The sequence below is a fragment of the Ambystoma mexicanum genome, chromosome 8 (genome assembly GCF_040938575.1).
Source record: "Ambystoma mexicanum isolate Mex_15411 chromosome 8, UKY_AmexF1_1, whole genome shotgun sequence".
Classification (NCBI taxonomy): Eukaryota; Metazoa; Chordata; class Amphibia; order Caudata; family Ambystomatidae; genus Ambystoma; species Ambystoma mexicanum.
The window spans coordinates 1,633,048,169-1,634,201,601 of NC_090929.1; the positions used below are offsets into that span (position 1 = coordinate 1,633,048,169).

Consider the following 1,153,433-nt stretch of genomic DNA (forward strand, 5'->3'; position numbering starts at 1 on the left):
CACCTCATGGAACGTGGGTTCTTCATCAGGCGTGCAGACAAGTATATGAGACATAATAGGTGTGTATGTATGCAGACTGGCAAAGCCTCACCTCATGGTACAGGCATGCAGGCAAGCATATGAGACATAATAGGTGTTTCTGTGTGTATGCAGATGGACAAAGCCTCACCTCATGGTATGGGGGCTACTTCAGGGACACAGGCAAGCATATGAGACAAAATAGATGTGCGTGTATGCGGACTGGCAATGCCTCACATCATGGTACGGGGGTCTGCATCAGGCCTGCAGACAAGAATATGAGACATAATAGGTGTGTATGTATACTGACGGGCAAAGCCTCACCTCATAGTATGGGGGTCTACATCAAGCATGCAGAGACACATATGAGACATAATAGGTGTGTATGTATCCAGACTGGCAAAGCCTCACCTCATGGAATGTGGGTGCTTCATCAGGCATGCTGACAAGCATGTGAGACGTAATAGGTGTGTGTGTATGCAGACTGGCAAAGCCTCACCTCATGGTGCGGGGGACGACATCAGGTATGCAGACAAGCATATGAGACATAATAGGTGTGTATAACAAGGGGGGGTCCGGGAAACTCTCTACCAACACGGACACAGCCCATTGACTGGTTCTTGGGTGGATGGCCCTGGGAGAGTCTCAACCAAGTCTTTAGCTCACTGTTCTTTTCACAGAGAAGAAATTTCCCTGCATATCAGTCTTTGTCCTGCCCAGGGCCAGTCCAGCACCGAAATTCTAGGCAATTATCCTCTGAACAAGAGTACCACAGCAACTCCATACATGTGTTTCAGCCTTGTTGGGCACCATCAGTGAGGTGATGCTGCGCCTCTCTAAGAACATTGAGCAAGGGGCGCACGTCTGGATTGCCCTAGTAACTTAAGGTTAGACCCAAAGTTAATTTATGCAAAACAAGGGGGAGTCTGGGAAAATCTCTACCAGCGCGAACACAGCCCATTGACTTGTTCTTGGGTGGATGGCCTCTGGGAGAGTCTCAACCAAGTCTTTAGCTCACTGTTCTTTTCTCAGAGAAGACATTTCCCTGCATATCAGTCTTTGTCCTGCCCAGGGGTAGTCCAGCACCGAAATGCTAGGCAATTCTCCTCTGAACAAGAGTACCACAGCAACCCCATACATACACGTGTTTCAGCCTTGTTGGGCATCAGCAGTGAGGTGAAGCTGCGCCTCTATAAGAACAGTGAGCAAGGCGTCCACGTCTGGATCGCCCTGGTAACTTAGGGTTAGAACCAAAGTTAATTTATGCAAAACAAGGGGGAGTCTGGTAAACTCTCTACCAGTGCGAACACAGCCCATTGACTTGTTCTTGGGTGGATGGCCTCTGGGAGAGTCTCAACCAAGTCTTTAGATCACTGTTCTTTTCACAGAGAAGAAATGTCTGCGCATATCAGTCTTTGTCCTGCCCAGGGGTTGTCCAGCACCAAAATGCTAGGCAATTCTGCTCTGAACAAGAGTACCACAGCAACCACATACACATGTTTCAGCCTTGTTGGGCATCATCAGTGAGGTGAAGCTGCACCTCTATAAGCACAGTGAGCAAGGGGTCCACGTCTTGGTCGCCCTGATAATTTAGGGTTAGACCCAAAGTTAATTTATGCAAAACAAGGGGGGGTCTGTGAAACTCTCTACCAGCATGAACACTTAGGGTCTCACCCTGAGTTACCAGGGCAATCCAGACCTGGACCCCTTGCTCACTGTCGTTAGAGAGGCACAGCTTCTCTTCACTGATGATGCCCAACAAGGCTGAAACACGTGTATGGAGTTGCTGTTGGTACTCTTGTTCAGATGAGAATTGCCTAGCATTTCGGTGCCGGACTGCCCCTGGGCAGGACAAAGACTGATATGCGGGGATATTTCTTCTCTGTGAAAGGGACATTGAGCCAAAGACTTGGTACAGTCTCTCCCAGGGTTTATTCACCCAAGAACAGGTCATTGGGCTGTGTTCGTGCTGGTAGAGAGATTCCCAGACCCCCCTTTGTTTTGCATAATAGGTGTGTGTGTATGCAGACTGGCAAAGCCTCACCTCATTGTGTGGGGGTCTACATCAGGTGTGCAGCGACGCATATGAGACATAATAGGTTTGTGTGTATGCAGACTGGCAAAGCGTCACCACATGGTATCGCGGTCTACATCAGGCATGCAGACAAGCATGTGAGATATAATAGGTGTGTATGAATACAGACTGGCAATGCCTCACCTCATGGTAAGGACGTGCTACATCAGGTCTGCAGACAAGCATGTGAGACATAAAAGGTGGGTGTATGCAGAATTGCAAAGCCTCATCTCATGGTGCCAGGGGCTACATTCGGCATGCAAAGAATCATATGAGACATAATAGGTGTGTATGTATGCAGACTGGCAAAGCCTCACCTCATGGTACAGGCATGCTACATCAGGCATGCAGACAAGCGTATGAGACCTAATAGGTGTTTGTTTGTGTGTGTATGCATACTGGCAAAGCCTCACCTTATGGTACAGGGGCTACTTCAGAAGTGCAGACAAGCATATGAGACATAATAGGTGTGCGTGTATGCAGACTGGCAATGCCTCACATCATGGTACGGAGGTCTGCATCAGGCATGCAGAGAAGCATATGAGACATAATAGGTGTGTATGTATACAGACTGGCAAAGCCTTCCCTCATGGAATGTGGGTGCTTCATCAGGCGTGCAGACAACCATGTGAGACGTAATAGGTGTGTGTGTGTATGCAGACTGGCAAAGGCTCACCTCATAGTGCGGGGGACGACATCAGGCGTGCAGACAAGCATATCAGACATAATAGGTGTGTATAGCAAGGGGGGTTCTGGGGAACTCTCTAAAAACACGAACACAGCCCATTGACTTGTTCTTGGGTGGATGGCCGGCCCCTGGGAGAGTCTCAACCAAGTCTTTAGCTCACTGTTCTTTTCACAGAGAAGAAATGTCCCCGCATATCAGACTTGGTCCTGCCCAGTGGTAGTCCAGCACCGAAATGCTAGGCAATTCTCCTCTGAACAAGAGTACCACAGCAACCCCATACACGTGTTTCAGCCTTGTTGGGCATCATCAGTGAGGTGAAGCTGCACCTCTATAAGAACAGTGAGCCAGGGGTCCATGTCTGGATCGCCCTGGTAACTTAGGGTTAGACCCAAAGTTAATTCATGCAAAACAAGGGGGGGTCTGGGAAACTCTCTACCAGCAGGAACACTTAGGGTCTCAGCCTGAGTTACCAGGTCAATCCAGACGTGGACACCTTGCTCACTGTCCTTAGAGAGGCACAGCTGCACTTCACTGATGATGCCCAACAAGGCTGAAACACGTGTATGGAGTTGCTGTTGGTACTCTTGTTCAGAGGAGAATTGCCTAGCATTTCGGTGCTGGACTGCCCCTGGGCAGGACAAAGACTGATATGCGGGGATATTTCTTCTCTGTGAAAGGGACATTGAGCTAAAGACTTGGTAGAGGCTCTCCCAGGGGTTATTCACTCAAGAGCAGGTCATTGGGCTGTGTTCGTGCTGGTAGAGAGATTCCCAGACCCCCCTTTGTTTTGCATAGTAGGTATGTGTGTATGCAGACTGGCAAAGCCTCACATCATTGTGTGGGGGTCTACATCAGGTGTGCAGACACGCATATGAGACATAATAGGTTTGTGTGTATGCAGACTGGCAAAGCCTCACCTCATGGTGTGGGATGCTACATCAGGCATGCACACAAGCATATGAGACATAATAGGTGTGCATGTATGCAGCCTGGCAAAGCCTCACCACATGGTATCGCGGTCTACATCAGGCATGCAGACAAGCATGTGAGATATAATAGGTGTGTATGAATACAGACTGGCAATGCCTCACCTCATGGTAAGGACGTGCTACATCAGGCGTGCAGACAAGCATGTGAGACATAAAAGAAGGGTGTATGCAGAATAGCAAAGCCTCATCTCATGGTGCCGGGGCTACATTAGGCATGCAAAGAAGCATATGCGATATAACAGGTGTGTATGTATGCAGACTGGCAAAGCCTCACCTCATGGTATAGCGGTCTACATCAGGTGTGCAGACAATCATATGAGACATAATAGGTATGTATGGATGCAGTTTGGCAAAGCCTCACCTCATGGTGCGGGGTGCTGCATCAGGCATGCAGACAAGCATATGAAACATACTAGGTGTGTGTGTATCAGAATGGCAAAGCCTCACGTCATGTTACGGGGATCTACATCAGGCGTGCGGACAAGCATATTAGACATAATAGGAGTTTGTGTACATAGACTGGCAACGCCTCACCTCATGGTATAATAGTACGGGGGCTACATCAGGCGTGCAGACAAACATGTGAGACATAATAGGTGTGTGTGAGTGCAGACTGGCAGAGCCTCACCTCATGGTGTGGGGGCTACATCAGGCATGCAGACAAGCAAATGAGACATAATAGGTTTGTTTGTATACAGACTGGGAATGCCTCACCTCATGGTACACGATCTACATCAGGCGTACAGACAAGCATGTGAGACATAATAGCTGTTTGTGTATGCAGACTGGTGAAGTCTCACCTTGTGGTGGGGGGCGCTACATCTGGCATGCAGACAAGCAAATGAGACAAACTAGGTCTGAGTGTATACAGACCGGCAAAGCCTAAGCTCATTTTGCGGGGGCTGCATCAGGCATGCAGAGAAACAAATGAGACGAAGTAGGTATGAGTGTAAACAGACTGGCAAAGCCTCACCTCATGGTATGTGGGGGCTACATCAGGCATGCAGACAAGCATATGAGACACAATAGGTGTGTGGGTATGCAGACTGGAAAAGTCTCACCTCATGGTACGGGGGACTACATCACGCATGCAGACAATCATATGAGACATAATACGTGTGTGTGTATGCAGACTGGCAAATCCTCACCTCATGGTACTAGAGTTCTACATCAGGCAGACAGACAAGCATATAAGACATAATAGGTGTGTGTGTATGCAGACTGGCAAAGCCTACGCTCATTGTATGGGGTGCTACATCAGGCATGCATACAAGCATATGAGACATAATAGCTGTGTGTGCATACAGACTGGCAACGCCTCACCTCATGGTACAAGAGTTACATGAGGCATGCAAATAAGCATATGAGATATAATAAGTGTGTATGTATGCAGACTGGCAAAGCCTCACTTCATGGTATGGGGATCTACATCAGCCGTAGAGACAAGTATCTAAGATATAATAGGTGTGCGTGTATGTAGACGGGCGAAGCCTTACCTCATGGTACCTGGGCTACATCAGGCATTCAATAAGCATATGAGACATTATAGGTGTGTATGTATTTAGACTGGTAAAGCCTCACCTCATGGTATGAGGGTCTACATCAGGCGTGCAGACAAGCATATGAGGCATAATAGGTGTGTGTGCATACAGACTGGAAAAGCCTCACCTCATGGTATGGGGGCTACATCAGGCATGCAGACACTCATATGAGACATAATAGGTCTGTGTGTGTGCAGACTGGCAAAGCCTCGCCTGATGGTGCGTGGTGCTACATCCGGCATGCAGTACAAACATATGAGACATAATAGGTGTCTGTGTATGCAGACTGGCAAAGCCTAGCCTCATTGTACGAGGGGGCTACATCAGGCATGCATACGAGCATATGAGACATAATAGGTGTGTGTGTCTACAGACTGGCAATGCCTCAACTCATGGTACAAGAGTTACATGAGGCATGCAGACAAGCATATGAGATATAATAAGTGTGTATGTATGCAGACTTGCAAAGCCTCAGCTCATGGTGCTGGGGCATATCAGGCATTCAGACAAGCATATGAGACATAATAGGTTTGTGTGTATGCAGACTGGCAAAGCCTCACGTCATGATACGGGTATCTACATCAGGCGTGCAGGCAAGCATATGAGACATAATAGAAGTTTGTGTATACAGACTGGCAACGCCTCACCTCATAGTATGGGGGGCTACATCAGGCGTGCAGACAAGCAAATGAGACATAGTAGGGGTGTGGGTGTGTGTATGCAGACTGGCAAAGCCTCACCTCTATGTCTGTGGGACTACATCAGTTGTGCAGACAAGCATGTGAGACATAATAGGTGTGTGTGAATGCAGACTGGCGAAGTCTCACATCATGGTGTGGGGGCTACATCAGGCGTGCAGACAAGCATATGAGGCATAATAGGTGTGTGTGTATACAGACTGGGAATTCCTCACCTCATGGTACAGGCCTACATCAAGCGTACAGACAAGCATGTGAGACATAATAGGTGTGTGTGAATGGAGACTGGCAAATCCTCACATCATGGTGTGGGGGCTACATCAGGCGTGCAGACAAGCATATGAGGCATAATAGGGGTGTGTGTATACAGACTGGTAATGCCTCACTTCATGGTACGGGCCTACATCAAGCGTACAGACAAGCATGTAAGACATAATAGGTGTGTGTGTATGCAGACTGGAGATATCTCACCTTGTGTTAGGGGGTGCTACCTCAGGCATGCAGACAAGCTAATGAGACAAACTAGGTCTGAGTGTATACAGACTGGCAAATCCTCACCTCATGGTGCTGGGGCTACATCAGGCATGCAGACAAACAAATGAGACAATAGGTGTGTGGGTATGCAGACTGGAAAAGTCTCACCTCATGGTACAAGAGTTCTACATCAGGCGGGCAGACAAGCATATGAGACAGAATAGGTGTGTGTGTGTGTGTGTGTGTGTGTGTGTGTGTGTGTGTGTGTGTGTGTAGACTGGCAAAGCCTCACGTCATGGTGTGGGGTGCTACATCCTTCATGCAGACAAACATATGAGACATGATAGATGTGTTTGTGTGCAGACTGGCAAAGCCTCACCTCATGGTACAGGGGCTACATCAGACATGTAGACAAGCTTATAAGACATAATAGATGTGTGTGTATGCAGACTGGCAAAGCCTAACCTCATGGTAAGGGCGTGCTACATCAGGCGTGCAGAGAAGCATGTGAGACATAAAAGGTGGGTGTATGCAGAATGGCAAAGCCTCACCTCATGGTGCGGGGGGCTACATTAGGCATGCAGAGAAGCATATGAGATATAATAGGTGTGTATGTATGCAGACTGGCAAAGCCTCACCTCATGGTATGAGGGTCTTCATCAGGTGTGCAGTCAAGCATCTAAGACATAATAGGTGTGTGTGGATGCAGACTGGCAAAGCCTCACCTCATGGTGTGGGGTGCTGCATCAGGCATGCAGACAGGCACATGAAAATAATAGGTGTGTGTGTATGCAGACTGGCAAAGCCTCACGCCATGGTAGAGGGATCTACATCAGGCGTGCAGACAAGCATATGAGACATAATAGGAGTTTGTGTATACAGACTGGCAACGCTTCACCTCATAATACGGGGGGCTACATCAGGCGTTCAGAAAAGCAAATGAGACATACTAGGGGTGTGTGTGTGTGTGTATGCAGACTGGCAAAGCCTCACCTCATTGACTGCGGGGCTACATCAGGTGTGCAGATAAGCATATGAGACATAATAGGTGTGTGTGTATACAGACTGGGAATGACTCACCTCATGGTATGGGGTCTACATCAGGCATACAGACAAGCATGTGAGGCATAATAGGTTTGTGTGTATGCAGACTGGTAAAGTCTCACCTTATGTTGGAGGGTGCTACATCAGGCATGCAGACAAGCAAATGACACAAACTAGGCCTGAGCGCATACAGACTGGCAAAGCCTAACCTCATGGTGCGGGAGCTACATCAGGCATGCAGACAAACAAATGAGACAAAGTATGTGTGAGTGTAAACAGACTGGCAAAGCCTCACCTCATGGTATGTGGGGGCTACATCAGGCATGCAGACAATCATATGAGACATAATAGATGTGTGTGTATGGAGACTGGCAAAGCCTCACCTCATGGTTTAAGAGCTCTACATCAGGCATGCAGACAAGCAAATGAGACAAACTAGGACTGAGTGCATACAGACTGGCAAAGCCTAACCTTATGGTGCGGGGGCTACATCAGGCATGCAGACAAACAAATGAGACAAAGTATGTATGAGTGTAAACAGACTGGAAAAGCCTCACCTCATGGTATGCGGGGGCTACATCAGGCATGCAGACAATCATATGAGACATAATAGGTGTGTGTGTGGGCAGAGAGGCAAAGCCTCTTCTCATGGTGCGGGGTGCTACATCTTGCATGCAGACAAACATATGAGACATGATATGTGTGTTTGTATCCAGACTGGCAAAGCTTCACCTCATGGTACAGGGGCTACGTCAGGCGTGCAGACAAGCATATAAGAAATAATAGGTGTGTGTGCATTCAGACTGGCAACGCCTCAACTGATGGTAAGGGTGGGCTACATCAGCCGTGCAGACTAGCATTTGAGACATAGTAGGTGTGTGTTTATGCAGACTGGCAAAGCCTCAGATCATGGTACAAGACTTCTACATCAGACGTGCAGACAAGCATATGAGACATAATACGTGTGTGTGTGTGTGTGTGTGTGTGTGCAGACTCACAAAGCCTCACCTCATGGTGGAGGGTGCTACATCAGGCATGCACACAAGCATATGGGATATAATAGGTGTGTCTATATGCAGACTGGCAAAGCCTCACCTCAGGGTACAGGGGGCTACAACTGGCATGCAGACACGCATATGAAACATGATAGGTGTGTTTGTATGCATACTGGCAAAGCCTCACCTTATGGTACAGGGGCTACTTCAGAAGTGCAGACAAGCATATGAGACATAATAGGTGTGCGTGTATGCAGACTGGCAATGCCTCACATCATGGTACGGAGGTCTGCATCAGGCATGCAGAGAAGCATATGAGACATAATAGGTGTGTATGTATACAGACTGGCAAAGCCTTCCCTCATGGAATGTGGGTGCTTCATCAGGCGTGCAGACAACCATGTGAGACGTAATAGGTGTGTGTGTGTATGCAGACTGGCAAAGGCTCACCTCATAGTGCGGGGGACGACATCAGGCGTGCAGACAAGCATATCAGACATAATAGGTGTGTATAGCAAGGGGGGTTCTGGGGAACTCTCTAAAAACACGAACACAGCCCATTGACTTGTTCTTGGGTGGATGGCCGGCCCCTGGGAGAGTCTCAACCAAGTCTTTAGCTCACTGTTCTTTTCACAGAGAAGAAATGTCCCCGCATATCAGACTTGGTCCTGCCCAGTGGTAGTCCAGCACCGAAATGCTAGGCAATTCTCCTCTGAACAAGAGTACCACAGCAACCCCATACACGTGTTTCAGCCTTGTTGGGCATCATCAGTGAGGTGAAGCTGCACCTCTATAAGAACAGTGAGCCAGGGGTCCATGTCTGGATCGCCCTGGTAACTTAGGGTTAGACCCAAAGTTAATTCATGCAAAACAAGGGGGGGTCTGGGAAACTCTCTACCAGCAGGAACACTTAGGGTCTCAGCCTGAGTTACCAGGTCAATCCAGACGTGGACACCTTGCTCACTGTCCTTAGAGAGGCACAGCTGCACTTCACTGATGATGCCCAACAAGGCTGAAACACGTGTATGGAGTTGCTGTTGGTACTCTTGTTCAGAGGAGAATTGCCTAGCATTTCGGTGCTGGACTGCCCCTGGGCAGGACAAAGACTGATATGCGGGGATATTTCTTCTCTGTGAAAGGGACATTGAGCTAAAGACTTGGTAGAGGCTCTCCCAGGGGTTATTCACTCAAGAGCAGGTCATTGGGCTGTGTTCGTGCTGGTAGAGAGATTCCCAGACCCCCCTTTGTTTTGCATAGTAGGTATGTGTGTATGCAGACTGGCAAAGCCTCACATCATTGTGTGGGGGTCTACATCAGGTGTGCAGACACGCATATGAGACATAATAGGTTTGTGTGTATGCAGACTGGCAAAGCCTCACCTCATGGTGTGGGATGCTACATCAGGCATGCACACAAGCATATGAGACATAATAGGTGTGCATGTATGCAGCCTGGCAAAGCCTCACCACATGGTATCGCGGTCTATATCAGGCATGCAGACAAGCATGTGAGATATAATAGGTGTGTATGAATACAGACTGGCAATGCCTCACCTCATGGTAAGGACGTGCTACATCAGGCGTGCAGACAAGCATGTGAGACATAAAAGAAGGGTGTATGCAGAATAGCAAAGCCTCATCTCATGGTGCCGGGGCTACATTAGGCATGCAAAGAAGCATATGCGATATAACAGGTGTGTATGTATGCAGACTGGCAAAGCCTCACCTCATGGTATAGCGGTCTACATCAGGTGTGCAGACAAGCATATGAGACATAATAGGTATGTATGGATGCAGTTTGGCAAAGCCTCACCTCATGGTGCGGGGTGCTGCATCAGGCATGCAGACAAGCATATGAAACATACTAGGTGTGTGTGTATCAGAATGGCAAAGCCTCACGTCATGTTACGGGGATCTACATCAGGCGTGCGGACAAGCATATTAGACATAATAGGAGTTTGTGTACATAGACTGGCAACGCCTCACCTCATGGTATAATAGTACGGGGGCTACATCAGGCGTGCAGACAAACATGTGAGACATAATAGGTGTGTGTGAGTGCAGACTGGCAGAGCCTCACCTCATGGTGTGGGGGCTACATCAGGCATGCAGACAAGCAAATGAGACATAATAGGTTTGTTTGTATACAGACTGGGAATGCCTCACCTCATGGTACACGATCTACATCAGGCGTACAGACAAGCATGTGAGACATAATAGCTGTTTGTGTATGCAGACTGGTGAAGTCTCACCTTGTGGTGGGGGGCGCTACATCTGGCATGCAGACAAGCAAATGAGACAAACTAGGTCTGAGTGTATACAGACCGGCAAAGCCTAAGCTCATTTTGCGGGGGCTGCATCAGGCATGCAGAGAAACAAATGAGACGAAGTAGGTATGAGTGTAAACAGACTGGCAAAGCCTCACCTCATGGTATGTGGGGGCTACATCAGGCATGCAGACAAGCATATGAAACACAATAGGTGTGTGGGTATGCAGACTGGAAAAGTCTCACCTCATGGTACGGGGGACTACATCACGCATGCAGACAATCATATGAGACATAATACGTGTGTGTGTATGCAGACTGGCAAATCCTCACCTCATGGTACTAGAGTTCTACATCAGGCAGACAGACAAGCATATAAGACATAATAGGTGTGTGTGTATGCAGACTGGCAAAGCCTACGCTCATTGTATGGGGTGCTACATCAGGCATGCATACAAGCATATGAGACATAATAGCTGTGTGTGGATACAGACTGGCAACGCCTCACCTCATGGTACAAGAGTTACATGAGGCATGCAAATAAGCATATGAGATATAATAAGTGTGTATGTATGCAGACTGGCAAAGCCTCACTTCATGGTATGGGGATCTACATCAGCCGTGCAGACAAGTATCTAAGATATAATAGGTGTGTGTGTATGCAGACGGGCGAAGCCTTACCTCATGGTACCTGGGCTACATCAGGCATTCAATAAGCATATGAGACATTATAGGTGTGTATGTATTTAGACTGGTAAAGCCTCACCTCATGGTATGAGGGTCTACATCAGGCGTGCAGACAAGCATATGAGGCATAATAGGTGTGTGTGCATACAGACTGGAAAAGCCTCACCTCATGGTATGGGGGCTACATCAGGCATGCAGACACTCATATGAGACATAATAGGTCTGTGTGTGTGCAGACTGGCAAAGCCTCGCCTGATGGTGCGTGGTGCTACATCCGGCATGCAGTACAAACATATGAGACATAATAGGTGTCTGTGTATGCAGACTGGCAAAGCCTAGCCTCATTGTACGAGGGGGCTACATCAGGCATGCATACGAGCATATGAGACATAATAGGTGTGTGTGTCTACAGACTGGCAATGCCTCAACTCATGGTACAAGAGTTACATGAGGCATGCAGACAAGCATATGAGATATAATAGGTGTGTATGTATGCAGACTTGCAAAGCCTCACCTCATGGTGCTGGGGCATATCAGGCATTCAGACAAGCATATGAGACATAATAGGTTTGTGTGTATGCAGACTGGCAAAGCCTCACGTCATGATACGGGTATCTACATCAGGCGTGCAGGCAAGCATATGAGACATAATAGAAGTTTGTGTATACAGACTGGCAACGCCTCACCTCATAGTATGGGGGGCTACATCAGGCGTGCAGACAAGCAAATGAGACATAGTAGGGGTGTGGGTGTGTGTATGCAGACTGGCAAAGCCTCACCTCTATGTCTGTGGGACTACATCAGTTGTGCAGACAAGCATGTGAGACATAATAGGTGTGTGTGAATGCAGACTGGCGAAGTCTCACATCATGGTGTGGGGGCTACATCAGGCGTGCAGACAAGCATATGAGGCATAATAGGTGTGTGTGTATACAGACTGGGAATTCCTCACCTCATGGTACAGGCCTACATCAAGCGTACAGACAAGCATGTGAGACATAATAGGTGTGTGTGAATGGAGACTGGCAAATCCTCACATCATGGTGTGGGGGCTACATCAGGCGTGCAGACAAGCATATGAGGCATAATAGGGGTGTGTGTATACAGACTGGTAATGCCTCACTTCATGGTACGGGCCTACATCAAGCGTACAGACAAGCATGTAAGACATAATAGGTGTGTGTGTATGCAGACTGGAGATATCTCACCTTGTGTTAGGGGGTGCTACCTCAGGCATGCAGACAAGCTAATGAGACAAACTAGGTCTGAGTGTATACAGACTGGCAAATCCTCACCTCATGGTGCTGGGGCTACATCAGGCATGCAGACAAACAAATGAGACAATAGGTGTGTGGGTATGCAGACTGGAAAAGTCTCACCTCATGGTACAAGAGTTCTACATCAGGCGGGCAGACAAGCATATGAGACAAAATAGGTGTGTGTGTGTGTGTGTGTGTGTGTGTGTGTGTGTGTGTGTGTGTGTGTAGACTGGCAAAGCCTCACGTCATGGTGTGGGGTGCTACATCCTTCATGCAGACAAACATATGAGACATGATAGATGTGTTTGTGTGCAGACTGGCAAAGCCTCACCTCATGGTACAGGGGCTACATCAGACATGTAGACAAGCTTATAAGACATAATAGATGTATGTGTATGCAGACTGGCAAAGCCTAACCTCATGGTAAGGGCGTGCTACATCAGGCGTGCAGAGAAGCATGTGAGACATAAAAGGTGGGTGTATGCAGAATGGCAAAGCCTCACCTCATGGTGCGGGGGGCTACATTAGGCATGCAGAGAAGCATATGAGATATAATAGGTGTGTATGTATGCAGACTGGCAAAGCCTCACCTCATGGTATGAGGGTCTTCATCAGGTGTGCAGTCAAGCATCTAAGACATAATAGGTGTGTGTGGATGCAGACTGGCAAAGCCTCACCTCATGGTGTGGGGTGCTGCATCAGGCATGCAGACAGGCACATGAAAATAATAGGTGTGTGTGTATGCAGACTGGCAAAGCCTCACGCCATGGTAGAGGGATCTACATCAGGCGTGCAGACAAGCATATGAGACATAATAGGAGTTTGTGTATACAGACTGGCAACGCTTCACCTCATAATACGGGGGGCTACATCAGGCGTTCAGAAAAGCAAATGAGACATACTAGGGGTGTGTGTGTGTGTGTATGCAGACTGGCAAAGCCTCACCTCATTGACTGCGGGGCTACATCAGGTGTGCAGATAAGCATATGAGACATAATAGGTGTGTGTGTATACAGACTGGGAATGACTCACCTCATGGTATGGGGTCTACATCAGGCATACAGACAAGCATGTGAGGCATAATAGGTTTGTGTGTATGCAGACTGGTAAAGTCTCACCTTATGTTGGAGGGTGCTACATCAGGCATGCAGACAAGCAAATGACACAAACTAGGCCTGAGCGCATACAGACTGGCAAAGCCTAACCTCATGGTGCGGGAGCTACATCAGGCATGCAGACAAACAAATGAGACAAAGTATGTGTGAGTGTAAACAGACTGGCAAAGCCTCACCTCATGGTATGTGGGGGCTACATCAGGCATGCAGACAATCATATGAGACATAATAGATGTGTGTGTATGGAGACTGGCAAAGCCTCACCTCATGGTATAAGAGCTCTACATCAGGCATGCAGACAAGCAAATGAGACAAACTAGGACTGAGTGCATACAGACTGGCAAAGCCTAACCTTATGGTGCGGGGGCTACATCAGGCATGCAGACAAACAAATGAGACAAAGTATGTATGAGTGTAAACAGACTGGAAAAGCCTCACCTCATGGTATGCGGGGGCTACATCAGGCATGCAGACAATCATATGAGACATAATAGGTGTGTGTGTGGGCAGAGAGGCAAAGCCTCTTCTCATGGTGCGGGGTGCTACATCTTGCATGCAGACAAACATATGAGACATGATATGTGTGTTTGTATCCAGACTGGCAAAGCTTCACCTCATGGTACAGGGGCTACGTCAGGCGTGCAGACAAGCATATAAGAAATAATAGGTGTGTGTGCATTCAGACTGGCAACGCCTCAACTGATGGTAAGGGTGGGCTACATCAGCCGTGCAGACTAGCATTTGAGACATAGTAGGTGTGTGTTTATGCAGACTGGCAAAGCCTCAGATCATGGTACAAGACTTCTACATCAGACGTGCAGACAAGCATATGAGACATAATACGTGTGTGTGTGTGTGTGTGTGTGTGTGTGTGTGTGCAGACTCGCAAAGCCTCACCTCATGGTGGAGGGTGCTACATCAGGCATGCACACAAGCATATGGGATATAATAGGTGTGTCTATATGCAGACTGGCAAAGCCTCACCTCAGGGTACAGGGGGCTACAACTGGCATGCAGACACGCATATGAAACATGATAGGTGTGTTTGTATGCATACTGGCAAAGCCTCACCTTATGGTACAGGGGCTACTTCAGAAGTGCAGACAAGCATATGAGACATAATAGGTGTGTGTGTATTTGCAGACTGGCAAAGTCTCACTTCATTGTACAGGGGTCTACATCAGGCGTGCAGACAAGCACGTGAGACAGAATCTGTGTGTATGCATACAGACTGGCAATGCTTCACCTCAGAGTATGGGTGTGCTACATCAGGCATGCTGACAAGCAACTGAGACATAATAGGTGGGTGTGAAAGCAGACTGGCAAAGCCTCACCTCTTGGTACAAGAGTTCTACATCAGACGTGCAGACAAACATGTGAGACATAATAGGTATGTGTGTGTATGCAGACTGCAAAGTCTCACCTTGTGGTGTGGGGTGCTACATCAGGCATGCAGACAAGCAAATGAGACAAATTAGGTCTGAGTGTATACAGACTGGCAAAGCCTAACCTCATGGTATGGGGGCTACATCAGGCATGCAGACAAACAAATGAGACAAATTAGGTATGAGTGTAAACAGACTGGCAAAGCCTCACCTCATGGTACAGTATCTACATCAGGCATGCAGACAAGCATATGAGACCTAACAGGTGTGTGTGTATGCAGACTGGGAATGCCTCACCTCATGGTACAGGGGTCTACATCAGGCATACAGACAAGCATGTGAGACACACTAGGTCTGAGGGTATACAGACTGGAAAAGCTTAACCTCATGTTACGGGGGGCTACATCAGGCATGCAGACAAACAAATGAGACAAAGTAGGTATGAGTGTAAACAGACTGTCAAAGCCTCGCCTCATGGTATGTGGGGGCTACATCAGACATGCAGACAAGCATGAGAGACATAATAGGTGTGTGTTTATGCCGAATGGCAAAGCCTCACCTCATGGTACAAGAGTTCTACATCAGGCGTGCAGACAAGCATATGAGACATAAAAGGTGTGTGTGGGCAGACTGGCAAAGCCTCACCTCATGGTGCAGGGTGCTACATCAGGCATGCACACAAGCACATGGGATATAATAGGTGTATCTATATGCAAACTGGCAATGCCTAGCCTCATGGTATGTGGGGGCTACATCAGACATGCTGACAAGCAACTGAGACATAATAGGTGGGTGTGAAAGCAGACTGGCAAAGCCTCACCTCTTGGTATAAGAGTTCTACATCAGACGTGCAGACAAACATGTGAGACATAATAGGTATGTGTGTGTATGCAGACTGCAAAGTCTCACCTTGTGGTGTGGGGTGCTACATCAGGCATGCAGACAAGCAAATGAGACAAATTAGGTCTGAGTGTATACAGACTGGCAAAGCCTAACCTCATGGTATGGGTGCTACATCAGGCATGCAGACAAACAAATGAGACAAATTAGGTATGAGTGTAAACAGACTGGCAAAGCCTCACCTCATGGTACAGTATCTACATCAGGCGTGCAGACAAGCATATGAGACCTAACAGGTGTGTGTGTATGCAGACTGGGAATGCCTCACCTCATGGTACAGGGGTCTACATCAGGCATACAGACAAGCATGTGAGACACACTAGGTCTGAGGGTATACAGACTGGAAAAGCTTAACCTCATGTTACGGGGGGCTACATCAGGCATGCAGACAAACAAATGAGACAAAGTAGGTATGAGTGTAAACAGACTGTCAAAGCCTCGCCTCATGGTATGTGGGGGCTACATCAGACATGCAGACAAGCATGAGAGACATAATAGGTGTGTGTTTATGCCGAATGGCAAAGCCTCACCTCATGGTACAAGAGTTCTACATCAGGCGTGCAGACAAGCATATGAGACATAAAAGGTGTGTGTGGGCAGACTGGCAAAGCCTCACCTCATGGTGCAGGGTGCTACATCAGGCATGCACACAAGCACATGGGATATAATAGGTGTATCTATATGCAAACTGGCAATGCCTAGCCTCATGGTATGTGGGGGCTACATCAGACATGCAGACAATCATATGAGACATAATAGGTGTGTGTTTATGCAGACTGGCAAAGCCTCACCTCATGGTACAAGAGTTCTACATCAGGCGTGCAGACAAGCATATGAGATATAATAGGTGAGTGTTTCTGTGTTTGTGTGTGCAGACTGGCAAATCCTCACCACATGTTGCGGGGTGCAACCTCAGGTGTGCAGACAAGCACATGGGACATAATAGGCGTGTGTATATGCAGACTGGCAAATCCTCACCTCATGGAACAGGGTGCTAGATTCGGCATGCAGAGAAGCATACAAGACATTATAGGTGTGTATGTATACAGGCTGGCAAAACCTCACCTCGTGGAACGTGGGTTCTTCATCAGGCGTGCAGACAAGTATATGAGACATAATAGGTGTTTGTGTGTGTATGCAGACGGACAAAGCGTCACCTCATGGTATGGGGGCAACATCAGGCGTACTGGCAATCATATGAGACATAATAGGTGTGTGTGTATGCAGACTGGCAAAACCTCAACTCATGGAACGTGGGTTCTTCATCAGGCGTGCAGACAAGTATATGAGCCATAATAGGTGTGTATGTATGCAGACTGGCAAAGCCTCACCTCATGGTACAGGCATGCTACATCAGGCATGCAGACAAGCGTATGAGACATAATAGGTGTTTGTGTGTCTATGCAGACGGTCAAAGCCTCTCCTCATGGTATGGGGGCTACATCAGCCGTACAGGCAAGCATATGAGACATAAAAGGTCTGTGTGTATGCAGACTGGCAATGCCTCACATCATGGTACGGGGGTCTGCATCAGGCATGCAGACAAGGATATGTGACATAATAGGTGTGTATGTATACTGACGGGCAAAGCCTCACCTCATAGCATGGGGGTCTACTTCAAGCATGCAGAGAAGCATATGAGACATAATAGGTGTGTATGTATAAAGACTGGCAAAGCCTCGCCTCATGGAATGTGGGTGCTTCATCAGGCGTGCAGACAAGCATGTGAGACATAATAGGTGTGTGTGTATGCAGACTGGCAAAGCCTCACCTCATGGTGCGGGGACGACTTCAGGCGTGCAGACAAGCATATGAGACATAATAGGTGTGTATAACAAGGGGGCGTCTGGGAAACTCTCTTCCAACACGAACACAGCCCATTGACTTGTTCTTGGGTGGATGGCCCCTGGGAGAGTCTCAACCAAGTCTTTAGCTCACTGTTCTTTTCACAGAGAAGACATTTCCCCGCATATCAGTCTTTGTCCTGCCCAGGGGCAGTCCAGCACTGAAATGCTAGGCAATTCTCCTCTAAACAAGAGTACCACAGCAACCCCATACACAAGTTTCAGCCTTGTTGGGCATCATCAGTGAGGTGAAGCTGCGTCTCTCTAAGAACAGTGAGCAAGGGGTCCACGTCTGGATTTCCCTGGTAACTTAGGGTTAGACCCAAAGTTAATTTCTGCAAAACAAGGGGGGTCTGGGAAACTCTCTACCAGCACGAACACAGCCCATTGACTTGTTCTTGGGTGGATGGCCCCTGGGAGAGTCTCAACAAAGTCTTTAGCTCACTGTTCTTTTCACGGAGAAGAAATTTCCCCGCATATCAGTCTTTGTCCTGCCCAGGGGCAGTCCAGCACCGAAATGCTAGGCAATTCTCCTCTGAACAAGAGTACCACAGCAACCCCATACACGTGTTTCAGCCTTGTTGGGCATCATCAGTGAGGTGAAGCTGCACATCTATAAGAACAGTGAGCAAGGGGTACACGTCTGGATCGCCCTGGTAACTTAGGGTTAGACCGAAAGTTAATTTATGCAAAATAAGGGGGGGGCTGGGAAACTCTCTACCAGCACGAACACTTAGGGTCTCACCCTGAGTTACCAGGGCAATCCAGTCGTGGACCCCTTGCTCACTGTTCTTAGAAAGGCACAGCTTCACTTCACTGATGATGCTCAACAAGGCTGAAACACGTGTATGAAGTTGCTGCTGGTACTCTTGTTCAGAGGAGAATTGCCTAGCATTTCAGTGCTGGACTGCCCCTGGGCAGGACAAAGACTGATATGCGGGGATATTTCTTCTCTGTGAAAGGGACATTGAGCTAAAGACTTGGTAGAGACTCTCCCAAGGGTTATTCACCCAAGAACAGGTCATCGGGCTGTGTTTGTGCTGGTAGAGAGATTCCCAGACCCCCCTTTGTTTTGCATAATAGGTGTGTGTGTATGCAGACTGGCAAAGCCTCACCTCATGGTGTGGGGGTCTATATCAGGCTTGCAGACACCCATATGAGACATAATAGGTTTGTGTGTATGCAGACTGGCAAAGCATCCCCTCATGGTGTGGGGTGCTACATCCGGCATGCACACAAGCATATGAGACATAATAGGTGTGTAAGAATATAGACTGGCAATGCCTCACCTCATGGTAAGGGCGTGCTACATCAGGCGTGCAGACAATCATGTGAGACATAAAAGGTGGGTGTATGCAGAATTGCAAAGCCTCACCTCATGGTGCCGGGGGCTATATTAGGTATGCAAAGAAGCATAGGAGATATAACAGTTGTGTATGTATGCAGACTGGCGAAGGCTCACCTCATGGTAAGGGCATGATACATCAGACATGCAGACAAGCATATAAGACATAATAGATGTGTGTGTATGCAGACTGGCAAAGCCTAACCACATGGTAAGGGCATGCTACATCAGGCATGCAGAGAAGCATGTGAGACATAAAAGGTGGGTGTATGCAGAATGGCAAAGCCTCACCTCATAGTGCAGGGGGCTACATTAGGCATGCAGAGAAGCATATGAGATATAATAGGTGTGTATGTATGCAGACTGGCAAAGCCTCACCTCATGGTATGAGGGTCTACATCAGGTGTGCAGTCAAGCATATGAGACATAATAGGAATTTGTGTCTACAGACTGGCAACGCCTCACCTCATAGTATGGGGGGGTACATCAGGCGTGCAGACAAGCAAATGAGACATAATAGGGGTGGGTGTGTGTGTGTATGCACACTGGCAAAGCCTCACCTCATTGTCTGTGTGGTTACATCAGTCGTGCAGACAAGCAAATGAGACATAATACGGGTGGGTGTGTGTGTGGATGCGAACTGGCAAAGCCTCACCTCATTGTGTGGGTGCTGCATCAGGCATGCAGACAGGCACATGAAAATAATAGGTGTGTGTGTATGCAGACTGGCAAAGCCTCACGTCATGATACGGGGATCTACATCAGGCATGCAGACAAGCATATGAGACATAATAGGAATTTGTGTATACAGACTGGCAACGCCTCACCTCATAGTATGGGGGGGCTACATCAGGCGTCCAGACAAGCAAATGAGACATAATAGGGGTGGTGTGTGTGTGTATGCAGACTGGCAAAGCCTCACGTCATGATACGGGGATCTACATCAGTCGTGCAGACAAGCATGGGAGACAAAATAGGTGTGTGTGAATGCAGACTGGCAAAGCCTCACATCATGGTGTGGGGGCTACATCAGTCGTGCAGACAAGCATATGAGGCATAATAGGTGTGTGTGTATGCAGACTGGGAATGCCTCACCTCATGGTACAGGCCTACATCAAGCGTACAGAAAAGCATATGAGGCATAATAGGTGTGTGTATACAGACTGGGAATGCCTCACCTCATGGTATGGGCCTACATCAAGCGTACAGACAAGCATGTGAGACATTATAGGTCTGTGTATATGCAGACTGGTGATATCTCACCTTGTGGTAGGGGGTGCTACGTCAGGTAGGGGGTGCTACGTCAGGGGGTGCTGATTGTATACAGACTGACAAAGCCTCACCTCATGGTCCTGGGGCTACATCAGGCATGCAGACAAACAAATGAGACGATAGGTTTGTGGGTATGCAGACTGGAAAAGTCTCACCTCATGGTACAAGAGTTCTACATCAGGCGGGCAGACAAGCATATGAGACAGAATACGTGTGTGTGTGTGTGTGTGTGTGTGTGTGTGTGTGTTTGTGTGTGCAGACTGGCAAAGCCTCACGTCATGGTGCAGGGTGCTACATCCTGCATGCAGACAAACATATGAGACATGATAGGTGTGTTTGTGTGCAGACTGGCAAAGCCTCACCTCATGGTACAGGGGCTACATCAGACATGCAGACAAGCATATAAGACATAATAGATGTGTGTGTATGCAGACTGGAAAAGCCTAACCACATGGTATGAGGGTCTACATCAGGTGTGCAGTCAAGCATATGAGACATAATAGGTGTGTGTGTGTTTGTGTGTGTGTGTGTGCAGACAGGCAAAGACTCATCCCATGGTGCGGGGTGCTACATCCTGCATGCAGACAAACATATGAGACATGATAGGTGTGTTTGTATGCAGACTGGCAAAGCTTCACCTCCTGGTACAGGGGCTACATCAGACATGCAGACAAGCATATAAGACATAATAGGTGTGTGTGTATGCAGACTGGCAAAGCCTAACCTCATGGTAAGGGCAAGCTACCTCAGGCTTACAGACAAGCATGTGAGACATAAAATATGGGTGCATGCAGACTGGGAAAGCCTCACCTCATGGTATGGGGGTCTACATCTGGAGTGCAGACAAGCGTATGAGACATAATAGCTGTGTGTGTATGCAGACTGGCAAAGCCTCACGTCATGGTACGGGGATCTACATCAGGCATGCAGACAAGCATATGAGACATAATAGGAGTTTGTGTACACAGACTGGCAACGCCTACCTCATAGTATTATAGTATGGGTGCTACATCAGGCGTGCAGACATGCAAATCAGATATAATAGGTGTGTGTGTGTGTGTGTGTGTATGCAGACTGGCAAAGCTTCACCTCATTGTTTGCAGGGCTAAATCAGTCGTGCAGACAAGCATGTGAGACATAATAGGTGTATGTGAATGCAGACTGGCAAAGCCTCACCTCATGGTGTGGGGGCTACATCAGGAAGGCAGACAAGCATATGAGACATAATAGGTTTGTGTGTATACAGACTGGGAATGCCTCACCTCATGGTACAGGGTCTACATCAGGCGGACAGACAAGCATGTGAGACATAATAGCTGTGTGTGTATGCAGACTGGTGACGTCTCACCTTGTGGTGGGGGGTGATACATCCGGCATGGAGACAAGCAAATGAGACAAACTAGGTCTGAGTGAATACAGACTGGCAAAGCCTAACCTCATGGTGCAGGGACTACATCAGGCATGCAGAGAAACAAATGAGACGAAGTAGGTATGAGTGTAAACAGACCGGTAAAGCCTCACCTCATGGTATGTGGGGGCTACATCAGGCATGCAGACAAGCATATGAGACACAATAGGTGTGTGGGTATGCAGACTGCAGAAATCTCACCGCATGGTACGGGGGACTACATCAGGCATGCAGACAATCATATGAGACATAATACGTGTGTGTGTATGCAAACTGGCAAATCCTCACCTCATGGTACAAGAGTTCTACATCAGGCAGGCAGACTGGCAAAGCCTCACCTCATGGTGCGGAGTGCTACATCCGGCATGCTGACAAAAATATGAGACATCATAGGTGTGTTTGTATGCAGACAGGCAAAGCCTTATATCATGGTACAGGGGCTACATCAGACATGCAGACACGCATATAAAACATAATAGGTGTGTGTGTATGCAGACTGGCAAAGCCTACGCTCATTGTACGGGGGGCTACATCAGTCATGCAGACAAGCATATGAGGCATAATAGGTGTGTGTGCCTGCAGACTGGAAAAGCCTGACCTCATGGTATGGGGGCTACATCAGGCATGCAGACAAACATATGAGAAATGATAGGTGTGTTTGTATGCAGACGGGCAAAGCCTCACCTCATGGTACGGGGAGGCTACATCAGGCATGCATACAAGCATATGAGACATAATAGTTGTGTGTGTATACAGACTGGCAACTCCTCAACTCATGGTACAAGAGTTGCATGAGGCATGCAGACAATCATATGAGATATAATAATTGTGTATGTATGCAGACTTGCAAAGCCTCACCTCATGGTATGGGGGGTCTAGATCAGGCGTGCAGATAAGTATATGAGACATAGTAGGTATGTATGTATTTAGACGGGCAAAGCCTCACCTCATGGTATGGAGGTCTACATGAGGCATGCAGACAAGCATGTGAGGCATAATAGGTGTGTGTGCATGCAGACTGGCAAAGCCTCACCTCATGGTATGGGGGCTATATGAGGCGTGCAGACAAGCATATAAGAAATAATAGGTGTGTGTGTATTCAGACTGGCAACACCTCACCTGATTGTACAGGCGGGCTACATCAGCCGTGCAGACAAGCATTTGTGACATAATAGGTGTGTGTTTATGCAGACTGGCAAAGCCTCAGTTCATGGAACAAGACTTCTACATCAGGCGTGCAGACAAGAATATGAGACATAGTAGGTGTGTGTGTGTGCAGACTGGCAAAGCCTCACCTCATGGTGGAGGGTGCTACATCAAGCATGCACACAAGCATATGGGATATAATAGGTGTGTCTATATGCAGACTGGCAAAGCCTCACCTCAAGGTACAGGGGGCAACATCTGGCATGCAGACAACCATATGAAACATGATAGGTGCGTTTGTATGCATACTGGCAAAGCCTCACCTTATGGTACAGGGGCTACATCAGAAGTGCAGACAAGAATATGAGACATAATAGGTGCGCGTGTATTTGCAGACTGGCAAAGCCTCACTTCAGTGTATGGGAGTCTACATCAGGCGTGCAGACAAGCATGTGAGACAGAATAGGTGTGTATGCATACAGACTGGCAATGCTTCACCTCAGAGTATGAGTGTGCTACTTCAGGCATGCAAACAAGCAACTGAGACATAATAGGTGGGTGTGAATGCAGACTAGCAAAGCCTCACCTCATGGCACAGGGGACTATATCAGACATGCAGACAATCAAAAGGGACATAAAAGGAATGTGCCTATGCAGACTGGCAAAGCCTCACCTCTTGGCACAAGAGTTCTACATCAGGCGTGCATTCAAACATGTGAGACATAATAGGTATGTGTGTGTATGCAGACTGCAAAGTCTCACCTTGTGGTGTGGGGTGCTACATCAGGCATGCAGAAAAGCTCATGAGACAAATTAGGTCTGAGTGTATACAGACTGGCAAAGCCTAAACTCATGGTATGGGGGCTACACCAGGCATGCAGAAAAACAAATGAGACAAATTAGGTATGAGTGTAAACAGACTGGCAAAGCCTCACCTAATGGTACAGGATCTACATCAGGCGTGCCGACAAGCATATGAGACATAACAGGCGTGTTTGTATACAGACTGGGAATGCCTCACCTCATGGTACGGGGGTCTACATTAGGCATACAGACAAGCATGTTAGACATAATAGGTGTGTGTGTATGCAGACTGGCAAAGCCTCACCTTGTGGTGCGGGGTGCTACATCAGGCATGCAGACAAGCAAATGAGACACACTAGGTCTGAGTGAATACAGACTGGCAAAGCTTAACCTCATGGTACGTGGGCTGCATCAGGCATGCAGACAAACAAATGAGACAAAATAGGTATGAGTGTAAACAGACTGTCAAAGCCTCACCTCATGGTATGTGGAGGCTACATCAGACATGCAGCCAAGCATATGAGACATAATAGGTGTGTGTTTATGCCGACTGGCAAAGCCTCACCTTGTGGTAAAAGAGTTCTACATCAGGCGTGCAGACAAGCATATGAGACATAATAGGTGTGTGTGGTGTGTGCAGACTGGCAAAGACTCACCTCATGGTGCAGTGTGCTACATCAGGCATGCACACAAGCATATGGGATATAATAGCTGTGTCTATATGCAGACTGGCAATGCCTCGCCTCATGATATGTCAGGGCTACATCAGGCATGCAGACAATCATATGAGACATAATAGGTGTGTTTGTATGCAGACTGGCAAAGCCTCACCTTATGGTACATTGGCCACATCAGAAGTGGAGTCAAGCATATGAGACATAATAGGTGTGTGTCTATGCAGGCTGGCAAAGCCTCACCTCATGGTATGGGGGTCTACATCAGGCGTGCAGACAAGCATGTGAGACAGAATATCTGTGTATGTATACAGACTGGCAATGCCTCACCTTATGGTACGGGTGTGCTACATCAGGCAAGCAGGCAAGCATCTGAGACATAATAGGTGAATGTGAATGAAGAGTAGCAAAGCCTCACCTCATGGTACAGGTGACTATATGAGGCATGCAGACAATCAAACGAGACATAATAGGTGTGTGTTTATGCAGGCTGGCAAAGCCTGACCTCATGGTTCAAGAGCTCTACATCAGGCGTGCAGAAAAGCATATGATATATAATAGGTGTGTGTGTCTGTGTTTGTGTGTGTGCAGACTGGCAAAGCCTCACCACATGTTGAGGGGTGCAACCTCAGGTGTGCAGACAAGCATATGGGACATAATAGGCGTGTGTATATGCAGACTGGAAAAGCCTCACCTCATGGAACAGGGTGCTAGATTCGGCATGCAGAGAAGCATACAAGACATTATAGGTGTGTATGTATACAGACTGGCAAATCCTCACCTCATGGAACGTGGGTTCTTTATCAGGCATGCAGACAAGTATATGAGACATATAGGTGTGTATGTATGCAGACTGGCAAAGCCTCACTTCATGGTACGGGCATGCTACATCAGGCATGCAGACAAGTGTATGAGACATAATAGGTCTTTGCGTGTGTATGCAGACGGACAAAGCATCACCTCATGGTATAGGGGCTACATCTGGCGTACAGGCAAGCATATGAGACATAATAGGTGTGTGTGTATGCAGACTGGCAATGCCTCACATCATGGTACGGGGTCTGCATCAGGCATGCAGACAAGCATATGAGACATAATAGGTGTTTATGTATACTGACGGGCAAAGCCTCACCTCATAGTATGGGGGTCTACATCAAGCATGCAGACAATCAAATGAGACATAATAGGTGTGTGTGTATGCAGACTGGCAAAGCCTCACCTCATGGTACAGTATCTACATCAGGCGTGCAGACAAGCATATGAGACCTAACAGGTGTGTGTGTATGCAGACTGGGAATGCCTCACCTCATGGTACAGGGGTCTACATCAGGCATACAGACAAGCATGTGAGACACACTAGGTCTGAGGGTATACAGACTGGAAAAGCTTAACCTCATGTTACGGGGGGCTACATCAGGCATGCAGACAAACAAATGAGACAAAGTAGGTATGAGTGTAAACAGACTGTCAAAGCCTCGCCTCATGGTATGTGGGGGCTACATCAGACATGCAGACAAGCATGAGAGACATAATAGGTGTGTGTTTATGCCGAATGGCAAAGCCTCACCTCATGGTACAAGAGTTCTACATCAAGCGTGCAGACAAGCATATGAGACATAAAAGGTGTGTGTGGGCAGACTGGCAAAGCCTCACCTCATGGTGCAGGGTGCTACATCAGGCATGCACACAAGCACATGGGATATAATAGGTGTATCTATATGCAAACTGGCAATGCCTAGCCTCATGGTATGTGGGGGCTACATCAGACATGCAGACAATCATATGAGACATAATAGGTGTGTGTTTATGCAGACTGGCAAAGCCTCACCTCATGGTACAAGAGTTCTACATCAGGCGTGCAGACAAGCATATGAGATATAATAGGTGAGTGTTTCTGTGTTTGTGTGTGCAGACTGGCAAATCCTCACCACATGTTGCGGGGTGCAACCTCAGGTGTGCAGACAAGCACATGGGACATAATAGGCGTGTGTATATGCAGACTGGCAAATCCTCACCTCATGGAACAGGGTGCTAGATTCGGCATGCAGAGAAGCATGCAAGACATTATAGGTGTGTATGTATACAGACTGGCAAAACCTCACCTCGTGGAACGTGGGTTCTTCATCAGGCGTGCAGACAAGTATATGAGACATAATAGGTGTTTGTGTGTGTATGCAGACGGACAAAGCGTCACCTCATGGTATGGGGGCAACATCAGACGTGCAGACAAGCATATGAGACATAAAAGGTGTGTGTGGGCAGACTGGCAAAGCCTCACCTCATGGTGCAGGGTGCTACATCAGGCATGCACACAAGCACATGGGATATAATAGGTGTATCTATATGCAAACTGGCAATGCCTAGCCTCATGGTATGTGGGGGCTACATCAGACATGCAGACAATCATATGAGACATAATAGGTGTGTGTTTATGCAGACTGGCAAAGCCTCACCTCATGGTACAAGAGTTCTACATCAGGCGTGCAGACAAGCATATGAGATATAATAGGTGAGTGTTTCTGTGTAAACATAAAAGGTCTGTGTGTATGCAGACTGGCAATGCCTCACATCATGGTACGGGGGGCAACATCAGGCGTACTGGCAATCATATGAGACATAATAGGTGTGTGTGTATGCAGACTGGCAAAACCTCAACTCATGGAACGTGGGTTCTTCATCAGGCGTGCAGACAAGTATATGAGACATAATAGGTGTTTGTGTGTGTATGCAGACGGACAAAGCGTCACCTCATGGTATGGGGGCAACATCAGGCGTGCAGACAAGCATATGAGACATAAAAGGTGTGTGTGGGCAGACTGGCAAAGCCTCACCTCATGGTGCAGGGTGCTACATCAGGCATGCACACAAGCACATGGGATATAATAGGTGTATCTATATGCAAACTGGCAATGCCTAGCCTCATGGTATGTGGGGGCTACATCAGACATGCAGACAATCATATGAGACATAATAGGTGTGTGTTTATGCAGACTGGCAAAGCCTCACCTCATGGTACAAGAGTTCTACATCAGGCGTGCAGACAAGCATATGAGATATAATAGGTGAGTGTTTCTGTGTAAACATAAAAGGTCTGTGTGTATGCAGACTGGCAATGCCTCACATCATGGTACGGGGGGCAACATCAGGCGTACTGGCAATCATATGAGACATAATAGGTGTGTGTGTATGCAGACTGGCAAAACCTCAACTCATGGAAAGTGGGTTCTTCATCAGGCGTGCAGACAAGTATATGAGCCATAATAGGTGTGTATGTATGCAGACTGGCAAAGCCTCACCTCATGGTACAGGCATGCTACATCAGGCATGCAGACAAGCGTATGAGACATAATAGGTGTTTGTGTGTCTATGCAGACGGTCAAAGCCTCTCCTCATGGTATGGGGGCTACATCAGCCGTACAGGCAAGCATATGAGACATAAAAGGTCTGTGTGTATGCAGACTGGCAATGCCTCACATCATGGTACGGGGGTCTGCATCAGGCATGCAGACAAGGATATGTGACATAATAGGTGTGTATGTATACTGACGGGCAAAGCCTCACCTCATAGCATGGGGGTCTACTTCAAGCATGCAGAGAAGCACATGAGACATAATAGGTGTGTATGTATAAAGACTGGCAAAGCCTCGCCTCATGGAATGTGGGTGCTTCATCAGGCGTGCAGACAAGCATGTGAGACATAATAGGTGTGTGTGTATGCAGACTGGCAAAGCCTCACCTCATGGTGCGGGGACGACTTCAGGCGTGCAGACAAGCATATGAGACATAATAGGTGTGTATAACAAGGGGGCGTCTGGGAAACTCTCTTCCAACACGAACACAGCCCATTGACTTGTTCTTGGGTGGATGGCCCCTGGGAGAGTCTCAACCAAGTCTTTAGCTCACTGTTCTTTTCACAGAGAAGACATTTCCCCGCATATCAGTCTTTGTCCTGCCCAGGGGCAGTCCAGCACTGAAATGCTAGGCAATTCTCCTCTAAACAAGAGTACCACAGCAACCCCATACACAAGTTTCAGCCTTGTTGGGCATCATCAGTGAGGTGAAGCTGCGTCTCTCTAAGAACAGTGAGCAAGGGGTCCACGTCTGGATTTCCCTGGTAACTTAGGGTTAGACCCAAAGTTAATTTCTGCAAAACAAGGGGGGTCTGGGAAACTCTCTACCAGCACGAACACAGCCCATTGACTTGTTCTTGGGTGGATGGCCCCTGGGAGAGTCTCAACAAAGTCTTTAGCTCACTGTTCTTTTCACGGAGAAGAAATTTCCCCGCATATCAGTTTTTGTCCTGCCCAGGGGCAGTCCAGCACCGAAATGCTAGGCAATTCTCCTCTGAACAAGAGTACCACAGCAACCCCATACACGTGTTTCAGCCTTGTTGGGCATCATCAGTGAGGTGAAGCTGCACATCTATAAGAACAGTGAGCAAGGGGTACACGTCTGGATCGCCCTGGTAACTTAGGGTTAGACCGAAAGTTAATTTATGCAAAATAAGGGGGGGCTGGGAAACTCTCTACCAGCACGAACACTTAGGGTCTCACCCTGAGTTACCAGGGCAATCCAGTCGTGGACCCCTTGCTCACTGTTCTTAGAAAGGCACAGCTTCACTTCACTGATGATGCTCAACAAGGCTGAAACACGTGTATGAAGTTGCTGCTGGTACTCTTGTTCAGAGGAGAATTGCCTAGCATTTCAGTGCTGGACTGCCCCTGGGCAGGACAAAGACTGATATGCGGGGATATTTCTTCTCTGTGAAAGGGACATTGAGCTAAAGACTTGGTAGAGTCTCTCCCACGGGTTATTCACCCAAGAACAGGTCATTGGGCTGTGTTTGTGCTGGTAGAGAGATTCCCAGACCCCCCTTTGTTTTGCATAATAGGTGTGTGTGTATGCAGACTGGCAAAGCCTCACCTCATGGTGTGGGGGTCTATATCAGGCTTGCAGACACCCATATGAGACATAATAGGTTTGTGTGTATGCAGACTGGCAAAGCATCCCCTCATGGTGTGGGGTGCTACATCCGGCATGCACACAAGCATATGAGACATAATAGGTGTGTAAGAATACAGACTGGCAATGCCTCACCTCATGGTAAGGGCGTGCTACATCAGGCGTGCAGACAATCATGTGAGACATAAAAGGTGGGTGTATGCAGAATTGCAAAGCCTCACCTCATGGTGCCGGGGGCTATATTAGGTATGCAAAGAAGCATAGGAGATATAACAGTTGTGTATGTATGCAGACTGGCGAAGGCTCACCTCATGGTAAGGGCATGATACATCAGACATGCAGACAAGCATATAAGACATAATAGATGTGTGTGTATGCAGACTGGCAAAGCCTAACCACATGGTAAGGGCATGCTACATCAGGCATGCAGAGAAGCATGTGAGACATAAAAGGTGGGTGTATGCAGAATGGCAAAGCCTCACCTCATGGTGCAGGGGGCTACATTAGGCATGCAGAGAAGCATATGAGATATAATAGGTGTGTATGTATGCAGACTGGCAAAGCCTCACCTCATGGTATGAGGGTCTACATCAGGTGTGCAGTCAAGCATATGAGACATAATAGGAATGTGTGTCTACAGACTGGCAACGCCTCACCTCATAGTATGGGGGGGTACATCAGGCGTGCAGACAAGCAAATGAGACATAATAGGGGTGGGTGTGTGTGTGTATGCACACTGGCAAAGCCTCACCTCATTGTCTGTGTGGTTACATCAGTCGTGCAGACAAGCAAATGAGACATAATAGGGGTGGGTGTGTATGTGGATGCGAACTGGCAAAGCCTCACCTCATTGTGTGGGTGCTGCATCAGGCATGCAGACAGGCACATGAAAATAATAGGTGTGTGTGTATGCAGACTGGCAAAGCCTCACGTCATGATACGGGGATCTACATCAGGCATGCAGACAAGCATATGATACATAATAGGAATTTGTGTATACAGACTGGCAACGCCTCACCTCATAGTATGGGGGGGCTACATCAGGTGTCCAGACAAGCAAATGAGACATAATAGGGGTGGTGTGTGTATGCAGACTGGCAAAGCCTCACGTCATGATACGGGGATCTACATCAGTCGTGCAGACAAGCATGGGAGACAAAATAGGTGTGTGTGAATGCAGACTGGCAAAGCCTCACATCATGGTGTGGGGGCTACATCAGTCGTGCAGACAAGCATATGAGGCATAATAGATGTGTGTGTATACAGACTGGGAATGCCTCACCTCATGGTACAGGCCTACATCAAGCGTACAGAAAAGCATATGAGGCATAATAGGTGTGTGTACAGACTGGGAATGCCTCACCTCATGGTATGGGCCTACATCAAGCGTACAGACAAGCATGTGAGACAGAATAAGTGTGTGTTTGTGTGTGTGTGTGTGTGTGTGTGTGTTTGTGTGTGCAGACTGGCAAAGCCTCACGTCATGGTGCAGGGTGCTACATCCTGCATGCAGACAAACATATGAGACATGATAGGTGTGTTTGTGTGCAGACTGGCAAAGCCTCACCTCATGGTACAGGGGCTACATCAGACATGCAGACAAGCATATAAGACATAGTAGATGTGTGTGTATGCAGTCTGGAAAAGCCTAACCACATGGTATGAGGGTCTACATCAGGTGTGCAGTCAAGCATATGAGACATAATAGGTGTGTGTGTGTTTGTGTGTGTGTGTGTGCAGACAGGCAAAGACTCATCCCATGGTGCGGGGTGCTACATCCTGCATGCAGACAAACATATGAGACATGATAGGTGTGTTTGTATGCAGACTGGCAAAGCTTCACCTCCTGGTACAGGGGCTACATCAGACATGCAGACAAGCATATGAGACATAATAGGTGTGTGTGTATGCAGACTGGCAAAGCCTAACCTCATGGTAAGGGCAAGCTACCTCAGGCTTACAGACAAGCATGTGAGACATAAAATATGGGTGCATGCAGACTGGGAAAGCCTCACCTCATGGTATGGGGGTCTACATCTGGAGTGCAGACAAGCGTATGAGACATAATAGCTGTGTGTGTATGCAGACTGGCAAAGCCTCACGTCATGGTACGGGGATCTACATCAGGCATGCAGACAAGCATATGAGACATAATAGGAGTTTGTGTACACAGACTGGCAACGCCTACCTCATAGTATTATAGTATGGGTGCTACATCAGGCGTGCAGACATGCAAATCAGATATAATAGGTGTGTGTGTGTGTGTGTGTGTGTATGCAGACTGGCAAAGCTTCACCTCATTGTTTGCAGGGCTAAATCAGTCGTGCAGACAAGCATGTGAGACATAATAGGTGTATGTGAATGCAGACTGGCAAAGCCTCACCTCATGGTGTGGGGGCTACATCAGGAAGGCAGACAAGCATATGAGACATAATAGGTTTGTGTGTATACAGACTGGGAATGCCTCACCTCATGGTACAGGGTCTACATCAGGCGGACAGACAAGCATGTGAGACATAATAGCTGTGTGTGTATGCAGACTGGTGACGTCTCACCTTGAGTGGGGGGTGATACATCCGGCATGGAGACAAGCAAATGAGACAAACTAGGTCTGAGTGAATACAGACTGGCAAAGCCTAACCTCATGGTGCAGGGACTACATCAGGCATGCAGAGAAACAAATGAGACGAAGTAGGTATGAGTGTAAACAGACCGGTAAAGCCTCACCTCATGGTATGTGGGGGCTACATCAGGCATGCAGACAAGCATATGAGACACAATAGGTGTGTGGGTATGCAGACTGCAGAAATCTCACTGCATGGTACGGGGGACTACATCAGGCATGCAGACAATCATATGAGACATAATACGTGTGTGTGTATGCAAACTGGCAAATCCTCACCTCATGGTACAAGAGTTCTACATCAGGCAGGCAGACTGGCAAAGCCTCACCTCATGGTGCGGAGTGCTACATCCGGCATGCTGACAAAAATATGAGACATCATAGGTGTGTTTGTATGCAGACAGGCAAAGCCTTATATCATGGTACAGGGGCTACATCAGACATGCAGACACGCATATAAAACATAATAGGTGTGTGTGTATGCAGACTGGCAAAGCCTACGCTCATTGTACGGGGGGCTACATCAGGCATGCAGACAAGCATATGAGGCATAATAGGTGTGTGTGCATGCAGACTGGAAAAGCCTCACCTCATGGTATGGGGGCTACATCAGGCATGCAGACGATCATATGAGACATAATAGGTGTGAGTGTGTGCAGACTGGCAAAGCCTTGCCTCATGGTACGGGGTGCTACATCCGGCATGCAGTACAAACATATGAGAAATGATAGGTGTGTTTGTATGCAGACGGGCAAAGCCTCACCTCATGGTACGGGGAGGCTACATCAGGCATGCATACAAGCATATGAGACATAATAGTTGTGTGTGTATACAGACTGGCAACTCCTCAACTCATGGTACAAGAGTTGCATGAGGCATGCAGACAAGCATATGAGATATAATAATTGTGTATGTATGCAGACTTGCAAAGCCTCACCTCATGGTATGGGGGGTCTAGATCAGGCGTGCAGATAAGTATATGAGACATAGTAGGTATGTATGTAATTAGACGGGCAAAGCCTCACCTCATGGTATGGAGGTCTACATGAGGCATGCAGACAAGCATGTGAGGCATAATAGGTGTGTGTGCATGCAGACTGGCAAAGCCTCACCTCATGGTATGGGGGCTATATGAGGCGTGCAGACAAGCATATAAGAAATAATAGGTGTGTGTGTATTCAGACTGGCAACACCTCACCTGATTGTACAGGCGGGCTACATCAGCCGTGCAGACAAGCATTTGTGACATAATAGGTGTGTGTTTATGCAGACTGGCAAAGCCTCAGTTCATGGAACAAGACTTCTACATCAGGCGTGCAGACAAGAATATGAGACATAGTAGGTGTGTGTGTGTGCAGACTGGCAAAGCCTCACCTCATGGTGGAGGGTGCTACATCAAGCATGCACACAAGCATATGGGATATAATAGGTGTGTCTATATGCAGACTGGCAAAGCCTCACCTCAAGGTACAGGGGGCTACATCTGGCATGCAGGCAACCATATGAAACATGATAGGTGCGTTTGTATGCATACTGGCAAAGCCTCACCTTATGGTACAGGGGCTACATCAGAAGTGCAGACAAGAATATGAGACATAATAGGTGCGCGTGTATTTGCAGACTGGCAAAGCCTCACTTCAGTGTATGGGAGTCTACATCAGGCGTGCAGACAAGCATGTGAGACAGAATAGGTGTGTATGCATACAGACTGGCAATGCTTCACCTCAGAGTATGAGTGTGCTACTTCAGGCATGCAAACAAGCAACTGAGACATAATAGGTGGGTGTGAATGCAGACTAGCAAAGCCTCACCTCATGGCACAGGGGACTATATCAGACATGCAGACAATCAAAAGGGACATAAAAGGAATGTGCCTATGCAGACTGGCAAAGCCTCACCTCTTGGCACAAGAGTTCTACATCAGGCGTGCATTCAAACATGTGAGACATAATAGGTATGTGTGTGTATGAAGACTGCAAAGTCTCACCTTGTGGTGTGGGGTGCTACATCAGGCATGCAGAAAAGCTCATGAGACAAATTAGGTCTGAGTGTATACAGACTGGCAAAGCCTAAACTCATGGTATGGGGGCTACACCAGGCATGCAGAAAAACAAATGAGACAAATTAGGTATGAGTGTAAACAGACTGGCAAAGCCTCACCTAATGGTACAGGATCTACATCAGGCGTGCCGACAAGCATATGAGACATAACAGGCGTGTTTGTATACAGACTGGGAATGCCTCACCTCATGGTACGGGGGTCTACATTAGGCATACAGACAAGCATGTTAGACATAATAGGTGTGTGTGTATGCAGACTGGCAAAGCCTCACCTTGTGGTGCGGGGTGCTACATCAGGCATGCAGACAAGCAAATGAGACACACTAGGTCTGAGTGAATACAGACTGGCAAAGCTTAACCTCATGGTACGTGGGCTGCATCAGGCATGCAGACAAACAAATGAGACAAAATAGGTATGAGTGTAAACAGACTGTCAAAGCCTCACCTCATGGTATGTGGAGGCTACATCAGACATGCAGCCAAGCATATGAGACATAATAGGTGTGTGTTTATGCCGACTGGCAAAGCCTCACCTTGTGGTAAAAGAGTTCTACATCAAGCGTGCAGACAAGCATATGAGACATAATAGGTGTGTGTGTGTGTGCAGACTGGCAAAGACTCACCTCATGGTGCAGTGTGCTACATCAGGCATGCACACAAGCATATGGGATATAATAGGTGTGTCTATATGCAGACTGGCAATGCCTCGCCTCATGGTATGTCAGGGCTACATCAGGCATGCAGACAATCATATGAGACATAATAGGTGTGTTTGTATGCAGACTGGCAAAGCCTCACCTTATGGTACATTGGCCACATCAGAAGTGGAGTCAAGCATATGAGACATAATAGGTGTGTGTCTATGCAGGCTGGCAAAGCCTCACCTCATGGTATGGGGGTCTACATCAGGCGTGCAGACAAGCATGTGAGACAGAATATCTGTGTATGTATACAGACTGGCAATGCCTCACCTTATGGTACGGGTGTGCTACATCAGGCAAGCAGGCAAGCATCTGAGACATAATAGGTGAGTGTGAATGAAGAGTAGCAAAGCCTCACCTCATGGTACAGGTGACTATATGAGGCATGCAGACAATCAAACGAGACATAATAGGTGTGTGTTTATGCAGGCTGGCAAAGCCTGACCTCATGGTTCAAGAGCTCTACATCAGGCGTGCAGAAAAGCATATGATATATAATAGGTGTGTGTGTCTGTGTTTGTGTGTGTGCAGACTGGCAAAGCCTCACCACATGTTGAGGGGTGCAACCTCAGGTGTGCAGACAAGCATATGGGACATAATAGGCGTGTGTATATGCAGACTGGAAAAGCCTCACCTCATGGAACAGGGTGCTAGATTCGGCATGCAGAGAAGCATACGAGACATTATAGGTGTGTATGTATACAGACTGGCAAATCCTCACCTCATGGAACGTGGGTTCTTTATCAGGCATGCAGACAAGTATATGAGACATATAGGTGTGTATGTATGCAGACTGGCAAAGCCTCACTTCATGGTACGGGCATGCTACATCAGGCATGCAGACAAGTGTATGAGACATAATAGGTCTTTGCGTGTGTATGCAGACGGACAAAGCATCACCTCATGGTATAGGGGCTACATCAGGCGTACAGGCAAGCATATGAGACATAATAGGTGTGTGTGTATGCAGACTGGCAATGCCTCACATCATGGTACGGGGTCTGCATCAGGCATGCAGACAAGCATATGAGACATAATAGGTGTTTATGTATACTGACGGGCAAAGCCTCACCTCATAGTATGGGGGTCTACATCAAGCATGCAGACAATCAAATGAGACATAATAGGTGTGTGTGTATGCAGACTGGCAAAGCCTCACCTCATGGTACAACAGTTCTACATTAGGCGTGCTGACAAGCATATGAGATATAATAGGTGTGTGTGTCTGTGTTTGTGTGTGTGCAGACTGGAAAAGCCTCACCACCTGTTGCGGGGTACAACCTCAGGTGTGCAGACAAGTATATGGGACATAATAGGCGTGTGTATATGCAGAATGGCAAAGCCTCACCTCATGGAACAGGGTGCTAGATTTGGCATGCAGAGAAGCATACGAGACATTATAGGTCTGTATGTATAGAGACTGTCAAAACCTCACCTCATGGAACGTGGGTTCTTCATCAGGCATGCACACAAGTATATGAGACATAATAGGTGTGTATGTATGCAGACGGACAAAGCCTCACCTCATGGTATGGGGGTCTACATCAAGCATGCAGAGAAGCATATGAGACATAATAGGTGTGTGTGTGTTCAGACTGGCAATGCCTCACATCATGGTACGGGGGTCTGCATCAGGCATGCAGACAAGCATATGAGACATAATAGGTGTGTATGCATACTGACGGGCAAAGCCTCACCTTATAGTATGGGGGTCCACATCAAGCATGCAGAGAAGCATATGAGACATAATAGGTATGTGTGTGTGCAGACTGGCAAAGCCTCACCTCATGGTGCGGGGGACGACATCAGGCGTTCAGACAATGACATGAGACATAATAGGTGTGTATAACAAGGGGGGGTCTGGGAAACTCTCTACCAACACAAACACAGCCATTGACTTGTTCTTGGGTGGATGGCCCCTGGGAGAGTCTCAACCTAGTGTTTAGCTCACTGTTCTTTTCACAGAGAAGACATTTCCCCGCATATCAGTCTTTGTTCTGCCCAGGGGCAGTCCAGCACAGAAATGCTAGGCAATTCTCCTCTGAACAAGAGTACCACAGCAACCCCATACATGTGTTTCAGCCTTGTTGGGCATCATCAGTGAGGTGAAGCTGCGCCTGTCTAAGAACAGTGAGCAAGGAGTCCACGTCTGGATCGCCCTGGTAACGCAGTAACCCATGGGGTGTCGTAGCGATCCCCCAACATAGACTCCATACCCTGGGACTGACTACTGTCTCCCAGGGCATGTAAAGTCACCATTGGCTTTACTAGTCTTAAATTGTGAACAGAACCAGTACAAACCATCATATTGTGGACGTACGGGTCGGGGCAATTCGATTGCCCCGGGGTCTGTTGTTCGAGGGGGCACTGTCCAGTTCCCCCGACCGAGTTTTGGCTGGTGGCAGTAGATACTACTTTTTATATTCGACCGTGAGTATGTTCGTATGGGATTTTCCCATTGTTCGAGGCTACCACTTTTTAAAATAGCCTCGAACATACCGCCGGTTTATTAAATTAATATAAATTCACCGGTTGGTATTTTTTGCCAAAACTTGGTTCCAGAATGGCGTTTGTGTTTGCTTCTATGACTCCAACCCAAGTCGAGCCCTTTGTTCCACTTTTTGGCGGGCTTCTCCACAGAAGCCTCCAAAAGTGGTGGCACTCTGTCTGGGTACCACAGGGGGTGTGGGAGGGGGTTTAGGCATCCTGGACTGAGATGCCTCGGCAACTGAAGTCGCACTCTTGTGTGATTGGCCCAAGTGGTGAGCCGCCTGGCTCACCACTTAGCATGTTTGAGGGACAGCTAGGCCGAATGAATGGGGGTTTTCTGCATAAAAGCAGGGCTTTGGGGACTGGAACTTCAGAAGTCGCCACAGGACCTAAAGAATCTTAGGAGGGAGAAGCCGAGTCGACCTGCAATGACGACACCACCAGTGGAGCCCTGCTGAGCCGACTCACCACTTTTCCCGACGACAGAGGAGATCTCCAGCCCGGAGAGTCTTCTTCCTTTGACTGGTGGGGATAACTAGTTTGCCCGTCTTTTCGCCTTCCTGGACCATCTTGTGGCCGCCTTGCCCATGCCAAGCACCCCGGCAACCGGAATACCACGATTTACCACTACCGCAAAGAAAAGGGTGGTACATTGTAACCGGGAAACTCTGCGGCTGGTTTCTTCCCTGGCAGTGCAACGACCTTCAGCTTTCCTCCCCATCGAGACCTCCTCTTCCTCTGGACGAAACACTAACTTGCACCCGCTGCCAGGAACAACTGCCCCCGCTGGAGCGTTCTTCCCATTTTCAGGTACTGTGTCCCGCCTGGCTTCCCTTGCGACAGATCGTTCAGGGTGGCAGTAAATCCTCGACTTTCTAACCTGGGTTAGCCTGGGGCCTGTTAACTAACGTTTCCTGACTTGATCTCAATCTTTTGTGAATATCTACAAAGACTCTTTTGGGCATAACCCCACTGTGTGATTCTGGACACATTTCGCTTGCTCTCTCTAAGAGTGGGCCTAGTATTTGAACTTCCTTGCTCTCCAGTTGACTTTGCCTATACTGCCTCACTGTGGTTCTTTGAAAAGTATTGAAATTTGTGTGCTTTCATAACTCTGCCTTTTCCCTCCCTATTTTTATAACTTATTAGAGTGCCATCTTAGGTTAAGCGCTCACCTCTGTCTGAAAATAAGTGGTGTTTCTCACTAAGACTTGTCTAATAAGTAATCAGGGTTGAACATATATAATAGTGACTGTGTGTTGAATTTACTTACCTCTTTTTGTGCTGGTGTAATTTACCAGTGTGTCTTTAAATAAATAATTATACACTTTTACACCAAAGCTCTGGTCAGTGTTTGCCTTTGCTACTGTGTCTCTGTACCTATTGTGTATACTCTATACACTGCCTACCTCATCTTGAGAGAAGTCTGACTGCTCAGCCACAGCTACCATGTAAATCTGGGTGGTACAGACTGCTACCAATTGGGTTTACTGCCAACCACCTGTAGTCCTAAACCCTTTGCAGTGGTCCCTAAGGGAACTGCACAGGTTTCTGTCTAACAGTTTGTGTGTATGCAGACTGGCAAAGCCTCACCTCATGGTGTGGGGTGCTACATCAGACATGCACACAAGCATATAAGACATAATAGGTGTGCATGAATGCAGACTGGCAAAGCCTCACCACATTGTATCATGGTCTACATCAGGCATGCAGACAAAACACGCGAGATATAATAGGTGTGTATGAATACAGACTGGCAATGCCTCACCTCATGGTAAGGGCGTGCTACATCAGGCATGCAGACAAGCATGTGAGACATAAAAGGTGGTTGTATGCAGAATTGCAAAGCCTCACCTCATGGTGCCGGGGACTACATTAGGCATGCAAAGAAGCATATGAGATATAACAGGTGTGTATGTATGCAGACTGGCAAAGCCTCACCTCACGGTATGGGGTTCTACATCAGGCATTCAGAGAAGCATATGAAACATAATAGGTGTGTGTGTATGCAGACTGGCAAAGCCTCACCTCATTGTCTGTGGGGCTACATCAGTCGTGCAGACAAGCAAGTGAGACATAATGTGTGTGTGTGAATGCAGACTGGCAAAGCCTCACATCATGGTGTGGGGGCTACATCAGGCGTGCAGAGAAGAATATGAGACATAATAGGTGTGTGTGTCTACAGACTGGGAATGCCTCACCTCATGGTACAGGCCTACATCAAACGTACAGACAAGCAAGTGAGACATAATGTGTGTGTGTGAATGCAGACTGGCAAAGCCTCACCTCATGGTGCTGGGGCTACCTCAGGCATGCAGACAAGCAAATGAGACAATAGGTGTGTGGGTATGCAGACTGGAAAAGTCTCACCTCATGGTACAATCGTTCTACATTAGGTGTGCAGTCAAGCATATGAGACATAATAGGTGTGTGTGAATGCAGACTTGGCAAAGCCTCACCTCATGGTGCGGGGTGCTGCTTCAGGCATGCAGACAGGCACATGAAAATAATAGGTGTGTGTGTATGCAGACTGGCAAAGCCTCACGTCATGGTAGAGGGATCTACATCAGGTGTGCAGACAAGCATATGAGACATAATGGGAGTTTGTGTATACAGACTGGCAACGCCTCACCTCATAATACGGGGGGCTACATCAGGCGTTCAGACAAGCAAATGAGACATACTAGGATTGTGCGTGCGTGTGTGTGTGTGTGTGTGTGTATGCAGACTGGCAAAGCCTCACCTCATTGTCTGCGGGGCTACATCAAGTGTGCAGACAGCATATGAGACATAATAGGTGTGTGTGTATACAGACTGGGAATGACTCACCTCATGGTATGGGGTCTACATCAGGCATACAGACAAGCATGTGAGACATAATAGGTTTGTGTGTATGCAGACTGGTGAAGTCTCACCTTGTGTTGGGGGGGCTACATCAGGCATGCAGACAAGGAAATGAGACAAACTAGGTCTGAGTGCATGCAGAATGGCAAAGCCTAACCTCATGGTGCGGGGGCTACATCAGGCATGCAGACAAACAAATGAGGCATAATAGGTGTGTGTGTATACAGACTGGGAATGCCTCACCTCATGGCACGGGCCTACATTAAGCGTACAGACAAGCATGTGAGACATAATAGGTGTGTGTGTGTATGCAGACTGGTGATATCTCACCTTGTGGTAGGGGGTGTACCTCTGGCATGCAGACAAGCAAATGAGACAAACTAGGTCTGAGTGTATACAGACTGGCAAAGCCTCACCTCATGGTGCAGGGGCTACATCAGGCATGCAAACAAATGAGACAATAGGTGTGTGGGTATGCAGACTGGAAAAGTCTCACCTCATGGTACAAGAGTTCTACATCAGGTGTGCAGTCAAGCATATGAGACATAATAGGTGTGTGTGGATGCAGACAAGCAAAGCCTCAACTCATGGTGCGGGGTGCTGCATCAGGCATGCAGACAGGCACATGAAAATAATAGGAGTTTGTGTATACAGACTGGCAACGCCTCACCTCATAATACGGGGGGGGCTACATCAGGCATTCAGACAAGCAAATGAGACATACTAGGATTGTGTGTGTGTGTGTATGCAGACTGGCAAAGCCTCACTTCATTTTCTGCGGGGCTACATCAAGTGTGCAGACACGCATATGAGACATAATAGGTGTGTGTGTATACAGACTGGGAATGACTCACCTCATGGTATGGGGTCTACATCAGGCGTACAGACAAGCATGTGAGACATAATAGGTTTGTGTGTATGCAGACTGGTGAAGTCTCACCTTGTGTTGGGGGGTGCTACATCAGGCATGGAGAAAAACAAATGAGACAAAGTATGCATTTGTGTAAACAGACTGGCAAAGCCTCACCTCATGGTATGTGGGGGCTACATCAGGCATGCATACAAGCATGTGAGACATAAAAGGTGGGTGTATGCAGACTGGCAAATCCTAACCTCATGGTAAGGGCGTGCTACATCAGGTGTGCAGACAAGCATGTGAGACATAAAAGGTGGGTGTATGCAGACTGGCAAAGCCTCACCTCATGGTATGGGGGGTCTACATCAGGTGTGCAGACAAGCATATGAGACATAATACCTGTGTGTGGATGCAGACTGGCAAAGCCTCACCTCATGGTGTGGGGTGATGCATCAGGCATGCAGACAAGCATATGAAACATAATAGGTGTGTGTGTATGCAGACTGGCAAAGCCTCACGTCATGGTACTGGGATCTACATCAGGTGTGCAGACAAGCAAATGAGACATAATAGGTGTGTGTGTGTATGCAGACTGGCAAAGCTTCACCTCATTGTCTGCAGGGCTACATCAGTCGTGCAGACAAGCATGTGAGACATAATAGGTGTGTGTGTGAATGCAGACTGGCAAAGCCTCATCTCATGGTGTGGGGGCTATATCAGGCATGCAGACAAGCATATGATACATAATAGGTTTGTGTGTATACAAAATGGGAATGCCTCACTTCATGGTACAGGGTATACATCAGGTGTACAGACAAACATGTGAGACATAATAGCTGTGTGTGTATGCAGACTGGTGAAGTCTCACCTTTGGTGGGGGTGCTACATCCGGCATGCAGACAAGCAAATGAGACAAACTAGGTCTGAGTGTATACAGACTGGCAAAGCCTAACCTCATTGTGCGGGGGCTACATCAGGCATGCAGAGAAACAAATGAGACGAAGTAGGTATGAGTGTAAACAGACTGGCAAAGCCTCACCTCATGGTATTTGGGGTCTACATTAGGCATGCAGACAAGCATATGAGACATAATAGGTGTGTGGGTATGCAGACTGGAAAAGTCTCACCTCATGGTACGGGGGACTACATCAGGCAGGCAGACACGCATATAAGACATAATAGGTGTGTGTGTGCAGACTGGCAAAGCCTCACCTCATGGTGCAGGGTGCTACATCCGGCATGCTGACAATAATATGAGACATGATAGGTGTGTTTGTATGCAGACGGGAAAAGCCTTATATCGTGGTACAGGGGCTACATCAGACATGCTGACAAGCATATAAAACATTATAGGTGTGTGTGCATGCACACTGGCAAATCCTATGCTCATTGTACAGGGGGCTACATCAGGCATGCATACAAGCATATGAGACATAATAGGTGTGTGTGGATACAGACTGGCAACGCCTCACCTCATGGTACAAGAGTTGCATGAGGCATGCAGACAAGCATTTGAGATATAATATATGTGTATGTATGCAGACTAGCAAAGCCTCACCTCATTGTATGGGGGTCTACATCAGGCGTGCAGACAAGTATCTAAGATATAATTGGTGTGTGTGTATGCAGACTGGCAAAGCCTTACCTCATGGTACTGGGGCTACATCAGGCACTCAGACAAGCATATGAGACATTATAGGTATGTATGTATTTAGACTGGTAAAGCCTCACCTCATGGTATGAGGGTCTACATCAGGCATGCAGACAAGCATATGAGGCATAATAGGTGTGTGTGCATGCAGACTGGAAAAGCCTCACCTCATGGTATGGGGGCTACATCAGGCATGCAGACAATCATATGAGACATAATAGGTGTGTGTGTGTGTGTGCAGACTGGCAAAGCCTCACCTCATGGTACAAGAGTTCTACATCAGGTGGGCAGAAAATATGTGTGTGTGTGTGTGTGCGTGTGTGTATGTGTGTGTGTGTGTGTGCGTGCAGACTGGCAAAGCCTCACTTCATGGTGCGGAGTGCTACATCCGGCATGCAGTACAAACATATGAAACATAATAGGTGTGTGTGTATGCAGACTGGGAAAGCCTCACGTCATAGTATGGGGGGCTACATCAGGCGTGCAGACAAGCAAATGAGACATAATAGGGGTGTGTGTGTGTGTATGCAGACTGGCAAAGCCTCACTTCATTGTCTGTGGGGCTACATTAGTCGTGCAGACAAGCAAGTGAGACATAATAGGTGTGTGTGAATGCAGACTGGCAAAGCCGCACATCATGGTGTGGGGGCTACATCAGGCGTGCAGACAAACATATGAGGTAGAATAGGTGTGTGAGTATACAGACTGGGAATGCCTCACCTCATGGTACGGGCCTACATCAAGAGTACAGACAAGCATGTGAGACATAATAGGTCTGTGTGTATGCAGACTGGTGATATCTCACCTTGTGGTAGGGGGTGCTACCTCGGGCATGCAGACAAGCAAATGAGACAAACTAGGTCTGAGTGTATACAGACTGGCAAAGCCTCACCTCATGGTGCTGGGGCTACATCAGGCATGCAGACAAACAAATGAGACAATAGGTGTGTGGGTATGCAGACTGGAAAAGTCTCACCTCATGGTACAAGAGTTCTACATCAGGTGTGCAGTCAAGCATATGAGATATAATAGGTGTGTGTGGATGCAGAAAGGCAAAGCCTCACCTCATGGTGCGGGGTGCTGCATCAGGCATGCAGACAGGCACATGAAAATAATAGGTCTGTGTGTATGCAGACTGGCAAAGCCTCACATCATGGTAGAGGGATCTACATCAGGCGTGCAGACAAGCATATGAGACATAATGGGAGTTTGTGTATACAGACTGGCAACGCCTCACCTCATAATACGGGGGGCTAATTCAGGCGTTCAGACAAGCAAATGAGACATAGTAGGATTGTGTGTGTGTGTGTGTGTGTATGCAGACTGGCAAAGCCTCACCTCATTGTCTGCGGGGCTACATCAAGTGTGCAGACAAGCATATGAGACATAATAGGTGTGTGTGTATACAGACTGGGAATGACTCACCTCATGGCATGGGGTCTACATCAGGCGTACAGACAAGCATGTGAGACATAACAGGTTTGTGTGTATGCAGACTGGTGAAGTCTCACCTTGTGTTGGGGGCGCTATATCAGGCATGCAGACAAGCAAATGAGAAAAACTAGGTCTGAGTGCATGCAGACTGGCAAAGCCTAACCTCATGGTGCGGGGGCTACATCAGGCATGCAGACAAACAAATGAGGCATAATAGGTGTGTGTGTATACAGACTGGGAATGCCTCACCTCATGGTACAGGCCTACATTAAGCGTACAGACAAGCATGTGAGACATAATAGGTGTGTGTGTATGCAGACTGGTGATATCTCACCTTGTGGTAGGGGGTTCTACCTCAGGCATGCAGACACGCAAATGAGACAAACTAGGTCTGAGTGTATACAGACTGGCAAAGCCTCACCTCATGATGCTGGGACTACATCAGGCATGCAAACAAATGAGACAATAGGTGTGTGGGTATGCAGACTGGAAAAGTCTCACCTCATGGTACAAGAGTTCTACATCAGGTGTGCAGTCAAGCATATGGGACATAATAGGTGTGTGTGGATGCAGACAAGCAAAGTCTCACCTCATGGTATGGGTGCTACATCAGGCATGCAGTCAAGCATATGAGACATGATAGGTGTGTGCAGATTGGCATAGCCTCACCTCATGGTACTAGAGTTCTACATCAGGCGTGCAGACAAGCATATGAGACATGATAGGTGTGTGTGTGTGTGTGTGTGTGCAGACTGGCATAGCCTCACCCCGTGGTATGGGGGTCTACATCAGGCGTATCTTCAGAAAGAAATGAAAAACATTCCTTTATACCGGAAACCAAGGATCTCTCTCAGCTGCCATGTGGTTGTGCAACAGCTCTATCTGTGCCACGAGGTATAGAGTTCACAAAGCATATGCAGGACAAGTCAGGGGCTGCACATCTTTCTTGCATACAGAAAAGACATATCCTGGGCAGGAGCTGTGCAAGCTTGCCTCACCTGCAGAACAGTTACAGGACATACAAGGGCAGTGCAAGCCCCTCACACATGCTGAACATGTATATTTGGGGGCTGCATCGACTTCGAGCAGCAAGAGCAGGGCATGCTTCCCTTCCCCCCCATGTAGAGGCAGGCTAGTGCAAGACTATCACATGCAGAAAATGCACAGCAGGGTACAGCAAGCTTTCTTCACATGGATAGCAGGTACAGTATGGGCACCGCAAGCTTTACTCACATGTAGACTCTATTGGCAGAGCTCCATGTCATTGGGTGTCAGATTATTACTTTTAGGGCATAATCAAGTAATTCCCTTTCTCATTGGGGGTGTTTGTAGGTGAATCCAAATATATTTTAACTCCTAATCGATACATATTTGCACCTAGCAATCAATGCACATTAATTAATTAATTGATTTATTGTGTTTCAGTATACAACTTTACACAGAAAGATTCTAAATATATTAAAATATATAAAAATATATCAAAATAGCAAGGTATATCACATATCATATAATCTGTTTTATAAAATCCCGTAAAATTATCAACAGAGCATACATAAAATCACTGTAAATCACAAAAGTAGAAGGAATGTCCTAACAGGCAATATTTTGCCATTCGTTGCCCATCTCGGCCACAGAGGTCTCTACTCAGCATCACTAATGTACTGCTTTCACACCTATATATCCTACGTCGTCCCGCCAATTCAATTCAACAGCAAGGCTCAATGCATAGAATAGCGCTAGTGCTCAACTTTCGCGCCTAGTAGATCACACTAATTTGAAAACATTAGAGAGCTACTGGAGACTCCACCAGCAATTCGTTATCTAATATCTTGGAGGCAATCAACCACAGTCTGTAAATATTAGTCTGCAGCTTTTTATTTTGCGTATTGCAACATCTTCTCCAGAAATCATCCATAGTAATGGTACGAAGCTCAGAAACATACTCCCCAGGTACTTTTTATAGTGTGGTACCATTACCGGTCATTCAGTTAGCATATGTTTTTGTGTTTCTATGGCTAAATGATATTTACAAAGTCGGCTGGTTTGTAGGTCCCTTGATATATTCATAGTTCGACTCAAAATCTCTAGAACTGATGGACCCTACGAAGATGCTTTGAGGGATAGATAGTAAGGTATCTTTGGTGTCTCCTGTAGGAGTACCGCCTTTCAGTAATAAAACTATAGGACCTCAACATGTGTGGAATTGGTTGAAATGAGGAGCCTGGGATTGTTATCATTAGAAGAATCATAAGACCCAATGATAGAGAACTATTAGACTCACTGTTAGAGTTTCATTAGAATCACCATTACCCCATCCTTACTCTTTGCTACGGACTCATTCCATTATTGCATTCTGTTTAGTTCTGATTAGTACATTATTGAAGTAGACACTATCCATTATTAGACTGTCACCTTTGTATGCATTTGCAATATGCTTTTAGAATGATACAGTATGCATATAGTGCTTGCCATTAAGGAGAGAAACATGCTGCCACTTTGCACTTTGCCATTTGCAATAGAATGACACTTGCATATATTTGAAGTGCCATGATTATGTTTTAGAGACACGGTATATGTGCACCATGATTTGCTATGTATTTATGTTTGCATTAGAAATAGCGCGTAGCCTGAGAGAAACAAATTAGGCCTGGAATGACACACACACAGTGTCATATTCCATTTAGAATGACACATTGTTATGCTTTGTAGAGACATACATAGAGACTGTCATGTATGTATGTATGTATGTATGTATGTATGTATGTATGTATGTTGAGTCACTTAGAATGAGTTTGCATTATAGTGCCTGGATTTGCGGTAAACGCTAGGAAGCATTAAACACTAGGCCTGAGCCATTTGCAGATGGAGAAAGACAGAGTTGTTTTGCACTGGGCCCAGCGCGAAATGTTATGGTACACTGAGAAGGAATTTGTAAACATTTGCTTTGCAGACACAGATAATATGAACCCTTGTCCGAGAAGGAAGCTTATCAGCTTGGCTGGTGTGCTTCGCAGAGACTGCAAAGGTGGGGGCTGCGCCAAGGGAGTGAGATGGAGAGATGGGAGAAGGTGCTTTTGCATGAGAGAGACGGGGCCTAAAAGAGCATTTCGTGATGCCAACAGGGCCTACACTAGAGTGAATACAGAAACAGGGAATAGATGGTGTTTCGCACACAGAATGGCCAAGAAAGAAAGATATGATGTTCTAATGACACGCTGACAGCACACGAAGTGACAGGACATGCCGTGCAAGGAACACGCAAACACTGACAGGCGGCATTTTGCTAAACGCTGAGAGAGAGACATTCTTAGAGTAACCATGGAGAGATATGTGTGTCATTGGGGACTATAACCAAGGAGGAGAGGATAGCCTGTTAGAAGTTGTTTGCTGGAGCTAGTTCGAGGGAGTTGCTGAGGAGTTGCCAGAGAGTTGGAGAGTGCCACAGAGGGAGTTGCTGAGGGGTTGCTGAGGTTGCTGGCTGTTGGCTGGAGATGGTGATGAGGCTCTGATGAGATCGAGAGCTTGGCAGTTGGCAGTTGGCAGTTACCAGATCTTGAGGCCTGGCAAAGACACATGCAGAATGGATTAGAACACACACACACACACACATACAAAGAGCTTTGGGTGAAGGGGAAAACCAGCAGGGGTTTGTTTAGATAGAGAGTGTGAAGATGGTGTGGATTGGTGTGAATTGATTTGCCCATGAAGGAGCGCTTGCATTAGACTGCATTAGAACCACACATTAGGAAGCACAGGCTTGCATTAGAAACCTGAAAGGCTTATAGTCATTGCATGGTACATTTTGCACATATAAAAGGTGCACATTAAACATAGCATTAGAAGTGCCTGCATTGTTATGCATTATGCTTAGCTGTGTGTATATAAATAAATGTATCCCATTGTTATAATTGAATTGATTCATGTGTTTTCTTGTGTCTTGTGTCTTATGTTATGTGTTATTCTGTTACCAGTAGTAATCTAGGAGTAAACACAGTGCACATAGGGCCTGATACGAATGCAGCCAAGGGGGGGTATAGGGATCCATAACCCCCTTGGAGGTTGTCAAAGATTGTCTGAGACCGGAGCGTGCTTGCCCAAGGTGGGGGCAACACAATGGTTAGGGATTTGGTTTTTTCAGACTGACAAAATGGAGGGGACACCCGAATCTTCAGTCAATGCTGACTGATAGAGATAGTGGTTTGCAGCTGGTCTGTTGACACACTTATCGGTTTTGCAGCAGTCGAAGTTGAACATTTTGTGCAACTGTGTTTTGTGGGGTTTTTTTCTGATCGTTCGTCTTGGGATAGAGATTTTTTTTGTTACATGTTTTGTCTGTCTTGGTTATGTTATTGTTTAGAGCATGCTGTCTGTAATTTTGTTCGTCATAGGAAGAGGAACGTAATTGTTTGACCTTCATTGCCGGAATTGGTTGACATTAGTCACATTTGATTGACATTGACCTAGAGCAGTATTTCATGACTGGCAATGTTTTATGAATAAATCAGACCCACCAGTTTATAGCGATTTTGCGATCCCGCAAAATGCTGCAAAACGCACGTTTTGTGCAAAAACAGCATCTTTAAAAATATATATATATGTTTTTACATTTTTTTAAAAAAGTAATCTGCAAAAATTACTGTTTTAAAAAAAATAATCCTCAGGGTGCCAGGTTCTCAACATTTTTTTAAACAAGAAATGAAATCACTTGTGCCCCAAAAAAGTGCAGCCCAATCCACAAGGGACACATGAATGGGCGCATTTTATATGCGCGCCCATTCAGATGGCCTTTTTCACCTCCTTGATCAAATAAAGTGGCGTTTCTGTCAATTTAAAAGCGCATCCCTCATTTCCAAGCAAGATGCACTTTTAAATGTGCAGAAATTGTAGGCAATCATACGCGCACGGGATATGGGGCTGCCAGTGCATGACAGGGTCTTTCCTGACCCTGTCATGCATTTCATTTACGGTATGAACCGCTGCTGAGTCGCTTGCATTTCTGTTCCTCAAACAGGATAAAAATGCATTTTTTTGGGTCGCATTTTACAGCACCAGGCACTTGGAGTACCTGTCCCTGTGAAAGGTGCTGAGAGCTTGCAGAACACTGTCGGGAGAGCGATTCTATTCAAAGTACTGCCCATTTTGATGACAAAAATCTATCGAATGTTACAATTTGACCAATTTCGTCGAGTACTATTCGATCGATTTTTATAAATACTGAACATGTGTTGCGGGGGTGTCACCCGCTCCCCATGTTCAGTATTTCTGGTCTAGGGTGGTTGCAGAAGTGTTTCCCCCTTTTTCCTGAATATTGGAGGCGGGGACAGAAAAAAAGGAAATAACGAAAAAGGGACCCTGCGGAGTCGGATCCGACCCGCTTTAGAGGGACGGATCTGGCACCGCAGGGTTGCAGGGGAAGCGGCAGCATCCAAGCAGTTAAGTAGGGGATGGGGTGGGGCGGTGGTGAAAGGTACATTTTGGGTTTTTTGGCTGAAGTGCAAATCAATTTGCAGCAAAATTGACTACGGTCAATTCCGCCGCAAATAATTACACTTCGGTCAAACAACCCAGAACACCATTCAAGACAGCTTGCCAGCGCACAATTTGCGCTACAGCTCAAGCCTGTGGAAATGCGCTGGTCACCTTTGAGAATAAGGTGACCTGCTCATTTCCAAAAATGGGTTGTCTAAAAATAGCATATCCTCTGTTCTTTTTTTAAATGCCCCATTATTTGAGGAACTGGGTCAAAATCTACATTTTAAAAAATTTAAAAAATTGTTACACTATGAGAGAGAGGGAGAGTGATGGGCGAGATGTGAAGTGATAGGCAAGAAAGCAGAGGGAGAGCAGTGGGTCAGAGGAGGAAGCGCTGCACAAGAGAGCAGAGGAAGCAGTGATGCAGTGGGCCAGAAATCTGAGAGCGAGCAGAGGTACAGAAAGTAGAGGGAGCGTGTGGTCAGTGAGCCAGAAATCAGAGAGGAAGCGGTTGGCCAGAAAGAGGCAGTGAGCTGCAGATTGGGAAAAGGATGAGGGAAGAGTGCGATAGAATGGGAGAAAAGATGCAAGATGAAGAAGCAGCACAAAAGAATGAAGGACTGTATATTGCAGGAGGAATTGTAGAGTGTAAGGTGTGAGTTGGGAGTATGATTTGGAGTGTGGCAGGGGCTGGGCAGTGCAAATTGTGACTTGACAGTGTGACATAGCACGTGAGTATTTGTATGACAGAGTGAGAGGTTAAGGAATGTAAGTTGTGATGGAGAGTTGGTGAAATGTGTGTTGGTGAGAGAGGTGTGTGGGTGTTTGGGGGATTGGAGAACATAGAAGGGGAATATTTTCAGCATTACAATTGATAATGATCAATTTAGTTAATAGTATTAAATAGGCATGAACATTAAACCAGAAATGTAGCCAAATCAAACACTGTTCTGCCAAGCCAGAGACATCTGGGACTCTTCCTATTAAATTAATACAAAAGATACACAATAATGATACCCTGGCTCTCTTACAGCCTTGCACTCCGCCTATTTCCTGCAATGTGTTAATCTTACAACCTCCAGTTAATACAAAATGTCCTGCAAAATGCCGCAATAAATAAAGGTTTGTGCCGCAAAATTTGCCATTTCATGCCACAAAATTTGCCATTTCATGCCGCAAAATCCTGGAAGGTCTGATAAATGTACATTAATTCACTGAGTGAGAGAAACAGTTTTTTTTTTTTTTAAGACGCTCGGGGTATTGAATCTGCAGAATGAGTTCATTTCTTAGTGACTTGAAGGCAATAAGAAATCGGCTAAAAAATATGCTTGAGGCCTGGGAAGTATCACAGGCATAAAATGTATTGAAAGTGAAAAGAGACATAGCTACAGATAGGAGCTCATAATTGTTGATTTGCACTCAGTAATATATCGTCTCAGAGATGTGATTAGTAACTGGGAAAATGTCCCATTGAAAGCAGACCCATTGAATTCAATTTCATCAGCAGTGATGGGCAGGAATATAGTTCCTAGAGTAATGCATGTTGTTAATGGGAGAGATAGTGAAGATTTGACAGACATGTGAAGTGTGCATAGAGAGTTGGCTAGAGGAATGCATAAAGGGGTTGCCTATGGACGATTGAGGTATTGTGAAACTGTGTCATTAGAGAGCATGTTGTATGAGAAGAGTTATGTGCATGAAGGTAGTTATGTGGAGATCTTTGATTTGAATAGGAATACTGACAGTTTTAGCAGCAGTGCTAACACCAGTATTTTGATTCTTACGTTTTCGAGTGAAAAAAAATATTGTCCAATTACCTAGATATTTTCTCAACATTGCAAGAGAACGTTGATAAAGGGAATCGTGCTAAATTTGGATGTTTTGAAAGCTTGAATGCCTGGAATTTTCGTTGTTTTAATGTGTGCATGGAAAGCATGTTTGTTGACCTTAGAGATTGCACAGGCCTGGCAGACTGTGTATTGAAGCATGAGACAGTGCATCTCTCACAGGAATGCAGGGATGTGTGAATGTGAATGGCATTGTATATGAGAGAGGCTGTTTGAATGAAACTGATTTCATTTTTCAGCATGGAATAATTCAACGTTGTGAATTCTTAATGAAGAAAAATGGGGAGAGTGCTGTGACATCTAGAAGACATGGAAGTGACACGGAAGGAAATGCAGGAGTGAAATTGAATGCATTTGGGACATTTGTGAATGTGCAGCATTTGTATGTGACATGGTTGGAGTATGTGAAACTGGTTGTTTCGTTTTGTTTTGAAAAGGATAGGGATGGAGGCAGGAGTCATGCATTAAGCATGCATGCATTATGAGGCATGGAGAGACAGGCACAGTAGTTAGATGCACTGACACATTGATGAGACACAGGGGAGATAGCATGGATGTCTTTTGAGAGACATGGGAAAGCAGAGAACTAGCGATGTGCACTTCAACGCACAATGAGAAATGCTGTTTTATTTTTTGGTTTTTAAACACCTGAAACTGAGTTCTTGCACTTTTGTTTCTTTGCATGAAATCTGGAGAGAGACCTTGACCAGACCGTGATTGCATTGACCAGACCAGATGGCATCGCTGCATGAAATGACCAGACCATGATTGAGCAGCATGACGCCTGAGAGCAGCATGTCCAGATGACCAGACCAGATGACCAGGCCAAATGACCAGACTTTGATGATGGCTGACACCTTGTGACTTTGCATGGCTGTTTTGAAGCAGCCACAGGAAGAGACTGGCTTTTGCCACCTTGTAATGTGACTTTGCATCATGGCTGTTTGTTTACAGCAATGATGAGACATTGGCATCTGACATTTGACGCTTTGCAGCAGCACTTTTGGGGAATGCCGACCGACCATTTTGAGGCCTTAGGGTGTGCGCCTTGTCTAATGGCTGTGCTCTGAGAATGTACCCAGAAAATCTGCTTGCTACCCAGACTAAAGAGACTTTGTGGCATGACACCTATTGCCATGGAGAGAGAAGAGATTGTGACCGACTGTGCAGAGAGAATACACCTTGCAGCTTCCTGTGCCAAGTGAGAGAGAAAGAGCAGTGAAAGAAATTGTTCAGCATTGAAGCAGCAAGATAAATTTGAATTGCTTTATGAGCAGCTTTTGTAATCTGCAGCGAGAAGAGATGGAATGCCTTTTGCATCAGACAAGTTTGTGCCTGGCCTGAGCAGGAATGAGCAGGAATACACACTTTGAAAGCATTTCCTGCCTGATCCACGTTTGAAAGCAGTGAAGCTTTGTCTCTTGAGTGAAGGAGACAGACCATGCTGCTTTGAAAGCATTTTGCACTCGCATCCGACACTGGCTGTCCCTCATTTGAAGAGCATGGGACTGGCTGGCATGGCATAGCATGACAACAGCATGACCTGGCGAGGAAGGAGAGATTTGAAGCTGGAGTTTGGGCCTATGGAGAAGGGCCAATGTGCATGAAATTGCAATGTGCTTGAAATTGCACTGGAGAGTCACCATCTGCATGTTTTGCAAACACTCTGAATGAGTGCACCTGTCGCCTGTGTTGAGGCCTAGGGAAAAAGGGAGCGTATGCATCAATTGGCATCAATTGAAAGTCCTGACACGCGATTTTCTCGGAGCTACCTTTGAAGTGAAGGGCATGTGTGATCACTCCATGGAGAAGAAATGGGGCACATATGGTACCTGACACTTGATTGCTCCTTGATGGAGCTCTGTTCAAAATTTGCTGGCATTTATCAAGCAGGCCAACCTGAATTTCTGCTATCTGAACATTGATTGGCTTGAACACTTTGCTGCTTCACACGTTTGCTGTTGTGGAGAACTTTGCAACCTGAACATTGACCTTTTGCTGAACACTGATATGCTCGCTGTGAACACAGTATCCGATTTGTGAACACTTGCGTTGTTCACATTGCATCTTTGTTGACATTCCTTGGCTGAACCTTTTGCATTAGAATTGATTTGTACTAAATTTGTACTATGCACGGTTGTGAGGACACACATACCTCATGAGTGACCTGGAAATATCTTGGACTGGAATATAACTGAATATGACTGCATGTATACACTGATATGTATGCATTGATCTATGGAATGCTTGGCCTGTTTGGCTACTGACATCTGTACTGACATTTGACACCTGTAAAAGTGATTGTCATATTTTGTGCTTGACACATTGAATTGGAAACACCTGTATACACAGTACTTGTGCATTGATTCTATGCATTGCATTTTCGTTTTCTGCTTGTAGAGACACTTTCACATTTTTGGCTTATAGACACTTTTGACTTCTGACTTCTGACTTTTTGCTTGACTTTTGACCTTTGACATTTGGCTATGTTGTTCTGATTTCTGACACATTTGCAGCTTTGCATTTGATATTTTAGCTTGCCACTGATGGAGTGACATGCTTTCATTTTGAAAGAAAGGTTTTTTAAGCATCATGATAATGTTTTTTTTCCTTTCAGTAACTTCGCTTGGTATTAGCATACCACTTTCGCTATGTTATGTATGACATATGCTATATTTTGTTATGATTATCTATGGATAAAAGGGGAGAATTGTGGAATTGGGTGAAATGAAGAGCCTGGGATTGTTATCATTAGAAGAATCTTAAGACCCAATGATAGAGAATTATTAGACTCACTGTTAGAGTATCATTAGAATCACCATTACCCAATCCTTACTCTTTGCTATGGACTCATTCCATTATTGCATTCTGTTTAGTTCTGATTAGTACAATATTGAAGTAGACACTATCCATTATTAGACTGTCGCCTTTGTATGCATTTGCAATATGCTTTTAGAATTATACTGTATGCATATAGTGCTTGCCATTTACGAGAGAAACATGCTGCCACTTTGCACTTTGCCATTTGCAATAGAATGACACTTGCATATATTTGAAGTGCCATGATTATGTTTTAGAGACACAGTATATGTGCACCATGATTTGCTATGTATTTATGTTTGCATTAGAAATAGCGCGTAGCCTGAGAGAAACAAATTAGGCCTGGAATGACACACACACAGTGTCATATTCCATTTAGAATGACACATTGTTATGCTTTGTAGAGACACACATAGAGACTGTCATGTATGTATGTATGTATGTATGTTGAGTCACTTAGAATGAGTTTGCATTATAGTGCCTGGATTTGCGGTAGACGCTAGGAAGCATTAAACACGATGCCTGAGCCATTTGCAGATGGAGAAAGACAGAGTTGTTTTGCACTGGGCCCAGCGCGAAATGTTATGGTACACTGAGAAGGAATTTGTAAACATTTGCTTTGCAGACACAGATAATATGAACCCTTGTCCGAGAAGGAAGCTTATCAGCTTGGCTGGTGTGCTTCGCAGAGACTGCAAACGTAGGGGCTGCGCCAAGGGAGTGAGATGGAGAGATGGGAGAAGGTGCTTTTGCATGAGAGAGACGGGGCCTAAAAGAGCATTTTGTGATGCCAACAGGGCCTACAGCGGAGTGAATACAGAAACAGGGAATAGATGGTGTTTTGCACATGGAATGGCCATGAAAGAAAGATATGATGTTCTAATGTCACGCTGACAGCACACGAAGTGACAGGACATGCCATGCAAGGAACATGCAAACACAGACAGGCAGGTAAACGCTCAAGCTAAACGCTGAGAGAGAGACATTCTTAGAGTAACCATGGAGAGATATGTGCATCATTGGGGACTATAACCAAGGAGGAGAGGAGAGCCCGTTAGAAGTTGTTTGCTGGAGCTAGTTCGAGGGAGTTGCTGAGGAGTTGCCTGAAAGTTGGAGAGAGCCACAGAGGGAGTTGCTGAGGGGTTGCTGAGGTTGCTGGCTGTTGGCTGGAGATGGTGATGAGGCTCTGATGAGATTGAGAGCTTGGCAGTTGGCAGTTACCAGATCTTGAGGCTTGGCAAAGACAGAGATGGAAACACATGCAAAATGGGAAGTATGGTTTTGGCCTAGGCTAAACTGATGGATTAGAACACACACACACACACACACACACACACAAAGAGCTTTGGTTGAAGGGGGAAACCAGACAGGGGATTGTGTAGATAGAGAGTGTGAAGATGGTGTGGATTGGTGTGAATTGATTTGCCCATGAAGGAGCGCTTGCATTAGACTGCATTAGAACCACACATTAGACAGCACAGGCTTGCATTAGAAACCTGAAAGGCTTATAGTCATTCCATGGTACCTTTTGTACCAGAAGTATAAAAGATGCACATTAGACAGAGCATTAGAACTGCCTGCATTGTTATGCATTATGCTTAGCTGTGTGTATATAAATAAATGTATCACATTGTTATAATTGAATTGATTCATGTGTGTTCTTGTGTCTTGTATCTTATGTTATTTGTTATTCTGTTGCCAGTAGTAATCTAGGAGTAAACACAGTGCACATAAGGCCTGATACGAATGCAGCCAAGGGGGGGTATAGTGATCCATAACCCCGAAGGAGGTTGTCAAAGATTGTCTAAGACCGGAGCGTGCTTGCCCAAGGGGGGGCAACGCGATGGTTAGGGATTTGGTTTTTTCAGACTGACACATGGATAGATGGGTAAAATGTCCTCTCCCAGTCCCAGAGTTCAATCTTCCTATAAACTTCTTTGACCAACTCGTGCAAGTCCTTTCCACAATCCGGCGACCAACTGAGTAGCTCAAATAGTTCCAAGACATTTTGCTCAAAATCTTGGTTGGTCTTCACGTCAGACGGAAGGCTTTGGATATCATGTAGAAAATGGGACTCCCCACAGGTTTCTATAAAAAGGTACAGCACCACCCGTTTCTTAAGTACCATACATTCCAGGGAGAGGATGCCAAACTCCAGCCTAATGATCTCCATTGGTACACACCGAGGGAGCCCCAAAATCTTCCTCCAATATCTACCCTCAATCATTTGCAACCATCCAATGTCACATAGCGAAAGGCTTTCCAGGCCATATATTATAGATGGAGCCAGGCTCTGGATGTAAAGACATCTGGTTCCTTCTACCGTAAAACCCCTTGGACGAACCACAGGGGAGTTGAGCTGCTCTCCTAATGCGTGCCTCTTTACACATTATGTAACATTTTTTATTGGAGATCTCAACTCTTAGGTATTTAAACACTGGCACATATTCAATTACCTCACCACAAGGTCTAGGTTCTGAGCGGCAGACTTTCTTGTTAGTAAATAGCATCAGGTTGGTCTTACTACTATTTATACACAAGCCAATTTCCTCAGCGTATTGCCATAATTTGTCAGCCGCCAACTTTAAACCAGCAAATGAGTGGTTCAGCACAAAGAGATCATCTGCATATGTTAGGACTTGGCAATTAACTTTACCCAGACGAGGAGGAGTACAGTTAGCAGATGATGATTTATTAGAGAGGTCAAAATGGTAGAAGCTGAAAAGAAAAGGGGCAAACACGCAGCCCTGTTTGACACCTCTGCCTGTTTTGATAGGCTTAGAAGCCATGCTGTCAGCATTCAGCCGAAGGACCGATGTGGTTTTCAAATGGAATAACTTTAGAAAATAAAGTAACCTAGGAGGACAATTCTTGTTTTCCATTTTAGCCCACAGTAAGTCCCTATCTACCATACCAAAAGCAGTAGGGAATTCAACAAACAATGCATAGAGTCCGGGTGCACCCTGCTTACTCTCGAGATTAAGTAGTCCATAACCCAAAGGTTACGCGAGGTTGAATAACCCGCCCGGAAGTCCCCTTGGAACCTCTTGAGCAATCCCTGGGTATTGTAACGCTCACCTGATTCCTGTAGAGGCGCCGGTCTTGACTGGGCGTATTCCGTATCTTCAAAGGTGATGTGTAACACACGGCTGGCTCTTTGGGCTGGACCTCTGTGCACTATATGTCTGACTCGAAGGGTAAGATGTCTTAGGTAAGTGAACGCCGTGCTCTCCATCTGCCTCGGGGCAGGGTGCTGTAACCAGTTTCTTCACTGGATAAGGGGAGCAGGCCTCTTGACTTCAGAGGATTGCTGTCCGTCGTTTACTGCACGAACTGTAAGTTTCGAGTAATTCTAATGTCTTTAAAAGTCTTTAGTAATGATGTCTCTTGTTTTGCAGGGTTCCGGCGATGGCAGATGACGGGCTGAAGTGAGTTGAAGATGGAGCCCGTGTGATGAATAGAAGCGCCTGGAAGCACGTAAGTAAGCGCTTGTTGCCTGCTTCACGATGCGCTCTAACTGTCTTTTTATTTTGCAGGTACAAGTTCGGAGCGGCTGCAGGGTGCCGGAATACCCACTGGGTTAAATGTGGAAAGGAGTAATGGCACGTGAGTATTAAAGTTCCCCAATGTCTTTAAACGCACCTTGTTTTGTCTTTCAGATGCGGGATGCAGCGCCGAAGGCCTCCGGAGCCTGCTAAGAGTTGGTAAGCTTTTGTCTTTTCAGATGCCGGAATGCAGTGCGAAGACCTCCGGAGCGCACGAAGAGTAGGTAAGCCTTTGTCTTTCAGATGCCGGAATGCAGCGCGAGGCGTTGGTGACAGCCGATGGACCAGGTAAGTGAAGCGCTGTCACTGAAGACCGTAATGCTAACCTGTTCTTTCTTGTCTTTATAGGTGTTGCTGAAGACTGGATTCAGGATGGTAAGCCTTTTTCCTTAGGCCCAGGATCAGATGCAGAAGACACGATGAGCGTTCTGCTGCAGAGGATGCAGAATAACGCAAAGCAAGATTCATCCATCGGGTGTGGTTTAAATAGCCTCCTGTAGTGCTTAGGTGTCTCCTTCCACAGCCACGCCTAGGTAAGAAAAGAGTTCCTGCTTTCCAGAAGAGTTCCAGTGTTCTGAACCTAGGGAGTGGCTCCTGCCCCACCCAACAGGAAAAGTAGTTCCAAACAGAAGAGGATCAGAGGCTCAACTGGCAGGCAAGTAAGCAGCATGGTCTGCTGCAGGTAAGTCCACCCAAGCATTATGAGCCCGGCGCTTCCAGCGCTGGGACTGGGCATATTTATGAGCCTGGTGCCACTGGCGCCAGGACTGGGTCCAAAAGGTCCCAATTGGGACTGGTTGGCACTCGGAACCTGGGTTATGGATCTGCTTCCAAGGGAGTTGGAAAAACCCTGACCTTTTGGAAGCAGAGATCATGACAGTACCCCCCCTCAAGGCCCCTCCCAAACCGGGCTTCTCTGGGGGTTTTGGCTTGTCAGGAAATGTTTGGTGAAATCTTTTGATTAGGCGAGGAGCGTGGACATATTCAGCAGGTTCCCAGGATCTCTCTTGGGGGCCGTAGCCTTTCCAGTCAATTAGGTAAAATAGTTTAGATTTGGAGATCTTGGAGTCCAGAATGCTTTTGACTTCAAACTCGAGTTCTCCATCAACTAGGATGGGTTTTGGAGATTTAGTTAGTCGGGTTTGAGGTTGCACGGGTTTTAACAGAGAAACGTGGAAGACCGGATGTATCTTCATGTGCGGGGGCAAGTCCAACTTGACCACTACTGGGTTTACTATGGTAGTGATGGAATAGGGACCAAGGTATCTTGGGTTGAATGTGCGTGGCCCTTTTAGAGGTAGATATTTGGTGGATAACCAGACTTGATCCCCTACTTGATATTGAGGGGCTTCCTTCCGATGTTGATCTGCTCCTTTCTTGTATTGTTCTTTAGCCCTTTGAAGGTGAGAAACAGCTTCCTTAAAGGCTTGGGTGATTGTAGAATGCAGGTAGTCTACTGCTGGTGTTTCAAGATCGTGGAGGGGATCCAACTCCGAGGTTCGAGGATGACTGCCGTATAAAAGAAAAAACGGGGTTTTCCCAGTTCCCGAATGGACAGAGTTTTTGTAGGCATATTCGGCTATCCAAAGGATGTCTTTCCAAGTTTTTTCAGTTTGTTGCAGCATGCAGCGTAAATACTGTTCCAGAGTTTGATTGGTCCTCTCGGTTTGTCCGTCGGTCTGAGGGTGGTGACTGGTCGATAGTCTCACATCAATTTGAGCCGACCGACAGCAACTTCGCCAAAAATGAGAAATAAATTGACTACCTCGATCCGAAATTAGAACCGAAGGAAAACCGTGCAGTCGGACGATGTTTTCAAGAAATTCTCGGGCCAGAGTTGCTGCTGTTGGCAAGCCTTTGAGTGGAATGAAATGCGCCATCTTGGAGAATAAGTCCACGATTACTAGAATCGTATTGTATCCGGAGCATGGAGGTAGATCGGTGATGAAGTCCATAGAAAGCGTATGCCAAGGGCGAGGTGGGATGTCAATAGGGCGTAAGAGGCCTGCTGGTCTTTCCTTTTGACTCTTGTTTTGGGCGCATACTCCACAGGACATTATAAAGTCTCTGATATCTTTTTTCCAAGACGGCCACCAGAAGTAGCGCTTGATCTTTTCTGAGGTCTTGGCCATACCGGGATGTCCTTCCATTAAAGAATCGTGATAACAAGAGATTACTTTTTTCTGTAAATCTGTGCTGGGCAGGTATAATCGTTCTTGGAAATACAATAAGTTGTCCTTTACTGCAAAGTCCTTTCCCTGCAGATGCCAATTCTGTATGTCTGCTGGAGTTACAAGTTGCCTGGCTTTATCCTTAATTTCCTCTATGGATTGTGTGGCGATTACACCCAGAATTCTTTGTTCGGGAATGATTGGTACAGGTTTAGGGTTGATCAAGTGTTCTTCCACTCCCATCCGAGAAAGGGCATCAGCTTTACCGTTTTTTGTACCAGGTCGATAGGTAATTATGAAGTCAAACTCGGCAAAGAATAATGCCCAACGGAGTTGTCTAGAGGATTGGGCTTTTGCGGTTTTCAAATATTGCAGGTTTCGGTGATCCGTAATCACAGTAACGGTGTGTCGGGCCCCCAGCAGATAATTCCCCCAAGCCTTAAAGGCAGACTTGATAGCCAGAAGTTCCTTGTCAGTAATCGTGTAATTGATTTCAGGAGGCGAGAATTTGCGGGACCAAAATGCCACGGGATGCAACTGATTGGTTACCGGGTCCTTTTGTGATAGAACTGCCCCCATGGCAAGGCTTGAAGCATCAGTTTCCACGATGTAGGGGAGTTCGGGGCGAGGGTGTTTTAAGATTGGTGCAGAGATAAATTTAGTCTTCAAATCCTGGAAAGCTTGTTCCGCCTCGGTAGACCATTCAAAACGTTTGTTTTTCTTTAACAAGGCAGTGATGGGCTGGACTATTCGAGAAAATTCGGGGATAAACCTGCGGTAAAAGTTAGCGAAGCCTAACATGCTTTGCACACTTTTTACGGAGGATGGTGATGGCCATTTGAGAACTGCATCGACCTTCTTTGAATCCATACGCACTCCGCTAGGTGATAATATGAATCCCAAGAATTCAACTTCAGTCATGTTGAAAACACATTTTTCCAACTTAGCGAAAAGTTTGTGTTGACGCAATCTTTCGAGGACCATTTTCACGTGTTTCCGATGTTCAGATTCCGATGAAGAATAAACGAGGATGTCGTCAATGTAAACAACAACACACACATCTATGAGCTCTCTGAGGACATCGTTCATAAAATATTGAAAGGCGGCCGGGGCATTGCAAAGTCCGAAGGGCATGACCTGATATTCAAATAGTCCATATTTGGTGCGGAAGGCCGTCTTCCATTCATCGCCCTCTTTTACTCGTACCAAGTGGTAGGCTCCTCTAAGATCCAGCTTTGTATATATGCATGCTTTTCTGACTTGGTCCAGGAGTTCAGGGATCAAAGGTAACGGATATCTATTCTTGACGGTGATCTGGTTCAGGGAGCGATAATCTATACAAGTTCTAAGGTCTCCTTCCTTTTTTGGAACGAAGAACAAAGCTGAAGAAGCAGGGGACTTGGAAGGACGAATAAACCCATTTGCCAGGTATTGATCCAGGTATTGTCGAAGGTGAAGGTTCTCAGGCTCGGTGAGGGCATAAATTCTACTACAAGGAGGAGTAGATCCAGGTATCAGGTCTATCTGGCAGTAATAAGACCTATGAGGAGGTAGAGAGTTAGCCTGATCCTTCCGGAAAACATCTTGGTATTCTAGGTATTCGGGAGGTAACTGGGGAGTCTCTGAAGAAATTGCTGCCAGTGCAACACCAGGTGGAGGGTGACAAGTAGAGACACATTCTGGAAACTGGACCGCTCTTGCTCGCCAATCAATCAGAGGATTGTGTTTCTCTAACCAAGGTATTCCTAGAATAATCTGAAACTGAGGAGCCTTGATCACATCGAACACGATCTTCTCATGGTGTCCATCTTGACTTACTAGCGTCACTTCTTGAGTGGTATGCGTTACTGGTCCGGAGGCTATCTCCGTTCCATCCACCGTAGTAATTACGTCCTTTACAGCCTTGGGACAAAGAGTTAGATTCATCCTCAAAACCATTTCATGATCCACATAATTGCCGATGGCACCGCTGTCGACGTAAGCTTCAATTGCATGTAATCGATCTGGATTATCAGGGCTAATGAGGACCATAGGTATCACGAAATGCGAGGTCACGGAACTGGTTTTCACGCTCGGCAAGAGGACCTCTATTCTTGTCGGGCGAGGTCGTTTCCCTGCTCAGAGTTTATAACTTTGGTAACTGCAGCTCCTACTGCCTTCTTGGCAGGTTTCACCGGACAGTCTCGAAGAAAGTGCCCTGAGTTTCCGCAATAGAGGCATAATTGCAACTGTTTTCTCCTTTCCCGCTCCTTTTGTGTTAGAGGACCTTTCAGGCCCCCTATTTGCATGGGTTCCCCGGAGTCTACTCCTTTGGAAGGAGTTGGCGGTTTGGAAAATACTCGAGCATCAAACTTGGAACGATCGGCCTTCCTGTTCTGCAGTCTGTGATCTATTTGAACGACTAAGTCTATATAGTCCGAACAATCTTGTGGGGGATTCACTACTTGGGCTAACACATCTTTGAGCTCTCCACGTAGACCTCTATAAAACAGCGTAATCCTTTTGTCCTCAGGCCATTGAGTTTCCACTATCAGTCTGTTGAAAGACGCAATATAAGCCAAAAGGTCTTGATTACCTTGTCGCAAAAAAAGAAGCTCATTGTCCAAGGCCTGCCCCTGTGAATGTCTTGCGAACAGTTTTTCCATACTGAGCTGAAAAGCTTGAAAATCATGGAGGACCGGATCATCTTCATTTACTAGAGGGATCGACCAGTCTGCCGCATTGCCACTAAGGTACGAAAGCACGAAAGCTACTTTAGCTTGATCAGTTGGAAAGGCTGCTGGTCGGCATAAGAAATGCAACCGGCACTGATTGATAAATACTGCAAACCTCTTTGGGTCACCAGAAAATCGTTCGGGCGGAGCCAGAGGTACATTCCCAGGTAGGTTGATCTGCACTGGATTCATAGAGGATGTAGAAGGAAGATTTCCCCCAGATGCGGGTAACGGGGTCTGTCCGGCTTGTGACTGTAGCAATTGTCTAGCGAGATCATCTGTTCGCTCCTTGGAAATAATCAGTTCCCTTCTTAGAGCGCTCGTTTCCTGACGGGCTGCATGCACTTCTGCCCTTAGTTCCCCAAGTAACTGGGCTAGCTGGTCGGTATCCGAGGTTTCCATAGCGCCTGGACGGGAGTTTTGCGGTAGGCTTTGCGTTCTGTAACGCTCACCTGATTCCCGTAGAGGCGCCGGTCTTGACTGGGCGTATTCCGTATCTTCAAAGGTGATGTGTAACACACGGCTGGCTCTTTGGGCTGGACCTCTGTGCACTGTATGTCTGACTCGAAGGGTAAGATGTCTTAGGTAAGTGAACGCCGTGCTCTCCATCTGCCTCGGGGCAGGGTGCTGTAACCAGTTTCTTCACTGGATAAGGGGAGCAGGCCTCTTGACTTCAGAGGACTGCTGTCCGTCGTTTACTGCACGAACGGTAAGTTTCGAGTAATTCTAATGTCTTTAAAAGTCTTTAGTAATGATGTCTCTTGTTTTGCAGGGTTCCGGCGATGGCGGATGATGGGCTGAAGTGAGTTGAAGATGGAGCCCGTGTGATGAATAGAAGCGCCTGGAAGCACGTAAGTAAGCGCTTGTTGCCTGCTTCACGATGCGCTCTAACTGTCTTTTTATTTTGCAGGTACAAGTTCGGAGCGGCTGCAGGGTGCCGGAATACCCACTGGGTTAGATGTGGAAAGGAGTAATGGCACGTGAGTATTAAAGTTCCCCAATGTCTTTAAACGCACCTTGTTTTGTCTTTCAGATGCGGGATGCAGCGCCGAAGGCCTCCGGAGCGTGCTAAGAGTTGGTAAGCTTTTGTCTTTTCAGATGCCGGAATGCAGTGCGAAGACCTCCGGAGCGCACGAAGAGTAGGTAAGCCTTTGTCTTTCAGATGCCGGAATGCAGCGCGAGGCGTTGGTGACAGCCGATGGACCAGGTAAGTGAAGCGCTGTCACTGAAGACCGTAATGCTAACCTGTTCTTTCTTGTCTTTATAGGTGTTGCTGAAGACTGGATTCAGGATGGTAAGCCTTTTTCCTTAGGCCCAGGATCAGATGCAGAAGACACGATGAGCGTTCTGCTGCAGAGGATGCAGAATAACGCAAAGCAAGATTCATCCATCGGGTGTGGTTTAAATAGCCTCCTGTAGTGCTTAGGTGTCTCCTTCCACAGCCACGCCTAGGTAAGAAAAGAGTTCCTGCTTTCCAGAAGAGTTCCAGTGTTCTGAACCTAGGGAGTGGCTCCTGCCCCACCCAACAGGAAAAGTAGTTCCAAACAGAAGAGGATCAGAGGCTCAACTGGCAGGCAAGTAAGCAGCATGGTCTGCTGCAGGTAAGTCCACCCAAGCATTATGAGCCCGGCGCTTCCAGCGCTGGGACTGGGCATATTTATGAGCCTGGTGCCACTGGCGCCAGGACTGGGTCCAAAAGGTCCCAATTGGGACTGGTTGGCACTCGGAACCTGGGTTATGGATCTGCTTCCAAGGGAGTTGGAAAAACCCTGACCTTTTGGAAGCAGAGATCATGACAGGTATCAGCCCAGAGTTGCATTTCCTTCAAAACCAGGGATGAGAAGATCTTACCAGCGGAATCTAGCATAGATAGGAGCCCATAACTGGATGGTTACAAGGGTGAACCCTTTTTTGAATCAGGATATTTAAAATTGCATTTTCACCTTAAAGTGCCATGCATGTCATACCATACACATATTAGAACACCTCCCTGTGGCACTGCTCTGCTAGTATCACTTATCTGAACTTGCCAGTGTAGAAGTCTGAGGGGACCCGGGAGGCATGGGGGGGCTCCTATGTGTCCGTATCCTGTGTTTTATTTTTGTTTGGACTATTTGCCTGTTTTTGAGGAGTGGCTGGTATGTTGTAGGAATCCGTACAAGCTTCTCACATAAACAGAGAATGAATTTCAAGGGCACCAATGCAAACTTCCCTCATATGCAGTACAGGCAATGCACAGGCAGGGCCAGTGCAAGCCCCTCTCACAGGCTGAAAACGTACAGCATGGGTAGCGCAAGCTTCCTTCACATGCTGAACAGGTGAAGCATAGGTAGTGCAAGCTTCCTTCACATGCTGAACAGGTGCAGCATGGGTAGCGCAAGCCTCCTTCACATGCTGAATAGGTGTACCAAGTATGGGTAGCACAAGCCTCCTTCACATGCTGAACAGGTGCAGCATGGGTAGCACAGTCTTCCTTCACATGCTGCTAGTCTGGGTGGTTCATCGTAAGATCACGAGGAACAAACTGAGGCATGGCAATAAGCAAATGAATATTTTTGCTATACTCTTCAATACATTCAATCACATCATTCAAATTAATATCTGTTCACATATACAATAGACTTTGTGGTTTTCATCTGCATATTTTTACAGTGCATGAGTCATAAAGGATCAATAATCAATTGTTTCACATACAAGTATATACAATTTTCATTCACATTCAAAAGAAAAAGGTGTATCGTTAAGTAGCCGAATAGTCTTGTTCACATATTCTATTCATATGTCACAAATTGTGTTTCACATATGTTACAATTCAATTATCTTGATAGCGGTCAATGTCTACTCTCTATAAGTAGATCGAGGGTGTAATGCCCAATGTACAACTATACATTTCGGGCGTATCTCGCCCTTATTCAGGTTTAGGATATTGGAATTATCTTTTCTGTATTCTGTAAAACATAAATGAAATGTTCCCGATTACCACTCTGTGTGTCACTTTCCATTATGTACAATAGCTAATGTTCACTAACCTTCAGATTGGTCTTCTGCTGTAGGCTGTCTGCCTAAACTGGAGGGACGTGATTTTGTAGCTGTGAAATAAGCAAGTCGATGTGACTTACATGTTCCCTTGTTTTAAGACAGAGGTGAGCATAGGGACAAGGCGCTGTTTAGAGCGCTGGGTCGCCCTGCGCACCGCCTGAGATCTGTGAGTCCTCATTGAGGTTATTTTTGTTAAAGAAGACGTAACGAAAGTGCAGTCTTTTCTGTGTCAAAATCTGTAGAACAATGCTGCATCACGTTGTTTCTTAAACGCTTTGGGTGTACCCCTGAAAATAACTATAATGGTGATATTATGTAAGGTAACCCTATCTGTAAACCTACCAATTGCATTAGAGTAAGTAATGAGGCTAAATGCCTACCTTTGAGTGACTGAAGATATGCGTAACGGGTGCCGTCTGGTTTCCACGGTAACTCTGGTCATCCCAGCGACATGGTGTACGGAGTGTTGCAGATGTTTAAAGGATCTTGGTAAACGTGAGCCTAAAAAAGTATTTGAAATTCACTATCAGTTGCTTAGTAGGATCATAAGCGTGTGTTTTAACATTGCGTCTCGCTAAAGCTTACCTACGTTAGTTGAAAACTGCTACTCGTCGGGAGCTTCGCTCGCGTGTCCTGCACTGACCACTGTTCTACAAACAAAGCATCGCTAAGCAGCAGGTCAGCATTGCTCTATTAGAATGCTCGCTCTAGTCTGCTTGGGGCAAGTTGGTCGACATCTTGGAGCAATATTGTAACCCAGTACATGGATTAAAAAATCTAGGGAGAGTATACACAAGTATTGTGTTTAGTGAAAATTCCGTTTTTATGGGGTTTTTTTCCGGTGCTAGATATTATACCAAAATATGTATTAAATAATCTCCATACATTTATGTTTTCATTTTTATTTGTAATTAGGAACTATAAATCTAACTCTATATGGCTCTGGGAATCCTGGTAAATGCTACCGGTTTTCTAGTCTAGCCTAGGTGTTTGGAACCCAGATCGCTTCTATAGATATGAGTCACTTACTCCCCGACTGATAAATGTGTACCATTAGCGTCTGTGGGATAACTCGCATCGCTTATGACCAAGCTTCAGATGTAATAATTCACCTCAATTATATAGTTGACCAAATACATGTGCATATAGTACATCTGTCTTCAATTATGGTAATAATATGTGAATATATACATATTTACAATAAGACCGAATCACAAATAGAAATTCAAGTCCCATTCAAGATTCACCCCTAAGGGGTACATTGTGTCAGGTTTCTCTATCCAAAATATTTCTCTCTGCTGGAGGAGCGTCGTCAAATTTCCACCCCTTCTTGGAAGTTTGACATGTTCCAAGATTACGTATTGGATCTGGGCAATGGAACGTTTTTGTGCGTCAAAGTGTTGGGCCACTGGGGATTTCATTGAATGGTTACGAATATTCAACTTATGTTCTCCCCATCTTGTTTTGGCTTTTCTACTTCTAAGTCCATGTTAGGTAGAATCATCAGCAGTACCCTTTGGGTACACACACAATTAAGACTACAAGTGTTAGTACAAATTCACCTCTGGTACAAGCTTGTACTACACAGTAAAGTGGTAGCGATGGCTGAGCAGCCAGACTTATCTCAAGAGTAAATTGAGCAGTATCAGAAGTTACACAAAGGACATATCCTGCTTCTGTGAAGGAGCGCCTTTGAGAACGCTACTATTGTGAACCATTTTTCAACTTCCTGCACTCCGAGCCAGGCAGGCTCTTGCTGACTCCCCAACTGCTTCCTGGAGGAGGCGGAGCTTGTGGGATGCACGTGTGCTGTCACGTGACTGCTGCTGTCCATAAGACTGCGCTCGAGTCGCCTGAGCGCGACATATCCTGCTTCTGTGAAGGAGCGCCTTTGAGAACGCTACTATTGTGAACCATTTTTCAACTTCCTGCACTCCGAGCCAGTCAGGCTCTTGCTGACTCCCCAACCGCTTCCTGGAGGAGGCGGAGCTTGTGGGATCCACGTGTGCTGTCACGTGACTGCTGCCGTCCATAAGACTGCGCTCGAGTCGCCTGAGCGCGACATATCCTGCTTCTGTGAAGGAGCGCCTTTGAGAACGCTACTATTGTGAACCATTTTTCAACTTCCTGCACTCCGAGCCAGGTAGGCTCTTGCTGACTCCCCAACCGCTTCCTGGAGGAGGCAGAGCTTGTGGGATCCACGTGTGCTGTCACGTGACTGCTGCCGTCCATAAGACTGCGCTCGAGTCACCCTCGCGGCGTTAAGCCCGGCGGGGACAAGCCCATAGGCTGTTAAGCGGCTGTCTGGTGTGGTTTGTACGTGGCCCATCAACTGGATTGTAAAGAGTTGCAAGTAGGCTCTACCAGGCAGCAGAGGGGCCTAGGTGAGGAGACATGGACTTGCGTGGGGACCAAAAAACTATGCAACTTCTTAACAAAAAATACACTCACTCAGTGATAATCCCCCCACAATGGACGCATCTGCTTCGCACATCCCGAAAAAAAGTCCTTTGGGAAGAGTGCTGAGAAACAGATTCGTGCAAGTGCAAAACCGAAAAGAAATGCACAAAAACTCAAAACCAAACCTGAGGGGCAGCGTGGAGAATAACAACAAGATCCACCTTAGCCCTTGCCTACCAGGACTGAAAACAACACTCACTGTCTCGGCACAACTGTGCCCCACTCATTCTGAGTGGACGCCTGGCCTTGTGGGGGACAATACTACAAGTTCGCAGGACACGGAGGAGGAAGGAGAGGAGAGCTACGAGGTTTCCAGCGGGGAAGATGTCCCCGTCTCTCCATCAAAGCCTTGGACATCCGACTCACCATCGCCTCAAATCCCCTCCAGGGCCCTGACACAAACAACTGTAACAGTGCCCTCCTCCTCAATTGCAGATGGAAGCTTACCTGTAGATTCTTCTCTGCCTCAATGGCTTCCATCGGCCGAGGTGTTGGCGGAAGAGCTCCTTACCACTCAAATCTCCCCACCGCTGCTCACTCCTGGCCCGCAAGCCGCCGCTGGGCGAGTGAGGTGGGACCAAACGGTGTCGAAGGACGCCGCAGGGCCGACCTCAGCTTGCGGGTCAACGACACCTCAGTGGGGGGGACCCGGTACTATTCCGTGCATTTGCCCACAAGCTGTGGCCGGGGCGGACGAACTCAGGAACCAGAATCTAGACCCGTGTATGGCACCGGAATCGAGGGAAAAGGTGCCACGCCTTGACCAACTGGCAGAGCTTTGCCCTGCTCTGACGGAAAACCCATCGCAGAAGCACAGTACCTTAACAGAGGTGCCCTCTGCTGGCGCAGAAGACCCACCACAGTCCTTTCAAAATAACACACCGAATCTGGACGGAGAAATAATCCGTAGCCCATTGAACGCTTCTACAAATGATTTAATTCGACAAAAAAGAGACATAGCCCTCGCACTGTTAAAAAAAGAGCATTAACAAAAAAGACTCTCAAGGAACAGGGAGAGCTCCTGAATCAAGACCGTCAACATCACAGAAAAGGGCCTAGAGCCATAGTACAAAAGGGTGATTCTGGTAAGCCATTTTTGCAAAACCCGTTGACGGCTCACTCACTGAAAGACTTTTTCTTTAAACAAGCAAAAATGAAATTGGATTCTGAGATCGAACTCTCGAGTGCCGAACTATTAGATGCCACATCCGAAACTCCCTTAATCCCCTCAGTCTTAAAACAAGGGGAAAATACACCGGGACTATCTCTAGCCCTCGCAGAGCCCACCATCTGTGCTCAGGACCTTAACCCAGTACCTGAAACTCCAGCTCCTAGGAAGGAGAGGAACAACACCCAAAATCCATCGTTCCGAGGTACTCCGCTCCCTCAAACCAACCTGCTTGATGAAGACGTTCCATTGTTCTGCCCAGAGAAGCCAGGACTTGGAAATGAGCTACTTACTCCGTCAATCAACGTCTCAATTACAAATGGACATAACCAGAGAAGTCCGCACTTATCAACCCAGGCCCAACCAGTTTCGCCCCAGTTGGAGCAAAGAACAAACAACAGTGACTCCCCACCCAGAAGACCTCTATCCCAAAGTGGCCTCCAATATAACATCTCAACCCCACTCAGGAATGAGAGACCTACCAATTTCGGGACAGTGAACAAAGAGACTCCATAAAAAAAACGGACCTTGTCACTATTATGTCAGCAATTACGGTGGGTTTGGCCCCCTTTGTTAAGCTATACGAGTCAATCCACGACTCAATGAAAGACTCTCTAACTATAACAGCCGCAATAAACACCAAAGTGACCTTTCGTGAGGGCTTCATCACAGCGCTAATCCAACAAAACGTCGAGAAAGAAAAACAACAGGATGCCAAATTCACCCATCTTCAAAATTTAATTGAAGCCAATTTCAGTGTCTGCTCCTCACAAGAAGCACTCCCGACGGCCCAAAAGAAATCAAGATCGCCGTCAATCGCAAAGGAGCAAAAAACAGTCAATGTAAACACCTTTTCCTCCAAGGCGATCCAACGTCCTGACTCAAAACGCCAACATGGGAAAAAAACCAAAGACCAACTTAAAGTAGCGACAATTTTTAACAATCCTCTGACTGAGCAAAGCGCTGATTGGACCCATAAAAAAAAACCTGAACCTGTTGGCCCATGGAGATGGCTGAAAAAGGTGCTCAACCCAAATGCTGAAACATAACAACGAAATGCCGCATCAACGCCAACAGACAACACATCTAAAGAATTTCAAAATACCTCTAACCGAAAAGAAACATCTTTGTGCTCATGGAACACGAGAGGTCACGAACATCTAACGAAATCAAACGTATTTGACCTGGCCCAGTTCGACATCATCTGCCTCCAGGAGACCTGGCTGAGGGATTTACCAACGATCGACGGGTACGACACACATATCTCACCGGCAAGTAAGGGCCTGTTTGGCAGACCATCGTCCGGTCTTTTGACCGCAGTCAAACTGGCATCAGGCATCTCTATTAAAAAAAAGGTAACGGAATCCTACGGTATTCTGGCGCTACAAACCTACAAACAGAATGGACCCAAATAGAAAATTCTTCACGAAAGAAAACAAAATCCAGTTTAGCCATCATAAACGTCTATTGGAACCCGCAAAGAACAACCAACACAGAGTTCTGTAACGCCGTCGCCGGCACCCTAGATAAATTTACTATCGACCTGGCCACTGATCACATCCTTATCTGTGGAGACTTAAACGCGAGGTGCGACCAACTCACGAAAAACTTCCATCTGTCGCCATCCCAAGAACGCGGTGAAGTATGGTCGAACCTCATGGACTCCAGAAATGTCCATAACGTGGCAGCTCTGCGTGGTCGTCTCCCAATGATTCCAACTTGGGAATGTCTGGACACCTCAGCCACACTGGATTATATTTTCGTTTCACACTCCCTTCTGTCATCTATCGATTTCTACGAAGTCTACCGAACCAAAGCCAGTGATCACAATTTGCTGCCAATGAATTTCGCGTCAGCAAACACTCCTAAAGAACTCTTTTCTTTTGAGTTAGAGGTTTCCCGAAACTCCTCTCGAATCCATCTCTCAGCAGCAAACATCACGGATATCTCCCGGAAATTCGACGAGACAGATGTCAACAGCATAGCTTCACAGACTAGGCCAGACTATCTCCCATTATTCGTGAAGTATAGGAAAAAACAAAGAAACCAAGTTCCATCGACAGAGTACAAGACCCATGAATACGACCTACAAGTGGTGATGAAAAGAAGAGTAGTCCGCAAACTGAGACGTCTGGCCAAAGTTTCTGATAACAACAAACAAAAAGAAACCGCCATCGCGGCTGCAAAATCATACAAAACATGGCTGAAACATCATAAAGCGACAATGTATCAGAACGACGCGGAAAAAATGCTGAAAACCCTAATGTCTAAAAATTCAAAAGACTTTTGGGCACTGATCAAAAACAAAAGCACCGAGTCAGCTAGCCAACTAGCAAATGTGATACCAGAGCTGACTTGGACTTCCTTCTTTTCAGCCCAATTTGCTCCACTGCCTGAAACAACTGAGGAAATCACTTTCCCTATGGCGACACCATGGGTTGATCTCACAGATCAAGAAGAGATTTTGACCACAATACTAAAATTGAAAACATCCAGGGCACCGGGCCCTGACGGTCTCACCAATATGGACCTAAAATAACATCCTAAAGAATGGTCCTTCCTAATCTCCAAAATTTTCAACCAATGCCAGGCCAAGAAACAGATCCCTAAAACTTGGACAGAAGCACTTATAGTGCCTATTTTCAAAAAGGGAAGTAGAGATAATCCATCAAATTATAGGCCTATAGCCCTTTTGGACATTATGGGAAAGATTTTCGCAACTCTTCTTCTAGCCAGATTTCACAGATGGGCAAGAACAGCTCCATACCTTGACGAACTCCAAACAGGCTTTGTTAAAAACGCGAGCACAAGTATCAATATTATGATATTAAATATCATAAATGAAAAAGTAAAGAATGGCGCACCAAAAGTCTTCATCGCATTTGTAGATTTGACACAGCCGTTTGATAGAATTGGGCGTTGTAAACTCTGGACAAAGCTACTAAAGTGGAACTGCCCGGGTGAAATTCTAGGACCTGTAATTGCTCTGCACACAGATACAAAGCTACGAGTTCGGCTCAACAAACAAGGCCTGATGTCAGAGCAATTTCCATCAGAACGTGGCGTGAAGCAGGGGTGCCCACTCGCACCGGCCCTCTTTATAGCCTTTTTGAGAGATTATCAACACACTCAACTGGCAATAAGAGCTTTTCCGCCTAAAGTAGGAGACACTGCTATATCCAGACTTCTCTACGCGGACGATCTAATCCTCATAGATCAGACCCAAATTGGCCTTCAACGCCAACTTAACAACTTGGCCAAATACATTGAAGACAACAATTTGGAAATAAACACCAATAAATCAAAAACCTTGATCATGGGAAAAAACTGTTCAGCTGCAAGTCACTGGTTCTTGAACAACAAGAAGATAGAGATTGTCTCCAGTATAAAATACTTAGGAATAATGTTCGACGCAACGCGCTCAGAAAAGGCTATTCATTTGGCCCTGTGGTCAAAAATAAAAACATTGACCACTCAGACCAAGCTTGTAGACCGGAAATATGGTAAATGTTCTCTCTTACCAGCGATCCAGTTTTATAAACAAAAGGTGGTTCCATCAATAACCTACGCAATGGATGTAGCTTTAAACATCCAAGATACGATCTGGCCGAAACTGGAAGGCTATCTGTGGAAAGCAGTTTTGGGCCTCCCGAAATCAACATCAATTTCAGCTATCAGGCGCGAGCTCGGCCTCTTATCAATAAAAGCTTCTGTTAAACAAAGTCAAATAAGACTTCTGTGCAAAATCATCTCTCCAGGCGCTTTACCACTGTTCAAAGCAATCCGAAAGGAACTTATCCAAGGTAAATGTAAAGCGCTGAACAAATGGGAGCAAGAACTGCAAAAAATCCTGGCGGACTTAGCCTGCACATCTGAAGACTTAATCTACAACCCCGCCAAGATAAAAAGGAAAATAGCTCAGGAGGACTGGATCCAAACATGCGAGGCAGTGATGGCAAACAAATTGCTCACGCACTTACCACCGACTACAAACCAGCTTAATAGACCTTTAAACTACTGCATAAAATTTCCAGAAAAAAGGCTTCAGAAAAATGTCATGAGAAGAAGGCTCAACCTCATGTTAACCCAAAAAATTAAAGCTATTTGGACAAAGTCCACTTCCAAAACATGCAGACTATGTCCAGAAACGCAAGAGGTGGAAACTGTAACGCATCTACTACTGAACTGCAATAAAACGGCATACCTGCGCAAAGCTTTTCTACTACCTCTAATGCATGACACAACGCTTCGTGAGGAGGAGACATGGTGGTACCATTTGGTCGCAGGAGAAAAGACGAAATGGTCCACGGCAGCGGTAAAGTTTTTGGAGGCAGCACTTAAACTAGCAACAGAGAGTGCAACCTCTCTTGGTACTCCATAACAACGTCCCCTCCTACAAGCTCTGTTCGGCTCTGCTGTCTTCCTTTCTCCTTTCCTTTTGAGAGACGATTTCTTGTAAAAATCAAATTTTGTTTTGATTACAAACAAGTAAATTAAAAAAAAAAAAAAAAAAAAAAAAAAAGGACAGCAATTACTATGGTTCAACCGAACACTGATTCAAGGTTTCTGAGTAAAAGAATATACATTTATGTACACCATCAGTTATAAAACAGTTCACTAATATAAAATAGCAGAATATCATAATCTTAATACACTACAATAACCCCAAATCAATTCTGGACAAGTTAGCCTCAAAATTAAGTGTGAGCAAAATGGCACTCCAGCAATTTAAAAGGGAGAAAAGACAAGGATATCAACAATCAAGTAGCACCAACACGTAATAGACAGGGCAATCTAGAAAAGGCTTACTACAACTAGGATTCAAATCAATGGGCCTGGACCAATATTAATGGTTCAGAGTCTTTGCAGAGGATCACACAGTTCAGAGTAATTTGCTGTTAAGTCTTTGCCAAGAGTTCAAAACAAAGCTGGTCAGAAGAAAAGTTATTCAAAAGAGAAGAGAAGGACAAGCCCTCGGATAGGCAAAAGATTTCAAACACTTTCACCACGGTCGGACAGAAAGAATGACTGGATTTGCACAGTAGTTTAAATGAAGAATGCTGTAGCTGAGGCGGTTGTCTGAGGAAGGTCCTACAGGCTCATTGTTCCTGAAGGGACTGTTGTGGTGACAAGAAGGAGGAAGACTGGAGGGTCCTGCACTGCCCAGGGAAGAAGCCAGCAGCAGAGCAAAGCGTTGAATAAAAGGTGCGCTCCTTAAAACCCAAACAGGTTCCATTCCTCCTGGCTATCCAGTTCACTTCAGTGAGGCACAGCAAATTTGACCAGGACAGGAAGGTCAGCGTTTCGTGTTTGGCAAGCTGGTTGGCCCCACCAAGCTCAAGGGAAGAAGATTCCTTGCAGATCTTCTCTGTCGTCGGAGTTTAGGGCGATTCGGACCTGCAGCGGGGCTTCACCGGAATGTCCAGTAGTTGCAGCAGTTCTCTTCCTTCAGCTCCTCATTGGTTCTCTCGTTCCAGTGGCGACTCCGCCTTCCAAGTCCCAGAGACCTGCCTTTAAGCAGTTTCCCCCATTCATACAGCCTAGCTGTCAATCCCACAGCAGGGTGGCTGTCCTGACTGGACAGTCACCTAGCCAATCAAACTAGAGTGTGACTTGGGTCTCCAAGGAGACCCTGTGCATGGGGCCTCAAACCCCTCCCTCACATCCTGTCCACCCAGACGCTCAGGCACCTAAGGAGGGCTTCTGTGCAGAAGCCTGCCAAAGGACGGTGAACAAAGGAACCAAACATGGTTTGGCGTGCAGACTAAAACACGAGAAAGACCTTTACAAAAAGAAATGGCGAATAAACCCGGCCTGAACCAAATACAATTAAAAGGGGTCCAGCTGATTAAAGTTCGAGGCTACCACCATAGCCTCTAACAATACCATGGCTATTTTCACAGCTTGCGGTAAAATAAAAATGGTAGATACCACCGCCACCAGCCAAATCTTAGAGAAGGGGGAACAAAATTATGTTCCAAGTGAATCAGACAAAACGGGATAAGTATTAACCCTTCCAGTACTCTATGGGAAGATAGTTTGTACTGGGTCGGTAAATTTAAAAAGACTAGTAAAGTCAATGGCAACTTTAAATGTTCTTGGAGACATAAGTCAGTCCCAGAAATGGAGTTTAAAGTTGAAAGTCTGAAAAGGCAACCCTGTATCACTGCACTAAAGGTGCTGTGTGACACACAGTAAAACGATGATGCCTATGGAGTAGATGAGACTCCATAGTCCATGAACACAAAAATGTACAACACACAGCAAAAACACATGTAAGAGTGGGGAAAAAAGGCAAAGCTGCTGAGGTAGGTAGGTAAGGGACTCAGTAGGTAACGGAAATTAGCCATTCTGGAGAATTCTCCCTAACAGTCCAAATTAGTAAAGGCCACATGGGCATTTAATGCCATATATAATGTTCATTGTATCGCAAGTGGACGTATGCATTAATGAGATCTTCTGTGCACTATGTGGATGATGAATGGAGTTCCCTTTCATTACATTATGACAGCAGCTGCATGGTATGGTACCTCTAAATTGTCCTTTCATTTTCTTATTTTTTTGACTGAAATCTGATTTGATCAGATGATCCTTCAATGGTCAACTTTTACTATAAGCAAACAGAGGCAGTGTTGGGAATAGGTTTGCAGGTGCTGGGTCAAGAGACAATATTTCCCAGTTTTTCTTCACTATTTGTTTGATTCTGTTGCTTTGTTGTGAAAAGGTGGTGCCATACACTAGATCTGCATTTGTAGTCTTCTCTTTAGTTTTAAGAGCCTCTAATCTTGAGGTATTCTTCACTGCTGTTGCATGATGGGATACTGCATCCTCATCGTATCCTCTCTTCACAAATTTCTCCCTACGATCGGTCGCTTTCAATTCATATTCACCTTCTTCTGAGATTATTTGCCTATATCTCGGGAACTAACTTAGAGGAATACTGGATATAGTTTTTGTTGGGTGGAAGCTTGTAGCTAAGAGTAAACTGTTTCTATCAGTATTATTCGTGAAGATTGTGGTCTCCAATTTATCTCCCTTTAGGTATATCAAAACATCCAAAAATTCGATGGAAGACTTACTGTATTTGTATGTGAATTTGATTCGAGGAGCCAAGTTGTTCATGAAATCAAAGAATTCCAAAAGTTCTTCTTCATTACCTTATCAAATTCCAAAGAGGTCATCGATAAATCTTACTAAACACTTTAGTTTGTCTTTCCATCTTGGGTTGTTGATAACTTGTGTCTCCTCCAAATAAGACATGCAGATGTTGGCATAGCTGGGGGCCAAAGCTGCCCCCATAGATGTTCCTGAGATTTGAACAAAGTGTTGATGTTCAAATGAGAAGAAATTGTTGTTCAGCACAATAGTTAGAAGTTTCATGATGAAGAGATGATCACTTTTAACTATTTCTTCAGTGTTCAATAGCATCCATTCCATAGCTTCAAGACCAGCTTGATGGGTAATATTGGTATATAGACTTGTCACATCCATAGAAATAAGAAGTCTGTGTTTGCCACAAAGGTTGTTTCTCCCAATCTACTTAAGAAATGATTGGCGTCTTTTGTATATGTTGTACATTTCTGTGCAAGTGGTTCAATAATTCTATCTATGTATTGTGCAATGGGTTCCAATAAGCTGTTGTTAGCAGCAATTATCGGGCGTCCTGGTGGTTCTGTCAAATTCTTGTGTATTTTAGGTAATATAACTGGCATCAATGGATGTAAATTCGTCAGAAAGGCCTTCGTTTTGTGTATAATAATCTCGGCAGATTCTGCTTGATCGAGTACCTGTTGGATCACTTCTCCCACTTGCCCCGTGGGGTCTGGAAACAGGAGGTAATAACATGAGTGGGCAAGAGTGTACAGGAGGAGGTGTTATCCTAACAGGAGGTAATAACATGAGTGTGTGAGAGTGTACAAGAGAAGGTGTTATCCCAAGAGGAGGTAATAACATGAGTGTGTGAGAGTGTACAAGAGGAGGTGTTATCACAAGGGGAGGTAATAACAACAAAGGGAGAAAGACAGAAGGAGGAGGTGGTAGGAAGTAAGGGAGTAAAAGAGGTGGTAACACCAAGGGAAGGGTGGTGGCGGGAAAAGGAGATAACATTCGGCTCAGCGACTGAAAGTCAGGAGGAGGTACTAAGAGCCAGGTCAAGGAGGAGGTAGGGAGGCCCAACTAGAAAGAGGAAGTAGCAACATCAGTGATTGGACACAGATGCAGTAGCACCAGGGATAGAGGCAGGCAGCAAGCATTAGAAAAACAGCAATTTGAGGAGGACGGTGCATTAGTAGTAATGGTGGTTTAGAGGAGAGTGGGAGACCAACAATAGGAGAAGGAGAAAGAAAAACTGAAAGCAGGCAGCGGGAATGCAAATCAGGAGAAAAGTATAAGCCAACACCTAGCTTGTAAGACCATGCAGGCTCCAGTGGGCCCAGTTGGCCCTAGGCAGGACGATACAGTGGGAAGAGGTACAAGCCGGGGACATGGAGTTATGGTGAGGTTAGGCATGTTGGGAAAGAGATACAAGGAGAAAGTATGGGCCGACATCAGGAGCCCATCTCTAGCTATCTCTGCTGGCCAATGTCCACTAATTCACCAGCTCACAAGGATATACAGAAGACTAACTTGTGGGTTACAGGTCCCTGGAAGCATCGAGATGAAACCAAGAGGATAAAGGATTCCTAAAACCCTCAATATCAGGGAGGGCTGACATACCCATACTTGAAAAGTTTGAACTGTGCCATTTTTGCTCCTGACGCCGGCAGGGCCAAGTTACCTTCATCCGTTGGATGAGACATGGGACAATGGGAGGTCCCTCAGGACAAAGGGAGATAACCTACCAAGGAAAAAAACATCCAGACACCTACTTTTTTGGGGATGATTCTGTTTCATTTTGAGTTGACCAGAATCCTTAATTAATGATAGTCAACAATGACTCCCATTCTTGTCACCCATCTTGATCTCAGGCGGATACTTGTGAAACCTCTAATGCAGTCCAGGTACAACACGGCAATGGCAGTGCAAGCTCCCCTCATATGCATCAGAACTGGTATATTCAGACTCCCCACCAATATGTGAGGAGCCTGGGATCAGGATCCCCTCACACACAGAACAGGTAAAGTAGGAATGTGCAATCACTTCTTTTCCTGCTTGCAGAACAGAAGCTGCATGGACAGCCGCAGTGCTACCTTCTCCCACGTGCTGGAGCGCATCTACAGCATGGGCAGTGGCAGTGCAATCTTTTCTCACCCGCTGCCGAATAGATACAGTAAAGCAAATGTTTTTGACTACAACTTGCCATCAGCCCTTGATAGAATAGTCCTGGTGAGGGATCATGGGTGTCGTAGTCCAAAACATCTGGCGAGCCACACGTTGCAGACCCCTCCAGTATGGGCTTCTGCAGGACAAGCTTCCATCCCACCATAGACTTCAGAGACCAAGCACATCATATCTTTCTGGAGTGCTACATTGTGGATTTTCTCGGGCTGTTGGCTGACCAAAGTACATCCCAGGAAGTAACCTCAGAGGAAGTGACATCACAGGCAAGAAAAACTGTGTAGCCCTCGTTTTTTTTACCTCCAGAGTTACATTTCATGGGTGGTAGCCATTGCAATATTCACCTCACCTTAAGAGGGTAAACCCACAGAATAGATCGTTTAAATATAATTTGTAAGGTAGCTCTCTTAGTTAATGCATCTGCTACAGAGATCTGCCACAAGCTGCAGATCTCATGTTTATTTCCTGAATAAGCCAGAAAAGCATTTCATGAACCGAGGGACATAAAGGGCCCGATTCATGGAATTTTTTGCACAGTTCAAAGCAGATTTGCACTGCTAAAAAGTGACTTTGCACTGCCGACACAAACCCTGATTCAAGGAACTGTGCAAAGTATATTTTTGCAGTGCAAAGTATGTGCAAAGTCATTTTGTACTGCATTCACGATCAGTGCGTGTTCGTGGCACGACACCAGTCTTAGTGATCCCGCACGTAGAGGGGGAACACATTGTAAAGGAATTGGGATTTAGCCCCATAAACTTTAATTTGTGTCCCATACGCAACACACACTGATCGTGAATGGTAGATACACACAAGTGCCCAGTTTTGAAAAAGACTTGGATTAAGTCGAAACACTTGTCAACGCCAAGGGCACCCTGAACAGTAAAGGCACTTGTACAATAAAGGCACTTATATAATGAAAGCGTGCGTGTTGTCTTTCTGCAAGGAGGCTACTACGCTAACAGTCCCATTTTTATTGTAAAGGGACCACCGCCACTTCCTGGATACCTAATATAGCTCCCAAAAAATAACTGCTGACTCAAATTAATTCTGCTTATTGATATCAGGGCAGAGTAACAGAGACATCATCAAATACATGTATTTGTAATTCAGCAGAGTGTTAAATACAGCACATGCAGGCAAAATAAGTACGAAAACAATGAAGACGCATTCTAAAGTGGCATACAATCAGAGGAATAGTTGATCGATAATACAATCCCCAAATAGAATAAAAAGGATCAGATGCAAAGTAACAGATCGCTTCTATATGTGCACTTTGCAGAGGTAGAGCAAGGCACTTTGAGCCATGCCTCGGAAGGAGGAAAGGGGAAATTTCCAATGCCGCCCTATCGGCGTTTCATTAGACCCCAACCCTGCACTACACATGTGAACTTTTATGTCCCCTTCCTGCAAGCTGCGACCTCATCAAGTATGCACTCTTTTGACGAGATCTCTACTCCCTCGCCCATTAATCTTGGATACGTATGATATGATATGACATGATATGGCATTTTCAACGCGTCTATACACAAGTGTTTCAAGGCGCAATGAGGCAAGGAAGGGAGAAATAGAGGGAGGACAGAGACAACAATCTTACTAGGCCAAGTGACATTGAGATCGCACAAGTGCAGGGAAGTGGGAGGGGAAAAGTGCCAGGGGAAATTGGAGGGGGCAGTGCTGTACGTGGGATCAAAACAATAACAAGAATTGCGGCCAGCAAGTGGCAGGTGCAAGGGTAAGTGCAGACAGCAGTTGTCTAAAAGTGCAGGTAGGGCGACTGGAGGGTTACAGATACAGACCCAAATGTAAGGGTTGCCGGTAGGCAGTGCGGGTGTGCACCTGGGCCCGTAGGTGACCAGTGCAGTATCAGACAGGAAATCAGCAGGGGAGAGGAAGAGAGAAGGCAGAAGCAAAGAGGAAGGTCTAGAGGTGCTTTCGAAACCGGAGATGGTTCTCCTAGAGTTTCAGAGAGCCAGGGAGGCTGTTCCAGAGGGAGACCCCAGCCGAAGAAAGAGATCTACCACTAATTTGTTGCTTGGAGAAGCGTCTGACCCTGAGGGAGTTGTAGATGGAGGAGCGAAGAGCTTGAATAAGAATGTATTTTACGATGAGAGAGTTGGAGGTATTGAGGACCCAGGCCCCAGAAGGCCTTGAGGACAATGCAGAGGGTCTTGAACGTAATCCTTGCAGCCGCTGGAGGCCAATGCAGAGATTTCAGTCCTGGAGAGATCAGGGACGTCATTTCACCAAAATGCCAGGGGTAGCGGAAGTGACATCACACGACCCTTGACCCCCTGATGACATCACAGGAAGTGATGTCATTTGACCCCAACCCGAAGTGATATCGCGGGAAGCGATGGAACACGACCTTTCACCAGTTGCCAAAACAAGAAGTGACATCACAGCATTGTACACTACGAAAAATATGGTTACGATATCACTATAATGTGATGTACATTTCATGCAATAATAGATCGCCATATGTAGCGTTAAGATCAGTGTGTATAGGCCCATTTTACCAAATTACTGTGAATGCAAGCAGACGTTCATGACCAAATGATAATGATGAGTTATTATATAGCACTTACGCTTAAGCGATTTATATAGAAAAAATATACACACAATATCACCCAACCTGTCTTGATACTCATTTATCGACCTCAGAAGCATGAAAGGATGAGTTGAGGCGTTTAAGAACAGACTAAATCAGTGAGTCACCCCCTGAAGTTTGCCTGAAATAAATCTTTAATGAGTCTAGCAATTATTGTACAGAATTCCAGAAAGACACATCATTTGGTTTCCTATTCTTTCTTATTTAGGGTCAGTGATGAAAGTGTTAGACTTGTGGCACTCCTGTTCTTATTTTTCCTAATTTATTTTTTTTGTTAAAGGGCGTGAACAAGAGAGCCAGCCACTCCAGGACCTTGCATTACAAAAAACGGAAGAGAAAAAAAAAATGTAAAAAAACCCATTTTTTTTTACATTTATTTTTTACAGAGGTCGCAAGGGAGATCACAGAGGTCGCAAGGGAGACCTCAGAGGTCGCAGTTGCGACCTCTGGCGACCCCCAAATGACGTCCCTGGGAGAGATATGATTGCTGGTCTGGAGAGCAAGGATAAGTCCTGTTCTGGATGAGTTGCGAAGGGCGGAGAGTTGAAGCAGGCAGATTTAGAAAGAGGCTGGTGCAATAGTCCAGCCTAGAGAGAACCAGAGCTCTAGAGACAGTGAGCTTCGGGATGGAGGCGAGGAAAGGAAGAATACCTCTGAGGGGGTAACTCCTTAACGGGTGCCATGAAGTTTGCACAGACTTTGAGTTCTATACCATAGGTAAGCAATAAGCCATCGGATATGCACACCTCTGGCAGCTCACAGGGATGTCAGCAGAAGACGTGCAGCAACACTGGAGCTATATAAGCTCTAAACCCATATTTGTGATGGACGAGTGTCAACCAGACATTCTTAGCAACTTCCTTAGTATTTCAACAAATATACCAACATTCGGAGCCATCTAATGATATTGGTAAATCTCTTTCCCAAATGCTCTTAACACTCAGTGTTACATGAGGGGGATCAGGCAAGCTAGATCCAAATAGCCCTGTCATTCTTCACCCACCTCTAGCTACAGATTTCAACAGTCACCATTTTGTGCTCAGTTGGTAGGTCAGGAAAATCAAGCCAGGAGTTACAGATGACAGTGAGAGCAGCAGCATAAGACAGAAAGTCCCCTTTCGGAACACCCCATTTCCCACGAATTAAAAAAAATTAAATTAGTTTTTTTTTATGGTGCTTCATGTGCGGTCTCCAGCCTCTCAGCAGTACCGGGACGAGGTAGCAAACACATGCTCCTCAGTGTAGTTTTGTTTACAAGACCTGAGCGTTGCCCTGAGCTATTCTTCCCAGATATAAATTTGATCATATAACTTTGCTGATTAAAGCCAGAGGAAGCCGAACGCAAGCTAACCAATAGTTCCTCTAGCGGTGGCAACATACGGGAGGATCTCATGGGGAGAGATACTCCTCTCCTTAGGATAATCTTTGAAGGGAGGCACAGCCCCTTAAAATCCGAACCTGGTAAACTGATGATAGTACTTGAACCTTATGGGTCTAAACTCATGTCCAAAGCCATGTTTTATTGTGAAAGTTTGAACCATCCTGATGTTTTAGGTACTAAGATGAAGAATCTCTGGAGATGGATGCAAGCAACCTGGAAACATACCGGAACAGCTGTAGTCAATGGAAAGGACGTTACGTCAGGGTGGTGTAGGATATCTTTGTGAGGATTCCTAGCTATCCGAAAACACAGGGCTAGCTGATGTTATTCTTTTACTGGTATCCTTAGCCAAAACAAAAGCAGGACTTAGTACTGCACTATATGCACAGTTTCTCTACCATAGTTATATTGGATTGCTAGGTAATCGCCCAGAGTAGACTTACCAGATCACCTGCACGAGCATATATTTATAACATGGGGAATTAGCTTACTATGATTTAACTCAGGTCATTGCCAGGCCTGGTGTTGTGGTACACCTTCCTATTACCACAGGTGCTATTTAATACCCCTTTAGCTTTGCATCTGTCTGTGCATTACCATGAAAAAGTACAGCACATGAGAAAAACAGACCGGCACTGACCAAATTCTTTCATGTATTTTATACACAGTTGAGATTCTCACCTTAGCACACATTGTTTGTGATAAGGAATAACAGGCACAAGGTGATACACTCAACATGCCATTTGCAATGATATAAAATAAAAACACACATTGTAATCTCACATGGTTTCATTGGGTGAAAGCATTTTTCTCTTTTTCAGACCCAAACAGAGATGCAAGTACACTTCGGAGCCACTGTCCTCCCCGCGATAAAGTCCTTTCCTTCTGGACCTCCTTGCTGGCCATACAAAGTGCCAAAGTGAATGAACTCTGAAATGAGCAATGGTCAAGATTAACCCAGACAAAAGGGGAAGTTAAAAGTTCAATGCTTGAAGAGGAAGATTTCTTTGAACTCTTTTGATTGTGGCATGGGACTACCAGTAACGACAGCCATTGGGGCATATAGCTTTAAGGGAGAACTGAAGTGAAAATCGAAGTGGTCCAGCAGAGGTCTATGGTAAAAGCCTCACGCATTCGAAATGCATGAGGATGAGGAAATCATAGTTTTTCTGACTTCACCTAGGTAACGTCAACAGTACATGCAAGACAGTCATGATTGAAAAGGTTGGGCTTCCTACGTGCAGACGGCACGCCAGTGTAGCATGCGCCATTATTGGACAGACTCATAGACACACTACAGCTACCATCAGCCATCGCACTGCAACCAAGCTGCCGACACAGAGGCTAAAAAAGCAGCATATTAGGGGGCATGGATAGGCAGTACGCCATGCATTCGTGTTTGCCGTGAGCTCCACTACAGGGCACCCAAACTGTGTGATGCCGAGGTGTTAGGACGAGACTTTTTTCCCCATTTCGACACCATAAGATGTCTGGGATATACAGCGCCTTCCGAGCTAAGAATGGCAATTTAATCACCTGTGGTGCAAAGGATTTCCCCAGAGTTCGGCTGAGCGTCTCCCTGGAGAAAATGGCGGTGCACGCCAATACGGGTGAACTGGAGATCCGATTCTGTCGGCGAGCCGCGATCTTACTGAAGCAGACTGGCCAGGGCTGCATGTAATCACTGCAGCAGCTATCCATCCGAAGTTAGCAGGGAGGAAACTGACATACGGCTCCTTGGATTTCTGAGGGGTGTACGCCAGGAGACTTGCCGCTGGTGGCACCAGACAGTGAAAGGAGGAATCCAGCGGGCCAGTATGACAGTCTCTGGTTCCTCGACCCAGGCGACCATGCGAAGAAATGACAACTGACCTGCTTGATTCTGCTGGACCTCCTTGCTGGCCATACAAGCTGGAGGAGTCGAGACCCAGAGTAAGCCAGAGGGCACCGCGATCGAGGCGATTGGAGAAGCTGAGCACCCGACGACAATGCATTGCCTGCCGCACTCCCTCTTCCATTATCCATTCAGGGCTGATCTTCGCGCCTCCTTGCTGGCTATTTGACTGATGCTGGACCCGCCGCAAGCTCCGCGGGTGGCCCCACCTCTCGTTATGGTGGTGCGTTCATCCACACATCCCGGAGTAAGACCATGCTGCACTGGGGAGCCCCTGAGATAGTGAATGGATGTTCACTGTGCCCAACCCCGGACAACTCAGACTCCTAACATCAAGATTATAAAGAGCGCTGGCGGACGCTGCCACACAGGAACCGCGGGCGCAAAGTGAGTGATTCCATATTTTTGGGGAGATTATTGGGAAGGCTCCCCTGTGGGGGCATAGGGGCCCAACCTCCAGCACTTCTGGGTCTTCCGGGTGAGCGGATGCCTCCGCATAGACCTTGGTAGATGAGGCAGACCTGCAACGGGCACAGGACCCATGGGGAAAGGATACTATTTTCTCCCTATAACTTGTGGGGGGGAGGCACGATCAGTACTCACTGAGTACCTGGCGGGGCTAATTCAAACTTTCCCTATGCTCCTCCTAAATAACAAGCAGCTGCCCTGCGGGCGCACTAACACAGCCATATCGGAACTACTGGCAATGCCTAAAGCTGCGGGAAAACAGAAATCGCATGGTATCCAGGCCTTCTTAACACCTCAGCCGACAACTGCCCAACGGCCGCATATAGTGACAGCTGACATTTATCAGGTTCCGATGGAGCTGCAGCTTACAGACATGGCGTTCTCCAGAAGTGACTTTGAGGAGATGTTAAAGACCCTCAAACAATACATATCCCAGGAAATTAAAGCAGAAATCAAAACCTCAAAAGACTCCCTGGCCCAATCACTTGGTGACCTAACGGCCCACTTTGGAGGTCTTGAGGCCAGGGTTAATGAGCTGGAAAATATAACTTGCGAACAGACGCATTACAGTGAGGTGCTCAAGGAAAGAGTGAGGGTCACTGAGGAGCATTTAGAAGATATGTGGGAAAAACAAGCGGACCTTGAAAATAGGTCAAGGAGGAATAATGTGCACCTTCGTGGTATCCCTCAGCAAACCTCGGATCAAGAACTTCCTCAGTATGTAAGAACACTATTTATGTCCCTCCTGGACCTCCCACCCTCCGAAGCACTGACGCTGGACAGGACCCATCGGGTATATTCCTCGGCCCAGCAGAGGAGGAACCTACTTCCAGATGTCCTTACCCGGGTGCACTTCTTCCGCCAGAAAGAAGAGACAATGTTAGCAGCCAGGAAGTCTGACTCAATACAATTCCGGGGATCAACACTACAGCTCTTTCGGGACCTCTCCCCATACACCCTTGCGAGTCGCAGACAGCTACAGAGGGTGATGGCCTGGCTGCAAGGCAAAAAGATTCAATATCGTTGGGTGTTTCCGTGCAAGCTAATGTTTGACCTCCATAATCAGCACTACATAATTTCCTCAGAGGATGCGGTGAAGGGTTTAATGGCTGAGGCAAACAATGAAGATGCCTCTGAACCTCGCTCCCAGGAGCTGACGGATCCAACCCCCAGCCCTACACCAAGGATAAGCGGTGAAAGCCCCAGGGCTGGCATCGACTGGGGTTACCCTCACACCTGGGAACGTAAACCACAGAACAGTTGGGCATACGGCGAGTATCAGAGGTCCCCTGTGCACCCGAAGGTGATAATCTCATTGCTAACTGAACCCTGGAATCGCCTATGACCTGACAATAATCAACAAGGTTGAAGACTGAGTTCCCCATTTGATTATCCTCAACCTACGGTAGCTTTTCTTGACTGAAGCTTTCTGTGTGAACTGATGGTCTTGGCTGACTTCACAGGCGGAATCTAGAACTGGGGACCATGTGGACCCAAAGGTATACTGTCGCCCTTCTCCACCACTGGGCCTTTCCACTCCTTGGTCCAGCTTCATCAGACTGGAGGACCATGACAAGGTTCACGTATGACCTAGGCACAGATACCGAGCACAGCCTGATGGAACATGTTTCCTGAACGCCAGACAATAGCTTGAACTATTGGTGATTGAAGTTCTCGTAGAGTAGTGGATATGGGCACCTTGTGCGGATGGCGCCCGTTACTGTTGACGGCTTGTTAATGTTAGTTGGGAAATCAAGGCCAGTACGAACCTCAATTGTATTGTTTTACATATCCTTTTCTGAATGTTTTTTCTTCTGTTTTTTAACACAATGCCAGTGGGCCTTGTTTATGGCCCAACACACCTCAAGATACTTATGGGTCACGCAACAACTCTGGGTTTCTGAGGGGGGGCTCATATGGCCCCTCTCCCTCTGACTCCTATGCTGGTCACGGTATAGAGCTATACACATATGGGGTAAAACCGGGGGTGCTGGGAGGTGGGTGGCGACGTGGGGGGGTCCTCTCATGGGCATAGAATACCATCATTAAGCAGATCACAAAAGCTTGAGCGATCTCAGAATGGCAACTCCAGACGTTAAATGTATTACCCTTAATAGAAAAGGGCAATTCCTGTTTGGGCCTGTTCGGACCAGGACGATCCAGGGTCAGACCCCCTGCTAGGACAGCAGGTAAGCATGCACCAACATGTGTTTACACCCTCTGTCCCCACAGGCCATCCCCACTCTCTCTGGTCCCCCCGTGTTGTTCCCTTGTGCCCCCTTTCCTGCACACAGCAGCCCGTTCTGATAGATTCTGGTTTCACCATCACCGTCTTGTGGCCAATGCTGGATTTTACTTTTATGGACTTCATTGATTCACGGTGCGTCACCCTTTCTTAACTCTCATGCTGGACTTCCTTTGCATCTTGTACTCATGGTGGCCCTGAATCATGCTGTTCCCATCTTCATCTTGTATCCAGACTTGCAACACTATGTGTTACTACTGGCTTCTGCAATTGTATTCACTCTCCCCTCTTTTTGACTGCTTACTCTCTGTTCTGTCCTCCCCTCACCTCTCCCTTTTCCTATCTCCTTCCCTCCTCCCCTTACTTTCTTCTTTGCACTTACTCTATCAGAATTGTCCCTGGACCGAGTATGATAGCAACCTCGTTTGTCGCTCACCCATCCCCTTACTGTTCCTCTCCCCTCCTCCCACCAGCACTATCTGAAACACTGTCAGGCCTAGTACGATAGTCGCTTGTTTTGTTCCTCTCCTCCCTTTCTGCGCCCCTCTCCCTCACCTTTTGTTTTCCTCCGCCTCTACCAGAAATGTCGTCAGGCCTAGTGCGGTAGTCGTATGTCTGTTTCCATTTCCTTCCCACTCTCCCGCTCCCTTCCTTATCTATGCACTTGCACTATTTGAAATGTCGTCAGGCCGAGTACGATAGTTAATTTCACATCCTTACTGTTCATGGCCTGTAAGAATGTCATTGTATTTTCCCTTGTTCCCTCCCTTGCCTTGAAGCGCTTTGAAACACATTGTGTATAAGCGCTATATAAATAAACTATCATATCACATCATATCAATGTACAAGGCTTAAACTCCCCCTAAAGCGCAATGCCTTGTTTCATGGATTAGCAACCCTAGACGCTGCTTTCCTATTTATTCAGGAAACCCACCTCCAGCCTGCTGATGAGTTCCGCCTTAATAATAGGCTCTATCCCACAAAATTCTTTGCATCCAGCGGCTTCAAGAAACGTGCGGTTGCCATTCTAGTGTGCAAGTGCATTCCTCTAAAGGCACTGGAGGTGTTGTGAGATGAAGAGGGGAGGTTTCTCTTGCTAGTGGCCATGCTAGAAGGGCGCAGAATCACTCTGGTTTCCCTATATGCACCGAATACTAAGCAAGATTTGTTCTTTGCAAGGCTATCCAAAGCTCTGGTTGAACATGCAGAAGGTGAAATAATTTTGGGCGGAGATTTTAATGCTGTGATCAGTCCCTTAATGGACAAAACATTGCCCCCAATGGCCAATGACAAGAGAAATTTCCGAGCCCTTACCACATTGCTGCGGGAGCACTCACTCATTGAGGTATGGCGTTTTTGCCATCAGGAAAAGCAGGACTATACTTATTTTTCAGCGGTTCACAAGGGGTTCTTTAGGTTAGACATGTTCTTTATCTCAGATTCACTAGTCTCCTTGGTGATAGATGCAGAAATACTTCCAGAAGCCCTTTCTGACCATGCCCCTGTGAGACTAACAATGTCTCCCTCCAGGTAACCTCACCCTGGCGACTAAACAATTTCCTATTAGAGGACCTGTAAATTCCAACTCATATAAGGGATGCTTTGGAACTCTACTTTAATGAGAATGATATTGGCAATATGAGTTGCAATACAATATGGGAAGCCAATAAGGCAGTAATTAGGGGGCACCTGATTGAGCAGGCCGCACAGAGGGGGAAGGTCAGGAGGTTATTGCAAGCTCAACTAGAGGGAGAAACCCGCACGCTCGAAGCAATACATAGAGAGAAGGGTTTGCGGCGCTCATTGAGAGATTTGCGAATAGCTAAGAAAGCTCTGGAGGCACACCATAGGGCGAGGGCAGCACACCATATGATGTTCACAAAGCAATATTTTTATATGAGGGGGAACAAAGCTCACAACTTGCTGGCAGCTAAATTGAAAAAACAAACAAAGCGAAATAGGATAGATACCCTACGAGATGATAAAGGCAGATATCTCTCCTCGGAGGACGGCAAACTGCAGATCATTGAAAGGATTTTTAGAGAGCAGGCAGCCCCACATGCAGGAGACTTGCAAGCCTCTAGAGACTTTATAACAAATGCGCAACTCCCGCAAGTTCCGCAAACCTTAGGGGATCCCCTGGAGGATCCAATAACCGCGCAGGAAGTTGAAAATGCAATCAAATCCCTTCCCCTCGGTAAGGTCCTGGGCCCAGACGGGTTTAGGAACACATTCTATAAAACCTTTAGTACAGAACTCACACCCCACCTCACAAAGCTATTTAATTGCTTATGGGAAACAGGATCCGTTACGCAGGCAATGGCAGAATCGGCCACGCCCCTAATTCTGAAGCCTGTGAAAGACCCAACAGAATGCACATCCTATCGCCCTATAGCCTTGCTCAATACGGATGCAAAGCTTTATAGCAAAATTATAGCCCAACGTTTAGGGGAGGTTTTGCCATTAATAGTAGATAGGGACCAGACTGGGTTTATCCATGGTCGATCTGCACACAACAATGTTCGTTGAGCAATAGACCTGGTGGTCTTGGCACCCACAATCCAGGGTGCCCTTTCATTATTGTCTCTAGACGCCCACAGGGCGTTTGACAGCATGTCTTGGGAATGCCTGAATTTGGTGTTAAAGGGCTTTGGCTTTGATCCAAAGTTCTCTAGACTAATACTGTCAAACTTCCAGATCCCATCAACTCGCATACAAGTCAATTCACAGTGTTAGGCCCAGATAGCCTTGAGTAGGGGAACTAGGCAGGGCTGTCCTCTATCTCCATTGCTCTTTGCGTTAGTGATGGAGCCCATAGCCCAACCAATTCGTCTTCACCCGAAGATCCAGGGATTTGAAGTCGGAGGGCAAAGTCACAAAGTTGCGTTATACGCAGACAATGTGCTCTGTTTTCTGAGAGAAGCTCGTAGTTTCCTTCCTGCCCTCATGGACTTACTAGCTTAATTTGCAATGGTTTTGGGATTTACAATAAATACAACTAAGTCAATGGGTTTGAATCTGTCGGAACTTCCTGACACTTTAACCACTCTGTAGAATATGTATCCCTTTCACTGGAAGAATATATACATTACGTACCTGGATGTGCGCTTGACTCCAATTTATGTGGGACTACTGAAGGCCAATATCCCCAATCTCTTAAAGGACTCTAAGGAATCCTTGCAAGGATGGATCTCGCAAGAGATATCCTGGCTCGGACGCATCAGCGCAGTTAAAATGTCCCTACTCCCGAGACTTTTATACACGTTCCATGCCCTCCCGATACTGATCCCAGAGCGAGATCTTCTTGAACGGCAAAAAGAAATAGGCCTTTTTTTATGGCAGAGGAAAACACCAAGACTTCAGCGTAAGCTTCTCACGCGTGAAAGAACGTTAGGGGGCCTGGGGCTCTCCTCTATCCTGTGATATTATCAAGCAGCTCAAATAGCAGCTATGTTGAGCTGGAATGACCTGATAGAGTCCCATAAATGGCATGATATTGAACAACTAACTATACGGGCTCCCCTAAGCTATTTGCCGTTTCTCCTGGGAGAGGCACGCAACTACCAGGGATCCCTTCTCCCCACCATGGTGTCCACACTCCGATGTTGGGATAGAGCCTGCACACAAAGTGGTTTTACATTGGGTCTTGGCCCACTTTCCGCCATCACGCAGAATCCGGCCTTCACTCCAGGACTCCAACCTACCTCTTATCGTCTCTGGTCAACCAAGAAACTATTGAGATTGCAAGATCTGTATGCTGATAACTTGCCCCTGACCTTCGACCAATGCAAAGAAAAATGTAAACTCCCAGAAACTGAAAGATTCAGGTACATACAGCTACGTCATTGGATAACTAATCCAAACACAATACGAGCAGCCACAAGGTCCCCCACAGGATTGGAATTAACGGTTTTGGAAGACCAACATTCTCCCAAAATAGCCACTTGTTACCGTCTCCGGGGGAATGTTCCGGAGGACGAGAAACTCTCCTATATATTGTCGTGGGAGAAGGAATTGGGGGTAACTATCTGCCAAAAATCCTGGCAGATGATATGGGGTAGGGCTCATAGATCTTCTAGATTTACTGCAGTAAGAGAGGGAGCTCTTAAACCCTGTTTTCGTTGGTACTTCTCTCTGAAAAGCTACACGCAATGAACCCAGACTACCCAGACACGTGTTGGCATGGTTGTGGGGAGAGGGGTGACCTGAGCCACCTGTGGTGGTATTGCCCTATCATACAATCCTTTTGGTTAGAAATAAGATCAAAGATCAGAGAAATCTGTGGGGCCCTACTTCCCATGGAACTGCAAATAATGCTGCTGGACGATGCGCTGGAAGATGGGTGCTATCCGTTGTTGGGTCCTATCCGTTGTCCGGTCCTAGAGCTGAATTGATTACTCAGCTACTTATGGCAGCTCGACTCACACAAGCCCGTTTCTGGAAAGAGGTAGAGGGCCCTCACATAGCTTATTGGTTGGTAAAGGTTTAGGAGTTACTGGGAATGGAAAAGCGTACAGCCACAATTGAGGGGAATATGTCTCAAGTTCTCCCGCATCTGGGGGCTATTTTTGGAATATGTAACTGAAAAGGAACATATGTTTTTTCAGCCAAGATTGGTTAAATATCTCCTAAACCAGTGAAAAGGCCTGGAAATGTGTGACCCAGCATGGGGTGTATCTGAAATGGTGCAGAAAATGCCTTTCTAAATTGGGGTTGTGTGTGGTGTGTTTTTTGTTTTTTTTTTCGTTTATTTGTTTTTTTTCCTTTTTCTTTTTTCATCCCTTTGTTTGTTCCCCTCCTCTTGAAATACCATACTAGGTTAATCTTCCCTAACAGGTTTGCTCGAGCGTGAAGATGATTTCATGAACATTAGATGTACTGTGATTCAGTTAAAATGAAGTTTCAAAGCATTGACTTTCGAAGGCTGTTAATATACTGGAGGAAAAGAAAAGCAGCATATTTTCCCAAAATATCTGAATTTGATACCCCACGTAATAAGCACATGCAAGTGCACAGCATTGTAATGAAAGAAGGTCTTAATTCCTTTCCCATCCCACAGATAATCGAATTGCAGGCATGCGTGCCACCAGAAGAGCAGGAGCTGTGGAAAAAGAGGGGGTGTTTATTATCCCCCACCAATGCAATCTGGCGATAGGACAGTACCAGCAAGCTGGTCATGCCCCTTGGATTACTTAAAGTAGCATTAGACCAGCTGTACTATCCTGGACACATAACACTAGAGAGTCTTGCAGCTCTAATTTTGGAAGACTGGTTTAACCCCAACCTTGCAGAGCATGTTACTGATTTCATTATGAACTGCGTGGTGTATCAAAGGTTTACAGCAGGGCACATGCTGTGAGTAGTGAGAGGAGCAATGCCCCATCCTACCGGATACGTGGATATGCTCGAAAGTTGTAGCAGCTATAGATAAATGTTGGTAGTCATATGCCCTTTCTCCCAATGGATCGAAGCAGGCCCATGCATACATCCTAATGCCACATGTGCTGCACAATTCCTCGTATGAGAGGTATCCCCAAGATAGGGAGTGTGTGAAGTCCTTCTGTCTGACAATGGACCACTTTTTTTAATGAATTGTCTGTGCATATCACAGTCCTACTGGGTATTAAGCATACATTCTCCTCTGCTTATCACCCAGAGGCAAATGGAATTTGGGAGTGTCTCAACAGCCTTCTCAAAGAGAGGATAGCCAAATAAAAAATGACCGTGAAAAAAGATGGCTCCATTGCCTACCCTTAGCCCTATTTGCATTACACAATCAGCCTGGCTCAGACCATCACTTGACTCCTCATGAGCTGGTGACGGTACACTGTATACATATACCACTTGCTCCTCCCACTAGAGCACAAACTGTTGCCCATAGTGCTGCTGTTGTTTGCATATCTTAAATGCATGACTACCTGGCTGCTATGACGGCAAGTGTTGCTTTAATATCTGAACAGCACTGTGCTCAAGCCACCATCATACATCCTGGTAATAATATTTTTGTGAAATATTTTACAAGGACCAGGCATACATCCAGGTTTGAAGGGGTGTATACAGTGGAGGAAGTCACACCCACTGCTGTCAAGGTAGACATGTATGGCTTAATCTCGGCAACGTTAAACCCTCGAAAGGTCGAGACCCACCTGCAACCAGTCCAGACGTTGAAGCCAAAGAAGAGGTGATGAACATCCAAACCCGATCAGACACAAGAAGCAGACAACAACCCACGGAAGGAAAAAAAGTAGCACACTGGGGGTCATTATGAGTTGGGCGGTAAGGGATACTGGGCACCGGTAAGGAGACTGGTGCCGGTAATCCCTTACCACCCGATCCGAGGTCCCTTAGTGTGAACCGTAAAGGACGTGTGGTCAGACCACACGTCCTTTACGGGTCCCGCTAAGGGACCAGGGGGCTAACAACGGGCCTGCTATTCGCGAGCCCGTTATTAGCGCCTTCCCCATTCCCATTGAGCCCTCTGGGGGCTCAAATGGGAAAGGGGAATGGTTGGTTGAATGGGGAGTTACCGAGTCCGCACAGGTCGGAATATCCTGGTAAGTCCCCATTCAACCAGACCGGTGCCGGACCCTGTATTGGAGGCAGCCATGGCGTAAATAGCGCCATGGCTACCTCCAATCTCGGAATGAGGGCCACTGTCTTTTCTTACACAAATAAACAGCCATACATACACTTTTGAGAAAAAGAAGTTAAAGCTCGATATTGCTTTTAAGAGTACTACTGTATGCAATTTTCACTTTTATAGTGGATAGCTACCGTGCCTTCAAGACAAGTCCCGCTTATTGCTCTATTAGTAGATCAAAAAATTAGATTTATCTTTGAACAAATCTTCGAAGCCATCATCGTACAATTTTTCTTGTAAAGCACTAATTGTTTGAAGATCAATGAGAAAGTATCCAGTGAATAAGAAGATGATGTGTCTTTTGAATTTTATAAGGTACAAACGTTTGGCAAGCAGACCAATTAACGGACATGCCCCCCCTACAACACGTGGACACATTAGCGGTAATGATTGTAGCTGCATTTTTCACTTTCTGCTGTCTCTATTTCTTCATTCTTTTTGCAGTACCAGTACGAGAACTGGTACTCTATAATGTACCCAAACCAGTGTGTACTAATATGACCCCCATTCCTATGTTAGATGAAGCAATAACCAAACCTTTCTCTATTGCCAATAAACAGATGAAGAGAGACTAAAAAGAAATGCTGACAATAATTTGTAACACATAAATGCCTACATGGCTGATTCTGGCCAAGTAACGAACAATACGTGGTATCAGCACATGATCCAGATGGGGAGAGGGACATCTGATAAGAGCTGCTATGTGTGTTCTCTCATTCCCTACTGTATGGGCAATTCCAGGACATTTGTAGCCACTGAGGTACCTGCACATGACACACATTGACTAGTACATTTAGCACTCTGCACGTCTAGGGGATAGTTTGAGGGAAGATGTGCACTTTATGAAGGATATCCAAAGACACATTCCACTACGAAGATAGTTATATCAAAACAAAGGCTATGATGAATGGTCAAAAGATGAAGAATAAGATGATACAATATGTATAGACGGCCCAACAATATCTACAAAAGTAGATGAAAAGATGTTGAGCAAAGGAACCTGGTTCTCATGAACATTTGGGATCCATCCCCCAGTACTTGCGCAGTCTCCACCAATTAGGAAGTGGAGGCTAGTGCGAAGATTTATAACCATGTGTGGCTGTGATATAATTTGTTTATTGAATTAAAGTACTGAGGCTGGGTTGTAACCGGGTGTTTTTATGTTTGTTGTAGGTACTATGAAACCGTTTAAGTGTTGAAGACATCTTCCACCAATACGTAGAAACGAGAGTGAGGACACGTTCACTCTCTGTTGTTGTCCTAAAGAAGATCGAGAAGACATCAGGCCACAGTGGAGGGCCATAAACCGACCGAAACATATGTAGACAGATATAGTCTATATGAAAACATCATTGGACATTGGACTTATGTGCACATCTTGAAGAAAGAGGGGTGCAATAAAATAATACAGTAGGGAAGACAAAGTGATAAGAAAGACTGCATTAAGAGCGGATTTTTGTGTTCACTAGAAACACTGGTGCAAGAGTGTATGCATGTTGGTATGAATGGGTATGATAGGTGGGAAACAGTAGATGTGTGAAACAGAATTGATTTTGTACAGTATTCATAAGCTAAATTTTATGATAAAATATCTTTCTGAATGAAATTTTTGTAAACAATGTTTGGGAAAAAGAATTTTAATAGTAGTGAGTCAATCCAGCCTCGACACCACATCCATTTTTTTAAAATATAGGTAGAAGAAGTAGAACATGATGATGATTGGCTGCCTTATCAATTCTCCTGGATCTCTTCCTGGCTGGCTAATGAATTTAAAGTACTGATAGCAATATTAGTGTTGGTACTGTTCGGATTCTGCATCCTGAGAATAGTCATAAGCCAATGCAAGAAGACGCCTAAGAAGGCAGTAGGGATAAAGAGATAAACGTGGATGCAAGGATGCACGAGTGCACATAAACCGATATTCTACCTCATTTGGACTTGAGACAAAGTTCTATCATCCCTTCAGGCTAAAAATTCTATTATCCCCAACACCCTCGTAATTATGTGGAACTTTGGATATTTTGCAAACCAGATGCGGAGTGCTGCTGTATGACCTGGAGTGTGGATGAACACATACAAAATTTGGAAGACCTGAGGTCGGTGACAAAGATATGGCCCTCCAAGGTACCCCACTGAGGAGAGGGACTTTCAAGAGTTGTGGTCGAGGACTCGACCAGAGGAGGGAATTTTGAGAGACAGATGAATGCATCATTTATATAGTTGGCCCCTCCTTTGCCTCTATAGTGTAGGAATTAGAGGAGCACATCATTTATGGCATCTGTCCTCCCCTCTGCCGCCATACAGCGAGTATGAGAGACATTACTCACAACCCTACAGACTTTATGCCAGAGCAATCAAAGAAGAGATGAATCTGCAAGCTCTAGCAGATGTGGACATGTTGTAACCAAAGATGACGAAAACAAGTGGCCCATTATTGAAAATGAAACTGACACATGTAGATGCATAATACATGAAGCAGATATACACTCACCACGCAGATAAACACACACTAGGTCAAACTGCATTTACACATGAAGAATGTTAACTGCATTCAATAGACACTAGAAGATATATAATCAACGATTACTCTGAAACGTATAATGCACAATAAAACACATAATGCTTGCTTAACGCAGAAAGCCATTTTGGATAAAAATGGACAGCGCAGCCACATTTGAGTGAATGAAAAGTATTGATGAAGCCTTAAGGCTGCAGGGAGGTTCAACTTGCTGAATGCGCAGAACAGAAGATAGCTGTACAACTCCTGCCAATGTTCCGGTAGAAAAGGTAGACTTGAACTAGCACCAAGCAGAACAGAAGGTAATAATTCCCGAACGCAGGACACATTTTTCTTAGATTAAGTAAAAAAAAAAAAAAACAGCCCTTGAAGACAAGGTGCTCATTAATGAAGCTTAATTTTGTTATAAAAGTAGCTCAAAGAAGTCTCTAGAGGGCAGGAAGGGTAAGGATACCCACTTTACAATAGGCTAAAATCCTAGTAAAAGATGTGATTTGAAATGATTCAAAACGTGGTCTCCTCATGCGTGACATGGAGTTGGAAAACAGGGGCTATTCATTAACGTCAGACTCAGACAGCCAAGGCCTTCATTCCCCTCAGTTTCTCAGAAAAAAGATACAAGTCAAAGCCAAGTTCAAAGTTAGAGGTCCTGGCTCGTAGCCTAGGAAATCAGAGACGCTGTGTTATAATTGGGAAAAGCAGCACCTTGATGTTGCTCTCCCTACCAATATTGTTGCTCATGTGCTGATAAACTGCCAAGTAGTCAAGGCTGGCGAAACCAATCCCAGTTCTCGAATAACGCTGTCCTATACTTGTTGCACTGGCCAATCCAGTAGTACAGAAATTACATGTACTCACTGTTATCAATTTAGAGGTGGTCTCAGGGTAGGCCATCAGATAGAGTATGCCAATGAGAATACTAACCCTTACACATTGTATACATAGATGATTCCACTAACCAATCTCTCCACCCCATAGGTTTTGTAACAAAGAGAGTAATGTGACATCAGTTGTGACATGTTTTATGTTTATAACCCATTGTCAAGCCTAAGACTGATGAGAGCGCAAAATTGTCTTAAGTTCTTTGCTGTCCCTATTTTATGGAGTGCTAATAAAAAAAGTCTTTGTCATTTACCTTGACTCTTCCATTTTTGGGCACAGGATTTCCTGGCCTATCTGGTCGGCAGGGATTTCCCACCCCACTGTTACATAAGTTAAACAGAAATCATTACCTGGAACTTGATAGCAGTAGCTGCCATTTGATGCCAGTGTCTGCCAGTTGATGGCAATACCTAATATCTGGCATTTGATGGGTATTCTGGCACGAGAGATTGTAATTTCAAAGGGCTAAGAGGCATGATTGAGAACCTGATATTTGATGGGAATTCCTGGCCTATGACTTGAGTGCCTGGCAAATTGATGGCTATACCTGGCTCATGGTTGGTGAGACAAAGCTAATGGCCCTACTGCCACAATGGGTAGCCTTGACCACTCCATTATGACTAAGGCCCATCAGCTCCAACTTTACTCTACTCCCTCTGACAGCTCATTAGTCATCCTACATACCTTTCCCATTCCCAGCAAGGCACCTCTCTTAATCTCATATTCCTATCTTTCACCCTGGTCTTTTCTGCTTTCACAAATGAACTCTCACTCACTGACCATTCACTTTTTCACTTCACCACGTCTATTCCCTATCCACTGTCCTATCCCCTTCCACATCTATCATTAAATGTAAATGAAAGCCTAACTCCATTGTCCCCTACTGAAACTCTTTTTTTATCAAATTCAACTCTGCAATATCCATCCCCTTTAATGATTACTATCCTGCCTGCTCCTTCACCCCCTGTCACTCACATGGTAAAACATGAATCTCTGCAGCTATCCAACTGCTGAGGACAAACAAGTATTACTTGCTGCACTGATGGAGCAAAGAATGTTCCCCACTCTCTTCACTGCTTGTATGGACTCTCTACTAAGGCTGGACGAATCTCCAGAGAACCCACTGGCAATCCCTGCTGACTCAACTGCTAGCTGTGTGTGCATCCATGGGAGCACACAGGCATACCAGAGTCTGATCAAGCATTCGGACAAGAATGGGACGCTCCCATGGGATTCTAGTACTCACGCAAGGATTTAGGTGAGAGTGCGATGGTCATATGTGATTTTTGTACTCTTGTGAGAATTCGGGTTAGTTCTTAGATGGAAAGCGAGTCTGGATGCAACATCCTTTTTGCTTTGTGATGGTGTTTGACTACAGAAAGGAGAGACAGACCTGGTCCATACTACACAATAGTAGGGGTTTTCTTGAAAGGGAATAATATTGTGTAGTGCGTATGTTGTGTGAAACCTTCGTTGGGGAGCCATTTTCTCTTGTAAAGCCAGACAAAATGTCTCCTCCTCCTCCAACACATGCTGCTGATGTTGGGGTTGATGGTGGGACTGATTTTGAGGTTACTGGAATTGATGATGGTAATGATGATGATGATGAGGGGCAGGATGGGATAGAGTGAATGGAGGTAGCATGAAGAAGTAGTGGAGGAATAGCTAGATGAAGAGGAGCATGCATGAGTGGTGGACGAGGAGGACAGAGGAGTGTTGGAGGAGGAAAGGGAAGAGAATCATGAAGGAGTGGATGAGGAATAAAAGGAGGAGTAGATTGCAGGTGAGATGGTGGTGGAAGAGATGGTGACAGAGCCAGTAACACAAGGATGAGGAGGAGGAGGCACCATGACTGATAAGGATGAAAGACAGTCACAGTAGTCTCCATGGAGCACTATGGAAGAACCATGACCCCTTTTCACATCATACTAGTCGGCCTGGAGATTATTTTAAGATGCCTGATGGGGTTTTGCCAGCAGAGGCTGAAGCTGATGAGCGTATCAAGGTCTCCAAAGGAGCGGCAAGAACTCAGCCAGCCGTTCACTGGGTATCATGTCCCCCTGAACCACCTGGAATATAGAAGAGAACGACATGGTCCAACCTTAAACAAGTGGCAAGGAGAAGGCTGACCAATAACAGATGAGGCTAGCCAGATATCGGAGATGAACAAGAAGACATGGTTCAAACTTAGAACTTTTATTAAAGGAAAGAATACCTCACTTATCCCTGCACCTTTGATGTTGGTTTTCCCTACATTTTAAAACTGGTGCTCTTTAGGATGTCTTACAGAAACTCGCCTGAACCTTATCTACTATAATATATAAGCCTACCTAACCTATCAGTCACTTGTTTACCCTTCTAGAGTGTTTCAATTTCTCCTGGGATATTGCATCTCTTAGCCCGGCATGGACCTTCTGGCTCTTCAGCTTCCCTCAGCTTGATACTGGTCTCACCCCTCCACGGGTACCTAGTTTCTCAGCCAGGAGTGGGCTATGTGGCCCCTCAGACCACCTAAGTTTCTTGTTTCTTTCACCTTCTCATGAGGTATGTTGTGTCTCATCCACTTGTGGGCTATGTGAAGAATAAGATATGATTCTCCCCAGAAACCTGGTCTGGGACCCTCCTCATGTGGCCAGGGAAAGTCAGATTCTTCCTGATCCTGACTCTGGGAGTGGTGTACTGCGGGAGGATCACATGGGGGTGGGGACAGCCCAGGAATACTAGAATAACCTCCTATTTAACTTTCCCCATAATCCCACCCTCTTGATGGCTCTTTGCCAGACTCTAGAATCTGAAAAACCAAGCTTTTGTGTATGAAACCATAAGTACCAATATCCTAGAGGTACTGAGACGAAGAAGAGGGCCAAAGAGGCATGTAGATGTAGTAGTCAGGCAATTAAGCCCAGCAGCCATTGTAGTAGTCAGGCTATTGCGGCTAACAGCCTGCACCTTAAGCCTATTGCCAAACCTGTGAGGTATGAAAGGCCCCAGCAAGAAAGCAGGAGTAGAAGGAGCTGGAACGGGAGTTGGAAGGCTGGCAGCAGTAGTAGCAGAGGAGAAGCACGAGGCTGGCAAGACACAAGGAAGTGGGAGCACAGAATCTATGCCGTAACATGGAGACAGAAGATTTCACCTGCACGTTCTGAGAAGGTCCTGGTCTCCCAAAACCTGAATTACAGAGGCTGCGCAGCAGAGGACATGCTGGAAGCTGAGTTTTCCCCATGTGATTGCTGAGCCGTGATGGTGCAGGAGAACAAGGCCAGAAGCAGAAGGCAAGCTGAGGGTCTCGGGAGAAAAGGGAACTCCCAAGTGAAGTGGCCAGACTGGAGACACCTGTGTTGTAGAAGGGTGTGCGTCCCGAGTGAGCCAGAATTAGTAGCAGTGGTCGAGAAAGTCGGAGAAGCAGAGTAACCCACAATTACAGGGTCCCTGAAGCCGGTGAGTGAAGCACAGCATTCAGATATAATTTGCAAGCCTTGCCGGTAACTGTAGCCAGCTCCTGAGTAACTCGCGATCTGTTTAAAGTGAGTAAAAGTTGTTCGACATACTTGAAGTTTGGTTTACAATGGAATTGTAGCACTGGCGCTTATTCTGAAAGCTTGACACTCATGTGAGAAGCGAAAGGTAATTAAATTGATTGTTGAGCTCTTTTCTGACTGATGGAGTGGTCGCGTGTCCTTTATTGAAAAGAAGGAATGCTTGCTCGACCATTTCCAAATACCTAACATTGACGTTATACAAGTTACAAGTAACCCAGAGTGAAAACTACATCAAAGGAAAGTCAAGTGTGCACAATTGTGTTTCCGAAGGAAGTCAAAGTTGCATTCTTTAACATTACACCGGAATACAATTCTATTCACAACTTTAAACTTGAAAATCTACTTTAAGAGTGGTCATATGTACCCTATTGTGTTTTCACTCAAAAGACTCAATCATATACTATATAAAAAATTGAAATTTTTTCTAATTTCAAGAAGCAAAGAGTTTAAAATACTGAAGAGAAGAATAAGCATTATCCAAGCGAAAAGGCAACCCCTTTTTATAGTGAAACCAGTCTTGCTCAAGGCTGAAGAGCTGTCCACCAGCGCTTTGGTGTAAAGCGCTATCTAAACAAAAATAAATACAAATACCTACACTGTGAAGCTGTCAACAGTCAAGTGGCCTAAGATGCAAGTGTGGCATTGTTCCCTGAAGCTGAAAGGGTGGCAATATGACTTCTGGGTAATTACTTGGGCAGACAAGGTGTTAGTAAAGCTGGGGAAGGGGAGTTAAATGCTTGTGACGAACATGCAGAATTAAATTACAACCTGTGGTGCTAAAGACTACTGAAGATAGAGAGAAGTAAGTCTTGTGGACGAAAGCAGGTTGTTCTGGTAACAGTCAGACAAACGGAAGAGGCAAAGAGGCTACCCCTTTTTGGAAAGTTATTAAAAGGAAGAGTGCCTGGTGTTAGGGAGAATTCTCTGTTATGGCTAATTTCCCAAACCTATTGAGTCCCCCAGCAGCTTTGCTGGATTTTTGGGGTTTGTTTTTTTCTCCTGCCAAGAGTGAGACTCTTTTCTTCCCACTCTTGGACATGATTTGAGGTGTTCCTTTGACTTTGTATGTGTTTAATGGGCTATGGGGTCTTTTACTCCATAGGGTTTCATGTGTTTTTACTATGTGTGTTACAAAGCACCCTCCGTGCCGTAACACAGGGGTGTCACAGTGACCCCCAAACATAGACTCCATACCCTGGGACTGACTACTGTCTCCCAGGGCAAGTAAAGTCACCATTGGCTCTACTAGTCCTAAATTGTGAACAGAACCAGTACAAACCATCATATTGTGGACGTACTGGTAGGGGCAATTCGATTGCCCCTGTGCCTGTTGTTCGAGGGGGTACTGTCCCGTCCCCCCTGAGCGAGTTTTGGCTGGTGGCAGTGGATACTACTTTTTATATTCAACCGCGAATATATTCCTATGGGATTTTCCCATTGTTCGAGGCTAACACTTTTAAATATATAATTAAATAGCCTCGAACATACCGCCGGTTTATTTATTTAATATTAATTCACCGGTTGGTATTTTTTGCCAGAACTCGATTCTGAAATGGCGATGGAGTTCGCCTCTGTAACTCTGAACCAAGGTTGAGCTCTTTGTTCCACTTTTTGGCGGGCTTCTGCACAGAAGCCCTCCTAAGTGGTGCCACTCTGTCTGGGTACCAATAGGGGTGGTGGAGGGGGTTTAGGCACCCTGGACTGAGTTGCCTCGGCAACTCAAGTCGCACTCTTGTGTGATTGGCCCAAGTGGTGAGCCGGCCGGCTCACCAATTAGCATGTTTGAGTGACAGCTAGGCTGTGTGAATGGGGGTATGCTGCATAAAAGCAGGGCTTTGGGGACTGGGACTTCAGACGTCGCCACTGGACCTAAGAATCCGAAGAGGGAGAAGCTGAACCGACCTGCCAAGACGACACCACCGGTGGAGCCCTGCTGAATCGACTCACCACTTCTTCCAACGACAGAGGAGATCTTCATCCCGAAGAGTCTCCTTCCTTTGACTGGTGGGGATAACCAGTTTGCCCGCCTTTTCGTCTTCCTGCAACCTCTCGTGTCCGCCTTGCCAGTGCCAAGCACCCCGGCAACCGGAATACCACGTTTGCACCACTACCGCGAATAAAAGGGTAGTACCTTTTTCCGCCGGAGAACTCCGCAGCTGGTTTCTTCCCTGGCAGTGCAACGACCTTCAGCTTTCATCCACGTCGAGATCTTTTCTTCCTCTGGACATCGCCATGACTTGCACCCACTGCCAGGAACAACTGCCATCGCTAGAGGATCCTTTCCGGTTGAAGGTACTGTGTCTGCCTAGCCTCCCTTGACCCGGTCTGTGTGGGGTGTTTTAAATCCTCGCCTTACCTCTTGGGTTGGCCATAGGGTGGCTAACAAAGCTATTTCGAACTCTACTCATCCCTTTGTTTGAACTCTCTGCAAGACTCTCCAAGTCCCTTTAAACTGCGTGATCTTGGGCACATTTGTGTCTTACTCTCTCCAAGAGGGAGCTGAGCCTCTGAACTTTTGCTCACCAGTAGACATTGACTTTCCTGCCTTGCTACAAACTTCTAAAAGTGTTGTGTTGTGTGCTTTGCAACTTTCTGCCTTTTCCCTCCCTTTTTAAGAAATTTATTGGAGTGCCATCTTTCGTTAAGCGCTCACCTCTGTCTGAAAATAAGTGGTGTTAACTAAGATTTGTCTGATAAGTAATAAGGGAGGTGTATATATTTCTGTGTGACTGTGTTTTAAGATCTTGCTTGCCATAATAGTGTTAGTGTATTTTACAAGTGTGTTTTTAAATAAATAACTATATACTTTATACCTAAGCTCTGGTCAGTGTTTGCTTGTGCTATTGTGTCTATGTACCTATTGTGTATACTCTGCATACTGTGTGACTCTTCTTGAGAGAAGTCTGGCTGCTCAGCCACAGCTACCAGGTAAATCTGGGTAGTACAGACTGCTACCAATTGAGTTACTGCCAATACCTGTAGACTTAAGCCTTTTGCAGTGGTCCCTAAGGGAACTGCACAGGTATCTGCCTAACACCTGGCCTACATGAAGAGATAGTGTATTGTCAGATTTTGCCTAATGATTCAAAAGTACAAAGCAGTGGTAGTAGTACTTGAACTGTGGTGGTATACTAAGTTGTCAGCAGATGTCACCTTGAAGTGGTTTGAAGTAACAAAGTACTGTGGGACAAATGTGACTGTTCTCATAGTAACAGTAGTAGAAGGGTGGCTGCTGAAAGGGAAGCAGCAGCCCAAAGAGAAGCATCCTGACAAACATACCAAATGTACTGAAGAGGTCCTAACCAAATTTCAAGTTGTAATTGAAGAGGTTCTAAACAAGTGTGTATTATTGTCATTGAGAAAACATTGCACCTTCTTTTGAACTATGGCAAATTATCTTTAAGAAGAGACAAATTATCATCAGAACCAGGATTATCATTGCTGCTATTTTCTTTTCTGAAAATTGGAAGGGATATTTTCATTCAGGAACAAAGAAATGTCACTGGTGGATTTTTGTTTGATGAACTTTTACTTTGATTTGGAGTTGACAACAATTGGGTCAAGACTTTTCTTTCCTTTGAGCATTCTGAAGCTGACTACAGAAGGGATCTTACCCAGGACAGGTGAAGGCCATTCAGATATGTTTAATATTGTTTATTGCATTATGTCGCTGTACAATTTCCCCTTAGCCTGTAGACTAGTTAAGGAATCCCTCGAGTAGGGCAAGCAAGGCTTTGTTTGAAAATCTTTACTTTAATAAAATGTCATATTTTGAGAAGACTACAAGCAATTTTCTGCCTCGCATTACTGACCCCTCACAGCTATCAGGCCACTTGGGCTGTGTAACGTCTGTATTTCTCTCAGCCTCTCGTTGGGTTATTATTATTATTAAGATATTTATTAAGCACATACCTAGCTTCAGGAAGCAACAGAGTGCTTTACAATCATAGGGGGAAGGGCAGAGTGAGGGAGGCAGAGAAAAGGGAGCAGGGAGCCAACAGGGGAGGGCGAGGGCAGGCAATTGGCAGCAAGGATTCTACAAGCAACAATCGGAAGCGACATTGAGGAGCAGATCACTGAGCCTCAGGTGAGTTTTCCCCATGTGAGTGCATGGTGAGTGCAGGGTGTGTGCACCTAGGTACTAGGGAGGAGCCATTCTTTGAAGAGTATGGTCTTGAGCTCTGTCCTGAACTGTAGAAGCAATGTGGTGAGTTTGATGTTGTCTGGGAGGAGGATCCAGAGTCTTGGAGCATAGACAGAGAAGGCATGTCTAGTGGAATATTCGGTGTCTCAGCCTCTCATGGGCTATTCAGCCTCTCAATCCATTTTGACATTGTATTGCTCTCAAACTTTTGTGGGGTATTTCATGTCCTGACCACCGTCTTCCCGCTTCTTTTGGTATGCCGCGTACCTGGTTCTCGACAGCAGTGCTCATCGTGGGATGTGCCTTCTCCGGTTGCTGTGGTACAGCTCGGCTGATGTCTTCATGCTCGGGTCTTCTGCTGCAATTCATCCTGCCTGCTACCGACAGGACTTCTGCGTTGGAGCTTCTGAATGCAGGTATGCCACCTCTGCATTGGCTCACTCTTGTTTGGGGGTCCTGAGCTTAGCAGGGTTTCTGCCTTTCTGGGCTCAGCTACGTTCTGCAGGCTCCAGATTGTCTCCGGCCACCACACCGACTTCATTCCCCTGCCTCCAGTATCAGAACTCTCCTTTTCGCTCCAGTACCAGCTTCCGTTTTGCGCTCTCAGGCTGGCTCTCCCTCTCCGCATTGACCTCAGCTCTTTTATGTTCCTCCTGGGAATCAGAGAGGAGACACTACTGGTTCTCCTCTTCAAGCACCGAATTTGACAGATTAGGGTCAGGAACCAAGCCATGAATTTGTGATGATGCAAATGTGGCAAACACCATGTCACGCACTGCCCCTCACACTCCCAAAACGTGAACATAAATACAAGATAAGGGAATTTACTTAAATGAATAGTTTTGGGCCCTTTTATACACTCAGACTATTTTCAAGAAGCCTGAACACAAGCAACACACTAACACAAGTAGAAAGGGGACAAGTGTCTTCTGTTAGACTAAAAACACAAGTAGACAGGATTAATTGCAACACTATATGTAGTTGTGCCACATATGATAGAGCTGTCGTGCCGGAGTGCTTAGATTTGACTAACTTTACAAGAACCCCTTTCTCTCCTGAAAGTATGAGACAGGCATGGTTACAGTGGAAGGGAGTACAAGATGGTGCTTGATGGAACGGCAGAAAGATATTGTTCCCATGACACAAGAGCAGATATGTAGCAATTGTTTCTAGTTTAAATGATAATTGAATAAACACATAGAAGCTTTGATCACCAGGTTCACGGTGCCCCAAGAAGAGAAATATTGCCAAAGACAGTAAACTAAGTTGTATACACAGTTCCCCCTATTGTCAATTAGTTCAACTACACTCTGTATTAAAGACAGTAAAATAGAAGAAAATATCCCTGGCAGACAGAGCCCCATAAAGACTGCTATTCATCCCGTGACCCAATTAAAAGATAAGGCACCGGCGTCGGCGGTGAGTATCACAACAGTTGCTAACTGGAACATTCAAGTTTGGGGAAACTGTCTGGGTCAAATGTGGCCCTGGCATGAGAGATGAGATGGGAGTATCTTTTTGTTCTTGGAAGCAGGGGTTTGATCTCTCTATTCCCAGTCAGTAAATCAAATAATGATTGGACTGTCTAGGACAGTTGCAAAATTCAAGGCCACCTTCAGAGGTGCCAGCCAATTGCAGTGAAGTATTCACATCATTGTCAGTATGTAGTGTAACAACCAACCGAATTGTGTGGTAGTGATGTGATTGTAATGACGATTATAGTTTTAGGGTTGGACCTGGGTGGAGTTGTAGATAATGATTTGCCAATGGTAGACTCCAATGTATAGGGATCTATAGGAGTTTCAGTTAGTGTAGTCAATTATTATGTTAGAAAATATCACATATTAATTTTTTGTGACTATGCAAATCTTTCGGTTTCTTGCCTTATAATCCTCAGCCCAATGTGGGCTTGTTGAGTTTGTTTTTTGCTTGACCAACACTTTGTTAATAAAGTGAATAAAGCTGTTTTTTCTTGCACCTGGTGCAATTCCTTATTTTTGTAATGGACTGGTTTTGTATGCATTCATTCCACATTTTAAAGGGCCCTGCACATCATCATACTGTTCAAATCCCAAATTACCAACAAACATTTGGGGCAGTGCTTTCAAGGAGGTGTAGCAAAATCTTTACCTGGGGTTTCCTTGATCCCATAATGGGGTGTCATCCTCAGTGAGATCGTGATTACCCTGTTCCCAAGGGGTTGTTAAGTGTCACAGGCCCACCTCCCTTGTCCCAAAGGGGTTGGCTTCCCACTTGGGGAGGAGGGACGAATTCCCTGGATTCGTCATACAGGACAGTGAGAAGCAGTGTCACCTCTTTCAGCGAAAAACGCATGTCTATCCACTGAGTGAGAGCTGTTCCTGCAGTGAAGGTGTGGTACCCACACACAAAAGGACCATACCCATTCCAGGCAGCATCCCATGATGTGTGTGTTCCAAAGTCCCTGTCCAGAGAGCAGGGACACATACAACATTGCTTGGCACTTGGGACAGCAGCACAATGCGTGGGCAGATTACCAGCTAGGGAGAAATGTTGGAGGGGTGAGATTGGCTTGTGGACTTGAGCATTTTATAAAGCACCACCATGATCTCATTTGAAAATGCTGATGGTGTTCTTGTGGTGGCAAAAACTGCTAATACGTTTTACTTGGATTGGGACTGACTATGGTGTCTACATTTTCTCCAACCCTTCTTGTTTGATAAAATAACCACAAAAATGAGAAAGATTAAAATGTACACAAACTTTAAAAGCAGATCCGTCCTGGGCTCCCTCTTGTTCTCCATTACACTTTCCCTCGACCCTCACTCTTCGACTTCTCTGACTTCCTCCACGTCTGGATCTCTTCCTGCCACTCAGCCATCCAATCTGGGATGTCCTCTCGCTAACTTTCCCTTAACTTCTCAAAACCTGAAATTCTATACTTTCCCCCTGCCTCACCTTTCTCCCAAGTTCCTGTATCCTCTTTCTTTCGCTCCATCTCTCATGCTTATATCCCCTACAGCTCGCAACTTGGATGTGATCTTCGACTGTGGGCTTAACTTTTCTCATCAGATCTCCTCTACTGCAAACGTCTGTTGTTTTCATCTCCTTAATTTGTGTAGGATCCAACCCTTTCTCTCTTTCTAGACTACTAAACTTAGTATCTTATCTTCTATTTCTTCACAACTTGACTACTGCTCTGCTTTGTTGGTTGGTCTTCCAGCATCTCACCTCACTCCCCTCTGTTTTATTTTCATTTCTGCTATTTGTCTCCTCTTTCAACTTTCTCCTCATTCCTCTATTTAAAATGCTCTTCTTTGGATCTCCATTCTCCCCTCTGATTCCTGTCTCCATTCCGCTTTCTCTCTATTGCTTTTAGGTACTACCATGGCCTCATCCCCCATCGCTCTCATCTCCTATGTGAGGGGTCAGCAATGTGAGACACACGACTGTATTGAGTTTTCTCAGGGTCTGCCATTTTATTGTATACAAAATAATCACAAACATCCTGACTAAACCTACTCTACCAGAGGATTCCCTACCTATTCTAAGATCTATGGGAAAATCTCCTAGAATTCACAAAACTAACCCTCACACTAAACAACATAAACATGTAAAGCAACATAAATACAACATAAATAAAAGGTTACCAAACACCCAGTGTCTTGGGTGACTTCTCGAGGTCCTGGGCAGATTCTGCTCCCCAGGAATGTCCCAAAGACAATTTACTCAAAGGAACAAAAAGTCTTAACCAAAGTCTTTAAAAGTTCCAAAGAAACAAAAGTTCACACAAATACAATCCACTGGCAAATGTCTCTTCTTTGCTTGGTGAAAAGATTCTTCCTTCACAGTTCCACAAAGAAAATGATAGCACCAGTGGAGTTCCCTGGATGACTTCCTTCCAGGAAAGAATTGGTGAAGTTGAAGACAAAAGTATCCCCTCCACTTTGACAACTTCTCTGTTTTCAGCTTCTGCAGTGTCTTATATACACTGTTTGTCAGGATGCTCTAGTTTAAGGTTTGTCCCTCTCTCAGCTTCTCCTTTCTGCGATAGAACTGTGAGAGCGCTCCCTTGCCCCACAGTTAGTTTCAGCTGCTACTTCTTCCAGCTTATATAGTTCTGACCAAATATTGACAGCTACAATCCTGCTACTGCTACTACAACTTCTGCGAATAGGTATTTTGCTGCTACAACTGCAACTTCAAGATAGGCAATTTCTACAAGACATCTTCTACCGCCATAGGTTGGCAAGGCACTCTTCTTTCTATGCTATAAGAAAGAGCAGCCTCTTTGCCTGGCTTGCAGCTACCATAGAATCTGCTTCTAGCTTTTAGACCAGTTCTTCTTCTTCCAAATTGTCTCCGCCATGCAAATATAAAAACAAAGTCTGTGAAAAAAAACAGCTCCCTTCCCCAGCTTCATTACACCTCTACTTCAATGGTTAGCCCAAAGATGTTGTGCCACTCTTACAGCTTCGGATGAAGATTCTTGGGTAACAATGAATTCAACAACTTCAGAACACTGGTGTACAGTTCTTACATGCGCAGGATTTACTTTTATAAAGTTCACTCTGTGGACTTGGGTAATGCTTGTTCTGGCTTCAGCTTCAACTACTTCTACGACCTCTGCTTCAGCCTTTAAGGTTTTGCAAGATGTGTATCTTCTACTGAAAACAAAATAAGCACGCGCTATTTTGTTTCATTCTTGAATTGCCACTTCAAAGAGAGTCGCGTTCTCACCTTTCTGTCAGCATTCAGCCTCCAAGAAACATTGTCTCACGCACTGCCCCTTTAAACAATACTTGCAACTCTTTGGGAAAGTCATTTTAATTTTCTGATGCTGCAAATGCTTTTGGAGGGACAAGGCCTTCTAGTCCTTGTCCTACCACTTCTAGCCATGTGTTTTGTTTATGTTTTCTGCCATGAGGGTCCACCCTGGACCTCTGACAGTGCAGCTCTTCATGTTTTCCTTTTGCTGAACAACACCAATGAGATAACCTTATGGCACCCATGGATGCGGGTACACTCTTGTACTCTTATGTGTGGTTTTGGGCACCAGCCCACACAGCAGGGTATGGGCTGGTGGCAGCTACATGCTGACTTGGCAGTGACCCTGAGTGTCCTCCATTATTGGGACACCCAGGCCCTGCCATAGGAATCAATGGATTCCTGAAGAAAGGCAAGATGGCCACTGTGGCCTCGTTGTTTCTATTGCCTTTACACCTTGTTTCCCAATGTCCTGGAAACCCCTGACTCAGTCCCTTTCTCCTGAGTGGCTGTTGGGTGGAAATACCATATATAGCTCTGGGGCTGTCTCCTGTCAGACTGACTGGAGCATTCGCAGTGGCTGTGTGTTGTGGGTATGCCCTTTGGTGGCACCTGTGTGAATGGAGTCTGAAGTGAACTCACATTCTGTGTTGTGGGTTTCTGGTTTCTGTGTGTGACACAATGCCTGATACAGCCCTGACTGAAACTGACATGAATGCAGTGTAGTCTGCGGAAAGGCTGGGTGCTTACCCCAATCCACATTCTTTGTTACGGGTGTCTGGGTGGAGTGAATGGTCTGAATGCCTGTGAGCCTGATTGGCTGCCTGCCTCCATGAATGCCCTTCTGCCTGATTGGGGGGGGGGGATCCTCACACAGAATTGTGTATCTAGTCTAAAGAAAGCATTCAGCCACTGTTCATAACAAACCTGCCTTTCTTCCCTAATCTATGCCACTTAAGAACTCACATGCCTATTTAAAACTGTCTGCAGCTGGTGCATTTGTTGATGAATTTAAGTATTGTGTGGTACCACATGGAGTGTATATATTTTCCATTCTTTGAATAGAATCACCTCAGTACAAAGTGTTATTATTTAAATGTATATATTATATGTATATATATTACTGAACCATATTTTATATAAAGAAGCTGTGTTATCACCTAACATAGTGTGTGTACATTCCTTTGTGGGGGCTTGGGGACTCACCTCCTGAGTGCTTAAGCCTAGGTTGCGCGTCCATGCTATCATATAGAGAACCTTGGCTGAGGTGCTCTGTGCCTTTGTCCCAATCAAATAGAGGACAGAAGTAGAGATACGCCCTCCAGACCTTACAAACATCAATTAAGCTACTGGCAGCGTTCTCCGTGTTAACAGGAGACAAGCGACCGCTCTGCAACAATGTAAAGCTGATGTTAGGGAAAAGAAAGGCTTTTATCACATGCAAGCATTTCACAGAAGCGTGTGTTGCTTTTCCATCAATAAAAAGACTTCCCGCTTCTGTGGTTAACGTCTACTCGCTTAGATATGAGCGTAAGTGCAAATAAAAGTTGGCTACAGTTACCAGCAAGGCACTACTGCTGCTCTGGAGTACGCAGCATCCTTTTACGACTCCCAATGAAAACGACTGCGGTCAGCTACTGCTTTCCGGCTTTGTTTCTTCTCCTGCCACTACTCTGGGCCTTCTTGGGATCCACACCCGTCTTCTGCACGGGTGTCTCTGAACCATCCTCGTAAAGCTTCCCTGAAGCCGTTGTCTTGCCCCCAATACCTTGCTGACTCCATCTCACTCTTGATAACTCAGCTCCTCCTATCCCTGGCATATGGTCCCACTTTTACCCCTTCCTCACCCGATTTTCCTCATTCTAATCCAAAATGCTTGTTGGTTCATGCACCTTACCCATGGATTGGCGTTGCACCTTTTCAGCCGTGCTTTCTCAACGGGAATCTTCCCTGCTTGCAACCTGACATCTATAGTCATACTTCTTCTAAATAAACCAAGTGCTGACCACAATAACCACAATTTCTAAAGACCTGACTCTCTCCTTCGATAAAACTCTGAAAACCTGACGAGGATTGTCTTCAACAGCAAAGTCAACTATCCTGAGGTACACTCACAATCCATTAATTGTCTGGCCCCCCCAATAGCTTGCGGACTCCCTCTCACTCTTCGTATCTCAACACCTCATTGCTCTACAACCTATCAATCCATCCATTGTCTTGCTCCCCAAAAGCTTGCTGACTACCTCTCACTCTTGATATCTCAGCACCTCACCTCTGTACAACCTATCAATCCATCCATTGTCTTGCCCCCAATACCTTGCTGACTCACTCTCACTCTTGGTATCTCAGCATCTCATCTCTCTACAACCTATCAATCCATCCACTGTCTTGCCCCCCAATAGCTTGCTTTTTCTCTCTCACTCTTGATATCTCAGCACCTCACCTCTGTACAACCTATCAATCCATCCATTGTATTGCCCCAAGTAGCTTGCTGACTCCCTCTCACTCTTGGTATCTTGGCACCTCATCTCTGTACAACCTATCAATCCATCCATTATCTTGCCCCCCAAAATCTTGCTAACTCTATCTCACTCTTGATATGTCAGCATCTCATCTCTGTACAACCTATCAATCCATCCATTGTCTTGCCCCCCAAATTCTTGCTAACTCTATCTCACTCTTGATATGTCAGCGTCTCATCTCTCTACAACCTATCAATCCATCTATTGTCTTGCCCCCAATACCTTGCTGAATCCATCTCACTCTTGATATCTCAGTGTCTCATCTCTCTACCACCTATCAATCCATCCATTGTCTTGCCCCTCAATATCTTGTTGACTCCCTCTCACTCTAGATACCTCAGTGTCTCATCTCTCTACAACCTATCAATCCATCCATTGTCTTGCCCCCCCCAATACCTTACGCACTCCCTCTCACTCTTAGTATCGCAGCACCTCAACTCTGTACAACTGTGGAAAAGTGTTTCTGTTATATGACCATTATTTCTTACATTGTAACTGCTAATGCCACCTGAAGGCTTTCTAACCAGTGTCTGGGCCTTGCCTTACAAATGTATGACTGTGCGTACAATGCATACTCGAGGCAGGAAGTCGCTTGGCTAGTGAGTAATGCAAAGATGTGAACTTTGGGCCTTGCTTGCCTCAACATTGCAGATGCAGATCTTTGTTTGGATGCCAGACACAGGTTTCCTGTTTCACAAGGGAATCTTGCAAACTGTTGTAGGATAAGGAACATGCGTGCAGACCGCATGCTATTTTGAACTAACTGTAAAGAATGAATCATATATCAATAATACATACTGCTGGCGTGCGATATATTTCCATACATAAGACCTTGACACAAGGAATGTTCGTGCCAATGTAGCAAGATAAGACCAACACTCAATGACTGCAACTTTGCACACAGTGTCTGGAAATTAATGTATAAATGTGCGACCAATGTGCATTGAGAGAGAGAGACTTGCAAAAGCTTACTTTTCATACCTCTCCCACTTAAGTGACATAAATGATGTTTGCAGTATGCAGCTTTTGCCTCTGTGTTGTACTCTCATCATTGTGTTTTACTCCATTCTTTTTAGACGGGGTTGAACCTAGAGTGTATTTGTAATTTGTTTACAAATTTGGCAACTCTGGTTGGACTTCGTTGCAGATGTTTCCAGCTGGACTTGCTTTACGGTTGATAAGGAGCAGCTGACGAGGGGGAAGGCAACTGCACACAAGAGGATCCGGTTTCCTGCAGCCATGATTCAGGCCAGACCCGTCAGACTTCTTAACACGCAGACTCATCTCGACCGAAGTCCCCCGTCTAAGAACCGGAGCAAACGTTCGCCCTGTGAGGATCCAACACAGACCGAGCGTGTGCTGATTTGGAGGCATCGGAAAATCCGGTGAGACTGATTCTGATTATTGATTAATTTGTTAATGCATTAGTTTTATTATAACATCTCTGGGATAGGTACTGCCTTTAGGTACATCCTGAGCATGTTATAATCTTGTGATCACAGGTGATTCGGAGTCATTACAGGAAGTGCATGTACCGAGGTTCAATGTAGTGGTTTGAATTGTTGCTCCAGAAAGCATTTGAATACACTAGAGCAGCATGTCCCCACACGCCCAGAGGCTACACCAGGTTGTGAATTAATGATTAAAAAGGGACTGGGCATAGTCCTGTTTTTGCGTGAATGGCATAATTATACAGCCAGCGACCCTAATCTCTGCTTTCCTCTACATGGTTCTTTTGATTTGGATACGATGGGGTACTCTAGGGAAACATTATCAGCTAAAGGGGAAAAAGAGGTAAGATCACTACAGTGGGAAACCTACAGGCAGTGGGAGGAATATGCCAGGCAGAAATCAATGAGAGAAGCACGGCTAAAGAATACAAAGCCTCAGTCAGAAAAAGATAAAGCTAGGGCGTACAAGCTCCAGAAATTGAAAGAAGGATGGGATCAGGATGGTCGGGAGTGTTTAACACGGGCAGTGGAAGCATATGTATCTAAGTCCTGTACTGATACCAGAGCCTAAAACCATCAAGCTGTCAGGGTGATTTAGGCCGTGAGGAGGCTGTGTCCATTGCCCAGGCAACCAGCCTTGTTGTTGCAGGAAGCGGGAACATGCTCGCGAAAAATCACCGCTGCTAGGCCGGAGTCCGATTGGCCACAACATCCTGCCAGCTCCGCCCCTCCTGCCTTAAATGGAGGAGGAGGAGACCGGCAGGCGAAGCCACCGGGGGAAGGCAGGAGGAAAAGGCCTTTCTCCCTCTCTGCAGCTCCGCTGCGAGGGAACATGCCCAAGCTCAAAGAAAACATCACCCCCGTGAGGAGATCCAGACAGCAGCACCCTCTTCAATCAACATTGCTGCCCATATCGTGCAACAAACATTTGGCCATGAGGAGGCCCTGTCCTTTGCCCAAGGAACCAGCCTTGGTGTTGCAGGAAGCGGGAACATGCCCGCGAAAATCACCGCCACCGGCCAAGAGTCCGATTGGCCCCCAACATCCTGCCAGCTCCTCCCCTCCTGCCTTAAAGGGAGGAGGAGGAGACCGGCAGGCGAAGCCGAAGGGAGAAGGCCGGAGGAAAAGGCCTTTCTGCATCTCTGCAGCTCCGCTGCGAGGGAACCTGCCCAAGCTCAAAGAAAACATCACCCCCGTGAGGAGATCCTGTTAGGCAGAATCATATGCAGTACCCTTTGGGAACACCACACACAATTAAGACTACAAGTGCAAGTATAAATTCACCTTTGGTACAAGCATGTACTACACAGTAAAGTGGTAGCGATGGCTGAGCAGCCAGACTTATCTCAAGAAAAAAAGTGAGCAGTATCAGAAATTACACAAAGGACAGCAATTACTATGGTTTAAATAAACACTGACTCAAGGTTTCTGAGTAAAATAATATACATTTATTTACACATTCATTTGTAAAACAGTTTACTAAATAAAGCAGCAGAAAAATCACACTCTTAATATACTACACAACACCCAAACAATTCTGGACAAGTTAAGCTCAAAATGAAGTGTGAGCAAATTGGCACTCCAGCAATTTAAAAAGGGAGGGAAAGAAAAGGTTATACAAAATTAAGCAGCACCAACAAGTAAGTAAGCAGGGCAATCTAGAAAAGGCTTGCTACAATGAAGATTCAAATCAATAGGCCTGGGCCAATGTTAATGGTTCAGAGTCTTTGCAGAGGATCACACAGTTCAGAGTAGTTTGCGGTTAAGTCTTTGCCAAGAGTTCGAAACGAAGTTGGTTGAAGGAAAAGTTATTTAAAAGAGTAGAGAAGAACAAGCTCTCGGATTGGCGAAAGATTTAAAACACTTTCACCGCGGTCGGACGGAACGAACAACTGGGTTTGAACAGTACCTTAGAAGAAGAAGAATGCTGTAGCTGAGGCAGAAGTTCCTGGCAGATCCTGCAGGCTCACGGTTCCTGAAGCGACTGTCGGACTGACACGAAGGAGGAAGACTGGAGGGTCCTGCACTGCCGAGGGTATAAACCAGCAGCAGAACAAAGCAACGAAGAAAAGGTGCGCTCCTTAAAACCCAATCAGGGTCCGGTCCTCCTATCCGGTTCAATGCAGCTGTGCACAGAAATTCGACCAAGGGAGGGAGGCCTTGCTTGGTTTTTGAAGAACTGGTTGGTCCCACCTGCTCATGGGAAGAAGATTCCTTGCAGATCTTCTCTGTCATCGAAGTTTGGAGATTCGGACCCGCAGCAGGGCTTCACCGGGAGGTTCAGTCAAGGTATTGGTCCTTTTCTTTCAGCTTCTCTCTCGATCCAGTGGCGACTCTGCCTTCCAAGTCCCAGAGACCTGCTTTTTATGCAGTTTTCCCCCATTCACACAGCCTGGCTGCCAATCACACAGCAGGGTGGCTGTACTGGCAGGACAGTCACCTAGCCAATAAAACAAGAGTGCAACGTGGGTTACCAAGGGAACCCATGGCAGGGGTCCTAAAAACCCTCCCTCACATCCTGTCTAGCCAGACTCTCAGGCGCATAAGGAGGGCTTCTGTGCAGAAGCCCGCCAAAGTACGGCGAAGAAAGGAACCAAACCTGGTTGGGCACGCAGAGAAAAACACGAGAAAGACCTTTACAAAACGAAATGGCGAATAAACCCATCCGGAACCAAATAAAAGTAACTGGGGTCCAGCGGATTACAGTTCGAGGCTACTAACATAGCCTAAAACAGTACCACGGCTATTTTCATAGACCGCGGTGCAAAAAATATGGTAGATACCACTGCCACCAGCCAAATCTTAAAGAAAAGGGAACAAAATAATGTTCCATGAGAAACAGTCAAAAAGGGATAACTATTAACCATTTCCAGTACTCTATGTAAGATAGGTTGTACTGGGTCTGTGAATTTAAAAAGACTAATAAAGTCAATGGCAACTTTACATGTTCTGGGAGTGTCATGGCTACTGGGAAAGGGCCCAGTACTTCACTTCCTGCAGGGTCCCAATGGACCCAGTCTTGGCACCTATGGCACCAAGCTCATTACAAAGTGTGCTTTGCACACAGAACACAGAAGGCACGTGCAACAAGGCCGGGCGGGGCCCTATTAGTACAAGGCAAGGCACGTGCAGAAGACAGGAGATGGAGCAAGGTGGGGCCACAAGGCGGGACCTAAGGGGAGTGACTGGGGCCAGGCTATATAGGCCAGCCCCACCCGCATACTGGCGCTTCGCGTTAGTCTGCTAAGAGCAGTGTAACGCTTACCGCCGTTCAGAAGACCCTTACCTGGTTCAGCACATGCGTCTTCAGTCTCCGGATCCCTCCAGCACGTGCATCTTCAGTCTTCAGAAACCTCCAGTATCTTACCTGGATTTAGCCACACCATCGCTGGAAGCACTGCCATCAGCTTCCCACTCTGCAGTCGCCGCGCGCATCTTACCTGGATTCAGCCACGCCACTGCTCGAAGAAGCACTGCTATCGCTTCCGACTCTGCAGCAGCTGCATTCATCTTACCTGTCTTCTTGAATCCTCTGCGGGTGCTGCCCAACATCCTTACCTGTCCCGAACTCCCATCAACATAGGGCCATCTTCGGGCGCAGCACCCACGCAGATCTTCATCTCTTGCAGCCTGCAGGAGTTCGGAAACCGCTCACCAGCTAACACCGATCAGCCGCACCTGCAAAGGGAATAAGAAACACAAGGTGAGCAATCACATAGACTTTAACACGATAAAGCAGCGCAACTCACGAACTTGGCGCAACTTCTGGAACTGTCTACTTACCACCAGTGGGTCATCCCGAATAGACTTTTTCACCATTACGCGCTCCTGAGCCATCTTCATCACTAAGGGGGAGAGAGAACAATATATGGTTACGAACAATAATCATTGGGGAAGAATTAACACAAAGAATACGGACAATAAGCATAGTTATAAACACTTACCTTTGAGACGGAATGGTCGCAGCCGGCCTGGACCTCCACAATCTGGACCAGTGATGCAACTAGGTCCATCCACAGCGCCCCTGCTAAAGGAAAGCAGGACGGAGAGCTCATCCTTACATAAAAACAGGAGAGCTTGCATGGGCAAATTCCTGCGTACTACATTTTGGCATGAAAGGGTCCAGGGGAACCGCGACACCACCACGCTATCCTCACTGCCACTCATCTTCTCTCAGGAACAGTTCCAGTATTCCGGGTCCACGAAAACGCAGCAGTTGGGGGAGAGAAGCGATCCGAGGGAGTCAACCCCTGGGAGGGCTCCAACCGTGCCCCAAAACTCCTGCAGAGACATGGTGAGCGTAACAGGGAGACAGTAGCCAGTCCCAGAAAATGGAGTTTAAAGTGGGAAGTCTGAAAAAGACAACCCTGTGTCACTGCACTAAAGGTGCTGTGTGACACATAGTAAAAAGATGATGCCTATGAATAGCCTATGAACACAAAAAATGTTAAACACACAGCAAAACATATGTAAGAGTGGGGTAAGAGTGGGGAGAAAAGGCTCACACTGTTACCAGGTGAAAAAAAGAAATCCTAGAAATCCAGCAAAGCTGCTGAGGGACTCAGTTGGTAAAGGAAATTGGCCAGTCTGGAGAATTCTCCCAAACACTCGCCACCCCCCCCCTGCAGACTAAGGGACAGGAGGATTTAATCCACTCCAGGATGAATCTCTTCACTTGAGTCGGTTATAAACATCCTAGAGTGACCATCAGCATTTTGGTGGTGATATCCTGACCTGTGCTCAATGGTGAAATCAAACCCTTGCAGGCAGATTGACCATCTTAGAAGTTGTTGGTTCTCCCCTTTCATTTGCATTAACAATCTCAATGGTTGGTGGTCTGTCTGAATCACAAAAGTAGATCCATACAAGTATGGTCTAAACTTCTTCAGAGACCACACAATGGCAAAACACTCACGCTCTATGGTTGCTGTTAGGCAGAATTATATGCAGTACCCTTTGGGAACACCACACACAATTAAGACTACAAGTGACAATACAAATTCACCTTTGGTACAAGCCTGTACTACACAGTAAAGTGGTAGCGATGGCTGAGCAGCCAGACTTATCTCAATAGCAAGTGAGCAGTATCAATAGTTACACAAAGGACAGCAATTTCTATGATTCAAACGAACACAGACTCAAGGTTTCTGAGTAAAATAATTTACATTTATTTACACATCAGTTGTACAACATCTCACTAAAGTAAAGCAGTTGAAAAATCAGGTTACCAATACACCACACCACTCCCAACAACTTCTGGACAAGTTTACACTCAAAATGAAGAGAGATATGGCACTCCAGCAATTTAAAAAGGGAGGGAAAAACAAAGTTAGGCTAAAATTGAGCAGCGCCAACAGGTAAGTAAGGAGGGCAATCTAGAAAGAGGAACTACAGTGATGGAATCAAATAAAAAGGCTTAGGGCCAAAGTCAATAGGACAAAGGTATTTTGCTCAAGATCACACAGTTCAGGGTAGTTCGCGGTTAAGTCTTAGACAAGAGTTCTGGAGGAAGTTGGTCGGCAGAAAAGTTTGTTTAAAGAGAAGAGAAGGACAAGCCCTCAGATTGGCGAAAGGTTTCACACACCTTCACCGCGGCTGGACGAAATGAAAAAACGGATTTGCACAGTACCTTTAAATGGAGAAGAAGCTGTAGCTGAGACGGACGTTCTTGGCAGTTGCTGCAGGCTCACGGTTCCTGAAGCGACTGTCAGACTGACATGAAGTAGGAAGACTGGAGGGTCCTGCACTGCCCAGGGAAGAAACCAGCAGCAGAGCAAAGCAACAAATAAAAGGTGCACTCCTTAAAACCCAAGCGGGGTCCGAACTGCCTGGCTATCCGGTTCACTGTAGCTCTGTTTAGCAAATTCGACCGGAGGAAGGAGTCCTGGCTTGCAGTTTGGGTGAACTGGTTGGGCCCACCAGCTCAGGGGAAGAAGATTCCTGGAGGATCCTCTCTGTCGTTGGAGTCTGAAGATTCTGACCTGCAGCAGTGCTTCACTGGGTGGTTCAGTCGTTGTAGGGGTCCTCTTCTGTCAGCTCCTCGTCGGTTCTTTCGTTCCAGTGGCGACTCTGCCATTCCAATCCCAGAGACCTGCTTTTCATGCAGTTTTCCCCCATTCACACAGCCTGGCTGTCAATCACACAGTAGGGTGGCGGTCCAGCCGGGACAGTCACCTAGCCAATCAAACAGGAGTGCGACTTGGGTTACCAAGGGAACCCATGGCAGGGGTCCTAAAACCCCTCCCTCAAATCCTGCCTACCCAGACTTTCAGGCGCCTAAGGAGGGCTTCTGTGGAGAAGCCCGCAAAAAGACGGTAAACAAAGGAACCACATCTGGTTTGGCACGTGGAGTAAAACACAAGAAAGACATTTTCAAAAAGAAATGGCGAATAAACCCAGCCAGAACCGTATAAAACGTATATGGTCCAGCGGGTTTAAGTTCGAGGCTACCAAGATAGCCTAAAACAATACCAAGGTTATTTAAGATAACCGCGGTAGGAAAAATAGGGTAGTTACCACTGCTACCAGCCAAGTCTTGATGAAAAGGGAGCAAAATAATGCTCCAAGAGAAACAGACAAAAAGGGATAAGTATTAACATAGGGTGTACTGGGTCTGTGGATTATAAAAGACTAATAAAGTTAATGGCAACTTTACATGTTCTGGGAGACAGTCCCAGAAAATGGAGTCTGAGTTGGGAAGTCTAAAAGACAACCCTGTGTCAATGCACTGAAGGTGCTGTGTAACACACAGTAAAAAGATGATGCCTATGGAGTAGGTGAGGCTCCACAGTCTATGAACACAAGAATGTTAAAACACACACAGAAAAACACATTTAAGAGTGGGAAAAAAGGCTCACACTCTTATCAGGTGAAATAAATAAATCCTAGAAATCCAGCAAAGCGGCTGAGGGACTCAGTAGGTAAGGGAAATTAACCATTCTGGAGAATTCTCCCTAACACTCACCTCCCCCATCCCCCAGACTAAGGGACAGGAGGATTTAATCCACATCTGGATGAATCTCTACCTCTAGTCGGTTAAAAACATCCTAGAGAGACCATCAGCTTTTTGGTGGTGACATCCTGCTCTGTGCTCAATGGTGAAATCAAACCCTTGCAGGCAGATTGACCATCTCAGAAGTTTTGGGTTTTCCCCTTTCATTTGCATTAACCATCTCAAGGGTTGGTGGTCTGTCTGAATCACAAAAGTAGATCCATACAAGTATGGTCTAAACTTCTTCAGAGACCACACAATGGCAAAACAGTCACACTCTATGGTTGCCCACGTTGTTTCTGGTTCCTTCAGTTTCCTACTGATGAAGCAAATGGGGTGCTCCCTACCTTTCTCGTCCAGTTGACTAAGGACTGCACCTATACCTGTATTGGAGGCATATGTCTGCACAATAAAGGGTTGGTGATAATCAGGAGCTCTTAGCACTGGAGCTTGACAAAGGGCTTTCTTCAGGTTTTCAAAGGCTTGAGTGCACTCCTCATTCCATCTAACCTTTTTAGGGAATTTTGGAGAGGAGATCACATTCAAGGGAGAAGCTATGGTCCCATAGTTCTCTATAAAATTCCTGTAGTACCCAGTGAGATGTAGGAAAGCTCTCACTTGGGTTTGAGTAGTAGGGGTGGCACAGTTTTGTACAGCTTGTACTTTGCTAGGCAATCGCCTTATTTCACCTACCTCATGACCAAGGTAGACCACTTTGCTCTGACCAATTTGACATTTGCTTGCTTTTATGGTCAGATGGGCCTGCTCAAGACCCTGCAAAACATATCCTAAGTGATCAATATGTTCTTTCCATGTAGGGCTGAACACTGCAATGTCATCCAAGTATGCCATGCCGAAGTCATCCATCCCATTCAGAACTTGATTGACCATCCTTTGGAATGTAGCAGGTGCATTCATTAATCCAAAAGGCATAACCTTGAACTGGTAGAGGCCTGCTGGGGTTGAGAATGCAGTTTTCTCCTTGGCATGGTCTGTCAGGGCTATTTGCCAATAGCCTGACATTAGATCAAATGTACTGAGGTACTTGGCTGAACCAAGTCTATCCAGCAGTTCATCTATACTTGGCAAATGATGGGCATCAGTCTTAGTGACTGCATTTAGAGCTTTATAGTCCACACAGAATCTCAACTCCTTGGATCCTGCCTTTGGTACTAGAACAACTGGACTAGACCATGGACTTATAGAGGGCTCTATGACCCCGAGATCAAGAATCTTGTTGACCTCTCCTTTGATGTGGGATCTCACATGTTCTGACATTCTCTAACCTCTGCTTTTCACAGGTAAACAGTCACCAGTGAGAATATCATGCTGGCCCCAAGGGGTCAAGCCTGGTGATAGTGAAAACAGGGAGGCAAACTGATTTAACAGAACTTTGCACTCCTCCTGTTGTTCAGAAGTCAGTTGAGAAGAGAGATTGACTCCTTCTATTTTCTCATGCAAAGGTTGGCCTCTGAGGAGGTCAGGTAGAGGTTCACTCTCCTCCTCTTGAGCTGAAGCTAGACGCAAAGCTCCCACTTCTGGTCTCGAAACGTATGCCTTCAAATGGTTGGTGTGAAAGACTCTGGGAGCCTCCTTAGGTCTGTCTAAGAACCAAATAGTTCACCTCTCCAAGTTGGCCCACAACCTTGAAGGGTCCTATCCATTTGTCCTGCAAGGCCATCTGCCTTGTTGGGACCATAATTTATACAAGCTGGTCTTGAGTAAACTCAACCATGCTGGCCTTCTGGTCATGCCAATGTTTGACCAGAGCCTGACCTGCTTTTAAGTTATCACTAGCTTCTGCCATCATGTGTGACATTCTCTTCCGGAGACCTATCACATAGTCAGTCACTCTGACTGGCTTGGGGGAAGGAGCACTCTCCAAACCCTCCTTAATCAGGGCCAATGGACCTCTGACTGGATGGCCATAGCGAAGTTCAAAGGGACTGTAACCAACTCCCTCCTGAGGGGCTTCACTATAAGCAAAGAGAAGGCATGGCAGTAGAAGGTCCCACTTTCTCTTAAGGGGTTCTTCTAAAGCACCTATCATACTCTTCATAGTCCGATTAAAGCTCTCTACCAGTCCATTTGTCTGTGGATGGTAGGCTGTACAGAACTTGTAAGTGACACCACAGTTTTTCCACATGGCTTGCATGTAGTGGGACATACAATTGAATCCCCTGTCGGATATCACTTCCTTAGGAAACCCTACTCTGGTAAAAATACCAAGAAGAGCCTTAGCCACAGCTGAGCCGTAACAGTTCTCATAGGTATGGCTTCTGGGAATCTTGTAGCATGGTCTACTACAACCAGGATAAACCTGTTACCTGAAGATGTGGGAGGGTCAAGGGGACCAACAATGTCGATGCCCACCCTCTCAAAAGGAACTACCACCACTGGGAGAGGCACCAGGAGTGCGACATTCTTGGCTCCACTCTTGCCAGAGGTTTGGCAAGTGTGACAGCTCCTACAGAATTTGTCAACTTCTGAACCCATTTTAGGCCAGTAGAAGTATAAGGAGAGCCTTTCCTTGGTCTTTTTGAAACTCAAATGACCAGCCAAAGGTATCTCATGGACCAACTGTAGGAACTGGAGTCTGTTGGCAAGGGGCACTACAATTCTTTTGCAGTCCCCAGGGATAGACTCTGTTCGTTCACTGTAGAAGAGGCCATCTTCCCAGCTTAACCTGTGCTTTCCAACTTCTTGCCCATCAAGTTGGTTAGCAGCCTGTTGTCGAAGATCTTCGAGAGTAGGACACTCGCTTTGTCCTCTACTGAAGTCTGCCCTGTTGGGTCCTCCTTCTGCCAGTAAAGACTGCAGCTCAGGATGGTCAACAGGGTCAAGATCTCCAACCAAAACAGTGTCTTCATCCGGATCTGACTCTTCAGAAACTGGATCAACCACACAAGGTTGTACCTCACTCTCTGCCTAAGCAGGTGGAGGGATCACAGGTGTGATCTTAGACAATCTTGCGGATGTCCTTGTTGGTAGCACAGAGGTGTTGTCTGACTTTTTCCTTGAGGACTTGGGTTTCCCCTTTGCCTCTTTCTTTCCAGAAATAGCAGTGAGCAACTCCTGTGGAGTGGGAGTGATAGTTTCCTCTATCAACTCCTCTGGAGAGCCTCTTAAGGTCCTCTCCCTTGCAGGCCTAGTGAGCTCCTGTCTCCTCTTACTGGGAGGCCTGGGGGTACTTGACACAACTCCAATCGTTTTCAGGTCATTACCCAACAGAACTCTCCCAGGCACTTCACTCTGCACACTAACAGGTATTTTGACAGTCATATCATTACACTGGATGAGAGCTGGTAACTGGGGAAGCATTTGCACAGGGCTCCAGCTAACTTGGTGAGGCGTTTGGGTGCCTAAGCAACATCCTCCACCTTGAAAAATGATTCATCCACCACAGTTATGCAGGCTCCAGTCTCTCTGATGGCAGGAGTCTCCTGGCCATTCACAAGAATACTATCTTTGTAATACTCTTTAGTATTATCTGGGATGGAATTATAGACATCTAAATTCTGTTGTTCCCACAAGCCCAGGGACACTAAAGACACACTAGCTGATACTCTCATGGGTTCATCAGCCAGTAGGTGAAAGTTTCCAATTGCCATAGGTACTTTTTCCTCTGGGGAGAAGGCTAAGTAGACAGTGTGGACCCCTGAAGGTTTACACTTACATCTGGGATTCCCTTTCACATGGTCAGTTGACCCACAAACATAACATTTCCCAAATGTTTTGATGAATGGGGGTTTGTTCTGACCTCGATTTGGTTTGGGTCCAGATGGTGCACTAGCCTGATTTGGTTTCCCTTGTGGTTTACCCTTATGTTGCTGTTTGTGGCCCTCCTTTGGATTGGAGGTATTCAAATTCTCTTTGTTATCTTTCTTTGGCTGCTTACCCTCATCCTTCTTCTGAGTTGCCCCAGAAGCCTTGTGAGTAGCCCTGTTGGCAACCCACAAGTCAGCAGCCTTAGCTAACGTCTTTGGATCTATCTCCTTAGAATCAGCCAAGTGCTGTCTGAGCTCAGGAGAGCAGGCATCATAAATTGACTCCAACATAACAAGATTTATCATACCTTCATAAGTGTTTACTCTGTAACTCTTAACCCAGCCATCTAAGTTTTTCAAACATTCACATACCCAGGTAGCCCAAGGGGTACCATCATGCTTTTCGAGGGTCCTATACCTCTTAAGGTACTGGGAAGGGGTCTTCCCAAATCTAGCAATTAAAGCTAGCTTCAGACACTCATAATCAATCCTGTCCACCTCCCCCAACTCCATTACAACATCAGATGCAACAGTGGGTAGCATAGAGAAGAGCCAGAGAAGCAACTGATTCCCTGTAAAAACTGGAATCCCATGGTTATATTCAAACATTGCCAACCAATCCAAAATATCAAGCTTGACCTCATACATACCCACAATTTCTTTGGACATACAGGGTCTCTTAGGACTGGAAGACCTAGAAGACTCTGCGAGAGAAGCATTTTCAAGAGATAACCATTTCATTTCTAGTTCATGATTCAACTCCAATTCTCTGAGCTTAAGTTCTTGGTGATTTTGTTCAATTTGAGCATTTAAATGTTTGAATTGCAGTCCAAGCCTCATCTTTTCTAGGGCAATGAATTCAGGACTGAGTGTAGGACCTGACGGGGTCCTAGTGGACAAAGCTTGAGGTTGTTGAGCAGGTAAGGGAGCAGTGAGGCCTACATTATGAGACACATCTTCTTCTTCTAACTCATCAATAATAGACACATTATCATCCTCATTATTTTCCACATTTGCTGAGGGGTCAGGTATTTCACACCCACCCTCCAGACCTTGTTTCTCTAACAATCTTTCAATCAATTCAGACTTTTTGCCTTTAACAGAGAGATTCCTTTCTCTACACATATTTTTTAGAAAATCCACAGTGTAACTAAGGAGGGTCTCCTGACTGTAGCTTTCCATATCATACATGATTAATATTGCTTTTTAGTGATGTTAGCCTTGTGGTTAGTTGATCCAAGGTAATAGCAGCACTCTAAGTGTAATTACTATACTTGATCCTCACCGCTGTACACCAGTGTTAGGCAGAATGATATGCAGTACCCTTTGGGAACACCACAAACAATTAGGACTCCAAGTGACAGTACAAATTCACCTTTGGTTGAAGCCTGTACTACACAGTAAAAGTGGTAGCGATGGCTGAGCAGCCAGACTTATCTCAAGAGCAAGTGAGCAGTGTCAAATAGTTACACAAAGGACAGCAATTACTATGATTCAAACAGACACTGACGCAAGGTTTCTGAGTAAAAGAATATACATGTATTTACACATCAGTTGTATAACATCTCACTAAAGTAAAGCAGTTGAAAAATCATGTTACCAATACACCACACCACTCCCAACAAATTCTGGACAAGTTTAAACTCAAAATGAAGTAAGAGCAAAATGGCACTCCAGCAATTTAAAAAGGGAGGGAAAAACAAAGTTAGGCTAAAATTGAGCAGCACCAACAGGTAAGTAAGCAGGGCAATCTAGAAAGAGGAACTACGGTGATGGAATCAAATAAAAAAGGCTTAGAGCCAAAGTCAATAGGACAAAAGTCTTTTGCTCAAGATCACACAGTTCAGGGTAGTTCGCGGTTAAGTCTTTGCCAAGAGATCCGGAGGAAGTTGGTCGGCAGAAAGGTTTGTTTAAAGAGAAGAGAAGGACAAGCCCTTGGATTGGCAAAAGGTTTGATACACCTTCACCGCGGCTGGACGAAACGAACAACCGGATTTGCAGAGTACCTTTAAATGGAGAAGAAGCTGTAGCTGAGGCGGACGTTCCTGGCAGTTCCTGCAGGCTCACGGTTCCTGAAGCGACTGTTGGACTGACATGAAGTAGGAAGACTGGAGGGTCCTGCACCGCCCAGGAAAGAAACCAGCAGCAGAGCAAAGCAACGAATAAAAGGTGCGCTCCTTAAAACCCAAGCGGGGTCCGACCTTTCTGGCTATCCGGTTCACTGTAGCTCTGTACAGCAAAATCGACCAGAGGTGGGAGTCCTGGCTTGCAGTTTGTGTGAACTGGTTGGTCCCACCAGCTCAGGGGAAGAAGATTCCTGGAGGATCCTCTCTGTCGTTGGAGTCTGAAGATTCGGACCTGCAGCAGGGCTTCACCGGGTGGTTCAGTCATTGTAGGGGTACTCTTCTGTCAGCTCCTTGTCGGTTCTTTCGTTCCAGTGGCGACTCTGCCTTTCCAATCCCAGATACCTGCTTTTTATGCAGTTTTCCCCCATTCACACAGTGTGGCTGTCAATCACACAGCAAGGTGGCTGTCCCGCCGGACAGTCACATAGCCAATCACCCTAGGCCCAAATCTGTAGGTTGCCCACATGAACAAAATGTGCTGTACCGTTTTCATGGATACACATGTGGGGATGCGGGTAGGTAGGCCATGTGTTGTTGGCGGTGTGTTTCGGTGGGTGGGCAGAGCAAAATGTCTGAGAATTGTCTTTAGTTCCAGCCAATTTCAGAGACATTTCCCTCTGTCCACTCACCGAAACACATCACCAACAACAGATGTCATACCTTCCCGTGTTCCCACAGGTGTCCCGACGAAAACGGTACCTCACATGTGTGGGTGCACCTACCGGCGCGCAAAAGGAAAAGGGTAACCCACTGGTAACCCCAAGCCTTTCGGCACAGCACATTTTGTTTGTGTGGGCAACCTACAGATTTGGGCCTAGGGTGTCGAAGCCAGCAAGGAAAACACAGAACCCCATGCATTTCTGAAAAGAAGACACCCGTGGGAATCCAAAGATGTCTGACTTGCGCAAATCTCTCCAGAATGTACTACCCACATGCCCCGCCAAAGACCCACATGGGAGAAGGGTGCCCAAAGCTAGGGATATTACCGCCGACTTTGCTGGAGCTCTGGCTGGCCTGCGTTCCAGCTTCTACCCACCAGGGAGTCCCAGCAGTGTGCCAATATCTCCCCGAAAGGAAAAGCTGTAATGCAGCCCTGCAGCAACTCCAAGACGGTTGGAGGTGATGTCCCCGGCCTTGGACATCCATGCACCATGTGGGTGTACGGTCCCCTAAGCACAGCAACAGTTCCAGGGATCCCCGGCAGGATCCCCATTCCTCCCCGAGGTGACACCTATAATGTAGTACAGAACATACTAACAACCGCTCTTCTATTTTGGACGGGCCATCTGGGACCTAGCTCTATTTTGCTTCATTCTGATTGTTGCCTTGATTTGTAACCTCAATTGTATACTTTGCTTTCAATCTGTTGAGACTATTGTAATGTTATGTCCTACCCGTAGTGTAATGTTCCACTACCTGTAATGTAATGTCCTACTAAGATAAGTGCCCGGTTGCCCTTGGGCCTGGTCAGCGCTATACAAATAAAACAAATACAAATACAGCCAGAGCTGCAGCCTGGGCTTGCAGATGGACAACCCACATGGGAGGCATCCGCTCCAAGGGAAACACCAATGTTCTGCTGGCATGGGGGGGCAATTTGTGGCCTGCCCCTGCAATTGTGTCCCAGCCCACTAAAATATCTGCCCAGGTTTGGGCACCCTGGGGCCATATTGGCACACCAATGTGCCCCTCTGCGCCAAGGGGAGTTGGGTTACCAAAGGAAAAAAGTGAAAATGGTGGACCGCATTTTAGGGGGGCTGTGGGGCACCCCAAACCGACGAGGAATTTTGTAATGTGAAGGGGGGTGCACCTCTTCACCCCCACCCCAATTCGAGGGGTGGCGCATCTCATGTAGCCCTCCTTGGGGGCAGATAAGGCGGGGGCTGTCCTTCACTCCTCCCTGGGCTCAGGTGTCCCTTCCTAGGAGCAGATATCTGGCCCCCGGGAGGGCTGCATGACATGGCCCCCACTCCATTGTGGGTGGGGGGGTCACCACCCCTTCCCATTAGAAAATTCCCTGTCGGTTTGGGGTGCCTCACAGCCCCCCCTAAAATGCGGTCCACCATTTTCACTTTTTTCCTTTTGTAATCCAACTCCCCTTGGCCCAGAGGGGCACATTGGTGTGCCAATCCGGCCCCAGGGTGCCCAAACCTTACTGACCCACCCACTGGGGGGCCTGTCCCACAATTTGTGGTGGCCCTCTCCCCCCTCATCCCAAATGGGTGGCGGGGGCACCTCATGCAGGCCTACCTGGGCCTCCTACAAACGGTTGCGTGAGGTACACCCCCGTCCATTTGGGGTGGGGGGGAGAGGGCCTCCAAAAATTGTGGGACAAGCCCCCCAGTGGGTGGGGCAGTAAGGTCTGGGCACCCTGGGGCCAAATTGGCACACCAATGTGCCCCTCTGCGCCAAGGCAAGTTTGGTAAACAAAGAAAAAAAATGAAAATGGCAGGCTGCACTTTAGGGGGGGCTGAGGGGCACCCTACACCGCCGGGGAATTTTGTAATGTGAAGGGGGGTGCACCTCTCCACCCCCACCCCAATTGGAGGAGTGGCGCATCTCATGTAGCCCTCCCTAGGGGCAGATAAGGGAGGCTGTCCTGCACTCCTCCCTGGGCTCAGGTGTCCCTTCCTAGGAGCAGATATCTGGCCCCCGGGAGGGCTGCATGACATGGCCCCCACTCCATTGTGGGTTGGGGGAGGCGGTCACCACCCCTTCCAATTAGAAAATTGCCTATCGGTTTGGGGTGCCCCACAGCCCCTCCTAAAATGCGGTCCACCATTTTCACTTTTTTCCTTTGGTAACCCAACTCCCCTTGGTGTAGAGGGGCACATTGGTGTGCTAATCTGGCCCCAGGGTGCTTAAACCTTACTGCCCCACCCACTGGGGGGCCTGTCCCATAATTATTGGTGGCCCTCTCCCCCCTCGCCCCTATTGGGTGGTGGGGGCACCTCATGCAGGCCTTCCTGGGCCTCCTACAAATGGTTGCGTGAGGTACACCCCCTCTTCATTTGGGGTGCGGGGGAGACGGCCACCAAAAATTGTGGGACAGGCCCCCCATTGGGTAGGGCAGTAATGTTTGGGCACCCTGGAGCCAGATTGGCACACCAGTGTGCCCCTCTGCACCAAGGCAAGTGTGGTAAACAAAGAAAAAAATTCAAAATGGCAGGCCGACCTTTAGGGGGGGCTGAGAGGCACCCTAAACTGCCAGGGAATTTTCTAATATAATGGGGGGTGTCCCTTTCCCCCCCATACCAAATTCAGGAGGGGGGGCTCTCATTCAGCCCTCCCTGGGGGCAGATAAGAGGGGGGTTCTCATGCAGCCCTCCCTGGGGTTACATGCCCCTTCCTAAGAGCAGATAACTGCCCCCAGGCAGGGCTGCATGGCATGACAAGCCCATTTTGGGTGGGGGGAGGGGGACAACCCCTTTCCATAAAAAAAATTCCCTGGTGGTCCAGTGGGGGGGGAAAAGACATCCCTGGTGTCTAGTGGCATTGCTGCCCAAGGATCGAGCGCCCTGCGCCCGATCCGGGAGCAGCAATGCTTACAGAAATGGTGTCGTGCAACGACACCATCACCAAAATAATTCCTGGTGTCTAGGGTCCCCAACCCCCTCCCCCCTTCCTATAGTATTTTTTGTTGCCGGTTTATTTTATTCCCCCCCACCGCCCTGGGGGCGGATGGTCACCCATCCGCCGCCAGGGGTCTCCATACATGTGGCCCCATGCTTTGGGGCCTCGGGGGGAGGGGGCCGCTTACCTAGTAAGCAGTCCCCGCCCCGTACTGAAAAGACATCCCTGGTGTCTAGTGGCATTGCTGTCTAATGAGCGATCTGCGCCTGATCCGTGAGCAGCAATGCTTACTCAAAGGGTGTCATTGGAAAGGGGAGAATCCCCCCTTTCCAAGGACACCTGCATCGATCTCCAGCTTGAAATACAGCCGGAGATCGAGGCAGAGGAAGAAGGGCACTCACCTTCACTCTTCACCGCGGCAGCCGAAATGGCTGCCGCAGTGAATTTACTTTCAGTTTCACGCTGGCGTGCATGACGCACGCCGACGTGAAACTGAAGGTAATCCAGCCCCCTGGCAGTGAGGGGGGACCTTCCCCTCACATTGGGTTGGATTACAGTTTTGAGCAATCCCTGCTCAAAACTTTGCAGGGATCGCTCAAACAGAATGCTAAAAAGGACGAGCTATCTCGTCCATGGCACTACGGAGGTAGTGCTCTAACGTCTGATTAGTTCATTCAGTTTGCCCATCAGTTTGAGGGTGGTGGCTTGTGGAAAACCGGAGGTCAATTTTGGCAATTGTACAACACCTTCTCCAAAAGGCGGAAACAAATTGAGTTCCACGATCCCGTAATAATATTGAGGGAAGTCCATGCAACTGGACAATTTGTTCTAAAATCACAGTAGAGGGAGTCGATGCAGTTGGGAGTCCCTTCAGAGGGGTGAAATAGGCCATTTTGGAGAACAAATCCACAATGACTAAGATGGTGTTGTAACGATTGCAGGGGGGAAGATCCGTGATAAAGTCCATTGACACAGTATGCCAAGGTGCTGGCGGTACCATCAAGGGACGTAGTAAGCCAGCAGGGTTTTGTTTCTGAGACTTGTGTTGTACGCAGACACCACAGGTTGCAATAAACTGGGCAATATCTTTTCTCCAAGTGGGCCACCAGTAGTTTTGCTTTATCTTAGCCTGAGTTTTGGCTATTCCTGGATGTTCTACCACTAATGAATCATGATAGTTCGTGATGATTTGATTTTGCAGTTTCTTGTCCTGGATATATAAGCGTCCTTGAAAATATGGTAGATTGTTTTCGATGGTGTACCGGTCTCCCTTTAAAAGCCATTCCTGTTGTCTTGACTGATTCATTTGGGATTGCACACTGGTTTTTAAGTCATCTACACATGTGGTGGCAGCGATCTTGGTTTGGATTCGTTCTTCGGGAATAATGGCCACGGGATCGGATGTTGCAAAAACCTCTTTTTCTTCACTCATGCGTGGTAGTGTGTCTGCCTTTCTATTCCGCACTCCAGGTCTATAGGTGATAATAAAGTTGTATTCTGCAAAAAAGAGAGCCCAACGAAGTTGACGCAAGGATTTTGCTTTGGCGGTTTTTCAAGTATTGTAAGTTACGGTGGTCCGTGACGATGGTGACTGTGTGTCTTGCCCCAAGAAGATAATGGGCCTCATTACAAGTCCGGCAGCATCCGTGCCGGAAAAACTGGCAGGCTGCTGCCGGACCGGTAATACCATTCCGCCTCAGTGATTGCCAAAATCACTGGGACTTTACAAACACAGTGATCCGGTAATTCTGGAGGCGGAATTCTGTAAATCCCCATTCCCATGGAGTCCCAAAGAACTCCATGGGAATGGGCACCATGGAAACACCGGTTCCGTCTGTGACAGAGCCGGTGTTTCCATGTCCGCCTGCAGGCGGGTGGTGTTAATACCGCCAGGTCAGACCTGGCGGGTGTGACACCTCCTGCCCGCAGGACTCGGAATCAGCCGGTCCAGAAACAACAGTGGCAGCAGATTTACCGCCACGGTTGTTTCCGGACCGGCTGACTTGTAATGAGGCCCAATGTCTCCATGCCTTGAACGTTGCTTTAATCGCCAGTAATTCTTTATCCGTGATCGCGTAGTTCAATTCGGGGGTGGAAAACTTGCGGGACCAGAATGCAACAGGACATAACTGTCCTGTTTGCGGGTCCCGTTGGGACAATACCGCTCCCATTGCTACGTTTGAAGCATCTGTTTCAACCACGTATGGCAGGTCTGGTCGAGGGTGTTGAAGAACTGGTGCTGTGGTAAATGCTAGTTTCAGCTTCCGAAAGGCTTCTTCAGCTTCTGTGAACCAATGGAATTTCTTGTTCTTTCTCAGCAGGGAAGTAATTGGGTGTACAATTTGTGAGAACCCAGGTATAAATCGACGATAGAAATTAGCGAATCCGAGCACACTTTGTACTCCTTTCGTGGATGTTGGTGAGGGCCATTGGAGGATTACGACCACCTTTCGCGTGTCCATATGTACGCCCTGTGGTGTGAGCATGAAACCGAGAAATTCAACCTCGGTCACATGGAAGAAACATTTTTCCAGCTTGGCATACAACTGGTGTTGTCGAAGCTTCTCTAGGACTGCCTGGACATGACTAACATGTTCTTCCTTGGAATTTGAGTAGATTAGAATGTCATCTATGTAGACAAGTGAGCAAACATCCAATAGTTCACGGAGCACGTCGTTCGTAAAGATTCGGAACGCCAGCAGGGCGTTACATAACCCAAAGGGCATGACCTGGTATTCGAAGAGGCCATACTTCGTGCGAAAAGGCCGTCTTCCACTTGTCTCCTTTTTTGACTCTCACAAGATGGTGGGCCCCTCGTAAATCCAGGTTGGTGTAAATCTGAGCATGTTTCACCTGATCCAGGAGTTCTGGTATAAGTGGTAATGGGTATCGTTTTTTTTTTACTGTGATCTGATTGATTGCTCTGTAGTCAATACAGGTTCTTAAGTCCCCCTCCTTTTAAGGCACGAAGAAGAGGGGCGAAGAAGCAGGGGACTTGGATGGACGGATAAAACCGTTTGCCAGATACTAGTCCAGGTAAGTTCTAAAATGTTGGTTTTCCTGCTCTGTTAGAGCGTAAATCCGGCTGCAGGGAATCTGGGCTCCGGGTACGAGGTCTATTTGGCAATTATAGGGTCTCTGCGGGGGCAAAACGTTGGCTTGCTCTTTTTGGAAGACATCCTGGTAATCCAGGTATTCAAGTGGTAAAGAGCCAGTGAGGCCCAGCACGATTCCTTTCTTTGGTTTCAGGTAGACAACATCTTTGTTGTAACAGGTTTCGGCACAGGCGTGAAGAAAGGTCAGAACTCGTTTTCGCCAGTCAATCCTAGGATAATGGGTCTCCAGCCAAGGCATTCCCAGTATCATCTGGAACTGAGGAGCACCAATGAGATCGAAGGTAATGTTCTCTTGATGCCCGTCCTGCAACAGAATCTTGAGTTTCTCTGTGTATTGTGTCACCAGGCCCAGCTGAGAACCATCCACTGCAGTGACGTTTTCCGATTTCTGCTTTTGTTGGAGAGGGAGACCTATTCGGATAGCCAAATCTTGGTCAATGTAGTTTCCCACAACTCCACTGTCAATGTACGCCTCCAAGGCATGTATCTTTGACGGTTGCTTGTGATTCACCAAAAGTACCGGAAGGACTAGATGTGAGGTCTGCACGGATTCCTTTTTCTCGCTCGACAAGTGGACCCCTATGCTTGCCGGGCATTGGAGATTCCCCGAGTCCTGTACTTCTTCTTTGTCGTTTTGTTCCGTTGCTCCAACTATTTTCTTGGGTGGTTTTACCGGGCATTCACAGAGAAAGTGACCTGCTTTACCACAATATAAGCAGAGCTGTTGCTGCCTTCTTTTCTCTCTTTCCACCTTGGTTAGAGGACTCCATAAACCATCGATTTGCATTGATTCCGACTGTTCGTGTGGTTTGGTCTGGTTCTCACTGGGACGCACATAAACTGACCTTCCCTCTGTTCTGGCTCGATCCATTTTCCTATTCTGCAACCTATGATCGAATTGCACTGTCAGGTCTATCTAGTCCGCACACCCCTCAGGTGGGTTCACAACTTGACCCAACACATCCTTAAGTTCTCCACGTAACCCTCGATAAAAGACCGTAGTTCTCTTTTCTTCTGGCCAGTTGGTCTGGGCTATGAGACGATTGAAGGTTGCAATGTAGGTTAATAGATCTTGATTCCCCTGTCTGAGTGAGAACAATTTGTTGTCCAGAGCGTATCCTTGAGTATGTCAGACAAACCATCTCATGCTGAAAATCCCCAAAGTTCCAAAGCAAAGGATCATCTTGAGTTACCAATGGTATTGACCAGTCCGCCGCGTTGCCTCCTAGATATGAGAGTACGAATGCAACTTTGGCTTGATCGTTAGGAAAGGGTCCTGGTCTGCATAAGAAATGAAGGCAACATTGGTTCATGAATTTGGCGAACTTGTTTGGATCGCTGATGAAGCGTTCGGGCGGCGCTAGAGGCACTGCTCCTGGAAGGACCACCTGAACCGGTGTTGATTGCTGTGGCGTGGAAGAATAGGCTCTCCCCGGCAAGGGAACCTGCCCTGCTTGTGCCTGTAGCATCTGTCTTGCCAAGTCGTCGGTTCTTTCTCGAGTTACAATAAGATCCCTCCTTAATGCACTGTTTTCCTGCCTTGAAGCATGTACTTCAGCCCATAATTCCCATAGTAATTGGGCCAGTTGGTCTGTCTCTGAAGTTTCCATGACCCCCAGGCAGAGAATCGTAGAGGCTTCGCGTTCTGTTACGCTCACCTAGTCTTTGTGGAGGTGTTGGGGCACGGTTGCAGCCCTCCCAGGAGTTAGATCACCCCCATCCGGTCTTTCCCTCTGTGGATAAGCTGTGAGCGGCGGCAATTGGTGACACTGTTCCTGCGTGGATATGAGAAAACGTGAGTGCACTGATCGGTGACTATTGTACCTTTCAAACCCTTCTACCCAAGGTGCAATTTCTGTGGGCATGTACCGGCCCATAGGGCTCACTTGTTAATTATTGATGGTAAACTCTCCGTCCTGCTACTTCTGGCAGGGGTGCTTGTCGATGGGATCTAGTTCCTTCACTGATCCCCGGTAAGTAATAGTCCAGTCCAGCTGCGACTATGCTTCTCCTCTTGTCTCTTTCCCTTTCTGTTTTCTCTTTGCCTCGTTTAGTTTTCTGTCTTGGTATTATTGCTCTCAATATTGATGTTAATTCCTGAATAATGTTTTCTCGTCTGTTTTCTTCCCAATAGATGGAAATGCGGCCCAAAAGCAGCTGTGGGGACGCAGAACGCGGCAAGGAGGAAGATGGATGAAACCACAATGTCCGACAACAGGTGAGTGATGATTTAAGGCAAATCGCGAGGTTCGGTGGTAGCGCAACCTTAAACGAACGTCTTTTAAATGTCTAACCTAGTCTTTCATTTTTACTTGCAGGTGCTGCTGTCGCTGACAAAGCGCGTCGTGCTGCGGGGCCAAGATGAAAATTTCAGTGTCGCAGAAGATGTGAAGATGAGCTGCGGTGCCAGGATGAAGATGTTAGCGTTCCAGAAGGCTTGAAGATGAACTGCAGTGCCAAGAAGAAGATGTCAGCGTTCCGGAAGATTTGAAGAAGAAGGTCAGGATCAACGAAGATGCGCACAGGTGAGAGCAGGATCCCCAGATGGTAAGTATGAAAGCAGGAACCAGGGTTTCCAAAGGTAAGTTTTAATCCCAGGCGGCGGTGAGCGTTACGCCGCATGGAAGTGCAGAATAACATGAAGCGTCTGCCACAGGGATCGGAGCAGCTTATATAGCTGCGATCGTGGGCACGCCCACTAGGCCTCACTTGCCTGCCACACCCTGCCACTCCTAGGGAGTCAGCACGTGCAAGGCAACCCAATATCAGCAGCAGCCCCACCCAAGAGTACACGTGGGGGTGCTTTAGTGATGGAAGTTCCCAAAGGCGCAAGGACTGTGTCCATCCGGGACCCCTGTGTATGTGGCCTTTAATGTTTGCGATCTTGGTCCGATGACCATGACAGGCCTCTATTTACTTTATCTGTGGTTGGTAGAGCACACACATTGCTCCCCAAGGACTGGATAGGTTGTTGCCACCTGGGAATTGTGTTGCCAGCCATATCTTTTAAAAGCAACACTGCTGTTTAGCACCTATCAAGCACCTGAAGGGATGTGGTGGACCAAGGGGACTCAGCTACTGATAATGCAGATGACTTACTTAAAGCGTTTGTGCCCTGGTATGGTCCCTCTATGAACTCTCGTAGCATGAGGTAATTAGCTTGACTGCTGGAAGCAATGATTGCCGAGATGGAGAACATAACAGCTGAAATGCAAGCCATAAGGTCAGGTGCCTTTCAGAATAGGATGGTGCTAGACATGATGCTAGCTGAGCATGGAGGGGTCTGTAAAATCATAGGGTCTTCATGTTGCTCTTACATACACAATGGTTCTACCTCTGTGCGTGCGTCTTTTAAAAGCCTCCATGGCACTGGCTCACAAATATGCATGGACACTGGCTCATGAGACATCTTGCATTCCATTTGGGGATTCCTTAGCCTATGGGGCTGGAAAATAGGAAAGTTGCTGCTTCCGGTGTACCTAGTAATCTTGGGTTGCACCCTTATTGTTAATTGCAAGCCAGTATTCTGCCAATGGCTAGCCCAATTGTGTGCCCCTCATCCAAACTCTGTTGCCATGACCAATGCACTCATGATGCAAGACCTTGCTGTACAGGACATGATGCAGATAGACAACACAGATGCTCATATTCCTCCTCCAATCTCCCCTCACACCATTAGCGAGGACTCTGACTATGGGCCTCATTCCGAGATTGGAGGCAGCCATGGTGCTATTAGCACCATGGCTGCCTCCAATACCGTTACCGACTCCGACCTGGTTCAATGGGGACTTACCGGTGTAGTCCGACCTTTGCGGGACCGGTAAGTCCCCATTGAAAAAGGCAATCCCCATTCCCATTTGAGCCCCCATAGGGCTCAATGGGAATGGGGAGGGGGCTAATAACGGTACCGCAATTTGTGGTACCGTTATTTGCTCCCTGGTCCCTTTGCGGCTCCCGCTAAGGGACCTCGGAATAGGGCGCAAAGGGGTTTACCGGCACCGATGTCCTTAACTGTGCCCTGTATCCCTTTGCGCCCACCTCGGAATGAGGCCCTATGTTTCACATGTGATTGTCCTGTAAGAACAAATGTATGAAATTGTTCTGTGAATCTGGTTTGTGACTATTATTGTATAACTAATGTTCATAAGGGCCGTTTGTGGAAAAGTGATTCTGTTACATAACCATTATTTCTTAGATTGTAACTGTTAATGCCACCTGAATGCTTTCTAACCAGTGGCTGGGCCTTGCCGTGCAAATGTATGACTGTGTGTCCAATGCATACTCCAGGCAGGAACTCGCTTGGCTCATGAGTAATGCAAAGATGTGAACTTTGGACCATGCTTGCCTGAACATTGCAGATGCAAATCCTTTTGCAGAACGCTGTCAAGATGTTGTCAATATGGCTGTCTGCACGCCTGATGTAGACCCTCGTACCATTAGGTGAGGCCTTGCCAGTTTGTATATACAGACACCTATTATGTCTCATATGCTTGTTTGCACGCATGATGTAGCCCCCCCGTACTATGAGGTGAGGCTTTGCCAGTCTGCATACACACACAGCTATTATGTCTCAGATGCTTGTCTGCACGCCTGATGTAGAACTTTTGTACCATGAAGTGAGGTGTTGCCAGTCTGCATACACACATGCCTAATATGTCTCATATGCTTGTCTACACGCCTGATGTAGCTCCCTGTACCAAGAGGTGAGGCTTTGCCATTGTGCATAAACACATACCTACTATGTCTCATATGCTTGTCTGCACGCCTGATGTAGCACCCCGCACCATGACGTGAGGCTTTGCCAGTCTGCATACACACACACCTATTATGTCTCACAAACATGTCTGTATGCCTGATGTAGCACGCCCGTACCATGAGGTGAGGCGTAGCCAGCCTGTATACAGAAACACCTATTATGTCTCATATACTTGTCTGCACACCTGATGTAGCACCCTTGTACCACAAGGTGAGGCTTTGTCAGTCTGCATACACACACACCGATTATGGCTAATATGCCTGTCTGTATGCCTGATGTAGCCACCGTACCATGAGGTGAGGCGTTGCCAGTCTGTATACACACACACCTATTATGTCTCATATGCATGTCTGCATGCCAGATGTAGACCCTTGTACCATGAGGTGAGGCCTTACCGGTCTGTATACACAGACACCTATTATGTCTCATATGCTTGTCTGCACGCCTGATGTAGCCCCCCCGAACCATGAGGTGAGGCTTTGCCAGTCTGCATACACACACACACACACCTATTATGTCATATGCTTGTTTGCACGCCTGATGTAGAACTCTATTGCCATGAGGTGTTGCCAATCTGCATACACACATGCCTATTATGTCTCATATGCTTGTCTGCACACCTAATGTAGCCCACCGTACCATGAGGTGAGGCTTTGCATACACTCACACCTATTATGCCTTAGATGCTTGTCTGCAGGCCTGATGTAGCACGCCCGTACCATGAGGTGAGGTGTTGCCAGTCTGCATACACGCACACCTATTATGTCTCATATACTTGTCTGCACGCCTGATGTAGCAGCACCCCTGTACAATGAGGTGAGGCTTTTCCAGTCTGCATATACACATACCTATTATGTCTAATTTGCCTGTCTGTACGCCTGATGTAGCCCCTGTACCATGAGGTGAGGCTTTGCCAGTCTGCATACACACACACCTATTATGCCTCATATGGCTGTCTGCACGACTGATGTAGACCCTCGTACCATGAGGTAATGCCTTGCCAGTATGCATACACAGACACCTATTATGTCTCCTATGCTTGTCTGTACGCCTTATGTAGCCCCCCGTACTGTGGGGTACATTTATCAGCCCAGCAGATCTCCCCTACAGCACCAAACTGTATTTCAGCAGTTACCAGCAGAATGGTTGCGCTGTCTTTGCCAAGCACATATGGGGCGAGATGGAACATGGAACATCCCGAGACTGGCTGCCAGTGTTTTTCTCATGTGCACCAAAGAAAAGAATTCAAAGGCAGCGCTGCTATGCTGCCAGCTCATAACTAACCAATGGAAAAAGAAAATATCCTGCATTTAAAATGATTGCACACTGATGCCCTCGTTCATCTTTTCAACATTACCCAGTTTGGTTCCAGTCAGACACATTCATGTCCACCCATATTCAGGCAAATATGTGTGTCAGGCAAAATCTGTGAAAGAGCAGAGAACCTCACTCCAAGCCATATGGAAAACGGTTTACTTTTTGCAACAAAATAACCCAGACAAACCCTTCATAAGAAGCCCTCTCTTTCTTTGCTTATGTCCGTTTCAATGGACCCTTGACTTGGACAGATTCCTGTGTAGTAGAAATGGACTAGGGCTATAAATAATGTTCAGAATTTAGATGCGAGAGAAAACCGCATTTGGGAAGGGACATTCAAGGAAAATTAACCCACGTGGAAAATTGTGCTTTTGCCAAACAAGAAAATGCCTTTTAAAAAGTGAAATGTTAAACTGATGCTTTGTGCTTGCATAGAAATGTGATGGGGTTTGCTTTAAACATATACCTGATATTTATTTCGAAAAGACTTCCTTTTTGGTTAAGGGAAAGAAAAATAAATAAATAAATAAAATGACTGTGAAGCCAGCAGAACAGGTTTGACAGGCCCTGGCTTCAAAGGGCCCTGCCTTTCCTGGGAACAGGATCATCTTCACCCGAGTTGGCCAGCCCCCTGGAAACTATGAATTGGCCAAGGGGAAGCATCTTACACCTTCGTCAGATGAAGTGGCACTGCTCCAGCAGGAAACAATGGACTGCCAGGACACATAGGTGTGAATTCCTGGTGACACCTCCCCTCAACTCAAGCTGAAGGGCTTCAAAGGTGAATCCATGACAATACTGGGCTAAACTGACCAGAGCCTGACATTTGGCTGTGGCCTGGAAAGGAATGCCCATATTTGGAACACAAAACCAGCCAAGTTGATTTCAGACACTATGCAGCTTATGTCATTTATTTCAGTAACCAAAAGGCATATTAATGTGAAATTATGACCATTTAAATGTCATGTTTGCGCCATTAAAATAAGACTTTGTAGGTTTTTCTAGCATGTTGGAGACGCAAACCCCAGGAAAATGTGAATTCTGGGGAAACATACATGATACAACTTTGAAAATGAATGAGAAAATGACCAGTGGTAATATGTATACATATATAACATTTTAGAATTTTAGGTGAACTATTTTCCATGGAAATGGCGTAAGATTACCAGAATGACTAAACAGCATTGTACCGTCTTGGGATTTAGATGAGCATGTGTCTTGTCAGATGTGTAGTCTGCCCATATAAGTTTCCTGATGATGACATTTGTAAATATGTGTGTGTTTTGTTCTATTATGGTAAAAGTAACTTTGATAGAACAAAGCGCATTGTAAAAACACCCACCATAAAACTGAGTCACCTCCTTCAGTCCAATCTCCTTCCAGGGAGGAGGTTACATACATAGGCTGACCTATCTGATGTTAAGAGGTGTGTCTACCTTGAGTCAGCCCCATAGTAAAATCCTCTGATGTCATGCTCCTTATATAAAGGGGAGGCATGGGGAGCTCTGGACTCTCTTCTGACTTTTCCAGCTCCTGCGCATCCAGAGATCCAGACATTCCAGATTCACCCTGCAAGATTCCAGATTCCACTTCCGGGCCAGAGCTAGCTGACCCTATTCGGGCAGATCCACTGATCTAGAAAAACACCATAAAAATCCCAATATTTCAGGGAGATAGGGGGAAAGGCTCTGGTACCCTTTTGAGAGTATCCTGTGACCAGACCAGCTTTTGCCCCGCTACCTGCTTGCCCAGCTGATCCACCTTGCTGTCCAGTGACCAGACTAGGCCCAGCAGCCCTCTTTTAGGAGATCCCGCCGCTGTGTGCAGTGACCAGACCTTGCCTTGCTGTCCCGAAACCCGGTCTGTTGTCCAAGCTACCCCATTCAAGTGCTTGTTGTGAGTATTTCCCTTCCGCAGCAACCACGAACTGCCTCCCTTGCTTTTGTACCTTGTATTAGGTCCAATCCTATAGAGATACTATAACTGCCCTAGCAAAAATCCTTAACTGTTAGAATCCTCTGTGTACCTTGTTTTTAGGATAATCTGTTGTCATCTCCAAGTATTATCACCATTCTTTCCAACTCATTTCAGTCCTTGTGCAAGTCCTTAGTTCTATTTTGAATGAATTAATTAATTCCCCCATAAAGAGGCACACGGCGTGAGGGGGTTGAAACTGCAGCTTAACCCTTTTAAAATCTAGTCTCAGTAAAACTTGTCATTTCCTTTTCAAATCGATTTTCCCTGTAAGAATCCCATACTGTTATCCATTCAGAGTTACCCTTTCACTTTCATATTATACCTGTGATGTGCATTTGTCCCTTAGCATAAAAACCACATTCTGATTTTGTCTGTTTAAACCATTTTTCAAGCTGTTTTGTCATTTTAAACCCGTGAAAATAAGCAAATGTAATTTCTCCATGTGTGATTTGGCTGCACTGTGTTTTTCATTCCAAAGTCAATTTTCTGAACTGTATTCCCGTTGTTAGTACATTGCCTTGTAGTTTGCTAGTGTTTTTACATCTTTGATACTGCTATACTCATTTCTACCTCATTCATTCAACCACACACGTAAAATAAGTATTAAGCAATTCCGAGTGCTATTTCGCTCAATTTTCAAAGGTTTTCAATCCGATTTTGCCTCCCATTCAGAGGGGGGGAAGTCCGATTTGCATTCTGTTTGTTGCCTAGAATACCTGACTCCTTGCTACTCCTTTCTACCCACACGAAATTGGGTTCACCAGGGTTTGAGGGAGCGTTGCAGGGTGAAATACTAACTCTGGTGCTATCAGAAAACACCTCCCAATATAATCTTGTCTGTATTCACATGTGCAATAAGTATCTGATGTTAAAAGGTCAAACTAAGTGTGTTCTATCATTTTACAGTGTAATTATCACCACACTGGTGATTGCTGCCCCATATTAAATTTTTGTGATTTTCATTGAAATTTAAAAATAAATAAATATTGTATTATAACACACCAGCGTGGTTCATGGTCCATTGTGACCCGGGGTGTTTGTAAAGGTGGGTGTGAGACGGGTTGGGTGCCTACTCAAATTGAATTCATAATAAATAAAACAAAGGTATTTTGATTGTGCGCTGCATCCTGGCCTAGTATCAAGAGTCCTGGTCTGGAGTTTACCGTGCCTTTGAAATCCTTAACAGATTAGGGGCTTGTGCCGGGATTTGAGATAGTGTTTCCACCCGTGACAGCTTAACACAGCAGGCTAGCCCAGAAAAGGTAGTGATACTTTTTGTGTTTAGAAAACTGTTTTACACTGTAGAAGCGCCTTCCTAAAACCTAGACCCTAAGTATCAGTTCTGTGTGTAAACATAATGTAAAATCAACCCTAAACTAGACAAAAAGCAACAGAATACAGGTTACCCCTGTATAAATAAATTAATAAAGAAAGAACACTCTCCATAATGACCACAGTAGAGATAAACATGGCAAGGCAGCATCTTCTGCACAAATTATTTGTCAGAGGCGAATGGGCACAGCAAGAAGAGGAGGTATGGCTAAGAGAAATGATGCAACAGGTCACCGCTATGAGCATGGATGAGTGGCAAGACGGTGGCCTATTACATCAAGCCTTGAGCGAGTTCTATATGACTCCAAGCATTAAAGAGGAACAGATTAAAATGGTCCGATTCACCGCCTACCTATATCTCCAAAGGGGGATTATGGAGGAAAAATATGAAGAAGATAAAACCCTTGCACAAAACCAGTCTGAGCGCTTAAACCAAACCCAGACGGAACTAAAACTAGTAAGAGAGAAATTGCAAAAGAGCCAAGATTCTGAGGTAGGATTGGAAAATTACATTAAACAGCTAAAAGAGGGCTCTACAACAACAAATTAATTCAAAACAAGAGGCCCAATTAGATGCATTAAAAGTGGAGTGTCTGGAAAAGGATGCATTAAAAGTGGAGTGTCAGGAAAAGGTTGATAGCGCCTGCTCAGAGCAGATAACCAATTTATTAAATCAGATTAGAAAGTTGGAAGAGGAGAATAATACATTTATCAGTAAAGAACTCCACCTCCAGACAGAATTTTACCAGGAATGACAGACATTATATACTATCAAACAACAGCGGGATAACCTGGCTGAACAGAGGTGAACCCTGGATCAAGAAAAAGATGCCCTATGTCAGGAAGTGAGCAACCTAAAAACAGATCTACAGGAAAGAGAGTTAGACCTCCAGAAACTAAACGAACTACAAGTAGAATGTGAGAAGTTATTGGGGCACACCAGACGAGTGGAAGGTGCTCTAGATAAGGTCACCCAAGCTAAAAATGCGCACAATCAGGAGATGAATATGCTGCAAAATAAATTATCTCAGTATTCCCAGACGATACAGGCAGCACAAAAAGACAATGAGACCCTCTTTGAGGAGAACAGTGGACTCCAGAGTCAGGTAGCAGCTCAAGAAAAGGTCATTGAAGTAGGCCAATCCCTGATAGCAGAGCAAAAGGCTCAGGCCTTTGCCTACCATCAGCAAATAGGGCCTGAAAAGGAGAAACTGGAGCTGTTAGAGAAAGAGTATGTAAGGCTGAATCCAAACTTGAGGGACCCCGAACAAGTAGAACGGACAGGGCAACCCCTGATCATAGTGTGATGGCCTCTGGACCAAGGTCCTCAAACCCATTTACCAATTTGTATGCACAAGGCACTGCTGACTTCATGTCCACTGGTTCACAAGAACTGGGAGTCAAGAGGCAGCCAGACTTAAATAGGCCTAGCGTGATTGAGCAGGTAGGCCACCGTCCATCAGAGATTGATGGACGGGCATCCCTGCACAGATTCCGAAATGTTATGGCTGAAATATCTGACCAGGAAGACTCCTACGAGGAGAAACTCAGGTAGCTAGACCTACAGAAGCATCACTTACAAAGGAACCATTTGGTTCACTTTGCAGAAAAACAGCAAGAAACTAGGCACCAAAAGCATTCTAAAAACCTCCACCCAATCAGGGCAGTGCGAGGGGTCCTCCCCCAACCCTGGAAGCAGGGAGGAGTCAGAATACCAAACTCCTGTGCGAAAGAGGGAGTCCAAGGGGAGTGACCTAGAGAGCCCAAGGTACAACAGGGGAGAAGAAACTAGGCCCCACCATTCTGAGAGCAAATCACAAGCTCAAAGAATCAGGGAGCGCCTAGAAGATAAAGAGTAGCAGCTCTGAGTATGAGGGCGAGGTAACGCGGCAAAAGAAGGCCAATAAACAAAAGAGAGCTCTGGTGAAAGACCCCATTATACAGATTAAGGCTATTAGGAATTGTAAAACCCTTTATCACAAAAATGCAAAATATTCTGTCTGGGAGCATCTGGAACTATATGAACAAATGATGGACTCTTTTCTCATCAAAAATAGCCAGAACTGCATAGATTATGCTAAAAGGACATTCTCTCCGGAGTACTCCAGCTTCTTTTTGGGGCTGGAAGACCAGAACCATTCAAGGTGGTCCACCTATAAGGCGGCCATCTTGAAGCACTTTTCTGCCCACAGAAACCCCCAGGAGGCTTGCAAAGCGGCCTACAATCTGCAATGCGCAGAGGATCAGGTCCCAAGAGAATTTGTGCAGGAGCTAAAACGTGCCTTGGCACAAACTACTAGGCGAGTGCGCACGAACAGTAGAGAATTCATAACTACTTATTTTCATGCGCTCCCAAAATATATAATGACCCAGTTGGTAAGGGATTTTCATGACAACATGACCCTGGACTGGGTAGTAGAGCAGGCTACCCGAATCTATGAGGTCCAAAAACCTGCAGAAAACAAAAACCAGACAAAAAAACCCAAACCAACTAACACCCCCGCTGCTGCTAAGGTGGCGGAGGTGAAGGTTGCCCCCATTTTGCATCTAGAAATGGGGGGGCCTAAAAACAAACCTTCCCAAAACCAGCCAAATCAGAGGCAAAGAAGGTCATCTGATCAATCAGCAGGTGGCAGTCAGGTAATTAATCCCACCAGTGGGACCCCTAACTCTCCTGATTACATCAGTCCCAGATATAAGGGCAACCAACCTATCTTGGGGTATGTATGGACTCCCCCAGCCCAAGAGGGGGATCCAACCAGGAGAGTACTGCCCCAGGAAACTTCCCTCCTAACTTCCCTCAGGAGGGCAGTAATCCCCCAAATCCTGGGTTAAGTTTCTTCCACCGGTATCTTCTAAACCCCAACCTGCACGACAACCCTCGTTTCTTTCCCCGTTTTCAGGAGTCCAGATCACCCAATCCGGGAGAGGGGAGGCCAAGGGAAGAGGGTTACCAAGGGGATCCTCAATACCCAGGGTACTCCGGGAGAAGGGGTAGTTACCCTTCCCGAGAACCACCTAGGTTTGAGCAAAGACCCCCGTACCATCCAGAATGGGTGTCCCAACTGGAGCACCAGGTACAGAACCTCACACAGGATCTGAGTCGCATGACCCCGGAACCAGAACTAAAATCTCTTGCCCCTGAAAATCTGCAACCCAGGGAACAGAGGGTGGGTAGGAGAAACAAAGAAATCAAAAAGACCCATTTTGTTGAGGAAGTCAGTGTCCTCCAGTATGAAGGGGAAGAATCCTTGGAGGATTCTGGGAAGAAAATCTTCTCTTTCAGGGACGGGGGAATTCCTCCCAAAGAAAAGTGGGTCCCAAGAGACCTGAATGATGACTGGGTGGGTATGGGGACTGATTCAGAGTCAACCATCCCTGAACCCCAGAATTGTCATCCTGAGAACAAAATATTAATGTAGGGATCCTCCCTACAAACTGGTTCTAGTGACTGCCACCAGGTAAAGGGGGGCGGCACAGAGCTAAGGGAAAAAGGGGATTCCAAAATCCCATATATTTCATGATACCAAATTTTTGTTACAGATTCCCAGACTCCGGCAGAGAAGATTGCCCAAAATCCAGAGATGTCGGAGTCCAAAATAAAGAAATTGACTGCCCAGCTTGCCCAAAATGCCCATGAACTTTGCCCCTTGGAGGAGAAAGAAGGTAGAGTCTACGCCCCCGTCCAAGTGCAAGGGCAATGTGCATTTTCAGCACTGGTGGACACCGGATCTCAAGCCACTTTTCTGTCAAAAAGGGACTTTGAGCAGCTAAATTCAGGAAGGGGGGAGAGACACCAGATCCCTCGCTCCCCTCTTCCTGGACAACTCCAGAACTTCGAAGGGAATGAAATTTCTGTCCAGGGGACTGCAGATCTAGAAATTAATATTGGGCAACATAAGGTGAAATAACCGGTCATAGTCGTGACTCCAGAGGGAACCCCCTGTCTATTAGGGAATGACATCCTTTGCAGGTTGTCTCCCCTAATAGACTGTGTGAACAAGGTCTTCTGGACTCAGACTAACCGGCCAATAAAATTAAAACAAAGTGTCAACCATATTAGTTTAAATGGCACATGCCGCATGGTTGAACAAAAATCTTATCATATTGAGTTTCCTTTCCAAAATAATCAAATACCTGACATTACAGTAATTGCTGTAGGACAATAAACTGGGGATGGGAACTCCTCTCCATTCCTGAAATTCAACCTTCCTTCCAGTTTCAAGTGGCATTCCACACTGGAAGGAAATACTTTTAAATTATATACTAATTCACAACCTGAAAATCCAAACTCCATAGTCAAAAGTGATGAAAAACCAGCTCAAGGTTTAGCTGACATTCAGAAAATTAGAGAACAGCTGTTCCTCCCTAATCAGTTAAATGAGGGGAAGGAGTCTGTTCTCGCCGAGTCTGCCTGAACAACGAAAGAGTTTCATCAGCGAAGCCATGTTCAGAAAGCTCCCAAAAGATCCAACCATTCCCACATTTAAATTGATTGATAAGTGGGAAATGGGCCTAGAAACTCCCAATTCCAAACATCTCCTGCCTAGACGGTGTATGCTCAAAATTTCTATAGGTGACAAAAGCATAGAGCATAATTGTTAGGTTGTGCGAGATGTCCCTGCTGCTTTCTATTTAGACAGTGACATTCTCAATCGGTTTGCAATTAATTTGGACCTAATAAATTACAAGGCCTGGTCCTGACTAGGGGGGAATCCCATGGTCTTTGATGATTCGGAAAAAGCATTTCGGTCAGCCCAATTGCTGCTGTGTGCGGTTGAAGTTCAAATTGGAGAAGAGGTCACCATCCCAGGACGAACCCGACAATTCCCACTTGACTTAAAAGAGGACAAAAACTACAAAATCCTGAAGCCTATGTACACCTCAATGCCCATCTTCAACAATAGGGGCTGGGGTTAAACCCAACACCATTAGTCATTGTAGAACACAACGCCATTCCAATAGTGGTGGAAAACAGCGACCTCGGGAGTATCACTCTGGGCGCAGGCACGATTATTGGAAGGGCAGTTGATGACTAGCATTTTTCCATGGATCTAGGGAATGAACTGATAGGACCAATCCCCCATGACTGCTATGATAATGACAGTGACAATGACATCCCACCGGACAGGATCTTCACCTGGCAAGGGGAGGAATTTCCTGGTGTACTGTTCCTGCCCTTACGGGGAGGAAGAGGTGACCTGTGACATCAGGAAGGATGAGGTGATATTCTATGTCCACAATGACTGCCTCTCCTACCTCAAACCCTCTGTCCAGGTCGACACTTTAACCAGAGACCTCTCCACTCAGCTGGAGGAGGCCGCTCAGATTGCGAAACCCAAAGTCGTCCAGGCTTCAGGCAAATGGTTGAAGAGAGGGTCAACCTCGCTGATGCCTGTGAGACTGATGAGCAAAAGCAAAAGTTGAAACTGGTGTTCTTAGATTTCCAAGATATCTTTGCTGTGGACTCGTATGACTGTGGTCACACTGAGATGCATACTACCACCATTCCCATGGACCCTGGGATGACTCCTGTGTTTGTGAAGCAATATCGTTTGCCTCTCACATCTATGGAGTCCCTGACGGAAATAATCAAAAATCTAGAATCCCGTGGGATAATTTGTCCAGTCCACAGCACCTTTAATAATCCGGTGCTGGAGATTTTGATACCAAATGGCCAATGGAGACTTTACACAGCCTTGGGGATCTGAACAAACGGGTCCACATGTCCCATTGCCTCTTCCCTACATTGACCAAGGGCTGGCCTAGATCCAGGGGTCAAAGGTATACACTGCTATTGACCTGACAAATATCTGGATACTGGACCTTGCCCGTCAGTAGGGAGGACCAATACAAGCTGGCCTTTACCTTCGGGGGGCAGCAGTACACGTGGACCCGGTCTCCCTTCAGATACATAAACTCCGGCAACAAATTCAACATCTTCCTACACAAGACCATGCCCGACTTGGGTGAAAGGGGTAACCTGGCTTATGTGGATGATGTCCTGATCAAAAGCTCAACTGTGGAGGAACACATAGCGGAAATCCGTTATGTTCTGACCCAGTTGAGGGCTGCCGGAGCAAAACTCTCCTTCCAGAAGGTAGAGTGGTGCAGGACCTGTGTCAACTTCTTGGGAGATGAAATAACCCCTGAGGGTCTCTGTCCCCAGGCGAAGAAAGTGGAAGCACTACTAAAACTAAAAGAGCCCACAACTCTGCGTGAGCTAAGAAGCCTCATTGGAATGACTAATTACAGTAGGAAGTTCATTGAGGTTTACGCAGAGGTCACAGGACCCCTGGACCATCTGTTGAAGGGGGAGTCAAGTGTGAGTGGGGTCCAGAACAAGCCGAGGCAGTAAAGCAACTCAAAAAAAGTCTCTCACAAGTGCCTTGCCTAGCTTACCCTGTCAAAAACAAGGCGTTCTTTATGGAGACAGGGTTCTCGAATACATGCTTGACAGCAGTATTATACCAAAACCATGACAAGGTCAATAAAGTCATCTCCTATGCAAGCAAGACTTTATCCTCTGTGGAGGAAAAATTCAACGATTGTGAGAAGGCACTCCTAGCAACAGTGTGGGCATTGAAAAATTACCACCTGTTCATCCACAGGGAGCATATCATAGTGGAGACTCCCCACAATCCTTTGCAATACCTCCAAAGCAACAGACTCCGGGCATGGAAATGTGAGTAACTCCAGAATCACTTCCAGTGGAGGTCAGATATGGCCAAAACAAGAACAGACCCCTCGCGCAAGGTCTGGCTGACTTGCATGATTGTGCCAGAGAAAACTGTCTTGAGGACGAAAGACTCAAAACCCAGGACAACATGGAGGCGTACCTGAATTCCCTGCACAAAGTCTATGAAGAAGACAAGTGCGAGCGAATGCCCACAGTTTATGTGGACGGGTGCTCCTACCATGTTGACAACAACGGGGTAAAGGAATTTGTGGCCGGCGTAGGGAATGCCTGGGTGAATGATGCCCTGGAACCCTCTGCTGGGTACAAAATTGGTCCCCGCAGTAGTCAGGTGGTGGAGTTGATGGCAGTTCATCAGGCCATCCTCACTGCAGTTCAACCCCAACTCCACGAACTGGTCATAGTCACTGATTCAGATTATGTCCGGAACGGGTTCGTGGAGCACTTGGTCAATTGGAAAACCAGAGGCATGCTCTGTGCTAATAACAAAGCACTTAAAAATGGCAAGCTAATACAAAATATTGATGATCTGGTCACCCCTAATGGGATGACCATCTATTGGAAAAAGATTAATGGTCATACCAGAATAGAGGGGCCAGACAAAACTGGCTGATCAGCTGGCCAAATCCAGAGACATCCATAGGGATTTCCTTGAGATTGAGTCCCTGTTGGGGGAAATCCAGGTCACTGCTGTCACTAGGTCCCAGGCAAATACTCACAATGAACTCTCAATGGCCCAGTGGAGTAAGGAGACCCCAGATGCTGATTTGATCATGGCACAAAAAGCGGATCTCATTATTGGGAAATTCTACCAACACATTGAGGACCCTGAGAACATTCCTCTGACAGAAACCTATTACATTGGGAAAGAGGACCTCAGGGTGTTGATGAAGTGTCCCAAAATTTTCCGAATCCAAGACGGTTTGTTGGTAAGGAGATCCATCTCTGGTTGTGACTAGTGGGTGGTACCTACCTCATTCCAAAGCCTGATGCTAAGTCACGCCCATGACGCGGCCACAGCCGGTCATCAGGGGTTTCCTACTACTCTAGAAATCTTGCGGGAGGTTGCATACTGGCCACACATGGGGCAGGACCTCAACCAATATTTGAAGGGGTGTCTGTGTGTGCACAATTTCAGCCAAGTTCACTCACACACCGAGCTGCCCTCCAGAAAAGGGGGATGACACTGCCTTGGTCAGATTTAAAAGTAGATTTCATACGGCCCGTGATTCGCTCCTCTAGGGGGAACAAGTACATGTTAACAGTAACATACTTGTTTACCAAATGGGTGGAATGTCTCCCGGGCCCCAAATTGCAAGGCAGAAACAGCAGCTGCCCTGATGATCAACCACATCTTCTCGCGTTTTGGCCTACCCCAAAGGATTGAGTCAGACCGAGGAAGTCACTTCACCAGCGAAGTGATGACAAAGATGTGGGTGATACTTGGGGCAAAAAGGAAGCTTCATATTGCATACCGCTGGTCCTCTAGTGGGGGAGTTGAGAGGTACAATAAAACCATTGTGAGCATTCTAAAAATGTTTGTGGCAGATTCTGGGCCGAGTTGGGACATCTGATTACTGCTTGTCCTGATGGCCATCAGATCGACACCATCTTCTGCGACCAAAATGACTCCATTTGAGCTCGTGACTGGGCTAAAAATGGTGCGACCTCAGCATCTGCTCTATAGAGCACAAGAGCAGACACTGATAAACGCCTCCACACATAATTATGTTGAGAATCTAAGAAAACACCTTCAGCATGCTTTTGGGTACGCTCAGCGGAATCTGGAAAAATCAGCAGAGGGGATGAAAACTCAATATGATTTAAAAACACCCAAAAAGGAATACCAAGTAGGAGACAGGGTCTACTTGTACAATTTTCAAAGGAACCAGACTAAGGAGAGAAAATGTCTCCCTCCCTGGCGCGGTCCTTTTGAAATTGTAGACAAAATATCACCTATCGCCTACAGAATCCGCATCCCCAAAGGAGAGCTGTCAGAAGAGAAATGGGTCCGCATTAATCAGTTAAAGAGTTTTCACCTCAGGCACACTTTGCAGCTGATTGAGGAGCCCAAGGAAAGTCAAATAGAGGAGACTCCTGGAGAATAAGAAGCAGGAAAAAGAAAAAAACAGAAGGGAATAGGTAGGTCCATAGGTACGTCTATCTAACAGGGAGTACTTTTCTTCAGTGTTAGTGAAAAAAATATGTAATGAAAGTGTGGTGTAAAAAAAAGAAAGAAAAATGTCCTGTCTTTGCATTGTTAAGTCATTTGTCTGCTGCTAATTGTAAATGTAATGTATTTTTGTCTCACTGATGTCAACCTTCTGGGAAAACTGTCAGTGCCAGATTCTAAAACCTGTTTTTTTACATATATCCAATTAGTAGTAATTCCATTCCCTCTTAGACCGAGGAGGACCTCCCCGGGGACCTGGAAAGGGAAGGAAGGAAAGGGGGTGTCGCTCCACACTCTCCAATAAAAGACAAAGGGAGGATTGTGGTGTACCGCTCCTTGATGGAAGAAGAACTCCGCCCGATGAACCCCACTATGCCCTACTTTCCCCCAACAAGACGTCTCGGGGAAGAAGGGGGGGGTCTGTGGTGTACATTTATCAGCCCAGCAGAACTCCCCTGCATCACCAAACTGCATTTCAGCAGTTACCAGCAGAATTGCTGCACTGTCTTTGCCAAGCACATATGGGGCGAGATGAAACATGGAACACCCCAAGAATGGCTGCCAGTGTTTTCCTCATGTGCACCAAAGAAAATAATTCAAACTCAGCGCTGCTATGATGCCAGCTCAAAACTTCCCACTGGAAAAAGAAAATGTCCTACATTTAAAATGACTGCGCACTGCTGCCCTCTTTCATATTTTCAACATTACCCAGTTTGGTTCCAGTCAGACACATTCATGTCCACCCATATTCAGGGTGTACACCCGAAAAGGGGGGCATTCCTCCCTGAATGGCATGGTGTGTCAGGCAAAATCTGTGAAAGAGTAGAAAACCTCACTCCAAGCCTATGGAAAACGCTTTACTTTTTGCAACAAAATAACCCAGACAAACCCTTCATAAGAAGCCCTGTCTCTCTTTGCTTAGGTCAGTTTCAATGGACCCTTGCCTTGGACAGATTCCTGTGTAGTAGAAATTGACTAGGGCAATAAATAATGTTCAGAATCTAGATGCGAGAGAAAACCGCATTTGGAAAGGGAAATTCAAGGAATATTAACCCACGTATAAAATGGTGCCTTTCCCAAACAAGAAAATGCCTTTTAAAAAGTGAAATGTTAAACTAAGGCTTTGTGCTTGCATAGAAATGTGATGGGGGTTTGCTTTAAACATATACCTCATATTTATTTCTAAAAGTCTTGCTTTTTGGTTAAGGGAAATAAAATTACTGTGAAGCCAGCAGAACAGGTTTGACAGGCCCTGGCTTCAAAGGGCCCTGCCTTTCCTGGGAACAGGATCATCTTCCCCCAAGTGGGCCAGCCCTGTGGAAACTATGAATGAGCCGAGGGGAAGCATCTCGCACCCTCGTCAGATGAAGTGGCACTGCTCCAGCAGGAAACAATGGACTGCAAGGACACATAGGTGTGAATTCTTGGTGACACCTCCCCTCAACTCAAGCTAAACGGCTACAAAGGTGAATCCATGACAACACTGGGCTAAACTGACCAGAGCCTGACATGTGGATGTGGCCTGGAAAGGAATGCCCATATTTGGAACACAAAGCCAGCCCAGTTGATTTCAGAGACTATGCATCTTATGTCATTTATTTCAGTAACCAAAAGACATATTAATGTTAAATTATGACCATTTAAATGTCATGTTGCGACATTAAAATAATACATTGCAGGTTTTTCTAGCATGTTGGAGACGCAAACCCCAGGAGAATGTGAATTCTGGGGAAAACATACAAGGTACACAATTAATGAGAACTTGACCGGTGATAATATGTATACATATATAAAATTGTAGAATTTTAGGTGAACTATTTTCCATGGAAATGGCGAAAGATTACCAGAGTGACTAAACAGCATCGTACCGTCTTGGGATTTGGATCAGCATGTGTCTTGTCAGATGTGTAGTCTCCCCATATAAGTTTCCTGATGATGACATTTGTAAATATGAGTGTTTTGTTCCATAACTGATTTTGGTAAAAGTAACTTTGAAAGAACAAAGCACATTGTAAAAACACCCACCATAAAACTGAGTCACCTCCCTCAGTCCAATCTGCTTCCAGGGAGGAGGTGACATACATAGGCTGACCTATCTGATGTTAAGAGGTGTGTCTAGGTTGAGTCAGTCCCATAGTAAAATCCTCTGATGTCATGCTCCTTATATAAAGGGGAGGCATGGGGAGCTCTGGACTCTCTTCTGACTTTTCCAGCTCCTGCACACCCAGAGATCCAGACATTCCAGATTCACCCTGCAAGATTCCAGATTCCACTGCCAGGCCAGAGCTAGCTGACCCTATTCAGGCAGATCCACTGATCTAGAAAAACACCATAAAAATCACAATAATTCAGGGAGATAGGGGGAAAGGCTCTGGTACTCTTTTGAGAGTATCCTGTGACCAGACCAGCTTTTGCCCCGCTACCTGCTTTCCCAGATGATCCACCTTGCTGTCCAGTGACCAGACTAGGCCCAGCCGTCCCCTTGTAGGAGAGCCGGCCGCTGTGTGCAGTGACCAGACCTTGACTTGCTGTCCATAAACCCGGTCCGCTGTCCAAGCTACCCCATTCAAGTGCTTGTTGTGAGTATTTCCCTTCTGCAGCAACCACAAATTGCATCCCTTGCTTTGGTACCTTGTATTGGGTCCAATCCTATAGAGATACTATAACTGCCCTAGCAAAAATCCTTAACTTTCAGAATCCTCTGTGTACCTTGTTTTTAGGAAAGGAAAATCTGTAGTGATCTCCAAGTGTTAGCGCCATTCTTTCCAACTCAACTCATTTCAGTTCTTGTGCAAGTCCTTAGTACTATTTTGAATAAATTAATTAATTCCCCCATAAAGAGGCACACGGCGTGAGGGGTTTGAAACTGCAGCTTAACCCTTTTCACGGGCGGCGGCCCTCTTTTCTAGCCAATAAAATCTAGTCTCAGTAAAACTTGTAATTTCCTTTCCAAACCGATTTTCCCTGTGCAACTAGTTTCCTTTTAAAACCGATTTTTCCTTCCCCTATAAGAATCCCATACTGTTATCCATTCAGATACCCTTTCACTTTCATATTATACCTGTGATGTGCATTTGTCCCTTAGCATGAAAACGGAATTCCGATTTTGTCTGTTTAACCCATCTTTCAAGCTGTTTTGTCATTTTAAACCCGTGAAAATAAGCAAATGCAATTTCTCCACTTGTGACTTGTCTGCACTGTGTTTTTCCTTCCAATTTTCTGAACTGTATGCCCATTGTTTGTACATTGCCTTGTAGTTTGCTAGTGTTCTTACATCTTTGATACTGCTATACTCATTTCTACCTCCTTCATTCAACCGCACATGTAAAATAAGCATTTAGCAATTCCGAGTTCTATTTTGCTCCATTTTCAAAGGTTTTCAATCCGATTTTGCCTCCCATTCAGAGGGGGGAAGGTCGGATTTGCATTCTGTTTGTTACCTAGTATACCTGACTCTTTGTTACTCTTTTCTACCCACACACAATTTGGTTCACCAGGGTTTGAGGGAGCATTGCAGGGTGAAATATTAAATGTGGTGCTATCAGAAAACACCTCCCAAAATAATCTTGCCTGTATTCACTTGTGCAATAAGTATCTGATGTTAAAAGGTCAAACTGAGTGTGTTCTATCATTTTACAGTGTAATTATCAGCACACTGGTGATTGCTGCCCCATATTAAATGTGTGTGATTGAAATTTAAAAATAAATAAATATTGTATTATTACACACCAGCCTGGTTCATGGTCCATTGTGACCCGGGGTGTTTGTAAAGGTGGGTGTAAAACGGGTTGGGTGCCTTCTCAAATTGCATTCATAATAAATAAAACAAAAGTATTTTGATTGTGCGCTGCATCCTGGCCCAGTATCAAGTGTCCTGGTCTGGAGTGTACCGTGCCTTTGAAATCCTTAACAGTACCATGAGGTGAGGCTTTTCCAGTCTGGATACACACACACCTAATATGTCACATATGCTTGTCTGCACGCCTGATGTAGCACCCCACACCATGAGGTGAGGCTTTGCCAGTCTGCACACACACACACCTATTATGTCTCATATGCTTGTCTGCACGCCTGATGTAGAACTCTTGTACCACGAGGTGAGGCATTGCCAGTCTGCATACACACATGCCTATTATGTCTCATATGCTTGTCTGCACACCTCATGTAGCCCCCCGTACCATGAGGTGAGGCTTTGCCAGCCTGCCTACACACACACCTATTATGTGTCATATGTCTGTCTGCACGCCTGATGTAGCACTCCAGACCATGAGGTGAGGCTTTGCCAGTCTGCATACACACATACAACAATAATGTCTCATATGTTTGTCTGCATGCCTGATGTTTCACTCCTGTATCATGAGGTGAGGCTTTGCCAGTCTGCATACATACACACCTATTATGTCTCATATGCTTGTCTGCATGCCTGATGTAGCCCACCGTACCATGGGGGAGGCTTTGCCAGTCTGCATAAACACACACCTATTATGTCTCATATGCTTGTCTGCACGCCTGATGTAACACCTCTGTTCCATGATGTAATGCTTCGCAAGTCTGTACACATACACACCTATTATGTCTCACATGCTTGTCTGCACCCCTGATGTAGCACCCCTGTACCATGAGGTGAGGCGTTGCCAGTCTGCAGACATACACACCTATTATGTCGCATATGCTTGTCTCCATGCCTGATGTAGCCCCCCGTACCATGAGGTGAGGCTTTGCCAGTCTGCATACACACACACCTATAATGACTCATATGGTTGTCTGCACGCCTGATATAGACCCTCGTACCATGAGGTGAGGCCTAGCAAGTCTGTATACACACACACCTATTATGTCTCATATGCTTGTCTGAGAGCCTGATGTGGCCCCCCGCACCATGAGGTGACATAATGTGAGGCTTTGCCAGTCTGCATAAACACACACCTATTATGTTTCATATGCTGTCTGCACACCTGATGTAGCACACCGCACCATGAGGTTAGGCTTTGCCAATCTGCATATACACACACCTATTATGTCTCACATGCTTGTCTGCATGCCTGATGTAGCACCCAACACCATGAGGTGAGGCTTTGCCAGTCTGCACACAGGCACATTCTGCATACACACATACCTATTATGTCCCACATGCATGTCTGCACGCCTGATGTAGCACCCCACACCATGAGGTGATGCTTTGCCTGTCTGCACACACACACACCTATTATGTCTCATATGCTTGTCTGCACGCTTGATGTAGAACTCTTGCACCATGAGGTGACGCATTGCCATTCTGCATACAAACATGCCTAATATGACTCATATGCTTATCTGCACACAATATGTCTCATATGCTTGTCTGCACGCCTGATGTAGCCGCCCGTAACATAATGTGAGGCTTTGCCAGTCTGCATAAACACACACCTATTATGTTTCATATGCTATCTGCACACCTGATGTAGCATACCGCACCATGTGGTTAGGCTTTGCCAATCTGCATATACACACACCTATTATGTCTCACATGCTTGTCTGCATGCCTGATGTAGCACCCAACACCATGAGGTGAGGCTTTGCCAGTCTGCACACAGGCACACACACCTATTATGTCTCATATGCTTGTCTGCACGCCTGATGTAGCACCCCTGTACCATGAAGGGAGGCCTTGCCAGTCTGCTTACACACACAACTATTATGTCTCATATGCTTTTCTGCACCCCTGTTGTAGCACCCAACACCCTTAGGTGAGGCTTTGCCAGTCTGCACACAGGCACACACACCTATTATGTCTCATATGCTTGTCTGCACACCTGATGTAGCCCCCCATACAATGATATGGGGCTTTGCCGGCCTGCCTACACACGCCTATTATGTGCCACATGCCTGTCTGCACACGTGATGTAGCATGCCCGTACCATGAAGTGAGGCATTGCCAGTCTGCATGAACACACACACACACCTATTATGTCTCATATGTTTGTCTGCATGCCTGATGTAGCACCCCTGTACCATGAGGTGAGGCTTTGCCAGTCTGCATACATACACACCTATTAGGTCTGATATGCTTGTCTGCATGCGTGATGTAGCACGCCTGTACCATGAGGTGAGGTGTTGCCCGTCTGTACACAGACACACCTATTATGTCTCATATGTTTGTCTGCATGCCTGATGTAGCACCCCTGTACCATGAGGTGAGGCTTTGCCAGTCTGCATACACACACATCTATTATGTCTCATATGCTTGTCTGCATGCCTGATATAGCCCCTGTACCATGAGGTGAGGCGTTGCCAGTCTGCAAATACACACACCTATTATGTCTCATATGCTTGTCTGCATGCCTGATGTAGCACCCCGACCATGAAGTGAGGCTTTGCCAGTCTGTATACATACACAGCTATTATGGGGCTGATTCAGGGAATTTGTGCGCCAAAAAACAGGGATTTGTGCGCCATTCTGCCCGCAAATCCCTGTTTAACAAATCGGGATTTGCGGGCAGAATGGCGCACAAATCCCCGTTTTTCGGCCCACACATTCCATGAATCAGCCCCTATGTCTCATATGCTTGCCTGCACACCTGATATAGCCCCCCTATACCATGAGGTTACGCTTTGCCAGCCTGCATACACACACACACCTATTATGTCTCATATGCTTGTCTGCACGCCTGATGTAGAACACCCATACCATGAGGTGAGGCGTTGCCAGTCTGTATTCACAGACACACCTATTATGTCTCATATGCTTATCTGCACACCTGATGTAGCCCCCCGTACCATGAGATGTGGCTTTGCCAGTCTGGATACACACACACCTATTATGTCTCCTATGCTTGTCTGCATGCCTGATGTAGCCCCCCGTATCATGAGGTGAGGCTTTGCCAGTTTGCATACACACACCTATTATGCCTCATATGGTTGTATGCACACCTTATGTAGACCCTTGTACCATGAGGTGAGGCCTTGCAGTCTGTACACAGACACCTATTATGTCTCATATGCTTGTCTGCACGCCTGATGTAGCCCCCGTACCATGAGCTGAGGCTTTGCCAGTCTGCAGACACACACACCTATTATGTCCCATATGCTTGTCTACATGCCTGATGTAGCACCCCACACTATGAGGTGAGGCTTTGCAAGTCTGCACATACACACCTAATATGTCTCATATGCTTGTCTGCACGCCTGATGTAGCTCCCCGTACCATGAGGTGAGGCTTTGCCAGTTTGCATACATATGCTTGTCTGCACGCTTGATGTAGAACTATTGTACCATAAGGTGAGGCATTGCCAGTCTGCACACACACACATGCCTAATATGTCTCATATGCTTGTCTGCACACTTCATGTAGCCCCCGTACCATGAGGTGAGGCTTTGCCAGCCTGCCTACACACACACCTATTATGTGTCATATGCCTGTCTGCACGCCTGATGTAGCCCCCGTAACATAATGTGAGGCTTTGCCAGTCTGCAAAAAAACACACACCTATTATGTTTCATATGCTCTCTGCACACCTGATGTAGCACACCGCACCATGAGGTGAGGCTTTGCCAATCTGCATACACACACACCTATTATGTCCACATACTTTTCTGCATGCCTGATTTAGCACGCTCGTACCATGAAGTGAGGCTTTGCCAGTCTGCTTACACACACAACTATTATGTCTCATATGCTTTTCTGCACGCCTGATGTAGCACCCAACACCATGAGGTGAGGCTTTGCCAGTCTGCACACAGGCACACACACCTATTATGTCTCATATGCTTGTCTGCACGCCTGATGTAGAACTCTTGTACCATGAGGTGAGGCATTGCCATTCTGCAAGCACACATGCCTATTATGTCTCATATGCTTGTCTGCAAACCTGATGTAGCCCCCCATACCATGATATAGGGCTTTGACAGCCTGCCTACACACACCTATTATGTGCCACATGCCTGTCTGCACACGTGATGTAGCACGCCCGTACCATGAAGTGAGGCATTGCCAGTCTGCATGAACACACACACACCTATTATGTCTCATATGTTTGTCTGCATGCCTGATGTAGCACCCCTGTACCATGAGGTGAGGCTTTGCCAGTCTGCATACATACACACCTATTAGGTCTCATATGCTTGTCTGCACGCCTGATGTAGCACGCCTGTACCATGAGGTGAGGTGTTGCCCGTCTATACACACACACACCTATTATGTCTCATATGCTTGTCTGCATGCCTCAGGTAGCCCCCTTACCATGAGGTGAGGCTTTGCCAGTCTGCATACACACACATCTATTATGTCTCATATGCTTGTCTGCACGCCTGATGTACCACGCCCGTACCATAAGGTGAGGCATTGCCAGTCCATATACACACACACCTATTAAGTCTCATATGCTTGTCTGCATGCCTGATATAGCCCCCGTACCATGAGGTGAGGCTTTGCCAGTCTGCAAAAACACACACCTATTATGTCTCATATGCTTGTGTGCATGCGTGATGTAGCACCCCGACCCTGACGTAAGGCTTTGCCAGTCTGTATACATATACAGCTATTATGGGGCTGATTCAGGGAATTTGTGCGCCAAAAAACGGGGATTTGTGCGCCATTCTGCCCGCAAATCCCTGTTTAACAAATGGGGATTTGCGGGCAGAATGGCGCACAAATCCCCGTTTTTCGGCGCACACATTCCATGAATCAGCCCCTATGTCTCATATGCCTGCCTGCACGCCTGATATAGCCCCCCTATACCATGAGGTTACGCTTTGCCAGTCTGTATACACACACACCTACTATGTCTCATATGCTTGTCTGCACACCTGATGTAACCCCCCTGTACCATGAGGTGAGGCTTTGCCAGTATGCATACACACACACCTATTATGTCTCATATGCTTACCTGCACGCCTGATGTAAAAAGCCCGTACCACGAGGTGAGGCGTTGCCAGTCCATATACACACACAGCTATTATGTCTCATATGCTTATCTGCACGTCTGATGTAGACCCCGGTACCATGAGGTGAGGCTTTGCCAGTCTGGATACACACACACCTATTATGTCTCCTATGCTTGTCTGCATGCCTGATGTAGCCCCCCGTACCATGAGGTGAGGCTTTGCCAGTTTGCATACACACACCTATTATGCCTCATATGGTTGTATGCACACCTTATGTAGACCCTTGTTCCATGAGGTGAGGCCTTGCAGTCTGTACACAGACACCTATTATGTCTCATATGCTTGTCTGCACGCCTGATGTAGCCCCCCGTACCATGAGGTGAGGCTTTGCCAGTCTGCAGACACACACACCTATTATGTCCCATATGCTTGTCTGCATGCCTGATGTAGCACCCCACACCATGAGGTGAGGCTTTGCAAGTCTGCACATACACACCTAATATGTCTCATATGCTTGTCTGCACGCCTGATGTAGCCCCCTGTACCATGAGGTGAGGCTTTGCCAGTTTGCATACACACACCTATTATGCCTCATATGGTTGTATGCACGCCTTATGTAGACCCTCGTACCATGAGGTGAGGCCTTGCAGTCTGTATACACAGACACCTATTATGTCTCATATGCTTGTCTGCACGCCTGATGTAGCCCCCCGTACCATGAGGTGAGGCTTTGCCAGTCTGTATACACACACTTATTATGTCTCATTCGTGCTCTGAAACACTTGTGTACGAGCGCGATAGAAATAAAATACCAATCAATCAATCAATCTCAATATGCTTGTCTGCACGCCTGATGTAGCCCCGTAGCATGAGATGTGGCTTTGCCAGTCTGCATACACACACACCTATTATGTCTCATATGCTTGTCTGCACACCTGATGTAGACCCTTGTACCATGAGGTGAGGTGACACCTATTATGTCTCTGTACTGGGGAGACCCCCGGCCGATCCATAGAGTCGGGGTTTGCTCCGCAGTACTTTAAGACGAGATAGCTGCACCTTTGAGATGGATGGGGGTGCAGGTATATTACTCCAACACCAATCAATAAGGGCAACTCAATGGTTTGGCAAAGGGGAGTCAGTTTAATGACAAGTGCAAAAAACAGGGAAACATGGAAATCGACAGTGATGCAATAGTCCGTCTCGCTTCAACTCCCAAGAACCTCATACAAACATTAACATTTGTACCCAAAACTCGTCATCATTGACGTGTAAGACTCGAAAAGTTAACATGCAATTCTATTGGTTAGGAAAAGGTAACTTTACTATAGGTACTATATCTGTATATGGTAACGGAGTGAGAGGATTGGATAAACACTACCAGGTGGGCGTCTAAGCCCTTCCTTCTAACATTACTCTTGTAGACATCACTAAGAGTACGGCGTCCCATTGGTTCTACTATCTATAGGACCCTAGATTATTTGGTCCATTGTGATTGGGTTGGCTTCAACCCCATGCATAAATCTCCACTGTACTTGGCAGCACGCAGAATGGCCAGCCAGGTGCAGGATGCCCCAAGATTCACCGACCTCCCTTCAATCAATCATTACTTTAGTGGCTATGTGTCAATTAGTTGGCTGTGGTTGGCCTTGAAACTGTATATTCTTGTCAGAAAAAGTTATGATATCTCTGTCTGGGTGACAGCCAGGCGTAGGTGTGAACTCGTGCCTCTTCTCGCTCGGATGGTCACGTGCTGCTCACACCGTGGATCTGCCTAGTTTCCCCCAATTTATGCATTTAATTCTCATTCGGCTTGCCCCTTGCCTACGCCTCCTTATCTTGGCCTTCCTGAGATAGGCTGTTCTGTTCTTAAGTTTCGATTCCGCAAAGCTACTGTTCGCTCCTTCTACTGGTCTGACCTTGGCTCCCCAGGCACGAGTTGCTCTTTCTGAGTTTCGATTCAGCCATCTCTTCTCGTTTTAGCTGGAATTTCGAATCCTGTCCTGTTTGACCTCTAGTAACCTGAGTTAATTCTGCTTTTGTGTAAAGTGGACTCGCACTTATATAGTGTGCTTCCTTGAGGTAGATATGTATAGGTGGCGCTTGCCGTGGTCTATCTTCTACTAAGCATAGCAAGCCGCACTGTCTCCTTAGCTTTCTTGCTGTTTCATATGCATATGTACATGCGTTAGCTGGTTGAATGACTTCATCCTGCTTTACAGCTTAAGTTTCTTTATATTTCAACATTGTCTCTCCTTCAAGGTTCAGGATATCCTTATTCATGGCGTTTCGTCTCTCTGTGTCATCTTTGGGTCGTCTTATGTTCTATCTGCAAGTCTGTCCGGGTATTCGTGACATCACCATTCGTCTTCAATTAAGGCCTTTTGAGTTTCTTCCGGGACATTGTTTAAGCAACCTTCATTTCGTTTCATTTGCTGGTAGGGTTTTCTCAATGGATACCTTACTGTCCATGGTTGTCTGGTTATTGATACTTCAATAGGTATTGTTCTTCTGATAGGCAATGGGGAGAGCCCTACTGCGGCTCTCTGCTGGTTTATTTGCTCATCATACGTCACATATCTCGGTGTGAACGTTCCTGGTACTTCAAAATGGGCGGCTGGAGTGCAGGCTTTATTTGGGACCTCCTCTACACTCCCCCTCTGGTTGCTTCATTGACCACTTCCGCATCCTCTTTTGGATTCATCCTACTTGGTTCTTCCGTATTTATTTCTTCTCCATCTTCTGGGTTTGTACATGATGATTTGAAGAAGTGTCTGTTTGGAGTCCATATTTTTATCACTCCTCTCAGGCTTCCTGCTGTCCTTACTTGTTCGTCTTTGTTCCATGTCATCAGCTTAAGCAAAACAGAAACGTGATGGCTGGAAGGTTTTGAGTGAATCAAAACCACGGGCAAAGCTCTGGGCAACCCTCCAGACCATCGTTTTTCAGCCTGCCAAGCCATTACAGAAGGGGAATATCCATATGCAAATCAGGCTTGGTCCTACCCCAAAAGGAGCAGTCCAGCCCGAACTGCTAGGTCACATCCCTTCTGCATGAGACCAGAAGCATCCCCAGACATGTTTCAGCCTTGTTGGGCGTCATCAGTGAGGAGTAGCTTGGGTCTCTAGGCCCGGCAGACTCGGGACCCACGTCTGGGCATACCCGTCCCACTCGGGGTGACTTAAGCAAAACAGAAACGTGATGGCTGGAAGGTTTTGAGTGAATCAAAACCACGGGCAAAGCTCTGGGCAACCCTCCAGACCATCGTTTTTCAGCCTGCCGAGCCATTACAGAAGGGGAATATCCATATGCAAATCAGGCTTGGTCCTACCCCAAAAGGTGCACTCCAGCCCGAACTGCTAGGTCACATCCCTTCTGCATGAGACCAGAAGCATCCCCAGACATGTTTCAGCCTTGTTGGGCGTCATCAGTGAGGAGTAGCTTGGGTCTCTAGGCCCGGCAGACTCGGGACCCACGTCTGGGCATACCCGTCCCACTCGGGGTGACTTAAGCAAAACAGAAACGTGATGGCTGGAAGGTTTTGAGTGAATCAAAACCACGGGCAAAGCTCTGGGCAACCCTCCAGACCATCGTTTTTCAGCCTGCCGAGCCATTACAGAAGGGGAATATCCATATGCAATTCAGGCTTGGTCCTACCCCAAAAGGAGCAGTCCAGCCCGAACTGCTAGGTCACATCCCTGCTGCATGAGACCAGAAGCATCCCCAGACATGTTTCAGCCTTGTTGGGCGTCATCAGTGAGGAGTAGCTTGGGTCTCTAGGCCCGGCAGACTCGGGACCCACGTCTGGGCATACCCGTCCCACTCGGGGTGACTTAAGCAAAACAGAAACGTGATGGCTGGAAGGTTTTGAGTGAATCAAAACCACGGGCAAAGCTCTGGGCAACACTCCAGACCATCGTTTTTCAGCCTGCCGAGCCATTACAGAAGGGGAATATCCATATGCAAATCAGGCTTGGTCCTACCCCAAAAGGAGCAGTCCAGCCCGAACTGCTAGGTCACATCCCTTCTGCATGAGACCAGAAGCATCCCCAGACATGTTTCAGCCTTGTTGGGCGTCATCAGTGAGGAGTAGCTTGGGTCTCTAGGCCCGGCAGACTCGGGACCCACGTCTGGGCATACCCGTCCCACTCGGGGTGACTTAAGCAAAACAGAAACGTGATGGCTGGAAGGTTTTGAGTGAATCAAAACCACGGGCAAAGCTGTGGGCAACCCTCCAGACCATCGTTTTTCAGCCTGCCGAGCCATTACAGAAGGGGAATATCCATATGCAAATCAGGCTTGGTCCTACCCCAAAAGGAGCAGTCCAGCCCGAACTGCTAGGTCACATCCCTTCTGCATGAGACCAGAAGCATCCCCAGACATGTTTCAGCCTTGTTGGGCGTCAGCAGTGAGGAGTAGTTTGGGTCTCTAGGCCCGGCAGACTCGGGACCCACGTCTGGGCCTACCCGTCCCACTCGGGGTGACTTAAGCAAAACAGAAACGTGATGGCTGGAAGGTTTTGAGTGAATCAAAACCACGGGCAAAGCTCTGGGCAACCCTCCAGACCATCGTTTTTCAGCCTGCCGAGCCATTACAGAAGGGGAATATCCATATGCAAATCAGGCTTGGTCCTACCCCAAAAGGAGCAGTCCAGCCCGAACTGCTAGGTCACATCCCTTCTGCATGAGACCAGAAGAATCCCCAGACATGTTTCAGCCTTGTTGGGCGTCATCAGTGAGGAGTAGCTTGGGTCTCTAGGCCCGGCAGACTCGGGACCCACGTCTGGGCATACCCGTCCCACTCGGGGTGACTTAAGCAAAACAGAAACGTGATGGCTGGAAGGTTTTTTTAGAGACCCAAGCTACTCCTCACTGATGATGCCCAGCAAGGCTGAAACATGTCTGGGGATGCTTGTGGTCTCGTGCTGAAGGGAAGTGACCTAGCAGTTCGGGCTGGACTACCCCGTTGGGGGTGTGACCAAGCCTGATTTGCATACGGTTTTTTCCCCTTTTGTAATGGCTCGGCAGGCGAGGAACGATGGTCTGGAGGGTTGCCCAGAGCAATGCCAGAGGTCAAGATTTATTCTAAACCTTCCAGCCATCAACTCTTTTGTTTTGCTATTGTCACCCCGAGTGGGAAGGGTATGCCCAGACGTGGGTCCCTTGCCTGCTGGGCCTAGAGACCCAAGCTACTCCTCACTGATGATGCCCAACAAGGCTGAAACATGTCTGGGGATGCTTGTGGTCTCGTGCTGAAGGGAAGTGACCTAGCAGTTCGGTCTGGACTACCCCGTTGGGGGTGTGACCAAGCCTGATTTGCATACGTTTTTTTCCCCTTTTGTAATGGCTTGGCAGGCGAAGAACGATGGTCTGGAGGGTTGCCCAGAGCAATGCCAGAGGTCAAGATTTATTCTAAACCTTCCAGCCATCAACTCTTTTGTTTTGCTATTGTCACCCCGAGTGGGAAGGGTATGCCCAGACGTGGGTCCCTTGCCTGCTGGGCCTAGAGACCCAAGCTACTCCTCACTGATGATGCCCAACAAGGCTGAAACATGTCTGGGGATGCTTGTGGTCTCGTGTTGAAGGGAAGTGACCTAGCAGTTCGGGCTGGACTACCCCGTTGGGGGTGTGACCAAGCCTGATTTGCATACGGTTTTTTCCCCTTTTGTAATGGCTTGGCAGGCGAAGAACGATGGTCTGGAGGGTTGCCCAGAGCAATGCCAGAGGTCAAGATTTATTCTAAACCTTCCAGCCATCAACTCTTTTGTTTTGCTATTGTCACCCCGAGTGGGAAGGGTATGCCCAGACGTGGGTCCCTTGCCTGCTGGGCCTAGAGACCCAAGCTACTCCTCACTGATGATGCCCAACAAGGCTGAAACATGTCTGGGGATGCTTGTGGTCTCGTGCTGAAGGGAAGTGACCTAGCAGTTCGGGCTGGACTACCCCGTTGGGGTTGTGACCAAGCCTGATTTGCATACGGTTTTTTCCCCTTTTGCAATGGCTTGGCAGGCGAAGAACGATGGTCTGGAGGGTTGCCCAGAGCAATGCCAGAGGTCAAGATTTATTCTAAACCTTCTAGCAATCAACTCTTTTGTTTTGCCATGTCATCAGCTGACATTGTCCATTTGGGCTGCAATAAATCCATTTTCCTTCATAATTTCTGCGTTTCCTGGGGTAAAGAAACTTTGTCCCTTCTGGTGCATGCTCGCTGGCCTTCACAAAGTCTCTTATTTCATCATAAGCTAGATCTCTGGGCTTCCATCATGGTTTGACATCAATCATGATCTTCATCCCTATGGCTTTCTTCGCAGTTTTCTGGCATTGCAAGATTATTATCTTGATGATACAATATCCTAGAATTTTATCACTAGCAGGGCTCCCAAGAACTTGAATGCGTCTTCCATCCAATGTGGGACCCATGAAAACAGTGATCCAAACCAGCTGTCTTCATCAACTTCGTCAGCTTCATCGATCATCTGGTTCTGCAGATTTGTCAGCATACCTATGGCTTCTGTTAGGGTTCTGTTTTCCTCATCGTGAGAAGGTATAAATGTGTAACATGATTCTCCAATTTTTGCACAAACTCCTCCATCCATAGCTGTGATCATGTCTAGAACATATCTATTCTGGAGAGTCATCAGTCGGATTGCTCTTAACTCTTCCTTAATTAAATCATTTTATGGTCGTGTTGATGGTCTGCAATAACTCCCATCTGGTTATCTCCAACCATTTAGTATTTACTCCAACTTGAATTCGTGGCATGAAAATCGTTGTGAACACTGATGAGGTGAGGCTGAACAGCCTGTGTTCATATGGGATTGCATGAAATGCTTCTTCTGATTTGGCAGAGAAGTAATTCTCTCTCTTTATTCGGGTTATCAGTTCCACAGATCTCTTCTTCCTCAGGTGAGCATCTGCTTTTGGGAAACTGTCAATATTCAGGTCACTTTTCGGGATTACTAGTGCTGGAACGTGGACATTCACTATTGTGCATATGCCTCCCCAGTTCTTCGGCAGTCTGATATATGCTTTGGATCCGCATGCCCAATAATGATCCATAATTACTGCAGTCCCATGAGTCATTCCTGGAGCCTCAAAAATTCGTCCACCATTCTGATTCTCTCCCATCTTCCTTGTGCCATTGTTCCTGAAGCACAATGTCGGGCTTTCGAGCTGCACTATCTGCAAGGGTCCTCCTCTGTCTTCGACCCATGTTAGTAATTTTGTAAGTTTAGGCCATAGTGGTTTGCACAGTCTTTGTGAGTTTACGATGGCTTCCTTGCAGGCTCCGAGGACCATCCATGCTCTGCAGATCACTACTCCTTCTTCCCATCTGTTTGGTGAAAGCACTGTTCCCCAAATCTGCATTTGGCCTCTGTTTTTCCAAATTTGAGCCTCTTCTGGAGTTTTTCCTTGGACATTTAGTCTCAGGTTTACTTCCCATCTTATTCCAGCTCCTTTAACTTCAGGAATCTCATACCTGATCACGTGATTCCTAGTATAAGCTCTGTTTCTCGTCTTAATGTCCTGAACATAATCATCTTTATCGGGATAAGCTGTCTCAGTTGCCCATATCAGTGAGGCATCCCTTCCCATGAACTGGCCTCTGGTGTTGCACGTTGCTATATGTGAGAGACAGTGAGCTGTCGGGACATCGATTTCTACAGCTACGAAGATCTTGGATTTCCCTATGCTACGGGAGAAGTGCACAAACAAAGCATTCTCCTTCTGAATTTCGTCTTCCAACTTCTTTAATTTTCTGATACCAAATGTTGTTTCCTAGCTGTGTTGTGCTATCCAGGTAGTCGTTTAGTTCATTGTCATCTTCATGCATGCTTCTCTTTATTCTTACGGTTTTCCTGTAGTTCGCTATAACTACATCTCTGAATGCCTCTGTATGGCTTTTTCTTGTTGGAGTATCCTCAGGTATCCTGGTCCATGGTGCAGGTCTCTTCATCTGTGCCATTTGAGTGGACAAGAGTCTGGCAGCTCTTTCCTGGTCCTCATGCATCTTTTCTCTGCTGCGTGAAAATGCCCATGCCAACCAGCCTGACACCGGTCCGGTATATGGCTGTATTGTAGACCTGGTACTTGTCCCTTGTGTTAGAACATGTGTGCTTGTCGATACAGTCTCTGCTGTTTTGTTCTTCAGTTCCTCTTGTAGTTTCCTTGCTCTGGCTATGTGTGGAATTATAAGTCTACTATCATTTGTGTCCGTGCAGAGAGTTTTTCCGAGTTGGCTTCTGTTTTCTCAAGAGTTTCTGATATGACTGCTTCTGTTGGTCTTTCTCTTAATTCTTCTTGTTTTCTCGCACTATCTTCTGTGAAGGTTTTTATGGCAGGCAGTCTCATCTTCTCTGCTGCTTTCGTTTGTGGTTCTGCGGTCATTGATACCAGGCCTGTTTCGTGTGCATTCAATGTGTGTGTGCATGTAGTTGTTAGTGTTTTTTCTTCATTCATTTCATGCCGGCCCTGTCTCCGGCTTTCCTGCTCATTCGTTACCATAAATGTGTATATATCCCTATTAATCACATTCATTCAAGTTCATTTACTCTACCATCAGATTTTCTAGGGACTGGAATGACTATATAAGGTCTGGGTGCTTTTGTGGGTTTCATGAGTGTATCATCAGGTGGGTGCACTTAAATTGGAACGCTTCGTGCACCAATAAAGAATGCAGCTCTGATTGTTAATGACAATAAAATAATAATAAATATAATGCATACGTACATTATGCCCTTATAAGTCAGGGGACAGCATTTTCTTCCACAGAAGCGGGGGTGCCTCTCTGCTTGTGGGAGGACCAGGTTGCTGCTCTGGACCCCCATCTCGATCCTTCGCCAAATGTCAATGTTATTAATCCCTTAACCAATATTGTCTTTCGAGTTCTGTGTTTAGGAGTGTCAGGTACTCCTCAAGTGTCCCCCTTCTTGTTAGCAACAATTGTCCTTTATTTCAGGATACAGTTCCTTTGCTAGATGATGGGAAAAATCAATTAAAATAATACTTCAGTGAGACACTTTTACTGTGCATGTTCAAAGTACGTGAGCTCCCAGTCCACCCCTCGAATCTGCTTCAGTCCTGAGGACATATTGGACACTGATCAGTATGATGAGATAGGGAAAAAATGACAACAAATGTAACAAAATGGAGTTCTTGACTCTGCTTCCTCGATCTGTCCCTCGGCGGAAAGCTTTCTCAGAATCTCCTCAGGTAATCTCTCTGATGGTTGGAAAGTTCCACTTGGAGTATGATTCCATGCAGGAGCATTCCCATCTGTGCAACATTAGCTGGATCTCTGATGAAGGTGAGGAAGTCAACCTCGATAGGTCTCCCCACCAACTCTGGAAAGTCAGTAACTAGGCGAAAAATGACATTGTGCGCCAATCTGCTGTCTTCTGGTGACAGGGACATCTGTCCTGTCTTGCTTGTTTCAGGATTATGTGTTTTTTCCTTAATGTAAACAATGTTTGCACTGTCCGGTCGCGTGGAGTGCGACTAATATGATGATCTTATTTAAAAGATGGTTTAACTGTTCAGTGTTTGCTGGTGTCAGGATCCGGAACATACAGCGCCTACGCTGGCACTGCCGGTATAATACCAGAACTTGGCATCTACCTTGGCACCTGAGCCAACAGCGCCTACGCCGGCAAAAAACTACCAGAAACAGCCGGCCTTGCGGTGTATTGATACATGCAGCCCCGCCTACGAGCATCCCAAGCCTCGACATGGAAAGGCTTCCTACTTAGGCAACGCCCCCTTACTTCGCTGCTCCTAAACCGTCTTTCGCAGTAGTAGCGTTTGTTTTCCTGCTCTGTTTTTCCTACCTGATCGGATTCCCTGGTGTTACTGACCTACGCTCTTTCTTGTTGACCCTGATTACTGGATTACGTCTTGGTACCTCAACTCCCTGCCTACTTGGTATTTGACTCCGGACTGCTACTGTTGTGCAATTTTGCGTGCCGTTTGCTTATGTCTGGTTGCCTAGTCCCGCTCCTCCTACAGCATTTAATAACTTTGTTCTCCACGTTTGCCCTGTAACCTTTCAGTTCCCCAACATCTTCTGAACTCCGGAATTCCCGATAATCATTTTGAACGCCTGGAAACATTTTCTTTTTGTACTGCTGTTTCTTTGGTAACCCCTTCTTGGATATATTGCTTGTGCTTCATTGCCCATCTGGAATAAAGGATGCTCTGCAGAATCTTTGTGTTCCACGGAAAAGTAAGGACGCTTTGATGAATTGACAACGCATCGTCAGGAAACAAGGACGCTTTGCTGCTTCTCCAGCGCCTTTTTAGGAATTCCCTTAGCCGTGCCCTCGTTACGTTCGGGTCAGGGTCTTCCCTATAAGTGCATCCTGGATCAAGACTCTTTTCGGACTCTTTTTGGACTTACCTCCAAACTTACCTTACATTATCCAGAACTCCAACGACTCTTCCAGAACCCACTTATCACTTCCTGGGAATTCAACTTGTGTTCTTACACAAATAGGTATCTTACCTTTCTGAAGACATCCACAGGTAAAACGGGGAAGTGCGGGGGTGGGAGTTAGGCAATCCTGCTAACAACAGTGTGTAACAGTTGCCTTGTTTTTTCTCCCTTATAGCTCTGCTGTCTTCTTTCGCCATTTTGCCTGAGCCCTCAACCTGACAGGTTTTATTACCCTGCAGGCGGTGCTCTCAGGAAGAAAGTCTATATTCTTCAGTGGCATATACCGGGAGAGTTCTCCTAGACCACGAGCGGTGCTCCGTGGAGCGTGACAGATTTAGGAGCATAATAGGTACCTTGTTGTCCATAATGGAACAAGCTAACGACCCTTTGACTGCCGTCATGCAGGCATTCTCCTCGCTCCGTACAGAAATGGCAACAGCCCATGCATCCTTGCATCAACGGATGGATGTTATGCAGAGCTTTGTACAACCCCTGCCGGTGGAGGAGGAGTTTGGGCGATGCTCCTGCAGCACCAGCCCCTAACCCGCCTGCTCCTCAACCTAGCCCAGCCCCGGTGGTACTCCCGGGTCCTTTTCCATTGGCCCCTCCAGAAAGGTTTACAGGGGACCCTAAAACTTACAGAACCTTTATAAACCTCTGCAGACTGCACTTTTTGTGCCGACCGTTGGCATTTCCCAATGCTACTACTAAAGCTGCTTTTGTGCTCTCTCACTTGGGAGGCACGGCGGCCGCCTGGGCTAAACCATTGCTGGAAGCCGATGATCCCGTATTGTATGATTTTGAAGCACTTTTGACTGCCATGAATCGGGTATTTGACGCCAGGTATAAGGCGCAAGCTTCTGATCTTGAGTTTCTGGCCCTATCCCAAGGCAAGCAATCATTGTTGGCTTACCTTGCTCACTTTAACCAATTGGCCGCAGAGACGTCGTGGCCTGAGTCAAAAAAGGCAGCGGTCTTCTATAAAGGTCTTTCAGACGAACTTAAGGACGCCCTAGCGGTTGTACCATCTGTTCCGTCAGTTTTTCCCGACCTTGTAGACTTGGTATTGCAGGTAGACGCTCGCCTACAACAACCACGTGGAGAGCGTTGTACTCCTGATTTCCGCTCTGACAAACATGATACAAAAACGGTGTCTCCTCCCTCAGACGTGGAACCCATGAAAATTGGGGCTGTTAGAGGTCCTCTCACGAAAGAGGAAAGGGACAGGCACATCCAAAACAGCCTATGCCTCTACTGTGGACAAACGGGCCACTTCATTCGTGCCTGTCCAAAACGCCCCATTAAGAAGGTGGGAAACACCAAGACCCGTACTTAAACCGAGCCGATAAGATGGGTCAAATGACAGATGGCTCAAGTCCTTGTGCTTCGGCTAGACATATTTATCTATCTATGTCCTTCACGTTGCCTGATAACCGAAGTTTCCACAGTCCAGTGATGATTGATTCCGGGGCAACCGGTAATTACCTGGATGAACAAGTAGCTAAAGTCCACAGGATTCGGTGACTCTTAAAAATAAACCAGAGGCGGTTCATTCAGTCGATGGTTCTTGCTTGGTTTCAGGTCACATTCCAAACAGACACAATCTTTGTTAATGTGTACTGCGGAAGGACATGAAGAACAAGTATCTTTTGACCTCATTTCAGCCCCACAGTTTGGGATCATCCTCGGTCTACCGTGGTTGCAAAAACACAATCCGGAAATAGATTGGGTTAAACAAACAGTGTCCTTTTCTGCCCCGTTTTGTAGGACCCACTGTTTTCCTAATCAAGATTTCCCGATCCCTTCTCCATGTGTGGCCATGGTTACCAGTAGAAGTTCAGTTAATGCGACCATACAGTCTACAGTCCTGGTATTACCTGTAGAGTATCAAGACCTTGGTGATGTGTTCGATAAGGGGCTATCGGAACACCTCCCCCCACATCAAGAGTATGATTGTCCTATAGATTTGATACCGGATGCCATACTTCCTCATGGTCGCATTTATTCGCTGACTCGCCCTGAAGAGGCACAATTGAAGGCTTACATTGATAAGGCGCTCCAACTAGGTTACATGAGACCTTCTCGCTCTCCTGTCGCTTCTCCCATCTTTTTCGTCCCAAAAAAACGCTCTTAACGCAGTAACCATAAAAAATCAATATCCCTTACCTCTTATTTCTGAACTCATGGATCGCCTTACCTTTGTCAAAATATTTACTAAATTGGACTTGAGGGGCGCGTACAATCTAGTTTGAATGCGAGAGGGAGACGAGTGGAAAACGGCATTCAAGACCAAATTTGGTCTCTTTGAATATTTAGTGATGCCGTTCGGCCTATGTAATGCCCCTGCTACGTTTCAGCATTTTGTAAACAATGTATTCAGAGACGTTTTAGAGGTCTATGTTGTCATCTATCTAGATGACATTCTGATTTTTTCTGAAACACGGGAACAACACATACAACACGTACGCCTAGTCCTGCAGCGATTGCAGGAAAATGGTTTATATGCTAAATTAGAAAAAAGTGCATTCCTTCCGTTGAGTTCCTGGGATTTGTGGTTTCGGCACAAGGAATCCATATGCATGACGCCAAAGTACGTGCTGTATTAGTCTGGCCTGCTCCAACATCATTAAGAAGTCTGCAGTCCTTTTTAGGATTCGCAAACTTTTATAGGCGTTTTATTGCCTCCTTTTCATCGATTGTGGCACCCTTGACACGTTTGACCAGTCCTTCTGTTCCTTTCAATTGGGATTCCCAATCCCAAGAGGCCTTTCAAAAGCTAAAGGAATCTTTCACCACTGCCCCGGTTCTGGTTCATCCTGATCCCGCTCTGCCTTTTATTGTTGAGGCAGATGCCTCTGCTATAGCTGTTGGGGCAGTTTTGTCGCAAAGATGCCCCACAACCCAGTTATTACATCCAGTGGCCTATTTTTCCAGGAAATTAACACCTCCTGAAGTACATTATACCATCATGGAAAGAGAACTCTTGGCCATACGGTCGGCCATCAAAGAATGTTGTCATCATTTGTTGGGGGCTAAGCATCCAATAACGGTGTTTACGGATCACCGTAACCTGCAGGTTCTTTCTTCAGTTAAATGTACTAACTCCTGCCAAATACGATGGCATCTATTTTTTGCTCAGTTTAACTTTGTTGTGGAATATCGACCCAGTCCCATGCATGGTAAAGGTGATGCTCTTTCACGTCTTAGGGATGATGTTATCCTGCCTGAACCGCATCAAACCATTATACCTAAAGATTCGGTGATTTGTGTATGCACTGCATCCAGTTCCATGCTCGACGACATCCATCAATGGGCCATGGACCATTCTGATGCTCCCGAAATAAGGCAGGTTCAGTTGGTAGATGGGTTACCTTATATACGAGAGCGACTCTACATGCCTGATCTCCGAACCAGGATGCAAGCCTTACACTGGTCCCACGACACCCGCCTGACGGTTCATCCAGGACAAACCAAGACATATGACCTTTTGTACAGATGGTGTTGGTGGCCCAACATAAAAAAAGACGTGGCCGATTATGTCTCAAAATGTGCCGTTTGTACCCAATGTAAATCCTTGCCGGGCAAGCCTATTGGTCTTTTACAGAGGATGCCTATTCCACCACGACCTTGGCACACAGTTTCAATGGATTTTGTGGTGGAACTACCACCTGTGAACGGCTTTACCACTATTCTAGTGATTGTTGATACCTTCACTAGGATGGCTCGGTTCATTCCCTGTCAAGGGGTTCCCTCTGCACCTGCTTTGGCTAAGCTTTTCTTCGAACATGTGGTCAGGTTCTTTGGGCTCCCGTTGGTTCTTGTGTCTGATAGAGGGTCACAATTCACCTCTCGTCTTTGGTTAGCTCTCACCAAATTCTTGGATTTTGACATCCGTTTATCGTCCGCATACCATTCCCAGACTGATGGGCAAACGGAACGTCTTAACGCCATGATGGAACAATACCTCCAATGCCTTTTTCTTCAATTCCAAACAGACTGGCTTTCGGTTTTGGGGGCCGCAGAGTTTGCATATAATAACGCATCTCATACAGCAGTCGGATGTTCCCCCTTTTATGCCATGTATGGTCAACATCCACGGATCATGCCCACTACCTTTCCGTCCATTGTACATGTTCCTGCTGCCCTGGGCCACGAGCCAGATGCTGTTATCTATCCGTACTGCTGTGGCGCAACACTTGCATAGGGCACAAGACTACATGAAGAGGCATGCAGATAAACGCTGTTCAGAAGCCTCGGATTACTGTGTAGGGGATAAAGTGTGGCTCTCTACCCTGCATTTACATATTCCTGGTAAGCACAAACTGCTTCCGCGTTTTGTCGGGCCAGATATCATCACAAAACGCATAAATCCAGTAGCATTCAAGTTGCGACTTCCCTCACTTTGGAGGATTCATCCTGTCTTCCACGTCTCTTTGCTACGTCCTTTTATACCTGGTACCCGGTTGTCAAACAGCCCCGATCCTTTAGTTGTGAACGGTGACCAGGAATATGAGATCCAGGCTATTTTGCACACCCGCCTGGTTCGCGGCTCCCGATACTTCTTGGTGGACTGGAAGGGCTATGGCCCTGAGGATCGTACCTGGGAGCCTGCGACTAATATTCACACTCCTCGGCTCTTACAGGCTTTTTTTAGGTCCCGAGGAGAAGTGCCCAGGGGACGCTCACCTTTGTGGAGGGGTACTGTCAGGATCCGGAACATACAGCGCCTACGCCGGCAGTGCCGGTATAATACCAGAACTTGGAATCTACCTTGGCGCCTGAGCCAACAGCGCCTACGCCAGCAAAGAACTACCAGATCCAGCCGGCCTTGCGGTGTATTGATACATGCAGCCCCGCCTACGAGCATCCCAAGCCTCAACATGGAAAGGCTTCCTACTTAGGCCACGCCCCTCCTTACTTCGCTGCTCCTAAACCGTCTTTCGCGGTAGTAGCGTTTGTTTTCCTGCTCTGTTTTTCCTACCTGATCGGATTCCCTGGTGTTACTGACCTACGCTCTTTCTTGTTGACCCTGATTACTGGATTACGTCTTGGTACCTCAACTCCCTGCCTACTTGGTATTTGACTCCGGACTGCTACTGTTTTTGCGTGTCGTTTGCTTATGTCTGGTTGCCTAGTCCCGCTCCTCCTACAGCATTTAATAACTTTGTTCTCCATGTTTGCTCTGTAACCTTTCAGTTCCCCAACATCTTCTGAACTCCGGAATACCCGATATTCATTTTGAACGACTGGCAACATTTCCTTTTTGTACTGCTGTTTCTTTGGTAACCCCTTCTTGGATATTTTGCTTGTGCTTCATTGCCCATCTGGAATAAAGGACGTTCTGCTGAATCTTTGTGTTCTATGGAAAAGTAAGGACGCTTTGCTGAATTGACAACGCATCGTCAGGAAACAAGGACGCTTTGCTGCTTCTTCAGCGCCTTTTTAGGAATTCCCTTAGCCGTGCCCTCGTTCCGTTCGGGTCAGGGTCTTCCCTATGAATGCATCCTGGATCAAGACTCTTTTCTGACTCTTTTTTGACTTACCTCCAAACTTACCTTACATTATCCAGAACTCCAGCTACTCTTCCAGAACCCACTTATCCCTTCCTGGGAATTCAACTTGTGTTCTAACACAAATAGGTATCTTACCTTTCTGAAGACATCCACAGGTAAGATGGGGAAGTGCGGGGGTGGGAGTTAGGCAATCCTGCTAACAACAGTGTGTAACAGTTGCCTTGTTTTTTCTCCCTTATAGCTCTGCTGTCTTCTCTCGCCTTTTTGCCTGAGCCCTCAACCTGACAGGTTTTAATACCCTGCAGGCGGTGCTCTCAGGAAGAAAGTCTATATTCTTCAGTGGCATATACCGGGAGAGTTCTCCTAGACCACCAGCGGTGCTCCGTGGAGCGTGACAGCTGGGTCTCGAAGAAATGTTAGTGTATCTGTCGTTCTTCCAACAATGGTTGGATAGTCTTCGATTATGCGAAAGAACAGTGTGTTGACAAGCTCATTTATTTCTGCCTGTGTTGGGAGCATTGGATTCTTTCTCACTGTACTCGGGGAGTAGGATGAGTTGCTCTGCAATGACAGTAAGCAGTTGTCTCATTATTTTTTCGTTTTCAGGATCTTGGAGAAAGTCTGTGACACTGGTGAGCCTCCCTACCAATGACGGGTATGATCTTAGCACATGATCAAAGTAGGTGACTAGGTCCTTTGTGATATCTCTACTGTGGGGCACCATAAGTGATTCCAAATAAAGTCTCGGTATTGAATGAATCGGGATACTGTATTTGTTTCCAATGTAAATATCCTCGGTCAAAATTTGGCATGGTCTTTTTCTCATCAAGGCTTAAGCGTGCCTAAGTTCAAAGTTCAAATCAACAAAACATGTTATGGCTTATACGCTCAATTTTCTTCTTCACCCTGCAACTAGGATGCACAGAGTCTGTTTTTATGTCCTTGTCCCCTTTTTTGCTTAGAGGAAGTGTCCAAGTTAAGCCACGATTTGCAAAGAAGTTCTTTGTCTTTACTTTGCTGGTCATGCGTCCTTCTTCCTCGTCATGGATCTCGTCTGCACGTGCTGTGGTTCTTCACCGTTATCTGTAGTCTCTTCGCGGTGGGGTGCAGGCAGGCGGGTTCCTCCGATGTATGGCTTGATATCACCTAGGAAGATCCAAGCTCTTCTTCCTTGTAGCTTGACTGCAGATGGAGTAACGTCTTCAACTGTGAACGGTCCGTTGAACCTTAGCTCGTCCCACTTTCTCCTTGTGTGATTCCTCACGAAGACGGCGTCTCCAGGGAAGATGAGTGGAACACGTAGACCTTGAACTGGGTCTGTTGCAGTGTCTCCTTCTGTGTCCTCTGCTGCGCTGCACATTTTTCGTCGTCGCTGCAGCTGGTCTGAAATTACAGTAAGGCAAGATGTCATGCAGTTCAGATAGATTTGCATTTCAGACCCTAAAACCTCTACTGTTGACTGGGCATCACATCTAGCTCTATCTCGGGGTGTTAGGAGAGTTCTCATTCTTCTTCCTGTGGCTATCTTGTGTGGCGTAAGATGATGGCCAGTGGAAGGCAGTGCAACCATCCCCTCTTTAGAGTAAGCTTCAACTTGGCTATTCTCTCCTTCAACAAGCCGTTGAACTTCTCACAGATCCCATTACCTTGTGGATGATACGCCGATGAGAACTTGTGATTTATACGAAGCAGCAAGTTAATATGTTCAAATACTGTATTAACAAAGTGGGCCCCATGATCTGATCTCATGACTTCACACACCCCCCACCATGGGAACACTTCCCTCACTACAAATTTTGCCGCACAGGTAGCGTTTGGGTGTGTACATGGACCTTCCTCTATCCATCTAGAGAATGGACACACCACAACAATTAAGTATCTGTACCCATTGCATACTTGAATCATGTCGACGTAATCGGCATACAAGTGCTGAAAAGGCCCATTTGGCCTGGAGATGACTCCGCTCATAACTTTTAATGTATGCCCAGCGGTGAATTGCTGGCAGATTATGCAATTCACCATAAAAAATGCAACATGCTCAGCTAAATTCGGTATGAACCAGTCTTCCGCGAGCGTTGCTGCTAGATTCTCCTTTGTCATATGCGCCGGGTAATGTAACTGATCCAGCGCTATTTTTAGTTGGGCTACAGGCATTACTGGTTTACCAGTGCTGTGTTGTCACCACAAGCTGTCAGAGGGGTTTAAAGAACACCCTTGACGTTTCCACAGGTTTTTCTCTTCCTGCAGTGCCTCCCCTTGCAGCTCCATTAGCTGCGTTTGCCCAAGATCGTTATAGGCTTCCGATGTTGTTCGTGCAACCATCATTCTTTCATGGGTGCACGCGACTTCCACTTCCATAATCGTCTCATTTTTGGATGCCATACGCTTGGCTTCCGTGTCTGCTGCTTGATTTCCGCGTGAGACAAAATCTGTCCCTTTCGTGTGTGCGGCGCATTTCACGACCGCTATGCCCACTGGGAGCTGTAGTGCCTTAATCAGTCTGTCCAATAAGGCTGCGTGCTGTACTGGCGTGCCGTCTGCTCGGAGGTAGCCCCTCCTTTTCCAGCGCACTAGGCCTGCGTGCACTGTTGACGTCACATAGACGGAGTCACTGTACACAGTTACTTCCTGGTCTGCGTGATTCTCAATGGCGAGTATCAACGCCAATAATTTTGCAGCCTGTGCTGAGTACTGAGATGGTATGCGCGCACTAACAAGTACTCAAAATTCTCCATTTGCTATGTGTTTCATCACAGCGACGCCTGTGTATCTTTGCCCATCATTTTGGTCGATTCTAGAAGACTCATCAATAAAGACGATCTCTCCTCCTGCCAAGGCATTTTCTTTCATCCTGGGAATTTCATCATAGAATTCTTCGTAATTTGCGCAGTCATTTATCGGTTCTCCCTCAATGACTGGCTCTGCTATTAACATGGCTGGGTTCACTATCTTACATCGGACTATTTTAATCGATGGATTTGATATGATTACTTCAGAAGCAGAAGCTCTCTGAGATGTTAATGTGCCTTTCAGTTTCTCTAGAATGGCAAATAATGAGTGCTCGACGTACAATGTCATTGAGCATCCCATTACAATGGTTGTTGCTTTCTCTAAGGCGAACGCTGCGGCAGCTAAACTTTGTTCGCAAGGGAAGTGGCCTCTCATTACTGGGTCCAGATTCCCACTGTAATATGCCAGGGGCTTGTACCCCAACAAGGTTCTTTGAGCGAGCACTGCCATCTTGACGCTGCCATTTGTGTGTGAAAACAGGTAAAATTCCTCTGCATAATTGGGAATCCCTAGAACTGGAGCTGTGCAAATAGCTCTTTTGAGTTTGGCAAACCCTTTCTCCATGGCCTCAGACCATTCAACCTTTTCTTTCATCACTTGGGCCTTCTTTAGGGCCTGAAGTAAAGGCTTAGTGTAAGAGCTGTAGTCAAAGACCCATGCCCTGACATAGTTGCATAGGCCTAAAAAGCTTTGCATCTGCTTTATCGTGTGCGGCTTAGCCGTGTTCAATATGGCTTCAGCCCTTTATGGGGCACTTTCTTCCCTTCATGTGAGATCAGCTGGCCTATGTACAGCACTTCCTGTTGACAATATTGTAATTTTTCCTTGTCAACCTTATATCCTTTCTCAGCCAGTAAAGTCAATAGTTGAATAGAATCGTGCCTGCATTGCTCTTCTGTGGTGCTGCAAATTAAGATGTCATCCACATACTGCAGGACGACACTTTTTAATGCAATATTGCTTAAGTCCATATGCAGGACTCTGTTGAAAATAGAAGGAGACTCACAGTACCCTTGTGGCAGCCTTGTGCTTTTCAGACGCATTTGTCTGAATGTAAATGACGTCAGATCTTGTGAGTCACGGTGCAACGGGATTGAGAAAAATGCATTTTTCAAGTCAATCACTGTGAAATAATTTGCCTCAACGGGTATATTGCATAATATTGTAGCCGGGTTCGGGGCTAAAGGGAACTCGGCTTTAACAATATCGTTTATCGGCCTTAGATCTTGAATTAGCCTCCAAGACCCCCCCTTTGATTTTTTGACAGGATACACCGACGTGTTACATGGTGACTCTGACGTCACTAAAATGCCCTGGTCCATCATGGCAGAAATCTGCCTCTCTGGACATGGGATATTGTCATGCTCTCTGTAAAATTGCTCCTGTTTTCAGTTTAATCTTCACTTCTCCAACCCCCTTCAAGAGACCCACGTCATAGGGTCCGGTAGTCCACACTGAGACAGGCACTTTAGCTATATCATCATCAAAATATTCAGGACGTTTTAGTGCCAACATCATTCTCTGAGGCACTTCTCTTTTAATCATCTTTACCCAAAAGGTGAGACTTACTTCCACCATTGTCTCTCCCGTTTCCGCTTGTTCTTCAAACAGATCGTCAACGGTGACGTCAGTCACTCGATATCCTTCTTCAATGGCAATTATTGCGCACCATTGTCTGCCTTCATCATCGTAACCGTCAACCAAGACCACTTTCCCTCGCACTGCAGCTGTGTGTATCATCAAGGGAAATACTTGTCCCTCCTCCTCATGCATAGGTATTCTTGGTCTGAATAAAAACTCATCAGGGATTCTCATGATTCTGTCTGCAAGGCCTGGCAATCCCGCCATAAGCACTCGCATGCCATATGCAAAGAATCTGGCTCTAATGGTATGGCCCTCATGGCTATGTGTCCTGAGTATGCTCTAACCATTTCACATACATTTGAATAGTGCATTCCTGGAGTGGAGCATACTATGCCCTCTTCCGTGAACGAAATTGTCATGTTCAACTTTGTCATTAAGTCTCGGCCCAAAATGTTTACTGGGGTCTGACATGAAAATAATAAAGGTACATTCATTTCGCACTCTCCTATGGAGACTGGGAGTGCGTCTGTAAAGGGAACTCGACTGTGAGCTCCTGTAAAACTCTGAGTATCTATGGCCTCGCCCGGACAAGGAAAACTTGCCTTCATGTATGCACGAGCGTGTCGCACCCGTGTCAACTAGGAAGGAATATTCTTTACCCCATATAACGACATCCACCCTAGGTTCCCTATGGGGGTCTGGTGCCACTGATAGGATAGAGCACATCAGGGTTCCCTGTGAGCTGTCCTAACTTATATATAAATTCGGCCCACCGTGTGCCGGTGGATTTCCCCCATTCCCATTGTTACCTCCCATTCCAGGGTTCATGGTCTGTGATAGTTGCGGCGGGGCCAGTTGGGATTGTCCTTGTGGAAATTTCCCTATGCTTTGTGGTTGCACCCCTTGATGCACTCCTTGTGCTTGTTGTTGCACTGTGTGATTTTGTGCACCACCCTGCTGCAAACCTGCAGGTGGATTTGTCATGCCTGCTCCTGTTCCTTGGCCGTTCTGCATCATGCCTTGACTTCTGATTGTGCGCGCCAAATGCCCTGTCATTCCACAAAGCCAACAAACTGACGGTGGTCAGATCATTTGCCCATTTGACATATTTTGGTTACCATTTTGCATATTTTGAAAGCCTCCCTGATTATTTTGGAAACCTCCCTGATTGCTGATTGCTCTGCCATCCTCTTCCCTTAAATCCTCTTCCCCTGGGATGGAATCCCGTATTGCCCTGATTATTTTGCTGTGGATTAGCCACCTGCTGCATGCCTGATTCAGCTGTGCTAGTTATCATGGCTCCCTCAAGAGCATACTTTGACAATTTCTTTTGCACCAACTTCGCTTCCTCACCCTTACGAGTCGCTTCCTTTATGCAATTCTTTTCTTGCAACAGTCTACAATAATGTGCGATGGTCAACTGTATTTCTGCCCAAGGTTTGGCTTCGATTCCCATCAATTTCTTGAGTTGTTTCTGCACCGGTTCTGGCAACCCTTGGCACAATATATGGTAAAACACAGGTATAGATTTCGTCCAAGATTCATGCGTTTTCGAGCACCCATGCGTCTTGGAAATTCTGTATATAAATCAACGGATCTTCCGACTCCTTCATTTTTCGAGTCATTATAGCTCCCATATCGGATGTATCTGGGTAAAGTACTCGTAGCGCTTTCCATACTGCGGCTCTCCAAGTGTTAAATGGCGCTCCGTCATGCGCAGTATTAATTGTGGTTACACCAGGGTAGCCTGCTCGTGCCTACACATCGTCTGCTCTCTCACCAACTATGGCAATCAGGAGACCTTTGATGTCCCCTATAGCTAGCGTGTTACCTCCTGTCATTTTTTCTAACTCATGTATCCATTTTCCGGCTCCCGATGTCAGCATTGGAAGCTTGTTTTTCAAGTTTTCTCGATCCATGTGTGGCCATGGAATATATTGTGGTCTTACTCCCCCCTTCACTAGTAGCGGAAATTGGAATGCGTAGCCCTCTTTCTATTCTCTCATTGTTCTCCTGTCTATTGAAGGGGTAATATTCCTGCATCACCGTCTACCTGGCAATGTCCTTAGTCTGTCTACATAGGGTGGCGAAGACACCCCCCTCTGACCGTGAGATACTTCTTCATATCGGTCAGGCTGCGTGGCGGACTCTGACGTTCTTGGTGCAGACTCACTAGCGTCTGACCATCTTATTTCCTTTTCCCTTTGGAGTCGCCTTTCACTTCGCCTCCCTTCTTCGTTTTCTTCGCGCGCTTCCCATTCGGAGTCAGACATTGTCTGTCCCCAATTCACGCAACTTCTCGTATCCTCCTTGTTCCTGCTTATTTCTAATCTATCCAGGGATAGCTCTCTATTGCCACTACTTTCGAGTGAGCTCCTCAGTGTCATACAGCTGAGTACTTTCCAGGTGCTCGTCTTTCCCCTCACCTTGGGGTTTTTGTTCTAGCCCCATTTCATCATATATTCTATCAATCGTTTCTCCGATGCTTCTGGTGTCGAAGTCATCATCAATATTTGCCCTAGATGTGCCTGGTACTGAATCGTACACAGGAAAGAATTCTTCGATGTCTACCCAATCTACTACTTGAGCGGGTTTTTTAACCTCTCTCCCCAGATATTCAAGATCGCGTGCTCTCTGTCTTTGCTTACGTTCTACGACGTCATCAAACTCTTTGCGCTTCCTCGCCTCTTCTCTGACCCTATCTTCTTCCTTTCTCTTTTCATTTCTACGTTCATCTGCCTTTCGAATTTCCTCATCTCTTCGTCTCCTTATCCTATTTTCACGTACCCTTTGCTCTTCTTCTAACCTTTGCTGTTTCTGTCTGTCTTGATCATAGGCCGCTCTTGGGTTGCGATCGTGCTGTTTTTCTTGCTCTTCGCGATATAGCTGTTCTCGCCTTTGTCTGTCTTTCCTTCTTATCCTTTCTTCTCTTAACTCCTTTTCTTTCCCCTTCCTCTGTGTCTCATCTAACCTCTCCTTTTGACTCGCGTCGTCAATGCCTTTCCCATCGAGTTTCAATAAAATGTGTCCTCCCATCCATTCGTCTTTTGCGAATGCTATCTCATCAGTTCTGTCTTCGCTCCCTTTCCATCGCTTCCCTGCTCTCTCCTTGTCGAGAGATGCACTTGCCTGTGCCTGATCGTTTCTTTCATCATCGCGTCTCCCCTTGTCCCTTGGGACTACGGAAGCAATATTTTTGTCCTTTTCTCTCCCTTGATTCTCGTCACTACTGTGTGTAGGTGACTCATATGCGGGGTTGCTCTACCCCGTGGCTGCTTTGAGTTCCCTTAACGGGTATAATCCCTCGTCCTTACTTTCTTCGATTTTTGTTTCAGGCGGGGCAGGTGGCGCGGTAGGCGTCTCAACCCCCTCTGTGCATACATTAAGTATCCAATCTGTTGGCGGCTCTTCCTCCTTTACCTGTTCGTACATTTTCCACAACTCGAGAACAGCAAGGCGTTTTTTTAACTTCTTGGCTGTATATGTGGCATGCAAATATGTCGTCATATTCTGTAAGTTGGCTTTGGATAAAGACCCATTTTGTGGCCACGTCATAAACATCTTGTGGGCAGTACCTTTAACCCACTCGGTACTATATTTCTTTAACTTGGGTGCGTGTTTTGGCAATTGCTTGCATAAGTGTGCCAATGGAGTAATGTCTTCCATGCTTAAATCTGTTCCCTTTCCTCTTTATAACACTTGTCAATGCTTTCATGTGGTTTAAACAACTTCTGACAATATGAGCGAGCACCAAACACAACAAGCTCCAATCCAAATTTTCTCAAAATTGTATATAGTCTAATCTAATCTACTCAAAACCCAACAATTCATGTGCGATTTTATCTCAGCTATTAAATCGCAACTATTTTAAAAGAGTTCTCTTAAAAAAATTCAATACATATGACGTCACAACAAAGAAACATATAAGACAGACACTTAACAGACTAGACGGACACCAGCTGGACACAAATATCTCTGCCTTTAATCATGACCCCTTCATGGAGTGTACACGTACCCCTTTCACGACGTCTTTAAATGTTGTGGTAGCCTATTCATTCCCCATTATGTGGGACTTTGGGTACACGTTTCTTCTGGCTGCTATATTAAAGCGCAGGAATAAGGCGAATCCTCTCACTTCTCAGGTGTCTGCCCTGGTAACCTCTCGCTTCTCGGGTATCTACCCCGGTAATCTCTCATTTACCCTTTATTACTCTCGAGTCATTATCCTCTTATATATATAAAGTCTTCTCTACTTCTGACTATTTTGTTTTTCCTCCTCCCTCCGTTACCTTTTCCCTTCACTTTTTCTAAGGCATACACTGTTTGCCAAAGCACTCAATTTTTCACCGTTCGCATGGTTTGTCTCTGGACCCTCGGGATCACCACCTTTGTTACCACCTTCTTCAGCTTTTCGCTCGCTCAACCGCCTGTAGGAATGGGAAGGGAAGTGTTGGAAAACGGGTTCCTTCAGGCCCGTTCTGCAGATTTCTTGCTTATCCTACCATTGTCTGCGGGGAGCTTCAGCGTCTACTCAGCCGAAGGGCAAAGGACTTGCGATATTGCCGAAGACATAGAGTTACTTTATGTCGACGGTCAATAGGTGTCTTACTTTAGTCAAATAATCGATAGTCGATAAACCATCAAATCTCTGCTACCAAGTGTACAGGCCCATAGAGTCGGGGTTTGCTCCGCAGTACTTTAAGACGAGATAGCTGCACCTTTGAGATGGATGGGGGTGCAGGTATATTACTCCAACACCAATCAACAAGGACAACTCAATGGTTTGGCAAAGGGGAGTCCGCTTAATGACAAGTACAAAAAACAGGGAAACATGGAAATCGACAGTGATGCGATAGTCCGTCTCGCTTCAACTCCCAAGAACTTCATACAAACAGTAACATTTATACCCAAAACTCGTCATCATTGACGTGTAACACTCGAAAAGTTAACATGCAATTCTATTGGTTAGGAAAAGGTAACTTTACTATAGGTACTATATCTGTAAATGGTAACGGAGTGAGGGGATGGGATAAACACTATCAGGTGGACGTCTAATCCCTTCCTTCTAACATTACTCTTGTAGACGTCACTAAGAGTACGACGTCCCATTGGTTCTACTATCTATAGGACCCTAGATTATTTGGTCCATTGTGATTGGGTTGGCTTCAACCCCATGCATAAATCTCCACTGTACTTAGCAGCACGCAGAATGGTCAGCCAGGTGCAGGATGCCCCAAGATTCACCCGGCCTCCCTTCAATCAATCATTACTTTAGCGGCTATGTGTCAATTAGTTGGCTGTGGTTGGCCTCGAAACTGTATCTTCTTGTCAGAAAAAGTTATGATATCTCTGTCTGGGCGACAGCCAGGCGAAGGTGTGAACCCGTGCCTCTTCTTGCTTGGATGGTCATGTGCTGCTCACACCGTGGATCTGCCTAGTTTCCTCCAAATTGTGCATTTAATTCTCATTCGGCTTGCCACCTGCCTACGCCTCCTTATCTTGGCCTTCCTGAGATAGGCTGTTCTGTTCTTAAGTTTCGATTCCGCGAAGCTACTGTTCGCTCCTTCTACTGGTCTGACCTTGGCTCCCCAGGCATGAGTTGCTCTTGCTGAGTTTCGATTCAGCCATCTATTCTCGTTTTAGTTGGAATACGAATCCTATCCTGTTTGACCTCTAGTACCCTGAGTTAATTCTGCTTTTGTGTAAAGTGGACTCGCACTTATATAGTGTGCTTCGTTGAGGTAGATATGTATAGGTGGCGCTTGCCGTGGTCTATCTTCTACTAAGCATAGCAAGCCGCACTGTCTCCTTAGCTTTCTTGCTGTTTCAAGCATATGTACATGCGTTAGTTGGTTGAATGACTTTATCCTGCTTTACAGCTTAAGTTTCTTTATATTTCAACATCGTCTCTCCTTCTAGGTTCACAATATCCTTATTCATGGCATTTCGTCTCTGTGTGTCATCTTATGTTCTGTCTGCAAGTCTGTCTGGGTCTTCGTGACGTCACCATTTGTCTTCAATTAAGGCCTTTTGAGTTTCTTCCGGGACAGTGTTTAAGCAACCTTCATTTCGTTTCATTTGCTGTTAGGGTTTCTCAATGGATACCTTACTGTCCATGGTTGTCTGGTTATTGGTACTTCAATAGGTATTGTTCTTCTGATAGGCACTGGGCAGAGCCCTACTGCGGCTCTCTGCTGGTTTATTTACTCATCATACATCACATATCTCAGTGTGAACGTTCCTGGTACTTCAAAATGGGCGGCTGGAGTAAAGGCTTTATTTGGGACCTCCTCTATATCTCATATGCTTGTCTGCACACCTGATGTAGCCCCCCGTACCATGAGGTGAGGTTGTGCAAGTCTGCACACACACACCTATTATGTCCCATATGCTTGTCTGCATGCCTGATGTAGCACCCCACACCATGAGGTGAGGTTTTGCAAGTCTGCACACACACACCTATTATGGCTCATAAGCTTGTCTGTACGCCTGATGTAGAACTCTTGTACCATGAGGTGAGGCAATGTCAGTCTGTATACACACACACCTATTATGTTTCACATGCTTGTCTGCACGCCTGATGTAGCCCCCCCCGTAGCATGAGATGTGGCTTTGCCATTCTGCATACACACACGCCTATTATGTCTCATATTCTTATTTGCACGCCTGATGTAAAACGGCTGTACCATGAGGTGAGGCGTTGCCAGTCCATATACACACACAGCTATTATGTCTCATATGCTTATCTGCACGTCTGATGTAGAGCCCGGTACCATGAGGTGAGGCTTTGCCAGTCTGGATACACACACACCTATTATGTCTCATATGCTTGTCTGCACGCCTGATGTAGCCCACCGCGTACCATGAGGTAGCCCACAGCGTACCATGAGGTGAGGCTTTGCCAGTCTGCATACACACACCTATTATGCCTCATATGCTTGTCTGCACTCCTGATGTAGCCCCCCTCGTACCATGAGGTGAGGCTTTGCCAGTCTGCATACACACACCTATTATGTCTCATATGCTTTTCTGCACGCCTGATGTAGAACTCTTGTACCATGAGGTGAGGCAATGCCAGTCTGCATACACACATGCCTATTATGTGTCATATGCTTGTCTGCACGCCTGATGTAGAACTCTTGTACCATGAGGTGAGGCAATGCCAGTCTGCATACACACATGCCTATTATGCCTCATATGCTTGTCTGCACGCCTGATGTAGCCCCCCCTCGTACCATAAGGTGAGGCTTTGCCGGTCTGCATACACACACATATTATGTCTCATATGCTTGTCTGTACGCCTGATGTAGAACTCTTGTACCATGAGGTGAGGCAATGCCAGTCTGCATACACATATGCCTATTATGTCTCATATGCTTGTCTGCACGCCTGATGTAGCCCCCGCACCATGAGGTGAGGACTTGCCAGTCTGTATTCACAGACACCTATCATGTCTCATATGCTTGTCTGCACCCCAGATGTAGCCCCCGAACCATGAGGTGAGGCTTTGCCAGCCTGCATACACACACCTCTTATGTCCCATATGCTTGTCTTCATGCCTGATGTAGCACCCCACACCATGAGGTGAGGCTTTGCCAGTCTGCAGACACACACATCTATTATGTCTCATATGCTTGTCTGCACGCCTGATGTAGCCCCTGTACCATGAGGTGAGGCCTTGCAAGTCTGCATACACACACACCTATTATTTATCATATGCTTGTCTGCCCACCTGCTGTAGCACCCCGCACCATGAGGTGAGGCTTTGCCAGTCTGCATACACACACACCTATTATGTCTCACATGCTTGTCTGCACGCCTGATGAAGCACGCCCGTACCATGAGGTGAGGCTTTGCTAGTCTGCATACATACTCACCTATTATGTCTCATATGCTTGTCTGCACACCTGATGTAGCCCCCGTATCATGAAGTGAGGCTTTGCCAGTCTGCATACACACACACCTATTATGTCTCAAATGCTTGTCTGCCTGCCTGATGTAGCCCCCGTACCATGAGGTGAGGCTTTGTCAGTCTGCATACACACACACCTATTATGTCTCATATGCTTGTCTGCACGCCTGATGTAGCCACCCGTATAATGAGGTGAGGCTTTGACAGTCTGCATACACACACACCTATTATGTCTCATATGCTTGTCTGCACGCCTGATGTAGCCACCCTGTACCATGAGGTGAAGCTTTGCCAGTCTGCGTACACACACACCTATTATGTCTCATATGCTTTTCTGCATGCCTGATGTAGCCCCTGTACCATGAGGTGAGGCTTTGCCAGTCTACACACACACACCTATTATGTCTCATTTGCTTATCTGCATGCCTGATGTAGACCCCTGTACCATGAGGTGAGACTTTGCCAGTCTGCATACACACACACCTATTATGTCTCATTTGCTTGTCTGCACGCCTGATGTAGTCCCCCGTACCATGAGGTCAGGCTGTGCAAGTCCGCATACACACACACCTATTATGTCTCATATGCTTGACTGCATGCCTGATCTTGGGAGGATAGCTCAGTGGCAACATGCTCGCTTTGGTAGCAAAACGACATGGAGCAACACAGGTTCGATCCCAGGGTCCGCGCTTAGAAACCTCTGGGTATTAAGCGTGTTATAAATAACCCATCATATCATATATCCCCGTACCATGATGTGTGTGAGGCGTTGCAAGTCTGTATACACACACTAATTCGTTCTGTAAACCCTATGCTTTTTCTTGCACTTCACTAATGTAGTATGACCTTTCTGTAACTAGCGCCCAGATGCCTGAGGGTTCGGTCCGCTGAAATAAATGCTAAAATAAATAAATAAATTGCTGCAGTGTCAATGGGAGGTTGTTCCACGAGTTGAGTGGCTGCAGAGAAGGACTGTCCTCCCATTCTATGAGTGTAAACTGTACCTAGGTACATACTTTTTGCATAGTCCATGTGCGCTAACACATATGTAATGATTGCTTGGACTTGGACATGCCCTTGCAACTAAGATACAGAAGTACATGCTTCCTCATTCTAAGATGATAGAAGCATTTCTCCACCCTGAAAGCCGCCTAAGGTGCCACTGAACGTTCACCCTCCAAGGATTTGCACTGTCAGTACTGGAGACGGACAGATACCGAGCTCAGGCAGGCAGCTCCTTCTAGCCCAGGACGCCCAGGATTTGCACTGTCAGTACTGGCAGCGGACAGATACCCAGCTCAGGCAGGCAGCTCCTTCTAGCCCAGGACGCCAGATACCGAGCTCAGGCAGGCAGCTCCTTCTAGCCCAGGACGCCCAGGATTTGCACTGTCAGTACTGGCAGCGGACAGATACCCAGCTCAGGCAGGCAGCTCCTTCTATCCCAGGACGCCAGATACCGAGCTCAGGCAGGCAGCTCCTTCTAGCCCAGGACGCCCAGGATTTGCACTGTCAGTACTGGCAGCGGACAGATACCCAGCTCAAGCAGGCAGCTCCTTCTAGCCCAGGACGCCAAGGATTTGCACTGTCAGTACTGTCAGCGGACAGATACCCAGCTCAGGCAGGCAGCTCCTTCTAGCCCAGGACGCCAAGGATTTGCACTGTCAGTACTGGAGGCGGGCAGATACCCAGCTCAGGCAGGCAGCTCCTTCTAGCCCAGGACGCCAAGGATTTGCACTGTCAGTACTGGAGGCGGGCAGATACCCAGCTCAGGCAGGCAGCTCCCTCTAGCCCAGGATTTGCACTGTCAATACTGTCAGCGGACAGATACCCAGCTCAGGCAGGCAGCTCCTTCTAGCCCAGGACGCCAAGGATTTGCACTGTCAGTACTGGAGGCGGGCAGATACCCAGCTCAGGCAGGCAGCTCCTTCTAGCCCAGGACGCCAAGGATTTGCACTGCCAGCGGACAGAAACCCAGCTCAGGCAGGCAGCTCCCTCTAGCCCAGGTTTCTGGTGACACGCCTACCAGAAGAAACTCTGGGCCTGATTCATGGAAGTGTTTTATAATGGTGCAATCCCGTAGGAAAAGGTTCCATGAATCAGGCCCTCCGTGTTTGTAAGGATCAGGTTTAGAAAATTCTGTCGCATCCAAATCTGAATTTAAATCAGGCAAGGTGCGAACCTTTGCACAGCTTCTTCTTAACTGCGGTTTAATCTAAAAAAATAAGTATCATCAAAGTGATTAAAGATTGTTACGTCCATGTCACTGATGATGGTTATCAGAGGACAAAAGTAGACCTTAAAGAGGAGTGGGGCTAGAGAAGATCCCTGAGGTCCTCCACAACCTGTACATCAAACATGTGACCCAAATGGAGTGAGGAAAACATGGTTTCCATCATTAGTTAGAAATGCTTTGATCCAAGGAAAAGCATGACCTCTTATTCCGATCTCGGTCAGACGCATAATACAATTCGGATGTTATGATGTGTGCTGTCAAAGGCCCCAGCTATGTCTAACCATACCCTTTCTCCCACGTTACCAGTGTCCGCCTTCCATCTGAAATCATCAAGACATGTAATGATGGCCTATTCTCTGCTCTGCAAGGGACGGAAGCCGCCTGGCCAATCATGAACTTGCATCTAGGAAAGGCTGTGGCGGGCCTATTATCTCTTTCAGGAATGCGGAAGGTTTATAATAGGCCTCAAATTAGACAGGGCTGTGTGTAGTGAGCAGCATTGGCAATTTCAAATGAGGCAGGCAGTGTGCATGAAGAGAGCGGTTCATTGACTACAGCTCTCGCGTGAGATAAACCTTCATAAATCCTGGAAGGACCCCCATCAAGCAGAGCCAGAACATTTGCTGTGGCTGGTTCTCAACGAGGGGGGCTAAGTGTCCCGAAATGGCCCAGGCAAGTTAATTGAATTTTTGGTCGAGTGTGCCTTTTGTGTCGTGTGGACTTGTACTCAGAAATGATTGAATGATTTCCTTTTGTATGTCAATTAGCTTGCGTTTGCAGAAGTTAAAGATACCACCACATTGTCCCTGTGATGGAGGTATTTTGTTTGTCAGCCTTGGTTTTCGGAAACTCTTCAATGATGAAGAAGCTTGCACCCTCCTCCCCCGCCCCTGTGCATGCTGTGCCGCAGTGTGAGTCCGCTTTCACTGTTGCTGCCCATGTTGAGGGGTGGACTGGCCTATAGGGAACTCCGCAGATTTGCCGTCTCTGCACTCTGGGCCTCTTTTGTGGGGGGTTTTCAAAATGGTCTCACAGCAAAAGGATTGGGCTGGATGAACACGTGTAATATGGGGACACTTTGAACGGTATTGCTACCCACGCTGTACACAATGTGTGTGAGACTAAAGCTGGCACTCTTGTTTCCCATGCTGAATACTTTCTCACTAAGCGAGGGAAGCTTGCACCGCCCATTATGTGCCTGTTCTCTCTGTTATGGAAGCATGTGCCATGCTACTCCCCCTCTGTGTGAGTGCTGCATGCTCTGTTCATGCTGTCCATATGCGGTGCCTTTGCAGTACGCGAGAGCAGGAAGCTTAATATGCTGTTGCATGTAGTGTACCTTTCATGCATGGGAGGTTTTAATTGTAGATGCCTCTACTTTATATTTTCTGTGTGTGGGTGAAGCTTGCACGCTTGCACCGTTACTGTCAGGGATGAGTGTCTTCCATAGTTTAATATAAACAATAGAACACACAAAGCGGAAGCGTTTTATGGGGTATGTTAAAGCCAGGCCATGCATGTAAAGAGTGAGGCAGAGATGGTGCAGGGCATGTGATGGATAGGTAACCAACCGGCAGGGTGGAAGAGGGTACACACATCTTGTACCTAGGGCAGCTTAAATCCTTACACCGCCCCTTGATGAAGGCACGTGCCCAATGGATGGCAGTACAATGCAGACTGTGAAAGTACTTTGCCATTTGATGGAAATCCTGGACATATGTTGTGAGTAAATGGCACATGATGTCAATACCTGGCTTACCATGTGAGTTCCTGGACGTATGATGACACTCCCTGGCATATGTTGTGAGTAAATGGCACATGATGTCAATAACTGGCTTACCATGTGAGTTCCTGGACGTATGATGACAATCCCGGGTATGTGCTGTGAGCAGATGGCATATGATGTCAATGTTTGGCTTATGATGTGAGTTCCACGAGGCATGATGGCATTGGCTCGCTGCACAGAAGCCAATTTCATTCTACAAAAGCTTGATGTCTGCCTCCTCGCGGCTTTCTAACTGTAATTCCCCCCAATGGGGAAATCGGATGTTCTGCCAACCATACCCTACAAATGACAGGCATATGGAAATCATGAGTTTATTGCGGCTAAGCTTGCAAGTACAGTAATTAGTTTCTTCAACAGCAGATCACATAACCATTTATTCTGAATCATTGAAATTATGCTTCTGTGTATGACTCTCACATTGGTATTAAACTAGAAATTTCTATCGTATTTAAAATGATTTTCCTTAATTTATAGACACAAAGATTTAGATTCGGGATGGTTCAGGACTTGAGCTGCATCGGCCCTACAATGACATCAACCTCTTCATTGGAGGATCTAGGTGACCTTTTCCGTCTCATTTGGCAGCCCCGACGGCAACGTGAGTTCACATCGCTCTTGCTGCAGACCACCACCGTGCACTGAAGGTAGACGGTAGACTGAGTTTCCAGGAAACCGAAAGCCCGGAAAGAGAATCGAGCCTGATTACTGGATGGGGAAGAGAAGGATCGGAATGTCGAATCTCTGATACACCTGTGGAAAATAAAGGAAAGGAGAGAGAGAAGATTACAGGGATCAGAACTGCTGTCACACTCATACGTCAGTGACCTGTGTTAGTCCTAGCTCCACAGAAATGGTACAACTCCTTTAAGACAGTCTTTGTAATGATGTATGATATCCACCTTTCCTGTCTGACGCCACTTTGGTACCACACAAACACATAAAAGTAATATATTATATAGCGCTGCATGCCAGGAATTCCAGTTTTAGAACACTTAGTAGTAAGAGTTACTTATTACTATCACTATTACACATTTTTGATATACTCAATTTAAGACCTTAGAAGGATGAAGGCATGAGTCGAACCAGCGAATACATGAGATAATTGTGGCACTATGGCAGCAGGGCATCATAGTACCTTCAGAGTCCCTGTGTTACACAGCAATTTATCTTGTCAATAAAGCAACAGGGTAAAGTTGGATGATGATACAGGACTTGTGCCCATTGAATAATATTGTAGAAGCTGAGTTTCCAGTAGTACGGAATCCCACCACAATCCTTTGCAATATACCTACTGAGATCACACATTTCACTGTCATGGATTTGAAAAATGCATTCTTCTCCATTCCATTGCATCCTGATTCTCAAAACATCACTGTGTTTACCTTTCATGGGTAACAGTGGCATAACACAAAATGTGGGGGCCCCCCTGCGAGCCATGCTTAGGGGGCCCCCCCAACTCAGCAACAAATCACCGGTCGTGCCACACTCTAGGCAGGCATAGATTATCACACTTGCGCAATACGCACTAACGTGCTGTTGAAGGGATATGCCGCACACTGCACTAGGAGAAAGATATAAATATGTGTTTTAATGCGATATACAGCACACTTTCTGAGAAAAATTGGCTAAAAAGCCAGAGTGTTTGAAATTGTTTTGTAGGGTAACACCAATCCAATAGATGCAAGTCACCAACAGTGCCCAGGAACATTAATGCTTTGCTATTAAAAATGCAATGCCACAATGAAAACATGTCCACTGGCTGCACAATGTAGACCAGTGTAGACATGTAATAACGTTACAGTAAAGCATGCCAGACCACATTAAGACATACCTAATCTGGTTGCACCAAAATGCCAATCGAAGCAATAACACTCATCAAGAAGAGAACACACATTCAAGCCCGTGGCCTCTAAGAACACGGCCACACTCTTTAAAATCTGCAAGGAACTGGTCAATACTGTTGCAATCTTTACCTCTCCTGTTCCCTCCCAGGCCCTCTGTATGGCTCTGTCATCTCACTTCTCTGCTAAAACTCAGGACATCCTGTCCTCCATTTCCTTTTCCTCTCTCGGACCCCCTTAGGCCATCTCTACCTCTGTTCCTCCTTTCTCCTCTTTCTCTCTGACAACACCTGACGAGGTTTCTAGACAAGTCTGATCTATGAAAGTGTCATCCAAACAGGTGCTCCCCTGCTCCTCCAGAACCATCAAGGACCATATTGATACCCTCGCTCCAGCCTCGGCAGATTTTTATAATCACTTTTTCGCCACTGGAACGTTCCCCTCTCCCCTTAAGCACTCCCTTATGCACCCATTCCTCAAGAAGCCATCTGCCGATTCTGCCCGCCTGGAAAACTATCGCCCAATCTCTACCACCCCTTTCCGGGACAAACTGTTGGAAAAGCTGGCCATCTCCGAGCTTACTCTCCACACGGAATCTGTTGGTTGTCTCCACGACCTTCAGTCTGGCTTCAGAGCTGCCAGAGTCACTCTGACAGAGTTTCCGTGACTTGTTCGTTCCGTCCGACTGCAGTGTTTGAAATCTTTCGCCAATCCGAGGGCTTGTCCTTCTCTACTCTTTTAAATAACTTTTCCTTCGACCAACTTTGTTTCGAACTCTTGGCAAAGACTTAACCGCAAACTACTCTGAACTGTGTGATCCTCTGCAAAGACTCTGAACCATTAACATTGGCCCAGGCCTATTGATTTGAATCCTCATTGTAGCAAGCCTTTTCTAGATTTCCCTGCCTACTTACTTGTTGGTGCTGCTGGATTTTGTATAACCTTGTCTTTCCCTCCCTTTTTAATTGCTGGAGTGCCATTTTGCTCACACTTCATTTTGAGCCTTACTTGTCCAGAATTGATTGATTGGGTGTTGTGTAGTATATTAAGAGTGTGATTTTTCTGCTGCTTTATTTAGTGAAGTGTTTTACAACTGATGTGTAAATAAATGTATATTCTTTACCCAGAAACCTTGAGTCAGTGTTTGTTTGAACCAATGTAATTGCTGTCCTTTGTGTAATTTCTGATACTGCTCACATTACTCTTGAGATAAGTCTGGCTGCTCAGCCATCGCTACTACTTTACTGTGTAGTACATGCTTGTACCAAAGGTGAATTTGTACTTGCACTTGTAGTCTTAATTGCGTGTGGTGTTCCCAAAGAGTACTGCATATGATTCTGCCTAACACTGGTGTACCGTGGTGAGGATAAAGTATAATATTTACACTTAGAGTGCTGCTATTACCCTGGATCAACTAACCACAAGACTAAACGTCACTAAAATGAACATTTTGATCATGCCTGATATGGAAAGCTACAGTCAGGAAACCCTTCTTAGTGTGGATTATTTGAAAAATCTGTGTAGAGAAAGGAATCTCTCTGTTAAAGGCAAAAAGTCATAATAATTGAAAGGTTGTTAGAGAAACAAAGTCTATAGAGTGGGTCTGAAATACCTGACCCTCCAGCAAATGTGGAAAATGATGAGGATGATAATGTGTAAGTTATTATGGATGAGTTAGATGAGGCAGATGTGTCTCACAATGTAGGCCTTACTGCTCCTCCTCTACCTGCTCAACAACCTCAACCTTTGTCCACTGGGACCTCATCAGGTCCTACACTCAGTCCTGAATTCATTGCTCTAGAAAGGATGAGGCTTGAATTGGAATTCAAACGTATTAATGCTGAAAATGAACAAAAGCATCAAGAACTTAAGCTCAGACAAATTTTAGTTGAATCATGCCTTAGAAATGAAAAAGTTGTCTATTGAAAATGCTTCTCTCCCAGAGTTTTCTAGGTCTTCCAGTCCTAAGAGACCCCATATGCCTAAAGAAATTGTTGGTATGTATGAGGCTAAGCTTGATATTTTGGATTGGTTTGCAATGTTTGAATATAACCATGGGATTCAAGACATTACAGGGAATCAGTTGCTTCCTTGGCCCTTCTCTAGGCTACCCACTGTTGCATCTGATGTTGTGATGGAGTTGGGGGAGGTGGATAGGATGGATTATGAGTGTATGAAGCTAGCTTGGTTTAAATGCTAGATTTGGGAAGACACCTTCCCATACCTTAAGATGGTTAGGACCCTCAAAAAGCATGATGGTACCCCTTGGGCTACCTGGGTATGGGCCTCATCACGACTTGGGCGGTAACGCTGGCGCTATTAGCACCGGCGCTATCTGCCCTACCGCTGAACTCCCCGGCGCTAATAGCGCCGGATCACGAGTCCGGCGGTAATGTTAATCCCCATTCCCCATTGAGCCCATTCAGGAATGCTCAATGGGGAAATTTTGCGCTAATACCGCCGGCGGATTTCCCACCGGCGGTATGAGCGCTAATTTTCGGCGGATTTCCCCCAGCTCAGAGCTGGGGCGAAATCCGCCGAAGTCCTGATTTGGCGGACCCTTAAATCCGGCGGTAATAGCGCTACCGCCGGATTAAAGGGTTACCGCCAAAGTCGTGATGAGGCCCTATGTGAATGTTTGAAAAACCTAGATGGTTGGGTTAAGGGTTACAGAGTAAACACTTATGAAGGTATGAGAAATCCTGTTATGTTGAGTCAATTTATGATGCCTGCTCACCTGAGCTCAGACAGCACTTGGCTGATTCTAAGGAGATAGATCCAAAGAAGTTAGCTAAGGCTGCTGACTTGTGGGTTGCCAACAGGGCTACTTACAAGGATTCTGGGGCAACTCAAAAGAAGGGTGAGGGAAAGCAGCCAAAGAAAGGTAACAAGGAGAATTCTAATACCTCCAATCCAAAAGAGGGCTCCAAACAGCAACATAAGGGTAAACCACAAGGGAAATCGAATCAGGCTAGTGTACCATCTGGACCAAACCAGATGGAGGTCAGAACAAGCCCCCATTCAGCAAAACATTTTGGAAATGTTATGTTTGTGGGTCAACTGACCATGTGAAAGGGGATCCCAGATGTAAGGGTAAACTTTCAGGGGTCCACACTGTCTCCTTAGCCTTCTCCCCAGAGGAAGAAGTACCTATGGCAAGTGGAAACTTTCACCTACTGGCTGATTGTTATAAGAGGCGTCACGAGATCGCTGGTTACCTTTTCTTCCTGGGGAGCGAGGAGATGTGGCTGTCAGTCTGTCGATGAATCTTCGCAAAGATGAAAGAGCAACGCGGGGAATCGACCCAACACCCTCCTGACAATAAATGACAGGATTGAGCTGAACCAGCTCCCAACGTCACGGGTAGCACTTCTCTGTATTTGCGTGACGCCAGGACAGTGTAAACACTGACAGAGAAGGCCAGGTGAAGTCCACTTCGGTACCAGCAGTTCGAGGGACAGATCTTCGGTAATTCCTCGGTGGTAGAAATGGCACAGATACCGGCAGGGCACAAGACCAGTAGAAAAGGAAATGGGGAGGCAGACCCTTCAAAGAGGAAAGAAAGAATAGGGGAAGAGAACGAACCACCCCAGGACCGGACCCCTTCCCTACCAAGGAATGGTGCAGGACCAGAGAGGAACCCAGGCAGGGACCTACCTAACCCCAAAGACCAAGTACCAGACTGGAACCCAAAAGGGAAAGGAACAAGGCAGGGCAGGGCTCAAGGAACCAGGCAAGGAATAAGGAGCACTGGGCTAAGCACGAGGAAGAAACAGGAACAGGACAGGAGCAGAACAGAGACTCAGGCATAGCAGGGCTCCTGGAGCGTATACACGGAACAAACCGCGTTGAGATGTGTTGTTTCCGGGTCTGCGAAGGCTATTTATAGCCTGGGACCAAAGCGAGGCTTGGAACGCAAGCCGCTGTCACTGCGCATGCGCGAAACGTCGCATACTGACGTTCCGCGCATGCGCAGGACATTCAAGATGCCCGCGCCCAGGGAGCCGGGAGCCCGGACCGCGGTACGCCATAGAGAAAGGTGCCAACGCGGATACAATCTCCAGGAGGGAGACCGCCGCAGCTGAGGACCCCGACCGCCAGAACAGGTGAGTGGCGCGCGCGGCGTGACACCATACCCCCTCCCGGACAACCCCGGGGCACCAGGTTTCCAGGGATAGCGACGGAAGAAGTCCCGAACTAAGCGCGGGGCATGCACAAAGGAGCGAGGCTCCCAAGTGCGGTCACAAGCCGGATAGCCCTTCCAACTGACCAAAAACTGAAGCACCCCACGCCTAATCAGCGAATCACAAATCTCCTCTACCTCAAACTCAGGGACCCCCTGAACCAACACCGGGGCAGGACGGGAACAGGGACGGCCAAGAACATCGGGCACACAGGGTTTCAAAAGAGAGATATGAAAAACAGGATGTATCCGCCAAGAGTGAGGCAAAGACAAACGAAAGGCAACAGGGGAAATGCGTTGAAGGACGCGAAAGGGCCCAAAAAACCGGGGAGCCAATTTCACGGGCAAATTGCGAACAGGCAGATTCTTGGAAGATAGCCAAACCATATCGCCAACCCGAAGGTCGGGCTCAGGACTCTGCCGTTTATCGGCCTGAACCTTCATACGTGCTTGTGCCACTGCCAAGGTACTGGCCGCCAGGCGATGTTGATCACGGATGAGAGCCACCATGGCATCAGCCGACGGAACGGCACTAGGAGGCATCGGACGAAGAGGCAGCAGCTTGGGGTGCAGACCAACAGAACAAACGAAGGGACTGAGTCCGGTAGCAGAATAAACAGCATTGTTGTAGGCCACCTCTGCAGTGTCTAACCAATCTGACCAGTTGTCCTGAGTGGCATTGGCGTAACTTCGCAGGTACTGTTCAAGGGATTGATTAGTACGCTCGGTTTGCCCATTGGTTTGGGGATGGTAACCGGAACTCAGAGCGCGCTGAATGTCCAAATGACGACACAGTTGATCCCAGAAAGAAGAAATAAACTGCGAACCACGATCCGACAGAATCTTCTCAGGAAGACCGTGAAGACGATACACCTCATGTAAGAAACGTCGAGCCATCTGGGAGGCAGTGGGCAGCTTCGGAAAAGGTATGAAGTGAGCCAACTTGGAAAAACAATCCACCACTACCATGATACACGTATTCCCACCAGAGAGTGGTAATTCAACAATGAAGTCCGTGGCAATAGTATGCCATGGGTACGGTGGCGTAGACGTAGGTCGTAGTAGACCAAGGGGTTTCTTGCGTGGAACCTTCACCTGAGCACAAACTGGGCAAGAATACACATATTGCTTAACTTGTTTGGCCCATCCTGGCCACCAGAATTGTCGTGCAACCAATTCTTGGGTGGTATTGACCCCACGATGACCACAGACAACGGAATCGTGACAATTCTGTAGGACAGTCCTTCGAAGATTCAAAGTGGGGACGTACAGGGGATCCTTGAAGAAAAGCAATCCGTCGCGTTCACAGATGTCATAACGTCGCAATACCTGGGATCTGGAGGGATCCACCCGAGTCGCATCTAAGAGTTGCTGAAGCTGAGGAGTCATCATCGATAGGAAATGCTTCGAAGCAATCAAGGGTTCCTTGGTCTTGGCTCTGTCTATGTCGTCCTCCAAGGATCGGGACAGGGCATCAGCCTTTATGTTCTGAGAGCAAGGTGTGTAAGTCACCACGAAATCGAACTGAGAAAAGAAAAAGGGCCAACGTGCATGCCGTGAGGTTCTGCATTGCAAGGAACGTAAAAATTGAAGGTTACGGTGGTCTGTGCGCACTTCCACTGGATATTTACCACCCAGCAAGTGATGTCGCCACTCTTCGAAGGCTGCTTTTATGGCCAAAAGTTCCTTCTCGATCACAACGTAGTTTGTTTCGCTGGGTGACAGCTTCCGCGAATAGTAGGCCAAAGGATGTTCTGTTTCCGTAACTGGATCATGCTGCAACAGGACTGCACCAACTGCATAGTCCGAAGCATCCGTTTCAACTAAGAATGTTTTTTTGTCATCCGGATGATTCAAAATAGGAGCTGACATAAAGGCTTTCTTTAATTCCTGAAATGCCACTTTGGCCTGAGAATCCCAAAAGAAAGGCGTCTTGTTGCTGGTCAGACGAGTCAACATGGCAGTTAAGTGAGAAAATTGAGGAATGAAACGTCAGTAAAAATTAGCGAAGCCCATGAACCGTTGCAGTGACTTAACATCATGGGGCTGTTTCCATACCTGTATGGCTTGCAGTTTCGTGGGGTCCATCCGAACTCCTGTGCTGCTGATTACATAGCCTAGGAATTCCACACTTTCCAGATGAAATTGGCATTTCTCAGCTTTGGCATACAAATGATTGGCAGATAATCTACGGAGGACTTCCTGAACATTTTCAACATGAGCCATGCGAGTAGAAGAAAAAACCAAGATGTCGTCCAGATATACCCATACTGACACTCCTACAAGATCTGAAAAGACAACATCCATGAACCGTTGGAAGACGGCCGGGGCATTGCAGAGTCCAAACGGCATTACCCTATACGCGTAAATGCTCAAAAGGTGTTTTGAAGGCCGTCTTCCACTCATCACCTTCTTTAATCCGCACCAAGTGGTAGGCTCCTCTTAAATCCAACTTGGTGAAGATCTGAGCAGATTTCAAGGATTCAATGATGTCCCGGATGAGTGGCAGGGGGTATCGGTCCTTGCACGTGATTTCATTCAACTGGCGATAATCAATACAAGGGCGCAAAATACCCTCTTTCTTTTTGACGAAGAAAAGCGGAAATCCCGCGGGGGATTTGGATGGTACAATGTAGCCCTTATCAAGGCAATCCTCGATGTACTCCTGCAGGACACCCTTTTCTAATTGCGTCAAAGAATAAATCTTGCCATGAGGAATGACTGCATCAGGCAGAATATCAATGGAGCAGTCGAACTGTCTGTGAGGAGGCAATGGAATGTCTTCTGGTTTGGAGAATACTTTGAGAAATTCAGCATATTCCTGAGGTATGGACTGAGTAACACATAGGCGGACAGAGGTGTTTCCAGGAGTAGGTAGCCCCAAACCAGATTTCACTGGAAGGGTATCACGAAGACGACATTCCTGAGAACAACTTGCAGAAGAAAAGACCAGCGTTCGGGAAGTCCAATTGACCTGTGGATTGTGGTAAAGCAGCCAAGGCAAACCGAGCACTACAGGGAAGGAAGGAGACTTGATCACATCCAACGAAATCCGTTCAAGATGTTCTTCCACTGATAGCCATAACTGACCGGAATGTTGGCACACAGGACCCGAAGACAATGGCGTACCATCGATTACCTCAACCACTGCTGAATGTTCCTTGCGATACAGGTGGATCCCATTGGAAACCGCAAACGAGGCATCAATGTAATTGCCCGATGCTCCACAGTCCAGAAGAGCCCTGGTCGTAATGCATTTCCCTTGCCATGCAATACCGACTTCCAAGACCAACAAGGGCACCAAGTGCATGGGAGGAAGGTCTGAATCAGAAAAACGGCCCACCGCTGCCTTCTCACCACACAGCGGGCCCGTTAGTTTTCCGACTTCTTCAAGGGACGTAGAGGACAGGTACCTAGATAATGTCCAGTTCCTCCACAATACAGACATAGGTTTTGTTGACGTCTTCTCTTCTTCTCAGCCTCAGATAATGGTCCGCGAATAGCTCCCAGTTGCATGGGCTCAGGACCCGCGTCGTTTGGGGTTGTAGATCCTGAAGGGTGTACTGAGAGTCCCGGATGGTATCTTTCCGTTCGACGATGTTCACTTCTCCTTTCAGCCAGTCTGTGGTCGATACGGAGGACCTGATCCAACAATGCAGGTAGGGTTTCTGGTTCAGGAATATGCAGCAAATCATCCTTGTATTCGTCTCGTAAACCACGACGGAACAAAGTCTTCTGAGTGATTTCGGGCCATTGGGAATCAGTTGCAAGCTGCCGAAACCGACTAATGTAGTTAATGATGTCACCAGATCCCTGTTTGATTTCCATCAGCTTGTTCTGGGCCACGGCAGCCAGGTTTGGTGGTTTGAAGATATCCAGAAAGGCCTTTTCAAAAGCAGCAAAATCACTCAACAAGGGACTATCGGCGGAAAACAGGGGAGCAGCCCAAGCTAGAGCGTTGCCGGTCAAGTTACCTAGGATGTACCCTATCTTAGCCTTGTCTTGATTGAAATGGCTTGATCGAAACTGAAAATGAATCCGGCAATGGGTACAAAACTCCACCACTCGACGTGGATCACCATCGAACTTCATAGAAGTTGTGTGGGCCATAGAATTCTCAGGTTGTGGAGCAACATTCAATCCTCGACCCATTGCTTGCCGAAGAGTGTCATTCTCCTGGCGAAGGGTGGTCATCTCGAGACGCATGGCTCGTAATTCCTCACGTAGTTCTTGCATGTCTGCCATGTCGGAGCTGGAGGAAAGGCATATCAATCTGTTATAAGAGACGTCACAAGATCGCTGGTTACCTTTTCTTCCTGGGGAGCGAGGAGATGAGGCTGCCAGTCTGTCGATGAATCTTCGCAAAGATGAAAGAGCAACGCGGGGAACCGACCCAACACCCTCCTGACAATAAATGACAGGATTGAGCTGTACCAGCTCCCAACGTCACGGGTAGCACTTCTCTGTATTTGCGTGACGTCAGGACAGTGTAAACACTGACAGAGAAGGCCAGGTGAAGTCCACTTCGGTACCAGCAGTTCGAGGGACAGATCTTCGGTAATTCCTCGGTTGTAGAAATGGCACAGATACCGGCAGGGCACAAGACCAGTAGAAAAGGAAATGGGGAGGCAGACCCTTCAAAGAGGAAAGAAAGAATAGGGGAAGAGAAGGAACCACCCCAGGACCGGACCCCTTCCCAACCAAGGAATGGTGCAGGACCAGAGAGGAACCCAGGCATGGACCTACCTAACCCCAAAGACCAAGTACCAGACTGGAACCCAAAAGGGCAAGGAACAAGGCAGGGCAGGACTCAAGGAACCAGGCAAGGAATAAGGAGCACTGGGCTAAACACGAGGAAGAAACAGGAACAGGACAGGAGCAAAACAGAGACTCAGGCAAAGCAGGGCTCCTGGAGCGTATACACGGAACAAACCGCGTTGAGATGCGTTGTTTCCGGGTCTGCGAAGGCTATTTATAGCCTGGGACCAAAGCGAGGCTTGGAACGCAAGCCGCTGTCACTGCGCATGCGCGAAACGTCGGATACTGACGTTCCGCGCATGCGCAGGACATTCAAGATGGCTGCGCCCAGGGAGCCCGGACCGCGGTAGCCATAGAGAAAGGCGCCAACGCGGATACAATCTCCAGGAGGGAGACCGCCGCAGCTGAGGACCCCGACCCCCAGAACAGGTGAGTGGCGCGCGCGGCGTGACACTGATGAACCCATGAGAGTCTCAGCTAGTGCTTCTTTAGTGTCCCTGGGTTTGTGGGAACAACAGAATTTAGATGTCTATAATTCCATCCCAGATAATACTAAAGAGTATTATAAAGATAGTGTTCTTGTGAATGGCCAGGAGACTCCTGCCATCAGAGACACGGGAGCCAGCATAACTGTGGTTGATGAATCATTTTTCAAGGTACAGGATGTTGCTAAAGCACCCAAATACCTAACCAAGTTAGCTGGAGGCCCTGTGCAAATGCTTCCCTGGTTACCAGCTCTCATCCAGTGCAATGACATGACTGTCAAGATACCTGTTAGTGTGTAGAGTGAAGTGCCTGGGAGAGTCCTGTTGATTAATGACCTGAAAACTCTTTGAGTTGTGTCTAGTACCCCCAGGACTCCCAGTAAAAGGAAACAGGAGCTCACTAGGCCTGCAAGGGAGCGGACCTTGAGACGCTCTCCCGGGGAATTGATAGAAAAAGCTATCACCCCCAGTCCACAGGAATTGCTCACTGCTATTTCAGGAAAGAAAGAGGCAAAGGGGAAACCCACGACCTCCAAGAAGAAAGCAGATAGCACCCCTCTGCTACCAACAAGGACATCCCCAAGATTGTCCATAGTCACGCCTGTGACTCCTCCACCTGCTGAGGCTGAGTGTGAGGTACTACCCTGTGTGGTTGAACCAGCTTCTGAAGAGTCAGATCTGGAAGAAGACATAATTCTAGTTGGAGATCTGGATCCTGTTGACAATCCCGAGCTGCAGTCATTACTGGCAGAAGGTGGACCCAACAGGGCAGACTTCAGCAGAGGACAAAGAGAGTGTCCTACTCTTGAAGGTCTTCGATAACAGGCAGCTTCTCAACTTGATGGGCAAGAAGTTGGAAATCATAGGTTGAGCTGGGAAGATGGCCTCTTCTACAGTGAACCGACTGAGTATATCCCTAGGGACTGCAAAAAACTTGTAGTGCCCCTAGAAAACAGACTCCAGTTCCTACGGTTGGCCCATGAGATACCTTAGGCTGGTCATTTGAATTTCAAAAAGACCAAGGAAAGGCTCTCCTTATACTTCTACTGGCCTAAGATGGGTTCAGAAGTTGACAAATTCTGTAGGAGCTGTTACACTTGCCAACTCTCTGGCAAGAGTGGAGCCAAGAATGTGGCACCCTTGGTGCCTCTCCCAGTGGTGGGAGTTCCTTTTGAAGGGGTGGGCATTGACATTGTTGGTCCCCTTGACCCTCCCACGTCTTCAGGAAACAGGTTTATCCTGGTTGTAGTAGACCATGCTACTAGGTATCCTTGCAATACCTATGAGGACTGTTACGGCTCAGGCTGTGGCTAAGGCTCTACTTGGTATTTTTTACCAGAGTAGGGTTTCCTAAGGAAGTGATATCCGACAGGGGATCCAATTTTATGTCCCACTACATGCAAGCCATGTGGAAAAACTGTGGTGTCACCTACAAGTTCTCTACAGCCTACCATCCACAGACAAATGGACTGTTAGAAAGGTTTAATCATAATATGAAGAGCATGATAGGTGCTTTAGAAGAACCCCTTAAAAGAAAGTGGGACCTTCTACTGCCGTGCCTTCTCTTTGCTTATAGAGACGTCCGTCAGGAGGGAGTTGGTTACAGTTCCTTTGAACTTCCCTATGGCCATCCAGTTAGAGGTCCTGTGGCCCTGGTTAAGGATGGGTTGGAGAGTGCTTCTTCCCCTAAGCCAGCCAGAGTGACTGACTATGTGATAGGTCTCCTGAGGAGAATGTCACACATGATGGCAGAAGCAAGTGATAACTTGAAAGCAGGTCAGGCTCTAGTCAAACATTGGCATAACCAGAAGGCCAACATAGTTGAGTAGGTTTGCTTCTAGCTTCAGCTCAAGAGGGGGAGGAGAGTGAACCTCTATCTGACCTACTCAGAGGCCAACCTTTGGATGAGAACATAGAAGGAGTCAATCTCTCTTCTAATCTGACATCTGAACAACAGGAGGAGTGCAAGGTTCTGTTAAATCAGTTTGCCTCGCTGTTTTCACTTTCACCAGACTTTACCCCTTGGAGCCAGCATGAAATTCTCACTGATAACTGTTTACCTGTGAAAAGCAGAGGTTACAGAATATCAGAACATGTATGATCCCACATAAAGGAAGAGGTCAACAAGATGCTTGATCTCGGGGTTATAGAGCCATCTACATGTCCATGGTCTAGTCCAGTTGTTCTAGTACCAAAGGCAGGATCCAAGGAGTTGAGATTCTGTGTGGACTATAGAGCTCTAAATGCAGTCACTAAGACTGATGCACATCCTTTACCAAGGACAGATGAACTGGTGGATAAACTTGGTGCAGCCAAGGACCTCAATACATTTGATCTGACATCAGGCTATTGGCAAACGGCCTGACAGACCATGCCAAGGAGAAAACTGCATTTTCAATCCCAGCAGGCCTCTACCAGTTTAAGGTTATGCCTTTTGGATTAAAGAATGCACCTGCTACATTCCAAATGATGGTCAATCAAGTTCTGAATGGGATGGAGGACTTCTGCATTGCATACTAGGATGACATTGCAGTGCTCAGCCCTACTTATAAAGAACATGTTGATCACTTAGGATATGTTTTGCAGGCTCTTGAGCAGGCCCATCTGACCATAAAGGCAAGAAAATGTCAAACTGGTCAGAGCAAAGTGGTCTACCTTGGTCATGAGGTAGGAGGAGGTGAAATAAGGCCATTGCCTTGCAAAGTACAAGCTGTACAAAACTGGGCCACCCCTACTACTCAAACCCAGGTGAGAGCCTTCCTAGGTCTCACTGGGTACTACAGGAATTTCATTGAGAACTATGGGTCCATAGGTTCTCCTTTGAATGTAGTCTCCTCTCCAAGATTCCCTAAAAAGGTTAGATGGAATGAGGAGTGCACTCAAGCCTTTGAAAACCTGAAGAAAGCCTTTTGTCAAGCTCCAGTCTTAAGAGCTCCTGATTACCACCAACGCTTCATTGTGCAGACAGATGCATCCAATACAGGTATAGGTGCAGTCCTTAGTCAACTGGATGAGAAAAGTAGGGAGCACCCCATTTGCTTCATCAGTATGAAACTGAAGGAACCAGAAACAAGGTGGGCAACCATAGAGAGTGAGTGTTTTGCCATTGTGTGGTCTCTGAATCACAAAAGTAGATCCATACAAGTATGGTCTAAACTTCTTCAGACAGACCACTGATGGTTAATGCAAATGAAAGGGGAGAACCCAAAACTTCGAAGATGGTCAATCTGCTTGCAAGGGTTTGATTTCACCATTGAGCACAGGTCAGGATGTCACCACCAACATGCTGATGGTCTCTCTAGGATGCTTATAACCGACTAGAGTGAAGAGATTCATCCAGGAGTGGATTAAATCCTCCTGTCCCTTAGTCTGGGGGGCAAGTGTTAGGGAGAATTCTCCAGAATGGCTAATTTCCCTTACCTAATGAGTCCCTCAGCAGCTTTGCTAGATTTCTAAGATTTATTTTTTTCACCTGGTAAGAGTGTGAGCCTTTTTTTACCACTCTTAAATGTGTTTTGTTGTGTGTTTAACATTTTTGTGTTCATAGACTGTGGAGCTTCACCTACTCCATAGGCATCATCTTTTTACTGTGTGTCACACAGCACCTTCAGTGCAGTGACACAGGGTTGTCTTTTTCAGACTTCCCCCTGACTACTGTCTCCCAGAACGTGTAAAGTTGCTGTTGACTTTATTAGTCTTTTTAAATCCACAGAACCAGTACAAACTAACTTACATAGAGTACTGGAAAGGGTTAATAGTTATCCCTTTTTGTCTGTTTCTCATGGAGCATTATTTCGTTCACCTTTCTTTAAGATTTGGCTGGTGGCAGTGGAATCTACCATATTTTTCCTACGGCGGTTTATGAAAATAGTCTTGGTACTCTTTTAGGCTAAGTTAGTAGCCTCATACTTTAATCCGCTGGACCCCATTTACTTTTATGTGGTTCTGGCTGGGTTTATTCGCCATTTCTTTTTTTAAAGGTCTTTCTCGTGTTTTACTCAGCGCGCCAAACTAGGTTTGGTTCCTTTGTGCGCCGTCCTTTGGCGGGCTTCTACACAGAAGTCCTCCTTAGGCGCCCTAGAGTCTGGGTGGACAGGATGTGAGGGAGGGGTTTTAGGCCCCCTGCACAGGGTTCCCTTGGAAACCCAAGTTGCACTCTGGTTTGATTGGCTAGGTGACTGTCCTGCCAGTACAGCCACGCTGCTGTGTGATTGACAGTCAGGCTGTGTGAATGGGGGAAAACTGCATAAAAAGCAGGTCTCTGGGACTTGGAAGGCAGAGTCGCCACTGGATTGAGAGAACCAAAGAGAAGCTGAAAGAAGAGGACCAATTCCGTGACTGAACTTCCCGGTGAAGCCCTGCTGCGGGTCCGAATATCCAACTTCGACGACAGAGAAGATCTGCAAGGAATCTTCTTCCCTTGAGCTGGTGGGACCAACCAGTTCGCGAAACACCAAGCAAGGCCTCCCTCCCCTGGTCGAATTTGCTGTGCACAGCTGCAGTGAACCGGATAGCCAGGAGGACCGGACCCTGTTTGGGTTTTAAGGAGCGCACCTTTTATTCGTTGCTTTGCTCTGCTGCTGGTTTCTTCCCTGGGCAGTGCAGGACCCTCCAGTCTTCCTTCTTCGTGTCAGTCCGACAGTCACTTCAGAAACTGTGAGGCTGCAGGATCTGCCAGGAACTTCTGCCTCAGCTACAGCCTTCTTCTTCATTTAAGGTACTGTTCTAACCCGGTTGTTTGTTCCGTCCGACCGCGGTGAAAGTGTTTGAAATCTTTCGCCAATCCGAGGGCTTGTCCTCTACTCTTTTACATAACTTTTCCTTCGACCAACTTTGTTTAGAACTCTTGGCAAAGACTTCACCGCAAACTACTCTGAACTGTGTGATCCTCTGCAAAGACTCTGAACCATTAACATTGGCCCAGACCTATTGATTTTAATCCTTATTGTAGCAAGCCTTTTCTAGATTGCCCTGTCTACTTACTTGTTGGTGCTGCTTGATTTTGAATAACCTTGTATTTCCCTCCCTTTTTAATTGCTGGAGTGCCATTTTGCTCAAACTTCATTTTGAGCCTAACTTGTCCAGAATTGATTGGGTGTTGTGTAGTATATTAAGAGTTTGATTTTTCTGCTGCTTTATTTAGTGAAGTGTTTTACAACTGATGTGTGACTGTATGAGTCAGTGTTTGTTTGAGCCACAGTAATTGCTGTCCTTCGTGTAACTGTTGATACTGCTCACTTTACTCTTGAGATAGGTCTGGCTGCTCAGCCATCACTACCACTTTACTGTGTAGTACAGGCTTGTACCAAAGGTGAATTTGTACTTGCGCTTGTAGTCTTAATTGTGTGTGGTGTTCCCAAAGGGTACTGCATAAGATTCTGCCTAACAGGTTGTAGTTCAAAAGAGGTTACTAACACACTATTCGGCACAGGCAGGAAAACTGATTGCATTAATTGAAGCATTAGTGGCATCTCAAGGATGCTTAGTGACCACATACTCTGACTCCATGTACGTGACCACCACCGTATATTCAGGGTTGTCCAGATGGAAAAGGAGAAGATTTAGGAGGTCAGATACCATGCTTGTGCAGCAAGTGGCCTTGTTGGAGAGATTATGCCTTGCCCCGCCCAACACTAATGGCAGTGGTTAAATGCACCGCCCACACCCGAAATACAGACTCTGTTTCACTTGGCAATGATGCAGTAGAGAAGGCTGCCAAAGAAGCAGCGTATTTGCATGAATCAGATTTCACTGCATGTCCTGAGGTGGCAAATCAACAGTTCCAGCAGGCAATCCCATACACTGCAGTACTGCTCATGCAAATAATTGAGCTACAAGGTCAGATGCCCCAGGAAGAGAAGGATCTGTAGGTTAAAAGGGGGTGCTCACTGTCAGAAACTGATTTGATATGAAGACAAAACTTTACAGTAAAGTAGTATTGCCCTCGGTAGATGCTCATGACTTCTCTTGAGCAACTGCATTACCCAGCACATATTCTGAAACAGCACATTGCAGCCGACATTCAGGACTAATTTGTCACCAACCTGCATGAATATGTTAATGAGTTTGTGGCAAATTGTACAACTTGTTATCTTTACAGCACAGGACATACTCTGAGGACATTGTGTGGCACATTGTCCCGGCCAACTAGACCCTTCGGGAACTCCACATTGATAATGTGGACATGTTAAACTGGTGCAGTAATTATCATTTTCATATTGTTGGGGTTTGTCCATTTTCCCGCTGGACTGAGGCTGGCCCTCATGCACAACCAGATGCTAAATCAGCAGCTACATTTCTAGTAGACAAGGTTTTTCCTGGCTGGGGGATATGTGAGGTCCTAAAATCTGATAATGAAACTCAATTTCTAAGTGAGTTGTTCAAAGAAATTGCATCGCTATTAGGGATACGGCACAAACTGTGCTCGATTTACCACCCACAGGCCAACAGAATTATTGAAAAATTGCATGGCTTTGTTGGGGTTGTCAAAAAAGGGTCCCCACAAGCACGAGGGGTTCATGTTGCCTGTGCCATATTGATCACTGGGGCTTCCGGCAAACTGGGCACAATGTTTCAATTTCATTTGTATCCAGTGTAGTTAATTATGGATGGGAGATGTTACTGTAGCATTACTTTTTGTTTCGAATTGATACATATCAGAGGTGCACGCGCAGAGAAAGATAAAATGTTAAAACTGCCAAATGTAACATGAACACGATTCATACGCGGGGTGCTCCAAAGTACGTGGAAACAGGAAGACAGGGAGGTTTTTAAATGCGCATGCAAAGAGGGGGCCTGTCCTGAAAACCCACGGTAAAGGAGAAATATTTATTAGACATGCACACTGAGGAACATACAAAAGGAGGGGAGTCAGACTTGGGCTTGTTAAGCTTCCGGTGTGCCCTGTCCTCAGTGCTGCTCCCAACCGTTCAGTGACTTTGGCACTTGTTTACTTGTCTACATTCTACTCCCTGCTGGAACCCCAGGGCACAGGGGGGAGAGTCGCACTAGGGCAGCTCCCTAAACTGTTGGGGGTACCCTGTCCCTGGAGGTTGTGTATTTTGGACACCTGACATTCTTGACTCTCTGCGGGGAGATTTGTGTCCTGTGTGCTCTTGTTCCGTTCTGGTTTCGGTGGAAAACAGCTGGTAATGAAGCATAATTAGGTGGGAGGCTGCAAGTTTTTCTCCCCCCTAACCCCCATGGCACATCATAGTCCTGCTGTATTTTAACTGCTTGTTGGATCCTAAGGACTTTTTTTTATTACCATGGCCTTTTAACTTGTGTATTTTAACTGTTTTAATTGTTTGTGTCCTTTTTTTCATATTCTTTGTCTCTTAGCAATTAGTTGGTGTTTGGATGGTGCTAATATTGTGTGTTAATATTCTGTTTTCTGTGCCCATATACCTTCATTATATTTCTTCTTTATCTTTATTTCTTTTTTTAGTTCCTGATACACTTGTTTGGAAAATTAGTATAAATTAGTATATTTGCACTTGTACTTTATAGTTACCCCCTAATTACTAGAGGGGTGAAATTAGCTAGGAGTCCTACACACGAACGTTAGGGGCCATATAGTGTTGCCCGTTTGATTTTACTAGGACCAAACATAAGGCCAAGGCCCCCCCTTTGGTGCCTAACAAAACAAAAAAAAAGCAAGCCTGGCAGTTTGGCTAGCCTAAGTGGCCCTGAGGCCAGCACCCTTGTTGCCAAAGTGAAATCAAAAAGGACCAAAAGTGTTCAGGTTCCTGTAGGACAGACAACCTTAAATGAGTACCTTAAACAAATGGCGGGCAAAATTGAGGAGCGCATTCAACACACAGAAACGGCCATTGAGGTTGCTAACTCTTATCCTGGCGAAGTCAGTGAAAATAAAATGTCCCTTCCACCTTCTCCAAAAACATCACTGCCAAGTCTTTTGCAGTGTTTGGCCAACAGTCTGGATTACAGCACCACAGAAAGCAATACCATGAAGGAGGGTGGGTGTGTGGGAGCACCCCTTGTGGGTACAGCAGGTGACCAAGAAGAAGAAAGCATTTCTACTAGTAGTGTGGGAAGAAATTAACAGAGTTTCCCATCCATTGCATGTGTGAATGACTCTATGAATTCAGCTTCAAGTTACTTTAAAATACTGGATGCAGTGCTGGACAATAAATTAGCACCGGTCCTCTCCAGCATTGGGGCCCTCCAAAACTCACTGAGCATTACACTCTGTATTATGGATGATTTAATTAGAGGTCTAAAAAAAGACATCTTGGAAAATAAAGGTTTTGTTAGAGAAAGAAATGGGACAGAGGGAAAAAGCCCAGCCCTGCTGCCACCTAACAATATTAGCAATCTGCATCTGGGCGATCTGGGTGGTGAAAAACCCACAGCATCTGCTCTCTTAACCCCTACCCTGACAGGCCAGAGTGTACTCAGTACTGAGGGGCCCGTACAGAAGGGTGTTAGGGGCCAAAGTGTGATTTTGGCTGTGGGCTCTCATAAGTTCCGAAAGGATAATGGTCCCTCCCCTAATCAAACGGTGCTAAACCTACCCCCTGAGGCTGCGCCCCTGGTTGGAGTAATTACAGTATTACCGTGTCTGGACCCTGGCACGGTAGAATCTACTACTTCTCTCATAAATAAAACGGCACAATAGATGAATACGCGCCTACCGGGGATGAAGGTCAACCCTAAAGGTATCTTAATGGCTAGAAGGGTATCATGGGTGGGAAAGGAACCCAAATGGGCTGAAGGGGACTGCGTGGTCATTTCTGATTGCCCCAGCTATGCTTGATTATGTGGTTACTTCCCTAAACCCTGAGTGGCGAATGTGTAGAAAGCATACCCAAAATAGTGCTTTCCTCCCCCTAGCGGCCTTCTATCCCACAAGTCCTCTTCTCTTTGCACCAAGGGTCTAAAAACTTGGGAGGGGTATCATAGGATATGATGGGAAGGAGTACGAATGTAATAAAGAACCCAGAGGTGGCTGTAGGCCTGGTAAATCCTTTGAAGATTCTGGGGGAAATTGAGGAATTGGATTGACCTGTTGCCATAGGGGAGGTTGCTCAGTATGAGGTGAGGACCCATAGAGGATTTGAAGCAGGGCATAACCCCATGGGCATTAAGCCGGCATCATCATTTATGGCTTTGTCGCTCCTGTGTTGGAACATAGCAGGTGCTGCCTCTAACATCTCTGAGCATGCGATAGCCACAGCTCTGCAGGAATACGATGTAATATTCCTCCAGGAGACGTGGGCTCTCCTTCCTCTTTCCTTGGATGGCTTTGTTTCGAACTGTGTCCCAGCCATGATAGGTGGGCGTGGGCGCAGCTATGGTGGTTTCTTGTTGAAAACTTCTTTAAACCTAACCTTAACAGTTAGGGATACCAGTAATGTAAACATAGAGTTCATCAGCGCACAACCTGCGCAGGGTCAACCATTGATCCTGGTTAATTTCTATAATAGCCCCCATATTTTGAATCAAGGTTGCCCAGGGGCACTGAGGCATTTTATTGAATCATCGTGCATGGCCAAGGGGAGTTAGGACTCGTTGCTAGTCTTGGGTGGTGATTTTAATGCTAAACTGGCTTGGGGATAGCGTCTGAGAAGATAGACCCTGGGGAAGACACTTTGCATATGGAATAGCCCCGGTACAAGTGGCAGATGAAAGAATGTGTACAAGGGGATTACAGTTTAACGAGTGGTTCCTGGACTGGGGAATCTGCCCGCTGAATGGCTGAGCGGGCGTGGACCGTCCGAGGAAGCCGACCTTTTATGGTACTCAAGGGACATCAACAATTGATTATTTTTTCATACATGCAAAGGCATCTCATAATGGAGTTTGAGGTGGTCGAACACTTATTTAGTGACCATCACCCGTTGAGGCTGGTACTAAGAGTTGATTCGACAATGGATCTATATGCTAACCCGCCACAATCAGATAAATCCGAAACCAACCCGCGCTGTAAGCGCCGAGTAAAATGGGTTAAATTGGACTCTAAGTTCATACAGTCCACGGTTTGTGAAACTAATGTAGCGGAAATTAAAACTATCCTCACAAATGGGTCTAATCCCTTTTCAATAGCCTTGGCCGCACAAAAGCTTTGGAGTTCACTGACAGATCTTTACCAGTGGGATTTTAGAAAAGGGAGACGGAACACTCAGCCGCACAGCACAGAACAAACTCAAAAGGCTCTTGCATGCAAAGGATAGCACGCGCCGGGAGATTATAAATGCTCGGGCCCAACATAAAACTGCCCTGGTAAAAAGAAAGAGACAGTTAGAAGAGCTTGCTTGGGAAGAACTTATTCGGGCTGTGGAAGCAAGAGACTCTAAAACATTTTGGGAGTTTGTGGCCGAGGGGCCCCCTTATAAGCGTACTAGGACCCATAAAGAAAATAATCTGAGTGCAAAGGCATGGTCCGACCACTTTAGTTCCCTATATAAAGTGAACGTCCCGATTAAATATTCCGGGTTTAGTGGCTCGACTATGCGACTAACTGTAGAAGAGGTACTTGTCGCAGTGAACAAGCAAATCCTTAATCGAGCACCTGGCCGGGATGCTATCCCAGCTGATATATTTTTTGACAAGGTGGAACTGTGGGTCCCACTGCTTACTAACTTCTATAATGCTTTTTTGGAACTAGAAACCTACCCAGAGTCCTGGAGACAGGCAATAATCTATCCAATATTTAAAAAGGGCGATCCAGCTAGCCCATTGTCCTATAGACCGCTATCTTGGCTGGATACATCCTTTAACATTTTTGGTCAGGCTGTCCTGGAACTGCTGGATCAGTGGATTTTTGATTCAGGGGTACTCGCTAAGATACAATACGGTTTCCGCCCGGGTCTGGGGAACAGAGACCAGGCCCTGAACCTGTATTTGGTAGGTGCAACAGCAATATTTGTTAGGGGTGAGCCATTATACTTGGCATTCATGGACCCGAGTATGGCCTTTGACAAAGTGGATAGGGCTGTGCTCTGGGCCGTGCTCAGGTCCATGGGTTGCCCGGAGGAGCTGGTTAAGGTTCTCCAATTGATACATGAAAACACCTCGGCCTGTGTCAGATTTGGAGTCCAGGGACAATGTACAGCTTTCTTCGAGACCTTTCTGGATGTCCGTCAGGGCTGTGTGGTCGCACCGGTATTATTTGCCTTATATATAAATGGAGTATACCAGGCTTTGGTTGAAACCAACGCAGATTTTATTAGGGTAGATGGAGTTCCTCTTCCAGTATTAGGGTATGCAGACAATATGGTTGTAATTGCCCACACCCCCATAGCCCTAAAACTATTGGTGGATGCCTACACACAGTTTATGACTAACCACAAACTGGCAGTGAATTCTAACAAATTGGCAGTTATGGTGTGTAGAAGTTAAGGGGGTAAACAATCCAGAATGCGCACAATTTGGAGTGGTGGAAAGCCCATACCTAGGGTCACCAAATTCGACTATCTTGGAGTTTGTTTTACTGAAAATTGGTGGGGGTGTGGGCATGTGGATTAACAATGCCAGAGACTGAGACAGGCTCTTGGGGGCCTGACTCGGTTTAAAAACATTTGTCTCGGCCAGACTATTAATCTAATCATGGAGGTGTACAGAGCCCAAACTAAAACCACCACTAACTATGGGGCAGCACTATGGGGTATGGAGAAAGTTGTTAATATTGAAAATGTAGAGAATACTTTCTTGAAGAAACTGTTGGGTCTCCCACAATCGGCACCCAACTATGGTATACATATGGGACTGGGGTGCCCGCATATTGGTGATGAGTGGTTGATGGCACCCCTGTTGGATTGGTTAGCGATATGGTCAAACCAAAAAGCCACGTTATCGCACACAATTATAAGAGCTTTGGTGAATAGCCCAGCTAAACAGAAAATTCTGTGGCTTTTTTATATCCAGAAATGTATTACTTTGCTACATTCTGAGAATTTTATATGTCCGCCAATTCTTTTATCTTCTTGTTCAGTAAAACAATATAAGCAACAATATAATGTCATCCGTGTGTCAAACAGGGAAGCTCTTGCTTTAGGGATCCCCGTGAATCGAAGGCATATTGTTCTAACAACTGTCGAGGGTATCCAGCCATACTTGCTCTATAGCCACAGGCCTGCTGATCGGTGGGCATAGACGCGGGCCTGTTTCGATACTTTATGGCTTGGGGCATGAACCAAGAATTGGTTGTATAATGAACAGTCTATAGCCTGCCCAAGTTGCGAATGGCCCGAGGAGGACTTGTTGCATTTTGTATTATTCTGTCCGGCCTATAGGCACTTGAGAAGACAAACATTACTATCATTGCTCAAAAATGCAGGCTTTACCCAAGCCAGTCCTGCGTTGTTGTACCTATTATCAGCTGCTACTATACCTGTGGCCTGGGGATCTGTGGAATACTTGAGAAAAGCTTGGCACCAGCGGAAACTTTCTCTTGATGCAAAATGATTAAGAATGTGTGAAGTAAAGCCTAGTGGATTCAACCTTTTTAATGTAATCAGTTTGATAACATGTTCCTCTTTTTACTCTGTTTTTAACCAGTTTTCCTTGTTTTATTGATCAAATTGGTGCTGTCCTTGTCTTGATTATGTATATTTTCTTTTATGTAATGTGGTTTATGGATATTTTTTATTCCGAATAAACCGGTATTTCCCCATTCAGGGAACCCAGACCCGGTACCCGGTATGGGGGTAGCCATGCCACTAAAAGCAGCATGGCTACCTCCATACTTGTAATGAGGCCCAATATCATTTTAAATGTGCAAGTTAAATATTAGCCGGTCAGATAGCACAGCGAGTTGAGCGCTCGCTCTGACATCCGTGCATAGCCTGATGATGCAGGTTCGGATCCCGGCAGGGCCAACACAGCCTTTCATCCTTCCAAGGTCGATAAATTGAGTACCATGCAGTGGGATAATAATAACAACTGTTATTGCAGTGCTTACATACCTGTGCGTATGTAAGGGTATATAAAAACTAGTTATTATTATATTACTTTTCTTTCATAATGGCAATTATTAAATAAATAAACATAGAAGTGTCATGCCCGCGCCGCTGGCGCACGCATTGGCAACCATCATGGACCACTTGGTACTCATTTATCCTCCTACTCCTCTTTGAACAACTCCTATTCACGCCTTGGCCTTTTATTTCCATTTGCTCAACTTTGGTTCTTTCTTGTTTTATTCAATTAACTACATTTCCCATAATGCACCTGGCTACAGTCCTCAATTCCTGGCTATTCCCATTCATCGTTATTGAGACCACAATCCCCAGAAGCCCTAGCAGCCAGTGCTGCTTCCACCTGCTCAGGACCAGAGAGGGAGGAGGCAGATTGTCTTCAGGTGTGCTGCTCCAGGTGCTGTCAATTAGCCTGCCTCAGAACAGGGCAGGGCTGTATATAAGCAGCTGCCTGCAGGAGTACAGTGTCTTGCATCTTGAGATCTCCCCGCTCCTGTTTGCCTTGACCCTTTACTTTGTATGCTGTTCCTGTTGCTGCATTATCCTGTTTTGATCCAGTGCCCTTTCCGGGCTCCCTACCTTGCAGCCTACTACAGTCCTCTGCAGCCCTCTACAGTCAGTGGCCCTGCTCCTCTGGGCTGACTCCCTGCTGCCCTGCTCTTCTGGGCTCCCTGCCTTGCAGCCGATCACGCTCCGCTGCCTTCTACCTACAGCCCTTGTCCTCTGGGCTTCCTGCCTTGCAGCCTACTAGAGTCCTCTGCAGCCCTCTACAGTCAGTGGCCCTGCTCCTCTGGGCTGACTCCCTGCTGCCCTGCTCTTCTGGGCTCCCTGCCTTGCAGCCGATCACGCTCTGCTGCCTTCTACCTACAGCCCTTGTCCTCTGGGCTTCCTGCCTTGCAGCCTACTACAGTTCTCTGCAGCCCTCTACAGTCAGCGGCCCTGCTCCTCTGGGCTCACTCCCTGCTGCCCTGCTCTTCTGGGCTCCTTGCCTTGCAGTCTGCCTCACTCCGGCTGCCTACAGTCCTTGCCCTCTGGGCTCCCTGCCCTGCATCCTGCACCTCTTCGCTGCCTACAGCCCTTGTCCTCCGGGCTCCTTCCTTGCAGCCTGCTCCCTCCGCTGCCTACAGCCCTTGTCCTCTGGGCTCCCTGCCTTGAGGCTTGCTACACTCCTCTGCCTTACAGCCTGTTTTACACTTAGCTGCCTACAGCCCTGCTCCTCTGGGCTCCCTACCTCGCGGCCCTATTCTTTTGGGCTCTCTGTCTGTCGCCTACTACTAATCTCTCTCTGTCCTGTTCTTCTGGACTCCCTGCCTTGCAGCCTACTACAGTCCTCCGGAGTCCACTACAGTTTGCCTACACCTAGTGCCACTCTTGACTGCAGACCTGCTTCCTACTTTGCAGCCCTTCTGTTTTCCTGACTGCTGCTCCTTTGTTCTCTTCCTTGAGTCCTCTGTACTCCACCTTAGGTTATCTACTTCAGTCTAACTGCCTTTCCTTCATTTCCTTCTGCTAGATTGCTCATTGACTTCCTTTTCGCTGGATATTTCTGTTCTTGTCTTCTCATGTGTCTTTTGTAATCCCTTTGTACAGAGCTTGCCTGTTGGTTTCCGGCAGGCAACCTCTGCCCCTTCCCTTGTTGCGTTTTCAGTGTTACAGCTTGGGCCTCTGTTATAGCAATCTGTGCAGAAGGCTGGAGTTTCCTAAGGTTCGTGGAACACTCTTTCCCATTTCAGCATACACCCCAAGAGGGAATCCAGTTTGTTTGTACCTTTGTATCTTTTGCCCCTTTTGGCTCACAGCTACAGTTTCCTACTCTTCTTTCTTGTTGAACTTCCTGCTGTGTGTGCTTATCTGCTACCTTACTTCAGCACAGCCACCCAACACCTACCTGGGTACCACTGGCGTAACAGGGGCCCCCGCAGCCCCCGCGGTGCGGGGGGGCCCGCGCTGTGGGGGGCCCCACCAGCACAAGGCTGGGAGGGGGCCCCAGTAAAAAAAAAAAAAAAAAAAAAAATTCTAAAAAAAAAAAGTTTCTTTTGAACTTCACTCTGCATTCATAAAGAACATTTCTGTAACAGAAATAATTTCTTTATGAAGGCAGAGTGACTACAAAAAGAAACTTTCTTTTTGAAGTCTGAGGGCCCCCGTAACCCATGACATGGAAGACCCTAGGCTGGAGGCCTCCATGTCATGGGGTGGGGGGGTGGGGGTTGGGGAACCCTATGCCTTCAAAAAGAAATTGTTTGTTTTTGAAGCCACTCAGCCATCATAAAGAAATTATTTTGATTATGGTTCGGTCCTTAACTGAAATAATTTCTTAATGAAGTTATAGTGACTTAAAAAAGAAACAATGGGGCTCATTCTGACCATGCCGGTTCGGAAACAACGGTGCTGGTAAGCTTACAGGCACTGTTGTTTCCGGACCGGCATATTAGAGGTCTGCCTGGTGGGGCTGCCGTGCCCGACAGGTCTGACCCTGCCAGGCACAGCAGCCACGGTAGGCAGACCTGTCACGGAAGCACCGGCACCGTTAACAATGGTGCAGGTGCTTCTGTGTCCCATTCCCGTGGAGTCTGGGGTTTAACGAAATTACCGGCACCTGATTTCCCAGCCGCCGGACTTGAAATAGCACGGTGGCACTGGGAAGTCAGGCCATAGTAATTTTTTATGGGTCTGGCGGCAACCCGCCGGTAGCACCGGCACGGTTACCGCTGGACCCGTAATGAGCCCCAATTTCTTTTTTAAGTAATAGGGCCCCCCCTCAACTCCATGAGGTGTGCGTGTATGAGTCTATGGTGAAAGGGTGCACACTCAAATGTATAGCCGGCTGCCTGTGTGTGTATGGTGAAAGGGTGCACACTTAAATGTATGGTTAGCTGTGGGGGTGTGCCTGCATGGTGAAAGGGTGCACACATAAATGTATAGGTGGCTAGCTGTGTGAGTGTATGGTGAAAGGGTGCACACTTAAATGTGTGGATGACTGGGTGTGTATAAGGTGAATGGTGTGTGTGCTTGTGTACAGGGGCACAAGAAAACCTTCATTTCGGGGGGGCTAACCCTTCAAATGTTGGGAGAAGCGCTAACTTCACATGCGGTGGGGAGGGGGAAACTTATTTGTGTGGGCGCATCCAAATTATTTACGCATTTTAATGAGACTATTCTAGTGCAGATTCAATGTTACAAGCAGTTAACTCTCTCCTATAAGTCTCCTGTTCCCTTTCTACCCTTCCAATCACTCCCCTGGCATGCAAGTACTAAACCCACATCACGATTTCAATCGCCTAAACAATGTGGAATTTGAATGCAGGTACTAACAGTGACATGCTTTACGTTGGTAATTGCTGGGTTCTTGTTAACAGCAAAAACCAGGTGCCGTTTAAAATCTGTGTCCTGTTCGGTCTGGCAACTGCTCTAAAGGTTAGCCAAGTTGAGTCAATATAGCCCAAAATGTCAGGGGGGGTAGTGCTGAAGCCCAGTCAACTCAATGGTGTTGCGCTACTACTTGTGTTTAATGCCTTGCTTACTCCTAGCCCTATTCTTCCTCGTCCCAGTACTTATATACGAGGCAGTACGTGTGTTTGAGGCACTCTGCCTCATACAAAAGTACTGGGAAGAGGTAATGGAGGTAATGCCTGATTTAGCTACCTGTAATCTTCATCACTCCTAGTCCCACTGTTCCTCATCCCAGTACTTACCTATGAGGCAAGGAGCCTCATACGAAAGCTCTGGGACAAGGAAGAGGGATGCAGAGGTAATTCTGGGCCAAGGAGCTGATTGTGGAGGTTGGGGTGGTGGGTGGGAGGGAGAGTGGATGTGTGGGTGGGCAGGATTGTGTGATAAATCATAATGGTTGTCCATGTCCAGGCAAAGCAGGCATGATATGTGGTATTAGTGGCTAGAGAGTCATTTTGATTTAGCCAGTCTAGTCATTCCTCAGTTTGGTATGACTTTATTTTAACTGGATATTTCTGATAAAGTAGTCCTGCTAACTTTAATTACCTGGCTAGATTGGCATTTGGGTGCTGCCAGTCTAGCCATTTCTTACTGCGGCATTGTATATTTTTCTGGGCATCTGTGATAAAATGATATGATGTGATTCAAGTCATTTATAATGCGCCTGTACACAAGGGAGGGATGATAGAGGGAGGACAAGACAAACGATCTCACTAGGCCTTGTGTCATTGTGAGAATGAGAAGTGCAAGGGAAAAGGGAGCAGGGAAGTGCAAGTGAGAGGGGAGGGGAAAACAGGGCAGCAATGCTCTCAGTAAGTGCAGCCAGGGCAGAGCAGCTATTGGTTGTGCAAGGAGACCAATGGACTGCAGGGTTACAGTTACAGCCCCTAAGTGCATGGTAGGCCCAGAGGCAGTGCAAGGGTGACCAATCAAGAAAGAGCCTAGACTCAGAGAGACTCTGAGGGTAGCCAAGCAGCCAGTCAGTACAGCGGACAGGTAGGTCAGCGGGGGGGGGAGAGAGCGAAAGCAGCAGAGAAGAGGAAAGCTTTTAGCTGCTTCCGAAACTTCAGGTTGTCCGCCTCAAGTTTGAAAGGGGCAGGGAAACCATTCCAGTTGGAGGCACCAGCAGAGGAGAGAGGTCTACCCCCACTCTCTGCCTGGAGAAATGTCTAAGCCTTAGAGAGTTGGAGGTAGCTGAGTGAAGGGTTAGAGAAAGAAGGTATTTTGGAAGAGAGCATTGGATTTAGTGTTGGCACTGGCCCCAGAAAGCCTTGTGGGTAATGCAAAGGTTCTTGAACTTGATCCTTGCAGCCAGTGGAGAGATTTCAGGGCTGGAGAAATACAATCCCAGGGCTTGAGGCCAAGGCTAAGTCTTGCAGTCCTGTTCTGGATTATTTGCAGATGACGGAGACTAGAGGAAGACAGATTGAGAAAGTGGCTGTTGCAGTAGTCCAGCTTAGAGACAGTGAGCTTCTGATGGAGAGTGAGAAAGGGAAGAGTCCCTTTGAGGAGGAGCAGCTGGTAGTGGGACTTCTTGGTGATGTCCGAGATGTTAGGAGAGAAAGAGAGTGTGGCGTTGAAGATGACACCAAGGTTTATTGCCTCGCAGGAAGGCAAAGGAAGAGGGCCCAAGGTGGTCTGCTATAGTGAGAGAGGAAACACAGTGGCAAGGGTCCCAATGAGAAGGATCTCTGTCTTACTGGCATTAAGGCAGAGATTGTTGGAGGCGCACCAATCCTGAATCGTGGATAGACAGTCAGGAATGAGCAAGAGAGGAGAGGAGGATGAGGGGAGCCTGAAGGAAAGCTGAGTCCTCCGCACAACACTGAAAGTTAGAGGATAAGGTAGAGATCAGGGAGGCCAAAGTGGCCAAGTAGAGGTTGAAAAACCAGCGTGAAAGGATAGAGCCCTGGGGAATGCCACAGGTAGAGAGAGGTGGCGGAGAGAATGGGACCACGATCGACCTGGGAGCGGAGTGGCGGTCCAAGTGGAAGTAGGTCAGTCACTCTAGGGTCTGATCTGTGATGCCCAGGTTCTCAGAGTCGATTGATCAGGATGGCGATGTTGACCCTGTCGAAAGCAGAGGAAAGATGAAGGATGAGAATAGAAGGAATGCTGGAATCAAGGTTACAGAGCAGCACAGGTGTTAAGGAGAGCAGTTTCCATCCCTCTGGCAGCTCTGAAGCCAGACTGATGGTCATGGAGACAACCAACAGATTCAGTGTGAAGAGTAAGCTGGGAGATGGCAAGCTTTTCCAAGAGTTTGCTCAGGAAAGGTGGAGATTGAGCGATAGTTTTCCAGCAGGTAGGATCAGCAGACTGCTTCTTGAGGAGTGGGTGCACAACGGAGTACTCAAAGGAAGAGGGGAACATTGCAGTGGCGAAAGAGTGATTACAGAAATCGGCCAAGGCTGGAGCGAGGGTGTCAATATGGGCTTTGATGGTTCTGGAGGAGCAGCGGAGCACCTGTTTGGATGACACTTTCATAGATCGGACTTGTCTAGAAACCTCGTCAGGTGTTGTCAGAGAGAAAGAGGAAAAAGGAGGAGGAGAGAAGAGATGGCCAAAATGGGCCGAGAGAGGAAGAGGACATAGAGGACAGGATGTCCTGAGATTTAGCAGAGAAATGACAGGCCAGAGCTGTACAGAGGGCATGGGAGGGAACAGAAGAGGTATAGACCACAACAGGATTGACCAGTTCCTTGCAGATTTTAAAGAGTTTGGCCGTGTTGTTCGAGGCCATGGAGACACATGCTTTATTGTGTGCTCTCTTCTTGATGAGTGTTATTGCTTTGACTGGCATTTTGCTGAAAACAGTCTAGGTATGTCTAAATGTGGCCTGGCATTCTGTACTATGTTATTACGTGTTTACACTGGTCTACATTGTGCAGCCAGTTGGAAGCATTAATGTTCCTGTGCACTGTTGGTGACTTGCATGTATTGGATTGTGTTACCCTACAAAACAATTGCAAACACTCTGGCTTTATAGCCAATTTATCTCAGAAAGTGTGCTGTATATTGCATTAAAACACATATTTATATATTTTTCCTAGTGCACTGTGCGGCATACCCCTTCAGCAGCACGTTCATGCGTATTGTGCAAGCGTGACAGTCTAGGCCGGCCCAGAGTGTGGCGCAACCCGTGATTTGTTGCCGAGTTGGGGGGCCCCCTCAGCATGGCTCGCAGGGGGGCCCCCACATTTTGTGTTACGCCACTGCTGGGTACCCTGTGCCACTCTTGACAAGAAGTGTCAAGGTAATCGCCACTTTAACAAATGCATTATTAACATATTTATTTATTTATTTATTTGCATTTTTAAAGCGCAGCAGCTGCCCTTGGGCATCGTGGCGCTGTTACAAGAAAGTTTACTTAACAAGGTGACTTGGTTACAGGCATGGCTGTGGTTCCAAGGTTACATGGGAACCGTGATCATGTTAAAGTTGTAGTTTACAGACATTGTTGCATGCAATAGAATTATAGGTGGGATTCACTTAAATAGGGTGGTTTTCAGAGCTTTTCTGAAAGCTATGACGGATGTTCCAGCTCTTAGTTTGGGCAGTAAGGAGTTCCAGGCTTTTGGCGCTAGGACTTCGAAACTCAAGCCGCCAGCTTTGACTCTAGTGAAGTTTGGGATTGCGAGTTGGTTGGCATATACGTCCCTTTTGGGTCTGAGTGATTGGACTGGTTGTATCCGTTCATTGAGGTAGCTAGGAGCAGATTGGGATATGCATCTATGTGTAATGGTGAGAGTCTTGAACTGGATGCGCTCTTTAACTGGGAGCCAGTGTGCATTTTGTCTTGCTAAGGAGATGTGTTCCCTCTTTGGAATATTGAGGGCTGCTCAAATGTTTTTGGCGGAGGTACCTAGTAGGAGGACGTTACAGTAGTCCAGTTTCGCGCCTATGGTGGCTCTGGCGATGTTGAGGCGGTTTGTGGTGGACAGGTGAGGCTTTACTGCATTGATTATTTTGCTTGTAAGAGCTGCTGAGGAGGAGATGTAACTGACATGTCTGTCCATGGACAGGGTGGAGTCTAGGTATACCCCCAGAGTTTTTACAGCAGGGGAGACGGAGATTACTGAGTTCTCGATTAGGAAAGTACTGTATTTGCTGTCTAGCTTGTTGAGGGATTCTTTAGGGCCCACTAGTAGGATCTCTGTCTTGTCTCCATTGAGACAGAGGCCGTTGGCTGCCATCCATGCTTGGATGATGGCATACGTGTTTTGTAAGGTTTTTAGGTCTTGCTCGTAGTTAGGCGGAAACCTGTGCAGTTCCCTCTGGGACCACTGCAAAAGATTTAGGACTACAGGTGTTTGGCAGTAAACCCACTTGGTAGCTGTCTGTACCACACAGATTCACTTGGTAGCTGTGGCTGAGCAGTCAGACTTCCCTCAAGAAGAGTTAGGCAGTATGTGGAGTATACAAGATAGGGCAATTTACACAGTAGAACAAGCAAACACGGAACAAGGCTTCGGTGTAAAGATATTTAGTTATTTATTTATAAAAACACATCTATGAAAACACACTGTCACTAATACGGTAAACACTTCAAGCACAATTACTATAAGAAAAATCAATCCCCCTAACAATAGTTCGACAAGTCTAGGTTCAACGGCACCACTTATTTGCAGACAGAGGTGAATGCTTTAACCTAGATGGCACTCTAGTATTCGTTAGGACGGGAGCGAAAAGGAAGGGTATGAAATCAACTCGGTACCAACACTTTTACGAACAAATGCAAGGCAAGTAAGGCAGGGCCTACTGTAGATCGCAAAGTTCAGAGGCCAGGCCCACTCGCAGAGAGGCGAGGCGATAAGTCCCAAAAAGTATCACAGTGGAAATGCACTTCCAGTCTTTGTTACAAATTGTTATAGAAAGATTGGACCAGTTCAAAACAGAGAGGTGAGACCCAATGGAGAGGCGAGGATTCAGACACCTCGCACTAACCGACACAAGGGAAGCCAGGCGGACACGGTACCTTGTTTGTGGAGAGACAGCTCCGGCGGGAGCAGTTGTTCCTGGTGGTGGATGCACGTCGGGTCTTTGCCAAGAGAAGAGATGATCTCGTCGTCGAAGGAAAGTTGCAGATCGTTGCACCACCAGGGAAGAGACCAGCCGCGGAGTGCTCCGTCACAAGGCACCACCTTTTGGTCGCGGTACAGGGGAAGTGGCTATCCGGTTGCCGGGGTGCTCTGCACGGGCAATTCGACCACTACGTCCTGGAACAAAGAAAAAGCAAAGGGGACTGGTTGGTCCCACCAGTCAGGGGAAGAGACTCTCCGGCGGGGAGATCTCCTCTGTCGTCAGGAAGTGGTGAGTCGGTCCAGCAGGGCTCCACCGGAGGTGTCGTCGTTGCAGGTCGGCTCAGCTTTACCCTGGTCGGATTCTTAGGTCCTGTGGTGACTTCTGAGGATCCAGTCCCAAAAGCCCTGCTTTTATGCAGAAAACCCCCATTCATTCAGCCTAGCTGTCACTCAAAGCACGCTAAGTGGTGAGTGGGGTGGCTCACCACTTGGGCCAATCACACCAGAGTGCGATTTGAGTTGGCAAGGCAACTCAGTCCAGGGTGCCTAAACCCCCTCCCACACCCCATGTGGTACCCAGACAGAATGGCACCACTTTGTAGGGCCTCTGTGTAGAGGCCCGCCAAAAGTGGAACAAAGGGCTCAACCTTTGGTTTAGGAGTCACAGAGACGGACACAGACGCCATTTTAAAAACCGAGTTCTGGCAGAAAATACCAACCGATAGATTTAAGATAAATAAACCGGTGGTATGTTAGAGATTAATGAGAAAACGTTTTAACCTACAACAATGGGTACGAATCCCATAGGGTTATATTCGGGGTTGAATATAACAAGTAGTTTCCACTGCCACCAGCCAAAACTCGACGAGGGGGGACGGGACAGTGCCCCCTCGAATAACAGACCCAGGAGTAATCGAATTACCCCTACTGGTACGTCCACAATAGGATGGTTTGTACTAGTTCTGTTAGTAAATTTAGGTCTAGTAAAGCCAATGGTGACTTTACATGCCCGGGGAGACAGTAGTCAGTCCCCGGGTATGGAGTCTATGATGGAGGTCCGCTAGGACGCCCCAGTGCTACGGCACGGAGGGTGCGGTGTAACACACATAGAAAAACATATGAGACCCTATGGGGTAAAAGACCCCATAGCCCAAACATTCACATTGACATTCAAAGGAATTACTCACATTCATGTCCAAGAGTGGGAAAAAATATGTAAACTTTGACACTCAGCTCTATCTTGACTCAGCAAGCAACTGGAGCCCCAGTTTATGTGACAAAGGGAAACCTTTTCCTCCTGGAGTGGACAGAAGTTCATAAAGAGATTGCCCGACAGGAGTGATGTTGTCTTTTCTCAAAACGTATCCCCCAGGGTCATTCTAAATCCACAGAACCAAACCGCTCTGTGCAAAAATTGTCAGTATGTCCATGGAGTTTCAGATTTACCTTCCTGAGTTAACAGCAAAAATAGGAAAGACTAACTGACCAAACTCTCTCATGTATTATCACATTCATGTCCAAGAGTGGGAAAAAAGAGTCTCACTCTTGGCAGGATGGAAAAAAACAAACTCCAGAAATCCAGCAAAGCTGCTGGGGGACTCACTAGGTTAGGAAATTCAGCCTAAACAGAGAATTTTCCCTAACACACGTAGTCACCAGTTAGTGGGAGAAGGATTTGAGTGTCATCGGCATAGTTGGTGAACGTTATGCTGAATTCTTCTAAGTCATTGAATAGTGGGAGTGTGAATAGGTTGTATAGAGTAGGGGAGGTGCAGGACCCTTGTGGTACTCCACAATTGATAGGGGAGGGGGTGGCTGAAGCTTGGTCTGAGTAGACCCTCATAGCTCTGCCCTCCAGGAAGGATGAGATCCAAGCTGTGGCTTTATCCGAGAAGTGGCCTGTGTTGGTGAGATGTGTCCTCAGTGTTTTGTGGTCGACTAAGTCGAACGCAGCCGACAGGTCAAGGAGTAGGAGGATGGCGCATTTGCCTTTATCCATAATTTTTAGGAGTTGATTTTTTAGGTCGAGTAGTGCTGATTCTGTACCATGGCGTGGGCGGAAACCAGACTGTACATAGTACATTAGTACCAAACAAACACCTTCCGGTTTGAAGTGGGAGAATGGGATAACACCTTCCACCCAATCTCATCCAGACCATGGCCTAGGGGGATCACGGCCGAGGCACCCCCCACGAGAGGAGTTCACCTACTTACCAGATGAGACGATAAGAAACAAAGTATCCTGTTTCAAAAGCATACACATACGAGGAGTATACCCACTAGCACGCCGCCAGGCCCAAGCCGACGCCTGCGACATGGATCAGATCGACTAAAGAACAAAATCCACAAGGATGCACATAATTAGAGATGCCATGACGACATAGCCAACAGACAAGAACACATATGCCACCATGCACACTGGTCACTCACACACCAACCTACACGAAGAACATGCTCAGTGCTATGACGTAGGTGACTGACACACCCACTGACATGCATCGTTGTTATTTTTCACATAGGTCTTCTACAGCACCGCAGAAACGCAAGACGGCTGAAGAGTTTGTGTACATGCTTGCTGACACTTTTCCCGCCACCTATCCCTATGAGTATCTAATGCTGCTTATGACACTCTGCCACCCTGCTAACCTACATACTATGGATTATGTACCGCCACCCAGGAACTAGGCCCAAGTAGGCCGCAAGCAAGAGTCCTCAGGCATGAGCCTCGCAAACGAAAATCCCCCCAGACAAGCGCTGACCATGCAGAACGAGCCCCAACGAAAGCTCATAGCCAAGGCCACAATGTTACAACCCACATGCTGCGCTCCCAGCACCAAGGTTATACCTGCCGGTGCCAAGCCAACAGAGCCGAAAAACACAAATCTAACGCTCCCAATTCTGCTTCAGCTACGGTCTCCTCACACGTGACCAAGCCGAACTGACACGATGCCAAGCTCACGAGACAGAAAATCGCTAGGGTCTCATGTTTGGGACACAGGTTGCAACAACGAAGCGGCAAGCTGAACACCTACAGCGATGGGAAAGACCGGCTCACTAGCCCACAAGCAGATCTGTCCATTGTCCGCCACAGACACATAGTTACACATTGTTGCGAGTGTCAGGTATGCCGCGAGCTGGGAACGGCGATGGTCCCAGGCTTGGGGGCTCGCGGGAGGACCAATCAAAATACAGGGGGCTCATCACTGACGCCATTACTCTTAGCCAATCACCAAGGTGCTCCTTGTAACAATTTTGCTGTAGCAAATGTTAGGGACAACCCAAGTGTACCACCTGACCCGTCCTTAGCCACTAACCTTTCCTTCCATAAGCATCTATACTAACCCTACCACTCGGGGAACCAATCCAGAGTGGCGATAGGTTTTGTGACTATTTTCCCAGGTGACGCGAGTAGCGCGTCATACTGCTGTAAAAAGGGCCCGCGAGCCCCAAGAACGACGAGATTCTCACCAGATGCATACGGTCTGAGCGTATCCCTGCCGTTACTATAATAAACAGCAGTAATTACCTTGCTCCTTGGGTGTGTCTCATACTCCTTTTGGGATGCGGGAGGAGTTGGGGCCTCCCCCACCCCTGAGGTCCTCGGACAGCTCTGCCGGCCCCCGGGAAAACCACCCCGACAAGTCATTCATAAATTTCATACACAAGCAAGAAACAAAGTATAGGTTAGCATATTTCTAGAGGTGGCTTAAGTTATCTATACATATAAATAAATAAATATGATCAATACATGACCAATAGATGGTTGACGTTTATACCTCTGGCCTAAATACATACATAAATAAATAGCATCAATTCATCTATCCTACTATGTAAACTGAGGAATAACAATCCTTATGCACGTGCTTTCTGATCATCAAAGACACACTTAGATCATAACCATATTTACAGACCAATGGTTAATTGCTTGAAACTGCAATGCATAAATATAGTGCCTATTTACATAACCGGAAGGGCCCTGTTAACAGATGCCTTGAGAAAAATCAATATATATATATATATATATATATATATATATAAATTAGCAAGTTCGTATCTTGGGTTCTCAGTTAAATCCTGAGTAAGCCTGGGCATGGGAAAATTTGAACCATCAACTTTACATACATTTCATTATCTTTAACATTTAGACAAATGGTGAAATGAAGCACCTCAGATATAGGCACATACCATCTTGCCTACACATAAAATTAATTTCCAGTGCCTTGCATAAATGGCCAACATCACCGTTTACTTGAATAGCCTAACAATGGAGTATATTGAACCATTGCTGGGTCCAGTTGTTACTAACATCTCTAACTTAAAGTCAGTTGAAGAGATCTCGAATCTTCTTTCATCTACTTTTGATAGTATATCTGAAACGTTGGCACCTTTAAAAAAGAGAATTCGGAAGGAAGTACCAAACATTCTTGGTTTTCACCGAAATTTAAGATACTTAAAGCTTCTACTCTTAAGCTTTTCTATGAGTGGAAATCTAATAACTCTCCGTCGACGCTGGCAGCCTCTAAAGGAGCGGCCAAAGCCTACAAATCAGCTATTGTTGGGGCTAAAAAAAATACCTTTAATAGGAGAATTCAGACGGGCCAATCTGACGTGAAGGAGCTTTTTAAAATCCTTAAAGAGCAGGAAACACCTCACACACAAGACTCTGGCACTGTTGTTAAGGATGCCGGCTGGTGCTCAGCTATCCAGGAAGCCATGTAGGGAACATTTTGCAGATATTGCCTCTAAAGGAGAGAGTCAATCTAAGGTATCAGTAGATGAAGCCAAAGTAGATTTGGTTAGATGCCCTCTCAACCCACAATTTAGTTTTACCGATATTATGTCTGAAAGAATTATCAAGCATTGTGGATCAGTTAAAAACTACTAAATGTAAAGGCGATCCATGCTCGGATGTTATCATTAAAGCTTGCTCCCCTATCTTGCTCGATGCCATTTGTAATTTTGTTAATGCCTCCTTTCGTGAGAACTCAGTGCCTCCGGGATTAAAAAAGGCATGGATTACTCCCATTCTCAAAAAGCCAGGTCTACCTGCGGATATGCCCCTAAACTATAGACCTATTACAAATACCCTGTTCCTGCTTTAAATCTTGGATCGGGTGGCGTATGTCCAAATTTCAGCACATCTTAATAAGTACCCCATTCTTAATAACCATCAATCAGGGTTCAGGCCGGGATTTGGGACAGATCCCGTGCTACTTGAACTTAAAGCTAGTATGCTGGAACGTGTGGATAACGGAGCGGCATCTATCGTGATGCTGTTGGATTTGTTGGAGGCCTTTGACCTGTTAGATCATTCCATCATGCTCACCAGGTTGAGAGACGTTGCAAATTCCTACAGTGCAGCATCTCAATTGGTCTCTTCGTTTATGAGTAATCTTCCTCAGAGTAGACTCTGCAGTCCAGCAGAGGCCTTGCGTAAGACCTTCAAATTTGGCATCCCCGGGGGGTAATTTATCTCGCCCTGCCTTTACAACATCTTTACGGTACCCTTCTTTTCTCTTTAAGAGCAAAGTGGGGTAGCGTTTACGAATTATGCCGATGATGCGCAGTGTGTCATCCCTATTACTGGTATACATGATGTTGATGAAGGGCAGTTGAATAAAATATACTCTCTTATAGAGGGCTGGATGGTTCAAAATGCCCTGGCTCTGAATAGAGATAAGACAGAGCTCCTGGTCGTTGGCACTCCCAACTTGATTAGGAAACTGGGTCCAGAGTATGAGAGATTTCTAATTGAGGATACGAGAATAATGGCCCAAAAGAAGGTTAAGATGCTGGGCGTCTTTCTTGACCAACATTTAAATATGAAGACTCATGTAGGTAGCCTGGTGTCTTCCTCGGCTTATATATATATATATATATATATATATATATATATATATATATATATATGGCTCTTGGCCCATCTTCGTCCTTTTATTACTCAGGCGAATGCTGAGGCCATTGCACGGGCCATTGTTGGTGCTAAAATTGGTTATTGCAGTAGTTTACTGTATGGCATCAATAAAGCTGAGATTAACCGGCTGCAGGTAATACAGAACAGTGCAGTGCACGTTGTGCTGGGAATTGCCTGGACAGACCATGTCTCTGAGGCTAGACTTTCTCTGCACTGGCTCCCTGTGGAGTCGAGGTTTCTTTTCCACCTATTGGTAATTGTACAGAAATGTCGACTAGGCAAGATGCCCGATTATCTTCAGGACCTACTCAAAGAAAAAAGTTATACCAGAACACTGAGATCCAGCAACACATACCATTTGACTCTTCCAAGATAAATAAATAATAATAAAGATGCAGGACTGGCAAAGCCACAAAGGGCGCATTTCAGTATGCAGCCCCAAGAGCATGGAATAGCCTGCCTCCTCAACTCAGGAGTATAACATCCACTGAACTCTTCAAAAAGAAACTCAAAACTCTCCTTTTTTTCTTAATCGTTCGGTTTGATCACTAGCTGGTTTTTTGGTACTTAGGTTTCTGATTTGTTGTTGGTCTTTATTGTTGTTGCGCCCTCAAGCCTACGGGTCCATGGTTTGCGTAATATACATTTTTTAAGTAAATAAAAGTAAAGTACTACCCTAGAGAGATGTTCGGAGGTGAAAGATATAATTTACCACACGCTGCAGTCTGCCACACACCCAAACAATACCATGCACAAACATATAAACAAACATGAAATACACTAAATGACTGTAAACTTTGACACTCAGCTCTATCTTGACTCAGCAAGCAACTGGAGCCCCAGTTTATGTGACAAAGGGAAACCTTTTCCTCCTGGAGTGGACAGAAGTTCATAAAGAGATTGCCCGACAGGAGTGATGTCTTTTCTCAAAACGTATCCCCCAAAGTCATTCTAAATCCACAGAACCAAACCGCTCTGTGCAAAAACTGTCAGTATGTCCATGGTGTTTCAGATTTACCTTCCTGAGTTAACAGCAAAAATAGGAAAGTCTAACTGGCCAAACTCTCTGTATTATTAAATGATAAATGCCTCAGCGCCAGTCGTTCGTTTGATGCTCCACTTAAACTGTGCAACATGTGCTGAGAACCCACTATTAGGCTTACTCGCCAATGAAAAGACGTATAACTCCTTTGGAAGCTCTTTCAGTTTGTCCCACGGAACTACGGTGCACAGTCAGTCACAATGCTGGTCACAGTCGACCTCCAAGAAATGACTTCCCCCCATGAGAATAGACCGTTAGTTGCTTTTCTACATGTGCAGAGGCCACAGTGTTTAAACCATGCCCACAACACATAAAGACAAAAAAAATATTCACTGACTATCGTTCAGAGCGAGATGGGCTCCCTCTCATAGCCATAACATGCAGTGAAAAACGGATGTCTAACAAAGACGTTACTAAAAATGTGTCTCTTTTATTTTATTTCTTACTACAGCCGTAAGTCAGACTGGAACTGTTCAGAAGCTTAATAAGCGGTCCCCACAACAACCCCCTTGTTACAGGGCTCGTTGTCTCTTTAAGAGACAGACAAACCCACCTAAGCAAAGTCACGTGGACCGTGACGTGGGATGAGGGAGGAAGCTGAGGGGCTTGAATTCAGTATCCGTTGTCTGTTAAATAAAGAGGACGTTCTTATCCTTCTAGGTGTGTATCCTGATTCCTTCCTGGCCGTAAGGGCCTAACAACTGGTGACGAGGTTGCTGCCTACATGCCAACGTCCTCCTCCTCCTCCAGCACGCGAGCAATCCCGCTTCGCTGTGCCCATTCTACAGCTGCTTCCAGATTGCGCACACAGCTGCATCCCCGACTGCGTACGCCCGATCCTGGGCCCCGCCTTCATCCTCCTCCTTCGGCTGCCAAAGACTCCATCCAAGCCGGCGAGCACCCGATCCCGGACCCTGCCTCCCTCCTCCTCTTCCTGCTGCCGCATTTATTTCCAGACGGCGCAAACGAAGGAGTGCGCCGTCCTGACACCATGCGGCAACCCGCCACCGGTCGAAGCCCGTTTACACGGACAACACATTGACACAAGTGGGTGGCTCCCCTCCCCCACAGCTCCACGGCGCAGAGCAAAAAAAAATAATATTAATAATAATATATAACGTGGAGCCACAGCAAGGCGCCTCACAGAAGGACTGTCCTCCCCCTGGGATACATCACACCAGCCAACTGCTTGCCAATCTGCACGGCAGCCAGCCCTCCCTACCAGGGCCCACAGGCTATGCCTCATGTGCTCTCAGCTCCAATTGGTCCCCCAAATCAACGCGCATGGTCGCGGTGGATTCAACCCTTACGAGCAAACACATGCAGGCAGAGTACCAGCCAATACCTAGCAGAAAACACCAGTAAAGTGGCACAGCCAACATTACACAATCAGAATGAGTTCTCCCCCAGCTCAACCTGCACTGGCTCAGGCTATTCCAGCCCCTGTTACGCTCACCTGGTATCCATGGGGGCGCCACACGAAACTGGATGGAGGCTGTGCGCTATCCCGGACCCTTCTCTGCTTTGTTTTGTGCCAGACATTGGGTAGCGCATATAACAGGAGAATGGAGGGTTAAGATACTGGGCCTGTGATGGGTGGGCTCCCACCTCCCTCTGATCCAAATTCCCTCCCTTGGGGTTATTTCTCACCTTAGGTTTTTGTGCTTTGAACTCTCCGTCCTGCGTCTCTGTGCAGGGGCGCGTGGTAGGTGCGTGCATTCCGTTGGACCTAGTTGCTTCACTGGTCCGTGTGCCCTTGTGTCGGGTCCAGACTGGCTGTGACTCCGACTCTGCTTGTTGTGTTCCGGTGAGTTATAGCGTCTTTCAGTCTCTACTCTGTCTCTTTCTCCTCCCTTTGTTTTCTCCGTCTTCTCGGCGTTACTTTTCTCCACTATGCTATTTCTCTAATACTGTCTTTTGTTTCCACAGGGATAGTTGCGATTTCGGAGCTTGCAGCGCAGGATGGCGGAGACTACGGTAAATTATTGATGCGCGGAGCGTGGCGCTGTTTATTTTTAGAGTTAGTTGCTAACCTGTATTCTCTTCTCTTCTTCGTGCAGGTTGCGGTGATGTTCCGAAGTGGTGAGCGATCGAAGCGCGGAACTGCTCACCCAGGTAAGTGCTTTATTAATGCTATCCTTGTTTCTTCACCCTTGCAGGTTGCGGTGATGTTCTGGGGTGATGAGCGAGCGAAGCGCGGAGTGATGTCAGGATCCACTGCTTGTCCAGGTAAGAGATGTTATTAATGCTGTCCTTGTCTCTTCTTCACCTTTGCAGGTTGCGGTGAAATACGGAGACGGGCGAGGCAAACGATGCGCCGGATGGATTCGGAATCTGCTACTCACTCAGGTAAGTGTACTTGCTTGTTAATGCTGTTCTTGTTCTTCCAGGTTGGTGATGGAATTCGGATAATTGGCTTCATGATCGGGCCGCGGGCGAAGCAGATAAGCAGGAGCTGGACACAGTGAGCGTTACGCTGCAGAAGTGCAGAATAATGCGAAGCGTGTATTCCAGTTTGGGCGTTGCTTTTATAGCCAGCCACACCTGAAGGCCCGACCACACCCAAAACACTGGTCTGCATAGCTCAGTTCTAGGAATTGAGCTGTGTAACAGACCTCCATGTTGGATTAGGTCCAAAGCTGGTACTTGCCCTATTCCTGATAATGAGCCTGGCGCCAAAGACGCCAGGACTGACTCCATGGGCCTCATTACGAGTATGGAGGTGGCCATGCCCTTAATAAGGGCATAGCTGCCTCCAGTACCGGGTTCCTTCGATGAGGAATTACCGGGTCATTCCAACCTTGGAGGACCCAGTAATTCCTCATTGAAAAAACCTATCCCCATTCCCATTGAGCCCCCATAGGGCCCGTTATTAGCTCCCTGGTTCCCTGGCCCCCTTACCAGGCGTTCTTACCGAGTCCTGCAAGGGAACCTCGTAATAGGGCGTCCCGTAATGAACGGTGCCGGTCCCGTACCAGCACCCTTCATTTCGGGAGTGCCTGGGTTGTAATGAGGCCCTATGTATTCTTATGATGGAGTTTAAAGGCCCTTGGGGCCACTGTGAAGGGCTGTAGCCCCACTGCTGCCAGGGGGCTGTCATACCTGAGGGGGTTAGGGGCATGAATCGTGACAGCACTCCCTCCTAAGGCCCCTCTCACAGTATTTTCTCCGTCTGGCCCTGGTTTGGTCGGATGGTTCCGATGAAAATGTCTTACCAAACGTGGCGCATGGATGTGGTTGCTAGGCTCCCATGTCCTGTCCTGAGGGCCGTCCCCTTTCCAGTCCACTAAATAATATAACTTGGACCTGGTGAGTTTTGAATCTAGGATGTCTCTAACTTCAAATTCGGGTTTGGTGGTGCCTTGACCCGAGTTCCAGGATGAACAGGTTTTAGGAGTGATACGTGGAATACGGGATGGATCTGCATGTTTGGTGGTAAAGCTAGTTTTACTGCCACAGGGTTTATAATAGCTTTGATGGTATAGGGTCCTAGGTACCTGGAACAAAATGTTTGAGTTCCTCTTATGGGCACATGCTGAGATGCCAACCAGACTTCATCTCCGACTTGGTACTCTGGGGCTTTTCTTCGGTGTTGGCCAGAGAATCTTTTCTGTCTTTCTTTGGCTTGGATCAAGTGTTCTGCTGCCCTTTTGAAGGCCTGAGTGATGGTTCTATGTAATGTTTTTACCGCAAGCATTTCCAAGGCCAGGGGGGAATCCAACTCGGAAGTACGTGGATGCCTTCCATACACGGTATACAATGGACTCTGTCCGGTGCTGGTGTGTAGAGAGTTGTTGTAGGCATATTCGGCTATCCACAGCACATCCTTCCAACTTCCTTCCACTTGATGTAGCATGCACCTTAGGTATTGCTCTAGTGTCTGATTCGTCCGCTCCGTTTGGCCATCAGTTTGGGGATGGTGACTAGTGGATAGACAGATATCGATTTGGGAAATTGCACAACATTTTCTCCAGAAATTAGACACAGACTGACTCCTCGGTCTGAAATCAGGACGGAGGGGAAGCCATGTAATCGTACGATTTGCTCTAAAAATATCTTTGCCAGACTGGATGCGTTTGGTAGACCCTTAAGCGGAATGAAATGGGCCATTTTAGAGAATAGGTCAACTACCATTAAGATAGTTTTGAATCCTTGGCAGGGAGGTAGATCTGTGTTGAAATCGAGGGAGAGTGTATGCCAAGGTGCAGGTGGAATGGCCAGGGGTTGAAGAAGGCCCGCAGGTCTTTGTTTCTGGGATTTATTCTGTGCACAAATGCCACATGCCAGAACAAACTGTATAATGTCCTTTCGCCAGGTCGGCCACCAATAATTTCTTTTCACCTTAGCTAGGGTCTTGGCAATTCCTGGATGTCCTTCTATCAGGGAGTCGTGATAATCAGATATGACTTGTTCATGTAACACCTTACTAGGTAGATATAAATGCCCTCTGAAATATGGGAGTTGGTCCTTTATTGTGTGATGTTCACTTTGAGTGGTCCAATCCTGTAAAGCCTCAGTATTCATTAGGAGCTGAATTTCTTTTTGGAGTTCGTCCAGAGATAACATTGTTGTAAGCCCTAGCAGTCATTCACCCGGAATAATGGCTACAGGGTCTGGGGTTGAACATGCGTTCTCATCAATACCCATGCGGGATAGGGCCTCGCCCTTTCCGTTCTGGACTCCAGGTCGGTACGTGATTACGTAATCATATTCTGCGAAGAATAAGGCCCATCGGAGTTGACGGGATGATTGAGCTTTTGCTGTCTTGAGGTATTGTAGGTTGCAATGATCGGTGATTACTGTGATGGTATGTCTGGCGCCTAAGAGGTAATGCCGCCAAGCCTTAAAGGCTGCCTTAATCGCTAGGAGTTCCTTATCTGTTATTGCATAGTTAAGTTCGGGTGTAGAAAATGTACGCGACCAAAAAGCCACGGGATGTAACTGGCCGGTTTCGGGATCTATTTGGGAAAGAACAGCCCCGATTGTCATGCTGGAGGCATCTGTTTCCACTACATACGGGAGGTCTGGACGGGGGGTGTCGCAGCACCGGGGCTGAGGTAAACCTTTTCTTGAGTTCCTGAAAGGCCTTTTCCGCCTCTTCTGTCCATTGGAAATGTTTGTTGTTTTTTCGTAATAAAGAAGTGATCGGGTGTACAATCTGGGAGAAACCTGGGATAAATCGGCGATAAAAGTTTGCAAAGCCGAGCATTCTCTGGACACCTTTGAATGATGATGGTGATGGCCAGTTAAGGATGGCATCTACCTTGTGCATATCCATCCGGACGCCTCTGGGAGTGAGGACAAAACCAAGGAACTCAACTTCGGTGAGATGGAAGGAGCATTTTTCAAGTTTGGCGTATAGTTGGTGCAGTCAGAGTTTTGCAAGGACGGAGCGAACGTGCCTGACATGATCCTGTTTAGAAAAGGAGTACACCAAGATGTCGTTGATGTAAACTAGGGCATATACGTCAATCAACTCCTGCAGTACGTTGTTCATGAAGTACTGGAACGCAGAGGGAGCGTTGCAAAGCCCAAAGGGCATCCCCTGATATTCGTACAGTCCATACTTGGTACGAAAGGCGGTCTTCCATTCGTCTCCTTTCTTTACACGCATGAGATGGTATGCCCCCCTGAGGTCCAATTTGGTGTAAATGTGGGCATCCTTGACTTGGTCCAGCAGTTCTGGGATAAGGGGTAGTGGATAGCAGTTTTTTACTGTTACCTGATTTAGTGCACGGTAGTCAATGCAGGTTCTTAAGTCCCCCTCCTTCTTGGGTACGAAGAATAGGGGTGAGGCTGCCGGGGACATGGACGGGCGGATAAAACCGTTTGCCAGGTATTGGCCCAGATAGGATTTCAAATGGAGATTTTCAGGTTCGGTGAGTGCATAAATTCGACTACATGGGATTTGTGCACCAGGTACGAGGTCGATCTGACAGTCATATGGCCTGTGAGGGGGTAGGGTAGTGGCCTGTTCTTTTTGGAAAATGTCTTGGAAATCTTGGTATTCGCTTGATAGCGTACTTGTTACACCTAGTACCACCACCTCTTTACCTTGGACAGATGTCTTTGGATCTGACAATGGCATTTCCACTTGGTAGCACGCGTGAGCACACTCATTGGCGAAGGGCCATTTCTTTGCACGCTGGTCGATGTTAGGATTGTGAGCCACCAACCACGGCATCCCTAGAATCACCCGGAACTGAGGGGCCTTGATAAGGTCGAAGGCAATGGCTTCCCGATGTCCGTCTTGGCAAAGAAGGGTCAGTTCCGCTGTTTGTTGTGTTACAGGGCCAGAAGCTATCTCAGTGCCGTCGACAGTGGTGACCTTCTCAGTTGTCGTTTTCTGACAGAGGGGAAGCGCCATCCTTATTGCCAGGCCTTGGTCTATATAGTTACTTACGGCTCAGCTGTCTATGTATGCCTCCAGAGCATGCATCCAAGACGGTTGTTGGTGACTGATCAAAATGACAGGCAGGGCAAGGTGCGAGGTCTGTGGCTCCTTCCTATCGCTCGACAAACGGACCTCTACGCTTGCCGGGCCTGGAAGTTTTCCTACTCTTGTTCTCCTCCTTCTTTCTCTGTAGCTCCAACTGTTCTCCTAGGAGGCTTCACTGGACATTCTCTGAGGAAGTGACCTGATTTCCCGCAGTACAGGCATCATTGCTGTTGGCTCCTTGTGTCTCTTTCGGCCTTGGTTAATGGGCTCCGTACCCCCCGATTTGCATGGGTTCCGAAGAGTTCTCTGATGAACGTGGAATGTTCTCCTTTGAGCGTATATACACAGTACGATTGTCCGTTCTGGCTCGGTCTGTTCTTCGATCTTGAAGCCTGTGGTCTAGCTGCACAACTAGGTTGATGAACTCTGCACAGTCTTTTGGCTGGTTTACCACCTGGGCTAGGACGTCCTTCAGTTCCCCCCATAGACCTCGATGGAATAACGTGGTTCATTTCTCCTCAGGCCACCCAGTTTCAAGGACCAGTCTGTAAAAGTGGCTATATGTTAACAAATCTTGGCTGCCTTGGCGGAGAGACAGGAGTTCGTTATCCAGAGCTTGGCCCTGGGTGTGTCGGACGAACAGCTTCTCCATCTCCTGTTGAAACCCTCTGAAATCCCGCAGGAGTGGGTCATCCTGGCTCACTAACGGTACGGACCAATTCGCGGCACTGCCACTCGGGTATGACAGTACGAAGGCAACCCGCGACTGATCTTTGGGAAAGGCTCCGGGTCTGCAAAGAAAAATGGAGGCGGCACTGGTTCATGAACAATGCATATCTTTTTGGGTCCCCAGTAAAACGTTCCGGTGGGGCTAAAGAAACTGGCCCAGGGAGGACCACCTGCACTGGATTGATGGATGTGGCCAAAACCGACGGAATACTTCCTGGCAACGGAGCCTACCCAGCCTGTGTTTGGAGTAATTGTCTGGCTAATTTATCGGTGTGATCCTTGGTGACAATAAACTCCCTCCTAAGGGCGTTGGTTTCTTGCCGGGCGGAGTGCCCCTCGGGCTGTAATTCCCCCAGTAACTGGGCTAGTTGGTCAGTCTCTTGACGTTTCCATGACACCCAGGTGGATGGTTAATTGAGGCTTCGCGTTCTGTTACGCTCAACTGGTATCCACGGGGGCACTACACGATACTGGATGGAGGTTGTGCGCTATCCCGGACCCTTCTCTGCTTGGTTTTGTGCCAGACGTTGGATAGCACCTATAACAGGAGAATGGAGGGTTAAGATACTGGGCCTGTGATGGGTGGGCTCCCATCTCCCTCGATTCCAAATTCCCTCCCTTGGGGTTATTTCTCACCTTAGGTTTTTGTGCGTTGAACTCTCTGTCCTGCGTCTCTGTGGAGGGGCACGTGGTAGGTGTGGGCGTTCCATTGGACCCAGTTGCTTCACTGGTCCGTGTGCCCTTGTGTCGGGTCCAGACCAGCTGTGACTCCGACTCTGCTTGTTGTGTTCAGGTAAGTTATAGTGTCTTTCAGTCTCTACTCTGTCTCTTTCTCCTCCCTTAGTTTTCTCCGTCTTCTCGGCGTTACTTTTCTCCACTATGCTATTTCTCTAATAATGTCTTTTGTTTCCACAGGGATAGTTGCGATTTCGGAGCTTGCAGCGCAGGATGGCGGAGACTACGGTAAGTTATTGATGCGCAGAGCGCGGCGCTGTTTATTTTTAAAGTTAGTTGCTAACCTGTATTCTCTTCTCTTCTTCGTGCAGGTTGCAGTGATGTTCCGGAGTGGTGAGCGATCGAACCGCGGAACTGCTCACCCAGGTAAGTGCTTTATTAATGCTGTCCTTGTTTCATTACCCTTGCAGGTTGCGGTAATGTTCTGGGGGTGATGAGCGAGCGAAGCAGAGAGTGATGTCAGGATCCGCTGCTTTCCCATGTAAGAGCTTTTATTAATGCTGTCCTTGTTTCTTCTTCACCTTTGCAGGTTGCGGTGAAATCTGGAGACGTGCGAGGCAAGCGAAGCGCAGGATGGATTCGGAATCTGCTGCTCACTCAGGTAAGTGTACTTGCTTGTTAATGCTGTTCTTGTTCTTCCAGGTTGGTGATGGATTTCGGATCGATGGCTTCAGGATCGGGCCGCAGGAGAAGCAGATAAGCAGGAGCTGGACACGGTGAGCGTTACTCTGCAGGAGTGCAGAATAACGCGAAGCGTGTATTCCAGTTTGGGCATGGCTTTTATAACCAGCCACACCTGAAGGCCCGACCACACCCAAAACACTGGTCTGCATATCTCAGTTCTTGGAACTGAGCTGTGTAACAGACCTCCGTGTTGGATTAAGGTCCAAAGCTGGTACTTGCCCTATTCCTGATAATGAGCCTGGCGTCAAAGGCGCCAGGACTGACTCCATCTATTCTTATGATGGAGTTTAAAGGCCCTTGGGACCACTGTGAAGGGCTGTAGCCCCACTGCTGCCAGGGGGCCTGTTATACCTGAGGGGGTTAGGGGCATGGATCGTGACACCCCCCCCCACGAAGTCTACTGCCACTGCCTGGCATATGCCACCTCCGTTCCCCATGACCCCACAGGCTGACAAAGGCCCGCAGTGGGTCGAATGGCTGGAAGACTTTAACAACTTCATTGCTGCTGCAGGTGAAGAAAATTCCCCGAAACTGTGCAGCATGTTCCTCAACATAGCTGGAAACGTAGTCAAGACGCTAATTGAGACCGTCGCAGCAACTGAACACGCTGATTTCCCATCGCTGCTCATGGCCCTAAACAAGAGGCTGGTGATTGAGCCCAATAGATACTACAAAAGATACATGTTTAATCCTTGTCCAGGGGTGTTGTTACAGGGATCATTGTCTCTTTAAGAGACAGACAGGACCACGTGAGCAAAGTCACCTGGGCCATGACGTGGGAGGAGGGAGGAGGCTGAGGGGCTTGAATTCACTATCCGTTTGTCTGTTAAATAAAGAGGATGTTCTTATCCTTCTTGGCGTGTATCCTGATTCCTTCCAGGCCGCAAGGGGACTAACACCCCTCTCATACCTCGCTGATGACTGGATTTAGCATGAAAGCCTGGCTTCTGAGACCCATCAGCATCACAGGCAGTAAAATGCTGGGCTCACAACAAAACCAGCTGACGGCTGACAGTCATCTAGCACACACATCGCCTTACTTCTCACATCTGATGCAGGTCACTGGATGAGGATTTCCCCACGCCGATCGGACCTGGGTCAATTGGGCAAATCAGGCCCTTCAGAGGATTTACTCACTCCCTCTGTCTCATACGTCCGGTCACAGGCCTGCACTGCCTTCTGGTCAGCACACACAGCAATGTCCCTCAGAAGTTCCCTGGGAGGGAGAAAAGTATAAAACAGGCGGATGGGCCTCTCAAAGGTTGATAGGCCGGAGAATGCTCGAGGAAACCTTCCCACTTCCAGTCCCCTCAGACTCTCTCCTGCGTCATCCACTGACAGGAACTCGCAAATGGCACTAGAGCCCTGCGCTTTTCCAGTCTCCTTCCCCTCGGATCTTCTCATCTCTTTCAGAAAATAAAAAACCCTGCAGGCTCACTTCCCTCGCGGCCCATACCAAGTCCTTATCCCCCACAGGGGGAACAGCTGTCAAAATGCTCGAAATCTCCTCAGAGGGCACAGTGTCTCCCCCTGTTGAGGGGCAGTACCAATACACTCCATTTCACAACTATCAGGCAAAACAGGTGTTCCTGAACATATAAAAATGGAAGAATTGTACATTTTTCTTCTACCAAGACAGAAGTCCCACCATTGTTAGATAAACAAACCTATATACTACTTGCTCCAGATGGCATAGCATAACAAATAAAACACATTCCCCCACCCACAATATTAAATCCATGCATTTTACAAAGGCATAGTTTCCATTTCCAGTTAGCACACATTTTCATTGCATTATTTATTTATTTATTGTCATATTACATACAACACAATCTTTGCTAAACCCAGAATTCTGTTTTTTCTGCTCGTTCTATTTTTCTTGTGCCAGTGATCCTGAGATGTTGTACAAAGACCCTGCAGAAAAGTGTGACTATGATGGATGGTGTCAGTAACAACGGTTAGAGCTCCTCCTCTCACAAAGCACAAGCACACCCAAATTGATAGATGGGATGGGGTTATAAAACCAAGGATGGTGAGAATGGAGCAGGATTTTGGACACCCGGGTACCTTGACCTCACCTCCACCAGACCCAGAGAACTATGTAGAGCACTGGGTTGACTTAGCAGGTGATGGGGGGTTTGCTTTATGACATGCACTCTGGAAGAATATGTTTAAGGGGGGTTGGTGATTGTGTCCTGTGTAGGGTGTAGGTACCCAAAGATGATGACTATAGAAGAAAGGAAACAGCAGGGTTAGTTAATGGAGTATTAACTAAAAGGGGAATGTTGGGATGCACGTACAGCAGCACAGCCAGGCAAAAAGGTTCAGGCTGACAAAAACATATTAGCACGTACCACAGTGTGAACAGGGTGCGTTTTGCACGGCAGAATGGGCGCGCATCACGAGTAGTTAGTTTTGACACATATTAGATACCCACATATAGCAACACAGCAGAAGCAACAAATATATTAATGTTGCGGTTGCAGAGGTTATAGATAGGGCAGTGTTACAGGCCCTGTGTTTAGTAGTTGTATACAAACATATGTTTTTCAGTGAGGTGTGAGAAAAGAACAGTAGTAGGCGGAAGATGGAGTTAGAAAGGTATTGTGGTAAGAGCAAAGTCAGTGAGTTAACATGGCAGGTGTGCCACCATATTGAATATTAAGGCCTAGTACACAACAAACAGAATGTAGGCCCTGATGTGGAGCAGTGGCTCAATTTAGCCAAGTCCCAAGGCAAATACCTTTTCAATCCCCCAGAAGAGAAGTTGAGGTCAGAGGCACCCATGGTGCACAGATCAACGCTAATTGTATCCAGCTGCAACAACTGAATGCGGTGGGAATGGAATGTTAGCTGTGGGGAGGTCAGTTAGGGATGCACCCCATGAAGGGCAAATTCATGAGAATAGGACATGACATTTTGTGATGCCATTAGGCCAAGCAAAGATTTAAAGCACTACTGCCCTCACCCAAGGAGTGGTCATCCAATTGAATTACAAGTAGATGCACAACCAAAAGCAAATAAATCCCTGAAATTCAGACTCAAGAGTTGTGTCCTGGTCATGTCATTACTGGGTACTTGGGGTTCGAAGGAGATAAGGGGGAGCTGTGTCTTGACCGTTCCGTGGTTTGGGATAGGAAAAGCAGAGGTGATGCTAATACATTTAGGAAAAGGTTGGGGGTGCATCTCGTGTGTGCTGCAGTGCCTGGTAGAAAGATAAGGCCTATTGTCTTATCAAAGTAGAGTTGGCCTCAACAGTTTTACTTTGAATGAGTCTGGATCAGAGGGGTGCACACATCACGTGACAGTCACAATTTGTTTGTGTATCAATATACTTATTAGCCAATCCCGTACCTGGATTCAATAGTGATGATGTTGTGGGTCACGTGAAAAGGGGAAGGGGTTTACATAAGGTGTGGCAAATCAGTCCAGGGACTATAGACGGGTATTAGCATGTTCCATAGGTGGTAGCCAATGAGGGAGGTGGGATAACATTGTAACCTATGTATGCTGATTTGCGGTTTTCCGCTATATAATCTGTAATTTCTTGGGGCGTGACAAGCACCATGGCAGTTCATTTCTACTGGACCATCTGAGATCTTTTTGCATGTAATAAACCTTGTTTTCCCTTGCAAAGCGGTGCAGTGATCCTTTCGTTTCTTGGATTATTTATATTGCACAGGTTTTGGGTTACTTTTCTCTTTAGAAATGCAGTGCCTTCAAGGCCCCTCTCATGTTGTCTATACATTTCACTATCAAAATACAGTTAGGACATATATGTGTGCATGTTTAATGTTCAACTCAAATGCGGCACTTAGCTCAAAGGTGGTGCTTTAGTGCCACCCTTATAACTAATGCAATAATGTCAGCCTGAAACTCAAAGTATTAGCACACAACTCACACCATACCACTACAAACCCAACCGTTACACTCCATTCAACTATGGCATTGATTTAAGCTTTTAAATTGAGTGTTAAGGTTATATTTGTAGTGATATGGAGAGCGTGTGTACTACTTTCAGCTTCACGGCTTTATTTGTAGTAGTATAGAGCGAGAGCTTGTACCTTAAATTTGTTATTTCTACTGTTTGTCGACTTTAATTTTTGTTAGAGTAATCTTAACACTTTTTTTTAAAATACTTTTTTCCAATCTTATATCAGTGTTTTGTGTGAGGAGTATGGCGTATCGTTTATGAGTGTATGTTATATATTTGTATGGGTGTATGAGTGTATTAGCAAATGCACATATGGCGTATGAGTCCATGCCCTATAATATTGTGTTATGAATGTATCACGTATGGGTCTATGAGTGTATGATTGAATTGCACAGGGCATATACGTCTATGGTATATGTCATGTGAGTGTATGACGTGTGTTTATTTCATATGTGTTTCTGTTGTTTATGTGAATGGCATGGGAGTGTACGGTGCATGCGTGTATGGAATATTGTGTATGACATGTAAGTGTATGAGTCCCAAGGAGAATCAAAGAGAGGTTGGGTCCTCTGGGTTCCTGTCCTGCCGTGTGGCGGTATCAGCCCGTCAGACCCAAATGCACATTCCCTTCCATAGTAGAGCTGACACATGTGCAATATCAATTGGGATGTGGCGGCCATGATCATAGGTACTTCCATGCACTCTGCCTAAACCCAGGCATAGCTTATTCTTAGAGATGACCCTGCCACCAGCATGGGGTACTCATGATCATCGTAGTTTGGGTACTTGGGGCATATCTTAAATGTAGCCATTGTGCTGCTGTGACTTTGCTGTCGCTGCAAGGGTTGAGTAGGCATTGTGTCACCTTTGAACCTGCTCTCTGCCAAGAGCAGGGTGGGTGCTCCGGATCAGGTTGCTGATGCAGCCGGACATAAAATACATTTTATTATTTAAAATATGGACCTGTCCTGAAAAATTCCATGTTGGGCCAGATGACTCCAAAAGTTACTGTGACATTTTTTCCGAATTTTTCATTGAAAGGTTGAAAGGTTATTAGGAAATATGACTTTCTGAAACTCCATGGAAAATGTGTCTTACCCATAACTATGTCTACAGTTATGACCATCTTAACTCTGTGTCCTTCCCTATAGATGTCACCCATCATGCCATGTTGGATGTCATTGTTGATCCCTATTTTGATGTCATGTATGTTCATACGGCTGAGCCGCTGGGGAGGACAAACACAGTGCTGGGAAAACAAAGTCACATTTCACTGCTTTAGCCCAAGGGTGGGTGACTTCAGAACACTCAATTCTAAACTTTGATACATTTTTCACAACTATTATCATTTTGGCCCAACCTGTAGTTTGTTTCCAAATAAAACTCACTGTAGAATGCATGCATCTTGTTTCTGACTGCCTTCCCCAAGGTGACAGCATATCTCAATATGTCCTAATAAGGCAGTGCCCATGCCACTGTAATCTCCCAAGTCCCCGATTACACAGTATTTTTTATTTTAATTTATTTTATGTATTGGACATGTGTATGTCGCCTATACACAAGTGTTTTGAGGCGCCACAAGACAAGAAAATGGGGGTGGGGTACATCGGAGAATTAAATAACAGTAACGGTCGTACTAGGCCTTGTCACATTCTTACCATGCAAATACAAATACAAAGAACTGCAGAGGGGGGGTGGAAGTAGGGGGAAGGGCTGGTGTGGGGGGCTCAGGGGGCTGAGCAAGTGCAGAGGGTAGCCACAGAGGGCAAGTGCTGGAGGATGAGTGGGAAAGGGAGGACAAGTGCAGTGGACGTGGTGAACCAGATTTCAGCTAGTCCGGGAAGGGTGCCCTGAGGCAAGTGCTGGTTAGGGATGCTGGGGGAGACTAGTCAAAGGAGGGCTGACCCCCAAAGACTCCAGGCTACAGTCTCAATGGCAGAGGGAGATTAGCAAGGGAGGGGGAGAGGGAAGGAGGAGGGGAAAAGGAAAGTCTTGAGAAGTTTACGGAACTTAAGATGATCCGGCTCAAGTCTGAGGGGGACAGGGAGGCCATTCCAGAGAGAGACTACTACCGAGGAGAGGGATCTACCTCCCATTCTCTGCTTGGAGAAACGTCTGACCTGCAAAGAGTTGGAGCTAGAGGACTGAAAGACTCTAGCTATGAGGTATTTAGGGAGAGAAAGCTGGATGAAGAGCGGTCCCAGGCCCCAGGCAGCCTTATGGATGATGCAAAGGGTCTTGAATTTGATCCTTATGGTCACTGCGAGCCAGTGGAGGGATTTTAGGCCTGGAGAGATGTGGTCCCTAGGCTTGAGGCCAAAGAGAAGTCTAGCAGCCCTATTCTGGATTAGTTGCATAGGGCGAAGGGAGGAGAGAGGCAGATAAACGAGGAGGCATTGAGCTTCTGAGGGAAAGTGAGGAACAGGTAAATGCCTCTGAGGAGTTGAAGCTTAAAGTTGGACTTGTTGGCAAGGTCCATGATGTGCGGGGAGAAGGAGAGAGAGGAGTCAAAGATGACCCCAAGGTTTTTAGCCTCACCGCAACTGCCAACCTTAAACAATCCTGGGTACTCCCACTCCTAAAAAAAACCACTCTAGACCCAGCGACACCAACTAACTGTAGGCCGATTACAACAGTGTCTTTTCTCCTAAAATCTTGGACAAGGTGGCCTATATGCAAATACAAAAATATCTGGAATTACACCACCTATTAGGGGCTAGACAATCAGGCTTCCGCGCACAACATGGAATGGAGACGGCCCTCATAGATCTCAAGACTCAAATCGATGAGCTTAGAGCCAATGGCAAATCAGCCCTGCTCCTCCTGTTAGACCTTTCAGCTGCGTTTGACCTGGTTGATCATACAATTCTTTCCAAACATCCTGATACAGCAGCTCACTTCTCCAAGAACGTGGCAGAACAATGAAGGTCTTCTCGCCCTCAGCAGCAGCAGACCCCATACCCATCACCTGCGGAGTGCCCCAGGGGTCGAGGCCCACTCTGTACAATATTTTTACCAAGCCCCTTTTCGATAATCTGGATCATCTCGGTATCACCTACACAAACTATGCAGATGATACCCAGATCCTCCTCCCACTTTCAGGGGATTATGACAAGGATTTGTACAGGAGGTAGGTGTGACCTCAGACGGGCCCCTGGGACCAGAGCTCACCCTCAAGTACTTTAAGACGAGATAGCTGCACCTTGAGGAGGATGGGGTGCAGGATTCTCTTACTCCAACACCAATCAATAAGGACAAGTCAATGGTTTGGCAAAGGGAAGTCTGTTTAATGACAAGTACAAAAAACGGGGAAACAAATGGAAATCAACAGTGATGCGATTGCCCGTCTCGCTTCAACTCCCCCATTCCTCATTCAAACAGCAATAGTTATAGTACATTCTCGTCATCATTGACGTGTAAGACTCCAAAGTTGTCATGCAATTATATTGGTCAGAAAAGGTAACTTAAGTATAGGTACTATATCTGTAGATGGCAACAGAGTGTGAGGATTGGATAATTCTTATCGGGTGGGCGTCTACGACCATCCCCCTACATTACTCGTGATCGACGTCACTAAAAGTACGACGTCTCATTGGTTCTACTTGCTATAGGTACCTAGATTATTTGGTCTGTTGTGATTGGGTGGGTTACACCCCTAGGCATAAATCTCCACTTTAATTAGCAGCATGCAGAATGGACACCCAGATGCGGAGTGCCCCAAGATTCACCCTGCCTCCCTTCCATCAATCAGTACCTTAGGGCTATGTGTCAATTAGTTGGCTGAGGATGGCCTCGAAACTGTAGCTTCTTATCAGGAAAAGTTATGGCATCCTCAGGTTCTGGGTGACATCAGACGTTGGTACCTCTTCGTGCTTGACTGGTCACGTGTTAGTTCACAGTGAATCTGCTTCATTTTCCCTCTATTTGTGTATTTGATTCTTCCTTTAGTCTTGCCAGCTGCTGGGGCCTCTTTATCTCGACCTTCACTGGCAGGCTGCTATGCTCTTAAGTTTCATTTCTTCGAAGTTGCCCCTCTCCTCCCTTCCTGGAGTTCACCTCGAATTCCCAGGCATGAGCTGCTTCTTACTGAGTTTCGATTCTGCTCTTTCGTCTGGCTTTGAGCTAGTATATGAATCTTGGCCTTTTTGCCCAACACCATCCAGGGCTTAATTCTGCTTTTATAAAATCGAGTCGCACTTGTATAATGTGCTTCTTGAGGTAGATATATAGTTGGCGCTTGCCGCTCTACCCTTCTACTAAGCATTGCAAGCAGTACCGTTTCCTTAGCTTCTTGTGTTCCAAGCCTATTTACAGGCATTTAGCCAGTTGTATATTTTCATCCTTCTTTATGGTTACGTTCTTTGTGTTGCAACATTGTTTTTTCCTTTAAGTCCATTACACCACTATTCCTTATATTTCGTCTTTACTTGTCGTTCCTTGCTTGTCGTTTCGTTCATTAGTACGCCTGTCAAGGCCCTTGTGTCGTCACCATTCGCCTTCCATTAAGGCCCTTTGGGTCTCTTCGGGGACAGTTTGTAAGTATTCTTCATTTCGTGTCAACTGCTGGTACGGTTTTCTCAACGGGTACTGTGCTGCCCACGGTTGTCTGGTTATAGGCACATCAACGGGTATTGCTCTTTTTATGGGCACTGGGCAGAGCCCTAGCGCTGCTCTCTGTTGGTTTATTTGCTCCTCATACATCACATATCTTGGCGAGTATGTTCCTGGTATCTCAAAATGGGTGGCTGGAGTGTAGGCCATATCTGGGACCTCCTCTACACTCCCCCCTCTGGTCGGTTCACCGACCACTTCTGCTTCCTCCTTTGGATTTGTCTTGCTTGGTTCTTCTGTATCCATTTCTTCGTCTTCTGGGTTTGTACATGATGGTGTGAATGTGTGTTTCTTTGGAGTCCATATTTTTATCACTCCTTTCAGGCTTCCTGCTGTTTTTACATGTTTGTCTTTGTTCCAGGTCATAAGCTGACACTGTCCATTTGGGCTGCAATAGATCCATTTTCCTTCATACTTTCTTCATTTTCTGGGATACACAAACTTTGTTCCTTCTGGCGCAAATTCGCTGACCTTCACAAAGTCTCTTATTTCTTCATCAGTCAGGTCTCTGGGTTTCCATCCTGGTTTGACATCGATCATGATCTTCATCCCAATGGCTTTCTTCGCAGATTTCTGGCATTGTATGATGATTATATTGATAACACAAAATCCTAGTAGTATCATCAATAGCAGGTTCCCAGAAACTTGAATATGTCTGCCATCCATTGTGGGACCCGTGAGAATAGAGTTCCAAACCAGCTGTCATCATCAACTTCGTCAGTTTCATCGATCATCTAGTTCTGTAGGTTTGTCAGCATACTTATGGCTTCCATTTTCTTCATCATGCGATGGTATAAATGTGCAACATGAGTCTTCGATTTTTGCGCAAACACCTCCATCCATCGCTGTGATCATGTCAAGTACATATCTGTTCTGGAGAGTCATCAATCGGATTGCTCTTAGTTCTTCTTCTTCTTCTTCTTTAATCGCATTGAATCCTTTTATGGTGGTGTTGATGGTCTGTTGATGGTCTGTAATAATTCCCATCTGGTTATTTGCAACCACTTAGTGTTTGCTCCAACCTGGAATCTTGGCATGATGATTGTTGTGAACACTGATGAGGTGAGGCTGAGCAGCCTGTGTTCATATGGGATCGCATGGAATGCTTCTTCTGATTTGGCAGAAAAGTAATTTTCTCTCTTCATTCGGGATACCAGCTCCACAGATCTTCTTTTCCTCAAGTGGGTATCTGCTTTCATGAAACTGTCAATTTTCAGGTCACTCTTCGGGAACACCAGCGCAGGAACGTGGACATTCACTATTGTGCATATGCCTCCCCAGTTTCTTGGCAATCTTATGTATGCTTTGGATCCACATGCCCAGTAATGATCCATAATTATTGCAGTCCCGTGTGTCATTCCTGGGGCTTCGAAGCTTCGTCCGCAGTTCTGATTCTCTCCCATCTTCCTCGTGCCATTGTTCCTGAAGCACAATTTTAGGCTTTCCAGTGGCACTATCTGCAAGGGCCGTCCTCTGTCTTTGACCCACGTTAGTAACTTTACCAACTTTGGCCACAGAGGTTTGCACAACCTCTGGGAGTTTTCTATTGCTTCTTGGCAGGCTCCAAGGACCATCCATGCTCGGCAGATCACTACTCCTTCTTCCTATCCGTCTGGTGAAAGCACTGTTCCCCAGATCTGCATTTGGCCTCTGTTCTTCCAAAATTGAGCTTCCTCTGGAGTTTTCCCTTGGACGTTCAGTCTAGGGTTAATTTCCCATCTTGTTCCTGCTCCTTTCACTTCTGGCTTTTCACACCTGATCACGTGATTCCTAGTATGAGCTCTGTTTCTTGTCTTAGTGTCCTGGACATAATCATCTTCATCGGGATATGCTGTTTCAGTTGCCCATATCAGTGAGGCATCCTTTCCCATAAACTGTCCTCTGGTGTTGCACATTCCTACGTGTGACAAACAGTGTGCTGTCGGGACATCAATTTCTACAGCCACGAAGATTTTGAATTTTCCCATGCTGTACGGTAGGAGTGCACAAACGAAGCAATCTCCTTCTGACTTTCTTCTCCCGACTTCTTTCATGTGTAGGTACCAGGTGTTGTTTCCTAGTTGTGCTGTGCTGTCCAGGTAATCGTTTAGTTCATTGTTATCTTCATGTGGGCTTCTCTTGATCCTTAGTGTCTTTCTGTAGTTAGCTATAACTACATCTCTAAATGCGTCTGCGTGACTGTTTCTTGCTGGAGGACTCTCGTGCATGCTGGTAGGTGGTGCTAGTTTCTTTATCTGCATCAACGTGACAGGTGGAGGTTTTGCAAATCTCTTCTTCTCCTCATGCATTCTTTTCCTGCCTTCTATAAGTGCCTTTAACCCCCATCTGTCTGTCATCAGCCCATCGTAAGGCTGCATGGTGGTCTTGGTACTTATTCCCTGTGTTGGAACTGGTGTGCTTGTCAGTATAGTCTCTGCGTGTTTGTTTTTCAGTTCCTCACGTAGTTTCTCTAGCTATGAACGAAAATAAATAATCTATCAACATTTGTGTCCTTGTAGTGAATTCTCTCGTAGCCACTTCTGTCTTTTCAAGGGCTTTTGCTATGCTGCTTTAGTCGGCCTTTCACTTGATTCCTTTCGGTCTCTTTTATTGTTTTCTGGGGCTGATTGTCCGGTAGGCAGTCTCATGCTCTCTGTTGCCTTCGCTTGAGGTTCCGTGATCATTGACACATGCCCTAGTTCGTTTGCATCCAGTGTGTGGGTGCGTGTGGTGGTCAGTGCTACGTTTTCATTCATTCCGTGCTGACCCTGTCTCCAGCTTTTCTTTTCATTCGTTAACTCAAGTGTGTGTGTATCACTGCTAATTACATTCAATTTTAGTTAATTTACCTTACCATCAGATTTTCTCGGGACTGGAATAACTATATAGGATCTAGGCGCTTTTGTGGGACCTAAGTGCTCACACGCACCTTGACTCTCTCTACTCTCTCTACTGACTTGAACTTCGGTTCCCAAGGGCGTTCAACCTACCAGCGCCTTCAGACCATACCAATGGTACATAAGGCGCTATATAAATGCAAAGTAACATAACATAAGATAACATTATCTGGTGGGTGCACTGAGATTGGAACGCCTCGTGCACCAATAAAGAACACAGTTCTGATTGTTAATGACAGAAAGACAATGATAATCACTATACACATACACATAATCGTGCGGTACGAAAAGTGGCAGCATTTCCTTCCAGGGAAGCAGAGGCGCCCCTCTGTTTGTGGGTGTCACGGCTCGCTCCCTTCGCTCCTGTTCCCGCCACTTGGGGGCATGTTTTGGGGTTTATTCCCTACTGGACATTTCATTCGAACCCTATGCTACAGTGTTCTGATGAATTGGGAGCGTTAAAACCTTATATTCCAAGTTACTTCCCTTCCAGATCCATTCCGGGTTTTTGGCAGCCAGCATGCTACTTAAATCAAATGACTATGCTTCCCAGAATGCCTTGGCTCACTGCTTCACCTCCTGCTTCCCAGAATGCCTGGCTCACTGCGTCATCTCCTCCCTGGCAGCCAGCATGCTACTTAAATCAAATGACTATGCTTCCCAGAATGCCTTGGCTCACTGCTTCACCTCCTGCTTCCCAGAATGCGTGGCTCACTGCTTCATCTCCTCCCTGGCAGCCAGCATGTTACTTAAATCAAATGACTATGCTTCCCAGAATGCCTGGCTCACTGCTTCATCTCCTCCCTTGCAGCACAGGGCTGGGTGGAGGATAGGCAACACCTGTGGCTGCAGGTGCAGTAGGCGGCACGCCTGAGGGGTGTGCTCGTTTAGCAGCTTTAAAAGCCTCAGTTTGCTTCAGTCCGGCGCTGGTCATTGTAGCAGTGTTCCTGTTGTGACTAGTCTCTGTTCCTTGTTCCTAGTTTCTGTGCTTGTACCTAGTTCCAGTTCCTTGTTCCTAGTTTCTGTGCCTTATACCTAGTTCCAGTTCCTTGTTCCTAGTTTCTGTGCCTTATACCTAGTTCCAGTTCCTTGCTCCTAGTTTCTGTGCCTAGTATCTAGTTCCAGTTCCTTGTTCATAGTTATTGTGCCAAGTACCTAGTTCCAGTTCCTAGCTTATGTGCCCAGTTCCTAGTTCCTGTATCTTGTTCCTCTGTCCTGGATTTCGGATTAATGTGCTTAATTGATTTATGCTTTCTGTATTTCCCTTTCTGTCTTCCTCTGTCTGCAGACAGCCTTTCTCTGTGCTTTACTCTTTGATGCAGCCCCGTTTGCCGGTGCTTTCTGTCCCTTTATGCTGTCCTGGTTACTGAAAAGCTTGATGAATTAACCTTTACTTTTGTAGAATTAGTTTACTGCCTTTTCTCCTTGGATGGTGGGAAAGGTTTCCTTTTGTGATATCATTTTCCCTGCTCCCGATCCTACTTTATTGAGATTCCATTCCATGTTTTCCATTGCACTTCTGCATTTATTTTCCATTGATTATTAGGTGTGGGTGTTGTTGTAACTAGTTCCAGTGTGTATCCCCTTTTGTTTTCCTCACAATTATTATCACAATTCATACTTGCCCTAGACTAGGGTTTTATGTATTTTGTTATCTTTAACCCTTTGCTTTTACAGCCTTCTGGGTCCCTGTTTGATCTACAGGGTTCGTGAAATTACTGACATTCAAGTGGTCTTTCCGGTCCTCGTGAGTACTGTTTCTAAGTTCCTTATTCAGTATTTTACAGAGTGTCTGTCCACAGAATCTGTCCTTGCTTGCCCGCTACGTGGGTTTAGCGCTGTCAGTATCTGTAATAGCATAGTGGGTAAAGAGTTTGCTGACTTTCCTTTCAGTCATAAGGAGGTCCTAAGTGCTTACCCCACATCCCTTTTTTCATATATTGGTAATATTGTTTTACTTTATTTGCACTCCTGGGTTTTATATATACACAAGTCTTGGGTATTATATGCACGTTGTTAGATTCAAAGTTGTTCATTGTGCAATTCTGTGCACTTTTCCCCTTGCCATAGTCAATGCCTTCTTCCTTTCTTAACAGTGGGAGGACCAGGTTACTGTTCTGGGCCCCCATTTCAATCATAGCAAAATGTCAATGTTTTATTCTTTTCACTCACTCCATTATTGTTCTCGAACAGTTTGTATCTTAAAGTGTCTGGTGCTTTGCAAGTGTCCCCCCTCTTGTGGGCGACGATTGTCTCTGGATATGGGATACAGTTCCCTTGCTAGACTATGGAAAATAGATTAGACTAACACCTTTAGTGAGTCACATTCATTATGCATATTCAAAATAGGTGAGTTCCCAGTCCACCCCCCTGTTTCAGTCCTGAGGACATGCTGGAACCTGTTCAATGTGAAAAAATGGAAAAATGGCAATTTATAGAAATCAAAAATAATAAAAAGGTGAAGTTCTTGTCCCTGCTCCCTCGATATGTCCCTCGGCGGAAAAGATGAAGTATTTTGCCTCTGTTTCTCCGATCTGTCCCTCGGCGGAAAGTTTCATTGCAATCTCCTCATATAATCTCTCTGAAGGTTGGACAGCTCCACTTGCAGCATTATTCCATGGAGGAGCGTTCCCATATGAGCGACATTAGCTGGATCTCTGATGAAGGTGATTACGTCAAACTCAATAGGTCTTCTCACCATTTCTGGAAAGTCAGTGACTAGGCGAAACAGGACGTTATGCGCCAATCGGCTGTCCTCGGACGACAGGGACATTTGTCCTGCTTTGCTGGGCTCTGGATCACAGGCCCTTCCCTTGATGTGAGCAGTCCTTGCACTTTCCTGCTGCGTGGATTGCGATCAAATAATTTAGTTTAGTCCACAGTTGGCTCAAATGTTCAGAGTTTGCTGGATCTCTAATGAAAGCGAGAATGTCGGTGGTTCTTCCGACAATAGCTGGGCACTCCTCTATGATGCGAAAGAAGAGTGTATTGACGAGTTCATCTATAATTGCCTGCGGTGGAAGCATTTGTGTACTTATCACTGTATTCTGGTAACACAATGAAGGCTTCCGCGATGACAGTAAGCAGATGCCGGATTACTTTCTTGTTGGCAGGATCTTGGATAAAGTCTGTGACACTGGTGACTCTCCCTACAAGTGACGGATAAGATATTAATACTAACTGGAAATAAATGAGCACATCCCTTGTGATATTTCTGCTGGGAGACACCATAAGTTCTGCAAAACAAGGTCTTGGTGTTGGTTGCTTCAGGATACTGTAATTTGCTTTTGAAGTAAAAGTCCTTGATCACTGTCTGTTAGAGTCTTGTTTCTCAAAAAGGCTTAAATGTGATTTGATTTCAAGTTTGTGTCAACAATCGTGTTGTGGCTTAGATGCGCAATTTCTTCTTCACCCTGCAACTAGGATGCACGTAGTGTCCGTTATGTCCTTATCCCCTTTTTTGCTTAGAGGAAATGTCCAGTTTAAGCCACAACTTGCGAAAGGGTTCTTTTTGTTTTGGCTTTGCTGCTCATGCGTCCTTCTTCCTCGTCATGGATCTCGTCTGCACGTGCTGAGGTTCTTCCCCGTTGTCTGTGGATTCTTCGCGGTGGGGTGCAGCTGGAGGGCTTTCTCCGATAAAGGGCTTAATGTCATTGAGAAAAATCCATGCTCTCCTGCCCTGCAGTTTTACAGCTGAAGGAGTGCAGTACTCTACGATGAAAGTACCATTGAATCTTGGCTCGTCCCACCTTGTCCTCGTGTGGTTATTGATTAGGACTGCGTCTCCAGGGAAAACAAGTGGAACACAAATACCTTGAGCTGGGTCTGTTGCAGAGTCTTCTGCAATGCTTTGTGCTGTGCTGCACCCTTTTCGTCGCCGCTGCAGCTGGTCAGAAATTACAGTAAAGCTGGATGTCATACAGTTCAGGTAATTTGACGATTCGGTTCCCAGGAACTCTCGGGTTGGCTAGGCATCACATCTAGCTCTATCTCGTGGGGTAAGGGGTTCATTCTTCTTCCTGTGACTATCTCGTGCGGCATAAGATGATGGTCGGAGCCTGGTTGGTTCCGAAGTGCATACAATGCCAATGGAAGGCAGTGCAGCCATCCCCTCTTTAGAGTAAGCTTCAACTTGGCTATCCTTTCCTCTAACAAGCTGTTGAGACTCTCGCATATGCCATTACCCTCTGGATGATATGCCAATGAGATCTGCTCAAAGACTGAGTTAACAAAATGAGCACCGTTGTCTGACCTCATCACCTCACACACCCCCCATTTAGGGAACACTTCCCTCACCAGGAATTTGGCTGCACAGGTTGAGTCTGGGTGTGTACAAGGACCTTCTTCTATCCATCTAGAGAATGGACACACCACTACAACTAAGTACCTGTACCCATTACACACTTGGATCATGTAAGTGCTGAAAAGGCCCATTTGGCCGGGGGATGACTCCTCTCACTACTTTTAATGTGTACCCAGTGCTGAAGGTGGCAGATTATGCAGTTCACCATAAAGAATGCAACATGCCCAGCTAAATTCAGCATATACCAGTCTTCTGCGAGCGTTGCTGCTAGATTCTCTTTTGACATGTGAAATGGGTAATGCAATTGCTCCAACGCTTTCTTTAGTAGGGCTACAGGCATTACTGGTTTACCAGTGCTGTCTTGCCACCACAATCCGTCAGAGGGGTTTAAAAACACCCTCAACGTATCCACAGGTTCTTTTCATCTTGAGGTGCCTCCCCTTGAAGCTCCATTAGTTGTGTCTGCCCCATATTGCTATAGGCTTCTGGTGTGGCTCGTGCTATCATCATTCGTTCATGGGTGCATGCCACTTCTACTTCCATGATCGTCTCACTTTTGGATGCCATATGCTTGGCTTCTGTGTCTGCTGCATGGTTTCCGCGCGACACGAAATCTGTCCCTTTGGTGTGGCCGGCGCATTTCACGACCGCTATGCCCACTGGGAGCTGTAGTGCTTTAATCAGCCTGTCCAATAAGGCTGCGCGCTGCACTGGCGTGCCGTCTGCATGGGGGTAGCCCCTCCTTTTCCAGCGTGCTAGGCCTGCGTGCACCGTGGACGTCACATAGGCGGAGTCACTGTACACCGTCACTTCCTGGTCTGCGTGATTCTCAATGGCCAACATGAACGCCAATAATTCTGCAGCCTGTGCTGAATAATTAGATGGTATTCGTGCACTGACGAGTACTTGAAATTCTCTGTTTGATATGTGTTTCATTACGGCAACGCCTGTATATCTTTGTCCGTCTTCTTGGTCGATTCTTGAAGATCCATCAATAAAAACGATCTCTCCTCCCTCCAGGGCATTTTCTTTCACTCTGGGCATTTCATCATAAAATTCTTCATAGTTTGCACAGTCATGTAACGGCTCTCCTTCAGTACTGGCTCAGCTATGAACGTAGCGAGTTCACTGTTTTACATCAAACTATTTTGATCGATGGATTAGATATGATCACTTCATAGGCGGAAGCTCTTTGAGATGTCAACGTACCCCTTGGTTTCTCTAAGATGGCAAACAATGAGTGCTCGACGTCTAACGTCATGGAACATCCCATTACAATGGTTGTCGCCTTCTCTATGGCGAACGCTGCGGCAGATAAGCTTTGTTTTAATGGGAAGTGGCCTCTCATGACTGGGTCCAGGCTCCCACTGTAATACGCCATGGGCCTATACCCCAACGAGGTTCTTTGAGCGAGTACTGCCGTCATAACGCTGCCATCTGTGTGTGAGAACAGGTAGAATTCCTCTGCATAATTAGGAATCCTGAGAACTGGAGCCGGGCAAAGTGCTCTCTTGAGTTCCATAAACCCCTTTTCCATTGCCTCGGTCCATTCAATCTTTTCCTTTGTCACCTGGGCCTTCTTCAGGGCCTGGAGCAAGGGCTTAGTGTATGAGCTGTAATCGAAGACCCATGCTCTAACATAATTGCATAGGCCTTAAAAGCGCTGCATATGCTTTATCGTGAGTGGTTTTGCCGTGTTTATGATAGCTTCAGCACTTTCTGGGGTCACCTTTTTTCCCTCATGCGAGATGAGTTGGCCTATGTACAGCACTTCCTGTTGACAATACTGTAGCTTTTCCTTGTCAACCTTATATCCCTTCTCAACCAGTATGGTCAGTAGCTTAACAGAATCGCGCCTGCATTGCTCTTCAATGGTGCTGCAGATTAGTGTAACGCTCACCTGATTCTCGCAGAGGCGCCGGTCTTGACTGGGCGACTACCGTATCTTCAAAGGTGATGTGTAGCACCCGGTTGGCTCTTTGGGCTGGACCTCTGTGCACTGTATGCCTGACGTGTAGAGTAAGATGTCTGCAGATAGAAAATATGGGGTTAATGAACTGGGGTTATTGGGGTGTCCCTATCTCTTTCCTCTTCTCCTCTCATGTAGACCCCCAAAGGTTAACGCTCTCACCTTAGGTAAGTGAATGCCGAGCTCTCCATCTGCCTCGGGGCAGGGTGCTGTAACCAGTTTCTTCACTGGATAGGTAGCGCAGGCCTCTTGACTTCAGAGGACTGCTGTCCGTCGTTTACTGCACGAACGGTAAGTTTCGAGTCATTCAAATGTCTTTAAAGTCTTTAGTAATGATGTCTCTTGTTTTGCAGGGTTCCGGCGATGGCGGATGACAGGCTGAAGTGAATTGAAGATGGAGCCCGTGTGATGAATAGAAGCGCCTGGAAGCACGTAAGTAAGCGCTTGTTGCCTGCTTCACGATGCGCTCTAACTGTCTTTTTATTTTGCAGGTACGAGTTCGGAGCGGCTGCAGGGTGCCGGAATACCCACTGGATTAGATGTGGAAAGGAGTAATGGCACGTGAGTATTAAAGTTCCCCAATGTCTTTAAACGCACCTTGTTTTGTCTTTCAGATGCGGGATGCAGCGCCGAAGGCCTCCGGAGCGTGCGAAGAGTTGGTAAGATTTTGCCTTTCAGATGCCGGAATGCTAACCTGTTCTTTCTTGTCTTTATAGGTGTTGCTGAAGACTGGATTCAGGATGGTAAGCCTTTGCCTTTCAGATGCCGGAATGCTAACCTGTTCTTTCTTGTCTTTATAGGTGTTGCTGAAGACTGGATTCAGGATGGTAAGCCTTTGCCTTTCAGATGCCGGAATGCTAACCTGTTCTTTCTTGTCTTTATAGGTGTTGCTGAAGACTGGATTCAGGATGGTAAGCCTTTTTCCTTAGGCCCAGGACCGGATGCAGAAGACACGATGAGCGTTCTGCTGCAGAGGTTGCAGAATAACGCAAAGCAAGATTCATCCACCGGGTGTGGTTTAAATAGCCTCCTGTAGTGCTTAGGTGTCTCCTTCCACAGCCACGCCTAAGTAAGAAAAGAGTTCCTGGTAAGAAAAGAGTTCCTGCCTTCCAGAAGAGTTCCAGTGTTCTGAATCTAGGGAGTGGCTCCAGCCCCACCCAACAGGAAAAGTAGTTCCAAACAGAAGAGGATTAGAGGCTCAACTGGCAGGCAAGTAAGCAGCATGGTCTGCTGAAGGTAAGTCCACCCAAGCATTATGAGCCCGGCGCTTCCAGCGCTGGGACTGGGCATATTTATGAGCCTGGTGCCACTGGCGCCAGGACTGGGTCCAAAAGGTCCCAATTGGGACTGGTTGGCACTCGGAACCTGGGTTATGGATCTGCTTCCAAGGGAGTTGGGAAAACCCTGACCTTTTGGAAGCAGAGATCATGACAATTAGGATGTCATCCACATAATGCAAGACAACACTATCCACTGCAATATTGCTTTGGTCCATCTGTAGGACTCTGTTAAATATGGACGGGGACTCACAGTACCCCTGTGGCAACCTCGTGCTTTTCAGACGCATTTGTCTGAATGTAAATGACGTCAGATCTTGAGAGTCACGGTGCAATGGGATTGAGAAAAAGGCATTTTTCAAGTCAATCACCGTGAAATATTTTGCCTCAATGGGTATGTTACATAGGATTGTAGATGGATCAGGGACTAGAGGGAACTCGGCTTCAACAATATTGATTAAACGCCAAGATCCTCCTTTTGATTTCTTGACGGGATATATCACCGTATTACAGGGTGACTCTGACGTCACTAGGATGCCCTGATCTATCATGGCGGAAATTGTCTTCGCGATCCCTTCATCCGCCTCTCTGGACATGCGATATTGTCGCGCTCTGGGTAAAATTGCTCCTGGTTTCAATTTAATTTTCACTTCTCCCACCCCCTTCAGGAGGCCTACGTCATATGGTCCTGTAGTCCATACTGAGACAGGCACTTGGGCCATGTCATCATCAAAGTATTCCAAACATACCAGTGCCAACATCATTCTCTGAGGCACTTTTAATCATTTTTACCCAAAATATGAGACTCACTTCCACCCTTGTCTCTTCTGAGTCTGGTTGTTCTTCAAGCAGATCATCATCGGTGACGTCAGTCACTCGCTACCCTTCTTCAATGGCGATAATCGCACACCATTGTCTGCCTTCAGCATCGTAGCCTTCAACTAATGCTATCCTACCTCGCACTGCTGCAGCATGTATCATCAAGGGAAATATTTGTCCCTCCTCTTCATGCACTGGTATTCCCGGCCTGAATAGAAATTTTTCAGGGGTTCTCCTGACCTTGTCCGCAAGGCCTGGTAATCCTGCCATAAGTACACGTATGCCATATGCGAAAACCTCAGGTTCCAGCAGTATAGCTCTCATGGCTCTGTGTCCTGAATAGGCTCTGATCATATTGCACCCGTTCGAATAATGCATTCCCGGAGTAGAGCATACTATGCCCTCCTCTGTAAACGAGATGGTCATATTCAATTTTGTCATTAAATCTCGACCCAAAATGTTTACTGGGGTCTGACGCGAATACAACAAAGGTACATCCATTTCGCATTCCCCTATGGAGACTGGGAGTGCGTCTGTAAAGGGAACTCGACTGTGAGCTCCTGTAAAACTCTGAGTATCTATAGCCTCGCCGGACAAGGAAAACTTGGCTTCTCGTGTGCACAAGCGTGTTGCCCCCGTGTCAACTAAGAAGGAATATTCTTTACCCCCTATGGCGACATTCACCCTAGGTTCCCTATTAGGGTCTGGTGTCACTGATAGGATAGAGCACATCAGGGTTCCCAGTGAGCTGTCCTAGTTCATGTATAAGTTCGGTCCATTGTACACTTGTGGATTCTCTCCATTCCCTGGGTAGCCTCCCCTAGCAGAGTTTGTGCCCTGAGACATTTGCGACGGTGCCTGCTGAAATTGCCCTTGTGGCACATTCCCCATGCTCGGGGGTTGAACCCTCTGCTGCGCACCGTGCTGCATGCCTGGTGCTTGCTGCTGCACTGTGTGATTCTGTGCACCGCCCTGTTGGGAGATTGCAGGCGGATTCACCGTGCCTGCTCCCATTCCTTGGCCATTTTGCCACACGTCTTGGCTTCTGCACGAGCGCTCCAAATGCCCTGTCAAACCACACAGCCAACACACTGGCGGTGGTCGGGCTATTTGTCCATTTGACATATCTGGACTGCCCATCTGAACGTTTTGAAAGCCTCCTTGATTACTCTGGAAACCTCCATGATTACTCTGCCATCCTCTTCCTCTAAATCCCCTCCCCCTTGTGTATTGTCCTACGATACCCTGGTTGTTCTGCTGTGGGTTAGCCACCTGTTGTACGTTCTGTTCGGCTGGGCTGGTCAGCATGGCTCCTTCAAGAGCATACTTTGATAACTTCTTCTGCACCAGCTTCGCTTCCTCACCTTTTCGAGTTGCCTCCTTTTTCCGATTCTTTTCTTGCAACAATCTACAGTAATGTGCAATCGTCAACTGTATTTCGGCCCAATGTTTAGCCTCAACTCCTACCAATTTCTTAAGCTGTTTTTGTACTGGCTCTGGCAACCTGGCACAATATGTGATAAAATACAGGTATAGATTTCGTCCAAGATTCATGCGTTTCGAGCACCCACGCGTCTTGGAAATTGTGGATATAAATCAACGGATCTTCTGATTCCTTCATTTTTCGAGTCATTATAGCTCCCATATCGGAGGTGTCTGGGTAAAGCACTTGTAGCGCTTTCCATACAGCTGCTCTGCAATTGTTGAATGGCGCTCCGTCATGGGCAGTGTTAATTATGGTAACACCAGGGTACCCAGCCCGTGCCCATACATCGTCTGCTCTCTCACGCAGTATGGCAATCAGGAGACCTTTGATGTCCCCTATAGCTAACGTGACACCCCCGGTCATCTTTTCTAACTCGTTTATTCACTTCACAGCTCCCGATGTCAGCATTGGAAGCTTGTTTTTCAAGTTCTCTGAATCCATGTGTGGCCATGGAATATATTGTGGTCTTGCTCACCCCTTTTCTAACAGCGGAAATTGGAATGCGCAGCCTTCTTTCTCCTTCCCCATAGCTCTTCTGTCTATCGCTGGGGTAGCATTCCGGCATCGCCGTCTGCCTGGCAATGTCCTCAACCTGTCTACATAGGCGGGTGCCGACACCCCCCTATGACCATGGGGTGTTCCTCCATGCCGGTCAGGCTGTGTGGCAGACTCTGATGCCCTCGGTGCAGACTCGCTAGCATCTGACCATCGTACCCCTTTGTCCATTGGGAGCCGCTTTAAGAGCCGTCTCCCTTCTTCATTGGTCTCGCATTCCATCTCCTCTCCGGAGTCGGACATTGATTGTTCCCAATTCACGGAACTCCTTGCGTCATCGTCGTTCTTACTGATTTCTAGCCTATCCAGGGACAGTCTCCTGCTCCTACTACTTCGGGTGACGTCTTCAGTGTCATACAGCTGAGTGCTTTCCAAGCGCTAGTCTTCCCCTTGGGATACTGGTTCTAACCTAATTTCATCATATATTTTGTCGATCGTTTTCCCAATGCTTCTGGTGTCGAAGTCATCCTCAATATTAGCCCCACTAGTGCCTGGTACTGAATCGTACGCAGGGAAAAATTCTTCAGTGTCTTCCCATTCTACAACAGGATTGTTTTTTTTTTAACTTCCCGCTCCAGATATTCGAGATCGCGTGCCCTCTGTCTACGCTTACGTTCAATATCATCATCAAATTCTTTGCGCTTTCTCGCTTCTTCTCTCACCTTATATTCTTCCCTTCTCCTTTCATTTCTACATTCATTTGCTCTTCGAACTTCCTCATTTTCTCGTCTCTTTATTCTTTTTTCAAGTACTCTTTGCTCTTCTTCCATCCTTTTCTGATTCTGTCTGTACTGGTCATGGGCTGCTTTCTGTTTGCGATCGAGCTGCTTTTCTTGCTCTTCGCGATATAGCTGTTCTCGGCTCAGCCTATCCTTCCTTCTTATTCTCTCGTCCCTTATCTCCGTTTCCTTCTCCTTTTCCCTTCTCTGTGCCTCATCAGACTTCTCTCTCGGTCTCACATCATCACCTCCTTTACCATCTAGTTTCAACAATATCTGTCCTCCCAGCCATTCGTCTTTTGGGAATGCTATCTCATCCATTCTGTCTTCACTTCCTTTCCACTTCTTTCCCTCTCTCTCTTTATCGAGAGATGCACTAATCTGTGCCTGGTCCCTCCCCTCATCATCGAGTCTCTCCTTGTCCCTCGGGACTGTGGAGTTAAGAATATTTTCCTGATCCTTCCCTTTATTGTCGTCACTACTGTACGTAGGTGACTCATATGTGGGGTTGCTGTACCCTGTGGCTGCTTTAAGCTCCCTTAATGGGTAGAGTCCCTCAGGCTTACTTCCCTCGATTTTTATTTTGGGCGGGGCAGGTGGCGCGGTAGGCGTCTCACCCCCCTCCGTGCATACGTTTAATATCCAGTCAGCAGGTGGCTCTTCATCCTTCGACTGTTCGAACATTTTCCAAAGTTCTAGAACAGCAAGACGTTTCTCTAGTTTCTTGCCTGTGTATGTGGCATGCAAATAAGTCGTCATGTGTTGTAAGACGGCTTTAGATAAGGACCCGTTCTGTGGCCACGGCATTAACATCTTCTGGGCGGTACCCTTAACCCACTCGGTACTGTATTTCTTAAGCTTGGGTGCATGTTAAGGCAGTTGTTTACATAAGTGTGCTAGTGGAGTAGTATATTCCATGCTTAAGCCTGTCTCTAACAATACTTCCATGTAACTTCACCACTCCTTATTATATGAGCGAGCACCAATACCGCAAGCTCCAATCCAATCTTTTCCCGCCAAAATTTTATATCACCAATTTACTCAAGAACATCAATTCATGTGCGATTCCCTCTGAACTATAGAATCGCGTAAGATCCCTTGATCAATTTCAAACAACAAGGAGACAAATTTCCTTACATGTGACACATCAATATAACATGCATAACAAACATTGAACAGACTAGACAGACACCAGCTGGACACAGATATCTCTGCCTTCTAATCAATACCCCGACCTGGAGTTTAAATGAACTCCTTTTACGACGTCTTTAATCGTCGTAGTAACCTAGTCTTTCCCTATTATGTGGGACTATGAGTTCACGTTTCTTCTGACTGCTATATTAAAGCGCAGGAACAAAGCGTATCCTCTCTCTTCTCGGGTGTCTACCCCGGTATCTTCTCTCTTTATCTCAGGTGTTCACCCCGGTATCCTCTCTCTTCTCGGGTGTCCACCCCGGTATTCACTATTTTATTCAGTTATTCTAGAGTCATCATCCCCTTATATATATACAGTCTTCTCTACTTCTGACTATTTTGTTTTTCTCCAGCTCCCTCCGTTACCTTTTCCCTTACTTGTTCTATTGCCTAAAAACATTTGCCAAAGCATACATTTTTTGTTTCACTCACCGCTCGCATCGTTCCTCTCTGGACCCTCAGGATCACCGCCTCCGTTACCGCCTTAATTGGTCTTTCGTCTGATCCACTGCCCGTAGGAATGGAAGGGTTTATGTTTGTAAAACGGGTGCCTTCAAACCCACTGCAGTTTTTTGGACACGTTTATACTATCATTGTCCACGGGAAGCTTCACAGTCTACTCGGTCAAAATGGCGAAGGACTCGTGATATTGCTGAAGACCTAGAGTTACATCGTGTCGACGGTCAATAGGTGTCTTATCAATAATCAATATTCAATAGTTGATGGTCAAAACCATCCTCTCCGCTACCAAGTGTACAGGAGGGCGGACCGACCTCAGACGGGCCCATGGGATCAGAGCTCACCCTCAAGTACTTTAAGACAAGATAGCTGCACCTTGAGGAGGATGGGGTGCAGGATTCTCTTACTCCAACACCAATCAATAAGGACAAGTCAATGGTTTGGCAAAGGGAAGTCTGTTTAATGACAAGTCCAAAAAACGGGGAAACAAATGGAAATCAACAGTGATGCGATTGCCCGTCTCGCTTCAACTCCCCCATTCCTCATTCAAACAGCAATAGTTATAGTATATTCTCGTCATCATTGACGTATAAGACTCCAAAGTTGTCATGCAATTCTATTGATCGGAAAAGGTAACTTAAGTATAGGTACTATATCTGTATATGGTAACAGAGTGGGAGGATTGGATAATTCTTATCAGGTGGGTGTCTACGCCCATCCCTCTATATCACTCGTGATCAACGTCACTAAAAGTACGACGTCTCATTGGTTCTACTTGCTATAGGACACTAGATTATTTGGTCCGTTGTGATTGGGTGGGTTACACCCCTAGGCACAAATCTCCACTTTAATTAGCAGCATGCAGAATGGACACCCAGATGCGGTGTGCCCCAACATTCACCCTGCCTCCATTCCATCAATCAGTACCTTAGGGCTATGTGTCAATTAGTTGGCTGAGGATGGCCTCAAAACTGTAGCTTCTTATCAGGAAAATGTATGGCATCCTCGGGTTCTGGGTGACATCAGACGTTGGTACCTCTTCGCGCTTGACTGGTCACGTGTTAGTTCACTGTGAATCTGCTTCATTTTCCCTCTATTTGTGTATTTGATTCTTCCTTTAGCCTTGCCACCTGCTGGGGCCTCTTTATCTCGACCTTCACTGGCAGGCTGCTATGCTCTTAAGTTTTGTTTCTTCGAAGTTGCCGCTCTCCTCCCTTCCTGGAGTTGTCCTCGAATTCCCAGGCATGAGCTGCTTCTTACTGAGTTTCGATTCTGCTCTTTCATCTGGCTTTGAGCTAGAATATGAATCTTGGTCTGTTTGCCCACCACAATCCAGGGCTTAATTCTGCTTTTATAAAAATGGAGTCGCACTTGTATAATGTGCTTCTTGTACGCCTGTCGTGCTGGTTTATTTGCCTCTCATACGTCACATATCTTGGCGAATATGTTCCTGGTATCTCAAAATGGGTGGCTGGGGTGTAGGCCATATCTGGGACCTCCTCTATACCTGAATGATGATAAAACAGAACTCATCATCCTGGGCACACCAACTAATCTAAAAAAACTAGTAGCCGACTACTCCTCATTCATAATTGATGGCAACTGTATCAAGGTTGAAAAGGAGGAAAAAACGCAGGCGTCTATCTTGTCTCAACTCTCTCCTTTACTAAAGAGGTCAATTCATTAGCATCCACCACGGCATACACGTGTAAACTTATCAGAACAGGTAAGCCATTCCTCTCTAAGAGCAGTCGCATTATCCTGGCTAGAACCCTAATCCTGTCCTGCCTGGACTACTGCAATGCCCTCTACCTAGGCTCTTCCAAATCAACCATCAGGAGAATCCAAATTCTACAAAACAATGCCCTTAGAGCGGCACTAGGCATCTCCAGAAGAGAACACATCTCTGAGAGCAGGCGCCAGAACAACTGGCTCCAGACTAATGATAAAATCCTCCTAAAATCCTTGTCGCTCACCGACAAATCCCTCAATAATGCCGCCCCCATCTATCTTGCTGACAGATTCCACAAACAGACATCCTCTAGACCAACCCAAATAGGGATCGCCTGTCCATCCCTGGATTAAAACTATCCACGATTGGAGGGAAGAGTTTTCCTGTGAAGGCAGCCACATTATGGAATTCCCTGCCCTCCACATTGAGAATTGACCAACCATATCAAAACTTTATAACTAACATTACTGTGTGATTGAAATCCAACGACCACCACACGTCAAGAATCCTGCACGGCAACTATCATTGTTTCCCTGCTAACGGTAACAACGACATCTTGCCTGAATGATACTGATCTGTCCTCATAGCTCACTGATGGGTACCCTATGATAGTAACCACAACTCTCTCACACCGTATGTAATATTTGTATATATTTGTGCCTCTTCTTTATCTGTAAATATATGTATTATACCATGTCTGTATACATTACTTTGTACAAAGGTACCTTTTTACCTGACGAATTCCTGTAACTAAGCTTCGCATATTCATGTACTGCTGCGCCCTGGTACCCCTGGGTCTGACGCGTATTATAAATAATAAAACAAACAAACAAACAAAGAAACATAAGAGGGAGAGGGGGGGCCCAAGGAGGGTGGTCAAAGAGTGGGGGGGAAACAGGGAACAGGCATCCCAATAAGAAGGATCCCTGTCTTCCTGTCTTTAAGGCAGAGATCATTAGCAGCACACCATGCCTGAATAGCAGTCAGGTATGAGAGAGGAAGGAAAGGAGGTAGAGGATGGAAGCTTACATGAGAGCTGTTTGTCATCGGCATAGCACTGGAAGTTTGGGGAGGAGGTGGAGATCAAGCGAGCCAAGCTAGATGTTGAAGAGCCATGGCAATAAGATAGAGCCCTGAGGAACATCACAGGTAGAGAGTTAGGTGAAGGTTAGGAAAGGACCCGTTGCACTTGGGATTGAATCTTTTAATAGAAAAATCCCTCAGGGGCTCACTTTGGACTCTAGTCATACCTGTGGACATTTTGGGACATATGGTCTAACAACCATTGTCTGTGACTCACAATATCCTATGGAAAAAATGGCACACTCTTGTTAATGGTCCACCCACATTGTACCAATATGAATTGAGCTCATGTTGAGTCGTGCATACAATACAATGAGGGCATAAAATACATGCATACACATTTTTGCATGTATTTTAAGCCTTGCCTGATTTTCTTTAATTTGTATGGTGGAGAAGGGGCACGGAAAGTAATATGTTTCCACTTCTATCTTCTTCGGCATATGAATGTGGCAGCATTTTACGCCAGCATGACATTTAAAGGTTGGTATCGTCTGGCCTGTCCATCTTAGTCCATCAAGTAGTCCTGGTGTCTGCCTGGGGCCTCTCTTGGGATACTTGGAAACAGACTGGTCCGGGTCATCTCATGTCCCGTGTTCTTGATCAGGGCCTTTCGTGCTAGCAACTGTCCTCTGTTGTTGGCCCGCTCCTGCAGTTCCCTCATCGGTACAGGACTACAGTCAAAACACTTCTTGGTTATCGTGGACGAGTTTTCATGCAACCCCATCGTGCAGTTTGTTGCATCTACAGTGGCAGGAGAAGTCGTCTCAATACTGAAAGAACTGTCTGGGTCCTAGAGTCACCGACACACAATGACATCAAATTCGGGGACATGGCTGCCAGCAAAACCACGATGGGGTCCGTGACGCTGTGTGTGCGACCTGAAACTGTCCATGCGTGAGCTTGAGAGCAGCATCCTGAGCGAGGAGGACACTCCGTCATGATTATCTACCTCATGAGCCTTCCACTGCTCTTCATCACCCTTGGTGCAGTTGATAATACTGTAGGGGGGGTACAGCCGCACAAGCCCCCTTGGTGGGCTCGCAAGCTGTGAGTGCAGTGTTCTGGATATCCTTTTTGCCCCATTTGACTCTCTATAAATGTGTTATTTTCTCTGCGACAGTACTTGGGTGGTGCTGGTGCCAAAATTGATGATAGGCCCTCACTGTAAGAGCACTCCTCCATGCTCCCTGGCCTCCCTGACCCAGCTCCTCTGCTTTGGAGCAGACGTGGCATGAAGATTTGCTCCCGCCATAGGCACTGCAACAGGGACAGGCCTTCTGCAAACCTGCACTGAGCGCTTGGTCTTCTCCACGTCATTCTTTGCGGGATTTTATTTTATATATATATATCTTTTCATGTTTCCGTCGTCCGACGGCACTCGTAATGATTACCTGCCAGGCACTGGCCTGGTAGGGCTCCGTTCCTCGGTGCCCCTGCTGTGCTCCTCCTCCTCCGCTCAGTTCCCAAGCGCGACTGCACCCCGTGCTGGAGCTGTGCTTGCAGGGTCACGAGAAGGAGTGAATAGTGGGCATGTTCCACCCCACGTCACTAGTTGTTGGAGTACATTGGGCCTGGGCCTAACACCAGAAATGACTGAGATGAACACCAACGTTTGTGTCTTCTGGACTCCCCGCCCGTGCCCGGTTGGGGTTCTATTTATTGACACAATGACATTGGGCGTCACATGACAGTGGTGGTATCCTACAACCCAACATTATGGAATTCAGCTGCTTTTTACACCAATGAAAATCAGGAGGATTCCATAAGAATCCACTGTACACATTGCCTACCATGCATAGATGGAAGGCACAGTTTCCTCTATTTGCACTGAGAACTGGCAGAAAATGGAGTACAGGCAATTATGCCTGCATTTACATCTTTCGCAGTGCAAATGCTGAAAAATGAGTGCATGGGACCTCTTTTCTTGTAAGTGCTAATGTAGGTGGCCCCCCTCTGTGCAATTTACGGAAAGTTCAAAAAGGAGTCCTAAAGGCACTCTGCTTATTGGGTGGGATCTTTGATAGTCTCAATTTTTATGAAGTGGCACAGAGATAAGTCTTGGTCTTTTTTTTTGTTAGATGCAGATGCAGGGATTTTTTAAAAAAAATACTGCATAAGTACAGGATTAATTCTCGTGGAGCAAGTAGCTTCTGTAGAGAAAATGGTACGGAGGCCCACTGCTGACCCATATACTTAACCACGCAGAGGTATGTTGCTAAGAAGACAGAGCTGTAATGTTGTCTGCACTATAGATGAAGAGACCCAGTGTAAGTGGTCAGTGTAAGTGGTGGAGAAAGTGGTTTGCGGTGGTCCCCATGAAGAATGCAGAGAGCCGGAGGAACGCGAGGCGAGGCAAGGCAGTGAGTGACTTATTGAAATGAAAAAGGCCCTTGTAGTGTGCCGATAATTTTGGCGTCATAGTCTGTATATTGGTTGTGCCTGCCTGCCTACATGCCCGCCTACACGCCCGCCTACCCGCTCACCCACCTGCACTGTGAGGCCTCCTAGAAAGTTGCTACATAACTAACAGCCCCGCGCAGGGAAAACAAGCATCGGCGAATCGAGGATCAGACCGGAGCTAGGAGAGAGCTTGGCCCTGACTCTTGATCCAAGTTTAACTTCCGAAACCTTATGGGAAGGTTGCGAGAATGACAACTCGACTAGGCCTTAGAAGACAGTCAAATCTCCTGCGGGACGGCTCGTTTAATGGGGGGCCCCAATTGACTCTATAATAGAGGAGGAACCTCAAGGAGAAATGAATAAACCCAGCTGTTCAGAAGAGGACGTTGTAGCTGAAATAGAGCAGAGTCTCAGGGAGACTAACAACCAAAAAAAAGCGCCTCTAACCAGAGGATGGTAGGACAAAGCCAGAGGAGGAAGCACCTATGTGTAGCACAGGATGTGGGGACCTCCCCAGTTATAGCCTGAAAAATCACAGACTTTTACCCAAATCATCAGGCTAGTACTGAACATAGACCTGCATCTTGGTGATAAATCCGGAAAAAACAAAGATCCGACAATTCTCAAATAAGAGAAGGGCATGGTTGTTCAAATGGAGAGTAGGGAAACTCTTAATCTCAAGCGCTAAGAGCGTTACCTATTTGGGTTTCCCGATAGCAGCAAATAAAGGTAATAGAAACCTGGCCATTGTAATAAAGCAAACGGCGTTGGCTTTATTAAACCAAATTCTAAGAGTGGATAGCAAGTTTGGGCGGTTTTCTTTAAAACTGCAATTACCTTCTATCAAGGAAAGATTGTACCTAAATGTATCTATGCCCTGGAACTGTGGGGTACTGAATCGTTTGGGCAACTTGATAAGATTGAAGCATTGTTGTGGAGAAGAATGTTGAAGGTACCAAATTGTGTTCCATTGACTGCAATCTGCTATGAGTTGGGCCTTTTGTCCTTAAAAGTAAGAGTTCAATGGAAAATACTAATGTTGCTCTTCAGTCTGTTAACAGGACCCCACGGATCCCTGTATAGGGATCTAGATGGGTATAGGGAAGGGCTGATTCAGTCTAACAATAATGTAAGTTTATTGGGCAAACTATTTGAATATGGGAAAAACCTATTGGAAGAACAAAGTCTAGACTTGAAGACCTTGAAAACAAACCCTATAAAAGTAAAAAAAGCCTTGTACAATGTCGATTGGATTACTACATTGGAACGGTTTCATGCCTATAAGTCACTAACACATCTGACACATGAACAGAAATTACGAGGGGACGTGGCCCCATATATGCTGCAATTTCCGTAGTGATGTGTTTCAGATGGAACCTGCTTCCCACAAGGGAGGCGTTGTGTAGAAGGTAATTAGTGGCGGCTGATGAAACCGGAGGCAGGTTTTGCAAAAGGGTGCAGGGTTGCGAAAACACCAAGCACTTATTGATGGAATGTCAAGCGTTGTCGAATATAAGATCTAGGTACCTTGGAAAGTAGAAGAAAATAGCATGGGTAAATGGTGATGACCTCTGGGAAAGATGTTTGTCCCCACAATCAACCCCAATTGGGATTGCGGTTGCAAGCTTCTTTAAAGCGTTGAAGCTGGAGGTAAATCAGAGTAAGAACTGTAGTAGAGAGAATGTGGAGTAGGGGAATTTCTTTGCCCGCTGTTCGGATGGTTGTATACTAATTGACCTTTTCACAATTGACCTTGGGAGAATTGACCTCGGGAGAGTTGACCTAATTTAGAAGGTCAATTAGGACATATATGCGGGGGGAAACCCCCTGCAATCCCCCACCCAATCCAAAATCCCCCGCAACCCCCCACCCAATCCCCTTATATTATTTATAATCCAAAACCATCCCAATACATATATAAAATAACTAAAATAATATAAAGGTCAATGGTGCAGAAGGTCAATTAGGACCACTATAATTAGGTCAAAAGGTCAATTGTAAAAGGTCAATTTGGGTAATACCGTTCGGGATGCTTGAGAATGATGAACCTCAAAGATAAGAGGATTGTGTACTGTGGAAAAGGGGTGGACATTGGGGTTGTTCCTCTATGGAAGAAATTGTCTGAAATGTTTAAATTTTAAATTGTATGTTGCTGCTAAGGTCTGACAATGCTTGTTTTATACCAAAGTGGTTGGAGAAATGAAATTTTATATGAAGTATAGAGATGAATTAGTGATTTAATAATGTTTTTTTGTAAAGGTGCATAGCCTTAGTGCTTTCCTTTCTATGTTTTTTGAACCATAAAAAATAGACCCTTGCGATAACATTGTAGCAATTGAGATCCCAGCTCAAGTTCTGGCTGTGTTGAAGAGGATCCAGAAGGGTTCCTGTTTTGGATGGAACATGGCGGCCTGCAAGAAAGCTATTATTAATTTGAAGGAGCTAAAACAAGGAGGTACTTTGCAACCCTGTCTTTTTAAACTGTGTATTACCCACTTACCACCAAGGGTAACAAACACCAGTTCATCCTCCCCGAGAGTAAGCGATACAGCCCTGGCAGCATTGCTGTATTCTGACGACACTATTCTCTGGGCCCTAAACACACTGGGTCTCCAGGGAAAACTTAATGCAAGGCATTTGACAGTAAACACAGAAGCGGATCAGTAAAAGTGACGGAAAACACTCTTTACTCTAATTTTACAAATCTGCTTCATTTTCCTGCATTTGTAGGTCAGAGTTGGGGAGGAGGGGGACATAACTTGTCCGCTTCCATTTCCCACTCCGCTTTACAGACATGGGTGCCTTAACCAGCATGGATTTTAGGCTGGCTGTAAAGCAATGGATTCCACCCGAAATTACCACCTCTTCTTTACATACAGCATTTACACTTTTCTGCTAACATGGTGAAAAAGGGAAGCGTAAAGGAGATGTAATACATTTTTTAGTGCCCACTTTTCAACCATGTGGTGGAAATGGAGAAAATTGCATAGAGATGGTGTTTCGCACAAAAATACACACGGATGAGGTCGCGTCTGTGCAATTAACTTGGTCAGGAACATGGCCATCTTGGTATTTGCAAAGAGAGGAGGTAAAAATATTCGGTGTTCATTTCTGCCTTGTCTGGAAACCAACATGCAGGTGGACATTAGGGGGTCAATTTTCTTCTGAGCCTGATCGGAAATAGTGGTGGTAAGAGTGTTCACTCATTTTGGTGCTTCTGTAAGGGGTTCGTCATACCATGTCGGCTTCCATTTTCCGCTCCAGCTTAAAAATGTTGGCTGCCTTACTTACTCAAGCTGCTGACAATGTATGGATCCTCAAGCTGCTACCAATGCATGGATCCTCAAGCTGCTGGCAATGCATGGATCCTCAAGCTGCTGGCAATGCACAGATTCCCCTAAAAGCAGGTGGATTCCACAGGAATACATTATAAATGCCTCTGGCAAGCGTAGTGTGAAAGTGAAGACTAAAGGCTGAAATAGTCTTTGGTCTATTCACTTTTCCACAACGTGGTGGAAATTAAGAAAATTACTCAGAGGGGAACTTTTGCATGAAAGTGTAAACAGACTTGACCTGCAGGGGGCAAGTCCTAAAAATAAAAGTGGTGGGACTCCTTAACATATCAATTGAATGTGGTGTCACCAGAAATTAGCATTTCAAGGTGGCCTCTGAAAAAAGTGAAGGGACTTCTGAAAAAGTGGGGAACTCCGTCCTCATACGTGTACCCTCGATCTGAGGCTTGCATGGCCTCCTGTGTTCAGTTAACGTAGGAATGGATATGACCCACCAGATTCCGAGCCAGCAAAGTGTGTGTGCTGTCTTTCGGTATTGGGGGAGGGGCTCCCTATAGATACTTTATTTAGAACGCATCAAGCTGAGGTCATACTAATGTAAGTAAAAGCCCCTCCACCCACCAAATTCAGTTCTGCCAAAATCTCGCCTCTGGGTGATCTAAAATGAGGGCATGTGTAGGGCCTCTCCTCCTGCAGCATCCGCTTCCAAAAAGTCAACAGATGTTACCCTTACACAGCAAATGTGGTGGTATTTATTTTGACAAGCGGAAAATATTGTTAGCTAAGTGCCTACAGGAGGTTTCTGTTTTTAACACTATTACTTCCATGAACAAGTTTTAATCACCTTTTTTTCACACAGGTAGAAGTTTTGATTCAGTAAGAAACATATTGATCTGGGAAGACTTTGACCAAGCCTCTTATCTATTACTCTGACATCCTGCTTCCAGACACATACCATTGCCACAAACCAGGAGAAAGGTTACTGGCCTTGTGCTCCGCTCACTCCACCTACAAAAACTCTTTCCTAAGCACCAGACATTTCTATGGATTGCAAGACAGACCTGTGCAATGGGCGGTTCACCACTGCTGAAAAGGCAGGGCCTGCTACCTACATGTTCACACTCACCCTCTCACTCATTACTATGGATGCAAACTCCTCCTTACCCATTCACGATCAAATCATAGGTCCGGTTCGAGATGTCGGTGTGATCTGCAGAGGCGACGCATGTCTTAACAAAGACCTCCAGGTCCGGGTTTGAGCTGTGAAGCGTGACTTGAAGGTATAGCTCTTGATTCAGGCTGACTTGGTATGGGCAATCAAAGACAGGCCTCTGGAAGGACTGTGAGTCGTAGAAGGACATGCTCACGTCATATCGTCCGTACTGAAGCTTATTGATCTCGATGGTCTCAAAGGCCTCAAAGACGGCTTTCACCATTGTGTTCTGGTACAGCCGACAGCGCAAAACCACTTTCAGAGCCTTCTGTTGGGTGGTGACCCCTTTAGCGGGGTATGCCTGGATATTATTGGTGTAGATGATGGTGTCACTGTCCACCTGCAAAACATGAAAGATGAGCTTTACTCCTGTTCTCTGGCAATGTTTTGAACAGTTAATTGGGATTATAATTTGGGTGTGATCAAACATTGACTTGTATCCATGGGACATTCCACTGGGAGTGTATAAATTATAGTGTCAGAAACCTCTACTGCATGTCAATTAAATGAAGCAATGGCAGGTGAGGGGATCATAGATCCAGAGGGAATGACCTATAGCTAGTCAAATATTGGCTGTAGGAGGGATTGCTCTACAAAACTGTCCAATGAGGAAACCTTTAGCAGTGTCAGCTACATCTAAATAATGTCCAACCTTTCACATAAGATACTGTGTAGCTACAGACATCTTCTGGTTCAAAGTCTGAATAGCCAAATAGAGTTGGCTTGAGTAGACGAAAATCTTAAAAATAAAAAAGGGAAGCGCCTCAAGGAAACAACCCTTGAGATGGGCCCTGTGGGCTCAGGAGGTCGACGTTGCAGACTCCTCTAAGTACTTAGCCGTTTACATCTCCAGCAGTGTTGTAGAAACGCACACTCTGATCTCCCTAAACCAGGCCTTAATTGTGAAATGTAGGTACTGTCGGTAGTCGCTGTTACCCATTTTGGAGATGTACAAAGCAAAGGTGGTCGCGCGGCTGACTTACGGAGCGGAGGCTTTGCTCTGTTTCCCTAAAAAACACTAGGCTCTCCCAGAAGGGGATCTTCTGAAACGGGTTCTAGGCCTACCAAGAACAATCCCAATCCAGGTAGTTAGATGTGAATTGGGCCTAGGCTCAGTGGAAAATCTTGAACTTCTTTGGAAAATGCATGGCGGAGAATTCCACCCCAATCCTGGCCATTATAAGAGCAGATCTAGTGAAAGAAGATGGGAACGCTCTGGTGAGTTGGAGAGCTGACTGTAGAGCTACCTTGGGACAGTTAGACCCCTCAGTGGAGGATCTTTGTCGTAACCCGGGGAAGGTCAAGAGAACGTTATGGACTTTAGATTGGATAACAACAAATGATGAAATGAATGATCACTCCACTCCACTCCTCTCTCCTGGAGTGATCACTTTCTCCTATCCTCCCACCTCACCCTCCCTACCCCACAGGAAAAGCCACCCTCATCACTGCCACCCACCTTCTCGGTCATCCGACCCATGAAGCGCGTGTCAGTTGAGGCTTTCGCTGACACCTTCTCGCCCTCCGTCCCCCTTCGGCTGACTCCCACCCTGACACAGCCCTCTCCATGCTCCACTCTGCTATATCTGATACTCTTGATATCCTTGCACCCGTCATGAGAATCCGCCTGAAGCCCAAAGCCACAAGTAACTCCTGGTATGACTCGGATCTCGTCACCCTAAAACGCAAGTGCAGGGTGGCAGAGAGGAAATGGCGTGCTTCATGTTCTGACAAACTGGCCTGCCGCCTGCTCCAAAGGCAATTCCATCTCTCTGTTCTCACCAAGAAGAGAGCCCTTATCCAAGCCCGCATCTCTGCGGCATCTAACAACTCGGACAAACTCTTTAAAATCTACAAGCAGCTTGCCAACCCTGCTGCAGTCTCTACCTCTCCTGTCCCCTCCCAGGCCCTCTGCACTGCACTGGCCTCTCACTTCATCTCTAAAACTCAGGACATCCTGTCCTCACTCTCCTCCTATCACCTCCCTCCCTCTCTTCCCGGCTCTTCCTCTTGCCCTTCTGCAGACACCCCTCCTCCCTCCTTCTCTGCCTTTCCCCTTTTTTCTGCTGACGAGGTTTCCAGACAAGTCCGATCTATGAAAGTCTCGTCTAAACAGGTTCCCCCCTGTTCTTCCAAAACTATCAAGGACCGCATCGACTCCCTGGCTCCTGCCCTGGCTGACTTTTGCAACCACTCCTTCGCCTCTGGAGCCTTCCCATCCCCCCTTAAGCACTCCCTTGTGCACCCTCTTCTTAAGAAACCCTCTTCTGACCCCTCCTGCCCGGCTAACTATCGCCCAATCTCCATCACTCCCTTCCTGGGCAAGCTCCTGGAGAAACTGGCCATCTCCCAGCTTAACCTCCATGCTGAATCTGTTGGTAGTCTTCATGACCATCAATCTGGCTTCGGAGCTGCCAGAAGCACGGAAACTGCTCTCCTGAACATCCGGGAGGACTTGCTCTTGAACCTCGACTCCAACACTCCGTGTGTTCTCATTCTGCTCGATCTCTCTTCTGCCTTTGACACTGTCAACCATGCCATCCTGCTCAACCGTGTCCGTGATAACCTGGGTATCGCTGGTCAGGCTCTGGCGTGACTGACATCTTTCCTCTCCAAGCGTCCCTCCCAGGTCCAACTGGGGTCCTTCCTCTCTGACATCTTTTTCTCCACCTGTGGTGTCCCCCAGGGATCCAATCTCTCTCCCTGGCTGTTCAACCAGTATCTGGCACTCCTTGCCCACCGCATCACTGCTCTCTGGCCCAACTTTTAGTGCTATGCGGACGATACCCAGCTCATTTTCAGGCTACCCTCGGCCTCCCCCTCTCCTTCCCTCATCTCTGACTGTCTGTCTGCTATCCAGGAATGGTGTGCCGCCAATGACCTCTGCCTTAATGCCAGTAAGACTGAGATTCTACTCATCGGCACACCCACTCCCTCCTTCCCTGCAGCTCTCTGGCCGGCCTCTCTTGGCCCTCTTCCTGCTCCTACCTGCAAGGCAAAAAACCTTGGGGTCATCTTCGACCCCACACTCTTCTTCTCTCCTCATATATCTGACGACTCTAGAAAGTCACACTACCAGCTGCACCTCCTCAGAGGTATTCTTCCCTTCTTCTCCTTCCCCCAGAAGCTCACTGTCTCCCGAGCCCTGGTTCTCTCAAAGCTGGACTACTGTAACAGCCTCTATCTTAATCTGCCTGCCTCCACTCTCTGCCCTCTGCAACTCATCCAGAACAGAACTGAGAGACTTGTCCTTGGCCTCAAGCCCAGGGACCGTATCTCTCCAGGACTGAAATCTCTACACTGGCTCCCAGTGGCTGCGAGGATAAAGTTCAAAACCCTCTGCATTGTCCACAAGGCCTTCCGGGGCCTGGGGCCTAAATACCTTCAACTCTCTCTTCCTCAATATCTTCCTTCCCGAGCCCTTCGCTCATCCGTCTCCAACTCCCTCAGGGTCAGCCGCTTCTCGAAGCAACGAGCTGGTGGTAGATCTCTCTCTGCGGCAGGGGCCTCTCTCTGGAACAGCCTTCCTGCCTCCCTGAAATTTGAGGAGAACCATCTCCGGTTCCGGAAGCACCTCAAAACCTTCCTCTTTGCTTCTGCTTTCTCTCTCCCTCTCCCCTGCTAATTCTTCACTGAAACTGCACTGAATCTGCAACTGGGCCGCTCTCACCGACCTCGGACCTGGGCCTAGCCACTCTCCACTTGCACTGCCTCCTTGGCAACCCCTGCACTGTGGGACTGTCTCTGTATCCCTACAGCCCCCCCTTCCGAGCATTTGTCTGCACTTACCCTGCACTTGCCACCAGCTGGCCCTTTTCTTGTACTGCACTTCCCCCCTCCCCTTCCCCTTGCACTTCCCCCTTCCCACTACCCCTGCACTTGCGCGATTTGAATGACACCTGGCCTAGTAGGATCGTTGTCTGTCCTCCCCTTGTTTCCCCCCTCCCTGCCTCATCGCGCCTTGAAACACTTGTGTATAGGCGCGTTACAAATGCCATATCATATCATATCATAAATACAAACTCTTTCATGACCTTGTGAAAGAAACAAGATGTTAAGGCAATATAAGTATTTGAGGAAATTTCCGGACTACGACTACAGGACTCAATTCATGAGGATCAGATTGAACCTGTTTAAAACAATAGAAGTCTTGTCATTGAGAGCTGTGACAAGCGCGACTTCACTGTGGTGCAGATTCTGCAAGGTCACAGGTTCTGTCGAAAACCTTCCTCACTTGTTTATAAAACGCACAGCTCTAACATTGATTAGGACAAGACATTTTGCGCGATTCCTGGAAGGCTTTGTGACGTTCTCTGCAGCGGACTGGTGGTCCTTGCTACTGAGAAATGAGAAGACAGCCTTGACGATTGCAGCAGTTACATTTATAAGGGAATGTTTTAATTCTCTGGACTGTGGAGGATTGGGGAGTGTTACATTTGGGAATATTGAAAGATTCTTTTAAAATAAGGAGGATTCTGTTCAAATGTTGTATTAAACTAATATGCAATAACAAAATTTAAATTAAAATAAGAATTTGGGAAGGGGAAAAAAGGGGTCCCTTGGGTTGAAATTTTGTACAGCGGGTTCGGCATACGTGTTGTAAGGCTTTGATTTTGAAGTGAAATTGTTAAAAGTTAGACTGGTTCTGGAGTATGGCGACTCCACTGAATCACTTGTGTCAGGTACTTCCTGGCTTTAAGGTAAAGATTTTAAAATACCATTGTAAATGGCTGCGGGAAACTAAGGTTCAAATGCTCAATTCTTGTCCTAATGAGGGGACTGATGATTAAGGCAATGTTGGCAAACCTGTATACTTTCTTGGTCACTAGACACAACTGTTCGCTGGTTAGAGAATTGTTTAAGTATCTTAGAGTTGTGGAGGATGTATGAAAAGGAGAAATCACTCACCATAATGATTGTTCTATGGATTCTTCTCCCGCAGATTCCTCATCTTGATAGGATAGCCATCATCAAGCTCTGCTGTTCTGAAACTTGTCGACAGGGGGCGTAGTGGATCTGATCCGTCTGGCTCGGCTCTCACTCCGAAAGTGACATCAGGCATCGTATATATAGCACAAAACTATGCCCCATGCTTCAGTTCCACCATTTTCTCCCCCCCGCTTGTACACTGCTGAAGGAAAAACTACAGGAGGAGGCTTATCAGCCAATAAAAAACTTTAACAGGGATACATCCCAACACAGTGATCCCTCACAACAATGATTGAAAACACTTTTTTTTATTTTTACAATAAGACCGAAATGGTCATCTAAGAGTCATCACCAGATGTCTTCTCGTTTGGAAAGAATCGACAAGCCACAGAACTTTGTGAGCGGGGATAGATGGAAGGGTCGATGAGGAATCTGTGAGAGAAGAATCCATAGAAAGGTCATTATGGTGAGTAATTTCTCCTCCAATGGATTGCTTTCCTCCTGCAGATTCCTCATCTTGCTAGACTCCCCAATCAGTTAAATTAACGGAGGAGGGCAGACGTTTTAAACAAGTAGATTCTGAAGAACCACCCAACGTAATCGTACATCAGCTCCCTGTACAACATCAAAGGCATAGTGCTTGGTGAATGTATGCATGGATGACCAAGTGGCTGCCCGGCATATCTCCCTAACAGGAACCCCTCTCTGGAGGGCTGTAGAGGCTGAAACCCCTCTGGTTGAGTGGGCCTTGATGCCCGCTGGAAGCTCCCTGCCTGCGGATTGGTAACACTCAGATATGCACAAAATATTCCAATGTGACAGGGTTTGTTTAGTAATAGCAAGCCCTTTTCTATACAAGGAATGGGCCACAATCAACCGGTCTGACTTCCGAAACCCGGATGTGCAAGGAACATATAAACTAACCACACTCTTTTGAGATCAAGGTGGTGGAACCGCTCTTCCTCTTTAGAGGGATGTGTATGAGGGTAAAAGACAGGTAATCAATAGACTTAGACGGATGGAACTCTGAAACCACCTAAGGAAGGAATCCGGGCCCGACTTTGAGAGAAACTTTCTTATGAAAGAACTTCATAAAAGGAGGTTTGCAGCACAAGGCTTGCAGCTCGCTAACCCTCCTGGCAGATGTGATCACTACTAAGAAGGCTGTCTTAAGGGATAACAGCCGCAAAGAACATGAGTGCATAGGCTCAAATTGAGCCGCCATCAAGTAGGTCAAAACCAGATTAAGATCCCAATCTGGGACAACAAACAATGTTGGCGGAAACTTGTTGTTAAGGCCCTTCAGGAACTGGGCCATGACCAGAATAGTAAAAAACGAACCTTGGTCCTGGGACCTCTTGAACACAGACAGGGCCCAAATACCCTTTGACTGTGGTAACCTGAAGGCCTGAAAAGGCCAGTGACAGAAGAAATTCCATCACTTTGGTGGTGGGGCAAGAGATAGGGTCAGTCTCATGTTCCCTGCACCACACATCAAATCTGCTCCACCTGCACGCGTACAGAGATCTTGTAAAAGGTCTGTGTGCAGCTAGCAACACCTCAAGTACCTACTCTGAGAGGTCCCAGTCATCGTACCTCATCCTCTCAAGAGCCACGCTTGTAGGTTGAGGGAATCTGGGGTCGGGTGGAGCACTTGACCCTGCGACTGGGTCAGGAGATCCGGGCACTGAGGCAACCCGTGAGGTGGACAGATGGTCAGATCCACGAGATCACAGTACCACGTTCTCCTTGCCCAATCCGGGGCGATCAAGATCATGGTTGCTTGGAATCTCTTCAACCTCCTGAGAACCTAAAGAATGACGGGAATTGGGGGGAAGGTGTAGTGAAGAGGTAAGATTCACTCCACCAGAAATGTGTCCCCCAGTGCACCGTTTGTTGGGAATTCCTTCGAGCAAAACTGTTCGCACTTTCTGTTGGACTCTGTGGCGAACAGATTCACTGCTGGGGTACACCAGAGAGGAAGACCTCCTCTATGACTTCCTGGAACACTTCCCACTCGTGTGAGACCATGCTCTGCCTGCTCAGAGCATCCGCCAAGGTGTTCTCTGCCCCCGCCAGATGTACTGATGAGACTTAGATTTGGTTCTCTTGTAACCAGAACCACAGCAGAATTGCCTCTGTGCAGAGTGGCCGGGAGTGCACACCACCCAGCTTGTTGAGGTAGTGCATCGCCGCTGTGTTGTCCATCAGGACGAGGATATGCTTCCCTCTGAGAGACGGGACAAAAGCCCTCAGGGCTAACCTGATGGCCTACAACTCCAGCCTGTTTATGTGACACCTGGCTTCTGATGGACACCAGGGGCTACTCACCTGCAAATCCTAACAGTGAGCGCCCCAACCATTCAGGGACACATCTGTGACCACTCAGGCCTGGGGCCAGGGAGGCCAGAAGGGTTCCCTGCCAAGAAACCGCTGCACATGTTCCACCAGCCGAGTTTGTGCACTACCTGGCTGGACACTGAAAGGCAATCCGTGAGCGATCCCAGATACTGGGGCCACTTGTCCCTCAAGAGCCACTGGAGGAATCTCATATGTAGCCTTGTCTCTGGCTCTAGAAATACAGGTCCCCTAGGAGGAACCTTAAGAACTTCCTGTGTTTTTGGTGTATCTGCACATCGAAATAAGCATCCTGTAGGTCTATTGACACTAGCCAGTCCTGAAGTTCGAGAGAGTGGAGAAACTCGCTCAACGTCACCATCCTGAATGTGTTTTTCCCCAGGAACTTGTTCAAGGCCCTGAGGTCCAGGATGGGAGGGAGACCTCCTCCATTCTTGGGCACCAGAAAATACCGGAAATACCAACCCAACCCTCTCTGATCGGGTGGTACCTCTTCCAAGGCACTCTTCGACAACAGGACTTTCAGTTCTTCCTGGAGCTCCTGCCTCAGTTGGAATGGGGAAGGTGGAGGTCTGTACAGAGGCCTCTTTAGAAAAGGCTGAAATTAACCCCACTGAATCAACTGCAGGGCCCAGGCATCAGAAGTTATTTCCTGCCACTGGGGCCAATGCCTTGCCAACCGTCCACCAACCAGTGCATCATGGGAGGGGAAAATCAAAGCGGTTTAGAGGGCGCGGGTGACCCTGCCGATGTTGCTGCTTGCTGGGCAGTAGAGGCTCCTCTGCCCCTTGCGGGACGCGAGAAGCACCTCTGCCCTTGCCTGGCCTACAGGAGCTGCACCTTCCTGCCATAGGGTACATAACATCTATAGCCTCTGCCCCTGGAGACGAAGCTCGAAGGCAGGTTTGGCCGGCTGCGCCAATAGGCACAATGATTTAGTAGCCAACTTGGATTCCTTAAATTTCTCTAACGATTCCTCTGCTTTCTGACCGAAAAGCATGTCACCTTCAAAGGGCATGTCCAGCAGCCTGTTCTGAACATTCGGAGAGAAGACAGAAGTTTTTAGATAGGCTTGGCATCTCATTACTACCGCTGAACCCATTGCTCTGCCAATGCAGTCTACTACGTCCAGGCCCGTTTGCAATGATAGCTTGGCTACCTCTTTCCCATCCTCCACCAGCAGTAAAAATCTGTCCCGCATGACACCCTGAGGGACGTATTCAACAGCATGTTCCACAGCCTTCCATAAGCGAAAGGAGTACTTGGCGGATCCAGTGGCTTTGAAAGCCGTGCTGCCAAAGTTGAACATCTTTCTGGCCAATGCATGTGATCTCTTTCCCTCTCTGTCCATAGGCAGATTGGAAGTGGATGCTACAGGTCTGGTGCAAATAGTGGCAGCCTGTATAACCAACCCTTCCGGGGAAGTGTAAGTGGCGAGGAAAGACAGGCCTCCTCTTGCCAGCCTATACTTCCCTGTAAAATTGACATTCACAGAAGGAATAGTAAAAAGGTGCTGCCATAAGGAGGCTAAAGGGTCCGCAATGGCTGGTTTGAATGGCATGTTATGCTCAATTGTGGAATCTTTGTCCAAAATGTCAGTGAGCTGATACCCCTGAAGAGGTGTGGTGGATGCATTCAACCCAAGGGTATCAACAACCCTGTGAACCAGATCTCTGAACTTGATATTAGCATTGGTGTAGGGCTGGTTCTGTTGTAACTCAAGGTCTGGGGAAGTATCCAGACCACTGGTGTCTTGTAGACCCAGAGCTAGGGCCAATAAATCAGCCTGGTCGACTAAAGAAATCGATGTTGCCGGCTCCCGTGTGAACGGGGTCAACTGGGTCATCGGGGTCATCAACGCCAAATATGGATTGCACCGAGTTGAAGAAACCCGATCTCGACAGCGGTGCAAATGAAACATTGCTGATGGTTGGCACAGAGGGCTTGAGAATAGGTTGCGAGCCAAAGCTTTCAATGCCGAAGGTTCTTTCGGCACCGAGGGGCACTCTGATTACCGATGGGCATTGTGGTCTTTGGCCTTACAGCCCTCTGGCAGCTTACGCCTGGTAGGCGTGGCACCCAAAGGCTTTTTCAGCATCAATGTTGTTGACGGAGTGGCTGGCTCGGGTTTGGGAGCACAGAGCGCCGCTTTTGAAGCCAAAGCTGGCTGGTCGGGGCCCAGAGCCGCACCTACATAAGCTGTTGCTTAAACATACCAAACATGGAAGTCTTAAAGCTTTCAAAGTCTTAAAGCTTTCCACTCTTCCTCAGTGGTCGGCAACGCTGAGGGCTTACCTCGATCCGACGATGAGCTGGACTTGCGTCGATGACAGTGGTGCCGCTTCGTCTTCTGTGAGGAAGACGATCAGGAATGGCTCCTGGAGTGGGACCATTTCTTAGTCTTCTTGCAATGTCGTTTTTTCCCTTTTTCGGGAGTGTGCTCCTCCGACTCGGCCTCCGAAGACTGGAGGAGGGACCGCGCCTGAGAGTTGATGACCATTCGGCTCAAAGCCAGTTTCCCAGCTCTCTCACGTAGGGACTTGGGTGGCCTCTTTGAGCACGCTCCATGTCGTGACCAACACCTAGGCACCACAGACACACGTCATGGGGCTGGGTTACCGTCATTTTGGTCTCACAATTGCGGCATCGGTTGAAGCCCGAGACCCTGTGAGACGACATTGCGTCATCCAACTTGGTACAAAAAAAGTTGAGAAAACGTGAGTCGTGTTCCCGATGCAACGTGCAAGCGCACGGAAAAAAGGAAGTGAAGCATGGGGCGTAGTGACATGTTATATATATCACGCCTGATGTCACTTCCTGAGCTGGCGATGTGGAGCCGAGCAAGATAGATCGATGATCGACGGCCGAGTTGAGGTCCACTATGCCCCCTGTCAAAAGGTTTCCGAACAGCAGAGCTGGATGATGGATATCTATAAGAGAAAAGCAATCCATTGTAGGGTGGGATGGCCCATAATGTTAAAATCTCAGAGGAAGGGCTGAGAAAGGAGGGTGTGGGAATTCCTTTTGTACCGCCCCCATGTGGGTGATACCTTTATTGCCCGCAGAACGGTATACCGACCTAGAGTTCGAAACTCCATTTTCTCCAGCAGCTACTCCATTGGTTGCAAGTCAAACACAGGTACGATTCTCAAAAGATGGAATACTGAGAAAAGTGTAAGGTAACTCCTTCAGTGGTAAGTGCAGCAGAAAGGTTGAAAACGAAGGGTGAAAAAGGAATAACTCCCCTGACTGCAAGGTTTTCAGAGAGATTAAGGGTGGAGGAGCGAGAGAGAGTGAGACTGGCAATCGGAAGAATAGATCAAGGCCTGAGAATGGGTGAAAAAGGGGAGACTTTGCCTCTTACCGCTAGGATAGAGGATAGGCTGCGAATAGCAGTGGAAAAGGAGGAGTGGGAAAAATTGAAAGACGCATTGAGGCTAGCAGAGGAAGAGGTAGTGATGTCACGACAGCAGCAAAGTGAAGAGGGGACAGAAGTGAATAGGCAGGTAGAGTACATAGAAGAAGGAAGGTGGAGACAAGGAAAAGTTCTTGCTTGATTGAATAAGTCAGTTATCAAGGAGGTCAATGTAGACAGTGAGGAAGGAAGTGTCGCTATGGGTACAGGATATTAGCAAGGAGAATGGGAACCGGCACCCTATGATAGTGCTAAGTATGTTTCTGTGCCTATAGAAATGCCAGGGGATGTGATAATAGGTGCAGGAGACAAGGATGAAATGGAATCAGATGTTGAGCAGCGAGAACAGGGTGTAGCAACAACAGAGATTACACCCTGGGATCTTAGGACATGTCGTGGTACTTGTAAGGCCATACAGAGCAGCAGGGGAAAGACCTGAAGAGCCCCAGTAAAGGCGGGTATGACCAAATTTCCATTGCTTCAGAAGGGTCAGGGAAGGGTGTATTATGTCCCGTGGTCACACATGGATCGGAATAATTAGATGAAGACACCCCCTTCACTCACTGCAGGGACGGGAAGTGGATGTATGCATTAGAAAAGCACACTGCGGGACATGAAAAGCGTATTCACGCGGCTAATAGAGGAATGGTCGGATTAGCTTTGGAGGCGAGCAGGGTATCCGGGAGTTCAGCTGGATACGAACTATCATGATGGAGCAGCATTTAGTAATTATAGGGCACAGGTATGAGGGGCCCTGCGGGTCATGTATCCTGATATGCCAGATATAAATTGTATTTTGGCTAAGACAATGAAGTTAGATGATGATCCTTCCGCACATATCCAGTTAATTCAAGAGATGTGGAGGGCAGAGAGACGGGAGAAGCGTTGGATAAGAACGTGGCAATTTTTTATCATATGCTAAAAAAGGGACTTTCCAAAGAAGTCTAGCATGACCTAGATAAAGTAGTAGGGCTGGAGGGCAAGGGTGGGCTGGGAATTCAGACACATATTGTGCATTTTTGTAAGAGGAGGCAAGAGAAAGAAAAGGAGAGCATCGAACAGGCACAAAAGACAGAGGCCCACTTGTTCAGAAAAAGCTAGCAAAGATCAGTTTGGAAGAAGCAGTGATTACTAACTCCACGGAGGGACAGCAGGGACAATCGGGACAACAAGAACATATTGGGCCTCATTCCGAGTATGGCGGTAAGGGATACCGGTCACCGTTAACGAGACCAGTGCCGGTAATCCCTTACCACCACATTCCGAGTTCCCTTTGCGCCCTCGTCCCTAAAGCCTGCTTGTAGCAGGCGTTAGGGACGAGGGCGCAAAGGGGCTTTTTAGCCAATAACGGTGACCGTAAAGTACGGTCACCGTTATTTGCAATTTCCCCATTCCCATTGAGTCCTATGGGGGCTCATTTGGGAATGGGGAAGAGCCCTGGGGAATGGGAAATTACCGCCCTGGTCAACTCGGAATAGGGCGGTAATTTCCCATTCCACCAGGGCGGTGCCGGTACAGGTCCGGTGCCGACCAAGGCGCTACAACCGCCATTGGTTAGCGCCGGACTCGGAATGAGGCCCATTGAATCAGGTATGACTCAAGGTTGGAGGGACGGGTATGCTCCCAGTAAAAGGCAAATGAGAGGATTTCTATGGGGTAAAGAATGATTTTCACAAGGGGTGGGTCATTTGGTGGGTTCCGAGGAATAAGGTCTGGGTTTAACCGGCCAACGGAGGGTTGTATGGGATCCAGTGTTGGTCGTGTGTTAGAATGGGACACACGGCACGAGATTGTCAGAGCAGGTCACAGTATTTCAACGTAGGTGCCCTGCAAACACAACCCTGACCATGCCATATTCCCCACGTTCTGTGCAATAGCAGCAGGTATGGGTTGAACAGAACCTAGTGCCTGGGGCTCTACAGACCTATGTGTTTCAACTGACTTTGCCAGCACAGGAAGCGGTACAGGCATGGGATAAAACTCCTTTACCCCAAGGAACGGTCACTCACTACACTAGAGTAAGTATTTTTGGAGGGAATCCTTTCCCGCTCCCTAGTGCTTATATGTACCCACATTAGGACAGCCCACAAGGATATCTGATGTGTCCAGTCCTGTCTGTTATTGCTGATCCAGAAGAGGAACCTCGAATAGGTGTACAGGTAGGTGATATAACATTTTCATTTACGGTCAATACAGGGGCTACAACATCTTGCATCAAGGAAGGTGAGTTCCCCTTGTCAGGCAAAACCATGGATACACAAGGATTCTCTGGGGATATCCTGTCAATTCCTTACACAGAGGATCTACATATTAAGGTAGCTACACAGAATGTATCTACTCCCTTGTTGCATTGTGCAGATACCCAGGTGAATTGTCTGGGCAGAGATCTCCTAAGTAAACTGCACCTAACGGTTGCCTTCACGGAGGAAGGTATAATATGTTTTACTCGAGGTCTGTATCCGGTAAGAGAAGCAGCACTTTTGCATGCATACTGTAGTGATCTCTCGATAAGGGGGTTAACTGTACATTCAGCTTTGTTGCTTTATGGAGTAACGGTTGTGTTGAGGTGGGTCCCGGGAATCAGAGATCAGACATGGGTGATACCGATTGATTTTTTGTTTTGGTCTGCTGAGTCACAGGAGGTAGCACCAGGCAACATTGCCACGGTTCTCCTAGAAGCAGTAGTTATGAAGTAGGAAGGCGGAGAGTGGCAGACAGTCTTGTGCATCGATCCGACCTTATCGCTAAGTGGCGTGTCCAACAAACAATTGTACAAAGACACTGAATACACAGGAGAGATGTTTTTTGACAATGAGGTGCCTTACCAGAGAGCGATAGGGCAAAGGGAAGTACCACAGACCATGCTCATTGTTAGAAATACATTGCCATATTGGAAGGAGTATTTGGAGAAGGTGCCAGACCATTTATGGACAAGCAATCATCACAATGTGGGGTTGTTAAAGAGTGTTTGAGCAGTGTGGATACAATTGAAACCTGGTGTGATTCTGCCACATGTTAAGCAGTACTCCATGTCTAAAGAGACTGACGAAGGGATTTATGAGACTATTATTATAAGGCATAATACAACCTTCTGTGTCCCCATGCAACATGGCCATCTACCCTGTGAAGAAAGCAAAGGGGTCCAGTTGGAGGATGGTCCAGGATTTGCGCCCTCCGAATAAAATTGTTGAGGCGGAGTTCCCGGTGGTACCGAATTCTGCTACCATTCTGCTACCATTCTCTACAATATCCCAAATGGATCGACCCACTTCAAAGTGATCGATTTAAAGCAAACATTTTTCTCGGTCCCCTTACACCATGATTCCTAGTACGTCACATTGTTTACGTATCGTGGTCAGAGATTTGAGCACACAAGGTTGCTGCAGTGGTACTGTAAATCTCCAAGTATTTTCAACAGAGTGGTTCAACTGGATTTGGGGAATGTACATGTTTCCAGTACAGTAATCCAGTATGTGGAAGATTAAGTAGCCTGTAGCACTTCAGAAGAGCAGTGTCAAGGTTATTCAATAAAACTCCTCACCCTGCTTGCTGAGAAGGGGTACAAAGTGGACAAAGAAAAATGAATACTGCCAGACACAGGTAGTATATTTGGGACAAGTGATATCGACAGCAGGAAGAAAGGTAATGCCAGAGAGAACCACTGCCGTTCAGAATACGCCCCAACCAGTGACAGTGAAACAAATGCAGCAGTTCTTGGGACTCTGTAAATACTGTAGATGATCTATCTTTGACTATTCTGGTTCCATGAGACCCTTATTGCAGGGACTTAAGGGAGTGCAGAATGTGAAGGGTCAGATAGAATGGTCTGAAGAGATGGTGACCTGATTTTGGTAACTCAAGGCCACGACCACTAATGCTACGGTCTTGGCAACCCCTAATTACAAGAAACCAGTCTATCTATTTTTCCATTCAAACAGGCAGGTGATGACAGTGCTGCTGGCCCAGCAAACATCACTAGGCCATAAATCTTTAGCGTATTACAGTGGACTCCTAGAACCAGTGATGCAAGGACAGTGTCATGCCTACTGGACATATCTCTGGACCAGGAACGACCTCTTCATACAAAATGAGTTACGCCCATAGAACCACTAGACCATTCTACTCAAAATGGAGGTTGTTCGATGCATTGCCCGGAAAACGACATCTGCATTTTTCACATTGTTAAATTTCACGTGACTTAGGTCCATCACGTGTATCACGGCAGTGCGTACATAAGCAGCGTGGAAACTCCGATCCCTGCTTCTGATTAAGTCATTTTTGGCGTTTTGGTAGCTGAACTTCGGACCTGCGTTCTCGCATTCCCTGCAGCAACTTCCTTGGCCTATTTTGAGCGTGGTTCTTCCACACGCTAATTCCGGAGCTGCGTGTATCCTGTTTGCGTGCCAAATCACCACGCGGACGCTGTCTGCAAGCACGGCTGTCCTGAGCTGCGTGAATCCTGTTTGCGTGCCAAATCTCCACGCGGACGCTGTCTGCAAGCGCGGCTGTCCTGAGCTCCGTGAATCCTGTTCGCGTGCCAAATCTCCACGCGGAAGCTGTCTGCAAGGGCGGCTGTCCTGAGCTGCGTGAATCCTGTTCGCGTGCCAAATCTCCACGCGGACGTTGTCTGCAAGCGTGGCTGCCCTGAGCTGCATGTATCTTGTTCGCGTGCTAAATTTCTACACGCGGACACTGTTTTCAAGCGCGGCTGGCCTGGCTGCGTGTATTTCTACCGCGTGCAATCCTGCACGTGGTTTTCTGAACTATTTTGAACTTTTGGTACCTGTGACAGTTAACAGGTGAAATTCAAATTTTTGTTCATCGTGGGAAAGGAAGTATTTCATGAACTATTGGAAGGTTATTGTGCACAGTACTTTGGACGCTATCCTGTGGTGCACCAACCCGGTATATAGCGAGAGCCTCGTGCCGTTCGGGATAAGTCTCCCTTACTAATCTTCCCTTCCTTTGTCTCCTGGTTTTCTTCAAGAAACTTTCGTGGATTTCTTCAGTTTTTGCCATAAGGTCAGTGTCTGAATTAATGCTAATACTGTGTTATCTTAGTAATTCGATTGGGACAGTTTCTTATGATACTTTATCTATCCTAGGCATACTTCCTACACAATTCCCACGCCCTTTCCAGTGATCCATCTCTCTGCCTGTTTTATCCAGTCAGAGAGTTGTATCATTTGGAAGGTCTAATTTGACCTCCCTACAATCAAGTCGTGTGAAAATAGGATCCGGAAGAGACCTACCAAATTTGATCCTTTTTTGGTTACCGTATCCTTTTCAGTTGATACATTGGTGATTTATGACAGACAGTTTCCTTGTAAAAAGGATTTAGCAGCAGCAGCTTTTGCAATTCAAAAGTCTTCAACTATTACCCTGGGTTACCCAGTGACATTGTACAGGAGTATCCATTCTTTGCAATCTTGGAAAAGTCCAAGTTGAAATTGAGGACCCAGAGAGTCAATCAAATGCTTCCAAACATCCAGTACGGTGTCACCTAGCCGAGCCAGTGAAACCTGATGATATTGTCCATGATTCTGCGAGTTATGAGGTAGAAGAGGAAGAGAGGACACATGTAAAGGAGGATGCCTTGGAGGGAGATGAGGTACTCTTTGTTGATGGGTCCTCAATAATTAATCGCGACACATACAGTGCGGCCGTTGTGGATGGGGAATACCAGTTTAGAATGAAGAAGCAGTTGCCTTCACATTACTCTGTGCAAGCGGTGGAACTAGTGGCACTTATAGAGGCGCTGGAAATGAGTAAGGGGAAGGCAGTCACTATTTATTCTGATTTTGTGTATGTAACCTGCACTGTACATTCAGGTTTTTCATGATGGCAGAGAAGAGGGTTTTCGGATATCTGACGGGACCCCTGTCCAGCATGCTGCACTGTTATCCAGACTAATCGAAGTGCTAATACTGTCCACAGTGGTAGGAATAGTCAAATGCGCACACTATCCGTTCTAACCCAATAGCGCTTGGAAATGATGCCACAGACGGAGCAGTAAAAGAAGCAGCATATTTGCCATTTAAAGATTCCCAGAGAATGGAAACCATGTCTCAGCAGGTACAGTTAGCCGCCCCGTACACTGCGATTCCTTTGCTTAAAATTGTGAAGTTGCAGGAGAGAGCACATAGAGATGGAAAGGAGCTCTAGGAAAAGAGGGGATGAGCCCTCTTGCCAAGGGATTTGCTTTGGAGACAGAAGCTTATGGGAAAGGTAGTAATGCCTGTAGAGCTGCTTCTTGTAGCTCTAGAGGATGGTAAGAGGAGTTTTGCCCAGGACCTCAGGGCCACTTTGGGAGCTCCATATTGACTTCATAGATATGATTCAGAGATGTAATAATTTTTGAAATCTCTTATTGTTGTTTGTCTATTTTCCTGATGGCTCGAGGTTAGTCCGTGCGCACACCTTGATGCTAAGACTGCAGCAATATTTTTGGTGAGAGAGGTATTTCCATGGTGGGCAATTTGTGTGGTCCTGAATTCTGACAATGGAACCCACTTATTTAATGCCTTGTTCTTAGAAATCACTTGGCTTCTGTAGATCAAGTACATGTTGTGTTAAGTGTACCACCCTCAGGCCAACGGAAATGTGGAAAGGTTGAGTTGAGTTCTTATGGTCCGTCTATCAAAACTGTGTAGTGATTTGAATAAGAATAGGTATTGTTTGACAATCGTTCTGTTTAATTTGAAAATCAGACATGGAAAATTCACCATCTCAGTCCACACGAGATTGTGACTGGGCGTAGGCTACACACACTGCTGTCACCTGCTGGCACAGCATCAGATGCATCAGATGCACATAAGTCTGCAAAGATTCTTGGTCAAGGGTTTAGGGAATACCTTAGGGCTTTAACCAAGAGTGCCAGACTTATATCTTCACAGGTCGTGTCTTCTCATCAACAGTCTACAGGAAAAATGGCAAAGAATCCGACAATCTACACCAGCCACAGTTGCTCCCCAGGGACCTGGTGTTCATCCGCACTTTCGTTATAAACTTGAACAGGCAACGTTTCCATGGGCCAGACCGCGCGATATTCGCAACTCCATCTGCTGTGAAGGTGGAGGGCAGCAAGAGCTGTGTCCATATGAGTGACGTGCGAAGGGATACCGGTTTCCCTCCACTGACACAGCAGCAGGCTCAAAGTTAAGTATGTCCTAAGGATTCACAGTTCATTCCAGTAGAAAAGGGGTGAGCGAACGAAAACCAGTAACTGTTATCATAAAAGATAAAGGAAACATTTGTATTTAAAATTAATATTAGGATGGGTGATTATATGTTTTTCAGATTTTTCGTGTTATTGTGTTCAGGTGTGGCAGATAGTATGGATATGGGTATTTTCAAATTGTCTGGTATTGTAGAATTTGATTAAGTACTATCCAGGTCAAAAATAAGTGTTTGTTCCGACTTCATGGGCAATGATGACGATGTAAATTCAGATTCGATAATAGATGCAGATGGCTTTGCAGCAGATTCGATAATAGATGCACATGGCTCTGCAGCAGATAACGTTTGGTCCAATCATATGAGGACAGTGGGGAGAGAGAGAGATCTGTAGGATTTTGCTACATCTCTTCTCTTATCCCCCATGATTCTGGTGTCCCTAGAATATTTATTCCAGAAGAGATACAGTTAGTGGAGGCACTGTGTCTGGTACATCTAGCTTTGTGCAGGGCCGAGGGCAGTTTCAAGGGCAATCAGTCAGAACATGTATCCTACCTGTTCATGAGGACTGTTCAACCACAAATCGTAAAGAGCAGAAGAATGTGTGTTGTACGCAAAGAGTCCAGTTGACTTTAAAAGGGCCCACCATAATGAACAACCGATGGAAGCAAGGGGTGAGAGTTGCAGAGCTGGAGGAATGCAGGGATTTTCCAGAAGAAGGGGTGACACAAATTAACCAAGAGAGTGGAAATGTACGGAAGAAGCATCTAAAATATCTGACATGGTCCAATGAGCCAGAGAAGCCTGCTAAGATTGAGTTACTCACACATGTGTCTCTGTATTTTAAGGGCAATTGCATAGTGCCTGTTCGCACAAATGGGAACTGCAGCTGCACGCTTCACAACGCTGATCTGGCTGGAGGTCGGCTTGCCGACTTCATGGGCAATGATGACGATGTAAATTCAGATTCGATAATAGATGCAGATGGCTTTGCAGCAGATTCGATAATAGATGCACATGGCTCTGCAGCAGATAACGTTTGGTCCAATCATATGAGGACAGTGGGGAGAGAGAGAGATCTGTAGGATTTTGCTACATCTGTTCTCTTATCCCCCATGATTCTGGTGTCCCTAGAATATTTATTCCAGAAGAGATAGAGTTAGTGGAGGCACTGTGTCTGGTACATCTAGCTTTGTGCAGGGTCCGAGGGCAGTTTCAAGGGCAATCAGTCAGAACATGTATCCTACCTGTTCATGAGGACTGTTCAACCACAAATCGTAACGAGCAGAAGAATGTGTGTTGTACGCAAAGAGTCCAGTTGAATTTAAAAGGGCCCACCATAATGAACAACCGATGGAAGCAAGGGGTGAGAGTTGCAGAGCTGGAGGAATGAAGGGATTTTCCAGAAGAAGGGGTGACACAAATTTACCAAGAGAGTGGAAATGTACGGAAGAAGTATCTAAAATATCTGACATGGTCCAATGAGCCAGAGATGCCTGCTAAGATTGAGTTACTCACACATGTGTCTCTGTATTTTAAGGGCAATTGCATAGTGCCTGTTCGCACAAATGGGAACTGCAGCTGCACGCTTCACAACGCTGATCTGGCTGGAGGTACATCTGTATTTCTTGATGGGTTTTGGTCTTGTGGCTAATTTGCTCACAGACAAATACCTCCAGCTTTGCAAGGTATGTGCAGTCTACATGTGCCTGTCCTTGTCATCCCTCAGGAACAATTGGTACTTGCCTGGCCGATGCCAAAAGCCACAGCTGTGCCTCCTGTGTCCCCTGTGCCCCTTACGTCCTCTGTGTCATCGTATAGGGACATACCAGTGACTTTGTTTGATCGTGAAGAAGAGGAACTGTGAAAACGGACCAAGCAGTCTAACAATCTATCAGCAACATCTTCAAAAGCTTTGATAGACTTTCCTGAGCAGTATCGACTGTTCAGCCGGACTGATATGTTCTTTTCTTCTCTTTTGGCCTTGGGTCTTCAAGCCATTGCAAATGTACAGTGGCTCCAGGTCACCCGCTACAAACCCTTGTTTGTGAACTCCTCTGAGTCAGCTTTTAGGGCAAAGAAAAACTACGGGCCCGAGGCTCATCACCTTGCAAAACAGGTACATTCTTGACCTCCTAACCGCTATGGAGGGGGGAGTATGCCAGAAAATGTAGCACGTGTGATGCACATTTGTGCCTCCTAATGATTTGGAAAATGGACCTTTGACTCAAACAATTGTCGCTTTGCACATGCTTAGGGTGGTCATGCAGAATGAAGCAGGAATCACAAATGACCCTTGGTTGCACTCTCTTTTTCTTGGGTACCATCTTGGATGAGCCCAGGGACGTCATTTAGAGGTCACCAGGGGTCGCACATGCAACCCCTGAGGTGTCCGTTGCTACCCCTGTGGTCTCCCTTGCTACCCCTAAAAAAACAAACAAAAAAATCAAAAAATAAAGGTTTTTTTTCTTTGTTTTTTTTAAAATTGAGGCTCCTAGTCTGTGGCCAGCAGCGTGTGGCTCTTTGATTCTGCAGTGGCTGTTTTTCAGATAGCTATAGCCTGTAAAATAGCTCACTGGGTTGAGCGCTGGCTGCTGCAATGTGTGTGTGATCTGCACGTTGCAGGTTGGACTCCCAGCAAGGTCAACTCAGCTTTTCATCCTGCTGATGTTGATAAATGAGAACCAACACAGGTTGTGTGGTATTGTATGTATATGTGTTCTATATGAAGTGCTTAAGTGAAGTGCTATAACATACCACATCATTATCATTTGGCCTTCGACGTCTGCTTGCATTCACAGTAATTTGGTGATATGGGCCTACACGTGCTGATATTAACGATACATATGATGATCCATTCTTGTATGAAATATATATCACTTTACAGTAATATCACAACCATATTTTTCGTATTGTACTTAGAAATAATGCTATGTGATGCCACTTCCTGTTTTGTCAAGGGGTGAAAGATTGTGTTCCATACCTTCCCATGATGGCACTTTGGGGTGGCGTCAAATGACATCACTTCCTGTGATGTCAATAGAGGTCAAGGGTTGTGTGATGTCACATCCGCTACCCCTGGCATTTTGGTGAAATGACGTCCCTGGATGAGCATAGCTGTAAAAATCTTAATGCCAATTTTAGTCTTTTTTCTAATTATCTTATCTCCCTGTCAAATTTCTTTCTATCGGTTTAACCAATGATGTGTGGGCGATGATTTGTAATAAAATATATGGGAATGTTTTAACTGGTGCAAATTGTTTAAAATGAGTAAACTTGTGTGGTTCGAGGAGACTCAGGTTAGTTTGACTCTACAGTATCATCTAGCACCTCCCGGACAATTGTACAGTAAACTTGCTTTATAGACAAACGCGCACTCACTTCTTAAGAGGTAGGCATACTTTGGGTTAAGGTTATCAGCGGTCCATCCGCACAGTTTCCTGTAGCAAGGCTAGAAATGTCCTTGGTAAAAAATAAGTGACAATGCTAGGATTCCTATAATGTGATTTGAATCATATATGTCTTTCTATATTTCTATAGGAAATTTTCAGCTTCATTGTCCTCTTCACAACAATCTTTGCTCTCAGCTTTCTATAAACCAATTCCCAATTAAAAAAACACTGAACGATCAAACTTAGATCAGGAAGTTCCCTTAGAGCCCGGGAATCTGGCACTGAAGGTGCAAGAGGAAATTCACTCAAATCAACCGTCCCTAGAGTCAGAGTGCAAAACTAATACTCCGCAGACCTGTGACCAACTACACAACTCACCACAAAAGTTGTCTTTGGTGCATCCTGAAAATAAGGAGACTCCAAAGTGCACGATGGTTCCTGCTCTTCCCTCAAATGACATAAAACAGCCAACACAAAAAAAGGAGCACATGAATAAATCTGAATGCGAGCCCATAACTAACAAATCTCTGCTTACGGTTGACTTTACAGATGACTCCATGCATGGTACACCCATGTCGAGTATTTTGGGATGGATTAGTGCCCCGGAAGTAAACGGAGATCAAGATCTAAACCGATCATCTATGCTCCAGACCTTTAAATAAATTACATCTCTTAGAACGCTGGTATCCAGCGATATTATTTGGATTACGCGTCCTTCTATAAAAAAATCATAGGATGGTATTTGAATTGCAATCCCCAATAATTGCTGAACTAATATGGAACCACAGAAGAGAGCTGGAAATGCTAGGATTATCTATTACCCAAATCCAAACGATTGAGGAAGCAAAAATCTTCAACGAAACTGTTCCGCCAATCCCAATGAATACAAATATTCAACCAGCAGGATCCATTACATCTCACTCTTCGGAGGCTGCAGTGCTGGCACAGTTGGTCGCAATATCTGCTGTCTCCAAAGACTGGACTTGGTTATCTGCATTGTTGGGGTCCCAGAAGGACACTACAAAAAGCGAACCCTCATAGTAGCAAAGACATCCTAAGAGTAATGTCATGGAACTCATGTGGAGTAAAAAATTTAAAAATGTGGGTAACTAGGTATGCCCCTCATGAAATTGTGGACTTAGTGTTGTGCCAAGAAACAATGGCTGTCAAGCAACTTGAAATCAGCGGGTTTGTTTCGTATTCTACTCTTGCCACGCGATTGTCGAAAGGGAGACCATCGGGTGGAATCACCATCTTGGTAAACACAGGGCTTGCTTTCACCTGGTTACTGACACGTACAACATACTCCTATATTGCTATTTTAATTGAACTAGGAACATGTAAAACAGATCATGTTCTAATAGTCTCATTGTATTACAATCCTCTAGTTACCGCAATAACTTTTTGTAGTGTCCTTCTGGGACCCCAACAATACAGATAACCAAGTCCAGTCTTTGGAGACAGCAGATCTTGCGACCAACTGTGCCAGCACTGCAGCCTCCGAAGAGTGAGATGTAATGGATCCTGCTGGTTGAATATTTGTATTCATTGGGATTGGCGGAACAGTTTCGTTGAAGATTTTTGCTTCCTCAATCGTTAATGATTAATGATCTTGATGTTCTGTTCGATGAGGTCTTCTGTAAATGGCCTAATGCAAAGGTAATTTTAGGGGGTGACCTTAATTCCAACTCTCTGCAAGCTCCCCTCACTGAATCACAATCTCCATTGCAAAATCAACCTCTGACGAATAGGAAAAGAGGGGTTCTCTTTCAGCTCTTCTTTGGGCGCTGGAATATTGTCTTGCTTCCCTTCCTTTCAAAAGAGAATGTCTATACATGGTCTCGAAGCAACAGAAAATCATGCATTGACTATATTGCGGTATCTGAGGAATTATCCCCAAGATGTACGGGAGTGGAAACTGTCATGCTTGAATTGAGTGATCATTGTATTTTATATGTAGAAATTCAACTAACCATCCCAACCGTAGTACATGATCCACTTAGCACCTTTCTCTCAGATGATCGACCAGGTGCATCATTGAGATGGAATGTGAAAACGTGCAGATAGTTAAATACGATCATTAAAGTGTACGCACTGAATTGTATGAATTGTAACGAGCCAACCATCAAAGGCACGATAACAAAATTACAAAATACAACTATTATTAAAACAGCACTTATATACCTGGTCCTACTTAAATCAAAAGAAAAAGAACAGCCCCAAGCTGTTGATCTACTTGCCGCTAGAATTAAAAACCTAAAAAAACAAAAAAACAGGATATTGTGCACTTAGCCAAAATGGGATTATCTAACTCTGAATATCAATTCACAAAAAGTAATTAACAAATACCACAATACTATAAAAAACTATAGAATCTACCTTCATCACTCAACAAATCAAACAATGATAGCATCACTGTGTTCCAATGATAGGCGATCTACATGGGCTCTTCTAAGGGGTAATGAATATTCACGAACTGTCGAACAATCTTCTAACATCAGTGCAGAAACATGGACGCATTTTTATAAAGATAAATTCGCATTACCCGAAAGATTCTCAGAACCATCGGCCAAGCTTAAGCACTACTCAGTAGAGGAATTTAAGGGCTGGTCTGTAGAGGATATTATATGGGCCCTTGGAAAGTTAAACAACTCAAGAGCTCCCGGACTGTATCCCTCCATGTGTACTCAAAGAAAATGTTCAATTATGGGCCCCGGTGCTTAAACTTCAATTTGATGAGATCATTAGATCATCCTGTATTCCTCCTTCATGGTTGCAATCTGTTATAGTTCCCATTCATAAGAAAGGCGTTAGAACAAACCCCAGCAACTTTCGTCCTATTGCCTTGATTGATGCGAGTGCTAAGACCTTTGCTGTTTTATTATTACAGCAATTAAAAGAGATTATAAACCGTCTTGCAATTCTCTCACCATTTCAGATCGGCTTTCGTGCCAGAATGGGAAATGCGCTGAATGCAACTGTTTTGGCGCATTTAATTGCCCAAACGAAGATTCCAAACACGGGTGCCCTATACATGGCATCCGTCGATTTATCCGCAGCATTTGACTGTGTGATTAGGAATCTTCTTTGGGAAAAGCTTGAAGCAAAGGGGATACCACATTGCCTAATTGCGATGCTGGCCAAGTTGCACCGAGGCACTTCATATCTGGTTCGCATTAACAATTCTGGTTCGACAACAACTCCTATTCTAATTGAGGTGGGGGTTAAGCAGGGATGCAACCTGGCGGCTACCCTGTTTAACTTCTACCTCTCTGATATTGAACAAATATGGAAATCTGAGATCACCTACCCAGCAATATTGGGGCATTTGCGGATTCAGTGGATCGCACTTGCGGATGATGTGCTAATCTTCGATCGCACACCATATGGTTTACAAAAAAAGCTTGTAATATTTGCAGAATACCTATACAAACACAACTTAACATGTAATGTGGAAAAATCTACAATGAACATGGTCTATAAACTCTATACCCATGCCTATTAACTTAAATATGAGATATTTGGGTTATGATGTGATAGATTCCTCCTCAAGAAAAACTTGGGTACTAAACTTAAATGCTAAAAAAGCTGTTGTGGGGACACAGATGCGGATTGTATTCATGAAATACTGCAAATTTTCATTAGCACCACTCTTGCAATTTTATATGCTGAAAGTGGAAGCCATCTTATTATATGGACTTGATCTATTCTTGTGTAATATTGATGCAATTCTTGATCAAATTCAAGGTCAACTATGGAAATCCACACTGAGATTGTCAAATTCTTTACCAAACTGTATATTGCGACAGGAGTTAGGCATTTCAGCATTATCAGTGAGATTCCATTGGCGATAGCTAACAAATTATGGAAAAATGTTGTTTCCACCTCACCAATCGCTCTACGAGGAATTCCTAATTATGATTAAGAATCGAGCTCCTATCTCGCTGGTCACTTTCTCAAATCTGATGATTAATAAACTGGACGAATGTGGCTTAAAACCAATAGATCTGGAATATCGCTCGGCTTATGTAAAGAAACGGATATATGAGCATGATTGGCTAATGACATTGAATGATAAGCATTCAAAAAAGTTATACTCTGAAGCAGCCAAATTCGCCACCCTTAGAATACCTCGTAGAGCTTACCTATAAATATTTCTGGCCAATACCTATCGCGATCTACACTTAAGATTTAAGCTTAACCAAGTCCACACTTTCGAAAAAATAGTGAACTGGAACGAGCACTCTTCCACGAGGCAGATTCCATCGTGTAGATTTTGTGATGGGAAAACTTGCATAGAAAATTTAAAACATCTAACCATGTATTGTGAACATTTTGAAGCCCTGAGATACTCTCTCATTTGGTCCTAATGTGCTAGGCATGACACAAGAAGCCAGAGAATGGTGCTGGAAGAAATTTATGTGGGATATTCATTTAAAGCAATCGTTTTATTGTGCATATTTCTTGAGAGTTTAGTGTTGGAATCAGACAAGAAAGAAAAAATTATATCCTATACTAATGAACTATTATTCTGATAAGCAAGAAAATGCACTATTCCTCCAAGTAACATCTTAAATTTTATACTTGATTGAAACTATGAATGTCAACTATTTTTATGTTATGTATAATGGAATTAGTAATGAATATGATTTTCTATTATGATGTTGTAAAAGTTTGTTAACCAAACTAATAAAACAACTTTAAAAAAATAAAAAAAATAGGAAAGAAATATGATTAGTGAAACAGCAAGAATGAGCTAGCATGCCCTATAAAAATGAGGCAAGTGTTCTGAAAGGTTTAGGAATAGCATTTTAGGCAGGTTCATGGTACAAGGCTCTGTTACATGAAACCTATGGCATATTCAAACTGGTAAGAGATTCAAAGTCATTCACAACTCCTATTCATTATTGACGTCCTCTGTGCCAATCCAAATGCTAAGAATACAGCCACTGACTACCATTATTGACTGCCTTCAGCTATTGTCTGCACTGCAATCATTCTGGGATAAGAAGCGAAAGCATTTCTCTGACGTCAAGAAACAGCAATGCAATTTCACAGCAAGATGTCTGTTAACTACACACCTTATCTGTGGAAGTTTATTTTTTCACTTCATTTTTAATATTGCTAGCAACAGCCAATTTAAAGCACCACAGTGAAAGCTAAAACTTGGGAAAACTACTTTCACTTTTTTTTAATAAATAGTTTACTTTTGCATTACACCAATGCATGCTCATGTTAAAACCGTCCCAGTTCAACCGAGCTTACAGTTAAAATGCCTACCTTGTAAAGGCACCCTGGTCATTTAATTACTACACAATAAAAACACATTTATTTTACATACGTGTTTTGTGCTTTCACTTTTCTGACTATTAACCTACTGTTTTTTATATCATCACAACAACTCAGACTTCTAGGGACTACTACTGTGGAGAGTCAGAAGTGCTAACCATCCTCTATATGGGGCAACCCATATAGTGTAGTCTGTCCTTTTACGATGTTGGCACCAGCAGGTGGCAGAGGCTGGACCTACTCTTTTCCCCACTCTGAGACCCTGTACTCCTTTGACCTGTAAAAGCTAATGGGCTGAGAACATGATGGGAAAGAACTAGAGGCCCCAGTAGACATTGAACTGGACTGAGCAGAATGAGAAGTCAACCCAAAGATCTGCTTGTGAATGCAGACACATACCTGCTGGAGTGTTCAGATGGTGTTGTAGTAGATCTGCGATATCATGATCAGACACAGAGGGATTTGCTGCTTACTCGGCACTTCCCCAATGTGGTAGAGCACCGTGCATAACTGTATATCAGACAATGTGGGAATCCAAGATGGCACAGAGGCCACTGGATATACATAAAACCATGGGGTCACCTCTGGTTGCTAAATATGACAATCTCCCCGGTGGCCAATACTAGTGGAGAACTTTTCAAGACCATAACCACCACTTAAAGAACCAAGTAAAAAGTAGCCAATCAGAGAGGCCTGCCAAAAAGGAGGGTGAATCCTAGGCAAAGATGCAAATAAACCCACTATGGATATGAAAGGGGCTGAGAGAAGTCAGCCAATGTATTTGTCCAGGAAGAAGCAGACGTGCTGCTATACTCTCCTTGGGGGGGAAAAGGAAGCCAGACACTTGGGAGAAGGTTGCCCTGCTGCTGGATGCATTGTAGCATATCCTCTGCCTCCTGCATAGGCAGAGTCCCCGCCACTACTGGTTGGTGTGAAGGAGGAGGACGAAGAGGAGGAGCCTACAACAGGCTGAAACCGCAGATGCCTGCACGAGACAGTAGGGTTTAACCTGTGGGACCCGCAGGATGTTTGATGGACAGACCCCTCGCATAGGGGTAACATCCGCTGCCTGAAAATACTCCGGGGGAGGGGGTGCATAAATCCTCTCTCTGAAAGAAATCAAGAGACCATGGAGAGGTTTGCCAAAAAGAAACCGCAAGAACCGGGAAGGGAAGGGAAGTGCAGCTGGAGGCTGTGGAGAAATATTGCGCGTTTTGATAATCCAGCAGGAAGATCTCATGTTAGATAGAGTTTAGCCAGGTGGCAAACAGGACTTCTTAAAGACTAGGTCGATTCTTCAGTTGCTCATCGTTGGAACTTTGCTTTAAAGAGTATGGTGTCTCTGGAGGGACAGGGACTTACGACGGTCGGTTTTGAGCCTTTTGTTGAAGGCGAGGTACAGACCCAGGTGTTTGATACACCCAAGAGCCAAACATTACACTCACTCATCCTGGACACTCTTTCTTAGGGGTTTCCTTCTTGTTTGGAGAACATGTTCTTAGTACCTATAGGTGTTGTCCAATCCTTGCCATAATCTTGAAAAAGATAATAAAACCTTTGCAAGCAAATATTCTGTTGTTGTTGTATCATTACTCTGGTTTACTAATAATAGCCAGGATCCCTTTCCGGCCATAATAACATCTCTCGGATTAAGCTGACCTCTGAGATGCTGAGGTTGTAGCCACTGGGCTGATTCCTTTAGTAGAGATGATATGTTGTCTACCGCCTTCTCCTTGAGAGGTGGGACATTCACTAGGTAGCTTGAGAATGACCTGCAGCCCTTATTTTCTCATTCCTTTGGGAGACATCGTATGTGGCTCGGAAATGCAGGAAGACTCTTGTACTTGAGCTTCCAGATCTCTAGGAAATCCCTTGACTATAGCCAGTACTGGCCAATTTGTTTGCATTGTTTCTTTTTTGTTGTTTATTCTTTGAATTGAAATTTTGAATAACGTAAAATAGAAACAAAAACAGAACACAAGATATAACACAAAGGAGACATTATGCATCGGGCACATTATGCAGCATTCGTTAACAATAACTACAACAACAATTGTACTGTTATATGAGCCAGTTAGATGATTGAGTAGAATCGTTGGTAAAATTTGAGAATAATTTTACAAATAGTAGAGGAAACAAGCCCATGTAACTTGGGGGAGTATATCAGCTCCATCTATTTCTTTGCGTTCATTGGTCCAAATATGTTCTCTATGCCAAAGCTGAAAGGTGGTAGGAGAGCAGTGCATCCAATTCAGTGCAATCTGTTTGCAGCCCAACCTAAGTACTAGCATTATAAAACTTCATGGAGAACGATCAATGGGCATCGATAGTCTCAGAAAGCATTTCAAAGGGTTGAGTGCAACCGTGGCATGCACTATAGCGGATAGGTGTTTTGTAATAGCACTCCAAAAGTCCCAGACATCTGCACAAATTCTGCTTGTCTAATGGACAGGAGCAGATGTTTAGCATAGATGATAGAGTGATGTCAGTACTTATTGGTCATAAAAAGAAAGCCCTCTCTGGGCATGATGGTTTTGTAGGTTGCAAGCTAATTCACTGATTGCTAGGGCAAAGAGGTCAGTGAGAGGGAGCACCCTTGCCTGGTATAGCTTGCCAGTTAAAATAGCTCAAATTGGATGTCATTGGTATACCCTCTAGCCATTGGAGTCTTATAAAGTACGCATACCAGAGAATTAAACAGACAAATCTCATATGGTGTAGCACAGAACATAAAAGGCCATTCAAGTGATGTGAACACTTTTTTTAGCACCTAATAGCATTGCTCCCACAGGCTCTACCAATGCCAGTACGTCAAAGGCTCTTGTATGATTGGCCTGAGTGCATCTACCAAGGATCAATCCTGATTGGTCCAGAAGGGCCAACAAAGGTAAATTAGTAAATAGTCAACTAGCTAGAAACCTAGCCAACATCTTAAATTTTAATTGAGCAAGAGTAAGGGATGATATGATTTGCATCACGACTATCTTTACCTGTCTTGCATAAGGCTTTTACGCATTTTCTGCATTTGGTGGAGAGGATGGGTCGAACACAACTTCACCATACAAATGCTCCCGGCATTTGCGTCGGCTGGTGCAAATGCTGTGGAACCCTATGGGTTCCGCCAGCTTTATGCGTCAACAAAAACCAGGCGGGCCCCATAGGGATCCATTTAAACGCTGTATGCCATGCGTGGAGTGCAAAAAGCAGCATAAATGCTTGCATGCCACCTTTTCCCCGGCGCTTTTGCCCTCCGCCGGACAAATACATGCAATGGATCCCTGGCGCCGAATTACCCGGCTCAATAAAATGAGCTCCGTAGAAGCTACCCGGTGACCGAACTTTGGTTATTTGTAAGGCCGGAGTAACAAGTGAAGGGTAAAAGGTGGCGTACAAGTGAGTACTCCACCTTTTGCCTTGTGCATTTGCACTCTGCCGCGCAAATTGAGAAAACTCTGCTTGCCATGTATGCATGGCAGGCATCGTTAACAATGGATCCCTATGGGGTCTGCCTGCTATTTGCTGGTGCATAAATCCGGTGGACCCCATAAGAATTGACAGCATTTGTGCTGGCATGAAAAGCCCTGCCGGCGCAAATGCTGGGAGCATTTTTAGGGCGGAGAGGAAGGAAGCGTCGGAAACGCAAGTATTGTTCTGCCCCTCCTCCCATTATTACTGTTGTTATAATTGTTATTATTATTATTATTATTATTATGGCATTTATTATGGCATTTATTGAGCACAGCCCTAACTTCGAGAAGCAATGGAGTGCTTTATAGAGGTATACAACACAGATACACAACGGAGTGCTTTACAGAGGTAACAACAGAACAGATATACAGCGGCAGCAAGATACTGAGGGGCACAGAGGATCGGTATAGCTGTAACGGGTGGCAGGGAGGAGAGGAGTGGACAAGTCTAGTGAGTCAGGTGGCATGGGGGCACCATGTTGGCCTAGGTGTTGAAGAGGAGTGACTCCTTGAAGCGGTGGGTCTTGAATTATTTTCGGAATTGTAGGAGTGTGGGGGCGAGTCAAATGCTGAAGGGAGGAGGTTCCCATAGTCTTGGGGTGGCAGAGAAGTCTTGTTTTCTGGTCCTTTCCTTTTTTCAGTGGCGGATTTCAAGTCTGAACATGTCCTGGCTTCTAGTGGTGTGCTGTCTGCCGGAGATGCTGAGTTTCTCTGCGAGGGAGCTGGGTTATTTGAAGGCGACTGCCTTGTAGATTATGCAGCAAGACTTGAAGGTGATTTGTGGATGCACTGGGAGGCAGTGAAGGTTGATGAGGGCCGGGGTGATGTTGTTGTATCTTCGTGGACCCTTGATGAGGCATGCAGCCGCGTGTAGGACACTTCTCAGGGGCACAAGGGAGGACGAAGGGAGGACTTTGATGAGGGCATTTCCCCTATCCAGGTGGGATAGGACCAGTGCTTGAACAGTGGATCTAAAGCTGTCTGGAAGGAGGAAGTGCTTGACTTTCCGCAAGAGGGAGAGCTGATACCAAGCTGTCTGAGTTTTCTTAACTATGTGTATATTGAAGGAGAGGTGTCTGTTGATGTGGAACCTGAGGGACTTGGCGCTGGAGGTGAGCTCAGGTGTGAAGCCCTCAGGGTTCATGGCTGATAGCCAGGTCTGTATGTCTGGGTGTTTGGTGTTGTTGGTGAGGAGTAGGTTTGCGGTCTTGGAAGGGTTGAGCTTCAAGTATTTACTGGACATCCAAGACTGGATCAGCAAGAGGCAGGTTATGAGCCTGTGGATGTCCTTGTTGGAGTCGATCTTGAGGTATAGCTTGTGTGTCATTGGCGTATTGGTGGTTGTGGATGTTGTGTGTGGCTAAGAGGGCTCTCAGCGGCTCCATGTATAGATTGAAGATCACTGGGGAGAGGTAGCATTGGCGATCTAGAGGAGTCCATCTGACGAAACTGCTGGCGATTGACGAGGTAGGACTTGAACCAGCATAGGACAAGGTTGCTGATCCGCATGCGCTGATGTAGTGTGCCCGTGAGCGCCTGGTGGTCTACTGTGTCAAAAGTGGCTGAAAGGTTGGGTATAACCAGGAGGCAGGGGTGCCCATTGTCAAGGATGTTGAGGAGGTTTGACCACCTGTATTGTTGCTGTCTCCATGCTGCATCTGAGTCAGAACCCATATTGGTAGATTTGGAAGCGATGGTTGGTAATCAATGAATTGCTGCAGTTGCACGGCTACCACTTTCTCTACGATCTTACCTACGAAGAGAAGATGGGTGATGGGGCGCTAGTTATCTACATAGTGAGGATCCAGAGTGGGTTTCTTTAGTAGAGGGAGGATTTGTCCTGTCTTTAAGGTCGATGGGAAGGGGCCTTTAGTTAGGAAGCCGTTGATGATCTCCAGGCAGGGAAGGAGAGCTGCTGTGAGGAGGGTCTTGAGGATGGATGCTGCAAGGATGTCGTTTGTATACAATGTGGTTTTGAGGGCAGCCAGTGTTTCTACCAGGTCCTTTGTATAGAGTGTCTTGAATGTTGTCCAGGGTGTGGAGATTTCACGAGGAGGGATCTAGGGTGGGTCTATGGATGCAAAACTGGTCTCTATGTGCTGGCGAATCTTGCTGACTTTATCGATGAAGACGGTGTTGATGGTGATTGATTTTTTGATATGATATGATATATGATAGGTTATTTATAACATGCTTAATACCCAGAGGTTTCTAAGCGCGGACCCGGGGATCAAACCTGTGTTGCTCCGTGTCGTCTTGCTTCCAAGGTGAGCACGTTGCCCCTGAGCTACCCTCCCGATGGAGTGTGGTATGGCACGGTTGGGTTGCGGGTTGACGTGTGCTTGACCGCTTTGAAGAGGGCTCTGCTTTTGTTGTCGGCTTCTGCTATGGTGTTCTGATAGTAGGAGACCTAGTCTGTGTTGATTAGCTGTCGGCGGGTTGCTCAGTGTTCCTTGAGGAGCGCCACGTCAGATGCGGTCCTGGAGTGGTGCCAGGTTTTCTCTTGTTTCCTTTTTCTTTTGCTGAGGTTGAGTTCTTGCGTGTGGATGCACATGGTTTCGGTTTGGAGGTGCGTTGTTTCAGAGGCGTATCTCGGTCAATGGAGGCTGAGAGGGTGGCATTGAGTGCTTCCATTAGAGAGTCGCAGGCCAGTTGTGGGTCTTTGGTCTATGTGAGGTGGAGGTTGGCAAGGTCTTTTGTGAGGGCTTCCACTGGGAAGTACTTGAAGGACCTGAAGGTTTGTATGATGGGTTTCTGCTGGGAGTGCTTGACTGTGGTGGTGTGAAGGATGCTGAAATGCACGGCCAGCTAGTCAGACCAGTCAAGCGGGAGAGGAGAGCTGTAGTGGAGGGAAGGCAGTGCAGTGAGGATTAGTTTGAGGATGTTAACTTTCTTGTGTGTTCGGTATTTAATGTGCTGTGTGAGGCTGGGTGTCTTGAAAAGGCTGAGGAGCGCTTCCTTCATTGGTTTGATTGCCTTGTTGCCTGGGGGGTTGAAGTCGTCTAGGATGATGTTGTTGGTGGTGTGCGTGAGGGATATGGTGGTGACCAAGTCAGTGAAATCTCTGATGAAGGCGGTGCTGTGTTTGGGTGGTCTGTAGATGAGATTGAAGGTGACGGTGTCCATTGGGGAGCATAGGAAGTAGCATGAGAGGATTTCGAAGGAGCCAATGTTGTTGACATCAAGTCTGGTGCAGGGCCACAAGGCCTTGTGGATGACTGTGAGGTCTCTACCAGTCTTGTTCGGCCGGTCTCTGTGTTGGATGCTGTAGTAATATGGGAGAAGGACATCTAGTATGTGGGTGGAGGTGGGTGTCAGTCAGGTCTCAGTGATGAATTTGGTGTGAAGGTCGTGTGTAGTGATGAGGTCCGCGATGTCTGCTGCATGGGTGATAGATGAGCGGATGTTGTCGAGCATCAACTTCCGTGTTGTGGATGATGAGGTGGTGCTAATGGGCCTGAGGCTTATGCGGATGAGGTTGCTGCATAGCAGAGTCTATGCCTTAGGGGAGGGCAATGTAGCGCATGCACACCTGTTGTCTCAGCAGGGTTTTGGGCCGTGGGGTCTCCTGGTCCGAACAGAGCCAAACAGGAATTGCCCTTTTCTTTGTCTGCATTCACTCTGGACGCACTGGTGAGAGACAACTTGAGCTAAGAGTTAAGAGCACCCCATCCAAAATGAGCTCCCATATGCTTACTTTTTGGATAATGAATATCAGCAGGTGTCTCCTTTAAAAAACAGGTGACACCTGCTGAATATTCATGATTATTCCGGGGGGCAATTTTCCATGAACACCCTCCCTTTGTCCCCTCAAGCACTCATGATGTGAATGGTACACCTTCTCCCACACTCTCCACTTTCTTACATTCCCCCTACCCTAGGGTGAATTACTGTGCTCCTCTCTGCCGCCCTGAAAGTATGTTTTACTCTTTAATGTTGGCAGGCTTCCTATTTGTAAGGGGAGCCAGCCACGAAATAGTGAAGGCACCTTCCACTAGTAATGAAAAAATATGTTTTCTATTTCTAGCAAGCAACAACATTTTTCTTTTTCCCGGGCGAAAGGGCTAGAATCCGAAAAAACACTTTAAAGTTGCATCGGAGCCGGAGCTGAGCTGCCAATGGCAGGCAGGACTGTTCTACATCTTTCATGGCCCAGCGGGAATTACACCCTGTTAACCAGCCTGATTTGCATAGGGTCTTTCCCCTTCCTGTAATGGCTTGGCAGAGGAAGAACAATGGTCTGGAGGTTTCCCCAGTGCGAGGCCAGCTTAACTCTAAACCTTCCAGCCATCACCTCTTTGCCCTCCATAACATCGCCTAGGCCTGCTTGAACCTTTGCATTTTTTACCAGTATGTTCGCCCTGAATTCCAGGCTCCACCCACTCCAGGTGTAGCAACATTATCACAATCTCGTTTCCTCTTGCTGTGCACAAGCGAATACAGATATTGTCCATGTGGTTGCTTCAGTCTCACCTCATTGTCGGTGCCACAGCCCAGGTAATCGATGATGAATATGACGAAAGAAGACAGAATCAGGGGGCGGCAGCTGACGTCATTTAGGAAGATGTCCTCCCCAGAGTAGCCATGGGACTCCAGGTAGGCACTGGATATGACGACTTCCATAGAGTCTGTGAAACAGAACAGGGCCACTGCGAGGAAAGGGGACACGCGACACAGTTACACACACAGTGACAACCGCTGCTACTGCACACTTACACATCACGCATGACGTCATGCTGACATCATTTACGCTGAATGGCTCCATGAAGGTATGAAAAACAGAAAGAACAAATACAAAAGGTATGACATTTATTCAGTAGCATTTACATTCCGGATGGGAAAACCCAATAACCTGGGACAAAAGAATGCAGGCATTAAATGCAAAACGGGTAATACATTACTCTAGGACAGCTGCTCTAAAATGGAACAAATGCTGGATAGAAACGAGGAGCACTTTTGATTTAATAATAAAAAAGTGAACTATAATCCTGGTTTCCTTGAAAAGAAGCTAAATAAATAGAAAAAACGTATTTATAATAGGACATTGGATGCCTATATTTCAACAATATCAGTTCCCCCATCAGCCAATAGCCTTGCTGAAACTGACAGTGACATCATTAAGCAAGAGTGAAACATTCTGACGGCACCGAGGTGGCAAAGGCCCGCAGCTCAAGTTAGTAGGCACAGGGCAGCCATACCCTGGGCACTGGGCCACTTCACGCCTCTAGACCATCCCCAATCACCCTGGTTACAAAGTAGTGTCAATTCCTGCAGCAAAACACTTTAAACAAATCAAATGACCACAACAGAGGCTCCTGTTCTCTTTGTGGCTTGAAAGGCCGCAGGCTTGATGATACATTTGTCTCCAGCTTTCGTTCTAGTTATGATTGCCCTCACTGCAAACTCATACCTTTATTCAATTATTACTTGGAGTCAAAACATTGTACTTTGTTAAACAATTTCAACTTATGCGACGACCAGTCGACTGTTTCCAATTGGACTTCCCCTTTAAAACCACATCCATCTTTATTTAGGCCAAAGCTCCCCCAACCGTAAGTCTCAGCGGACTGCCTGCCCTTGCATGAGATCCTGGGCTGGGGCAGCGCCGTTCATGACAGGGGGCAGCTGAGCTTTTCTCCTTTTATTTAAGCCTCCCTAACTGGCCTCAGAAGGAGGGCTTACCATGAGAGGGGCAAAACCCCTCCCGTTTATCACCCAGCACGCTCCTAATTCATTCTAGTCCAACTGGTCGCTTGCATACCGCCAGGCCACAGAAGGGTCAACACCCTACTTTGGCTCCCACCTGATACTCCTCAAACACATCTCCATCATTCTAGCAGTTAGGTTCCATAAACAGCGGCCCATGCCCTTATCTGACCAGTGCCCACTATTTACTGCAAAGTATTCCAGTGCCTCAGAGTTAGCGTACCCATGGCATAACTGCGTGAAACCCATTCCCCTGTAAAACTTGGCCATCGGTTTATTAAGCCTTTTCCTGCCTTTTCCACTGTCTGTTGCGATCCGGCCCCTCTCCATTCAGATCTAGGTATTATTCTTCCCAGGTGGGCTGCCACTTTCTGCAACGTTCCCATCATGTCTCTCTGCAACTTCTGCTCTTCCTATACTTGTTAGGTCGCTGCTGCACCAGTGAATTACCTGGACCTCAAGTTTGCGACACTTCTGTAAGAGTACCTTAGAACTACCATCAGTGCATATCCTGCTAACAATGATTTTTCCGTTCATATTACATATGGCACCAATCGTAATCCTCCCACCTTCTCGGCAGCGGAGGGCAGGAGCTGTCCCCCTCTTTGTCGACTTGCAGACCATGAGAAGCGCATTACCTGATTCCTGAACCGAGCCGGAGGCTCCTCGTGCCCAGCTTCTCTCCACCATGGTACCCGCTCCCCATTGAGAAGCCCTGTGCCCAGCCCCATCACCCGAACCGTGTGGAAGCTCATGCAAGCATTTATCATCCTGAAATTCCTGCCGCGAATCCCGCGTGCGGCGGAGAAAATGCCCGCCGCTTTGTTTCTATCTGGTTGCTAAGCAACCTAATACACATTTTGCCATATAGCCATCTGATTGGTTGGCGGATCCCTGTTACAGCTGCTAGCTGTACCGGAAGGCGAGAGCCGGCAACAAGAACCAGGCCTGTCTGTGGCTGGGCGCTGCCGGCGCCGCCGGGCGCCGCCGGGCACCGCTAGATGCCTCTTTCGCCACTTCCCGCGTCTATACTGTAAGTACATTTGCCAACCCGCTCTACCCTCGCTTCTGCCCACCCTATGTCCTGATCAGCCCCCGCCCTGATAACACTGCGTTGCACGCTCACAAGACTCCTCACCTTTGAGATCACCTCTGCACCCCATGTGCTACACGTATATTGACTGAGTTCCACCCGGAGACCAATTTCGCAGCAATGCTGTTTTAAGCATACAGTGTAAACAGCGAGAACATTGCTCAATTACCTCTCTCTTAGTCCACCTTATAGGCTAGTCAGATAGAAACTAGGTCAATTGGGGGTAAGTTATCTATTTCATTTACCCACAATACATATTTGTTGACAAAAAGATTTGTCGTGCCAAAGAAATACAGGTGTTAAAAACACATTTTAATCAGCAATTAAATTCAATACATAGTGTGGTATATGCTTTCCACAAGACATTACCACCTTTCAAATATATAAAAAGCGTTGTACGTTTAAGAAAGACAATTTAGAAAAAACAAATCCAGAATAATGGCACAATGGTGCCAAATGTGGCTGAGGTTAGTAAGTGACAAACACAATTATGCAAAGACATAAGATGTTATTACCAATATCTATTTTAGCAGAGGAGCAAACTATCAGTGTTCAAACAGAAATTACACAAATGTTTTGTGTAAAAAGACAACGTTGTTTAAAGTGTCTTAGGGATGTCTACATATGTTTCGGCTGAACAGAATTTCGTGAAGACCTTCCCTGGTGTTCCGCTGTTATAGTTTAAAGCCCTCTTCAGGACAGTGCGTTGTTTTAGAAAATTGACAGTACGTTCAATGCTCCCGTCCCCGTTTGGTTGGAATCGAAAAGGAGACTCTTTTGATCTTGAAATGGTTGGACTAAAGTAGTTAGTGGTTTTTTTCAGGCCGTAACTTCCTATTCCATGATTTGTGAATTTGGACAATTTATCCACTTAATAACTTCGAATCTGTTTCTCAAAAATTCGGGTGACAGACGCGTTTTTGCGTTTTTCAATTTGAGGCTCTGGACCTCCTTGCCAAGGCTTCTTCACGGCTTTTTTTATATGCTTTTTCTTGTTTTTAAAGGAGATTCTGAGGGCCCACGTGCATCGACTTCAACTTTGTGAACTCATCTGCCTGCTAGTTGCTCTCTTTTTCAATTTTCATGCGTGGGCGTCTTTCAGGTCTCCGTTCGCGTACACCTTCGTGGTCCAATAATTCGAATATCAATAGTCCCTTTTTTTGCTCAATCCCCCTTAAACAAAAACCCTGGGATTTACCCATTTATTTCTCCTGTTTTAAGCCTACGCCTACGCCTCAGCTCCTCATGACGCACTCAGCGCCCCAGATTCCAGCCATATGACTCTCCGAACTTATTAGTTCGCTTTGTACTTTATCTTAGCCTGATGTGCAGCACGAGCGCTGTCCCAATCCCCCTGCTTAACAATCTATGTCTACACCTTACCCATATTTGAGCATAAACAGCTGTGCCAGCTTCTGAATAGCCCACACATATATCCAAATGCTTATGTATATGCCTGTTGCCTGATCTGAACATGTCTACACCAAACGAGCGGCCTATGGCTATAATTGTACTACCGACACCTACACCTAAGTAGACTATATCTATACCCATAGGCCGTTTGGCCCATATCTACACCTGAAATAGCCTAAATTGCCCACACCGATACCGAGTAGCCCATGTGTACACCTGAGTAGCCTGTGTCTATGCCTATGACTATGCCTGAGTAGCCTATGTACATGTCCGAGTAGCCTATGCTTATGCCTGAGTAGCCTATGTCTATGCTTGAGTAGCCTATGTACATGCCCGGGTAGCCTATGCTTATGCCTGAGTAGCCTATGTCTATGTCGGACTAGCTACTGCTGGATAACCTATGCCCTGACGGCCTATATCTATGCTTAGCCTCACTTGATTAGCCTACGCCTCAGCAGCCCATATCCATGCTTGAATAGTCTATAATTGTAAAGCCTTACCAGATTAGCATATGAGTACCTTAATAAGGCCCACACCCTACCAGCCCACCTTCCTAGCCCACACCACCACACACCCAGGTTACGCCTGACTAGCCTCCTACACAGTACATTCTTGACAGTCTATAACTATGCTCTCTAGCATGACACTGATACCATGCCTACTGCTAATTCTACCAATCATTTACAAGCTAACCACAACCACAACTATGCCACTCAATAAGCACCTACCCTGTTTGCTTCCTGACAGAAACAATAGACTCTGAGCAAGACTACCTCGTCTTTATGAGCCAAGATCTAGCTCCAACTACCAGTTTAGCTACAACAAAAATGCAGTGCATCACAAATCGCCCGGTAGACCAGCCCTTGAGACTATGCCTAAAACCTTGTTCCATGCCTCTCACATTCCCTCTAACTCGAAAACAACCATTCGACCCAAACCCACTCCTACCAAACCCCAGGAGTAAAAAAATATCTCCACCATATCTGGAGCTCTAATCAATGCGAGATCCCTTGTGGCACATGCCATTGAAATAGCACACCTGCTATCCACAGATAACCTTTGCAGTCACTGAATCTTGGTTGCATGATGCATCAGGCCCTGCCCTTGCATTGGCAATTCCTGAGAATTAACAAATATTTAGAACAGATAGACCCAACTCCAGAGGAGGCGGTTTAGCTATCATAGCAAAAGCCAATCTTGCTATAAGACTCCTGTCTCCACCACCAGTCAAATCCTGCAAATTACTTATGGCCAAAATGCCTATTTCCAACTGCCGTACCCTAACCATCTTTCTGATATATAGACCCCCAGGATCTTTCGACACTTTCGATGAGTTCCTGACCAGCTTTCTTGTCAACAACTCAAAAGACCCCTCGCAATTACTAATTCTAGGAGATTTTAACCTTGTATTTAATGATCCGGAGGACAAATATGCGCAGGCACTAGCCACTACTCTCTCAGAACATGGACTTACCCAAAAGGTCTTTGTACCTACACACACCAAAGGGAGGACCTTTTACTGGGTGGCCAACTTGAATTGTGAGACTAAGATCACCAAAGTAACCCAACAATCTTGGACGGACCATCACTTGATTGATTTCTCACTAACATTAGACAAACAAGCAGCTAAAGATACTATCATGGCTCCACCTCTTCCAACCAGAAGTAAAATAAATATCACGCCAGATAAGCTACTCCCCCTTATCCTTCCACCCCTTAACTGTCTCCCGAGTAACGCTGACCCCACTCTCCTCGTTGAAGTGTTTAACAACACCATGTCTAAAGCCCTAGACGCTATTGCACCACTTAAACTGCGCAAAAGTAAACAACAAGCCCACCTCAATACATGGTTTACCCCTCACCTCAAAGACCTTAGGCTACAGAAAAGAAAATTAGAAACCCAATGATGCCACACCCCATCAGAGGAAAACAAGCCACTACTAACCAACTTTGCTAATAACTAAAAAAAGGAAATAATCTGCACCAAAAAATACCTCTACAATGTAAGAATCTCTAATGCCAGCTCCAACACCAAGGAACTCTTCCTGATCCTTCGGGAACTGGAATCTCCTAGTCTTCCATTAGACACCGTACCTAAGGATAAACAATGGTGCACCAGCATTCAGAATGCGCTAACTAACTAAATATCTACACTTCAAACCAAGATTGCCAACAAAAAAGCCTCTCTACAACATACCATACCACTACCCCCTAACCCCACAGAGTCCACCAGCCGTCCCATACCTTTCAGTTTCACCAAAGTCTCTATCCTGCAAACACAAAAAAACATTCTATCCTTGAAACCGTCCAACTGTCAGGATGACAACTGCCCCACCCAAATAATAAAAGATGCAGTGAGAGACCTAGCCCCCTTTATTACTAAGTTGATCAATGCCTCTTTCACGACTAACACAGTCCCAGGTAACTTAAAACAGTCATGGTTATTACTATTGATAAAAATAAAACTCTGGACCCCTCAATTCCAACCAACTACAGGCCTATTACTGCAGTGCCCTTCCTCCTTAAAACTATTGACAGAGTTGCATACTCGCAAATACAGAAATACCTGGAAACTAACCACCTTCTTGGCTCAAGTCAATCCGGCTTCAGGCCCCAACACGGCACGGAAATGGCACTTATACACTTAGAAACGCAAATTGATGAACTTTGGGATCAAGGGGAAAACCGCTATGTTGCTCCTCTTAGACTTGTCGGACCACGGAGTACTGTGTAAACACCTGGCAATGGCGATCCACTTTTCCACAGGCGCAATAACATGGGTCCAGTCCTTCCTTGATAATAGAAGCAAGTTTTCTCCCCTTCGGCTTCCGCTGACCCTATCCAAACTACATGTGCCGTTCCACAGGGCGCCTGTTTATCGCCAACCATGTAATACATATTTACCAACCCCTTATTTGACAAATTGGACAGACTGGGTGTCATCTACACGAATTACGCAAATGACACTCAGATCCTCATCCCCCTTTCGGGCAACTTTGACAAAGATATGGCCTTGGTAAATAAAATATACCTCCTCATTCAGGCATGGATGGCATCCCATGGCCTCTGCCTGAATGACGACAAAACAGAAATACTAATTCTTGGATCGACCTCTAGCTTAAAAAAAACGAATTCCTACTACTCCGCCTTCAACATAGATGGAAATATCATTAAGGTAGCCAAGGAAGTTAAAACCCTAGGGTTTTACCTTAATTCCATCCTTACCTTAAAGAAACAGGTGAATTCCATGGCATCGTCAACAGCCTACACCTGCAAACTTATCAGAGCCTGCAGACCATTCTTATCCAAAACAAGCTGTATGACCCTTGCGAACACCCTAATAATGTCAAAACTGGATTACTGCAATGCCCTATACCTACGGGCCAATAAGTATATCATGGATAAAATACAAATCTTACAAAATAATGCCCTTAGAACGGCCCTGAACATCCCGAATAGAGAACATGTCTCCAAAATCAGAAGGGAACACCATTGGCTAAAGATTAACAATAGAATCTTCCTCAAAACTATCTCCCTGACCTATAAATGCCTGAACAACACAGCACCACCTTACCTGACTGAGAGAATGGTTAGGAGAACATCCACCCGCCCCACTAGAACTGCCAACTCCCTTTGCCTTGAGATACCCAGGTGGACCCAAGTGGCTATTTGGCTGGAGACCTTGCATTCAGTGCCGTCTGCAAGCTGAAGCCCGCCCCTCAGACTAGTGGTGAAACTGCTCTGGAAGGATTTTGAACGCGCCAACTTGCCTGTTTGTCCCATCCATAGTCCCGCCCACAACCTTCCCAGCAGCCTTACTTGAGGTCCGGTGCACGCGCACCCCAAGTGGACCAAGTGGCTGTTTGGCTGGAGACCTTGCATTCTGTACCATCTGCAAGCTGAAGCCCGCCACCCTGTCTAGCGGCAAAGCTGCTCTGGAAGGATTTTGAAGTAAATACACGTACTTCTTGTCTCGCTTTGAAGGGACATTATCTGTGGACTTTATCTGCGGACTTTATCACTCCCCTAATTTCTTCTTCTTTTCTTTGTAGCGCGCCAACTTGCCTGTTCGTCCCGCCCATAGTCCCGCCCACAACCTTCCCAGCAGCCCTACTTGAGATCCGGTGCACGCGCACCCCAAGTGGAACAAGTGGCTGTTTGGGTGGGTGGGTGAGACAGGCGGCGCTTGAAACCTTTTGGGTATTGTAATTTGTGAATTCATGCCCATTTCCGACTGCGTGTGTAGGAAGGCGCATGTATGCTGATATTCGAGTGGTATAGTGCAAACTGTTTTATTTTCAACTGGTGATTTTGTAGGCACAGCTGGTGCTTAGTCCATTTCTGCAGTAAGTGAGGTAACCAAAGTGGGCCCGTTTAGACTAGCACCTCATTACCTAGGTGTAACTCGGCCTACACCTAGAGTCATTTGCGACCACCAGTTTGTAACAACTTTCACCACCGTAAATCGTGCTGAGGGGTTTAATCATGGTGAAAAATCTGAGAAGCGGCAAATGCCTTCAAAAATGGTACACCGAATAGCATACCTGATGCTCCTTCTGTTGAAGTACCTTTAGATCAGGCCCAACTTACTAATGACGGATTTGGGGAGGGAAGGGAGCCCTCCGGTAGCCTTAGAGCTACCGAAGGCATTGCATTGCCCAAGAGCCCTGAATGCCAGCCTTCGCATGTGTTTGCTACGAGCACGCTGGTTGCAGCAACTGAATCACACAAGTGTTGTTCACCAACTACGGTGGACATGTACACCCTAAATCCGGTGTTTAATGTTCCAATTCATGATAATTTGCTGCTTGGTCTGGTGGGCGATGTCTCATATTCTTCCGGCTGATACCTCGTTAGTGGCTCCTGCTGTGTTGGCAGAACTACACAGACGGACACGTTTGTCTAATGGACCGTCAACTCCTGCAGCGAGCTCTAATGGGGTACGTGAACAAGTGCACTTTCATGCGGCTGTAGCAGCTAATCTTAGAAAACTCATGGCCAAAGGAGACGAGGGTCTGCTAGCTTCACCAAGATCCAATTCAATTATGGCGAGCTCTTCAGCTTTTGATGTAACCACCTACACCAGTGAACCACCTTATCCACAGTCCCCTGTGGCACTGTTTGGTCAGCAGCAGCCCAAGGTGTCTGCTGACCAAAGGCGACCTCCATATTCCTCACTCCCTCTATATCCATTGGAAGATACCCTTATCGACCTAAACCAACAGGAGCTTCAAAATGTTCCTGTTCTTTCACGTATATTAAATCTGCTTGACAAAGGTAATGAATACACACATACCACCATTAACTCTTTGAGCCTAGCAACTAATGATATCTTGATTAAAATCAACAGAATGCAGGGGTTTTTGCTGGCTGAGGAAAAATGTCACTCTTTTTGGGCCTCGCAGCCGATAAATGGCAGTTGCAACGTACCAAAAACACATAGTTCACCAATACCAGCCATGCAAGAACAAGGCACTCAAACCCACTCAGAGTGTGACACTCAGATCGCTCCAGCGAAAACATTTGCACAAATTACACAACAACTACATCAGAAGTCAGACATACGAACACCAATTACCTTGCCTGATTTCATAGAAGTTGCAAAATTACAACATGACCGTATCTTGATCCTTATAAATATATTCTTGCGAAAGCTAATCTAGTATCAATGGATGTACTGACGGGTGACCTTGTTGTGAACACGTTGTCATCTGTGGGAACTGGCATTGACACGCCTGATAGGGCGTCGGAATTAACCGACTTAATTCACCTGAATGCTGGACTGATTAAGTCTCTTTGTGGTTCACATGACATCCAATTGCCTCATAATGTTGCCTCTGGTTTAGCAGATTTTCAATGCTTACACATTGTGTCCCCTTGCCCAGCTGAAGCTCTAAACTCACAGAATAGTGACCAACACACCACTACACTTATGTCACGAAAAGCGAAAAAATCACAGGCTAGAGCTCAAAGAAGGCGCATACAAGCTAGCCTCACTAATACAAAGGCATCTATGTCTATTATGCCGAAAACAAAACCAAAGAATTTACCAAATACAAAATTCAGAGGTCATAGCTCAGCTATCAAAAAGATAGGCCAAATATCCTCTGAGGATTTTGTTATTGACCTCAACCAATTAGACGCTGAAAGCCAGTCACTCTTGATCCTGAATAAGTCAAAACAAAATGAAGAGTCTAGTCATTTACATCCGAGGCATGAATCAGACAAATCACCACCTACGTTGGCCGATGTGCAAGGAACAGAAATAGAATCGTCGGCCATAGGCATCCCTCCACCAAGGGTGTAAAGCCCGCTGATGATACAGTCACAACTAGAGAGATTTTTTGAAAAAATTGACAAAATAATTACCACCATGTCCTCGCAAACAACAAATCTATTGAATCGTATTGAGAACTTAGTTCACCCAGGGGGTTCTTTGAGTCTGGCGGAGAGCACTAACAATGCTGAGTCAACGAATGATGACGATAAGATAGTAATCACAGGATCCATTACAGCTATAGATCCCATGCCCCAAGATGAGCAACCCAAAAATCATGACCAATTGCCCGTGGGGCCTATTCTACCGGATTCTATAAGTAATCCTGTCAACGGCTCCCCTGAGGTTTCCTCCAACCAAATTGCCCATGTCAGCACATCTCAGGAGATTCCATCAGAGATGAAAATGGTGATTGGGTGGGGGGTCAACTTAACAAAGAAAACAAAACCTAATCTAAATCGTGCAGCCCTCATGGAAATGTTCCATCAAATTCCGGCATTACATAATCTGATCTCAGACGATGTTGCCTGGATCAGATTGCCACATGCGCCAAACCATTGTATGATATGTAAGCTGCAGACTCCTATAATTGCTACCTTAATATGGAACTACCAAAAAGAGCTTGACATGTTAGGCTACGATCTGTTTGCCTTCTACTCAATGGCCACCAGCTTCATTGATTTTCAGCCGCCAGTTGTAGGCCCAGATAATAAACAAGGGGCATTAGATCAGAAATTAGCGGTCTTAAATGAAAAAATAAGGCTCCAATCGGATTCAGTGGAGCGAATACTAAATGGGCTTGCTTGGCTTGAACCATTAATAAAATCTATGGCTAATGTCATGGAACTGTTGCGGGTTCAACAATCTCTTTGCATGGTTTTCATTGTTACCTCCCGATGAGCGCCCTGCCCTCCTCCTATTAAAAGAAACCATCGCAGTGAAAGATATACTAATTGATGGCTACACTGCCTTTACACAACGTGCTGAAAGGGGCAGGGCAGGGCGCCCCCGAGGGGGTCTGGCGATCCTGGTCAAAAACAATCTAAGAATGAAAACTGATTTGATGTATGCGTCACCTGAATTGTTGGCAATTGTAGTTTCACCCTGTCTTCCACTGAAGTGGACCTTTGTGTTTGTATCTCTGTATTGTAATCCTTGTGTAATGCAGTTGAAGGAGTTAATTCAAAAGCTAAATATGTTGCTTATGGATGTATTCATCAGGATCCCAAAAGTACAATTTATAATTGGGGGGATTTTGATGCTACATTACTTGCCGGCACCGTACAAAATGTTGACACTCAGAACCATCAATACTTGACTCTATCACACGAGAGAGGGCTATTATGGCTGAAATTCCTGGCTGCTTGGTACATACATATAATTCCTTTTTCATCTAATGTACTACCTACCACCTGGGCTCGTGGGGAGCACTCATCTTGCATAGATTATATTGCTCTCTCTGGTAGCCTGGGAGTGAAATCTAGTCCTTGTATCATTAGGAGGTCTAACATGAGTGATCATTGAATATTGACTTGTTTTATTGACTTGATGAGTCATATATATAAATCCCCTTTACCCTTCGTGCTACCGGAGATTGATAGAGCAGTGTTATCAATAAGATGGAAACCATCAGTGTGTAGGCAATGGACCTTTCTGGTAAACCGGGATGTTCGCATTACAGACGAGAGAAATCTATCAGAAACAGAAAGGAAAGCCAACGACTTGTGGAATGAGCGAATGATCCACTCCCATGTCTACCAACTACCATCACTTAAACACGCTTGTCACTCTTCTGACAAGCCAGGCTCTTTCAATGCAGCTATGCACGAATAAAAAGGCTAAAAAATGCAGCAAACCGTGATTTGAAGAAAAAGCCCATAAACTATGCGGCATACAAAACGCAATACAAAGTCATTTTATTAAAATGTATTTTAAAATGATCTAAAAATCATTAAGTTTGAAACTTACTTAAAAATAAATCAAAATATGATTAGTCTCATAAGTAAAAAGAAGACACGTGAACTCTGGGCCTGTTTGAGAGACCCTGCAGCGAAGTTACCGGTTGGGCTATAATCCGCTGTTAACGGACAGCAATGGTCAGTTTACTTGAAAAACAAATACTCTCTGTCTCAGAGATTTGAGTGCACTCAGACACAAATGTCTGCCCATTTGCCCTTGGATTGTCCATGGTGTGTGGAAGAGATATTGGCTGCCATTAAGAAATTGAAATCTTACAAGGCAGCAGCCCCGGATGGTATACCACCATGTGTCTTAAAGGACGATCTGAAATTCTGGGCTGGATATCTGAAGCGGTGCTTTGATTACATCTTTCACTACAAGATTTTTCCAGTATCGTGGGCCACAGCGATCATTATTCCCCTTCACAAAAAGGGTCCTATTGACAACCCGGTCAATTTGCAGCCCATTGCCTTGCTGGATGTGGCGGCGAAGGTTTTTGCATCCCTGGTGCTCATTGATTTGAATCAGGAAATTTCGACGCAGCGAATCCTTTAACGATTTCAAACAGGCTTCAGGAAGGCAATGGGTACTCAGTTAAATGCCACAATATTAGCACATTTGCTCTCATCTGCCCACCACTAAAACAATTGACCCATTTTTATGGCATTACTTGACGTAACTAGTGCATTTGATAGTGTCTTTAGGGGGTTGTTGTGGCAAAAAATGCAAAGTTATCAGATTCCGGCCAATATCATCGCCATGATTGCATTACTGCGCAACAACACAAACTATAGAGTAAGAATCGACCACACTGGGCTATTAACTGACCCAATTTCTACTCAGATAGGGGTGAAACAAGGGTGCAATTTGGCCGCAATATTGTATAATTTATACCTAGCGGATATCGATAAACTTTGGTCAAATGCTGCCACATTTCCGGTTAAGCTGGGTGCCTTGCGTATTAGTTGGCTAGCATTTGCCGACGATGTGATCCTGTTTGATGGGACACCGTTCGGGCTACAAAAAAAACTCTATTACTTTGCAGACTTTTGTGACAAACACAACCTTACTCCAAATCCTGCCAAATCAAATATCTTGGTATTCACGAATAAAAGAAAAACTATATCCTATAAATGGGTCCTAAATTCTGTTACGATACCCAGGTCTTTGGGAACTTGGCCTGTCCTCGCTGGCCTAAAGTCTACTCTGGAGACGAATGATGAACGTGGCAAAAATGCTTCATCCGCCTCGGAACTCGCTCGGAACTCGCTCTATGAGGATTTAGCAGCAATGATTGCAAATGGTAACCCGACATCTTTGACATTATATTATAATGAATTGAAACTGATTTTGAATGAGATAGCTATGTACCCTGGTGATTTGGTAACGTGTCCCCAGATTGTTAAAAAAAAGTTATATCAACGGGATTGGGCTAATACCTCTGACGTGAACGGCACATATAAATCATATGTAGAATATGCAAAGTTTAGACACAATCAAAAACCTCATATTCCTTACATTATACAGGTGCCATCTGATAAAATCAGGATAATGTTCATGGGATTTAGACTAAATCTGTTTGCAACTAATGTACGGATGAGAAATTGGAGAAAAAAACTCCAGTTCAGTGAACGATATTGGCAGTAGATTTTGTAAATTTTGACGCATCTGACTATCGACTGTGTATTTTTTGCCCAACATCAGATCAAACATTTGGGGCCGTTTATCAACATGGAAGAACAAGTTACTTACCAACTGTAACGTTCTTTCGACTGGATGTTCCTCCTACGTATTCCTCATCTTATGATCATTCGTTATCTCCAGCTCCGCTGCTTCGGAAAAAAATTTGTCGGCAGAGGGCGCTGTGCTCGTGGTCGTGGCATTGATTGTCCCTCGAAGGACTCCATACTCTGTCAATGTCACTGATGGTATAAATAGCTCGAGCTGCGCCCGTTGCTTCAGTTCTGTTTTTTCGATGAAATATAGGAGGAACACCCAGGCGTGCCTCATGACTGATGCACCCTTCGTGAGAGGAAAGTGTAAGAAAACGTAAACTGTACTGCGGGGTAGGATGGGAGGGTCGATGAGGAATAAGTGGGAGGAACATCCAGTCGAAAGAACGTTACAGTTGGTAAGTAACTTGTTCTTCGAATGGTTTGTGTCCTCCCACGTATTCCTCATCTTATGATAGACTCCCATAGCAGTGGCAATTTTGGAGGTGGGAGTATTAAATACTGTTTTCATGGACCGTGTGAAGTACCACCTTGGCAAATAACCCCTCATTGGAGGAGGCAGTATCTAAGCAGTAATGCTTGATGAAAGTATGCATTGATTTCCAAGTTGCAGCTGAACAAATGTCTGCTGCCGGAACTCCCCTCTTTAGAGCCGCAGAAGTAGCCATTCCCCTTGTAGAATGGGCTCGAAGCCCATCGGTGGGTCTTTTCCCGCCAATCTGTAGCATTCAATTATGGCCAGAATGATCCAGCGGGATATGGTCTGTTTTGTCACTGATAAACCCAGTTTATGACCAGTATAACCCACAAAAAGTTGGTCATCAGGTCGTAATTTTGGGGTCTAGTCTATGCAGTCTCTCCTCTTCTTTGCCCAAATGAGGAGGAGGAGGATAGAATGTTGGTAATATTTTTTTTGTTTGTGACAAATGGAAGTCAGAAACTACTTTTGGTAAAAAGGAAAGTTTAATTTTAAGGACTACCTTATCCTTATAAAAAGTAGTATATGGGGGTTTGCATGAGAGAGCCTGTAGTTCACTAACCCTGCGGGCTGATGATAAGGCCACAAGAAGGACAGTCTTTAATGTTAGAAGCCTCAATGGACAGGAGTGCAGAGACTCAAAGGTATACAAGTCAGAAATTTGAGTACTAGATTCAAATCCCAAGTTGGGACATGAAAAGGTACTGGAGGGCACACGTTAGTAAACTCTTTTAAGAATTTAATGATTAATGGTATTTTGAAGTATGAAACCTCTTCCGAGGTGCGTTTGAAAATGGACAGCGCAACAAGATATCCTTTAATTGTTCCTATCTGGAGCCCCAGATTGGCTCGATGTAATAGAAAAGAAAGCACTATTGGAGTGCCACATTGAAGAGGGTCCACATCCTTATCTTTGCACCAATTACTGAACTTGTTCCAGCGACATCGGTATAAAGATTTTGTTGCAGGCCTTCTGGCCGAAAGCAAAATCTCCATTACGTCATCCGGAAGATCCCAATCCTTGTATCTCAACCTCTCAGAAACCATGCGTGAAGGTTGAGTGTCTTGACCTCTGGATGGAGAACCCGACCTTCCTCTTGCGAGAGAAGATCCTCTCTTTGCGGAAGACGTATTGGATGGAAGATGGACATGTCTAGAAGGTCCAGGTACCACGTCCTCCTAGCCCAATCTGGGGCAATTAGGATCATGGTTTTCCTGAACTTTCTCAACCTCCTGATTACTTGAGAAATCACGGGGACTGGAGGAAACGCGTACAGCAGTGGAAACTTCCACTCCACTACGAATGCGTCTCCCAGAGCTCCTCTTTGAGGAAATTCCCTTGAGCAGTACTTTTCGCACTTCCTGTTGACAATGGTCGCAAACAGATCCACTTGAGGGGTTCCCCAAAGGGCGAAGATCTCCTGAAGCACTTCCTGAGCTAGCTCCCACTCGTGGGAGACTGTGCTCTGCCTGCTCAGAGCATCTGCCGCCGTGTTCTGCTCTCCGGCTAGGTGAATTGCCGATAGAGAGATTCCTTCTCGTATTGCCCAGAACCAGAGCTGCATTGCCTCTTTGCACAGTGGTAGTGACCCTACACCTCCTCTCTTGTTGAGGTAGTACATGACCAATGTGTTGTCCGTCATTATCAGGACATTCTTTCTCTGTACAGAGGGCAGAAAGGCCTTCAGCGCTAGTCTGATTGCCCTCAGCTCCAATAAGTTGATGTGTAGTTTGGACTCCGATGGAGACCAACGACCGCTGATTGTCAGATCGTTGGTGTGTGCTCCCCACCCCGTGAGTGAGGCGTCCGTTACTACTGTTATCTCCGGCCATGGTTTCCAAAAAGATTCTCCTTTGAGAACATTGTCGTTGCAAGCCCACCATAGAAGATCTTCAGCAACTGCTCTCGGGACTTGCAGAAGATCCGACATATTCCCTGAGAATTGGGACCACTGAGTTCTGAGTGCCCATTGAAGGGATCTCATTCTCAATCTGGCCTCTGGCACCAGAAAAATGCAGGACGCTATAAGGCCGAGCAACCTCAGAAAATCAAAGGCCGATAGATGGTGGGCATTCTGGAACTTTGTTACCATCTGCAGGATGTGGAGAGCTCTCACCTCGGGAGGCGAGGCTTTTCCTGAGGAAGTATCCAAGACTGCTCCGATAAACTGGAGCTTTTGGGATGGTATCATGTGGGACTTCTTGAAATTGAGGGAGAAGCCCAATTTGTGAAGGAAGTGGCAGGTGACCGACAGATGTTCCTGAGCTTGTTCCGGGGAACGTGCTCTGATCAACCAATCGTCCAGATAGGGGTAGACGTCAATCCCCCCTCTTCTGAGACTCGCTGCCACCACCGCCATTAATTTGGTGAAAACCCTCGGGGCGGAGGTCAACCCGAATGGCAGAACTCGAAACTGATAATGAGAGTTGCCAATTGCGAACCTCAGGTACTTTCTGTGCTTGGGATGGATTGGCACATGGAAGTAAGCATCCTGAAGGTCCAATGATACCAACCATTCTTGAAGTTGTAGAGCCTGAAGGATCTGAGAAAGGGTCACCATCTTGAACTTGTCCTTCCTGAGGAACTTGCTCAAGTTTCTTAAATCCAAGATGGGTCTCAATCCTCCGTCCTTTTTTGGGATAAAAAAGTATGGGGAGTACCAACCCCTGTTCCTCTCCGCTACAGGTACCTGTTCTATGGCACCTTTCTCTAGCAGGGTTAAAATTTCCTGCAACAGGAGCGGGTCTGGAATTTTGACAGAGTTGGCTCCCGGTGAATGATTCTGAGGCCTTTTTTGGAAGGGGAGACAATTGGGAGACAGTAACCTTGAGCTACTGTTTCCAGTGCCCAAGCATCTGATGTAATGCCCCGCCATTCCTTCAGATGCTGAGAGATCCTGCCTCCCACTGGTGTTTTGTGTAACAAGGTCTCAGAGTGATTTGGAGGCGGCTGCAGGAGTGTCTGAGGGCAAATTTGCCGCTCCTGAGGCTGATTTTGCACCTCTTCCTCGTGCACCACGAGGGAAATTCCTTTTGCCTCTTTGAAAAGCCTGTCCTCTTCCTCTACCAAAAGAGGAGTAGTACCGAAAAGAACGACCCCTCCAGGAAGATGAGCCGGAATAGGGTTTCTGAGGCTGGCGCATGGAGGCACTAAGCGATTTAGCTGCTGCTTTTGAGGTCTGTAGTTTTTCTAGGCTTTCATCTGCCTTACTGCAAAACAGCCTCGAGCCATCAAAGGGCATGTTGAGAAGTCTGGCCTGCACATCTGGTGCAAACCCCGACTTTCTCAACCACGCAAATCTGCGTAGCACAGTGCTTGCAGCCAATGATCTGCTGATACTATCAGCAGTATCCAGTCCAGACTGGAGACATTACCCCATTGCCTCCTTTCCGTCTTGACTATATTCAGGAAGCCTTCCTTTTCCTCGCCTTCCGGAATATGATCAGCCGCCGCCGAAATACAGTCCCACAGGGTATGGGTGAACCTGGCTAGGGTACAGGTGACATTTGTTGATTTAAGGGCCATGCTGCCTGAAGTGAAAACTTTACGGGCCCAAGCATCAACCTTTTTATCCTCTCTATCCGGAGGGGTAGTGGGATATGCTGTTTGTTTAGATGTAGATGCTGCCTGAATAACTAGACTTTCTGGAGTCAGATGCCTGTTTAAATATTCAGGATCAGAACCAGCTGGTCTGTATTTCTTGGGAAAATTACTATTTGCAGCGACAATACTTTCAGGATTTTCCCAGTTCTTCTCCACTGTCCTCTGAAGAGCCCTATGGAAAGGGAGAACTGGATCTTTTTGAGGACCTCTGACAATTATGTTTGTCATATCATCCTGTTCGAAAACTGGTGAAGTGTTACCCCAGCCCATATATTCAATTACTCTGTCCAAAAAACCCCTGTACCCTGAGTCTGCATGTTCTGCAGGATCAGGTCTGGCAAACTATAATTCTGGTGATGTGTCAATGCCACTAGCAGAATGTAGAGTGTCACTCCGGTCTCTCAATTTAGATTCTGGATCTATGAATTCCTCAGGAACTTGTTTTGTGCCATATTGTACTCCAAAAGGAGCGATTTCATCCTCCTCCGTGCCAGACTCCTCATAAATTGAGGACATAGACTTAATAAAGTCTGATCTGGGTAATGGAGTAAATCTCCTTTCTTCCTCCACAAAAAAAAAAAGTTGTCGAAGGAATCTACGATGACTTCGATGAGAACTTTGACACAGACGTCGAAGACGCTTTTGGCTTCGATGACGAAGCAGCCGACGCCGATGGCATCGACGAAGTCGTGGAAGTCTTCGACGACTTATGTTTTTTATGTGGCACCAGAGAGGTGCTCGACTCTCGAAGAGTCCTCGACGACTTGGCGTCAACTCGAATTTTTCGAGTATCCTCGACACTACTGTCTTTAACCATAGTAGTTTTCGACTTCCCTTTGTCGTCCAATGGAGCGACTTTAGGGGTATGGCTCTTCTGAGGTTTATTCGAGGGGGTCGGGCCGCATTCTCGAATACCTCCATCTTTTTTCGAAATTCCTCCCATTTTCTGGGGCAATCCGATTTTGTCGGACATCGAATTTCTTCGGTCGACTCGGAAGATGACGAGGGAGATCTATGTCTCCTCTTCACTTTTTTAGACGAGGAAGATGAAGAGCGTCTCAATCTGCTACGAGATCGAGATCTCTTAGGATGCCTATGGCGATCCGATTCCTTCGAATCGGTCGATTTTTTTATGTTTTTTGGACACAGCCTTTAATTTAGAGGCTTCCCTCCCCACCAACAGTTTACCTCTCCTCTCACGAAGAGCCTCATTACGACCCAGGCGCTCAACCATGGCGCTATTAGTATTTTACCGATTCCGCCATGGGGAATGGCAGAATTACCGCCCCATTCCAAGGTTGGTGGGGTGGTAATTCCCCATTCACCATTGCCCTTCCCCATTCCCATTTTTGCCCCAATAGGGCTCAATGGGAATGGGGAAGGTGGTAATTACGGTACCGCAAATTGCAGTACCGTAATTACCTCGAAAGTCCCTTTGCGGGTTCCTTCCTTAATGGCTGGTAAATTAGGCGGTAAGGGTTTAACGGCGCCGACAACTTTTACAGCGCCATTAACCTCTTACCGCCTGGGTCGCAATGAGGCCCATAGACTGACAGGAACCACAGTCGTCGGTTCGATGACTTGAACCGAGACACCAGAGACAAACTCGGTGAGGATCCGTGATCGACATTTTCGATCCACAGTCGATGCACTTCGTAAACCCAGTCTTGGGTGTCGAAGGAGTAGAAGCGATCGGAAAAACGGAACTAAAGCAACGGGCGCGGCTCGAGCTATTTATACCATCAGTGACGTCGACAGAGTACGGAGCCCATCGAGGGACAATCGACGCCACAACCTCGAGCACAGCGCCCTCTGCCGAGAAAATGTTTTCCGAAGCAGCAAAGCTGGAGATAACGAATTATCATAAGATGAGGAATACGTGGGAGGACACAATCAATTTGAAAGTATAGATTCATCTGATATGCTATGGGGCCAATGTATGTGGGGTTATAGAAAAGCCTTGCTGCTGGCCTCATGTCACTTGTTGAAAATTATTGAGAATAACCTTGGACCATGGTTCATATCTCGACCCTTGTGACCTGGGTATCCATAAGGGCGCGACCTGAATCAACTTTTAAGTCAATGGTCATTGCTGGTAACTTTGTTGATTGTTTAGTTGCACAGTGTTGCCTTCACCAGGTAGACTTGTACCTCAAAAAATGATTGTATAACTGAGCAAAATGATGCAATATTGGTTAGTGACAAAAGAACATGATTTACCATTTATGAAGTTTGAAGTCGGCGTTAAATTGATGTTTAGAAGTGATTTGTTAGATCAAATGTCATGGCAAATAGCTAGATGTGATCCTTTGATTGATGCTAATAATACGAAAGCCAAGCTCTTAAATTGATGACATGTTTTATTATGGGTTACTGGAAATTAACCATTTTACTTTATTTATGTAATGTAATTTTTAATTTCATGTCTGAAAATGTTGTAAAGGTGCTTGCATCAAAAACAACAATAAAAAATAGAACTCTGATACCCAGATTTAAGCTGAAGAAATCCAGAGGTAATGGTTTCCCGGTGAAAGCTGCCCAATCCTGGAACGCCCTACCCCTAGCACTTAGAGTTGACCAATCCTACCTGAGCTTCAGGCGCAACACATTGAACTGGTTGCGAACTAATGACATATGATCCACTCTGGACCCATCGTCAATGTACATACCTGTATAGACCTACTTTAATGCATCATCCTACTTATTTTTCCTTTACCATCTGTCATGTTATTGTAAATATTTAATTGTGTAACTACATCCTATGTAACAAGTTTTAAGCATTCCTATACCATGTTGCACCCAGTTACCTATGGGTTTGCTGCGCCCTACAAATAAATAAACAAACTAACAAACAAACAATCACACTTTGGATACATTATTGCTCCTTGGTTCAAACATTATACTTGTAATATAACCATTTCCCCCTATGCCCCGACCAGCCTCCTAATCCAAAATGACCTTCTTCCTCGTTCATCGCCATATTTAATTAGGCCAAAGCTCCATACCAGCAAACGCTCCACTAACAGCACACCATTCGCAAAATCCTCTTTATCGGTCCGCCTGTCACGCCCTTGATATGTTAAATGTTTTCCTTTGCTCCTAATGCACAGTGCACTGAAACCATCAGCGTGTTATCTGCCAGTGTGTGGCCGCGGGCCTGCAACCTTAGCCATGGTGACCCCATGGTCTGACCATATGGATAGAGGCCCTTCCCGATGTGCACCACCTGCTTATGCCCATCTGACGCATGAAGGTCCCTCCTGAACCATCCTTCAGGCATGAATGTCCCTGCAAACCATCCTTCAAGCATGAAGGTCTCTCCTATTAAACAATCCTTCAAGCATGAAGGTCCCTGCTAAACCATCCTTCAAGCATGAAGGTTCCTGCTAAACCATCCTTCATGACCATTACACCGCCTGTACATGCACAGATTGATTTCAAGACCCTGGTCCAACCTGTACATGAAAGGGGGTTGATAAAAGAGTTGGGCAGTGCTCTCCTGCAACCATTATACGAGAGGCCCCCACTGGGCCCTTCTTACCAAACTGTGCCTAAAAGCACATGACCAAAGGGATAGCTCAAAAGTTGGCGTTCTTAAGCAACCAGTGTCTTTTTGCCCCCTGTTCATTCTTTTAGAGCTCCCCAAAAAGTTCTCGAAAACCCATTAGCATTTACTCTGCCATTACATTCTTGAATCAGCAGGGGGGCTTCACGATATGGTGCACGTGCCAACTTTATATGCAAGTATTTACCCCTATAATGACCTATGGCCTAGATGCACTTTTTGACATAGATCTTGGATGGCTACAGGTCATCGAGGGGAACTTTTGTCGACGTGTCCTCGGTTTAGCACCGGGAGTCCCTATGGCCATTATACGCCTGGAATTGGGAGTGCCCTCGCTCTATGCCATTATTATGAAAAAGAGACTAGGGTTTTTCCTGAAGATGTGTAGTGGAACAGATAATCCTCTGCTAACAACAGTATATCAGGAATTATGCGAAAAACAGAACCCTTGTTCTCCGTTCGCCAAAATGTCTAAATATTTAGCTGATATTGGTTGGGCTTGGCGTGGAGGGGTGTACTCAATCCTGGTTCAGCAGGCACTGAATAAGCATGTTGGTATGTAGGACTGGTTAGAGAACTTTGCCCAACTCAACTCACTGACAAGCTACCAGTTTGTACAGTATAGGCTTTATTCCTTTATGAAACCTCAGGCATATCTTAATCTTTGCCCCTCTAAAAGGCTGCAACGTTTTATACTGTTACTTAGGATGGACCAGCTACCAACTCTGATGGTCATGGGCAGAAGAGAACATATTCCAAGGGACCAACGGATTTGTAGGGTATGTAAATCTGATAACGAACTCAAAACAGCTAGACATTTACTAACCCAATGCGGTGGCTTGATAGATGTAATCCACCGGTACATTGGGTTGTATACACATGACTTGTCAACAATCAGTGACTTAACCTTTTGGCATCACTGCATTAATTCCGAGAGCCTGCGGATACTAACAGCCTTTTATAACATCTGGCTAAGGATTGAAGAGACTTTGGGCATTAAGATTTGAATAGTATCCGGAAAACAATGTGTAACGTAGCAATCTATAGCCTCATGCTTATGCCATATGCTAGGGATAAATTACGGTCTTAACTGCCAATTGCTATGTGGTTGAATATATTTCTGCCCTTACTCAGGTGGATTTATCTTTAGCACATTAATTGGTGATGCTTGGTGTCTAGATGTGCTGTTGATCTGCTCTGTTGATTATCGCTTTCTATCCTTATTTTCTGTGCTTATTTTATTTGCACGCCCATTTATACAAACAAGATGGAAGAATAATTTGGGTGTGTCGGTTGACTACTCTTTTCTACGACCATTATTCCTTATTCTATATGCCCACATTTTTACTCTACGTTTTTCTCTGTATCCGATTTTAACATCACTATAAATGTTTTATTGTTATATTGTTATATTTTAATGAGACATGTATTTCTTAGGTTGGCCAACCTTTTAGGTCTGCTGATACATTTTTCTTAGGATCTTCATTAGGATCTACTTTTAAGATTTTTGTATGTTGTTTAAGCTATTTGCCATTTAGGTATTTTTACTACCATATGTACATGTTTAATTTTTTTTAGAATATTTGTACAGTTTATTCATGTAAATTGTATCACATTAAATAAATTAATATTATTACATTCTTGTTTGATAGACCACTGAAAAAACAAACTTGCATGTCCCAATATGCATTAAGATATATAGAGCCAGATTGGGCAACACGGTGGAGCCCAGTGCGCTTGTCTATGCCAAGGCAATAAATAATCCTCTATTTCAACTATAGAGTATCTGCTTGCAGCAGGTGCATGTGTATTGGTGGAGACCTGGGCCAACGGTGTCCAAATTTAGAATTATATACAGAAAATTATACAGTCATTCTGTGCAAAGGCAATTCATTTTATGTGAACAGATGATCAGAAATAGGTGTAGCCAACACGTGTTTCGACCCAACAATCTTCTTCCAGGCTGCAATGAATGAATACAGAAATACCATGCAAACATGCAAAGGCCAATTATTTGGGTTCATGAACAAAACATTAATGAGTAGAGGTAGGGCAATCCAAAAGCCTAGTGTGTGCATTCAGGTTTTTGTCCACATTGCTTAGTACAAGTCCAATTGATACAAAATAAAGATACGAAACACAAATGTACCCAATAACATGGGAAATCCAAATTGCAAACAGGATTATGCACATGTAGTTTGAAAAGGATAACACATAACATACAAAATATCATCCGGTTTGTAGATAGGTTAAGGGGAAAAAAAGGGATAAACAAACAAGTCTTAGTGTTAACATACAAAAATAACAAGCATAGCTCAATATTATGACAAATCATATGTTTACTAACTTCAGCTCTAACACTATTCCATTGTGTGCATGGATCATCCGTACACGCCAACAACCAACAACCAACAACCAGCCATCAATTCTCAGTTTGGAGACATCACCCATTGCAATGTGTGCAGTTACAAGTTATATGTGACAGCCATCACTCCTAAACATTAGATCTACTTCACCCATTCAGGTGATATATATATATATATACACGTGATGTGTCAGCCCTAATTTGCTAACTGCCATTATGCAGAATACGCATGCAGACCTGCTTATCATGCCCAATAGCACACAGCCTACCTGAATTGTTTATATATCGCCCTCCTCGTAATGAGGTAACCTAACAGGAGGTAAATAGGTTCCTTATCAGTACCAGTTGTATTCTGGGCATCCCAGCCAGTCATATCAGACAGAAATAACACTTACCTAATATTGCCAGTAATGTCATTAAGGTTTCAACAGTTCTACAAATAAACGTGGGAGTGCACATGTTATGTGTTCAAACATTCTCAATAACATAATCCACTCTTGTGTCCATTGTCACATCAATGCAAAAACATCACTTAGTATAATTACCTGATTCCACTTGTAGTTAACAAACCGTGATTGTGAGACAGAGTTCAACGTTCCACAGCATGATTGCCGTAATCACAGAGCAAAATGAAAAGCGGGCTACCAATGAATATTATGTTCACCTGAACACTATGACCATACTAGCTACAACATCAGCACACATCACTTCACTAACATATACTGAAAGCTTGTCAGCGTAGCAACCACAATCCAACCACAGCTGGCATTTAAATAATGTCAGCGCTAGCACGCTTCTAATACTCCATCTGCGGCTATTCCAATCCGCCATGTTGGTAGTAGGGCCGCCTACATGCTGTACTTAGAGACTTATATTAGCTACTTGATTGTGCATAAAAAGACATTCCAAGGAATTACAATTCAACCACTGCTACCGCGGCATAGCAACTCATATGTGGTGCCTCTTATGACAACTACTCTGACACCGTAAATTGCGTGGATCCTACTGATACTTGTAGTAACCAATCGCTTGCTTATATTCTAGGGTGCTTGCAGACCTCTAATACGATTTCTACTTGATTGTACGCAAGCAGAAATTTAAAAGAATACCAATATTAACACTGCTACCACGGTGCCCCAATTCATGTACAAAGCCTCTTATAACAGCTAATCTACCACCATATGTGCATGTGTCTATCTTACACTTGTGATACCCAGTCACTTGTTTGTTAATGCCGAGTATTGCGAATCGTAAACCACAATACTAATGTTAGCCATCTATTATGATACGAGCCAAGATATCATATGCTGCCGCCCTAAATCAACAGCGCGTTCCCTAAGCAATAATTAATATGTGAGAAGTTCTTGGCACAGCTATATTGACATCATATCTTGCCTCGTTGGTTGGTTGTTCATATAGAACATAAGTGGCTAAATCCTGCGATGATCAAAAGAACCATCTGTTGAATATATATGCCTGTTGGCATGTGCCACCCATTTCCATCAGTGACAAGTATTACATATATCCACTGGCTGGTTTGGCCGCAGTGCAGCGCACAGATGTATCCAGTCACACAACAATAATCTCAAATACAGTTTTGTACATATATTCCGGACATGTGAGTTATACATCAACTAACATTCATCAACAAACGATTAATCACAGAAATACTGATAATTCATGATCCGTATTTAAACTGATATATATCCAGTTCTATACATGCATATAAGCCTAGCTTCTAGGCGTCTCAACTTGAGTACACGGTTCCCACCTCTCAGCGAGGATGTTGCCATACTGAGCCCTGAGAAACGCGTTCCATTAACTCACTCAACATTCTCCTGAGCTTCAAATCATAACACTCACCAACATTCTACCAGCATGCATCCATGGCCAACAGGACAGGACAAGACTAGGCTTACATTACAACAGTGGCATCCCAATATCCAAATGTTCTGCCCTTTGCCATGGCAGTTCACTAATATTGACATTGTAGAGATACTTCCATTTGTGGTCACGTCACCATGCCGGGATGCCCTGCCATTGCTTAAATAAACTTTAACCAATGAAATTGCTCTTCAATATCATGCATGAAGAGACCAGTCTTCTAAGCGAGGGTGCGGCATTCGAACAGTCTATGTTCGGCGTTGTCTTGCTTCCAAGACACACGTGTTGCTCCTGTGCTATCTTCCCTGTCGGTGCTTAACATTGTGTGCCGCCTTGTTGCTCTGTGGGTGAAGCAGCAGAAATGTATGGTGGCGAACAGCCCCAACAAATGGCTGTTGACTCCTAACCCCACACTTGGAGCCCATGGGGTCACCTTTCCTTGTGTTCTTAATGTTGTTGCCCCCGGCTTAATTTTTGTGGGATTCCTGCCCCTTCCTTTGATCTGCTTCCAGGGCTGCAGTCCAGGTTAACCTTGTGCCTCGCCCATGGTCGCCTCTGCCTTCTGCATCATCACCGCCATTACTGCTATTTGCTTACCGGGGCAAAGCTCCAAGTTGCTAAGGCCAATATTAGGGGTTAAAACACAGGCCTCTGCAAGTGTGTGAACCATCGAGTCAGTGAAAAGAACAAAAAGATGTCTGCCATGTAAATGGAGTCGGGGCTTTTAAGCGGAGACTCTCTCCTATTTAAATGTACTGTGCAAATGGTTGTTGCTGAAGAGGAAAGATGGGGCATACCTGACTTTGAGGGGGCTGTTAAAGAGGAGACCTGGACAGGGGGAATTAGGCTGTGAAAGCAACGGTGCCCTATGGTGGAAGGATGCCACTGAGTGGACAATCGAGGTTAGGTGTAAATAGTGCTTAGCTTGCTCAGATTGAAAGGAAAACCCAATCTTGTGTGCAGGTTGATGGTTAAGCACCCACCAAGTGTGTGAATAAGCTAGAAGACTCACTGTGTAAAGTTATGGAAGTACATTTGAAAACCCATGAAGAAGAAATTAAGTAAAGAAAATGACGCAAGTTTTTACGTCATAAAGAAGATTATGAAATAGGCAGGGTTTACACGTTTGCCCGTAGATTTGATTTCTTGAGAACTCAGCCTAAGAAGAGTCCAGCTGCAGCACCTTCAGGGAGTGCCTCCACGAGTGAGTTACCCACATCTGACATATCTACCAGCGACAGTGATGAGTCAGCAGTCAAATTACATTTTTTAGACGAAATGCGCCTTTTGTGCAAGGATAGCAGGACCAACAAGACCTCAAGAGGAAGAGGAAAGACAGGAGGGATGGCCAGAAAAAAACAAGGAGAGTCTGGCGTGGGCAAAAAGAAAACAAATGGCAGTCTGCAGCGGTCAACACGCTTTGCAAGCGGAACAACAAACAATAACACAATGTGACTCAACCAAAGTTATTCATTTATCAGACCATATTCTCACATCTGAACAAGAGAAGGTTTTAGGTTTGGGTCTGAATTTTTTTCCCACAGCGACATTTGATTATGTACAGGCATGGATCGATTTTTTTCAATACATTCGCAAGGTCCGACTCAGAAGTTTTTTTCTTATGAACCCTCACCGCAAAAAGAAAATATCTAAACAAACTGTTCAGAATGATATTCCCATTGAAGATTTGGACACTCTCTCTGGTCTCATTAGCTTGGGAAACCAACTTAATCCCAAAGATACACAGGCTCCATTAGATTGGGTCAAACTGGGCATCAGCACTGATTGGTGGAAACTTTCCAAATTAAAAAGTAAGTCTAAATTTAACCCCCCCCCCCACCCCCCGGCTCCCTCAGGGGGATACATTGATGCTTTCCAGAGCCTAGTGATCAAGGATCTTAAGAGGATGAGGAAGTCCAATTCAAACAAGACTGAACATTTAAGCCTTTGATCCAAGAAAGCCCTCAAGGAAATACAAGATCTCCATACCTATATTATAAAAGCATCTTATAAGGGTATAAATGTTGTCATAATGAACACCACCGACTACTTAAAAGAAGCCAAAAGACAACTGCAAAACAAACTGTGTTATGAGGTTCTGAGGGGTAACCCTATAGAGGCTAGGGAGACAAATTTAGAGACTTTTCTGAATCAATGGAAGAGAGCAGGACTCCTAGATGAAGATATATGCACGTTTTTATTGACAAAACATTCGGTCATACCCACCATTTATTTTCTCACGAAGATTCATAAGAATGCCAAAAAACCACTGGGGAGACCCATTGTCACTTTAGTGGGTCCTCTTTCTGAAAATATGTCCAAATTGATTGATGAGGTGCTGCTTTTGAGAGATACTAAAGATTTTCTGGAAAGGATTAATGAGATTCCTTGGGAGAATGAATATTTGTTTTCTACCATGCATGTTGTTTCGGTTTACACCTCGATACAGCATGATATGATATGATGTGATATTTATAACGCGCCTATACACAAGTGTTTCAAGGCGCGACGAGGCAAGGGAGGGGAAGACAGTGGAAGACCGACTACGATCCTACTAGGCTAGGTGTCATTCAGATCGCGCAAGTGCAAGGGTAGGGAAAAAGGGAAGAGTGCCAAGGGAAGGGAAAGGGGAAAAGTGCAGTACATGGGAAAGAAGAATAAATACGATAAATAACGGCCTGAAGGTGGCAAGTGCAAAGTAAGAGCAGACATAAGTGCTGGTAAGGGGACTGATGGGATACAGAACCAGTCCCCAAGGGCAGGGGGTTGCCAGGGAGGCAGGGCAGGTGAGCAAATGGCGGGTCCTAGCCCCAAGATCAGAAAGGGTGGCCAGGTAACCAGTGCCGAATCGGCAGGGAATATCAGCAGATGAGAGAGGCAGAGAAAGCAGAAGTAAAGAGGAAGGTTTTGAGGTGTTTCCGGAACCGGGGATGGTTTTCCTCAAATTTCAGGGAGGCAGGAAGGCTGTTCCAGAGGGAGGCCCCAGCCGAGGAGAGAGATCGACCACCAACTCGTTGCTTGGAGAAGCGGCTAACCCTGAGGGAGTTGGAGGCAGATGAGCGAAGAGCCCGAGAAGGAAGGTATTTAGGAAGAGAGTTGAAGGTAATGCGGTCCCAGGCCCCAGAAGGCCTTGTGGATAATGCAGAGGGTTTTGAACTTAATCCTTGCAGCCACTGGGAGCCAGTGCAGGGATTTCAGTCCTGGAGAGATACGATCCCTGGGCTTGAGGCCAAGGACCAGTCTCGCAGTCCTGTTTTGGATAAGTTGCAGAGGACGGAGAGTGGAGGCAGGCAGATTTAGATAGAGACTGTTGCAATAGTCCAGCTTAGAGAGAACCAGGGCTCTGGAGACGGTGAGCTTCTGGGGGAAGGAGAGGAGAGGAAGAATACCTCTGAGGAGGTGCAGCTGGTAGTGTGACTTCTTAGAGACGTCGGAGATGTGAGGAGAGAAGGAGAGTGTGGAGTCGAAGATGACCCCGAGGTTTTTAGCCTTGCAGGTGGGAGCAGGAAGAGGGCCAAGGGAGGCCGGCCAGAGAGCTGAAGGGAAGGAGGGAGAGGGGGTGCCGATGAGTAGAATCTCGGTCTTACTGGCATTAAGGCAGAGATCGTTGGCGGCACACCACTCCTGGATAGCAGACAGACAGTCAGAGATGAGGGAAGGAGAGGAGGAGGCAGAGGGTAGCCTGAAAATGAGCTGGGTATCATCTGCATAGCACTGAAAATTGGGGCAGAGAGCGGCGATGAGGTGGGCAAGGAGTGCCAGGTATTGGTTGAACAGCCAAGGAGAGAGGTTAGAACCCGGGGGGACACCACAGGCAGAGAAAAGGATATCAGAGAGGAAGGACCCAAGTTGGACCTGGGAGGGTCAGTCGGAGAGGAAAGAAGTCAGCCACGCCAGAGCCTGTCCAGTGATACCCAGGTTATCATGGAGACGGTTGAGCAGGATGGCGTGGTTGACAGTGTCAAAGGCAGAAGAGAGATCAAGCAAGATAAGGACACACAAGGTGTTTGAGTCAAGGTTGGAGAGAAGGTCTTCACGGATGTTCAGGAGAGCAGTTTCCATGCTTCTGGCAGCCCTGAAGCCAGACTGATGGTCATGAAGACAACCAACAGATTCGGTGTGGAGATTAAGATGGGAGATGGCCAGTTTCTCCAGGAGCTTGCCCAGGAAGGGAGTGATGGAGATTGGGCGATAGTTAGCCAGGCAGGAGGGGTCAGCAGAGGGTTTCTTAAGAAGAGGGTGCACAAGGGAGTGCTTCAGGGGGGATGGGAAGACTCCAGTGGCAAAAGAGTGATTACATAAATCAGCCAGGGCAGGAGCCAGGGAGTCGATGTGGTCCTTGATAGTTTTGGAGGAACAGGGGTGAACCTGTTTTGATAAGACTTTCATAGATCGGACTTGTCGAGAAACCTTGTCTGCAGAAAAAAGGTGAAAGGAAGAGAGGGAGGGATGGGGGGTGGCAGCAGAGGGGCCAGAGGAAGAGCAGGGGATAGAGGGAGGGAGTTGACAGGAGGAGAGTGAGGACAGGATGTCCTGAGTTTTGGAAGTGAAGTGAGAAGCCAGTGCCGTGCAGAGGGCCTGGGAGGGGACAGGAGAGGTAGAGACTGCAGCAGGGTTAGCCAGTTCCTTGCAGATTTTAAAGAGTTCAGCCAAGTTGTTAGATGCCGCAGAGATCCGGGCTTGGATATGGGCTCTCTTGTTGGTGAGGGCGGAGAGCCGGTACTGCCGTTGCAGCAGGCGGCAGGCCAGTTTGTCAGAGGATGAACATGAAGCACGCCATTTCCTCTCGGCCACCCTGCACTTGCGTTTAAGGGTGACGAGATCAGAGCCATACCAGGAGTTACACTTGGCGTTGGGCTTCAGGCGGATTCTCATGACAGGGGCAAGGATATCAAGAGTATCAGATATAGCAGAGTGGAGCATGGAGAGGGCTGTGTCAGGGTGGGAGTCAGCCAAAGGGGGTATAGGCCTCAAAGGCTGTCAGTATTATGTAAATACAAAGTCACTCAATTATCTCAAGCACATTGAGATGATTTTAGGAATGAATGAATTATGCCTCATAAATAATGCATTCTTATTTGATGGTCAGTTTTATAGACAAGTACAGGGAACAGCCATGGGTTCAAAAGTTGCGGTATCTTATGCCAATCTTACAATGGGATGGTTTGAGAAGTTCATTGTTTGGTCCGAGGGTAATGCGCAGTTTACTGACAAGATAGTTTTATGGCTCAGGTCCATAGACGACTTGTTCATTATTTGGAATGGTACAGAAAAAGAATGGTTGTGCTTTGTAAAGGAGGAAGCAAAATGAGTGGGCACCACTGGAAAATTCATCTACTTTTAAAAGATATACCAAATCGCAAAAAGATACCAGTCTTTTCAGAAGTAATCCTTTGTGCAGGAGCAGGCTGTAAAAGGTTTGGAGACACCCAAGCCAACAATAACAACTGAAGCAGGAGACCAGGTGAAATACCCAGTCATACAGCCGCTCTCCGAGATCCCAATCTGGGTTATAATTAATTTCAGAGCATATAGGCATTCAGTATCAACTGTAGAGGTAATGTTAAAAAAAACTCAAAAAATGTTGTTGTGTTTCAACGATGATTTTATCTGTCAAACCATAGTTTTATGAAAAAGTAGAAGGTTGTCACTAATGACGTTTTAGTGAGGAAGAATTTGCCACAATAACTCAATAATCAGACTAAGTAATGCCAATGCATTTCGGAATAGATATTCCTTCATCAGGGCAAGTCTAAACAGCATAAACATTATGGGGTTGATTCATGGAATTATTTGCGCCAAAAAACGGGGATTTGTGCGCCATTCAACCCGCAAATCCCCATTTGTTAAACAGGGATTTGCGGGCAGAATGGCGCACAAATCCCCGTTTTACGGCGCACAAATTCCATGAATCAGTAGTTATATGTACATTCACATAATTAAAACAAACAGTGCAAAATCCAAATTTTACATACAATACGAAAAGTATAAAGTACATACCAATAAGTAGTGTTTGTAGAAGCAAAAGGTAGACCGAATCAAAAAAACAGAAAAAAGGAAAACCAATCAGTATTTAAGGTAAGCGCTAACTAAATGTAGCTATGTATAAAGAAAATAGTCAATTACCTGAAAATGGTAAGTCAAACGTAGCAAATTGAATTAGGGCTGTCATAGTCAAATAAACGAACTGCCCCGCCGAGCTCAGTGAAGTACGTGTCACTGAAAAGCGGTATCTGTAAGCAGGAGGTCGTGTTAGTTTCTTTCAAGAAGCGTTCCTGGTTAAAAGTGTTGTTAAACGCATCATTGCTAGCAGAACGTGCATGTAAAGCTTACCGTCACGGAGAACGGATTAGAGCAGTTCTCTCTGGGTCTGCCGATAGCAGACTGACCTCGCCGCATCGGAGCGTTGCTAGGCAACGTTGTAATATACGACGCATGATTGCGGCCCCTCTAGAAGGGCGCACGCTATGTGTCGAGGCTGCAATCAAGCCAGTGGGCTTGAGTAAGGTTGAAATAAATATTTATAGGACCTAACAGGCTCATAATAGGAAAAGTAGACATTTAAAAATAGAAATTCACAGAGCGAAAAAATCATAGAAAGTGAAGAAATCCTCAAAACGAACCCTTGGCTATACGATCACAGTAAATTGTCAAATTGTGAAAACATCACCAATGAAATGGATTGAGATTCCTAATTAGATACATAACAATTTAAAACATTTTCATCACTCACAGGTATACATCAATGCGGCCAGTGGTGTCGGCCGAACGGGCGGCACCTTGGGTCCTGGACGGAGGTCCAGGAAATGCAGCATTTGTAACAGTAATACATTGTGTTGTTGCATAGCCACCTGTAAATATAATACCAGAGTGTACCACCACGATTTCAAGTTATCATCCACAATCATATCATTTGGGTCATGGTCCCACTTGTGCCTGAATCTAAATTCAAACAACTAAGTACAAACAAAGAGAGTAACATGCAATTAAAGAAAACAATGATAATTAATCTCCTCGTTTAGTCCATTAGGGACTAAACTGCCAAGTTTGTCTATCCAGAAGGTCTCTCTGCGATTCAGGCGTTGGCATAAATCTTCATGAGGGTTGTTTTTGGTTAGTACCTCCAGAATCACAAATCTTATCTGTGTCACATTATGTCCATTGGCCACCCAATGTCGTGCCACAGCTGAGTTGGTATTTGCATTTCGGATACAGGACCGATGTTCACCCCATCTAATTTTGGCTGTTCTTGTCGACTGTCCGACATAGAATTTACCACATGGGCATTTAATACCTTAAATAATATTGCTGCTATCACATGTGCCAAAAGTCTTGAGCAGAATCATTTTCCCTGTTCTGGGATGATTAATGGTGTTGCCCTTAATAACTAAGTTACAATTAACACAATGTAGGCAAGGAAATTTTCCAGTGCGTTGAGTTGTGGGTCCCTTCGGTGTAGGTTTGGTTTGCACCAGTTCATCTCTCAAGTTCCTACTACGTTGGTACGCGAATATTGGTGTTTCACTAAACAGATTCTGTACCCTGATGACGATTTTAAAGATCTCCCAGTGTTTCATGATGGTTTCTTAATTTTGTTGCTTTGAATGGAAAATTTGGATACGTATACCGGTGATTTGAGTTCTCTTTTCTTTTTGGTGTCCTGTGTAGATAATAGGGTCTCTCGTGACACGGCATTGACTTTGTCAGACGCAATCTCAAGTTCATTTTGTTTATAGCCACGGGCCAGAAATTTCTCTTTCATCTCCATCTGTTGCATTTTACAATCTTCAGGGTCACTCACTATCTTTTTAACCCGTAATAACTGACTGTACGGCAAATTTCTGAGCAAACTAGGCTGGTGAAAGCTGAGGCGATGCAAGAGGTTATTGCGATCCGTCGCTTTCCGGAACAGTGAGGTGCTGTAGCAAGTGGCTTGCTTTCTGACTTGGACATCTAGGAAATTTATGGTGTCATGTGAGATCTCCTTGGTGAACTGGAATCTTTGGTCAATGTTATTGAGGTATTCGAAAAAGGTTTCAAAAGATTCTCTGGTCCCCTTCCAAATTCCAAAGATATCATCTATGTATCGTGTCCATCGCCGGATATTTTTGTTCCATTCTTGTCTATTTAATACATGGTCAGTCTCAAACTTGTGCATAAAACTGTTGGCGTATGAGGGTGCCATGGTAGCCCCCATGGATGTCCCTGAGGTGTGTAAATAAAACTGGTTGCCATACTGAAAGTAGGAGTTTTCTGCAATGAATTGTAACAGAGCCAATATAAATTCCTTCTGGGCACGTATTTCAGATGTTTCAAGCAAAAGCCACTCCACAGCTTCTATCCCCAAATCATGTGGTATGGAAGTGTATAAACTTGTCACGTCAATAGTAAACATCAGATCCTCATGTAGAGGTGTCAAGGAGTTTAGTTTCTGAAGGAAATGGGTGGTATCCCGAGTATAGGTGGATGTTTTCTGGATAAGTGGCTGCAGGAAGAAATCAATGTAAATACCTAAAGGTTGATTAATGCTCTCAATTCCTGCGACAATCGGTCTGCCAGGTGGTTTGGTACTGTCCTTATGAATCTTTAATAATCATAAGTTACATTGATTTCTTCCTGCAGCCACTTATCCAGAAAACATCCACCTATACTCGGGATACCACCCATTTCCTTCAGAAACTAAACTCCTTGACACCTCTACATGAGGATCTGATGTTTACTATTGACGTGACAAGTTTATACACTTCCATACCACATGATTTGGGGATAGAAGCTGTGGAGTGGCTTTTCCTTGAAACATCTGAAATACATGTCCAGAAGGAATTTATATTGGCTCTGTTACAATTCATTGCAGACAACTCCTACTTTCAGTATGGCAACCAGTTTTATTTACAAACCTCAGGGACATCCATGGGGGCTACCATGGCACCCTCATACGCCAACAGTTTTATGAACAAGTTTGAGACTGACCATGTATTAAATAGACGAATGGAACAAAGATATCCGGCTATGGACACGATACATAGATGATATCTTTGGAATTTGGAAGGGGACCAGAGAATCTTTTGAAACCTTTTTCGAATACCTCAATAACATTGACCAAAGAATCCAGTTCACCAAGGAGATCTCACATGACACCATAACTTTCCTAGATGTCCAAGTCAGAAAGGAAGCCACTTGCTACAGCACCTCACGGTTCCGGAAAGCGACGGATCGCAATAACCTCTTGCATCGCCTCAGCTTTCACCAGCCTAGTTTGCTCAGAAATTTGCCGTACATTCAGTTATTACGGGTTAAAAAGATAGTGAGTGACCCTGAAGATTGTAAAATGCAACAGATGGAGATGAAAGAGAAATTTCTGGCCCGTGGCTATAAACAAAATGAACTTGAGATTGCATCTGACAAAGTCAATGCCGTGTCACAAGAGACCCTATAATCTACACAGGACACCAAAAAGAAAAGAGAACTCAAATCACTGGTATACATATCCAAATTTTTCATTCAAAGCAACAACATTAAGAAAACCATCATGAAACACTGGGAGATCTTTAAAAACGACATCAGGGTACAGAATCTGTTTAGTGAAACACCAATATTCGCGTACCAACGTAGTAGGAACTTGAGAGATGAACTGGTGCAAACCAAACCTACACCGAAGGGACCCACAACTCAACGCACTGGAACATTTCCTTGCCTACATTGTGTTAATTGTAACTTTGTTGTTAAGGGCAACACCATTAATCATCCCAGAACAGGGAAAATGATTCTGCTCAAGACTTTTGGCACATGTGATAGCAGCAATATTATTTATGGTATTAAATGCCCATGTGGTAAATTCTATGTCGGACAGTCGACAAGAACAGCCAAAATTAGATGGGGTGAACACCGGTCCTGTATCCGAAATGCAAATACCAACTCAGCTGTGGCACGACATTGGGTGGCCAATGGACATAATGTGACACAGATAAGATTTGTGATTCTGGAGGTACTAACCAAAAACAACCCTCATGAAGAGTTATTCCAACGCCTGAATCGCAGAGAGACCTTCTGGATAGACAAACTTGGCAGTTTAGTCCCTAATGGACTAAACGAGGAGATTAATTATCATTGTTTTCTTTAATTGCATGTTACTCTCTCTGTTTGGACTTAGTTGTTTGAATTTAGAATCAGGCACAAGTGGGACCATGACCCAAATGATATGATTGTGGATGATAACTTGAAATCGTGGTGGTACACTCTGGTATTATATTTACAGGTGGCTATGCAACAACACAATGTATTACTGTTACAAATGCTGCATTTCCTGGACCTCCGTTCAGGACCCAAGGTGCCGCCCGTTCGGACGACACCACTGGCAGCATTGATGTATACCTGTGAGTGATGAAAATGTTTGAAATTGCTATGTAACTAATTAGGAATCTCAATCCATTTCATTGGTGATGTTTTGACAATTTGACAATTTACTGTGATCGTATAGCCAAGGGTTCGTTTTGAGGATTTCTTCACTTTCTATGATTTTTTTCGCTCTGTGAATTTCTATTTTTAAATGTCTAGTTTTCCTATTATGAGCCTGTTAGGTCCTATAAATATTTATTTCAACCTTACTCAAGCCCACTGGCTTGATTGCAGCCTCGACACATAGCGCGCGCCCTTCAAGAGGGGCCGCAATCACGTGTCGTATATTACAACGTTGCCTAGCAACGCTCCGATGCGGCGAGGTCAATCTGCTATCGGCAGACCCAGAGAGAACTGCTCTACTCCGTTCTCCGTGACGGTAAGCTTTACATACACGTTCTGCTAGCAATGATGCGTTTAACAACGCTTTTAACCAGGAACGCTTCTTGAAAGAAACTAACACAACCTCCTGCTTACAGATACCGCTTTTCAGTGACACGTACTTCACTGAGCTCGGCGGGGCAGTTCGTTTATTTGACTATGACAGCCCTAATTCAATTTGCTACGTTTGACTTACCATTTTCAGGTAACTGACTATTTTCTTTATACATAGCTACATTTAGTTAGCGCTTACCTTAAATACTGATTGGTTTTCCTTTTTTCTGTTTTTTTGATTCGGTCTACCTTTTGCTTCTACAAACACTACTTATTGGTATGTACTTTATACTTTTCGTATTGTATGTGAAATTTGGACTTTGCACTGTTTGTTTTAATTATGTGAATGTACATATAATGTTTATGCTGTTTAGACTTGCCCTAATGAAGGAATATCTATTCCGAAATGCATTGGCATTACTTAGTCTGATTATTGAGTTATTGTGGCAAATTCTTCCTCACTAAAACGTCATTAGTGACAACCTTCTACTTTTTCATAAAACTATGGTTTGACAGATAAAATCATCGTTGAAACACAACATTTTTTGAGTTTTTTTTAACATTACCTCTACAGTTGATACTGAATGCCTATATGATCTGAAATTAATTATAACCCAGATTGGGATCTCGGAGAGCAGCTGTATGACTGGGTATTTCACCTGGTCTCCTGCTTCAGTTGTGCTTTGTAAAGGTCCTGAATCAAAACACCTTGAATTTGAGGTTTACTGAATCCCACAGTCGTCAAGAAGTTATATTCTTAAATCTGCTGGTGGAACAGAAACTGGGTAAAATTGAAACAAACTTGGACAGGAAACCAATGGGATCTCACGCTCCCTTACATGCCACCAGTAATCATCCGAAGAGCCTAATATAGATCATACCCTATGGGGAATTCCTCACACTACGCAGGAATTGCTCCACTTTGGCTTACTTTTATCAGCAGAGTAGAGTCAGTGCACAGGGCTTCAAAACTCAGGGGTATCCCAAGCGGGTGATTGAACGTGCATTTTCCAAAGTCCGAGATATGCCTAGGGAGAATTTATTGATCAACATTGAATCTCCACCTAGGAAAGAAAAAGATCTGGAGGATTCTATATTGATCATCATTTATGACACAGCCTCTAGGAACTTAAGGACCATTATTAATCGTCATTGGCATGTGCTCAAGTTAGACAAGAATTTGGGCCAAGCCTTGGCTAATAAGCCCAGCACCACTTTTAGACTTCCATCTCAGTCAAAGATCTTTTGGTGCAAAGCTTCATGAAAAAAGAGCTTACAGAACAAAAGGAGCAATGGCTCTCTGGTAACATCAATGGCTTTTGCAAATGCACCAATTGCAAGGAATGCAAGTTTGCACACAACTGCACCTCTTTTGAACATCTGGTAGTAAAGCACCCCATTCAAATTAAGGACAGAATCACTTGCAGGACTGAACTTGTTGTTTATGTACTAATGTGCTCATGTGATAAATGGTTTGTAGGAAGCACGGTCTGCAAATTTAAACAGTGCATATTACAGCATGTAGAGCCATTAAGAAGAATGACCCATCCTACCCCATGGCGAAACATTTTAAAGATACACAACAGAATGATTTGATGAGTTTCACGTTTTTTGGCATTGCAACAATACTGGCACCTCCTAGAGGGGGGAATCGAAAATTGACATTGCGCCATTTAGAGACCAAGACGATACTGGACTGTGAAACACAATCTCCATCTGGTCACAACATAGATGGAGATTTGTACACTTTCCTGTGATAGGGACATTTATCAGTGTTAATTTGATCAAGTGGTTATATCAAGAGATGCCTTCTTAAGGAATGTACATATTAAGTGAGAAAACTAGTGATATTAGCTATTTTCAAGAGCTCATAAAACACCTAAATATTTTTCTGGGGTTGGGCATTGTTTGAGGATCTCTTATTCTTTGGCACTGTGCCATTTAGGATTGTTTCTTTCCTCTCTTTGCTGCTCCTCCCTTTCTGATTCGTAACCCTTTCTCTCCCCTCCATGTGTACAGCCATTTCTGGATTTCTTCCTTTTATTTTTGACCTTCTCCCCTTATTTTCATTCTTATCGTTTGGGTATTAGTGTACATTTCTTTGATACTCTTATTTTTATTTTATTTTAATTTTAGCTTCGGTTATCATCATTTTTTAGTGCATTGCAACTGACCGAGCTTTGAAGGTTTATACAGGTTTGGGTTGCTGGTTTGTCGATGTATTGACACACATTTTCAATGGATTATTGGAGTATGAGGGGGGCAGGAAATTACATTGAATGGAGGTTGAGCCCCTTTTTCAGGTATTGGCGAACCATGATTCAAATCGTTGGAAAATGTGTGCAGCTTTACACATTGGCATCCAGCCACGGGATAAATTGTAACATTGTTTTATTTACTGTTCTTTCTTATTTGTTAAATGTGGACTTGCCATTAGCAATTGGTGAGAGTTTTGGTCGTTTGGGAAAGCAGTATGTCTTCTGAATGCAGTAACATCGTGCTTACTAGTGCTGGCGCAAGAGGCTTCTAGGTCATAACTTAATGTGCCCATTCTTTAAGGAACATGAGGAGGTTTTGACCATGACATAGCTCTCAACCATTTGTGTTGCAAAGGCTGGTGAAAACACCCGATTTTGTTTTTGACGGGCGAGAGCCCATTGAAACAAATGGGCGTGCAGGAGGCTTGGCGGGTGAGTCCGCCGTTTAAAAGGCGGGTGATACCCGCCAAAAGCTTGTGAGTTGAGAGCTATGCCATGAACATCTATGGTTCACATTTCGCAGCTTTCTGACCAGGTAACAACTCAGGCATTTTTTAAACTATCAATGAATTAGTGTTTATTTGATTTCGCGTATTTGCATCTTGTATTATCTGGCCTCCTACATGCACATGCCACTTTAACACACACTGCACTTTTAGATCTGCCTCAGGGATCACTGATTGCCCTTTATGAGAGCTTCATGCACTATACACCTTAAATTGGGTTGTGACTCGGAGGCAAGCACTATGCACTTTAATTGCCTGGGAGTAGAGATTTTGATATCAGCTTGTGTCAGAAATGTATATACAATGGTGTGACATTGATCATTTTTACATGTGAGAAATCCTGGCTTATCTGCATCAGCGTGGTACAGGTTTGCCTAAATGATAAATTCAATTACATTTTCCATCTGACACATAACGCACTAAGCACTTTATGGTTGTCTGCATGTTGAATGGTAACGCACTAGACGGATTTGAGCCTGGCCTCTTGCCACCGGTATCACAGGTTCAGATTCCTTAACCATATCATTATTTTGGGCATACCAACATGGCCGCCAGCCTTTTCATGCCCATAGAGTTTGTTTTATTTGTAACTAAAATCGAGAAAGGTTCATGTTCTTCTATCCAGTGTGACCATAGAGAACACTGCAATGCATACAGAAATGTTTCCACATTGTTTGTCATTGCATGTGATCAAGCAACAAGTTGTTGCGAAATGCGTAATACTGGCTTTCAATGACTCACAATAAAGGACCGTGTGCTGCCAAAGGACTGAATTCCTGTGATTTTGTGCAATTCTGTGGTGGAGGTGTGCATTTGTGACGTGCCCAGCACGGTTTGCTTTGCTCTATATATTTATATATATATATATATATTTCTTCTGACGATGTCTGTTCAGATTGAAAGCAGCATGCATACGGGCCCATATGCACAGACCTCCATACCCTCATACCTAGCTTTCCCTCTCAACCACTTATCTTCTAGAACGCTGTAAAGAAGGGCGGTCCTTGGGCGCCAACAGAAGGACAGGCAGTGCAGCCATTTTAACTATACACTTAAATCCTGAGGCTGCCCAATTGAGTATGTATGGTTTATGGTTTAACACACTTTAATGTTAGGGTGAACAATTAAAGGATCAGCAAGCCCACTGTGTATTATGAACGTAGTGATTCAAGCATGCAGCCATTTTACATCAAACATACTTCTCAAATATAAAGATTTGTGGTCATTCTTATGTTAATAAAATACTTTTTGATTTTATGTAAAGCTGCCAGGAAACCTAATTGGTGCTATACGTACCCTCCCCATTCTCGTTGGAGTATTTTGAAAGACTGCTGTAGGAGTTTACTAGACTCTCCACCATGGATTAATACACTTCTATCAGAAAATAATATTTATATGGTTATTCTAGATTGTTATAAATAAGCCTTGCTCAGTAAAACAAGTACAATCTTCTAACTGTAAAGTAAGAACATTGTACTTACATATACTGGAATTGAGCATTAGAAATAAAACATTATACAAATTATAAAAAGATCCAGTTTACAATGTTTGCATAATTAAATAATTTCTTTTTTGTAATAGCTTCTTTTGCCGAGAATGCACACCATTTTGTCTCTCAAAATGCCCTTAATACTTTTAAAGATTAGAGATCAGATTTCACAAACCAAACTAATTGATAAAAAAAATCGAAAATATCCAACACAGTTTTGGACCTGCAGTCTTGTTTCGGTTATCCCTTACTGGGTCTGCCAGAGCCCTAGCACCTCCTGCAGAGCACACCCATGTTCCCATCACCTCCCCCATATGGCCAATGTGCCCTCAGTGTGATTGCCACATTCCTGCATGACATACATGACAATGTATGTCTCCAAATACCAGGCTCTCCCCACCTCTAGGGTTGCCAATGTCGCTCATGCTCTCTTTCTACATTACGAAAAAGGAAGTTCCATGGTTGAGGCTAAGCTGTCAACCAATAGTTTGGCCGAGAGCTGCACAGACAAGGACTGTTGGTGAGCTTGGCCTAGCGTCACCAGAAAGAAGCCCTAAAAACATCCGGTTCAGTCCCATGTTCCCGGCGCTCTTGGCTCTGTAATTAGTATTCATCCAAAAAAGTCAAATGTTTTCAAAAATCAATTGCAACCCTTCAAATAATCTATTGGATTTGTATTCAATTAATGTAAGACAACACCCTACATGTGTTTCGACTGATAAGGTCTTCCTCAGGTCTTTTACAATGTTGTCAGAGATTGATACCATGATATAAGAAAAACAGTCAAATACAGACAATTGATTTTTTGGATGAACACTAATTATAGAGATGACAGTGGCAGGTACAGGGCACTGAACCAGGTGTTTAACTCATTCTACATTAACCATAAAAACAGACCCGCTCTTTCAAGCTATCTGGGTTGTTTCTCTGGTCTCGCTGATGTTAGCAACGGCTGGGCTGGCTCTATTAAATGCGTTCCTGACAATGCGACAATGAAAGGGACAGAGTCAGAGGTCCACATTCAGAGTTTTGCAGTACCACTACAAATAATATTGCCAAACTGAATTTCTGTTTATGTCACGCGGTAAGCATGCAGGAAGGAGACGTGGCCACCTGATTCAAAGTCATGCAGGCTCTTTCTTTATTCCCCATTTTGGAGGTCCATAGGGCTCTATCGGGAAATGCCATATTACTACAGGCAGTATTACCGCATCCTGTAATATCACATATGTGGACGCTTTTCTGTGGAGGAAGCAGGTGCTCCGAAGGAGTTGTACCTATGAAACTCAGAGTTCAGCAGTGCTGTATAAGTGGCGGCAAAAACTTTACTGCAACTTTTTTACTGAACTGCCAAACTCTTAATGAGGACCTGAATGAGACGGAGAGAGACAGAAAGCACAGCGAGAGGGATGGAGAGACAGAGAGATAGAGAGAGAGAGGGTTAGAGAGGGAGAGCGAGAGAGAGAGAGAGAGAGGAGAGAGATTGGCATATGTTATGCTGTGGGCAGAGCTAGTTCTTCATTATTTCCAGCCACTTGCCTTCCTTGTTTTGTACCCTAACCCTTCCATATTTTAGGCTGGATGATGGGGGTTGGGACGTCCATGGGGGCTGGGTGCCACCACCCTCTCTGTAACATAGGACAAGAGGAAAACAGAAGATTCCCCATGCTGGCAAGCCCATCACCAGAATCCGAGGATAGGCTTTGTCACAGAACACTAGGGGAACCCCAGGACAGGATAAAACAGAACCGCAGGCGGGAGAATACCCGATACCACATTAAGAGAGTTCAGGCTATTGTAGAAGGGAACAATCTAGTAGGGATGCTCAACTTTCCAGGATTGTAAAGACAGAATAAAGACCCTAGTAACACTTTCCAGACCAAGGTAACGCTTGATCACCGTGCTCCCTACTACAAAAAGGTGTTAATCCCCCTTTTCCAAGAACATTCTCAACCCTTTAATAGAGGGAATGGGGGCCAACCAAACCCACCCCCCCCAGGTCTGACCTATTCTACCACCATCCTAAATCCTTAGGTTTGACTAGTTAGCCCTAGTCCCAGTAAAACATGCAAGCCACCAAACTTTGTTGCAACAATGGTGGTCACCAGATGAAAGCATGCATTCAAGGAAACCTTCTGAGGGAGCCTGCATGTTCAAGAAGTGGCAACACCAAAACGTTATAGGCAAAAGCGTCAAGTGGGATCAGCCAGTGGTTCTGTTCACAGAAGGCACAACGAACAGTCATCCGTTTTCTGACCTAAGTATCTGGGAATAAAGTGCTCACAGCGTGGAAGAGATGGTGAGTGGGAGACTGGCAGCTGCTGTGCAGAGAATCGGAAGACACAGAAGCAACATGGCTGTGGCAAACAAGAAGACTGACTGACATTTCAGGATTTTGAGGTTTCAGTCCTCATCGGACTTCTCTACTGTGGCAGCCAGGACCTTTCTTCACCCCTGCTGCTCCACGGGGTAGCGCAGGATTCACCCACCTCTCTCTTCACTCAGGCTGCTTGACAGGGCAGCCCAGAACTTTCCTTCACTGTTCCGGCCTGCGGGGTGGAGCTGGCTTCACTGTTCCACTGTGCCTCTTTTCACCACTCATTCACCTCCTGGGCCACCTGGGAGGACTTTTCTTCAAGGCCTACCTAAACCACTACGAGGCGGGCTGACAAGCAGCAAGGGCGGGTCACCCAGTTTGGGCTGCCCCACACACATGGCCCACACTGGACGACTCTTAATTCTTCACCCCGGGAAGCACCATGCAAGCTGTTTGAGCCTTCAAAGATAGGTCCGTTCAGTTTGGACCCCATGCGAACCAACAACTGCCATGGCCCCATGTGTGCGCGGGCTGCTCTGGGCATGAAGCCCGGGCCCGGTAGGTGAGCCAGCTCATCCCAGACACTCGGCCTGGCTCTATATTTTCTTCCACTCTCCCTCCTTTCTCCTTCCCTCTTCCCCTTCTAACAGTTGTTCTTTTTTAATATCTAACATCCCATTCAGCCCCACAGTGGGCTGAATAGATCAGTCTAGGTAGGTACATACACGCCAAATATAATACACACATTAAATAAAGTATTTTATCTGCGCACTCTCATATCTGTGTCTTTATATCTAGGCTCCCCTTGGCGGACACGCATGCAGCCCTCCCTAGCTGGGTACTACTCGGGCCACGTGCTATAATCAGATTATTGGAAGGCTTTGATGTCTGCTGCATAAGAATAATTGGGTTTAGGAAGGCTCATATGGACACCATGCTTGTTTCCCTTTTTTACAGGTACACTGCTGTACAGTACCTGGCGATCACGGAGCAGGCAGCTGAAATCAGAAGCTGTTTGAGGCAACACCACTCGACTAGAGCTGCTCCCCTGCTCTCTGGTTTCCATTACAGGGGAGACGCCAGTACCTCCCAATGGTACCTACAGTTCAGCCAGTCTGAACTACTTAATTAATTTTGTGGTTTGAATCACTGTCCTGATGAAGATGTCTCAATCCACCTACGCCATTGAAACCGGTCGACCACTGTAGTCATGAGGGCTCTCATGACCAACTTTTGATATCTCCTACAATAGCAGAGAGATACTGTCTTACTAGTTATTGGCTTGCACACTCACATATACAGAGTGAGCTGTTTTTATAAGAGCCATTTTTAGCCTTTCAGCTCTTCAGCAGTTTTAACCATAGTGTTTGCTAGTGGGATTTCCATTTGTTCTTATTGCATTCCAACTATTGTGACCTACGGGCTATATTAAAGTTGTACACTAGGATGGAATACAATTAGTTGACCTGTCCTCAGGTTATCTCCACTGAGATCGAGCAGCTACAGAATCTGATTCACAGTTCTGTCCATCGCTGCAACACCCATTTGGAAATTGCCCCCAATATCTGTTATTTCTGTATTTTTTTTCTCCTACCAGACACATGCCACTAGTATAGAAGGTTAGGGACAGCCCTCTCCTCTATTACTTTAAGATAGGCGATACACCACGCGCCACCTAGGGACAGGCACACTCGATAGGGACAGGGTGTTCTTCCCCAGGGTGAGTTACTCTTAGCCGGGTGGCCCTCCTCTTTTTCTTGAGTCTGAGCATTCATATACCTAGTTTCTCATTTGTGAATGCTATTGAATCACTACCCTCCTACAAAACCGTTGTTTTTGTGCTACCGCATTGTACCTTGTTAACGGTTAAAAGGACGCCGACGGCTTGTCCTTGTCCGACAGCTTCTATTAGCTTTCCCTATTATTTTAAACACTCCAGTACCACTAAGATACATATACTCATATTTTTTGCAATCACTGTTGTATTTTTTTATGCAGATCTATGTAAGTAACTTGAATTCCTAAAGAAAAAAATAAAAATAAAATGATCTTACCAAATATTGAGAGGTCAAGGCATATTCTATCGGCAAGGTAGCACAACACACTCATTTTGATGGCGCACAATGGCCATTTATGCATCATATTTTTAACAGGTTGGTTCTTTGCAAAGTACTGGAGCCAGCTACAGATGGCAATGTTGAGTGATGAATCACCAGATGCACTACTTGTCATGGGGAGGGAAGGGGGAGGGGCTGGAGAAGTTACGGCCATGTATATCCCACCCATGACCAACACGCGATGGACTGAAAAGGTATCAGATACGGATGTTGCTGCTGAAAACTATTGTATTCATAACACCAACGTGCAGGCTCAGCTTCAAAGTGGACACAAGTAAATCAGAGAACCTGGACCTCTGGTGGGTGACGGCAATGAAAATACCTCTATCGTCAAAAAAAGATAAAGGGAAACCAACACCACATACACCTCTTTACTTAACGGTGAGAGAAAGGTCACAGGATCTGATCTGGAATGAGACCAACAATCTGGCTTCAGGACTTTACAGTGAGCTTCATATATATAGTTTGTCCTGCTGCCTTTGCTACTGTGGCATGACCTTCCCAAATGTTATTCTGTTTCTCATTGATGAAAGGTACATATTATCCAGTTACACCTCGGTCTAGAGTCCAGGTAAAAGAGATCTTTATGTGGAATGAGGAAATATCCCATTTTTGGAATATTTGTAGAGAGAGGGAAAACTTAAAAACCTATATTTTCTTCAAAATTGATTCCGATGGATGACTCTTAAAACTTCGTAAAGAAGAAGAAATATTTTCCTTGGACTTTTAAGTTTACAGGTTTGGCAAATGCATATACAGTTAATTGTTGGATCATTGTGTTTTTAAGAATCAACTTGCTCCACTGAACTTACCAGCCTCGTTGGCATCAGGTGAAAGGGAGGAATAGAAGGCATGGAATCCGGATGCTGTGATGCAGTCATCGCCACTTGAGAACAAGAGTGACAGGCTGTTCCCTGAAGATGTGAAAACATATGAGCAATTCTGACAGATCCTTCCGAGTAGAGGAGATGTGTATAGTGGCCCATCATAGATTTCAATGAAATCAAGGTCACAGCCACTTGACTCCACCAATCTGTGAAGAGAATGAGATAGGAAATCACATTGATACCAAGGCAGAGAAGTTGGAATTTATAATTGTATCTCTCTCCAAAACTCTACCAGTATAGATACTGAGGTCATCTGATGCATTGGTGTGGAGCTGCAAATATTATAAATCTGTCAAGCAGACAATTGAGCTACTGTATTCTGGGCAAGAAAGCTTGGCAAAAATCTGGTTGGCTTCATGGAAACGGATCAAGATTCGAGAAAAAAAAACAAAGGTGACAGGTGAATAATAATTGTCATAAAACACTAATATCTTTAGCTGGAATATGGATTGCAGTGTATCTGGAACAGCATAAGGCTAGGGCTATAACCATAGTAAGCGTTGTCATGAGCCCGACCACCCATGAATGTTCTTGGGCTTGAGATGAAAGAGTGAGTTTGGAAGAAATGTGTGATTCCACTGAAAGAGATTAGAATAATTCATGGATTGCTAAACCATGAGACAAATAGACAAAGAAACAATTGGAATCCCAGATAAGGGATAACCCTTTCCCCTGCACACCTTAGAACTGGAACAACCAGTCAAAATGTACTATGATTCAACATAATAATGGATCAATTATCAAAGATTGAAACATTCAAAAGGTCTTTAAGTCTGGTCATCCAAACCCCAGATTAATTCACATCAGTGTTCAAATGCATTCAGATTGGTACTAAACATGTTTTGGAAAAGCATTCCATTCATCAGGAGAAAGACAGTTTTCAGTCAATACTAAAAATTAAAATGGATGAGACCAAAATCCAAATGTAAATTGCAATAATAATTATGTATACAATGATTATACAAATGTACATAATCCAAAAATCAACAACAACACCAAATATCTCATAAATATTCTCTCATGATAATCATAGAAGTTAATCACCACAAATCATTCAGTAAATAGTCAAAGTACCTGAGAATTCGATTCAACACAATTTGGGAAAATTCAAATCCCTGGAAAAGCAAATCTGGAGCTATGGATACAATTTCTTTTTAAAGTTTGAAAAGATAAAGAATATATAACATATATATAAAGAAGGGTAAGTTAAAGTTGTGAGGGAAAAATGACCTTCAGTATTGGAAAGAAGTTCCAAAAGATGTTGAAAAGCAGCCCAAAAAACATCCAGAAACTATAAATAAAGAGAACAAGAGATATCATAAAGCGCTCTGGCGTAAAGTGCTATATAAAAATGTAATAAATGCAAATCATACCTATGAAAAATAAGGTGAAATGTCTAGATAAAGGTTAGTAAAATAAATAGACTGAGTGAAGAAGTACGTTATACAGACCCAGTAGATTCCCAAATGGACAAACAAACAAGTCACCATGTCAATGAGAGCCTTATAAAGTCAAGATGGGCAAAATTACGTAGAGCTCATGATGACATCATCACCCTCCACGTCCAATGATGTTATAGCACCCAACAACATTGTCGCATAACAGAGCGGCTATGTTACATGATAACAGGGACTTATCTGCTCTGGGTTATGTCGGTGAGCCACAAGCCCTTTCTCACTGCAGTTTTCTTCAGAGGGCAATGCACATCAAGCGATAAGCGAATCGGAACAGCGACCTACAGGATCATTGATTTTCAACAATTGATGAGAGTGTTGTCATGTCTCTCTACTAACCTGTTTGGGGGCACTTTTTTGCTAGTATATGTGTATATATATGTTAAATATGAAAACATCAAATCTCCTCATATAGAAGTGTGATTAATGAAAAATGGTTTGTAAAATGTAAAACAATTGTGTATATAAATATATGATCCAAGAATAGTATTGGGAAAATATGGACATAAACCAATCATGTTTCTATATTAAAAATGAACTTCAATAATAATCACTCATAATCTGTGGTTTATATCACACAAGGAAAACACAGTATCAACAAACATATCTTCTGAGAGGTTTATAGAACAAATATAATGACCAATTCTCAATCCTAAGAATTTTTAAATCCAATTAAAGATACATAGCTAGCTAAGTCTAGCACAAATTGTAGATACATTGGTAATACAATTCATAATCTAACATATATCGAAGCAGTAAACCACAATGGTTCCTCTATATGTAACAGCTCAAATTGTACTCCTCATTCATCCCTTTTGGGGCAAGAGTATCTAAACAATCTATCCAAAAAACTCTTGTGATAGTTTTTGAATTGATCACCTCCGCTTTGGGGACTATGAACCACTTCCAAGATCATAAACCTAACCTGTGAAATATTATGCCCTTTTTCAATAAAAAGAGAGTCTAGATGAGATTTCAAATTGCATGTTCTAATACGAGATTTATGTTCTATCTATATTTCACTCGCCTTCCTTGATATTTGTCTCACATAGAGTAAACTGCATGGGCATTTGATGGGAGAGATTACGTTAGAGGGATTAAAGGGGGCATAGTCTTTTAATCTGATTTTAGGTCCAGTGTAAGGATGTTCTACTGAATTTCCTCGTATAACATTGTTGCAGTTACTGCAATTCAGACAAGGGAATATGCCTGTCTTTGTTATGCCAAATGTTCTCTGTGTAGGTTTTTAAGGTTGTCAGCCTTAAACATTTCTGTCATGGAAATTACGCCTTCATCCAAAGGCCATCAATGGCTGCCTTGGAAAAAGGCAATGTAATTGTAGGTCAAACTGTAGCACATTCCAGTTCTTTCTAATAATCCTGGTAACTCTGTTTAGAATAAGTTGCAACATGTACCAACCGTGTAGTTGTAGATTTATGTTCATGGCTCAAAAGCTTTGTCCTGCCTATGGAAGAGGCTTTGCATTGAGTTTCTGTGATAATCTCTGATGGATAACATCTAACTGTGTGACAGTCTGTCAAAATATCACATTCCTTCCTTGAATACTTCAGGATCAGTGAGGATACATCTCAATCTCAGGAACTGACTAAATGGCAAATTCATCACCATTGGCTTGGGTGAAAACTACTGAAGAATAGTGTATTGTTCACATCAGTGTCTTTGCAAATGATTGTGGTACAACATCTACCTTGTGAGAAATTCACTTCAACATCTAAAAAATGTATCTTTGGGGTCCCCAACTCCAAAGTAAATTTGATTCTAGAGTGCATTGACTTCAAATAATGTAGAAATTATTCGAGTTCAAAGCTTGTACTATTCCATATGCTGACAGTGTCATGTATATTACATTTCCAGATGGTGATTCTGATAGCCCATAAGGGGTTGTTCACTACATAACTGATCAAAAAAATGCATGCAAATGTTTTAATAGACTGGGGCTATTGCTAACCTGATTGAGTTCCACGGAACTTGTAAATAGTATGTTCCTTATAGCGAAATAAATTGTGTGATAGGATCGTTTTTATCAATTCAATTAGACATTACTTGCAGGAAAAATATCCTCCTTAAGTAGTATCCACTCTATGGCTTCGAGTCCCTGATTGTGAGCTATAGAGGTTTAGAGACTTTGTACATCCATTGTGAAGAGCATAACATCACCCGAAGGAGAACATACACCCTCTAAGCAGTTTAGAAAATGAGTGGTGTCACATAAGTATGAACATGTGTGGTGGACACTAGGTTGTAAAAGGCGGTCTAAGTAGATTGTCAAAGGATCAAAAACACTATGCGTACCCACTACAATAGGTTTAAATGGGGGACATGTCTTGTTCTTGTTAAGTTTAGGAAGAGCACACAACACGGGTGTAAGAGGACATGTTTTCACTAGAAAGTTATATCTAAAGGGGGTCAGTGTCTAGTTTTAGATCCGTTGATTCGCCATTAATAATTCAAAACAACAGCAGTCCTATCCTTTATCTGGGATTCCATTTGTTTCTAGGTTTTTTCAGAACTTATGTCTTATTCACCCTGAACCCAAGTTGATATGTGAATTATCTAATTGTTTGTACAAGATATAACTTTGTTGTGTAATTGAACACTTCCGTAGGCACACAAACAAGCCAGATTTCTTCATATCAATATTAATTGCACTTAGTATATTCTTATTAAAATGTGTACTCAATTGGGAGCGAGGCGCGACTGGAGACAGCGAGGAAGACTCTCGGGGCGTTTCAGATTTTTATTAAGTGACACTTTCGGCTACTTGAACCTTTTGTGACAAGAAAGTAAATCAAGTAAATTACATTAAAATTATGGAACGTCTGTGAAGAGACAGAGTGAAGGAACCACTTGGGCTCTGTCGCGATTGAACCTGCTGTTTGATCTCCCAGCATTAATCTTGGAAGCCCCAACGCTGCAGTGCGCTCGCTTCCTGGAGGAGGCGGAGCGCGGTCACGATCACGTGACTGATCACGTGACTCATTCTGGGCTTTTATTCGAGGGCAATCCACCCTCGCGGCGTTAAGCCCGCTGCGGGGACAAGGGCGCTGCTGTTTGGGCTGTTTGGCTGGTCGGCTGGGCACGAAAAAGATACGGGAAACTCCCCGCGGAAGTCACGTGCAGGTGGGTCACTTATTTTAAAAAATCATCTTTACATCTGGGGGATATCCCAAAGCTAAACAAGTCATATGACCAAAGGATAAAAAAAATCGCTAGGATCACCCCGGATAAGCAAGCTAACATCACCAGTTGTGTTGTGTTTTTTTTTTTTTTTTTTGGGGTAGGGAGACTGTTGGGGCTTGACCCCTTTGATCCCACCCTGCGAATCGATCCAAATTTATATTTAAAGCCCTAAGGAAAGGGAGACTGCTGGGGTTTGACCCTTTTGATCCCGAACACTGCAAACAACTGACATAACCAGACAACATCAGGGGACAAGATACTTACAGCCCCATGTGAAGGTTAGATATCAGTGTTCCAAACTAATACACATATGATCTCCAAATACCTAATGGCAGAAGTAGTGCTATCAACTAGATTGGGTGACCACCCTCTACCAAACAACCATATAGATGATTTAATATTATCCGAAGACAAGGATGTCATGATCACTGCTTCCAAGGAGTCAGGAACAGCCCAACATCCTTGGAAGCAGGCCCCTAACCGTTATCTTAGGCACCAGCCGGTCCCCACTGGGACCTTTTGGACCTTGTCCTGGCGCCGGTGGCACCAGGCTCATCAAAGTCATTGGTCCCGGCACTGGAAGCGCCGGGCTCATATGTATGAAGATGCTTGGGTGGACTTACCTGCAGCAGACCATGCTGCTTACTTACCAGCCACTTAGAAGTCCTCTGTGAACAGGAACTACTTTCTTACCTGGGTGGGGCAAGCTCCACTCCCTGGATACAGCACTGGAACTCTTCTGGAACTGGAACTCTTTTCTTACCTAGGCGGGGCCGTGGAGGAAGATGCCTCATCACTCCAAGGCTATTTAAACCACACCCGATAGATGAAAAGTGCTTCGCGTTATTCAGCATCTGCAGCAGAACGCTCACCGAGTCTGTTCCAGCCTTTCTTCTTTCGATCCTGAACCTGCAAGAATTATACTTACCATTCCTGTATCCAGTCAACAACAGCAACTGCAAAGACAAGAAACAACAGGTTAGCAAGGCAACCTTTACACGCAGTGCTTCTCACCTGATCCATCGGCTGCGGCCATTTCTTCACGCTGCACCTCCGCCTGTGAAGACAAAAGCATTGTTATTACTTACAGGCACTCCGCGAATTCCGGATTTCTTCACGCTGCATCGCCGCCTGTGAAGACAAAAGAAGAGACATTAGACAGGTATTTACTTACGCCCATCGCGCTCGTCACAATGGAACGCCTGCAAATACTCCGGCGTCTCTTCAGCACGAAATAAGCAGCAAGGGAAAAAGACAGTTTGAGCGCTTGCATTTACTTACTCATTTCCAGGCGCTTCACTCCATTTTCCATCTCCAGAGTCCTGCAAGACAAAAAGGGAAAAGTATTATACAGAGTCCTGTTCAATATTAACGTGCCACGCACCTAAAGACTATAAAGACTAAAAAGGTGTCCGGAAACTCACCGCTCGTGCAGTTAACGACGGTAACGATCCTCTGAGTTCAAGAGGCCAATGTTTCACCAGTGAAGGAACTGGCAACGGCACCCTGCACCAGACGCAGATGGAGAGCCCAGCATTCACCTATCTAAGGTGAGCACGTTGACCCGGGGGCTCTACGGAGAAGCTAGGAAGAGAGGGAGAGAGAGAGGGACATTCAACAACCCAGACCCTTAACCCCCATATTCTTTCACCTGCAGAAACCTCACCCTTTGAGTTCGACACACAGTGAGAAGAGGTTCGACCCCGGAAGCCAATCGAGTCCTGCACATCACTTTTCGAGTCACAGACACCTTCCTGCCAAGACCAGCGCCTCCGTGGGAATCAGGTGAGCGTTACAGAACGCGAAGCCCACCGCAAAACTCCTACCCAGGCGCAATGGAAACCTCAGACACTGATCAATTAGCCCAGTTGCTCGGGGAATTAAGAGCAGAAGTACATGCAGCTCGTCAGGAAACAAACTCTCTAAGAAGAGAGCTGATAATTTCCAAGGAGCGAACAGAGGACCTCGCTAGGCAATTGCTACAAACGCAGGCAGGACAGACACCTTTGCCCGCTCCAGGAGGAAGTTATCCTTCTGCATCATCTTTAAATCCAGTGCAAATCAATCTACCCGGTAATGTGCCATTGGCTCCGCCCGAACGCTTTTCTGGTGACCCAAAGAAATTTGCAGTGTTCATCAACCAGTGCCACCTACACTTCTTATGTCGACCAGCTGCATTCCCAACAGATCAGACCAAGGTGGCTTTCGTGCTTTCTTATCTCAGTGGCAGCGCAGCAGATTGGTCGATCCCTTTAGTCACCCAGGATGATCCGGTTTTACATGATTTCCAGGCCTTCCAGTCCAGCATGGAGAAACTGTTCGCAAGACATGCACAAGGGCAGGCCTTGGACAATGAACTTCTTTCATTACGACAGGGTAATCAAGACCTCTTGACTTATATAGCCTCATTCAACAGACTTATAGTGGAAACTCAATGGCCCGAGGATAAGAGAATAACGCTTTTCTACCGAGGCTTGCGTGGAGAGCTCAAGGATGTGTTAGCTCAAGTTGTGAATCCTCCACAAGAATGCTCAGACTATATTGACTTAGTTGTCCAATTGGACCACAGATTACAGAACAGGAAGGCTGATCGTTCCAAATTTGATACCCGAGTGTTTTCTAAACCACAGACCTCTACTAGGGGAGCTGACACTGTGGAACCCATGCAAATAGGGGGCATGAAAGGACCTTTAACCCAAAAGGAGCGGGAAAGAAGAAGACAGCTGCAATTATGCCTCTATTGCGGAAACTCAGGGCACTTTCTTCGAGACTGTCCAGTGAAACCAGCTAAGAAGGCTGTAGGAGCCGCAGACACCTGTACCACAAATTCTGAGCAGGGAAACGACCTAGCCCGACAGGAGTAGAGGTCCTCTTGCCGAGCGTTAAGATCTGTCCCGTGACCTTGCATTTCGTGGTGCCCATGGTCCTCATTAGTCCTGATCGTCCCGATCGTTTGCATGCAATTGAAGCTTACATCGACAGCGGAGCAATCGGTAATTATGTGGACTGTGAAATGGTATCAAGGATGAACCTACCCCTTGTCCCTAAGGCAGTAAAAGACGTCATTACTACAGTGGATGGCACAGAGATAGCCTCCGGACCAGTAACGCACACCACCCAAGAAGTGACGCTAGTGAGCCAAGATGGACACCGGGAGAAAATCGTGTTCGATGTGATCAAGGCCCCTCAGTTCCAGATCATTCTGGGAATCCCTTGGTTAGAGAAGCACAATCCTCAGATCGATTGGAGAGCAAAGACGGTTCAGTTTCCAGAATGTTTTACCACTTGTTATCCTCGGCCTGATGTTTCACTGGCGGCAATCTCTTCCGAGGTTCCCAAATTACCTCCCGAATACCAGGAATTCGAAGACGTCTTTCGGAAGGATCAAGCTAACACCCTGCCTCCTCATAGGTCTTACGACTGTCAAATAGATCTGATACCCGGAACAACTCCTCCTTGCAGTAGGATTTATGCCCTCACCGAGCCAGAGAATCTTCACCTCAGACAATATCTGGACCAATACCTAGCCAACGGGTTTATCCGTCCTTCAAAATCTCCAGCTTCCTCGGCTTTGTTCTTCGTTCCAAAAAAGGAAGGAGACCTTAGGACTTGTATAGATTACCGCGCCCTAAATCAAATCACCGTTAAAAACAGATACCCGTTACCTTTGATCCCTGAACTCCTGGACCAAGTCAAAGACGCATGTATATATACAAAGTTGGATCTCAGAGGAGCCTACCACTTGGTACGAATAAAAGAGGGCGATGAATGGAAGACGGACTTCCGCACCAAGTATGGGCTGTTTGAATATCAAGTTATGCCCTTTGGACTTTGCAACGCGCCTGCCGCCTTCCAGTATTTTATGAATGATGTCCTTAGAGAACTCATAGATGTGTGTGTTGTTGTCTACATTGATGACATCCTCGTCTATTCATCATCTAAAGAAGAACATCGGAGACATGTTAGAGAGGTCCTTAAGAGACTACGTCAACATAACCTTTTTGCTAAACTCGAAAAATGCGTTTTCAACGTAACTGAAGTTGAGTTCCTGGGATTCATATTGTCACCCAACGGAGTCCATATGGATTCAAAGAAAGTCGATGCAATTATCAAGTGGCCTTCACCAACCTCTATAAAGGGAGTCCAAAGCATGTTAGGCTTCGCTAATTTTTACCGCAGATTCATTCCTGAATTCTCTCGAATAGTCCAGCCCATCACTGCTCTGTTAAAGAAAAACAAACGTTTTGAGTGGTCTACTGAGGCGGAACAAGCTTTTCAGGACTTAAAAACTAAATTCATTTCTGCACCTGTTCTAAAACATCCTCGTCCAGAACTCCCCTACATCGTAGAAACAGATGCTTCAAGTCTTGCTATGGGGGCAGTTTTATCACAAAGAGATCCGGTCACACATCAATTACATCCTGTAGCCTTTTGGTCCCGCAATTTCTCGGCTCCCGAGATCAACTATTCAATTACAGACAAGGAACTTTTAGCTATCAGATCGGCCTTTAAAGCCTGGCAGCATTATCTTTTGGGAGCCAGGCACACAGTCACCGTAATGACTGATCACCGCAACTTACAGTATCTGAAGACGGCCAAAGCTCAGTCTTCCAGGCAGCTTCGCTGGGCTCTGTTTTTGGCTGAATTTGATTTTATAATTACTTATCGACCTGGCAGTAAAAATGGAAAAGCAGATGCCCTCTCCCGGATGGGAATAGATGAACATTTGACCAATCCAGAACCAATACCCATAATGCCTGAACAAAGGATTTTGGGTTTGGTCAGCGCTCAATCCTTTGAAGACATCAAGACCACAGTCAAATCACTTCTAACTCCGGCCGACTTACAGGACTGGCAATTAAGGGGAAAAGAATTTTCAGTGGATCAAGACCTACCTTTTTTCCGAGGACGATTGTACTTGCCCAGTGAGAAGATACAAAGACAGGTAATCTCCTGTTATCACGATTCACTAATGGAGGGTCACCCTGGCATAACCAAAACCATGGAAAAGGTCAAAAGACATTTCTGGTGGCCATCATGGAAAAAGGATATTAGAGACTTTGTAATCTCTTGCGGTGTATGCGCCCAAAATAAAAGTCTGAAGGAGAAACCAGCCGGCCTCTTACACCCACTAGACATCCCTCCCGGTCCATGGCATACCCTGTCCATGGATTTCATCACGGACTTACCTCCATGCTCAGGGTATAATACCATTTTAGTAGTCGTGGATCTATTCTCCAAGATGGCTCACTTCATTCCCCTGAAGGGCCTACCTTCAGCTTCAGTATTGGCCCGAGAATTCTTAGAAAACATTGTTCGGTTACACGGTTTTCCCTCGGTTTTGGTTTCCGATAGGGGAAGTCAATTCATCTCCCACTTTTGGCGAAGTTGCTGTCGTTTAGCCCAAATAGATGTGAGACTTTCTACCAGTCACCATCCCCAAACTGACGGACAAACCGAGAGGACAAATCAAACTCTAGAGCAATATCTACGTTGCATGCTCCAACAAACTGAAAACCCTTGGAAGGACATTCTTTGGATTGCTGAATACGCTTATAACAATTCGACTCATTCTGGAACCGGAAAGACTCCCTTCTTCTTATTATACGGACACCATCCTAGAACCTCTAACCTGGATCCTCCCCAAGAATTCGAGGCACCTGCTGTGGATCACTTGCACTCAGAGATCACTCGTGCTTTTAAGGAAGCCACTGACCATCTGCAGAGAGCTAAAGCTCAATTCAAGAAAGGAGCAGATCAGCACCGTAAAGAGGCCCCTCACTACGCAGTGGGAGATCAGGTCTGGTTATCCACTAAGCACCTACCTCTAAAAGGACCCCGCACTTTTATCCCGAGATACCTTGGACCCTATCTTATCTCTGCCATAATTAATCCAGTGGCTGTTAAATTGGAATTGCCTTCGCATATGAAAATACATCCAGTATTCCATGTCTCCTTACTAAAACCAGTACAACCAGGAACCCGATTGACCGAACTCCCATAACCTGTTTTAGTAGATGGAGAAATTGAGTTCGAAGTAAAGAACATCCTAGACTCCAAAATCTCCAAATCTAAATTGTATTACCTGGTTGATTGGAAAGGATACGGCCCCCAGGAAAGGTCTTGGGAACCCTCAGAACATGTCCACGCACCTCGTCTGGTCAAGAAATTCCATTTGAATCACCCCGACAAGCCAAAACCCCGGAGAAGACACGCTTGGGAGGGGCCTTGAGGGGGGGTGCTGTCATGATCACTGCTTCCAAGGAGTCAGGAACAGCCCAACATCCTTGGAAGCAGGCCCCTAACCGTTATCTTAGGCACCAGCCGGTCCCCACTGGGACCTTTTGGACCTTGTCCTGGCGCCGGTGGCACCAGGCTCATCAAAGTCATCGGTCCCGGCACTGGAAGCGCCGGGCTCATATGTATGAAGATGCTTGGGTGGACTTACCTGCAGCAGACCATGCTGCTTACTTACCAGCCACTTAGAAGTCCTCTGTGAACAGGAACTACTTTCTTACCTGGGTGGGGCAAGCTCCACTCCCTGGATACAGCACTGGAACTCTTCTGGAACTGGAACTCTTTTCTTACCTAGGCGGGGCCGTGGAGGAAGACGCCTCATCACTCCAAGGCTATTTAAACCACACCCGATAGATGAAACGTGCTTCGCGTTATTCTGCATCTGCAGCAGAACGCTCACCGAGTCTGTTCCAGCCATTCTTCTTTCGATCCTGAACCTGCAAGAATTATACTTACCATTCCTGTATCCAGTCAACAACAGCACCTGCAAAGACAAGAAACAACAGGTTAGCAAGGCAACCTTTACACGCAGTGCTTCTCACCTGATCCATCGGCTGCAGCCATTTCTTCACGCTGCACCTCCGCCTGTGAAGACAAAAGCATTGTTATTACTTACCGGCACTCCGCGAATTCCGGATTTCTTCACGCTGCATCGCCGCCTGTGAAGACAAAAGAAGAGACATTAGACAGGTATTTACTTACGCCCATCGCGCTCGTCACAATAGAACGCCTGCAAATACTCCGGCGTCTCTTCAGCACGAACTAAGCAGCAAGGGAAAAAGACAGTTTGAGCGCTTGCATTTACTTACTCATATCCAGGCGCTTCACTCCATCTTCCATCTCCAGAGTCCTGCAAGACAAAAAGGGAAAAGCATTATACAGAGTCCTGTTCAATATTAACGTGCCACGCACCTAAAGACTATAAAGACTAAAAAGGTGTCCGGAAACTCACCGCTCGTGCAGTTAACGACGGTAACGATCCTCTGAGTTCAAGAGGCCTATGTTTCACCAGTGAAGGAACTGGCAACGGCACCCTGCACCAGACGCAGATGGAGAGCCCAGCATTCACCTATCTAAGGTGAGCACGTTGACCTGGGGGCTCTACGGAGAAGCTTGGAAGAAAGGGAGAGAGAGAGGGACATTCAACAACCCAGACCCTTAACCCCCATATTCTTTCACCTGCAGAAACCTCACCCTTCGAGTTCGACACACAGTGAGAAGAGGTTCGACCCCGGAAGCCAATCGAGTCCTGCACATCACTTTGAGTCACAGACACCTTCCTGCCAAGACCAGCGCCTCCGTGGGAATCAGGTGAGCGTTACAAGGATAACGAATCAGTGCTAGTTAAGGAAAGCATGACTCCGAATCACGGAACGAAAGATTATAATCAAGGAGCAGTACTCGGTCTGTTCATGATAGAGGTTAAGATCGGCAATCAAACAGGGAAGGAGCCGCTACAGGAAGACATACAATTAAACTCAGAGAGCAATGAGGTCAACCCACCCATGAACAATTTCATATTCCATCAACTTGACAATATGATTGAAACGGACGAATCACCTCAGCCTCAGAAAAGTTCAGCTGATGCAAAGCAGTCTAAGGAAACTCTGGCCTTTATGGCAAATGAAACATCCAACAACAATGAGTATGACTTAGAAGCTACAAGGGAAACTGACCTTTCAAAGGAAGATGTGTCAGAGAAGCCATCACCTGTACTAGAGATAAGATCAAAAACAGTAGAAAAAAATATTCCTAAGGCAAAGGATTTAATTCAACTATCTGAGGTTATTCCCGGGTTAGAACCCAATACTACGGTGGAAGATTTAGCAAAAACAGCAAAAGGAACCTTTAACGGAACGAAAGGTAAAACAATAACCCCCAAACCAATTAGAATGGACTTTATAATATATACAGACCTAGAAAAGAAAATATGGAAATCCAGGACCCTATCCTCAGGGGATGCTCAAGACAGAAATAATCATTTTTTTGGGAAACAATCCCTACTAAATTGGGGGACAGGCATTTCTGGGAATGTCCCCAAAAGGAAACCAACTCATAAAAACACCACGGCAAACGAAATCGCAGACGCTGTTATGCTGGAAAACTCAATCTTAATAGATAAAGAGCCACAAACTGTAGAGACGGCCGTTCAAACCATGAAAGGGGAAACCAAAAACCAGTTAATTCAAACAGAAAATGACCAAGACTCAAACTTGAACACGCTATCATCAACGATAGAAGCACCTCAGAAAGAGAGGGAGATGACCAACAAACCTAAGACAGGGGGAGAAAAGTGTGAAAAGGATGACTTCCTGATGATTACAACAATGGCAGCGATCCTGGCCCCTTACATGAAACTACACGAAGATGCTACGGATACTCTGAAGGACCACACTAAAAAAAATATGCAAAATGTTGAGCAAAGAATCTCCGATATGTTACACACCATCCTAGAACCAATTATGAAAGAGAAGGAAAACCGATGGAAAGATCCTAGGAGAGACTCTCTAGGTGGTTCGGACTGCTCCGTTTTTCAATCAAAAGAATTAGCAAAATTGCAACCACAAATAGAAGAAAATGCAAATGAAGAGCATTTGAAAGAACGTACTGGAAATACGATTGAAAAAGGGACCTTAGAAGAGCTAAGTAATCAGGTAGAATGTCCAATCCCAACTCCGAGGAAAGGAGAAACAACTACAGATACAATGAACACAATAAAAGGAAAGGAAAAAAATAAAGAAAATAATGAACTGGTGCCAAATACATCAAAAATCTCTGCGGAAAACGAAACTCAAAGAGGAGCCACGGCGACCAACTATCAGAAAGCAAAACAGATCACAAAAAAAGGACAACACACACCTCAAAAAACTTTAGACCTTTCGCAGCATGAAAAAGATATTGAGGTATCAAAAATAGATAAGCAGAATTCAGAATTATGCGAAATCTTTAAAAAAAAGGACGTAAAACAGATGGAAGGTATCACTGCGTCGCAACGAAGGGAGCAAACCGCTATGAATGATAAGAAAGCGAAATCTACTTAACCATTACAGATACTTAAAAAAACAAAAAATCAACCGCCGCGAAGGATATGTAAATCAAATAAAAGCAAATCATTTTTCAAATGTCTGAGCACACCAAAGGAAGCAGCAACTACTGTGGTAAATCGAAACATTGGTAGCCATATGCAAACAAGTACGAGTCTAAATAACAATGAAGCAGCAGAAATGGATGACACCGATCAGGAGTTAATGGATATGTCCACTTACTCCATCTCGGATGACAACGTCTCAACTGATAGTGACTCAGAAGAAGAGGAAATTGAAATAACTGATGAACAAGTACAGACGGAACGAGAAAGGGGAGTCAAACCAATGTTGGATGACAAGAGGATAATTGGGGAAAACACAAACAAAGCTGAAACAACAAAAAAGGAAAATAATACAGTCAAGCCCGAAACTGTAAGTAAGAATAAATTAAAGACAACAATGACGGGAAGCTCAAATATACCAATTAAAAGTCCAACAAGAAACCTGGGAAATCAAAATATAAACAGCCCCATACCTATTTTGGAATTCAAGGAATACACCACAGAAAGTGAGCAGATCAGTGGAACTGATGATTTCCGGACTAGTCCCTTGAGACTGCCGAAACGCAGATTAAACCCGGAAAAAAAGGGCAGAGGTCTCCTTTTGGAAAGACTAGTACATACAGACGACAGTCTTATTCTAAACCGGGCAAATGTCCTAAGGTTGTTCCACCATATACCAGCCTTGAGATTAATCAGCTCTAGTGATATAACCCTGATAGAATTTCCTGATAAAAGGTATATGGATAGTGTTCGGGTTTCCACATGCTCCCAGTTGATTTACCAGCTATTACTATCCGAAGAGAGGACCATAAGAAAGAAGGGGTTCAAGATAACCGAAAAAAACAATAAAGAAACAGAACCAGAGGTACTGGATCAAGAAACTATCTCAAAGAAAGCTCACTTTCAAGAGGCGTACGATACGCATAAAAAAGCCATGAAACAATCGCAGGTTACCCAACCTCAAGACGGAGAACAGGAGAGATGGGTATGGTTGGCCAACCTAGCAGCAGGAAAAATGAAGACACTATAGAGCCGGAAAGTAACACAAAAGGAAACATGGTCCCTTATTTCCTGGAATACAAGGGGATTCAACCACCTTCTAACAAAAAATGAATTTGAAAAAGAAATGCCAGATGTACTATGCCTGCAGGAAACGTGGTTGAGAGAAACTCCCCTGATCGAAGGCTATTCAGTAAATATAAACCCAGCAAAAAAAGGAGAAAAAGGAAGACCAATGGCGGGTCTGCTGATAGCGATAAAAAAAGAACTAAACTGGAATGTGATTCATTCTTGGAACTTGACTCCATATATTCAAATCTTAGTCCTGGAAACCTCGTCGCCCCTAGACGATCAACACCACCAGCACGTTGTACTGATGAATATATACTGGGTGCCAGGAGCTAAAGGAAACAAATCCCTTCCAAGGGACGTAGCGGAGGCAATTGATGATCTGAAAGCTAAATGGCATCACCCATGGATAATATTGGTGGGCGACCTTAATTGCACTTGTCTGGACGAAAACAATAAAGTACTCGAAGACGTACCGAAAATGGCCACAACCAAACACAAAAGAGGGGTCAATTGGAGGTCCACGTTACAATCTAGAGATTGCACAATCCTAAATGGAGTCACGTTAGGCGACATCCTAGGGAAACCGACGTGGCGAGGGCTGAAATCCAAAGCCATCTTAGATTACGTGACAGTTTCAACTAATATGTCAATGTTTATTCAAAAACTTGAGGTGCAACCGACCAAGGCTAGTGACCACAATGCTATCAAACTTACTTGTTCTAGTTTTCTTCCTAAGAACGTAAAGGAAATATATCCATTCAAGATAGAAATCAACACTGGGAGAACTCGAGTTAAAATGAATCCAGCAAAATTACCAGCGCTGAACGATAACTTGATATCCACCCTAAATGATTTGTATCTGCAGCTATCTCTGCAAACCATCGATTATGTTCCTCTGCTAAAAATCTTCCATATTAGAATTAAACCCGGCACTACAAAAACCAATAATGTCACATCGACATATATTCAATCAAGCCAAGGCTGATAAAAAAAAGACTATGAGGAAACAGCTAAAATCACTGAAAGTCTCGAATGAGGTAAATAAAACTGATAAAGTACGAGAAATAAAACAAACCTTTAGAAATTGGAGAAAGTTGCACAAAAAAACAATGCTAAACCACGACTCCCAGGCAATGTTAAGAACGATATGTGAGAGAAATACAGCAGAGACGTGGGCCTTAATAAATAACAAAGAGACTTTGCAAGATGCCATAATAACAAATCCAGTCACAGAGAAACAATGGGAATTATACTACAAACAACAACAGCCAGTTCTAAAACCTCTTATAAATGATTGGATTATACCAAAATGGGATGAAAGTTTGCTGACCATAGACAGTGAGACATTAGAAGACATGATTAAAAAGCTAAAGAACACTAGAGCAACGGGGCCAGACGGCCTGACTAATGAAGGTCTGAAAAAGGACCCAGCGGAATGGGCTAAAATCCTACACCAACTGTCCAAATATATCTTGGTTTCGGGGAAACTACCGACTTCGTGGAAAACAAGTATTGTGGTGCCAATCTTTAAAAAGGGCCTAAGAACAGTCCCAGAAAATTACAGGCCAATTGCCCTTCTGGATGTTGCTGGAAAAATCTTTGCCTCAATTCTTTTCAAATCTTTGACAAATTGGGCAACACAAACAGGCCGTAAGGACGAATGGCAATCTGGGTTCGTAAAATGACAAGGCACTCCATTAAACATCTTTATTCTAAATCTGTTGAAAGCTCGAACCCTGACCAACAAAGAGGCGAAATTCTATATAGCTTTTGTTGACTTATCAAAGGCTTTTGATGCAGTTGATCGCGAGAGGTTGTGGAGGAAATTTAAAAAATGGAATTGCCCAGAAATTCTACTTTACAACATAAAGGAATTACACTCGAACACCTCAATTAAAGTGAAACTAAATAAAGCCCGCCTGTTATCGGACACAATTCCTACGACCATTGGGCTTAAGCAAGGATGCCCCTTGGCTCCAGAATTATATAAACTATATTCCTCAGATATGGAAAAAGCCTTTGTAGATATAAGATCCTTTCCAGCAAAACTTGCTAATATAGCAATTGGTCGATTGATCTATGCTGATGACATAGTTTTAATCGATCAGACTCCTATAGGACTTCAACATCAACTAAAAGCATTAGAAACATATGTAGCCAAAAACAAAATGACCATCAATCCTGAAAAATCTAGGATCTTGACGCTCTCTAATAACAAAAAAAAGAAAGAAATAAACTCACCCCAATGGTATCTATCCAATAAAAAGATAACGGAAGTGACAGCTATTACGTACCTGGGGGTTTGTATCAACACCAACAGATACGAAGCCCCGAGATGTCAGGACTTAAAAAACAAACTTGGAAACCTAATAGGCCAAGCTAAGATTCTACTGGCGCGATTTTGTAGATTCTCCATGAAGCCACTGATAGACTTCTATCGTGCAAAAGTAGTGGCAATCCTAACCTATGGATCAGAAACCTCACTCTTATTGGACAACAAAATATGGTCACGTCTAGAAGGCAAGTTCTGGAGATCTATTTTGGGTTTGCTAAAATCTTTCCCAATTCAATTAATTAGAAGAGAGCTGGCACTATCCTCTCTGAAAGTCATTGTGGAGTGGAAGATATTGTCTTTTTACAGAAGATGTCTAGAACCGGCAACAAAGGGGGGCTTTGCGGCCATAAAAAAAGCAATGGAAGAGAGATCGGAACCAATATTGACTGAATGGGCCAAAATATGCCAGATGATCCTTCTTAATTTAAATGAAACGGAAGAATCCTTCTTAAACAATCCAGATCACGTGAAAAAAAATGTACACTAGAGATTGGATTGATACACTGGACGAGCTCACTAAATATCGAGGCTATGAAGAATTCTGGGCAGTCCCGCGAAAACTGAATATACTACCCAAATACCTAATCCTTTTCCCTAATTGGTTCTTGAGGCAAGGCTTCTTAAAGCTGCGTTTGAATCTTTGGCCAAGTAGAACCAATCATTATAGAAAAAGAGAGAGAGATGAACCAAAGAACTGTAGATTATGTAAAAATGTATTAAAAGTTGAATCATTGAAACATCTGCTGCTGGAATGCCCCACTGTGAGAGGTGAACGACAGACGTACTTAGGTCATATCTGGCAGGAATACAGATTCAAGGACATTGAACTTTGGTGGTCATACCTACTGGAAGGAGATAAGATCTCAAACAATCTTGAGGTCATAAAATTTATCCAGTTCATCTTTGAAAAAATTGAGGGACTAGACGAACCTCTTGGAACAGTGAAAAGGACCTGAAATTAAGCAGACTTTTGCGGTGTTAAACACTAAGCAACATAAAAGAAAAGAAAGAGAAAGGGAATATGAAACAGGCATTTTCATAAAGTTTATAAATATTTTAGCATATCTGTAAAACAGAAGTTTGGGAAAATGCTATTCTTGTTGTTTTGGGTTATTTTTATTGAATTATTCTTGATTTTTTAAAATGTTCTTTAAGCTTTCTTTAACGGATGAATTAACTCTCGTCTTGATTTTGTATAGTTGAACTTGCTTTTTTTCCACTCTCTTTTATGACATTTTCTTCTCTTTTATGTTGTAGTCTGCTCCTTGTTCAGTAAAAATAGCTAAAGGTTTTCGTGTGTAAACCAAAGAGCTACAATAAAAAACAAAAAATAAAAAGAAATTGGGAAATAGTGATAGCTCATATCAATAAACTAAAGAATGGCAAACAACAGAAATCAATAAACCAAGCAAAAATGACAATTGTACTCCAACTAATGTCTCCTTATCGTAGCTCCTACAAACTCTGTCTAATTTCTAAAATCCTCACAATTCTCACCATTGTGTTAGCTATCCTAACTGCATCTTGATCTTTCAGTCCTTCGTTGTCAACACATGTAACCAGATTAGTGCCCTTTGAAGGTCATCCTAATAGAGGTAGATAGTTTGGATTGGTGGCTTCTCTGTGCCCTACTCAAACATAACTACTAGCAGGCAACATGACACTTGATATAAAAGGTTAATATAGTATGAAGAGCCCCATGTTCTGCCAAGAATTTACGTTGTACTTCCTGTATTTTATTTTCAATGTTCATATATTGGGGATAAATAACGTCTTTGTCCCAATCATTGCACATATTGAGATAAATGTCTTGATTAATGTTTTGGCGTTTGTCCAAAGAAGTGCAAGGAATCCCATTGATGCACATAGCAAGTTTCTTATTTTGGAAATGTGCATTCATTTTTTCGCCCAATTGTTTTGTATCTTAGGCGTTGTCGCAAATATAGGTGTAATTGTATGTTACACCTGGCTTTTCAACCATTACGCGGCCATACCCCTGTCTATTTCTTAAATCTTTTCTGGCATATCATGTAACCTACATACAATGTATTATTGAGATTTTGGTAGACTATTTTGCTAAGTCCTATTATTATGTAAGGCGAGGTGTGCAGAGCATGGTGTTCTTGCCATTGCTATGTACCGAACCAATGCATGATTAACCGTTTTTGATGCATATGCCTTATAAAGTCTGTACTTTTGTCAAAACGTATACATTGGATATGTCCTTGGCAGAATTTATTATTTGTTCTTACTGATGATATGCTATGTAGCTATTATGTTTTTTTAATTATTTATTAGTGGTTTACATAAAATGTTAGTCCATATAAGATCTAGAAACTGTGATGAATCCAGTGTTTAATACTGTTTGATGTACTGGTATAGTAACAATATTATGCAGATTTATTCCTTACCTAAGCTGCTTTGCAGCCTCTTTTCTTTTGCAGTCAGTCAGCTGGTGCAAGTGGATCATGGTCCAGGGCTTGAAACTAAGATTGGATAAGCAGAAGCTAAAAGCAGCTCCTGAGTAGCCACCATTAATCAGTGACTTGGACCTATCAGTGGGTAACAAGGGGCTAGTAGATAGTGTACCACAAATCTAGCTTCCACATAAGATGAAAGCATATCCCTTTGTCTATTATGTATGACCCCATTATGCTTTAAATATCGTACAAATCTGTCCTCATGATCTTTTATACATTGTGCCAAATGCACGCCGTTAAATTCACATAGGTGTGTTTGTTTGGCGTCAGTTGGCCTGGGGAGCCAAAAGTAACTCCTGATAGCTGTTGCTTTCAATCTAGCCAGGCTCTTCTATTCTACAAGCAGGGGTTAATTAGCTCCCAGCTACCCCCAATTTGGAATCATGATGCTCACATGGCCTCCATGCCACCGACCTGCTTAGCTCCATGCTGTTCTTTCCTTTAACTATTAGATCACATGGCATTTTACACCTTGGCGTCCGAAGTGAAGGGACAAATGAAGAAAAGGGCAATTTTTGTTTGGTTCTGGAAAGTGCCTGAATCCATGCTTCCCACAGCCCAGATACACAAGCGTATGCATCACACCTTATTCACGTGTTCCCACCCCCCTCACCATTACACACACTCAGTCCGCACCTTGCTCCCACACACTTACAATCATTGGAAACTCATCCACATACCTCTTACAACTCGCACACATCCTCGAACGCCCACACACATCTTCCTCAATGATCATTCTGTAGTACTACATGCAGCAGACATTTCTGACCTCGTCAACACTCACCACCTAGATGCACTCTTTATAGCAGGGACATGGATCACCCCCCAGCTGCACCACCTATTGGATATTCTCATTCCCCACAGGCTACAGCATCAAACATAAATACAACGTAGCAAGCCCTACACCAAGGGAAGACTGGCGTAGGGCTTGCTATTATCCACAATACCTCATGAACATGCAACCACCGGGAGCTCAGTAGTCATGCATTCATGGAACTCTTCATAATCCAATAACAACACAACTAACATCCTCCTTGAATACATAAACCTGTCCAGGACCCAAGTCTCCAAGAAAACCAGAGAAACTCTACTTGAACTGCTCGACCACCACTGATGTCAAGCAACTCATCACAGAACCACCCTACAACAAATGGAACACACTCAAGCTGTTATTTACTCACTCTCCAGCCATTGTATATCCCCCTGCAATATTTGGACTGGACTAACCACGCAGCAACCCATACTACTCCACCACCCACCTCTGACCCATTGCCACCAACCCAAATGGACCAAGATATACCATAGCTCTTTCAAGGACTTTCCCACAGATGCAGTCGAAGGAAACCTCATCACCTTCACCTTCACGTATGACCATTTGGAGCATGTCAATGCCCAGAGTTAATCCAACCACACCCTGAGACCACCCATAGTCATGCACCACTGTACATTTGACAAAACAAATGCCCTTCACACCTTGGTACACACAGGAACTCACCGACAGCCAGAGGCGTAGGCAGGGTAGGGCCTGAGGGGCAAGGCCCACCCAAAATCTGTAAACGCCCACTCAGCAGTTCTGTGTGGGCATTTACAGAGATGTTCTTCAGTGCAGTGGGCCCAACTACATTAGCTTCAGGCCCCATTTGCTAGACAATCCTAGCTACGCCTCTGCCGACAGCGAGAATGTGGAGAAAAGAAACAATCTGTAGGAAAACCCAGCAACTAGAAGACCTCATCACCCTAAGAACCATGAGCCTGCTGGTGAAATGTTCAGTCACTCAATTGTATGATTCTTTGTCTGCATAGTTTAAAGTCCCAAAAGAGCGTATTTCCACTTTCAAAGAAGTAATAACACAATTGTAATTTTCACACAATTTTTCCTTGATAACGACATGATTTGGATCTTCAGAATGTTTGAAGAAAACAACAGGTTTGTGGGAACTCTCTTAGTATGGATCAATTGATTTGAATGGGTCTCTCAGCTAACATTTGGTTTCATTGTACTCATTGAAGACTCTTGAAAAAGGTGTTAAAATCTAGAAATATATGCTCAAGGTGAAATTGCATTAACAATCGCGTGATCAAGTGTACTCAAGCAGAATATAAAGCGATGGTCCTTTCGGACCACTCGCCCCTGGCTATGGGGTGGCAATACTGCCCCCGAGGGCAAGGATTCCGACATGGTGGCTTCGGGCAGAGGCACTTAAGGATCCCGCCTTCAGGGAAGATATAAGGGAGGAGATTATAAACTATTTTGAGACAAATACGGGTAGCGTCAACTCGGCGAGCACATTATGGGAAGCCTTCAAGGTGGTGATGAGAGGGGTAGCCATAGCTAAATCAAAAGGCCTACAAGGTGGGATTTTGGCTGATATACACGAAACAGAAAGGGAACTGGAAAAGGCATTGAAGGAGGGAGGTGCAGACATGCAACCGATATTGAAACTGCAGCAGAAATGTGCGGAGCAATATGAAAGATTATGTATCCTCAACTATAAAAAATACACAGAGACAGCATGCAGGAGGGGATAAAACGGGAAGGCTTCTGGCATGGCTTTATAAGAGCGAAACTCCCAGACCCGTGATTAGAACGATTGAGAAAGAAGATGGTAGTGTAGCTGACACCCAGGAAGGGGTCAATCAAGAGTTTGCAGAATATTATAAGTTACTATATGGGGATGAGGGGGGTAGTAGTCTTGGGGAGATCACAGAAACACTGGAGGACATAGGACTGCCTAGGATAAGTGTGGAGGAAAGAGAGGAGCTGGATGCACCGATTACTTTGGAGGAGTTGGAGGAAGTGGTGAGGCAGCTTCCTACCAGTAAGACCCCAGGGTCAGGCGGGTTCCCAAGTGAATTTTATAAAGTATATAAGGAGGAAGTGCTCCCCCCAATGCTGGAAATGTTAAATGAAGCGTTTGAGGTGGGACAGCTGCCGGAGTCACTCAGAGAGGCGATCATAATACCACTTCCCAAAACCAACAAGCCTGGGCATAGTTGTGGCTCTTATAGACTTTGTCAATGTTGAACCAGGACAGCAAGATATTGACGGCTGTCCTGGCGAACAGACTGCGCAGAGTTATTGGCAAACTAATGCACCCCGACCAGACGGGCTATGTCCCAAATAGAAATATAACTCATAATCATAGACGACTCCAACGGGTGGTTGAGTGGGGGAGCAAGAACGAGGGTGAAATGGCAATTGTGTCCTTAGACGCGGTCAAGGCTTTTGATTCAGTCAAATGGCCATGGCTGCTTGCCATCTTAGCAAGCTACGGAATGGGGCCTGGATACATAAGGTGGGCAAAGATGCTATATAGTGAACCGTTAGCCTGGTTCAGTACAGGACCGGTGATATCTGAAAGATGGCAACTAAGTAGAGGCACCAGACAAGGGTGCCCATGGTCCCCAATGCTCTATATACTAGCCTTGGAGCCCTTAGCAATATACCTTAGGCAACAATATGACACCATAGGTATTGAAGTGGGTGGAGAACAACACCTGATTTCCTTGTATGCCGATGACTTGCTGCTGTACTTGAGGTATCCGGAAGAAAATCTCCAGTACATACTAGAAGTGATGGATAAATACGCAGAGCTGTCTGGCATAGCGGTGAACCCCCAAAAATCTAGTATCTTCCCGCTGGGGAGTTATAAGGGGACCCCTGTGGGAAGGTTACCGGTGCTACAGACACCATGGGCGGTTAGCACATTTAGGTATCTTGGGATAGACGTGTACCACGCGGTGGAAGAGGAGCACAGACACAATACCGAGAGAGCCATTGAGAGAATTGAGAAACGCATGAAATTATGGGAGAAGTTGCCCCTAGCAATGATGGGACGAGGGGCAATGCTTAAGATATGTGATATGATATGATTATTTATATAGCGCCTATACACAATGTGTTTCAAAGCGCTTCAAGGCAAGGGAGGGAACAAGGGAAAATATACCCACATTCTTACAGTCCATGAACAGTAATGATGTGAAATTAACTATCATACTCGGCCTGACGACATTTCAGATAGTGCAAGAGCTAAAACATAAAAAGGAAGGGTGGGGGGAGAGTGGGAAGGAAATGGAAACAGACAGGCGACTACCGTACTAGGCCTGACGACATTTCTGGTAGAGCCGGAGAGAAACAAAAGGTGACGGAGAGGGGTGCAGAAAGGGACGGGAGGAACAAAACAAGCGACTATCATACTAGGCCTGACGACATTGGGGTGGTGGGGAGGAAAAAAACAGTAATGGGAGGGTGGAGGAAACAGACAAGGTTGTTATCATATTAGGTCCAGGGACAATTCTGATAGAGTAAGTGCATAGAAGAAAGTAAGGGGAGGAGATAGGAAAAGGGAGAAGGGAAATGAGGAGAGAACAGAGAGTAAGCAGTCAAAAAGAGTGGAGAAGCAAGAGTTGAGAGGGAATACAATTGCAGAAGTCAATAGTAACACATAATGTTGCAAGCCAGGATACAAGATGAAGATGGGAACAGAATCATTCAGGGCCACCATGAGTACAAGATGCAAAGGAAGTCCAGCATGAGAGTTGAGAAAGAGTGACGCACCGTGAATGAATGAAGTCCATAAAAGTCAAATCCAGCATTGGCCACAAGACAGTGATGGTGAAGGAAGGCACCAGGTGGGCGGGGCTTGCTAAGTGGTGAAAAAGAGCAGCAGGCAGGAAGGCACTAGGTGGGCGGGGCTTAGGCCAGGTGACCTAGATCCACTTGCACCTGCTCCCCATCTGCAAAGGAAAAGAGGCTGGAGGGCTCCTTAAGTAGGGAAACAGAGTGGCAAACAGGAAGGCACCAGGTGGGCGTGGCTTGCTAAGTGGTGAAAAAGCGGAAAGCAGGAAGGCACCAGGTGGGCGGGGCTTAGGCCAGGTGACCTAGATCCACTTGCACCTGCTCCCCATCTGCAAAGGAAAAGAGGCTGGAGGGCTCCTTAGGTAGGGAAACAGAGCGGCAAGCAGGAAGGCAGCAGGTGGGCGGGGCTTGCTAAGTGGTAGAAAAGAGCGGCAAGCAGGAAGGTACCAAGTGGGCGGGGGTGCTAAGTGGTGAAAAAGAGTGGCAAGCAGGAAGGCACTGGGTGGGCGGGGCTTAGGCCAGGTGACCTAGATCCACTTGCACCTGCTCCCCATCTGCAAAGGAAAAGAAGCTAGAGGGCTCCTTAAGTAGGGAAACAGAGTGGCAAGCAGGAAGGCACCAGATGGGCGTGGCTTGCTAAGTGCTGAAAAAGAGCGGGAAGCAGGAAGGCACCAAGTGGGTGTGGCTTGCTAAGTGGTGAAAAAGAGCGGCGGGCAGGAAGGAATGCACCAGGTGGGCGGGGCTTAGGCCAGGTGACCTAGATCCTCTTGCACCTGCACCCCATCTGCAAAGGAAAAGAAGCTGGAGGGCTCCTTCAGTAGGGAAACAGAGAGGCAAGCAGGAAGGCACCAGGTGGGCGTGGCTTGCTAAGTGGTGAAAAAGAGCGGGAAGCAGGAAGGCACCAAGTGGGCGGGGCTTGCTAAGTGGTGAAAAAGAGCGGCAGACAGGAAGGCACCAGGTGGGCGGGGCTTAGGCCAGGTGACCTAGATCCACTTGCACCTGCTCCCCAAGATGGTGGTCCTGCCCAGGCTCTTGCACTATTTTGGAAATATTCCATATCTGATACCCAAGAAATGTTTCACCAAACTGAATAGCATGTGTAGGGACTTCCTTTGGCATGGTACCAGAAACAGAGTGGCATTATGGAAGCTGCAGAACTTTTCTGAAAAAGGGGGAATAAAACTGCCCAATTATGAGGTCTATTATGTAGCGAGCCAGCTGCAATATGTAGCCAAATGGCTCTCAGATGAACTGACCCCCGAATTCAGGTTATTTGGACACAATTGTGCCCCATTTTGTCTGAAAGAAATGATCTGGCTGCCCAAAACAGAAATGCAAGATGATGAAGCTCGGGTGGGAGATGTGGCGCTGAGCGTGCCAGATGATGGGGAACCCATTCCCATGCACCCCGCAGGTACCACTAGTTGCACTGGAGGGGGGAGATAAGCAGCTGAGGATGATACTTAGAAACCACTGGGAGGTGGTTGGGGTGGTGACAATGGGGGATATTTGGCGGGAGGGGTCCATCATAGAGTTTGAAGTGCTGGGGGAGGAGATGGGGTTACACATGGGCCAGTATATTACATATCACAGGATTGTCCAGAGAATCAGGAGAACATGGCCTGAAACGGTACCAGATGCTACTGTAGACATGATATATGATATGACAGAGGGGGGGCATGAGATCTCCAGACTGTATGATATGATGATGTCCAAGGTCGGGAAGGAGTTAACACAATTGAGACTAGACTGGGAAGCGGAAGTGGGCGCCCTGCTAGAGGACGGGATGTGGGAACGTGCTTTGGGATACCACAAGAAGGTGTTGAGGAATGCGAGACTGAAACAGATACAGCTATATATTACGCATAGAGCATACATGACACCAGAAAGGATATCGAGGTTTAAGGATGCTGGGAGACAAGCATGCCCCAAATGTGATGATGAAAAGGCTGGCATGGTGCACCTGTTCTGGGCATGCCCAGTAATTGAACGCTTCTGGGGCGAAATAGCACAAAAACTAGAGGGAAAGGGGGTCACGATGGTTGTAAATACAGCTTGGGCTTGTTTGCTGGGGGGGTTCTCCAGATCGCAGAAACTTAAGCATGTTAGTAAATTGAAAGATTGTGCTCGCAAAAAGAAGGATTGCCATGGGATTGAAGACATGTCATAAGCCACGGGTGGAGGTATGGTGGAAGGATTTGCAGAAATAGGCGGAGGCAGAAATTTTGGTATGGCAAGAGGCGAGCAATGTAGGGGGAGAGGAGGAGGCGGGAAGCTTGATGGCATGGAGACCATTAATAGCGGAATTGTTTGGGACGGTACAAGACCTGACAGGATCCACGGAGTGTGAGACCCCACCACGAGAAGCAGATCCAGAGTGCGTGGAACGAATAGGCTCATAAGGGGGGGTGGGATGGGGGAAGCAGTGACCAGAATAAATCGATGAACATTTGTATTTTTGATGCATACACTGCGTGTGTGGTTTGTATTGTTTTTGTTTGAATAAATCAATAAAAATTTTAAAATAAAAATAAAAAAAAACAATCACGTGATCATTAAGCACATGACATGAAAACTATTTCAGAACTGAAGAAAACCAAGATGGTTTACCCTTTCAATGTGCAAATCCATTTTTGGGAAAATATAGAATTGGGTGATTAATCAATTCACCATGAGGTTCATGGGCAACTGAGCAGATGGGATCCCAGTGAAGCTCTTGTTGTCAGGGTGATCATTGCCTTAATCATTGCATCTGTCTTGAGAAACATGTTGCATACATTTGTCAAGTGGACAAGGAGAGAACTTTATGATCTTCTGTAAAATATGCAGTGCATTCACTAGATTTTGGTGTCTTTTGGGCTTGTGGGGTCTAATAGTTTTTAGAAGGTCTTTTTTGTTGATTACCATGTGTAGCGGGGCACTTTTCTGGGTCATGATCAGCATACAGATTTGAGAAAATGATTTGCCTTAACCAGTTGTTGTGCTTGGAGAAGTTTAGTGGCTGGTAAAACTCCTGAAAGGCCTCATATTTCTGTTGTTCAATTAAACAGAGGCTGACCCACTTCGCCTACAGGTCCTGCCTTAGAATTCTGAAAAGTGATCATGCAGCAAACACACAGGAGTCTGCTTGCTCATTCTGGCTCTCACTGGAAGGTATTTGAAGATATATTCAATAAAGTAAAATGCATTTCTGCTGCTGCTGGAAAGGGATATTATACTGAGTCCATTTTGGTGCAAGTTAATTTGTGCTTTAATGAAATCCCATCTGTATAGATTTTTCAAGCCAAAGTTCCAACTTTTGATCCGCTTTGGGGCTAGGGAGGTGATTCCTCTAAGGCTAGCACCCCTAGGGGATAGGGAAAGTGGGATTCCACTTGGGGTGACGGCCCCTTAGAGGCTAGACAAGGCCTTAAGAGGGATATGTATTAACTTCCCTTGTCTCAGGAAGCTCATGTCCTTATTGGCTATATGGGGATTGCAAGAGACAACTGTATGAATATGCAAAGAGAGGTAGCTTGTGTGGTTTCTGACCCTTTACTGTTTCCACCATTACATAGAACGTAGACCAATGAAGTGCTCCTTGCAGGGAGGAATGTAAAGGTCCTGGGAAGCTGACACAGAGAGCATGAGGACGAGCAGGAGAGCGAATCTGAAGCCTGTGGATTAACGCAGAGAAGGGTCCGACCCCTTTGAGGGGGAACCAAGAAGTAGTCCCATGCAGACAACTTGAAGCGCAGAGGAGAGGGAAAGACTGCAGAGCACTGCCATCTCGGAGAAGGCCGGGAGCTGCAGAAGTGGCGACTGGCACCTGCTGGAACTGATAGGCCGAAGACCCTTCATGAGCCAAAGGAAAATATCAATACCTGCGAACTGACGTTGAAGACCGAGGAGGAGCTGGAACTGCACTTACGCATCAGCTGAGGAGGCCGCCTCCACGAGGAACGCTGCTGAAGCAAACCAGGTATGCAGTGCATCCAAGGAATCAGGAGGAAGACAGACTTGCAAGGTTATATCCCAAGATAGGGTGAGTAACCAAGAAGCACAAGAGGGGCTGAATAATCAGATAGCCCATGACAGGGGGAATATCCATAACCACCGAGCGGGAGTGAGAGGCTCAATAGCCCAAGAGTGGCTGAAAGGTCAAAGAGCCCAAGAGGTGTTGGGAAACCGAATAGCCCAACAGGGTCTGAAATGTCAAAGGTCCGAAGAGGGGAGGAGAATCCATCGGGTACGGAGTGGTCCACAAATATGCCAACCCCAAGAGGGGGGTGAAAATCCCGAGACCGCAAGGTAGGGTGAGCATTTGTCCAGCCCAAAGTGGGCCACAATTGTACCGATTTCAAGAGAGGGTCTGAAACGCGAGCCCCAGGGAGGGTTAGGATCCACAGGGTTCCGAACCGAGCCAGAAGGGGCTCGGCTATCAAAAGACATTTCAATACAGGTCTTGAACTGCGTAGGGAGTCAGGAGGCCTAGAGAACTTCCCTACTCCTTTATTCGTCAGCCGGGAACAGTGTCAGTTGCTTATTTAGATTGGGAGGACGCCGCCTCCACCGCCAGAGTGCAGAGAACCAGTGTGCATACATTTAAAGTCTCAGTCACTAGTACAGTGCACACAATACAGGCAGAGCCATCGGTGCTGCGATTAAATAAATAATTATAGTGGCAGCATGGCTGTGCCTGATAGGGCTGGCATGCATTGCCAAACAGGCAAAGGGGCGCATACCATTTCATGCGGTTTTCTATTACTATACTGCATTAAGCTTGTTGGCTCCACGCCGTTTGCATAATCTATTACATTATGAAGCTGGTGGGGGCGGTACAGGTTTGGCCCCACCAGTATTAATGTATGCGCAAACATAGTATCAGAAAATGCTTAACAGTAACATTTATTTAATTGGTTGTTTGTCATCCAATTAAATGGCTTAGACAGATTTTGGGTGGGGTGCGCCAGGGACCCGCCTTCACAGATCATGCAGAGTGCGTCTGCGCCAGGGCGTGTTCTTCAGCCTAGCTGAAACAGAGCCACCACCTGTGTATGTGGCCTTGCTTTTGTCTGCTAAGTGCACGTAACTTAGCTGTACTAGTGTGCGAAGCTCCTGCTGGTTAAAGCTTTGTTCAAAACAATTGCCGAATGTGTCTCTGGTGATTAGGTGGTGGGTGGATGGTCCATAGGTTCATTTCATTTTCAGTTGCAATCAGAATCACTCACTCAGACTGGGGTTCCATAATATTTTGTGATCATATTTTTCAAGAACCCGCAAGGCCAGTTCCAAGAACATATATATATATATATATATATATATATATATATATATATATATATATATATATATATATATATATATATATATATATATAGATAAGCACATCTAAGACAGAAAACGAGAAAGACTGCACTATCGGCCTTGGTGAAGTAAGTCTTCAGGTAGTGTAGGCGTTATGCTTAGGTCAGTACATGTTTCTACTCACATTTTTACTGGAATCTGCACTACTGAAAGGTGAGAATACAAGGTGTGAGCAACGTGCACATCCACGTGTGGGGGAAATCCATTTCATGAGTTGTCGACGAAAGCCCTCCCGTTCCTAAGACCTCTAATGAAAAAGTTCTTCTGGGTCTCGAGCACAGGGCCGTAGACTGGATTCTCTAAAAAGTGGGGCCGATGCTAATTTAGTTGGGCCCACTGCAGCGACATCTAATGAAAAAGTTCTTCTGGGTCTCGAGCACAGGGCCGTAGACTGGATTCTCTAACAAGTGGGGCCTGAAGCCATGTGGGATCTACGGAAGTAAGTCTCTCTCTCTCTCTCTCTCTCTTTCTCTCTCTCTCTCCCTCTCTCTCTCCACCAGCCTAATAGAGACAATGTTAATAAAATGTGGCTTAAGGAGCTGTTTTCCATTGTGTTTCTACTGTTGAGAATAATGTCTTTAAATGCATCTGGGTAGGACCAGCTGCACTCTAAGTTACATAGCACCAATGCTGGCCTTTATATTTTAAACTGATCATGTCATTGTCTGTGCTCAGTAGGGCGTGAATGTTGAAGTTCAGACATGTTTCCTCTCCAAATTGATCCCACCGCCACTTAGCCAATTCTCAGCAATTCACAATCAGGCAAAATTGGAAAAACACAAATTCGTTGATATTCAAACAGTGATTTATTTATTGCTCCAAAACATGTTTTTTATTGGATGACACGGTCCAATGTCCTGACACCCCATCAGCTGTCACAAGACTCGTACGTCAGTTCGTCTCTATGATGTGCGTGTATCTGAGAAGATTTAAGCGAGAGAATGAGAGAATGACTGACACATGGCGCCCGGGTCCCGCGGACTGATAGGTGTAATTAACGCCATCCTTTGAGGACACTTCATGAAAACGGCGTTTCTTTGGTGCCCTCTCTCATTATTTGCTTGTCGTCATTATGTGGTGGTGTGTGGGGGCACTCTTTGGAGTATTGGGCATGCTTCGCCTGCACACATTGTTGACTCTTGTCCATCATTAATACCTAAAACCTAATGCTTTTTAAGTCATGTTTGTGTGGGTTTGGCAGTAAATTGCACATATTGGCAGCCATTATTCCAAGGTTTCGCGAGGAGAATCCCCCCAGCCCCTCTTGACGTGGGTTGGGATCACTTGCTGTGCTCGCACGTTTACAAATGAATTCCACAAAATGTCCACACCACCACCTTTCAAAGTCACCAGCCGCCTTTTTCCCAGAAGCATAACGAGATTCAATGAATATTCTTGTTTGAACTGTAAAATAGGGTGAAGAGCCCAGAGACTGTTGCTGGTCACTACTGCAACCTTGCTGGGCCCAGAAACCATCCAGGAATATATCCTTTTGGTAGGAGGTCCTTGGGATACTTTTGTGTTAGATTTCCTATCCTTTTAGTGGTAGGATCAGGGATCAGGCTAGCATAGGTTTCTAGATGGCAGACAGAATTTATTTTGTACGACATCTTGACGTGCACCCCTTTCTTTCAGAATAGGAACTAGAAGCAGAGGGTTAGCATAGGGTTGAGACACTGTAATGGCCCAATCAGCTTACATACCACCATTAGCTGCCCATCTTCTGATACTGGCATACCAGAGGATCCATTTTAGGTGAACATTATTATGTGCTTTTGATACAACCTTATTAGTTTTTTTAATGAGTTTTCGAGTGTATCAGCTGCATTGCTCACAATCTCTCTTGCTTGTGAGTCAGTTTTAGAAAACCTGCCACACGCATGGCATTCACTTCCCAATGAAGAAAGAGTCTACACCAAACTGTCTCTGAGTAATCAGTCTATTTTGCAACAGTGACCAAGTAAGTTTGGCATACTGATTTTGAGCCCACTTCACTTCTGCATACTTTTCCTTATTCACCCTCCTGCAATTATGCAATTGTGTTGGTCCAAACCATTGCTGTATTAAGAGCAGGTTGTCCGGGAAACGGAGCTGTTTGCCCAGTGATACCTAGGTTTACTGTACTGCCACCTTTATCTTAGTAGGCACATATGTCTATTTTTCCCAGAGGTGACTAGCAACCACCTAACAGGGGATCAATCTTGCCAACATCCCAGAAATCTCCTTAGGTTTTTTATGGCCACTTCAAACAATTGGCCAACCCTAGATGTATCACTTTGAGGTCTGTCAGATCACTGTAACACTTACTGGACAAACACGCTTCAAAGGTACAAACATGTTAACCGCTCGCTGAGTACTTTTAGTACCTCTTAGTATTTCCTTTTCAGTGATTGAAACTCCCCACCTGGGCATACGCTCATTCATAACAACATTAAGCATTTGCCCTTTTCTGATCAGAATCTTCTTTAATCATCCAACACTAACACCAAAATGAACACACAATATTACAAACTCCAACCATTCCTCTCAGTTTCTTTCTTACCAGTACAGATATTTCACATGTGTTTAACCTGTATCCCCCTTTGCTCTCTTTTCTCACAGACTAATGTTTAGCTACCTGTAGTGGCGGCACAATAGGCAAATGTCCCACAACCATAGGGGCTGTTGGCCCTCTATAATGATGGAGTATTACAATTCTGAACATAAAACAAAACAGACCCATAATATAGCGTTAGTGACCAGTTCCAAGGTCTATATCGGGGGTAACGGCATGGCAGCCCGAGTTAAAGGCCTGAGCGTAACAAGGGAGTTTAACAAGGGTGCCAGTACATTACCACCCAGTATAGCCTGTGGAACGGGTTTCTAACGCTGCTAGCACCGTGGGTTACAAAAAGGTATTTTCATTCAAAGAAGGAGATGCGTGTGGCGCCCCGTTCATTGAATGAAAATAATGTAGAAAGAAGGCCACCATGGTGAGGAAGGCAGGGATCCATATGAAGCCCCTCTTCCCTTTCCATGGCAGCCAAACGGAGAAAGGAGAGAAGCTGTAGGAGCTGTGGCAGCAAACAGGTAAGTGGAGATAGACGGGTGTGGATCAAAATGACTGTGGCAGCGGTGGTGAAAAATGGCAGGCTGGGGAGCCGGCGATCAGGCAGCTTGGAACGCGGGCTAGATTGTGAGTATCATCCTGCGTTTCTAACCTCATAATTGGCCGGCTCCATTGTTAATGGCTCTTTTAATGGTTCCTTTAGTTCATTGTTTCTTAGCATGTTACTTTTGTTGTCTATGTTGCTGGTTGTATACTCTCTTTTCACTGAATAAATAAATAATTCTAATTTGCCGGCTTCCACCCACAGGATACTAATAGTATTTGCTTCTAGGAATCCTAATATAGTTACTGGTCCTAAAGAAACCACCTTTCATAAGATACAAATCTCCTAATTAGACATGAACGTAGAAGGTCTTCATGAGTTTGGATGAATGCAACAATACTGCTTTAGAGACAAATGGGTTTGTAAATACCAGTGGATATGCCCCAGATTGGAACAATGTATTGTGAGGATAAAGGAATTGAGGCAGTATGACTTGTCGCTAGTATAATCATTTGCCCGCTCTGACCAGACACCCTGGGTTACTAAAGACACGTTTCACACAAGGAAGGATAAGATTGGAAAAGAATTGTTAAATTAATTTCAAGGTGGTTTCTGGAGGATGATAAAAACAAAATGATCTTAAATCACACAATTACTTCTAGCTGTGACAGGTGTCTCACAATGCCAGAGGGCACTCAAGAAAATGACACCAAGTGCCTTGGCAATTGTTGCCCTACGCACAGGTCTACAACCTGTCACTCTCCAGAGGATTGGACTACAGGTCCCATTACCACCCAATATTGACTGTAATGAATAATGTTGATAGGGGTTGTAGTGCAAAACATCCAGAGAGCCAAAGATGGCAGACCCCTGCTCTGGGGGACGTTTTTTCTTTTTTGGGCAAAACTAGTGCAGGCCTCCCCAAGTGTCTCCTGAAATCCAGACACCGGAAAGAATCAGACACAGCAGAACGGAGCAGTTTGCCACAGAAAGATAGGCCAAAAGAAAGCGACTGTGCACTAAACACCTCAATGTCAGTGCATATTGCTTTCACATTGAAGAATACATGTACACAGCAATCAGCTTTGGTGAAATATGTAAGGTCATTATATGGGTGAAATCTCTGAGTATTGTGTACAAAGTTGTTTCATCTGAAATGTGAAAGACTTTCATCTTATGATATTAGCAATTTAGCCATTTGTGGCTCTGGGACTGGACAGTGTCCCCAAGTGTGTTTATAATTCAAGGTCCAGGTAGATTACATTCTATCCCTGACTCATGGAAGAGAGACACAAATAAAAGAGATACCATTAGCTCGAGTAACAGTGCACTCCTGGACCACATGGAAAACACTTTTTCCATAGCTCTTTATAAATTATCTGATTGCCTAGGATCAAGAACATTGCATTGTTACACAGTATTCACCATATTGTAGAACGTCATGCTGTCATATTTCAGATGACTTGATGTGTTTTAAGATTAAGACTCTAAATTCAAGGATCTAAGTGATCTGACCGCGGCTGAAACTACCGCGGCTGAAATGACCGCATACAAAAGGTTCACATTACCAAAATTTTGCATGCTAACACATAAGTACAATAAATGCTAGAAAAAAGAACACTACAGTTTACAAAAAGACTTCCTGTTATGACCAAGTCGATACAGCAATATGATTGGGTAGCAAAATGCGCGAGAAACGTAATCCAGGAAGTACAAACATCATCAGAGCAGTTAGGACGGTTAAACTGTCAATTGTGGATACTGTGAGAGAAAGGACAGAGAGTTACACAAGCGGCACATATTTGACTAACTAAACGATTCATCAAGAAAACGACTGTATCCACACTAAGATAAGAAATATGACCATTTATAAACAATAACAGCCGATATGTAATGGTAGAAAAATAAATAATAGTATTTATTTCAATGCCGTAGGTTACGAGTACAATGGAAAAGGCAACATATTTAATTCCGATTAAAGGGAATTGGGGACTACACCATGCAGGATAAAAAATATGGTGAAAGTGCATAGAGTACAAAAGTTATAATTGTAGAGGAAGAGCGTGTACAAAAGATGAATTGATAGAGTATGTAAGAGAACACAACCATGCTCCAGTCAAAAGCAAAATAGAAGTGAAAGAGAGACTAATCGATTTAAAAAGAAAGGCAAACACAGAAGTAGGAAGCAGTGGGGATATTGTACGACAGATATTAACCAAAGTTCCACAACATTTAGGCCATGAGATACCAAGTGCAAAACTTTTAAACAACAGATTATATATCAGCGGACAGCAAAAGAAAATAAACATCCGCTACATAAAATATAAAAGATGTGATAATCCCAGAAAATGTACACATAATACATAAAGGCCATCAATTCTTGATGTACGAAAACGGCAATGACACACAAAAATTCATGATATTCACAACGGAAGACAATATTGAACGTTTAAAATGAACAAAACATGGATTGTGGATGGCACGTTTAAGTGCTGTCCTAAACCATTTTCACAGCTATACAGCATTCACGGTAAAATATGGGATGACTATTTACCTGTGGTATACATACTAATGAGTAATAAAAGCAAAAAAATGTATAAAGAAGTATTTGAATACATAAGAAATAAAATGAGCAGCACAGAATCATACCCACAGAAGTGCATAATGGATTTTGAATTAACTGCAATGAAGGCCAGTAAATTAAGCTTCAATGACATACAATTACAGGGGTGCTATTTCCATTTCAATCAGGCAATATGGAGAAATTTACAGAAATATGGACTACAAAACAATTATGTTAATGACAGTGAATTCAATATTATGTGAAGAAATTATGTGAACTGACTTTTGTACCATTAAATCATGTAATCTCAGTTTATGAAACAACAATAAAAGAACCATATTATCATAATCATGAGGATGAATTAAAAGATTTTTTAAATTATTTCGACGAAATATGGGTTGGAGGACAAACAAGATATGGAAGAAAACAAGCCAAAATAAAAATAGCCTACTGGAATTGCTATGAATCAATATTAAGCAGCAGCCCAAAAACAAGCAATAAATTAGAGGGATGGCATCATGCCATGAACGTGGCAGTGGGCCACCACAAACCCACACTTTGGAAATTCATCACCACTTTACAAAATGAACAAAAAAATCAAGAAACAGCAATACAACAAACGATCAGTGGAAAAATACAACACAAAAAAACGTACACAAGCAAACAAAACATTTGAAAACTAAGAGAAAGAGCAGAAAATTACAGCACCCTAACCATAACAGACTACCTGAACAGCCTGGCATTTAATGTAAACTTCATTGTACTTTACACAATGTAAATAAAACAAACGAAGTCAGGAAGCATACATGTGAATACAATTCTGCACAAAATACACGAAAATTATACATAAACAAACAAAATAATATCAGCAAATGGTTAAAAAAAAGTTACAAACATTAAATAGTGAAAAAAAATTACTACTTACGTTTCCGTGAGTTAATGATGAATCCAAAGTTGTAAGCAAACAAAAGTTTGAATCCAAACTAGAACATCCATTCCAGAAAAAAAAGCAATCCCAAAACACATACAAGTGAAAAACCAATCCAGGAATAGAAAAAAAAACAAAAAATCCACAAAAACAGAGATCGCGAGTGAAAGAGTTCCGCCCGATATGAAAATCGACGGATAAATGCAAAAAGAATGGCTAGCGGTAGTGCCCGAAACTTCGGAACAAAAACGATTACAAAAATAAAAAGTTGAACAAAAAAAAGACGCGATTGCCATTTAGTGTAATTAATAGATATTACATTAATGGTTTCATAAGTTTAACAGTTATAAAATGTTCAAATAAATGGCTATGTTGCCATCTAGTGGCCAATGCATAAACAATTAATAAAAAGTTAAGAAAGCAAATGATGTTTTGTATTACTTCATTAAAACTACTTATGTATATATATGACAGATTAAAACCATGAAAAAGGAAGGAAAAAGAGGAACAAAAAGACAAAGAACGAAAAGAATCAGAGAAAAAACAAAGGGAAAGGTAAGTGGAAGTGACAGAAAGCAGAACACAGGTACGTCGAACTTTTGATATTTAGATAATTTGGTTCACTTTTTTTTAGAACTTTTTGTCCTTGCAAACCTTTATAGTCGGTAAAAAAGTACAAAACCAAATTCAAGATGGCACCTTCAATGATCAGTAAACCCAGAGCACACCAGATGACTAATTCAGATCTTAGTAAGTGAAGGGATCCTTTCGATAGAATTTGAAAGTAATTCATCCATGTTTGGGCCAATACTATCATGGCAGAATGGGGAATGCTTAAACTGACAATTAACATATTAATATAGAGCAATGCATATTCTTTCCTCTTTTATTGATTTGCAGAGATCTGTCTAATTGGATCATCTGTGTTCTCAATGCAATTAGGAACAAAAAAGAAATGCAACATTGTGAAGTGTATATACGAGAATAAATACCCTGATAACTAGATAAGGTAAACAACTAGCCCACATATCATTATTAATGAACCCTTATTACTAATGTTGTTGTCTTTGCATGGCAGCCACACAAGATCTTGTCTAACATGTGTTTCCATTATTTGAAAAGTCTTACAACACACCTTAATAGAGACACCTAGTGCAGAAAAATGAACATGTTCATTATTAAAATATGTTGACATAAATTGATGATGAGATATTGCTTATCTTCAACGGTTCCATATCAGTTCACCATCAGTAAGGTAATCACTGTCGGTGAAACAATGGGATACCCTTACAACAAACAAGCCTTAATTAATTTTTCAGAATGTTGGCTAGAAAATTGGCTCGCAATAGGCATGCACTGTTGAGTTATTAAGAATTATGTTTTGTATTTTGTATAAAATGAGAGCATTTTCAAAATATTTATAGGTTTTGCTTTGACACTCATTGAGGTCTGGAGTGAGATGTATGTACTACAAAAAAATCAAGTTTAATCAATTGATGGAAGTCGTGATGTGTCATGAATTGAATTGATGAATCGTCACATATGAGTTTCATTAGAATAATATAAAATGGTACCATGAGGCTTAGTCATTAAGTTTCGGAATTGGTTCTATGATTATGCTTGGATTATGGACAGTCAATATTAACACAGATAGTTGTATGTAAAGAAAAAACATATTTGAATTTCTAGTAGATTGAGGACACATATTCATTGGGCAATCATCTTTCGTTATCAAAGTTTTTGCAATTTAACCAGAACATGAAGAAGACAAGGCAATGATACATTGGCAACAGCATTCACATGCCAATTGAGGTTTTTTTTGGTTATAACTGGTCACATGGACCCATTATTCGATCACCTCTTCAACGTAGAAACCAGCGAGGTTTTGAAAGATTTTGTTGCCTGTTAGCCTGATCTTTGTTCTTCTGTATATGAATTAGAATACAATATGTACAAAATCTGAAACCAAGTTAAGATGTCCAGTATCCATGCAGACCTTGTATATATATGCAGAAGTGAGGATGTTGTACTTCATTATTAAACATTACCTTGTTAATCAATTTAATTTCTTACTAGACTCAAGAACAATACATGTTCTAATGTTCTCAGCAATGAAAGGTTTTTAAGGTGACTGCAAGGCTCTCTTCCTCTATAGTGGATTTGTGACTATTGCCATCATGTTTGATAAAGGTATTCGCCAATGGCTTTGGTGGAAACTAAACAACTGGGGAAAAAATGTGGTTCTTCAAGCTATGCTGGTGCATTTATATTCCAATATCTGGATGAGGAGCAGCGAAATGAAGATGGGTTAAAGAGCGGTGTGATTTGCAGCACAGGCTATTAAGCATCCATAAACCCGATCTTCCTGAATTGAGTGTGACAAGAACTGCTGTGTCTCTGATAAGGTGCAGTCTCTTGAGAACTGCTCCCCCTAGCTCCGATTATGTAGCACACATGCCATTCCTCTTTGGGTCATTCAGCGCTATAAACCGAGGCCAACTACCCGGATGCTAAGAGTGGCCATCATAGCCATATACAGGTCATTAGAATTCAGGTAGTGGGAAAACAAAAATTGGTGCAAAAGCGGTTTGGTTGTTACTGGAGGGATGCCTTCAGGTATACTTGAAATATAATAGAAATTAAATGGCAAGATAACCTATGGACAGATAGAACAGTTTCTGTCAAAAGCTGGAACTAGTGCACATTTGTGCTTGTGGGTACAGATACAAAGAGTTCTGTCAAAAACGGGATCCAGTAAATATTTGTGCTTATGGACAATCTAAATTGCTGAAATGTAATCTCTGAAAAGTATCAATAGATATCCATGCTGCAGTTAAGGTATTTCTCTGTACATGTCCTTCCTTAGTACATTCCAACATTTACATATATACGGTTTCTTCTCAGTTCAAACAAATGGGTCACCAGATGCATGAACTAGTAATGGTAGGGAAGTTCACATTTCCAGGTAAGACCTTAAATGCTACCACCAAAGCTTCCATTATCATGCAAAAATCAGTACTGAGGCGACCACCCGGAAGGGAGTGTTTGTAAGATTATCCGATCCTTGGTGTGGGCATAGCAGCCTACTTTCTTCCTTGGCCACCTTGGAACCATCCCTTTAGGGTGTTCTTTAAGCCGAAATAATCTTACTCTAATAATGAGTGTGGCATTATACCGTTTCCTAAATAAGCACACTGCCATTGTAGCTCTCTTTGCAGCTAACGGAAGCAGGGGAAATGTATTGACACCCAGCAGTGTAAGAAAGACACTCATATGGTCACATTTTTAAAGTTGAAAGAATTTCCATGAAGGAATCTAATACATTGAGAACTGATCACGTTGCAAAAATGGATTGGCCACAGTCGAATACCACTTGGAATACACACATGTATTTTGGCCAAATTTATATAAGATGATGATAGTGATGATTATGTTGAACTTGCTCATCAATAGAAGGAAAATATCAGCAAGTTCAGAATTCATACACAAAAACTACATGACAGAGTCAGAAATCGAACTCAATAAAAGAAATGAATATTCCAGAACCTATGTAGGAAAACGACGACATTAGAGGCAAAACAATCCTTAGTAAAAATATGATCTGAAATACGTGCACCCCAAAAGTTATTGGGCCTCATTTCGTGTTTGGAGCTAACCATGGAGTAATTAGCTCCATGGTTGCCCCCGAAACTGTCCCAAATCCGGTATGGTGAATGGAGTAATTACCGGTCCATTCCAGGGTTGGAGGGACCGGTAATTCCCCATTCACATTTTCCCCTTCCCCATTCCCATTTCTACCCCATAGGGCTCAATGGGAATGGGGAAGGAAGTAATTACGGCACCGTAATTACCTCCGAAGTACCTTTGCGGGTCCCGTACTTAACTCCTGCTAAAAGCAGGAGGTAAGGAAGGACCCGCAAAGGGACCTCGGAATACGGAGGTAAGGGATTACCGGCATCGGCACCCTTACCGGTTCCGGTAATTCCTTACCTCCAACCTCGGAATGACCCCCATTGTGAGGTACAAAAGAGTATCAAAACTCTGGAATCTATACATTCCAATCAGTATTTGATTCGTATGACATGATTCGAAGCACTCCAGACACCCCCCCCTCTGAGCCCAGTAGTGGCGCCTACTAATAGTGATAGAGAAAATCCTAGCACAAGCAATGCACAAACCACTAAGAGGCTAATTTCTGGAGTTCCATAACAACTGCACAGAGAGTAGGGCCCAGATTCCGCTAAACATATTTCTGCACAAGAAATGAGATGAGCTAGCAAACCCAGGTAACAAAGTGCTACAAGGCACCAGTGAGGACATTAATCCCTCACCTGACATCATAATGATTGAGTTCATGGCATTAAGCCACTTTGAAATCTCCCATCTCCTGGCCTCTGCAAAAAGCTCTGGTTCCCCTATGGACCTTGTACCCCATAACATAGCACAAGGAAATGTTGAGGTAGTTGATAAGGGTCCCACAGTTAAAGAGAAGTTTGAATTGCATGGGCCATATTGATGGATGTGGTCACAGCAATGTTTTCATAATGTGGCAATTTAGCATGAATCCAATGTAGCTAATGGGAATGAAACAGTAAATGACGCACACGGCTACACATTAGGGAATTTATAGTATCATTATATGAAGAGGGTGGGGAGAGAGAGCGACAGAGTCATGTTATATTTGCTCTATTATGCCCCATGCTTCTGGTGTCCCTAGATTATTTATTCCCGAGAAGGTAGAGGTTGCAGAGGCACAGTGTCTAGTGCACCTAGCCTTGTGCAGGGTCCGAGGGCAGGTTCAAGGGCAATCTGTAGCAGCTTCCACCCTTCCAGTCAAAGAAGAATGTTAACCATCAGAAGGGGAAAAACAGAAGGATGTCTGTTGCATGCAAAGAGTACAGTTCAATCTCGAAGGACTAATTATCGTGAGCAGGAGGATTGGCGGTACTTCCTGAAGAAGGGGTGGCACAAATAAACAGAGTGTGTGGAAGTGTATGGAAAAAGTATGTGAACTTTTTAACATGGCTCAAGGAGCCAGAGAAACCTGTAATGATCCAGTTACTTACAGATGTTTCTCTGTGTTTTAAGGGAAATGACACAGTGTCTGTAGTCACAAATCGAAACTGCAGAATCACGCTTTGCATCTCTGATCTGGCTGGAGGTACGGCAGCACTTCTCGACTTGTACTGGTCCTGTGTTCTCCTACAAGCAGTTAACTCCGGACTGGGGAGGCGTTTGCAGTCTCACCACCTTCATGTGCCCATCCTTGTGGATTCCCAGAGCCACCTGACATTCGCAAAATCCAAATCTGAGTCTACATTAGCGCCCCTTTTGTCCCCCGTCTGCCTTGGATCCCTTGTGTCATCAGACATGGACAATTCAGGGACTTTACAGACTTGGAGACTTTTGGAGAAACGGACTACATGAAAGTATTGAGTAGATCAAACTACATCTCATCAGCATCCACTGAGGTACTTCCCTTTTGGCCCCTGGCTTACACAACCTGAGGGGGGCTATGAAAAAGGAAGTGGGAAATGCTGGTGACTCTACTCTCTTTTTTCTTAGGTGCCTTCATGGATGAGCATAACTATGACACTAATCTTACAACCGCTAACCCCACAACGGGAGATTCATAGCCTTCCTACCTCGTGGTTACTCAACATTAGTTACACAAAAGGAAGGGTATACGGTGTGTGCCTAAAATAATTATTACAGAAAGAGACCTATGCAGTAATGGACCATTACCCAAAATGCACTGTTAAAAAAATATAATTCAATTTTATCGTACATATCACACACATATAATGCGGTCTTAAAACACTAAAAAGAATGCATAAAACCTCGACATAATACAGACATGTATACACAATTGATGCAATGGGACCCGGCAATAGAATTCAGGCTCTTGGAGCCCTGGTCTTCCTGTTGATCCTTGGTCACTTGAATGTAATTTTACTCTAGGTATAATCGCTTTCAATGGTGGTCAAGTTTCTCCCTGTCTCATGCACACCCAATTCGGATCTTTCTGGACAATCTCAACTCTGGTTTGGATTACTCCACTTTGCATCCTAAGGAGCTGGCGTTTTGCACATAGTGGTGTAATCAAAACCAATCTCAACTCTGCTTTGGTTCAAACCACTGTGTACAAAATGCTTGCTCCTAAGGAGCTGGCGTTTTGCACTTAGTGGTGTGAGCCAAGCCAGAGTTGAGATTATCCAGTCAAGCAAGATTGGAAGTTGATGATTAGAATCAGATGACACCCGTGGCAAGCTGCTATTGACAGGAAAGATCCATATTGGATGTGCATGAGACAGGGAGAAACATATCCTCACCTTCACCACCATTGAGAGTGATTATACCTAGAGTAAAGGTGAACCCACCCTTGGAAGGATAGCGAGAGGAAGAAGGACTGACATTTCCTAATAAGGAAGCCAGTAGAAGAAACAATTAACAGTTGCGTAGAGTCTTTTGAAAATTACATCCAAGTGACCAAGGATCAACAGGAAGACCAAGGCTCCAAGAGGCCGAATTCTATTGCCGGGTCCCACTGACAATGAACACAAGTGAAAAAACCACACCCCTGATGAATGTCCAGCATTTATTTGCCTCGTTAGGACAGAAACTTGTACAAGTTGGACTTTGAATGCAATCAAAATGATCATGATTGACACATTCAAGTGGCTATAATTCAGTGCTCATTGAGATACAGAGTTTCACTCCACACTGTATCAATTGTGTATACATGTCTGTATTATGTTGAGGTTTTATGCATTATTTCTAGTGTTTTAAGACAGTATTATATGTATGTGATATGTACAATAAAATTGAATTACATGTTTTTAACAGGCGATTTTGGCTAGTGGTCCATTACTGCATAGGTCTCTTTCTGTAATAATTATTTGAGGCACACTCCTTATACCCTTCCATTTGAGTATAACTATAAAAATTCTCATACCTATTTTTGTATTTTTTAATTATATTTTGTTCCTGTTAACCATGTCTAAAGTGCTGTTCTGCCCGAATACCTAGAGCTGATGGTAGTGACCCTGTCTAAGGCTAGGGCCACTGCCATTCCATTTCACATTGCTACCCAAACTGATTTTGAAATAAATACAGAGGTAGTCTTGTGTCCTCCACCAGGTTGGGGTGATTATGTAGAACAATGGGTAGATTGCAGAATTGGTGGATGGGCGAATTGGGATTGTCCAGCGGAGGAGCATGGGTGCGAGGGGACGAGTATGAGAGATGGCTGTAAGGTTTCATTCAACCCGAGAAGGTGAGATTGATGAGCTGAAAAATTGGTTAGTTGATGTAATAACTAAAGGGGGGAATGTTGGGGTAGCTGATAAGGGTTCCACAGGTAAAGAAAAGTTTGAATTGCATGCGCCATATTGGTGGCTGGTGTGACAGCGATGTTGACATGATGTGGCAATTTAGCTTGATGGAAATGCTTATGAGTATTTTACCAAAGCAACCATGTGGTTACTGGGAGCCTGTCATATTTAAGTGTTGCGAGCACCCTCCCAACACTAATGTATACAAGAGGGCTGGACAGCCTATCTTTGCGCCACTGTCCAGCCCCTCCAGAAATGTTCAGGTCACCTTTGAGAATAAGGTGACCTGATCATTTCTTAAAGTATTGCAAAAGAAAGAAGTGCTCCTTTCGTTTGTGCTACTTTTGCTACTTTTTGAGAATGAGGAGTAAAACATGTAAGTTGTATGTTTTTTTGTCTCCCAATGATTTGGGTGATTTTGTGAGGCAGAGCTGGGACACGAAACAAAATGTACGATCCTGCAACAGAATCCGCCCTGCCTGACAAACAGGGCAGCATCTCCAGCAGCAAGTTTGATGTAGGAAGAGGGGCCATATATTCCTATGGAATCCACCTACTTTTTGCAGCTGTAAAAAGCAAACACAGTAAATTGGATTCCATCTAAATATTCATGGATGGAATTTATGATCCAGTTTGTTATTGGTGCATATCCAAAACACAAACCCAGGAGCGCCCAGATGTTCTAATTAGATGTATTATACGCAAACAAAAAGGATCATTATTGCAAGGATGGGACTTTGTTAATAGAAGTGAACTCGTATGTAGTCCCATCCATGCTATAGCCAGGGGGAGCTAAAAGGAACCCCTAATTGTAAATTGTAGCATATGCCTCAAAGAGCCCCACAGGGCTGCGGCTAAAAGAACTGACATAGGTATCTACACACAGACATGCGACTGAGATTTAAAAGTTAACAGTGGCGAGACCACCAGGGGGCGCAGACATAATGGCAGCCTAAACCTGTGTCTCCTTCTCCAGGCCCGATAACAGGGTGAAACGGCCATGGTAAAGAAACATACTTGAGGTGGGAACCACAGGTTATTGCTTTTGAGCACTCCAGGCACCTCAGGACAAATTCTTGCACGAAACTGCAGCCTATTTCCAGTTTTTTTTATATTGATTGATATTTTATTTCTATCGCGCTCGTACACAAGTGTTTCAGAGCGCGACAAAGCAAGGGAGGGGAACAGGGGAGAACAAAACAGCGATCTTACTAAGCCCAGTGACATTGAGAACATGCAAGTGCATGGGAGAGGGGGAGGGGAAAAGTGCATGGAAGGGGGAGAGGTGGAAAGTGCGAAGCAGAGGAGAAACAGATAAATAACAATAAATAAATAATAAAGGCAACAAACAGTGGTAATGCAGCCAGCAATTTGCAAGTGCTAGGTTTAAGGCAGCAGACAGGGTAGGTCTGATAAGTGCAGGAAGAAAAAAGGGGGGGGCTAAATGGGTACAGATACAGACTTCAGTGCAAGGGGTGGCCCGGAGGCAGTGCGGGAGGGTGGCAGGATGAGCAGGTACCTGGGCCCAAAAAGACAGAGGGTGGCCACGTGCACAGTGCCAAGAGAGAACAGATCAGCAGGGGAGAGGGGGAGCGAAGGCAGAAGAAAAGAGGAAGGTCTTGAGGTGCTTCCGGAACCGGAGATGGTTCTCCTCATGTTTTAGAGTGGCAGGGAGGCTGTTCCAGAGGGAGGTCCCAGCCGAAGACAGAGATCTACCCCCAGCTCATTTCTTAGAAAAACGACTGACCCTGAGTGAGTTGAGGGTAGAGGAGCGAAGAGCTCGAGAGGGGAGGTATTTGCAGAGGGATAGCTGAAGGTATTTTTTTTTTATACTTTATTTAACCCAAGGGTTTTTAAAAGTTTTTTTTTGCGTTTCATTCCTTTCCGTTTGAATATTGTTTACCTATGTTCATTTTTCTATAGTTGACAGAATTGTGTCCAAGATTTTTTTGTGGCGGTGACCCAAGTGGTTTGTCCGCCTCCAATTAACCTCGCCCACCAAGTCTCTACATCGAAGGTGTAAGCTGCGGATAGTATCTCCTTCAGGTAAGGACCTCTTATAGCCTCTACTCCTGGACACCTTAACAATAGATGTTTGGTCGTTTCCACCATGGCCGGATATTTGCAAAATCTACACGTATTTGTGGTGGCCAGGCCTCGTATCTTCAAAATTTCGTTCGTATGGAGTAAATTGAGGCGGGCTCTTATAAAGATGTTCCTCAGCTTGCGGTTTGGATATTTTTTCACGTACGCTTGTAATTCTTGTAGTTTATGGAACATCTGTGGCAGGTGCGAAGTTAACTTGTACGAAGCAGCCTGCTCCAAAGTAAGTATCCAATCAAGCTCGTTTAGTTTATTTTGGATTTTCATCGGGTTGTCCGTCAACTCTTTTTTGGAACATTGAATGGAGTCTAATTTCTCTTCTTGATCCCTGAACCATTTGTTCAAGACAGTCAGGCGCCCTCCTGCTGCCTCTGTTTATTGCTCCAAAAGCTCAGGGCGATTTTCCAGCAATAATTTTCTAAACAACATCAAACTGTTCCTTTCCACTATTGCGGCAAGTGAGAGTTGGCTCATTTCGTGTCTGATCAAAACCAATGGTGTTGAATTTGGTAAATTCAGGACCTCTCTCCAGTATTGGCTTTCAAGTTTCGTCCAGATGGTGTGTGGTAACCCTGGCATAGCTTCAGCTCCGTAGACCAGTGTAGGGACTTCCTTGGCCTTGTAAAAGTCCACAATTGGTATGAGGGAGAAGCAACCATATTTTCTATCTATCGCTTTTGCCTGCGATGTTAAGTTCTTTATTTTTAGCATCAGATGTTTTTGCATTGCAATCTCCCTTGGTGAGTTGTCCACCACAATGCCCAGATATTTGAATTCTGTGACTATGTCGATGTGTTCACCTTCCAAAGACCATGCATATGAGTCGCTTTTACTTCTGCCTTTCCCAAAGAACATGATTTTGGTCTTGGGCTTGTTTATTTCAAGACCATTTGCCTTGATGTAATCAGCAAAGTTGTTAAGTTGTCTCTGCAACCCTATTGCAGTTTGATCTGCGATGATGATGTCATCCGCATCCATAATTCTCGAGATTTTCATTTGGCCAATATGCGGAGGGAATGATCTGACCTTTGCTTCTGATTCTTTGTAGTCGCCAATGAAGCTCAGGAATAGTGCCGCTGCCAGCGGGCAGCCTTGTTTGACTCCCTGATTGGTTGGGATCTCCTCTGAAAGTACGCCTTGGTTGTCAAGCCTCACTTGTATCCTTGTGGCCGTATGTAGTGCTATGATAGGATGTAGAATAGACACCGGGCACTTCCAGGACCTTAACTTTCCCCAGAGCCTCGCTCTGTTAACTTGGTCAAAGGCTTGTCTTAGGTCCATAAAAGCCATGTAGGTACGGGTGCCACCCGCAAGGCTTTTGTATTTTAAGTTGTTAACCGTTAGAATGTTACTTGTTGTTCCCACATTCTTTTTGAAGCCAAATTGAAGGGGATCTTCGCAGGGTGCGTCCTTTACCCACCTTTGGAAATGTTGTAAGAGTAAGGAACCATACACCTTGCCAATCACGTTCAACAGGGCAATAGGCCGGAAATTTTTAGGATCATCTCTCGCCCCTCTCTTGTAAATAGGTAGAACAACTGCGGTGGTCCAAGATCCAGGTAGAACCCTCGCCGCTGTCAATCTTCGGAAGACCGCACATATGAATTTAGCCCATGCCTCAGGATGTTCTTTTAGATGCCTATTTGTCAGGCCATTGGGCCCAGGGGCCCTAGAGTTTTTCAATTTTTTCAAAATGTACGCTATGTCTTCAGGATCGTGAAGCTCCACCCAGGGTTCTGTACTTTGGACCTGTGTAGTTTCAGTGCTAACCTTTGGATCGAAAAAAAGGTTTGCAAAAAACTATCCATTTAGCCTCTGCAATGCCATTGATTAAAGCGTCTGAATTGATCTGTTCCGTTGCGTTTATCAGGGCCCAGAATACTCTCGGGTTTTTGGTTGACACACTTCGCAACATGTCTTCCGAATCTTTTTGATACATGGCGAGACGATGGTCTCGCAGCCATGACTTGTAAGCTTTTAGCTCACTGGACCAAAGTTGTTTGTTCACAAATCGTCTCTTGGTCTTCCTAAGTTGACATCTTTTCTCGACCAAGATTTGGTCATAAGTGTGGATTGATTTGTTCGTAGTTGTTCTATTCTTCAATCTCGGTTTCTTGAAGACGTTCAGGAGATCACTGTAGTCGGGAAGGATAAAGACATGCTCTTGAGGCTCTAACTTGGAGTAGTTATTTGTCAGGGAGATGATATTGTTTAGGCACAATGCGGGTCGGTTTCCTTTTGCATTTGTTTCAAGCTTTGGGGCCGAGGCTATTTTTTCAGTTGAAATGGTTGGCCAGGACAGGCATAGAAGATTATGGTCGCTCGCCTTGGTTTTGACCACGTCGAAGGATGAAATGATAGACAGTAAGGCCGATGAGGCGTAGATATAATCCATTGTTGCCTCAGAACCATGACCTTCCCACGTTGGATACTGGACTGCGTTCCCAAATGTGGCGGCCACATTGAACAGGTCTTTGGATTTCATCAATAATAACCATGCTGCACCCCTTGCTTCAGCTTTGGTTCTCATCGGTTTCTTTTCACATACAGTGTTCAAGTCGCCGCAAACATATAAATGGACTTCGGAGTGTAAAATGTATGCTTTATCGATTTCTTGTTCGACCATATCCAAAAAATCCTTGTTTGAGATGGCTTCTGGGTTCCAGTACAAGTTTATGATTATTGCTGGTGTTGAAACAGATCTGTTATGTAATGCGTCCCAGTAATTCAATTTTACTTGTACTGAAATCATCAGGAAGGAAAGTGTCAGGATCCTAATCATTTTCATTCCTTTTCCCATTCTAACTGCAGTTATCAAGCTCGAGGAGGGTTGGCCTTTTGGTCCTTTTTTGGCTGTTGCAAAGGCTATTTCAAACCCATCTAGGATGGGTTTTGTGGTAAACCGTGTCTCTTGAAAACACATGATGTCAAAAGAGGCAAAGTTCACATCGCCTTGTACTGTAAGGTGCATAAACCCCCACAAAGTCCATGTGCAGAGTTTAGCTAGATTTGTATTTGGGCCTCTTTTCAAGTCGTCGTCGCCAGAATTCTTGATGGCAATGAATTGCTATTTTTTTGGGGGGCCTGGAGCTTTCGGGAGCCATGCCCACAACTTTTGTAAAGGATTTGATTTTTCCTTGTCTTCGTTGCCTTTATGTGCCGATTGCACCATCTGTGTACACGTTCTTTTGGTCGGCAATAATGGCCCTACCGGTTTTCTGTCGTATTTTGTCACTTCTACCTCGTCACATTCTTTGTTACTCGTTAAAGGTTTGCCCAGTGGGTCTAGTTTTCTGATATTTTCTTTATGAAGTCTTCACTTGGGCGAGTTTCTCGTCAATTCGTTCGCCCTTGGTTCTCGATGTTCCTTATTATGGTTCTCTGGGAAATGTTTTTGTCTCCTAGCCTCAGGGGATCTGTCTTTTGAGGAGTCATACCCTTTCCTCATTGAGCGGTTATTTGAGCTAGGGTTAGTTGGATCTTCCCATTTAGCCCTTCTCTCGTCACCAAATTCACTTACGTCATAACCCATTTTTAGGAAGTGTTTCAAGGAGTCGCGCAGCCTCTCTTTGACAGATTTTGAGGAAATAAATAGATAGGCAGTTGCTTGGCAGCCTTCATGAATCGGCTCCACTATTTGTAAGTCTCTCGATTCCACTGATCTTAGTTTCGGTATGCTGTGTAGCAACTCCATCACCGTTCTTCTGTTCAGGATTACGTAGTCATGGCAGTTGCCAATTTGTTCAATTTTGAAAGCTGGAGGATCTCTAGATCGCTTTTTAAGTGGTACCCCTCATCCTTGATCTTCTCTTTCTTGTCTTTTTTCATTTCTATTTGCTGCGCGATCTTCTCGCCGTTGGTGGTTCTTGTGTCTGTCTTGGTTTTGAGCCTCTTTTCCAGATGTAAAGGGGGGGATGTATCTCTCCCCACCGATTTTATGGATCACCAGCCTTTGTAGAGTGTGATTTTTGAGGTCCTTGGCTCGGGGTCTTACACCCATTCTCATCCTGTTTGGCAGGACTCCGGTTAGCAGAGTGAGTAATCTTCTTGCAGCGATCCTCCAATGGTGGAAATAGGTGTTTACCTCCTACTTCTTTTGGTCCTCGCTCGGTTGGGATTCCACTTTGTGGTCGCCTTTAATCCCTTTTTACATTGATCTCTCGATAGGTTCTAGGGAAGGAGGTTCACAAGATTGATTCAAGTTTTCGAGGACTTCTTCCATCAGAAGATCTGTAGTTTTTGAGGTATTTGAGACTTTAGAAGTCTCCATTCGATTCGTGCAAGTTGGGGTCAAAGCAGCCTCTGGGATTGTTGGAGCAATTTGAATTTGCATTTGGGCACGCTCCGTCACCATGATTCTTCTTCCTATCTTTGAAGCTCCTTTCCTGAACCGGTAGGCAAAATACCAGTTGTTTTTCCTTGGTTTTAACCAGAGTCATTGGCAGCTTGCATTCTGCAAAAATGGAGAAGTCTTTATTGGTAACAGCTTCCGTAGTCTTCGTTTGTGAGTTCTTTGAATTATTCACTAATTTGGGGACTTTTTTTTCGGATGCAATGTTTTGAGCCTTCTTTGGTCCGTGTCCACTGGCGGCACTATCTTTCTTTGATAGATTGTGTCGCAGGTGTATACTTGTAGGCTTTGACCTTTTGGTTGGCAGCTGGACTGGTGAAGTTTGTTCGATTATGAGCAAATCCGCCCCCTCCGTCGACTTTGGAGGGGATTGAATTTTTTTTAGGACGTCATGCACGGTTTGAGACCCCTTTTCGATGGTTGTCGATGTAGAGGTCTTTTTCGTTCCTTCTGGCTCTATCAGCCAAGGTCTCAGTGTACACGCCTTATTTTTTTCATAGTCCACCGCAGTGACATACCCTTCCAAATATGCAAGCTTTGCATGCATTATTGCCAGTAGAGAGCTATTGTCCTTTAATGAGTCATTTATGGCCTCATAAAGCTTGGTAAAAGGGGCCATAGCGACCGCCACCGCTGCCATAAGCATCACCATATCCGGTCTTTTTTCTGGTGATTTCTCGGGCGAATGGTCATGTCCGAAAATTCTTCCTTTGTCCCTACTTGGCGTAGTTGTTGCAGATAAGTTTAAGTCATTTGCCATTTGGTTTGCATCTTCGACTGAAAGTAACCAGTCCTCTGGTTCCCCAATCTCCATAGGATGTTTGGGTCTTGCTTCATCATTATAATCGGTATTTTGTGTTTCGTCAGTGACAGGATTTACGGTTTCCAGGCTGGCCATACCAGTCTCAGTCTCCACTGTAGTTGATGGAGTCTCCACCCTCTGCCGTTCGTCTGTGGGCGAAGCACTAGGTTCAGCTTCTTCTTTCTCTTCCGTAACACTGGAAGATAGATTTTTGTGGTTTTCTATACTGGGACCGCCCAGGTCTGGTATCGAAGCTGGAGTCACAGATTGTAAATCTTCTGAGCTGTGCATCACTTCCAGCATCTCACTGTCAGGATTTGAGGTTTCCAGGCTGGCCATTCCAGTCTCAGTCTAACTGTAGTTGACGGAGTCTCCACCCTCTGCCATTCGTCTGTGGGCGAAGCACTAGGTTCAGCTTCTTCTTTCTCTTCCATAACACTGGAAGGTAGATTTTTGTGGTTTTCCATACTGGGACCGCCCAGGTCTGGTACCGAAGCTGGAGTCACAGATTGTAAATCTTCTGAGCTGTGCACCACTTCCAGCATCTCACTGTCACTTATTTCACGTATGTTTTCAAACTTTCTTTTTCTGTGATTCCCAAAAAAGTATGCCACACTTTGAGGCGAAAAGATATTAGTTGCTTGTTGGCTTTTGGTATTTATACTGTCGATGGTTTGCCTTATTGTCCTTTTTGGTCTCTGTTTTCCCTCATTGTTGGAAACAAGTCGTTTAGACCCAGACAACTTGCCTGGGAGTGTTGGTGAACTTGTCGATGATGTATTTGTCAAAGTTTGTTTTTTCGTTTTCAGCGTAGTTTTCGGTTTTTTATAGCACGCTCCTTCATCTGGCTGTATGTCCAGTGATTTTGTTGACTGACAGCCGTTTGGGTGACTAGTGTTGCCCATGGGCTTGTTGGCTTTTGGTGTAGCTGTATCTACTGACCCCGCTGTGGTAGGCATACTAGGTGGCAGCGGATGGATTTCCACCGCCACCCTTGCCGGTTTGCCTGCCAGTTGGTGGTCTAAGCAGGGAGCTTTCTACAAAAGTTCACCCTGTGCGTTTTCCGTCATTTTTTCGCACCAATCATCCACCAGGGGGCCCTCCAGGACGGCCGCTACAGGCGAGACTACACCATGGTCCGTGACCTTCTCCGTGGGTTCCTGTTCCGGGAGCCCCACCCGCGGGAGCTCCACCAAGTCCGCCGGTGCCGTCCCCGGCGGCTTCTCCCAATCAGCGGCTTACTCCCCGGGACTGGCCCCTCCCATCACCACTGAGCTCGACACCGTCCGTCCTCCGACAGGCGGCGGGGCGTTCGCGGCTGACAGGGCAAGGCCTAGTCCGTAGGAAGCGCCGCCTGGGATCTCCAGCAGAGCCGCGGATCTCCCAGGTGAGTTTGAGGTTGTTTGGTCCAAATTCTGGCGTACGGGGAGGGTGTCAGCTCCCAGCAACTCCTCGTCGTTGATGCCCAGATCAGTGAGCTGGGTTCCCAGTACTGGGAGTGTAGTTTTTGACATTGTCTCCTCTTTTGACCAAGTTGTTTTCGGACAGTAGCTTCTACTACTCCCAGGCGTCGATATTGTGGATTCTTGACACAGAACAGGACTCTGTGTCGTTGCTGTAATAGTCGGTTTGGTCTGCTTTGAATATAACGGGCTTTTCTCTGTGGTTGAAGGCAGTTTTCGGCCCACTTCGGCTTGTGTACGGGACCATGAACTCCTTTGCTGAGAGTCTTTATCACATAAAGTCGAGGTTAGCAAAGAGGCAGAGTAGCATCCCCGGCGTCCATGGCTGCCATAGACTGCCTGAGACTGCTATTCTACTGCTACTCCACGGCCGCTCCGCGGTGTCAGGGAGCTTTTGAATGGTGGTCAGGTGGTCAGGAACAAACACAGTAGACAGACTGAAGAAAAGAGTAGCCTGCAGTCACTGCCTGAGACTGCTACTCTGCAGCTACTCTGCGGCCGCTCCGCGGTGTCAGGGAGCTTTTGAATGGTGGTCAGGTGGTCAGGAACAAACACAGTAGACAGACTGAAGAAAAGAGTAGCCTGCAGTCACTGCCTGAAACTGCTACTCTGCCGCTACTCCGCGGCCGCTCCGCGGTGTCAGGGAGCTTTTGAATGGTGGTCATAACTCAGATGCCCCCCTTCCCCGCCGCATTCAAAACCCATAAATTGATATGCTGCCTCACAGCATTAAAAATAAAGATGTTTACTCCCTTTAAGTCCCCTTACCCTCTTCATTCTTGCTCTAATCAGACTGATAATGTTGGCCTTCAAATGCTACTTGTTTATCGGTCTAGGAAGAGGTTACTTCTGTTCTAGTATAGATGCAGGAGACATTATATCAATAGAATCCAGGAAGGTATGCAGCCTGTAGTATTAATGCAGGACTGTATGTAAAAGGTACATATAACCCAGAATAGACAGAGATCTCACATTTGCTGCCTCACAGAATGCAAACGTGCTCAAGCATGGATAGAGTAGACTAATTGGCAGGAAGGAGAAAGCTACACGTACCATAGCATGGATAGTGGATGTAGATTAGAAGCTACCAGGAAGATGTCTTTATCCAGACAGACTGAGATTTTAAGTGGGACATAGTTTTCAAATAGTGTTGCCATTAGAGATCAAAGGAACAAGTTCCTGTGGTGTGCAATATATCAATGCTCACTATTATAGTGGAAGCCTCACCATAGCCAGTGAAACCATGATTGAGGCTGTTTTGAAGATCATACCATGAGAAGGAAATTCCTTCTGTCTACCACCCCTTCCACTCAAATAGCCTACATAAGAAGAAAGATCAAGTAATGGGCTAAACGATGCCACCAGCATGCAGGTAGGCAAACTTCACAGAAGACAGTACACTAATGTACGAGATATATGATGATTGATAGGATCACTGCATTGTCTGCTGGCAAAGCCAGGATACAAGCATGAATGCTTTGGTTCCAAATTCTGATACTTATTCATCTCTTGGACTAACAGTTTATGCTCATCGTTGGAAGTGATTGCCTAGGTTTTACAACATCCCATCTGAGCACACCAATTTCTAGACCTTCACCATAAGGATGAAATGTTCGTTTTTATAGCAACCCCTATCTGGTGCAGGTATATTGCTGATTATAGCACCTGTTGTGCTGTAAGACCAAGTACATATGCAGGCAGGTTTATAAACTTCAGACATAGGAAAAGCCAGCCTTACAGGAATGTGCTATTCTAATCTTGCATAGTAACACATATCACTGCAATGAGTGCTTAACACACTGAGCTAACTTCTGAACCATTGTGGCACTCAATTTACCAGTATGCCTTTTAAATGTGTCTATTGCACATGATCAACTTAATTCCCACAGAAAGGAAAGAATGCTACAGGAGTTGTGCCGCAAGGAACACAAACTATATATACCACTGTCAACATCATGAATTGATTGAGGTAAAATGTACTTTCCAAAACAGACAGGCAATAGGTTTAGAGCCTCAGCACCATGCAATACAATATCCTTGTGTGTGCTATTTAAGTCTGGTGAACAAAGGAATCTTACTTCTTTAGATCAGGCAGCCTTGCGGGGCCCCCTTCAAGGTGGGGGCCCTGGGCAAGTGCCCCTTTTGCCCTCCCATAAAAACGTCCCTGGTCGGGAGGTGAAGAGCACTGTCCACCTCCCCCCACCTGCCCGCGCAAGGCTCCACATGGGTCCCCGCTCCCGGCCAGAGTCAGCCGCTAACCCATGAAACAAACAGCATGCACATAGAGAGGGGTGCACGGCTGGCGGCCCCTGCAAGAGCCTACAACCAGAGTCCGCCATCCCATATACGGGTAAATGAGCTCTACGGTTGCCCCCATGCCACCCGGGGCAACAAATGACAAACGCCTCGCCACCAGCAACACAGTCACATGGAACAGGACACATGCGTTGAGGGGATCACAACGAGCAGCCGCTGTAAACTGAATACAATTGTAAAATAAAAACCCTCATACATCCACCGCCTGCCAGCCCATGTAAGAACTTAGCAGTACAGTCTCTGCCTCCCCACGATAGTTGCTCCCACATGGACACAACAGTACTGACACCTGCCTGCAAGCCAATACAATACGGATCCATTTATGCTCCTCCCAATTGGTGCTCTCGATTAGTGCAGTCTTGGCTGGACCACTGACAACTATGTGCTCATAGCCAGCGCAAGAATATCATATCAGAAAGTCCAGGCCTCATAACCATCACGCCCCGGGCAACTAACTCCGGGGAAGCAACACGGCCCATTGAGAGCAGAACGCCCTGAGCCACCTAATTCTCTCCGACCCCTGACGTGGGCAACTAGACTTGTGGACCCCTGCAGAGTAGGGAAAAGGACAATTAAAAAGGGGGGAAAAATACAAAAGAAAGGAAAGACAGAAAAGGAAACACTGATGATAACTCCATAGCCCAGGGTGCAATTGTCTCCCCCTACTCTGAAAAGGTTCAGGCGGCCTGGTTTGAAATCCCCCCATCCAGACAGTCTCAGCTCCCCCAGAACCAACAGTGGACTACCAATTTCACCGGGTGTGAGCTGGATCCTCGCACCCTAGCAACACTGCGAAAGTTCTATCGAGCAAGCGCCGCAATGGAGCCAGATGAAGTACAAAGCTCCTCCGAGATACCAGGAAATAATCTCGACAGCGCCACTAAATCCGACATACGGCTCCTTTTGGGTGAAATTAGATCGATCAAATCCAGCCTTACGAAAACTGTCTCCGACCTGCAGACAAAGATGGCTAAAGTTGAGGACCGATTGGAAGTAATCGAAAGCAATCGGGATATATCGCAACAATGCAGTATGAGGCCCGACTCTTGGACTTGGAACAGAAGGAACGGGACATTGAGTCAAAGATCGATAACCTGGAAAACCGTGAGCAACGGTCTAATATTCAAATCATAGGCCTGGAGGAGGTTCAGGGAGAGGCCCTGGCTGGTCTGGAGAGCAGGGTCAAAGTCCTTATCCTGACCCGGTACGATGAAATGAACCCTCCCAAGCTCGATTTTGACAGGGTGCACAGGGTGGGGCGGCCCGCCAGGGGGACCCCGTTCAGTCCTCATAAAATGCCACTACTTTGCGCAGAGACAGGCCATTTTGCTGAAAGCAAGAGAAAAGGAAACTGTAGAATACAGGAGCTCAAAAGTAAAAATGGTCCAGGACCTGTCTGCAATGACTTTAGCAAAGAGAAGGGGATGTCGCCCCCTGACAGCTTGGTTGCAAGAGAAGGGGGTGTGATACCGCTGGGGCCACCCTTTCTCATTATCGTTTGAGTTCGGCGGCAAGGAATTCAGGATGACCTTTGTGGAAGAAGCAGAGCGAGCTCTCCGGCATCTCCAGGGTCCTGCTGCGGTCTAAGACTCCGACTCCCGAAGAGAGACCACAGGACCGATACGAGACCCGGTGCCAAAACCCCCTAGACGAGGCCGGGGGCAATTAAAGTGGAAATACAAGCGACTCAATACTCCTTGAGGAATGTCCACTGTACTCTTGATCTTGTTACACATTGCAAGGTTTTTTCTCTCTTTATAGCTACTAGCACAAGTTCCTGGTGCGTTATAATAATGGAGATATGTCTAGATGATTCAGTGACTTAGTTCGATTCCACGCGGTATATGCATTTTGTCCCTCACGCACATCGTTTCTACTCTGTTCACATGTTGATATTTTTAGTTAATAACTGGAGAGGGGTCCCACTAGTGTGGCCCTTCTTAGTTTAGGGGTCTCACTTCTCTCAGATGAGAATGCACCCAGTAGCATCTCAAGGGGGTGGGAAGGGGTGGTGGGTGGAAAGGAACACTCATCCGGACAGAACAAAGGGTCTTATCCATCACACTAATCCACACGCGCACGCGGCACTGCTGCAGCAGGTTTTCCATTTCCACACAGAGGGAAGAGGCCATCTCCCGCGCAAGTCACAGGGTGAAGGGGCATCACATGTAATTCTCACTGAGTGGTATGGCTGGGTCTGACGGTATAGTCCTCGGATCCCTAAATGTGAAAGGGCTCAATTCGCCACAAAAAAGGTCTATGTTCGCACGACAGTTTAAACAGTCCAAATTGGATGTATTATTTGTACAAGAAACAAATTATACCTAAGGGGAAGAACGTAAGATTGTTGAAAAGGCGATTGGGGACACAGTATGGGCTTCAGGTCCCCGGAAGAGGGGCAGGGTTGGAATTCTATACAAAAAATCCCTTGGACTCCGGATAGAACACACATATAGGGATTCCCATTGTAGATATGTTGCGCTTAAAGGAAAGCATGCATGGTTATACTCTGCTCGGCTTATGCCCCCAACCAGGGACAGTCCGGCTTTTTTGAACCCTTGTTTGACTTCTTAGAAGGCTGGAGGGAGGGCACTCTTGTTTGCGGGGGGACTTTAATGTGGTGGCGGAACGAGTGTGGAACTGGCACCCAGTAAGGCAGAGCACCAATCCCCCCGAGTTGTCTTCAAGGGAATAGATTCTTGGGACTGTTGAAGGATCACCATCTAATAGACACATGACGTACAGCTCACCCAAAACAAAAGGCCTTCACTTTTTTCTCCCCCTCGCACCAAACTTTCTCAAAAATAGACTACCTCTAACTGGGTTCAGAGAGTGAATGTGACATCCTAGGATCGTCCATAGAGGTGGTGGCCTGGACTGACCACGACCTATGCACGCTTGACCTTGACCTGGGCCCTTTGCCTAAACCTGAGCGAAGGTGGGTTTGTAATGACTTCTTCTGTAGGGATCCAGTGTTCAAGGAAACCCTCACCAACGCCATCACAAGTTATTTTGAGACGAACGACGTTGATGGGATGTCGCTGAACACAGTTTGGGAGGCAGGGAAGGGCACAATAAGGGGACTCCTGATAGCTGAGGGTGCAGCGAAAAAAAGACTTAGGCAGCACAGGGAGGTGGACCTAAGAGCTGAGATTTCCAGCCTGGAATGGGCCCTTGGGAGCCACCTCGCCTACAGGGAGGACTTGGTTGGTCAAGTTAGGGGGATGAGGGGAGAACTGAGAGATATATGGAATGGCAAGGTGCTAACACAACTTAAATACCTTAAGCAGACATTTTTCGAGAAAGGGGACAAAGCACACACAATGCTTGCCAATTGGTTGCGAAAACAGGGGGCAGACAGAGCAGTGTACAAAATCAATGATGAATCTGGTGCCTCTCTCACGTGTCCGCAGGAGATTGTTAGTCGGTTTTCAAGGTTCTACTCAAAGCTATATACAGCAGAAGTCCCCCTCATCGATTGAAAGATACCTAGCTGCTCTCTCTCGCCCACCAATAATTGGGGAACACCTAGAGATGTTAAATGCCCCGATCACTACTTTAGAAGTCCAGGGAGCCATCTCTAACCTGAAGGCGGGCTCAGCGCCAGGCCAGGACGGCTACACTCCAGCCTTTTACAAATTGAACTGTGACGCAAATACCCCTTTCCTTACCAAACTCTTCAATTCGATTTTGGCGACAGGACAAGCCCCCAAAACGTTCACTGAATCCATAATTATTGTTATCCCTAAAGAAGAAAAAGATCCCCTAGAATGTTCATCGTATCGCCTGATCTCCCTCATCAATGTCGATGCAAAAATGTATTCCAGCATCTTGGCCGCCCGCTTAGCACTAGTCCTCCCCCAACAGGTCCACTCAGATCAGGTAGGGTATGTCAGAGGAATGTAAGGGGCAGACAACATTAGAAAGAACTTAGACCTCATGGCTACTCTTTGCACGAAGCCGGTGATAGCCCTCTCCTGTTATAAGTGGACACTGAAACGGCGTTTGACCGTGTAGAGTGGCCTTTTTTACGGGCGGTACTGAAATGGGTGGGGCTAGGAGCAGCGTGGATTCAGGGTGCCAAGGCGCTTTATCACACGGCCAAGGTCTCTATCAATGGCATCACTTCAGACCCTTTTAGTCTCACGCAAGGCACGAGGCAGGGCTGTCTGCTCTCCCCCTTAATCTATGCCCTAGTTATTGAACCTTTTGCTCAAACTATTCCGTCCAATCCCTTGATTCACTGCATCCCTTGGGGGAGCAGAGAATATAAGTTGGCCATGTTCGCCGACGACATCTTACTTTATCTCACCCAACCTCGGCAGTCCGTTCCTGCCCTCTTCTGGGAATTGTTCCAATATGGAGCCCTGTCAGGCTTCCGAGCCAACCTCCAAAAAACCATAGCAGTCCCCCTAAAATCGAATGTTGAACTATTGGAACTACTGAAGGCGAATTGGGGTTTCCAGGTACAACCCAGTTCTGTTAGATACCTGGGTGTAAACATTACTGTCTCCCTCTCAGATCTCTTTAAGGCAAACTATGTTCCCCTATGGAATGCAATCCGGGCGGATGTCAATATATGGGCCAGATTACCTCTGTCTTGGGCGGCGCGCTTTCCCTCTATAAAGATGAATGTCTTGCCAAGATTCCTGTTATTTTTCCAATCCCTCCCGGTAGCCATTCCCGAATCCTTCATGGCAGAGGTAAAGCGCATATTATTGCAGGATCTATGGGCCGGTAAGAAGGCCAGGATTCCGTATTCCACACTGATTCAGCCCAAAGTGTTGGGAGGCATGGGATACCCAGACCTGGAAGAGTATTACAAGGCAGCTCAGCTTCGGGTTCTACCGGACCACCTGTGGGAAAACCCAGAGAAACAGTGGGTAGCTATAGAAAACGATATTTTCACACCTGTCACACCAGGGGAATGGTTGTGGGTCCCTTTGCCAGTTATGATGCGAATAATTCGAGAGCACCCAGTCCTAAAAGTGTTATGGTCCCTTTGGTTTCCATCTCGAACTATGCGGCGTGTCACGTCTTGGCCGCCCCCCCTCAGCTGCATTTGCCCCCCCCATTCGAGACTGGATAAGCAAGGTTCAATGTTTCCAACCTTGGTACAAGGCTGGGCTGGCGCGCGTGGGACAAATGTGAAAAAAGGGTTCATACATCTCCTTGGAGGATTTAAGGGAAGCTCTGCAGGGCGTTGAGATCACCCCCATGCCATTTCACCAGCTACAGGGTGTACTAAGCGACGCGCTTTGGGGCAACTCCCTAAAGCGTCCCCTCACTCCATTTGAACACATACTTCGTGTCCCTCAAATAACAAAGGGGCTCATTGCACGAATGTGCAAGGCTCTGTTCGCTAGAGGGCACCTTAAGTGCCCATTGTTGGAAATCAAGTGGGAAGCGGAGTTGGAACTTACAGATCACCTGGGGGTTTGGAAGGTTATACATAGGGGGGTGTGGGCATCATCCATTTCCGTACAATACAAAATGCACAATGCGCGCCTACTGGTGAGGTGGCACTATACTCCTCTACGGTTGTCTAAAATGTTTCCAGGCACATCCCCCAATACTGGGGCTCCGTTGGATCGACTGACTAGACCCACCATTAGGAATAACTAGCAATGCCGAAGAAGGTCCCCCAGGCCACCCACTGACCTCCATACTTGTGTAAAAAACCTGTAAGGTGATCTAGCAAGAAAATATTAGGGCGCCTGGCTGGGTCCTGATATATATATATATCAACAAAAATCAGGATGAGAGATCCTATACACAGCTGTTGTGTGGTTCTGAACATATAAATTTATTTCAAGAAAACCAGATTTGTTGGGTGAATTCTCAGTTATTTTACAGAACTTTCGATAAGCACGAAAGTAAGTGACAACGGACAAGTGTGATTATATACAGTGGAAATACAAGGTAAGTATCAACATCTATACTGTAGAGGTAAGGACTCCACATAAAGGCACAATCATATATGATGGTAGTATGGACCTACTGTTGAACGAAGTGCACCCGAGACGGAAAGTAGTCCAGGGCGTAGTTAAAACAGGGTGTACACAAAAATATCTACAGAACATACACGAAGGGGGGTTTGTACAGTTGTGTCACAGGGGATCGACACGGGGGTGTTTCGGCCATGTAGGGCTTGATTGAAGCCTGTCTGTGTGTTGGCCTTCATCAGGATTGACACCGGAAGTGGTGCTGTCCATAATATCTGTGGGTGAGATAAAGGCTGTGAGGATATCGGGAACTTGTTGAATAATTCTGTTCCAGTTTGATGAGGGCCAACTTGATGTTGCCTGCACAGCGTTGTGGCTGTAGTTGTTGTAAGACAGTCCAGGTAAATTGCTCATGTGTATGACCCTTCTTGCTGAAGTGTTCGACCAAGGGTTTGTCTTGTACTTGTGACTCCCTCCTAGAACCTCTATCATTATGCACGGATTACTTCATGAAACCGTTCGTCGGCAAAATGGAATCCTACATAAAGGACCTACATCACGGATAAACTCATAGTTAAAATCAATCTTAAAAGCTACCATCATTATTAGACATGATCGTTTTTTTATAGATTTTTTGCCATACATACATTGCCGATGAAGAGTCGGCTCCAAACAAAACACTCCAGAATACATCAGAGGCGGGCTCTTTAGACTTCTCATATGCGTGATCGTATGTCGCTTCTAACCTTTCACATTGTGAAAGCACGTGTCTTGCTGTCTCTATGGATTTCCTGCAGAGTCTGCATAGCCTATTGTGCCATGGAATACCTCTCCATGCACCAGTGTTTTCAAGTACCTTGATTGTCTGGAGTCTGATCAATAGCATGAAACTGATCATTGCTGGGTAACGTTTTTTTGTTAAGTAGGGCTTGTCAAACGATTGTCTGACATATACATGAAACTTTTTTAAAGCTCCAAGATGTGTCAAGGCTATATCTATATCATGGACCCTCACGTTTGCTGGAATCTTTGCCAAGTTCAAATCTAGCCATGTATCTGGGATCTGAGTAATTCCGATCTTGGTCATGTAACTTATCACTCTGGTATCGAGTTCGCTATACCATTTACTTGTTTCATATCTGCAAGCTTTTTGGCCAGTAAACTATCGGGGCCCCCCAGTTCATATTTAATCTTGGCCCATAGGTTACAAGACGCGACTGAATATATCATATCTAAAGAGGGTAGCCCCAGTTCTAGTCTGATTGCCTGAACATGCGTGCTGGGGGGTAAATTTAACATGGAATGAAGAATCTTTCCCTCAAGTTTGCCAACAACGTCCACCCACTTGTAAGGGAAGACATCCAAAGCATACATGATTGTGGGCACAAATGAAACTTTATATGCTAATATTTTTGCTTCGAGACATCTCCGCCCTTGGGCATCAATCGTCTTCCTTAAAAGTAACCATTTCCTCCAGGCTTTCTGAGTTCCTCTTCTAAAATGGCTGCTGCTGAAAATGTTTCCCTTATAGTAATTCCAAGATAATGGTAGCTGTTGGTGGTTTCCACTCTCTTTCCTCCTAACCACCAATGTTTATCTTTGTTGACAGTGCCCGTTTTGCCGAATACCATCATTTTTGGTTTACCAATATTGGGTTTCAAGGCCAATTCAGCAGGAAAAGTAGACGAAGCCTGGAGAGATCGTTGCAGGCCTACTTTAGTCCTATCAAGAATCACCACATCATCTGCATAGGATAGGCATACCAGGCCCTTGTTCCCATATTGGGGAGGGGTGTTAAGTACTTCTCCCAACCTTTTTGCAAGCAGAGAGAGGTAAATATAAAAAAACAAAGGTGCCAATGCACACCCTTGTTTTAAACCTTTCCATGTTGGGAAGGAGTCCGATAATGTCCCATCCTGTGATAGCCTAATTTTAACTACTGTATCCCCATACAGTGCTTTTATAAATTACAGCAGTGAGGGATCTTTTTTCCATTCCTCTAACATTGTCCACAGCCTCCCTCTGTCCACGCTATCAAACGCAGACGAGTACTCCACAAAACATGCAAATAAAGCCATCCCTGGTTTAATTTCAAGGTCAGAGATCAATGTCAACAGGGTCCAGAGTGGATGAGTTGTCGAACACCCCTTTCTGAACCCTGTTTGGTGATAAGTAAGTATTCCTTTTTGGGCTACCCATTCCTTGAGTAGCTCTAGTAAGATGTTAGCGAATACTTTCCCGATACAGTCCGCCATACCTATGAGTCTGTAGTTTTCCGGGCTTTCTCTTGTTAGGCAGAACCATATGCTGTACCCTTTGGGAACACCACACACAATTAAGACTACAAGTGACAGTACAAATTCACCTTTGGTGCAAGCCTGTGCTATACAGTAAAGTGGTAGCGATGGCTGAGAAGCCAGACTTATCTCAAGAGTAAAATGAGCAGTACCAATAGTTGCACAAAGGACAGCAGTTACTATGGTTCAAACAAACACTGATCAAAGTTTCTGAATAAAAGAATATACATTTATTTACACATCAGTTGTAAAACAATTCACCAAAGTAAAGCAGTAGAATAATCACACTCTTAATACACCACACCACACTCAATAGCTCAAAATAAAGTGTGTGCAAAATGGCACTCTAGCAATATAAAATGGAAGGAAAAACAAGGTTCGACAAAAGTTGAGCAGCACCAACAAGTAAGTAAGCAGGGCAATCTAGAAAAAGTAACTATCGTGAGGAAATCAAATCAAGGGGCTTTGACCAAAGTCAATGGACCAAAGTCTTTGCAGAGGATCACACAGTTCAGGGTAGTTTGTGGTTAAGTCTTTGCCAAGAGTTCAGAATGAAGTTGGTCGGAGGAAAGGTTACTTTAAAGAGTAGAGAAGGACAAGCCCTCGGATTGGAAAAAGATTTCAAACTCTTTTACCGCAGTCGGACGGAACGAACGACCAGATTTGAACAGTACCTTAAATGGAGAAGAAGGCTGTAGCTGAGGCGGACGTTCCTGGCAGGTCCTGCAGCCTCACGGTTCCTGAAGCGACTGTCAGACTGACATGAAGCAGGAAGACTGGAGGGTCCTGCACTGCCCAGAGAAGAAACCAGCAGCAGAGCAAAGCAACAAATAAAAGGTGCGCTCCTTAAAACCGAAGCAGGGTCCGATCCTCCTGACTATCCGGTTCACTGTAGCTGTGCACAGCAAATTCGACCAGATGATTGATGTCTGGCTTGCAGTTTGGCGAACTGGTTGTTCCCACCAGTTCAAGGGGAGAAGATTCCTTGCAGCTCTTCCCTGTCGTGGTAGAGGTCCTCTTCTGTCAGCTTCTCTTCGGTTCTCTCGATCCAATGGCGACTCTGCCTTCTCAGTCCGAGAGAACTGCTTTTTATGCAGTTTTCCCCCATTCACAGAGCCTGGCTGTCAATCACACAGCAGGGTGGCTGCCCCGGCGGGACAGTCACCACAGCCAATCATATCAGAGTGTGACATGGGTCTCGAAGGAGACCCTGTGCAGGGAGTCTCAAACCCCTCCCTCACATCCTGTCTCCCTCAGACAAGGAGAATTCAAATACCTCCAATCCAAAAGAGGGCCCCAAACAGCAACATAAGGGTAAACCACAAGGGAAACTGAATCAGGCTAGTGCACCATCTGGACCCAAACCAGATAGAGGTCAGAACAAACCCCCATTCATCAAAACACTTGGGAAATGTTATGTTTGTGGGTCAAAAGAGTATTATGAAGAAAGTGTTCCTGTGACTGGCCAGGAGACTCCTGCCATCAGAGACACTGTACCCAGCATAACTGTGGTTGATGAATCATTTTTCAAGGTGGGTGTTACGCTCACCTGGTTCCCAAGGGGGCGTCGATCGGAACTGGGCCGCTGTTATTTCCACCAGAATGACGTGTAGCGCCGAGATGACTGACTGACTGGCCCGCTCAGCCTAGTTTGTCTGGCTCGCAAGAATATTCTTCTGCAAAGGAGAAGAGGAATTAACCACCCATGGAATTGAGTGTCAACCCACCTTCCCCACTCCTGTTGTCTTCCCACAGATCACTCTTGATGTCCCCTCCTTAGTCTCACCTGATGGTTTGGATGGATGAGCTCTCCATCCTGCGTCGACCGCAGGGGCGCGTTGATGACCAGTTACTTCACTGGCATAGAGGAATTGGTGAGTTCCAGTATTGACTCTAAAGTCCAATTGTTCATAAGAGTTCAAATGTCTGCTCTTCACTCTGTCCGATTGCTTGCAGGTTGCCGATTAATCCACTCGAAGATTTCCTAATGGCACTCAGTAAGATTCAGGTAAGTCTATTGTGGTTTTCCCCTTAGAGGCCGGGGTACGGCGATGAAGCAGAGTTGAGTGTGCCGACCCGAGATGAGTTGAGACCCCCGTGGTAAATCAGGTAAGTTTTGTGGGGTAACTGGTATTGTCTTTGCTTTCTCCCCTTGCTCACCTTGCTGTCATTTTCTCCTTAGGTGTCAGAGGGCGGCCGCGAGATGGAGAGAGCGTGATGGAATGCTGAAGTACTGCCAAGCAGGTGAGTTCAGCGCGGCGCCGTAGGAATGCGAAGCGATGCTTCAAAGACTTCTGTCTTTCAGTTCCGTGGCGAAATGGATCAGGATTCAGGTAAGGATTAAAGTTAAAACTCCTGTTCTAACCTTTATCCTTCTTTTCTTCTTGTTTCAGGAGTCCCAGGACTGAAGCGGGAGTGGCTGAAGACTGGAGCTGCTGAAAACACGGTGAGTGTTACGCTGCAGCAGGCAGAATAACGCAAAGCACGTGTGGCTGTCCGGGCGTGGTTTAAATAGCCTTGGAAGAAGATCCAGCTAAGTATTCTTCCACAGCCCCACCCAAGTAACAAAATAGTCCCTTCAGTAAAATAGTCCCTCCTAAGCCTCATTTGGCTTGGGTCTTCATGCAGCATGGTCTGCCTCAGGTGAGTATGCAGCATGGTCTGCTTCAGGTAAGCTATCAATAATGAGCCTGGCGCCCATGGCGCCAGGACTGTCTTTATCTTTATGAGCCTGGCGCCATAGGCGCCAGGACTGTACCCAAACAGCCCCTAACTGGGGCTTTTGGGCATGCTCCAAGTGGCATGATGCCTGCTTCCGGGGCTGCTGGGCCTGGTCTGGTCTTCCGGGGGCAGGCATCATGACAGCACTCCCCCTCAAGGCCCCTCCTAAAGTCGTTCTCCCCCTTGGCCGTGGTTTGTCTGGAAATTCCCGATGGAACCTCTTCACTAAACGAGGTGCATGCACATGGTCACTAGGTTCCCAAGACCTTTCCTGCAGACCATAACCTTTCCAGTCAATTAGGTAAAAGAGTTTTGATCTCACTCTTTTTGAGTCCAAAATATTCTTGACTTCGAACTCGGGCTCCCCGTCTATGAGGAAAGGTTCAGTTGGAGTGGTTAGCCTAGTTCCTGGTTGCACTGGCTTCAAAAGAGACATGTGGAAGACGGGATGGATTTGCATATGAGCAGGTAGGTCCAACTTGATGGCCACTGGGTTAATAATTGCCTTGACAGAAAAAGGTCCCAAATACCTGGGGTTAAAGGTCCGAGTCCCCTTGAGTGGTAAGTGCTTAGTGGCTAACCATACTTGGTCCCCTATTTGGTATTGAGGAGCTTCACTTCTGTGCTGATCCGCATCCTTTTTGTATTTTTCCTTAGCCTTTTGCAAATGGATGGTTGCTTCTTTAAATGCTTGTGTAATAACAGCGTGGAGATGGTCCACTGCGGGCATCTCTAAATGCTGGGGTGAGTCCAAATCCGAGGTTCAAGGATGGTGCCCATAAATGGTAAAAAAAGGACTTTGTCCAGTTCCTGAGTGTGCGAAATTATTGTACGCATACTCTGCGATCCACAGAATGTGTTCCTAATTCCCCTCAGACTGATGTAGCATACAACGGAGGTACTGTTCAAGAGTCTGGTTGGTCCTCTTCATTTGACCGTCGGTCTGAGGGAGGTGACTGGTCGAAAGCCTAACATCAATTTGTGCCAGTTGGCAGCATTTCCTCCAAAAATGTGAAATGAATTGAATGCCCCGATCTGAAATTAACACTGAAGGAAAGCCATGCAGGTGGACAACATTTTCAAGGAATTCCTTGGCCAGGATTGAAGCTGAAGGTATCCCTTTTAAAGGAATGAAGTGGGCCATTTTAGAAAAAAGATCTACAATAACTAGAATGGTATTGTAACCTTGGTACGGGGGTAAATCCGTGATGAAGTCTAATGACAAGGTATGCCAAGGGGTAGGTGGTATGTCTAATGGTTACAATAATCCAGCAGGTTTTTTCTTTTGCCCTTTATTTTGTGCGCAAATGCCACAAGACATGACAAATGACTTGACATCCTTTCGCCAGGTGGGCCACCAAAATTGCTTCCTAATTTCAGCTTCGGTTTTTGCAATACCCGGATGCCCTTCTATGAAGGTGTCATGGTAATGGGAAATAACAAGTTCCTGTAGTTCCTTTTGCGGTAAAAATAGCCGGCCTTGGTAATAAGGTAAATCATCGATGACAGAGTACCCTGGACCTTTCTTTGCCCAGTCCTGTAGGGCAACTGAATCAAAAGAGTTGGTGGATCTTGTTTTGAATGTCCTCCAGTGTCTGAATGGATGTCAGGCCAAGAATTCTCTGTTCCGGAATTATGGGTACGGGTTCTAAAGTTATTTCTGCTTCTCCCATTCCAATCCGGGAAAAGGCGTCTGCTTTACCATTCTTACAACCTGGTCGATAGGTTATTACAAAATCAAACTCGGCGTAGAACAATGTCCAACGGAGTTGGCGCGAAGATTGGGCTTTGGCTGTCTTTAGGTATTGTAAGTTGCGGTGATCGGTGATGACCGTGATGGTATGTCTGGCACCCAGTAGATAGTGCCGCCAAGCCTTGAAGGGGGACTTGATGGCCAGCAGCTCCTTGTCGGTTATGGCATAGTTTAATTCGGGGGCTGAACATTTTCTTGACCAAAACGCCACTGGGTGAAGCTGGTTAGTTTCAGGATCCTTTTGGGAAAGGACTGCTCCCATGGCTGAACTGGATGCATCTGTTTCCACTATGTAGGGAAGTTCGGGGCGCGGGTGTCTTAACATGGGAGAAGATGTGAATTTAGATTTAACTCTTGGAAGGCGTTCTCGGCTTCCTCTGTCCACACAAAGCGTTTGTTTTTTCTCAATAGCGTTGTAATGGGATGTACAATGTGCGAGAAGTCCGGGATAAACCTGCGGTAGAAATTGGCAAAGCCAAGCATGCTTTGAACTCCTTTGATTGAACGTGGCGAAGGCCAATTAAGAATGGCATCCACTTTTCGTGTATCCATCCGGATTCCTCTCGGGGTCAGAATAAATCCAAGGAATTCCACTTCCGTAGTGTGTAAGATGCATTTTTCCAGTTTAGCATATAATTTATGCTGGCGTAACTTCTCTAGGACTGCTCGGACGTGTTTTACATGCTCAGATTCTGATAAAGAGTATACTAAGATGTCGTCGATGTAAACGACCACACAAACGTCGATAAGCTCTCGGAGGACATCGTTCATGAAGAACTGGAAGGCTGCTGGTGCATTGCATAGTCCGAAGAGCATCACCTGGTACTCAAATAGTCTGTACTTGGTGCGAAAAGCAGTCTTCCATTCGTCACCCTCCTTGACACGTACCAGATGATATGCCCCCCGAAGGTCTAGTTTCGTGTATATACAAGCATCCATCGCCTGGTCTAGTAGTTCTGGGATCAAAGGCAGTGGGTATCGATTCTTGATGGTTATCTGATTCAGTGCGCGGTAGTCTATACATGTTCTAAGGTCGCCTTCCTTTTTCGGTACGGAGAACAAAGCTGAAGATGCAGGGGATTCGGACAGGCGAATGAAGCCATTAGCAAGGTACTGGTCTTGGTACTGGCACAAATGAAGATTTTCGGGTTCCGTCAGGGCATAGATTCTGCTGCAAGGTGGTTGTGCTCCAGGTACAAGATCTATTTGACAATCATACGATCTGTGAGGTGGTAAGGTGTTTGCCTGTTCCTTTTGGAAGACATCCTGAAAGTCTTGGTATTCAACAGGTAATTGTATGGCTACTGGAATTACTGGGGCCAGGACTGAGTTTTGAGTTTTCCTTGGGTAGCAGGTGTGAGCACATTCTGGGAAGGTTAGTCTCTTCTCTCGCCAATCAATACAGGGATTATGTTTTTCCAACCAAGGTATCCCCAGTATCAGCTGAAACTGTGGGGCCTTGATTAAGTCAAACATCATAGCCTCTCGATGCCCATCTTGACTCAGCAATGTCATCTCTGCAGTGGAATGAGTTACGGGTCCAGAGGCAATTTCCATTCCATCGACAGTGGTGACAACATCGGCCGTGGTCTTGCGGGTGAGAGATAGATTCATCCTGGTAGCCAATTCCCAGTCCAAGTAATTTCCTATGGCTCCACTGTCTACGGACGCCTTTAACGCGTGCATGCGTGATGGCTGCTCTGGATCTACAAGGACCATGGGTATGGTGAAATGCGAGGTCAGAGTGTCCTTCTTTAAGCTCGGCAAGCGGACCGCTACGCTTGCCGGGCGTGGTCGTTTCCGGAGTCAGATTTCACATGGTTTTCGTCTGCAGCTCCGATAACTTTCTTGGGTGGTTTTACAGGGCAGTTCTGAAGAAAATGACCAGTAGTTCCGCAATATAAACATAATTGCAGTTGCCGTCTTCTATCTCTCTCCTTTTGGGTTAAGGGTCCTTTAACCCCCCCGATTTGCATAGGTTCTGAGACATCTACTCCCTTGGAGCTTACGTGGGTTTTAACTAACACCCTGTTCTCAAACTTGGTTCGGTCAGCCTTCCTGGTTTGAAGTCTGTGATCGAGCTGGACCACTAGATTTATATATTCAGCACAGTCTTGAGGCGGGTTCACGATTTGGGCCAAAACATCTTTGAGTTCTCCCTGAAGTCCTCGATGGAATAATGTGATTCGCTTGGCTTCAGGCCATTCGGTTTCCACTACTAATCTATTGAAAGTTGCAATGTAAGATAAAAGATCCCGGTTACCTTGACGTAGGGATAAAAGTTTGTTGTCCAAAGCCTGTCCTCGGGAGTGTCGGGCGAATAGTCTTTCCATGCTTGTTCGAAAACCCTGGAAATCCCTAAGAATCGGGTCATCCTGGTTAACTAGTGGAATGGACCAATCCGCCGCACTGCAGCTGAGATATGACAGTACAAAGGCTACCTTGGCCTGATCGTTTGGGAAAGCTCCAGGTCTACATAAAAAGTGCAAGCAGCATTGATTCATGAATGTTGCAAACCCTTTTGGGTCTCTGGCAAAGCGTTCAGGCGGAGCCAAAGGAACGGCTCCAGGTAAATTTATCTGCACCGGGTTACTCGATGGTACAGGAGCTGGACTTGCCCCAAGTCATGGTAGAGGTGTTTGTCCAGCCTGGCTCTGTAATAGTTGCCCGGCCAACTCATCAGTTCGTTCTTTTGACACTATCAGTTCCCTCCTGAGGGCATTGGTTTCTTGGCGGGCGGAATGCACTTCGGCCCTTAATTCCCCTAATAATTGGGCCAACTGATCAGTTTCCGAGGTCTCCATGACTCCCAGGTGGGTATTTGTGGGTAGGCTTTGCGTTCTGTTACGCTCACCTGGTTCCCACGGGGGCGTCGACCGGAACTGGGCCGCTGTTATTTCCACCAGCGTGACGTGTAGCGCCGAGATGACTGACTGGACTGGCCCGCTCAGCCTAGTTTGTCTGGCTCGCACGAATATTCTTCTGCAAAGGAGAAGAGGAATCAACCACCCGTGGAATTGAATGTCCACCCACCTTCCCCACTCCCGTTGTCGTCCCACAGATCACTCTTGATGTCCCCTCCTTAGTCTCACCTGATGGTTTGGATGGATGAGCTCTCCATCCTGCGTCGACCGCAGGGGCGCATTGATGACCAGTTACTTCACTGGCGTAGAGGAATTGGTGAGTTCCAGTATTGACTCTAAAGTCCAATTGTTCATAAGAGTTCAAATGTCTGCTCTTCACTCTGTCCGATTCCTTGCAGGTTGCCGATTAATCCACTCGAAGATTTCCTAATGGCACTCAGTAAGATTCAGGTAAGTCTATTGTGGTTTTCCCCTTAGGGGCCGGGGTACGGCGATGAAGCAGAGTTGACTGTGCCGACCCGAGATGAGGTGAGACCCCCGTGGTAAATCAGGTAAGTTTTGTGGGGGGTAACTGGTATTATATCCATACAATAGGGCTGAATAACTTCCAGCCCTGGGTGAGCTCGCTCGTTCTCCCCTCGACGGGTTTCAATTCATTTCCATTAGTAATTTATATTTCTTCGTTAAGTAATCCACCATTTTTGTTATAATATTTCCAATATTTCAATTGTTTATTTATTCCTAACCAATCAGTGTTTCAAAATTATTGCCAATGCATTTCGGACATCCGTCCATCATCAGGGCTATCAACACTGTTTGGTTTTTCGTCCCCAGAGTGTATGTTCACCTCTGTTGCCAGTATCCTTATCTAGCGCGTATCATCTCTACTCTCCTCTCCTGCTCTCAGTACGCAACAGCTATTCAAAAAATAGCGTACGGAGAGCAGGAGAGGAGAGTAGAGATGATACGCGCTAGATAAGGATACTGGCAACAGAGGTGAACATACACTCTGGGGACGAAAAACCAAACAGTGTTGATAGCCCTGATGATGGACGGATGTCCGAAATGCATTGGCAATAATTTTGAAACACTGATTGGTTAGGAATAAATAAACAATTGAAATATTGGAAATATTATAACAAAAATGGTGGATTACTTAACGAAGAAATATAAATTACTAATGGAAATGAATTGAAACCCGTCGAGGGGAGAAAGAGCGAGCTCACCCAGGGTTGGAAGTTATTCAGCCCTATTGTATGGATATTGTTTCAGAACCTAGTGCCTAGGTTCAAGGGTGAGCCCCCACAATTGATTGCAGAAAAGTGAACAAGTAGCAACAAAGCAGTGCCCACCCTATCCCCTAATTGGGTAACTGGTATTGTCTTTGCTTTCTCCCCTTGTTCACCTTGCTGTCTTTGTCTCCTTAGGTGTCGGAGGGCGGCCGCGAGATGGAGAGAGCGTGATGGAATGCTGAAGTACCGCCAAGCAGGTGAGTTCAGCGCGGCACCGTAGGAATGCGAAGCGATGCTTCAAAGACTTCTGTCTTTCAGTTCCGTGGCGAAATGGATCAGGATTCAGGTAAGGATTAAAGTTAAAACTCCTGTTCTAAGCTTTATCCTTCTTTTCTTCTTGTTTCAGGAGTCCCAGGACTGAAGCGGGCGTGGTTGAAGACTGGAGCTGCTGAAAACACGGTGAGCGTTACGCTGCAGCAAGCTGAATAACGCGAAGCACGTGTGGCTGTCCGGACGTGGTTTAAATAGCCTTGGAAGAAGATCCAGGTTAGTATTCTTCCACAGCCCCACCCAAGTAACAAAATAGTCCCTTCAGTAAAATAGTCCCCCCTAAGCCTCATTTGGCTTGAGTCTTCATGCAGCATGGTCTGCCTCAGGTGAGTATGCAGCATGGTCTGCTTCAGGTAAGTTATCAATAATGAGCCTGGCGCCCATGGCCCCAGGACTGTCTTTATCTTTATGAGCCTGGCGCCATAGGCGCCAGGACTGTATCCAAACAGCCCCTAACTGGGGCTTTTGGGCATGCTCCAAGTGGCATGATGCCTGCTTCCGGGGCTGCTGGGCCTGGTCTGGTCTTACGGGGGCAGGCATCATGACAGTGGGGGATGTTGCTAAGGCACCCACACGCCTAACCAAGTTAGATGGAGGCCCTGCAAATGCTTCCCCAGTTACCAGCTCTCATCCAGTGTAATGATATGATTGTCAAAATACATGTTAGTGTGCAGAGTGAAGTGCCTGGGAGAGTCCTGTTGGGTAATGACCTGAAAACTCTTGAAGTTATGTTTAGTACCTTTAGACCTTCCAGTAAAAGGAAACAGGAGCTCACCAGGCCTGCAAGGGAGAGGACCTTGAGAGGCTCTCCAGGGGAGGAGATAGAGGAAGCTATCACCCCAACTCCATAGGAGTTGCTCACTGCTATTTCTGGAAAGAAATAGGCAAAGGGGAAACCCAAGACCTCTGAGAAAAAGACAGATGGCACCCCTGTGCTACCAACAAGGACATTCCCAAGATTTTCCGAAGTCACACTTGTGACTTCTCCACCTGCTGAGCCAAAGTGTGAGGTACAACCCTGTGTGGTTGATCCAGTGTCTGAAGAGTCAGATCCAGAGGAAAACATTGTTTTGGTTGTAGATCTTGACCCTGTTGACCATCCTGAGCTGCAGTCTTTACTGGCAGAAGGTGGACCCAACAGGGCACACTTCAGCAAAAGACAAAAAAAGTGTAATACTCTTTAAGGTCTTCGACAACAGTCAGCTTCTCGGCTCCATGGGCAAGAGCCTGGGAAACACAGGTTGCACTGGGAAGATGGCCTCTTCTACAGTGAACCGACTGAGTCTATCCCTGGGGACTGCAAACGACTTGTAGTGCCTCTAGAAAACAGACTACAGTTCCTACAGTTGGCCCATGACATACCTTTGGCTGGTCACTTGAGTTTTAAAAAGACCAAGGAAAGGCTCTCCTTATACTTCTACTGGCCAAAGATGGTTTCAGAAGTTGACAAATTCTGTAGGAGCTGTCACACTTGCCAAACATCCGGCAAGAGTGGAGCCAAGAATGTGGCACCCCGGTTGCCTCTCCCAGTGGTGGGAGTTCCTTTTGAGAGGGTGGGCATCGACATTGTTGGTCCCCTTGACCCTCCCGCGTCTTCAGGAAACAGGTTTATCCTGGTTGTAGTAAACTATGCTACTAGGTATCCTGAAGAAATACCGATGAGGACTGTTATGGCTCAGGCTGTGGCTAAGGCTCTACTTGGTATTTTTACCAGAGTAGGGTTTCCTAAGGAAGTGACACCGACAGGGGGTCCGATGTTATGTCCCACTACATGCAAGCCATGTGGAAAAACTGTGGTGTCACTTACAATATCTCTACAGCCTACCATCCACAAATGGACTGGTTGAGAGGTTGAATGGTACTATGAAGAGCATGATAGGTGCTTTAGATGAACCCCTTAAAAGAAAGTGGGACTTTCTACTGCAATGCCTTCTCTTTGCTTATAGAGAGATCCGTCAGGAGGGAGTTGGTTATAGTACCTTTGAACTTCTCTATGGCCATCCAGTCAGAGGCCCCTTGGCTCTGATTAAGGAGGGGTTGGAGAGTGCTCCATCCCCCAAGCCAATCAGAGTGACTGACTATGTGATAGGTCTCCGGAGGAGAATCTCACACATGATGACAGAAGCTAGTGATAACTTAAAAGCAGGTCAGGCTCTGGTCAAACATTGGCATGACCAGAAGGCCAGCATGGTTGAGTTTACTCAAGACCAGCTTGTACTAGTTATGGTGCCAACCAGGCAGAGGGCCTTGCAGGACAAATGGATAGGACCCTTCAAGGTTGTAGGCAAACTTGGAGAGGTGAACTATTTGCTGGAGTTAGGCAGACCTATGGGGGCTCCCAGAGACTTTCACACCAACCGTTTGAAGGCATATGTCTCGAGACCAGAAGTGGGAGCTTTGCTTCTAGCTTCAGCTCAAGAGGAGGAGGAGAGTGAACCTCTACCTGACCTCCTCAGAGGCCAACCTTTAGATGGGAACATAGAAGGAGTTCATCTCTCTTCTCAAATGACATCTGAACAACAGGAGGAATGCAAAGTTCTGCTAAATCAATTTGCTTCCCCGTTTTCCCTTTCACCAGGCTTGACCCCTTGAGGCCAGCATGATATTCTCACTGGTGACCGTTTACCTGTGAAAAGCAGAGGTTACAGAAAGTCAGAACATGTGAGATCCCACATCAAAGGAGAGGTCAACAAGATGCTTGATCTCGGGGTTATATACCCCTCTACAAGTCCATGGTCTAGTCCAGTTGTTCTAGTACCAAAGGCAGGATCCAAGGAGTTGAGATTCTGTGTGGACTATAGAGCTCTAAATGCAGTCAGTAAGACTAATGCCCATCCTTACCCAAGGACAGATGAACTGGTGGATAGACTTGGTGCAACCAAGTACCTCAGTACATTTGATCTGACGTCAGGCTATTGGCAAATAGCCCCGACAGACCATGCCAAGGAGAAAACTGCATTCTCAACCCCATCAGGCCTCTACCAGTTTAGGGTTATGCCTTTTAGATTAAAGAATGCACCTGCTACATTCCAAAGGATGGTCAATCAAGTTCTGAATGGCATGGAGGACTTCTGCATGGCATACTTGGATGGCATTGCAGTGCTCAGCCCTACTTGGAAAGAACATGTTGATCACTTAGGATATGTTTTACAGGTTCTTGAGCAAGCCCATCTGACCATAAAGGCAAGCAAATGTCAAATTGGTCAGAGCAAAATGGTCTACCTTGGTCATGAGGTAGGAGGAGGTGAGATAAGGCCATTGCCTAGCAAAGTACGAGCTGTACAAAACTGGGCCACCCCTACTACTCAAACCCAAGTGAGAGCCTTCCTAGGTCTCACTGGGTAATACAGGAATTTCATAGAGAACTATGGGTCCATAACTTCTCCCTTGAATGTGATCTCCTCTCCAAAATTCCCTAAAAAGGTTAGATGGAATGAGGAGTGCACTCAAGCCTTTGAAAATGTCATGCCCCGTGCCGTCCTGCCTATGACTCATAGGAAGACTTGGAAGTTGCCCTGGCGCCTTGCGCAACGACATCGCAGAATAAACTACGTCTCCCAGTATTCCAGGAAAAAGAGAGGTCACGTGATTTGCCGGCAACGTCTGCGTTACTCTGCATCGTTATATGCAGCTCTGGGACAACACTCAAGTGCTCCTTAACAAGTGCTTTCCAGGCCGTTAAGTCACTTTCTGGTTATTCTGTTATCCTGTTAGCCGAATCCTGCTTACCGTTTTTTTGACCACGCCTTGTGGATTACCCTTTTCTGATTCCCGACGCTCCGTTCCCTCCCCTTTCACTGCTTACCGGAATTTGGAGCTTCCAACAGAGTGTGTTTTTGTCTACTCCCCGATCGGATTGTTATTTCCTCCTCGAACTTGTACTCCGCCGAACTCTATTGGGTTCTGTGGTATGCGGCAACTTGCTCCACAATAGGTACCCAGCCTGTGGTTTTCGGAGACTCCTGTTTTACTAAATTGCACTCAAACTTTGTCTTAAGTTACCTTTTTCTTTTCTTGCTGATATTCATTTTGGGAAACGCTGCACCGCTTTCATTTCCTTCTCCTAAGCAACGGTTCTTCCAAGTGACACTGGGATGCTCTGCTGACTTGTTACTTGGTCATCTTCTGGATTTCACATCGCCGTGCTGTTGGACGCTCTGCTGAGGATTTCTTCTCCTAAGGACACTCATTTGGGATTTCATTTGGGGCGCTCTCCTGTTCACTTGGGATTTGAACACTGGCTAGTTAGTCGCGCCCTTGTGCTGCCCGGGTTAGCTAGTTTGAGACTTTTTGCTTTTCTGGTGTTAGGCAGAAACTTGTGCAGTTCCCTTAGGGACCACTACAAAAGGCTTAAGTCTACAGGTGTTGGCAGTAAACCCAATTGGTAGCAGTCTGTACCACCCAGATTTACCTGGTAGCTGTGGCTGAACAGCCATACTTCTCTCAAGAAGAGTTAGACAGTATATAGAGTATACAAGATAGGTACCCAAAATACAGTAGCACAAGCAAACACTGACCAGAGCTTTGGTAACAAAGTATATAATTATTTATTTAAAGACACACTTAGAAACACTCCAGCACTATTATTATAAGCAAGTTCAAAAACACAGTCACTATTAATATATATACATCCCTTTTTCCTTATTAGACCAGTCTTAGTTAACACCACTTATTTCCAGACAGAGGTGAGCGCTTAACTACAGATGGCACTCCAATAAGTTTAAGAAAAAGGGAGGGAAAAGGCAGAAATTAGGGACAGCACACAACACAATACTTTAGAAGCACCTAGCAAGGCAGGAAAGTCGAAGTCCACAAGTGAGCAAAAAGTTCAGATGCCAGGCTCCCTCTTGGAGAGAGTAGACACCACTGTGCCAGAGATCACAAAGTTTAAAAATTCTTGAAAAGTCTTGCAGGGAGTTCAGAAAGGAATTAGTTCAGCTTTAGAAAAGTTCAGTTAGCCAGCCTAGGGCCAACCCAAGTGGTAAGTTGAGGCTTTAAGAGTCACCCCACACAGACCGTTGCGAGGGAGGCCAGGCGGACACAGTACCTTTAAAGTGGAGAGGATCCTCCAGCGGGGGCAGTTGTTCCTGGCAGCGGGTGTAAGTCATGGCGTCGTCCAGAGGAAGAGAAGATCTCAACGTGGAGGAAAGCTGACGGTCATTGCACTGCTAGGGAAGAAACCAGCCGCTGAGTTCTCCGGTTAAAAGGTACTACCCTGTTATTCACGGTAGTGGAGAAAACGTGGTATCCCGGTTGCCGGGGTGCTTGGCACAGGCAAGGCGGCCACAAGATGATCCGGGAAGGTGAAAAGGCGGGCAAACTGGTTATCCCCACCAGTCAAAGGAAGAAGACTCTTCGGAATGAAGATCTCCTTTGTCGTCGGGAAAAGTGGTGAGACGGTCAGCAGGGCTCCACCGGTGGTGTCGTCGTTGCAGGTCGGCTCAGCTTCTCCCTCTTCGGATTCTTTGGTCCTTTGGCGACGTCTGAAGTTCCAGTCCCCAAAGCCCTACTTTTATGAAGAAAACCCCCATTCATCAGTACTAGCTGTCACTCAAACATGCTAAGTGGTGAGCCGGGTGGCTCACCACTGGGCCAATCACACAAGAGTGCGACTTGAGTTGCCGAGGCCCCCTCCCACACCCCCTGTGGTACCCAGACAGAGTGGCACCACTTTTGGAGGCTTCTGTGGAGAAGCCTGCCAAAAAGTGGAACAAAGGGCTCGACTTGGGTTGGAGTCACAGAAGCGAACACAAACGCCATTTTGGAACTGAGTTTCGGCAAAAAAAAACAACCGGTGAATTTATATTAATTTAATAAACTGGCGGTATGTTCGAGGCTATATTAAAAAGTGGTAGCCTCGAACAATGGGAAAATCCCATAGGAATATATTAGTGGTCGAATATAAAAAGTAGTATCCACTGCCACCAGCCAAAACTCAGTCAGGGGGACTGGACAGTGCCCCCTCGAACAACAGACCCCGGGGCAATCGAATGGCCCTGACCAGTACGTCCACAATATGATGGTTTGTACTGGTTCTGTTCACAATTTAAGACTAGTAAAGCCAATGGTGACTTTACATGCCCTGGGAGACAGTTGTCAGTCCCAGGGTATGGAGTCTATGTTTGGGGGTCGCTACGACACCCCTGGGTTACCGCACGGAGGGTGCTGTGTAACCCACATACCAAAAACAGATGAAGCCCTATGGGGTAAAGGACCCCATAGCCCATAAAACACATACAAAGTCAAAGGAACACCTCAAATCATGTCTAAGAGTGGGAGAAAAAGAGTCTCACTCTTAGCAGGAGAAAAAAATAAACCCCAAAAATCCAGCAAAGCTGCTGGGGGATTCACTAGGTTTGGGAAATTAGCCTTACAGAGAATTCTCCCTAACATCTGGGAACTGTGGAACACTCAACCATTTGCTGCATCCTTCACTTCTGGAATTCAATAGGTTCCCCGTTCCTTTCTCTATTACTGCAGGTAAGAGTGGTGTTACTGAGGGTGGTGCGGCTGGGAGACACTGGTTGAAACCTGTATTTACGGTATCTGTATTTTTGTGCTTTTTGCCTTAGCTCTGTGGTTGCTCCTGACTTTTACCCAAAAACTCGCCCTGTCTGGTGTTTTTAGTCCTGCAAGCTGTGATCTTGCGGGGAAGGTTTATTTTGTCATCGGTCTACTGTCTATACTCCTATCCTTGGATAAAGAAGTAGTTCAGTAGTGGATTTGCTACTAGATCACGACAGAAAACCTGAAGAAAGCCCTCTGTCAAGCTCCAGTCTTAAGAGCTCCTGATTATCACCAACCCTTCATTGTGCAGACAGATGCATCCAATACAGGTATAGGTGCAGTCCTTAGTCAACTGGATGAGAAAGGTAGGGAACACCCCATTTACTTTATCAGTAGGAAACTGAAGGAACCAGAAACAAGGTGGACAACCATAGAGTGTGAATGTTTTGCCATTGTGTGGTCTTTGAAGACGTTTAGACCATACTTGTATGGAACTACTTTTGTGATTCAAACAGACCACCAACCCTTGAGATGGTTAATGCAAATGAAAGGGGAGAACCCAAAACTTCTAAGATGGTCAATCTGCCTGCAAGGGTTTGATTTCACCATTGAGCACAGGTCAGGATGTCACCACCAAAATGCTGATGATCTCTCTAGGATGTTTATAACCATCTAGAGTGAAGAGATTCATCCAGGAGTGGATTAAATCCTCCTGTCCCTTAGTCGGAGTGGGGGTGGGGGGTGTTAGGGAGAATTCTCCAAAATGACTAATTTCCCTTACCTACTAGTTCCTCGGCAGCTTTTCTGGATTTCTAGGATTTATTTTTTTCACCTGGTAAGAGTGTGAGCCTTTTTTCCCTCTCTTACATGTGTTTTGCTGTGTGTGTTTAACATTTTCTTGTGTTCATAGTCTGTGGAGCCTCACCTACTCCATCGGCATAATTGTGTTACTGTGTTTTACACAGCACCTTCAGTGCAGTGACACAGGGTTGTCTTTTTCAGACTTCCCACTCAAAACTCCATTTTCTGGGACTGACTACTGTCTCCCAGAACATGTAAAGTTGGCATTTACTTTATTAGTCTTTTTAAAATCGCAGACCAAGTACAAACTTACATAGAGTTCTGGAAAGGGTTTATAGCTATCCCTTTTTGTCTGTTTCTCATGGAACATTGTTTCATTCCCTTTTCATTAAGATTTGGCTGGTGATATGATATGATATGATATGATATGGTATTTGTAACGCGCCTATACACAGGTGTTTCAAGGCGCGACGAGGCAGGGAGGGGAGGGACAAGGGGAGACAGACAACGATCTTACTAGGCCAGGTGTCATTCAGATCGCGCAAGTGCAGGGGTGGGGGAGGGGGAAAAGTGCAAGGGGAAGGGGAGGGGGGAAGTGCAGTACAAGGAAAGTGGCGTAAAGTAATAAATAAATAAATAGGGCCAGCTGGTGGCAAGTGCGAGGTAAGTGCAGAACAAGTGCTGGGGAAGGGGGGGGCTGTAGGGATATAGAGACAGTCCCGCAGTGCAAAAGGGTTCCAGGGCATCAGTGCAAGTGGAGAGTGGCTGGGCCAAGGACCGAGGCCGTTTAGAGTGGTCCAGTTGCAGGATCAGTGCAGTTTCAGTGAAGAATTAATTAGCTGTTCAGCAGGGGAGAGGGAGAGAGAAAGCAGAAGCAAAGAGGAAGGTTTTGAGGTGCTTCCGGAACCAGAGATGGTTCTCCTCAAGTTTCAGGGAGGCAGGAAGGCTGTTCCAGAGGGAGGCCCCTGCCGCGGAGAGAGATCTACCCCCAGCTCGTTGCTTCGAGAAGCGGCTAACCCTGGGGGAATTGGAGGCGGATGAGCGAAGGGCTTGGGAAGGAAGATATTTGGGAAGAGAGAGTTGAAGGTATTTAGGACCCAGGCCCCAGAAGGCCTTGTGGACAATGCAGAGGGTTTTGAACTTTATCCTCGCAGCCACTGGGAGCCAGTGTAGAGATTTCAGTCCTGGAGAGATACGGTCCCTGGGCTTGAGGGCAAGGACAAGTCTCGCAGTTCTGTTCTGGATGAGTTGCAGATGGCGGAGAGTGGAGGCAGGCAGATTAAGATAGAGGCTGTTACAGTAGTCCAGCTTCGAGAGAACCAGGGCTCGGGAGACAGTGAGCTTCTGAGGGAAGGAGAGGAAGGGAAGAATACCTCTGAGGAGGTGCAGCTGGTAGTGTGACCTCTTGGCGACGTCAGAAATATGAGGAGAGAAGGAGAGTGTGGAGTCGAAGATGACCCCAAGGTTTTTTGCCTTGCAGGTAGGAGCAGGGAGGGGGCCAAGGGAGGCAGGCCAGAGAGCTGCAGGGAAGGAGGGAGTGGGAGTACCGATGAGTAGAATCTCAGTCTTACTGGCATTAAGGCAGAGGTCATTGGCGGCACACCATTCTTGGATAGCAGACAGACAGTCAGAGATGAGGGAAGGAGAGGGGGAGGCTGAGGGTAGCCTGAAAATGAGCTGGGTATCGTCCGCATAGCACTGGAAATTAGGGCAGAGAGCGGCGATGCAGTGGGCAAGGAGTCCCAGATACTGGTTGAACAGCCAGGGAGAGAGATTAGATCCCTGGGGGACACCATAGGTGGAGAAAAAGATGTCGGAGAGGAAGGACCCCAGTTGGACCTGGGAGGTTCGATTTGAAAGGAAAGAGGTCAGCCACGCCAGAGCCTGACCAGTGATACCCAGGTTTTCCCGGAGACGGTTGAGCAGGATGGCATGGTTGACAGTGTCAAAGGCAGAGGAGAGATCGAGCAGAATGAGAACACACGGAGTGTTGGAATCGAGGTTCAAGAGCAGGTCTTCACGGATGTTCAGGAGAGCAGTTTCCGTGCTTCTGGCAGCTCTGAAGCCAGATTGATGGTCATGAAGACTACCAACAGATTCAGCATGGAGGTTAAGCTGGGAGATGGCCGGTTTCTCCAGGAGCTTGCCCAGGAAGGGAGTGATGGAGATAGGGCGATAGTTAGCCGGGCAGGAGGGGTCGGAAGAGGGTTTCTGGAGAAGAGGGTGCACAAGGGAGTGCTTGAGGGGGGAAGGGAAGACTCCAGAGGCGAAGGAGTGGTTGCAAAAGTCAGCCAGGGCAGGAGCCAGGTAGTCGATGTGGTCCTTGATAGTTTTGGAGGAACAGGGGTGAACCTGTTTAGACGAGACTTTCATTGATCGGACTTGTCTGGAAACCTCGACAGCTGAGAAAGGTGGAAAGTCAGAGAAAGAGGGAGATGGGGTGACCGCAGAAGGGCCAGAGGAAGGGCCGGGTAGGGAGGGAGGGAGGTGAAAGGAGGAGAGCGAGGACAGGATGTCCTGAGTTTTAGAGATGAAGTGAGAGGCCAGTGCAGTGCAGAGCCTGGGAGGGGACAGGAGAGGTAGAGACTGCAACAGGTTTGTTGGCAGTGCTAACTACCCTATTTTTCCTATTGCGGTTATTTTACTGTTTTAGCTTATCTTAGTAGCCTCGAACTTAAACCAGCTGGACCATATTTACTTTTATACGGTTCTGGTTGGGTTTATTCGCCATTTCGTTTTGTAAAAGTCTTCCTCGTGTTTTACTCTGTGCACCAAACCAGATTTGGTTCCTTTGTTTGCCGACCTTTGGCAGGCTTGTGCACAGAAGCCCTCCCTAGGCGCCTGAATGTCTGAGGGGGACAGGATGTAGGGAGGGGTTTGAGACTCCCTGCACAGGGTCTCCTTGGAGACCAATGTCGCACTCTGGTATGATTGGCTGTGGTGAGGGACAGCCACCCTACTGTATGATTGAAAGCCAGGATGTGTGAATGGGAGAAAACTGCATAAAAAGCAGGTCACTGATGCTGGAAAGGCAGAGTCACCACTGGATCGAGAGAACCGAAGAGAAGCTGACAGAAGAGGACCTCTACCACAATTGAACCTCCCGGTGAAGCCCTGCTGCGGGTCTGAATCTTCAAACTTTGACGACAGGAAAGATCTGCAAGGAATCTTCTCCCCTTGAGCTGGTGGGAACAACCAGTTCACCAAATTGCAAGCCAGGCCTCCCTCCTCTGGTCAAATTGGCTGTGCACAGCTACAGTGAACCGGATAGCCAGGAGGATCGGACCCTGTTTGGGTTTTAAGGAGCGCACCTTTTATTTGTTGCTTTGCTCTGCTGCTGGTTTCTTCCCTGGGCAGTGCAGGACCCTCCAGTCTTCCTACTTTGTGTCAGTCCGACAGTCGCTTCAGGAGCCATGAGCCTGAAGGACCTGCCAGGAACATCCGTCTCAGCTACAGCCTTCTTCTCCATTTAAGGTACTGTTCAAATCCGGTCGTTCGTTCCGTCCAACCACGGTATAAGTCTTTGAAATCTTTTGCCAATCCGAGGGCTTGTCCTTCTCTAGTCTTTAGAGTAACTTTTCACCCGACCACCTTCATTCTGAAGTCTTGGCAAAGACTTAACCGCAAACTACTCTGAACTATGTGATCCTCTGCAAAGACTTTGGTCCATTGACTTTGGCCCTGGCCTCTTGATTTGATTTCCTCACTGTAGTTACTTTTTCTAGATTGCCCTGCTTACTTACTTTTTGGTGCTGCTCAATTTCGGTCTGACTTTGTCTTTCCCTCCCTTTTAAATTACTGGAGTGCTATTTTGCTCACACTTCCTTTTGAGCTTAACTTGTCCAGAATCTATTGGGTGTGGTGTGGTGTATTAAGACTGTGATTTTTCATAATAGTGAAATGTTTTGTAACTGATGTGTAAATAAATGTATATTCTTTTACTCAGAAACCTTGAGTCAGTGTTTGTTTGAACCATTGTAATTGCTGTCCTATGTGTAACTATTGGTACTACTCACTTTATTCTTGAGATAAGGCTGGCTGCTCAGCCATCGCTACCACTTTACTGTGTAGTGCAGGCTTGTACCAAAGGTGAATTTGTATTGTCACTTGGAGTCTTAATTGTGTGTGGTGTTCCCAAAGGGTACTGAATATGATTCTGCCTAACAGGCCGGGATGAAGATTTTTTTCTCAAATCGCAGCTGGTTCAATGCTTCAGAGTTCTTATAGATCCTGTCAGTCACCACGGGAGAGATGCACGTCATTACCACCCAATTATTCGCACTGTCAAGATTGGGTAGTTCTGCTTTTGCAATGTCTTTGGATGAAATCAGCATCAAATCCCGGATCATGTGCAGTAACTCCAACAGCCACTTTCTATTTAAGAAAGGGCTGTTTGTCGTTGAATTGTTTTGCACCGGGTTTCATGTGAATTAAGTCTGCACACCACTGTGGGTCTTTAATAGAGGACTCTTTTGTATCAGGGCTGGTCTTAATTGGGCCACTCTCCCTGCCCAGGTTGTCGGGAGTTGTGATTCCCTTGGTTCTTCCACCGTGGTACGGCCTTCACTTTGCGCCAAGGGCTTCGTAGATGTCCCCGTCGGCCCTACCTTCTGGCCCCTTAGTAAAGGTTTCGTTATAACTGCTTCAGTCAACTCTGTGGTTTTTCGTATCCGCACTTGTGTTTCGGCCTCTGATGTCCTCCTACTCGTATCCTCCCGGTCTTTATTAATAGGGAGACTTTGCTTTTTCGCTATCCACCGGTCAAGTGCTCATCTAAGCTGGACTTGTCTGATATCCCCATCCAAAAGCGTGTTGGTCGTTGTAGTTGGCACCTTACTTAGTTTGGTTTTTCTGTGAGATCTTGCTTGTCTTTCTTACGAATTACTTTTTGTCTCTTTCTTTGGGTCCCAGAAGGCTGAATTTATCTATATTTTCTTGGGAGAGATTCAGGTGCATTCTTTAGTGAGAGTTCTACACATTTGGCTTCAAACGCTTCGCTATCTCATTCTGCCACCACATATTCCCTATCAGGAGCCATGTCAGGTTTTCTCTGGGATGATGTAAGTGTTCTGGAGTGTTCGAAGCCCTGCTCTTCAATCACAGCAATGTTATGAGCCTTCAAATTCTTCAATAAAAAGATCATCTCTAAGGTTTCCTCTTTTGCTATCTTTTCTTCCGCTGCCAAATTAGCACATAGTTGGAAAACGGCTTCAATCTTGGATTCCAGCACCTCCAGGCCCTTCGCCATGCCTGGTGAAAGTTTTTCATTCTTCAAGGTCCCACTTCCCCCTACTTCTTCCACTTCACATGACATAACGGACTCCTCATCATCCGTCTCATCAATAGCTGATTCAGAAAGAGTCATGAAGTTTTCCAAGTCGGGGGTGGCTGATAGGTTTGATGACAGCAAATTGTTGGTTTCAAGGTCACCCGGTATCATGGAATTACTTTTAGCCACTTTGCATAGCTTTAATAAAAATCCATTATTATCTATTGAAATAATCGAATCCTGTTCTGCCGTGTCAGGGCATTGTGCATTGAGATCTGGCATTTCCTGGGATTCATTTTGTAACAAAAAAAAGGATTTTATTTTTTGTTGTGAATTCAGTTGTGGCATTGTGCTAGCAAAGGCTGCCTTTTTTTCCTCGGGCTGTATTTGCCCCACCCTTATTCTTGGTTGGGCTTCTGGCCCTTTTACCCCGTGTCTTCATGGTTTGGGGATATGTTATTAGTCCCACTTCTTTAATTTATTTTTCAAGTAGCAGAGGTCAGAAGCCGTTCTTGAAATTAATCAAATTTGAGTACTGGCGTATAAAACTACCTGTTGCCAAAAAACAGGTGCATAATTAGTTGATGTACTGAGGATCGCACATTTTCAGAAAGGCATCTATATGTAGTCCCTTGCAGGGCATATTTAGTGCCTTCAATTGTATTGTAGGATCTGTGTGCGATAATCTCCACAAAATGTGGGTTAATATGGGAAAATGATTGTGGTGTTGTAGGAGGGGCCAAATTAGGTGGGCAACTAGTAAACTGACAACCCGTCCTGTGTGAACTGGCCAAAAGTATCTCAGTATTTGTTGTGTTAAATTTGAGCCTGTTAGCCACCATCCATTCACGCATATATGCCTTATAGTGTGCAAATCTCTTTCAAGAAATCGAATTACCTTAATGTGCAGGGTTTGTGTGTCATCGGCAAATAAGGCAGTGAGTTGGAATTGCATGATTGTGGAACAACTCAAGAGTTTGTACATTTTGATTGAATAGGAGAGGCGATAATTATGGACTCCGACAGGCGCCAGCACTAACAGTCAGAGTTCTAGATTTACAGGGGCTGATAGATATAGATTGGGTACGCCTTCACAAAAAAGATATAATGTAGATGAGTTCTTTGTGACACATACTAAAATGGGTCAGCCACCATAGGGAAACTGTGTGGCTGACGATAACTAAGGCTGCAGACAGGTCCAGCAGGATTAGGTCTGCGACACTGCTTTTGTCCACCATTCTTTATATGGCCTCCAGTAGACCCATTACCACAGTTTAAATGGCTTTGCCTGTTCGGTGTTCAGCCTGGAATGGGTCTACAATTAGTTTTCTCTGTGCAGCCCTAAAGCTGGTGGGTATATGTGCTTTTCCAGTAACGTACTGAAATTGGAAGAGAAGCCATTGGCCTTAAATTGGCCAGATTGGTAGGATCAAGGGATTTCTTTTTTAAGAACTACCAGATTTCATTACTATTTCTAAAATGTAAATTACAAAATCAATAAATTTTGAATGAGGAAACAAACTAGTGTCATGCTAGTGAACAGGGACTGGAAAGTAATGAACTAATATTTACAATGATCCAGAGGACTTTTCTTTGGCATTGCACAATCTTATGAAGCTTCTACTTTTAGGTATAAATCACTATTTTATGAAGTTAAATGGGTGTATTGCATGTGCAATATATTTATTTGTATGGTGGTTCATTCTGAAAATAAGCATAGTTGAATTGCATGTATGCTTATAGTTCACTAAATATTCTTAGTCCAGTCACAAATCCTCAGTAACCCTGTCTGCTTGAGTGGATTGATGCCTTCTCTAATCACCAATTAATTGAGCAAGGAAACCACTCTGAGAAGCACCAGACTTTACTACGAAGTTGAGGGCCTAACTTTCTGCTCAGGACTAAAGAAATAGTGGAAATTAACTGAGCTGACTGGTCCCTAGTTTGAGATGAAATATTAGTTAGAGCCCATATTTGCCACCAATGTCTTTGCATTTATCAACTGATAGGCATTATTTTTTTAAAATAATTTTTATTTATTTCATATATATCGCAACAACTTACAGACATTGCATTATAGATAGCAACACATCACAGTACAAAACTCGTCTGTTTGTTGCGCAGTTCCCCCCCCAACTCACCCCACCCCGGGCTACCGAGCGGCACACAAATCCACCACCTTTCTATTTACTTTCCACCAACAACTCTGGCGACTGCATCATCCTGTGCAGGACTGTGTTCCAATACTCTGCCATCCAGTGTGGAAGTGACCAAATCCCTCTCCCTGGTCCAAGTTCCTATCTACTGCCTCTTGCCACACCACAGTTTCTGCATTCGCTCGTTTAGCAGGTCCCTCCACCATACTTGCACCAGAGGCCTCGTCTGTGCTTTCCATCCCATCACTATCTGCGTTTCGCTAATATATATGCTAGATCCCTCCGTTTACTGACATGTTTAGCTCTCTTAGGCCTTGCAAAGCCAGGGGGGATCCGATGTCCAAGGTGATATGTGTTTTTGCTAATGCTTGAGCCACCTCCTCCCAGAATCTGCCTACCTCTATGCAGGCCCAGAACATATGGACCAGATCTGCATCCACCACCCCACACTTCGGGCATGATTGTGTCGCTGCCAGTCTAAACTTTGCTATCCAATTCAGGGTTTGATATGCTCTGTGAGTTTTATATATAGTTGAATCTGTTGGAGTCTTACGTTTCTGGATACCTTTTTGTGGTACATCATAGCTCTGTTCCACACTACGTCTGACATTGGTTCTTTCAAATCTGCCTGCCATTGCTGTCTCGTCTGCCCCAGCTCCTTCCCCACTTTGAACATTAACAGCTTGTATGTCCACTAGACTTCATGTCCACCTTCTGACACATCATAAAATGTCTCAATCGTTTCATCTAGCTGCAACTGAGCTTCGGTCTCCGGCCATCTACGCCTTAGATTCTTCAGTACGTTAGAGTGTGTAAGGTGTTGACCTGGGTGCACTCCAGTTTCGTCTATCAATTCCCTAAACTCCTTAGGCACACCATCTTTTATCAGGTCTCCTAATGTCGCCACCCACCGAGGTTCGAGTATTTTCTCACATTCAACCACAGTTGGTCACTCACCCCTTCTAACGCCACGAGCGGTATCTGCAGGGAATATGGTGCGATGTTCCCCATCAATTGACAGGCTCTCCACCACATTACACATCCCAATCTCATCAACCTGGGCAAGCGGGTTGTGCGAGAGTCTGTTATCCATATAACTTTGTTTAGAAAGAACTGGGTCCTTGTTGTTTGTAACAGCCGTGACTCATGCATTTGTTCTTCTGATAGCCACCTAGCTACAAATTGCAACTGGCTAGCAACGAAAAATATACCTAAAAGTAGTTTTATTCCCCCTAGGTCATACACGTTCTGGAGCTTCCTGAGTGCCATCCTGCACCTTGAGTTGTGCCACAGGAAGTTCCTACATATACTGTGCAATTTAGTGAAGAACGACTACGGTATAGCAAACGGGGCATTTGTGAAAAAGTGAAGGAGTCTCGGGAGTACCACCATCTTCAGCAGCGCTGCTGTCCCATCATAGATAATGGCAAACTAGCCCATAAAGATATGTAATTTTCAATTCCGTTCATTAATCTCACTGTGTTCCGTGTATGTTCTGTCTGAGGATCATGATAAATGTCTACCCATAAGTAACGGAACATGTCCAATTCCCATTTAATCGTCAGAGCCGGCAGTGTACGCACATGCTTTCAGACATATTCACCTAATGGAAACAGTCTCGAATTTTGTGGATTGATAGTTATGCCTGATAAAGCGTCATATCGCTCCATCTTATCTAGAATATATTACAAATTTGTCTCGGGATGTTGCAAGTCGAGAAGCATATCATCTGCGTACAATGATATCAAATGCCTTCCTCCTAGCGTATCAATCCCTGCCTCCTGATATTCATCCCGCAGATAAACTGCCAGTGGCTCCAATGCCAATATAAACAGCTTCGGAGACCAGAGACACCCCTGTCTAATACCCTTCTTTAACTGCCACTGTTCTGAAATGATTGTGCCTGTTTTGACACTAGCCATTGGTTCATTATACAACAGTCGCACCCATTTAATATATGTCGGTCCCATACCCAACCTTTCTAACACCAACAGCAGCCATGTCCATCTGACTGAATCAAACGCCTTGACTGCATCTAGCGACGCCACCACACATTGTTGTGTATCTCCCTGAGTACGATCTATCACGTGGTGCAATCTTCCCAAGTTAATGGTAATATTCGTATGCGGGATGTATCCTGTCTAGTCCAAGTGTAGAAGCTTGGCTATGACCGCTTTGGGCCTGAATGCCATTACCGCTGTAAGTATCTTCCCATCTTGATTTAGTAATGAAAGGAGTCTGTATGAGCCACACTCTGCATCAGTTTATTAGGTTTTATAAGGGGGACTATCAATGTCTCCCTTAAGGATCCAGGCAATCTGCCCGTTCCAGTGATTCATTAAGCAATTCCAACAGTGGAGCTAGGATATCTGTTTTTGTATTCTTTATAAAATTCACTGGGGAGCCCGCCTGTCCCCGGGACTTTGCTCGTCTGCAGTTCTTTGATCACATACACTAATTCCTCTATTGTAATGGGAACCTCCAACCTGTCTCGTTCTTCCATACTCAGCTTGGGCAGACTAATCTCAGACAGTGATTCCTGTATCTCTGCCACGTCACACTCTGAGGTCTCCTCATACAGTCGCTTATAATAATCATAAAAACATTTATTTACTCCTTCTTGTGACTCGTGCAACTCGCCATCCACGGCTGTATTTCCTGATTGTTCTCGCTTTTGTATAGCCAGTCTAAAAATTGCCCCGGTTTATCCCTTTCCCTGTGTTGTCTCTCAGTGTATTTCCTGTAACTTAAATTGCTTAAACTATCCCAGTATTTTCGACATTCTTGTTGCAGGTGTGTCCCCTCCTGTGCTTCTTCTAGGGACCTTTTTCCCATTTGACCTATAATTTCTAACCTGCCCTACGTCACCTGTAAATCTCAGGAAATAACATATTGTGTACCGGCTGATTTCACACTGCCCTTGTTATGCTGAAAATATGTCTTCACCTCTTCCCGAAACCCTGTATCTCTAAGTGCCTTCACCCTCAGTCTCCATGTTGGAATCTGGACTCGGGGGGAGAGCCTGCCACGTGACAACGAAAGGAGCATGGTCCGAGAGGACTCTTGCTTTTTATTCAGCTCGTATGAACTCCCCAAGTAATTCTCCTCCTGCAATCACGTAATCCAACCTTGTGTAGAGATTTGTGGGAGCATTATAGTGATAATATACCTGTTCCTGTGATGCATTGTTCTCCACACGTCCTTCAACTTGAATGTGTGCAGCAACGCGTTTAAAGTTTTCACTGCAGGGGCTGGATGAACAAATATACCATCCAACCTGTCTATTACCTGGTCTAGTGTGCAATTAAAATCTCCTCCCCATATGAGTGTTAATAACGCATATTTCCCTGCTTTCCACCCTACCCCGCAGTATGACCATTCTACCATCTGTATGCAGGTGGGTCTGGAGGACTTTGAACGGGACTGTCGGTGCCACCCATATGAGCACCACCCTGACGTATGCCGAATACATGGAACCCAATGTCACCCTCACCCACCCCCCATTTCCGGGTTAAGGTGTCTTGTCTGTCTTTGGTCAGATGTGTTTCTTGCAGTAGGGCTATTTCAATTTTTTGGCATTTGAATTATGCCATAACTCTGTTCCATTTGATGTAACTGTTCAAAACTCTTACATTCCGGGTTGCTATGTTGAGGTCACACATCTTCTTTAAACATTTCCGCCTTCACCCTCTCATTATCTCCTCCACCTTCTTCCTGCTGTGCGTGTCTGTAGGCCAACTTCCCCCTAATTGCCCCAACATCCCCCCCTCCCTTTCCCCAACTGTTTCCAACTTTTGCCCAGCTTCGAATCTGAAGCTCAGGCTTCCCTGCATCTCGCTCCAATTCCGGCTCTACTGCTGGAATTTGGAGTGCAGCGGGAGGATACTGAATTACTAGTATCGCACCTAATCTAATCTAATGGGGGTGATAGTGTGATCCTGGCGCCGTCTAGAACTAAGCAGCACTGGTGCTTCCTGCATTTAGCCAGTTTAAACACCTATACAATGATATGATAAGATAATAATGATATGATAAGGAATTTGAAACGTGCCTATAAAAGGCGCGACGAGGCAGGGAGGGGGAACAAAGGGAAGACAGACAACAATCCTACTAGGCCAGGTGTCATTCAGATCGTGCAAGTGCATGGGTAGGGGGAAGGGAAAAGTGCAAGGGGAAAGGGAGATGTGAAAGTTCAGTACAGGGGTAGTAGAATAACACGAAAAATAATAAGGACCAGCTGGTGGCAAGTGCAAGGTAAGTGCAGACAAGTGCTGGGAAGGGGGGCTGTAGGGATACAGAGACAGTCCTGCAGTGCAGGGGTTGCCAGGGAGGCAGTGCAAGGGGAGAGTGGCTGGGCCAAGGACCGAGATCGGTGAGAGTGGCCCAGTTGCTGATTCAGTGCAATTTCAGTCAGAAATTTAGCAGGGGAGAGGGGGAGAGATTGCAGAAGCAAAGAGGAAGGTTTTGAGGTGCTTCCGGAACCGGAGATGGTTCTCCTCAAATTTCAGGGAGGCAGGAAGGCTGTTCCAGAGGGAGGCCCCTGCCACGGAGAGAGATCTACCCCCAACTCGTTGCTTGGAGAAGCGGCTGACCCTGAGGGAGTTGGAGGCGGATGAGCAAAGAGCTCGAGAAGGAAGATATTAAGGAAGAGAGAGTTGAAGGTATTTTGGCCCCAGGCCCCAGAAGGCCTTGTGTACAATGCAGAGGGTTTTGAACTTAATCCTCGCAGCCAAGGGAGCCAGTGTAGAGATTTCAGTCCTGGAGAGATACGTCCCTGGGCTTGAGGCCAAGGACAAGTCTCGCAGTCCTGTTCTGGATGAGTTGCAGAGGGCGGAGAGTAGAGGCAGGCAGATTTAGATAGAGGCTGTGACATTAGTCCAGCTTAGAGAGAACCAGGGCTCTGGAGACAGTGAGCTTCTGGGGGAAGGAGAGGAAAGGAAGAATACCTCTGAGGAGGTGCAGCTGGTAGTGTGACTTCTTAGAGACATCAGATATGTGAGGAGAGAAGGAGAGTGTGGAGTCGAAGATGACCCCGAAGTTTTTTAACTTGCAGGTAGGAGCAGGCAGAGGGCCAAGAGAGGCTGGCCAGAGAGCTGCAGGGAAGGAGGGAGTGGGTGTGCCGATGAGTAGAATCTCAGTCTTACTGGCATTAAGGCAGAGGTCATTGGCGGCACACCATTCCTGGATAGCAGACAGACAGTCAGAGATGAGGGAAGGAGAGGAGGAGGCCGAGGGTAGCCTGAAAATGAGCTGGGTATCATCCGCATAGCACTGGAATTTGGGGCAGAGAGCAGCGATACGGTGGGCAAGGAGTGCCAGATACTGGTTGAACAGCCAGGGAGAGACGTTGGATCCCTGGGGGACACCACAGGTAGAGAAAAAGATGTCAGAGAGGCAGGACCCAAGTTGGACCTGGGAGGGTCGATTGGAGAGGAAAGAGGTCAGCCAAGCCAGGGCCTGACCAGTGATACCCAGGTTATCACGGAGACGGTTGAGCAGGATGGCATGGGTGACAGTATCAAAGGCAGAAGAGAGATTGAGCAAAATGAGAACACACGGAGTGTTAGAGTCAAGGTTGGAGAGCAGGTCTTCACGGATGTTCAGGAGAGCAGTTTCCGTGCTTCTGGCAGCTCTGAAGCCAGACTGATGGTCATAAAGACTACCAACAGATTCAGCATGGAGGTTAAGCTGGGAGATGGCCAGTTTGTCCAGGAGCTTGCCCAGGAGGAGAGTGATGGAAATTGGGCGATAGTTAGCCGGGCAGGAGTGGTCAGAAGAGGGTTTCTTAAGAAGAGGGTGCACAAGGGAGTGCTTAAGGGGGGGATGGGAAGACTCCAGTGGCAAAGGAGTGATTGCAGAAGTCAGCCAGGGCAGGAGCCAGGGAGTCAATATGGTCCGTGATAGTTTTGGAGGAACAGGGGTGAACCTGTTTTGACGAGACTTTCATAGATCGAACTTGTCTGGAAACCTCGTCAGCAGAGAAAAGGGGAAAGGCAGAGAAGGAGGGAGGAGGGGTGGCTGCAGAAGGGCCAGAGGAAGAGCAGGGAATAGAGGGAGGGAGGTGATAGGAGGAGAGTGAGGACAGGATGTCCTGAGTTTTTTAAATGAAGTGAGAGGCCAGTGCCGTGCAGAGGGCCTGGGAGGGGACAGGAGAGGTAGAGACTGCAGCAGGGTTGGCTAGTTCCTTGCAGATTTTGAAGAGTTCAGCCGAATTGTTAGATGCCGCAGAGATGCGGGATTGGATAAGGGCTCTCTTCTTGGTGAGAACAGAGAGCCGGTATTGCCTTTGGAGCAGGCGACAGCCCAGTTTGTCAGAGGATGAACATGAAGCACGCCATTTCCTCTCTGCCACCCTGCACTTGCGTTTTAGGGTGACGAGATCTGAGTCATACCAGGAGTTACATTTGGCTTTGGGCTTCAGGCAGATTCTCATGACAGGGGCAACGATATCAAGAGTATCAGCTATAGAAGAGTGGAGAGATCTGTGTCAAGGTGGGAGTCAGCCAAAGGGGGGGGATGAGAAGGTGGTGGCGAAAGCCTCAACTGAGGAGGGTGGCAGTGATGAAGGTGGCTTTGCCTGAGAGGAAGGGAAGTTGAGGTGGGAGGAGAGGAGAAAGTGATCACTCCAGGAGAGAGGAGTGGAGAGAGGGACAGAGAGAGGAAGGTCTGAAGAGATCAGAACATCGAGAGTGTGCCCTGCATAATGAGTTGGGCCAGAGGGGAGAATGGTGAGTGAGAGAGAGTTGCAGAGGTCGCGAGAGAGATCAGAGGGGGGACAGGAGGCATCCAGGTGGATGTTGAAGTCTCCAAGAAGGAGGAGTTGAGTGGTTGAGGCCAGGAGTGAGGAGGAGAGGTCTGCCCACTCAGAGAGGAAGGAAGAAATCTGACCAGGTGGCCGATAGATAGTAGCCAGAGTAAGGGAATGGCTTGTAGAGATAGAGCCTGCAGACGAGGCATTCAAAAGAGGAGTAGGCCTGCGTAGGAATGACAGAGGCAGGAATCCACTCAGGGAAGATAAGGGCTACGCCACCACCAGAGCGGTTAGGCCTGGGCGCAGAGAGGATCTTGTAGCCATCAGGTAGGAGTGTGTCAAAGCTGGTGACAGAGCTGGCCGTAAACCATGTCACAGTGATGCTGAGGACATCTAGGTCGAGTTCTTCAAGAAGGCGGCAGATGTCATGGAGTGTTTGACAGCGGAGCGGGAGTTAAGAGTGGCAATGTGGAGAAGGTTGCCCCCCTTGAAAGACTTCCGGGGAGGGGTACAGATCAGAGGTACGCCCTGCGGAAGTGTAGAGAGCCCAAGAGAGGGGGCAGAGAGGGAGGTAGAAGGCAAGGTAGCCGAGGAAAGGGGGGAGGGGACAGCAGGAGAAGAAAGGAAGTTGATGAGGCGTGGAAAGCATCCATCAAAGAGAAGAAGGTTGAATGTCAATGAACTTGAATGTCTATGTTTGATCATTACTCTATGACCACTAAACGGTTCAATGTACATATTTAAGCAATGCAGGTTCACTTATCACTTCCACTTCTCGTCTGGTCGTCTGTCTCCGTAGGAAAGTTCGACGTGTCCATCCATTTATTCACATCATCCGGAGTCTCGAAAAAACAGCTTGGTCTTTATGTAAGACCTTCATCTACACCGGGTATCGCAGCATGTATTTAAGATTAGCTGCGCATAACCTCCTCTTGACTGACACGTAGTTCATTCCTTGCTTCTGTACCAGGAAAGTATAATCTGGTACCCCGTGATGGTCGCCGATACTCTGCTTGTCGTTCCCCCTTTCTGAAAGTGTTCCAGGATCCTTTCTCTTTCTTTATAGTTTAGTATCTTGGCTATGATCGGCCGAGGTGGGGCTCCAGCTGGCGGTCTTCTCGCCAGGGCCCTGTGGGCTCTATCAACTGTCAACTCCTGTGTTAGTGACTCAGCTCCTATCTCCTGCAACAACATGTTTTCGATTAAATTTGTCGAGTCCGAGCCTTCCTCTCCTTCCGGAAGTCCAACTATGGTACATGGTTCCATGTGTTAATATCCCCGCAAAAATATCGCCATACAAAAATATCTGCATTATTTTTAAAGAAGCGAGGGGACACCCTCGCAACACCCGCTCCCAAGAACCCCAAAAATTATTCCCCCAAAAATATTGTCTATGGTTGTTCCAGACGACCATATATGCAGCAATATTTTTGGTGGGGATAATATGTAGTGATACCGGGTACATTATTTCTGCTTGCCCGACCTTGCGCCTCTTCCGTCCTGCTGTCCAGATTACACACCTGCTGTTGCAGTGTGGAGACCTCCTTGGAGTTTGCGTTGCAACTGCTTATGTTAGCCGTCACCTCTTTCTCTAACACACCTGTACGTTCTGACAATGCTCTGACATCTTATCTCAAGAGGTTCACATCAATACTGATGGCGTCAATTTTAAGTTCCAAGGATGACTTCAACTCCGGTATGGCCGCAACAATCTGCTGATCACTCCGCCTGGGGGTTTTTTCTCCTTGTGCGTCCTGCCCTGTTTTCGCGTCATCCGTAGTGTGTTCTGGTTTGGCGAGCAAATCTATTGATATCTGTTTCCCTTTGGTCTTGTTCAGCTTAGATGCCATTGTTGCATTCACGTGCTCAACGGCCCACTCTTTGCTGTAATTGGTGCAGTACACTGATCTGCTGCAGTACAGTGGTGAGCAATGCCTTAGTCGGCGTACTTGTTCCGCTCACCGTGTGCACAACACCTCGTGGGGTTTGTCTTAGATACGAGGTTTCTTCTTTACACTGGTGTCACCTTGCTGCACAACCTGAGTTGGAGGTTGTCTTGTCTTATTGTCACTCCAACACCCCTCTCCTCTCCACCATCAGTGTAGGCGCTTCGCCAGGAACCTTGAATATCAGTCGGTAACGCACCAGTAGGCTCTGCAACCCTCCATGCACAGCCCGTTGCCTTCACTTTGTGTCTCTGTTAGTTCTCGCCGTTAATTCCTAGGCACCCTGGTTGTCTCCACCTCATAATGCCTGACGCTATCATCTGTGGGCCCTCTTCACTGAAGCTTGCTGGATCTGCATTCCCGGTTGATACAGGCTGCTCTGCTCCAGGGGAGCAATATTACACCAACTGCTTCTGATGCATATGTCCTACACCCCAATCTTCTCCAATAGGGGCTGTTGTATCATCAGGCACCTCCACACCCCTCCTCCTCACATACGGCACGGCTTCCCGTTTCAACTGGGTGTTGCAGGCCTATCCCAGAGTCCGTAGCACTGCAAGGGAGAATGCGGCCCGTGCAGTTATGTATAAAACTGTTGTATGCTCTCACCACCAGTTACATGGATGGCAGCGTCCCAGCCGGTCTGAGCAAAGCACTGCAGTCAATTTGGCATGTTGTTCCTTTATTCACCGCCGTAGAATTTCTCACAGCATCTGCATAATTCTCCACCCGCCCGCCCTCCTCCTGTCCTATGCTGGGCTGCGCTGTTTGGTACCTGAGCCTCAGTTCAGGCAGCACACAGCTTTCCTCACCTCTGTTTGCAGCTTAGGATGTGTAGTGGGCCTGCTCTGCGTAGTGCTCTTTATTTGCCTCCCGCGTACGTGTGCTTTCAAGTCTCAGATCTCGAGCCTCCTCTGTGTTCAGAAGGCTCCGCCAGTGTCTTTCCGATACTTGTAACTGTATCCCTATACTGTTTTAATAGGTTGTGCTGCCAATTTCATGCAGATTAGTTCACCTGTCCCATACGGCATCGGTTACAGGTGTACCTGATGTTCGCTACTTACTTCAGTTGATACTTTGTAATCCCCTTGCTGTGGACACGCTGCACACCAACGGCTATGTGATTATTCCAGCAACTCTCTTAGTCCTTTCTTCAATGTCATAGAATGGTTTGCAAGCATTCCCTGTGTCCGACCTTCATTCCGAGCAGATCGCCCGGTATCAGAGCTGCTCTGCATGGGTCCAGCCTCTCCCGATCAACTGTGTGCGCTCCCTAGCCACGTTAGAGTCTGCTAGCTCACTAACTTTATTCCCTTGGGGCTCCCGCTGCAATTCTTGTCATGCTGCTCCGAAGGAACACTGCTCCTTCCCCTGCAGCCGACCACTCCTGCCTGTTTCCATCTGCTCTCAGGACATCTGCAAGCAGTGATCCGTCCTCAGATGTTTATCTCTTCGGCACATCTCTTTGTCCTCGGCAGACCGCCATCTTGTTTCTTCCGTCGGCAAGCTGCAGCAAACTTCCTTGTACGCATAATACACGAGTCATATTGTTAATACTTTATAATTCATGCTCCAGTTATACAGTGCACGTTCATGAGCCTGCACTCATGAATGTATCCATCGTGGCAAACTCTATGCATAACTTCTTATCCGGATCATTTAGGATCAGCAGGAGCACCTCTGGAACACATCCTATTGCATGGCCCTGTAGCCACGCCCCCAATAGGCATTCCTGATCTTGGAACAGGTCATAAAATATTATTAGACCCAATTTAGCAGGTATTTTGAAGATCTGAATACAAATAGCTTTTTATTTTATTAAATAAAGGTACACCAAGTAGGTTGCATGCTCAGTACATTTGCATGCAGCCTCGTCCATGCCCAAACCGTACATGCAAGTCTTCTTATCTCATCTTTAATGCTGCCATGCACGCCTGTCAGAAAAAGACCCAAGAAGAACCAGAGCTACCACTGCTTTCTTATGTCTAACATGCTGCCTGGGTCAATACCTTGAAATAATATGTTACATCTGTGCAACCAGATAATGGGGTGTCATTACGAGTTTGGAGGCAGGCATGGCGCTATTAGCACCATGGCTGCCTCCAAACCCAGGTCCGGGTTTGGTCTGGCTGAATGGGAACTTACCGGGACATTCTGAACTATGCGGACCCGGTAAGTCCCCATTCAGTTTACCATTCCCCATTCCCATTGAGCCTCGATAGGGCTCAATGGGAATGGGGAAGGCGCTAATAACGGGCCTGCAAATTGCGGGCCCGTTATTAGCTCCAAGGTCCCTTAACGGGACCTGCAGAGAACGGCTGGTCAGACCACCCGTTCCTGCTGGGACCCGCTAAGGGACCTTGGAATAGGGCGGTAAGGGTTTACCGGCACCGGCATCATTACCGGTGACCATTAACCCTTACCTCCCAACTCATAATGACCCCCAATGTCTCTAAGCTAGGGCGCGCACTCCCAAATTACATGGAAACGCCAGAACCTCCTACTTCACACTAGGATGCTTCACCCAATATACTAGCTTCTCAGGTTGGAGATCAAGGCATTGGGGAACTTAGGGATATTAGTGAAAAAGGTACAGTGACTGTGATCATCATATAAATAAGAAACATTAGCAATCTATCAATGTTATATGTGAAACAGACAGATTGTTCATATAAATAGTATGACTTTCACTACCATGGTGGGGGCGGACATGGCGGACCTGCCAGCACTACCCTAGGTAGGCCAGAGGAAACCGAGGCGGCTGGGAGTCATTACCAGCCATGTCCAGCCCCCACCGCGGGGATGAAAGCCATTCGCACCTGGGTGGTTGCTCCGGGACCGGAGCAGAAAGCTTAAGTCCAGCAGGTAAGTGGGGAGGTTGATTGAAGGGGTTTGTTTTGTTTTGGGGGGTATGGAGGTGGGGAAACAACAGGAAGAGGCTCCCTGTTGACTCCCCACATGAAAAGATGATGTATCAGCCGGGGAAGGGCTTCTGGGTGGATGGAAAAGGCGGGTGGAGAATGTGTACTCTCGGGAACCTGATGAGATTTTTGCACTCTGCATAAAAATACACATGGCTTCCTGTCGAAAGATTTGGAATCCTCTCCCCATAAGAACTTCCCATAATAGGCAAGCCAGTTGTTCTTCGGCTATGGCAAATGATAATGGGAAAATTGAACCACCCAACACAACTGGGACAGAGGCGTATACGTTTGTATAGACCTGTGCTAAGGGCTTATTACATAAACTGTTACGAAAGATATAAAATGCCTGTGTTTCCCATCCTGCTCAATACATTTGGCAAAAAAAGGCTATGTGTGGCAGTCAAACACCTTTTCTGCATCAAGTACTATAGCAAAACCCAGTATCTGGGGTTTAATGTGATGCCAAATGAAAGAGTCATCTTAGGTTTGTCTGCATGGTTCTCCTTGCAGTAAAACCCAGTTGACCTAGTAGTATTAGTAAGGGCATATGTAGTATTAGTAAGGGCATATAAGGGTTTTGCATGGACATGGTTTTCCACTGAGTTCAGAATATTGGCTAAAGTTTCAGTAGATAATGATAGGGATCAGTATGAAGAGCATGCATCTGGCGGATAAATGCAACATCTGCCTCACTAGAAGTTGCAGGAAGTTGAGGCCTCTAAATACACCACTCAAACTGAGATCCAACGCTAGTGCATATTCCTTGTCAAATTCAATGGGTCATCTATTTAAGCTGGACCACTACTTAGTTGGAAGGCATGTAGGGTTTAAAAAAGTCCTTAACTATGATTTAGGCATTTGGTACCTCTCTTTGTCATTTATTAATCCAGGTTAGCTATGCAAGGCAATGGAATTCAGCAATTTCATCATGAAGCACTATGGCTTCACTGTGGCCCTATATAACCTGCTAGAATACTATTACTATAGCAGTTATTGTGTAACTGCTCCATCAAATCCTATCACCATCAATTTTAATCCCTTCTGTAATCTCTCCCTAAGACTCATGTATCGTACCTTTCCAGACAACTCCGCTTCCCTGTCCTTCCCCGACTTTACTCTACTGCTGCACCATAAACATATTATTCCATAATAGCCTATCACCTGCATTAGTCCCTGTCATGCGGATGGGCCTCCAATCACCTAAATCCAAAGCAGGCCCACCACATAAGAAGCAAGTGTACATTTGTTCTTAAAGCAAGTTTATTTGACAAACGTCCAGGAGGGGCTACATGATTCTATAGAGTCAAACTAACCAGTGTCTCCCTGAACCACGCATGTTGACATATTATGTACATTTTTATAACAGTAAAAACACTCCCATATATTTTATTACAAATCAACCCCCATGCATGATTGGTCAAAACTGATACAAAAGAAATCCAATATTTCTCCACTTCCCCCATTCGCATTATGTGTACAGCACACCCACTTTTAGAATTTGTCTGTGTTAGGTTGTGACATCACACAGTTAGACATTCACATACAGACATAATTAATGACAAGTCCCAGCTGGCCCGAGACCTCCTAACCCCAGACGTAATTGTACATGGTTTGCACGAACACTTCAAACAATGTGAGGAGGAGAAAATTGTAAATAAGTTTCCTTTGAACTGGTGATAACTATCTGACCCACCCTGACTTAACGGCATCCTTGCAACATCTAAATGACTACCAATTCAACACGCATGGCTTCTGGTCACACCCTGAAAAAACAATCGAAACCCAGGAAATATCTGTCAACTATGGTCTCAGGCATCCGTTCACCCCAGGTTTTATTGCTGGTGGAAAGAAAATTGCAACCTCTCCCTGAACAATGAATAACAAGCTCCCATTCACTTCAAAGATTGCATCTTTCTGCGATGCTGCGAAGCCCTAAAGACCCAGGGTCGGCTTTTTGGCTGACCATATGCTTACTGTCACAGTTACTCATTATCTTTCCTTTGGCCTCCAAACCCTGCAAAACCAGTTTTTCCCAGTGACTCAGAATTCACCTTACAAACCCTGACTGCAGAGTTTAACCAATTTATGAAAAGAGCACACTACATCTAGATTTGTAAACTCCCAATGTATGCATATCGGTGCATGCATGTTTGAAATTAATGTGTTCTCTTTACAGTGTTTTCTTTATGGCAAATCTCCTTTCTCGCATGCACATTTAAGAAGCTCTTTGTTGCCCAGTTTCTAGGCGTTTCATGGCACAACATACCCAGATTGTATTTATATTTCATTGGTGATTTTGACATTTGTCTTGCTCTATGAGTGGAAATCTTAAATATATCAGCTTAAACACAAAGTCACACTCAAAGTAACACATATCCCATTCTCATTATCTACGCAAGATACAAATAAAATTGCAACATTGTGCCAACTTCACCGCTCCCCAGTCACTGATATGGTGCACACAACGTGAACCCCTCTTTCTCATCGGGACCTTTCCTGACCACCCCAACACTGCATAACCTGTCCAGCTGGTACTGCTGTAAAACCTCCTCATTCAATTAAATCAGATCAAACTCCTATGAATCCACGTCATCCACCAATCACAGCAGTGAAGATGCTGTCAAGTAAAAGTTAGGAGCTTAAATGTTGGCTAATGTGAGCCGCAATTCTTAGATACTCCCAGAACTGATCGAACCTGTCTTCAGTAAGTGATGTATTTTTTTTCCAGAGGAAATTCATTAACTTGTGGATCAAAATCATAAATTAACTTTAATGGGCAGGGGGGCGTGGCTTGGAAGCCATGTGAGAGGACGCGCTCTTGGGAGAGCTCCCGGAGATCCTACATTTATCCTGTGCAATAGTGCATTGGCACTAACTCCCGCGGGCCAGAAACGAGAGTACCTGTCCATGAATATGAGCTGCACAACTATGGAAGAGCTGAAACCTCCACAAGCCCGGCAACGGTAGATAAATGCCATCGAAGTTCCTGGAGTCGCGGACCGGACGGAGTGAAAATGGCGGCCACACCGGACAATGGAGGGGACACAAACGCGTTGAAAGGAACACCCTTGCGGTGATCGGCGGCGACGTGGGCGGTGCAGGCCGTGAAGATACAGATAAGCCTTTGGGAGAGCGTCAGCGCGTCTCTGTGGGCACCGATGACCTAACGCGGGCCTGGGAAACGGTCGGCGACGGTCGGCGGTCGGCACTAGGACCCGCCTGAGCTGACTGGTGCAACGGACTACGTGCTTTGGCCCTGACCTTTGAGGGATACTCGGATAGTGGCTGATCCTACGACGGGGTCGCGTGTACGGGCCCACGGCTTACAGCGGCTGTGGAATGGCGAACAAGGCCGTCAGACAGAGAGCAAAACAGCCCACATTGGACGAGTTTACCAAGACACCGACGGGCCCAGAGAGTGCTCGGACCAAGGAGAAACCACCCATGGCCGCGGCTAGCCCAAATCAGGACGTGCTGGCTGCTCTTGCTGAACTGAAGGCGGACTTGAAAAGCGCTTGGGAGGCCAAGCTTGAAATGGTGGTGGCGGACCTGAAAACTGCGCTCGACCTCAAAGTCGGAGAAGTTCGGGAGGAGGTGAACCTACTTCGACAGGATGTGAAGGCCCTTTCGGAGCGCACAGAGAGTCTGGAAAAGGAGGGCAGCGCCAATACGGCAGATTGCGCCTCACACAAGGCCGATCTGCATATTTTGGAACAGAAAGTACGCAACTTGGAGAACAGGGCCGAAGAAGCGGAGGGGCGCGCCCGAAGGAACAATATCCGTGTTGTGGGCATCCCGGAAGGATTGGAGGGTCATAACCCCACAGACTTCATTGAAAATATGTTGCTCCAAGAGATCCCCGGGGGTGCGCTGTCGCAGGGTTTTGCGGTGGAGCGAGCACATAGAGCATTGGCTAGGAGGCCTCCACCGGGCGGTCCGCCCAGGCCAATCATAGCCAAAATCCTTAACTACCGTGACCGGGAAAGGATCTTAGAGCATTTTCGTAAAGGAGGAACCATCAAAAGGGGGGAGGCCACTATAACGGCCTACCCAGACTACACCATGATGGTGCAGAGGAGTCGGATGAACTTCGGGGCGGTCAAGAGAAGATTGAGAGAGGCAGGGAAGAAATATATGCTCCTCTACCCGGCCAAATTAAAGGTGATCCACAATAATTGATCCCTGTTTTTTGAGTCACCGGAGGAAGCCATGGGTTGGCTGGACATGCAGGGCAGCCCCCAGGAGTCGGAGGTCCGGGCGGATGAAGGTGGCAATGAGAGATAAGTGCTCTACGACGAGAGAGGGTGTTGCCGGAGACTATGGGACTTGATTATAGTTATTCCTATGGCCTGGGGAGGTCGGGCCTGGAACTGGATGTTAAATGCACTGTTTGCACTGTAATTGTTGTCGTACATGGGAGCCTTTCGGGGCTGGTCCATTCACCCCCGTTTAGTATTTCTTAGTTAAGTGGCCGCTAGGGCGACTTTACCCTACTGGGCTCTGTGTGTAACAGCCGGAACTAGATGTGGGGGGGCCTGAGTTCCCGGGATGGAGCTGGGCAACAGTTGGGGAGGGAGTTGAGGGGGAGGGGATGGGCAGGGGGAAGGGGGGGTGTGGGGGCAGTTGGGGTGTACATAGTGTTGGGAGGTTTGAATGGGATCGCGAGCCCTGAGGGAAGATTTTGGATGAGACTTCTGGATAGCATGAACGAACAGGGATGGTCGGGGGGGAGAGTGCAAGATATCAGTACATCATGGGGGAGCTTAAATTGTTAACATGGAACGTCAGGGGCCTCAATAGCTACCTTAAACGGAACAAAGTTATGTTGTACTTGAGGCGACAAAAGATAGACGTCGCATTACTGCAAGAGACGCATTTGACCCGAGACAAATTAGAGCTGGTGAAGAAAAAGTGGGGGGGAACGGTGGTAGGATCCGCGTACTCAGCTTATGCTAGAGGCGTGCTGATCTGGGTGGCGCCACATGTCCCGTTTCAACTGCAGCAGGAACGTGTGGATACTGAGGGTCGTCTGGCTATGGTGAGAGGGGTAGTCGAGAACAGAGAGATGTGTGTAGTGAACACGTATGCCCCGAACCAGGGCACGGCAGAGTACTTCCGGACCATGAGTGCCAACTTGAGTTGGTGTGTGGGGAGTGCGGTGTTCTGGGGAGGGGATTTTAACTGTGTGTTGGACCCGGGGATGGATAGATCCGACGATAAGGTGATTAGGCCCGCCCCGGCAGCCCGGGTGCTGCGGACACTGCTGCGGGACTTTGAGCTCGATGACGTGTGGAGGACTAAGCACCCCACTGAGAGACAGTACTCGCATTACTCGGCCCCGCAGCGGTTGCACACTAGGCTAGACTATATTTTTGCCACGTCGGACGTCTTGGGGGATGTGTCTAGTGCGGAATATAGAGCGAGGGTCCTCTCGGACCACTCGCCTATGGTGGTGGGATGGCAATATGGCCGCCCCAGAGCGCGGATCCCGACGTGGCGCCTGCGCGCAGAGGCGCTTAAAGACCAGGCCTTTAGGGAAGACATGCGGGAGGAAATAGTTAGCTATTTCGATACCAACACTGGCAGCGTTGACTCGGCGGGAACTCTGTGGGAGGCCTTTAAGGTTGTGGTACGTGGGGTGGCGATTGCTAAATCGAAAGGTTTGCAGAATGGGGCCCTGGTCGATTTACAGAAGGCGGAGAGAGAGCTGGAAAAGGTGCTGAAGAGCGAGCATATAGATGACGAACTGGTGCTTAAACTGCAGCAGCAGTGTACAGAACATTGGGGGAGGCTCTGTAATCTAAATTACAAAAAGTATATTGAAAGGCAACATGCGGGAGGAGATAAAACGGGTCGTCTTTTGGCATGGTTATATAAAAGAGAAACCCCGAGGCCCCCGATTAGGACAATAATTAGAGAGGATGGGGAGCAGATAGATACCCAGGAGGGTGTCAATGAGGAATTCGTAAATTACTACAAAGCATTGTACGGGGATCCGGGTGGCGGCGACCGGGAGGAAATGTTGGAGACCCTGCAAGATATCGGGCTGCCCAGGTTGAGCACGGAGGAGAGAGAGGAACTAGATGCCCCAATAACACTAGAGGAGTTGGAGGCGGTCGTCCGGCAGCTACCCACTAGCAAGACCCCAGGAACGGACGGCCTGCCCAGTGAATTTTATAAAACTTTTGGAGCGGAAGTACTCCCCCCGATGCTTGATATGCTTAATGAGGCGTTCGAGAAGGGGAGGTTGCCGGAATCGCTCAGGGAAGCGACTATTATACCGCTCCCTAAGCCTAATAAACCCGGGCATAGTTGTGGGTCGTACAGACCAATATCTATGCTGAATCAGGACAGCAAAATACTAACGGCTGTCCTGGCCAACAGACTGCGAAGGGTGATAGGCAAACTGGTACACCCGGACCAAACGGGATATGTCCCGGGGAGAAACATTGCCCAAAACCATAGACGACTCCACCGGGTGATTGAAATGGGATCTGACAGTGATGGGGAAATGGCGATAGTGTCGTTGGACGCTGTTAAAGCCTTCGACTCGGTTAATTGGAAGTGGCTGCTGGCGGCCTTGAGAGAATACGGACTGGGACCAGGATATATTAGATGGGCGGAGCTGCTGTACAGCGCTCCGCTGGCTAGAGTGCGGACGGGCATGATTATATCCGAGAGATGGCAGCTTAGTAGAGGCACTAGACAGGGGTGTCCTTGGTCCCCGATGTTGTACATCCTGGCCCTGGAGCCTCTGGCACTGTACTTGCGGCAGCAGTATGATATCGTGGGCATTGAGGTGGGGGGAGAAAACCATCTGATATCCCTGTATGCGGACGACTTGTTATTGTACTTGAGTCATCCGGAGGAGAATTTACAATATATCCTGGACGTGATGGGGAGATATGCGAGGTTGTCGGGCATAGCGGTCAACCCCCAGAAATCGTACATCTTCCCGCTGGGCTGTTATAGGGGTGTTCCCACGGAGCGGTTGCCGGTGCTCCAGGTGCCCTGGTCAGTCAATACATTCCGTTACCTGGGAATAGATATCTACCACACGGTTGAGGAAGAATACAAGCATAATACAGAGATGGCTGTTGAGAAGATACGCACATGTATGAGCTTTTGGCAGAAGTTGCCCCTAGCGTTGATGGGGCGTGGGGCGATGATCAAGATGGTAGTTCTGCCTAGGCTGCTACATTACTTTAGCAACATCCCATACATGATCCCTAAGGGTTTTTTCGCTAAAATAAATGGGGTTTGCAGAGAGTTTCTGTGGCATGGTACTCGTAATAGAGTAGCGCTCTGGAAGTTACAGAACTTTCATGAAAAGGGGGGAGTCAAACTCCCAAACTTTGAGGCGTATTACATAGCGAGCCAACTACAGTTTGTGTCTAAATGGCTGTCCGACGAAGAGACCCCAGAACTCAGACTATTCGGGCAAGATTGTGCCCCATTTTTCTTGAAGGAGGTCATTTGGTTGCCCGAGGCTGTCACGAGAAGGTACCCGGCGATGGTGAAGCTGGGGTGGAAGGTGTGGAGACGGGCATGTACAATGATGGGTGACCCACTTCCGTGTTCTCCGCAAATTCCACTGGTTGCCCTGGCGGGGGTGGATGGACAGCTGAGGGAGATTATTAGGACTTACTGGGAATCGGTGGGGTTGGTGACATTGGGCGATGTGTGGCAGGAGGGTGCTATTAAGGGGTTTGTGGAACTTAGCGAGGAGATTGGATTGCACGAAGGCCAATATGTTACATACCACAGATTGGGGAAGAAAATTCGGGAACTGTGGCCTGAGAATATCATGGCAGATGAATCGGAGGTTACGATGGCGGGGATATATGATACAACGGAAGGGGGACATGAAATTTCTAGGCTGTATGAGATGGTGATGTTGAAAGTTGGGAAGGAACTGACATGCTTACGATTGGAATGGGAGAGTGAGGTGGGGATCGAAATGGGAGATGGGATGTGGGAACGGGCTTTGGGGTACCACAGGAAAGTGTCTCGAAATGCCAGACTGCAGCAAATACAACTGTACGTCACGCATAGAGCGTACATGACCCCTCTGAGGATATCCAAATTTCGGAATGCAGGCAGACAGGCGTGCCCCAAATGCGACGAGGAAAATGCGGACATGACGCATATGTTTTGGGCGTGCCCAGTGATTGAGGGGTTCTGGAGGGAGGCGGCGCGCAAGCTGAGAGAGAGAGGGGTCACGTTTGCCATAGACACCGCCTGGGCATGCCTTCTGGGTGGGTTTCCCAGACCTCGGCAGCAGAAACATGTAAGCAAACTGAAAGACTTAGCGTATGTGCTGGCCAAACGACGAATAGCCATGGGCTGGAAAAAATGTAGCAAGCCACGGGTTGAGGTGTGGTGGAATGACCTACAGAAATGGGCGGAGGCTGAGACAGCGGTGTGGCAAGAGGCGAGTTGTATGTCTTGGGAGGAGGAACTGGGCTCTTTGATGGCATGGAAGACATTGATATCCTGCATATTCGGGACAGGGGTTTTGGGAGATCCAGATGATGACGATGCTCGCTCATGTGCTACAGAAGCGGAACAAGACATGGAAAATGGCTCGCGAGGGGGGAGGGATCAGGGGAGTAGTGCGCACTAATGGTTAAATGTTTATTGGAATATTGTTTATTGCACTGCTGTTTGGTTTGTATCGTTGTTTGTGTTGAAAAATCAATAAAAATCTATTTAAAAAAAAAAAAAAAACTTTAATGGGCAGAATAACCTATGTACCACCTCCCCAGCAACCCTCTACCAAAGCTTACATACCTCTCATTTGCCAGGTGTGGCTCCTAGATCACAGCAAGCATACCCTTCAACTGCCTCTAGCACAAAAATTTACCTCCTAATTTCCATACAAAATAATTGAAGTTGAGCAGTGTAGGGGTTAATTGCAGGCTTACCTCTGATTCTGTGATGTTTTTAGGAGAACGTTCAAAAACTCCCTAACTGAGAAAATAGATGTATAACTCAGATTTCAAAACTGTCCTCAAAACATACAGAAGTGAGTCGGGGTAACTGTTAATGAGGGTGGGGTGTAGTTGAGAGGCCAATGAGGTAATGGGTAGAAAGGAGAATAAAAAGAAAATTGCACAAAACCAGAATGAAAAACATGAAACTTAAAAGGTCTTCATCGATTCTAATTCCATGACCATTCGATTAGGTCATTCCCATCATAGTCTTAATACTATTTGTGAGAATTCCCCACTAATCTGGAAACAAAGCCTAAAGCCTAACTGTATGCAGCTAATACTCAGCAGCTTATGAGAATCTTAGTTTTGAGCAAACAGTTTCATGTTCCTGTCACCAAAAAGCTGTAATCGTGACCATTCATAGGAAAATAAATAGTTTCTTTTCAACCAAATCCACCCTGCGCACCCCACCCCCACATTGCCACATCCTCCAACAGTGAGTTGTGCCCCAAATCAAATATAATATGTATGTACAGAATGCATATGTGTATGTGATTTCTACAGCAGGATCCTAGCTTGACAGCAACAGAGTGCTGTACAAGGAGGGGGCAAAAGGCACAGAAAGCAGGGATCGGCGTTGCATGCAATACACGAAGGAAGGGGCTCTATCATCCAATCAGCAGTCAGTGTCCGGTGGAATGATCTTTGAGGAGCAGGGTCCTCAGTTCCTTCTTGAAGTGCAAGCGATGTGAAGGCAGGCCTCACTGATGGAGTTACTCTATTGCACATTCTTGGTACTTGGTGGGTATACCTTAGTTTTGTGTTTTACTTCCTTTGAGTTCTTGATTCCGACCTGACAATGTCATTTCCTCTGGTTTTGTGTTGGTCTCTTGTGATAATGAGATTTTTCCTAGACATGCAGGTGCCTTTGTTGTCATTGACTAAATGATGATGTAGACCCACATGTGATACCCAGTGCAGTTCTCTTTAATGATGGGAGTGGTATGATTGTATTATTTTGAACCTGTGAGAAAAATGCCATGCAGTCTGGTGGAATGCTTTCATTGGTCCTGTGTGGAAGCTGGGACACATGTGAGGAGGGCATTGCCCGGGTCCAGGTGGCAGAGGGTCAAGGCTTGGACAATGAAGCTGAAAACAGGGGTTGTTGTGAACTACTTGATTATGCACAGGAATGATAAATGCCACCAGGCTGTTTGCATGTTCTCATCAATGTGAATTTTAAAGCAAGCTTGTCCTTGATTGTATAGCCAGGAGATTTCGCTCATGGTGTCAGTAAGGTGACAATTAGTCGAGATCCATCACTTCTCGATATTTCTGCGCTAGCACTTGCATGGTGGCATTTCCCATTAGGATTAACACAGCAATACTATTATATATCCAATCTCTGAAACTGTGGTACATGCACTAGGGGATGCCAGGCTCTGAATGTTTCTTGTCACTGATGCATCACCCAAAGTAAACAATTCAGTGATTAATGAATGTTACAATAGGTTATCCACAACCACTGACTGCAACAAGGGAGGACAACCATCACTCAGGGAACAACTGAGAGTAATGTAAGTGTTCAGTGGTCAGTGATCCTCACACAGTCCAGGGCGTCATCAGGAATTATGTGAAAGAGCACCGTTGCATTCAATATTTTAAGCTTACATCGAAACAGATTGAACTATTTAATGCCAGTATCCTGCAATGGCCTGTTTACCTCATTAAAAGTATTTCTATCTGACTGCACAGTAACGGTTCAATCCCAATGGAGAGGTCAGTAAATTGCAATTGGAGGTTTCCCATTCAATGTGCCGTCTTAAGCACCAAGCCTCTAACTATGCTTAACTATTTGGGAAACAAAACAGTTAGAAAGGAGACTAGGTGCATGTCTATATTCAAATTATATGTGTGCTCATTTTATTAGAAATTGCGGGAAGAACTCAGGCCTCTGCTGAACGTCTGGTGGTAACTTCTACAGAAAAACCTCAGTTGGACCAGTACTCATCACTTCAGGAGGGCCCAATACTAATATTATTCTGACAAGGCCTTAATTCTGGTTATTCATTTGGTGCATTCATGCTTATCAGGTCCTTACTGATAGGACAGTCTTAATCCTTCCAGTGAGCAAGGATTTAATCCAGCTCGCAATCCTTCCTCCAAATCCGATAGAGCAAAGCTTAGACACTAGGATGGAGTGGTCCACAGTAGCGAAGGCGATAGAGCGATCCCAAAGGGTTAAAGCTCTGGCTCCTCCTTCGTCAGCCTTCATCCTTAACTCATCTATGATAGTGCTGTGATTAGCTGTGTACGTCTTCCTGATCTGAATCCCATCTGGGCCTGCTCCAGGAGATTGAATTGTTCAACATGATTCTGAACTTGTGCCATCACCACCATCGCCATGAATTTAACAATGCTCAATGAGTGTTATGGGTAAATGTTCATTTCTTTGCTAATTCACTTCAACCTTAGAGACCCCCAGCTCTTTTGCTGGATTTACGGCTTGTAATCTTTTCCACTTGAGTGAGTGGGACCTTTTTCTCACTCTCTCGTTTATTTTTCCTGACTGAGATTTTTGTGTTTTACTGTTTTATGGAGTCTGACAAACTCCATAGGCATCTGCTTTTTGTATAGTGACATACAGCACCTTGGGTGCAGTGGCACTTAGAAATCCCTTGGACTTCTCCAATTGTTTAAATACATTTCCTTGGGTGGACTATTGTTCCCAAGAATAGTAAGATGATCCCTGTCTTACTTACCTTTCTCTTTGTGGGACCTGCTGTTAGGCAGCATTATATGCAGTACCCTTTGGGAACACTACACACAATTAAGACTACAAGTGACAGTACTATTTCACCTTTGGTACAGGCCTGTACTACACAGTTATAGTGGTAGTGGTAGCGGTAGCGGAGCAGCCAAACGTATCTCAAGAGTAAGTGAGCAGTGCAAATAGTTACCCAAAGGACAGCAGTCACTGTGATTCAGGCAAACACTGGCTCAAGGTTTCTAATTAAAAGAATATATATTTATTTACTCAACAGTTGTATAACATTTCACTATTAGCAAGATCAAAATCACAATCATAAATACACCACAACGCTTCCCTTATATTCCAGACACGTTAAGCTCACAAAATGAAGTGGGAGCAAAAAGGCACTCCAGCAATTTAAAAGGGAGGGAAAGACAAAGTTATTAGAAATTAGGCAAAACCAACAGGTAAGTACTCTGGGCAATTGAACAAGAGGGACTACAGTGAGGAGATCAGCTAGAACAGGCTGAGGGCCAAAGTCAATGGGTCAAAAGTCTTTTGCTCAAGATCACACAGTTCACAACAGTTCTCTGTAAAGTTTGTGGCACAGATTCCGGACGAGGTTGGTTGGTAGAAAAGTTAGTTCAAAGAGGAGAGAAGGGCAAACCCTCGGATTGGAAAAAGATTTCAAACACTTTCACTGCGGCTGAGCGAAATGCACAACTGGATTTGCACAGTACTTTAAAGCAGAGAGGGGGCTGTAGCTGAGGCAGACGTTCCTGGTAGTTCCTGCAGGCTCACGGTTCCTGTAGCGACTGTCGAACTGATCAGAAGTAGGAAGACTGGAGGGTCCTGCACTACCCAGGGAAGAAACTAGCAGCAGCGTCAAACAATGAATAAAAGGTGCGCTCCTTAAAACCCAAGCTGGGTCCGACCTTCCTGGCTATTCGGCCCACTGTAGCTCTGTACAGCGAATTGGACCAGAGGAGGGGTCCTGGCTTGTAGTTTGGGCAAACTGGTTGGTCCCACCAGCTCAAGGGAAGAAGTTTCCTGGAGGATCTTCTCTGTCGTCGGATTTGGTGATTCGGACCTGCAGCAGGGCTTCACAGGGCGGTTCAGTCGTTGTAGGGGTCCTCTTCTTCCAGTTCCTCGTTGGTTCTTTCGTTCCAGTGGCGACTCTGCTCTTTCAGTCCCAGAGACCTGCTTTTTATGTAGTTTTCCCTCATTCATACAGCCTTGATGTCAATCACACAGCAGGGTGGCTGGCCTGGCAAGGCCAGTCCCCTTAGCCAATCAGACAAGAGTGCGACTTGGTTTACCAAGGGAACCCATAGCACGGATCCGAAGATGCCTCCCTCACATCCTGCCTATCTAGACTATCAGGTGCCTTAAGGAGGGCTTCTGTGCAGAAGCCCGCGAAAAGACAGCGAACAAAGGAGTCATCCCCGATTTGGCGCGCAGAGAAAAACACGAGAAAGACTTTAACAAAAAGAAATGGAGACTAAACCCAGCCGGAACCAAAATAAAATGTATTTGGTCCAGCAGGTTTATGTTCGAGGCTAATATAGTAGCCTAAAACATTACCACGTTTATATAAGATAATCGCGGTAGAAAGGTTAGGATAGATACCACTGCCACCAGCCAAGTCTTAATGTTAAGGGAGCGAAAAAAGGCTCCAAGAGGCACAGACAAAAAGGGATAAGAGTTAACCCTTTTCAATACTCCATGTAAGATGGGGTGTACTGGGTCTGTGGTTTAAAGTGACTATATAAAGTTAATGGCAACTTTACCTGTTTCTGGGGACAGTAGTCAGCCCAAGAAAAATTGAGTCAGGGGGAAGTCTCAAAGACAACCCTGTGTCACTGCACTGAAGCTGTTGTGTAACACACAAAAAGTGGTGCACATGGAGTAGGTGAGGCTCCAGTGCCCAAGATCACGCAGAAAGTAGAAATACACATAGCAAAACACATGTAAGAGTGGGAAAAAAGGCGCACACTCTTACCAGGTGAAAAAAATAAATCCTAGAAATCCAGCAAAGCTGCTGGGGGTCTCTTTAGGTAAGGAAAATCAACCATTTATGAGAATTCTCCCTAACACCTGCACACACCACCCTACGTGGACTGCTGGGGGGTTACTTAGTAATACCTTATCTCATTTCTCATGTAAACATTTTTGTCACACTAACTTACTTTGAATGGCTGGTGGCAGTGGTTTAATTTTACTACCAGTGTGCATCTTTACCGCAGGCTGAACTCTCAGCTGCAGTATAGCACGCATGGGTGTCCATTTTCCCAAGATGGCCCCTGTCTTCTTTTTTCGCCATTTTCAGTTTGTTAGTTTCTTCTGGGCTTTTAGTCTGTTAGTTGATGCATGTTTGAGTCCTTTGTGTGTTTTGCATTTGGCAGGCTTTGGCCCTGAAGCCCACCCAGGCTCCAGTGTGTCTGGAAAGGCAGGAAATGTGGGAGGGTCCTGAAACCTCCCTGCCCTTTGTCTCTAGGTGTGCCTGAGTGAAACCAATCCTGACTGGCCTGCTGGCAGGACAGCCACCCTGCTGTGTGATTGACAGCATAGGCTGTGAATGAATGGGAAATCGCATAAAAAGCGAGGGTTTGGGACTAGAAGGTGAGTCGATGACTGGAGAGGAACATCCGAAGAAGAAGATGTGGCGAGATGCCAGCAGCACCCTCCTGGACCATGAAATGCCAGTTGAAGCCCTGCAGCTGTACTGACCCCATTTTCATATTGACTGGGAAGACCCGTACTGGACGTACTGGACGACTTCCTCCCTTGAGCTCTTTGGACCAACTAGCCTCAAGACAAGCTTCCATTTGGCACATCCACTGACTTGCTGTGCCTCACCAGAGCTGCAGAAGCCCAAAGCCAGGGGGCCTGTGACCATTGACGAGTGCATCATCTTGCTAAATCTGAATCTGTCCAAATCTTCGTGAACATCCAGAGGACCCCGTAGAAGCAGGAAATCTTGATCCAGAGTCCCCTCACCAGAGTCCAGGCCAGAGGGAGCAAGTTTCTTCCAACCAGAGTTTTAATTCTTCATTTGCTGCTGAGGAAAAGGCGCCAGAACACTGAAGTGCCACTGAAACAAAGGAAATGCATTGCTGTGGAGTCCCTTTCCTGAGTACTGCCGCAGGAGCCCACCAGAGGTTCTGCCTTTCGTCACCGCGACCAAGGTCCAGGAACAAGGGTCTGCCAAGCTGTAGCAAGGAGCAATCTAGCTGGAAAATGTTTTCTTCGAATCACAGGCACTGTGGGGCTTGGGGTGTTCACCTTTTAGCCATAAGTTGTGCTTCCTGTCTTGTGAAGTATTTTTTGGAAATTATCTCAACTCACCTGCACTGGCCTAACAGCTGATGCTCTCTGCAAAGTAGCTCACTTTAGTTATTGTGATTTCTTTTGAACTTACTTTGTTGAGACTTTATCTAAGAAGAAGTGCATCAGAAATATTGACTTTGTCCATTGACTGTGGCTGTTCTAGCTCCCTAAAGGCACTCCTCTGAAGCTACTGACTTTAGAAGTACTTGTTCCCACATAGGTTATAATTTTGGATTCTATTATTGCTGGGATAAAGTTTTACCTGCCGCACCTTAGGAGATTCTAACTGTTCTACAAACTGCTGAAAGTATGTTCTAAGTCGTAGTCTAACCTTTCCTTCCTTAAACAACTCAATAACTGAATTGGTAACTGAAAATAAGGGCAACGCTGACCTTTACTGAAGTCAATCCGTGTGCTGGAACATGTGTTAGCATAAGAAAAGTATTTACCAATTTGTATTGTCTTTTACAAACTGAATCCAAACTTTGAATGTTACTGGTAGATGAAGCTTTTTAAAGAATGCTTATTTAAACCTTGTATATATATTTTAAATTAATATTTATATAGACTGGTGAGGGCAATATTCTCTCGGGGAACAGTTCGCCCATTGAGGGGGATCAGTCAGCACAACTAGGTGGGCACTTCATGGGATTTTTTGAATTTTGCTGAGAAAATTCTTTTAAGATTGTGCGGTAGGATCCAAGAGGATGTAGTGAAACAAAATGATCAGTTGGCAACCTTAAGGGACGGTATGGAAACCTGTCTTGATATAGCACTTAAGAAGGCGGCAGTCCAACACATCGAGCCCTGGGTACAATCTGAGGCCGATCGACCAATTAGCATCCTATCACAGAGTCTGGCTACAAATAATAGTGTCCAATCAATCGTCCCTAAGCTATCGTACGCATAAACAGCAACATCGAAAGAAAAAGCGACCAAAGAAAACTGCGGCAAACAAAGAGAAAAACCCTGTGATTCCAGATAAAGATCAGTCTCTCCTTTTAAACTCAACCATTGTTTCAGATTCAAACCAGACTAAGCCATCAAAACATATGAAAAATAGGTTGTCCCGAAAAAGAAAGGCACTGTCAAATGAGTATGGGTACCCTGACCAGCTGGCTTCTTCAGGAGAATGGTACTTTTACCTGATTCTATCCAGGTTCCTCCTCCAAGTGGTCCTGAAGAAAGGGTTGCCAAGGCTGCTGAGTTAAATGCGGCAGCAAACCGCCTAAATCAAGAGATGGAAAGGACTCCCATAGTTGGCTCTTCATCAAACCAAGCAAAAGAGCCGCCAGCACCAGTTATAGATATCCAGACACTGGTTGTGACGGTGGATAACAGAAAATCTAACATACATAAAATTTGAAGGAAGTCTAAGAATCTCCACATTAACAGAAGTGAACTGCTAAGAACGTGCAGAAAGATTCCTGCACTGCACCTTCTCAGTTGAACTGATTTTGAGTATGTAGAGCCTATTAAAAGTGGCCCCTCGGGAGGGTCCATGGTACATTGCAGTTTGCCTGTTATGGCTTCTCTGGTCCGTGCCCAATTTCTAGGGTTCGAACTGGATTGGCCACTCGATGTATTGATTGACCCAAAATTTTGCAATTGTACTAAAAACAAGAGTGTGCTGGGGGAAGGTGACAATCCTCGAATGTGCCAACTACCCAGACAATAGACTATTCTGAAAACTCAAACATTTTTTTCAACGACTGCCACCCCTGTGTATTTTCATTATTTTCAATTTGGCTATGGAGTCTAAACGATTTAGTGCAGAACAGTTAAATGCAATCAGAGTCTCTATAGGCTTGGGTAGGCTACACAGGTTTGGGATATGATTCGCTTTTTGTACTATTTTGTCAGATGAAAATGATTTCCAAGGGCGTGTTGTATTGTCTGATCGATCCTTGCTGGGAAACAAATAGAGGGGAACAAGAAATGGAATTCTCGAAATGGTCACCACACAAGACGTTTGGCTACTGTTAGCCAAATATTGAGTATGTCCATAGTGTATGTCCGATTTAATGTGTTGTATTATGAATAAATGCAAAGTCCTAGTTATCTAATAGATTCTATAAAATAGATTGAATTCATGGCTGTGAGGTTCTCACAGTGAAAATCCTGCTCTCTAAGTCAATACTAGCTACGATTCCTGCGAGCATATCAAGAAAATAACAATTTGACTTTGGTGTGCTATATATACGAAACACAACACAACCATACTATAGTTTGTGGAAAATGACAATGAAACTAAAAGAGATTACGTGTGTAGCAGGGCAGAGGTTAATAATTTCGAGTTCTAAAGATCAGGCAACACACATAAACCAGAACTTCACATTGTCCTCAGGGGCTGATAGTTTGGCTTAATCATTTCAGTGGGGCTTTTCTAACATAAAAGTCAGCATCATGTTATGTTATGTTATGTTATGTGAATTTATTAAGTGCACAAACACCAGAATGTAACCTGGCGCTTAGAGACAGGAACAGAAGAGTGCACGTACAAACTCAAGATAGTTTATCCATAACACAAAGGGTGTGAGGAATTGAATTCCAGAGTTGATTAGACAACACAGAGAAGGCGCGCACACCTCTCTTCATATATCTGAAGCGTGCGACTGACCCAAGCCCGGCCTCAGCTGAGCGAACGGGGCGGTGAGAAACATACCAGCAGAAATTAGTTTGCAGGTATTCAGCACCTGTACAACATAAAATATGGCGTAGAAGGCCTTTGATATGAGGACGTTTAGCTATGGGAAGCCAGTGCAGCCGGCACAGAACAAGAGAGATGTGCGCTGTCCTGGGGAACCCAAACACAAATCTAACCACAGAATTCTGGAGAACCTGAAGACGTTTTCTCAAATAAAAGGGTTGGCCAAGAAACCAAGAATTGCAATAATCAGGAGAAGACAGTGCAAGAGAAGCAACACTAGAGAGGCGCGAAACTGAGATAGCACAAAAGGCAGTACTTTAGGTAGGATTTTCAGTTAAGGTGACCCTTCTGACACACAGCTTTGATTTGCAGTCCCATGGAAATGGAGGATGAGATCTTATACTCCCAGGTTCCTTACCACTGGAAGCGCAGGGGGAAAGGGGCAGGTAAAGGGGGCCAAAACAGAGGAGGGCAGAGCGAGGTCTACATAGAGGAACCTGCCACAAGTTCCTCTGTTTTGTCACATTTGAGATTTTAACCAATAAAGACCCATCCATTCACCAACCGATGATTAAAGGCAGGATCTGAGTCCGGATGCAGTTTCAAACGAAGAGACGGAGGACAATTTGAGTATTGTCTCCATAAGAATAGCAGACAAACCCAAATAAAGAAGTAAGCTTGGTGAGGGGTTGGGCATGCAACTGGTCTTGGGTTCTTAAGAGAATGTACTTAGCTTTCTCGGTGTATAGTACAAGTAAAAAAGCACAAACGGGTAATGAATGTCTTTTAAGATATCCTAGGGTAATGGAATGAGCAAGCTGCTTCCGAGATCCTTACCGGTAGATGGCTCTACCCTGAGGGTCTCGGAGGGCCTTACAAGGTTCAAAGGTCTAAAAGGTGTGAAGTGAAACAGAATCTCCACATTTCTTCAAATTAGGAAAGTAAGATTAGGATAGATGGGTGAACGCAGGTAGGGCCTGGGTTATGTGCAGGGAAACAGGCATGTTTTGAGACTTTTCTGGAAAGTGCTGATGGAGGGTGAAGTGTGGATGTGAAGTGGTAGGATGCTCTGGGTGCCCTCTAGATAAATGTTTGTTTTTGTGTGCTTGTTAGTTTGCAGAGTGGAATGTTTTTGAAGGTGCTGGTTGGCTTGTCTTGTGTTTGCTTGGGTGATGGGGTTCAGGTTGCTGTTAAGGTCAAATAGGTTTTTAAGGTGGCCATGGCTTTGAATACAGTCCTTTGAATGCAGTTCTCTGGGGTAAGTGGAGCCGGTGAAGCTGGGCAAGAGCTGGGGTGATGTGTGAATGTTTGGATAGGTGGAGGATGAGTCTGGCTGCTGCGTCTTGTATGGCCTGCAGCGGGGGCAAGGATTCTGTTGGACAGTTCAGTGAGGAAAGCATTACCATAATCCAGCTTGTACAGAACTAGTACTTGGACTGCAGTACAGAAGCCATCAGGGGAAAGGATGTGTCTTATTTTGTGCAGGAGAAGTAGTTCTAGGTTGCATGTTTTCGTGATGCTTAAAAGAAAGTTGGGGTTGATGGTGAAGCAAAGTGATTTGCAGCTGTGGAGAGGGATATGTGTGAGTTGTCTGTGGCAAGTCCTTTGATACAAGATGTTTTGTCGGGTGTGTGCCTGGGTGGCAGATGAGGAGGTTTTCTGTTTTGGAAGGGGTGAGTTTGAGGAATGGGTGGCCATCCCGGTGGTGGAGGATGTGGAGTTGTGAGCAGGATGATTTTTGGAAGTATATTTGTGTTTCATCTGCATATTGGTGGAAACGGACATTGTGTTCGCAGAGGGTCTGTCCGACGGAGTCTACAGATGAGGAGGCATGGAGACAAATTGTGTTCAGTCAGTAAGGAAGAAGTTGAATCAGTCGGGGACAATGCCTGAGACTTTCAAGCTGTGGGTTGAGCTTTTGAGGAGAATGGTGTGGCTGATGGTGTTAAAGGCTGTGGAGGAGTCAGGGAGCATATGTACAGATGTGTGTCCTTTTTGATGCTGTGGAGGTCATTGTGGATGTGAAGTGCAGCAGTCTCAATGTTGTGGCCAGGTCAGAAGCCAGGCTGAAGGGGTTATTTGTGGTAATATGTTGTTAGAGTTGGAATGCTCACAACTCAAGGGTATTAAAGAGCATTGACTTCGGTAGGAGGTAGCTGCTCCAGTGATCAAGGCAATCTGGAAAACAGATTCTTCCTCTACACCCAAATGTTAATACACAGAGGATGAAGCTGAAGGGGGCAGCAGTAGCACCGTTTATGAAGACCTAGCCCTCAATGCCGTTCTATGGGGCAGCATTAGTGCAACTAGGCAGAAAGTACACAGGCTCCAAACTGCACCTTTCACAGGTTCTGTTTTACTGGTAGCACAACACACAGATTCCTGTACACAAATCAGTATGTGCAGGCACACAGGTGCACAGTTCAGAATCTTCCTGATCCATCCTCGCAGCAGGGATCACCTTACACATCTTACACATTGCTGTGCAGAGGCAATTGCCTCCTCCGCTCTCTTCCAATCTAACCAGCAACAGCAGGACATGGCTCATTGCACACGTGCTCTCTGATGAAGGCGTAGAAGACACCGAAAAGCAGAGTTGCCGCATCTCTTGTATCTAAGATGCCCTCATAGCTGAGGAGGCATCTTTCCCCTAATGCCCTTCAGGTAAACATTGTTAGGACCCAGGAGTGTGGCTGGCATGCGGAGCTGCAGAACCGCCAGTACAATGCAAATTCAAAGGCTGAGAATGCTGCAAGCTCCCCAGTGATAAGTAAGTGGCTACAGGGATTGGTGGTCAGCTACTTTTACGGTCGCTTGTGGTCTGGTTCAGAAGGAATGTGACCTTGCACTTTGGGTTGCACTTCCCCTTTTGAGGTGGGAAAGAATCTGATTTGCATATGGTCTTTCCTCCTGTGTAGTGCCACGGGAGGTCTGGAGAGTTCCCCAGAGCAAGGTTACAATTCATTCGAAACCTTCTTGTCATCACTCTTCAATTTTGCGTATGTTTTTGTTTGGCAGGAGAGTTACATTGTGGGGTTGAGTATAGAACAATCATGTGCAAATACGATTGATACCTGCAGCATTCCAGATGATATAGTATACAAGTATACATATATTTTGATTTGTGAACAATACTTTTCAATATATCCAGGCTTTACTTACACACACAATTATAGACCCCTCTGTGCTTTACTCACTGTTTGATGGAGAGGGTCAGCCTTTTCCTGCCGTTATAGACCCCTCTGTGCTTTACTCAATGTTTGATGGCGTGTGTCAGCCTTTCCCTGCAGTTATAGACCCCTCTGTGCTTTACTCACTGTACAATGGAGCGGGTCAGACTTTCCCTGCAGTTATAGACCCCTCTGTGATTTACTGACAGTATGATGGAGAGGGTCAGCCTTTTTCTGCAGGTATAGACCCCTGTGTGCTTTACTGACTGTATGATGGTGTGGGACTGTGGATCAGCCTCTCCCTGCAGCTACAGACCCCTCTAAGCTTTACTCACTGTCTGATGGAGATGATTAGACCTTTCCTGCAGTCAGCACCCGTTTACCTCCAGGCCAAAGGTGCTCTACAAATTCATGAATAAATAAATAAACCCCCCAGTGCTTTCATGCAGTTGTAAACAGCTCTGTGCTTTACTCAGTATTTGATGGAGATGATCTGATTTTTCCTGCAGTTATAGATGCCCTATGTGCTTTACTCACTGTTTGATGGAGCGGGTCAGACTTGCCCTGCAGTTATAGATATCTCAGTGCTTTACTCACTGTTTGATGGAGAGGGTCATCCTTTCCCTGCTGTTATAGATCTCTCAGTGCTTTACTCACTGTTTGATGGAGCGGGTCGGCATTTTCCTGCAGTTATAGGTCCCTCTGTGCTTTTCTCACTGCTCAATGGAGTGGGTCAGACTTTCCCTGCAGTTATAGGCCCACTGTGCTTTACTTACTGTTCAATGGAGCGGGTCAGAGTTTCTCTGCAGTTATAGATCTCTCAGTGCTTTACTCACAGTTTGATGGAGTGGGTCGGCATTTTCCTGCGGTTATAGGTCCCTCTGTGCTTTTCTCACTGCTCAATGGAGTGGGTCAGACTTTCCCTGCAGTTATAGGCCCGCTGTGCTTTACTTACTGTTCAATGGAGCGGGTCAGAGTTTCTCTGCAGTTATAGATCTCTCAGTGCTTTACTCACAGTTTGATGGATCGGGTGGGCCTTTTCCTGCAGTTACAGGTCCCTCTGTGCTTTTGCACTGTTTAATGGAGCAGGTCAGACTTTCCCTGCAGTTGCAAACTACTCTGTGCTTTACTCACTGTTCAATGGAGATGGTCAGCCTGATTCGGAAGTTGTTCTTCACTTCTATCCGCCATTCGCAATGTACGTTCGCTGGATAGTTTTCTGGATAATATGGGCTGGAAATGTACCCTTCTAGGTCTAGCAGGATTCCTCCACAGGCATAGATGGCTGCAGGAAAATAGAAAATAAAGACACATGTGTATGTTGTCATTGTCATGAAGACAGCACTAATCCGGTGATTGCATTGTATGCCAGCAGGTATGAGACCCTGGCAGTAGCCTGCTTTCTTGTTTGGCTATCAGGAGGGTAGGCAGTAGTGGCTTTCTACCCCAATGATTGGAAAATATTTTAGCCAATCAATCAATATTGTGTTGCTTAGAAAATATGTGGCAAAACACAGAGGTACAAGGAACAATTAAAACAATGACTGCATACAATTCACGTAAACATTTAAAAGGTGGGAAGACATGTTTGCACAACCCACCACAAATCCTTAACGATTATAATTGTAAATAAATTGCAAAACGTGCCACTAGGCACTGAAGTAACAGTTAAGCATTAAGAACCTGTCTCTATGTTTTTGGTTTTCCACACATATGATAAAAGCATTCACTGGCAGCAGACGTTTTCCGGCATATAAGGATTGGTCATTTTCTGCATGTGGCCTCTACCGTAACTGCTGTTGCAGTAATTACATCATGCACTTTTAATGTATAATGAGTGGCCAGGATAAGAACCGGGAAGACATAGACATGGGAGGCCACCAACCACTACAGGATATTGGCCCCCAGAGGCAGTTTTTTGGGGATACCCCATGCTCCCGATACCATCCCCTGCATCGTATGTCAAGTCTTTGGCCAACTGCCCAGGACCCCATTGTGGATTATAACCAGGGTTCTGAACCCACACATCTGGAGAATTCAGCCTTCTCCATTTGTAGAGCAGCAGTAGCTGAGCTCTGTGGCCAGTTTGGTAAATCTATCAAACATCACATGGCAGAATGCAATTGGTTTGCGGGGGCTGCTCACAAAAGCCACCATGAACTAACCCGCCTCAGACTGTAGTCACCTAGAAATAACACAACCTCATATCACCAGACCACCACGCAGAGCACTTCAGCAAGTTCAGCAGGATTCCGGGCAGCCGGGAGTAAAGCACTGTCTAAAACGAAGATGACGGCCAGCCGTAAAATAATCTAGATTTAAGGAACTGCAAGCTTGCACAACCGGATCAATTGTAGTCTGACCTAGATAGCACCAACTGAGCCCACCGTTAGCGCAACACATTTGCCATACATCTCACACTTACTAGGCCAATCCTAGAAACTCCAGAGTATAAAAAGTGGTTGAGTCGAAGGGGAGGATTGGGAGTTAGGAGTCAGATGGTAGAGGAAAGATGAAAACTCCAGAATAGAGTGTGGCGGCACCACAGGTAGGCTAAGAAAAGAAGAGGAGTTAATCTGGTGTAGGAGGAGAGAAGGAGAAAGAAAATGGAGGGAATGGAACGAAGGAGGAGAGGGGAAGGGCTGTAGAGAGGAGAAAAAAAGAAGCATAGGGAGAAGGAGAGGAGCATGAACATGTCAAATGACAGGAAGAAATGGAGCTGAAGAAGAAAGCACGAAATGAGAGAAGAAGGTAGTGAGGCAGTGGAACCGACCGGCAAAGAGAGTGAAGGAGGTAGAGAGGAATATCAGAGGAACATAAAAGGGAAGGAGGTGGAAACCAGCTCATAATGTAGGGATGACCTCAGGTGGTTGACTGAGAGGTGGGGAAACTATTTGTGCAGTGCCCTATAATCTACCGCCATTGTCAAGGAAAACACAGTTAGTGGCCGATGTGTTGGCACAATCAGGGAAAGAAAGGTGTTTGTTTATTCATGAAAAGTCCACCAGGCTCCAAAAAGAAGCATCTAATATTTGTAAATTGGAGACCTCACTTAAACACATGTTTTGGGAGCTTGAACAGACGGGTGTAATTCAAGAAAATGGCGATTTCAGAGACAATAAAGAACATATGTACAATGTGATGTCTCTTGAAGAAATAGTACATTCAATTGACTCTATGCGGTCTGGAAAGCCACCTGGACGAGATGGTCTCACATCTCACACTTTTATTCGATATCAAAAAAGGATTTATGAGCAGCCCATTTATGCTATAATTCCTCTATTAACTCTCACAGGTTCCCTTCCCATAGCCAACAGAAAGAATCAGGATGGAGCAAACCTTCACTAGAAGACTTTTACTAACCTAGATGCACCAATCCTGCCAAAGATGTTAATGAAAGAAAGTCATTTGTAAGGCGCACTCCTGAAGACCTAACTGCCTCGAGATATTGAAGATTGTGTCACTACTTCCAGACCAAACCTAGAAAACTACAACCACTGCCCTAGAGGAAAATAGGCCCCTTTACTTTGTTCCTCAAGAATCCCAATTCACCCAAGGACCTGTTTGACAGCTGGGTGATTTTCCTGGAAAGCCCAAAGAGCCTAGTTTGATGTTGCTCCAACAGGCTACAGAGGGCAAAGCGTGTCCCTGGTACCTGAGAGGGTGGGTCTGATTGCAGGCAGAGATCTTATTTTTAAGATGGCTGGGAATGGTTCCAGAGATTCGTGTGTGCACCCGGCATCCCAGGTTGCAGTCAATTTGAGCACTGACAGGGTCCCAATGTAACTACCTTCTAAGGAGGGGGCTGTGCTCCTTTCTTTGCAGGCCACCCACACATCTTCTTGGCAACTTTATATATGCAGGGGTTGCTAAGGGCTATATAGCCTGGTTACAAATCTCAGAATTGTAATCGGGGCAACAAGCCGCTTGGCAGTAGCCCCGGTACAAATATGGCGATTTGTAACTGGGTTATCAAGCCCTTAGCAACCCTATTTACAAGCACTGCACGGATCAGAGTGGGAATTGGAAAATACCCCCATCACAAGAGCCTTATCAGATTTTGTGATATGCTGTAGTGTAGGCCTTAACTGATGTAGCTATTAGAACACTGTGTTGTCTGATGCCTGAACCTTGGCAGTCGAAGTAATTTCAGAATCCAGCATAACTTCTAGATTATTCACTATGCTCTTTACTGAGAGGTTAACCAAAAATAAAGCAGGGAGACTGTTCCACGAGGGAAGATGTTTTACAGCCTGCCAAAGAAAATTCTCTCTGTTTTGCTGGTATTTACCTGCAACCAGTTATTCCCATCCAGTAAGTCCCCATTAGTCCCCACACCAGTAAGACAGTTGGATAGTACTTTCTTATGACCTGACCCACCAACCCATAGCCAGGAGTATCATCAGTATACTAGGAGCTGAAGAGATTCAGAAGCGGGCACATATATACATCAAATAAAATCAGGGACAGCGGAAAACCCTCAGGTACTCAACAGGATGATAGGTGCCAGGTCTACACATGATCCCCCAAACTAACCTCCGCGACACAGTGCTCCATGAAAGATGGAAACCCGCTTAAGTAGGTCTGTAGTTAAACCTGTGACCGCCGACAAACGTGATAAGAAGATGTAAAATTAAATCCTTTCAAAGGCTGTGAGTAGGTCCTGCAACACTAACAATAAAGCAACCCCAGAGATAGGAACGCCAATAGATTGCCACAAACCTCCATCCAGACAGATGTATTCCCATTTCAAGGTTCAAACCCAAATTGCAAGGAATGTAGCATGTTGGAATCCTTAGGGTGTCTCTGCAATTGTCTTCCCACCTCTGATTCCAGGATGTTAGATAGGAACAGGTCCATAGTACTGGAGCAATAGTTGCATTCGATTTCAGGGTCCAATAATTGCCTTTTTCAGCAAAAGTCTTAACAGTCCCTTTTGAGGGAACGACTCCCTACTCTAGGGAGCTGTGGCAAATATTGTGGCATTAACACCCATGCAAGGGCCTTTAAAGAGGGTCCCTGGGCCAATAACACCCGATCTGGCACATCGGAGAGCACGCTACGGCCATTAGCACCCCGGGTTACCCAAATGGTAACTCAGGGTGCTAAAAATAAAAAGTATTTTGCGTCCCGTTCAATGAATGAAAATACTGATCCAAAATGGCCACCATGGTTATAGAAGGCAGAGCTTCATACGGAGCCCCTCTTCTATGACCATGGCGGACGGAAAAGGGAAGCTACCACGGCGTTCGCCGTAATCAGGTAAGTGGGGATGGGGAGGACGGTTGGGATATATATTTTTTAAATGATAGGGGATGGCAGGCGGAAGCTGGAAGCTGTGGTGGTGAAGGCAGCCTGCGGGTTCCGTAGAACGCAAGCTCAGATTACAGGTCTCATGCTTGCGTTCCATGGAACCTGATTGGCAGGGACCCGCCACTCCTGTCAATCTTGGCAGAGAAGTGCATAGGAAGTTGTTAAACCTAACTACATCTTTGAGTGAGTGAGTCACACAGAATGCTCTCCAATTAAGTTCACTATATCCGCAAAATGACTTTCTGCAAAAAGGCATGTTTGGTGGACCAGATTGCTCGATATATTGTGACAGTGGTTTTTGTAGTTATTTGTTATGAAGGCTTTGACAGGCACAGGTAAGTCTTCATATGATATATTTATTAAGTTAAGTAGGGAAAAGACCCTCAACAACGGCAGGGGCTGCTTACAAATACAAAGACACTCTCAACTGACAAACTTAGAACGCTGACAGCAAAGTAAGCAAACACAGCTCCTGTGACCTCACTAGAACTTAAGGTAATAAACATTCCATGTCATTTAGCTTTACTATGCACAAAGAGGAAACGCTATGAAACAGCAACATCATAACACATCTCCCTTTTTTTCCAAAACTCCTTCACAAACCTGCATTTCACACACAACCTCTTTTCACAGCGGCAACCCTATTCTTGTTCCAAACTTGGCCACCAGCCATACGCACTGCACACTTCAACACAGCAACGACCCTAACTGGGTCAGAATATAACAAGTCACCCTTCTTTCTCACCACCCCTTTCCTAATCCTCAACCAGTCACCACACTTCACACGCAATTCCTTCCTTCCTCTCCTTCTATTTTCACGCATGATCCATTCACTCTTCTTCTTCTTGAGGGATTTTCTCACCTCATCAATGACCACATCAGATTCCCTGCTTCTGCCTATCCATGGCGGACACCATGGAATAAGGTTTGCGACCTCTCATGAGTTCGAACGGGCACAAACCGGTGGTAGCATGAGGTGCCATGCACAACGCCCACATCCTATTTTGAATAGTAGCTAATTTGTCAAATCCACACTCTTCGCCCATGCGAATGCTCTCCATTACGCATCTATTCAGTCTCTCAACTACTCCATTTGTTTCAGGATGATAAAGAGCTGCCCTCTTATGGCTCACACCACATCTTTCTAAATACTTGGGAAAACATCCCCCAGTAAATTGCGTGCCATTGTCTGTAAGAACACTCCCTGGGAGACCCTCACTCGCAAAAATCTCTTGTAATACTTTAATCATACTTTCTCCCGATATTTCTCTCACAATTCTAAAATCCGCCCAGCTGGAAAATAGATCAACTACCACAACAACAAATCTTCCCCGACCATATCCCAAATCGACAGGTCCCAGTATGTCCATGGCTACGTCACACCAAACACGGGAGGGCACACCCACATCAATTAAAGGTTGCTTCTTGGCTTCTAATCCCTTCCCGCTCCTCATGCAAAATTGGCACTCACCCAACTGGACTTCAACTTCTTTATCGAATCCCGGCCACCAGTAGTCTGTTCTCAATACTCCTTTAGTCTTTGCAATACCAATATGTCCACTGTGTGCCAAATCAATGATCTTTCCTCGAATGCCCGCTGGAGCCACTGCCCACTCCCATCTGAACAATATCTCATCAGCAACTGACAGTTCATCTTTCACCTCCCAAAAAGGTTTTTCTTCCTCTAATAACGCCGATTTGTTCGGCCAAACAGTAGAGACAACATACGAAATCACCTTACGCAATACCTTATCCTTTCTTAACTCATCCAACCACTCTTGCTTGGATACAATGCCGTCTGAGTTTACAAACACCATCTCCATGTTATCTTCAATCCTGTCCTGAGAATGAACCTTTACCCTTGACAAACTGTCCGCCAAAATGTTCTCTTTCCCGGGAATCACTTCAATCACAAATTTGTGGGCTTGCATCCTAGTGACCCATCCAGCCACTCTGCGCGAAATCTTGTCCAAACCTTTCGACTCAAAAATGATTTTCAAAGGTTTGTGATCCGTCTGGATCACAAATTCCACGCCCCAAACAAAACTTTTAAATCTTTCTACCGCCCAATAACATGCAAGAGCTTCCTTCTCAAGAACTGAACAACGTACTTCGGCACCTTTCAAACCACGTGATGCATGTGCTATTATAACTTCTGATCCATCATCTTGTTTCTGTGCCAGAACAGCTCCCAGGCCGCCCTCACTAGCATCTACCGTAATGATAGTCAACTTTCTCGTATCGAAACATCCCAAAGGTTTTGCCATATCTATTTCCTCTTTGATTCTAGAGAACTCTACATCACATTCACGACTCCATATAAAGTCTGCACCTTTCCTTAATATTTTCCTCATCTCCAGAACTTTGGTTGCATAGTTCTCTATGAACTTTTGATAAAACTCCATCATACCTAAAAATGAACAAAGTTCACTTTTGGTCGTAGGCTTTTCAATTTCCTTTATGGAGTTAATAATGCCTTCTTTGGGTTTTACCCCCTCAGATGATACTTCGTGACCTAAGTAATCCACTTTGGACACTGCAAATTTACACTTTTCCTCCCTTAAAGTAATGCCTCTCTCTTCAAAGATTTTTAACACAGCATTTAAACTTCTGTCATGCTCATCCAACGTCTCACCACATATTAGCACATCGTCTTGGAAGCAAAACACACCCTTCACACATCCAAGTAACCGATCCATAATCTTTTGAAATACCGATGAGGCCGACGCCAAACCGAACGGCATTCTCCTGAATTGAAACACGCCCTCATGAGTTATGAAAGCCGTGACCTTTCTACATTCTTCCATCAGCTCGACCTGGTGATATGCAGATGCCATATCAAGTTTTGAAAATATCTTCCCCCGGCCCACCATGGTTAACATCTCACCCATGTTTGGCAAAGGATGCCTATCAACCATCACACACTTGTTGAGCTCACGCATGTCTATGTACAATCTTAGATCGCCCGAGCTTTTTTTTACTACCACAAACGGTGACATCCACTCGACACCTCCTGCTCTTTCAATCACACCCATTTGTAGTAATTTATTAAGTTCATTCTTCACACCTTCTCTTAAAGAGAAAGGTACAGGCCTAAGTTTCGCAACAACTGGCAAACTACCCCTCTTTAGGACAATCTGGTGTTGAAATCCTTTCACCTTCCCCAAACTTTTCTCAAACACCCCATAATGCTCTGTCACATACTTGCCCACCACAGTGGACGGCAACGACAATTGGAGCACTTGCTCGGGATGGTTTGGATCTAACCGTACAGCAAGACTCTTCTGTTCTCTCCACCCGAGCAAAGATTGCCCTTTATTAGTGACATATACCTTACCCTTACACCTCCTTCCTTTGAACTGAAATTCACTCCACACGTATCCCAGCAACTCAATCCTGTCCTGATTGTACCCTCCGGGATTGATATCCGGCTCTATTAATCGAGTTACCTCTCCACACATCTCCTTCTCAAACACACTTCTGGACACTAAGGCAATATTTGAGCCAGAATCAGCCATCATGGAAAATTTATGACCATTCACATTCACTATCGCATACGGCCGCTCACAGTCGTCTCCATTTTCACCATCCATCACAACATTAATAGTATTGATGATGACATTCTGCATCAGAAGTATCACTTCCTCTTCTAACGATCTTCCATCCTCTTCTTCATTGACGTAAAGGACCTTCCTTTGACTGGACTGACCAAATTGATAGTTCTTGCAGCAGTTCGCAAAATGGCCTTTCCTTCTGCACTTCACACATGTCGCCTTACGACCTGGACACACGATAGATGAAGCAAAATGCGTGCTGCTCGCACATCGAAAACAGAGTCTGTCCTCTCTTCTTTCTGTTATCTGCTCTGGATCTTGGCTTCTCTTCTCTTCCCCAGTGACTCTATTCGACTGCTTGGATTTCCCCCTTCTTTTGCTTTTGCTATCTGCCACACTTAATACTTCACTCTTGACTTCCTTATGATCATTGGTTTCGTTCTTTGATAACTTCGCAACACATGCCAATGAATGTTCCACGTGCTTTGCAAGATCCAATACTTCATCTAGGTTGGGGTCATCCCTCAGCCACAACTCCTCACGTACCTTATTAGACTTACAGTGAGTCATAAACTGGTCCCGAATATGTTCATCAAATGTTCCTTGAAACTTGCAAGTTAATGCTAAATGTCACAGGGCTGTCACATATTCTTCAACCGATTCACCCTGAGCTTTCATCCACATGTGGAAATTATACCGTTCCAATATTGTGCTGGTCTTGGTGTTGAAATGCTTGTCCAGTTTCAACAGGGCCATATCAAATTAATTTCCAGCATCACCATCACTGCCATCTCCCGATGGCTGAGGAAGGGTCTCGTAAATTCTTTGCCCTTCATATCCTAAAAAATTTAACAACAAAGCCAACTTCCTTTCACTAGAATATGATGTCCCGCCGGCAGCCTTCAAATAATGAGCAAATCCCTTGCGCCATTGAGCCCATGGAATTTTTGCAGCTCCTGGTACCGGCATAAATATTGGTGGACCAGCTATCCCTGGTAAACCCGCCATGCTTCTTGGACACTCAAATGCCCGCTGCTCGCTTTCCCGCCTTGTTGAGCTAACACAACATCTCCTTCTCCTTTTAGTGCGCTAGGTTGAGCTTCTTAACTGGTGTGCTTCCTACAGTCCCCCTTCTATGTGCTCTGTTCTCTGAGTGACTGCAGGCTGACACAGTATATCCTGAAAATCCAGAAATGACTGGCACAGGGTGGAACAAATGGCACTATTTGATTTATCTTGTCTCTACATTTCTTTACAGTGCCCCACGTACATTTAAGAATCCTTAGCCAAGCTTTTTGGGGTTCTTAAAGCTCTTCATCCAGCAGCAACATCATAACATTATTGTAACAGTTGAAACTGTAACGCCTCTGTAATTTTTCGTCCATTTATTTCTACCTGTCTGCACGGTTGTCAACAGTTTTCAAATGCTTGTGAACCAGGGTGCCGCATGAGTTTATTGACAGCTCATTCTTAAGGCAGCAGCTGCGTTAGCCACAAGATTGACAATGTTATGATGATAATGAAGCTAACAATACCCTCGTCCGGCAATTCTTGGTTCAGAATTTCCCAGTCACTGGTGCCATCTGCCCTAAATCTATTGGTGCGTTATAAGAGAATCTCTGTAATCTTCCGTTATGCTTGAAACATTGTATTCAATGGTACATCTCAACACTCCTATTAGATAAACTCTGATGGAGCAGTGTCACACTCACTAAAGGATAGCTGATTGTTTACTTTTCAGTTAATTATGACAAGTAAATGATACTTTCAATAAATAAAAACATTTATAACCAATTTTAATCTTTATATGCAAAATCGTATTTTCCATTCTTTCCATCTACTTTAATCTAATTCAACATGAATAGAATTATGGAAAATGTACTTGACATAGAGAATATGAATACATAGTGAAACACGTTTTCATTACTATATCATAACGATAGTAATCATATACACTCACATATTCCCAAGATGGTGCTAAGTAAGCCCACACAGTGTCTAACAAATTAGAGACACCAGTGGTTAATATCTGACCAGCACGTGGAAGGGTGGCAGTGAGTTTGAAAGATACGTTGAGAAACACGTCTTCTTTGCTATATCATTGCCGTAATAATTAGATACACTCACATACTCCCAAGATAGCACTAAGAGACCATGTAGTGTCTAACAAACAAATCTGAGATACCATTAGTTGTTTAAAAGATGCAAGGAGACGAAGCGACTGTTTTCACAGCCGACGTGTGTATTACGCATAACCGAGAGCAAATAGAACAATCAGTTATTTTGTTTTTGTATCACATTTTTTTAACTGTTTAGTTACATATTATTATAGAAACCAACTCTTACTTTGTGGTTTCTGGGATACATGTAAAGAACAATTAGATGTTCCTCACTGTTCCTTTTTAGGACATTAAATAATTTGTGACTGAGGACCACATCAAGCCCATTTAATACATTATTTTCTATAAATGGAGTAGAAACTCAAAATGAGTTAAAGCTAAATCAGAGAAGTGACAGATATGCCTTAAGCATAACATACTAAACACAACATGATGTGGTTTGTTGTGATTTTTTGAGTTACCCAAGATTAAAGGAGAGCAACCTCTTAAAATTATACTTAGAAGAGAATCTTAATATTTATTTTGAATTTTAATACGATGGTGTGTGTGCTATATTTGAAAATGCAACAATATACCAGAGGGCAGGTTGGATACCTGTCTAAATTCTTAAATAAAAAAAATAAATCTTGGTTAAAATTAATTGAGCTAAAGCATATTAGTAAGGTGTTATTATTATTGTTATTATTATTTTTATTTAGTATTCATCAGCCTATAAGGCTTTTGAAACAAATCAACACAAACAATAGTGCATTTTTTTTCAACTGCATTTAATAAAAGGTTCACATCTTATGTTAAGTACATCAGCAAACACAGTCATAATTAAAAGAGAACAGTGTCATTAATCAACTGAATCACAAAAATAAAGGCAAGATGAAAGAAAAAGAAGAAATTGAGGCTTCGCAAGGTTGGAAAGCTTAAACCCAAGATCCATACATTGGTACTTTCCCACAGTAACAACACCCAAAATCCAATAGGTTGCTCAAAGCCATAACGGCGGAACACATCATGCATCAGAACTTGCCCCCAAATCTTTATTATCCGGCTCCTTTATTGAGAAAATGTAGAACATGGTCCCAGATGTTACAGAGCCTGGCTGAAGGAATTGTTAGCAGACAATAGCCCAGCTGTGCACCACAGCACCATATCACGTCCACCAACCACTGCTCAAACAAGGGTGGGGCTGGACTAGACCACTGCAACAGAATACACGGCTTAGCTAAGATCATACACAATGATAACAACTTCCTGTAGTTTCAAGGCAGGCCAGGCCTCTGCCCTAACATACAACACAATAGTTCACAAGGTACCTCACTACCGATTACCTGGGTCACGACAGAGACTAGCAGATCCCAGAAGGTGGAAAGTTTTGGGCATGCCCAAATCATCTGCAAAAAGTCTGCAGCATCTGAATGACACCTAGGACATGTCCCATCAATAGTCGCATCGAAGCTCATGTGGTGGTAAGGGGAGAGGTATACCTGGTGTAAAGTTTTAAATTGAATCAATTAAGTCTCGTATTTAGGGCCACGGTATACTGTATGCCAAGCTTTGTTCACTCAGCCACTATAGACTCATTACACGTCGGCTGCAATACCATGATCCTCCAAGCACATAGTCCCGGCTCATACAGGATCTGTATCTGCAGTCGTCTAACTAATTTCCTCAATCTATTGATAGTATAAAATAGTGCAACAAAACGACAATTGTCACAATCCTGCATGGACACAAGAGAACCCTGTAACGAATAGGGGTGAACCGAGCCCTTCTCAATCCAAGTGTGTTGAAAATGCAGCAACCCCTGCATCCAGTATGACCCAAACTGAAGTTGAGAAGCCAAATAATAATGCTCCATATCTGGGGCACATAATACTCCTGGATTATAAAATCTGACAAGTGTTTCCCACTTGACTCTAGGTGACTTAGGATGCCATGTCAAATTTACCAGCAAAGATCTAAATTTAGTAAAAAGGTTTGCCCCCGGCCACACCAGAATTTTTTGAAAGTCGTTTAATTATTACCTTGGACATGATAAGTCAGCGTTCTAACACTCAACCCCATTCTTTTCTACCTAGACATAAACAACCTTTTGATGTAGCTGTCAATGAGATGAAAAGGGGAAAGAAGCAGGGCAATTGAACTGTAATTCCACTCTGAGTCCTCATTAGATGGTCTTGCTATGGCCAAATTAATGATTAGATTAGCCTACTCTGGATGCCATAGGTCCCATAATATCCAGCTTTATATTGACGAAAACCAAATATTGTTCAGGAGACTGATTGATCAATATGTTGGTGCAATATGGAGATTACTCAATGGAACTGCCTCTAAGCAATCAACTCTCCAGGTATGTTGTGTGCCTGAAGGATCCTGGTCGGATTATCTCGTCAACAAATTCAATTTAGGGAGTGGGTCTACAGTCCCGAGGGGCACAAATGCCATGGACCCTCCTACCTGGGAGTTTAAATTTGACACAGATGATTGAGAAGTTAATTAACTCAAGGGCCTCGGGACCAGATGGAGCCTCGAACCAGTTTGTTAAAGACAACGCCCCCTTGTGGACTGACATCCTCTTTAGATGATTTTCCAACATTGTGGTTGGTGCAGGTTGTCCTAGCTCTTTGAATAAAGCTATCATAGTTCCAATTTTTCAATTGGCCTCTATAGCTGACCGGGCAAATATTCGCCCTGTAGCCTTAATTGATTCCTCTGCAAAAGTATTTGCAAAATTAATATTGATGGACCATACAAAGTGGGTGGAGGGTGAGAACCTGTAAAGCCTCCTACTAACAGGATTTAGGAAAGGGGTTGGGACATCTATAAGTGCCCTGGCTCTGTCCACTTGCACTTCGGATATTGGCGGTGCCTTTGGTAAATCATTACATGTGGCAGTGTTAGACATATCGGCTGCATTTGATAACATCAACATAGCTATTCTTTGGGAAAAGTTGGAAAAGTGGGGCATCTGCCGGGGTCTCTTGAGAATGGTAGAGTTGTTATACAGCAACAAATCTGTAAGCATTAGACTGACACACAGGGCAAATTGTCAAGTCCCATTTTTGTCACGAGAGGGGTCTGCCAGGGCTGTGCACTAGGCCCAATTCTGTTTAACCTCTTTCTATCAGACTAATGGAAGGAGTCCTTACTATGGGTGAGATATGCTTCCAAATGGGGCAATCTAAGAGTCAACATCATTGCCTATACAGACAACCTCTTTTTAATGGATTATACTCCTGCTGGCCTTCGAACACTTCTGGATGGGCTATATGAACCATCTCAAAACTAACCCCGGAAGTCATTTGTATTGACCTATTCTACAAAGCGAAAGCCAAAATCCTACTCCTGCAGCCTAAATCAGACCACAATTGAACAGGTTCTCACTATAATTTATCTTGGGTACCTAATCTCGACAGGAAAACAATTCCGGCTGTGTATCAAAAGTGTATCAACTATGACTACCCTGTTTACCATCCTTATTAGCCACACAGAGACAAAAAAGTAGTCTAAATAAGATGCAACACCCCCTCTGCTCCATGTGCCCACATGGAGACCTGGTTCAAATCCACTGCACAATGTTCCAGTCTCTAAAATATTGGTTCCCTTGCTTCCCCCTTTTGGATAAAATTCCTCGTTTGGTTGTCTTAGTGTCTACACCATTAGAACCCACACTGAGACATATAGGGTTAAAATGCCCCCTAATCAATATCATATTGTTTGAGTTCTTCTCCATTGCATCTTGCAGGATTACATGTAGCACATCTAAACTTTTATCTAGTGTGGTAGATGCTGGATTGAAGTAAACACATATCAGTAGGTATACGTGCAAAAGACATCCAATTAGACTCAATTCAACAGCCAATATACCATCTGCAGCATATATAATTTCAGATTTATGATCAACTGAATTACTGATCAATATAGCCACACCACCCGATGAACGCCCAGCCACTTCTTGTCGTGCAGGTGCACTGAAAGTTGCATATCCATCCACCACAAACGTGTTCACAGTCATGGTTTCCTGTATGAATAAAATCATAGGCGACCAGGAACTCTCAGAGCTTTGAAGCCTGTGATCCAGATTTTTCATCCCACAGCAATTCCATGAAATGAACGTGAATTCAGATTGACTAGAATTGCATTTGATTTGCCGCCATATCTATTATGGAGGTCATCAGCGGCGCCAGCCATGTTATATTCGATGCCGCTCCCACTAGTGCTGAGATCTGGGCAATGAAATCAGCAACCTGTTCCGAGCTAGAAGAGGTATTCTTAACACAAGGTGGATTTTGATCGGTGGCAAGTGGTTCATCCAGAAAGGCATCAGCCACTTCTATGGACCGAAATAGACATAAATCTAAGCCACGCAATTCAAAATCTTTCCTTTGCTCCCATAACAACCACACTATGATTATAGATTGAGGAGCACAAATCATACGCAGGTTGTTATGGTTTGCCAATCTGATCCCCTCTATATCATCAGAATGTAACGTCCTCAATTGGGGGCTACCCTTGAGGACATTAACAAGAACAATCTATTCAGTCTTTGCTGGCCATTCATTTTAGGGTCACTTTGCCATCGCAGAATATACCGTGAGTCCCTTGTAAAAGATACTTCATCCATCTCTATCTCAGAAATGGTCTGTGAATTTTGCACTCGAGTACTCGGCTCCCTATCTTCGCAAGTGGAATTTATGGGGATGCCAGTCTCATCCCCTGTTGACACAATCTCTTTTTTGCTTTCTGTTAAGTTGCTTGTTGCAACCTCTGCCCTTGCCTGTTCGTCACACCTTCCCTTAGACTCATCAAGGACGCCATTGCCATAATGAGCAAATTGTTTATTTACAATAGGTCCTGCACTTCTTTTTTGGCATCAGGGTTCAAAGAACTCAGCGGTTTTTCGACCATGCGCGTGTTTGTTTTATCATCATTCATGCTCACATATCTACTTGTTTTATTAATAACAATAGGGTAGTAGGTTGACATTCGACCTTGTTTCTGTAGACTTGATAGATCAAGAGCCTCGCCACTTGGGCCTGCCCCTTGGTTTTCATTAGCCGTCCCTCTAGGTGATTTTAGCTTTTGTTCTAGAGGCAGAGCCAAATTAAGTAATGCTTTAGATTCCTCGTTAAGTTGAGTTAAATCGATCACTAGTTCATTGGCCGAGTCATTTGTGTGACCTCTCATATTTGTCTCTTGATCGCCATTTACAGCATTTTCATTTCCCTTTTTTTTTTTGGCCATATCTTGTGTGTTTGAGTTGCTATTTTTGTTCTTTTTTTTATTTACTTTTTTTAGCACCTTAGCCTGTGCGCGTTTGATTTCTCGAGAGAAAAAGACCGTAGCAGGTTCTTCTTGATCATTTCCCTCTATCTCAACATTAATTGCATTATTCAGCTGTCAGATAACTGATATTATTGGCAAACTTCCACTAACCTGCTCAACAGATGTAGTATCGGCATTCTCAATCAATTTGATGAGGGGTGAAGGGCTATTTGGAGGCTCCTTCAGATACAGGGTACTTTGTGGCTACCATGGCTATAAAATGTAAATAAGGCTTGAACATGTAACCACCATCAACCATCATCCCATATATATATATATATACTACAAAAAAAACTTTGTTAAGGGGACGTTATGGTTAAGTTGCCCTACGAAAAACCTGTGCACTTCACTAAAGAAAAATGTTCGCCCTCCCCATTGTGGTTCAAATTAAAAACGAAAAACCCCTGAAATTCGCCAGTTATGGCAGACTGAGCCCCCTTACTTGCCATCGCCACTGTGCACTGCTAAAACTAACACCCAGAACATGAAAGCTGTCCTCTGAAATGTCACTGATGACATCACTGACGACATCACATGTTTAGCCTATTTGTTTCCATTGCCTGCCATATATATATATGTATATTCAGTAAAAAAAAAACGTTGTTAAAGGGATGTTATACTTCACAGTGAAACCAAAAAACACTGCACATTCCCCCATTATGGTAAGCCAAGCAACCATAACTACCGGCACCACTGTGCACGGCTAACACTAACACCCAGGAGAAGAAAGATGATATCACAAATGACTATCACATTCTTTTCAGTCGTTGTCATTGATCTTTACATACATGTGTTGTACATGTACTAATTATTTTCTGTAAAAATGTGCGTAAAAACAGCAGCGGAGTAGTGAACTTACGTTGACATAAAATGCCAAACAAACTCTGTGATGCGAAGCGCAATGACGTCAGAAATACTGGATGCAACACTGGATGTCATCAAGATGTCATCTTTGATGTCCTGGGTGTTAGTCTTAGCAGTGCACGGTGGTGGTGCAAGTTATGGTTGCTTAGTTTACCATAACTGGAGAATTTCAGTTTTTTTTTCGATTTTACTTGTAACCATAACAACCTTTTAACAATGTTTGTTTTTTACTGAATTTCATAGGTTTTTATTAGTGCAACTTAATCATAACGTCCCTTTAACAAAGTTTTTCATTGAATTTCATAGGTTTTTATTAGTGCAACTTAACCATAATGTCCCTTTAACAAAGTTTTTCATTGAATTTCATAGGTTTTTATTAGTCCAACTTAACCATAAAGTCCTTTAAACAACGTTTTTTCAGTGATTTTCATTGGTTTTTATCAGTGCATGCTATTTTCCTACAACTTACTAATATCATACTTACCAAATATAAGAATATTTATGTCCAATTTACAAAGTGTCACCTTAAAACTCTGCCATTTCCCACCTTCTAGAATCATTTTTAACACTTCTATACACTTTTTGCAACTATTTCAACTAGTTTTGCATCCGTAGACGTCTATGAACATCTGACTTCATTGCAGACCTTCCGGACAGTGCCACATGACCATACGCTGGCACGCAGCATGATGACGTGTCCGAGAACCCGTCCACACTTCACGATAAGACCCATCCTTCGCGAACAGTTCGGGACTGCATTTTCTACTGATCTAGGAACTTTCAACTTCAAAATGTCCCTTGCACACCTCCTACACCTTTTCGTACTCATTATCCATTACCAATCTAGTACACAGTACATACTTGGAAGAATTTTATCAAAACTGCTATTTATCTTAAAAATGGCATCAGCTATTGCCATCCCTCCTCCCCAAGAGCCACCACCACCACCAGCTGGAGGATCTTCAAAACAAAAAAAGCACAGTACTTTTGAAGACAATGAAAAGGACCAAGAAGATGAGGTAGAGGAAGTGCCTACTTCTAGCACCAAGATCGAATCATGGGTGTGCCAGTTCTTTGCTACTGTTGGTAGTGTACCAAAAGCTAAAGCTACCAAAGTGAAATGCACTGAGTGCACTCAGTCACAGACTACCTGGACAGTACTCCTATGGGACCACCTCCATGCGCCGCCATGCCAAATCCAATTACCGCAATGCTCTCAGAAAGTTTGTTCGTTTCTCACCAAGTAGTAAGATGTCTTCCTCCACCTCATCTTCCTCAACAAATACTGTAACCACACATCCTGATGTCTGCGGGCATTGGTGTGTTATAAATAAATAAATACATAAGGAGGGCTACGGACCATTAACATCCATTGCAGCCCCTGAAATGGGGGATAAAGGCCATTAGCACCCCTGGTCCCGAAAGCGCGAACCCAGGGTGCTAAAACATAGATTTTTCTTCCTATGTGGCGTCCCGCTCTAAGAAGGAAGGACAATCCTTTTACAAGACAGCCAACATGGAAATAGAAGGCGGGGCTCCGTACACAGCCGTACACAGCCCCTCTTCCCTTGCCATGGCAGCCTGCATGACCCTATGAACATATTATCGCAAGCACTTTTTTTCCCTTTCAAACCTATCCTACCTTCAAATAACTTTTGCCACATAGCCGGTCCCAGGTAGACATAGCCACTTTAACACCATTTTTCGTCCATAGCGGTCATGGCCAGTAGCCAGATTGTCCGCGTCATGACCTTATGCCATGACCCAAGCAATCTGGCTACTGCCCAGGGCCACAGGCTATACATCAGTCACCAAAGGTATATGACTCTATTTTTTGTACCTACATTATTACACTTGTAAAAAAATAAAACATGGGCACATTTGCAAAACCATGCTTTAATGTCCTTGCCAATGCGCCTCACGAGTTTGCTCGAAATCCACCCACGTTTTATTTTTTTTAGTGTCAAGATGTATGTACATACAATAGTCATATAACTTACCCCCCCCCCCCTTGACAAAATCTATTCAGTCTTTACACAAACATTGAAGGTTGGGTCTATAATCTTTCTCAAAACTTGTGTCCACATTCGTCAAATAGCCACAAAGTTCTAAGCCATCTAAAAATGTTAAGACCCCCCCTCTAATTTTGCCCCCTCTTGAGAAAATCCCACCAAACTTTAGAAAACCATTTATATCTAGATCCAAAATCGTTTTGCCAAATGTTGTGCAGATTCGTCAAATGACACCACATTTATATGATTTTACAATATTTTGGGACCACCCCTCTAATTTTGCCCCCTCTTCACAGAATCCCACAAAACTTTGCAAAAACATTCAGGATTAGTTCTAGAATACAATTGCAAAATTACATGCAGTTTCATTGGATGGCGCAAAAGTTATAAGCCATCCAAAAACTGCTTTTCCCCAACCCTGTAATGCAGAAATAGGTACAGATGTCCTAGGACATCTGAAGTGTCCGGAAACACCATAGCACTGCCCCAGGACATCTGGAGTGTTCGCGGGCTTTCGGGGGAAGAGGGGGGGCAACCTGTTTTTCGGCTTTTTATGGCCATATCCAATCCAATCCTCAGAACCCCCCCACATCCCCAGAGATTGTTTGTTAAGTTTGACAAGAGAAATGCTGCTTTTAAAAAAATGTTTTGTGTTCACTGTGCTGTCCGCGGACCCCAAAAAAGTCTGCGAATCCAAGATGGCGGGCGCTTCAGGAAAACCGACGCATTTCATGTTTTCTCGCCAGCCAATCAGCGGGCGTGTCCCAATGTCAGCGGACCACGCAAAAGTCCACAAATTTTCTGGTCAATCGGAGGACAGTCTGCGGACAGTACAGCCAATCAGAGGCCAGTCTGCGGACCGAACAGGGAAGTGAGTCTGCGGAGTGGACATAGATATCACTAATTTTGTTGCCTCACATTTTGGTCATTTTAAAAAAACTACTGGACGGATTTACATCAAATTAATAAAAGCACGCTTTCGGGACCAAGCCGCCGCTCCTGCCGCAAATTTGGTGAGAATCTGTCCAGCGGTTTGGGCTGTAGGTGTGAGCAAAGTTTTATCCCATTATGTCTATGGGAAAAAAAGAAATTTTGGGACCCTACTATAACCTATAACTTTGCCCCCGCTGGACCAAATTGCACCAAACTTTGCAAATTCAGAGTGGGCCATATACTTTATTTGCAAAGTTTGGTGAGGATTCGTCAAGAGGGAGCAAAGATATAAGCCATCCAAAAAGTGCTCTTCCTATGGGATTAGCAACTTAACCATAACTACACAGCCACGGATATATATATATACATATGTTGCCCTAACAAAAACCTGTACACTTCACTAAAAAAAAACTTTCCACCTCCCCTTTATGCTTCAAATTAAAACCGAAAAACCCCTGAAATTCGGCAGTTATGGTAAACTAAGCCCCCAACCCTGCCACCACCCGTGTGCACTGCTAACACTAACACCCTGACCATGAAAAATGTAATCTCAAATGTCAATGATGACATCAATGACGACATCTCTTGTTTAGCCCCTTTCTTTTTCTTCCATGCCATACATATATATGTACATTCAGTAAAAACAATTCACCAAAGGAATGTTATACTTCACATTGCAACGAAACACCACTGCACATTACCCCATTATAGTAAGCTAAGCAACCATAACTCGCACAATCTATGTGCATTGCTAACACTTCCCCTCACAAATCTCCTCCTCATAACCAGCCTATCCGCAAGCAATGGAATGTGGGTGCTATCTAATGTGAAGTAAGACGGATGTGATGTGTGACTGCACCATCTTTTGAAAATGTGCGTACATAAACAGAAAGGGGTGTCCAAAGGATATACTACGTTGGCGTACCGCTTGGAAACGAGATAATACATGGTTGTACAACACACAAGATGTCCGGAATGGGTGTAAATGAGTAAAAAGGGAGTGTGTGAAGGACAGTATAGCAGTCCGTATTGGGCGCAGTCAAAATGGTGCCGTCCGTAGAACAGGCACAGTGGCCGGCAAGTTCGTAGGCAAACAAAATGGAGTTGTCCTAAGGACACTGGAACTGTCCATACAGTGAACATAGCATGCGTGCACATGCACAGTACAAACATAAGTATTGCGAACATCGCGCCGGTTCCTAACTGTCCGTCTCACTTGTGTCGCACTTTGAAGTAGTTTGAGAACCCGAACACTGTCCGTAGGACACTTGTGCAAATGCGCATGTTTGATCCTTTGCATTTGCTCTCCAGGGGACTTTCATTACGGGGGCGGATGTGTTGAGGGCATCATCTTGTGACCGCACCTACGCTGAACGTGGGGACTAGTTTCTGCGGTTTGTGTGCTTCCGCAATAATAAAAATGAACTTGTAGACACAAGGCAAAGTATTGTGGAGTGTAAAAATGTAATTTCACACATCCCAAACAATAGGCCACATCAGGAGTTGCTGTGTAAAATGTGTGTACTGCTTTGTAGGGATGAAGACGGTCATGAGGCACACCCCTGCACCCCTACAAAAGGCCACACCCCCGAGCACATCTTCATTGTCCTTCTAGCTATAGCAGATTGCGGTGTGTTGCCCTTACGGCTGTAGTGACCAAAAGGAAAATAATCGGTATGGCTTCCATGTCTGCTGTTGGGTTATTAGCCTCTGCACCACCCCCAAACCCGCCACCATCACCACCTCACCAAGGGCCTGCAGAGAGATATATGGGTGAGGATGTAGAGATTGAGGAAGAAGAGGAGGAAGAGAATGAAGTGGAGGAACTCTGCACTAGGAGCACTCGGCGGGAGTTGTGGGTGTGGCGGTTCTTTTCCGTTTATGGGAACGTACCAAAAGCATGTGCGAACCTGGTGAAGTGTAACCAGTGCGATGTGGTGTTGAGTTGCGGGAGATTTGGAGTGTACAGTTTTGGTACGACAACCATGAAGCGACACCTCACTTCATTCCACACTGCGGACATTCAGAAGCTGGTGCCATGTGAAGAGCGTAGTCGTTTGATTTCCTCCACAGCATCCTCAGAATCCGATCCTCCCACCACAAGAGACACTCCTGTGGGGGAGCGCCTCCCTCCGGCTGCTTCAGAAGCCATTCGCAATGCTGTGGACCCTTACCATTCAAAGGTGACAGTAGTGTGCACGTATTGTGATGCAGTACTCTGCAGGGGAGAGAGTTTTCAAAGTGCTTTTGAGGCTGCAGTCACCGGGCACCAGAAGATTTGCTCCTTACCTAAATAAAGATCACCCTTAATATTTGTCTGTTCAGCTGCCCTTTCTTATCCCCGTGGCTGGTGTCCCTTCCTTACCCTCCTTTTGCCTCTTCTTCTAGTGTGTCGAGTGTTTTTAATCAATGAACGTAAAAACAACAAAAATGACAGAAAAGGCTCTTTTCAGAGCCGCCTTTCTGAGTTTAACAATAGAACTATGAAGTGAAGGCCGTAGACCCCTGCGGAGTTCAGCAAATGTTTGCGGACAGTCGTAGAGGGAAAAAGGGAGGGTGCAAGCGGAGCAAACACAATAAAGTGTATGTTGGGAGTAAGTGGCAGCTCTGAAAAGAGCCTTTTGGTGGTGTGTTGTGTGGGTCAAAAACAGTGGATTGTGGAAAACGGATTGTCATATAGGTTAGTGTGATTGCAAAAGAGGGCGCAATGCATTTTGTAAATTGTGAAGAAACATCCGATTGCCAGCATATTTGAGGTGGACTCCATCTCTGCGGAAAATGAAACTGCTACGAAACTAAATGTTTTCATTGTGGAAAGAGGACATGCCAACATCTCTTAAAAAGACACACACAGCCTTATTCACATTGCGTCTCGCTTTCTCCATTTGTGGACCAAATGCAGAAGAACGCAACCATATTTGTCTTTGGGCAATACGGGAAAAAAGTATTTGACAATTTGGAAACATGTCCATGAGCTTCGCAAGTCCTTCCTTAATGGCAAATTGTAAAGAAATTCCAGATACATGGCCTAAACTGTTTCCTCCACAATGAATGATTAGTATATCTGGAGGACGCTCTGTCTGTAAAGTAACACAAAGAGGTACCAAGTCCAGCCATCTCATGCCACGCACGCCATGCCAGTGCACTTCCGCATGTGGCAATCCGAGATTTGTAGATAAACTGCAGCTTTCTTCATGCACCTTCAACCAATGTATCCATGAGTCTCCCACAATCAAGATAATCTGTTTTCGAGCATGGAAAGCCATGGCTGTGTGGTGTCCTGTGAGGGAGAAGATGGTCTTACTAAAGTACGTCGGTCAGAACACAGCTACTGAACTTTATGGACCAATCCCTAGCTCCGCTCATTCTCATTTACATGCGCTCCACCCTTCAATCCCCGGTGGTGAGATGTGCTGGCTGCTAACTACCGCCACGTTTGCGGACATGTACAGGATCAGAGCGTGACGACGGTACATTAAAGTACTATTCCCTTTTTTCCCCTTTAAGGTAGGCTCTTTATTTTTGGCCACATATTGTACAGACATGTGGTATTTTATGTACTTTTTTGTATTTTTTGTCCTTGCTTTACTCTTGCAAACATTACAGAACCTTCTTTAAAGAAAGCCGTATGTTCCAAAAGAACATCGCATTTCCCAAAGAGGATAGCACAACACCATCTCCTTCAAAGTAATGCGCATTGCTTGGAGCAATGTTATCGTGGCTACAAAAAAACAAACCAACTCGTAGCATAAATGCACGCATGCCGCGACTGATGATGCACCTCCCAATGCTTTTATCTGGACTGAAAACAGAAGTGTTGTTCCACTGTACTCTCGGGAGTAAAGCAGAAAAAATTACTTTTAATGTTGCGAAGATGGTCCTGAGTGCTTCAACCAACGGTGCCAAATCTGCCAACAAAGTACGTGAAGTCAGGTATCCCAAGTGGCAAGCACCGTAGTGCAAAATTACCACATGAGGAGTGATCATTCTATGCATGTCTCTGCAAACTTGCAGAATTTCCGCAGCATTGGCATCAGTGTCAGCGCTCCACACCACCTCCACTCCTCGCACATCGAAATGGTGTACCACATGCCTACCTTCGGCATAGTGTTGTAAGCCTTGCACAAAAATGTCTCCAAGCAGCAAAACGCTGACCCTCTCCACCTCTGCCATTTTCAGTGTGCACACCGTCTTTTGACACAAAAGAGTAATGTGAACATCTGATTGGCTGATGCCTACAGTCGTCTTTCCATGCAGGATTTGCTGTAGAAACCCGTATGTAACACACCCTACCAGCGGACAAGCGTTACCTATGTACGGCACGTAACTCTTACCCAGTCCTTCCACCCTTTCTACAGCGGTACCAAAGCGAGTCCCTCATTGGACACAACAAAGCGGGTGCACAATCATCCACCAATCACATAGAACATTGCTAATTTTAACTCAGTCATCAACATTGTGCACTTCAAAATAAATGTCGATGATTCTTTATGGAAATCGCATGCCATTGCTAAGCAACTACTTCACAAGCTACTGTGCAAGGATTGCGAATTTCTACGTAGAGCTCCATGCATTTTATTCAGAGTACATGTGGAAGCCTTATGATTTAAAATAGACAAAATAATGCTGGTAAATTTCCATAGGGAAGACATAACAAAGCTCCCACTTTTAAAGTGCAAGATTGCTGATTTGTCATTAACAAATCGCACGACTGCTTACTGTCTTCTGCATAATCTGTACATACGTTGCAAGCATGCCTATTTAGGCATAGCTCTCAACCATTTTTGTCTTAAAGGCGGGTGAAATCAGCCGATTTTTTTTTTGGCGGGTGAGACGCCCATTGGAATGAATGGCCGTGCAGGAGGCTTGGCAGGTGAGTCTGCCCTTTACAAGGCAGGTGAGAAGTATAATTTAGGGCAGACCTCAATTTTGTATGTGAAAATGTCAGAGTTCTGTACTCTGTGCTGCCTACAGTAATGCTACTTGCAATGTGATCGTATGAGAATAGTAAGTGGCTCCCGATTGTGGTGCTGACATGTCCTTTGGAGTGTCTCCCCATTTTTGGACATCGTGCTTTTCATTAACAAGTACAAAATGTTTGCCCGTCTAGTACTTTGCCCTATCGTTTACAAACCTCTCTCCTATGCTTACTACACTTTATAAAGAACAAAGCATTTGCTAACCCTTAAAAAATGTAGTTATTTTGAAGGACTTTCAAGTACCATATTGAAAGTAGTATGCTATGCAATGACTGCACAGAAAGAAGTGAAATGTGCACGTGGACTGGGTTCAAATATGAAAGTTGAATCCTCTGACGAAAGAAGTACAAGTAAAGTCTGCAGTATCATGACCGCTGCAAACACACAAAGTAATTGATATCGTTTTTTTAATTCACAGTGAAGACTACTCTCCTGAGAATCAACAGCATCTACAATGCAGACGACATATCCGAAGAAACCTGGTCATCTTGCACAAAAAATTAAGTACAGTACGACCTTCATATTGTAACTACTCCTTAAAGAGGCTGCAATGGGTTATTTGTTTATTTTGGGCACCAAAGCAAGCATTCATTTGTAAACCATTCTACCTACAAATATCCATTTATTGCACAAAGAATAACAGGTGGAATGGCTGACAAATCCCTGTGTGTTTGGCACTGAAATAACATAGGAAATCCTTGGAAGGCTACATTGTGAAAATAAGTTGCGGTAGCAAGTTTTTGGCATTTTGGTTATTAATAATGGTTCTCGTCTCAAGTAGGGCACTTTGTACTCTCATCTAAAGCACATTGTACTAGTATACAAACAGTAAAGTAGCCTTACCAAATGATAGTTAGAGGTCACTGTGCGTTGACACACCATGCCAAAGAGCTTCCCCATCACATTTATGCACACATGCACACAGCACACATATATTGGACAACAGACCAAAGTATACTTTTTTTTCTTAACAGACACCAAAGAATGCCTACCAAAAAGCAGCTCCGTAGAAAGGAACGCAGAATTAGAGCAAATAAAAATAAAAGTGCCCAATGTAAGCATCCACCTGTTGTAGAGTCAGTGGAGAATCTTGGTACAAACCACCTAATGCAGTTGGGTAACATAATAAAAGAAGTCTCAACTACCGAAACTGTACCTCCTCCATCAAAAAGTGTCACAAAACACAGAAATGTTGTCAAAAAAATGGCTGCCAGTACAGCTAACAATGTTCCTAATAATCCTGATAGTGTAAGAAGAACCCATAGTAAAAAAAGTATTTTAGCAAAAATGTTTCGTCCCAGAGTCCTTTAGAGTCTACTAAGAAGAGGACCAAAATCATCCTCACCCCTTAAAACGTACCGTAGAAAGTTAATTCTACAAGCACTCGTGGACAGTGCAATCCTTCTCAAAAGGAAGTTGTTCATATTAGTGTTAAAAAGGATGAAAGCACCAAACTACAAATCAAACTCACCAATAAATGGAATGTGAACAAAAATAATTTTTTGCATGTTTGTGGTGGTGAATGGAGTCACACAACAACCACAGAGCCATGTTTTAATGAAGAAGCATACAAACAAAATCAAACAAACACAATTGCCATCCATAGCGGTGGACGAGGGTATGAGAAAATCAATACTACCATCATGGAACAAGAAACACTGCTTACAAAAGTATCTTCTGAAAACTCAGAATTACCTCTCGATTCAGCAGAACCACACCGCCCAGTATACAAATGGCCGTGCACATCAATGTGTGCCATTCCAAACAAAGCTTTCAAATCTTTATGTCAGTTCCTCAATCAATATGTAAAGGGTAAAGACAAAAGTAAAATGAAAGTGCTGCAAAATGTGGATATTTGTGTATTGCGGAAAGACACAGGGCTAAAAGGACATTCATTAGCCTGCATTTCTGGGCCTATTTGCAAAAGTACCTTCCATGATATCAAAAGAATATCAGTACATTATTCCAAAGTAAGAAATTTAGTGTATAAAATATACTGTGCAAAAAGTCCAGCTTCAGAATTAGGCAATTTAAATAGCACTCTTCTGCATGGTACACCCAAATACTTACAAGAAGAAATGGACCGTATTCAGAAAAAGTATTTTGGAAGTGAGAGCCACGTAGAAAATGCAACGGTTTTAGAGCATAGTAGCGACAATTCTGCACATAGCAACCTCCTATTACACACACACAGAAAAGAAATACTAAAATTTAAAAGGTCATTGGCTGAAGTACCAAACCATGTGTGTGTATGTTGCCGCAGAACGTTTTACAAAAGGAACACAAAAAATGTGGATATAGCATACAAAATAGAAAACAATGAAGACTCTAAATGGTTTGAATTAGCTTTGTACCTTTTAGCTGCAAGCAAATATGAAATAACTGAACGCCTAATATGTTGCAGTTACTGTACTGCAAAATTAGACAACAACCACACTCCTTCCTGTGCAATTACAAATAATTTGGAATTGTTTCCATTACCAAAAATCCTGCAAAAGCTCAATTTGTATGAGAGCATAATCATTCAAACAGTTCACCCATTTAAAGCAATTATACGCCTTCATCCAAAAACAGCAAATTTACCTTCCTCTGAATTGGTGAAAGGCATTTGTGGCAAAGTAGTTTACTTGCCATTAGATCTAACGGAAAATGTGCACACTCTAGGAGTGGAACGTTCAATAGAGCATTCTTTAATAGTCTTGGTAAATGGAGTACCAACAAAGGACAACAAAATTTGGCAACAATTAGTAGACTTACACAAAGTTACACAAGCATTGCTGTAAATAAAAGACAACAATGAGTAATACAAGGAAATAAATACTGATGAAAGCTTAAGGCAAACAACGGAAATAATTCAAGAGCCATCAGAAACTAGACAATTTGAACTTCTGGATCCAGCTACAGTATCCACTCTTTTGTACCATTACACAATTCATCCATTGCATTCCAATGAAAGCATAGATGATGCACTAGGAACTTACCAAATGCGACAAACCAAAGGGTCACCAATGAGTATTTGAGAAAAAAGTATAGAAGCACGTGCTTTTCCACTGCTATTTCCTACTGGCAAAGGTGGGAGATGCGATGATAGACCCACTCAGATTGGGGCATCAGAATACCGCTCATTACGAATGTATTCACAAGATCCCAGATTTAGACAAAATGTAGAATACATATTCCACCTACTCTATGAAAGTGAACTAGCAACACTATGTTATGGAGTTGCACACATTCTTAAATCTGGAACGCACTTTCAAAATATGTCAGCTAAGCAGTTAATACAAATAGTACAAGAAAAAGATGAGGTTTTACAATCAAGTATAACAAATTTGTTTGCAAACATGCGTGGTACAAAGGAATACTGGTTTAGACGGCACGGAGACGTGTGTTGCATGATCAGAAACCTTGGACCACCAACTTGGTTTGTTACGCTAAGTTGTGCAAAATATGCATGGGAAGATTTACATGAGTTCCTACGCATAGCAAACAGCAACAAAAACAACATAGATATATTAACACCTGGAGAACTTTGCTCTCTAGATCTAGTTAATGTCTCAAGATATTTCCATCATCGTTTCATTGCAATGCTACACTTTATTTGCAATAAACTGTTCCTCCCCTTGGAGAAGTGCAACACTTCTTTTGGAGAAAAGAATATCAAGCGAGAGGAGCACCACATATTCACATGCTGTTATGGATCAGAGGTGCACCATAATTTGGGCATGACAGTGATAGGACTGTTTTGCAGTTTATCCAAAAATATGTCAAATGTGAAATCCCTTCACAACAGACACATAGTGAGCTGCATGGGCAGATTGTACAATTTCAAAGACACAAATGTGGCAAATGTTGTCGCGTAGATACAAAAACAAAGATAAATACTACACAAATGCTGCTTTGGTTTCCCTAGACCAGTTACAGAAACAGGTGAAGTAAACAACTTCATGTCTTCAGTTCGACATAGTGTTAAAGGTAAATCACCTAAAAACACGTATTACATAAAAAGAAGGGAAGAATCAAAATATATCAATGATTACAATGCAATCATTGCCCTATTATGGAATGCAAACATAGATGTGCAGTACATTGCAGACATTTCAACTGTTGTTGCACGATATGTTACAGCCTACTTAACAAAAGCAGAAAAAACAGAGCTTCAAGACCTCCAGGATGACCTAGCATCAGACAAACATTATCACAGAAATTGTACAGCCTAGGCATAAAAATGCTCTCTCATAGAGAATGTGGGGCCTATGAAGCAACAGTTCATTTAACCGGCACTGCTTTGTATGGAAAATCAGACAACATAGTATGGCTCAGTCTTGGTCCTGCAGCATCTAGTAAAAGAGTGCTAAAATCATATGAGGACATAGAAACAATTGCCAGAAATGATCCCAACAGCCAAGACATTCTAATAAACAATTTACTGGACACAAACTATCCGAACAGGAGTACCACTCTGGAAAGCATGTGTCTATACCACATAGCTCAAAACGTTGCATACAAAAATAATGTAAAACCCAAAGACAGGAAATGTATACATAGAGTGACCGATTGCGAAGGGAGCTTAGTGAAACAAGTTGGTCTTCGAATCTCAAAGATCTTGCCGGTCTCATATTGTCTTCGTCCGAGCTGCCGCTGGAAAAGTTCCAATTATTTGGTCTTGGTCTACTATTTCGCTTGAGATTCGAAGACCAACAGCAGAACCAACGAGGAAATACACAGGGTTTTCAACAGCCCAGAGGCCGTGGAAAGTCCAGAGGACGGTGGCAAGATCAATCGCCACGGGTCACCCGCAACAGAGGGAGAGGATGGTACGCACAAAACGCCCTAGAATCGTGAATCAGAGACAAATTACTAGAAACCAGAATACACATGTGGAGCAATCTTTAGTAGTGAATCTATCTAATATAACATTGAGCCAAGATCAATTGGAAGTCCTACAAAAGGGACTATCATTTGTCCCCACCAGTAAACATGATCCCTTCGAATTGCGGATTGAGGTGACACAACTGATGAGGAAGATTCGCCTGAAACAATTCTTCATGGACAACAAGTCTCCGCCTACCCAGGGAGCTACTGACCTCCATAATAAATCACAGTACTACCCCCCTCCACACTCTATTACACCAGAGTCAATTACTTTTGAAAAAGCTATACTAAAAAAGATCGAGGAGATCGAGAAGGAAGAGCACCACCCATTCTGCAATCTCAAGAAAAAGGAACACCAGGCATTGAAGGAATTACAGAATAACAAGGAGATTGTAATAAAATCTGCGGATAAAGGGGGGGCGATTGTCCTGATGAACAAAAAGGATTATCAAGCAATGGTCAATGCTTTGGTCACCGATAGAACAACATATAGACAGCTCGGAGGTGACCCAACGGAATCACTAAGGAGAATGATCGATCCAATCATTGAAGAGGGCCTAGCAGAAGGGTACATCAGTCAGAAAGAGGCAGACTTCCTCTCTCCAAAATATCCAAAATGTCCTGCGTTCTACGCATTACCTAAGATACATAAAAACATTATACCAACTCCAGGGCGTCCAATTGTGTCTGGGATTGGCTCGATTTTGGAACCTTTGTCCCAATTCGTTGATTTCTTCATCAAAGAAGAGGTCAAACGTATGAAATCATACACCAAGGACACTACTGCTGTGCTAAATTATTTAGAAAATTTGGTACTATCAAATGATGACATCTATATTGTAACCATGGATATAGAATCGCTGTACTCAAGGATACCACAAGGTGAGACATTGAAAGTGATAGAGAAGACACTACATGCCAAGAGACCAGAAATACAGATACCAATTGTTTTTATCATGCAATTGGCAGAGATTGCCTTAACAAAGAACTATTTCTTGTTGGACAACAGATTTTTTGAACAAGTATCTGGGACAGCCATGGGGGCCACATTTGCTCCGTCTATAGCAAATTTATATGTGGCAGAATTTGAAGAGAAAGTCATCTACCAGCAGACCAATCCCTTCTTGAAGAACATCCTGAGCTGGCGACGTTATATTGATGACGTTTTGTTGCTCTTTGAAGGAAATGAAGTTTCACTGAAAGAATTTATAGAATGGTTGAACATGCAGAACCCATACCTAAAATTCACGTCCGAATCCAGCAAAGACACAGCAACCTTTTTGGATTTGAAACTTACAAGAAGAGGAGCAAGAATTGAAACAACAGTATATCAGAAATCCACGGACCGCAATTCACTACTGGAATTTAGTAGTTTCCATCAGAGATCCCTAAAAGAAAACTTACCGTTTGGACAGTTTTTACGCTTCCGGCGTAATTGCTCCACAAGAATGGAGTATGACATCCAAGCAGAGAATTTGGCTAAGAAATTGCAAGAAAGAAATTATCCCCGAAAGATCATCAGATATGCGAAGAAAAGGGCACGCAATATTCCAAGGGAAACAACATTGGAACAGCACCCTAGAAAAGATAAAGATGACAATCAGATCACGGCGGTCTTTAGCCATTCTCCTATAATAAATCGAATAAAAAAAGAAATCAAAAGACTCTGGCCCATTCTGAATGTGGGCGACGGAACCTTGGACCCACCTACCTTTGCCATCAAGAGGAGACGGAATATAAGGGATCTATTAGTACACACTTATAAGGAAGAAAATGATACCCAAAATGACAACCAACTAAGGGTATGGAATACAACGAAGCCCACAGGACATACACCATGTGGAACCTGTGCTGCTTGTCCTTTCACAGATCGATCCACAACTGTGGACATTGGCTGGAATACGCCGTGGAATCAAAGGACGCTGACGAATTGCAACACCTCTAATGTAGTGTATCTCATTAAGTGTCCCTGTAATAAGATCTATATCGGGATGACAACTAGGAAAATAAAAACGAGAATAGGCGAACATCGATCGAACATCAGGACAAAAAGAATCACTGCACCACTAGTGGAACACTATATGTTGCATAAACATTCTGAGAACGATATACACTGGACTATCCTTGAGAAAGTTAATATCCCACGGAGGGGTGGAGATCTAGCAGCCATGTTATTGAAACGAGAACAATTGTGGATTTTTAGATTAAAAAGCCATATTACTGGCCTCAATGAAGGTATATGTTGGCAAACTTTAGCAGTTCAAAAATAAATCCCCCTTTGTTTCCAGCATTTACACAGGATCAAATATAGATGGCCCGTATCCCGGCCCATTAAGCATGGCAGAATAATGTAAAACTGATATGCCACAATGATAGCAGTACTCTGACTGCCTTGGTATAGCCACCATTAATATAGCTGAGATATACACACCAGGCAATAACGTGTAACGTAAGAGATTGCTACAATGACAAAAGATATTAATGCTAAAAATAAAGGACGGACCAGGGGACCCGGCCGTAATATAAATAATCCTCCCCAAGATGGCGGCCGCGTTTAAAACGAGGGAACGGATCCAGATAAGAGCTCGAATAAGAAGTACCAGGTAAGAAACACAATTGTTGCATCCTGATCTGAGAAAGCTCTTTGCGTCTTTTAAAAATACGCACCAGCATCATAGGTGCGCTACTTGTGTACTCATCTGTAAAAGCGTTAGAGTTACACGTAAGCAACGCGCAACACATGCGGCTCCTCTCTCTTAACACAGGGAAGCGCCGCAGCAAACAGATCGGCCGTTACGGCTGTAGACAGGGAATAGTGAAACCAAACAGTAGCCTAAACAACGAGAGATTTGGTATAACTCGCGACCGAACATTGGTCGGGGAAACGAAATACTTGATACACTGTAATTAGTTATGGATATGATGACTGTGGTTTGGGGAAAGATACGTAGGATGTGTACCTGCAACAATGTTATCTCTCTAAAACTTTGCAGGAATAACTGCACTGCCACATGAGACCTGTGAGAAAAAGAGGAAAAGAAAAAAAGAATAAAACAAAAATAGACGCCTTACCGTGCACTGGAAACTAAGTGACGGTAAGTGAGATAAAATTGAAGTATTAGATCTTACACTGGATTAATGCAGGGGGGTTTTGAAACACAGCTGATCAGGGATTCTTTACTCACTAGAGATTACAACTCCTGAGAGGAAAAGAAGACCTGAATTGAAGACCTATCATAACAGACAAAAGATAGTGGTAAGAAATTAGACGAATAAGAGTACCATAGAATGTATAGTAGTCATATACCTCGAGGCCTCTGATGTGTGCATTTTCCCTTACAGGGAGCTGAAACGCAGATGAGATGTCCCATCTAGAAATGGAACACGCTGGATCCAGACCAAGAAATTGAAAGACAGAGAATTTTCACTGTCTATTTGTGAATGTATAGAGTGCCAAAAAATATCTCTATAGTCCTGAAGAAGGCGGCAAACTATATTTCCCCGCTGAAACCGGTTGACAAATATAGGTTCAGGGTGATGACCTGTACCACTTGTCTCATAAGAAAGTAATATATGAGCCTGAAAATAATATCCATTGCATTTTTAGTACGCAGCAGTGATTGGACCTATAGATTCCGGACCAATGATCGCTGTGATTTTTTTATACATAAGTCACACCGAGGGTTAGCGACATGATTAAAAGAAGTTTGTTGACTCCCAAGGGCGTGCACCTCATTTTAGCAATTGTATGAAGGTAGTGAGCCAGGACAGGGTAAGTGCCCCTTTGGCTGTTCTCTGGATGCATCCAGGAACATATTCCTTTCCTCCATAGGGACATTTAGTTTGAGCTAAGAACTTAAGCTATAGGTTTGAACCAGTAAAAGGTGAACCGATTTTTAAAACCTTAGGCCACAAACTCTGCCGGAAAACTGTTGCTAGCATAGGTAATGTTAACCTTTGGCAACATTTCCAATACAGAGAATTAACTGAGAACATGCGGCAATCTGCAGATCTCACTTATGCCAACATCTTAAAAAGTATTAGTGTTGGTGTATTATCGCAAGAAGCACAAGCTGCATTGAAAAAGCGGCATATACATGCACTTTATGGTGATAATGCATGTGCAACTGATGTTATGGAACAAATAGCGCACAAAAATAATGCCAACTCTTGCAAGCTGTTTCGAATTCAATGAAACAATGTTAAAGAAAGAAATGCAAGCAATAATAGAAATTAGCGCCACAGACAAACTAGACGTACATGGTTTGACATGGTTTGACAGTACCCATGTGTGAGCAAGCCACAACAAGATTAAATAGATTAGAAAATTCAATCTCCAACACAGCTGGTTTGGAAAAAGTATTGAAATTATCATTAAATTGTAGAGTAATGCTTAAACGTAACCTTGACGTAGAGCAAGGGCTAGGTAATGGAGCACTGGGCACAGTTGTTGGCTTGCAATCATACCCACTTGATAGCAGCAATCAGTTTCTAAATATTCACTTTGATAAAGTTTCAGAAGTGAAAAGGATAGGGTGCTCAATGGCTCGATTTCTTATCTTCAAAGACATGTATGTACATAGAGAGCAATTTTCTCTAACTCTTGCATATGCAGTTACCGTTCATAAATCCCAAGGTCTTACCCTAGAGAAAGCATTGATAGATATAGGAAAGACAGTGTTTAAGGAAGGCATGAGCTACGTAGCATTATCACGCTTACGTACACTTGACGGTCTATTGCTAATAAACATTGATTCAATTAAAGCCAAAGCTGATATTCCTTGCATTCTAGAATACAATAGATTGCGTTCACTGTACACCCCTCATCTGAAACAATACCCTGTTCCGGATAAAGTGAAACGTGGTAAACGAAAAGTAAATGAAACAGAAATGCAACAGAATGCAACAGGAAATTCCGCAAAAAAAAGAAAAGAAGCTAAAGTTTCATCAATTGCTGCAAACATAGAAGAACCTATAATGGAATGTAAACCAGGCTCGTCGGCAAAGAAGCAACAGAAAAACCGAAAAATGCCCTCAGATACAGAACTTGCTGGCCCATTCAAATTTACAAATGAAAGTTGGGTAAGTTGCTATGCAAATGTAGCAATGAATATTCTATTTCAATTTCCACCAATTGTTAACAATATTTACCAGCACAGCACAGACCAATTGTGTTTGCAAATGTTAGTGCTGCATAGAAATGCAACAAGCAATCCTGACAACACATACAGTGTTCATGGAGTAAGGCAACAATTGGACGACTGTGCTGGAATGGTAAGATTAACTATGAACTCACAAGAAGATCCATAAGAATTTCTAATGTACATACTATTAGTATTGGAAAACAAAAGCATACCTGTAAATGAAATCTTCCAAATTTCGTACATGTGGAAACATACATGCACTATCTGTAACAAAGTGATACAGGAAGAAATCCCAAATGAGCGATTTATGTATATTTCCATACCAAACTGTGAGAGCATTTCATTTCAGCACCTTGTACAAAATGCAAACCATGGCAGATTATGTAGTATTTGCAATTCAGACAATCGCTCTATCTTACTGATACAATCACATAGTGCTACATAATACTTATTCTTCTACGTTACAATGCAGATGGCACCAAAACAACTGCAAACTAACTGGATTTACACATGGTCAAGTGTCACTTGGAAAGAAAACCTTTAGAACAGTGGGAATAATCTAACATGCAGGAGCTACAACCAATGCAGGTCACTACACTGCATACATTAAAAAGAATTATGGATGGTTTGAATGTAATGATAGCACCATTACTCTAAAGCAAAGGTTGCCAGCTAACCTAAAAAATGCGTATTTAATGTTCTTGAAGCAAACATTTATGAAATAATGTGTACTTCAAAATTGTGAACAAAGTATGTGAAAGGCTAAAACAGTTAGAATACGCCCAGAGGTATCTAACTACCCAACAGGATGGAAGAATGACACAAATAAATGATTATCACAGATCGTTGGAAATAAGTGCACAGACAGAATACGCCTATAGGTATCTAACTGTTGTTCAAAATCGGCAGAAAGGCAACAAAGAAAACATTAATGGAAAGATAAAGGAAATAGGATATGTCAATGACACAAATGAATGAGTATCACAAATCTGTAGGAACAAATGCACAGTTAGAATACGCCTACAGGTATCTAACTACCCAACAGGATAGAAGAATAACATGATTATCACAGATCGTTGGGAAACAAATGCACAGGTAGAATATGCCTATAGGTATCTAAGTGTTGTTAAAAGTCGGCATGAAGGCAACAAAGAAAACATTAATGGGAAAGATGAAGGAAACAGGATGTAATAACACAAATGAATGAGTATCAAAAATCTGTAGGAACAAATGCACAGTTAGAATACAGGTATCTAACTGTTGTTACAAATGGGCAGGAAGGCAACAAACATAACATTGATCAGAAAATTGAAGAAAACACTGAAAGAAAAAATGAAGTATTTAGTTACATAAGAAATGTTTTTTTTTAATCCGACAAGGATTTTTTTCCCCACACCCAAGGATTAGAAAAGCAAACACAAAAACTGAGCGCAATGCACAGTACACTGGTTTGTAAACTAAACATGAGGGTCTAAAAAAAAGGTTAACAGTCTATTATGCAATGTGGTAAATGTGGAAAAACTGCAAACATTAATACACCTTTTTCTTTCATCACAGAAATGGAAAAAGTGATACTTCCGCCAAGGACGATAACCAATTTAAAAAAAAGTTTATGGATTCTGAACAAAGTAAGGCGTAAGCATATTGGCAGGCATTTTCTACACATGGGAATCTACTCGTCTAATCTATGGTAGTAATATGCTGCAGTGCCTGTTGGCTGGCCTTTCATCTGCGGTGAGTAACCTACCACCTACGACTTACAACCAAGTTTCAAGGAGTACAGTTCCTATCCACAACCATCGCTGCATATGTAAAACATGGTCTTTGTAAATTAGCTGCTTATAAATTTACTTTTTGGACCATCGTCTGCAGCCATGAAGTGAAGAAACTAGGGCATCAACACAAGGACCACAATCTACCACACCCATATTAACTTGTAACTCCACTGCTTAGGACTTCAGTCTTGCGTGCATGGGCTTTAGCCATGCAACCAAGACTGCAGGGTCTCCCCACAACCACCTCGGTGATGTGTGGTAGTGGGGGTTATTCTATAGGTGTGTTATTTTTTTATTATTATTTATTTAGTTGATTTAATCAAATTAATGATTTTTACAAACAAAGTAGAAGAAGAAACTGTCAACGAAAGACAAGGCGATCCATAGAAGGGGAAGAGCATAACTGAAGAAGAAAGCAGCTTAAGTTTGTGACACAGTGGTCGCGGTAAGCACTTGAATGTTCATAAAGACAAGATGTGTTTAACAGTCTGTGAGGTAGCGATTGTCCAGGTAGTCCTTTCTCCGCTCATTAAGCGACCCCACCACAGTTCCTCTTCCTTAGTGTATGATGCTGAAAGGTGCGGTAACAGAAACTTCTTGCCTATTTCCTTGGTTCCTGGACAGTTTAGTAGCAAGTGGCGTATGGTTTTGACCTTGTCTCCGTTTTTACAGAAACAGCATGTGTCTGAGTTACTTAGCCCTGTAAGTTTCAGAATCTCCTTTGTTTCGAGGAGATTTAAGCATGCTCTCAAGAACAGATTTCTAACTGGTTTTCTTGGAAACGTACTCAAGTAGTTTGGGATCGAATTTAGCTTACTTTGGTATGGCGGTAGATGACTTACAGATTTTGCCTTCGCTGCATTGTCCAAAGTTTTGATCCAGTCGAGCTCACCCATTTTCCTTTTTATTTTTTTGGGTGTCGGATGAGAGCGGCCTCCGAAGAATGCATTTCCAACAGTTTCAGTTTGCACGCTGCTTCCCAGGATTTTAACACGCTGCAGCATGTACCCAGGGTTTCTACTCGTATTATGGCTAGTAGGTGCGGACAATCCGGAAGGAGTGTTTTCCTATACAACATCATGCTTTTTATCTCCGTAGCCCCTTAGAAGAACGAGCTCTCTTCTAATTAATAGCATAGATGTTGATTTAGGTAGGCCTAATACCGTGCGCCAGAAGTAGCCCTCCAGCTTCTGCCACAGATGCGTAGGCGTCTGTGGAAGCGCTTCTGCTGCATAAGTGAGAGACGGGACCAACTTTGCACAGTAGAAACGGACCATCCGTAGTAAGGAGAAACGTCAGAATTTCTTATCCAGTGCACGGGCCGCCAGTTTTTTTGCTTTGTCCATTAGGGAGCACTGCAGGGCTGCGTTAATGCTGGAACAATCAAAAATGACTCCCAAGTACTTAAAGTTATGAAATTTTTCTAAGGCGACTCCCTCCAGGAACCAGGACAGTTTTTCTTTTGGACGTTTCACTTTTTCCAGAACCAGTATCTTGGTTTTGGATACATTGAGGGTAAGATCGTTGGCATGAATGTAAGCGGCCAAGTTGTCCAGCTGGCGCTGAAGACCATTTGGGGTCATGTCCATTAAAATCAGATCATTTGCGTATAACAGCCTTGTTGTTTTCTGTTCACCCATGGACGGGGGGAAGGAGCGGATGGTTGATTCAGAATCCTTGAAATCGCCAAGATTTGTGATAAAAAGGGCCGGGGCTAATGGGCAGCCTTGCTTCACTCCTCTTCCCACAGGTATTTCGGCCGATAATAAGCCAACTTGGTTCAGCCTTACACGCAACTTAGTATCTTGGTGGAGTGCTCCAATAGGTTGGACAATTTCTGTTGGGACAGTTCCAATGCCTCTGTTTTTCCCACAGCGTTGCTCTATTCACCTGATCAAAGGCTTGCGCCAAATCGACGAACACCAAAAAGACACGTGGCCCTCCTCCAAGGACTTTGCTTTTTAAAGCACTTAGATACATGATGTTTGTTGCCGCGCCGTTGTGTTTTGTAAACCCTGTTTGAAACGGGTCAGCACACGAAGCCTGCATTGCCCATCGCTGAAAGTGTTGTAGAAGTAGCGCTCCAAAGACTTTACCGATGGTATCCAACAGTGCTATGGGGCGGTAGTTCTTCGGCTCTTCTTTACGCCCCTTTTTAAATATGGGCACCACAATTGATGTGGTCCATGAGGACGGAATTTGCCTGGAATTTTTGAGTCGTTTGAAAATACCACTTATCAGGGTAGACCATTCTTTTAGGTTTTGTTTGAGATCGAAGTTGGTTATTCCGTCCGGACCAGGGGCTCGCGAAGGTTTGAGTCTTTGGAGAACTTTGGTTATCTCTGCTTCGTCGCTGAGGTCTACCCAGGGCTCCAGTTGAGTGCTGGGCTCCGGTAGATTTGTCGCCGAGGGTGTCTGGAACAGGGTTTGGTAGAAATTTATCCAGCCTTCCTCGCTGATTGGGTTTGATGGTAATTCCTCCGCGGGAGCGGATGTAGATCTTAAAAGAAACCAAAATTCTCGCGGGTGGTGACCACTGACCATCTTCAACATGGCTTCTGCATCCTGTTGGTACAGGTGTGTGTGATGTTGTCTTATCCAGGATTTATAGGTTAGGTACGCCTTGTAGAAGCTGACTTGGTTGTCTGGCGTTGGATGTGCGTGCAATTTTCTTTTCGCTTGCCTCACTAGATGCCTTTTCTCAACCAGTTCTCTGTTGTACTCGTGAGTGAAAGGTTTGTTGCTGCGTGTGTTATCCTTCAGTACCTCTGCACAGAGGCTTCCCTCCTAGGTGTATGTCTGTAGAACTTACATGGGATGGGTGTGCAGTGTCTTCCAAGTCTAGTACTTATCACTTTTTTCTTAGTTGCATGGCCTTTGGCCATGCACCCAACACTGCACGCACTCCCCACAACTTGGCAATGAAAATGCAACACAAGGGGTGCATGCATGGGTGCCACATGCAGCGGTGCTTGTGGCCAGGGTCTAGAGTCTTGGAAGTAAGGCCTTTGGCCTTCAGCCGACGGCCATGCATCCACGACTCTAGCTCCTGGCCACAACCACCGTAGCATGTGCCAACCAGGGCAGCGTACTAATGAATATAATAATAGCCATTGGAAACAGTAATGTATTCACAGCATGTTGGCAATTTCAATGTTCCCTCACACCACACGTGTCCTTACAAATGTAACAACTCCCCCATGCAGTGCATGGGCTCAAATACTGGCCTTATTGGACCCCTCCTTTTCTGTGCGTACAAGGAGGCCATAGAACATACGTCATTAAGTAGGTATAAGTGTACTGTGCGTACAAGATGTCCATACACATTACATCATGACGACCGACCCCCAGAACAAGTGCATTAATCACCCATATGTTAAGACTGCAGCCCTTGGCCACTACCACCGTAGCATGTGCCACCCATGGCGGCGTACTAATGAATATAATAATAGCCATTGGGAAAAATAATGCGTTCACGGCATGTTGTCAATTTCAATGTTGCCTACCTATACCCGTGTGCTTTCAAGAGTTACAAATTTCCTGTCCACTACATGGACTGAAGTGTTACAAATTTCCTGCCCACTACGTGGACTGAAGTGCTATCATTATTACCCCCCACATTTACTGTACGTACAAGGTGTCCATAGCAATTACATCATGACGGCCGAAGAACAAATGCATAGATCACCCATTTCTTACTGTGTGAACCTTTCCCAATGCTCTGTAACACAGCAAAATAGGGTAATGAAAAAAGCATGTGTACGCTGGTTGTTGCTCTGCTTTCTGCGGATCCAAGATGTTGGGTGCATCCAAACCATTTGACGCAGAACACGTCTCGCAGCAGCCAATGGGCAGAGACGTTGCATGTACGCGGTCATGACGGCAGCCCCTTAGCCAATCGGTTTCTTGTTTGTCGACCGAACAGGGAAGTGTGACCGAAGAACGAACATAGATATCACTAATTATTTCAGACCTACTTTTTCATAATTATAAATAAACGTACTGCACGTATGGTGACAAAATTTACAAAAGCACGCTTTCTGGACCAAGCCCCTGTACCTGCCGCAGATTTCGTCAAAATCCGTCCAGCGGTTTGACCTGTAGCCGTACACAAAGTTTTTCCCCCATTCAGTCTACATCATTTGTGATGTCATCTTTGATGTCCTGGGTGTTAGTGTTAGCAGTGCACAGTGGTGCGGGCAGTTATGGTTGCTTAGCCTACAATAACTGTCGAATTTCAAGGGTTTTTTGATTTTACTTTTAACTATAATGTCACGTTTATACAGTTTTTTTATTGAATTTCACAGGTTTTTAGTAGTGCAACTTAACCATAACATCCCTCTAACAAAGTTTTTTTAGTGAATTTTAAGGGTTTTTAGTAGGGCAACTTAACCATAGCGTCCCTTTAACAAAGTTTTTTTTACTCAATTTTACAGGTTTTCAGTAGAGCAACTTAACAATACCATCCCTTTTGCAAAGTTTTTTTGCTAAAGATGATCGGTTAATAGTAGTGCCACGTAACCATAATGTAAAGCAACTTCTGACTTATATAAACACCTTGTGGAGAATACCACTTGACAATATGCTGGTGTACAACACAGTAACGTGTCCCAGAATCTGTAAGCACTTAACAGTAAGATGTTTGCCTCGTGGACAATGTGGAAACAGATTTTATATTGATGTAGGAACGTCCACCTGCAACATTTGCCTTGCACAGCGCCATCACGTATTACTAGTCAGCCATTAACAATGTAGTACACATTACATACTTTTAGCAAAGGTTTTAGTTATCTGAAAATGACATCAGCTAAGCCCATCCCTCCTCCCCAAGAAACAGCAGCACTACTGTAATGAAGGAGCATGTCAAACACTGCCCCAACCTTAGAAATAACAAACGCACAATATTTTTGCACCGGCCACCTACCCCCCATATCACTGTTTGATGCATGGCAGCAAGCAAAAAGCAAAAGTACGTGCCGCGACGCAGAACCTGTAAATAAACATACAGCGACGTATAAAGTGCTACCTTACATTTCAAAATGATACATGGGATTTTAAAAGAAAACGTTAACATTTTAGAATTTGTAAAGTACTTTTATTTAACAAACAACTGTCAGACAACAACGGACTAATTCCATTTCCAATTAAATTTTAGCAATGGTTCTAAGGGCGACATTGAAAATGTTCATGGTGAGACACACACAGTTATTTTCTCATACACAAAGTATGCGTTTCTGTTAAGGCACTCGCTTTGTTTGCACAGGTATTTCCAAGACAGCGCCATGACCGTTGCCTTACACCACCATAGATGATGCTATGTCACTCCTAATCGCTAGTTCAGCGTAGGGACAGAGCGGGCCTGGCCGGTCATCCCATAACATAATAATGGACAGGCATCCGGTCACGAGCAGTTGCATTTGACGTTGCAAGAAGCCGTCACTCGGCATCTGGAAACGATGGCACGCACAATACGGCAATATGTAGCTAGGCGGAAAACGTAAGAGAAAATCTGTGTCAATACCCAACCTTTAGGAAAAAATTCCAAAACAGACACAAAGATTGTGGAAAGTGGAAAGTAGTACACAGATGGAAGTGGACAAACATGATATTTTAAAGAAATATTAGCCATGGGTACATATAGGGGCTGATTCATGGAACAAATATGCGCCGAAAATCCCAGCGCAAGCAGGTGCAAGGTGGCGCAAGCGTGAGTATGCAAGCGCACGCGCACGCTTGCGATTCAGGGAAGGCGCTGCGCGTGTATACCACTGGTTGTGCATTTGTTCACCCCGGTCAAGCCTTTTTGGGATGCCTGACGAGCAGGTCTACGGCCAGTATAGGTTTCCAACTCGTATCATCCTAGACCTGGTCAGGGAGTGGGAAGATTACCTTACATCCCCCACCCTCTGCTCCCAAGCATTGAGCCCCTTGGAGAAGGTGCTCAATGTCCTGCATTTTTTGGCCACTGGGTCATTTCAGTGGACTACTGCCATAGTGGTGGGGGTCTCACAGGCCACGCAGTCATGCTGCCTACACCAGGTCTTGGCAATCAGGACAGCGCGCCCCTCAGTCCGCAGGCACATATACATGCCCAGAACACCGGCAGAAAGGCAGGCCGTTGTCCAGGACTTTTACAGGGTGGCACACTTCCCCAAAGTGCTTGGTGCCATAGATTGCAGCCATGTGGCCCTACGTCCACCTAGGGCCACTGAGCACATCTACCGAAACCGCAAGCACTGGCATTCCATCAACGTGCAGGTGGTATGCGATGCAAAGGGAATCACCACCTCTGTCTATGCAAACTACCCTGGCTCCACCCATGACAGTTTCATATACAGATTGTCCGCCCTGAGCCGGGCCCTGGAAGTTGGGCAGCATGGCAACACATGGCTCCTAGGTGAGTACAAATGCCTGTGCACATGCATGCATGTCACACACACACACACAAATACACAAACCCCAATAATCTCAACCATCATCACCTCTCCAAGGGACAGTGCCTACCCTCTGAGCAACCACATGATGACACCAATCCGGAACCCCACCACACCACCCCAGGTAAGATACAATGCTGCCCATATTGCAACCAGGGCCATAGTGGAGTGCACATTCAGAGTGCTCAAGTCACACTTCCGCTCCCTTGACCGCTCTGGCGGGCAGCTACTCTATGCACCCCCAGTAGTGTGCAGGATCATTGTGGCAGCATGTGTCCTGCACAATGTTGCAACACGGCAGGGCGTACCGGTAGACATGGTGGTGCCCCCTCATCCACAGGCACAGGCGCTGCCCGTGGGAGGGGACAGGGCACGTGGCGAGGAAGCCCGGACCCAGCTTGTGGCCACATTTTTCACCTAAACTACCACCGCTGCGGAGTGCACACAGGCCTGGCACATACCATGTGACAATCGATGATGACAAAGAGACAGTCAACTGTCACAACCTTACCAACCTGAGAATGTTGCCATGGAAGTGCCACATTGTGTGCCTCCCTAGCTACTTAAACATAAGCAATCCTGTGTGACCAAAAGGCACACATGCGAGGTGTGAATCACACAGACCTGCAAAACAGGCCATGACTATCACTGGTATGTCACCCAAACCCTCCCAAACCACAACATGACATGGCAAGCAATAGCTATACACCAACACAGTACCAATAAGGTACACATTGACATGTGAAAAATGTAAAGTGGCATCAGACAATGATGCCTGACATGGAATCAGATGAAATGACTGAGCAACAACTTCCCACCCAAAAGAAGTCATACCCAAATGCATTCCAACAGTTGTAGTTGTAACATAACAATGAATGCCTGTCTACATGCACATTGTGCATTGCAAAATCAACACTGCAGCTTCTGTGTGCCGTGCCCACCTCCTGCAACACACTGCTCAGCGCACAGCATAGTGAACAGCCATTGTGTGTGACGCACACCCTGAGCATCACATCTAAGCGACAAACTACATCAAAAAGCAAATTACGCATGTACAGGATCCACAATTGGTCATAGATAGTGTGCTGCAGGGACACAGTGGGCACCAGAAGGCAAACAGAGTGTACATGTGGACATGGAAGGGTGGTTGTACATGTAGTGGATCATAGTGCGAGTGTGTGGGTCAGTAGGGACATGCACTCAATATATGCATGTGCAATCAAGTGACCATCAGTTTCCTCTACACATCACATGTGAACATTCACCATGTGGACACCCCAGCATGTCAAGCCACAACTATTCCCACACACCTGACAGGTAAACACAACACATGAACAGGCATTGATCAGCAGAATACATCATGTACATAGGATACCGCAATTACAATGTCAGGGTGCACATCACACTGTAGGGCAAGGCAACGGTCAACAACAAAACACCCCCCCCCTCACAAATCACCATGACCCACTGAACAACTGCACCTGGATTATGTAGCCTTCATCCTTGATTTTCACCTGGCCACAGGATCACCCTTCCCCTTTGTCACCATCTCCCACCTTGTGTGCAAAAAGCGTCCAGCACCCTCAGAGGCCACCTTGACTTACAAAAACACCACATTAAAGAGAACTCAAAGCAGGCCAACACAGAAGCCAAGCAAAAAGCCTGCAGGCAGCAAAACAAACCAGAAGAGCCTCCAGTAGATGACGTGAAGTAGCAGTACGTCACAAAGCCCAAGTACTACCACAATGACGTAACAACCAAGGTAGCCCAGTAAAACAATGTCACAACAGGATGTGTACCATGCGTGGTACATAACATAGAATGATGCACCACAAACTGATGTGTACTGTCACAGCTCCCGTGTACAGGCGCAGGAGTGGCACGAACCAACCACCCCCACCGTGGTCTGGGTGCCTGCAAGGTCAAACTCACACAGGCCTCTGAGACCCTGGTGGGGAAGGAGGGTCAGGAATATGCAGTCGGGACAGGCATTGCTATACTGGATAACGGGAATGCGGGCAGGAGAGGGGAATAGGATTGACATGGGAAAGTAGGAAATGCACAAAACTGTACTACTCACATTAACACATACACAAGTACACCAAACTTGATCATCATGCACATAGTAACTAATTACTCAAATGGAAGACAAAGAGAAACTTATCTCTGGGGTGAGTGCTGGCCTCCTGCCTGCGCACTCTCAGGTCCGGTAACAGGAGCAGTTCAATGCTGCAAAGAGAGCCACAGTTACTAATCTGTGCATGCCCATAACACACAAACACACCACCATATATGCCCCAAACTAACAAACTACTCTACAAACAAACAATCTGGTGTGTATGCTTCGTACCCATACTTAACATTACCCCTGTGATGGTTCATACACAGTCAATGCAGTAAGTCAGGCGCCGGTGGGTGCGTGGCAAATGGAAGACCAATGTGTCACGATTTACACAACATGCAATGTTCCCTGGGTAAGCAGCCAGATGCAAATAGCAAGGTATGACTTTAGAACAAGTCGTGTTCCACCATGACCGAAATAAAGTAGGTAGTGCATGTGTCAGATTCTACATGGAAATGAAATGCACTGCACATGAGTCTGTCCCTTGCTGCCTGACCCTGTGAGTTGCTTCTTTCCATGTCTCGCAACGCTACATGACTAATACAAGTGCCTCAATGGACCATGGTGGACCGTAGGGTATGTGCCACTGCCCCTGCAGGTGCCCCAGACAACTTTCCCATCAACTAGCCATTAGTCCACCAACACATCTCAGCTGTATTGTGCACTTCAACACCAATATTTGTCCAAGCTCACCGTCAGTGCTGCTACTAAGCATGCATGTGCAACTGGCCTGGTGGAAGGTTTGCTGGGTTGTGGCCCCCCTGTGCTACTCACCTTGCCTGGAGTCCCTTGAAACATGTCAGCTGTTTTCGGATGTATGAGCGCAATCCCTTTGCCTCTGCTAGCGCACACATGCTCATGTCGGCACCACCAAACGTGTCCAGCTTGCAGACGTCCAATGGCCCATGTCTGCTAGCAAAGGTGGTCTGGAGGCTCATCCCGCTGCAGAAAGGGCATGAAACACATGATTAACGCTTTAAATTCATCTGGGTGTGTCTCTTCAGGCATTTCATGACTGGACCATGTCAGAGACGTACATCAGAAATCACACCATCAGTCCGTCTTCCACAGGCAAAGTGTGGAACACACTATCTACGGCATGAATTGCAACAAGCACATGTACAGTAAAGATAAGAAACATACTACACAATGCATAGCAATGAATGTACACATGAATCATGAAACCCCCCATCTAGCGAAAGAAGAACAGTGGTCAATAACACCCCTATCATCCCCACTAGGGGTGTTAACACAAGTTCCACAGCAGCAGACATGCCACAGATATGACAGTCCAAAGCCCTTGTGTAATAGGTTGTTACACCGAACCATCCTTGCAAGCTCATGGATAAGGGAAGCAGGAGTGGCATATGTGAGTCAAGGACCCCAAGCTGCAAACACATACACAAGACAAGCTTAAAGGGCCCAGCTGGAACAGACAGTGGATGCTTTTAAAAGCCGCAAAGCACCACACCTTCACATGAAAGCACAATAGACCAGCAATTTTAAACTATATTAACTAATTACACTAACTATGAAAAAACTACATTACCTAATTAAACTAACTATCAAATAGAAACTTAACTAACTAAACTAAAAGAAAAATCAAAAATGGCCACTTACGACCCAGGAGGGAGGCACCCAGGAGGGGGGAGGTACAGGGTGCTGCTCAACACATTCATGCAATGATGTTGAGGAAAATAAAAACTCCATGGGCTCAACGCCTGCACAGCCCGACCTATGTGGGAGATAGATTGTCGTCTGAGTCTGGCTTTTCCTGGAAAGGAGGACGTGGCACAGGAGCCTGACCACGCCTAGCCGCAGCTTGCCCCTCGTCGGCAGCAAGTCTGCCGGATGGGTGAGCCTGGTTCTGTGCGGCATGCAGGACCTCATGTGATGCGCGTGCTTCCTCTTGCAAGGTAACATGTGTAACACGGAGTTCCTCCGGCAAGGCCTGGCTGGACAACTGTTGCACCTCCCAGCAAGCATGTAGCTCAGCCGAGATGGTACGCTCAAGCTGTGCAAACCTCTCCTCTGCCCACTCCCTCTGGGACATCATAAGGACACCCAGAGTGGATCTGAGGAAAGCATACTCCTCCCTCAGGGCCTCCATGTGTGCCTCTGTATGAACAGCAATTGCTCGACGCAAAGACACCATCTCAGCCTGGCGTGCCCTGTCTGAGGCCGCCATGCCCAGCCTGAGCGAGCGGGCCATGGACCGTGCCACCTGCTGCTGGAGAAGCACCTGCTTAGCAGGGGGGAGCACGGATCAGGCCACACGCTCCATGCTCACAGCGATGTTCTCCATTGCTGCCCCCTGGTGTTCAGAATTGGCAGTCATGTCTTGCTCCCACTCAGTATACAGCGGTTGCGCGCGGCGACCGTGTTGCTGGGCTTGACCCCTGTGGGACCCAAGGACTGGGTGTCCTCGTTGTGTTGGCACCGCCCGCGGCTGCACGACTACATGCCCCCGTCGACGTGATGGCCCAGGCACATCAGTGACTGGTGTGGAGGGTGACCCTGCGTCCCGATCCACCACAGGCGGAGGTTCCAAGACTGTCTGACCCCTCAGTGCAGGTGTCGCGGACAGAGGAGTGCCCACATCAGAATCACTCACCCCTGACATATGGACCTGATGCTCATCCAACTCGACATGGACGTCAGAGTGGTCATCAGGGCTGGACTCATTGCCAGCCAGACACAAGATGGACTGTAGCACATGTGGGTTTTCGTGGCCTACCACCCCACGACCCCCACTTGTGTCGGGTTGCTGTAGTGATAACAACCCTGTGCCTGGCATGACAACACCATCCTCTGGCTCCATTGCGTCATCATCTGAAAAGTAGGTAGAAAAAAGGTCACTACACATGTTAGAAGCACACAACACACACACAAACATCACACAGACACCAAACACATCAAGCAGACATGTCACACACAAAAGGGAGCATGCCTACATTGAGTACCCGCATGCAGGCAGAGGACACATGCACGTCAGTCATGCTATGACATAGTCCCTGGGCTGAGAGGAAGGTCACCCCACGCTACATGCAGAAGGGCCAGTGAGCTGGAACATGGACTTTAGGGGCATCCTGGTGATCAGCATGTGAGTAGGGTGCAATAGTGGTGATGCGGACAGTCTCTGTCCGCTCCACATGTCCACCATCCAGCAGAGTAGACATGCATCAGGGAAGCATTGCATTACTTGCACATCAGATCCATGTACACGTGACATGTAGTGGCAGTCATGCACAACACATCACACAAGTAAAATACACATGTCCACAACAAACACGCAGCAACACTCACTGGACTGGGCATCAAAGTCCGGCATCTCTTCCACTTCTTCGACCGCTTCTGATGGTATGAACTCTGCAACGAGTGACTCATGCAGAGTGAGGTCTTCCTCCTCAGGTGCAGGCCCACTGCCAGTCACCAGAGTCAAGTTGTAATTTGAGGCACGCTTACCCTTAGCACTGCGTTTGAGGTAATTCCAATGCTTTTTGCACTCTTGCGGCAAGCGCACCTCATGGCCGAATGCACTCACATGTTTCCGCAACTTGCTTCCAGTGGGTATCACGGTGGGCAGCCGTAGTCTGACAATTAGGACCCACTAGCATGTCACGGCTGTGGTCCCGCACGTAGTCCACGAGGTAGTCCAGTTCCTGGTTGCAGAAAGGCTTCTTCCTCGACGTGCAGGAGGTCGTGGCTGTGTGTGGGGTCCCAGCCTGTGCTGCAGGTGCAACCTTCTCCCCTTGGATTGTGGCGCAGACCCTGGCTGGCAAATTCCGCCCTGATCACTATGGCCAATAGCACCGGTGTTTTAAGCCAAGGGAGTGGCAGGAGGAGGGACGACCAAAGGCCTGACTTGCGTCAGTGGCAGCTGGGTGCCCTCTAATGGACCCTGCGCAGCAACATCCACTGTGGCAGGGTCATTGACCGTGACTGTCCTGGTTGGCAGACTCACAACCGGGGTGTTGTTGGCTGCATCTGCCCCTGCACTTGCCAACACCCGGCTGTTCGGGGCAGCAGATGACATTACTGCCCCAGGGACACGTGTCTTGGTCAGGGCAGCCCTGCATGCACCTACGGTTTCCCTCCTGGCCTGTTGGAAATCTTCCAAGGGCTCTTCAAGTGCCAACGCAGCCTGCACTGGCAGACCCTGAGCCTGGGTGGTGGTGTCCACAGCTGCACCTGCAGCTACCACTACCCTTGAGCCCGTGGCAGTCGATGAAACAGACTGCCGGGTCACAAGGGCGCCAGTGCCAGATGCAGGAGCTGCATCTCCCGGAACCACAGGGGGTGGTGGCATGACTGCACCGACACATGGCACAACATCGTGCTCAAGTGGCGCACCCCTGCCTCTTCCCCCACTGCGGCCACCCTGGACACCCTGGAGTCCCCCTACTCCCTGGTCACCCCGGCCACGTCCCTGACCACTCCCACCACGAGGAGGACGCCCAGCTGAGGCACCCTAACCTTTGGTGGCCTCCCAACCATGGCACAGTTGGAGTAGTGCCGGCACAGATGGAGGAGTGCCAATGGGAGGTGTACACCACAATTGTCCTGGGAAATTGGGGTGAAGGGGATGGGATGCGAGATGTTAACAGCCTCCCTGCACCTGCAAGGGTGTATGTGACCCCGGTGATGTAGTGATGGGTCACGCAATGCTCAGGCACCCCAAAACTGCAGTAAAACCGTACACGCAACCCTGCAGCCTACGTGCGTGGAATCAACCTCCCGCAGTACGCGGTGGCACCCAGTAACACGAAAAACGCATACGCGTGGGACACGCAGGCTACTATGACCTCGAAAACGGGTGCGATACACAGGGGCACCCGCAGTGGGAGAAATAGCGTGCCTGACTCACCGTCTGACTAGCGTGATAATGAAAAACATGCGTAGCCAATACCCCTGCCAAAAGAAGAGATACATCCTTGATCCCCTGTGAAGTTGTGATGGCGCGTGAAACAACACGAAGTAGCAACACACGTCGGTATCCACAAAAGGCACGTACAGTGAACTGCTGGCCCCGCTCACCTTTAACCCGTGCTGAGGGAAACGCCCGCGTGCATCGCATCACTTACGCGAGTAGGCCCTTTACTCGGATTACACGCATTCACACGTGGATGTGCAGCTTTTTCACATGCGCGCTGAACCACTATGCCCACGTTACGAGGGAAACGCCTGCGTGTGTCGCGTCACAGACACGCTTACCCGCTAAGGGCCTTTCCTCGAATTACACGCTGACGTGCAATTTTTTCACGTGCCTAATCACTCCGTATCAAGCTGGCCACGCAACAACACACGGAAGACCACGCTCCTGCCCAGAAGGCCGAATTACTGCCCCCCAGAGCCCCGAGTAAGCTCCCACTTGCCATCTGCTGCTGCCTACCTGCTGCCCATGTGCCCTGCTATCTGGTGCCTGCACGTCAGCCAGGGGTGCAGTTGCTGTGACCACCCCTGCTGGATCTGAAGACTCCTGACTGGGATACCATTGCTCCACAGCCCAGCCCCAGGACCCAGTTGCCCACCCACTACTGCCTCTGGGGTTGCCATGTCGGGCACAACACCATCTGGCACCACTGGCATCCCCCAGCCAGAGAGGCAGATGGCCACCAGCTTCAGTGCCAGGGAAGTTGGTGTCCTAGTGGAGCTAGTCCTGGAGCGGTATGATGCCCTCTTTGGAAGTTCGCGAGCCGACAATGAAGAACGGACCAGGATCTGGATGGACATCGTGACTGCCATCAACGAGGAGGGGGTGGCAGTCCGGGACATCAAACATGTCCGGAAGAGCTGGGGGACTTCAGGTCCAGGACCCTCGACAAGGCCCGGTGCCTCTTGAAGACAGCGGATGCGGAGGGGCACCGGGGCCACCTGTCCGACCACCAAATGAGGGTCCTGGAACGCATACGCCCAGTGATCCACGTCCAGGTCCTGGAGAGGCAGACCCGTCTGGAGTCGAGCAGTAAGTGTACATGAATGCTGATTGGACGCTGTGCGTGTTGTGGTGTGCCAGTAGTGTGCAGGTTGCACATGTGTTTTTGTAGGGCCATGTATGGATGTGTATTTACAGGGGCATGAGGCTGCCACATGTGAGTCCTCTCATGTGTGAGACACATCGATAATGTATGTGTTGCTAAGCATGCTGGCCAAATGCAGGTGTGGGAGCACACATGTTTGAATTGCTGTGTATGTACGTTGGCATGGTTGTGGTGTTACACATGGATGGTGGTTCCTGCTGCATGTATCTGCACTGTGTACATGTGCATGTGTGTGTATTTGACAAGTGTGCAACTGTAATGCAACATGGATGCATGTGACACTGACATGTTGGAGGCTGATTGCCAGAAGTGACACGGATGGTGTCATTATCACTCCAGTGGTGGAGATGTACAGATGCATGTCAGTCTGGTGGCATGTGTGCATGTGTTGTGCACTCCCTGTGTTTCATGTGACGTCAGGCTCACCTTTGGCTGCTCGTGCTGTTGTTTTTGTATGGACGGTGCTGCCTGGTGCAATATTTCTGTGGATTTGCTCATGTGTGTGAGTTGAAATGACTTGTGTGTTGGGGAATGTGATGCCATGTCTGTAGTTTTACACTGCCACTCATGTGCAACTGTCATGTGTGTATCAGTCCATTGTACAGTGCCATGATGCCTGTGTTCTATCTCTCCCTGTCTGCAGCGTCAACTGATGATGAGGGCAGAGAGGGTGCTGTAGAGCAAATCGGCAGGGATCGCACCACCAGCCGGAGACACAAGGCCCGGCTCCCCTCCCAGGTTGTCATCTCGTCAGGGAGTGAGAAGTCTGGTGCCGCATCCCAGGCGATAGCTGCCGAGGGTATGTCAAAGAGGCGGAGGTCAGAGGTGGACTCCTCGCAAGCAGAAGGGGCAGCTGAGACCCCACAGGGTCCGATGGAGGAAGATGACATGGAGTCATCCAGGTTGGTGGGGGGTTTGGTGGAGGAGGCCGTGGAAGGGACACACACGGGGTCTGGAGATGGGGATTCCACTGGTGCCAGTGGTGCAGTGCAGGGGCAGGGACAGGAGGCAGAACAGGCTGCCACGGAGGTGCATGTGTGTAATCCTGTCCCCGATCCTGTGACTGCATTATCCTGTACCAGCAGGGATGCCTACGTCCAGACCCGTTTTCAGGGAGGGGATGAGCACACAACAACTGGCCTTCCTCTCCCTGCGGACGTGGCAATCCGGGACTGGGTTGAGCCTGTCTTGTCTGGGATGGCGTTGCGTCAACGGGTCATGCGAGATGACCTGCAGTGTTTTCGTGAAGACACTGCACGTCATCTCGGATGCCTCATTGACCGCGTTGACCTACTGGGACAGGTCACCAGGGCTGGATTCCTCCGTATGCTGGACCTTGTCCCGACCCCCTCCTCACTTGAACCCCCTATGCACCAGTCGTCCTCCATGCCATCTTCCTACCCATGTATCACCTGGGTACCCTGTGGAGCTGCCTCTGACCCTGCGGCCAGACTGGTGGAGGACACATCCCTGCCACAGTCGGGAGTCGGACGTTCAGCAGGGGTGGCCACCTCAACAACTGCACCCCAGCCGGAGGAGGACGTGCAGGCAGCAAGAGCCAGGGCACAGGCACAGCAGCAGCAGCAACAAGGTGGGAGCCATGATGGCTCGGGGCCTTCAACATCCGAGGGGCAGGCATCAGCCAGAGGGCAGGAGGACCCAGGATTGGAAGTGTCTTCCGTGTGGCAGCGGTTGGGCCGGCCATAGGTGAGGAGCGGCGGCAGGCGGAAGAGGCACGGCTCACAATGGTCAGGGCAGAGAACTCCATGTGGAGGGCACTGAGGCGGGCCGAGTGCCTCGAGGCAATTCGCAGGGAGTTGGAGGTCAACATGTCATTGTCCCTGCGAACCCTCTGGGCCATGGAAGAGGACCGCCTCCAGGACATCGAGCAGGAGTTTGATGATGCCCTGGCCCGGGAAATCGGGAAGTGAGCCGTCGGACTGGCCCGCCGCCATTGTATATAGTTTTGTTTCCTTTATCTTTTTCATTCATTTGGGGCGCTTGGACTATGCCCCGCCTTTTTGTATATAGTTCTTTATCAGGTCGTTTTTTTGCTAGGTTTCATTTCATTCGTTGGGCTCATGGACGCTGGATTACTTCTTTGTACATAGTTGAACAGTGGATTTATCTATTATTTTTTTTCTCACCATGGAGCAATGGATTTTACTGTTTCCGTTTCCTTTGGATTTGATTTGGTGGCTGGAGACTTTGGACACATTTTCATTTCGATTTATTTGGATTCAGACTTCATGTTTTTCTTTTTGTGTTTTGGACATGCTGCATTTCATCTTTTTTTCAAACATTTTTTTCATGTTTTCATTTGATTACATTCTTTTTGAGTTCAATACATTTTGGTTTATTACTTTGATGTTTGGTATTCTCTCATTGGTTTCATGCATGTCACGATGTAGGTTTTCACAATCACCAGCACCCATTGTGTGTGTGTGATAGACATGTGTTGATGTACATTCTTGCCATTTGGGTTGTATCATGTAATGGGCATTTCAATGTGGGGTGGATGGGATACTTGGTTGGGTCTTTGCACAGGGGTGGCTTGCGGTGGGATTTGGGAGGCCATGAGGCCCATGATTGTGGATCATGATGACGTGTTGGGGGGACATGAGTCGGGGCCTGTTGGCAGGTGCCCGTCAATGCTGGGTGGGTGGGGGTGCTGGGGGACATGAGTCGGGGCCTGCTGGCAGGTGCCCGTCAATGCTGGTTGGGTGGGGGTACTGGGGGACATGAGTCGGGGCCTGCTGGCAGGTGCCCGTCAATGCTGCGTGGGTGGGGGTGCTGGGGGACATGAGTCAGGGCCTGCTGGCAGGTGCCCGTAAATGCTGGGTGGGTGGGGGTACTGGGGGACATGAGTCAGGGCCTGCTAGCAGGTGCCCGTCAATGCTGGGTGGGTGGGGGTGCTGTAGGACATGAGTCAGGGCCTGCTGGCAGGTGCCCGTCAATGGTGGGTGGGGGTCCTGGGGGACAGTCGTCGGGGCCTACTGGCAGGTGCCCATCAATGGTGGGTGGGGGTGCTGCGGGACATGAGTCGGGTCCTGAGCCTCACTGCTGGGGGTGGGGGTGCTGGGGGACATGAGTCGGAGCCTGCTGGCAGGTGCCTGTCACTGCTGGGTGGGTGGGAGTGCTGGGGGACATGAGTCAGGGCCCGCTGGCAGGTGCCCGTCAATGCTGGGTGGGTGGCGGTGCTGGGGGACATGAGTCGGGGCCTGCTGGCAGGTGCTCGTCAATGCTGGGTGCGTGGGGGTGCTGGGGGACATGAGTCGGAGCCTGAGCCTCACTGCTGGGGGGTGGGGGTGCTAGGGGACATGAGTAAGGGCCTGCGGCTCACTGCCGGGTGGGTGGGAGTGCTGGGGGACATGAGTCGGGGCCTTCAGGCAGGTGCCTGTCAATGCTGGGTGGGTGGGGGTGCTGGGGGACATGAGTCGGGGCCTGCTGGCAGGTGCCCGTCAATGCTATTTGGGTGGGGGTGCTGGGGGACATGAGTCGGGGCATGAGCCTTACTGCTGGGGGGTGGGGGTGCTGGGGGACATGAGTCGGGGCCTGCTGGCAGGTGCCCGTCAATGCTGGGTGGGTGGGGGTGCTGGGGGACATGAGTCGGGGCCTGCTGGCAGGTGCCCGTCAATGCTGGGTGGGAGGGGGTGCTGGGGGACATGAGTCAGGGCCTGAGCCTCACTGCTGGGGGGTGGGGGTGCTGGGGGACATGAGTAAGGGCCTGCGGCTCACTGCCGGGTGGGTGGGAGTGCTGGGGGACATGAGTCAGGGCCTGAGCCTTACTGCTGGGGGGTGGGGGTGCTGGGGGACATGGGTCAGGGCCTGCTGGCAGGTGGCCGTCAATGCTGGGTGGGTGGGGTTGCTGGGGGACATGAGTCAGGGCCTGCTGGCACGTGCCCGTCAATGCTGGGTGGGTGGGGGTGCTGGGGGACATGAGTCAGGGCCTGAGCCTTACTGCTGGGGGGTGGGGGTGCTGGGGGACATGAGTCAGGGCCTGCTGGCAGGTGGCCGTCAATGCTGGGTGGGTGGGGTTGCTGGGGGACATGAGTCAGGGCCTGCTGGCACGTGCCCGTCAATGCTGGGTGGGTGGGGGTGCTGGGGGACATGAGTCAGGGCCTGCTGGCAGGTGCCTGTCAATGCTGGGTGGGTGGGGGTGCTGGGGGACATGAGTCAGGGCCTGAGCCTCACTGCTGGAGGCTGGGGGTGCTGGGGGACATGAGTCAGGGCCTGCGGCTCACTGCTGGGTGGGTGGGGTGCATGGGGACATGGTTCGGGGCCTGGTGGCAGGTGCCCGTCAATGCTGGGTGGGTGGTGGTGCTGGGGGACATGAGTCGGGGCCTGCTGGCAGGTGCCCAACAATGCTGGGTGGGGGTGCTGGGAGACATGAGTCGGGGCCTGAGCCTCACTGCTGGGGGGTGGGGGTGCTGGAGGACATGAGTCGGGGCCTGCTTGCAGGTGCCCGTCAATGCTGGGTGGGTGGGGGTGCTGGGAGACATGAGTCAGGGCCTGCTAGCAGGTGCCCGTCAATGCAGGGTGGGTGGGGGTGCTGGGGGACATGAGTCGGGGCCTGCTGGCAGGTGCCCATCAATGCTGGGTGGGTGGGGGTGCTGGGGGACAGATGTCGGGACCTGCTGGCAGGTGCCCGTCAATGCTGGGTGGGTGGGGGCGCTGGGGCACATGAGTCGGGCCTGTGCCTCACTGCTGGGGGCTGGGGGTGCTGGGGGACATGAGTCAGGGCCTGCTGGCAGGTGCCTGTCAATGCTGGGTGGGTGGGGGTGCTGGGGGACATGAGTTGGGGACTGCTGGCAGGTGCCCGTCAATGCTGGTTGGGTGGGGTTGCTGGGGGACATGAGTCAGGGCCTGCTGGCAGGTGCCCATCAATGCTGGGTGGGTGGGAGTGCTGGGGGACATGAGTCGGGGCCTGAGCCTTACTGCTGGGGGGTGGGGGTGCTGGGGGACATGAGTCGGGGCCTGCTGGCAGGTGCCCGTCAATGCTGGGTGGGTGGGGTTGCTGGGGGACATGAGTCAGGGCCTGCTGGCAGGTGCCCGTCAATGCTGGGTGGGTGGGGGTGCTGGGGGACATGAGTCGGGCCTGCTGGCACGGGCCCGTCAATGCTGGGTGGGTGGGGGTGCTGGGGGACATAAGTCGGGGCCTGCTGGCAGGTGCCCATCAATGCTGGGTGGGATGGGGTGCTGGGGGACATGAGTCGGGCCTGAGCCTCACTGCTGGGGGGTGGGGGTGCTGGGGGACATGAGTAAGGGCCTGCGGCTCACTGCCGGGTGGGTGGGGGAGCTGGGGGAAATGAGTCGGGGCCTGCTGGCAGGTGCCCGTGAATGCTATTTGGGTGGGGGTGCTGGGGGACATGAGTCGGGGCCTGAGCCTTACTGCTGGGGGGTGGGGGTGCTGGGGGACATGAGTCGGGGCCTGCTGGCAGGTGTCCGTCAATGCTGGGTGGGTGGGGTTGCTGGGGGACATGAGTCAGGGCCTGCTGGCAGGTGCCCGTCAATGCTGGGTGGGTGGGGGTGCTGAGGGACATGAGTCGGGGCCTGCTGGCACGTGCCCGTCAATGCTGGGTGGTTGGGGGTGCTGGGGGACATGAGTCGGGGCCTGGTGGCAGGTGCCCGTCAATGCTGGGTGGGTGGGGGTGCTGGGGGACATGAGTCAGGGCCTGCTGGCAGGTGCCCGTCAATGCTGGGTGGGTGGGGGTGCTGGGGGACATGAGTCGGGGCCTGCTGGCAGGTGCCCGTCACTGCTAGGTGGGTGGGGGTGCTGGGGGACATGAGTCTGGGCCTGAGCCTCACTGCTGGGGGGTGGGGGTGCTGGGGGACATGAGCAGGGGCCTGCTGGCAGGTGCCCGTCAATGCTGGGTGGGTGGGGGTGCTGGGGGACATGAGTCAGGGCCTGAGCCTCACTGCTGGAGGGTGGGGGTGCTGGGGGACATGAGTCAGGGCCTGCGGCTCACTGCCGGGTGGGTGGGGGTGCTGGGGGACATGAGTCAGGGCCTGGTGGCTGGTGCCCGTCAATGCTGGGTGGGTGGGGGTGCTGGGGGCCATGAGTCGGGGCCTGCTGGCAGGTGCCTGTCAATGCTGGGTGGGTGGGGGTGCTGGGGGACATGAGTCAGGGCCTGAGCCTCACTGCTGGAGGGTGGGGGTGCTGGGGGACATGAGTCAGGGCCTGCGGCTCACTGCCGGGTGGGTGGGGGTGCTGGGGGACATGAGTCAGGGCCTGGTGGCTGGTGCCCGTCAATGCTGGGTGGGTGGGGGTGCTGGGGGCCATGAGTCGGGGCCTGCTGGCAGGTGCCTGTCAATGCTGGGTGGGTGGGGGTGCTGGGGGACATGAGTCGGGGCCTGCTGGCAAGTGCCCGTCAATGCTGGGTGGGTGGGTGGGGGTGCTGGGGGACATGGGTCGGGGCCTGAGCCTCACTCCTGGGGGGTGGGGGTGCTGGGGGACATCAGTCGGGGCCTGCTGGCAGGTGCCCGTCAATGCAGGGTGAGTGGGGGTGCTGGGGGACATGAGTCGGAGCCTGCTGGCAGGTGCCAATCAATGCTGGGTGGGTGGGGGTGCTGGGGGACATGAGTCAGGGCCTGCTGGCAGGTGCCCGTCAATGCAGGGTGGGTGGGGGTGCTGGGGGACATGAGTCGGGGCCTGCTGGCAGGTGCCCATCAATGCTGGGTGGGTGGGGGTGCTGGGGGACAGTCGTCGGGGCCTGCTGGCAGGTGCCCGTCAATGCTGGGTGGGTGGGGGTGCTGGGGGACATGAGTCGGGCCTGTGCCTCACTGCTGGGGGGTGGGGGTGCTGGGGGACATGAGTCGGGGCCTGCTGGCAGGTGCCCGTCAATGCTGGGTGGGTGGGGGTGCTGGGGTCATGAGTCCGGGACTGCTGGCAGGTGCCTGTCAATGCTGGGGGGGTGGGGGTTCTGGGGGACATGAGTCGGGGCCTGCTGGCAGGTGCCCATCAATGCTGGGGGGTGGGTCTGCTGGGGGACATGAGTCAGGGCCTGCGGCTCACTGCCGGGTGGGTGGGGTGCTGGGGACATGAGTCGGGGCCTGCTGGCAGGTGCCCGTCAATGCTGGGTGGGTGGGGATACTGGGGGACATGAGTCAGGGCCTGCTGGTAGGTGCCCGCCAATGCTGGGTGGGTGGGGGTGCTGGGGGACATGAGTCAGGGCCTGCTGGCAGGTGCCCGCCAATGCTGGGTGGGTGGGGGAGCTGGGGGACATGAGTCGGGGCCTGAGCCTCACTGCTGGGGGTGGGGGTGCTGGGGGACATGAGTCAGGGCCTGCTGGCAGGTTCCCATCAATGCTGGGTGGGTGGGGGTGCTGGGGGACATGAGTCGGGGCCTGAGCCTCACTGGTGGGGGGTGGGGGTGCAGGGGGACATGAGTTGGTGATCACTAGTGCAGGGTGACATGTGGGCTGGCTGGGGGGCATGCCCATGGTGGATGGGCTGTGTGCAGGACATGACCAGGGGTGCTGGATAGTCCCCTGTGGTGTGGGCTGCCTGCAGGGGCTGTGGAGGGGGTATAGGGCACACCTGGGAGGACCCACACTGCCAATTCACATGTGGGACTCCCCGCGCACCCCACTGGATACACGTACCCCGCTCTGACAGCAAAATCGTGTGTGAAACTCCAGGCGAACCCCAGTAATACACGTACCCCGCTCGCACAGGGCCATTCGCGTGTGAAACTTCCCGCGCACCCCCCGAAATACATGTACCCCGCTCGCACAGGGCCAATCACGTGTGAAACTTCCCGCGAACCCCAGTAATACACGTACCCCACTCGCACAGGGCCAATCGCGTGTGAAACTCCCCGCGAACCCCAGTAATACACGTACCCCGCTCGCACAGGGCCAATCGCGTGTGAAACTTCCCGCGCACCCCCGAAATACACGTACCCCGCTCGCACAGGGTCAATCGCGTGTGAAATTTCCCGCGAATCCCCCGAAATACACGTACCCCGCTCGCACTGGGCCAATCGCGTGTGAAACTTCCCGCAAACCCCCGAAATACACGTACCCCGCTTGCACAGTTCCAATCGCATGTGAAACTCCCTGTGAACCCCAGAAATACACATACCCCGCTCGCACAGGGCCAATCGCGTGTGAAACTTCCGGCGCACCCCCCGAAATACATGTACCCTGCTCGCACAGGGCCAATCGCGTGTGAAACTTCCTGCAAACCCCCAAAATACACGTACCCCGCTCGCACAGGCCCAATCGCGTGTGAAACTCCCTGCGAACCCCAGTAATACATGTACCCCGCTCGCACAGGCACAATCGCGTGTGAAACTCCCTGCGAACCCCAGTAATACACGTACCCTGCTTGCACAGGCCCAATCGCGTGTGAAACTCCCCGTGAGCCCCAGTAATACACGTACCCCTGCTCGCACAGGCCCAATCGTGTGTGAAACTCCCCGCGAACCCCAGTAATACACGTACCCCGCTCGCACAGGCCCAATCACATGTGAAACTCCCCGCGAACCCCAGTAATACACGTACCCCGCTCGCACAGGCCCAATCGCGTGTGAAACTCCCTGCGAACCATTGTAATACACGTACCCCACTCGCACAGGCCCAATCGTGTGTGAAACTCCCCGCGTAGGGGTGTACATGTATTCTGAGGGGTGCGCGGAGAGTTTTACAGGCGTTTTCGTGGTTGGGGGGCTGTATGCTGGTCCAATGGCCTGTGTGCCATGTACGGGATTCGTGCGCTGTGCATGGCGCACGGGGAGGGTTTGGGGGCGTAACTGGCGCTGCTGCAGGGTCGCTGCGCCACTCTGCGCAACAGCTGGTTTTGGATGTTAAAATCCATGAATAGGCTCTGAGTGGAAATGGATTTTGGCGCATGCGGCTGGCGCAGACTGTCGCACGTGCACACTGTGCGCCAGCCGCGTGCGCCACTTGTGCGCTGAATTCTATGAATTACCCCCAGAGTGACACCCTATAAACGCAGAGAAACAGCAGTCGCCGTAAGGGTTTAAAAAAGGGCAACTACAAAGTGAGATGGTAATTCAGTTATGAAGGCAGCACGAATGGACAAGCAAGAAAAAATTACATGTCTTGATATTAAACACGAGACCAAAAGAACGTGCAAACTGATGCACAAAGCTATGAGGGCAAGCATAACATTTGAAAGAAAAAGAAATAACGGTCAACAAGGGTGACTCTAGTCATAGCCTGCAATTGCGAACAATGTGCATTCTCTGTTATTGGAGGAAAATTACAACTGCACAAAAAGATAATACTTCAGTTGCGTTGTCACAATTAGTGTTTGGTAATATAAAATTAAAACGCTGCTCGGTGTAGAGTTGTCAAAATTAAACTTACATGCCTCCTTTGTTTTTGCCAAAGTCAGACAGCAAAGTGTATGCATCAAAGAATCTTCGTGCACTGATATTTCATGTTCCTTACAAAGTTTTTAAAACATAACCTTATCAAATGGTATTTTTTTCCAAGCTTTCATTCCTTGCATAGCTTTTGAAGTTTCCCTTTCACTCAAGGTCAAAAAACAATAGCCCCTTATGGATTGACTTGGATGTGTGGGCCTACTGAGCTTGCAACCAAAAAAGCAAATCAACTGACTTTCACCCAGAAGGCAAATACATTCTCACTTTGCAAAAAAATATGAGCATCCAATCATGAGAACCGCTACTCTCATGCGCCTCGAAAACCACTGTTTCCATCAAACACTCCAGGTGGCCTCCTCAGATTTCAAAACATAGGACGCCACTCCGACTTCAATATTAATCTGAAAACATTGTAACACAGACGCAGGCCTTGGTCGCCGTACATTGAGTACCAACTTCCACTTTACCGTATGAATTTGGTGGCAAGAAAATACCACTTTTTGAGTTTGCGCTGCCACATTCCATCCCAACCTAATTAAAGCTCACCTTCGGAAACAGTATTTCATAAGTATAACAAGTGCATTGGTATCTTGTTTTGTATGTGTTACCACCTCTCCAGAGAGTGTTTTATTAGTTTGACAAGTGCAATGTTGTGTTTTTTAATATGTTTTTACTGCAATGTTTGCGGACAATGAGTGCTGTCCACGAATCCAACATGGTTGTCGTTTCCAAAAATCTGATGTACCTCACACTTTTCACCATCCAATCAGCGGGCGCATCCGATGTCTGCGGACATCACAACGTCCTTTGGACCAATCGGAGGCCCGCCCGTGGACCGAAGAGGGAAGTGAGTCAGCAGACCAAACCCTGATATCACTTATTTTTCCCCCAACTTTTGGGTGATTAACAAAACACTACTGGACGGATTTACACCAAATTTACAAAAGCAAACTTTCGGGACCAAGCCGTTGCTCCTGCCACAAATCTGATGAAAATATGTCCAGCAGTTTGGGCTGTAGGCGTGAGCGAAATTTTGCATAAGTGTAGTGAGGATTTGTCCGGGGGGGCAAAGTTATAAGCCACCTATGGGTTGAGCAACTTAACCATAACTACATTTGGGCAGGATACATTGGAAACATTGGAAATCCAAAAATAAAATTGAATTGCTAATAAACATACAATTTGTCACAGGCCCCCCAAACTAGAAATTTTGGGAACATTTGTTAAAAAATGAAAAGATTATTAAGAAAGCAAAAAAAAATCTGTTTTTGGCCTAATCCCATTAATTTCCCCACAGTGAAAAAGTCAAATGTTCAGCACAGTACACAGCAAAAACTGTTGGACCAATTTGGACTAGGTAAAAAACAACTTGGGCACGAAGCGTTGTTCAAATATTTGGTGGAGAAGGGGGTGCCCCTCTGTTAGGCAGAATCATGTGCAGTACCCTTTGGAAACACCACACACAATTAAGACTACAAGTGCAAGTACAAATTACTACAAAGTAAAGTGGTAGCGATGGCTGAGCAGCCAGACCTATCTCAAGAGTAAAGTGAGCAGTATCAGAAGTTACACAAAGGACAGCAATTACTATGGTTCAAACATACACTGACTCAAGGTTTCTGAGTAAATGAATATACATTTATTTACACCATCAGTTATAAAACAGTTCACTGATGTAAAGCAGCAGAAAATCACAATCTTAATACACTACACCACACCCAATCAATTCTAAACAAGTTAAGCTCAAAATGAAGTGTGAGCAAAATGGCATTCCAGCAATTTAAAAAGGGAGGGAAAGACAAGGTTATTCAAAATCAAGCAGCACCAACAAGTAAGTAGGCAGGTAAATCTAGAAAGGGCTTACTACAACTAGGATTCAAATAAATAGGCCTGGACCAATGTTAATGGTTCAGAGTCTTTGCAGAGGATCACACAGTTCAGAGTAGTTTGCGGTTAAGTCTTTGCCAAGAGTTCAAAACGAAGTTAGTCGGAAGAAAAGTTATTTAAAAGAGCAGAGAAGGACAAGACCTCGGATTAGCGAAAGATTTCAAACACTTTCACAGCGGTCGGATGGAACGAAAGACCAGATTTCAATGGTACCTTAGTAGAAGAATGCTGTAGCTGAGGCAGATGTTTCTGGCAGGTCCTGCAGGCTCACAGTTCCTGAAGTGACTGTTGGACTGACAAGAAGGAGGAAGACTGGAGGGTCCTACACTGCCCAGGGAAGAAACCAGCAGCAGAGCAGAGCGACAACTAAAAGGTGCGCTCCTTAAAACCCAAACAGGGTCTGGTCCTCCTGGCTATCCAGTTCACTGCAGTGATGCACAGCAAATTCGAACAGGGCAGGGAGGCCCTGCTTGGTGTTTGGCGAACTGGTTGATCCCACCAGCTCAAGGGAAGAAGATTCCTTGAAGATCTTCTCTGTTGTCGAAGTTTAGAAGATTCGGACCCCCAGCAGGGCTTCACCGGGAAGTTCAGTAGTTGCAGTAGTCCTCTTCCTTCAGCTTCTCTTCGGTTCCCTCGATCCAGTGGCGACTCTGCCTTCCAAGTCCCAGAGACCTGCTTTTTATGCAGTTTTCCCCCATTCAGACAGCCTGGCTATCAATCACACAGCAGGGTGGCTGTCCTGGCAGGACAGTCACCTAGCCAAGCAAACAAGAGTGCGACTTGGGTCTCCAAGGAGACCCTCTGCAGGGGGCCTCAAACCCCTCTCTCGCATCCTGTCCACCCAGACACTCAGGTGCCTAAGGAGGGCTTCTGAGCAGAAGCCCGCCAAAGGACGACGAACAAAGGAACCAAACATGGTTTGGGGCGCAGAGTAAAACACGAGAAAGACCTTTACAAAAAGAAATGGCTAATAAACCCAGCCAGAACCAAATAAAATTAAAAGGGGTCCACCGGATTAAAGTTTGAGGCTACGACCATAGCCTCTAACAGTACCAAGGCTATTTTCATAGCTTGCGGTAAAATAAAAATGGTAGATACCACTGCTACCAGCTAAATCTTAAAGAAAGGGGAACAAAATAATGTTCCATGAGAAACAGACAAAAAGGGATAACTATTAACTCTTTCCAGTACTCTATGGAAGGTAAGTTGTATTGGGTCTGTACATTTAAAAAGACTAGTAAAAGTCAATGGTAACTTTACATGCTCTGGGAGACAGTAGTGAGTCCCAGAAAATGGAGTTTAAAGTGGGAAGTCTAAAAAGACAACCCTGTGTCACTACACTAAAGGTGCTGTGTGACACACAGTAAAAAGATGATGCCTATGGAGTAGGTGAGACTCCACAGTCTATGAACACAAATAATGTAAAACACACAGCAAAACACATGTAAGAGTGGGATAAAAGGCTCACACTCTTACCAGATGAAAAAAATAAATCCTAGAAATCCAGCAAAGCTGCTGAGGGACTCAGTAGGTAAGGGAAATTAGCCATTCTGGAGAATTCTTCCTAACACTCACCCCTCCCACCCCCCGACTAAGGTACAGGAGGATTTAATCCACTCCTGTAACGTTCACCTGACTCCCACGGAGGCGCTGGCCTGGTTTGCGCTGCTGTGACCTCTTCTAAGGTGATGCGCAGGGTTCAGAAGACGGACTGGACCGGGCCCCCAAATCTGGCTTGTCTGGCTCGCAGAAGTATCCTTCTGTAGGCGAAAATAGGGGATTAACTGTCTGCAGGGTAATGCAATCGGCCGCCCCCTTTCCCCTCTCACCCTCCTCGAAACCCTTCTGTGATTCCTCATAGCGTCTCACCTTAGGATCTGGAAGGACGAGCTCTCCATCCTGCTTCTGATGCAGGGGCGCGTTGGTATCCAGTTACTTCACTGGATTTTCGGATTGGTGAGAACCAAACTTGCTTGGCTTCCAGGTAAGTTTTTTGATAAGAGGTTCCCCTTGTGTCCATGCATTAATGTACTAATGCTAGTGTCTTTTTCCCCATAGGGGCCGGGCTACGGAATGCCGGGGAACAGGCACCGACCCGAGATGAGAGGTGAAATCCTTGTAGAAATCAGGTAAATCTTTAATGAGCGTTTTTTCGTAATGTGTTTTCATTCGCTCATTAACGCTGATGTCTCTTTTTCCCCTTAGGGGCCGGGGTCCGGAAATGCCAGGATGCGGCGCGGACCCGAAATGAAGAGGAAATGAATCAACTGGTAAGCCTTAACATGGAGATTTAGCTTTCCTTATTCCCTTCTCTCTCTCACCTTTTGTTCTGGTCTTTTTCTCCCTAGGCGCTGGGGCGTGACTGCGAATCCGGATGATCGCTGCTGAACATGGAGGCGCCCTGAAAAGGTGAGTGGAATGCGGCGCTGCAGCGATCGACGCGATGAGCTTTTAAATAAAAGTCTTCCTTTTCAGGATTGTCGGCGAGATGTCTCCGGGATGCGGATTTAGCAGGTAAGGACTTTTCCTTCTTCTGTTCTCTTCTTCTCTTCCTTTGCAGGTGATCCAGGATGCTGGCAGGGGTGGCAGAAGTCAGGATGCAGGAGCAGACACGGTGAGCGTCCAGCTGCTAGATGCAGAACAACGCGAAGCACGTGTGGCTGTTTGGGTGGGGTTTAAATAGCCTTGGAAGAAGTTCCAGGTATGTATCCTTCCTCCAGTGAGATATGTATCCTTCCCTGACCATGCCCGGATGGTAAATTAGTCCCACAGGTAAAGTAGTTCCTTTCAGGCCTCAAGGAGGCCGGGATCCTGCAGCATGGTCTGCATCAGGTTAGTGCACCCAAGCACTCCCATAATAAGCCTGGCGCCTATGGCGCCAGGACTGATGTCTTTTATGAGCCTAGCGCCATAGGCGCCAGGACACTGTCCAAAGGGCCCCTATATGGGGTTGCTGGGTCCTTCCTTGGGGACTGGATGTCCGCTTTCGGGGATGCAGGGCTTGAACCGTCTCCCCAGGAGCGGGCATCATGACAGCACTCCCCCCCAAGGCCCCTCCCAAGATTGTTCCCTCCGGGGGTTTTGGTTTGTCTGGGAAGAGCCGGTGGAATTTCCTGACTAATCGAGGTGCATGCACATGGTCGCTGGGTTCCCACGACCTCTCCTGAGGTCCGTACCCCTTCCAATCAATTAGGTACAACAGTTTTGACCTAAACATTTTTGAGTCTAAAATGTTCTTCACTTCGAATTCGGGCTCCCCATCTATTAGAATAGGTTCTGGAGGTTTGAGTAGTCGGGTTCCGGGTACCACTGGTTTCAGAAGTGACACATGAAAAACAGGATGAATTCGCATACTAGCTGGTAAATCAAGTTTAACAGCCACTGGGTTAATTATTGCCGTAATAGAATAAGGTCCCAGATATTTTGGGTTAAATGTTCGAGGCCCTTTAAGTGGTAAATGTCTGGTAGCTAACCACACTTGATCCCCTATCTGATACGGAGGTGCTTCACTCCGATGTAGATCAGCATTCTCCTTGTATTTTCTCTTGGCTTGTTGTAAATGCGTAGTTGCCTCTTTGAAGGCTTCGGTAATTGTAGAATGCAGATGTTCTACTGCAGGCATTCCAAGGTTCTGAGGTGAGTCAAGGTTTGAGGTTCGAGGGTGATGCCCAAACAAAGTATAAAAAGGACTGTGGCCAGTTCCAGAGTGTACCGAATTATTATATGCGTATTCGGCTATCCAAAGAATGTCTTTCCAGTTGCTTTCAGATTGCTGTAACATACACCGTAAGTACTGCTCAAGGGTCTGATTTGTCCTCTCGGTCTGACCATCGGTCTGAGGGTGGTGACTGGTCGATAATCTTACGTCGATCTGCGCCATTTGACAACATTTGCGCCAGAAGTGGGAAATGAATTGGCTTCCCCGGTCAGAGATTAGTATAGATGGGAATCCATGTAGCCGAACAATATTTTTGAGGAATTCTTTGGCTAGGACAGAAGCTGAAGGTAAACCTTTCAAAGGAATAAAGTGGGCCATTTTGGAAAACAAATCCACAATTACCAGAATAGTATTGTACCCCGAACAAGGAGGCAGGTCCGTAATAAAATCCATTGATAGGGTGTGCCAGGATGCTGGCGGTATGTCTAGAGGTTGAAGGAGACCGGCTGGTCTTTTCTTTTGACTTTTATTTTGGGCGCAAACACCACAGGTCATCACAAAAGATTTAACATCTTTTCGCCAAGAGGGCCACCAAAATTGTCGTTTCACCTTTTCCTCTGTCTTGGCAATACCGGGGTGTCCCTCTATTAATGTATCATGATAACCGGAAATAACTAGTTCGTGTAATTCCTTATGTGGCAGGAATAAGCGTCCTTGGAAATAAGGTAAACCATTATCTATGGTAAAGTCTGATCCCTTTTGTATCCAATCCTGTAAGGTTGTAGGGTCCAGGAGTTGTTTCACTCTGGCTTGAATGTCTTCAAGTGTCTGTAACGAAGTCATACCTAGAATCCTCTGTTCGGGAATTAATCGGTACTGGTTCTGAGTTTGTATCAGATTTTCCCATTCCAATTCGGGATAAGGCATCTTCTTTGCCATTCTTGCAGCCAGGTCGATAGGTAATCACGAAATCAAATTCAGCGAAAAACAAAGCCCATCAGAGCTCCCGTGATGACTGAGCCTTGGCGGTTTCCAAATACTGTAAATTCTGGTGATCAGTGATCACTGTGATGGTATGTCGAGCTCCAAGCAGATAATGCCGCCAGGCTTTAAAAGCGGACTTAATGGCTAACAGTTCTTTGTCCGTGATTGCATAATTAACCTAGGGTGCTGAGAATTTTCTGGACCAAAATGCTACGGGATGCAGTTGGTTGGTTTCGGGATCTCTTTGGGACAGGACAGCTCCCATGGCTAGGCTGGATGCGTCAGTCTCGACGACATAAGGGAGATCTGGACGCGGGTGTTTCAATATAGGTGCGGAGGTAAACTTAGCTTTTAAATCCTGAAAGGCCTGCTCGGCTTCTTCAGACCATTCAAAATGTTTATTTTTCCTCAAGAGTGCAGTAATGGGTTGTACCACGCGTGAAAATTCCGGGATAAACCTGCGATAGAAATTGGCAAAGCCAAGCATGCTTTGAACCCCTTTTACAGAGCTAGGTGATGGCCATTTGAGGATGGCATCCACTTTTCTTGAGTCCATTCGGACTCCTTTGGGTGTCAGGATGAAATCTAGAAACTCGACTTCTGTGGTATGGAAAACACATTTCTCCAATTTAGCAAATAGTTTGTGTTGGCGCAGTTTTTCAAGTACTGCCCTGACGTGTTTTCTGTGATCAGATTCCGAAGAGGAGTACACCAGAATGTCATCAATATATCCGACAACACAAACATCGATGAGTTCCCGAAGGACATCATTCATGAAGTATTGGAAGGCAGCCGGCGCGTTACACAATCCGAAAGGCATTACCTGGTACTCGAATAATCCGTATTTAGTACGGAAGGCAGTTTTCCATTTGTCGCCTTCTTTAACTCGTACCAGATGATAAGCCCCCCGGAGATCTAACTTGGTGTATATGCAAGCGTCCTTCAGCTGGTCAAGGAGTTCAGGGATCAGAGGCAGAGGATAACGGTTTTTAACCGTTATCTGGTTCAATGCGCGGTAATCGATACAAGTTCTAAGGTCGCCTTCTTTTTTGGGCACGAAGAACAAAGCCGAGGATGCCGGGGACTTTGACAGGCGAATAAAACCATTAGCTAGGTATTGATCCAAATATTGTCTCAAATGCAGATTCTCAGGTTCGGTAAGGGCATAAATCCTGCTACAAGGGGGTTGTACACCGGGCACCAGATCGATTTGGCAATCGTACGATCTGTGAGGAGGTAACGTGTTGGCCTGTTCCTTTTGGAAGACGTCCTGAAAGTCTTGGTATTCCGGAGGTAGTTGCTTGGAGGCAGAGATTACTGATGCTAGATTAATCTTCAGGTTTTCTGGGTAGCAGGTTTGTGTACAATCCGGGAAGGTTATTCTCTTAGCTCGCCAATCAATTTGAGGATTATGTGTCTCTAACCAAGGGATTCCAAGAATAACCTGAAACTGTGGAGCCTTGATTGCATCAAACACAACACCCTCCCGATGGCCGTCGGACCAATAAGAGTCACCTCAGTAGTGGAATGTGTTACCGGTCCAGAGGCAATTTCAGTTCCATCGACTGTGGTGATGACATCTTTGCTGGTTTTAGGACGGAGAGGGAGGTTAATCCTAGAGACCAATTCACGATCCACATAGTTTCCAATAGCCCCACTATCGATGTATGCCTTTATTGCATGCAACCGCTTAGGCTGTTCTGGATCTACGAGAACCATTGGCACAATGAAATGCGAGGTCTGAGAGTTAGTTTTCAAGCTCCGCAAGCAGACCCCTACACTTGTCGGGCGTAGTTGTTTCCCGAAACAGAGTCTTCATGGTTTTTATCAGCGGCTCCTACCGCCTTTCGGGGCGGTTTTGCCAGGCAATCTCATAGAAAGTGTCCAGAATTCCCACAATAAAGACATAATTTTAACTGCTGCCTCCTTTCACGTTCCTTTTGAGTTAAGGGTCCTTTAACCCCTCCAATTTGCATAGGCTCAGAGACATCAACTCCCTTGGGATTGGCATGGGTCTTGACCAACACCCGGGTCTCAAACCTGGACCGATCTGCTTTTCTGTTTTGAAGTCTGTGATCCAATTGGACCACTAAGTCTATATACTCTGTGCATTCTTGGGGCGGATTTACAACTTGGGCCAAGATATCTTTAAGTTCTCCGCGTAGGCCTCGATAAAACAACGTGACTCTTTTATCCTCTGGCCATCCCGTTTCCACAATTAGTCTATTAAAGGTTGCAATATAGGATAGGAGGTCCTCTTTGCCCTGTCGCAGGGATAGAAGTTCTTCATCCAGAGCCTGCCCCTGAGAGTGTCGAGCAAATAACCTTTCCATGCTTGCTTGAAACCTTTGAAAATCACGGAGAATCGGGTCATCTTGAGTAACCAGTGGAACTGACCAATCGGCAGCGCAGCCGTGAGATATGACAATACAAAGGCTACCTTGGTCTGATCATTAGGGAAGGCCCCAGGTCTGCATAGGAAGTGCAAACGACACTGATTCATGAATACGGCAAATCGTTTGGGGTCCCCAGCAAAGCGTTCGGGTGGGGCCAGCGGCATGTTTCCAGGTAGATTAATCTGCAGAGGGTTACTGGAAACCACAGGAGCGGGGTTCCCTCCGGAAACGGGTAGAGGAGTTTGCCCAGCTTGACCTTGCAAAAGCTGTCTGGCCAGGTCATCAGTTCTTTCCTTTGATATTATTAATTCCCTCCTGAGGGCATTAGTCTCTTGACGAGCGGCATGTACTTCGGCCCGTTATTCCCCCAGTAATTGGGCCAACTGATCAGTCTCAGAACTTTCCATAGCGCCTGGGTGGGAATTTGTAGGAAGTCTTCGCGTTCTGTAACGTTCACCTGACTCCCACAGAGGCGCTGGCCTGGTTCGCGCTGCTGTGAACTCTTCTAAGGTGATGCGCAGGGTTCAGAAGACGGACTGGACCGGGCCCCCAAATCTGGCTTGTCTGGCTCTCAGAAGTATCCTTCTGTAGGCGAAAATAGGGGATTAACTGTCTGCGGGGTAATGCAATCGGCCGCCCCCTTTTCCCTCTCACCCTCCTCGAAACCATTCTGAGATTCCTCGTAGCGTCTCACCTTAGGGTCTGGAAGGACGAGCTCTCCATCGTGCTTCTGATGCAGGGGCGCGTTGGTATCCAGTTACTTCACTGGATTTTCGGATTGGTGAGAACCAAACTTGCTTGGCTTCCAGGTAAGTTTTTTGATAAGAGGTTCCCCTTGTGTCCATGCATTAATGTACTAATGCTAGTGTCTTTTTCCCCATAGGGACGGGGCTACGGAATGCCAGGGAACAGGCACCGACCCGAGATGAGAGGGGAAATCCTTGTAGAAATTAGGTAAGTCTTTAATGAGCGTTTTTTGGTAATGTCTTTTCATTCGCTCATTAACGCTGATGTCTCTTTTTCCCCTTAGGGGCCGGGGTCCGGAAAGGCCAGGATGCGGCGCGGACCGAAATGAAGAGGGAATGAATCAACTGGTAAGTCTTAACATGGAGATTTAGCTTTCCTTATTCCCTTCTCTCTCTCACCTTTTGTTCTGGTCTTTTTCTCCCTAGGCTCTGGGGCGTGACTGGGAATCCGGATGATCGCTGCTGAACATGGAGGCACCCTGAAAAGGTGAGTGGAATGCGGTGCTGCAGCGATCGACGCGATGAGCTTTTAAATAAAAGTCTGCCTTTTCAGGATTGTCGGCGAGATGTCTCCGGGATGCCGGTTTAGCAGGTAAGGACTTTTCCTTCTTCTGTTCTCTTCTTCTCTTCCTTTGCAGGTGATCCAGGATGCTGACAGGCGTGGCAGAAGTCAGGATGCAGGAGAAGACACGGTGAGCGTCCAGCTGCTAGATGCAGAACAACACGAAGCACGTGTGGCTGTTTGGGTGGGGTTTAAAAAGCCTTGGAAGAAGTTCCAGGTATGTATCCTTCCTCCAATCAAATATGTATCCTTCCCCGACCACGCCCGAATGGTAAATTAGTCCCACAGGTAAAGTAGTTCCTTTCAGGCCTCAAGGAGGCCGGGATCCTGCAGCATGTTCTGCATCAGGTAAGTGCACCCAAGCACTCCCATAATGAGCCTGGCACCTATTGCGCCAAGACTGATGTCTTTTATGAGCCTGGCGCCATAGGCGCCAGGACACTGTCCAAAGGGCCCCTATATGGGGTTACTGGGTCCTTCCTTGGGGACTGGATGTCCGCTTTCGGGGATGCAGGGCTTGAACCGGCTCCCCGGGAGCGGGCATCATGACACTCCTGGATGAATCTCTTCACTCTAGTCGATTATAAACATCCTAGAAAGACCATCAGCATTTTGGTGGTGACATCCTGACCTGTGCTCAATGGTGAAATCAAACCGTTGCAGGCAGATTGACCATCTAAGTAGTTTGGGGTTTTTGCATTAACCATCTCAAGGGTTGGTGGTATGTCTGAATCACAAAAGTAGATCCATACAAGTATGGTCTAAACTTCTTCAGAGACCACACAATGGCAAAACATTCAAGCTCTATGGTTACCCACATTGTTTCTGGTTCCTTCAGCTTCCTGCTGATGAAGCAAATGGGGTGTTCCCTACCTTCCTCATCTAGTTGACTAAGGACTGCACCTAGAGCTGTATTGGGTGCATCTGTCTGCACAATGAAGGGTTGGTGATAATAAGGAGCTCTTAGGACTGGAGCTTGACAAAGGGCTTCAGGTTTTCAAAGGCTTGAGTGCAATCCTCATTCCATCTGACCTTTTTAGGGAATTTTGGAGAGAAGACTAAATTAAAAGGAGACGCTATGGTCCCATAGTTCTCAATGAAATTCCTGTAGTATCCAGTGAGACCTAGGAAGGCTGTCACCTGGGTTTGAGTAGTAGCGGTGGCCCCGTTTTGTACAGCTTGTAATTTTCACCTCCTCCTACCTCATGACCAAGGTAGACCACTTTGCTCTGACCAATTTGACATTTGCTTGCCTTTATGGTCAAATGGGCCTGCTCAAGAGCCTGTAAAACATATCCTAAGTGATCAACATGTTCTTTCCAAGTAGGGCTGAACACTGCAATGTCATCCAAGTATGCCATGCAGAGGTCCTCCATCCCATTCAGAACTTGATTGACCATCCTTTGGAATGTTGCAGGTGCATTCTTTAATCCAAAAGGCATAAACCTTAAACCCTGTTCGGGTTAAAAATGCAATTTTTCTCCTTGGCATGGTCTGTCAGGGCTATTTGCCAATAGCCTGACGTCAGATCAAATGTACTGAGGTATTTGGCTGCACCAAATTTATCCACCAGTTCATCTGTCCTTGGTAAAGGATGGGCATTAGTCTTAGTGAATGCATTTAGAGCTCTATAGTCCACACAGTATCTCAACTCCTTGAATCCAACCTTTGGTACTAGAACAACTGGGCTAAACCATGGATTTGTAGATGGCTCTATAACCCCGAGATCAAGCATCTTGTTGACCTCCTCCTTTATGTGGGTTCTTACATGTACTGACATTCTGTAACCTCTGCGTTTCACAGGTAAACAGTCACCAGTGAGTATTTCATGCTGGCCCCAAGGGGTCAAGCCTGGTGAAAGTGAAAACAGGGAGGCAAACTGATTTAACAGAAACTTGCACTCTTCCTGTTGTTCAGATGTCAGATTATAAGAGCGATTAACTCCTTCTATGTTCTCATCCAAAGCTTGGCCTCTGAGTAGGTTAGGTAGAGGTTCACTCTCCTCCTCCTCTTGAGGTGAAGCTAGAAGCAAAGCTCCCACTTCTGGTCCCGAGACAAATGCCTTCAAACGGTTGGTGTGAAAGACTCTGGGAGCCTCCTTAGGTCTGCCTAAATCCACCAGATAGTTCACCTCTCCAGGTTTGCCCACAACCTTGAAGGGTCCTATCAATTTGTCCTGCAAGGCTCTCTGCCTTCTTGGTACCATAACTAGTACAAGCCGGTCTTGAGCGAACTCAACCTTGTTGGCCTTCTGGTCATGCCAATGTTTGACCAGAGCCTGACCTGCTTTCAAGTTATCACTAGCTTCTGCCATCATGTGTGACTCTCTCCTCTGGAGACCTATCACATAGTCAGTCACTCTGACTGGCTTGAGGAAGGATCACTCTCCAACCCCTCCTTAATCAGGGCCAAAGGACCTCTGACTTGATGGCCATAAAGAAGTTCAAAGGGACTATATCCAACTCCCTCTTGAGGGACTTCTCTATAATCAAAGAGAAGGCATGGCAGTACAAGGTCCCACATTCTTTTAAGGGGTTGCTTCTAAAGCACCTATAATGCTATTCATAGTACTATTAAACCTCTCCATCAGGCCATTTGTTTGTGGATGGTAGGCTGTAGAGAACTTGTAAGTGACACCACAGTTTTTCCACATGGCTTGCATGTAGTGGGACATAAAATTGGATCCCCTGTCGGATATCACTTACTTAGGGAACCCTACTCTGGTAGAAATACCAAGTAGAGCCTTAGCCACAGCCTGAGCTGTAACAGTTCTCATGGGTATCGCCTCAGAATATCTAGTAGCACGGTCCACTACAAACAGGATAAACCTGTTCCTTGAAGATGTGGGAGGGTCAGGGGGACAAACAATGTTGATGCCCACCCTCTCAAAAGGAACTCCTACCACTGCGAGAGGCACCAAGGGTGCCACATTCTTGGCTCCACTCTTGCCAGAGGTTTGGCAAGTGTGAGAGTTCCTATAGAATTTGTCAACTTCTGCACCCATCTTAGGCCAGTAGAAGTATAAAGAGAGCCTTTCTCAAGTGACCAGCCAAAGGTATATCATGGGCCAACTGTAGGAACTAGAGTCTGTTTTCTAGGGGCACTACAAGTCTTTTGCAGTCCCCAGGGATAGACTCAGTCGGTTCACTGTAGAAGAGGTCATCTTCACAGTGCAACCTGTGCTTCCCGGGCTCTTGCCCATCAAGTTGAGAACCTGCCTGTAGGTGAAGACCTTCAAGAGTAGGACACTCTCTTTGTCCTCTGCTGAAGTCTGCCCAGTAGGGTCCACCTTCTGCCAGTAAAGACTGCAGCTCAGGATGGTCAGCAGGATCCAGATCTCCAACTAGAGTGTCTTCTTCCAGATCTGACTCTTCAAAGACTGGATCAACCACACATGGTTGTACCTTACACTCAGCATCAGCAGGTGGAGGAGTCATAGGTGTGACTTTGGACAATCTTGGGGATGTCCTTGTTGGTAGCACAGGGGTGCTATCTTCTTTCTTCTGTGAGGTGTTAAGTTTCCCCTTTGCCTCTTTCTTTCTCGAAATAACAGTAAGCAAGTCATGTGGACTAGGGGAGATAGTTTCCTCTATCAAGTCCCCTGGAGAGCCTCTCAAGGTCGTCTCTCTTGCAGGCCTAGTGAGCTCCTGTCTCCTCTTACTGGGAAGCCTGGGGGTACTAGACCCAACTCCAAGAGTTTTCAGGTCATTACCCAACAGGATTCTCCCTGGCACTTCACTCTGCACACTAACAGGTATCTTGACAGTCATGTCATTGCACTGAATGAGAGCTGGTAACTGGGGAAGCAGTTGCACAGGGCCTCCAGCTACCTTGGTTAGGTGTTTGGGTGCCTTAGCAAAATCCTCTACCTTGAAAGATGATTCATCAACCACAGTTATGCTGGCTTCAGTGTCTCTGATGGCAGGAGTCTCCTTACCATTCACAAGAACACTATCTTTATAATACTCTTTAGTATTATCTGGGATGGAATTATAGACATCTAAATTCTGTTGTTCCCATATACCCAGGGACACTAAAGAAACACTAGCTGAAACTCTCATGGTTTCATCAGCCAGTAGGTGATGGTTTTGTCACAAGAGTCAGCAATATCCTCTTCCTCGAAAGAAGACTGTCTCACCACCCTCCCCAACCTCCTCACCTTCATCCTTCCTCTTGGGCCTCCTTTTGGCATTGCTCCCGGGTCTCTCCTTTTTTTTGTGTAGGTATGGATGTCCACGGAAGGACGCCACTGTGCCACTGTATAGGTGGGGCGGTGGGCGATCCTCTGCGAACGTCAAAAGAGGGGAAAAAGCTGGCGGCACAAAAAACCCCTATGAGTTTTTCACAAGGCTGTTGTGGAGCAGTCTTAGGTAAACAGGATGGCAGGAAGATGTAAGTCGAGGCAGATGCAGCTCCAGAACGAACAAGAGTCCCGTACACAGGTACGTAAAACGGATGGCTGAGGTAGTCCAAAGCAGGCAGAGGTCTGGTACAGAGGCGGGTTGGGTAGGACTAGGTGAATGGCAAAGGCAGTCCAATGGCAGGCAGAGATCTGGTGCACAGGCTGGTTGGATAGTACAAGGCGAATGACAAAGGCAGGCAGAGGTCTGGTACACAAGCTGGTTGGATAGTACAAGGCGAAAGGCAAAGCAGTCCAAAAGGCAGGCAGAGGTCTGGTACACAGAAGAGAAAAGAGCAGAAACGGGCGGAATGAGAGAGGCAGGGGCGGACGAAGGATCCGGAAAAGCAGGGAAAGTAGCAGAGTGAGAAGGAGAGAGAACACAGACGGGAGAGGGGCGAGCGGGCGGAAGAGAGAGAGAGTTCCCCAAAAAAATTACGGGAAGAGAGAGTGAGAACAAGAAGGATGCGGAAGACCGCACAAAGAAGGAGCACACGAGCAACACAGGCAAAGACCTGGGCAACGTTGCAACGCGCCCGTAACCCGGAAGTTACTGCTAAATTACTTCGGGTACGCGCGTGAAACAAAAAGATCAAGACCTGTACGTGCCGCAAGGGAAGACGTGATGGAACATGCTATGGGGGACCGCAGCGCCAGCGGTTCCAAACCTGCCATCTTCCCCAAGGCATGACAGGTTTCCACTCACCATAGGTACTTCTTCCTCTGGGGAGAAGGCTAAGGAGACAGTGTGGACCCCTGAAGGTTTACCCTTACATTTGGAATCCCCTTTCACATGGTCAGTTGACCCACAAACATAACGTTTGCCAAATGTTTTGATGAATGGGGGCTTGTTCTAACCTCCATCTGGTTTGAGTCCCGATGGTGTACTAGCCTGATTCGCTTTCCCTTGTGGTTTACCCTTATGTTGCTGTTTGGGGCCCTCTTTTGGATTGGAGGTATTAGAATTCTCCTTGTTATCTTTCTTTGGCTGCTGTCCCTCATCCTTCTTCTGAGTTGCCCCAGAATCCGTGTGAGTGGCCCTGTTGGCAACCCAAAAGTCAGCAGCCTTAGCTAACTTCTTTGGATCTATCTCCTTAGAATCAGCCAAGTGTTGTCTGAGCTCAGAGCAGGCATCATAAATTGACTCCAACATTACAAGATTTATAATACCTTCATAAGTGTTAACTCTAACCCTTAACCCATCCATCTAAATTTTTCAAACATTTGCATACCCAGGTAGCCCAAAGGGGTACCTAAATGATTTGCGAGGGTCTTAAACCTCTTAAGGTGCTGGGGAGGGGTTTTCCCTAATCTAGCAATTAAAGCTAGCTTCACACACTCATAATCCATCCTATCCACCTCCCCCAACTCCATCACAGCAGATGCAACAGTGGGTAGCCTAGAGAAGAGCCAAGGAAGCAACTGATTCCCTGTATTGTCTTGAATCACATGGTTATACGAAAACATTGCCAACCAATCCAAAATATCAAGCTTAGCCTCATACATACCCAAAATTTCTTTAGGCATACGGGGCCTCTTAGGACTGGAAGATGTAGAAGAATCGGGGAGAGAAGCATTTTCAATAGACAACTTTTACATTTCTAAGGCATGGTTCATCTCCATTTCTCTGAGCTTAGTTTCTTGATGGTTTTGCTCAGTTTGAGCATTAATACTTTTGAATTCCAACTCAAGCCTCATCTTTTCTAGAGCCATGAGTGTAGGACCTGATGGGATCCCAGTGGACAAAGGTTGAGGTTGCTGAGCAGTACGGCCTATATTGTGAGACACATCTGCCTCATCTAACTTATCAATAATATCTGACACATTATCATCCTCATTATTTTCCAGATTTAATGGAGGGTTAGGTATTTCAGACCCACTTTCCAGACTTTGTTTCTCTAACAACCTTTCAATTAATTCTGACTTTTTGCCTTTAACAGAGAGATTCCTTTCTCTACACAGATTTTTCAGATAATCGACAGTGTAACTAAGGAGGGTCTCCTGACTGTATCTTTCCATATCAGACATGATTAAAATAGCTTTTAGTGGTGTTTACCCTTGTGGTTAGTTGATCCAAGGTAATAGCAGTACTCTAAGTGAAATTACTATACTTTATCCTCACCACTGTACACCAGTGTTAGGCAGAATCATGCGTAGTACCCTTTGGGAACACCACACACAATTAAGACTCCAAGTGCAAGTACAAATTCAACTTTGGTACAAGCCTGTACTACACAGTAAAGTGGTAGCGATGGCTCAGCAGCCAGACTTATCTCAAGAATAAAGTGAGCAGTATCAGAAGTTACACAAAGGACATCAATTACTATAGTTCAAGCAAACACTGACTCAAGGTTTCTGAGTAAAAGAATATACATTTATTTACACCATCAGTTATAAAACAGTTCACTAATGTAAAGCAGCAGAAAATCACAATCTTAATACACTACACCACACCCAATCAATTCTGGACAAGTTAAACTCAAAAAGAAGTGTGAGCAAAATGGCACTCCAGCAATTTAAAAAGGGAGAGAAAGACAAGGTTATTCTAAATCAAGCAGCACCAACAAGTAAGTAGGCAGGACAATCTAGAAAAGGCTTACTACAACTAGGATTCAAATCAATAGGCCTGGGCCAATGTTAATGGTTCAAAGTCTTTGCAGAGGATCACACAGTTCAGAGTAGTTTGCGGTTAAGTCTTTGCCACGAGTTTGAAATGAAGTTGGTCAGAAGAAAAGTTATTTAAAAGAGTAGAGAAGGACAAGCCCTCGGATTAGCAAAATATTTCAAACACTTTCACCGCGGTCGGACGGAAACAAACAACCGGATTTTAACAGTACCTTAGTAGAAGAAGAATGCTGTAGCTGAAGCAGAAGTTCCTGGCAGTTCCTGCAGGCTCATGCTTCCTGAAGCGACTGTCGGACTGATTGGAAGGTCCTGCACTGCCCAGGGAAAACCCAGCAGCAGAGCAAAACGTTGAATAAAAGCTGCTCTCCTTAAAACCCAAACAGGGTCCGGTCTTCCAGGCTATCGGTTCATTGCAGCGATACACAGCAAATTCGACCAGGGGAGGGAGGCCTTGCTTAGTGTTTGGCAAACTGGTTAGTCCCACCAGCTCAAGGGAAGAAGATTCCTTGCAGATCTTCTCTGTTGTCAAAGTTTAGGAGATTCAGACCCGCAGTAGAGCTTCTCCGGGAGTTTCAGTAGTTGCAGTAGTCATCTTCCTTCAGCTTCTCTTCAATTTTCTCAATCCAGTGGCGACTCTGCCTTCCAAGTCCCAGAGACCTGCTTTTTATGCAGTTTTCCCCCATTCACACAGCCTGGCTGTCAATCACACAGCAGGGTGGCTGTCCTGGCAGGACAGTCGCCTAGCCAATCAAACAAGAGTGCGACTTGGGTCTCCAAGGAGATCCTGTGCAGAGGGCCTAAAGCCCCTCCCTCACATCCTGTCCACCCAGACACTCAGGTGCCTAAGGAGGTCTTCTGAGCAGAAGCCCGCCAAAGGACGGCGAACAAAGGAACCAAACCTGGTTTGGGACGCAGAGTAAAACACGAGAAAGACCTTTACAAAAAGAAATGGCAAATAAACCCAGCCGGAACCAAATAAAATTAAAAGGGGTCCAGCGGATTAAAGTTTGAGGCTACCACCATAGCCTCTAACAGTACTGAGGCTATTTTCATAGCTTGCGGTGAAATAGAAATGGTAGATACCACTGCCACCAGCCAAATCTTAAAGAAAGGGGAACGAAATAAGGTTCCATGAGAAACAGACAAAAGGGGATAACTATTAACCCTTTCCAGTACTCTATGGAAGATAGTTTGTACTGGGTCTGTACATTTAAAAAGACTAGTAAAAGTCAATGGTAACTTTACATGCTTTGGGAGACAGTAGTCAGTCCCAGAAAATGGAGTTTAAAGTGGGAAGTCTAAAAAGACAACCATGGGCCTCATTACACGGACGGCGGTAAGGGTTAACGGTCACCGTTAATGGTAACGGTGACCGTTAACCCTTACCGCCGTACTACGAGGTCCCTTTGCGGGTTGGGAAATTTAACGCCTGCTTTTTGCAGGCGTTAAAACCCAACCCACAAAGGGACCTTGGTGCTAATTACAGCACCGCAAATTTGCGGTAACGTAATTAGCACCTTCCCCATTCCCATTATGCCCTATGGGGCAAAAATGGGAATGGGGAAGGGCAATGGTGGAAGGGGGAATTACCGCCCCACCAACCTTGGAGTAGGGCGGTAATTCCCCTTTCCGCCAAGGCGGTGCAGGTAATTTACCGGCATGGACCAAGGTGCTAATATCACATTGGTCCACCGCCTACCGTGCTGTGTGACACACAGTAAAAAGATGATGCCTATGGACTAGGTGAGACTCCACAGTCTATGAACACAAAAAATGTAAAACACACAGCAAAACACATGTAAGAGTGGGGAAAAAAGCCTCACAGTCTTACCAGGTGAAAAAAATAAATTCTAAAAATCCAGCAAAGCTGCTGAGGGACTCAGTAGGTAAGGGAAATTAGCCATTCTGGAGAATTCTCCCGAACACCCTCCTCCCAAAATGATAGCTATATATCCCATGGTGCTTTACATCAGAGAGGCCTTTCAGAAAAAAAATGTGGTTAGATGCAAGAGATATTCATGAAATTATTCAAAATATTCGTTGTTATCTGAAAACGAAAAGAGGAACAAAATCCTTTTGGAAGATGAAAAAGGATGATATGGCATCAGGCTAGAGGTGGGAGGAGGTAAGATGACACCATGTGATATTGGGGTGTTGGGGGTGCTGGGGACTAAGTTCAGATCTTGAAGGTTTTTGCATATATAGGGTTATGTTTGCATATTCAGGGTTATAGTAGAAAATGGGATTGGGAATGAAAGTGCGTCACAAGTATAATAACCACAAATATTTTCAAAATATTTGAGGTTATTTGAAGTTCATTGCTGATATAACCGTGGTTATGGGAAAAACACTTTTTTTAAAAATGAGAGTTAAAAAAGAGATTAATATTTTTTTAAAAGTTGCATTTTACAGCTACAGTGAGGTGTGGGGTAACCTATCGATGCAACATGTCAAGGGGTGCAACATGGTCCTGGCCGTGGCCACCTAGTGGGACCAAAAGAAACATATTGGGGGAGCATGTACAGTGGGCAGTGATGAAGGAATATACATGTGTACCAGCGGTTAGAGGTTAGAGTCGGGGCTGGGGTGGTTCACATTTCCTGGCAGTCATTAGAATGTAGCCAATTCAGGATAATCCATCCAAAGCTGTAATAGGATTGGTCTATTCTAATGTCCAGTGGAAGAGCTGTGGATGATAAAGCCCTGTGTTCTAGGAGGTGGAGTGTTATGAATTCCCAATGTTGTCATTCAAGTTGGGCTCAGCACTCAAACACAGACCAGCTTTGGAGCGGTTGTATTGTCCAGGTGGAGCTTTATTATACATAGGTACAAATGTACATGAACCAGATGCTCTTGCATATGTATAGTCGCATATCTAACAGGACAGGAACAGGGATAGGTGGTTTACTACACAGACAGAAGGACAGACCCACCGGCCATCCTATGATACCCAGGTCAGGCCCCCAACTGGCACTCATGGAACATTCACTCACAGACCCACTCAACATTGTCCTGAGCTGATCATCATTCATGCATCAACATTCTAATAGCAAGCACTCCTGGCCAGTGACAAAACAAGACTTACAATACAACATCTCCCTTTCATACCAAATCACAACCACAACATCTCCCTTTCATACCGAAACCTTCCAACCACATGTAACAACCTTCCTTCTGGACCCGCCACATCCAGAAACAGCCTGCTACACTCTGACACAAAGCCTAGCAACCATGTTAACATCAATCATACGATACAGGTGGGGAAACAGGAGGGGGGGACCACAGATTGCCTCATGGCGGACCCGGATGCTACACACAACCGTGAAGCAGAGCCAAACGGAACCTTTGTCCGTGAAAGTCCAAACAAAACTAACAAACAGAGAAAGCGGTGCTGCCTTTACCCAGAACGACATACAGTGAGGCAATTCGTCCGCCATCTTCCACTCTCACATTTGCATCTCAAACAACTACAATCCACTCCCACTTATCACCCAACAAACTTCCCACATAATATCAACCAATGAACATAGCATATCAACCTCCAACCAAAACTCCAAGCAAGCTGTCAAGGGTTTTGACCCATGTTGAACCAATAGACTGGGTAGATGTGGGGATGAGCTGTCGCCGCCCATCATTCCATCCCAGAGTCCAGGAGAACTGCACAGTTGTGTGCACACCAAAATAATCGGCTGACCTGCCACCCACCAGTGCAAGCGTGCTGGGTCAGAAGAGCCATGGGTGAAATGGGGTGCCAAAGAGAAAAACAGCAGTGCCTGTTAGCTAAAAATCACTTTGAAACTCACCCTTTGTTTCTCTGAATGCAAGCTCAAAATGCCCATTTCAAACATTGCGAGATATCCAAAAATCTCACTGAACACCAGCAGACATGTGGCAGAATGAATTCTTGCGTGCATACTAAATCTGGAAAGATGAAGAGCCCAAAACAATGTTTATAACAAAACTGGCTGAGCTGTGGATGTCAGCAGCTTAATTGAAATTTGATTTAAAACCACTAAAATCGAAATGTTTAAATTAAATGAGGGACCTACTTTTGAGTGTCACAGTTTGCAACTGTTAAATGTCATGGTTTTGAACTTAGAATCAGCATTCTAGCTGCATGTGTAAAAATTGTAAATTTGATTTAGCTGAAGCTTGGCTTAAAGAAATTGAATTCTGCCTGACAACTACCCCCGACAGGAGTTGAACTGGCTCAACAACTCTTCCCAGGCCTGGCTGCATCCTGCTGCCCCCACCAAAAGGAGATCACACCTCTCTGATTGAATTAAGGGAGGGGTACCTGCAGACTGCAGGAAATTGAACAAAGCCCTGTCCTGGACTCAGGCAAATGTTATATTGGGGGGGTCGTAAATGGCTTCCTCTTGGGAGAAACTGGGAGGGGCAGTGCCTGTGAGAGCAAACTGAGCTTGGGGGAAGTGGACAAACCAGAAACTCCACCATGTGCTTGGGGGAAACCACACCCCTTTGGGCCAGAGCATAATTTAAAAAAAAGATGGATAATTCATAGTACGGACTTGTCAGAATTATATAAGTAATATCATTACTCTTGTGATTTTTCTGTGCACGTTTTAAGAGGTGTTAGGACCCTGTGGTGTATTCTGGGGGGTTGCTAGCGGAAAATAGGGTCTTACTCCAAATGTCTGCATGTTAAAAATCTGACACTTCATCAATTAATGTCCATACTCCTTGCACACATTTGTGTAATTTTTGGTAAATGTCTGATATTGCTAAACCGACCAAAAAGTGCAAAATGTTGTCATTTCTGAATCCCAGCTCGCAGGAACATGGGGCTTGAACAGAGACCTGTCTTAATTCATCTGTAATATGTACATGTACTGTCAACCACTTGTGTATCTGGGAAATATGTATTTGAATCAAATATAGATTTGTGGGCAAATTGACCAAGGGAGGATCCTCTGACCCATAAACAGACCTCATCATGATGACAATCCATTTCCTTCCCCCAATCATGGGAGAGGGGAGAATTCGGCCAATGACAAGTAGAGAGGGGCAGGCTCAGTTATGCCACGCACACACCCACTTTCTAAACACATAAAAGCAGACAGTGCAGGACAGGTGGGAACATTCACTTTCCACTTTCTTGTGGGATGCTTTGCCGGGAGACTTCAGACTTCACATCCAGAGATCAAGACTTCAAATCCATCAATCTCCAGAGGCCAGAAATTAACTCCAGAATTTGTAGCAGAGAGGCCTGAATCCACAAGCTGAATCCTCTTCAGCAGGCCTCAAAACCAACCAAACTATTCAACAGCCGGGCGAGCTGTTTGAAAACTTTGCCAAGAACTTTTGCAAGAGCCTGTAGCAGTCTCCAGAAAGCGGTGCCAAGAACTTTTGCCAGAACCAGAGACGCTGTATCCAGAACCGATAACAAAACCGGAGACCCAGAGACCAGATCGCTGTGAAGTGCTGTCCGCAGAACCAGTCCAAGTGGCGAGAGGACCGTAGCCAATCCTGACCCGATCCGTGACGAGGCCCATTTCTGTCCAAAAGATAGTGTGAGTACTCTAGGACTGTGCCAGACTAATCTCTTAGTTTAAAATAATCTAATTAAACTATTTTAACCTATTTAGAACTACCTCATAGGAATCGTTTGTGTCATTCTGTCCTTTTTAAAGCTGGAAACTGTCACCTGTCATTTTGAACTTTTAAATTTCAAATCCGAAAAAGTACCTTCACAAAATTGTCCGTATCTCCGGAACCGTTTGAGCTAGGAGTGAACTTTTATTTTAAAGCTAAGATTCTAGGCTTTCCAACGAACCTAGAACCGACTTGCTACTTCTTATAGGGCCTCCGTAATTACGCTCGACGCACGCGATTAAATTTGCCGCGATTTGACATTTTGCACAATTTCAGCCACGTGTAAAAATCAGCAGCTCCTTGCTTTCCTTTGGTAAAATTCGTTTTAACCTGCTAGTTACTCATAGAGCATTACTAAAGTGAGCCTGAACTAATATAAACTAGATATCACCCACCTTGAACCTCTAGAGGGAATTAAAAGCATTTTTAGCACACTTCTCACTTCATTGTCATCACATTCAAAGCATTTTGGGCCTGTGTTTCAAACTTCTACCTGTTTTCCTCTAAGCTTGCTGGGGGGGACTGAATTTCGTATTGTATTTGATTACATTCCTGAGAACTGTGTGCTCTCCTTTCCAAATTGCACCATGGTCCTCCGCCAGGGTCGTAATGAGGGCCATTGTCTTTTGTTGAAGCCATATCCAGTTATGTTCTGTACTGCATTTCATTCATCATTGCATTGTCCTTGAAGCCATAAAGGCATTCTCTACCACCTTATTTTTCTTTTCCTATTCATAAGTAACCAAGAACTGTGCTACTGTAGGATTATCTATTGCTGATTACTGCTCATATTCACAAGTGTGCTATCCATTATCAATTTATTTATAGACGTGATATATATATATATACATATTGTTTAATTTTTCAAATAAACCTTTTAAATTTCCAAAACAAATCTACTTCTTGGCTCAGTGGGGTCAAGGGGGATTCTAAGAGAGGGGTGTTATACAAGGGTTCATCATCCAGATTATAACTTGCCATAAAAATACATAAATAAGGGCTTCCCTTGGGCATCCCAGACAAGGTTCTGACTTAGTGGGATTGCTTGATTGGAGTCACTTACAAAGCACATGCGCATCATCACACAACATGCATTCAATGCTCAAACATATATGGGGGAAGGTGGAACGAGGCAGCATGCACTCAAATGCAAAACCTCTCACAACAGGTGGGCACATGCACTACCACCCGCGCCACGTACATCCTTAATATTCATACTCCCATGCATGCATCATACAACCCAGGTACTACCGCAATCATGCACATAAAACAACATATAACAAATAATGTGCTCCTGGTAGCACTGGATACAGCCAGTAAACTATCAACTTTAACCTTATGGGGAAACATCGCTACATTTATACAACCTATAGGCCTATTAATTTCAATGCACTTTTAATACATTTTAACATTCTCCACTCACCCTCCTTGGTTGATACGCTTTACTTGTTAAAGTTCCACTTAAATAAATACATTTTACCACACAACATAACAACCTTTATGGTCGGAGAACTTACTTTGTCTCAATTTCTCCATCACTCTACTTTATACTAACTTCTGTTTGGCTCAACCCTTTTTGGTTTGCAACATTTCAACCTATCTACCTCATGTTTGAGCGTACCTATTACTTATGTACCTCCTCTTTGAGCGTACCTTAAACAACATTCCTATTGGCACTTCAGAGTAAATTGGAATTACTTTCCCTAATTCAATACCCCCAAAACTGATTTCTCCCCATTACATAGAACGCTTTGATTACCCTGCACTTCAACCAAAAACACATGACAAAGGCCCGACACACCTACAGGGTATCAATACACATTTCATTTCCAAATACATTTTAACACAAGGGTATTATCATAACCCTAATTTTCTTAAATTCAAATTTTTATTTCATAAACACTTCCGCATCATAATATAAAAAGTATAGCATCCACTCTTGTATGTATAATCTCTTAATCTCTGATCCTCTTAATTAAAGATGATGCACATGTTTTAACCATATTAAATATATTCTTTCATATGCACCAAACGTTTCATCTTTGAAATTCAACCTTACTTAGTTTCATTAATATCAAATCATTACTTAATTCATTCCTTTTTTTTTATCAAAAGCGCTGCATTCACAATACATGTTCCTTCCATCTGCGTGTGCTAGCTTGATCAGGACCAGCACACCATAATTATATTTAAACCCAAAAGCAGCAAGCAAGTCCTCCTAATGTGAGAAAATATCAGTATAATACCTTTAAAAAAATAAATCGTTATTAAACATCACCATTTGTGCTTTTATGCTCAAATCCATCAGTTTCTATTGACCGTATGTGCACTGCATTCGTTTTCTCATTATTAAAGATGTTTGTTTCACTTTCAGTACATGAACATATGTCTGCCAGCAACGATGCAACAATATTCGTAAACCTTACTCAGCCTTTCCTTTTTCAGTCACGTTTTGGTTGGCAACTCCAACACTTTAGTTGATCACTTCTATTTATCCAGTAACATTTCACACGTGATGGTTAACATATTTTTTTCCTTTTCCTCTCCTGTGCGGAGGCATATAACTTTTTTTATTTTTTTATTTCATTTGGTTTCGAAAACCCTTTAAAATATTCTGTACTGATTACATCGCTTCCCATCATACAATCCCACAAAATCTCGCAATAAGTTTTTGAATGTTTCGGCTTTTCTCACAGATCTACTAATAGATCCATTTACTATGGTGCAGATGTGGGATTTGCTTCAGTTAAACAGATTTTTAAGTCCTTCAAGAACATTACTAATCCGAACATAACTTTTCAGTTCGAACCATCAAACATGGTTTACCACCAGTCATTTGCATTGTAAGTTTGACGTTCCTCGAATAGGGGTTCGAATAATTTAGTCCGTAATGATCTGAACGTTTTGCAGAATAAGGTCAAATGTTTAAGAGACTCTATGGAGTGGTTGCAAAAATGACAAGTTATATTTGCGTTTTCGTTCTGCTTCCAAGTTCTTGTGCGGTCTTTCGTCAAATACAGATTGAGTCGAAATTGCAAAAATAACAGTCTGGAGTTTTGATCAGGTGATTTAGTTAAATAAGGCTGTAATTGATCATACTCTCGTGCTTCTGGTGGAGCATCCACATGAGACGAGAGCTTTCTCGCTCTACACAAGTTTGGTGCCAGTCTTTTCTCCATAATGTTAGTTTTGCCTTATCTGGGTTTTCTATCAGAGTTATGATTTTTAGATTGTTTGTGTCAGTAGTTCGATGCAGAGTTTACTCCATTCTGAAAGGACTGTGTGTTTTTGGTCCAAGGCCGGTTTTTGTAGGATTTTGAATTGTGGAACTGGTTTGGCGAGCAGAGTATTCCTGTAAAGAGTTAGTACATTCCAGCTCACCCTCGCTTTTATTGATATCAGGCCCAGTTCATATCGTATATTACTGGCAGGACAGCCTTTGGGTGATGCAACGCTCTGGTCCAGAAATTGTTTTCCAGTGTGTCCCACAAATCGTGAGGGCAACCGAACATGTTTTCTGCGCCGTAGATTAAAGCCGGAACAGCTTTCTGTCGATAAAAGTCAATCATTGGCTTTGTTGAAACTTTGCCATATTTTTTGTTTGCGATAGCTGCTTGGCAGGCAAACTGTTTGCATTTTCTTTTTGTTTCCTCCACCCCTGGACCGTCAGTTATGTTGGGACTTATCAAGACTCCGAGGTACTTGATGTAGGGTGAAACCTTAAGTGGTGTTTTTTCTAAGTGCCATACGTATTGTTTGGTTCCTCTTTTTTGGTTTGACAAGTTTCGTAATATCAGGACTTTGCATTTTTGTTTGTTAATGCAGAGGCCATTTTTGTTGACAAACTTTTCAAGGGCATCTAGCCTTCGCTGAAGCCCAATGGGGTAACGTCTAGAAGTATTAAATCGTCTGCTTATATCAGCTAGCCCAAGTGTGATCCATGAATTTTTGGTGGAAAAGTTGCTACCATGTTGAGTGTCTCTCCGATGTCCGAAATAAAAAGATTGAATATAATGACAGCCAAAGGACAACCCTGGTTCACACCTTTGTATGTCTTAATCGGTGAGGACAGTGTGCCACCTCGGTCTAGTCTCACTTGTATGGTCGTGTCTAAGTGCAATTCTTTTGTTGCAGCAAGTAGACTAAATGGGCACTCCCAGGCTTCTAGTTTGTCCCATAAAATATGACGGTTGATACTATCAAAGGCGTGTGAGAAATCAATTAAAGCCACATAGATCGGAGCATTGGTTCTGATTGATTCCATTTTTAGTATATTTAGCAGTAGAGTGTTTAAACTGCAGCCAACTCCTTTGACAAAGCCAGCCTGTTGACAATCAATATGGTTGTTTTCAGTCGACCATGCTAGCAGCATTTTTTGCAGTCGGCGTGCATAGTTCTTTCCCAGCACGTCAAGCAGGGCGATTGGTCGATAATTCCTTGGGTTGGATCTATCGCCTTTTTTAAATATAGGTACTATGATAGCATTTTTTCATGTTTTTGGTGTCACACATTTCGTTCTTATTCTTTCGAATAGCATACTGCAGAAATTTACCCATGCTTCAGGATTTAATTTTAGCACATAGTTTGTCAGGCCATCTGGCCCGGGGGCCCTCGAAGCACTCAAATTTTTAATTGATCTCAACATTTCTGATTTGTCAAACTTCAGATCCCATGACGTTAAGTTTTCTGGATTTTTCTTAACTTCTACTTCTGAACTACTGAACATTTCTGTGTAATGTTTTACCCAGGTTTCTTCAGGGATAGGAGAAACTTGGATTGCGTCTTGTGGAGCAGCCAGATTGTTTATTAGGCTCCAAAATTCAGAGGAGTTTTTGTTCTTTAGTTTTATCAACATCTCCTCAGAGTCGTTTTGTAACAAATTTGCATTATGCGCCTTTCTCCAGTTTCGGTATTTTTGCATAGCGAGTTTTCTTCCTGCAAGATAAAGACCTTTGTCCTTGCATGATAACTTTCGGATTTCTCTGCGCATTGAACGTTTTCATTGCAGTATTTGAACGTCAAACTTATGTTTATGTTGCAGCCGCCGCTGTTTTAGCCCTTGTTTATGTTCAGAGAATTGCAGCAATAGATGCTGATATTCAATCGCAGCAGGTGTTAATGCCATAGTTGACGTTATCTGATTTACGTCACTAGTTTTCAAGTTAAGCCTTATCCTTCCTGCGTGGTAGGAAATGTCATGTGGCCATGATTTTTGTAAAGTATTTTTGCTGGTGTTGAAGGTCATTTTTAGCAGATTGTGATCACTGTATTCCGTCTTCCAGACCTTCAAGCCACAACCTTTTGGTAGAAAGGATTCTGTAACAAAGAAGTACTCTAGTGTTGAATGCTGTTGATCTCTACTCCACGTTGGATTTGCTGGTATGTCGCCAAGCATGTTTCCATTCAAGATTCTTCGTTTGCGAGAATCCATTCAATGCACCAAAAATGGGCGATTTCCTCACGTGCCTTCTTTCTGGCTGGTTTCGGTGTATGCTTTGTGTCCATGTTCAGACAGCCGATGTTTAAATCGCCACAAATTATCATTTGAGCAACGCAAGTATTGCGTCGATAATTGAGGTCACTTGGTCAATAAATGTTATTGTTCCCGTTGCGATCTGATTCCAATAAAGATTGATGCTATAAAGGAACTCAGGATTACGAGTACCAAGCATCATTACTTTGCCATTTTGTTTATAGGGAGTGACGTTCTTTGTCTAAATAATCCTAAGGCCAGATTCTTTTTTGATGGCTATTAGTAGTCCAGCCATTGGTCTACATTTACTTTGTTTGATTGCAGAGTTTACAACTATTTCGAACCCATATGAAATTGGGCATTCACTTAACCATGTTTCCTGAAGACATATCAGGTCAACGTTCCGCCTCCGGGATGTGTGAAACAGGTGGGCTGATCCAAACGTGTTGCACGATCCAAATGTCAGAGTCCGGCTTTCCCACTGATTCTGGCATTACTTTCTCTGTTATTTAAGGTAGAGGCCAACCATGCCCAGTTTCCATTTTCGGCAATATTTCCGACCATTTCCTCAAGAATGGTTTTGTCGGAGTTACCTTTAATCGTTATTTTGATTTGCTTATCCAGGAATCAATGACATATTTCCTTGTTTTTAGGTTTTGTTTCTGTGTACATGGATGCCAAAGGCTCTCTGCCTAGTGGTAGTTTTTCATTTGTGTTTAGTTGTTCTGTGTTTTTGAGGGTTTTAGTGCACGTGCCCTTGGTTGGAGGCTCCAGTACTACGACGTCGTACAGCTGAGGGAACAAGTCGAAACCCAGAGGTAGCAATGCAGGAACTGCGTCTAATAGTAGATCTCTTATCATTCTTGAAGCAAGATGTAAGGTCACTGGGCCTCATTACGACCCAGGTGTTAAGGGGTTAACGGCGCCGTAAAAGGCTGTGGCACCGTTAACCTCTTAACGCCTTACTACAAGGTCACTTTGCGGCTCCCGACCATAACGGCTGGTCAGAACCAGCCGTTAAAGTAGGGACCCGCAAAGGGACCTTGATGGCAATTACGGTACCGCAATTTGCAAACTAGGTACAAGATTAAGGAGTCTAGTTATGTAGTGCCGATTTAAGATCAGGTTGTCCACAAAAACTACCCTTTCCAAAATCAGTTTTTCATATGTTGAGACTTTTTTCATTATTTTGAGATTTGTTTTGTTGCACTGGGTGATAGACTTTATCCCACTTTTAGTTTGTAATCGTGAATTTAATGTGTCTTGAGTTGATTGAAGCGGACGCAAGTTAAGCGTCTCGTTAGCTCTTTGGAGTACGTTTTTCATCAACAGGGACCCAGTTTCACCGTCATTAAAGTCGATCCTAGAGTCCATTTGTTTTGCACGCTTTTCCTCCATTGTCAAGAAGGGAGTACCTAGTTCTGCATTGGTGGTTTTATCTGTAGTTGTAGTCAACTTACTTTCTTTGTTGCTTCTGTTTTAGGGCAATTTGGGGCTGGACAGTGGAAATCTCATTTGTCATGGTATTGTTTGAATTTAAATTCGTAGTTTCTGTCATTGATTGATTGATAGATATTTTATTTCTATCGCGCTCGTACACAAGTGTTTCAGAGCACGACAAGGCAAGGGAGGGGAACAGGGGGGAACAAAACAGCAATCTTACTAGGCCCAGTGACATTGAGAACGCGCAAGTGCATGGGAGAGGGGGGAGGGGAAAAGTGCATGGAAGGGGGAGAGGTGGAAAGTGCAAAGCAGAGTAGAAACAGATACATAACAATAAATAAATAATAAAGGCAACAAACAGTAGTATTGCAGCCAGAAATTTGCAAGTGCTAGGTTTCAGGCAGCAGACAGGGTAGGTCTGATAAGTGCAGGAAGAAAAAGAGGGGGCTGTATGGGTACAGATACAGACCCCAGTGCAAGGGGTGGCCCGCAGGCAGTGCGGGAGGGTGGCAGGATGAGCAGGTACCTGGGCCCAAAGGACAGAGGGTGGCCAGGTGTATGGTGCCAAGAGAGAACAGTTCAGCAGGGGAGAGGGGGAGCGAAGGCAGAAGAAAAGAGGAAGGTCTTGAGGTGCTTCCGGAACCTTAGCCCTTAGTTTGAGGACAGTCCAGCTCCGATTGTGGAGTTTGCTCTCCATCGTCGTATGTAGATAAATTAATCAAATCGTTTTCATCATTTAAAGTCCTGTCTAGAGATTTGTAGTTTACAATCGGATTTAGAGCTTTATGAACAGGTGTTGGTTTGTGCGAATTTTATTTCTTTATTCTCAGTGTTATTGTGGACTGTAAAGTTAACAGTTTTTATGTTACGCAAACATTTTTTGGCCCCGTTTCCGCACTGCATCTTATTCGCTGGTTGATTTTTAGATTTTGGCCCTAGTCTTGAGTTTTTCCAAAGATTAAAGTATTTGTTTGCCTTGCAGAGCATTGGGCTCCCTTAAAGATGTCAAATATGGCTAGTTTTGTGTTGCAGTTTGACTCTATTCTTTCGTGAATACCCATTCCTCCTTCTGTACTTTTTTCAAATATCACAGGTACAGTTTTAGATGATGAGGATACTTGTGGGTTCAATAGAGCAGGATTGCTAGATTTGCGGCGGTCTTCCAACGCTTCATCAAGGGAGATCAGATCTTGAGGGGCCAAAATGATGTCTGTCTCAGGCAGTACTGTTTGGTCTGCGCTTATTTGAGAGGCACTGCTGGTCAGGGTCATTGCCATTTTTGTTTTTGAGCCACAAAAGGTATCACGAGTTTTCCTCGTAACTACCGTAGCCTCTGTTGTTAAGTTAGATTGATGGCTTCCGGAAGGACCATTTGTTGTCATTTGGCTGCAGATTTCAGTTGGAATTGCTGGTTGGCTATAGTTGGCCAAGTTTGGAAGCGCGTTTCCTTCGGCTCTTTCAACAATCCCTACAGATGCTTTCTCTGTGTTGATTTTTTTCGTGTATTGCTCATATTTAGATCTAAAGAGTTCCAGGGCTTCTTTGGCTACTTCTGCAAGACGTTTTTTATCCCCGTTTTTGTTTTGCATTTGCCAGAGACTATCTCCATCAGGGAGTCCATTTTGCTACTTATAGTAGTAAGGTCTTCTTTACAGCCCATACCTTTTCTCTCGACTTCCATGAGTTTGGTTTTGAGAAGCGCGGTCAGCGTTGTGAGATCTTTAATATTTTTGTTTAAGTGTTCGTACAACTTAATATATGGGGCAATGGACATGCCCATGGCTGCCATGATAATTTCCTGAAGATCTTTGTCTGAGGCTAAATCTCGAGAGGGCTTTGTGTTCCAGTCTTCTCTACCCTGTTTTTGCAGAGTATGTCATCTGATTTTCCTAATTTTAGGGTAGGGGTGCTCCATTAATGAGGAGTCTGATGATGTACTGTCAGATGTTGATGAATGGCAGGAGAGTTGATCCATATTTCCAGTAGGTTGAGTCTCATGCTCAAGAGCCGTGAGAACAGGGCTAGTTTTTGAGTTACACTTCATTGCTCTTTCACCAAGTTTAAGCTTTTTCCGCTGTGAGCATTGCAAAGTTGGAGAACTGCTAACTTGTATCCGTCTACGTTTGAGGAGGGATTTATCTCTTAGTGCAGTATTTGTCTTTGGATCAGGACCAGCGGCTTGGATGACCGGTACCTCTCTTTCAGGTGTACATATAGAGTTGTCTTGTATGGTATTTGTTTTTTGCTGGTCGTGTGCCGAGCTTTGTTGATCCGGGCTAAGTCGGCTATCAACTTATCTGCAATGCCAATAGAATTCCAAAGATTTTCTGTGTTTTCTGCAGATGGCAATGAGCACAGAGTTTTTAAGTTAGTAGTTGATAAGTGATTTGTAAGAGGCTCAGTAACCGAGTTTGCCATTTCTGCATTATGCAATGTGTCATTATAGAAAACCTTGTCAGTCAGGTTTCCATCAGCTCTTTCATGCAAGTAAGCTGGAGACGCTGACGCACTTTCATAAATTGAATGACTGAGTTTTGCATTAGACAGGTCTTCTATTTGATCTACCATTGGTAAACAAGCATACTTATTTGGACAACCTGTCATTTCTGGGTATTCTAATTGCAGGTTTCTTAGTGATTCCGGATAATAAGGGTTCAAGGTAGTAATGTTGTGTAGCACGGCTCCGATGTTGATTTGAGACATTCCCGTCCCAAGGGATGCCGTTGCTACACCAACATTCTATTTTTGTCTTTCGTTCTCTGAGTTTCCTAAAGTGGAAATACTTTCCATCAGATGTGCATCTTTCAACAGGGAGTGTTCAGGGAGCCTATTTTGGATGTTTAGCGACCTATTTGTAGTAAAATGCTTATAATGAAGACAGGAGTCCCTGGGCTTGTAACGTTGCATTTATTCTCCAATAGGTTTCATGCAGAATGCACACAACACGCGTGCCGCGATAACAGGGCCAACGGGCCTAGGATGGCTGGGAGGATGTGGCCTTAAAGTCCGTGTCCAAGATTAATGAGGAGCGGGCCCCGTAACAGGAGAGCTCGGCAGGACGCACCTTATCGCGTCCTCCGCTCGTCCCGTAGTGCGCGCGAAGCACGCGGGGGCGGAGCTTGGGTCCGCCGCGAGATCTCTACACATCTCCCTTTTTCAATGCACAGCGAAATCACTGTAAAACATAGTCATTGTATCTCACCGGTCTTCTGTGTACTCTTCTGGGCCGATCATCAGTTCTGGTGCAATTCTCCTGTGTCTCCTGATTGGGATCTGCACCCAGTGCTTCCGGTTCGACCTCGGTTTCCACCCTCTCTCTGTCGTCTCCTTCTGGTTCTCTTTCTTAACCTGCTCCGTAGTCTCTTTCGGTTTCCGTTCGTGATCTCTCCGGGGTCTTCGCTCTACCTCGAGTCTTCTGGTATAGTGCCACTCTTTCTAGATTCCACGCTCGCCCGTCTTCCGTGCGAACATGATTTGGGGCCTCATTAGGACCCAGGCGGTAAGGGGTTTACGGCGGCGTAAACAGCGCCGACCCTTACCGCCTGATTCCGAGGTCCCTTAGCGCCATGGAGGATTTAACACCTGCTTTTAGCAGGTGTTAAAATCCATGGCGCTAAGGGACCTTGTTGTTAATTACGCCACCGTAATTCACGGTGGCGTAATTAACGCCTTCCCCACTCCCATTATGCCCTATGGGAAAAAATGGGAATGGGGAAGGGTAAATGGGGATTGGGGACTTACCGCCCCGCCAACCTCGGAATGGGGCGGTAAGTCCGCCAACCACCATGGCGTAAACATAGTTTAAAACCAACATAGACAAATATAAACATAGTTTACGCCATGGTGGTAAAGGTACGACCCAGGCGGTAACTTACCGCATGGGTCGTAATGAGGCCCTTGCTCCTTTGTGAATCACTTTGATGGGTCGGCTAAACCGAGACCCTGTGACCTGATCTTTCTTCGGTAACTGGATTTTAACCAAGTCTCCTTTTCCTATGTCGGACGTTTGCTTGGTTCTTCTTCTCCGATCACTCCATGATTTCATGCGTGTCTTATTGCTTTCGATTCTCCAGACTACTTCTGCCATGTCCACCGCTTCATCCTCTCGTATTTTCGACAACCATGGTGGAATCAGCGTGGATGCCGCACTCCTCCCTCTCAACATTTTGAACAGGGATATTTCAGTGATCCCATTTGGTGTGAGTCTGTGGGCCGCTATGGCCTCCTTGGTGGTTTTGAGCGGGTCCATGCCCGAAGCCGTTGCCAATTGGATGGCGCCTTTTATGAACCTGTTGGCCCTCTCTACAAGCCCATTGGCTTGGGGGTGATATAGGGCCGCTTTCTTTTGTTTTATGTGATTCCTTTTTAAGAATTCCTCCATGTCTTTTGAGACTAGTTGCACCCCGTTGTCGGTGACTACTTCCTTGGGGAGGCCTTCCCTCTGAAAAATTTCTGTAAGTACTTCTATAACGGTTGCCGTGGTTATGTTCGGGACGAACGCGGCCTCCACCCACTTGGATAGGTAATCCACCAGTACTATACCGTACCGGTGTTCAGGTGCCATTGCTTCCAAAGGCCCTATGAAGTCAATGCCAACCTTTGACCACACGGCTTCTGGAATTTCCGTGGGTATTAGGGGTGCTTGGCGGATCTTAAGTCTCTTGTCGCTGTTGAGACATTCATGGCAACGTTCTATCATGGATCGAATTTCCTGGTCCATGGATGGCCACCAGTAGGCCTCTCTCACTCTGTGACGGGTCATGGTGTTTCCCAAGTGGCCTGCGTGGGCTCTACATAGGATGATACTTCTCATTCCTGTGGGAGGAATAATCTGATCTGACTTCATAATTATCCCCTCCGTTTCAGATAGTTCGTCTGACACCTTCCAGTAGGGTCTCATGCCCTCGGGCAACGCCTTTTCACTTGGCCAACCTTCCTTGGTCCATTTGCGTATCATGGCCATGGTGGGGTCTTTCCCATCTTCCTCTTCCCAGTGTCTCTCACTGAGTTCCAGGTAATCTGGCGCTCTCAAGTCCCTGATGGATGCAACTATGCATTCTCCATGAAGGAACGTGGTGGCTTTATCCTTACCCTCCGGCAGTCTCGACATGCAGTCAGCTTGTGAATTTTTCCAGCCTGAGATATGCTGGATCTCAAACGTGTACTCTTGCAGCTTGGCTGCAATCCGTGCCAATCTGGGTGTGGATACTTTTGTGCCTCCCGGGCTGAGCATATGGATAAGGGGCTTATGATCAGTCACCAACTTGAATTTGGTGCCCCATACATACGTCCTGAAATGTTCCACCGCCCATGCGCAGGCCAACATTTCTTTTTCAATGGTGGAATAGTTCTGTTCCGCCTCCGATAATGCCTTCGATGCAAAGGCCACAACATGTTCAGTGTCACCTTTCCTTTGTGTTAGCACTGCTCCCAGTCCATAAGCACTGGCGTCGGTGGTGACGACTGTTACCCACGCCGGATTAAAAGGTTGCAGGCATGGTGCATCTACGATATGCTGTTTTATATTCACCATCGCTGTCTTTTGGGGTTCTTGCCATACAAATTCCGAGCCCTTCTTGAGTACATCGCGAAGGGGTGCCGTGGTCTCGGAAAACTTCGGTATGAACTTCGCATAGTACTCAGCCAGCCCCAGAAATGACCTTACTTCCTCTTTGCTGTTTGGTTCCGGTGCTTTAATGATTGCTTGCATGAGATTCTGTTTGGGACTGATACCTTTTTCTGAAATCTTATACCCTAAGTATTCAACTTCTTTCACTCTGAACAGGCATTTTTCATATCGTAACCGCACCCCTGCTTCTTGTAGCTTGTTTAGGACAATTCTTAACGTGGCGTCGTGCGTTTGTTCATCCTCCGCATACACGAGGATGTCATCCTGGAAGTACACCACGTTTTTAACTTTCTTTAGCAAGACATCCATCATGCGTTGGAAAGCCGACGCTGCTGATGACAACCCGAATGGCATTTTAGTGAATTGGTATGTGCCAAATGGAGTGATGAATGCCGTGAGGGGTTTCGACTCTTCATGTAGCTGTATTTGGTGGTATGCATTCTTCATGTCCAGTTTTGAAAATATTCTGCCTTCTTTCATTAACAGAATGAGTTCATTTATGCTTGGAAGAGGGTAGTTATCTGTGACGACTTCCAAGTTTAAACTGCGTAGATCTATGCATACTCTGAGTTCCTGTGATTGGGGTTTCTTTATAAGCACGACGGGGCTCAGCCATTCAGATGCTTCGATTTCTTCTATGACACCCTCCATTTTCATCTTTTCCAACTGACTTCTAAGGATGTCCCTTGCCGTGGCTGGTACTGGCCTCACTCAGTGCTTTACAGGGACCGCATTCAATTTGAGCACTATTTTGTGCAGAAAACCCTTGACGTGCCCTGGCTCCTCCGAGAAAAGTGTTGGGTAGTCGCTTTTAACGACAGGTCCGCTCGTCACCCTGACCGACAGGACTTGATCTTCGGTGCTGGGATCCAGTCTGATTTTCAGCTTGTCTTGGTCGTCCCACCCTAGCACTGCTGGGCCTTCGTGACTGAAATAGACCCTGGTTGTGGTTTCCCTTCCTTTGAATTCTACTTTGGCTTTGATGTATCCTAACAGTTCGACTGACGCCCCTCCAAACACCGTGGGTTTGTGCTTCGTCATAAGCACTTGCACCTTTTCTTTTCCCACCATGTCCTTATACGTGCGAAGGGGAATGATCGTTAGATCCGAACCTGAATCTGCCATGACCCTTGTTTCCATGCCATCGATCTTGATCATGCAGTGAGGTTTCTCTCTCCTTGCTCTTGTGCTGTTCACCATGATGACTGTGGGTCTTCCTTCATCTTCTGACGATGATTCTTTCTCCATATTGCGATCTGCATTAAGGCTGGAGACTTTCTTGTTCCTCCACCGACACACAATAGAGAAATGGCCAATGCGTTTACAAATGGAGTACTCCTTGTCTCTGGCTGGGCACTCCCTGTCAAACGCCAGGTGTTTCGTGCTGGTGCACCTGTGACACTTTAGGGGTTCTTTCCTGTTCCCCCTCCTTTCTCTCGTGTCGTTTGCCGGCCTTTCTTTTTTTGCATGGAAACCCACTGCTTGTATTTCTGCAGAACCCTGGTCCCCAGTAAGCTCCTTTCGTATTCCCGCCGTTTCCTCGACTGCTCTGGCGATCTCAATCGCTTTCTCCAATTGCAGTTCTTTTTCAACAATAAACTTATCTTGGACTTTCCGACTGTTAGTGTGGACGACCAACATGTCGCATATGAGGCTCTCCGCATTGTTGCCAAAATTACACAGCGCTGCTAACTCCCTCAGCTTGGTGACGTAATCGTCAACTGGTTCCGACATTTCTTGCCTTCGCGTGTAAAACCGTATCCTGTGGAGCACTGTGTTCTCTTTACTGGCAAACCTTTTTATGATTCTCCTGACCGCCTCCTTGAAAACATCGTCATTGTCGCCAGCCACCGGTATCGGGGTGAGACTCTCGAATATTCTTTGTCCTTCCACTCCCAGGGCATTTAGTAGCATGGCCCTGCGCCTTGCCGCTGAGAACCCTGCCCCACCTAGGGCCTCCACATATGTCGTGAATAGGGGCTGCCATTGTGGCCATGGGATGGCAGGCCTACCTGGAGTTTGGAGAAAGGATGGCGGTGGCGTTGCTCCTTGCATGCTCCTCTGTGAGTTCTGGTGGTGATCCTCGTCGCCAATTTATGTAGTAAAATGCTTATAATGAAGACAGGAGTCCCTGGGCTTGTAACGTTGCATTTATTCTCCCATAGGTTTCATGCAGAATGCACGCAACACGCGTGCCGCGATAACAGGGCCAACGGGCCTAGGATGGCTGGGAGGATGTGGCCTTAAATCCGTGGCCAAGATTAATGAGGAGCGGGCCCCGTAACAGGAGGGCTCGGCAGGACGCACCTTATCGCGTCCTCTGCTCGTCCCGTAGTGCGCGCGAGATCTCGCGAGAGCGCGGGCTCTCGCGATATCTCTACACTATTTTACACACTAAATGGTATTGTTTTCCGTTTGTCCTTTCACTTTCAATTTGGCGGTTTAGTGTGGGATCAGCGCGGGGCACCCTGCCGTCGGCATCATCAACTATGTCAGGTTCTGCGTCATCCGCGTCATGTGACCCATGTGAGTGTGTGGGACTTACTTGATCAGTCGAAGCTGTACGTCGCGGAGAGGGGAGTACGTCCATGATGTCTGGAGCAGCTTCGGAGAGCCTCCCTTTTCTAGTTTGGGCTCGAGTCTCTAGCAGTTTCGGAAGCAGAGCCACAAGCGCTTCAGGGCGGCGACTCATTTCCGTTGCAATCAGTAGCAGTCAGAGGTAGGGAGTCCGCAAACCACACAAAACAGCAAAAGCTCCCCCTTTCTCCGAGGGCTTACGCCGCAAAGGCGTTGAGGTGGCCTTTATGTAGTCAGCTGACTCGGTCTCCTTAAAGGCATGCACGCCTCTGTGGATGTAATTGAATATAGTTGTGCTGTATCTGTTTTGTAGATCTTGGGACTCAGTTCCAACATGCAGCACAACAGCAAATGCTCGCCCTTTCTCTGAGGGTTTATAATGAGTGTTTTTACATTGATTTTCGTCCCGCTGGTACGCTATATGGAACGCTATATCCATTGCTCATCCCTCCGTGGATCAACATTGATATCAATCAATACATGAATACAACCGTTACTGTCCTACGGCAGCTGATATCCTCACAACCTTTAGGTCCTTTAGGTCCTTTAACTTTCCTCTGACCTAAGCAATTCATTTGCATTTGCAATTCATTTGCCTGCTCAAGCACAATGCTGACAATCGCCATATCCCCCCAACGTTCTACAAACATCATTTTACTGACGGCGTCAGGGAAGGCGGCCCACACTGGACCTCCACAACTAACTGCCACTTCAAAAACTCAGCTCCGTCAATCCACAACACAGGAGCGCTTCTGCCTCATTCCCAGTATGCCGCTGCACACCCTGTACACTATTTACCATTACTGCAGCTAGAAACACATGCAGCAAACATGGCGCACTGGCATTTTCCTATTGCCAGCCACATGAGACACTAAATTTTTGCCACAGCGCTCCGACAATTTCTTCCATTACTGGTCACATGAATCCCAAACCCACTTGGGGAACACTCATTATCTTCCCAGTAGTCGCCATTATCATGAACTGCACAGCGCCACTTGGTGGACATCTCCAGGCACCTTCTACTAGTAAGTCATTTTGCACGTTTTGAAAAACAAATGTGTAAATCTGTGCTCAAAAGACGTGTGCGCTCCCTTTATCAGTGCAGGATACTGCCAAAGTCTAATTTTCTTTGTAAACTGGAGCGCAAGGTTTTCTCTGGGAATCTCTGGGGTTTATTTATTGGTGGGGACCTCCCTCCCAGAGAAACCAATGTCAAATTTCATCTTTGCTGGGCAGGATTGATTTCTTAAAGCACGCGGGAGTGGCAGGTCATGTAATAGCTGCCTCCCACTCCCACAGCTCTCCTTACTGCAATTTTTCAGTTGCTGCAGTCACCTCCTGGTTGCAGCCTTGCTCCATTCTGTCCTTCTCTCCATTTCTTTTTTTCCTCTGGGTTCTTTCACTTCTGATGAGTTACCTTGTCGCCAATGTTATGAATTCCCAATGTTGTCATTCAAGTTGGGCTCACCACTCAAACACAGACCAGCTGTGGAGCCATTGTATTGTCCAGGTGAAGCTTTATTAGCCATACGTACAAATGTACATGAACCAGTTAATCTTGCATTTGTGTAGTAGTACATCTAACAGGACAGGAACAGGGATAGGTAGTCTACTAGACAGACCGAAGGAGCAGACCCACCGGCCATCCTATCACACCCAGCTCAGGCCCCCAACTGACAATCATGGAACATTCACTCACAGACCCACTCAACATTCTCCTGAGCTGCTCATCATTCATGCATCAACTTTCTAATAGCAAGCACTCCTGGCCAGTGACATAACAAGCCTTACAATACAACAGTGGAGAAAGGCCAAATCTACCCAAGTATTACCTGAGGAGGAGGGGGGTACCCGGATGAGGCAGTGAAGCATCAAGCGGGCTTGGCAGAGTCAGGTCCCAACATAAATAACTCTTGCAGGGGGCATTAGACTTTTCTCCCACCGAGCAAGCATGCGGTACACCTGCTAGCGCATTGTCAAATGTTGAGCTCCTAGTGATGGTCCAGGAGGACAATGGACTGCTGGAACTCCCATGGAGGTCAACAATACCTTCGGGGCAACGAGGAGACTGTATACCAGGAGTCCATCCAAGACCTACACGGCCCCCAAGTAGGGATTGGTATTAATATTACTACTATCACATCGAAGGGGGGAAGATCGCAGGTCCATGCTTCTTTTGTGCCAGTAACATCAGCAGTACCATCGTCCGATGCCTCGGATAGATCTATACTAGGGGTTCTAGAGCACTATATCGACAGATATTATTACAAGCATTGCTTGGGCATAGTCCAGCTCCCCAAGTCACAGGCGTGTATCAACTCCCCTTTCTCCCCCCCAACTAGCCTAATGGATGAAGCTACTCAAGCCCCCACAGTGTATATAATCTGTTAGAGGAGGTGGAAGAGCTGGTAGTGGGGTATGGGGAGATTAATTCTCACTGAGAGCCCTAACGACTTTGCATTGAAGGGCCAGGACGGGGTGGAGGGGGCAAGTCCTCAGCTTCAAATAAATCCCTGAGACATATGGGATCGTAAGGGATCAGATGGATCAGATGGGTCAGATAGATTCGCCTGCTCCAGGGCAGGAGGGGCCCATGCTGGCGGAGAGGTGGGGATAGAGGGGCTCAAGATCCTGGTACTGCCCACATTTTCCTGAAAAACCTTACCTCTCTTGAGGGGGTGTCTTTCTCCAAAATTCCTCCAACTCTCATTGATCTGGAGTATTCCATAAATCTCCCCCTGGGGGAGATTCAGACATTCTAAGTCATTTGGTTTCTATAGAGTCGACTTTGAGGGAGATTAAGAATCTACTACAGCTTAGCATAGTGGAAAGGAATATAATGGGAACCAGGAATGGTCCTGCCAATGGACCAACGGCTAGTTTGCCACCTTCACTGGTGCCTGTTGCTGAGTTATGGAATTCTACTCCCAGTCACCCCCTGGCGGCCATGCTGTTCCATCCACCTTTTACCAAGGCCCACTTTGTATAGTGTCAAGAATGTTGTGGACAACAAGATGACCAAGGGGACCCTAGGGATTCCCCCTAAGATTTTCCAAGGGGAAGTTCGAATAGAAAAGAATCGACAAAGATGAACTATTTCAAAGCACACCTGTAATGAGAAGGAAATAACATCAAGGGCGGGCGAGATTACACCCCTAGTGCATTTGGAGGGGGATCACATGCCCAAGAGACAAATAGGGGGAAAAGGCGGGGATAGGAAAGTCTGTAAAGCAAATGGAGCTTTCCCCCCATATTTCCCCCATGCCTTCCATGGGTGGATTGGTTGCTCAAGAGGTTGCTCCAATAGACCAGACCGCCTAGAGGGATGGAGAAAGACAGATTTAATCTGCACCTTTAAAGGGCTATCCCCTGGAAATAAAAAATTCCTATAAGGGGGCTTTTTTAAATGCCTCACACAAGATTTTGGGGGTTAGTGAAATTTACTTTAAAGTATTTGCATCTCTTCGAATGTTATCAGATTGTTTATATTGTGGGGGTTGTAATGTACGGATTAGCTTTACAAACTCACATCTGAGGGCATGCCGTCTTCAATGCAGGTAAGCACTGACTTTGATGGGCATAGACATTTATTTGGATGTGAAAATCAAGATCTGCCACCTGCATGATTCATGACATGAACTTCTAGCATCAGATAAAGAGGTTATGAGATATTGGCGCTCCCAAGGAGAAGGTAATATCAAGGGCACCTGTAACAAACCCCAGAACCAAAGTTCTAACCCAGATGCAGCCTTAAGTAAGGAATCCCAAACTGTGGGGCAGGCATTAAAGCTTTCAACACATGCATGGGAAAGAGTTTATGGCTGTGCGACTTTTACTCTGCCTTCCAGTCTTTAGTTTTGGGGGCCAGCAAGCAAGACTGCTTGCTAAAATTGTTATCTTGGAATGTGGCAGGCATGAAAGGGAAGGTAGATGATGAGGAATGGTTGTTTCCTAGGTACCTAAAACATGATATGCCTTCAGGAGACCTGGAGCCTGGCTGAGACTTGTATATGGGGATATAATAGCTTTTCCATTTATGCTGAGAAGGGATTAAGGGGAGGCCTACTGGAGGGATTTTAACCCTAATAAAAAGTTATTTACATCTTAAGCCAGAATGATTAGGTCTGGATACAAAAGATGCCTTGGGGGTTGTGCTAAAAGATGAGGCTAACCAGGAGGTGTCGCTAATGGTAAATTCCTATTCCCCCACCCTCAAAAAAAGCTTCCTCTGTTAATGAAAGCTTAAAGAAACTGGCAGAGATTATTTCCAACCACAGGATTTGCCCCTCACTAATAAATGTGGGGGATTTCAATGCCAAAATAGGCTCACTCAGTATAATGGCCGAGGAGAAATAGCTTTTAGGGGGTATTTGCGGTATTCCACCCAGGAATATTAATCAAAGGCCAGATAGCCGGGGGCTGCGATCAATTACTTTATGGATAGCTACTCTCTGGTGGAGCTCAATGGCAGTTGTGTGGGCGACAACCCCCCTAGGTGTACTTACGAGAGAGGTGCCAGATCACACATTATAGATTGTTTAGTTGATAGATATTTCCATAGGATATCAGATTTTCGGGTAATTAAATGCCCGGACATCCACCTCTTCCCTCTTTCCTTTGTGGCAAATCTTTATCTTATGACAGGCTCTGGGTTTCGCCATCACCATCACGATGGACTACAAGGAAAGTAGGAAATGACTTTTTCAGTAACATTATTAATCTCCCATCAATTAAGACTAAAGCGGCCGATCTGCTGGGGGGCAATTAACATGGGGATACATTTCTTTTAGAATTCCAATCCCTATGGAGTACATTAGAGAACAATGCATGTTGCCTGCACCTGATGCATGGACATCCCGATTGGGAGGGTGAGGGCACTCCCGTTGGTATGAGGCAGAATGCAGAACTTTTACATTTTGGCTAAATAAATCTGTTAAATGGGGGAACACTGAGTGGGGCAGCTCTTGCTAGATTGTAAAATGATTATAAATCCCTCTTGAAAGAAAAGAAAGAATTGTATGTGTTCAAACTATGGGACCAGATGGGGGAGGCGGTCTTGAATAAAGACGTTAAAACATTTTGGAGACTGGTGGCAGATGGGTTTGACAAATCATGAGGTGGCTGGGGGGGGGGATTTCTACAGAAGAATGGGTTAAGCATTACCAAAGTATTTCTTCCAACCAGGTCTAGTCGTTGATGGTAGGGTAAGACCCTACGGGGCTGAGGATATAGTCTTCTCCGAGAGGGAAGTTGCCCTCTCAATTAAAACCTTGATTCTAGGGAAAGCCGCCAGCCCAAATTGTTTTGGCTCTGATGTATACACATGGTTTCGGGAATTGTGGTCTCCTATACTTATGAGGCTTTTTAATGCAGTTTCAAAAGCGGGATCAGTTACGCTATTGCTGACACACATTGCTATCGACCTATATCATTATTGGAAATGCCAAATACACTTTTTTGTAAATGTTTGATGCAGAGGCAGGAAGAATGGGCTGAGAGTGATAATATATTGAGTACCACCCAAGCAGGGTTTAGGAAAGGTTTTTCTAACTTTGATCATTGTTTTATTATTAATAATTTAATTGGGAAGTATATTAAGGCTAGAGTGGGCAAGTTATATGTTGCCTTTTTAGACTTGGAAAAAGCTTTTAGTTCCATAGATGGGAGTATCCTCTGGAAGAAACTGAAATCATGTAGGATGCCAAGTGCACTGCTGAAACTGAGACAAGTCTGTTACCGTGATACTCACGCAGCAATATACTGCTCACCTAAGCAAAGTTTTACCCAGAATTGTAATACTAATAAGGGAGTAAAACAGGGATGCTCACTGGCCGCGCCTTTATTTATGCTTTTCCTCTCAGATGTTCCCCCCCTGAACAGTGAGAGGAGAGAATTTCCCCACCGTCATTAAAATATGCATCATTTGGTTTGCTTTTATTTGCCGACAATACAGTACTATCAAACCTTACAAGGGGGATGGGGAGTTACAAAGGAGCATGGACTATGCAGCCATTTACTTCTGTTCCAATGGCCTTCAGCTAAACATGGGTAAAACTAAAATATTGTTTTTGGGAAATGTACAAATAATTATGCGTGGCAGTTAATGGGGAGTGAAATCTGGGGTTTTGCAAAATGAGATCAACTGGAAGTAGCCCAGAATTAAATGCTAAACAAACGAACTGGTTTACCTCCCTAGGGCCACCAAATAATGCAGTTAGGTTGGAGTTGGGAGTTCCAAATATTGCTATACTGGCAAATTTGAGGATGGCTTTTTTAAAGAAGCATGTGTTGGGTCTGAGGAACCCCAATATTCAGAACACTCTGGCTGAGATGGTGTGCTCAGAAGAATTCAATGGGGGGTATAAATGGTACAATAAGGGGTGTACACTAAACCTTTGGAGGGGAATTCCATATGGTCCACCATAGTGGAAGCTCTACCTTTTAATGAGTAAAAGATGCTTGTCTAAACAAGAGATAGATAGCTCTTATCAACAGTTACAAACATTAAATCAGTACAGTTCCACAATATACAAAATATTTTATTCTACAATACAATACATACAAATGTATTATCAATGTGGTCAAATAATTAACCATATAGAATTAATCCTAATTAATGTTAATCTCTAAAACATTAATCATATATTATTTCAGAATTACTTAAACACCATTCTGACCCCACCACCATTATATAAGCAGCAATTTTATTTGTAGGTAACTAATTATGCACCACATTTCTAAATACTTTTTTACAAAAAAAAATGGTTTGATTCCATTGACTTTGAATATTTCCAATTATGCCAGGGCTTTGTTTAAAAAAAAAACATTTGGTAGCAGGATCTCAAATCTATACTTCACACCAAGTTCCCAGCTGGAGAGAGACAAATTGGAAGGCTATTTAGTGGAGGTGAGTAGACCATTTGGAGAAATAGTTGTTGTGGCGGTTAGTGGCAATGAGTCATTAGGAGTATAGGTCAGGAGGTTGGAGGAGGATAAGGCCATTTTCCATATGTGGAGAAAGGCAAAGGAAAGCTAGAAAGTGTGATAAAACTGCTATGTCCAATGAGGTGCTCTCGCCCCCACGCACAACACAGGCAGTATCCCCCCTCATCACCTGTGCATATCCTATCCCAATCGACTGGTCTGAACATACTGCGATCCCACTATTCGTCACCCACTGGACTACGGGCCACAAAGGTCAGGCTAAATGCCCCCTCAATGAACGCCGCTCATTTGAAACCTTCCAATCAATGAGCTATAAGCACACTTCACAGACTTCCCCACTACAGGGCATGCCTCAGTTCACAGTGAATTAGTCAAAAACTCTGGCCCCCCTAAAAACCAACCATACTAAGTCCAAACCATCCACCCCTTACTCGCCTCGCCTCAAACAACTGCTCAATCAGATACCTAGAGGAACGGTGGCACAAAAAACACAACCTTGGAGACCTCACCAATCTCAAATCTATCTGCGCTAACCATAGTATTATGATTACCAAGATCAAAGGTGCTTACTACTCCCCCACCATCTAACAGGAGCAACAGCCTCTTTCAAGTAGTAAAGCACTGTACCAAACCCTCACTCAGCTCCGAAGTACCAGCAACTCAGGAAAAATGCTACAGAATCAACAACTTTTTGATTAAAAAAATACACAAAATCAGAGAGATTATAGAAGCAATCTCCCACAGCATGAGCGCCCTTTGAACACAAGCATGCACGCTGTCCTTCTGGACTGAATTCTCTCCTCTTTAACTCCTGTATCTCTTAAAACTGACTGCCTCCATCAAACCTATTACTCCTGTGCCAATATCATCCCAGCCTCCATTATTAAACAATTGATGGGCCGGACACAGAAGGGGCATTCTTGGACACCCTGAAGACTAATCTCATTCGACCTCTTTTGAAACAAATCAACCCTAGACCCAGATGACCTGGCCAACTAACGGACCATTACAAACCTATAGTTTATTGTCAAAATCTTGGAAAAAGTAGTCGCTACATGAATACTCTCCAGAATTGAACAACTTCACTTACTTAATGACTGCCAGTTAGGTTTCCGACCCAAGTGATGCATTGAAACATGAATGATGACCTCCAAATCATGGATAAGGCCAACTCATGCCACTGCATCCTCCTGGACCTCTCATCTGTATTCGGCACCGTCGACCACTGTATCCTCCTCTCCCTCCTCTGCAACAGGAAATGATTCTCTGGCACTGTCATGAATTGATTTGCCTCCTACCTCTCGGGCAGACACCAGGCTGTCCAGCTAACCATGTTGCATTCTAACTGACTCACACTCTCTTACAGTGTCCAGCAAGGCTCCATCCTCCCACCAATCTTTTTTAATCTGAACATGGAGCCCGTGGGCACTCTCCTCAAAGAACCCAACATAGGCATCCACCAATACTCAGACAATGCTCAGTTGTACATGAGAGTAAAAAGCCCACAGGTATCAGTCGTCGCCACGATTACCTAGTGTGAGAAACCTGAAGGTGTCTCACCCACTATTACCCAAGGATCGTTCATCCAGGTGGCAAGGACACGCCCAACGCTTTTGGAACTAGTTCCTGGTGGTGGACCGGTGCGGGAGGATCACCTGGATGCGGGGTCTTCGGGGAGTGGAAGTGGGACACTGAAGGGTCACTGACACAAACACTTTCTCACGGAAAGCCCACTGTGCGCGACAAAGCACTAACACCAGAGGGACCTGACCTGTCCCAACACCATGGTGAGGCAAGATCAGGCCATTACGGATCATTACACACACCTGACTTCCATCACACTTCCCCACACGGATAAAAGGTGGAGCATGCAAGCACACTCTGAGTGAGGCAAAACACACACGGAGACAGCAGTTCCAAGATGGCAGTTTAATAGAAGGATAAAGATTGCGAGACCAGAGAGGGTCGCAAGAAGGAACGTGCCCTTGAACTCTAAAGACCATTACTTTTGTGAACCTTGGAAAGTAAAAATCTGAAGACCAGGAACGAATGCTCATCAAACCTGTTGTTACGCTCACCTGGCTCCCACAGAGGCGTCGATCTGAACTGGACAGCTGCGGTCTCCACCAATGTGACGCGTAAGGCCGAGATGACGGATTGGACTGGCCCACCTAGCTTCGTTTGCTTGGCCCGTAGGAATATTCTTCTGCAAATGGAGAAAGGGAATTAACCACCCGTGGAGTTGAGCGTAAATCCCCCCACCCCCGCTGTTCTCCCCACTGATCACCTTTGATGTCCCCTCTTATAGTCTCACCTGAGGGTTTGAAAAGATGAGCTCTCCATACTTTATTGAGCGCAGGGGCGCGTAGATAACCAGTTGCTTCACTGGCTCGAAGGAATTGGTGAGTTCCAGAACAATATTGACTCCGAGATTCCCGGCAAGATGCTGTAAGTATGTAGTTCGTAAGAGTTCAAATGCCTGACTTTCACTCTTGTCCGATTCCTTGCCGGTTGCAGCTTGACCCTAGTTAAGAGTTCCTTGTGGCAACCGGTAATATTCTGGTAAGGATTTGTATTATCCAACACAGTTCGATAAAATAATGTCAATATGTAACCTGTTGATTTCTCCCTTATTCAGGCGCTGAGAGAAAGTATGAAGTCTCGGGGAATAATGCCTCTGGCGGTAAAATCAGGTAAGTCTATTGTGGTGAGTAGGGTTCCCCTTGTTAGTCCCTTTGTTTCACCTTGCTGTCCTTTTGTTTCCTCTTAGGGGCCGGGGTTCGGCGAAGATGCAGTGGAAGCTACGCCGACCCGTGAAGAGAAATAGTTCCCCCGGTGGTAAAATCAGGTAAGTCTATGGGGGGGTAACTAATATTCCTCTGTGTATTCCCTTGGCTCACCTTGCTGTTCTTGTCTTCTCCTTAGGTGCAGGAGTGCGGCGGGAACATGCAGGAGGATGCGGTGGAATGTGAAGATGCTGCGTAGGCCGGTGCGTTCAGCGCGGCGCTGCAGCAGGCGAGGCGACGCGCATAGAATAACTTCTTTCTTCCAGCTCGAAGGTGCAATGGAACGGGAATTCAGGTAAGAATCAAAGGTATTGCTCTTGTTCTAACCTTTTCTCCTTCTTTCTCCCTTTTTCTAGGAGCTCCAAACTTGGGGCGGGCGTGGCAGAAGACTGGATGCAGACTTGCAGGCACGGTGAGCGTTACGCTGCTGGATGCAGAATAACGCGAAGCGTGTGCTGCTCTTCAGGCGTGGTTTAAATAGCCTCCAAAGTAGTCCCAGGTAAGTATTCCTCCCCAGCCCCACCCAAGTAAAAAAATAGTCCCTAGGTAAAGTATTCCCTTCCAAGCCTCTTTGGGCTTGGAGATCTTGCAGCATGGTCTGCATCAGGTAAGTTTGCAGCATGGTCTGCATCAGGTAAGTTTTAATCTATGAGCCTGGTGCCTATGGTGCCAGGACTGACTCTCCATATGAGCCTGGCGCCATAGGCGCCAGGACTGCACCCAAATGGCCCCTAGCAGGGGTTGTTGGGCTGGCTTGGGATAACTTGATGCCTGCTTCCGGGGTTGCTGGACTTGGTCTGGGTCCCCGGGAGTAGGCATCATGACACCTGTACAGTGTGTGAGAAGTAGCCGGTGCTCTCCCGCGTCGAGAACCCAGGCGCAGAGGAGCGATTGCTGCCGTGGTGCTGTCCTTGGCTCCTACAACCAAGCACCATCAAAAAAGACAGCACAATCGGTGAGTCGGAAGAGACTGATATCAAACCAACTTGTGTTGCGAAGGTTGCAAGTGCCACCTTTGTATCAAGAGAACAGTGTGAGAGGCATTGGCAATGAGAGATGCACATTTAATTAAAAACTATGAAGAATAATTGGTCAAGCAAAGATATCATATAGAGAGTGGTCTGGCGCCACGTGGGCGCTCATTCGAAAGTCTCTATTAGATATTCAACTGATGCTGAGTGTGAGAAAAGGAAGATTGAGATCGAAGTGGTCATGCAACTGGTCAATCTAAACCTAGTGCTTATTCAAAAGTCTTTGATCATTTAAAGTACATTGCAATTGGTCCGAGAACGGCTGAGGGAGACTAATTGAACAGGATATGAGCCTGGCTGTAGGGGATTTGGGGTGAACCGTGAGTCACCCGAGAAAGAATTCTCTGATATTGATGTGAAAGGGATATTATCCCGGAAGAGGGGGATCGCAGTTGAACACCTTACATGTGGATACTGGTGCAAGGAAAAGAACATTTATTTATTGGTTTTGTGTAGCAGGCCCTTTGATTCAAGAGACTTGCAAGAGGTAAAGAGGCCTGGGCACAGAAGGCCCTGAACTGCAGAAATTGAACTGTATCCTCGTGCTGCAGAAGCTAGAGGGTGTGCTTTGCTCAAGTGCCCCGCCTTGCCCCGTGCTGAAAACGTGGGGAAGGGAGGCCAACAACCCGATTATCCTGACATATAATTTGTGAACACTTCTTTCTTTTTCATGAACATTACCTCACATTATATATAAATTAGTGGTAAGGTTTGGCAATAGTTTTCATTTTTAGTATTGGCCGTTTTTATTTGACAGGACTCCACTAGGGCTGTATTGTTATGATTTGATGGTCATAACTTGCTCCCATCTCTAGATCTAGGTTTAGATAGGCATTTATCACACCCTTACGAAAGTTCAATAAACACCCTTGAACTGTGTCAACTTGTGTCTGTCTTACTATTGCCACCATGCGTTCCTTACACTAGCCATCATCCAATCCTGGATGTCGACAGCCACCTCAAACTTAGCCCACAGAAAACTCAATTTGTCCGCATCAGTCCCCTGCTAAGCAACAACTTGTCCAATAATGGTTCAATGATATGCGCCTAGAAGGATTTGATACACAACTCTCAGATTCAGCAAAATCCTTAGGTTTCACCATTGAAAGCAGCCAGTGCTACCTGAAACACAAAGCCAAGAAGCCCCAAATGGCCAGGGTCCAAATCTCCACCCTTCACAATATCGAACCCTTCATCCCGATGCAGGACCTACAGACCATGTTGCAGGCCCTTGCATATCAATAGGGGAAATGCCCTCTTGACAGGGCTGCTAGCTGCTCACTTGACTCCCCTAAAAGCAATCCACCATGCTGCATCTTGTCTCATTACGGGCGCATGCAAATTTGACTGAATCATTCCAGTCCTATGACTACATTGGATTCCTCTCCAGGCCAGGATACTGTTCAAGACTGCATGCATCATTTACAAAGAAGTTACGAGTAGCAAACCAGCATACCTGGTGGCTAAGCGCCACACATCTGGTGGCATACACTCCTCATGGAGCAAATCAACCAACCTGCTTGAATCACAACTTATCTGGAAAGAGAGGACACGCAGACAATTCTTTTGTCAATCATCTACCCTCTGGAACTCAAACCCAGTATTGACACAGAATGCACCCAGAATTCTCCAGTTATGCAAATCTCTCAAAACATGGCTTTTTCAACAACACCTGAAATAGGAAGGTGAATGGAAGCACATACCGACTCAAAGACCTCAACTCACAGTACTGCGCTACTGTTAATGGATGCCAACCCAAACTTTAACTACCCACAATCTGTACAGTGCTCCTCGGCTCTTGTGCTAGGTCTGCGATTTAAACAATAAAATAAAATATAAAAATAAGGTGAGAGGAGAACAGGTGCTCTTACTAGCTAGAGAGCAGGTCTTCCCAGGGAAGAAAATAGGGGAGGTGGGTGGAGGTACGAGATGGTCTCAAAGTGGGTCAAGGCAATTACATCAGGTGTATTCAGGGGGAAGTATTTCAGAGTCCAGGATCTTAGCACAGGTTTTCAGTCAGAGGACAAAAAACTCCCAAGCCAAACCATGAAACTCCAGTATAGTGAGATAGTGTTCAAAGGGGTCAACCATTACTTTTAAGTCCAAGAGAAGCCTTACAGTATTTTCCAATCTAGAGACTTGTTTTATTCAGAAGGCTTATGACTCAGACTCAACATTAGAGGGATTTGGGAGCCCAAAAACATGCAACCCAGAGACAAAGACAAGGTTGAACTATTCAAATTGTGGATTAGGGCTAGTGGGCACACAAACCAAAAACTTCCTTTCTTGTCCCCAAACTTATTTTGGACACCTCACCTTTTATTTTGGAAATCTTTTGAGACACTTGGTCTCATTCCAGATGGGAATTACGTTACAGTTCAGTTGCCTTTCCCTGCTTGGGAGAGAAGGGAAAACACGTGAGGGAACTTTGCTGCAGCTGAAAACAAGGCAGCTTTGGTTGTTCACTTGTTCAGCAAATCACATATAGCCACTTCTACGATTCACTCTCTTGCGGAAGTTTATAAGGGTTCCATGGGTAAAGAGAAGTTTGTATTGCGCACACCATATTGGTGGCTAGGATGACAGCGATATTGACATGATGTTGCAATTTTGGCATGAATCCAGTGTAGCTAATGTGAATGAGATATGTGGTATTTTGTGTTTTAGTTGATACATTTTCAAATTGCTTGTACACAGCAAAATAAATGTCAAAACTGCTGATACTATAAAAACGCATAGGTACACATACATGTGGGTCCATAGCTAAATAAGTTTTGGGCAGATCTGTTTTGCTGCAGAGTTCTCTGATAAATTAGAAATTGTGCTGGCTGAAAACCTGGGTTGGGCAACTGAACTCTCTGTTGCTAAGAAACTAGTTTTACAAACTTGGTGAAAAACAGCAGCAGTTGCAAAGAATATCAGATGATTAGTTTCGGGCAGGCCTCTTGATGGCCTGGTACACTGTGAAGGAGAGATGCAATCTCTGTAAGTATATGGGAGTCTCTTATTGAATAACAGAGGGATTCCGGCCACCTAGTAGGGCTGGATTTAAGGGCCAGACAATTACAACGGATGCGGGTTGCTTGCAGGGAAAGGAGCACCGATAGATCATGGATTTTCAATTGAGTAGTCATGGTGTGGATTTGGACCATATGGACTGGAATGGTAAATCGCATAGTTTAGAATGGAATGTGGACACCAACATGTCTGGGCAATAAAACCAGCAACAATAGATAAAAAGTAAATTTGTTTGTTCACCATCAATGGAATTTACATAGACTAGCGGTGTGCATCACAAGTAGGGTGTTAAGGATTTCAATCAGGCACACACCCAGGTCTCGCCTAGCATGTAGTGCACATTGAAATACTTATTTATTTGTGTCTATAAGCTCAATATTCTGAATGATATACCACTCATATCAGACCCTTCTCAAAATACCCCCCAGGGCACAGTGTACCAAGAATCGGGCTAGTTTGTAAAAGTAAATATTTATTTATTTTACTATTCAAATCACACATAAGTTTTAATATATATATATGGGGCAGCAATCACCAAGCGGTGACAATACAATTCAGAAAATAAGTAAAGCAATTTAATTCACTTTACTTATTTTCTGAATAATTCACTTATAATGATGCAGAATATAAAACAGAGGAAAAAGAACAGTTTTGGTTTGTGAACAGTTAGGTTAATATTTCCCCCTGAAAAGTTCTTTAAGGTACAATTGAGTAATCCTACACAGATGTCAGTAATCTGCAGGTATTCAGGAATGAAAGACAATGTCTAGAGTTTAAATGCAATCTTCCCTCCCCAAACAAGAGAGAAAACCGTTTTGAAAATGGCTTTGTGACACAATGCAAAAGGGTGCACAAATGCTTAAATGGAGAAAAATTCAGAGGAAAGCAACACTAAACAGGTTCTAATACACATGAGCTACAATATAAACAAAAGTACACACTTTAGATCAGGATGGGAGTGAAGAAACACTTTGAATGGGAAAATGACACGTGTAAACTTTTGAAAACTGCAAATTCGCTGCAAAATTTCCCTATGCGATATTTGATAAAAACGGGCCAAAGACACTGTTCCGCGATCAGTGAAAGTTGAAATTTCGTTTCTATCCATAAAATTGAAGAAGTTATGGAGGTTTTAGTGAGAGGCGTTTTTGAAAAACATGCGCAAAAAGGAAACAGAAATTTGTTTTTAAAAATGACAGATTGGTTTGATTACACTATATTTATGACTATGAAAAAAGAGAATGTCACCAGGGAATCTCCACAGTTACTTGGCCACCTTAACCCATCATGTGGTGGATACTCGATTTCTTTCTGGAAATTTCCTTTAGTTACTCAAAATCACTAATCGCTTATGGTTTTGTAAAAAAAATGAGAAAAAATTAGCGCAAGAATGGTTCTGACAATACTAGGGTTCTGAAGTTAAAGATGGGATGGGTTGAGATAGGGATAAGACAATGCAAATATACTATGGGTCACTGTTCTTCCTATTGATACTTACAGTCCCTTGTAATTAAAGTTGGACCGTCAGGGTTCTGGTCATTGGATCGGGTCAGGTCTACCGGAAGAAGGGCACCTCTGGCGGGATGGGATCAGCAAGGCGGTTCTGGTCAATTGTGGGCTGCACCTCAGACTGGATTTGGATGGACCTTTCTGGTCACTGGGCACGGTAGATAGCAGGATGCAAGTTTCAGCGTGCAAGCCTTAATGATAACAAGCCAGACTGAACAGAATTAAATCCCCTCCATTTTTTTTTTGGATGATTGAGTTTGGGTCTAGCTAGAAAGAGTTCAGCAATGCTAAAGTCTGAATTCTGCAAAGAAATGTGGAGTCAGCTGCAAAGTGAAGAGTACTGGCAAGATGAAGAAGTCAGGAACAAAGCGTGGTGCGGAAATCTGGATGTGTTCAGGAAGCAGTGTCCTATGTGTGGTGAAGTTCCTATATTTATCTTACCAAGTGACATCACAAAGTTTATGGTGTGGGCAGAATTTCAAAACACACCCCCACGTCTGTGAGTGGCCACAGGCACTTGCCTTGTTCTGGTTGGCAGTTGGAACAGAGCTGTCATCTTTATGATGGGATTTAGGAACTCCCACATTGATTTTAACCAAAACTTAACTTATGCATAAATGTACATTTCTAAAAATCATGTCCCCTAATAAAATTGGACACATACATTGTATATTTGATGGGTTATGTTCACATTCAATCCCCATCACTGTGAGAGCTGTCTTTGTCATTATATGGAATTTTATCAATTTGAATCTTAACAGTCTGGACTAATAATTTCTAATTCAGTACATATCTGGCAGACTGTTGCTGGAGCATAAATATTCATTCTTAGACTTGTAGCATCAAGAGTTTTGCTACAATTCGTTTTTTTCTGTAACATTGGTTCCTTAGGTTGTATAAGGTTCATTAACGTCTTCAAAGCAAAAGCCTGAAATTAGGTTAACATCTACCAATTTTTAGATTTATCCTCCTTCAGGTTGCACAGTTAAAGAGTTTCAACTTTAATCACAAATAAGGATTTAAAAAGTCCCAGCAGTTTTTTATCTCCTTTGTAACTCCCCTTCACAGGCAACAGCTGTCACAGTCCTTTGATCAGGGAGGTGTGTCCTCTTCCTGGAGAGGGAAGCTCCCCTGTAGAGATCAGTAGGCAGCTTGCCATTGTTCTTGGCTCAGCCACAGACGCAAGTATGATGAGTCTGTTGTGCTCCTGTCATGATTCCTGCCCCTCATGTCCCCAGCCCCCCAAGATGTCAGGCTGGAGCCAGGCCACGATCACCTACATGGCCCTCAAGGGCCTCTCCATCCCTCCAAAGACTCACTTGGAGTCAGACTTGGCACTTGTGGCACCAGACTCACTCACTCCCATAGGATAACATGGCCTCCAGGGAAGGGTTTGAGGTCGTAAGAGGTCAGAACAGGCTGTGTGACGTCCCTGTGGATTCCAGGTGAGCATTACAGAACGCAAAGATTCACATCAAAATCCACCTGGGTGTCATGGAAACGTCAGAAACCAACCAGTTAGCCCACATGTTGGGGCAGCTATGTTCCGAAGTACATGCAGCCAGGCAGGAGACCAACACGCTGAGGAGAGAGCTGATAGTAGGCAAAGAACGCACTGATGATTTAAGCCGGCAACTTCTCCAGTCACAAGCAGGGCATGCACCATTGCTAGGAAGCGTGCCCTCGATGCCAGCACCATCAGCCAATCCCGTTCAGATAACCCTTCCTGGGGCAGTTCCCTTGGCCCCGCCCGAATGATTTACGGGGGATCTCAAGAGGTTTGCAACATTCATGAACCAGTGCCGCCTGCACTTCCTTTGTAGGCCAGGGGCCTTTCCGAATGACCAATCACGGGTCGCTTTTGTGCTATCCTACCTGAGTGGTAGCGCTGCGGACTGGTCTGTACCCTTTGTGGCCCAAGACGATCCTTTGCTGCATGACTTCAGGGGTTTTCAGCAGGAGATGGAAAAGCTGTTCGCCCGTCTTACTCATGGGCAGGCATTAGACAACGAACTTCTGTCCCTACACCAAGGGAATCAAGACCTATTAACATACATAGCCACGTTCAATAGACTCGTAGTTGAAGCAGAATGGCCAGTGGAGAAGAGAACCACGTTATTTCATCAGGGGTTGCCGGGGGAGATCAAGGATGTTCTCGCACAAGTACTGAACCCCCCAAAAGACTGCTCAGAATTCATTGACCTTGTTGTTCAACTGGATCATAGGTTGCAGGACCGAAGAGCAGATTGAACCAGACCGGACCCTCGCCCTATGTATGTGCGTTCAAAGGACAATACTGCACAAACAACGGAAGGTTCAGGAGAACCAATGCAAATCGGAGGGATCAGATCCCCCTTGACTAAAGCGGAAAGGGATAAAAGGAGACAGCAGCAGGTATGTCTGTAATGTGGAAGGTCAGGTCATTTCCTTAAGAGTGCCCTGCGAAGCGACCGAAGAGGACGGTAGGGGCCACGGACAAGGAAGATACCATCAAGGAATCGGAAAACTCCCCAGCCCGGCAAGTGTAGGGGTCCACTTGTCGAGCAAAGAAAGTGAACTACAGACCTCCCATTTTGCACTATCTGTGGTCTTGATCAATCACCAACAACCATCTCGGATGCACGGAGTAAGAGCGTACATAGACAGTGGAGCCGTTGGGAATTACATCGACCAGGATCTTGCGGCAAAGATGGGGCTTACGTTACGCCCTAAATCAACCACCGACACTGTTACCACTGTCGACGGCACGGAAATAGCTTCTGGTCCAGTATCCCAATGCACTGAAGCTTTAACCCTTCTGTGCCAGGATGGACACCAAGAATCTATTGTTTTTGACCTCATTAAGGCACCACAGTTACGGTTGATTTTGGGAATGCCATGGTTGGTAGCTCACAATCCTCGAATCGAGTGGCGAGCAAAAGAATTGGCCTTTCCCAAGACTTGCGCCCACACATGTTATCGCCAAGAGAAACAACCAATAGACACCAGAACCTCCACGCTTGTGACTGTGGCAATCGGCACCCTACCAAGTGAATACCAAGACTTTCAAGAAGTCTTTCAGAAACAAAAGGCTAATACCCTGCCACCGCATAGACCATACGATTGCCAAATCGACCTGATACCCGGCGCACAAATCCCTTGTGGGCGAATTTACGCACTCAAGGAACCAGAAAACCAGCACCTGAAGGCCTATCTTGACCAATACCTGGCCAACGGTTTCATCCGTCCCTCGAAGTCTCCAGCAACCAGTCCTCTATTCTTCTTACCGAAAAAGGAGGGGGACTTGAGAACGTGCATCGACTATCGCGCACTGAACCAGATTACCGTAAAAACTCGATACCCCCTGCCACTGATCCCTGAATTGCTTGATCAAGTTAAAGATGCCCAAATCTACACAAAACTAGACCTGAGGGGGGCATATCACCTTGTATGCGTAAAACAGGGGGACAAATAGAAAACTGCTTTTCGCACCAAATACGGCTTGTACGAATATCAAGTAATGCCCTTTGGCCTTTGCAACACGCCTGCTGCATTTCAATACTTCATGAACGATGTCCTACGGAATTGATTGATGTCTGTGCTCTAGTGTACACCGACGATATCCTAGTATATTCCGCATCAAAGCAGGACCACGTTAAACACGTCCGATCCGTATTGGAGAAACTCCGTCAACACCAGCTCTACGCCAAGCTCCAAAAGTTCTCATACCACGTCTCTGAGGTGGAATTCCTGGGCTTTATTCTCAGCCCGAATGGAATCCGAATGGATGCACACAAGGTAGATGCTATCTTGAACTGGCCAGCCCCAAATTCATTCAAGGGGGTTCAAAGTATGCTGGGTTTTGCAAACTTCTACCGCCGGTTCATCCCAGGATTTTTGCAAATCGTGCATCCCATCACATCATTACTAAGGTAAAGCAACAAAAAGTTCCAGTGCACAACAGAAGCTGATGAGGCTTTCCAGGAACTCAAAGCAAGATTCACATCTGCCCCAATCTTACGCCACCCTTGCCCTGATCTCCCATACCTGGTGGAAACGGACGACTCAAGCATGGCTATGGGAGCCGTCCTCTCACAAAAGGGCCCCAAAATGGGCCAGTTACAACCTGTTGCCTTCTGGTCCCGTAAATTCACACCCCCTGAACTCAATTACGCTATCATAGACAAAGAACTCCTGGCCATTAAGTCAGCCTTTAAGGCATGGCAGCACTACCTCTTGGGCGCCAGACACACAATCACCGTAATAACTGACCACCGGAACCTCCAGTACCTAAAAACGGTAAAGGCCCAATCTTCACGACAACTACATTGGGCTCTTTTTTTGCTGAATATGACTACGTGATTACATTTCGACCAGGGGTGAAAAACGGGAAGGCCGATGCCCTTTCCCGTATGGGGGTGGAACAGCAAGGGTATCAAACCCCTGACCCAATAGCAATCATCCCGAGTGACAAGCTCCTAGGAATCACAGCAACCATAACTCAGAATGAATTACATGAAGAAATCCAAAACCTGATGTGTCCGGAGCAATTACAAGCGTGGAGGGCACAAGGAGAACATTACATGATAAAAGATCAGTTGCCCTACTTCAGGAATCGTTTATTCTTACCAAACCAAGAACTACGAGAACAAGTCATGTCCGGTTATCATGATTCCTTGATCGAGGGCCACCCCGAATCGCTGAAACCCTAGCCAAGGTAAAACTAAATTATTGGTGGCCCACGTCGCGTAAAGGCATTATCCAATTCATCCGAACTTGTGGAGTGTGTGCTCCAAACAAGTCATCCAAGCAGAAACTGGCTGGGCTATTACAACCATTGGAAATCCCACCAGCACACTGGCACACGTTGTCCGTCGATTTTATTACTGACTTACCACCCAGTCAAGGGTTTAACACTATTCTTGTGGTCGTGGACCTATTTTCAAAAATGGCACATTTCATTCCTCTTAAGGGGCTCCCAAATGGTTCCACTCTGGCAAAGGTATTTCTTGAAGGCATCGTACGGCTTCATGGGTTTCCTTCAGTTTTGGTCTCAGACTGAGTTACTCAATTCGTATCTAACTTCTGGAGAAAATGCTGCTCTATGGCCCAGATCGACATCCGGCTATCCACCAGTCACCATCCCCAAATGGATGGTCAAACTGAGAGGAAAAATCAGACGCTCGAGCAGTATCTGCGTTGCATGTTACACCAAGCTGAAGAAAGCTGGTTCAACCTATTATGGATAGCTGAATATGCTTATAATAATTCCCTACACACCAGCACTGGGCAGACATCCTTTTATACCATGTATGGCAGGCACCCACGTACTTCTGAGTTGGACGTTCCTACAACCCTGGAAATGCCAGCAGTCAAAACCTTGCACACGACCATTTCTCAAACCTTTAAAAGGGCAGCTGAACACCTACTTCAAGCTAAGAATCGCCAAAAGAAGTTTGCTGATCAACACTGAGCAAAGGCCCCCAACTACCAAGTGGGAGACAAAGTCTGGCTGGCGTCTAAACACGTGTTCATTAAAGGAGCCCGAACTTTCCGTCCACGATACCTGGGTCCATTCAGCGTCACCTCCGTGATAAATCCTGTGGCGGTCAGACTAGTTTTGCCGCCAAACATGCAAATTCATCCTGTGTTCCACGTGTCTCTCCTTAAACCTGTTCAACCTGTGACCCGGGTAGCAACGCCACCGCAGCCAGTAGTAGTCGCCGAGGAGCCAGAATTCGAAGTCAAGGACATCCTAGATTCAAACTACGTCAGATCCAAATTATACTACTTAGTAGACTGGAAGGGGTATGGTCCACAAGACAGGACATGGGAGCCTTGTGAGTACATCCATGCACCTTGCTTGCTTAGACGATTTCATCAAAACCATCCAACCAAACCAGGACCAGACAGAAGAGCCCACCTTGGGGGCGAGTGCTGTCATGATTCCAGCCCCTCATGTCCCCAGCCCTCCAAGATGTCAGGCTGGAGCCAGGCCACAATCACCTACATGGCCCTCAAGGGCCTCTCCATCCCTCCAAAGACCCACTTGGAGTCAGACTTGGTGCTTGGGGCACCAGACTCACTCACTCCCATAGGATAACATTGGGGATTGGACTTGTAGTGCATTGATGGGGACAAGATGGATGCCCCCACATATTTTGGTTCCCAGAACTGTATGTGCGGTCTAATCTTTTGGGTGTGGTTCAGCCTAGAGGCACCTGGGATACCCAGAGACTATTTAAGCCACACCCAGGCTGAGAAACATGCTTTGCGTTTTCTGCACCTGCAGCGTGACACTCACCGTGTTCGGATCGGTCTTCAGTAGGCCTGCATCTTTCTTCTGCGCTCAGCTCCTGCAAGAACAAGAACACCGTTAGGAACAGCCTTACCTTGCGGCACTTCTGCCCATCAGTCATCGCTCCTTCTGTTCTGCGGGCATCTTCGGCGGTATCATTTCCATCCCGGCACGCCGCTTCCTAAGGAAAAGGGAAAAGAACAGAAAAAAGGCATTAGTAAGCATTCTGAAAACCTTCGCTTATTTTTAAATACTGTACGAGCTTCAAACGCTTACCTGAATCCCAGCCGCTCTGGGGGAACTCTGTCTCCGGAACTTCTCATCCATCTGCAAGAGGGAAAAGACACTCCAGGTTAGCGTGGAAACATCTAGAGGCGCTGCATACTGCGCTTACCCACCGCATTTGTTCTTCATAACCGGCATCCACGCTGAAAACGTTGCGGCACCTAAAAGACACAGAAAAATAACTCAGTTCAATGCAAATACGAAAGGGGTGCATCGCGCTTCGCGCTCTCACTCACCTTCAGTGCTACTCATCTCAGCAGCACGCCGCCATCCCCGGACGCCGGCCATCATCTAAGGAAGGAAAGGAACAAAGTTAGAGAACTGTTCAAAAGACTCATTATACTTACCTGTCGGACTCTTGCCAGTGAAGTAACTAGGCAGCAACGAGCCCGCATCAATCAACGCACCCCTGCGCTGAAGGCAGGATGGAGAGCTCACTATCCAAGAAAACAGGGTGAGCTGTGGATCAAAGGGAAGGGTTGGACCCCGGGGAAGAAGGGGCTCAAGCACACAGAGACAATAGGGAGTTAAACTCTACCAATCCTGTGTTTCAGGCCCAGTTTCCAGTCGAATAGCCTCCAGGGAAGGGTTTTAGGTCGTAAGAGGTCAGAACAGGCTGAGTTACGTCCCCGTGGATACCAGGTGAGCGTTACAGTGACAAAGCAAAAACAAAGAGGTGATGGCTGGAAGGTTTAGAATGAATCTTAACCACTGGCAATGCTCTGGGCACGCTCCAGACCACCGTTCTTTGCCTACCAAGCCATTACAGAAGGGGAAAGACCATATGCAAATTAGGCTTGGCCCCACCCCAAAAGGGGCAGTCCAGCCCGAACTGCTAGGCCACATCCCTTCTGCACGAGACCACAAGCATCCCCAAACATGTTTCACCCTTGTTGTTGCTCATCAGTGAGGAGTATCTTGGGTCTCTAGGCCCAGCAGGCACGGGACCCATGTCTGGGCGTAGCCATCCCACTCGGGGTGACAAAGCAAAAACAAAGAGGTGATGGCTGGAAGGTTTAGAATGAATCTTAACCACTGGCAATGTTCTTTTAGGAAAGGTCCTTCCTGTGTTTGTCTCTGTGTGCCAAACCAGGTTTGGTCTGTTTGTTCGTTGGCCTTTGGCGGGCTTCAGTGCTGAAGCCCTCCTCTGGCACCAGGGTGTCTGGGGTGGACAGGATGTGAGGGTGGTGCCCGAAACTCCCTGTGCTTAGTCTCCTAGGAGACCTGAATGCACTCTGGCATGATTGGCCGGCTGGCTGTCCGGAACGGACAGCCACCCTGCTGTGTGAGTGACAGCCAGGCTCTAATGAATGGGGGAAAACTGTTTAAAAGCAGGTCTCTGGGACTTGGAAAGCAGAGTCGACCACTGGTACGAAAGAACCGAAGACGAGCTGAAGAAAGAGGACTGCTGCAACTCCTGAACGACCGGTGAAGCCCTGCTGCAGGTCCGAATTGCCTGAAACTCCATCGACAGAGAAGTGCTTCAAAGTTAACTAATTCCCTTGAGTTTGGTCGGAACAACCAGCTGGCAAGCCACCTGGACACTGTCCCCATCTGGTCGAATTTTCTTCAGAGTGCTGTTGAAAACCGGATAGCCCGAGGGAAGGAAACCAGCTCGTGGACTTTAAGGCACTCACATCTTAAACCGATGTCTTGCTAAGGCTTTTGGCCTCATCCCTGAGCAGTGCAGGAACCTCCCGACGTCCTCCTTCTTGTCCCCACGACTGAAGTTCAGGAACAGCGAGATCTGCTCGAACTGCCAGGAGCAACAGCCTCAGCTACAGCTCTTCTTCACTTTCAAGGTACTGTGCAAATGCGGTCCAGGAATCTCTTCGCCCATTGCGAAAGTTCGTGGAAACTTTCTCAACTTTGAAGGCTTGTCCTTCCCTAAATATTCATCTAACTTTTTTTCGCCTAGCCAAATTCTTCTAAACTCTGTGTAATACACTTAACCATTTACTACTAGAACTGTGCTATCCTATACAAACACTCTGAACCATTGACTTTGGCCCAGTCCTATGAACTGAATTGCTGGTTGTAGTTTACTGAAACCCTTTGCCCTGCCTATCCAAGTATTGGTGCTATTATTTCTTATAACCTTGTCTTTTTACCCCTTTTGAAAGTATTTGAAGTGCCGTTTTGCTCCAACTTCAGGGGAGCTAAACTTGTTCATTTACTTATCGGTTGTGTATTTTTTGGTTTATTAGTGTGTAATTGTGAGCTGCTCTTGCTAGTGTAATGTTTTCAAACTGACTGTGTAAATAAATGTATATTCTTTTACCAAGAAACCTTGAGTAAGTGTTTGTTTGAATCACTGTAATTGTTGGTCCTTTGTGTAACTTGTTCTACTGCTCACTTTACTCTTCAGATAAGTCTGGCTGCTCAGCCATCACAACCGCTTTACTGTGCAGTACAGGCTTGTACCAAAGGTGAAATTGTACTTACACTTGTAGTCTTAATTGTGTGTAGTGTTCCCAAACGGTACTGCACATGATTCTGCCTAACAAAAACCCTCTACCCCACGGGGCAGTCACCCACTACAACGGAGCAAGTGTGTTTGGAGGAAATCCTTGTTCTCCTCTTGGTGCTCACATGTACCAGGAATAGTACAGCCCACAGGGATCTCTGATGTGTCCAGTTCTATCCGTTAATACTGATCCGAAAGAGGAACCTCAGATAGGAGTGAAGGTAGGTGAGCAGACGATATAATTTATGATCGATACAGGGGCTACGAAATCATGCATCAAAGAAGGTGAGTTTCCACTTTCAGGCAAAACAATGGACACACAGGGAGTTTCTAGGGCTGTCTTGTCGATTCCTTACACCGAGGGTCTGTGTATCATGGAAGGTAAGCACATTTTATCTGCTCCCTTGTTATACTGTAAAAATACCCCGACAAATCCTTTGGGAAAGGACCTCCTGAGCAAGCTGAATATGTCAATTACTTTTTTCGAAAGATGGCATAGTATGCTCGACTCCAAAATTGTACCTGGTGAGAGAAGCATCGCTTTCCACCGCGTATTACAGTGATAGGGCGACCAGGGGGTGCCAATGCATTCAGCATTGTTTCTGTATGGGGTGATGATCGTGTTGAGTTGCATTCTGGGAATAACAGATCGAACATGGCGTATACATCTTTGAATTTTGGTTTCGGCCTGCCAAGTCACAGGAGATAGCGCCAGGAACTATTGTCACCATTCTGTTAGAAGCAATGGTTGTCAAGAAGGACAGGGTGGTTCTTTCAGGCACCGATGAGGAAGGAGGCAAATGGTGCACAGTGTTGTTTATAGATCTGACCTCATCATTAAGAGATGTGTCCAATGAGCAATTGTTTGAGGATGCAGAAGTCACAGGAGAGATGGTCATTGAGATTGGGGGGCCTTGCCAGGTAATGATAGAGCAAAGGGAAGTACCACAGACCATACTCGTCGGTAGGAAAACATCACCATATTGGAAGGAGGATTTGGAGAAAGTGCTGGTCCATTTGTGGACCAGCAATCCTCATGATGTGGGGTTGTTGAAAAGTGCAGGAGCAGTACAGATTACATTCAAACCAGGAGCAATATTGCCATGAGTTAGGCAAAACCCCATGTCTAGGACACAAACAAAGGGATTCTTGAGACCATTATTGCATTGTCAAAGCAAGGCATTGTACAACCATCTTTATCCCCATGTAATACGGCTATCTACCCTCTGAAGAAAGCAAAGAGGTCCAGTTGGAGGATGGTCCAGGATTTGCGACCTCTGAACAACATTGTTGAAGCAGAGTTTCTGGTGGTACCATATCCTGTCACCATTCTCTGTACCATCCCTATTGGGTCGACCCATTTTACAGTAATTGATTTAAAAAGTTCCCTTTTCTCAGTCCCCTTACCCAGTACCTCACAGCGTTTATATATCGTGGGAAGAGATTTCAGCCTACAAGGTGACCCCAGGGGTACTATGAAGCCCCAGGTTTTTTTTTAACAGGGTCATTCAAATGGAATTGGGAAACTTACAAGTGTCCAGAACCGTAATTCAGTACAGGGATGTAGTATATTTTGGACAGGTAATAATGTCTGCAGGGAGAAAGGTGATGCCTGAGGATTTGGATTGGTTGGATATACCAACCAGAACGCCATACTCGCATTGCCTTTCCATTCCCAAATTCTCCCTAAAAAAAGCTGGTGGCGCCAGCTTCCCGGTCCTAGCTGCCAAACTATGGAACGCTATGCCACTAAACCTTAGAACAGAACCCTCCTTTTGGACTTTTAGAGCCAAAACTAAAACATGGCTTTCCAACAAAAACTCTGCTTAATGTACTTCCTATCCGCATGTCCTTGTAACCTGGTCTACCACACCTATTGTTGATATTTCACAGACTGTACTGTATATTCTTGCCATGTTGTAACTGTATCTAAGTCTTGCCATGTTGTAACTGTATCTAAGTCTCCAGCGCCCGGTTACCCCAGGGTTCGGCGCGCGGTACAAATAAAGAAACTAAACTAAACTAAAAACTAAACTGAGAGAGCCACTGCAGCCCAGAAAATGCCTCAGCCAGTTATGGTAAAAGAGATGCAGCAGTTTCTGGGGCTCTGTAACTATTGTAGGTCTTGGATTTATGACTACTCTAGTTACACGAGGCCCCTACTTCAAGTGCTTAAGGAAGCACAAAAGAAGAAGGGTCTGATAAAATGGTCAGAGGAAATGAGAAAATGTTTTCGGGAACTCAAGACTGCGATCAGTAATTCTCCAGTTTTGGCAACTCTGAATTACCAGAAACCGTTTTTTCTATTTTTACAGGTTTTCAAAGGTAATACCAGCAGGCCTGGCTCAAAAAATATCATTATGTTACGAGCCATTGGCTTACTACAGCAGGCTTTTGGATTCAATTATGCAAGGTCAATTCCCATGTGAACAAGCTCTCGCGCCAGCAGCTTTTGCAATACAAAAGACTTCATCCATTACTATGGGCTGCCCGGTGATTTTGTATGTGTAGCATGCAGTTTTTGCTATCTTGGAAAGGTCTGAGTCAACTTTGACAACCAAAGAGAATTAGGGTATGAAGTTATTTTGTCAAATGCTTCCATATATCCGGTAAGGTGTCACCTATTCAATCTGGAAACCTTCTTAGATGAACCAGTGAAACCTGATGATATTGTCCACGACTGTGCAACTTGTGAGGGAGAATAAGAAGAGAGCATGAATGTTAAGGAGGATGCCTTGGAAGAAGGCGAGTTACTCTTTGTTGACGGGTCGTCAACAATTGATCAGGAGACTGGTAAGAGGCACACAGTAGGTCTTGTGGATGGGAAACACAGGGTTGGAGTAGAGAAACGTCTGCCTCCACATTACTCCACGCAAATGGCAGAACCCGTGCCACTCATGGAGGCGCTAGAGATGAGTAAGGAAAAGGCAGTCACTATCTACTCTGACTCTGCAGATGTCACCTCCATGGTATATTCTGGGTTATCTAGATGGAAGAGAAGAGGGCATGCTGCAATCCCAACTAATCAAAGCGCTAACATTGCCTGTAGACGTAGGAATAGTTAAGTGCGTGGCGCATCCTAACAGAACTGATTTAATAGCGCTTGGTAATGATGCCGCAGACAGAGTGGCAAAGGAAGCAGCATATTTGCCCTTTTCAGTACCTCCAAAAATGGAAATTGTGTGCCAACAGGTACAATTGCCAGTCCCATATATTGCAGCCCCTTTGTATCAAATAGCACAAATGCAGGGCAGGGCACCTCATGAGAAGAAGGAGCTCTGGGCAAAGAGGGAATACATGCTCTCACCCACAGACTTGTTGTGGAGACAGGAGTTGATGGGGAAGGTAGTAATGCCCATAGAGCTGCTTCTTGTGGATCTAGAGCAACTACATTACCGGTCACATATGTCCCGACAACAAATAGCAACAGAACTCCAGGAGGAGTGGTTTATACCAAACATTCACGAACAGGTAAGTACATTTGTAGGGATTGTATAGTTTGTAAAGAATTAAATCCTAGTAACACCATGAAAGCAGTGAGAGGGGTAATTCCATGGCCTTCAGGTCCTTTCAGAAAGCTCCAGATTGACTTTGTTGATATGATACAGAAGTCTAACAAATTCAGGTATTTGATTGTAATTGTATGTCAATTTTTCCGATGGCTTGGGGTTGGTCACTGCGTGCACCCTGGTGCAAAATCGGTAGTTACATTTTTGGTGAAGGAGGTATTTCCACGGTAGAGAATATGTGAAGTCCTGAGATCAGATAATGGGACCCATTTATTTAATACATTATTTGCCAAGATTACATCACTTCTGGGGATCAAGCACATGTTGTGCTCAGTGTATCACCTACTGTTAGGGAGAATTCTCAAGAATGTGCTAATTTCCGTTACCTTTTGAGACCCCCAGCAACTTTGCTGGATTTCTAGGATTTAAATTTTTACCTGGAAAGAGTGTCAGCCTTTTTTCCCACTCTTTCATGTATTTTGATGTGTGTTTTACTTTTGTGTTCTTTGGATATGGAGTTTTAAACAACTCCATATGCATCATATTTTTCTTGTGTGTCAAACAGCACCTGCAGTGCAGTGACACAGGGATGTCTTTCAGACTTCCCAAGGTTTAAATACCTTCTCTGGGACTGACTACTGTCTCCCAGAGCATGTAAAGTTAAATTGACTTTGCTAGTCTTTTTAAATTCATAGACCCAGGACCCAGCACACCCTATCTACCAATAGAGTGCTGGAGGGGTTGCCTAGCAGCCCCTGTGTCTAAACACTCATGTAACAGTCAAATGTTACCCTTTCCTCTTGAAATGGCTGGTGGCAGTGGTTTTAGAACAAAGTACCATGATTTTTCCCGGCAACGAACACCGGTAGCTAAAAATCGGGTCAGCCATGTTTTTCAATATGGCGCCCAAGACCCCTCTCTAAAAACAGACTCTGGTCATCTTTTTTTGCTGTTTCTTTTAGGAAAGGTCCTTCTAGTATTTGTCTCTGCGCGCCAAACCAGGTTTGGTCCCTTTGTTCGATGGCCTTTGGCGGGCTTCAGGACTGAAGCCCTCCTCTGGCGCCTGAGTTTCTAGGGTGGACAGGATGTGGGAGAGGTGCCCGTAACTCCCTGTACTTGGTCTCCTACTAGACCTGAATGCACTATGGCGTGATTGGCTGGCTGGCTGTCCGACAAGGACAGCCACCCTGCTGGGTGAGTGGCAGCTAGGCTGGAATGAATGGGAGAAAACTGTTTAAAAGCAGGTCTCTGGTACTTGAAAGGCAGAGTCGACCACTGGAACGAAGGAACCAAAGACAAGCTGAAGGAAGACAACTGCTGCAACTCCTGGACCGTTGTTTGCCCAGTGAATCCCTGCTGCAGGTCCGAATTGCCTGAAACTCCCTCGACAGAGAAGCCCCTTCAAGGACGACTGTTTCCCTTGAGCTGGTGGGAACAAGCAACTCGCAAGCCACCTGGACACCGTCTCCATACTGGTCGAATTTTCTTCAGAGTGCTGTTGAAAACCGGATAGCCAGTGAGAAGGATACCAGTTTGTGGACTTTAAGGCACTCACACCTAAAAACCGACGTTTAGCCAAGCTTGTGGCTTCTTCCCTGGGCAGTGCAGGAATCTCCCGACGTCCTCCTTCTTGTCCCCACGACTGAAGCTCAGGAACAGCGAGATTTGCAGGAACTGCCAGGAACAACTGCTACAGCTTTTCTTCACCCATAAGGTACTGTGCAAACGTGGTGTGGAAATCCTTTTTGTCATGGTGAAAGTTTGTGAAACTTTCCCAACTTTGGAGTCTTATTTGCCCTAATCCGATATATAACTCTTTTTCTTGCAAACTACTTCTAAGAACATTGGCAAAGACTTAACCGTTTACTACCAGAACTGTGCTATCCTTTCCAAGACACAGAACCATTGGCTTTGGCCCAGGTCTATTGACTTCAATTGCCTCTTGTAGTGAACTGAAATTATTTGCCCTGCCTATGAAAGTATCTGTGTGTTGATTCGTATAATCTTTGGCTTTCTACCCCTTTTGAAAGTTACTGAAGTGCCATTTTGCTCCCACTTTAGGGGAGCCTAACTTGTTCAGAAACATATTGGTTGTGTACTGTAGTGTATTATAGTGTGATATTGAGCTGCCTATTACTAGTGGAATGTTTTCTAACTAAGTGTGTAAATAAATGTATATTACTTTACCAAGAAATCTTGAGTAAGTGTTTGTTTGAAATACTGTGATTTCAAGTCCTTTGTGTAACATCTTGTACTGCTCACATCCCTCTTGAGATAAGTCTGGCTGCTCAGCCACTGCTACCACATAACTGTGTAGTGAAGGCTTGTACCAAATGTGAGATTGTGCTTACACCTGTAGGCTTAATTGTGTGTAGTGTTCCTAAAGAGTATTGCATGTAATTCTGCCTAACACCTACAAGCCACCAGGAGAGTGGAAAGACGTAAAGGTTTGCTTAAGACGCATTTGTCTAAACTATGTAGTGAATTGCGAAAAAGTTGGTTGTACTGTCTTCTGTTGGCCCTGTTTTACTTACGAAATAAGCCAGGGAAAGATCACCACCTCAAATTTCATTATGTGGTGTCAGGGCGTAGATTGTATACACCACTCTCACCTGCACGCACAGGTTCAGATGCACATGAGTTAGCAGAGATTCTTGGAGAAGAGATTGGGGAATATCTTCGGGCCTTAACTAAAATCGTTAAGATTGGGTCTTCAAGGTTACTGCATCACATCAGCAAGCAACAGGAAAACACAGCAAGGAACAAGAAGATCGACAGCAACCATTGCTAATCCCCGAGGACTCGGTCTATGTGCGCTCTTTTGTTCACCACTGGAATGAACAGCGTTTCCATGGGCCTCACAAAGTGATTCTTTGCTACACCGACTGCAGTCAAAGTGGAGGGCAACAAAACTTGGATCCAAGTCCATGACGTGTAAAGGGACATTGGAGTCCGTCCACTGAAACCTGGGGAAGAGCAGTCCTAAAAAGATCAGTGTGCCCTAAGGAGACACAGTTCATGCCAGTGGAGGGGGGACGGTGCGCACAGAGATCGAGAATTGTTATTCAAACTGTAAAACAAAAGAATGCCTTTACAAACTGTGTATGTTATGTTATGTTATTTTGCATTTGTATAGCGCCTTATGTACCATTGGTATGATCTCAAGGCGCTGGTAGGTTGAACACCCTCGGGAACCGCAGTTCGAGTCAGTTAAGAGAGAGAGAGAGTCGTAAAGTGCGTGGGCGCTCCAGGAATTTGTGCAGCTGGTGTGGTTGTTGCATGATAGCTGCTTCTTAATGGTAGGTGTGGTGCAGAGGAGATCAATTGAATGTGTTCAGTCTGGAGGGTGGACATTCAGACTGAGTTCTGGCTGCGTTAGGCCTAAGGAGACGCCTAAGCTAGCCGGTGTGTGCTAGCTATCTGTTTTATGAGGATGATGGGTAGTTTGATGGGTAATGTTAGTATGAGAACAGCTTTTTCCGAATGTGTCATAGTACTGCTGTGTTCTAGTTGAATGATGGTGTATAGGAGAGAGTAAGCGTAGTGGTGGGATATTGTGGTAATCAGTAAAGTGTATGCGACCAGGTACACTCAGTGAATGTTGGGAATACCTGCTAAATTAATTCTACTACAGTGACGCTATTAAGGTATACTTAAAGTTCAACTTTAACATAGTGACGCTATTGGGCACACTCAATGATGATGGAATACCATCTAGATTCAACATTAGCACAGTGATGCTATTAGGGCACGTTTCTAAGTTCAGCTTTAACACAGTGACGCTATTAGGCACACTTTTTAAGTTCAACTTTAACACAGTGACGCTATAAGGGCACACTTTCTAAGTTCAACTTTAACACAGTGACGCTATTGGGGCACACTCAATGATGTTGGGGAAAACCTTCTAGATTCAACTTTAACACAGTGACGCTTTAGATATATTTTCTAGGTTTAGCAATTAATACAGTGACGCTATGAGGGCACACTTTCTAAGTTTAACTTTAACACAGTGACACTATTAGGCACACATTCTAGATTCAACTTTAACACAGTGACGCTTTAGGCATATTTTCTAGGTTTAGCAATTAACACAGTGACGCTATAAGGGCACACTTTCTAAGTTCAACTTTAACACAGTGACGCTATTAGGCACACTTTCTAAGTTCAACTTTAACACAGTGACGCTATTAGTCACACTTTCTAGGTTCAACTTTAACACAGTGACGCTATTAGGCACACTTTCTAAGTTCAACTTTAACACAGAGGCGCTATTAGGCACACTTTTTAAGTTCAACTTTAACACAGTGACGCTATAAGGGCACACTTTCTAAGTTCAACTTTAACACAGTGACGCTATTGGGCACACTCAATGATGTTGGAATACCGTCTAGATTCAACATTAGCACAGTGATGCTATTAAGCACACTTTCTATGTTCAACTGTAACACAGTGACGCTATTAGGACACATGCTATTTATCACAATTGTGCCTAATGTGGTACATGCTATCTTTCGCAATTCCAACTGAGAGTGGGACAGGCTATCATTCACAAAGCACCTACATACGGGATATTGTACCAGTTATAATTCTATCTAGGAGAGGCATATGCCAACATTCACAATTCCGTTTGAGCGTGATGTATGCTATTATTCACAAAAAGTCAAGCTAAGAGCGGGAATGCTAACATTGTTACACCCGTCTCAATGTACTAATTTTCACTATTGTCTCTAGGCGTGGCATTAGTTATTAATGCATGTATGCTAGAAAGTTTTGCAGGACAAAGTCTACAGTCCACCATTGAATTAGGTTGGTGCTCGGATCTCTCTAGGTGTGCATGGTGTAATTATTTGGCAGTTTATATTATGGGAAGGTAAGGTAGAGTGGCAGGGGTTTTCTGGAGTAGAGTAATTGCTCTACACCCCTCCCATGCCACACTTACAGTTTTGGTGGTGTCTGTCCGCTGCTGGCTTCACTGGCTTCTCCTGCTGACACTTTGTGGAGCCGCTACTGTAGGAGGCGCCCTTTGCCGTGGGCCCTTAGCAGCAGGGGCTGCCAGGCAGAGGGCTGCCCTGAGAGGACCGGTTATGAACAGTTGGGTGTGGCAGAGGCACAGTCAATAAGGGGCGGGGGGCGGGATGGGAGGCGGGAGTGAGAGGGGAAGACCAGGAAGGGGAGGCCGGGCAGCGCAGGGGCACACGGGGGCACTTTTTGAACAAAAAAACAACAGAAAAGGGGCTGCGCTCAGACAATACACTCACATGCTCCTTGGTTGGCAAATGGGAGCAGGTGCTAGGAGCGGGTCGCTAGACCAACGCTACCAAAGGGCTACAACCAATCAGGAGCGGGGGTGGGATGGGAGGCGGGAGGGAGAGGGGAAGACCAGGAAGGGGAGGCTGGGCAGCGCAGGGGCACACAGGGTCTGAGGGCACTTTTTGAACAAAAAAACAACAGACACGGGGTCGCGCACATCAATACACTCTCCTGCTCCTTGGATGGTTAAAGGGCTGTCTGCAGGTGTGGGTGATTTGGATTAGAAAAAAAGGAGCCTCCTTATTTGGCAGGGCCCCGTCTCAGGAGCCCTGTTCGGAGACTGCCAGGGCTCTGCCCCAGCTAGCCCCGGCTCACTTAAAGCTCAGCATCGAGCACTTAACAATAAGTGCAGAACAGCAAGGAGGTGAAGTAAGGGGGTGGAGCCCCGTCTGGTTGAGCACAATTTACAATCCTTGCCACTTGGTTGTCCAGGACTGCTGGCAATAATATGGGCGGGCCTACCGCTTGCCCTCAGGCACACAGATTAAACTGTTGCCCGAGACCAGATTTTAAAGTGTCTTCATCTGAAAAACACTTTCCATAATTGTTTGATCTTTGCATTTTGATCATTAACATATGAAGTCTACTTCTCAACCAAAGCAAATGCTAATTTGCGACTGTCTATGACCGCTTTGTCACCTGAGCCATCCATTACAGCGCTTAGAAGTGGAAGGTGTCCCCGGTTTTTTTCACATTCACTTTCTACTTCTGCTTTGCCCATGTGGCACTCCATATCGACTTTAGGAGACCAGGCCATGTGCATTAAAAAGTGAGTGTGTGATATGCAAGTGCATGTCACCATAACATACAGTTGCCTAGTGTGCACCGGTGGTTTCCAGTGGTAATAGAAGAAAGGAAAGTATGGCGGTCTGTGCGATGTGTGGGAAGCACTGTTCATTAAAAACAGTGGGAAAGGTTTTCAGTAGGCATTTCTGCATACATCAGGAGCCGCATTAAAATATACCATACAGATAAATATATGGTTTGAAATTGTGAGCATGCACCACAGTGGAACCCCAAAAGTGCACGAATACTCGTGCTACTCGTGCATAAGTGCTTGCTTATGCATGCATAGGGACCACAAATTAGCAAATCATCTGCCTCCATTATGCAGAATAAAAATAACTGAAAGAAAGCATTCACTGCGGTGGGCGCATACCACGGTTAACAGATAGAACTTACAACATCAGTGTGAAAATGTACCTTCCCAAAATAAGATACTGAACTTTGGCCCGATTTAGAAACCCTTCAACCTTTTATTTTTTTTATAGAAATAGAGGATCGGCTTGGGAGCGTATGTAGGCCTGACCGAATGCGGTTCAGCGCTCAGCTGCAGCTAATGAATTATAAACGAGCACTGGCAGAGCCAATTGACTTGGCTTTTTCAGTTCATCTGCTTGTACACATGTAGGCGTAGAATTGTGCTGCCCATAAAGAATGGGCCAAGCTCAAAGAATGCACGCGCTACTGTAGCGGCCGTCACGTGACTTACTAGATGAGCAGCTGGCCTCTGTCGGCTGGCGAACTACTCGGAGCATTTTACACCAGCAGAGGAGGCCTCATTAGAGCAGCGAAGAGTCTGGCAGAAAGGGGAAATGTAGGTTGCAACACGTGGCAGGGAACAGCATTCAAGTGACAATGACACATCCGATTATCTCATGAGATTCTTGGTTTGTTGGTGTACCAAGAAATCGCATCCCGGGGTAGTAGCAGGTTCTCCCTGGCCTTATAAGGTAAGCCTTCATCTAGCTTGATGATACATGTAAGATGTAGGTTTAAGAAATGCTCGAGGTTGCTGGGCAGTTGTAAAAAATGGAATCAATACATTTTCCACTCAGTTCCAATTCCTGAGAATGTGTAGATTTTTCTCTCTTGATTTCTGTGGTATATGTTCTTAATAGTAGGAATGTAAATGGATCTGAGTTATCAAGTACTATGGATACGGCAAACAATTATTTTAGAGCACAATACGACCTTGAAATAGATTTTGTAAATAATGACAACAGTAAATGACGCACACGGCTTTGCATCAGATAATTTGTGGTATCATTATATGAAGAGGGTGGGGAGAGAGAGAGCGACAGAGTCGTTTTATATTTGCTCTCTTATCCCCCATGCTTCTGGTATCCCTAGATTATCTATTCCTTGACGAGGTCCACGTAGCGGAGGCACAGTGTCTAGTGTACCTAGCCTTGTGCGCGATCTAAGGGCAGTTTCAGGGGCAATCTGTAGCAGCTTCTATCCTTCCAGTCGAAGAAGAATGTTTAGCATTAGGTGGTGAAAAACAAGAGGATGTCTGTTGCATGCAAAGAGTACAGTTCATTCTTGAAGGACTAATCATCATGAACAATAAATGGGAGCAAGGGGTGAAGAGTTGCAGAGCGGGAGGATTGGTGGGACTTCCTGAAGAAGGGGTGGCACAAATAAAATCAGTATGTGGAAGTGTCTGGAACAAGTATGTGAACTTTTTAACATGGCTCAAGGATCCATAGAAACCTGTTAAGATCTGGTTACTTACATATTTTGCTCTGTGTTTTAAGGGCGATGGTTCAGTGCCTATAGGCACAAATCGAAACTGCAGCCTCACGCTTCACATCGCTGATCTGGCTGGAGGTACGGCAATACTTCTCGACTTGTACTGGTCCTGTGGACCCTTTTCCTACAAGCAGTTACCTGCGGCCTGGTTAGGCGCTTGAAGTCTTACCACCCTGCATGTGCCCATCCTTGTTGTTCCACAGAGTCACTAGACATTGATAAATTCAAAATCTGTGTCTACATTTGAGCTCCCTTTGTCCGCCATGCCCCTTGCATCCCTTGTGCCATTGGATGTGGACAATTCAGGGACTTTATACAGACATTCGAAGAAACAGACTCCATGAAACGACCGAGAAGACCAAACTACTCATCAGCATCCACTGATGCTCTTATGAACATTCCTAAACATATTTGACTATTCAGACAGACGGAAATGGTTTTTACTTCCCTTTTTTACTTTCCTTTGCCCCCTGGCATACAAACTGGTGAATTAAAAATGGTTACACATTGTTTCCTATGAATTATGAATATTTATGAATTCCTGTGAATCAGCATTTAGTGCCATTTAAGAAGCACTCAGGGCTATATCCTCGACCTCCTAATGGCTGTGGAGTGCAGGGTTTGACAGAAGATTGGGAGTATGTGTTGCACATACGCACCTCCCAATGATTTGGACAATGGAACTCTGTCCCGAACGATTGCCTCATTGCACAACCTCAGGGGGGCCATGAAAAGGGAGGCAGGAATTGCTGACAACTCTTTTTTTGACTTATTTTTTCTTCGGTGCCTTTATGGATGAGCACTGCTATCATTTATTTCTGTCAACTATGTCTATGGTCCTGCTCTGCCCAAATGACTAGAGCCACTGCTATGATGGTTGTGACCCTGTCTAAGGCTAGGGCCAATGCCATTGCATCTCACATGGGTACTCAGACTAATTCTGAAATGAATACAGGAGTGGTCATGAGTCCTCCACCAGGTTGGGGTGAATATGTAGAACAACGGGTAGATGGCTGAAGAGGTGGAAGGGCAAATTGGGATTATCCAGCGGAGGAGCATGGGTGTGAAGGGACTAGTATGAGAGATGGATGTAAGGTTTCATTCCCCCCGAGAAGGTGAGATCGATGAGCTGGAAATTGGTTTGTTAGTTAATATATTAACTAAAGAGGGGAATGTTGGGTTCGTTGATACGGGTACAACAGGTAAAAAGAAGTTTGAATTGCTCACGCCATATTGGTGGCTGGGGTGACAGCGATGTTGACATGATGTTGCAATTTAGCATGAATCCAGTGTAGCTAATGGGAATGAGATATGTGCTATTGTTAGTGTTGTTTGTGTTTTATTGTTTACATTTGTGAAATGCATGTGTGCAGCAAGATAAATGTCAACACTGCTGATACAATATAAACGCAATATAGGTGTGTCGTGCCACATAGCGCCTAACAATCGGGACGGAAGGAGCTTGCGAGGTAGATATGCAATGGGAAAATCAGTGTGAGAGGAGGCGGTAGTTCTGAAGATACATGTATAGGTACACATACATGAGGGTCTCTGGAGAAATAGGTTTTGCGCAGTATTAATATACAGATCTGTTTTGCCGCAGAGTTCTCTGATAAGTTAGGAATTGTGCTGGCTGAAAACCTGGGTTGGGCAATTGAACTCTGTGAGATTGAGGAACTCGTTTTACAAGGTTGAGGGAAAACAGCAGTTCCAATGAATATCAGATGGTCAGTTTCGGGCAGGCCTCTTTATAGCCCAGTGCATTGTGAAGGGGAGATGCAATCTCTGTAAGGATATGGGAGTCTGTTATTGAATTACAGAGGGATTTCGGCCACCTGGTAGGGCTGGATTTTAGGGCCAGAAAATTAAACCTGATGTGGATTGCTTGCGGGGAAAGGAGCACCGATAGATCATGGATTTTCAATTGAGTTGTTAAGGTGTTAAGGTGTGGGTGGGGACCATGTGGGCTGGAATGGTAAGTCGCATAGTTTAGAATGAAATGTGGACACCAACACGTTTGGGAGATAAAACCTGAAACAATAGATCAAAAGGAAATGTGTTTGTTCCCCCCTTCTTCACATCAATGGAATTTCCATAGAATAGCTGTGTGCGTCACAAGTAGGGGTAAAGGTTTCTAACTATATGGAACCTGTGATAATTGAAATTGTTTGTAAGTTGTGTAAACTGTGTAACTAGGAGTTGGGGCCATGACCAAATATGGAAAGGCCTCAGAGAGGGGTGTAGTGTAAATATGAAACATGCAATTATAAGTTAAAGAGGATAGTGATTAGATGAATGTATCCAATAAGATGTGTGGGAACTAACGTGAACATGGTTACATTGTATAGTTTTAACCAATCTTGTGTGGAGGGTTGACTTTGTAACAAAACCTCTGGGAGTGTTTTAACGGTTCAAATTGTATAAAATGTGTGTTCTTTGTGTGGTTCAGTGAGACAGGTTAGTTTGACTCTTTGTTGTCATCTAACCCCTCCCGGCCGCTTGTACAATAAACTTGCTTTACGGACAAAGTGTGTACTTACTCTTTAAAGGTGGGCCTGCTTTGGGTTACGGTGATCAAAGGCCCATTCCTACAACCCCTACCTAAAGCACAGATTGTGTGGCTCGTTAAGAAAACACCTGTTGCACTTTATACAACCTCTCTTGTGATGTCATGCTCTGGGCACTCTGTGACAGACAAGTGGTATCATCCAAGGGATTTACCAGAGCTATGGCCGCATCAATGTTCAGCGGTACAGTTTTTCACCTTGGCACAGGCAGTTTCAAAATATGTAATATCATCTTTAGCCCGCTGAATATCCCAGTTCATGTTGTGTGCCCTGAAACATGCAGGAGTGAGGGGGAATACCTCAGACTCATTATGACGCCTGCTGAAATGCTGGGATCCTTTGCAAATAACACCACTTCGAAGGCATACAACATCACACAACACAGAGCATTGCCTCTGGGAACTGCCCTTATCTGTACTTCCTGGTGTAGCCCTGCCTCCAGTGGGGAAGGGATAGAAGAGGAAGGAAGGCGAAAGGAGCAGGGAACTTACTGTTTTGGTGTCTTCTAGCCACACCCTGGGCCAGGCTTTCCCCTAGATTCCTTAGAAACACACACACAGAACTGTTATCCTGTGCTTTATCATTTCTGGGAGCTGTATTGGGAAGGGTGACTCCCCTGAGGGAGATGTGCTCATTATGGTCACCCTTGCTGCCCACAAAGAATATGCATTTGACATTTCCTCACCATTTGCAGAGGGAATTTAGAAGAATGTACTTGGCCATGTGGGAGCTGTGAGGAGTGTGACATCTCTGTAGAGAACTGCAGTCTAAGCGATATTCTAAAGTCTTACAGCAGCAGTGAAACATTGCATTCTGCACCAATCGAATTGGCTGCCCCTCTTTCAGTATCATAATTAACCTGCTAATTGTAGCCCGTTTTTTGGTGGCAGTCTGGGCCAGGGATTGCACCTTCTCTACCCCAGGACAGATGTCATTGAAGCTGGCCACTCCCACCCCCAGATAGGAATAAGATGACCATAGGGGTATTCAGCCAGAGTATAGTTAACCACAACTAGAACTGGGAGTCCATCTGAAAGGGACAGTTCATGCAAGAAATAAAATAATGAAGTGAAGGATATATCTCATAGTTACGGGCAGTGATTATTGGTGGTGTCGTGGAGAAGGTGCTCGTAGTTGTGGTGTCCGGCTGTTCTGAAAGAAAAAGAGAAATAAGAGGAATAGGGTTTTATTCCAAAAGCTCATGGAATCACATCATTAAAAGAGAATAGCGTTCTCAACCAATGTAACCACCAAACCCACATGCAATAGCACAAGTGGCCATTACAAGTATGTACAAGTGATTGGTGCCATCACAATGGATCCATTCCTGGCCCACTGTGAAATGGTGCTTGTGGCTTGCAAGAGCTCAGTTCTGCAATTTCCTTTCAAGCTTCAAAATAGATGCAAATGCTTTTTAGGGTAATGAACGAAATCTCAGAGATGTAACTTTTGAATCCTGATGTCATCAATACATTTGGTTCTTTATACTTTAATACTTTGTCCAGCTGTATTCAGAGCACACAGCTACACTTCATCTCCTTTCCTCATATACACCTGACCCACTGTCCCCAGTAGCAGCAAGAAACACTGAGAGGACATTCATTCCTGAACTCTCAGTGATTTTTCCAACAATGAAATGAGATTGAATAGACTGTTGACACCATCAAAATGTCCCTCTACTGCAAACTGGAAAGAAGTTTGCAGGCAGGTTGCAGAATTTAGTTTTAGCTGTAAATGTTATTGCTTGAAGTAGGGACATCAAGATATACAGAACACTCAGAGTAGATGATAAAATGGGTGGTTCTTGGATGTAGACTGAGCCCAGGCATTGATTCATATTCCAGAGACATAACATTCCTCTTTTTATTATATGAGCTAATAGTTACCTGTTGTTGGAGATGAAATTCCAGAATCTGTCATGACGGAGGAAGAAGATAGCATAACATTATCATCACTTCATGGAATAGGAAATATGCTAAAGACTTTATTTACACTCAGCAGCCCTCAGCAACTATGGAGAGGATGGACATATTGGAAGAAGCATGTGGCAAGAAAAACAACATGGGACACCATTGGCACCATTGAGAATAAAATACAATGAAATAGAATGAATGTGCATATTCCCCAGAAAATGTGAAGGACAGTCCTGATTTTATTAAAGACACATATCCAAAAGCATGCAACCAACTTCATATACCTAAACCTGGCAGCAAAGACATGACCTGAGCAACAAACTACATTTCCTAATAATAACCAAGCGAATTAGAATCCTATTCAAACTTCAAAATAGTCACACTCAGCCCATGTTCCCTATTTGCATTCTGCAAACCCACTCTTTTCTGATGTGTTGGGTCAATAAAGATTTTTAGTACTGGTCTGAAAAACAGCGCCTTTAGATGCAGATATCTACAGCCAGCCTGGCCTGGATCTGACCTTCTGAGAAGTTGTTACAGGGCATTAAAGACAACGGTGTAAAGAGAGAAAATAAAAAAAAGCATTATTGGGCTGACACAAGTCATTATGTATCTAAGTGCAATAGTTTGGTATTGAACATACATCATCTATGAGAGATTGGTGCTACTTGTGGCGTCCGGCTGATCACGGCTGAAAGCTTTTACCGTGGCATATATTGATTGCTGTGTTAAGTTACAATTACTTCGCATTCACAGGATATTTTCAAAAAGCTGGTTTTAAGAATTTCATTATATTCTGTGTATTTTGCTGTGCTGACAGGTACTGGTTAAGTGTGGCAGAGTCTGAAGCCCATGTGATCAGCCTCCCCATTGGTAGATCTTGAAACTCTGCTTGTGGGTTATTATTATTATTATTATTATTATTATTATTATTATTATTATTATTATTATTATTATTATTGAGCATGGAATTAGCTACGAGAAGCAACGGAGCACTCTACATAGGTTTGCAATACAGATACATAACGGAGCGCTTTACAGAGGTATACAAGAGTACAGATGCATAACAGAGTGCTTTACAGAGGTAACAACAGAACAGATATACAGCCAGGGGGTAGGATACAGAGGGATACAGAGGATGGGTACAGCTGTACCGAGTGGTGGGTAGTGGAGCCGCAGGCGGCGTCTAGCAAGTCCGGTGGCACGAGGGGCGACGGGATGGCCTAGGTGTTGAGGAGGAGAGACTCCATGAAGAGGTGGGTCTTGAGTTCTTTTCTGAATTGTAGGAGCATGGGGGCGAGTCTGATGCTGATGGGGAGGAGGTTCCATAATCTTGGAGCGTATGCAGAGAAGGCTTGTTTTCTGGTCCTTTCCTTTTTTGCAGCAGTGGTTTTCAAGTCTGCACGTGTCCTGGCTTCTGGTGGGGCGCTGTCCAATGGTGAAGCTGAGTTTCGCTGCCAGTTTGCTTGGTGACTTGAGTGCGACTGCCTTATAGATGACACAGCAAGATTTGAGGGTGATTTGCGTGTGCAGTGGGAGCCAGTGAAGGTCGATGAGTGTTGGGGTGAAATGGTCATATCTGCGTAGAGCCTTGATTAGGTGTGCGGCCGCGTGTAGAAAGGACACTTCTCAAGGGTGCAAGGGAGGACGACGAGAGGCCTTCGAGGTTGGGAGGGTTTGTAAGGGACTGCTTGATCTGAGGTACCTGGGTATGTTGGATGTTTGACCTACTTGCTTTAGGTACCTTCATCCCTTTTGTCAGTGGGTGCATGGTTCAGAGTATCTCTGCACACACGTGGTCCATTGGAATGCTTTAAAGTCTATTTTTGTGGATCACTGGTCCTTAATTCTGAGGTGCAGCTCTGCTGGATTGTTAGGGAAAATGCTCCAGAATGGCTAATTTCTCTTACCTACTGAGTCCCTCAGCAGCTTTGCTGGATTTCTAGGATTTATTTTTTTCACCTGGTAAGAGTGTGAGCCTTTTTTCCCACTCTTACATGTGTTTTGCTGTGTGTGTTTAACATTTTTGTGTTCATAGACTGTGGAGCTTCACCTACTCCATAGGCATCGTCTTTTTACTGTGTGTTACACAGCACCTTTAGTGCAGTGACACAGGGTTGTCTTTTTCAGACTCCCCACTTTAAACTCCATTTTCTGGGACTGACTACTGTCTCCCAGAACATGTAAAGTTGCCATTGACTTTATTAGTCTTTTTAAATTCACAGACACAGTACAAACTATCTTACATATAGTTCTGGAAAGGGTTAATAGTTATCCCTTTTTGATTGTTTCTCATGGAATATTATTTTGTTCCCTTTTCATTAAGACTTGGCTGGTGGCAGTGGTATCTACCCTATTTTTTCTACTGCGGTTATTTTAAATAGCCTTGGTATTGTTTTAGGCTATTTTAGTAGCCTCGAACTTAAACCCGCTGGACCACATTTACTTTTACATGGTTCCGGCTGGGTTTATTCCCCATTTCTTTTTTGTGAAAGTCTTTCTTGTGTTTTACTCTGCGCGCCAAACCAGGGTTGGTTCCTTTGTGCGCCGTCCTTTGGCGGGCTTCTGCACGGAAGCCCTCCTTAGGCACCTGAATGTCTGAGGGGGACAGGATGTGAGGGAGGGGTTTGAGACTCCCTGCACAGGGTCTCCTTGGAGACCCATGTCGCACTCTGTGTGATTGGCTGTGGTGACTGTCCTGCCAGGACAGCCACCCTGCTGTGTGATTGACATCCATGCTGTGTGAATGGGGGAAAACTGCATAAAAAGCAGGTCTCTGGGACTGAGAAGGCAGAGTCGCCACTGGATCGAGAGAACCGAAGAGAAGCTGACAGAAGAGGACCTCTACCACGACTGAACCTCCCGGTGAAGCCCTGCTGCAGGTCCGAATCTTCAAACTTCGACGACAGGGAAGATCTGCAAGGAATCTTCTCTCTTAAGGAGCACACCTTTTATTTGTTGCTTTGCTCTGCTGCTGGTTTCTTCCATGGGCAGTGCAGGACCCTCCAGTCTTCCTACTTTGTGTCAGTCCGACAGTCGCTTCAGGAATCGTGAGCCTGCAGGACCTGCCAGGAACGTCCGCCTCAGCTACAGCCTTCTCCTCCATTTAAGGTACTGTTCAAATCCGGTCGTTGCTCCGTCCGACAGCGGTAAAAGTGCTTGAAATCTTTTGGCAATTTGAGGGTTGTCCTTCTCTATTCTTTAAAGTAACTTTTCATCCAACCAACTTCGTTCTGAACTCTTGGCAAAGACTTAACCGCGAACTACTTTGAACTGTGTGATCCTCTGCAAAGACTTTGGCCCATTGACTTTGGCCCAGGCCTCTTGATTTTGATTTCCTCACTGTAGTTACTTTTTTCTAGATTGCCCTGCTTACTTACTTGTTGGTGCTGCTCAACTCTTGTCTAACTTTGTCTTTCCCTCCCTTTTAAATTGCTGGAGTGCCATTTTAAACACACTTCATCTTGAGCTTGACTTGTCCAGAATCTATTGGGTGTGGTGTAGTGTATTAAGAGTGTGATTTTTCTACTGCTTTACTTGGTGAAATATTTTATAACTGATGTGTAAATAAATGTATATTCTTTTACTCAGAAACCTTGAGTAAGTGTTTGAACCATTGTAATTGCTGCCCTTTGTGTAACTATTGATACTGCTCACTTTACTCTTGAGATAAGTCTGGCTGCTCAGCCATCGCTACCACTTTACTGTGTAGTACAGGCTTGTACCAAAGGGGAATTTGTACTGTCACTTGTAGTCTTAATTGTGTGTGGTGTTCCCAAAGGGTACTGCATATGTTTCTGCCTAACACTGGTGTACAGCGGTGGGGATCAAGTGTAGTAATTACACTTAGAGTGCTGCTATTACCTTGGATCAACTAACCACAAGGGTAAACATCACTAAAAAACAATATTAATCTTGTCTGATATGGAAAGCTACAGTCAGGAGACCCTCCTTAGTTGCACTGTGGATTATCTGAAAAATCCGTAAAGAAATAGGAACCTCTCTGTAAAAGGCAAAAAGTCAGAGTTGATTGAAAGGTTGTTAGAGAAACAAAGTCTGGAGGGTGGGTCTGAAATACCTAACCCCTCAGCAAATGTGGGAAATGATGAGGATGATAATGTGTCTGTTGTTATTGATGAGTTAGATGAGGCAGATGTGTCTCACAATGTAGGCCTCACTGCTCCTTTACCTGCTGAACAACCTCAACCTTTGTCCATTGTGACCCCCACAGGTCCTACAGTCAGTCCTGAATTCATTGCTCTAGAAATGATGAGGCTTGAATTGGAATATAAACGTTTAAATGCTCAAACTGAACAAAAGCATCAAGAACTTAAGCTCAGAGAAATGGAGATGAATCATGCTTTGGAAATGAATATGTTGTCTTTGGAAAATGCTTCTCTCCCAGAATTTTCTATGTCTTCCAGTCCTAAGAGACCCCGTATGCCTAAAGAAATTGTTGGTATATATGAGGCCGAGCTTGATATTTTGGATTGGTTGGCAATGTTTGAATATAACCATGTGATTCAAGACATTACAGGGAATCAGTTGCTTCCCTGGCTCTTCTCTAGGCTACCCACTGTTGCATCTGATGTTGTGATGGAGTTGGGGGATGTGGATAGGATGGCTTAAGAGTGTGTGAAGCTAGCTTTAATTGCTAGATTTGGGAATACCCCTTCACAGTACCTTAAGAGGTTTAGGACCCTCAAAAAGCATGATGGTACCCCTTGGGCTACATGGGTATGTGAATGTTTGAAAAACGTAGATGGTTGGGTTAAGGTTTACAGAGTAAACACTTATGAAGGTATGAGAAATCTTGTTATGTTGGAGACAATTTATGATGCCTGCTCTCCTGAGCTCAGACAGCACTTGGCTGATTCTAAGGAGATCGATCCAAAGACGTTAGCTAAGGCTGCTGACTTGTGGGTTGCCTACAGGGCTACTCACAGGGATTCTGGGGCAACTCAGAAGAAGGATGAGGGAAAGCAGCCAAAGAAAGATAACAAGGAGAATGCTAATACCTTCAATCCAAAAGAGGGTCCCAAACAGCAGCATAAGGGTAAACCACAAGGGAAACCAAATCAGGTTAGTGCACCATCTGGACCCAAACCAAATGGAGGTCAGAACAAGCCCCCATTCATTGAAACATTAGGGAAATGTTATGTTTATGGGTCAACTGACCCTGTGAAAGAGGATCCCAGATGTAAGGGTAAACCTTGAGGGGTCCACACTGTCTCCTTAGCCTTCTCCCCAGAGGAAGAAGTACATATGGCAAGTGGAAACTTTCCCCTACTGGCTGATGAACCCATGAGAGTCTCAGCTAGTGTTTCTTTGGTGTCCCTGGGTTTGTGGGAACAACAGAATTTAGATGTCTATAATTCTATCCCAGATAATACTCAAAAGTATTATAAAGATAGTGTTCTTGTGAATGGCCAGGAGACTCCTGCCATCAGAGACACTGGACCCAGCATAACTGTGGTTGATGAATCATTTTTCAAGGTGGAGGATGTTGCTAAGACACCCAAACACCTAACCAAGTTAGCTGGAGGCTCTGTGCAAATGCTTCCCCAGTTACCAGCTCTCATCCAGTGTAATGGTGACTGTCGTGTTAGTGTGCAGACGTGTTAGTGTGCAGAGTGAAGTGCCTGGGAGAGTCACGTTGGGTAATGACCTGAAAACTCTTGGAGTTGTGTCTAGCACCCTCAGGCCTCCCAGTAAAAGGAAACAGGAGCTCACTAGGCCTGCAAGGGAGAGGACCTTGAGAGGCTCTCCAGAGGAGGAGATAGAGGAAGCTATCACCCCCACTCCACAGGAGTTGCTCACTGCTATTTCTGGAAAGAAAGAAGCAAAGGTAAACCCAAGACCTCCAGAAAAAAGACTGATAGCATCCCTGTGCTACGAACAAGGACATCCCCAAGATTGTCCAAAGTCACACCTGTGACTCCTCCACCTGCTGAGGCAGAGTGTGAGGTACAACCCTGTGTGGTTGATCCAGTTTCTGAAGAGTCAGATCTAGAGGAAGACATTGTTTTAGTTGGAGATCTCGACCCTGTTGACCATCCTGAGCTGCAGTCTTTACTGGCAGAAGGTGGACCCAAAAGGGCAGACTTCAGCAGAGGACAAAGAGTGTGTCTTACTCTTGAAGGTCTTCGCCTACAGGCAGTTTCTCAGCTCGATGGGCAAGAGCCTGGGAAGCATAGGTTGCACTGGGAAGATGGCCTCTTCTACAGTGAACCGACTGAGTCTATCCCTGGGGACTGCAAAAGACTTGTAGTGCCCCTAGAAAACAGACTCCAGTTCCTACAGTTGGCCCATGAGATACCTTTGGCTGGTCATTTGAGTTTCAAAAACACCAAGGAAAGGCTCTCGTTATATTTCTACTGGCCTAAGATGGGTTCAGAAGTTGACACATTCTGTCGGAGCTGTCACACTTGCCAAACCTCTGGCAAGAGTGGAGCCAAGACTGTGGCACCCCTGGTGCCTCTCCCAGTGGTGGGAGTTCCTTTTGAGAGGGTGGGCATCGACATTGTTGGTCCTCTTGATCCTCCCACATCTTCAGGAAACAGGTTTATCCTGGTTGTAGCAGACCATGCTACTAGGTATCCTGAAGCAATACCTATGAGGACTGTTATGGCTCAGGCTGTGGCTAAGGCTCTACTTGGTATTTTTACCAGAGTAGGGTTACCTTAGGAAGTGATATCTGACAGGGGATCCAATTTTATGTCCCACTACATGCAAGCCATGTGGAAAAACTGTGGTGTCACTTACAGGTTCTCTACAGCCTACCATCCACAGACAAATGGACTGGTAGAGAGGTTTAATCATACTATGAAGAGCATGATAGGTGCTTTAGAGGAACCCCTTAAAAGAAAGTGGGACCTTCTACTGCCATGCCTTCTCTTTGCATATAGAGAAGTCCTTCAGGTGGGAGTTGGTTACAGTCCCTTTGAACCTCTCTATGGCCATCCAGTCAGAGGCCCCTTGGCCCTGATTAAGGAGGGGTTGGAGAGTGCTCCCTCCCCCAAGCCAGTTAGAGTGACTGACTATGTCATAGGTCTCCGGAGGAGAATGTCACACATGATGGCAGAAGCTAGTGATAACTTAAAAGCAGGTCAGGCACTGGTCAAACATTGCCATGATCAGAAGGCCAGCATGGCTGAGTTCACTCAAGACCAGCTTGTACTAGTTATGATGCCAACAAGGCAGAGGGCCTTGCAGGACAAATGGATAGGACCCTTCAAGGTTGTGGGCAAACTTGGAGAGGGGAACTATTTGGTGGACTTAGGCAGACCTAAGGGGGCTCCCAGAGTCTTTCACACCAACCGTTTGAAGGCATATGTCTCGAGACCAGAAGTGGGAGCTTTGCTTCTAGCTTCAGCTCAAGAGGAGGAGGAGAGTGAACCCCTACCTGACCTACTCAGAGGCCAACCTTTAGATGAGAACATAGAAGGAGTCAATCTCTCTTCTCAACTGACATCTGAATAACAGGAGGAGTGCAAAGTTCTGTAAAATCAGTTTGCATCCCTGTTTTCACTTTCACCAGGCTTGACCCCTTGGGGCCAGCATGATATTCTCACTGGTGACTGTGTACCTGTTAAAAGCAGAGGTTACAGAATGTCAGAACATGTGAGATCCCATATCAAAGGAGAGGCCAACAAGATGCTTGATCTCGGGGTTACAGAGCCACCTAAAAGTACATGGTTTAGTCCAGTTGTTCTAGTACCAAAGGCAGGATTCCCATCCTTTACCAAGGACAGATGAACTGGTGGATAAACTTGGTGCAGCCAAGCACCTCAGTACATTTGATTTAACGTCAGGCTATTGGCAAATAGCCCTGACAAACCATGCCAAGGAGAAAACTGCATTCTCAACCCCAGCAGGCCTCTACCAGTTTAAGGTTATACCTTTTGGATTAAAGAATGCACCTGCTACATTCCAAAGGATGGTCAATCAAGTTCTGAATGGGATGGAGGACTTCTGCATGGCATACTTGGGATGATATTGCAGTGTTCAACCCGACTTGGAAAGAACATGTTGAGCAAATGTCGGTCAGAGCAAAGTGGTCTACCTTGAACATGAGGTATGAGGAGGTGAAATAAGGCCATTGCCTAGCAAACTACAAGCTGTACAAAACCGTGCCACCCCTACTACTCAAACCCAATTGAGAGCCTTCCTAGGTCTCACTAGGTACTACAGGAATTTCAAAGAGAACTATGGGACCATAGCTTCTCCTTTGAATATAATCTCCTCTCCAAAATTCCCTAAAAAGGTTAGATGGAATGAGGAGTGCACTCAAGCCTTTGAAAGGCTCCAGTCCTAAGAGCTCCTGATTATCACCAACCCTTCATTGTGCAGACAGATGCATCCAATACAGGTATAGGTGCAGTCCTTAGTCAACTGGATGAGAAAGGTAGGGAGCACCCCATTTGCTTCATCAGTAGGAAACTGAATGAACCAGAAACAAGGTGGGCAACTACAGAGCATGAATGTTTTGCCATTGTGTGGTCTCTGAAGAAGTGTAGACCATACTTGTATGGATCTACTTTTGTGATTCAGGCAGACCACCAACCCTTGAGATGGTTAATGCAAATGAAAGGGGAGAACCCAAAACTCCTAAAATGGTCAATCTGCCTGCAAGGGTTTGATTTCACCATTGAGCACAGGTCAGGATGTCACCACCAAAATGCTGATGGTCTCTCTAGGATGTTTATAACTGACTAGAGTGAAGAGATTCATCCAGGAGTGGATTAAATCCTTCTGTCCCTTAGTCTGGGAGGGCGGGGGGCGAGTGTTACTGTCACGCTCACCTGATTCCCACGGAGGCGCAGGTCTGGCTTAGAGTGCTGATGCTTCTTCAATGGTGAAGCGCAGGACTCTGATGATGGAAAGGAAGGGCCCCTCTACTCTGGCTTTTCTGGCTCGCAGGAATATTCCCCTGTGCGTGAAAAGGGAGTATTACCTACTGACGGAATTATGCTCAAGCCTCCCACTCCCTTCCAACCCTCCACGATACCCTTCCACGATTCCCCGTGAAGTCTCACCTTAGGGTCTGGAAGGATGAGTTCTCCATCCTGCTTCTGATGCAGGGGCGCGTTGAAACCCAGTTACTTCACTGGATTGAGGTTTGATGCGAGTTCAAAATAAGCTTGACTATTCAGGTAAGGCGCTGTAAGAGTTATGTAGCAAGTTCAAAAGTTCAAGCTTAATAATAATGTTCATTGTCTTATTGCAGCAAGCGCTAATGCTTATGTCTTTTTCCCCTTAGGGGCCGGGGTTCGGAATGCCGGAGATATGGCGCCGACCCGAAGTGAAACGTGCAGTTCCAGTAAATGACAGGTAAGTTCTGGATGAGCGTTCGGGTAATGTCTTTGCATTCGCTCATTCAATGTCTTTGTCTTTTTCCCCCATAGGGGCCGGGGTCCGGAATGCCAGGAAGCGGCAGGACCCGAAATGAAATGGGAATGACCCAACAGGTAAGTCTTAGAAGGAAACTGAGCTTTTCCTATTCCCTTCCTTCTCTCACCTTGTGTTCTTGTCTTTTTCTCTCTAGGCTCTGGGAAGTGGCTGCGGATCCGGATGATCGCTGCTGAAGATGGAGGTGCCCAGGAAAGGTGAGTGAAATGCAGCGCTGCAGCGATCGAAACGAAATGCTTTTAAAATGATGTCTTCCCTTTCAGGATCGTCGGTGTGAAGTCTCCGTGATGCAGCTTTAGCAGGTAAGGTCTTCTTTCTCTCCAATTCTCTCTTAGCAGGTGACCCAGGGTGCTGACAGGCGTGGCTGAAGTCCAGATGCAGGAGCTGACACGGTGAGCGTCCAGCTGCGAGGAGCAGAACAACGCAAAGCGTGAGTTGCTGATCGGGCGTGGTTTAAATAGCTTTGGAAGAAGTTCCAGGTATGTATCCTTCCACCGATCAGGTATGTATCCTTCCCCCACCACACCCAGGGGAAAGCAGTTCCACAGGTAAAGTAGTTCCATTCAGGCCTCAAGAGGGCCTGAATGTAGCAGCATGGTCTACATCAGGTAAGTGCACCTTAAAACACTTGAACACATCTCTAGCTTTATGAGCCTGGCGCCTAAGGCGCCAGGACAGGGGTCCAACATGAGCCTGGTGCCTAAGGCGCCAGGACTGTGTCCAAAGGGCCCCAGCCTGGGCCCGCTGGCACTTCCCTGGGGGAAATGATGCCTGCCTCTGGGGTTGCTGGGTCTGACCTGGCTCCTAGGAGGTAGGCATCATGACACTTACCTATTGAGTCCCTCAGCAGCTTTGCTGGATTTCTAGGATTTATTTTTTTCACCTGGTAAGAGTGTGAGCCTTTTTTCCCCACTCATACTTGTGTTTTGCTGTTTGTGTTTAACATTTTTGTGTTCATAGACTGTGGAGCTTCACCTACTCAATAGGCCTCATCTTTTTACTGTGTGTTACACAGCACCTTTATTTATTAGTCTGTTTAAATTCACAGTCCCAGTACAAACTATCTTACATAGCGTTCTGGAAAGGGTTAATAGTTATCCCTTTTTGTCTGTTTCTCATGGAACATTGTTTTGTTCCCTTTTCATTAAGACTTGGCTGGTGGCAGTGGTATCTACCCTATTTTTCCTACCGCTGTTATTTTAAATAACCTTGGTATTGTTTTAGGCTATCTTATTAGCCTCGAACTTAAACCCGCTGGACCACATTTACTTTCATATGGTTCCGGCTGGGTTTATTCGCCATTTCTTTTTGTAAAAGTACTTTTCGTGTTTTACTCTGCGCGCCAAACCAGGTTTGATTCCTTTGTTCGCCGTCCTTTGGCAGGCTTCTGCACAGAAGCCCTCCTTAGATACCTGAGTGTCTGAGGGGGACAGGATGTGAGGGAGTGATTTGAGACTCCCTGCACAGGGTCTCCTTGGAGACCCATGTCGCACTCTGTGTGATTGGCTTTGGTGACTGTCCCGCCGGGACAGCCACCCTGCTGTGTGATTGACAGCCAGGCTGTGTGAATGGGTGAAAACTGCATAAAAAGCAGGTCTCTGGGACTGAGAAGGCAGAGTCGCCACTGGATCGAGAGAACCAAAGAGAAGCTGACAGAAGAGGACCTCTACCACGAATGAACCTCCCGGTGAAGCCCTGCTGCGGGTCCGAATCTTCAAACTTCGACGACAGGGAAGATCTGCAAGGAATCTTCTCCCCTTGAGCTGGTAGGACCAAGGAGTTCGCCAAACTGCAAGCCAGGCCTTCCTCCTCTGGTCGAATTTGCTGTGCACAGCTACAGTGAACCGGATAGCCAGGAGGACCGGACCCTGCTTGGGTTTTAAGGAGCGCACCTTTTATTCGTTGCTTTGCTCTGCTGCTGGGTTCTTCCCTGGGCAGTGTAGGACCCTCCAGTCTTCCTGCTTCATGTCAGTCCGACAGTCGCTTCAGGAACCGTGAGCCTGCAGGACCTGCCAGGAACGTCCACCTCAGCTACAGCCTTCTTCTCCATTTAAGGTACTATTCAAATCCGGTCGTTCGTTCCGTCCGACCGCGGTAAAAGTGCTTGAAATCTTTTGCCAATCTGAGGGCTTGTCCTTCTCTAGTCTTTAAAGTAACATTTAGTCCGACCAACTTCGTTCTGAACTCTTGGCAAAGACTTAACCGCAAACTACTTTGAATTGTGTGATGCTCTGCAAAGACTTTGGCCCATTGACTTTGGCCCAAGCCTCTTGATTTTGATTTCCACACTGTAGTTACTTTTTCTATATTGCCCTGCTTACCTACTTGTTGGTGCTGCTCAACTGTTGTCTAACTTTGTCTTTCCCTCCCTTTTACATTGCTGGAGTGCCATTTTGCTCACACTTCATTTTGAGATTAACTTTTCCAGAATCTACTGGGTGTGGTGTAGTGTATTAAGAGTGTGATTTTTCTACTGCTTTACTTTGGTGAAACGTTTTATAACTGATGTGTAAATAAATGTATATTCTTTTACTCAGAAACCTGAGTCAGTGTTTGTTTGAACCATAGTAATTGCTGTCCTTTGTGTAACTATTGATACTGCTCACTTTACTCTTGAGATAAGTCTGGCTGCTCAGCCACTGCTACCACTTTACTGTGTAGTACAGGCTTGTACCAAAGGTGAATTTGTACTGTCACTTGTAGTCTTAATTGTGTGTGGTGTTCCCAAAGGGTACTGCATACGGTTATGCCGAACATGCATCATTTTGTAATTGGTCAACTTTATGAAGAAAGTTTCTCAGAGGCCCTCAAAGAAAACATTTAAAAGGTTTGAGGGACCCATGACCTAAGATTTGAGCAGTTGAACTCAAACATGTGGTTTATAAAAAGGGACCTTTTTTGCAGCATATCCAGTTTACAGTGTGTTACCTTGACACTGCATTCTGTTCTAAAGAGACAGACTGGGGCAAAGGTGATTGGGAGTCCTTGAGTATCGCAGAGATCCGTGGAATTCATGACTCTCCAACATTCTTCTCTTTTTGCATTTGGACTGATGTTAAATCCAGGGTAGCATGTCTGATACAAGGTATCACTCTATACTCTGCGATGGAAGTGCACCTAGTGTTAAATATTCAACAAGGCCAAGTCAGTGTTAACTAAGGATTCTATTAGGATTTTCTTTTTTCCGAATAAGATGATTCAGGGAAGGCAAGTGTAGGGGTACCCTCAAAGTGAGCCAAGTATTTCTGTGACATCTTCTGCTGCAGTGTGCCTCATGTCCTTGAATAAGAAAGTTCTATGTTTGTGAAAGTGAGGGATGTGTGGAAATGCATAATCTTGCTTCTCCAGTGGAATCTTTTAGGGAAAGTGAAAACATAGTACTGTGTCTCTTTCAATGTTCCAATGGCTGGCATTGGTCTGGCCTTGCTTGAATGTTCAATTTATAACCCTGGTCTAAGTTTTCAGGTTGCACATTTTCAGATTGCCCCCACGTGTGCTGTTTGAGTATGAAGATCAGGGACTCCATGACCAACAAGCCCCAGGATTGGGAACAGTCCAAAGAGGTAGAAGTGGTGACTTTGCCTATTTTGCTCGGGTTTGCTTTTTACAGGTCTCAGAATCCAGCTTGGATAGTTCCCTATTCACTAGGCTGCTCCCTTCTCTATGGCCCTGGTCCCCAGTACTTACACTCTCTGAGCCCAACAATGACACACTCCTTGTCCCCTGGTATGATGCCAGTGTCTTGTACCTCTACCCACAGGCTATTGATTCTGCTCTGGGCTGACATGGTCTTCCGGGACCTTCCTGATATGTCTCTATAGGAGGAAATGTTCTCCTTCCACCTACTCTGCTAAAGCCATTATATCTTCCCCCTCTACCCTGTCCCTCTCTGCCACTAATGTTAAGGGCTTTCACCTCCTTTACTTTCTTTTTTGTTTTCCTGATGGTAATTATTCCTCAACCTCCTGTGAGGGGTCTGAAATGCGAGATGGACACAAAGGTAACATTTTCTCAAAGTTTGCTATTTATTCAAAGTAAAAAGGGGTTCTGATAAACACCTAACTTACCCTGAGAAGGCGAGATCGATGAGCTGGACATTGTATTGTTAGTTAATATATTAACTAATGGGGGAATGTTGGGGTAGTTGATATGGGTCCCATGGGTAAACAGAAGTTTGAATTGCGCACACCATATTGGTGGCTGGGGTGACATCGATGTTGACATGATGTTGCAATTTAGCATGAATCTAGTATAGCTAATGGGAATGAGATATGTGTTATTGTTAGTGTTGTTTCTGTTTTAGTGTATACATTTTCGAATTGCATGTGCACAGCAAGATAAATGTCAAAACTACTGATATAATATAAACGCAATATAGGTGCGTCGTGCCACATAGCGCCTAACAATCGGGCAGCAAGGAGCTCTACATGTGCAAGCGATGTATGAAATTTGCAATGGGAAAATCAGTGTGAGAGGATGCGGTAGTCCTGAACATACATGTATAGGTACACACACATGGCGGTCTGTAGGGAAATAGGTTTTGGGAAGTATGAATATACAGATCTGTTTTTCTGCAGAGTTCTCTGATAAATTAGGAATTGTGCTGGCTGATAACCTGGGTTGGGCAATTGAACTCTGTGTGACTGAGGAACTTGTTTTACACGGTTGGGGAAAAACAGCAGCAGTTGCAATGAATATCAGATGGTCAGTTTCATGTAGCCCTCTTTTTGGCCTGGTGCATCCTGAAGAGGAGATGCAATCTCTGTAAGTGTATGGGAGTCTGTTATTGAATCACAGAGGGATTCCGGCCACCTGGCAGGGCTGGATTTTAGGGCCGGACAATTAAACCTGATGTGGATTGCTTGCGGGGAAAGGAGCACCGATAGATCTTGGATTTCAATTGAGTTTTCAAGGTGTGGGTTGGGACCATGTGGCCTGGAATGTAAGTCGCATAGTTTAGAATGAAATGTGGACACCAACACGTTTGGCCGATAAAACCAGCAACAATAGATCAAAAGGAAATGTGTTTGTTCCCCTCCTCTTCACATCAATGGAATTTCCATGGAATAGCCATATGTGTCACAAGTAGGGGTAAAGGTTTCCAACCAGATGAAACCTGTGATCATTGAAATTGTTTGTAAGTTGTGTAAACTGTGTTACTAGGAGATGGGGCTATGACCAAATATGGAAAGGCCCCAGAGAGGGGTGTAGTGTAAATATGAAACATGCAATTATAAGTTAAATAGGATAGTGCTTAGATGAATGTATCCAATGAGATGTGTGGGAACTGAAGGGAATATGGTTACATTGTATAGGTTTACCCAATCTTTCGTGAAGCGTTGACTTTGTAACAAAATCTCGGGGAGTGTTTTAACTGTTAAAATTGTATAAAATGTGTGTTCTTTGTGTGGTTCTGGGAGATAGGTTAGTTTGACTCTTTGATGTCATCTAACCCCTCCCAGCCGTTTGTACAATAAACTTGCTTTACAGACAAAGCGTGCACTTACTCTTTAAAGGTGGGCCTGCTCTGGATTACGGTGATCAAAGGCCCACTCCTAGAACTCCTACCTGAAGCACAGATTTTGTTGTTCATTAAGTAAACACTTGTTCCACTTTATACAAGCTCTCTTGTGATGTCATGCTCTGGGTACTCTGTGACAGACAAGTGGTATCATCAAAGGGATTTTACAGTGCTATGGCTTCATCAATGTTCAGCGGCACTGTTTTTCACCTTGGCTCAGGCATATTCAAAATACGTAATATCATCTTTAGCCCGCTGAATATCCCAGTTAATGATGTGTGCCCTGAAACATGCAGGAGTGAGGGGGAATACCTCAGACTCAATATGACACCTGCTGAAATGCTGGGATCCTTCGCAAATAACACCACTTCACTGGCATACAATATCACACAGCTCAGAGCACTGCCTCTGGAAACTGCCCTTATCTGTAGTTCCTAGTGTATCCCTGCCTCCAGTGGGGAAGGGAGAGAAGAGGAGGATAGGAGAAAGGAGCAGGGAACTCACTGTTTTGGTGTCTTCTAGCCACACCATGGGCCAGGCGTTTCACTAGATGCCTTAGAAACACACACAGAACTGTTACCCTACACTTTATCCATTCTGGGAGCTAGCCACAACAGTGCCCCCTTTGCCCAGCTTTATGGATATGTGGTGGCACGGTTCCTTTAACTGGGAACAGAGCTATCTGTATTGGGAAGGGTGACTCCCATGATGTGCTCATTATGGCCACCCTTGCTGCCCCCAAAGAAAATGCATTTTACATCTCCTCACCCTTTAGTAGAAGGTTTTTGGCAATGTGGCAGCGGTGAGGAGTGTGAGACCTTACCTTCCATAGCTTAAATTGCCATATATTGCACCTTGCATACCTAGAGAGATTTTGTGACCACCAGCCTAAATCCATTCTTGGCTGAACTGTAAATGTTGCTTTTCACTACAGCGTACTGACCAATGTTAACTAGTGCCACACATATAGAGAATGGTCAAGGCTACCCTGCATCACTTTTTAGACAGGTGTAACAATGTTAGCAGGTGCCACACTTAGATGGAATTCTTAACTTTAGCTTCCATCACATGTAGATAGAAATGTGAATGTTAGCAGGTGCCACACTTAGATGGAATTCTTAACTTTAGCTTCCATCACATGTAGATAGAATTGTGAATGTTAGCATGTGCCACACTTAGATGGAATTCTTAACTTTAGCTTCCGTCGCATCTAGATAGAAATGTGAACGTTAGCATCTGCCACACTTAGAGGGAATTCTTAACTTTAGCTTCCGTCGCATCTAGGCAGGATTGTGAATGTTAGCATGTGCCACACTTAGATGGAATTCTTAAATTTAGCTTCCGTCACATTCTTCTGGATCTCCCTCAGCTTCCATGCCAGTATTTTATCTGCCCTGCCCCCCTTTTTGTAATATTTTTGTTTAAGCATTTGGAGGCATCTCTCTGTTTTGTTTAACAGGAGTTCCTTCAGCTGGAGCCTATGTTCCTCCAGGGCTGTTACCCGGTACGAGTCAATGGGCCTACACGGGGACCCGCCCGGTTGGAGTTTCGCTATTTTGTCTAGGAATACTTTCTCCTGGCTTCCCTCTCTCTTTTTCATTGGGCTCCTGTTTTAATTAGGACTCCCTGTATGGTCGTCTTGAATGCGTCCCATAGCGTGTGTGGGCTAACCTCCCTGTTATCGTTCAAATGAAAGTATTCTACAATGCTGTCTAGTTCTGTTTTTGCAATCACCTCATCCTTTTGCAATGCATCGTTACACTTCCAGCATCCCTTCCAACCGCGGTACCACCTCCCCATCAAGGTAACCGTAACCAGATTATGATCCGACCAGGGCACCGGGTCCACCCTATGGCCAGTTGCGTATGGGACCAGGGATTTGTCAATGAGGATATAATTGATCCTTGAAAAGGACTTGTGTATCATAAAGTAATATGTGTACAGGGGTTCATCTACCTTCGAACTTGGGAGTGAGTCTTCAAGGCTGAGGTCCTGGTTGACCCTGTGAAAACTTTGCAATATGAGGTCATCCGCTGCTCTGACGGCCTGCGGTGACAGTCACTTCCTATCGGTTGCGGGGCTCTGGACCATGTTAAAATCTCCCCCCACTATCATTGTGCCTTGTACGAATAGTTGGAGTTTGTTTCTCACCCCCTCCCAGAAGTGAGCCTGACCCTCATTAGGCCCGTATACCACCGCCATGGTTAATGGGGAGCCTTGGAGTGTCTGCCTAACCAACAAGTATCGACCCTCCGGGTCAACGTTGCCTCTGTTTCGAAGCCTACTCCCCTCGCCAATAAGAATGCCACTCCCCTCTTTTTGGATCTGTGTGATGCGCATAGGACCTCACCAATCCCCCCCCTCTCAAGTTGGGTTCCTTCCCCCTTGCCCAGTGAGTCTCCTGCAGGAAGAGCAGGTCCAGTTTCGCCCTCCGGAATTCCCTACTCAGTAGGGATCTTTTAGAGGGAGTGTTCAGGCCCCTGACGTTCAGGGAGCCCACCTCCAGCACAGATGGACTGTCAGCCATTTTCGTGTTCTATCTTTGCATTATTTGGCATCCTCAGAGCACCACTCCGTTCAATATCCCCTTGCCATCTTATCACTCTGGTAAACCTTTGGTTTCCCCGGTACCATCAACAAGCCGCTAAATCCCCCTCCTCCGCCCCCTTTCCCTACCTCCTCCCCTCCCCTCTGGGCGGAGCTTAAACTTAACCCCAACTGCCCCCCTTATTACCCCCAACTCTATCCACCCTAACTCCCTTTGTCTCCCCTCCCCCCTTCCCCGGCACACTATTCTTTTTAGTGTACCCTTGATATTGAGGAGGATATGTGATGTTAGGGACCAAAAGGATTCTGGCTTTTGGTACAATAGGATGCGGTGTTATACCCTTGGGGTTTACCATCTAGTTTTAACAGTAGGTTGAGAGTTATTAAAACAACAATAAGCCATCACCTCCTCTGGCATAGTGGTAACAATATTCCCTTTGGAAGAAGAATACTGCACCTCATCCCACGGAATCTCCACCCATGTGATCCTCCCGCAGTACACCACCTCTAGGATTGGGATCAGGAAGAGTCTGCCCTCCCCTTGTCACCTGGGAGGAGACTTTAGTCCACCATTCCTGGTATATGGCCGGACCACCAACGTGCCTGCCATCATTAACCGGCTGCTCTTGAGTTTACTCATCCCGTTGAGACCCCTCTCCCCCTCGATGAGCTGTCCCATAAATGCACCCCTCATACTTGCTGTTTTTTGGGATCGTAGTCATGAGTCATTTCCTTGTCCCGCACCCTGCGTCAGGCCGGGTTATAAATCCCCTCATCCTTCAGGGCTGCCCCCACCTCTTTCCTTTGTCGTGGAAGGTGTGTTCAGCTTTTTCATTTTCCTGAAATGTGCGATCTTCCACCTGTCTCTCTGTCTCTCTGCTCCACTTGGACCCGCCACCGCCATCCCTGTGCACCTTCTTTGGGCGTTCGGGTTCTCCACATAGTCTTGGATTGCTCCTCTAATGTCCATTTTTGTGACAAGGGTTGTTCTCTGCCCCATGTATTCACATGTTAAGGAGAAGGGATAGCTCCACGTGTAGTGCACCCCTTTTCCCTCAGACTCTGGGTCAGAGGGCAGCACAGTCTCCGTTTGGCCAGCGTGTATGCTGAGAGGTCCTGGAATATTGATATCTTTGCATTATTATACGTAATATCCCGAGCCTTCCTGGCCTCCTCTAGCACCTTTGTTTTTTCTGTGCAATAGTGAAAGCGGACTAGGATGGACCGATTGCCCCCGGCCCTACCCTCGCCCTATGGGCCCTGTATATTGTGAGTTCTGTGGTTGATTCATTCGCAGAGAGGAGGCAGATCACTTCTCTCACCACTCAACGTATGTCTCTTTCTGTCTCCCCTTCCGCCTCCGGAACCACAAAAAATTGGAGGTTGTTCCTCCTCTCTCTCTTCTCAAAATCGTCCATTTGCCCAGCCCTTTCCTCATCTTTTTTCTCCAGTGCCTCACGTCTCATATTTACATGTGCTTCCTGGGCTGTGGATGACGATTGATTAGTTTCTAGCTGTAGCAACCTGTCCTCCACCTTATCCACCCTTTGGTCAATTTTCTCCAGTTTTTAGGCTATGTCTCCTGCAATACTGAGGCAAAGCCTTTTTCCATCACTGAGGTGTCCTTCGCTGTGCCCTCAGGCTGCACCATCTCGCCTCTCAGGTCTGGACTGACCCGGTCCCTTGGTACCTTTTGAAATCGATATTCGTGGAGGGCTTCTTTCCAACTCATATGGCCTCCCGTGCGCTGTGGCGGCAAGATGGACGATGCGTGGGTGGTTCCGTTGTGCTCCTCCCAGGTCAGGCGCTTGTTGCCGTGGAAGGTGTCCCCTGGTCCCAGTTTGTAGTTCGCTGTGGGACCGGGGAGCTTGCCTCTGGTGTCCTCCTGAGTTCTCTGCACCTGAGGAGTGCTCCATGGGGTGGTGCTTCTGGTCCCAGGATCAATCGTGGCTGTTGTAGGGGTCACTTGGGTGGGCACACGTCCCAGGCAGGAGCCCAGGGGCCACCACCCAGGGTTGTAGTAGGCTCTGGGGAGTCACACTTCGACTTTCTTCTCCCTTTGTGGGTCTCCTCTCCTGCTTAGACCAGTGAGTCGTATCTTTCTGAGTATTCTGGGCAGGCACACGCCCCGGGCACGTGCCCAGGGGCCACCACGCAAGATGGTTGGAGTTTAGGGGAGTTCTACCGCTGATCGCTTCCACTGGTCAACAGGGCTCTCTGGCCACACCCGGGCCACAGCCTCAACCGTTGTACTCACAATGTCTTGACACTCCCAGCGGGGGCTGCCCCCCACCTCTTCTCACCTCTTTATACCTCCCGGCTGCTCTCCCCTCCTCCTGTTGCGGCAGGTATGGCGTGTGCTGGGGGTTATCAATCCTCAACGTATATATTATGCGGACAGTTCTCTTATCAGAGTGTGGTCCCAGGGGCTGTTGTGTCCTGGTTGTGCTATGTGGTGTCTTCACACTTTCCCCCACTCCCTCAGTCCAGGCGTGCATAGGGGGGGGCTCCCCTGCTTATCACGGGGTATCTAGAGCGGGTCCCCGGCCCCCCAAGTTGACTGTCTGGGTGTGCTAGCAGAGGGATGCAGGGGCTCGGTGCTGGTGGATGCTAGTTCCACTTCCCCAGGCTAACTGTTGGAATCCCTCCCCAGGCTGCTTGTGTGTTCTCCCCCCGTGGAACTCACACTATGCCAGGAGGGATGGAGGCGTAACGTGTGTTGGCCGATAGTGTTCCCTACCTCCGCCGCATGTCCCGATTACGCTCCTCTGAGGCACTTGCCCGGGAGCCAGTGTCTGCCCGGGGGCTCGTTGTCAGCTGGCTTCCTCCTTTCTTTCCTGCCTCTAGTTGGGGGGTCAGCGATCCACTGTGGGCTCCCCCGACTGGCTCCTCTGCTCCGTCGGTGGGTTTCTCAGCCCAGGTGGCGCCCACTCAAAGGGCGGGCCGGGCCGCACTGCCGCCACCTTCCCAAAGCTCCACAGTCACGGCCTCTGTGGCGCCGTTCATCTCCGAGCCCTGCACCACGGGTGGTTGACAGTGGGTGAGAGGGTGTCCTTACTCTGTTGGAAGTCCCCACGAGGACCCACCACCGTCCCGCTGCAGTCTGGCCTCCAACGTTCACTGTGCGCTCCTGGGGCCTCGTCCGGGAAGGTTTGGGCGGGCTCCCGCTCTCCAAAGCCCACGGTTGTTGAGGGCTCGTTCCCGGGTCCCGGTGGTCCCCAGGCATCGGCATTGATCCCAGATCGTGCCTGGGGTTCTCCGCTCACGGCTTCTATGGTTCCCAACCTCTGGTGGGTCTGCAAAGGGGAGCCCAGTCCCTTAACGGCCCGACTGAGAGGAGCACTGCACTCAGGCTGTCAATGCCGGTGCGCCCCCTGGTGGCCTCTCTAATACTATTTTTTAACAGACCTCTGACGTCTTCCTTGTTATGTTCATGCCTTCTGAACAGGAGTTCTGTTCTTTCACACGATTTGTATCCAATGTCAGTTTACTCCAGTTTGATAAGACTTTGGCTTCTTGGCTCATCCAGCCTTGTCTCTTGAGATTCACTTTGTAATTCAATTTGCTTTTTAACTGCGACACACTAGAAATGAGGCCTTTTTGCTAATGTCCAGCACTGCTACAATACATAGTGGAAACATCCTTCCTTTACTTGTCCATAGGTATATATGTATATATTGGCGCTTGCAGCAATCTATTCACTATAAAGCTAGCCTCAGGATTACTTTGCATGTGTTTTGCATCAGCACACATGTAAAAAGACTTACAGGCCGATTCATGGAATAATTAGCGCGGCGCAAGTGGGCAAAAACGTGCGAATCGCAGTGGAATAGCGAAAATCGCAGTGCAAGTGCGAAAATCGCACGAAAAGCAGCGCACATCGATTCATGGAAGGCCGTGCGCGAGAAAACCATCGGATGTGCGATAAAAAAGTGCACGCGCACGTTGGCGCACAGGCCATCTAACTGCGTGCGCCAGGTCACAGCGAAAATCGCACAGGCCACCGCGAAAATCGCACATAGCGCGGCGCACGCAACAAAAGTAGGCGGAACACGGGGCGTAACACTCGGAATGGGGAACAACTTGCCAAAACGTGGGCGTCACGGGGGAAGTACAGGGTACAAGTGCGCGGAACGCCCACACGCTCACCTACAACACGTATTCATGGAATAGAATAGGGCAAAAAAGCGCACGCTCAAACCAGCGCACAGGCACAAACACGACCGCCACAAGAAAGCAGGCGGTAGCGTCTCTGCGCCTGGAAGAAATGTGCAGCAAAAGGTGCGCCAACAAATAGCACCTATATACAGCCATGATGAATGTCCTATACTGTGGCCCTCCAGGACAAATGACGTGCAAAGGGGTACCCACAAACACGGACACCCGCTGACAAAAAATACGTGTGCGTGTATACCGGGGTGCGCGGGAAGTCTCACATGCGATTTCGGCAGGGTACGTGTATTTCAGGGGTGCGCGGGAAGTTCCACACGTGATTGGCCCAGTGCAAGCAGGGTACGTGTATTCCATGGGTGCGCGGGAAGTTCCACACGCGATTTCGGCAGGGTACGTGTATTTCAGGGGTGCGCGGGAAGTTCCACACGCGATTGGCCCAGTGCGAGCAGGGTACGTGTATTTCAGGGGTGCGTGGGAAGTTCCACACACGATTTCAGCAGGGTATGTGTATTCCAGGGGTGCGCGGGAAGTTCCACACGCGATTTCAGCAGGGTACGTGTATTTCAGGGGTGCGCGGGAAGTTCCACACGCGATTGGCCCAGTGCGAGCAGGGTACGTGTATTCCATGGGTGCGCGGGAAGTTCCACACGCGATTTCGGCAGGGAACGTGTATTTCAGGGGTGCGCGGGAAGTTCCACACGCGATTGGCCCAGTGCGAGCAGGGTACGTGTATTTCAGGGGTGCGCGGGAAGTTCCACACACGATTTCAGCAGGGTATGTGTATTCCAGGGGTGCGCGGGAAGTTCCACACACGATTTCAGCAGGGTACGTGTATTTCAGGGGTGCGCGGAAGTTCCACACGCGATTGGCCCAGTGCGAGCAGGGTACGTGTATTTCAGGGGTGCGCGGGAAGTTCCACACACGATTTCAGCAGGGTATGTGTATTTCAGGGGTGCGCGGGAAGTTCCACACGCGATTTCAGCAGGGTACGTGTATTTCAGGGGTGCGCGGGAAGTTCCACACGCGATTGGCCCAGTGCGAGCAGGGTACGTGTATTTCAGAGGTGCGCGGGAAGTTCCACACGCGATTTCAGCAGGGTATGTGTATTTCAGGGGTTCTGGGGAGTACTACACGTGAATTGGCCGTGTGGGTCCTCCCAGGTGTACGCTCCACAACCTCCACGGCCCATGCAGGCAGCCCACACCACGGGGGACTACCCTGCACCCCTGCTCATGTCCCGCAGGCAGCCCATCCACCATGGGCATGCCCCCCAGCCAAACCACATGTCACCTTGCACTACTGATCAACAATGCATGTCTCCCACCACCCCCACCCCCCAGCCACCATGGCCAGCCCCCACCAGGCCCCCACTCATGTCCCCTATCACCCCCACCCCCCAGCAGTGCAGGGGCAGACTCCACCAGGCCCCCACTCATGTCTTCCACCACCCCCACCCCCCAGCAGTGCAGGGGCAGCCTCCACCAGGCCCCCACCCATGTCTCCCACCACCCCCTCCCCCCAGCAGTGCAGGGGCACCCTCCACCAGGCCCCCACTCATGTCTCCCACCACCCCCACCCCCCAGCAGTGCTGGGGCACCCTCCATCAGGCCCCCACCTATGTCTCCCACCACCCCCACCCCCCAGCCACCAGGGGCACCCTCCACCAGGCCCCCACTCATGTCTCCCACCACCCCCACCCCCTTGCCACCATGGGCAGCCTCCACCAGGCCCCCACCCAGGTCTCCCACCACCCCCACCCCCCAGCCACCATGGGCACCCCCCACCAGGCCCCCACTCATGTCCCCCTGCACCCCCACCCCCCAGCATCCAGGGGCACCCTCCACTAGGTCCTCACAATCCCCAATCATGTGCGTTATGGTCAGCCTCCACAGCCAAAAAGCCCTACCAAGTAACCCATTCACCCACATGGAAATGGAAATTACATGTTACACCCCCAATGTTCATGAAGCTAATGAACCCATGTCCGTCACACACAATGGTTGCAATTGAATGGGAAAACACCCAACATGACATGCATGAAACCAATGAGATGATACCACACAGTGAAGTATGAAAACAAAATTGTATTGAAAAAAATAAAGAATGCTAAAGAAATGAAACAAACTACAATGGGAATGAGAAAAAATAAGCTGCATGTCAGTATAAAAAAAAAAACAGCAAATCAGAATCCAAAAAAATGTCGTCCAAAGTCAAATGTAAAAAAATATCTATGCAATCAAGAACTATGTAAAAACTACCAAGGGTCCATGAGCCCAACTGAACAAAGGAAACCTACAAAAAAACCTAACTAAAATGCAACTATATACAAAAAGTGGAGCAGTGTCCGTCGACTCCAAATCATAATAAGAAACAAAGGAAACCTAAAACTAAAGAACTATATACAAAGGCGGCGGGCAAGTCCAGCGGCTCACTCCGTGGTGTTCCGGGCCAGGGCATCATCGAACTCCTGTTCGATGTCCCGGAGGCGGTCCAGTTCCATGGCCCCGAGGGTCCGCAGGGACGACGCTGTGTCCTCCTCCAACCCCCTGCGGATTGCCTCGAGGCACTCGGCCCGCCTCAGGGCCCTCCGCATGGAGTTCTCCGCCCTGACCATTGTGAGCCGCGCCTCTTCCGCCCGCCGCCGCTCCGCACCTATGGCGTGGCCCAACCGCTGCCACACAGAAGACACTCTCTGTCCTGGGTCCTCCTGCCCTCCGGCCGATGCCTGCCCCTCCGATGTCGAAGGCCCCGAGCCTTCATGGCTCCCACCATGTTGCTGCTGCTGCTCTGCCTCTGCCCGTGCACTGCCTCCTGCTGCCTGCACATCCTCCGCCGGCTGGGGTGCAGTTGTTGATGTGGCCACCCCTGCTGGACCTCCGACTCCCGACTGTGGCAGGGATGCCTCCTCCACCAGCCTGGCCGCACCGTCAGAGGCAGCTCCACAGGGCACCCAGGTGACTGATGGGTGGGAAGATGGCACAGAGGACGACTTGCGCGTAGGGGGTCCAGTTGAGGAGGGGGTCGGAGCAAGCCCCATCAGACGGAGGAATCCGGCCTGGGTGACCTGTCCCAGCAGGCTGACGTGGTCAACGAGCCATTCGAGATGACGTGCAGTCTCTCCATGAAAAGACTGCAGGTCACCTCGCATGGCCCGTTGACGCAACGCCACACCAGCCAGGACAGGCTCAACCCGGACCTGGATGGCCACGTCCGCAGGCAGAGGAAGGCCAGTTGACGTCAGCTCATCCCCTGCCTGAAAACTGGTCTGGACGTAGGCATCCCTGCTGGTGCAAGATGATGCAGGGACAGGATCGGGGACAGGATTGCACACAGGCACCTCCGCGGCGGCCTGTGCTGCCTCCTGTCCCTGGTCCTGCACTGCACCACTAGCACCAGTGGGATCCCCACCTCCAGACCCCGTCTCCGGTGCTTGCACGGCCTCCTCCTCCACCAAACCCCCCACCAACCTGGATGACTCCGTGCCATCTTCCCCTGTTGGGCCCTGTGGGGTCCCAGCTGCCCCTTCCGCTGCCGAGGAGTCCAACTCCAACCTCCGCCTCTTGGACCTCCCCCCGGCATCTGCGGCCTGGGAAGCGGCACCGGACTCCTCACTCCCCGACGAGATGACAACACGGGAGGGGAGCCGGGCCTTGCGTCTCCGGCTGGCGGTCGGATCCCCGCCGCTGTGCTCCACAGCACCTTCTCTGCCCTCTTCATCAGTTGACGCTGCAGACAGGGAGAAACAAAACACAGGCATCAGGGCACTGTACAATGGACACATACACACATGACAGTTGCACATGAGTGGCATTGGCAAACCTCAGACATGTCATCACAATCCCCAACACACATGTCATTGCAACTCGCACACATGAGCCATACCACAGCCATATCGCAACTGCCAGCACCATCCCTACACATACAACAGCATGAGCAGCCAAAGGGGAGCCAGACATCACATGCAACACAGGAAGTGCACCACACATGTACACACACCACCACACTTGCATGCATGTGTACACCTCTGCCAAGTGTCGCACTGTTCAGACGGGCATCCATGTCACATCTGCCAATCAGGCTTCCACATACCGCTGTCACATGCATCCATGTTGCATCACTGTTGCACCCTTGTCAAATACACACACATGCACATGTACACAGTGCTCATACATGCAGCCGAAAACAACATACATGCGTGACATCACGGACATGTCTACTTACATACACATTCATCCAAACATGTGTGCACGCACAACTGCATTTGGCATGCAAGCCTACACACACAAGCACCATCCATGTCTCACACATTACAGCCCTCGCATGTGTCAGCCCCACGGCCCTGTACACCCCCAACCATACTCGACCCCATACAAACAGATGTGCAACCTGCACAATACCGAATAATCACCACACGCACTGCTCACAATCAGGATGCATGTACACTCACCGCTCGACTCCAGACGGGTCTGCTTCTCCAGGACCTGGACGTGGAGCGCTGGGGATATGCGTTCCAGGACCCTCATCTGTTCTTCTGACAAGTGGCCCCGGCGCCCCTTGGCATCCGCTGCCTTCAAGAGGCGCCGGGCCTTGTTCAGGGTCCTGGACCTGAAGTCCTCCCAGCGTTTCCTGACATGTTGTAAGTCCCGGACTGCCACCCCCTCCGCGTTGATGGCAGTCACGATGTCAGTCCAGATCCGAGTCCGTCCTTCCTTGTCGGCGCGGGAACTTCCGAAGAGGGCATCATACTGCCCCAGGACTTGCTCCACCAGGACACCAACTTCGGTGGCACTGAAGCTGGTGCCCCTCTGCCTCTCTGGCCGGGGGTTGTCAGTGGTCACAGATGGTGTTTGCCCCGACATGACAACCCCAGAGGCAGGAGTGGGTGGGCAACTGGGTCCTGGGGCTGGGCTGTGGAGCGATGGAATCCCAGTCGGGAGTCTTCGGTTCCAGCAGGGGTGGTCACAGCAACAGCACCCCTGGCTGATGTGCAGGCAGCAAATGGCAGTGCACGTGGGCAGCAGGCAGTCAGGCAGCAGCAGATGGCAGGTGGGAGCGTTCTTGGGGCTCTGGGGGGCAGTAGTTCGGCCTTCTGGGCAGGAGCGTGGTCTTCCGTGTGCTTACGCGTGGCCAGCTTGGTACGGAGTGATTTGGCACGTGAAAATCCTGCACGTCAGCGTGAAAATCGAGGATAGGCCCTTAGCGCGTAAGCGCGTCAGCACGCATACGCGATTCTATTGGACCAAAGGCCCTCAGCGCGTAAGCGCGTCTGTGACGTGACCCGCACGGGTGTTTCCCACACAGCACGTGATGACAGAGCACACGTGGAAAGACTGCACGTCAGAGTGTCATCGCGTGTAATTGGACAGCACGTCAGAGTCTCATCGCGTGTGATTGGACAGCACGTCAGAGTCTCATCGCGTGTGATTGGTGGGAATGGGCCTAGCGCGTACACGCGGCAGTGACAAAGCGTGTGATTGGTGGAAATGGCCCTACACGTAGAAGTGACAAAGCGTGTAATTGGTGGAAATGGCCCTACACACATAAGTGACAAAGCATGTAATTGGTGGAAATGGCCCTAGCGCGTACACGCCGCGTAAGTGATGCTGGACGTGTGGGCCTGTATAAAAGGTACGTGTAGAACACCATTTCCTTGTACGTGCTTTTCGTGGAGAGCGAGTGGGTGAATTCTGTACTTCTTGTCGTTTCACACGCGATTTACTTCACGGCGTTTCAAGTTCGTATTCCCTGTTACCTCTGACAGCTTTTTCTCTTTTTTCTCTTTTACTGGTTTACCTGGGCCTGTTCCCTCAAACAGTGTTCCCTTCTACTGTTGTCCTGTCTCCTCAGACAGCGTACAAATCTTCTTTTGGCGGGGGTGTTGCCAACCAAACGCGCTCCTTTTTCACGCTCTTTTACCTGGCAGACGGTGAGTCACGCACGTATCTAACATCTGTGCTTGCCCCGTATGTAGCCTACCCCTTCAGAGGTCATTCTAGGCTGCGTGTGACACGCATACGTTCATTCTTGTGTTACTGGGTGCCACAGCGTAGTGCAGCTTTTTCTTTCTGCACACGTGGTCTAGGAGGGGTTGCGTGCACGTCATCTCCCTTTTTTGGGGCTCCTGTGCGTAGCGTGACCCGTCATCTTTCCCCAGGGGTTACATTCAGCCTTGCAAGAGCACTAGGGTACAATTACCATCTGGTACCCAACCCCTTTGACCCCCAATTGCCCAGGACAATAGTTTACAGCCACTCCCATACGCACATTTACATCAGTGCCATGGCTGGGAGGCGAGGATTCCGTAAGGGTGGCAAAGGTGGAAGAGCCACAAGTGGTGGCCGTGGTGGATCCGGTAGGAGACGTGGTCGTTACTTGCAGGGTGAGCCTGTCCCCCCATGTGTGGAGGACCAGTCAAGGGCACCCATAATCCCCCCCCTCCCGTTGAGGCTGATGTGGCTGACACCATCCATGCTCAGCCCTTGTTGGACCAGCCCATTGTGGCACCAGACCTGGCTGACTCCATGGCTGACTTCCAGGTCAGCAGGCCTATGACACGTGCGCTGGTGCACGTTGATGTCACCATGCCACGTGCATCTGGGGCAGCAAGGTCATCTGCTGCACCAAGTAGGCAGGGCGGAGAGGCTGCAGGGGCAGCTGCGGCTCCATCCACCCCAGCCCTCACACACCCAGCCAGGACAGTGTCGGTCCTAGTCCATCCTGCTGACATTCCCCCTGACACCATCACACTTGAGCCAATGCCTGCACCAACTCCCATGCTGAGTGTGCAATCCCACACTCCTCATACAGAGTCCACCAGGGCTCCTGCCCCTAGTGTCCAGAGCGGCGCAGGACACTCAGGATCACCACCACCTTCCAAGCGGAAGAGGAAGAGTGCTCGTCCGGCACAGGCTGATGCCCCAGACACGGCTACACAGTCCGGCCCGTCCAGGAAGCCCAGCTTCACGGATGACGAACTGAATGCACTTGTCGAGTATGTGTCCGCACATGATAACGAGATGGTCATTGTTGTAGGATCCAAGACCACACCTGCACAACGCCAGGCACACTGGCAGACCGTTGCGGACATCGTAAGTGCCCTTGGAATCGTGAGGCGCACAGCCAATGATTGCTATAAGCGCTGGAATGACCTAAAGCGCAGGGCAAAGAGTAAGCTGGCCTCAAGTCATGCCGCAACTCTAGTGACTGGAGGTGGGTCTCCAGTAGTAGACATGGAACTCACTCCACATGAGTCAGTCGCTGGGACCTACGTCACGGAGGAACAGATCCAAGGCGTGGGAGATCTGGCTGATTACGAGGCATTGTCCGGTGAGTGCACATGCATGTGTGTGTCATCCATGTGCATGGTGTGTGTGAGGGCTTCTGTTTGTGTGCCAGGTGAGAGTGTGTGCGCCTGAGTCGTATGGGTCAGCCATGTGCTTCATGCAATACATCCTGCGCAGCTGCATTTGGCCATAGCAGTATACCTTCTGCCAACAGTAGACATCTAGCCCAACTGCACGCCAGTTGCCCTTGAAGTGTCACCTTGCCACAACATTGTTGCTTATTTTTCACTGTTCATTCAGTCAGATTGTTTGCATTCCACCACTTTTACTAGGCATGTCGCGGTCCTCTAGTCACATGTCTGACATGGCTATGGTAAAGTGGAGTGACTTTGTTACCTGGATATCATTTGTTCACACATGTCCCTGTGCAATTGGACCATTTCGGACTGGCAGCTCCAGGTGAAAAATCTGACCTGTTTGAATTAGAAAAGCTATTACATGCGGGAACTGGACTGAATGAATAGGTGCTGCCCTCCTCTCCATCTTCACTCAATAGCAATGGTACATGCCATCTGTGTGATGGCATGTGTGTTTCACCTGGCAATCACAGGCCAATGTGTGATGCCACTGCCAGGCAGCATGCAGAAAATGTGTTCATCTTCCATTTTGGTGTCATCAGTGTGTGCCATTTGCCTGCCCTTCATATGCAGTGAGGGTGCATGCATGGGAGGGTTTTAGTCATGTGGGACATGTGTCAATCAAGTACTGGTTGTCTTGCTTCTCAGCCCTCATTGTGTGCCATGGTGCTAATGCCTGTTTCCATTTCTTTGTTTTTATGTCTTTGCAGGGGAAGACGCACCTGATACTGCTGGGGTTGTGGAGATGGTGCAGACCCAGGAGGGGTCCGAGGGCCGACCAACCACCAGTGAGGGACGTGGTGTGGTGGTGGGTGAGAGCCCACAACTGCTGCAGGTCGTGCTCTCAAGGGGTGTCTCTGGCTGCACCTCCCCCGAGCTGTACTCAGGTGTTGATTCGGATGAGACCTACGTGCCGTCGCAGGTGAGTGTTCCAGGGAGGGATTCTGTTCTGTCCCACCCACCTGCACCAGGGTCAGAACCCTCAATGGGGATGTCAGTGTTGGCAGCTACGCCTTTGGTGGTTACGGATGCAGGGTCACACTCCGCGACATCTGATCCTGTTCCTGGGCCAGCAGATCAGAGGGGGAATGCAGTCCTGCAGCCTCAGGCAGTGCCGGCACAGCAAGGCGCAGTTCGCCTTGCCCCAGACAGGTGTGGTGCCCGCCGACGTGGTGGCCGTACGCCACCTGGCAATACCGCATGGGAGCAATCCATTTACGGTATGGCAACACAACAGGCAGCATCATCCGAGATGATGGCTCAGGCCATGGATAGGGTGGCCACTTCCATTGTCCCCCCTGAAAGGCTGATGGAGCGACTACAGCAGGCAACCGACTCCATCTGCCAGTCACACAGGGAGGACATGTTGGGGTCCAACAGGGACAGGCGGGCGGCACTGGCGACTCTGCAGGAGGCCATCTCCATTGAGTCGCAGGGCCACAGGGAAGCCCTGAGGCAGGAGCTTCTTCACCTCAGGACGACTCTTGTTGAGCTTGAGGCTTCAACACACCAAAGGACAGAACAGCAGCTGGAGCGTCTCACCCGTACGCTCTCAGCTGAGATGCAAGCAACGAGGGCGGAGGTCCGGGCATCCCGTGAGTTGTTGCATGGGGACCTCCGCACACTCGTCCTCCAGAACCAGACCTACCACACCCGCATGCTTGCAGCCATGGAGGAGCAGACTAGGGCCTTGCGTGGGCTGCCTCCCATAGTGCAACCACCTCCGGATGCAGCTGCACAGGGTGATAATAGCGACAGCAGTGATACTCCCACAATAGGGTAGCCGTGTGGGCCATGAGCCCATGGAGGTGTTTTTTTTTTCCCAGGATCCACACAGGTGGGTTTTGGTGTGCACCCTGTCCTCGGACCTCCTGGGTGGCCTCCCAAACACCCCCCGGGCCCATCAATGGCCATTTTTGATTTTGATTTTTATTTTTGATTTTGATTTTTGATTTTTATTTTTATTTTTATTTTTGGTTTTTATTTTTTATTTTTATTTTTATTTTTATTTTTATTTTTATTTTTAATTTCTAATTAATTTTTCCCAATTTTTTTGGGACAATTTGTTGCCTTCCGTGGTTCCTGTGGGCATACGCTGCATTGTGGCTGGGCACATGCAGGCTTGTCATGTATTTGGTTCAGATGCTTGGGTTTGAGTCACACACACCCCTCCTGCTTCCCATTTCCATGGGCTTGCAAAGGGTGTGCCCAAGTGACATTGACGTACATGGTGACATTGGACTCCCACTACATGTGTGGGTAGTCTAGTCAATAATGTGTATACATTCCTAGTGCATATTGCTGTTGTGTTGTACACTGCATGTTGCATTGATGTGTAACTCATCATCTGTGTCTACCTCCCAATTTGCAGGTCCCTTCCTCATGTCTACACAAGGCCCTCTAGTCTGGAGATGGGGTCCATGTTGGCAGCAGTGCACCTACAACTCTACATGGCGCCAACACTGCACAGTTGGTAGTGGTGGGAGTGCAGGCATTTCCAGGTGGTGAGACTACTAATATATAACATTTGTGATGTCATGTTAATGGTAGTACCTGCTCAAGTTTGTTGTTGGTCCTGCATTACTGTGAGCATTTCAGGTGTTGCAAGTTTCAATTAGGGACACTCTACATTGTGACACTAGTGTCATGTTGTGGGGATTACTTTGTTTACCTGCAAATAGCATGACATGGCACGGTGTGTCGTGTGGCGGTGCTGGGGATGGGTTGGCTGACATGGCACTGTCCTCTTGTTGCATTTTGCAAGTGGGTATTCATTTTAGCTGCTTGAATGTGTTACTTCACAAAACTGCATTGGTGGTGTCTGTGTGGGTAGGGATGCACACATTGTGACACTTCCAGGTGAACAATCTCAGGCTGATGAGGTTTTAACGGTTCATTCTCCAGACATTCAGGATTAGTGTCAGGTTGAGTCATCATTGATTGTCAGATGGAATGTGCCAGGGCAGTGTGCACTCCACAGGGGTGTGATTTCTATGTGAAGTAATTAGCCACTAGCTGTGTACGGGCTGCCTCCCCCCGTGCCCTTTCCCCTCCCATGCGCAGCGGCTGTGCATGTGGTTGGGGATGTGGGGCCACCACCATGTCCACGGCCAGGCCCCGGTGTGTTGCAACGTTGTGCAGGACATATGCTGCCACTATGATCCTGCACACTACTGGGGGAGCGTACAACAGCTGCCCGCCAGAACGGTCAAGGGAGCGAAAGCGTGACTTTAGCACTCCGAATGTGCGCTCCACTATGCCCCGGGTTGTAATGTGGGCTGTGTTATATCTTACCTCGGGTGGCGTGGTGGGGTTCCGAATTGGCGTCATCATGTGGGGGCTGAAAGGGTAGGCACTGTCCCCTGTGGAGGTGGTGATTGGTATCATTGGTGGGGTTGTGACCTTGCTCAGTATCTGACATGCATGCATGTGCAGTGGCATTCATACTCACCAAGCAGCCATGTATCGCCATGCCGCCCAGCTTCTAGGTCCCGGCTTAGGGTGGACATTCGGTAAATGAAGCTGTCGTGGGTTGACCCGGGATAGTTGGCATATACTGAGGTGATGATTCCCTTGGCATTACATACTACCTGCACGTTGATGGAATGCCAGTGCTTGCGGTTCCTATAGATGTGCTCTGATGCCCTGGGGGTACGTAGAGCCACATGGGTGCAGTCGATGGCACCTAGCACTTTGGGGAATCGTGCCACACCGTAAAAATCCAGGGCGGCAGCATGCCTTTCTGCAGGTGTTCTGGGCAGGTATATGTGCCTGCGGACTGATGGGCGTGCAGTGATGATGTTCAAGACCTGGTGTAGGCAGCGTGACTGGGTGGCCTGTGATACACCACCCACAATGGCACTTGTCCGCTGAAATGATTCAGTGGCTAAGAAGTGCAGTACATTGAGGACCTTCTCCAGGGGGCTGAGTGCTTGGGAGCACAGGGTGGGTGATGTGAGGTCATCCTCCCACTCACTCACCAGGTCCAGTATAATGTGTGGTGGAAACCTGTACCTCCCATGCACCTGGTCATCAGGCATCCCGAAAAGGCTGGTTCTGGGTGTGAATATTCTGGCCCTGACTATCCTCCTCCTCCTCCTTTGGTAGCCCACGCCCACTGCTGCTAGGAACGGTATGTTCATCCTGGGTCTGGGCTTGTTATTTTGTTAGCGAGCAAATTTATGCGTTGCGCGTGTTGTACGCGAGCGTGTGACCCGCGCACCCCTGAAATCCAGTACCCAGTCCAATAGCGTGTGGAAATTCCCGCGCACCCCGGGATACAGGTGCGCTGACGTACTTGCGTGTGTAAGTGCCCGCGCACCCCTGATATACACGTACATAGGCCAATCGCGTGTACGCACACTTTTGTCCAATTACACGCGATGACACTCTGACGTGCTGTCCAATTACACGCGATGACACTCTGACGTGCAGTCTTTCCACGTGTGCTCTGTCATCACGTGCTGTGTGGGAAACACCCGTGCGGGTCACGTCACAGACGCGCTTACGCGCTGAGGGCCTTTGGTCCAATAGAATCGCGTATGCGTGCTGACGCGTTTACACGCTGAGGGCCTTTGGTCCAATAGAATCGCGTATGCGTGCTGACGCGTTTACGCGCTGAGGGCCTTTGGTCCAATAGAATCGCGTATGCGTGCTGACGCGCTTACGCGCTAAGGGCCTTTCCTCGATTTTCACGCTGACGTGCAGGATTTTCACGTGCCAAATCACTCCGTACCAAGCTGGCCACGCGTAAGCACACGGAAGACCACGCTCCTGCCCAGAAGGCCGAACTACTGCCCCCCAGAGCCCCAAGCACGCTCCCACCTGCCATCTGCTGCTGCCTGACTGCCTGCTGCCCACGTGCACTGCCATTTGCTGCCTGCACATCAGCCAGGGGTGCTGTTGCTGTGACCACCCCTGCTGGAACCGAAGACTCCCGACTGGGATTCCATCGCTCCACAGCCCAGCCCCAGGACCCAGTTGCCCACCCACTCCTGCCTCTGGGGTTGTCATGTCGGGGCAAACACCATCTGTGACCACTGACAACCCCCAGCCAGAGAGGCAGAGGGGCACCAGCTTCAGTGCCACCGAAGTTGGTGTCCTGGTGGAGCAAGTCCTGGGGCAGTATGATGCCCTCTTCGGAAGTTCCCGCGCCGACAAGGAAGGACGGACTCGGATCTGGACTGACATTGTGACTGCCATCAACGCGGAGGGGGTGGCAGTCCGGGACTTACAACATGTCAGGAAGCGCTGGGAGGACTTCAGGTCCAGGACCCTGAACAAGGCCCGGCGCCTCTTGAAGGCAGCGGATGCCAAGGGGCGCCGGGGCCACTTGTCGGAAGAACAGATGAGGGTCCTGGAACGCATATCCCCAGCGCTCCACGTCCAGGTCCTGGAGAAGCAGACCCGTCTGGAGTCGAGCGGTGAGTGTACATGCATCCTGATTGTGAGCAGTGCGTGTGGTGATTATTCGGTATTGTGCAGGTTGCACATCTGTTTGTATGGGGTCGAGTATGGGTGGGGGTGTACAGGGCCGTGGGGCTGACACATGCGAGGGCTGTAATGTGTGAGACATGGATGGTGCTTGTGTGTGTAGGCTTGCATGCCAAATGCAGTTGTGCGTGCACACATGTTTGGATGAATGTGTATGTAAGTAGACATGTCCGTGATGTCACGCATGTATGTTGTTTTCGGCTGCATGTATGAGCACTGTGTACATGTGCATGTGTGTGTATTTGACAAGGGTGCAACAGTGATGCAACATGGATGTATGTGACAGCGGTATGTGGAAGCCTGATTGGCAGATGTGACATGGATGCCCGTCTGAACAGTGCGACACTTGGCAGAGGTGTACACATGCATGCAAGTGTGGTGGTGTGTGTACATGTGTGGTGCACTTCCTGTGTTGCATGTGATGTCTGGCTCCCCTTTGGCTGCTCATGCTGTTGTATGTGTAGGGATGGTGCTGGCAGTTGCGATATGGCTGTGGTATGGCTCATGTGTGCGAGTTGCAATGACATGTGTGTTGGGGATTGTGATGACATGTCTGAGGTTTGCCAATGCCACTCATGTGCAACTGTCATGTGTGTATGTGTCCATTGTACAGTGCCCTGATGCCTGTGTTTTGTTTCTCCCTGTCTGCAGCGTCAACTGATGAAGAGGGCGGAGAAGGTGCTGTGGAGCACAGCGGCGGGGATCCGACCGCCAGCCGGAGACGCAAGGCCCGGCTCCCCTCCCGTGTTGTCATCTCGTCGGGGAGTGAGGAGTCCGGTGCCGCTTCCCAGGCCGCAGCTGCCGGGGGGAGGTCCAAGAGGCGGAAATTGGAGTTGGACTCCTCGGCAGCAGAAGGGGCAGCTGGGACCCCACAGGGCCCAACAGGGGAAGATGGCACGGAGTCATCCAGGTTGGTGGGGGGTTTGGTGGAGGAGGAGGCCGTGCAAGCACCAGAGACGGGGTCTGGAGGTGGGGATCCCACTGGTGCTAGTGGTGCAGTGCAGGACCAGGGACAGGAGGCAGCACAGGCCGCCGCGGAGGTGCCTGTGTGCAATCCTGTCCCCGATCCTGTCCCTGCATCATCTTGCACCAGCAGGGATGCCTACGTCCAGACCCGTTTTCAGGCAGGGGATGAGCTGACGTCAACTGGCCTTCCTCTGCCTGCGGACGTGGCCATCCAGGTCCGGGTTGAGCCTGTCCTGGCTGGTGTGGCGTTGCGTCAACGGGCCATGCGAGGTGACCTGCAGTCTTTTCATGGAGAGACTGCACGTCATCTCGAATGGCTCGTTGACCACGTCAGCCTCCTGGGACAGGTCACCAAGGCCGGATTCCTCCGTCTGATGGGGCTTGCTCCGACCCCCTCCTCAACTGGACCCCCTACGCGCCAGTCGTCCTCTGTGCCATCTTCCCACCCATCAGTCACCTGGGTGCCCTGTGGAGCTGCCTCTGACGGTGCGGCCAGGCTGGTGGAGGAGGCATCCCTGCCACAGTCGGGAGTCGGAGGTCCAGCAGGGGTGGCCACATCAACAACTGCACCCCAGCCGGCGGAGGATGTGCAGGCAGCAGGAGGCAGTGCACGGGCAGAGGCAGAACAGCAGCAGCAACATGGTGGGAGCCATGAAGGCTCGGGGCCTTCGACATCGGAGGGGCAGGCATCGGCCGGAGGGCAGGAGGACCCAGGACAGAGAGTGTCTTCCGTGTGGCAGCGGTTGGGCCACGCCATAGGTGCGGAGCGGCGGCGGGCGGAAGAGGCGCTGCTCACAATGGTCAGGGCGGAGAACTCCATGCAGAGGGCCCTGAGGCGGGCCGAGTGCCTCGAGGCAATCCGCAGGGGGTTGGAGGAGGACACGGCGTCGTCCCTGCGGACCCTCGGGGTCATGGAACTGGACCGCCTCCGGGACATCGAACAGGAGTTCGGTGATGCCCTGGCCCGGAACACCACGGAGTGAGCCGCTGAACTTGCCCGCCGCCTTTGTATATAGTTCTTTAGTTTTAGGTTTCCTTTGTTTCTTATTATGATTTGGAGTCGACGGACACTGCTCCACTTTTTGTATATAGTTGCATTTTAGATAGGTTTTTTTGTAGGTTTCCTTTGTTCAGTTGGGCTCATGGACCCTTGGTAGTTTTTTACATAGTTCTTGATTGCATAGATATTTTTTTACATTTGACTTTGGACGACATTCTTTTGGATTCTGATTTGCTGTTTTTTTTTTTATACCGACATGCAGCTTATTTTTTCTCATTCCCATTGTAGTTTGTTTCATTTCTTTAGCATTCTTTATTTTTTTCAATACAATTTTGTTGTCATACTTCACTGTGTGGTATCATCTCATTGGTTTCATGCATGTCATGTTGGGTGTTTTCCCATTCAATTGCAACCATTGTGTGTGACGGACATGGGTTCATTAGCTTCATGAACATTGGGGGTGTAACATGTCATTTCCATTTCCATGTGGGTGAATGGGTTACTTGGTAGGGCTTTTTGGCTGTGGAGGCTGACCATAACGCACATGATTGGGGATTGTGAGGACCTGGTGGAGGGTGCCCCTGGATGCTGGGGGGTGGGGGTGCAGGGGGACATGAGTGGGGGCCTGGTGGGGGGTGCCCATGGTGGCTGGGGGGTGGGGGTGGTGGGAGACATGGGTGGGGGCCTGGTGGAGGCTGCCCCTGCACTGCTGGGGGGTGGGGGTGGTGGGAGACATGAGTGGGGGCCTGGTGGAGGGTGCCCCTGCACTGCTGGGGGGTGGGGGTGGTGGGAGACATGAGTGGGGGCCTGGTGGAGGGTGCCCCTGGTGGCTGGGGGGTGGGGGTGGTGGGAGACATGGGTGGGGGCCTGCTGGAGGGTGCCCCTGCACTGCTGGGGGGTGGGGGTGGTGGGAGACATGAGTGGGGGCCTGGTGGAGGGTGCCCCTGCACTGCTGGGGGGTGGGGGTGGTGGGAGACATGAGTGGGGGCCTGGTGGGGGCTGGCCATGGTGGCTGGGGGGTGGGGGTGGTGGGAGACATGGGTGGGGGCCTGGTGGAGGCGGCCCCTGCACTGCTGGGGGGTGGGGGTGGTGGGAGACATGAGTGGGGGCCTGGTGGAGGCTGCCCCTGCACTGCTGGGGGGTGGGGGTGGTGGGAGACATGAGTGGGGGCCTGGTGGGGGCTGGCCATGGTGGCTGGGGGGGTGGGGGTGGTGGGAGACATGGGTGGGGGCCTGGTGGAGGCTGCCCCTGCACTGCTGGGGGGTGGGGGTGGTGGGAGACATGAGTGGGGGCCTGGTGGAGGGTGCCCCTGGTGGCTGGGGGGTGGGGGTGGTGGTAGACATGAGTGGGGGCCTGGTGGAGGGTGCCCCTGCACTGCTGGGGGGTGGTGGGAGACATGAGTGGGGGCCTGGTGGAGGCTGCCCCTGCACTGCTGGGGGGTGGGGGTGGTGGGAGACATGAGTGGGGGCCTGGTGGAGGCTGCCCCTGCACTGCTGGGGGGTGGGGGTGGTGGTAGACATGAGTGGGGGCCTGGTGGAGGGTGCCCCTGCACTGCTGGGGGGTGGGGGTGGTGGGAGACATGGGTGGGGGCCTGGTGGAGGCTGCCCATGGTGGGAGGGGGGTGGGGGTGGTGGGAGACATGAGTGGGGGCCTGGTGGAGGGTGCCCCTGGTGGCTGGGGGGTGGGGGTGGTGGGAGATATGAGTGGGGGCCTGGTGGCGGCTGGCCATGGTGGCTGGGGGGTGGGGGTGGTGGGAGACATGGGTGGGGGCCTGGTGGAGGGTGCCCCTGGTGGCTGGGGGGTGGGGGTGGTGGGAGACATGGGTGGGGGCCTGGTGGAGGCTGCCCCTGCACTGCTCGGGGGTGGGGGTGGTGGGGGACATGAGTGGGGGCCTGGTGGAGGGTGCCCCTGGTGGCTGGGGGGCGGGGGTGGTGGGAGACATGGGTGGGGGCCTGGTGGAGGGTTCCCCTGGTGGCTGGGGGGTGGGGGTGGTGGGAGACATGGGTGGGGGCCTGGTGGAGGGTGCCCCTGCACTGCTGGGGGGTGGGGGTGGTGGGAGACATGAGTGGGGGCCTGGTGGGGGCTGGCCATGGTGGCTGGGGGGTGGGGGTGGTGGGAGACATGGGTGGGGGCCTGGTGGAGGCGGCCCCTGCACTGCTGGGGGGTGGGGGTGGTGGGAGACATGAGTGGGGGCCTGGTGGAGGCTGCCCCTGCACTGCTGGGGGGTGGGGGTGGTGGGAGACATGAGTGGGGGCCTGGTGGGGGCTGGCCATGGTGGCTGGGGGGGTGGGGGTGGTGGGAGACATGGGTGGGGGCCTGGTGGAGGCTGCCCCTGCACTGCTGGGGGGTGGGGGTGGTGGGAGACATGAGTGGGGGCCTGGTGGAGGGTGCCCCTGGTGGCTGGGGGGTGGGGGTGGTGGTAGACATGAGTGGGGGCCTGGTGGAGGGTGCCCCTGCACTGCTGGGGGGTGGTGGGAGACATGAGTGGGGGCCTGGTGGAGGCTGCCCCTGCACTGCTGGGGGGTGGGGGTGGTGGGAGACATGAGTGGGGGCCTGGTGGAGGCTGCCCCTGCACTGCTGGGGGGTGGGGGTGGTGGTAGACATGAGTGGGGGCCTGGTGGAGGGTGCCCCTGCACTGCTGGGGGGTGGGGGTGGTGGGAGACATGGGTGGGGGCCTGGTGGAGGCTGCCCATGGTGGCAGGGGGGTGGGGGTGGTGGGAGACATGAGTGGGGGCCTGGTGGAGGGTGCCCCTGGTGGCTGGGGGGTGGCGGGAGACATGAGTGGGGGCCTGGTGGGGGCTGGCCATGGTGGCTGGGGGGTGGGGGTGGTGGGAGACATGGGTGGGGGCCTGGTGGAGGGTGCCCCTGGTGGCTGGGGGGTGGGGGTGGTGGGAGACATGGGTGGGGGCCTGGTGGAGGCTGCCCCTGCACTGCTCGGGGGTGGGGGTGGTGGGGGACATGAGTGGGGGCCTGGTGGAGGGTGCCCCTGGTGGCTGGGGGGTGGGGGTGGTGGGAGACATGGGTGGGGGCCTGGTGGAGGGTGCCCCTGGTGGCTGGGGGGTGGGGGTGGTGGGAGACATGGGTGGGGGCCTGGTGGAGGGTGCCCCTGCACTGCTGGGGGGTGGGGGTGGAGGGAGACATGGGTGGGGGCCTGGTGGAGGGTGCCCCTGCACTGCTGGGGGGTGGGGGTGGTGGGAGACATGAGTGGGGGCCTGGTGGGGGCTGGCCATGGTGGCTGGGGGGTGGGGGTGGTGGGAGACATGGGTGGGGGCCTGGTGGAGGCTGCCCCTGCACTGCTGGGGGGTGGGGGTGGTGGGAGACATGGGTGGGGGCCTGGTGGAGGCTGCACCTGCACTGCTGGGGGGTGGGGGTGGTGGGAGACATGAGTGGGGGCCTGGTGGGGGCAGCCCATGGTGGCAGGGGGGTGGGGGTGGTGGGAGATATGAGTGGGGGCCTGGTGGAGGGTGCCCCTGGTGGCTGGGGGGTGGGGGTGGTGGGAGACATGAGTGGGGGCCTGGTGGAGGCTGCCCCTGCACTGCTGGGGGTGGGGGTGATAGGGGACATGAGTGGGGGCCTGGTGGGGGCTGGCCATGGTGGCTGGGGGGTGGGGGTGGTGGTAGACATGAGTGGGGGCCTGGTGGAGGGTGCCCCTGCACTGCTGGGGGGTGGGGGTGGTGGGAGACATGAGTGGGGGCCTGGTGGAGGGTGGCCATGGTGGCTGGGGGGGTGGGGGTGGGTGGGAGACATGAGTGGGGGCCTGGTGGAGGCTGCCCCTGCACTGCTGGGGGGTGGGGGTGGTGGGAAACATGAGTGGGGGCCTGGTGGAGGGTGCCCCTGCACTGCTGGGGGGTGGGGGTGGTGGGAGACATGAGTGGGGGCCTGGTGGGGGCTGGCCATGGTGGCTGGGGGGTGGGGGTGGTGGGAGACATGGGTGGGGGCCTGGTGGAGGCGGCCCCTGCACTGCTGGGGGGTGGGGGTGGTGGGAGACATGAGTGGGGGCCTGGTGGAGGGTGCCCCTCGTGGCTGGGGGGTGGGGGTGGTGGTAGACATGAGTGGGGGCCTGGTGGAGGGTGCCCCTGCACTGCTGGGGGGTGGGGGTGGTGGGAGACATGAGTGGGGGCCTGGTGAAGGCTGCCCCTGCACTGCTGGGGGGTGGGGGTGGTGGGAGACATGAGTGGGGGCCTGGTGGAGGCTGCCCCTGCACTGCTGGGGGGGTGGGGGTGGTGGTAGACATGAGTGGGGGCCTGGTGGAGGGTGCCCCTGCACTGCTGGGGGGTGGGGGTGGTGGGAGACATGGGTGGGGGCCTGGTGGAGGCTGCCCATGGTGGCAGGGGGGTGGGGGTGGTGGGAGACATGAGTGGGGGCCTGGTGGAGGGTGCCCCTGGTGCCTGGGGGGTGGGGGTGGTGGGAGACATGGGTGGGGGCCTGGTGGAGGGTGCCCCTGGTGGCTGGGGGGTGGGGGTGGTGGGAGACATGGGTGGGGGCCTGGTGGAGTGTGCCCCTGGTGGCTGGGGGGTGGGGGTGGTGGGAGACATGAGTGGGGGCCTGGTGGAGGGTGCCCCTGGTGGCTGGGGGGTGGAGGTGGTGGGAGACATGGGTGGGGGCCTGGTGGAGGGTGCCCCTGGTGGCTGGGGGGTGGGGGTGGTGGGAGACATGGGTGGGGGCCTGGTGGAGGGTGCCCCTGCACTGCTGGGGGGTGGGGGTGGTGGGAGACATGGGTGGGGGCATGGTGGAGTGTGCCCCTGGTGGCTGGGGGGTGGGGGTGGTGGGAGACATGAGTGGGGGCCTGGTGGAGAGAGCCCCTGGTGGCTGGGGGGTGGGGGTGGTGGGAGACATGAGTGGGGGCCTGGTGGAGGGTGCCCCTGGTGGCTGGGGGGTGGGGGTGGTGGGAGACATGGGTGGGGGCCTGGTGGAGGGTGCCCCTGCACTGCTGGGAGGTGAGGGTGGTGGGAGACATGAGTAGGGGCCTGGTGGAGGGTGCCCCTGCACTGCTGGGGGGTGGGGGTGGTGGGAGACATGAGTGGGGGCCTGGTGGGGGCTGGCCATGGTGGCTGGGGGATGGGGGTGGTGGGAGACATGGGTGGGGGCCTGGTGGAGGCTGCCCCTGCACTGTTGGGGGGTGGGGGTGGTGGGAGACATGAGTGGGGGCCTGGTGGAGGCTGCCCCTGCACTGCTGGGGGGTGGGGGTGGTGGGAGACATGAGTGGGGGCCTGATGAGGGCTGGCCATGGTGGCTGGGGGGTGGGGTGGTGGGAGACATGGGTGCGGGCCTGGTAGAGGCTGCCCCTGCACTGCTGGGGGGTGAGGGTGGTGGTAGACATGAGTGGGGGCCTGGTGGAGGGTGCCCCTGCACTGCTGGGGGGTGGGGGTGGTGGGAGACATGGGTGGGGGCCTGGTGGAGGCTGCCCATGGTGGCAGGGGGGTGGGGGTGGTGGGAGACATGAGTGGGGGCCTGGTGGAGGGTGCCCTTGGTGGCTGGGGGGTGGGGGTGGTGGGAGACATGAGTGGGGGCCTGGTGGAGGCTGCCCCTGCACTGCTGGGGGGTGGGGGTGGTGGGAGACATGAGTGGGGGCCTGGCGGGGGCTGGCCATGGTGGCTGGGGGGGTGGGGGTGGTGGGAGACATGGGTGGGGGCCTGGTGGAGGCTGCCCCTGCACTGCTGGGGGGTGGGGGTGGTGGGAGACATGAGTGGGGGCCTGGTGGAGGGTGCCCCTGGTGGCTGGGGGGTGGGGGTGGTGGTAGACATGAGTGGGGGCCTGGTGGAGGGTGCCCCTGCACTGCTGGGGGGTGGGGGTGGTGGGAGACATGAGTGGGGGCCTGGTGGAGGCTGCCCCTGCACTGCTGGGGGGTGGGGGTGGTGGGAGACATGAGTGGGGGCCTGGTGGAGGCTGCCCCTGCACTGCTGGGGGGTGGGGGTGGTGGTAGACATGAGTGGGGGCCTGTTGGAGGGTGCCCCTGCACTGCTGGGGGGTGGGGGTGGTGGGAGACATGGGTGGGGGCCTGGTGGAGGCTGCCCATGGTGGCAGGGGGGTGGGGGTGGTGGGAGACATGAGTGGGGGCCTGGTGGAGGGTGCCCCTGGTGGCTGGGGGGTGGGGGTGGTGGGAGACATGAGTGGGGGCCTGGTGGGGGCTGGCCATGGTGGCTGGGGGGTGGGGGTGGTGGGAGACATGGGTGGGGGCCTGGTGGAGGGTGCCCCTGGTGGCTGGGGGGTGGGGGTGGTGGGAGACATGGGTGGGGGCCTGGTGGGGGACATGAGTGGGGGCCTGGTGGAGGGTGCCCCTGGTGGCTGGGGGGTGGGGGTGGTGGGAGACATGGGTGGGGGCCTAGTGGAGGGTGCCCCTGGTGGCTGGGGGGTGGGGGTGGTGGGAGACATGGGTGGGGGCCTGGTGGAGGGTGCCCCTGCTCTGCTGGGGGGTGGGGGTGGAGGGAGACATGGGTGGGGGCCTGGTGGAGGGTGCCCCTGCACTGCTGGTGTCAGGACCCCCACTGCCTCAGCTGTGTCCAGCGTGGGGATTAGGTCCAGCAGGAGCCATAAAGTACTATATTTCAGAACACTGTTGTGTCCTCGTTGCAGAACATTGGCTGCAGATGGCAGAAAACGCCATCCGGTAGCCAGAACTACAAGTCCCAGCAAGCTCGCGTGCTCGCAAGCAGTGGAACTCCGTGGGACAACGCCCGACGGTCCGCGCATGCGCGCGACGAGCGCACGGATCCCCGCTTGCGCTAACAGACTCGGATGGGAGCGGACGTGTAAGCTGAGGGCTTCTGCAGGCAGCGACCCGCGGGGCCATTCCCCGCCTGCGACCTCTGCAGGCCCCGCGCCTCCGGCAAGATAAGTGCATTTCTCTGCTTTTACGAACCGCTGGTTCACAGACAAAAACAATAGTGCATGCAACTTTGTGGGATTCTAGCCGGTATGAGCGCCGGGCTGAGGAAAGCTCCGGTGATACTAGTTAAGGCCAAGTGGCCACCTCGTAACTCAGTTTAACTGTTTCGTTGCCGTGTGAAGCAACACGGCCTTGGCAGATTCTTGGGGCGATCGTAACCCAGTTTGCACTATTTGTTGCCGTGTGAAGCAACACGGCCCTTGCAGATTCTTGGGGGAACACATCAGCGTGTGAGAGTAAAGTGACGGGCCCAGTTTGCGACCTGAGCTCATTCTTGTTTTTGATTTCCTTGTAGCGGCATCCCACTGTATCAGTGGCCAGAACCCGCTGCGCCGCCGTAGTCTAACGGCACGAACTCTGGCAGTCGCCTGGCACGCCACCCGGTACCATCAAACGAAGCTAAGTGCTTATTTGGTTACTTTTAAGGTGTTGGGTGTTATAGATAATGCTAACCTTGTGGGTTGGTAGATGAACTGCCAACTCTATATCAGAAACTGTAGCGTGTTCATGATGTCCTTTCCCATGATGTTTCCATACTGTAAGTGAACCGTGTATAGAAGTCACAGAGTTTTGGGGGCAAGTTAGTTGTGAGTGTGGAAGCGTGCATGGGCGGAGTACCGTCGATCTCAGGAGTCCCAGGCAGAACACCAAGGCGGACCTTTCCTAAAATCCCTTCTTATCCATAACCCATTCCTACCCTTCCTCCCCTTTTACCCGGTTAACCAACAACCCTCTACCTATCCAATTCAACGGACCCTAACCCTCTTTCCCCGGCGGGTCGCGGTGACCCGTGTTGTCTACCTAACCGGGTGCCAAGACCCAACGGGGAGGTAGGTGTACGTGCTGCCCCTGCGCAAGATTGAGTTCTTGACAGTAGCGCAAGCCCAAGGATCGTCAAGCGCCTGGGTAGCACGACACCATGGAGGAGGTACTAGCGGCCCTGCGAGATTTAAAAGGGGAGTTACAGGCTACTCGCCAGGACTATGTAAATCTGGCAGGGCAGGTACACACACTTACTCTGCAAAGTACCGCTCAAGCTACCCCCTTGCCTAGGGATCCCGTGCCACCCACCCCTGTCCAAGTACATGTGTCAACGGAACCTCCTTTACCATTAGCAGCCCCAGAAAGGTATCATGGGGACCCTCAACGATACAACCAGTTCATCATGCAGTGTCAATTGCATTTTATCACCAAGCCAAACATTTTTCGCAACGCCCAGTCTCGGACTGCATTTGTGATATCGTATCTGGGTGGAGACGCAGCGTCTTGGGCCACCCCCCTTGTGTCTAAGGATGATCTTGTACTGTATGATTGGGACGTTTTTCTTGAGGCATTTGGAAAGATCTTTAACCGCAAAGCTGCAACTTTAATCAAGGATAGGGAGTTGCTTTCTCTGCGTCAGGGTGGAAAGGATCTCGTGACTTATGTAACCACGTTTAACCGCTTAGCTGTGGAGACAGATTGGCCGGAAGAAAAACGTTTAGCCCTCTTTTATCAAGGGTTACGTGATGAGATGAAGGATCTCATTGTGCAAGTGGATCCTCAACCGGACAATTGTTCCTCAATGATTGATCTTGCGTTGCGACTGGATCAACGGCAAAGCGAAAGGAGGCAGGACAAAAGAAAATGGGATGTAAGGCCTGTGGCTAGGTTAGATCAACAACCTAAGGCATTAAGACCCGAGAAATCAATTGAAGAACCCATGCAGATAGGAACAGTACGTGGGCCTCTGACTAAAGAGGAAAAAGACAAGAGGCGCAGAGAAAAACTCTGCCTGTATTGTGGTAAGGGGGGACACTTCGTTAAAGAATGCCCAAACAAACCCAAGAAAGACTTGCCGGGAAACGAGAGAGCTCGCCAGTGAGGGTGGCCCGGGCGAGCCAACTTGAAAACACCCCGAGACTTTTGGCAAATACCCATCATGCGCTGGTAACTCATGTGACACTTTCTGGTCAGGTTAGTTGGGCAAACCAACAAGTGCCCGTAACCCTAATGGTGGACTCTGGAGCAACAGGCAATTTTATTGATCAAGACTTAGCATCAGAATTACGAATACCTCTTAGCAACAAGGAGTGTCCGGAGGAGGTCAAATCGGTGGACGGATCACCGCTCACGTCGGGTCCTATAACCAAGCAGACCAGGTGGGTACATTTAGAATGCACCTCTGGACATCATGAGGACATACGATTCGATGTAATTGCGGCACCACAATTTGGAATGATTTTAGGATTGCCCTGGTTAAGAACTCATAATCCGGAAGTGCACTGGACTCAGGGCTCAGTGCGTTTTACATCCAGTTATTGCTCAGAACATTGCTGTCGACCCTCCGCCGGAATCCCAGAAATCCAGCCAGTGTCAAACCAAGGGCATGTGGTTGGGGGCATGGAAGCCCTACCAACTGTCTATCAAGTTTACAGGGATGTTTTCAGTAAGGCCGCTGCAGAAACCCTACCGCCTCATCGGACGTTTGACTGCAGGATTGATTTGGAGCCTGGAGCAGCGTTGCCATGTAGTCGGATCTATGCTTTAACGGAGGCTGAAAACGAACACCTCCGGAAATACATTGAGACTAATCTGGCTAACGGGTTTATTCGACACTCAATGTCACCGGTTTCGTCGCCCTTGTTCTTCGTCCCAAAAAAGACCGGGGACTTGAGGACTTGTATTGACTATAGGGCAATCAACAGGATAACGATCAAGAACCGGTACCCTCTGCCCTTAATACCCACTCTATTAGACCAGGTGCGGAATGCAAAGATTTACACCAAGCTCGACCTAAGAGGGGCTTACCACTTGGTGCGGGTGCGTGAGGGAGACGAATGGAAGACTGCCTTTAGAACCAAGTACGGGCTCTACGAATATCAGGTTATGCCATTCGGCCTCTGTAACGCACCCGCCGCCTTTCAGCATTTCCTGGATGAGGTTCTGCGGGGATATTTGGACATCTTTGCTATCGTCTACATCGATGATATCCTCATCTACTCTCGGAACCTGGAAGAGCATCAAGGGCATGTAAAAGCCGTACTACAACGTTTGAGGGAACACAAATTATATGCAAAACTTGAGAAATGTGTTTTTCATCAAACAACGGTGGAATTCCTAGGATTCATCCTTTCACCAGAAGGAGTAACCATGGACCAAAACAAAGTACGGGCTATAATTGATTGGCCGTCACCAACATCAGTTAAGGATGTGCAGACAGTACTGGGGTTTGCAAACTTTTATCGCCGATTTATTGATGGGTTCGCGAGTAAAGTACAACCAATCACTCGCCTGTTGAAGAAAGGAGTAGTGTTCCAATGGGATACGGCCGCAGAAACAAGTTTTCAAGCTTTAAAGAAGGCATTCACTACAGCCCCAGTGTTATCACATGCGGACCCTACTCGCCCCTATGTCATCGAAACCGACGCTTCAAGTTACGCTCTAGGAGCCATTTTGTCCCAACGGAATAACACCGGCCAGTTGCACCCAGTAGCGTATTACTCTCGTACCCTCTTACCAGCAGAACGTAACTATGTCATAGCGGACAGAGAATTACTAGCCATAAAAGCGGCATTCAGTGAATGGCGTCACTATCTGATGGGGGCCCGACACACTATAACAATCCTGACTGATCACAGAAATCTGCAATTCCTGAAATCCGCCAAGGCGCTTAGTCCCCGACAATTGCGATGGGCCATGTACTTCGCGGACTTCGATTTTGTAGTTACATTCCGCCCTGGAGTGGAGAACAGGAAGGCTGATATTTTGTCTCGCTATCCAGAACCAGACCTTGGAGCAGTACATCCGCTGTATGACATACAATAACGAATCCACGTGTGCGGATGTTCTTTGGCTGGCGGAACTAGCGTATAATAACGCTGTACATAGTTCTACTAGGGTGACTCCTTTTTATGGGACTTATGGTTTTCATCCCCGTTTCCAACCAGTGCCACATTTGCCCAATATTGATGTACCCGCTGTGACCCAGCTCAAAACACATTTAGAGAATGTCTGGCGTGGTATCATAGTCAATCTAGACATGGCTAAAGCTTCCTATAAGAAATATGCAGATACACACAGAGAACCCGCTCCAACATATAGGGTTGGGGACAAGGTATGGTTAAACACGCATAACCTGCATTTGATAGGCCCACGCAAATTCCAACCCAGGTTTATAGGCCCGTTCCCTGTAGAAAAAATCATTAATCCATTAGCAGTCCGTCTCACCTTACCAACACAAATGAAAATCCACCCTGTGTTCCATGTAGCACTACTCAAACCCGCCCCGGCTTCCATACGTTCCAAAAGACCTCCCCCGATTACTGTGAATGGGGTTCCTGAGTTCGAGGTGAAAGCGATTCTGGATTCTCGCTTGCATCTGGGGCAATTGTATTATCTGGTGGACTGGTTGGGTTATGGGCCCGAGGAACGCTCATGGGAGCCAGCGTTAAATGTACATGCACCCCGACTAGTGCGCTTGTTTCATAGAAACAATCCTGCAAAAGCAGGACCTGTTGGGGGGGGGGAGTACTGTCAGGACCCCCACTGCCTCAGCTGTGTCCAGCGTGGGGATTAGGTCCAGCAGGAGCCATAAAGTACTATATTTCAGAACACTGTTGTGTCCTCGTTGCAGAACATTGGCTGCAGATGGCAGAAAACGCCATCCGGTAGCCAGAACTACAAGTCCCAGCAAGCTTGCGTGCTCGCAAGCAGTGGAACTCCGTGGGACAACGCCCGACGGTCCGCGCAGCGCGCGACGAGCGCACGGATCCCCGCTTGCGCTAACAGACTCGGATGGGAGCGGACGTGTAAGCTGAGGGCTCCTGCAGGCAGCGACCCGCGGGGCCATTCCCCGCCTGCGACCTCTGCAGGCCCCGCGCCTCCGGCAAGATAAGTGCATTTCTCTGCTTTTACGAACCGCTGGTTCACAGACAAAAACAATAGTGCATGCAACGTTGTGGGATTCTAGCCGGTATGAGCGCCGGGCTGAGGAAAGCTCCGGTGATACTAGTTAAGGCCAAGTGGCCACCTCGTAACTCAGTTTAACTGTTTCGTTGCCGTGTGAAGCAACACGGCCTTGGCAGATTCTTGGGGCGATCGTAACCCAGTTTGCACTATTTGTTGCCGTGTGAAGCAACACGGCCCTTGCAGATTCTTGGGGGAACACATCAGCGTGTGAGAGTAAAGTGACGGGCCCAGTTTGCGACCTGAGCTCATTCTTGTTTTTGATTTCCTTGTAGCGGCATCCCACTGTATCAGTGGCCAGAACCCGCTGCGCCGCCGTAGTCTAACGGCACGAACTCTGGCAGTCGCCTGGCACGCCACCCGGTACCATCAAACGAAGCTAAGTGCTTATTTGGTTACTTTTAAGGTGTTGGGTGTTATAGATAATGCTAACCTTGTGGGTTGGTAGATGAACTGCCAACTCTATATCAGAAACTGTAGCGTGTTCATGATGTCCTTTCCCATGATGTTTCCATACTGTAAGTGAACCGTGTATAGAAGTCACAGAGTTTTGGGGGCAAGTTAGTTGTGAGTGTGGAAGCGTGCATGGGCGGAGTACTGTCGATCTCAGGAGTCCCAGGCAGAACACCAAGGCGGACCTTTCCTAAAATCCCTTCTTATCCATAACCCATTCCTACCCTTCCTCCCCTTTTACCCGGTTAACCAACAACCCTCTACCTATCCAATTCAACGGACCCTAACCCTCTTTCCCCGGCGGGTCGCGGTGACCCGTGTTGTCTACCTAACCGGGTGCCAAGACCCAACGGGGAGGTAGGTGTACGTGCTGCCCCTGCGCAAGATTGAGTTCTTGACAGCTGGGGGGTGGGGGTGGTGGGAGACATGAGTGGGGGCCTGGTGGGGGCTGGCCATGGTGGCTGGGGGGTGGGGGTGGTGGGAGACATGGGTGGGGGCCTGGTGGAGGCTGCCCCTGCACTGCTGGGGGGTGGGGGTGGTGGGAGACATGGGTGGGGGCCTGGTGGAGGCTGCACCTGCACTGCTGGGGGGTGGGGGTGGTGGGAGACATGAGTGGGGGCCTGGTGGGGGCAGCCCATGGTGGCAGGGGGGTGGGGGTGGTGGGAGATATGAGTGGGGGCCTGGTGGAGGGTGCCCCTGGTGGCTGGGGGTGGTGGGAGACATGAGTGGGGGCCTGGTGGAGGGTGCCCCTGGTGGCTGGGGGGTGGGGGTGGTGGGAGACATGGGTGGGGGCCTGGTGGAGGGTGCCCCTGCACTGCTGGGGGGTGGGGGTGGTGGGAGACATGAGTGGGGGCCTGGTGAAGGGTGCCCCTGCACTGCTGGGGGGTGGGGGTGGTGGGAGACATGAGTGGGGGCCTGGTGGGGGCTGGCCATGGTGGCTGGGGGTGGGGGTGGTGGGAGACATGGGTGGGGGCCTGGTGGAGGCTGCCCCTGCACTACTGGGGGGTGGGGGTGGTGGGAGACATGAGTGGGGGCCTGGTGGAGGCTGCCCCTGCACTGCTGGGGGTGGGGGTGATAGGGGACATGAGTGGGGGCCTGGTGGGGGCTGGCCATGGTGGCTGGGGGGTGGGGGTGGTGGTAGACATGAGTGGGGGCCTGGTGGTGGGTGCTCCTGCACTGCTGGGGGGTGGGGGGGGTGGGAGACATGAGTGGGGGCCTGGTGGAGGGTGGCCATGGTGGCTGGGGGGTGGGGGTGGTGGGAGACATGAGTGGGGGCCTGGTGGAGGGTGCCCCTGCACTGCTGGGGGGTGCGGGTGGTGGGAGACATGAGTGGGGGCCTGGTGGGGGCTGGCCATGGTGGCTGGGGGGTGGGGGTGGTGGGAGACATGGGTGGGGGCCTGTTGGAGGCTGCCCCTCGTGGCTGGGGGGTGGGGGTGGTGGTAGACATGAGTGGGGGCCTGGTGGAGGGTGCCCCTGCACTGCTGGGGGGTGGGGGTGGTGGGAGACATGAGTGGGGGCCTGGTGGAGGCTGCCCCTGCACTGCTGGGGGGTGGGGGTGGTGGGAGACATGAGTGGGGGCCTGGTGGAGGCTGCCCCTGCACTGCTGGGGGGTGGGGGTGGTGGTAGACATGAGTGGGGGCCTGGTGGAGGGTGCCCCTGCACTGCTGGGGGGTGGGCGTGGTGGGAGGCATGGGTGGGGGCCTGGTGGAGGCTGCCCATGGTGGCAGGGGGGTGGGGGTGGTGGGAGACATGAGTGGGGGCCTGGTGGAGGGTGCCCCTGGTGCCTGGGGGGTGGTGGGAGACATGGGTGGGGGCCTGGTGGAGGGTGCCCCTGGTGGCTGGGGGGTGGGGGTGGTGGGAGACATGGGTGGGGGCCTGGTGGAGTGTGCCCCTGGTGGCTGGGGGGTGGGGGTGGTGGGAGACATGAGTGGGGGCCTGGTGGAGGGTGCCCCTGGTGGCTGGGGGGTGGGGGTGGTGGGAGACATGGGTGGGGGCCTGGTGGAGGCTGCCCCTGCACTGCTCGGGGGTGGGGGTGGTGGGGGACATGAGTGGGGGCCTGGTGGAGGGTGCCCCTGGTGGCTGGGGGGTGGGGGTGGTGGGAGACATGGGTGGGGGCCTGGTGGAGGGTGCCCCTGGTGGCTGGGGGGTGGGGGTGGTGGGAGACATGGGTGGGGGCCTGGTGGAGGGTGCCCCTGCACTGCTGGGGGGTGGGGGTGGAGGGAGACATGGGTGGGGGCCTGGTGGAGGGTGCCCCTGCACTGCTGGGGGGTGGGGGTGGTGGTGGGAGACATGAGTGGGGGCCTGGTGGGGGCTGGCCATGGTGGCTGGGGGGGTGGGGGTGGTGGGAGACATGGGTGGGGGCCTGGTGGAGGCTGCCCCTGCACTGCTGGGGGGTGGGGTGGTGGGAGACATGAGTGGGGGCCTGGTGGAGGGTGCCCCTGGTGGCTGGGGGGTGGGGGTGGTGGTAGACATGAGTGGGGGCCTGGTGGAGGGTGCCCCTGCACTGCTGGGGGGTGGGGGTGGTGGGAGACATGAGTGGGGGCCTGGTGGAGGCTGCCCCTGCACTGCTGGGGGGTGGGGGTGGTGGGAGACATGAGTGGGGGCCTGGTGGAGGCTGCCCCTGCACTGCTGGGGGGTGGGGGTGGTGGTAGACATGAGTGGGGGCCTGGTGGAGGGTGCCCCTGCACTGCTGGGGGGTGGGGGTGGTGGGAGACATGGGTGGGGGCCTGGTGGAGGCTGCCCATGGTGGCAGGGGGGTGGGGGTGGTGGGAGACATGAGTGGGGGCCTGGTGGAGGGTGCCCCTGGTGGCTGGGGGGTGGGGGTGGTGGGAGACATGAGTGGGGGCCTGGTGGGGGCTGGCCATGGTGGCTGGGGGGTGGGGGTGGTGGGAGACATGGGTGGGGGCCTGGTGGAGGGTGCCCCTGGTGGCTGGGGGGTGGGGGTGGTGGGAGACATGGGTGGGGGCCTGGTGGAGGCTGCCCCTGCACTGCTTTGGGGTGGGGGTGGTGGGGGACATGAGTGGGGGCCTGGTGGAGGGTGCCCCTGGTGGCTGGGGGGTGGGGGTGGTGGGAGACATGGGTGGGGGCCTGGTGGAGGGTGCCCCTGGTGGCTGGGGGGTGGGGGTGGTGGGAGACATGGGTGGGGGCCTGGTGGAGGGTGCCCCTGCACTGCTGGGGGGTGGGGGTGGTGGTAGACATGAGTGGGGGCCTGGTGGAGGGTGCCCCTGCACTGCTGGGGGGTGGGGGTGGTGGGAGGCATGGGTGGGGGCCTGGTGGAGGCTGCCCATGGTGGCAGGGGGGTGGGGGTGGTGGAAGACATGAGTGGGGGCCTGGTGGAGGGTGCCCCTGGTGCCTGGGGGGTGGGGGTGGTGGGAGACATGGGTGGGGGCCTGGTGGAGGGTGCCCCTGGTGGCTGGGGGGTGGGGGTGGTGGGAGACATGGGTGGGGGCCTGGTGGAGTGTGCCCCTGGTGGCTGGGGGTTGGGGGTGGTGGGAGACATGAGTTGGGGCCTGGTGGAGGGTGCCCCTGGTGGCTGGGGGGTGGGGGTGGTGGGAGACATGGGTGGGGGCCTGGTGGAGGCTGCCCCTGCACTGCTCGGGGGTGGGGGTGGTGGGGGACATGAGTGGGGGCCTGGTGGAGGGTGCCCCTGGTGGCTGGGGGGTGGGGGTGGTGGGAGACATGGGTGGGGGCCTGGTGGAGGGTGCCCCTGGTGGCTGGGGGATGGGGGTGGTGGGAGACATGGGTGGGGGCCTGGTGGAGGGTGCCCCTGCACTGCTGGGGGGTGGGGGTGGAGGGAGACATGGGTGGGGGCCTGGTGGAGGGTGCCCCTGCACTGCTGGGGGGTGGGGGTGGTGGGAGACATGAGTGGGGGCCTGGTGGGGGCTGGCCATGGTGGCTGGGGGGGTGGGGGTGGTGGGAGACATGGGTGGGGGCCTGGTGGAGGCTGCCCCTGCACTGCTGGGGGGTGGGGGTGGTGGGAGACATGAGTGGGGGCCTGGTGGAGGGTGCCCCTGGTGGCTGGGGGGTGGGGGTGGTGGTAGACATGAGTGGGGGCCTGGTGGAGGGTGTCCCTGCACTGCTGGGGGGTGGGGGTGGTGGGAGACATGAGTGGGGGCCTGGTGGAGGCTGCCCCTGCACTGCTGGGGGGTGGGGGTGGTGGGAGACATGAGTGGGGGCCTGGTGGAGGCTGCCCCTGCACTGCTGGGGGGTGGGGGTGGTGGTAGACATGAGTGGGGGCCTGGTGGAGGGTGCCCCTGCACTGCTGGGGGGTGGGGGTGGTGGGAGACATGGGTGGGGGCCTGGTGGAGGCTGCCCATGGTGGCAGGGGGGTGGGGGTGGTGGGAGACATGAGTGGGGGCCTGGTGGAGGGTGCCCCTGGTGGCTGGGGGGTGGGGGTGGTGGGAGACATGAGTGGGGGCCTGGTGGGGGCTGGCCATGGTGGCTGGGGGGTGGGGGTGGTGGGAGACATGGGTGGGGGCCTGGTGGAGGGTGCCCCTGGTGGCTGGGGGGTGGGGGTGGTGGGAGACATGGGTGGGGGCCTGGTGGAGGCTGCCCCTGCACTGCTCGGGGGTGGGGGTGGTGGGGGACATGAGTGGGGGCCTGGTGGAGGGTGCCCCTGGTGGCTGGGGGGTGGGGGTGGTGGGAGACATGGGTGGGGGCCTGGTGGAGGGTGCCCCTGCTCTGCTGGGGGGTGGGGGTGGAGGGAGACATGGGTGGGGGCCTGGTGGAGGGTGCCCCTGCACTGCTGGGGGGTTGGGGGTGGTGGGAGACATGAGTGGGGGCCTGGTGGGGGCTGGCCATGGTGGCTGGGGGGTGGGGGTGGTGGGAGACATGGGTGGGGGCCTGGTGGAGGCTGCCCCTGCACTGCTGGGGGGTGGGGGTGGTGGGAGACATGGGTGGGGGCCTGGTGGAGGCTGCACCTGCACTGCTGGGGGGTGGGTGGGAGACATGAGTGGGGGCCTGGTGGGGGCAGCCCATGGTGGCAGGGGGGTGGGGGTGGTGGGAGATATGAGTGGGGGCCTGGTGGAGGGTGCTCCTGGTGGCTGGGGGGTGGGGGTGGTGGGAGACATGAGTGGGGGCCTGGTGGAGGGTGCCCCTGGTGGCTGGGGGGTGGGGGTGGTGGGAGACATGGGTGGGGGCCTGGTGGAGGGTGCCCCTGCACTGCTGGGGGTGGGGGTGGTGGGAGACATGAGTGGGGGCCTGGTGGAGGGTGCCCCTGCACTGCTGGGGGGTGGGGGTGGTGGGAGACATGAGTGGGGGCCTGGTGGGGGCTGGCCATGGTGGCTGGGGGGTGGGGGTGGTGGGAGACATGGGTGGGGGCCTGGTGGAGGCTGCCCCTGCACTACTGGGGGGTGGGGGTGGTGGGAGACATGAGTGGGGGCCTGGTGGAGGCTGCCCCTGCACTGCTGGGGGTGGGGGTGATAGGGGACATGAGTGGGGGCCTGGTGGGGGCTGGCCATGGTGGCTGGGGGGTGGGGGTGGTGGTAGACATGAGTGGGGGCCTGGTGGAGGGTGCCCCTGCACTGCTGGGGGGTGGGGGGGTGGGAGACATGAGTGGGGGCCTGGTGGAGGGTGGCCATGGTGGCTGGGGGGGTGGGGGTGGGTGGGAGACATGAGTGGGGGCCTGGTGGAGGCTGCCCCTGCACTGCTGGGGGGTGGGGGTGGTGGGAGACATGAGTGGGGGCCTGGTGGAGGGTGTCCCTGCACTGCTGGGGGGTGCGGGTGGTGGGAGACATGAGTGGGGGCCTGGTGGGGGCTGGCCATGGTGGCTGGGGGGTGGGGGTGGTGGGAGACATGGGTGGGGGCCTGGTGGAGGCTGCCCCTGCACTGCTGGGGGGTGGGGGTGGTGGGAGACATGAGTGGGGGCCTGGTGGAGGGTGCCCCTCGTGGCTGGGGGGTGGGGGTGGTGGTAGACATGAGTGGGGGCCTGGTGGAGGGTGCCCCTGCACTGCTGGGGGGTGGGGGTGGTGGGAGACATGAGTGGGGGCCTGGTGGAGGCTGCCCCTGCACTGCTGGGGGGTGGGGGTGGTGGGAGACATGAGTGGGGGCCTGGTGGAGGCTGCCCCTGCACTGCTTGGGGGTGGGGGTGGTGGTAGACATGAGTGGGGGCCTGGTGGAGGGTGCCCCTGCACTGCTGGGGGGTGGGGGTGGTGGGAGACATGGGTGGGGGCCTGGTGGAGGCTGCCCATGGTGGCAGGGGGGTGGGGGTGGTGGGAGACATGAGTGGGGGCCTGGTGGAGGGTGCCCCTGGTTCCTGGGGGGTGGGGGTGGTGGGAGACATGGGTGGGGGCCTGGTGGAGGGTGCCCCTGGTGGCTGGGGGGTGGGGGTGGTGGGAGACATGGGTGGGGGCCTGGTGGAGTGTGCCCCTGGTGGCTGGGGGGTGGGGGTGGTGGGAGACATGAGTGGGGGCCTGGTGGAGGGTGCCCCTGGTGGCTGGGGGGTGGGGGTGGTGGGAGACATGGGTGGGGGCCTGGTGGAGGGTGCCCCTGGTGGCTGGGGGGTGGGGGTGGTGGGAGACATGGGTGGGGGCCTGGTGGAGGGTGCCCCTGCACTGCTGGGGGGTGGGGGTGGTGGGAGACATGGGTGGGGGCCTGGTGGAGGCTGCCCCTGCACTGCTGGGGGGTGGGGGTGGTGGGAGACATGGGTGGGGGCCTGGTGGAGGCTGCCCCTGCACTGCTGGGGGTGGTGGGAGACATGAGTGGGGGCCTGGTGGGGGCTGCCCATGGTGGCAGGGGGGTGGGGGTGGTGGGAGACATGAGTGGGGGCCTGGTGGAGGGTGCCCCTGGTGGCTGGGGGGTGGGGGTGGTGGGAGACATGAGTGGGGGCCTGGTGGAGGGTGCCCCTGGTGGCTGGGGGGTGGGGGTGGTGGGAGACATGGGTGGGGGCCTGGTGGAGGGTGCCCCTGCACTGCTGGGGGGTGAGGGTGGTGGGAGACATGAGTGGGGGCCTGGTGGAGGGTGCCCCTGCACTGCTGGGGGTTGGGGGTGGTGGGAGACATGAGTGGGGGCCTGGTGGGGGCTGGCCATGGTGGCTGGGGGGTGGGGGTGGTGGGAGACATGGGTGGGGGCCTGGTGGAGGCTGCCCCTGCACTGTTGGGGGGTGGGGGTGGTGGGAGACATGAGTGGGGGCCTGGTGGAGGCTGCCCCTGCACTGCTGGGGGGTGGGGGTGGTGGGAGACATGAGTGGGGGCCTGATGAGGGCTGGCCATGGTGGCTGGGGGGTGGGGGTGGTGGGAGACATGGGTGGGGGCCTGGTGGAGGCTGCCCCTGCACTGCTGGGGGGTGGGGGTGGTGGTAGACATGAGTGGGGGCCTGGTGGAGGGTGCCCCTGCACTGCTGGGGGGTGGGGGTGGTGGGAGACATGGGTGGGGCCCTGGTGGAGGCTGCGCATGGTGGCAGGGGGGTGGGGGTGGTGGGAGACATGAGTGGGGGCCTGGTGGAGGGTGCCCCTGGTGGCTGGGGGGTGGGGGTGGTGGGAGACATGAGTGGGGGCCTGGTGGGGGCTGGCCATGGTGGCTGGGGGGTGGGGGTGGTGGGAGACATGGGTGGGGGCCTGGTGGAGGGTGCCCCTGCACTGCTGGGGGGTGGGGGTGGTGTGAGACATGAGTGGGGGCCTGGTGGAGGGTGCCCCTGCACTGCTGGGGGGTGGGGGTGGTGGGAGACATGAGTGGGGGCCTGGTGGGGGCTGGCCATGGTGGCTGGGGGGTGGGGGTGGTGGGAGACATGGGTGGGGGCCTGGTGGAGGCTGCCCCTTCACTGCTGGGGGGCGGGGGTGGTGGGAGACATGAGTGGGGGCCTGGTGGAGGCTGCCCCTGCACTGCTGGGGGGTGGGGGTGATAGGGGACATGAGTGGGGGCCTGGTGGGGGCTGGCCATGGTGGCTGGGGGGTGGGGGTGGTGGGAGACATGCATTGTTGATCAGTAGTGCAAGGTGACATGTGGGTTGGCTGGGGGGCATGCCCTTGGAGGATGAGCTGCCTGCGGGACATGAGCAGGGGTGCAGGGTAGTCCCCCGTGGTGTGGGCTGCCTGCAGGGGCCGTGGAGGTTGTGGAGCGTACACCTGGGAGGACCCACACGGCCAATTCACGTGTAGTACTCCCCAGAACCCCTGAAATACACATTCCCTGCTGAAATCGCGTGTGCAACTTCCCGCGCACCCCTGAAATACACGTACCCTGCTGAATTTGCGTGTGGAACTTCCCGCGCACCCCTGGAATACACGTACCCTGCTGAATTCGCGTGTGGAACTTCCCGCGCACCCCTGAAATACACGTACCCTGCTTGCACGGGGCCAATCGCGTGTGGAACTTCCCGCGCACCCCTGAAATACACGTACCCTGCTTGCACGGGGCCAATCGCGTGTGGAACTTCCCGCGCACCCCTGAAATACACGTACCCTGCTCGCACTGGGACAATCGCGTGTGGAACTTCCCGCGCACCCCTGAAATACACGTACCCTGATGAAATCGCGTGTGGAACTTCCCGCGCACCCATGGAATACACGTACCCTGCTCGCACTGGCCCATTCGCGTGTGGAACTTCCTGCGCACCCCTGAAATACACGTACCCTGATGGAATGGCGTGTGGAACTTCCCGCGCACCCATGGAATACACGTACCCTGCTCGCACTGGCCCATTCGCATGTGGAACTTCCCGCGCACCCCTGAAACGCACGTACCCTGCTGAAATCGCGTGTGGAACTTCCCGCGCACCCCTGAAATACACGTACCCTGCTGAAATCGCGTGTGGAACTTCCCGCGCACCCCTGAAATGCACGTACCCTTCTGAAATTGCGTGTGGAACTTCCCGCGCACCCCTGAAATACACGTACCCTGCTGAAATCGCGTGTGGAACTTCCCGCGCACCCCTGAAATACACGTACCCTGCTTGCACGGGGCCAATCGCGTGTGGAACTTCCCGCGCACCCCTGAAATACACGTACCCTGCTTGCACGGGGCCAATCGCGTGTGGAACTTCCCGCGCACCCCTGAAATACACGTACCCTGCTTGCACGGGGCCAATCACGTGTGGAACTTCCCGCGCACCCCTGAAATACACGTACCCTGCTCACACTGGGACAATCGCGTGTGGAACTTCCCGCGCACCCCTGAAATACACGTACCCTGATGAAATCGCGTGTGGAACTTCCCGCGCACCCATGGAATACACGTACCCTGCTCGCACTGGCCCATTCGCGTGTGGAATTTCCCGCGCACCCCTGAAATACACGTACCCTGATGGAATCACGTGTGGAACTTCCCGCGCACCCATGGAATACACGTACCCTGCTCGCACTGGCCCATTCGCGTGTGGAACTTCCTGCGCACCCCTGAAATGCACGTACCCTGCTGAAATCGCGTGTGGAACTTCCCGCGCACCCCTGAAATACACGTACCCTGCTGAAATCACGTGTGGAACTTCCCGCGCACCCCTGAAATGCACGTACCCTGCTGAAATCGCGTGTGGAACTTCCCGCGCACCCTTGAAATACACGTACCCTGCTGAAATCGCGTATGGAACTTCCCGCACACCCCTGAAATACACGTACCCTGCTTGCACAGGGCCAATCGCGTGTGGAACTTCCCGCGCACCCCTGAAATACACGTTCCCCGCTTGGCGTTTGCTGTTTGCCAGCCCGGTGAACTGGTCCAGGGTTAGCGCAGCCCTTTGCGATGATTTAGCGATTTTGATGGCTTTTCCTTGCGCGAGGGCGTTCTTGGGGGCGTTACTGGCGCTGCTGCAGGGTCGCTGCGATTCTCTGCACCACGGCTGGTTTGGAAGCCTAAAATCCATGAATACGCTGTGCGCGGAAATCGGTTTTAGCGCACGTGCCTGGCGCAGTCAATCGCACGCGGACACTCTGCGCCAGCCGCTTGCGACACTTTTCTGCGAAATTCTATGAATTACCCTGTTAATGTCTTCATCTGTGTCTGTGGCATAAGTTTCTTCACCTTGATCCCAAGATGTCACTTATCCTTGGTACACTCTTGATGCCTTTTAGAATATATTCATTCTCGAGTCTGCATCTCTTCTAGCTCTGTGTGACGTATACTGGCGGTGGTTGGTGACGTTACCATTCTTCCTTGTCATTTATTTGCTCTGCTTCTTCAGGAATCTTATTTAAACAACCATCATATCTCCTTGTATGTAGATATGGTTTCCTCAATGGGAACCTTGCCCTAATGGTTTCCTTTGGCCTTTGTTGTTCCAACTGCTCTGTGTATGTCACATACTCTGGTTTCCAACATGCAGGTAAAAGGGGCGGAACGGTTGAGGTGGAGGTACTTGGCTCCTACTCTACACTTTCTCAGAGGCCCTCAAAGAAAACATTTAAAAAGTCTGAGGGACCCATGACCTAAGATTTAAGCAGTTGAACTCAAACATGTAGGTTATAAAAAGGGAGCCTTTTGTGCAGTATATACAGTTTACAGTGTGTTACCTTGAGACTGCATTATGTTCTAAAGAGACAGACTCGGGCAAAGTTGATTGGGAGTCCTGGCGTGTCACAGAGATCTTTGGAATTCATGACTCTCCAACATTCTTCTCTTTTTGCATTTGGACTGATGTTAAATCCAGGGTAGCATGGCAGATAAAAGGTATCACTCTATACTCTGTGATGGAGGTGCACCTAGTGTTGAACATTAAACAAGACCAAGTCAGTGTTAACTACAGACACTCCACCTGCCTCCATGACCACGGGTCCCTGTGGCCCAAGAACCCTGCCGAACATGGCCGCCAGCTTTGCCATCCTGCCTGGCCTTACGGAGCTGCCTGGAGAGGCACGACACACCAAGCAGCCTGCTGATTGGACGCTTGGTGCAACGAATCCCCAGCTGCAACAGAGCTGGGAGGCGACGCCGGGCCTTAGGGGAAGGGCCGTGAGGAAGGGTCCTGTCTTTCTCTGTCTTACCGGGATGCCGGTGCCTGACCAATGCTATCCCTTCAAAAATTTGCCACACTCTGCCACCCTACCACGGGTACTCCACAATGTAAGACTCCCTCTCCAAACTCTGGTCAACACGAGTAGCCAGCTGATCGTTACCATGGCTATGCGCAATCTCACCTCAATGACTCTATCATCCACGTCCTATAAATATCCGGTACCCCAAGATATCGTGTTTGCAAGACCGCATTTTTCCGCACTGTTAAAAATGCACTGTATTATCACTGAACGCTCGCTACTGCCGGTCCGAGTCCAATGAAGTACTAGCCTGTGAAACTCTCCCCCCACCCCCTGGTCGCCCGTATGCATGTTTGTCTCCTCCCACCCCCATGGTCGCTTGTATGCATGTGTTACTCTCCCCCAACCCCCTGGTCGCCCATATGCATGTTTGGCTCCCCACCCCCCATGCTCCCAATGGGGCTGTACACATGTCGATGCCTCCTGATTTGACTTATGCACTAGATGCTACTTCCACCCCACAAGAAGGGGTTAAGTAGCATGTTTGTGCCACCTATTTGGACTCTTGCATTTGTATGCTGTAGCTAACCTCCAAAATGGGTTATGCTAATTGTATGTTCTTGCTAGCACTATGTAACCAACTACACGGGCTATGTAACTTGTATGTATGGATGTAACTAAGTAAGCCTTCTTGTATAGCGCCGCAAGGTCTGAGTTCAGTTGTGCGCTCTATAGATGCAAATAAATAAATAAATAAATAAGGATTTTATTAGGATTTCCTTTCTCTGAATAAGATGATTCAGGGAAGGCAAGTGTGGGGGATAACTCAAAGTGAGAGGAGTATCAAAAAAGAAACTAAAAGAAACTAATTCGGGCTTGAGTGGGAACCGCTTTATGTGACCTCTTGGGTTGTTGTGTGCCTCATGTCCTTGAATATGAAAGTACTATGTTTGTGAAAGTGAGGGATGTGTGGAAATGCATAATTTTGCTTCTCCAGGGGAATCGCTTAGGGAAAGTGAAAACATAGTACAGTGTCTCTTTCAACGTTCCAATGGCTGGCATTGGTCTGCCCTTGCTTGACTGTTCAATTATAACCCTGGTCTTAGTCTCCAGGTTGCACATTTTCAGGGTTCACCAACACTTGTTGGTTGAGTACAAAGATCTGGGACTCCATGGGCAACAAGCCCCAGGATTCGGAACAGACCAAAGAGGTAGAAGTGGTGACTGGGCCTCTGGCTCAGGTCTGCTTTTTACAGGTCTGAGTCCAGCTTGGGTAGTTCCCTATTCACTAGGCTGCTCCCCTCTCTATGGCCCTGGTCCCCAGTACTTACACTCTTAGAGCCCACCAATGACACACTCCTTTTCCCCTGAGGTTATTGCACTCTCTTGTACCTTTAGCCACAGGTTATTGATTCTGCTCTGGGCTGACCTGGTCTGCCGGAACCTCCCCGATATTTCTCTATAGGAGGAAATGTTCTCCTCCCACCTACTGTGGCAAAGCCATTATATCTTCCCCTCTCAATGTTAACTTTTTCTCAAAGTTTGCCATTTATTCAAAGTAAAAAGGGGTTCTGGTAAATGCCTAACAAAACAGAGAGGTCCCTCCCGAACAAACTAAAAAATGAGCAAGTGTCCAAAATACCTCTGGCCCTCACACTAATACATACAATCAAATTATACAACGAAAATATGGCTGACTTTTGGTTCAACAAAAACAGTTTTTGTGATTGAAACTGAAATGTTCTTCCAAGAATTCCTTGCAACCAGGGCTGTATTACCTTCCCCTAGATCAATTCAGGAATACTCAGATTATAGTTCTGTTTCAATAAAGTTCTGTTCAAAGAATTAGAAAAGACTTTCTCAACCACAAAGTCTTTCTTAGAGAAACAACAAATGTTCTTTTCACTGCAGGTGGTTGACAGTCCAAACACCCCAATGTCTTACACAATATCTCTCTTGCATGGAAGATTGACTTTCTCCCCCAAAACACAGGTTCCAAAACCAAATGCAATTGTTCTGTTATCATATGACACTCTCTTCAAAAGGAAACGTCTTCTTCTCAAGGTAGCATGTTGTTCTTTCTCAATACTTCTTCATAAAATAGAACACTTTCGTTAGGATAGCAAAAAGCAACTTCTCTTGTTGATTTTACTGCTTGTTTATGAATTATAAAGTACATAAATTCTTTTCATTCAACAAAAGTACTTTCCACATATATTTCTGCCCCAATTATAGCAAACCATCTTCTTCTTTCCTGGTCCACTGGCCTGCCAGGACTAACTACTATAAGCCATTCCTTGGTATGCTAGCCTGCCAGGAAGAAAACTCCTACAACGATCTTCAAACCTGATAATGGTGTTGATTCCAATATTCTCCACACCAATCTCTCATGGAAGGAGGTTTAACCAACAACTTTCCCTTGTTACAATGTCTTGGTTTGTGACACGATGTGTTCCAATTTTCCTTGAACTGAGAACAATATGTAAAGAATTATTCTCAAAAAATGTCTCAATGACTTCTCGACAGCCTTTGGATTGACAGCAATTTGTGTTACAAGATTCCTCCAACTGAAATCCCAAAAAGGAAGAGTTGCGGCCTTGTCACCTTAATCTAGTTTCACAATCACTTGGCTGTTGGCAGTGTAAGATATATGCTTTCCCAAAATTATATCTCTCTAGACCGCATTTAGTGGAAACACAAGTAAAGATACCTTCAAGGAAATGCAACCTAAAGAAGATTTCACCGGAACAGGCAGGGCCACCAGCAGCCCAGAAGAAGGAAGTGGTAGGCACAAGCATGGGGATAAGTACGTGTATGCGGAGGGGCCGGGGTGGCTGTAGGTAGCGGGGTGGGGTGGAGGGAGGAGGACGAGGGAGCATGTTTGCCAGACGAAGGAAGTGGTAGGCACAAGCATGGGGATAAATACGTGTATGCAGAGGGGCCGTGGAAGCTGTAGGTAGCGGGGTGGTGTGCATGAAGGAGGAGGAGGAGGGAGCATGTTTCGTTTGAGTGGGTAAGGTGGTGAGTGGGGGTGTAATGGCCTGGCCACATTGGGCATGCAGAGGGAGTGAAAGGGAAGCACTGTATGGTAAACTGCGGGGTGCACCATCCGATGGAATCAAAATCCTGCCCTTTGGGGGGCTTTTTGCATATTAAGGTTCAGAAGGTCTACGAGAAGGCTGTGATAGTGGCTGTCTTTGCTGATGTCCGACCACAGAAATACAATTTTGCCTCCCTGGTGTGATGTGGCTCGGTCTGCCATTTAGCACTGCAGCGGGTGTGGGTAACAAAAGCAGATTAGAGATCCACTGCTGCCCCTAAATTGTGCACACCACCCATTCCTCCTCTGCAGCATCCTTTGATCTGGATACTAGATGAGAAGCTGACCGCCACTAATCAAGTGGACATTTTACTTGAGGTGGTCTATTTGAACATTGCAGCAGCATCCACTTTCTGATTGACAACGCAGAGCTACGCCCCCCGTGTATGGCACTTGTCTAGTCTGACTTCTGTAAGTCTACAACTGGAACCACTTTTGAACGTCTATTACTGGAACCACTCTGAAAGTTCACCAATGCGTGATTGTCCACCAGATAATATAAGTCTGTGACCAAAGGGTGCAATTTGTGTGGGGTGCAATGCAAGTAATTATAAGCAGCTTTCATTTGCTCCACATACCTTATTTTAACTGGAGCAGTATGGCTTAAAGTTAGTCTTAAACACAAGAGTGATATCAAAGAGTAATCCCAATGGATGAACAGACCAATGCACAGACTGTAACTCACAGTACTGCGCTACTGTTAAAAGATGCCAGCCCATACTCTGGGTACTATGAAGAATCCTGCAGATCCCTCACTAAACCCTGCCTAAAGTCTCCTCCCAGGTGACAAGGGGAGGGCAGACGCTTCCTGATCCTAATCCTAGAGGTGGTGTACTGCGGGAGGATCACCTGGGTGGAGATTCCGTGGGATGAGGCGCAGTATTCTTCTTCCAAAAGGAATATTGTTACCACTATGCCAGAGGAGGTGATGGCTTATTGTTGTTTTAATAACTCTCAACCTCCTGTTAAAACTAGATGGTAAACCCCAAGGGTATAACACCACATCCTATTGTACCAAAAGTCAGAATCCTTTTGATTCCTAACATCACATATCCTCCTCAATATCAAGGGTACACTAAAAAGAATAGTGAAAGTGTTGCCCGCTCTACCACATCTTCCTCTAATAGAGTTAAAACGTATGGCCCTCCATTACAAATATAAAAGGAATTAAATCTACCCTTAAAAAATTAAAAGAAGTGAGTCAACATAACTCTGCGAAAGTGAACTGCATGTCCCTGAATCTCATAGGGACTGAGACGAAGAAGGGCTAAAGAGGAATGAAGAAGTAGAGGACAGGCAATTAGGCTTAACAGCCTTTGCCAAGGTCAGGCAATAAACAATAATAGCCTGCACCTGAAATCAATTGCCCCAAGTAAGAGGCATAAAAGGCTGCAGCAGAATGAAGAAGGGAGAAGAAGTTGGAGCAGGAGCTGTAAGGCTGGCAGTAGTAGTAGAAGGAGTAGAGCACAAGGTGATCACTTAAGGGACGCTGCGACAAGGAGAGAGCAGATTTCACTTGCAAATACTGAGAGGGTCCTGTGTTCACAAACCCTGCCTTGCCGTGACTGCACTGAGAGAGACGTGCTGAAAGTGTAGGTCTTCCGAGGCGTGCAGAGTGACTATAATTGCAACCCGGGGCACATAGCAAGAAGCAAGCCGAGGGACAGAGAAGTGCAGGAGACACCAAGTTGACGTGGCAGGACCGAAGACACCTGTGCTGCAGAGTGGTCTGGGTCCCAAGGGTGCCTAAAGCCGTAGAAGAAGCAGAAGTCGGGAAGCTGAAGCAGTAACTATTACCAGCTCTAAAATGGCTTGCGTAAGAGTAGAAGTTGTTTGTCTTTGTGGAAGTTGTTCTACACAATGGAAATGTATCACGCGCACTTTGAGTAAAAGCTATAGTGCTTGTGTATGAAGAAAAGCCTTTCATTGCCATTGTTGAAAGATTTTATATTTCTGGAGTGGTCGCAGGTCTCCAATTAAAAAGGAGAACGTTTTCGAAAGTCTCTGAAAACTCAGAAGCACATTTTCACGACTGTTACCAGACTTTACAGCATCAAAGGAAGGCCACATGTGACCAATTAAGATTTCCCGACCAGAGTAAAAAGTATCTCAGACTAATACATGGGAATACAATCTCTTACAGACAATTCTACCTGAAAGAATGGTCCTATATACCTAAATTCATGTTTCCTTTTCAGAGTGAACCTTGTAACTGCAAGAACGAACATTCTTTAAAAGTCGAAGTGGTTGTGCTAATAAGGAGAGTACGCATTTCCCAAACACTTTCTATAGTGAATAACACCCTGTTTAAAGCAATACACCTAAGGGCGAATTTGTTAAAGGTCCAGTATCCTCTGATACACGTGAGATATTGTTATCTGAAGCTAGTAGTGTGGCAATACAGCTTCAAGGTAGCTACTGGAACCAAGAAGTTATATATAAAGCTGGGGAAGGGAGCTGGCTGATTGTAAGAAGATTAAACACATAACCTTTAATGCTGAGACTGTTGAAGTTGGGAGAAAGTCAGTCTAGAAGCAGAGACAGATTATCTTGGTGGCAGGAAGGCAGACTGAAGAGGCAAATAGGCTGCCCCTTTCATGGAACAAAGATTAGAAGAGTGCCTTGCCTACCGGTAGAGGTCGAGGTCGAAGAGTCTTGTCTTTAAAATGCCTAACCATTCTCATATATAAAGTTGAAGCAGAAGTACCAGAACTGTGGTTGTGTAAAAGACTGTCAGCAGATGTCATATTGAAGTTGATGGTAGTGGCACAGTGTGGAACCAAGGAGTCGGTTTCCATAGTGATAGTAGTAGAAAGGGGGTTGTTAAGAGGAGTACAACAACCCAAGAAGAAGCATCTTGACAAGTATACCAGCTATACTACAGAGGTTATGAACAGTTGTAGAATTGTAAAAGAAGAAGTGGCTAATCTATGTTCTGAACTGTAACAAAGCCATCCTGTGATGACGACGTCCAGGATTACCATTGGTGCCGTTTCCTTGGCTTACATTGGAAAGGGATCTTTTTCAAGTGGATCTGAAGAACTGTTACCAGAGGATTTTTGTTTGGTGAACATTTGTTTTATTTGGAACTTACAAGAACTGGTTCAAGACTTTTTTCTTCTGTTTGAACATTTGGGGAGATCCAAGTTACTGGTTATTTATTATTCCTTCCTTTATCTTGTTGTTCATGTACTTTATATGTTTTGTTGTCTAGTGTGAGGGCCATTTTGTTTCTGTTATGAATGATTAGCTTAGTTCTTAGACTAGGTAGGGAACTCCATGATAGAGTAGGTTTTGCAAGGATTTATTTGCATCTTTTTCTTTTAACAAAATGTTTAATTCTGAAAAATATACAAGCAGTTGTCTGCCTCGCTGACCTCTCACAGAACCCAGACCCTGTACAGCACGACACTGCTCTTGAGCTAGGTCCGCGCTTTAAACAATAAAATAATAAATAAAATAACATAGATGGTTTGCGAGTCACTGCAGCAATATCAAAGTGAAAGATTCAGCAAGGACCTAGATGTGAAGTGCTAGTCTTCTCCCAAGTTCCTCGCATAGGCAAATCCATAGTCAAATCAAAAACAGGAACCAGCAGTCTGACCTCTGTATGTTTTTGGCTTGAATGGGCGAAATAAAAGCGACCATTGTAGGAGCTAACCTCAAATCTTCTGAAGATCAAATCATGTTCATTTGAGGTCAAAGAAGCACACAGGATCCCGTCCAAGCTTAAATCCACCCATCACAATCCTGCCAGTGAATATTTAAGGTTAGACTGCATTTTCAACTCATCCAGAAGAAGAAGGCACTCAAGGAAATTCCCAAGTTGATCCTTCAAGGATTTGAAAACAAAAACCATGCTACTTTACAAAAATATTGGGAAATTGCAACTAAGACTGAAATTATGTAATTTGAAAATTGTTCAATATAATGAGATAAAGGGGGGAAGCCTAAACTATATCCGGTAAAATGTCTGGACCCCAGGAAAGCAGCACAAATTCCTCTCTGTATCTGACCAAGTTAACATACTAAAAAAGAAAGGGAATTGGGTTTCCACTACGGACTTCGCAGCTCAAATTGGTCACTGACCTAGCCTCACTTGCTGTGCTGTCGACCGTCTGGCCCCTCTTAAGTCTCAAAAACGAGTCCTTCCCTCTGAACCTTGGTTCAATGAGGACCTTGAATTACTTCAAATTAAACAGAGACAGACGGAAAGGAAGTGGAGAAAAGCCTACTGTCAATCTGACAAAACACAGCTATGTCAAGTTCCCATCATATATCGTGAAGCTATTTATGAGGCTCGACGTATTCTTTATACTAATCATATTGAGACAGCCCTTAATCAGCCAAAGGAATTATTTAATCTAAATCTTTATCTTCTAAATCTACTGCCCAGATGGGGGTTGTTCCCTCTCAAACTCTTTGTAACTCCCTTTTATCTAAACATTATAGACATTTGAAAGCAGGTGCATCTCCCTCACCCACTCTGGCTCCTTTCCCAGCTACTTTGTGGCCTAGTTTTCCTTCTTTTTCACCTGAAGACATAGTATCTGGTACAAATAAAATGAAGTCAGCTTCGCCTCATGATCCTATTCTTCTAGCTGCACTGAAAGATATTATGCCATCCATCGTCCCCTCGGTTGCTCAGGCGGTGATCCACTCCTGCACAGCGGGGTTTATCCCTGCGGAATTAAAACATGCTTTCGTAATTCCCCTATTGAAAAAGCTGTCACTCGATCCTACTACTTCAGCCAACTTTTGCCCCATCTCATTATTACCATTTCTTAGGAAACTATTTGAATTCTTGATCCCCCTTTACTTAGTTCTTTTTTTGAAAACTCAGGTTTGTTTGACTCATTTCAGTCAGGTTTTTGCCCTGGCTGCGGTACAGAGAGCGTGCTGGTCTCAGTGGCCAATGATCTGGCCTGACTCTATGATCATGGTGGAGGGGGTGCACTGATATTATTAGCTCTGTCAGCTGTATCTGACACTGCGGACCACTCCATCTTGCTCGACCACTTAGCCGGTGCATGCCTTTCTGGCCAGGTGTTGTCGTGGTTTAAGTAATTTCTGTCTGGCCATACCCAATCTCTTTCCCTCTCTACTTTTCAGTCTGAGGCGACACCTCTGCTGTGCGGAGTCCCTCAGGGCTCAGCATTGTCCCTGATTCTATTTAATGCTTATTTCCATAATCTGGTTAGACTCTACTCCCATGGCCTGTGATGACTTCTATTCTGACAATACACAGATTATTGTACATCTTAAAAATAACCACAAGGACTCTTTGGTGCACTCCAAATTGTGAATGTATCTTCTTAAGTTTTGTATTCAAAGTCATATGTCCCTTATAGTTCAATCTGGTAATTGCCTTTGCTATGTATGCCATTCATACATGATATTATTACATTTCTTTTCAATTATCTCAATTTTTTCTTCAACTTTGTTTTCCTCTTAATTCAATTTGTATTCTCAAACTGAATTTTCCAGTATTAGCATTGTTATCTTTTTCTTTTCTCCCTCTTATCTCCCTCTACACGTGTTTCCCCATCCTTTCAGGTGGTTCTTCAGGAGGGTTTTTGTGCCTTTCGGGTAATTATTGCCTTAGAATTATGTATCTGTAAAGTGTGGGAACAAGAATTAGAAATATGAGTGACTGAAAAATACATTGGGTCTGTGTTTATGTGATTTACACTGAGTTTAAGTACGAAGGCGCCAGAAACATCGGCAGCATACTCTTTTTTAGAGGAATATCAAAAACACAGACAAGCAAGAACCTACCCACTTTATCAAAGCACTCAACAATTGAGAAACCAGCAAGTACAATAAGGAATCACAAATGGTGGCCAACAAAGTGGGGCAGAAGGGGAAAGAACAGATCAAGCAGGAGGAAATGCAAGCACAGGGATGCAAACAAGATCACAAAATCCCTACTGAAAGAGGACCTAGTACTAAATCTAACTGACTTAGACCCATCAAAAGAATTGGTCACGGCATTAAACAAAGGGCTATCTTTCAGCCCCACAAATCAGGCGAACTACTTCCAAATGAACCTGGATCTATTTAAATTCAGCAGATTGTTGAAGTTGAAAAAATTCTATGCAACTTTTACGAAACCAAATAAACCACACACTAAGAAATCACAGCCATCAGAACTAACAGTGTCAGACACAGAACAAACAGCCAGCTTACTTAACATTGGTGAAATGGAAGACATCCACACTATGGAGTCAGTTGCATCAGACCGCAACATCGATATTGGACTAATTGAAACATCAAAGCTAAAAGCAAAATCCAAATTTACACCACAACTAGCTATGGAAAATGTAATTCACATATTTGTGTTAGCAGTACAGAAAGATCTGAGAAAAAACTACATATCCAAGTAGCAACTGGAATGGAATGCACAGAACTTGAACGCTAAGGAAAGAAAAGCCATTCATGAATTAAGCAAAAATGATGAAATTACAATAAAAGAGGCAGACAAGGGAGGAAAAATAGTCCTCCTAAAAACAACTGACTACATACAAATTGCAGAAACACATGTGAATGATGCAACATGTTATGAAAAATTAAAATTGAACCCCTTGCCTCGCATCACAGAAGAATGGAACAACATGAGCACAAACTGGCATGAGAATGGTTTGCTAACGGATGATGAGTACGACTATGTAAGAAACAAACACCTGGTAGTTGCAACAATATATTTCCTCCCCAAAATACACAAAAAATACAACAAAATACCACTCAGTAGACCAATTATTAATGGAATTGGATCAGTGAGTGAACCGATATCAGCATACATAGACAGACAACTACAACCCTTAGCAGCCAGCCTTGCATCATACGTACAAGATACGAAGCATATTATACAACAGCTCGAATACATTGATTGGGAAGATGATTTCAGACTGGTCACTTTCGATGTCACCGCACTATACACAAGTATTTTACATCTAAAAGGAATGGAAACAGTCAACTACATTCTAAAAGCAAGATCAATATTGTATTTGGACCAAAACAACATGATTCTTGAAATGTTAAATTTTGTATTGAACAATAACAACCTCTTATTCAACAACACCATATACAAACAGCATCAAGGTACTGCAATGGGGGCAAAATGTGCCCCTCCCTATGCAAATCTATATATGGGGAGTTTTGAATTAAAACATGCATGGACACATCGGGCATTCACTGAAGATAACAACATTGTATTCTGGGGGCGCTATATAGATGCGTACTGGTAATCTGGAGAGGTAATAAAAAATCTCTAAAGGAATATCATAGATTTCTAAATACCAATGAATACAACTTAAAATGAACAATGGAAGAAAGTGTTAGGAAAGATTTCATAATTGTATGTAATTTTCCCTCCATGTGGCAACCCCCAAACTTTTTGCTGTTGTTTTACACCCTGATCTAGACTTTGGCAGAGAAGCGCAGCCTTCCGCCACACTCCTGTGGGCTTTCGCTCAATTCTTATGGGGAAACTGACATGCCCTTAAGACAGTCAGTACTGGGAGACTTCGTTTTCCTTAGTCCTTTCCTCATGTTGCAGCTTTTGTGCAACATGAAACAAGAGCGCACCGTAACTTACATTACCGCGCTCTTGGATCTCTAGTCATTCCAAAGGCCCTAGAAACTCTCGCTGGACTTATTATGAACTGTGCACATGTGTCACGGACGGGACTGGTGGCAGCTATCGTTTCTCTTGTGTTTTGAACCCTTTTTCGCCATGTTATCCGCGCTTACCGTGTTTGGCAAAAATGAGTGGCCTGGCTCCAAAATGGCCATGCCACGAGGTTCTTTGTCCTGTCCGCTGACCGTCTTGCCCCTTCACCTTCCCCCAGGTCGAGCCGGCCCGGGGCAGTCCTTATCTGGTCATGCACTTTACCGCGAAACCCCAAAGCTTTCGCGGGCTTCTGCATGCCTTGTGTGTGCCCCCAGGATGTGGGCTGGGATGTCTGGTCCCAATACACATCCTGGGTGCCAGAAAGTCTGGAGTGTCCTGAATGCCTGGGACCACCGTGGTCCGTGATCGGTCCACGTATGGTGTGAGTGTTTGTGAGCAGATCTCCCATTGGGTCCTCTCCGTTTTGGCGCGAAGGGAACTTTGGATAAGAGGAGGCTGAAAACACCTCTACCTTGTCGATCTCCTAAGTTCACACCGAACAAGGGATAAGGAGCCAAGTATCCTGCAACAAGAAGCTGAGTCGAGGAACCGCTGGTGACCCGCTGAAGGTTTGGCACCCTGAACTGCTGTCGTCCTGCGAGACCCCTTTGCATCTGATCGTCCTAGAAGGTCTGCGAAGGCGCTTCAACCCATTGGAATACTGGGATCAACTATTCACGGCACCTTCATCAAACCCTGCAAGTAAGCCTCTTCGTAAGTGTCCCTGGGCCAACCAGTGGGCTGACCAGCTTACGCAGGACGATTTGCTCTGTCACCGCCGCCGTTTCGGGAAAGCTCTCGAAACTTGGTTTACTGCTTGCTCTGCGTCCACCGCACACTCTCACCGAATTTTCTCACTTGGCATTCCCAGGTCTGAAGTGAGACGAGTGCGCCCGGACCAGAGTAAACGCGGTTGCCTTGTTGCCCTGCTGTGGTAACAACCTGTGCACATCCGCTGCATTTGGGACACCCTCGACCCTGCATCCTGCTATGCAGAATCTACACGGTGTCAAGACGCCCTGATCATCACAGCTGAACCTGCCAGCAACGTGAACTGAACTGGAGAAGTCTGGGTCTGCCTGCGTCGGGGACCGGTGAGTAGTCCATACACCAACCGGTGACCCCTCGTGCAGGAGTCCGTTTCGATTCTACCGCTGTTGTAAAATAGCGAAACTATCCTGCACTCTCACCCTGCCTCTACCCACAAGTGGAGGCCTTGCTTGAGTAGTGGGGACTTGTTCTGCATCGCTTCATTCACCTTCCTGAACTGCCTGATATCCTCGAAGAGGCCCTCTTTTGTCCATTGGCACCAGCACGTGCAGGTACTTTTGAGCATAAGGCTCCTCTCTTCGTAGGGCTCGGACTTCCTCCTAATTAGGTGTATTTCATATGTCGAACTGGGTCTAATGATTACTTGCACTGCCTGTTTTCCTCCCCATCTAGGTGGTTTACATATTACGTGCTCCTAACTCCTTAGACCCCTCGGTCTTGTATATATATTGTATTGGTTGTGATGTGTTGGTTTACTTTAGTATTATTGTGATTCTTTGCTATGGTCGATGTTACAAAGGCCTTGTAATAAATGTTTCTATATTTTTAATATAACCCCTGTCTGGAGTAATTTGTAAGTGTCCTTGCTTTGTGTGCTCATTGAGGTCTTTCCGTCACCCTCACCCCTCTTGAGACTTAGTCTTGACCGCCGCCATCGCTACCCTGATTGGTCTGGCTTGTCGAGAGGTTACCATGTTCCAAGAAACTAGGCTGGCCTTCTGAACCTCTGCCCCTCCAGGTCCGAGTTCAGAAATCCATCTTAACAAAAAGCACTGACAAAATTCATTTTCTAGACTTGGAACTGTATATAGACAACAACAAAATACAATCTACACTATATACCAAACCAACATCAGGAAACAACATCCTGCATGCCAGGAGTAACCATCATCAACATATCATTCAAAATATACCATATGGCGAATTCTTGAGAATTAAAAGAAATTGCACTCAGCAAGAAGAAATGATGAAACATGTTGATACAGCTTTTCACAAATATCAAGCAAGAGGTTATGGCAAACCGCAATTGACCAAAGCATTCAAGAAAGCAAAGGCGCTATCAAGGGATGAACTATTACAAAATAAATCTGGAGACACAAAGAAACAATCGAGTAATGTAACAAGATTCATCACATCATACAATACAAATAACATGATTTTGAGAAACATTCTAAATAGACATTGGTTTCTATTAAAACTCGACAATGACTTAACAGACCATACAGAAGACAAACCAAGTATCACATACAGAAAAGCAAGGAACCTAAAGCAGATACTATGTCCCTCACACTTTGTACGGGAAAAGGTGAATAAAGGCAAAAGCAAACTATGGTAAGCAGAAAAATTAACTTGTGACTACAAATGTGGAATGTGTAACTACTGCAAATATGCAGAAAATGGGAACAAGAAATCATTCTACCAAATGGCAAGAAACATGAAATTCAAGACTTCATCAATTGTAACTCAAATCATGTAGTGTATGTGATAGAATGTGTCTGCAACAAGTTGTATGTGGGCAGCACAATCAGATCATTGAAAACAAGGTTCTCAGAACACTTAAGAACAATCAAAAATCAAGATATCAGATACCCTCCAGGAAAACATTTTGAATCTGTACATGCGAAAGCCAACATAGAAGGGATAAGATATTTTGGACAGGAAATTGTTAAAACCCCACCTAGGCGAGGCAGCAGAGAAAAAGCATTACTTCAAATGGAAGCAATTTGGATTTGCAATCTAGACTGTTGTAATAATGGTTTGAACTTTGATACGGAAAAGGGACACTTCTTATGAAAAATGTGCAATGATTTTCAAGTCATAAATCATGTTGAATCTATATGATAATGGTAAACAATTGGAGATAGAGGGTATCCCAACGACAAGAAATGTATGTAAACAAACAGATGAAATGCATAGGATTAATGTATAGGAACAGCTTAAGTTAAAAAGCATGAAATATGCATATTGTCTTTTAAACCCTTAAGGTAAGTTACATGAAGAAAAATAGACAACATCTGTATTGCCAATTTTTAAAAATGGACAATTCATAATATTAGTAATTGACACCACACCTGCAAAATATACGATTATGCCATGCATATATTTTATAAGCAAAAACCAAATACATGCCAAACATACAATGTGTCAGGAACAACCAGATATTAAGAATTCTCCACATTTATTTGCAAACATCCACTATTGGGCCTCTGTAAAAATTTCCCAATTACAAATGGCGACCGCAACGTTCACAGACGTTAAGCAGGCCATGACGTCATTACGCGCATCACGTAATTGACATCTAGCACATCATGACGTCATCACGCTCCCTCGTAATGACACACATAAATAGACGCCCATTTTGAGAAGCAGTATTGGGAAACACGATCAGATTCTCTATGCGGTTTGGGAGTCCAAAGAAAAATCTGCATCCAAGACTACAATGAGGTCAGAAACAGGCAGATCATCCATTTAAACCAATGAGAATGCGAGGAAAGGATAGCAGGCAGTATGGGGAAAGGACTAAATGTACTTTACCGTTTCTCCAGAATAGATGGTAAACATAACATCATGGGAACAACTTGAGCCACACCGCATGGCACATATGGGAATATCCACAGCAACTGCTTGAAAAACAATAGCAATATTTGAATCTAAATAAGTGGCTTTACTGGATTAAGTCTGAAATATTGAACCACAATATGAGGTAAGTACATAAAACCAATCATAACTGTAAACTCAGTGTAAATCACATAAACACGGACCCAATGTATTTTTCAGTCACTCATATTTCTAAGGGCCTCATTACACGGTAGGCGGTGAGCCATGGCGCTATTAGCGCCATGGCTCATGCCGGTAATATACCGGCACCGCCTTGGCGGAAAGGGGATTTACCGCCCCATTCCAAGGTTGGAGGGGCGGTAAATCCCCCTTCCACCATTGCCCTTCCCCATTCCCATTTCTGCCCCATAGGGCTCTATGGGAATGGGGAAGGCGCTAGTTACGGCACCGCAATTTTGCGGTGCATAATTAGCTCCGAGGTCCCTTAGCGGGTTGGATTTTAACGCCTTCAAAAAGCAGGCGTTAAATCCCCCAACCCGCAAAGGGACCTCGTAGTAAGGCGGTAAGGATTTACCGGTACCGGTATTTTACCGGTACCGGTATATCCTTACCGCCATCCGTGTAATGAGGCCCTAATTCTTGTTCCCACACTTTACAGATAAATAATTCTAAGGCAATAATTACACAAAAGGCACAAAAACCCTCCTGAAGAACCACCTGAAAGGATGGGGAAACACATGTAGAGGGAGATAAGAGGGTGAAAAGAAAAAGATAACAATGCAAATACTGGAAAATTCAGTTTGAGAATAAAAATTGAATTAAGAGGAAAACAAAGTTGAAGAAAAAATTGAGATAATTGAAAAAAATGTATGAATGGAATACATAACAAAGGCAATTTCCAGATTGAACTATAAGGGATGTATGACTTTGAATACAAAATTTAAGAAGATACATTAATAATTTGGAGCGCACCAAAGAGTCCTTGTGGTTATTTTTATTTACTTAGTTCAAGCATTGGACAGTCGCAGTGTCTCAAGGGCAAGGTGCTGCAAACAAAAGCTCTTACTCTAACTAAACCACTCAGGAAACTCGCCATAGTTGTTACAGGCTGAATTGAACTTACATATTGTACATCTTAATCAATCTCAGCCTGACACGGCGTGTGAGTTGCAGAGTTGCTTGAAGGTGATGGGTTCTTGGATGAGTGACAACTGGCTTAAGTTGAATGCGGACAAGACAGAGGTGCTGGTGATTGGTCTTCCTTCTGCTTCATCCCTCTGCACTCCTACGTTTTGACCTTCTGCTCTGCGGGTACTACACTGCTCCAATTTCAGTGGTGAAGGATCTTGGTGTTAAGTTTTCGGCTTCCTTATCGCTTGAAGCTCGGGTCTCTTCTGTTTGTCAACCAGAGCCTGAACAAGAAGCTCATGCAGGGGTGGATTAGTTCCCCCTGTGCTTGGTCTGGGAGGGCCGAGTGTTAGGAAAGATTTCTATTTATGTGTAATTTTCCCTCCAGATGTGTACCCCCCCCATTTTTTGCTGTTGTCGGACCACCCTCACCTGATATTTGCCAGTGGAGCCCAGCCTTCTGCTGTATTCTGCTGGGCTTTTGCTCATTTTGTTATGGGGAAACTGACATGCCCTTAAGACAGTCAGTACTCAGAGACTTTGTTTTACTTAGTCTTACACTTTGTTGCTATTTCTTATTAACATTTTATCAGTGGACAGAGTACCTTACAGTACAGTGCGCTGGGGTCCTCTTTTCATTTGTAAGGCCCTAGACACCCTCAAAGGATTTTTCGGTGAATGTACAAGTGTGCCATCGGACAGAGCTGATGGCAGCTGTTACTTTTCATGTGTTTTCAAGAATTTTTAAGCATCCATACCGCGTTTACCGGGAAATTCCTTATTTGGTCATGCAGACCCTGCGCAAATCGAAGCTTTCGTAGGCTTCTGCTTGCCTTGTGTGTGTGCCCACAGCTGCAGCTGTCTAGTTCCAATACACATCCTGGGTGCCGGGATGTCTGGTGTGCTGGGATGACTGGGACCACCGTGGCTCGTGATTGGTTCACATCGGGATGGATGTATGTGAGCAGATCTCTCATTGGTTTCTCCTAGTTTTGGCGCAAAAGAGATTTTGGATAAGATAAGGCATCTTACATCCATTCCAGGTCGATCTTCTGAGTTCACACCAAACTTAGTAAAGGAGCCAAGTTTCCTGAATCGACGAAGCAGATTCGTGGAACAGCTGAAGACCCACTGGAAGGTTTGGCACCCTGGGCCTGCTGTTGTCCCATCGGACCCCCTGTTTCTGATCGATCCTAGAAGGCCTGCAGGGGCACTTCGACCAGTTGTAGTGGGACAAACTATTCTCGGCACCTCCAACTTAACCTGTAAGCAAGCCTTTTCAGGAGTATTCCTGGACCGCCAAGTGAACTGACCAGCTCGTACGGGACCTTTTCCCTGGAACCGCTGCCATCTCGAGTTGACACTTGAGACTTTGGGGACTGTAAACTCTGGGTATGAGGCACTCTAACGCTGGGTTTCAGAAACCTAGCATTCCTAGGTCTGAAATTAGGAGAGTACGCCTGAACCGGAGCACATGCGGTCACCGTGTTTCCCAGCTGTGGTGACGAACTTCATGGGTGCCTTGCTGCTGTGCCCCCCTGTGCCTTCAGACTCACTGCAGTAGGAATGGCCTGATTCCTTCACCAGGAGCGGAGAAATCGCCACTGTCCCACCACGGAATAATTCCTGGAATGAAGCCCATGAAAGCCGCAGAACCGCGCAACTGCAGGATTTGAACCTGCAACAGAAGTGGACTCGACTGCCGAAGTTTGGTACAGAGTGCACTGAGGGTCAGTGAGTACTTGCAACCCTTACCGGTGGACCCTTGCGCATCCACCCATTTTTACGCACCAGAGCGTCTTGAGGGTCACTCTTCTTTATTGAGGAAGACTCTGCTAGCGAGCTATTCCCAATTCTTGGATCCTGTTTTGCCTGTTTCTTGGGCAGACCCTCCTCGAATAGTGGGAACTTATTCTTTACTGCCTCACCTACCTTGCTGAGTCACTACAGCCCTTTAAAGAGACCCTGTTTTGACTTAACCGCACGATAGGGTGCGCCAGCACCAAAAGTATTTTTGAGCTGAAGGCTCCACTCATGTTAGGGACTGGACTGCCTCTCAAGTTAGGGTTTGAATTGTGAAGGACTTCCACAGATATTCAAACTGTATAACCCCTTTCTTTACAGGTTGTGTAACTGTACTAAGTAACATCCCTTTTGGCCATTAGTTGATGTATATATGTTTGCTAGATTAGTGTTGTTGGTTTTGTCATTACTTTTTTGAGTTTTTTTTTTTTTGTTATTTTTTTTTTTTTCGACATGGCTTTGCAGTGCATTAAATTGCGCGGAATCCACACATTGCAGAACTTCTCTTGTGATGGGTATTGATTTCTTCCAATTACAATTGTTTTGTCATTACTGCTGAATATTTACTTTGCGTTTTACTTAAAAGGCCTTGAATACATGTACATGTATCTATATTTTTAATATACACCTGACTGAGAGTAATTTGTGGTATTGTTTACTGTGTGTTCTCATTGTGGGTTTTCGATCACCCTCACCGCTCCTGAGACCAAGGGCCTCATTACAAGGCTGGCGGCCACAGAATGAACAGTGCTGGTATGGGACCGGCACCGTTCATTCCGGGCCACCAGATTACGAGGTCTGCAATGGGTACCGCTTTTCACACCTCATTGGTCAGACCAGAGGTGAAAAGCGGGACCCGCTAGCAGGCCAGGATACTAACAACGGGCCCGTCATTAACGGGTCCGTTGTTAGCATCCTCCCCATTCCCATTGAACCTTATGGGGGCTCAAATGGGAATGGGGTTGTACCAGGCCCGGGTCCCGTGAAAGGGATTTACCGGGCCCTCCAAGGTCGGAATGGCCCGGTAAGTCCCCTTTTGCAGGACCCGGACCTGAGTTTGGAGACAGCCATGCCCTACCTCCAAACTCGTAATGAGGCCCCTAGTCTTGACCGCCCCCAATGCTACCGTGATTGGTCTGGCTTATCCAAAAGATTACCCTGTTCCAAGAAACTAGGCTGGCCTTCTGAACCTCTGCCCACTGGGTCAGAGTTCAGAAATACATCTTAACACTGATGTGGCTGACGGAAAGGGGTCCCAGGTCTTGCTTCAAGTTTGCTTCTTGCATATAATTGTGGAAGTGGGTGCAGACAGTATGGCTGTTTTGTAAATTGGAATGTGGCTATGGTGGAGGGGGAGCGCTTTCTCAACCTGTTTTGTTGTTTTGTGGTAAGCATTTGGCTTCAGGGAATGAAGGCTGTGTTTAAGCAGTGGGGCAGCCAGTTTTTTTTGTTTTTTTTCTAGAACCCGACAATGTACTTTTTAAACATTTAAATATCTGTGATTGTCAAGGGAGGCAGGCAGGCTTTGTGTGTGGTGGGTAGTCTCTTTGTTATTGGTGGTAGATCTTATGTTATGTTAAAGGTTCTTATATGGCGTACTGTTGCCATCTACGTGGTCTCTTGGCACTCATTTGCCTTTGTTTTTTTTGTATTTAAAAAAGTAAACATGCACAGCTTTCAGGTTTCCTGTGGCTATGTGCTAGAAGGCCATCCAGTCCTGTTTTTGCTTGGAATTCAATTACTTTTAGTTTTCCTACATTCCAAATTGGAAAGAAAAACTACAAGTTCCAGAATTCAAAAAGAAAAACACAGGACTGGATGGCCTCCTTCTGCATGGCTACAGGATTGATTGATTTATAGAGCGCTTTACACCAAGGCGCTGCACATTGGAACAACAAAATACAGAGTAATAACAATAACTTTATGAGCAAATTACAACTTGAATCATTCAGCAAAACAGTGCAACGAGCAATTGACTGAGAGGGGGGGGAAGTGGAGTGGGAACAGGAGTGTTGGGGGAGGGGCAGGGGAAGGATTGAATAAATGTAACAGGAGGGGAGGAAGAAAGTAAAGGTAGAACGGAGAGAGGGATTAAAAGAGGGGAAAAAAGAACAGGGGGGGAGTAAAGAGGGCAGAGCTCTGGCCATGGTGGAGGATGGGGTTTGCAGGGAACATGTGGTTAGTATTTGTCTAGATGCAGCATAGGGGGAGTTGTAGGGGGTGGCTGCCATTTTGCTTAGTGCCTGCTTAGTGCCTGCCATTTGTGTATTATGGCTGAGTGGGAGGGGTGGCAGTTGTTTTCTAGTGTGCCCAGATGTTTAAGTGGGTGGGGCAGCCAGATAACATTTTTATAGTTTTTCCTCAATAGTGCTAGGAGACAGTCGGTTTTGGTAATACTTTTTTTTAAAATTAAATTACAGGGCCCACACATATTTTACATTATGTATCCTGTAAAGTTTAAAGCATACACCATACCTACAATATTATCCATTTCACATTTAATTGTGGAGCAACTGGGCAAGCACTGGTTTTAACTTTGTTTTCTAGGACTTGTAGTTCTGGATTTCCCCATTATAAACGTATACTACAAGTCCCTGGATGCAAAGTTCAAATCGAATGGAATGTTTAAGGTTGGCATGGGAGGAGTACACATAGACACACAGAGACTGGTTATCTGCAGTGCGATTATGTTTATTAAGAAAGAATCGAGAGAGCGTCATCCATCAGCTTTTCTTAAATAAATTAGCATGTTAGTGAAAGAAGGGCTAGGAGCAGACGAGATTTGTATGTGCCATCATTTCTTTGATATGGTTGGCAGCGACAGTCGCACTGATTTTCTTTCATATTTCAATCAATAAATCAACTTTATTCAGCAGTAAAAAGCCATCAAAGTTCATACAATCATAAGGCATAGATCCAAAAATAAAATATGAGTTAAAAACATGATCATAAAAAGATATTTTAAAAAACGCAATACATAAAGCAGATATAAAAAAAAGACAGGGAGAGTATACTCGCAGCCCTAGTGCCATTATTTGCCTTCTTCGGGCCTGAACACTTAGATACATTAGTCAGCCAATTGCCCGGATACACATAACCAGGCCCGGTGAACATTGCCATACATGTAATGAACATACTAAAACAGACCAACATTTAAAACTGGGGGTGTAAAAGAAACATTGCATGCTCGCAGCCCTAATACCGCTCTTTGTGCATCGCCACACCTCAAGGCATGGCTACAGTGTACCTAATACACAGTTTTCTTCGACATAGCCAATCCCAATGCACATGTTGGGCTACACAGGTTAATCTTGAATGATCTGCAGCGCTTTTACAGATCTCCAGGGCAGCCTGCAAGGAGCAGGTGCCTGCCTCCCTCAGGAGTGGTCTCAGATACTGTACTCTTAATGGTTTCAACACATTGCATAACAACAGGAAATGTACTAATGTCTCCTCACAGATGACACACATAGGGCGACACCTGAACCCCCCCAGTGTCTAATGCTTCGTTACACTTGTAACATGTAAAGTGCCCTTTCCAAAACTAATATACAGGGCTCTTGCGTCCGGTGGTCCAATGCTATCTAGATACTCCTCAGGTCCGAAGGTCGGTTTACTTGCCAGATACCCAGGACCTGATTTCAGCATGTGTGCTGCTTTTATCATTTTCCTCCTGCAAGCAGTAACAAATGTACCTTTTAGGCTATTAGAAGCTAACCTCACAATGTTATCAGGGTTCTCCCAAAGCTCTGCTTGAGCCGAATCACACAGGGTTATTTTCACGTGGGAACCCAAGGTATGCACCCGCCCACCCCTAAACTCAGAAAGTGTTAATGTCAGTTCAGAGAGGAAAGAGGAGAGCAGGTCTGGGTTTAGAAAGAGGAAGTGGGGACTCCTGGTGCTGACTCCAACTCCAGCTATATCTGCAGCTGCTCGAGGTGACCCAGCAACAGATCCAGGAGAAGCAGCAAGAAGCCGAGTTGGCTCTGGAATATTAGAGAAGTCCTGGTGTTATCTAGACATGAGTATGGGACCCAGGAAGCCCAGCATCTAGTTTGTGTTCCTGGAGTTGCCCACCCTGGGAAAGGTGAACTTGGCAACCTGATGACAGGACACTTCATTTGCGAAACTATCCATGGACTTACTATTTGCTGGTTTTCATGTCACGTTGGCCCTTCCTTAAGTGTGCAAAGGAAAGTAAAAAACGTTCACTTCTGATTCCAGACTTTCTATCTCCCACATGTTCTTCCTGATAGTGTCTATAAGGGATGACATATCAACAGTCAAACTGGTGCTGTGGCATTTAACCAACATTCATAATTGACTCACATTAACTTAAAAACGTATTAATAACAAATACCTCATAATAATATCAACTTTTCTTTTCATTGTTGCTACAAATGCCTGCAGCTAACGGATTCAATTTATCCTCTGAAAAGGAAAACCTTTTCTATTCTTTGGTTTCTTTGATCTTTGCAATATACTGTATGAAAGCGCCTTGTAATATGGTGACTTCCACTTGGTAAAGCTGCCTCGGAGAAAGAAGGCAACAGCAGAGAACATGCTTAGCTATGCCAAAACGGATATACGTCAGAAGCGAGAAGAGTGAAAGCGAGCATTCTTGATAGGTGTGCAAGGTGCTGTTCTAACACCGAGTGCAGTGTACCATCCTGCTTATTGCATGCAGCAGACAGTGGTTTTAACATGGCGAGCGGCAAACAGCAAATAGTGGTGCATGGTGCCTTTATAACAGGGGTATATAAATGTGTATACCGTATAGCATAGTTCTCACTCAAACCAGTAAAGTAAACTTACCTCCCTTCCACAGGATCTCTATATACAAATCAATGTAAAGTGACAAGTGAGAAAAATAAGTAAGGAATCGGTGTGATTGGTATTTGCAATTAAATAGCTTGAGTGGCAGTTTCAATGTGCCAATGGCTGTTGCTGCCCATGTCCCAAGGTGCTTTATCGGGCCCAGCATACACCAGAGCATTCAAAAAATCTGCTCTTGATGTCCAGTGTGCCGAAATACATTCCAGCACAATATTCCCAAGCTATTATCCCTCATTTAAGAGCCCTTCTCCCAGATAGGTGTGGACGTGATGGGCCCCTTCCCTTGTCCAGGTCAGGAACCAGTATCTTCTGGTCATCCTGGACTGTGCAACCAGGTATCCTGAATCCTTTGCAATGATAAGTACTACCACCGAGAGCATGGGCAAACGCACTTAGTAAGCTACTAGTCCTGGGTAGTATTTCCTAAAGAAAATCAGGCATAATATAGCCTTTAACATAAAATGTAAACATATAGTTTGCGTTATTTGATTTACCAACACACAGAGTGTCCATATCTTTCTATAAATATGTGGAACTGACTGGTGTTTTGGCATTGCTTAATCATCTTCTGCTTGTTCATTTGGAGTCTTCTTTATCCAGCTAGTTAACAGCTTTTGTACCATTTTACGTATATCTTTGTTATAGCATTCACATATTCAATATGTTTCAGCACCAGGAGAAAGTGTGCCCTGGGGCTGACAGAGGTGTGCATTATCACTAGGGCAAGAATACATTTATTTATTTTATTTTGTATTTGTAGAGCGCACTGCAGCCCTCAGACATCGAAGCGCTTTGAGAAGGCTTATGAAGGCTTGATTCAGGGTTACATGAATGCGGCCCCAGCAAATACTTGCGACAGAAATTAGTTGCGGTTAACAGTGGACATTTAGGCACAAAAGCAGAGTACATTATCAAAACATGTTAAAGTACAGATTGGACAAAATACATAAGTTAGACAAAGAGCATAGTTTTGATGGCCTTCCTGAAAGTCGCATGGGAATCAATCCCCCTGATGGAAGGGGGAAGGGAGTTCCACAGTGTGGAAGCCATGTTGGGGAAGCTTGTACCGCCCGCTCTCGCTCTACGGGTAGAGGGTACAGTGATTCTGTTAGTATAGGCCGCTCTGGGGGGCCTGATGGGAGTGTGAAGGCTAATCCTTTGAGCTAGGTAGGGTGGAGCACGACCGTGGAGGCACTGTGCGCCAGGGCAAGTGTTTTGAAGGTAATTCTCTCCTTGACGGGGAGCCAGTGGACCTTTCTCCTGACCTCGGAGATGTGGTCACGTCTTGAGATGCCTGTTGCAGCCCTGAGGGCATTATTCTCTGCTAGTTGTAGTTTGGTCAGGTTTTATTGGGAGATGTCTACCAGGAGGGCATTACAGTAGTCTAGCCTTGACCCAATTATTGCCCTAGCTATGGTTAGCCAGTTTGGTTGGGAGAGATAAGGTCTGGCTGGATTGAGGAGTTTAAAGTGGTACACTGCGGAGGAGGCTATTGCGTTAATCTGTCTATTCATGGATAGGTCAGGTTCAATGTATACGCCCAGCATCTTAATGACTTTGGAGACAGCGATAGGGATGTTATCCACTGTAAAGGATTGGTATTGTTCATCTAGTTTCCGCAGGGTGGAGGGGGCCCCAATCAACAGGCGTTCGTTTTTCTCGCTGTTGAGGCATAGCCAGTTTTTTTCCATCCAATATTGGATTGTGGAATAACTGGCTTGAGGGTTTTGAGGTCAGATATATAGTCGCCAGTGTCAACTTTCACAATGATTTCCATAGTGACATTTTTTTCACTGTGGTAAGTTTTGACATACTGGTAATACTGTGCAAAGTTGAAGTTGCGCCGTAGCTATGTTTCGATAAAGTGGCATCTGGTGGAAATTGCCAAGAGAATAATAAATACAAAGTAACATATACAAAAGGATACCATTTTTAAACACATACCTGAGCATATGACACTGGCATCCTGATCATGACCACAGAGGCTTCCCGAGGATTGGTGGGAGCATTCCCACAAGTAGTATTCATCTCCCGAGCATTGTACGTCATCCCAGAGAATGTCTCCAGAGCCCTGTCCGAAGTAGGCCCCACCTGGAGCAGCAACAGCATATCCGCACTCCAGCTGTCGGCACACCACCTCTGCATCCGCCATGTCCCAGCTGCTGTCGCACACAGTGCTCGCGATACCAGATGAACTGACTTGGACACGGCCTGCACACATTTTACCACTGTCATAGAGTTCAATTTCATAGTCTGTGTCAATAAAAGAAGAGAAGAACAGTGGATACTTTAAACATAAGTTACACTTCTACATTGCTAAATGAAGACTCCCTTTTAATCGAAAGTTGACACTGTGTCCTTGAAACACAGCACAGCGCAGCTCGTAATCTGAAAAGGTACCCTGAGCCTTGCCCCTGATACCTGTAGAGCAAGCTCTTCCCAATGTTGCAAGATGCACCACTTGTTTGCAGTTTGTACCAAACCCCTTTAATACTCTCTTTTCCATGACTTAGACAAATGGCCGGAATCATGTCTGCACGTTCCTTTAGCAAGGTTTCCTTTACTTGTAATTGCAGATAAAGTAAAACGCTTTGTTATTGGGCATCATTGCGAAATCAATGGTTCCTGATATACAATATGCCAGATAATAGAATGCCTGGTTGATGGAGAACCAGGGAGCAGAGATAATTGTGTGGAGAGCAAAGCACCCTGCTCTATTTACCAGCACTCTTCTATGCAGAGTACTCTGTTATCCAGACTCTAGCCTGTGCTACCTGGCATTTTATCATCAAGAAAGCTACTATTAATGGCCAAGGCAGGTGCTGGTGAATGAGTGATCTGTGCAGTGTCTTGTTTTACACTGTGCAGTACATGTTCCACACCCCCAGGCCAATGAAGGATCTGTGCAGTGCCCTGTTTTACGCTGTGCAGCACATGCTCCATCACCAACCAATTAGTGCTGTGGGCAGTATCTTGTTCTATGTGGCCAAGGACATGCCCCCCCACCCAGCCAATGAGTGATACGTTCAGTATCTTGTTCTATGCTGTGCAGTTCATGCTCCACCCTCACCTAATGAGTGATCTGTCCAGTAACTTGTTGTACGCTGTGCTGCACATGCTCCATCCCCAACCAATCAGTAATGTGGGCAGTATCTTGTTCTACACTGTGCAGTACATGCTCCACCCACAGACAATGAATGATTGGTGCATTATCTTGTACTACAGTGTGCAGTACATGCTCCAGCCACCACCAGGGAGTGATCTGTGGAGTATATTGTTCTACACTGTACAGTACATGCTCCACCCACCAGCAGTGAGTGATCTGTGCAGTATCTAGTTCGACACTGTACAGTACATGCTCCACCCAATGGCCAATTAGTGATCTGTGCAGTTTCTTGTTCTACGCTGTGCAGCACATGCCCCATCCCCAACCAAGGAGTGATGTGGGCAGTATCCTGTTCTATGATGTGCACTACATGCTCCAACCCCCCGGCCAATGAATGATCTATCCAGTATCTTGTTCTATGCTATGCAGCACATGCTCCACCCCCAGCCACCGAGTATTCTGTGCAGTATCCTGTTCTATGCCGTGCAGTACATGCTCCACCCCCAGCAAATGAGTATTTTGTGCAGTATCTTGTTTGTCACTGTGCAGTACATGGTCCACACCCCCTGGACAATTAGTGATCTGGACAGTATCTTGTTCTACGCTGTGCAGTACATGCTCCACCCCAGCCAATGAGTGATCTGTGCCGTACCTTGATCTACACTGTGCAGTACATGCTCCGCCCCCACGGCCAATGAGTGATAGGTGTAGTATCTTCTACGCTGTGCAGTACATGCTCCACCCCTATGGCCAATGAGTGATCTTTCCAGTACCTTGTTCTGCACTCTGCAGTGCATGCTCCACCCCCAGCCAATGAGTGATCTTTCCAGTACCTTGTTCTGCACTGTGCAGTGCATGCTCCACCCCCAGCCAATGAGTGATCTGTGCAGTATCTTGTTCTACGCTGTGCAGTACATACTCCACCCTCTACCCCCGGCCAATGAGGGATCTTTCCAGTAGCTTGTTCTACACTGTGCAGTGCATGCTCCACCCCCAGCCAATGAGTGATCTTTGCAGTACCTTGTTCTACACTGTGCAGTAAATGCCACCTCCCGGCCAATGAGTGATATGTGAAGTTCTTGTTCTATGCTGGGCAGAACATGCTCCACCCCCAGCCAATGAGTGATCTGTGCAGTAGCATGTTCTACGTTTTGCAGTACATGTCCCACCAGCAACCAAAGAGTGATCTGTGAAATATCTTGTTTTACACTGTGCAGAACATGCTCTACCCCAATCCAATGAGTGATACGTGCATTATCTTGTTCTACGCTGTGCAGTACATACTCCACCCTCTCCCTCGGCCAATGAGGGATATTTCCAGTAGCTTGTTCTACACTGTGCAGTGCATGCTCCACCCCCAGCCAATGAGTGATCTTTGCAGTACCTTGTTCTACACTGTGCAGTAAATGCCACCTCCCGGCCAATGAGTGATATGTGAAGTTCTTGTTCTATGCTGGGCAGAACATGCTCCACCCCCAGCCAATGAGTGATCTGTGCAGTAGCATGTTCTACGTTTTGCAGTACATGTCCCACCAGCAACCAATGAGTGATCTGTGAAATATCTTGTTTTACACTGTGCAGTACATGCTCTACCCCAATCCAATGAGTGATACGTGCATTATCTTGCTCTACACTGTGCAGTACATGCTCCACCCACAGCCATTAAGTGATATGTGCAGTATCTTGCTCTACAATGTGCAGTACATACTCCACCACTAACCAATGAGTGATATGTGGAGTATCCTGTTTTACAAGGTGCAGTAAATGGTCCACTCCCAAACAATGAGTGATCTGTGCAGTATCTGGTTCTACACTGTGCAGTGCAAGCTCCACCCCAGCCAATGAGTGATCTGTGCAGTTTCTTGTTCTATGCTATGCAGTACATGCTCAACCCCACTCCCCCGGCCACCGAGTGATCTGTGAATTATCTTATTTTACCCTTGTTGCTTTTATAGAACCTCTCTTGTCTTGTCATGTTCTGGGCACTTAGACTCATTATGACGCCGGCTGAAATGCTTGCATCCTTTGCAAATAAAACCACTTCGCTGGCCTACAGCATCACACCACACAGAGCATTGCCTCTGGGAAGTGCCCTTATCTGTACTTCCTGGTGTATCCCTGCCTCCAGTGGGGAAGGGCGAGAAGAGGAGGGGAGGAGAAAGGAGCGGGGGAACTCACTGTTTTGGTGTCTTCTAGCCACACCCTGGGCCAGGCTTTCCGCTATATTCCTTAGAAACGCACAGAACAGTCATCCTGCACTTTATCCATTCTGGGAGCTAGCCACAACAGTGCCCCCTTTGCCCAGCTTTGTGGATATATGGTGGCACGGTTCCTTGGACTGGGCACAGAGATATCTGTATTGGGAAGGGTGACTCCCATGATGGAGATTTTCTCATTATGGCCACCCTTGCTGCCCCCAATGAAAATGCATTTTACATCTCCTCACCATCTAGACAGGGAATTTAGTAGAAGGTTTTTGGCCATGTCGGAGACGCAAGGAGTGTGATATCTCTGTAGAGAACCGCAGTCTAAGCAGTATTCTAAAGTCTTACACGTGCAGTGAAGTGCTGCATTCTGCACCAATCAAGATGACCATAGGGGTATTCAGCCAGAGTATAGTTAAACACAACTCTAGAACTGGGAGTCTATCTGAAAGGGACAGTTCATGCAAGAAATAAAATAATGAAGTGAAGGATATATCTCATATTTACGGGCAGAGGTTATTGGTGGTGTCGTGGAGAAGGTGCTCATAGTTGTGATGCATGGCGGTTCTGAAAAAAGAGAAACAGAGTGTTATTCCAAAAAGTCATGGAATCACACATTCATTGAAAATAGTGTTCTCAACCAATGCAACCCCCAACCCATATGCAAAAGCACAGACGGCAATTCCAATTATGCACACGTGATGGGTGCCATCACAAAGGACCCATTCCTGGCCCACTATGAAATGGTGCTTGTGGCTTGCATGAGCTCAGTTCTGCAATTGCTTTTCAACCTTCAAAAGAGATGCAAATGCTTTTTAGGCTAATGAAGGAAATCTCAGAGGTTTAACCTTTGTAAACTCGCTGCATCAATACATTTGGTTCTTTATTCTTTAATACTTTGTCCAGCTGGATGCAGAGCGCACAGCTACACTTCATCTCCTGTCCTCAAATACACCTGACCCACTGTCCCCAGTAGCAGCAAGAAACACTGAGAGGACATTAATCTCTGAACTCTCACGGCCGGATAGTCTGATATTCTCAGTGATTTTTCCAACAATGCAATGAGTTTGAATAGATTGTTGATAGCAGCAAAATTTCCCTTTACTGGAATTGGGAAAGAAATTTGCAGGCAGGTTGCAGGATTTAGTTTTAGCTGTACATGTTATTGCTTAATGTAGAAAATATGTTTGGGGTTGGCTGTGGTCTCTCTCGATTGGGAGGGGTATGCCCAGAAGTGGGTTGCGTGCTTGCTGGGCTTAGATACCCAAGCTACTACTCACTGATGAGGCCCAACAAGGCCGAAACATGTTTGGAGATGCTTGTGGTCTTGCGCAGAAGGGATGTGACCAAGCAGTTCGGGCAGGACTGCCCCTTTTGGGTTGGGACCAAGCCTGATTTGCATATGGTCTTTCCCCTTTTGTTATGACGTGGCAGGTTAAGAACGATGATCTGGAGGGTTGCACAGAGCAATGCCAGAGGTCAGTATTAATTCCAAACCTTCCAGCCATCACCCTTTTGTTTTGTATTGCTTAACGTAGAGACATCCAATATCCACGCAACACTCAGAGTAGATGATGTAATGGGTGGTTCTTGGATGTAGACTGAGCCCAGTCATTGATTCATATTCCAGAGAAATCACATTCCTCATTTTATTATAGGAGCTAATAGTTACCTGTTGTTGGAGGTGACATTCCAGAATCTGCCATGAAGGAAAAAGAAGATAGCATAACATTATCATCACTTCATGGAATAGGAAATATGCTAAAGACTTTATTTATACTCAGCAGCCATCAGTGACTATGGAGAGGATGCACACATTGGAAGAAGGATGTGGCCAGAAGAACAACATGAGACACCATTGGCACCATTGAGAATAAAATACAATGAAATAGAGCGAATGTGCATATTCTCCAGCAAATGTGAAGGACAGTCCTGATTTTATTAAAGACACATATCCAAAAGCATGCAACCAACTTCATATACTTTAACCTGGCAGCAAAGAGATGACCCGAGCAACAAACTACACTTCCTGAAAATCACCAAGCGAGTTGGAATCCTATTTACACTTCAAAACAGACTAACACACACAACCCATGTTCCTATTTGCCTTCTGAAAACCCACTCTTTTCTGATGTGTTGGTCAATACTGATCTTTAATACTGGTCTGAAAAACAACACCTTTGTAGGAGATTACTCATTGCAGGGATCTGCGCCCAGCCTGGACTGGATCTGACCTTCCGATAAGTTGTTACAGGGCATTAAGGACAATGGTGGGAAGAGAGCCCCAACAGAATGATTGGAGGGGAACAATTCTGCAAGATGGATTTTACAATTTAACAGATTGGGAATCCTCACCTCTCTGTGTTTAATCGAATCAGAATATTCCTTCACAACAGTTCATCACTGACATTATTCTTATAATTAGTTCATTAAGTAGCACCAAAGAAGTCACCTACCATTTATTTCAAATCATTTTCTAATGAATAGCTGCACAATATTAGGGGAATTGCATATAACTGTGGGTGGCATCAAATGATGTTCAATTTGAACTTCTGTTTATGAGCCTCAGTGGAAAATAAAAAGCTTTATAGGGCAGACCCAAGTCATTATGTATCTAAGTGCAATAGGTTGGTATTGAACATATGTCATCTATGAGAGATTGGTGCTACTTGTGGCCTCCAGCTGATCACGGCTGAAAGCTTTGACTGTGGCACATATGATTGCTGCATTATTACTTCGCATTCACAGTTTTTTTCAAAAAGCTGGTTTTAAGAGTTTCATTATATTCTGGGTTTTTTGCTGTGCTGACAGGTACTGGTTAAGTGTGGCAGAGTCTGAAGCCCATGTGATCAGCCTCCCCATTGGTAGATCTTGAAACTCTGCATGTGGGTTATTATAATAATAATATTATTATTATTGTTATGGTATTTATTGAGCACGGGCTTAGCTTCCAGAAGCAATGGAGCGCTTTACTTAGGTATAAAATACAGATACATAACGGAGCGCTTTACAGAGGCATACAATAGTACAGATGCATAACAGAGCGCTTTTCAGACGTAACAACAGAACAGATAGACAGCGAGGGGTAGGATACAGAGCGGGACATAGCAAGGGTACAGCTGGCAGGGAGGAGCGCGACGGGTGGCATCTAGCGAGTCAGGAATTGCGAGGGGCAACATGATGGCCATAGTGTTGAGGAGGAGAGACTCCATGAAGAGATGGGTCTTGAGTTCTTTTCTAAATTGTAGGAGCGTGGGGGCGAGTCTGATGCTGATGGGGAGGAGGTTCCATAATGCTGGATCGTAGGCAGAGAAGACTTGTTTTCTGGTCCTTTCCTTTTTGCAGCAATAAATATCAAGTCTGCACTTGTCCTAGCTTCTGTTGGTGCGCTGTTCAATGGAGACGCTGAGTTTCGCTGCGAGGTAGCTGGGTGACTTGAGGGTGACTGCCTTATAGATGATGCAGCAAGACTTTAAGGTGATTTGTGCGTGCAGTTGGTGTTAGGGAGAATTCCCCAGAATGGCTAATTTCCCTTACCTACTGAGTCCCTCAGCAGCTTTGCTGGATTTCTAGGATTTATTTTTTCCCCCTGGTAAGCAGGGCTCAAGTCGAGGGTCCCCCCAGCTAAAATGAGAAACATTGAATGTGCTCTTTGAATTTAAGCCAACCTCGGGGATCAAACTGCAATAGTCGGGTTTGTAGGCCGACACTTCACCACTGCACTATGTAACGTGATGAAGAATAACAACAAATAAAGGTGAAATGTCCCATTTTGGTAAGTCCGAGGGAAAGCATTTGTAGTGGTTCTTGGAGTTTAAAACATGCACACCTTTTAACGTTTTCAAAAACAATATTAGAAGAAAATATCCTCTCTTGGTTTTGTGTGTGTGTTGATTTTATGAAAGGCAAATGCCATTTGTCCTGTGCAATTTGCGTGGTTATGCAAAGCCAATTTAATGAAATGTACATAATAAGATAATGTCTGACTACGTCACATCCCATTCGTTTATTGATGAGTCCCCCACTTTAATTTTTAGGACTTGACCCTAAAAGTGTGAGCCTTTTTTCTCACTCTTACATGTGTTTTTGCTGTGTGTCATACATTTTTTGTTCATGGACTATGGAGCCTCACCTACTCCATAGGCATCATCTTTTTACTGTGTGTCACACAGCACTTTTAGTGCAGTGACACAGGGTTGTCTTTTTAGACTTCCCACTATTAAACTCCATTTTCTGGGAGTGACTACTGTCTCCCAGAACATGTAAAGTTGCCATTGACTTTACTAGTCTTTTTAAATTTACAGACCCAGTACAAACTATCTTCCATAGAGTACTGGAAGGGTTAATAGTTATCCCTTTTTGTCTGTTTCTCATGGAACATTATTACGTTCCCCTTTCTCTAAGATTTGGCTGGTGGCAGTGGTATCTACCATTTTTATTTTACCGCAAGCTATGAAAATAGCCTCGGTACTGTTAGAGGCTATGGTGGTAGCCTCGAACTTTAATCCGCTGGACCCCTTTTAATTTTATTTGGTTCGGGTTGGGTTTATTCACCATTTCTCTTTGTAAAAGTCTTTCTCGTGTTTTACTCTGTGTGCCAAACCAGGTTTGGTTCCTTTGTACGCCGTCCATTGGCGGGCTTCTGCACAGAAACCCTCCTTAGATGCCTGAGTGTCTGGGTGCCTCAAACATAAATCAGGACAGGAGGTGAGGGAGGGGTTTGAGGCCCCCTGCACAGGGTGTCCTTGGAGCCCCAAGTCGCACTCTAGTTTGATTGGCTGAGGTGGCTGTCCTCCCAGGACAGCCACCCTGCTGTGTGATTGACAGCCATGCTGTGTGAATGGGGGAAAACTGCTTAAATGCAGGTCTCTGGGACTTGGAAGGCAGAGTCGCCACTGGAACGAGAGAACCAACGAGGAGCTGAAGGAAGACGACTGCTGCATCTGCTGGACATCCCGGTGAAGCCCTGCTGCAGGTCCGAATCACCTGAAACTTTGACCACAGAGGAGATCCGCAAGGAGTCTTCTCCCCTTGACCCTGGTGGGACCAACCAGCTCACAAAGCCCTTGGACCTCCTCTTCAGCCTGGTCGAATTTGCTGTGCTACAGGAAACCGGATAGCCAGTGAGAGAGAGTCTCTTTGTGCTTTTAAGGAGCGCACCTTTTATTCAACGCTTTGCTCTGCTGATGGCTTCTTCCCTGGGCAGCGCATGACCCTCCAGTCTTCCTTCTTCTTGTCAGTCCGATACTCGCTTCAAGAACTGCAAGGAACTACCGCCTCAGCTACAGCATTCTTCTTCATCTAAGGTACTGTTCAAATCCGGTCGTTCGTTCCGTCCGACCGCGGTGAAAGTGTCTTAAATCTTTCGCCTCTCCGAAGGCTTGTCCTTCTCTACTCTTTTGAATAGCTTTTCCTCTGACCAACTTCGTTTTGAACTCTTGGCAAAGACTTAACAGCAAACTACTCTGAACTGTGTAATCCTCTGTAAAAGACTCTGAACGATTAACATTGGCCCAGGCCTATTGATTTGAATCCTAGTTGTAGTAAGCCTTTTCTAGATTGCCCTGCCTATCACTTGTTGGTGTTGGTGATTTTTGATAACCTTGTTCTTTCCCTTCCTTTTTAAATTGCTGCAGTGCCATTTTCCTCAAACTTCATTTTGAGCTTAACTTGTCCAGAATTGATTGGGTGTGGTGTAGTGTATTAAGATTGTGATTTTCTGCTGCTTTATATTATTGAACTGTTTTATAACTGATGGTGTAAATAAATGTATATTATTTTACTCAGAAACCTTGAGTCAGTGTTTGTTTGAACCATAGCAATTGCTGTCCTTTGTGTAACTTCTGATACTGCTCAATTTACTCTTGAGATAAGTCTGGCTGCTCAGCCATCACTACCACTTTACTGTGTAGTACGGGCTTGTACCAAAGGTGAATTTGTACTTGCACTTGTAGTCTTAATTGTGTGTGTGGTGTTCCCAAAGGGTACTGCATATGATTCTGCCTAACAGTTGGAGCCAGTGAAGGTCGGTGAGGGCTGGGTGATGTGGTCGTATCTGCGTAGACCGTTGATGAGGCATGCGGCCCCGTGTAGGACACTTCTCAGGGCACAAAGGAGGACAACGGTAGGCCTTTGAGAGTGGGAGGGTTGGTAAGAGACTGCTTGACTTGAGGTACCGGGATATGATGGATGTTTGACCCATGTGTTTTAGATACCTTCATCCCTTTTGTCAGTGAGTGTGTGGTTCAGAGGACCTTCTGTACACACGTGGTCCATTGGAATGCTTTAAACTCTATTTTTGTGGACCATGGTCCTTCTTTCTGAGTTGCAGCTCTGCTGCCACATTTTGTAATTAGTTCACTTTATGGAGAAAGTTTTGAACTGGATAACCCAGCCCTTTAAGATGAGTAGCAATTATTGTGGAGATGGATGGGGATGCAGATTTTTATTCATACATCAATAAACAAATCGACTCAGTTGGCAAAAGGAAGACTGTTTTAATATCAATTATCTAAAACAGGGAGCATAACTAACATCAACAAACTCGCTCTTTCCTCTTACTCAAACATTCTTAGTAAAAACTGAGATTGTAGACACAAATCTCATCATCAAATGACGTTAACCTACGTTTTACTAACGTCATCGTACGTGGCAAACTACAAAAACCTAGGAGTATGAGTGATTGGCTCTGAGTGAAGATCTAAGTATACAATCCATACTAGTCTAAAAAAGTAAAAGAAAGTGATTGGTTACTTAATATCAGGTGGGGCTGTACAGGAGGGCGGGGTGACCTCTGACGGGCCCATGGGATCAGAGCTCACCCTCAAATACTTTAAGACGAGATAGCTGCACCTTGAGGAGGATGGGGTGCAGGACTCTCTTACTCCAAAACCAATCAATAAGGACAAGTCAATGGTTTGGCAAAGGGAAGTCCGTTTAATGACAAGTACAAAAAATGGGGAAACAAATGGAAATCAACAATGATGCGATCGCCCGTCTCACTTCAACTTCCAAATTCTTCATTCAGACAGCAGCATTTATAAAAGATTTTCGTCATCGTTGACTTGTTACTCTCCTAAGTTTGTCATGCAATTCTATTGGCCGGAAAAGGTAACTTAAGTATGGGTGCTATATATAGACGTCACTACAAATACGAGGTCTCATTGGTTCTACTAGCTATAGGACCCTAGATTATTTGGTTCATTGTGATTGGGTAGGTTACACCCCTAGACATAAATCTCCACTTTAATTAGCAGCATGCAGAATGGACACCCAGATGCGGTGTGCCCCAAGATTCATCCTGCCTCCCTTCCATCAATCATACCTTAGGGCTATGTGTCAATTAGTTGGCTGAGGATGGCCTCGAAACTGTAGCTTCTTATCAGGGAAAGTTATGGCATCCTCGGGTTCTGGGTGACATCAGACGTTGGTACCTCTTCACGCTTGGCTGGTCACATGTTAGTTCCACGTGAATCTACTTCATTTTCCCTCTATTTGTGTATTTGATTCTTCCTTTAGCCTTGCCACCTACCTGGGCCTCTTTATCTCGACCTTCACTGGCTGGCTGCTATGCTCTTAAGTTTCGTTTCTTCGAAGTTGCTGCTCTCCTCCCTTCCTGGAGTTGACCTCGAATTCCCAGGCATGAGCTGCTTCTTACTGAGTTTCGATTCTGCTCTTCCGTCTGTCTTTGAACTAGTATATGAATCCTGGCCTGTTTGTCCTCCACCATCCAGGGCTTAATTCTGCTTTTATAAAATGGAGTTGCACTTGTATAATGTGCTTCATGAGGTAGATATCTAGTTGGCGCTTGCCGCTCTATCCTTCTACTAAGCATTGCAAGCAGTACCGTTTCCTTAGCTTCTTGCGTTCCAAGCCTATTTACAGGCATTTAGCCAGTTGCATATTTTCATCCTTCTTTCATGGTTACGTTCTTTGTATTGCAACATCGTTTCTTCTTTTAAATCCATTAAACCATTATTCCTTATATTTCGTCTTGCTTGTCGGTTCGTTCATTAGTACGCCTGTCAAGGCCGTTGTGTCGTCACCAATCCTCTTCCATTAAGGCCCTTTGGGTCTCTTAAGGGACAGTTTGTAAGTAGTCTTCATTTCATGCCAACTGCTGGTACGGTTGTCTCAACGGGTACCGTGCTGCCCACGGTTGTCTGGTTATAGACACGTCAACAGGTATTGCTCTTCTGATGGGCACTGGGCAGAGCCCTAGCACTGCTCTCTGTTGCTTTATTTGCTCCTCATCATGTCACATATCTTGGCGAGTATGTTCCTGGTATCTCAAGCTGGGTGGCTGGAGTGCAGGCCATATCTGGGACCTCCACTACACTCCCCCTCTGGTCGGTTCATCGACCCCTTCTGCTTCCTCCTTCGGATTTGTCCTACTTGGTTCTTCTGTATCTTGTTCATCGTCTTCTGGGTTCGTACATGATGGTGTGAACGTGTGTTTCTTTGGAGTCCATATTTTTATCACTCCTTTCAGACTTCCTGCTGTTTTTACATGTTCGTCTTTGTTCCAGGTCATAGGTTGGCACTGTCCATTTGGGCTACAATAGATCCATTTTCCTTCATACTTTCTTCGTTTTCTGGGATACACAAACTTCGTTCCTTCTGGTGCAAATTCGCTGGCCTTCAAAAAGTCTCTTATTTCTTCATCAGTCAGGTCTCTGGGCTTCCATCCTGGTTTGACATTGATCATGATCTTCATCCCAATGGCTTTCTTCACAGTTTTCTGGCATTGTGTGATGATTATCTTGATAGCACAAAATCCTAGTAGTATCATCAATAGCAGGGCTCCCAGGAACTTGAATATGTCTGCCATCCATTGTGGGACCCATGAGAATAGGGTTCCAAACCAGCTGTGATCATCCACTTCATCAGTTTCATCTATCATCCGGTTCTGTACGTTTGTCAGCATACTTATGGCTTCTGTTAAAGTTCCATTTTCTTTATCATGCAAAGGTATAAATGTGCAACATGATTCTGCGTTTTTTTTTTTGCGCAACCACCTCCATCCATCGCTGTGATCATGTCAAGTACATATCTGTTCTGGAGAGTCATCAATCGGATTGCTCTTAGTTCTTCTTTAATCGAAATTGAATCCTTTTATAGTGGTGTTGATGGTCTGTAATAATTCCCATCTGGTTATTTGCAACCATTTAGTGTTTGCTCCAACCTGGAATCTTGGCATGATGATTGTTGTGAACACTGATGAGGTGAGGCTGAACTGCCTGTGTTCATATGGGATTGCATGGAATGCTTCTTCAGATTTGGCAGAAAAGTAATTTTCTCTCTTCATTCGGGATACCAGCTCCACTGATCTCCTTTTCCTCAGGTGATCATCTGCTTTCGGGAAACTGTCAATTTTCAGGTCACTTTTCGGGATCACCAGCGCAGGAACGTGGACATTCACTATTGTGCATATGCCTCACCAGTTTTGCGGCAGTCTTATGTATGCTTTGGACCCACACGCCCAGTAGTGATCCATAATTACTGCAGTTCAGTGAGTCATTCCTGGGGCTTCGAAGATTCGTCCGCAGTTCTGATTCTCTCCTATCTTCCTCGTGCCATTGTTCCTGAAGCACAATTTTTGACTTTCCAGTGGCACTATCTGCAAGGGTCCTCCTCTGTCTCTGACCCATGTTAGTAACTTTACCAACTTCGGCCATAGAGGTTTGCACAGTCTTTGTGAGTTTTCTATTGCTTCCTGGCAGGCTCCAAGGACCATCCAAGATCGGCAGATCACCGATCTTTCTTCCCATCCGTTTGGGGAAACCACTGTTCCCCAAATCTGCATTTGGCCTCTGTTTTCCCAAATTTGGGCTTCTTCTGGGGTTTTTCCCTGGACGTTCAATCTTAGGTTTATTTTCCATCTTATTTCTGTTCCTTTAACTTCAGGGTTTTCATACCTGATTGCGTGATTCCTAGTATGAGCTCTATTTCTCGTCTTAGCGTCCTGGACGTAGCCATCTTCATCGGGGTAATCCGTTTCAGTTGCCCATATCAATGAGACGTCCCTCCCCATAAACTGTCCTCTGGTGTTGCACATTGCTACGTGTGAAAGACAGTGTGCTGTCGGGACGTCAATTTCGGTCGGAGTGCACATACGAAACAGTCTCCTTCTGATTTCCTTCTCCCAACTTCTTTCATGTGTTGGTAGCAAATGTTGTTTCCTAGATGTGCTGTGATGTCCAGGTAATTGTTTAGTTCATTGTTATCTTCATGTGGGTTTCTCTTGATTCTTAGTGTCTTTCTGTAGTTAGCAATAACCACATCTCTAAACGTGTCTGTGTGACCTTTCCTTGCTGGGGGTCTCTCGGGCATGCTGGTCAGTGGAGCAGGTTTCTTTATCTGCATCAATGTGATAGGTGGAGGTTTTGCAAATCTCTTCCTCTCTTCTTGCATTCTTTTCCTGCCCTCTATAAGTGCCTTTAACCACCACCTGTCTGTCACCAGCCCAACGTAAGGCTGCCTCGTGGGCTTGGTACTCGTTCCCTGTGTTGGAACTGGTGTGCTTGTCAGGACAGTCTCTATAGGTTTATTTTTCACTTCCTCATGTAGTTTCTTCGCTCTAGCTATGAACGGGAATAAATTATCTATCAACGTTTGTGTCCTTGCAGTGAATTCTCCCGTAGTCGCTCCTGTCTTCTTGAGGGCTTTTGCTATGTCTTCTTTAGTTAGTCTTTCACTGGATTCTTTTTGGTCTCTTTCATTATTTACTGGGACTGATTGTTCGGTAGGCAGTCTTGTGCTCTCTGTCGTCTTCGCTTGAGGTTCTGTGGCCATTGACACTTGCCCTTGTTCGTGTGCATTCAGTGTGTGTGTGTGTGCGCGTGTAGTGCTACGTTTTCATTCATTCCGCGCTGACCCTGTCTCCAGCTTTTCTCTTCATTCGTTACCTCAAGTGTGTATGTATCACTGCTAATTACACTAAATTTTAGTTTGTTTACCTTACCATCAGATTTTCTCGGTACTGTAATAACTATATAGCATCTAGGTGCTTTTGTGGGACCTATGTGTACATTAACCGGTGGGTGCACTGAAATTGGAACGCTTCGTGCACCAATAAAGAATGCATTTCTGATTGTTAATGACAGACAGACAATGATAATCACTATACATATACACCGAATCGTGCGGTACGAAAGGTGGCAGCATATCCTTCCAGGGAAGCGGGGGCGCCCCTCTGTTTATGGAAGGACCATGTTACTGTTCTGGGCCCCCATCTGAATCATAACAAATGTCAATATTTTTCATTCTTTTCACTTACTCCATTATTGTTTCTCAGAAAGTTTGTATCATAAAATGTCTGGTGCTTCACAAGTGTCCCCCCTCTTGCGGGTGAGGATTGTCTCTGGATAAGGGATACAGTTCCCTTGCTAGACTATGGAAAATAGATTAGACTAACACCTTTGGTGAGTCACATTCATTGTGCCTATTCAAAATAGGTGAGTTCCAGTCCACCCCTCGAATCGGTTTCAGTCCTGAGGACATGCTGAAACCTGTTCATTGTGAAAAATTGAAAAATGGCAATTTATCAAAATCAAAAATAATAAAAAGGTGAAGTTCTTGTCTCTGCTCCCTCTATCTGTCCCTCTGCGGAAAGATGAAGTATTTTGCCTCTGCTTCTCCGATCTGTCCCTCGGCGGAAAGTTTCATTGGAATCTCCTCATATAATCTCTCTGAAAGTTGGACAGCTCCACTTGTAGCATAATTCCATGGAGGAGCGTTCCCATATGAACAACATTAGCTGGATCTCTGATGAAGGTGATGATGTCAACCTCGATAGTTCTCCCCACCATTTCTGGAAAGTCAGTGACTAGGCGAAACAGGACGTTATGCGCCAGTCGGCTGTCCTCGGGCGACAGGGACATTTGGATCACAGGCCCTTCCCTTGACATGAGCAGTCCTTGCACTTTCCTGCTGCGTGGATTGCGACTAAGTAATTTAGTTTAGTCCACAGTTGGCTCAAATGTTCAGCGTTTGCTGGAACTCTAATGAAAGTGAGAGTGCCTGTGGTTCTTCCGACAATAGCTGGGTACTCCTCTATGATGCAAAAGAAGAGTGTATTGATGAGTTCATCTATAATTGCCTGCGGTGGAAGCATTTGTGTCCTTATCACCGTATTCACAATGAAGGCTTCCGCGATGACAGTAAGCAGTTGCCGGATTACTTTCTTGTTGGCAGGATCTTGGATAAAGTCTGTGACACTGGCGACTCTCCCTACAAGTGACGGATAGGAAACTAGAACTACCTGGAAATAGTTTAGCACATCGCTTGTGATATTTCTGCTGGGAGACACCATAAATGCTGCAAAGCGACGTCTTGCTCTTTGATGATTCAGGATGCTGCGTTTAGTTCCTTAGGCACAAGTCTTTGATCACAATCTATTTGAGTCTTGTTTCTCACCAACGCTTTAGTGTGATTGATTTACAAGTTTGTGTCAACAAACGTGTTGTGGCTTAGTTGCGCAATCTTCTTCTTCACCCTGCAACTAGGATGCACAGAGTGTCCGTTATCTCCTTATTCCCTTTTTTGCTTAGAGGAAATGTTCAGTTTAAGCCACAACTTGCAAACAGGTTCTTTTGTCTAGATGTTGCTGCTCATGCGTCCTTCTTCCTCGTCATGGATCTCGCCTGCACGTGCTGAGGTTCTTCCCCGTTGTCTGTAATTTCTTCACAGTGGGGTACAGCTTGAGGGCTTTCTCCAATATAGAGCTTAATGTCATTGAGAAAGATCCATGCTCTTCTGCCTTGCAGTTTGACATCCGAAGGGGTGCAATCCTCCATGGTGAAGTGACCATTGAATCTTGGCTCGTCCCACCTTTTTCTCGTGTGGTTTTTCACCAACATGGCGTCTCCAGGGAAGATGAGTGGAGCACGTAGACTTTGAACTGCATCTGTTTCAGCGTCTCTTGCTGTGTTTTGTGCTACGCTGCCCCCTTTTCGTCGTGGCTGTAGTTGGTCTGAAATTACAGTAAGGCTGGATGTCATGCAGTTCAGGTACTCTTGTAACTCGGTTCCCAGGACCTCTCGGGTTGACTGGGCATCACATCTAGCTCTATTTCGGGGGGGTACTCATTCTTCTTCCTGTGACTATCTCGTGCGGCGTAAGATGATGGTCGGAGCCTGGTTGGTTCCGAAGAGCATACAATGCCAGTGGAAGGCAGTGCAATCATCCCCTCTTTAGAGTACACTTCAACTTGGCTATCCTTTCCTTTAGCAAGCCGTTGAGCCTCTCACAAATACCATTACCTTCCGAATGATACGCCAACGAGAACTTGTGCTTTATACCAAGCAGCAAGCTGATCTGCTCAAAGACTGCGTTAACAAAATGAGCCCCATTGTCTGATCTCATCACCTCACACACCCCCATCTAGGGAACACTTCCCTCACCAGGAATTTGGCCGCACAGGTTTAGTGTGGGTGTGTACAAGGACCTGCTTCTATCCATCTAGAGAATGGACACACCACTACAATTAAGTACCTGTACCCGTTACACACTTGAATCATGTCGATGTAGTCGATATGTAAGTGCTGAAAAGGCCCATTTGGCTGGGGGATGATTCCTCTCACTACTTTTAATATGTGCCTAGCGGTGAATTGCTGGCAGGTTATGCAGTTCACCATAAAGAATGCAACATGCTCTGCTAAATTCGGTATAAACCAGTCTTCTGCGAGCATTTCTGCTAGATTCTCTTTTGACATGTGAAATGGGTAATGCAATTGTTCCAATGCTATTTTTAGTTGGGCTACAGGCATTACTGGTTTACCAGTGCCGTCTTGCCGCCACACACCGTCAGAGGGGTTTAAGGAACACCCTCGACATTTCCACAGATTCTTTTTGTCGTGAGATACCTCCCCTTGAAGCTCCATCAGTTGTGTCTGCCCCATATTGCTATAGGCTTCTGGTGTGGCTCGTGCTATCATCATCATCCGTTCATGGGTGCACGTCACTTCTACCTCCATGATCGTCTCACTCTTGGATGCCATACGCTTGGCTTCCGTGTCAGCTGCATGGTTTCCGCGTGACATGAAATCTGTCCCTTTGGTGTGGGTGGCGCATTTCACAACCGCTATGCCCACTGGGAGCTGTAGTGCCTTTATCAGCCTGTCCAATAAGACTGCGTGCTGCACTGGCGTGCCGTCCGCTCAGAGGTAGCCCCTCCTTTTCCAGCGTGCTAGGCCTGCATGCACTGTAGACGTCACATAGGTGAAGTCACTCTACACCGTAACTTCCTGGTCAGCGTGATTCTCAATGGCGAGTATCAACGCCAATAATTCTGCAGCCTGTGCTGAATAATGAGATGGTATTCGTGCACTGACGAGTACTTGAAATTCTCCGTTTGCTATGTGTTTCATTACGGCAACGCCTTTATATCTTTGTCCATCTTCTTGGTCGATTCTTGAAGAACCGTCAATAAAAATGATCTCATCTTCTGCCAGGGCATTTTCTTTCACCCTGGGGATTTCATCATAGAATTGATTCTGACGTCACCAGGATGCCCTGATCCATCATGGCGGAAATTGTCTTTGTGATCCCTTCATCCACCTCTCTGGACATGGGATATTGTCGCGCTCTTTGTAAAATTGCTCCTGGTTTCAGTTTAATTTTCACTTCTCCCACCCCCTTCAGGAGGCCTACGTCATATAGTCCTGCAGTCCATACTGAGACATGCACTTGGTCCATGTGGTCATCAAAGTATTCCGGACGTACCAGTGCCAACATCAATCTCTGAGGTACTTCTCTTTTAATCATCTTTACCCAAAATATGAGACTCACTTCCACTCTTGTCTCTTCTGAGTCTGGTTGTTCTTCAAACAGATCATCATCGGTGATGTCAGTCACTCGATACCCTTCTTCAATGGCGATAATCGCACACCATTGTCTGCCTTCATCGTCGTATCCTTCGACCAATGCTACTTTCCCTCGCACTGCTGCATCATGTATCATCAAGGGAAATACTTGTCCCTCCTCTTCATGCATAGGTATTCTTGGTCTGAATAGAAACTCATCAGGGGTTCTCATAGTTCTATCGGTGAGGCCTGGCAATCCTGCCATAAGCACACGCATGCCATATGCGAAGACCTCTGGGTCTAGAGGCACGGCCCTCATGGCTATTTGTCATGAGTATGCCCTGATTATTTCACACACGTTCTAATAATGCATTCCTGGAATGGAGCATACTATGCCCTCCTTCGTGAACGAGATTGTCATATTCAATTTTGTCATTAAGTCTCGACCCAAAATGTTTACTGGGGTCTGACGTGAATACAACAAAGGTACATTCATTTCACAACCTCCTATGGAGACTGGGAGTGCGTCTGTAAAGGGAACTCGACTGTGAGCTCCTGTAAAACTCTGAGTATCTATGGCCTCGCCGGACAAGGAAAACTTGCTTTCTCGTATGCACGAGCGTGTTGCACCCGTGTCAACTAAGAAGGAATAATCTTTACCCCCTATGACAACATACACCCTCGGTTCCCTGTTAGGGGTCTGGTGTCACTGATAGGATAGAGCACATCAGGGTTCCCAGTCAGCTGTCCTAGTTCATATATAAGTTCAGTCCACTGTACACTTGTGGATTCTCTCCATTTCCAGGGTTGCTTCCCCTCCCCTTCCGGAGTTTGTGCCCTGTGAAGTTTGCGGTGGTGCCTGTTGGAATTGCCCTTGCGGCAGGTTCCCCACGTAAGGGGGTGAACCCGTTGTTGCGCACCTTGCAGCATGCCTGGCGCTTGCTGCTGCACTGTGTGATTCTGTGCACCGCCCTGTTGGGAGATTGCAGGCGGATTCACTGTGCCTGCTCCCATTCCTTGGCCATGTTGCCACGTGCCTTGGCTTCTGCACGAGCACGCCAGGTGCCCTGTCGATCCACACAGCCAACACACTGGTGGGGGTCGGGCTATTTGTCCATCTGACATATCTGGACTGCCCATCTGCACGTTTTGAAAGCCCCCTTGATTACTCTGGGAACCTCCCTGATTACTCTGCCATCCTCTTCCTCTAAATCCCCCTCCCCTTGGGTACAATCCTACGTTACCCTGGTTGTTCTGCTGTGGGTTAGCCACCTGTTGTACGTTCTGTTCAGCTGGGCTGGTCAGCATGGCTCCTTCAAGAGCATACGTTGATAATTTCTTTTGCACCAGCTTCGCTTCCTCACCTTTTCGAGTTGCCTCCTTTTTCTGATTCTTTTCTTGTAACAATCTACAGTAATGTGCAATAGTCAACTGTTTTTCGGCCCAAGGTTTAGCCTCAACTCCTACCAATTTCTTAAGCTGTTTTTGTACTGGCTCTGGTAACCCCTGGCACAATTTGTGGTAAAATTAAGGTATAGATTTTGTCCAAGATTCATGCGTTTCGAGGACCCACATGTCTTGGAAATTCTGTATAGAAATCAACAGATCTTCTGACTCCTTAATTTTTTGAGACATTATAGCTCCCATATCGGAAATGTCTGGGTAAAGCACTCGTAGCGCTTTCCATACTGCTGCTCTGCAATTATTAAATGGCGCTCCGTCGTGTGTAGTGCTAATAATGGTTACATCAGGGTATCCTGCCCGTTTCCACACATCGTCTACTCTCTCACCGAGTATGGCGATCGGGAGACCTTTAATGTCCCCTACAGCTAACGTGACACCCCCTTCATTTTTTCTAACTCGTGTATCCACTTCCCGGCTCCCGATGTCAGCACTGGAAGCTTGTTTTTCAGGTTTTCCCGATCCATATGTGGCCATCAGATATATTGTGGTCTTGTTCCCCCCTTTTCTAACAACAGAAATTGGAATGCGCAGCCTTCTTTTTCTTTCCCCATAGCTCTTCTGTCTATTGCTGGGGTAACATTCCCACATCACCTTCTGCCTGGCAATGTCATCAACCTGTCTACATAGGCGGGTGCTGACACCCCCCTCTGACCATGGGGTGTTCCTTCATGCCGGTCAGGCTGCGTGGCAGACTCTGATGCCCTCGGTGCATACTCGCTAGCATCTGACCATCGTACCCCTTTGACCTTTGGGAGTCGCTTTTCGAGCCGTCTCCCTTCTTCATTTGCCTCGCACTCCGTCTCCTCTCCGGAGTCGGACATTGATTGTTCCCAATTCACGCAACTCCTTGCGTCATCGTCGTTCTTACTGATTTCTAGCCTATCCAGGGACAGCCTCCTGCTCCCACTACTTCGGGTGACGTCCTCAGTGTCATACAGCTGAGTGCTTTCCAAGCGCTCGTCTTCCCCTTGGGATATTGTTTCTAGCGCCATTTCATCATATATTTTATCAATCATTTCCCCGATGCTTCTGGTGTCGAAGTCATCTTCAATATTTGCCCCACTCGTGCCTGGTACTGAATTGTGCGCAGGGAAAAATTCTTCAATGTCTTCCCATTCTACAACAGGATCAGGTTTTTTAACTTCCCGCTCCAGATATTCGAGATCGCGTGCCCTCTGTCTACGCTTACAATCAATATCATCATCGAATTCTTTGCGCTTCCTCGCTTCTTCTCTGACCTTATCTTCTTCCCTTCTCCTTTCATTTCTACAATTATTTGCCCTTCCAACTTCCTCATCTTCTCGTCTCTTTATTCTTTTTTCACGCACTCTTTGCTCTTCTTCCAATCTTTTCTGATTCTGTCTTCACTGGTCATAGGCTGCTTTCTGTTTGCGATCGAGCTGCTTTTCTTGCTCCTCGCAATATAGCTGTTCTCGCCTCAGCTTATCTTTCCTTCTTATCCTTTCGTCCCTTACTTCGTTTTCCTTCTCCTTCTCCCTTCTCTGTGCCTCATCAGACCTCTCTCTCGGTCTCACATCATCACTTCCTTTTCCATCGAGTTTCAACAATATCTGTACTCCCATCCATTCGTCTTTTGCAAATGCTATCTCATCAGTTCCGTCTTCACTTCCTTTCCATTTCTTTCCCTCTCTCTCTTTATCGAGAGGTGCACTAACCTGTTCCTGATCCTTCCTCTCATCATCGCGTCTCTCCCTGTCCCTCAGGACTGCGGGGGCAAGATTCTTATCCTGATCTTTCCCTTTATTTTCATCACTACTGTAAGTAGGTGACTCATATGCGGGTTTGCTATACCACGTGGCTGCCTTGAGCTCTCTTAATGGGTAGAGTCCCTCTGACTTACTTCCCTCGGTTTCTATTTCAGGCGGGGCAGGTGGCGCAGTAGGTGTCTCACCCCCATCCGTGCATACGTTTAATATCCAGTCAGCAGGTGGCTCTTCATCCGTTGACTGTTCAAACATTTTCCAAAGTTCTAGAACAGCGAGGCGTTTCACTAGTTTTTTGCCTATATATGTGGCATGTAAGTAAGTCGTCATGTTTTGTAAGACGGCTTTTGATAAGGACCCCTTCTGTGGCCGCGGCATAAACATCTTGTGGGTGGTACCCTTAACCCACTTGGTACTGTATTTTTTAAGCTTGGGTGCATGTTTAGGCAGTTGTTTACATAAGTGTGCCAGTGGAGTAATATCTTCCATGCTTAAACCTGTTTCTAACAATACTTCCATGTAACTTCACCACTCCTTATAATATGAGCGAACACCAATACTGCAAGCTCCAATCCAACCTTTTCCCGCCAAAATTTGATATCACCAATTTATTCACGAACATTCAATTCCCTGTCAACTTTAGAATCACATAAAATCCCTTGATCAATTTCAAACAACAAGGAGACAAATTTCCTTACGTGTGACACATCAATATAACATGTATGACAAACATTAAACAGACTAGACAGACACCAGCTGGACACAGATATCTCTGCCTTCTAATCAATACCCCGACATGGAGTTTAAATGAACTCCTTTTACGACGTCTTTAAACGTCGTAGTAGCCTAGTCTTTCCCTATTATGTGGAACTATGAGTTCACGTTTCTTCTGACCGCTATATCAAAGCACAGGAACAAGGCGTATCCTCTCTTTTCTCGGGTGTCTGCCCCGGTATCCTCTCTCTTTTATCTCAGGTGTCCACCTCGGTATTCACTATTTATTCAGTTATTCTCAAGTCATTATCCCCTTATATACAGTCTTCTCTACTTCTGACTATTTTGTTTTTCTCCACCTCCCTCCGTTACCTTTTCCCTTACTTGTTCTATTGCCTACAACATTTGCCAAAGCATACATTTTTTGTTTCACTCACCGCTCACATCGTTCCTCTCTGGACCCTCGGGATCACTGCCTCCGTTACCGCCTTTTTTAGTCTTTCGTCTGATCCACTGCCCATAGGAATGGAAGAGTTTATGTTTGTAAAACGGGTACCTTCAAACCCACTGCAAGTTTTTTGAAAAGTTTAAGCTATCATTGTCCACGGGAAGCTTCACAGTCTACTCGGCCAAAATGGCGAAGGACTCGTGATATTGCCGAAGACCTAGAATTACTTTGTGTCGACGGTCAATAGGTGTTTTATCAATAATCAATATTCAACAGTTGATGGTCAAAACTGTCCTCTCCACTACCAAGTGTACAGGAGGGCGGAGCGACCTCTGACGGGCCCATGGGATCAGAGCTCACCCTCAAATACTTTAAGACGAGATAGCTGCACCTTGAGGAGGATGGGGTGCAGGACTCTTTTACTTCAACACCAATCAATAAGGACAAGTCAATGGTTTGGCAAAGGGAAGCCCGTTTAATGACAAGTACAAAAAACAGGGAAACAAATGGAAATCAATAATGATGCGATCACCCGTCTCGCTTCAACTTCCAAATTCTTCATTCAGACAGCAACAGTTATAACAGATTTTCGTCATAGTTGACATGTTACTCTCATATGTTTGTCATGCAATTCTATTGTCCCGAAAAGGTAACTTAAGTATAGGTACTATATCTGTATATGGTACCAGAGTGTGTGGATTGGATAACTCTTATCGGGTGGGTGTCTACGCCCATCCCTCTACATCACTCGTGATAGACGTCACTACAAGTATGACGTCTCATTGGTTCTACTAGCTATAGTACCCTAGATTATTTGGTCCATTGTGATTGGGTAGGTTACACCCCTAGACATAAATCTAATCTTTAATTAGCAGCATGCAGAATGGACACCCAGATGCAGTGTGCCCCATGATTCACCCTGCCTCCCTTCCATCAATCAGTACCTTATGGCTATGTGTCAATTAGTTGGCTGAGGATGGCCACGAAACTGTAGCTTCTTATCAGGAAAAGTTATGGCATCCTCAGGTTCTGGGTGACATCAGACGTTGGTACCTCTTCGCGCTTGGCTGGTCACGTGTTAGTTCACTGTGAATCTGCTTAATTTTCCCTCTATTTGTGTATTTGATTCTTCCTTTAGCCTTGCCACCTGCCTGGGCCTCTTTATCTCGATCTTCACTGGCTGGCTGCTATGCTCTTAAGTTTTGTTTCTTCGAAATTGCCGCTCTCCTACCTTCCTGGAGTTGACCTCGAATTCCCAGGCATGAGCTGCTTCTTACTGAGTTTCGATTCTGCTCTTCCGTCTGTCTTTGAGCTAGTATATGAATCCTGGCCTGTTTGTCCTCCACCATCCAGGGCTTAATTCTGCTTTTATAAAATGGAGTCGCGCTTGTATAATGTGCTTCTTGAGGTAGATATATAGTTGGCGCTTGCCGCTCTATCCTTCTACTAAGCATTGCAAGCAGTACCGTTTCCTTAGCTTCTTGCGTTTCCCAGCCTATTTAAAGGCATTTAGCCAGTTGCATATTTTCATCCTTCTTTCATGGTTACGTTCTTTGTGTTGCAACATCTTTTCTTCTTTTAAGTCCATTACACCATTATTCCTTATATTTCATCTTTACGTGTCGTTCCTTGCTTGTCGTTTCGTTCATTAGTACGCCTGTCAAGGCCCTTGTGTCGTCACCATTCGTCTTCCATTAAGGCCCTTTGGGTCTCTTCGGGGACAGTTTGTAAGTAGTCTTCATTTCGTGCCAACTGCTGGTACGGTTGTCTCAAAGGGTACCGCGCTGCCCACGGTTGTCTGGTTATAGGCACGTCAACAGGTATTGCTCTTCTGATGGGCACTGGGCAGAGCCCTAGCGCTGCTCTCTGTTGGTTTATTTGCTCCCCATACGTCACATATCTTGGCGAGTATGTTCCTGGTATCTCAAACTGGGTGGCTGGAGTGCAGGCCATATCTGGGACCTCCACTACAGGGCAACTAAGCCCTCCCTAAAAAAATGACCACTATGAACCTCACAAAATACACAACATCCCATTGGTTTACAACTCTATAGGACCCCTAAATACACAGTCCTCTACAATTGGTTGGCACTCTAACCTCCGTCAGTACTTTTCCATCTACGTCTAGCAGCATGCAGGCTGGCCATCGAGGTGCTGGTGAGCTTGCCTTAACCATTGTTTCCCACCAATTAGCATATCAATCCATCATCACCTCAGTGGTCTACTGTCAATTAGGCTTTGAAGCTCAGCCTTGAGGGTGTTCTTAGCTCTGAGAAATTAAGGGAGTGAAAGCACGCTCTGCCCTCGTGCGTAGGTGTGACCATCTCGTTCGTCCAACTTCATCCATGTAACTAGAGAATGTGTAATCGAGCTTCTAGCATATTTAATACAATTTTTGTTTTAACTTTGGTTTTATTGGCATTTATGCAAAACAATAACAGTAATCCCTGGAACAGCTCTGATACACTTCATACATTTCCAAATAACCGTCCAGCATGTCCTGCCCCCTCCCCCCACACCCCCTTAACCCAGTCCCCCCAACTGGGGTTTCCTTGAACCTGAACCGTTGGTACTTGACGGTAGGCATTATGTTATTGTGCTAAGACTTTCATGCTGAACTTCTTCGCCGCTGCTCGGTAGCTTGCCCAAAAATGACTCTCATAGCAATCTTTATTTTCTCTGTTTTGTGCCGGATAGTGGCTCTCCCCTCCTCATTCCTCTCCTCCTGACTCTTCTCTCATTTCCCATTCTCAATGTCCCCCTTCCCCGCTCCAGGTCCGTCAACGCATCAGTGTCTCAATGTACTTCCCATCCCCAAGATTCTCTCACCCCATCCAAGTTTGATCTAAAGATGCCTGAGTCATCATTGACCATCACATTCAATTTCTCCATGATGAACATGCTCTTCAGCTTTCTTTGCCAGTCCTCTTTAGACGGGGCCACCAGGCTCTTCCATTTCTGCGCCAGGGCCACTCTCCCCGCCCTCAGCATTGTTTCCCACATTCTGGGGTATCTGTACATGTCCGAGTCCCTTGGGGGCAGGCCCCGTAATATCGTCAATGGATCTTGTGGGAGTTTCGTCCCCTGTGACCTCTGCAATCCAACCCCTCATATCCTTCCAGTACCTTTGAGCCTGCGGACAGTGCCACCACATGTGTTCCCTCATTCCCACCTGGCCACATCCTCTCTAACATTTCAGCGGGAACAGACCCCCGGGAGCATCTTTTGTAGTTTCAGTGGGTCCCTGTGCCATCCATGAAGAATTATTAAATTGTGCTCCATGTCTGCTGTAAATAGATTCCCATGGAAGGCTATTTGAAGACCTTGGCCCATGCCTCATCTGAGAGGACCTCCCCCGCCAGGCCATTCTAGTAGCTACGGAACCCTCTCCTCTCCGTTAGATGGTTGGCATTCAATATCTTGTACATTTTAGACGCCATCCCCTTCCTTGAGTTGGCTCGGTCTAAAATGTTCTCGAAGGGTCTCCTGAGTTTCTGCCCCCAAGTCTGAACACCTAGGATTCCCTTCAGCCTGACATATTCGAAAATAGGGATCTGCATGAAATTTCCGAGGTGGAATAACCCGCGACGGAAATGTTTGCATGGGAAATGTGCGCACTACAAAATGTTTGTACATTTCCCATGCGAACATCCATTTCAAAACCCTACAAACTTACACCCCCACCCAATTCCACAACACACCCCTACCCACACCCCCCAACATACCCCCACCCCACTTACCTGTCACTGCGACGTGCTGTGTCCCTGTGGCGCCAGTTCCCTTTCACTTCCGTGATCGGGAACCGGCGCAGCAGGGTCCTTTTCTTCTTTTCCTTTTTTTTTTTCGGGCAGCTGCAGGGGATTCCCACGCAACCCCCGCTCACTATACTGTGTACTATATACTATAGTGAGCGGGGTGTTGCAGGGGACACCTGCGCAGTCCCCGTTTTTCTCAGGTGTGCTGCGGAGTTGTCCTCCACAACCCCCGCTCACTATGCTGTACAGTGTAGTGAGCGGGGTGTTGCGGGGACACCCCTGCAGCCCCTTTTTTTTTCTTTTGTTGGGTGTGCTGCAGGGGTGTCCCCGGCAACACCCCGCTCACTATACTGTATACTTTAGTGTGCGGGGTGGTGCAGGGGACACACGCAGCCCCCAGCTTTTTTTGTTTGTTTTTGTTCTATTGGGGGTCTGGTGGGGTGTGCCCTGCAACCCCTGCTCATTGTAGTGAGCAGGGTGTTGCGGGGGCATGCCCCCAGCCCTCTGCAGCCTTTTAAAAAAAGAAAATGTTCATACCGACCCCACCAAGACAACTAAACACATACCACGAAAAGTTAGAACATTTGGTAGTTAGAACTTTTCATGTGTGTTTTAGGTCTTTTGGTGGGGTCAGTAATTTTTTTTCAGACATTTCGTCCTATTCTGAAAATGGAGATCGTCCCCTGGCCTAGCTCCTCTTCCATTTCCTCATATGACAAAAAGTCTCCCTCTCTGAACAATTGGCCCACCCTTTCCATACCATTGTCAGACCAGGCCTGTGCATTCTTGAATCCCCTGCTTCCCAACCGGAGTGTGGGACGCCACAACTAGGTTAAAGGGGAGGGCCATGTTGTCAGGTGGCTGGTTTGTGCCCCCTCCTTCCAGATCGACCAGAGTACCCCTAATGTTGGGTGATTCTTTAACCTGTTTGGAATTGGCTTTCACTGAGCCCAAAGGAGGTCCCAGACTTTAAGTGGATGAGCATTCATGTCCTCCAGGTAGGTCCAATAAGTGCCCTTGCCCTCTTTCATATGTTCTAGGAGTACCCGTAACTGGACTGCGCAATAGTAAAGGCGGAAGTCCGGCAGCCCAAAACCCCCTTCTTCCCTAGGGAGGGTGAGAATGGTCCTCCTAGCCCTCAGGGTCTTACCATGCCAGATGAATGTCTGAACCAATTTCTGAAGATCTTTAAAGGTCTGGTCTGGGACACACGTAGGAAGGACCGTGAAATGATAAAGTATTCTTGGTAAGACGTTCATTTTCACAGCTGTCATACGTCCGTATCATGACAGTATCATATTACCCCACCGCCTCATATTCGTCTTGATCTCAGTCATTAAGGGCATTAAGGGGTCGTAGTTGGCTGGGGCCAGTCGCAAAAGGTCCCTGGTGAGGTGAATCCCCAGATACTGAATGGAGTCTTTCTCAACACTAATCCCCATGAACCCGGGTAGGGAGAAACAGATTTTGATTTATTGATTTTCAACCCAGAGAATTGCCCAAAGGAACCTATAAAGAAAGGAGGGGTTGGGGGAGCGAATGGCAGTGTTCCACCAAATATGTCAAAATATCATCTCCAAAGAGTGAAAGTTTAAATTCCACTTCACCCTGTATAATTGTTAGGGAGAATTCTCATTTCATGGCTAATTTCCCTTACCTATAGAGTCCCCCAGCAGCTTTGCTGGATTTGAAGGGTTTATTTCTTTTTACCTGCTAAGAGTGACACTCTTTTCCCCACTAATTAGGCATCTTTGCTATGTGTGTTCTAGGCTATTTTTGTGTTTAATGCCTATGGGATCTTTTCTCTCACCCATAGGAACCATCTTTATGCACATGAGTTACACAGCACTCTCCGTGCAGCGACACCCAAACATAGACTCCATACCCTGGGACTAACTACTGTCTCCCAGGACATGTAAAGTCCCCATTGACTTTACTAGTCAATCTCTATGAACTAAACCAGTACAACCCATCTTAAAATGGAAGTACTGGAAGGGGTTAATAGTTTTTCCCCTTTGTACATTTTCAAGAGGGTACCTTAATGTCCCCCTCTACAAAGTTTCTTGCTGGTGGCAGTGGTTACTACCTTTTATATTCAACCTCAAATATTGCCCTATGGGATTTTCCCATTGTTCGAGGCTAACACTTTTACTGACAGCCTCTAACATACCGCCAGTTTATTTTATTATTAACTTTACTCGGGTAGGTTTTATTTGCCAGAACTTTGATATAATTTCTTTCTCGTGTCTTACTCTAAACTCCTAACCCAGGTCGGGGATCCTTTGTTTGCTCTTTTGGCGGGCTTCTTCCAAGAAGCCCTCCTTTCGGCGCCTCAGTCTAGGGTGGGTCTGTTGTTTGGGAGGGGGAGTAGAACCCCTGGACAGAGTTGCCGCAGCAACTCAGGTCGCACTTTAACCTGATAGGCTGGAGGGTCTCCCGCCAAGAAGACCACTCCACTGTGTGAGTGACATGAGGCTGTATGAATGGGTTTCTTTCTGCCTAAAAGCAGGGTCCTGAGCACTGGAAGAGCAAGACGTCGCCACTGGAACTACGGAACCGAAGGGGAGAGAAGCCACAGACATCTTCAGCATCTACACCACCGGTGAAGCCCTGCTGGATCGTCTCACCACTTTTCTTCCACACGACGAGAGGAGATCTTCAGCGAAAGAGCCTCCTTCCCTGGAGCTGGTGGGGTCAACCAGTTCACCTATCGCTTCCTCAGACCTGCCTTGGTCGAATCGACAGTGCCCAGCACTTGGAGACCGGATAGCCAGGCCGCTATCGACCCGGACCGCGATTAAAAGGCGCGTACCTTTTAAACATCGTTTGGCAGCACCGCGGCTGGTTTCATCCCTGGGTAGTGCAGCGACTCGAACCTTCCTCCACGACGAGAGCCTCTCTTCCTCTGTTGGACCGCTCGACCTGCAGGAACTACCAGGAACAACCGCCACCGCAGGAGCCACTTCTTCACGTTTAAGGTACATCGTTCCGCCAGGCCGCCCTTTCTCCGTAGTAGCCCTAAAGGTGTTTTAAATCCTTTAACTACTTGTAGGGTTGGCCGCCCCCTCTCTTAACATTGTCTTTCGCCTCGCATCTACCTCTTCAATATTTTTCTACTAAAGACTTGACTGCAGCTACAAGAACATTTTTTGCTCCTAAGATCTTGGTCCTGTACCACTAACTCTGGCTCAGGCCTATTGACTCTGGCTGATTTGTTAGAGCTGCTCTCACTAGATTGGTTTTCAATGAGAAATGTGTTGATGCACCTAAATCTTCTAAACCCCTCTTCCTTCCTGATGTTTTAACTTGTAGAGTGCCATTTTGCTCAGTTTGCAGTCGCTTCTCTTTTGGCTAAAGTGTCACTGCACATTACTTGTTCACAAAACTTCAGGGAAATGTTGCTAGGGGGTGTCTGAAGATATTTCGGTTTAACTTGTGCTTTCCCTCCCTTTCGTTGAATTGCTAGAGTGCCATTTGTAGTTGGTTTTCACTGTGCCGTTTTGCTCAGTTATCACTTCACCGCAAACTTGTCTACAATCGAATAGGGAGTTGTATATGCTTTTCCTTGACTAAAACTTAACTTACTTTATCAACTGTGATCTATGTGTTGAAACTAGATGTGTATAGAATAAATATATTCTCTTTTTGATACAAAGCTTTGGTCAGTGTTTCCTTGCTCCATAGTACTGTACTGGCTATTGTGTAAACCCTGAATACTTGATATTAGTCTGACTGCTCAGCCACAGCTACCAACTAAATCTTTGTGGTACAGACTGATACCAAGGGGGATTTATTGCTCTCACCTGTAGTCCTAATCTGATGTAGTGCTCCCTAAGGGAACTGCACTGGATTCTGCCTAACAATAATTCCCTTGATATCGGGTGGGACCTCACCACTATGGCGAGGGGTTCCATTGTAAGGGCATATATTGGGGGCGAGAGAGGACACCCTTGTCTCGTACCCCGCAAGAGGGAGAATGAGGCCGAAAGCTCTCCGTTCACCTTGACCCTTGCTGTTGGGGCCCTGTACAACGCGGCTACCCATTTTCTGATTCATTCCCCGAACCCGATTCTTTGGAGGAGTCATGCCATTTACCTCCATTCGACCCTATCGAAAGCGTTTTCTCAGTCTATCGAAAGGAAGCTCGCGTCAAGGTTCGATTTTTGGGCATAATGGATAAGGTCTATTGTTTTCCGATGTTATCCGAGCCCTGGCATCCCCCTATAAATCCCATCTGGTCTCCATGAACCAACATTGGCATAATTCCCTCCATCTTCTTGCCAATCACTTTGGCAGGATTTTGACATCCATATTAAGCAACAATATCGGTCTATAGGAGGAGTATTCTGACAGGTTTTTTCCCTCTTTGGTCAACACTACAATAATTGCACCCATCATGGTTTCAAGTAGGATTCCCCATCGACAACCGCATTAGACACCTTCGCCAGGTGAAGGGCTAAAGTGGAGCGGAACATCTTATACAATTTCACCGTAAACCCGTCCTCCCCTGGTGACGTACCTCCCTTCATCCCCTTGATTACTCTCACTATCTCTTCTTCCGATATAGGGGCCTCCATGTCATCAGCCACTTCCTTCGCCAGAGCCGGTACCGGAATAGCCTTTAAGAAGTCATTGATTTGGGCGTCGTCCCCCTCATACTCAGATTTGTATAGCTTTTCATAGTACCAATGAAAAGCCCCCCCTATGCTCTCGGTGTCGTATCCCAGTGTTCCCGCCTCAGTTTTTATCGCTTTCACCATCCTATTCTTCTGGATCTCCCTCAGCTTCCATGCCAGTATTTTATCTGCCCTGTCCCCCTTTTTGTAATATTTTTGTTTAAGCGTTTGGAGGCATCTATCTGTTTTGTTTAACAGGAGTTCCTTCAGCTGGAGCCTAGGTTCCTCCAGGGCTGTTACCCGGTCCGAGTCAATGGGCATACCCGGGGACCCGCCCGGTTGGATGTTTCGCTATTTTGCCTATGAGTACTTTCTCCTGGCTTCCCTCTCTCTTTTCCATTGGGCTCTTGTTTTAATTAGGACTCCCTGTATGGTCGTCTTGAATGCGTCCCATAGCGTGTGTGGGCTAACCTCCCCGTTATCGTTCAAATCGAAGTATTCTACAATGCTGTCTAGCACTGTTTTTGCAACCACCTCATCCTTTAGCAATGCATTGTTACACTTCCAGCGTCCCTTCTGACCGTGGCCCCACCTCCCCATCAAGGTAACCCTAACCAGATTATGATCCGACCAGGGCACCGGGTCCACCGCATGGCCCGTTGCGTATGGGAGCAGGGATTTGTCAATGAGGATATAATCGATCCTTGAAAAGGACTTGTGTATCCTAGAATAGTATGTGTACGGGGGTTCATCTACCTTCGTACTTGGGAGTGAGTCATCAAGGCTGAGGTCCTGTTTGACCCTGTGAAAACTTTGCGATATGAGGTCATCGCCGCTCTGACAGCCTGCAGTGCCAGTCTTTTCCTATCGGTTACGGGGTTCTGGGCCATGGTAAAATCTCCCCTCACTATCAGTGTGCCTTGTACGAATAGTTGGAGCTTGTTTCTCACCCCCTCCCAGAAGTGAGCCTGACCCTCATTAGGCCCGTATACCACCTCCAAGGTTAATGGGGAGCCTTGGAGTGTCCCCCTAACCAACAAGTATCGACCCTCCGGGTCAACGTTGCCTCTGTTTCGAAGCCCACTCCCCTCGCCAATAAGATTGCCACTCCCCTCTTTTTGGATCGGTGTGATGCACATAGGACCGCTCCAATCCCTCCCCCTCTCAAGTTGGGTTCCTTCCCCCTTGCCCAGTGAGTCTCCTGCAGGAAGAGCAGGTCCAGTTTCGCCCTCCGGAATTCCCTACTCAGTAGGGACCTTTTAGTGGGAGTGTTCAGGCCCCTGACATTCAGGGAGACCACCTCCAGCACGGATAGACTGTCAGCCATTTTCGTGTTCTATCTTTCCATTTTTTGGCATCCTCAGAGCACCACTCCGTTCAATATCCCCTCGCTGTCTTATCACTCTGGTAAACCTTTGGTTGCCTGGTACCATCAACAAGCTGCAAACTCCCCCTCCTCAGCCCCCTTTCCCTACCTCCCCCCTCCACAGAGCTTAAACTTAACCCCAACTCCCCCCTTCTTACCCCCAACTCTATTCTCCCTAACTCCCTTTGTCTCCCCTCCCCCCTTCCCCGGCGCCTAGCCAATTAGTTCCACCATTCCTGGTACATGGCCGGACCACCAACGTGCCTGCCATCATCGGGCTGCTCTTGAGTTTACTCATCCCGTTGAGCCCCCACTCCCCCCCCCCCCCCCCCGATGAGCTGTCCAATAAATGCAGCCCTCATACTTGCTGTTTTTTGGGATCATAGTCATGAGTCATTTCATTATCCCGTACCCCGCTTCGGGCCGGGTTATAAATCCCCTCATCCTTCAGGGCTGCCCCGACCTCTTTCCTTTGTCGGGGAAGGTGTGTTCAACTTTTTAATTTTCCTGAAACGTGCAATCTTCCACCTGTCTCTCTGTCTCTCTGCTCCACTTGCTCCCGCCATCCCTGTGGGCCTTCTTTGGGAGTTCGGGTTCTCCAAGTAGTCTTGGATTGCTCCTCTAATGTCCTCGTCTGTGACAAGGGTTGTTCTCTGCCCCATGTATTCAAATGTCAAGGAGAACGGATAGCCCCACCTGTAGACACCCCCTTTTCCCTCTGACTCTGGGTCAGAGGGCGGCACAGTTCCGTTTGGCCAGCGTGTATGCTGAGAGGTCCTGGAAGATTGATATCTTTGCGTTATTATACGTAATATCCCGAGCCTTCCTGGCCTCCTCCAGCACCTTTGTTTTTTCCGTGTAATAGTGAAAGCGGACCAGGATGGACCGATTGCCCCCGGCCCTACCCCCGTCCTATGGGCCCTGTCTATTGTGGGTTCTGTGGTCGATTCATTCGCAAAGAGGAGGCAGATCACTTCTCTCACCACTCTACGTATGTCTCTTTCTGTCTCCCCTTCCACAAAAAATCGTAGGTTGTTCCTCCTCTCTCTCTTCTCAAAATCATCTATTTGCCTGGCGCTCTCCTCATCTTTTTTCTCCAGTGCCTACAGTCTCCTGTCTACTTGTGCTTCCTGGGCCGTGGATGACGATTGATTAGTTTCTAGCTGTAGCAACCTGTCCTCCACCTTATCCACCCTTTGGTCAATTTTCTCCAGTTTTTAGGCTATGTCTTACCGCATGTCTCTTATTTCCTGCAATACTGAGGCAAAGCATTTTTCCATCGCTGAGGTGTCCTTAGCTGTGCCCTCAGGCTGCTCCATCTCGCCTCTCAGGTCTGAACTGACCCAGTTCCTTGGTACCTCTTGAAATCGATATTCGTGGAGGACTTCTTTGCAACTCATATGGCCTCCAGTGCGCTTTGGTGGCAAGATGGACGCTGCGTGGGTGGTTCCGTTGTGCACCTTCCAGGTCAGGCGATTGTTGCCGTGGAAGGAGTCCCCTGGTCCCAGTTTGTAGTTCGCTGTGGGACCGGGAAGCTCGCCTCTGGTGTCCTCCTGGGTTGTCTGCACCCAGGGTTGTAGTAGGCTCCGGGGAGTCACACTGCGACTTTCTTATCCCTTTGTGGGTCTTCTCTCCTGCTTAGACCAGTGAGTCGTATCTATCAGAGTTTTCTGGGTGGGCACACGCCCCGGACACGAGCCCAGGGGCCACCACCCAAGATGGTCTGAGTTTAGTGGGGTTCTACCGCTAATCGCTTCCACTGGTCAACAGGGCTCTCTGGCCACACATGGGCCACAGCCCCAACCGTTTTACTCACGATGTCTTGACACTTCCAGCGGGGGCTGCCCCCCCACTCTTCTCACCTCTTTATGCCTCCTGGACCCCCGTTGTCATGGGCCTCCCGGCTGCTCTCCCCTCCTGCTGTTGCGGCAGGTATGGCGTGTGCTTTGGGTTATTAATCTTCCCATATATGTTATGCAGACAGTTATCTTATCAGAGCGTGGTCCCAGGGGCTGTTGTGTCCTGTTTGCACTGCGTGGGGTCTTCACACTTTCTCCCACTCCCTCAGTCCAGGCGTGCATAGGGGGAGGCTCCCCTGCTTACCACGGGGTATCTAGAGCGGGTCCCCGGTCCCCCAAGTTGACTGTAGGGGTGTGCTATCAGGGGGATGCAGGGGCTCGGCACCTGGTGGATGCTAGTTCCACTTCCCCAGGCTAACTGTTATAATCCCTCCCCCGGGCGCTTGTGCGTTCTCCCCCCCCCCCGCGGCACTCACACTATGCCAGGAGGGATGGAGGCGTAATGTGTGGTGGCCGTTCGTGTACCCTACCTCCGCCGCTCCGTCCCGATTGCGCTCCTCAGAGGCACTCGCTCGGGAGCCAGTGTCTGCCCTGGGGCTCGTTGTCTGCTGGCTTCCTCCTTTCTTTCCCGCCTCTAGTTGGGGGTCAGCGATCCTCTGCGGGCTCCACCGACTGGCTACTCCGCCTCTGTCGGTGGGTTTCTCAGCCCAGGTGGTGCCCACTCAAGGTGCGGGCCGGGCCGCACCGCCGTCACCTTCCCGAAGCTCCACAGTCACGGCCTCTGTGGCGCTGTTCATCTCCGACCCCCGAGCCCTGCACCACGGGTGGTCGACGGTGGGTGAGAGGATGTGCTTTCTCTGTTGGAGGTCTCCACGAGGACCCACCACCGTCCCGCTCCGGCCTGGCCTCCAACGTTCACTGTGCACTCCTGGGGCCTCGTCTGGGAAGTTTCGGGTGGGCTCCCGCTCTCCAAAGCCCACGGTTGTCGAGGGCTCGTTCTCTGGGTCCTGGTGTTTCCCAGGCATCGGGATTGATCCCAGATGGTGCCTGGGGTTCTCCGCTCACAGCTTCTATGGTTCCCAACCTCTAGGGGGCTTCTAAGGGGGGGCCCAGCCCCTTAACGGCCGGACTGGGAGGAGCACTGCACTCAGGCTGTCAATGCCAGTGCGCCCCTGGTGGCTTCTCTAATACTATTTATTAATAGACCTCTGACGTCTTCCTTGTTATGTTCATGCCTTCTGAACAGGAGTTCTGTTCTTTCACACAATTTGTATCCAATGTCGGTTTACTCCAGTTTGATAAGACCTTGGCTTCTTGGCTCATCCAGCCTTGTCTGCGGAGATTCACTTTGTAATTCAATTTGCTTTTTAACTGCGACACACTAGAAATGAGGCCTTTTTGCTAAGGTCCAGCACTGCTACAATACGTAGTGGAAACATCCATCCTTTACTTGTCCATAGGTATATATTGGGGCTTGCCGCAATCTATTCACTATAAAGCTAGCCTCAGGATTACTTTGTCTGTGTGCGTGCGTTTTGCATCTGCACACGTGTAAAATGACTTAATGTCATCATCTGTGTCATAAGTTTCTTCACCTTGATCCCAAGATTTCCCTTATCCTTGGTACTCTCTTGATGCCTTATAGAATATCTTCATTCTCTGGGCTCTGCATCTCTTCTATGTACGTCAGCTCAGCTCTGTGTGACGTATACTGGCGGTGGTTGGTGACGTTACCATTCTTTCTTGTCATTTATTTGCTCTGCTTCTTCAGGAATCTTATTTAAACAACCATCATATCTCCTTGTATGTAGATATGGTTTCCTCAATGTGAACTTTGCCCTAATGGTTCCCTTTGGCCTTTGTCGTTCCAACTGCTCTGTGTATATTACTCTGGTTTCCAACATGCAGGTAAAAGGGGCGGAACGGTTGAGGTGGGGGTACTTGGCTCCTCCTCTAGACTTTCTCAGAGGCCTTCAAAGAAAACATTTAAAAAGTCTGAGGGACCCATGACCTAAGATTTAAGCAGTTGAACTCAAACATGTAGGTTATAAAAAGGGAGCCTTTTGTGCAGTATATACAGTTTACAGTGTTACCTTGACACTGCATTATGTTCTAAAGAGATAGACTCGGGCAAAGTTGATTGGGAGTCCTGGCATATCAGAGATCCTTGGAATTCATGACTCTCCAACATTCTTCTCTTTTTGCATTTGGACTGATTGTTAAATCCAGGGTAGCATGGCAGATAAAAGGTATCATTCTATACTCTGTGATGGAGGTGCACCTAGTGTTGAACATTAAACAAGGCCAAGTCAGTGTTAACTACAGACACTCCACCTGCCTCACGGGTCCCTGTGGCCCAAGAACCCTGACGAAAATGGCTGCCAGCTTTGCCTGGGCTTACGGAGCTGCCCGGAGAGGCACGACACACCAAGCAGCCTGCTGATTGGCTGCTTGGTGCAACGAATCCCCAGCTGCAACGGAGCCGGGAGGCGATGCCGGGCCTTAGGAGAAGGGCCTTGAGGAAGGGTCCTGTCTTTCCCTGTCTTACCGGGATGCCGGTGCCTGACCGATGCCATCCCTTCGAACATTCGCCAGACTCTGCCGCCCTACCACAGGTACTCCACAATCTAAGACTCCCTCTCCAAACTCTGGTCAACACGAGTAGCCAACTGATTGTTACCATGGCTAGGCGCAATCTCACCTCAATGACTGTCATCCACGTCCTATAAATAGCCGGTACCCCAAGGTATCGTGTTTGCAAGACTGATTTTTTCCATACTGGCAAATATGCACTGTATTATTACTGAGCGCTCTCTACTGCCGGTCCGCTTCCAATGAAGTACTAGCCTGTGTTACTCTCCCCAACCCCCGGGTCGCCCGTATGCATGTTTGTCTCCCCACCCACCCCCATGGTTGCTTGTATGCGTGTGTTACTCTCCCCCCAGCCCCTGGTCACCCATATGCATGTTTGTCTCCCCTACCACCCATGCCCCCCATGAGGCTGTACACATGTCGATGCCTCCTGATTTGACTTATGCACTAGATGCTACTTCCACCCCACAAGAAGGGGTTAAGTAGCATGTCTGTGCCACCTATTTGGACTCTTGCATTTGTATGCTGTAGCTAACCTGCAAAATGGGTTACGCTAATTGTATGTTCTTGCTAGCACTATGTAACCAACTAAGCCGCACCCTGCTACACGGGCTATGTAACTTGTATGTATGGATGTCTTCAAAGGCACTTATGTAACTAAGTAAGCCTTCTTGTATAGCGCCGCAATGCCTGAGGGTAGTTGTGCGCTCTAGAAATGCAAATAAATAAATAAAATAAATTAGGATTTGCTTTCTCTGAATAAAATGATTCAGGGAAGGAAAGTGTAGGGGATAACTCAAAGTGAGAGGAGGAAAAACAAGTAAAGATACCTTCAAGGAAAGGCCACCTAAAGAAGATTTCACCGGAACAGGCAGAGCCACCAGCAGCCCAGAAGAAGGAAGTGGTAGGCACAAGCATGGGGATAAGTACGTGTATGCGGAGGGGCCGGGGTGGCTGTAGGTAGCGGGGTGGGGTGCAGGGAGGAGGAGCAGGAGGAGGAGGAGGGAGCATGTGTGCCAGACGAAGGAAGTGGTAGGCAGAAGCATGGGGATAAGTATGTGTATGCAGAGGGGCCGGGGTGGCTGCAGGTAGCGGGGTGGGGTGCATGGAGGAGGAGGAGGGAGCATGTTTCCTTTGAGTGGGTAAGATGGTGAGTGGGGGTGTAATGGCCTGGACACATTGGGCATGTAGAGGGAGTGAAAGGGAAGCACTGTATGGGAAACGGTGGGGTTCACCATCCGATGGAATCAAAATCCTGCCCTTTGGAGGCCTTTTTGCATATTAATGTTCAGAAGGTCTACAGGAAGGCTCTGATAGTGGCTGTCTTTGCTGGTGTCCCACCACAGAAATATAATTTTGCCTCCCTGGTGTGGTGTGGCTCGGTCTGCCATTTAGCACTGCAGCGGATGAAGGTAACAAAAGCAGATGAGAGATCCACTGCTGCCCCTAAATTGTGCACACCACCCATTCCTCCTCTGCAGCATCCTTTGCTCTGGATACTAGATGAGAAGCTAATCAAGTGGACATTTTACTTGGTGTTCTATTTGAACATTGCAGCACCCTCCACTTTCTGATTGACAATGCCGAGCTGCCCCCCACGCACCATGTATGGCGCTTGTCTAGTCTGACTTCTGTAAGTCTACCACTGGAACCACTTCTGAAAGTCCACCAATGTGTTATTGTCCACCAGATAATATAAGTCTGTGACCAAAGGGTGACATTTGTGTGGGATGCAATGCAAGTAATTATAAGCAGCTTTCATTTGCTCCACATACCTTATTTTAACTGGAGCATTATGGCTTAAAGTTAGTCTTAAACACAAGAGTGATATCAAAGAGTAATCCCAATGGATGAACAGACCAATGCACAGACTGTAACTCACAGTACTGCGCTACTGTTAAAATATGCCAGCCCATACTCTGGGTACTGTAAAGAATCCTGCAGATCCCTCACTAAACCCTGCCTAAAGTCTCCTCCCAGGTGACAAGGGGAGGGCAGATGCTTCCTGATCCCAATCCTAGAGGTGGTGTACTGCGGGAGGATCACCTGGGTGGAGATTCCGTGGGATGAGGGCAGGATTTTTCTTCCAAAGGGAATATTGTTACCACTATGCCAGAGGAGGTGATGGCTTATTGTTGTTTTAATAACTCTCAACCTCCTGTTAAAACTAGATGGTAAACCACAAGGGTATAACACCCCATCCTATTGTACCAGAAGACAGAATCCTTTTGGTCCCTAACATCACATATCCTCCTCAATGTCAAGGGTACACTAAAAAGAATAGTGAAAGTGGTGCCCGCTCTACCACATCTTCCTCAAATATAAAAGGAATTAAATCTACCCTTACAAAATTACAAGAAGCGAGACAACCTAACTCTGCGAAAGTGAACTACATGTCCCTGAATCTCATAGGGACTGAGACGAAGAAGGGCTAAAGAGGAATGAAGAAGTAGAGGACAGGCAATTAGGCTTCACAGCCTTTGCCAGGGTCAGGCAATTAACAATAATAGCCTGCACCTGAAATCAATTGCCCCACGTAAGAGGCATAAAAGGCTGCAGCAGAATGGGGAAGGGAGAAGAAGTTGGAGCAGGAGCTGGAAGGCTGGCAGTAGTACTAGAAGTAGTAGAGCACAAGATGATCACTTAAGGGACGCTGCGACAAGGAGAGAACAGATATCACCTGCAGGTTCTGAGAGGGTCCTGTGTTCACAAACCCTGCCTTGCCGTGACTGCACTGAGAGAGACGTGCTGAAAGTGTAGGTCTTCCCAGGGGTGCAGAGTGACTGTAATTGCAACCTGGGGCACATAGCAAGAAGCAAGCCGAGGGACAGAGAAGTGCAGGAGACACCAAGTTGACGTGGCAGGACCGAAGACACCTGTGCTGCAGAGTGGTGTGGGTCCCAAGGGTGCCTAAAGTCGTAGAAGAAGCAGAAGTCGGGAAGCTGAAGCAGTAACTGTTACCAGCTCTAAAAGGGCTTGCGTAAGAGTGGAAGCGAGTAGAAGTTGTTCGTCTTTGTGGAGGTTGTTCTACACAATGGAAATGTATCACGCGCACTTTGAGTAAAAGCTATAGTGCTCGTGTATGAAGAAAAGCCTTTCATTGCCATTGTTGAACGTTTTTATATTTCCAGAGTGGTTGCAGGTCTCCAATTAAAAAGGAGAACGTTTTCGAAAGTCTCTGAAAACTCAGAAGCACATTTTCACGATTGTTACCAGACTTTACAGCATTAAAGGAAGGTCACATGTTACCAATTAAGATTTCCCGACCAGAGTAAAAAGTATCTCTGAGTAATACATGGGAATGCAATCTCTTACAGACAATTGAAGTTGAAAATCTACCTGAAAGAATGGTCCCATATACCTAAATTCATTTTTCCTTTGAAGACTGAGCCTTCTAACTCTAAGAACGAACATTCTATAAAGGCAGAAGTGGTTGTGTTAATAAGGAGAGTAAGCATTTCCCAAGCCAAGAGGAAACACTTTCTATAGCGAAAAACACCCTGTTTAAAGCAATCCACCTAAGGGGGAATTTGTTAAAGGTCCAGTATCCTCTGATACACGTGAGATATTGTTATCTGAAGCTAGTATTGTGGCAATACAGCTTCAAGGTAGCTACTGGAACCAAGAAGTTATATATAAAGCTGGGGAAGGGAGCTGGCTGATTGTAAGCAGATTAAACAAATAACCTTTAAGGCTGAGACTGTTGAAGTTGGGAGAAAGTCAGTCTAGAAGCAGAGACAGATTATCTTGGTGGCAGGAAGGCAGATTGAAGAGGCAAATAGGCTGCCCCTTTCGTGGAACAAAGATTAGAAGAGTGCCTTGCCTACCGGTAGAGGTCGAAGAGTCTTGTCTTTAAAATGCCTAACCATTCTCATATATAAAGTTGAAGCAGAAGTACCAGAACTGTGGTTGTGTATAAGACTGTCAGCAGATGTCATATTGAAGTTGATGGTAGTAGTGGCACAGTGTGGAACCAAGGTGTCGGTTTCCATAGTGATAGTAGTAGAAAGGGGGTTGTTAAGAGGAGTACAACAACCCAAGAAGAAGCATCTTGACAAGTATACCAGCTATACTACAGAGGTTATGAACAGTTGTAGAATTGTAGAAGAAGAAGTGGCTAATCTATGTTCTGAACTGTAACAAAGCCATCCTGTGATGACGACGTCCAGGATTACCATTGGTGCTGTTTCCTTGGTTTAAATTGGAAAGGGATCTTTTTTAACTGGATCTGAAGAACTGTTACCAGAGGATTTTTGCTTGGTGAACATTTGTTTTATTTAGAACTTACAAGAACTGGTTCAAGACTTTTTTCTTTTGTTTGAACATTTGAGGAGATTGACTTTGAACAATCCTGGGGAAGTGATTTATCCAGGACAGGGGAAGGGTATCCAAGTTACTGGTTATTTATTATTCCTTCCTTTATCTTGTTGTTCATGTACTTTATACGTTTTGTTTTGTGGTGTAGTCTGAGGGCCATTTTGTTTCTGTTAGGAATGATTAGCTTAGTTCTTAGACTAGGTAGGGAACTCCATGATAGAGGAGGTTTTACAAGGATTTGCATTTTTTCTTTTAACAAAATGTTTGTACAGCACAACGCTGCTCTTGAGCTAGGTCCGCGCTTTCAAAAATAAAATAAGAAATAAAATAATATAGATGGTTTGTGAGTAACTGTAAGCAATATCAAAGTGAAAGATTCAGCAAAGACCTAGATGTGAAGTGCTAGTCTTCTCTGAAAGTTCCTCGCAGAAGCAAATCCATAGTCGGACTCAAAAACAGCAACCAGCAGTCTGACCTCTGTATGTTTTTGGCTTGAATGCACGAACTAAAAGCGACCATTGTAGGAGCTAACCCCAAATCTTCAGAAGATCAAATCATGTTCATGTCAACATTTGAGGTCAACAAAGCACACAGGATCCCATCCAAGCTTAAATCCACCCATCAACACCCTGCCAGTGAATATTTAAGGTTAGACTGCATTTTCAACTCATCCAGAAGAAGAAGGCACTCAAGGAAATTCCCAAGTTGGTCCTTCAAGGATTTGAAAACAAAAACCATGCTACTTTACAAAAATATTGGGAAATTGCAACTAATACTGAAATTATGTAATTTGAAAATTGTTCAATATAATGAGATAAAGGGGGGAAGCCTAAACTATATCCGGTAAAATGTCTGGACCCCAGGAAAGCAGCACAAATTCCTCTCTGTATCTGACCAAGTTAACATACTAAAAATGAAAGGGAACTGGGTTTCCGCTACGGACTTTGCAGCTCAAATTGGTCACTGACCTAGCCTCACTTGCTGCGCTGTCGACCGTCTGGCCCCTCTTAAGTCTCAAAAACGAGTCCTTCCCTCTGAACCTTGGTTCAATGAGGACCTTGAATTACTTCAAATTAAACAGAGACAGACGGAAAGGAAGTGGAGAAAGACCTACTGTCAATCTGACAGAACACAGCTATGTCAAGTTACCATCATATATCGTGAAGCTATTTATGAGGCTCGACGTATTCTTTATACTAATCACATTGAGACAGCCCTTAATCAGCCAAAGGAATTATTTAATCTAAATCTTTATCTTCTAAATCTACTGCCCAGATGGGTGTTGTTCCCTCTCAAATTCTTTGTAACTCCGTTTTATCTAAACATTATAGACATTTGAAAGCAGGTGCATCTCCCTCACCCACTCTGGCTCCTTTCCCAGCTACTTTGTGGCCTAGTTTTCCTTCTTTTTCACCTGAAGACATAGTATCTGGTACAAATAAAATGAAGTCAGCTTCGCCGCTTGATCCTATTCTTCTAGCTACCCTGAAAGATATTATGCCATCCATCGTCCCCTCGGTTGCTCAGGCGGTGATCCACTCCTGCACAGCGGGGTTTATCCCTGCAGAATTAAAACATGCTTTCGTAATTCCCCTCTTGAAAAAGCGGTCACTCGATCCTACTACTTCAGCCAACTTTTGCCCCATCTCATTATTACCATTTCTTAGGAAACTATTTGAATTCTTCATCCCCCTTTACTTAGTTCTTTTTTTGAAAACTCTGCTTTGTTTGACTCATTTCAGTCAGGTTTATGCCCTGGCTGCGGGACCAAGAGTGTGCTGGTCTCAGTGGCCAATGACCTGGCCTGACTCTATGATCATGGTGCAGGGGGTGCACTGATATTATTAGCTCTGTCAGCTGCATTTGACACCGTGGACCACTCCATCTTGCTTGACCACTTAACCGGTGCATGCCTTTCTGGCCAGGTGTTATCGTGGTTTAAGTAATTTCTGTCTGACAGTGCCCAGTCTCTTTCCCTCTCTACTTTTCAGTCTGAGGCGAGACCTCTGCTGTGTGGAGTCCCTCAGGGCTTGGCATTGTCCCTGATTCTATTTAATGCTTATATCCATACTCTGGTTAGACTCATCGACTCCCATGGCCTGTGATGACTTCTATTCTGACAATACACAAATTATTGTACATCTTAATCAATCTCAGCCTGACACAGTGTGTGAGTTGCAGAGTTGCTTGAATGTGATGGGTTGTCGGATGAGTGACAACTGGCTTAAGTTGAATGCGGACAAGACAGAGGTGCTGGTGATTGGCCCTCCTTCTGCTTCATCCCTCTGCACTCCTACGTTTTGATCTTCTCGGCTTCCTTATCGCTTGAAGCTCAGGTCTCATCTGTTTCTCAAGCAGGGCCCTTCAAACTTAAAGTACTTTTTATCATCTTAGCTTAATGCACCCGTAGTGGCTTATCTGGTTTTGAGAACAGTTGATTACTATAACTCTCTATTTCTGGTGCAGCCATTATATCTAATATGTCAACTGCAAACTCTTCAGAATTCAGCACCTAGAGCAGTAACTTTTGCTCCATGATTCCTGTTCTTTGTCAACTACACTGGCTCCCTGGATCCAAATGGATTCAATTTAAGTCGCAGTGCATAGTGCACCAGGCCTTTTATGGTATGGGAGCACAATACCTGCAGTCTAAATTTCACCCGTATGTCCCAGGGCACTCTCTTCGCTCGCATGAAGCCAATCCTATTTGAATGACATGTTTTAGACTATCTCGTGTGGGGGATCGTGCATTCTCAGTTGTGGCTCTGCAGCTCTGAAACTCACTTCCTTAATCCCTCTGGGATATGAAGAACCATCTTCTATTTCAATGTTCTTTGAAAACTTTTCTGTTTAATGATTAATCTGCTTCTGACCTCTGCACCTCCTGCTGGGTTTCTAGCGCCACGATGCCCCTGGGCGTACGCTATGCTTTACACATGGAAATACTACCATCTGTGAGTGCAAGTCAGTGTTAATTTGCAAACATGCAACCTCTGTTTAAGGAACAGCATTGATCCCCCCCCCCTCTTTAACCAAATTCTCATCCTGTATGAGAGCCTTGTCTTCTTTCATCACTTGCAGCTCACACCTATCTGTCATTGCCAGACCCTAAAGGAGGACCCATTAATCTTGTGATGATTACATTTTATTCCCAGTAGGGGGATTGTTTCTTCACCAGGGATTCACTTTTATATCCTGGTTACAAAATATGAATCATTATAATAATAATTCTTTAATGTGGTATAGGTTGAAAATAAATTCAAACTTTACACATTACAAATTACAAACATTATACATAATCCATAAATATACCAAAAGCATGAATTAAAAATCATATAGCATAAAATCAACTAAAAAGGACAATTAAACAACTTTCCTTAAGCTATTTACATAAAAAATTCATATCCAGGTGTGTTACATAAGACGGCCTACATCTCGGATGTAATTAAAGTAAGTATTTTTAGGCCTTAAACAATATCTATCTCATAAAGATTACTCAGTGAGTTCCTTGACACTCCTAGTGTTTGGAATCGTTACAGTTCACGGGCCAGGCTAATTTCTACCTGTTGCCAAACGTTATATAATGCAATGAATAAATGCATATTGCAGGTGTTAGTGCAATAACGCCAGAATGTTATTTCGCATATAGTTTTAGGGTTGTGCGCAAATTCCCCCAGGTAGCGTAAGATTGTATTCTTCATAGATAGACATTGCGTAAGAAGATGTCTAGCTGTCTCCAGACATTCTGAGGATTTACACAGACGGCATATACGCTCAGCAACCGGGATATTGTCCCATGCTCCTCTGATGTACAGAGTAGGCAATTGTTCCAATCGGAACAATATGATGAAGCGTCTGAATCTTCTAGAGGGGCATAGATATAGATAGGCTTGTGGTTTCATAAAATTGAATAATTTATATTTCACAAATTGATATGTCTTCAGACTGCCTATATGTGTAAAATTCTCGAGCCAATCCCAGAGGGCTACTTTTTTCCTTAGCGCATTTAGGGTTTCCTTGGTAATAGTAGCCCCTCTATGTGTCCATCCAATATCTGCCAAAAATTTGGTCATATCTTTATGTAGGGGAGATGTAGTGTATTTTTTGGTCACCTCCTGATGTATCACAGTTAGTAAGGGGTTCATAGTGCCACCTATCATCTTAAGGTAAAACCCTGCTCTTTTCTTCAATACCATAGCCTTCAAAGAGGGAAGGCCCAGTTCCAGTCTAATCAGGGCCATAGGTACTCCAGGGGATAGCCCCAATATCCGTCGCCAGTACTTGACCTCCAGCACTTGCAGCCATGCTAGGTCTAATGTGTGCAATGACTCCAGGCCATATATAATCATGGGGGCAAACACTTGGATATAAAGGTGGCGCGTTACCCAGAGGGTAAAGCCACCCTGCTTGTTTGTAAAGGCAGAAATAAATGCTATCGCTTGCATCGCCCTAGTAATGCGACCCTGTCTGCATAATAAGTAATCACCAAGGGGCTCAATTTCGACTCCAAGATAGCGATAGGATGGAGCATAGGGTATAAGATTATGGTGTACTATCAAATTTACTCGCGAAACTCTTCTTCTCGTAAATCTAAGGACTTTTGTTTTGTCCAAATTGATGGTCAATCCGTTTATCCTGGCATAATCCCATAGGGCAGTAGCGGAACGCCTCAAACCACTTATGGTATTGTCAAATACAACCAGATCGTCCGCATATGTTAATACAGCACACGATGCATCACCAATTTTAGGAGGGCAATTGTCAACCTCAGCTAATTCTGCAGGAATATCGTACACATATAGGTTATAAATAAGGGGGGCGGTGACACATCCCTGCTTTACCCCCCTATCTTGGGACACATTTCTGGTCATATTTCCGTCCTGATCTAGCCTCAGGCGCACCGTAGTATTTTGATGGAGTAATCTAAGGTAGTATAATAACCCAGGCGGACATCCCAATTTCTCTAGCTTAATCCATAACCTCTCCCGTGGGATGGAGTCGAATGCGGCCTGGAAATCGATGTAAAGAGCGTACAACGGGGGCTGCCCCTTACTAAGCGCCCGTGTTCAAAGTATTTCCATGACCAAGAGGTTATGTGAGGTGGAAAAATCCTGTCTAAAGCCACATTGGAATCTCCTGAGTATTTTGGCATCTTCTACCCATTTCTGCATCTCACAGAGCAATAGTGAGGCAAAAAGTTTACCTGAAATATCAAGCATGGATAGAAGCCTGTAGTTATTAGGATCAGAACGGCTGCCTTTTTTGAATACAGGAATAAGAATCGCTGTCTGCCAATAATAATAAAGAGAACAAATCGGCCCAAAAAAGAGGGTGGTTCTTAATCACTACATTAGCTAGGCCATTCGGGCCAGGGGCTCTGGAGGACTTGAGGGTAGCTATTTTATTCAGAATTGCCTCAGCTGATACATCAAAAGGCAGATGGATAGGAGCCCTCTCCAATACTCTGCTCATGAGTTCCACTTCCCCTGAATTTCGGCTTAGTAGGAATTTTACCCATGTCTCCTCACATATAGGGTTAATTAAAGGGCCTTTTGCCTTCTCTCTATTCTCGTTGAGTAATAACCAAATACTACGAGAATTTCTCGTACAAATCGTTTGTATCAGCTGCTGATATCTGGTATTTTTCTCTGTTGTCTTAATGTTCTTAATATTCGCTTTATAGCGGTTTTTGATATTTCTTAATTTTTCGCGGTATAAAGCTCCCGATAAATTCATGTGTTTCAGGCCTCTGATTAACTTTCTTAGCTCTCTCTTGGCATCCCTGATTTCCCTATTAAAGGGGAGTATTGCACCCCCAATTTTTAGCATATGTTCTTTATTGGCCGTGGCATGCTGACCTGAGAACCCCGATATCCAGTCTTCAATTTCATTTGCCGTCATAAGTTTGAAGTCACAGGAGCCCCGCTCTAAGATGGATTCCAGAGCTTCTGTGGCCAATCTTATGTTCTTCTCAGACCACACTATTCTAGATCCTGCCTGGTTAGCTTGGATGGTACCCATGTTAGCAGGGGAGGGAGATGATATAGGTATACTAAATATACACTGTAGCGACGCATGATCGCTCCATTTATTAGGCTTGACTATCATGTCACTTACTCTGCTCTGCATCACGGGGCACATGAATATATAATCTAATGTGCTCATGGATGTTCCACTCGCCCACGTATGTCTCCCCGGCCGATCTCCTGAAGTACGGCCATTAATCATAGCCATATCCCAGGCTTCAAACAATTGCAGCCAGCCTAATCCTTCGGCCTCCCTCTTTCTATGGGACATCCAACATCTTTCATTGAGATCAGAGTTAGAAGATATAAGAGTCTCGTCCGTCATATGGCAATTAAAATCACCCATAACCACCACCGCAACATTGCCCGTTCTTAGTAACCATATAGACAATAGATCTTGTATTGCCTCTTGCAGTGAGTCCCGAAACAATTCTGGAGGGTTATACAGATTAATTAAAAGGAACCTTCCCGAGCCATTTTCCTCATGATGTTCGACCTCTACTGCCAATAGCAGCTCCTCAGATTTGCATTGAATCTTTCGGGACATAAACATGTTCGATACCCCCGTGAATAAACCACCGTATGGACGCCCCTTGCTGCCTCATTTAGCAAATGCTTGATGTATAACAAAACCATCTAACAGTAAAGGGTCGAGAGACCATGTCTCCTGTAGACATATACAACTATGTTGGGACAGTAAGTCTACTGAGCCTTCCGACCTCAAGAGATGGGAAAAGCCTCTGCAATTCCAAGAAAGTAAAGACAAACATCAGTGGTTCTGTAGCAGCTGTGGGATGGATTCTAAAAGTGACTTCAGGACTTGCTGTATTTCCTTTAGCGCAGGATTGTCCCCTAGTCCCGATTTGAGCACATTAGCCACAGGAGCTGTTACCATAGTGTCCTCTGGTTGATCCGAGGGTACCTTCACCAGCGGGTCCACATCAATGTCAATGTCCACTGCATTCAGATCTTCTTTGTATTTTCTGATGAGTTGCGCCGTAGTCGGAAAAATGCAATGTAAGGCAGAGACATTAGGGTTGGGGCCCGACAGGGGTTCTACAAATAAGAACTCCTCAGATTTTAGGACACGAAGTTGAGGTATATGATATAATCTTGTTAATAGTTCCAAGCGTGATAACCAGGGATTTTTGCCGCTTGGGTACAAATTCTTAATGATACAAATACGGGTCGTATTTATGTCCTTCATTCCTTCTTCTGGTCCAATGGTAAGGGCTCGGTAGGTTCTTCCACCGCCCGTATTTCAGGGAAAGGCTCCGACTGCATATGTATACTGGTTTCCAACTCGGGCTCAAAGGTCATAACTGAATCATCATCTGGGTCCATTCCCATTGTCTTCTCTTCCGGTATCAGCCAGTCTATTAATGGTCCCTTAGCCTTTGCCGCCCTTTGAGCTGCTCTCACCAGTCTTTTTCTGGCCTTTTTAGAGCGGGTCTCAGGTGCCGGTTTGGGCACTGTTATAGGTGGTTGGGCCCCTTTTGCAGCTGTCTTGTTTTTAAGTGCCTTTTTGCCAGTCTTCGTTGTTTCCGTGAGGGAGGGCACCGGGGGCTTAGCTCATGCTCTGGATCGTCAGCCTCCACAGGGATTTCCTCAATTATGTTATCACTATTGGGCACATATGGTGCTTCACCCCCCTCCACCGCATCTTCCTGTTCTTCAATCTCCTCGACTATCTGTAAAGCATCAGATAGATTCATTTCTGCCTCTTCTCGGAGGAGATCCTTTTGCTCTTAAGCCAATGTGATGGTGTTAGTATTGGCCAAAATTCGCCCTGACATTTGTAGGAGTATTTTGAGGGCAAATTGAAGAGCAGCCACCGATGATTGTAGCTCAGTTATCTGTAATGAGCTTGGCTGTGATTCCATATTATCTTCCATCACATTATCCGGTTTGTCCTCCATTGACGCCATTACCAGATTTGGAGAAGCAGACAGACGTCCGCTAATTCCCCCACCGGTATGCACCCCCGAGACACTATTCATGCTGTTTTCTTTTAATGGTGTTATGCCACTGGGTGACCTCAGGGGCGTTTGTGTTCGCATCCCTCTCTGTATCGTTAGACAAAGGTCTAAGAGGGAATTATTGTCAATGTCGTCGAAATTGGAGGTATTTAAAGAAATGCCGCCACTCTCTATCGGTGCCGGTGTTTCCTCAATTACAGTGGAATTCGTGGCCGGGGGAGGGTTCACAGGAAAGAACTCAGTTATAGCCCCTTGCGCCACCGGGATAGCATATTTGGCATTCTTTTTGGATGTGCCCCCTTTCTTGTGGGATTCCTTAGGTTCCTTCATGGGTTGAGATTTATTTTTACGTAGATTATAAATCGAGTGGGGTGCTCTTCTTCCCCGCTGCATGTCTAAGTTAAGGCTCACTTCACTTCGAGAGTTTATTTCCCGAAGGTGCAGGTTAGTCCAGGCAGGTAAGGTAGTAAGGGCTGCTACTAGAGGCCAGGAAAAGTTTTACCTCTAGAACTGCCCTGGTGAGGTGACTATGTAAAGTTCCCCACCTTTTACTAGTACCCCCCCCCACCAGTATAATGACCCAGGAGACTTGTAGACCCGGATCAAAGGCTACAGCCCGCAGTCTCTGGTAAAAATTACAAGCCCGGATCAAAGGCTACAGCCCGCAGTCTCCGGTTGAAGTTCACAGTTCCCCTTTTTCTCAGGGTCCACTCCAAGCCCACTTCAATAAGTGTCATGAGAAGCCACAGGGAGCCACCGCGCCGCGCTGCACTGTATTACAGCAGGGGAAGAAATTCCACGGCTGTACACGGCACGGCTAGCTTCCGCGTGCTTTCGTTCTTCAGGCTCCAAATCCGCTTCTCACTTTTGGGCTGCCAAGTCAGCCCTGCACGCCTCACTCTCCCCGCGTGAGGCCTCCTGCTCATTCACTCAACCGGGAGGGGATAGGCGTTGCGGGAGGGGATAGGTGTTGCAAGGCGGAGGGGGAGATCGCTATCCCCCAGCTCTCAGCTCGCCACTCGCAATTTCTCCCCTTTACCGCACTCGCCTCACACCTCACCCTCAGGTCTTTACCTCCTCACGTTCCGACCTTCGTTCCACGTCTCGCCGAGCACCGCTGATCGCCGCTTCCGGCTGTGCGGCGTTAGAGGAGCAGACCCAGCACTCACAGCCGCTCCTACGCTCTCACGTTAGATCGCGTCGGACCGCGCGTCAAGCCGCACCAGCAGTTACTCGCTCTCTCACAGAGTATCGCGTAACGTGGCCGCTTCCGACACACTACACTACTACACTTGTTTGTATTAGTTAGAATAATGGAGACAGATTTCCTGAGTAGGGCATTTCCTGTAGATTCCAGATGGAGTTTAATCCATGGAAATTGTAAACTGAATTAGTTGAGGCCAAGAAGGTAAGGTAATACCTTTCCTCATTGCATGTTGTAGGATCACATCTTTTGACATGAAACTTAATATGGAGTTCCTTCCATTTAGAAGCCTATAAATAACTTAAAGAAAGCCTCTTATATTCTCCTTGGAAGTTGATGCAGTGTGGGTAGCATGTTTAAATGTCCCTACCACAAGTACAGAGTAACCATGCTGCCCAGCTTAGCAGTGGTGGCTGTGGTGTCAGATACTGCATGGCGTGCTGAGCAGGAGGTCTGTCCTGCACAGCAATCGCTTACGTTGCTCTTCTGACAAGTGAAGAAAGTTTGAGTACCACCAATGGCATGTCCACGCCAGCACTATCAGCACATCTTATTTTTAGGTTGTTTCCTTCCACTTGAGAAATTGAGGATGCCTTCCAGTGGTGTGTCAGGACTGGAAATGTACTTGGAAGTTGTTCTCTATGTAAGTGGAAAAGAAGTTTATTTTCACCATGATATGAGTTTGTCGATATGGCACCACCTAGGGGCTTTGCGACTCGTCCATTCATCGGCTGTTGGGTTTTCACTGATGCGTTGTGGTTCAGCGGTATATGGGCTCCTGTGATTCCAAGGTGGTTCCACGACCAGAGATCCAGCATCCACTACCCAATCAAATTTGATCTCTTGAATATTTCCTGTTTCACGACTTTCCTTTTGGTCTAATGTAGGCACAAATGCTTTTTAAACATCACTGCAGATATGGTACGATGTGCATTCATCGACAGTTTTTTTTCCGATGGGGTTTTTGCTGAAATTATTTTTCTTTTAAAAACTGATCGAAAAATATAGGGGGTTGTGGGTAAGGATATATAAGTGGTAGGGAGGAGGGGCATGGGGGAACCCCCCAAAAAATATAAACATTCAATTATTGATGATTTTTTTTCGAAAAAATAAATTCAGCAAAAAACCTATCAAAAAACCACTGTTGATGAATGAACATAGAACTGCAGATATATCAAAACACCTGGTAACTGCTCATTTTGCATGGCCTCTTCTCTTTTCTTCCAAATTTGCACACAGCCTCGTTACTGTCATTGTCTCTGGGGCCGGTTTTTTCATGTTGATGTTTTTCAGCTCTTCTCCAGCCTAAACCATTCCTCCTCCACCTCCGTTTACCGCCCCCCCCGCGCCCTCCGCCCCCCCAAAGCTGCAATAAAGTCCATTGTCCTGTGAACAGATGCATGCTGGGCTTTTTATTAGGGCTGCATTTTATTTTTATACACCGTATATACTGTAAAATAATGTATTTATTAGCTGTGTTTCTTTATAATGTCATTTTTCCCTGTTATTTTCTTGTGATGTTGTAGAAGTGTGCTGGGGTGGGGATCGGCTGTCATAATGAGATTCACTTTGCTGTACCATTACTACATTTTTGTCTCCATATTGTGGAACTGCCCTCAATGGTTTTCGTAGGTTCAGGTTAGGGAATCTACTTGCAGATTTTTGGTTTTGGTGCATTTGGTGGCGCAAAGTGCCACTATAAGGCTAACACCATGGCTACAGGTAAGGGGAGAGGGAGACAGGGTCGGACTGGGACAACAAATAAGGCCCCGTCACCCAAAAAAAAGTGTCCCACCCCTCGCGACCCTTGACCTCTGATGACATCACCGGAAGTGATGTCATTTGACCCCACCCCAAAGTGACATGCGGGAAAGTGATGAAACACGACCTTTCACCGCTTGACAATACAGGAAGTGGCATCAAATAGCATTGTGCCTAAGTACACTAAATTACTGTGAATCCAAGGAGACGTCCAAGGCCAAATGATAATGTTATTGTATGGCACTTAAGCTCTTTTTTTATGGAACACATATGCATACAATATCACCCAACCTGTGTTGGTACTCATTTATCGACCTAAGAAGGATGAAAGGCTTTTTGAAAAGAAAAGAAAATTGAAAACAAAATATATTTTATTTTTCAATTTATTTTTCCAAACCAGCCCAGGCATGACCAGAAACTGGCCCGCACTCTCCAGGGACGATTTCGGCCAAGCCACAGGCCGAAAGGCCGAGGGGCCAATCCGACCCTGGAGGGAGAAGAGGGCTGTGAGAGAAGGAAATCTGGTTAGTAGAGCAACACAAAATGCCTGTGACATGAAACGGCCAAACTTTGCTAGCGCTTCTTTCTGTATACTAGTGCCTTTCAAAGCAATGAGTGTTAGGGAGAATTCTCAAAAATGTGCTAATTCCCTCCAACTTAGAGACCCCAACAACTTTGCTGGATTTTGAGGACTTGATTTTTTTACCTGGAGAGAGTGTGACCCTTTTTCCCACTCTCTCATGTATTTTTGTGTGAATTTTACCTCTGTTTCTTTTTTGGTTATGGAGTCCAACAAACTCCATAGACATAATCTTTTACAATTGTGGCATACAGCACCTTCAGTGCAGTGGCACAGGGAAGTCTTTTAGATTTCCCAAGGTGTAAACACCTTCTCTGGGATAAACTACTGTTTCCCAGAACAGTAGAGTGAAATTGACTCTACTTAGCATTATACTTGCTAGACCCAGCACACCCTATCTTACAATAGAGTGCTGGAGGGGTTACTTAGTATCCCCTGTGTCTAAATGCTCATGTAACATTTATATGTTACCCTTTCCTCTCAGAATGGCTGGTGTCAGTGTTTTTGTAATGAACTACCATGATTTACCCCGACCGCAAACTGTTCGCAGCTCCGGTAATGTTAAATCGCGGGACCCATGTTTTTCAAAATGGCGCTGAGCCTACTTTGTTAAAATGGTCCCCGGTCTTCTTTTTTCGCCATGTCTTTGTGGAAAGGTCCTTCTCGAGTTTCCCTCTTCGCGCCAAACCAGGTTTGGTCTCTTTGTTAATTCGCCTTTGGCAGGCTTCAGGAGTGAAACCCGCTTCTGGCTCCAGAGTGTCTGGGGTAGGCAGGAAGTAAGGGAGGTGCTAGAAACTCCCTGTTCTTAGACTCCTAGGAGACCCAAATGCCCTCTATGGTGATTGGCTGGCTGGCTGACTGTCCGGAAGGACAGCCACCCTGCTGGGTGAGTGACAGCTAGGCTAGAATGGATGGGAGAGAACTGAATAAAAGGCAAGTCTTTTGGCTTGGAAGGCAGAGTCGACCACTGGACGAAGGAACCGAAGAAGAGCTTGAAGAGGACGGCTGCTGCAACTCCTGGACGGTTGGTTTGCCCAGTGAAGCCCTGCTGCAGGTCCGAATCGCCAAGTTCGCATTGACAGAGAAGCCCTGCAAGGTCGACTTCTCCCTTTGAGTTGGTGGAACCAATCAACTCCCAAGTAAGCCACCTGGACACCCATCTTGGAGCTGGTTGAATTTCCTCAGAGTTGCTGCAGGAAACCGTAGAGCCAGAGAGAGGGACACCAGATTGTGTGCGTTGCGTGTAAACTGGCTTAAAGCTTTGGAAGATCCCCCAGACTCCCACGAAGCAGGACTGACCAAGCCTGACCCCCTTCAGTCGAATGCGGGACCTTGGATGTGAGGAAAGTCCACCTTGACAGCCAGGAACCGCGCTTATTGCTATTTGCTGTACCGCAAGGAGCTGAAACGCGAAACAACCACTGAAAGTAAAGTTTGCCGGTTGCCAGCTTTGATGGTGCCAGTACAGCGCAGGAGTCCCCCGACGTCCTCCTTCTTGTCCCCACGACTGAGGCCTAGGAACAGTGAGATCTGCAGAGCTGCACAGGAACAGAAGTCTTCAAATGCATGTTTTTCTTCTTTACTAATGTACTGTAAAACTAGCCTAAGAGAACTTACCTCTTACTGTGGAAGTGCTTGTAACTTCTGCAACTCACATGTCTAATCAGCTTGTGGCCCTACATTTGGTTCTTCTTTTTCTTCAAAGACTCCTAAGAACTTGTGCAAAGACTTTTCCATTACTTACCAGAAGTGCTTTATCCTATCCAAGACTTTTGCCCTTAGACTTTGGCTTAGCCTATTGAATTGAATGACTCTTCTAGTGCTATCTGAAAGTATTTGTCCTGCTTATGAATATTTGTAAATTCTTGTGTTCTAATAACCTTTGCCTTTTACTTACATTTTAAAGAGTATTCTGAATGCCAGCAGTAAGATATTAATGTCCCCAGCACCCTTGTTACTGAAGTCACCTGTGGGTGTAGGTTGTGTCTGTGGGCCATCCCAAAAGGGTCTTGTCTGATTCAGAAATTCAGAGTGTACAGTATTCAAGTATATTTGTGTGTTACTATTCTATTGGCCCTTTCTGAAGAAGGCTTTATAAATGACTGATAAATTAATTATGAATTGTTTATGCATAAAACCTTGAGTGTAAGAGTTTATTTGAATACCTGTAACTGTGAATCAATGTGTACCTCCACTACAGCTCACATTTCCCCTCTTGAGATAAGCCTGGCTGCTCAACACGCTACTAAAACTGTGTAGTACAAGCTTATACCAAAGGTTGGGTTGCCTATACCTGTAGTCATAGTTGTTTGAAGTGTTCCCAGTGGGTACTGCATACAAACTTTGCCTAACAATGAGTAGGGGTGTTGTTGACAGTGATCCAATCAAACATTAAGGTTGGAGACAGTGCTGGTTGTACATTGCTTGGAATGGGTGTGGTAACGTGTTGTTGAGAAATCAATACTCTTAGTTAACCAATGAAAATGCAAAATGAAGTGGCGAGCAAGTGTGTAATAGGATATGTGTGTGGCTTTGAGTAATGTGGGTGGGTGTTTGTTGGGGATCGGTTAATTAGGTTTAGTGGGTGGGCCTTCATGGGCAGTGCTTGTGTTCCATTTGGTGTTGCTCCATTTTCACTGGAGCAGCTGAGAGGTAAAGTTGAGCAGGCCAGCTGTGTAGTCCTTTGATGTGGTTGTAGTGGAGTTGGAAACATCGTTGGCTCTGATTATCTTTCATATCTATTTTTGGTTTATCCTTTTTTGTTAAAATTATTTGTATGTTATGTTATGGATATTTCTTGAGCGCACGCCCACCCTTAGGTATCTTGGCGCTAGAGAGTCAGGCAAGCATCCATAGCGAAAAAGTCAGACACCAGACAAAGCCCATACCGCCTGGAAGAGAAATGTATTTACCGCTTTTCTAAAGGCTAGATGGTTAGAGAGTTTCTTTATGGATAGCGGCAGCTCATTTCATAACATAGTGGCTGCTATGGAAAAAGCCTGGCCTCCCATCTGCATGCGTCGATAGGGAGGCAGGATAAGCAGATCATCGGATGCGGAATGCAGCCGGCGGTTAGGATGATTGCGTGCAAACTTAACCTGGAGGAAATCTGCACCCTGATCATGTAGAGCCCGATGTACTATACATAAGGCCTTAAACCTGATGCGCTGATTCACAGGTAGCCAATGACGGGATCGTAGAACCGGGGATATATGGGATCCATAAGTGGTGCCAGTTGCCACCCGGCCTGCCATGTTTTGCAAACGCTGTAGTCTCTGAATAAGTCCCTTTTGGTTGGGCCAAGTACAGGGAGTTGCAGTAATCAAGCTGGGATAGTACCAAAGCTGCTACCACCGGTGGACAGAGACTCGGGGATCATCGGGAGCACTTTCTTCAATACTCTTAACTGAAAGTGTCCTGCTTGACAAATGGCTGCAACTTGGCTGTCCATAGATAAAGAAGCCGATAGTGTTACACCCACATTTTTCACCTCCCCCGTAGGAACAGGGAGGGGACCAAGAGGGGAAGGCCAATAAGAAGAAACCCAAAGTGAAGGATCAGGAGGGCACCGCACCACCAAGACCTCTGTCTTGTCTCTGTTCAACTTGAGCCAATTTGTATAGCACTTCATGCCTTGAAGCTCCTCAGTGAGGCTTGAACCGTACAGCAAATGCCTTTTAGCAAGGCAAGCACAGTGTCAATGAGTTATTCCTCCTGTTGTAAATATGATTTCCTAGGAAATACTAAAGCCAGACATGGTAGAAAAGTTAGCGCAAACATTACGTGTTACTCACCGGAGTGAGTAATGTACTCGTAGTCTTTATTCCCCTTTCCTCCATCCTGCATGGGCGTCCCTCGCTAGGGAAGGGAATGGAACCCTTTTCACCAGAAAAAACAACACTTTCCCTTTAAATGTAATCGTGTGCCGGGGCGCAGCCTCAGGAGCATGCGCTTCCTTAAACCTGCCCACCGGCACCACACCTTAGTTCCCTTTAACGCATTGGCTGTATTAGAATGTTTAAAAACCCTGCTCTTATATTGGGGGAAGGATGGTGGAATGTATGGGGGAAAAGGGACTAAGGACTAGGAGAATGTTAGTCACTCCAGTGAGTAACAATTACTCCTACGTTCCGTCCCCTTTTCTCCATCCTGCAAGGGCGATTACCACTGAGTGGGAAAGCCCTGGGAGGAGAGTTATTGTGGACTCTATGCAAACAGGTTATGCATAACCTCCCACCCAAAGGCAGGGTCAGCCCGAGTGCTGGTATCCAAGCATTAATGCTTGCATAAGGCCAATGGAGTGGCCATGTGCCCTGCTATCACCTGCCATGGAACATGGCATTGAAAAGCTACCGCTGCTGCCGTGGCCCTGATTGTGTGAGCGTGCAAGTCCATTGGGACCTCCTTGTGAATGGCAGCAACCATCCATCTGGCTATAGATGCCTTAGACGCTTGCAGGCCTGGTTTTGATCCTCCAAAGGTGATGAATAAAGCGTCTGATTTGTGGAAGTCTTTAGTCCTGGACATGTAGAACTATAAAGCTCGTCTGACGTTGAGGCAGTGGAGCACCTTTTCCGCCTCCTCCACCAGGTTAGGGAATAAGCTGGGGAGCACAATCCCCTCGTTGAGATGTAAAGATGAGACAAATTTTGGGAGGAATTTAGGATGAGTGCGAAGCGCCACCTTGTCCCGATGAAATACTGTGTAGGGCTCTGTGGCCACTAGAGCCTGGATCTCACTGACTCTGTGAGCTGAGATGAGGCCCACGCGCTGTCTTGAGTGTGACTAATCTGATGTCTACTGTAGCCATGGGCTCAAAAGGTTTGTGCGCCAGAGCACCGGGAACCACGATACGATACGGTACCAGGCCGGGTGCAGGCCCTTGACTGGGGGGGGTACAATCTTGTTAGCCCAACTAGATGTCTTTTGACGACCGGGTATGTCTGGCACGTGTCCACCTGGGCCCCTGATCTAGCTAAATAAGCAGAGAATTATCGCACCTGATCTAGCGTGCATGTCAGCTGGTCCGCTCCATTTTCTTTGGCTCAGAAACAGAATATTGCCCACTTGCTTTTATACTGTTTCTGTGTAGCCTGACTCCTGGCTCCTTGGCTGATTTACAGATTGTTGGAGATGTTGAAGCGTTACCTGCTCAGGGACCACACTGCTAGGGCTAGTTTCTCTGTGGATCACTGCTCCCCCCCTGCTGTACCAGGGGAAGGTCCGGTCCAAGAGGGATGGTAACCAGAGGTTGGTCTGACCATTGCAGCAGGTCCGAGAACCATGGCCTGGTGGCCACTGGGGAGCTATCAGGATGACACTCTACTGGCGGGCTTCCCTGATCTTGCCCAGGAGTTTGTGGAGAAAAGGAGTCAGGGGAATGCATAGGTCCACATTCCAATACATTGAATCTGCAGTGCTTCCCCCATGGAGCCCTAGCCATGCCCACTCCAGGAAGCGAACCGCTGGCATGTCCGGTTGCTCTCTGTCACAAACAGGTCTACGCTGAGGTTATGCCCCATCTGCTGAAAATGTCCGTAAGTACCTTCTTGTTCTGCTGCCACTCGTAGCTGTCTGAGCCCGGCGGGCTGAGGCTGTCGGCCTCGAGATTAAACTCTCCCGGAAGGTGTACTGCCGAAATCCATACTTCCTGTGCAATGGCCCAATCCTAGAGAAACCATGCGGTGAGACGTCCGTTGATGTCCGTTGTACTCCCTGTTTTAGATCATTGATATTAAAACAGTCAATCTTTGTGCCAACTACCCGAGTCGTGTCGATTATTGATTTTTGAGTAACTTCTGCATCCCCATTCATCTCGTAGTATTGTTACCTCGTCTTAAAGGGCTGAGCATGTCTCAGTTCAGGTGAAATGATCCAAAGGATCATGGATTTGCAAGAGGTGCACTCTGATGCCATTACCTCAGATGAAAGTGCAGAAGGTGGTGGGGCTGCTCTCACTGACAGCTCTAGCAGAGCTGTCGCTGCACTCATCCATGGGGGACATGAAGATAGGGATGATTTGGAGTCAAAAGTTTTATCTGTCAGCTCTGATGCTGAAGCCATGCTTGAATTCAAGAAGCAAGAACTGCTGTTTAAGCAGAAGGAGCTTGAGTTCAACATGTTAAAGCTGAGAGTTGAGCAGGCAGAAAAACAGAAGGACAGGGATCACCAGTTGGAGCTGGCCAAGATTCAGGCTACAACTGGCTCCTCCAAGGGGTCTGGACATGGGTCTGGGTCCTCCTGTCATCCAAGATTTCCTAAAGATCTGCTCAGTATATATGATGAGAAAAATGACATTATGGACTGGCTGACTGCATTTCAGTATGCATGTGAGGTCCAAGAGGTTGTGGATGATGACAAGATTGCATGGCTGCTCAATCGACTACCCCATTCTGGCTGCAGTGTCATAATGGAAATGTCTAAGGCTGAAAGAGCAGATTTTACAAAATCAAAGCAAACTCTCATCTTAAAGTTTGTGAAAACTCCTGCCCAATACTTATAGAATTTTAGAGAGTACAAAAAGAAAGAAGGTAACACTTGGGTGTCCTATGTTACTGATTCCTTGACAAACTTGACTGGCTGGGTTGAAGGCTATAAGGTCACCACCTTTGAGGGTATGATATGTTTAGTCATGCTTGAAGATATTTTTGCATCTTGTTGCCCTGAGCTTTAGCAGCACTTCGCTGATTCAAAGGAGATAGATCTTAAGAAGCTGGCTAGTGCAGCTGATTTGTGGGTGTCACACAAAGTGTCCCAAAAGGACAAGACTACTCCTGGTAAGCAGGAGGAGGGGAAAAAGCACAAAGATAAGGAGGGTGGGGGATCTGATAAAACCTCCTCCCAAAAGAGCCACAAAAAGAAATTCAAGTGTAAGTCCCAAGAGAATGTTCAGGGTAGTGGGAGTTATACTCCCAGACAGAACTCTAGTTATAGTAAGCCTCCCTATGTCCCAAGACCCAGTGGATCTTGTGTGGCTTGTGGAGCAAATGACCATGTGAAGGGGGACCCCAGATGTAAGTCCACTGTGGTGAGTCCACTGTGTGAGTCTGGCCTTCCCCTCCTATGAGGAGGAATAGATCAGAGGGGCATCCTTATCAGGCTCCTTCCCCAGTGGGGTAGAATCTGAGGTAGCCCTAGTTTCCCTGGGTTCCTGGGAGCCTAAAGTCTCAGAGGCTTATGCTAGCATTCCAGACAATACCAAGCACTACTTTAAGGACAGTGTGCTAATCAATGGAATAGATACTCCTGCCCTTGGGGATAGTGGGGCCAGCAGAACTGTGGTGGATTCCACTTAGGTAAACCCAGAGCAGCTTGCCAGAGCTCCCCTGATGCCCACCATGTTATCTGATGGTCCCCCTCTCAAGTTCCCAGTAATGCCTGTAAATCTTACTATTAATGGTACAATTGTGAGGATTCCAGTGAGCATACCTAGGCATGTCCCAGGTAAGGTCCTGCTGGGGAATGATATCATAGACTTAGGTCTTGTGGGTGACACAGCAGAGAGGCCATGCACAAGGTCACAAACTAGGCTGCATTGGCCAAGACCAAAGCCAAGCCCAAACCAAAGGGGAAACCCAAAGCTAAAGGAGTCAAAAAAGACAAGAGAGGGAAAGAAAACATTCCCCAACTCACCTACCACTGAGGTGTAGGTAGTTGGCCAAACACCTGAACCGGACAAGGAAGAGGCGTTGCCTGAAATTCTTAATCCATATGACCATCCTGAACTCCAAAGTTTATTGGATGTAGGTGGTCCTGATAGGTTTGAGTTTAGTAAGGCCCAACGTGAGTGCCCATTTTTGGAAGGCCTAAGGAGACAGGCATGCTCCCAGCTTGAGGGTGAACCTCCTGGGAAGCACAGGATTTATTGGAACGGTGGGTTTCTCTACAGTGAGCCTTCAGAGTCTACAGAAGGAGACGATAGGAGGTTGGTGGTTCCCCTTCATGTAAGATCCCTCCTCTTGCAGCTGGCGCATGAAGTTCCCCTTGCTGGTCACCTTGGCATCAAGAGAACCAAGAAAAGGTTAGCCATGCACTTCTACTGGCCCAAGATGGGGGTGCAAGTAGAAAGTCACTGCAGGAGTTGTGCCACCAGCCAGTTATCTGGTAAGAGTGGCACAACAATCCCAGGTCCTTTGGTACCACTCCCAGTTGTGGGGGTACCGTTTGCGAGGGTAGGGATTGACATTGTTGGCCCCCTTGACCCTCAAACTTCCTCAGGCAATAGGTTTATCCTGGTGCTGGTCACCCATGCCACCAGGTATCCTGAGGCCATCCCATTAAAAGCTGTAACTGCCACCTCAGTTGCAAAAGCTTTACTTGGAATATTGTTTGTTTGTTTATTTCTAGCGCGCACCAGACCCGAAGGTATCCGGGCGCGTGTTCAAGAATACTTTAAGCTTACATGTTACAGTTACACATTTCAGGAGGTTACAGGATGCATTGACAGTAAAGTGATGACAATATACATGGTTACATACACAGGTGAATGTACACAGAGATGTATACATAGTATACATTGAGTGTCAAGGAACAAGGCGGAGTAAGCAGGGGTGATGAACATGGAGGTATTCGTTCAGCTGCAGATTAACAGGTGGGTCAGACGTGAGTAGTCCTAGTGTAGTCATAGGTCATTTTCTTTGAGCCATTTAATACAATTAAGTCTTAAGTGTGGAAAGGATTGGTCGGACCTTAAGGAGGATGGGAGGGAGTTCCACAGCTGGGCCGCTTTGACAGGGAAGCTGTTGCCTCCGGCTGTGCTCAACTTAAATGGGGGCACAGCTAGCTGGTTGGTATATGCTTCTCTGGCAGGTCTATTAGAGGTTCTTCTTTTGAATCTTTCTGTTAGGGATTTGGGGGCTAGGTCATTAATACTTTTGAAAGTCAGTGATGCTGTTTTGAGTTTAATTTTGTCAGCTGTGGATAGCCAGTTAGATTGTCATCTGACGTCTGAGATATGCTCTCTACTTGGGATTCCTAGTGCAGCTCTAAGGGCATTGTTCTGCAGGGTTTGGATTTTTTGCAGCGTGTGTTTATTGGACCCTATGTATAGTGCATTGCAATAGTCCAATTTGGATAATACCAGGGCTCTTGATAGGGTGAGGCAGCTGGCGGGGGATAGGTATGGTTTAGCTGCTCTAATCAGCTTACAGGTGTAAGCGGTGCTGGAGGCCATCTCACTCACCTGCTTTGTTAGAGAGAGGCAAGAGTCGAGGTAAAAACCTAGTGTTTTTACTTCTTTTGCTACTTTAATGGTGTTGCCATCTATAACAAATGATGAATAGTCATCGTTCAGTCTTTTGAAATTTTGTGTGTTCCCCAGTATGATGAGTTCGGTTTTGTCATCATTCAGGCATAGACTATGACGGGCCATCCATGCCTGGATGATGAGGTATATCCTGTTCACCAAGGCCAAATCCTGTTCATAATCCCCCGAAAGTGGGATGAGAATCTGAGTGTCATCTGCATAGTTTGTGTAGGTGACACCCAGAAGGTCCAGATCATCAAACAGGGGCTTTGTGAAGATGTTATACATAGTCGGAGAGACACAAGATCCCTGGGGGACGCCACATGTGATAGGTACTGGGTCAGCCGCTGCGGAGGTGGAGAAAACCCTCATGGTTCTGCCACTTAGGAACGACCTGATCCATGCAATGGCATGTGTGGAGAAGTGGTCCGCGGTTTCAAAATGGGTACAGAGCACATCATGATCCACCAAGTCAAATGCCGCTGAGAGGTCCAGCAAGAGGAGTAGGGCAGGTTTTCCAAGATCTCTCATCTCATCGACTTGGGTTTTGAGATCGTTGAGCGCAGTTTCGGTACCATGTTGAGCCCTGAAGCCTGACTGTCTGGTACCTAATAGTTGGTGCATCTCCAAATATTTTTAGATCTGTAGGTAGGCCACTCTGTCGAATTTTTTTCAGAAATGGTACCGTAGTGATTGGCCTGTAGTTAGTCAGGATTGCGGGGTCCAAGGTTTGATTTTTAAGGGGAGGGAGGACCAATGATTGTTTAAGGTTGTCTGGTATAGTGCCTGATGCAAAGGAAGCATTAATAAGTTTGGAGATAAATGGGGATAGGTCTCTGGCCGCGTCTTTTATTAGTTGGGCTGGGCATATGTCGCCTCTACAGTTGGTTGGTTTGAGCAAAAGTATTATTTTTTCAATCTCTAAGATGGTAAAGTTGAATGTATGTTATAGTTTGGTAGAGGTAGGTGGTTTACCACTTTGATTGGTTGAGGGGGGGTATATTTTGTTTCTTTTTCTCAATTTTGGTTTGGAGTGTGGCAATTTTGTCGTTTAGAGCTTTTTGGATGTTAGAGCACCACGTTTTATTTTTGTCACAGTTGTCCGGAACAGGGATAGGGTTTTCCAGTTCCTATAGTATAATAAATAGCTCTTTGGTTCCAGATTTAGCCTGTAGTATTCTGTTGTTAAAGTTCTCTTTTTTGGCCCTCCTTATTTAATTTTTGTAGATCTTAAAGGCATTGATGAGAGCTACTTTGTTAGTCTCTGATGGAGTAAGTCGCCAGGCGGATTCGCATTTGCGTTTTTCAATTCTTAGGGATTTGAGGTGAGGGGTGAACCAAGTGTTTAAGTGTGCTCTGGGCTTGCTTTTTCTCATTTTCAATGGGGCGATAGTGTCCAAGGCTATGGCCATGGTTGAGTTGAATTTGTTCACTAGGGCTGTTGAGTTTAATGAATCAGATAAGGAATTTAGAGTTGGGAGGATATGTGGTAGCATTTTGTCCGTAGTTATGTTTTTTTTTATTTCTGGTTGGTAGGGGGGGGGGGGCGATATATTTTCCTTGGGTTGGGTGGTGTTTTCATTTATGAGGAAGGTTATTAGTGCATGAACTGTCCAGATTTGTGGACAGACATCGGTAATTGTTACATTACAGTTGTGGTTGGCTACCCAGTCGAGTGCTCGACCTTTTTCGTGGGTAGGTTGTGGGATTCTTTGGGTAAATCCCAGTTCTGTGATGACATTGGCGATATTAGTCGCTTGCAAATCTTGTGGTCGTTGAAACCTAAGTTCATGTCTCCCAGAAGGATGGCTTGCGATTAATTTTTTAGATTATTTGAGAGGATCATAGAGATGTCCTCCTCAAAGGTTCCAATGGGACCTGGTGGCCTATAGATGAGGTGTATGTTGATAGATTGAGAAGGTGATGTTGAGAGTTTGGCGGTTAAGGATTCACAAGATTTGGTGATTGAGGGCGTTTCTATTTTTATGGCGAGATTGTTTTTAGCGATGATGGCTAGGCCGCCTCCTCGAGAATTGGTTCTATCCTCTCTGAGAATGTTGTAGTTAGGGGGCAGGGCAAGCATCAGAGCGGGTCCTGCTGCTTGGTGAAGCCAAGTTTCCGTTATGGCTAGAAGGTCATAATCGCCTATTTGGACGAGATCGTCAATTTAAGTGGCATGTGCTATTAGTGATCTAGCATTAATAAGGGCACCCTTCCGAGGTGTGTTTGGTTTATATGTCGCAGGGGTGACATGGCTTTTCTTTTTGGTGGATCTGTTGCTTGATTTGCGGTGGTAGTTAATGGGACTGTTAACGTGGGAATCTCTTTTGGTGGGGGAGGTGTTTAGTTTGGGGGCATTGCGTTGGAGGTCTCTTGTATTGCTGGGTTTGGTGACTAGTCTGGCTGGAGGTTCATAGATCTTAGGTAGTCTTGATCATAACTTGGCATTTCTGCTTAAGGTGTCGCATGGGATATTTGTTATGGGGAGGTGGGGGATAGGTATCTTTATAGGCTGTGGGTTAGTGTCTGGGGTGATGGTCGGTCGGGGCTCGTCATCAAAGTTTTATGTTACAGTAGGCATAGACTGCAGTGGGTGGTTTGCTGTTGTCATTGTGGAGCAGAGGGTGGTCAGGAAGATGAGGGTGGGGATAATTCTATAGAAAACACAATGGCTGTCAACACAGTGGCTCAGTATAGCCGATGGCAACACAATGGCTAGGTATAGGCAACACAATGGCTAGATATAGGCAGCACACTGGCTATGTGTGAGCAACACAATGGCTAGGTAATGGCAACACAGGGATACATGTGTTAAGTATAGCAACACAATGGCTAGGTGTGGGCAACACAATGGTTAGGTAATGGCAACACAATGGCTAAGTATAGCCAATGGCAATACAATGGCTAGGTATAGGCAACACGATGGCTAAGTATAGCCAATGGCAACACAGTGGCTAGGTATAGGCAACACAATGGCTAGATATAGGCAGCACACTGGCAAGGTGTGGGCAACACAATGACTAGGTAATGGCAACACAGGGCTACACATGTTAATTATAGGCAACACAATGGCTAGGTGTGGGCAACACAATGGCTAGGTGTGGGCAACACAATCGCTAGGTAATGGCAACACAGGGCTACACATGTTAATTATAGGCAACACAATGGCTAGGTAATGGCAACACAATGGCTAGGTAATGGCAACACAGGGCTACACATGCAGAGTAGTTTATCAAGTATGCTCACTGTGATAAAGACCAGTATGAGGTGCGTGAGCGTGCGCAGGGCATAGTGGTGGACTCACAATGGTAAGTACTATGTAGCAGGTGTATTCCGGATAGTTAAGTCTGGAAGCCAGTAAGGCAAAGTCAGTGGCTGAGTACTGGTCTTAGAAGAGTTACCTTAGTGTTAGGCAGCATGGGCTGAGCCAATTCAAGCAGGCGTTTTGGCAGATGGCAGGGTGGGCTGGGACAGGCTAGGACAGGAGTCAGCCTTGCAGTCGGAGCCTTCCAGGAGATGGGCCGGCTCACGCCTCCGGTCACGGTTTGGCTGATATGAGGGGAGCTGGGGCCAATTGGTGAGTGGAGCAGCATATGGCAGGGCTGCTTAGATGTGATCAGTGGGCTGGGCGGCCATCTTAGAAGGGCTACTCCCTCATGTAGCTTAATGGAGATGAGGGGTAGCCTGGGCTTCATGGTCGCAGAGCAGCAAATGCGGCAAATTTGCTTGATTTTGCTGAAATCCGACTTAATATGGGCAAAATATGCAAATTATTGCAGCGCTCGGTGCGCGCGGGATGTTTTTCGAATATATTTGCTGGGGGAGGGTGCTGCAGCCTTGAGGCTTACCTCCAGTGGCTGCGAGGGGGGTCTGTGCTGCGGACGCTGAAAGTTGTGTCTGATAGGGGCAGCAACTTCATGTCCAAGTGCATGCAAGCCATGTGGAAGGAGTGTGGGATTGCTTATAGGTTTTCCTCAGCTTATCACCCCCAAACCAATGGCATAGTTGAGCGGTTCAATAGAACCCTCAAAAGCATGATTGGGGCTCCCCAGCGGAGAACATGTGATCTCTTTCTTCCATGCGTGTTGTTTGCCTACAGAGAGGTACCTCAAGAGGGGGTCGGCTTCAGCCCCTTCGAGCTTCTTTTTAGTCACCCTGTAAGGGGATCCTTGGTTATAGTCAAGGAGGGGTGGGAGATGCCCCTATCACTACAAGTGTAGTAGACTATGTGCTAGGTTTAAGGAAAATAATGCTACTCATGATGGGCCAGGCTAGTGAGAAGTTGAAGGCTGGGCAAACTCTGGTGAAACACTGGTATGACAAGAAAGCTTCCTTTGTCAACTTCACACCAAGCCAGCAAGTCCTGATCATGAACCCTATAAGGCCTAGAGATATACAGGATAAATGGTCAGGCCCTTACTCAGTAGTGGAGTCACTGGGTGAGGTTAACTATTTAGTGGACCTTGGAAGGGCTGGACAGGCTCCAAAAGTGTTCCATGTAAATAGCCCAAAGGCTTTCCTCCCTGGGGATGAAATAGCTGCACTGCTGTTGGCTTCAGATGTAGAGGAGGAAGAGTCAGAACGTCTTCCTGATCTTTTCCAGGGCAGTCCTTCAGACAGCTCCATTGAGGGTGTCAAAGTGCCACCTCACCTAACTTCTGATCAGCAAGGTGAGGTGAGAAGTTTGCTGAGGCAATTCTCCCCCTTGTTCTCCCTAGCTCCTGGTTTGACACATTGGTGCAAACATGACATTGACACAGGAGATAGTATACCTATCAAAAGTAGGGGATACAAGATGCCAGATAAGGTGAGATCTTACAACAAGACAGAGGTCAACAAGATATCATATCTTGGGGTGATTGAACCCTCTAGTAGTCCTTGGTCCAGTCTTGTGGTTCTGGTTCCAAAAGCAGGTTCCTCTGAGCTGAGGTTCTGTGTGGATTACAGGGCTCTGAATGCTGTCACCAGGACAGATGCACACCCCTTGCCTAGAACAGATGAGCTGGTGGATACCTTGCGTGCCTCCAAGTACCCCAGCACATTTGACCCCACTGCAGGGTATTGGCAAATAGCCCTAGCAGAACATGCCAAGGAGAAGACCGCATTCCCAACTCCAGAAGACATTTACCAATTCAGGGAAATGCCATTTGGGTTGAAGAATGCACCTGACACTTTTCAGAGGCTTGTGAATCATGCCCTTAATGGGTTGGATGGATTCTGTCTTGCATATCTGGATGATATAGCAGTTTTCAGTGCCACCTGGGAGGATCAAGTGAAACACCTTAGAATTGTGTTGCAGGCTCTTCAAAAGACCCACTTGACCATAAAGGCCAGCAAGAGCCAGATTGGTCAAGGTTCAGTGGTCTTTCTTGGGCATGAAGTAGGTGGACGGAGGAGTCAGCCTCTACCCAGTAAAGTACAAACAGTACAAGACTGGCCTACCCCACTTCACAAATCCAAGTGAGAGCCTTCTTAGGTCTCACTGGGTATTACAGAAACGTTATGGCAGACTATGGTACCATAGCTGACCCTCTGACTGCTCTCACTACTCCTAAGAAACCCAAGAAGGTCTCTTGGTCTGAGGAGTGTGAGAAGGCCTTCAATGGCTTAACAGACTCATTGTGCCAGGCCCCTGTTCTCAGGGACCCTGATTACAAAAGACCTTTTATTGTGCAGACAGATGTCTGACTGGGATAGGTGCTGTACTATCACAGATAGATGACAAGGGCAAGGAACACCCTATTGGATTCATAAGTCTCCACCTTAAGGACAGAGAGCTCAGATGGTCCACAATAGAAAAATAATAATTCTCTGTAGTGTGGGCCCTAAGGAAGCTGAGGCCCTATCTCTATGGGACCCACTTCACTGTACAAACTGACCATACGCCCTTAAAGTGGGTCATGAAGATGAAGGGAGAGAATCCTAAATTGCTCAGGTGGTCCATAAACCTGCAAGGGTTTGACTTCACTATTGAGCATATGCCAGGTGTCCAACATAGCAATGCTGATGGGTGGTCCAGAATGTTTAAACAACCTGAACAAGAAGCTCATGCAGGGGTGGATTAGTTCCCCCTGTGCTTGGTCTGGGAGGGCCGAGTGTTAGGAAAGATTTCTATTTATGTGTAATTTTCCCTCCAGTTGTGTACCCCCCAATTTGTTGCTGTTGTCGGACCACCCTAACCTGACATTTGCTAGTGGAGCCCAGCCTTCTGCTGTATTCTGCTGGGCGTTTGCTCATTTTGTTATGGGGAAACTGACATGCCATTAAGACAGTCAGTACTGGGATACTTTGTTTCACTTAGTCTTACACTTTGTTGCTATTTCTTATTAACATTTTATCAGTGGACAGAGTACCTTACAGTACAGTGCGCTGGGGTCCTCTTCATTTTTAAGGCCCTAGACACCCTCAAAGGATTTTTCAGTGAATGTCCAAGTGTGCCATTGGACAGAGCTGATGGCAGCTGTTACTTTTCATGTGTTTCAACTATTTTTTAGCATCCATACTGCGTTTACCGCGTTTGGCCCAGGACAGTGGGCAGTGCCACGAGGTCCTTTGTTCTGTCCTTTAGCTATCTTGTCCCTTTGCCTTCCCCAGGTCGAGCAGGCCCGGGAAATTCCTTATTTGGTCATGCAGACCCTGCAAAAACCCAAGCTTTTGCAGGCTTCTGCTTGCCTTGTGTGTGTGCCCACAGCTGCAGCTGTCTAGTTCCAATACACATCCTGGGTGCCAGGATGTCCAGTGTGCTGGGATGACTGGGATCGCTGTGGCTCGTGATTGGTTCACATCTGGGATGGCTGTATGTGAGCAGATCGTTTATTGGTTTCTCCTAGTTTTGGTGCAAAAGAGATTTTGGATAAGATAAGGCATTTTACACCCATTCCAGGTTGATCTTCTGAGTTCACACCAAACTTAGTAAAGGAGACAAGTTTCCGGAATCAACGAAGCAGATCCGTGGAACAGCTGATGATCCACTGGAAGGTTTGGCACCCTAGGCCTGCTTTTGTCCCATCAAAGCACCTGTTTCTGATCGAACCTAGAAGGCCTGCAAGGGCACTTCGACCAGATGGAGAAGTGGGACTAACTATTCTCGGCACCTTCAACTTAAACTGTAAGCAAGCCTTTTCAGATGTATTCCTGGACCACCAAGTGAACTGACCAGCTCGTACAGGACCTTTTCCCTGGAACCGCCGCCATCTGGAATTGACACTTGAGACTTTGGGGACTGTAGGCTCTGGGTATGAGGCACTCTCCGTCGGGTTTCGCAAACCTAGCATTCCTAGGTCTGAAATTAGGAGAGAATGCCTCAACCCAAGCACATGCGGTCACCGTGTTGCCCAGCTGTGGTGACGAACTTCATGGGTGCCTTGCTGCTGTGCTCCCCTGTGCCTTCAGACTCACTGCAGTAGGAATGGCCTGATTCCTTCACCAGGAGCAGAGAAATCGCCACTGTCCCACCACGGAATCATTCCTGGAATGAAGCCCATGAATGCCGCAGAACCGCGCAACTGCAGTATTTGAACCTGCAACCGAAGTGGACTCGACTGCCGAAGTTTGGTCCAGAGTGCACTGAGGGTCGGCGAGTACTTGCAACCCTTACCGGTGGACCCTTGCGCATCCATCCATTTTTACGTACCAGTGTCTCTTGGGGGGTCACTGTTCTTTATTGAGGAAGCCTCTGCTAGCGAGCTATTCACAATTCTTGGATCCTGTTTTGTCCTCTTGGGCAGACCCTCCTCGAATAGTGGGAACTTATTCTTTACTGCCTCACCTACCTTGCTGAGTCACTACAGCCCCTTAAAGAGACCCCGTTTTGACTTAACCGCACGATAGTGTGCCCCAGCACCGAAAGTACTTTGGAGCTGAAGGCTACACTCATTTTAGGGACTGGACTGCCTCTCAAGGTAGGGTTTGAATTGTGAAGGACTTCCACAGATATTCAAACTGTATAACCCCTTTCTTTACAGGTTGTGGAACTGTACTAAGTAATAACCCTGTTGCCCATTAGTTGATGTATATATGTTTGCTAGATTAGTGTTGTTGGTTTTGTCATTACTGCTGAATATTTACTTTGTGTTTTACTTAAAAGGCCTTTAATACATGTATGTGTATCTATATTTTTAATATACACCTGAATGAGAGTAATTTGTGGTATCGTTTACTGTGTGCACTCATTGGGGGTTTTCGATCACCCTCACCGCTCCTGAGACCTAGGGCCTCATTACAAGGCTGGAGGCCCCGGAATGAACGGTGCCGGTATGAGACCGGCACTGTTCATTCCGGGCCACCGGATTACGAGTTCTGCAGTGGGTCCTGCTTTTCAAGCCTGATTGGTCAGACCAGAGGTGAAAAGCGGGACCCGCTAGCAGGCCAGGATGCTAACAACGGGCCCGTTAATTAACGGGCCCGTTGTTAGCTTCCTCCCCATTCCCATTGAGCCCTATGGGGGCTCAAATGGGAATGGGGATGTACCGGGTCCTGTGAAAGGGATTTACCGGGCCCTTCAAGGTCGGAATGGCCCGGTAGGTCCCCTTTTGCAGGACCCGGACCCGAGTGTGGAGGCAGCCAAGCCCTTTTTAAGGGCATGGCTGCCTCCAAACTCGTAATGAGGCCCCTAGTCTTGACCGCCCCCAATGCTACCGTGATTGGTCTGGCTTATCCAAAACGTTACCCTGTTCCAAGAAACTAGGCTGGCCTTATGAACCTCTGCCCACCAGGTCAGAGTTCAGAAATACATCTTAACACTGATGTGGCTGACGGAAAGGGGTCCCAGGTCTTGCTTCAAGTTCGCTTCTTGCATATAATTGTGGAAGTGGGTGCAGACAGGATGGCTGTTTTGTAAATTGGAATGTGCCTATGGGGGAGGGGGAGCACTATTCGCAACCTGCCTTTGGCTTCAGGGCATGAAGGCTGTGTTTTAGCAGTGGGGCAGCCAGCATTTTTTTTTCTAGAACCCGGCAATGTACTTTTTAAACATTTAATTATCTGTGATTGTCAAGGGAGGCAGGCAGGCTTTGTGCGTGGTGGGTAGTCTCTTTGTTATTGGTGGTAGATCTTATGTTATGTTAAAGGTTCTTATACGGCGCACTGTTGCCAGCTACGTGGTCTCTTGGAACTCGTTTGCCTTTGTGTTTTTTTTTTTTATTTAAAAAAGTAAACATGCACAGCTTTCAGGTTTACTGTGGCTTTGTGTTAGGCCTTCCAGTCCTGTTTTTGCTTGGAATTCAATGACTTTTAGTTTTCCTACATTCCAAATAAAGAAAAACTCCAAGTTCCAGAATTCAAAAAGAAAAACGTAAACTTATCTCACTTCCACCTGTTCTCTATAGACAAATCAATATAATGTGACAAGTGAGAAAAATAAGTTATTGTAAACCCCAATCACACCGATTACTTAAATAGCTTGAATTTGCAAAACCTGAGTGGCAGTGTCAATGTGCCAACGGCTGTTGCTGCCCATGTTTCAAGCCGCTTTATCGAGCCCAGCATACACCAGAGCATTCACACACTCCGGTCATAGTGTCCAGTGTGCCAGAAAACACCCCAGCACAATATTCCCGAGCTATTATCCCTCATTTTAGAGCCCTTCTCCCAGATAGGTGTGGACGTGATGGGCCCCTTCCCTTGTCCAGGTCAGGAACCAGTATCTTCTGGTCATCCTGGACTGTGCAACCAGGTATCCTGAATCCTTTGCAATGATAAGTACTACCACCGAGAGCATGGGCAAGCGCACTTAGTAATCTAATAGTCCTGGGTAGTATTTCCTACAGAAAATCAGAAGCATAATATAGCCTTTAACATAAAATGTAAACATGTAGTTTGCGTTATTTGATTTGCCAACACACAGAGTGTCCATATCTTTCTATAAATATGTGGAACTGACTGGTGTTTTGGCATTGCTTAATCATCTTGTGCTTGTTCATTTGGAGTCTTCTTTATCCAGGTAGTTAACAGCTTTTGTAGCATTTCTCGTGTATCTTAAATATGGCATTCACATATTCAATAGGTTTCAGCACCAGGAGAAAGTGTGCCCTGGTGCTGACGGAGGTGTGCATTATCACTAGGGCAAGAATACATTGTTTTCACTATGGTACGTTTTGACATACTGGTAATACTGTGCAAAGTTGAAGTTGGCCTAGCAATGTTTCTATAAAATGGCTTCTGGTGGAAATTGCCAAGAGAATAATAAATACAAAGTAACAAATACAAAAGGATAACATGTTTAAACACATACCTGAGCATATGACACTGGCATCCTGATCATGACCACAGAGGCTTCCCGAGGATTGGTGGGAGCATTCCCACAAGTAGTATTCATCTCCCGAGCATTGTACGTCATCCCAGAGAATGTCTCCAGAGCCCTGTCCGAAGTAGGCCCCACGTGGAGCAGCAACAGCATATCCGCACTCCAGCTGTCGGCACACCACCACTGCATCCGCCATGTCCCAGCTGTTGTCGCACACAGTGCTCACGATACCAGGTGAACTGACTTGGACACGGCCTGCACACCTGCTGCCACCTTCATGGAGTTCCATCTCAAGAAAGACTGTGCGAATAATGGAAGAGAAGAACAGTGGATACTTTAAACATAACTTACACTTCTACATTGCTAACTGAAGAATCACTATTAATCAAAAATTGACACTGTGCCCGTGTAACACAGTACAGCACAGCTCGTAATCTGAAAAGGTACTCTCAGCCTTGCGCCTGATATTTGTAGAGCAAACTCTTCCCAACGTTGCAAGATGCACCACTTGTTTGCAGTTTGTACCAAACCCCTTTATTACTCTCTTTGCCATCACTCAGACAAACGGTCCAAATCATGTCTACACATTCCTTTAGCAAGGTTTCCTTTACTTGTAATTGGAGATACAGAAAAACGCTTTGTTATTGGGCATCAACATTGCGAAATCAATGGTTCCTGATATACAATATGCAAGATAATAGTGTTGAAGTGACTTCCAGGCTTCTTGGGATTACTTATATGTTTATTACAAGTACTTAAGTCACAGTTACATGAAGTTATATACATAAGTGGACAGGACATAACACTGGCTCCCATCACCCAGGCTGGAGAGCTCTAACTGGCTGGGTGTGGAATCCTTGGGTAAACATTCCGACATTCACAAGGCAACACCCCACATGACATCACCAGCTTTCACATGCATAGACAAGCACATCACAACACATCTCCTTCCTTTACTGATAAACATAACAAACACACTTAGGCAGGATATAACACATCTCCTTCCTTTACTGATGCACACTGCACTGACACAGATACATCAAATAGACACAACATATCTCCCTTCTTCTCAAACGTCAACACACACGGACAAGCACACCACAGCATATTCCCCTCCTTTCCACATCCATCACCAGAATGGGGAATATCAATTCTGAGGGACACTCTCCCTACTTGTCAGGGTCACATAGGTGCCAGGCAGAAGTACAGACTACCCAGCGTGCGAGGGACTAGTGTTTTGCCCTACAGAAGGCTTCTTCATCCTTTCCATAGGAAGAAACCTTCCAGGACCACATTTCCCAGCACACCCAGCGGCAAGAACTACATTTCACAGGCCACATGGGGTGTGGCGAGCCAGCGCGCATGCGCGAAGCTCCGAGCACGGGGTTTGTGCTCAGAACTTCATCGTGAGCGGTAGCATCTTCCGGAGCTCCAGCCTGAGGGGACTACGCGAGGGGCCACGCCCCACGGATCATTTAACCCGGCCCCTCGAGACACTCAGATAAGTGGCGCATGCATGCCCAGCTGGGGGAGAGACGAGTTAAAGGGGAATCACGTGCAGGGGGTTAACGCCCACACTCTTAAGCCCCCCTGCGCACGGCTAAGTTAAGTACTATGCACAGTTGCACTGGATGGCGTTTAATTCAGGAGGCAACGTTAACTTTCGAGTTTCACATTAACCCATGCGAGTGTGGCAAATTAATCTTCGTAGGCCACGTGCGGCTCCCGCATGTCACGCCCAGAACCCAAAAACAATGCCGGAGCGTCTTTACCACGTGCGGTTCTTTTAAACGCACGGATTGACGATCAGGAAACACTGCCGGCTCAAAACAGTACTAGTTGAAGCGTGAGGATGTTTCAGCCTCATGAGCCCTGTTCTGGTGTGAGGGTCGGGGGAACAAAGATACGGCAGGGGCCCCGCGTGGCTTGCACACTAATCTCCGTGTTCTGGAGAATGGGACAATGAGCATGCATGTGTGAATGATTGCTGTGTCACTGTAATTCAGAGCTTCAGGGAGCATTGCCTAATTCTTGCTCTTTTTGCAGCGATTGATCGCTTCTGATACAGACCGGACCTGGAGTGCGCAGGCAGGTGGCCAGCACTCAAACCCAGAGCTAAGTGCCCTATTGTTTTGTTTGGAATCACCCCCAAATGGGTGTGGCAATGCATGAGTGAATGTAATGTGATAATTTGCTTTTGAATGACTTTTTCCCTATTCTTCCCGTGTCCTATCCAATACTGTACCCTGCAACCTCAATCCGGTATTCCTACTTTCCCGTACCCATCCAACCAGCGTTCCCTAACCCTCTTTCCCCGCTGGGGTTGCGGATGTCTGCGTAAACCCTCGCTTGCGGGCACCAAAACCTCAGAGGGGGTGGTTGGTTTGTGCCACTCCTGCGCCTGGACTCCTGGAGCCCTGACAGTAGCACAAGCGCACGTGTGACAGGCGCCCGAGTGGTACGACCCATCCCCACCATGGAAGAGCTTACTAAAGTGTTACAGGATATACAGGCCGAGCTAGCCGCCTCTAGACAGGATTATGCTACCTTGGCTGCTCAGGTGCGCAGCCTTAGTGCTCAGGTGGCCCCCCTGCCCAGTGGAGGAATACCAGCCCCGACCCCAGTGCAGGTTCAAGTCACTCCTGAATCAGTGGTTCCCTTGGCTCCTCCGGAGAGGTATTCTGGAGACCCCCATAAGTTCCAGACATTTATTACACAATGTAGGCTACATTTTCTCACCAAACCTGCCGCCTTTCGCTCTGTACAGGCACGAACAGCCTTCGTGATTTCTTATCTTAGTGGTGATGCGGCGGCATGGGCTAATCCGCTGATACAACGGGATGATCGTGTCCTATATGATTGGGACAAGATTTTGGCTGAATTCGAAAAAATATTCAATCGTAGAGCTGCAGCATTGTGTAGGGACCGAGAGCTATTAACCTTACGACAAGGCAACAGGGAGCTGATCACGTACGTGACTCAGTTCAATCGTCTGGTGGCTGAGGCTGATTGGCCTAGGGAAAAAAGGACGTCCCTTTTTTACCAGGGTCTGCGGGATGAATTAAAGGACTTAATCGCCCAGGTGGACCCACAACCCACTAGCTGCCCAGCTATGATTGATCTAGCTCTGCGGTTGGATCACCGTCAGGCAGAGCGACGGGGAGATAAGCGACGCGGGGATTCACGCCCGTTTGCCCGTCTAGATCAGTCACGCTCAGCACGAACACCTGAGAAAGCGAGTGGGGAAGAGCCCATGCAGATTGGTGCTGCCCGGGGACCCCTTGCTAAGGAAGAAAGGGATCGCTGACGAAAGGAGGGTCTTTGCATGTATTGCGGAACCTCAGGACATTTTGTCCGAGAATGTCCCTCGAGACCCAAGGTGCAGGGAAACGCGTCAGCTCGACAGTAGGGGTCATACAGTCGAGCCAGGAAGTTTTAATGGCCCCAAGGAACAACAGTACTAGTTACGCACCACATATTTCTCTGCAAGGGTGCTTGGGTTTTCTAGACCAAGAAACCCAGGTTACGCTGTTTCTGGACTCAGGAGCAACCGGTAATTTCATAGACATAGCTTATGCCGCCAAATTAGGCATACCGGTATGCCGAATGGACAATCTTGAGGCAGTACGTGCAGTGGATGGCACAGTCCTAAGTTCCGGGCCTATAACCCATAGGACCCAAGTTTTGGAACTGCATTGCTCGGGAACTCATCTCGAGAAGGTGCAATTCGACCTTATAGCTGCGCCGCAGTTTCGCCTAATCTTGGGGCTCCCCTGGCTCAGAAAGCATGACCCGCAGGTGTCCTGGTCAACAGGCACAGTTACCTTTTCATCGGACTATTGTCAAAGAGGTTGTATAGTCCCTCGGAACGATCAAGACTCCCCTCTAAGGCCCGTTATAATGCTGGCGGAGGTGCAAGACCTCCAGCGTTTGCCCACAGAATACCATGTGTTCAAGGACGTGTTTGACAAACAAGCAGCTGAGACATTACCACCACATAGGTCTTTCAATTGTCGTATAGATCTAGAACCCGGGGCAGTACTCCCGTGTAGCCGTATCTACGCCCTTACCGAGGCGGAAACGGCCCACCTTAAAAAATACATCGACGATAACCTACGCAGTGGGTTTATTAGGCATTCCAACTCGCCAGTCTCGTCACTTTTTTTTTGTCCCCAAAAAGTCCGGTGAATTAAGAACTTGCATCGATTATCGCGGGGTTAACAACATTACAATAAAAAATCGATACCCATTACCCCTAATACCAGTTTTATTAGATCAAGTACGAGACGCTGCAGTCTACACTAAACTGGACCTAAGAGGGGCTTACTACTTGGTGCGAGTCAGAGCTGGGGACGAGTGGAAAACGGCTTTTCGAACAAAGTTTGGTTTATATGAATACCAAGTGATGCCGTTTGGTCTCTGTAATGCCCCTGCAGATTTCCAACACTTCCTTGACGAAGTGCTTCGTGAGTATCTTGATGTCTTCGCTGTCGTGTATATAGACGACATCCTAATTTACTCGCGAAATATGCAGGAGCATGTTCAGCATGTGAAGGCAATTTTACAACGCCTTAGAGAGCACAACTTGTTCGCCAAGCTTGAAAAGTGCGAATTCCACTGCACCACGGTTGAATTCCTTGGCTATTTTTTTACCCCGTCAGGAGTACAAATGGACAAAAGAAAGGTTCAAGCAATCTTGGATTGGCCAGCACCCACTTCCGTGAAGGAAGTGCAGGCCTTTCTTGGCTTTGCTAATTTCTATCGGCGATTCATTGAAAATTTCTCAGAACTAGTAACCCCGATAACTACGCTATTACGGAAGGGGCGAGTATTTCATTGGGACGAATCTGCCGAGCGTGGCTTCCAACAACTCAAGTCGGCTTTCACGTCTGCACCGGTGTTAAGGCATCCAGATCTATCAATACCATTCGTGATAGAAACGGACGCGTCTAGTTATGCTCTGGGAGCAATCCTCTCCCAGCGTGATCCTAAGACTGGCCTTTTACACCCAGTAGCCTACCATTCCAGGAAACTGCTCCCGGCAGAAACAAATTATACCATAGCCGACAGGGAATTGTTGGCAGTGAAGTCCGCCTTTGCAGAATGGAGGCATTATCTGTTAGGGGCCCGTCAGAAAATAACTGTCATGACAGACCACCGCAATTTGCAGCTCATAAAAACCGCTAAAACACTCAACCACCGCCAATAACGGTGGGCTCTGTTCTTTGCCGATTACGACTTTCTTATCACATATCTGCCTGGGACCGACAACCGTAAAGCTGATATCTTGTCTCGGTATCCCTAGCCTGAGGAGAAGCAAGTGAGTGAGGCCCGACCAATAATACCCCCACACCAGAATATAGGAGTGGTTGGTAGACCTAACATCTTTGAGGATGTGCTAGAAAATATGTCAGCTTCAGAGTTACAAGAATGGAGCACTAGAGGGTCCAAACATACTGTTGTGAATGGCCTTCCCTATTATGAAAAAGCTTTGTATTTGCCTACGCCAGAGTTGCGGACTGAGGTAATGCAGTGGTGTCATGATTCCACACTGGCTGGACACCCAGGTATAGCAAAAACCCAAAGAAATGTGGCGCGACATTTCTGGTGGCCCACTATGTTGCGAGATACTCGAGTTTACGTATCCGACTGTGAAACATGCAGTCGACAAAAGGCTGGCCATCAAAAACCGGCAGGATTAATGCAACCCTTACCTACGCCATCAGCTCCGTGGCATACCGTAACAATGGATCTAATTGTGGATTTACCACCAGTGGATAAACACACTTCGATCCTAGTCATTGTTGATTCCCTCACTAAGATGGGTCACTTTGTCCCTTGCAAGGGCGTGCCCACTGCGGGGGAGGTAGCTGAGTTGTTCCTTAATAATGTAGTACGACTACATGGTCTTCCCTCTCTTGTTGTTACGGATAGGGGACCTCAGTTTACATCCCGATTCTGGCGGGCATTCTGCAAACTGATCAATATGGAAGTCAGCCTGTCGTCTGGTTACCATCCTGAGACTGATGGACAGACTGAAAAGGTCAACCAAGGGCTAGAGCAATATTTGCGCTGTTATGCCTCCACTGCCGAAACTTCCTGGGTGCAATATGTCTGGTTGGCCGAGGATTGCCTACAACAATTCTGTGCACAGCTCAACAAAGTATATGCCGTTTTTTGGCATGTACGGTTATCATCCACGGACCATGCCCATGTCGCCAATAGCCCCTTCTTTAGATTTACCCACGCTTGTAGGACGACATGCACACGTAAAACAAGTATGGGGGGGGATATACAGCGTAACCTACAAAAGGCCAAAGAAACCTATAAATCTTATGCGGATAAGAAAAGGCGCCCTAGTCCCAGTTACCAACAGGGGGATCGAGTATGGTTATCCACCCAGCATATACGTTTACAGGGTCCTCGTAAATTACAACCCCGGTATCTTGGGCCTTTCACGATCTCTGAGATAGTAAATCCGGTGGCTGTTCGTTTGGCCTTGCCAACTCAAATGAAAATTCATCCCACGTTTCATGTGTCTTTACTCAAACCAGGTAGACCCACTATTCGTACTGTGAAACCACCACCCGTGTTGGTGCAGGGTCACCCCGAATATGAGGTGCAAGCTATCTTGAACTCGCAACTACGAAGCGATGGTCAGGTGTACTATTTAGTAGAGTGGGTTGGGTATGGGCCTGAAGACCGCTCCTGGGAACCAGCTTGTAATGTCCATGCTCCGAAACTTGTGAAACTCTTTCATGCTACTTATCCCGGGAAACCCAATCCTCGAGCCCTTCGGAAGGGGGGGGGGGGGAGTACTGTCAGGGTACCAGAGGTGCCAGGCAGAAGTACAGACTACCCAGCGTGCGAGGGACTAGTGTTTTGCCCTACAGAAGGCTTCTTCATCCTTTCCATAGGAAGAAACGTTCCAGGACCACATTTCCCAGCACACCCGGCGGCAAGAACTACATTTCACAGGCCACATGGGGTGTGGCGAGCCAGCGCGCATGCGCGAAGCTCCGAGCACAGGGCTTATGCTCAGAACTTCATCGTGAGCGGTCGCATCTTCCGGAGCTCCAGCCTGAGGGGACTACGCGAGGGGCCATGCCCCACGGATCATTTAACCCGGCCCCTCGAGACACTCAGATAAGTGGCGCATGCATGCCCAGCTGGGGGAGAGACGAGTTAAAGGGGAATCATGCGCAGGGGGAGAACGCCCACACTCTTAAGCCCCCCTGCGCACGGCTAAGTTAAGTACTATGCACAGTTGCACTGGATGGCATTTAATTCAGGAGGCAACGTTAACTTTCGAGTTTCACATTAACCCATGCGAGTGTGGCGAATTAACAGCGCTTGCGGTTAATCTTCGTAGGCCACGTGTGGCTCCCGCATGTCACGCCCAGAACCCAAAAACAATGCCGGAGCATCTTTAACCATGTGCGGTTCTTTTAAACGCACGGATTGACGATCAGGAAACACTTCCGGCTCAAAACAGTACTAGTTGAAGCGTGAGGACGTTTCAGCCTCATGAGCCCTGTTCTGGTGTGAGGGTCGGGGGGAACAAAGACACGGCAGGGGCCCCGCGTGGCTTACACACTAATCTCCGTGTTCTGGAGAATGGGACAATGAGCATGCATGTGTGAATGATTGCTGTGTCACTGTAATTCAGAGCTTCAGGGAGCATTGCCTAATTCTTGCTCTTTTTGCAGCGATTGATCGCTTCGGATACAGACCGGACCTGGAGTGCGCAGGCAGGTGGCCAGCACTCAAACCCAGAGCTAAGTGCCCTATTGTTTTGTTTGGAATCACCCCCACATGGGTGTGGCAATGCATGAGTGAATGTAATGTGAAAATTTGGTTTTGAATGACTTTTTCCCTATTCTTCCCGTGTCCTATCCAATACTGTACCCTGCAACCTCAATCCGGTATTCCTACTTTCCCGTACCCATCCAACCAGCGTTCCCTAACCCTCTTTCCCCGCTGGGGTTGCGGATGTTTGCGTAAACCCTCGCTTGCGGGCGCCAAAACCTCAGAGGGGGTGGTTGGTTCGTGCCACTCCTGCGCCTGGACTCCTGGAGCCCTGACACTACTGCTGTAGGCCACTATCTCTACGCACCCACCTACACCTTCATGCATCTGGGGTGATATCTCCAATCACACTGGTGGATACGCTACCTCCAAATACTCTAGTGGAGGCGCTACATGCTACCTCCAATCACACTGGCGGAGGCGCTACCTCCAATCACACTGGCGGAGGCGCTACCTCCAAATACTCTGGCACGGCGCTACCAAATGACACAATCGGAAGCGCTACCTACACATACTCTGGTGGGGCCCTACCCCCAATTACACAGGCAGAGGCGCTACCTCCGATTACTCAGGTGGAGGTGCTACCTCCAACTACACTGGGACCCCGGGGAGGCGCTACCCAATCACACTGGAGGAGGTCCTACCTCTAAATACTCTGGAGGGGCGCCACCTCCAATTACACTGGCGGAGGCACTACCTCTAAATACACTGGCGTAGACGCTACCTACAAACACACTGGTGGAGGCGCTACCTCCAAATACTCAGGCAGAGGCGCCACCTCCAATTACACTGGTGGAGGCACTACCTTCAAATACTCTGGCGGAGGCGCTACCTCCAATCACACTTAATTGTGGCACATCCACAGGCTACACAGGTAAACAGCATCACATCCCTGCGCTGCTTGACTGGGGAATGATACTTTGACTGGTGAATGGAAACATCAATGCAGAGCTTTCTTCTTCACCCCTCAGTACTTTGCACTTGCAATGCAACCTCTGACAGGCAACATCTTCACCTGGCACGCCATACCCCAGGAACACCTTCCTATCACAAAGAGTTGCTGCTGGTCATGACATCAGCTGTCTTCTCTTGCCCACAGCTCCTTAGCTCCTCCCTCTCTCATGGGAGTCATCTTCACTACGAGCTTTGTTTAATCTACAGGTTTCTTAAACTAATGGGGCGAGATTCCTTCTTCAGTTTAAGGGCCCAGGTGTCATTTTAAGCTTCCTTTTATCTTCACTTAAGAGACAACACTTCTGGTTTTACTTTAACAGGCTTGACTTCTTCACACAGATTTCTTCATCTTAAAGGCTTAGCTCCCTTCTTGAGCTTCCCTTCAAGGCCCTGCTCCTCTCTTCAGCCCCAGGACCCAGCTCTCCCTCCACCTTATGGGCAGTTTATCCTTCCTATATAGGGCTTCCTTCCTCCCTTTTGGTGCCCTGGGTGATGGGTCTTACTTGTGTTTTGGGGCCGTGTTGTCCTTCTTTTCCAACTTCTTCCTGCACCCCCAGCAGCAAGCTTCTTCCACACTTAACTGTGACTTAAGTACTTGTAATAAACATATAAGTAATCCCAAGAAGCCTGGAAGTCACTTCATAACATTGGCGACGAGGATGGAATTACTTATGTTTATTACAAGTACTTAAGTCAACACAATATATATATATATATATATATTCCCAGAATATACTCTTTACTCTAATGCATGGCACCAAACAGGACTACTTACTTACTTACAAAATATCATACATCTCATTTACAAACATGGAGAAGTGTATAAAAAAACTTCTTGACAAGTAACTAAGTTGTTCCAGAACTTTGTTATTTAGATAAACATATTTACAACCTCTTATGGCCTTTTGGGTATGTTACAGTTACTGTGTAATTAGTCACTTGAGATACCATGTTGGCAGGGAAGTGGGTGATTGAAAATTCTTTTACAACCAGTATAATTGTAGTGTATTTTATATAATTGGACTTCTAATATACTGTTCTCTGCGTAAGGATTTTTTTTAAGAAAGTGGATTTGAAAATAAAATTCTTTCAACAAAACAAGTACTTAAGTCAGTTACATTAAGTTATATACATAAGTGGACAGGACATAACACTGGCTCCCATCACCCAGGCTGGAGAGCTCTAACTGGCTGGGTGTGGAATCCTTGGGTAAACATTCCGACATTCACAAGGCAACACCCCACATGACATCACCAGCTCTCACATGCATAGACAAGCACATCACAACAAATGGAATGTCTGGTTGATGGAGATCCAGGAAGCAGAGCTAATTGTCCAGATAGCAAAGCACCCTGCACTCCTGCTTTATTTACCAGCACTCTTCAATGCAGAGTACTCTGTTATCCAGACTCTAGCCTTTGCTACCTGGTGTTTTTGTCATCCAGAAAGCTACTTTTAATGGCCGAGACAGGTGCTGGGGAATGGAGTACTCTGGATAAGGAAGTGCAGGGTAACAAAGCGTGTACTGTATAAGGCTCAATCCTAGCAGTGAGGGCCATTTTATGCACTATCCCCTTACAGTTATTGCTTATACTGTGCAGGCACCCTGTCTGTATGATGCTGGTGCATGCCTCACCTTCCTAAATCTGCATAAGAACCTCTACACTGTGCAGTGCATTCTCCAGCCCCACCAATGAGTGATCTGTGTAGTATTTTGTTCTTCACTGTGCAGTACTTGCTTCTCCCCCTGGCCAATGAGTGATCTGTGCAGTATCTTGTTCTATGCTGTGCATTACATGCTCCACCCACCGACCAATGAGTGATCTGTGCATTATCTTGCTCTACACTGTGCAGTACATGCTCCGCCCCCTCCACCCCCGGTCACAGTGATCTGTGAATTATCTTGTTTTACATTTGTTACTTTTATAGAACCTCTCTTGTGTTGTCATGCTCTGGGCTCTCAGACTCATTATGACAGCTGCTGAAATGCTGGGATCCTTTGCAAATAACACCACTTCGCTGGCATACAGCATCACACCGCACAGAGCATTGCCTCTGGGAAGTGCCCTTATCTGTACTTCCTGGTGTACCCCTGCCTCCAGTGGGGAAGGGATAGAAAAGGAGGGAATGAGAAAGGAGCAGGGAGCTCACTGTTTTGGTGTCTTCTAGCCACACCCTGGGCCAGGCTTTCCGCTAGATTCCTTAGAAACGCACAGAACTGTTATCCTGCACTTTATCCATTCTGGGAGCTAGCTGCAACAGTGCACCCTTTGCCCAGCTTTGTGGCTGTATGTTGGCACGGTTCCTTGGACTGGGCACAGAGATATCTGTATTGAGAAGGGTGACTCCCTGGAGGGAGATGTACTCATTATGGCCACCCTTGCTGCCCCCCAAAAAAATGCATTTTACATCTCCTCACCCTTTAGAAGGGAATTTAGTAGAAGGTTTTTGGCCATGTGGGAGATGCGAGGAGTGTGATATCTGTGTAGAGAACCGAAGTCTAAGCGATATTCTAAAGTCTTACACCAGCAGTGAAGTGCTGCATTCTGCACCAATCTGATTGGCTGCCCTACTTTCAACATCATAATGAACCTGCCAATTGTAGCTCCTGTTTCCTGGTGGCAGCCTGAGCTAGGGTTTACACTTTCTGTACCCCAGGATGTATGCCATTGACGCTGGCCACTCCCAGCCCCCCAGATAAGAATAAGATGGCCATAGGGGTATTCACCCACAGTATATTTAAACACAACTCTAGAACTGGGAGTCCATCTGAAAGGGACAGTTCATGCAAGAAATAAAATATTGAAGTGAAGGATATATCTCATACTTACAGTCAGTGAATATTGGTGATGTCGTGGAGAAGGTGCTCGTAGTTGTGGTGTACGGAGGTTCTGAAAACAAAGAGAAACAGAGTTTTATTCCAAAAAGTCATGGAATCTCACCATTCATTGAGAATAGTGTTCTCAACTAATGCAACCCCTCAGCCCACATGCAATAGCACAGTCGGCCATTCCAAGTATGTACAAGTGATGGGTGCCATCACAAAGGATCCATTCCTGGCCAACTATGAAATGGTGCTCGTGTCCTCAGTTCTGCAATTCCTTTTCGACCTTCAAAAGAGATGCAAATGGTTTTTAGGCAAATGATGGAAATCATAGAGGTGCAACCTTCTAGACTTCATCTCCTGTCCTCATCTGACCCACTGTCTCCAGTAGCAGCAAGAAACACTGAGAGGCGCACAAGCAAGTTCAAAGATAAGTTCCGCTTTGCCGCTCGTGAAGACTACTCGTCTGCTTTTTTGCTACTGTGTTTACTTGTGGACTCAGAGGACTTCGTTATATCTAACCAGCACTGCGTGCTCAAGTGGATTGCTTTCACTGTGACACCGTCATTTTTATTGACACTTTCAACCAAGGCCCGCCCAGGAAAAGGCGTGTCATTGTTTCTACAAAGGGGGCCCTCACGTGCACAGCGTGCGCGCACGAGCAAGTTCACAGATAAGTTCCGCTTTGCCGCTCGTGAAACCTACTCGTCTGCTTTTTTGCTACTGTGTGTCCTTGTGGACGCAGAGGACTTCGTTATATCTAACCAGGTGATCTGTTTGCTTGGAACTGAAGCCTGGAATCACTTGGAACTCGGTGGGCGTTACACTATCAAGTCTGATCTTTTGTTTGTTTGTTTTTGTTTTTTTTCTATGATCTAGCACTGCATGCTCAAGCGGATTGCTTTCACTGTGACACCATCATTTTGATTGACACTTTCAACCAAGGCCCGCCCAGGAAAAGGCGTGTCATTGTTTCTACAAAGGGGGATCTCACGCGCACAGCGCGCGAATTAGCAAGTTCACGGATAAGTTCCGCTTCGCCGCGACGCAGTGGCTTATCCCTTGTGAGATTTGTACTCGGATAACTTGCTGTTTCAAATAACCTTTACTAGGCGACTATTTTGATTTATGGCTTTTGTGCCTTATTCTTTAAAAACAAATATGCCAGAAAACGCCTTAAAACTTAAAAACACATGTACGATTCCTAAGATATTTCAATCACAATTACCATCTTTTATCCTGTCACCTGGGCTTCCTGATAGCCAGCCTGCTGTATCCCACAACGTGTTGTTGCCCCAGAAAATGATGCCTGCCCTGCATCTGTTGAATACGCAATCAGAGGTGACTGGTGTCAGTGAAGATATCGCGTTCAATTACGCGCCTCAAACGGTGCCTCGAATTCCGGCCCCTTTACTGGTGAGTCCACGGCTAGATCATCCCATTTCTGACAAAACTATTCTTGCCTCCTTGAAATCGAGAAATGTAAAGAGGAAATTTAGCACAAACTCTGTAACTAGCTTGTCACCAATTAGGCCGATTGCACTAGACAGCTCAAGCATATCAATATATGCTAGTCAGTGTGAATATCCGACTTCTTTGAAATCCAATCACACAGCTGTTCTAATTGCGGATATTTCGCACGAGTCCCACCCCACTCCTGCGAATTCAGCCATTGATTCCTTTGCTCTCCCTACACCGAGAGCGGTCATACCATCTGCTTGTGTAGTGCCCTCCTCAACGCCAAAAATGTTAGAACTGGCTTTGCATGCAATCAACACCTCAGTTCTTGGCCTACATAACATTTTTGACATATTAAATGACAAAATGAATAAATAGGGAGTTCAACTGGATGAGATCACACGATGGATTGATCTCCACGATCCCACTTCTGGGATGGTTTCCTCTCCTCGAGAAGGGGCGTTGCCCGCCATGGAGGCCTCCATCATAACCTGTGGTAGTTTTACTGATTTAGCACACTCTCAAACAGCAGCTCCAGTCCTTTCGGCTGAGGTTGAACATTGTGATCATGCGGGGTTGGTCACCTCCCTTCCGCAATTTATGAATGTAATTTGTGCCATTGAAGATGTTTCAACTCCCGCACTGCTCACTACTAGCCCTGTAAATGACATTTGTTAGGGAGAATTCTCTGTTTAGGCTGCATTTCCTAACCTAGTGAGTCCCCCAGCAGCTTTGCTGGATTTCTGGAGTTTGTTTTTTTCCATCCTGCCAAGAGTGAGACTCTTTTTCTCCCACTCTTGGACATGAATGTTTGTAATTGTAACGCTCACCTGAATCCCTCGGAGGCGCGGGTCTGCTCTGGGCGTTCTCCGAACCTTCCAAAGTCACTCGCAGGTCTTTGGCACCACCCTGGAAGGGCCCCCTCCTTACTGTGATCTTAATCTGGAGAGTGAGATGTCTGCGGGCAGAGAAGAAACAGGGGTTAACGTCTGCCTGACGGGGTTTCGGCCCTTTCCCCTTCCTGACACTCCTACAACTCTCCTAGGCCGCACGTGCTCACCTTAGGTAGGTAAAAGCGGCGCTCTCCATCCTGCGTCTGTGCAGGGGTGCTGTAGCCAGTTACTTCACTGGACGATAGTTCAGCCTTTTATTGCGGAGGTAGAGTCCAGAAGGCAAGACCGTCGTTAGCTGCACGAACGGTGAGTGCCTTATATGAGTCTTTTTATTGTCCTTTCAGAATCTTGCCTCTTTGCAGGTCCGGTATGCTGATCCGGTAAGTGGAGAAGTCCGGAGTTTTTGCAGGCAAGTAAAAAGTTCATCTGAAGTTAAATGCACTTTTAAAAGTCTTTTTCCCCTTTCTTTCAGGTCGCGGTGCAATCGGCGATGAAGACTGATGCCGAAGGATCGTGCCGGAGGATGGACAGGTATCACCACTTAAGGCACGTGAGTAGAAATGGAGTCCTGAGCTCTAATAATGTCCTTCTTGTATTTTACAGGTGCGGACAAATGGCGCTGAACGGAGCTCGCGGGGACCGTGGCACAGGTAAGCAGATATCACAGAGTTATCGCTAACCTGTATTCTTTGTAGTTGCAGATGGCTGGAAAACGAAGAATTGCGGCACGAGGCCTTGGAAGGCGCCGGAAGGTGGTAAGAGCTGCTCTGGTACTTTCTCGTGCTACTCTAATGTTCTCGTTTTCCTTTTCAGATGTCGCGGAAGGCTGGAGCTGGATTCAGGAAGGTAAGTTGAAGATTTTCCTGTTTTCAGGTGCAGAAGAAGATCAGCTGGAGCCGACACGGTGAGCGTCCTGCTGCTATTGCAGAATAACGCGAAGCACGTGAAACCAATCGGGTGTGGTTTAAATAGCCTTCAGTAGTGCTTAGCCATCTTCTTCCACAGCTTTCAGAGGTAAGAAAAGAGTTCCAGTATGTAATTCTTGGGAGTGGTGCTGGCCCCACCCAGCAGTTAAAGTAGTCCCAGCAGGATTGGATGAAGAGTTCATCCTGCAGGTAGGAAAGCAGCATGGTCTGCAGGAGGTAAGTCCACCCAAGCACCAATCCTTTTTATATGAGCCCGGCGCTTCCAGTGCCGGGACTGGGTCCCTTTATGAGCATGAGCCTGGTGCCGCTGGCGCCAGGACAAGGTCCAAAAGGCCCCTACGGGGCCGGCTTGTAACTGGAATAAGGGTCATGATCCTGCTTCCAAGGATGTTGGGCTAGGTCTGACACCTTGGAGGCAGTGGTCATGACAGTAATTCCTTTGAATGTCAATGTGTTCTATGGGCTATGGCGTCTTTTACTCCATAGGGTCTCATAGGTTTTACTATGTGTGTTACAACGCACCCTCCGTGCTGTAGCACTGGGGCGTCCTAGCGGACCTCCATCATAGACTCCATACCCGGGGACTGACTACTGTCTCCCCGGGCATGTAAAGTCACCATTGGCTTTACTAGACCTAAATTTACTAACGGAACTAGTACAAACCATCCTATTGTGGACGTACTAGTAGGGGTAATTCGATTACTCCTGGGTCTGTTATTCGAGGGGGCACTGTCCCGTCCCCCCTCGGCGAGTTTTGGCTGGTGGCAGTGGAAACTACTTGTTATATTCGACCCCGAATATAACTCTATGGGATTCTTCCCATTGCTGGAGATTGATACTTTTTCTCGTTAATCTCTAACATACCACCGGTTTACTTATCTTAAATAAGTCTATCGGATGGTATTTTCTGCCAGAACTCGGTTTTTAAAATGGCGTCTGTGTTAGTCTCTGTGACTCCTAAACCAAAGGTTGAGCCCTTTGTTCCACTTTTGGCAGGCTTCTGTACAGAGACCCTCCAAAGTGGTGCTTCTGTCTGGGTTACCACAGGGGTGTGGGAGGGGGTTTAGGCACCCTGGACCGAGTTGCCTTGCCAACTCCGGTCGCACTCTAGTGGGATTGGCCCAAGTGGTGAGCCACCCCGCTCACCACTTAGCGTGTTTTGATTGACAGCTAGGCTGAATGAATGGGGGTTTTCTGCATAAAAGCAGGGCTTTTGGGACTGGATCTTCAGAAGTCGCCACAGGACCTAAGAATCCGACGAGGGTAAAGCTGAGCCGACCTGCAACGACGACACCTCCGGTGGAGCCCTGCGGAACCGACTCACCACTTCCCGACGACAGAGGAGATCTCCCTGCCGGAGAGTCTATTCCCCTGACTGGTGGGAACAACCAGTCCCCTTTGCTTTTTCTTCGCTCCAGGACGCAGTGGTCGAATTGCCCGTGCAGAGCACCTCGGCAACCGGATAGCCACTACCGCTGTACCGCGACCAAAAGGTGGTGCCTTGTGACAGAGCACTCCGCGGCTGGTCTCTTCCCTGGTGGTGCACCGGACTTCACTTTTCTTCGACGACGAGATCATCTCTACTCTTGGCAAAGACCCGACGTGCATCCACCACCAGGAACAACTGCCCCCGTCGGAGCTGTCTCTCCACAAACAAGGTACCGTGTCCGCCTGGCTTCCCTTTTTGCCAGATAGAGTGAGGTGTCTTAATCCTCGCCTTTCCATTGGGTCGCCTCCAAGCTTTCTTTAACTTGTTGTTCTGAACTGGTCCAATCTTTCCATAACAATTTGCGATAAAGACTTGAAGCGCATTTCCACTGAGACACTTTTTGGGACATATCGCCTTGCCTCTCTCCGAGTGAGCCTGGCCTCTGAACTTTGTGATCTGCAGTAGACCCTGCCTTACTTGCCTTGCATTTGTCCGTAAAGTATTGGTACCGAGTTGACTTCATAACCTGCCTTATTTTTTCTCTCCCGTCCTAACGAATACTAGAGTGCCATCTAGGTTAAATCATACACCTCTGTCTGCAAATAAGTGATGCCGTTGAACCTAGACTTGTCGAACTATTGTTAGGGGGATTGATATTTTCTTCTAATAGTAATTGTGATTGAAATTGTTTGCCGTATTGAGTGCCAGAGTGTTTTCTATAGATGTGTTCTTATAAATAAATAACTATATATCTTTACACCGAAGCCTTGTTGCGTGTTTGCTTGCCTTACTGTGTAGATTGCCCTATTTTGTATACTCCACATACTGCCTAACTCTTCTTGAGGGAAGTCTGACTGCTCAGCCACAGCTACCAAGTGAATCTGTGTGGTACAGACTGCTACCAAGTGGGTTTACTGCCAAACACCTGTAGTCCGAAATCTTTTGCAGTGGTCCCAGAGGGAACTGCACAGGTTTCCGCCTAACAACATTGTTGATCTCTCGCCTGTTGATGAGGATGAGTCCCCCTCTACCGTGCCCCAGCATGAACATATTCTAGGCTTGCGTGGCAAGAGACCAGTGAAACAAATAAAAAAAACATTTGCGATCCTGAAAAAAACAAAGAATCAGCCGGCTCGAAGAGGTCATAAAAACACCTTGAATGCTTTTTTTAAAGCGATTGCAGGTTCGCTTCCAAAGGGGGTGTCTGATAGTACTCCGAGCACGACTACTACTAATCCTTCTCCTACAGGGTGCACTGCGCCCATAGAATCTATCCCTTGTTTACCAGTTGCCGCTAAAGAGGTTGCCACCATAAGGCTTCTTCCAGCTCAGTTGCCTTTATCCTCATATGCTCCGTTGGATGCGTTGGTTGAATCTCTAATGTCTTTGGAGCAAGGAACAGCTCGCACATTTGGTAAGGATTTGATTAAAAAAAGTGTTTTGTTTGGTTCTGCTGATCAACTAACTGCCTCATCCACCGTAGCGCAGAATCGGGGGGTGACAAATCAATTAAAACAAGCAGTTGATAAATATCTGCAGGAAAGGTTTTCTGATGCACCCATCTGTAATGGAATCCCTGTTCCTCCCTTTCCAGGGAATCTTAACTCTAAATCTACTGAGGTCCGTAGTTTTACCAGTAACGATCAGTATATTTTTGAGTCTCAAAGGCCAATTGTTAAAGAAGCGCATTCCCAACACATGAACTTAGAGCCACATAGAATGACTAGTCTTTCCACTCCTCAACTTAGTCGAACTCCACACTATTCATCACAGGTTACAAAAAAATCTTCCCTTTTTCCTTTTATTTTAAAGTGTCGAGAAGGGCCCTATCCTTCGTATGACCTCAATAGAAGGAGTGTTTTGAACATCTTCAGAGATGTTGTGAAGTTACAAGATGTAAGTACGAATGATATAGAACAAATTTAATTTATTTCTGCAACTTCGACTTCCATCATTCGGTTATGGATTCCATCAGGCATTGTTGCTAATACCATATGGCAAGCTAAAATGTCCCTTTTTGAGATGGGGTTCCTATTGGCTCAGGATCCGAATTTTATATTAAATCAATCGAAGGAACCCATCGCAAAATTGAACATCTATGAAAGTTTTCAGTCTGTTAGATCTAACAATGACAGAACACAAGGAGCTTCATTTGGTACACAGAATTAACCATTAACGACTAAAAACGGAAACATCCGAAGAATTGCCAGTTGAAATACAAGGCGGCACAGCCACTTGCAGGCCTCTTAAGAATATGCCAGTTTTTTTTATCATATTCTGACCTTACAGGAAACTTGGCTCTTGGTTCCTCCTGTGTGGGATGGATATATTACTCTTTTGCCTGCATATTACACTAGAGGTAGACCCTCCTCAGGACTACTCGTTGCTGTTAATCAAAAAGCAGGCTTTCGTGTTACACTATGGGCTATTTTTAAGAGTCATCTGCAATTGGTCAAGGTTGATACTAATATATTTCTCTTGCTGTCTTGAATGTGTATAGAAATCCCGTTGCCTGTTTAGATGAGGATTTCTATATTGGTCTTACATCGATGTTGGAGTTTGTAAATATTGCGGCATCCAACAGTCATACCATCATTCTGGGGGATTTAAATTTGGATTGTTCAACCTCTAATCCATATTCGAAGGAGGGTCTCTGTTAGTTACACCTTATGAAGGAACAGAATTTTGCTATGGTCAATGGAGCCATTAGGGGTGATATTCCCGCCCAAACAACTTGGTATCGAAATAACAGTACAAGTACCATTGATTATATTTTTGTTGACCAGAACTTATTTAGAATGACCCAGGAGCACCTAATCATTGTGTACACTGGCATTGACCATAAATTGTTATCTCTTTCCATCTCTTGGCAATTACCAAAAACAAAAGCTCCCTTATCAATTCAGGGGGTTGGGATTAATACTGCTAGAACCAGATTGAAATGGACAGATGCTAGAGTCTGTGAGTTTGAGAAGTTGATAAAGTCTGACTCACCTAATGTGGGCATTCAATACACTGACATTCTCGCTCCCTTTGGTCTTACGATCACTATCTCAAGAAATAATCAGATAAAGCATTGTCATACCTATGACCAATTGGTCAAAGATCGAAAGACAGAGTTTAGACTAATCAAACGACGCATTCTAGCATCGGATACCAATGATCGCTGGCAATTATTAAAAAATGCAAAAACTTGCTATAAGAACTGGTTAAAGGGTCACAAATCGTTGATGTTCCAGAAAGACAGTGAAGCAATGGCCAAAGCATTATCAAATAAGAATTCTGCACAAATGTGGTATCTGATTGGAAATTATGCAGGGACGCAGATGCCCAATTACACTCAGTTAAGGAACAGCAGTGGGTTGAGTACTATCAAGAACTTTACGCTGACCCTAAATTTGACCATGAATCATTTCTTATTACTCGGACAACTCAATGGCAGTTGGAGTTTTCCATCACGGACATAGAAGAAAATATCAAAAAAGCAAGCACTTCAAGGGCCGCTGGTCCGGATGGTATTTCCAATGCCATGCTTAAAACGAATTGGGTGGAATGGGCTTGCATCATATATTGTAAATTCCAAGCAGTTGTCCATTCTCGCTCTATCCCAACATCCTGGAAATCGTCAATTATCATCCCGATTTTCAAAAAGGGCGACAAATGCAAGCCACATAATTATCGCCCGATTGCACTGTTAGATTCCCCTGGAAAGATTTTTTGTAAACTCATCTTGAATTAATTCAATAAATGGACCCTATTGAATTCTTTTAGAGATCCTTTTCAGACTGGGTTTATTGCGGGGATGGGCACACAGATTAACCTGCTGGCATTGAATTCCATCAAAACTTTGTGCCAACACTCGAAACAAGCTCTATTTCTGGTGTACATTGACTTACATTCTGCATTTGACTCTATTTCTCGAGTTCTGTTATTTGACAAGTTGAAACGAGATCACTGTTCACAAACACTTTTTGAAATCATCCTTGCCTTCCACTCTGAGACCTGCATTTATATTCGACTCTCGCTGGATGGGGTCTTGTCAGCAGCCATACCGACTGCTCGTGGGTTAAAGCAAGGTTGCCTATTGGCTTCCTCGATATTTAACTATTTAATTCATGACACGGCCCTAATTTTTCAAAATGTGAGCTCTGATTCTCCAAAAATAAATAATCAACAAGTCAAAAGTCTAATGTATACAGATGATATGGTTTTAATGTCCAAAACCCAAATTGGCCTACAAAAACTCCTATTAGCATTTAACTCTTATATTGTGCACAATGACCTGAAGATTAACACCAATAAAACCCAAATACTGGTGTACTCTCCTAAAAGGAAAGCTAAGTCGTTTTTGTGGAACATTAGCCAAACTAATTTTATGGTTGTTTCTCAATATATATATTTGGGGATGGCCTTTGAATTGACCAAGCAATCAAAGGCACATTTGGAAAGAGTTGATAAGAAAGTTGAAACAGCCATCTCGCAAACCAGATTAATTATGGCCAGATATGGGTAATTTTCAGTTAAACCAGCCCTTTCCTACTGGAACCAAAAGGCTGTCCCGGGTTTGTTATATGGTCTGGAAACGTTACCAATTAACTTCAGATTCAACAAACGGGAAAGTAAATTTTGGAAAAACATCTTACAATTACCAGCCTCTATACCCGTCACTTGGATTCGCTATGAGTTGGGTTTAATATCATTGGAAGCCTTGTACGCTTGGCGCCTTTGTGCCTTGTTCAGGAAATGTCTAACATCCTCTAAACATAATACTCTCTTAAGAGCTCACTGTACATATGTTTAACACTACACAAACTTTTTTTCTGTCATGGATTAATACTGTCTATTCTGCTCTTGGCGCAGCAAATATTTCCATTGACACTCTTATTAATAATCCTGACAAAGCAAAAAAACAGATTTATGCTAATGATTGGATTAAAACATGCGGGTCATGTTTAATTTATGCAGATGGAGATGTCAACCGATTTTCCCCGAAAAAAATGTGAACGCTCCCATTGTATCTTATCAGAGCTCCTGCAGTAAAAATTTGTTCTGCAATATTGCGACTACGATTTAACATCTGGCCGACCAAAGCAATATTGAGGAAACGTAAATTAATCTTAGGGTCAGAAAACTTCTGTCGCTTTTGTAACTTAATTACCATTCCTGAGACATTACAGCACCTAATTACCCAATGCCCGCCGTTAACATCGTTAAGATCTAAGCAATTTGGAAGACATTGCCGGTACTTGGGTTATTTGGATTCTGAACAATGCTGGTCGATAATCTTGAATTCCTCCTACTTACCGATTCAAATAGCAACTGTTAATTTCCTCGAAAGGTTGAATTTGGATATTAGCCTGTGGTGATTAAATAAACCAATGTTACTCTACTTTTTCCATGGTACAATAAAACCTAGAGGTCAGGACTAGTGAGCTAAGGAGGGCAGCTAGCAATTATATTTCAATCAGGTTTTATGGGTTGTTTGACTTGTTAATTTGTAGTAAGTTTTAACTTGTTAAGAAGTATTTTTTATTTTATGGTAAGATGTATGTTTTTATTAGGCATTGCTTGAAAAAATGTTGCCACACATTGATAACAACATCACTCTGTGCAATGATAGGAGTGCTGCAGGGTCTGCAATGTAATGCTCTGCCTCTCTTATTAGATTGTAGCTGCTAACCACATAACATTGAATTGTGGAATGATAAGAGTGTCTATTTCTTATTTCAATGCATGATAATATTTGCTTGTTTTAATTGTTATGTTTTTGTAATGTTTGATACATGAATTTTGATTTATTTCAACCAATTCAATAAAAAAAATGTTTTTAAAAAGAAACACTGAGAGGACATTAATCTCTGAACTCTCACCCCCGGATAGTCTAACATTCTCAGTGATTTTTACAACAATTAAATGAGCATGAATGGACTGTTGACACCAGCAAAATGTCCCATTACTGCGATCGGGAAAGAAGTTTGCAGGCAGGTTGCGGAATTTAGAATTAGCTGTAAATGTTATTGCTTAACGTAGAGACATTACATGGCCACGGTAGTGGCCATGTACTTATGGTTAAGTTGCTGTTTCCATAGGAAGAGCACTTTTTGGGCAGCTTATAACTTTGCTTCCCCTGGACGAATCCTCACCAAACTTTGCAAAAACAGTATATGGCCCACTCTGAATTTATTGCTGAGGTTTGGTCCAGGGGGGGCAAAGTTATGGGGGGGAGTCATAATGGGAAAAAATGTGCGAACGCCTACAGCCCAAACCGCTGGACGAATTTACACCAAATTTCCAGCAGGAGCAGGCGGCTTGGTCGCGAAAGCGTGCTTTTTTAAAATTTGGTGTAAATCCGTACAGTAGTTTTTTTTAAAAAAAGACAAAAATGTAAGTGAAAAAATTTAGTGATATCTGTGTCCGCTTTGCGGACACACTTCCCTGTTCGCTCCACGGACAAGACGGGGATTGGGCAAGCGACTTGCGTGATGTCGGCGGACATCTGACGTGCTCTCCCTTTGGCTGTAGTAAAGCGTGCAGTGCGTCTTATTTTCAGAGACGCCCGCCATCTTAGTTTATTGTTCGTATATTGGAATCTGTGACAAGCTCTGCGGTGACTTCAGACTTCACAAGTGATTATCACAACGGAACAAGCGAAAATTCCAATGCGATAAGATCAGAGGACCGCAGGGCCTCAAATGGGCTGTATGAGGCTCATGTGGATTACACTTCCTGAACATCCCAGGCTGCTGCAGACTTGCAGGAGACACGCCATGCCATCTGTACACGGTGGCCTGCGGAGGACCGAGGAGTGGATATCCCATTCCCCCACCCCGCTCATTACCCGTGTCTCGCTCCTGTACCCCCCACGCCTGCTCATACCCCGTGTCTCCCTCCTGTTTCCCCCACCCCTCCTCATGCCCGTGTCTCCCTCCTGTTGCCCCCCACCCCCTGCTCATGCCCCGTGTCTCTCTCCTGTTACCCCCCAGCCCCCGCTCATGCCCCGTGTCTCCCTCTTGTTGCCGCCCACCCCCCACTCATGCCCCGTGCCACCCTCGTGTTCCCCCCACTGCCCCCTCATGCCCCATGTCTCCCTCCTGTTGCCCCCCACCCCCCACTCATGCCCGTGTCTCTCTCCTGTTACCCCCACCGCCCGCTCATGCCCCATGTCTCCCTATTGTTGCCCCTCATGCCCTGTGTCTCCCTCGTGTTCCCCCCACCCCCTGCTCATGCCCCGTGTCTCCCTGCTGTTGCCCCCCACCCCCCGCTCATGCCCTGTGTCTCTCTCCTGTTGCCCCCCAGCCTCCGGTCATGCCCCGTGTCTCCTTGCTGTTGCCCTCCACCCCCCGCTCATGCCCCATGTCTCCCTGCTGTTGCCCCCATACCCTGCTCATGCCTCGTGTCTCCCTCCTGTTGCCCTCCACCCCTGCACATGCCCCGTGTCTCTCTCCTGTTACCCCCCACCCCCCACTCATGCCCCGTGTCTCCCTCGTGTTCCCCCACCCCCGCTCATGCCCCGTGTCTCCCTGCTGTTGCCCCCCACCCCCTGCTCATGCCCTGTGTCTCCCTTGTGTACCCCCCACCCCCCGCTCCTGCCCCGTGTCTCCCTCCTGTTGCCCCCCACCCCCTGCTCATGCCCCGTGTCTCTCTCCTGTTACCCCCACCCCCGCTCATGCCTCATGTCTCCCTCTCGTTACTCCCCACCCCCCGCTCATGACCCGTGTCTCTCTTCTGTTACCCCGCTCATGCCCCGTGTCTCCCTGCTGTTGCCCCCCACCCCCCGCTCATGCCCTGTGTCTTTCCTGTTACCCCATCCCCCGCTCATGCCCCGTGTCTCTCTTCTGTTACCCCCAACCCCCTCTCATGCCCTGTGTCTCTCTCCTGTTGCCCCCCACCCCCTGCTCATGCCCTGTGTCTCTCTCCTGTTACCCCCACCCCTTTCATGCCCCGTGTCTCTCTCCTGTTACCCCACCGCCCTCTCATGCCCCATGTCTCTCTCCTGTTGCCCCCCACACCCCCGGTCATGCCCCGTGTCTCCCTTCTGTTGCCCCCCACCCCCCGGTCATGCACTGTCTCCCTGCTGTTGCCCCCCACCCCCTGCTCATGCCCCGTGTCTTTCCTGTTACCTCCTCCACCCTCTCATGCCCTGTGTCTCCCTCGTGTTCCCCTCACCCCCCGCTCATGCCCCGTGTCTTCCTCCTGTTCCTCCCACCCCCCGCTCATGCCAGTGTCTCCCTCCTGTTGCCCCCACCCCCCCATGCCCTGTGTCTCTCTCCTGTTACCCTCCGCTCATGCCCCGTGTCTCCCTCTTGTTGCCCCCATCCCTCGCTCATGCCCCGTGTCTCCCTCGTGTTCCCCCCACCCTCCGCTCATGCCCTGTGTCTCCATCCAGTTGCCCCCCACTCATGCCCGTTTCTCTCTCATGTTACCCCCACCCCCTGCTCATGCCCCGTGTCTCCCTCTTGTTGCCCCTCATGCCCCGTGTCTCCCTCGTGTTCCCCCACCCCCTGCTCATGCCCTGTGTAACCCTGCTGTTGCCCCCCACCCCCTGCTCATGCCCTGTGTAACCCTGCTGTTGCCCCCCACCCCCCGGTCATGCCCCGTGTCTCCCTGCTGTTGCCCTCCACCAACCCCGGTCATGCCCCGTGTCTCCCTGCTGTTGCCCCCCACCCCAGATCATGCCCTGTGTCTCTCCTGTTACCCCCCCACCCCCTCTCATGCCCTGTGTCTCCCTTATGTTCCCCCACCCCCGATCATGCCTGTGTCTCTCTCCTGTTACCCCACCCCCCTCTCATGCTCCGTGTCTCCCTCGTGTTCCCCTCACCCCCGCTCATGCCCCGTGTCTCCCTCCTGTTCCTCCCATCCCCGCTCATGCCAGTGTCTCCCTCCTGTTGCCCCCCACCCCCCCATGCCCCGTGTCTCTCTCCTGTTACCGCCCGCTCATGCCCCGTGTCTCCCTCTTGTTGCCCCCCGCTCATGCCCCGTGTCTCCCTCGTGTTCCCCCACCCCCCGCTCATGCACTGTCTCCCTCCTGTTGCCCCCCACTCATGCCCCGTGTCTTTCTCCTGTTACTCCCACCCCCCCTGCTCATGCTCCGTGTCTCCCTCTTGTTGCCCCTCATGCCCCGTGTCTCCCTCGTGTTCCCCCACCCCCTGCTCATGCCCCGTGTCTCCCTGCTGTTGCCCCCGCTCATGCCCCGTGTCTCTCTCCTGTTGCCCCCCCACCCCCTGGTCATGCCCCGTGTCTCTCTGTTGTTGCCCTTCACCCCCCGCTCATGCCCCATGTCTCCCTGCTGTTGCCCCCCACGCCCTGCACATGCCCCGCGTCTCCCTCCTGTTGCCCCCACCTCCCGCTCATGCCCTGTGTCTCTCTCCTGTTACCCCCGATCATGCCCCGTGTCTCCCTGCTGTTGCCCCCAGCCCCCGCACATGCCCCGTATCTCCCTCCTGATGCCCCGCACCCCCTGCTCATGCCCCGTGTCTCTCTCCTGTTGCCCCTCACCCCCCGCTCATGCCCCGTGTCTCCCTCGTGTTCCCCCCACCCCCTGCTCATACCCCGTGTCTCCCTCCTGTTGCCCCTCACCCCCTGCTCATGCCCCGTGTCTCTCTCCTGTTACCCCGCTCATGCCCCGTGTCTCCCTCTTGTTGCCCCCCACACCCTGCTCATGCCCCATGTCTCCCTCGTGTTCCCCTAGCCCCGCTCAAGCCCCGTGTCTCCCTGCTGTTGCCCCCCACCCCCGTTCATGCCCCGTGTCTCCCTCGTGTTCCCCCACCCCCCGCTCATTACCTGTGTCTCCCTCCTGTACCCCCCACCCCCGCTCATGCCCGTGTCTCCCTCGTGTTCCCCGCACCCCCCGCTCATTACCGTGTCTCCCTGCTGTTACCCCCACCACCCGGTCATGCACTGTGTCTCTCTCCTGTTACCGCCCAACCCCCTCTCATGCCCCGTGTCTCCCTCGTGTTCCCCCAACCCCCCGCTCATGCCCCGTGTCTCCCTGCTGTTCCCCCCCACCCTCCGCTCATGCCCCGTGTCTCCCTGCTATTGCCCCCCACCCCCCGCTCATGCCCCCTGCCTCTCTCCTGTTACCCCCCACCCCCCGCTCATGCCCCGTGTCTCCCTCGTGTTCCCCCACCCCCCGCTCATGCCCCGTGTCTCCCTGCTTTTGCCCCCACCCTCCGCTCATGCCCCGTGTCTCGCTCGTGTTCCCCCCACACCCTGCTCATTACCCGTGACTCCCTCCTGTACCCCCCCACCCCACGCTCATGCCCTGTGTCTCCCCTTTTCCCCCCTACCCCCCGCTCATGCCCCGTGTATCCCTCCCATTCCCCCCACCCCCCGCTCATGCACCGTGTCTCCCCTGTTGCCCCGCTCATGCTCCGTGCCTCCCTCCTGTTCCCCCCACCCCCTCACATGCCCTATGTCTCCCTCGTGTTCCCCCCACCCCTCGCTCATGCCCCGTGTCTCCCTCGAGTTCCCCCACCCCCACTCATGCCCCGTGTCTCCCTCCTGTTCCCCCCACCCCCCGCTCATGCCCCGTGTCTCCCTCTTGATCCTCCCACCCCCCGCTCATGCCCCGTGTCTCCCTGCTGTTACCCCCCACCCTCCGCTCATGCCCCGTGTTTCTCTCCCTGCTGTTCCCCCCCACCCCCCGCTCATGCCCCCTGCTCATGCTTCGTGTCTCTCTCCTGTTACCCCCCACCCCCTCACATGCCCCGTGTCTCCCTCGTGTTCCCCATACCCCCCGCTCATGTCCCGTGTCTCCCTGCTGTTGCCCCCCACCCCCGCTCATGCCCCGTCTCTCCCTCCTGTTGCCCCCCGCCTCCCGCTCATGCCCTGTGTCTCTCTCTCCTGTTACCCCCAACCCCCGATCATGCCCCGTGTCTCCCTGCTGTTGCCCCCATCCCCCGCACATGCCCCGTATCTCCCTCCTGATGCCCCGCACCCCCTGCTCATGCCCCGTGTCTCTCTCCTGTTACCCCCCACCCCCCACTCATTCCCCGTGTCTCACTGCTGTTGCCCCACACCCCGCTCATGCCCCGTGTCTCCCTCGTGTTCCCCCCACCCCCTGCTCATACCCCGTGTCTCCCTCCTGTTGCCCCTCACCCCCTGCTCATGCCCCGTGTCTCTCTCCTGTTACCCCGCTCATGCCCCGTGTCTCCCTCTTGTTGCCCCCCACACCCTGCTCATGCCCCATGTCTCCCTCGTGTTCCCCTAGCCCCGCTCAAGCCCCGTGTCTCCCTGCTGTTGCCCCCCACCCCCCGCTCATGCCCCGTGTCTCCCTCGTGTTCCCCCACCCCCCGCTCATTACCTGTGTCTCCCTCCTGTACGCCCCACCCCCGCTCATGCCCGTGTCTCCCTCGTGTTCCCCCACCCCCGCTCATTACCCTTGTCTCTCTTGTTTCCCCGCACCCCCCGCTCATTACCGTGTCTCCCTGCTGTTACCCCCACCACCCGGTCATGCACTGTGTCTCTCTCCTGTTACCGCCCAACCCCCTCTCATGCCCCGTGTCTCCCTCGTGTTCCCCCAACCCCCCGCTCATGCCCCGTGTCTCCCTGCTGTTCCCCCCCCACCCTCCGCTCATGCCCCGTGTCTCCCTGCTATTGCCCCCCACCCCCCGCTCATGCCCCGTGTCTCTCTCCTGTTACCCCCCACCCCCCGCTCATGCCCCGTGTCTCCCTCGTGTTCCCCCACCCCCCGCTCATGCCCCGTGTCTCCCTGCTTTTGCCCCCACCCTCCGCTCATGCCCCGTGTCTCGCTCGTGTTCCCCCCACACCCTGCTCATTACCCGTGACTCCCTCCTGTACCCCCCCACCCCACGCTCATGCCCTGTCTCCCCTTTTCCCCCCCACCCCCGCTCATGCCCCGTGTATCCCTCCCATTCCCCCCACCCCCCGCTTATGCACCGTGTCTCCCCTGTTGCCCCGCTCATGCTCCGTGCCTCCCTCCGGTTCCCCCCACCCCCCTCACATGCCCTATGTCTCCCTCGTGTTCCCCCCACCCCCCGCTCATGCCCCGTGTCTCCTTCGAGTTCCCCCCACCCCCACTCATGCCCCGTGTCTCCCTCCTGTTCCCCCCACCCCCCGCTCATGCCCCGTGTCTCCCTCTTGATCCTCCCACCCCCCGCTCATGCCCCGTGTCTCCCTGCTGTTACCCCCCACCCTCCGCTCATGCCCCCTGCTCATGCTTCGGGTCTCTCTCCTGTTACCCCCCACCCCCTCACATGCCCCGTGTCTCCCTCGTGTTCCCCATACCCCCCGCTCATGCCCCGTGTCTCCCTGCTGTTGCCCCCCACCCCCGCTCATGCCCCGTCTCTCCCTCCTGTTGTCCCGCACCCCGCTCATGCCCGTGTCTCTCTCCTGTTACCCCCCACCCCCCCTCATGCCCCGTCCGTATCTCCCTGCTGTTGCCCCCCACCCCCCGCTCATGCCCCGTGTCTGCCTCGTGTTCCCCCCACCCCCGCTCATTAACCATGTCTCCCTCCTGTACCCCCACCCCCGCTCATGCCCGTGTCTCCCTCGTGTTCCCCCACCCCTGCTCATTACCCGTGTCTCTCTCTTGTTTCCCCCACACCCCGCTCATTAATGTGCCTCCCCTGTTCCTCGCCACCCCCGCTCATGCCCCGTGTCTCCCTCCTGATCCCCCCACCCCGCGCTCATGCCCTGTGTCTCCCCTTTTCCCCCACCCCCTGCTCATGCCCCGTGTCTCCCTCATGTTCCCCCACCCCCCGCTCATGCCCGTGTCTCCCTACTTTTGCCCCCACCCCCCCGCTCATGCCCTGTGTCCCGCTCGTGTTCCCCCCACCCCCCGCTCATGCCCTGTCTCTCTCGTGTTACCCCCACCCCCTCTCATGCCCCGTGTCTCTCCTCTTACCCCCGACCCCCCCTCATGCCCCGTGTCTCTCTCCTGTTGCCCCCCACCCCCCGGTCATGCCCCATGTCTCCCTGCTGTTACCCCCACCACCCGGTCATGCACTGTGCCTCTCTCCTGTTACCGCCCAACCCCCTCTCATGCCCCGTGTCTCCCTGCTGTTCCCCCCCACCCTCCGCTCATGCCCTTTGTCTCCCTGCTGTTGCCCCCCGCTCATTACCCGTGACTCCCTCCTGTACCCCCACCCCGTGCTCATGCCCTGTGTCTCCCCTTTCCCCCCCACCCCCCGCTCATGCCCCGTGTCTCCCTCCCATTCCCCCCACCCCCCGCTCATGCCCCGTGCCTCCCTCCTGTTCCCCCCACCCCCCGCTCATGCCCCATGTCTCCCTTGTGTTCCCCCCACCCCCCGCTCATGCCCTGTGTAACCCTGCTGTTGCCCCCCACCCCCGCTCATGCCCCGTGTCTCTCCTGTTGCCCCCCACCCCCCGGTCATGCCCCGTGTCTCCCTGCTGTTGCCCTCCACCAACCCCGGTCATGCCCCGTGTCTCCCTGCTGTTGCCCCCCACCCCAGATCATGCCCTGTGTCTCTCCTGTTACCCCCCACCCCCTCTCATGCCCTGTGTCTCCCTTATGTTCCCCCACCCCGATCATGCCTGTGTCTCCCTGCTGTTGCCCCCAACCCCCGCACATGCCCCGTGTCTCCCTCCTGTTGCCCCCCGCTCATGCCCCGTGTCTCTCTCCTGTTACCCCACCCCCCTCTCATGCTCCGTGTCTCCCTCGTGTTCCCCTCACCCCCGCTCATGCCCCGTGTCTCCCTCCTGTTCCTCCCATCCCCGCTCATGCCAGTGTCTCCCTCCTGTTGCGCCCCACCCCCCCATGCCCCGTGTCTCTCTCCTGTTACCGCCCGCTCATGCCCCGTGTCTCCCTCTTGTTGCCACCCGCTCATGCCCCGTGTCTCCCTCGTGTTCCCCCCACCCCCCGCTCATGCCCCGTGTCTCCCTCCTGTTGCCCCCCACTCATGCCCCGTGTCTCTCTCCTGTTACTCCCACCCCCCTGCTCATGCTCCGTGTCTCCCTCTTGTTGCCCCTCATGCCCCGTGTCTCCCTCGTGTTCCCCCACCCCCTGCTCATGCCCCGTGTCTCCCTGCTGTTGCCCCCGCTCATGCCCCGTGTCTCTCTCCTGTTGCCCCCCACCCCCTGGTCATGCCCCGTGTCTCGCTGTTGTTGCCCTCCACCCCCCGCTCATGCCCCATGTCTCCCTGCTGTTGCCCCCCACGCCCTGCACATGCCCCGCGTCTCCCTCCTGTTGCCCCCCACCTCCCGCTCATGCCCTGTGTCTCTCTCCTGTTACCCCCAACCCCGATCATGCCCCGTGTCTCCCTGCTGTTGCCCCCATCCCCCGCACATGCCCCGTATCTCCCTCCTGATGCCCCGCACCCCCTGCTCATGCCCCGTGTCTCTCTCCTGTTACCCCCCACCCCCCACTCATTCCCCGTGTCTCACTGCTGTTGCCCCACACCCCGCTCATGCCCCGTGTCTCCCTCGTGTTCCCCCCACCCCCTGCTCATACCCCGTGTCTCCCTCCTGTTGCCCCTCACCCCCTGCTCATGCCCTGTGTCTCTCTCCTGTTACCCCGCTCATGCCCCGTGTCTCCCTCTTGTTGCCCCCCACACCCTGCTCATGCCCCATGTCTCCCTCGTGTTCTCCTAGCCCCGCTCAAGCCCCGTGTCTCCCTGCTGTTGCCCCCCACCCCCCGCTCATGCCCCGTGTCTCCCTCGTGTTCCCCCACCCCCCGCTCATTACCTGTGTCTCCCTCCTGTACCCCCCACCCCCGCTCATGCCCGTGTCTCCCTCGTGTTCCCCCACCCCCGCTCATTACCCTTGTCTCTCTTGTTTCCCCGCACCCCCCGCTCATTACCGTGTCTCCCTGCTGTTACCCCCACCACCCGGTCATGCACTGTCTCTCTCCTGTTACCGCCCAACCCCCTCTCATGCCCCGTGTCTCCCTCGTGTTCCCCCAACCCCCCGCTCATGCCCCGTGTCTCCCTGCTGTTCCCCCCCACCCTCCGCTCATGCCCCGTGTCTCCCTGCTATTGCCCCCCAACCCCCGCTCATGCCCCCTGCTCATGCCCCGTGTCTCTCTCCTGTTACCCCTCATGCCCCGTGTCTCCCTCGTGTTCCCCCACCCCCCGCTCATGCCCCGTGTCTCCCTGCTTTTGCCCCCACCCTCCGCTCATGCCCCGTGTCTCGCTCGTGTTCCCCCCACACCCTGCTCATTACCCGTGACTCCCTCCTGTACCCCCCCACCCCCCGCTTATGCCCCGTGTATCCCTCCCATTCCCCCCACCCCCCGCTCATGCACCGTGTCTCCCCTGTTGCCCCGCTCATGCTCCGTGCCTCCCTCCTGTTCCCCCACCCCCCTCACATGCCCTATGTCTCCCTCGTGTTCCCCCCACCCCCCGCTCATGCTCCGTGTCTCCCTCGAGTTCCCCCCACCCCCACTCATGCCCCGTGTCTCCCTCCTGTTCCCCCCACCCCCCGCTCATGCCCCGTGTCTCCCTCTTGATCCTCCCACCCCCCGCTCATGCCCCGTGTCTCCCTGCTGTTACCCCCCACCCTCCGCTCATGCCCCGTGTTTCTCTCCCTGCTGTTGCCCCCCACCCCCCGCTCATGCCCCCTGCTCATGCTTCGTGTCTCTCTCCTGTTACCCCCCACCCCCTCACATGCCCCGTGTCTCCCTCGTGTTCCCCATACCCCCCGCTCATGCCCCGTGTCTCCCTGCTGTTGCCCCCCACCCCCCTCATGCCCCGTCCGTATCTCCCTGCTGTTGCCCCCCACCCCCCGCTCATGCCCCGTGTCTGCCTCGTGTTCCCCCCACCCCCCGCTCATTACCCATGTCTCCCTCCTGTACCCCCACCCCCGCTCATGCCCGTGTCTCCCTCGTGTTCCCCCCACCCCTGCTCATTACCCGTGTCTCTCTCTTGTTTCCCCCACACCCCGCTCATTAATGTGTCTCCCCTGTTCCTCGCCACCCCCGCTCATGCCCCGTGTCTCCCTCCTGATCCCCCACCCCGCGCTCATGCCCTGTGTCTCCCCTTTTCCCCCACCCCCTGCTCATGCCCCGTGTCTCCCTCATGTTCCCCCACCCCCCGCTCATGCCCGTGTCTCCCTACTTTTGCCCCACCCCCCGCTCATGCCCCGTGTCTCGCTCGTGTTCCCCCCACCCCCGCTCATTACCCGTGACTCCCTCCTGTACCCCCCCACCCGCGCTCATGCCCTGTGTCTCCCCTTTCCCCCCCGCTCATGCCCCGTGTCTCCCTTACATTACCTCCCACCCCCGCTCATGCCTCGTGTCTCCCCCCACCCCCTCTCATGCCCCGTGTGTCTCTCCTGTTACCCCCGACCCCCCTCTCATGCCCCGTGTCTCTCTCCTGTTGCCCTCCACCCCCGCTCATGCCCTGTCTCTCTCGTGTTACCCCCACCCCCTCTCATGCCCCGTGTCTCTCTCCTGTTGCCCCCCACCCCCCGGTCATGCCCCATGTCTCCCTGCTGTTACCCCCACCACCCGGTCATGCACTGTGCCTCTCTCCTGTTACCGCCCAACCCCCTCTCATGCCCCGTGTCTCCCTCGTGTTCCCCCAACCCCCCGCTCATGCCCCGTGTCTCCCTGCTGTTCCCCCCACCCTCCGCTCATGCCCTTTGTCTCCCTGCTGTTGCCCCCCGCTTATTACCCGTGACTCCCTCCTGTACCCCCACCCCATGCTCATGCCCTGTGTCTCCCTCCCATTCCCCCCACCCCCGCTCATGCCCCGTGCCTCCCTCCTGTTCCCCCCACCCCCCGCTCATGCCCCATGTCTCCCTTGTGTTCCCCCCACCCCCCGCTCATTACCCATGTCTCCCTCCTGTACCCCCCACCCCCGCTCATGCCCGTGTCTCCCTCGTGTTCCCCCCACCCCTGCTCATGCCCCGTGTCTCCCTCTTGATCCCCCCACCGCCCGCTCATGCCCTGTGTCTCCCTGCTGTTACCCCCCACCCTCCGCTCATGCCCCGTGTTTCTCTCCCTGCTGTTGCCCCCCACCCCCCGCTCATGCCCCCTGCTCATGCTCCGTGTCTCTCTCCTGTTACCCCCCACCCCCTCTCATGCCCCGTGTCTCCCTCGTGTTCCCCCTACCCCCCGGTCATGCCCCGTGTCTCCCTGCTGTTGACCCCCACCCCCCGCTCATGGCCCGTGTCTCTCTGCTGTTACCCCTACCCCCCTCTCATGCCCCGTGTCTCTCTCCTGTTGCCGCCCACCCCCCGGTCATGCACTGTCTCCCTGCTGTTGCCCCCCCCGCTCATGCCCTGTGTCTCTCTCCTGTTACCCCCCACCCCCCTCTCATGCCCTGTGTCTCCCTCGTGTTCCCCTCTTCCCCCGCTCATGCCCCATGTCTCCCTCCTGTTCCCCCATCCCCCCGTTCATGCCCGTGTCTCCTTCCTGTTGCCCCCCACCCCGCGCTCATGCACCGTGTCTCTCTCCTGTTATCCCCCGCTCATGCCCCATATCTCCCTCTTGTTGCCCCCGCTCATGCCCGTGTCTCCCTCCTGTTGCCCCCCACCCCTGCTCATGTCCAGTGTCTCCCTCCTGTTGCCCCCCACCCCCGGTCATGCCCCGTGTCTCCCTGCTGTTGACCCTCACCCCCCGCTCATGCCCCGTGTCTCTCTCCTGTTACCCCCACCCCCTCTCACGCCCCGTGCCTCTCTCCTGTTGCCCCCCAACCCCCGGTCATGCGCTGTGTCTCCCTTCTGTTGCCCCCCACCCACCCCCCGGTTATGCACGGTCTCCCTGCTTTTACCCCCCAACCTCTCTCATGCCCCGTGTCTCCCTCGTGTTCCCCTCACCCCCCGCTCATCCCCCGTGTCTCCCTCCTGTTCCCCCCAACCCCCGCTCATGCCGTGTCTCCCTCCTGTTGCCCCCCACCCCCGCTCATGTCCAGTGTCTCCCTCCTGTTGCCCCCCACCCCCGGTCATGCCCCGTGTCTCCCTGCTGTTGACCCTCACCCCCCGCTCATGCCCCGTGTCTCTCTCCTGTTACCCCCACCCCTTCTCATGCCCCGTGGCTCTCTCCTGTTGCCTCCCACCCCCCGGTTATGCACTGTCTCCCTGCTTTTACCCCCCACCCTCTCTCATGCCCTGTGTCTCCCTCCTGTTCCTCTCACCCCCCGCTCATGCCCCATGTCTCCCTCCTGTTCCCCCCACCCCCCGCTCATGCCCCGTGTCTCTCCTGTTTCCCCCCAACCCCCAGTCATGCCCTGTGTCTCCCTCCTGTTCCCCTCACGCCCCGCTCATGCCCCGTGTCTCCCTCCTGTTCCCCGTACCCCCGCTCATGCCGTGTCTCCCTCCTGTGTCCCCCCACCGACCGCTCATGTCCAGTGTCTCTCTCCTGTTACCCCCCACCCCTCTCATGCCCCGTGTCTCCCTCCTGTTCCCCCACCCCCCGCTCATGCCCGTGTCTCCCTTCTGTTGCCCCCCACCCCCCAGTCATGCACTGTGTCTCCCTGCTGTTGCCCCCATCCCCCGCTCATGCCTCGTGTCTCTCTCCTGTTACCCCCCACAGACCCTCTCATGCCCCGTGTCTCCCTCGTGTTCCCCTCACCCCCACTCATGCCCCGTGTCTACCTCGTGTTCCCCCCACACCCCGCTCATGCCTTGTGTCTCTCTCCTGTTATCCCCTGCTCATGCCCCGTGTCTCCCTCTTGTTGCCCCCAGCCCCCGCTCATGCCCCGTGTCTACCTCGTGTTCCCCCCCCACCCCGCTCATGCCCCGTGTCTCCCTCCTGTTGCCCCCCACCCCCGCTCATGCCCCATGTCTCCATGCTGTTGACCCCCACCCCCGCTCATGGCCTGTGTCTCTCTAATGCTACCCAAACCCCCCTCTCATGCCCCGTGTCTCTCTCCTGTTACCCCCACCCCCGGTCATGCCCCGTGTCTCGCTTCTGTTGCCCCGCACCCCCCCGGTCATGCACTGTGTCTCCCTGCTGTTGCCCCCCACCCCCCGCTCATGCCCCATGTCTCTCTCCTGTTGCCCCCACCCCCTTTCATCCCCTGTGTCTCCCTCGTGTTCCCCTTACCCCCCGCTCATGCCCAGTGTCTCTCTCCTGTTATCCCCCGCTCATGCCCCGTGTGTCCCTCCTGTTCCCCCCACCCCCCTCTTATGCCCCGTGTCTCCCTGTTCCCCCCACCCCCCCTCATGCCCGTGTCTCCCTCCTGTTGCCCCTCACGCCCTGCTCATGCTCAGTTTCTCCCTCCTGTTGCCCCCCACCCCCCGCTCATGCCCCATGTCTCCCTGCTGTTGCCCCCCGCTCCTGCCTCGTGTCTCCCTCGTGTTCCCCCCACACCCCGCTGATGCCCCGTGTCTCTCTCCTTTTACCCCCACCCCTGCTCATGCCCGTGTCTCTCTCCTTTTACCCCCACCCCCCCGCTCATGCCCCATGTCTTCCTCTTGTTGCCCCCCACCCCCTGCTCATGCCCCATGTCTACATCATGTTCCCCCTACCCCCCGCTCATGCCCTGTGTCTCCCTCTTGTTCCCCCCACCCCTGCTCATGTCCCGTGTCTCTCTGCTGTTGCCCCCACCCCCTGCTCATGCCCCGTGTCTCTCTCCTGTTACCCCCACCCCCCGCTCATGCCCCGTGTCTCTCTCCTGTTACCCCACCCCCGTCTCATGCCCCGTGTCTCTCTCCTGTTGCCCCCCACCCCCGGTCATGCCCCGTGTCTCCTTGCTGTTGCCCCCCACCCCCCGCTCATGCCCTGTGTCTCTCTCCTGTTACCCCCAGCCCCTCTCATGCCCTTGTCTCTCTCCTGTTACCCCCCCAACCCTCTTTCATGCCCTGTGTCTCTCTCTTGTTGCCCCCCACCCCCGGTCATGCCCCGTGTTTCCCTTCTGTTGCCCCCACCCCCTGGTCATGCATTGTGTCTCCCTGCTGTTGCCCCCCACACTCCGCTCATGCCCCGTGTCTCTCTCCTGTTACCCCCACCCCCCTCTCATGCCCCGTGTCTCCCTCGTGTTCCCCCCACACCCCGCTGATGCCCCGTGTCTCCCTCCTGTTGCCCCCCACCCCCTGCTCATGCCCGTGTCTCTTCTTTTACCCCCACCCCCCGCTCATGCCCCATGTCTTCCTCTTGTTGCCCCCCACCCCCTGCTCATGCCCCATGTCTACATCATGTTCCCCCCACCCCCCGCTCATGCCCTGTGTCTCCCTCTTGTTCCCCCTGCTCATGCCCTGTGTCTCCCTTCTGTTGCCGCCCACCCCCGCTCATGCCCCGTGTCTCTCTCCTGTTACCCCCACACCCCTCTCATGCCCCGTGTCTCCCTCGTGTTCCCCTCACCCCCGCTCATGCCCCGTGTCTCCCTCCTGTTCCCCCGACCCCCCGCTCATGCCCCGTGTCTCCCTCCTGTTGCCCCCCAACCCCCGGTCATGCCCTGTGTCTCCCTTCTGTTGCCCCCCACCCCCCGGTCATGCACTGTGTCTCCCTGCTGTTACCCCCCCACCCTCTCTCATGCCCCGTATCTCCCTCGTGTTCCCCTCACCCCCCGCTCATGCCCCGTGTCTCCCTCCTGTTCCCCCACCCCCCTCTCATGCCCCGTGTCTCCTTGCTGTTGCCCCCAACCCCTGCTCATGCCCCGTGTCTCCCTTCTGTTGCCCCCCACCCCCGCTCATGCCCCGTGTCTCTCTCCTGTTACCCCCACCCCCGGCTCATGCCCCGTGTCTCCCTCCTGTTCCCCCCACCCCCTGCTCATGCCCCGTGTCTCTCTCCTGTTGCCTCTCACCCCCGGTCATGCCCCGTGTCTCCCTGCTGTTGCCCCCCACCCCCGCTCATGTCCAGTGTCTCTCTCCTGTTACCCCCCACACCCCTCTCATGCCCCGTGTCTCCCTCGTGTTCCCCTCACCCCCCGCTCATGCCCCGTGTCTCCCTCCTGTTCCCCCGACCCCCCGCTCATGCCCCGTGTCTCCCTCCTGTTGCCCCCCAACCCCCGGTCATGCCCTGTGTCTCCCTTCTGTTGCCCCCCACCCCCCGGTCATGCACTGTGTCTCCCTGCTGTTACCCCCACCCTCTCTCATGCCCCGTATCTCCCTCGTGTTCCCCTCACCCCCCGCTCATGCCCCGTGTCTCCCTCCTGTTTCCCCACCCCCTGCTCATGCCCCGTGTCTCCCTGCAGTTGCCCCCCATCCCCCGCTCATGCCCCGTGTCTCTCTCCTGTAGCCCCCCATCCCCCGCTCATGCCCCGTGTCTCTCTGCTGTTGCCCCCACCCACGTTCATGCCCCGTGTCTCTCTCCTGTAACCCCCCACCCCCCGCTCATGCCCTGTGTCTCTCTCCTGTTACCCCTGACCCCCCTCTCATGCCCCGTGTCTCTCTCCTGTTGCCCCCCACCCCCGCTCATGCCCTGTGTGTGTCTTCTGTTACCCCCGAGCCCCCTCATGCCCCGTGTCTCTCTCCTGTTGCCCCCCACCCCCCGGACATGCCCCATGTCTCCCTGCTGTTACCCCCACCACCCGGTCATGCACTGTGTCTCTCTCCTGTTACCGCCCAACCCCCTCTCATGCCCCGTGTCTCCCTCGTGTTCCCACCCACCCCCCGCTCATGGCCCGTGTCTCCCTGCTGTTGCCCCCCACCCCTCGCTCATGCCCCCTGCCTCTCTCCTGTTAACCCCCACCCCCGCTCATGCCCCGTGTCTCCCTCGTGTTCCCCCACCCCCCGCTCATGCCCCGTGTCTCCCTGCTTTTGCCCCCACCCCCCGCTCATGCCCCGTGTCTCGCTCGTGTTCCCCCCACCCCCGCTCATTACCCGTGACTCCCTCCTGTACCCCCCCACCCCGCGCTCATGCCCTGTCTCCCCATTCCCCCCCACCCCCCGCTCATGCCCCGTGTCTCCCTCCCATTCCCCCCACCCCCGCTCATGCCCTGTGTCTCCCCTGTTGCCGCGCTCATGCCCCGTGCCTCCCTCCTGTTCCCCCCACCCCCCGCTCATGCCCCGTGTCTCCCTCCCATTCCCCCCACCCCCGCTCATGCCCCGTGTCTCCCCTGTTGCCCCGCTCATGCCCCGTGTCTCCCTCGAGTTCCCCCCACCCCCCGCTCATGCCCCGTGTCTCCCTCCTGTTCCCCCCACCCCCCGCTCATGCCCCGTGTCTCCCTCTTGATCCCCCACCCCCGCTCTTGCCCCGTGTCTCCCTGCTGTTACCCCCACCCTCCGCTCATGCCCTGTGTTGCTCTCCCTGCTGTTGCCCCCCACCCCCCGCTCATGCCCCCTGCTCATGCTTCGTGTCTCTCTCCTGTTACTCCCCACCCCCTCACATGCCCCGTGTCTCCCTCGTGTTCCCCCTACCCCCCTCATGCCCCGTGTCTCCCTGCTGTTGCCCCCATCCCCCGCTCATGCCCCGTCTCACTCCTGTTGTCCTCCACCCCGCTCATGCCCCGTGTCTCTCTCCTGTTACCCCCCACCCCCCGCTCATGCCCCGTCCGTGTCTCCCTGCTGTTGCCCCCCACACCCCGCTCATGCCCCGTGTCTGCCTCGTGTTCCCTGCTCATTACCCATGTCTCCCTCCTGTACCCCCCACCCCCGCTCATGCCCGTGTCTCCCTCGTGTTCCCCCCACCCCCGCTCATTACCCGTGTCTCTCTTGTTTCCCCCACACCCTGCTCATTACTGTGTCTCCCCTGTTCCTCGCCACCCCCGCTCATGCCCCGTGTCTCCCTCCTGATCCCCCCACCCCGCGCTCATGCCCTGTGTCTCGCCTTTCCCCCCCACCCCCTGCTCATGCCCCGTGTCTCCCTCATGTTCCCCCACCCCCCGCTCATGCCCCGTGTCTCCCTACTTTTGCCCCCACCCCCCGCTCATGCCCCGTGACTCCCTCCTGTACCCCCCCACCCGCGCTCATGCCCTGTGTCTCCCCTTTTCCCCCCCACCCCCGCTCATGCCCCGTGTCTCCCCCCACCCCCTCTCATGCCCCGTGTCTCTCTCCTGTTACCCCCGACCCCCCCCTCTCATGCCCCGTGTCTCTCTCCTGTTGCCCCCCACCCCCCCTCATGCCCCGTGTCTCTCTCATGTTAACCCCGACCCCCCCTCATGCCCCGTGTCTCTCTCCTGTTGCCCCCCACCCCCGGTCATGCCCCATGTCTCCCTGCTGTTACCCCCACCACCCGGTCATGCACTGTGCCTCTCTCCTGTTACCGCCCAACCCCCTCAGATGCCCCGTGTCTCCCTCGTGTTCCCCCAACCCCCCGCTCATGCCCCGTGTCTCCCTGCTGTTCCCCCCACCCTCCGCTCATGCCCCGTGTCTCCATGCTGTTGCCCCCCACCCCCCGCTCATGCCCCGTGTCTCTCTCCTGTTACCCCCACCCCCCTCTCATGCCCTATGTCTCTCTCCTGTTACCCCCACCCCCCGCTCATGCCCCGTGTCTCACTCGTGTTCCCCCCACCCCCCGCTCATTACCTGTGACTCCCTCCTGTACCCCCCCACCCCGTGCTCATGCCCTGTGTCTCCCCTTTCCCCCCCACCCCATGCTTATTCCCCGTGTCTCCCTCCCATTCCCCCCACCCCCCCTCTCATGCCCTATGTCTCTCTCCTGTTACCCCCACCCCCCGCTCATGCCCCGTGTCTCCCTCGTGTTCCCCCACCCCCGCTCATGCCCCGTGTCTCCCTGCTTTTGCCCACACCCCCCGCTCATGCCCCGTGTCTCACTCGTGTTCCCCCCACCCCCCGCTCATTACCTGTGACTCCCTCCTGTACCCCCCACCCCGTGCTCATGCCCTGTGTCTCCCCTTTTCCCCCCACCCCCCGCTCATTCCCCGTGTCTCCCTCCCATTCCCCCCACCCCCCCTCTCATGCCCTATGTCTCCCTCATGTTCCCCCACCCCCCGCTCATGCCCCATGTCTCCCTTGTGTTCCCCCCACCCCCCGCTCATGCCCCGTGTCTCCCTCGAGTTCCCCCCACCCCCCGCTCATGCCCCGTGTCTCCCTCCTGTTCCCCCACCCCCTGCTCAGGCCCCGTGTCTCCCTCTTGATCCCCCCACCCCCCGCTCATGCCCTGTGTCTCTCTGCTGTTACCCCCCACCCTCCGCTCATGCCCCGTGCTCATGCTCCGTGTCTCTCTCCTGTTACCCCCCACCCCCTCTCATGCCCCGTGTCTCCCTCGTGTTCCCCCTACCCCCCGGTCATGCCCCGTGTCTCCCTGCTGTTGACCCCCGCTCATGGCCCGTGTCTCTCTGCTGTTACCCCTACCCCCCTCTCATGCCCCGTGCCTCTCTCCTGTTGCCGCCCACCCCCCTCTCATGCCCCGTGTCTCCCTCGTGTTCCCCTCATCCCCCGCTCATGCCCCGTGTCTCCCTCCTGTTCCCCCCAGCCCCCCGTTCATGCCCGTGTCTCCCTCTTGTTGCCCCCTAGCCCCCGCTCATGCCCCGTGTCTCCCTCCTGTTGCCCCCCACCCCCGCTCATGCTCCGTGTCTCCCTCCTGTTGCCCCCCACCCCCGGTCATGCCCAGTGTCTCCTTACTGTTGACCCTCACCCCCCGCTCATGCCCCGTGTCTCTCTCCTGTTACCCCTACCCCCTCTCATGCCCCGTGTCTCTCACCTGTTGCCCCCACCCCCGGTCATGCACTGTGTCTCCCTGCTGTTGCCCCCCATCCCCGCTCATGCCCCGTGTCTCTCTCCTGTTACCCCCCACCCCCGGTCATGCACTGTCTCCCTGCTGTTGCCCCCCATCCCCGCTCATGCCCCGTGTCTCTCTCCTGTTACCCCCCACCCCCTCTCATGCCCCGTGTCCCCCTCGTGTTCCCCTCACCCCCGCTCATGCCCCGAGTCTCCCTCCTGTTCCCCCCACCCCCGCTCATGCCCGTGTCGCCCTTCTGTTGCCCCTCTGTTGCCCCCCACCCCCCGCTCATGTCCCGTGTCTCTCTCCTGTTATCCCCCGCTCATGCCCCATGTCTCCCTCTTGTTGCCCCCAGCCCCCGCTCATGCCCCGTGTCTCCCTCGTGTTCCCCCCACCCCCCGCTCATGCCCCATGTCTCCCTCCTGTTGCCCCCCACCCACGGTCATGCCCCGTGTCTCCCTGCTGTTGACCCCCACCCCCCGCTCATGCCCCTTGTCTCTCTCCTGTTACCCCCACCCCCCTCTCATGCCCTGTGTCTCTCTCCTGTTTCCCCCCAACCCCCGGTCATTCCCTGTGTCTCCCTTCTGTTGCCCCCCACCCCCCAGTCATGCACTGTCTCCCTGCTGTTGCCCCCCACCCCCCGCTCATGCCCCGTGTCTCTCTCGTGTTATCCCCTGCTCATGCCCCGTGTCTCCCTCTTGTTGCCCCCCAGCCCCCGCTCATGCCCCGTGTCTACCTTGTGTTCCCCCCACCCCCCGCTCATGCCCCGTGCCTCTCTCCTGTTGCCCCCCCAACCCCCGGTCATGCTCTGTGTCTCCCTTCTGTTGCCCCCCACCCCCCGGTTATGCACTGTCTCCCTGCTTTTACCCCCCACCCTCTCTCATGCCCCGTGTCTCCCTCGTGTTCCCCTCACCCCCGCTCATGCCCCGTGTCTCCCTCCTGTTCCCCCCACCCCCCGCTCATGCCGTGTCTCCCTCCTGTTGCCCCCCACCCCCCGCTCATGTCCAGTGTCTCTCTCCTGTTACCCCCCAGCCCCCTCTCATGCCCCGTGTCTCCCTCGTGTTCCCCTCACCCCGGCTCATGCCCCGTGTCTCCCTCCTGTTCCCCCCACCCCCCGCTCATGACCTGTATCTCTCTCCTGTTGCCCCCCAACCCCCAGTCATGCCCTGTGTCTCCCTGCTGTTACCCCCCTCCCTCTCTCATGCTGTTATGCGCTCAGGTTCCCGGAATGGGACACGTATTTTTCGTGTCCCCACAAAGAACACGGTACTCAATCGGGTTTCACGTTATGGGTCACAGAAAGGAAGATCCCGATCTACGGGCCTCCGAGGTGGCTGGAGGTTACCATGGAGACTTAGTGATACGTTGCTAAGAAGACGCAACGTACGCTTCGGTTCACGGCGGTGATCACGTGACACTGGATATATAACTCCGCTCCTTGGCTTGCTCAGTGCTTCTGATTTAGTTTTCTCGGAGCTACGTCTTGTTTCTCTTGCATCTAGTTTATCTAATTACCTGAACCTTTGCCTTCATAACGACCTTGCTTGTGGATTGTCCTAGTCTGTTTTGGAATTCAGTGATCTCCCGGTATTTTGACCCGTGCCTTCTGACTTTGGAATTGGTTTTCGTATTTTCCTTGTGTTTAACTTTGCTTGCTTGGATTGACCCGGACTGTTAAAAGGACTGCTTTTGGTAATCATAGACTGCGCCGAGGGACAGCCTCCGCTGCACCGTGGGACTGCTTCATCCTCGCCGCGGGACAGCCTCCGCTGCATCGCGGGACAGCATCGGCTGCGCCGCGGGACAGCCTCCGCTGCACCGCGGGACTGCTTCATCCTCACCGCGGGACAGCCTCCGCTGCATCGCGGGACAGCATCGGCTGTGCCGTTTTCTTACATCACGAACATTTTCCACGAAGAGCTAAACCCTGGATTCCTTCTGGTAAGAGTCTTTGTGTCTTTTCTACTTATCCGATTGTTCATTGTAGAGAAAAGAAAAGGATCAAGTAACTAGAGAGGTTTATCTTTTGCAGAATACTTCCATTGTCTCCCGAAGCCTGCGAGATTGAGGCCAATCAACTCGATATCTGGTATATCGCTAAACAGCTACGTGGTCTCTGAGGGAATTCCAAATATCCTTGAAAACGTCTTTCAATTAATTGATCCCTCTGTATGTGAGTTATTACCGTTCAGAGGGATACATTGGTGGGAAGAATTCTTCTTCTACACTACGGGGTCAACCAGTGAAGAGGAATTCTGACATAATCAGAAGCCTTTAAACATGGACCCCAATGAGACCCTAGCTAACCTCCTCCAGTTAGTAGCGGATTTAAGATCGGATATGGCTACCGCTCATGCCGCCACTCAACAACAAATACTAGAGCTCCAGACAGCCATACAACCCTTGTCTCATGCAGCACCGGTTTTACCAACACCTCCGGTCGTTGAACCTGCACAGGCGGGGGTCGGTCCGGTGTATGTTACTTCCCAGTTTCCATTGGCTCCCCCGGAAAGATTCCATGGGGATCCGAAACAGTTCAGAACGTTTCTGAATCAATGTCGTTTACATTTCTTATGTCGGCCAGGCTCTTTTCCTGATTCTGCTACTAAAGCAGCCTTCTTGTTGTCCCATCTGGGGGGTACAGCCTCTGCTTGGGCTAATCCTCTTTTGGAGGAGGGTAGTCCCTTATTGTTCGATTGTGACGCCTTGATTGAAGCCATGGGGAAGGTGTTTGACACTCGATATAAAGCCCAGGTCATGGAACTGGAGTTACTAAGTTTGCAACAAGGGGATATGACACTGTTGGCTTATATAGCCAAATTCAATCAGTTAGCCGCTGAGGCGGCTTGGCCTGATGATAAGAAGGCTTCATTGTTCTATAAGGGCCTGTCTAAATCCCTCAAAGATACCCTTGCTATAGTACCTGTAGTACCTATGTCATTTCCGGAACTACTGGAACTAGTTCTTCAGATAGATGCTCGGAAAGCTGCTAGAAAAGGGGAGAAACGTGGTCTAACTCCGGAAGTTCAAGTCAACCCTTTACCTTCTCCCAGTACATCTGAACCGATGCAAATTGGGGCAGCTATTCGCGGTCCTCTTTCACCAGAAGAAAGAGAGTATCGAAAGAAGAACAACCTATGTTTCTATTGTGGATCTTCGGAACACTTGTTGAGAGTTTGTTCTAAGAAACCTTCCAAGAAACAGGGAAACGCGAGAGCTCGGCAATGAAAGGAGTCCAGTTGCCGAGCAATTACGTATCCAAGGATTCCATAGCTATTCAACCAATTGAAATAGCGGTAATCTTCAGGTTACCACATGACAAGATAGTTCAAGCCACAGCAATCATAGATTCTGGCGCTACAGGTAACTACATCGATTCTTTATACGCCAAGAATCTGGGTCTTCCTACCATTGATAAAGCAAATCCCGTTTTGGTTAATGCTGTTGATGGTTCTTCCTTGGTTTCTGGAATGGTCATCCACCAGACAGAGAATCTGAAAATGGAAACCTTAAAGGGGCATTCCGAAATCATCTTTTTTGATCTTATCTCTGCACCTCAGTTCCGGCTCATATTGGGTCTTCCTTGGTTACGGTTGCACAACCCTATCATTGATTGGCACTCGGGCAATATAGAACTTATGTCAGAGTTCTGCGAGAGCCGATGTTGGAAGGACAAACTCCCAGTGAGTAGTCCGTGTCGTTCTCTTTTTGATATCGCTCCTACTGTCGGAGCAGTTCTCACCAGTGTATTGCCTAATGAATATTCGACATACAAAGATGTGTTTGACGAAGGAGGTGCTTTGGTTTTGCCTCCACACAGACCATACGACTGTCCTATTGATTTGGTTCCGGGGGTAAACTACCCTCCGGTAGAATATATTCATTAACCCATAAGGAAGACCTCATTCTAAAGGATTACATTGATCAGGCGTTGAAAACTGGGTTCATTCGCCCTTCTCGTTCACCTGCGGCCTCTCCTTTATTCTTTGTGCCAAAAAAAGAAGGGGATCTCCGGCCGTGTATTGATTATAGGGCTCTCAATTCCATTACTGTTCGGAACCAATATCCTATTCCTCTCATCTCAGTGCTTCTGGATCAGTTGGGTTCTTCTGTTATATTCACCAAATTAGACCTACGCGGTGCTTACAACTTAGTAAGAATTCGTAATGGAGACGAGTGGAAAACAGCCTTTAAAACCAGGTATGGCTTGTTTGAATACAGAGTCATGCCGTTTGGGCTTTGTAACGCTCCCGCCACATTTCAATATTTCATCAACGATGTTTTTCATGACATGATGGACCAGTTCCTTATAGTCTACTTGGACGACATATTAATATACTACGAATCCTACGAATTACATGTTAAACATGTTTCCCGTGTATTACACAGATTGCGTGAGAACAATCTGTTTGCTAAGCTAGAGAAGTGTGTTTTCCATGCTTCGGAAGTGGAATTTTTGGGTTATGAGATAACCAGCAAAGGAATCCAAATGAGCCAGTCCAAGGTCAAGGTAGTCCTGGAATGGCCTTCGCCCAACTCTTTGAAAGCCTTGCAATCATTCTTGGGTTTTGCAAACTTTTACAGGCGGTTTGTTAAGGATTTCTCCACTCTGGTCGCTCCTTTGACATCTTTGACGAGCAGCAAAATGGCTTTCATTTGGGACCATGTGTGTGAACAGGCTTTTCGGACTCTCAAGACAGCTTTCACCAGTGCTCCGGTACTTCAACACCCAAATCCCAATCTGCCTTTCATAGTAGAGGCCGACGCTTCAGACATTGCTCTTGGTGCCATATTGTCTCAGGAGTGTCCTGAAACCAAGGGGTTGCATCCGGTAGCTTTTCATTCAAGGAAATTGACTTCCTATGAGCGGAATTATACCATAACGGAAAGAGAGTTGTTAGCAGTTCGGGATTCTTTTTTGACCTGGCGTCATCACTTATTGGGTACAGCATTCCCTGTTCAGGTTTATTCCGACCATAAGAATCTAATGGCTTTACAGTCCGTTAAGTGTTCCACTGCTCGGCATGCTAGGTGGCATGAATTCTTTTCTATGTTTAATTTCACCATTACCTACCGGCCGGGTTCGTTAAACACGAAGGCCGATGCACTTTCACGCATTCATGGCGAGTCGTCTTCTCCAAGTACGGATGGTCGTCCGCTATTACCTCACCAAGTGATATGCGCTTGTACGTTACAACCCACCTTGAGGGGTGGATTACAAGATTGGGCGAGAGATAATCCTGGGGAAATCACTAGACTCGACATTGAAGTCATACAAGGGTTACCTCATATCAAGGGTCTTCTGTTTCTTCCAGACGAGGATATGCGTACGAAGGCCATCAAGTGGTGTCATGATTCGATGCTATCAGCACACCCGGGTATTAAGAAAACCATCGATCTATTACAGCGGTGGTGCTGGTGGCCCTCTATGGCTAAAGATGTTACTAAACATGTTGCTTGTTGTTACGTTTGTGCACAATGTAAAAGTCCTCGTTCCAAACCTGTCGGCTTACTTCAGTCTATGCCTGTTCCTGATTATCCATGGCATATGATTTCCATGGATTTCGTGGTGGATTTGCCCCCTGTCTCGGGCTTTAATACCATTTGGGTGGTCATTGACTACTTTACTAAACTGGCTTTGTTTGTACCTTGTCAAGGACTTCCTACTGCTCCTATATTGGCGGATCTGTTTCTTAAACATGTGTTTCGCTCCTTTGGTCTCCCTTTCATTATCATTACTGATAGGGGCTCGCAATTCACTTCTCGTTTTTGGAAATCTCTTACTGCTTCTTTTGGTATTGATGATCGGTACTCCAGCTCGTACCATCCTCAAACGGACGGACAGACAGAACGCCTCAACTCAACAATGGAACAGTTCCTTAGATGTCTTACTCATCAGTACCAGGACACCTGGTTATCCTTGCTTCCTATGGCAGAGTTCGCATATAATAATTCTCTCCATACCTCTACATGTTCTTCGCCGTTTTTTGCTTTATACGGCAGACACCCCAGGTCAATGCCTCTTTCTCCGGTCTTACCTGCTCGCCACCCTGCAGCCTCCTCTTGCATTCGGCAACTTGCTTCGATACAGTCACAGGTCAAGTTACACTTGAACAATGCTCACTCTACTGCCAAACAATACGCTGATGCCCGTCGCTCTACGTCTCCTAAGTATGTGGTTGGGGGTCAAGTTTGGCTCTCTACTAAGAATTTGCGTATCCCTGGTAGACGTGCTCTTCTCCCGCGGTACGTCGGTCCATTCGTTATCACAGCAGTAATAAACCCTGTCGTTGTACGACTGTCTCTCCCTGCCAAATGGAGAGTACACCCTGTTTTCCATGTGTCCCTTCTCAAGGCCTTTCATCCTGGTACCTCGCTCCCTTCCCGTCCGCCTCCCCTGTCTGTGCAAGGTGAGGAGGAGTATGAAGTCCACAGGATCCTGGACACCAAGGTTTCCAGGGGTGTCAGGATGTATTATGTAGACTGGAAAGGTTATGGTCCGGAGGATAGGACATGGGAACCTGTTGGTCATATCCATGCTCCTCAGTTGATATCTGAGTTTTGGGCCTCGAGAAGACGGGGCCCATCTTTGGGAGAGGGTACTGTTATGCGCTCAGGTTCCCGGAATGGGACACGTATTTTTCGTGTCCCCACAAAGAACACGGTACTCAATCGGGTTTCACGTTATGGGTCACAGAAAGGAAGATCCCGATCTACGGGCCTCCGAGGTGGCTGGAGGTTACCATGGAGACTTAGTGATACGTTGCTAAGAAGACGCAACGTACGCTTCGGTTCACGGCGGTGATCACGTGACGCTGGATATATAACTCCGCTCCTTGGCTTGCTCAGTGCTTCTGATTTAGTTTTCTCGGAGCTACGTCTTGTTTCTCTTGCATCTAGTTTATCTAATTACCTGAACCTTTGCCTTCATAACGACCTTGCTTGTGGATTGTCCTAGTCTGTTTTGGAATTCAGTGATCTCCCGGTATTTTGACCCGTGCCTTCTGACTTTGGAATTGGTTTTCGTATTTTCCTTGTGTTTAACTTTGCTCGCTTGGATTGACCCGGACTGTTAAAAGGACTGCTTTTGGTAATCATAGACTGCGCCGAGGGACAGCCTCCGCTGCACCGTGGGACTGCTTCATCCTCGCCGCGGGACAGCCTCCGCTGCATCGCGGGACAGCATCGGCTGCGCCGCGGGACAGCCTCCGCTGCACCGCGGGACTGCTTCATCCTCACCGCGGGACAGCCTCCGCTGCATCGCGGGACAGCATCGGCTGTGCCGTTTTCTTACATCACGAACATTTTCCACGAAGAGCTAAACCCTGGATTCCTTCTGGTAAGAGTCTTTGTGTCTTTTCTACTTATCCGATTGTTCATTGTAGAGAAAAGAAAAGGATCAAGTAACTAGAGAGGTTTATCTTTTGCAGAATACTTCCATTGTCTCCCGAAGCCTGCGAGATTGAGGCCAATCAACTCGATATCTGGTATATCGCTAAACAGCTACGTGGTCTCTGAGGGAATTCCAAATATCCTTGAAAACGTCTTTCAATTAATTGATCCCTCTGTATGTGAGTTATTACCGTTCAGAGGGATACATTGGTGGGAAGAATTCTTCTTCTACACTACGGGGTCAACCAGTGAAGAGGAATTCTGACACATGCCCCGTGTCTCCCTTGTGTTCCCCCCCACCCCCCGCTCATGCCATGTCTCCCTCATGTTGCCCCCCACCCCCTGGTCATGCACTGTCTCCCTGCTGTTACCCCCCACCCCCCTCTCATGCCCCGTGTCTCCCTCCTGTTCCCCCCACCCCCCGCTCATGCCCGTGTCTCCCTTCTGCTGCCCCCCACCCCCTGGTCATGCACTGTCTCCCTGCTGTTGCACCCCATCCCCCGCTCATGCCTCGTGTCTCTCTCCTGTTACCCCCCACCCCCTCTCATGCCCCGTGTCTCCCTCGTGTTCCCCTCACCCCCGCTCATGCCCCGTGTTTCCCTCCTGTTCCCCCCACCCCCCGCTCATGCCTCGTGTCTCTCTCCTGTTATCCCCTGCTCATGCCCCGTGTCTCCCTCTTGTTGCCCCCCTGCCCCAGCTCATGCCCCGTGTCTACCTCGTTTTCCCCCCACCCCCGCTCATGGCCCGTGTCTCTCTCCTGTTATCCCACCCCCCAGTCATGCCCCGTGTCTCGCTTCTGTTGCCCTGCACCCCCCGGTCATGCACTGTGTCTCCCTGCTGTTGCCCCCCACCCCCTCTCATGCCCCATGTCTCTCTCCTGTTACCCCCACCCCCCTTTCATCCCCTGTGTCTCCCTCGTGTTCCCCCCACCCCCCTCTTATGCCCCGTGTCTCCCTCCTGTTCCCCCCACCCCCCTCATGCCCGTGTCTCCCTCCTGTTGCCCCCCACCCCGCTCATGCCCAGTGTCTCTCTACTGTTATCCCCTGCTCATGCCCTGTGTCTCCCTCTTGTTGCCCCCCAGCCCCCGCTCATGCCCCGTGTCTCCCTTGTGTTCCCCCACCCCCCGCTCATGCCCCGTGTCTCCCTCGTGTTCCCCCACCCCCTGCTCATGCCCCGTGTCTCCCTGCTGTTGCCCCCCACCCCCTGCTCATGCCCCGTGTCTCCCTCGTGTTCCCCCACCCCCTTCTCATGCCCCGTGACTCCCTGCTGTTGCCCTCCAACCCCCACTCATCCCCCATGTCTCCCTGCTGTTGCCCCCCACGCCCTGCTCATGCTCCGTTTCTCCCTCCTGTTGCCCCCCACCCCCCGCTCATGCCCCATGTCTCCCTGCTGTTGCCCCCCCACTCCTGCCTCGTGTCTCCCTCGTGTTCCCCCCACACCCCGCTGATGCCCCGTGTCTCCCTCCTGTTGCCCCCCCCCCTGCTCATGCCCCATGTCTTCCTCTTGTTGCCCCCCACCCCCTGCTCATGCCCCATGTCTACATCATGTTCCCCCCATCCCCCGCTCATGCCCTGTGTCTCCCTCTGGTTCCCCCCACCCCTGCTCATGTCCCGTGTCTCCCTGCTGTTGCCCCCACCCCCTGCTCATGCCCCGTGTCTCTCTCCTGTTACCCCCACCCCCCGCTCATGCCCCGTGTCTCTCTCCTGTTACCCCACCCCCCTCTCATGCCCCGTGTCTCTCTCCTGTTGGCCCCCACCCCCGGTCATGCCCCGTGTCTCCTTGCTGTTGCCCCCCACCCCCGCTCATGCCCTGTGTCTCTCTCCTATTACCCCCACCCCCTCTCATGCCCTTGTCTCTCTCCTGTTACCCCCCAACCCTCTTTCATGCCCTGTGTCTCTCTCTTGTTGCCCCCCACCTCTTATCATGCCCCGTGTCTCCCTTCTGTTGCCCCCACCCCCTGGTCATGCATTGTGTCTCCCTGCGTTGCCCCCCACACTCGGCTCATGCCCCGTGTCTCTCTCCTGTTACCCCCACCCCCCTCTCATGCCCCGTGTCTCCCTCATGTTCCCCCCGCTCATGCCCGTGTCTCCCTCGTGTTCCCCTCACCCCCGCTCATGCCCGTGTCTCTCTCCCTGTTGCCCCCACCCCCCGCTCATGCCTCGTGTCTCTCTCCTGTTATCCCCTGCTCATGCCCAGTGTCTCCCTCCTGTTGCCCCCCAGCCCGCGCTCATGCCCCGTGTCTACCTCATGTTCCCCCCACGCCCCGCTCATGCCCCGTGTCTCCCTCCTGTTGCCCCCCACCCCCTGTCATGCCCCGTGTCTCCATGCTGTTGACCCCCACCCCCGCTCATGGCCCGTGTCTCTCTAATGCTACCCCCACCCCCCTCTCATGCCCCGTGTCTCTCTCCTGTTACCCCCACCCCCCGGTCATGCCCCGTGTCTCGCTTCTGTTGCCCCGCACCCACCGGTCATGCACTGTGTCTCCCTGCTGTTGCCCCCCACCCCCCTCTCATGCCCCATGTCTCTCTCCTGTTACCCCCACCCCCCTCATGCCCGTGTCTCCCTCCTGTTGCCCCCCACCCCCCGCTCATGCCCCATGTCTCCCTGCTGTTGCCCCCCCGCTCCTGCCTCGTGTCTCCCTCGTGTTCCCCTCACCCCCCGCTCATGCCCAGTGTCTCTCTCCTGTTATCCCCCGCTCATGCCCCGTGTGTCACTCTTGTTTCCCCCCTACCCCCCTCTTATGCCCCGTGTCTCCCTCCTGTTCCCCCACCCCCCTCATGCCCGTGTCTCCCTCCTGTTGCCCCCCACCCCCGCTCATGCCCAGTGTCTCTCTACTGTTATCCCCTGCTCATGCCCTGTGTCTCCCTCTTGTTGCCCCCCAGTCCCCGCTCATGCCCCGTGTCTCCCTCGTGTTCCCCCACCCCCGCTCATGCCCCGTGTCTCCCTGCTGTTGCCCCCCACCCCGCGCTCATGCCCCGTGTCTCTCTCCTGTTGCCTCCCACCCCGGGTCATGCCCCGTGTCTCCCTGCTGTTGCCCCCCACGCCCTGCTCATGCTCCGTTTCTCCCTCCTGTTGCCCCCCACCCCCCGCTCATGCCCCATGTCTCCCTGCTGTTGCCCCCCCGCTCCTGCCTCGTGTCTCCCTCGTGTTCCCCCCCACACCCCGCTGATGCCCGTGTCTCACTCCTGTTGCCCCCCACCCCCTGCTCATGCCCGTGTCTCTCTCCTGTTACCCCCACTCCCCGCTCATGCCCCATGTCTTCCTCTTGTTGCCCCCCACCCCCTGCTCATGCCCCATGTCTACATCATGTTCCCCCCCATCCCCCGCTCATGCCCTGTGTCTCCCTCTGGTTCCCCCCACCCCTGCTCATGTCCCGTGTCTCCCTGCTGTTGCCCCCACTCCCTGCTCATGCCCCGTGTCTCTCTCCCGTTACCCCCACCCCCCGCTCATGCCCCCTGTCTCTCTCCTGTTACCCCACCCCCCTCTCATGCCCCGTGTCTCTCTCCTGTTGCCCCCCACCCCCGGTCATGCCCCGTGTCTCCTTGCTGTTGCCCCCCCACCCCCTCTCATGCCCTTTTCTCTCTCCTATTACCCCAACCCTCTTTTATGCCCTGTGTCTCTCTCTTGTTGCCCCCCACCCCCGGTCATGCCCCGTGTCTCCCTTCTGTTGCCCCAACCCCCTGGTCATGCATTGTCTCCCTGCTGTTGCCCCCCACACTCCGCTCATGCCCCGTGTCTCTCTCCTGTTACCCCCACCCCCCTCTCATGCCCCGTGTCTCCCTCATGTTCCCCCCACCCCCGCTCATGCCCCGTGTCTCCCTGCTGTTACCCCCACCCTCCGCTCATGCCCCGTGTCTCCCTGCTGTTGCCTCCCACCCCCCGCTCATGACCCCTGCTCAAGCCCCGTGTCTCTCTCCTGTTACCCCCACCCCCCTCTCATGCCCCGTGTCTCCCTCATGTTCCCCCCACCCCCTCTCATGCCCCGTGTCTCCCTCATGTTCCCCCCACCCTCGCTCATGCCCCTTGTTTCCCTCGTGTTCCCCCCACCCCCCACTCATGACCCATGTCTCCCTGCTGTTGCCCACATTCCCTGCTCATGCCCTGTGTCTCCCTTCTGTTGGCGCCACCCCCGCTCATGCCCCGTGTCTCTCATGTTCCCCCCAGCCCCTGCTCATGCCCCGTGTCTCTCTCCTGTTGCCCCCCACCCCCGGTCATGCCCCGTGTCTCCCTGCTGTTGCCCCCCACCCCCGCTGATGTCCAGTGTCTCTCTCCTGTTACCCCCCACACCCCTCTCATGCCCCGTGTCTCTCTCCTGTTCCCCCCACCCCCCGCTCATGCCCGTGTCTCCCTTCTGTTGCCCCCCACCCCCTGGTCATGCACTGTGTCTCCCTGCTGTTGCACCCCATCCCCCGCTCATGCCTCGTGTCTCTCTCCTGTTACCCCCCACCCCCTCTCATGCCCCATGTCTCCCTTGTGTTCCCCCCACCCCCCGCTCATTACCCATGTCTCCCTCCTGTACCCCCCACCCCCGCTCATGCCCGTGTCTCCCTCGTGTTCCCCCCACCCCTGCTCATGCCCCGTGTCTCCCTCTTGATCCCCCCACCGCCCGCTCATGCCCTGTGTCTCCCTGCTGTTACCCCCCACCCTCCGCTCATGCCCCGTGTTTCTCTCCCTGCTGTTGCCCCCCACCCCCCGCTCATGCCCCCTGCTCATGCTCCGTGTCTCTCTCCTGTTACCCCCCACCCCCTCTCATGCCCCGTGTCTCCCTCGTGTTCCCCCTACCCCCCGGTCATGCCCCGTGTCTCCCTGCTGTTGACCCCCACCCCCCGCTCATGGCCCGTGTCTCTCTGCTGTTACCCCTACCCCCCTCTCATGTCCCGTGTCTCTCTCCTGTTACCCCCCACCCCCCTCTCATGTCCCGTGCCTCTCTCCTGTTGCCGCCCACCCCCCGTTCATGCCCCGTGTCTCCCTTCTGTTGCCCCCCACCCCCCGGTCATGCACTGTCTCCCTGCTGTTGCCCCCCCGCTCATGCCCTGTGTCTCTCTCCTGTTACCCCCCTCTCATGCCCCGTGTCTCCCTCCTGTTCCCCCCAGCCCCCCGTTCATGCCCGTGTCTCCTTCCTGTTGCCCCCCACCCCGCGCTCATGCACTGTGTCTCTCTCCTGTTATCCCCCGCTCATGCCCCATATCTCCCTCTTGTTGCCCCCTAGCCCCCGCTCATGCCCCGTGTCTCCCTCCTGTTGCCCCCCACCCCCGCTCATGTCCAGTGTCTCCCTCCTGTTGCCCCCCACCCCCTCTCACGCCCCGTGCCTCTCTCCTGTTGCCCCCCAACCCCCGGTCATGCGCTGTGTCTCCCTTCTGTTGCCCCCCACCCCCCGGTTATGCACTGTCTCCCTGCTTTTACCCCCCAACCTCTCTCATGCCCCATGTCTCCCTCGTGTTCCCCTCACCCCCCGCTCATCCCCCGTGTCTCCCTCCTGTTCCCCCCGCTCATGCCGTGTCTCCCTCCTGTTGCCCCCCACCCCCGCTCATGTCCAGTGTCTCCCTCCTGTTGCCCCCCACCCCCGGTCATGCCCCGTGTCTCCCTGCTGTTGACCCTCACCCCCCGCTCATGCCCAGTGTCTCTCTCCTGTTACCCCCACCCCCTCTCATGCCCCGTGCCTCTCTCCTGTTGCCTCCCACCCCCCGGTTATGCACTGTCTCCCTGCTTTTACCCCCCACCCTCTCTCATGCCCCGTGTCTCCCTCGTGTTCCTCTCACCCCCCGCTCATGCCCCATGTCTCCCTCCTGTTCCCCCCACCCCCTGCTCATGCCCCATGTCTCCCTCCTGTTCCCCCCACCCCCCGCTCATGCCCCGTGTCTCTCTCCTGTTGCCCCCCAACCCCCAGTCATGCCCTGTGTCTCCCTTCTGTTGCCCCCCACCCCCCGGTCATGCACTGTCTCCCTGCTTTTACCCCCCACCCTCTCTCATGCCCCGTGTCTCCCTCGTGTTCCTCTCACCCCCCGCTCATGCCCCATGTCTCCCTCCTGTTGCCCCCACCCCCTCTCATGCCCTGTGTCTCCCTCCTGTTCCCCCACCCCCGCTCATGCCCGTGTCTCCCTTCTGTTGCCCCCCACCCCCCAGTCATGCACTGTCTCTCTCTGCTGTTGCCCCCATCCCCCGCTCATGCCTCGTGTCTCTCTCCTGTTACCCCCCACACCCCTCTCATGCCCGTGTCTCCCTCCTGTTGCCCCCCACCCCCCGCTCATGCCTCGTGTCTCTCTCCTGTTATCCCCTGCTCATGCCCCGTGTCTCCCTCTTGTTGCCCCCCAGCCCCCGCTCATGCCCCGTGTCTACCTCGTGTTCCCCCCACACCCCGCTCATGCCCCGTGTTTCCCTCCTGTTCCCCCCACCCCCCGCTCATGCCCTTGTCTCCCTCCTGTTGCCCCCCACCCCCCGCTCATGCCTCGTGTCTCTCTCCTGTTATCCCCTGCTCATGCCCCGTGTCTCCCTCTTGTTGCCCCCCAGCCCCCGCTCATGCCCCGTGTCTACCTCGTGTTCCCCCCACACCCCGCTCATGCCCCGTGTCTCCCTCCTGTTGCCCCCCACCCCCGCTCATGCCCCATGTCTCCATGCTGTTGACCCCCACCCCCGCTCATGGCCCTTGTCTCTCTAATGCTACCCAAACCCCCCTCTCATGCCCCGTGTCTCTCTCCTGTTACCCCCACCCCCGGTCATGCCCCGTGTCTCCCTGCTGTTGGCCCCCAACCCTGCTCATGCCCCATGTCTCTCTCCTGTTGCCCCCACCCCCCTTTCATCCCCTGTGTCTCCCTCGTGTTCCCCTTACCCCCCGCTCATGCCCAGTGTCTCTCTCCTGTTATCCCCCGCTCATGCCCCGTGTGTCCCTCCTGTTCCCCCCACCCCCCTCTTATGCCCCGTGTCTCCCTGTTCCCCCCACCCCCCCTCATGCCCAGTGTCTCCCTCCTGTTGCCCCCCACCCCCGCTCATGCCCAGTGTCTCTCTACTGTTCCCCCACCCCCTGCTCATGCCCCATGTCTCCCTCGTGTTCCCCCACCCCCTGCTCATGCCCCGTGTCTCCCTGCTGTTGCCCCCCACCCCGCGCTCATGCCCCGTGTCTTTCTCCTGTTGCCTCCCACCCCGGGTCATGCCCCGTGTCTCCCTGCTGTTGCCCCCCACGCCCTGCTCATGCTCCGTTTCTCCCTCCTGTTGCCCCCCACCCCCCGCTCATGCCCCATGTCTCCCTGCTGTTGCCCCCCCGCTCCTGCCTCGTGTCTCCCTCGTGTTCCCCCCACACCCCGCTGATGCCCCGTGTCTCTCTCCTTTTACCCCTAACCCCTGCTCATGCCCGTGTCTCTCTCCTTTTACCCCCACCCCCCGCTCATGCCCCATGTCTTCCTCTTGTTGCCCCCGCTCATGCCCTGTGTCTCCCTCTTGTTCCCCCACCCCTGCTCATGCCCCGTGTCTCTCCTGTTGCCCCCACCCCCCGCTCATGCCCCGTGTCTCTCTCCTGTTACCCCCACCCCCCGCTCATGCCCCGTGTCTCTCTCCTGTTACCCCACCCCCCTCTCATGCCCCGTGTCTCTCTCCTGTTGCCCCCCACCCCCGGTCATGCCCCGTGTCTCCTTGCTGTTGCCCCCCACCCCCCGCTCATGCCCCGTGTCTCTCTCCTGTTACCCCACCCCCCTCTCATGCCCCGTGTCTCTCTTGTTGCCCCCCACCCCCGGTCATGCCCCGTGTTTCCCTTCTGTTGCCCCCACCCCCTGGTCATGCATTGTCTCCCTGCTGTTGCCCCCCACACTCCGCTCATGCCCCGTGTCTCTCTCCTGTTACCCCCACCCCCTCTCATGCCCCGTGTCTCCCTCGTGTTCCCCCCACACCCCGCTGATGCCCCGTGTCTCCCTCCTGTTGCCCCCCACCCCCTGCTCATGCCCGTGTCTCTTCTTTTACCCCCACCCCCCGCTCATGCCCCATGTCTTCCTCTTGTTGCCCCCCACCCCCTGCTCATGCCCCATGTCTACATCATGTTCCCCCCACCCCCCGCTCATGCCCTGTGTCTCCCTCTTGTACCCCCCACCCCCTGCTCATGCCCTGTGTCTCCCTTCTGTTGCCGCCCACCCCCGCTCATGCCCCGTGTCTCTCTCCTGTTAACCCCACACCCCTCTCATGCTCCGTGTCTCCCTCGTGTTCCCCTCACCCCCCCGCTCATGCCCCGGGTCTCCCTTCTGTTGCCCCCCACCCCCCGGTCATGCACTGTCTCCCTGCTGTTACCCCCCACCCTCTCTCATGCCCCGTATCTCCCTCGTGTTCCCCTCACCCCCCGCTCATGCCCCGTGTCTCCCTCCTGTTCCCCCACCCCCCTCTCATGCCCCGTGTCTCCCTGCTGTTACCCCCCACCCTCCGCTCATGCCCAGTGTCTCCCTGCTGTTGCCTCCCACCCTCCGCTCATGGCCCCTGCTCAAGCCCCATGTCTCTCTTCTGTTACCCCCCGACCCCCCTCTCATGCCCCTTGTTTCCCTCGTGTTCCCCCCACCCCCCACTCATGCCCCGTGTCTCCTTGCTGTTGCCCCCACCCCCTGCTCATGCCCCGTGTCTCTCTCCAGTTACCCCCACCCCCCGCTCATGCCCCGTGTCTCTCTCCTGTTACCCCCACCCCCCGCTCATGCCCCGTGTCTCCCTCCTGTTCCCCCCACCCCCTGCTCATGCCCCGTGTCTCTCTCCTGTTGCCTCTCACCCCCGGTCATGCCCTGTGTCTCCCTGCTGTTGCCCCCCACCCCCGCTCATGCCCTGTGTCTCCCTCCTGTTGCCCCCCAACCCCCTCTCATGCCCCGTGTCTCCCTCGTGTTCCCCTCACCCCCCGCTCATGCCCCATGTCTCCCTCCTGTTTCCCCACCCCCTGCTCATGCCCCGTGTCTCCGTGCAGTTGCCCCCCACCCCCGCTCATGCCCCGTGTCTCTCTCCTGTAGCCCCCATCCCCCGCTCATGCCCCGTGTCTCTCTGCTGTTGCCCCCCACCCACGTTCATGCCCCGTGTCTCTCTCCTGTAACCCCCCCACCCCCGCTCATGCCCCATGTGTCTCTCCTGTTACCCCCACCCCCCTCTCATGCCCCGTGTCTCTCTCCTGTTGCCCACCACCCCCGGTCATGCCTCGTGTCTCCCTGCTGTTGCCCCCCACCCCCCGCTCATGCCCTGTGTCTCTCTCCTGTTACCCCCACCCCCTCTCATGCCCCGTATCTCTCTCCTGTTACCCCTGACCCCGCTCTCATGCCCCGTGTCTCTCTCCTGTTGCCCCCCACCCCCACTCATGCCCTGTGTCTCTCTCCTGTTACCCCCACCCCCTCTCATGCCCCGTGTCTCTCTCCTGTTACCCCCGAGCCCCCTCATGCCCCGTGTCTCTCTCCTGTTGCCCCCCACCCCCCGGACATGCCCCATGTCTCCCTGCTGTTACCCCCACCACCCGGTCATGCACTGTGTCTCTCTCCTGTTACCGCCCAACCCCCTCTCATGCCCCGTGTCTCCCTCGTGTTCCCCCAACCCCCCGCTCATGCCCCGTGTCTCCCTGCTGTTCCCCCCACCCCCCGCTCATGGCCCGTGTCTCCCTGCTGTTGCCCCCCACCCCTCGCTCATGCCCCCTGCTCATGCCCCGTGTCTCTCTCCTGTTACCCCCCACCCCCGCTCATGCCCTGTGTCTCCCTCGTGTTCCCCCACCCCCCGCTCATGCCCCGTGTCTCCCTGCTTTTTCCCCCAACCCCCGCTCATGCCCGTGTCTCGCTCGTGTTCCCCCCACCCCCGCTCATTACCCGTGACTCCCTCCTGTACCCCCCCACCCCGCGCTCATGCCCTGTGTCTCCCCATTCCCCCCCACCCCCCGCTCATGCCCCGTGTCTCCCTCCCATTCCACCCCCGCTCATGCCCCGTGTCTCCCCTGTTGCCGCGCTCATGCCCCGTGCCTCCCTCCTGTTCCCCCCACCCCCGCTCATGCCCCGTGCCTCCCTCCTGTTCCCCCCACCCCCCGCTCATGCCCCGTGTCTCCCTCCCATTCCCCCCACCCCCGCTCATGCCCCGTGTCTCCCCTGTTGCCCCGCTCATGCCCCGTGTCTCCCTCGAGTTCCCCCCACCCCCCGCTCATGCCCCGTGTCTCCCTCCTGTTCCCCCCACCCCCCGCTCATGCCCCGTGTCTCCCTCTTGATCCCCCACCCCCCGCTCTTGCCCCGTGTCTCCCTGCTGTTACCCCCCACCCTCCGCTCATGCCCTGTGTTGCTCTCCCTGCTGTTGCCCCCCACCCCCCGCTCATGCCCCCTGCTCATGCTTCGTGTCTCTCTCCTGTTACTCCCCACCCCCTCACATGCCCCGTGTCTCCCTCGTGTTCCCCTACCCCCCTCATGCCCCGTGTCTCCCTGCTGTTGCCCCCCATCCCCCGCTCATGCCCCGTCTCTCCCTCCTGTTGTCCTCCACCCCGCTCATGCCCCGTCCGTGTCTCCCTGCTGTTGCCCCCCACCCCCGCTCATGCCCCGTGTCTGCCTCGTGTTCCCACCCCCTGCTCATTACCCATGTCTCCCTCCTGTACCCCCCACCCCCGCTCATGCCCGTGTCTCCCTCGTGTTCCCCCCACCCCCACTCATTACCCGTGTCTCTCTTGTTTCCCCCACACCCTGCTCATTACTGTGTCTCCCCTGTTCCTCGCCACCCCCGCTCATGCCCCGTGTCTCCCTCCTGATCCCCCCCACCCCGCGCTCATGCCCTGTGTCTCGCCTTTTCCCCCCCACCCCCTGCTCATGCCCCGTGTCTCCCTCATGTTCCCCCACCCCCCGCTCATGCCCCGTGTCTCCCTACTTTTGCCCCCACCCCCCGCTCATGCCCCGTGTCTCGCTCGTGTTCCCCCCCCACCCCCTGCTCATTACCCGTGACTCCCTCCTGTACCCCCCCACCCGCGCTCATGCCCTGTGTCTCCCCTTTTCCCCCCCACCCCCGCTCATGCCCCGTGTCTCCCCCACCCCCTCTCATGCCCCGTGTCTCTCTCCTGTTACCCCCGACCCCCCTCTCATGCCCCGTGTCTCTCTCCTGTTGCCCCCAACCCCCCGCTCATGCCCTGTGTCTCTCTCGTGTTACCCCCACCCCCTCTCATGCCCCGTATCTCTCTCATGTTAACCCCGACCCCCCCTCAGATGCCCCGTGTCTCTCTCCTGTTGCCCCCCACCCCCCGCTCATGCCCCGTGTCTCCTTGCTGTTCCCCCCACCCTCCGCTCATGCCCCGTGTCTCCATGCTGTTGCCCCCCACCCCCGCTCATGCCCCCTGCTCATGCCCCGTGTCTCTCTCCTGTTACCCCCACCCCCCTCTCATGCCCTATGTCTCCCTCATGTTCCCCCTACCCCCCGCTCATGCCCCGTGTCTCCCTGCTGTTGCCACCCACTCCCCGCTCATTCCCCGTGTCTCACTCGTGTTCCCCCCACCCCCCGCTCATTACCTGTGACTCCCTCCTGTACCCCCCCACCCCGTGCTCATGCCAGTGTCTCCCCTTTTCCCCCCCACCCCCCGCTCATGCCCCGTGTCTACCTTGTGTTCCCCCCACCCCCCGCTCATGCCCCGTGCCTCTCTCCTGTTGCCCCCCAACCCCCGGTCATGCTCTGTGTCTCCCTTCTGTTGCCCCCCACCCCCCGGTTATGCACTGTGTCTCCCTGCTTTTACCCCCCACCCTCTCTCATGCCCCGTGTCTCCCTCATGTTCCCCTCACCCTCCGCTCATCCCCCGTGTCTCCCTCATGTTCCCCTCACCCCCCGCTCATCCCCCGTGTCTCCCTCCTGTTGCCCCCCACCCCCCGCTCATGTCCAGTGTCTCTCTCCTGTTACCCCCCAGCCCCCTCTCATGCCCCGTGTCTCCCTCGTGTTCCCCTCAACCCCCGCTCATGCCCCGTGTCTCCCTCCTGTTCCCCCCACCCCCCGCTCATGACCTGTATCTCTCTCCTGTTGCCCCCCAACCCCCAGTCATGCCCTGTGTCTCCCTTCTGTTGCCCCCCACCCCCCGGTCATGCACTGTGTCTCCCTGCTGTTACCCCCCACCCTCTCTCATGCCCCGTGTCTCCCTTGTGTTCCCCCCACCCCCCGCTTATGCCGTGTCTCCCTCTTGTTGCCCCCCACCCCCTGGTCATGCACTGTCTCCCTGCTGTTGCACCCCATCCCCCGCTCATGCCTCGTGTCTCTCTCCTGTTACCCCCCACCCCCCTCTCATGCCCCGTGTCTCCCTCCTGTTCCCCCCACCCCCCGCTCATGCCCGTGTCTCCCTTCTGTTGCCCCCCACCCCCTGGTCATGCACTGTCTCCCTGCTGTTGCACCCCATCCCCCGCTCATGCCTCGTGTCTCTCTCCTGTTACCCCTCACCCCCGCTCATGCCCCGTGTTTCCCTCCTGTTCCCCTCACCCCCGCTCATGCCCCGTGTCTCCCTCCTGTTGCCCCCCACCCCCGCTCATGCCTCGTGTCTCTCCTGTTATCCCCTGCTCATGCCCCGTGTCTCCCTCTTGTTGCCCCCCTGCCCCCGCCCCGTGTCTACCTCGTTTTCCCCCCACGCCCCGCTCATGCCCCGTGTCTCCCTCCTGTTGCCCCCCACCCCCTGTCATGCCCCGTGTCTCCATGCTGTTGACCCCCACCCCCGCTCATGGCCCGTGTCTCTCTAATGCTACCCCCACCCCCCTCTCATGCCCCGTGTCTCTCTCCTGTTATCCCACCCCCCAGTCATGCCCCGTGTCTCGCTTCTGTTGCCCTGCACCCCCCGGTCATGCACAGTCTCCCTGCTGTTGCCCCCCACCCCCCTCTCATGCCCCATGTCTCTCTCCTGTTACCCCCACCCCCCTTTCATCCCTGTCTCCCTCGTGTTCCCCCCACCCCCCTCTTATGCCCCGTGTCTCCCTCCTGTTCCCCCCACCCCCCCCTCATGCCCGTGTCTCCCTCCTGTTGCCCCCCACCCCGCTCATGCCCAGTGTCTCTCTACTGTTATCCCCTGCTCATGCCCTGTGTCTCCCTCTTGTTGCCCCCCAGCCCCCGCTCATGCCCCGTGTCTCCCTCGTGTTCCCCCACCCCCCGCTCATGCCCCGTGTCTCCCTCGTGTTCCCCCACCCCCGCTCATGCCCCGTGTCTCCCTCATGTTCCCCCACCCCCTGCTCATGCCCCGTGTCTCCCTGCTGTTGCCCCCCACCCCCCGCTCATGCCCCGTGTCTCCCTCGTGTTCCCCCACCCCCTGCTCATGCCCCATGACTCCCTGCTATTGCCCTCCAACCCCCACTCATCCCCCATGTCTCCCTGCTGTTGCCCCCCACGCCCAGCTCATGCTCCGTTTCTCCCTCCTGTTGCCCCCCACCCCCCGCTAATGCCCCATGTCTCCCTGCTGTTGCCCCCCACTCCTGCCTCGTGTCTCCCTCGTGTTGCCCCCACACCCCGCTGATGCCCCGTGTCTCCCTCCTGTTGCCCCCACCCCCTGCTCATGCCCGTGTCTCTCTCCTGTTACCCCCACCCCCCGCTCATGCCCCATGTCTTCCTCTTGTTGCCCCCCACCCCCTGCTCATGCCCCATGTCTACATCATGTTCCCCCCATCCCCCGCTCATGCCCTGTGTCTCCCTCTGGTTCCCCCCCACCCCCGCTCATGCCCAGTGTGTCTCTCCTGTTATCCCCCGCTCATGCCCCGTGTGTCCCTCTTGTTCCCCCCACCCCCCTCTTATGCCCCGTGTCTCCCTCCTGTTCCCCCCACCCCCCTCATGCCCGTGTCTCCCTCCTGTTGCCCCCCACCCCCGCTCATGCCCAGTGTCTCTCTACTGTTATCCCCTGCTCATGCCCCGTGTCTCCCTCTTGTTGCCCCCCAGCCCCCGCTCATGCCCCGTGTCTCCCTCGTGTTCCCCCACCCCCCGCTCATGCCCCGTGTCTCCCTCGTGTTCCCCCACCCCCTGCTCATGCCCCGTGTCTCCCTGCTGTTGCCCCCCACCCCGCGCTCATGCCCCGTGTCTCTCTCCTGTTGCCTCCCACCCCGAGTCATGCCCCGTGTCTCCCTGCTGTTGCCCTCCAACCCCCACTCATCCCCCATGTCTCCCTGCTGTTGCCCCCCCGCTCCTGCCTCGTGTTCCCCCCACACCCCGCTGATGCCCCGTGTCTCCCTCCTGTTGCCCCCCACCCCCTGCTCATGCCTGTGTCTCTCTCCTGTTACCCCCACCCCCCGCTCATGCCCCATGTCTTCCTCTTGTTGCCCCCAACCCCCTGCTCATGCCCCATGTCTCCCTGCTGTTGCCCCCACCCCCTGCTCATGCCCCGTGTCTCTCTCCTGTTACCCCACCCCCCTCTCATGCCCCGTGTCTCTCTCTTGTTGCCCCCCACCCCGGTCATGCCCCGTGTCTCCTTGCTGTTGCCCCCCACCCCCCGCTCATGCCCTGTGTCTCTCTCCTGTTACCCCCACCCCCTCTCAAGCCCTTGTCTCTCTCCTGTTACCCCCCAACCCTCTTTCATGCCCTGTGTCTCTCTCTTATTGCCCCCCACCCCCGGTCATGCCCGGTGTCTCCCTTCTGTTGCCCCCACCCCCTGGTCATGCATTGTCTCCCTGCTGTTGCCCCCCACACTCTGCTCATGCCCCGTGTCTCTCTCCTGTTATCCCCACCCCCCTCTCATGCCCCGTGTCTCTCTCATGTTCCCCCACCCCCGCTCATGCCCTGTGTCTCCCTGCTGTTACCCCCCACCCTCCGCTCATGCCCCGTGTCTCCCTGCTGTTGCCTCCCACCCCCCGCTCATGGCCCCTGCTCAAGCCCCATGTCTCTCTCTTCTGTTACCCCCCCACCCCCTCTCATGCCCCTTGTTTCCCTCGTGTTCCCCCCACCCCCCACTCATGACCCATGTCTCCCTGCTGTTGCCCCCACCCCCTGCTCATGCCCTGTGTCTCCCTTCTGTTGCCCCCCACCCCCGCTCAGGCCCCGTGTCTCTCTCCTGTTACCCCCACCCCCCGCTCATGCCCCGTGTCTCCCTCATGTTCCCCCCACCCCCTGCTCATGCCCCGTGTCTCTCTCCTGTTGCCCCCACCCCCGGTCATGCCCCGTGTCTCCCTGCTGTTGCCCCCCACCCCCGCTCAAGTCCAGTGTCTCTCTCCTGTTACCCCCCACACCCCTCTCATGCCCCGTGTCTCCCTCGTGTTCCCCTCACCCCCCGCTCATGCCCCGTGTCTCCCTCCTGTTGCCCCCCAACCCCCGCTCATGCCCCATGTCTCCCTCCTGTTGCCCCCCAACCCCCGGTCATGCCCTGTGTCTCCCTTCTGTTGCCCCCCACCCCCCGGTCATGCACTGTCTCCCTGCTGTTACCCCCCACCCTCTCTCATGCCCCGTATCTCCCTCGTGTTCCCCTCACCCCCCGCTCATGCCCCGTGTCTCCCTCCTGTTCCCCCCCACCCCCCCGCTCATGCCCGTGTCTCCCTTCTGTTGCCCCCCACCCCCCGGTCATGCACTGTGTCTCCCTGCTGTTGCCCCCATCCCCCGCTCATGCCCCGTGGCTCCCTCGTGTTCCCCTCACCCCGCTCATGCCACGTGTCTCCCTCCTGTTCCCCCCACCCCCGCTCATGCCCGTGTCTCCCTCCTGTTGCCCCCCACCCCCCTCATGCCCCGTGTCTCTCTCCTGTTATCCCCTGCTCATGCCCGGTGTCTCCCTCTTGTTGCCCCCCAGCCACCGCTCATGCCCTGTGTCTACCTCGTATTCCCCCCACCCCCGGTCATGCCCCGTGTCTCCCTACTGTTGGCCCCCACCCCCACTCATGCCCTGTGTCTCTCTCCTGTTACCCCCACCCCCTCTCATGCCCCGTGTCTCCCTCCTGTTGCCCCCCACCCCCGGTCATGCCCCGTGTCTCGCTTCTGTTGCCCCGCACCCCCCGGTCATGCACTGTCTCCCTGCTGTTGCCCCCACCCCCCGCTCATGCCCCGTGTCTTCCTCGTGTTCCCCCCACCCCCTGTTCATGCCCCGTGTCTCCCTGCTGTTGCCCCCCACCCAGCGCTCATGCCCCGTGTCTCTCTCCTGTTGCCTCCCACCCCCGGTCATGCCCCGTGTCTCCCTGCTGTTGCCCTCCACCCCCCGCGCTTCCCCCATGTCTCCCTGCTGTTGCCCCCCACGCCCTGCTCATGCTCCGTGTCTCTCTCCTGTTGCCCCCCACCCCCCGCTCCTGCCCCTTGGCTCTCTCCTGTTACCCCCCACCCCCGCTCATGCCCCATGTCTTCCTCTTGTTGCCCCCCACCCCCTGCTCATGCCCCATGTCTCCCTCATGTTCCCCCCACCCCCCGCTCATGCCCCGTGTCTCTCTCCTGTTACCCCCATTGCCTGCTCATGCCCCGTGTCTCTCTCCTGTTACCCCCACCCTCCTCTCATGCCCCGTGTCTCTCTCCTGTTGCCCCCCACCCCCGGTCATGCCCCGTGTCTCCTTGCTGTTGCCACCCACCCCCCGCTCATGCCCCGTGTCTCTCTCCTGTTACCCCCACACCCCCTCTCATGCCCTTGTCTCTCTCCTGTTACCCCCAACCCTCTTTCATGCCCTGTGTCTCTATCCTGTTGCCCCCCACACTCCGCTCATGCCGTGTCTTCCTGCTGTTACCCCCCACCCTCCGCTCATGCCCCGTGTCTCCCTGCTGTTGCCCCCCACCCCCCGCTCATGCCCCCTGCTCATGCTCCGTGTCTCTCTCCTGTTACCCCCCACCCCCTCTCATGCCCCCTGTCTCCCTCGTGTTGCCCCTACCCCCCGGTCATGCCCCGTGTCTCCCTGCTGTTGACCCCCACCCCCCGCTCATGGCCCGTGTCTCTCTGCTGTTACCCCTACCCCCCTCTCATGCCCCGTGTCTCTCTCCTGTTACCTCCCCACCCCCCTCTCATGTCCCGTGCCTCTCTCCTGTTGCCGCCCACCCCCCGGTCATGCCCCGTGTCTCCCTTCTATTGCCCCCCACCACCCGGTCATGCACTGTGTCTCCCTGCTGTTGCCCCCCCGCTCAAGCCCTGTGTCTCTCTCCTGTTACCCCCCACCCCCCTCTCATGCCCCGTGTCTCCCTCGTGTTCCCCTCATCCCCTGCTCAAGCCCCGTGTCTCCCTCCTGTTCCCCCCAGCCCCCCGTTCATGCCCGTGTCTCCTTCCTGTTGCCCCCCACGCCCCGCTCATGCCCCAGGTCTCCCTCTTGTTGCCCCCTAGCCCCCGCTCATGCCCCGTGTCTCCCTCGTGTTCCCCCCACCCCCCGCTCATGCTCCGTGTCTCCCTCCTGTTGCCCCCCACCCCCGGTCATGCCCCGTGTCTCCCTGCTGTTGACCCTCACCCCCCGCTTATGCCCCGTGTCTCTCTCCTGTTACCCCCACCCCCTCTCATGCCCCGTGTCTCTCACCTGTTGCCCCCCAACCCCCGGTCATGCCCTGTGTCTCCCTTCTGTTGCCCCCCACCCCCCGGTCATGCACTGTCTCCCTGCTGTTGCCCCCCACCCCCCACTCATGCCCCGTTTCTCTCTCTCCTGTTACCCCCACCCCCTCTCATGCCCCGTGTCTCCCTCGTGTTCCACTCACCCCACGCTCATGCCCCGTGTCTCCCTCCTGTTCCCCCTACCCCCCCGCTCATGCCCGTGTCTCCCTCCTGTTGCACCCCACCCCCCGCTCATGTCCAGTGTCTCTCCTGTTACCCCCCACCCCCTCTCATGCCTCGTGTCTCCCTCGTGTTCCCCTCACCCCCCGCTCATGCCCCGTGTCTCCCTCCTGTTCACCCCACCCCCCCGCTCATGCCCAGTGTCTCTCTTCTGTTGCCCCCCACCCCCGGTCATGCACTGTCTCCCTGCTGTTGCCCCCCATCCCCCGCTCATGCCCCGTGTCTCTCTCCTGTTACCCCCACCCCCCTCTCATGCCCCGTGTCTCCCTCGTGTTCCCCTCACCCCCGCTCATGCCCCGAGTCTCCCTCCTGTTCCCCCCACCCCCGCTCATGCCCGTGTCGCCCTTCTGTTGCCCCCCACGCCCTGCTCATGCTCCGTTTCTCCCTCCTGTTGCCCCCCACCCCCCGCTCATGCCCCATGTCTCCCTGCTGTTGCCCCCCACTCCTGCCTCGTGTCTCCCTCGTGTTCCCCCCACACCCCGCTGATGCCCCGTGTCTCCCTCCTGTTGCCCCCACCCCCTGCTCATGCCCGTGTCTCTCTCCTGTTACCCCCACCCCCCGCTCATGCCCCATGTTTTCCTCTTGTTGCCCCCCACCCCCTGCTCATGCCCCATGTCTACATCATGTTCCCCCCATCCCCTGCTCATGCCCTGTGTCTCCCTGCTGTTGCCCCCACCCCCTGCTCATGCCCAGTGTCTCTCTCCTGTTATCCCCCGCTCATGCCCCGTGTGTCCCTCGTGTTGCCCCCCAGCCCCCGCTCATGCCCAGTGTCTCTCTACTGTTATCCCCTGCTCATGCCCTGTGTCTCCCTCTTGTTGCCCCCCACCCCTGCTCATGTCCCGTGTCTCCCTGCTGTTGCCCCCACCCCCCTCTTATGCCCCGTGTCTCCCTCCTGTTCCCCCCACCCCCCCTCATGCCCGTGTCTCCCTCCTGTTGCCCCCCACCCCCGCTCATGCCCAGTGTCTCTCTACTGTTATCCCCTGCTCATGCCCTGTGTCTCCCTCTTGTTGCCCCCCAGCCCCCGCTCATGCCCCGTGTCTCCCTCGTGTTCCCCCACCCCCCGCTCATGCCCCGTGTCTCCCTCGTGTTCCCCCACCCCCTGCTCATGCCCCGTGTCTCCCTGCTGTTGCCCCCCACCCCGCGCTCATGCCCCGTGTCTCTCCTGTTGCCTCCCACCCCGAGTCATGCCCCGTGTCTCCCTGCTGTTGCCCTCCACCCCCCACTCATGACCCATGTCTCCCTGCTGTTGCCCCCACCCCCTGCTCATGCCCTGTGTCTCCCTTCTGTTGCCCCCCGCTCATGCCCCGTGTCTCTCTCCTGTTACCCCCACCCCCTGCTCATGCCCCGTGTCTCTCTCCTGTTACCCCCACCCCCCGCTCATGCCCCGTGTCTCCCTCATGTTCCCCCCACCCCCTGCTCATGCCCCGTGTCTCTCTCCTGTTGCCCCCACCCCCGGTCATGCCCCGTGTCTCCCTGCTGTTGCCCCCCACCCCCGCTCATGTCCAGTGTCTCTCTCCTGTTACCCCCCACACCCCTCTCATGCCCCGTGTCTCCCTCGTGTTCCCCTCACCCCCCGCTCATGCCCCGTGTCTCCCTCCTGTTCCCCCGACCCCCCGCTCATGCCCCGTGTCTCCCTCCTGTTGCCCCCCAACCCCCGGTCATGCCCTGTGTCTCCCTTCTGTTGCCCCCCACCCCCCGGTCATGCACTGTGTCTCCCTGCTGTTACCCCCATCCCCCGCTCATGCCCCGTGTCTCTCTCCTGTTACCCCCCACCCCCCTCTCATGCCCCGTGGCTCCCTCGTGTTCCCCTCACCCCGCTCATGCCACGTGTCTCCCTCCTGTTCCCCCCACCCCCGCTCATGACCGTGTCTCCCTCCTGTTGCCCCCCACCCCCCTCATGCCCCGTGTCTCTCTCCTGTTATCCCCTGCTCATGCCCCGTGTCTCCCTCTTGTTGCCCCCAGCCACCGCTCAAGCCCCGTGTCTACCTCGTATTCCCCCCACCCCCCGCTCATGCCCCGTGTCTCCCTCCTGTTACCCCCCAGCCACCGCTCATGCCCCGTGTCTACCTCGTATTCCCCCCACCCCCCGCTCATGCCCCGTGTCTCCCTACTGTTGGCCCCCACTCATGCCCCGTGTCTCTCTCCTGTTACCCCCACCCCCTCTCATGCCCTGTGTCTCCCTCCTGTTGCCCCCCACCCTCCGCTCATGCCCCGTATCTCTCTCCTGTTACCCCCACCCCCCTTTCATCCCCTGTGTCTCCCTCGTGTTCCCCTCACCCCCCGCTCATGCCCAGTGTCTCTCTCCTGTTATCCCCCGCTCATGCCCCGTGTGTCCCTCTTGTTGCCCCCCACCCCCCTCTTATGCTCCGTGTCTCCCTCCTGTTCCCCCCACCCCCCGCTCAATGCCGTGTCTCCCCCCTGTTGCCCCCCACCCCCGCTCATGCCCAGTGTCTCTCTACTGTTATCCCCCGCTCATGCCCCGTGTCTCCCTCTTGTTGCCCCTCAGCCCCCGCTCATGCCCCGTGTCTCCCTCGTGTTCCCCCCACCCCCCGCTCATGCCCCGTGTCTCCCTCTTGTTCCCCCCACCCCCTGCTCATGCCCCGTGTCTCCCTGCTGTTGCCCCCCACCCAGCGCTCATGCCCCGTGTCTCTCTCCTGTTGCCTCCCACCCCCGGTCATGCCCCGTGTCTCCCTGCTGTTGCCCTCCACCCCCCGCGCTTCCCCCATGTCTCCCTGCTGTTGCCCCCCACGCCCTGCTCATGCTCCGTGTCTCTCTCCTGTTGCCCCCCACCCCCCGCTCCTGCCCCTTGGCTCTCTCCTGTTACCCCCCACCCCCGCTCATGCCCCATGTCTTCCTCTTGTTGCCCCCCACCCCCTGCTCATGCCCCATGTCTCCCTCATGTTCCCCCCACCCCCGCTCATGCCCCGTGTCTCCTTGCTGTTGCCCCCCACCCCCCTGCTCATGCCCTGTGTCTCTCTCCTGTTACCCCCACCCCCTCTCAAGCCCTTGTCTCTCTCCTGTTACCCCCCAACCCTCTTTCATGCCCTGTGTCTCTCTCTTATCCCCCCCCACCCCCGGTCATGCCCCGTGTCTCCCTTCTGTTGCCCCCACCCCCTGGTCATGCATTGTCTCCCTGCTGTTGCCCCCCACACTCCGCTCATGCCCCGTGTCTCTCTCCTGTTATCCCCACCCCCTCCCATGCCCCGTGTCTCTCTCATGTTCCCCCCACCCCCGCTCATGCCCTGTGTCTCCCTGCTGTTACCCCCCACCCTCCGCTCATGCCCCGTGTCTCCCTGCTGTTGCCTCCCACCCACCGCTCATGGCCCCTGCTCAAGCCCCATGTCTCTCTTCTGTTACCCCCCACCCCCTCTCATGCCCCTTGTTTCCCTCGTGTTCCCCCCACCCCCCTCATGCCACGTGTCTCCCTCCTGTTCACCCCACCCCCTCTCATGCCCGTGTCTCCCTCCTGTTGCCCCCCACCCCCCTCATGCCCCGTGTCTCTCTCCTGTTATCCCCTGCTCATGCCCCGTGTCTCCCTCTTGTTGCCCCCCAGCCACCGCTCATGCCCCGTGTCTACCTCGTATTCCCCCACCCCCCGCTCATGCCCCGTGTCTCCCTCCTGTTGCCCCCCACCCCGGTCATGCCCCGTGTCTCCCTACTGTTGGCCCCCACTCATGCCCCGTGTCTCTCTCCTGTTGCCCCCCACCCCCCGGTCATGCCCCGTGTCTCGCTTCTGTTGCCCCGCACCACCCGGTCATGCACTGTGTCTCCCTGCTGTTGCCCCCACCCTCCGCTCATGCCCCGTATCTCTCTCCTGTTACCCCCACCCCCCTTCATCCCCTGTGTCTCCCTTGTGTTCCCCTCACCCCCCGCTCATGCCCAGTGTCTCTCTCCTGTTATCCCCCGCTCATGCCCGTGTGTCCCTCTTGTTGCCCCCTACCCCCCTCTTATGCTCCGTGTCTCCCTCCTGTTCCCCCCACCCCCCGCTCAATGCCGTGTCTCCCCCCTGTTGCCCCCCACCCCCGCTCATGCCCAGTGTCTCTCTACTGTTATCCCCCGCTCATGCCCCGTGTCTCCCTCTTGTTGCCCCTCAGCCCCCGCTCATGCCCCGTGTCTCCCTCGTGTTCCCCCCACCCCCCGCTCATGCTCCGTGTCTCCCTCGTGTTCCCCCCACCCCCTGCTCATGCCCTGTGTCTCCCTGCTGTTGCCCCCCACCCAGCGCTCATGCCCCGTGTCTCTCTCCTGTTGCCTCCCACCCCCGGTCATGCCCCGTGTCTCCCTGCTGTTGCCCTCCACCCCCCGCGCTTCACCCATGTCTCCCTGCTGTTGCGCCCTGCTCATGCTCCGTGTCTCTCTCCTGTTGCCCCCCACCCCCTGCTCCTGCCCCTTGGCTCTCTCCTGTTACCCCCCACCCCCGCTCATGCCCCATGTCTTCCTCTTGTTGCCCCCCACCCCCTGCTCATGCCCCATGTCTCCCTCATGTTCCCCCCACCCCCGCTCATGCCCTGTGTCTCCCCCTTGTTCCCCCCACCCCCGCTCATGTCCTGTGTCTCCCTGCTGTTGCCCCCCACTCATGCCCCGTGTCTCTCTCCTGTTACCCCCATTGCCTGCTCATGCCCCGTGTCTCTCTCCTGTTACCCCCACCCTCCTCTCATGCCCCGTGTCTCTCTCCTGTTGCCCCCCACCCCCTCTCATGCCCCCTGTCTCCCTCGTGTTGCCCCTACCCCCCGGTCATGCCCCGTGTCTCCCTGCTGTTGACCCCTGCTCATGGCCAGTGTCTCTCTGCTGTTACCCCTACCCCCCTCTCATGCCCTGTGTCTCTCTCCTGTTACCTCCCCACCCCCCTCTCGTCCCGTGCCTCTCTCCTGTTGCCGCCCACCCCCCGGTCATGCCCCGTGTCTCCCTTCTGTTGCCCCCCACCCCCCGGTCATGCACTGTGTCTCCCTGCTGTTGCCCCCCCGCTCATGCCCTGTGTCTCTCTCCTGTTACCCCCACCCCCTCTCATGCCCCGTGTCTCCCTCGTGTTCCCCTCATCCCCTGCTCATGCCCCGTGTCTCCCTCCTGTTCCCCCCAGCCCCCCGTTCATGCCCGTGTCTCCTTCCTGTTGCCCCCCACGCCCCACTCATGCCCCGTGTCTCCCTCGTGTTCCCCCCACCCCCCGCTCATGCTCCGTGTCTCCTTCCTGTTGCCCCCCACCCCCGGTCATGCCCCGTGTCTCCCTGCTGTTGACCCTCACCCCCCGCTTATGCCCCGTGTCTCTCTCCTGTTACCCCCACCCCCTCTCATGCCCCGTGTCTCTCACCTGTTGCCCCCCAACCCCCGGTCATGCCCTGTGTCTCCCTTCTGTTGCCCCCCACCCCCCGGTCATGCACTGTCTCCCTGCTGTTGCCCCCCACCCCCACTCATGCCCCGTTTCTCTCTCTCCTGTTACCCCCACCCCCTCTCATGCCTCGTGTCTCCCTCGTGTTCCCCTCACCCCCCGCTCATGCCCCGTGTCTCCCTCCTGTTCACCCCACCCCCCCCGCTCATGCCCGTGTCTCTCTTCTGTTGCCCCCCACCCCCGGTCATGCACTGTGTCTCCCTGCTGTTGCCCCCCATCCCCCGCGTCTCTCTCCCGTTACCCCCACCCCCCTCTCATGCCCCGTGTCTCCCTCGTGTTCCCCTCACCCCCGCTCATGCCCCGAGTCTCCCTCCTGTTCCCCCCACCCCCGCTCATGCCCGTGTCGCCCTTCTGTTGCCCCCCACCCCCTGCTCATGTCCGGTGTCTCTCTCCTGTTATCCCCCGCTCATGCCCCATGTCTCCCTCTTGTTGCCCCCAGCCCCCGCTCATGCCCCGTGTCTCCCTCGTGTTCCCCCCACCCCCCGCTCATGCCCCATGTCTCCCTCCTGTTGCCCCCCACCCCCCGCTCATGCCCCGTGTCTCCCTGCTGTTGACCCCCACCCCCGCTCATGCCCCTTGTCTCTCTCCTACCCCCACCCCCCTCTCATGCCCCGTGTCTCTCTCGTTACCCCAGCCCCCTTTCATGCCCCGTGTCTCTCTCCTGTTTCCCCCCAACCCCCGGTCATGCCCTGTGTCTCCCTTCTGTTGCCCCCCACCCCCCAGTCATGCACTGTGTCTCCCTGTTGTTGCCCCCCACCCCCCGCTCATGCCCCGTCTCTCTCCTGTTATCCCCTGCTCATGCCCCGTGTCTCCCTCTTGTTGCCCCCCAGCCCCGCTCATGCCCCGTGTCTACCTTGTGTTCCCCCCACCCCCCGCTCATGCCCGTGCCTCTCTCCTGTTGCCCCCCAACCCCCGGTCATGCCCTGTGTCTCCCTTCTGTTGCCCCCCACCCCCCGGTTATGCACTGTGTCTCCCTGCTTTTACCCCCACCCTCTCTCATGCCCCGTGTCTCCCTCCTCACCCCCCGCTCATCCCCCGTGTCTCCCTCCTGTTCCCCCCCACCCCCGCTCATGCCGTGTCTCCCTCCTGTTGCCCCCCGCTCATGTCCAGTGTCTCTCCCGTTACCCCCCACCCCCTCTCATGCCCCGTGTCTCCCTCATGTTCCCCTCACCCCCCGCTCATGCCCCGTGTCTCCCTCCTGTTCCCCCCACCCCCCGCTCATGCCCCGTGTCTCTCTCCTGTTGCCCCCCAACCCCCAGTCATGCCCTGTCTCCCTTCTGTTGCCCCCCACCCCCGGTCAAGCACTGTGTCTCCCTGCTGTTACCCCCCACCCTCTCTCATGCCCAGTGTCTCCCTTGTGTTCCCCTCACGCCCCGCTCATGCCCCGTGTCTCCCTCCTGTTCCGCCCACCCCCTCGCTCATGCCGTGTCTCCCTCCTGTTGCCCCCCACCGACCGCTCATGCCCCGTGTCGCCCTCCTGTTCCCCCCACCCCCCGCTCATGCCCCATGTCTCCCTCCTGTTGCCCCCCACGCCCCGCTCATGCCCCGTGTCTCCCTCCTGTTGCCCCCCACCCCCTGTCATGCCCCGTGTCTCCATGCTGTTGACCCCCACCCCCCTCTCATGCCCCGTGTCTCTCTCCTGTTGCCCCCCACCTCCGGTCATGCCCCGTGTCTCGTTTCTGTTGCCCCGCACCCCCCGGTCATGCACTGTGTCTCCCTGCTGTTGCCCCCCACCCCCTGTCATGCCCCGTGTCTCCATGCTGTTGACCCCCACCCCCTCTCATGCCCCGTGTCTCTCTCCTGTTACCCCCACCCCCCTCTCATGCCCCGTGTCTCTCTCCTGTTGCCCCCCACCTCCGGTCATGCCCCGTGTCTCGCTTCTGTTGCCCCGCACCCCCCGGTCATGCACTGTGTCTCCCTGCTGTTGCCCCCCACCCCCTGTCATGCCCCGTGTCTCCATGCTGTTGACCCCCACCCCCTCTCATGCCCCGTGTCTCTCTCCTGTTACCCCCACCCCCTCTCATGCCCCGTGTCTCTCTCCTGTTGCCCCCCACCTCCGGTCATGCCCCGTGTCTCGCTTCTGTTGCCCCGCACCCCCCGGTCATGCACTGTGTCTCCCTCTTGTTGCCCCCCACCCCCGCTCATGCCCCATGTCTCTCTCCTGTTACCCCCACCCCCCTTTCATCCCCTGTGTCTCCCTCGTGTTCCCCTTACCCCCCGCTCATGCCCAGTGTCTCTCATGTTATCCCCCGCTCATGCCCCGTGTGTCCCTCTGGTTTCCCCCACCCCCCTCTTATGCCCCGTGTCTCCCTCCTGTTCCCCCCACCCCCTCATGCCCGTGTCTCCCTCCTGTTGCCCCCCACCCCGCTCATGCCCAGTGTCTCTCTACTGTTATCCCCTGCTCATGCCCTGTGTCTTTCTCTTGTTGCCCCCCCAGCCCCCGCTCATGCCTCGTGTTCCCCCACCCCCCGCTCATGCCCCGTGTCTCCCTCATGTTCCCCCACCCCCTGCTCATGCCCCGTGTCTCCCTGCTGTTGCCCCCCACCCCGCGCTCATGCCCCGTGTCTCTCTCCTGTTGCCTCCCACCCCGGGTCATGCCCCGTGTCTCCCTGCTGTTGCCCTCCAACACCCACTCATCCCCCATGTCTCCCTGCTGTTGCCCCCCACGCCCTGCTCATGCTCCGTTTCTCCCTCCTGTTGCCCCCCACCCCCCGCTCATGCCCCATGTCTCCCTGCTGTTGCCCCCCCGCTCCTGCCTCGTGTCTCCCTCGTGTTCCCCCCACACCCCGCTGATGCCCCGTGTCTCCCTCCTGTTGCCCCCCACCCCCTGCTCATGCCCGTGTCTCTCTCCTGTTACCCCCACCCCCCGCTCATGCCCCATGTTTTCCTCTTGTTGCCCCCCACCCCCTGCTCATGCCCCATGTCTACATCATGTTCCCCCCCATCCCCCGCTCATGCCCTGTGTCTCCCTCTTGTTCCCCCCACCCCTGCTCATGCCCCGTGTCTCCCTGCTGTTGCCCCCACCCCCTGCTCATGCCCCGTGTCTCTCTCCTGTTGCCCCCCACCCCCGGTCATGCCCCGTGTCTCCCTGCTGTTGCCTCCCACCCCCCACTCATGCCCTGTGTCTCTCTCTCCTGTTACTCCCACCCCCTCTCATGCCTCGTGTCTCTCTCCTGTTACCCCCCACCCCTCCTTCATGCCCCGTGTCTCTCTCCTGTTGCCCCCCACCCCTGGTCATGCCCCGTGTCTCCCTTCTGTTGCCCCCCACCCCAGTCATGCACTGTCTCCCTGCTGTTGCCCCCCACACTCCGCTCATGCCCCGTGTCTCTCTCCTGTTACCCCCACCCCCGCTCATGCCCCGTGTCTCTCTCCTGTTGCCCCCCACCCCCGGTCATGCCCCGTGTCTCCCTGCTGTTGCCTCCCACCCCCCACTCATGCCCTGTGTCTCTCTCCTGTTACTCCCACCCCCTCTCATGCCTCGTGTCTCTCTCCTGTTACCCCCACCCCTCCTTCATGCCCCGTGTCTCTCTCCTGTTGCCCCCCACCCCAGTCATGCACTGTCTCCCTGCTGTTGCCCCCCACCCTCTGCTCATGCCCCGTGTCTCCCTGCTGTTGCCTCCCACCCCCCGCTCATGGCCCCTGCTCAAGCCCCATGTCTCTCTTCTGTTACCCCCCACCCCCCTCTCATGCCCTTTGTTTCCCTCGTGTTCCCCCCACCCCCCACTCATGACCCGTGTCTCCCTGCTGTTGCCCCACCCCCTGCTCATGCCCTGTGTCTCCCTTCTGTTGCCCCCCACCCCCGCTCACGCCCCGTGTCTCTCTCCTGTTACCCCCCACACCCCTCTCATGCCTCGTGTTCCCCTCACCCCCCGCTCATGCCCCGTGTCTCCCTCCTGTTCCCCCCACCCCCGCTCATGCCCGTGTCTCCCTCCTGTTGCCCCCACCCCCCGCTCATGCCCCGTGTCTCCCTCGTGTTCCCCTCACCCTGCTCATGCCCCGTGTCTCCCTCCTGTTCCCCCCACCCCCGCTCATGCCCGTGTCTCCCTCCTGTTGCCCCCCACCCCCCGCTCATGCCCTATGTCTCTCTCCTGTTATCCCCTGCTCATGCCCCGTGTCTCCCTCTTGTTGCCCCCCAGCCACCGCTCATGCCCCGTGTCTACCTCGTATTCCCCCCACCCCCCGCTCATGCCCCGTGTCTCCCTCCTGTTGACCCCCACCCCCGGGCATGCCCCGTGTCTCCCTAGTGTTCCCCTCACCCCGCTCATGCCCCGTGTCTCCCTCCTGTTCCCCCCACCCCCGCTCATGCCCGTGTCTCCCTCCTGTTGCACCCCACCCCCCGCTCATGCCCCGTGTCTCTCTCCTGTTATCCCCTGCTCATGCCTCGTGTCTCCCTCTTGTTGCCCCCCAGCCACCGCTCATGCCCCGTGTCTACCTCGTATTCCCCCCACCCCCCGCTCATGCCCCGTGTCTCCCTCCTGTTGACCCCCACCCCCGGTCATGCCCCGTGTCTCCCTACTGTTGACCCCCACCCCCGCTCATGCCCCGTGTCTCTCTCCTGCTACCCCCATCCCCCTCTCATGCCCTGTGTCTCTCTCCTGTTACCCCCACCCCCTCTCATGCCCCGTGTCTCTCTCCTGTTGCCCCCCACCCCCCGGTCATGCCCCGTGTCTCGCTTCTGTTGCCCCGCACCCCCCGGTCATGCACTGTCTCCCTGCTGTTGCCCCCACCCTCCGCTCATGCCCCGTATCTCTCTCCTGTTATCCCCCGCTCATGCCCCGTGTGTCCCTCCTGTTCCCCCCACCCCCCGCTCAATGCCATGTCTCCCTCCTGTTGCCCCCACCCCCGCTCATGCCCAGTGTCTATCTACTGTTATCCCCCGCTCATGCCCCCTGTCTCCCCCTTGCCCCTCAGCCCCCGCTCATGCCCCGTGTCTCCCTCGTGTTCCCCCCACCCCCCGCTCATGCCCCGTGTCTCCCTCGTGGTCCCCCCACCCCCTGCTCATGCCCCGTGTCTCGCTGCTGTTGCCCCCCACCCAGCGCTCATGCCCCGTGTCTCTCTCCTGTTGCCTCTGACCCCCGGTCATGCCCCGTGTCTCCCTGCTGTTGCCCTCCACCCCCCCGCATCCCCCATGTCTCCCTGCTGTTGCCCCCCCGCTCCTGCCTCGTGTCTCCCTCGTGTTCCCCCCACACCCCGCTGATGCCCCGTGTCTCCCTCCTGTTGCCCCCCACCCCCTGCTCATGCCCCATGTCTTCCTCTTGTTGCCCCCCACCCCCTGCTCATGCCCTGTGTCTCCCCCTTGTTCCCCCCACCCCCGCTCATGCCCCGTGTCTCTCTCCTGTTATCCCCCACCCTCCGCTCATGCCCTGTGTCTCACTCCTGTTACCCCCCACCCCCTCTCATGCCCCATGTCTCTCTCCTGTTATCCCCCACCCCCTCTCATGCCCCATGTCTCTCTCCTGTTGCCCCCCGGTCATGCCCCGTGTCTCCCTTGTGTTCCCACAACCCCCCGCTCATGCCCCGTGTCTTCCTGCTGTTACCCCCCACCCTCTGCTCATGCCCCGTGTCTCCCTGCTGTCGCCCCCACCCCCGCTCATGCCCCGTGTCTCTCTCCTGTTACCCCCAACCCCCGCTCATGCCCCGTGTCTCCCTCGTGTTCCCGTCACCCCCCGCTCATCCCCGTGTCTCCCTGCTGTTGCCCCTGTATGGGAGGATTGGTCCAAGAGACCCCCCCCCCTCCCCTGCATCCTCTCCCCTGGTGAGGTCCATGGCTCATCAGGGGTCCTTCCTGCCACCAGGGCCCAGGTGGTGGATGTGCCACTGGCTGAAGACATTGACCAAACCTGCTGAATTTAGCTAGGCCCTGGAAACCATTTTATCTCATAAAGATGGTTTGAGCCCTGTGCACCGCAGCGCGGCCCCCACCCTTGGAGAGTTTCAATTATCCCTGTGGCCGCAGCTCTCTGGCGGATCCGCTGAGAGCCCGTTCCCACGAACAGACGAACATGAGCTAGTGTTAGATAGCAACACTGTAACATTTCACCTTCCGCAGTGTATCGCTGTTTCCAGCATGACCCGGCCAGCAGGGCCTGGGTGGAAAAGAACTGTAAAACGGTCCCCTGACAAAAGCAGAATCCCCAAACACTAATGAGCAAACCACCTGTGGTGAAATTTCTCTCTCCACGGCACCTCTGACTAAAAACCTGTAAACTCCATAAAAATGGCAGAGTGTGTGTTTACATGATATTAGGGATGAAGCACCCATATCCCTGTAGCTATGCGCAAATAATAAGTGTCCCGGGGGTTTTTTGTGTTGTGTTTCATCAAGAAGACTGCACCCCACGGTCCCACGCCATAAATGAACTAATGCTGCTAGAGTGCAAAGGAAGACAAATGTAACCATTTTGAGAGCTCACGCAAGGGGTGCACGAAAATGCACCATATGTATGTCCAAGCTCACTATGTGCCACTGCCACCAGTCTCATTGGCGGGTAGTTCCTGCGTGCTCCACCAACCTTACTACTACCACCTCACTTACCGCGCATGTATAGGCATATAACAAAATGTTGTAGTGTTAGAAACTTAGTGTATACGTAATATGCTCGAATTGGCCATATGGATGGCACTAGCAACATCAAAAACGTGAGCCTTGAAAAGACTCAATGAGTATTGTATATTATATGAACGTTTATGTCTCTTCCACTTAAAATATGCAACACACGAGGAAAATACCTTTGCGAGCACATGCAAGGCCATCCCCCCTTCCTCCCAGTGAAGCCTGCCAGACGGAAAAGCAGAGGCCTGTGCTGCCCTGCTCCACCTCCCCCAATTCGGCTGGAGCCGCTTCAAGCATTCACATTCCCCGCAGCACCCAAGGCCACGGCCTGCCACCTAAATTATTAACAACCCAGCAGTAAACCCCGGCCTTAAAACACAGATCCAAAGGCGCCCTTTCTTAGGCTCCACGACCCACCAGCTCACCTTAGGTTAATGGCCCCTGTAAAATTAGGACACCCAATATTATGGCAACATTACAGGAACACATCCATAATGACTTCTAACAAGACATGATAACGCTGACCACTTGTCCCATGCCCTGAGACCCAACCCTGCGACCTATGATACCCGGTCAACAGGACGATGGTAACCATGTATTGATGTATCGCCACAAGACCCCCCTTTAGGTGCATTCCTCCTGTGTTGCATTAACCTGTAGAATAACCTATTGGAAGATTTACCAGGGAAGATAATATTGCAATGTTGAATGACTGCGGTGTGCGTGGCCCTAGGGCAGAAAGTCAGGAAAGACATTCATCTCTGACACTGGTCACGGTTGGCACAACAACACCGTCGGGATGAGCCCAGCTGACTTGCCAGGCCCAGCCCAACCCACGAGGGTAACCAGTGACGTCCTCCAGCCGCGGCAAACCACATCGCAGCAGCACCTATAGCTAGTCGTCGCCACCCAATCCCCACTAAGTTGTGCCCCCTATAGCATGTAGGTTCTTATGACGCTTTCTGTAAATATATACGCCTGTCTTTGCTATTGTCAGACAGAGCGCTCTCGGAGTTTGCAGAGTTCTTTGCATGCCCTATTCTGATCGATAAACTCCCATTTAAGCTCACCCGCACTTTGTCCTGGCCTTATTCCCATCCTGGGAGAGTTCATTATTGTCTCTCATTGTGGGGAGGATCGTGCTATCTGAGGACGCTTGCCTTCAGTGGTGACCCCGAAAGCGTGATTATTTTTCTCCCAACATATATATATATATCCCTACCGTCCCCTTTGGCACGAAAATCTCTGGTCGAAAAGGGATACGCACGGTGCGCCGGTTCCGGAAGGCTGCCCGCCAACGGCGACCGGTACGCTCAGAAGTGCGCACTCAACAGAGAGAGGGTACGGGATCCCGGTTGAAAAATCCCCTTTGAGTACCGCTCGCCGGAGCCGGGGCTGACCGTTGAGCAAACGGCAACACTGCCTGGACGGACCCAGTTTCGGAGACTCTCGGTTCAAGACGGGCACGTGAGTATTGAGTGCGAGCGACCATAAAGGGAGTAGGGGAGGAAATATAGGACAGGGAACGAGGCTGGTTGAAAGGGGACACTTTGGGTCTACTAAGGACCACTCTAAACTTTCTTTGCTTTTTCTTCGCATATGGCCATTAGGATTAAGAGGTGAACAGAGATAAAAAGACGGGAACCTAGCTCCACGAGGGGGTGGAAGGCGGCGCCGCATAGTGCTATCTTGACTAGTACTGGGAATATATGAAGAAGTGGAATATGAGATAAAGGTGTCTGATAAAGGAAGACACGGAAAATACATAAGTGACTGCTATTATTTCTATTCTTCTCTCTGGGTTTACGGGAAAATAAAAGTGGGTTAGTGCAAACAAAGATATAATGTAAGTAGAAAGATAATTTTACATCAAAATTAGGAGACAAATATATGTCAGAGTAAGACGGACAGGGACAGCTGGTAAGGGAGGAAAGGGAGGACAAACTGGGCTGTGAATAGAATGCTGCTTATGGGTGTGTAAGCATCGTATGTGTCAGAACATATTTGTTATAATGAGTGTGTAAAGGTGGTCAGAAATGCGTAATTATGGTATGTTTACGGTAAGTGTGACCAGAAGAAATATCTCAAAGAAGAGTGTAATGTGGTAAAGTGAGTGTTCATTTCCTTGATTTGTTGGGTTAAATTGTCGAAGTTATTGATGGTTTGCTCTTGTACGTGCCCCCTAAAGAGTATAGAATAGAGGCTGTGTGCAGCCATTCTCATCATGTACAGGTGGCGGGAAAAAACGCAGGTCCCCACGCTCAGTAAGACATAAATACGTAAATTCATATGGTGATACATCCATATTAAGAGACAGACATACATAGAGAGATACATTAGTATCGAGCAAGTACAAAGTATGGGGGCAGAAACAACCTTATCACATATTTGTAAGAACCTACCTGGGTACGCAGAACGGATTAAGAAATATCATGACCAGTGGATCACAGAGTTGAAGGGGGAGGGATTACCTCAGATATGGCCCGAAGGGGGATCGTTTGACAAGAGTGTCTTAGATATGGTAGCCACATGCATTTGTTTGAAATACAAGGGGAAGCAGCTACACAATAGGAGAGAAATATTAGACCTATGGAGACTGTTTGAAGAAATACCCACGCCTAAGAAAAGGGAATTAGATACTGATCTACCATCTACCACTGACAATCCATTACTGATACCAAAAGATGACAAGGTCTTCCCAGAAGGGGAGCCACCGATAGAGGTAACTAGGTTGTACCCAATACTAAATAAGCCAGTGCCCGCAGAGGGATATAGTGACCCAACTTATGTACCCCCAACGACAACCACTACCACTCAAGGGCCAACAGCACCCCCACCATATGGGAGTCATAGGGAATGAGAGCAGGTAAGTACACCAAGGGTGGATATAGAGAAATTAACAGGAGACCTAGAATCCAGGCTCTCTATAGCCAAAGATGAGCTCTCGAGAATAAAAAGCATATGTGAGCGGACTGCAATCAATGCCGCTAGATCAGAGCCTGCATCAAGAGCGCAGAGTGAGAATAGAACATTTGAAAAAGGGTGGAAAAAAGGAGAGATACTGTTTAGGATACAAGAAGAACCGACGCGAATAATTGACCTAGAGGGAAGGGAGGGGTGCACTGATGATGAGATAAGGACCACAGGAGGCAGAGAGGAGCTACTGTGTGATATAGGAGAAGATTTAGAAGAAAGTGAAAGGCTAAGTATGGCGGTGGGAGGGGAAAGCAAGGGGTTGGACGGCGTATGTTCAGGGAGAACGATGGACGAAGAGTGGACAGGGCGACTAAGGAACAGGTTGGGAAAAATGGCACCATTAGGAAAATCAGGAGTGAAGGTGAGTACAGATACAACGACAAAGGGGAAGTTACAACTCCCATTAATACACAGAGGAGGAGGGAGGCCGAATTACATACCCTGGGCTCAGATGGATAAGGCCAATTTGTTAAAATTATTGCCCCCGCTATCAGGAGGGGCAAGCAAGTGGATATGTGCCTTTGAGAAACACACAGCCGGGGTACCTCTAGCAATAGGCGACGTGAAGAGTTTGCTAGTATCAGCAGTTGGGGATCAAGCTGACAGAGTATGGGTAAAAGCTGGCTTCCCGGGAGTTAGACTGCGATCGTCATGATGGTGCCTCTTTTAATACAGTACGTGCCAGGGTGTGGGATGCCTTGCGGGAAACGTTTCCAAATACCCCAGATTTGCAGTCAGTAATGCAATGTACAATGAATGACGGGGAAGATGCTATGGATTACATTTTTCGGGTTCAAGAGATGTGGAGAGCCGAAACGGGCACGCCCTGGTATCAATCAACATCATTATTCTACTTTATAATAAAAAGGGGGCTCCCAAAAGAGGTGCAAAAAGCACTTGATAAAATAGCAGGTATTGAAGCAAAAGGTTGGCCCGAAATTCAGAGCATAATAGTTCACCACTGCAAACGAATAAAAGAGAGGGAAAAGGAGGCGGCGCAGAGAAGATTGGCAGACGAGGCGAAACTAGTACAAACAAAGCTGGTGAAGGTCGCCGCAGCAGTAGCCGCACTCCCACACAGCAGGGAGGGAGATGAGGAGGAGGAAGGGCTGGTAGCAATACAGGGGAGGATGGCAACGAGCTGGGCAGGAGCGGGGCAACGGCAGTGGAACGAACAGGAGCAGAGTGGAGGTCCGCAGTGGCAAGAGTGGGCCCCTTAAGGGGGACGAGGTGGGTACAGGGGCCGAAGAGGGGGTGGACAAGGGTACGGGGGAATGGGAGGAAACGGATGGCAGGGTCCCAGGGGTGCGCAAGGAAGTTGTTGGAACTGCGGGAGGTGGGGACACTTTTCCAGAGAGTGCAGGAGTAGAACAAACAATGGGTTTCCAGAGGTAGAACTATATGGCCATCCTCATCCGGGGAGCCCATATGGTCTCCCAATGAGACAACAACAAAGGGACCCAGGGCAGGGGTACCCGGAGAAAAGGCAGGGACACCAATACAGAACACAGAATCACTCACAGAATAACGACACTATGCACTATGCCCCAGGTAACCCTTTCGCAACAACAGCAAATGGGGCCCCAGTACCAGCCCCCTATAGTGGGGTATCGGTAGTTTCAGGGAGTGTGTTCAACCAGGGGGAGGGCAATGAGACACCCCGCATAGGACAGCCCACAGAGAACACTTGCGTGTCCTGTTCTATCCACAACCTACGATGCAGCAGAGGAACCATTGGTAGGGGCGCAGATAGGAGACAAGCCGTTCATATTCATGGTGGACTCGGGAGCGGAGAAATCATGCATTAGGGAGGGCCGGTTTCCGTTATCTAACCGGAAGTTAGAGACGCAGGGGTTCTCTGGGGCTGTAATTGAAGTTCCTTACACAGAAGCTTTGGATGTGACAGTGGGGGGTAAAACTGTAAAAACACCCTTACTGTATTATGAACAATCGCCAATAAACGTACTAGGAAGGGACCTTCTTAGCAAGCATAACATGACAATATCATTCACAGAAAGAGGAATAGTGTGTTCGACACCAGGAATATGCCCATTACGTGTAATGCTGGTAGTACAGGCTCAAACAACTGCTCCGGAAATACGCGGCCTGCCAGTGGACGAAAGAATGTTCATTGAGGGTTTGAAAACACTGGCTCAAGTAGTTCCTGAGCTAAAAAAGCTGGAGTGGAGAATACCTGCAGAATTCATCTTCCGCCCAATAGTGCACCCAGACATAGCACCAGGGTCAGTGGTATCCTTAGACTTGCATGCTGTGCAGGTATCAGCGAAAAGGATTGCTGTAATTGGGATGGACATAGACGGGTGTGAATGGTGCACAGTACTGTGCATCAATGCTAACATTGCCCTACAAGACTTATCTGATGATCTCTTTTCTGATTCAGACAATGATGGCGAAATAATAATGGAAATAGCAATGCCCTGTGACATTTTGATTCAGGCTAGACAAATTCCCATTCAGTTGATGGCAGTAGTGGGAACACCACCGTCATTTTTTGTCGATGACATGCGACTGGTGCCAAACAATTTGTGGACAACAGGCCCCCATGATGTGGGGTTGCTGCATGTAGTGACGCCAGTGGTCATAAAACTCAAACAAGGGGCAATCCTGCCCCGAGTAAAGCAATATCCATTGTCCCGTGAAGCTGAGGAAGGGATAAAAGAGTCAATAAATGCATTATTAGCACAGGGAATAATAGTGCCTTCAAACTCACCATGCAACACCTGTATCTACCCGATCAAAAAAGCAAAGGGAGGGGCTTGGAGGATGATCCAGGATTTACGCCCCCTAAATGACGTCATACAGAAAGAGTTCCCTTTGGTCCCGAACCCTGCTTTAATATTATGCAGTATCCCAAAAACGGCATCACATTTCACAGTGGTCGATTTGAAAAACGCATTCTTCTCCATCCCCTTAGCAGAAGAAAGCAGATACCTGACGGCATTCACCTTTGGGGGAAAGAGATACGAACATTGCAGATTACCACAGGGATATTGTGAAAGCCCAAGCATATTCAACCGGATACTACACGAATACCTGGATAATTTATCAGTTGAAGGCACAATCATTCAGTATGTAGACGATCTTCTCGTCTGCGCACAGAATGAAGAAACATGCAGAAAAGACTCAGTAACACTCCTGTCATTGCTGGCAAATAAGGGGTACAAAGTGGACAAGGAAAAGCTACAATACTGTCAGAAAGAGGTCCTGTACTTGGGGCAGCTGATATCAAAAGACGGAAATAATCCCTGACAGGGTGGAAGCAATAAGATCAGTAAGAGAACCCACAACAGTGAAGGAGATGCAGAAATTCTTGGGAATGTGCAACTATTGTAGAGCACAGATATTAGATTATGCAGCATACACCAGACCATTACTGCAAGCACTCAAGGAAGCACAACAAGAGAACAGGAAAATAGAATGGTCAGAAGAGATGAGTGACTCATTCAAGTCACTAAAAGAATTGATTTCGAGTGCTCCAGTACTCGCCAACCCTGATTATGAACGCGAGTTTCACCTATTCTCACATTGTAAGGGAACACTCATGACAGCTGTACTGACACAAAAGACTTCCCTAGGACACAAACCGTTGGCTTATTATAGTGGCACCTTGGATGCGGTGATGCAAGGACATTTTGCGTGCGAGCAATCACTCGCCGCCGCCGCATTCGCCATTGAGAAAAGTGCCACAATAGTAATGGGATGCCCTGTCACATTGTTTGTGGAACACTCATTATTTGCAATACTTGAGAGATCAAAAAGTACACTGACCACACAGCGAGCAACTGCCTATGAAATAATATTGTCCAACGCCAATATCCATGTGGTACGATGCAGGACAGTGAATCCGGCAACATTCATTACAGAAGCATGCACACTGGAGGACATGCAGGAACACAATTGTGCGACTTACACAGGGGAAACAGGGGAGGACACGGTGGTGTGCGAGAATGCCCTGAGCGAGGGAGAGGTGTACTTTGTGGATGGGTCAGCATCGATTGACATGGACACGGGAGAGAAACATGTGGGGTTGGCAGTGGTGAGGTTAGAAGAAGGTGAGTATGAGACACTAGTGCAGTATCACCTTCCATCACATTTCTCAGCACAAGCAGCGGAACTCATTGCCCTAATAGAAGCATTACATGCAGCTAAAGGTTGTGCAGTAACAATATACACAGATTCAGCTTACATGACGACAACAGTACATGGAGGTCTGGCAAGATGGGGGCAGAGGGGGTTTCGAAGAGCAGATCGAACCCCAGTGCAACATGCAGAATTACTGAAGGAGTTAATTGAGGCCCTAAAAGATCCAACAGTGGTAGCAATAGTGAGGTGCCAAGCACATACGTCCAACACAGACGTTGTGTCTTTGGGGAACGCGGCAGTGGACGCTGCTGCCAAGGAAGCCTCATACTTTGAAAAACATGAAACAGGTGAGTACATGCTACAGCACAAGACAAGCGAAGAGCTCCCAGAAGGATACAATACGATGCCCATTTCACAAATACTAGAGCTGCAAGAAGGAGCAAGTGGTGATGAAAAGATGATGTGGGTAAAACGAGGGTGCAGCCAATCAGCAACAGACTTACTATGGCGACAAAATAACTCAGGGAAAGTGGTAATGCCGGTCAAGCTATTACAAATAGCATTTCAGCAATTACACTTTCCAGCACACAACACCAAACAACACATTGCAGCAAAGATACAAGAAGACTGGTTTGTGCCCTGTCTCCAGGAGCACGTATCAAGATTGACAATGGAGTGCACAACGTGCCAGATATACAACTCTGGAATGACGTTACGTACACTCAGGGGAACAATTCCAAAACCAGTAGGACCCTTCAGGGAATTGCACATAAACTACGCGGATATGGGGGAAAGGTGTAATGGGGCACGCTACATGATTGTGGTTGTATGCCCATTCTCGAGGTGGGTGGAAGCAGGCCCATGTGCACGACCTGATGCTAAAAGCGCTGCAAAGTTCCTAGTGAGGGAAGTACTCCCGCGCTGGGGAATTTGCGACGTAATTCGTTCAGACAACGGCACTCACTTCGTGAACGAGCTCTTCAAAGAAGTGACAACATTATTGGGAATAAAACATAAATTGTGCTCGATTTATCATCCTCAAAGTAATGGCGTGGTAGAAAAGATGAACGGACAGTTAAAAGGGAGATAGTCCAAATTGTGTTTCTCATTAAAGAAAAACTGGATTTACTGTTTGCCCCTTGCGCTGTTTGAGATGAGGAATCGGCCAAGCAAGGACCACCATTTGTCCCCACACGAAATCATGACCGGGAGACGAATGCACACAGCACACTCCCCACTGCGCCAACACTCAGACGCGCACAGAAGCGCCGCGATATTGGGAGATGAGTTCACAGAATACCTGAAAAAGCTAACTAGGGCAGCGCGCGCAATATCAACGCAGCTCTCGCCACCATTCACAAGGGAAAAAGGGAACACAACGGAGTCCCTTACGGAACCTGAAACACCGGTACAACTGATGCCGGGAGAGTTCATTTATGTCCGGAGCTTTGTGCGCCGGTGTAATGCGCCACGGTTCCACGGACCATATGAAGTGGTATTTTGTACCCCTACGGCTGTAATAGTTAAGGGGCTCAAATATTGGATACATTTGACGGATGTGCGAAAGGCATATAATAGTGTGTAGGAAGAGGTGGATGAGGAGGCACAGACAACAGCAAACAATACTAATGAAAATGACGAGTGAATGTGAACATGTGAGTGGAAGAAGTGTACCTGACAGAGAGAATTGTTAACGAGAAACATTATATTACAGGTTATCGATAAAGATGAAGGATTGAAAAAAAAAAATGGATTTATGTGTAAATAATAATGTGAAGAATACGTATGTTGTCTGCTCCCTTCTCTGTACATCCCAACCCCCATCCCCTACCCAATCCTATTCCCCTTCCATGATATCTTGGCACTGGTAGTGCCAACAAAAATGTTTACATGCATGCACTTAATGCACTTTTATATCTCAAACAGGAACTACCATGGCAACTAACGGGCAGCCTGCAACGGATAGATTTATTAGATATAGAGAATTTTTAGCTGAGAGATGTAGATATTCGCATGAGTGTGGATTGTCTGTTTGCATTACATTATTCTTTACAATTATGTTTGGCCTGGTTACGTATTGGTTCATAGGGTTCATCTCTATCGAGATGAACGAGGGGGGAGGGATTAACGGGACTAATGTGACAAATGAAACAGCAATTGTAAATACTAAAGAAGGTGATTTTTTGGTATGGGATGGAACTAAACTGGTATGGGGATATTACACGACACCATCTAATGTTGCTATCTCGCAAAATGAAGGTCTGCAGGGAAAAATGCAAAACAGCACAACTTCCCCGCCAAAAGTATCTAATTACAATGCCCGCAGTCTAAATGATCGTAACCCCTCTGCTATATCCTGGTTATATAACACCCCCACCAGCCGGCCCGCTCCCGTAACAAAAAACACACTGTTAGATAGCATGAAGAAAGAGAATGAAGAAATGACAGCGAGATATGAAATATTATATGATGATTGGGCAAAGGGGGGCGAGAGGGAGAAAGGGGAGCCCACACTGTCCATCGCCCATGAAGCAGGGAAATACCTGAGAAAAAGAAATAACAGACGGAAAAGGGAGGCGGGGAGGAGGAAGTATGATGAGGATTATGGAATAGGATTAGACAAAATGGAAGACCCACGACACCCCCACCAGACAAATAAATGGTATGCGGACATGAGTGCAACGGCTAAGCAAACAACAAATGAGAGCTGTTATGTCTGCTCCCTCATTCCCCATGCTTCAGGTACACCCAAAGTATTGTTACCCAAAGAGTTGCCTATTGTCGATGCCCAGTGTCTCCTTCATCTCACGTTGTGCAGGATTAAGAACACCTTCCAGGCACATGAGGTAACTTTTAGAAAGCTGCAGAACGAGAAGACCTGTTATCCAAAGGCAGTAGGAGTGGTATGTCTGGAGGAGCCATTTTTTATAATACAAGGGACACTTTTTTCAGACAACAAGTGGAAGAACGAAGAAATAATGTGCAAGGCTGAAGCACTGCGGGGTGTGGCACCAGAGAAACTGCAATGGATAGAAGAGACATGCACACCAGTATGGAAGGAACACATCTCAAAATTTGACTTGGGTAATGGCCATTGAAAAACCCTTCAAGCTGCAGAAAGAAATAAACTATGAACTGCGTTTCAAGGGAGACGGGAGAACCACCATGGGGGCAAACAAGAACTGTAACAAGACCCTCACCATCCCAGATATGAGAAAAGGGACAGCGGCCCTAATGGATACCTATTGGGTATGTGGCAACCAGGCATACCTACACCTCCCACAATCCTGGGGTGGCAACTGTTCATTGGCCACCCTACACTCCGCACTAATGGTAATCCCGGAAAGCCACATTGATGGGGGCAAGAAGACGCGAGGAACATCTCAACAGAGTGAGGCCCAGCCAACTGCAGAGTCACAAGTATATGTCCTGTCTTCCGGGAACAAGGAAGGGGTGCTGTCCTGAAACAGACGATCATCGAACTACATATCAAAAGCATCATCAGAACTGCTGGCACAGATCCCGGATAAATATCGATTATTCAGCTCAGCAGAGACGTTCTTCGCCTCACTCATCCCAAGCATCCAGGCGCGAGCAAATGCAAAGTGGCTCCAAATCACACGTTGGGAACTGATCCTTCGGCTGACTCCCACCCTGACACAGCCCTCTCCATGCTCCACTCTGCTATATCTGATACTCTTGATATCCTTGCCCCTGTCATGAGAGTCCGCCTGAAGCCCAAAGCCAAATGTAACTCCTGGTATGACTCGGATCTCGTCACCCTTAAACCAAGTGCAGGGTGGCAGAGAGGAAATGGCGTGCCTCATGTTCATCCTCTGACAAACTGGCCTGCCGCTTGCTCCAAAGGCAATACCGTCTCTCCGTTCTCACCAAGAAGAGAGCCCTTATCCAAGCCCGCATCTCTGCGGCATCTAACAACTCGGCCCAACTCTTTAAAATCTGCAAGGAGCTTGCCAACCCTGCTGCTGTCTCTACCTCTCCTGTCCCCTCCCAGGCCCTCTGCACTGCACTGGCCTCTCACTTTATCTCTAAAACTCAGGACATCCTGTCCTCACTCTCCTCCTATCACCTCCCTCCCTCCCTTCCCGCCTCTTCCTCTGGCCCTTCTGCAGCCACCCTTCCTCCCTCCTTCTCTGCCTTTCCCCTTTTTTCTGCTGATGAGATTTCCAGACAAGTCTGATCTATGAAAGTCTCGTCTAAACAGGTTCACCCCTGTTCCTCCAAAACTATCAAGGACCACATCGACTCCCTGGCTCCGGCCCTGGCTGACTTTTGCAACCACTCCTTCGCCTCTGGAGTCTTCCCATCCCCCCTCAAGCACTCCCTTGTGCACCCTCTTCTTAAGAAACCCTCTTCTGACCCCTCCTGCCCGGCTAACTATCGCCCAATCTCCATCACTCCCTTTCTGGGCAAGCTCCTGGAGAAACTGGCCATCTCCCAGCTTAACCTCCATGCTGAATCTGTTGGAAGTCTTCATGACCATCAATCTGGCTTCAGAGATGCCAGAAGCACGGAAACTGCTCTCCTGAACATCCGTGAGGACCTGCTCTTGAATCTCGACTCCAACACTCTGTGTGTTCTCATCCTGCTCGATCTCTCCTCTGCCTTTGACATTGTCAACCATGCCATCCTGCTCAACCGTCTCCGTGATAATCTGGGTATCACTGGTCAGGCTCTGGCGTGGCTGACCTCTTTCCTCTCCAATCGACCCTCCCAGGTCCAACTGGGGTCCTTCCTCTCTGACATCTTTTTCTCAACCTGTGGTGTCCCCCAGGGATCTAATCTTTCCCCCTGGCTGTTCAACCAGTATCTGGCACTCCTTGCCCACCGCATCGCCGCTCTCTGCCCCAACTTTCAGTGCTATGCGGACGATACCCAGCTCATTTTCAGGCTACCCTCGGCCTCCTCCTCTCCTTCCCTCATCTCTGACTGTCTGTCTGCTATCCAGGAATGGTGTGCCGCCAATGACCTCTGCCTTAATGCCAGTAAGACTGAGATTCTACTCATCGGCACACCCACCCCCTCCTTCCCTGCAGCTCTCTGGCCGGCCTCTCTTGGCCCTCTTCCTGTTCCTACCTGCAAGGCAAAAAACCTCAGGGTTATCTTCGACTCCACACTCTCCTTCTCTCCGCATATATCCAACGTCTCTAAGAAGTCACACTACCAGCTGCACCTCCTCAGAGGTATTCTTCCCTTCCTCTCCTTCCCCCAGAAGCTCACTGTCTCCCGAGCCCTGGTTCTCTCGAAGCTGGACTACTGTAACAGCCTCTATCTTAATCTGCCTGCCTCCACTATCCGCCCACTGCAACTCATCCAGAACAGAACTGCGAGACTTGTCCTTGGCCTCAAGCCCAGGGACCGTATCTCTCCAGGACTGAAATCTCTACACTGGCTCCCAGTGGCTGCGAGGATAAAGTTCATAACCCTCTGCATTGTCCACAAGGCCTTCTGGGGCCTGGGGCCTAAATACCTTCAACTCTCTCTTCCTAAATATCTTCCTTCCCGATCCCTTCGCTCATCCGTCTCCAACTCACTCAGGGTCAGCCGCTTCTCGAAGCAACGTGCTGGGGGTAGATCTCTCTCCGCGGCAGGGGCCTCCCTCTGGAACAGCCTTCCTGCCTCCCTGAAACTTGAGGAGAACCATCTCCGGTTCAGGAAGCACCTCAAAACCTTCCTCTTTGCTTCTGCTTTCTCTCTCCCTCTCCCCTGCTAATTCTTCGCTGAAACTGCACTGAATCTGCAACTGGGCCACTCCCCGACCCTGGTCCCAGCCACTCTCCACTTGCACTGCCTCCCTGGCAACCCCTGCACTGCGGGACTGTCTCTGTACCCCTCCAGCCCCCCCTTCCCAGCACTTACCTGCACTTACCTTGCACTTGCCACCAGCTGGCCCTCCTTATTTATTTAATATTTATTTTATTCTACTTACCTTGTACTGCACTTCCCCTTCTCCCCCCTTGGACTTCCCCCCCCCTCCCCCCCTTGCACTTCTTCCCTTCCCCCTACCCCTGCACTTGCGCGATCTGAATGACACCTGGCCTAGTAGGATCGTTGTCTGTCTTCCCCCTGTTCCCCCCTCCCTGCCTCGTCGCGCCTTGAAACACTTGTGTATAGGCGCGTTACAAATGCCATATCATATCATATCATCATATATCATATCATACTGAAGAAGGGTTTAACGTAATAAAAGTGGAACTGCGAGCACTACGGCTAATGACCATGCAAATCAGGTATGTCTTGGACCTGTTGACAGCAATGGACGGAGGCGTTTGCCGAAAAATTGGAAGTGCCTGCTGCACTTTCGTACCTTCCGAAGACGCAGATAACGGCTCCCTGTCCCATGTGATCGAAGCAGTACATAACCTAGGAGAAAGAATGAGAATGGAAGGTGGAGCAGAAGAAAGTACGTGGTTCGACAATATCTTCTCCTGGGTCCCATCGTGGCTGGGAATGACTGTCAAATTTTTGATGCCGGCTGTAGTGTTCCTCCTTTTCATTTTTTGCCTGTGCCAGGTGGGTCTTCGATGTTGTGCTAACGCAGTGCCGAATGGTGCAATGATGATGGTGACAATGGGCAACGCCCGCGGTACAATACAAACCATGCAGGAAGTACAGGTACAAACAGGAACAGATGACACGTCAAGATACCAGATAGTGCCCAGGTACCACAACAAGGATATAGTAGATAAATTATGGCATACTACAATTAATGAGCCCCGTATACTGGAATGGTACGAGGAGGTGTGGGTGGACTTGGAAGGGGAGAGCGGATGTATCTACCTGACCTGCACCCCAGATGAATATGCTAGGAGAGGTGAGAGCCTGCGAGGGGTGTGCAGAGCATGGATGCCCATAAAAGGCACACCTGCATGGGATGACGCAATAATTGACGAGGAAGAGTGCAGGAGATTGGAGGATTTAAAGAATTCGTTACTTAAGTAACGAAAGGGGGAAATGTATGGGAGGATTGGTCCAAGAGACCCCCCCTCCCCTGCATCCTCTCCCCCGGTGAGGTCCATGGCTCGTCAGGGGTCCTTCCTGCCACCAGGGCCCAGGTGGTGGATGGGCCACTGGCTGAAGACATTGATCAAACCTGCTGAATTTAGCTAGGCCCTGGAAACCATTTTGTCTCATAAAGATGGTTTGAGCCCTGTGCACCGCAGCGCGGCCCCCTGTCCAGTCAAATGGTCGAATATATTTGATCGAATGACAAATTGGTCGAATCAATTTGGGCGAAAAAAAAAGGTGGCTTGAATTGTCTGATTACATAGAGTGTAATCGGCAGTATGTTTTCTATGTCTATCAGCCGTTTTTCTCATATTTAATTTTCGATTTTTTTCCTTCTATAATTCCGTAATTATCATCAGCTCTACTGCAAATCCTTTATTTCTATGATTCTTAGCCTTGATTGCCTGATTGCATAGAGTGCAACTGCCTATCGGCATCGTGTCGATCAATGGACACATTTGGGTCACGTGTTTATATTAGTATGAGTAACCTTGGGAACGCTGTTCCCTGGCAATGCGGAATGGCGTCCCCTGCTTGACCGCAATCCCAGCCTCAGTACACTCGTAGCTTTACGAGTACAGGTAAGCCTGCAGACCTCTACAACTAGTGTCTATGACAAATTCTGAGACAACCCACTAAAACACATGTTGTTGCACCTACAGATTGAAGAATTGATTTGGTCTGGTTTCCAGACCTTTGATCTTGCGTGAAGTTGTTGTCAACTCCCCGCACATTTTTTCCACGGGCTACCTCGATCCCTTGAGGTAACTTTCCTTGGTTTTCTGATCATGTTCAAATTAACTGTTATTTCATTTACACATTATTTATTTTGGCATCTTTTCTTTTCCCTACTGTGTGGCTTAATTCACCTTTTCCATTTACCTTGCAACTCATCGAAAATTGGTATGTTATTTTTATATTGTTTTCACGCATGGTTATATTTTGTAACACAATCACAATTTTGTTTATGTTTTTCAAAACTTGATGCTTTTGGTATAAATGTTCCACAGTTTGTGTAAATTAGACCTGCCCTGATGAAGGAGCTGTATGCTCCGAAATGCATTGGCACTTTGTCTATAACAATTATGGGATGAGTTAGCCGCGGCCTCACTAAGATTTTATTAGTGACCAACTTGGAATTTTCTTTTTGATAAACGCATATTACTTTTGGATCCGACTAAGAGATTTATTTGGATGAGTTACATTCTGTAAATACAGTGAACATTTACTAGTTGACTCTAATTTTGCAAATTGCACTGCCCTTGGTAGGGCTCATACAGAGAGCGGCTGTGTGGCCAGGTTTGTTACCTGGTCTTCTGTATATTTTTATCTCTCTCCTGTTGCCCCCCAACCCCCAGTCATGCCCCGTGTCTTCCTGCTGTTTCCCCCATCCCCGCTCATGCCCCGTGTCTCTCCTGTTACCCCCCACCCCCCTCTCATGCCCCGTGTCTCTCTCCTGTTACGCCCCCAACCCCCTCTCATGCCCCGTGTCTCTCTCCTGTTGCCCCCCACCCCCTGGTCATTCCCTGTGTCGCCCTGCTGTTGTCCCCCACCCCCCGCTCATGCCCCGTGTCTCTCTCCTGTTACCCCCATCCCCCTCTCATGCCCCGTGTCTCCCTGCTGTTGCCCCCCACCCTCCGCTCATGCCCCGTGTCTCCCTGCTGTTGCCCCCACTCCCCTCTCATGCCCCGTGTCTCTCTCCTGTTACCCTCCCACGCCCCTCTCATGCCCCGTGTCTCTCTCCTGTTGCCCCCCAGGTCATGCCCCGTGTCTCCCTGCTGTTGCCCCCCACCCCCCGCTCATGCCCCGTGTCTCCCTGATGTTGCCCCCCGCTCATGCCCCGTGTCTCTCTCCTGTTACCCCCCACCCCCTCTCATGCCCCGTGTCTCCATGTTACCCCCACCCCCGCTCATGCCCCGTGTCTCTCCTGTTACCCCCAACCCCCGCTCATGCCCCGTGTCTCTCACCTGTTGCCCCCCAACCCCCGCTCATGCCCCGTGTCTCTCCTGTTACCCCCAACCCCCGCTCATGCCCCGTGTCTCTCACCTGTTGCCCCCCATCCCCCTCTCATGCCCCGTGTCTCCCTGCTGTTGCCCCCCACCCCCCTCTCATGCCCCGTGTCTCTCTCCTGTTACCCCACCCCCCTTTCATGCCCCATGTCTCCCTGCTGTTGCCCCCCACCCTCCGCTCATGCCCCGTGTCTCCCTGCTGTTGCCCCCCACCCACCGCTCATGCCCCGTGTCGCTCTCCTGTTGCCCCCCACCCCCCGCTCATGCCCCGTGTCTCTCTCCTGTTACCCCATCCCCCTCTCTTGCCCCGTGTCTCCCTGCTGTTGCCCCCCACCCCCCTCTCATGCCCCGTGTCTCTCTCCTGTTACCTCCCACCCCCCTCACATGCCCTGTGTCTCTCTCCTGTTGCCCCCCACCCCCCAGTCATGCCCCGTGTCTCTCTCCTGTTCCCCCCCGCTCATGCCTCGTGTCTCCCCTGTTTCCCCAGACCCCCTCGTCATGCACTGTCTCCCTGCTGTTGCCCCACACCCCCGCTCATGCCCCGTGTCTCCCTGCTCTTTCCCCTCACCCCCCGCTCATGCCCCGTGTCTCCCTGCTGTTTCCCCCCACCCCCGCTCATGCCCTGTCTCTCCTGTTACCCCCCACCTCCCGCTCATGCCCCGTGTCTCTCTCCTGTTGCCCCCCACCCACCGCTCATACCCCGTCTCTCTCCTGTTACGCCCCAACCCCCGCTCATGCCCCGTGTCTCCCTGCTGTTGCCCCCCACCCCCGCTCATGTCCCGTGTCTCCCTCCTATTGCCCCCCACCCCCGCTCATGCCCCGTGTCTCTCTCCTGTTGCCCCCACCCTCCGCTCATGCCCCGTGTCTTCCTACTGTTTCCCCTCACCTCCCGCTCATGCCCGTGTCTCTCCTGTTACCCCCCACCCGCCGCTCATGCCCTGTGTCTCTCTCCTGTTGCCCCCCACCCCCGCTCATGCCCCGTGTCTCTCTCCTGTTACCCCCATCCCCCTCTCATGCCCCGTGTCTCCCTGCTGTTGCCCCCACCCCCTCTCATGCCCTGTGTCTCTCTCCTGTTACCCTCCCATGCCCCTCTCATGCCCTGTGTCTCTCTCCTGTTACCCCCCGCCGCCCTCTCATGCCCTGTGTCTCTCTCCTGTTACCCCCCACCCCCTCTCATGCCCCGTGTCTCTCTCCTGTTGCCCCCCAGGTCATGCCCCGTGTCTCCCTGCTGTTTCCCCCCACCCCCCGCTTATGCCCCCAGTCTCCCTGCTGTTGCCCCCCACGCCCCGCTCATGTCCCGTGTCTCTCTCCTGTTACCCCCGCCGCCCTCTCATGCCCTGTGTCTGTCTCCTGTTACCCCCCATCCCCCTCTCATGCCCCGTGTCTCTCTCCTGTTGCCCCCAGGTCATGCCCCGTGTCTCCCTGCTGTTGCCCCCCACCCCCTGCTTATGCCCCGTGTCTCCCTGCTGTTGCCCCGCTCATGCCCCATGTCTCTCTCCTGTTACCTCCCTCCCCCCTCTCATGCCCCGTGTCTCTCTCCTGTTGCCCCCCACCCCGCAGTCATGCCCTGTGTCTCTCTCCTGTTCCCCCCTCTCATGCCTCGTGTCTCCCCTGTTCCCCGCAACCCCGCTCATGCCCGTGTCTCCCTGCTGTTTCCCCTCACCCCTGCTCATGCCCCGTGTCTCCCTGCTGTTTCCCCCAACCCCCCGCTCATGCCCTTGTCTCCTGTTACCGCCCACCCCCGGCTCATGCCCCGTGTCTCTCTCCTGTTGCCCCCCACCCACCGCTCATGCCCCGTGTCTCTCTCCTGTTACCCCATCCCCCTCTCTTGCCCCGTGTCTCCCTGCTGTTGCCCCCCACCCCCCTCTCATGCCCCGTGTTTCTCTCCTGTTACCTCCCACCCCCTCTCATGCCCGTGTCTCCCTGCTGTTGCCCCCCACCCCCGCTCATGCCCCGTGTCTCTCTCCTGTTACCCCCCATCCCCCACTCATGCCCCGTGTCTCCCTGCTGTTGCCCCCCACCCTCCGCTCATGCCCCGTGTCTCCCTGCTGTTGCCCCCCACCCCTCTCTCATGCCCCGTGTCTCTCTCCTGTTACCCTCCTATTCCCCTCTCATGCCCCGTGTCTCTCTCCAGTTACCCCCCACCGCCCTCTCATGCCCTGTGTCTCTCTCCTTTTACCCCCCACCCCCCTCTCATGCCCCGTGTCTCCCTCCTGTTGCCCCCCAGGTCATGCCCCGTGTCTCCCTGCTGTTGCCCCCCACCCCCGCTCATGCCCCGTGTCTCCCTGCTGTTGCCCCCCACCCCCGCTCATGCCCCGTGTCTCCCTGCTGTGGCCCCCCACCCCCTGATCATGCCCCGTGTCTCTCTCCTGTTACCCCCACCCCCTCTCATGCCCCGTGTCTCCCTCGTGTTACCCCCACCCCTCGCTCATGACCCGTGTCTCCCTGCTGTTGCCCCCCACCCCCTTTCATGCCCTGTGTCTCTCTCCTGTTACCCCCATCCCCCTCTCATGCTCCGTGTCTCTCTCCTGTTGCCCCCCAGGTCATGCCCCGTGTCTCCCTGCTGTTGCCCCCCACCACCCGCTCATGCCCCGTGTCTCCCTGCTGTTGCCCCCCACCCCCTGATCATGCCCCGTGTCTCTCTCCTGTTACCCCCACCCCCTCTCATGCCCCGTGTCTCCCTCGTGTTACCCCCACCCCTCGCTCATGACCCGTGTCTCCCTGCTGTTGCCCCCCACCCCTCTCATGCCCCGTGTCTCTCTCCTGTTACCTCCCACCCTGCTCTCATGTCCCGTGTCTTTCTCCTGTTGCCCCTCACCCCCCAGTCATGCCCTGTGTCTCCCTCCTGTTTCCCCACTCATGCCTCGTGTCTCCCCTGTTCCCACCCACCCCCGGTCATGCCCCGTGTCTCTCTCCTGTTACCCCCACCCCCTCTCATGCCCGGTGTCTCCCTCCTGTTGCCCCCCAACACCAGCTCATGCCCCGTGTCTCTCTCCTTTTACCCCCCACCCCCCTCTCATGCCCCGTGTCTCCCTCCTGTTGCCCCCCAGGTCATGCCCCGTGTCTCCCCTGTTCCCCCCCCACCCCCACTCATGCCCCGTGTCTCCCTGATGTTGCCCCCAGCCCCCGCTCATGCCCCGTGTCTCTCTCCTGTTACCCCCACCCCCTCTCATGCCCCGTGTCTCCCTCCTGTTGCCCCCCAACACCAGCTCATGCCCCGTGTCTCTCTCCTGTTACCCCCACAACCACCGGTCATGCCCCGTGTCTCCGTGCTGTTGCCCCCCACCCCCCGCTCTTGCTCCGTGTCTCACTCCTGTGACCCCCACCCCCGCTTATGCCTCGTGTCTCTCCTGTTCCGCCCCACCCCCCGCTCATGCCCCATGTCTTTCTCCTGTCCCCCCCGCTCATGCACCGTGTTGCTCTCCTGTTACCCCCCCCTCTTATGCCCCGTGTCTCCCTCGTGTTCCCCCCACCCCCCTCATGCCCCGTGTCTCCCTGCTGTTGCCCTTCACCCTCTGCTCATGCACCTTGTCTCTCTCCTGTTACCCCCACCCCCCTCTCATGCCCCGTGTCTCTCTCCTGTTACCCCCACCCCCTCTCATGCTCCGTGTCTCTCTCCTGTTACCCCCCACCCACCTCTCATGCCCCGTGTCTCCCTGCTGTTACCCCCCACCCCCCGGTCATGCACTGTGTCTCCCTGCTGTTGCCCCACACCCCCCGCTCATGCCCCGTATCTCTCTCCTGTTACCCCCCACTCCCCTCTCATGCCCCGTGTCTCCCTTGTGTTCCCACAACCCCCCGCTCATGCCCCGTGTCTCCCTGCTGTTACCCCCCACCCTCTGCTTATGGCCCGTGTCTCCCTGCTGTTGCCCCCAACCCCCGCTCATGCCCCGTGTCTCCCTCGTGTTCCCTCCACCCCCCACTCATGCCCCGTGTCTCCCTCAAGTTTCCCCCACCCCGACATTCCCTGTGTCTCCCTGCTATTGCCCCCCTCCCTCCGCTAATGCTCAGTGTCTCCCTGCTGTTGCCGCCCACCCCCCGCTAATGCCCTGTGTCTCCCTGCTGTTGCCCCCACCCCCCGCTCATGCCCCGTATCTCTCTCCTGTTACCCCCAAACCCCCTCTCATGCCCTGTGTCTCTCTCCTGTTACCCCCCACCCTCCTCTCATGCCCCGTGTCTCCCTGCTGTTGCCCCCCACCCTCTGCTCATGCCCCGTGTCTCCCTGCTGTTGCCCCCCACCCCCTCTCATGCCCTGTGTCTCTCTCCTGTTACCCTCCCATGCCCCTCTCATGCCCTGTGTCTCTCTCCTGTTACCCCCCGCCGCCCTCTCATGCCCTGTGTCTCTCCTGTTACCCCCCACCCCCTCTCATGCCCCGTGTCTCTCTCCTGTTGCCCCCCAGGTCATGCCCCGTGTCTCCCTGCTGTTGCCCCCCGCTTATGTGCCGTGTTTCCCTGCTGTTGCCCCCCAACCCCCTCTCATGCCCCGTGTCTCTCTCCTGTTACCCCCCACCCTCCTCTCATGCCCTGTGTCTCTCTCCTGTTGCCCCCACCCCCCGGTCATGCCCCGTGTCTCCCTGCTGTTGCCCCCCACCCTCTGCTCATGCCCCGTGTCTCCCTGCTGTTGCCCCCCACCCCCTCTCATGCCCTGTGTTCTCTCCTGTTGCCCCCCGCCGCCCTCTCATGCCCTGTGTCTCTCTACTGTTACCCCCCACCCCCTCTCATGCCTCGTGTCTCTCTCCTGTTGCCCCCCAGGTCATGCCCCGTGTCTCCCTGCTGTTGCCCCCCGCTCATGCCCCGTGTCTCCCTGCTGTTTCCCCTCACCCCCGCTCATGCCCCGTGTCTCCCTGCTGTTTCCCCCAACCCCCCGCTCATGCCCGTGTCTCCTGTTACCGCCCACCCCCCTGCTTATGCCCCGTGTCTCCCTGCTGTTACCTCCCTCCCCCCTCTCATGCCCTGTGTCTCTCTCCTGTTGCCCACCACCCCCCAGTCATGCCCTGTGTCTCTCTCCTGTTCCCCCCGCTCATGCCTCGTGTCTCCCCTGTTCCCCCCACCCCCGCTCATGCCCCGTGTCCCCCTGATGTTGCCCCCAGCCCCCGCTCATGCCCCGCGTCTCTCTTGTTACCCCCACCCCCACTCATGCCCCGTGTCTCCCTCCTGTTGCCCCCCAGCTCATGCCCCGTGTCTCTCTCCTGTTACCCCCACTACCCCCGGTAATGCCCCGTGTCTCCGTGCTGTTGCCCCCACCCCCCACTCTTGTCTCACTCCTGTTACCCCCACCCCCGCTTATGCCTCGTGTCTCTCCTGTTCCCCCACCCCCCGCTCATGCCCCATGTCTTTCACCTGTTGCCCCCCGCTCATGCACCGTGTTGCTCTCCTGTTACCCCCACCCCCCTCTTATGCCCCGTGTCTCCCTGCTGTTGCCCTTCACCCCCTGCTCATGCCCCGTGTCTCTCTCCTGTTACCCCCACCCCTCTCTCATGCTCCGTGTCTCTCTCCTGTTACCCCCCACCCACCTCTCATGCCCTGTGTCTCCCTGCTGTTGCCCCCCACCCCCGGTCATCCCACGTGTCTCCCTTCTGTTGCCCCCCCACCCGCTGGTCATGCACTGTGTCTCCCTGATGTTGCCCCACACCCCCCGATCATGCCCCGTATCTCTCTCCTGTTACCCCCCACCCCCCTCTCATGCCCCGTGTCTCCCTTGTGTTCCCACAACCCCCCGCTCATGCCCCGTGTATCCCTGCTGTTACCCCCCACCCTCTGCTTATGGCCCGTGTCTCCCTGCTGTTGCCCCCACCCCCCGCTAATGCCCTGTGTCTCCCTGCTGTTGCCCCCACCCCCCGCTCATGCCCCGTATCTCTCTCCTGTTACCCCCAAACCCCCTCTCATGCCCTGTGTCTCTCTCCTGTTACCCCCCACCCTCCTCTCATGCCCCGTGTCTCCCTGCTGTTGCCCCCCACCCTCTGCTCATGCCCCGTGTCTCCCTGCTGTTGCCCCCCACCCCCTCTTATGCCCTGTGTCTCTCTCCTGTTACCCTCCCATGCCCCTCTCATGCCCTGTGTCTCTCTCCTGTTACCCCCCGCCGCCCTCTCATGCCCTGTGTCTCTCCTGTTACCCCCACCCCCTCTCATGCCCCGTGTCTCTCTCCTGTTGCCCCCCAGGTCATGCCCCGTGTCTCCCTGCTGTTGCCCCCCGCTTATGTGCCGTGTTTCCCTGCTGTTGCCCCCCAACCCCCTCTCATGCCCCGTGTCTCTCTCCTGTTACCCCCCACCCTCCTCTCATGCCCTGTGTCTCTCTCCTGTTGCCCCCACCCCCCGGTCATGCCCCGTGTCTCCCTGCTGTTGCCCCCCACCCTCTGCTCATGCCCCGTGTCTCCCTGCTGTTGCCCCCCACCCCCTCTCATGCCCTGTGTCTCTCCTGTTGCCCCCCGCCGCCCTCTCATGCCCTGTGTCTCTCTACTGTTACCCCCCACCCCCTCTCATGCCTCGTGTCTCTCTCCTGTTGCCCCCCAGGTCATGCCCCGTGTCTCCCTGCTGTTGCCCCCCGCTCATGCCCCGTGTCTCCCTGCTGTTTCCCCTCACCCCCGCTCATGCCCCGTGTCTCCCTGCTGTTTCCCCAACCCCCCGCTCATGCCCGTGTCTCCTGTTACCGCCCACCCCCTGCTTATGCCCCGTGTCTCCCTGCTGTTACCTCCCTCCCCCTCTCATGCCCTGTGTCTCTCTCCTGTTGCCCACCACCCCCCAGTCATGCCCTGTGTCTCTCTCCTGTTCCCCCCGCTCATGCCTCGTGTCTCCCCTGTTCCCCCCACCCCCGCTCATGCCCCGTGTCCCCCTGATGTTGCCCCCAGCCCCCGCTCATGCCCCGCGTCTCTCTTGTTACCCCCACCCCCACTCATGCCCCGTGTCTCCCTCCTGTTGCCCCCCAGCTCATGCCCCGTGTCTCTCTCCTGTTACCCCCACTACCCCCGGTAATGCCCCGTGTCTCCGTGCTGTTGCCCCCACCCCCCACTCTTGTCTCACTCCTGTTACCCCCACCCCCGCTTATGCCTCGTGTCTCTCCTGTTCCCCCCACCCCCCGCTCATGCCCCATGTCTTTCACCTGTTGCCCCCCGCTCATGCACCGTGTTGCTCTCCTGTTACCCCCACCCCCCTCTTATGCCCCGTGTCTCCCTGCTGTTGCCCTTCACCCCCTGCTCATGCCCCGTGTCTCTCTCCTGTTACCCCCACCCCTCTCTCATGCTCCGTGTCTCTCTCCTGTTACCCCCCACCCACCTCTCATGCCCTGTGTCTCCCTGCTGTTGCCCCCCACCCCCGGTCATCCCACGTGTCTCCCTTCTGTTGCCCCCCCACCCGCTGGTCATGCACTGTGTCTCCCTGATGTTGCCCCACACCCCCCGATCATGCCCCGTATCTCTCTCCTGTTACCCCCCAACCCCTCTCATGCCCCGTGTCTCCCTTGTGTTCCCACAACCCCCCGCTCATGCCCCGTGTATCCCTGCTGTTACCCCCCACCCTCTGGCTTATGGCCCGTGTCTCCCTGCTGTTGCCCCCACCCCCCGCTCATGCCCCGTGTCTCCCTGCTGTTGCCCCCATCCCCCGCTCATGCCCCGTGTCTCCCTCCTGTTGCCCCCCAAACCCGCTCATGCCCCGTGTCTCTCTCCTGTTATCCCCCACCCCCCGCTTATGCCCCGTGTCTCCCTGCTGTTGCCCCCACCCCCCGCTCATGCCCAGTGTCTCTCTCCTGTTACCCCCCACCCGCCAGTCACGCCCCGTGTCTCCCTGCTATTGCCCCTCACCCCTGCTCATGCCCCATGTCTCGCTGCTATTGCCCCTCACCCCCCGCTCATGCCCCATGTCTCTCCTGTTAGCCCCCACCTCCTGCTCATGCCCGTGTCTCTCTACTGTTGCCCCACACCCCCGGTCATGCCCCGTGTCTCCCTGCTGTTGCCCCCAACCCCCACTGACGCCACGTGTCTCTTCTGTTACCCCCCACCCCCGGGTCATGCCCCGTGTCTCCCTGCTGTTGTCCCACACCCCCCGCTCATGCCCCGTGTCTGTCCTGTTACCCCACCCCCACGTCTCTCTCCTGTTACCCCCAGCCCCCTCTCCTGCCCCGTGTCTCTCTCCTGTTGCCCCACACCCCTGGTCATGCCCCGTGTCTCCCTGCTGTTGCCCCCAACCCCCAGTGACGCCCCGTGTCTCTCTCCTGTTACCCCCCAACCCCCCGGTCATGCCCCGTGTCTCCCTGCTGTTGTCCCACACCCCCCGCTCATGCCCCGTGTCTGTCCTGTTACCCCACCCCCCACGTCTCTCTCCTGTTACCCCCAGCCCCCTCTCCTGCCCCGTGTCTCTCTCCTGTTGCCCCACACCCCCGGTCATGCCCCGTGTCTCCCTGCTGTTGCCCCCAACCCCCACTGACGCCCCGTGTCCTCTCTCCTGTTACCCCCCACCCCCCGGTCATGCCCCGTGTCTCCCTGCTGTTGCCCCGCGTCCCCCGCTCATGCCCCGTGTCTCCCTGCTGTTGCCCCCCACCCCCGCTCATGTCCCGTGTCTCCCTCCTGTTGCCCCCCACCCCCGCTCATGCCCCGTGTCTCTCTCCTGTTGCCCCACACCCCCGGTCATGCCCCGTGTCTCCCTGCTGTTGCCCCCAACCCCCACTGACGCCACGTGTCTCTCTTCTGTTACCCCCCACCCCCGGGTCATGCCCCGTGTCTCCCTGCTGTTGTCCCACACCCCCCGCTCATGCCCCGTGTCTGTCCTGTTACCCCACCCCCCACGTCTCTCTCCTGTTACCCCCAGCCCCCTCTCCTGCCCCGTGTCTCTCTCCTGTTGCCCCACACCCCCGGTCATGCCCCGTGTCTCCCTGCTGTTGCCCCCAACCCCCAGTGACGCCCCGTGTCTCTCTCCTGTTACCCCCCACCCCCCGGTCATGCCCCGTGTCTCCCTGCTGTTGTCCCACACCCCCGCTCATGCCCCGTGTCTGTCCTGTTACCCCACCCCCCACGTCTCTCTCCTGTTACCCCCAGCCCCCTCTCCTGCCCCGTGTCTCTCTCCTGTTGCCCCACACCCCCGGTCATGCCCCGTGTCTCCCTGCTGTTGCCCCCAACCCCCACTGACGCCCCGTGTCTCTCTCCTGTTACCCCCCACCCCCCGGTCATGCCCCGTGTCTCCCTGCTGTTGCCCCACACCCCCCGCTCATGCCCCGTGTCTGTCCTGTTACCCCACCCCCCACGTCTCTCTCCTGTTACCCCCAGCCCCCTCTCCTGCCCCGTGTCTCCCTGCTGTTGCCCCCAACCCCCACTGACGCCCCGTGTCTCTCTCCTGTTACCCCCCACCCCCCGGTCATGCCCCGTGTCTCCCTGCTGTTGCCCCCCACCCTCTGCCCATGCCCCGTGTTTCCCTGCTGTTGCCCCCCACCCCCTTTCATGCCCTGTGTCTCTCTCCTGTTACCCCCATCCCCCTCTCATGCTCCGTGTCTCTCTCCTGTTGCCCCCCAGGTCATGCCCCGTGTCTCCCTGCTGTTGCCCCCCACCCCCGCTTATGCCCTGTGTCTCCCTGCTGTTGCCCCCCACGCCCCGCTCATGCCCCGTGTCTCTCTCCTGTTACCCCCGACCCCCTCTCATGCCCCGTGTCTCCCTCGTGTTACCCCCACCCCCGCTCATGCCCCGGTTCTCCCTGCTGTTGCCCCCCACCCCCCCTCTCATGCCCCGTGTCTCTCTCCTGTCACCTCCCTCCCCCCTCTCATGCCCCGTGTCTCTCTCCTGTTGCCCCCCACCCCCCAGTCATGCCCTGTGTCTCTCTCCTGTTCCCCCCGCTCATGCCTCGTGTCTCCCCTGTTCCCCCCCACCCCCTGGTCATGCACTGTGTCTCCCTGCTGTTGCCCCCCACCCTCCGCTAATGCCCCGTGTCTCCCTGCTGTTGCCCCCCGCTAATGCCGCGTTTCTCCCTGCTGTTGCCCCCACCCCCGCTCTTGCCCCATGTCTCTCTCCTGTTACCCCCCCACCCCCCTCTCATGCCCTGTGTCTCTCTCCTGTTGCCCCCCAACCCCCGGTCATGCCCAGTGTTTCCCTGCTTTTGCCCCCCACTCATGCCCCATGTCTCTCTCCTGTTACCCCCAGCCCCCTCTCATGCCCCGTGTCTCTCTCCTGTTGCCCCACACCCCCGGTCATGCCCCGTGTCTCCCTGCTGTTGCCCCCAACCCCCACTGACGCCCCGTGTCTCTCTCCTGTTTCCCCCACCCCCCGGTCATGCCCCGTGTCTCCCTGCTGTTGCCCCACACCCCCCGCTCATGCCCCGTGTCTGTCCTGTTACCCCCACACCCTTCTCATGCCCCGTGTCTCTCTCCTGTTGCCCCCACCCCCCGGTCATGTCCCGTGTCTCCCTGCTGTTGCCCCCCACCCCCTGCTCAGGCCCCGTGTCTCTCTCCGGTTGCCCCCACCCCCCAGTCACGCCCCGTGTCTCCGTGCTATTGCCCCTCACGCCCCGCTCATGCCCAATGTCTCCCTGCTGAGGCCCCCCACCCCCCACTCATGCCCCATGTCTCTCCTGTTAGCCCCCACCTCCCGTTCATGCCCCGTGTCTCTCTCCTGTTACCCCCCACCCCCCGCTCATGCCCTGTGTCTCTCTCCTGTTGCCCCCCACCCCCCGCTCATGCCCCGTGTCTCTCTCCTGTTACCCCCATCCCCCTCTCATGCCCTGTGTCTCCCTGCTGTTGCCCCCCACCCCTTCTCATGCCCTGTGTCTCTCTCCTGTTACCCTCTCATGCCCTGTGTCTCTCTCCTGTTACCCCCCACCGCCCGCTCATGCCCCGTGTCTCCCTGCTGTTGCCCCCCACCCCCTCTCATGCCCCCATGTCTCTCTCCTGTTACCTCCCTCCCCCCTCTCTTGCCCCACACCCCCCGCTCATGCCCCGTGTCTGTCCTGTTACCCCCACACCCTTCTCATGCCCTGTGTCTCTCTCCTGTTGCCCCCACCCCCCGGTCATGTCCCGTGTCTCCCTGCTGTTGCCCCCCACCCCCTGCTCAGGCCCCGTGTCTCTCTCCGGTTGCCCCCACCCCCCAGTCACGCCCCGTGTCTCCGTGCTATTGCCCCTCACCCCCCGCTCATGCCCAATGTCTCCCTGCTGAGGCCCCCCACTCATGCCCCATGTCTCTCCTGTTAGCCCCCACCTCCCGTTCATGCCCCGTGTCTCTCTCCTGTTACCCCCCACCCCCCGCTCATGCCCTGTGTCTCTCTCCTGTTGCCCCCCACCCCCCGCTCATGCCCCGTGTCTCTCTCCTGTTACCCCCATCCCCCTCTCATGCCCTGTGTCTCCCTGCTGTTGCCCCCCACCCCTTCTCATGCCCTGTGTCTCTCTCCTGTTACCCTCTCATGCCCTGTGTCTCTCTCCTGTTACCTCCCTCCCCCCTCTCATGCCCCATGTCTCTCTCCTGTTACCTCCCTCCCCCCTCTCATGCCCCGTGTCTCTCTCCTGTTGCCCCCCACCTCCCAGTCATGCCCTGTGTCTCTCTCCTGTTCCCCCGCTCATGCCTCGTGTCTCCCCTGTTCCCCCTTACCCCCTGGTCATGCACTGTGTCTCCCTGCTGTTGCCCCGCGTCCCCCGCTCATGCCCCGTGTCTCCCTGCTGTTGCCCCCCACTCCCGCTCATGTCCCGTGTCTCCCTCCTGTTGCCCCCCACCCCCGCTCATGCCCCGTGTCTCTCTCCTGTTGCCCCACACCCCCGGTCATGCCCCATGTCTCCCTGCTGTTGCCCCCAACCCCCACTGACGCCCCGTGTCTCTCTTCTGTTACCCCCCACCCCCGGGTCATGCCCCGTGTCTCCCTGCTGTTGTCCCACACCCCCCGCTCATGCCCCGTGTCTGTCCTGTTACCCCACCCCCCACGTCTCTCTCCTGTTACCCCCAGCCCCCTCTCCTGCCCCGTGTCTCTCTCCTGTTGCCCCACACCCCCGGTCATGCCCCGTGTCTCCCTGCTGTTGCCCCCAACCCCCAGTGACGCCCCGTGTCTCTCTCCTGTTACCCCCCACCCCCCGGTCATGCCCCGTGTCTCCCTGCTGTTGCCCCACACCCCCCGCTCATGCCCCGTGTCTGTCCTGTTACCCCCACACCCTTCTCATGCCCCGTGTCTCTCTCCTGTTACCCCCACCCCCTGGTCATGCCCCGTGTCTCCCTGCTGTTGCTCCCCACCCCCTGCTCAGGCCCCGTGTCTTTCTCCGGTTGCCCCCACCCCCCGGTCATGCCCCATGTCTCCCTGCTGTTGCCCCCAACCCCCGCTCATGCCTCGTGTCTCTCTCCTGTTCCCCCCACCCCCAGTCACGCCCCGTGTCTCCCTGCTATTGCCCCTCACCCCCCGCTCATGCCCCATGTCTCCCTGCTGAGGCCCCCCACTCATGCCCCATGTCTCTCCTGTTAGCCCCCACCTCCCGTTCATGCCCCGTGTCTCTCTCCTGTTACCCCCCACCCCCTGCTCATGCCCTGTGTCTCTCTCCTGTTGCCCCCACCCCCCGCTCATGCCCCGTGTCTCTCTCCTGTTGCCCCCACCCCCCGCGTCTTCCTGCTGTTTCCCCTCACCTCCCGCTCATGCCCCGTGTCTCCCTGCTGTTTCCCCCCACCCCCGCTCATGCCCCGTGTCTCTCCTGTTGCCCCCCACCCCCCGCTCATGCCCTGTCTCTCCTGTTGCCCCCCACCCCCCTCTCATGCCCCGTGTCTCTCTCCTGTTACCCCCATCCCCCTCTCATGCCCCGTGTCACCCTGCTGTTGCCCCCCACCCCCTCTCATGCCCTGTGTCTCTCTCCTGTTACCCTCCCATCCCCCTCTCATGCCCTGTGTCTCTCTCCTGTTACCCCCCACCGCCCTCTCATGCCCTGTGTCTCTCTCCTGTTACCCCCACCCCCCTCTCATGCCCCGTGTCTCTCTCCTGTTGCCCCCCAGGTCATGCCTAGTGTCTCCCTGCTGTTGCCCCCCACCCCTGCTTATGCCCCGTGTCTCCCTGCTGTTGCCCGCCCCGCTCATGCCCCGTGTCTCCCTGCTGTTGCCCCCCACCCCCCTCTCATGCCCCGTGTCTCTCTCCTGTTACCGCCCTCCCCCCTCATGCCCCGTGTCTCTCTCCTGTCCCCCCCCGCTCATGCCTCGTGTCGCCCCTGTTCCCTGCAACCCCGCTCATGCCCCGTGTCTCCCTGCTGTTGCCCCCACCCCTTGCTCATGCCCGTGTCTCCCTGCTGTTTCCCCTCACCCCTGCTCATGCCCCGTGTCTCCCTGCTGTTTCCCCCAACCCCCCGCTCATGCCCGTGTCTCCTGTTACCGCCCACCCCCGCTCATGCCCCGTGTCTCTCTCCTGTTGCCCCCCAACCCCCGCTCATGCCCCATTTCTCTCTCCTGTTATCCCATCCCCCTCTCTTGCCCCGTGTCTCCCTGCTGTTGCCCCCCACCCCCCTCTCATGCCCTGTGTCTCTCTCATGTTACCTCCTGTTAGGGAGAATTCTCTGTTTAGGCTGAATTGCCTAACCTAGTGAGTCCCCCAGCAGCTTTGCTGGATTTCGGGAGTTTGTTTTTTCCATCCAGCCAAGAGTGAGACTCTTTTCCTCCCACTCTTGGACATGAATGTGTGTAATTCCTTTGAATGTCAATGTGTTCTATGGGCTATGGGGTCTTTTACTCCATAGGGTCTCATATGTTTTTCTATGTGTGTTACACCGCACCCTACGTGCCTTAACACTGGGGCGTCCTAGCGGAACTCCACCATAGACTCCATGCCCGGGGACTGACTACTGTCTCCCCGGGCATGTAAAGTCACTATTGGCTTTACTAGACCTAAATTTACTAACGGAACTAGTACAAACCATCTTGTTGTGGACGTGCTAGTAGGGCTAATTCGATTACTCCTGGGTCTGTTACTCGAGGGGGCACTGTCCCGTCCCCCCTCGTCGAGTTTTGGCTGGTGGCAGTGGAAACTACTTGTTATGTTCGACCCCGAACATAACCCTATGGGATTCGTCCCGTTGTTGGAGATTGATACTTTTTCTCGTTAATCTCTAACGTACCACCGGTCTACTTATCTTAAATAAGTTTATCAGATGGTATTTTCTGCCAGAACCCTGGTTTGTAAAATGGCATCTGTGTTCGTCTCTGTGACTCCTAAACCAAAGGTTGAGCCCTTTGTTCCACTTTTGGCGGGCCTCTGTACAGAGACCCTCCAAAGTGGTGCCATTCTGTCTGGGTTACCACAGGGGTGTGGGAGGGGGTTTAGGCACCCTGGACCGAGTTGCCTTGCCAACTCCGGTCGCACTCTGGAGTGATTGGTCCAAGTGGTGAGCCTCCCCGCTCACCACTTAGCATGTGTTGATTGACAGCTAGGCTGAATGAATGGGGGTTTTCTGCATAAAAGCAGGGCTTTTGGAACTGGATCTTCAGAAGTCGCCACAGGACCTAAGAATCCGACGAGGGTAACGCTGAGCCGACCTGCAACGACGACACCTCCGGTGGAGCCCCGCTGAGCCGACTCACCACTTCCCGACGACAGAGGAGATCTCCCTGCCGGAGAGTCTCTTACCCTGACTGGTGGGAACAACCAGTCCCCTTTTACTTTTTCTTCGCCTCAGGACGCGGTGGTTGAATTGCCAGTGCAGAGCACCCCGGCAACCGGATAGCCACTACCCCTGTACCGCGACCAAAAGGTGGTGCCTTGTGACGGAGCACTCCGCGGCTGGTCTCTTCCCTGGTGGTGCACCGGACTTCACTTTTCTTCGACGACGAGAACATCTCTACTCTTGGCAAAGACCCGACGTGCATCCACCACCAGGAACAACTTCTCCCGCCGGAGCTGCCCTCCACAACAAGGTACCGTGTCCGCCTGGCTTCCCTTTCGATCGGTTCGAGTGAGGTGTCTTAATCCTCTCCTTTCCGTTGGGTCGCCTCCAAGCTTTCTCACTTATTGTTCTGAACTGGTTCAATCTGCCGATAACAATTTGCTACAAAGAATCAAATGCATTTCCACTAGAGACTTTTTGGGACATATCGCCTTACCTCTCTCCGAGTGGGCCTGGCCTCTGAACTTTATGATCTATTGTGGTTCTTGCTTTCTTGCCTTGCATTTTACCTGTGAAGTATTGAACTGTGTTGATTTCGTAACCTGCCTATTTTTTTTTCTCTCCTGTCCTAACTAATATTAGAGTGCCATCTAGGTTGAGGTATACACCTCTGTCTGTAAATAAGTGGTGCCGGTAGAACCTAGACTTGGGGATTGATCGTTTCTTCTTCGTAGAGTAATTGTGATTGATTTGTTTGCCGTGATAGTGCCAGAGTGTTTTTGATAGATGTTTCGTTATAAATAAATACCTTAATATCTTTACACTGAGCCTCGTTGCGTGTTTGCTTGTCTTACTGTGAAGAATTGCCCTATTTTGTATACTCGACATACTGCTCAACTCTTCTTGAGGGAAGTCTGACTGCTCAGCCACAGCTACCAAGTGAATCTATGTGGTACAGACTGCTACCAAGTGTGTTCACCGCCAAACACCTGTAGTCCTAAATCTTTTGCAGTGGTCCCAGAGGGAACTGCACAGGTTTCCGCCTAACACCTCCCACCCCCCTCTCATGCCCCGTGTCTCCCTGCTGTTGCCCCCCACCCCCGCTCATGCCCCGTGTCTCTCTCCTGTTACCCCCATCCCCCTCTCATGCCCCGTGTCTCCCTGCTGTTGCCCCCCACCCTCCGCTCATGCCCTGTGTCTCCCTGCTGTTGCCCTCCACCCCTCTCTCATGCCCCGTGTCTCTCTCCTGTTACCCTCCCATGCCCCTCTCATGCCCCGTGTCTCTCTCCTGTTACCCCCCACCGCCCTCTCATGCCCTGTGTCTCTCTCCTGTTACCCCCCACCCACCTCTCATGCCCCATGTCTCTCTCCTGTTGCCCCCCAGGTCATGCCCCGTGTCTCCCTGCTGTTGCCCCCCACCCCCCGCTCATGCCCCGTGTCTCCCTGCTGTTGCCCCAACCTCCGCTCATGCCCCGTGTCTCTCTGCTGTTACCCCCCACCCCCTCTCATGCCCCGTGTCTCCCTCGTGTTACCCCCACCCCCCCGCTCATGACCCATGTCTTTCTCCTGTTGCCCCCCACCCCCAGTCATGCCCTGTGTCTCCCTCCTGTTCCCCGCTCATGCCCCGTGTCTCTCTCCTGTTACCTCCCACCCCCTCTCATGACCCGTGTCTCCCTGCTGTTACCCCCACCCCCCGCTCATGCCCCGTGTCTCCCCTGTTCCCCCCAACCCCCCGCTCATGCCCCATGTCTCTCTCCTGTTCCCCCCACCACCGTTCATGCCTCGTGTCTCCCCTGTTCCCCCCACCCCCAATCATGCCCCGTGTCTCTCTCCTGTTACCCCCACCCGCATCTCATGCCCCGTGTCTCTCTCCTGTTACCTCCCACCCCCCTCTCATGTCCCGTGTCTTTCTCCTGTTGCCCCCCACCCCCAGTCATGCCCTGTGTCTCCCTCCTGTTCCCCGCTCATGCCCCGTGTCTCTCTCCTGTTACCTCCCACCCCCTCTCATGCCCCGTGTCTCCCTACTGTTGCCCCCCACCCCCCCCGCTCATGCCCCCCTGTCTCCCTGCTGTTGCCCCCGACCCCCTGCTCATGCCCCGTGTCGCTTTCCTGTTACCCCCCACCCCCTCACATGCCCTGTGTCTCCCTCGTGTTACCCCCACCCCCGCTCGTGCCCCGTGTGTCCCTGCTGTTGCCCCCCACCCCCCTCTCATGCCCCGTGTCTCTCTCCTGTTACCTCCCACCCCCCTCTCATGCCCCGTGTGTCTCTCCTGTTGCCCCCCACCCCCCAGTCATGGCCCGTGTTTCTCTCCTGTTCCCCCCGCTCATGCCTCATGTCTCCCCTGTTCCCCCCACCCCCTGCTCATGCCCCGTGTCTCCCTGCTGTTTCCCCCAACACCGGCTCATGCCCCGTGTCTCTCTCATGTTGCTGCCCACCCCCCGCTCATGCCCCGTGTCTCCCTCCTGTTACCCTCCCCCCTCTCATGCCCCGTGTCTCTCTCCTGTTGCTCCCACCCCCCAGGTCATGCCCCGTTTCTCTCTCCTGTTACCCCCCAAACCCCTCATGCCCCGTGTCTCTCTCCTGTTACCCCCCACCCCCTCTCATGCCCCGTGTCTCTCTCCTGTTGCCCCCACCCCCCAGGTCATGCCCGTATCTCACTGCTGTTGCCCCCCACTCATGCCCCGTGTCTCCCTGCTGTTCCCCCCCACCTCCGCTCATGCCCTGTGTCTCTCTCCTGTTACCCCGCACCCCCCTCTCATGCCCCGTGTCTCTCTCCTGTTGCCCCCACCCCCCAGGTCATGCCCCGTATCTCACTGCTGTTGCCCCCCACCCGCCGCTCATGCCCCGTGTCTCCCTGCTGTTGCCCCCCACCCCCGCTCATGCCCTGTGTTTCTCTCCTGTTCCCCCCCACCCCCCGCTCATGCCCTGTGTCTCTCTCCTGTTGTCCCCCACCCCTGCTCATGCCCTGTGTCTCTCCTGTTACCCCCCCAACCCCCGTTCATGCCCCGTGTCTCCCTGCTGTTGCCCCCCACCCCCCGCTCATGCACCGTGTCTCTCTCCTGTTCCCCCCACCCCCGCTCATGCCTCGTGTCTCCCCTGTTCCCCCCACCCCCCGCTCATGCCCCGTGTCTCCCTGCTATTGCCCCCCCACCCCCGCTCATGCCCCGTGTCTCTCTCCTGTTACCCCCACCCCCCTCTCATGCCCCGTGTCTCTCTCCTGTTACCCCCCACCCCCTCTCATGCCCCGTGTCTCTCTCCTGTTACCCCCCACCCCCTCTCATGCCCCGTGTCTCTCTCCTGTTACCCCCCACCCCCTCTCATGCCCTGTATCTCTCTCCTGTTTCCCCCCCACCCCCGGTCATGCCCCGTGTCTCCCTGCTGTTGCCCCCACTCCCGCTCATGCCCCGTGTCTCTCTCCTGTTACCCCCACCTCCCGGTCATGCCCTGTGTCTCCCTCCTGTTGCCCCCCACCCACCGGTCATGCCCCGTGTCTCCCTGCTGTTGCCCCCCACCCCCCGCTCATGCCCCGTGTCTCTTCTGTTACCCCCCACCCCCGGTCATGCCCCGTGTCTCCCTGCTGTTGCCCCCCACCCCCGCTGATGCCCCGTCTCTCTCTCCTGTTCCCCCACCCCCCGCTCATGCCTTGTGTCTCCCCTGTTCCCCCCCACCCCCGCTCATGCCCCGTGTCTCCCTGATGTTGCCCCCCAGCCCCCGCTCATGCCCCGTGTCTCTCTCCTGTTACCCCCCACCTCCCGGTCATGCCCTGTGTCTCCCTGCTGTTGCCCCCCACCCCCCGGTCATGCACCGTGTCTCCCTGCTGTTGCCCCCCACCCCCCGCTCATGCCCCGTGTCTCTGTCCTGTTACCCCCCACCCCCGGTCATGCCCCGTGTCTCCCTGCTGTTGCCCCCCACCCCCGCTGATGCCCCGTCTCTCTCTCTCCTGTTCCCCCACCCCGCGTTCATGCCGGTAAAGGGTGAAAAATCGCCCTTACCGGCATTGCGCGAAGCGTAGATAGCTCCACCGCCATCCAAACCATGGCCCACATTACGACCCAGGCGGTAAGTTACCGCCTGGGTCGTACCCTTACCACCATGGCGTAAAGTTTACGCCATGGTGGTTGGCGGATTTACCGCCCCATTCCAAGGTGAGTGGGGCGGTAAATCTCCATTTCCCATTTTACCCTTCCCCATTCCCATTTTTGCCCCATAGGGCATAATGGGAATGGGGAAGGCGCTAATTACGCCACCGTAAATTACGGTGGCGTAATTAGCACTAAGGTCCCTTTGCGGCATGGGTTTTAACGCCTGCAAAAAGCAGGCGTTAAAATCACCATCCCGCAAAGGGACCTTGGAATCAGGCGTTAAGGGTCGGCGCCGTTTACAGCGCCGTAAACCCCTTAACGCCTGGGTCCTAATGAGGGCCCATCTGTATTAGCTTTCACCGCTATTAGCGGTGACTGCTAATAAGCCGAACTGGAACTAGCGCCATCGCACAGGAACGGGAAAGAGCACGGCGGCCATCTTTAAAAACACAATCCATTGCCATCCTCTGTAACCAGGACCCCAATCCCGACCACACCTCTTCCTGACCTGTACCATAACCTGCAGCATATAAGAATGCCAAAATCTCTCAAAAAAAGCGCAGACCGCCTGCGCAAGGAGCACTTTTCACAGGAGGAGCTGAACATGCTCGCCGAAACGCTGCAGGAACATGCAGAGGTCGTTTTCTCTACCAACATGTCCCAACCTGCATTGCTGCGCAAGAAGGCCATTTGGGCGGAGGTGGCGCAGAAAGTGAGTGCTGTTGGCACCACCCCGCGCACACCAAAAGACGTCCGGAAACGCTGGGACGACCTGTGCTTACGCATGCGCAACATCCTTGCAGTCAACCGGAAACAGGAGATGGCTACAGGTGATGGTGCGGACTCCCCCATCAAGTTCCAACCGTGGGAGGAGATCTGCGCAAGCACAATAGGGATGGAGGCCATAGAAGGAGTGGAGGACATGGAGCGAGGAGCCCCGTCTTCGGCAGATGCAGGTAGGTGTCACAAAATAAACACTCAAGTACAACACAAGGATGTCCCCCTGAACTGACAGTGCAGTGATGGAAGGCAGGGTCCACCAGACAAAATTTTTCAATACTACCTGCAGGCAGTGCACAGCACCAACTCGTCCACATGCATGATGCACCCCATATATGTCTCTTCCCAGACGCATCCCTTCATTACCCACCCAAAAGCCAAGCAACCCGTATGTCACTACCCCAATAGCAATCTCCTGCCATTCCATAGAGAAACAGCAAACCCAATGTATTCCTGATGCATGTTGACCCATCGCTAATGCCCTCCCTCTCTTGCTCCCCGACAGGCACGCAATCAGACACTGATGAGCAGGACAGCAGGGAGGATGCTGCAATGCCCCACAAGAAGGCGAGGGGCATGGAGGGACCAAACCGCCCCTATACATCAAGGGGAAGAGGGCAAGCTGCAGTATTGCGCAAGGGCAAGACAACCCCAGTACCTCCATCACCAATTTACATTACGGCCAACACCACAGCACCCACACCAGCCACCAACACCCAGGAGCCAGTGGCTGAAGGGACTGTTTCGGGTGCCAGCAGTATTGTTGGGGAGACAGCTGCTACAGCAGTCGTGTCCGACGATGAGGCTTAAAGTCTCACACAAGGCACAACTGCTGCTACAGGACCACTGCATTCGCCACAACTCTCACCAACCAGCATTGACAACATCAACAGGCAAGAGCTGTCTCCTGGGGAGTCATGGGCCGCCAGTTTCAGCCCCCCACAAAGCCTGCCTGAGGAACCAACGATGGCCGTGGCACATCATAGCTCCACCAGGGTCCCAATCAGCCAAGAGGGGATGAGGGCAATTCAACAGCGGCAGGAGGAGCTGGCAGGGCTGTTAACCCAGCATATCACAGAATGTGGCCATGCAAGGGATGAGATGAGGGAATGCGCCTCTTCCATCAGATCTGCTATTGAGACAAGCTCCAAAGAAATTTGTAGCGAATTGGCAGCAATGAGGCAGGTACTCTCACAAATGGTGGCAGCAATGCAGGCCATGGCTCCGGCACAGGTGGCCGAACAACCTGCCACATCGTCGAATGCCAGCTCCACGAGGTCCAGCCCCCTGCGTAGGTCTGGGTGGAACCTGCGCAGGTCGGCCAAGGGTCCACCTGATGCCGGATGAGGAGAAGCGGTGTAGGCTCTGGCAGGCATCCTGAACTCATGTTGACTTATGGTGCATGCAAGTGCACACCATGTGTGGGTAAGTTGAGGGGGGGAGAGGATGTATGGGGGAGTTGAGGGCAGAGGGGAGAGGGTATGTGGGGGAGTTGAGGGGGAGAGGGTGTGTGGGGGAGTTGAGGGGGAAGGGGAGAGAGGGTGTGTGGGGGAGTTGAGGGGGGAGAGGGGAGAGGGTGTGTGGGGTGGAGCGCTTGTGCACTTTATGTTTCTTGAATACACCTGTTGGAAAATCATAATTCACATGTACGGACATTGCTTATTGTGTACGTGTGCTTTATTGGTGAACAGTCTACAGTGTCCGTGTCCCTGACACACCCAGTGCCCTGAGTGCCACCTCCATGTCACACCCCTCATCCATGTGTGCTAGAAACATTGGTTAATCAGAGTCAGGCGCATGTCACGTCCCTCCTGTGCATTGCTGCCTCCCTGAAGTGCAGCCCCATCTCCATCCTCCTCATCCTCATTGTCAGGTGGTTGCAGTTCAGCGTCAGGGGGCAGAGGCACATTCTGTCTGATGCACATATTGTGTAGCATGACACATGCCATGACGATCTTGCCTACCTTCTCATGGCCGTACAGGAGTGCCCCACCAGACCTGCTGAGGCAGCGAAACCGTGCCTTCAAGAGGCCAAATGTCTGCTCAATCACCACACGGGTACGTGTATGCGCACAATTGTAGTCCTCCTCGTGCCTGTTCTGCGGGTTCCGGACTGGGGTATGGAGCCACCTCTTCAAGGGATAGCCTGCATCTCCTGCATGTGGGCAACAATGTATATGTGTAAGACATCACATCATATGGGACCTGTATCAATGACACCATAGCATGCATTTATTTCCTGTTTGCCACCACATATCCATGCAGGAATAGAGACACACGATGTGACTGCTATGTGTGTATTCCTCCTATGGACAGGTGTGTGTGCCATCGTCTAGTGGGCGCAGGGGGGTCCTATTCCTTGTGAGTGATCATGCACTGTGTTAGTCCACGCTGGTGCTGGTTGCTCCCATGATCTGGCTGATGTGCAGTCATTTCTATGCTTTCATCCTGTCACCGTTGATGGCAGCCTCATGATGCTCTCACTATGCACGACAAATGGTGACATGCAGTTTTGGTGGACCTCTGTGTTAGTGTAGTGGTGTGTTTTAATGTATTTGGCCCTCACGTGACTCCTTTGTACGCAGTAATGGAGGACTGTCCTTTCTGTTGAAGGTATTTGGTGCTGTGCATTGGCCATACTAATTGCTTGTAGCTGCATTGTGTTGCGGGGGATACAGTCTGATTATGTACAGTGCACATGTTGATGGCTATGGGATGGTTGTAACACTGCATCATTTTCATGGTAGGGATGCTTACGTCTTGCATTTTGGGGTCCGGTGTTAGGTCCAGTCTGGCCTGCTTTGGGGTATGAGCATGGTCCATTCTCTCAGGCACTCTCAGCCAGGTGAGGTATGCATCTCCCCCCCCCCATCTCAGCCAGGTGAGGTATGCATCTCTCCACCCCCATCTCAGCCAGGTGAGGTATGCATCTCCCCCCATCTCAGCCAGGTGAGGTATGCATCTATCCCCCCCCATCTCAGCCAGGTGAGGTATGCATCTCCCCCCCCCCCATCTCAGCCAGGTGAGGTATGCATCTCTACCCCCAATCACCTACCCACATCGCATTTCCATGGGCCTAACATGCAACTCACGAGAAGCCAGGATCTCTGCCCTGCATGTCGCTCCATGTAGCGTGGTATCGTGGAGTTCCGCATGACCATTGAATCATTGGTAGATCCGAGGAATCAGGCACAACAATGTGTGATGATCTTGGTTGAGTCACATACCATTTGCGCGTTGATGGAGTGGTATAATTTACGGTTGCAGTACACTACCTCCATGGCATGTGGGACCACCAATTCCACATGGGTGCAGTCGATGGCACCAATGCAGCCAGGGATGCCGGCCAGTGAATGGAAACCAACTTTGGTGTTGGAGATCTCCTGGGCTGTATGTGGTAGGTAAATGTGGTCGCCTGTGTGCTTCAGGAGGGCATCAAGCACTTGTTTCAGAGAATAATGGTTGTGATATGCCATGCATGTGCCCCACTGTGTGCTGGTAGGTGCCTGTGGCCAGGAAGTGGAGCACAGACACTACCTTCAGTAGGGGTGGGATGGCGGTAAGTATTTCAATCAGGCTGACAATGTCGTCATGTATCATGTCCACAATAGTGGTGATGGTGTCCCGGTCCAGACTGTACAGGGTGTGGATCTGCTCAGGGGTTTGGTTGAATGAACTGGCTCTGATGCGAGGGATTGGGGGCTGCCTTCGTGGTACCACTGGCTGCACTGGTGGGGCATGCTGGGCCTGCCTCACCCTCCTTCTCCTCCGACGTCTCCTCTGTGCTGCCTGTTGTTGTTGTTGTTGCAGCAGTTTCACTGCAATCATGTCCTCCAGCCCCAGCATTGCTAGTAGTATTGGAATCATTTTGGTGTGTGACTGGGTGTGGGAAGGGGTGGGGTGTGCTCCTTTTGTGCTGGCCAAGTCTATATTGCCTCCACCTGTGCTGATTGTGTGCACCTGTGGCAGTTGGGAACACTGCACATGGCCGTTTACGGGTGGTCCACGATGCCAGTATTTGCTCCATGCCGGTAAGGTACTTTTCGGCCTTCAGTAGGCCGTTATTTGCATGTCTGCCTGACTTGTGATGTTCTCCTGTTTACGCCATGCCGGTATTGCCGGCATGAAGGGTTGCGTGCCCGCGCCCCTCCATTACCGCCATCGGATTCCCCTTACCTCCAACCTTGTAATGACCCCCATTGTCTTGCAACGTTTATCTCAGGAAACGTTTTCAATGTTCGTTGGGGGAAGTTCTCCACAGCAACACACGTTAACACCAAAGCGTTCAAGTAGCAGCAAAGCGTTCAGGCCAGTTCAGGCTAACCTGCTTAACAAATGACAGCAAGCTGATGTGAATTTGCACAGAGCTCCAAAAAGGCAGGAGCTAGCATCAATTGTGTCGGTACCATATGCCCCCGCTTGTTCACGCATGGTTGCACTGGTCCTTCACTTTTCAATGGTAGCACTGGGAAACTACGTGTCAGAGCTTTAAATTTGATGCAGCTTGATACAGCTCATACGCTCCTTTTCCCTAGGCCTGCGTTCCCACTTCATCCATGCTGGGAACAAAGGCAAAACAAAACGCAAATCACTTCCGATTTTGTGAACGTAGATTGTACCTTACGGCTCCAGGTACAGTATGATCGATGAACAATGCACTCTCATTTCCAGATGCAGGATCAGTTCCAGCCTGCAATGCAATGCAAGATGATAAGGCAGCGGTCGGACAAAGTTGAGGCACCTTTGGCCTTTCGATCTTTGTTGCAATCTCCCCAGGCCCTTTCTCGGGCTTAGTAAGCACTAACGACAGAGAACTGGCAATGGTATCTTGGTGATCAAGTGCAGCTGTATTTCTTTTGACGTCAGGATCAAGCAGCTCTTTCAAAGGAAATGGAATTCTTTTCGTGTGGTTTGCGCAGATCTAGTGCTTGCGGCCTTCCACTCGGACTGCAGTCTGTGTAGCCAGCAATACCTGGAAGGACCCCTTCCATCGTGGTGCGAGTGAAGATTTTCTCTCAAAATCTTTAATCAATGTCCAGTCTCCAGGCTGCAGACAATGTCCTGGACCAGTATATCTGACAGGAAGAGCCTCCTGCACCTGCTGATGAATTAAACGCACGTTTTGAGTCAACTGTTTGCAATAGTTAATAAGCAACGGGTATTCTATGTCCCTCGGCCGTTTCAGCTGCGGAGCATTCCAAACATTTGCTGGTCTCCCCATCACGATTTCGTAAGGGGAGAGATCAGTCCTCGCTTGTACAGATGTTGTCATGCATAACAAAGCTAGCGGTAATGCATCGGGCCATTTCAAATTACTCCCCTCACAGAGCATACTTAATTTATTTTTCAAGATACAGTTCTGGCGTTCCACCAAACCGGCACTCATCGGGTGTCTGGACGAATGGAATCGTTTGTCAATTTGGAGGCCTGCACAAATTTGTAATATCACGGCTGCAATAAAGTGCAGATCGTTATCTGTCCATATGACACGGGGTACACCAAAATGGGGAAAGTATTCTTTTAGCATGACTTTAGCTGTGGACATAGCTGTACAATCTTTCAGGGGATAGGCCTATACCCATTTGCTGAATGCGCAGACCACCACGAGGACATATTTATAGTTTTGGCACCTTTCCATTTCTATGAAATCAAAATGGATGACTTCAAACGGCATAGAGGGGGGCCAAAACTTCCTACTGGCGTCGCTGTTCCTTTTCCAATGTTATGTTATAAACAAGTCATGCAATTTTGAACCAATCTGTCAGCAGTTTTTCTAATGTGTGAATTCTGCCATACAGAAGCTAGATGTTGTATCATTTTCCTAGCACATATGTGTGTTGGACTGTGGGCCATAATAATAATAATTTTGCATTTATATAGCGCTATGAACCCTCAGGTATCTGAGCGCTGCTTATTATTACCCACGTTGTGTGGTGCACATTTATCGACCTCGGAAGGATGAAAGGCTGAGTTTGGCCCTCGTTAGCAGGCTCTGCACAGATGTCAAAGCAAGCGCTCTACTCGCTGTGCCACTTGACCGGCTTGCCATAGTGACCATTGCCATTACATAGACATTTGGCAACATCCATTTTTTGTTCTGCTTGTCCATCCAACAACCTTCAGAATCTAATTCTGCTGGACCCCCAGACCAGGTTTTTATTTCATCTGCAGTAGCTTCTGCTTGCATTTCCTTAACTGTGGCAATCCCATTTTCTATCATGCAGGGTACTTATTTCATTTTTTCAACATACATTTTTGTGTGTAAATAAGTGGCAGTTTGTTTTGCAATTCTGTCTGCAAATGGGCTTCCCTTTCCAACATTACATGTTACTTTGTTATGTGCTTCACATTTCATTATTGCTAATCGTTTGAGAAGCGCAAGTGCTGACAACAGTCTCACTATCAAAGTGCCATGTTGGATTTTAGTTGCATGTGATGTCGGGAAACCCCTTTCAGCACATAATCAACCAAAATTGTGTATCACCCCAAAGGCATACTGACTGTCAGTGTAGATGTTTACATTAAGGTTTGCAGAAATTTCACAGACTCTGGTTAACACTATTATCTCTGCAGCTTTTGCTGAGTTATATGGGATTCTTTTGCTTTCTACAATACTTTTCAGTGTAGTGATGGCATATGCAGCAGTTGATGTACCATTGGGTAATTTAAAACAAGAACCATCACTAACTAGTTCTTCATCTGGCTCTTTCTGTGGGGTATCAGTTAGATCAATTCTTCCTTTTTGTCTCTTGTTCAATAACCATTAAACAATCATGGGGGAATTCTTTTTCACCCCCTTGGTCGTTGGGAGGGGTCATTAACTTGGCCGGATTTAAAACACAACACCTCATAATTTGGATATGTGGTGCAAATAGAACTATTTCATACATTGTTAATCTGGCTGATGTAAGGTGTTGTGTCTGCGTTCTATTTAAAAGAACATCCACCGAATGAGGTACCATAACGGTTAAAGCATGACCTAAAACCATTCCCTCGGTTTGTTTTACTGACACAGTGGCTGCAGCAACAGCTTGCAAGCAGCGCAGCAAAGTACATGCAACAGGATCCAACGTGGAAGAAAAGTAACCGCATGGTCTATTTCTCCCTCCTTGTTCCTGAGTCAAAACAGCCAAAGCACATCCATTATTTTCATGCACAAATAACTTAAAATTCTTGTCATAATTTGGCGTGCCCAAAACTGGAGCTGAACATAATGCAGCTTTGAGCAGGTCAAATGCTTCTTGACATTCCATGTTCCATGGCAAAGGTAAGGTAACATCCTTCCATGTCAATGCCACTATGGGTTTCACAATCATAGAAGAGTTAGCGATCCACTGACTACAATATGAAGCCATGCCAATTAAAGCCCTGACTTCTTTCTGTGTATTTGGAATAGGCATATCAGAGATGCTTTCTATTCTTTCTGGAGTGAATCTTCTTCCCTCCTTCGAAAGGAGGTAGCCCAAGTAGGCCACTTCCTTTCGACAATACTGGAATTTCTTTTGCAAAGCTTTGTGTCCATGTGCTGCTAAATCTGTCAATAGTGCAACAGTACTTTCTTTACAAATTTCTTCTGTGTCTGCTGCTAGCAATAAATCCTCTATATATTGTAATAGAACACAACCTGCTGGTAGTTCTAGCATATCTAGTTGTTTCTTTAATGGTCTACTGTAAATACTCTGAATCTCAGTGTAGCACTGTGGAATGCATGTGAATGTGAATGAACGTCCTCCTAGAATAAAAGCAAATAAATATCTGCTATCTGGATGTACTGGAATACTGAAAAACACTTTTTTCAAATCGACAACACTAAAATATGATGCAGATGCTGGAATCATAGTCAAAATTGTAGTCACATCCGGGACTAATGAAAATTGCGGATCAACAACTTTATTCACTCTGCGCAAATCAATTATGAAACGGTACGGTATGTCATTACCTCCTTTCTTGTAAACTGGAAGAATTGGACTATTGCAAGTACTACCAGAAGTTTCTTCAATTACGTTTCCTTTAATCAAATCTGACACAATGCATTTCAATGCTTTTTCTCCTTCGGCCGAAATTTTATATTGCGGAATACGCAGCAATGCAATTCCTTCTTTCAAAACAATTTTCACTGGCTCTACTTTCAAACCAACATCATTGTCTTTCTCTGCCCATATACAAGTCGGTACTTTCCTTAATTCAGTAGGTAATGGCTTAGATAGAAATTGTGATACATGAGTCTTTTGTATCGATATCATCAAATACACTCCATCAGGAGAACAATAAATAACGGCATTCAATCTCTTCAACAAATTTAATCCCAACAAATTTTCACTGCAATTTTTTGTCAAAAGAAAGGGGCAAGATTCAGTGAATGGACCTAGCATTATAGGTACGGGTTGTGAGAATAGACTAATTACTGGTGTATCTGAGAACCCCAATGAGACATTCTTATGCCCTGACAGTGGTATATCTGGAACCCGCTGATGGTCAATCGAACATTTTCGTGCACCTGTGTCCACTAGAAATATGTGTTCCCTATTCCCAACCTTCATTTCTACGTAGGTACATTTCTGGTCTACGGGAATAGATACTGGTTCCAACCCCTGTCTCGGACTGTCCTAGTAGAACAGTACATCGTCAGATGTAAAGTCACCAGAGTAATATGCATTAGACTGATTGTCAAAAATGTACGCACCATTTGTATTATTTCTGTTGATTTTGATTCTAGTTCTGATTTTGATTTTGATCACCCTGGTTATCCTGAAATTGTGGTGCTCTTTGGTTTCTATTCTGTCCTTGTGTTCCCGGGCGACTTCTATTCTGTCTTCTCAGGAAAGTCCCATTTCGATTCTGTATATGTGGGCACTGTGCTTGCCAATGGCCTTCTTGTCTACAATAGGCACATTGATTAATCCCTATTGGACTACCTTGCATGTTGGATGCTAATGAAAATTGGACTCTGAATGGTGCGTTCCCACCACCTCTATTATTGTGTGCTACTTGCTGCAACAATACTCTTGTTTTCAAATTCCCTTTGTCCCTTATTTCTTTGTCCTTCTCTGAATTTACTCTATTTTCATAATACTGGGCCATGTGTAATACTTCACTTTGTGTTTTTGCTTGCCATGCACTTTCAGATGTCATTATTAAACTTTGAATTTTCGGTAACAACCCTCGCACAAACTTATCAACAAACAATCTCTTCCCGGGTTCAGTACTTAAGTCTTGACCACTAAAATCTGCAAATACTTCTTCGAATCAATTAAAATAATCAGTCGCTCCTTCTTCTTTGCCCTGTGTACAAGCAGTCAATTTATCCCAAACTATTCTCTTCTCGGGTACCAACGTTTTCAATTTCTCTACTATTCGCGATGGCAAAGCCAACATAACTTGCAGTGGCTTTTCCCCAGCCTTTCTCTCATTATCAATTCTAGTCGAATTCTCCCATGTTTCACCTAATATCGGCACGTCATTTATATTTCTAACCTGTTTCCATATGTCTACAGGAAGAATCATAGGAAACAATAAATCAATATCACTGAATGTAAAAACAGATGAATTCAAAACAGATTCAATTTCTTTAAAGACTCCTGACGGGTTTTTCCTAATATCAGGGATCGTCTGCTTGATAGTATTTACCTCTTGCCTAGAAAAAGGGACATGTACAAACTGTGCAATATAATAGGCTTCTATCGTTCGTGCTGGATTTCCTCCAGAGGCAACAACTTCTACTTTTGGGACAAATGTGGGAGGCACTTCCCTCATGGGTAATTGCAAACTAGGTGATCCTACATTTGTTTGTCTATTAAGCAACAAAGCTAAATCACGAGAAAAAGCAGTCGTTCTAGTTTCAGGCGAAAATGCTCTTACGTAAATCGTCATTAAATCAGCGGGACAACATATCTTATTCTTCATACATTCATCTTGTAAATACTCTACCATGACCTGTAATACCTTTCTCTGCATTTCTGGTGTATACTGACTAAACATATCATGCACTTCCATTGGGGAAATGGCGACATCTGTAATGCATCTAAGCGCATCTCGCGTACAAATTCTCATCTCTTCACTAACAGGTTTCAACGACGGAAAAAATCGTTGCTGGACATATGACATATGCGGTTTCTTTCTTTGATTAACTCTCTATGCAATAGATCAAGCTCGTGCTTAAACACAAATATTCGGCCTACATGTTCTCGTACTTTCATCGCATTATCTCGTAAGTATGAAAGAACAAACAAATCACGCAACTCTTGTGGTACCACTCTATCGGTCAAATCACAAGATAATTCCCCATGCATTCTAACAATACCTGTTGTTCATCAAGGCCTCTATGATCAGATATGGAACTTTGCACGGCTACTTCATCATCACCGTCAAGATATGTTTCTGCACACTCTCTGTTTTTCTTTCCGGTCTTTGCTAACCGTACTACGAGTCTGTCTACTGTTTCCTTGCACAGGCCCCATCTCTGTAGAACTGCCTATTAAAGCGGCTAACTCATGCACTGAGGGCAGTGGAGGAAATGATGTCACAAGCACAGGGGGAGAGGAACTTACTACTGGTGCAGATGGAATAACGGGAATGGGAGGTACATAAGGAGGAGGTGCAACTGGGTCAGTACTTTGGTGTTCATTTCTTCGCTCATTCAATATTTTATTAGCTTATCTGATGTATGAAAATCTTGCTGAGGATATATTTTCTGTACATCTAATTGGAAAGCCCTATCCATGTTTCTAATGGCTTCTGTCTGCTGAGGCTGATCATGCTCTAGTGCTTTCTCTACATTATTTTTATGTCTGCGCGCGTGTTTCTCTCTACTGCTCAAACTGAGATTAGCTTCCTTCCTCCAGTCTCTCACAACGTCGAACGCTGCTGGTCTGGCCTACTTGCGTAGCAATACTGATTCTAGGTGTTCTATACATGCTAATTCAAAGCTCCCATTATTCGGCCACTGAAGGTCTGATACACGTCGGGTCTGCCTATGCCAAATCGCATTAAACACTATTGCCCCTATACCGTATTTTATGTACATTTCATGTGCCGGCGACCGATCAGGTGGTGCAAACTGGCCAGTTTCCAAAGATTGTCTACCGCTGTGGAAAAATTCACTAGACAGGAAGACAATTTCCCAGGCATGGTTAATCCGTACCCTTTTCTTACCCTGGGCGTTTGATCTTGCAATATCGACCAATATCAGGACGTTTAAGAATCGGGGCACGACTCACCTGATCAACCAATTCATCACTCAGGATGAAATTCGGCCATATATAGAAGCAACCAAGAATCGTCGTGACTGCATGTCTGGCTCAATCTGCCTCGTTCCGGGAACCTCGCCTCGATGTTCTCTGGGCGCTGCTCGTCGATCAGGGGCGGGCTGTGTACAGATCTGCAGAGGAGTCTCATCACTTCTACAGGGGCACCCTCAACTCGTTTTTGCCTTCTTTAAACTCAACGTATATGATGGAGCATAAGTGAGAGGGTACATGTTCGGGCGCCATATTTGCTAGGCCATAAAGACCGCATATGGAAACTAAGGCACAATAACCATATACTCTAGTGACACGACAGACACGAGGTTCGATTTCCAAACAAGTCTGGTTTATTTCAAAATATCTCAGTCGGCCGACTGGGTCTCAACGTCTCGCAACGTGTGTTCACAGACCTTGTGAAACGCAAGAGAGCAAGCAACGCTCAAGCAGCAATATATATACATAACATGCAATCTTTACGAAGGCAATTTGATCCGCCCATAAACGCATCATTCAGGCTAGGGTTCAGTAATTGACAGTCATGACAATTCTGACACGTTATGACAAGTCTTCATTCAGTCTAAACGAGTTATTCGAGCAATGGCAGCAGAGACAGCTTTTATGTTATGGTGAACATAGAGCTCTTAGTTCAGCAAAGATATCATGGTTGTAGAAGAGAAACATTCCTTAGCACGTTATTTGTGTGTTTCGGTTCATGAGCTAAGGGTCAGACAGTTCTGAAGCAGAAAATACCACTCCCCGCGAAGGAGTACCGCTAGAAGAATATAATTAATGCTTTAACTGCCTTTTACTACAGCATTTGCAAGACAGGCCGGCACCTGGACTACTGATTAGATGCAGCTTCTGCTCGACTTCAAGGACTTAGTGGGAGAGAAAAACAATGTATTTCTGTATAGTTTGACATTCCTGTCTGTGTTAGTATTTCAGCATTCAGGTCGTGGCCTCACACTGTGTGTGAGTTTGAAGTATAGAATACATTTTGCAAAGTGTTTTGACAGAAAAGGAAAAAGCAAATGGCCGACATTTCACAAAATAGACGCCCTTTGGTTACATTGACGATTCTACGATTGCGATGTTTGTCACATGATGCGATTGGTTTCTGGCCAACATACTATACGTACTATAGGTTTGTTTCTGGTCTAACATGTGTAGGTCGCAGCAGTAACTGCGACGCCGCCACAGAACAGCAGGGAGAAGACAGGGAGGTATCTGTAGCGATACAAGCTAGAATGGCTGCAGCATGGGCAGACAATGGCCAGGAACAGTGGGGTGGAGAAGAATGTTACATAGGGCCCCAGTGGCAAGGAAGACCCGCCAGAGGAAGAGGTGGGTACAGAGGACAGCGTGGAGGAAGAGGAGGAGGATACGGTGGACAAGGACCAAGGGGGGGCGCACCAGGACAATGTTGGTCATGCAGAAGGTGGGGTCATTTTGCAAGAGAATGGCGGAGTAGGCCAATGGGAAATTATCAGAATAACCAGAGATATGGTAATGAACAACAGTATGGACACCCGCAGCCCTTATGGCCTGCCAATGGGAAATTACAAAAGTGACAGGCAGCCAATAGCAGGCCCATACCAGGATACAACACGCTTAGACACCCCCCACACAGCATGCAATGCCATCCAACACAGCAAAATCAAGCAGCACACACGCATACAAACAGATCTGCTACCACTGGCAATGGTGCACCAATTCCTTTTCAGGGAACGTGTGTGCTTGGTGAGAATCTTTTCACTTGCCCCGGGACAGACACCCACCCCAACTAGGACAGCCCACAGAGAGCACTTGTGTGTCCCGTACTATCCACTACCTTACGACCAGACGAGGAACTGCTGGTGGGGGAAGAGATAGGAAACAAAAAGTTCATCTTTATGGTGTACTCAGGGCTGAAAAATCATGTTACGTGAAGGTGATTTTCTGTTATCTGGAAAAAATCTTGAGACGCAGGGATTCTCTGGGGCTGTGGTCACAGTTCCTTATACAGAAGATCTGGATGTCAGAATAGGGGGAAAAACGGTACCAGCACCCCAATTGTATCATGAAGAGTCCCCCATAAACTTATTGGGTCAGGACCTATTGAGTAAGCTTGGTATGGCAATCACATTCACAGAGAGATGTTGTTCCACCCCAGGGGTGTGCACCCACCGAGCAATGCTATTGATACAGAGACTAGCAAATGAGACAACTGTGTGAGGAATACCCACAAATGCTAATATATTTATTCACAGGATAAAAGTATGGCAAGAGCAGTACCCGAACTAACACAAAAAGAATGGAGAGTACCTTCCGATTTTATTTTTCGCCCTGTGGCCACACCCGAAATAATGCCAGGTACAGGTGTGCACCGCGAGAAGCCCTGTGAAGTCCCTCTTTGCCCGGAGCCCTCGCCTGCTGCTTCTTTTTTCGATACTTACCTTGGGCGTGTCTATTGTGTTATAATTAAAGAAAAACAGCTCAAAATCTTTACTGGGCTTAAAACACGCCCATTGTATTGACGCTGTTACATAAGCGACTCCTCGCGTGCACCATCGCGCGCACCGCGAGAAGCCACATGAATTCCCTCTTTGCCCGGAGCCCTCGCCTGCTGCTTCTTTGGATACTTACCTTGGACGTGTCCATCGGTACATATTTTGCTCCGGAGAGCCTTCATTGAGACATTTATAGCATATGCAAATCTTATCTAACATATACTTTTCTTCTTTGCTTCATTTAGTGTTATAATTAAAGAAAAACAGCTTAACCCACGCCCATTGTATTGATGCTGTTACATAAGCGACTCCTCGCGTGCGCCCTGCGAGAAGCCCTGTGAGGTCCCTCTTTGCCTCTTCGCCTCGGCATTGAGGCAAACAGGGCTATATTGGCCTTCGTGGGGGCATTGTAGTGCTCTGCTTTCTAATGTTTTCAACTTTGAAAACGGGCATGCCCAAGGGCTTACTATCTGACAATCAACCAGCCGCCGTGAGAGCGGTCGTTGTAGACACACAGAAGTGCTTTCTAAATCAAACTTCCACACCAAGAGTTTCTCGGCGGACAAGAAGAACAAAATCAGGCAACAAAGACATCCCTTTGGCGGATATATGTAAATATTGTAGAGAAACTAATCCTGCGGTATGCTCGACGGCACCAATCGCGGAACCCATAAACCCCACGGCAACCGCATCTGGTTGTTCTCACAAGATGGATGTGCAAAAAAACAACGCACGCTGGCTTGCCTGTGGAATCAGTGTTATAGCATCTGGAAATGTGGTGGGTTCTTGGCCCGCCTCAATTGGAGCCCGCATTGGTGAGCAGAATGCAATTACTGACACTAGTCTCCTCGAGAATGTTCCGCCCACAGCGGAATTGATATTGAGTGATGATTCATCCATTGTGCATGTGTCTGATGTGGCTGTAATTGATCTTAACTTAACAAATTCATGTTTTTCTCCACAATTGTTGTCCGAAAATGTGTCCCAAGTCTCCCATTATGTTCTCAAGCAGGAGCTCTTCCATCTCTAACATCTCCTTTTGTCTACCAAAGCCTCGTAGACCTATTCCTTCTCAAAAACATAGAACTGATGCCCTCCCAGTGACCTGCACGGAGGGTGGTGTAGGACTAATTGAAATTGTCCTCAATGCTTTGCACCTATCCTTGGCTGCGCTAGCCAAGTTATATGATTCTCTTGACGGAAATTTAGTGCTCAAACCGCACAATTAGAAAAATGACTATCATGGCAACATGGAATTGTAACCAGGATGCAACAGAATTGCCCTTCATGCCCCAGAAATAAATCAATTCTGACCCCCATGGTTGCCAAGTCTGAGCCTCATGAGGCAGTTCCAGCACTTAACGCGGTTTCAGAAATTACGTTTGTGAGCCTGCCGCAATTTGATAAAATTATATGTGCTCCTGGTATGAACGTTGAGCTCTTGTGTCGTGTAACTGGTCCTAATATTGAAACACTTGAAGCACCTAAAGGGTCTAGTGACAACCCCACATTCCTAAAAGCAGACACATCTGTGGAATCATTACTCCTACAAATGAGCAGTAGTCATAATCAGGTACCGCAAAAGTCATCCATTAGAACGGCATACACAATTTTTTCTAAAAATAATAAGGGCAAAGCTGCAGTAATGTTTATGCCCAAATCCAAACTGACTAAGAATCAATCTAAAGCAAGGAACAGCAACACTGCCAAAATGAAACAATTTATTAAGAGATTGAATCCTCCTAAAAAAAATATAATAGTGGCTGCCCGCACAGTGACAAAAAAATACCAACAATTGATGCAGGATAAAACAGCAAGAGCAACGTGCAGAATAGTTGATGCTCCAGCGCCTTACACTCCCCTTGACGAACTGGTCAAGGTAGCACTAGCACAACCAAAGTCCGATACGAGCATTTTGATCCTGCCTGTCTCTATTGTAGACAAATTATCCAAAATGAAGGAAAAAATGGGTCCTTCTGTGAGCATTGATGATTATCATCGACAAGAAATTAGGAAGGCGGTTGACGCCTATATGAGCAGCCAACCCCCAAATCTACTCACATTAATATTGAACAAAATGACAACGGTGGTTCAATGGTCTACACAAAGTCTACAGACGTTAAAGTTAAGTCACAGCCTGATGAAATCGATTCAGGAATCTCTAATGACACACATGCCTTACTGGCCCAAGTCACTCCTGAAATCATACAATTGATCCATTCAGTAATGAATACAAATTCACATCCAGTGATGGGTACTTCTGAAATCCATAAAGAATCCGGACAAGTAAAGAATGCAATACTGGGAAATTCCAACAAAACATTTCCAGCACATTTTCTCTTTGGAATTAGCTTGTAAACCAAGGCCCTCCGCTCAATATGACTTGAATTGGAGGTCTCTTCTGGCTATTTTCTCTGACATTCCTTTGCTTGAGAATACTAATAGTGCCGACATTGCATTAATAGAATTTCTGTCTAAGTCGAACCTTAATTCCATTAGGATATGGATGAATTCCAGGGTCATCCAGAACACCATATGGATGGCCAAAAGTGAATTACTATCCCTGGGATTTGCTGTCTCCATTGATGCTACTGAAGTGAATGACTCTAGACAGAAATCACAATCTCGAACAATCAATTCCAATTCTATCTCTATTCATCAAAACAAATTGTCTTGCAAACCAACAGAATGCTCCTGTCGCTTAGCATCACAATCGAATTAGCTAATACATGCTACAAACGCTCAAAACATCTCCCTTATCAGTTGGAATACCAGAGGCTTTACTCACCTCATTAATAACAACCGGAATTCACTTTTACATCATAATATCCTCATGTTTCAGGAAACTTGGATGACGTTGGTTCCTTTGTGGGACAATTATGACGTCTTTCTCAATTCAGCTATTCAAGCAAACTCTGGTAGACCAACTTCTGGATTGCTAATAGCAATTAAGATTGATCAAGGCATTGCAGCACACGAATGAATGTGCCCTAATAAATATATGCAATTGGTAAAACTGTGCATTCATAACATCTGTTATGCTCCAATCAATGTATATTGGAATCCTGCAGGAATATCTGATGGATGATTCCTTAAAGACTTGAGCGAATTGCTAAACCTAGTCGCTTTAGATAGATCTGTGTCTCACATCATTATTGCAGATTTGAATCTTGATTGCATATCTCAACATACATCCACTAATAAATCAGGCTGACAAAATGGCTGGCCTTTGCTTCGTACTATAGTCTTATTAAGCTTAATGGAGCCTTTCCATCAGACATTCCTCCACATTCCACTTGGAAAAGAGGTTCTTGTTCGTCAATAATTGATTTTGTCTATGTCAAGAATCAGTTTTTTCCATGCATTGTTGATTTTTGTACAGTTGAAAATTCTAACAGTGATCACAATCAACTGGTAGCTCAATGGATGACCCATTGAACCACTGCAAAGGACCATAAGATATATACCCGCAAGAGTATGTAATCTTGAATAATGGGGGCAACCGCCTGTGAAGGTCAGCGAGATCTTTGAGCGAGTTTAACAAACACATGGATGCCCAGTTCTATAATCAAACAATGACCTCCACCAATCAGGTCACCAACTATTCAGATCTGATGCAACTTTTCCAATCCTTTAATTCCTCAAAGAGTACACCAGGCCAGATATTGTGTCGTCCAAAACTCCACGTTTTTAGCTGGGAAGTTAAAACCTTGAAAGCACACTCTCACTATCTGAAACGGAAAGCATTAAAAGCTATTAGAGTCTCCATATTGAGGAGCATAAAAACCAAACATAAGAATGCATTAAGGGCCATGTGAGCCAAAATCTACCAAAATGATGGTGAAGCAATGTTACTGTCTTTACAACCTAAGAACGTTGCAGGTTCCTGGTCCTTATTGAACAAGGTTACGCACTACTCTCAATCAGTTTCCCAGGCCAATAATGTATCAGAACTGAACTGAACTGGATTAATCATTTTTCTAATCTCTATGCATTGCCCTTAAACTCCATAATTTCAAATCTTAGAGATGAATACAAGCGCTTTCACCTTAACTTTGATTTGGAGGACATTCAATATTACATTAACGAAATTAGCCAATCAGGTGCCTGTGGTCATGATGGCCTTTCGAATCGGATGTTTAAACAACATCCAGATCTATGGGCATCTATTCTGTACAAAATATTTTCACTCATTAATGCAACTCAGCTTCTGCCTGAATCCTGGGCTCACTCTATCATAGTCCCCATATATAAGTCCCGTCCCGTCCTATCCGTCCCACTACCTGTTTGTTCTGTCTTTTCGTGTTCTTGTTTCGGCGCCCCGATGCTCGCGAGCTACCGGCGCGATGTAAATATTAAAATAAACAAAATAAGAAGGGCGCCCGCACCTCACCCTCCAGCTATAGACCTAAGGCGTTGCTGGACGCCCCTGGAAAAATATTTTCGAGAATTATATTGCGGGTCTTAAATCAATGGAGTTTTCTAAGGGATCCTTTTCAAACCGGTTTTGTCGCTGGCCTTGGAACTAACCCTAATCTCATGGTTTTGAACATGTTAAAATGTAAGTATGCGGCCAGAAATCAATTACTATATTTAGCATTTATAGATTTCAAAGCCGCCTTTGATTCCATTGATCGATCTATCATGTATCATACATTAGTTTGATATAATTGTCCATCCTCACTACTAACTTTGATCATGTTATTACAGACTAATACGACGATGCAAGTGAGATTGACTCTGGCAGGCAAACTTTCATCAATCATCGAAACTTATCGAGGCCTTAAACAGGGCTGCATTTTGGCATCATCCATTTTCAATCTGTTTCTGTTTGATCTGGGCATAGCACTGCGATAAATTGAGTGTGATTCCCATAAACTGGGCCCATATTCCATCTGTCATCTACTTTACGCAGATGATTTAATACTTATTTCACAGACACCCATGGGCCTACAAAAATTACTTAATAGACTAGCTTTGTATGTGTCTGCTAATAATTTAACAATCAACACACAAAAAACACAAATCATGGTGTGCAAACCTCACAATAAAGTCAAAGTAAAAATGTGCAATTGGTATCTACAAAATGAGATCCTTTTGAAAGTCCAACAGTGCAAATATTTGGGTATAATGACACAGGCATCTACATCCAACCATGTAATGGAAGATGTGATACAGACCAAACTTCAAATGTTAATTTCCCAAGCTAAAGTACTCAGAGGAAAGTATGGGAAATTCACATTGAAGCATATCCTGCAGTTTTATCAGCAGAAAGTGATCCCCAGCCTAATCTATGGTGTAGAAACCCTATTGCCTAAAGAGTCCAAGCGGTGGAGTACTCTTGAAGCCCGTTTCTGGAGACAACTGCTTCACTTACCTAAGTGTACTCCGCTATGGTTAATCCGACATGAATTGGGCCTACTTTCGTTGGAATCTCAAATTAAGTAGAGAATGTGTGCCTTGTTTAGGAAATCCATAATGGGAATTTCCACTCCTGGCACACTGGGATTATGGCTCCGCATTTACTGGCTCGAGAACATGTCTTTACAAAGTTGTGGTGTAATTTCACTTTAGAAGCATTAGCTGATGCTTCAATTACTCTTGACATGTTATTACTCAACCCCCAACGAGCAAAACAAAAATTATACCAGAGTGACTGGATAGAAAATCATAGGTCGTGCCAAAAATACAAGGACTTTGATATCCGTGTGTTTGGACACAAAGCCTTTCGCAAGATGGCTGATTACTTACTAAGATGCCCATCGTCATACATTTGCGATCAATATTTAAGGTTTCGATTAAATCTTTGGCTGACAAGAAAAATTATGGCAAGGCGAAAATTGATCCCAATAGAACTCAATTATTGCCGCTTTTGTGTGAACAAGGCAGAGATGGAGACACTAGAACATTGCATAATGCACTGCCCTATGTTGTCTACTGAAAGGAAAAATCATTAAAAAAAACATCTGGTAAATACCTATGGTAACATGGAAATGATTGACATTTGGCGAGTTATATTCAACAGTCCTAAATTGGCAATGTTTGTGGCAATAGTCCATTTCTTGAACTCAATTTTTCCTAAATGTGACAGTAATAATGTTGATTTTGAATGAAATGTAATGATAATAAATGTCAATCTTCTCCATCCCACCCATCGAATGCCTCCTCTTTGAAGCGCTCAACCTGTGACGAACTTTCCGCAACAGTCTCAAGAACATCCCCAGACTTACGGCTGGCAGCGTCTGTAAACCATCGAATCCATGAAACTCCGACTACTCACCGCCGATCTTCTCACAGATCAACAAATAAAACAGAGGCTGTTGTTAACAGGGCCTTACCCACTTGCCTATTTAAATTAGAGCAGGCCAGCAGTAAAGAGAAATATATATGGTCCTCAATCGCAGGACAGTGTTGAAAATAACAGCTTCTATAACTGAACTAAAAAAGCTGAAAACTGAAGATTTCAAGTTAATCGAGCCTTATCACAGAGATAACAAGGCCAAAGCCTATTTGCACATTAAGTCATCTGCAATACAAGATCTAAGTCGGGAGGCTGGAAAAGATTTAAAATTAGCTGTCTTTCTCCTATCCAAAATAAAAACTGATCGTTCGTCACAAAATAAAGGGAAACGAGCAGTCCACTTTAACAATAAGAGGAAACAAGAACCCAGATCAGCAGACCATCACATCTCCCAAAGAACAGAATTGAAGGCCCACTTTGGGGAGCAACCAGATGAGAACAAAGATCTCAGTGTACCAGACCGCCATACCCCTCGCAGAGCAGATCTTAAGGTCGACCTGGGTGTGCTAACAGAGAAACATCCTCGCAAATGCTCGGCCGACTCATCAGAGGTTTTTACTTCTCGTGATCACCAAGAAAGATCTAGATATACCCCGGACCAATCTACACTTGACAGACACCATGGTTATCAAAGAAGAATAAGTCTTAGAGATCGTTCTCCACAACGAAAAAGATTTGAAAGCTATAGAAATCGCAGGAAGGAGTCCCCGAAGAACAGAACTTCTGACATTTTTCTGGACGCAAAGAAGGATTCAACTTCAGGAGGCCCGTGGAACTGGCTAAAAGGAGCCCTAAATCCAAAACGCAGCAGATACCAATCATCTAACAAAGTCAATGATTCTTACCACCACAAGGCCCTGACTTTAGCATCTTGGAACACCATAGGCCATGCCCATTTAACTGACCCGACGAGCGAAGATCTTGGTCGATTTGACATTCTCTGTTTACAAGAGACCTGGCTTCTGGAAATACCTTCTATGGACGGCTTTGAAATTGAGACCTCCCCGGCAGTCAAAGGATTGATGGGCCGGCCATCAGCAGGCCTACTCATTGCTGTTCGGACAGGTCAGAACTTGAAAATCGTTAAGTCAATTACTAGATCCTATGGGGTTCTGGTGATCCTTATCCAATGGAATCACTTCTCAGAAATCACCAGGCTTTGGACATCGACACCCCTTGCAGTGATCACTACGTATTGGAATCCCCAAAGAACGTTGATTACTGATTTCTGTCAAACTATGGCCGAAACTATTGACACTATCGTAGTCGATCTGAACACTTCTTTCATAATAATATGTGGAGATTTGAATTCTAAGCGTACTCATTCAAATGACTGCTCTGTACCATCCATACCCCCGCAGCAAACTGAAGTGAGAGGACGAGCCTGGTTGAACCTGATGTCATCAAGAAATTTACACAATGCTGCCTGGATTAACGGCTGGCACGTACAAATACCCACCTGGGAAAGGGGATCATCGGCAGACAGTCTTGATTACATCTTTATTTCCAATGCCATGTGCTCAGATATCGACTGCTTTATGGTGGTCAAAACAAAGGCGAATGATCATAACCTGCTATCCATGGCATGGTCCTCCACCTCTCAGGAAACTAAACTCTATCCAGCAACAGTGGAATCCAACTCTCAACAAACCCGCCTTCCTTTGACTGCAGCTAGTGTTAGAGCAATGACACAACAATATGCCATAGCAGAGGAACCTTCTATAACATCTGAGATGACAACAAGACCGAACTATATCCCTATCCTGATTAAGTATAAGACCAAACAGACAGAGGAAAAGCTTCCATCTATCACTTTCAATCATTCCTACGATAAACAAATAGCTGATAAAAAAAGGCACTGAGAAAATTAAAACGCTCAGCCAAAGCTGAAAATACCGAATTGGTCTGGGAAATGTGGAAAAAGAACATAAAATCTACAAATCTTGGATTAGACTACGAAGGGCAGCATTATACCAAAATGATGCCGAAACAATGCTGAGAACCATCTCGACCAAAAAATCAGCAGATTTCTGGGCTCTTATCAATATCTCTCGAGGCAATACAGGGGCAAATATGATAAACTCAGTTATGGAATCTGCCTAGGTCAAATTCTTCACAGATCTCTTTGCCAGTCCTGCAACTAATGGGACCCCCTGTATAACATCTAATCAGGCTCCCTGGGTCGATCTCTCCCCAAAAGCAGATATAAGTGCAGCTTTTCAAAAGCTTAAAACATCCAGAGCTCAGGGCCCTGATGGCCTTACCAATACTGATTTAAAGACCTACATAACTGAATGGACAGACTTCATCAGCCTCTTGTTGGAACACTGCAGAGCAAGCAGACAGATTCCTGCGTCATGGACGAAAGCTACTGTCATTCCGATTTTTAAGAAAGGTAGTAGGGAAGATCCAGCAAACTACCGCCCAATAGCCCTTCTCGATATAATGGGCAAACTTTTTGCTACCCTCCTCCTACAACATTTCCTACGCTTGGCCGAAATCGGCCCCATGCACAGACCATTTTCAGTTGGGCTTTAAAAAGGATGGCAGTACTGCAGTGAATATTTTTATACTCAGCATCCTAAAGGCAAAAATAAAACAGGGAGCTCCGACAGTCTACGTCGCCTTTATGGATCTTTCGCAGGCATTCGATAAAGTCGACAGAATGCTCCTATGGAAAAAGCTAAAACAGTGGAGATGCCCTGAAGAAATCTTAAATCCTATTATAGCACTCCACACTGAGACCACCCTAGCTGTGCATCTGAATAGGCAAGGCACCCTCTCTAAAGAAATTCAAGCAGAAAGAGGAGTTAAACAAGGCTGCCCTCTGGCACCAGCACTGTTTGTGGCTTTTCTGGGAGACTTTAAAGACTCAGAAACAACTGTCCGATCTTTTCCCCTGAAGATAGGCAACACTGAGGTGTCTCGTATACTCTATGCAGATGACATGATACTTTTGGACCAGACGCCCGTGGGCCTCCAACGACAGCTGGATAATCTGGCAAAATATATGGCATCAAATAACCTATGTATAAACAACACCAAGACCAAGATCATGATCTTTGCAAAGAATCGTCAGCCTCAGAAAACATCAAATGTCTGGTCTGTTAACAAAGTGCGTATTGAAGTAGTTCCTCACTTTAAATACCTTGGAGTCTTCATCGATGGGTCACTACAGGAGGCTAAAATGCAACAACACCTGTGGGCCAAAGTGAAAAATCTGACCTCACAACTGAGGCTGATTGACCGAAAGTTTGGCAAATTTTCGCTGATTCCAGCTATTAACTACTATAAGGGCAAAATAGTACCTACACTAACATATGGTATGGATGCCATGATCGCCATGCCGAATTCGATCTGGCAGAAACTGGAAGGCTACATTTGGAAAACGGTTCTGGGTCTACCAAACTCTATCCCAATGGCGGCAGTGAGAAGAGAGTTGGGGCTCCTGTCGCTCGGAGCAACCGTCAGTGTCTCTGCATTGTCCATCTATAGCAAGACTCTGATACAAGATGGCCTGCCGATCTTTAACATTATAGGCAATAAACCTGTGACAACTAAATGTAAGGCGATTCAGAAGTGGATTGCTCAGCAAAAATATAAATTTGAAGAACTTGCATGCACAACAGAGGACTTGATTATCAACCCTCAAAGAGAGTTCCAAGAGCTGAAGCACCAAGACTGGATAATAACAGGTGAGCAAACAGTGGCGATCAAGTTCTTGAGACACCTTCCACCAACATATAATAAGCTAAAAACACCTTTGGCATACTGCATAAAATTTCCTGACAAAAAGCTCAGAAGCCTCTTTTTGCGAACAAGACTCAATCTGTTGCATACCAGAGAGATCCTGGAGAAAAGAAGCCAAGCTACTACAACAACTTGTAGACCGTGCAAAGCTCCGGACTCCAAAGAATCTGTTCGACATCTCATGTTAAATTGTTCTTCGCTAAACTCGGAGCGCACAGCAATCTTGGCACCCCTGTGGGTAAACCCTGTGCTGGTAGAAGAAGACACATGGGGGTGTCGCCTTATTTCGGGGGAAAAAGCCAGATGGGCAGTTGCTACAGCCAAATTAATGGAAATAGCCTTTATATGAATAAACGCCAATAATCTCGAGTGTCAACTAGTGGCTAATTAACTTTAAGCCATAGTTGACTGGCAAAGAATAATTTGTGGCTGTCTCTCCTTTACACAGAGGGGACTCCCTGTGCTATGTCCTCTGTGGAACTTTCTACTCCTGGCAGTTTTTGGACACATAGGCCACGGGGGACACTCGCAGGTCGGATCGTCTTCCCTCTTTCTTTTCTTTTCTAATGAACACTTCTCAACCTCGTTTGTCACAGGGTCCGGCATTGCAATCCGAACCAAGGAATGCATATTTAGCCAGACTATACAGATAAATAATGACTTGGCCATCCTCGACATCTGCCGGAACAGAGTATCCGCAAATATGAACTTCAATTTTCAATTTTCACATCCTTGTAAAAATCAGTTGTCTATTTGATTATACACAAGTAAATAAAAAAAATAAAAATAAATGTCATCTTGAAGGTAACAATTTAAGTTGGGGCTCTAAAAACATTGTACATCTCCCCAGAGAAATGTATTGTGAAAAAATAAGCTTATAACAAATTGAGTTGATCAAACTATGCTTTAATGTGTTGGAAATTAAATATAATTTTATTGATATTGATGTAATTTGAAGATTTGTTATTTGTATGTTGTTGAATATTTGTTTTACATATTTGAAAGGATGATTGTATTATCCAATCCAAATAAAAAAAATTAAAAAAAGAAAATGCCAAGTACAGTGATTTCTCTCGACCTACACTGAGTACAGGTGTCAGCAAAGCGCATTGTGGCAATTGGCCTAGATACACATGGATGTGAGCGGAGGACAGTATTGTGTATTGACCCAAACATCCCACTGAGAGAATTGACTGATGAAGATCTGTTCACTAACAGCGACACTTATGGGGAAATTATACTAGAGATTTGTGTGCCTTGTGATATTATGATTCAAAAATGGAGAGTGGCAAACCCCCTCATGGCCACTGTCAGTGCACTGCCATCTTTCTGTAACGCAGACTTGCAACAAGTGCCACGATACTTGTCGACCACAAACCCCCATGATGTAGGGTTGCTAAGAGAAGTGAACCCAGTGAAAATAAAACTTAAGCCAGGCACTGTCCTTCCCAGAGTAAGACATTACCTCCTGTCCAGTTAAGCAGAGGAAGGTATAAGAAGTACAATGCAAGCATTACTACAGCAGGGCATCATTGTCCCCTCTAACTCCCCATGTAATACTGCAATTGATCCAATTAAGAAAGCGACAGGATGGGGGGCATGGCGTATGATCCAGGATCTCCGCTCCATTGATGATTTTGTCCAAAAGGAGTTCCCTCTTGTCCCAAACCCGGCGTCCATCTTGTGCAGCATTCTGAAAGAGGCAACCCACTTTACAGTAGTGGATCTGAAAAACGCCTTTTTCTCAGTACCGCTTGATCCAGAATCACAATACCTCACAGCCTTCACGATAGGGGGGAGGAGATATGAACATCACAGATTGCCCCAAGGATACTGTGAAAGCCTGAGTATTCTTAACAGGATCCTGCATGAAGATCTCAGCAATATTGATGTACAAAGTACAGTAATCTAATACGTAGATGACCTCCAGGTATGTAGCAAAGGAGAAGAAATATGCAGAAAAGACTCTGTCAGCTTACTGACATTATTGGCCCATAAGGGGTACAAGGTAGACAAAAGTAAATTGCAGAACTGTCTAGCTGAGGACCTATACTTAGGTCAGCTAATTTCAACGGGAAAAGGATAATCCCAGACAGAGTGGCAGCAGTGCGCGCAGCGAGTACGTCAGATATTATAATAAATATGCAAAGGTTTCTTGGCATATGCAACTATTGCTGGGCATTTATTTTGGATTATGCAGTGTACACGCGACCCCTGCTAAATGGCCTGAAAGAAGCACAAAAAATGAAGGTACCAATAAAATGGACACCTGAAATGCACAATGTCTTCATCCCACTGAAAGAACTGATAAGTACAGCCCCCGTCCTAGTGACACCTGACTATGAGCGAGAATTCTACTTATTCTCACATTCAAATGGAACACTAATGACACAGTATTGACACAAAAGACATCACTGGGCCACAAGCCATTGGCTTATTACAGCAGCACACTTGATTCAGTGATGCAGGGACACTTTGCGTGCGAACAAACTCTCGCAGCAGCAGCATTCGAATTAGAAAAAACTGCCATAATTGTAATGGGTTGCTCTGTCACATTGTACGTTGAACACTCCCTGTTTGCCATTCTTGAACGATCAAAATCCACACTCACTACCCAAAGAGCATCAGCATACAAGATAATCATCTCAAGGCCAAATGTGCACGTGGTGCGGTGCAAAACAGTAAACCCAGCAACTTTCATTACAGAGCTATCCATAGTACATGACATGCAAGATCATGATTGTACCAGCTATGAAGGGGAAGGTGATGACATCCCTAAAACAAGTGAAAATGCACTGGAGGAGGGAGTTTTTTGTAGAGGGGTCAGCATCAATTTGCCCAGAAACAGGAGAAAACCATGTTGTGGCTGCAGTGGTACGAATGGAAGAAGGGGAGTACAAAATACTGGTACAAAAAAGTCTCTCAATGCATTATTCTGCCCAAGCAGCAGAACTAATAGCACTAATAGAATCACTACACGCAGCGAAAGGGTGTGCAGTGACAATATATTCAGATTCAGCTTATGTCACCACTACAGTACATGCTGGATTGTCGCGCTGGAGGAGAAGGGGGTTCAGGAGAGCAGACGGGTCCCCGGTACAACATGCAGAATTCCTGGGAGGATAGCCTTTCCTCTGCCCAAGTTACCACAAAAGGCAAAGGAGGTATATCTCTTGCTGGGCCTGGTTTACCTTTATGATTGGGATCACTGTTGAGTTGTAGAAGTGTGGGCGCTTAGTAGGCAATTTAGCCTCTGCTCATCCTTGTACTCCTGCAGAGGAGAAGTCCCTTTTGTCGCTGACTGTGTAACCAGTTTATGAGATGACCAAGAGAATAAGGGAGATGTGTTCATTTTATTAAATGGTGTGTGTGCACATATGCACATGTGTGTGGATGGTTGTGTGTTATGTAACGTAACAACACAAATAAGCATTTACAATGCTCACTTTACGACTGTGTTAGTCTCCTGACGCTGTGGCTTGTCCGTGTTGATATTAAGTATTGTGCCTATGTCTGGGTGGAGAAAACTCACAATATTAGGTAGGGAAGAAACAACCTTGATGTGGCGCAGGGTTGTGTTCAAGGTTGCGTGCATTTGAAATTGCATTCGCTATTTCAAGAGAGGGTATGCCCAGAAAACTAGCGATCTAGGGCTGAAATGCCAAGGCCTACAAGAATGGCAACCAGACCGGAAGCCTCCAGAATGGCTACAAAATATCCGTTTTTGATGACAATGAGCTAACACTGGAACCTCTAGTTAACGCACTAGTAAAGAAAAGCTTCTTTTAGCTACGTTTTATCAAATGGATAGTAACCTTATTCACTTTTCCTTCACGGGACCCTCGCCATTATCTAACTTTTCATGTCAAGAATAGACTATGCCAACAGCATATAACTTGCCATGCCTGATTGCCTCACCAATAAACTACCACAACGCAGCAGCAGGACTCCTTCAAAGACTCAGCAAAAGAGAACACATCATGCCAGCACTAAGATCTTGACACTGGCAACCAGTCAATTAAAAGATCTGTTTCAAAATGCTTTGCATTCTTCACAGAGCAACTCACAGCCAAAGAGCAGAATTACTGCAAGGACAACTCTCCATCTACAGAGTAAACGGAACCATGAGGTCTAGCAATGGTATACTCTGTGGACCCAAACCTTATTAGAAAATTAAATACCACGGATTAGATATATATATATTTTTTTATTTGTTTATTTATAACTCAACACACAGGAGCATATACATTCACAGTACTTATAGCATCTCAAGACATATAAGTCACAAAACCCCCCTCCCCGCTAAGCGGTGGGCACTGTACCCGGGCCTAGTCAGCCTGGTCCGGTAGTGGTGACGGATCGTCCATAGAATGAAGGGCTCTCGCAATCAGGCGTGGCTTAAATGTCAGGGCCAGAAAGTTCTGTTCATAGTCCAGCACCAGAGCGCAAATGTCCATGAATCGGTGGAGCAGTCCTGCTTTAGCTGCCGTGACCTTCTCAGCGATCAGGATGTCCCAGAGTTTGACCCAGCAGAGGGTCATCAAGGGATCATCCGCGGATTTCCAAGTGCGAGCCACCGTGATTTTGGCTGCCAGCAAGAACTGGGATACCAGGGCCGCTCTTCTCCCTGATCTCGGGTATACGTCTGGTAGCGGGATCCCCAGGAGGACTTGCTCAGGCGTGAGTGGAATGGCCACCTGGGTGACGTCGTTTATAGTGGCTAGGCAGTGAGTCCAGCAGGTCCACCACATATGAAAGTAAGATCCTGGGAGGCCGCAGAGACGCCAGCAGTGAGGGTCCAGGGCCCGTTGGAAGTGATGGAGGCAGAAGGGGGGTAATACCACCGCAGGAGCAGTTTATGGGCGCACTCTCGGTTGGTGATGCAGCGGGATGCTGTGCGTGTTCTGGACCAAATGTCCACCCACGTGTGGTCTTCGATGGCGTGCCTAAGGTCCGTCTCCCATTGAGACATATAGGAGGGCCTGGAATGAAAGGGATCCTCTCGTAGCAGCTTATAGAGAGTTGAGATCTTTCCCTGGGCCGGCAGGTCACCCACTGTTAGCTCTAGCGAAGTAAGGGGTCTTGTGGCCGCTGCTCGGGCCTGGGGGTGGGAGCACCAGTGCCTGAGGTGGGCATAGGAGTATCTAACCGTCTCTGCTAGCTGGAATGCCGATTTACAGCGTTAAAAGGTTAGGGGGGAGTCCCCATCGAAGAGTTGCCCCAGGGTCTCAAGGCCTCCCGCGACCCAATTCTTAAAGTTCCTTGTACAGGCTCAGGGGGCGAACGCTCAATTGAGGAAGATTGGAGAGAGTGCACTCAGGTCTCCAGGGATGCCACAATGTCTGCAGGCCCACTCTCAAGCCTTTATTGACTGTTTCGTGGCCGTCAGGACTTCCGGCCAGCTCCGGCATAGGGCGGTGGGGAGAAACGGGAGGAAGTGGAGGGGGAGAGGGAGGCAGGATTGCTCAATGTCCACCCATTTCGGCTGCCCTGTGCAAGCCCCCAGGCCTGATGGTGGGCCAGCTGCACTGCAATTTGGTATTTTCGGAGGTCAGGCACCCCAATCCACCCAGTCTCGTGCTGGCCATCATCGATCTTCGCGGGATTCGTGCTTTCTTCCCCTTCCAGATGAAGGCGACCATCTTCCTTTGGAGCTGCGGTGGGGGGGGAAGCGGAATTAGGGCTGGGAGGGAGTCGCAGGTGTAGAGGAAGCGGGGGAGAAGGTTCATTTTACATGTCGTGATGCAGCCCAACAGGGAGATTTCTTGCGATTGCCAGCGGGCCAAGTCCTTCTCCAATTCCTCAAAGAGAGGCGGAAAGTTATCCTGATAGTTAGCCCGATAGACTTTCGTTGGGAGTGAGGGAATCTGGACCCCCAGGTATGGGATTGAGTGAGTGCTCCATTTAAACGGGCCTTGTTCTTCTAAGGTCTCTCGTTCGGCTGGGGTCAGGCCCACTCCGACCGCCGCTGACTTTTGAAAATTAATGGCAAACCCTGATACCCTCCTGAAGTCATGGATTTCAGTCAGGGCCGCCCTCATGGAGCTTTCAAAGTTTGTGATGGTCAACAGGACGTCATCTGCATAGAGGGCCACTTTATGTTGTTCGGAGCCGATCTTCGGGCCACTGATCTGGGGGCTTTTGCGAACCTGCAGGGCCAGTGGCTCCATGGCCAGAGCAAAGAGCAGTGGGGATAATGAGCATCCTTGTCTCGTCCCGCATGTGAGGTGGATTGGATCCGATAGGCGGCCGTTGACCCTCAGCCTACTCTTAGGGGCTTGGTAGTTCGCGAAGACCATTTTCCTGAAGGTTGGACCAAAGTTAAAGGCCTCCAGAGTGAGGCGTAGGTAAGACCACCTTGTCGAAGGCCTTGGTTGCGTCAAGCGCCAGTAGGGCCAATTGCTGAGAGTCCCGATTGGCGATCTCTATTAGGTTCAGTGCTCTGTGAATGTTATCTTTCGTCGACCTGTGACTTATACACCCTGTCTGGTCTGGGTCTATGATGCTCGGAAGGATAGGTGCGAGACGATTGGCCAGGATCTTAGAATATATATTGGCAACCAGATTCAGCAGAGAGGTGGGTCTATGCGAACTGATTTCTTGGGGGTCCTTTCCAAGCTTAAGGATGAGGACTGTGATGGATTCCTTCATCGTTGGAGTGACCGTTCCAGAGGCTGCGAATGAGTTGAAGAGACGAGCCAGGGGGGCCACCAGTTGGGGCCAGAAGAGTTTGTAGAAGCGGGTGGAAAAACTGTCCGGATGTGGGGCTCTAGATTTCAGGCTTTTGATGGCGGCCTCCACTTCCTCGGTTGTGATAGGCGCTTCAAGCTCTTCCCTGGCCGCCGAGGTCAGGTGCGGGAGGGCCGCCTCTTGGATGTATGCACGCTGCTCGGCCAGATCCCTCAGGGCTGCCATCATTACTTCCGAATTACTTCCACCAGGCGTAATTTCTCGTGGTCTGCATAGTGGATCACCCCCGCGGGTCGCAGAGGCTCAGGATGGAGTTCCTGCACTTCTCTCTGGCCAGCTTATTAACCAGCAGTTTGTTTGCCTTATTGTTATAAACATAATACCATTGCTTGTTTCTAGTTAATAGATTTGCAGTAGCATCAGCGTAATGCGCTTCGAGCTTCTTCCTTGCCATTTGCAGGACCCTATAAGATTTTGGGGCCCAGCCCTTTCTTTTGTGAGTAGCTTCAGCTTCACGGAACTCAGCTTCCAGGCAGCACGGGTCGCCTGCCTTCTTTTGTGTAATGCGGCGCCTTGGGCGATCAGTTCCCCTCTGAACACTGCCTTCATGGCATCCCAGGTGTTGGCCGGGGAAGTATCCTCATCCCGGTTTTCTGCAAAGAAGTTTTTCATTGCCCTGGCGATTGAGTCTCTCACTGCCATGTCTCCCAGAATAGGATCATATAGACTCCACTGGCAGCGAGGAGGGGGATCCGGGTCGTGAGACCACAGGGTCAGGATGACTGGAGCGTAGTCCGAGAGGATCCGGGGGCCAATCACCACATCGTCCGTGAAGGTCAGGATCTGGGGGGAGGTCAGGAGTAGGTCGATCCTGGAGAAGGTGTGATGCACGTACGAGTAGAAAGTGAAATCATTCTCGTCTGGGGACAATACCCTCCAGGAGTCCACAATGTTCAGCGTGCGGAACAGATGAAGCAGGCCAGTGGCCAACTTCGAATCTCTGGATGTCGGGGGGTGGGATCTGTCCTTGAGGGGGTCCAGGACCCTGTTGAAGTCCCCTCCCATGATGACTTGCCCCTCGATGAATGGGAGGAGGGAGTCTTCTAGGTCTTGGTAGAAGCCTTCCTGGTGTTCGTTCGGGGCGTAGTCCGAGATGAGGGTGTAGAGCTGGCCCAGGATGATGCATTTTATTGCAATAAACGACCATCCTGACATCGTAGCAAGTCCAGGATCTGGGGCTTCAGGTCTTTTGTGAATAGAATAGTGGTGCCTTCCTTCTTAGTTCCATTGGAAGCAAAGAATTGTAGCGGAAAGAGTCTGCTTCGCAAACGAGAGAAGTCCGCTGGGATTAAGTGTGTTTCTTGCAGAAAAGCGATTGAAGTCCCACCGTCCTGTAGCCTCCGCAGAATGGATTTCCTCTTTGGGGGGAGTTCAAGCCCCTAACATTCAGGGTGGTGAACTTGAGTTTCAGATGTGGCGGCTGGCTCAAAGAGTTTGCTTGCTGTGCGGCGAGGACTGTGGGGGGGTTAGATCAGCCAAGGTCGTGAGAGCATAGCTATTTCGGGTTCTCCTGTGGTTGAGGGTTTTAAGACTGGTCTCCAACGGGAGATATGAATGTTCAACAACTGCCTCCAACGGGAGGTCCAAACTGCAACCAGGGGGGCCGATTTTAAACTATCGCCTGGCCCCTGGCCGCCCAGGCTGTCATCCGACAGAACCAACATGGTTGGGAATTTCTCCAAGGGTAAAGAGGTGGCATCGGCCTTGGAGGAGGGTATGGACCACATAGGGTCCGCGGCGAGCTCGAGCGGCTCAAGTGGTTCCAATGCTATGTGTCCTGTGCGGGCATCCACGCACGTCATTTGGGTTTGCGGTTTCTCTGCACCCTTGACTAAGGGGCCCGATTCAGCCTTGGGGAGCTGAAGTTCGGGGTCAGGCTGGTTCGGCCCGGGAGGGATGGATCTGAGGTCCCGGGGGAGTCCGGACGGAGAATAGATGCTGCATCGTCGAGGTGGCTGATGGTGTGGGGAGTGCCTTTGTAGGAGAATTGTAGCGCCGTGGGGAAGAGCCACCGGTAGCGAATCTGCTGGTCTCGGAGGAATAGCGAAAGTGGGCAAAGCATCCTGCGTTTCTGGAGAGTCAGAGGGGAGAGGTCCTGGAAGATCTGTAGTGGGACACCCTGGAAGGAGAGCTCCTCCTTTGATCGGCCTATTGCTGCGATGGCCTCCTTAGAGGTGTAAAAATGGATCCTTGTAATTATGTCTGGAGGGGAGTCGGAATCCACTCCCTGGCAAGGACGCAACCTATGGGTCCGATCAAGTAGGAGTTGGGCCTCGTCCAGATCCGGCAGGAGGGACTGGAAGAAAGTGCTTACATATCCAGGGAGCTCCTTATCATAAACTGAGGTAGGTACCCCTTGGATGCACAAGTTGTTGCGGTGGGAGCAGTTTTCCATGTCTTCCTGTTTGAACTCAAGAATTTCGGTCCCCTCCGTTAGCATCTGGACGGTACGTTGTAGAGCTGATAGCGAGTTACAGTGATCTGTGGCCAGGTCCTCGGCCTCCCCCATCCTCTGCTCTATGCTCCCGACCCTTTGGTCAGTTTGTTCCACTTTAGCAGTGAGTTCCGTCATGCAGGTTCTAAATTCTGACTTGATGTCCGACATGAAGTCTTGGAGGTCTTCTTTTGTTGCGAGTGTCCCCTTGTCGTCGGTCGCTTTCTGGGGGTGTAAGTTTGGAGGAATCTGCTTTCTTTCCTTTATCCACGGCCTGTAGCATTGTGGAAATGTCAGCCGATTTGGAGGACTTCAGCGCTCGGGACATGGCTTCGGGATGAGGGGCACCTTCTGGGTGTCCGGCCCCAAATCCACATGGTGCAGGGTCCAAAATGGCGAGAGCGATTTGGGGTGGAGTGGGCCGGAGCGCCCCAGGATGAGGAAAGAATTTCAGGCCTTCAGGAAGGGGTCTGGGTCGCCGTAATGGCCCCGGGGCTCCAGGTGGCCCTCTGCGGCGGGGTCCAGGATGCGGCTGGCGGGAGCAGGCTCTCCCCTTCTGGCGAAGAGGGGAGGTGGGCAGGGGTGCCCCAGGAAAGCAGGGAAAGCGTCACGCTCCGGGGAACAGCGTGGGTTTGTGTGGGTCGGCGGCCCACCAGGGGGGGCAGATGTTGCTACCCCCAGCTCCTCACCTCAGGCATCCAGGCTCCCGGGGGACCGGCAGGCAGATCACGCTGATGGCGGGCTCACTGAGGCATCGGGCGAGGACCAATGGCGGGGCGCAGGCTAGGATCCTACGAGCTGCACCAGAATGAGGTGTAGCTGGCAGGCAGGCGGGAGCTGGGACCATCAGCGTCCCCCTAATGTGCGCCAGGAAGGCTCCGGTCTCCAGTGTCATCCGTGCGTTGGGGAGTCGGAGTTGGCGAGGTGTAGAGGCGCGGGTTCAGAGGAGCGGCCGCCATCTTGGATACGCGCCGGCTGCCGGAGGAACGTTTCTTTTGCCGTGTTTATGGCGAACCCAGGGGCGTTAAGCTTCCAGATTGCAGGTGATGGTGCTGGGGATGTTCCGCTGCCTCAATCTAGCAGCGTTCATGGCGGGCATAGCAGGAACCGGGAGAAAACAGCTTTTAGCCGTTGACCCATGCGAAGGCCATTAATGGAGCTGCCTCATCGCTGGCGCTCCAGGCCACGCCCCACGGATTAGCTTTTTCAAACACCTCAACGAAAACCTAGAACTCTCTCCCTAAGAGAATCAGCACAAAAGAGGAACACCTGGCCTTCAGGAAAGCAGTAAAAAAACATGGCTCTTTCCAAAGCCGAGCTACCTCACATATCCAAAGATAGACCACACATCATTTCTGACAGCAAAATGGGTTCCAAAGAGAGACCACACATCATGTCTGACAGCAAAATGGGTTCCAGTTACATAACAAGGTATCTGAATGCCTGGGATTTAAACCTGTGCCATGAGGATCACTCTCTTTTTTCTCCTACTAACCTATACTAGCACTCTCTATACTCCTGCAAACAAAACACACGCACCATCCATAACACCCCCCACACACTGATGCCAAGCAGCAACAAGCACACCTCCTCCAATGACTTCGACAATCTGAACATGGTTGATGCATCTCTTTTCCAAGGGCACCAAATGCCTCCCTTATGGACTCAAGCACCTATTTGCCCACCACCCCATGCTACCTAGCAGCAAACCCACACAAAGTTACAATAGTTTTTTGAACTGAAACTACTAACACCACAGCAAAAACCCTTGTGCAGTCTCCCTCTCCTCCCACTAACAAACTCATCCCATCCCTTATTTTCAGATCTACCAGACCACCTGGAGACATTACAAATGGCAGCGGTGCATGGCAAAAATCATAACCTAACAAAACAGATTCATAGATGTATTCTAGCTGCCAGTTTGGGATACTAAGAGAAAGTGTTGTTGGTGGCCTAATGGGCCGGAGAGATGCTCCAGCAGTCCTTTACATGTCAATATTGTCTGAAGCCCAGTTGGATGACATGTGCTCAAGCTTTTCCTATACGCCAACAGGGATATAGCCAGGGATTGCCACGGCATATTCTGTCCAAGTGTCTAAGTCGAAGTGACTGTTCCGACTAGAGTGAGGCACCTGCGTGTTGTTCGATCCGGGCACCTTTGTTTTTTTCTGTATTTTTTTTTTTGTTAAACTCTTTATTTCCTATTTTCAACAATATTCAACAAACAGCAGCATCATCAGAAGTCATCGAACTGCTAAATATACAATAGCGGGAAGCAATATAGCAGAATTTTACACCATAAACCCGTATCCCACCACATCAAACTGTAAGACTAACCGAAATCCAAACCAAATGCACCAAACAATGACAACAGACAAACAAGACTACACAAAACAACCACATAAACAACACAAATCCCCCTACCCCATATGTATAGTACCTCAAAGTAAACCATTGCACTCCACTACATAACTCAACCTAGCATTATCCATAAAGGTCATTAAAACCCTCCCACATTTCATCATAAAGGTCTGCCTTGTCCTGTTTACGAAACATTGTTTTTTCAAATCTAGATAAAGCTCTAACATCAAAAATCCACTCCTCCACTGTCGGCTTTTTTGGGTCTTCCAGACCTTCAACACCTGTTTAGCCGCCACCAATAAAACTTTACGCACCCCACACAATGTCACCCAACTTACGTTACACCCACCACTATATGAGAGAAATATAACTGCTAAGGGATTGCGTGGGTAAGCAATGTCCCAAATCTGGTCGATCCTGTCAAGAACCTCCCTCCAAAAGCTTACCACCCTTTTACAATGCCACAACATATGTAACAGAGTACCCTGTTCTTTCCCACAACCCCAACACAAAGCATCATCAACCAAACCTAACTTGCACATACGTGCTGGAGTCCAATATATCCTGCCCAATATCTTTTGATGTACGTAGCGTGATTGCAAATCCACTTTGGCTGTCGTCGGCACTCTCCAAATCTTATCCGATTCTCTCAATGTGAGTTCCCTGCCCAACTCCTCTGTCCACGATAACCTCAACTTTTCCCACCAATCCAAACATTGCTTAGCTGGTAGCATAAAACTGCATAAATGTAGACACTCTTTGAAATCCCATCTTCAATATATCAAAATTCTCTGGCTTTTTCAAAAATGGAGCATCCAACATTTCTCTCCGTTCCAAGAGTAAAGCTACCAAAACATCATACCTCCTCAATTCCCTGTTCCTTAATTAATTAATAATTTCTCAACTAAACTCTCAAAAGGTACTACCCCAGCCTCATTCCACACATCACCAATAGTCAAAACTCCTTTCTGAAACCAGCTCTTCCAAGACAGTACCTTATTATTAAACTGCAGACCAGGATTATGCCAAAGGGAAGCCTCTTCATAAAGAAATAAGACCGTGACCAGTACCCACAATCCACGACAACGCTTCTTTGGTAGCCAATACCGATTTCAAACACTGTACCTTCTTAGGTAACTTCCCAAAAGAAAATAAACATTTAATATCATAAGGCAAAAACCGCTGCATCTCAATTTGTACCCACCACGGCATCCGGTTCAGATCCACACCTTTGTAACTAGACACTTTCTTTAACAAGAAACCACTACAATAATTTTTCAAAACCGGGTACCCAAATCCCCCGTTTAACATTCCTGACCATAATGTACCGGGGAATCTTGGCTCTCCTCCCAAATCCCCACAAAAAATCCTGAAACAATCTATCTATACGTGCAAACGCCCCCTTTGTACAATGTAAAGGTAGAGATTGAACAACATACAGAACCTTTGGGGCAAAATCAATGCTATTAAAATGATTTTGCTGCCTAAGAGTCAGATTAACACATCCCCATCTCATAATATCCCGCCTAAGAACCTCAATGATTGTATCTACATTATAATTTACTAACTTTCCAAAATCCTGAGTAATATGAATACCCAAATATTTTGCACTAGAATATTCCCATTGACAGTGCCACCCCAGCAGCTGTTCACATCCAGGGGAAGCCCTCACCGGAAATACCACCGTCTTATCCCAATTGATCCGATACCCGGATAGCTTACTCACCTCTTCAAAGACCTCCCGTAACATTTGACCCCCAACAACAGGGTCATTCAAGATGACCACCACATCATCCGCATAAACCAGAGCCTTTACTTCCCCATCTCCCACCGCAAACCCTTTGATACATTGCATCTGACGTATATACGCCAACAAGGGCTCTAACACCAAATTAAATAACAGTGGTGACAAGGGGCAACCTTGCCGAGTGCCTCTAAACAATGAAAATGATGCAGAAAACCCCCCATTCACCCACACCTTTGCCGATATGCCATTCTGAAGAGCTTGAATAGCTTTAACAAAGAAAGGACCAAAACCCAACTTTGACAGTGTATAATTCAGAAAGCCCCAATTCACCCTATCAAAGGCCTTCTCAGCGTCTAAAAAAATCAACAAAATATCCTTTGTCTCTGAGTCCGGCAAACTCAAAATATCTAACAGTGTTCGAATATTATCATATCCATACCTTCGCTCCATGAATCCTGTCTGAGAACGCTCCATTAAATCACCCATATATTTTTTAAGCCTTACTGTCAGTATTTTCGAAAAAATGTTTAGGTCTACATTAAGTAAGGAGATAGGCCGATAATTATTGCACTTAGTTACATCTTTTCCAGGTTTCGGGATCACCGTGATGATTGCCTCTTTCATTGAATCACATAACCTCCCCTCCCTCAAAAAACAGTTATATAATTCACACAAACTCGGTGCCAACACCTCAACAAATTTTTGATAAAATTCTACTGTCAAACTATCCATCCCCAGAGATTTACCTACATTAATTTCCCCAATTACTGCCAAAACCTCTAGGACAGTAATTGGCGCCTCCATAAACATCTACCTTCTTCAGAAAGCACTGGGAGTTATATTCTGTATACAATTTAGCATAAAAAGAGCGAAAACATTCCCCAATTTTACCTCTCCTAATCTCTAAATTTCCAGACTCGCCAACAATATTTTGAACATACACCCTCTCCGAATATCTCTTCAATCTACTTGCCAACAACTTCCCTGCTTTATCCCCCTGCTCCCAGTGCTTTTGCTTCATGAAACACAATCCCTTCTCAACTTGCGAGTCCACCTAATTTTTTAGTAATTCTTTAACATCCAAGATCTTAAGTCTAAATTCCTCTCTCTTGACAAAGCATAACTTTGTTGTAAGTCTCCAAGTTCCTTTTCAAGCTCCACCAATTTGGCCTCACCCACCCTACACATCCTTGCAGTTCATCAGTTCCCCTCTAACAGAAGCCTTAAAAGCATCCCACACCACCATGCTGTCCGCCGTGCCCTCATTCATCTCAAAGAAATTTGGTATAAGTCATTAATGCGTCAGCAGCATCTTGATTGTTTAACACAACAGGTTTCAACCTCCATCTACTAGGTCCCTGCCTCCCAGCGAGTAACATCAACTTAGCCATTACCATTGAGTGATCCGAAATGTGTCGTTCTCCCATAGACACCTCTCACATTCTCAATTAGCCTATCCGACACTAATATGTAGTCAAGCCTAGAATAAGAATTATGCACTGGTGAATAAAACGAGAACTCCCTATCTCTCCAATGAAAATGTCTCCAGGTATCCACTAAATCATATACATCCAAGAAGTCCTGAAACTCCTTGCTTGATTTCTGTCCGGTAAATTTGCACATCGAGGACCTATCCATTTTGGGGTCAATCACACAATTAAAATCCCCTCCCAAAACAATCATTTCACCTCCCATATCACCAAGCATCCTCTTCAGCGAGTCAAAAAAGGCCCCCTCACCCGCACATGGCCCATATATAGATCCCACTGTTAACAGCATGCCCTCACATTTGGGATCAATAAGTATGATACGCCCCTCACCATCCATACTCACTTTCTCAACACAGGCACCTAAACCTTTCTTCAACAATATTCCAACACCCCGGGAGTTAGAGGAGTTGCAATTTAAGAAAACCTTTGTATATCTCGAATTAGTCAGTGAATCACCAGTACCATCAATCAAATGTGTTTCTTGCAAAACTGCCACATCAATTTTCTCCCTCCAAAGTTTAGCCAGCATCTTCTTTCTCTTTCGCACACAGTTCAACCCTTTCACATTCCAAGTACACAATGTAACAGGCCCCTTCATAACTCACCAAAACACGCCATATCGTCACATATACTCATAGACTATCAATCATCCACAAACCTTCCATTAAACACTATGACAAACATCAAGCCCGTCCCACAGAGTAGAGCAACACACGTATCAACCCCCCACCCCCACATATAACAAAAGACAACATGCACACATTCAAGCCAGCATTGATTGTAAGAAACCCAACATAACTTAGGTTTCAACAAAATACCATTATGTACAAAATCATAACCTATTCCAACTATCTCCCCAGAACCCTATGCCCAACATTTCACTAGTATAATTACCTCCTCAAATATCCTCAGTAACAAGTCCCAGAACCTTCACCAAAACCAACAAGCACCTGCATCAAGACCTCTACTATTATTTATAAAGCAAAAAATAAGAGAAAAAACCCTCCCTGTATGTCAAAAGAAGTTCAAACTAAAACATATAAACCCAAGACATAGAACAACATATCCAACCCACCAATAAAGAGCCATCAAATAAAGACTCCTGCTAATTGATGCACACAAACAATTCCTAACCATGTATACCCCAAAATCTAAAAGCCAACATATAATATTTAAAGATTAAGAGCATTTAAAAATTAAAGTCATGCCCTCACTGAAATAAAGGTATAAGCACTAAACATTTCCACCAAACACCAACACTTCAGCAGGAACAAGCGACAGCAACCATCCTAAGTCTGCATGGGCAAACAGGAAGAAATAAAAACAAAATCAGAAGCAGACTCTAACAAAAATGAGTATTTTTATAAAGCAGTTCCTCCAACCACCTCGTATCCGTCAGTGCCATTGCCTGGCTGTTCATTCTTCAATCATGGAGTCTCAATTCCTCATAGAGAACGCCAATCCCTTCGCTGCTCTTCCCACAGGGCCAGAGTGTAAAGTAAAAGATGCAATAACTCAAACATCATACCACTCAGTTCACCGCCATGACCATTGAGCACATATTTTCCACCAAATAAGCCACGACAAGCAGGGCAGAATCCGCAGAATCTCTCTCCATTGTAAGACTCCATCCAAAGGCGTAAAATGTCAGCAGAACAGTATAGTATATAACTGTTAGGGCGAATTCTCTGTTTAGGCTGAATTTCCTAACCTAGTGAGTCCCCCAGCAGCTTTGCTGGATTTTTGGGTTTTATTTTTTTCTCCTGCCAAGAGTGAGACTCTTTTACCCTCACTCTTGGGCATGATTTGAGTGTGTTTCTTTGACTCTAGATGTGTTTAATGGGCAATGGGGTCTTTTACTCCATAGGGCTTCATGTGTTTTTGTGATGTGTGTTACACAGCACCCTCAGTGCAGTAACACAGGGGTGTCATAGTGACCCCCCAATATAGACTCCATACCCTGGGACTGACTACTGTCTCCCAGGGCATGTAAAGTCACCATTGACTTTACTAGTCTCAAATTCTGAACAGAACCAGTACAAACCATCATATTGTGGGCGTACTGGCCGGGGCAATTCGATTGCCCCGGGGTCTGTTAGTCGAGGGGGCACGTCTCCGTCCCCCCTGATCGAGTTTTGGCTGGTGGCAGTGGATACTACTTTTTATATTCGACCGCAAATATACTCTATGGGATTTCCCATTGTTCGAGGCTACCAACTTTATTTAATTCCTATAGCCTCGAACATACCGCCGGTTTATTTATTTAATATTAATTCTCCGGTTGGTATATTTTTGCCAGAACTCGGTTCTAAAATGGCGTTTGTGTTCGCTTCGGTGACTCCAACCCAAGTGAGCCCTTTGTTCCACTTTTTGGCGGGCTTCTCCACAGAAGCCCTCCAAAGTGGTGCCACTCTGTCTGGGGTACTTAAGAGGGATGGAGGGGGATTTAGGCACCCTGGACTGAGTTGCCTAGGCAACTCAAGTCGCACTCCGTCCTGATTGGCCCAAGTGGTGAGCCGGCCGGCTCACGACTTTGCATGCTTGAGTGACAGCTTGGCAGAGTGAATGGGGGTTTTCTGCATAAAAGCAGGGCTTTGGGGACTGGAACTTTAGAAGTCACCACAGGACCTAAGAATCCGACAAGGGAGAAGCTGAGCCGACCTGCTACGACGACACCACCGTTGGAGCCCTGCTGGATCGTCTCACCACTTTTCCCAACGACAGAGGAGATCTGCAGCCCGGAGAGTCTTCTTCCTTCGACTGGTGGGGATAACCAGTCTGCTTCCTTTTTCGCTTCCTGGAGCATCTCGTGGCCGCCTTGCCTGTGCCAAGCACCCCGGCAACCGGGATACCACGTTTTACCACTACCGCAAATCAAAGGGTAGTACCTTTAACCGGAAAACTCCACGGCTGGTTTCTTCCCTGGCAGTGCAACGACCTTCATCTTTCCTCCACGTCGAGATCTTCTCTTCCTCTGGACGACGCCGCGACTTGCACCTGCTGCCAGGAACAACTGCCCCCGCTGGAGGATCCTTTCCACATAAGGTACCGTGTTCTGCCTGGCTTCCCTTGCAACCGACTGTACAGGTTAGATTTAGCCCCCGGCTTTCGAACCTGGGATAGCCTGAGATACCCTGGCTAAACTTTTCTGAGCCTAACTAAAACCTTTCTGAACTCCCTGCAAGACTTTTTAAGCCTGTTGTCATTGTATGATCTTGGGTGCATTTGTGCCCTGCTCTCTCCAAGAGTGGGCCCAGCCTATGGACTTTGGCTCATAAGTAACTTTTGACTTTCCTGCCTTGCTTAAGAGTTCCTAAAGATTAGTGTGGTGTATTTTCCTACATTCTGCCTTTTTCCCCTCCCTTTTTTCGTTAACTTATTGGAGTGCCATCTATAGTTAAGCGCTCACCTCTGTCTGGAAATAAGTGGTGTTAACTAAGACTTGTCTGATAAGGAATAAGGGATGTATATAGAATAATAGTAACTTTGTTGAGAGTGATTTACAATAATAGTGCTGGAGTGTTTCAATCAGTGTGTTTTTAAATAAATAATTATATACCTTGATACCAACGCTCTGGTCAGTGTTTGCTTGTGCTATTGTATCTGAGTGCCTATTGTGTATACTTTGCATACTGCCTAACTCTTCTTGAGGGAAGTCTGACTGCTCAGCCACAGCTACCAAGTGAATCTGTGTGGTACAGACTGCTACAAAGTGGGTTTACTGCCAAACACCTGTAGTCTTAAATCTTTTGCAGAGGTCCCAGAGGGAACTGCACAGGTTTCTGCCTAACAATAACAATAACATGAACCTGCAAACAGTGGATGGTGTATTCAAAGTCATTAGCTTGCTGACATACCAACTTTCAACCAGCTCTTTCACATATAAAGGTCAGCATGAGGCATTTCTTGGATGGAATGTATACTGAAGCCATGCATGCATCAGTTCGCACACTAGCACATACCAGGGCATCTCACTGCACAGCGGGGGGGAAAAAGAACCACGTGACTGCCCACAATGTCCCAGTCGAGCACAGTGACTTTCTTGCACACATAGTAGAGCTGTACTAGGATCTCACAAATTAATCTTGAGTTGACAAAAGTAACATGTAAACTCCATAGCAAAGTCTGAGCCCAGCATCATAACTGTCAATTGTCACTTAAGCTCAAATGCTGGCGCTAGGTTTATATCAACAAAGGTGCATCACCAACCAGCGGACCAAAGGCGTTCCCCCATCCACCCGGGAATATCACAGAGACCCTATAGAATACAGTACCATTTTGGATGTAAAGACAAGCCTCAGTAGTTGACGTAGCATGCAAGACTTAGGAAGTCTCTGCGGTAGTTACCAACACCACCACCATGTCTGCCTCCTTAGATGTGTCATGAGGTTGCTGGAGCATCATGGCAATGTCTGCATGGTTCCCTCCTTTCTGGATTTAACCACACTTTATGCTTCTTCCTACGTGCTCTGTATCACCAAATTCACCTCAATGTCAATCTTAACTCTCATAAGTTTTTCAAGCGTATCCTGAGTTCCTCCCACCTCATTTGCAGAACATGTTTTCTGTATACTAATTGCCACTTCACACACTTTTTTTTTATACACCCCTTATTATATAATCCGTAGCACAAATTGTTCATGCGGCTCGGAGACACGAAACGAGGGCAGAGCGGGAAACAGCCCATTTGTTAACAGCGTGCTAACAGTGCCATCCCCAAAGCATGGCGTCCTGCCACATTTACCATGGTAACCACAATAAACCTCAGTACGTGAGCGGATTGCTGCTCATTGGAAAGAAAGTCGATGCGCGTGATAATGTAACCTGATGTTTCTTGGTAAATGAATGCTACGTCTATTTGACTTTGGAGTAACCATATACGAATAACTCAGCACGAAACCTTTGGCAAACGTAGCAGTCCATCTTAATTCAAAAATAAGCACAACCCGCCCAATGCATCTTAATTCAAAAATAAGCACAACCCGCACAATGCAGGCGCAGAGCGGCACTCGGATGCGTCAAGATGCCTGTGCATTGCATTGTCAGTTCATAATGACACTGTAATGAGGGCTACAGTGTTCGATCATGCGCACTCCATACATCCCAAGTCCTGCAGCCGCCAGCATTCCCCCGCGCAGAGGAGAGGCAAGAACTGCACAGCTGTTCACGACCCTCGTCCACTGTACCTGATGACGGTGTGCCTTCCTCACCCCGCCGCCATTTTCACCAACAAAACAATCCAGGCAACAGCGTTTCGCACACCGAAAAAAAACAAAAACGAATAGCCTCTTCCTACCCAGAAACAACATGCGTAGGAGCACGTATGGAAGGTTCCTTACTCAATATTCATGAAATGAAGTTCCCAGCGCCCCATGCACGCGATATAATCAAAACACAACTCCAACGGTTTTTCTTTAACTGTAAAACATCAACAATGAATCCAAAGGCAAATAAAGTCAATGGCCCTCATTACAACACCGGCGCTAAACCATGGCGCTATTAGCACCATGGTTGGTGCCGGTATTGTAACGGGTCCGCCATGGTTCAATGGGGAATTACCAGCCCATTCCAAGGTTGGCGGGCGGTAATTCCCATTGAACCATGGGCCTTCCCCATTCCCATTTTCGCCCCATAGGGCTCTATGGGAATGGGGAAGGCGCTAAGTACGGTACCGCAAATTGCGGTACCGTACTAAGCTCCATGGTCCCTTTGCGGGTCCCTACTTTAATGGCTGGTGTAGACCTGCCGTTAAGGTCGGGTCCCGCAGAGGGACCTCGTAGTAAGGCGCTAAGTGTTTAACGGCGCCGCAGCCTTTTATGGCGCTGTTAAACACTCTCTTCTTCTTTGCTGTTTTCGGATTCATAAATGAAATTGAAGCTTCCATAGGCTCACAATTCACATCAGTTAAATCGGAAAAGAAAGCTCTGCACTCCTATGATCAGAAAAGGAATGTAATTGGCCCTCCAGAACCACATGGAAAATTGCTGGATAAATCATATAATACTTCAGTTTCTTGAGTTGTTCCTTTTCTTTTGCCACTCCAAAACATTTTCTTTTTTCCCTGACATCTCTACTGAGGTCAGCAAATATAATTTTGTTCTCTCCCCATGCTAGATCTCCAATTTCACGAGATTTCCTCAGCATTAGTTCTTTCATTGGGAATCTTAAAAATGTAACAATAAAATGTCTAGGGCGCTGACCTAAGGCAGGTTTCTTACCAAGAGACCTATGAGCTCTCTCAATGTCCAGTGGTCAGTAGGATCCAAATGTAACATGGAAACCAATGCCTTTTCCAAAAAGGAGATTGGATTCCCTCTCTCTGCATTTTCAGGAAATCCTGCAATCCTGATGTTATTTCTCCTTGAGAAATGTTCCTGCTCAGACAGCTTAATCAATAGCTTCTCATTATTAATCTCCAATTGCCTCACTTGATCAGCCAAACGCAGTGTCTTGTCATCCATCAGATTAAGATGATCTTCAGCAGCAGTTACCTTGATCCGGGCACCTTTGTAAGCCTGAAGTGTGAGTGGAATTATTTTATAAATTCCCAGTTGAGTCTCCTAACCTGTGACAGCCTCCCTACATGCTGCATTCCCTGTGCTCACTTACCTTCTTGCATTAAAGGCCACAGTTTGGTGAACCATTGATATGTCTCTAAAAGGGGCTGCAGGGAGAATTTTAATTCATGGCTAATTTTCCTCACCTAGTGAATCCCCGAGCAGCTTTGCTGGATTTCTGGAGTTTATTTTTTCCACTTGGTAAGAGTGTGAGCCTTTTTCTCACTCTTGCATGTGTTTTGCCATGTGTATTTTTACTGTTTGTAGTGGGCTCTGGAGGACACCACTCCATGAACTCCACTTTTTATGTGTGTTACACAGCACCCTCAGTGCAGTGACACAGGGTTGTCTTTGAGACTTCCCACTGACTCCATTTTTCTGGGGCTGACTACTGTCCCCCAGAAAACAGGTAAAGTTGCCATTTACTTTACATAGTCATTTAAAACTACAGACCCAGTACACCCCATCTTACATGGAGTACTGGAAAGGGTTAACTCCTACCCCTTTTTGTCTGTGCCTCTCTGAGCTTTGTTTTGCTCTTTTAACATTCAGACTTGGCTGGTGGCAGTGGTATCTACCCTAACTTTTCTACCGCGATTATATTATATAAACGTGGTACTGGTCCAGGCTATCATAGTAGCCTCGAACATAAACCCGCTTGACCAAATGCTCTTTCTTTTGTCTCCGGTCAGGTTTATTCACCATTTATTTTTGTTAAAGTCCTTCTTGTGTTTTACTTTGCGCAGCAAACCAGGTTTGCCTTCTTTGTTCACCGTCTTTTGGCGGGCTTCTTCCAAGAAGCCCTCCTCTTGGTGCCTGGGTGTCTAGGTGGGCTGTATGTGAGGGAAGGGTGTAGTCACCCCTTGCACAGGGTATCCTTGGAAACCCAAGTCACACTTTGTCGTGATTGGCTGGGGTGGTTGTCCGGGCCGGACAACCCCCCTGCTGTGTGATTGACGGCCAGGCTGTGGGAACGGGGGATTTTCGCATAAAAGGCAGAACTCGGGCTGGAAGTCAGTCGCCGCTGGAACTGCAAGGAACAGAAGAGAAGCGGCGAAGAAGACGGCAGCTGCAACTATCGAGTCCCGGTGAAGCCCTGCTGCAGTCCTGAGCTATGTACCCTTCAACGACAAGAGAAGATCCAGTCCGGAGTCTTCTTCCCTTGAGCGTGGTGGGATCAACCAGATCATCTTCCACAACCAGAGGATCCTCTTCGTGGTTGAAATGGCTGCACACTGCTGTAGTTGTCCGGATAGCCATCTGTAGAGCCTCTCCTGTTTTGAAGGAGCACACCTTTTATTCAACGTTGCTGCTGCTGGCCTCATCCCTGGGTAGTGCATATCACTTCAGACATCCTCCTTCTTGTCTCCACGACTGAAGCTCCAGGAACCGTGGGTCTGCAGGAAACTACCAGGAACAACTGCCGTGTGCACCAGCTTCTTCAAAGAATAAGGTACTGTGTCCAGCTTCGAGGAACTAGGGTGAACCCTTTTTCTCCTCATCCAAGGCTTGCCTCCAAGTCTTGCCCTTGTCTTCCTTCCCTCTTATCACTTTTGCTTCCTCTGTTGACAATATCCAAGTACTCCTGGCAATCTGTAATCGTGAACTATCCGACTGTGTGATCCTCGACAACAGGAACCCGGTTCCACTTGACACTGGGTCAGGACTATTGACTTTTAGCTTCTTGTCAGAATGTATTCTCTTATTCCGTCTGCCTTGACAAAAGTATTGCCTATGATTTTTGTCCCCAATTCTCTTTTGTTAACTCAGGTGCTAAGTGTGTTTTAACTCCGGTAAAATTTCTTCCCGCGGGTACGCGTATCTTTAGTAAGACCGAACTGTCATTACTGTCAAAAAGTGATCGCATATGTATTCCCAACAACGCCTTTTGTTTCATAACACTGGTCGGTCAAATCCTAAGGTGCTTACCTTGAGTTGTTCTGCACAATGAAAATTGGTTGTGTGTAGTGTATTTGAAGTGTGGTTTTACATTAACAGAAGTGAAGTGTTTTACGAACAGATGGTCTAGAAATAAATGTACTTTTACTTTTTAACCAAAAACCTTGAGTCAGTGTTTGCTTGAGTCACAGTAATTGTGGTCCTTTGTGTAATCTCTACTACTGCGGCAAAGCGTTATTTTTGAATTACAGAATTGAACATACAGAAATCATTCATTAATTGTTTGTGTTTACAATATCTTTTGGGTGTGCAGGGGACGGGAGAAATCCACAAGTGTGAGGTTATCTGTTGTCTATAGTATTCTCTACTACTGCTCATTTGCTCTTGAGATAAGTCTGGCTGCTCCGCTACTGCGACCACTTTAACAGTGTAGTACAGGCTTGTACCAAAGGTGAACTTGTATTACCACTTGTAGTCTTCAATGTGTGTAGTGGTCCCTAAGGGCACTGCACAGGATTCTGACTAACAGGGGCGCATTCAACTGCAGTTTACATGAGTAGCTGCTTTAGAATATAATGGGTTTTTTTTTGTTTTTTTTATTGGTTAATCAAATTAAACCTTAACACTCCTTCATGTCAGTTCATCAATATTAGATGGGTGCATGTCCAAAGTTACGTAGATGCAGTGACTTTTCCCAAAGCCAATTCTCTTGGTCTGTCCAGTTTAGTCAGTTTAGCTCACACTTCAGGATCGTCAACCTCCAGGTCCAGTTTTAGTGCTTCGACAAATTTCAATGCATCTAAGGTCTTACCGACCTTTTCGACTGTCATTAGCTGCTCCCAATACTCCTCTTCCGTCTCCTCAGTAATATTGATGGTATAGCTTCCCATGTATTCTTGTCGTTTCAGTGCGAGCGTCGGACAAACTAGCATCACATGTCTGATAGATTCTATTTGGGTCCTGTTTTTACAGAACCTGCAGTATGCCATTGATTTGTCAATAAGTCGTCTTCTCCATTTTACCTCTCGGGAATACCATACATTAAGCCTGCAACGCATGAGCAAGTCTCTGTAATGGGCAGATGGAAATTTCAACAAGTATGGTGGGAGCATATTTAAACCCTTTCTTTCCCAGATGATGTTGTGGCACAGATTCCTTGACAGGCTTTTCTCCTGTGTTTCTTCCCAATCCTTTTCCCGAACAGATCTTTTGGCCTTATCTGGATTACACTTTAAGGTCTCTTCCGAGATGTCTAGCTTTTCCAAAGTCGCTTCACATCTTATCTTCCATTCGTGTAAGATCTTATCTCCATTTTGCGTCTCGGTCTGTATTAAGATTTTAAACTGCTGGGCTGTCAAGGATGCACTTTCTATAGAGGGACAAGGTTTTCCGTATTGCGATTGAAGCCATAGATTGGAACCTTAATTATGTCCTTATGATCTCTATCGGGAGAGAGTTCGGGAGGCGTAAGATCTTTCGCCAAAAGTAGGCTTCGCATAAATTCCAAACTTCCCATCTTAGGGCTAGAAGTGCCTCTGCTCCATACGTGATTACTGCCACCGCCTTTTGTTTATAAAAAGTTGTTACCGGAGCCAGTGAGAATTTGCCATATCTGCGGTGTAGAGGTATTCCTTGGTTGGTCAAGGCTGATAGTTTTTCTCGGAGCAGCATGTAATGTGCCTGTTCATTGCTGTTTTTATTAATCCTTATCCCACGGTATATTGTGGTATCCACCTCCTCCAGTTTTTCCTTGTCTAAGGACCACGTCTGGATTTTTCCTGATGATTTGTTTCCACGGCAGGCCCTCATGGCTAGAATCATGGATTTTTTTACATTGATCTTCATGTCGTTGTTTTTTAGATACTTATTAAAGGCTACAATCCGTCGCTGCAGTCCTATCTGCGTTTGATCTGCGAATACCGCGTCATCCGCATACATCATCCATGGTACCTCAGTTCCGTTGATCTTCGGAGGGAAAGCCCGGATCTGATCCTGGGTGGTCTTCATGTCTGCCATATATAGGACAAAGAGGAAGAGGGCTAGAGCACATCCTTGTTTTATGCCTCGAAAAGTTTTTATCTTCCTGGAAAGTCCTCCATTAGCAGTAATTTGGATCTGTATCGAGGTATCGGTGTATAGGGCTTGGATAGCTTCCAGCAGATCCTTTGGGCACCCCCAATTCCTCAATTTTGACCAGAGGCGCTCTCTATTTATACCGTCAAACGCCTGTTCGAGGTCAATGAAGGCCAGGTAGGTCTTTTTTTTTCCTTCCAAAGCCTTTGCCTTCAATAAGTTGATCAGAAATAAGTTGAGGGCGGTGCCAACACCGCTTACGAAAGCTGTTTGTCTCTCATCCAGGATGTTAATCTGGGTAGCCCATTTTTTTAGATCCCTTAAGAGGATAGACGCGAATAGCTTGCCGATTGAATCTAACAACGCTATCGGTCTGTAATTCCTGGGATTCCCTCGATCCCCCTTTTTGTAGATGGGCACAATATAAGCCTCAGTCCACGTGGTTGGAATTTGCCTTGCTTTTATTATTTGTTCGAAGAGCGCATGTATTAAATCGGACCAGTCTTCACAGTTGTCTTTCAGCATTTTATTCGAAATGCCATCTAGGCCTGCTGCCCGAGAAGTGCTAAGTTTTTTAATTAGCATAAGGATGTCATCTCTATCGAATATCAAGGCCCATGGGGTAGCAGCCGGGATCTTCTCTATGATTTTTCCTTGGGTTTTCCCTTCATATAATGAGGTATAGTGCTGAAACCACTTTTCTTCCGAGACTTGGTTCACACCTATAGCCGATTGATTCAGGTCCCTATTGTTAATTAGGTCCCACGTGCTTCTTGTGTTATTAGTCGATAGTGCAGCTAGCATCTTCTCCGCATCTCTTTGTAGTCTCAGATGTCTATTTGAGCGCAGCCAGTTTTTATATCTTTGCTGGCATTTTCTCAGAAGTTCACATTTCTCAATGCTGTTGGCCTGGTGTATGAGTCTGAGGTCTGCTCTATATTGTTTTCGCCTGGAAACTACAAGTTCATCAAAGGCATGCTTTTTTTCAATTTGTTTTACTTTAGTTGGATCGTGCTTCACCACAAAGGCTTCCAATAGCCATTTGTATTCGACCCTCTCGTCTCGTAGCTCTATAGCTTCCTTATATTCCGGCACCAATTTTGGTATGATCTGATTTTTCAGCCTTAGTCGGTTTCTTCCCCACGATACTTCAGTTTCCATCATTCTTTTGTTCCCTGTGGTCACTCGTTTTTCCCAAGCAAGTTCTGTTGCAAGCAAACTATGATCACTATTTGCTTGTTTGATTATTGTAAACGAACTTATCCAGGCGAGTGTGTTGCCACCCACGAAGCAGTAGTCGAGGCATGCTCCAGATTTTCCGCTGTGCCATGTATTAGCGCCCTTTAGGTCTCCTCTTGTTTGGCTATTTAACATCCTCATATCTCTAATTTGCATTTCCTTCATCCATATTTTTTCTTTTCCCAGTAGATTTTCTATTTCTTTAATTTTTCCCTCTTTGTCCAACAATTTGATATTTAGATCCCTATTTAGCAATATCAATTGATCTTTTTCCTCGATCATATATTTGTCAATTTCATTCATGATGGATTTTAAGTAGGTTGCCTGATTCTGCATTTTTTCGCTCCAGTAGGTGTTTATCAGGAGCATTTTTGCCGGCTCCACCTTTTCATCTATTTTATATGCTATTTTTAGTATTTGCACATAGGGATTTGGGATGGAGTGTTCGAGGATTTGCAAGGGGCTATCCAATCTCTTCATTATCATGAGGCCCGCATATGGTCTTCCTTTTGGGCCCTTTTTGCCCGGATTAATGTAGACTTCATAACCTTCACATACAGGTGGCTCACGAAGCCAAGATTCCTGTATGGAAATAAGGTCATATTTGGCCAGGAAGCTACTATCCTTTGTGAACAAATGTTGGAAGCCTCTGGTGTTCCAAGAGGCACAATGGATGGGTCCAAGTTGGCCCTCCTTATTCTATTGTTTCTTCTTAGCGTTTAAGGGATTCGCCATCCATGACCGATCCTTTTCTTTGTTACCTGCTTTGTTCAGTTTGAGTTCGTCTTTCTTTAGGTTCTCTGAATTGTCGATCGTAAACCTCAAGGTTTTCAGTTTGTTATCGATTTCCTTTGTTGCAGATGACTTTGCATTTTGACCTTCTTTCCCTTTTTTTTCCTTTTCTGTTGAATCCTGTTTTACGACATCCTTATTAGTTGGTCTGTCTTTTTTGCCGATGTTTTTCCCAGTCGCTTTATCCTTAGCGCCTACAGAGATCGGCTCCTTGGGTTCCCCTCCTTCTCTCATTGTTGATTTTTGTTCATCTTGCTTGGAGCCATCATCAAGATCCACGATTCGGAAGCCCTTTTTCCTAAGGATATCGGTTGCCTCTAAACATTTCTGCTTGATCCTCTTAGAAGTTAAGTGTAGTATAACTTGATCCAACCTCTGTTCCTTTGGGAATTCCACTACTTCTATATCAGACGTTGATATTGAGCATAGGGCTGAGGTTTGGTTACACAGTGACATTACAAAACTTCTGTTTAACAGTGCCCATCTGGAGCCATTGGATGCCGTTTCTAGTTTTAAGTAGAATCCTTTTGGTAGACTAGATTTGTTTGGGCTTAGGGCAGACATTCTTTGTCTTTTCTTGGAGACATTAGGTTCTTTTTCTCTGTTATTATTATTTTCTTTTTGCTGGCTTGGTCCGAGGTTTTCCTGATGTGTTTTTGGATTGTTCTTTTTGTTGGCCAGCTCTTGCCTTTTTTGTTCAAGAGTTCTAAAGGGGGTAAGCTCTCTTTCATCCTCATTCACCAACTTACTTTCTGTCAAATCAGTTCTTTTTGCTGATTTTCTGGGGGTCTTAAGAAATGCCTCTCTTTGAGAGGTCTTACAATCTCTAGGTTTTGAGGCCAATTCAGCAGTATCCTAGTTATCAATGGTTTGCCACTCCGATATGCTAATACTTTCCCAATCCTCATCTTCACTATTTTCACCCATACATTCAATCAAATTGCTTAGATCAGTTGGGTGTTCCCGTTCATCCCAATCATTCATCTACTGATTGAGCAGTATTGCCTAGGGCGAGTTCCCCCTCAACCTCTAAGCTTTCCACATTGCCCATTATCAGTTCTCTTCTGGGCTTCTTCGCGGGCTGTATGGTTTCTCTTCTGGGCGGTGTTCTTAGATTTCTCAGGAATGCTCTTGAGCCATTTACCTTGCGTTTTAAGGCTTCATTTTTTGGTTTCTTCTCATTTACATGTTTTTTTGTCCCACCTTAGTCTTCTGCTGGACTTGCGGCTTTGGCGTTCCTCCAGCAAAGATGGCAAAATTGGATTGTTGCGACTGAGGTTTTTGATCATGTTTCAACCCCCTCTTTCCTCGGGGAGATCACGATTACTTCCTCGCATGGTAGCTCAGTTTGTTTGGGTTTGATGACATTCCCTTGTTTCAGTTTCATAGGACCTTTTCCTCCTTTGTGGTTTCCTCCCACAAGGTCACCTTCGTTGTTTCGTTTATGCTGGGCCCTCATCCATTTGCAGTCCTCAAGAACAGCCTCCATTCAATAGTGATTTGTCATTGGCATCTCTTCTTGCTAGTTCGCCCAATCGATTTTGCCAAATTTGCGATTTCTCAGCTTCTTTATTCATTCGTGTATTCAAACCCTGCAAAGACAGATCCATTTGCACAGAAGCCTCCTTTATTTGTATGTTAGTGGTAGTCACTTCTTGGATCGAGTCTTTGATCACTTCATAGAGTTTGAGAAAGGGGGCCATTGCAATGTTTAGTGAGGCCATGATCACAGTTTGTATGTGTTCCATATCCTTCCCTCTTTCTAGTTTACAGGTTTCGCTAATTGTAGATGCAACTTGATCTTTCGACCAGTCATCTGGATGTACAGCTGCATCATTCATGATTGTAGTCTGAGTCATTTTCCTTGCCGTTTGCACCTTACAAGCTGACAATAGCGGGCTTAGCTCCCTCAATGGATTTCCAGATCTTAAGTTTCCCTCATCAAAGGTTAGGGGCATTTTCGATGGTAAATGACCTCCCTGATGGTTTGTTGATATTTTTCGGGGGGTCTCCACCTCAAAAGATCTCCCTGTTGATTGTTTTTTGTCCAATGCTGCCATCCGCTCGTTTATTAGAGAGAAGCTCTTTCTTTTCTCTCTTTCAATTTTTCCCGTTAATAATGTTATGTCTTGCATGATTTTATTTGCTAGACATGAGTTGCTTAGACTGGCATGTGTCGGTACGATCTTTTCATTAGATGCTAGACTCCCCAATGAAGATGCCATCTCTGAATGACTCTTAGGTAGCTTTTCCCGTAGGCTCTTGGCGGCCTTATCCAGATCTTCACTCCTGTATGGCTGGAAGATATCGAAGTTTTCTGGGGCCACCTCCTTAGGGATTAGCTGTTGAAATGTCTTCCCTGTGTCGATAGATGAGTTCTGCAGGGCTTTATCCCATTGAATCAGCTCATTCGCATCCCACTGATCTCCCTGTTCCCAAGAGGTCTCCGGAGCTGGGTGATATGATATGATATGGCATTTGTAACGCGCCTATACACAAGTGTTTCAAGGCGCGACGAGGCAGGGGGGGGGGACAAGGGGAGACAGACAACGATCTTACTAGGCCAGGTGTCATTCAGATCGCAAGTGCAAGGGTAGAGGGGAAGGGAAAAGTGCATGGGGGAAAGGGAGAGGGGAAAGTGCAGTACAGGGTTATAAGCATACAGCATACAGGATAAATAACAAGGGCCAGCTGGTGGCAAGTGCGAGGTAAGTGCAAACAAGTGCTGGGAAGGGGGGCTGTATGGATACAGACACAGTCCCGTAGTGCAGGGGAGAGTGGCTGGGCCGAGAACGGTGAATGGCCCAGTTGCAGATTCAGTGCAGTTTCAGTAGTATTAGCAGGGGAGAGGGGGAGAGAAAGCGGAGGCAAAGAGGAAAGTTTCAGGGAGGTAGGAAGGCTGTTCCAGAGGGAGGCCCCTGCAGTGGAAAGAGATCTGCCCCCAACTCGTTGTTTGGAGAAGCGGCTGACCCTGAGGGAGTTGGAGGCGGATGAGCGAAGAGCTCGAGAAGGAAGATATTTAGGAAGAGAGAGTTGAAGGTATTTTGGCCCAAGGCCCCAGACGGCCTTGTGGACAATGCAGAGGGTTTTGAACTTGATCCTCGCAGTCACTGGGAGCCAGTGTAGTGATTTCAGTCCTGGAGAGATACGGTCCCTGGGCTTGAGGCCAAGGACAAGTCTTGCAGTCCTGTTCTGGATGAGTTGCAAAGGGCGGAGAGTAGAGGCGGGCAGATTAAGATAGAGGCTGTTACAGTAGTCCAGCTTAGAGAGAACCAGGGCTCTAGAGACAGTGAGCTTCTGGGGGAAGGAGAGGAAAGGAGGGATACCTCTGAGGAGGTGTAGCTGGTAGTGTGACTTCTTAGATACGTCGGATATGTGAGGAGAGAAGGAGAGTGTGGAGTCGAAGATGACCCCAAGGTTTTTTGCCTTGCAGGTAGGAGTAGGAAGAGGGCCCAGAGAGGCCGGCCAGAGAGCAGCAGGGAAGGAGGGAGTGGGAGTGCAGATGAGTAGAATCTCAGTCTTACTGGCATTAAGGCAGAGGTCGTTGGCGGCACACCATTCCTGGATAACAGAAAGACAGTCAGAGATGAGGGAAGGAGAAGAGGAGGCCGAGGGTAGCCTGAAAATGAGTTGGGTATCATCCGCATAGCACTGAAAGTAGGGGCAGAGAGCGGCGATGTGGTGGGCGAGAAGTGCCAGATACTGGTTGAACAGCCAGGGAGAGAGGTTAGATCCCTGGGGGACACCACAGGTAGAGAAGATGATGTCAGAGAGGAAAGACCCCAGTTGGACCTGGGAGGGTCGATTTGAGAGGAAAGAGGTCAGCCACGCCAGAGCCTGACCAGTGATACCGAGGTTATCACGGAGACGGTTGAGCAGGATGGTATGGTTGACAGTATCAAAGGCAGAAGAGAGATCAAGCAAAATGAGAACACATGGAATGTTCGAGTCAAGGTTCGAGAGCAGGTCCTCACGGATGTTCAGGAGAGCAGTTTCCGTGCTTCTGGCAGCTCTGAAGCCAGACTGATGGTCATGAAGACTACCAACACATTCAGCATGGAGATTAAGCTGGGAGATGGCCAGTTTCTCCAGGAGCTTGCCCAGGAAGGGAGTGATAGAGATTGGGCGATAGTTAGCTGGGCAGGAAGGGTCGGAAGAGGGTTTCTTAAGAATGGGGTGCACAAGGGAGTGCTTGAGAGGGGTTGGGAAGACTCCAGAGGCGAAGGAGTGATTGCAGAAGTCAGCAAGGGCAGGAGCCAAGGAGTCAATGTGGTCCTTGATAGTTTTGGAGGAACAGGGGTGGACCTGTTTTGATGAGACTTTCATAGATCGGACTTGTCTTGAAACCTCGTCAGCAGAAAAAAGGGGAAAGGAAGAGAAGGAGAGAGGAGGAGTGGCTGCAGAAGAGCCAGAGGAAGGGCAGGGAATAGAGGGGGGGAGGTTATAGGAGGAGAGTGAGGACAGGATGTCCTGAGTTTTTGAAATGAAGTGAGAGGCCAGTGCCGTGCAGAGGGCCTGGGAGGGGACAGGAGAGGTAGAGACTGCAGCAGGGTTGGCCAGCTCCTTGCAGATTTTAAAGAGTTCGGCCGAATTGTTAGATGCCGCAGAGATGCGGGCTTGGATAAGGGCTCTCTTCTTGGTGAGAACGGAGAGCCGGTATTGCCTTTGGAGCAGGCGACAGGCCAGTTTGTCAGAGGATGAACATGAAGCACGCCATTTCCTCTCTGCCACCCTGCACTTGCGCTTAAGGGTGACGAGATCCGAGTCATACCAGGAGTTACATTTGGCTTTGGGCTTCAGGCGGATTCTCATGACGGGGGCAAGGATATCAAGAGTATCAGATATAGCGGAGTGGAGAGTGGAGAGGGCTGTGTCAGGGTGGGAGTCAGCCGAAGGGGGAGGAGGGGGCAAGAAGGTGGCAGCGAAAGCCTCAACTGACGCGCGCTTCATGGGTCGGATGACCGAGAAGGAAGGTGGCAGTGATGGGGGTGGCTTTGCCTGTGGGGTAGGGAGGGTGAGGTGGGAGGAGAGGAGAAAGTGATCACTCCAGGAGAGAGGAGTGGAGAGAGGGACAGAGAGGGGAAGGTCAGAGGAGATCAGGGCATCAAGAGTGTGCCCTGCAGAATGAGTCGGCCCAGACGGGAGAATAGAGAGTGAGAGAGAGTCGCAGAGGTTGCGAAAGAGTCCAGAGGGGGGACAGGAGGCATCCAGGTGGATGTTGAAGTCTCCAAGAAAGAGGAGTTGAGTGGTTGAGGACAGGAGTGAGGAGGAGAGGTCCGCCCACTCGGAGAGCAAGGAGGAAATTTGACCAGGTGGCCGATAGATAGTAGCCACGGTAAGGGAATGGCTAGGAGAGAGAGTGAGTCGGCAGACAAGACATTCAAAAGAGGAGTAGGTCTGCATGGGAGTAACAGTGGCAGGAATCCACTCAGGGAAGATAAGGGCCACACCTCCCCCTGCACGGTTGGGCCTGGGCACAGAGAGGATCTTGTAACCGTCGGGTAGGAGTGTGTCAAAGCTGGTGACAGAGCTGGCCGTGAACCATGTCTCAGTGAGACCGAGTACGTCAAGGTCAAGTTCCTCAAGAAGGCGGCAGATATCACAGGAATGTTTGACGGCAGAGCGAGAGTTAAGAGTGGCAATGTGGAGAAGTTTGCCATCTTTGAAGGACTTCCGGGGAGGGGTACAGATCAGAGGTACGCCCTGCGGAGGTGAAGAAGGAGCATGAGAGGGGGTGGGGAGGGAGGGAAGAGGCAAGTTAGTCGAGGACAGAGGAGGGGGCACAGCAGAAGAGGAGAGGAAGTTGATGAGGCGTGGGAAGCGTCTATCGAAGAGGTGAAGGTTGGCCTGAGGGCCTTGGACCAAGACGGTCCCATTAGCATAGACATTAATGATGGCCTTAGAGGAGTGGAAGGAAGCCAAGAGGACATCCCAACGGGTGCCACCATTAATGGGGGAAGAGGAGAAAGGAGAGAGCACAGAGACCATATGAAGGGTCCATAGGTCAGGAGAAGGCACGTAAAAGAGGATGTCAGTGAGAGTTTCCTTGGAGGAGGCACTAGTGTAGGTGTCAGCGATAGGGAGGCCTGGGTTGGAGACCAGGATGTCCTTTTTAAACTTTTTCCTACCAGATTTAGTGAGGAGAGCAGGATAGTCAATGGAGAAGCAGTTAGAAAAGATTGGTGAGATAGAGAGCACCATAGAATAGGAGGGAGTGGGTGGGGGAAGACAGGACAAGCGCAAGTGGATAGGAAGAGAGCGGCAGGCGTTCGTTTACCACAAATTCAGAACACAGTAAGGGGTATCAGGTACACAGTGGAGAGGCCACCTAAGTTTGAAAATCCTGCAGAGGGAGAAAACCCTAGTTTACCACAAATTCGGAACACGGTGAACACAGTAAGGGGTATCAGGTACACAGTGGAGAGGCCACCTAAGTTTGAAAATCCTGCAGAGGGAGAAAAAACCCTAGTTTACCACAAATTCGGAACACGGTGAACACAGTAAGGGGTATCAGGTACACAGTGGAGAGGCCACCTAAGTTTGAAAATCCTGCAGAGGGAGAAAAACCCTAGTTTACCACAAATTCGGAACACGGTGAACACAGTAAGGGGTATCAGGTACACAGTGGAGAGGCCACCTAAGTTTGAAAATCCTGCAGAGGGAGAAAACCCTAGTTTACCACAAATTCGGAACACGGTGAACACAGTAAGGGGTATCAGGTACACAGTGGAGAGGCCACCTAAGTTTGAAAATCCTGCAGAGGGAGAAAACCCTAGTTTACCACAAATTCGGAACACGGTGAACACAGTAAGGGGTATCAGGTACACAGTGGAGAGGCCACCTAAGTTTGAAAATCCTGCAGAGGGAGAAAACCCTAGTTTACCACAAATTCAGAACACAAAGAAGTGTAGCCACACTGCGAGGAAGTGAACAGGTAGGGGTGGGGTGGGCCGGGGGAGCAGGTGGAGCTCACAAGATGAAGCGGTGGAATGGCCCTGGCGTCCCCTGCGGACACCTGCAGACACACCGGGAGCCGCAAAGGAGGGAGCTGCCCTTTGCCTAAGGGGGCCCTTAGCCGCTGGGGCTGCCGGGCAGGGGCTGCCCTGGTAGCACCAATAAGAGGAGGAGGAGACACGGGCCAGCAGCCAATCAGGGGGGAGCTGGGAGGATTGGAGGCGGGAGGGAGGGGACCAAGGAGAAACACGGAAGGGGAGGGAGGGGGGCTGGGGAGAACACACGGGGAAAAACAATGGCAGCAGCCCAAGAATGGGCAGAAAAACAAACACACGGCCCACGGAGGGCTCAATACCTTATCTGGGGGCCTGCAGTCACCGGCTCTGCCTGATGGAAGTGGCGAGCGCGGTGGACTGCAGGCAGCCTAGCCTAGACAACACACGGGCCGGCAGCCAATCAGGGGGGAGCTGGGAGGATTGGAGGCGGGCGGGAGGGAGGGGACCAAGGAGAAACACGGAAGGGGAGGGAGGGGGGCTGGGGAGAACACACGGGGAAAAACAATGGCAGCAGCCCAAGAATGGGCAGAAAAACAAACACACGGCCCACGGAGGGCTCAATACCTTATCTGGGGGCCTGCAGTCACCGGCTCTGCCTGATGGAAGGGTGGCATCTTGGGATTTGATTAAGGGGAGCCAACACATGGTTCGAGTCCTTTAGGTGTCTCTTTGGGCTCTCCCTTACTCTGCTTTCTTTTTCCACATCTGGAGGGTAGTCATGGTACTCCGTCATGGACTCACTTATTTCGGGGGTATCGAGATTAGTACTCCCGACTAATTCACATTCCGTCTTGTCCAGTGAGTGCTGTTCTCCACTTGAAGGCATCAAGGGTGGTACAGAATTAATCCAATCATCTCTCACATCAGTTTTATCACTTAATTCTGTCCTCTCGGTATCCAAGTCAGAGTTCTGATTCTCTGGGATTTTCTCAACGGATTCCCCCAAGAGTGCGGTAGTTTGCTCCAGGGTTCTCTCCAGCTCCTTTGAGGGAGCAGGGCAGCTCGTGGGGGTAGTTCCATCCAATTCCCCAACCTTTGAGCCAACCACATTTCCCTGTTCAGACAGCTTGGATGGCATAGGGGTTTTGGGTGGCTCATTAAATGGCCCTACTACAACAGGTATTGTACATGGCATGGGTAGTTCAGGGGATTTTGGGGCCAGTCGTACAGTGTCTTCTTTTCCCAAGAATAGTGATTGATTTGTGTCCATTTCCATACTAGCAGTGTTAGCTCCCACTGAAACGCTCTTGCGCTTTTCAGCACAAAAGGGCAAGCGGGACTGTTTATACATTGTTATTTTTGATGCGTGATCAGGACTTCCATTTGTCTCTGGAAGTGAGGCGAATCTTTGCCTTACCTGGAGGCGAGTTCTCAAACTTGGTGCTGATGGGTCTTGAGGGGCTGAGACTGTCTTCATGGTGTCGTGCAGCTACTCTGTTTGGTACGTTATTAATTTTGACGGGATCTGGGGACTGACTGGTTAGGTTACTATCACATCCACATCCAAGCAGCCAAACAGCACAACAGTGCAGTAATCCACAGTTCCGATGCCCTTCGCGCGCTCGGACTTAGCGCCGCAAGGGTGTCTGGGTAGCTGTTAAATAGGACTTCCTGGAGGGGGCGGTTGAATCGGGGGGCGGGCAGGGGGTGTGGCCAACCAGCGCAACGGCGCGGCTCTCTTCCCTTCGTCCACACCTTTCTGATCTTCGTATCTCGCGGCTTTCAACCGCTGCAGGTGCTCCCTGCTCCATTCCAGCAGTTCCGAACCGCGAAAACACACAAGAAGGTGCTTGAAGTCATGTCCGGAGTAGGTAAAAAACATCCGGTACACCGACAACACCACCAAATTGAACAGTAGTCTTCTATCTGGCCGCTGGAATTTATTGTAGAAGCGTAACTGCACAGCTCACCTGTGTCTGGGCTGAACTCTGGAAGGAAGGCCTTGGAAATAGCTGGAAATTCACACGGCTTTCAAAAAGCCTCATGGAGGTGATAATAGTGTTGCAGGAGATAGGAGTCTTCTTGGGATGAGGATGAGCTCACCTGTGAGAGGCTAGGCTGCAGTTACCATGTTATGTTAACAGAAGGCAACGGGCTGGCCTTGCACCCACCTGGGCGTGTGGAGTCTCTGTATAATCTTATATTTGCCGTTCTCCATTTCACATAAGGGCACTATTGATAGTTGAGTGCCACATCTCAACATTATTTGTTTATTTTTGGTGTTGTGTGCAGTGCTACATATAACGGTCCAGCTACTTAAAAGCACTTTTCGTCCTTGTGGGTTGTATCTAGGTAGAAAGTGTGGGCCTCATATGGATAGGCCACCCTTATTGTCTTACCAGTCTGTGGATTTCAGTTGGGGTACAGGGCGAGTGTTGGGCAAAGTGGTCTTCAACTTGTGCAATGTAGTGCCTCCGCAGAGGAGGTGGTTGCTAGGGTGAATTTGATGTTACTTGCTTCCATTACCTTCAAAAACTAGGGGGGGCTTGGACATAACATAACACAAAGGCACAACAAAACATGATATACTATTACAAGACGTAACTCGAAATAACAAGTTGGTTTATCAAAACCACCATTGTGTCCCTTAAACGAAGGGGGTGGAAACAAGCAAGTTCGATGATGGTATTCCATAGAGAACAATCTAAAACATGTGTTTATATTTGTAGAGAAAGCCAGCGTATTGGAGAAACACTTACAGGGTAATTCATAGAAATTCGCACAAAAATGGCGCACGCGGCTGGCGCACAGTGTCCCCGTGCGATACACTGCGCCAGCCGCGTGCGAAAAAATCCTTTCCATCGCACAGCATATTCATGGATTTCAGCCTCCGAAACCAGCCGTGGCGCAGAGTGGCGCAGCGACCCTGCAGCAGCGCCAGTTACGCCCCCAAGAACGCCCTCGCGCAAGGAAAAGCCTTCAAAATCCCCAAATCATCGCAAAGGGCTGTGCAAACGCCAAGCGGGGAACGTGTATTTCAGTGGTTCGCGGGAAGTTCCACACGCGATTGTCCTGGGTACGTGTACATCAGGGGTGCGTGGGAAGTAACACACGCGATTCCATCAGGGCACGTGTATTCCAGGGGTGCGCGGGAAGTATCACACGCAAAAGCAGCAGGGTACGTGTATTTCAGGGGTGCGCGGGAAGCATCACACGCAAAAGCAGCAGGGTACGTGTATTTCAGGGGTGCGTGGGAAGTATCACACGCGATTCCATCAGGGTACGTGTATTCCAGGGGTGCGCGGGAAGTATCACACGCAAAAGCAGCAGGGTATGTGTATTCCAGGGGTGCGTGGGAAGTATCACACGCAAAAGCAGCAGGGTACGTGTATTTCAGGGGTGCGCAGGAAGTATCACACGCGATTCCATCAGGGTACGTGTATTCGAGGGGTGCGCGGGGAGCACCACACGTGAATAGCACGTGTGGGTCCTCCCAGGTGTTCCCTCTACACCCTCCATGGCCCCTGCAGGTGGCCCACACCACAGGGGCCTACCCTGCACATGTCCCGCAGGCACCCCATCCACCATGGCCATGCCCCCCAGCCAACCCACATGTCACCTTGCACTATTGCCCACCAACGCATGTCCCCCTGCATCCCCAGCCATCAGGGGCACCCTCCACCAGGCCCCCACTCATGTCTCCCACCCCCCAGCATCCAGGGGCACCCTCCACCAGGCCCCCACTCATGTCCCCTATCACCCCCACACCCCAGCAGTGCAGGGGCAGCCTCCACCAGGCCCCCACTCATGTCTCCCACCACCCCCACCCCCCAGTATCCAGGGGCAGCCTCCACCAGGCCCCCACTCATGTCTCCCACCACCCCCACCCCCCAGCCACCAGGGGCAGCCTCCACCAGGCCCCCACTCATGTCTCCCACCACCCTCCCCCCCAGCATCCAGGGGCCCCCTCCACCAGGCCCCCGCTCATGTCTCCCACCACCCAGCATCCAGGGGCACCCTTCACCAGGCCCACCTCATGTCTCCCACCACCCCAACCCCCCACCCCCCAGCCACCAGGGGCAGCCTCCACCAGGCCCCCACTCATGTCTCCCATCACCCCCACCCCCCAGCATCCAGGGGCACCCTCCACCAGGCCCCCACTCATGTCTACCACCACCCCCACCCCCCAGCAGTGCAGGGGCACCCTCCACCAGGCCCCCACTCATGTCTCCCACCACCCCCACCCCCCAGCAGTGCAGGAGCAGCCTCCACCAGGCCCCCACTCATGTCCCCTATCACCCCCACCCCCAGCCACCAGGGGCAGCCTCCACCAGGCCCCCACTCATGTCTACCACCACCCCCACCCCCCAGCAGTGCAGGGGCACCTACCACCAGGCCCCCACTCATGTCTACCCCCAACCCCCAGCCACCAGGGGCACCCTCCACCAGGCCCCCACTCATGTCTACCATAACCCCCACCCCCCAGCCACCAGGGGCACCCTCCACCAGGCCCCCACTCATGTCCAACTCATGTCTCCCACCACCCCCACCCCCCAGCCACCAGGGGCACCCTCCACCAGGCCCCCACTCATGTCTCCAACCACCCCCAGCCACCAGGGGCACCCTCCACCAGGCCCCCACTCATGTCTCCCACCACCCCCACCCCCCAGCAATGCAGGGGCATCCTCCACCAGGCCCCCACGCATATCTCCCACCACCCCCCAGCCACCAGGGGCACCCTCCACCAGGCCCCCACTCATGTCTACCATCACCCCCACCCCCCAGCCACCAGGGGCACCCTCCACCAGGCCCCCACTCATGTCTACCACCACCCCCACCCCCGAGCAGTGCAGGGGCACCCTCCACCAGGCCCCCACTCATGTCTCCCACAACCCCCACCCCCCAGGGGCACCCTCCACCAGGCCCCCACTCATGTCTACCATCACCCCCACCCCCCAGCAGTGCAGGGGCACCCTCCACCAGGCCCCCACTCATGTCCAACTCATGTCTCCCACCCCCCAGCCACCAGGGGCACCCTCCACCCGGCCCCCGCTCATGTCTCCCACCAGCCCCACCCCCCAGCAGTGCAGGGGCACCCTCCACCAGGCCCCCACTCATGTCTACCACCACCCCACCCCCCAGCCACCAGGGGCACCCTCCACCAGGCCCCCACTCATGTCTACCATCACCCCCAGCCACCAGGGGCACCCTCCACCAGGCCCCCACTCATGTCCAACTCATGTCTCCCACCACCCCCACCCCCCAGCAGTGCAGGGGCAGCCTCCACCAGGCCCCTACTCATGTCTACCACCACCCCCACTGCCCAGCATCCAGGGGCTCCCTCCACCAGGCCCCCACTCATGTCTCCCATCACCCCCACCCCCAGGAGTGCATGGGCAGCCCCCACCAGGCTCCCACTCATGTCTCCCACCACCCCCACCCCCCAGCAGTGCAGGGGCACCCTCCACCAGGCCCCCACTCATGTCTCCCACCACCCCCACCCCCCAGCCACCAGTGGCAGCCTTCACCAGGCCCCCACTCATGTCTCCCACCACCCCCACCCCCCAGCATCCAGGGGCACCCTCCACCAGGCCCCCACTCATGTCTCCCACCACCCCCACCCCCCAGCATCCAGGGGCACCCTCCACCAGGCCCCCACGCATGTCTCCCATCACCCCCCACCCCCCAGCAGTGCAGGGGCAGCCTCCACCAGGCCCCCACTCATGTCTCCCACCACCCCACCCCCCAGCAGTGCAGGGGCACCCTCTACCAGGCCCCCATTCATGTCTCCCACCACCCCACCCCCCAGCCACCAGGGGCAGCCTCCACCAGGCCCCACTCATGTCTCCCACCACCCCCACCCCCCAGCATCCAGGGGCAGCCTCCACCAGGCCCCCACTCATGTCTGCCACCACCCCCACCCCCCAGCATCCAGGGGCACCCTCCATCAGGCCCCCACTCATGTCTACCACCACCCCTACCCCTCAGCAGTGCAGGGGCACCCTCCACTAGGCCCCCACTCATGTCTCCCACCACCCCCCAGCCACCAGGGGCACCCTCCACCAGGCCCCCACTCATGTCTCCCACCACCCCCACCCCCCAGCAGTGCAGGGGCAGCCTCCACCAGGCCCCCACTCATGTCCCCTATCACCCCCACCCTCCAGCAGTGCAGGGGCACCCTCCACCAGGACCCCACTCATGTCACCCTGCACCCCCACCCCCCAGCCACCAGGGGCACCCTCCACCAGGCCCCCACTCATGTCTCCCACCACCCCAACTTCCCAGCAGTGCAGGGGCAGCCACCACCAGGCCCCTACTCATGTCTACCCCCACCCCCAGCATCCAGGGGCACCCTCCACCAGGCCCCCACTCATGTCTCCCATCACCCCCACCCCCCAGCAGTGCAGGGGCAGCCTCCACCAGACCCCCACTCATGTCTCCCACCACCCCCACCACCCCCACCCCCCAGCATCCAGGGGCAGCCTCCACCAGGCCCCCACTCATGTCTACCACCACCCCCACCCCCCAGCAGTGCAGGGGCACCCTCCACCAGGCCCCCACTCATGTCTCCCACCAGCCCCACCCCCCAGCCACCAGGGGCACCCTCCAACAGGCCCCCACTCATGTCTCCCACCACCCCCACCCCCCAGCAGTGCAGGGGCACCCTCCAACAGGCCCCCACTCATGTCTCCCATCACCCCCACCCCCCAGCAGTGCAGGGGCACCCTCCACCAGGACCCCACTCATGTCCAACTCATGTCTCCCTGCACCCCCACCCCCCCAGCCACCAGTGGCACCCTCCACCAGGCCCCCACTCATGTCTCCCACCACCCCAACCCCCCAGCAGTGCAGGGGCAGCCTCCACCAGGCCCCTACTCATGTCTACCACCACCCCCAGCATCCAGGGGCACCCTCCACCAGGCCCCCACTCATGTCTCCCATCACCCCCACCCCCCAGCAGTGCAGGGGCAGCCTCCACCAGGCCCCCACTCATCTCTCCCACCACCCCCACCCCCCAGCAGTGCAGGGGCACCCTCCACCAGGCCCCCACTCATGTCTCCCACCCCCCAGCCACCAGGGGCACCCTCCACCAGGCCCCCACGCATGTCTCCCACCACCCCCACCCCCCAGCATCCAGGGGCACCCTCCACCAGGCCCCCACTCATGTCTCCCACCACCCCCACCCCCCAGCATCCAGGGGCACCCTCCATCAGGCCCCCACGCATGTCTCCCATCACCCCCCACCCCCCAGCAGTGCAGGGGCAGCCTCCACCAGGCCCCCACTCATGTCTCCCACCACCCCACCCCCCAGCAGTGCAGGGGCACCCTCTACCAGGCCCCCATTCATGTCTCCCACCACCCCCACCCCCCAGCCACCAGGGGCAGCCTCCACCAGGCCCCCACTCATGTCTCCCACCACCCCCACCCCCCAGCATCCAGGGGCAGCCTCCACCAGGCCCCCACTCATGTCTCCCACCACCCCCACCCCCCAGCATCCAGGGGCACCCTCCATCAGGCCCCCACTCATGTCTACCACCACCCCTACCCCTCAGCAGTGCAGGGGCACCCTCCACTAGGCCCCCACTCATGTCTCCCACCACCCCCACCCCCCAGCCACCAGGGGCACCCTCCACCAGGCCCCCACTCATGTCTCCCACCACCCCCACCCCCCAGCAGTGCAGGGGCAGCCTCCACCAGGCCCCCACTCATGTCCCCTATCACCCCCACCCCCCAGCAGTGCAGGGGCACCCTCCACCAGGACCCCACTCATGTCCAACTCATGTCACCCTGCACCCCCACCCCCCAGCCACCAGGGGCACCCTCCACCAGGCCCCCACTCATGTCTCCCACCACCCCAACTTCCCAGCAGTGCAGGGGCAGCCTCCACCAGGCCCCTACTCATGTCTACCCCCACCCCCAGCATCCAGGGGCACCCTCCAACAGGCCCCCACTCATGTCTCCCATCACCCCCACCCCCCAGCAGTGCAGGGGCACCCTCCACCAGGACCCCACTCATGTCCAACTCATGTCTCCCTGCACCCCCACCCCCCCCAGCCACCAGTGGCACCCTCCACCAGGCCCCCACTCATGTCTCCCACCACCCCAACCCCCCAGCAGTGCAGGGGCAGCCTCCACCAGGCCCCTACTCATGTCTACCACCACCCCCAGCATCCAGGGGCACCCTCCACCAGGCCCCCACTCATGTCTCCCATCACCCCCACCCCCCAGCAGTGCAGGGGCAGCCTCCACCAGGCCCCCACTCATCTCTCCCACCACCCCCACCCCCCAGCAGTGCAGGGGCACCCTCCACCAGGCCCCCACTCATGTCTCCCACCCCCCAGCCACCAGGGGCAGCCTCCACCAGGCCCCCACTCATGTCTCCCATCACCCCCACCCCCCAGCAATGCAGGGGCACCCTCCACCAGGACCCCACTCATGTCCAACTCATGTCTCCCTGCACCCCCACCCCCCAGCCACCAGGGGCACCCTCCACCAGGCCCCCACTCATGTCTCCCACCACCCCCACCCCCCAGCAGTGCAGGGGCAGCCTCCACCAGGCCCGCACTCATGTCTACCACCACCCCCACCCCCAGCATCCAGGGTCACCCTCCACCAGGCCCCCACTCATGTCTCCCATCACCCCCACCCCCCAGCAGTGCAGGGGCACCCTCCACCAGGCCCCCACTCATTTCTCCCACCACCCCACCCCCCAGCAGTGCAGGAGCAGCCTCCACCAGGCCCCCACTCATGTCTACCACCACCCCCAACCCCCAGCCACCAGGGGCACCCTCCACCAGGCCCCCACTCATGTCTACCATAACCCCCACCCCCCAGCCACCAAGGGCACCCTCCACCAGGCCCCCACTCATGTCCAACTCATGTCTCCCACCACCCCCACCCCCCAGCCACCAGGGGCACCCTCCACCAGGCCCCCACTCATGTCTACCATAACCCCCACCCCCCAGCCACCAAGGGCACCCTCCACCAGGCCCCCACTCATGTCCAACTCATGTCTCCCACCACCCCCACCCCCCAGCCACCAGGGGCACCCTCCACCAGGCCCCCACTCATGTCTACCACCACCCCCACCCCCCAGCAATGCAGGGGCACCCTCCACCAGGCCCCCACTCATGTCTCCCACCACCCCCAGCCACCAGGGGCACCCTCCACCAGGCCCCCACTCATGTCTACCATCACCCCCACCCCCCAGCAGTGCAGGAGCACCCTCCACCAGGCCCCCACTCAGTCCAACTCATGTCTCCCACCACCCCCATCCCCCAGCCACCAGGGGCACCCTCCACCAGGCCCCCACTCATGTCTCCCACCACCCCCACCCCCAAGCAATGCAGGGGCACCCTCCACCAGGCCCCCACGCATGTCTACCACCACCCCCAGCCACCAGGGGCACCCTCCACCAGGCCCCCACTCATGTCTACCATCACCCCCACCCCCCAGCCACCAGGGGCACCCTCCACCAGGCCCCCACTCATGTCCAACTCATGTCTCCCACCACCCCCACCCCCCAGCCACCAGGGGCACCCTCCACCAGGCCCCCACTCATGTCTACCACCACCCCCACCCCCCAGCAGTGCAGGGGCACCCTCCACCAGGCCCCCACTCATGTCTCCCACCACCCCCACCCCCAGCCACCAGGGGCACCCTCCACCAGGCCCCCACTCATGTCTACCATCACCCCCACCCCCCAGCAGTGCAGGGGCACCCTCCACCAGGCCCCCACTCATGTCCAACTCATGTCTCCCACCACCCCCACTCCCCAGCCACCAGGGGCACCCTCCACCAGGCCCCCACTCATGTCCAACTCATGTCTCCCACCACCCCTACCCCCCAGCCACCAGGGGCACCCTCCACCAGGCCCCCACTCATGTCTCCCACCACCCCCACCCCCCAGCAGTGCAGGGGCAGCCTCCACCAGGCCCCCACTCATGTCCCCTATCACCCCACCCCCCAGCAGCGCAGGGGCACCCTCCACCAGGACCCCACTCATGTCCAACTCATGTCTCCCTGCACCCCCACCCCCCAGCCACCAGGGGCAGCCTCCACCAGGCCCCCACTCATGTCTCCCACCACCCCCACCCCCCAGCATCCAGGGGCACCCTCCACCAGGCCCCCACTCATGTCTACCACCACCCCCACCCCCCAGCAGTGCAGGGGCACACTCCACCAGGCCCCCACTCATGTCTACCACCACCCCCACCCCCCAGCAGTGCAGGGGCACACTCCACCAGGCCCCCACTCATGTCTCCCACCACCCCCATCCCCCAGCCACCCGGGGCACGCTCCAACAGGCCCCCACTCATGTCTCCCACCACCCCCACCCCCCAGCAGTGTAGGGGCAGCCTCCACCAGGCCCCCACTCATGTCCCCTATCACCCCCACCCCCCAGCAGTGCAGGGGCACCCTCCACCAAGACCCCACTCATGTCCAACTCATGTCTCCCACCACCCCCACCCCCCAGCCACCAGGGGCACCCTCCACCAGGCCCCCACTCATGTCTCCCACCACCCCAACCCCCCAGCAGTGCAGGGGCAGCCTCCACCAGGCCCCTACTCATGTCTACCACCACCCCCAGCATCCAGGGGCACCCTCCACCAGGCCCCCACTCATGTCTCCCATCACCCCCACCCCCCAGCAGTGCAGGGGCAGCCTCCACCAGGCCCCCACTCATGTCTCCCACCACCCCCACCCCCCAGCAGTGCAGGGGCACCCTCCACCAGGCCCCCACTCATGTCTCCCACGACCCCCACCCCCCAGCAGTGCAGGGGCACCCTCCACCAGGACCCCACTCATGTCCAACTCATGTCTCCCTGCACCTCCACCCCCCAGCCACCAGGGGCACCCTCCACCAGGCCCCCACTCATGTCTCCCACCACCCCCACCCCCCAGCAGTGCAGGGGCAGCATCCACCAGGCCCCCACTCATGTCTACCACCACCCCCACCCCCCAGCAGTGCAGGGGCACCCTCCACCAGGCCCCCACTCATGTCTCCCACCATCCCCCAGCCTCCAGGGGCAGCCTCCACCAGGCCCCCACTCATGTCTCCCACCACCCCCACAACCCAGCATCCAGGGGCACCCTCCACCAGGCCCCCACTCATGTCTCCCACCACCCCCACCCCCCAGCATCCAGGGGCACCCTCCACCAGGCCCCCACTCATGTCTACCACAACCCCCACCTCCCAGCAGTGCAGGGGCACCCTCCACCAGGCTCCCACTCATGTCCCCTATCACCCCCACCCCCCAGCCACCAGAGGCAGCCTCCACCAGGCCCCCACTCATGTCTACCGCCACCCCCACCCCCCAGCAGTAAAGGGGCACCCTCCACCATGCCCCTACTCTTGTCTACCATCACCCCCACCCCCCAGCCACCAGGGGCACCCTCCACCAGGCCCCCACTCATGTCTCCCACCACCCCCACCCCCCCAGCATCCAGAGGCACCCTCCACCAGGCCCCCACTCATGTCCCCTATCACCCCCACCCCCCAGCAGTGCAGGGGCAGCCTCCACCAGGCCCCCACTCATGTCCCCCAGCCAACATGTCACCACAATCTAGATCCCTGGCCCTTATGGTCAGCCTCCAAATGCCAAACACCCACCCGAGTATTGCATCCACCCACTTAGAAATGGCAAAAACATGATAGAACCCCAATTGCAAGCTTGGAAATGAACACATGTCCCTCACATACACCCAATGGGTGTCAGTGAATGTCAAAACTCATATCATGAAATGCATGAAACCAATGAGATGATACTACACATTGAAGTCTGAAGAAAAAATATGTATTAAACGCAACATAAATTGAATAAAAAATAAACAAACAATAATGGATTGCTGTTTTTTTTTAAAAAACAGCAGGTACGTGAAATAATGCAAAACCACAAATCATAATGCAAACGAAAGGTGTCCAAAGTCACAGTCCACAAAAGTAAATCCAATTGAAAATTAAAATCGAAAACCATTGCTCCATGGTGAAATCATTAAAAAAAATGAAAATCCAAAAGTCAACTATATACAGATAAACAATCCAGGGTCCATGATCCCAAACGAAGAAATGAAACCTATCGAATAACACTACCTAAAAAAAAACATATATACAAAAATGTGGCCCATTGTCCAAAAGGTCCAAAAAAAATGCTAAACCAAAGGAAACCTAACACTAACTACAGAACTATTTACAAGGGCAGCAGGCTAGTCCGACGGCTCACTTCAGGATGTTCCGGGCCAGGGCATCATCGAACTCCTGCTCAATGTCCCGGAGGCGCTCCTCCTCCATGGCCCCGAGGGTCCGCAGGGCCGTCCACATGTTCCCCCCAAACTCCCTGCGGATTGCCTCGAGGCACTCGGCCCGCCTCAGGGCCCTCCGCATGGAGTTCTCCGCCATGACCATCGTGAGCCGTGCCTCTTCCGCTCGCTGCCGCTCCGCATCTATGGCGTGGCCCAACCGCTGCCACACGGAAGACACTTCCCGTCCTGGGTCCTCCTGCCCTCCGGCCGATGCCTACCCCTCCGATGTCGAAGGCCCCGAGCCATCATGGCTCCCACCACGTTGCTGCTGCTGCTGCTGCGCCTCTGCCCGTGCACTGCCTCCTGCTGCCTGCACATCCTCCGCTGGCTGGGGTGCAGTCGTTGAAGTGGCCACCTCTGCTGGACGTCCGACTCCCGACTGTGGCAGGGATGCCTCCTCCACCAGCCTGGCCGCACCGTCCGAGGCAGCTCCACAGGGCACCCAGGTGACTGATGGGTGGGAAGATGGCACGGAGGACGACTGGCGCATAGGGGGTTCAGTTGAGGAGGGGGTCTGAGCAAGCCCCATCAAACGGAGGAATCTGGTCTGGGTGACCTGTCCCAGTAGGCCGACGCGGTCAACGAGCTATTCGAGATGACGTGCAGTCTCCTCATGAAAAGACTGCAGGTCACCTTGCATGGCCCGTTGACGCAACGCCACACCAGTCAGGACAGGCTCAACCCGGACCCGGATAGCCACGTCCGCAGGCAGAGGAAGGCCAGTTGTCGTGAGCTCATCCCCTGCCTGAAAACGGGTCTGGACGTAGGCATCCCTGCTGGTGCAAGATGATGCAGTGACAGGATCAGGGACAGGATTGCACACAGGCACCTCCGCGGCGACCTGTGCTGCCTCCTGTCCCTGGTCCTGCACTGCACCACTAGCACCAGTGGAATCCCCACCTCCAGACCCCGTCTCTGTTGCTTGCACGGCCTCCTCCTCCACCAAACCCCCCACCAACCTGGATGACTCCGTGCCATCTTCCCCTGTTGGGCCCTGTGGGGTCCCAGCTGCCCCTTCTGCTGCCGAGGAGTCCAACTCCGACCTCCACCTCTTGGACCTCCCCCCGGCAGCTGCGGCCTGGAACGCGGCACCGGACTCCTCACTCCCCGACGAGATCACAACCTGGGAGGGGAGCCGGGCCTTGCGTCTCCGGCTGGCGGTGCGATCCCCGCCGCTGTGCTCCACAGCACCTTCTCCGCCCTCTTTATCAGTTGACGCTGCAGACAGGGAGAAATAAAACACAGGCATCAGGGCACTGTACAATGGACACATACACGCATGACAGTTGCACATGAGTGGCATTGGCAAACCTCAGACATGGCATCACAATTGGCAACACACATGTCATTTCTACATGCACACATGAGCCATACCACAGCCACATCGCAACTGCCAGCACCACCCATACACATACAACAGCATGAGCAGGCAAAGGTGAGCCAGACATCACATGCAACACAGGGAGTGCACTACACATGCATGCACACCACCACACTTGCATGCATGTGTACACCTCAGCCAACTGTCGCATGGGCATCCATGTCACATCTGGCAATCAGGCTTCCACATCCCGCTGTCACATGCATCCATGTTGCATCACTGTTGCACCCTTGTCAAATACACACATGCACATGTACACAGTGCTGATACATGCAGCTGAAAACAACATACATGCGTGACATCACGAACATGCCTACTTACGTACACATTCATCCAACCATGTGTGCCCACACAACTGCATTTGGCATGCAAGCCTACACACACACGCACCATCCATGTCTCACACATGACAGTGCTCGCATGTGTTAGCCTCACGGTCCTGTACACCCCCACCCATACTCGGCCCCATACAAACAGATGTGCAACCGGCACACTACTGGCACATCACCACACGCACAGCTTACAATCATGATGCATGTACACTTACCGCTCGACTCCAGACGGGTCTGCCTCTCAAGGACCTGGACGTGGAGCGCTGGGGATATGCGTTCCAGGACCCTCATCTGATCTTCTGACAAGTGGCCCCGGCGCCCCTTAGCATCCGCTGCCTTCAAGAGGCGCCGGGCCTTGTTCAGGGTCCTGGACCTGAAGTCCTCCCAGCGCTTCTTGACATGTTGGAAGTTGCAGACTGCCACCCCCTCCGCGTTGATGGCAGTCACGATGTCCGTCCAGATCCGAGTCCGTCCTTCCTTGTCGGCGCGCAACCTTATACCGCGTCATCCGCATACATCATCCATGGTACCTCAGTTCCGTTGATCTTCGGAGGGAAAGCCCGGATCTGATCCTGGGTGGTCTTCATGTCTGCCATATATAGGACAAAGAGGAAGGGGGCTAGAGCACATCCTTGTTTTATGCCTCGAAAAGTTTTTATCTTCCTGGAAAGTCCTCCATTAGCAGTAATTTGGATCTGTATCGAGGTATCGGTGTATAGGGCTTGGATAGCTTCCAGCAGATCCTTTGGGCACCCCCAATTCCTCAGTTTTGACCACAGGCGCTCTCTATTTATACCGTCAAACGCCTGTTCGAGGTCAATGAAGGCCAGGTAGGTCGTTTTTTTTCCTTCCAAAGCCTTTGCCTTCAATAAGTTGATCAGAAATAAGTTGAGGGCGGTGCCAACACCGCTTACGAAAGCTGTTTGTCTCTCATCCAGGATGTTAATCTGGGTAGCCCATTTTTTTAGATCCCTTAAGAGGATAGACGCGAATAGCTTGCAGATTGAATCTAACAACGCTATCGGTCTGTAATTCCTGGGATTCCATCGAACCCCCTTTTTGTAGATGGGCACAATATAAGCCTCAGTCCATGTGGTTGGAATTTGTCTTGCTTTTATTATTTGTTCGAAGAGCGCATGTATTAAATCGGACCAGTCTTCACAGTTGTCTTTCAGCATTTTATTCGAAATGCCATCTGGGCCTGCCGCTCGAGAAGTGCTACGTTTTTTAATTAGCATAAGGATGTCATCTCTATGGAATATCAAGGCCCATGGGGTAGCAGCCGCGATCTTCTCTATGATTTTTCCTTGGGTTTTCCCTTCATATAATGAGGTATAGTGCTGAAACCACTTTTCTTCCGAGACTTGGTTCACACCTATAGCCGATTGATTCAGGTCCCTGTTGTTAATTAGGTCCCACGTGCTTCTTGTGTTATTAGTCGATAGTGCAGCTAGCATCTTCTCCGCATCTCTTTGTAGTCTCAGATGTCTATTTGAGCGCAGCCAGTTTTTATATCTTTGCCGGCATTTTCTCAGAAGTTCACATTTCTCAATGCTGTTGGTCTGGTGTATGAGTCTGAGGTCTGCTCTATATTGTTTTCGCCTGGCAACTACACGTTCATCAAAGGCATGCTTTTTTTCAATTTGTTTTACTTTAGTTGGATCGTGCTTCACGACAAAGGCTTCCAATAGCCATTTGTGTTCGACCCTCTCGTCTCTCTATAGCTTCCTTATGTTCCTGTACCAATTTTGGTATGATCTGATTTTTCAGCCTTAGTCGGTTTCTTCCCCACGATACTTCAGTTTCCATCATTCTTTTGTTCCCTGTGGTCACTCGTTTTTCCCAAGCAAGTTCTGTTGCAAGCAAACTATGATCACTATTTGCTTGTTTGATTATTGTAAACGAATTTATCCAGGCGAGCGTGTTGCCACCCACGAAGCAGTAGTCGAGGCATGCTCCAGATTTTCCGCTGTGCCATGTATTAGCGCCCGTTAGGTCTCCTCTTGTTTGGCTATTTAACATCCTCATATCTCTAATTTGCATTTCCTTCATCCATATTTTTTCTTTTCCCAGTAGATTTTCTATTTCTTTAATTTTTCCCTCTTTGTCCAACAATTTGATATTTAGATCCCCATTTAGCAATATCGATTGATCTTTTTCCTCAATCATAGATTTGTCAATTTCATTCATGATGGATTTTAAGTAGGTTGCCTGACTCTGCATTTTTTCGCTCCAGTAGGTGTTTATCAGGAGCATTTTTGCCGGCTCCACCTTTTCATCTATTTTATATGCTATTTTTAGTATTTGCACATAGGGATTTGGGATGGAGTGTTCGAGGATTTGCAAGGGGCTATCCAATCTCTTCATTATCATGAGGCCCGCATATGGTCTTCCTTTTGGGCCCTTTTTGGCCGGATTAATGTAGACTTCATAACCTTCACATACAGGTGGCTCACGAAGCCAAGATTCCTGTATGGAAATAAGGTCATATTTGGCCAGAAAGCTACTATCCTTTGTGAACAAATGTTGGAAGCCTCTGGTGTTCCAAGAGGCACAATGGATGGGTCCAAGTTGGCCCTCCTTATTCTATTGTTTCTTCTTAGCGTTTAAGGGATTCGCCATCCATGACCGATCCTTTTGTTTGTTACCTGCTTTGTTCAGTTTGAGTTCGTCTTTCTTTAGGTTCTCTGAATTGTCGATCGTAAACCTAAAGGTTTTCAGTTTATCGATTTCCTTTGTTGCAGATGACTTTGCATTTTGACCTTCTTTCCCTTTTTTTTCCTTTTCTGTTGAATCCTTTTTTACGACATCCTTATTAGTTGGTCTGTCTTTTTTGCCGATGTTTTTCCCAGTCGCTTTATCCTTAGCGCCTACAGAGATCGGCTCCTTGGGTTCCCCTCCTTCTCTCATTGTTGATTTTTGTTCATCTTGCTTGGAGCCATCATCAAGATCCACGATTCGGAAGCCCTTTTTCCTAAGGATATCGGTTGCCTCTAAACATTTCTGCTTGATCCTCTTAGAAGTTAAGTGTAGTATAACTTGATCCAACCTCTGTTCCTTTGGGAATTCCACTACTTTTATATCATCCGTTGATATCGAGCATAGGGCTGAGGTTTGGTTACACAGTGACATTACAAAACTTCTGTTTAACAGTGCCCATCTGGAGCCATTGGATGCCGTTTCTAGTTTTAAGTAGAATCCTTTTGGTAGACTAGATTTGTTTGGGCTTAGGGCAGACATTCTTTGTCTTTTCTTGGAGACATTAGGTTCTTTTTCTCTGTTATTATTATTTTCTTTTTGCTGGCTTGGTCCGAGGTTTTCCTGATGTGTTTTTGGATTGTTCTTTTTGTTGGCCAGCTCTTGCCTTTTTTGTTCAAGAGTTCTAAAGGGGGTAAGCTCTCTTTCATCCTCATTCACCAACTTACTTTCTGTCAAATCAGTTCTTTTTGCTGATTTTCTGGGGGTCTTAAGAAATGCCTCTCTTTGAGAGGTCTTACAATCTCTAGGTTTTGAGGCCAATTCAGCAGTATCCTAGTTATCAATGGTTTGCCACTCCGATATGCTAATACTTTCCCAATCCTCATCTTCACTATTTTCACCCATACATTCAATCAAATTGCTTAGATCAGTTGGGTGTTCCCGTTCATCCCAATCTTCATCTACTGATTGAGCAGTATTGCCTAGGGCGAGTTCCCCCTCAACCTCTAAGCTTTCCACATTGCCCATTATCAGTTCTCTTCTGGGCTTCTTCGCGGGCTGTATGGTTTCTCTTCTGGGCGGTGTTCTTAGATTTCTCAGGAATGCTCTTGAGCCATTTACCTTGCGTTTTAAGGCTTCATTTTTTGGTTTCTTCTCATTTTCATGTTTTCTTTGTCCCACCTTAGTCTTCTGCTGGACTTGCGGCTTTGGCGTTCCTCCAGCAAAGATGGCAAAATTGGATTGTTCCGACTGAGGTTTTTGATCATGTTTCAACCCCCTCTCTTTCCTCGGGGAGATCACGATTACTTCCTTGCATGGTAGCTCAGTATGTTTGGGTTTGATGACCTTCCCTTGTTTCAATTTCATAGAACCTTTTCCTCCTTTGTGGTTTTCTCTCACAAGGTCACCTTTGTTGTTTCGTTTATGCTGGGCCCTCATCCATTTGCAGTCCTCAAGAACAGCCTCCATCAATAGTGATTTGTCATTGGCATCTCTTCTTGCTAGTTCGCCCAATCGATTTTGCCAAATTTGCGATTTCTCAGCTTCTTTATTCATTCGTGTATTCAAACCCTGCAAAGACAGATCCATTTGCACAGAAGCCTCCTTTATTTGTATGTTAGTGGTAGTCACTTCTTGGATCGAGTCTTTGATCACTTCATAGAGTTTGAGAAAGGGGGCCATTGCAATGTTTAGTGAGGCCATGATCACAGTTTGTATGTGTTCCATATCCTTCCCTCTTTCTAGTTTACAGGTTTCGCTAATTGTAGATGCAACTTGATCTTTCGACCAGTCATCTGGATGTACAGTTGCATCATTCATGATTGTAGTCTGAGTCATTTTCCTTGCCGTTTGCACCTTACAAGCTGACAATAGCGGGCTTAGCTCCCTCAATGGATTTCCAGATCTTAAGTTTCCCGCATCAAAGGTTAGGGGCATTTTCGATGGTAAATGACCTCCCTGATGGTTTGTTGATATTTTTCGGGGGGTCTCCGCCTCAAAAGATCTCCCTGTTGTTTGTTTTTTGTCCAATGCTGCCATCCGCTCGTTTATTAGAGAGAAGCTCTTTCTTTTCTCTTTCAATTTTTCCCGTTAATAATGTTATGTCTTGCATGATTTTATTTGCTAGACATGAGTTGCTTAGACTGGCAGGTGTCGGTACGATCTTTTCATTAGATGCTAGACTCCCCAATGAAGATGCCATCTCTGAATGACTCTTAGGTAGCTTTTCCCCTAGGCTCTTGGCGGCCTTATCCAGATCTTCACTCCTGTATGGCTGGAAGATATCGAAGTTTTCTGGGGCCACCTCCTTAGGGATTAGCTGTTGAAATGTCTTCCCTGTGTCGATAGATGAGTTCTGTAGGGCTTTATCCCATTGAATCAGCTCATTCACATCCCACTGATCTTCCAGATCTTCACTCCTGTATGGCTGGAAGATATCAGAGTTTTCTGGGGCCACCTCCTTAGGGATTAGCTGTTGCAATTTCTTACCTGTGTCGATAGATGAGTTCTGTAGGGCTTTATCCCATTGAGTCGGCTCATTCACATCCCACTGATCTCCCTGTTCCCAAGAGGTCTCCGGAGCTGGGTGGCATCTTGGGATTTGATTAAGGGGAGCCAACACATAGTTTGAGTCCTTTAGGTGTCTCTTTGGGCTCTCCCTTACTCTGCTTTCTTTTTCCACCTCTGGAGGGTAGTCATGGTACTCCGTCATGGACTCACTTATTTCGGGGGTATCGAGATTAGTACTCCTGACTAATTCACATTCCGTCTTGTCCAGTGAGTGCTGTTCTCCACTTGAAGGCATCAAGGGTGGTACAGAATTAATCCAATCATCTCTCACATCAGTTTTATCACTTAATTCTGTCCTCTCGGTATCCAAGTCAGAGTTCTGATTCTCTGGGATTTTCTCAACGGATTCCCCCAAGAGTGCGGTAGTCTGCTCCAGGGTTCTCTCCAGCTCCTTTGAGGGAGCAGGGCAGCTCGTGGGGGTAGTTACATCCAATTCCCCAACCTTTGAGCCAACCACATTTCCCTGTTCAGACAGCTTGGATGGCATAGGGGTTTTGGGTGGCTCATTAAATGGCCCTACAGCAACAGGTATTGTACACGGCATGGGTAGTTCAGGGGATTTTGGGGCCAGCCGTACAATGTCCTCTTTTCCCAAGAATAGTGATTGATTTGTGTCCATTTCCATACTAGCAGTGTTAGCTCCCACTGAAACGCTCTTGCGCTTTTCAGCACAAAAGGGCAAGCGGGACTGTTTATACATTGTTATTTTTGATGCATGATCAGGACTTCCATTTGTCTCTGGAAGTGAGACGAATCTTTGCCTTACCTGGAGGCGAGTTCTCAAACTTGGTGCTGATGGGTCTTGAGGGGCTGAGACTGTCTTCATGGTGTCGTGCAGCTCCTCTGTTTGGTATGTTATTAATTTTGACGGGATCTGGGGACTGACTGGTTAGGTTACTATCACATCCACATCCAAGCAGCCAAACAGCACAACAGTGCAGTAATCCACAGTTCCGATGCCCTTCGCACGCTCGGACTTAGCGCCGCAAGGGTGTCTGGGTAGCTGTTAAATAGGACTTCCTGGAGGGGGCGGTTGAATCGGGGGGCGGGCAGGGGGTGTGGCCAACCAGCGCAACGGCGCGGCTCTCTTCCCTTCGTCCACACCTTCCTGATCTTCGTATCTCGCGGCTTTCAACCGCTGCAGGTGCTCCCTGCTCCGTTCCAGCAGTTCCGAACCGCGAAAACACACAAGAAGGTGCTTGAAGTCATGTCCGGAGTAGGTAAAAAACATCCGGTACACCGACAACACCACCAAATTGAACAGTAGTCTTCTATCTGGCCGCTGGAATTTATTGTAGAAGCGTAACTGCACAGCTCACCTGTGTCTGGGCTGAACTCTGGAATGAAGGCCTTGGAAATAGCTGGAAATTCACGCGGCTTTCAAAAAGCCTCATGGAGGTGATAATAGTGTTGCAGGAGATAGGAGTCTTCTTGGGATGAGGATGAGTTCACCTGTGAGAGGCTAGGCTGCAGTTACCATGTTATGTTAACAGAAGGCAACGGGCTGGCCTTGCACCCACCTGGGCGTGTGGAGTCTCTGTATCATCTTATATTTGCCGTTCTCCATTTCACATAAGGGCACTATTGATAGTTGAGTGCCACATCTCGACATTATTTGTTTATTTTTGGTGTTGTGTGCAGTGCTACATATAACCGCCCAGCTACTTAAAAGCACTTTTCGTCCTTGTGGGTTGTATCTAGGTAGAAAGTGTGGGCCTCATATGGATAAGCCACCCTTATTGTCTTACCAGTCTGTGGATTTCAGTTGGGGTACAGGGCGAGTGTTGGGCAAAGTGGTCTTCAACTTGTGCAATGTAGTGCCTCCACAGATGAGGTGGTTGCTAGGGTGAATTTGATGTTACTTGCTTCCATTACCTTCAAAAACTAGGGGGGGCTTGGACATAACATAACACAAAGGCACAACAAAACATGATATACTATTACAAGACATAACTCGAAATAACAAGTTGGTTTATCAAAACCACCATTGTGTCCCTTAAACGAAGGGGGTGGAAACAAGCAAGTTCGATGATGGTATTCCATAGAGAACAATCTAAAACATATGTGTTTATATTTGTAGAGAAAGCCAGCGTATTGGAGAAACACTTACAGGGTAATTCATATAAATTCGGACAAAAATGGCGCACGCGGCTGGTGCACAGTGTCCCCGTGCGATACACTGCGCCAGCCGCGTGCGAAAAAATCCTTTCCATCGCACAGCGTATTCATGGATTTCAGCCTCCGAAACCAGCCGTGGCGCAGAGTGGCGCAGCGACCCTGCAGCAGCGCCAGTTACGCCCCCAAGAATGCCCTCGCGCAAGGAAAAGCCTTCAAAATCCCCAAATCATCGCAAAGGGCTGCGCTAACCCTGGACCAGTTCACAGGGCTGCCAAACAGCAAACGCCAAGCGGGAAACGTGTATTTCAGTGGTTCGCGGGATGTTCCACACGCGATTGTCCTGGGTACGTGTACATCAGGGGTGCGTGGGAAGTAACACACGCGATACCATCAGGGCACGAGTATTCCAGGGGTGCGCGGGAAGTATCACACGCAAAAACAGCAGGGTAAGTGTATTCCAGGGGTGCGCGGGAAGTATCACACGCAAAAGCAGCAGGGTACGTGTATTTCAGGGGTGCGCGGGAAGTATCACACGCAAAAGCAGCAGGGTACGTGTATTCCAGGGGTGCGCGGGAAGTATCACACGCGATTCCATCAGGGTACGTGTATTCCAGGGGTGCGCGGGAAGTATCACACGCGAAAGCAGCAGGGTACGTGTATTCCAGGGGTGCGCGGGGAGCACCACACGTGAATTGCACGTGTGGGTCCTCCCAGGTGTTCCCTCTACACCCTCCACGGCCCCTGCAGGTGGCCCACACCACAGGGGCCTAGCCTGCACATGTCCCACAGGCACCCCATCCACCATGGCCATGCCCCCCAGCCAACCCACATGTCACCTTGCACTACTGCCACCAACGCATGTCCCCCTGCACCCTCAGCCACCAGGGGCACCCTCCACCAGGCCCCCACTCATGTCTCCCACCACCCCCACCCCCCAGCATCCAGGGGCACCCTCCACCAGGCCCCCACACATGTCCCCTATCACCCCCACCCCCCAGCAGTGCAGGGGCAGCCTCCACCAGGCCCCCACTCATGTCTCCCACCACCCCCAACCCCCAGCATCCAGGGGCAGCCTCCACCAGGCCCCCACTCATGTCTCCCCCCACCCCCCAGCAGTGCAGGGGCACCCTCCACCAGGCCCCCACTCATGTCTCCCACCACCCCCAGCCACCAGGGGCAGCCTCCACCAGGCCCCCACTCATGTCTCCCACCACCCTCACCCCCCAGCATCCAGGGGCACCCTCCATCAGGCCCCCACTAATGTCTACCACCACCCCCACCCCCCAGCCACCAGGGGCACCCTCCACCAGGCCCCCACTCATGTCCAACTCATGTCTCCCACCACCCCCACCCCTCAGCCACCAGGGGCACCCTCCACCAGGCCCCCACTCATGTCTCCCACCACCCCCACCCGCCAGCCACCAGGGGCACCCTCCACCAGGCCCCCACTCATGTCTCCCACCCCCCACCCCCCAGCAGTGCAGGGGCACCCTCCACCAGGCCCCCACTCATGTCTACCACCACCCCCCAGCCACCAGGGGCACCCTCCACCAGGCCCCCACTCATGTCTACCATCACCCCCAGCCACAAGGGGCACCCTCCACCAGGCCCCCACTCATGTCCAACTCATGTCTCCCACCACCCCTACCCCCCAGCCACCAGGGGCACCCCCCACCAGGCCCCCACTCATGTCTACCACCACCCCCACCCCCCAGCCACCAGGGGCACCCTCCACCAGGCCCCCACTCATGTCTCCCACCACCCTCAACCCCCAGCAGTGCAGGGGCAGCCTCCACCAGGCCCCTACTCATGTCTACCCCCACCCCCCAGCATCCAGGGGCACCCTCCACCAGGCCCCCACTCATGTCTCCCATCACCCCCCCGCAGTGCAGGGGCAGCCTCCACCAGGCCCCCACTCATGTCCCCCACCACCCCCACCCCCCAGCCACCAGGGGCAGCCTCCACCAGGCCCCCACTCATGTCTCCCACCACCCCCACCCCCCAGCATCCAGGGGCACCCTCCACCAGGCCCCCACTCATGTCTCCCACCACCCCCACCCCCCAGCATCCAGGGGCACCCTCCACCAGGCCCCCACTCATGTCTCCCACCACCCCCCAGCCACCAGGGGCACCCTCCACCAGGCCCCCACTCATGTCTACCACCACCCCCAGCAACCAGGGGCACCCTCCACCAGGCCCCCACTCACGTCTCCCATCACCCCCACCCCCCAGCAGTGCAGGGGCAGCCTCCACCAGGCCCCCACTCATGTCTCCCACCACCCCCACCCCCCAGCAGTGCAGGGGCAGCCTCCACCAGGCCCCCACTCATGTCTCCCACCACCCCCACCCCCCAGCCACCATGGGCAGCCTCCACCAGGCCCCCACTCATGTCTCCCACCACGAACCCTACCCCCCCACCCCCCAGCATCCAGGGGCACCCTCCACCAGGCCCCCACTCATGTCCAACTCATGTCTCCCACCACCCCCACCCCCCAGTTGCACCCTCCACCAGGCCCCCACTCATGTCTACCACCACCCCCACCCCCCAGCAGTGCAGGGGCACCCTCCACTAGGCCCCCACTCATGTCTCCCACCCCCCAGCAACCAGGGGCACCCTCCACCAGGCCCCCACTCATGTCTACCATCACCCCCACCCCCCAGCAGTGCAGGGGCACCCTCCACCAGGCCCCCACTCATGTCCAACTCATGTCTCCCACCACCCCCACCCACCAGGGGCACCCTCCACCAGGCCCCCACTCATGTCTCCCACCACCCCCACCCCCCAGCAGTGCAGGGGCACCCTCCACCAGGCCCCCACTCATGTCTACCATCACCCCCACCCCCCAGCCACCAGGGGCATCCTCCACCAGGCCCCCACTCATGTCCATCTCATGTCTCCCACCACCCCCAGGGGCACCCTCCACCAGGCCCCCACTCATGTCTCCCACCACCCCACCCCACCCCCCAGCAGTGCAGGGGCAGCCTCCACCAGGCCCTCACTCATGTCCCCTATCACCCCCACCCCCCAGCAGTGCAGGGGCACCCTCCACCAGGCCCCCACTCATGTCTCCCACCACCCCCAACCCCCAACAGTGCAGGGGCAGCCTCCACCAGGCCCCTACTCATGTGCCCCATCATCCCCACCCCCCAGCAGTGCTGGGGCAGCCTCCACCAGGCCCCCACTCATGTCTCCCACCACCCCCACCCCCCAGCAGTGCAGGGGCAGCCTCCACCAGGCCCCCACTCATGTCTCCCACCACCCCCACCCCCACCCCCCAGCAGTGCAGGGGCAGCCTCCACCAGGCCCCCACTCATGTCTCCCACCACCCCCACCCCCCAGCAGTGCAGGGGCACCCTCCACCAGGCCCCCACTCATGTCCCCCACCACCCCCAGCCACCAGGGGCAGCCTCCACCAGGCCCCCACTCATGTCTCCCACCACCCCCACCCCCTAGCATCCAGGGGCACCCTCCACCAGGCCCCCACTCATGTCTCCCACCACCCCCACCCCCCAGCATCCAGGGGCACCCTCCACCAGGCCCCCACTCATGTCTCCCACCACCCCCACCCCCCAGCATCCAGGGGCACCCTCCACCAGGCCCCCACTCATGTCTCCCACCACCCCCACCCCCAGCCACCAGGGGCACCCTCCACCAGGCCCCCACTCATGTCTCCCACCACCCCCACCCCCCAGCCACCAGGGGCACCCTCCACCAGGCCCCCACTCATGTCTACCACCACCCCCACCCCCCAGCAGTGCAGGGGCACCCTCCACCAGGCCCCCACTCATGTCTCCCACCACCCCCACCCCCCAGCCACCAGGGGCACCCTCCACCAGGCCCCCACTCATGTCTACCATCACCCCCACCCCCCAGCAGTGCAGGGGCACCCTCCACCAGGCCCCCACTCATGTCCAACTCATGTCTCCCACCACCCCCACCCCCCAGCCACCAGGGGCACCCTCCACCAGGCCCCCACTCATGTCACCCACCACCCCCACCCCCCAGCAGTGCAGGGGCACCCTCCACCAGGCCCCGACTCATGTCTACCACCACCCCCACCCCCCGGCCACCAGGGGCACCCTCCACCAGGCCCCCACTCATGTCTACCATCACCCCCAGCCACCAGGGGCACCCTCCACCAGGCCCCCGCTCATGTCTACCATCACCCCCAGCCACCAGGGGCACCCTCCACCAGGCCCCCACTCATGTCTTCCACCACCCCCACCCCCCAGCCACCAGGGGCACCCTCCACTAGGCCCCCACTCATGTCTCCCACCACCCCCACCCCCCAGCAACCAGGGGCACCCTCCACCAGGCCCCCACTCATGTCTACCATCACCCCCACCCCCCAGCAGTGCAGGGGCACCCTCCACCAGGCCCCCACTCATGTCCAACTCATGTCTCCCACCACCCCCACCCACCAGGGGCACCCTCCACCAGGCCCCCACTCATGTCTCCCACCACCCCCACCCCCAGCAGTGCAGGGGCACCCTCCACCAGGCCCCCACTCATGTCTACCACCACCCCCACCCCCCAGCCACCAGGGGCACCCTCCACCAGGCCCCCACTCATGGCCAACTCATGTCTCCCATCCCCCCCCCAGGGGCACCCTCCACCAGGCCCCCACTCATGTCTCCCACCACCCCACCCCCCAGCAGTGCAGGGGCAGCCTCCACCAGGCCCTCACTCATGTCCCCTATCACCCCCACCCCCCAGCAGTGCAGGGGCACCCTCCACCAGGCCCCCACTCATGTCTCCCACCACCCCCAACCCCCAGCAGTGCAGGGGCAGCCTCCACCAGGCCCCTACTCATGTCTACCACCACCACCACCCCCCAGCATCCAGGGGCACCCTCCACCAGGCCCCCACTCATGTGCCCCATCATCCCCACCCCCCAGCAGTGCTGGGGCAGCCTCCACCAGGCCCCCACTCATGTCTCCCCCCACCCCCCAGCAGTGCAGGTGCACCCTCCACCAGGCCCCCACTCATGTCCCCCACCACCCCCAGCCACCAGGGGCAGCCTCCACCAGGCCCCCACTCATGTCTCCCACCACCCCCCAGCATCCAGGGGCACCCTCCACCAGGCCCCCACTCATGTCTCCCACCACCCCCACCCCCCAGCATCCAGGGGCACCCTCCACCAGGCCCCCACTCATGTCTCCCCCCACCTCCAGCCACCAGGGGCACCCTCCACCAGGCCCCCACTCATGTCTCCCACCACCCCCACCCCCCAGCCACCAGGGGCACCCTCCACCAGGCCCCCACTCATGTCTACCACCACCCCCACCCCCCAGCAGTGCAGGGGCACCCTCCACCAGGCCCCCACTCATGTCTCCCACCACCCCCACCCCCCAGCCACCAGGGGCACCCTCCACCAGGCCCCCACTCATGTCTACCATCACCCCCACCCCCCAGCAGTGCAGGGGCACCCTCCACCAGGCCCCCACTCATGTCCAACTCATGTCTCCCACCACCCCCAGCCACCAGGGGCACCCTCCACCAGGCCCCCACTCATGTCTCCCACCACCCCCACCCCCCAGCAGTGCAGGGGCACCCTCCACCAGGCCCTCACTCATGTCTACCCCCACCCCCCGGCCACCAGGGGCACCCTCCACCAGGCCCCCACTCATGTCTACCATCACCCCCAGCCACCAGGGGCACCCTCCACCAGGCCCCCGCTCATGTCTACCATCACCCCCAGCCACCAGGGGCACCCTCCACCAGACCCCCACTCATGTCTTCCACCACCCCCAGCCACCAGGGGCACCCTCCACCAGGCCCCCACTCATGTCTCCCACCACCCCCAACCCCCAGCAGTGCAGGGGCAGCCTCCACCAGGCCCCTATTCATGTCTACCACCACCACCACCACCCCCCAGCATCCAGGGGCACCCTCCACCAGGCCCCCACTCATGTGCCCCATCACCCCCACCCCCCAGCAGTGCAGGGGCAGCCTCCACCAAGCCCCCACTCATGTCTCCCACCACCCCCACCCCCCAGCAGTGCAGGGGCACCTTCCACCAGGCCCCCACTCATGTCCCCCACCACCCCCACCGCCCAGCCACCAGGGGCAGCCTCCACCAGGCCCCCACTCATGTCTCCCACCACCCCCACCCTCCAGCATCCAGGGGCACCCTCCACCAGGCCCCCACTCATGTCTCCCACCACCCCCCAGCATCCAGGGGCACCCTCCACCAGGCCCCCACTCATGTCTCCCACCACCCCCACCCCCCAACCACCAGGGGCACCCTCCACCAGGCCCCCACTCATGTCTACCACCACCCCCACCCCCCAGCATCCAGGGGCACCCTCCACCAGGCCCCCACTCATGTCTCCCACCACCCCCAGCCACCAGGGGCACCCTCCACCAGGCCCCCACTCATGTCTACCACCCCCCAGCAGTGCAGGGGCACCCTCCACCAGGCCCCCACTCATGTCTACCACCACCCCCAGCCACCAGGGGCACCCTCCACCAGGCCCCCACTCATGTCTACCATCACCCCCACCCCCAAGCCACCAGGGGCACCCTCCACCAGGCCCCCACTCATGTCCAACTCATGTCTCCCACCACCCCCACCCCCCAGCCACCAGGGGCACCCTCCACCAGGCCCCCACTCATGTCTCCCACCACCCCACCCCCCAGCAGTGCAGCGGCAGCCTCCACCAGGCCCTCACTCATGTCCCCTATCACCCCCACCAGTGCAGGGGCACCCTCCACCAGGCCCCCACTCATGTCTACCATCACCCCCACCCCCCAGCCACCAGGGGCACCCTCCACCAGGCCCCCACTCATGTCCAACTCCTGTCTCCCACCACCCCCACCCCCCAGCATCCAGGGGCACCCTCCACCAGGCCCCCACTCATGTCTCCCACCACCCCACCCCCCAGCATCCAGGGGCACCCTCCAGCAGGCCCCCACTCATGTCTCCCACCACCCCCAGCCACCAGGGGCACCCTCCACCAGGCCCCCACTCATGTCTACCACCACCCCCACCCCCCAGCATCCACTGGCACCCTCCACCAGGCCCCCACTCATGTCTCCCATTACCCCCACCCCCCAGCAGTGCAGGGGAAGCCTCCACCAGGCCCCCACTCATGTCTCCCACCACCCCCACCCCCCAGCAGTGCAGGGGCACCCTCCACCAGGCCCCCACTCATGTCTCCCACCACCCCCACCCCCCAGCATCTAGGGGCAGCCTACACCAGGCCCCCACTCATTTCTCACACCACCCCCACCCCCCAGCATCCAGGGACACCCTCCACCAGGCCCCCACTCATGTCTACCACCACCCCCACCCCCCAGCAGTGCAGGGGCACCCTCCACCAGGCCCCCACTCATGTCTCCTACCACTCCCACCCCCCAGCCACCAGGGGCACCCTCCACCAGGCCCCCACTCATGTCTCCCACCACCCCACCCCCCAGCAGCGCAGGGGCAGCCTCCACCAGGCCCCCACTCATGTCCCCTATCACCCCCACCCCCTAGCAGTGCAGGGGCACCCTCCACCAGGACCCCACTCATGTCCAACTCATGTCTCCCTGCACCCCCACCCCCCAGCCACCAGGGGCACCCTCCACCAGGCCCTCACTCATGTCTCCCCCCACCCCCAGCAGTGCAGGGGCAGCCTCCACCAGGCCCCTACTCATGTCTCCCATCACCCCCACCCCCCAGCAGTGCAGGGGCAGCCTCCACCAGGCCCCCACTCTTGTCTCCCACCACCCCACCCCCCAGCAGTGCAGGGGCACCCTCCACCAGGCCCCCACTCATGTCTCCCACCACCCCCAGCCACCAGGGGCAGCCTCCACCAGGCCCCCACTCATGTCTCCCACTACCCCCACCCCCCAGCAGTGCAGGAGCAGCCTCCACCAGGCCCCCACTCATGTCCCCTATCACCCCCACCCCCCAGCCACCAGGGGCAGCCTCCACCAGGCCCCCACTCATGTCTACCACCACCCCATCCCCCAGCAGTGCAGGGGCACCCTCCACCAGGCCCCCACTCATGTCTACCATCACCCCCACCCCCCAGCCACAAGGGGCACCCTACACCAGGCCCCCACTCATGTCTCCCACCACCCAGCATCCAGGGGCACCCTCCACCAGGCCCCCACTAATGTCCCCTATCACCCCCACCCCCCAGCAGTGCAGGGGGAGCCTCCACCAGGCCCCCACTCATGTCCCCCAGCCAACATGTCACCACAATCTAGATCCCTGGCCCTTATAGTCAGCCTCCAAATGCCAAACACCCACCTGAGTATTGCATCCACCCACTTAGAAATGGCAAAAACATGATAGAACCCCAATTTCAAGTTTGGAAATGAACACATGTCCCTCACATACACCCAATGGGTGTCAGTGAATGTCAAAACTCATATCATGATATGCATGAAACCAATGAGATGATACTACACATTGAAGTCTGAAGAAAAAATATGTATTAAATGCAACATAAATTGAATCAAAATAAACAAACAATAATGGATTTTTTTTTTTTTTAAAACAGCAGGTACGTGAAATAATGCAAAACCACAAATCATAATGCAAACGAAAGGTGTGCAAAGTCACAGTCCACAAAAGTAAATCCAATGGAAAATTAAAATCGAAAACCATTGCTCCATGGTGAAATCATAAATAAAAATGAAAATCCAAAAGTCAACTATATACAGATAAACAATCCAGGGTCCATGATCCCAAACGAAGAAATGAAACCTATCGAATAACACTACCTAAAAAAAAAAAAAAATATATATACAAAAATGTGGCCCATTGTCCAAAAGGTCCAAAAAAAATGCTATACCAAAGTAAACCTAACACTAACTACAGAACTATTTACAAGGGCAGTGGGCTAGTCCGACGGCTCACTTCGGGATGTCCCGGGCCAGGGCATCATCGAACTCCTGCTCAATGTCCCGGAGGCGCTCCTCCTCCATGGCCCGAGGGTCCGCAGGGCCGTCCACATGTTCCCCCCAAACTCCCTGCGGATTGCCTCGAGGCACTCGGCCCGCCTCAGGGCCCTCCGCATGGAGTTCTCCGCCCTGACCATCGTGAGCCGTGCCTCTTCCACCCGCTGCCGCTCCGCATCTATGGCGTGGCCCAACCGCTGCCACACGGAAGACACTTCCCGTCCTGGGTCCTCCTGCCCTCCGGCCGATGCCTACCCCTCCGATGTCGAAGGCCCCGAGCCATCATGGCTCCCACCACGTTGCTGCTGCGCCTTTGCCCGTGCACTGCCTCCTGCTGCCTGCACATCCTCCGCTGGCTGGGGTGCCGTCGTTGATGTGGCCCCCCCTGCTGGACGTCCGACTCCCGACTGTGGCAGGGATGCCTCCTCCACCAGCCTGGCCGCACCGTCAGAGGCAGCTCCACAGGGCACCCAGGTGACTGATGGGTGGGAAGATGGCACGGAGGACGACTGGCGCATAGGGGGTGCAGTTGAGGAGGGGGTCTGAGCAAGCCCCATCAAACGGAGGAATCCGGCCTCGGTGACCTGTCCCAGTAGGCCGACGCGGTCAACGAGCCATTCGAGATGGCGTGCAGTCTCCTCATGAAAAGACTGCAGGTCACCTCGCATGGCACGTTGACGCAAAGCCACACCGGTCAGGACAGGCTCAACCCGGACCCGGATAGCCATGTCCGCAGGCAGAGGAAGGCCAGTTGTCGTGAGCTCATCCCCTGCCTGAAAACGGGTCTGGACGTAGGCATCCCTGCTGGTGCAAGATGATGCAGTGACAGGATCAGGGACAGGATTGCACACAGGCACCTCCGCGGCGACCTGTGCTGCCTCCTGTCCCTGGTCCTGCACTGCACCACTAGCACCAGTGGAATCCCCACCTCCAGACCCCGTCTCTGTTGCTTGCATGGCCTCCTCCTCCACCAAACAACCCACCAACCTGGATGACTCTGTGCCATCTTTCCCCGTTGGGCCCTGTGGGGTCCCAGCTGCCCCTTCTGCTGCCGAGGAGTCCAACTCCGACCTCCGCCTCTTGGACCTCCCCCCGGCAGCTGCGGCCTGGGACGCGGCACCGGACTCCTCACTCCCCGACGAGATCACAACCTGGGAGGGGAGCCGGGCCTTGCGTCTCCGGCTGGCGGTGCGATCCCCGCCGCTGTGCTCCACAGCACCTTCTCCGCCCTCTTCATCAGTTGACGTTGCAGACAGGGAGAAATAAAACGCAGGCATCAGGGCACTGTACAATGGACACATACACACATGACAGTTGCACATGAGTGGCATTGGCAAACCTCAGACATGGCATCACAATTGGCAACACACATGTCATTTCTACATGCACACATGAGCCATACCACAGCCACATCGAAACTGCCAGCACCATCCATACACATACAACAGCATGAGCAGGCAAAGGTGAGCCAGACATCACATGCAACACGGAGTGCACTACATGCATGCACACCACCACACTTGCATGCATGTGTACACCTCAGCCAACTGTCGCAGTGTTCCGATGGGCATCCATGTCACATCTGGCAATCAGGCTTCCACATCCCGCTGTCACATGCATCCATGTTGCATCACTGTTGCACCCTTGTCAAATACACACACATGCACATGTACACAGTGCTGATACATGCAGCTGAAAACAACATACATGCGTGACATCACGAACATGCCTACTTACATACACATTCATCCAAACATGTGTGCCCACACAACTGCATTTGGCATGCAAGCCTACAAACACAAGCACCATCCATGTCTCACACATGACAGCGCTCGCATGTGTTAGCCTCACGGTCCTGTACACCCCCACCCATACTCGGCCCCATACAAACAGATGTGCAACCGGCACACTACTGGCACATCACCACACGCACAGCTTACAATCATGATGCATGTACACTTACCGCTCGACTCCAGACGGGTCTGCCTCTCAAGGACCTGGACGTGGAGCGCTGGGGATGTGCGTTCCAGGACCCTCATCTGATCTTCCGACAAGTGGCCCCGGCACCCCTTAGCATCCGCTGCCTTCAAGAGGCGCTGGGCCTTGTTCAGGGTCCTGGACCTGAAGTCCTCCCAGCGCTTCTTGACATGTTGGAAGTCGCGGACTGCCACCCGCTCCACGTTGACGGCAGTCACGATGTCCATCCAGATCCGAGTCCGTCCTTCCTTGTCGGCGCGCAACCTTCCGTAGAGGGCATCATACTGCCCCAGGACTTGCTCCACCAGGACACCAACTTCCCTGGCACTGAAGCTGGTGCCCCTCTGCCTCTCTGGCCGGGGGTTGTCAGTGGTGCCAGATGTTGCAGTGCCCGACATGACAACCCCAGAGGCAGGAGTGGGTGGGCAACTGGGTCCTGGGGCTGGGCTGTGGAGCGATGGAATCCCAGTCGGGAGTCTTCGGTTGCAGCAGGGGTGGTCACAGCAACAGCACCCCTGGCTGATGTGCAGGCAGCAAATGGCAGGGCACCTGGGCAGCAGGCAGTCAGGCAGCAGCAGATGGCAGGTGGGAGCGTGCTCGGGGCTCTGGGGGGCAGTAAATCAGCTTTCTGGGCAGGAGCGTGGTCTTCCGTGTGCTTACGCGTGGCCAGCTTGATACGGAGTTATTTGGCACGTGAAAAGTCCTGCACATCTGCATGTAATTCGAGGAAAGGCCCTTAGCGCGTAAGCACGTCTGCACGCATACGCAATTTCATTGGCCCAAAGGCCCCCATGCGCAGCTGTGACGTCACGCGCATGGCCGTAGAGAATGGCGCGTGTAAAAAAAAAAAGATACACGTCCGAGTGTCAAAGCGTGTAATTGGTGGAATTGGCCTCATCGCGTATGCGCGTCTGTGACGTGTGTATAAAAGGTACGTGTAGAACGCCATTTCCTTGTATGTGCTTTTCGTGGAGAGCGAGTGGGTGAAATCTGTACTTCTTGTCGGTTCGCACGCGATTTACTTCACGGCGTTTCCAGTTACCTGTTACCTCTGACAGCTTTTTCTCTTTTCCTCTTTTTCCTGGGCCTGTTTCCTCAAACAGCGTTCCCTTCTACTGTTGTCCTGTCTCCTCAGACAGCGTACAATTCTTCTTTTGGCGGGGGTGTTGCCAACGCGCACATGTGCATATTTTTCACGCTTTTGTTCCTGGCAGACGGTGAGTCGCGCACGTATTTAGCATCTGTGCTTGCCCCGTGTGTCGCATACCCCTTCAGAGGTCATTCTAGGCTGCGTGTGACACGCATACGTTCATTCTTGTGTTTCTGGGTGCCACAGCGTAGTGCAGGTTTATTTTTCCACGCACGTGGTCTAGGAGGGGTTGCGTGCACCTTACTTCCCTTTTTTGTGGTGCCTGTGCGTTGCGTGACCCGTCATCTTTCCCCAGGGGTGACATACAGCCTTGCTAGAGCACTAGGGTACGATTACGATCTGGTACCCAACCCCTTTGACCCCAATTGCCCAGGACAATAGTTCACATCGACTCCCATACGCACAATAACATCAGTGCCATGGCTGGGAGGCGAACAAGCCGTAAGGGTGGCAAAGGTGGCCGAGCCCCAAGTGGTGGCCGTGGTGGATCCGGTAGGGGACGTGGCCGTGACTTGCAAGGTGCCCCTAGCCCCCCATGTGTGGAGGAGCAGTCAGGGACACCCATGCCCCCCCCCCCCCTGGTTGAGGTTAACGTGGCTGACACCATCCATGCTCAGCCCTTGTTGGACCAGGCCACTGTGGAACCAGACCTGGCACAGGGTGACTCCATGGCTGACTTCCAGGTCAGCAGGTCTAGGCCACGTGCGCCGGTGAACGTTGGTGTCATCAGGCCACGTGGATCAGGGGCAGCTAGGTCATCTGCTGCCCCGCGTAGGCAGGCTGGGGAGGCTGCAGGGGCAGCTGCGGCTCCATCCACCCCACCTCTCACACACCCAGCCAGGACAGTGTCGGTCCAGGTCCATCATGCTGACATTCCCCCTGACACCATCACACTTGAGCTAATGCCTGCACCAACTCCCATGCTGAGTGTGCAAACCCACACTCCTAGTACAGAGTCCACTGGGGCTCCTACCCCTAGTGTCCAGAGCGGCATAGGACACTCAGGATCCCCACCACCTTCCAAGCGGAAGAGGAAGAGTGCTCGTCCAGTAGAGGCTGATGCCCCAGACACGGCTACACAGTCCGGACCGTCAAGGAAGCCCAGCTTCAATGAGGCCGAACTGAATGCACTTGTAGAGTATGTGTCCGCACATGACCGCGAAATGGTGATTGTTGCAGGATCCAAGACCACACCTGCACAACGTCAGGCACTCTGGCAGACCATTGCGGACATCATAAGTGCCCTTGGAATCGTGAGGCGCACAGCTACTGAATGCTACAAGCGCTGGAATGACCTGAAGCGCAGGGCAAAGAATAAGCTGGCCCCAAGTCATGCCGCAACTCTAGTGACTGGAGGTGGGTCTCCAGCAGAGGACATAGAACTCACTCCACATGAGCAGGTTGCTGGGACCTAGGTCACGGAGGAACAGATCCAAGGCGTGGGAGAACTGGCAGATTACGAGGCATTGTCCGGTGAGTGCACATGCATGTGTGTGTCATCCATGTGCATGGTGTGTGTGGGAGGGCTTCTGTTTGGGTGCCAGGTGAGGGTGTGTGTGCCTGAGTGGTTTGGGTCACCCATGTGCCTCATCCTATACATTCTGCGCACCAGCATTTGGGTATAGCAGCATCCCTTCTGCCAACATTAGACATCCAGCCCAACACCACGCCAGTTGCCCTTGGAGTGTCATCTTGCCACAACATTGTTGCTTATTTACCTCTGTTTATTCAGGCAGATTGTTTGCATACCACCACTTTTACTCAGGATTTCTCAGTCCTATTGTCACATGTCTGACATGGCTATGGTACAGTGGACTGGCTTTGTTTCCTGGACATGATTTGTTTAGACATGTCCCTGTGCTATAGGACCATTTTGGACTGGCAGCTCCAGGTTAAACATTTGAACCATTTCAATGAAAAAATCAATTTCATGAGCAAACTGGACTGAATGAACAATTGGTGCCCTCCTCTCCCTCTTCACTTCATGGCTAGGGTACATGCCATCTGTGTGATGGCATGTGTATTTGACCTGCCAATCACTGGCCAATGTGTGATGCCACTGCTAGGCAGCATGCAGCAAATGTGTTCATCTTCCATCTTGGTGTCATCAATGTGTGCCATCTGCCTACCCTTGACACGCAGTGACGGTGCATGATTGGGAGGGTTTTAGTCATGTGGGACATGTGTCAATCAAGTACTGTTTCTGTAGCCTCTCAGCCCTAATTGTGTGCGATAGTGCTAATGCCTGTTTCCATTTGTTTTCTTTTATGTCTTTGCAGGGGATGATGCACTTGATACTGCTGGGGTTGTGGAGATGGTGCAGACCCAGGAGGGGTCTGAGGGCCGACCGACCACCAGTGAGGGACGTGGTGTGGTGGTGGGTGAGAACCCACAACTGCTGCAGGTCGTGCTCTCAAGGGGTGTCTCTGGCTGCACCTCCCCGAGCTGTATTCAGGTGTCGATTCGGATGATGAGACCTATGTGCCGTTGCAGGTGAGTGTTCCTGGGAGGGATTCTGTTCTGTCCGACCCACCTGCACCAGGGTTAGAACCCTCCATGGGGATGTCAGTGTTGGCAGGTACGCCTTTGGTGGTTACGGATGCAGGTTCACACTCCGCGACATCTGATCCTGATCCTGTTCCTGGGCCAGCAGATCAGAGGGGGAATGCAGTCCTGTAGCCTCAGGCAGTGCCGGCACAGCAAGGCGCAGTTCGCCTTGCCCCAGACAGGTGTGGTGCCCGCCGACGTGGTGGCCGTCAGCCACCTGGCAATACCGCATGGGAGCAATCCATATACGGTATGGCAACCCAACAGGCAGCATCATCAGAGATGATGGCTCAGGCCATGGATAGGGTGGCCACTTCCATTGTCCCCCCCGAAAGGCTGATGGAGCGACTACAGCAGGCAACAGACTCCATCTGCCAGTCACATAGGGAGGACATGTTGGCGTCCGACAGGGACAGGCGGGCGGCACTGGCGATTCTGCAGGAAGCCATTTCCATAGAGTCCCAGGGCCACAGGGAAGCCCTGAGGGTGGAACTCCTTCACCTCAGGACGACTCTTGTTGAGCTTGAGGCTTAAACAAACCGAAGGACAGAACAGCAGCTGGAGCGTCTCACACGTATGCTCTTAGCTGAGATGCAGGCAACTAGGGCGGAGGTCCGTGCATCCCGTGAGTTGTTGCATGGGGACCTCCGCACAATTATCCTCCAGAACGAGACCTACCACACCCGCATGTTTGCAGCCATGGAGGAACAGACTAGGGCTTTGCGTGGGCTGCCTCCCATAGTGCCACCACCTCCTGATGCAGCTGCAGAGGGTGAGGAGAGCGACAACAGTGATACTCCCACAATAGGGTAGCCATGTAGGCCATGAGCCCATGGAGGTGTTTTTTTTTTCCGCAAGATCCACACAGGTGGGTTTTGGTGTGCACCCTGTCCTCGGACCTCCTGGGTGGCCTCCAATACCCCCCCCGGCCCATTAATGGCCATTTTTGATTATTTATTTTTTTTTTTTGTATTTTTTTTTTTGGGGACAGTGTGTTGCCTTGTGTGGCTCCCGTGGGCATACGCTGCAATTTGGCTGGGCACATGCAGTCTTGTCATGAATTTGGTTGAGATGCTTGGGTTTTTGTGACACACACCCCTCCTGCTTCCCGTTTCCATGGGCTTGTAAAGGGTGTGCCCAAGTGACATTGACGTACATGGTGACATTGGACTCCCATTCGATGTGTGGGCAGTCTGTAGTCAATACTGTGTATACATTCATAGTGCATATTGTTGTTGTATTGTACACTGCATGGTGTATTGATATGTGCCTCTGCATCCATCTCATCCTCCTAATTTGCAGGTCCATTTCTCATGTCTTCACAAGGCGGTCCACCTTGGAACTGGAGTCCATGTTGTAAGCAGTGCACCTACACTCTTGCGTGGCGCTAACACTGTATACTTGGAAGTGTTCGGAGTGCTGGCATCATCAGGTAGTGAGGCTAGCAAATTTTTAAGTCTGTAATGTCATGTTTAAGGTAGGTTGGAGGTTGTGTAGGTGATTGGTATTCTTGGTAAGTATTTGGTAATGTGTGTTGTAGGTCCTGCATTACTGTGAGCATTTCATGTGTGGCCATGTTCCCATTAGGGACACTGTAGCTGGTGACACTTGGGGTATGTTGTGGGGATTAATTTGTTTCCTCTCACATTGCATGACATGCCATGGTGTGTTGTGTGGCCGTGCCGGGCATGGGTGTCCCTGACGTGCCGGGGAGGGGTTGGGTGACATGGCACTGTTTTCATGTAGTATTTTGCAAGTGGGTATTCATTTCTGCAGCATGGAAGTGTGTCTTTTGATGACACTGCATTGGTGGTGTTTGTGTAGGTAGGGATGCACACATTGTGACACTTCCACATGAACAATCTCAGGCTGCTATGGTTCTGACAGTTGACTGTCCCTTTGTTCGTCATAATTGTCAGGTCGAGTCATCATTGCTTATCAGATGGTATGTGCCAGGGCTGTGTGCACTCCACAGGGGTGTGATTTCTATGTGAAGTAATTAGCCACCAGCTACATACGGGCTGCCTCACCCCGTGCCCTCTCCCCTCCCATGCGCAGCGGGCGTGCATGTGGTTGGGGATGTGGGGGCACCACCATGTCAACAGCTAGGCCCTGGCGTGTTGCAGCATTGTGCAGGACACATCCTGACACTATGATCCTGCACACTACTGGGGGCGCATATAACAGCTGCCCGCCAGAACGGTCAAGGGAGCGAAAGCGTGACTTGAGCACTCCGAATGTGCGCTCCACTATGCCCCGGGTTGCAATATGGGCTGTGTTGTATCTTACCTATGGAGGCGTGATGGGGTTCCGAATTGGCGTCATCATGTGGGTGCTCAGAGGGTAGGCACTGTCCCCTGGTGAGGAGGTGATGGGTATCATTAGTGGGGTAGTGACATAACTCTGCATCTGACATGCATGCATGTGCAGTGGCATTCATACTCCCCAAGCAGCCATGTATCGCCATGCCGCCCAGCTTCTATGTCCCGGCTTAGGGTAGACATTCAGTAAATGAAGCTGTTGTGGGTGGACCCTGGATAGTTGGCATATACTGAGGTGATGATTCCCTTGGCATTACATACTACCTGCACGTTGATGGAATGCCAGTGCTTGCGGTTCCTATAGATGTGCTCAGATGCTCTGGGGCGACGCAGTGCCACATGGGTGCAGTCAATGGCACCTAGCACTTTTGGGAATTGTGCAACACCGTAGAAATCGAGGGTGGCAGCCTGCCTTTCTGCAGGTGTCCTGGGCAGGTATATGTGCCTACGGACTGATGGGCGTGCAGTGATGATGTTCAAGACCTGGGGTAGGCAGCGTGACTGCGTGGCCTGTGACACCCCACCCACTATGGCACTTGTCCGCTGAAATGATCCTGTGGCCAAGAAGTGCAGTACATTGAGGACCTTCTCCAGGGGGCTGAGTGCTTGGGAGCACAGGATGGGTGATGTGAGGTCATCCTCCCACTCACTGACCAGGTCCAGTATTATGTGAGGTGGAAACCTGTACCTCCCATAAACCTGGTCATCAGGCAACCCAAAAAGGCTGGTTCTGGGAGTGAAAATTCGGGCCCTCACTATCCTCCTCCTCCTTTGGTAACCCACGGCCACTGCTGCTAGGAACGGTATATTCATCCTGGCGTCTGAGCTTGTTTGTTGTTTGCGCGCACTTTTATGCTGCGCGGGTCGACGTACGCCTGCATCATGCTGGCGTACGTGTTTCAGGATTGGACCATTTATTTTTCGGCGCGTCGTAGGCGAACGTGTGAATCTTCCCGCCCACCCCAGGAATACACGTAGCACGCTCTCCCAGGCCCAGTCGCAAGTAAATATTCCCGCCCACCCCTGGAATACACGTACCCCACTCTTACAGGCCCAGTCACTAGTGGAAGTTCACGCGCACCCCGAAATACACGTACCCAGGGCAATCGCGTGTGGAACTTACCGCGAACCCCGTAAAACACGCAGCCCGCTGGTATCGCGTGTGGAAGTTCACGCGGACCAATAATACACGTACCCTGATGGTATTGCATGGGAGACTACCCGCACACCCCAGGAATACACGTACCCAGGCAAATTGCATGGCTGGGGGGTGGGGGTGATAGGGGACATGAGTGGGGTCCTGGTGGAGGGTGCCCCTGCACTGCTGGAGGATGGGGGTGGTGGGAGACATGAGTGGGGGCCTGGTGGAGGCTGCCCCTGCACTGCTGGGGGGTGGGGGTGGTGGGAGACATGAGTTGGACATAAGTGGGGGCCTGGTGGAGGGTGCCCCTGGATGCTGGGGGGTGGGGGTGGTGGGAGACATGAGTGGGGGCCTGGTGGAGGCTGCCCCTGCACTGCTGGGGGGTGGGGGTGGTGGGAGACATGAGTGGGGGCCTGGTGGAGGGCATAGCTCTCAACCATTTCTGTTGCAAAGGCGGGTGAAATCACCCGATTTTGTTTTTGGCGGGTGAGACGCCCATTGAAATGAATGGGCGTGCAGGAGGCTTGGCGGGTGAGTCAGCCCTTTACAAGGCGGGTGACACCCGCCAAAAGCGTGTGAGTTGAGAGCTATGTGGAGGGTGCCCCTGGATGCTGGGGGGTGGGGGTGGTAGGAGACATGAGTGGGGGCCTGGTGGAGACTGCCCCTGCACTGCTGGGGGGTGGGGGTGATGGTAGACATGAGTGGGGGCCTGGTGGAGCGTGCCCCTGCACTGCTGGGCGGCGGGGGTGGTGGGAGACATGAGTGGGGGCCTGGTGGAGGGTGTCCCTGGTGGCTGGGGGGTGGGGGTGGTGGTAGACATGAGTGGGGGCCTGGTGGAGGGTGCCCCTGGTGGCTGGGGGTGGTGGTAGACCTGAGTGGGGGCCTGGTGGAGGCTGCCCCTGCACTGCTGGCGGGTGGGGGTGATAGGGGACATGAGTGGGGGCCTGGTGGAGGGTGCCCCTGGTGGCTGGGGGGTGGGGGTGGTGGGAGACATGAATGGGGGCCTGGTGGAGGCTGCCCCTGCACTGCTGGGGGGTGGGGGTGGTGGGAGACATGAGTGGGGGCCTGGTGGAGGGTGCCCCTGGTGGCTGGGGGGTGGTGGGAGACATGAGTTGGACATGAGTGGGGGCCTGGTGGAGGGTGCCCCTGGGGGGTGGGGGTGGTGGTAGACATGAGTGGGGGCCTGGTGGAGGCTGCCCCTGCACTGCTGGGGGGTGGGGGTGATAGGGGACATGAGTGGGGGCCTGGAGGAGGGTGCCCCTGGTGGCTGGGGGTTGGGGGTGATGGTAGACATGAGTGGGGGCCTGGTGGAGGCTGCTGTCATGATCTCTGCTTCCAAAAGGTCAGGGTTTTCCCAACTCCCTTGGAAGCAGATCCATAACCCAGGTTCCGAGTGCCAACCAGTCCCAATTGGGACCTTTTGGACCCAGTCCTGGCGCCAGTGGCACCAGGCTCATAAATATGCCCAGTCCCAGCGCTGGAAGCGCCGGGCTCATAATGCTTGGGTGGACTTACCTGCAGCAGACCATGCTGCTTACTTGCCTGCCAGTTGAGCCTCTGATCCTCTTCTGTTTGGAACTACTTTTCCTGTTGGGTGGGGCTGGAGCCACTCCCTAGATTCAGAACACTGGAACTCTTCTGGAAGGCAGGAACTCTTTTTTTTTTACCAGGAACTCTTTTCTTACTTAGGCGTGGCTGTGGAAGGAGACATCTAAGCACTACAGGAGGCTATTTAAACCACACCCGGTGGATGAATCTTGCTTTGCGTTATTCTGCACCCTCTGCAGCAGAATGCTCATCGTGTCTTCTGCATCCGGTCCTGGGCCTAAGGAAAAAGGCTTACCATCCTGAATCCAGTCTTCAGCAACACCTATAAAGACAAGAAAGAACAGGTTAGCATTCCGGCATCTGAAAGGCAAAGGCTTACCTACTCTTCGTGCACTCCGGAGGTCTTCACACTGCATTCCGGCATCTGAAAGACAAAAGCTTACCAACTCTTCGCACGCTCCGGAGGCCGTCGGCGCTGCATCTCGCATCTGAAAGACAAAACAAGGTGCGTTTAAAGACATTGGGGAACTTTAATACTCACGTGCCATTACTCCTTTCCACATCTAACCCAGTGGGTATCCCGGCACCCTGCAGCCGCTCCGAACTTGTACCTGCAAAATAAAAAGACAGTTAGAGCGCTTCGTGAAGCTGGCAACAAGCGCTTACTTACATGCTTCCAGGCGCTTCTATTCATCACACGGGCTCCATCTTCAACTCACTTCAGCCCGTCATCCGCCATCGCCGGAACCCTGCAAAACAAGAGACATCATTATTAAAGACTTTAAAGACATTTGAGTTACTCAAAACTTACAGTTCGTGCAGTAAACGACGGACAGCAGTCCTCTGAAGTCAAGAGGCCTGCGCTACCTATCCAGTGAAGAAACTGGTTACAGCACCCTGCCCCGAGGCAGATGGAGAGCTCGGCATTCACTTACCTAAGACATCTCACTCTGCACGTCAGGCATACAGGGCACAGAGGTCCAGCCCAAAGAGCCAACCGGGTGCTGCACATCACCTTTGAAGATACGGTAGTCGCCCAGTCAAGACCGGCGCCTCTGCGAGAATCAGGTGAGCGTTACAGCTGCCCCTGCACTGCTGGGGGGTGGGGGTGGTGGGAGACATGAGTGGGGGCCTGGTGGAGGGTGCCCCTGGATGCTGGGGGGTGGTGGTAGACATGTGTGGGGGCCTGGTGGAGGGTGCCCCTGGATGCTGGGGGGTGGGGGTGCTGGGAGACATGTGTTGGTGATCAGTAGTGCAAGGTGACATGTGGGTTGGCTGGTGGGCATGGCCATGGTGGATTGGTTGCCTGTGGGACATGAGCAGGGGTGCAGGGTAGTCCCCTGTGGTGTGGGCTGCCTGCAGGGGCCGTGGAGGGTGTAGAGGGAACACCTGGGAGGACCCACACGGCCAAATCACGTGTAGCATTCCCCGGCACCACCGAAATATACGTACCCTGCTGAAATAGCGTGTGAATCTTCCCGCGCACCTCGGAATACACATACCCAGGCCAATCGCGTGTGGAACTTCCCGCGCACCCGAAGTACACGTACCCAGGACAATCGCGTGTGGAACTTCACGCGCATCCCGATGTACACGTACCCAGGCCAATTGCGTGTGGAACTTCCCGCGCACCCCGAAGTACACGTACCCAGGCCAATCGCGTGTGGAACTTCCCGCACACCCCGAAGTACACGTACCCAGGCCAATCGCGTGTGGAACTTCCCGCACACCCCGAAACACACGTAGCCAGGCTAATCGCGTGTGGAACTTCTTGCGCACCCCGTAGTACACGTACCCAGGCTAATCGCTTGTGGAACTTCCCGCGCACCCCGAAGTACACGTACCCAGGCCAATCGCGTGTGGAACTTCCCGCGCACCCTGAAACACACGTACCCAGGCTATTCGCGTGTGGAACTTCCCACGCACCCAGGAACACACGCACACGCTATTTTTCACACAGCGGGTGTCCTTGTTTGTCGGTACCCCTTTGCACTTCATTTGTCCTAGAGGGACACTGTATGGACCATTCATCATGGCTGTATATGGGTGCTTTTGTTAGCGCACCTTTTTGGTGCACATTTTTTTCAGGAGCAGGGGTGCTACCGCCTGCTTCTTGTGGCGTACTTGTTTGGCCCTGTGCGCGTCTTTGACCGTGCACTGGTTTGCCCTATTCGATTCCATGAATACGGGTTGTAGGCGAGCGTGTGGGCGTTCCGCGCACTTGCCTCCTGTACTTCCCCCGTGACGCCCATATTTTCACGCGTTGTTCCCCATTCCGAGTGTTACGCCCCGTGTTCCACCTACTTTTGTGATGTGCGCCGCGCTATGTGCGATTTTGCAGTGGCCGTGGCGCATGCTGTTGGATGACCTGTGCGCCGGCGTGCGCGACGCACATTTTTAGTGCACATCCAATGTTTTTCTCGCGCACGGACTTCCATGAATCGATGTGCGCTGGTTTCCCTGCGATTTTCGCACTTGCACTGCGATTTTCGCACTTTTACTGTGAATCGCACGTTTTGGCACCTCTGCGCGGGAATTTTCGGCACACATTAATTCCATGAATCGACCCCTTAATTTGATATCAGACGATCTCTTAAAAATATCACTATACAACATCATCCTGCAATGTACATGTGAAAAGATATATTTTGAAAATATCATGTATAGGTTGCGCTCTGGCCCCCTACTAGAGGGAACACACCTCGATACTCTGGTAAAACCAGTCTGTAAACACATGCAATCCTTAGATGTGAGTGACCTATTCCTTCTATACTGCGTCCAAGCCTGTTTGACTACAGGATTGTGGTGGTCTAGTTACTAAGGGCAGCGGCCCGTAGCCAACCTTTCTGGAGAAGCACACGCATGAGTGAAATGCTCCTATCTACAACTGTAAACTGTCAGATTTTTTAATATACTTTTAAATGTGTGATTTTATAGATTTGGTGGTTTCTGACAAACCCAATATTATGCTGTCAATTTTGCTTTATGATGAGTGACATCGGCTTTTGGGTCTGATACATGGAACTTTTAGCTCGGTGCAAAGTGACTTTGCACTGCCAACACACACCCTGATTCACAGAGCGGTGCAAAGTGTATTTTTGCAATGCAAACTGACTTTGCACTCAAAGTCACTTTGCACTGCAACATACACTTGTTCAATGTATAAATGTTCCAGCATGGATCCTCATGTTTACTATCTCTAATCAGACTGGAATTTAATCCTAGTCACTGGGTGCCATTGCGATGTTGAGGAAGAAACGTGTAATAATTTAACCTCTTGGGAGAGTGAGCCTTGTTGCAACAGACATACGTCATCTATTCTAGAATATGTTCTCTATCCATTGGATGAGGATAGTCTTCATTACAGATAACTTTTCCAAGGACAGTGAAGCGCCCTTATTGTTCACCTGAAAGTGAACTCATTTAGGAAGTTAAATACATAAATAAAATTTAGGATATTTGCAATCAACTATTATTATAGGTGTTCTGGTTGGAGTATGTTAGGTAATATGTAATGTAACAGCATTTATAAAGCACTACTAAGGCCATCTGCATCTAGGTGCTGTTAAGGAGAATTCTCCAAAATGGCTAATTTCCCCTCACCTGTTGAGTCCCTCAGCAGCTTTGCTGGATTTCTAGGGTTTCATTTTTTTACCTGGTAAGAGTTTGAGCCTTTTTTCCCACTCTTACATGTGTTTTGCTGTGTGTTGTACATTTTTGTGCTTATGGACTATGGACTCTCACCCACTCCATAGGCATCATCTTTTTACCTTCAGTGCAGTGACACAGGGTTGTCTTTTCAGACTTCCCACTTTAAACTCCATTTTCTGGGACTTACTGTTTCACAGAACATGTAAAGTTGCCATTGACTTTTACTAGTCTTTTTAAATGTATAGACTCAATACAAACTATCTTCCAATAGAGTACTGGAAGGGTTAATAGTTATCCCTTTTTGTCTAATTCTCATTTTATGTTACCCTTTCTCTAAGATTTGGCTGGTGGCAGTGGTATCTACCATCTTTATTCTACCGCTAGCTATGACAATAGACTTGGTAACGTTAGAGGCTATGGTGGTAGCCTCAAACTCTAACCCGCTGGACCCCTTTTATTTTTATTTGGTTCCGGTCGGGTTTATTTGGCATTTCTTTTTGTAAAGGCCTTTCTCGTGTTTTACTCTGCGTGCCAAACCAGGTTTGGTTCCTTTGTTTGCCGTCCTTTGGCAGGCTTCTGCACAGAAGCTCTCCTTAGGCGCCTGAGTGTCTGGGTGGACAGGATGTGAGGGAGGGGTTTGAGGCCCCCTGCACAGGGTCACCTTGGAGACCCAAGTCGCACTCTAGTGTGATTGGATAGGTGACTGTCCTGCCAGGACAGCCACCCTGCTGTGTGATTGACAGCCAGGCTGTGTGAATGGGGGATTTGGTGCATAAAAAGCCAGTCTCTGAGACTGGAAGGCAGACTCGCCACTCAAAAAAGAAAACCAACAAGGAGCTGAAGGAAGACGACTGCTGCAACTACTGGACATCCCAGTGAAGCCCTGCTGTAGGTCCAAATCGCCCGAAACTCTGACGAAAGAGAAGATCTGCAAGGAATCTTCTTCCCTTGAGCTTGGTGGGACCAACCAGCTTGCCAAACGCCAAACGCCGGTCTCCCTCTCCTGGTCGAATTTGCTGTCCATCGCCGCAGTGAACATGATAGCAAGGAGGAATGGAACCTGTTTGGATTTTAAGGAGAGCACCTTTTATTTGTCATTTTGCTGTGCTGCTGGCTTCTTCCCTGGGCAGTGCAGGACCCTCCAGCCGTCCTTCTTGTCACCACGACAGTTGCTTCAGGAGCCGTGAGCCTGCAGAAACTGCCAGGAACAACTGCCTTAGCTACAGCATTCTTCTCCATTAAAGGTACTGTGCAAATCCGGTTGTTCGTTCCGTCCAACCACGGTGAAAGTGCTTGAAATCTTTCACCTCTCCAAAGGCTTGTCCTTCTCTACTCCTTTGAATAACTTTTCTTCCCACCAACTTTGTTTTGAACTTTTGGCAAAGACTTAACCGCGACCTACTTTGAACTGTGTGATCCTCTGCAAAGACTCTGAACCATTAACATTGGCCCAGACCTATTGACTTGAATCCTAGTTGTAGTAGCCTTTTCTAGATTGCCCTGCCTATAACTTGTTGGTGGTATTGATTTAGAATAACCTTGCATTTTCTCCCTTTTAAATTACTGGAGTGCCATTTTGCTCACACTCATTTTGAGCTTAACTTGTCCAGAATTGATTGGGTGTTGTTGTAGTGTATCTAGACTGTGATTTTCTGCTGCTTTATAATAGTGAACTGTTTTCCACCTGTCTGTGTAAATAAATGTATATTCTTTTACCAAGAAACCTTGAGAGAGTGTTTGTTTGAACCACTGTGATTGCTAGTCCTTTGTGTGACCTCTTGTACTGCTCACTTTACTCTTGAGATAGGTCTAGCTGCTCAGCCACTGCTACCACATTACTGTGTAGTATAGGCTTGTACCAAAGGTGAAATTGTACTTACACTTGTAGTCTTAATTATGTGTAGTGTTCCCAAAGGGTACTGCATGTGATTCTGCCTAACACCAGCTCATGTTTGGCTCTGAGAGCAAACCCAGACACAGTGGTTCAGCAATGGCTCTGCTCTACCAATGATTTCTCTAGTTTCACCACCTCTTTACATTGTTCTAAAACTAAAGATGAGATGAGATGAGAGAAGATGTATCCTGCTGTTAAACTCCACACTGTAATACATTGAAAATCAGGCTCAATCCCAGTTTTCCCATTGGACCAATTATATTATCCTAGTGAAATAATTGTACTGTCGTTGGCAAGTGGGAGAAGTTCTAATGATCCGGGGGCCTGTAATAAACTACAAACATAACTGGAAAAATATGTTGCATAAACCGAAAGTAATGGCAATAATGCTGTATATACTTGTCGCTTTGCAAGTTGCTGTTACGCTGTTGTTACGCAGCAGGGGACCTTGGAACGACGCAACGTGTTTGTGAAAGGACTTTCATCAAAATTAGCCTGGTGAGACCCCGCCCCCTCTACCCAGAAGGCAATTTAAGAACGGGGCGCATGCTTCAGCGCACACAAACTTCAGCCAAGCCACATTGCAAGTCGCTGTTACGCTGTTGGGCTGCTTGGCGTGGAGGGGCACAGGGAGGTAAACTCAATCTAGTGGGCTTAATTGTGTTAGAAATGAGCTTTCCCACAATAACGGCACGATAATAGTAGATTTTGTAATAAATTGCATACCCCATTGAGGTGTGGGGGTATGTTAAGGTTGGAGATATTAGCCTTATGTTTTGTTGGCCTGCGCTACAAAATGCAGCCGAAATGGTAAACACGTGAGTGTATGTTAATGCAAAGGTAACTACAAATAGGTGCTTGTTCTTCTTTAATTAGTTCTTTAATTAGTGAGCAATCGCCTTACCCGTAACTCTTTATTTTAGCCCTAAGTGTTTCTCACTGTACAACAGTGAATGAAAGGGTATCTGAGATGTATGCGCTCAGTAAGCGCTTTGTAAATAAGTTGTTGCTGTGTTAGTGCTAGTGTTGAGGTCGGAGAGGAAAACCACCCAGTGTCTGTGAGTTTGGATTCTGACAGGTGCATGAGTATTTGATGATTTGACAAATTGGCTGCGTGTGCTGAGAGTGGTAGTATCACTAGTATAGTGAAAGTACAAGTATAGGAAACCAGTGTGCTAGTGATAACATCACTTGTCAGTACACGCAAGGAATATGGGTAATCCACAAGTAGATTCAAATACCCATAAACCCTTGCGGGGGCGCCGCATATGTATTCCTATGATTATTACCACCTTCAAGAACCAGGACATGTCTTGTAAACAAGTGACAGAATATTTCCCAAAAACATTACCCTCGCCTGCTCTTAGTAATAGAACAGCTGCAAAAGATTTAGCAGTTGACCTCACAAACGAACGTGGATGTCTTAGTTCTAAACTCTTGGATGATGTAATCTGTGGTGATCCTGGGCTACTATTAGTGGGAAATTTGAAGTCATAAAGATGAGGTTGGTGTTTCTGTTGAAATCATTTGCCAGTCCAAATGTGCGGGAAAGGAATTCTATGGCAAGCAAGGAGATAGCAGTGTCCATGCTCCTGACGATGTGGTGTTACAAATGCAAGATGTGCAAAGAACACATAGGCCCTCATTACGACCCTGGCGGAAATCGCGGTGCAAAATGCACCTTGGAGCACGGCGGAAAGCTGCCGATAGCGCCATGGGGGTTGGCGGATTTTCCGCCCCATTCCGACCTTGGTGGGGCGGTAAATCCCCATCCCCCATTTTACCCTTCCCCATTCCCATTTTTGCCCCATAGGGTATAATGGGAGTGGGGAAGGCGTTAATTACGCCACCTCAATACGGTGGCGTAATTAACGACAAGGTCCCGTAGCGCCATGGATTTCTCCGCCCGGAAAAACCAGGCGGAAAACGCTCCATGGCGCTACGGAATCTCGTAGTAGGGCGGACGGGTCCGCCGCGAATAACGCTGGCGTAAACCCACTCCGCCAGGGTCGTAATGAGGCCCATAGTGTTCTCGCAATGCTACACAACCGAGTAGCGAGTGACATTCAGCCACCATTAGAATGTAATATTGATCTCTCAAGCCATTATCTGCAAGATCAAGATGTTGAGTACCTTGGCAACATGATGGAAATGTCCTTTACTGTAGCTGCTTCCACTCTGAGTGCCCTAGTGGAACTGCATCCAGAACGAGGAGACTTATTAGTTGAAGAATCGTCTAATTTCCTTTAGTGTTTGATCATAAAGTCACTCAACGAATGAACAGGGCGATGAGTTGTTTGATAAAGCAGCATTAGGACAAGGAAATAACTGACACTAATAGTGCAGGTATCACAACAGCAGTACCTGATCCTAGTGAGAGTATGAATAGAAGTATGATAATAGTATGACATCTGGTGAAATGTTCAATGCATTTGAGAATTTATTAACTACTTTGGAAGCCAAATGTGAGCAACTGGAAACTAAGTTAGACATCCAATCCCTGCTTATACAGAAAAGTTTAAATGTTGGTAATAAATCAGTTTGTGAACGGGGGACGTGCTCGTCACCTATTAGCCAGTCAATCAGGGTAGTACTGAATCCAAAGTAGAGGCAAAGAAATCTCAACGGAATTGTGATAAGGTTGTGACATTCAAAGCAACAAATAGAAATATAAGTTGTGCTAAGCGACTGCCTACTCCTGCTAATCATGCCTTTATGTATAATAATAAAATTAAATTGAGAAATACTAAGAATGCAAAAAGGGTAGTATATATGCCAGTGATCATTGAGGATGAGCCTCAGTCCCACTTTGAGTTTGAGTCTGCTCAGCCAATAATAGAAATGGGGTTGGTTTCTGCGAATTGGTTGAACCCTACAATTGAGAATATTGTGGTAGAAAAATAACTGGCCCCATTGTTGCTGCCAGTGTGTACTCCTGTATTAGGCCAGGCACCTGGAGTTCAAATCTGCTGTACATAATAACACACAAAGCACTCTGACTGATTTATGGAATATAGAGTGCAATAACTCTACACAGAGATGACAATAATGTTGTTCCTGCTCAAATGACATTAGTGAACACACTACAATTGCACAAAATCTTTAAAGAGATTCATCAACTACCACTAAATAGAAGAGCCGTGCTGTGTATATTGCACTCACTTGTTCCACTTAGAACCTTTACTACACATGATATTAACACAGCTGAACAGGCCGAACTAGCGGCTGAATATATCACGAATGTATGGTTTACTTTGCATACCACTTTGGATTACATTATAAAATACAAAGCTGATATATACAGATTGGGTTATATCTGCAAGGTAGTGTCCATACCAGCGACCAAACAACGCCCGCAAAAAGGCTTACCAACAGGTATATCAGATCATAATAAGTTGACAGAACAAGTAGAATAAGAAGTCTGCCAACGAAATGATATACCCTTAAGATTGTCTTTACAAAGTGCTATATCTAAGATGGTAATCAAGCATGTGTTAGTTTCACATAATGTGTGTAGGGATTTGGAAGTGGAGCCAAATGAGTTAACCGAAAAATGGTTATTGGCAGTTGCTACCAGTAGCTTTTAAACACCATTTCATGTCTGGGCATTGATGATGAAGATCTGATGGTCACGTGGAATACTAGAAGTCACGCTCATTGGTTTGATGAAGAGGGACTCATAGCTATGCTAGATTGCTTTCTAATCGTTACATGTCAAGAAACTTGGTTCACTAACTTTGTCTTATTTGATGGTCGAAGTACTATGTAACAAGCAGCAACACAAAGGCAAAAAGGGAGACCAAAGGGAGGATTAATAACTTTGGTTAAATCCCCATGGGTAGTAGATAAGCTGTAGAATCAATTACAAATGTATTAGCTGCTAAAATGTTGTTTCAAAATATAGTGATCATCCTTTTAAATATATATGACCCTCCTAATATGGCGAGTACCATGGACAACGTAAGTGTAATGACTAAAATGCTCCAATTGTACAATCATAAACATCCAGTATGGATTGTCAAAGACTTTAATGCAAAAATGAGTCGCATACCAATTAGTGGTCTTCAGTCTAACATTCATTCACATGGCCTCACTGATGAAAAGTTCTGCTAATAACAAACCAGGCAAATTATAGTATAGTGTACTGGACGAATGTGGTTTCTCTATGTTAAATGGTAGTACACTGCGCGATGCAAACCTGGCATTTACAAAAGTTGAGCGGAGATCGGCATCCACCCTTGACTACGTGTTTGAAAATAGTAAAGTGCTCGAATACATACAAGACATGGATATAGTATATAGAGAAGAGAGTGATCATCTGCCACTTTGTACACTCTTGGCATTACCGATGACATATAGAAAGATTATTGATCACAATAAAAATGGCCAGCTATAGGTAAATGAAGGAAATAACTGAATACAGTGATACAGAAAACAAACCTTGAATTTGCAAATATGTTGGTTAAGGCAACTTTACCAATATTTATAAACAAAGTGTTGTCTGGTGATCAAATTTCAAGTAAACAGTTGGGACTACGTTTCTGTAACATGATTGAGGTCATAAGGAAACAAGTGCAAGAGACTTGTGTACATACATCTACTTTTGAAAGATCAAACAAAGGTAATTGCAATAGACACTAAAAAGACAAGATGATCACTCTTGAAAAAAAGAAAATGCGCCAATCTATTGCTATGGTTGTCTCGTACATTGACGCAGGGTTAGCAGCTGACCACGTCTCTGCCAGTGTTAAAGTTATGAAGAACAGTTATTGACGCTGGTTGCGACAACACCAAAGCAGCTGTGAAATTAAAAGTTTGCAACAGATTGCGGATCTAGCTCAATCTAATAATTCATCTAGAATATGGAATATTACAAAAAAAAGAGATTTGTCGATAAATTGTATTTCGGAAGAGACGTGGAGGGCCCATATTAAATCTACCTTGGGTCAAATTGAAAGGAATGAGGAGGCATTCCCTCTGCCTTTGGATACATGGATATGTAAAGCCTTCATCTTAGATATAATAGGAATCATAGAAAAGCTTAATAATTCCCGTGCAGAGGGACGTGATGGCACATGTAATAAACTGCTAAAACTAGAGCCAGAACTATGGGCTGTAGTTCTTCATAAGTTGCTTGACGAAATTGGTAAGAGTGGTATCATCCCCAAGTCGTGGCATGTGAGTCACATTTTAACAGTCTATAAAAAGTGTGCTTGGAGTAACCCTTTGAATTTTAGAATGTTAGCAGTGCTCGATATACCCTCGAAGATATTTGCACAGGTATTGCTTTTGGAACTGAATGAGTAGATACAGACCAATAACATTCTGCCAGCTAACCAAATTGGATTCAGACTACATGCGAGTGTCACCCACAATTTAATTGTATTAACATCAGGAATTGAATATTCAAAAAACCATAGAGAGCCAAATGTATAGTGTGCCTTTATAGATTTTTCATCAGTATTCGATTCGGTACTGAGGAATCGCTTATGGCAAACGCTTAACTCGTGGAAGATTCCAAAAGGGCTTTTAAAAATGCTCATGCTTCTATATTCAGATACCTCAGTCCGGATTTGTTTAGATGCCAAAGGGAAATTGTCCAACTTGATGCCAACAAGTTGTGGAGTGGAGCAGGACTGCATAGTGGCAGCAACCCTGTTCAACTTATATTTGGGCGACATGAAACAAGCTTTAGAAAATCTAATAACATGTCCAGTAAAGGTAGGAACGTCATCCGTGGGGTGGCTAGACATGGAAAATGCTCAGTGTGCAGTCTGACACAAAACATCAAAGAGATTAACCTCAACGGATTCATATGGAAGTACAGAAGTTTCACCAACTGCTTAACAAAATAGAGCATATATGTGATCAAGTGGCCATGCAAGCTCCTATACATTGGCAAAGGCAAAAGAGAAATCAGACAGCATATATGCGAGCATAGATCGTGTCTCAAACATCTGATTGATAATAAACCAATGGTGGCACACTTTAAGTCCAAAAAACACAAGGCCTCAGAACTACATTGGTTCATTATACAAACAGTGAACAACAAATCCAGAGGAGGCAACCGAGACCTAGCGCTAAGGAAACTAGAACAAAGATGGATACATTGTTTGGACAATGTAAAACACGGACTCAACGTGGCAATAGAATGGAATTTGTTTTTTTGAAACCAACTCCCACATTTAAAATACTCAAGAACTTAACGGGATCCTAGTATCCCGAGACAGAAAATCATTATCGGCCAGAGCGCTGCCTAACTGGAGCATACTAGTCTAAATATGCTTTTGGCGCCAAAATATGTCGATATCTCAGTACATAAGCCAGAGTCACATTAAAATATTAAAATACACCATAAACCAATATGTTGATATAGTTAACACTATTGTTTCTTTTTTTTTAAAATACCAAGAGACAGTCCAATCTATGTACACGTGTGACAGCTAGAAAATGTGCTTGATAATATGTAATTCAACTTTGTCCAAAAAATACAGAAATAGATTTTACACTGGTCCAAAATGTAAGTGTGGCCACTGAATGACTAACGTAGTTCATTATGAGAAATATGTTTGAATTGTATTCATTGTTCAACACGAGTCAGGGAAAAATGTGGCAGCCCGATTTATCAACATGCCTCACTATGCGTGCCACTCAGAACAGTCCTGCAAATCATCTGGTTCCCCGTCAGGAATCGAAGCGTGACAATAGTTAATTTACCGCAGAAAACTTCATTTTGAGGCATGGTGGAGCTAACCTTATCGAACAAAAGAAGCCATTGAAAGTACGGCGCCCAGCTAACTCATTGAGCCTCTCATGATACACACAGAGCAACCAATCAATGGAGCCAATCATTAGACGAGCCCCCCTTGGACTTTGCTTGCATTGGCGAGTCACTTGCAACAGTGACACCAGCGCTATATCTAGAAACACTGGTACCAAGTACACAACACTGTACACAAGTCCCGTGTATCAGTAAAGTCATATTTAACTAAGTTTCTGTGATCCGTTCGCAAAGTGCCGAGTACAATAGGCGTGTCACAGTCTCCATGGCCACCAGATTCGGTGACCACTCACAGCGTTTAAAACTATACAATCCCTCTGCCCTCTAACGCATGTGCCATTTCAGAGCACGATCTGCACACTGAGAGACGCGGCTGCACCCAGAGGCGAGCAAAGGTATGATCGCTCGTAGCTACATAACGATAAAATATGTACAGAAGTACTATATATAGCCAGGCACTCTCTAGCCTTGGACACGCAGAGTCAAGTAAAAATCGCTCAGCTTAGATAAACGCGGCTGCAGCCCACTATGAGGAACGCATGCTGCAAAATGGGTGATCAGTATGCTGACAGCACAGCACGCAGTGACTAGTTCACATCGGCTCACATTTTCCGAGAGTGATAATTGAGCAGACAATGCCGCCCAAAAGTATCTCACTTAGCCACTGTAAGAACGTGTCGTATATTTGAAATAATATAGTTTGTTTAAACACATCAGTAATGTGTTCAGAAGAGGCTCACTGTTGCCTTTCAATTATATCCCAAAAACAAAGGACGTGACCGCCACCAGATTACCAGGATACACTACCTGAAGCACTATAGGTAGGCAGCTCCCATACAGCCGGTTTTCCTAAAAATCCTTCACATATGATAAAAACTACAAGTACCTTTTAAAATGTGTTTATGCAGAGAGCATGCAACACCAAGACCTAGCGTGGCATTCAACACACGCCTATGGAAGAAATCTTGCCCAATCCGCCATTATTGAAAGTGTAGGTATGTGCAGCACCCAATTATAGTTGTGAATACACGAAACACAAGGCAGACACTCCATATTTTTTAAAACTTTATTTGTATTTCATTGTAGACCTTGACAGTCTATTTCTCCTGGCGAAATACAAGAACTGTAGCTGAGAGACAATGGGCCTCATTACGACCTCGGCGGTAGCCATCGCGTCCGGGTCCTCAGAATGAGGAATAACCGGGCCATTCCGAGTTCGGAAGGCCCAGTAATTCTTCCCTCCAAGGACCCGGACCCGGTCCTTCCCCATTCCCATTTCAGCCCCCATAGGGCTGAATGGGAATGGGAGAGGGAGCAAACAACGGGCCATTACGAGTTGGCCCGTTGTTTGCTCCCTCTTCCTCTAGCGGGACCCGGTAAGCACGCCTGGTTTGACCAGGGCCCTCATTACAAGTCAGGTGTTAAGGGTTTAACGGCTCCGTCGGCGCCGTTAACCCTTAATGCCTGATTCACACTTTAACGCCTGCTTTTTGCAGGCGTTAAAGTCCAAGGCGCTAAGCGACCTTGGTGCTAATTACGGCACTGTAATTTACGGTGCCGTAATTAGCGCCTTCCCCATCCCCATTATGCCCTATGGGGCAAAAATGGGAATGGGGAAGGGCGAATGGGGAATTACCGCCCCACTCACCTTGGAATGGGGCGGTATTCCGCCATCCACCATGGCGGAATCCGGCATGGACCATGGTGCTAATAGCATCATGGTCCACAGCCTGACTCGTAATGAGGGCCCAGGCGTTGCTTCCTGGGTCCCGCGAGGGGACCTCGTAATGAGGCGGTACGGGGTAAACGGCGCTGGCACCTTTTACGGTGCTGTTTACCCCGTACCGCCAGGATCGTAATGAGGCCCAATGTTGTCAACTAGAAACGCCAATAAGTGTTGACTATGAAAGTGTATCATAATGAAAGCAATACACTGAGGGCCTCATTACACGGATGGCGGTAAGGATTTACTGGTACCGGTAAATCCTTACCGCCTTACTACGAGGTCCCTTTGCGGGTTGGGGGATTTAACGCCTGCTTTTTGCAGGCGTAAAAATCCAACCCGCTAAGGGACCTCGGAGCTAATTACGGCACCGCAAAATTGCGGTGCCGTAATTAGCGCCTTCCCCATTCCCATAGAGCCCTATGGGGCAGAAATGGGAATGGGGAAGGGCAATGGCGGAAAGGGGGTTTACCGCCCCTCCAACCTTGGAATGGGGCGGTGAATCCCCTTTCCGCCAAGGCGGTGCCGGTATTTTACCGGCATGAGCCATGGCGCTAAAAGCGCCATAGCTCACCGCCTACCGTGTAATGAGGCCCTAAGTCGCTACTAACTTCACCAACAAAACAAAGACTCAACCTTCTGTAGCTCTATATGACTGAAAATATAGACCACTTAAGAATGGTGTTGATGAATTGTAAAAATATGATTCAGCTGCGAAATCTGTACACTGTATCTTTTTTCTTTTTAAACACACTGGCCCTCATTACAAGTTATGCCGATAGCATGGCTGCCGGCAAAACCGCATCCGTGTCCGTGTCCTCGGAATGAGGACTTACCGGACCATTCCGAGTTCGGATGGCCCGGTAATTCCTCACTCGAGGACACGGACACGGTTCATCTCCATTCCCATTCAGCCCTGTAGGGCTGAATGGGAGAGGGAGTAAACAACGGGCCATTACAAGATGGCCCGTTGTTTGCTCCCTCTTCCCCTTGCGGGACCCGGTATGCACGCCTGGTTTTCCCAGGCGTGCTTAACGTGTCCCGCGAGGGGACCTCGTAATGTGGCGGAACGGATTGAACGGCGCCGCAGCCTTTTACGGCGCCGTTTAACCAGTTCCGCCAGGGTCGTAATGAGGCCCACTATGTACAAACACTAATAAACGTAATATATTTTGTGATATAACAATTGAGTGAGTGCACTGCAGAAAGACAGATGCAATTATAGATCTGTCACCAATTGGGGGCATTACATATACCTATAGGTGGAAAAGGCAGGGTAGCCTATGTCCTCCCTATCCATGCGTCATACACATATTTAGGTGTCATGGTTGATGACAAGCTAAACTGGGAAAGGCAATGTTGATCGATAAAATCAAGATGCCGAACATCAGCCGATGCCATTAGTGTACTCATTAGTAGGAATGTTGGATATTCTGCACATGCTATCCTCGTGATGTATACTGTCAAATTAAGAGCTATGCTTCTTTATGCAATTGAAATATTGGGACATAACTATGCATTACGCCTGAAATGATTTGAGGCTACAATATTTCCTAGACTGATGCGGCTATCTAAGAATATATCAGTTGAATATTTATATCTTGAATTTGACTTGAAATGTATAGCACTAGAATACACTCAAAGGGCAGTAATGTGTTATGAAAACCTGAAAAAGCTTGATAACAACATCATTGTGGTAGCCTATGTGCAGGCTTTTTGAGGAACAGATAGATGTTCAGCGATGGGCACGTTGGGCATAATCAAAACTATGTATGAACAATGGGTGGTTGGTTTTGTCCATACTGCAGGTAGTGAACATGTTCAGTTCAAAAGATGGCTTACTAAGAAATTATAATATATAGCTATGAGTGCCACATAGTTGAACTTGCTACGAAGGCACATAGTGGACCATATTGTCAATATAGACTGAGTCTAGAGACATTGCCAAAGTACATAATGGCCTATACCAGCCCTTTGACTTTTAGATCATATCTAATGAGGAAATGTAACTGTTCTGAGGCCCTTGAGAGTAAGGGGGCATGGCTAGGCCTGAGCCGTGAAATGAGATATTGTCGCTTATGTTGCTGTGAGGAGAACGAGTGATTATATCACTTGATATTGCTCTGTGAAAGTGTGTCTGAGTTGCATGTTACATTTTTAAAATCTTCTGATAATTCGATTGCTATTAACCATATTTCCTATTTATGGCAGCATTTTATGAAAGGTGATGATATAAATCTCATCTATTTTATAGTGTCATTTTATCTGCGAATTGTTCATATTTTAAGCTGTTTAGCATGAGTATATACCTAGGTATGATTTTTAAGTAATGAAATGTTAAATGCCATTTATGTGCGTATTTGACATCTTAAACTGTTGAGTAAAATGCTAATAACTCGATGTGATTTTCTAAGTAACGATGTATAATTATCATACGTCCCTCATTCGCGGTTGCAATTTTAAATTGTTTATTATGGGATGATGAATTGTGAATGTCTTTGTCATTGTTGTACATACAAAGCTGTGAGGCTATTAAGTATATTAAAATAAACTATAAACTGTTTATACTAGAAAGTGTGTGGGAAGTGGAGAGGTTGGTGTTGAAATTACTTGTTCTTGAAGTTGGGGCTGCTGCACAGTGGGCTAGAAAAGTCAATTTGCCCCCAGGTCAAATATTGCCAGTCCTCCCCTGATAGGCCGGATCTCTTGGAATGTGGAGATGGGTGGTACAACATTCCCAGAGGGGCAAGCACATGTTTGTTTGAGAAGGAAAGTTTAAGGCTTTCTTCAAAGTGGATAGGCTGAATAGGGGTCTTACAAGGGACTCCAGTGTGTTTCATAGAATGGGGCTCTGTACCCTGATAATATCCCTCATCGCACCTCATCTGAATTTAGCATGGCAGAATAATTTAGGCTTTCATGACATGAGGTTCCCTGTGAGTATGTTGCAGGAAGAAGACAGCATCTATTAGTAGGCCAACCTTGTGCTCCAATTGGTTCCATGCATAGTCCTCAAGAGAAGAAACTTGATGCATTGTTTATTAGTACACAGCAGGGGGGTGGCAGCCTTCCCGCCAATCCTCAGGCTCAGAACAGGTATTTTACCACTTGGTAAAACCTCTGCTCCGAGCCTCCTCGGAAGTGGGAGGCCTCCATCTTCCGGGCAGGTACTAAGGTAATTGCGCCCACATTCCTTCTCCTCCTTCCCCTAACCCCGATTTCTATATCCCAACCCCTCCACCCCACTTACCTTGCGCTCCTTCCTCCTTTGCCGGGGCCAGGAACACTCATTGTCCCCGGTGCAGCTCCAATGCGGCAATTGCCACCATGTAAAGGGAGAAGGGACTATGTGCAGTTCCCTTCTCCCTGATTCATGGTGGTCATCTTGTTTTGTAGGTTTTTTGTTCAAATTGAGATACGGCAAACACGCTGTTTCTCAAATTTGAAAAAAAATTATTAGTATCCCGTTACAACGTGACGGGATACTAACAGCAATAAACTCCTACCAGTGGGGGCTTTACCGGGGCAGGTAATGCCCTCGGCTAACGGTAAAGCCCTCACTACGCTCAGGCTTCTAACTGGTGCAGGGCCTTACCTGGCCCGGTAATGCACCCGCCCATCAGGATTTACTGCTTCAATATATAACCAGTCTAGAGTTTTTAAGGTTGCTGAGATGTGCTCCATCTGCTTTAGATTGGAACAGAGCCTGGCTGCCTGGTTCTGGATCCTCTGAAGCTTTTGTACATCCTAAGATGTCATGACCTGGTCATCACAGTATCAGCATGCTAATGATTATGCCATGCTGGTTGCTCTGAGAAGGAGGGCTCTTCTGAGCATTAGAAACTGGGATTTAAGTTCTTTACTCCTGCAAACATTATAGGGACATCTCTTAGAACCTATGCTCAATGTCCTGAGTATGGTCTCCATGCTGGTAACACTTGTCAATAGGATTTTGGAGGTTGTCCATTCGGGAACCCGTAATTTTATTTCATCAAGTAGCATGTGTGATGAATACTTGCTCTGATTCTGATTCAAAGTTCGAGTTCCTTTCCGAGTAATAGTGGATCTACATGTACTTGGTGTATATTTGGAAATGTTGCCATTGCAGCCCGGTTAACTCTGCCTGTAGACCCATATAAATATAAGAGGAAGGCTCTGGTGGTGTACCTTATCTTCCAGGGCCAGAAGGGCAGGTAAAGGCCTTGAACTTTGGACAACTCTGAGCTGAGAAGACCTTTTCTGGAAAACCAAAGCTGCGAGAAAGGAAAACCAGAGACAGTGAGATGGAGGAAGTATTTTGGCCCATTAATGCAATGAGGAAGGGGAGAGTTCTCCGGAGAAGTTAGTATTGCAGTAAGATGCATGGACCTCTCAGTGGACTCACCAAATGGACGCTGCTAGAGTATAGTGACAGGTGGAAGCGGGGCCAATTCTGGATTCCTCATGTAGGAATAGGATGTATGTGGGCTTATGGTAGGGATGGTGGTTGCTTGTGAGGATGAGGGCCACAGGAACTTCTGCATCAGAGAGTAGCTCCCTTACATGGCTTTAAGCAACACGGTAAACCTCTGTCTCATCTAAAAGCTGCTTGAGGTGCTGTGTGTTTTATACATTTATATAAAGGAAATAAAACTCGATCACAATGTCATGGGAGTGGTTTTTGCGTCACCTGGCTTGTACTTTGGGAGTTGCCCAGGGTTTCTGCCACATCACATGCTACCAGTTGTTGCCATCATTGTTTCTGCATGGTGATCTGTGTCGTAATGTCTTCTGAGAAGTTTAGCTGATTTTGGTTTCCTGTTGCATCAGCTTGAAAAGTCTTAAGATAAGGCCTGTCTGCAGTCAGGCTGCAGTGCTTGAAGTATGTGGACAGTGGATGTGAGGAGAGTACTCGCATGCTTTCCTTGGTCAGCAGAAGCTCCTCATGGTGCTTCCTGCCCATCTCCCATCTACTGCCCTAGTATTTATGTTTGATATACTTTTAAAATTTAGTTCAGGCAATGGCTCTGCTTTTATGTACTGCCTTCTAGGTTGGAATAGGCTCTGAAAATATAATCAGGATGAGCGTGTCTGTTGCTGATTTGCACGTTAAGATTCTAGAACCTCCAGATGACTCTGCTCAGTAATTCTTTCATAGGGAATTTCTCATGACATAAATGCTGCTTTCCAATGGTCTCCCTTCGCCATCAATATTCCTTACAATGATACTACTGTTGCATGCGTGGGCAAGTATTTGTCTAGAGAGATGGACTACATAATACGCACTCCCATCCTCCCGGATTTGGGGTATATACCTACATGAAAGAATAATAATTTCACATTAGCACACACAGATTTCTGATGAATTCCGTCCATTTGTAATCACTGTAATAATTGATATTAATAATGTTTAGTGGTATTCAGTCTATCCACATAGTAAATATGAATGGCTGTGATTAGTTTGTCGCTTTCGAAATTAAAATCCACAAATATTTCCTTGCCATGATCATTACAAAGGTACGATCTACAATTCACGCTTGGTGAGGAAACTCAGACAGGTACTAGGATTTTGTAAAAAAACATAGGCATGTTCAATTATAAAGGTATTTAAAACCTTTATTTTTGACTGACAATATTGAAGATACTTGTTTATGTAATGAATCAATACTACCCACAAGCACTTATGTTCTTTTCAAGAAGTCTTGACTTCATTGGAAAATGGGCTTATAGATTTCTCTACTTTTGCTCAAGTAGAGTTGAAATTAAGGTTGAATTGGTTCATACCCAGCTCATTGTGAGTTACAACATTGACCCCATCTTGATGAAAGTTTAATTTGTTTTGAAGTACCACAAAATGTTCATTTATGGCACACACAGAAATAGACAGCACCAGGACAGTGATACTGGCTAGGATTGACTGGTTTACAGTATAGTGTTTGGACCCCGTTTCTCCCAATTGTATCACATTATCTTCTCTAATTGGAAATAGTATCACTGTTTCTATAATGTCTCTTAATTCCTTCTTCAAACCATAATGAAATATAAATAGATTGGCCTCTTCCAACCAACAGCCAATCTAACTTTGAGCTCCATGTCTTATAGAAATCAAATCTACCTTTTTTGCCCATTCTGAAAATGGTTGGACAAACCTCTCATGAAATGCTTTATTCATCTGCTCAATGTCATGCCGTCATTTATTGCCAGTCTGTAAGACAGTCAGATTCAACACTATTGCATCTTCACCCGAATTTTCAATCAATTAATACTGTTTTTAACGCGGAAATTGGAGTAAACGCTGGGCAATTTAAGAACATAGTGCCTGATTCACAAACATCTGATCTCGCGTGAAGGAGATGCACTGGGCATTTTAGCTGTACTCCTGCTATCCTATACCTGATTAATAAATCCCAACAATAACACAAGAGTACATCCAGAGCTGCCTGCGCTATCTCTGAGATGCCCTTGAGTACATTTTTATTAATCACATTTGCACATGAGCATCTCAGAGAAGCTCCAGCATCTCCTGATTTGCCTCAGTGCAAACCTTTGTGAATCTGACCCATTCTGTGTAAGAAGCAAAGCATTTAATATGGTACCAACTATTCTGTCAAGGAGAAGGTAAACATGGTATTTCCGTGTTCCTTTAAATTCTACTTAATAGTTTTCAGCCTCCCATTGAACATCTTTAACTTTATCATTGAATGCTTTTGCGGTCTCTCAATGTCTGCTCTAGTGCAGATTTAATGCCTGCACATTAGACTCATTGCCATCTCATTCTGGTTCCAATCTTTGACACCATCACTTTGGTTGTGATATTTTTCCTGTCCTTGCAAACTGCCCAGGGCCAATACACTGTTCAGAATCTCATGGGATGGTGACAGGACTTCCTATGGTGGGCAGCTGTTGTCCCCAGAAACATGCAAGGGGCTTTTGTTTCTGATTCCTTACATGAGATTATTCAAAGAAAAAAATGATGCTTGAGACCACCACAACCTGATATTTGCTGGGATGTGTAAAGGCCTAAAGACTGGTGTATGCTGATTAAGAAGGGGTCAGTCATGAGATTCAGACTTCATTCACCACATGTTCACCCCTTTCAGACACATACGTTGTATCATTGGAGTCAATCGTTACCTGGTGTGGAAGGTGAATCTGTTAAAAAGGAGACAGAAGAGAACATGAGCATTACTCACTTCATCTGTTCTGGAATGTGCAAATGCATGTTATGATGCTCATGACTGATAAAGAATGGTGATGATGCGCACAAGAGGAATGTAGGAAGTGGAGTAATTTACAGAGGAAGGGGATGAGAAAGAATGTAATATACACTACACTCGACTTTTCTCCAACTAATGGCATGAAAAGATCTGAACTTAGAAAAGAGTTTGCAGTCAGTTTTCTTTACTTTCCACCAATAGCAAAGAGACAACAACAGAAACAAACCACATTTCCCAGTAAGTATTTAGGTAAAAATAATATGAGTTCCACTTACCTCCAAAAAAGTGGGGATTTACTGCTGGCAGAATTACCACTCCCGATAAATACCCCAATTGCCAAAAATGGGAATTAACACTGCTCTTACCACACTCGTAATTAGTCAGTAAATCCACCAAAGGGAGTGGCATTCACGGTAACTGAGTTTGGTGGCATTGCCACTGGAAATGCCACCAAACTCGTAATGAGACCCCAAGTGTTTTATTCATATAAACATTAGAATTTTGTAGCAAGACTGCAGTCTCCCACTACCTGCAATTTTTATAGCACAAACATGTTGTCTAGAAGTTGCATTAAAGATCATTGTTGCAGTTAGTGAAACATGTCAGTCAATAACTTTTATTCACATACAATTGATCCATCAAGGTTCCTACAGTTGATCCAACCAAGATAATTTCTGATCACCAACAACTGCCTCACGCTCTCCAGGGCCATTATCCTGAGCAAACTAGACTATTGTTATGCCCTATTTAAGGGCACATCCGTGTCCAATCTAGCTAAGCCACAGCTGCTTCAATACAAAGCCCTCCGGGCAGTTCTGGGCCTCCGCAAATCGGACCACATTTCTGCAACTCGACGAGAAGTTCATTGGCTACCAGTAAGAGCACGGATTGACTTCAAAGTCTTGACAACAGCGCACTGATGCATCTACAATGAAGCCCCCATCTACTTGAACCATTGCATCACAAAGAAACAGCACTGTCGCTCAATCCGCCCCTCTGACCAGCTCACCCTAGCTGTTCCGCATTTTAAACTAGTCAGAGCAGGAGGGGTTAGTTTCAGCAGCACAGACCCCCGCCCTGTGGAACTCCTTACCTCCACACTTAAGAAATGAGCCCTCCTACCCAACATTAAAGCAACTTGAAAACTTGGCTGTTCAATAAGTTTGACTAAGTATGAACCTTCTTCTACTTTGCCCGCACTACTTGCTACTGATGCAATGATCTGTAAAGTTTTTACTCTGTTATTTATTCTGTTATTACCCTGTACACACGCTGTGATACATGTGGGTCTGGGCGTTACACAAATGTTAAAATAAAATAAAATAAAGTTCAAACACATCAATATTCATAAGTAATACATTGGAATCACCAATACAATCAATGGCAAAACACTTCAAAAATAATATTAAATAATGTATGTGTATACATCATGTGCAAATAATTTGTACCAGCGATGATGCAAGTGTTGTGATCAGAAATCGTCTAGGGCAGGCAATTCATCAACTGTCTATGGTCTTTTTGGTTGGGCCACATAAGATCTTAAGGCCATAGTTTGTGCTTTAAACTATTTAGCACACCTAAATATGACACTTATTGCTTGCGTAATTTTTTAATTCAGTTTTGTTATGTGTTGTGCACCTTCCAGGCTTGGATTAAAGTTACTCCCAGATAGTCATAAGACATACACGTTTAAATAATGTCATCACCAGCCTTGAAGACTGGTAGTTTGGGGGCCTTTCCTCCCTGCGTCGCACACCATTACAGCTGATTTTGTGGCTTAAACGAAAGATCTGGTTTCATCATTATACTTTATTTTGGTATATAACCATGAAAGTATTAAGCACAATACATAGAAACCTTTCCGTTAACATCATGACCATGTACAAATCCGTGGAAGAAAAACAAAATCCATGATGTAAACATTATACAGCAAATGTAAACAGATGAATCATGGTAGTTTGCCATATATACAATCTGCGGATGTTGTTTTTATTTATTTTAAACTCAAAACAACATTCCCTAATACATTCCAAATTCATTCATAATGTATAACAATGTTGACGGCTATAACGCGTATTAAAAAGCTATTACTAATATTGCACAATGCTTGTTAAGGCATAACACCTCTCTCTTCTCCTCCATTCTCCATCTTGTGGAGAATGGAGAGTTGTGTTAAGGAGAGACCAGTGCCAATCCCTTCAAGATGTCTAAGGCGACCAGGAAATCAACACCCCGCCTGTGCAAAAAGCGTTTTTCAGACGAAGAACTGACCATGCTGGCGGACACCCTAGCTGCCCATGCTGAGGAGATCAACCAGCAAAACCTGAAAAGGGAGGTGCATCAACGCAAAAAGGAGATCTGGGAGGAGGTAGCCTGCAACGTCTCAGCAGTCGACACCACCCCACGGACAGTCAAGGACTGTAAAAAGAGGTGGGATGACCTCCACTTCAGGGTACGGAACATCCTGGCCTCCCTGGAGGGAGGCCATGGCCAAAGGCAGGGGTCCCCACTCACCCGCCAAACTGTCACGCTGGGAGGAGATGTGCAGTACGTTCATATAGATGGAGTCCATTGAGGGCTTTGGGGAGATGGAGACGGGTGCTGCATCATTTGGAGATGGAGGTGAGTGACCCTGCAGATCCCAGTAGGGGAAACCATGACGTAGCACAAGTGATGTTGAAGAGAGTCTAGGCAAGGCAATGCATGTCCCAACACACACATAAACATATCCTTGTCAAGATGGAGGCCCAAACCCTGCCACACTTAAATGCATGGTGAGTGCCAATCCCATTACCAACACACAGCCAACACACACGGACTGCGCCCATGTAATACATCACACAAACCCCAATACCACGGCATGCCACTTGCCATGCAGCATCCCTGCATTGAGACGTCACGGAAAATGTCAAAATGCCCCCTTCATACTATCCTATGTGACACACCTGTAAGATATGAATGCATGATTAATGAAATTCTCCACAGCACCATATAATGCATCTTGCATGTAAGACCATCACTGATGCCCTGCATTTCTTCTACCCCCCCATGCACAGATGGAGAGGATGCCAGTGAGGAAACAGCCACAAGGGCATCCACGTCCCAGCACAAGACTACTCCCACAGGCAAGACCACCTCCGGGGCAGCCTCTCAGGCCACACCGAAACCCAGGGCAAGTGCCCAGGCCATGGCCGCACATGAGGGCCCCACATCAACGCCTGACGCCGTGAACACCGAGCTGGCAACACCAGTGGAAGGCGAGGCCAGTGACTCACTGAGCAACATAGAAAGTGGAGTGGAGGAGTATGTGGACGAGGATGGACTAACGCATGTGGCATGCCCACACTCCCTAAGCCCCGTGTCCACCCCCAACCCCACACTCAGCCCTCACCCACCAGCAGTGCGGATCCTTTGCTACATGATTAGGACCTCAGCACCCTCCCCGAGGACAGCACTGCCAATGCAGGCCCGGTCGCAGCACCCTCTACCACTGCTGCTCCCACCACCAACCTTGAGGCATGGCTAGCGAGGGTGGATGCTAGACAGGACTCAATGTTGGACCTACTCTGACAATATGCTGCGGATGTGGAGGACACGAGGTGTGAGATTGCCCACGCCATAGCGGCGAACACAGCCGCCGTCAATGCCTCTGCATTGACGATGCGAGACAGTCTGGGGGCCGTCACGCAGGTCCTCACCTCTATCCGGCTGCACATGCAGCAGCCACAACCCGTACCAGCCGTGCAAATCACCACGGCCTCCACCCCATCCACCACACCCGCTTCCTCTGCAGCCGCTTTCTCTGCACCCGCCAGCCCTGTGCGTCCAACAAGACGGAGTGCGAGGCACTCAGAAATGCTGCCCCCCCCGGACAACAAGAAATCCAGGAAATAGTGTGGGACAACAATGGGAGTGGTGGTGTATGGGTATATTAGGGGGATTTCATTGGGGGGTTTTGGGAGTTCATTAGGGGATTTTGGGATTTCATTGGGGGTTTTGGGAGTTCATTGGGGGTATGGGGAGTTTTGGTGTTGTGGGGGGGGTAGCACATTTCTATAGTTGATATCAATATACCCGTTGTGTGAAAAATCATTCAATGCCTGGACATTGTTCATTTCGTGTGTATCCATTTAATTAATGACAGTGCACAGTGCCCAACTCCCCACATTCCCTGTGGGCATGTCCACATGGACCCAGTGTACAATGTGTAACTGACACATGTCTATCGACGTCCCTGTGGGTCAGAAGTATTCGCCAATCAGTGATTGGCGTACTGCACAGCCATCTTGTGCATCACATACTGGCAGGGGTGCTGTTTCTCCTCCATCTTCATCATCCTCAACCGGTGCATGCATGTCTATGTCAGGTGGCAGTGGTACGTATCTCCGGACGCACATGTTGTGCAGCATGACACAGGCCATGGTGATCTTTGCCACCTTCTCAGGTCTATAAAGGAGTGCTCCACCAGACCTGCTTAGGCAGCGGAACCGCGCCTTCAACAGGCCAAAGGTCTGCTCAATCACAACACGGGTACGGGTATGAACTCGATGTTACTCCTCTTCATGGCTGTTCTGCGGGTTCCGCACAAGCGTAAGTAGCCACGACTTGAAGGGATATCCTCCATCACCTGCAAGCGAATACAAATAGGCGTATTTGAGTCACTCTGACCTGCAGCTTCAGGATTCACAGCCATGGCCGCAGCTATTTGCTGTCGACATGCACATGCCCTGTACGTATGCACAAATGTTATTTAGATGCATTCTATACTGGAATATGGTGTGGTAGTCTGGATGGCGTTGTAAAGATGATGCAGGGTGAATTCTTGCATGCTGATGTGGATGTACTGTGGTTGCACGACAATGTTTTGCCTCACATTTTGCTGTGTATACTACACTGTGCATCGTCACACTAGCCGCATTGGCACAGTTGCAATCATGTTTAGTCATGCATTGCTTGACATACCCATGGTGGCCAGATTGTGCGTCTTACATGTTGTCATTGATATGCGGCATTGGTACAATGTGTGCCAGTGATGTGTAATGTTAGGGTTGGGAGGTTCAGGTCAGGAGTGTTTAGCTCTGTGTGCATTCTCCACTCACCGGCCATTCCCACCCACGTGGGGTATGCATCCCAGCACATCACAACCCCGCTGCACTGCCATGAGCCAGTCAGCCAACTCACCAAACAGCCAGGCATGCCGTCCAGCATGTCTCTCCATGTGACAGGGTAGCGTGGAGTTAAGCAGCACCATGGCATCATGTGTCGATCTGGGATATCGGGCGCAGCAATGTGTGATGATCTTGCTGGAGTCACATACCATCTGCACATTGATGGAGTGGTATTGCTTGCAATTGCGGTACACCGCCTCTACGGCATGGGGACTACCAATTCTACATGGGTGCAGTCGAGGGCACCAACACAATTGGGCATGCCTGCCAGTGCATGGAAGCCTACTTTGGTGTCGGCTATCTCCTGGGCAGTCCATGGTAGGGATATGTGGGTGCTAGCGTGCTTCAGGCGGGCATCCAGCACTTGGGTCAGCACGCGTGAAAATAGTGGTTGTGAAATCCCATGCAGCTGGCCCACTGTGTGCTGGTAGGTGCCTGTGGCCAGGAAGTAGAGCACAGAAACCACCTCAAGTAGCGGGGGGATGGCAGTGCGTATTTCTACTGACAATGTTGTTGTGCATCATGTCCACTATGGTGGTGATGGTGCCCCGGTCCAACCGGTACAGGGTGTGGATCTGCTCAGGGATTAGATTGAATGGACTGGGTCTGATGCGAGGGATTGGTGGCTGCCTATGAGGTACTACTGGCTGCACTGGTGGTCATTGCTGGCCCTGTCTCAACCTCCTTCTCCTCCTGTTTCTCCTCTGAGCTGCCTGTTGCTGTGGCTGTAGTTGTTGTTGTAGCTGCTGTTGTTTCTGTAGTTGTAGCAGTATAGGCATGTCCTCCAACCCCATGATTGCAACAGCTAGTGGTATCATTTTGGTGTAGGAAGGGGTGTGGTGTGTGGGTGTACTCCTTTTATACTGGGACAGGCTCCATTGACTCCACCTGTGGTGATTGTGTGCACCTGTGGCAGTTGCCTTGATTGCAGATGGCTGTTTACGGGTGGTCCGTGATGCCTGTATGGCCCTAATTACTGCCTTCAGGATGCCGGTAATTGCATGTCTGCGTGAGTTGTGATGTCCTCCTATTACCGGCATCCCAGTATTTACACCGTGAAGGGGCGCGTGTACGCGCGCAAGCCGGTGTGAAGGGGCACGGTACGGGTGGTGGCGGTATTGCCTGGTTGTCGGGTCGTAATGCCCCGGACCCGTTAACGATGCCGGTATTACCATTCCGCCTTCCTTTTTCATTACCTCCATTCTCGTAATGAGTCCCAAAGACTAGAGTAGGGCTCAATGATGTTAGCCTTAAGCATCTGCTCTACGTCTTGGATGACAATTTCCCTATGAGCTTCCAGTAAGTGATATGCTCTTAGATTGACTTCTTTATCTGGTGGGGTACGAATATGATGGTACGTGCCCTTCACTCTTCCAGGTTTGTCACAGAATATATCAGGGCATTGACTTATAATGTCACTCAAATCTTGCTGCTGGTTATTTGTGATTTCAGGAGAGATCAATGGTTCGTTGCGCACGTCTTCTGGTACTAAACAGGTTAGAATAGCGGAATTGGACACAGAGGGATTTTCCCTCCACTCCTTCAACATATTTATGTGGCAAATGTGGGTTTTTTGACGGCAATCCGGCTGGGATACTGTATAATTACAAGGGCCCAGCTGTTCTACTACTGAGTATGGTCCATGCCATTTCGAGACTAGTTAATTATCCGAAGTGGATAAAAGCACCAGCACTTTCTGTCCGATGGAGCGGGTTCTAAGGGACACTTTTTTTATCATAAGCTAGTTTCTGATGATGTTGGGCTTTCTCCATGTGTGTCTGCACCAGAGTTCTAACGGTGGCCATATGTTCCTTAAGTTTAAGTGTGGTTTGAGAGAGTGGTATTGGGGCTTCCTCTCGTTCCTCCCATGTTTCCCATAGCATGTCTAAGACATCACAAGGTGCCCTTCCATATAATAACTCAAAAGGGGAAAATACAGTCGAGGCTTGAGGGGTATTTCTGACTGCAAAAAGGGCCCAGGGGATTATATGATCACAGTTTTTACATCTTCATCTGCTAATTTTTTTAGTATCGCCTTAAGGGTCTTATTAAAATGCTCCACAAGACCACCCGTTTGGGGTGGTACACGGAAGTCCTTAAGGTAGAAACATTTAACAGTTCTTTTACCTCTCCCGTACATTTACTCATGAAATTAGTGCCTTGGTCGGTCAAAATGTCTTTGGGGAATCCCGTGAGAGAAAAGGAAGTAGGTGTTTTATTACTTGTTGCGTTGTGCTGTTTCTGATAGGGAAGGCCTCAGGATACCTCGTGGCATAGTCCACAATCACTAACACATACTTATTGCCTAGTTTAGAGGTTTCAAACGGACCAATAATATCCATTCCGATCCTGGAAAAAAGGGATCTCAATGATGGGTAAAGGATTTAATGGCGCTGGTGGTGGTGGTGTATGTGTGCTTGTGCATTGACAAATTTTGCATGTTTGCACAAAGGCTTAAATATCCACATAAATCCCTGGCCATTAGAATGTATTACTGATGTGGGCTTGCGTTTTTGTCTGCCTTAGATGACCTCCAGTGAGGTGGGAATGGGCAATTTCCAGAACTATTGACTTATGGCTTCTGGGAACTACCAGTTGTGTTTTTATCATCCCTTCTACTGTGACCTCTCTCCTGTATAGCAGCCCATGTTTTAGAAAAAAGAAAGGACTTCCTCTTTCTTTCCCTTCTTGCTCTGATGTTACTTGTAAAAAGGCCTCTGCTAGTAAAAGGTTGTTCTGCTGGGCAAAAGCCAGGCCAGGAAGGATACCAGGTTCTTCTTCGCTGACCTTCGGTGGTTTAGGTGGATTGGGTCTTTCATCAGCTTCTCCAAAACCTAAATCCCCTCTCTTTCATCCCTTTATCAGCCTTCTCCTTCAAGACTGGAATTACTGCTCTCTCGAGTAACCCTTGAGCTATTTTGTCCCCGGGTCGAATTTCAAAAGTTGTTTCCCCATGATTCTGCACTAGAACTAGTCTGAATTTACAAGCATGTCCTGGTTTGGGTGCGAGTCACCCCGGGGTTTGTGGGGGGGGGAGATCAGGACTCGATCTGTTGGTATTAACCCTCTTCCATCTGGAGGAATGGTTGCTTTCTGCTCTTGCGCAATCTGAATGACACGAGGCCAAGTAAGATCGTTGTTTTGTCCTCCCTTTGTTTTCCCCCTTCTTGTCTTGTTACACCTAGAAACACTGTGTACATGCGCGTTATAAAAGCTATATCGTATTATATCATATCAAACTACAAAGGTCAAATCCAATGGACCCTTTTGTGGCCACAGTTGGAGTTGAGGCTCTCTTGCTTAATTTTTCATACTTTAGGGTCCCCCAACCTGTTTCGATTGAGCTGCATCCCACTGCTGATATCATATGTGAGATTGGCATGGTGCGGAGAGGTAGACACAGACAGAAGGAATCAGTTCAACAACCTTTATTTACGGAACAGGGGTTGGGATAAATACCTAACTTGCCCTATTCTATATGGGAGTGATCTCAACCATAAAAGAAATGTAGTAAAAGTCCAAAAGGCTGTCAGTCAAATAAAAATAGTGTCTGTGTAACCTAAGCATGCCCTCACTTACTAGAAAGATACTGTGTAGGGTTTGGTAAAAATAACAAAGGGTGTAGAAAATAACGACAGGATGGCACTGCAGTTGTTCCACTGCTTTCCTCTCCAGTGTTCTTGAAACAATACTGGGGCTGTCCCACAGCTCCCTTCCCCAAGCGGAAATTACTTGGGATCAATAAAGTTGCATAGTTCGAAACGGTTCTCATCAAAACCTTGCTTTCAGGATTCCCCAGGCCTTTCCTCTTCTCAGACTCACAAAGCCATCTTTAACACTGTTCGTTTTCCAATTCAAAGTTCAGTTTATAACATTTCTCAAATGCTGTTTGCTTAAACCACAATTTCACACAGTTCACGTTGTACAATATCCTCTTGCTCTTGTCTGAACAGGGGTACCCTTCCCCAATAGTTTCACAACTTCAACAATCCACAAATTCCTGGTGTCAGAGACTTTCGAGTGCGCACAGTTTTGTTAGCTCTATGCATGACCACTCTGACACCTTGGCTTCAATGGGATCGTGCCCCCAGCACTCTTCAAGACAATATATCAGTTCATGAACAGGGTTGTGTCCTAGGCACCCTTCAACTTGCACAATTGTTTCAGCTTGCTACCCATGTCTCGCGCAGCTCCCCTCGTGCTTTTCGTTAGCTCCTACTTCGAGCTTCACACAGCTCCCCTGCACTTTCGGAGAGTTACTTTACTTCAAACAGAGTCTTTCGACAACATGTAAACGTACATGTGACCACTCAGTTACTTTGTTTCTTATACTTTTGCTCATTACATTTCACAAGGATGTTTGCATACAAAGCTCGCCCTTTTTTCGCAACACTTTATCTCTCGCACTTCGTGTCTTTCACCAACCGGGCTCCCTTCAGACTTTGAACTCACCGGTTGTGATCAGTGCAGATGTGGCGGTCTCATTGTGTGGAGGTCAGGGACTCTTCGTTCGCCCCTATGACACTCCTGGATGGTCTTGCTGGCCCAGGGGAACAAGCACCTTTCAAGGATGGCCTTTCGGAGATTAGCCTTCCATGCCTTCCTGGCTCATTGGAGGCATGGCTCCCTCGCCACTCTTTCTCCAGCCCTTTCAGAGCACAGGCCCTCAGCATCTTGGCACTCCATTCTCCGATAAAAGATCTCAGTGTGCTCAGGCTTTCCCAACAACGTACTGGCTTGGTCTCATACTCGGGTTCCTTCTCGGGCTCCAACTTGTTTGTTGTGTTTCTTCCAGTTACTCCTTTTATACACCTGAGGTGTATTAACATGCTTCAGGTGAATGTAACGTTCGTTAAATGCCTGACTTCACCTGACCTTGTTAGTAGGACATTCATAGAAATGGTAAAGTGCTTCGGACTGTAGCATCTTTGTCAAAGTGTGTTTGAAACAAGGAGAGTACGGGGGAAATTGGGAATGGAGCACACTCTATGCCATACAGACTGAGGGAATGTCAGGTAGGGTGGCGTTCAGAAAGGGAGGATACCATGTCTTGCCTTCGGGTAATCCCTCCCCAATCCCAGAGGACCATCTACCCAGGTGATCCTCCCTCCCTAGTATGCCCCCAGGGTTGGGATCCAAAAGCGATGGCCCTCCCTGACCACCTGTTTCGAGGATACCCCGTAGTAGGGAGGGAAAAATCCTCAGGTTTTTCACAATATTCTTACCTTCTATTTTACCCCTCCATTATTAACATTAAGAGCTCTCAGTAACTTGGTCTTAGCCATCCACACTCCCCATCATCCCAACTTGCTGTGCTTACTTGTAGGCCTGCCACTATTGTCACTGGTTTGGAGAAATATGGGGCAAGGTCAACTGGTATTGTGGTGGTCAATGAAATTATAGACCAATCATTAACATTTCTTGGACTCATTACGTTTCAAAGATTGTTAGAACTTCCTGGTTTGCCAACGGCAGATTGGATTAATACTAATTTGTGCTCGCTTTCACCCCTCATAAACATTTCCAAAGATTTAGCACTTTTTCAATTTACCAGATCGACCAATATGTACTCTATTTGGCTAGTTTTGGTTAGCAACACCATGGACAATATCAGAGAGACCACCCACTGATGGACTAGGCGATCAGGTGACAAGAGCTTATGTCATCCCTTATGGTTTTTGGCTTAATTTTCTGTCTGAAACTTCGCTGTCAGCAGCCATCTTGGATTGGTGACACCACTTCCTGTGGCCATCTTGCATCAGTGACATCACTTCCTGTGGCCATCTTGGATCAACTCCTTCTCCAGACAAAGGCCACAAGAGGCTCCTCTGGGAACACCAATCAGGAAGAAATCTCCTCATTCCAACAACACCAGGGACAATATCAAAAAGACCAACCACTGATGGACTAGGTGATGAGGTAACAAGAGCGTGTGTGATACCTTCTGGTTTTTAGCTTCACTTTCCGTCTGGAACTTCACTGGCAGCGGCTAACTTGGATTGGTGACATCATTCCTGTGGCCATCTTGGATCGGGGACCTCACTTCCTGTGGCCATCTTGGATCAGCCCCTTTTCCAGCCAAAGACCACAAGAGGCTCCTTTGGGAACACCAATCAGGAAGAAACCTCCTCATCCCAACAACACCAGGGACAATATTGGAGAGACCAACCACTGATGGACGAGGCGATCAGGTGACAAGAGCGTGTGTTATCCCTTCTGAATTTTCGGGTGGCGTCCTGCCAGAGTCTTCCCAGTTATGGGCAGAACAGTGAAGGGTGAAGACCAGCCATTGACCATCCTCTTTGCCTCTAAGCCTACAAGCTTTTTCTTTTGCCTTTCTCCCTGTTACACCTGTGAGTACCAAAAGGTAACCAATTACTGTACTGTTCCTCCGCACTGTGCTTCTCACCTATAATGCATTCAATCCTGCTCCACCTGCTGATTCTCCTACTCACCTCACCCTATGCTTTCTTCAAACACTCTCCAACGTCCTCCTTTCCTATCCCTATTATAAACTCACAACTCAAAACTCCCACTACTCCATCTCTCATCCAATAAACAAAGCCTACGAGCTAACCACACATCATCTAACACCTATTCACCTCGCCTCTCCTTCCTCTGAGACTCAACGTCTCTACCCTTCCTTACCTCAATAACTGAACATTGCCCTCTGGAATGTTCAGTCTATATGCAACAGAACTTGCTTTATCACTGACTACTTTCACTCCAGCTCTCCTCCTCTACACCTTCTTGCTATCACTGAAACCTGGATTTCTCCATCTGACACTGCCAGTATGGAGACTTTACACAACTCCAAACTATCCTTCATTCACTCTCCTTCACTGACTGACTGGCAGAGGCGTCAGAAACCTACTCTCTTCTTGCCTCGATGTCTCACAAATCTCCAATGTCATGACCTCTCCTACCTTTTTTTAAATCACCATCTCTACTATTGCTCTGCCTCACTCAGTTCACATCATCTCCATCCATCGCCATCCTGGTCCCATTGGACTATTCTTTGATGATCTTAGACAACTCCTTGATTCTCTTTCAACTAAACATCACCTCATTCTCTTAGGTGGTTTTAACCTTCCCTCTCCAACCACTTCTCAGAAATCTGAACTTCAGTCTTTTCTTAGTGACAACACTCTCCACTCTATCCATAACTTACCTACCCACTCAGGAGGTAACTCTTTGGATCTCTTATTCATCTCCACCTCTCTCTCAGCCACTAATACTACTGTCACACCATCCCTATCTGATCACTCAATTGTTTCCACCACCTTTCCACCCTCTGACCTTTCCTTATCACTTGCTACACCTATAACTAAAAGGAAATGTAAACCTTCTGCCATTCTCCCCTTTCTCTCCAACCTACAGTTCTCACTCTCCTCCTTCATACCAGATCCCTCTTCCACCAACACTGCCTTCTCCAGTATCCAATCCCTACCATATGACTCATTCTCCTCTCACCTCCCACTGCTTACTTTCACCCCTAAGTCTCAGCATCCTCAACCATGGGGACCAATTCATACACACTGTGCAAATGGAGGTGTACCCACTCGCATGAGGACCTGCAACTATACCTCTCTGCCCTGAACTCTTGATCGAGCAAAAAGGGATCTCTACCTAACCCTCATTGACTCTCACTCCAACCATTCTCACTGGCTACAGGGCACCCTAAACTCACTCCTCCTAAGTCTATGACTATCAATTCCACTCGTAGCTAATGACCTAGCTGAATAATTCACAGTAAACATTTCCAATATTAGAGACTCTCTCCTGACCTTCCTCACATTCCCTCCTCCTACATTTTATACTCTGCCTACTCTACCGTTATCCTCTGCCTCAAGCTCCCACATTAGTCGCACTAATACTAATGAAGTGCTATCTCAACTGATGAGGGCTACCCCTTCTTGTGCTACATCAGACCCTCTTGCTCTTCAGCTAGAAAAGCCTATTGCCTCTATAGTTGCCTTTCACCTCATTGAACTCTTCAACATGTCCTTCGACTCTACTTGCTTTCCCTCTGTTTTCAATGGCCATGGTCATCCTTCTCCTAAAAAACAAGGGGCTGACCTGAACCTACTTGCTAACTTTCACCCTGTGTCTCTCCTTCTGCAATTCTCTAAAGTGTTCGAAAGGGTTGTGTTCAACAGTCTTAATAATTTCTTAGACATCCACAAATTTCGAGACCCCCTATAGGCAGGTTTCCGCTCCTGTCACACCACGGAAACTGCTCTCATGAATGTGTCAAACTTCTTCGCCTCTGCTAACCACTCCAACCTATCCTCTATCCTAATTCTCCTTGCCATATCTGCTACCTTTGACACCGTAGATCACTCTGATCCCCTTCATCCCCCTTTTTTTTTACGGGATTCACGATCGAGCCCTTGCCTGGATTGAATCCTACCTTGCACCTCACCAATTCTCTGTCTCCTGGAGCAACAAGACCTCTTAACTCCTCAAACTGTTGGTGTTCCACAAGGCTCTGTCTGTGTCCATTCCTCTTTAAACTCTACACGTCTGCTCTTGGGGCACTAATATCATCCATTAGGTTCTCATACCAACTCTTCACGGACGACACCCAAATCTTCTTCTCTTTTCCTGAACTCTCTTCTGATCTCTCTATCAAAATTTCCAACTTTCCCGCTGCCATTAAATATTGGATGGCTTTGTACTTTCTGATGTTAAATTCAACCAAAACAGAGGTGCTCTTCTTCCCTGTCAAAAGCTCTGTCTCATCGCTTCCTCTACCTATCCAGTTCCCACCTGACACACTCCCCTACTCTTCTTCAGGTAGAAACCTCAGCGTCATCTATGACCCTTCTCACACCTTCGCTACTTTCATCTCCAAAACTGGAATAGCAGCTTGCCTCAACCTCCTAAATATTAGGACACTCTGACACCTCCTTCCTTTCAACACCACCAAGCATCTCTTAACCACACTTGTCTTCTCTAAACTGAACTACTGTGCGAGCATCCTCTTTGGTCTCCCCAACTATGCTTTCTGTCCTCTCGACAAGATCATTAACTTTCCTACCATGCCTCTCTTTGAACTCCCTCACTTCACACCTGCTTTCTTGTACAGTCACCAGGCTGGATGGTGGACAATGCAAAACAGGACCAGATTTAAATGTCATCTCCTGGTTCACAAATCTATCCACGGGAAGGCACCACTGTATCTCCTCCTCTATCCAACTCTACAAGCCTTCTCGTAATCTCCTTTCTGCCTCCTCAACTAGCCTTGTGGCTCCTCGCACCCCCTGTGCTTCCGCTTGCTTCTGCTCTTTCTCTCTTGTTGCTCCACGTGCATGGAATTATCTTCCCCTGGACATCCTTGAAACAGTCCGCCCTGATTTGTTCTGATTTGTTCAAAACCATACTAAAAGCTTACCTCCTTGCCTCTGGGTTGCCTTCTTAACCTCTGCTAGCTAACATTTTTCCCTTGCATCCAACCTGCCTCTGTCCCTCACTTCCGCTGCCTCCAATCTAGTACTTCACCCATCATGCTCACATCCCGAGCACAGCTGGCCATACCACCTACTTGCATGTCCAGTGTTGGTTGTCCTTAATCTATTTATGTCCACTTATGTATTGTCCCCGGTGACTGTTCCATTTACTCCCCTCCACAAACTGGTAAGAATGTCCCTCAAACTCATCTCACTGTAAGAAGCTCACTGTTTCCCGTCAAATCTGATTTCTTATCTATGGCACATTCTTTTGTGATCAAAAGAGCATTGTTCCTGCTGTATATAAATAAATAGTTGTATCCCCACTATAGAATGTTGGGAATGGGGAAATATCAGGTTGTAGCCGTCCATTGCACGCACACAGACCCAATTTAAAAGAGAGTTCTGCTGCTTGTATGTCATATTTATAGTTTTTTTTCCCTTGATCTGCACTATTAAATATGGGATATCCCATGGGCTATCATCTTTTTCTATAAATGTTTTCAAATCCTTAAATGGTTAAATTTGGAGATTCATATCACGATTGGTTTGGAGTTACTTACTCACTCCCCTTGCTCAATTAGCCATTCTTTTATTGAAAATTCCTATGCCCTCTGGGCCGTTATAGATGTTAAAGACTAGCAATGCCATTCCATTCGGTATTTCAATACGGAGGCATTGGAAGTCGAGGGAATTTGTACCCACGGATTTAATCTTACCATTAACACCTACATTTACTCATGTGCATAGCCCCCCCACTGGGGCGTCCCATCTTGCTCTTTGGCCTAATAACAGGTACCATGAAAGTAGAATATCCCTTCAGTCTATGTGGATTATAAACCCATGTCTCATGGAGACAAATTATATCAAGAGTTGTGATTAAATTAACCCAATCTTGTTCTTCCATATCTTTCACTAAGCCAGCAATGTTCGATGATGCCACTTTAAGGTCTTGTGTGTTGATAACTGTATTCCAGGATGGTTCTAGTACCTACCGGGCCAGTAAATGGGTCATGGGTGTCAAGTAGATAGCCTGGATTATGACGATCCCTCTTTATAATTGACATCAGAGGTTGCATTTGGTGTTAAGCTATGTTGCAATTGCCTATTAATACAGTATACTGGTGCGCTACTTCAATTCATTCTGCAAATCCGATGGTTGGAACGTTCGGAAATCGATAGATATCAGTCCACATTTGAAATGGTTATTAATTAGAGTGATCTTGGCATTATCTGGATCATGTAGGCTATCAGAATGTATGCGGTATACATTGGCATTGTTTTTGTACCATATCCAATGTACGCATTTGTTCAATTCTATATTTACCCTCTGTGGTCCCCCTTTTCAGTTTTGGCAGATTGGTCATATATACTAATCTATTTGCCTTTGTTTGTCTGTTTTTATCAAGAAATCTTTTAGCCTCACACTGTGGGCTTGGTCATAGAAACATGCTGTTGGTTCCATCTCTAAAAATCATTGACCTGCTGTGGAAACCGACTATATTGTCTGATTGTTTTAATGTGTTTCGAGGGTGTTTCTGATTTTTGACATGTCTCCCTATTACCTGGTTGATAGATGAAATTTGCATATTGGAAGATGAGCGCCTCTCCCCCTTTGGAGGTGGGCTGGGGTCACTTGATGTGCATACCAATGTTAGTTCCACTCCTTTTTATTCATCACCCCATCTCTGCTTTCATCTCCATCACCAATTTTTTTAATGCAACCATTTCTTGCCCCACCAGCTGGCAGTCCACACACAAGTGTCGCCCGCCATTGGAAGGGCCCCACTGTGTATAGGAGGTATTAGTAGCCCTACACATGCCCAGTGCTTTCTTCTTGGCCTTGATAGCCCTTCGTACACCCATCAAATCATTGGGGGAATTATCCACTCTCTAGTGGGTAATTCTGGTATCATTAGCTCTGCCAGGGGAAGAAAGTGAATTGTTGTAGGGACAGCTTTATTTATAACACACTAGCAGATATACCCGGCATTGCCCAGGCTCTCAAACCCTCATATATACAGGTAACTGTGCACAATTTGATGCAGATTGGAACACTGCTTCGCTAAGCCACAAACCCACATACAAATTTTGACTTTTTCTGAAATCCAGGGAAATTGGTGGGGTGTCCAAATGTCATGTAGCCAGTAATGTCCGGATGGTCCTAACGGGTGACTGTGCAAAATGTGGTGCAGATTGATGAAATGGTGCAGTATTGTATAGGCGAACCCACAAACCCACACACAAATGTTCACTTTGGCTGAAATCCTTGGAAAGAGGTGGGGTGTCCAGATGGCATGATGCCGGTAATGTCTGGAGGGTACTAACAGGTACTAACAGGTGACTTTGCAAAATGTAGTGCAGATTGATGAAACGGTGTGGAATTGTATAGGGAACATACGCAAAGCCACAAACCCACACACACATGTTCACTTTTATATAGATGAACAAGTTACTTCTTACCTGGTAACCTTCTTTCGATGGGATGTTCCTCCGACGTACTCCTTATCTTGATGGATTTACTTCCAGCTTGCTGGCCACAGAAAATGTTTTCAGTAGAGGGCGCTACGCGTCGACGTCCCTCGAGTTGGTGTCCCTCGACAGCCTCCGTATCGGTGCCAACGTCATCATGTGTATAAATAGACTCGCACAGCGTCCTTTGCTCAGTTCCGTTTTGAAGCTTAAGAGAAGCTGTGCATGAATTGGTTATTGACCTTGAAGGAGCGTAAGCTGCAACCACAAGGGAAGTTTTACTGAGGGGATGGATGGGAGGGGCGATAAGGAATACGTTGGAGGAACATCCCATCGAAAGAACGTTACCAGGTAAGAAGTAACTTGTTCTTCGAAGGGATTGTGTCCTCCAACGTATTCCTTATCTTGATAGACTCCCATAACAGTGGTGTGTAAACGGAGGTGGGAGTAAAATTGTCATATTCCACTTTAAGAGTGAACAGAGTGTAACACAGCTTGGCCAAATCTAGTCTCCTAACTAGAGGAAGAATCCACATTGTAGAATTTTGTAAAGGTATGTGCGGACGACCATGTGGCAGCCGCACATATGTCTCGAATCGGTACCCCTCTTTGGAGAGCCAAAGAGGCTGCGATACCCCTGTTTGAATGAGCCCTAAGATTTTGGGGGGGCTCTTTCCCTGCTAGTTTGTAACATTCTAGAATGGCTAAGATAATCCATCTGGAAATGGTCTATTTTGTGATTGGCAACCCTAATTTGTGCCCTGTGTAACCTATAAACAGTTGGTCTGCTTGCCCCTAGCAAGTCTGCTGATATAAAAACTCAAGGTTCTCCTTGGATACAGGCTATGTAGCCTCTCTTCCTCTTTCCCTGGATGGGGAGGAGGATAGAATGAGGGTAAGGTTATCTTCTGAGTGATGTGGAATTCAGAAACCACCTTTGGGAGGAAATTAGGCTTCACTTGCAGGACAACTTTGTCTTTGTGAAAAATTGCATGAGGGGGTTTACAAGATAGGGCTGGTAATTCGCTCACCCTCCTGGCAGATGTCAAAGCCACTAATAAGACAGTTTTAAGGGTGAAACATCTTAACGAACAAGAGTGGAGTGGTTCGAAAGGAGTACCCATCAGGAAATGTAAGACTAAAATTAAGTCCCATAAGGGAACTTGGAACGGTCTTGGGGGATAGACATTGGTTAACCCCTTCAGAAATGGTATTACTAAGGGTAATTTGAAATATGATGGCTCCTCTGCAGTGCGCTTGAAGATCGTACCAACCTGAAGACCTGAATTCGCCAAATAGAGTAGAAAGGATAACCCCATTGGTTTACCACACAAAAAGGGTTCAGTATTCTTTTCTCTACACCAGCTGCAAAATTAGTTCCAACGGCAGCGGTATAAAGTCTTTGTTGCTGGCCTTCTGGCTGAAAGCAATACCTCCATGACGTCATCTGGGAGGTCCCAATCCTTGTATCTCAACCTTTCAGATACCAAGCGTGAAGGTTGAGGGTTCTGATGTCTGGATGGAGAACCTGACCTCCCTTCTGCGAGAGAAGATCCTCCCTGTGTGGAAGACAATCGGAGGGCAGATGGACATATCCAGAAGGTCCGGGTAACACGTTCTCCTGGCCCAGTCGCCCAGTCTGGGGCAATTAGGATCATAGTCTTCCGGAATCTTCTCAACCTCCTGATCATCTGAATGACAGGGACTGGAGGAAATGCGTACAGAAGTGGAAACTCCCAGTCTACCACGAACGTGTCCCCTAGAGCTCCTCTCGGGGGAAATTCCCTTGAACAAAACTGTTCACACTTCCTGTTGATACTGGTGGCGAACAGATCCACTTGAGGGGTTCCCCAAAGGGCGAAGATCTCTTCAAGGACTTCCTGAGCTATCTCCCACTCGTAAGAGACTGTGCTCTGCCTGCTCAGAGCGTCCGCTGTCAAGTTCTTCTCCGGCTAAGTGAACTGCTGATAGAGAGATTCCTTCTTGAATTGCCCAAAACCAGAGCTGCATCGCCTCTCTGCACAGTGGCAGTGATCCTACGCCTCTTCTTTTGTTGAGGTAGTGCATGGCCACTGTATTGTCCGTCATTATTAGGACATGTTTCCCTTGTACAGATGGCAGAAAAGCCTTCAGCGCTAGTCTGATAGCTCTCAGCTCCAACAGGTTGATATGTAGTCTGGACTCCGATGGAGACCAACAACCGCTGATGGTCAAGTCGTTGGCATGGGCTCCCAACCCCGTGAGTGAGGCATCCGTGACTACTGTTATCTCCGGCCATGGTTGCCAAAACAGTTCTCCTTTCAAAATGTTCTCCCGACAGGCCCACCACTGAAGGTCTCGAGCCACTTTGTCTGGAACCTGAAGGAGATCTGTCATTTTTCCTGAGAATTGCGACCTCTGAGTTCTTAGTGCCCACTGGAGAGATCTCATTCTCAGGCGAGCCTCTGGCACAAGGAAGATGCAGGATGCCATGAGGCCTAGCAACCTCAAAAAGTCGAAGGCTGGGAGAAGTTGGGCATTTTGAAACTTGGTGACCATCTGCAGAATATCTTGAGCCCTCACCTCTGGTGGCAAGGCTTTCCCCAGGGAAGTGTCCAGGACCGCTCCGATAAACTGGAGTCTCTGTGATGGTATCATCTGTGACTTCTTTAAATTGAGGGAGAAGCCCAGTTTGTGAAGGAAGTGGCAGACATAATCTAGCTGAATCTGAGCTTGTTCCGAAGATACTGCTCTGATCAACCACTCGCCTAGGTAGGGGTAGACGTGGATCCCTTCCCTCCTTAGACTTGCAGCCACTACCGACATTAGCTTGGTGAAAACCCTCGGGGTGGAGGTCAGCCCAAATGGCAAATTAAATTGATAGTGAGAGTTGCCAATTGCGAACCTCAGGTATTTCCTGTGTTTGAGATGGATTGGCACATGGAAATAAGCATCCTGAAGGTCTAGAGATACCAGCCAGTCCTGAAGCTGGAGGGCCTGAAGGATCTGAGAGAGAGTTACCATCTTGAACTTGTCCTTCCTGAGGAATTTGTTCAATTCTCGTAAGTCCAAGATGGGTCTCAGTCCTCCGTCCTTCTTCGGTATCAAGAAGTAGGGGGAATACCAACCCTTGTTCCTCTCTGCTACAGGTACCGGTTCTATGGCACCTTTCTCCAGCAGGTCTAGAATCTCCTGCAAAAGGAGCAGATCTGGAAACTTCAAAGAGTTGTTCCCCGGTGGATGACTCTGAGGGGTGCATAGAAAAGGCAGGCAGTAACCTTGGGAAACTTTCTCCAATGCCGAAGCATCTGACGTAATAGCGTGCCATTCCGTCAGATGTTGATTTAACTTGCCCCCTACTGGTGTCTTGTGAGGAGAGTCCTCCGAGTGGTTTAGAGGCGGCTGATGCAGATGCCGAGGGTAAAGAGGCACCTGCTGCTGCTGCGGCTTTTGTACTTTTAACCCGTCTACCTCGGGTGAATTTCTTTTGGCCTCTTTGAGCCGGCTGTCCTCTGCCTTTTTCGAATGCGGAATAAAAACGAACGGACCTACCTCTACAAGAGGTACCTGAGGGGAGATAGGGAGTTTGACGGATTGCAGCTCCAAGGGATTTTGCTGCTACCTTGGATGTTTGTAACTTCTCTAGGCTGTCATCAGCCTTCTTATCAAATAAAGGGCATATTCAAAAGTCTGGCCTGTACATCTGGAGCAAAACCATACTTTCGCAACCACGCAAATCTGCGGATTGTAGTACTTGCCACCATGGCCCTGCTGATACTGTCAGCAGAATCAGCCAGTTTGAAGGGATTCGCACATTGCGTCTTTACCATCTTTAATGATGTTCAGAAAAGCTTCCCTTTCTTCTCCTTCCGGGAGGCAGTCAGCCGCTGATGAAGCACACTCCCAAAGTGTATGGCTGAATCTTGCGAGCGTACAAGTAGCATTAATTGATTTAAGTGCCATGCTACACGCAGAAAAGACCTTTTTTGACATAGCGTCAAATCTCTTATCATCCCTGCCCTGTGGCACAGTAGGGTATGCAGATCTACTGTTCGATGAAGTTGCTGCTTGAACAACCAGACTCTCTGGAGTTGGATGTTTGGACAAATATTCAGGGTCGGAAGCAGATACCCTATATTTGGCAGATAGTTTTTTGTTAACTGCCGGGATAACCTCAGGAGTTTCCCAGTTGGTCGATATTTTCCTCTGTAATGCAGTATGAAATGGAACCACAGGATCTTCCTGTGGGCCTTTAAATAAAATGTCTGTAAGATCATCTTGTTGAAAAGCAGGTGAAGGTGTAGACCAACCCATGAATTCTATTATTCTTGCCATTAAAGTTCTATAAGGGGTCTCAGCATGTTCCCCTGGGTCTGGTTTGGCAAATTCTACTTCCGGGGAAGTATCTTACTCACTTGCAACATGCAAGGACTCTTGAAGGTCTTTCAACCTATTATCTTCAGAGATAAATTCCTTTGGTACAGGTGTTGTAGTTCTCTGCAACCCAAAAGGTCTTTCCTGATCAGAATCCTCCCCTTCTTCATAAATAGAGGACAAGGCTCTGAAATAATCTGACCTTGGAAAGGGGTTAAAACCCATTTTTAAAGCAGAAGGGGCTAAGCTTGTAGTAACCGGTTGAGAAAATGTTGACGTTGTCGACGCGGAAGTCAAAGGCTTCGAAGAAACCGAAAAAGGTGTCGAAAATGTATGAAGCGACCTCGAAGAACTCGAGAGGATCGGAATCCTACTCGGAGTCGTCGAGGTTATCGACGACATTCTCGAGGTCATGGTGGAAGCCCTCGGTATGACTACTGACTGTGAAGTAGTGACAGTCATAGGTTTATCCTTTATCGGCGTCGACATCGTCGTCGAGGACGGCGTCGATTCGACCGATCTATGCGTCGATGGGCCCTTCGATAATGGCGTCGATGACGCAGATTGGTGAGTCGAAGGGGCCTTCGACGATGGCGTCAATGACGCAGTTTTACTGCCTTTGCTCGAGGGTTCGGGACTCTCTCGGGCAGTTTCTTTCGCCGGGTGCAGCGACTCGCAGCGTTTTGATTTTTCGGGTCTTTCACCCAGGGTATCACCTTTAGCCGTCTCTGAGGGGGTCGAGGCTGCTTTCTCGAAGACGCCAAGCATCTTTTTACGGAATTCCTCCCACTTAGCTGGAGAGCTGTGTTTTGTGGGGCAGGTGACCCTTTCCGGTGAAACAAAAGAAGACGAAGAAGAGGGAGATCTTCGACGCCTCTTTTTCGAATGTTTGGATCTCGAAGAGTGATAGGAACTGCTTCAAGAACTCAAACGAGAATGTTTCCTGTGACGGCGAGGAGACTAATGTCTTGACTCTGCCGAGGAAACTTTTGAAGGAGTAGAAGTTTTAACAGTCTTACCTCTTTCGAGCTTCCCCTTACGCTCCTTCAAGGCTTTCGCCGTCATGGACATGCAGTCCTCGCATTCTGAACAATGGTGCTCCTATCCCAGGCACCGCAAACAGATCCTGTAGGATCCATCAACGACATTTTCTTTCCACAATCTCGACACTTTTTGAAGCCGGACCGTGGGGTCGATGGTTCAGATGAGGAAGCCATCGAAAAGAGTAAGATATACTCGAGGAATAAGTAGAATCTACTTGATTAACGAACTGAGCAACACAATTCCGAGGCCCACGAAGCGCGGAAAAACGGAACTGAGCAACGGACGCTGCACGAGTCTATTTATACTCATGATGACGTCGGCGCCGATACGGAGGCTGTCGAGGGACACCAACTCGAGGGAACTCTACTGAAAACATTTTCCAAGGCCAGCAAGCTGGAAGTAAATCTATCAAGATAAGGAATATGTCGGAGGACACAATCCCATCGAAATATATATATATATATATATATATATATATATATATATATATATATATATATAGATGGGGCAGGAGAAGGATTTTCAAGTTGACTAATCGCAAGTTACAACTACCCGTGACAGATTGTTGCATAGGGGGAATACTACTTTATTTTACTGTTTTGGCATGGAACTCAACATGCACAGGGAAGCAAGACCACGCAGAGCAACAGAGGTTCGAATCCCGGATCCGCGATTAGAAACCGAACACAGGTATGGTATTAGGCGTGTAATAAAAAAACAATTCAAATAAAAAAAATAATTGCATCCCACCATCCTGGTGTTCTAAGCGGGGACTAGCAATGGGATTACAATCAAAACATTTATTTTTTCCCACCATGGGCAAATTAGGTTTTGATTTGGGAAATGTCTGTTTGCTTTGCTGGTGTTTTACCCTTTTCGCTGCCTTTTTCCTCCTATCCCTCACAGTCCCCTCTGAAATACTTTCCTTCCCCACTCTAAGAGACTTCCTCTTGTTCCCTCCTTCCTCCTGATTGATATCCTCCAACAGGACCACAATCTCATTTACCAGGACATTAACCTCCTGAATTGGAGCGGTCATCCGCGCAGTTCTTTTTGAGCCCTTGGCAGGCAAAATTTGTGTCATTGATTTGCGTTTTGACATACTTCCACCAGTTACTTAACAACAGTATATCTATCGGGTGAACACCCTCTGGAAAGTCCCAGGTGGGACTTGCCCAACTGACTTTAAAGGCAGTCTCTATCGTCCCCTCCCCTAGGGTACCCAAACATTTAATCAGAACTTGTATTCACAGGTACAATTCAAACAATAAATCAGCTATATCCTTTTAGGGTCCCTTCACCCTCAGCCCCGCTTAATATGATTAACGCGTTTTATGTGAATAGTTATACGCTTATACGCTCCTATTCCTCCTTCTATATTACACTTTTTGGAACCCACAAAAAAGTGACAGTGAAAGAATTTCAGTGTGCAATTCTAAAAAACGTATTTGTCCATGAATATGTTAAATAATGTAAAACTGCGCTTAGAAATACAAAGTGGTACTAAAAAAGTACAATGAAAGTACAGAAAGGCTAAAAGTCGATCTCAAACACTTATAAAACCCTTTACAAAATATAGCATCCAGCAGAAGAGAGAGGACTTTTATCTTCAAGCTATATTTGCAGCTCCATGCAGGTCCAAATTAAAATGGTGAATGTAAAAATATTCGTACTGCTTCGATGGGGGAACGCCTGCGTGGCTTAAGGGTCTGCCAGAGACTGCCCCCCCCCCCTCTAACTTTGAGCCATAATACCGTAAACACACTTTCGTGGAAGTGTCTTAAGACTAGGTCCCTAACATTTTCCAGCCTGCCCTCTTCGCCTCTTTACCGAACTCCAGAGCACAGATTTTCAATAATGGGATAGGCCAGGACCAGTTTTCTAAGGTCTGTGCTCTCACTATGACAAGTACTCCGTGAAATGTGTGGGCGCAAAATATTCACAAATGTGAGGAGTTATGTAGAGTTGTGGAGAGTGTGTACGCTTTGCCCCCCACCAGGACCTTGCTGGTTGCTGTCTCCACTCAACGCCTCACACACTGTGCAAACAGCATGACTTTGTGCTGACCTCGCGCACCAGGAGCGGTTCTTGTAGCCGCGGGTGCAGTGGTGAAGTGGTATCCAAGGGCACGGAGCACAAGGGTCTCATAACCTCACAACCTCACTCCCTGCTCAGCCGAGTACACACCCAGCCTGGGCCACTGAGCTACCCCTGAGTCCAGAAAACTCCACAAGAGACTTCACAAGAAACAAAGGACTTCACAATCCATAATCCAGAATCCCATCAAAACATGGGTGCAGCACAGATCGAGCCACAGTGACACCTCATGTGTTTTTCCGCTTCCAGATGAGGTGGCTCAGAGGTTCTCTGTGGATGCAGCAGCATGCTCCAACAGTTTCGCGCCTCGAAACACTTGTGTATAGGCGCGTTACAAATGCAATATCATATCATATCATAACTCTGAAACGTGGGGAACAGCGGGAAACAGGCCACACCGCTGCCCACTCCTCTCCACTCAGGGTGTGTTTTAAGAGCTTGGCAGTGTGAATAGCACTGGGCCCTGGTACGGCGTAAGTGGGGAGTGCGCATGCGTGAGCCTCGTTCTGGCCACGCATGCGCGTTTGATAATAAATACGTCCCGTATGGCAGTTGCCGCCGGGACCTCACCAACGACAGACGTGTCTCTGTGTATCTGTGGATGACTCAGTGTGTGCGTGTGCATGAGGCGGCCCGAGGCATGGCCCTGAGCCCCAACATTGGCGACGAGGAATGGCTGCAAAGATAAGGATTATTGGTGCGCGCGAGCGCATCAATCCCACACCCTTCTCAGAAGCAGCACGGACCCGACACAATAGTGGGTGGCCATTTTGATTTTGGCACGTGGTGTAGTTGCGGCTCGCGAGGGTGCTCGTGCGCTACCCACGTGCTGTTAAAAAAAAGAAAAAAAAACAATTATTGGAATCCTCGTGGCCCCCACACTCTGGAGGGCTGCAAATCTGGTCCATGAGGACCCCATCTCTCTCCAAGTTGGGGAGCATGCCTGCCAGGCCCAGGAACCTAGCTGCTACAGCTTGTTGATGGTGAGAGAGCCAGCCACAGTTCACCACCTGCACGCCCAGGTTTGCGGGAGACCGGAGCACAACAAGTGAGGTGCCTGTGCGACCTAGTAAGATGGGTGACAGCGACAGCGAGACAGCCGCCCCGGTAAGAATGGCCTGGCGACAGCAAGGATCACTGGCGCCCATGCAGGAGTTTGATACCTCTGGCCTACCCGCGAAGCTGGTTCCCAAGTGGCTCATCTGGATAAAGAAATTAGACATGTTTTTTAGAGCGACAGGGGAGGACAATGATGACGCGAAGGTCGCCACGTTACTATACTCGGCAGGCACGGATGTGCAGCGCATATACGAGTCCTTGAATCTTCAGGTGGTGACGTATGATGCTGTCAAAACTGCACTCAAGAACCACTTTATCCCATTGTCCAACGTAGAATTCGACAGGTTCGTGATGTGTGGGGAGAAACAACACGATGATGAATCCTTGGACCAGTTTTGTGCACGTCTGCGGCAGCTTTCGAGCACGTGCAGGTGGGACAATGAGGAGGTAATGATTAGGAACCAGGTGATACAGGGGTGCAGCTCCAGCAAGCTAAGAAGACAGATTTTGAGAGAAACAGGCATGACACTAACGCAAATCCTGGACAATGGCAAGGTGTATGAGCTCGCTGAGAGCAGAGGCGCAAAAATGGACGCTGCGGTTCGCCCGTGCAAAGGAGAAGAAGCGTTTGCCATAGGGAAGTCCACCCCTGCGAAGACACGCTGGAGCCAAAAGCGCCAAGAAGCATCCTCCACACAGGGCACCCCATCAGTGTGCCAGTACTGCGGGTATGCCTTACCACATTCCGAAGACTGCCCGGCAAAGACAAGGGTTTGTGGGAGATGCAGCACACCTGGCCACTATGCGAGGATGTGCCGAGCAGCAGCTCCGGTGACGACGCACAGAGAACCCGCCTGGGCAAGTGGAGCCAGTTTTAGGAGACCGCGAAGCATCGCGACGCTGGAACAGGAAGCTCAAAGGCTAAATAATGCGGAGGAAGAGCCTTGCCACGGGTACCAAGCGAAGGAGGCAACCCACCTGTGTTGTGGACATTCAGGGTGCTCCCACAACGGTACTGATCGACACAGGGGCCGTGGTAGGTGTGTTGGCCACTGAGCACTACAAGGCCATCCCAGGTCCTCCGCCATTAGACAAATCGAAGGCCAGGATCTATACTTTTGGGGGCGACATGCCATTGCCAATACAGGGCGTATTTGTCACACCAGTGACTCATGCCACGAATGCAATCAAGGCACGCTTCTACATCACTGATGTCAGCCCATATTCACTTCTCAGCTGTGCTGCATCGGAAGCCCTGAATATCGTGCACTTCGCGGTCGCAGTATACCAGGTGGACGTTGAACAACTCCTGGATAGGTTCTCAAGCATCTTCCAAGGTGTAGGTAAACTAAAGGAAGCCCCAGTATGGCTGCATATTGACGAAACAATACACCCCACGGCGCTCAAACACAGAAGAATACCCTTCCACCTCTGGTCACAAGTGGAGCAAGAACTGCAGTCGCTCATCGAGATGGACATTACTGAAAGAGTCGAGGGGCCAACGCCCTGGGTCTCACCCATCGTCGTTGCGCCAAAACCGAAGAAACCCGGCGCTGTCCACATTTGCGTAGATATGCGACTCCCGAATGCTGCGATCAAACGGGAACGTCATATCACGCCGACGCTGGATGACATTGTGAGCGAGCTGCAGGGGGACAAGGTGTTTTCAAAGCTCGACCTGCGATCCGGGTAACATCAGCTAGAGCACCACCCGGACTCGGGATACATAACAACATTCACCACTCATGAAGGGCTTTATCTATTCAAACGCCTAAGCTTTGGTGTGTCCTCTGCCGCTGAAGTGTTCCAAAATACCATCAGAGGAGTGCTAGCTGGCCTCACAGGAGTGCTCAACATGAGCAATGACATTCTGGTGTTTTCGGCATCACAAGGGGAACACATGAAGCAGCTGGAGCTGACGCTGCAAAGGTTGAGGGAGCTAGGACTGACGCTACATCGTGGGAAGTGTGAATTTTTCCGGGATCGCATTGGATTCTTCAGATTCATTTTTCATGCGAACCGGGTGTCACCTGACCCAGAGAAAGTCAGCAACATCCGGGAGGCTGCAGCGCCACAATCACCCACTGAGGTGCGCAGTTTTCTCGGCATGGTTAATTACTGTGGACGGTTCATAAAAGGTCTTGCTTCGTTGTCTGAACCGCTCCGGGCCCTGACAAAGAACGATGTACCATGGACATGGGACAAAAAGGAAAAGGAGGCGTTCCAGGACATAAAGAAAGCACTCTCAGACCAGGACACCATGGCCTACTTTGACCCCACGGCTGAGTCAGAGATAGTGGAGGACGCTAGGCACCGTACTCATGCAAGCGGATGCCAGGGGGAACATGCGACAAATTGCATATGCGAGTAAGGCCTTGACAGACACCGAAAGTATTCGCAGATCGAAAGGGAGGTGTTAGCCATCTTGTGGGGCTGTCGGCATTTCCGCCTCTATATACTGGGGAAACCGGTGATAGTGGTGACGGACCACAAACCACTGATACCAATCCTGGCTGGTGTGTCATCTAAACCCCCTCCACGCATCGAACGGTGGATGCTTGCCCTCATTGAATATGGTGTGTGTTAGGCAGAATGCTGTGCAGTGCCCTTAGGGACCACTACACCTGATTAAGACTACAGGTGGCAATACAAGTTTTACCTTTGGTACAAGCCCGTACTACTAAGTTATAGTGGTAGCAGTAGCAGAGCAGCCAGGCTTATCTCAAGGGTATATGAGCAGTAGCAGAGATTACACAAAGGGACCACAATTACTTTGACACAAGCAAACACCGACTCAAGGTTTCAGGTAAAAAATATAAGTACATTTATTTTTAAACCATCAGTTATAAGACAACACGGACACAACAGCGGACTACTGTACTAATTTTGATTTTTGCATTAATCTCTGAAGACCTTGCGCATTGTGATCCACTCGGGAGCCTAGTATCTTGCAAAGGGCCCCACGTGGCACATTTATCCTCTGTACAGTGCCTACTGATAATTTATTATTTCATTGGTTATTCTCTTCTTCGTCATATTTGGTACATTGTATATATCCTGTATTCATGTATAAAACTGTATATCTTGCTATTATGCAAATTTTGTAACCTGTGTATACGCAACTATTTAATTCTTGCATCTCCATATAACTGCGCCCTTTTACTCACAAGTCTGGTGCGCTTAACAAATGAATAAACAAACAAACAAATAAACAACACCTCTATTAAACTTTAAACAAAACCAGACGTTAAATATACTACAACTAACCAATTCACTTTGTACAGTAAGTCTCAAGGTAAGTATCCTGTGTTTGAATGAACCGGTGTTATGAACAAAACACGATACCGCGGATACGGGTGCGATCACTTTTTGACAGTTTGGTCTACTAAATAAACGCGCATGCGTGACATGAAATGCTACCGGGGCAAAAACACACTTAGCCCTTGAGATACCCAGATGGAGTTGGAAGCAAAAATCACAGGCAATATTTAGGTTAGGCAGACAGTATCGAGAAACACTCAGAAACAGGAGTTCAAAAGTCAAAGGGTCAGAGCCAGGTTTAGGTGACACCGGAGGCCTGTGCCAAAGATCACACCGTTAGACAGTTCACGATTTCGTGTAGCCAAAATGTACTTGAATATTGTCAATGTTCGGAAGCAAAAGTCTTAAGAAGGAGGGAAGACAAGGACGAGCCTTGAGGATGAAGAAAAGGGATTCACCCAGTTTCCTCGAGTAGAACACAGTACCTTATTTCCACGATGCAGCTGATGCCCTGGCAGTTGTTCCTGGAGATTGGTTTCCCGCAGACCCACGGTTCCTGGAGATTCGTTGTGAAGGACGTCTGAAGGGGGTCTGCACAACACAGTGATGAAGCCGACAGCAGTGACAACGCAAAGGTGTGCTCCTTAAAAACAGGAGAGGCTCAGCAGGTGGCTATCCGGACCACTACAGCAGTGTGCAGCGATTTCGACCACGGCGGAGATCTCTGGCTGAAGAAGATGAGCTGGTTATCCCCACCAGGCTCAAGGGAAGAAGACTCCGGACTGGATCTTCTCTTAGTCGTTGAAGGGTAGATAGCTCAGGACTGCAGCAGGGCTTCACCAGGACGGGGTAGCTGCAGCAGCCGTCGTTCTCTCCACTTCTCTTCGGTTCCTTGTAGTTCCAGAGGCGACTCTGACTTCTAGCCCAAGAGACCTGCCTTTTATGCGCAAAACCCCCATTCACACAGCCTGGCTGTCAATCACGCAGCAGGGGGGTTGTCCGGCCGGGACAACCACCTCAGCCAATCATGGCAAAGTGCGACTTGGGTTTCCTAGGATACCCTGTGCAGGGGTGACTACACCCCTCCCTCACATTCAGCCCACCTAGACACCCAGGCGCCAAGAGGAGGGCTTCTCTGCAGAAGCCCGCCAAAAGACGGTGATCAAAGAAGGCGAACCTAGTTTGCCACGCAAAGTAAAACACAAGAAGGACCTTAACAAAAAGAAATGGCAAATAAACCCAACTGGAGCCAAAAGAAAGACGATTTGGTCAAGCGGGTTTATGTTCAAGGCTAATATAATAGCCACGAACAGCACCACGTTTATCTAATATAATCGGGGTAGAAAAGTTAGGGTAGATACCACTGCCACCAGCCAAGTCTAAATGTTAAAAGAGCAAAACAATGCTCAGGGAGGTACAGACAGAAAATGGGTACAGATTAGCCCTTTCCAGTACTCCATGTACGATGGGGTGTACTGGGTCTGTGGAAAAAAATGACTATGTAAAGTAAATGGCAACTTTACCTTTCTCTGGGGGACAGTAGTCAGCTCCAGCGAAATGGAGCCAGAGGGAAGTCTAAAAGACAACCCTGGGTTACTACACTAAAGGTGCTGTGTAACCCATACAAGAACAGGGGCACTTGGAGTGGTGTGCTCCAGTGCCCAAGATCACACAATGAGTAACAACACATAGGCCAAAACACATGTAAGAGTGGAAAAAGGATGTACACTCTTACCAGGTGGAGAAAAAAAAAACTCCAGAAATCCAGCAAAGCTGCTGGGGGACTCACTAGGTGAGGGAAATTAGCCCTAGAAGGAGAATTCTCCCTAACAGTGTGAAGCTGGTGTATAAACCCGGGACCAACAAGCCCGCTGATTACCTGTCCCGCCACCCGAGCAGCGGAAGAGAACAAGGTCTGGGAGAGCTGGTGGAATGTCAGGAGTTCGTGCACAATATTGTCGAAGGAGCAATGCCAGTAGCACTGTCGAGGGAGGTCGTAGCCAAAGAATCCACCAACGACGAAGTCTTCATGATCATCCAGGCAGCCATCCGGAGTGGAGAATGGAGAGAAGTGCTGAATAACAACACGAGGAGAGAGGACAGAGCTCAGAGAGATCTGCAGGCCCTGTGGAAGGTACGAGATGAGCTTTCTATCTCGGATGATGGACTGCTACTGCGAGGACGACAGATTGTGATCCCACACGCACTGGTGGCCCGAGTCCTGGAACTGGCGCACACCGGTCACCAAGGTATCGCCAAGACCAAAGCAAGGCTAAGACCAAAAGTGTGGTTCTCCGATCTCGAAAGCCGGGTAGAGGGACATGTGCGCAGATGCTTGCCGTGTCAAGCAGCTCGCCCAGAAGAGAGAGCCCCACCCATAAACTCCATGGCGAGCAGGGAAAGCCCATGGGGCACAGTTCATGCAGACTTTGGCTCAACCGGGAAGGGAATGTACTTCCTGGCCGTTGTCGACCAGTGGTCAAGGTATCCAGAGGTTGAGCTAGTGGACTCCACGCCAAGTGACCACACCATTTTAGCACTTGAAAAGATGTTCGCAACTCACGGATTCCCAACCGTTCTCTGTCCCGACAATGGACGCCCATTCACAGGACACCAGTTTGCACAGTACATGAAGGAGAGGGGGATACGGCACAGGAAAGTATCACCACTCTGGCCCCGGGCCAATGGGGAAGCGGAAAGATTCATGAGGACATTGAATAAAGTATTCCGCATATCAGCAAATGGAGGTGGCAAGCTGAAAAAGAACATGTTCGAATTCCTACGAGAATACCGAACGACTCCCCACCAGTCAACCGGGGTCGCTCCAGCTGAAGCCATGTTTGGACGCTGCCCAAGGGGGCTCATACCAGAGATCGAAGGTCGTGAGCCGGGTGTGACCAATCATGATCGGGTTCGCCAGGAGCGAGAAGCGAGAAATGTGAAAGAAAGCGCGAGGGGAGGCCTGCTGGAGAAAGAGGTATCTGTAGGAGACTCAGTGCTGGTCAAGAACCGCCGACCCGAAGGCAAACTGTCGCTCACGTATGAGCCGCAACCCTGGACAGTCACCCACGTGAAAGGGGCAATGGTAACCGCGGCCAGCGAAAGAGGGACAGTCACTCGCAACAAGTCCTTTTTCAAGAAAGTTGAAGTACATCAAAGGGAAGGAGGTCATGAGGACGACCCCCGGCCAGAGGTGGGTGCGGAGGACCCCGAAGCCGACCCAAGGTAGTAGCAGCCGGTACCCGGCGAGACCGGGCCGCCAACCACCGGTGCGCTTTAAGGACTATGTCATGGACTCAGGAGACTGAGCCGAGGTAAAGCCATCACAGTTGACTCATGTTGAGTTTGGATAAAGTTAATTCGGTTGATGTTGTTGAACGTTGTTTCTGTTTAAAGAAAAGAAGGGATGTTACGGCGTAAGCTGGGAGTGCGCATGCGCGAGCCTCGTTCTGGCCACGCATGCGCGTTTGATAATAAATGCGTCCCGTACGGCATTTGCCGCTGGGACCTCACCAATGACAGACGTGTCTCTGTGTATCTGTGGATGACTCAGTGTGTACGTGTGCGTGAGGTGGCCCACGGCATGGCCCTGAGCCCCAACAGGCCCCTCTGTCAGGACTCATCCTCTACCCGGTGTTGCAGGGGCCTGGTATCTTCCGTGGCAACTGGCAGAGTGGGCCTCCAGCTCCCGCTCTGCATAATATATTACCCGGGCCGCTGATTGATGTTCAGTATTTACAGGAAACTACAGTTTGCATTGTTCCTGGTACGCAAGCATATGACGTCATTCCGCATACGTCTCTTTGCGCATCCCAGAACAGCTGTTCCCTGTTTGTCAGCACAATAAAGGAAACGGAGGACAGGTACGTGGTGCTCCTCAACTTAGTTTAATTGCAATCTCTGTGAGTAGCGCCTGTGATTTCCTTGTGCCTTTTGTGCAATCTGATTCCTGGTTTGAACTGTGTTTTGCTGACTATTTTTCTGCCTTAAGGACTGTTAGGGAGAATTCTCATTCAATGGCTAATTTCCCTTACGTAGTGAGTCCCCCAACAGCTTTGCTGGATCTCTGGAGTTTATTTTTCCACTTGGTAAGAGTGTACCCCTTTCTTTCCACTCTTACCTGTGTTTTGCCATGTGTATTTCCTCTGTTTTTGTGATTGTGGACTCTGGAGTACACCACTTCTGTAGCCCCCTTCTTTTGTGTGTTACACCGCACCTTCGGTGCAGTGACACAGGGATGTTGTTCAGACTTCCCACGGACTCCATTTCTGAGGATGACTACTGTCCCCCAGAAAAGAGTAAAGTTACCATTAACTTTACTTAGTCAAATTAACCACAGATCCAGTACACCCCATCTTACATGGAGTACTGGAAGGGTTAACTCTTAGCCCTTTTTATCTGTACCTCCTAGAGCATTGTTTCGCTCTTTTAACATTTAGAATTGGCTGGTGGCAGTGGTATCTACCCTCAACTTTTCTACCGCGGTAATCTTATATAAACGTGGTAGTATTGTAGGCTATTGTATTAGCCTCGAACTTAAACCCGCTTGACCAAATGCTTTTTCGTTTGGCTCCGGTTGGGTTTACTCGTCATTTCTTTTTGTTAAAGTCCTTCTTGTGTTTTACTTTGCGCGGCAAACCAGGTTTGCCTCCTTTGTTCACTACCTTTTGGCGGGCTTCTGCCCAGAAGCTCTCCTATAGGCGCCTGGGGGTCTAGGTGGGCTGAATGTGAGGGAACGGTGTAGTTGCCCCCTGCACAGGGTATCCTAGGAAACCCAAGTCGCACTTTGCCATGATTGCTGAGGTGGTTGTCCGGGCCGGACAACCCCCCCTGCTGCGTCATTGACAGCCAGGCTGTGTAAATGGGGGATTTCCGCATAAAAGGCAGATCTCTTGGTCTGGAAGTCAGAGTCGCCACTGGAACTACAAGGAGCCGAAGAGAAGCGGAGAAGAAGTCGGCTGCTGCAACTATCCCGTCCCGGTGAATCCCTGCTGCAGTCCTGAGCTATCTACCCTTCGACGACCAGAGAAGATCCAGTCCAGAGTCTTCTTCCCTTGAGCTTGGTGGGGATAACCAGCTCATCTTCTACAGCCAGAGGATCCTCTTCGTGGTCGAAATCGCTGCACACTGCTATAGTGGTCCGAATAGCCATCTGAAAAGCCTCTCCTGTTTTTAAGGAGCGCACCTTTTATTCACCGTCGCTGCTGCCGGCTTCATCCCTGTGTGGATCAGACACCTCCAGACGTCCTCCTTCGGATCGAAGCTCCAGGAACCGAGGGTCTGCAGGAAACTACCAGGAACAACTGCTGTGGCACCAGCTTCTTCCTTGAATAAGGTACTGTGTTCTGCTCTAGGAATTTGGGTGAATCCCTTTTTCTTCATCTCCAAGGCTTGCCCTTGTCTTCCCTCCTTCTTATAACTTTTGCTTCCTCTGTTGACAATATCTAAGTACTCCTGGCTCTGCCGAATCGTGAACTATCTGACTGTGTGATCCTCGACAACAGGAACCCGGTTCCACTTGACACTGGCTCCGGCCTATTGACTTTTGAATTTCTGTCTAAGAGTGTTCTCTGATTCTGTCTGCCTTGACAAAAGTATTGCCTATGATTTTTGCCCCCAACTCTCTCTGGGTATATCAGGTGCTAAGTGTGTTTTTGCCCCGGTAACATTTCTTCCGCGGATATGCGTTTCTTTAGTAAGACCGAACTGTCATTACTGTCAAAAAGTGATCGCAACTGTATTCCCGGTAACGTCTTTCGTTCCATAACACCGGTCCGCTAAAACACAGGGTACTTACCTTGAAGTATACCGTACAAAGTGAATTGGTTAGTTGTAGTATATTTTACGTGTGGTTTTCGAATTAATAGAAGTGTTGTGTTTATAACAAATGGTTTAAAAATAAATGTGCCTATATTTTTTACCTGAAACCTTGAGTCAGTGTTTGCTTGAGTCACAGTAATTGTGGTCCCTTTGTGTAATCTCTGCTACTGCTCATATACTCTTGAGATAAGCCTGGCTGCTCCGCTACTGCTACCACTTTAACATAGTAGTACAGGCTTGTACCAAAGGTAAAACTTGTATTGCCACCTGTAGTCTTAATGGTGTGTAGTGGTCCCTAAGGGCACTGCACAGGATTCTGCCTAACCCTGGTGTACAGCGGTGAGGATTTGGAAGTAGAGTTATTACACTTAGAGTGCTGCTATTGCTTGGGTTCAACTAACCACAAGGCTAACACCACTAATTCTATTTAACTAAGAAATCATGTCAAATATGGAAAACTACACTGAAGAGGGTCTCTTGAACTACAATGCTGAGGTTTTGAGAACCATGTGTAGGGAGAGGAGTCTCTCTGGTAAAGGAAAGAAATCTGAATTGATTGCAAAGTTAATGGGAAAACAAAGTCTGGAGAGTGGGTCAGAAAGGCCTACCCCTCCAGCAAATGTGGATACTGATGTTTCTGATTCTGAGAGTGTTAATTTTGAAGAAGTAGATGAGTCCTTGGTGGGAAACCCTACAACTCCTTTGCCTGCTCAGAAAGCACAACCTCTGTCCACAGGGATCCCCACAGGTCCTACACTTACTCCTGAATTTATTGCACTTGAGAAAATGAGACTTGAATTGCAAGTGAAACGTATTGATGCACAAACTGCCATGAAACATCAAGAGTTAAGGCTCAGAGAAATGGAGCTGAATCATGAACTAGAGATGAAGAAATTGTCTGTAGAAAATGCTTCACTCCCAGAGTCTTCTAGGTCTTCGAGCCCTAAGAGACCCCGTATGCCAAAGGAAATGATTGGTATGTATGAGACTAAACTTGATGTTTTGGATTGGTTAGCAATGTTTGAGTACAATCATGGGATTCAAGGTATCTCAGGGAATCAGTTGATTCCTTGGCTTTTCTCTAGGCTTCCCCCTGTTGCAAGTGATGCTGTAATGGAGATGGGGGAGGAGGATAAGCAGGATTATGAGTGTGTGAAGCTAGCATTAATAGCTAGATTTGGGAAGACCCCTTCCCAGTATCTTAAGAGGTTTAGAACCCTCAAAAATGATTGGGGTGTGTGAATGTTTGAAAAACTTAGATGGTTGGGTTAAGGGTTACAAAGTGAAAACTTATGAAGGTTTGAGGAATCTTGTAATGTTGGAGTCTATTTTTGATGTCTGCTCCCCTGAGCTAAGACAGCACTTGGCTGATTCAAAGGAGATAGATCCTAAGAAACTAGCTAAGGCTGCTGGCTTGTGGGTTGCCAACAGGGCTACTCACAAAGATTCTGGGGTAACTCAGAAAAAGGATGAGGGGAAAGCAGCCAAAGAAAGACAACAAAGAGAATTCCAATAATTCCAATCCAAAAGAGGGCCCCAAACATAACCAGGGGGAGCCACAAGGAAAACCGAATCAGGCTAGTGTACCATCTGGTCCCAAACCCAGATGGAGGTCAGAACAAATCCCCATTCCAGAGAGCATTTGGAAAATGCTTTGTTTGTGGCTTGCCTGACCATGTGAAAGGCGATCCCAGATGTAAGTGTAAACCTTCAGGGGTCAACACTGTCTTCTTAGCCTTCTCCCAGGTGGATGAAGTATCTCTGACCAGTGGAAACTTTCAGTTACTAGCTGATGAGCCCATGAGAGTCTCAGCTAGTGTTTCTTTAGTGTCCTTGGGTTTTTGGGCACAACAGAACTTAGATGTCTACAACTCAATCCCAGATAACACTAAAGAGTATTACAAAGATAGTGTCCTTGTGAATGGTCAGGAAACTCCTGCCATTAGAGACACTGGAGCCAGCATAACTGTGGTCGATGAATGTTTTCTTTTCAAGGTAGAGGATGTGGCTAAGGCACCCAAACACCTGACCAAGTTAGCTGGAGGCCCTGTGCAAAAGGTTCCCCAGTTACCAGCTCTCATTCAGTGTAATGACATGACTGTCAGAATACCTGTAGGTGTGCAAAATAACGTACCTTGGAGGGTCCTGCCGGGTAATGACCTTAAAACTCTTGGAGTTGTGTCTAGTACCCGCAGATCCCCCAGCAGAAGGAAGCACAAGCTCACTAGGTCTGCAAGGGAGAGAACCTTGTGAGGCTCTCCTGGGGACATGATAGAGGAAACTATCACCCCAAGTCCACAGGACTTACTTACTGCTATTGCAGGTCAGAAAGAGACAAAGGGGAAACCCAAGTCTGCCAGCAAGAAACCATCAAGCACCCCTGTGCCCAGAAGGACATCTCCAAGACTGTCCAAAGTCACATCTGTGACTCCTCCACAAAGCTGAGGCTGAGTGTGAGGTTCAACCCTGTATGGTTCAACTAGATACTGAGGAATCAGATATAGAAGAAGATCTTAATCTGGTAGGAGATCTTGACCCTGTTGACCATCCTGAGCTGCAGTCTTTACTGGCAGAAGGGGGACCCAACAGGGAAGATTTCAGCAAGGGACAAAGAGAGTGTCCTACCTTGGAAGGTCTTCGCCTACAGGCAACTTCTCAGCTCAATGGGACTGAGCCTGGGGAAGTATAGGTTGCACTGGGAAGATGGCCTCTCCTACAGTCAACCCCTGGGGACTTCAAAAAGCTTGTAGTACCCCTAGTGAACCGACTCCAGTTTCTGCAGTTAGTCCACAAAATACCTTTGGCTGGTCACTTAAGTTTTAAGAAGACCAAGGAAAGGCTCTCTCTTTACTTCTACTGGCCTAAAATGGGCTCAGCGGTAGACACATTCTGCAGAAGCTGCCAGACTTGCCAAACCTCTGGCAAGAGTGGAGCCAAGAATGTGGCACCCTTGGTGCCTCTCCCAGTGGTGGGAGTTACTTTTGAGAGGGTTGGTATTGACATTGTTGGTCCTCTTGACCCTCCCACATCTTCAGGCAACAGGTTTATCCTGGTTGTAGTGGACCATGCCACTAGATTTCCTGGAGCCATACCTATGAGGACTGTTACGGCTCCGGCTGTGGCTAAGGCACTACTTGGTATTTTTACCAGAGTAGGTTTTCCTAAGGAGGATATATCTGACAGGGGATCACATTTTATGTCCCACTACATGCAAGCCATGTGGAAAACCTGTGGAGTCACCTACAAGTTCTCAACTACCTACCATCCTCAAACCAATGGGTTGGTAGAGAGGTTTAACAGAACTATGAAGAGCATGATAGGTGCTTTAGAAGAACCCCTTAAAAGAAAGTGGGACCTTCTACTGCCATGCCTTCTCTTTGCATATAGAGAAGTCCCTCAGGAGGGAGTAGGATTCAGTCCCTTCGAACTTCTTTATGGCCATCCAGTCATCAGAGGTCCATTGGCCCTGTTTAAGGAAGGTTTGAAGAGTGCTCCTTCCCCCAAGCCAGTCAGAGTGACTGACTATGTGATACGTCTCCGGAGGAGAATGTCACACATGATGGCAGAGGCAAGTGATAACATGAAGGCTGGTCAAGCTCTGGTCAAACATTGGCATGACCAGAAGGCTAACATGGTTGAGTTTACTCAAGACCAGCTTGTTCTTGTTATGGTTCCCACAAGGCAGAGGGCCTTGCAGGACAAATGGATAGGACCCTTCAAATTTGTGGGTAAACTTGGAGAGGTGAACTATCTGGTGGATTTAGGCCATCCTTAGGAGGCTCCCAGAGTCTTTCACACCAACCGTTTGAAGGCTTATGTCTCTAGACCTGACATAGGAGCTTTGTTTCTAGCTTCAGCTCAGGAGGAGGAGGAGAGTGAACCACTACCTGACCTCCTCAGAGGCCTACCTTTAGATGAGCACGTGGAAGGAGTTAATCTCTCTTCCAGTCTCACATCTGACCAGCAGGATGAGTGCAATTTACTGTTAAATCGGTTTGCCTCCCTGTTCTCACCATTACCAGGCTTGACCCCTTGGGGCCAACATGATATCCTCACTGGTGACTGTTTGCCTGTCAAAAGCAGGGGGTGCAGAATGTCAGACAATGTAAGGACCCATATAAGGAATGAGGTCAACAAGATGCTTGATCTTGGGGTTATAGAGCCCTCTACTAGCCCATGGTCTAGCCCAGTTGTGCTTGTACCAAAGGCAGGATCTAAGGAGTTGAGATTCTGCGTGGACTATAGAGCTCTAAATGCAGTCAACCATACTGATGCCCATCCTTTACCTAGGACAGATGAGCTGGTGGACAAACTTGGTGCAGCCAAGTACCTCATCACATTTGACCTAACGTCAGGCTATTGGCAAATAGCCCTGACAGACCATGCCAAGGAGAAAACTGCATTCTCCACCCCAGCTGGCCTCTACCAATTCAAGGTAATTCCTTTTGGACTAAAGAATGCACCTGCTACATTTCAGAGGATGGTCAATCAAGTTCTGAATGGGATGGAGGACTTCTGCATGGCATACTTGGATGACATTGCAGTGTTCAGCCCTACATGGAAAGAACATGTCGAACACCTAGGCTATGTATTGCAGGCTCTGGAACAGGCCCATCTGACCATAAAGGCAAGCAAATGTCAAATTGGTCAGAGTACAGTGGTCTACCTTGGACATGAGGTAGGAGGGGGTGAAATAAGGCCATTGCCTAGCAACGTACAAGCTGTACAAAACTGGGCCACCCCTACTACTCAAACCCAAGTGAGAGCCTTCTTAGGTCTCACTGGGTATTACAGGAACTTCATAGAGAACTATGGAACCATAGCTTCTCCCTTGACTGTCATCTCCTCTCCCAAGTTCCCTAAAAAGTTCAGGTGGAATGAGGAGTGCAATCAAGCCTTTGAAGGTCTAAAGAAAGCCCTTTGTCAAACTCCATCCTAAGAGCTCCTGACTATCACCAACCCTTCATTGTACAAACTGATGCTTTTAATGTAGGTATAGGTGCAGTCCTTAGTCAACTGGATGAGAAAGTTAGGGAACACCCCATTTGTTTCATCAGCAGGAAGTTAAAGGATCCTGAGACAAGGTGGGCCACAATAGAACGTGAATGCTTTGCTATTGTGTGGTCACTGAAGAGGTTTAGACCATACTTGTATGGATCTACCTTCATCATTCAGACTGACCACCAACCCTTGAGATGGCTGATGCAAATGAAAGGGGAAAACCCAAAGTTACTCAGATGGTCAATCTGCCTGCAAGGATTTGATTTTTCCATTGAGGACAGAGCAGGAAGTCACCACCAAAATACTGATGGTCTCTCAAGGATGTTTGTAACTGACTAGAGGTACGAGAACCATCAGGAGTGGATTAAATCCTCCTGTCCCTTAGTCTGGGGGGGGAGGGGCGAGTGTTGGGGAGAATTCTCATTCAATGGCTAATTTTCCTTACCTAGTGAGTCCCCCAGCAGCTTTGCTGGATCTCTGGAGTTTATTTTTCCACTTGTTAAGAGTGTACCCCTTTCTTTCCACTCTTACCTGTGTTTTGCCATGTGTATTTCCCCTGTTTTTGTGATTGTCGACTCTGGAGTACACCACTTCGGTAGCCCCCTTCTTTTGGGTGTTACACCGCACCTTCGGTGCAGTGACACAGGGATGTCGTTCAGACTTCCCACCGACTCCATTTCTGAGGATGACTACTTTCCCTAGAAAAGAGTAAAGTTACCATTAACTTTACTTAGTCAAATTAACCACAGATCCAGTACACCCCGTCTTACATGGAGTACTGGAAGGGTTAACTCTTAGCCCTTTTTATCTGTACCTCCTAGAGCATTGTTTCGCTCTTTTAACATTTAGAATTGGCTGGTGGCAGTGGCATCTACCCTAAACCTTTCTACTGCGGTTATCTTATATAAACGTGGTAGTATTGTAGGCTATTGTATTAGCCTCGAACTTAAACCCGCTTGACCAAATGCTTTTTCTTTTGGCTCCGGTTGGGTATATTCGCCATTTCTTTTTGTTAAAGTCCTTTTTGTGTTTTACTTTGCGCGGCAAACCAGGTTTGCCTCCTTTGTTCACTACCTTTTGGCGGGCTTCTGCCCAGAAGCCCTCCTCTAGGCGCCTGGGTGTCTAGGTGGGCTGAATGTGAGGGAAGGGTGTAGTCACCCCCTGAACAGGGTATCCTAGGAAACCCAAGTCACACTTTGCCATGATTGGCTGAGGTGGTTGTCCGGGCCCCCCTACGGCGTGATTGACAGCCAGGCTGTGTGAATGGGGGATTTTTCGCATAAAAGGCAGAGTCGCCACTGGAACTACAAGGAACCAAAGAGAAGCGGAGAAGAAGTCGACTGCTGCACTATCTCGTCCCGGTGAAGCCCTGCTGCAGTCCTGAGCTATCTACCCTTCGACGACCAGAGAAGATCCAGTCCGGAGTCTTCTTCCCTTGAGCTTGGTGGGGATAACCAGCTCATCTTCTACAGCCAGAGGATCCTCTTCGTGGTCGAAATCGCTGCACACTGCTGTAGTGGTCCGGATAGCCATCTGAAGAGCCTCTCCTGTTTTTAAGTAGCGCACCTTTTATTCACCGTCGCTGCTGCCGGCTTCATCCCTGTGTGGTGCAGACCCCTCCAGACGTCCTCCTTCGGATCGATGCTCCAGGAACCGAGGGTCTGCAGGAAACTACCAGGAACAACTGCCGTGGCACCAGCTTCTTCCTTGAATAAGGTACTGTGTTCTGCTCGAGGCATTTGGGTGAATCCCTTTTTCTTCGTCTCCAAGGCTTGCCCTTGTCTTTCCTCCTTCTTATAACGTTTGCTTCCTCTGTTGACAATATCTAAGTACTCCTTGCTCTGCCGAATCATGAACTATCTGACTGTGTGATCCTCGACAACAGGAACCCAGTTCCACTTGACACTGGCTCCAGCCTATTGACTTTTGAATTTCTGTCTAAGACTGTTCTCTGATTCTGTCTGCCTTGACAAAAGTATTGCCTATGATTTTTGCCCCCAACTCTCTCTGGGTATCTCAGGTGCTAAGTGTGTTTTTGCGCCGGTAACATTTCTTGCTGCGAATATGCATTTCTTTAGTAAGACCGAACTGTCATTACTGTCAAAAAGTGATTGCAAGTGTATTCCCGGTAACGTCTTTTGTTCCATAACACCGGTCCGCTAAAACACAGGGTACTTACCTTGAAGTATACCGTACAAAGTGAATTGGTTAGTTGTAATATATTTAACGTGTGGTTTTCGGATAAATAGAAGTGTCGTGTTTAAAAATAAATGTACTTATATTTTTTTACCTGAAACCTTGAGTCAGTGTTTGCATGAGTCAAAGTAATTGTGGTCCCTTTGTGTAATCTCTGCTACTGCTCATATACTCTTGAGATAAGCCTGGCTGCTCCGCTACTGCTACCACTTTAACATAGTAGTACAGGCTTGTAACAAAGGTAACACTTGTATTGCCACCTGTAGTCTTAATTGTGTGTAGTGGTCCCTAAGGGCAGTGCACGGGATTCTGCCTAACAAGGACTGTCTATTGGATTGAGCCTTGTCTGTTTGTTTACCCGGAATGGAACTGTCTTTACTACTACTGGATCTCTGCATATGAACTCGGACTGATCTTGGATTCTGCCTTACCAGTTTTGTTTGATGAATTGTGTTTTTTCTACATATTGTTGGATTTCTACATCTCTTTTGGATTTTCTGTGGATTATCCCCAGCTGACGTATGTACTGAGATGGCTTTATGGAAACATGCAACTCTTGGATCCCACTACTATTAGTCTTTTCATCAGTTTGCATCCTTATGCTGTACGGGTGCAGGTCCATGCATCTTCTGTGACTTTGGTGTCGGTCGGCAATCAACGTCGGTCGGTATCCCTGACCTATGGACATTCTACTACTAGGGAAGGAGAATTTGCAACTGATTTAGGTTCACCTGCATTTCTACATCGAACTACAGGTAGGAAGAACTGTGGGCATACAAGGGGACGTGTTAGAGTCATTTATGCTTTTGGCTTCTGTTGTTCTGATTTAGTGGAATTTGCTGGTTGCCCTCCTGCATTTTCATCTGAGCACCTGGCTTTGTGGTTCAGTGTTATTCCCAGAGGCTGTGCTCTCCGGAGCAAAGTCACCCTGTAACAGGAGACCCATCACACCCATAGTTGTTCCAGGGCGGCGGAAGGTTGTGACAGATTGAGGAGCCCATAATTCCGGTAAGGATGTCTGATGGATGCCGCTGCAGACCCCATAGCTGCATTATTGCAAGCTTTTACAGATCTCCGTACATATTTAGCAGCTGCTCATGCGCCCCTTCATCAGTGTATCAATGTAGTACAAAGTTTGGTTAAGCCATTACCTCCAAATGCAGAGTTTGGGGATGCCACTGCAGCTCCTGGCCCTCCACGTCCTGTTCCACCTAACCTTAGGTTGTCCCCCATGGTCTTACCTACTCCTTTTCCTCTGAGTGCTTTTTGGGGGACCTTAAATTATATAGGATGTTTATTAACCAATGAAAGTATTATTGTATATGCCGACCTTTGGCTTTTCCGGATACCACCACCACCAAGGATGCTTTTGTTCTTTCTTTCTAATTTGGGAGGAATGGCTGCAGCTTGGTCAGTCCACTGTTGGAAGCGAATGATCCAGCCTTATATAGTTTTGACACATTACTAAGAGCTATGATCAGGAATCTGATCTTAAGTTCGTGGATCTGACTCAAGGCAAATCCTCTCTGTTGAGCTATTTGGCTCGCTTTAACCAGCTAGCTGCTGAAACAATGTGGTCTGAACAGAAAAAGGCAGCATTTATTTATCGAGGGCTCTCTGATGAACTCTAGGAAGCTTTGTCAGTCATCCCTTCACTCCCTTCCTCCTTCCCAGACATGTTAGACCTAGTTTTGCAGGAAGATGCTGATATTTTGCAGAGTCGAGGTGAGCAGAAGCCACCTGACATACGCCCTGGTAAGGCAGAGGTATCTCCCCCTCATGCTATGGGGGATACCAAGCCTATGCAGATTAGAGCCGTACATGGACCATTAACCAAGGAGAAAAAAAGAGATGTACGATGCTCAATCTGTGTCTTTATTGCGGTCGGACAGGATACTTTATATGTGGCTGTTCGAAGAGACCAGTAAAACGCTCAGGAAATGCCAAGGCACATCCATAGAAAGAGCCACATGGATGAGTCCTTGCAACACTGGCTCAGATCTTCTTTTATTACTATAGCACATCTATATACAGATGGTCTTTCCCTTAACCGATAAATGGGATCTAGCTGTCCCTGTTATGATCGATTCAGGGGCAAGTGGAAATTATATGGATATACAATTTGCCAAAGAACAAGGCTTCCCCATTCAGAGCAAGCCATTACCCAAGTCAGTACGTGCCGTAGACGGCATGCTTTTGGTATCCGGTAAAGTAACGGAACAAACTCACAAAGCGCAAATGAGTACCCATCAAGGGCATAGTGAATCTATCTTTTGATTTAATATTTGCACTGCAATTCTGTGTTATGCTTGGTATGCCATGGCTCCAGCAACACAATCCAGTCATTGATTGGATGGATCACACTGTGACCTTTACTTCTCCATTTTACAAAGAACACTGCTTTGGTTAAAATCCTGCCACGTTCTGCTTTCTTTGTGTGGCATTATCAGGGGTTCTGTCATGCCTAGGGGGCATGTGTGGTTGCTGTGGGGCAGGTGGAAGCGCTTTGGTATACACAATTGCTCCTCACCCAAGATGGCGGCAGTGCTGTGTATTGGTTTAGTCTTTCCTGACAGCCATCTTGGCTTGACTCCACCCCCAACCAAGGCGGATGTTTATCAATGGTCTCCACCAGCACAGAGTTGCATTGCTTCTCCTCTTGTAGCCACGCTCCTTGCTACCCTTGTATTCCATGACTCTCGCTGTAACATTTCTGACAGCAAGTTCCTTCCGGGTAATCAAGAGACATTGCATCTTCCGATTTAGCCGTTCCCTGGCGGAGCACGCCCCGCCTTCTCAAGAAACCCAAAGCTTCCGGTTTCATTAGTCTTACCGCAGAGGCTCCCGCTAGTCAGCTGTCCACAGGAGCACTGTCCGATTGAAATTCCCCCAAACACCCTGAAAGCGAAGACAAATTTCACAGCTGTTCTTCCATAAAACCTACCAAACCAGGTATTGACTTATCCTTAGAACAGGTTAGCTTGGATCTCTCTCCTTGCCTTTCTGAGAGTGCTTTCTTTATTTCCAGTTGTCTGTGGAGAAAGCAAACCCGAATACCACATAGAAGGCTGACTCCATCTCATCCATCGAAGAAGGTCTTCCTGTCCATTCCGACTTGGGTTTTCTTCCCCAAGAGTGTTTCCCTGGAAGCTCATCCCTTCTCCACCCTTTGCTGCAGAGAGGGTGAGAGTGACTAGGTGAGCTCTCTCTGCTTCCTATCTGCAGCGTCTGTGACAGGTCGGTGTGCTTTTGATTTCATATTAACTGTGTTACAATACTGGGAATCCCACAGTGAAAAATATTACAGGTTCCGAGTATAGGAGCAGTGTTACAGGAATCAGTGTACACTAGACCAGAAGATATACCAAGACTATCAAGATGTCTTTGATAAAAAAAACAAGCAGAGCAGTTGCCTCCACACCAACCCTTTGACTGTCCTTTTTACTTGGAACCCGGTGCCTCTGTTCCCCCATGGACGGTGTGTACCCTCATTGCCAAGGAAGATGAGATACTCAAGGAGTATATCGAAAAGGCATTACGCAATGGCTATATTCATCCCTCCAGATCCCCTGCTGCTTCGCCTATCTTTTTTGTGCCCAACAAGGAAGCGGATCTCTGGTCTTGTGTGGATTATAGGGCCTGGAATACAGTGACAATAAAAAAACAATACCCATTACCATTGATTGCAGAGTTGCTTGATCGTCTCCATTCATTGGTTATATTTGCTAAACTTGATATTCAAAGTGCATACAATCTAGTTCGAATGCATCAGGAAGATGAATGGGAAACCTCTTTTAAAACTTAATATGGGTTGTTTGAGTATTTAGAGATGCGATTTGGCTTGTGCAAAGCCCCTGCTACTTTTCAAAACTTTATTAATGATGTCTTTCGGGACATGCTGGATCATTTTGTTGTTATCTATCTCAACGATCTACTGCTATTTTCTGATTTGCACGAAAGTTCTTCAAAATACGTCCAAATCTTTACATCACAATATTAATAATGCTGAAAGGAAAGCTCTGAAGGACCTCAGAGATAAAGATCAGCTGATTATAAAACCAGCAGACAAATCGGGTGGAGTTGTAGTTATGGATTCTGTTCAATACCTTAATATGGTAAAAACCTTTTTAAATGATTGGGTTAATTATATTCTGCTTAGAAAAGATCCTACACCCGAAATTCAACACCTCATTGAAGATTTCACTTTGATAGCATTACTAAGAGACTGTATTTCAAGACGAGAATATGATTTTTTTAACACCAAGTCGTGAACAACTCCCGCATTCTATGCCTTACCAAAGCTGCATAATAATCTTTGCAATACTCCAGGGAGAGCAATTGTATCAGGTTGTGGGTCGATTATTGAATGTTTGCATACATTTGTTGATGTTTTTTTAAACCAATTAGTCAGTCTATGGGAACCTATTTGCAAGATACATGCGCAGTAATCAACATATTTGAAGGTATGCAGGTTGACAGTGCTCGTCACAATAGGTGTGCAGTCTCTGTACACAAGCATAGCCCAAAAAGAGTCAATTGATTGTGCCAGAGACTACCTGATCAAAAGTCCTCCTGGAAATTTACCAGTTAAATTTGTTGTGGGATTAATGAGTATAACTCTACAAGAAAACATTTTGGAGATTGATCAACAATTTCTTTTTAAAACGCAAGGCTCTGCTATGGGGGAAGCTTTTGTTCCAAGTTTAGCAATCTTATATATGGCTTACTTTTGCAGATATTTTTGTTGTTCCTTTTTATGAAAACATCACCATATGGTACTGTTACATAGATGATGTATTGATGATCTGGCATGGTGACAGTGAAAAACTTCAACTTTTTCTTGATTGACTTAATAATTGTAATCCAAATATACAATTCACAGTGGAGTATAGTAGTCAAGAAATCAATTTCTTTGATCTGAAGTTAAGAAATGTGGATAACAGCCATAAATGCACCTTGTTCTGAACGCCAACTGATATAAATATATTACTGCATTACCAGAGTTATCATCCGAGGAGCCTCAGGGATAACTTATCCTTTGGCCAATATTTACATTTGCAGTGTAACTGTACAAACATACAAGATTTTATAAACAATGCTGACATCTTGGATGAGAAACTGAAATCCTGTGGTTATCCTGGTAAACGGCTCAGAAAATCTCGAAAAAGGGCAAGATTCACCTCACGAGAAACCCTCTTACAAAATCAGAGCATCTAAGTCAATGGACAAAGAATGAAGTGTGTGTTAACTCACTCAATGTCTACACTTCAGATTAAGAACATCGTCCGAAAACATTGGCCTATTGTCAGGCTATCTTTGGAAGATGAATCAATTATGATGTTTGCCTTAAAAAGAGGACCAGGGGGGGCGTGGCTTGGAGCCATGATGGACGGACAGGCTCTGTGATAGCTCCCGGCCGCGGCCACGCAGCCATCACCAATGCCCCAGTGATAGCGAGTTCAACAAGCAACCAAGCAGAGGGATCGACCAGCGAAGTATGCAGGCACAACCCGTCCGAGTTTCGCAGCTCATAGTGATGCGAAACTCATAGTTTTAAGAGGCCCGGGTCCCGCCAGCAAAATGGCAGCCAACTTTAGCTCCGCAATCGATTAGTACAGGGACCTGCCACGATCCGAGGAAACAAGCACTCAGCCCTTCCCAGCAGCCGGAAAGCCTCCCCCGGCCACCGGGGCTGGAATACATTGACTGAAACCCCAGCCTCTCACCCGCAATCCAGGAGCCTTGCCGACCCCCGTGCAGGTCAGGAAACTGCTGCAAACCGAGGGGGCAGGCGCCCAGCCCAGGAGCCAGACAAATCTCACCAGCCTCCGGGGGCCGGAAAACATTGACCGCGGCCCCAGCTGCCCGCTGGCACCAGGCAACCCTCATCATTCCCAGCAGGCATGCTGCCTCTCTGTGCCCCAGGGACCCCATCGAAGCTCCGGGGACCACAGCGTGCATTCAGCGAGCTGCGGCAGTCCAAAAAGGAGCGGAGCTGAACCCAGCGGAGGATCCCTCGGCCTGAGCCCATCTCGGCCAGAAGAACACGCCGAGGACTACCACCACCCCTGCAGCGGGGTGCGTACCGGCTTCCACTCAACGACAGCCGGAGCAAACCAAAGCAGGAAGCCTGCCGGCCACACCAATGGACCCTCTGGCCCTGGCAGGGCGCGCGACAGGTGCCTTCACAACAGGCCCAACCGATCACCAGGGGGGCCTCGCAGCACCTCAATGCTCTCCCCAACCTGAACCTTCCCAGAGACCAGCTCCTCCGAGCCGAATGATCCCACCAGAACCTCCGTGCCTGAGAGGATAGAGCGACCCCAGTCTCCTCCCTGCATGCGGTTCCCTCCCCCCCGATCACCAGCAGTCCTGTGAGACCCGGGGGTCAGAGGCCCCCGCCATCCAGCCGCGACCACAACGACCTGAGTCTGGAGCCGGTGAGGGTCCCACAGGTGCCCCAATAAAACATCAAGACAGAGTCAGCCCAGCAGTAAGAGCCTGTATGCCCGCCCGCTCCTCCTTGAGGGAGCTAACACTGCCACGGCGGGACCGCGGCCGCCATCAAAGCTGAGGCTCCCCCCCACCACAGTAACAAGCGGCGAGAGCTGCAACTTATGCATAGGTTGCACCGCCAGGCCCATCTTCCAGCACTTCCCGGGCCCCAGTGGAGAAACTTTGCTGAAAATGTTGGAGGGGACATGACCTCTGAAGAAAAGGTTCCCCATTCAAATGGATGGGGACAAAATAGTGTGCCATGAAAGTTGGGGGGGACAAACATCCCCGTCCCCCCCTAAAATTACTCCCATGCCGGGCCCCCTACTGCCAGCAAAACAGTGCACCTGGGGTCCCGCAGGCCTGCCTGGCTCCCCCGGTCCTCAGCACCCATCTCCCTCCACACCTCGGCTCTGATCATCATACCCCCTCCCTCCGGTGCCGCAGCACTTGCGACCTTTGCCGCGAGACGGATCCCTCTCCCTCCCACGGGACTAAACGCCTGGAGGCAAGGCGCACACCCACAGCGACGGACAAGCAACCCGGCCCACTCGAGCCCCCACAGCAGCCAGAGCCGCAACGTGACAGGAGGTAAGGCGGCACCTGCCGCGCCAGAGCGGGTACACCACAGCACCCTCACTGGCTGCACCTCACTCCAGAGGGAACCAAGCACAGGCAGCATACATTCTGCGGGGCCCATGCATTCACACCAGAGAACACTGCACCCCAAGCTCATCAGGGGGGACTTCCGTGCCACCTGCAGAGGACTGGGGGCGCTGCCGGGCTGGGAGTTCTCCGGTAGAGACCCCATGCAAGGTGCTCCTCCCCATCCTGAAGCGAAGCACCTTAACCGCCAAGAGTAAAGCCTTGTTCCCTTGGCCCCCAAAGCCTGTGAACCCTGCTATAACGCACTGACTGACTGCCAGGAGAGAATCAAGGGAGCCAGTGGCCCAAATCAAGCCCTGAATACAAACTCCCCCAGGGAGGCCTACCGAGCCCTGCAAGTCCTATACCAAAACGACCTACATCTGACACCCCAGAGGGCAGAGGGAGGAAAACATCCCTAAACGCAAATACGGGCCCACCCTAGGGTCTCACTGAGTCAGAGCCACCATCACACAATCCGGAGCAACCGGAACAAAAATGTCAAGAAACCACAAGCCATCAAAACAAACTGACATTGCGACCTTGCTGTCTACAACAATGGCGGAGAAATCCAAAAAGGGAGAGCGCAACAAGGGTGCAACAGCAGGCCCCCTCCCAGAAGTGGCTCCGGAAACAACAACACAAACAGTCACGAAAGCAGATCTTCAAGACCTCCTCACAGCAATCACTAAGGAATACCAAAAGGGGACGGACAAAGTGAAAAGCAAAATCTCATCCCTGGACAAGAGAGTAGGCGAAATTGAGGCGAGAACGGAAGAAATTGAAACCACCATCTACGAGCAAAACTTTGAAATTGGGGCAGGCACGGACAGGATCTCAGCTCTGGAAGCTAGATGCAATGCCCTCGAAGCCAAACAGGAGGACGTAGAAAACAGGTTGAGGCGCAACAACATCCACCTAAGAGGGATCCCCACCTCGGTCTCCGACGACGACCTGGGCCACTATGTGAAAGACCTATTCCGCTTCATCATAACCCTCCCGGACGATGCCCCCCTAGAACTTGACAGGGTGCATAGAACCCGGGCGAGGCAACACTCCCCCTCACCCCAGACGTCCCAGCCCGCGTGCAATTCTTCCGAGTCAAGGAGGAAATAATGGGGGAAGCCAAAAGATTGGCCTGAATCCACTTCAGAGATGCAGTAATATCCCTGTACCAGGACCTGGCGACAACTACGCTTGCAAAACGGAAAGCCCTAAAGCCTATGGCAGAATGGCTCCGCGAAAAGAAGATAACGTACCGGTAGGGCTTCCCCACGGCCCTGACCTTCACCTGGGAGGGAAGAGCGAGACAGATCTCTAGCCCTAGAGAAGCAGAAAACTTCATGAACCCCGAAGCCGGGGAGGAGAAACCAAGAGGAGCAGAACCTGACCCCGGAGACTCCAGGCGTGAACCCTCGAACACATGGTGCCGTGTCGAGAGCTGCCGCAGAGCGCGCGGCCCCGCCTACAAGAACCAAAAGCCGAACAACCGATGAGATGAGCTACAGAGCAACCCACGGACCCGCAGCGCCTCAACCCCCATTCGTTCGAGCTCGGTGGGATGCCCCGGTGCTTGGGCCCCCGCTGGGACCATGACATCAGTCAATAAGATCCACCCGACCTAACCAACACAGGCGTTCTCTCCCACAAGAAAAACCCCAGAGATCTAACGAAACCAGCACCCCAACCAAAAGAACTCGAACCCTACATAAGGGAGAAAACCTTGCGTTTCACTGGAAACACCACAGGCGCGATCGCCTCCAATCTAGTTGGCTGCGTTGGCCCGACCGTAGACCCCGTTGGTCAAAGGCTGGACCGTAAGACCAAGTTTTTGTTCAATGTGGGAGAACGGAGTCGTGGAGACGGGAACTCTCTTCGAAGGGAACGGGAACCACAGAAACCCAAGTTAAGTTATGTGACACAAACATCAACAGGAGGGCTGCCTCAACTAGCAAATGCACTCAACCCGAATGGCGACGCCAGATGGGGAACTCACCATGTTGACCTGGAATGTGCAAGGTCTGAACGCCCCAGGCAAGAGGAAATCGGTGGAGTGAAAACTCTCAGAATCATCCGCGGATGTCGTCTGTTTACAAGAAACGCACCTTCTAGCCGCTGATGAAAAGCGGATCTCCTTCCTCCGCTACCCAAGACGCTATTTCGCCTCCTCCGGCCAAAATAAGAGAGGAGTGGCCATCCTCCTCAGCCGCGATCTGCCTCTGACCCAGATCACAATTAAAAGGGACCGGTATGAGCGTTACCTGCTACTGAAAGGCCTCCTCGTCGACCTCCCCATCACCTTAGCAGCAATCTACTGCCCGAACAGCGCCCAAGACCATTTTCTCTGTAACCTACTACCAACAATAGCAGGATTCTCCAAGGGTCAACTGTTAATCGGCGGAGACTTTAACCTAACACCAGACCCGGACCGGGACAAAACACTCCCCCCGCCCGCCACCAGGGAGGACTATATCAAAGCACTCACCATGGCAGAGTTCTTGCGGGAAACCGGAACCATAGACGCCTGGAGACTGTTCACTAAGGAGGAGAGAGACTACTCATTCTTCTCGCACGTCCACCGAGGTCACTCACGAATCGACCTACTATTGATCTCCAGTGAGCGCTTCCCCTGTGTTGAGGCCATACATATTGGCCTGAGAGCTATCTCAGACCATGCTCCAATCGTTATGCAGCTACGGACCCTGGGAATGCCTGAAGCGCCGAGATGGCCCTGGAAACTGCAAGACCAAATCCTGGCGGACGTAGCTTGCAGAACAGAAATAGCCGAAGCTATTACAAACTACTTCGCGGAGAACTCTACCAACGGCACTCCAAAGGCAACCATCTGGGACGCCATGAAACCAGTGATCTGCGGGGTAGCGATTAACTGCTCATCGAGGCACAAAAGATCCAACCAACTACAACAGGACAAGCTGGAGAAACGGGTCAAGGAGCTGAAGAGTTCCTTCAAAAAGCACCAGGCCAAAGCAACCGGCCGGGAACTCAAGAGAGCGAAATCTGAATTAGAACTGCACCTGGCGGACCGGTCAGCCAAGGCCCTGACCTACACAAAGCAATACTATTACTTAAACAGCAACAAATCAAACTGCCTGCTGGTGCACAAGCTGAAAAAAATGCACTCACGGAATAACATCCAATGCCTGGCAGACCCGAATGGCACCCTACGCTACTCGAAGCCTGACATTCTCAAACATATGGCACAGCACCACACAGAAACCATGGCAGGACCCCCAACACCTAAACCGGCGCAACTGAACTTTCTGGCAACCGCCCAAAGAGCTCCCCTACACCCTCAATTGGAAACACTGGAACACCCAATTACAGCGGAGGAAGTAGGGGAAACAATCAGAACACTAAAAAACACGGTGCCGGGACCGGACGGCTTCACAGCCCAATTTTACAAGAAATACACCAACATCCTGTCCCCACAGTTAGCAAATTTATTCAACTCATTCTTCGAGACGGGCTCCACAACCCCGTCAATGGAAGAATCAACAACGGTTCTCATCCCAAAACCAGGGAAAGACCGGACCCAGTGCGCCTCATACAGACCCATCACCCTGCTTAACAACGCCACCACGCTGTTTGCAAAAATCTTAGCGAACAGGCTTGCACCAGCCCTCCCAAGCATAATCCACCGGGAACAAGCAGGCTTTATTCCGGGCCGCAGCACACACGACAACATCAGGCGAACAATCAACACAATAGAGTCTGCCAACAGAATGGGATCGGAACTGGTAGTCATGTCACTGGATGCCCACAAAGCGTTTGACATGCTGGATTGGGGTTACATCAAGGAAACACTCAGACATTTCGGATTCAACACCCAACATTACCAAATGGATCTTATCAAACTACCAACATCCCTCCACACACCTCAGAGTAAACGGGACCAAGTCCGAGAAAATAACCATCACAAGAGGCACCAGGCAGGGCTGTCCCTTATCCCCCCTCATATTCGTGCTCTCTATGGAACCCTTCACAGACAGAATATGAGCGAACCCAGCGATCCACGGCCTCACGGTAGGAGGAGAGTCCTATAAAGTAGCTCTATAAGCTGACGATGTCCTCCTGACAGCTACCCAACCAGAAGAATCCATGCAAGCAATCTGGCAGGAATTCAAAAAGTTTAAAAAAGCAGCAGGATTTCAGGTAAACTTTACAAAATCCGCAGTAATGACCATCAGCATGCAAAAGACACGCAAGGCAAGCATGCAGCCCCTACGGCAGCCTAAATGTGAGAATATGCCTTCCCCATCTGATCCCTACCAACCCCTTCCTGTGCCCAATACACCTCAACACCAAGAGTCGATCCCTATGACGATGGTGGATCTTCAAAATATGTTGGTAACAGTTTGCACCCAAGCTCTAATTCCGTACATGAAACTACAAGAAGCACAGGCTGATACAGCATGGGACCATGCCTCAATCCTAGACTCAATCTATTCGAAGCAAAAAGTCCAGGAGGTACTGATGATCAAAATAGAAGGCTGGATTCAAGCGGAGGCCGAAACCAGTGCTTCCTGGCAACAAAGGCTAGCTGACATAGCACAAAAGGAAAGAATTGAAAAAGCACACATTACCGATGCACTGATACAATTGATGCATACCAACATAGCTAATTCTGCACGAAATCTAGCCCCTCAGCGAGACACGACATATAGTCTAAAAGATATGGCAACACAAACGGCCCAGCACGATCAACGCCCCCATGAAACAGACTCAGGCTCTTCCTCGGCTTTCAATAATAGAGGAAGCATTGTAGATTCTTTAATCGACTTAACTATTGATCCGAAAGGTACAATAAGAGAGCCACCTAACTGTCCAGAAGTACTCTCCGAGTGCCCGTAAAAACGAAGGACTCTTACAGTATCTTTGATCCAACGTGGCCACATATCAACGTCAATCCCAGTCACCCGAAAACAAAGAAACAATATAAACAGCATCAAAAAGGCTCACGAGCTTTCTCGCACAATCTCAATTTCCCAGTTAATCATGCCACTAAATCACCAAGATCCATACCTCACCAGACCTTGACCCGACCTAGTACAGAATCCGATCCTACAATTAGGCCTCTGCAGCAACAGCAACCACCAACAATACCATCAAGTATCATCAGTGAAGCAGACTTACCTGAAATAGAGCAGGCTGAGACAGAACTTTTACTAAATTTATCTACATATTCACGTAATCATAACGAAGCCAGCGATCAGGAAGAGATCCAATTAGAGGAATCTGCCCAATTTACCATCGATCACTATGAACAGACACAGTCAGACCTCCAATCCACGACAGATCCAGCTGATGAGACCCACAGAGATGCTTCTCTTCAAATTCCTACTATTGATCTAGATGGCTCTGCCATCTCGCAAACCTCATTTGATTTCTCAATTATTAACCAACCGGTGCCTGCCACCTTGAAACTTCCCTCTTTCATCAATCCACGAGAGAAATCTTCAAAAAACAGACTCCAACTTGCAAGAATTGACATCCAACATGACAACTTAATCCTTAATAGGACAAATACTTTACGGCTTTTCCACGTCATTCCAGAGCTGACCAGAGTGACTACTAAAGACATACAGCTAATCGAATTCATGGATCATAAAAAACTTGACAAAATTGCGATCGAATGTGCTGCATTGAAGACTCTACGTTTGATTGAAGCCCACACTGAAGATCTCCGTACGTTGGGCTTTCACATCACAGTCACAGAGACGACAATTGACTCTAAATTTGAAGAAGAGAGAGATGAAATGATTAATACAACAATATACTCTTCATTCTGCTCCAGTGATGGCCATTTCTCAGAAAACCGGACCGACTCCCACACGCGATCAATAAACCTTGTGACAGAGTCCACCCGCTATCATAGGCATCAGATGACGAAGGAACGACAGCTAATTTGGAGAGACATGAGTTACACATCTACATCCACCAACATGAGCGTCCGAGAAGCCACCTAGCAACGACCGGCTCAACATCTATTTTCTTTGACAATTTGCCCAATGGACACTCGTGGTCACCTTCATCTGTACCACTCGACGCAACCCGAACTAACAAATTCTGACATAATCTGTCTTCAGGAAACATGGCTTCACCAAAAACCAGTAAGTGATGGATACACTGCCTATATGAACCCAGCGATTTGCCGGCAAAAAGGACGCCCCTCAGCTGGTCTTCTAACTTTCATCAAAATGGGCTCTCATTTTAATGTAGCAGAAGCGCAAGATATCACTCCGTGGATCCAGAGACTCATTATACAACAAGAAGGGATTCCTGAGAAGAATTCTGTACAAGACCTTTTGCTACCCGGCCCCAAGCAATACATGGGTATTTTCAATCTATATTGGAATCCCAACAAAATATCTGACGACCTCTTCCTAGATTCTTTCTTTACAGCAATGGACGAAGACACCTTGAAATATCCGTAATCACATTTATCATTTGCAGTGATTTGAACATCCACCTTTTTTCCTCCAATGGTGAACAGCTCGCTGACCACCTGCTAGAACCTCGTGCGCTGCAATGGTCTAAAGAAATGACAGATCAAAACATGATGCGGCTTGACGCCCTAAATGCATTTTATAACTCATTTACTCCAACGTGGTCACGCGGAACCAGTTCTGGGATCATCGACTATATTTATCGCTCACGGAGCATCAAAGAGCCTATACGCCGGATGGAAAATATTGCCACAAAAGACAGCGATCATTACATCTTGATCAGATCATGGTCCAACAGCAAAGAACCATCACTGCGACTTCAATTACCTGAGATGGAAGTCAATTCTAGGGCAACAAGATTGAAATTATCACAACCTGAAATAAATTCTCTCCCAGATAAATTCATCAGTACAACGATGATAGACGAATCCAAATTAAACTACAAATGGATACTACAAAATTTCCATCAATGTCCAACTGCTGGACATCAACCGAGGAAACAACATCATCATGCCTACAGCCGCATGATAGCACTAAGGAAAAAAGCCCTAAGATCTCAGATCAGGCAACTGAAGAAACAACTAAATCCAACTAAATATATTCAGATTAAACACCTAAAACAAAGCTACAAGAATTGGTTGAAAAATGCGAAGATGACACTCGAACAAAATGACGCAGAGACCATGTTAAGAGCTATGGGGATGCGAAATACACAAGATCTCTGGAAACTGCTGAATGAAACAACAAATACAGCCGACCATATGATCTCTGAGGTCCCTGAAACAAGCTGGATCACCCACTACAACCATCTATATCAAAAACGCCCCGTGGTCGGATGCGAGGAATTAACAACCCTACAACCAAAATGGTCGTTCGAGTGGGAGCTTGCGGATATAAATGATGCAATACGTCATCTAAATGTATCTCGGGCCCCCGGTCCGGATGGCTTATCAAATGCCATTATAAAAAAGAATCCTGACACATGGGCAGCTTTCTGCAGCCATCTATTCGCGCTGATAAATCGCACAAAAAAAATCCCTGCATCATGGCAAAGAGCGACAATAATCCCTATCTACAAACAAGGACCAACTCAGAATCCACTAAAATACAGGCCCATTGCGCTTTTGGACCCATTGGGCAAAGTTTTCGCAAACATCCTTCTTTTGAAACTGAACCACTGGGCCACCATAGCAAACAGACATGCCATCCGGCAAACTGGTTTTGTTAAGAATGTTGGGACCAATATCAACTTATTCATCTTAAACCTGCTCAAACATGAAACCATCAGATCCAGTACTCCGACCTATGCAGCCTTCAATCAACCTCCATCTTGCCTTTGATAAAATTAATAGAAACATCTTATGGGACAAATTATCAAAATGGGGCTACCCAAACAACATACTGGAACCAATAAATTTGCTATATTCCAATACACAAGTGCAGATCCGTTTGAGCAAAAGTTTTCTTGTCACACAACCAATTAAAACCTGGCATGGACTTAAACAAGGCTGCCCACTGGCTGCAGCCCTGTACAATTTGTGCACTTCAGATTTTGAAGAGACTATAACTACTCCACAAATGAATCCGCCTAAATTAAACTCAACATCAATTCCTATGATTCTTTATGCTAATGATATTACAATCTTTGCCAAAACACCGAGAGGCCTGCAAACTGCCCTGAATAACATTCAAAAATATATGCATACAACTCAGTTGGAAATAAATACCAGAAAAAAACAAGATCATGTCACTAACCACTCAAAAGGGCCCTTCCCAGAAAACACCATCATTCTTTCTACAGAAGGAAAAAATTGAGCAAGTTCGAACAACTAAATATCTAGGGGTTTGGCTCAATAAATCCTCTGTCGAACAACCATGGATTGATCACCTGAAAAGTAAAGCACATTCTCTAGCGCGTCAGGGCTTAGTACTACATAAAAAAATGTGGGAAATATTCCACGAAACCAATCATAACTTTCTTTAAACAAAAAGTTGTACCCATCTTGACATATAGCAGAGAGTCAATGATAAACCTACCAACAACTGTATGGGATCAATTGGAGCGAATCTTTTGGACAAAGGTCTTAGCCATTCCGAAATGTATTCCAGCATCTAGAATTTGATTTGAACTTGGCCTCCAATCCCTCCAATCAATCATACGGTGGAAACAACTAGATCTTCTCAGGAAAATAAACAATAACGACCAGATTCCTGCCTTGAATATTCTTCGTCCAATCGCTGGAAATATCAACGCAATGGCTCTGAATAAATGGAAGGAATTTCTTAACCAAGAAAGGATAAGATATGACATTTCACTTGAAACCCTAATCTGTAGACCACAAAGAGCCAAACTCCAAATTGAAAGACTCGATTGGATATCAACAATAAAAAGAGAAAAACGGATACAAACTTACGCTAAATTGTACCACCGAAGTAAGAGCCTCGTTATCTGAAGATGTTTCCTGACCGCCTTATTAGAGACACCTTAATGAGGCTGCGTCTTAATGTACTTCCAACACAGCAAATCCTTGGGATACGTGCACAGAAAACCCTTTGACAACAAACATGCAGGTATTGCAAGGAGGATGACACTATTGAAAGTCTACACCATTTATTTATGCAATGCCCAGCTTTGGCAGACAAACGCCTTGCAGTCGCTACACTTTACATGAAATTCAATAAATCTATGGACCCTAAAGAACGATGGGCACACATCTTATCTGGAAACAACATTTCTATGACAACTGCGGTTATCCGCTTCTGGCAAACAATCCAGATACAATTAATGCCTGGTCACGGACAATTGCTTTGCCTCGGATAAATGCAGATTCATTTGTTAAACTTTTTTGTATGAACTAATTTAATGAGAATTTTTCTTTGTTGATAAATGTAAGGTTTAAAGTTATAAACCATATGCATTTTAAATAAAAAAAAAAAAGACACGCAAGGCTTCCCTGAGCGCTAACTACCCAATCCCATGGGCTAAGCAGCACCTCACCTACCTGGGGGTCCAAATGCCAAATAAAACGGAAAAAATCTACAAATCAAACTTCCGCCCTCTATTCGCAGACCTCCGAAAGGACCTAGCCAGATGGCAAAAGCAAGAAATCTCATGGTTCGGAAGGATCACCGCCGTAAAAATGAACCTAGTCCCTAGACTGTTGTACCACTGCCTATCCCTCCCAGTAACATTCGAAAAGAAAGCCATCCAAAAGCTACAAGCAGACATCCTATAATTCATCTGGGAAGGAAAGAAGCCGCGGATCCCAAAGCGAATCATGCTCCGGGGCACCGCAACGGGCGTCCTAGGGGTCCCAGACGTTAACAGATACTGCCTTGCGGCTCAGCTATCCCACGCCTTCGCGTGGAAACTACAGGACCCTCGACCCCGCTGGCTGAGACTGGAGGACAACTGGTGCCAGTCCCCAATAGAAAACCTTCCACACACGAGAAGCCTGGGCTGCCCAGCCAATGAGGGGCCACTGACAGTGACAAGATACACGGTGACAAGCTGCAAGAAAGCAGCCCGCCAATGGAACCGCAGAACCACGACAGGCCCACTCACCCCCATCTGGGACAACCCGGACTTCTCCCCAGGCATCACCCCGAACAATTTCAATAGATGGAAAACAGGAGGCCTATGCGTCATCGTGGACTTGTATGTATGCTCTTTTTTGCTGTTCGAAAATAATAATAAAAAGAAGTGTTGGAAAAAAAAAAAAGAGGACCAAATCTTAAAGATAAGGTTGTTCACTGAAGATGTATTGGAAAATCACAGATAAATACAACATGGAATTGATGTCCTTTATTAGAACATTACCCATGTGGAGCTTGCTCAGTGTGTAGATTTACATCCAAAATTACTAACTTTGAAGTAGGAAATAGAACATGGGAAATACGTAACTTCAGTAGCTGTAAAACCAAGAAAGTGATATATTGCATTGAGTTCCCTTGAAATTTAAAATAGGTGGGACAGACAAAAAGAGCAGTGCATACTTGAATTTCTGAACATAGATCGAGAATAAAAATTTTCCAAAATAACTTTAAAGAAAGTCTTGATTCTATTAAAGACACGGAAGCGAGCATTATGCTTCTCTTTCTTTATTTTAACATCATAGATAAAGCTCAGCAGCAGGATGTATGCACCAACATTTATGATATTGTATAAACATGAAAAGAAAGGGGTAGAAATCCCAAGGAAAAACCATTAAAAACGTGTAAAGGAAAAGTAAAGTCCAAACAAGGTCACTGAGGAAAAAAACAAACTCAGTTTCCCAGGAGGCTAAGCCAGGTTCATAACTGGTCACAGAACATGTGACAAAGGAAACCAATTAGCTGTAGGCAGTCCCAGTCCCTCCAAATAGGAGCTAGCACCGTGTCACTTCCACGTTCGACGCTGTGAATCATGGTAATGAAGAACGGACATGGATGAGGTTGTGAGGCTGTGGACGTCCTGCGGAAAACCTGGTCAGGTCAAGCGTGCTTGCCCAAAGTCCATATCGGAATGAGAAATTAGGCATGTTATAATGCAACTTTACATAGTATGCAATAAAGCAAATTCATTTTCTTGTAATTAATATTCAATAACTGTACGCCCTAGCGTTATTGTGTTGTTTATTTCTCTAATCAGGCAGGAAAATGCTCGCCTCTGTGTCTTTAATAGAATCAAGACTTTCTTTAAAGTTATTTTGGAAAATCTTTATTCTATGTCAAGACCGGAGGCTCACATTATGCTGGTTTAAAGCTTACTAACCACTACAGAAGCAGGTTGCTCTGCCGGTTTCAGGTAGAATTGTTTGAAAATTGACTTGCCTGCCCAGTCGGCCATTCTCATAATGTCCTCTAATCGGACTCCTACCTGGAAAGCTTTGGATGCCATGGCACCTCTTACTGAGTGTGCACCAAAGAGATTGGTGTCAATTCCTGCTTGTGCAAGAGTCCACAACACCCAGCGTGCCAGCGTAGGGGCAGACACTGCTTTATGTGTTTTGCAAAGCGCTATCAATAGTTTACCGGTGGTGTTGCCCCTGAGAGGCACGGTCACCTCTTCGTAGACCTTCAGGCACTTTACCAGACATAGCTTAGGTCATTCGCTAAAGGCTGGGTATGAGATTACTCTCGAGGTGCATTTGGTTCTTCTGGGTATGTGGAATACCATTCTGTCTGGAGAGAAAGTCCTGCCTGCTAGATCGAGAGCTCTTATGTCAGAGACTCTTCTGTAGGAGACTAAGCATAGTAGAGTGGTGAGCTTACCTGAAAGGGCTGTTTGAGATAGTTCCTCATTACGAGGCCAGGACAGGAAAAGGTTAAGCACCCTGTTTACGTCTCATAGTTTGTTGTAGCGAGACGGAGGTGGTACCGTTAGGGGGATACCTTTAAGTAGCCTGCATGCCAGGTGGTGTTCTCCCGCAGGACAACCGTCCATGAGATCGTGGCCAGCTGAAATTGCAGATCGGTAAGCGTTCACTGTCCTGTAAGCTAGCCCGTGCTCTACTAATGAGGCTAGGAAGTTTAAAATCTCCTCTACAGGTGCTGAAATTGGATGAAGCTCTCGCTCCAAGCACCAGCGTGTCCAGGTGCTCCAAGAGTTAGACTACCTCCTAGAGGTTGCAGGAGCCCAGCACTCCTCAATAAGGCTAACAGCCTTGTGTGAAATTCCCGGGACCCTCCATCTTGCCCTGAAATCCTTTGGGCTGCTAGCGTCAGCGACCCGCTCAGGAGAAGGGGATGGCGCTGACCTGTCAGACCTGATAGCAGATATGGAGATTGCAGTAGAAGGATTGGAGAATCTGAGGAAAGTTCCAGAAGAACTGGATACCAAGTCTGAGAGGTCCAGACCGGAGCTATGAGGACTACGTCTGTTTATTCCTGACGGACCTTCGCAAGGGTCCTTGCTATCATGGTGGAGGGGGGAAAGGTTTAAGAGATTGCCCCGGTCCACCTTGCAGAAATGCATCTGTCGCCGTGGCCGCTTCATCCGGTCTCCAGCTGTAAAACTCTGGGAGCTGGGCGTTGAGGCGAGAAGCAATAGATCCCTGGACAGGGGGCCCCATATTTGCTGTAGGCGCATGAAGATCTGCCTGTTGAGTTTACAGTCGCTGTAGTGGGTGGAGTGGCGAGAATGCCAGTCCGCCACTTCGTTTCTGAGCCCTGGGAGATATTCCGCATGATGGAGATCTGGTGTTATAGGCAGAAGTGCCAAAAATCCTTGGCTAGCTCTGCTAGAGGCCTTGATCTGGTGCCACCCAGATGATTGATGTATCTCACTGCTGAAATGTCAATTTTCAGTAAGATACAACAACTCACTCTGCCTCTGGCAAAAGATCGCACAGTGAAAGAGCCTGGTAGAAGTTCCAGGCAGTTTATGTCCACCTCTAGCTCTTGGGGCGACCAAGTCCCCCCCCGTGGCGATGGGGCTGCATCTTGCCCCCAACCTAAACGGCTGGCATCCGACTCTATCACTATGTCCGGGGTGGATCCGAAGATCGCTCTGCCGTTCCAGGCCTCCATGTGTGTGAGCCACTAGACGAGCTCTGTTCTTGCTTGAGGCGAGAGAGCTAGACTCTGCGAGTATGAACGGCTGTGCCTCAGATGTTGTCCTTTTAGACATTGCAACTCCCAGTAGTGTAGTGGGCCGGGAATTATTGCTTGGATGGAAGAAGACAGGAGACCTATTACCCTTGCTAACTCCTGGAGGGAGATGACGTTCCTCTGTAAGAGCCTGCAGATCTCCCGCCGAGCGGAGTGTATCCTGAGGGCCGGCAGGCGCAGCTGTGAGTTCTGCATATCCACTATGAAGCCCAGAAATTCCAGGATCCTGGTGGGCGCAGGACTGACTTCTCCCAGTTGATGAGGAAACCCAGGTTGTGTAATAGATCTATGGCGAGCCGGGTTTGCAGCTCTGCCAGGGCTTCGGATTGAGCCATGAGAATGATGTCGTCCAGGTATATGATAAGTCTGACACCTTTCTCCCTGAGCTGTGCCACGACTGGCCTTAGGAGTTTGGTAAATGCCATGGGGGCCGACGAGAGCCCGAAGGGCAAGCTCGTGCACTCCCGAATGAGCCAGTCGCCTGGTCTTAAAATGTCTCTGAGCATGTGTATTCCCCATTTTGAAGTGGCGTTCAACTATGAAGTTGTTCAAGGCTCTGAGGTTTATTACCGGTCGAACCTTTTGCTTCCTGCGGACCAAAAATATTGGGCTGAAATATATGCCTTGGTCCGAACAAGGGTGTATGGCGTGTTTCAGGTGTAGACTGTGTACCTCGCTGTCTAGAGCTACCGCGTCTGCGTGAGACATCACTATCTGAGCTGGATGACACGCTTGAAAGGGTTGGGCGAAGAATTCTAGATGCAACCCCTGTGCGGTGTCCCTGATCCAGGCATCTCCTTGTGCAAAGAGAGCTATCCTCCCCACTATGGCTGTCTGCGGCTGCTGGCGCTGTCATGATTACACTGAGCTGATGCCTGTTGAGCTGGATATCTTGCCGCTCTTCTCCAGCCGCGGCCCCTTCCTCTTCCTCTGGAGGGAAAAAAGGTGTTGGATCGGTCTTGCCAAAAGTTTTGGTGACCCCTTGATTGCTGGGGCTTTCTGTTGAAGGAGTAACGGCCGGAGGACCGACCCCTACCTTGTCCGGTCCGAGAACGTTTTTTGGTGGCAAATACTCTTTTAATAGATGCTTGAGCCTTGTCTAAGACGGTGAAGGTGCCCACGAATTTGGACATCTCCTTCACGAAGGGGTCTCCGAACAGCAGTCCCTGAGCGGCTGCACCTGATTCTGTATTGGCCAATTCTCTCAGTTTTGGGTCGATCTTTAAGAGGATACCCTCCATATAAAAATGGAGCAGTTAGCATTGTCGAGCAAGCAGAGTGCCCTTTAGGACCATCCTGATAGAACAGTAGGGTCAATTGGTTTGCCTGTGTTAATGGCCCTTTCAGCCAAGTTCATTATTTTTGCTAGGGGCCCTGTGATGTCCAGGACTTTATCCTGCCAAGACCTCCAACCCTATCGATGCCCTTTTTGGGGTCCTTAGTGTTCTTACCGAGGAAAGTAATAATCTTTGCGTCTAGCTCAGGCGTCAAAGCTACATTTCCTCGAATCTCGGGGGCATTCAGCCTTGAGCTTGGCCCTGACCTCCTTCTCTAGGGGTCAACAGAGTCTTGTTTTGATATACTCTCTAGCCCTGGATGACAGCACCCAGTCAGATGACCTGGGATGGATCAAAACCTCCGGAAAAACAAACATTCCCTTGAGAGCTGAATGTTCGCCGGATGGTTGCTTGGGAATGGGGGCTGCCACGTTCCCAGAGGTAGAGGCTCTTTGCCCTAGGTCTTGTACATCCTCTTCTTGTGACGATTGGGGAGGTCTGACTGTCATTGTGTTCTTCCCCCTTATCGTCATACTAGTCATCCGTGCCTTGCTGGTACTCCTCCAGGCTCGAGGGTCTAGCACCCGCATTGTCTTCTTCGGGGTGAGAGGATCTAGGGTCAGAAGGGGTCTCCTTCCTGATCAGAAAGGCTTTCTTGAGCCTGGAGAAGGCATCTGTGATGGCTAACGAGGCTTGTTCTGGCTGGCTCGGGGTGGGGGGTCAAAGAATCTTCCTTACTCTTGCGAGCCAATGTACTTCCTCTTCAGAAGTGTGTTTTTGCTTCTGAGTTTTCTTTCTCCCCTGCGGGGGCGCTGCCTTCAGGTGTGCTTCCATGGTATCCAGGCGCTGTTGTTTGGGCATCTGCATGTCTGACACAGCTTTCTTGATAGAGGTCTCCACTGAGGATCCCAGCACTCTTTTGAAGCTGTCTGCCATGGCCACGTCATCTACCTCATATACTCCCTCTTCCTCCTCTGACCATTCCTGATCAGCCTGGGGAGAGTATTGGGCTGCCATTCTGTTAGAAATGTTCCTTTTTTTTCTACCGATATGTCCGTGAGCAAGTAATTTAGGCCTTCTCTCTCAGTCACACTGTTTTTTTTTTCTCAAGCCTGATCCTTAAATATTAGAGAAAACAGGAACAGCAGACTGAAATAACGGTGTCTCTGCCGCTCGTGCTAGTAAAATCCTTTAATTTGAAAGGAAATACGTTGTGCGAGAGCTGGAGACAGAGGAAAGGACCAGAAAGGTGTCTGGCTCCCCCTGCTAGCTGCTATGAATGTCAGTGAGTGCTTGTTGGGATTAGCCTTCCTCCCTCTGCATTCACCCTCTGGATGCTGTATGTATGTGGTGATGTCACTTGTGGAATGTATGAGGTATGCTTGGAGTGTTTGTGTATGAATGGGTTCTAACCCAGGCAGTTGAGCTATGATAGCCTGGGTGCTGGGAGCCAGTGGGTTTCCCTCATGATTTCCTCCTATCTCCTGATGGACTTGATGAGACCTGATTTGTAACTGAAGATCTGAATAAAGGATCTATTAAGTGTACCTGCGACAGTATCCTTTTATATCTTGATGACTGACAAGCTGTTATAACAGCGCTGCTACGGTCCGCAACGCTCTGCGCGGCCTCCTTCTCCCCACGGATGTTGAAATGTGCGGGAGGAGGCGCGCGAGCGGACCGCAATGTCCTTGGGATCACGCAGAGTGTGAAAGAACCCAGGAAATGAAAACAATAGTAATCGGAGGCTCGCAGTTAAACTACGAGCCTCTGTGTGTAAAGTAATGACTCTTTCTCTCTGACGCTCGCTGAGGGAACAGCTTGCGGCGGAGCGAAAAGAAAAAAGTAAACTAAAGGACCGCGGAGTATGCAACGCGGTCTAGAAAAACTGCCCATGAAGAGACAGAGACAGGATAATCATGGTGCTGTCGAGTGACTAAAGCACCAACAACTACAATTAAAGCGGTAGTGCTGCATATAAATATACACAAGGCATAATATAACAAAATTGGGGTATAACGAAATGTTCACTTATCTCTTGCTGTGAGCAGCAAAGAAAGAGGAATTGACACAGTGCTAGCTCCTATTTGGAGGGACTGCCTACAGCTTATTGGTTACCTTTGTCACGTGTTCTGTGACCAGTTATGAACCTGGTTTAGCATCCTGGGAAACAGTTTGTCTTTTTCCTCAGTGACCTTGTTTGGACTTTACTTTTCCTTTACACGTTTTAATGGTTTTTCGTTGAGATTTCTGCCCCTTTCTTTTCATATTTATACAATATCAAACATGTTGGTGCATAGATCTTGCTGCTGAGCTTTCTCTATGATGTTAAAATAAAGAAAGAGAAGCATAATGTGAGCCTCCAGTCTTGACTTAGAATTAGGTGTAAAGTAATTAACGCCCTCCTAGTCGATCATTTTATTCAAATAAGACACACCAGATGAAATTAAATGGTGGGTTCTCGATGTGATTAAAAGCACTGCCCATATAGAACAATCTCTCGTGTCATGTGACTCTAGATGGATCCATCGATTAGTCACCCATCAGCATGGTCTAAATTAGCATTTTCAATTTTGTAAGATCTGCTTATGTTTGTACATATGAGAACTGTTAACAAGTGGGATTTTGCTTGTTTGATATGCACCTGCTGCAAACGGGATTACAATATCTTGTGTGATTCCTCAATAATAATGACATGTATGTAATGATAAATAGTTATAATTGCTTCTCAACATATATGTTTTGTTTCATATGTTTGCTGGAGAATCCTTACTTTTTGGATGAAAATAGGCTAAGGACGCAAGATGTTTGTAATAATTTGTCATGATAAGTTGGTTGACACACGTAATGTTTGGAATGCCTGCATGCATTTATACATTTGTGGGTGCCTGTTGAGAAAAGGCCTCTTCCTACATATGTTCAATCTGTTTATCTGCTCTTTGTAGAGAAAGGAAACCTGAAAAAACGTTGGTCATGGATAGTAAGAATCCGAAATAATAAAGATGTAACTGTGTATAAACATGAAGTATTTCATCCATGTGTAACGTCTGATGTGTTGACGTTGCTACTGTGATACTTTTTACATCCGCCCTGCGTCCCGCTATGCGGTGACGCAGGGCGTCCTAATAAAAGCCCCGCCCCCGAGCACAGGGAGAAGAGTTCCGGGCAAACCACAGCAGCGTGTGCAGCGTGTCTTCTTTCCCTCTGGCTCTTGCTGCGACACGCAGGCCGCGCGGCCTAGCCCCAGCTGATCCAGTCTCCCCGCGCGCAGAGCCGCGAGGCTGGATCCAACAATGGCGATGAGGTAGTCTACCTAACACGCGTGCGTTCGGCGCCCAACGAGCTACGGATGGCCCACGGCCAGCACCAAGCAATCTCTCTATTCTCCGCGCATCCTGCAGGAAGCATCCCCACACCACATTCGGCAGCCTGCACAAACAGAGTGGCGCCAAGACTCTGCGACGCATCCCAGGGGTCTGATGATCCGGGAAAGGTCAGAGGAGGCCCAAAAAAATAAAAATAAACGAGCCACGCCTACATCGGCAGCACGTGTGCACGTGTGAGCGCGCCGGATCTCGCCACTGTAGCCCAGGGTGCAACACCGAGGTGAGGCCAGAGAAGCACTACGATGGCGACCAGAACATCCACCCCCAGACCGGGCACACCATCAAGACTGGCAGCAAATTTGACGTTGTCATCACCACAGGCCCGCCCGCAAGGGAGCACGTCAGGTTTGATCCAGCCGTTTGACCCCTTCACAGATCCGTCGTCAGTTGGTCCCAGGTGACAGCTATGGATCCAGAAGTTTGAAATGGCGATGGAATGTAAAGACATAACAACTGCCAGGAAAATTAGGTCCCACTTGCTGTTGAACGTGGGGGATGAGGTACTGCGCATATTCAACTCGCTGGACGTTGACGATGGCTAGGACGCATGCGCAAGTACAAAAGATGCCCTGACGGCGCACTTCCTCCCCCAATTAAACCCCGATTATGAGACTTTCATATTCTGCACCACCATACAGGCAGAGGAAGAAACACTGGACGCCAGTCACACACGGCTGAGGAAACTAGCCATGTCCTGTGAATTCACGAATGTGGAAAAGGAGATCCGGAGGCAAGTCATCAATGGTATCCAGTCGGAAAAGTTGAGGCGGATGGTACTTGCTGAGAAAGGAATCTCCCTCCAACGGATTCTCGAGTTGGGTCGACAAAGAGAACTGGCACACACCAGGGCCGCCAGCATGGGGGCAACGCTACACAAACTGCAACCGGCCCTCAACACAGCCATGGTGTCCCATGTTACCAACATACAATTCACAAGAGACGAGTCCGGTGGCAGCTTCGCCCAAAACAGGTGGCAACCACGTGTCCCGGGTCCCACGGAGTGTGGATGGTGTGGCGGACCGTGACATGGGCGGCGGAACTGCCCCGCACAAGGCACCACGTGCGGGGCGTGTGGCAGGAAGGACCACTATGCGAAGGTATGCCGGTCAGTGGGCACCATGGCCCAGCCCCCACAGAGTCCCCAAGTAAGGAATGGGAACAAAAAGAAAAAGCAGGCCAGCGCAAGACGGGTCGAAGCGGCCAACTCCTCGACTGAGGAAGAGGGTGATGACGTCCCAGGCTCCCACCATGAAGCTGGAAAGGAACAAGGGAGAAAAGGACGGAAGGTCTACCTGGTATCGGCGCTAGATCAGGGGCAGGCGCCACAAAAAAAAACCTCCAAAGGCGTAAATGCCTGGTGAACATTCAAGACCAGCAGGTGTGGATGACCATCGACACGGGAGCCTCGGTTAACGTCATGCCCACAAACATGTTCCAAACGTTACGACCCCAACCGAAGCTGAAGGACACAGACACACTGTTGTTCGCGTACGGCAGCAGGAGGCCCCTACCAGTCATCGGCAGATTCCGCACCACTCTAGTCCACGGCAACAGCAAGCTATGGTCGAAGATCTGCGTCGTGAAGGCAGGGATCGAATGCCTTTTGAGTGGGGAGCCAAGTCGATGAAGGACAGGAAGTCGTGAACCTTTTGAAGCACTACCCCAAGCTGCAAAAGGGGATAGGATGCCTGAAAGGGAAGACCATCAAGCTTCACAATGATGAATCTGTACAGCCGAAGGCAGTGAGGCACCAGAGAACACCGTTCCACATGAGAGAACAGGTGGAAAAGGAGCTCAAAGCTCTAGAAGAAGCCGGCATAATTGAGGAGGTGACTGGGCCAACACCATGGGTCTCCCCGATGGTAGTGACCCAGAAAGCCCAAACAGCCCGGAAAAGTCCGGATCTGCATAGACATGCGCCTCCCGAACACTGCCATTAAGCGGGAACGCCACATTACACCCACGATCGATGAAATAGTGGCCGACCTCACAGGGTCGCGAGTGTTCTCGAAAGTCGACCTAAAAGCGGGATACCACCAGCTGAAACTTCACAGAGACTCTCGCTACATCACAACCTTCTCAACACATCTGGGGTTGTGCAGGTACAAACGCCTGAGTTTTGGGATTTCGTCGGCGGCGGAAGTTTTTCAACAAACCATCCAAGAAGTCATCCGGGACATACCTGGTGTCCTCAACGTGAGCGACGACATCTTGATTCACGCACACGACAGGGAAGAACACCTCAAAAGGCTCACAACCCTACAGGGCAGGTTGGAGAACGCTAGACTGACCATACACAAGGAGAAGTGTGAATTTTTCAAATCGGAAATCACTTTTTTTGGATACAAGTTCAGCAGTACAGGCATATCACCTGACCCCCAGAAAGTCGCGGACATTCAGGCGGCAAGTCCTCCACTGACTCCCACTGTAGTGCACAGTTTCCTGGGCATGGCCACCTACTGTGGTAGGTTCATCTGAAATCTGGCCACGCTATCGGAGCCCCTACGTGAACTGACCAAACTGAACACCAAGTGGGAATGGGGGCAGGAGTGCCAGGAGGCTTTCGAGAACATTAAAGAGTCTCTGTCTGTTGAAACGAAGATGGCGTACTACGACACCGAGCTCCCGTCAGAACTGTTCATGGACGCGAGCCCCGTAGGGTTGGGGGCCATTCTCATGCAGGTCACCAGAGAGGGGGAGAAAAGGCCTATCACATACGCCTCAAGAGCTCTCAAGATGACGGAACAGCGATACTCTCACATCGAGAAGGAGGCCATTGCCGTGCTATGGGGGTGTCGCCACTTCCATCTATACCTCTACGGACGGAGATTCACGCGATCACAGATCACAAACCCCTCCTGCCAATCTTCATGGGTACGTCGTCGCACCCGCCGGCACGGATCACCAAATGGTTGTTACACCTCCAGCAGTACAACCTTGAGCTGGTGTACCAGCCGGGAAGTGGAAACCCGGCGGACTTTCTCTCAAGGCACCCGCGAGCGGCAACCTCACAAGAGGTCCAAGTGGCTGAAGAGACCGAGGAGCACATATGCCAGGTGGTGCGAGCCATGAGGCCCAAGGCTGTCAGCATTGAGGATATCGAGTCGGAAACCCACAAAGACACCTGCTGCGACATCGTGAAAGACGCCATCCTCTCGGGCGACTGGAAGACATTCATGAAGAACACCAACAACAGGACAGTCGAGGCGAAAGTCTTCCTATCCGGGATGTTCACCGTGAGACAAGACTTATCGATCACCGAAAGCGGACTGCTGCTCAGGGGAAATCGAATTGTCATCCCGCCGAGCCTACGAGGGAGGATAGTGGCCTTGGCCCATGAAGGACATCAAGGGATGGCGCGAACAAAAGCTCGGATCAGAAACCGGGTGTGGTTCCCACAGATTGACGAGCAGGTCGAACATCTGATAAGCACATGCCTACCCTGCCAAATAACCGGAGCCCCGTCTGAACCGGAACTCATTCTGTCAGCGGACCGTGGCTGTGGCCGGTGGGATGCCATCAGCATCGATTTCTGCAAACTACGAGAAGGCTTGTATCTCCTGGTGGCTATCGACGATCACTCACGATACCCAGAGGTCGAGATAGTGGAATCCCCAGCTGCGGAGGTGGTCATCCCTGCCATCGAAAAAATGTTCGTTACCCAAGGTCTACCAACCACGATCAAGAGCGACAATGGCTCCCCCTTCCAAGGGGAGGAATTCAAACAGTATTTACAAGAACTAAACATCAAGTACCACCACATCATGCCGAGATGGCCCCAGGCAAATGGCGATGTGGAACGCTTCATGAGGACCCTGAACAAAGTACTGAGGGTGTCGAAGGCAAACGCCAGCCCCTGGAAAATTGACCTGTACCGGTTTCTGAGGAATTACCGGGTCACCCCGCACAGCACAACAGGTGTCCCGCCAGCCGACCTCATGTATGGCACCGTTATAAAGTCATCGATCCCACATCACTCCACCAAAACACCGGACGAGGTTCATCAGGAGCGCACTGAGAGAAGGAGAATGAGCGCCAATACACACATGAGTGCGAAAAGGAGGGCAAAACCATCCGACCATCATGTGGGCGACCAGGTGGTCATGCTCCGAAATCCGACAAGGTCCAAACTGGACACCAGATACGAAGAGCGCCCATGGACCATCAGTGCGAGGCGTGGGACCATGGTGACGGTCACGAGGGGATCCCGCCAGGTGACACGAAATGCGTTGTGGTTCAAGGCGGTACCATGCAACTTGTGGACCGATGGCGAAGGCCACCAGGACGATGAAGCACCTCAGTCCAACAAGGAAGAGCCCGCGCCCCTCCAGGAGAAGGCAGAAGCGGGTGACAGGACATGGGAGCAGTGGGGCGAGCCGGACATAGGAGAGCCAGACAGAGAAGGTGAGCCACCCAATGGCACAATGGGGGTCAGCCCTAGCAGGGGGCGATATGGTTTAAGAACTGCTACGAGACCGCCCGCCAGGTTTAAAGACTATGTATGTTAGGCGGCCCCCGGCGGACTGTTAGTAAAGAGGGTCCTGGCATATGAACAGTTAATAGCATTCGTTTGTGTTGAAGTTGTGGCACATGTTTTGGTTAAAGTTAACTTTGTTTGAAATAAAAGAGGAATGTTGCATCCGCCCTGCGTCCCGCTACACGGTGACGCAGGGCGCCCTAATAAAAGCCCCTCCCCCGAGCACAGGGAGAAGAGTTCCGGGCAAACCACAGCAGCGTGTGCAGCGTGTCTTCTTTCCCTCCGGCTCTTGCTGCGACTCGCAGGCCGCGCGGCCTAGCCCTAGCTGATCCAGTCTCCCCGCGCCCAGAGCCGCGGAGGCTGGATCCAACAATACTTATCAACAATTCAATAAACGTTCTCTAACATGAAACTTTTTGATCAGGCGGCATCTGACTGCACAGTGTTTTGTCACACAGCTAAAAGAGGCTAAGAATTGAGTAGGAGTCAAAAAATATGGGTCTCATAATTTTAATATTTTTTCCATGCTTAACGTCTGATGTAATGACGTTATGACCGTAATACGTATTGACAATGGATTATATGCATACTAATGCGGTACTTCTGATTAGCTAGCATTCGGTAGTGCAATGCTTTTCTAACCAAGCTAAATGAGGGTAAGAACTTAAAGTGTGTCCGTATTTTTCACAGTCTGAACGAACACATGTTAGATCTATGAATATTAGATCCCATGCTTCATTTTTGTTTTTCCTTTACATTTAGCTGTATGGAGCACGGAAGCTCCGGTTCCAGTAAGAATGTAATTAAATACAAAGCTCGAGACATTTTGCAGCACAGTGAATTGTGAAATGTGGGTAAGACCTTACATGCATGTACGAGTACTTTTTAAGTTTTAAGGATTTTGTATTTCTGTCTATTTCATATTATACTGTTTACTCCTATCTCCTTATATTTGGAGCTGTATGGAGCGCAACAGTTTTGACCTTCTAAATAATTAAATCAGTCATGATGTTGAAGGCTCTATGGCACTTGTGGCTAAGAATTGATGAATCTGATGATGTTGAGAATAACAAACAATTTAACCTCATGGATTAATTTTTGAAGAATACAAAATAGCAGATGTAATTTTGCTACTTTGAACCTAAAAAACTCTGTAAAACTTTGATACATATTTTTCCCTTCTTTAAATTATCAGATCTGGCAGCGAGTTTAAGCTAGCTACTCAACTTTTATCTCCCATGGTTTCCTTTTGCAAACAAAGCGGGGCTCCTCTTTGAAATCCAAGGTCATTGATTTTAGGGTGTAGTTTGCAGCACCTTTTGACACGGTTGTGTTGTTTTATGGTAGACTGTCTTTTAGAATTCTATTTTAATACAGAATTCTTTTTGCTTTTTTTTTTTGTTTATAACTCCAGGGCTACTTGTTCTGAAGAAGGCTTTAAAGAAGTACGCTGAAACGCACCTGAGTGGGCCGGGAATGGTCGGTGAGGCGCACAGTCTTTAATTTACTGTGCCAGGCCCTTGGTTTTACTGTCCTTGCATTGACCCTGGTTTCATCACTTTTTTGGTTTAAATGTATCACTGATTGAGGTATTCTCTTACTCTTTTCTTTTCTTAATCATTCAATCTTATTTTTCTAATTATTTTTGATTAGAATGTATTTATAGTTTGTATTGTATAATGAGGATGAAAACAACTAAATGATTTGTTGTTGGAAATTAAAATACTTTATTAATTAATTATGGTGTATAATACATTAGAAATTAGTTGATTTAATTGCTCTCACACTCTTGCTTTATTTCTTACCCTCTCGCTTTCACCCTTTCTCGCTCATATTTGCACTTTCTCATCAACAATGGCACCCTCTATCAATGGCTTCCTCCCTTCCTCTTCTCATTCTCCTGCACCCGTGCACTCTTTATCACATCCTCTTTTGAAACGTTGCACTCTCCTTTTTGCACCCTGGTGACTATAAAAGCAAAATGCAAAGAACAGCAGCAAACGCCACAACAATTTGCTTTGCCAATACTTGTTTCAGTAGCTCTTTTCTGTTGCTTAAATCTGCGCCAAAGTGTGGGAAAGGGCATGTCCTTTCTCTTGGCATATGTAGTATTAGGAGTGCTTGGTGGTGGCCAAGGTTTGGTTGTTTTAGGGTGGCAGAGTAAGGGTTGCCTTAGAAACCATAACTAGAGAATTGATTTGTTATTGCTGTCTTACACTGCAACCATAATGTTCCTTTAACAAAGCTTTTCAACTGAATTTGATTTTTTTTAAGAGAAAACCTAACCATAGCATTGATTTGGCAAGCTATTTTCACCACATTTGTAGGTTTCTTAGTAACACACACTGTTGGTTATGGTGTAGCATATGGAGAAGTACAAGGTGACTCTAGGGCAGAGGGAAAGTCACTCACTAAACGGGACGTGGTATTCAGAGCCCACCCAGCTGTTCCAAAACCAACCAGCAGGGAATTCTGAAGCATCCCACCCCCTCCCAAAGGGAATCCTTCCATGACTGGATACCCTATATGTGTTAAATGAACGGCAGTTCGGCGGTCTCCCACTGTTGGCTCTTGATTAGCGCATGGTGGCAGGAAGCAGAAGCACATGTACCAAAAGAATGGGGATGGCAACACTGAGGTAAAAGTAAATGCAAGAATACGTTATTGCTCTAAACCAATATTTCGAAGGCTCACTCGAATAGACAGGGACACCAGGCTAAGCATTAAAGAAGCTTGGCCGTTCGGTATACTATCTCAGACAAGTACAGTTCGGGGTACAGGGAACTGGTCACCCACAGGCAAGGGGAAAAGACCATGTGGCCCCTGCGATTCACATAGGCAGTAACAGAGGTTGAAAATATTTACCAACATTGAACTGAAGAGGATTGGTCAGCAAAACCCCTCAGCCGCCATGACAGTCCTGCCTGATGATAGGATGTCATTCAGCATATTAAAGCCCTCAGCCCTGCTGTGTACGTTAGTTCACACGGAAACGAGCAAAATAAAAAAAACAAATGAAAGAAAGGAAACACATTGAACAGAGGTGGGTTCCTCAAAATTTTGACCAATCAGGTAACCCAGATTAAAAGGTGGCAAGGTCAAGCTTATGTCAGACTTTATGGAGGCCCTGCAGTTTATGGACACATTATAAAAGCAGGTGGAAGGAGAATGACGTGAAGGAGTTAGGACGTCATCTCTGTGAGTTGCTGTGTTGGCAGAGTGCATGAGCGGAGGAGTGAAAAGCCGGTGGCTGAGTCATTTACCCCAGACCCTGAGAGAGATCCTGCAGGATGGCGATCATAAGGAATCATGAGTTCAGGCCGGTAGGTGTGTGCCGTTGCTGCACCTACAGATCCTAAGAAGGTGTCTCTAGATCAGAAAACTACTGTATCTACATCTGGATCAACTGTGTAGGCTAAGAAAGGTAACAGCCAAGTAATACCCTGAGCTGGAGTCCACTGATGAGGTCCTCAGGGAGAAGAATCATTGGTGTCCTTGAACTAGGACTGAGATTCTGGATCCTCTCAGTAGAGACCCTCCTTTGACCATCCCTTGCACTTCTTTTTTAATCCTCTATTCTGACTCTTCTAGCTAAAGTTTCCCATTTGTGTTTTAGATACATCGTCATAGACCCTATAGGAGGTTTTCCAAACATTGTCCCTGACCACCGAACCTGGGTGAAGTTAGCTCATAGGGGAGACATTGGTGCTCTTTCGTAAAAGGGCCATGTCATGTCTGGAGAGGTAGTAAGTTCTCATCCCAAACTTCCTACCAGTTCAAAGCTCATATCATACCATTGTGTAGGCTACCCTCTGTTCTGTTCTTGTATCACTCTTAGGCATTTATCCAGCCTTACCACTACTAAGGATAAAAGTTATTTAGTGTACTGTTCCACCTCCACTCTAGCATATCATCTGCTAACTGCCCTTACACAACCCGAGCTAGTCCTAGTGGCCTCTGCATGGCCTCCCTAATACATCTGTGGACGCTGCTAATGACTTATAACTGTGGTCAGAGGTTCCATTGCCACAAATGTGTTCTTTGTCCATGCCCCAGGAGCCCCAAATTCACCTGTATCAGGCACTAGTCATGGCCCATTGTCCAGTGAAATTTGATACTTTGACCCCCAAGTCACCTATATCGCTCCCTGGTTGTGGTCTGCTGCTATAGACAGTCATCCCTTTGTCCTGCTACTTTTCTATTCCCCGCTTGGAACAGCCTTTCTACTAATCTTAGACTGGCCCCACACTGCAGCATCCAAAATTTGGAAATCGCTCACCCAAAACATTAGCAACGAACCATCCCACACATGATTTAAGAAACTGATAAAAACTTGGCCACCACCCAAGTATGTGTCAAGGTCCAAGGAACATCATTGCCTTATCCCCCCCTATAACGCATTGTTCTAATTGTATGCTATTTACGCTCTATGATCTTGAAGTAAACTGACTTGCTTGTTGCCTTTGACCTTCAGAAATAAATAAATTAATGCTCTGTTTTTATTGTTCCTTATTATTCCCAGGTTTTGTTTCGTTTTTACATTTTAGTTCTGCTCTTCGTTACCTCCAGGTGCGCTTCACACAATACAGAACAATACAAGAAATACAAAAATTAAAACATAAATAAATATAGAGTTATCACTGACTTTTTCATGTGTGCGCGCAGCAATGGAGAAACTGAGTTTGAAAAGAGTTGAGATTACTGCCTGCACAAAGATGAACTCTACAGGCGCTGCGCCGGGTGGTAATGAGAGTCATGGTTCGGGGCAAACAGAAGAGAAAAATAACTTCTTAAGACCTGCCTCATGGGTGAAATCCTTTCTCCACTTCTGCAGAGGCAGCCTGGGAGAAGGCGGACACGTGGATGAGAAGATGTGGATGAAGAGAGAGGCAACACTGAAGCAGATATGCCCTGGGTGACTAGGATGCAGGGAACTGGTCCCAGAGCAGAACATTGATTTTCTCTGTACCTTTAGAAATGTCACCATCCCAATGTTGATTACCCGTTTAGGCTCTCATTCCTGATTGGCTTAGGGAAATGTTCTACTTCGGGTGCTAGTGTCTACCGTGCACAAAAATAGTGTAAGCACAACTAGGGAAATGGAAATTGACTACAAAACGCTCTTGTTTGCTAATAAGAATTGAATGGGCACCAATTCTTTTGCACCATCATTATTTTTCTACGATATGGTTATTCTATCTTCATGTGCATGCTTTGTTTTCATTGAGCTCTGACCCAACTGTTGTAGTGGCGAATAACGTCCACTCAGGCCTCTGGTGGATTGATGAGCACTTTATTAGTTAAGCAGTGAGCAAACAAACAAACAACCAATGGCAGCACAAGACTTTGGCGCAAGTGAACCCTGCTCTCTCCTGGGTCCAGGTATCTTATACTGATAGGAACACATGAGTGCCAATGGAGGGGGCGCAGGTCTTAGCTTGCCAAGGTCACGCCTTGCAACTTTATTACTGACTGAGACAAACCCTCATTGTACAGTTTTAGATGCCAGCTGCTCTCGGCATCATTTGTCAGTGTTATCAGTAAAAGCAGAACAGTGTAATGAATGTATTTCTTCCAGGTGAATATACTCCCTAAAGCTTCACACTCGCTTCGAGGCAGGCGAGAAGTCTTGTAATGTGACATATGGCATCCTCGGAGTGAGAAGGCAAGAGCAGAGAACATGCTTAGCTGTGCCAGAATGGATATAAATCAGAAGCGAGAACAGTGAAAGCGAGCATTCATGAGCGGTCTGCGAGGTGCTGTTCTAATGGTGACATGGGCAGTGCAGTGTACCATCCTGCTTTATGAAGGCTACAGACATTGGTTTTAACATGGCGAGTAGCAAACAGCAAATAATGGTGCCTGGAGCGTTTATAACAAGGGGTATATACATGTGTATAACGTATAGTTTAATTATTGCCCCCCCCCCACAGTCCCGTCAATCCAGTCTCATTACATACATTTTTAGAAGAGCATACTTCACATCAGGCTATGTCCTAGCTAATGGTATCTTCAGTAACCTGGCAGTAATTACTTGGGCAGTGTGAGGATCATTGAGCAGGAAGGAGCTGGTTGTATGTTGACAGAGGTATTGACAGGCAGGACAATCCTAGGAGCACACCCACAGCTATAAGCAGGATTTGCCCTATAGACACGCCTAACGGTCCCAACAATCCTACAATCGAGGACCAAAGGAAAAGGCAGGCACATGGCTGCTGTGTAGGCGGGTGACAGTATGATGAATTTGCCTGATAATGTCTTTATTATTGCTTTCATAATCTGGTATAAAAATGCAGAGCTCGCTTTTTACGACTGCGCATGTGCCCCCTGGGATGCTAGTATGATATCCAGAGCCATACAGTTCTGGAGTATCATCATGCGGATAAATAGCCGTTTCCAGGACAACAAAGTCAGGAATGTAGTGGTGGCATTAGCAATGCCTTCCACTTACCAGAACAGCTGGGTCAGTCGGTTTCTGTTTGTGTTGACCCCAAGGGTTGGTATTAGGTACCCCACCCCCTCGACAAACGACTTCCAATCCGTGTTTCTCTTTGAGAGGTGTAGAGCATGGAAAGTGGGGGTGGCGCACTGCGGGCAAGATATATCTCAGGTAGCAGCTCCCTCCCCAGTTGTTGGGAAACCACGTGTAAACCTCATCTCTGCAGATGATGTTGCATACTCCGATTGAGGGAATATGATCCCCCGGTGTAATGAAGGTGCTGATTCAGCGCCAGACAGGGGGTGGGGGGCACATCTACCAATTGTGGGAATAAGGTGGGACAGGCTAGGGCACCACCTAGGGGGGAGGGAGAACACAGAGACACTCTGAATATAATATGATACAGGTCCATGGAACCTGCTGCATAAATGCGAGAAAGGCGAAACCACAGGTAAGCGCTCCCCCATCGGGACACAGTAGGTGGGTTACATCACGTAGGCCCACTTAAAACACCTGGCCCAGATGTCACCACTGCGGGAGGGGGAGGCTGAATTCAGGCTGCTCATCCCCAGCAAACCGCAGTCGCTTGGAGCAGCACTGAATGATGTAATCAAGGACGGTGAGCCAGTCCCACGGCTGGTTGTGGGAGCTGAGGAAATTGGCCAGATCCAGAGAAGCATTTGCATGGCACCAAAGCGGTTTCAAATCACCCCATGGCGCACGGATATGGGAATCAGGATGTGGGATGTAGGGGTGCATCAGGAAGTGCCAATTAGATGGTAAGTTTTGGTGTCCCTGAAAAGTAACAAGCCCTCAGTGTATTCACAACAGTGTCTGCAAAGGTAATCATGCGTCCAGTGCAAATGTCTCCCTCCCCACTAGTACAAGGTGCCTCGTGTTCCTCCCTTCTCAGTCCAAACCAATAGCAGATGAATAAAGCCCCAGAGGTCAGCACAGATTTTATTACTAATTGTAAACTGTTTGCGGGTGGAGTGGGAAGCAATGTGGCGTGAGAGGGCCGATTGGTTTGCTCCACTCAGGCTTTACTAACGTATGTCTAGCTATAAAGGAATGACATCCTTTAACCAGTAAGCTTCGTAGGAATCACAAAGACGTGAGGATTTGAAATGTAACTGTTTCTACCTTCTTAAACATTGTATTGGTCCTATAAAAATGATGTCCACTGTGTACCAGTTCTGTTTGATTTGTGTTCGCCCAGCTGAAATATACAGCGTTACTTCTTGCCCGGCGTGTGGTCCTTTTTGGACTACTTGTGGTAACTATTCATTAGTGTTAGAACACCTACCTGTGCGGGGCGATGGGGCCCTAGGGGGCGTGCTGGTTCCTGGCAGTTGTACCCACGTCTCAGGTTGTGGAGACGACGCACTGCACCGAGCACATTTCCCCGGCGGAGTCTCTCTGTCCTGACCCGTGTAGGGCACGGGTGCCGTTCACGTAGCTGTTCGAGCGAGCTTGCGTTCCAAGCCTCATTCGCGCGGCGGCACCCGTTCGCGCAAGCCTCGGTTTCACACAGGACCGCTACTTAAGCGATCCGATTTTGTTCTTCACCGCGTCTCAACGCGGTTGGTTTCCTCCCGCTTCGCTTCCCTGTTCCTTGGGTTCTTGGGTCCTGGTCCTGGTCCTGGGCTGGGTCCTCTCCTGTTCCTCCTCTAGTCAGGGCTGCCTTACTGCTTCTTCTTCCCCCTTACCTGTTCTCCTGTGTTCACTGGAACCCCCCCCCCCTGGTTCCCCTTCCTGCTCCTTTTCGATTTGCCTGAGCTGCCCGCCTCCTGCTTGGGTTCCTGTGGTCCTGGTCCGCTTCTCCGGCTTCTGTGGATCTCTGTTCTTCATCCTGCATTGGTGCCTTGGACTCACTGCTTACCTGCACCGGTACCTAGGGGCTTACTGTTTACCTGCATTGGTACCTTGGGCTTGCTACTACTCGCATTTAGGTACCTTGAACATTCTGCTTACCTGTACTGGCTACCTTGAACTTTCACCACCCTGGATAGCTGCTTGGAATACTTTGCCAGTATTTGCCAGTAACATCTACGACCTTCCCTATCAGTGCTTGCACTGTTCTGGCACCACGTTAATATTGGGAAGTGTCATTCGTGGCGTCAGGAGCTGGCCCCAGTTCAATCCTGTATTACAGGACGGGTCCGGGGTCGGTTCTTTGCGTCACTTTTCTTAATTTGCGGAAGACTTCACCAGCTACTTGTCTACCCCTACCACGACCTGGCTACCTCGGCACGCAAGACTCCTGGAGATACAGGTACGCCTCGTCCTCCGGACGCTCAACTTAACAGATTGAGACGCCTTACCCCCAGTTCTGAAACTAAGATGGAGGAATCCCAGGATATCCATGATGAGGTCAGAGCCTTAAGAGCTGAGATGGCGGCATTACGTCAGGAGAATCTCAATCTCCGCCAGATGGTCATGCAAGGCACCCCTGCTAATCCACAAGTAGAGACACCAATGGCTACTACCGTACCCATGAAGTTTGATGGTGATCCTAGGTGTGTGGCAGAATTCTGCAACCATTGCAGGATACATTTTTTGTTCCGGGCATCACATTTTACACAAGAAAGGGCTAAAATTGGCTACATCTTGGGAAATCTAACTGGAAATGCTTTGGCTTGGGCTGCTCCTTTGGTGCCTGCTAACAGCCCCATTCTTAATGATTTTGTGGCATTCGAGAAAGCATTTTTGGAGGTGTTTCAGTCTCCCAATTTGGCGGCTACGGCACAGAATCAGTTGATGGATTTAAGACAGGGATCCAGCGATATTATCACTTATATAAGCCGGTTCTGCCAATTGGCTACGGACTCAAAATGGCCCGAATTAACGCAAAAGACTCTGTTCAGACGTGGTTTAAGAGAAGAATATAAGGACGAGTTACTTCACATACCCGAACCTGATACACTGCAGTTACTCCAGGAGCAGGTCCTACGTATTGACCATCGCCTGGCTGAACGAAGAGGTGAGAGACGTCGGCTAGAGAGGTTCTTTCCCAGACCTCTTCCTCAGGCTGGAGGCGTACCTGTCAGTTCGGAGATGGGTCTAGAACCAATGCAGCTAGGGGCACTAAGAGGACCATTATCGGAGGCCGAGAAGAAACGCAGGAGAAATCTCCGTCTCTGTTTGTATTGTGGTACTGCCGGACATTTTCTCAGTACTTGTCCATTGCGACCAATCAAGAAATTGGAAAACTAATAGGCCTGTCACGGTTGAGGAAGGCAGTGACAGGCCCTTCGATCTCTTCAGTCCTTCCCATTCCTGTGACGACCCATCCACCCATGACTCCGGTGGCCCTTATGGCTCTTCAGATCAGGGTTACCTGGCACAGTAAATCAGTGGCAGTATTGGGTCTTCTGGATTGTGGAGCCTCAGGTAATTATGTGGACTTTGAATTTTCCAAGAAGAACGGGATACCTCTGCTTGATAAAGGTTGTGCTACTCTGGTGGAGGTAATCGATGGAACCCCTTTGGCCTCCCGTCCAGTTCGTCAACATACCGGAATTCTACAGCTACAGATTGCTGAACACAGTGAATTGATTTCTCTTGATGTGATTAAATCACCCTCATATCTGATAATTTTGGGGTTACCGTGGCTATTACATCATAACCCCATTATTGATTGGGCCTCCCGTACCTTGACCTTCGCTTCTAATCGATGTGGTCGGGAGTGTTGTACCTTCGGACCTAGTACCAGATCTTCTACCATTGCCACTCAGACGGAAGGCTCAGGACCGCTCCGATTATGTACCTTGTCTTCAGTACCTTCCGACTACGATGAGTACCATGAGGTCTTTTCTGAACCTGGTACCATTCCTTTGCCACCCCACAGAGCCTTTGATTGTGCCATAGAACTACTGCCCAATGCAGTAATTCCCCATGGCAAATTGTATTCCTTATCACCCCACGAAAGAGAAGTACTGCAAGAATACTTGGATGACTGTCTTCAGAAAGGTTATATAACACCTTCTAAGTCACCTGCGGGATTCCCTTTGTTCTTTGTGAAAAAGAAGGAGGGCACTTTACGGCCTTGTGTGGATTATAGGCAGTTAAACGACATCACACGAAAGGATCGATATCCGCTGCCTTTGATACGCAACATTATGGAATCTTTGCGGGATGCCCGAATATTTTCTAAATTGGATCTTCGAGGGGCATACCATTTAGTACGTATCAAACCCGGCGACGAATGGAAAACGGCCTTTAAGACACCAGCAGGGCATTTTGAGTATCGCGTAATGCCGTTTGGTCTGTGCAACGCTCTGGCCGTTTTTCAACGCCTTATGGATGACATTTTCTCGGATCTGATTGGAGTATCTGTATGGGTATATCTTGATGATATATTGATATTCTCCAAGGAGAAAGAGGAACATCTACGTCATGTGAAGGAGGTTCTTGGTCGGTTACATCATAATGATTTATATGCCAAGGCCGAGAAATGTCACTTTCATCAGAGTAGCATTGAATTTCTTGGTTATGTCATTAGCGAATCTGGAATAGACATGGATCCAGCCAAGGTACGGGCGATTCAGGAATGGAGACAGCCTTATGATTTGAAATCTATTCAGCGTTTCTTAGGATTCGCCAACTTCTACCGGCGCTTCATACCCGCCTATTCTGAAGTAACCGCTCCTTTGTCAGATATGACTAGCAGTAAGACTCTGTTCATATGGAATTCAGCAGCGACCAGTGCTTTCAAGCAACTTAAGGAGGCATACAGTACTTCCCCGATTTTACATCATCCTGATGAGAACAGGCCATTCATCATGGAGGCAGATGCTTCCGATTTTGCTGTTGGGGCTGTCCTACTTCAAGACGATCCACAGACAGGGTTGGAGGTTCCTGTTGCCTATTATTCCCGGAAGTTAACATCCAGTGAACGAAATTATGCAATCATTGAAAAGGAGCTTTTGGCCATAAAGGCTGCATTCGAGGAATGGCGTCACCATCTTCTGGGGGGAAGATTCTCAGTGGAAGTACGCACTGATCACCGGAACCTACAGTATCTACGCTCATTACAGTGTCGTACTTCTCGTTTGGCTCGTTGGGCCTTGTTCTTCTCCCAATATGATTTCACGATTTCTTACATTCCTCAGTCACGCAACTCGAAGGCTGACGCTCTCTCTCGCTCTTTGGTGAACAACGTTGAACTGGATCATCAAGCTCAACAATTACTTCCTTCTAAACACTTCTTGTTGGTTACATCTCAAATCTTGGATACCATCCTACAGGACACTTTAAAGGATCCCAAATATTCCTTACTTCTACAACACCCTCTAATGAGGGAGAACGGTGGCCTACTCTTCTTTCATAATCGGTTATACCTTCCCACTGAGGTACTTCGGACTGCCGTCCTGCAAGCTTTACACGATTCTAGGATTGGGGGACATCGCGGCATTCGATCCACCCAGGAACTGATTTCTCGCCAATTTTGGTGGCCAGTATGGGCTAGGCAGACAAGAGAGTATGTGGAATGTTGCCCAGTGTGTGCCCAGGTCAAGATTCCACGAAAGAAACCTATTGGACTTCTCCAACCCACCGAGAGAGCACCTTATCCTTGGCATACTATTGCCACCGATTTTATTGTGGACCTCTCTCCCTCGGAAGGATCTACTTGCATTATGGTGGTCATCGATTGTTTTTCTAAGTTGGCCCATTTCATTCCATTCCAGAAGGTGCCTTCAGCCGGTAGTATGGCCCAGGCCTTTTTACATTCCGTTTACCGCTTGCATGGACTTCCTGAGAAGATTATTTCAGACCGCGGATCTCAGTTCATTTCTGCCTTTTGGAAGCAACTTTGTCGTCACTTGGGAATCCAGCGTGCTCTCAGTTCCGGCTATCATCCACAATCCAAAGGCCTGACTGAGCGAACTAATCAGACTTTGGAGCAATACTTACGCTGTTTTTCCAATGCTTCTCAATCCAACTGGGCAAAACATCTGGACCTAGCGGAGGTGGCTTATAACAACTCGGAACACTCTGCCACTGGAATGAGTCCTTTTTATTGTTCCTCAGGCCTTCATCCCAAGTTGATTCCATTTCATCCTGTTCCTTCCAGCACAGTTCCTTCTGCGGACCAGATGGTTGCTGACATTCAGAAGAATCAGGTCCAGGCCACGGGAGCCCTCGCTAAGGCACGTGAGAGTATGAAGGCACAGGCGGACAAGAAAAGGAGTAGTGAGCCAGCATTCCAGGTTGGGGACATGGTATGGCTCTCTTCTAAGAATTTACCGGTACACAATCTCCCGACTAAATTAGCTCCCCGTTTTCTGGGACCCTTCCGCGTGGTCAGACGAATTTCCTCTGTGGCATTCAAATTGGATCTGCCGCAGTCTTGGCGAATTCACCCCGTCTTCCATGTGTCCCTCTTTAAGCCATTCCGGTCTGATCCGTACGGTCGTTCACATCCCCGACCTGCGGCTATAGATGTTGGGGGCACTCCGGAATTTGAGGTACAGGAGATTTGTGACTCCCGTTTCTTCCGGGGTAGGCTTCAGTTTTTGGTGGACTGGAAGGGTTACCCTGCTTGTGATCGTACTTGGGAGCCTTGTGAGAACATTCATGCTCCGGGTCTGATGCGTGAATTTTTTCGTAGGAATCCCTGGAAACCAGGTGCTCCGGGTCTTTCTGGTGGGGAGCATAGTGTTAGAACACCTACCTGTGTGGGGCGACGGGGCCCTAGGGGGCGTGCTGGTTCCTGGCAGTTGTACCCACGTCTCAGGTTGTGGAGACGACGCACTGCTCCGAGCACATTTCCCCGGCAGAGTCTCTCTGTCCTGACCCGTGTAGGGCACGGGTGCCGTTCACGTAGCTGTTCGAGCGAGCTTGCGTTCCAAGCCTCGTTCGCGCGGCGGCACCCGTTCGCGCATGCGCATTGCAGCGCGGTTCAAGCCTCGGTTTCACACAGGACCGCTACTTAAGCGATCCGATTTTGTTCTTCACCGCGTCTCAACGCGGTTGGTTTCCTCCCGCTTCGCTTCCCTGTTCCTTGGGTTCTTGGGTCCTGGTCCTGGGCTGGGTCCTCTCCTGTTCCTCCTCTAGTCAGGGCTGCCTTACTGCTTCTTCTTCCCCCTTACCTGTTCTCCTGTGTTCCCTGGAACCCCCCCGCCCCCTGGTTCCCCTTCCTGCTCCTTTTCGATTTGCCTGAGCTGCCCGCCTCCTGCTTGGGTTCCTGTGGTCCTGGTCCGCTTCTCCGGCTTCTGTGGATCTCTGTTCTTCATCCTGCATTGGTGCCTTGGACTCACTGCTTACATGCACTTGTACCTTGGGGCTTACTGTTTACCTGCATTGGTACCTTGGGCTTGCTACTACTCGCATTTAGGTACCTTGAACATTCTGCTTACCTGTACTGGCTACCTTGAACTTTCACCACCCTGGATAGCTGCTTGGAATACTTTGCCAGTATTTGCCAGTAACATCTACGACCTTCCCTATCAGTGCTTGCACTGTTCTGGCGCCACGTTAATATTGGGAAGTGTCATTCGTGGCGTTAGGAGCTGGCCCCAGTTCAATCCTGTATTACAGGACGGGTCCGGGGTCGGTTCTTTGCGTCACTTTTCTTAATTTGCGGAAGACTTCACCAGCTACTTGTCTACCCCTACCACGACCTGGCTACCTCGGCACGCAAGACTCCTGGAGATACAGGTACGCCTCGTCCTCGGGACGCTCAACTTAACAATTACGAGCTTTGGAGGACACCTGGAACATTTTTGGAGGCCTCAGTGAGATCCTCAGTTCTCTCAGTCACCAATGGTATTCTGGCCGCCCTCTATGGAGGCGCGTGTCTGGCGATCGCAGACCTGATCTACATGCATCCCCAAGGAGGCCCTGCAGATGGAGAGTTCACAAAGGTCTTCCTGGTCCCGAGCGCTGCCCGCACTCAGGGGGATGAGTGAGCCTGCACAGGAGCTTCAGTGCAGAGGGGATTAGAGGCTCTCTAGGACGTGAGTGTAACCGTGCAATAAAGCGATACATCCTGGTTGCATGCCCACGGGGGGGGAGGGAGCGCGTTTTCTGGTGTTTAGGATGCATCCTCAAAGGTGGGAGGACAATTGGCCGTAGTAGTATTAGATTTTAGAACATGCCATCCTATAGGGGGTGGATGTGAGTGTGGGCACAACTGTGTTAGAGCAGGAGATGTTCGTAGTAAGAGGCAGACCCCAATAGACTGGAGTTGGGCATATTACCAGTGATTTTATAGTTGCGTCATGTGGAGAAGACGAGTGTAATTTTTTATGGTATAATGGTTTCCGGAGTAAAGAGAGGGCCTCACGTGTGGTAGTTCATGTTGTTCAAATTGTTTTGTGGTGTTGACTCATGGTGGAAGGGTCAACATTGACAGGTATTTCATTTATTTGGTATTTGTAAGGCGCTTATACATCAATAAAATTGTTTCTCAAAACGCCCACAGGGCACAGGGAAGGGAACAGGGAAAGACAGCAAGACAAATGAGTATGCAAAATACAAAAAAAAAAAAGAAGAGCGGTCCTACATGGCCTTGCCAACATTGGGATTGTGCAAGTGCAGAGGGAGAGAAGGGAAAGGGGTAACTGCTAGAAGATCCACAGAGGGGTGAAGGGCCAGGGAGACCGTTGTGAGGCAACAGGTAAGTGCAAGAGCCTTTTGTGAAGGCAAACAGGACAGTTCCAGGCAGTGATCAATGGATGGCGGGGGATTACTAGCCCATACAATGAGTGCAGGCCTGTGGGGCAGCACAGGCTAAGTGGTGCCTGAAGGCAAGTGCTAGCGGAGGGTGGGTGCTTCAGGCGATCGGGCAGATGAGCAGAAGGCCAGGACCCAGAAGGACACATAAAGCCCAGACAAACAATCACAGCTATTGTGGGATCTAGCATGGGAGGGAGAGCGGCATGGAGGAGGAGAAGAGGAAAGTCTTGAGATTTTTGCAGAATTTGAGGAGAACCGGGTCAAGACGGAGAGAAAGGGGGAGGCTGTTCCAGAGGAGGTAGCCAGCTGAGAAAAGGGAACAGCCGCCCGCTCTCTGCTTAGAGAAGTGCTTGACAAGCAGAGAGTTGGAGCCGGAGGATCGGAGGGATCTGGAAGGGGAGTATTTGGTGAGAGCAAGTTGCAGATAGCGTGGTCCCTAGTCCCAGACAGCCTCATGGATGATGCAGAGGGATTTAAATTTGATCCTTGCAGCAACTGGGAGCTAGTATAGAGATTTTAAACCTGGAGAGATACGGTACCTGGGCTTGCAGCCCTATTCTGGATTAGCTGGAGGGGGCGGATAGAGGAAGAATGTAAATTAAGGAAGAGGCTGTTACAGTAGTCCAGCCTGGAGAGTACCAGAGCCCTGGAGACATTGAGCTTCTGGGGGAAAGTAAGGAAAGGGAGGATGCCCCTGAGGAGGTAAAGTTGGAAATGGGCCTTCTTTGCAATGTCCAAGATGTGAGGAATGAAAGAGAGAGAGGGGATTCGAAGATGACTCCCAAGTTTCTGGTCTCAGAGGAAGGAGAGGGGGAGAGCCCATCGGGTGAGGCCAGAGTGAGGGGGGAAAAGAGGGGACAGGAGCCCCAATAGGAATAATCTCAATCTTTCTGGCATTGAGACAGAGGTCATTGGAGGTACACCAAGACTGGATATTGGACAGGCAATTGGGAATGACAGAAGAGGTCAGAAGAGATGCAGAGGGTAGTCTGAAGAATAGTTGGGTGTCGTCTGCATAACACTGGAAGTGTGGTAAAAAGTGGAGATGAGGTGAGCGAGATAGATGTTAAATAACCATGGCAAAAGGATAGAGCCCTGGGCAATGCCACAGGTGGAAATAGAGAGGTGTGAGGATAAAGAGCCTAGGATGACCTGGGAGGGACAGTCAGTGAGGAATCAGGTCAGCCAGTCCAGTGCCCCCTCCAAGATACCAAGGGTATCATGGAGTCATTTTATGAGGATGGAGTTGTTAACTGTGTCAAAAGCAGAGGAGAGATTGAGTAGAATGGGAACAGCTGGTGAGTTGGAGTCAAGAGATGCTTGCAATTCTTCATGTGTGTTCAGGAGATCAGTTTCCATGTCTCTGGATGCTCGGAATCCAGCTTGATGGTCATTCAGGCAACCAACAAGTTCAGTATGCTTGGTCAGTTGGGGGAAGATCAACTTCTCCAAAAGTTTCCCAAGGAAGGGAGTAAACGAGATGGGGCTGCAGTTAGCCAGACATTAGGGGTCGGCAGAAGGCTTTTTCAGGAGGGGCGCACAAGAGAGTGCTTAAGGGAAGAGGGGAAAGATCCAGTGGCAAGATAGTGATTGCAGGGGCAGGGGAGCCGATTTTGTCCTTAATAGTTCTGGAGGAACAGGGGGAGACCTGTTTGGAAGAGACCTTCATAGAGCAGACAACTCTAGTGACCTTGTCGGTGTGATGGGAGAAAAGGAGGAAAGAGTGGATGAGGGAGGAGGAAGGCCCAAGGGCAGCAGGGTGATGGGGGAGGATGAGTGAGAGCTCACAATGTCCTGAATTTTACTAGCGAAATGGGTGGCCAGTGGATTGCAGAGGGCCTGGGAAGGCAGAGGTGAGTTAGAGTCTGCAGGTAGATTGGCTAGTTCCTTGCAGATGTTAAAGTGTTCAGCCGTGTTGTTAGAGGCTCCAGAGACGCGGGCCTGGATGTAAGCCCCTTCTTGGAGCGAATGGAAAGACAATATTGCCTTTGGAAAGGCGACAGGCCAGTTTATCAGAGGATGAGCTTGAGGTCTGCCACTTCCTTTCAGCAGCTCTGCACTTGCGTTTCAGGGCTGCTAGATCAGCGTCATACCAAGTGTTGCGCTTGGAGGCAGGTTTCAGACGGATCCTCACGAGAGGGGCAATAATATTGAGAGTGTGAGTGATAGAGAGATCTTAATTGTTGGGAGCAGAGTCAATAGTTGAGTCAGAGGAAGGAGGAGGGGTGGATGAAGGTGGATGCGAAACCAGCAACTGGCACTCGCTTCATTGGACGGATGTCCGCAAAAAAGGCTGGCAGAGCTGGGGGCGGGGTTTGGTCAGAGGGCTGAGAGGTCCCAGGTGGGAAGAAAGGAGCGTGTGATCAGACCAGGATAGCAGGGGGGAGAGTGGTGTAGAGAGCAAGAGATCAGAGTGGATGAAGGCATTGAGAGTGTGTCCAGCCAAGTGAGTAGGACTGGAGGGGAGAACAGATAGGGAGAGATAGGTGCAGAGGTCACAGAAGAGAGAGGAGGCCTTGATTGAAGAGAAGTGGAAGTTGAAATCAACTAGAAGGAGGAGATTGGAGGTGGAGGTAAGGAGAGAGGAGGAGAAATCAGCTCATTTTGAAAGAAAAGAGGTGATTAGGCCCGGGAGCCTGTAGATGGTAGCAATGGTCAAAGAGGAAGTGGGAGAGATGCCAAGTTTACAGACCAGGCTTTCAAAGGATGAGTGGGGCTGGGTGGGTTTGAGGGAAGAAGGGACACACTCAGGGAAGATCAAGGTTACACCACCACCAGTGTGGTTAGTGCCAGGCTTTGAGATGTTCTTGTAGCGTCAGGGAGAAGGGAGTCAAAAGCAGTGACTAGCTGGCATTGAACCACGTCTTGGTAAGAGCGAGGACATCGAGATCAAAGTCTACATGGAGGAGGCAAATGTTGGATGAATGTTTTATAGCATTAACTTTTGCTAAGTGAAACATGTCACCACCCTTAAAGGTTTTCCAAGGAGGGGTGTAGGGTGGTGTTACACCAGTCGGAGGTAGTGTGGGAGGTGCTGAGCGAGAGGAAGGAGGAGTAGCAGGAGCAGGCAGGAAGTTGATGAGAGACAGGCACTGCTCAAAGAGGAGGAGATTGTGTTGAGGACGCTGGGCCAGGATAGTGCCATTGTGGTAGACATTGATGATGCACCTAGAGGATGAGAAGCCAGCCAAGAGAACTTCCCATCTAGTGCCACCATTAATGGGTGAGGAAGAGGAAGGAGAATGTGTGGAAATCAGATGAGGAGTCCATAGTCCTGGATAGGGGACAGACAAGAGTATGTCAGTGACAATTTGTCTGGATGTGGCACTGATATTGGTGTCTGCAATAGGAAATCCAGGACTACAAGAAAGGAACTCTTTTTTTAACTTTTTCCTTCCAGACATAGTGAGAGAGGGGAGATAGGTGATAGCATAGCAGTTAGAGTAGATAGGAGAGATGGAGAGAGCCACAGAGGAAGGTAGAGGGGGCAGGGGGACACAAGTAGATAGTGCAAAGGCACAAGACAGTTCACCAGACGACTTAGCAGCAGGAGGTAGTGGGTAGTTAAAAAGCACACCTAGCTGACTTTGCACAAAAGCACTAAAACAGCACAAAAGTGAAGGTTGCAACAATTTTAAAAGCACACCTAGATTTGACTCGGGGAAGAGCGCCAGTGCAGCATTAAAAGGGTTAGGCACAGTAGGCAGCAGAAGCAGGTAAAAAGAGAAGTACAATAGTAATCATTGCAAGTTGGAAGAGGACAACGTTAGCAATGTGACTGTGGGCCGAGGGATGCAAGGGTCAGTAGGCAGTCTTGTTGAGAGATATTGTCAAAGGCAGGAGATTCGGGCTGCTTACCAGGGCAAAGTGGGGGCACATTGTTCATGGTCTTGGGTCCAGGAGGCAGTTAGTTTTAATATGGGATGGGTGAGTCTTAATATGGGATGGGTGGATCAGAAGTGTGGCAGCATGGAGGGTGCCTTCCAGCGCTGGACAGCCCAGACAGAGGCCTTGTGTGGGCCTTGGCAAGGGCTGTCTTACGCCTGACAACTCCTCCGATTGGTTCTTCAATGTGCAAGCAGGCCAATCAAAGAGGGATCTCTGGAGAGCAGGGCAGGCACTCCAGTGCCTATTCAGGTGGCGGCCATGTTGGACTGTATCATCAATGCAGTGAATACTAATAGCCCGACTGAGCTTTTGGGGAAAGGCTGAAACGCAGGCCCCAATGGCTGGTGAAATGCTGCAGATTTTAAAAAGAGATGGCCAGGACATCAAACCAGAAAGCCCATCGAGGCTTACCTCGCAGGATGTAGAGATGAGGCGATGTAGTTGCTACCGCGTGTATAATAGTGTGCTTCGCATTCTAGCAGGGGGCGTGTGCGAAAGAAGTGACAGTGTTTCAGCACTCAGTCCTGCTAATATATAGAGAAGGTGAGCCAGTGGAAGGGGCTGTTGTTTATTAACCCGGAGTGAGTAGTCGGGCCTGAGGAGAAGGCCAGTGTGACGAGCAAGAGTGAGTGTGTAGCCCTGTGGAGATGGCCAGTGTAAAAGAATGCAAATGTGGATTTTGCGGGGAAAAGGTATACAAAGAAAAAGGGGGAGGAGGTCCTTAGGGTAATAGTGGCATAGAGAAAGGGCAGCCAAGAGGGTGGGAAATAATGGCCTATCTAGATAGTCCCCTCAATTACATGTGTGAAAAGTTGCCCAAGTATCGCGATAAAATATAAAAATATAATTTTCAATGGGCACAGGAGATTGCAGGTCAGTGTTCCGAACTTTACCCGGAGAAGTAACGTACAATCATAGAACAATAGAAAACACGTTCTCATATATGTTAACAGCTCAAAATTAAAAAGTAGGCAGGGGCTTTGGAAATTGTATGAAAAACGAAAAGGGGAAGAAATGAAGAAAGAAGGAGAGGAAACCAAGTAAGGGGATGGACCAACCTGCAATGGGAAAACCCAGAAGGGGATAAGGAAGTGACAGAGAAAAAAGAGAGATAGAGACGCACGACAGGAGGTACACAAAAGGTGGGAGAAGACATACCTAGCGGACATTGAAAAGAATATGTGACAGCAGGTGGACAGACTATTCAATGAAGCAGAAAATGTGATAAAAGAGGAAGTGCGGAGAAAAAGAAAAAAGGACAGGGGGAAGAGTTATCAGGGAGGATAAAATGTAGGCTTGACGAAAAAGAAACCAAAGAGGAGGAGGAGGTAGAAAGAAGAGACAGGGTAGTGCATCCTCGGATGATGAAGCAGCAGTTGGAGAATGGAGAGGGCGACGAATGGACACCTGACAATGAGAGGAGAAGGGGGAGAAAATAAAGACGACGACAGGACAGCGGGGAGTGTGGAAGAGACTGGTCAACTTCCCTCTGCATTAGAAAGCAGAAGATAAAAGTAGGTCTGGCCCAGGCCAACAAAGGGGACGGGGAACGGGAACTCGAACGAGACAAATGTTGCTTCTACAAATGGGAAAATGGGACGCACATTATGTACCGTGGCAGAACATGGACTGAGACAGTCTAATATGCAGCCTGCCCTCCCTCATGGGAGGAGCCAGCAAATGGATAAAGGCGCTCCAGAAAAAGACACCTGGGGTGACACTGGCAATATGAGATATGAAAAGTTTATTTGCGACCATAATAGGAGAACAAGGGGACAAAATATGGGAATAGGCAGAGTACAAGGGGGTGAAATTAAGCACTAATGCCCACGATGGAGCTCCAGTCAATAACTGTTGAGCGCACGTGTGGGAAGTGCTGAGGAATATGTATCCCGACAGCTATAATCTGGGGATAGTAATGGCACATAAAATGAAGCCTGCAAACCATATAAAACAGGCGCAGGATCTCTGGAAGCAGGAGACCTGAAGGTCCTGGGACGAGTGTATACCCTTGTTTTACTATATACTGGCCAAGGGGCTGCCGGGAAATGTCCAGGCATCATTAGACAAGATTGTGGGAATAGAAGCAAAGAGATGGCACAAGATACAGGCAAGGATAGTACAGTGCTGCAAACAAAAGCAGGAGAGCGAGAGGCAGGCGTCAGAAAATGCTGCAAAAGCAGAAAACAAACTGGTACAAAAGAAACAAGTACACAATGGAAGGGGCAATGCTCGTGACTGACGCAGCTGCAGTGGCACCCACCCAACAGGGGGGGTTTTCCACAGGGAATATGCAACAGCAAAAGGGTTACATACAGCCATAGTACAGCACAGGACTTATATGCATAGGGGATTATTTCCAATGGGGAGAGGGTACATAGGATGAGAAAGAGGAGGAGGATACAGAGGGGCACGCTATAGGGTCATCAGGCCATGCTTTATATGTCAGAACATGGGGTACTTTGCGCGTACATTCCCTTTCGGGCAACCAGCTCAGGCACAAGCAATGCAAATGGCACAACAACAAGGGACCGTTGCAGTACAGCCACAGTGGTAGCAACGCAGCCCCTTCCAGCCCATCCGCAGCAGGGACAGATGCCCCAGCAGTAGGGACAGCACAAGTGCAAGGGGGGCCAACGGATGGCGGAATAGCCGCCCCCCAACTGTGACGCAGACACCAGCTGCGGGGGGTACAGTGGTATTAGGACAGAACGTGGTTCTTCACTACATCGGAGTCAGTGTGGTTGGAGGAAAAAATCCTTTCCCTTTCCTGCAAGGCAACCCGCAACAATAGGGGAGCCAGCAGAAAGCCTGAGTGTGTCCAGTCCTAGCAGTAACTGACATCCCTGCAGAGGAACCCGAGGTAGCAGTGAAAATAGGACCAAGGGAATGTTCATTTCTCATAGAGACAGGAGCAAACAAATTGTGTATTGAGGGAGGGGGGGATTCCAGTTATCGAACAAGGTGATGGATATGTAGGACTTCTCTTGGGCGGTGGTGATGGTTCCAGTAACAAAAGACTTGTCATTAACAATAGGGACGCAGCACATCGTAGCACCACATCTGTATTCCAAAGACACTCCTATCAATATACTAGGGATAGACTTACTCAGCAAATTAAACGCCACAATATCATTCACGGAGAAAGGAATGGTGTGCAGAATGCTAGGCATTTACTACACACGAGTAGCCACACTCCTTTTAGTGGTTCAGACACAGAGTACACTACAAGGCCAACTCATGTACCTGGGCATGTTTTTGTATGGGTCGAGATTCTACTGGGATGTGTCCCGGGAATACGTGGGAAGGTGTTCCGATTAGCCTCAAAATTCCTGTTCAGAACGCAATGGCAGAAAGATGACATAAAAGGTATGTGAGAAAGGCATGATAATCAGAGGTGGCCACAGACACAAGGATGTAAGTTTCAAAAACCTTTATTTGTAGAAATGGGGTTTGAAGAATACCTAACTTGGCCTATTTCTAAATGGGAGTAGTCTGGACCATTAAAATAAAAAAGGAAAAAGAGTAAAAAATATCCGTCAAAATAAAAGAATCTGTGTTCCTGGATGGATCTTTTATCACATTCAACTTTTAGAAATTCCCATTACATAATTTCTTCATCTTGATACACGGGGTTACCTTCGCCAAACTTCCTGCCTTCATCAAATGCTTTACGTCGAAGACTTTCAAAACAGCGTAGCTTTCTACTCATCCCTATGCCTGACCATACCAACACTGTTGCATTCTGGTTTTTGTATTTTCTTCCTTTCTCCAATGTGCTTTCTAGCACCACGACAAGTTCCACTTTCTTGTGCTTCCATCTATTCACTCATTTCTATTGTTTCACTCAATATAATAGTTTGGCTGCCTTTCCCGTCGCTCTCACTTTCATTAACTTCATTCAGTTTGCTTTTCAGCTTAGTGTCACTTGGTTTAGCATTCACAGTTCACAGAGACTTTCGATAATGTGTTATTCCACAGGACCACTCTGTTACTTTGTTTCATCATAGTTTAAACAATCGAATCTTTCTTTCAACGCGTCTCGCTTAGTACGCATATCTCTCCTTGTAACTTTGTATTCACTTGTGTCTTTACAAACCCGGCTCTCTCATCACTTTGAACTCACTGGTTGTATTTTAATGATGTGTCTTTCACATTTCTTTCTTTCAAGGTCAGGGTTTCTCCCTTCCTGGACAGCTTTGCTGTCCCAGGGAAACAAGCAATCTCTTGGCACACAGATCAGAGAGAGCTTCTCAGCTTTCTTTGACAAACCCTTTCGGCTTCTTGGAGACACAGCTCCCTCGCCACGCTTTCAGCTGCTTCAGCCTTGTAGCCTCTCAGTGTACTGTTCTCTCAAGCCTGGTCCTAAATAGCCTCTGCTCAGCTGCTCGCCATCTCGCCTGCTCTCCTTCTCGAACTCGCCCTTGGCTTCCTGGCTTTCCATGCTCCCTTCTTGAATCTGGGTTCCAACTTTTATACTTAGTTCGGTTCTCCATTGAATTCAGGTGTTGGTGATGGTAGTCAAGTGCCTGACGTCACCTGGCCTCATTAGACGTACATTCAAAGAAAGAGAAGAGTTCTTTGGAGTGTATGTGTACCATCATGATGTTATTAGGACGGGAGAAACATTGTCTCTGGGGAAACCAGGGGTCTGTCTGACAGTAGGCTATGGGAACGTCGGGTAGGGATTTTATTTTTTAAAAGGGGGATCATAATATGAGAGTGGGACCTTTTGTCTGACCCTTTTTGTCTCAAATGGAAATGTTATTTGATGTTGAAATTGGTCTTTACAGCATCTTGGGATAGCAAAGGAACGGGAGGACTGGTTTACATTGGATCTTGGGAAAGCTGATTTCCTAATCCTACCAGGAGAGGGTTTAGATTTTGGGCCACATTCTAGAGGACAGGTGTTAGAGTATCCAATAATGGCTAAGCGAGCCTTCTTTCTTTCTCCTGAAACTGCATAATACTGCGTCTCACCAGAGGGTTCCCTATTTGCACCCCCCAAGGATCCTCTATCCAGGTGATCCTCCCAACTTGTCCGTCCCCATGGTTAGGATCCAAGGCTGATGGCCCTTCTCTGGCCACCTGGAGCAAGGATCCCCAGGGACTACAAGTGAAGAAACCCTCAGGTTTCTCACAGGTACCACACTCGTATTGCAACTGGAGGAGGTAGTGATACGCAAATACATGGTGATACTATGCGGGACAGACAATGACAACATGGAATGGCGTACAGTGCTATGCATAGACCCAACATTGGCAATAACAGGAGTGATACATGCACAATTGTTCTACGATGAAGAAGAGGGAGAGATGGTTTTCCAGGTACAAATACCTTGTCCAGTCAGAGTAGTACAAATACTGGTGCAAATACTGACACAACTGGTGAAAAGGAGGTGCAGACACACAGATGAACATCTCAAAAGGGTCCCTGAAAGATTATGGGTCAAAGGGCCCCATGATGTAGAGGTACTGAAAGGAGTGGGGGCAGTAAAAATAAAGTTAAAGGAATGGGCCCTGCTACCGTGTACAAAACAATACCCATTATCCAGGGAAGCCAATGAGGGAATATATTAGACTCTGCATTCACTATGGCAGCAAGGCATCATACAGACATCCTCATCGCCATGCAAAATAGCTATATAACAATAAAGAAATCAAAGGGAGGGTCGTGAAGATGTCTACAGGATTTATACACAATATAGTGGAGGCAGAATTCCCCTTGGTACCAAAACCTGCTAAAACTGTGCAACAACCCCGCAAAGGCAAAGTACTTCACAGTCATTGACTTGAAGAATGCTTTCTTCTCAATTCCATTGAACCCCGATTCAAGATACCTGACAGCGTTCACGTATTGGGGTACCCGATTCGAACACAGTAGGCTGCCCCAAGGGTCTCGTGAGTCACCTAGCATTTTCAACCGAGCAAACCAGATGGAACTAATTAATTTACAGTTGCCAAGCACAGTGATCCAGTATGTAGATGACTTGTTGATATGGAGTGAGACAGAGGAAGAGTGCAGGGCTGATTCGATATACCTCTCAACACTGCTAGCAGAGAAAGAGTACAAGGTGAACAAGGCAAAGCTGCAATACTGTCAGGAGGAGGTTGTGCACCTAGGACAAATAATATCCATTTAAGGGTGAAGGGTTACACAAGAAAGGGTAGAGGCAATACACCTAACAGTACACCCACGCACAGTGAAGGAAATGCAGAGGTTCCTGGTTATGCAATTGCTGCAGGTCATGGGTTTCTGACTACTCCAACTACACAAAACAATTTTTGCAGGCCCCCAAAGAAGCACAGAAGGAGAAGAGGGAGTTACAATGGACAGCAGAAATGAAAGAGAGTTTCACAGAACTTAAAGAAGCTCTGGCCCGTGCACCAGTACTGGCCACCCCAAATTATAAAGAAAAGCTTTACATGTTTGCTCACTCAGATGGCGCAGTGATGATGGCAGTCCTCACGTAAAATAAGCAGCAGGGACACAAGTCATTGGCATATAACAGTGGTATATTAGACCCACTAATGAAAGAGCACTTCCCATGCAAACAAGCGCTCGAAGCTGCAGCATTTGCCATTGAGAAGGTAGCGACAATCACCATGAGGTGCCCCATAGTACTGAACGTGGAGCATTCATTGTTTGCCGTCTTGGAAATATCAAAAAGCGCATTGATGACACAGAGGGCATCTGGGTATGAGGTGAAACTGACAAACCCAGCAATTGAGGTGGTGAGGTGTCATGTGGTAAACCCGGCAACATTCGTAGTGGAACCAATAGAAGGGTACTACATGCACAACTGTGCAGCACATATGGACAGAATGGAAGGGAATGTACAGGTCTAAGAAGAAGAAATAGAAGGGGCAGTCATGATCTATATTGACGGGTCGTCAAGTACATACCCCGATACTGGGAGGAGGCATACTGAGCAGCAGTAGTGTGCTACAAGGAAGGGAACTATGTAATAGCATCCCAGCAGTGATTACCATCGCATTATTCAGCGCAGACAGCAGAATTAGTAGCAATGATTAGTGTATTACGAATGTGTGAAGGGCATGCGGCTAACATATTCTCAGATTCAGCCTATGTAACATCCACAATACATTCGGGATTGGCACGGTGGGAGAGAAGAGGGTTCAGGAGAAGTGACAGGTCCCCAGTACAACATGCAGAGCTGCTCGACCAGCTAATTAAAGCAATACAACTACGCATGGGCCATAATAAAATGTGCCACCCATACAAGGTGAACAGGATCGAATAACTTTAGGGAATGAAATGACTGACAGAGCAGCCAAAGAAGCAGTCTATTCACCTGATGGTAGTATGAGATTGTACCCAGGAACAAAAGGTAAAACACAACTAATGGCAGTATAGAGAATAAAGGGTCAAGAGGAAGAAAAGGGGGAACATTTCAATACAATACCAATCGTTCAGATTATAGAGTTGCAGGGAGAGGCCCCAAAGGAGGAAAAAGACCTGTGGATTCAAAGAGGATGTTCCCTTTCACCCACTGGTTTGATATTGAGGCAGAATAGCACAGGAAAGCCTGTGATGCCCAGAGGATTGCTGGGTATAGCACTAGAACAGCTACACTTCCCTACCCATATAGAAAATAGCAGCAGAAATAAATGAAGGATGGTATGTACCAAATTTATATGAGCTGGTGGCCGAGTTTATGGGCACCTGTGTGGTGTGCCAACATTTTTTGTCGAGTCATACTTTGAGAAAAGTGAGGGTAACAATACCGCGACCGGAAGGGCTCTTCCGGCACTTGCATATTGACTATGTTGATATGCAAGATAGATGTACCTCTTGCAGGTATAAACGTGGGGTTGTCTGTCCATTTTCACATTGGCCTAACACGGGGCCTTGTGCAAAGATGATGCATAGTTTTTGGCAAGGGATATGTTTTCGAGATGGGGTCTGTGATGAGGTAAGGTCAGACAATGGCCAACATTTTGCTTACCTCCTTTTTAAGGAAATAATGCACCTCGTGGGGATTAAACACAGTACCGTCTGCAGGCGAACAGGATTGTTGAAAGACAAACCTACTTGCTTAAAAAATGCTTAGAAATGGTAACATCCTCATTGTTCCAAAATTGGCTTTATTGCCTCCCATTGGCTCTTGTTGCTCTTCACAACTCATCCAGTGCGGATCACCACTTGACTCTGCATGAAATGTAACTGGTAGGAGGATGTATGCACCTGTCCCTCCTGCACGTCCAATTTCGGACTCTAACAATACAGCAGAGATTCTAGGGGAAGAAATGAAAAAGTACTTGACTGAAATGACCCATGTCCTGAAATAAATTTCCTGCCAGGTTGAATGCTCGACATACCGGCTGACCGACATTGAAGGACAAACAAGGACCCATAGGGGAGAGGACTTTCCACAAGCACAGCCCCTATAGCCAAGTGATCAAATACTCATCCGAATTGCCATACGGAAGTGGAAAGAACCTCTGTTTACTGGCCCCTACGTGGTCGAATATGTGATGCCCAAGGCAGTGAAAGTAAAGAAAAGGAGGACATGGACACATATCACCAACGTCTGCAAGGTCAACAGCAGCACGGCGGAATGAGAAGGGCGATACGCCACTTGATGGGGAGTATTACCCAGTTATCATTAACTTTCTTTTCATCTATAAGACTTTGTAGAAGGCCGACAAACAAAGAAGATAATGGGCAAGAGAGCAATGGGGTAGCAGGAAGAAAGATAAGACTAACATGAAAATGATAGGGATAGGATTGTTTTGTCTCTTTGTGTTCTGTCTTCTTTCTTTTCTCTGGTCTTAACTGCATAAAAGGCATAAATGTAGCTGTGTGAGAAACCTGAAGGTGTCTCCCTGACTATTCCCCAGAGGTCTGTCATCGAGGTGGCCAGGACGCGACCATCGCTATTGGATCCAGTTCCTGGGGGTGGACCAGTGAGGGAGGATCACCTGGATGGGGAGTAGAAGTGGGAAGCAGGACAGTACAGGGAAACCTGTTATGCCCCTAGGGCTGCTTACAGTAGCACTAGAACAGCTTCACTACACAGCACACATAACAAGGGAATGTCTTGCGCTACTAATTTCGGAAGAGTGGTTTGTCCCTAGTTTGAATGAACATATTGTAAATTTAATTATTAACTGTCTAGTGTGTCATAAGTTTACTGCTGGTCATATGTTGAAGTGGATGTGAAGAACAATACTGCGTCCTACTGGTCCCTTTCAGCACTTGCATATCGACTGCGTGGATATGCTCCATATTTGTAATGTCTACAGGAATAGGATAGTGGTTGTATGCCGTTTTTACCGCTGGACCGAAGCGAGTCCATGCACACATTCAGATGCCACATCCGGTACGATGTTCCTCGTACGTGAGGTATTACCAAGTTGGGGAGTGTGCGAAGTGCTGCATTCCTACAATGGACCACACTTTGTAAATGAGGTGTTTGATCATGTCACTATCCTCTTGGGGATAAAGCACAAATAAATTATCATCAGCCTACCATTCACAGGCAAACAGCGTTTGTGAGTGTCTCATTGGGCTCTTAAAAGAACGAATTGCCAAACTAAAAGACACACAGAAAACAAGCTGGTTACATTTCCTTCCTTTAGCCCTATTTGCCAAATGCAATCAGCCAGGCTCAGACCATCACCTCACTGCACATGAGCTGGTGACGGGACGCAGAATGCACACTCCCATTGTTCCTCCCACACGGGCTCACACAGTCAATGAGAATGCTGCTGCTGTGTTGGGAAAGGAAATGCATGATTATTTGACAGCTATGATGGAATCTCTTAAATGTATATCTCAACAGGTGCAGATGCAGCAGGAGGGGCTCGGAAAACACAGATGAAAAACATGCACAAACTCACCCAGACACTTTATTGAAACCCCTTTTGTTGTATCCCGGAGACAAGGTGCTATGCTGTGACTTTGTTTGGAAGTGACACAAGCCTCATTTTCAAGGTCCTTATGTCGTAGAAGCTGTCCATCCATCCTCGGTCAAGGTTGAAGGCAGACGAGCATGAATCCACTTCAGTGGTGTCAAACTATATCGAGAGAGAAACCCCCCTGTCCGCAAATACTGAGCCAGATGGTGAAGAAGACATTCAAAGACCCAAGACAAGATCGATGACCATAGCAAATCAGCAGTGGGAAGAAACATAAGCGTACAGACTTTTTCTTTTTGTCCATGTAGTGTCCTAAAAACTGTGTTGGCAAGACATCCAAGACCTATTTCCTTTTTTTAAATGAGTGTCATCCTCCTTGGTCTTCATATGCCCAACAGTATATGAATGATCTATTTTACTGTCTGGAAAAGCATTCAGAGTGCATAAGAAGAGAATATGTATTTTTTAGGTTTTTGGGAAGATGCTTTTTAGTGTGGCTATTTATTTTTGTACGATAAGAGGAAGATTTTCCTAAAGACATAATGCAAAAGATTACCCAGACGAATGCACAGACCCATGTTAATGCCAAAGAGTGAGTCAATAGCTATTATGAATGGTGCAGCAGTTTCCTCATCTGTGTTTTTGTATTTTGTTTACTGTTTTGCAGTGCAACACTATCACACGTACCGCAAGGCAGAACCAACCTGTCACATTCTCTATGATGCTATCACTAGTACGATGCATATAGTAATACCAAATGAAATGACCCCTGTGAAATATCTTGAATATAGCACACCAGGAAGGAGAGAAAAAAGAAGTGTACTCGATGATCAATGCTTTATGGGACAGCATTTTGATAATATTTCTCATGTTTTGAACAATATGTGGTATAGACACATGCACCAAGTGGCGAGAGAAACGTCTGATGAGAGTTGTTGTGTGTGTTTCCTCATCCCCTATGCCATGAGTGCCTCCAGAATATTCATAGCCACTCAAGTATTTGCAACCGTGGTGTACTGTGTCTGACACACCTGGCAGCATGCATGACCAGGGGGCAGTTTTAAGGCAGGAGGGACTCCATCCGCTCGGTAACAAAGGAAGATTCTCCATGTGAGCATAATTTCATAAAATGAGTGTCCAAAATGAGTGAGGCAGGACCACATAATTAGGTAATATGTTACATATTGTCAGGTCCGAGAAGAGGGGAAATAATAACACAAGACCAGACATTTTTGCAATGCACTAACAAACAGGGAAGAGAAATTCCTGGATGTTGAGAAAGAGGCCAGTTATGAATAGAAGGAAATAGATTTACCACAGATGACTGAGTCGAAAAACTGATAAGCTGTAAAGCAGAGATGCTTGTAGAGCAACCACGAGTGATTGTGCAAAGGGTAAATAAGGAGTGCCTCACAGCATGGGCAAAATACACTTGAATATTTTCTACTACTAACGTGGGTAGAAGATGAAGCAGGCCCCACTATATATAGTACCCTTGAGAATGCCAACCAATGTATAAGACATACAGGCACAATTAAACTAGGAGAAAACAAAGGGTGCAAATGTTTTTTTCCAATGTGCCTGGAATGCAAGTAGAGACAGCGGTATTAATGGACTACTACTGGGCCTGTGGTTCCAGAGCATACATGCAGCATCCCCCTGATTGGGGAGGCCTGTGCTCCCTAGTGGTAATAAGTGCAGTGTCCCTAGTAGTGACCCAGAGTGATGTGCATTTTCCCCTGATGAGCGCACACCTGAGAAGTACAAGGTCCCTCACCCTTAAACGCACAAAGAGAGATAACTATTCCTCGGCGAAATCAGCAAATGTGCAAGGCGACATACCAGAAGAGCATAGATAGTTCAGTAGAACAGAAATGTTCTTTGTATCTTCTTTACTGCCGGATTACTGGCACATACGAATGCCAAATGGTTTCAAATCACCCGATGGGAACTGTTGCAGACCATAAATACAACTGGGAAAGGCTTTAATGCCATTAGAAAGGGTTGAGAGCAGTCAGTCTCATGACACTCCAAAACAGGTATGTCCTTGACATTATTACATCCATGCAAGGTGATGTGTGAGCAAAAATTGGCCCATCATGCTGCACGTGCTACCTGTCTACAATGAGGAAAATGGGACTCTCACTGAGGCAATAACCACCTTGAAACAAATGCACACAAAAATGGTGAAAGAGGTGGAAGACGCTGAGGATGATTACTGGTTTGCCTTATCTGTTGTCATGGATACCCACCTGGTACGTTAACGCATTCAAAATACTTGTGGCCATATTGATAGTAGTACTACTAGACTTCTGTTTCTTGAGAATAGTAATAAACCAATGCAAAAAGACTGCCAAAAAGGCAGTAGCCATGAAAAGGGAGTAGTTTCTTACCTGTAACTCCATCTCTCCAGCGTTGGTATTTTTCATGGATTCACATGGTTAGAATATTCCCCGTCGTCAGGCTGGAAACCCTTGGTATATTTATTAAACATTTTCCATTGGAAAAAACTCGACACTTCTGTGTCCTATCTACTTCCTTTTGGGCCGCTTACGCATGACCCAATAGGATGTACGGTATAAATAGCCCCGCCCCGTGGCTCCCTTCAGATTTTAACCCCCAAAGTAGTAGGGGTATATCAAGTTTGCATTCAGGGGAGGCCGGCGGGTGCATGTGAATCCATGAAAGATACCAACGCTGGAAAAATTGAGTTACAGGTAAGAAACTACTCCCTTCTCCAGCATTGGATCTTTCATGGATTCACATCCTTAGAATAGGTTATATAGCAGTACTCCTAATCTGGAGGTGTGCAATGCAAACCACTACTACAAGAACAGCACATGCAGTTAGCAAGACAGAACCCCCAACCATGGTATATTGACAGGAGGATATTCCACTCTGTGGGGCTTATCTTACTAAAACAGTTGTCACAGAACTGCCCGTCCCATCTGCACATCTGCTGCATGCTGTTGCTCTAGGCAGTAAAGCTGAGTAAAGGTATGCAGCACCGACCAGGATGCCGCCTGACAGATGTCCACCAGCGGGATTCCGGACCACAATGCCGCCGATGACGAGGTGGATCATGTTGAGTGAGCCTTTGTACGTCTTTCCAGAGGCTTCCCTGCTTTAGAGTGGCAGAAGGCAATAGTTGACGACACCCAGCGGGCTAGTCCTTGTTTGGAGATTGGTTTTCCCTTTACAGAGGGCCCATAAGCCACAAACAGTTCTCTTGTATGCCTAAAATCCTGAGTACGACTCAGAGAAAACTTCAATGCTCTTTTGACATCCAACGTATGGAGAGCTTTTTCTGCGAAAGAAGAGGCTGCTGTGAAGAATGTTGGCAGCACAATCGAAGAATGCTTGTGGAATGTAGTTGGAACTTTTGGAATAAAATGAGGGTTAGTTGCCAATACCACCTTGTCCTTGAAGAAACGCAAGAATGGGGGATCAATCACCAGTGCTTGCAGCTCCGACAGTCTTCTTGCTGAAGTAATAGCTCCCAAAAAGGCAATTTTCCACGTCAAAAATTTCAGGGATGACGACGACATAGGCTCAAAAGGAACCTTCATTAGTCCTGACAGCACCAGATTGAGACTCCAATTAGGAGGGAACTTTTTGGCTGGAGGAAAGGTCCGAAATAACCCTCTCAGGAAATGCTTAACCAGTCAATCGCTGAACAACAGAGTTGAATGCCTTTTACGAGTAAACCTTGAAATGGCTGCCAAGTGAACCTGTATGGGGAGAAAGACAACCCTCTTTTCGCTAAGTGTAGCAAATATGGCAGAACTTGTTCTGATGCAATGTTTAGCGGGCCCACCCCCGGTTGATCCCTACACCACACACAGAATCTTTTCCACTTACATGCATATGAAGTATTCGTGGACGGAGCCCGCGCTGCCTCTAAAATTCGGCGGCAATCTGAAGAAATGTTCAGGGCCCCAAACTCGGATAAGTCAGGAGCCAAGCCGTCAGGCTGAGGGAGCCCGGGTCGTGATGCCAAATCGCTCCCTTGTCTTGGGATAGAAGGTCCGGAGTCTTCTGGAACCTCACCGGCTCTGCCACCGACAGCTGGATCAGGTCCGAAAACCACGACTGTCTCGCCCAGTGAGGAGAAATTAGAATCACACGACATGGATATTTGTGAACCCACCGGAGGGTCAGTCGAATGAGCGGAAATAGAGGGAACGCATATGCGAACCTGCCCGTCCACGGGAAGGAGAACGCCTCCCCCAGCGAGCCGGGCTGTGGCCACCTGCTGGCGAAATGCCTGCACTTCTTGTTCTTTCAGGTTGCGAAAAGATCCAGAGAAGGATGACCCCATTTCTTGAAGATGTTCGACAGTTGTTGATCGTTCAACTCCCACTTGTGTAGTTGGTTCATCTCTCTGCTGAGAGAGTTTGCTTGTACATTGGTTAGCCCTGGCAGATGGTAAGCCACTATGCGTATTTCCTGTTCGAGGGCCCAATGCCATATTTCCTGAGCTTCGCTCGAGAGCATTCTGGAACGAGTGCACCCTTGTTTCCTGAGGTAGAACATTGTTGTTGTATTGTCCGTTAATATTCTTACCACTGATCCCCGAATGCGAGGTAAAATTGATTTCAGAGCCCAGCGTACCGCTCTTAACTCCAATACATTGATGTGAAGGGTCGACTCTCCTGGGGACCATTGGCATTGAACCTGTAGGGATCCCAGATGGGCTCCCCATCCTGTCTGAGATGCATCCGTTACAACCGTCAACTAAAAATCTGGTTCCAGCAGAGGCATTCTTCTCGTCAGATTGTCTGAGAGTTGGCACCACTGAAGTGCTTCTAGAAGCTCGCTGCTGATCCTCAACTTGTCGGACCACAATACGCAACTTTGAGACCATCGGTCTGCCAGAAATTCCTTTATCGGTCTCATGAAGAGACGACAGTTGTTCGCTAGCGGAATACATGACGCCATGGCTCCTAGCAGCGACATGTATTTTCTGACTGACACCCTGGTGCCAGTTTTCCACTCCTTTGCTTTTTTTTTGAGTTTTTGAACTCTCTCTAAGGACATCTTCACTAGTCCTGATTGAGTTTGAACTCCACGCCCAAAAATACTAAGCTCCTTGATGGAGCCAAAAAGGATTTTTCGAAGTTGATTGCAAAGCCTAACCGCTGCAGCAGTTGCATGGTGGCCTCTAGGCTTGTTTGCCCCACTGCCAGTGACGAGCCCCTTACCAGCCAGTCGTCCAGGTAAGGGTAGACATGATGTCCTTTTCTTCGTAGCCATGCTGCCACTGGAGCCAAGCATTTCGTGAACATCCTGGGAGACAATTTCAGGCCAAATGGAAGCACTTTGAATTGGCAATGGCTCTGACCCACCACGAACCTCAGAAATGTTCTGTGTCGTCGGCGCATGGGTATGTGGAAATATGCGTCTTGTAGGTCTAACAATGCCAGAAAATCTCCCGGCTGTATAAACCGGATGACCTCCTGAAGCATAAGCATTTTGAACTTCAGGCGTTGCAGAGTCTTGTTGAGAGCTCAAAGGTCCAGAATGGGTCGCCACTTGCCGTTGGGTTTTTTGACCACAAAGTAACGGGAGTAAACTCCTAGACCTCTCTCGGCCACTGGAACAAATTCTATAGCCCCTTTTTGTAGCATAAGCACAACCTTCTGCTGTAATACGTGAAGATGGGATTGTGCCGAGTACACAGGTGGAATGTGAGATGGCATGTTCTTGAACTGCAAAGAACGGCCTATTTTTACCGTGTCCAACACCCAACGGTCTGATTTTATTCTCTCCCACTCGTCGACGCGCCGGGACTCTCTGCCTCCCAGGACATCCTGAAGATTGTCATTGCTGGGACTTTGATTGCTTACTCTTGGTGGATGAAGACTCTCCTCCTCTTCGCCTAGAAACCTGGAAATCCTGGCTTCTTTGGGTCGCCTGGACAGCTCGCCTGTAACCTTGGGAGGAGTATGATGATCTGTTAAAACTCTGATCCATGGATGCCACGAACCAGGAATTCCCCAAGGCTCTGCGGAAGGGGCGAAAAGGGCGAAATGCTCGACCACTTTGTAAGGCTCCCAGCGACCTTGCTGTGTCTGAATCTTCCTTCATGCCTTTAAGGGCTTCGTCCACTTTCTCCCCGAATACCTGCTCACCTTCACATGGCATATTGAGCACCTTATATTGGACCTCCGGCCTAAAGTTCGTACATTTTAGCCAGGCTTGTCTTCTTACCACCACTCCGTTATTTATTTGTTTGAATCCCGACTCCGCCAAGTCCACGGAGTGGTTTGATGCCTCTTCCCCCTCACGCACCATTAACATGTCTGTTTTCCTGTGCTCTTCAGGCAGGTGTTCCAAGATGGGTGCCAAGCGATGTCACATTTCATGGTCGTGCCTTGCCATGATAGCAAATGAGTTAGCCGCCTTGACCGTCGTCGCTCCCACTGACAAGACCTTCTTACCAAAGGCATCCTGCCTTCTAGCTTCACTGTCCGGAGATGTTGGGCACTTGTGATGCAATCTGGCTTTTCTGCCAGCTGCTGCCGACACTACTGATTCCAGGGAGGGCTGTGCGGTCAAACATTTAGGTGTAGAATCCGGAGCTTTGAATTTCTTTTCCAACCTGTCCTTGATTGCAGGTTCCGAAAATGGATGGCGCATGGTTCGCAAGCCTTCCTGCCAAACATGGTCCAGAATGGGAACCGAGAAGACTGACTTTCTCCTTTTCCCCATATCGTCAAATAAGAAGCATTCCTTCTTCTCTTCCTCTGATGTCAGACCAAATTCGATACAGGCTTTCCCCATCATAGCCTGAAAGGACCCGATGTCATCTGGAAGTGACGGCTGTGCCGGGCTTCTAAGAGCTTCCACTTCTGCCTCTGATTCCCATGTAGGATCCCTCGAAGGGGGCGATGAAATGTCTGAGAAGGAGTCTCTAGGCCCTTGATCCGACTCAGAATCTTGCAATTTACCTTCTTCCGGGTGTGAGCGGGGAGGTACCTCGCTAACTGGATGGGAGACCGGCAAACCAGTCGTTGACGTTGACCGTGGAGCGGGACCTGTCGCGTCGTGTCAACTGATATCACTGGTATCCCTGGAGGTGTACCTATGGGGGGTAACCTTGCATCTAATTGGCTTAAGAGAGACTGCAGCATGGTCAACACTTGTAAAGATAACACGGACTGCAGATTTAGCAGCGACGATGTAGCAGGGGCATTTTGCATCCTCGAGACCGTCGACGAGCCAATGCCCTGTAAGCCAAGATCAGCTGGACAAACAATCTGTTCACGGTCTTCCTCCATTGACGATACTGAGACGCCGATTCCTGCTGTAATAGGGTATCTGGAAAAACTGTATCGTAAACTGCCGGTTGCCAAACCTCTGGAGGATCCACCGTCGACGATGGAAGTTTTGGAGCCACTTCAATCGCCACTGCCAGGGTCGACGAGGCCACTGCAGGTATTGACTGTGCAGGTGGTAGTGAAACCGTCGACGACGGGACTCCCGTTGACGGCGGTGGTAGTTGTGACGCAGGAACTTTTTAAAGGGTCTTTCTTGTCCTTTTTTGACAAAGAGGAAGATTTCCCTTGTTGACGGGCCTGGTCCACCCAACCATGCTTTGATGATGAAGAGGAGTCGTTTGCCGGATGTTTTCCCAACGAGGAACGCTTTTCCGTAGGACGTGGCTTCTTCACCGGAGGCTCTGCAGATGCAGAGCAGCGATGAACTACAGGGGACTTAGGCCTCAATGCTAGACAGTGCGCAGACCCTACCTCCGATGAAGGGTAGGCCCCTTCGTTCAGCCACATCACTAGACACCTATTACGGTCTCTCAGCGTCTTCTGTGAAAACCCCTTACAAATATCACAGCTGTCAGCAGAGTGATGGGGGTAAGAAAATAAAGGCAATCCATCTGCCCATCTCCTACGTAGACTTTCTTCATTCTGCACGTGGCACACGGGCGGAACAACGCCTTCCCAGACATTGTGAAAGAAAAATTCAACCTCGCAAAGAGTAGAAACACGAGGTGATCCTGACTACTTTGGAGACGTTTGAAATCTGAAGGGAGCCGCGGGGGCAAGGCTAGTTATACCGTATGTCCTATTGGGTCATGCGTAAGCGGCCCAAAGGACGTAGATAGGGCACAGAAGTGTTGAGTTTTTTCCAATGGAAAATGTTTAATAAATATACTGAGGGTTCCCAGCCTGACGACGGGGAATATTCTAAGCATGTGAATCCATGAAAGATCCAATGCTAGAGAATAGTAATAAACCTGGATACTCACGAACATGGGTATACACAAATGGATGACTTACCCATACCCAAACTTTGGAAATTCCTATTGCACCTCCTGGGTCGAAATGTACATATCCTCAAGATACCCAAAACTATACAGAGCACTTGGTAAAGTGTGACCCTACTGAGATGTTACTGCATGCTTTGGAATCCAGATGAACACGTGAGATGTGGAGGTAACTTGAGGGGGGTGAGTTAGATATGGATACCCAAAGAGCCCTATTTCGGGGAGAGCAGAAGAATGAGTGTGGTAGAGGACGCGACCAGAGGGGGGAGTGTTGGGAGGCCGATGAGTACATCATCATTAGCTTCTGGCCCTCCCCGCACCAGTACCGCAAGGGTGAGAGACGTTACGCACTGAGACAACCATCTCGCCCTTATTCCATGCAGGTACAACAGAACGTGGAGACACTGTGAGCTGAAGATGGCAAAAGCATTCAAACTAACTCTGTAACGGTAACAGCACACACATTACACACAAAGTAAACATGAGCTACACATGAAGAACAGATAAAATAGCTAATATATGCATTTAGGCATGAAGAATACTAACGGGACAAATGTAAAAGGTGAATTCAACATGAACAACACGCAAATATAATTTGTTTTGAGGCATTTATAAACGCGCATAGAATGAACTCAATCGTATAAAGGTGCAGGTGGAACCTAAAGAGACAAAACAGGACCAACAGACAGTGGGGATATTTTCAGATGAGAACATACTAACCACCAGTCAGAGCCTCTAACAACCCTTTATTTGAAGACAAAGGTGTTCAGGGTTCATCGAAACTGGTAGATAGGCTCCAGAGCTTTGATTTCTTGAGGAATATTGATCCACAGTTTTGGGCGATAGACAGCAAACCTTCTGTCTCCCCTTCTGGCACAATAAGAGTGTGGTATTTTCAACAGCGATTGATCCCCTGAGCGTAGCGTCCTACTCGGTTGATGCTAGCTAAGTTTATCCCCCAAATAGGAAAGGGGGACACCTTTCACACTCTTGAAGATTAAGCTAAATTGAAGTTAAATCAGTCTTACACTACAAGCCAGTGGGAGGTCCAGCGAGCAGTTTAACGTGGGAAGGCCTGCCCCATATAGTTCGCTAACACAGAAACCAGACTGTAATTGGGCATTCATCTTCTTAAAAATGGAAGCCACAGCACATCTTTGAATTAGGAAAAGCCTCATGGCCTCGAGATAACTCAAAAGGCTGAATCCACAGAAATACATATCCATGCACTCAGGTGAAGTCTGGGTGACCAGTGCTAAGGTCACAGTGAACTATGGGAGGATTGGAATGACGGAACAAGGACGAGATAGCAATTCCCAAGACGCAAGCAGTATACTCCCAGATTAATCTTAAAGTTTAATCAGAAAACAACCAGTCTTCGTTAGGCAGATGCAGTAAAGCAGTACACCAAGCTACTCCATGATGACTAACTCAAGAGTGTCCCTGGTGGCAACAGAAAAAGAAACACACGCATTAATATTAGCTAAAACATCAATAAATAGAAGGTAATTCCATTTCATACACAGTCTTCTAGCATGTGACCCATTACTGGAAAACATTGACTATTGATTAGAGTCCAACATAGATAAGACACCTGTCCTACTCCCTAAATGCTCACATAGATGCGAGGCATCAGACAGAACCAAGTACAAAGAGATTGCCCAGTCTCATGGCCTAAGAACGAGGGATGGTAACTTTTAATTAAAGAAAGAGTAGTCCATGGACTTGGCTCCACCTACTCTGTGTCCGGCTCATATCTTGACAACCTGTCAAGGGTCTACGGTTGGTTAGCAGAGGGCCAGCCTATCAAAATCCACAGTGTCGTGCCGCCCATTAAGTAATGTGCCAACCAACCACTTTTTGTAGAGATTACACATTTATACCTTTATAAATATAGGGGTGGTCCCAGGTGGATTCATCAGATACTTGTAACGCAATGAAATGTTTAACCTCTATGCAATCCATATGTAGCCAACCTCATTAATCTATGCCCGTTCCCCGTAGTTTTTGTGAACTAAGATTATGTTATGAGGCCAATGGTGACACATATGTAGTATTTAAGCAACTATTTTACAGTAAACTTTTGAGAGCAATGAGATTTTAATACTTGTACGCTGTCCCGGATTTGTTTGAATTGTAATAAAGCTGACTTTTGCCTTGCACTTTGTCTACTCCATCATTGAGTCTTGTTACGGCTAACTTCAATTCCTCTGGGTCTATTTGAAACATTGGGGCCACCTTAACACCGCCTATGATGGCTTATAGGCGAGAAAGACCTGTTGTAGAGGCTCAGAGAACATTTGGCTCTCAAAAGAAAGGCACATGTCCATGGTTGGCTTGTAGCAACTGTAAAAATGTTTTCAAAGCTAATACTATTCTACACCGTCATACTAGTAAAAATAATCAACTTAAGAGAATATGCTCCATGCACTACATCAGGAGTGGTTTATGACATTAAATGTCGTTGTGACCTTTTATACATCAGACAGACATCTAGATCTGCTCCGGAAAGATGGCTTGAACATAAGTCTAACATTCGCACACATATTCCTAAATCACCAGTATCAAGACACTTTCTGGATAAACGTCATAATATTTTCCAGATATGATGCATAATTCTGGAGGCTGTCCATATTTCAGCAATGGGTGGTAACAAGTCTAAAGGTCTGCTCCAGGAGAGATGTACTGGATAGATCTTTTAGATACGGTACACCCCAAAGGGATAAATGAAGAGTTCAACTTACATTGTTTCATGTACATTTTGTTCATCTACATGATTGTGCTGTGACTGTGCAGATTCAGTGACCTTATATGTGCAGACCTCTTCAGGCCTTAATCTACAGTAACATATACTATGACCTTATGCCTTTTCTGGGCATTACCACAGTGTTCAGATTCACCTAATAGAGCATGTGCAATTAACTATTTTTGTTCCTTTAATTGCAGTTTCTATTGCAGCATTCTTTAAATGTTATATATGTATGCATTTATATATTTGTAGCTATTCTTTTTGGTACCATGTCCATTAATCCGTGTATTCTACAGATAATTTGTCTCTGTATTGGCAAGGTATTTTCTTTATTTTACATGAATGAATTAATACATTGTTTGCATCTTGGTGTATTGCCTGATTTTTAGATGATTCATTGTAGGTTCTACATATTTTGGTTTGATGTATATATCTGAATGTAAACCAGTAGACATTGATTTTCCTTTAGTTTTTTTTTTAGTTTGATTGAGTAGATTAAACCATTCTTATTTGGTTGGGTTGTATATGTATTATACATTTGACATTACTTATTCAATTTCTGTACAACCTTGAGTCTCCATTTTTTGTGTCACTCAAGTAATTATTGCTAGATATTGTGTATTTGGTTCTTTATGTTTTTTATGTCATGGAATGTTGAATAGGTTGGTTGGGTTGTATTTGTATTATACATTTGACATTACTTATTCAATTTATGTACAACCTTGTGTCTCCATTTTTTGTGTCACTCAAGTAATTATTGCTAGATATTGTATATTTGGTTCTTTATGTTTTTTATGTCATGGAATGTTGAATAGATAAGAATACATATTGAAAACAATGCTGTTCCTCATGTATGTAATCTATCCATCCGCTTTAATATGTACAGACGTGAGTTACCAACATCTGTAACTATTGATTTCCAAAATAGTTCCTACCATACTTTTATGGGTCTGCTATTTTAGACCTATTTTCGATTTTCTATCTTTTCTTACACCTCTATTTCTACAAATTTTTGATGTCCTTGCTTTTCCTGATGGTTCACAATTTTCTCTCTGCAATTGCGCGATGAAATCACCCCGTTCGCGTGTTGACACAATTGTGCACTGTGGCGGTCATTTGTTATATTTATATACCGATATGACGGGTCTGTTCATTTTACGACTCGGTCTTCCTTCCGAGCTTCGTTTTGGGAGCCGTTTTAGGTAAGGATACTTTTTTCCACACCCATTTGATTCATAGTCTATCTAGTCAGCACCTGTATTTTGGCTTATTCGTATTAGTTTTGTTCCTTTTCTTCTAGCTTGCATACAGTATTTTCTGCTGCCCATTTCAGTTTTGTGCCAATTGATTTCTCCATACGTTGAGTGTTTCTTACTAGGTGAGTTACAGTTTTACATATACATTTTGCCTGATAATTCTATACTTTCTTTGCAGTAGTTTTTGACCTGGATTTATCTTTCCTCTTTTATTTGTTGTTTTGCTCCTTTTATTTATACGAGGGTTTCTATCCAATGTTTTAGGTATGTTCACATTCCTAAAATTCTTTGGTGATTATTTTGAATCAGATGTTGCCTGATCTGATTACTTTCTTTACTCCGTATTGCAGTTAGTCCTTGTGTTTAATTGTTCTGATGGTTTAAGGTACAAACCTCCCTTTCACTAATCCATTGTCATTCTTCTTATATACACTTATTTGGTGTTTTTTTTTTCTATTTCACTATACCTTTGGTCCTTACATCCTCTAAAGTCATTATATTCATTTCTATTTTTGGCATCAATGGATTGGGATATCTGTACTATTATAGAGTGTTCATTATTTGTGGTGGTCATCGATTTCTTTTCAATGAGCTATACACATGTGCATGACATTTTTCAAACTTTTCTTATGTATTATATCTCTAGTGATAGATAATCTTACGATATTGTATTAACAGTTTGCTCTTGATGAAGGGGTCATCCCTGAAACAGACTGAGCTGTCCTTCTCTCTTTATTAAAGAAGCTTTATCTGCAATTGAATTGTCTTCAGGAATCCAGTTTTCAATTTGACCTAAAATTGCTGTCTTTTAACTTTTTTATATTTTATAACTATTTTGGCTGATTGTTCAGGTGTTCAGTGGACAGGGGTGTCCTATCTGTGGACATCAGATATTCGCTAGAAGATTAAATGATGGAAGTGGCCGTTTCCTAGCTGTAAGCATTCTGCATGCTGCAGTGAAATAATAAGTGTATAGTAAGAAGAGGCATAATATAATTCACTGGATTTCTTTTTTTTTGTTGGTGCATTTAGTTTTACAGCAGAACTTACACAAACATCAAAAAAAATAAAACATTACAATTTCATAACATTACAAATTCATGACATTACAATTTTTATAAAATCCAATCTTGTGTAAAAAAGATATATACTATTATCACAGTCACTTAGTTTACAGTCCCATAGTGAATACATCGAACATCCAGTAGTCCATGTCTAATTTCATTTAATCGGTATTACCCAAGTTGACCGCAGATGATTTACCTGAGGTCGATTTGACCGAATTTAGGGAGGGTGTTTTTACCACAAATAATATGTGGGGGGTGGGTTCGGGTTAATAAATAATATAGGGTGGTTTGGTGGGCCACTGCGGGGGCTCCCCCGGCATATATTTGCGGCCAAAATGACCCACAAAAAATATATCATTTAAATCGACCTCGGGCAAATCAATTCGGTCAAACAACCCCAATCCATTTAATCTACTCAATCAGTTTTATGAGAATTAAAAATGGATACAAAGCTTTACCCGAGAGGAATGGCAATGATGATCACATCTAATTCCATAGCGAGAGCCCTTTTCTCAGTCTAACACTATCTATTTCTCAAAACAAATTTGACGTTGGACTCTCAATCGAGAAACAGATGTTAAAGAGTCTCACACTCTTTCAAACAATCTGAGCCCTTGTTGGGAGAATGTTAAGCCTAACCCTTAATAAAATGCTTGCAAATTCCCATGGTTAAGGTATTGTGCATGATTTCCTAACCGTTGTGGCCAGTCTTAACTATAGTGTTTGTAGTACCCCAAGGAGTAGTACATTTGGCACCAATCAACAAGTCATGGTCATTGTTTAAATGCTCCAGGGTTCTCACAAACAGAATCCCCATTCAGCACCCAGAGTTCTAACTTTGCCATTGTTTTAATAAGGTTAATATTATCGAATTTCTAATCTTTTTCATTGAAGTGTGCAAATAAGGAATTTATTGGGGATTTCTAAATTTGTAACACGACAAAACTCTTTTCCATAAAATATGGGCTTTTAATATTAATAACCCCAAATCAAATCTAATCACTTTTACAGGTATTGACTTAGGAAGCCTTCAAACTCTTTTCCAAACCTGCAAGATGGTGAAAATGCTCGTCCAGTAAACAGTGATGTGTTTCAGCTCTGTATAGTAACGACAGAATTACTTTGGCTTTATACAATTTTAAAAGGGGAATGATGGAAAATGTACTATATCTAACATTAAAATTCTTCATTTGGGCAACAAGTGCAGTGCTTTATCATAAAAACCCACTAATACTGTTTTGTATCTGGGCTTAGAGAAGAGTTTAATGCTTAGGTATTTAAAGCTATCCACTGTCTCAATTAGTCTACCTTCCCGCCATAAATTACTCTTTTTACGCAACTGTAGGAATTGGGGCGGTTACCATACATTCTTTGTTTAACCTCGCTCTTAAAACTGAATCTTCATGTAAGTAAATGTGGTTTTTTTCTTAGTTTTTTTTATTGTAACAATTCGTTTTTTACAAACTTTAATTACAAAACACGAACAATCACATCACAATACACTTCATTAGATGATTAAGGCACACATAGGTCCACACATACATATCGGTTCAACCAATACTGTAACCCGTATGCTTCAAGATGTTACGGGGCATCTCCCTACTCCAGCAGTTTTTCCAAAAAATCTATTACTGCACAAGTTAACATCACATTGATTCCAGTCAGCACCCTCCACCACCACTCATCCATATTAATGTTAGGTGAAACAAATCTGCCCAAGAAGCAAATTCGTTGAGTGGTTATTGTGGGACATTCCATGATTAGATGTTTTAATGATTCTATTTCCATTGTACAGAATCGACATAAATTGTCAACGATCTTCGGATCTTTTCTTCTCCACAAAACTTCTTTGGTTTTATATACATTCAAACGAAGCCTCAGAAACTTGTTCCGATGCCATCTGGAAGGAAATCTTGATAGATATCTTGGAACTTTGTCTAGGCAATTACAAGACATACCCAAGTTCAGGGATGAGGACATTGACAAACACTGTTCTTCGTTTAAAATCCAGTTCCATTGCCTTAACTTTTTCTTTGCGAGTTGTGGCATTGTTATTACCATTTGCCATGAGATGTCAGCTATTTTCAAGATATTCCTGATTTTATTTGCCCAAGACAAGAGAATTCCTCCATGTGGATTTTTAGTCGTTGATTCAAATATTTTGTACGCTGGAGCAATTTTTGATAGCTGCATCTTTCGTAGAGCTGCAATTGATTTCCATTGAATTGTTCCATGTGATGGTTCCAGGCCCAGTTCATATCTTATTGCAACAATCGGGGTACTGCTTGGAAGTCGAAATATTTTCTTCCAAAATTTGCCTTCCAAGATGGCCAAAATTCGATGGTCAATGTTCCAGCCAGCTTCCGCCCATACGTTATTATGGGAATTACTTTTTGTACATAGAAGGTCCGTAGTGGTTGGAGGGTAAATTTGCCGTATTCAAAATGCAGCTTTTGGCCTTGTATTGTCAATATGGACATGCGATGTTTCAATTCTGCTTACCATACTGATTCACAGATCGAGCTGTTTATTTGCACGCCTAAATATCGGATTGTTGATACTGTCTCAATTGTCTCGCCTGCTACAGACCACTTAAACTGGTTGACTTTCTTTTTTGCTCCTGATGTTATTGCCATGATTTTAGATTTCTTCGTATTAATTGCAAGCTCATTTTCTTGAAAGTATGCAACTAAATTGTTCAAGAGTCGTTGCAGACCAATTTGGGTCAGGTCAAACAACACAATATCATCTGCGTAATATGCCCAGCTGATCTCTTGACCATTCACTTTAGGTGGAAATCGATGAGTATTTTCCAGATTGCCTGAAATATCTGAAGTGAATAGTTTAAACAATAGGGCAGCTAATGGGCACCCCTGTTTAACTCCCTTAAAGGTTTTTATTTCATTTGTCAGATTTCCTGAAGCATCAAAACAAACTCTTGTAGTGGTATCATTATGTAACGCAATCAGTGGTTGAAGCAAGGCTGGCGGACAAGACCATGATTGTAGTTTCATCCATAATTTATCACGGTTTATAGTGTCAAAAGCTTGACGCATGTCTATAAAAGCTATGAACAAGTTCTTTTTATTTTTCAATGCGTCAAGCTTTAATAAGCTTAGTATCAACAAGTTCACCTCAGTTCCTGTATCTTTGGTAAAACCTGTTTGTCTACAATCCATTCGCCCAGATGCATATGCCCAAGACGTTAACTTTTGTTGCAGACATGTTACATATATTTTTCCTATAGTGTCCTGAAGGGCAATAGGGCGATAGTTGTTCGGATCGTCCCTATTACCCTTCTTAAAAATAGGCACAATAACAGATGTTGTCCACGATGCTGGAATGGTTTTTGATGTCGATATCAGTTGGAAAAGGTTCTCAATGAAATCAACCCAAAGTTCCTTTTTTTCTTTCAACATCACGTTTGACAAGCCATCAGGGCCTGCCGCGCGTGAGTTTTTTAATTTTTGTATCAATGTCAAAATTATATCTTTTGATTCAACCACATCCCAAGGTTCTGGACAGACCACATTTACTTTCTCTATTTTTCCCAGTTTGCAGTTAAAGACTTGAAGTGCTCCTCCCAGGCAGATGCAGAAATACCATTCGCTAGTCTTGCCTCTTGGCATAGTGATCCTGTATTCAGGATTGACCAAAAATCTTTTACTTTATGTTGTACGATCAACTTCAACATAAGTTCTACTCTTTCTTGATCTCTTATTAATTTAAATGATTTGAGCCAGTTTCGATATTTTACCTTGGTTTTCTGATTTTAATCGCCATATCACAGCCTCCATTTTTTTTCAAAAATCTTATGTCTTTGGCCAATTGTTTTTTTTTCCGAGCTTAACAGCAGACTGAATACATATTTGTTTGTTGGACAAACATTCTTTTTCTGTTGTTTTTTCATACAGAATTGTTGCAGCAAGGGAGAAAAGTTTATTCTTGTCTCTAGATCATTAGACAAGTTCTTTAAATTTTTGCACAGCATCAGTATTTGTTGATTGTTTATTCTTAATCTGTTTGCTCCTTGATTTATCTCAAGTGGACAGTTATACGTTAGTTTTACACCACACCTTGTCATTTGTAAGGACAACACCAGTGCATGATGATCGCTTTTAGATGACTTGTGTATATTCAAACGTTCAATTTTCGACCAATGTAAAGAACTGATCCAAAAATAATCTATTGTTTTTTTACAGCTCTCTCGCTGCCATGTGAAACTAGGTGGAATATCACTTTGTACTCTGCCATTTACCATTTCGCAGTTTCTTACTTTTAGAGCTTGACTCCAATAATCAACTCTTGTCAGCCCTAAGGGGGCTATAGATGAACTTACTTGCCGATCTTCATACCAAGAATAATTAAAATCTCCACAAATTATTATGGCAAGATTTGAGCATGTTATTAAACACTGATCGATGATTGTTGTGACAGCGTTAATAAATTGTGCTGTAGATATCATTACAGGATTCCAATATATATTTATCAATAGCAGACATTTCACATCCACTTTTGTTTCTGATTCCATCACCAGCAACGTTCCTTGAACATAGATGTTTGGATTATATATTTCGATAACTTTCCATCCATAAGCATTGTTAACAAGTGTTATTAGCCCCGAAAATGCCCGTCCTAATCTGTTTTTACCAGCTGCATTTAGCAATATAGTATAACCATCTTTTATTGGGGTTTCACGCAACCAGGTTTCCTGTAGAAATATTACAAAATGATTCTCCATGGGTAGAGACCATTCTTGGAAAAGATGATTAAAACCTCTGGTGTTCCATGAGATTATATCACACGATTCCTCTCCACTGAGAAATGTAAGTTATAAGGTCTGCCTAAAGTTTGCATTTCCTCTCGAGTTTTTGTCATTTCTTTGTAGGTATCGCACTTCATTAGATGATTTTGGTGACTTCAGTTTAAAGTGCTGTTTTAAAACATCTCTTCTATATTCATTTGAGGATTGAGCGCTCGCTGATGACAACCTACTTATTTCCCTCCGATCAGTTTGCTGCTTTTCCACCTGGATGTCAAAACCATAAGCTAAAAGCTCATCCTTGCAGCGAATAGGGTTTTTTCTACTGCATATGATTTTATGTGCAGGAATATTCTATCAGCAACATCCTCTGAAATGTATTCCACAATGACAATATCATCCGAGGTAATTGTACGAAGTGATGGTATTGTGTGCAATAAGTGCATCAAATTTCTTCGGTTCAAATTGATGTCCTTGTCATCAGGAAAGAGATTTTCTACTCTAATCTTCCAGGTCTTTGTTTTTTTACCATCAGGGGACCCTGACCTCATACTATTCTTGAGTTGACTTTGAATCTTCATTTGAGCTGAAGTCATCTTTGGATTAAACTTATGACTATTTGAAGATCTGGCTTGATCAGGCCTTTCTGCAGTGTCTGCTGTCACATCTTTAACGCTTGGATTTGAGGCATCCATCAAAGCTTTCATTCCTCCATTCCTTGATACTTTTACTACTCCACGCTCCGGGACTTTAGAACTAGCTAAATCAGCAGGTTCCTGATTATTAGGTCCACCACCTGTGGTCACACTAGCCTCTTGAGCCATCTGGGCCTGATGCTACGACCCTCTTCCACCAATAGAGCTCAAAGTATTATCTGATTCGATGGAATATGTTGAAAGATCACATAAATCGATTGATTCGTCTTGTCCCTTGCTGATCTCCAAATCTGAATCAATTCTGGCTCTTTTCCTTGAATTTTGTATTTGGTAGCAGTTTTCTGATCAGCTGCTTTTGACATTTTGGATGGCACATCAGTTTGCTCTTGGTCTCTCATCTGTATTTTCTTCGTTTTATTACGGTCAAATAGCCCCAGTTTTTCAGGAGTAGGTATGTTTCGTACAAATTGTTTGGTATTAGTTGATTTGCGTTTTGCACCTTTTCTTGCAGCCTTAGATGTTGATTGTACAACTTTAGGTTTATTTAAATCAAGACGCTTTTCCTCCAGATTCTTCGCGGAACCGGTAAAGATTCCAAAGGATGGCTGTTTTGACTCACTTGACGCTCTTTCTTTAGTTGATGCTTACTCAGTTGGTTAGCGTCAGTTACCAAAACATCCCTTAATGTGTTAGTGCTTACAAAGTCATTTGGGAATGAAACATGACTCACCACAATAGCTGGAACATTTATAGTGGGAGTTTCGGTTTGCTTCTTCCCAGAAACAGCAGGACCTACTGCTCTATCAGAGTTTGGCACATTTGATATTTCACTCGTAGCGTTACATGACACAGTTTGTGATCCAGTGCTTTTAGCAGAAGTTGGTGACCAGGAGGTAAGTTTAGTGGGATGTGTTCCAAACTGCCCACTTTCCTTATTGTCTTTATGCCTCAGCCATTTCATGCATTCAAGAACAGCATTCATAAGGGTTGTATTATCGGTGTGCCCACTTGATGCTAGATCACCTAGCCAGTAATGCCATTGCGATGAGATTTCAGCTTCTCTTTCGGTTCGAGACTGTAAGGTATTGTTAGTTTGTTCAAGTTTTTCCAATTTTAGCAGGATGGTAGACAGTTGTGTATCTTGTTCTTTTATAGAGTCATTTAAAGACTCATACAGTTTCGTAAAAGGGATTAGTGCTAGCAAAGTTGCTGCCAGCACATTATTATGTATTTGAATGCCTGCAGCCACTGATAGACTCACTTTATTGTTCCGTTCCATGTCGTGATCATATGTTTGAGCAGGGTCAATACTTGGTTGTGTTATGTTAGAGCTCATACTAGTGTCCAAGTGCGACTGAGAGACACTTTTTGTTGCCAAACCTATAGACAGAGCTTCTAGTAAGGTAACATCATTGCTCGATGCAGCTTGATTTTTTAAAATCAATCCCTTCGTCAGAGGTGTACTTGTCTGGGTCTGGGTCTTAGTTCGCAAATGTAAGATTGAATGCTGCAACTTTCGTAGCTCCTCGTCACCAGTTGTAGGTTTCGACTGTGACTGAGATTTTGTCTCTAATTTAGAACTGAAGCTGTTTATTAGCTTATCTTTTATTTGTTGATAATCAGCTGTCAAACGTTCCGCTAAACGTGCTTCGCGAGCTACTAAATCATGTCCTGATAGTTTGTTCAAGTTTACTGGAACTGTTTGACAATCTACTGCTAATCGTTTCTGTGCAGGAATGACACTCACAAGTTGCGAAGCAGTACTGGTTGGCTGACATATCAGACTATTAAAATGTTGACGAGCTTCAGTCAGCATAGCACTTTTGTGCACCAGAATGTGTTTCGTTTTGTTTTGCAAGTCTCTTTTAGCTTCCATTGTTTCATCAGAATGCTTTTTTGAAAGCTCTTCTCCTTTAGTTTCGGTCTTTTTCCAACTTAGACAAGGCAGCAATTTTTTTTCTGAAAGCAGCATTAAAGGCTTTTTGCTTGTCCTTTCATTTTGCAAAACATGCACATTTCGGAGCGTAAATCACTTCATTTTGAAGAGCAGTGTTTTCGTATAGATTCTCGTGCGGACATTGTAATGACATACATTGGTCTTCTAATAGAAGTGGAGGATTAAGTGGGGGGTTAAACACGAACATGTTCAGCCTCGCTGAATCAGCGGATACATGAATTTGGAGAAGCTTGTGGTCTGTTACATCAAAAGGTGATAAAAATGAAGCCGTATTTATTTCTATAGCTTTATCACCCATAGCCTCTTTTGGCTCAGAAACGCGAGTGAAATTGACATCCTTATCGGCAAGGTTGCTTTCTACAGTGTTTCCATTTGAAGTCCCCGCTGCTAATGTTTTCTCATTTGCCGCTCGTAAATTGGCTTTATAGCATACAACTGGAGCAGCATCTATTAATGGAGCACCTTCTGTTTTTGCCACACAGCCATTGTTTATTTCTTCTACTACCGACTAAACTTGTGGCAGTGCTGATATATTTGGAGCACATTTCCATGCCGCCACCTGTATTCCATTACCGCTAACAATCATTTTTGCTAGCGATTTTAGCGAGGGAACACCCTCGGTTGAGGTCAGTTTCAAAGCTTCCAAAGGCAAATGTTCATTCATCACGTTACCGCTTACCTTGCTACTAGTAACCGCGGCACTTTCATTGCTGCCTTCCATCATTCTGTCATTAGTCACGCGTCTTTCTAGCAGCGTGCGTTGACGAGTGAAAGGGCCAACCATACTCCAGACGCCTGGACGGTCCGGGAGCGGACTGGGGCAGACTGGGACTCTCCTCGGGACTCCGCGCCAGGCCTGGTGGCAATCCCCATTGCTCTAACCTTACCCAAAGTTTATCTCAATGTACTCAATTGAAAGCTAGAGAAAGAGCTACTGTAATGACAAAAAGTTCCTTCACTGCTCTCTCCCAAACAAGGCGCTGTGCATAATTCATCACCCACCCAGCAGCTGCAGTTCCCACCCCAGCTCTGAATCCCACCTGGTTCATCTTTAATATCCCTTTTTCATCCACCCAAGACTTAAGGGTGATTAAAAGCATTGATGCAAAGATCTTCAAATCGGCATCTAGTAATTCAAAGGAGAACCCCTCTCATCTTTTTTAAAAATAGGTACAATGTGGACTTTTTTTCCAGGAGAGTGGAACCTTTTTTAATGAAATAATTGACTCAAATAAATTACATAAAATTGCTGCCCACATTTAAGGGTCTCCTATCATTACTCTATTGCAGAGGCCATTAGGGCCTGGTACTCTAGAATTACTAATCTGCAGTATAATTTTAAAAATGTGTAATATTGTCAGTTTCAGAAGCCAAGGCCCTCTCTTGACTCTGTCCGAGACTGGTAGGTTTCCTTCAGGTCTCTTAAAGAGTTCTATGAAATGTTGAACCGAGGTAGAATCAGAGATGGGGTTTGATTGCACCAGGGTTTGGAAATTATCTTTTGATTTTACTGATTTCCAGTAATTAATTCCCCACATGGCAATAATACAGGAAAGCATCTTCTGTTCCTCCTTCTGATACACCAGGGATTGCATTGATTTTACGATATTTTTATAGCCTTGTTTTTAGCTTTTTTAACTCTAGGTCCATGTTGGAATTCCCTCGTCCTAGGCGCTTGTAGCTCTTCATGTCATTCCTAGAACTACGTTTGAGGTATTGAATATCTGCATTGTGATGTACAGGTCTTGAATTCACGGTCCATTTTCGAGGAACTAAAAAACTCTTTATAAATATTGGTAGATGGCGTAATGTACAGATACGCCTACTCGCTTGTCCGTGATCATTTAATAATTCTCCCCTGGCTCGGTTATTATATTTAAAAATATCATAAGGTAACCAAATCAGGCTATTCATACCCCAGGAAACATTAACCATGCCCATCTGATCCCTTTGCGAGATTAAACCAAGAGAGGGGAGTGTGACTTCAAGTCTTAAATGGTCACTGGGGTTTCATCCGACTATTCTAAATGTTTTATTATTAGCCCATACATTTTTCGATGTAATGATAAAATCAATGGAAGATTCACGATTTCCACTCTTCTATGTATTTCTATATAATATTCACATTCTTGTGTATCACATGTAACTATGAAGAGATTTTTAAAGAACTTCATCTATTTTTTGCCTTTCACGTCCTGGACCTTTAGGGGTTGGTTTATTTCCTCTTTTGTGGTTGGCAGACATTCAACAGGACCTAAACTATTAGCACTGAAGTCCCCAGCTATTTTATTTTTTTAATTTGTATTGTTAAATATTAGTATAAAAATACCTTACACAACAGTTCCAATTAGAAGTACACATTTAACAAACCTTAAATTTATACAGAATATCTGAAATTAGAAACCATGAAGAGCCATGAAGAGTTTGTCATATAAAATATCTAAAATAAGAAACACCACAAACAAGTTAAATTGTCATTAAATTAAATTAATACTGAACTACACTCCTTCACGTAAAAGAGCATGTCCTTAAGTCATGACAATTGATATATGCTTTTAAACGTTTACTAAAGCTAAAATAAGAGACATTTGTGTGCTTGTCATAAATCTATTGCATAAAAATGCACCATTAACATTTTCAGTTGAGTGAACGTGAGATTTAAAATATTTCATTCTATATTTTGTCAATCCAGCACAGTCAAAAACTAGATGAAAAAGTGTCTCAGTGCAATTTTCTGTGCCTATTTGGCAAGATCTAAGTTGGTGCAGAATATTCAATTGAGATCCTCCAATTTCAAGTGTGAAAAGGCAGTTCAATCTGAATTTCATGTACATTGCCGTGACACGGCAGAAGGGAATTTTCTTAGATGAAGCCTTAGCTTCATAGCGGGATATATGTTTTTTCCCCTGAGTTTTCAGTCTTTTCAATCGTTTTAGATCGTCAATGTCCCAAATTCTGTTCCATTATTTTGTGCTATCTTTAGGGCCAACTGGGTAGGAATTTCATCTATGTCCATCAATTACATAAAGGTCTGACACCTCTCCTTAAAGTTTGTGTTGAAATGATTTGTACCGCCGACCATCACTTGCTTCAAGGAGTGGGATATACCTATGTCCCCAATTTCATCCATTTGAAGATATAGTTGCAGTCTCCTATAGATGTATTTGGACCACCATGATTGAAGTCCCAATTCTAGTCTAATTAGACTAATGGAGACGTATTTGGGTAGGCCTAAAGCTTCTTTTAGGATTTGACCCTCCAGGAAGTCCAGGGTTTTCCTATCCTTAAAAGGCATGAGCTCTATTCCATACAGGACAAATTGGAGTCACTTTAAGATTGAACAACTCAATGACAGGGACTAAAGAATAGGCACAGAAGCGCCTATAAATGATTCTAATCATAGAAGTGCAAGTTCTCACTTTTTCGTCTAGCCTCTTTCTCCTAGGTATGAATATATTTCAGTTTGCAAAGAGAAATCCCAGATAATAAAATGTGTCTGTTCCTTGAATTCTAGTCTGGTTTATTTTCCATACATAGCTCTTTTTAACCTTTTTGTTAGTAAAGACTATAATCTTTGATTTAAGTGGATTAAGTGTTCATTTGTTCTCCTCCAGGTACTTAACTACTCCGTCGAAAGCATGCTGAAGACCTGCTGGTGTAAAATCAAGGAGGAACAAATCATCCGCATATGCGATGCAGCTAGTTCGTAACCCACCACATCTGGGGGGGTACAAATACCATTCTTGACTATATTCCTATAAGTCTGACATATATAGGTTAAATACAGTGGGGGCTACCACGCAACTTTGTCGTACTCTTTTGTTTATTAGAATATTTCTAGAAAGATCTGCCTCCATATTTAGTCTTATTTTCACACTGTTGTCAGAGTGTAATATCCAAAGTATACTTAACAAGTCGTGTTCCATTCCCTGTTTCTCCAATTTGTCCCATAGAATCTCATGGTCTACATTATCCAATGCAGCTGAGAGGTCCAAAACTGCCACAAACAAAGTCCTCCCGTTATTACCTCCTGCCTGGGCATGATGATAAAGTAAACCCACTAAGAATAGTGCTGTATCCCTTTCTGTAGCCCATCTATAGAGGGCTTAAAATACTCATCGTTTTGATCTATTTTGATCTATTTGATAATTGACCTCAGGAGAATATAGGAAAAGATCTTCGAGAATGCATCCATTAACAATATTGGACGATCCTTGTACCCATAACTCTAACCATTTGCTTAATATGTCTGCCAACTGATCCATTAGTATAGTTTGGGATGCCGCTGCATAATTACAATATATATTAACTATCAATAGATGATGATTATGATCTGCCATAGCTGCATGAACTGCCAGGATGCCATACATACATGGAACCCTTAAACAATCGAACCCCCCTTTGTGCGACCTATTGGGCCTCTAATTGCCTTTTGTTGACAATTATGATATCCCTCCAATGACCCGCTGTCCGCCAGAAACGTTTCTTCGAGGATGATTAAATCGTGCTTATATAATTTCGCACACATTTCCTCTGAATTAATTAGATGATGGAACCCTTGTGAATTCCACAAGCAAATGCTCAAAACTGGGTCGATGCATAGGCGCATCCCTAATTTGCCCACCAAGTGACTGTGGCAGCCATGACCAATCATCCATCACACTAGCATACTTGTCAACGGGTTGTGCAAGTGTTACAGATCGAGCCCAGCTCTAGTCAGCAGGACATGAGATTCTCATGCTCAACAGTGGAAACACGTCATTCCCCCATGGAAATGAATAACTTAGAGTCTTACTAGGGTAAGCGTAAATATCAAAACCTCTCAGGCAAAATTCATCTATAGACGCTAAAATGAGGTCTCTGATCAGACATGAGCTGACCATAACTGCTACTAGATCCATTCTCCTTTCCTGAAGAAGTCAATCAAGTCAATATCCATCGATGCTACGACTTTTAATCTGGGGATTTCATGCAGAATTTACAAGATAGTACTTCTATTCAAAATCACTCCGTCCTCCTGTGAGAAAATAGCCCCCAGGAAAAAAAGCAGTGAAGTCATATCTGTTGCTGACATCTTTGATGTTTTGTGAGGCTGTGGATTTTCCATTAGCAGCTTTCTCCTGAGCCCCAGGCCTCTTAATTTCCCCATAGTCATATCCCAGGGATGATGAACTTCAACCAAACTAGTATCCAGGAGGTGTAATTTCCCCAAAAAAAACGGGACTGACTATTCCATATCAGTCTGGCAGGCAGCATTCATATGAGATTGAGCACTACCAATGTTTTCAGTTACTTCGATAACAAAGGATTGAGCGACTCATGTAAATCTAATGTCCTGGAGTTATCCAAAATGGAGCACTGTGTAGATATTGGGGCTGAGGGGCCATGATTTTTCAAGTGACTCAATGTTGCCCCTTCCTGATAAATTGCAAATAAGACAGGCTGACAGTTTTGCCAGTACTATCTGGTATATTACTTGCAGTGTATTGACATGCCGGCTGTTGGAATTTTACTTCCCTAGACTTCTGCAGCGTTCAGCACTATTTGAATAATGGAGCGATGTTCAACTGACCTTTTGTTCTGTTTCTTGTAGGAACTTCCAAATGGTCAGGCTGTACATTCAATGATCTTACAAACAACAATGAAGAGTTACTGTTTACTTTCTTCGCTTTTTGCTTTTTTGATTTTGAGCCGATTCCTTAATTAGATTATTCTCCTTTGGTTTCTTCTTTTTATATGCTAACTTCTCATTGGCCGACACTGGTGACGAGTCCCTAATCACTGCTGACTGGTTTTAATTGTCAGTTATTTCCCCTAAATGAAGAAATTGGTCGATTAGGTCTACCGAAGGTGGGGTATCTGGGCAAAATGACCTGCCAGACAGTTGAATTGGAGAAAGTGTGTTTGATGTCACTTGATCACTCCTTATATCAGTAGAATCACAATAATCTCCATTTGTCTCCATAGCATGATCATGTGTTTGTATTGAGGTGGACCCCTGAAGTATACAGTTTACAGGAGAGTTGTTTTGCTTCAATTGGTTCAAGACCAGGGATATCAAATGCTGAATCTCCACGGTCTGAGTTGCAATGTCTTAGACCTTCTCGGGAAAGGGAATTTTTCAAAAATTCATCATGAATTTCAGTTCATTTTGATACAATGCCAGTTCCATCATTCTTAAAAAAATCAGACTTCTTCCTTCTTGTCGATCTGTAAGAGTGACTCCTAAATTTCCTGCAACTGTTCTGTACTTACGCGAAAGTCCTCTTTAAGACTAGCAAAGACTTTCACTAAAGATGGCAGAACAAAGTTTAAGGCTGCCAGTGTTTGAGAACCAAGATCTGCTTGGGGGGGATTCAAACATTCTGTTGAACTTGATAGAATAGAAGAGTCAGTTAAGGATGAAACAGCTCCATTGGCAGAGCACACCCACCACATTTGCCTGGGAGCACACTAATTGTTGGTAAAGGCTTAGTCCTAAGCGGAGAAATCACGTTCACATTTGTCACTTGTAGCACGTTTTCACTTCTTTCAATTAACTCAAAACCCAGTATTTGGGCTTTCTCACATGGAAAGAACTCTGTGATTTTCATGTTGATAATGGTTGCTGTAAGAGTATAATCTAAGCATGACAATACAATCTGCAGAATAATCGCATCGTCCAGTACTAATTATTCCGATTCACATGTCTCACTTGGACGTTCCACAGGGCTCGGTAACAAGTCAAACTCATTGCAGATATTATCCATTTTACTTGGTGGCAGTGAACTCACTGGGTCAACCGGGTCTCCCTTTCCATGGCTTCGTAAATACATATCAACGAATAGAGAAGTATAGGGAGTGACTTGACGTTTTTCATGTGCTACTGCACATGGGCCGCTTGCGGTCAAAGATTTTCTGGAGGGATTAAGACGCCCCTGCCTCACGCAACTGCGCTTGGTTGGCGCTTCGCTGGCACTAGATCCCACTAAGGTTTTAAAGGTTTAGCTCCTCCCGATTTAGTAAAGCCAAACAGCTCTGTTCTCCACTACAAGTCAGTGATACAGTTTAAAACTGCTACTACTGATAGAATGCTGCACACAACTGTGCTCGGATGGTGCTAGATCCTGCCGAGATTTTAAAGGTTTAGCTCCTCCTTATTCACTAAAGCCAATCAGCTCTGTTATGCGCCAAGAGTCAGTGATACAGTTTAACACTGCTACTGCTGATAGACTGCTGCACACAATTGTGCTTGGCTGGCAATTCATTGGATTTCTGCCCTCAGAGGATTTTATGGAGAGGTACACATTTGCAAATCACATCCATGAAGGCTGACATCTAATTATTAATTTGATTCTGGTCTTGATAAGATCTTTTAACTCCAACGAACTCCTTACCTACTTCCCTCTTCAGACAGTGGGATCTGCAACTTATTGTGACCCTATTGAAAACTTGGATAGCCACTCCAAAAATATTTGGGGACTATCCTTCGTTATGCGAGTCAAAGGGCAGTCATTTCACCTACCCTTCTCCTACCCTCATGCCCAATGCCCTGTAAGTCACCTACAATAGTTCCCAGTGGTGCAGGTGCATGTGCCCCTTTATGTCATCCTCCGCTGCCATGGGTTTTCGTTCCCCCTGAACAATGGTAATATGGCAATACAGGGAGTGTATGCCTGCATGATACCTTATTCGGTCCCTCAATGCCTTCCCCACTAGCAACACAACCAAAAGGATATCAGAACAACAACTAGCTGCAGTACTGGTGGTGGTGCTGGCAGGGTATACACTCATTTCGTCTACTGCTTTTTCATCGTGGGACTTTTCATCGCCAACTTTTTCATCGCCAAAACTCATCTTTTTAAAAAATACATTTTTTGGGGGGGTTTTATAGGGGTTGGGGTATGATTATTAAATTAGGGGGGGGTGGTTTGGGCAGGAACCCCCCCCTCCAAAAAAAATAAAGTGTTTTTGGCGATGAAAAAGTTGGCGATGAAAAGTCCCACGTTGAAAAAGCAGTCGATGAAATAACATAGAACCGCTGGCAGTGGGGACACAACCCTGCTGGTGGATGGTGCCACTGGCTCAGATTAGAGAAGTAGAAGAGATTATTGGTTAGTCTGAGAGGGCAGTGGACTGAGTTCACCTTGAGTCAGTGTTTCAGTCACTGGTGTGAGGGGCCAGAAATGTGAGGCATACAACTTTGTGAAGGTGTTTCAAAAGATGCCATTTTATTAACTCAAAATGTTGGATAAACGCCTCACTATCGCTACCCTGACAAGGATTTCCCTGCCTAAAATACTAACAAAAGGTTTCTGTCCCGCACACTTGTACATACAACAATTCAACAAGGTAATTGGCATTTCAAAAGCAACAATTATAACAGCTAAGTTCACAGTATGATAACTGTTTCTTCTTATAATCTGGGTGAATTCCCCTTTCCCAGATTCAAGCAGGATTATGTTCAACAGTTCCAAAAGAATAAGAAAATCTTGCCTCGTAATAAAGTTCCAATGGTTCCATGCATTAAAATCGCGGCAAAAATGGCTGTTTAAACAAAAGATCACGGCAAAAAGGCTGTGGTTTTGCTGCTGCAATCCATGTAAAGGATGCGGGGCACACCCCCACAACCCGCAGACCCATTATACCATTTAAGGGGACAGAGGGACACCTCCGCAACCCCCGCACCTCTTAAATGATATAATGAGGTACACCTTTACCGGATCAAACACAGCATTTTTGCCACGTTTTTTGCAGAGGTGACATTTTTGCAGCGATTATATTACTGCATACCATTCCAATGCAGTTCCTTGCGATTGCAACTTGACAAAGGTTCCAACACTTCAGAATAGTTTGACAAAGTTTATTTCTCTTCCACTTGTGATATTAAGAACTCAAGCAACCTTCTTCGTATGAACCAAGAACACTTCCTTAGTTCATCAGGATTAACATAAATTGTCTTTGTCAGGATTATTCTGCAAAACTGTATTGGTTCTGAAAATGTTAAACACTTATGCAGCAGTTTACACAACACTTAATTCAGCAATGAAAGTTTGTCATGAAGGTTTACCAAAACTATCAGTGCTTCTTCTTTGTGTCTTGTCAACACTATTTCACAGTGCTTCATCAACTTTCACCTGGTACACCTGCATGCCAGGCCTACTATTTCAAACGTCTCGATTCTGGTGTACTGTCCTGCCAGATCAAAATAAAGTGTCACAACAACTTCTGACCTGGTGTACTCCCCTGCCAGGACAGAACAAACTACTTATGTAATAAAGAATGTCTCTTGCTTCACAACATTAAGAATTTCTTCAGGGAAAACAAGATTCACATTGGCCTCGAGACTGGCCCTGGGTGGTAGCGGTGCACGGTAGAAGTCAACATAACATAACATTGGTGCTATTTATTAGACACTTGTGATTTCCACACTCTCTGAACGTTATGTTCCACCCCTTCTGAAAACTGTCTACCAGAAGGGCAGCCTTCTTGCTCTCCACTTCCTCTTTAAAAATTCAAACTGCCAGGGAGTGCTGTATTCGGTTCGACCTGCTGTTATGGTCACCTGGTTCCCACAGGGGTGTTGAGTGGAACTGGACAGCCACGGTCTCCACCAACGTGATGCGTAGTGCAGAGATGACTGACTGGACTGGCCCACCTAGCTTCGTCTGCTTGACCCGAAGAAGTAGTTTCCTAAAGGCGGAGAAAGGGAATTAGCCACCCGTGGATTTGAGTAATAGCCCCTCACTGCGTCCCCATTTATCACCTCTGATATTCCCGTTCACAAAGCTCACCTTATAATTTTGAATGATGAGCTCTGCATCCTGCGAGGAACGCAGGGGCGCGTTGATGGCCAGTTACTTCACTAGCTTGAGGATATTGGAAGAGTTCTAGGCAAATCTTGGTTCCAAACCTCCCGGCGAAGGACCGTAAGTATATAGTTCTTAAGAGTTCAAAAATGTCTGAATAATCACTCTTGTCCAATTCCTTTGTTTATCTTGCAGCTTAGACCCAAAAGAAGATCGTCCTGTGGCAGCTAAAAGCGTTCAGGTAAGAGTCTGTGTTATCCCACACTGTCCGTTAAATGATGCCAAAGTTTAACTCGCTGCTTTCTCTTTTCTTACAGGTGCGGCGTAAGAAGATTTGGCGTGCTGGTGAATAATACCTCTGGCGGTAAAATCAAGTAAGTATATGGTGGCAAGAGATTGTCCTTGTTTGTTCCCTCGGCTCACCTTGTTGTTTTCTTGTCCCCCTTAGGTGCTGAAATGCGGCAGCATAATGATGGAGACAGCCCCGGATCGTAGAGATGCTGCGAGGAACAGTGAGTATGGCGCGGCGCTGCTGCTGGCGATGCGACGTGTTTAAAATAAAGTCTGTTTTCTGGTTCAAAGGTGCGATGAATCCGGAATCAGGTAAGAAACCCAATAATGTTCTTTTTCTAACCTTTCTTCTTCTTTCCCTTCTTTCTAGGCGCTCTGGACTCGAGGCGGGCGTGGCAAGAGGCTGGATGCTGACTGCAGGCACGGTGAGCGTTACGCTGCAGGACGCAGAATAACGGGAAGCATGTGCTCCTCTTCGGGCGTGGTTTAAATAGCCTCCAAAGTAGTCCCACGTAAGTATTCCTCCACAACCACACCCAAGTAACAAAATAGTCCCTAGGTAAAGTAGTCCTTTCCAAGCCTCAGATGGGCTTGGGTCTCTTGCAGCATGGTCTGCATCAGGTAAGTTTTAACATATGAGCTTGGCGCCTATGGCACCAGGACTGATCCCCCATATGAGCCTGGCGCCATAGACGCCAGGACTGTACCCATATAGCCCCTAACAGGGGTTGCTGGGCTTCCTCTGGGTAACATGATGCCTGCTTCCGGGGTTGATGGACTTGGTCTGGATGCCCGGGGGTAGGCATCATGACAGCACTCACCCCCCAAGGCCCCTCCTAAAGTCATTCTTCCCCTTGGTCTTGGTTTGTCTGGGAAATTCCGGTGGAATCTTCTCACCAGCCGAGGTGCATGAACGTGGTCACTAGGTTCCCATGACCTTTCTTGTGGTCCGTAACCTTTCCAGTCGATTAAATAAAAAAGTCTTGACTTAACCATTTTGGAGTCCAGGATACTTTTAACTTCAAATTCGGGTTCCCCGCCTATAAGGATGGGGTCAGGTGGCTTGGTTAGTCTTGTTCCATGTTGTACTGGCTTCAGAAGCGACACATGGAAGACGGGGTGAATTCGCATACTAGCAGGTAATTCCAATTTGACGGCCACCGGGTTGATAATGGCCTTAATAGGGTAAGGTCCCAAATATCTAGGGTTAAAGGTCCACGTTCCCTTTAGAGGTATGTGTTTTGTGGCCAACTATACTTGATCCCCAATCTGGTATTGTGGAGCATCACTTCTATGCTGATCAGCATTTTTCTTGTATTTTTTTTTTGCTTGTTTCAAATGTTCAGTTGCTTCCTTAAAGGCTTGTGTAACAGTAGCGTGCAGATGGTCCACTGCGGGCATTTCTAAGTGTTGAGGTGAGTCAAGTTCTGAGGTTCGAGGATGGTGCCCGTATATGGTATAAAAGGGGCTTTGTCCAGTTTCAGAATGTACAGAGTTATTGTATGCGTATTCGGCAATCCATAAAATGTCCTTCCAATTACCTTCGGTCTGGTGTAACATACAATGCAGGTACTGTTCAAGAGTCTGGTTGGTCCTCTCCGTCTAACCATCGGTCTGGGGGTGGTGACTGGTTGATAACCTCACATCGATTTGCACCAATTGACAACATTTCTTCCAAAAATGTGAAACGAATTGACTACCTCGGTCAGAGACCAATACAGAAGGAAATCCGTGTATTCGAACAATGTTTTCGAGGAACTCCTTGGCCAGAATTGAAGCAGAAGGTAATCCCTTTAAAGGAATAAAGTGGGCCATCTTGGAAAAAATATCCACAATAACTAGAATGGTGTTAAATCCATTACATGGAGGTAGGTCTGTAATAAAGTCTAACGATAAGGTGTGCCATGGTGTAGGCAGAATATCCAAAGGTTGTAAAAGTCCAGCTGGTTTTTTCTTCTGACTTTTATTTTGGGCGCAAATGCCACAAGACATTACAAATGACTTTATGTCTTTTCGCCAGGTGGGCCACCAGAATTGTCTCTTAATTTTAGCTTCAGTCTTTGCGATACCTGGGTGCCCTTCCATCAGGGTGTCATGATAATTGGAGATGACTAGTTCTTTGTAGTTCCTTGTATGGCAGAAATAGTCGCCCTTGATAATAAAGTAGGTCATTGATGACTGAGTAGTCCAGGCCTTTCGTTACCCAGTTCTGCAGGGCTGTTGGATCGAAGAGTTGTTGGATCTTTACCTGAATATCCTCTAGTGTCTGTAGAGTAGTTATGCCGAGAATTCTTTGTTCTGTAATTATAGGTACCGGTTCTGGGTTCACATATGCTTCTCCCATCCCTATTTGGGATAAGGCGTCTGACTTGCCAGTTTTACAGCCTGGTCGATAAGTGATCACGAAATGGAACTCGGCAAAGAACAATGCCCATCGAAGTTGGCATGACGATTGGGCCTTGGCTGTTTTTAAATACTCAAGTTCCGGTGATCGGTGATTACAGTAATGGTATGCCTGGCACCGAGAAGATAGTGCCGCCAAGCCTTGAAGGCGGATTTGATGGCTAATAACTCTTTATCGTAACTGCATAGTTTAACTCGGGTGCCGAGAACTTTCTGGACCAAAATGCTACTGGGTGAAGTTGAGTTGACCAGTTGCAGGATCCTTCTAGGACAAGACAACTCCCATGGCTAAACTGGATGCATCAGTTTCAACTATGTATGGAAGTTCAGGGCGTGGGTGCTTTAATACAGGTGCAGACGTGAATTTCGCTTTCAACTCTTGGAAGGCATTTTCAGCTTCTTCGGTCCACAAGAAGCGTTTGTTTTTTTGCAAGAGTGCAGTGATAGGGTGTACAACATGTGAGAAATCCGGAATGAATCTGTGGTAGAAATGAGCAAATCCGAGCATGCTTTGTACTCCTTTAACTGAACTGGGTGATAGCCACTTAAGAATTGCGTCCACCTTTCGAGAGTCCATTCGGACTCCTTTTGGAGTCAGGATAAATCCAAGGAATTCAACTTCCGTAGCATGAAAAACGCATTTGTCCAATTTTGCATATAACTTGTGCTGACGTAGTTTCTCAAGGACTGCTTGAACGTGCTTCACATGGTCTGATTCTGAAGAGGAGTACACTAGAATATTGTCTATGTATACGACAACACAGACATCAATGTGTTCACGAAGGACATTGTTCATAAAATAAAGGAAGGCTGCTGGTGCATTGCACAACCCGAAGGGCATCACCTCGTATTCGAATAACCCATACTTAGTGCGAAAAGCAGTCTTCCATTTGTCGCCTTTCTTTACACGTACCAGATGATATGCCCCTCGGAGATCTAATTTAGTGTAGATGCAAGCGTCCTTTACTTGGTCTAGTAATTTGGGGATCAGAGGCAATGGGTATCGGTTCTTAACCGTGATCTGATTCAATGCGCGGTAGTCTATGCACGTTCTGAGGTCTCCTTCCTTTTTTGGCACAAAGAACAAAGCTGAAGATGCAGGGGACTTGGATGGACGAATGAAGCCATTGGCAAGGTATTGGTCCAAGTATTGTCGTAGGTGAAGGTTTTCAGGTTCCGTAAGGGCATAGATCCTACTACAGGGAGGTTGTGCACCGGGTATGAGATCGATTTGACAATCGTATGATCTGTGAGGTGGTAAGGTGTTTGCCTGTTCTTTTTGGAAAACATCCTGGAATTCTTGATATTCCTGAGGTGACTGCACGACTGGAGTAGCGACTGTGGCCAGGCCTGTGTTCAAAAGTTTTTTCGGGTAACAAGTATGTGCACAATCCGGGAAGGTTATTATCTTCTCTCGCCAATGAATACAAGGATTATGTGTTTCCAACCAAGGTATCCCCAGTATTATTTGGAACTGAGGGGCTTTGATTGAATCAAACACAATAGTCTCTCGATGTCCATCCTGACCCAATAGTGTCATTTCTGCTGTGGAATGAGTTACAGGCCCAGAGGCAATTTCAGTTCCAACGACTGTGGTGATGACATCCAAAGTGGTCTTTCTACAGAGAGGTAAATTCATCCTAGAAGCCAATTTGTGGTCCACATAGTTTCCTATGGCCCCGCTATCAATGTATGCTCTTACTGCGTGCATACGTGATGGCTGCCTTGGATCTATAAGGACCATTGGTATGATGAAGTGCGAGGTCTGAGTATCCTTCTCCATATGGCTTTTATCAGCAACTCTTACCACTTTCTTGGGTGGTTTTACAGGGCAATCCCGTAGAAAATGTCCTGAAGTTCCACAGTATAAACACAATTGCATTTGCCGCCTCCTTTCTCTTTCCTTCTGAGTCAAGGGTCCTTTAACCCCTCCCATTCGCACTGGTTCTGAGGCATCTGCTCCTTTGGGGATAGCGTTGGGTTTAACCAACACCCGGTTCTCGAATTTGGCTCGATCAGCCTTTCTGTTCTGAAGTCTGTGATCTAACTGGACCACTAAGTCTATATATTCAGCACAGTCTTGAGGTGGGTTCACAACTTGAGCCAAAACATCTTTGAGTTCTCCTCGAAGTCCTCAATGAAATCACGTAATCCGTTTTACCTCGGGCCATCCGGTTTCCACCACCAACCTATTGAAGGTTGCGATGTAGGTTAGAAGGTCCTGGTTACCCTGTCGTAGGGACAAAAGTTTGTTATCCAGGGCCTGTCCTTGGGAGTGCCGGGCAAATAGTCTTTCCATGCTCATTTGAAACCCTGAAAGTCCCGAAGAATTGGGTCATCCTGATTGACTAGTGGAATTGACCAATCCGCTGCACTGCCGCTGAGATATGATAATACAAAGGCTACTTTGGCTTGATCGTTTGGAAAGGCTACAGGTCTGCATAAAAAGTGCAAGCGGCATTGGTTCATAAATACGGCGAACTTTTTCGGGTCCCCATCAAAACATTCCAGCGGGGCTAAAGGAATGCTCCCTGGTAGAACGACTTGCACAGGATTGCTCGATGAAACAGGAGTTGAATTCCCCCCCCCCCCCGAGTCCAAGCAATGGTGTTTGCCCAGCTTGGTTTTGCAGTAATTGTCTAGCAAGATCATCAGTGCGTTCCTTAGAAACAATAAGCTCTCTCCTGAGGGTATTAGTTTCTTGGCGAGCGGCATGTACTTCAGCCCTATGTTCCCCTAATAATTGGGCCAGTTGGTCAGTTTCTGAGGTCTCCATGACACCCAGGTGAGGATTTGTAGAAAGTCTTCACGTTCTGTTACGCTCAGCTGGTTCCCAGAGGGGTGTCGAGCGGAACTGGACAGCCACGGTCTCCACCAACGTTATGTGTAGTGCAGAGATGACTGACTGGACTGGCCCACCTAGCTTCGTCTGCTTGACCCGTAGAAGTAGTCTCCTAAAGGCGGAGAAAGGGAATTATCCACCCGTGGATTTGAGTAATAGCCCCTCACTGCGTCCCCATTTATCACCTCTGATATTCCCGTTCACAAAGCTCACCTTATAGTTTTGAATGATGAGCTCTCCATCCTACGAGGAACGCAGGGGCCCGTTGATGGCCAGTTACTTCACTAGCTTGAGGATATTGGAAGAGTTCTAGGCAAATCTTGGCTCCAAACCTCCCGGAGAAAGACCGTAAGTATATATAGTTCTTAAGAGTTCAAAAATGTCTGAATAATCACTCTTGTCCAATTCCTTTGTTTATCTTGCATCTTAGACCCAAAAGAAGATCGTCCTGTGGCAGCTGAAAGCGTTCAGGTAAGAGTCTGTGTTATCCCACACTGTCTGTTAAATGATGCCAAAGTTTAACTCGCTTCACAAAGCTCACCTTATAGTTTTGAATGATGAGCTCTCCATCCTACGAGGAACGCAGGGGCCCGTTGATGGCCAGTTACTTCACTAGCTTGAGGATATTGGAAGAGTTCTAGGCAAATCTTGGCTCCAAACCTCCCGGCGAAAGACCGTAAGTATATAGTTCTTAAGAGTTCAAAAATGTCTGAATAATCACTCTTGTTCAATTCCTTTGTTTATCTTGCATCTTAGACCCAAAAGAAGATCGTCCTGTGGCAGCTGAAAGTGTTCAGGTAAGAGTCTGTGTTATCCCACAGTGTCCGTGAAATGATGCCAAAGTTTAACTCGCTGCGTTCTCTTTTCTTTCAGGTGCGGGGTAAGAAGATTTGGCATGCTGGTGAATAATACCTCCGGTGGTAAAATCAGGTAAGTATATGGTGGCAAGAGATTGTCCTTGTTTGTTCCCTCGGCTCACCTTGTTGTTTTCTTGTCCGCCTTAGGTGCTGAAATGTGGCAGCATAATGATGGAGACAGCGCCGGATCGTAGAGATGCTGCGAGGGACGGTGAGTATGGCGCAGCGCTGCTGCTGTTTAAAATAAAGTCTGTTTTCTGGTTCAAAGGTGCGATGAATCCGGAATCAGGTAAGAAACCCAATAATGTTCTTGTTCTAACCTTTCTTCTTCTTTCCCTTCTTTGTAGGCCCTCTGGACTCGAGGTGAGCGTGGCAAGAGGCTGGATGCTGACTGCAGGCACGGTGAGCGTTACGCTGCAGGATGCAGAATAACGCGAAGCGTGTGCTGCTCTTCGGGCGTGGTTTAAATAGCCTCCAAAGTAGTCCCAGGTAAGTATTCCTTCACAACCACACCCAAGTAACAAAATAGTCCCTAGGTAAGGTAGTCCCTTCCAAGCCTCACATGGGCTTGGGTCTCTTGCAGCATGGTCTGCATCAGGTACGTTTCAACATATGAGCCTGGCGCCTATGGCGCCAGGACTGATCCCCCATATGAGCCTGGCCCCATAGACGCCAGGACTGTACCCATATAGCCCCTAACAGGGGTTGCTGGGCTTTCGCTGGGTAACATGATGCCTGCTTCGGGGGTTGATGGACTTGGTCTGGATGCCAGGGGGTAGGCATCATGACACCTGCGATCAAGACTGGGCAGAGGTTTGCCCAGCCCTTCTGAATCAGCTTTATTCATGGGAATTTTAATGTCATGCTCATTTCTTTCCTTAGTTATATTTCCTAAAGGAATGCCATACTGATTAATTGAGAGATTTGACTTTACAGAGAAATAAAGATCTTCAAGGTCTAAATTGGTATTATTAACAGACTTCTCTTTACTATTCCCAGGGGTGTCAGGGGATTTTCCAGCTCTATGAACCTCCATGTTTTTAAGAGGGTTTTCATTTCTCCCAATGCATAAGGGTTTATGAATGTTTTCACCCACATTAAGATATTCATCTTGGGAGGTTAAAAGCTCTCTCTGACAGCAAGCCATTACAGATTTTGGCATCACTGATATTTCTTCCCTAGAGGAAGACAAGTAATGCGTTTCACCCAAAGGAGTCCTCCTGTTCCCCTGGGGCCCTTCTCCTCCCAGGTGATCCTCCCGCAGAACACCCAAGGTCAGGATCAGAAAGTGGTTGCCTTTCCCTAGCCACCTGGGAGGAGACTTTGGGTAGGATCTTTGTGAGGACTCTGCAGAATTCATCACACTGGTGATGGACAGGTGTGTCGTTAGAGGCACTCCCTAATTGCCATCCTCACCACTGCTGAGTGATGTGAATGAGGGGTCACTTGAAGCTGACTTACACACTTTAGGACTAGCCAGACCATACTTCCATTTGAAGTGCTTGTGAATTGCTGCATTCCCGAAGAAGCAACTGCTTTGCCGTTTCCTCCTTCACTATGTCTCCCATAGACAGCATATCACAGTGACTTGTAACCCACTCACTGTCTTCTCTTCCAGCAAGCTAATGCACTCCCAGGCCTCTGATAAGGTGGGCAGAGTCCAGAGTCAGGATGCTCTATCCTTATTGAACCTTGACCAGGGTCGTCTGCACCTGCCCTGCCCCTCTGCAAAAGCAGGGATATGTGAAGTGCCCTATTCATCCTTCTAGCCACCTCCTGTGGCATGACCTCTGTTCAACAACAAGAGCCACACACTTGTCTTCACAGACCTCCACCAATCAACTCATATCACAGTTCCTTAAGCAGGTCATCTTCATCTTTCACCTCCAATCCCTGCTCTGCTTCACTAGTTCTATTCCTTTCTTAGGGAGGATTAACAATAATAAATAATAACGATGAAAGGTGACTTACTAGGGCACACACATGGATTCGCACAGGGTTTGTGGACACACACATCAAGTTGACTCAAACACAGAGACGTTTCTGGCTCACACACAAATGGGAAGGATGTTTGGGTTTCAGAAACAAGTTCAAATCACAAGCTGCTTTTTGGGTGTTAAAAGTCAAGTAAGCAAAACATTGGAAGACGTCACAAAATGTGTAGTAGGAAATGCACATAGCAAAATGGGATAAAGAATACAAAATGGGAAACTTTTTTTGTGCATTTTTAAAATAACAATTTGGGATGGCACAAAGGGGGAAGGAACAGGGAAAATGACAGGGAAACATTTTGGGATTTTCTGGAAAGAGAGTAAGTGTGAAAAGGAAAGACAATAAATGGGGTCTAATAAATACACGGACAGACTAAAGGGCGCAAATTGGGATAAAAAAGCATTCCAATCTCATGCACTTGCGAAAAGTATTAATACATTCTTCCAAAGTATATCAAAAACACAATTTGTGGGTGGTTCCTACAGCTTAAAAAACCCACAAAGAGAAATTGAAAGTAACGTGTAATTTTAGAGGGCTCCCAAACCTCCCAGAACACACCAAATCTCACAGGGTGAATCAGGGATCCACCAATCAAAGTCCCATCCAACTGACCCCATTGAATAGGACTGGGCACCATACTTGGATGCCAAGGAGTGGGGCATTCGGTTCGACCCGTGATCAAGGATGGGCAGCAGGAGTGGACTGGAAACAAAAAGAGGCCCTGGAAATAATTTTCAAAGTGGCCCCATGTTGCACATTTTCTGGCAGCCGAACCCTTTTCCTAAGAGAACATTCCAAAATACCACACAAAAGCTGCACAGGGTGCAGAGGCCTACCGGGAAATCTTCATAGTGCCATATACTCCAGTCCACCCCTGATGGGCAGAGGTTCGGCCAGCCTCCCGGCCCCCAATAGCGTTAGTCACTTTGACGAACTTAGCATTGAGCCCTTTTTTTACTGGAGATTCAAGCATTTTAGGAAATTGCTATTTTCACCAGGTCGTCATATATGTTGCATGACTGCTCAGACACCTCTTAAACTGTGACAGTTTAAGTGCCTGGTCTCCCTTTTCTCCCCCTTCTGTCGAACTCTCCTCACCTGAACCGCCGGAATCGCTGTCGGGGTCCTGCAGACGCCGTCGGAGTAGATAATCCTTCTCCTTTTTCCGATGAACTTGCTTGTCACGGAGGGAGGCCACCGTGACCGCTGAAGAGAACAGCTGTCCGAGGACCTCCCTTCCGGAACCAAGCCGAAATAGGGGAAAAAACCCTGAATGGGGAAAAACCCTTGGACTCCTCTGGTCTGTAGCCCGGAAGACGTAGTTCCAGCAGAAAAGTAGACTTTCAGGTAAATAGTAGACTGGATCCGTATGTGTAACTGAAGGTAACACTGCAGTGGAACAGGGGAATCCTGTCGTGGGAGCCGGGACTTCCACCAGCCAAGGCCTGCAAGGGGGGCCAGGACCGGAGGAGAGGTAAGCAAAGGAGAAAGGCGCCAGGCAAGTAGCGGAGAGAGAAAAGAAAAGAAAAGAAAAGCGCAGGGAAAAAGGGGCGGCGCCTATCCGCGGGGATGGGGCCGCAAGAAAAGAGAAACAGAAACCGCCGAGGCGCGGCGGCAGCAGAGAAAACTGGAGGGAAGAGAAAGTAAGAAGAACACTCGCTGTAGGGCGCGAGTGACTGGAGCCTAGACAGAGCGAGGCAGGAGCGAAGAAACCCGGAAGAGCGAGAGCTTCCAAAGGAAAGTTGCAACGCAGGGACCGCTGGGCCGGGAGAGAAGATATACTCCCAGCGGCCCCGCGCTACAAGGAGGAAAAAGTAACGGACACAAAGGAGGGACTAGTACCTCCCGTACCTATGTCCCAAAACCCAGCGCGGAAGAAACCGCCAGTCGGAACGCCTGCGGGTGACAGTATGCCCCCTTCCAGTCCGCACCACACCAGGTTTCCCCGGGTGCAGGCGGTGGAACCTGGCAAGCAAGCGAGGAGCATGCACCTGAGAAGCAGGTTCCCAAGAGTCCTCCGACTCCGGATAACCCTTCCAGGACAAAAGGTATTCCAACCTTCCTCGGTAGAACCTAGAGTCTCTAATGTTGGAGACCTCAAATTCTGCTTGATTGGGTGTCTGTGAGGGAATGTGTCTGGGCACTGGTCTGTGATGAGAATCGGAATAGAAAGGTTTTAAGAGAGACGAATGAAATACAGGGTGAATGCGATTTAGAGAAGGAGGCAGCCGAAGACGGTAAGCCACAGGATTGATCCTGAGAAGAATGGGAAAGGGACCCAGAAAGCGAGGGGAGAGTTTAGAGGGCCTTGTCCATCTGGGTAAAAACCGAGTGGACAACCACACCTTGTCGCCTGGCTTCCAGTCTGGACATTCTTTGCGGTGTTTATCTGCTCCGATCTTCGATCGTCTCCTGCTGTTCTCTAAACTCCGCAATGCCGTGGCATGGGCATCTTTGATCTGATCCAATACCTCTTCGGCCGCTGGGGAGTTGGTGAAATTGGGAACCTCAGGAAGAATGGACTTAGGGTGGACCCCATAAGTACAAAAGAATGGCGAGAGACCAATGGCAGCGTGCCTGGTATTGTTATACGAGAATTCTGCAGTAGGCAGTAGAGAAACCCAATTGTCTTGATGCTGAGTGACGTAACATCTCAGATATAGTTCGAGAGTAGCGTTCAGACGTTCCGTCATCCCGTTGGATTGGGGATGGAATCTCGAAGAGAGTGCTCTCTCAATCCCCAATCGGGTACACAGGGCTGTCCAGAATCTCGAGGTGTACTGACTACCCCGATCAGAGATGATCTTGTCAGGTAAACCGTGAAGTCTGAAAATATCTCATGCAAACACCTCAGCCATCCTGGTGGCTGTAGGAACACCAGAAAGAGGAGAGAAATGTGCCATCCTGGAGAACACATCCACCATGACTATGATGCAGGTACAGGATTCGGATACCGGTAGGTCTACAATGAAATCCGTAGAAACCAACCCCCAGGGGCGAGTAGGCATCTCAACTTGGGTGAGCAATCCCAACGGTTTCCCTGTAGGATATTTAGACCGAGCACAAGTAGGACAGGTCTTCACAAAGTTCAGGGTATCTCTTCTCACAGTGGGCCAGGAAAAATTCCTCGAGATGAGCTCCAGGGTGTTGATTCCCCCACGGTGACCTGCAAGGCGAGAAGTGTGACACCAATCCAGAATCTTCTTTCGCAGCATGCCTTCCGGAACATACAGTCGTTTCTTGAAGAACAGCCAGCCTTCCTTCTCCTGGTAATGAGAGTCGGAGTGTAGCGGTAATTGGGGAAGTTCCTGAACCACATCGGCTTTAACCTCTTGTAGGAAAGAGCTAACGAGGGCCAATATCGGGTTGCGAGGAAACATAGGTTCAGCGGATAACAAAGCCCTTTCCTTGCTGGAGTCCTTGCGGGATAGGGCGTCTGCTAGACGGTTTAGTGACCCAGGAATGTAAGAAATCTGGTAATCATATTGCGAGAAAAGATAGGCCCAACGTGCTTGCCTGGAATTAGAACACTCCATTTCCTGGAGGGCTTTCAGGTTCTTGTGGTCAGTCCTGATAAGGAAGGGATGTCGGGCCCCCATGAGCAGATGGCGCCATTCGTCGCAAGCCAATTTCATTGCCAACAGCTCCTTTTCTAGGACAGAATAATTCAATTGACTGGGTGAGAGTGTCTTAGATAAGTAAGCTACCGGATGTTCCACTCCACCGACAGCCTGAAGTAGTACCGCTCCGATGGCAATTGCAGAGGCATCGGTCTCCAGGATGAAGGGCTGAGTTTGGTCCGGGTGTCGGAGTATCGGAACTGAGCAGAAGAGATGTTTGAGCAACTTGAAACTGTTCTCGGTATCGGTTGACCAGCGGAACAGCAAGGCCTCTTTCTTGAGTAGGCGAGTGATGGGGTACACCACTTCCGAGAAGTTGGGGATGAACCTTCGGTAATAGTTGGAGAGTCCCAGGAACCTCTGCACCTCTCGGACAGAAGTAGGGGCGGGCCATTCAAGAATGGCCTGCACCTTCCTTTGATCCATGTCTATTCCCTCTTCTGATAACTTGTAACCCAGATACTGCACAGAAGGTACCGCAAATTTGCACTTCTCGGCTTTAACCAATAGCTCGTTCTTCTGTAGACGTTCAAGAACTTGAGTGACATGAACGATGTGTTCCTGTAAGTTTGAGGAGTAGACCAAGATATCATCCAAATAGATGATGACAGAAGTGGAAAACATGTCGGAAAACATTCTGTCCATAAATCTTTGGAACACTGCAGGAGCGTTAACCAGTCCAAATGGCATCACCTTATACTCGTACAGGCCGAATGGAGTGCGGAATGCTGTCTTCCATTCGTCACCCTTGGAGATTCTGAGCAGATGGTATGCGTTTCTGAGGTCGAGTTTGGTAAAAATTCTGGCTCCTTGTACAGCCTCGATGATATCGGAGATCAATGGCATGGGATAACGATCTCGGATAGTCACCTTATTTAGGCCTCTGTAGTCTATACAGGGTCTAAGGTCAGTGGAATCCCTTTTCTTGATGAAAAATAAGGGAGCCCCTGCAGGGGATTTCGAAGGCTGAATCAGCCCATTCGCCATATTTGTGTCCAAATAGTTACGTAACACAAGCTTCTCCGTAAGTGTTAAAGAGAACATTCTGCCGAAGGGAACTAGTGCATTGGGTACCAGATCTACGGTACAGTCCTCGGGCCGGTGGGGTGGCAGTTTGGAGTGAAGGCTTTCTTGGAATACTTCTGAGTATTTCAAACAAAAACTGGGTAGTGCAAAAACCCCCACACAGTTGGAGGTGTGAGCCCACTGGCGTAACAGGGGCCCCCGCAGCCCCCGCGTGCGGTTGGGAGGGGGAAACTTATTTGTGTGGGCGCATCCAAATTATTTACGCATTTTAATGAGATTATTCTAGTGCAGATTCAATGTTACAAGCAGTTAACTCTCTCCTATAAGTCTCCTGTTCCCTCTCTACCCTTCCAATCACTCCCCTGGCATGAAAGTACTAAACCCACATCACGATTTCAATCGCCTAAACAATGTGGCATTTGAATGCAGGTACTAACAGTGAAATGCTTTACGTTGGTAATTGCTGGGTTCTTGTTAACAGCAAAAACCAGGTGCCGTTTAAAATCTGTGTCCTGTTCGGTGGGGAACTGTTTCTAAAGGTTAGCCAAGTTGAGTCAATATAGCCCAAAATGTCAGGGGGGGTAGTGCTGAAGCCCAGTCAACTCAATGGTGTTGCGCTACTACTTGTGTTTAATGCCTTGCTTACTCCTAGCCCTATTCTTCCTCGTCCCAGTACTTATATACGAGGCAGTACGTGTGTTTGAGGCACTCTGCCTCATACAAAAGTACTGGGAAGAGGTAGAGGTACATGGAGGTAATGCCTGATTTAGCTACCTGTAATCTTCATCACTCCTAGTCCCACTGTTCCTCATCCCAGTACTTACCTATGAGGCAAGGAGCCTCATACAAAAGCTCGGGGACAAGGAAGAGGGACGCAGAGGTAATTCTGGGCCAAGGAGCTGATTGTGGAGGTTGGGGTGGTGGGTGGGAGGGAGAGTGGATGTGTGGGGGGGCAGGATTGTGTGATAAATCATAATGGTTGTCCATGTCCAGGCTAAGCAGGCATGATATGTGGTATTAGTGGCTAGAGAGGCATTTTGATTTAGCCAGTCTAGTCATTCCTCAGTTTGTTATGACTTTCTTTTAACTGGACATTTATGATAAAGTAGTCCTGCTAACTTTAATTACCTGGCTAGATTGGCATTTGGGTGCTGCCAGTCTAGCCATTTCTTACTGCGGCATTGTATATTTTTTTGGGCATCTGTGATAAAATGATATGATGTGATTCAAGTCATTTATAATGCGCCTGTACACAAGTGTAAACAAGGGAGGGATGATAGAGGGAGGACAAGACAAACGATCTCACTAGGCCTTGTGTCATTGTGAGAACGAGAAGTGCAAGGGAAAAGGGAGCAGGGAAGTGCAAGTGAGAGGGGAGGGGAAAACAGGGCAGCAATGCTCTCAGTAAGTGCAGCCAGGGCAGAGCAGCTATTGGTTGTGCAAGGAGAACAATGGACTGCAGGGTTACAGTTACAGCCCCTAAGTGCATGGTAGGCCCGGAGGCAGTGCAAGGGTGACCAATCAAGAAAGAGCCTGGACTCAGAGAGACTCTGAGGGTAGCCAAGCAGCCAGTCAGTACAGCAGACAGGTAGGTCAGGTAGGTCAGCAGGGGGGGAGAGAGAGCGAAAGCAGCAGAGAAGAGGAAAGCTTTTAGCTGCTTCCGAAACTTCAGGTTGTCCGCCTCAAGTTTGAGAGGGGCAGGGAGGCCATTCCAGTTGGAGGCACCAGCAGAGGAGAGAGGTCTACCCCCACTCTCTGCCTGGAGAAATGTCTAAGCCTTAGAGAGTTGGAGGTAGCTGAGTGAAGGGTTAGAGAAAGAAGGTATTTTGGAAGAGAGCATTGGATTTAGTGTTGGCACTGGCCCCAGAAAGCCTTGTGGGCAATGCAAAGGTTCTTGAACTTGATCCTTGCAGCCAGTGGAGAGATTTCAGGGCTGGAGAAATACAATCCCAGGGCTTGAGGCCAAGGCTAAGTCTTGCAGTCCTGTTCTGGATTATTTGCAGATGACGGAGACTAGAGGAAGACAGATTGAGAAAGTGGCTGTTGCAGTAGTCCAGCTTAGAGACAGTGAGCTTCTGGTGGAGAGTGAGAAAGGGAAGAGTCCCTTTGAGGAGGAGCAGCTGGTAGTGGGACTTCTTGGTGTTGTCCGAGATGCTAGGAGAGAAAGAGTGTGGCGTTGAAGATGACACCAAGGTTTTTTGCCTCGCAGGAAGGCAAAGGAAGAGGGCCCAAGGTGGTCTGCTATAGTGAGAGAGGAAACACAGTGGCAAGGGTCCCAATGAGAAGGATCTCTGTCTTACTGGCATTAAGGCAGAGATTGTTGGAGGCGCACCAATCCTGAATCGTGGATAGACAGTCAGGAATGAGCAAGAGAGGAGAGGAGGATGAGGGGAGCCTGAAGGAAAGCTGAGTCATCCGCACAACACTGAAAGTTAGAGGATAAGGTAGAGATCAGGGAGGCCAAAGTGGCCAAGTAGAGGTTGAAAAACCAGCGTGAGAGGATAGAGCCCTGGGGAATGCCACAGGTAGAGAGAGGTGGCGGAGAGAATGGGACCACGATCGACCTGGGAGCGGAGTGGCGGTCCAAGTGGAAGTAGGTCAGTCACTCTAGGGTCTGATCTGTGATGCCCAGGTTCTCACAGAGTCGATTGATCAGGATGGCGATGTTGACCCTGTCGAAAGCAGAGGAAAGATGAAGGATGAGAATAGAAGGAATGCTGGAATCAAGGTTAGAGAGCAGCACAGGTGTTAAGGAGAGCAGTTTCCATGCCTCTGGCAGCTCTGAAGCCAGACTGATGGTCATGGAGACAACCAACAGATTCAGTGTGGAGAGTAAGCTGGGAGATGGCAAGCTTTTCCAAGAGTTTGCTCAGGAAAGGTGGAGATTGAGCGATAGTTTTCCAGCAGGTAGGATCAGCAGACTGCTTCTTGAGGAGTGGGTGCACAAGGGAGTGCTCAAAGGGAGAGGGGAACATTGCAGTGGCGAAAGAGTGATTACAGAAATCGGCCAAGGCTGGAGCGAGGGTGTCAATATGGGCTTTGATGGTTCTGGAGGAGCAGCGGAGCACCTGTTTGGACGACACTTTCATAGATCGGACTTGTCTAGAAACCTCGTCAGGTGTTGTCAGAGAGAAAGAGGAAAAAGGAGGAGGAGAGAAGAGATGGCCAAAATGGGCCGAGAGAGGACGAGGACATAGAGGACAGGATGTCCTGAGATTTAGCAGAGAAATGAGAGGCCAGAGCTGTACAGAGGGCATGGGAGGGAACAGAAGAGGTATAGACCACAACAGGATTGACCAGTTCCTTGCAGATTTTAAAGAGTTTGGCCGTGTTGTTCGAGGCCATGGAGACACATGCTTTATTGTGTGCTCTCTTCTTGATGAGTGTTATTGCTTTGACTGGCATTTTGCTGAAAACAGTCTAGGTATGTCTAAATGTGGCCTGGCATTCTGTACTATAATGCTATTACGTGTTTACACTGGTCTACATTGTGCAGCCAGTTGGAAGCATTAATGTTCCTGTGCACTGTTGGTGACTTGCATGTATTGGATTTGTTTACCCTACAAAACAATTGCGAACACTCTGGCTTTATAGCCAATTTATCTCAGAAAGTGTGCTGTATATTGCATTAAAACACATATTTATATCTTTTTCCTAGTGCAGTGTGCGGCATACCCCTTCAGCAGCACGTTCATGCGTATTGTGCAAGCGTGACAGTCTAGGCCGGCCCAGAGTGTGGCGCAACCCGTGATTTGTTGCCGAGTTGGGGGGCCCCCTCAGCATGGCTCGCAGGGGGGCCCCCACATTTTGTGTTACGCCACTGTGTGAGCCGTAATAGATTGAGGGGCCTTCTGACTCTTCGATGGAAGACAGTGTTCGGTGCAGTATGTAGAACAGAAACTCAGCTGGTTATTAGTCCAATCGATTTGGGGATTGTGTCTGCGAAGCCATGTGATCCCCAAAATAATTGGAAAATGTGCAGCCCGGATAATGTCGAACCTTATCGAGTGCTGAAAAACTGTTAAGGATAGCTCTTCAGTGGTATGGGTGATGAGTCCGGATGATAGTGGAGAGCCGTCAACTCCTTCTATCTTCTGACCTTCCTTCCGGGGTATCCTGCGTAGACCGACCTTATCGGCCCATAGGGTATCAACGAAGTTTCCGGCTGCTCCGCAGTCCAATAACGCGAGAGTCTCCACCTTCTCGCCTTCTATCATGATGATAGCTGAAACTACCATGAGTCTAGAATCTTCCTTGTAGTTGGAAGAAGAAACAGTTAGAGAAACATAGGGACGAGTAGACAGAACTGGAAACCCCCGGACACTAGTCCCTATTGATGCCGAGGGTGATCGTTTCCCTGCCTCTTGTTAGGTAGTTCTGTGCAGTCCTTTAGAAGGTGTTGATCCGACCCACAGTAAGCGCAAAGTCCTTTTTCTCTTCTTCGCCGTCTTTCGGCAGCAGTCAGAGGTGCTCTTGTGAAGCCAATCTGCATCGGTTCCTCTGAAGCGGCAGCGGGAGAACGACTAGGGGGAGAGTATGTCCGAGAATCCGGGAGGAATCCTGAGCCTCGTTGTTTGCGTCTTTCCATCTTCCTTTCCTGTAGGCGATACTCGATATGTAGTGCCGCAGTTAGCAGGTCCGAGAAAGTAGGTGAGCGAGTAGATCTGGCTAACTCATCCTTAATCTCCTCTTTTAGACCCCTCCTGAAAATGGCATACTGTGCCGGTTCTGGCCAGCCTGCGCCAGAGGCTACTGTTTTGAAAGCAGAGATATACGACAGGACGTCCAAAGAACCTTGCTTTACATCCAACAACTCTTCAGAAGCAGTAAATGACAACTCTGGGCGTTCGAAAGTCAGTCTCAGAGAATTTTGGAACGCTGCGTAATCTTGGAGAATGGCATTGTTGCTTGTGACTAGGGGAGTGGCCCAGGTCAGAGCGTTGCCTGTCATGTTCAAGATTAGGAAGCCGACCTTCGCTTGGTCTGTAGAGAAAGTGCGGGGTCGGAAAGTAAAGTAGACGGTACACGCCTCTAGAAATTCCTTCACTTTCTTGGGGGCACCATCAAATTTTCCTGAGGATAGTGTTGTAGGTGGTAATTCTGGAGGAGGAGGTTCCCGGGCGGATACCATTTGTCTAAGGAGGGCGTTCTCAGCTTTGACTCCCTGAAGTTCCTGAGACATAGCTTGAATTGCCTTCCAAAGTTCTTGCACTTGCCCTTCAGCTGACATGGTGTCTTTCTTAGGCGTTGCAATCTGTGACAGTTTAAGTGCCTGGTCTCCCTTTTCTCCCCCTTCTGTCGAACTCTCCTCACCTGAACCGCCGGAATCGCTGTCGGGGTCCTGCAGACGCCGTCGGAGTAGATAATCCTTCTCCTTTTTCCGATGAACTTGCTTGTCACGGAGGGAGGCCACCGTGACCGCTGAAGAGAACAGCTGTCCGAGGACCTCCCTTCCGGAACCAAGCCGAAATAGGGGAAAAAACCCCGAATGGGGAAAAACCCTTGGACTCCTCTGGTCTGTAGCCCAGAAGACGTAGTTCCAGCAGAAAAGTAGACTTTCAGGTAAATAGTAGACTGGATCCGTATGTGTAACTGAAGGTAACACTGCAGTGGAACAGGGGAATCCTGTCGTGGGAGCTGGGACTTCCACCAGCCAAGGCCTGCAAGGGGGGCCAGGACCGGAGGAGAGGTAAGCAAAGGAGAAAGGCGCCAGGCAAGTAGCGGAGAGAGAAAAGAAAAGAAAAGCGCGGGAAAAAAGGGGCGGCGCCTATCCGCGGGGATGGGGCCGCAAGAAAAGAGAAACAGAAACCGCTGAGGCGCGGCGGCAGCAGAGAAAACTGGAGGGAAGAGAAAGTAAGAAGAACACTCGCTGTAGGGCGCGAGTGACTGGAGCCTAGACAGAGCGAGGCAGGAGCGAAGAAACCCGGAAGAGCGAGAGCTTCCAAAGGAAAGTTGCAACGCAGGGACCGCTGGGCCGGGAGAGAAGATATACTCCCAGCGGCCCCGCGCTACAAGGAGGAAAAAGTAACGGACACAAAGGAGGGACTAGTACCTCCCGTACCTATGTCCCAAAACCCAGCGCGGAAGAAACCGCCAGTCGGAACGCCTGCGGGTGACATAAACAGACTGGACATTAATCTGTGACTTTGGGGAGCATTGGAATGTTGTGGAACACATATATCAAAATGTTACCACCAGACGATATGGAGAGTTGTAGCAGAACATATTAATTGTCTTTTAGCAGAAAGCACATTATCTATGCTATAGATGATATAGATGAGAGAGTTGCATGGCACTAAGGATAACTATTCCTTCATTGGGGAAGCGTCCTTATGATTAATTAAAAACGGCACTAATTTAAGAATGAAAAAAAATTAATACAAATATGGATATTTACAACCTCCTATTACTGTAGTTGTAGTTGTTGAAGTTGGTTCAGGGGTGCTCCTGGCCGCGCTGCCCGTCGTACCTGCAACAAGAGGAATTAGATTGTGAAATCGGTATTGGACCAGTACAACCCATGACATAAGCTCTACACCATGCAAACACATCTGTGACTCATGGTCAACCCATCACATCACCTCCACACCATGCAAACACATCTATGGACCTCATTACGAGGTTGGAGGCAGCCATGGCGCTATTAGCGCCATGGCTGCCTCCAAACTCGTTCCGACTCCGCCCTGGTGAATGGAGCAATTACCGGTCCATTCCAAGGTTGGCGGGACCGGTAATTCCCCATTCACCAGGGCCCTTCCCCATTCCCATTTGAGCCCCCATAGGGCTCAATGGGATTGGGGAAGGCGCTCATAACGGTACCGCAAATTGCAGTACCATTATTAGCTCCCGAGTCCCTTTGCAGGTCCCGTCCTTAACGCC

General features: G+C 48.1%; 1 protein-coding gene across 2 annotated transcripts; it reads right to left on the reverse strand.

Annotated features, from left to right (window-relative positions):
* Positions 1 to 193,046: 193,046 nt before the first annotated feature.
* On the reverse strand, positions 193,047 to 926,389 carry LOC138473825 (deleted in malignant brain tumors 1 protein-like). Of its 2 annotated transcripts, XM_069612214.1 has the most exons (13): positions 926,296 to 926,389; positions 780,922 to 780,981; positions 769,316 to 769,627; positions 702,364 to 702,390; positions 701,199 to 701,258; positions 697,326 to 697,634; positions 613,490 to 613,516; positions 612,696 to 612,755; positions 475,667 to 475,817; positions 355,321 to 355,541; positions 309,388 to 309,563; positions 274,840 to 275,228; positions 193,047 to 193,487 (listed from the first exon to the last, which is right to left on the reverse strand). In XM_069612214.1, exons 3-13 carry the CDS (start codon positions 769,614 to 769,616, stop codon positions 193,238 to 193,240), a joined length of 1,971 nt encoding a protein of 656 aa, XP_069468315.1. In that variant the 5' UTR covers positions 769,617 to 769,627; positions 780,922 to 780,981; positions 926,296 to 926,389; the 3' UTR covers positions 193,047 to 193,237. The 2 variants fall into 2 exon arrangements, with proteins under 2 accessions (XP_069468315.1, XP_069468316.1); XM_069612215.1 differs by lacking the exon at positions 613,490 to 613,516.
* Positions 926,390 to 1,153,433: the final 227,044 nt, after the last annotated feature.

What these genes read in the sequence shown, in the direction of transcription:
- LOC138473825 (XM_069612214.1), bottom strand. Translation starts at nt 769,616, where the DNA reads ATGGAACTCCATGAAGGTGGCAGCAGGTGTGCAGGCCGTGTCCAAGTC. An exon ending in ACCTGATGCCAACGAGGCTG is followed by an intron (nt 309,564 to 355,320) that starts GTAAGTTCAGTG and finishes CTTTCCTCGCAG; the next exon opens with TGGCCCTGTTCTGTTTCACA. An exon ending in TATGATTTGATCGTGAATGG is followed by an intron (nt 193,488 to 274,839) that starts GTAAGGAGGAGT and finishes TATTTTCCACAG; the next exon opens with GTGTATCAGAGATTCGACAT.